The sequence below is a fragment of the Alligator mississippiensis genome, chromosome 2 (genome assembly GCF_030867095.1).
Source record: "Alligator mississippiensis isolate rAllMis1 chromosome 2, rAllMis1, whole genome shotgun sequence".
NCBI classification, from domain to species: domain Eukaryota; kingdom Metazoa; phylum Chordata; order Crocodylia; family Alligatoridae; genus Alligator; species Alligator mississippiensis.
In genome coordinates, this window is record NC_081825.1 from 71,925,982 (window position 1) to 72,901,156 (window position 975,175).

General features: G+C 41.7%; 4 protein-coding genes and 2 pseudogenes across 19 annotated transcripts; 4 read left to right on the top strand and 2 right to left on the bottom strand.

Annotated features, from left to right (window-relative positions):
* Positions 1-40,524: 40,524 nt before the first annotated feature.
* Positions 40,525-42,504, top strand: LOC132243303 (claudin-22-like). The gene has a single exon (XM_006269620.3). It carries the CDS (start codon positions 41,483-41,485, stop codon positions 42,149-42,151), a length of 669 nt encoding a protein of 222 aa, XP_006269682.3. The 5' UTR covers positions 40,525-41,482; the 3' UTR covers positions 42,152-42,504.
* Positions 42,505-42,589: 85 nt separating this feature from the next.
* LOC109281611 (claudin-22-like) lies at positions 42,590-44,860 on the top strand (annotated as a pseudogene).
* A 426-nt stretch (positions 44,861-45,286) lies between these two features.
* WWC2 (WW and C2 domain containing 2) lies at positions 45,287-208,978 on the bottom strand. Of its 2 annotated transcripts, XM_006269616.4 has the most exons (23): positions 208,579-208,969; positions 148,701-148,810; positions 125,595-125,798; positions 123,963-124,039; positions 117,715-117,794; positions 109,004-109,133; positions 107,043-107,189; positions 106,043-106,116; positions 100,661-100,903; positions 91,072-91,161; positions 88,506-89,122; positions 83,161-83,284; positions 77,987-78,064; positions 77,821-77,907; positions 74,051-74,243; positions 70,686-70,850; positions 69,779-69,891; positions 68,751-68,949; positions 66,408-66,572; positions 59,379-59,471; positions 55,534-55,776; positions 50,519-50,646; positions 45,287-48,130 (listed from the first exon to the last, which is right to left on the bottom strand). In XM_006269616.4, exons 1-23 carry the CDS (start codon positions 208,707-208,709, stop codon positions 48,064-48,066), a joined length of 3,558 nt encoding a protein of 1,185 aa, XP_006269678.1. In that variant the 5' UTR covers positions 208,710-208,969; the 3' UTR covers positions 45,287-48,063. The 2 variants fall into 2 exon arrangements, with proteins under 2 accessions (XP_006269678.1, XP_019336897.1); XM_019481352.2 differs by lacking the exons at positions 45,287-48,130; positions 50,519-50,646; positions 55,534-55,776; positions 59,379-59,471; positions 66,408-66,572 and adding an exon at positions 66,615-67,016 and having other exon boundaries at positions 208,579-208,978.
* Positions 208,979-260,941: 51,963 nt separating this feature from the next.
* Positions 260,942-314,787, top strand: DCTD (dCMP deaminase). Of its 2 annotated transcripts, none has more exons than XM_059721847.1 (6): positions 260,942-261,060; positions 288,317-288,428; positions 289,480-289,615; positions 308,715-308,831; positions 310,944-311,040; positions 313,135-314,787. In XM_059721847.1, the coding sequence occupies exons 1-6, from the start codon at positions 260,978-260,980 to the stop codon at positions 313,211-313,213; spliced, it is 624 nt and encodes a 207-aa protein (XP_059577830.1). In that variant the 5' UTR covers positions 260,942-260,977; the 3' UTR covers positions 313,214-314,787. The 2 variants fall into 2 exon arrangements, with proteins under 2 accessions (XP_059577830.1, XP_014450476.1); XM_014594990.3 differs by lacking the exon at positions 260,942-261,060 and adding an exon at positions 282,835-282,947.
* Positions 314,788-368,990: 54,203 nt separating this feature from the next.
* On the bottom strand, positions 368,991-973,734 carry TENM3 (teneurin transmembrane protein 3). 14 transcript variants are annotated; one of them, XM_019481354.2, is made up of 31 exons: positions 973,577-973,734; positions 833,427-833,729; positions 811,886-812,164; positions 614,080-614,259; positions 561,665-561,902; positions 555,475-555,567; positions 535,462-535,700; positions 499,262-499,384; positions 489,638-489,852; positions 479,157-479,367; positions 478,545-478,646; positions 478,172-478,366; positions 476,107-476,307; positions 473,215-473,400; positions 452,126-452,272; positions 437,883-438,099; positions 436,744-436,863; positions 436,025-436,286; positions 424,965-425,232; positions 424,318-424,461; positions 417,345-417,594; positions 416,918-416,938; positions 410,850-411,082; positions 410,137-410,291; positions 407,620-408,494; positions 389,701-389,876; positions 388,807-389,042; positions 383,023-383,319; positions 379,969-381,580; positions 377,397-377,527; positions 368,991-372,556 (listed from the first exon to the last, which is right to left on the bottom strand). In XM_019481354.2, the coding sequence occupies exons 2-31, from the start codon at positions 833,656-833,658 to the stop codon at positions 371,801-371,803; spliced, it is 8,394 nt and encodes a 2,797-aa protein (XP_019336899.2). In that variant the 5' UTR covers positions 833,659-833,729; positions 973,577-973,734; the 3' UTR covers positions 368,991-371,800. The 14 variants fall into 14 exon arrangements, with proteins under 14 accessions (XP_019336899.2, XP_014450316.2, XP_014450319.2 ...); XM_014594830.3 differs by having other exon boundaries at positions 614,050-614,259; XM_014594833.3 differs by lacking the exon at positions 614,080-614,259 and having other exon boundaries at positions 973,577-973,733.
* Positions 644,750-644,850, top strand: LOC132248926 (U6 spliceosomal RNA; annotated as a pseudogene).
* Positions 973,735-975,175: the final 1,441 nt, after the last annotated feature.

Below are 975,175 nucleotides of genomic sequence, written 5' to 3' on the forward strand. Positions count from 1 at the left end.
TGTAGGTCCCGCCTCCCTTTAAGCGCAATCGCTCCTTATAAAGGCTAATGTGTCTTTCTACCACCCCATTGGATTGGGGATGGTACGGGAGGTGGAGATGCCAAGTGACGTTATGGAGGCGGGCGAATTTGTCGAGTGCTGCAGAATTGAACGGTGGGCCTCTGTCTGATTGAATTATGTTAGGGGGTTGCCAACTGGCAAATGCTGCAGTTAGTGCCGATATGACAGCTGCGGCGTGACTTTTCCGTAGCGGGATTACTTGAAGTTGTCGTGTGCCAAGGTCGATGATAACGAGTCCTTTATTTGGAGGTTTCGCGCCGGGCAGGGGTCCCAGCAAGTCCACTTGCCAGACCCTTCTGGGTGCAAACTGAAGTGGGTCTAACGCTCCGATTTGGTATTTTGTTTGGTGGCATTTTTCTTTGGCACAAGGCTCACAAGCTTGGGCTACCTGTTCCCAATTGGTTCTCGACCCGTAGGGGGTATGGTTGCTTGTGGCCGCCCACCAGCGAGTGTGGCAAGCTTGCGGTCCAGGATGTCCTCAGTGGTCGTGGAGCCAGGCCAGGAATGGGTCTACTTTATCCTTTTGCTTTACTTGCTCTACAGCTAGGACAATGTCCGTGCGGAGGGGGTCTTCCAAGAGCTTGTCGATAACTTCATGTACTGGGTCGGTCTCGGGCCTGTGCGACTTGGTGTGTTTGGTCAGTGGGAGGACAGTGAAGGTAGGAAGCATATCATAAATATCTCGCCAAATGTCTGGGTTTTCCATTGGGGCTCCCGTACCGGTGATAATTTTGTAAATGTATTGGGAGTCAATTGCGATCACCGTAGTGGGGAGTGTCCCGTCGTGGTGCTGGAGGCAGTGTTGGATCACTTCCTTGAACCCTAGTAGCTCATTTTTTTGGGCTGAGCTGTACCCCAGGTACAGTTTCATGTCATGGCAGGGTTTGCAATAGAATCCGTAGCCTCCATCGCCTCGGGTTGTACTGTCGGATGCCATCCAGGCTGGGGCTGTTGTTCCGTAAAGGACAGGTGAGGCAGCTTCTGTGGTGTCTGGGCTGGGCGGTAGGTCTTCACACTTCCAGCAATGCCAATGGTAGTGATGATTGAGCACTAGCGTGTTCCAGGTGGATGGTTCCCTTTGGAACTGCGGGTCAGGCTTTCTGGCGTTTAACAAGGGTAAGAGGGTGGCGCCAGATGCCCAGAGTGTCCCATGTCCATGAGACAACAGTTCTATAAGTTGCCCTGCCATCAAGGTTTTCCCGACAGCTCCATATCGGTGTTGAGCTGCTTGGAGGGTTTGGTGGGAGGTATAAGTTAATTCACCACGAGAGTTGTGGGCTGTGGCCCACACGTGGCTGGCAGTATATCCTAGAGTCACTGTCATTGGGTCAGCAAGGTCGAATGCGTGGAGTGGCATTGTCCTAATGGCTGTAAGAAGTTTGTAGAGGTCTCTCCCGTCCCTCTCAGTCCATGGCGTGAATCTCTGGGATTTTTTGCGGATTTGACGTTGAAGCTTCGCGAGTACCAGTAGGTGGGTTGGAGTGATGTGGTGCCGGTACCAATTGAGATACCCTAGTAATTGCTGGAGTCGCTTTTTGTCTGTTGGTAATTGTCTCTCCAGTGGGCCGGTGTCTGGACTTTTGTGGGTCACGCCAAACCTTGTTTTGTTGACGAATTTGGTGCCCAGAAACGTAATATCGGCAGTGGGCTGCAGTTTCGATTTCTTTAAACTGACTGTCCACCCTTTGTTGCTGAGGTGGGTGACTAGGTTGTTAGTGACTTTGGCGACCGCTTGCTGGGTGCGGCCCATAATGGCGAGATCATCAATGTAACTCCAAAATTTTAATTCGTCTTGGCCGGGTAGAATGTAGGAGGTACGGAACTCCTTTAGTGTATCGTTCATAGCTCCGGTGGCCAACGCTAGTGCATTGCGGTATCCTTGCGGGCAAACTGTCCACTTGTACATGGTACCGTTGACACACATGTTTCGTACTCCCTCTACATCGTTGATTGGAATGGAGAGGAACATGTCCTTGAGATCAAGAGTTGTTCCAACCCACGCGTCTTTCTGGAATTGTGCCATTTCATACAGGCATTGGGGCCTCATAGAGGGGCTAGGTTGCATGAGTGGTTGGCATCGCTTGTTGGCCTCATGATAATCCACCACTAATCGGACTTCGTTGGGTTTTCCCGGTTTCGCGATTCCCCATCCCGGCAAGAGGCGAGTACTGGCTGTTATTGGTTTTATGCACCCTTGTTGTTCGAGGCACTGCAGAAGATTGATTAGTGCCCCCTTAAGGGGATCCTTGGTTGGGATTGGTTTATAGCGCCATGTAGATGTATTGCAGAGCGTGGGCTGGTGTCGGTCAGGCCCGGTTATAGAGAGTGGGAGGGCTTGCAATATTTGCTCCTTTAGCTGCAGTGCCTTGATGCCGGGAATTTCCAGGATGTTAATGCCCCCTAGGACCGCCTCGAGCGGCTTGCAGTAACCGGTCACCGAGAATTTTACTCTTGCAGTGGTTGCGGTGGCATTCAAACCTTGTACCATAATGGCCTTTGTGGTTTTCATGTGAGGCGTTGATGGAGTTATAACATTGACTTGGGCCCCTGTATCAAGGAGGAAGGAAACCTCGCGGTGCGTCGTTGGATCGGCGGGGTCATAAACAATGAGTCTGGTGTAGGGGCGATGATCTGCGGGGTTAGGTTTGAAGGCGCTGCTGCCGCCGGCCCATCCGGCGGCCGCTACTCGTTTTTTGGCTTTTCAATATATTTAAAGCCCAGTTCGTGTGCCAGTTGCCATTGTCCTGCATCCCCTAAAACACGTAGCTGCTGTTTAGTGAGCTTGGAATGGTTCAGGAGGAACCCGAACATGGCTCTCTCCTCCTGTGTCCTCTGAGGCGGCGGTCTTGGTTCCTGTCAAGAGTCGGGCTGATGGTATCTTGGCCTCTGGTACTCGACTGGGTACACGGTGGGATGGCTCAGTGCGCCGGCCGGGTCTACCATTACTGACTTCATGAGGGCCTGTAGCCGCGGCAGTTGGCTTAGGATGTTTCCAGCCAGCTGGGTGGCTAACGGGTTTAGGAGGAGCCTAAGGGTGATAGCATTTTCTCCCCCATAAACTTCCACACAGGCCTCTATGGCTTCAAGGGTGGCCGGGACTGCCCCGGGATGTTGTAGGTGGTGGTGGGGCCTTTCCCCCCGTTGTTGGCCTTGCGTTAGTCCTAACTGATGTACTCAAGGGTTCCAGGAGCAGTAGGAGACCCCTATTATAGCTAGTAGGAGCTGCTCTGCGGTGGCTCTTCCTGGCCGTCCGTCATGCCACACATGGGATTTATGCTTGATTTGTCCTGCCACAAGGGACGGGAACGGGATGTTCTAGTGGTTATTGCCCATCACTAGCTCCAGGTCGGTAACGTGTCCCCTGCTCCATGAGGCCTGACGGGTTAGGAAACAGACTTCCTCTAGGTCTAATAACTCAGACCCAAATTCCACTACAAGGCGGCCCAGCCAGATAACTAGCGTCTCGGCGGGCTTTATTTTCTATTCCCTGCACAACTCTTGCAACTCAGTTCGACTACGGGTGCAGTAAGTAGTGGTGGTGCGGGTTACGCCTTGCTGGTTGGTTGTTTGTTTGACCAAGGCTATGGGGTCTCTTCCTCCTTCTTCTCTGGGCCAACCGGGTGCTTCCCCTTTTCCTCGGAGCCATTTTCGAGCGGCGGCTTGAGATTTTCCTGTGCCGCCATTTCCACAGCAGCCTTGCTGACTGTGGCTAGCTGGGTTTCTAAGTTTGCATTTTCACGTAATAGGAGCGAAACTGTGCAGAACAGTACATTAATCATTTTCCCTTTGTCCCATTTGGGGCCTGCCCACCTAGTCGCGGTGTGGCCCTCCGCTTCTAAACTTTCACGGAGCTGGGTGAGCAGTTCATGGCCGCGTGACTGGGTGGCCAGGGTCGGACAGTTAAACTTGTCGGGGGGTGTCCCCTCCCCGCCTTCTCATATGTGCCGAATGCAGCGGGCAAACTCTTGGCCGGGGGTCGGGTTCACCGCGCCTCTCGCTTTTACCCTTGCCAGGGACAGTGCTTCCACTTCGTCCCGCGGTCTGTACATGACCCCTTTTCCGCTCATAACACACCCGAAAGAGCTTGGGCCCAGCTGAGCGGCCCACTCCTTTCCGGCTCCCTCTTCTCCTCTGAGGGAGAAGTACCCGGCGACCAGGTTTGAACTCCTCCTGCCTGCCTGATGATAGGCAATGTGCGCCCATAGGTCATCCGAGTCGGACTTCGGGCGCTCCCCACTGTGCCATGGGCAGTTCTTAACTAGTTCTGACTCCATCGTGTTTTCCCCAGATCCTGTTCGTGACGCCATGTGGTGTCTGACCGGCTTGCCGGGCTATGGCCGGGAGCCCGGAGTGTCAGGCGGGTACTTCGGTGAGTGGAGCGGAATTAGGCACAGATGCGTATTGGTTAAGATAGACTGTTTACTTACGCCGCCGATGCGTGCAGCGTAGGATGGAAGCTGGCTTCAATTGCAGTTACAAGTGTAGCGGGAGCTCTTTGAACGAGACGAGACGTTCTGTAAACGGCTCAACGAGCGCGCAGGGAAGGGGGTACGGCGGGGAGGTCAGTGCCGGGGAGTCGTTGGTGGGTGATCAGTCCGCCAGGTTTACCCCAGGATGCGTGCGGGGTTCTCCAACGAGGGCGGAAACTGCTTTTACTTTTATATAGTCAGTAAGCCAATTGCTAGTTGCCAAGTGGGAATAATTTGTAACCGGCCAATGGGTGGTGCGCATGGTTAGCTAATTATGAGGACTTGTTAAAGTTTACTTGGTGGGAGTTTTGCTGGGGATTTTCCACTGTGCCATAGGCATTTAAACAATGGGTACTGACAACATACATACATATTATATATATACATACACACACAGTATAACTGAGAAATATTCTCCTTTATTTATATTTGAAACATCTGCTTGGCACTGAGTCGTATTAATGAGACCTGCATCTATGTGCACAAATAAAGAGGATTATATATTTCACATATACTTGTGTGTGTGTGCATACATACACATTTACATACACACAGGATCATGGCTTAAAGTAGTATAAATTGGAATAGACCTGTTCAAATAAATGGAATTACATTAGGAAATCCTGATCTTCCAACATCTATTTTAAGCCTGAAGCATGATGAAAAGTCAAAATACTAAGTTCATTGAAAATTAGGTCTAAATATATGACCTATATTAGGTCTTTCTATATATGTTTAGAAATTTGAAATATTTTGTTTCATTTTGGTTCAATGATGAACTGCATCTAAGTTGTCCTAGTACCTATTAAAGTTATTGTTCAGTGCTGTGCATCTTTCTTTTCAGTGGGTTGACCTTGAGTTAATATCTCCCATGGTGCAGATTCTACACCTGTGGTGCATCACTTGAGATGTAACCCAAGATTGTATCTTACTGATATTTTCCTCTTTTCTTTTTAGTGTCTTTTCTTCCATGCCAACAGTATCACTGATTGCTCCTTTTCTTCCCTTCTCATTCAACCATACTGTTTTCCGTTTTTTATGTTCTCTCTTTTTTCACTTTCTCATCTGCCCTCAGTCTCCTTCCTTCTTTTTTTATTACTTTTCCATCTTGATTTCCCTTCTTTTCTTTCACTGAGTTTCTATTTTCTTTTCCCTTCCCCATCTCCAGTCCAGATCTTACTCATTTACAGTTCTTTTAAAACACAGAGCCTCCTGAACTATTGCCGTCACAGTCACACATCATGTTTTGTCTCGCAGACACTTCTTGGAAGGAAAGCCAATCAATTTTCTCTCTTCCTCACCATATCCAGGAGATAGAGACCCTTGATTTCCATCCTTTAAATCAAGATTTGTTCAGATTTTCTGTCAATCTCATTTTCTTCAAACTCCAGTTTTGCCCTGAACAGAAGTATCATGGTAATTTTTTTCTTTTGGAGGTCATGTTTCCTCCCAGCATGGGGAAAGTTATTTCTGATCCAGAGGATGTTTAAATTGTTAGTAAGGAGTATTTTTCCCAAGTATTTGTCAAGAATAAAATTAGTTGGCTAACATTCCTAAATACTTCTTCTATGTTGGTTTTGATACCAGTCTTATATCTTCTGAGATGCTTACTTATTCTCCAGGCATCCACCAAATTTTCCAGCAAAAAGACATGATATTTCTTTTAACTTTCCTTATGTATATGATAAAGGATAAAACCACTATGAAATTACTTTTGGTCACCTTTAAGAGTGGGAAACACATGCAATTTATTGAAAGAGGAATTTTTAGTATGAATAAAGATATATAGATACAACAGAAATAATTACTGAAGTTTTCCAACTATCACCAAGTACATCCAGTGGCTAAAAACCATGCATTGTAAATTATAAAATTCTTCACTATTTAAAAAAAAAATCTAAGCAGAAGAATTCAAACACTAAACTAAAGAAATACAATACAATACTTGATTTTTCCCAAGAGGCAGAAATCATGGCCAGAGTACAAGACTGAAGATAATTGGGAGATTTGTTTTCTCTATGCCTCCCAAAGAAAGGCTTAATCCCTGAATAATCTCTTTATTGAACACTAGCCCTGGTCCTGGAGCTTGCTACATGGATTTGAGATCAGCAATTGGCCCATAATCTCAATACCTCTGTGGGATTGATCCTCTGGATTTATTTCTATATTAAAGCAGACAATCTTTTTGTTACTGTGCCTCATGGATTTGAGATCAGCAATTGGCCCATAATCTCAATACCTCTGTGGGATATATGCTAGGTGGGTTTAGTCCCAAAATGTATTTTGTAGCTAATATTAAAACCCAGGGAAAGATTTGTGTTTCATGACCAGTAAATTCCTGGAGTAATTCAGTGTTTGCCAGCTGACAAATCTGGTTCAAGTTGGCCAAATGGTGATGGAATTTATGTAAAAATATGTAAAACAGATTGTCCCAGAGCTGTTTTGCCCTGGAGATTTCCCACTGTGTACTGGCCTTCTGTCAAGAGCAGCTTTATGGATAAAGGCCCTCACGGCCATTGAACTTAGGGATCATTTGAGGGTTGTAAATATTAAGCAAGTTCACTTTTTGTCTCCATTGTTTTTAAACTGGTCTGTGAAACGTGGTCCTAGGAGAGCTGTCTTGTCTGCCTCAGTTTTGAATTGAAAGAAATAGCTCAGATGGAATAGGGATACGCAGTGAAGTACGCTGTGATTGTTTTTACAAATAAAGGACTAAGCTAGATCCACAAACAAACTTAAGTAGGATTTGGTTGTCAACTGCCAACTTAGGTGCCTAAATCCAAAATTTTAGATTTTTTTAAAACCTACCTAGCTGGCACTGAACACTGAAGTATCCTATAGTTGGTCAACACCTCAGCTTGCAATGTTATCAATCCCTTTGTACCCATGGGTCATGTCCAAGAGTGCCTTAGTCTTGACAGTGCTGATTATTTTGGTATCTCTCGTGCCTAAGCTCCATTAGGACCCACAGACTAGGTGTTGTTTTGACTATCTAAGAGGCATTCTTAGAGTCCACTTTCCAGCTTGGCCTCCACATCATTCACAGAGGACAGCCAATGGTTTCTTTCTTAAGAGCTCGGTAACTAGAACATACAGATTGAAGAACCCTGGGTTCAAATCCCTTTCCTGGCTGAAGGAATTTGAACCCAATCTCCTACATCCCTGGAGAATGCTGTTACCACCAGGCTTTAGGGTATTTTGCTGTATAGTCTTCCTAATTCTGATAAAGCTATTCCACTTCGCATGAAATAAGTATTTATTGGACCAGAGAAGAATGAAAGCCTAAGCATGGTTCTGTTGCCTACTGGTTAGGGTACTTACTTAGAAGAGGGAATACATGGCTTCTAGCCTCTGTTGCACTGAATATTTAATAGTAATTGAAGCAAGGACTGAAACCCTTGTCTCACTTACCCTGCAGATGAACATCTTATCCATTGAGCCATAGAGTCATATTCACATGGTTTTAAGTATTTAGTTATCTAGTGCAAGTGGAACAGCTACAGAAGCAGGACTTGAGAACACCCAAATGCCCAAATGGAGTCTGGTAGTTTTCTGCAAGATACATGATTAAATTCTATCAGGCAAAGGCAGGAACTAAGCCAGGTCTCCCATATTCTGGGTGAATGGATAAGAAAGCCACCTCTTACTGCAGAGATGTTTTGAAAAAAATGTAGGTGCTTACCTCCAGAGCCTCCACTGCACAGTGAGACTGCCTGGAGACATGTGAGGATGAGGGATGTGGGCAGTGGAGTCCCCCAGGGCTCGGTCCTCGGGCCCATACTGTTCAATTTCTTTGTTAGTGACTTGGATGAGAGGGTGAAAAGCATCCTGTTCAAATTCACTGACGACACCAGGATTTGGGGTGAGGTGGGCACACTAGAAGGGAGGGACAGGATACAACTGGACCTGGACAGGTTACAGGGGTGGGCGAATGTGTGCACTTGGGCAGAAAGAACCAGCAGCATACCTATAATCTGGGGAACTCCCTTCTCAAAAGCACAGTGGTAGAAAGAGATCTTGGAGTCATTATCGATTCTAAAACGAACATCGGCTACCAATGTGAGGACGTGGTCAGTAAGGCTAACTGCACCTTGTCATGTATCTACAGATGCATCATGAGAAGGTCCAAGGAGGTGATCCTTCCCCTCTATGCAACACTGGTCAGGCCACAGTTGGAGTACCGCATCCAGTTCTGGGCGCCGCACTTCAGGAGGGATGTGGCCAGCATCGAGAGGGTCCAGAGGAGGGCCACTCGCATGATCAGGGGCAGCAGGACCAACCCTACGAGGAGAGGCTACAGGACCTGAACCTGTTCAGCCTTCACAAGAGAAGGCTGGAAGGGGATCTAGTGGCCATCTATAAACTTACGAGGGGGGACCAGAGGGGAATGGGTGAGACCCTGTTCCCCCGAGTGCCTCCTGGAGTAACAAGGAATAACGACCACAAGTTGATTGAGAGTAGGTTCAGGCTAGACATCAGGAGGCACTACTTCACAGTCAGGGCAGCCAGGATCTGGAACCAGCTTCCAAGGAAAGTGTTGCTGGCTCCTAACTTAGGGGTCTTTAAAAGGAGGCTTGATAATTACCTAGCTGGGGTCATATGAGCTTAAACTTACCATGGGGTCACATGAACCCAGTATTCATTCCTGCCCAGGGCAGAGGATTGGACTCGATGATCTGCTCAGGTCCCTTCTGACCCTACATCTATGAACCTATAAGAAGGGGGGGGGAGAGCGTGCCTCTCGGCTCACTCCCAGGAGCAGGGCTGGGGGGTGCGGGCAGGGGTGCCCCTCTGCGGGCCATCCACGTGTCAGCCAGCCTGATGTGGGGGTTCGCACATGACAGCTGCCACTGCAACTGTGCTGCCGTGCCCCGTGCTGCCTTCCTACAGCAGGCCGCATGGCTTTGCAGGCAAGTGACACAGGGCACGGCAGCAGCAGTGCAGTGGCAGCTGTCATGCGTGGGCCGCACATATGCAGCCCAGCCGGCTGGCCAGCAGGGGAGGAAGGGAGTGAGGGAGGGAGGCAAGGAGAGGGAGGGCTCGCATGTGGCAGTCACCCCTGCACTGTTGCTTGTGCCCCACAGCTGGCTGCATAGCTGCACGACGTTGTGGGGTGGTGGCTGTGGCAGTTGCATGCCTGCCGGGTGGCAGGGAGGGGCTTGCATGTGGTGCTGCCCATTGCTGCTTATTGCCTGTATAGCTGTGCTTGCACAGAGGCAGCTGCCGTACGAGAGCCTCCTGTCTGTGGGTACAGCTGTGAAGACCAGTGGCACCGGTGGTGCAAGGTGGTGGCGGCTGCCGTATGCAAACTCCACCTCCACCCCCCCACCCCCCCCAAATCCCCACTGGCCAGCATGCAGCCACCACCACCACCACCCTGCGCCGCTGCCGCCACTTGTCTAAGGAGCCATAGCCGCAGATGGAGGGGCTTGCATGTAGCAGCCGCTGCCGCCCCACAGCCAGATGCACAGCTTCACGGGCACGGCTCCACAGGCAAGCAGCAGTGGTGGCAGCTGCCACATGTGAGGCCTGTGGTGGGCCAGTAGGGGATGCTCCTGCGCTGAGCCACCCACCTCACTGCACCCTACCACCTTCCAGGCTCCAAGTGCCTCCCTGGGGGCGCCTCACGTGTGGCAGACCCCCTTCCTAGAGCACACCCGCTAGCCTGGGGGTAATGCTGCCACCATGTAGGGTCTGGATTGATCCTGGCTCTGTGCCCCTGGGAAGCACAGGCCTAGTAGCCTTTGAGGGTACTTGACCCACTTCAAGAACTTGGGGTGCTTCCCTCAGTCTGAAGCACAAGTAGTGGTCTCCCTTAGTCTGCTGAACCAAAGGGATCCCAAGGCATAGTCTAGACCCACTCCCAATAAGTCTCCCACACTAGGTACAAAGGAGAACTTTATTGGTTACAAGGAGTAGGTTTGGAATAGGGTACAGGGTAGAGCAGTATCAGAGAAATCCCATATAGGAAATAGGGTGGCTAGGTAGCCTTTGATCACACATCTGAGTTACTGAAATCTATATATCTAGTTAGATCTCAGGTAGCTTACTCACAAGTATCATCCAGAGGCAGGTGGAGATTCCCTCTGGAGGCAGGCAGTTCATTGATCATGAGTTTCAAGAGAGAAAGCAACTTTGAGATGGTCCAGCTTCTCTTAAAGTTTTCATCATGGCTACTGCACCTCCTTCTGGGCAGTCCTTAACTTATATAGACCTTATGACCTCATTTACCTGGTCCAATGGAGGCTGGCTCCTGTAGGCTGCCAGCCAACCAATTTGAAATACATCACTGGTTGCCAGGTAGACTGGCAGGGTCTCGAGCCCCATCCCAGTCAGGTTGGCATTGCTTAGAACAATAGGGAGTATAAGCCCCTCACCCAGATATGTGATACCAGTCACGTAGGCAGAGGGAGCAGGTTTCCCCCTCCCTCAGGAATGTATTCAGCTCAGGGTCACATGAAGAGATGCGGCAGTGGAGTGAAAATGGTAACCAAATTGTCAACCAAATTTGGAGAGAGACAGGGATAGTATTCTGCTCAACACCCCCCGACCCCTCCCCGCAGGGTTTTGCTTGAGAGCCATTGGGTGACTAATGAGAAAAGCTGGATCTGAAGAGTGGAGCTGAAGAGATACTCAGGAGGGAACAAAGCTGTGGCATTAATGACCACTATTGTTTGGCATACTAGAGAAGGAGGTTGATACCATGGAAAGGGTGGGATTAAATGTGACCCACCTGGAAGGCTTAGATGCAGAGCACAGCAAGACTCAGAGTGGCAGGCTGCAGTGGGTGCTGGATGGGGGCAAAGCTTGTGCAAGGTCCCATCAGAGGAGACATGCTAAGAGGTAAGTCTCCTTTCTGTGCCACTTTAAAAAAAACAAACCCCACATCATTTCAGTGATTCTCAACCAGGGTACTATGAGATCATTTTAAGGGTGTTGTGCAATCTTAGCATTGTTTTGTGTGCAAACATCTACATATGATTTACAGGATAAATCCAGAGATTTCAAATCCATAGCATCAAAAACATCCTGACCTGCTATGGCCTGAGTTCTCTGCAAAAGAAGATCTGCTTTGTTATTTTTCCATTCTCAAGAAACGAGTGAAAGCTTGAGTCTCAAAAAGTTGAGAACTGCTGCTCTATTTTCACTGTACTTATTGTAGATCCTAATCAGGCCTCTAATTCAGAGTCTGGCAGGGTCCTCAGTGTGGACTGTGTAGCAGCATTACTGTAAAGAGTAAGAGTTACTTGCTGGTTGAGTACTTCTAACCTCCATTCTTACATGGTTTGTAGCACTACAAATGTAGTTAAAGAAGTTTGGCATGGGTTTATTCTGTCAAATCACTATCCTGAACTCTAGATAAATATTACATCTTCCAGAAGAATGATACAAAAAGGCACTATAAAGTACCTTAACCATAGCAGAATAGTTAAATTTTGCAAGTATGTGTGTGTGTATGTATTTTCTGAGTTTCTTGTATGGGTTTTGTTTTTTGTTTTGCTTTGTTTCCTTTGTAATACCAATTTCCCAGGGTAAACAAGTCTCACATGAACATTTCCTATTATAGGTTTTATTTTCCCTCCCTTATCTTTTGAGATTGAGATCTTTAAAAACTTTTTTATTCATAGGGAATGGAAAGGTAACAATTTAAACTTGACTGATCAAGTGAAGGTCCTTGAGTCTGGAGCAGATCTGTTCCTTTGACCTGTCTGCGCCAGGCTTTGAGGACACACATGGCCTGCTGTATAAGGCCCAGGTTCTCTTGTTAAGGCTGGGAAAAAGTCTTGGGAGTAGGAGAATAGATGGAGCAGACCCTCTACACTAGGGGTAAGTAACCCTGGGCATGCGTGCCAGAGTGTGGCACAAAAAGGCATGTTGCTTGGCACGCACACCTCAGGGCAGACAATGGGGAAGGGGCCAGAGCTGTACTGACACAACAAGCACCGGGCCCCTCATAGCTGCCCTGCCATCCACCCCTGGCACGCCAACATCTTACAAGTTGAGGTTGTGGGTGTTTTTAGTACTCTGCCCAAAAACGTTGCCAACCCCTGCTCTACACTCTCATTGTAGTACTTCTCCATATGCTGTTATTGTTTTCTAGTGTGTGCCAAATCAACATGTAGCTCGAAGTCATGAAAAGGCCCATTTGTGTCTGACACATTTCAAAGCACGGTCTTAGTATCTTGAGACGTAATTATCAGGAATTATTTTATTCCTTTTGAGTACTGTTGAGGTTACCACAGCTGATATCAGACCCATCTGGTGAGTGGTTTTGTGCAGTCAGCAAACAGACTTTAGTTTTTGATACAGTCAGGTTCTTATGCATCACAAATTGCTTGCTCATTGATTTAATTTGAACTCCGGCTCTTTTGCAAGGAACAGGCATTTTAACTTGATTGATTATTTTTTCGTCAAAGAATTAAGAATACTTTCTCAAATAAAAAAAAAAGGTTATGCTTAGATTGTAAAGAAGGAACATTGTACTGTGCACACACTGCCCAGAGCGTCATAATTATTTTTTATTGCTGTTTTGTTCAACAAAATTGGTGCATGTTCACTTACTTCAGGTGTTTGTTTGTTTTTTTATTGAAGGATAACTGGAGAAAGATATTGCCAAATGTGAGTGTGGGTGGCAAAGCTGAGCTCCTAAATAAAGTCAGATAGTTCTGTAGTTGTGTCCTATGTAGGTTTACTGATAAACTGCACTCTTGTTGGGCTTAGCATTATTAGCACAGAGTGGTACTTTACAGTGCTAATAGTTCCAGCAGGGGTGGATGTGCATGCCTCTCTTTCTCCCCCTAGCCTTCCCCACTTTTCCCCCACATCAAGGGTGTCCCTCTGTATACATAAGCTAAAAGATGAACGTGAAAGATGATTCTTTTGTGTACCTTTTACTAAAAGATATGGGTATATGAAAGGTGCCATTCCCCTCTTCCCTGAATGGTCCTGAGGTTCATCAGAAATACCAACCATTTCAGAAAAGATTTTCTGAAGCCATGTCTTTTTAAGGTCTCCTTCATGGAGCTCTTATTAAGCATCAGATATTTTTCATGTACATCAAGGAAAGCTATAAAGGCATCTCTGGGTTGATCATACAAATAAAAAGCTATATTTGTTTCAGTTATCAAACTTTTTGGAAAATAGTTATTATACTTGAATCAGTACAGCTCACAATTTTACACAGTCTGATTAAGAGAGCATCTATAGATAACGGTTCTACAGGGACAGTTTTCCCAATCAGTTGTCATAGAAGTGTGTAAGACAATGAAACAAATTCTGCTGTATTGGACTACAGCTGCGGGCAGTGTCTTTCCTGCCTTGGACTCTCCAAATACTTGTGTCTTACATTTAAAATGAGAAATTAAATGCAAAGACAATGCAATTAACAGTGTCTTTAGCGTGCAAATGTTTTTTCAGTGTTGAAAAACAATTGTAAATGTGTCTCTGTTTTCTCTTAAATGATGCAATTAAAAAAAAAGGAAAATAAGGTGCTTGGGAAGACTATGCTTAAAGGTTTGTGGACTTGTGTACTCCCTAGCTTTCCACAGGCACAGGGTTGGATTGAGGGGACATTTGGGGGTGCAGTCACATGCACTCCCTCCTTTGATTCCTGCTCCACTGAAAATTTAAAACAAATCTTGTGGCAGGGACAGCTGCATTTCTATTCGGGTAGAGCTGACGGAGTCAATTGACTTCATGGCCCATTATTGTCTTGATTTCTGCTTATATCTTTATTCCATAGGTGTTAACAGCCCTTGCTCTTCAAATAAAACTAGCCTTTTACCTACAATTTTCATGTCTACTATTTTTTTCTGATAAAATTTCTCTGCTCGCTCCCCAGCATGTCCAATAAAGATGTGTTGATCCTTAGGAACCTATACTGGGGGTCTTTGTTCCTAAGGGATTCAAATCCATAACAAAGAGACCTGGAGAAGAGGGGCAGGGATAAAAACAGGCTGAGCTGTGCAGTGCAGCAGCATTCAGAAGCAGGAGGGAGTTGCAAAGGTGCGGTGGAGATTTAAAGGTGCAGACAGCAGTGCAACTCCTGGGCCTAACTCATGGCACTTCATAGAAAGTGCCATGAGTTAAAGCAATCCTCCCGACACAACAGATGTTATCTGTTGGGTCAGGAGGGTGGGAGATTGACAGGGCCAGTCCATCCTATCCTGTGGAACCTGCAGCTGCAGGGGGCCCCACAGCCAAGGGGCCCCCTACAGCGACTGCGAACACTCCAAATCAGTGCCATAGCAAGGGGGGACGGGCGGTTGCCACCACTCCGCCTTGCTGCTGCCACCACTGACTTCACGTCTGGCATCTTGCCATTCCCCTCCTCCCTTGCCACTGCCCCTGGCTGCTTCTGCTGCTTGCCACCCCACCCCACCCCTGACGCCGACACTGCCTTCTTTGTGTCGGGGGCCCAAAAACTATATCTTTCAGGGGGGCCCAAAAAATTGTGGGCCAGCCCTGGAGATTGAAGCTCCAATTTGGGGCCCATTCAGGGAGAGACTACATATCTGCAGCCTAGCTCCACCCCCATGCTTTCATTTTATCAATATACACTCAAGAGATTCCAGGTAGAAGCCCACACCTCCCACTACAGAGAGAGGCAGAAACCTCTGCAGTCCATACCAATCTGACCATGGAGTAAGACCCCATGGCAGTCAGTCTGACTCAGAGGAAGGGCAAGACTCTCTAACCCTCTAGCATCTTGTCTCTTGTATTCCCTAGCTTACATCCCTGCTGCAATAACCTAAGCCTACCCATTCTGCAGCAGACTTGATTAATTGAATCTGCTCCGATGCGCTGTAATTATAGCACATTGGAGCAGCCTTACTGCACATGTGTAAGAGCCCTAAGATGATTTGCACCAGGTATACTCCAATCTCATGTTGGTTCTCCAAATCTACTCCTGTAAAGGCAGCTTTCAGTCCCTCCTTAGTTGGGACACATGGATTTGGGTCACCATTTGTATCCTGTTAATCTCTCTTTTCTTAATTCACTTGGGTTGTACTTCCTTGTCCCTACCTTGTAGCTACGTAATCTAACATATACTGATATTTATAAGGCATTACTGGTATACTCGAATGAACAAGTTCCTGTCAAAGCATATAATGGTGTTCCTCAGACAGGCCCATCTATAAGCATCCTAGACTCTGTGGTATCTTGAAGGACAGCATTGCTATTAATAAAATATCTTCTGTTTAGCTGGGTAGACTAGGACATCCCAATTAAGGAGATTCTCCTGTAACCCTTCTGGTCTCTTTGTACCTGTTGAACATTGTTTCCTCATTTGATCATTATATGTTGGAAGCAATTAACTAAAGCACCTCTTTTGAATAACAGCAGTATATAAGATAGTCTTTTCTCCAACAAAGAAGGTTTAAAATTAAGGTGTGCCTTATACACTCAAGCCACATAATGAACAATAATTGAAATTGTGTATAAAGAGCACCCACAAAAAAGCGGGGCTAAAATTGTGTGGAAACATTTTTAAGCAATACATTTGATTGAATTGTGATCAACTTTTATTACGATAAGTGTGTCATATACCAAAGAATATGGTATCTCTCATCTCTTATCTCTGTGTGTCTGGGCTTACTACTTCATCTTCTACTAAAGTTATTCCACAGCAAAGATCTTCACAAGAATGTTTCTCCCAAGAATTCCCTTCTGTATTCTGGGCATTTTAGGGGCACTGTCAAGAAGACCATTAAGAAAGTCTTTTGCGTTCCCATGAACTCCCCTTTAGTTTTTTTTTTTGAAGCTTCAGACTCCAGCAAAGTTAATATTTACAACAAGACAATATATGTTACTTACAGAGAAACAAAGCGTCTTAACTGTCCTTATTGCTGATGCCTCTGTCCAAGCACACACAGGTTGTCATGAGGTTTCTTCAATTAGCAGATGTGCACAATTGGCAGGAGTATCTCCTGCAAAATTTGGTGTACACGCTTAAGGATTGTGCTGTTTCTGTTGCTGGATTTAGGTGTGAGGTCTCTCCATGGTTCCAACCCCTATTTGGAGCACCATTGCCAGTGGGAGTCCCCTCTCTGTAGCTGCCGTGGTAAGGATGCCTTTCTAATTAAACCAGCAACTGGAGAAGGTACACGCACTCTTTCCCTGCTGCCACGCAGATAACGCTATTGACTTGCTCCTCCAGAGTAACAAGCTTTTGTGTTCATAAATCCTAATGATTCAGGACCAAGTTCGTACCTCTTGGACAGGAGCATATCAAAAGGGGTGTTGTGGCATGGTAACACCCTGCTTTCAGACCATGGCACAGGAGCAGCAGCTAGGGACTTTTTAAAGCCCCTGAAGCAGGTAAGGCTCCCTACAACTACATTCCCCTTTGGGCTCAGCAGCATGCCTTCCACTGTCATCCATCTCTTCCACCCCCTGCCACTGCCACTGTTCCCAGCTAAACCCAGCTCCTTGTGCAGTCTGGCTGGAGACAGGTGGGAGTAGCTCTGGAGCTCCCCTAGCCCCTGGTCAGCTGGGGACAGTAGCAACTATGGGCAGGGGGGGATGGGAAAAGAGAGAACATGCCACTGAGCAGAGGTGCCAAGAGATGAGGCCAGACTCTTACCTGATTTGGGGACATTAAAAAAGTCCCCAGCTGCTGCTCTGCCCCTTGGGTTGGGGGGGAGGCTGGGAGCAAGGATGCAGACACGTAGCAGTAGTTGTTGGTCCTGCATCTCCCTTTACAAAATCTTGGATCTGCCAGTGCTCTTGGAGCCATTGATTTGGGATTCCTGCAGATCCGGGCAGACATCCCTAAATTAATTGTACTCTGCACTAGACATTTTTTTGAATGGGAGCTTAGATTCTGAGGTAATAATATGACTCCTAGAACTGGCAAGGCAACCTAGACATGGGCCTTTAGTACCCCATCTTGATATGTCCCTGACTGTCTCCTCTATTTTCTGGCAAAGGGAGGACAGACACCTCTTAGAGCGCTGCTGCAAAAGTCTTCCCTGCCTGTCCAAGCCATGCGGTGAGTTTGTATTTATGTTATGTTTATAACTGTGTGGCCCACCACTGTGATGTTAAAGGTACATAGTGCTTCCACATGATATGTGGGAAATGTCCATGTGACTGATTACATTTATTTTTCACTTTTGATGCTGCTTGCCAACTAGTTTATTTTTAGCAAGACTTTTTCCAACCATTCCAAACTCTTCAGAGCAGTCTCAGTCAATCAGTATTTTCAAAAGGTTTTAAAAAATCCTATCCTTATACTTCTTTTCTTCAGCTATATCATCTGGATTCAATTCCCAGTGCTGCCACAGATTTGCCATGTGACCGTAAGCAAGTCCATCTTGGGTGGTGGGAAGGGGCTGCTTCATTTTTTCCCCACCATTAATGGATTGCCTAATATGTTAAACAATGTGAACCTGGAACAGTTTCTTAATGTGCTGCATGTAACAACACAGGGCTCCTACTCTTTGGTTGGGGTTTCCACATGCTACTGCAATAGTAATAAGCCCAGCTGTTTCATCAGGCCTGTAGGCAACTATCACAGAAGACAATGCTATCTTTTGCTTGAAAGTCCCTAATTAAACTCTTCAGATCAGGGTCTGTGCCATTATCTGTGCTCTTTAGTACTACTCCATCTCTGGAGCATTGCCCTTTGGGCATTACTATAATACAAAGAGAAAAGAGTAAAAAAAATTGTGAATTACTACCTTTAATCTAAAGCTTGTTGTCCTCTAGATGCAACAGCAAGGGCCAAACATATTATCTACTCGCATGTAAGCATCCTTAACAACAGTCACTGCTACCTGCAGCACCTGTAACGTATGTAAAATTTTCAGTGCTGAATTCCAACTTTAGCTTAATTTATCTTTGTCTGATCTCTGACTTTCAGTTAAAAATCAACTATGGCAACAGAAAGCAGATTCCTATCTCTGTTAACATATCTGTAAACAGTCGGCTGCCTTGGATCAAAGACTTTGCTAAAAATCTGAGTGTTCTTCTGTTTGAATATTTATGACTCCACTGCAGGAACCTTTAAAGGGGGAGAGTTCTGCTGCAGCTTTCCAATAAAGAGCAACAAAAGCAATGGAAAGCTCAAAACGAGAGGTTTTATTCTTGAAGCACTTGTCAGGTGTTGGTTCTGCTGCTGCTTTGCTTTGGCAGAGCAATCTTCCTTTGGATTTACATTTGAATTTGAGGTAAGTTGCCTCATTGCTTCTTTCTTTTTTTGGCTTTCCAGCTGTTCTGCCTGACATCAAAAAATATAAGGCAGGCTCAGCTCATTCTCAGATCCTGTTCATCACTAATGTCTTCAAGACATTGATTTCTCTCAACCTTGTTAGGAGCAGGATGATAACAAATGAGGGCTGCCTATTCTCCATCTAGAGGCATAAACTTCCATTGATGCATAGCAACCTAATGGCATTTGACTTTAGATTAGGAATGTGAAACAGCAAGAGATAAATTTAAAAGGAAGAGTTTGTTTCCCAGCAAATGTCACCAATGTAAAGGGCTAGTTACATACCATGATAGCAACAACAGGGAAGAAAGCTGAGAACTTTTTCAAAGCCCATCACTAATGCTGACCAAGTGGTCTGAATGATGGTACGCTGTGAAGGAAGTTACGGTCACCTGAAACGGAAGCAGGAAAAGAGTGGTCACCAGGAATGTTACCTTATTCATTGTTGAGTATCACAGAATTATTTGGATTTTCTCTTATAAAGGTGTTCCCTGCCCACTCCCATCATAACGGGAGGGCTTAATGTTAAATGGGTTTTTTTTCCAAAACAATGATGGAAGCTACACAAAGAATTGCCTGTTATTTGGTCCTGATTTAATTGTGGAAACAGGTCATGCCCTCTTACATATTATGAATTCAGAAAGTCCCTATGGGGGGAGGGAGGAGGATTCTGCCCCTGTGATTCTTGTGTTAGGGATTGACAGCACAGCTATTGCTCATACTTGAAGTTGACAATTTGGCTTCATAACAACCACTGTTGACATTTGTGTAATTTCAGCATAACAGTATGCTGAATGGTCAATGAATGCCAGATCTGCTAGGTATTAATGGGAGAGTTCTGTGGAAACGTAGTTCCTTATTAGGTTGGTGTCTTTGCTGCATGTAGATAGCACATCATATGTATTCTCTCTTTGGAAATCAGGATGGTGATGTAGTCACTGAGCAGTACCAGGAAGAGTTAGTGTAGTGCAAGGACCTTCCTTCCTTGAACAGATTTAGACAAACTGGAGAAATGCAAATGGAGTTAAGTGGTGGGCAGCACGAAGCCTAGAGTTCTGATCCCCTGCTGATGTTTGTTCATCACTGGCAACTATTCCTCTTACCTCTGTTCTGTAATTTAGATTGCAAGTTCCTTGAAGCAAGGATCACCTTCACCTGTGTTTTGTACAGTACTTAGCACAGTATGGTCTTGCTCCATGACTGGTTCATGCTGCTGTTAGATCTTTCTTTGGGACATCAGAGACTGACTTAGCAGTATCTGAAAAGGAGGAAAGGCCCACATAGATGTTATTAACTTTGCTTGTTATTGTTAGCTGTGGCTTTCAGGCTTGTAGAGGAAACACATCTGGCATCACTGGGATTATCCTGCTTGCTTGATCACCTGTTTCTATTACAGATGAGCATGCACGTTTTTGTTTTCATCCATTCTCTCTTCCAAGGATGAAAGAATTGCAGTTGGGACATTCCTGGAATGCAGATCAGCGTGGTTTCTCCCTCCCCCAACCTTCCAAGTGAATTATTGCAGTAAGGGTAAATTGGTGGACAGTATGCCCCCTTAAATTATGAATATTTGCATTAGTTTGTTTTACGTGTTACTTTATTCTCAGAATTTGCCATGAATGTGGAAATACTGTGTTGTGATTATAACAGATCTCTTTATTGAATTATTGAGCAAAACTTTTAAATAAAACATCAAAGAATCCTTTCTGCTATCAATTCTCCTACAGTCATGGGATGCATCAGCCCTCAGGACCGCTTTCCTCAGAATACTAACTCCACTAGATCTATTCCTAAAATACCATGTAGAAGAATATAAAGCCTTTTTGTTCTTTTAGAAATGAATGCATGGTATGAATATGCAAACGAGATGACTTTGCATACCCTCAAGAAAAGCAATGCCTGACTACTGCTTCTGTTCTATAGTACTTTACAAATACTAATTTAGATCCTTAATTTTGATTCCCATTTTACAGGTGTGAAAATTGAGGTCATTTTAGGAAGTGATTTACCTAAAATCACAAGGGATAGGAGCAGAGGTAGACACATTGTACCTGTGTTTGTCTTGGAGTGGAGATATCTCAGGATTGGCATGTACATGTCACCCTTTTAATCAGGGTTTAGTGAATGGTCGATTAGAATGCATTGCCACTTTTATGCCATTGATTCAATGATGCAGTCCTGGGATAACCCTTCCGATGCACTTCGTAATGTCCCAGGATAAACTGTTAGTACCCAAATCCAAGATAACTTCTAATTACTGGGGAGGCAGTCATCTTAAATTTGATTCTATGCATGGAACATGATAAATTTGTTGCAATATTCCATGCATAAAATCTAATTATTCATAGGCCATCTTTAAATTCATCCCCCCACTGCTGCAGCAGGAAAAGCAGCAGCAAGGAAGCAAATGGCAGGGAAAGCAGCAATGGGGGGTGGGGGGGAGGTAGTAGGGAGGCAGGTGTCCTGCACCCCACTCTCTCCCTCCCCAACACCTGTACGTCCTCAACCATTTCTCTCCCCCTGGTGTCTGCCCCACTTTTGCTACTGCCCCCAGTTGATCTAGGCATAGGGGGAGCCCCAGAGCTGCTCTTGACTTGCTTCTTGCCCAGCTCCCCTCTACCCCACAGTGTCCCACGTTGGCTGGGAGCAGGCACCGAAAGGAGGAATCTGCACTGCCACTGCTGTCCCAGATTGAGCTGGTCTCCCTGAACAACTGCCAACTGCAATGCAGGGCAGGAGTAGCCTGGGGCTCTCCCTGCACCCAGATCAGCCAGGGATGCTGCTGCTTCCCATAGCTCCCAGTGATCCCATACTTGATTCTAAGATGAAGCCTTGTTTTCCCCATGTTAAATGGGGAACAAAAACTCATCTTGGTTTACCTATCTTGTAAACCTTTTTAGGATGTGTCCTGAGACAATGGGCATGGACCTCTGAACAATTTGTCTTTGTCCTGGGATACAATGATTTATCCCAGGGAAAATGCAACATGTGTTTGTAACCATGGTGATGCTAGAATATAACTGGGAATAAACACCAGAAGCTAAAGAATGTTTCTTTGTGTTGCAGATTGGTCATCTGGCTGTGTAGTATATTGGTTAGGACTAGTAAACCACATTGCATTCTAACTGCATCATGGAACAATGAATGTAACTTTGACTTCCAAACATGCAGAATTGCTGGCAATCAGAACTTGAGCCCTGGTCCCCAATAGCCAATCCTACCCTATACCCATTAGACATGCTGCTTCCATTGGCTTAAATGAAGTTGTGCCTGCTTACATTATGGTGCAGACTGTCCTTCAAAAATGTAAACTGAACACTGCAACTTAAATCAAGGAAAAGGAATTGGCTTTTATCACGGACAGTCTATCTGACTTTTAAGAGTCCTGCTAGATTCTAATATTTTCAACTGAATGGATATATAACAGGCAGGGGTTCTTGTTTTTTGTTTTTACTTCTCTGTTTTCAAATTAAATAAAAAATTACAATCATACTGCAGTAGCAGAAGATTCCTTAAAGTGCAGCATTAATATTTAGACATGAGAAATCTTGGCTTGTCAGAGTAATTTATATAACACTGTAGGGGTGGATGGCACTTTTACAGAACAAATTAGACAGGTCCTTGCCCAGAGGGGTTTATAATGTAATCTGGAGATAACAAAATGAGGACCATCAATAAACCAAACCTTGGGGTGTGGGAAGGACACATCAAGTTAAAGCAACAATGAAAAACATGATGGGAATCAGTGGGATCAGTAAAGGCTAATCCAGAACACCAAGAAATAGTTTTTGTACAATATGTAGTATATTTTAAGGGTAGGAAAGATGAACTGAATATATTTAATTTTTAATAACAAGTTTACATTTCTGAAAAATAAAAATCAGTACTAGGTAGAGTGTCACTTGATCAGTGGGGTACAAAAATTAATACCTCGTATATGAAGACTTTATATAAGCTTGCCCCTTTCTCTTCATCTAGGAGATAAATGTACTCCAGAGTCATTTCTTAAATTCAGGAGCACCCTGGAGAAGGTCACCTGGCTTATGCCAACAAAAGTGCTCCTGCCAGTATAGTTTGTACTGGTCCCACAGACAAAATGAGCTATAGAGGCAAAAAACATTTCTTTGCTGTTCTGAGAGTATATACACAGGAGGTTTCTTGCATGTTAAAAATCACACCCTCAACCTGACGTTATTATACTAGCAAAAATTTAACTGTAGATTTGGCATAAATATTAGGAGATTAGAAGTAACTTCTTTTCCCCCATAGAACAGACACGTTTGCTTGGGCATTAGATAATATGAAGCAGTGGCCCGCTTATTACTAGTAGGGGCAAAGATTGAGAATCCCTATACACGTGCAGCGAGGCTCCTCTGACGTACTGTAATTACAGCATGTCGCAGCAGACTCAATTAATCAGGTAATTACCGTGCTCCAGCATCTGTTGTATCAGTATCCCCACACTTCAAAATGGCAGTGGAATCGCTTCAACTAAAGCTCATTCAGTGAGTTAAAGTGCCCCCACAGTAATTTTGAAGTGCAGGGACGCCGATGCACAAGATGCTTCAGGGGCTTTAATTAGAGTGGCTTTCAGAACCACTCTAATTAAAGCGCTTCCCTCACTCTCGGAGCATGTGTATAGACACCCTTTAATGTCTCCGTTGCTTGTCTCCATTAGAATTGATGAAAAGTGGCAGAGCTCTGTTCCCTGTTTAAAAAGAAATACCATGCTTGCAGTTCAAGGTGCATCAAGATCCATGTAGATATGCCGAGAAGTCTTGAATTTTGCTTGGTCTCTCTTGTTTCCTTTGTTTTTCCTATGTAAAATCTTGGAAAGAATAGAGCTTTTATGATTTTCACCTGCCCCTCCTCCTTTTGTCTCAAAGGCCCTACTGGTTTCCTTCATAAATTAGATGTTTTATATTATCAGATGTCCATAGCCATACAACATGGCAAGTATGCAATATTAATTTTCTAATCTACATTGCATGTAGTAATTTCTGTGTTGTAATTGACAGTATTTTTGCCAGGCAGCTCCTCAAAGAAATTGCCCTGCTTTCCTTTGTCCAGACTACAAATCTGCTTTCTTCGCCGCTGCTGTCGAAATGTACAGTGTTTCCCAAACTTTTGATACATGGGGCAGGCTTCTTTTTCTAGATTAAGATTAGTGGCACATTTCATTCACCATAGGCCCAATCCTGCCATATAGGGTTGGCATCGTCACGGCCTGATCCCACTGTGTAGCAAGAGCCCAATGCACGTTTTTTGTGCCACACTTCCACTGCTCTCATGGTACACTAGTGTGCCATGGCACATGCTTTAGGAATCACTGTGCTAGTACATTGTTCTTGGCTTTTATTTTTAAGGCTTTTTATTTCTTAGGTGAGCTCCTAGAATTGCCCATCACTTGCATGGTGTCTGCATTTGTTAGTCTCTGGCCTTAAGTTATTTTAACTGTCCTCTGTCCTCTCAGACCATGGAAAACAATGCCAATTTATATTAAAGTGCTTCACAATATCAGTCCCACGGCTGAAACTTCCACAAGTTTCAACAAGACTATGTTGTCCCATTTTCAGTCTGTCTAGATGTGCTCGTTGGTTTCCAATAGCTTTTCATTTCTATTTCTGCTGTGTTCTAGTACGTAAATGATAACTAACCTTCATACAGAAGCTAGGAAGCTGTAATTTAATTCTTTTGGCTGCGGCCTGTACCTTAGCTAGCTGTCGAGTTAGTGGTTCTGTTGTATACAAATATTATTAGCATGGTGCCATGCCCAGAAGGTTAGTGCAGTGTTATATTAGAGGAGTGTTGTGCTTACTAAAAGTACATTACTCAAATGAGACGCTAAATACTGTACCCCATTTCTACCCATCTGAGTGGCAGTTTGGGCCCACCTGGTGTAGTAAGCCTTTGTTAGAAATTCTGTCTTTGGGATTCTTGCACTGCCAAGTCAATAGCATACCGAATGAAGACATAAAAGGCTGAAATGCAAATTGATTTATGTTGTATTCAGTGGGAGACAGCCTGAAGACAGGGAAGGAGGATGTAAAATAACAGGGAATTGTTTATCAATGTTGTCCTGAGCAGCAGGGCAGTAAAAAAATGGTACAAGATGAGCAAGTTAATAATGACTTCTGCCCCCTTTAGATAGTCTGTCAGGAGCGTAGCAGATCCAGGAAGTGGCAATGGATTGAGGACCTCTCTTTGCTGTGCTCATGCCACACAGCCAAATGGGGTGTGGTTGCAGACTTTTGCTGTGATCTGGGAAGACTGTACTCTGAGTGCACTGCTGGAGCTCTGTGTGAGCTGTGAACTCCATGATCTTACCAGGTAGTCTGCCCCAAGTCCCTGCTTTTAAGCAGCTCTGGATCCTACTGTTGATTTTTTTTCCCTCCCCATCCCTCCTCCCCGCTCCCCCCAGTTCAGCAACAGGAGACAGGAAGGGCTGAGCAGCAGTGTGCAGCCCCTGCGTGCCCTGAAAGCAAGGGTAAGCTGGGCATTGTTGCCACTGATGTTCATCTGCTTCCTCTGCTCCTCCTGTCCTCTGCGAGCTCTGCCTGCATGTGACAGGACCTGACTGCAGAGGCTGGTCATGGTGCCCCCTAGCAGCCCCTAGTGCCCCTTTCTAAGCACGCTGGTATCTTGGGCTACTGCCCTGTGAGTTCCTGCCATGCCTTGATGAATAAATAAGATATGGGAGGCTGTCCTCAGAGATCAGAGTAAGTTGTAGGTGCTTCACTCTGCCTTACTCATCCCTGGGTGGCCATTTCCTGGCCCTAATCTCCGTCTGAGCAAGATGTTATTCTTTTGGCCTTTCTCTGCTCTGGGGCCCCCTGGACCTGCCTCACTCTTCTTAGTTCTGGGCCTTCCAGCCTAGCCTCAGGGTTGCATGCCCAAGACCCTCTAGTTCATCCTTCATGCCTGGCAGGATGCCTGCGTACTGCTGGGGGCCCTCTTGTCCTGCCTTCTTGTGCCCTGGGCCCCCTGTCCCAATGCTCTGGCCCACCTGGTCCCTGATCCTGGTTGGACCACTCTCTTCCTCCAACACTGGGCCCCTGGCCCTACCTCTCTTTCACTGCTTGGATTGAGCCCCACACAGCCCCCAGGGTCTCAGGCCTTTTCAGGGCTCTTCCTCCTGGCCTTAGCTTCTCCTGCACCAGGATGCCTCCCAGGCATCTGCTTGTTGCATCCCAACCACAAATTTCCATTCAGGCCATAAACAACTCAAACTGGGGCTGCAAACAACCTCCAAACTTATCTGTAGGAGGTATTCAGCAGCTCCTTCCTCCATCCTAGAGTATCCTAGATACTTGGATGGGATGATTTAGTCAGGAATGATAAATGATGATCCTACCTTGAGCAGGGGGCTGGACTAGACGACCTCATGATGTCCTTTCCAGTCCTACTTTCCTAAGACCCTATGAACTACCTTTTTCTGCCCCACTGCAGATAATCCAAGGAATACAAGTTTTAGTAGTGTCCTTCTGTAACCAGAGCAGGAGCTTTTCTTTAGGCTGCTCTGACTTCAATCAGCTTGTTTTGCACATGCCTGAAGATTAAAGCAGGGGTGTGATCATGCCAAAAAAGGTCTCCTTTCACTTGATGTTTACCTCACTGGGGGAAACAACTCCCACTACTCCTGTTAAAAACGGTACTCAAAAAGAAAAAAAAGAGAGAGCAAGAGAGAGTCAGGCTGTCTAAGTAGGTACAAGCTAATGCCAGTGAACCGAAGAATTATGCTGAGCGTGAACAGATAAAGTAGCCAAGAGCCTGCTAGTTTCCACAGTGTCAGTTTGATTCTGACCCGTAGCAGAAATCTGAAAAAGAAAAAGGAAAGCATCTTGCTACAGTCTGCCTCTATCAAATGAGTTTTTATTTTGGGGAAGTGCAATCTGAGCACAGCAAAAAAATTCCCAAGTGCTGAAAGTATCTTTTGAAAAGAGAATAAATTATACATGCAAATTCTTGTAGTTGTGATGTTTCTGGGGGATTATGGGAAGGTAGAGCTCAGAGCTGGAATCACTAGGGATAGGACATTAAGAGGGGTGATATGAAGATGGTTGGGAGTGCCTGTTAACATCACATTCCCCTTTCCCATACATGTATCAGGAACTGGGGGCCCTGTCCCGCTGGCAGTCTTGAGTCCCTCTGTGTACTAGGATTTGGGGGCCTTGTCTATCTCCCTGTCCCCCTCTATCTTCCCTACATGTAAGAATCAGGATCTGAGTGCTTTGCCATTCTTGGGGAGAGTGTCTTCACCCCTCACTTTGCCCTGTGATGATATGGTGTTGGGTCTGGAGAGGTCCTACTCCCCAGTGTGTTTTGAACCCTTTTCCTACCCAGCAGGTGAAGCAGGATATGGGGGTTATGAGCACAAACTTTCATCTTGAATATCAGGAGATACAACCTTTCACCCCTCTGTGGTGGGGTAATGGGCCACAGGAAGAATGGAAAGAGCTCAGCATCATAGGAGAGCCTTGGCTACTATCTTGGTGGGGGAACATGGTAAGACAGGGCTATTTTGTTTGGGTTGCACCTTGGACTATAGTAGCAAGGGAATGTGTAATTTCCACCGCCCCTCTCCAGTAAGTTGGTGCCTGCAAGATGAGAATACAGCAACAGAGGAGCAACTGTTGCTCTTGGCTACTAGCAGCCAAAATACTGATGGCTTAATGGGAGGTGAAGTGGAGCTGGAGCTGGCAATGATGGCAGAGAGGCTATAAGTTGTTGGGGTTGTTTGGTGGTAGAGAAGAGATGCACACCAGCCTTCTGATTACATTTATGTAATCCTGTAGTAATAAAACTGATACGATGCAAGGCAGGGGTGTCAATCATACAGCCTGCAGGCTCAGTTTAGTCTGTGGAGGTGCATGACCTAGCCTGTGGGCCTTAGACCGACCCGCATGCTGTGCAGCCTGGCAAATGGGCTAGATCTGCTGCTGCAGGCACCAGGGATCAGTCTGGGACACGAGCTACATGAGCACTGGCTCCAGGCTGGGTTGGATCAGGCCATGCCAGAACCAGCGTACAGGCCTGTCTGGGGGGGACCGCATGCAGCACACACCAGTACCAGCTCCCTAGGCCATGAGCAGCTCCTGCAGTATTGGATCTGGCCTGTGCCCCATGCACCAACCCTGCCCCAGGGCTTCTTGCTGCCTGTGGTGTGCAGGCTGGACTCAGTACTGCGGGCGCTGCCCAAGGCACAGGGAGCCAGTACAGGGCACATGTTGCATGTGGCATCCTGCCAGCCACCCTGTGCTCTGACTCCAAGACATACAGACAGCCTGGGGACTGGTCCTGACCAGACCTTGAACCAGCGCTCAAAGCCAGTCTGGTGGGGGTGCTGCATTTGGGGAGTGCTTGGGGCACCAGGTCCAGCCCAAGCACCACTTGCAGTGCAAGCCCCGGAGTGGAGCCAGTGCATCCAGCAATCCAGCATGGGGAGCACAGTGCACACGGCACCCCACCAGACCAGCCCTGCCCGCAGGCTTCAGCATGGCCAGATCTGGCACACGGATCAGCCCAGAGACCCTCACCCCTCCCCTGGGCCCAGATGAGTTTTGACACCCCTGACCTAGACCCTGTCAGTGATTTTCCCTCAGTAGTCTAGTTCACCATTCAGAGCATGACAACAATCCCCATTCCAGCATGAACAAGCATACAGGAGAGAGCAGCACATAAGACGTTACTTAGCATTCTTTGCCTTTACCTACTTTCATGTTAGTTGTTACTCTACCTAATAACTACAGTTGCCTGAATGATCAGCAGCTCCAGAGCATTTTTCTTTCTTTTATAAAAAAACTAGTAAACTCACTGATTTTTTTTAAAAGATGAAAGCAGAGTTAAGGTGGTATCTTTACCCCCAACCCCCATCCAGAGAATTTAGCTCAGCCAAATCCAAAATTTTTAAAACCAGGAAATGAGTTAATTCTGCCCTGTGAGTGTTGTGTCAATATGCATTTCACCCACTCTCCTTCCAAGTTGTACTGAACAGGAGCAATCTATGCCACCTCTATAATCAAATATTCGCCTACTCTCGAGAAAGGACACCATCCTCGCTAAACTTTATAGCTCCTTCACCTGTAGCGTAACAGGGCCCCTGCTGCATTACTAAGAGGGCATGGGAGCCCAGGGCCTGCTGGCCAACTCCAGCCCCCTGAACAGACTTCTAAGGGCAAGGGGGCCTTAAAGAAAATGACTGCCTGTTCCAGGTGCAGGTGGTGGTTGGCAGGCCTGGGGTGGAAGTGGAGGGTCAGCTGACTCAAGGAGGGGCTTATAAACCCAGGGCCTGGCCTAGCAGAGGCAGTCTGGTGGTAGGAGCTGCAGGAGGTAAAGCTCCAGGAGGAGCAAGTCCAGGCTACCTACAGAGGAAGGACTTTGTGTCACAGAAGGGTGGAAGAAACCCTGCACCTCAAGCAGCAAGAGATTAAGTGTCTTGAGCCTTTGTGACTGCTATTGTGGGGTGAGATTAACCCCAACCGCAGAACCCTGTGTTTGGGAGGAGATGCTCCAGTCTTTGATTTACATTTAGACCAGGGGAGGATTGGAGGCCACCGGGTGTTGCAGGGGTACCCATCATAGGGCACTTTCAGGGCTTGAAGTCTGGGTAAGCAGTGCAGGGCAGAAAACCAAATGCTGCAGGAGGAGGACTTTTTTATGCCAGAGGACTGAGGATCTGGCAGCGGAGACTGAGGGGGATACAAGCTCAAAGCCCGTGAAGGATGCACCCAGGGGCCTAGAGCCCAAGGAGCAAGCTGGGGCCTGGGGTTTTAGTGCAGTGGACCTTGGGCAGAAAAACCCAGCTAGATTAAAGTGGACCAAGGCCAGAGGAGGCCACATCCCAGAACCCACTCTTACCTCCTAGGGGCAGCCTCCCTATAAAATGATATCAAGGCATGGCAGGAAAGATAACAGTGGGGGACAGAGCCTGGGAGGTCAGAGGGGGTAAGAGGGTAGGAACCAGGTGGCAAGCCAGGCAGACCTTGTTGCTCCAGCAGCAGGCATGTTACAGAAGGGATATCTGTACTATCTAGTACTATCCTTTCCCTTGCACATTGTGAAGCAGTCAAAAGTGGAAACTAAGACATGTGACTGCAAATGAGAATCATGGAATAGTGCCAGCATGTAGGAATCAAATCAGGATAAGGAGCAAAAGGAGTTACAATTGGCGAGGGGCATAAAGATGATAAGGAAAGTTCTATAAATACATTAGAAAGAGAAGGATGACAAAGGAAACTATTGATCCATTGCTTAATGGGAAAGAGAGCAAATAACATTTCAGACTTCACTGTGTCATTCATTAAATGATTTTTTTTTGCTTCAGTCGTCACAAAAAAGGTTAATTGTGACTAGATACTTAATGCAATTAATTTTAACAAAAGGATAAGGCCGCAAGCCAGAACAGGAGAAGAATAGGTTACAGAAAATTTAGATGCATTTAAGTTTGCCAGGTCTGATGAAGTTCACCCTAGAGTATGTAAGGAACTAGCTAAAGCAGTCTCTAAACCATTAGTGATTTATTTTTAAGAGCTTATGGAGGACATAAGTTAACTCAGAGAACTGGAGAAGGGCAAACACGGTACCTCTCTTCACAAAGGAGAAAAAACTGACTGGTCTGTGATTCCTGGGATCCTCCTGTCCTCAGTTCCCAGAAAGTTACTGGAACAAATAATCTATTTGTAAGCACCTAGGAAAACAACAAGTCACACTGTGTGTATATTTTCTAGAATAAATCATTCCTAACAATCTAATTTTCTTCTTTGACAAGATGAAGCTGGTATGAGGGAAGCAATAGACATTGCTAGAACGGCTGTTGGCATGGTACCATGATACTCTTAAGAAAATTGGGGAAATCTGGTGTAGATAGGATCTCTGTAAGTGGGGTGCACAACTGATTGAAAGAACACTTCCTGCAAGCAGTTAGCAGTGGTCCACTGTCAAATTAAGAGGACTCTTTTAAAAGTGGGGGCCTGCTGGTACATGTCCTGAGCCCAGTTTTCTTTAATATTTTCATTAGTGACATGGTTGATTGAATAGCACAGTATGGAAGGCAATCTTTTCCAGCTGTGGAATAGGTAGGCACTAAAAGCACCCCTCCCCCCTCCCCGCCAACCCCTCTGTTGCTGCTATGTCTCACAGCAGTAACTATAGCTGAAGCCCCCCCCCTGCCCCTCCCAACCAAACACTGCTGAAGTCCTATGTCCACATGCCAAAAGCTCCGTGGGCTGGCTGTAGCCCGCAGGCTGTAGGTTGCTGACCCTTGGAATAGAGTATGTTTAAAATTTTTGTGGATGACACGGGGCTACAAGCATTAGCAACAAGACAATTCAAAATAATCTTGATGAATTGGAGAGAGAGTCTGAAATCAACAACACTAAATTCTGTGATGACATGTGCAAAGCATGACACTTAGGGAGCAGAAATCCAAAGCCCAAATGGGGAATGGATGGTTAGGCAGCAGTACTGCAAAAATGGATAAGGAAATTGTAGAGGACCACAGATGTGTTTGTAAGCTCACATTCGATCATGTTGTAAAAGGCTTGTCTCATTCTGGGATGTGTTAACAGGAGTGTTGTATGTAAGGCACAGGAGGTAATTATTCTGCTCTACTTGGCACGGGTGATGCCTCAGCTGGGCACCTCCCTTTAAGATGTAGATGTATTGGGAAGAGTCCAGAGGAGAGCAATAAGGATAAGGTGCTTAGAAAATGTGATCTATGAGGAAAGAGTGAAACGAATGAGCCTGTTTTAATTTATAGAAGAGAAGTCTTTCTCATATATATAGTGAGAGAGAGAGAGAGAAACTTCTTTTCTATAAATTAAAACAGGCTCATCCCTTTCAATCTTTCCTCATAGGTCACATTTTCTAAGTATCTTATCCTTTAAAAAATACACACACACACACACACACACACACACAAATAAGAAAGTTTTTTGTAAAGGAACTCTGAACATGCAGAGGATAATTTGCAGCAAAGATGACTTTGACTTAGATTAGAAGGTCAAGCCTCTCTCTTTCTTCCTTCCCGACACCCCCCCCAAGTATCAAAGCAGAAGAAGAACTGAGCGCTAGAACAGGATTTCAAAGAAAATTTTTTAATCTTATAAATTTTGTGGGCTTTTAAGAAGAGGTGAGACTATCACTGGCAGATGTTTATCTAGGCATGGGAATGAGACTGGGCTATAGAGTGCAGTCCTATCTGTTTGCCTATGATATTTAACCCAAGGGATCTTCAAAGTAGGCACTTGAGACCCTTACCTGTAACCACAATGAACCCCCCCCCCCAGCATGCAATAGACAAAAGGAGGGATGATGAGTGGACTGCCAGTGTCCTGTTACTGCAACCACAGGGAAGCAGTTGGTTATATATGGTCAGATGATCCTAGGAGAAGGGGCATGTCCCACAATACAGAGGAAGGCAAAATCCCCTCCAGCCTGAACTCAAATTTAACATGCCTGTTTTTGCTTCGGAGAAAGGAAACTTTTATGTCTTCTTCCAGTCCTGCATTTTTTTGATCTGTACACAACATCCCTAGCTTAGCTCTGAGCACAAGATGCATGCAACCTGGCCCACACTGTCACTGCTGTTGCGTCACTGCTCCCCTCAATGTGCTGCTATGTGTGAAAGCCCCCTGGCTCTGCAGGATGGATAAAATGGCTTTGCAGGTGTAGGCTGTCTAGGCAGATTCTTGAGGGTTCATTCAGCACTTGAAGGAGAGTAGGCTTTTGTGTTAGTCTGGCCTGAGACATGGCAATAAAGCAGGTTTTGTCTGTCTGTACTGAGCTGATATGCTGTGCAAGTCAAGAATATAGCAAAATACCAGCTGGGCTCAGGCTGTTGCCTCAACAGTCCCTTTTCCTCAGACCAAAGGGATGCTGACTTGAGCACTCTCACTTACACTAAAGCTTTGTCTGTTGAAGGGCCAGCACTTGAAACAGCTGAGGGCACTCGGCCCATTGTCAGGGCCAGGCAGCGCAGGTGTTCAGTGCTTAGAAGGTGCCAACTAAGTGCCTTTTGCAGGATTGGGCCTTAGGTGCAGGACTTGGTAGTTGACTGAAATGCCAGACTATATCATGTAAATATTGCAGAGGGATGATATAATATGGATCTTGAACAATCTAACATTGCTTTCTCCCCACCTGGTTTCTATGAATATAGTCATAACATTATTCTTCTCCAAAGATGTAGAATTAATCGGGGCATGTGGCCCTAAAGTTTAATATAAAGCATGCTTTAGTCTCAAGTGAAAATGAGGGTAAATCCAGACTCTTTCATTAAATGGCACTGGCAATTTTGCCTTGTTTAATTACCTCTTCATAGTCCCCTCCTTCTAGGTCATCTTGTTCAGTTCACATTAATCAAAAATCTGAAATGGGATGCTTATAGGAGTGAAAGATCTCATAAGACCTGTGCTACTTCTAACTACTCTGACATTCTGCTTTTCATTTCTTTTGCAAACCCATAAGGGTTCTTTAAACACTTGTCATATTATTGTACTGTATCTCTAAATGCCCAAGCCACTTTTGTACTAGTTTAAATGTGGTAACTCACCTTTTGTGATTTCAGGAGGAAGCTAGTTACACCCAGGTTTCTGACCTCCTGCTGAGCTCACTAAGGGCGTTTATACGGGTGCTCTGGGAGGAAGAGCCGGGGGGGGGGAGGGGAGGAGTGCTCTAATTAAAATACCCAGAGAGTCACATGTATCAGCGTGGGGGCAGTGGGGGCGCTTTAACTAAAGCTCAGCAGGTGATGCATGCGATGCTGGAGTCTGATAATTACCATGCTCCAGCAGACTTGATTAATCAAGTCAGCTCTCTCAAGAGGAGCCTCAGTATATGCATAGGTGCCCTAAAATTCCTATCCCGTTGAACTCGCCTATTCTCACCAAACTCTTGGAAATAGGGGAGTGGAAAAGGAAAAACATGATCTACTTTAAAATGATGAATGTTCCCATCTCTCAGTATTTTTCCTTGTTTATTTGGACAAGTATTATAATGTGTTACATTCTCTCCTGTGCTATGATCTGTTGGATATAGAGGATGCGGACAAACATCAAGCAGTTACAGCTCCTCAATTCTCTGGCTTCTTCAGCTTTCAGCCAAAGGATTGCCCAAAAGTTTAAAAAGTGAGACATTGTCTTTGTGCTCTGGACCTTTCTGATTCTTGTCTAGCCATCCGCACATAGGCTTTGGAAACCATCTACATTCACTTCCAGCCAGTGGGGAACTCCTCCATTAGAAGAATTCTCAGCTGGCCCGATGTAATAGCTCTCTGTATCTGGTAATGGTGTCTAAACATGCAATGGCAGGTTTTCACATTTTTTTTAGTTACTACTGTAAGAAGGATTAAGTCAAGTTTAGTAAATACTTCATCTGTTGGTAACTGGAAAACTAGGGGAATCTTCTGTCAGATGTGGAACCACATGGAGAAGTTTCATAGGATCATAGAAAATGAGGGTTGGACGGGACCTCAGGAGGTCATCTAGTCCAACCCCCTGCGCAAAGCAGGACCATCCTCAACTAGATCATCCTGGCCAGGGCTTTGTCTAGCTGGGTCTGAAAAAGCTCCAAGGGTGGAGTTCACAGCGTCTCTGGGTAACCTGTTCCAGTGTTTTACTACACTTCTAGTAAGAAAATTCTTCCTAATACCTAACCTAAAGTTCCCTTGCTGCAACTTGAGACTGTTGCTCCTTGTTCTGTCATTTGCCACCACTGAGAACAGTCTAGCTGCATCCCATTTCAAACCCTCCTTCAGTTAGTTGAAGGCTGCTATTAAATCCCCTCAGGCTGCATCCACACATGCAAGCACATGTGCTTGCAGCAGCTCAAATAGAAGAGGTGCAAATTTGAGCTGGGGTCACTTGGGGCAAAATAACCCTGCCTGGCTCCTCCCGGATCTGCAGCCAGGGGGAGCTAGAGCCTGGGGCCAGCACCTGTGCTGGCTGCAGCAGTATAAAAACCTGCCCTGGCCAGCAGATCAGGGCTACTTGCCCTCAGGATCTTCTGAGGCCCAGCCACTTGGTATCTGGGGACACTAGCCCCTTGTGTCAGCTAGACTGCTGAAGCAGCATCCCAAATTCACTTTTTAAAATACCCCAAAATCCACATTCTTCCACAATTGGAACAAAAGACAGAGAAAGGGATTGATCAGATGGGCAATGTTTTATTGCTATATTTACAATGTTAAAGAAATTTGGAAGCGTACCAGTGTCTCTAGCATCATAATAAAATAAATCCTAAAGATCTATATGTTTTAATGTTTGCTTTTGGTTTCTTAATCACATGGTAGGTGTGTGATGGGGGGATGTGGGGTCTGCAGGAGGGGTGGCGGGGATGTGAGTCGGGGCACGCGTCGTTCATGCACTGGCGGCTGGAGGGGCACGGCAGTGCTGGTGGTTCTGGGAGTGCAGTGGCGGTAAGCAGGGAGGCACTGGCACTGTTAACAGTGGGGGAGTGCGGCGAGTGCTGACCAGGAGTCAGCGACCACCTGCAGATGCCATTGGCAGCGGCCATCGCTGACTGCCCAGATGCCACTCGCGGTGTTGGCAGTGAGGTGGGGTGAGCAGCGACTGCCTGCAGGCAGCGTCTTTTTTTAGGGCATGCACCGCCACGCTCAGTGAGTGCACGTGCACCAGCATGCACCCCCTATGCGTTGCCAATGAGTCAGTGTGTGGGTAGGTGTGGGGGGACTGTGGGCGTGGGGGCTGCTTAGGAAGGGTGGGTCCCCTGCCCCCCACAGGGCAGAGCCCGAGGCCCCCCCCCCAGCACATAGACTACTCTGCCTGCAGGGTCCCAGCCCCCACAGGGGATACAGCTCCCCCCCCAGCCCCACTGCTGGTCTCCAGCCCCCTGCTAATTCCCCTGCTCATGTCCAGCCTCTGGAGGCTGGAGATGAGCAGTAGAACTAGCAGGAGGCTGGAGAGAACAGGAGAACAGGCAGGAGGATCATTCCCCCCCCTCCGTTCATTCCCCATTCATTCCCTCAGCTCCACACTCATTCCCCCACTTTCATTCCCCCAGTAGCCTTGGGAGGCTGGAGACAAGCAGGAGAATGAGCAGGGGGATGGAGATGAGCAGGAGGCTGGAGGCAAGCCCCTGAAGATAAGCTGGAGACTTCCACTGCTGTCTCCACCCTCCTACTTCTCTGCTACTGCCGGTGAGTGTCTGTGTGTGCGGAGTGGGGAGGCTGGGAAAGTGAGCGGGGAGCTGGGGGAATGAACGGGAAGTCAGGAGAATGAATAGGGAGCAGGGGACAAAAGGGGCAGGGAGCTGGGGAAAGGAAGGGGGCTGGAGTCAGGCGGGACCTCCCTCAAGGTCCCCTCCCCCCTTCTCCAGCCCCTCAACCCCCTACTTACCTGGCACGAAGCCGGTTCAGGTCCCTGCAGCTTGTGCCGCTGCCTGCCCCACCTGGGCAGGCAGCATGTTTCAGCAACAGGGAAAGGGCCAACCACAGAGATGCTGTGGCAGACTACCAGTGTCTCTGTGGAGGACTGAGCCTCTGGTTACTTGAGGGCATGGTTGGGGCCGTGCCCTGACCCAGTTTTTCCCCTCAGGGTATTGTTTGACCCCTGGATATCCAGGGGTCTAATTTTGCCCCTGTGCTGCAAATTTGCAGTGCAGGGAACATTTTTTTGTTCCCACACATGCCTCTTGCAGCGTCTCAAAGGGGTTTGAGATGCTGCAGAAGGCACGTGCACACGTCTGGATGTGCCCTCAGTCTCCTCTTCTGTAGACTAAATAAGCTCAGTTTCATAGATTTCATAGATTTTATAGACATTAGGGCTGGAAGTGACCTCGGAAGATCATCGAGTCCAGCCCCCCTAGGGGCAGGAAGTCAGCAGAAGTCATAGGATCCCAGCAAGATAAACATCCAAATTTCTCTTGAAGGCCTTCAAAGTAGGTGCTTAAACCACCTCCAGCAGTAGTCTATTCCAGGCCTTGGGGGCTCGGACAGTAAAGTTCTTCCTTATGTCCATCCTAAAATGGTCATGGAGGAGTTTGTGACCATTTGACCTTGTCATCCCTTCGGGCACACAGACGTTCCCCCAGATCCTGGTGAGCACTCCTTATAAACTTATAGACGGCCACCAGATCACTCCTGAGCTTGCGCTTTTCCAGTCTGAAGAGTCCTATAGCTCTCAGCCTCTCATCATAAGATCTGTTTTCATGACCTCTGATCATGTGTGTGGCTCTCCTCTAGTCTCTCTCGAGCTTCTCCACATCCTTTTTGAATTGTGGAGCCCAAAACTGGATGCAGTACTCCAGCTGCGGCCTCACCAAGGCCGAGTATAAAGGGAGAATGACATCCTAAGATTTGCTTGAGAAGCTCGCTTTACTAGCTGCAGCATCACATTGAAGGCTCGTGTTCATCTTGTAGTCAATCATGGCCCCCAAGTCCTTTTTGTCCACAGTGCTAGTCAGCATGGCACTGCCGAGCCTATAAGCCTGCTGCGGATTTTTCTTCCCAAGATGGAGAACCTTGCATTTTTTGGTGTTATAAACACCATCAGGTTCCCGTCCGCCAATTTCCTGAGCCTGTCGAGATCCACCTGGATCTCCCTTCTGTCTTCAGGTGTGGACGCTTTACCCCAAAGTTTGGTGTCATCGGCAAACTTGGCCAGTCCGCATCTGACGCCAATGTCCACATCATTAATTAAAATGTTGAATAGTGTTGGCCCAAGGACAGAGCCTTGAGGGACCCCACTGGTCACAGCGCACCACAACGATTGATTTCTGTCAACCACCACCCTCTGAGTCCGACCACGGAGCCAATTCCCCAGCCAGCGGATCATGGTGAAGCTGAGGCCGCAGTTGGCCAGTTTTGCTAAGAGGTAACCATGGGATACCAGATTGAAGGCTTTTTTAAAGCCAAGATATACGACATTACTCTCTTCTCCCTTGTCCAGATGTAGGTCATCTGGCCATAAAAGGAAATAAGACTGGTCAAGCAAGCAAGACCTACCCGCAACAAACCTGTGCTGGCTATCCTTCAGGATGCTGCCATCAGCCAGTCTGTTAAGAATGGTTTCTTTGATGATCTTTTCTAAGACCTTCCCCGGGATACATGTCAGGCTGATGGGCCTGTAGTTTGCTTGGATACACTCTCCTCCCTTTCTTGAAGATAGGCACCACATTGGCCTTCTTCCAATTTTCGGGCACTTCACCAGAGCATCAGGAGTTCTCAAAGATCCATGCCCCTCAGCCTGGACTCCCTGGGGCAGTTCCCTCAGCCTGTCCTCATAAGTCATGTGCACAAGCCCCCTCACCATTTTCCTTACCCTCTGCTGGACTCCCTCCAATTTGTCCACATCCTTTCTGTAGTGGGAGGCCCAAAACTGAACACAGTACTCTAGATGTGGCTTCACCAGTGCTGAATAAAGAAGAATGATCACTTCCCTTGATCTGCTGGCAACACACCTGCCAATGCAGCCCAGTATGCTGTTACCCTCCTTGGCAACAAGGGCAAACTGTTGGCTCATATTCAGCTTATTGTGCACTGTAACCCCCAGGTCAGTCTCCAGGCTGTACTGGTGCATGGAATTGTTCTAACCTAAGTGTAGGACTTTGCATTTGTCTTTGTTGAGCTTCATGAGATTCCTTTTGGTCCAATCCTCCAATTTGTCCAAATTGCTCTGAATCCCAGCCCTACCCTCTAACATATCTACTACTCCCTTCAGCTGGGTGTCATCTGCAAACTTTCTGAGTGTGTACTCTATGCCATCTTCCAGGTTGTTGAAGACATTGAACAAAACTGGGCCCAGGACTGACCCCTGGGGCACTCCCACTTGATACCAGTTGCCAACTAGACATCAAGCCATTGATTACTACCCTCTGAACTCGATGCTCCAGCTAGTTTTCTTTCCACCCCTCAGTCCATCCATCCAGCCCATACTTGCTTAGCTTGCCTGTGAGAATATCATGGGAGACCGTATCAAAAGCCTTGCTAAAGTCAAGGTACACCACATCCACTGTTCTCCCCACATCCACAGAGCCAATCATCTCATCATAGAAGGCAGTCAGGTTGGTCAGGCATGACTTGCCCCTGGTGAATCCATGCTGACTGTTCCTAATCACCCTCTTCTCCTTCAAGTGCTTAGAATTTGATTCCTTGAGGATCTGATCCATGATTTTTCCAAGGACTGAGGTGAGGCTGACTTTTTTCATAGTTTCTTGGATCCTCCTTTTTCTCTTTCTTTAATATGGGCACTATGTTTACTCTTTTCCAATCATCTGGGGCCTCTCCTGATTGCCATGAGTTTTCAAAGATGATGACCAGTGGCTCTGCAATCTCATCAGTCAATGCCCTCAGCATCGATTGCATCCCATCCGACCCCATGGACTTGTATATATCCAGCTTTTTTCTAAACAGACCCTAACCTGTTCTTTTGCTACTGTTGGCTGCTCACCTCCTCCCCAAACTGTGCTGCCAGGTTCAGTAGCGTGGGAGCTGACCTTGCTTGTGAAGACTGAGGTAAAAAAGCCATTGAGTACTTCAGCCTTTTCAGCATCATCTGTTACTAGGTTGCCTCCCCCATTCAGTAAGGGACCCACACTTTCTCTGATCCTCCTCTTGCTACCAACATACTTGCAGAAACCCTTGTTACCCTTCACATCCCTTGCTAGCTGCAACTTCAATTGCGCTTTTGGCCTTCCTGACTTCATCCCTGCATGCCCAAGCAATGCTCTTATACTCCTCCCCAGTTATTTGTCCAAGTTTCCACTCCTTATAAGCTTCCTTTTTGTGATTAAGTTTTCATTTGCTAACTGAATTTCTCTACAAAGTCTTTCCATCTCTAACCTTTAAATACTGTATGGTCAATATGACAGATCCACTTGCCTGTTTTTACCAAACTCCTAAAATGGGGGAGTGGAAAAGGAAAAACATACAGGATCCAAACAAGAATAACAGGATTACGCTTCAAACAAGGCAGCCTAGCAGGAAGATCCTCATTTGGGGAACAGTGAAGTGAAGGACAGTGTTGTAGCTTAGAATTTTGTGGATCAACAATCTTAAGGAACACTTAAACACTGTTGAGTTATAAGATGTTGGCATAAGGGCTCATCTAAATTGCATCAATGATTTCCAGAACAAAGACACTCACTCCAAAACCAGAAAGGAGGAAAAAATATCATTGCCAGCCCTGAAAACTCCATGGGGGGCCATCTTCCTTCTCTTGCAATAGCCTCAGGCCAAATCAGTAACTCCCTTATGCAATCCCATTTATTTTCTGTCATGCTCATGCTGCAAGTAGGCAGATGTGAACAGTCAGTGTCTGCACAGTTGGAAGTGATGGGAATTAGTTAAATATTTCTGATTGATGCATGAGGAGGAATTGGGAACAGATTATCTGTGGTGTTTATCTCCTCAGAGCTTATGGCAGTAAAGATACCTTTATATATGTCATAAAGTTCAGCAGGTATAACTTTGCAAACACACAGGAGATCCACTATAACAGCCAGTTCTCAGAGTAGAGCTGCTCTTTAGCAGCTGGGAAATTGCCTACATCCCATTCTGATACATTAGAAGGGCAACACACACAACCCAGTAGCAAATGAGAAGCATGGCTTTTATTGCTGCCTCGCTTATTAAAACTAATATTTAAATGCCCTTACAGGCTATGAAGTTAACTCCGTCCCTATCAGTCGGAGGTGAACAATCAAACCATGGCCACCACCATAGACATGTGTGCCCAAACTATCAATTTCCTAGAGCTTGGGGATGAGAAGAGCTGGACCTCAGAAGCACGCAGCAGGGCAAAAGCATTATGATACATGTAGGTTCCATCTTCTCCCTGCCTATGCTTTAGCAGAACTTGTTTTTAGAAGCACTGGGGCAGGAAATGCCTAACACATTTGTCACCGATGACTCTCGTGAGCAAACAGCCAGAATGAGAGACTTAGCTAATAGGACAGTGTTCAGCTGGCATAACCTGTCATAGCTCCACTGAAACCAGGTGAACAGTAACAATTTACCCCAGGTGAAAGTCTGCCCTGGGTTCATTTTTACAAGCGAAAGTTGAGGATTTAATTCTCTACAGTGCTTTGAACATTCACTCTCTCCTCCTTTGCCCCTTAAGAGGGTCAGTCCTAAAACAAAGCCCATTTTAAAAGAAATGAATGTGGAAAATGTGAAACAAAGACCACCTTTGACAGTGTATTTTACAGAGCTTGTGGCATAGAACAGGAGAGTGGAGGAGAAGCCATTGTGTACGTTGAGGAAGTCTAAGAATAAAGATTATAGGGAAACAGTCTACCTTTCTTTACAAGGCCTTGATTTACGTCCCTGAAATCTCAAACTTAGCTATTACAATGAAGTCCTGTTGCAGACAGAGCAGCTTTTTTATCACCACTTAAAATCTAATTAATCCGTATTGAAGCACAAAGATTTCTGTTGTATTTTAGGGTGAGGGGTCATAGAGCCTTCTTTGTTCATCCTCAGACTTGTAATCATCAGGCATTGGGATATAATTTTACCAAGCAAATTGGAAGGTAACAGATCAAATCCTTATCAGAAAGCCTAACTCATGGTTTAGCAGAGTCCTCCGTCCTCTACATGAAACATTATATTCACCAAGAACAAAAAAGCGTTTCAGAACTTTCAAAGGGTTAATATCAAAAGCTTATATTCAGGGCAGCAGAGAACTAAGAGCATCATAGCTCCAACCACCACAAAAGATAGGTGCTTATAGAGCTGCAGGGTAGACATTCCTCCTACAGCTTTTAGGAGACTGTTCTCACAATGGCTTTAGTCTATAGAACTATGATGCAATTAAGTGGCATTTTGGTTTCTTTTCTAGGATGGGTTCTATCCTGCCTCACCACCTATCTACCTCAATGGAAAAATCTCAATTTAGAATTAAATGAATTGGAGATCTGGACCATGGGACTCTGGCAAGCTTGCGTTGTCCAAGAGGAAGGGGGAATACAATGCAAGGATTTTGATTCTTTCTTGGCTTTGCCTCCTGAGCTCAGGATTTCTAGGATTTTAATGTTTTTTTCCAATGGATTAGGACTTCTGGGCCTCTTGCTCTCAGGCTTCGGGTTGGACTGTTTGAAGGTTGGTGAGACACAACACGAACTAAAGAAACGGCTGCTACTGCTTGGAGGAATAGTATTCTGCGTATCGGGAATTACAGCCATAGTCCCAGTTTCTTGGGTTGCCCACACTACAGTCCAGGAATTTTGGGATGAGACTATCCCAGATATTGTCCCCAGGTGGGATTTTGGGGAAGCACTATTTATTGGCTGGTTTGCTGGATTTTGTCTTATACTAGGAGGATCATTGCTTAATTGTACAGTCTGCTCAGCTGAAATCCATTCATCCTCTGTCCATTATGCAGCAGCAGAAGTACAAGATCACTGTCAATACTTGGAAACTGAAAATAGACCTGAAAATCTAAGAGCTTAAGAAGTGTAGAAGGACTCTTCTCTTTTCAAACTCTGCTTGTTCCAGCAATGATTCAAAGGATTCTTTGTTACCTAGCTGATTCACAAAACTTGTGTGTCTAATTCTTTCTTCCTTTAACTGTGATTTCAAAGCAGTGTTTTCCCTCACTTGAAGAACTGTTAAACCTTTTGTTTCACAGCAGGACATTAAAGCTACCATGGACTGTGGAGAAGAATCACCACAACTTTGTTTGCTGTCTAACTGAACTGTGAAACCCCCCAAAAGAATAAGCATGCTCTTTTTATAGTTTGGTTGACAGCCAAAATGTAAGTTTCTTTTTCATATGAAATCAATTAAATGAGATTCAAAGCTTTTATTTTTTATTCCCAATAGCAGAGTCCTCCACCTACCTAGTGCGGAGTATATGCAACTCCTCAATTTCTTAAAAGCATGTGTATTCTGGGTGTAGACACTCTACAGAGAGAGGGGTGGTCTATGTAGGAACTGTGTTAGTGTTCCAGGAACCTGGAATTTTCTTGGATAAACCAACAAAACTTGCAGAGAGTAAGGTTTGTTCATACATTAAATTCTTTTTTGTTTGTTTCTTAATCCTACATTGTAATTCATCAGTATTTCATGCTACCTGGACAGCTAAGTTTTAGATTGAGATAGAGTGATCACATAAACAGAAAAATTAAAATGGGTCTTCTACACCTGCATCTATTAGACACACGCAAACAAAATTACAATACGAGTGGCTGGAAAATATTTAAATTATTCTTGTACATGCCAATACATTGATTATAATACATGGGTTGAAACCTGATAAATATTGCTTTTATTTGTTAAAATAATTTTAGCATGGGCTCATCCAAACACCCTGTACTTACGGCTTTTATTGTTTGTTAATTGTATTTCTAAATATTGAGATACCAAAACTTCACAAATGTTAAAATCTTTTCATTTGGGTAACAACGACTCCTTCTTTGCAGCAGTCATATAAAGGATATTAAAGAACATGACTTTCTATGGAAAGACCAGCTTTTTATGCTGCAAAATAAAGCTCATGGAATGTAAGATCAATTGTAGCCACACCTTTCAATTAATAGTCTACCACAGTATTTCCTTATACTCAAGGCAATTCCACATAGAACCAGATGATCTAAAATCTGGCAAAAGTTCTTTTTCTAAAACAGTATATATAGGAGAGACTGTTTCTCTAAATATACATGTTACTCCCTATTATATTCAGTACAACAAAGAACTGAACAGAGGAGAGATCTGTTGGCCCAGATAGAGACATTTCTAATGCTTTTATGGCTACTATAAAAATAGCTGTAGCTCACAGACGTTGGATGCAACTAGCTGGAATTTTATTATCTTTGCTAGGGTGGGTTTTAACTGGTTCCTGTAATTACTTGCCAGACTGGAAAAATCTCAGCTTAGATATAAATGAACTGGAGACGTGGACCATGGGACTCTGGCAAACCTGTATAGTCCAAGATGGAACTGGAAGAACACAATGTAAGGATTTTGATTCTTTTCTGGCTTTGCCTGCAGAGTTCAGGGTTTCCAGAATTTTAATGTGTACATCAAATGTGCTAGGATTTCTGAGTCTCCTGCTGTCTTGTTTTGGTCTGGACTTCCTGAAGATGAGAGAGACATAACAGCAACTCAAGAAAGGACTGTTACTGTTTGGAGGAATACTTTTATGGCTACCTGGAGCTTTGACCTTAGTTCCAGTTTCTTGGGTTGCCCATGTTATAATACAAGAATTTTGGGATGAGGATATCTCAGAGATTGTCCCCAGATGGGAATTCGAGGATGCGCTGTTTACTGGCTGGTTTGGTGGATTCTTTATATTTGTAGGAGGGATACTAATGTGCACAGCCTGTTCAACTACAGATCCTCCATCATCAGAACATTACTCAATGGCAGAAATGCAGGATATTCATCAACACTGGGAAACTGAATACTGAAGCCTTTGGAGAAGGGTAGCAAGTGCTTCCAGCTTCTTCTAATATTCTAACCCAAGATAAGATGCTTTTCAGTTCAAGACTCAGAGGCTTACGTAATATGTAGTGACTACCCAGAAGATGATGTCTCTCCTTACTTTTCTTCTTTTTTCAGTTTTTAAACTTTCATGCCTTGACCACTAACCTTTAAAATCCATGTTCTTTCTGCAAGTCTGGTAAACTCATTTTTTAATCTAAATTTTGATTTTTGTTTCTTTCCATCTATGATCTATCTTTCTATCTAATGATCTATTTACTTTGATGGTGTCTGTTTATGGTAGAGCTTTATAATCATTGCACATTTAATGGAAAAGCCTGGCACTTTCTAGTTCTAAGAATGTGAGGTAACTTTAATGTCCTGAGCAGTGTGCATCAAATGGCCAAGTTTAATTTAACCTATGAAAATAGAAACACCTCTCAGTAACTCTGGCACCTAACTCTTAGTGACTCATGTTCTTAGTTTTGCTATTTTTTTTAACCTAATTTGGTAAGAAAGGGGTGAATTTGCTGTGCTCAGAAAGAACAGGCAAGGAAGTTCGGTGTCCCTCAAACATATTTTAAGCAAAGCCAATGGAGTTGACTCCCAGGTGCTGTAAATTTTCAAGATCCATTACATCACATGGAGCTATGGCCATTTGCACCATCTGAAGATCTACCTCAGATGTAAATGATCTCCTGGGCTGAGGTGAGACAGAGAAGGGGACAAAAGCAACAGAGGTTCTGGATAAACTCATCTACAAGTTGTTGAAATCCTGTCTTAAGCATCAGTATATTTTTGATGCTCCCATTTTACATATTCCATAGTTATATGCATCACAAAAGCACCACACTTACAAATATACAGCACAAAAACTCATACTCACAAGAGACCCAGGTGTCTTGCATGAGTGTGAAAGTCACTATCTTTCCTGGCAGTCGCATTTGCTGTTCTACACCACTTTATATCCATTAAAGAACTGAGTTTAACTTAGAAACTGAGAACACTTCTGCTTTGAGCCTAAGAACTATGTGCAATTTTTTGAAATAGTCATAGCAATTAACATTTTTGAAGCTGACAAACTCTAAGCAAACATCTACTTTTGCAGTGACTTAGCCAGCAATTAGAATGGACAAAAAGAAAACACTAAGTCAGCACAACAGCTTTGTTAAAAAATTGTATTTTTTCCAATCACTGAAACACATGAAAAGTGCAGAGACAAAAATTAATCTATGTGATGTAGTTGCATACTTTGTTATAGACAAAATTAAAACAGAAACACGTTCAGAATATAACCTGATTAAATATTTAGTTCAGTCCTGAGCATTTGATACTTAATATAGTATAAACATTGCAATAATTAAAAAAAAAAAAAAATTTTAAATTAATTTGTTTCATTTTACAATTTCTGCTAAACTTGTCCATTTGGCTAAACAATAATATTGTTTTGTACCTGTAATACTTAGATTTTGATACACACAGTTGTAATAACATACTGATAATTGAGACAGGAGAGCTAAATGTTACATTTCTTACCCTGTGGAGGGTAAATTCTGCTACTTTAAGAGTAATATGTATAAGTTTTAGATTTCATATGGGTTTGTCCATATCCATTTTTAATTCAGCATATTTAATGTTTCATCAGTGTGAATAATTTGAATGAGCTATATAAACAAAAAACATAATTGTTAAAAGCTGCTTATAAATAGGTTTGTAATACTAGTGAGGACTTGGAAAGTAAGGAGAGAGTCTACACACCTAAGCCAGTCTCATTTTAAAAATGAGCAAATTTTGCAAACTGAAGCCAACAGAACTTAGTCCGGGCCACACCTATAATTACCAGTCAAACAAAATTTACTTTAATACTCTTGTGAATGTTGTTAGGATCACCTAGTCAGACAAAAATGTAGAATATTGAAAACATTTCTCATGATAACCTCTTTAATGTCAAACATTTTAAATGGCCAGAACTGAACTATATTAAACGGAACATAAATAAGACTGTAAATAAATAAAAGAAAATAAATCATAAGGTACAACTCTACACATCATTCTACAAACATATTATATAATCAAATTGAGAAGCTGAATCAGTCAACCTTCATTTCACCTCTACGTTAAATAATTTCAAACTTTTGTTCTTAAAATTGACCTCACAAACATCAATGTTATCTTTTTCTTTCTAGTAGCCTTTTAAAAAATAAATGGGGCATGCATGAAACAAATCATGCTCAGTCAGTTGACCTAACTGACCTCTTGTTCAAAACAGTGTGGCATCCAGTTATCGATTTAAATGGTTTGAGTCCATAGATGTATTTGTGCATAACAAGAAAGTCCTTGATAAGCTTAACACACACAATGCTGGGCACGGAATTTTCTTACTTTGAGCTTAAGACATTTGCAAATACACTGTAGCTATCTATGTTCTCTCCATCTTTCTACTTCACTAAAATTACTTTCTGAAAAAGTAAAGTACCATGTGTAGGTAGCTTGTCAGTGTGGTCTGGAGCTTGGAAACAAAGATTCTATCCAAAAAAATGGGGAAAAAAATAATCTAGCATAACATTTTGGGAGAAAAATGTCTGAAGCCATGGATTGCAGATGCAACCATATTAGTTATGTTCTTTTGAAGATAAAATCAACTATAGAATGTCTTTTTCTGAGACAGGTTGCTGTAAATACTGAGAAGCAGCCCTATGCAGGAGTTCAAGGACTTATGACAAGCACATCCACATTGTCTTTTACCTTTTTGTAACAAAGATTCTGGACAAGTAAGTTAATTCTGTTTGGAGAGATTGTTCACATTTACTTCTAATAGCTGTCAACTTAAACCCCCGTCACTCTGAAAAGCAGCTTGTGTTCTGCATATTAAAAATCTGAGAACTGTGTAGCGCATATCCCACCGAAATATTTTAAGCCTACTACCCAGGGACTTCTTTTTTCAGTATGCATTTCTGTGTCATCAGTACTTCTGGTACTTGAAACAATGAATTAATTAAGAATGTATTAGGTAAGGGGTTTTCCACCCTATTTTGACAACGGCACAATTTTTTAGAAGTGTTTGTAAACCTGAATTCCCTCCCCCCCCCATATTCTAGTTACCAAAACTAGAGAACATTTAGGACATTTAAATGCAAGGTTTTTAGCCTGCCGCATACAATTACTCAGATTTAAACACTTCGATGTAAATTCAATTCAGCTTCAAAAAAGCAGCTGCCCTTTTGGTAACTTCAGTTGAACAAGATTTTAGGATTACAGATTTGCACACCTCCCTCCCCCCATAGATGCAGGGGACCATGAAACCTTTAGTGCAGCCCAAAGTACTGTACATTCACACAGTTATACTTGATACTCTATGTTCCTTCTTCATGCAAATAATAATAAGGACAGAAAGGAAAGGGTTTTTTTTTCAGAAACAAAATCCCCATGTAGGTGACAGAATCTAAACAGCAGCCTTGCTGTTTTGGAAAGGAGCTTGTACTTGTGGTTAACTTCAAACTATAAAAGTCACACTTGTATAAAAATATTGCATGGCTTAACAGCCATCTTCACAGTCTGCTCACATGAAAATAGTGAAAAGATAAACAATCTTCTGTTGAACATAATATTCTCAACACAGTGCGGTTCAACAGGATACACACTTGGTACTGCCTTTGTTCCATCTTTACAAAATAAAAGCGCATACGCAATACATACAAACTGTACAAAATTAGCATCAGTGTACCAAAATTATTCTACTTTGGTTTGCTGGCGGTGGTGGTTTGTATTTGTTATTTTTTTTCTTTTTTTTTAAACAGATGAAAATTCAGTTCACTGTATTATACAATACATATATCTATAGCTGAATGTAAAATAGATCTTTAAAAGCAGGCAGCTAGAACTACAAAAAATTCATCTAAAAAAGATGAGCAAGTGGAAAAATACTTCAATGAAAAATGTAATTACACATCATCAGCAGGTAGGGATGGTATGCTGATCTTTGCTCTTGTAAAGTATGCAATCTTCTCCCTAGAATTAGAAAAGAAAAGCCATTTACTGTTTTCTGTTGAAGGGATAAGTGAATCAAATGTCATAGGAATGCCAACAGCATCCTGTACACTATGTGTAAAACATAGGGGTGAAGAACTTTAAAATATAGGTTTCACAGTATCCAGTGCACATGCTTGCAAGGACACCTATTGCCAGAAGCATGGAGGAAAGGTCTTCCTATACTAGGCAGATTTATGGAAATATGAACATTCCAGCATGAATGGAAAACTAGTTTTTCGACTGCAGTGCTGAGAGGAACAACAGACTTCCTCATCAAAAATACTGACCGTAGTAACTATATATCTTGATGTGGCATTGGAGAGGAAAGGAAATATATTTTTGTCACTATGAAATGTCAAAGCAGCATTTGATATCTGATCCAGATTTTTAGAAAGGCAATTACAAGGGCAATCTAGAGTGAGATAGTAACAGCTGGACAAACCACCGAAGAGGCAGGTATAATTGTCACTATGTCTTCCAGGTGCTTCCCTTAATCTATCATCACCTCAGTCTTATCTGGATTGTGCTTTGGCTAGCAAGATCATCCATGCACTAGTTTCAGCCAGGCACTGAGCCAGACATTGAACAGCACTGGACGGCTTATAATAAAGACGGAGAGCTGGGTGGCAATAGCATATTGGAAGTATGGCAGCCACACCTCCATACTAATCCTCCCTGTAGCCCAATGAACTGCAGAAACATGGGGACAAAACAGAATTTTGACAAGGTCCTGAGGGGATAAGGTACAACATTACATTTGAGGGATGCTCATTGAAGAAGGACCAGAGGGTGCCAAAGGGCAGCTATTCCCACTTCCACTAGTCTGCAGCTAACATTTTATTGATGAAAACATGGAAAAGTCTGGAAAATGGTAGTAATGTTTTCATATAATCTTCAGTACAGATACCAAGTCCTTACACATTCCACTTAGTCTCTCTGAGTGTCTATACACATGCTCCAGTGTGGGGATAGGGGCGGGTGGGGGGTGGGGGAGCTTTTAATTAGAGCTCCTCCCAGACAGCCACTCTAATTGAAATGCTGCAGCCTTGTGTGTATTCAGTGTCCCATGTTTCCAAATGACTGCAGGATCATCATTGTTTGATGAGTTTTAGTTAAAGCATCCTCACTGCCATTTTGAAATGTGGGATGCTGAATACACATGATGTTGCAGCACTCTGGAGCTTTCTAATTAGAATATTCCAGCAGACTCATTCTAATTAGAACGCATTGGAGCACGTGTAGGCACCCTTTATGACAAAGGTCTGCATCTGTCTGTCAGCCTTGCACTAGATTTCCATTACTAGGGATCCCTGTTTTCACAGGTCTCTCTCCATGTGTGGCAGCTGTCTGTAAATCCAAGTGAACTATGAGCAACTATCATGCAGCTGGTGGAGATTCAGTTTACAAGCTTCCATGGAGCCTTCAGTGCAGTCATTTTTAAGAGGTGTATCTTCCCTTATGAATCTCCAGAAGTGCTCTAGTTGCATTAGTCTTTGAGGAGGCACTCTTCTAACAGGTCCATTTTCTAGCAAGATGGATGCAATCTATCATCAGAGGTAATTACTTCCCTAGACTTCCTGAATTCGAGCCCTTTTCTGGCTATGCTGTTTTGAGCTGCACGTAAAAAGGTCAGAGACCACCTCCCTGCTGATTTTGTACTGAATACTTGGCTGATGCTAGCTAGATCAAACTGGTCCATCAGTGTTGTCCTATCAACTTTAGGAGACAGGTGCAAGATCTGGCCTCTCATTCTGAAATGGTGACTGACAATTTATTAGCCATCAGCCTTGTATTTCAAGCATGAGCCTAAGGCTGGAATCTTTGCCTACGTGCCAGCCTCCTAAGAATAAAGTACAGGAAAGGTGAAATACAGCTGAGATTTGCTTGTGCTGAAACAAAACCCGAAACCATGTCTTTCTCCCTTGTCTCTCCTTGGTAGCTGTAAAACAGAACTGAGGGACCCAACCCAAATCTTGCAATCAGCCTTCCCCTCAAAGTTCAATGAGCTATAGCTCAGTTTGTTGTGAGCTATGAAGACTTCCTACTCAAGTACATATTTCTATAAGGCTCACTAGTAGGTCAGTTAGATAGACTATCACCTGAAGCCAATCATTCTTTTATTAAAACATGAAGATGACTTAGACTTATTCCCCCTTCTCCAATCTCTTTCATAGTTTCAGAGGCTAGAGTCCAAAGCCAGGAGACAATGCTGGTTTTGACTAATGCTACATGGTGTGGTGGGTTATGTGCATAGATAATTCAAGTTACAGCACACTGACCAACCTTTAAAAGATACTCTTAACATGATGATTTATACTGACTGCTTTTACGGATTTAGAAAAGACAGAAGATCAGAACATGCTTTACCTGAATGACTGCACTTGCACTGGCACTTTCTGGCTCTGCTCCCGTAACCGACATACATCCTTAGAAGCTTTTCTCATCAATTTCTCAGCACTTAAACCCTGTTTCTGTTCTTCCTTTGATTGTTCAGCCTGTAGAAAAAAAATTACAACATATAGCAACTGACAGTTTCAAAGACATGAAACAAGATTTAGAAAGGCTATAAAAGGAAAACCATACAAACCCCTCAAGCAAAATCTCCTTGTATAAGAGGTTAATGAAAGAAAACACAAAGTTACTGATGTTGCATGTAGTAGTAAACAATGGCATTAATTTAGTAGAGAAAGAAAGAATGCAACAGCACAGCTGATAATTAGTCATGGTTTTTCCTGGGTTTATAATTAGACAAAAAGCCAAACCTGTATAAACAATATCAGATATTGCCACTCCAACTGTTTTGTTAAAGGAGAAGGAGAGAAGACAGAGTGCTTAATATTTAAAGGTAACTTTTGTTCATTTATTCTATGTTTACAGCTTTGATTCCTGACATTTTACCAGCTTCCTAGAAGGAAATATTATTTCCATAAAAGTCCAAATCCAATTCAGCCATCTTGGAAGCACATTTTCAACAGGCTATCTGTAGTAGTACATCTCCAGATTGCCTTCAACAAACTCAACTTAATTGACTCTTAATATGCTCTGATTTTTTGCACTTAATTTTTTAAATAAAAACAATTGTACAATTAAAGGAGGAGTTATTCACTTCAGAACATGAACACTTAGCTTAGCACATATTTTAAAAGATCAGTGAAGGAAGAATGAAGCAGAGTGAACACCTTAGGTTATGATCTCTTCAACTGTTGTACACAGCAGCCAGAACGCACACATCACCTTGCAAAAAACTATGCCCAGTGTGTATTTATATCATTATTGATCACTGCCTACCCTCTTCTCCAAGCAATACTGAGAAAGAAAAATTGAAAATGAGGTTAATGCACAAATATTTTTCTTTCTTCCTACTTCTGCACTAATAAGTACAGCATACACTCAGCGGGAATAGCAGTCTACAACTTACTGCTAGCAATGTAAAATAAAACCTGGAACATCCATGCCTGTTTTGTCATTGGCCATATGTTTAATCACCAGCTTCCCCAGCTAACTCTGATCATTGGAACACATCAGCATATGCTATTAGGTTTTTTATTATCTATGATATTTTTGAAAGTCATCCTGTAGTATCTTCTTAAACATGGTGCAGGAATATGTTGTTTGATGAATACAAAAACAACTACCGTAGGAGGCACAGACTGTCGGAAAAAATTCTCAGCAGATCTGGAAACAGCTCTCTGTTTCAGATCTGTATTTTCAGGCCAGGTGTTATTGCTAACAGTGCAGAAGAGGTCAGAGCCACATGATAATAGTTCTCTTCCACTCTTCAAGTAAGATAAAATAACCCCATTCTCTCTCCCACTGCTAGGACAGGCGAGGGACTTAGCGTTTGACATGAGTGTTACAAAACAATCTGAGCAAAGCATAGAGGGGCACTTAAAGAAGTTCCAGGGACACCAGATAACCTTTCAATACAAGAAAGGGGCAGCCACACAGTGTATCCTCATCACACCACAGCATACAATTTGTAATTACCTGGGGATAGCACTTGACGGAGTCACTGGTAGGGCTTTTTGTGGCCCATCAAACCTCAAATTAACTCACTTCTGTACCTAACAGCACCCCTGGTATTTGTGTGAACGCTGCAGGCAAGGGCAAAAAATTGGCAAGGCTGCCAGATATCAAACTGCTTGTTACCCCCCTGCCTAACAACCCATTTATCAAAGTACTCTCAGCTCCTGTTTCAGAGCTTTCATATAAACTCCACACAACTAAGTTTTCAGAGCATTTGAAATAACAGGGTGAGGCAGGCCTGGTTTTCTTAATATAGGCAATTCCTGCATAGGGTACCAAAAGCCCCTTCAGTATCTGCATGCTTAATTCCCTCTTCTGCCATGTGCACTGGGAAAGGAAGGAGACTGCCCTCCTTCAGCAAGGAGCTCAGCAGATCATTGGGAATCCATGGAGGCTCAAATGCCTCTATGAACAGGTCTTGTGCCACTCTACTGGCTCCCAGCTCTCCCACTCTTCTGAACTCACAGGAGTGTGGAGTCTGCTTAAGACTCTCCAGCCACTGCTTTTGGAACCTCCTTGTGACCAGAGTTTTGTATGATAGAATATTACCATAGCCAACAAAACCCTTTCATCTTTTTCATCCCAAACCCTCCTAGGTCACATATCCCAGACTCCGTGGGGTTGGTGGAAGATGCCCCAAAGGATGCATTCAGTCTCTGCACTGTACTTTGTACATTTCACCTACAGAAAGGGGAGGGAAGCAGAAGGCTCTGATAAAAGCAATGCAGACTGGCTATTGCTGATTCTGGTTTTAGCAATGCTCAGGACAGCATCACCAGACTACTGCATCATATGCTGAAGGGATGAGCCTCAGGATCAACTAAGCATGTCTAAAATCACAGCTTTCCATCCTGTGAGTCTAAGTTGTGGGGTATATAAAATCTTAGGGGTGATTGAGGCCTGGTACTTATAAACAAATACATACCACCTACAAGAATCCTCCAGGGTTAATTCTTTTGGTGGTGTTTTATTTCTTCCATACATGCTACTTTTGTTTCTGCAACTGCATTAAAAAGAATCAATTTTATATACAAAACTATGAAAAGGTGTGATGTAGCCTTCTGCCCCATGAATTTCAACTCCAGATATGTGTAACAACTTCATTTAAGTTCCCCCTAACCTTGACAGATGCATCAGAGTGCGGAATTTAGCTCGGAGAAAGCAAAGAATTGGAAAACTTGACTGTATCGAAGTGGCAAAACTAAAGCCAAGGAACTTAAATGCACCTCATATTGCTCAGTCTCCTGCCAAATGCATATAACCGTTTCTGTTTAAATTCACTTAATTGTACATAATACCAGGAACAAAAGATTTATTTATGTGGTACTAACATTGTAATTACAGATTAGCTTCACATGGACAGGGAAGTTTACTAAACAGAGGGCAGTTTTCCAAAGCTATGCTTGAGAATCTTTCCCAAAACTGCAGAGAAGCGCTGTTCTTGCAGGTCTGAACACTGAGCAACTGGCAAGATTTCTTTTTAGGGAACACTTCAGCTTTATTTTGAAATGCCCAGGAATGTTTGTTTTCATCCTCCTTCAGTCTCCTTTGTTCTGGTTTGAACAGTGTCAAACATCCCCCACGCCAGTGGAATTTTACAAAGCTCTGCAGTAAGAATGCTTCCCAACAGCTCTGGTGCAAAGGGCTCTGCACAATGGATCTCCTCATTGGCAACAAATATGTTATCCTGGCCAGACTCCTGTGGCAAGCCAAAAAGGAGCAGGTGAACTTTTGCTTACAGTGATGGGCAGAATCCCTTCGCTGCTCAGATCTGGTTTCTGCTTTGGAATCTCTCTTAATTCTCCTGTGTTTCACTGCAACTGTCTCAGTTCTAGCTATGATGAGATCTGCAGGCTTTTCTTTTTTCTAGCACATTTCCATGTTGTCTAGACTACTATGTTTACCTGACACAGAGGTAAATGGCAATGACCTGAGTACACTCGCGCTCTCAACGTTGCTAGCGCTGCTAGGGTTGTATTGATACTAAAACAGCAATGAGACACTTTGTAAAAGCTGTCAGTGGAGACAGTCCTGGAAACAGCAGTCTGCAAATACTGTTTGGGTCCTCAGACTGGAAAAAGGGCCTTTAAAATGTACTGCAGCCTTCCAACCTGTATGCAGCCTCCAATATGGATGATATACCCTTTGTTCACCAAATAAATGGCTCAGATTTTGCACTAAGAGTGAATTTCATCCACTGAACAACTGACCAGAGACAGACAGGTATTAGGTACAGAACATATTACTTTGAGGTATCAGCTACATCAAGATAATAAATGTAAAAAGTATTTGTAGCTCTTATAGTACAGAGCATTGCAGAAGCACATATAAAGTATTATGGATAAGTGTGGAGTGAATTGGTCCAATTCTTTAGTGTTTAATATCTGCCAGTCCTTTAACATGATTATTGGTGGAGGCTGGGAGAAGGTACTGTGTTCAGTTTGAGACAAAACAGAGTACTTCTGTTTTGGGCTTTTTTGGGGGGGGGGGGGAAGGGGAAGGCATAGGGGAGGAGCAGCTGGATTTTTTAAAATGTTTATAAATGTACATTGTTCCAGGTATAAACCTTCTCTATTTACCCTACAGTCTCTTACTAATTTCTTAATCTTTTCTGATATAAATGTACATTTTAGTAGGAGAAACTCAGCTCCCTTTGGCCAAAGACTGGGTAATGTTCCTAGTGAAAAAGCAGGTTGGGGTGAAAGTAGGCTGCATAGTCCATTCCACAGTTAGAGCAAATGGTCTAATGCCTCTCTATGCCCTCTCTTTAGAGTTTTCTATGCTTTGTAGTTGCCAGCTGCCACTGAAGAGCAAAAAACATAACTGACATCATGGAACTGAACTGGAATTTAAGATTAACAATCTAACAGTTAAATAAATGTCATTGTTTCACCAGACCAAAATCCTTTCTGCTCCTAAGTGGTCCTAGTCCAAAATAAACTTGTGCAGCTAGGGAAGTATGTGGCTCCAGAAACAATGATACTTCAGGGTAGTCAACAAATTGATTTTAATAGATGATCACTGGCCTCTGGATTAATTCTCTGGTATACATTTTGCTTTAGGTTTCAAGTGGGGTGCCATCTTTATTGTGATACATAATTCAGCCATGTGAGTAGTCATAAAATTGATACTTCTCTAAATTTCTTTTAAAACAACATATCAAATTATGTCAATGAACCTCCAGTAAGGGATGCATGGGTTATTTTTACAGCACATCTATTCCACTTACAGATGCATTACAAGACATAGTTAATTTCGGCTTTCATCACAGCAAGAAGATGAGTGCTAATATGCTTAAGCATTACTTCTTTTGAAATTAATGAACAACCCAAACTGATAGTTATGATTGCTCTTACCTGCTTTTCAGCTTGTTTCAAGAGCTTCTGGAACCGCTCATCCTCCAGTACACACTGGGGAAGGTCCGTCTCTCCTCTGGCTTTCATCTCCTCAAGCTTCTGTTTTAGATCACGCAGAGCCTGAAGCTCATCGTTCAGACGGCTCTGGCGAGTGCGAGATGCCTGGAGATCCAATTCCAAGTCAAGAGAAGTACGTGCAGGGCATTCTTGTGCTGCTGGTCGCATGGTTGGCTGGCAAGCAGGCTGAAGGAGTTCAGGAAAGAGAATGTCTTAAGTCAGAATGGATTTCATATACAAATGCCAATGTAAGGATTTGGCACTGTGCAATCAAAATGTACTTTTTTCTGAGCAAAGTTACCAAACCAGATCAGACCAATGTCCAAAGGTCCATCTGCTCTGGAATCTTGCTTCTTGCACTAAATCATACCTAAAGTTTCAAAGGAAGGTCAATTTTTTGTTGTTAATTCAGCCAGATGTGCAAAGATTTTTATTTTGGGGGAAAGTCTTTTGATGACCCTCACAGCAACACAATTATGCTCTGAATCGTCTTAAGCTTTCCCAGGTGCAAATGTTACTAACGGTATTAAATTATCCAGCAAAGTACTTAAGAACATGCTTAACTTTACGTACAGGCGCAGTTCCTCTGATTTCAACCACGGTATTTTCTTCAACACCCTACTAATTGGGGACCTATGCAAATAGCAATGGTTGATTATATGAGGACTATATGAATGGTGTCCGACCTGTATGGCTCATGGGCCAGATGTGTGGTGCAGGGCCACAGCACCTTACCATTGCAACACCTCCCCCGTGGCCAAAGTTCCAGACCTGAGAGCCATAACTTGGTCACCCCAGATCTTTACAGTTTTATTTTTCATGCTTTCAAATTTCCTTCATGTACTTGCCCTGAGTACTCTTCCTTGATGCTTCAAGGTTAACAACCCAAGACTCTGTAACCTTCTCTATGTAAACTCTTCCATATTTTTAACTCGTCACCCCTTCTTGAGCCCTTTGGTCTTTGTTGTAGAACCATAGAAAATTAGGGTTGGAAGGGACTCAGCAGGTCATTTAGTCCAACCCCCTGCTCAAAGCAGGACCATCCCCAACTATATAATCCCAGCCAAGGTGCTGTCTAGCCGAGTCTTAAAAACCTCCAAGAATGGGGATTTCACAACCTCTCTTCATAACCTGTTCCAGTACTTTACCACCGTCCACATGAGAAAGTTCTTCCTAATATCTATCCTAAACTTCCCTTGCTGCAACTTGAGACCATTGCTCCTTGTTCTGTCATTTGCCGGTGTGAAGAAATCCTCCTCGGTCTGCCTCACTTCTGTATTGGGACAGTTCAGGCCCCTCTGTTTTTTCCACACTGCCTGGTTTCAGTCAACCTGGTCACCTAGGTGACTGGGCTGTAATAATTCCTAAGGGAGGGGGAGCTCACTCTTCCTTTGTCCTGCAGCAGGCATTTTGGGAATGAGACAGGCAGTCATTTTGGGAACACAGATACAGAAGGATATGCCTCCATGAGAGACAGACTCTCTAGAAAATTTTAAGTAGAAATCTGGAATTTGGCTACTAGTTTAGAACTAAGTTTTCAGCTGCATGTTAAAAGGGCCACTAGCCTATATCTGAAAGGCTCACATTCTGTTTTGGTCAAGGCATTTTCTTTTAATATTCCTTCCCCATTCTCTCCCTCTCTAATCAATAAAGCTATCTGTTATAGTTTGCCTGGCTGTGTACTCTTGAGGGAGGAAGAGAGAGACAAGCCTTATTGCTCTCTTTGCTCAGCTGAGCTGAGGGGAGCTTGGCTGTTTATTAACTGAAACAGTCCCACCTGATATTATCCTGGGAAGCTTCAGGCTGTAAGAAGCACCCAGAGATATTACTAAGGGACAAAGCACCCCCACAGTCTGCAGGGTCTGTGTATCCCAGGCTTCACAGAGCCCTAACAGAGACCAGTGCTCAGGTGGTGGCAGCATTACCCCAGGGTGTGCTCCAGGAAGGGGGACAGCCAGACGCAGGCATCCCAGGAAAGACTCTTGAAGTGTAGTTTTGGGCCTGGCACACTGAGGTGGGAAGCTCAGCGTAGTAGTGCTCCCTACTGTCCTGCCACAGCCACCACTGAGAACAGTCTAGCTCCATCCTATTAAATCCCCCCTCAGTCTTCTCTTCTCCAGTCTAAATAAGCCCCGTTCCCTCAGCTTTTCCTCAGAAGTAATGTGTAAAAGAGGGTAGGCGGTCAACGTGGGGATTGAACCCACAGTCTTAGCATTATAAACATCACAACTTAACCAGCTGAGCTAATCAGCCAGGGAGGGTAGGCTGAGCTGATGCCCATGACACACTGCACTCTGTGAGAGTGTACCTTCATTTTATGTGGTGTCATAATACTCCCTTTTCTTTAAGTCCCTTCACATGCAAAAATGGTATATAAATGCACGTGAACCCTTGAAAGTATGGCTTTTTCCCTAGACTTTCCACAAAAAGTATGCCTAGGATATTATCCAGATGTTCTCTACATGTATAGAATACATATGTATAGGAACTCCCATTACTGGAGAATCCCAATATTCTTCGAAAATACCAGAGCACCACTGAAATGACTAACTCTGAAGTGCCCGGGTGGCACTTAGCTAACACATGTGCGAACGGTGGGTGCGGGGTGGAAGGTGGGATTCCAGACAGGACTACCAGAGCAAACCCCATTTCAAACAAGGAACACAATGGGATCTTTGCCATCCATCTGCAGGAGAGAGAATACAAAGGACCCAGACACAGTATGTGCTCTGAAAGGAGGAAGGGCTGAGGCAACTGTATCAAAATTTGGACCTGAGATTCCAGGAGGTTCAGGCATTTCTAAGTCACTGGTTAGGGATGGTCTAAGCATAGCTATACCTATATTCTACTATGGGTTTTTCCCATGTTTCTGGGCTTTGTTGGTTGCTCCTGCCCTCTCCCCCTTTTCTGCTACACATATCAGGGTGTTTTTAAACCTATGTCAGAGGCACTGGGTGTTGGCTACAGCCAAGGCTGGGGACTTTGAATGGGGTCTGCTTATGCTCCTGCTGGGATCAAAGCCAGGGTTTTGCACCTCCACTCAGGGTCAGACCAATCACCATATTTGGGATCAGGAAGAAATCTTCCCCCATGGTCAGACTGGTATGGGGGATTTGCCTTCCTCTATAGCATGGGGTGTGGCCCTCTACCCAAGATCTCTTGAGCATATATTGACAACATTTCATAGCAGCACAACATTGGCTGCTATGGTCCCCCTGCTTTACCTGTGGCAAATTAGGATGTTAGGTCTGTGTTGCTGGTAATCTTATGTAGAGTTTAGATTATGGATTGTATTGGATGGTTTGGACAAGGATGATCCTGCCTCAGGCAGAAGGTTGGACTAGATGACTTTTGGAGGTCCCTCTTCTTTAAGGTTTCTCAAGCACTCTCTAGACCAGGGAGGCCAACCTTTTTGGGAAGCATGGTACTAAATTAGCCCCACACCCTCCCCAAGTGCCACACTGCCCAATCTGCTGCTCTACTTTCTGCTCCCAACTCTGTGCTCCCTGTCCAATTTCCTGTTCTGCTTTCTGCTTCTTGCCTTGTGCTGCCAGTCTCCTGTTCTAGGTCTGCTTCCTACCCCACCTGCTGCCATGCTTCCTGTATCTTCTCTGATCTGTCATGTGCCGTGCAAGCTGCCTATGCTGCTTGTGGCACTTGTGGTGCCTGTTGGCCACCCCACTTGTAGACTGTTGGTGTTTAAAATTAAGCTGATAATTTAAAACAAAATGAGAAAGGTTGCAAATACTGGAACCACATTCAGTTACAAGTTACATACAGTTACTTACTCTTTTCACTCTTAGGCTCCGCCGTTCTGTGGCATTTCTCACAAAGAGTGACTTTTTGGCCAGTGTAGAGCTGTCACTGTCACTTCGATTCAACTGTCAAAACATGTAAGATAAAACATTGTGATACAGAGCAGTCATATTTAAAGACAGAACAAGCCTTGAATTAAAGCTGTAAATGGCCAGGAAAAAAACAAGAATGCTGATCTACATTTGTTTCATTCCTATGATAAAACAAATTTTCTAATAGCTTGATAAAAAGAGATCGCTTCTTAGTTCTCTTTCAGTAAATGTCTCTAGCTAAAAGTAGCTTACCAATTCTACATAACTAGACTATTTAAACAATCCTGAGATACAATTAGGTCATTTCAGCCCAACTTTTAGTGTTTAATTTACATTGCAAATGCAGACAATATGAGTGTTTCTACAGAAGGAATAAAACACGGACTTCCCATTACAAACATCACAGAATCGCACAAATCATGGAAAAGTAACGCTGGAAGGGATCTCAGGAATATGTTCAATCCCTGTTCAAGGATCTGCCTAAACCAGGAATGTCCAACCTTTTTGAATGCGGGGCCGGATCATGAATTTTTATCCCCCGGTGGGCCGGCAGGAGCAGGCGCTCGCATGGCCTATCCAGTCCGGCCGTGGCCTGGGGGTGCAGGGGTCCAGGGGCACCGCCTGACCCCGCTATGTCCTCCCTGACACCTGGGCAGCCTCGAGGATGCTCCCACACCTGCACGCCTGGGCTCAGCAGCCAGGGGGACATGCGGGGACCCTACAGGGGGGTGCGGGACGTGCAGGGTCAGCCCCCCTGGCTCCCTCTCCCCTGGGGCAGCCCAAACCTGACCAGCAGGGCTCGCTCCCTCCCTGGGGCCCGCGACTCACCACCCCCAGCATATGTCTGCAGGCGTGGGGGGATGCGGGGAGGCAGGAGTGGTGCCAGTTTCCTGCCCTGACAGACACAGCAGCAGCAGCATCTCCCATGGGCCTGGCCGCAGCATCCCTCCGAGCCGGCATCCGCGCCTGCCTGCCCACTGCACCGTGACCTGCTCCAGCCAGGGCAGCCAGCAGGGACCAGTGCAGGCCAGGCCGGCATGCAAATGACGAAGGAAGGGGCAGGGCTAGGAAGAGACACCGTGAAGTGAAGGGGGAGGGGAGGAGCCACACTGTATCGGCAACAATCAAGCTGACGCGGTGCGTGTGGGAACCTTGTCCCTTCCCCAGCCCTTCAGCACCCATTAGGAAGCTGCTCAGGGGCTGGGGGAGGGACAAGGGGTGGGAACGAAAGTAAACAGTGTTTACTTTCGTTTCCCGTTGCAGCACCTTGGGCCTCAGAAAACAGCTTGGTGGGCCGCATGGCAGCCCGTGGGCCGTATGTTGGACAAGCCTGGCCTAAACTATGCCAGCCAAGTGTCTGTCTGACCTGCTCTTCCAAGGATGGAGACTCCATAACCCCTCTGATCTGTTCCAATACTTAACAACTTTCATAAGAAAGTTCTTCCTAATAACTAATCTAAATATCCCTTCTTGCATTTTATTTGTAGTCCTTCTCTCTCAAGCAAAAGGGAATGATCTATCACCTTCTTCTTCATAACTGCCCTTCAGATATTTGAAGACTATTGTCAAATCTCCCCTTTAGTCCTCTCTTCTCCAGACTACGTCACCCCAGACTGTCCAATTTTCCTTGTAACAAGCCATGTTTCCCAGACCTCTACTCATTTTTGCAGCTCTCTGCTGGACTCTTTCTAATTTGTCCATGTCTTGAAGTGCAGTGCCCAAAACTGGATAAGGTACTCCAGGATGGGGTATTGCCAGTGCTGAAGAGAGAAGAAGAAACCCTTTCCCTGACTTGCAAGTGACACTTGTATTTATACAGCCCAGTATGCTATTGGTCTTTTGTGCAACAACAGCATATTGTTGACTCATTTTCAGCTTATGGTTCATTGTAAACCCCACCCTTTTCTGCCAGTATTACATCTTGGCCAGTCATTCCCCAGTCTATGGTTATCGAGTTGTTTTTGTGATTTTTACAGGGAAGCAAACTGAGGAGACAGCCACTGTTTGACAGTTTGACTGCTTAACGAAAATTAATGTTTCAGAATTTCTTTTTTTAAAAGCTGACCCATCTCTTTCAGGAAGAAGCAGCGATCAGAATCCTCTCTCTTAGCATTTTACTGTTAAAGTTCTATTCATATGTGGTGCAGAGGTGTAGGTTGTAGCCATTTTGGTTTAAGGACATAGGCAGACAAGGTTCTTTGGGCAGATCTGATCTCTTATTAGACCAACTCAAATAACTGGAAAAATTCTTCTTAGCAAGCTTTCGGGTTTAAATACCCTTCATCAGGCTGAGGAAGCATCTGGAGTTGGTGTGTGCACTTCCTGGATGGCACACACCAGCTGCTGGCAAGTAACACAAATGATGGATTCATTCCATCCAGGAAGAGCACACACCAACTGCAGATGCTTCTTCAGCCTGACAAAGGGTATTTAAACCCGAAAGCTTGCTAAGAAAATTGTTTCCAACTATTTGAGTTGGTTTAATAAAAAAAGATCAGATTTACCCAAAGAACCTTGTCTGCCACTCATCCTTGGTACACTGTTCATATGCCTCCCAGGTGTGTATGTCCCATGTTGGCTTGGGGTGTGGACAGATGTAACAATAAAACATTTCAAACTCCTGTGAAATGTTTCGGAGGTCCGGTGGGGACACGTACAAACCTTTTGAAACGTTCTAAAAGCTGCTGAAATGAAGTGTGACACGACACTACTGCACAGTACTAACAAGAAGGGCTGTGCGAAATTTCAACGGGTGTTTCATTTCAAAGCTGTTTCAACGTGTTTCAAGCTCAAACCAATGAAATCGAAATGAAACAAAAGGCTTTGAAACAGCCTCAAAATGAAACAAGGGCACTCGAAACATTTCAAAAGTTTCAAAATGTTTCAAGTTTTGAAGAAGCTCAGTGGCAGGAGGCAAGGAAAGAGCCAGGACTATGCTCAGAGCAGCTCCACCACCGGCTCTCCCGCAGCTGGGCTGAGCTGCATGGGGTTGGTGGAACCATTTGGAGCACAGCCCTGGCTCCAAGGGCAGTCTTAGTGAGCACAGCCCAACAGCTGGAGGCTCCGCAGCTGCACGGAGCTGAGCCTAGTGGTGGGAGGTGGGGGAGAGCCACTGGCCAGGGCTGTGCTTGGAGATAGAGCTGTGCTCAGAGTGGCTCCACCACTAGCTCTTCCACCACCTCCCACTCCCAGGCTCAGCTCCGTGGGGCTGGCAGAGCTGCTCGGAGTGCAGCCCTGGCTCTCCCCCACCTCCCACCATTGGGCCACACTCTGAGCAGCTCCACCAGTCACACGAAGCTGAGCCTGGTGGTAGTGGCAATGTATAGGGGGTGCATGAGGGTGGATGTGTACCCCCTGAAAGCGCTGGTGCACCCCCTGTTAGGCCGTGCTCCCTGTTTAGGCAATGGGCAGGGGGGGAGGTGGAAGTCCCAGTGTTTCCCCTGAGAGCACCAGCCACGGAGCGGGGCTGCCAGCAAAAGTGTCTGCGCTGCCTCCAGAAGTGGTGTGGCCGCTTTTTGGTAAGTGAGATTAGCGCCTCCCACCCCCTCGGTCAGTGACATCAGCCACCGGGGGACCGCCCCCCATCGCTCAAAAGGCACCAGTCACCCATGCCTGGCAGCAGGAGAGCCACTGGCCAGGGCTGTGCTCTGAGCAGCTCTGCCACTGGCTCTCCACCACCTCCTGCCACCAGGCTTAGCATCGTGGGGCTGCAGAGCCTCCAGGCACCAGGCTGTGCTCAGAGCCAGGGCTGCGCTCCAAGTAGATCCAGCAGCCCCACAGAGCTCAGCTGAGTGGCAGGAGGTGGTGGGAGAGCTGGTGGCGGAGCCGCTCAGAGCACAGCACTGGTGAGCACAGCCCGGCGGCTGGAGGTTCTGCAGCCCCAAGGAACTAAGCCTGGCGGCAGGAAGTGGCGGAGAGCCAGTGGTGAAGCCACTTGGACCACAACCCTGGTTTGGAGCGCAGTCCCGGCCAGTGGCTCTCCCCCGCCTCCCACTGCCAGGTTCAACTCCGTGGGGCTGCGAAGCCTCCAGTCACTGGGCTGTGCTCACCAGGGCTGCACTTGGAGCCGCTTCGCCACAGGTTCTTCCCCGCCTCCTGCTGCCAGGCTCAACTCCATGGGGCTGGGGGAGCCGCTTGGAGTGCAGTCCAGTGGCAGGAGGCAGGGAGAACCAGGGCCGTGCTCCCAGTGGCTCCGCCAGCCCCATGGAGCTCAACCTGCCCTTGCAGCGTTGCTGGACTTCTCCTGGGGGTGCAGGCCCCTAGATATGTGCATGGGATGACCGGAGACTGCCGCTGCTGGTCACAGGCTACGCCCAGCACTGGTCCCAGGCGGCAGTGGCAGCCTCCTGTCATCCTGCGCACAGATCTGGGGGCTCACACCCCCCAGGAGGAGTCCAGCACAGCCCCACAGCCCTCCCAGGGGTGCGGGCCCCCAGATCTGCACACAGGATGACAGGAGGCTGCCACTGCTGGCAAGTGACACGAGTTTTGATTTTAGCAGTCTGAGGTGCAGTTTCCCAGAAACCCCTGCACCTATCTCCTTGATACTTGACAGGCTTCGGGCCCTCAGAAATTGGCTACCATACCTGCAATTTTCATCCGAATCAGACAAGAATCAACAAAGTTATAGGCATTTTCATGATTCTCCTTTATACCCTGTGGGCAATACATTGAAAAACATTTTGAAACAGCGAAATAATTTCAATGAAATGAAACGGAACAGTGCTTTGAAACTAAACGAAACAGCGAAACAGAAGTCAAAACGAAATGGCATTGTTTCGCACAGCCCTAGTAACAAGCTACTGGGTAGTCAGCATCACTAAGAAACTGTCCTGGGATGCTACCATGAAGTCATTTAGTACTTCTGTATGCAAGTACTAAATGACTGTGCAGTAATAACTGCACAGTCAATGTCTCGTATAGATGTGGCCCCTCAGAAGGGGTTGGGTGTGGGCAGTGGGAAGAGTGACAAGCAGCCTGTTCTAGCACTCCTTGGAGAGGAAGCTACAGCTTTTGAAATCTTTCAGCCAGAGGCATACATTTGTCCTGTGGCTGAAAGGTTTCTTTTATGAAATGTTTTCAAACATGTTTCACTTGGAAACATTTCAGTTGTCATGTCTGTCCACACCCTGAGACAATCAGCTCTTTCCTCAGAAAGTCATATTACAGTTACAGCACAAACCGAGTGGTGCAAATGGTGGAAGATTAGTCATGCTACTGCATCAATAGTCACTTATTACAAAATTAGCATAATCCACAATTTAATCATTCACAGGTTACAATATATTACTGAAAAGTGTCTTGTGGATTGTTTCATTAGATGAGCTAAGACAAACTGCCAAAGCTCTGTCTGGGTTATGATCTTGTTTCCAAGGTTGAGTCTGCCAGTCATCTGCCTGGGGTCTTATCAACAGAACTGCAAGAGAAAAGCAATTTGCTCTGGGCATTCACCTGTCCAGTAAGTAATATCCTTAGTCCTATTTAGAAGGAATGTATGCATGAATATATCCCCTTGCATTATTATTCCTACTTCTCAGCAATCAGGACCTCTGATGGTTGTATTCCAGGAAGAGCAATCTTTTCTTAATTATGCTGTAAATACCGTAGGCAGCCTCTCATAGATCATTTTCAAGGAGACAATCTATTAGTGTATCAATGCATATGGTGGCAGAATTCAAAGAAAACGACATAGTAGGCTTTAAATATCTATCTGAAAGATTTTGTTCAGTTCTTTAGGAAAGGGTATTAATAAATATGGATTGCAGAAATTTGACTGCTGAAACCTCAATGACTGACAAACCGAGAGCCCTAAAACACACAAGTGCAGCACGTACATGAAAACAATGAATATGCAAGATGAATATACTTCCCTAGGGAGAAATCAGTCTTCCCACCATAGACATTCTGCTGTTCACTCATCACTGACTATAATGATCATACTTCAATATCTAAATGTTTCTTAATCACTTTACAAGGGAGACTGCCAAAGGCATAAGTGAGATTTGGGTGCTCACTTGCCCTCTGTGCCTTTGAAAAATTTCCCCTGTATTGATTCCTACACACTCCAGATGAATTCCTTCAAACATCATAAGAGAAGAGATGCATTATAGAGCTAAACACACTGCACCCATTACTCAAACACAGGGAGTGAATGTCAGTAGGTGTCTAGTCAGACTACACACCCACCTGATGTTTTCTTTTCAGTGTCACATTGCAGAGAAAGGGAGGAGGGATTGTCTAGGGATTTAGGCAGTAAATCAGGCCTTGGAAGATCTGGGCTATTTCTCTATGTTCACCACAGGTATTAGTATAATGCTGTCTAGAGATACCTAAGCTAGCTTGTTTGGGTACCAGAAGCATAGCTATGTCAGAGGGATGCTCTGCTCTGGCTAATAGACCCTGCTTCTCAGTTGCAACAGGGTTTCAGAATTGCATTGTAAAGATGCTAACCAAACTACCCAATTTGAGGTCACATTAAGCTTCGAGATGCAATTTAAAACTGATGGTGGCCAAGCTCTTTCCAAACTATGTTACCTTTAAATTGTATGTTATTAGAAAATGGTAATTCTGGGATTGCTTATAGTGAACTCTTTCCTAACAGGCTCCACAGATCAGGGACAGCTTATTTTAGTGCACTACTATGTGTGAATTATAGCTCTGCTCATGCAGTGAAACCTACCCCTGTGCAGACAGCCACCACAAGACTTTTCATGCTGGCCCTCTGCGAAAGAGCAAATTTTACCCTTAATAAAAAGATTCTGTAAGAACAAATAACTTCAAGTATAAGCCCATTCCATTGCACTCAGTGTGTTTTTCTGAAAAATCTATGAAAGTGCATGGATTTAGCTTCTTGCAGGTGAAACTGGGTTTTTCCAGTACACAAGTAACTCATCGTCATAAACATGTCACTGCCAAGGAGTTAAATGACTCTTTAGTTAATGGCATTTCACAGAGTGCTTTTCCTCTTACCCTACAGATGTATTGGTTCCGCTCGCCTGGAGAGAAGGTTTGTGAGCGTACTATCATGCTGTTTCTGACAAAAGGACGCTGTCTAGAATTCAAGCTGGCTCTGTCCTTGGGTCGGACTGCCAGGTTCTCATTAACTGCTTCCTCAGTGTTAGTCTCTTTATCAACCTGTCAAAAGGAATTTATAAAAACAAATTACACACACACAGATACAAGACAGATAAAATCTCTGTGCATCTTACAAACAATGTGCTGTACCCCCACACCACTACCAGTGAAATCCAACGCAGAAAGCAAATTAATTTGCATATAATTGAATACTGCAGCATTTAGTTAAGTAAGGCTAGAAGACAAACCTCTGTAGGTGTTTCCTGTGCCATATAAAATTGTCGTTTTCACATGAAACTTACATAAAGCCTTCACTAATCTGTAAATCATAACCCTGAAAATGTATACTATAGGCAAGTCCTTCAATTTGCAGGTCAGAGATTCAGACCAACAAGGTTGTAGTGCTGTGCTAGAGGAACGGCTGATGCTTCCATGAACCCAAAAGGTCAGTTGGGAATTCCACAGAGTCCTGGCTCCTGGCTTCCCTAAAACAGAGTGATCAACCTGAAACAAGACAAGAACACTTACTGCTGGGGCTGGGGCACCCTGGATCTCCCATATGACTGCTAATCTGCAAGTTCAGTACTCTGCACTAAAGCTCTGTCCTCAATATAGGTGAATTTTTGAGTCCTGCTATGCTCCCTTTACTGTGCCACAAACATCTAGGGTTCTTCTCCTCTTTTTTCTATTATGAAGTTGTTCATTCATAATAAAACTATCACACACAAACTATTAGTGCACTGTCATAGGCTGCTCTGCTCCTGACTTACTGCTTAGTCCAAGCCTCTACTCAGCAAAATACCTCAGCATGAGCCTAACTTGAAGGAAGGTGAACACCGGTGTCTCAGACATGCAGTTAATACCTTGATTAATAAGGCCCATGACCTGGATCTGCCTGATACCCAGAAGGGTCCCAAAGCCCTTTGAACTGGTGCTAGGTCTATTTCTCTGCTTCCTTCACTAATTGGGAGTTTATGACAGCTCCAATAAGTTATTATCAAGTATCGAAATTTGCTGTTAGGAGGATTTTCACAGAACTAAGATGTCGTTCTTTGCTGCTGCTGCTTTTGTTTCCCTTTCTTTGATACATGGAACAAATACCCGAGACTTATCCACATAGCTACATATTTTCATTAAGCCTTTTGGATTTGAGAATGGTGTTGCAAAGCGATATTAGTTTTAGGATTTGTAACTTGACACCTTGGGGTATGTTCATTGAACTACAGAGATTTCTGAGAACAGAAAGATATTTTTTAAACCAACTCCCATTTAATAAGGATCCGGAAGCAGAATTTACTACACATACTATGTGCATTGTGGCCGATTTGAATGGTGTAAAGGACACTATATATTTTGGAATTTCCTCTTTTGAATGATTTACTCCTCAGTCTAAACAACTTTTTCCATTTAAACTATTAAAACTAATGAAAGATGTAGAGCTGAGTCTCCTCATTCCTTCAAAGGTCTGAGGGCTTTTTGTTTGTTTAATTACAAACTTAACAGAAGAATTAGAAAAAAAGGGAATAGATAGATAGATAGATAGATAGATAGATAGATAGATAGATAGATAGATAGATAGATAGATAGATAGATAGATAATCTTAAACATTCATAAGCTTAAAGTTATTGCACTGATTTTCTTCCCACTTGAAATCTTCCCTTGCTCAAGAGAAGCCAAATGAAGACTAAAGTTTTCTGTTCGATTTTAAGTTAAAAGAATTCAAGTTTCAGAGGGAGCACATGGCAGGAGTTTACTACATACACATTAGTGGCTCTCAACCTTTCTGGACTTGAGGCACCTCTCCAAAACTTTGTAAATTAAGTGGCACCCAGTTTCAAAAAACAATTTATATATTACAGTACTTCCTTCCTTGCAGGGACTCGACAGTTGGGGTAAGGGATCATGCAGGCAGGGACAAGTCTGAGCCTGAGTTTATCTGCTTATCTTCTCACACCTTGCTTATCCCCTCACAGCACTCTTCAAAGGATCTGGTGGCACCACAGGATGCTGGCTGAGAATTACTACTTGCACAGCTCAAGTGACCAAGCTAATTTTTCTCAAAACTACTATACCAAAAATGCTATAATAGAAATACCATGACACATTTTAAGTTTTCAACCCTGATTACAGCAGATATCTAGGTAAAGGGGCATGCATATAGTTCATAATGCTAAAAGGTATCTTTTAACATGTATGCGGTATGTGTTAGGGAATCAAAGTCTAAAGTAAATATTCACCAGATTTGGTACTAGGGCTGTCAGTTGATTGTGAGAGGCATCAGCATGGTTACTTTCTTCCTCATCCTTGTCTTCATCTGTGGCTGTGGTGTCAGTGTGTAACCCCAGGTTATCTATACATTTGCCTTTCACTGCCAGTGTAACTTCATCCTCCTTTTCATTCACAATTTCATCAGATGCTTCTGCTAGCATTTCTAACCTATAAGAACAAAAGTAAGCCAAATTTATCTTTAAACTGACAAGGAGCACTAGATAAAATACTGGAATGCCCAGGTCCTGCACTTTGTACAAAAGGTATATTGTCATCAATGTGTTACCTTGATTAGGAAATACAAGATTAAAGTATCACCAAAAAAAAAAAAAAAGCTTTCAAATCGCTCATATGACTGCTTTTTTAATTACATGCTCCAGGAAAAAACCTGGACAGCTCTGTTACAATTCACCTTTGAGAACATTTTTAAACATGCACACTAACTCTGATAGCCACAGGCTGCTTTGGTGATAATTTATTGCTCTCACAAACCTCATAAAAATATCTGCAAGCCCCCATGCCACCCCTCTGCATGACTGTGTACTAATGAAAAGGAGAAAGAGACTGTTCCTAAATTCCAGAACAGATATAATACTTTAGCAAGAAACCTTTTCCACTCAGACAGAAAGTTCAACTGCTCCAAAAACAAGAGTACCAGTCAATGGTACATAACTCACAGCAGTTTCTCTCCTCCCCACAAATCCTGTTCAATTTTATCTCATTCACTCATATAAATAACCTATATTGGTTGCAATAAAACTGAACAACTAATATTTGTCATGTGACATTCTGGGGGATGTTCAGTGAAGCAGTAAATACTGAGTGGATTTCACAGAACTATACTGGAACCACCAGTGTATTTTGTAATAAACCTAAATGAAAATAAGTTAATTGTCCCCGCAGAGGACCTAAAATGCTTTTCCTGGAAAGCAAAGTGCTTGCTTTCCTAAGCCTAGCAGTAAGTTTACAGAAAAAAAGAAACAAAGAACAGCTTTACCAGTCTTCTTCAGGGCCCCTCTGCTCCTGCTCCTCTTCTTCCTCTTCAGCTAACTCCTGTTCTACTGCTTCCAACTCAGCAGATGTCCTCTCCAGGAGAGCTGACACAGCATCCTAGTAATACAAATAGGGGAAATGAATGCAGAGCTAGATGACACAGTACATTAGGTAAAAAATGAGAACTCTTGCAAGAGCCATATTTCCCTGGCATTCCTTTACACCAACAAAATGTGGCTAAGTGATCACAAGAAAAAGGCAAACTGCAAACAATTAAGTTTGGGATCAGCATTCCAAGTGTATTAACAACTCAACATTTGTGTTAGTGTGAAAGCACCCAAAAAAGTACATTATGTTTTTAATAGGGTAATGCCATCCAATATGCTTCTCTCCTGCTGACTGATTACAATACCCAAAATAGAAAGAGATTGTTCTGTTAAAATCATGTCTTGAGGCTTTCTTGCGAAGCAAGCACATAACTGGAAGGCTATGACAACTGCAAGGGTGTATATATAAAGAGCATTTTTAAATGCAATGGAAATATTAGGACAGGAAATGAAAAACAAAGCTGTTTTGAAAATTAGCAACGAAGAGAGAGGGCCTACCTCAATACCAACAACAAAGCAGGAAAGAAAAGTCATTTGAACACTGGAGCCAATCCTGTAACCTACAATTAGGCCCCAATCCTACAAACACCTTTGCATACGCTTGGAACTTCTACCCCATATGAAACTATTTGGAATAAAGACAAGCACATGCACAAAAAGTGTATGCATAGGTGGGGCCCTCAGCCCTCCACAAGCCAATGAGTGAGGATGACGGGATAAGAAGAGTAACTAAGGAGGATTGCCTTCTTAGGATTACTGCCTTTCTTTTTGCTTTTACTGAAGGAGCCAAAGAATGTTACTCACCAAGTCCAATGAGCCTGATGACTGCTGTTTTAGTAGAAATACAGATTCCTCAATTTGTATCTTGTTTTTATTGCCTTGAATTTGCTTGCAAGGCAGCAGGTTATACCACAGAGTACAAGTCTCATTAGAAAATGATAAATCTGCCAGGCTGATCTGAGTTCCAGCCTACATGGAACGAGAAAGGGAAAGAAAAAGTTTAGATAGGTCATTTTTCCTTTATGACAGCTGAAAATTTATTCTATGGTATTTTTCATGTAAATGAATGTCAAAATTTTGATGCCTATTTCTGGCTGTCTCACAGCTCAAAACACAGTTTTTTCCTCCTGGTGATGAAACAGATTTTAAAAAGCAAATGAAAATACATGCCAGCTAATTTACAATGTATAAACTCCCTCGCTCCTCTTCTCCCCCTTTTTCGCTTTCTTTTTAAAATTAATTGATTACAATACCCAAATGATTACCTATTTAAAAAAGGGGGAGGGGGAGGAGAGGAGCTTCTGAGCCCAATATAAAGAATTAAATTAAGTGGGGGGAGGGGTTTTTGTTCTATAATATTAAATAATAAAGAGCTTTTGAAGTTGGCTGCAGAGTGAACCATTATGCCACTGGCAGATATATACATAGAAGGTACTCAGGTTTATCTCAGTTAATTTCCCAGCAGGTAGTGAGGTCCATTGCAAAATAAAATCACCCACACAACAGATACTAGTTGGTAACCTTAATGGCAGTGTCAATGAAGACACAAAAGTAAACAGTCATAGAGACTACACTGCCCTTTTATTCAGGGAGGGGAGGCATTCAGGTGAGAATGGCTGAATACCATGGGTGAAACTTCCACTGCTGCTGCTGGGTCCACGCTCTGGAAATAAGCATGCTCTATTTTAACCTCCAGAGCCACCTGGGCACCTGCTTGGCTCAGTTCACTGACATGCCAGATACTTGTCCCTTCTGCAGTGGGAGAGAGCCTGACACATGTACATGGAGCATATCAGGTTTCAGCTCCTCCTCTGGCTCCTTTAGGATCTCCTGCAGAGGTTCTTGACTGCACTTTCACTCACTCTCTGTTTTTATTCTTTCCCTGCCTGTGGTTCTACAAAGTTCAAGGACTTTCTTGACCACCTCTTCTTGGAACTGGCCTCTGAAGATGGCCATCTAGCCTCTAGAAAGAGGAAACTGAACAGAAGTATTTGGCAACTATGGGTCTCTGCATCCCTCACATTTTAAGCACAGATTGTCTAGATGGCATCCAGTGAATTCTTAGACGGCTTTATTCCTGTGCTTAGCTATAAGCATTGTGCAGGGCTCTCTGCAAAGTGCCCTTCTCTCAGTCCTTCATTTTTCACTTTGTCCCCAGCACCCCTCCCCCTCATTTCTTTCATTTTTTGTACTCTGTGAGCTGTTGTGTTCTGGATGCTGTGCTCATGCCCTCTGAGTAGCCTAGTGTTTCATAGTTTTGGTCGACTCTGTCCACCAACCCAAAGGCTATCCACAAGCATTTAATTCACTTCCAAAACACAAAGGCAAAACCCCTCTGGCCTGGCCTGCTGAAATCTATTAACTCCACTAGATTCTGTTTCTAGCATCCTTTTAAAATGTAATAAGAAAGGTTGAAAATCATTTATGTCCCACTATGCTACTAATCAGACTCATGGTGAGAAGCCAAATTGAAGTTTACTGTCTACAAGATAGGTCTAAATTTAAAAGATTTTTTTTTTTTAGAAGTACTGCAGTTAAATTACATATAGTCCATTCAAAATTGTAGAAGAACCTAAAATAGTCTACTCAAAAACATGATAAATCTCAAACTAATAAAAATAAATTTCTCTGTAAGTGATTGAATTAGAGGTGTTGAGATTACAGATAACATTTCTGGTTTTTTTAAGTATTTTTTGTTCTACTGAGTTTTGCTATATTTTCCTTGCCAAATACATTTAGTTCACAGTATTATGTCTACATGATGCAAGTAGGGTGCTGACAGACATGGGAAACCCACCATTTTACCAGATGAGGAAGTGTGTTAGTTTGACCTGACTCCCAAGTGTCTGTATAGATTAGGTGCTTCAGAGTGGCTTTTTGGTGCTTTTATTTAAAGTTGATTCAATCAGCTATTGGATAAAAGCACCAAAAAGCCCTTCTGAAGCACCCGATCTATACAGATGTTGGGCAAGTCAGGTCAAACTGATGCAATGCTTCTTCTGGGCATGCACTGTGCTCAGCGCAGGGGTGCACTTGAGCTGAAAATAAAGCACTGTTTCATTTTTTTTCCATGCCTATAAGCAGCTATACTGATGACTATGAATGTTAAGCCAGTAGATCAGCATTTAAATATTTAAAAACTTTAACATTTAGACACTCCATCCTCACAATGAAATGTAAATGTTTTTTAAAATCAGTAATCAAAACAAAATATGATAGATGTATGCAAGACAGCTCAAGAGAGCGCTCTGGTTCAGGTAATGGCAAGGGTAAAATATGGCTGCCTATTACCTGAACCAGGAATCTCTCTTGATCCCAAGAAGTCAAAGTTATTTTTCCATAGGCTTTGAGATTCCCTTTGGCATCATGCACTAGATATTATCAGTTCATATAATAGAAAATCCAGTTATTAATCAGCCGTACCTATGCTAAGAGCACCCATTTTCAAATCCACCTTCACATGGTAATAATAGTGATCAAAAATCAAACTAGAGAGAGAGACTTTAAAATAAAGCAGTCCACCTCTTTCCATGAATGACTCCTAGACAGGAAATACTTTTTTGTCACTTTCATACAATGGTAGCATTGACAGAAAAGAGAACAAGCTATTAGCGTAATGATGACAGCACTTAACGTCAGAGGCAGGCAAATGGATAATGTCAGCCTCCTGTATCCTGGCTGATAAATGTCAAGTCTTTTTATTTCAATGAAGCATACTAGACTTGAAAGAGGGAACATAATATAATCCACAGCGATATGTGGAGAATTATTTTATTTTACATTCCATACAGTGGTTTATGTTGTGTATCAGTTTATTGTATATTCTGTGGACCTGATTCTGCACATCAGTTTTACACTTGGACAGCTCCACTGACTTAGAAAGAGGTAAGTACAATTTCTATCTACAGAAAGGACTGCAGAATCAGGCTATTCACTTGCAGCGAAAGGGTGATAAAATTAATTGTGGGACTGTGCAAAATATTAAAACAGGGCTTTTAAAACCGCTCTCACCCAAAATCAGATGGTACAGACATGGAATTGTATATTAACAGTGTGATGTGCTGCAGAATTCTTAAAGCGTTGCAGACTTCTTGAAGCCTCGTTACCAGAAGAAAATAAAAAACCCAAACAAATGCATGCCAAGTGAAGCTAATAATAAAAATGCATACCAGGCATTCTTCCCGACGAGTTCTACTGGCAGAACAGACATCTACTCTCAATGTCTTCTGCTGCAAAGCTGCTTGGGAAATAGCTACTCTGAATATCTCATTGAAGAAAATGCTTTCCATAGCAGGATGGACTTTAGTGCGGAACAGACAGCTGATGTCAGTTGAAGATGGAAGTACTGCTACTCTAACATACCTGAAGGGAACAAAATAAAATGATCCACATGTGTACCAAATAGCACCTTAGAGTGCACTATTTACATTACCAGATCATTCACAAAGCCCCACCCTAATAACTTTTTAATGTTTTAGCCCTGTAATTTCTCATGCACAACTGCAGGGAACACAATGCTGAGTACTTGCCAGCTGCTGAAGAAAAAGGTGCATCACTGCAGCTGCCTTCCACCACAGAGGGAAGCTGAACACAAGGACTGAAGGAAAATTGCATGCCAGGAAAATAAACAGACAAAAATTCAGTGGGAAAGGAGAGAGGAGAGGACTGATAAATGAAACTTCCCACGTTGTACAACCATTTCCCAAAAGTTATTTCTGTTGCTTGGGAAGATAGTGACAGATGAAGTAGGTACTGCTGATTCAATACTAAAGCAAAGGATTCATTTGGATCAAGTGAGAGACGCTGAAGATTATGCCACAAAGTGGGATACATTTTCCTAATGGAAACACAAAAGCTAGAAAGCTGAAAGATTCTTTAGGAGCATGAGGCATTGGAAAAGAAAGAAAGAAAAGTCACAGTAACTTAAGTAGGGTGGCAAAATGCTGTCCCTTGAAATTCTCAAGGAAATGAACATGAGAAAAATGGAAAACTGGTTTAAGGGGCGATAATAGCCAAAGAAACAGAGTAGCAGTATTAATCTTGAGATTAATCTCAAAGGAGAGAACAGACTTGCAAGTCTAAATTAAAACACAGAGAATGTGCTGAAATGCAAATGAGGAATGGGTTTACATAATATTTTAAAAATTATGTTGGTATTATTTGTAGTAATAAATGACCCTTTCACCACTGGTCTCATGTAATCTGATGGGTTTAACACTATCCTTAAAGTAGGTTTGTCTATAACGTGGTTACTAGCACCCAATCTGATACAAGTGAACAAAGGCTAGTCCAACAGAACTCAAGCTTCCATAAAACCCATTTGTGCTTACTGGCTTAACTGAGAAGTTATTAGTTCTCTATCCTTTTTCACAGGCTTCACCCCTTTTTGTATCCTACTTGGTACAAAAAACTATGCTAAGTTCAACAGTCATTGCACCCATGGCCAAGAAACTGTAGTTCCCCATTCATTGATTTATTGTCTGATTTGAATCCTGCCTTTCTATACTCCTTCCTTTTTCTTTTCCAAGACACTTCACTTGGACCTCTTCGTTTATCCATCATCGCACTTCAGGTGACTTCATTGTTACTTCACAGACAGTCTCATCTTTTGACTTCTATTCTTATGTGGAAGGTGCTCAACTTCTATTCCTACAACCTGTTTTTATGGATGCCATAACTTTACTGTTTACCTCTATAGCTTACAGAGATGCTTTCAACTTATTTTTTCCTAAACAGTTTAAAAACTGTGAAATCAAGGTTTGATAAAGATTATCATAAATATCAACACTTCTTCAAATTAAAGAAGCCAATAAATAAAGATCTACTTAAGTCGGGGTGAGCGAAAGGGATTTTTGTGGACCACTCACAACATGCAGAGCCAATTTTGTGGCAAGCTTGGCCCTCACCACTGATTGGCTGAGGGGCCCCAGTGACCCCACCCCTCGCCACTGACTGGCTAAGATGGCTGTCCATTGTACAGCCCTGCCCTCTGCTACTGATTGGCCAAGAGGGGCATGGCTGCGCGACAGGCAGCCTTCTCAGTTAAATCAGCAGCAGGGGTGGCCAGGTGGTGGGCACCTTGGCTGTTCCCCCAACACAGGCTCCCACTGGGGAGCCAGCATTTTATTTTTAGTAAGGTTTTTTGGGTGTTTTTTTGATTTTGCAGACAATGGCCAATTTCAGTTTCCACAAAAGCTGCAAAATTGTGAATTAAGTAGGTCCCTACCAATAATAAGGTATCATTTTCTCTAAATTAATATTATCTCACTGTAATACACTTTAGTATTAAGCACGAGAGTGAAATTGAGTTTGTTGATTTTTTTATTGCACAAGCTAAAATTATAAATATGGTCTAAGAAATTGGGTTTTATAAGTTTTATATATTTTAACAAAGCAACAGCAGCGTTAGTAATAGATTATGACAATTCATGATTCTGAAACTGACCATATTACTTTTAAGTCTTTTTTGTGGACTAAAAAATAAGCCCAAATCTGACCTTAATCCTTCCTACGATCTCATGCTAAAATCTTGAATCAACATTTCTTTTTCTTTTTAATCTTTTACTATCACTGTACACATTGCTGCTATTTGTTCCTAGCCTGGTTTTGGATTAACTCTGTAGACAGCCCTACTTACATTGTAGAAGCATAGAGAGATAGTTAGCTGTGTTAATCTGAAGTTATACAGAAGGCAGGGCAATGTGGCACTTTTTAAACTAACTTGTTCACAGGCGTGAACTTTCATAGACTATAGTCTGCACCTCACAAATTAGGCTACAGCCTATGAAAACTCACGCCTCTCTGAACAAATTAGTCTACAAGGTGCCACACTGCCTTGCCTTATACTGTATTTTAACCATTTTTCATCTCAACTATGTCAATTTCTTCTGTTAGTTTTCCTTAAATTCTAGATCTATAAGCTTTGAGAAAGGCTACCAGTAGGCACACAATTATTCACGACAAAAAACAAGCTCATACCACACACATCTTCCTTCATTTTCACAGTTTCTTACTGATCTGTAAATCCAATTAGAAATTATGTTCTCTTTCAAAACAAAACAACCCTCCCAACCCCCCCCTCCCAAAAAAAACCCCCAAACTCCCCCAAAACCTCTCTTCCATGGGCTGGCTTTATTCTACCTTTGATTCTAAAAAAATCTTACAACAGCAATGAAGTATTGCTACACCCAATTCACAGACTGGAAAACAGGTACGAGTTGTGCATAAAGTACCACAGCAAGTTAATTAGAGATGGAAACAGAAACTGGGAATTGGACTGGATAGAATCTTTAATCCAAGCCCCCCACTCTAATTTCTATGAGCTTTCCATTTTATTTCTTCCTTCTTTAGCCACTTTCACTAGTCTCATCAATATGTCTTCTACTTTTGTTACCTATACTTCCGCAATCTGTACAGCATTAACTTTAGCAAGGCCCCACAATGTTTTATCACACCTGTAGCTCTTCAAGTTACCTTTAATGGTTTATGAAGTTACTTTTAACTCCTGAAAGTGGCCTATTTAAAAAAATTTTACATAAATATAGGATCATGTGTTTGAACAGAATTCTGAGCACTAGCATGGAAGATCATAACAAAGAATCGTTTTACCTGCTGTTTTTAATAACTATAAAATACAATTATACAATATCTGCAAAGTTACCATCCCTTCCAAAAGAAACTAATGATGCATAGTCACAAAAAAATTTTCTGTTCCATTAGATACAATTATTTTTTTAGTGCAACATGAAAATATATCTATAATATCCTGCTCTCCCCGCAATTAACCTGGCATCTGTAAAATTATGTAATATTACAGTTTGAAAAGTTATACATAGAGTTTAGTGCTGTTAAAAAACGAAGTGAGCCTTTCCCTGAAGAAGCTGTGACATTATCAAGGCTCAATACTTCAATATAATTGCTCAATAATTGTATTACTTACACTTTGGAGCTGAGGGGGACAGAGAAGGCAGGAAGATTTCTGAGCTGGGCTACAATTATCACAAAGCTTGAACTGCCTGCGTCATATCTGTTAAGGTATAACAAGAGGATGAGTGAGTTGGCCACAAACTTTTAAATATAAAGTTTCTCATTTGCTGGTAACCTACCTCAGTCCTACTCGTATCTGGGCAGCCTCTAAAATTGCGTCATCTTCGCTATATATAACATCTTCTGTTTCATTTGGTCTACAGCAAATGAGCAAATAAGGATATATAAATACAAGGATACAAGAATGAGTAAATGATAGTTAACAAAAAAGCATAAGCTTCCTGACAGACTGATTTAATTACATATCTAACCACAGCAGAACTAAAATTCTCAGCATCTGTAGTACAGTGACTCAGGACAGACATTAAGCTAGTTATCCCAAGTGGTACAGGAATGGTGACCACTTACGTATGCTAGATATGTTCAGGGGAACAGAAAAATAATTGGGGCCTGGGAATGAAGAAACATTTGACCACATGGAGACTGGACTTGAAATACTGCTATTAAGAATATACGAGGGCTGCAGGCTTTGTGCAATTATGCAAATAAAATATGCCTTTCCTGAATAACCTTCTCAAGCTTTTTGTTGAGGGACCTCTCTGGCCCTAAACAAAGAAACAGAACCACAAAGCTGTCCTAAGGACTTTCAACACAGATGTATCCTTACTGAGATGTACTGATTGTAAAGCTGAAAATGATCATTGTGGCCATCTGTTCTGACATTCTGAATGATACAAGCCAATTAGGTCATTTACTGATGTGAAGAATGATGCACACATGCAATATGTCAAGACATTATGCCATTATTTTGTCATACAGACTCCACCCTATGTTCATAACACTTCTTCCTCTTTTACCTCCTGCTTCCCTTCATGGCTGCTGGCTAACAGAGTGGGTATTTTTATACTTTTCTCTCCATCTTTTGTTGTTAGAAATAAGGGCTTTTCTGTATGGGGAAGTTACTGCTCAGTAACTTAGGGTGTACATTTGTAATACATTAGCTTTTCCACTCTGACTCCTGGGCATGAACAAGTTTAGTAAAAGCATCAAGACTACTTATGCAAGGTAGCTTACTTTAGTGCCTTGCACTTAGTACAGAGACTGGCAATTATTTTAGCTGGAGGTCTGCTTAATGAGGTTTGGTGAGCTTTCAAGGGCCTCATGGGTAGCCCCGCCCCTTGATAGCTGCCCTGCCCCCTGGCCACCATCTTGGGACTGGAAGTCCTGCCCCTAACCCCTGACCTTTGCCACCAAAAGTCCCTCTCCTTGCCTACCAGAAATGCTCCTTTTGGGGGGGGTGGGGGGAAGAGGGTGTTGCCATCTTAGAACCAGAGAAAAAACAAATCATATACTAAAAGTCAAACACCTACTATAGCATATTTTAGTTTTATTACAGAAAATATTTTTGTCATGATTTGTGTTTGCATATCATATATAGGGGTGATTGCATACTAACTCAAAAATAAAGTCTTAGTCTTGTATATTGTGTGGGGGGGGTGTATGTGTGTGTGTATGTTAGGGTGTGTGTATGTATGCTGGAGTATGGGTGTGTTTGTGTGTGTATGTATGGTGGGGTGTAGGGGCGGTGTATGGTGGGGTGTGTATATGGTGGAGTGTGGGGGGTTTATAAGAGGATATGGCTGTGTGGGGCATTAGGGTATGTTGGGGGTATGTATATGTGGGGGGGTTGTGGGGTCAGGATGTGGGTGTGTGGCATTTGTGGGGACCTCTCATATACTCCCTCCATGGTGTGCAGCCCCTGCAGGTGGCAGCACCAGCAGGCAGGGGCACTTGGGGTGCTCATGCCTAGCGCAGGCACTGCTACCTGGCGGTACATTGCTCTGGCCAGTACTGCACATCACAGCAACTAGCACAGTCCAGCTGGGCCACCTCCATCACTGGGCCTCCCCCATCACACACGTGCAACTCCCGGACTCACATGCCACCAGAGGGAAGCTCCCTGCTGCAAAGGTCCTGGAACTCTGCCAGAAGTGGAGGGGAGCCCTGGCCCCTACTTCACTCTGGAGTCCCAGGACCGGTGGGCAGGAAGCAGCGAAGACAGCCAGCTCCAACACGTGGAGTTTCCCTCCAGTGGTGTGCGAGTCCAGGAGTTGTGTTTGTGCAGCGAGGAGCCCTAGCAATGGAGACAGCCTGGCCAGCTTGTGCTCCTCGCTGCAACGTGCATAACTGGCTGGAGCCACACTCTGCTGGGTGGCAGCGCCTGCTCCAGGAATGAGAGCCCCTGCCTGCTGCTGCTGCCTGCAGAGGCTGCACGTCATAAAGGGAGTGGGAAGGGGTCCCTACACCCTAGGCTTGCCAACCCTCCCAGATTGGCCAGGAGTCTACTGGAATTGATCTCCCAGTGACTACTGAAAACAATCCAGAAGATTGATATTGTGAACTGGTTGAACAGTAGAATTATTGAGTAGGGGTGCATTGACACACAAGTCCCACATCGGATCAGCACCAATATAAGAAAAACTGACAGTCTCGGCAATCGGCTGACAATGTCACCGATAAATGCCCCGTGCATACACCCAGCCGCAGCATGGCACGCAGGTGGCCAGGAACGCAGCCTGGCAGTGTAAAGAGTAGCTGGGTATGGCTGGTAAGTCTGTTGTAAGGGAAGAGATGTGGTTGGGGAATTGAGGCCACAGCAGTGAGGGAGGAAGTGGGGCTGGGGCAGGCACTGCAGTCGGGACAGAGTGCAGGACAGAGCTGTGAGTGGCTCGCCCTGAGGGTGGGGCACGGGGAGGGGATGGTGGCTCCTATTGCTGCATGCACCCTGGGAGGGCATGGGTGGCATGCGCCCCTGGATATGTGCGCAGGGCAAGGACAGGCTGCTGCTGCAGGCTGGGACTGGGGACGGTACCAGGCTCTTCCCAGCAGGGGGCCTGGGCTGGGATGCACTTGGGGAAGGTGGTGGCTGGGAGGCAGGCTACAGTGAATTTTGGGGATGCTGCAGCCCCCACCCTCCTCCCAGCACCACTGCCGTCCTCCCAAAGTGCAGCCTGGCCCAGCCCCCCGCGCCGGGATGAGCCCAGCATCACCCCGGCCCCAGCCTGCAGCGGCAGCCTGCCCTCACCCCATGCACAGATCTGTGGGCACGTGCCCCATGTGCCCTCCCAGGGTGCGCGTAGCGGCAGGAGCCACCCCCACCCACGCCACTCTGTCCTACGCTCCGCCCCAGCCATGCAGTGCCTGCCCCTGCCCAGGCCCCCACTCCCTCTCTCACTGCAGGCCCCTGCGCCTTTCCCCCACAACAGACTTACCAACCAGATGCTGCACTCTAAGCTGCCCGGCTGCATATCACAAATCAGACTGGTATCAGCCGACATGGCTCATTAAAAATCGGCCATTTGTATTGGCCCAAAAAATCTCTATCAGTGCACCCCTATTAATGACATTGTCATGTTGGGAAAAAAAATCTGGAATACCTTCAGTTAGAGTCGGCAACCCTACCACATATCCCCTTCACCCTCCCTCACACGCACACCCTGACCATCCAAGCTCCGCAATGCCACTGCCTACCCTGGGCAGGGGCTCTGCACTGCCTCCAGCCCCAGCCCCACATTCTGTGCTCCTGCACAGCTGCAGCTCCCCTGCTGTCCCTGCCCCCGCCCTAATTCTTCCGTACCAGCTGCCTGGAGCGAGTGGGACCTCAGGGAAAGCTAAGCAACTCCCTCGGTAGCTGCAGCAGCCCTGCCCGGAACCTGCATACTGGCTGGGCCAGGCCCGGCCAGATGTGGCCCACGGGCCGTATTTTGCCTGCCCAACTTAGTATGTGCTCAGTGTTCACATTGGAAATTCCAGCAAAGTACATAGCACACAAAGTACATTCTAGTTTATTGCACAGTGCCTTCCCTCATGTAAACAAGCCCAAAGAAAGTGGCTTCCTTCTTTTCCTTTTTCCTCTGCTGATTAATGGTAGGCATGAGAGAGATTTATTCTCTCTTTTGCCTGCTCAACCATCCTTATTTGGTGGGAGAGGTAATGAACCTAATGGAATCTATGGGCTCTCCACTTCCTGTGCTTGTAACGAGCGAAGTGTGGTTTATTTATGGCCAACAAAGACTAAGACTAAACCAAAGAGAATTAGCTCTCGTCAAGCTCACAGACTTCATGACTGCACCTGACTTGATAGCCAAAAGGGAAGTACAACAGAAGCAAATTTAAGTCCATCAAATCACTGTAATGTGAAGTAGATAAGGACTGAAGAGTACTGGTTGAAGAAAAGATCCACCATTTATGATTAGACTGAATGGGCTGGGAATTCTCAGAAGCTGTTCTTGTAAAAAGGTGCGAAATGGTAGAAATCCCATAATATCATGTATGCTTTCTCTTATCTACCTTTTTATTTTAGAAAGCCTAATATGCATTGAGAGCTCTATCAAAAGCAAATGAAGCCTCACTCCCTCTGTAAAAACCATAATGCATCTTTTTTTCACCCTGCCAGAAAGGCAGCTGTGGCTGCTACTGAGCCATCTGCATATGCCATATCATGTAAAATATCTGATTAAAACATGTAATATGAAATCCCCAGAAAGATAAGAAGTTCTGAGTATCATGAACATACAAAAATTGCTGATGTGAGAACAGGAGATTCTAGAAACTTGTCCTTAGTTTCTGGTACAGTTTCTAATATTCCTCAAATGCTGTTACCTATGCTAAATTTTGTTTATTGCTCGCAATGCTGAGAAGGAGCTATTACAATACGCAAGGATTTGACAAGCCTCGGATAAACTTGTCCTCAGTCAAAAAACAGCAAGTGCAAACACTTCAATTCCCATTCAATTAAGTAAAATGTAAACGTCTAAGCCTAACTTTGATTATTTTAATATGAATATCAAAATTTGGAAATTTGTTCTCTCTTCTCTAGCTCTTCATAAGGAAGAGATATTCAAATATGTTAATATAATATTATTATATTTAATATAATATTAAAGTTGCATAGATAATTATATACATAAAAATATCAGGAAACACAACAGCATTTATTTAGCTATGTGGTAGAACTTGCATTGTTTATACATAAAATTTTTGGTTCAGATATGATTTTTAAAGTAGGAATGGAAGAGACTTTGTTAGCACAACATGGCCAAGCTAAGATTCCTAAAGCAGTGTTAATGTCTGTGTTTCCAGTCTTTGAAAAGTAATTCTATAAGGCTGCCTATTTTGTTGAATGGCTTTCCTTATACATGAAAAGAAAGGAAAAACAGAGAAAAATCTCTTTGGGCTGCAGTGTTAGCATTTCAGTTCCAGTCAGAGAAGTTGCATTGTTTCTTAAACATACTGTTTCACAGAAGCTTCATATACACCACTGTCTCCAGCTACAGATTCATCAGACACTGCAGCAGACACACAAGCTGCTTTTTCCTCAAGCAGGTGACTTACTGCACTTCTCGGTAAGTCGACACCTAAGCAAAAAAGAAAGAATAAAATTTAGTACTAGATATTAATCATCAGAAAAAGACAAGTGCACAGCACAGAACACTGCCAAGTTGAAAGCAGTGACCCTTAGCCGAACATCACCGAGTAATTCTGTTCCACACCACTAAACAGATACAGAATGTATTAGTGTTAACACACATTCTGGTTAGAGGTTTTTATGTCTAAACTGATGAGCTTGAAAATGTATGGCTGTTATCCCCTTCTGAAGCACAGGCTTCTATCACCCTTATTAGTCTTCATCTTGAGCTTTGAACCCACATTTACCAGCTTTAAATTCTCACTGGACTAACCTTTCAGCTGCACATGAAACCAATGCCCATGACTACAGTCTATTAAAAATTTAGAAACCAGAAAGAAACTTCAGGTACCCTTCCCCCTTGCCTGTGAAATCCCTACTAGAAATGAGAAATCCCATTTGATTTAAGAGAAAAAATGCTTAACGCTCTCATCAAAAACTTTTGACGCTACAGAATCTTTGGTACCGACTACTACTTATTTTTAATCTCCAACTCGTACTCATATGCTGGTGTCCTGCAGCGAGCAAGCAGCATTCACTGAAAGCCGCATTCTACAATGTAATAAGTTGCAGGCCTGTGGAGTTCTTTCATCTGCCAAGGAGTGAGGATATTGGTATGCGTTACACCCCCTCCCCTCCTGAGTCGTGACTTTACATCTTGTTAAAATGTTTAAATTTTAAGGCTTCAGATTAGAGGATTGATTGCTGCATTTCTACTTTTATTTGCGGCAGTAGGGATGCTTTTTCCTTGATGATGAAGTGCTCTTTCCCTTCCTCCCCCCCCCCCCGCCCCCCCATCATGCAAGGGGTGAAGTGATGACATGATTTATTGATTACCCCCAGGAATTACCACAGTTGCCTGAAATTGACTTTGACAAAGACAGAGACTGACTGTGGAAGACCTTCATGGTTATTCCAACTTGGTTGCTCCCAGCAGGGACCTATACAGGAGAGTAAATACGTATTATGCTTCAAGCCTCCCCAGAAGAGCCTACAAGGGACAGGTACAAAGAGAGGCAACTGAGCAGAATGCCTGCAGAAAGGTTTTGTATTATTATAAGCAGCACCATTAGTGCTGCATATAGTGAAGTTTGTGTGAGACAGCCCTTTGTAAGACCCTGTTTACAGATGCTTACAACTTTGTCAGGCTTTAACCTTCCAGGCTGAAGTCTTCCATGCAGGGCACATCTGCCTCAGGCTGAATTTTTTTGGAAAACAGATCAATTAAACCTGAGAGCCATTCCCAAGAATGAAGTCAGAGGGGGGCGGGAGGGGTGGTGAGTTAGGAAGGTTGTTTTGCCCATGATAAAATAAATCTTCGCAACTACTTTATCAAGGAAGTTCAATGCCCACATGCTTTGGAAGGGAGACTTGAATTTCATCCCGGCCACGGATGTCATTCTGCTACTAAAGACATGCCTTACACTGCCCCATGATTTAACCAAATTCTAAGCCTACCAAAAAAGGATGGCACATTAAGTGCTCAGTGGACTGGAATCAGGCAGCTAAATCCATACATGATTCTGTCTGCACTAAATGTGTTTCATCTCCTAAAAGCAGATCAGAATGTATACAGTCCCTCCCAGAACTGAACACAGCTTTCCCTATATTTGCTTCTGCAGGGGTCCTCCAGGCAACAGCCTCATTCACTTCTGAGCACTGTCCATCTTGGGCATAGAATGACACAAGGGTCTTGTAGAACAAAGGTATGTCAATATGTGATCAAACATGGTATCTTAAAACATATACTCAGGGGAACTGAATTAATTTACTCTGACCTGTCCACATAATTGAGTGTCTGACTTTGCAATCTTAAAATTCTTTTAATGCTGCTTTTTTAGCATTGTGTATTATAGATCAGACATGACATATCAATATATGCAAATTTTAGTATGAAGAACAATTCACTGTAGATTTTTTTATTGTAAATGTGTTTAGAATTAATGATCCAGTGACATTATCAAGAATGACAGTCACACCAAAAAAGCTCCGAATTTCAGATATTTTCTTTTCATCCATATCATCCTTTCCCAAATATTTAAAATTTATTTATTCAAATCAGCAAAATAAACCCCCTGGATTTCTCACAGACATATTTCAAACTGTTACTTCATTTCCCCTGTCCACTTGGATTTTGTGAGCTGCCAGCCTATTGAAATTACTGTAAACTTATTTATTTTTTAAATTGGTTGGATCTCATCTTGCAATTAAAGATATGAATTTGATTACATTTTTCTATCTTAATTGTGATTCTACGAACCTTCTAAAGCAAAGGAAGTTAAATCATGTCGAAAAAGAAGAGGATAGTGGGAGTAAAAGCTATATTTTTGCATTATTCAGGCCACCTGATCTTTAGTCACTCTGTGGTATTCTGTGCATAACTGACCCAAAATGTACTGTATATAATCTATATTCCTCTTCTGGCGCCTCATTCCTTTGAATTTGCAAGTATAGGAATTCTGGGCATTTTGAAACCATTACGGTATACCTGGCAATACACCTGTGTGTTCAATAGATGCTTTTAGTAGTATCCTTTTAAAAGAAAACTTGTAATTTATTACAATTTTTGTTTTTCTCCAGGTACTTTTTAATTACTGGTAAATTATATAAATACCTGCCTGGCTTCATGGCCCTAATTTTCAAACTCAGGCAATTAAATTGAGTACCACATTCTGCAATTGGCCTACCATGTTTGGCTTGAGGTACTCAAACCTTTATGTCAAGGAGAAAAAACTGGTGTAGAACTGAAATGCTGAAATGAAAACCATGCTGCACTTAGGAGTCAGTTCACTGTGCTGGTTACATGTTCTTTTAAAAAAATGAAAAAAAGAATTATTAAACTTACATAAAAATGTACAACCTTGGTTTGATTCATAGTAACGGTGCATTGGGTGTCTATCCCAAGAAAGCATGCTGCAGACAGCTAAAGCGAATAACACACAAAAGGAGTCTGGGAAGAAGTAATATTTTACAGGTGATGCAAAAACGCAATTGAAGGTCTTGCGATTAAAGACCGGAACTCATGAGAATCTGGGTTATATTCCTTACTAGCCATAGAGTCAGTGTGTGACCTCAGGCAGGTCGCTGGGGGCTTGATTTTTAGTAGTGCTGGCTGAGCATTAGTCTCCCAAACAGCTGCAATTGCAGGTACTCAGCACTCTTAGAACTCCGGCTCTTTCATTTCCACGCCTGAGTTCTTCATCAGCATAATGAAGACCACACCGAACAGCATAAATACATTAATGTTGTCATCATACTTAAATGCTTGACAAAGCTCACCATAAGCCAATAAGAAAATGTGCAGAGACAACATAACATACATTCACCTCAACAACTGCAACAAAACTAGCGGCAGGTTTGGTGTCTACCTGCCACATCTTGCCATGTTACAACTCCTGCTTAGGAGGATATGAGACATTTCCATAACAGAAGATTTAAAAATACATATTCTAAGAAAAGTTGTCAACAAACAAAGTTCTCTCTCCAAGTGCAATCAGGTGATGTATATGAATGCTGCTGCTTTGAATAACCTAAATGAGATTATCAACAATTAGTGCAAAGACAGATTTTTTTTTTTAATGAAAGGCTTTGCATACCAAGCTGACCTTAATCCACCACATGTTGGTACTATCAGTAGAACCTCTTCTACACTGTTCAGCTGATTCCAAAATGGGCAAGGCAGTAACCAAGGTGACAGACTACAATCTCTACTGGGCCTCTGGCTTACTAACAGTCATATGGTTTGACAAGCAAAGCGGCACCAGAGAGGAATTTACTTTACCACTGCTACCCAATTTATTGCTTCCCCCCACCCCTTGCTGCCCCTGCAGGACATGTGTAAAAGAAAACCAAGCGATTCATAGATTGCAGGGCTGGAAGGGACCTCGGAAGATCATCGGGTCCAGCCCCCTGCACCAAGCTTTAGGAGGCTTTAGGAGAGAAGCTTTAGGAGGCCAGTTAGGAAACTGGCAGATGCTCTACTGTTCCTCAAAATTTCTGATTTTAACTCCACAGTTGTTGAGAACTGAAGCATTCACACACAAGTCATTTAAAGTTGACTATGTAATCTTCCCCTCACTTCTTTGCAATGCCTAGAGCCCCAGCTTTTTTCCAAAGAAATCAGGTTTTGGGAGTTTCTTAATGTTATAAAGTATTTAATGTGGGATTCCTTCATTACTCACACTTTCATCTTTATCAAAGTCAGCCTGCTATAGTCTTTTTGGGATAGGGGTTATTATTTAAGCAGATTTGGCTCCAGACCTCAGTTAGCCACAGAGGTAAAAAAGTGTGAGGCAGATTTCAAAGTACCAGCTTTTTGAAAAAATGATAAACATTAATACTACAAAAGAGGATGGCATGCAGGACAGGAATAAAAGTGGGAACCAAAGCTGGAGAGCAAGTTAACATTTTGGCCAGAAGATGGCACAGCAATACTGTGCATAAAAAAAACCACTCCCCCTCCAGTCTTCAATAAAGTATCTCCACCACAACACTTAAACAGGCAGAGTTCTTCATACAGAACTGAAATGGAACATAAGAATATTACTATGGGATTCCCTGAACAGCCTATACAGCGGTAACTGAATCCCAACTGTTAATTAGCTCAGCAGTGCAAATGCATGCTAACTGCCTCTTTCTTTTTTTACTATTTTCCTCCTCAGGCAAATTTTTAAAAGAAAGCATATCTTTCTAGGTCTAAAAACTACAAGACATCCTCACTTCTCATGTTGAAATATGATTAGAGGATTGGCGAACAGATCCTTCCACAATATGCTCATGAGTGCATGTGTCAGCATAGCTTGCGCCCAGATATTTTTAGCATGTCATTGAGCCGTGTTTTTAGCGAATAAAATGGATTATATCTTCACTTAAAATAAGCTTCTATAGTTGACTTCAACAGAAGAGCTAAACTAGTACTGAGAAAATTTTGAAAATCCCATGTTAAATACCAACAAAATACATTGTAAAATAAACAGCAAAGACAAGTTTGTAAAGGGTCAGTGAACCAATTTCAGTGGAAGTTGAGAGCTCCATGCTTTGCAGGATAAAGCCCTAAATTAGTATCTGCTTATTATATGCAAGTGTTGATGTATCTCACCCAAATTCTGATTGTATTAGAAGCAATCCTACATTTAACAATCATGTAAGTTTCACATTACAACCATATTTACCTGTATTTCTTTCATGCAAAGGAGACAGAGGCTGTCCAACACTGAGTTCTTTATCATCTGTAAGAGCTTGCGATGTTGCTCTAGCTTCGGAATCCAGCAACATTTGCTTCTCACAAAGACTAGTGTCTGCAAAGTCACCAGGCAATTCACAATCTTCAAAGTCTGTGCTGAGGTGGTGCAGAGGAGAATCTTGTGCAGACACTGAAAATGCACCTTCCAAAACCAAGGGAGAACCCGGAGGGGACAAGGAGGAAAGGGAGGATCTGGAAGAGAGTGATGTCACAGATTTGGGAGGCTCAGTCAATTTTGGTGCATGGCCCGCTGCTGAAGATCCAGAAGAGTTACTGTAACCCAATCTTCCATGGGAATTCACTACCTCATTTTCATGAATAGTAGTGATAGGCCCAGAAGGAATGTAGCCACCTTTTTCTTGCAATATGAAGTCAAGTTTATACTGATAGTCCAAATCTGTTATTTGATCACCTTGGCTGTAATAGAGATCCAGGGAGCTGAGGGAGTTTAGTGACCCCCTGCTGGATGTGTTCAAAGAGCCCCGGCTGGATGCCAGGGATCCCAGACTGCTCCCTGAAGACACTGATAATGTACTAGCTGAAAGGCTGCAAAGAAAGCACAAAAAACTCTATGTAACTAAACTACTAAAGACTTAACCATCATAACTTAGCCATAAAAACAGATGTGATGAATTGGGACCTGTTCTGAAATAGTTTATGAATACTATATGTAGTCCTGGTTGTCAAGGTATTTTCTGCATTACTATATAGCTTTAGCTCAGTAGGAGTCTGTCTGGAAAAGAAAGGGTCAAAACAGTCAGGTCTCAACATTTAGAAGTTGTTATAGCTCAAAACCAGAACTATCAGCACTGATGATTTTACCACTATTGACAGCCAACCTGCAAAACTGCTTTTGACCCGGTCAAAAAATCCTGACGAAAAACAGAATTCTGGGAAGATTAAAAAAAGGCGCTCTGGACAGAGGGTATTTTTTGCAGAAAGCAGATGCAGATACAAGATACTGCCTGGGCCTCAGAAGAACTTCAGTCTGCCTAGGTCACCAACATAAGGAGGTAAAGGCTTTAAGTAGAGCAAGAGATGCACATAGCTTTTAAAAGCTTCTTCTCAGAAAGCTTTATTCCTAGTTCTAAGAAAGTGGTGATCAACCTCCATCTGCAAGGCCATGTCATCCAGCCCATGGATCTCCACATGTGTCTGGAAAGTTGGCAGCAGGAACAGCGGTGGCAGTGTTAACTGCCACTCTCCTGCTGCCAAATTTCTAAGCCTAAGGGGTGCCCTGTGGGCTGGATAATGCAATCCTGCATGATAGATCACATTGGCACATGGTGGGGCCAGCATGCAGGGCCCAATCCATGGCTAGATCTGGTGCACAGGGGTTGGGCTGTGTAAGAGAGATTGGGCCAGCCCATGCACCCGGGCTGGTACACTGAATCTCACCCGTAGACTGACCCCATGCTGGATCAGGCACATGGACTGACCCTGCTCACAGGGTCAGCCCACACCAGTAATGTGGTCCAGGGCTGGAAGGTTAAGCACGACAGCTGTAAGATAACATTTTTGTTTTAAGAAAACTATCTGATTATTGAATATTTATGTCATTGCCCACAGCCCCTTGAAACACACTTCAAGCGTTAGACAGACTTGTCAGATAAAGCATGGTGAATATGACAGGTACTGTAACCCAGGATCTCACCAATGACTCGGAGAAAGTTAAGACTACCCTGGGACAGGTAAAACAACAAAGCTTGACACCTGAGGGGATGCACCCAGCAAGACCACTAGAGACAAAGGTGTGACATGAGGTATTTAAATTTTAAGTCTCATCAAGGCAAGGAAGATATTCATTGCCTTAATGGGAATTAAACATGTACAGTGACCAGCACACTGTCATCATGATAAAGTGAATAATAATAGATTATAATGAAGTCAGACTTTTAAAACAATAAGCAACAGGGCAGACTGTTACTGAGGTTAAATTGCATTGGAACAAACATTCTGAAAAAAAAAATTTTAGTAACGATTGTGAAAAAATACAATCATAACAACCTTTACATTCCCATTGATGCAGCTGTGTATGTATGTAACGAATCCCTCTAGTTAGCATGGAGAATTGAAGTTATAATTCATGCAGTCAAGCTTCTGGATAAACTCAGACTTAAAAACAAAGGGTATTTTTCTCATTAGGAAAGAGGCCATTTTGGAAACATCTCATGTATTAAAGGCTGTTCTGAACATTTTTTAATCTAAACAGAAAGATGCCCTTCCCCCCCACTTTGCTTAATTACAAAACCTGCTTAAAAACATCTATCCTTTTGCACTTTACTCTGGTTGGATAGTTTCAGTTGATTTGCACAGAGTCAGAATGCTTGAAGCCATTGCACTTACATTTTCTTGGCACAAATATCAAATTAATTTGTTTCAGCTTCCAGCTAGCCGAAAATCTAAGAATGAAGTTCAAATGTATTTAGGTCTGCCGGACCGCAACTGAAAATAGATCTTTACTTTTAAACATAATCAACAAAATTCAGCCTTACCTTTTAAGTTGTGAATGCAAGTAAGTGGTTAATTTTGTAGTTTCCTCAAGTTTTTGTACCAGTTCTTTTCTTCTTTCTTCTAATTTCAATCTGTTAAAGAGAACTATATTTAAACATATAAACAACATTACAAAATGTATGAGAGATTAAGTGAATATGAAAGAACATTTTATACATTACAGGTTGCTCTAGATAAGCCCCCAAAGCTGACCCAAAAAACCTTTTAATTATTATAGCTGCTTACGTTAGTCAATAATGTCAGATGTCTCTCCTCCATTTTTTTTGCTATATTGTAATTTTTCAATGCTTTCTGCAGTTTTTACACACAAACTTCTCTTGCCATTCTCTCCTCAGGCAATGCTAATCACCTACTAACATTTTGTGTTGCTTTTTAAAGATGGATTCTCATCAAGGAGGTACAATATTTGTAATTTCCAGCAGTGACAAAGAAAAGGGTAGGGAAGAACAAAAGAAACACACAAGCACACACGCAATCTTTTGCGTCTCTTAGTGAGGTTGTACACTCTGCTGAAAAAGTATTTTTCTTCAAGTAAGAGTTGGTTCTACTTCTGATTTATCGTTAGAAATTCAATATATTATGTATTTCAGTCCTTAGAAATGAATCTGATTAATTTGATTCCATACTAGATGTTAGTTTACTGAACACTAACATGAATTTTGAATCAACTCTATAGACAAATCTCAAAAAGATTTCAGACATAAACCATTAGAAACTAGTACACATTGACAGTGCAAACTATCATGGGAACTGACAAAAATGGATCAAAAACAGTTTTTCTATCTCCCAAGTGTTTCCAAGATTTAAAAAATGTTTTGAATTTATATTAAGATCAGCCCAACCATCTTCCAAATTTTTCATGAAGAATGCAAGACCTTGGGCCAGGGGTGGGCAAAAGACGGCCAATGAGGCCATTCTATCCAGCCTGCGGGGCCCCTAAAAAATTGAGAAAATTAATATTTATCTGCCCTTGGTTCCTGTCAAAAATGACAGGAACCAAGGGAAGCAGGACCCAGGGGAAGCCCGGCAGACTCCCACAACAGCAGGGCTCACCTGGCCCCGCCCCACCCAGACAGAAGCCGCAGCAGGGACTTCTGGCTTGAGACTGCATGGCTGCCCCGCGCTGGAACCGCAGGTAAGGGGGAAGGTGGGGAGGACCCCAGGCAGGAGAGGACCCCGGGGAAGAGCGGCCCAGGGAAAAGCTGAACATGGAGGGGGAAAAAGCAGCCCCTCCCCCGCCCCATGGCCAGCACCCCGCGCTGCAGCCACTCACAGCCCACCTGGGGCTGCCTGTGCCTACTCTGGACAGCCCTGCTGGGCTCTGAGCGGCTGCAGCAGGGAGTGCCGGTCACGGGGTGGGGAAGGGGCTGCTTTTCCCCACCCCCACACTCAGCTTTCCCCCAGGCTCCTTTCCTGCTTCTTTCTGGTGCAGAGGAAAGGGGCCCCTTGCCCGCCCCATGGCCGGCGCTCCCTGCTGCAGCTGCTTGCAGCCCGTGCGGAGCTGTCCGGAGGCGGCACAGGCAGCCCCAGGCAGGCTGCGAGAGGCTGCAGCATGGGGCGCTGGCCACAGGGTGGGGGAGGGGCTGCTTTTCCCCCTCCATGCTCAGCACCAATTTGTAACCCGCCCCCGCTGGCTTCGGGCTCACCCATCAGGGTTGCACGTGGCAACAGCAGCTGTGGCCCCCCCCCACTTACTGTGCTGGGCAGTGTTTGCCACTGCTGCCTCTGGGTTGCCCAGAGCGCAAGCTCTGGGGCGGGTTACAAGCTGGTGCTGAGTGCAGGGAAAAGTGGCCCCTCACTCTTCCCATGACTGGCACCCCACACTAGCCACTTGCAGCCCATGTGGGGCTGCCTGTGCCTGCTCCAGGCAGCCCCACATCAGCTGTGAGCAGCTGCAGCAGGGAGCGCCGGCCACGGGGCAGGCGAGGGGCCGTTTTTCCCTGTGCACAGCACCAGCTTCTTCCCTGCCGGCAAGCAGGGGGTTAGGGCTGTGCGCTGCCTCCTGCTTGTGCTGCAGGGCTGGGGGGCACTGGAAGCAAGTTGGCGGGGGGCCAGCGGGAGCATGGGGCCCGCACTGGTGTCCTGGGGCCAGGGTCGGCGGGGCCCAGAGCAGGGCGACAGGAGCACGGGGTTCCGCCCAGCAGGGGCTCTATGAACCAAGTCAGCTCCCCAATCTCCCTGCTGCTGCAGCCCAGTCTCACAGACCCCTGCCAGCCTGTGCCCCGCTTTGGGCCCCACCGGTGCTGGCCCTGGGACATTGGTCCCAAGACTTGGAACCAATGTCCCAATGATGGCGACCAGGGGGCGGGGCACCTGTCAAGAGGTGGGGCTACCCATGCAACTCTCGACAGCCTGCCAAAACTAGGTAAGTGGCCCTCCACCCGAAATAATTGCCCACCCCTGCCTTGGGCCCACTGAAGCATACCCAACGGCCTCATATTAATGCACTCATCCTCAGTTGCAACAGGAGGAGTAAGGTTGCCAGCCTAAACATTTTTTTTTTTTTTTACTGACAATCTGCAAACTGTTTACTGACAGTAAAAGTTTTTGTTTTTATTGTCAGTTAAAAAAAAAAAAAAAGAAAAAGAAAGAAACCTGGTGTGGCAACCCGGCATGTCAATCCTGTGTGACTTCAGACATATTTTTACATCCTGCTGCTCCAACCACAGGGGTGTCCTACTACCCCACACCGATACACCCAATGGATGCTTTGCACCATGCTGCCCCCCCAGCCATACCCTTATCAGCCTTGCTCCGTCCGCACCTTCCCAACATGGACCCCCACCTACTACCTCTCCCTCGCCTTCCAGCCACACAGCTCCATCCCTGTCCTGCCTGGCTCAGCAATGGCCAGGACACTCAGTAGCTGAACTTGCTAGGGAAGAATGGTAGAAGGAGCTATGAATGCTCCAATGGACCAGAAAGCCCTGAAAGGGCTTCACTGCAGGGCTCTGAGTAGTGCTTCCACTTCAACACCAGGTGGCACTACTCTGTTCCCTCTGTCTAACATGAAATGACCTCAGTGTTTCTGTTTTTTATAGGCAGCTTATTTTTACGGACTTCAAGAACATGCATTTTTTGCAGTTTTTTTGTAGCCCATCTGTTAAAAAAAACCAAAACGTAATGGACAGTTGGGCATCCCTGAATATCACTCTCCCATACCCTTGGTAAGTGCCCAAACCATCAGGTTCGAGGGCCATCTGGGATGACTACCTTTAAATCTCCTGTCTGAGCTATTCTATTTCATGTAAATGAATACTTGCTATAGCAGGAACATGGCTATTAGCCATTTTGGGCAAGCTAAGCCTCTATCTCCCTCTTGCTGGTTTAACCCGAAATTCCATCTTTGCCAGAAGTGGGGTTCAGATTCCTGCAGAGTTTGGGGTTTGAGAAGTCAACACTTTCTAATGAAAAACTAGAAAATACCCAACCAGCCCTTGCACTGATTAAATTCAACATCATGTAAATTAGAAAACCAGAGATTTGGGAAATTCTGTAAGACATGTAATATTTATATTTTAGGTGTTTCCAATAAGTGGATATCAGTCACTTCTTAATGTTTCATATCTGATCAATTCATTTATTGATGTTATTTCTTCTACTTCAAAACTTTGATTTTGTTGATCTTTTTGAAGTCTTCTTTTAATACTCCTAGAAAAGAGTTTATATTCTCAAAAACATCCACTGTTTGAGCAATGATGGTAAACAAATCCTCAAGTCCAATGTGGAGACACACATGGAATATTCTTTTAAATGACAAAGTATAGAATCCTGGCTTTAATTACACTAGTGGAAATTTTGCCACTGACATCAGTGGGAATCAGTATTTTACCCAAAGTCTTTCCTGAGGCAAATAAAATAACTTGATTGAGATAAAAAGACTTTCTTTGTTTTAAGACCAGACTTTAGACCTTAGGGTTTCTGTCTGCTATATTCCATATTAAATATATAATGCAGAAAGACAACAAGAAGTTTTTGTTTTAGAGCTGTCTTTCTGTCCAAGGATTTCTGGTAACTCTAACTACTTAACGCTTGATAGTCAAGTTGAAGCAGAAGAAAAGCAAACAGCATTAGATGACTTGATCCTAACTAAAAGACTGGTATCTGTAGATATTTTGATAATATACATTTTCTTATTCTTAAAGTGCAAGTGTTAAGTAATTATGTGCATGTTTGAAACACTTGGGCAAGTCATTCATTTTTAAATTTTATCATCTGTGGGTTAGCTGCATTAGTTTTAATTTCTGCAAATGTACAGATAGATGAAATCATTGTGATAAGACTTAAAATATTAATAAGAAAAATATTTTGACCGAGAATCTTGGCTGGTGTGAACTAGTACAGTTCTAAGGAAGTTAGAAGAAATTATACCAGTTTAGAGCAGCCAAGGCCATAACCTCTAGTGAGAGGGTACAGTGACCAAAATGTTCAGTGTATTTTAAAGGAATTAAACTCTGAATCATCAGAAGAGCCTCTAAAAAATTAGAGAACTTGTCTTTAACCAGAATACTAATGGCAATTAAGTGCTTCAATCCCAGCAAAATCAATGGAGGTTAGTTACCTAAAACCTTTAAAAGCCTGATCCTTAGAGTTTCCTACAACACTGAAGAGATGAGAACATACATACTAAAGTCCTGTCAGTCATTCTTCAAGATGAAAGGATTCTTCCTTCATGCAAAAAAAAAAAATGCTCTACTTGAATTAGTGATGCATCAAAATGCACCATGCACCTTCTTCTCTCAACACGATCCACTATTTTGTTCATGGATATGGTTATTTATGACAGATAAAATAAGGGAACCATTTGGGAACTAACAGCAAAAAAAACAAAGGAAAATTTCCTGCTTATTCATTAAATCATAGCTTCCTTAAAGACCAAAAGGTCTGTGATTACTCAAAGTGTTTTGTCTGAGGTCAAAAAAATAAAGGAAACTAGTATAGATGGAAAGCAGGGGAGAAGAAGCAGCAGGTGGCCCTCTCAACAAAGCCGCAATTAGGGAAAATGGAGTGCTATTTCTGTGTGACCACGTGGGAGTCTCCTCACAGAAATCACATCTGTGATTGTCTTTAACCTCTGATAAATTATGATCCCACTTTTGTAAATTGGCACTCAGTACAATTTCACCTGCCCACTCAAAAATATCCCTAAGCTTCACAGAGATACATATGAGTATGCTACAAATCTGTTTTCCCCCCTTTCCCCTATTATTCATGTCACACACTGATAGGATCTGCTGCTTTCTAAGGTGTTGCTTCATTGCAGCAGTCAGTGAAAACATTCATTTGAACCAGACAAGCTTAAGGTATTCACTGAACATTATAAAATAAGATGTTGATGCAGCAACAGTGGCAGCGTAGCAGGATCAAATAGGTATTGTGGACTGGCATCTCTCACAAATATTGTAGGCAGCATCTTTTCGCCTTCAGGAAATAACATTCTGAGGATCCATCTAAGACATTAATTAAAAAATAAAAACTAGCATACTTCAGGAATTGTTTCACCCTTGCTGCAAAATTTAAAGGACCTGTGTCAGCAGGAGTCACAGAAAAAGATAGGATTTGTGTAAAATGACCTTATATACTTTGGAGCCAGGGGATTTAGTTATATTATCATAAATGTTACAAGCAAGATTCATTACAATGTTCAAGCGAGCATAAACCACCCTAATCTTCATGTACCACCTGCTGGTCAACTGGCAGATTAGGATACTAGAACTTCTGGCATTTTCAGAAAAGTAAGAGTATTCTGCCTTTCTAATTGGAAAGACAGGTTGCTCTAGAAGCAAATGTAAGTGGAAGAGTTTGAAGAGATGCATCTTCCTCTGAATGAGACAGAATACTTGGTAACCAGCTGCTCCAAAGAAAGCAGGAGTCATACACAGGGAAGTTCAGAGGGGGTGCACTAGTGTGGTCATACCTGCTTTTGGACCACACTGTGGGAGCAGCAGCCAGGGACTTTCTTTAAGTTCCCAAATCAGGTATGAATTCCATTCTCCTCCCTTCCCCTCCATGCTCAACAGCAAGTCTCCTCACTCTCATCCCCCCTCACCCACCTGCCACTGCCTCTTCTATCTCTGGCTGACTCAGGGGAGCTCCAGAGCCACTCCTGCCCTGCTCCAACCAGGCCGCATGGGAACCAGGCACAGCTGGGAACAGCAACAGTGGTGTTAGTAGGCAGGTCCCTTCTCCCTGCCTGAACCCCAGGTGTTTCCTGCCAGCCCAGGAGCAGACTCGGGGAAGCGAAACCTGCCTGTCACCACAGCCATTGCCACCGTCCCCAACTAAGTCCAGCTCCCTGCAGAGCCTGGATAGAGCTGGGCAGGAGCATTTCTGGAACTTCCCTCTTGCCATCATATCTGCCAGGGGCAGTAGACGAGGGAATGGAAAATGGGATGGAAAGGGACATGCCACTGAGTACAGGGTGGTGGGGGTGCCAGAGGGGGAGGGTGGGATTTTTACCTGATTTGGAGATTTTAAAAAAGGCCCTGGATGCTACTCCTGCAATATAGTCTGCCTGCTTCCAGTGGGGTGAGAGGAAAGCTGGAAGCCCCAGTCACTGCTCTTGCACTCTCTTTTACAAAGTCATGGATCTGCCCATAGTAGGGGTGCAATTATAGAGATTTTGGGGGCTGATACTGATAGCTGATTTCTAAGGACACATATCAGCTGATACCAATCTGATTTCTGATACAGGTGCGTGCAGCTGGTAAGTCTGTTGTGGTGAAAGGGGAAGGGGAGGGTAGGTCAGTGTTCCCTACAGTGAGAGAGGGAGTGGTGCTGGGGCAGGTGTGGGGTGGGCAGGCGTGGGACAGAACCACGGGGCAGGTGGACATGGGATGGAGCCACGGCTCATCAAGGGTGCGTGGCTCCTGCTTCTGCTCCTGTCACTTGTCCAGGAGGGCACGGGGGGGGGCATGTGCCCTTGGATCTGTGCAGGGTGGGGCAGGGCAGGCTGCAGCTGTGGGCTGGGGCCAGAGGCCATGCTGTGCTGTGGTCAGGGCGGGCGGTGGCGGTGCTGGAGGAGCCTACGGGGGGCTGCAGCCACTCCAAATTTGGCCGTAGCCCCCGCCCAGCAATGCTGACACCCACCCTGAGTGCAGGCCCCTGGCCCCAGCCCACAGCTGCAGCCCACCTTGCGCAGATCTGGGGGCACCCTCCCCTCTGTGCCCTCCTGGATGAATAGCAGAAGCAGCTGCGGGAGGAACCAAATGAGCAGGAGAGCCACTGAATGAGCCACACGCAGCAGCGGGATTCCCCAGCCTCCACACGACCTGCAGCTCCATCCTGCACCTGCCCCAGCTGGGCAGCGCCTAACTCCAGCCTCAACCCCGCTCTCTCCCTCACCACCGGGGGGGCGGTGTTGATTTGCACCCCCCTCCCATGCCCCTTCCCTCCCCCATCCCTTTCTACCACAACAGACTTACCAGCTGCACATAGCTCTCCACACTGCTGGGCTGTGCTCCTCGCTGCCTGAGTGCTGCACTGCAGCTGCACACACGCACGGGCATTTATCGGCCAAATTATCAACCACTTCAGGCTGATTTCTGATATGGTCAATTTTCTTTATATTGGTGTACCTCTAGCCCATAGTCATGGAAAATGTTGCTGTTAAATATCTTCTTGACAACAGTATAAAACTAGCTTGTTACACTCTTGCTATATTCATGTGAATAAAGAATCTGCATCATACCTGAATACATACACAGACAGTGTTAAACAAATATTCAGACCCTAAAAAATCAAGTGCTAAATCAGAGCACAGAAACAACAATTCATTTCTTACTTACATTAAGCCTAATTATCACATCCTTGGACTTAAAGTTTCAAATTTCATTATAAATGTGATTTTATGGTGATCTGTTATTCTCTATTCTTTGATTAACGGATGCTAAAAGGCACCATATATCCATGGTAATTCTGACATTACTAACACAGCTGGCTATTTTCTTCCTTGAAAATTTAATTTAATTAAAACACAGCTCTACGTCCACAAGACATTTCCCGTCTTTGGACCCATGATTCAAGAATTATTCTTGAGAAAGTATCAAAACAAATACACCAGATGAGCTTGCTTCCTTCTGGTGTAATCCCACTCTACTCTGTTCTATCCATTTAGCCCTGTTTCCCTCTGGCAACCTCCTCCAAAAATCTCCCTACAGCCTGTCCACAAACCCAGTACTGTTTCTTGCCAAGGGCAGATTTCTGAATGCAGCACAAACAGTACATCTACATGTATCCAAAGCACTGCCAGAGATGCTCCCTGCTTGAACAGATACAGCAAAGCCATCTGGGGGGCACCCTTCTGTGGATGCTCTTAAGCTCTCTTTCTCTTCACTGCTGCATTTTCAGGTTTGGCAAGCTCAAATGGTAGACATAACTGGCAGCACTGAGGACACTATATATACTGCATTCAGACAGCCTTTGCCTGCTACCTCCACTGCTGGTTGCAAAAATCTGTCTTAAATTATTAGTAATTATGGGGTAGGGCTTAGCCTCCAGTTATACTAGGGTGGGGTAAGTTCCCTTCCCAAGGTAGTTTTAATATTTCAAGCCCTCAAATGAAAACATCTTATTGAAGCAAACAAAGAAAAAGTTATGAGACTACTGAAAATATTTCTTCCTAAGGGCTCAGATAATTGCCCACTTGCTTCTCTGGATAGTTTAAAGAAAACTCATTTTAACAGGCTGCAATAAGATGATATTAAACTTTGCTTAATGCACACTTTGCAAATATGCAGTTTACCAGAATTTGCATATAGAAGTGGGAAGTGTCCCTGCTACTCACCAGTGATTTAGGGCTCCCACTGCAACTAACAGAAGTTTTGCCATTCACTTTAATGAGAGCAGGATCACAGTCCTGACTTTCTATCAAGTCTAATACACTATATTTCCTACTGCATATACTAGTATATTTGTGTGTAAGCTGCAGTATATTTAATGTGCTAGAAATGATCGTAAATAAATTTAACTTCAAAACAATTGTGAATGTAATGTTTTGTGAAGCAGTTTCCATTAATTTTCTCAAGCTCATTAGCTGGCAAACTTCCAGTGCATTGCAGCAGGCATCTTAGTTACTAGCGTGAATCAGGGAGACTGCAGCAATTATTCTCTTCTTCTGGGCTAAAAGCAATAATCTTTTGCATTTTTTGTGTAATGAAACCCACAGTGAAGGGTTTCAGATGTTGCAACCATCAAGATAAATCAGAGTTCAAATAACCGGAGTTCAAATACTTTACAGCTATTATCGGCAAGCAGTGAATGATGTTGCCCTCCTGACAGTCGGTGGACATTCCTTAGTTATTTAACATCTGTCACAGGCATTTTCATGCTGGTAACAAATGCAGAGCAACTGATATTGCAGAGCACATACAGGGTGTATGTGCTCTGTCACAGGACAGAAGGCTCCTTTGTGTTACTGCCCAGTAGACTAATAATAAATTTAATTAAGATCTACACATAACAGTTACTGAAGAAAAAAGGCCCATCAAAGCATAGTTCAGACTCTGCAATGAGTACAAAGGTTAAACTGCAGAAAGGCGTGCTTACCATAAGCAAAAGATGAAAACTTACCTCTCAGCAAGTGCTTGACTGGGTGTACTTTTTACAGACAGCAGCTCTTCTTCCAGCCTCTTTCTTTCCGCTTCCAGGTGCTCTAATTCATCTTGAGTGCGTTTCCGTGGGGTGACGAACTGGAGTTCCTTTAAGAGCTCTTCCTTTTCATTAATCAGCATCAGTTTTTCCTTTTCAATATCCAGTGCCCCAGGCCAGGCTTCACTCTCTAACTTAGACAGCTCAATCTTTAAGTTTGCCATGCTAAAATAAAATACAAAAGGTGTATGAGCCCAGCATAAGTGAATAGCTCCAAAGAATTTGGAATGTAAAAAGGAGGAGAATATTTGGACCTGTCAAGACAGGTGAGCTGTGTATAGAATTTGCATGAAAACTGAAAGTTATGTTTAAATTAATTTTGTTTCCTAAGAACACAGGGCCTGTTATCCTGAATCAGACCAGTGAGCCATTTAGTCTGGTATCCTGTCTCTCTCAGAGATGCTTCAGAAAAAGGTACAAGAAACCTCATTTCATCCCCATTTGGAGAGGTTTCTTCCAAATCCCAGGTGATTAATGCCTAGCTTATGCCCTTAAGCACAATTAATTATGCACCTTCTATAGATTTGCCTTTTGTTCATATATAGATGCACACTAAAAGCAATAGTGTTATGCATTGAAAGTGTTTTTCCTGCTGTCCAAAAACTGACTTGCAATTCAATTAACCACCTGAATGTTTGAATAAAGTGATGATCAGTCTGGTGACACTATGGAAGCACCTGGCTTTGCTCCTGAATAGACAACAGAGCCAAGAGAGTCATCCAGTTACCCTAACCTGCTGGAGACTAGCTGCACTGAGGAAAGAGCACACTTGGCCTCTGTGAGAGAACGAGCATGACAGCTGGGCACAAATCCTAGTGGCAAGCATACAAATGTCAATCTGAAAGGAGGAAGCATACCTCAATAAGCCAGGTGCAAATGGAAGGTACTAAGACCATGTCCAGCAGAAGTGAAAGGAGATCGCTAATTTACAATAGCAATGCTTGCCAAAGATGCTACAGGGAAAGGTTGGAAGATGCAAACATTCTATTTATCTACAGAACAGATATATTATTATTTAGAGACCATGTAAATGCCCTACATTATCTTGCCCTTGTGACATGAACCCGACTAGGAAGAACTAAATCTAGCCATTCACTCTCCATAACCATTCTGTCCTTGACCTTTCTGCTGAGACTCAGGCAAATTAGTAGCCTGGGTTTTGTGATATGAACATCTAGTCTACTGGGAACTACACAAACCAAAAAATCCACATCACAAGGGCCACATAACTACTGGATGGAAATTTAGTCATTTTCAGTCGCTACCAACCTAAGCTGGATTTGAAGTGGCCTTTGAGTTCATAAAAGGCTCTATACAACCCATCCCATAACAATCCCCTGAGCCATTCACAGTACCTCTCCTCTTTTAGACTGGGAGAAGGACAGAGAAAAGGAAAGGTCAAAAGTGAAACACGTTCCAAAATAACTCAAGCAAGAGCCAGTGATCTAATACTTTTAAGGTTTTTGTCATTGTTAAATATGTATGGGTCAGACACACACAGCTGGTGTAAGTCAATGTGACTTCAATGTCAATGACTCTAGCCAGTGGTTCTGGCCCGAGCAATATCTCACAGGCACACAGGGCACAGCTGATAGTCACAATCTTTCTGCAATCATAATAGATTCAATATCAGCTGGTCATCTAGCTTCAACCTGAAAAACTATAAACAACTGCCTCAATGTACTGGAAAATTAATAGTCAAAATGCTAAATAAGCATGATATTATTAGCTTCATTAATCACAGAAGACAAAGGCTGGAAGGAGAAAAGAGGTTCTCAGAAAGCTATCCGCCCCATTACTTAATTTAGAAGTTGGAGGGGAAAAACTTGGTTGAATCACAAAGAAACCCCAGAGATTGCTTCCCCTTCCAAATATCTATAAAACCAGCAACTTTAAAAAGCCTACAAATACTCAGTAGTGTGGTACTTTACATGTCATTGTGTACATGCAACCTACTTGGTAAATAATATTTAAGCTTCAAGATGACAATCATCAAATAGTCAGAGGGGGAAAAATAAATTGTTTAAACCCTTTTTGCAGCTGTCCATATATCATTTATATTGAACACTCTTTTGAAAAGAAGGTAAAGGAGGAAGGGCTTGGAGAAGAACCAAATGGATGGCTTCAAATTAATAATTGCATGCAGACTTTCATCTCCAAGTCATTGGTTCAAATCTAGCTAACTTTGTATGCCACTGCAAGTGTATGCCACTGTCTGCTGTTGCTTTCTCAGATGGAGACAGCTATCTGTCATCATAAACTGACATCCTTGTTTGCAGTCTCATCAGAGGTGAAAAGGACTAAACAGACAAGAAAACTGAATTAGTTTCACTCTTTGAGGCAATCTCCACATAACAGGAACAAGACACATTGATGAGGTTCATCATACTGTAGCATTCTCACTGTGCTCTACCTCTTCGCTTCGCATAAAGATTTCAGCCCCTACGAGCACTGCCATTCAGGTACTTTTTAAAAATGTCTATCTGCTTTGGTTGAGGCCAATAAAGCTGATTTTTAGAAGTAACATTTGAGCCTGCCCCAAGAATTTGCTGCTTTTGCTGTTAAAGACTACATCCCACCTATTTGAGAGATTGTCTAGGTTAAGTGATATTAAAGGATCAAAAACATTACTTTTTTCATGAAATAAATTAAAAGACTGAAATATTTTTTCAGACACTTTCTAAACTAGGAAATACATTTAAAAGGGGGTTTTTGTTTTTGTTGTTGTTTTTTAATTCCCCTTGGTTCTTTTAATACATGAAAAGTTAAATTCACACATTTGCCACTTCAGAAAAGAGGGTCATGCTTATTACTTTATAATGATTATTATTATGTCAACAGGGACTGACATGGGAGATACTGTGATATAATTACACACTGAGGTTTATGGGCAAAGTGGTACCTTTTGTTCATTATTTCAAGACATGAAAATTTTATTAAAGCCATTCTCAAGGCAATGATGAAAACAATATGTTCCATCCCTTTAAAAAAAGTCTTTATGTGCATCTGGCAGGGAAGTCTCATACTCTCTATTAGAGCTGAAAAGAATACAAGGTATTGGTTTAATCCCAGACAAAACTCCATTAAGATACAGGTCAAACAGAGAGATCAGTTTAATTAAAACAACTTTATTAAAAGGTTAAGTTAAGGTTTCAGAAACACCATTACCTCCAGCCCAAATTCCAGCTCATCATCCATGCATGACACAGGGAAAGGAAGAGTATTATATATTCTCTAGAATGTGCTCCACAGAGATATGGGACTAGCACAACCATTTCCCCTTCAGCCCTATTTTATTCTTGATCAAAGTTAATGGGCATTTTTACATGTGTTCCTGATGTGGTGCCAGGCGCTTTTAATTAGCGAGCTGCACTAATTAAAAGCGCTTGTGCGTCATGTGTACCAGTGGTGCAGCACGTCCCCACGGTGAGAAAATGGCAGCAGGGCACACTGAACTAAGGCACATTGAACGTTTTTTATTTCAAAGTGCACCGTTGCCATTTTCTCAGTGCGGAGATGCACTGTGCCGCTGATACTTGTGACGTGCGAGGCTGCCAGAGCGAGTCAATTTACGTGCTCCAGCAGACTCAACTGACGTATTGGATTTCCAGAGCGTTGGAGCAGGCTCCCTGCATGTGTGTAAATGCATACAGTGACAAAGCAGAATTGTACTGCTACAGGATCATGCAGATGTAAGTCACAGCATGGAGTGCTCTGGAGCAGGAGCTCCATCTACACTTTCAACATAAGGTACATTTCTCCATACTTTTAGTCGATAGTTCTGGCCTCTGTACATAGAGATAAGACATAACATGATGGAAACATCGTAACATCCTGACATCAATACATGCTTGAAATGGAGGCTAGTCTGTGGTTTTATCAATGACTACTACGGAAAAGTGAGCTACTTCTCCATCTAAAATACTACATGGCATCTGACATAATTCACTTTATAAACCACAAGCAAAAACATGTAAAATAGATACTAAAGAAAAAACAATAGTCCTAGTTCTCTTTGCTGACTGCATTGAAAACAGTAAAATAAAGTTCTGTAGTCCATACTGAAACCATAAATGATATACAGTTGTTTGCCAGCAAGACTAATAGCTGCTACTTTATGGGCAGTGGCTGGATACTGATTTAGTCACAATAAAAAGTTGTTTGCTAATCTTTTACCTTTGAATTTTTTTTAACATAAAAAACATTATGTTTGTACATCTAGTCTTGAAATACCTCTCTTCCCAAATTACAATAACAGTGTTCATATCTGACTGACTTGTACTTACAATGCTAAAAGTATCTTTGCTACTTTTTTTGTCAGGGAATCTCTTTGTGTTTCATGAAGTAAAAATGTTGATCTGTGATATCATTCTTGTGCACCTCTGATTACAGACACAAAATAGCTAAAATTGTAAATTACATTTCTCATAAAAGCCTGACTGACACACCCAATTGGTTGAAAAGTAACAAATTATAATAGCAAAGAATTCCTGGTGCACTAATTACAGGGGATTTAAACACATAAATAGATAAAATCTATCATTAATGCTATGAGGGAAAAATGTTCTTTTGGTACTCAGAAAAATCATGCACAATGTACAATTCAGCACACTCTCCCCTGTGATATCTGTTCACTGGTGGTGTGGCAGCCTTTATTAAAAAGGCATTATTTTTATGAGGGGCCACTGGAGCATTTTATTTGAAAGGCTTTCCACATTTATCAGTTCTGACTGTTTTGATTCCTTTTCCTCTGGGGCAAATCATTAAAAAAGCCTCACCCAAAGTGAAAGACAATTATTGAAATTATCCAAGCCCCCAAGGAGGAATTAGTTGAGCCAATCAAAATCTGCATTGGAACTCACCCTAGTAGAGGCAGCTCCGTAAAACTACAGAGCCACCTGTGGTCCAGTAAACTAAGTCCATGATTCTACAGAAGGATTTACATTGAAAAAAAAGACCTGCAAGCATCTGGGATGGGAGCTTAACACATCAGTTTACTCCCTTCCCTTAATCCTCTGAACTGCATTCATAGCATTTCATTTCTGCCAATGTCTGTATTTGATTTATAAACATGAACAACTAAATTCATAATAAGAATAAATCAGCACACAAGAATCTTACAGATTTAAGAAAAAGGGAACATTGCCTTGAAAAGAATGTATTGACTACAATTCATCCACAGATGGGTCCACTAGATGTCATTGCAAACGCAAGATTCGTTAGAGGGCTGTAGAACACATTACTTGCTGAAGCATGTTCCAACTCACAAGCTATATAATTTAACAAAGCAACTAACCCTATTACCTTCTTTTTGCCTCTTCATATTGGAGACTTAGTCTGACCTTTTCAGCTAAATTCGATCTACCCCTCACTCCAATCTGTTGAAAAAAATATCAATCTTATTATATGGTATAAAACGTCATTTTAAAACACATTCACAACACAAAGCAAATGCATGTACTAGAGAAATTACTTACTTAAAACAGAAACATGTAGTTGCAATATGGTTGCCAACTGTTCTTCAATAAGTTATAGTTAATAAACCACTTAAATTCATGAAGCACAGTGATTTTTTTATTATATTGTTTGTTTTTATTCATTTTCCACTTCAAAACTGCTGCTAGGACCACATGTAGACCAGGGTGTAAGCAAGTGTCATTCCACTAAAGTCCCACTATGAACTGGATGAATTCCATCAAGTTCTGATTTCTTACCTTAACTCCAGAATTTTGGAAGAAGCCTGTGCAATTGGAAGTAGGACTTCATTAAAAATTCACCTTCTAATATCAAATATGAAGATAGTTCCCAGTCTAGAAATCTTATATAATCTCTTTCTTGTATTTACAGTACAAACTTCAAAGAAAATGTAATGAAAGACAGTGAAGCCAATTCCATCAACTGGAATTAGGAAAATTCAGAAAGTTCTGAAATCCTGTTTTTGAAAATCAGCTTTAAACTTAATCTTTATATAACTATTGCCACAATCTATGTTTAAATGCAAGAGACTGCACAAATAAATCCAAGAAATACGATCCACTTATAACATCTGTGCCCTTATTACACAAGAATTGCTTAGTAAAATCAGATTACATTTGCAATGAGGCCACTAATAATAAAAATATCACATGCATCTTAACTTGAAAATCAGGGGGAAAGTAAGGTAGCTGAGATTGGGACAAATCATTTATTAACCCCACTGCATGCCTGGAATGACAGCAACAGCCATTGGATTTAAATCCCACAACAGCAGCATTCGTCCATTACTTTCCTCTTTCTACCTTTACCATAATGAAAAAAAACTTACCTCACCAGAAATGTCTGTCTGAGACCCTGCATCCAGCGTCTGTCTAGAGAGAGACAATTGAGAGCTTACAGAGCTAGACCTGAAGTCTGGTTCAGATCTCCCAGTGCTCTGGTCCAGGCAGAACCTCTCTCTCAACTTTGCCAGACTCTGCCCAGAAAACAGAAATGTTTCATTGTTGCATTCTTGTTCTTACACTAATAATTCCCATCACAGAGAGTCTAAAATATAGATACTATCCAAAAATCTCAAAGAAGGATAAACATTCAGATTTCAGTTAGTGCTAAACAGGGTACCCTTCCATCCAAATAGATAAATTAATAAATCTATCTCCTGTAACATGTCTCTCCATTAAAAAGCCCCAGTCCATTCCTCAAGCAAAATAAAGTATGCTTGGGGAATGGGCTGCAACCTCCTCTGTGCTTGGAATGGCCCTGGTCCATTTGGGGCACTTCTTCAATATGTCATTTTCTCCATATTGCTAGACAGCCAAATTAAGAAATGGGAGAGGCTGAGTTCACTCAACATCACAGAACAAGGCAGTGACAATAGAAGAATCATGGTCTCCTGACTTTCAGCCAAAGTTCAATGATCAGCAGGACCAGATGAAATGAAGGAAATTTCATAAAACAAAGCCTGTTAGCTTCCAAACATACGTTTCCCTATACATGACTCTGAAGTCAATCTTTTTCTACTTTAATATTTTATAAAGAATTGTACATCCAAGCCAACAGTGTAATCATTTCAGAATAAACATGTAAAGAATTCATGTATAAACTTGGACTTGTTTTTTTTTGTTTTTTTAAAAATCAGAAAGTATCAATACATGCCATAAAAATGCAAAAGATACAAAAGCAATAGACTACAGCAGGTATGTCATTATTGGCAGCATAAAGGACCGCACACACTCTTCACTTTGTGATGATAAGAAGGTTTATTTCCCCTAGTGGGTCCAAAAAATGACTATTTAGGTTTATGCCAAAACTTATTTTCAGAAATGAATACAGAGGAAGTTAGATTCAGGAAGCGAAATTATGATTCCACTGAAATCAATGGCCAAATACTCACTGACTTCATAAAGGCAAGGATTTAATTCCAGTTTTTAAGTACAAAAATATTTACCATACCTTTATCCATTTTAATTTTTGAAGAGTGCTTTAGAACTCATTTAAACATTGTACTGTGCAGAGAGACCCTAAGGTCATGATCCAGACATGCAGGGGCGTTCATCATTTTGTGGTGCCCCAAACCACATGCGGCAAATGTTAAAACATGCCCTTCACTGCAAATTTGCAGTGTAGGGCCAAAATTTGCCACCAAGATTTCCCAGTAGCAAAAAAAAACCAACCCCCACCCCACCCTGGGAAAAAAACTAGCACAACACATGCACAAGCATGCGCTGGCACACACAAAGGCCAGACCATTCACAGCAACACTCTGGCTGCCAGCCAGGCCCCAGTGCTGCTCAACCTATGCCCCTGCTACTCCAGGCCATCAGGTAAAACTGCTGGGGCCAGCACCAGTGTTGACCCCAGCCTCCCTCCCTCCCTAGCAGAAGATCCACGAAGAGCTGGGCAAGGGCAGTTTGCCTGTTGCAGGACAGTTTATCCCACAACAAAGTGCCTGTGCAGGAGCATGCGCTGCAGCAATTTCTGCCACTGCAAGCACATGCCCTTGCATGTCTGGACATGGCTTATGACTCTGGCTTTTTATAGCAGAGCCCTAATTCTGTAATGACTTCCTGTCTGAGCTCCGGGAAGTCATGTGCTTCAATTTCCCTATCTGTAAAATGGCATGATAGATACTCAGCTTTCTAAAATACTTTGAGATCCTGTAATTAAAGACACTATATAACAGTGCAAAGTAGTGCACAAATTAAGTATTTTAGGATTCAAAACAACTTAGCGAAACTTCCCTCCCCCCAATACCTGCATTAAATCTTGTTTTTCCTGCATTAAAAATACCTGCATTAAATCTTGTTTTTCTCTCTCTCCTGAGCTTATGGCCTTTCTTATAGACTTCAGCTCACTCAGAATAGCTTTGGCCTCACTTAATTCATACCCACTCTGGCCTCCAGACATTTTTTGGTCAATTCTGTAAAGAGAAATATTGTTAATGGTTGACAAAGAGAAATGAGATCTTTGCTGTTCTGCTTTCAGGAGAACTTGCAATTAGAATATTGGAAGAGGTTAGAGATATCATTTCCCTTGTTAAAGTAACTTGTTAACAGATGGGAAAAGGAAAAAAGGAAAAGAAGTCTTCTTTAAAATGTTTATAATGGAAGCACTGGTTTATGCATTAAACCACCCCCCCAAAAGTCTGCCCTCCCCAATGAACATACCCCTTAAACCACCTCTCACACAGTTCCTAGCTACATAGTTTTTGTATATATCAAGCAAGTTTAGGACACTCCTGGGAGCCTTAGCACAGACAGGACACCAGCAGTGGTTTCACTAATCTGGCAGTAAAGACACCAGAAGCTGTTGAAGCCACGTCTACAGTAAGACTCCTGCTGATGCTAACACAAGCACAACTGGATTGATGACAACACCAGTAGAATTGTTTTTCCTACTCTCCCCTAGCGCATATAAAGCTTTGCGTAGAATGTTAATAATATGTTAACCTCTGAATATTTAGCTGTGGGACAAGAGAAGGCATGTCTAGAATTTTTTTCTGTTAATACACGAGACAAGGATTTTTGTGCGTAATATGTTTTACTGAACAAACTGTAAAGCTGACAGAGATAGACAAGCTTGTGGCTACCAAGTATATTTTCCCGGGACCATTGGCGCCAGCTGCGAAACCAGAAGTTTCACTGCTGGCTCAGTGATCGGCTACTGGGGGATGCCCCTCTCCCCTGGTTGGCGATCTGATGCCCACCACTGCTCCAGACTCGGGAGGCACCAGTAGCCCATGCCCAGGGCTGTTAATAATGTTGCCGTTAATAATAATACCCAGATTCATGATGTGGTACTTCAGATAAGCAACACGTGCTCATTCGTTTCCTAATTAGAATACGTCATAGCAGATTCGATTAATCAAGCCTACTCCGTGTTCTAATTAAAACACTCCAGGATTGCCTCACCATCACGTGCATTAAGCCCCTCTGAATTTTAAAATGGTCACAGGGGTGCTTTATCTAAACGTCAAATGAGTTTAGAGAAAGCATCTGGCAGCCATTTTACAACATGTGGGAGCTTAATACACATGAGGGTGAGCCTTTTAATTAGAGCAGCTGTCTGGGAACCACCCTAATTAACCCCCCCCCCAGCACATGTATAGGCAGCCAATGAGCCTTTTGGAAAAGAAAAACCACCAAACTTATCTCAGGGTGTAGACAGATGTAACACTCAGAATATTCTATAAACGCTTTAAACCTCAAGAGTTTACATGGACACGAGTTTAATTTAGACCAGTTTAAAATATCCTAAAACACTTCAAAAAAATCACACACGGAAAAACAAAGTACTATTTTGAGCTGGTCTTCCTCGAAGTAATTTAATGTTATGCACAGACACAATGCACTCCATGTCTCATTAGTTCTCCAGGCATTGCACACTACGCTGCTCCTCACCCATCCCAACCCCCCCCCCCCCCCCCCCCAGGGCACTGGGGCTACTTTGGGATGCAACCAAGACTTTTGCCCAAAGATCTATTGTTTACAGCAGTGGCTTTCAACCACGGACCCACGGGGGTCTGCAGACTTTGTCTAGGGGGTCCATCAGAGATAACTATGATCAATCAAAAGTACATGAATGCGCACACAATTCAAAGGGGTACACACCTCCATTCAAATTGTTTTAGGGATCTGCAAATGAAAAAGGTTGAAAACCACTAGCCTACAGAGACTACAGTCTACAGGGGTGGGGAAGCAGAAAGCCTCTGTGTCAGTTTTATTTCCCTGTTAAAGGACCCTGGTGAGGATCCCATGATTATTTTGGGTGGGGGTGGGGTGGTAGCCAGCTTATGGGGGGGCACTTTGTGGCCTCCTACTTGTGGTTGTGCCTATAACAGTAATATGTCTGTCAATTGCTGGGGAGCTGGGAGGGGAGGGGAGGGGAGAGGGAAAGGGGGAGGGACAGAGCCATAGAAAAATGGGCACGTATTAGCACTCCTGCAGCCATCCTTGCCCCCAAAGAATCCACCCTGTACACAGTGAGTAGAAGATTGGAAAAGCCACGGAGTTCTTGGGGGGGAGGGGGTAGGCATACACCCAGTCAGTCCCCTGGGTACTACAAGCGAGGGCGGGGGGGGTACAGAGCCCCCCAACACCTGGCAACCCCCTCCACTACAACCCCCTTCTACAAGCCACATCTTGCTCCTCCTCTAGGGGAATCCTGGAGAAAACTCTAAGGACTGATCCCTGGAAGGTACAATAATGTAGGTACTCTACCACCCCCCGGTGCCATTAATGCACCAACGTAGTCCCCAAGGGTGCATCCAGATGAGCGCAGTCATGCGGTATGTGGTGCCACAAACACATTTGCAGGGCCACATATCGCACAGTCCAGTGTTCTCATTTTTTTCCCCGCAGGTTTTTTTGACCCCTGGATATCTAACAAAAAAATACTGGAAAAAACCCCGGTGCAGCACACACTTGAGCAGCACATGCTGCTCTACTGCCAGCCAGGTTCTGTGCAGAAGAATTGCCACAGCTACAGCCCCAGGAGGCCCCCAAGACACCCCCCACTCCCAAGACCCCAAATAAGGCTGCTGGGACCAGCACAGTGCTGGCCCCAGCCTCCCTTACCCCACCCAGGGCAACTTGCCACATGCCAAAGCATGCGTGGAGAAGGCATTGCACCACTGTTAGTTGTCCCCAGGGAACCAAACATCCACGCATATCTGGATGCGCCCTAAAAGGTAAACTATGAACCCTTAGCAGTGTACATGTAAACTCTTCTGTCCAGCAACATTTGTGAACCAGCTCCCAATTAGTGACATTCTTGGAACGATTCAAGTGTTGCATCTGTTTGAATCCTCAGGTTCCCTCTGGCGTACACTACTCCTAGGCATTAATGGTTAAGAACAGCTATTATGTTCAAATAATCTGAAGGCTCTATTTTCCTTACAGAATCTCTAGACAACCATTATCATGTGCCCTACAGAAGCTAGTGTAAAGAATTCCTGCAACATCAACAATTTTTTAAGACATAGCTTTATAGAGATACAAACACTATGGAACTTGAAGTCAAAAGATACTTCAGCTTAGCTTTACCATAATATTTACTTCAGCAAGTGCAGCCTGTAAAACACATTTCTCCCACCACTCCTATTAAACTGAATATTTCAAAGCATTATACAATGATTGTAGCTGTGCTTCACAAAATTAAAAGCAGGCATCTTCAAAGTCCAGCACCATGCAGAGAATACATTCTTTTTAATGCAATTGCCTTTCTGTTTCTATCATCATACATCATTTTCACTTGAAGATATTAACCTTGTGAGTGAGGAATGTACCAGCACTTTAGTGATCAGCTGTGGTCTTGATTACCCAATGCATGTACCAAAACTTGCAAAATACTTGTACTGAGTCATATTTTTTTCTGATTTTTGGAAATTGAGGTCTCCATGTCTAAGGACAGCTCCAAAACTGCAGCACATTTTTTCATGTTCAACATTTTGTTCAAAACTGCATGCAGAAACACAGCCTGCCTACACAAAACAAATATTTTGTGCAGAAGCTTGGCCATGAAAGAACTGTGCCAACTATTACAGAAGAAGTTGGAATAACAAAGACCATCTTTTCTAAAAGAATCACAAAACACATACATGCTGTTTACCTGCAGAAAGATAACAGTTGTATACAACTGTTTGATTGGCCAGCTTGTACCTAAATCACACAGAGTACAGACAAACTTGGGAGCATCTTTTGCAAAACTTGGTGCTAAAATTGTCTATGAACTATTAACTCCTACAGCAAAAAGCCATCCAATATCATTTATTTGTTGCCTCACATTTTTATTACTTAGCACAAAACTGCAATATTTGCCCACTGCATTTTTACCATAAAGTAAGGCAGTTATATCTAGAAACTACAAAGTATGCACACCACAAAAATAAAAAGTCATTTTATCTAGGTGTAGTTACTAGCTCACCTGATTAGAATACACTGCGATAACATGGAGATCGTGGCATCAGAGAGAAGTGTTGGAAGAAAGGGCACTAGAGCAGATTGTATATCATTTTCACTCAGCGCTAGTTTTACACAGACAGTAACTATACTGGGTTTCTATTTAAATCTGCAATTCTTTATAAGCAGGGACACATTTACCATCAGACAGCACTTGATTTTTTGTAAGTTATCAGATTACTAAGGTCAAAGAGTTACAGCATGTGCAATGGATGAGGCACCCTGAATGAGTAGTTGAGCAATACACTGCATGCTGTTTAATAGTATGATGTGCCACAATCAAACTACAATTGCTTTATTCCTTATATACTTAAGATGGACATGAAGGGTCTCTGACACGTGAAACGCTCCATCTTCCTGTTTTAAATTAACGTGATTAGTGCTGTTCAAAAGTGGCTGCCTGAATTTTTACAACAAACGCCCATTGTTTTCCTGTGGTATGCTGTTGACAGTTTCTCAAACATGCTTTGGATTCCTATCAAAATTGCTTGCAAGCAAGCTGCTTTAAAACAATACTTAATTGTTGCATTAATATAATAAAACCAGCGTGCTTGGCTAACCTTTAATCCTGGGACAGTGGCATGAGTTTTTATTACTTTAAGTTTTAGAATAATTTTTTAAGATTGTGCCTCAAGTGAAATATAATTTATGATTAAATACATCCAGGCAATTACCTTTTCCTTCTCCCTCCTGTCATTGCATTATATGTCCTAAAATAATGAACCAGTCTTACATCTCCTTTTTATTCAAATTAAAGGAAGTTATGGGCCTGACTTCAAGAGGTGCTGAGTGTTTCCGATTCATATTTTACTTCACTATTTTGTGCCAGCATGCAGGAATGAATTTAATTTCTTCTCAGAGTGATATCTTTGTCCTCACAGCACTATCAATGCAATGATGATGGTAACAGATATAGTCACTGTTTCCTGGACCAGCCTGGAGAATCAGATTAGGAAAAACTGTCCTATAAAACTACAAAGCAGGAAGTCCAGTTTTCCGTTAGCACTAATGCAAATAATGTTGGAGGAAGAACAACAGCCTTTTGGTGTTAGACATGCAATGGAGACATAGGAGATCATAGTTCAATTCCCAACTCTGCCATAGGCATTCTGTCCTGAACCTGGACAAGTCAATCCCATTGAATCTCTGCTCTCCTACCTGCAAAGAGGAACTAGTACTTCCCTGCTCCCTACCTTTGTCTGTCCTGTCTATGTGCAATGTACCATATTTATTCATATAAAAGACGAGCTTGATTATAAGATGGCCCCCACATTATTTACATTCTCTACATGGAAAATTTATAAATTGGTTATAATTTTCTAGGCATAGAATCTAATTATTGGAGGTTTGCCTTGAATTTGTCTACCCTCCCACTGCTACAACTGCGAAACGAGATCTTGGGGGGGGCAGGGGAGGTCAGGTAGCTCCCATCGTTTTCTTCTGGCAGCCCCTTTCCTCTCTCCTTACTGCCAGAGCCTGCTCTTCCTTAGCACGTAGAAGTGAGAAGCAAATTTGAAAACAATAACCTTGAAATTAAACACTGCTGTAGCAATTTTCAAATAGTATCCATACACTTAACGCATTCAGAATTGACGTATGTTACTTTTTTTGAAACTGCTGCAAGTTTTAGCATAGGTACTCCAAAAACACACTTCTAAGCAGCACGTTGGCACCTATTTATATGCAGAGCAAACTATGTATAATATTAGTTTAAAGCCAAAGACTTGTGGATTTACCACATAGTTCATTGGTTTGGGCCTCACCAGTCAACAGTATGTCAAGCCATGATGACTGTACAGCTCAGTGCTGCTCAATAAGTTTGCGCTCTGGTGCCCTCACACAAAGAAGCCGTGTGCTAATTAGCCCCCACTCATGACTGGAACGGGGTGTTCTTGTCACAAGACCTGGGGTGCTCCAAAAATTGAGAAGCGGATGTGGTGCAGAACAACCTGGTCTGGCTTCACCTCATGGACGGCAAGCCCACACTAATCATATGCCACTTTCTGTGTGTCACCAAAATAAAGCTGATGTAACTATATATATATATATATATATATATATATATATATATATATATATATATATGCGTGTGTGTGTACATGTGTGTGTATATATACATAAACACACTCATACCAAAGGGACTGGAGGAAACATTACTAAGGACTTTATTTGCTTGTTTGAAAACAAGTTTATGGAAAATAAGAAACTTCTGGGTGTTTAAGGGGTTGGCTTTCACTGAAACAGAGTGCCTGAAGCTGGGGTTGCATAAACTGAAATACTACATCAGTTGGGACAAAGAAGAGATTGGAGAAGAGCAGGCAGAGAAGACGTGGAGGAAAAAGGACTAGACACACTCATTTCCCTAAACCAACAGAGAGGACTGATGGGAGGGGCAGAAAATTTCAGGTGGCTACCAAGGTAACAGTTTTTCCATGGGTTTCTTTATGAGGGAAAAAGTGCTGTAATGGGTTCTTTTGTAGGAAATTGATGCATGTTGTTTCACGGTTTAATGCATGTAGCTGTATGTTTTTGAATATGTAGTTTTTGTATTTTTGACAATATGAAATTTTGGTAAGAAGGATGCTCAACATGTGAAGCTTTGTAAGTGTAGGGTGATAAGTGCATTTAAAAATAAATAAATAAACAAATGTTCCCATCAGCATTTTTGGCACCAGGGGAGGGTGTCAGAGCTTGCTCTGGCCTCTCCAAGTGCCAGCTTGTTATTGCAGTGCCTCCAGACCCGGTATGCATTCCATCTTGGAGGAACAACTCCCCCCTCCACCCCAACATACCCTTTTTTATTGTTTTTATTTTTATTTTTTTAAGGACCACTCCAAAAAAAGGTTCCCATCAGCATGTTTGTCCAGTGTGGACCATGTGTTACACTGTCATGCTGAGTGTTGGCTACATTTACTCAACTGCCTAGTTGGTTTCCATTGCTGAGAACATGCTGTTTTTGGCAGTAATTTAATGACAGACAGCATATTTAATGAGATTTCCTTGCATGCACTTATAAGATATGGGGCTTCCTCCCCCTCCCCCCAAACAATTGGGGGAAAACACCTTGTCTTGTATTTGAATAAATACAGCAAGTTCTTCAGGATGAGATTTAGTGTCAGCTTTATTGTACATGGCCAGAAGCTATAGGATTATGATCTCTCTTGGGTCCTCCAAGTGTTGCCACCATACAAATTATTATTAGCGGTAGTAATAATATATCTTTGTTCAGACTAATCAAGAAAATATGCTTCTTAGTATATTTGAACTCTAGGGTGTACTGGGACACAGGTCAATCTCCTTCTTTAGTCATATTTCTGAACAATGCTTAGCACCTCATGCCTAGGTCTGCAAAGGTATTCAGATGTACAAGTCTTACTTAAATGCTTAAACACCTTTGTAGACTGAGGAACCAATTTTTAGAAGCCAAGAATAACTGCTGTGCAAAGAGCTTCCAAAAATTTGAATGGCTTGCTACATTGTGAAACTGGAGTTCTTCTCTGAGTGGTATTAGCTTGAACTAGTGATTCTCAACCTTGTTTTGACTCGAGGCACACCTTGTTAGACTGGAGTTGTCCCCCTGCCCCAGAAAATGCCAGCTGTTATTTTTCGCTCATTTTTTTTGACTACAGAAAAATTACAGAGCAATCCTTCAGTTGCAAAGAACTCGGAAAGATCACTACAGGTCAGAATGTTTTTGACACTGGGAATCTGGGTTTATCTTGCGACTTGTGTTGGTGTTTGCACAAAGGGATAATATTTTGCTCCTCGCTTAAAAAGATATTACAGCACTGCAGTTGAGAATCATTGGCCTATTGAGACAATCAGTTCTTCCAAGATAGTTTGTAGACCTGATTTAGGACATAGTTGTAAAATGGATGTATAATTTTAATTTTAAAAACCTGAAACATGAAACATATAGCAAACAAAAATCCACCTTTTAACACTGTTAAGTGTAAGAGCTGCTGAAGGTTGTTTGCCCTTATGAAGCTCCATTCCACTACTTTAGCAGCCTGCCAGAAGTGATGATATGGAGAGGATTCAAAATGCACACCTGAGAGTGACCAACTGAAAAAATACACGGAATTGTGACTCATGCCAAGCTTATCTCCACTGTGCGTAAATTGCCAAGGTTGCATATCTCTCTGCCCATGCCAATGGAGGGGGCAGACAATCTTATCAAGCATCTTACAGGAATTAAAGGTCTGGCCGTGGTCCTTCCTGTTAACCCTATTTCCCCCATTTTCCAACACATTTTTACTGATCTATTACACAACAGTTAAATGGAACTAGTTTTACTGCTTTTCACTCCCAAACCAGGTTTGTGGGTTTTATGATTTCCTGTAGTCCAATTAAAAAAAAGGCTTCAGTTTCTATGAAAGTGATTAGATTCCCAGAAGTTTATTTTTTGTGGATTCTTTCCAACCCTTGTCTATCCCTAGTCTTTTTTTTCTGCAAATCTGTGTAATCTAGAATAATAATAATAATTCTATTTGCTTTGGTTATAACTAGGAGATTGAATTTAGTCAATGTTCTGGTACTCACTGTTGCAATGTTTCAAAGCCTTGTTCCTTATACAGCAGCTCCTGCTTCATCTGAGAGAGTTCCCTCTTCAGCTTCTTAACCTTTTTTGTGAAATCAAAGTAAGAATTAGAAAATTCCTCTTGTTAAACAGCATCACATATGGCTTTGAACAATTATTGCATTTTCTACATTAGATGAGGGGGGAAAAAAGGTAAACTGGTCTACTGATATTTTTTAAAAAGAAGAGTATTTATCCTCTTCAAATCTGTGTGTAACTTGCCTTAGTGTTAAAGGGACACAGGCAAAACAATACACATTTCCTTATTTGCACTGACATCATGCTGGGTTATTAAACCAGAGAGAATTTTAAAATGTAATTTATTTTTCACTTGTTAAGCATGCATGCCAACTGTCCTAGAGGGATGCTCCTGTTTATTTTTCAGCTTATTATTACATTTTCACTTTTTCATCCCCAGAAGCTCTCAGTCCATTATATTTCAATGCATTCAAAAGAGCCTGGTTCCATTTTCCCCATTAATTATCCCTCTTATAAAACTCAAAGATATTGACTGGTTGGCCTAGCCTGTTTTATTTACTTCCTGCATTTTTCTCAGCTTGAAAAAAACAAAACAATCAGTTAATTTCACTTTTATTTCTAAGAATCATCATCCTCTGGATTCAGATACTATACTGGAACATTTGGGGTGCAAATGTGAACATACCAACTATCTTTCCCCAGCTACTTTGATCATCTAAATAAAAATTTGTCTTATTTTTTACCCTCCTATTTTTTTTACCTTAACTACTACAGCAGTTAACATTACTATGCTGACAGATTTGCATGCGTCATACTAAATGTTTGTTTCAAATTAAAACAAAGAGCTCTTCCATTTTTTTCTAATGTCACATACACATTTCATATACACAAAGACAAAATTTGCAGGCCAAGGATGGGACTCAGTTATAAGTTATAATTATTTATAATCCCACACAGTGGTGACAGAAATATCCATGTGAAATAGGGGAACCTATTGATAAACTGCATTTCCCACAAACATCTAACTCTGCACACTATCCCATTTCACATTCAGCCTAGTTTTAGCCTTCCAAAATCCCAAGCACTTTCAGACAATTATGACTTGGAAGCAAAAACACTACCAAATGTTTCCTGCTTTCCCCTATCATCATTGAATATCTATTCCCAGATTACACTTGCCTCAGGTCCAGAATGGACAATACCCAGTGAAACAGAAGTGAGCAACACCATATAGCTGGAAATTGGTGGCATGTCACTTGGAAAATGGAGAAAATCACCTTTCTAATGTGACACATAGCTCTTACTTAAAGCATTGAAAGGATCGTGAAACACTGGATGTTTTGGAATTACAATAATATTTTGCACAGAAATGGTAATAAAATGGAAACTTTTAGAGGTTTCTGAAATTAGTTGGACTTAAACTGCTCAGGAAGCCTAAACAAAGCAGTATGAAATGTAGGCCCAATTATACTTTTAAAACTCTTCAAAACCTCCATAAAATATTTTCTTGCTAAAGAATGACATACAAGGTTTGATTTAAAAGACCACTGAATTAGAACTGAAAGATTCAATTTATTTCAGCAGGCTTTGAGTAAGTGAGAAAAACAGAAAAGAATGAGTTTGTATGAAGATTTTATTGTACTCATTACGTTAAGATGATCTGCACAACTCAATCTCAGCTTCACCATTCATGAGTAATGCTCCCATCTCAAACTAATAATAACATAAACCACTTGAGTATAGTTTCTACCTAAGAACCTTAAGCAGAAGTAGCGCTTTAAAGCAATATAAAAAGAGAAAGCCTTCATTTTCAATGAGTTATCAGTCTAACCTTTGATTGTAAAGTTAAAGAAAAGGGTATACAGAAATTGATGACAGACAAAAATGAGGGAATACCATGTTCAAGTTTCCTTTCCTACCATTTGAAAATGCTAGTCTGGTTACATCACAAATTTCCAGTTAATTTAAATTTACAATTATTTTTAAATGCATCAACAAATAAAGATGTGTTGGAATGAAAGATTAGCGCTATATATCATCCGAGATCCTTCCTACGCAGCTCATCCCTGCAAAAATATATTAATGTATGCATACTATTGTCAAAATTTTCAAGCCACATTTAAGTTCCTATCTGAAATAAGCCTTTGATTCCAAGGTGTAAAGAACTAACAGCTCCTAGACTCTTCAAAGGGACCTAGAGGTTTTTAGTACTTTGGAAAATGTAATTATTGTTGGGTCCCCAAATTAAGATTTACGAAAAAACTTCAGCCTGTCCAAGCGTGAAGCTTTGGCTACAATAGGAATAAAAGGTTTCAAATGATTCCCCCAGTAAAGTTTTTCACCTAAATTGAGGATTCAGGTTTACCTTTCTGGAACTTAAAACTTTTAAATGCTTCCTCTGGTGAAAAATCTTTTCAATTAATTATGTTAGATTTTATTTTTTAGTTGCGTTAGAACTTTAACCCAAAACGTAGCTGTAACTAGAACAAACTTAAAATATAAGAACAGAAATGTATAGTTAAGATCCAACAGACTGAAAAAGTGGACATTTTTAGTTGTTTTTCAGACGCTTCTTTTCTGACTGGCTGAATATTTTCTCAGAGAGAAAGAGCAAATACAGAACTATTGTACATGAACATTTCAGGTCTCAGAATGGGTTTTACTTGAACATTATCCCCCTCTTTTACTCCCACTACATACACATCAAATCCAGCAACAAGGTGGTGAAGCCACCTTGAGGGCACCCTTCCCTGCCATTCCCAAGAATGTTCTCAGCAGGAAGAGAGAACTTATAAATTCAGAGGGCACACACTATTTTCAACCTGAGAAGTTGGTATCCCTGCCTAACTCTTACCCATAAGTTTTCACTGCGTTGATTTTCTAAACGTCCTTCGCTGCAATTCAACATAATTTCATTATCAAGAAATGTTACGCCGCCAGCTTAGGTGTGTTACCCAGAAGAATGTGACCTACATGATAATCCATGCTTCTGTGTGTTTAGTGCACTCCAAGCATTCCTGTGCTCGTTGTCTTCTCCTTCAAGACTTAATGCAGCTCCCCCACTCCTTTCCATATCTCTCTGCCCTCTCTCTCTACACCCCTGCTCCTCTCTAAGCCTCCTGCCTGGCAGCCCTCTCAGTCCCTTCTCTTAGGCACATCTTTATGCCTTCTTCCATGCCTATACTTTGAATTTGTTCCTTGTTCAACAGCAACTTTCTGCTTCATGTTTAAATTTCATCTTTAGCCAGGCTCTTCAGTGCTAACCTCTTCTGCCCCCCTGCTCCCGTGTGCTAATAAGGGTGAAATGGAGAACAAAATGAAAAGCTCACTACTCTATAAAGGCTATCCATCACATATTCTTAATATACATTATGATCCTGTATGCTCACTATTCTTTGTACTGCATTACCAATTACTAATTAAGGCTCCAAACTGTCCAAGCAGAACCCCCTGCAGAATCAGGTGCTTCAATTAAATTCTTCTTGGAAAGGGATTTTTTTCCTTCCTTTATTCAGTACAAACACTAAGCATGCCTTTGGTGTTCTGTATATCATAAAACAAACAGTAGAGAATTCATGTGTCAAAAAGTTAATGTACACCGTGCAGATAATGTTAACAAGCAGGAGTCTAGAAACCTCTCCAAAACTTCCTGTAAAGGTTTAAATTCTTTTCTCCTTATGCTACTATTGCAAATCTTAGAAAGCTTTTGAATTTCAGCCAGTATGTGACAGAGGTATAGTATATTTAACTCAACTGTTCTCTAGTCAATGTTTTAGTTCTGACTAGCTGACTGGAAACCTGCTAGCATACAACACGTATGCATTATAGCTCTGTACATGACTACCCTTCATCTTCCAAAGCATATATGCATGCCAATTACTGCATTTGTGTTGTGCACTAGCAAAGTATCCACAAAAATATTTATCCTATTCATTCTATACCATCCTGCTTTCCCAGAGGCCACCTTCTACTTCTAAAACCTGCAGACCTAGTCCAAATTGTAAATCTAAAAGAGACATCATAGGGTTCTGTTTTTATTACTGTAATGATTTTTATAAGTGCTCATATTACAGTAAAAATTTTTTTTCATTACCAATTCTGCAAAATCATCATAAGCTCCAAAAGTCTAAGCTGGTTCTTTTCTTCATAAGCATTTTCATCAATAATAGGAGGTTCTGCAGGCCAAATTTTCCAAATTATGCCTATGATGGCTCATGTTAAAGCTAAACATATTTCATAGAATCTCACAATTGTACTTGATTAGTAAACAAATCAGCTGGTTCATAAGGAGGAATTGTGTCTTGCCTTCTTCTGACTGTACCTGCTGTTCTTGATTAACATTAAAAGATAATAAAATTCTATCTCACTCAGGCCTGACTGTAAAAGGAAAGAAAAATATCTGTTGAATGAGGCATCATTTTAAAGTTACTTTTCTGTGTATACCCACATTTTTTAAAACAAGTAATGACCCCAGTCACCTTTGAACAGCTAAGCACCTGTCCACTTCTGTCCCTTCCCCTCCAATTTAAAAGCATCACATCCTGAACCTTGCTCTCTGGCCCAGCTGCCCTGTCAGACTCCCCTAACAAACTAAATTCCCCCTCCTACAGATAAAAGGTTTTACACCTCTTCAAAAATTCTTGCTTGCTATTGAAATATGTTTTCTTAGAGAGCAGGCTGGCCAGCAGGCTTCTCACTCTGCAGGCTGGTCAGCAGGTTTCTCAAAATTAAGTATTGTGCTATAGTGAAGTTAGGCTTAAGTCAGTTCTTTACACAAAAGGGTAGGGAAAAAGGGAAGGCACGTACAGTATGGGAGATAACATATGTACCATATTCTGGTAAATATGTATGTTAATTTTTTTTAATTTGTTGAAAGTTAAATGTGTAATACTTCCCAAATACTACATACGTATAAACCTTATCACTATTTTGAAGATGACAAAAAAACATGTTCTGTTTGACACTTCCCGGAGCAGCTGTTTCACCAATGTCCAGCAGGGGGCAATGAAAGAGCTGTGTAACTAGCACTTCTCCTATAGTTTCTATGCATGAAGACCCTATGCATCACCAAGCTCACATTCATGGGCCAAGTGCAAGTCTTGTCTTTTGACAACCTGGCTGAGCAGGTTTTGATTTGTGAAATGTAGAGAACCGTATCTGTCTATAAGGCATGATATGCTATGGTTTAAATAATTGAGCTCCATATTTATTCCACACCATTTCTTTCTTACTTAGGGTTGATCTAAGGAGACTATTTTTCATATTAAAACAATTTTTCACATCATTAAAAGATAACCAAATACAATGACTGAGATATGCATACGTATGTGCTAGCACCTATCCTGAACAGAGTTGGGCAAAGAGTGGAGTTTTCTGGGGGTTTTGGCAACTTCAAAACACTGTTCTATTATTCTGGATAAAAATGTTTCATTTTGACAAAAGCTAAAGTGTATTTTATTAAATAAAATTGAAGGAAATATTGAAGTGAATAATCATTTCAAAATGAAAAATCCAATTACATTTAGAAATATTAAAATGAAACATTTGAAAAAAATCTAGAGTTTTTAATTTTATTACTGCCTCTCAAAGGGCAAATAGAAGACCAAAAAATTGATGAAAGATTTCAATGTTGCAAAACTTGCACTTTTGACAGAAAAATGTTGTGTAAAAATATTGCCAAGATGCAGCATTAAAATACTCTTTCGCTTTCAGCTTTTATGTGCAGAGTTTTTTGAAGTCCCTGATTACCCAGCATTTCACAAATTTGAAATTAAATTCTACCATGAGAGCCTCAAAACTGCTTTCATAAACAAAGACTCTCTTCTCTTAATTAAGCACACTGGTGCTGATCCCTATGCTATTCACAGGCATTTTTAAAGGATTTCTCCCACTCCTTTCTCAGGTTTCTCCCTTAAAAAAAGAGAAAAAATAATCAATTATTCAATTATTTTCTGGGTGGAATTAATTATGAGGTATAGTTAAACACTTCTCCAATTAATATACTTCTCAAAGCTGAGGGTGTTCCCTGTAGAAGTTAATTGTACAGGCTTTGGGATGATTTGGCTGAGAATGTAATTAAAATCCTTGAATGATGGTTAGAGAAGAATAGTAGGAGGTTTCAATATCAGAGTGGAATAGGCCTAAATCTGACTCTCTGCTAGCCCAAGTGTAGCAGTGCAGTCATGAACCTTACTGTGCAGAATTTAAATGGAAGTATATTAAACATTCTCACCCTTAATCTTGTAGTGGAGATTTCCGCCTTCAGAATGTCAGGGTCATATTTCGTGCTGGATGAAGAGCCTGAGAACACTTATTTCAAAAAAAACAAAACACAACACAACAAACATTTAACTACTTTCAAACCATTAATTATTTCTATGCTTGAAGAGTATTCTTCGTTTCAAACTGGGAGGTTATCATAATACTGCAGACAAAATGAATATTAATCGTTTTAATGTACGCTCTTACTATACTGCAGGACGGTTATCAGTGTAAAAATTACTGATTTATTTTCCAAATTTCTTCTTCTCCTTCTTCCTATCCTTATTCAGGTGGGTTCAAAGCCATAAAGGAGGAAAGACTGTCTATGATAACACCCCATGACAACTCCAAGTTCTCCCTAGCTTTCAAAAACCAGCTCCTGGCTAACACCTCTTCAAGCTGAGAAGCAGTCAGCAGCACTCTCCTACTTGGGGGGGGGGGGGGGGGGGTGGTTAGGAGAAGAGAACCCCAAACAATTTTCAGAGCTCAAAGGAGCTATATTAAAAATAATATTTAGAAAGAGAGCAGACTTGCTCAACAACCAAAACTCAATGCTCTTCTCTCCAGCAGCTGCATACATTGCTTTTATAACATTACCAACACTAGAAAGTAAGCTTCTTAGCCAGCAACTCAAGTGCAGGGCTCTCAAAGCATCTAAGTACCACAGAGTTTTTATATTTTGCTCTCACCATTTAAACTAAAAAGATCCCAGGTATTTGCATTTTAGCCTTCAGCAATATATGCACACATACTGTAAAAATTGAAATAAACAGCTGATAAAAGTTTGCAGCCAAACCTGCTAGTCCCTTTGTCACTGCCATCCATTAAGATAAGCTAATGCCCACAAGCCAAAGTGCATCAGTGATCCCATACCCTTTGAATAAAAACTCACTAGATCCAGGATCTGGAAAATTAAGTAACAGAACAGATTTCAGAAGCAAAAATCATAAGCTACAGCTCTGAAAGAGTTCAATCATAGTGGACAGACAAATGTTCCTTCTAGTACAACACCATTGTGTTAAGACAGTGGTGCACAACCTTCTGGCCCTGTGGGCAACATGAGTGGCCAGGGGCTGGTCCATAGGCCAGATGGAATCCCATGTGGCAGGACTGGGCCCCAAGGACTGGGCACCACGCACTCCTGCTGGAACTGGGACCCAGGGGCCTGCCGTCACCCCCTCCCAGCCCCACGCACAAGGACTGGGCCCTGGGGGCCCAGCACTGCCCCGACACTACCCCTGCATGTTGGGATTGGGCCCTGGGGCCCGGCCCTGCCCCTGCCCAGCCCTGCATGCTAGTGGAAGAGCTAACATGAAGGGCCCACAGCTCCCATGTACTGGAAATTTGTCAGTAAAGGAACAGTGCCACCAAATTTCTGGACCTTGGGAAGTCCTGTGAGCCAAATGAAACAGCACCATGGATTGGATCTGGCCTGATAGCTAGGGAGTAAGCACCCTTCCTTAAGGGAATAAAAGGTGGAAAGGCTGTTCCTATAACAGCCATGGTCCAAGATATTCAGGGCAAACTGAAATGTACCCCAAAGGAGAACAAGAGCCATTGCAGGCCACAGAAAAATGTTACAGTGCATTTCTAGTGTACTTACAGCTTGTTCGAGAGCTTGATTTTTCTTTGTAGGCATCATTCAACCGTACATACTCATCCAAGGCAAGTGCTAGTCTTTGTTCTTTCACATGGTATAGCTCTTTCTGGGTGCTGAGTGCATCCTGTGCTACCATAAGATAGTCTTTTAGCATTCTCTCTTGTTCTTGCCTCCATTGTTTTCGAGGATCTTCTATTTGTGTTGTTTCTTAAAAACACAGTTTTAAAAAGCTTCAATTTAGTTAAATCAACATTTGCCAAGTGATTCAAATAGAATATTTTAGTAACTTTTTATATTTCTTTAACTCAAGATTTTGGCTATACTTGTAATTCACAGATGCGTAAGTTCAGACTATCAGGCCAGTTCCTCCACAAAAAGTCAGGGTAATAAAAGCTTGAAAGGCAGTGCAAATAGTCTGGATACTGCCCAGTTTCTTCAGCTGGATTATCTGTGTCAAAGAATCTGAAAGCTTCCTAATTCTTGGTACTACTTGCATTTCAAAAAAAGTTTATTACCTTGTTAATTTAAGATTACAGCTAAGATCTGGTTACTAGGCAACACAGCAATTCATTTTTATGAAGGTAGCACTTTGTCATGATGGTTTGTATGGGTAAATAGTGCTTAACATACCAATGTCAAAATTATCACTAATGTTCTAATATTAACAATGTACATTTTAAATATATAAATATCTGTGCTGCTGTTATTGTCCATTAAACTAATAACGTGAAACCTCTGCACTGCAATTATTACAGACAAAGGCTTTTTAGTGACCCAGTTATATGGGCACAGGCAACTTGAAGTCTAGCCCACTTCCAAAAATAAGTTTCAGACATTACATCTGCCCCAGATCTGCTACCATTTTTTGACATGTTAAACCACTTTGCTTATACTCTGAAATGGTTTTCTCCACTTTTTTGCTGGTTGCAAAGTTATTTTTCCTTCTCCATTATTAAAGTAGCACCAAGTTCCCATACAAAAGAGAGAAAGAGAGACAAATCATTTCAGAAAACAGACTTGACTATATAGAGTACTGGCAAACGTACAAGACAAACGATCTTTAAATTCACACTCACATGTGTTTACATATACAAGACTGCAAAAAGATTATTACACTACATGCAAAACAAGTCATCACATGATTTAAAAATGTATTAATGCAGATATGCAAAGGGGAACAATGAAAGTTGCACGGTCAGCTTCAGTTTTAGCACTGCCTGACTGCTCAACGTAGTCTTTGGCTGACTACTTGACATGGTCTATTTAAAAATTATAATATTCAGGAGAGAAGAGATGCTATTAGCATAAGACATAGCCTTGACAGAGCTATCCAATCTGAAACTTAAATACAAATCTTCCACAATGCAGGAACTCCATTACAATGCAAGAATATTAACTTTCTTGGCTCAGTTCAGGGAAAAACTTAACAATTAAAAGGAACAAAAAATTCTGTATGAGAAAAGTTAATAAAGAAAAATGTAGTACTTATGAAACACTTAACATCTTCAACTCCACAAATATTAAACCAAAAAATGAGTTTCTAGTATAATCAAGCATTCTGTTATATTCCACTTCCTAAATCACTAAAAATATTTTTTTCATGTGGCCATCTCTATAAGGCACAGACACAGAAGAAAGACTTCTAAAAAAACCTTTATTTTGTAACATTAGAAGCTAACAATAAAAGATTGATAATTACCTACAATAGTACCTTACAGTACCATATACAACTATATGGTAGTCTTTGCAATTGATTTTTTTTGGTGCTGACATCATGCAAAACCAAGAGGCAGAAATAACATGAAAGGAAAAAACTAAACAAATTTTTAAATCACTAAACTAACAAGGTTTGCCTGATTGCTGGATTTTTTTGGTTTGATTTTTGTTGAAAGTATCATACTGATGATCCCTTCTCGAAGTACAAAACATGACAGGCTTGTGCAGTGAAAAAGTTATTTCTCAAGTGTACACAAAGCAAGCATAGAAGGAGAGTACCCATCATGTAAAACCTAAGTGCACTGCATAAAAGATTAAAGCAGAGCAGCTTTATACACAGTTGGCTTTCCAATAACCTCAACAGGGAATCTCTCTCCAAACAACTCACTTTAGCTACACACACAAAACAAAAATCCATGTTTACAGTCACCTGCTCTTTTCCACAGAGACATCACATACACACACAAAGAAGCAAATCAATACCTCTTCTCCCCTCAAATGATCAACAAATGTCCACATCAGTGGCTATTTACTGCCTGTGTGCTTTAACACACCTCCACCCTCCCAGCTCTTTACACAAAAAAATGCGTGCTGGATTTACAGAGGTGTTCTTTCTTCTGCAGTAGGCTGCAGAGCATCAAACAGGATTCTTCATGGGTCAGTGATCAAATAGGATAAGTGCAGTCATGTTGGTTTTTTGGAAGGATGTAATGATGTGGTTGTATATTATGACTACCACTACAAGCAATGAAAAATAATCTTACAAGATTGGAAGGCCTCATCTTTGAGTATGTGGTAGGTAATTGTTTTGCAGGTTTAAATCCGGACTGCTCAACATGTAGCTGGAAGGCCGAATATAGCCTGCAGAGTGCTAAAATGTGGCCTACAGCCTCCCCGTCCTTGTGACTGTAGGACAAGGACAAAGCTGATCAACAGCAGATTTTTATTGTTGAGAAATTCAATCATCAAGCAATTTCTTTTGCCTCTCAAACTATATAGGCAAGCCAACATTATGACTATGTGAGCTTATTTTTTTAGCATGTATATTCATAAACAAGCTAGAAGCAAACAAACTTGCTTCTGGAAAGTTGCTTACATTCAGTGGATTCAAGTTCAGGTGACTAAGGCCTTATCTATGAGGACAAAATGTGTAGCATAGCTGCTGTGGAATGAACTATTCTACAATAGATATACTGGAATAACCTGGGATACTATTCCAGAGTAATTACTCCAATCACAAAACACAAGAGCTATTCCAGAAAAGTAAAATATACTGGAATAACAATTCTAGACTAGCTCGCTCATCCATTTTCCATGTAGACAAGGCTTAAGGACCTCCTCAAGAGGAGCTATAAAGTACCCTCTTCGCTATATGGTCTTTTCAGATATTAGCAAGTAAATAATATTCATTTAATAAATAGGTATATAAATTCACATGCAATACCATTTCTAAACTAATGTTCATCTGAACATTTATAGGATCAACTACAGTTTCTCACAGTGGGTATGGTCAAAGACAGAACTGAAGGCTTCTTCACACCTTCCTGAAAATGTCATCATATTACAGTTCGGGAAGTATTTTGGTTGTTTTGGCAACTGTGCTTTGTAGTATTCATTGGAAATTCAGAGTTCCTTTCTCCACTCCCAAACAGAAGATTATGCTTCTCAAAGTAAAACCATACAGTGCCCAGGAGAAGAGATTTTTCTCTGAATGAGAACTGTTCTTGTCAACCTTACTGGTATGCCACTTAGGGGCCTGACTGGTTCAAAACTGATAATGGGACACAGAGCCCTGCAACTCCAACATCTGAGCTAAAACTCTATGCAAATAAAAGTGTGTCAACTAACACAAAATGTTATGCTATACAACAGTCTTTGTGGAATAAACTTGAGGGATCTCATCCCAATTTCCAGTAGACAAGCATCTGAATCACAAGATGCAACCATTAATTCTTTTGGTTTTTAGAGCAAAACTATTTAATGACCATGAATTGTGATCTATACTCTTACCAGTAAAAGTTACTCATTCACGTCTGGGTGAAGGAACATTGACAAAGTGCGGTGGGGAAACTTGCACTGCTGGGGCTGTATCTGTTTTGTTGATAACTAAGTGAACTTTAATCCCCAGGACTTAAAAAAAAAAAAAAAAAAAAAAAGCTGGTCATGACCTTTCCATATCAACACTTTCTATATTGCCAGCTGGTCACTTTCATGATAATCTTCTGTTTCTCACAGAGAAAGTGAGAAAGTCATTTTATACCACAGGAAATACATTTTAGAAATAGGTAATGACACTATTAGATGTGAACAAAGTGTGTCTCTATTATATATTTTTTTTAAAAGATCCATAAAAGACTAAGAGAAAAAGTTGACAACCCACAAGATATCTACCAAGAATTAATAAAAAAGCATGTAAGAGACAAAAAGCCCATTTGACTTACATTCTGATCTTAACTTAATTTGTTTATTCATGAAGGAAAAGAAAAATCTATATTAGCAGAAATTTAAGTTATAGAAACACAGTCTGAATGTAGCATCTTTTACATGGGCAAAAATTGATCTGTCAGTTTTTGTAGTTTTATCTGGCAGAAGCACTTGTGAATTATAAAATTATTCAATTCCTCTAAGAAACCTTTATTAAAAAGCATTCATTTAAATTATAATATGTTATTGCAGTGGGAATGTTAGTACATTTTCTTAATAATAAAGACAATTGGATAGCTTATTTCCTGCAGTTTTCAAAATCTAGAAGACTTCACATGTGTTAGGGGAAGATTCTATGAAATACTTAAGGTCACTAGTAGAGAACCTGCACAAAAAGAAAGATGCTTTGCTTTGCTCCAAGTACTGCAATCATTGCACCTCCTTTTATGTATATAACATTTAATGTTATTTGCCGCCCATGGAAGCTATCACAGCCAAAAGCATTCATGGTTCAAAGTAGTTGACCCACATAATGAATTTGGGCCAAAGAATAATTCAGTGCCAATAGACTAGGGTTTTTAGTTATGCTGCTCTTCAAAAAAAAAAACTGTAAGGAAAAAGGAAATCCAAAAACTTTCAGTACAACACTTTACATGTGTGGGAAGCCAAACGCTTCTGAGAACATTCAGGCATTTCAATTTTTCATGAGCTCATTTCAGACATTGCTGTTCCTGTCTGCTACCATGCAACTCTGCCAAGTTTTTTAATAGCCCTCTATGAGCAGAAGGAAACTATTATATTATCTTCAACGGATCATATTTCTATAAAATAAATAAAATTAAAAGTGCACTAGAAAATACCCAGGGGAAAGGCTTGACAAGGAACATGAGGGAAGACCAGGAAGAAAAGAGATGGGTATTTTTTTATTCCAGGATTATCAATGCTATGGAAGCAATGTTTTCCAGCATCACCCTAGTTAACTCAAGTTGCAGTGTTGAGTGATTCCAGAGTGAGCCACATCAAGCTCTCTCTTGCCAAAGACGTCTCATTTAGGTGAAGAGGTTAGAAAACAACAGTAAGGGAAATTGCAGAGGTAGGAAATGAGAGACTCTCAGGGATTCTCAAGAAGAAAAGTGTCAGAGATGCTAAACTGGAGGTCACTTCTGGGATTATACAGCTCATCCAGGGAAAAGATTTGGCACCTGTTCGCACGTTCCTGTTACAATGGTAACGGGGCTCCCTCTACCCACTTCAGGGCAGAAAAGCCTGAAGTCAGCCAAGTCTGTTCCAAAACATGTTCCTATTCAGCAGGCATTCAAGAATAGGCTGGAAATGAGTACCGGGTGATGGTTAGGTGATTACGTGCTGAGCATTATGAAGACTTACTCTTTGCTCAGGGGAAGTTAAGCTTCAAGTAAGGAACTAGTTGTAGGGAGGCTGCCTGGAATAAAACCAGAATTCTCACAGAATTCCCACAATAAAAGACCAGAGGTTGGCCAGCTCTTCAGAATAGCTGTGCAATGGTCTGACAATGCTGATCAGGGAGCAGGAATACAGTGTACCAAATGCTTTTATATCATCAAAGCAATCCTACTGTTGGCATAACTCCAGGAAAGAGGGTTGTGGTTAGTAGTTTAGGCAGAGAAGATCCAAGGGAGAGGATGCCATAAGAAAGAGGCAGTGAGAAAAGAGTAAGTTTGAGTTTTAGGACAGACAACTCAGCAGTCAGGTGTTTGTCCAACTGGGATCCAGGGCAATCTCCTCCTGTGAGGGGAACAGCAACTCTTTGATATGATTGTAGGGAAAAGAGACAGACTTCCAGCACAGGAGGACTGCAAGTTTTGCCCAGGAAAAAAAAGTCTGGAGGCTGGTGCATCTAACAGGACAGAATTTCAGGTATATGGGCCGAGTCTAGCACAATTCTGGGAATAGTGTCAGCATTTTTTTTTTGATCTAGTTACCCGCAAAGCAATTGAAGTGATTAGTTCTCAGAAACCAAACCATGCTGAAAGCTAGGAGATCTGTCAGAAAGAAAGGGAAACCAAGGGAAGGGTAACTGCAGGGCCATGACACACAGGACTGCACTTTGCCAATTATAACCATAGTAATGATCTCAGTGACAAGACTCTTTTGTTCATATGCTAATTCAGTGATAAAAAAAGATGTTTCATTTCACCTGACATCAATTTGCTTAACATAACCCATAGTTATATGGCTGTCTCAATTTTCCCAGTGGCTCAAAACGTTCACCCTAAAAACAAGCTCCACCCCTTCTAGAAAACAGGGGAAAAGAAAAAAGAAAAGAAACTACTAGCTTGCCCACAACCTTCCAAAAAAAGCTGTCTATTCATATGGTTGCTTCTTCCAAGGTGCTTCTCTTAAGACTTGGCTTATCCCATGCTAATTGATAAAGATCAAAGGCAGCTAAAAGAAGAGGATCCACACTAAATCTAAGTGGATCTTTGGGTGTTTTCTGCCAGGCTTATGACTAGACTCCTAGACACCTGCAGTGGGAAATGTCTCCTTTTGGTCTTTAATAATAGGCTCAGGTGAATACATCTGAAAACGCTCTCATCAATCCAAGAAAAGCAAAGAAAACAAACAAGGTGTAGAAACTGTAAAAAAAATCATCGTGGATTTAAATTTTAACCTTTTCATGTTATTAGAAACAACAAATTTCAAAACTCAGTTAAAGCAGCGGAACAATGCATGCAACCAAGGGGAAAGTCTTAATGATCAATAAAAGCAGCAAATACACCTGCATCATTTTAAGGGAGAACAAAAAAATGCCACTAGACTGGTTTAAGATATTTTACCCTACTGTTTATGTTTCAGAAGCTTTCTAAAGGAAACATTTACATTTTGTGAAATACTGCACAATTCAAGCATTAGCCACAAAAGAGGATTCCCAAAGACACCTCTGAGGAAAATTTAAAAAAGAAATGTTCTGTCATTTCCATCTAATACATTTGTTCAATGGATACGTGAAGCCTAAGTGTGTTACAGCGGCAATGGATAAGACCCTGTGGCCCTACAAGATCACACAGTTATAACACATAATATGGTTTCAGAAGTTATCTAAAATACGGAAGGTGAAGTAATACAATATATCATCCAATGATAAAAATGTCACAAACAAAAAAATCACATTCTACTGGTTTTATGGATAGGGAAGTTTGTAAGTTATAAGGAGACATGATGGAACATTAGATTGTTCAGAATACTTTGCAGACACATTTACATAGAAAAAAATTCTTATCTCCTCCTGTGCTCTACTCAGTTTCCCTTAACATAAAATAATTCAGCACCTGACACTGACAGTTAGAAAGTACACTCTGTTTCATGAACACACACATTTGCTTGCTCTTAGGAAGTCTATTATGAAAGATTTCTACTGAGAACAGTGGAACAACATTTTAGCTGTGTCCCTGAGCTCATGATTCACCAGTCCCCTCTTTATATCTAGTAACATGCTCCACATACTACACACACCACAGAAACTCCAAGTACTGCGCTCAATATAAGCCATTCCCTCAGTGGGTTCTTATAAATGAACACATTCTTCAAGTAGCAGCGGATTCTTTTATAGGGGTTGCATAAATAAGATGCAAAAACTGTATACGCAGTTATTTTCAATAGTTACAATCTGTTGGTTACTTGGTCTTCCCTCTATGCCGCCAACTGACTGCTGCCTTCAGTTCTGATCCTGATCCCTACCTTCTGCCACATCCAAATCTTACTCCTTTGCCAGTATTCCAAGTATTAGGGGTACAATGATAGATTTTTTGGGCTGATACCAATGGCCGATTATTAATGAGACATATCAGCTGATACTGATCTGATTGTTGATATACAGCCTGGCAGCTTGGAAAGCAGCGTCTGGCTGGTAAGCCTGTTGGCAGAGGGTGGAGGAGCAGATCAAGGCCCCTGTGGGGAGAGAGTGGGGCTGGGGCTGGCTGTGGGATGGAACCATGAACAGCTCATCCAGGAAGTGCTATGGGGGGTGGCTCCCACCACTGCATGCACCCCTGGGGGCACATGTCCCCCGGATCTGTGTATAGGGTGAGGGCAGGCTGCCACTATGGGTAGTGCTGGGCTCCTCCTGGAAGGGGGCTGGGCCAGAGCTATGCTTGGGCAGGGCAGCAGCAGCACTAGGAGGGGGGCTACAAGGTGGCATGTGGCATTTATTGGTGACATTATCGTCCATATCAGCCAAAAAAGCCAATTGCCAATAATGTCAATTTTCCTTTTATCGGTGCCAATACAATATGGACCAATGTATCACTGCACTTCTACCAAGTATTAAGGAGTCCTCTACTGGCTAGATCAGGGGTTACCAACATTTGTATGCCTCAGGGCACATTCAAATTTAAAAGAAAAAGCAGTGGATGTCAATATGACAGCATTTTTTGTTGGAATAATGATTTTTACTGATCATGAAAATGTGCACGGGCACCCGAATAAACCTCAGGGGGCGCCATGACGCCTGTGCGCACCACGTTGGGAACCGCTGGGCTAGATGCTTTTCCTGTAGCTCAGCTAAAGAAGGTAAGCTACCTTGTAACAAGCAAGTTTGATAAGGTGTCCGTTGTATGCATTTTTTGGTGGCTGCCAGTGAAGATTCTAGGAAAAAGGGCTGGGTGCTCCCTTGGAAACAGAAGAGAACCATGACTGACTGAGGAAGTGTATGTGTTACATGCCTGAGCAAGCAGCATTCAGAGCTGCCTGAAGCTACAGGTAAATTATGTGAAATTCTTCCCTTTCCAAGAGCATCCCCAGATTAACTAGCACCAGGTTGGTGGAAAGAGAAGAATGACCTTACCAGCAAAGCGCCATACCCAGGAACTGGAGATTAAGTTGCTATGGCACTCTTTCTGTTCTGCTCATGGCCAGTTTAAACAGACTACCAATCTCAACTGCAGAAAGGAGAAAACCAAATGTGGGAGTAAGTAAATCCATTAAATTTTAGACTCACAGTGCAAGGATCCAGAAGCAATGGTAGAGAGCAGCCCACAGAAAAGGGCTGAGTTGCACATTCTATGCTTTCAGGCTAGGGGTGCAAAAGGGACTTAGAGAAGAGATCCCTTCGGGTGGATGAAAGTGGAACAGTTTTGTAAAGCAGGATCATCAAAAATACAGTCCAAGGAATCTGGGGGCAGAGCTAACAGGTGAAGCCTACTGCAGGATCTGGGGCTACTGCTGACATAGCTCCCCTTGTCCTGACACACTTTGGCCCATCACTTATGCCACCAATGCTGCAGGTCCTCCTGCTGTCGGGTCTGAATCTGGCCTGAGAGGAGCCCTTCAGTCCTGATCTGGCCCATGGAGCATGGTGAGTTAAATGATCCTGCTGTATAGGAAACTATGAAAAAAGAGGAAGATATACAACAGTGTGGAGCCTATGTTATACAATGGCTTAAGCATGTACAATCTTCTGCTTTTCATTCAAAGTGTGAGAGTTTACAAAGCCCAACTCTGTCCTGGACCCACCCCTTGTGGGAAGTGTGGCTGTCCCAAATTTGTAGCACGACATCATGGATTTGCTCTTTCCAAGTTCAGAGATGAACAGACTTTAATTCCTTTAAAATAATTTTAATTATTTTTCCTCAAAAAACAAAAATCTAACTATAAGTATCCTAAATTATATAGCACATTTTCTGCAACAGAATGTGTATGACAGAGTTTCCATAATACAGTAATGCCCGCTACTAAAATCTACCTCAGACAAGCAAAAAGGAACATGCTCTAAAGTCCAAAGTAACAGGATGGTATCAACTATATTCTTTAAATTGTGCATGCTGTATAGATTGAATTTGATGACTGTAACACAGATATCACATATTTTAAATCATTAGGCAGAAAAATTCTGATGAAACATTTTCCATCAGAATTAGCCAATTTATCAGAAGTGAAATGTTTCATGGGCATGGTCTGATTTTGACCAGGTTCTTTAGGAAACCAGATAGGGCTCCTGAGCCAAACTCCTGGCACCTGTGGTTCTGGGACAGCCTGACAAACAGATGCCTCTGGGGGTAGTATTTCAGTTAGATCTTTTTGGTTTTCATTTCAAACTGAAATAAGAGAAAATTCCAAACATCAAAGGACCTTGTAAAAAGAAATCCTTTTCTTTGCCCAGCTCTCACTTCCAACTAATTAGGGAAGAGCTGTGGAAGGTATAAATGGCAAAGCAAGAGGATAAAGATGGATAAAACATGTTCCACATCTATTTGAAAGGAAAGGCTTATGAAAAAAATACTATTTGTCACTTTCTGCTCATAAAATAAATAGGCTGTACTATTCCTGTAAGAAAAGGTACAATGAGAAAACACTAAAGTCTAGTTTAAATCACCAAATGTTCTGACACTCAGTGTAAAAGATTCCATCTTCAAACAGGCTGGGGCAATGAGGGAACAATGACAAGAATAGGGAAACTACTGAAGCTACATAATAGTTTCTTAAGACCTCTTAAAATATACTCTTTGGCTTTTCCTATGTGGAATAATTGTCTAACCATGTTCCTTGCCCTTCCCCAAATCCTACTCTTTCCTGCCTCGCAGCCTAACAACATATCATTGCTACTACATGTGCGGGCCGGGTGCGAATCCGCGGCCCTTGTCGCGCTGCACGCAGGCTGCGGCCAGCAGCCCGGGCACACCGGGTCGGAGAGGGCGGGCGCTGAGCTAGAATTAGGTACAGACGCGTAATGGTAGATTTTAAGATTGTTTACTTACACCGGGATGGTCGCGGTGCAGGCTGGAAAACTTGCTTGAGTTGCGGTTACAAACAGAAAGAACACGAACAATCATGTGGAGTTTGCTAGGCTCCACGCAAACAGAACTCCGGATGTCCTGGACAAGCGCGCCACCGAAATGGAAACTTGTAGATACGTCTTATAATTTTTCATTCGAAGACGGGAAGAGGTGGGTGGTGGATCAGGCCGCCAAACTCCTCTGGATCTCACACAAGGTTTCTATTGCCCTGCCGTGTACCCAGAGTCCCCACGAGATCGATGTGGAGTCCTCCTCGGCTTGGGCGGAAACTGCTCAAGCCTCTTATACGGCTAGCAGGCCAATCGCTAGCCGCCACATGGGAATAATTTAGAACTAGCCAATAGCAGGGAACAAATTTGCATACGGGTGGCGGGAACTCCTTTGCACCGTGCATTTCTGTCGCAACTTGAGAAAGGCACCCTGCAAAGACAGCTGCAAAGTGGCGGGAACTTTTCCCTTGCACGCGGGTTCTCTATGCAGCAAAACTCCACCGTGCAACGAAGCTGTAATCCCACGGGGATAATTCTAGTGCCGAAGCACACACAAAATCATACCTTTGGGTCATGACACTACAAACTCAACTTCTTTTGCATGCCCCCCTGCCATCAGATAATTCCAGCCTCACATAACTGATCCTGATGTGCTACAAGATGAGTGGTTCTCAAGCTTTTTCAGATTCCAGGTGGCAATCCTTCATAGCTTTTTCCAAATTTAGCAGCACCCTGGTTGAAAGCCACTGCTTTAGGCATTAGCAAGCTTGGGAGCTCTAATAAGAAAAGAGCTGGCAGCATTTTAAGCACTGCATCAATTAGATCTACTTGAAAAAAATTGAATTGGGATTTCTAAAACTGTTCTAAATGCTGTGAGATATCTGAACGTCCAAATGGGAATTTAAGCCTAACTTCATTGTTTGATGAATCTGCCAATAGCAACTAATTCATAATTTTACTTCATATTCAAAATATATTCAGCACTGGCAAGCATGGTAGTACTCTTACCCACAACTGTACCTGGAGTCATTTTATTTAAGAATGCCCTTGGACAAATAGAATAAATGCAGTTTGTCCTCGCCTATGCTAGTATTTAGCCAAGAACATCTACACCACCTAGAATTCAAAACATAACCTTGGGCACAACCCTACTCTAGGAGTCACATAACTTGTTGCTAAAAAAATTAAGTGGGCATGCTAATAATAATGACAGTGGGAATGCTAATAATAATAATAATAATATCATACCATCTCCCTGTTCCCCACACACAGAGAACGCTCAGAATAACTCACCTAAACACTAAGGCAGGGTTTGGCAACTCCCGGCACATGTGCCGAACATGGCACATGAGGCCATTTGCTCAGCATGCCACTGCCAGCCTCCCAGCCCCAGCGGCTGCAGTGCTGGCACCTGCTGCCTTCCCGGAGCCCAGGGCTGGGAGATAGCCGGGGCTGGGGCGGGCAGGCAGCAGCTGTTTGCAGCCTCCTGGCTGCAGCATGCCCAGGTTCTGGGTAGCTGCTGATAGCCATGGAGCCCGGGCTGCCCAGAGCCTAGGCCAGCTGCAGCCAGGAGGCTGCAAACAGGTGCTGCCTCCTGGCCCCAGCCCTGGACCCCCCGGCCCCAGTTGCCTCCCAGCCTCAGCCCTGGCCCCGAGCTCCAGGAAGGCAGCCTCTGCAGAGCAGCATGTGGAACCCGGCATGGCAGGACACAGCAGGGAGGTGCACGAAAGCTGCCTGCTGCTCCAAGCTCCCCATGCCACACTTCCCCTGCAGGTGGGGGCAGCAGCGAAAGGCACAACCCTGCACTGCTTCCCCCTGTGCACATGGGTGAAGTGTGACCAGGGCAGTGCAGGATTTGCAGCAGCAGGGAGTATGAGCACACAGTGCGCACCTGCTCTGCCACTCACACAGATCTGGGGGGTTAAGGTTGCCCCCTGCCCCCTGGGAGTGCACACTTCCACCAAGTACCGGCCCCACCCCCTGCCCAAGCCCACAGCAGGCAGCAGCAGTGGGGGAGCCGGCTTCTGCTCCTGCTGCAGCAGCCACTGCCTTCTGCTGGGGGGCAGGCAGGGAACTGCGGACCTGGCTCCCTGGGCCCGCGGCCCTGGCAACTGGGGGCCCCCTCCGGCAGGGCTGGGGGGCAAGGAGTATGAGCAGGGCTGGGAGGTAGTGGCATGAGCACAGCTGGGGGCAGGGACTTTGGACGGGGGGCAAGGGGCACAAGCAGGGCTAGGGGGCTGTAGTGGGGGGACCCACAAAAAACAAATACACAAGATCAAAGTAAGTATCAGAAGTTTTACTTCTTTTTCTGGCATGCTGTCGCTCCGGCACCTTCCACAGTAGTCATAGTGGTTTTCTTGGCACTCTGGGCAAAAAACGTTGCCTACCACTTAAAAATGGCTGATCGGGGGTAAATCTGAACCCTCATGAGATGAAGATGTTTCAAAATGAAGTGCCTTCTGTAACTTGTGTCTCCTTGCCAGCCTCTGAGCTATTTTCAGAATGAGAGGGGGGAAAGGGAACAGAGGGAATTTGGTCTGGGGTTTGTTCAGCCCTCGCTGGAGGGTGGGCTCCAGTTCACCCACCCCACCCTCCAGCACCACTAGAACGAGCTCCCTCTGCTCCCTCCCCCCTCCCATTCTGAAAACAGGGACATGCTGGGACGGAGGAGGGGCTGCTGCCAAGGGAAACCGACTGCAGGCTCCCAGCCTACAACTAGATTCTCCTTCCCCCTAGACCAAACAGGGAATTTCTGTTTGGTCTGAGGCAGTGGTACTCAACCTTTTTCCTACCAGGACCCATTTGCAAAGATTCATGGTCTGTCCTGACCCACATCCCCTGGCTCTGCTGCTGCCCAACCCCCAGTCCCCTGTTCCCCTGCCCCCGCTGGTGTCCCTCACTCCCGACCCACAGCCCCTGCATCCCCAGCCCTGCCAGAGGGGCCCCCACCTGCCCCTGTCCCAGTCAGGCCAGAATGCAGTGGCTCCAGCTCACACAGGCAGCAGCAGAGCAAGTCTGGCCCTGTCATGGGCTGGAGGGAGGAGGAGGAGAGGCTTATGAAACCCCCCTGCCCTGGGCTGGGGCTGCTGCGCTGAGCCAGGCAGCCTGGTCATGGCGCCTCCCACCTCCCAAGAAGCGTCTCCCAGACATATTGCCCCCGTGACCATGGGCACTGGCCCCAGTGCCACCAGACCAGCCACACAGCTCTCCCCCGCCATCTTCCCCCACTGGAAGGGGCAGGTGCCTTCCTGCTGCCCCTCTGCCCTCCTGCAACTCATGAGCCTTTGAAATATTCTTGCGACCACTTTTGGGTTGTGACCCACAAGTTAAGAAACACTGGTCTGGAGGATCATTGTAACTCAGAATGCTTCTACCAAGTGTTCTCAGTTACAGCAGGGACTTCCTATGCCTGAAGAAGAGTGACTGTGCCCGACTTCTGTCTGTACCCTAAAGGTTTAAGCTTCACATGAGACCACATAGCATCTGCCTATTGCGGTGGTTCTCCATGAAATGTCTTTCCAGGATGTCACACCATTGCCTGGTGGAACTGTCCTGCACTGGAAGCAGCTGTAGCAGGAGGGTGCACTCCTACTAGCATTAGGTTTATCACATATGAAGACTATGAACAGTTCAGTTTATCACATAACCTAACGCAGGCAGAAATGCTCTCTCTTGCTGCAGCTACTTCGCGGTCTGGCCCTGCATGTGCTCCCTGGGAGCAGGTACAAGAGGCAATTTCAGCTGGTGGTGACAGTGGCAGTGGCTCCACTGCAGCATCCTTGAAAAGGCCTCATGACACCCCTGTTGAGAACCACTTTATCAGACAGATGACATGAGAAAAGTCAAGTTCCTACCTGTTGTTTCCTGGCCAATTCGGAAACAGGCTATTTAGGAAACAGACTGGAGAACAAGATGATGATCCAGGCTGCACCCCACTCCAAATTCCCTTTCCAACATGCTACTCTTTCCCTCCACAAGAAAGGACATAGGCGCTCTTAGGAAATTAGCTGGGTCACTTCTGTAAATCAAGCTTGTGGAGATTAACTGTATTTTTAAAACATCCATCTAGGCCAAGTTTCAGGTTTCTGTGGATTCAAGTCAGAACATTACTGTTTTATTCTGTTTCACGTACGTGTGTGTGTGGGCACACATGCGCATGTGTGTATGTATTGTAATCAGTGCTGACCTTAATACAAGTCAGAGATCTGCTGTAGGTGCAATCATGTTAATCTAGCATAATTAACATCTCTGATAGTCATATTGAGAATTGTATGAGATTTGTATCTGCAAATTCTCTGCTCGTCAACATCAGCAAATTCAGATTTAATGAAATTACAGAAAAAAAGCATTTGTCATCCAGTACTGTACTAAGCAACCTTTACTTCTAGCAGCTTTTGTGGTCACTCTTCTTTCGTCTCAACACATGAAAAATCAAAACCACAAACCAAACTTTAACCATTTGATCATGGGAAACATTTTTGCTACTAGTTCATTCTGCTGTATGATAGCTTTCAGAAACTATTCTAATATAAAAATCTGTAATAAATTGGGAAAGTTAAAAAGAACTGGAATATGAAATTTAGAAAACAGGAAGTTACTAATTCACTGAAATTCTGGAAAGATTATTTTTTTTAACCAAATTATTCAAACAAAAATTGCAAGAGCATGGAAAATAAGATGTGCCTATTGCATCAAACAAATTTGAATGCACTACTGGGCAAATATAAAATTTAACACAAAACAAATGTTAAAAGTAAAATAATTTGAACAAATACCTGCTATCATTATCTGTCATCTTAAAGCAATGGGCTATTTAAATTAGTGAAGAGTGCACAAGAACACTACATTTGTAGATTACTCTTCATACACAGCCTAAAGTAAAAGTTGGTCAGAAAGTTGTGGTCAACTTAAAAAGAGTGATTTAGAATAATGTGAATTTAACTATAGAGTTAAACTATAAACAATAGAGTTAAAAGGAATAAAGTCCTTTTAAAATTACCTAGGAGGTAATTTTAGGATTTTATTATGAGAATGAAGAATCTGAAAGGGGAAAAAAATTAGGTGTTTGGACATGGCATTTATTTCACCCCTATCATCCAAAGATCTCAGAAAACTTATCATATATAGCAAAATATGGCTTTTTCTCTTTCCTCAATTTGTGACTTTTTTCTTGCAAATGGATAAACTGAGGTGCAATACGGGGCAAATGCGTCAAGGTTCTATAATGGGTAGGCAACGTTTTTTGGCCGAAGTGCCAAAAAAACACTATGACTACCTTGGAAGGTGCTGGAGTGACAGCATGCCAGAAAAATTACTAAAACTTCTAATACTACCTTTGATCTTGTGTATTTGTTTTGTGCAGGTCCCCCCACGACAGCCCCCTAGCCCTGCTTGTGCCCCTTGCCCCCCAGCTCTGCTCTTACCCCTTGCCCCCCACCCCTGCTTGTGCCCCTTGCTCCCCACCCAAAGTCCCTGCCTCCCAGCCCTGCCGGGACCGTGGGGCCAGGGAGCCAGGTCCGCAGCTCCCCACCTGCCCCCAACAGAAGGCAGTGGCTGCTGCAGCAGGAGCAGAAGCCGACTCCCCCACTGCTGCGGGCTTGGGCAGGGGGTGGGGCCGGCTCCTGGTGGCAGCATGCACTCCCAGGGGGCAGGGGGCAACCTTCACCCCCCAGATCTGTGTGAGTGGCAGAGGAGGTGCACACTGTGGGCTTGTGCTCCTCCCCATGCTGCCCTCCTTTCTGCCTCTGAAGAGCAGCGTGTGGAACCCAGCATAGCAGGGCACAGTGGGGAGGTGCACGACAGCTGCCTGCTGCTCCAAGCTCCCCGCTGCCCTGGCCACACTTCCGCTGCAGGTGGGGGCAACAGCGAGGGACACAACCCTGCACTGCTGCCTGTGCTGCCCCCGTGCACACAAGGGAAGTGTTACCAGGACAGTGCAGGGCTTGCAGCAGCAGGCACCTTCCCTGTGTGGCCCGGCCCCTCTTTGCGCTGCCGCTCTGGGTCGCACGTGCTGCGCTCCGGAGGGCCCACGGGAGGGCAGCATGGCTGGGAACGCAGCATTTGCAACCCAAAGCAGCAGCACACAGAGGGGTCGTGCGGTGAAGCTGCCTGATACTGCAAGCCCCACAATACCCTGGTTACACTTCCCTTGTGTGCACAATGGCAGCACAGGCAGCAGCGCAGGGTTGTGCCCCTCGCTGCTGCTCCCACCTGTGGGGGAAGTGTGGCCTAGGCAACAGGGAGCTCAGAACGTCAGGCAGCTGTCATGCACCTCCCCGCTGTGCCGGGTCCCACACACTGCTCTGCAGAGGCAAAACGGAGGCTGTAAACAGCTGCTGCAAACAGCTGCTGCCTCCCCACCCCAGCCCTAGCTGTCTCCCGGCCCCAGGAAGGCAGCAGGTGCCAGCACTGCACCTGTTGGGGCTGGGTGGCTGGCAGTGGCATGCCGAGTAAAATGGCCTTGCGTGCCATCTTCAGCACACGTGCCGGGGGTTGCCGACCCCTGTTCTATAACAAGATAAAGAGAAAAAAGGAGAGAGACAAATTTACAATCTTCCACTCTCACCAACAGTAAAAAAACAACCCTTCTCCTAGGAAAACTCCATCCCCAACAAATGCAATGTTAATTGTAATGATAAACAGTATGAAATGGTGGGTTTTAAAAAGACACTATCAAATTAAAAATATTATTCCTTCCTGACAAATACTATATTTACTACTTAGAAGCAACTTCCAATATTATGAATGAAAATTAACCAAAAAGATTAGGTATTTTAAAGGACTGTGCGCCTTTGACATGATTTTTCACATAGGCAATTTCACAGCTTCCCCTAAATAGAACTATGGGGTTTATTCCCAACCAAAATATAAACAAAAAACAGGAATCAAAATAATTTGTGGTTTAATTTAAGAGCTTTTTATATTATTTTATTTAAGTCAAGGCATAGTGTTTAAGGTCTATATCACACTACTTAATTAGGTGATTTAAAAATATTCCAATGGCATGCTTCTTCATACAATAATACTGATGTTATTCACCATTGTTCCTCATACACTTCTGATTATTAAAATTTAACCTCTGCACTAAGTAATTATGATACTAAATAAATAAAACCTTACACTGACTTCATTTACACTTTAGTTTAAATTTCAGGCTTTTGTTTTACATCTCACTTGATCAAAGTGCCCTGCATTATCATTTTGGTACGTAAAGCTGGATTGATACTGTGCTCCCAAATTACCATGGGCTTTTGAAACAATTTTTTCACCAATCTGTATAACAAATACAAGTACTGTTCAAGGAACAATCGGTTGAGAAATTAGGTGTTCAGGTACTACAGTGATCAGGGCCACTTGAGTACCTAGACAGAACAGAAACCTGGAGCTATCATTACAAATGGGCAGAACCTCAAACATTCTTCTTTCCTATCCTCCAAATATTGATTTTATTTAATTCAAAAAGTGTGCAGTGCGTCATCTCTGGCAGAATATACAATACAACATTTATATGCGCTTAATACAACATTCCATCAACCCAAGCCTACCAGGGCATAAGCTCTCTTTCTAATACATATATACACAAACAAAATATATTTTCCCCAGCCCCAAGTCTACCGTTTCAATGACCATTTCAATTAAACAAAACACCCTTGACCAAATTCACAGACAACAATTTTTCAGCATGTCAGACCATCCATTGGATTCAATTACTATTTGTCAGTGTCAAGCAGAAACTACTACTTAGTAAGTGGATAAATGGAGGCAGGACAGACAACAGTCTTAACCAGGGATGTCCAGCTTGTGGCCCACAGGCTCCATGTGCCCCATGAGGGTTTAAACTGCAGCCCTCAGACTCCTACCCAGTGAGTGCATCTACACATTTGCTTTACTGAGGAGTAGACTAATTACCTCCACAGTAAATCATCACAGCCTACACATGCGTGGGCATTAAGGCGCAGTTGGTTAATTAACTCCGCCATAAGATAGGAATATGGAAGACAGTACTATTTTACGGCAGAGTACTTAACATGCAATCAAACAAACGTGTAGACTGATGGGGCGGGCTGGGGCACAAGGGTGCCAAAGTGCAGGGGATACCTGCTAGCTAGCCCCACACTGTAGTACCCTCATGCCCCAGCCAACCCTGACACCACCACCTGGAGCCTAGGGCTGCCCCCCCGGGCCCTGTGCCAGCCTAGGGCTGCTGCACCCCAGCTCAGTGTGCTGCACCCATGTAAATCCTGCATCCAGGAGAAGCTGACTCTGATGCAAACTGTGCTGGAGTTTATTACACTGCATTAGCTGTATGTGTAGATGCACCCAGTTGCTGCCACCCCTTCTGCTCTGGCTGCAATAGTAGTGGGGACTCCAAAATACCCCCTCCCTCTGACTTCTGCTTCCTACTCCTGCTCTAGGAAGGAGGGTGTTGCAGCACAGTGCAGCCTGCAGTGCCAGGGGAGCCTCCAGCCGAGGGTGTGTGAACGGCACAGTGTAGCAGGGGAGCTCATGACATGGTGAGCCAGGGCATGCAGTGCAGCAGAGAGCCATGGGGTGCAGCAGCAGGGAGGGCAAAAGGTGCAGTGATGGGAACACCTGGGCATGCAGTACAGCAGGAGAGTCCTGGAAGCACAGTGCTGCAGTTGAGCACAGGGAGTAGCAGTGGTAGGGATGTGCAGCCCCCGGGACCCATGTCCCCTGCTGTTGTGGTTCCTGCCAGTGTGGCCTGAGCAGTTTATGGCCCCTGGCCTCTTAGAAGTTGGAGAGCTCTACTTTAAACCAACAGTTCCCAAACTTTTTGGAGTAATAAGATACCTGTCAACAGTCAAAACATCCTGCAGACCTCAGCACAGCCTTATCGGCTTTAATTGAAAAAGAAAAAACCTGAGAGGTAAGACAGTATGATCCATTTACCATGGGTTCAAGGGCCACAACTTGGGAATCATTCACCTATTTATCCATCCTTGCAGAATTTAAATTACGGTAACAGAAAGCTTAGTGGGATTTTCAAAAGTTGCTTAATACCAATTCAACGCTGCTTCCCTGAAATCAGTTGTGGAGTGGGAGGATTACAACCGACTTAACTGGAAATAGAGTTAGGCCCAGACAAGCTCTTATAACAATCCCACACAAAGTTTTCATTTGCAGTTCTGAACGAAACCTTTGTACCATGAGCCAATACAGTACTATCTTCTGGGTTATCAGACCGACCACTCTTTAAGTTGTTCCTAATGTTGTTACTGCTTAAAACTTAGGACTGGTAAGAGCACTGTGGGGAACTGTGGAACTGGCAAGAATAATATCAATATAATTTGGTTTGGGACACCTGCTAACAGGAACAGATGGTATGAATGAGGCAAGGAAAAGAAAAAAGAGTGAATGGGGAGTGGAGTAATGGATACTTCCCCTCTTCCCCACAGTCAATACAGCATGAGGCTGTGGGATGGAAGAGGAGTCAAAGGGATGAATTATCCCTTCTCTCTCTCTCATTTATCAGACATACTTTCTTGTCAGAAGCAGATACTGATAATGGAACAACTCCACAAAACCTGTGGGATCAGTGACTTCCACTTTCCCTGTGGGTGGGAATGGATATCTTATCAAGGTATTGCCCCACATTATTGCACTGATGAGTTCCAGTTCCACAATCTGTATCACACCTAATAGTCAGAGACCAAAGGTTCTTATTCTCCCTTCACATCCATAAAATGTATATTTTAATATGTCCCTCCTTATAATCAAAATTGCGGACAGAACCCAAAGACCACGACTGCTGAAGGAATAAGGAAAAAGTTCAGCTGCTTTTCCAAAAATACAGATCTAAGAATTCCTTTCCAGACAGTACAACATTACCCTATCTGCACTGCTGTGATATGAATAAAGTAGCAAGCAGGAGCAAAAATTGCTGTTTTTTAAAAAAAGTAGTGATAATCTTTGCAATGAACTACCTTTGTTCTTCTCTATTTCCACAGCATCTGAAGCAACACATGCATTCCAGTCAGGTGAATTAAAGCAACAATCTCAACATTTGGCATGTTAGACAAATGACCTGCCTTTGACCCTCATCACAGGCAGTTTACTTCCCAGTGACTCAAACAAAGTGTGCTCCCTTCAAAACACCACCTTATACAACTCAACACAGCTACTGTTCTCCAAAATAAGAAGATAAGTTTCACTGAAATTGCTACAAGGCAACCCGGATTAATATAACAAGAGCCATACATGTCAGATGTCTCACTCCCAAACAATGGCAGAGAAAAAACAGTTTAACTAAACAAAAGCCCAACAAATTATCTGCATTCCATTACCATCCATCAAAATCATTTACAAAAAAAGAATTGAAGCTAGCTAAAAACACATTTATTTTGTTGTAGTCACAAAATTATACGTGCATACAGCTGAGGCACAAAAAATTCTATAACGTGTATATAATTGACGGAAACATTCACTATACAAACCACCAAAGAAGTACTAACAGTGAGAATTTTAAAGCAAAGCTGGGCAAAAATGAAATTCCTACATGTATAACATAGTGCTAGTGACCAATAACAACAGCTCCTGTCTATGCATGGAAATAGACTATGGAGATAAACTTTAAAACAACAACATTTAAGAGCTTTCAGGTTTTTTGAAAATCAGGCACCCAAAAAACTAAAGAACTCAAAATCACTAATAATTTTTCAAATCTAAGTTTATGACACTATTTCTGATCAAACAGATTTGTAGTAGTAAGCATTCACTCTAAAAATATGTCTAGCAGGAATTCAGTGGCAATGTTCTTGAAAAAACATTGTTAAACAATTCCACAGTCTGATTTTTTTTTTTTTATTTTAGTGACACAAAATCAAGGTAGAAACAAATAAATGAGAAAAAAAATTGCCCCCACAAACCTCAATTTAGTTTTAGAAGGAAGCTGCCTCTTTACCTTTTAGGTTCAGTCAAATATTTCCCTACTCTAATAGCAATTTAGAAAAATTTAAACCATAATAATAACATATTAGAAATCACTGCTCTCCTTTACTCAGCTACACATAAACCTATTCATATGACACAACACATACATATTGGGTCTTAAAAAATGCAGATGGAGGCATCATTCAGTATTTAACAACTAGAATTGGAAAAGCACATTAGATAGAAATGATTTTTTTGTTGTACCCATGTTTGGTCTAATAACATAGGCAGGCAAGATTCTTTGAGTAGATGTGGTATCTTTTATTAGACCAACTGAATAGTTGGAAAACATTTTCTTGGCAAGCTTTCGGGCGCAGTCACCCTTCTTTAGGCATGAAGACTCCCCAAGCCTAAAGGATGGCTGCGCCCAAAAAGCTTGCCAAGAAAATTTTTTCCAACTATTCAGTTGGTCTAATAAAAGATACCACATCTACTCAAAGAATCTTGCCTGCCTTAGACAGAAATGTTCATTTTGGGGAAAATTCATAAACCTGAAACTTTTCAGTTATTAAGGTTTTCAAAACGTTGCATGTGATTTAGAGAGAAAACCCCATGCAACTTTGAAAACATAAGGGTGGGTGCAACTGTCCTATTCCACCAACTCTGTCTTCTTGTGAGCCCTTTGAAGCCACGGTGACTATATTAGGGATTAAATTATTCCAATGTTTTCATCTTTCCCTACTTACTGCAGACTATGCCATTATCAGCCACCCAGAATCTATCCTAAAAGTGTGCTATGCTTAAAACTGCAGTATATTTGCTAGCCTTCATTTAGAAATTGTATGACATGAACACTCATTCAATGCCACCTATCCTCCTTTGGTTCCCCAAATACCATTAGTTTGAAGCTGACGTTCTTTATTTGCTTTTGATTGCCTACTGTTAGCATGAATTACTGGATGTTTTAGACTCAAAATGCCCTGCAGTCTGCCTCTGGTTAGCAATTATCTGAGTTCCAAAGCACACACTTAAGGATGCGAGCCTTCTCTATTTACAGTGCATTTCCAAATGGCGAACTTCCTCCACAGCAAATCTTACAAGACTGTGTGTTATCTAAATAGTTCTGAGTCAGTTTTACCCTTACACACACAGAAAAATGGTGAAACATTTTGGGTTTTTTGAGAAAGATACTAGACAGGAATTGTTATGAGGACAGGAAAACATTTTCTCCCCTGACTCCTGATGTAAGATTTGTCAAGCAAGTCTCATCTAGCTAAGCCGTCTTATACAATCAATACAATAAATTGGAAAACACTTACGGTTGATGTGATCGATGTAGTAGACACCGATCTGAGGATCGTATGCAGCCTCCCATCCCAACGGCAGTTCATCCCCCACACAATCCGCAAATGACAAGGGCTTTGTTAACCTAAAAATAAATTAATGCATTTAAGCACAATAGTATTTTTTCCTGGTTATCTCAGCAACTGCACTTGTTCATTTCATAACCCTTTCCATATCTAGAAGCTGCCATTGGTTAGCAGACGTAAAGGAGGAGGACAGAGGAAATCCAAAAATAACATCACATTTTAAAGACTTTCCAAGAATGCCCTTCTAAATGTATTACCTGAAAATCTTGGATAAATTACCCCCCAAAATTCCTTTCTTTAGCATCTAGGAAATTCAATACAGCATCTTCCACCATAGACTCCCCAGTAGCCAGCAGTAAAAAAAAACAACCTTCCTCTTTGCCTGGAAGGTGGAAGGACCTAAGCCTTTCAAACCTTGATCTCCTGTTTACCAGTATTCTGCTGTACTCATAAGGTCATCCTCCTTGGGTGATCATGCACAGAAAGCTAAGAGAATTAAAAGTACCTAAACAAGGCAAAGTGTGCCATACACATAATTATAATTCTGTTGAGCATTTATCCTTGAAAAAACAAGTAGAAGCAAGAAGCAGGATTACTACATTTTTGGAAGAAATGTCTAAGTATAAAGAGAAAGAGTAGGTGTGCATGTACACAAGTGTGGAATTTGCTACTTTTGAGGAAAGAAACTCTCTACATTGGTTAATAACTACTTTTACACAAAACCCACATTTCTGATGATAAGTGTGATATGGGAATAGGACAGAGTTTAAAACAGACAGTCTCTTCCACAATTAAGGCTGGGAAAAAAACCCTTTCCATTATTATAGTTTTGGTTCAGTGAAAATGAAATGGGTTTTATATTTTCCTGCTAAAAGACCAGAGTCTGAATGCTTTATAGGTCATTGATATATTCTTAAAAGAGATAAGGAGGGGAGAAAGGATTTTGGATTTTATTGTCCTTATAACATTAACAGTTTAATATATTACACATTGCTAAGACTGGAGGCTAGGTCAAAGTGAGCTTGCTAAGAAATAATCACAGTATACACTAGCAGCACTTAACTGCATGGACCATGCTCATTTCACCTTCAGTTTAATTTTATTCTGAAGCCTGCGGTGAGAGGTCTCCTGTTATTGTTATTTCACTATTATAAATGTAATGTGACACACAAACCCTTACAGCAGGGTTGTCCACCTGGTGGCCCACAGGCTGAAGGGATACGTTGCAGCCCCTGGGCTCCTGCCTAACTGCAGCTCCTCTCTATTACTCCCACTACAACTACAGCCAGTCTTCAGGCTCCCTCCCCCAGCTTTTGCTGCCTGCTCTCACCCCAGGGGGCAGGGCAGGGCAGCATAGCACTACCAGGAAAGCTGAGGTTGTGTCTGGGGCAACACAGTGCAGCAGTGAGGGGGCAGTACCCATGCAGTGCAGCAGATTAGGAGGCTCCCATGTGGGGCTGGGTGGGGGCGGCTGCACACTGTGGCTTACCCTAGTGTGACCTGTGGACATGTAAGCCCTATAGCCCTTAGAAGCTGGGCAGCCCTGCCTTACCACAAAAGAAAAAAAAAAAGAAAATGACCCTAATTCCTTCCCTCCCTCTTCTTTTTTAATTTGTTGCAATTATTTTGAGATTTGTTATGTGATAAGGTGTGCCAAGGGGGAGAGTTTGGTGCAGGATTACAAGGCTGTAAGAATACATTTATACTTTCTTTCTTTAGCCAAAAGAACATTTATGTTTGTTTAAAGTCAATGCTAGTTCCATTTTAAGAATACACATTTTTAATGCAGCTGGTCTTCCAGGGAACCAGAGCACTAGTTTGGTTTGGAAACTGATGGTCCAAAAAACAGAACTGTTATTAGTATTATAAGGTGTGACCTATCAGATGCTTAAGCAAATAACCAACTTCCTTTGAACACAAATGGTTACTTACATTCTGAGGTTTTGCAAAATGGGGCCCAAGGCAAGTAACTGACAGAAAAGCAGTTCAGGCATCATTCAATGACTAATTTTTAGACATCGGTACAACCATCAGTGGTGACATTTTAATCTAATGGAGTATTTGGCTATTTGGCTATATTTTTTATGCATCTGATGCTAGGCCATGGAACAGAATAGTGATGATTTTGATTTTAGATGCCAATGTTTAGACAAGTGAAAGCTTTTATAGTTTTGAGTGCATGGACTGTCACCCCTCCTATTCAATTACGGCAGGTCACTGAACACATCCCACCTCCTCCTATTACTTCAGACACAAAGTTCAAGATGCATTCATATCAAGAAAACTAAAACTTAATACAAAAAGTCACTAAATACAAAAACCTCTACACTTCATGGTAAACCTACTAGATTACAACCCATTTACAGAAGCTGACATAAAGAAAAATAAAACTGAAAAACAGAGAATAAATATTCTGGCTAAGGTCCTCAGTGACTTATCTTTCATTTGTATATGTAATACAAACACTTTTGGGAAATAATCAACTTTGGATCAGCCAAAAACGCTGCTACCTATAAATAAATGTCACCTACAGATTCATGTGGAAATGTCATTCTGTTTAAGAACTGCTACATTTAACTTGAAATATAATTGGTGCCTAACTTCATAAGAAAAATCAATCCCCCTCAACATTACAAATCAATTAAAATCTTGTTAACATTTTAGCTGCCTTCACTGTTTCCCTAGAAGCCTAAGGGCTTGTCTACACAAGGAATTTACTTTGCACTAAACCTATACAGTAGTGTGCTCAAAGCATTTGTGTCTACATGACGTAATTAATTAGTCCAGAGCTACTGACAATACTGTTTTTGAAAGAAAAGAAATTTAGCTTTACAGTAAGTCACTGAGCAGTGATCTGTGCTGCATGGTACTGCATTTATCTGGATAGTGCACACCCCTGAACAAGACACACACCTTGGTTTGGGTAGGTAGAATGAAGAAAAAAAGATTTTTCCAGGGTCAAAAAAGCTTTTTCAGCCAAGCCAGTGCTGAATCCTCTAGCTGTATAGAGCAGGGATGGAGTCCCATCTACAGCATCACTTGCTCCTCATTTCCACAGCTCACCCAACACAGCTACTGCCAATTTGGCAATGGTTGAGAGATGTTTAACCCTCTAGCCATATTGATCCTGTAGCAGGAGAGGGCAAAGTGATGTTAACAGAGGGACTCTGCCTCTGCTTCATGGGACCAGAGGATTCAGCCCTCGGTGAGCTGGTGCCAAGCGTTGCCTCCTGTATTTTCCTGCCTCCTTTCAAGCCTGGAATTCAGTTTCCTCATTTAAGCACCCTGATTTTGGTTGGCTATTTTTTGGAGGGAAACACGTGTGGGGGTATGTAAAGAAATGTGGTATTTACTGGTTCTCCAGGTGTCTTCCTACTTTGCTTTCCAACCTGGCCAGCTAAGCAGCCTTTATCTACACACCCTTTATCTACAATGACTCATAGTGAAACAAGACAGCTGTCCATTTATGTGTCTATTAAACAGCATCTCATTGCAAAGTAAATGAATGTAGGCAAACCCTATTTAATATTAGAATACACACTTTTTTAATCTATCTTCAAAATCCTTCATTTTTAGTCTGAACAATAATTAAATATATACTCCAAAAATTAACCTTAACTCTACCATTACGATATTAAGTACAGAATTACGAGATTGTATTCTGAAGTAAAAGTGCTGAAATACAAATATTACAGAGAACTAATTCATGGTACAAACACATAAATATTGTCCAGTAAATATTAAATTAAACATTGCAGTAGTACTTATTTCTGGGAGTCCCAGAAATCCCAGCTAGTGTCCTGGCTCTTCCATTGCATTAACTCTTCATTTCCCTGGCCCTTTTTTCTGAATGTCCATTTTTAATCAAAAATTCTCCTCTCCCCACTGGAGGTCACTCTCCTGCTGCTTGACTGGTCAGTTAGACATTCTACCCTCCTATGATCATTTCTCATAAGTCCTCTGGTCACAGATAAAAATAGGAGTGGACAACATCCCACAACACATGCAGATGCAGTAACTGAGATGGTGAGAAAAATAACAAGACCACAGTAAAAATGGTGCAGATGGCCTGGTCCCTCACAAAAATCTGAAAAGTTCAAGGGGCAGTGGAAAGCAGCAGGAACGTAAGAAGTTCTGTAGGGTACAAAGAACAGACAGACCCAGACCCAGACTTGAAGGAGGCTTGCCACAACCCTAATCAGTGAGGGAAGTAGGACCACAAGATTGTGCACTTTACTGTCCAACAGAAGGGGACTTCACAGCCCCCAAATCCATACTGTATGTTTAGAACTGTCCCTGGAAAAATATGTTAAATATTACCAGCTTTGTGCATCTCACCACCAATACAAGTCGGTGGAGGCAGTCCCTCGAAGTCGAGGATGATGTCCTCAGGTAACTGAGGAACTCGATCCTGGATGCACACATTCTTCGGCAATGGGGGCACATTGTTGCGCAGGGGAGTGGGATTCACAGCCCCAGGTTGGTCACTCTTTCTTATTTCGACTGCAGGAATGGTGATCCTGCTGGGTGCAGTTTCCCAGCCAAGAGAGATGCAACAACCTATTTTTGGGGCACCTTTTCTAGCCTCCTCCCCATTGGGGTGAGCATAGAGTATCCTAAAAAGGACTGCTCAGTCGCGGATGCAGTTGCCAAAGGACACCCCTGTCCAAACACAGGTGCCTGATGACCATCACGCATCCACCGTCTGTGTGCAGATTCTTGGCTGGGGACCTCCAGGTATCACAGCCCTGCCCCTGTCAGCAATCCTCCATCGCCACAGGGTTTTTGCACCTGATAGAAGCTTATGCGTGGCATGTTTAGCATGGGGACTCCAGTGTGCAGTTGGGTCCGCACAGTCTTGGCGGTTGATAGCCGGGTTCAGTGGCATGGCGAACCACAACAACAACTGGGGCCACTTCTTCACTGCAGCCTTCTTCCACCATCGCAGATGTTGGGGCCGCAGCCTTCCTCTGCCTGCTCTGCCGTTGAAGACTTCTTGGATTGTTCTTTGTCTGGAACCTCCCCCTCGACCTTACTGCCATGGGTGGCCCTACCAGGAGTGTGGGCTCCAGACAGCATCGCTCTCGAGGTCATTGGAACATGCAAGCCTCTCCACCATGGCAAGATGACGATCCTCAGAGAGGACCGATACAAAGACAACATTACAGTCAAACAGATGGCTGAAACAGGAAGAGATGCTGACACCTAAATGTTACAGAAGCAGTACTAGACCTAAACACAAGGATCTCTCAGGCTTGAAAAACTTCCACTGATCTATTATCTGTAAAACACCATACATGGTAGATTATATATAATATGGAAGTGCATTACCCATGGAACAAACATGTGCCATACTTAAAGAGAAAGATGACTTAAAAATCCTTATTTAAGAGTTCTGTGCTTTATGTAATAGACAAATGAAATATAACTTGAAAAGTAATATTCATTGATAACATATACTTAGAATATTTGAGGTGATATTGCCTCAACTTCAATGCCACATTTTTTGTTTAGGTCCCCTCCATCAGCTCCCCAAATCACTTCATATTACTACACTTTATTGCAGTATACAGGCTGACCTACACTCCCAGTACTTAAAGAACAATGTTAGACCATGTCCTAAGGCACAGATGTTCAACTTCCAGCCCCCAGGCCAGATCTGCATCACAAAAATTTCGCAATGGGGGCACAGTGGTAATATTATCTGAAGCTCCCCTACTGCCAAATTTCTGGACTCAATGGGAGCCCGATGTGCTAGAATCATGCCAGTGCACAGGGTCAACTTGGCAAACAGCCAGATCCAGCACGCGAGGTTAAACCAGCATACAGCTGTAACCAGCGTGTGGGATTAGGCCATGTGAAGCCAGGCCAGCATGCCAGATTGCATCCACAGGCCAACCATGCATGCAAGATCCAGTCCATGAGGCCAAAAGGGCCAGAATGTTGAGCACCACTGTCCTAAGGGAATACCAGAAGACACCCAATTTCATTATACTCATGAGCAAGCTAGGGAATGTTTTAGAACTGCAATATGCAAACAAACAAAATAACTAAGTCATTACCAATCACTTGATAAATGGAAAACTAGAAGGCAGTTAAGATTTACACACTGAAGAGTAATGCTACCATTCCAACTCTATATATTAATTTTTAGGTACTAGACCAATACGGAAGTATTAAGTACGTCATACAATTTCCAAAGAACAAAAATTGTCGCCTGTCGAATTCTATAGTGAGACACAAAAGAACTCAGAAGTACTAACAGCACTTGCTAACTTATCTCAGACATAACCATGCAAAGGATTAGGGCCCACAGACAAATTTGGAATTCCAATTTTCTTTCATTTTAGTTCAGTGCCAACAAAAATCATCTCTTCTATAGTTTTAAGTCTACTGGAAAGGTAAAATTGGAATAGCTCCCAACCACTTGTAAAAACTGATGTATAAATATCATTAATAATCTCTATTGTGCTCTACCCTTCTGACCACAGGAATAAGGGTGTGCATTAAAAGCTAACAAAAAGGCTAGTTATAAAATGGAAAGGTAACAGCACAGATTGACGATGTGACAAAACTACACGATTCTATTTGGTTTGCCCTAAACTCTATAAGGACCTATTGATGTGTTGTCTTCCCTGGAAAATCTCTTGGATAACCATGGTAAAGGAGGAAAAGTTTGTGTCTCAGGCCTGAGGCCCAAAAATATGTGTAGTCATTTTCTCATGCTAGAGAAGTAGACACTGTTTCTTGATTAGGAAACAAATACCCTGAGGTATTTCATACTTCCTAGGCTAGCTTGTGGTTATTGATGTACGCTTTCCATAAAATATGCATTTATAAAGGATAACTTAGAACAGGGATTTTCTAGTTTTTCAGGCAGCCAGTTGAGAACTGTGGAGTCCCCCAGCGGCGGGTCAATAAGTGGGAGGGCGTCCTCCTCTAACGGCCAGTTACTGAGCGGGGGGGGGGGGGGGGGAGGTTCCCTGCGCAGTGTGTGGCAGTGAAACCAGAAGTGGTGGCAGCAAAACTGGAAGTGCCAGCGGCTTCTCCACATCACTGCCGCGTACCCCCTGGGGCCTTTCAAAGTATCCCCAGGGGTACGTGTACCCCTGGTTGATTTAATAGAGTTCATAGACATTTGGGCTGGAAGGGACCTTGTAAGATCATTGGGTCCAGCCCCCTGCCCAAGGGGCAGGAAGTCAGCTAGTGTTAAAGGATCCCAGCAAGATAAATGTCCAAATGTTTTTTGAAAGCGTCCAGAGTAGGTGCTTGCACCACCTCTGGGGGGAGTCCATTCCAGGCCTTGGGGCTTGAACAGTAAATAAGTTTTTCCTTATGTCCAGCATAAAATGGTCTTGCAGGAGTTTGTGACCATTGGACCTTGTCATCCCCTGGGATGCTCTGGTGAACAGGTGTTCCCCCAGATCCTGATGTACACCCCTTAGATTCATAGATGCTAGGGTTGAAAGGGACCTCAATGGATCATGTCTGATCCCTGCTCGTGGCAGAAAAAAGTGGTGGGGTCATGTGACCCCAGCCAGGGGCTTGTCCAATCTCTTCTTGAAGACCCCCAAGGTAGGGCAGAGCACCACCTCCCTTGAAAGCCCATTCCAGATTCTGGCAACCCTAACTGTGAAGAAGTTCTTTCTCATGTTCAACCTAAATCTACTCTCTATCAGCTTGTGGCCGTTGTTCCTGGTTATTCCAGGGGTGCTCTGGTACACAGAGCATCTCCTATACCCTGCTGCCCCCCCCTCGCCTCCCCTGGTTAATTTGTATACTGCCATTAGATTCCCCCTCAGCCTTCTCTTGTGGAGGCTGAAAAGGTCCAGGTTCCTCAGCCTTTCCTCATAGAGCCTTCCCTGCAAGCCTCTGACCATACAAGTAGGCCTCCTCTGGACCCTCTCAAGGTTGTCCACATCTCTCTTGAATTGTGGCACCCAGAATTGGACGCAGTACTGCATAGAGGGGAAGCATCACCTCCCTGTACCTGTTTGTGATGTACCTACTAATGCATGACAAAGTGTGGTTAGCACTGCTAATTACTTCATCACATTGGCAACTCATATTCATCTTGGAGTCAACAATGACTCCGAGATCTCTTTCCGCTGCAGTGCTGCTGAGAGGGCCACCTCCCAACCCATAGGTGTGCTAGTGATTCTCTCTCCCTAGGTGCAGCACCTTGCACTTGTCCTTGTTGAACTGCATCCTATTGTTCTCTGCCCACTTCTCTAATCTGTCCAGGTCCACCTGGATTCAGCTTCTTCCCATCAGCATGTTTACTTAGCCCCATAGTTTAGTGTCATTTGAGACAGAGTGCTTTCCACACCCTCACCCAGGTCGCTGATGAAGATATTGAACAGCACTGGCCCAAGAACTGAGCCTTGGGGGACCCCACTTCCCACATCTTTCCAGGTCAATACTGACCCATCCATCACCACTCTCTAAGTATGACCCTTAAGCCAATTTGCCACCCACATGACTGTATAATCATCTATGGCACAGCCATTCAATTTGTTTATGAGACTAGGATGGGATACCGTGTCAAAGGTCTTCTTAAAGTCCAAGTAGATGACATCTACCTGAACTCCTGCGTCTAAGCATTTAGTGACCTGATCATAGAAAGAAACAAGGTTAGTCAGGTAGGATCTACCTGCTATGAACCCGTGCTGGTTGCCCTTCAGCTTTATATTACCCTGTTGGACTCCTACAAATGTGATCCTTGATAATTTTTTCAAGGGTTTGCCCAAGGATAGAGGTGAGACTAACTGGTCTATAGTTACCCGGATCCTCCTTCCTCCCCTTCTTGAATATTGAGACCACATGGCCCTTTTCCAGTCCTCTGGGACCTCACCTGAGCACCACGAGTGCTCAAACAGTCGTGCCAGTGGCTCTGCTATGACAGTGGATAATTATTTCAGGACCCTTGGATGGAGCTCAGCCAGTCCCGCTGACTTAAAGACCCAGCCCCTTCAAGTGTCTCTTTACTAGGTTGGCGCTGACAGTTGGTGGGCTGGTGTTCCTCCTGCTTCTGTCAGTAATACATTTGGGAAATTTGTCTAGATCTGTGTTCAAGAATACAGAGGCAAAAAACTCATTGAAGAGCTCTGCTTTGTCCCTCCTATCTGTCACCAACTGCCTAGCCTATCTTGTAGGGGTCCTATGCTGCCTTTATGTACTTACAGGCTGCCACCAAATCACCCCTGAGCCTGAGCTTCTCCAAACTGAAGAGTCCCACAGCTCATAGCCTCTCTTCACAAGGCCTGTCCTCTTGCCCTCTGATCATGTGTGTGGCTCTCCTCTGGACTCTTTCAAGCTTCTCCACGTCCTTCCTAAATTGTGGAGCCCAGAATTGGATGCAATACTCCAGCTGCGGCCTCACCGAAGCCGAGTACAGCGGAAGGATGACATCCTTGGTCTTGCTCATGATGCATCAGTAGATGCAAGCCACAGTTTTGTTCACTTTGCCAGCTGAGGTATCACATTGGTGACTCTCATTCATCTTGTGGTCAATCATGACCCTCAAGTCTCTTTCAGTCATGGTGCTAGCAAGTGTAGCACTGCCGAGCCTGTAAGTGTGATGTGGGTTTTTATTCCCAAGGTGGAGCACCTTGAATTTCTCCATATTGAATGCCATCAAGTTTTGATCTGCCCACCTTGCAAGCCTATCAAGGTCGGTCTGGATCACCAGCCTATCCTCAAGTGTGGACACTCTTTCCCAAAGTTTGGTGTCGTCAGTGAACTTGGCAGTCTACTTTTGACACCAGTGTCCAGATCATTTATGAAGACATTAAAGAATACAGGTCCAAGGACAGAGCCTTGGGGGATGCCAGTAGTCACCAAGTGCCATGTTGATTCGATTCTGTTGACTACCATTCTCTGGGTCTGACCTCAGAGCCAGTTCCCCAGCCATTGGACTGTGGAGTAGTCAAGGCCACAAGAGCTCAGTTTTTCCATGAGGACGTCATCGGACACCAGGTCAAAGGCTTTTTTTAAATCCAAATATATGACATCAACCTCTTTCCTCTTGTCCCCTGGTCATAGAAGGAAATGAGATTGGTCAAGCAAGACCTACCCACAACAAACCCATGCTGGTTATCCCTCAGAACGTGGCCTTCTATTAGCCTGTCAAGAATTGTTTCTTTGATATATTTTTCCAAAATCTTCCAAGGGATTGAGGTCAAACTGAGTGGCCTGTAGTTTCTTGGGTCTTCTTTCCTCCCTTTCTTGAAGATGGGCACCACACTGGCCCTCTTCCAATCTTCTGGTACTGCACCCAAGCACCACAAGTTCTCGAATATCCTTGCTAGTGGCTATGCAATGATGTCTGCCAGTTCTTTTAGCACTCTCGGGTGCAACCTGTCCAGACCAGCTGATTTATGGGGGTTCAGCCTCTCAAGATGTTCCTGAAACCCCCTGACTTAGAATAACAATATATGAAAGTTTAATTCACTCTTCTGATATGATCTTTAAGCATACCTTAGAGTTGGTTTCTGTCTACCACAGAGAGGTAGTTAGCTGTGTTAGTCTGGAATCAGGCAGAAGGCAGGGTAGATTTGCACCCTGTAGACTAACTTAAACAGAGATGTATACTATAAGCTTTCATAAGCAGCAGGCTTACTTCATCATACATTATATATCTTATGAAGAGTAAGCCTACACTGTTCACAAAACCTTATGCCATGCATCTCCAATTTAATTATTCAATAAAGTGCAAACCTACCCTGCCTTCTACCTCTCTCTCTATACCAACCCCACAGGTTGGGATCATTCACATTGCAACAGGGTTTTCCTAGTGAATAGTCCTGGACTCGCATTCTCTCTGTTCTAAATCTAGCACCAACCAATAAAGCCGACCTTCAGAGCACATTTCAAGGCTTATTTTAACCCAGATTCTCCAAGTTGCTACTTAGGGAGGACTCAAGCTTTTTTGTTTCGGTAGTAAAGTTTTTGGCAACAAGCCTGTTTGAAGGATCTAATGTTTTTACTAGAAATGTACCTAGAGGTCTACAATAGCATAATTTAAAAAACAGAACCCCATAAATGCGCACAATAGTAGAACCATGAGTATAACTAAGTGTTAGTTTGGTCTATATAGGCATAGTTGATTATGAACAAGTTCACTTTAATCTCTCAAAACTACTTCCAAGGACAGCCATTTACCTTGCCATTTACCTTGTACTAGATGGCTTGTGCTAAAAGCTTGTAATCATGAATTCAGTTGTATTCAGAACTATTCTCTCCATCATTATGGAAACTGCCACATCCACCATTAAGACCTCACTTCTGCAAACCTCAATTATTCCTCAGAAGGGTTATCCTAAATGAACTCATGTCCTCTGACACATATTAAATACCTTTAAAGATTGAAACCTATCTGATATACTACACAAATTTTCATATACACTGATTCTGATAATGAAGTTTCACTGTATAATCTTCAGCTTTGCGCAAAGTATTACATCCTGTGCATTTTGTTCTACAATGGGGCACTTGTTATGAACCTTTTCCATAGATTCTCAAGTGTTCAGAGAAACACACCTCTTTCTCTACTCCACACTCTAGCAATTAGCAAGGCAAAGCATGCATATGTTATCACTTAGACTCCCAAGAATGAACATTTATTAGAACATAACTGAAGCAATCTAGTGACAGAATAGGGTCAGTGGACCACCTACCTGGAATCTGACTCACTTGACTATGCACTTCCTCATAGTGGTGAATAATGAGGACTGAGAAGAAATGTTTCTATGACCAACAAAAGACTTTACACTGACACAATACAATGGTAATACATTTTTGTTTTACCTCCTGGTGTTTCCCCATAACAATTTGAAAAAAAAACTTTAATTAGGGCAAATACAGTAGACAGAATGTACAATCAGCTTCAACCATTTCCTCATCTTGTTTTGCACAAGGGAAATCTAACATGTTAAATCCTTCCTTTGTTCCTAATTATTATTGCAGTTAGGAGGTCAGAGAACGGCATGCCTAATAGTCCATGCAGGTCAGAGAACACCATGTCTAATAGTCCAAGTAGGATAAAGTTTATTTTTGCACTGGTCTCTCCCCTATTAATTGTAAAGAGCAAAATCAGTAAAAAACATGGCATAAACAGATAATGATCCTTGATGTCCGGCTGCAGAGTTTTCTGTTCTTTGTTTAAAGGACCCATGCTCTCTGAGCTCAAGTTTATAACATAAAATTAAAAGAATAGGAAATACTTAGTAAAAGTGCATGCATTAAATATGAAGTGTGGTATTTCCTCCATTTTTTGGCATCAGATTATGCTTCACTGTGTAGCAAGCCACTTCATGAAGAGTTACAAGATACAAGATGCAAAATACTAAAGGGAAAAAAATCCCTCAGTATTTATGAACTCAGTACCTGCCAGAAGAACAAGGCTAATGTGAAGTAAAGCCTTCAATTATCACACCAGGTGAAAGAAAAATATTAAAAGGTGGAAAAGGGAAGAAGTTCTATACTCTTCATTAAATCCATCGACTGCTTGAATCTTATCAATTTCCCAAAAGTTACAGGCAAAAGTAAACTTGGAAGCACTGCAGCCACTTTCTCCATCTCCATCTCAGATTCCCTCTCAAATATGGATTCAAATGGTTTTATTTGTGCTGTTGGCCACAACATCCTGTAACAGAAGGTGAGACCTGCAACAGAAAACTAGGAAGAGACAGAACTTTATTCCTATGATATAGGCTAGACCCTGACAAAGGTGATGTCCCAGTTTCATGGCAGAGGTCAATATATATTGAATGCAGTGGTTTCTGTTGCCATTGTAAGCCAATTTCCCCTGTCATGCTGCACAAAATCTTACTCATTCAGGCCCACCTGAACCTGTAATACAATGTCTCTATCCTTCCTAATTAGGACAGGTATTTCCTTTTACATTTTTTAAAGATGTATTGATCTGCCTAGCCCTAGATGAAAATAGAATTTGAACTCCAATTACAAATTATTCACTTGCTATTTCCTTCACCCATCCAGTTATGTAAACTAGTAGGTCCCCTGTGTAATTTCCTTGGCCAAAAAACATGGTCATCCTTTTTTTTGCTACCTGAATGACAGGCACTGGAGGCACCTGGTTCAAGCCATTCTGAATCACATCTTGACAGCTTAGATGTGGTGACAGAACAGGCAAGGCATTCCACTATGGTTCTAAAAGCATGAGTTCAAATCCTGATCCGAACTCATAAATACCGAGGACACTTCCATTTGACTCACCTGTAAATGAGTACCTGCTTAATTGAGACTGGAGAATCAAAGGCAGGCAGATGGATGTGATGCTAGCCACATCAGTACCTTGTGTACTGTTATCTATAGAAACTGGCATGCCTTAAACAGTTAGTTCAAACAGTTGTTGGCTCAGCCTTTGACCTTAACCTTTTGTATACAATCACCATCTGCCTCTTTCAGGAATATATCCTTTTGGAAGAGAAGCAGGAACTCCACTGTCAGAGGACAACAAACAGAGATTGGCTTGTTGGTGGCTGCTCTGCTATTCCAATGGTGTTTCATCAGACGTGTCAATAGATGCTCGATTGCTAATTATTATCCCAAAACTTGCAGTTATTTTGTAGCTCACTATAAAAATCTGACTTGCCTTGAGACACTAAGGTAGTGATTGTCAACCAGGATAATGCAAGAACTTTTTAAGGGTGTTACATTGTACCACACAACATTAGCACTATTAGGTGTGCCAAAACCTAAACATAATTCATAAAATGAATGCACAGATTTCAAACAGACAAGATTCTTTGGGTGAATCCGATATCTTTTATTAGACCAACGTAAATAGTTGGAAAAATATATATATTTAAGCAAGCTTTCGGGTTTAAAAACCCTTTGTCAGGCTGAAGAAGTTTCTGCAGTTGGTATGTGCAATTTCAAAGAGGAATCCATAATGTCCAAACATTCTGACCCACTGTCGTCTGAGTTCTTTGCAATGGAAAAATTGCTGCATTGTGTTTCTATAGTTAAAAAAAAGAAGTAAAAGCTAAGAGCTGGCATTTTCCAAGAGGGGATTTGAGTCTAACAATGGGTACCCTAAATCTAAAATATGTTGAGGACACCTGCTTAAAAGCCACAATTAGGGAATACATTTGGAACGATTATGATCCTTGACACTATATCGGTAGTGATCTGTCTTCTCTTTCTGAAATTAGAATTTAGATTGGGAGAGAGAGAGAGAGAGAAGAAAGTTAATGGAACAGCATTCTCTGATTTAGAAGCGGGAAGCTTGATTCTATTAAAACTTAAGCAATAAGATTTTAAAATGGGAGGAAGAAAGAAGGGCCCATTTTTTCTGCTCTGCTAGATTTTTACGCTAATTAAACTATTAAAGAAAGCATCTCTTCTTAGTAATTTAGGCCCCAGTTGAAGCCAAAGCACTTAAGTATGTGTTTAAATGGTATGCTGAATAAGATGGTTTGCTGAATTGGGGTCTCTAGTTCTCTATAAAATCCTATTCAGCAACTGGTACCTCACTGGTAATATCACTTATTATCACTTAACTGTTACTGCTAAATAACCTGAATGCTGACCTGCCTAGAACTACACACATTGTACCATGTAGCCTTCCATTCCTGAGCACTCCTTACTAACAATATAACTGACTGTTTCTCACTGGAGACTGGTTTCAGAGACAAGTTCTGTCTATAGAAGAAAAAATTGTCTTATTCCTCAAATACTTTTCAATAACTGGTCCCCTGAAGCCACTTCTGAAGAGGATTTAACTGCTAAAACAGATGGAAAAAATGGTTTTCAACCTTACTACAGAAAATATCCTTCCCCAAAACTTGATTAACTCACAATTTATCTTCTTTGGAAAGCCTCATTTCTACTGGAGTACAGCACCCAACACAATGGGGCCCCAAGCAAGATAAGGGCCTTTGACTACTATCAGTAACAAATACTTTACAACTAACAACCTCATTCCATTTCAATTCAATGAGGTACTTCAAGCAAGGCATTTCACAGGGGAGATACGGTTGTTCACTAAAAGTAATAATAAGTAGATTCTAGTTTTACAAAGGTTATCTCTGCAAAGAATTACAGACTTCATTCATATTAATGATAGCACACCAAGCAAGATGTAGTTGTGGGGAAGCATCCTCTTCAGTGGGGAAAAATAACTGGAGAATGAATATCACTTCATAGACATAAAAAGTATCTTTATTTTACCCTCAAGAAGAGACCGTGAAATCTAAAGCAGGTAATCATATTTCCTAAATAAAACTCTAAAAAAAAATTCAAACAGAAATCAAGAGTCAGATATGTTGTAATATAGGGTCTTCCCCAAGGACATCATTTACCCCACCTGGTTCAAGCAAACCACAAATTTACTTTCACAGGAAAGCTACCAGAATACCATTAAAACGGCAAAATATTTTGGTACATTCAGACTCAAAGCCTCTGTCCAAATTAAAAACAAGTATACTTTCAACCATTCAGCATCTCCCTCCCTGAAAGGAGGAAGAAATTTGGAAAATTATGCTTCAAGTCCTCTAGAAACTTCCCAGCCTAATTTTCAAAACATAAAGGAAATTACATCCCTTATGTGCGCGCACAGAGTAACTTGAGAAAAAGTAGAAAAGAGTCTACCCATTAAGGGAGGAAAAAATTGGGTTGCCTTAAAATGTAATTTTTCTCCTAAGGCCTGCCACTGTTTGCATTATAAAAGGGTAGTAAGGTGGAATATCTCCTGTTCCCCAGTTATAGAGGATTAACTTAGTTTAACATCATATTCTTTGTGCCCCTTCACAAGATGCTTAGAAGGAGGGATATAAACTGAAATGCAGCAAGGAAAAAAGCCTTTGGGAAGGAAAGGATCCATATACATAGGGCACAGAAGAACTAAGCTGAATTGCATGCTGGCAAAGTTCTTGGTTTCTCTTTTTGCTAATACTAGTATTTCTAAGCAGAAAGCAAAATTAGTTTACCTAGAAAAAAAAGTCTTGCTGAATGAAGCTATATTTTCTCTCAGCTCTGAAAAAAAAATCAAGTAAATAAAAAAAGAAATCCCTATAAAGTAGTATTTTCAGTGCATCACTCCCGTATTTTGCCTACAAAAATGACTAATGCAGTGTGTATCAAATTCCACAGCACAGAAAATATTCTAACAGTTTTCTCCAGTGTTTTTCTTCAAAGCAGCAGCAGGCCCTGCATTAGCAAATAAGACCTAAATATTAGACACATGGAATGCTAAGAATGTCTGATAACCCTGGCCTGTCCAGGGATCATTCCACAGCCATAAACCAAAAGATATGACCTTTGAGATTTCCAAAGGAAACTCAGATGTGCTGCAATCATGAAAAGGCCATTACGATCAGCATTATTACTCATTATTTTAAAATGTAGTTGTACATTGTTGGCAAGACAGAAACCTGACATCTCTAAGTACATTGTTTCAAAAAAGCAAGCCACTAATTTAGTGAATAAATATTATTTTAGTATTTTTCAAAACATTTAAAATTTTTCCCAGCTCTTCCCCATCTGTTCAGCCACCATCAGAAAACGTGACCTGGAAGTATTTCCCCAACCACTTTTCCCTTATTTCTGGTTTCACACAACAGTTTGTTAACAAAAGGGGTGTTCCTGCATTCTAGGCAACTATCTTACTTTTAAAAAAGATATTAATAGGAATCTCACCACAGGTGTAGAAAAACAATTCTTGCAATCAATTTGTTTCAGATATTCAAATAAAGTTAGATACTTCAGGGGCAAAAATAAGAGGCAAGATCTCTATCCCAAACAGATTCCACCCTAAACTCAGGCACTCTGAATCAAATAATAGGGAACCAAATGACACAAACATAGAAATAGTCTGTTTGGGATGAGCATATAAAGACAGGCTTATTATAGAGATCAATACTTCCACTGCAATATTTCAGAAACTTTGACAATGTAGATGGAGAATACTCTGCATTCTATAAATATTAACTTCAAGATAAATGACTTTCAAAGCACCTAGAAAAGACAGCACACCATTACACAGAGAACTGTATAATTTGGTAAATGAACTGCGTATGTACAACTGTGATTGCACACAAAAATGCAATGATTATATACACAGCATTTTAAAAATGTAGCTTAAAAAGTCTGACCTATTTGATTTACTCAAATCCAGAATGAGATTTCCCCCCCACATTTAATCTGGGAAAAAAGAAACCCCTGTTCTTGGATTTGAATACAAAGAGGTAGGGGAGCAGGCAGCTGCTGTGGCTCTGGCTCAAGCCTTGACCTGGGGCCTACTGCAGCCTCTCCACAGCCTCTGCCCCTCGGTACCTGCCCCCAACACATCTGTCCCCCATGCCCAGGGTTGCCAACCTAAGAAATAGGGCGGGGGCTACTGGTAAACTGCAAGCTTTTTACTGACAGCAAAACTTATTTTTTACTGGCCCATGCTTTTACCGATATCTAGTTTACATAATGTAAGTGTAAGGATAAATGAAGTAGCATAATTAGGAGCAGGTGAGTGGGGCCCCACCCAAAGTACCAATTCCGGAGCCACAAGAATGGCAACCCTTGGGGGAGATCATGCCCTAGCAGCAGCTAGTAAAACTCTTCTGCCCAGTCTCCAGAGCTACGCACCCCCAACACTGCTGCCCAATAGGGATGTGAAAGGTTCACATTCGCGACCCCAAGGGCAAGACCCGGCACAACAGGGCAGAGTCGGGTGGGGAGGCTTGTGCTGCTGCTGGGAGCCCTGCGCTGCCATGGCAAAGTGTCCTTTCCTCACCCAGCAGCAGCAAGGGGCACAACTCTGTACCACCACCCCCACTGCTACGGGGTGGGCAGGGGCTGCCTCACCATAGCTGCACGAGACTCCCAGCAGGAGCACAAGCCTCCCCATCCTGCTCTGCCACACCAGGTCCTGCCTGCAGGACCACAGAGGCCCTGGGCAGAGGGCAGCAGGGTGGGGAGTGCAAGCCCACAGTGGGCAGCCTGTATCACCCCCTCCTCATGCACAAATTTGGGGGGCACATGCCCCCCCCACTCACCCCTGGGAGTCCACACACTGGAACTCTGCCAGCCTGCAAGGGAAAACCCACCATTTCCTGCATTTTCCCCTTTAAAAGAAAAAATCCAGGTTTTTCTCCTTAAAATGAGAAAATCCAGGTTTTACCATGTTTTTCCATGGCAAACAGAAAACCTAGACCCCTACTCATCAACTGAGCAATTAGCTGCTCGTTCACAGGTGGGTTTACCCTTCTAGTGCAGGGCTTCATGTAGGCCAGGGGTGGGCAATTATTTTGGGTGGAGGGCCGCTTACTGAGTTTTGGCAAGCCATTGAGGGCTTCATGACAGGCAGTTGGGGCAGATAAATATTAATTTTCTAAATTTTTAGCGGCCCCGCAGGCCATACAGAATGGCCTGGTGGGCCATATCTGGCCCACAGGCCACATTTTGCCCACCCCTGATGTAGGCTATGTTGTCTGGCTGGGCTTGGATCCACACCCCCAGTGAAAGGGCCCTAGGAACCTGGACTACTCCCCAACAGCAATTGTATCTGAGCTGCTGTTATTGGTTAATCATTTAACTTTTATAATTAAAGAAGGTTAAAGAAATACTTTTTAAACAATACTTACAGGGCACAAAATTGTTAGTTATGCCTCTGTATACATTTATTAGGCATTGCTTAAATGGAAAGAAGAATGTTGCTGCACGCATTTGGTATAACTGTAAGAGGCAGAGTCTATAAGAAACAGAATAGAGATCTATTCAAGAAAAAATATTTATATTAAGATGTAACCAAGAAAAAGTTTGACAAGCCTTGGGCTAGATAACCCAGAAGATTTCTTCAAACCACTTCAGTATGATTCCATGCAAGAACAGCATTCTCTAGAGAAACTATAAAGTGGGTAGAGTGATGGACTTTGCAGCAGTGAAATGTACTGGAAAGGTTAGGCAGACCTGACTACTAAAGGAAAAAAACCTTCACAGTTTAACAATTCCTGTTCAAAATGTAAAAATTGTATGGCTATATACAAAACCTCAAATATTGAAAATATCAAAATATTTGCTACCCCATCTGTATTTAAAAGCTTTAAGTGTGCCAGCTTGACTTTGTTAACCCTGTCCATATATTCAAAGAATTGGATTATTTATATATTCAACACTGTGTTTGTCAGCACATTTATTAAAACTTAATGTTTTTTTCCTATGTACAGCCCTCGGTAGATACATGATGTTCATACGCTACATTAACCAAAAACATATACATTTCTTCTGCCTTAAGTGCAGCATCCTTTAAGTATCTCTAATGTTTCTATGTTCTTTATTTGTAAAATTAATTGAATTCAGGTCTTTTGTAATGGGATTTATTCCCATTCGCAGTAAGATCTGATGCATGAGAAATATGAAACAATTATATAACAGGAAACATCTAAGTGTTTCTGCTGTGATTTCGTTCCTACACACCCACTCTCTGAAACCTCCTTCACAAGTTTTAATAAATACAGCAGTTAGCTATTACTGGTGACTAAAAATACTGCCCAAATGCCATACTTTGTTTAAGCAAGAAGTCTTTGTTGAACAAAGTCTCACACCCCCAACCCAGTACCCATCTGCTACTGCACAAGGTGATAGCCTTGCAGGTCAAATATGCTTTTCTGCTGTTATCAGGTTGGAATTAAAAAAGGAGCTCCTTTTCCAGTGTCAGCATACCACTCATTGATCAAGACTCCCTCTCAAAGCAAAAGTACTTTCCACTTGTCAAGGTACCACCTTGACTGTGCTTGACTCTGCCTGTGAACTTTATTTAAAAGCAGAAAAAGTCTCACAATGTTTTATCCTGTCACCATACTAAGAACCAAAATAAAACCATCTGAAACTAAACTGAGTTTTTATTACAAAAGACACATATATTACACACATTTACAATAACTTATGAAACGGCACCCTGCTTATTAGATTAAGCCTGCAGCGCTCTTCCTATGCAACTGTATACATGTTTACTTGTAACAGAGCACACATCTACTTCAAATGGCAGCCACAAAAAATCAGTATATGGAGCAGTTAAAACTATTCCAGCTGCACAGATTAATAAGAAGCTGGTGACAGGGTCAGAGGGACGTGGAGTCAGGATGGAATCCCCCCCCCCCCTCCGGTCAGACTAGCAAGGACTGGGGGTAGGAGAGGGCCATGTAGTCCATAACACACAGCATTTCTAGAATTATCTCAATATACACCAACTTAATAACTTCTTGATCATTGTAGTGGCAGGGAAATGGCAGTGTCCTGGTCTTCCCTGCTATTTTTATAAACCTCTGGCACATTATAGAGTGTTTGTAGTTTGGTTTTTATACAGTACTTTGTGACTGTGTTGTGTGATGGGCTGGAATGAACAGTTTTTAGGACTCCTCAGATAGACAACTCCTTGTATAGGGGGGACTGGAGTTGATAATCCAAGAGGCCCTTCCAATATTATATTCCTATGTCAGCATGGTGGAACCCAGCACAGACATTCATTGCTATGGCAGACAAAGCAAATCACAAAAGCAATCTTTCTGAAATAGCTTATCATGACCTTATATGTATGTTACCTTGGATGCTAAATTCTTGATTTCACTGTCCATGCCTTCATTCCTTTGTTATTATTTTAACTTCTATCTTCAGCACATAAACAACCTGTTACCATAAGACCTAAGCAAACTGCAACTCCGTGCACTTTGTGACCTATACAGCCTACTCCAAAAGGCAGGAAAGTACTATTTTTCCCATTTATAGATGGCAGAAGGCAGGGCAGGGTGGCACCTTAAGGACTAACCAATTCAGAGAGGTATAACTTTTCATGTGCACTAGCCTACTTAGTCTCATGCTATGAATGGACTTGAAGAAAACTGAGGTTCTAAACAGGTGAGAATCTAAATAGAGGGTCAGAGGACGAGGCACTGTTGAGAGAGATAAAGGTAGGTTGACTGGATCAACAGGGATAAACAAGGCAATTCATCCATTAGGGAATATGGGACATAAAATTTAGTCCTAGTAATAGTATGAGTCTCTGTTGAGATTGTACTTAACAGTCCAGTCTGTAGATGATTTCTTGTGCCGCAGTTTCGTGTTCAAGTTAATTTTTAAGTCTTCTTGTTTAAGACCAGTGACTCTGATGTTCTTAAGATGCCTTCTGCCTGACTACATGATTAAGTAACTCTCTCTGTTTATAGATGGGGAATGAAGACAAAGAGAGGATCACAGTCAGATTTTTAAAGATAGTTTCGAAGGCACCTAGGTTCAAGTTAATCAAAGTGAATTAAACACCTAAGAACTTTTTTAAAAAACTGGCCTTAAATGACTCGCCCAGGCCACGCTGAAAGTCTGCACCATCAAGGATACTTAATTGGGGTCTCCTCCCAAGTGCCTAGCTACGCTCTACCCGCTGAAGCCTTCCTCTGTAAGGCTTGCCCATCACTTGGATCTCCTAATTCCAATAGTTTTGGGATGCTGCTACCTCCCTTCTCACATATTAAAAAAAGGTTTTTTCTTACAATGTAACAGTGGTTGATATCACAGACAAAATTTATGTTTAAAGAAAGATGACTTAATGAAGACATAGTATACTTACTTGTCTTCAATACTTTAGTCTATTATAATACATAATCAGCTCTTCAAATCTTCATACTTTAATTATAATACAAGTACCTAGTAAATCTTTTTTTACAAAACAGTCTTTTTATAAAACAGTACTCGAAAAAAGGGATTTCTTCTGTCCTCTTTTGTTGACTAGACTCCTGGAAGTTTAATGTCTTATCCAAAACGATAATGTTTTCTTATTATGATAGATTAATTCATATAGCATCTTCCACTCATCACAAGATGCTGTATATAACCTCTAAGGCACTATGATGTTAAAATAATAGTTTAATAATTCAATATCCCTGGTAGCACATAAACAGTTTCACTGGTTATGATGCCATATTCAGCTGCAGAACATAAACCACTTATCTTGTGGTACAGATTGGAGAAAGATATCAAATATTCTATGTACATAAAGAAAACTATTAGCATTTTTATAATCAAATTCACTCTTTCTTTTAAGGTCCAAAGAAAAAGAAATGAAGAATAAATCTGTTGACGAAGGCTGTTGCGCCTTGATATCTAAAAAGTATGATGAAAGTAACTCCACTAGCTGCAAAGCCTAGCTGAGTTAAAAAGAAAATTAGTTTAAAAAACCCTCTATTTGTACAAAAGCCATTCTGCTCCTCCGCGTATTTATGAGGAAGAGAAATTAATTTAAACAAATATGTTAAATAGTGTAGAAGAGCTAAACAAGATGCTCCTCTCTTACTGTTTGATGTCAAAGTAGTAGAAAAAAGTCTATTGTACCTCTGAAAAGAGTGTAAGTCAAAATTCCCATGTAACTGTAGTCTAACTGATCTGCTATAGTTTTAAAAAATAGCAGACTATACTAGTTAACTCACCATATTAAAACCTGATATCCATTGTTTTCCAGTTATGAAGCAAATGACTTAATACCTATGCTACATAAACAAATTAGACCACTGCTAGAAAGAATCCTTTTAATATCTGTTGCCATGAACAGCACTTGATATTGTAACTCATTGATAAATGGCTTCTTTAAATTCCTTTAGTGTATTCTTATTTAATAAATATTTAGCTATATCGGGTTTTATGAGTCACTGGTGTTTTCCTAGATCCTCCTTGCTTTTGTTAGTTTAGGGTCAAAGGTTTTGTCAAGTTAAACATGTCTAAAAAGAAAACCCTTTAGTATGTCTCTGAATTTATGTTAATAGTCCCATTTATCGCCAATAATAAACGGTCAGTATTACATTTTAGTAATAAAATGAAAAACTAATTTAATCCAGAATTAGCCTCTGGTCTCAACAGTAGCTTTTTTCCCTGCAGAGCTGAAAAGCTGAGATGTCACCCTGATTTTCTTCATGACTAAATAAAATACAACATCTCTTCAGCCTCCTTGATCTCTCCGCACATTTGACAGAAGACCAGTCCTTGTCTTCCGGAAAAATACCCTCCTTTGTCTTTTCTTTAATCTTGTTCTTCTCTTCCCTCATTGATCATAACTTGAGAATCTTGTTTGGTCAGCCCTCCTATTCTCAAACAATTCATCACAAAGGAAGAACTGTATGATAACCAATATGTATTTCTTGCTGCATTATAAAAAATGGAAACACTTTCTTTGCTCAGTATAACTCTAACTGCCACAATGGCTCAGAGTATGGCCATCTGAATTTCCGAGTAAAACAATACAGTCAATGAAGAGCCAGATTCTGCACAGGTTGAATGTTTCTACCAGGTGATTTAAGACTGCTCAGTATGTTGGCCTGGACTGTAAGAGCTCTGCCGTGGACCTCAATGACTGCAGAATCAACATTTCTTCTTGGATCGTGCTTTAGTTCAAGAAACACTGAGTCCTTCTGTGAGAGGCTTTAACTTTTAACAGGATGTTCGTCCAAGCCAGAATTTCTCTCTTTACTGAGGAAGTTTGAAAAAAGTGAACTTTGAAAAGTAACTGAAAGCCACAGAGTTCATTTGAAACAGAGAGACTTTCACGGAAAAACAGTGCCCAAGCATAAAGTACTGATTGAACAGTAACCTCATACGCTACACATATCTTTTGTACTAGATGAGGCAAGATTCCATTCAAGCAAGGTTTTAGCAAGATCAGCTGACTGGAAAACTGTATTTTCACAGACTTCTAGAATTTCTTATAAGCTACATTTTTTACAGGATTACTTGATAAGATCACTTTTGGAGCATTTGGCTAAGACTAAAGTTCCCATTCAGTTTGAGCAATGAAAAAACAAAATATTAGTTTGTATTCACTGGAAATATGTGGCTGCTCTTTGCCAAGACAAGTGTTATGTCTCCATTTACCATTTATTATTCTTTTACACTAAATGGAAGAGAGTTGCTTTTAAGAGATGCACCAGATAGAGAGCTCTACTATCAAATGACTGGTGTAATCTCTCCTGAAATTTTTCAATGAAACTGTTACTATCTCCTATATATAGATCTATGATGGCTTCCTCTAAAGAATTCATTAAAATAAGAATGAAAGAATTTTAGGTAGTATTTCTTTTTCCAGTTCTACAAGGCATCTCTGTGTGCCTTTTAGAAATGACTTTGAGTTGCATTCAAACTTAAAAAGATAAGAGGATTTTTAAACTGGAAAGGCTTCGCTTGAACTTCTCCTTATAGGTTCTATTCACAAGCCAGATTTTTAGAGGTATTTTGATGCTTAAACTATAGATGCCTATCCTCCACTCAAAGTAATGGAAAGCTTAAATCTAGTAATTTGAAATCTCAGTGGCCATCTGGACCCTGAGGTAGCTAAATACCTTTGAAAATCTGGCTTCCAGAGTCCTATTCAACCTCTGAGCATATTTTAAAATAACTTCAAAGGGAGTTGCTTGTATGTACAAGGAGAACAGAATTTAGCCAAATAAGACAATAGATTTTACATCAAATTGATAAAAGTAAGGGAAATTCATACCTTTTGAGATAGTTTCCAGAAACCCCATATGGCTACAGTTCTGTGTATACACAGGAACTGAAGTAAGAGGGAGAAAAAAAAAGAAGTACAATTATTCACACACTGCTGCAAATCTATTTTCTATGTTTTGAACTCTGGGGATTCTTTAGCAAATTTAAGAGAAGTAGTTGGAATTTCCTGATCTGGCTTATGTAGTTTAGAATTGCAAGGGGAATAAATCTCAAAAGTGTTTTCAAATGTGGGCTTGGAATTTTGGTTGACAGAATTGCCAATTGACTGAAATCAATTAAAAAAGAAGATTAGATTTTCCATCAGCTTTTTGAAACATTAGACGTTTCTGAGGAAGCGATAGTTTGGAATACTCAGATGAAAAAAAATCTGTTCTGCTTCCAAATGGTTCTAAAGGCAATACAACTGCAGGCTGAAATCACTTATACTTCTAATTCAAACCAGAGTAAGTTTTTAAGTATCTATTCAAGCTACACAAAACTCTCATAATTAAAAGGGGGAGGGGCTTCAATTTGAAACTTGCAGGGCAGAAAAATCCATGTCTGCTTAATTTTTTTAATTAAAGCTCCTGAGTTCGAGGAATTTTAATTTTTTAAAAATTGGTTGTGTTGCCTCTCTTATGAGAAAACTCGAGTGAGATGGGTCTAAGCTCTATCCATTGATGACACTACTACCACATGCAAAAGACATATCAACAGCATTTACTTTTCTCTGTCACATTCTCTTTACTACACTGCCAGGGCCAAAGTTGTGTTACACTGTCAAAATCTAATACCACAAACAACAATTCTGTTTTGGTATACACAGCCTTATAAAATAGATGACACCCCATTGAAGGGTTAGGGAGGGACATTCAAATGGCACTGCAGCAGCCGTTAAGTGATACTGTTTTTACTCAATTCTAAGACAAGATAAGGTATTGTGTCAAGTCCTGACAGCAAAATTGTACTACTTATTTCTTCTGCAACTCAGCACCATCACATAACAGGACGGGAAGGCCTGGGTGAGGGAGATTCCTTACCCTCATAGTTTCATAGTAGCTAGGGTCAGGAGGGACCTGAACAGATCATCTAGCCTGACCCCCTGCCACAGGCAGGAATGAATGCTGGGTTCACAGACCCCAGACAGGTGATCATCTAACCTCTTTTTGAATTTACCTAAGGTAGGGGTGAGGACCATTTCCCAAGGAAGTTGGTTCCAGATTCCTAACTGTAAAATATTGCCTCCTGATCTCTAACCTAAACCTATTCTCCATCAGCTTATTACCATTGTTCCTCATCACCCCAGGTGATGCTGGGGAGAATAGGGCTCTTCGTATTTGCTGATGATATCCCCCGATGAGTTTGTAGGCAGCCACCAGGTCCCCCCTCAGCCTCCTCTTGCCAAGGCTGAAGAGGCTCAGGTCCCTCAGTCTCTCCTCATAGGGCCTGTCCTGCTGCCCTCTCACCAAATGGTTGGCCCTCCTCTGAACTCTCTCCAGGCTGGCCACATCCTTTTTAAAGTGTGGCACCCAGTACTGCAGTACTCCACTTGCAGCCTGACCAATGTCACATAGAGGGGGAGTATCACCTCTTTGGACTGGCTTGAGATGCATCTTTGGATGCATGACAAGGTATGGCTGGCCTTGCTGGCTGCAGTCTGGCATTGGCGGCTCATGTTCATCTTGGAGTCAATAATGACTCCAAGATCCCTTTCCGCCTCTGTGGTTTCAGGAGGGGAACTCCCCAGCCTGTATATATGCTATGGATTCCTTCTCCCAATGTGCAGAACCCTGCATTTATCTACGTTGCACCCCATCCTATTCTCATCTGCCCACTTTTGTAGTCTGTCTAAATCTAGTTGCAGCCTCTCTCTCCCTTCAAGTATGCCCACCTTGCCCCACATCTTAGTGTCATCAGCAAACTTGGACAATGTTCTTTCAACCCCCTCATCCAAGTTGCTGATGAAGATGTTAAACAGTGCGGGCCCGGGGACTGAGCCATGGGGGACCCCACTGCTCACATCTTGCCAGGTTGAGTATGACCCGTCCACCACTACTCTCTGGGTGTGCCCCATCAGCCAGTTTTTTACCCATCCAACTGTGTTAAGCCACAGTCACTTAATTTATTAATGAGAATGGGGTGAGAGACAGTGTCAAAGACCTTCTTAAAGTCTAGAAAGACTATGTCCATGGCGACATCATCATTCAAGGATTTAGTTACTTGGTCATAAAAGGCAATCAGGTTGGTCAGGCAGGACCTGCCTTTGATGAACCCATGCTGATTGCCCCTGAGCATGATCTCCCCTGCTGGCTGCCCACAGATGTGCTCCTTGATGATTTTCTCCAAGATCTTCCCAATGACCGAGGTGAGGCTTATGGGCCTATAGTTACTTGGCTCCTCCTTCCTCCCTTTCTTAAAGATGGGGACCACGTTAGCTAGTTTCCAATCCCCCGGCACCTGGCCAGATGACCACAAATACTCATACAGCCAGGCCAAGGGCTCTGCAATAACCCCTGCCAGCTCCCTCAACACCCTTGGATGGAAGGCATCTGGACCTGCAGATTTAAAAATGTCCATCCCTTCCAGAAGATCCCTAACTACATCTGCACTGACCCAAGGCCTGACAGAGCTATCCCCGAGGTTATCCTTACCTCTGGCAGGAGGGATGTCCAGTTCCCAGTTCAAGAAAACAGAGACAAAGAACTGTTAAAAATATCGGCTTTCTCATCTGGCGTAGCCACAAGATTACCATTTGAGTCTTGCAGGGGCCCTACAGTGCCCGGTGCCCTCTTCTTGCTCCCAATGTACTTGAAAAAGGACTTTTTGATGTCTGTCAACGCTGACCTTGTGAAGGAACACCTTGAGAGGCTAGACATCTTCAAGTCAGCTGGCCCTGACAGCTTACACCCCAAGGTACTCAAGGAGCTGCCATGCATCATAGCTCAGCCCCTGGCACGGATCTTTGAGAACTCTTGGTGCTCTGGTGAAGTGCCCGATGATTGGAAGAAGGCCAATGTGGTGCCTATCTTCAAGAAAGGGAGGAAAGTGGATCCAGCAAACTACAGGTCCATCAGCCTGACCTCTATCCTGGGGAAGATCCTAGAAAAGATTATCAAAGAGACCATTCTCAACAGACTGGCTGATGGCAAAATCCTGAGGAATAGCAAGCATGGGTTTGTCGTGGGTAAGTCTTGCTTGACCAATCTTATTTCCTTTTATGACCAGGACAAGGGGGAAGAGATTGATGTCATATCTTGACTCTAAAAAAAGCTTTCAACCTGGTATCCCATGATCACCTTTTAGCAAAACTGGCCAACTGCGGCCTCGGCTTCACTACGATCTGCTGGCTGGGGAATTGGCTCCATGGTTGGACCCAGAGGGTGGTAGTTGACAGAAGTCAATTGTCATGATGCCCTGTGACCAGTGGGGTCCCTCAAGGCTCTGTCCTTGGGCCAACACTATTCAACATCTTCATTAATGATGTGGACATGGGCGTCAGAAGCAGACTGGCCAAGTTTGCCAACACCACCAAACTTTGGGGTAAAGCATCCACACCGGAGGACAGAAGGGCAATCCAGGCTGACCTTGACAGGCTCAGGAAATGGGCGGACGAGAACCTGATGGTGTTTAACACCAAAAAAATGCAAGGTTCTCCACCTGGGGAAGAAAAACACACAGCATGCTTATAGGCTCAGCACTGTTAGGCTGGCTACAACTACAGACAAAAGGGACTTGGGGGTCATGATTGACCACAAGATGAACATGAGCCTTCAATGTGATGCTGCGGCTAGTAAAGCTAGCAAAACGCTGGCTTGCATCTATAGATGCTTCTCAAGCAAATCCCAGGACATCATTTTCCTGTTGTACTTGGCCCTGGTGAGGCCGCGGCTGGAGTACTGCATCCAGTTTTGGGCTCCACAATGTGGAGAAGCTTGAGAGAGTCCAGAGGAGAGCCTGTGGCAGGGCACTGTTTGTGCCTGTCACTTTAAGAGCCAGAAGGCAGCAGCCAGCAGGTGCCTGGTGAGAACAGCCCTTTTGAATCTAGGGCTGCCCATATAAACAGTGCAGTTCTGCTGCTGGGGGCCAGGCAACAACACCGCCTGGCCGGAGGGCTGCTGGTGTCATCTGGAGGTAAGGCAGGAGCTGTAGGGGATGGTAAGGAGGCTCCTGGTCCTGGGTATGACCTAAAACTGCACCCTGCCAGGAGTGGGTGGCCTGGTGGGGCTCCCAGTGGCATGGGAACCCCCAGGAAATGCCAGGCCAGTTGCCACCCTGGCGAAAGGCGGGTTGAGGTGCCTTAACCCCTAGCCCACACAACTGGGTGTGTGACCCCGTTGTTTGGAGGGCCCAGAGGGTGGACCCTCAGAGAATGAGGAGAGGGCCATAGACTTAGGCCTGTCTGAGCTTCCCTTGACTGGCCCATGCTGGGGTCAGGACTGGAAGGGGGCCCACTGCGAGGAATGCCCAAGTGCTGAGGGCCTGCGGTTTCTACGGGCCTGAAGGTGGGCCAGGGCTACTGAACTGAAGGTCCCGGTGGGGGAATCACACCCGAAGGGGGATCAGTTCAGGGAGCTATGGTGCCCGGTATGATGGCGGAAGAGACCGCCTGAGGGGAGGAATCCAGGTGGGGTTCAACAGTAGGATTCGAGGGCCCAGTGTGGGGGCTGGTGATGATAAGAACATCTAGATGCCATCTGCGAGGCTTGGGCTGCAGTGTAGGGGAGGAAAGGAGCCACAGATAGTGCCCCCTGGCATCAGGGCATGAAATGGGCAGCCTCCCACTTAATTAACATCTATTTATTATAACAACAAGGCGTGGCGGAAGAGAATGCGGGCAGTTAGCCCAGGAACAGGTGGGCAGGCCACTGTGAGAATGGCCTCGAGCAGGCCCCCTGTTATAGAGCCACACGCATGATCAGAGGTCAGGAAAACAGATCTTATGATGAGAGGCTGAGAGCTATGGGACTCTTCAGCCTGGAAAACCACAGGCTTAGGGGTGATCTGGTGGCTGCCTATAAGTGTATCAGGGGTGTTCACGAGGATCTGAGGGAACATCTGTTCACCAGAGCATCCCAAGGAATGAAAAGATCAAATGGTCATAAACTCCTCCATGACCGTTTCAGGCTGGACCCAAGGAAGAACTTCTTTACTGTCCAAACCCCCAAGGTTTGGAATAGACTGCTGCTGGAGGTGGTTCAATCACCTACTTTGAACACCTTCAAGAGACATTTGGATGTTTATCTTGCTGGGATCCTATGACTTCTGCTGACTTCCTGCCCCTGGGGCAGTGAGCTGGACTCAAAGATCTTCCAAGGTCCCTTCCAGATTTAAAAATGTCCAGCCCTTCCCTTCTAGCCTTAATGTCTACGAAATCTATGAAAAAATGCTACAATATAACAATATTAATTAAAGGCAAGAAACATTGTCAGGACATGATTTGTACCTTCAAGAATCCAACCACACCAGTAAAATATACAATCTCTGACCACCAGAAAATACTGTCCCAATTACCTTAAAGAACAACATCTGGCTAGACTTGTATCACAACACATAAAGGAAATATATGGTTTTGTATAACTGGGTAAGCGAAGGCTAGAAAGAAATGAATAAGAGGCTGAGAGTAGTACAAGATGATCTTTACTGACTACTTATTCTTGGAGCGTGCCACAGCTGCTGTCCCTTCCACCCTCCTAAACCAGCTATTGGGAAAAGCACAAGAACCTGAGCAGCTGCACTGACAGCTAGGTACAGTGGTCCGGTTGGCTGCACATAATAGTGCCAAATGAACATACTAGATTGGGACACTTGAGTCTCTGCCCTCTGTTCTGGGATGCAAAGACTCCTTTCTACACTATGCATTTCTACACTACTACAGCATTTAGACTATTGCAAAAGTCCTCCATAAGTGGCAAAGGTAGCAATGGCAGTGATCCATACTCTGGAGTAGTGGCTACAAGTGGTAGGGACCTAGGCAAGTTCAACCATCTGGTGCTCTGTTTTAATGGTGTTTGTCTCATGGAGAAGGGATGGTAACACTTCATTGAAGAGCAAGTTCCTGATTTCTTTCCTGCCTCCCTTTCTGCTTTAAGAGGTTGGGGCAGAGAGTATGGCGGTAGGGAAGGAGAGAGAGGAAACTACTGCCTGAAACTATTGAAGGGGATCCTACATCCTGCTTAAGAGAGTGAATTCCCATTAAGAAGCCTGATAAAAGGATTGGGAAAGGAAATAAAAACACTGACCTATAACTTCAGCTTTTTCTTGCCTGACTACTGCCAGCTGCTGAAGTTCCTCAAAAACAGAAAGCAAAACCAGAGGGGTAAACAATTCCCACAAACAAAAGAACTGCTGAACTCAATTATTATTAAAAATTTGAAGTTGGGAATTTTCCACAGAAGAGACCTGCAACAAGGAGGCCTGGTGAGCCCTGCTTGCCCATGTCCTATGGAGCTTCAGAAGGGTTGGCCATTTTCCTACTGTCTGTCAACAAGTCCAGGTCTGTCCTCAAGCTGCAAGTAGGCTACATGCCTATTTTAACAAAACTGTGAACTTTTGTAACAGCAAACATTCTTTCACTGTCCATAGCTAGCACTTTAAACTACTTCTGGATTTTTCCACATATAATTATCTTTCTGACATGGCCAATGAAACCAACAGACCTTCATTTAATTTCTTGCAGAAGACCCACTTCTTCCATGATAATTACATTATATACTCATTTTTTATCTGTCTTATGAATGAACAGCCTATGTACACAGAGTAGTGATCAACTATAGGGAGTGGAGGGCAAAAAAGAACAACATAATTAAATTTGGAAGCTGCTGTCATAAAAGTTGAAGGAAATAAACTGCAAGCAGCTAGGCAAAGATGACTTGTAATTGTAAGAGGACTGCCTATCACTAGAGTTGTCTGAAAGATGACAGTCCCATTTCATGGCGACTTTCAAAGCTTTGAAGATTTTTTTGGTTCATTAAGCATTTCTGTAAAAATAGAACTGTCAAAATGTTCAAAACTTGAGCTCTTCTGTGGATCCTCATTATAGCACTGGTCTAGGATGCCCAAGTGCCACCTCTGTCTCATTCAGAGTAGAGGAATTTTTATAAATCCCAAATAGCTCTGAATCACAGCAAGGACCTGAACCTGAGTCGTGCCCTTCGTCCCAGGCTAGTTTTATAGACTACAGAGCAGGGGTGGCCAACCAGTGGCGCAGATGCCACAAATGGCATCAGCAGGAGCCATCTCTTAGTGTCTTTCACAGTCCCCAGAAAGACACCAACATCCAGGTCTACAATGAAGTAATCATCCCCATTCTCCTCTATGGATGTGAAATGTGGGTGGCCTATCATTGTCATCTCAAGAGCCTAAAGAGGAAACACTACAGGAACACATTGAAGGAATAACTAAAGAAAACAGATGTTGGGCATCAAAAGCTAGGAGGAACTAGCTGCCAACCAGCCCCAATGGCAACACAACCTCAACCAAGAGGCAGCCCATTTCAAGGTACAGCATCTTGCCCTTAAATTAAGGGAAAGAACACAGGGAAGGAAAAGGAGAAAGCAGAGCAAAAGCTTGTCAGGGAGCACAAGGCAGGAAGCAGAACACGGAGCAGTAGAGTGGGTAAAGGAAAGGGATCAGAGTGGCACTAAAGAAGGATGCAGGGCTAATTTGTGGCACACCTACCAAAAAGGCTGGCACTCACCACTATACAACAAGACACTCAGTCCCCCCCACCCCCCACAAAAACTTTCCTGACACAACCTTCCTGAAAACACAGTTACATCTCTATTAAATGTTTTACCTTTGACAAAAAAGCAAACATGGGTAACATTTAATTTTTTTCAAACATTTCTCCTAATTGTACCTACTGCCCTGAGCATATTGTTTTATCAGTTCCACCTCATCAGTCATCCATCTTTTTTTTCAAGATGGCCCCCATGCCTACGGATGACCAATGTCCACCACTGTATTTAGAAAGGCTGTAGCTCATTTTGGGGTACTGCTACAATATGAGCTGCATTTGATTAAAAAAGGTGGGTGAGCTTTGGAAGGCAAGCCATACAACAAGAGGTTGAAGGAAATAGGCAATTTTCCTGTAAGCTGAACATGCCTAAGAGGGGACATGATAGCAGTCTCCAAGTATCTAAAGGGCTGCTATAAAGAAGAGAGAGAACTTCTTTTCTCTCAGTGCAGAAAACACGACATGGATCGATGCTGAAGTTGCAGCAACACGGGTTTAGAATAGATACCAGGAAAAGCTTCTTCATTATTAGAGCAGTTTGGGAGTAGAACAGGCTGGCTAGGAAAGCTGTGGAGTCTCCATCACTATAAAAAAGTTGAACAAGCATGAGTCAGGGATGATCTAGGAGTAGCTACATCTATGTTATACTATGGGTATTTCCCAAGCTTCTGTGTTTTGCTCGTAACCACATACGGCTAGGAATTTTCTCCCCTTCCTGCTGCTACACATGACAATGGGTTTTACCTTTTGCAGAAGCATGGTTTTGGCTGCAACCAAGGCCAGGGATTTTGAATGCTCATGATGGGACTAATATCCAGAGATTCCTGGCTAGCGGATCTTGAACTTCCAGTCAGGGTCAAACTGAACATCACATTTGGGGTCAGTGACGAATTCTACCCCACAGTCAGATTGGTATAGAAAGTGGGGGGTGGGGTTACCTTCCTCTGTAGCAGGGTGTGTGGGCCCTCTTCCTTGGACATCTCAAGTGTATTTGAATAACCCTTGCAGCAGCAGACACTGATCACTGCTGTCCCCCTACTTTACCTGTGGCAATATACATTCGTAGTTTTCTAACAGTTTTAGTAATAGGAGGAATGATCCTGCCTCTTCTAGAAGGTTAAACTAGATGACCTCCAAAGGTCCCTTCCAGCCCTATTTTTCTGTGATTCTATGAAAAACATTCAAACAGTTAAGCTTATATATGTATAATGCTTACAAATATCTGTTGAAGTTTTCCCATTACGGAATGTATTTCTTATAAATAGAGCACCCCAAGTAAATTTCTGCATTCCTTAAGAAGTCACCACTTTAACAGATTGCTACACTTGATCTGAGCCAATTGGGCTGAGAAGCAATAAAGATAATTATATTCCACCTGAATAATTATATCCCACATAGAGGACAGCACTATGTGGACTGCATGCTTTTAAAGGAGGTGCTTGATTAAAACAGAAGCGTATCAGTATATTATGACCAGAAATAGTAGTAAACCTTGCTGCAAATTTTGCAGGTTAAACAATGTAACATACAACATCCCGCTACAAAAAACTTTGACAAATGAATTGTACAATAAGGATTTGGCAAAACTGCTATAATTCAAAACTCCACTCCATGTAATTTAATTGCAAGACAACTTCATAACATAACCCATCTAAACCCAAGTATGCAACCTGCACTCTGCAAATGTCAGCAAGAGATGTAAACCAAATACCAACGCTTCACTTCCTGTTAAACTTGTAATTTATCAAACTCACTCAGGAGACCCAGCTTCATGTCACAGAACTATTTCTCCAACCAAAAAAAAAACCACTAGTGTCATCCAGGCAAAGCTCATATGAAAAAGAACAGTGATTTAGGAAAAAAAGAAAACCTGAATCAGTTATAGGAAACCTACAAAAAGGAATTTTAAATCTTTGAGCTGTACCTCTCCAATTAGTCATTTTAACTATACTTTTCATTACAAAATATTTTAAACAACTGTTGTACAAATTTGGAACCCCAGCGCAAAGTATGTTATCATCCTGTAGCCACAAGGTATTGTAGAAGTTAGGCTTCTAGTGACGCAAAGCCAAAACCTTTGAAAAAAAAAAACAGATTTGACTTTAAAGGATAAGCTTTGAAAGCAGACCAATTGCACAAAAAAGCCAAGTGCCTACCATATATATCAACACTCCCCAGCTTGGGACATAAGTATCTGACCCTGGGAGATGGAAGCTGGGTAGTCCCATTAATCTAGGTACTCCCATGTGCATCCATTTAAAATTGTAGGAATTATGGATGGAAGCCATTATGATCTATTAAGCATGGCAAGGTGCCATTCAGGAGGGTTGTACTCAATCATCTAGCCAGGAGGCCGTTTCAAAAGGCAACTGCAGGGCATTGGGTTGTAATATGAAGTCCCTTCTAATAGTTGTGTTTGGAGGAGACAGATAAAAATTGTCCTGTTTGAACTACATAGATTTAGTAACAGCAACTTAATGCTTCACTGTGAATAACTTAGCCCCTAAAGGCAGGTCTTGAAAAAGGCAATCACCCACAGTAATAGAAGACTCCCAGGTAAATGTTATCAACTTCTACAGAGTTTAAAGCCTTCATTAAAAATAAAATCTGCTAATCTTTATGGTTAGGGGTACCTTTCATACATATGTTGAGGTTAAATAGATGCACAGCTGTCACCCTAAACTTTATCTCTGAAAGTCTGTACTTGTGCGGTGCTGCTCATAGTTCTCCCACAAGCTGCACCTCAGCAGAGTCCTGTCTGCTATACAGAACTTTATAATCAAATGTACTTGGTGCATATATAATTAGGTCCATTTCACAATGCTGCTTGGGAAAGTTCTAAATGTCAGCAGTAGGCAGCTAAATCAGGAGCAAGAGGAGATTAGTGACAAAAAACAGCTTGGGAGAACAAAACAAAAGTAAGAGAAATCCCACAAGATCAGGTCAAGGTCCATCCTACAAGCACTGAAAACAGTGGTAAATAAAGAGTGGTTTACCTGGAGGAATAAATCTAAAATAGTCACGAAAAAGATTTGCTGAAGGAGTAAAAAGAAAAGGTATCATCATCATCCAGCAGGGCACTAAGTTGTTAGGACAATCTCCAGCAATAACCAGACTTCACATACTGAAATTTACACTACTTGCTAACTTTAAGAGAAAACAGCTGACAGTAGGAAGAGGAAGATTTCAAAGCTTTTAGCAGTTGGAAAGGAGGAGTAGAAGCCTGCAGATCTGTAAACCAAGTGGGAGAATTTACACCATTTAAGGCATACAGTAAAGTAAGATCACAATTTATTTCCCCCTCTGCACCTGGGAAGCGAAGAACAGAAGGGTTTATATCAAGCCTCCCAGTTCATCCATACCAAGATTAGAAGATGCAAATCCATGGCAAACTTTTGAAAGATAGGTTTCCTCTCTGAAAATCAAGTGCATGAACAAGTCCCAAAAAATAAAATCTGAATTATCAAAAATTCCCCAAACAAAACATAGGGCAGAACTACATTTCAAAGTCTAAAACATTTTTAGACTAACTGCTGTCTAACTCAATTTGTAATTGCTGCAAAAAAATTATTTTTTATTTGTATGTCATCTTTGGGCTTTAGCAAACCATGAGAAAAACTTCACCACCAAAGGAAGATGGACAGGAATAGCAAATGAATACAAGATGAAAACCTGGAGTAAAAAACTACATCACAGGTCTATTTCCCTATAATAGGAAATGTATTATACAATTCTCTGTAATGACAAGTTGCGATATTATTTCCAAAACTGCTATGAGGGTACACCAATAGAGATTTTGGGAGCCAATACCAATAGCCGAATTTTAAGGAGGCATATCAGTCGATACTGATCCCATTTCTCATATGCAGCCCGGGAGCTTAAAGAGCAGGATCTGGCTGGCAAGTCTGTTGTGGTGTAATGGGAGAGGGAAGAGAAGGGACTTGGGGGGGTCAGAGGAGGGGGGCAGATTGGGGCCCCTGTAATGCAGGAGTGAGTGGGACTGGGGCTACAGCAGGTGCTGCCCAGCCAGGGCAGGGCAGGGCGAGGGACAGAGCCGCGGCTCATCTGGGGGGCATGGGGAGCAGGGGGCAGCTCCCGCTGCTGTGAGCACCCCAGGAGAGCATGGGTGGAGCATGTGCCCCTGGATCTGCATGGGGTAGGGTGGGCTGGGCTGGGGCTCTTCCCAGCAGGGGCTAGGCCAGGCTGCACTCAGGGCGGGCAATGGCAGTGCTGGGAGGGGACTACGGGGGTGGAGGGGCTGCAGCCAACCCAAAATTCACTGTAGCCCCCCCCACTCTCCCTCCTGGCGCTGCCGCCTCCCGCCCCAGCCCTGGCTGGGAAGAGCCCTGCACAGCCCCAGCCCGCCCCACGAAGATCCAGGGGGCACACCCCCACTGTGCCCTCCTGGGGTGTGCGCAGCAGCGGGAGCTGCCCACCCCTTCCCGTGCCTCCCTGATAAGATGTGGCTCCGTCCCATGTCCCGCCCTGCCCTGGCTGGGCAGCACCTGCTCCAGGCCCACTCCCTCCCCTCACCGCGGGGACCTTGATCTCTCCCCCCGCCCCACAATCCCTTCCCTTCCCCTACACCCCGCCCCTTACACCGCAAGACTTACCGGCGGCACGCAGCCCTCCAAGCTGCTGGGCTGTGCTCCTCGCAGCTGTGCGCATGCATTAGGCATTTATCGGCCATATTATCAGTCACATCAGGCCAATTTCTAATACAGTCAATTTTATTCCAATCAGTGCCAATCCAATATCGGAACGATGCATCGGTGCACCTCCACTAAAATATTTTTATGTAAAATTACTTGTAACTTTTTCAACTGCTCTGTGTTTGCTGAATGGTGCCTCTGGCTTGTTACTAATCAAATTAGGCTACGAACCATTTTGCTTCTCTGAAAAAAATTTCTCTCTGATGCTCAATATATGAATACAATCTCTACAACAATTTATGGCATTAAGACACCCAGTACTGAAATACAGTAGAGCATTAATTACAACTTTTTGGAACACAATGACAAACAATACAGAAATCTATACAATTATGGCTTTGTTTCTCTTCCAATTTCTCTCTCTACAAGATGCTTAATTATGGCTGAAGGATTCTCTCCACTCTTCTTTCCCCCAGTCATATTTTTATTTCCGATATATAGTATTATGTGTGAAGCAAATGCATATATAGAAGTTACTCCAGATTTTATATTAGGAACTAGGAACTCAAACATTTTAGTTTTAAAAATCCATATTTTATTTATTCATTTTATTTCAATATATAAATAATACATAGTAGGAATATGAATTAGTCAAGTACATATTACTACAACCCTTCAAAAACAGGTTCCATAACAAAACTATTATAGATCTTGGATTATGTAAGTGCTAGTGGGGACAGCCATAATGCAAACTGAATGTATGAGTGTATGAAAATCCCATAAAGAATCACAAAGCTCAAAAATATCTGATAATCAGCCAATTATATACATCCTACCTTTGAAAACATTTTTAGTTATCATGAATATTAGCAGGCTCTGGACTCTGAATGTTATTTGGTTTAGGAAAGAGAATCCATTGGCAAAGAGAGTTTTATATTTATATTTAATGGTGTTAAAAGTCCTTATTTGAAAATAGATTATAAACTATGAAAGTAGGTTGTGCAGATATCCAGTTATTTAAACACTAGTTTTTAATGCAAGCCCCCACTATTCCCAAGAATTTGGTAAGCTGTAGTCCCAAATTCATTCCAGGGCCAATACTAAAATTCATGTGGATACAGTAAGAGAAAGTGCCTAAATGCTTTGAGGGGAGCACACACTGAGAAGTTTTCAGACCAGCTCAAAATATACAGAGCAAATAATATTGGAAAAAGTTATAAAATTAAAAAAAAAGAAGTGATAGAAATGGTTTCTGATTTAGAGATTATAATAATAATAATAATGTGCCAAATTTTTATTATTATACTAAACCATCATGAGAGAAAGAAAAAAAAGCAGCAAGAATATTTCTCTGTAGCAGAGGTGCTCAACCTCTGGCAGTGGGCTAAATGCAGCCCACAGAGCCACAGCAGCCAGCCCCCACCACTCTCCATACATCAGGAAATTTAGTGGTGGGGAAGCAGCAGCAAGTAATACCACCACCCCTGCTGCCAAATTCCCAAGCCCTACAAAACGGAATTTGGGCTTGGCCACTCCACCTACCCCCCCGTACTGCTGGATCAGGCTGGGCCACTCACGAACCTCCTGTGTGGCCAAACTGGGCTCTACCTCACCACCACATATGTCAGATCTGGCCCACTGGCCAGAGGGGGAAAAAAGGTTGGGCACCACTACATTATACCACTAAATCTTCAAGCAAATGATAAGGCAACATGAATAGTTACCAACTGGTCAATCTATAACAAATAATTCTGAATAAACAGACTAAGCTGATATTTTTGTCCTACACAGCAAGGACAACATAGCAAGTGTGCATGTCTCCTGAAGGGAAGACTGCACAATAAGGCTCTGTTTGAGGTCCGGATGCTGCGTTTCCTGCTCCCTGGGAAAATCCCCAAACCACCAGGCTAAAGGGGCTGGCTGTCTCCCTATTTCTCCCTACTTCACTACCAGTACATGCAAGGCAATCTTATTTTGCCATAGGTGGAAGCAGAATCCCAAACCCACATTCCAAGCTCCTGTAAAACCAAGTGGGTCTGAAGATGTGTTCTGCCTCCCAGCAGTGTGCTCGAACTGCCAGAGTACAAGCTAGGTACTGGCCATAACACCCTCCACCCCTTAACTGAAGCTGGCCCACTAGCTAAGAGGTAACGAGGATACATGAGGCTAGAAGGAGAATGGCACAGGGAGATAGATATTACCCTGAAAGGGAGAGGCCCCAGGTTCCCTGGTCCAATGGGTCAGATATCATCTGTTTATCCAATTATTATTAAATGCAAAGTGCAAGGGCAGGGTTGAAAACCACTCTGAACAATGTCTAGCCTGATGCCTCATGGATACAGCCCTTTTCTGAGACTCAAGAAAGACAGGTTCAAATGCCACAGTGGTTAAGAGAAGCCTAGAAACTGGGCCTCCTGTTCCTTAGGCAAGTGCCTGCACTACTGACCTAAAAGGTATGAAGGGCAGTCTTCTTGCTCCTGTCTCTTAGTTCCACCAAGTACACATGCATTTTGCCATAGGTGGAGACTAAATCCCACACTATGCATAAGTGTCAAAAACTGCGGTTATGCAGCTAAATACATGGCATTTAGGTACTTGAAAGGTAAATCAGGATGTGGCCCTTAATGACTGCTACCAGAAAGGCATCCAAAAAGATAGTTCTCATTAACCTGCTATCAAAACCCTCATACCACTCATCCTTTGAAATCTTTAGTGACTGCATTAGTCTCCCATCTATGCAAGTATTCTTAATTTTATCTAACTATTTCTCTATTTGAAGCTCCCAATTTTTGATCAGGAAGGGTTGTCAGACTTCCTACTTAGCTCTTAAAACTTTGAAATGCTTAGGACCATGCCATACCTTCTTCTGTATGCTGTGAAACACCTAATACACTACATGTGTTTAAACAATACAATGAGATGAAAAATGTTCAAAAAGTACTGGTACAAAGCTGGCATAGGTGTTTTTAAATGTACCTGCTGTTTTTAAAACTGCAAGATGTAGTAAACATGCTCATTCACATTAGGGGTCATAACATGCAAGATGCTTCGTTAGATAAAAAAAAAAAATCTCAGGAATAGTTTGCCTCAGAGTCATCTCTGCAAACAAAATTCCTCCACATCTGAAGTCAGATAGGAATCTGCTTGCTATATTATGTTACCCAAAGCATACTGTAGACGTAAGTGTTTTGGAAAGTCCATCCCTCAGGGTCTCATTTGGACTATACAATTCTCCATAATCTCCATGCAGTTTCTGAGGATTGTGGCTGGATTGAAGAAGGCCTAAATGCAGTACATCCTCTTAAGCTGTTCAATGGTGCTTTAAAAAGCTTTCCAAGGCTTGATTTGTACATGCTGTTACGGCAGACAGAAAATTCCCTCATAACGTTTCCACACTGCAAATTTCTGTTAGCTGAAGGTAGGAAATTGACTCACTGAAAGATTTCCAAAAGATGTTTTTCCTTTTGCTTTCACAACCTGCTCAAAAAAAAATACTATATTTACCTGAATTCAAGATAACTTTTATTTTAAGATGACCCCCCAATAATTAGATTTTATACATGGAAAGTTCATAAATTTATTATAATTCTCCATGTACAGAATCCAGTTACTGGAGGAGCATCTTAAATTCATCCCTCCCACTGCTGCAGAGGGGAAAGCAGTGGCAAATCAGGCAGCCTGACCCCCATCTTTCCTCATGCCCCCAGCCACCACTGGTCAGAGGAACTATATGCTCCTTGCCCCAGGCCAGGGCCAGAGCTGATGGAGGGTAAGTAGCAGCAAGGAGGCAGAGGTTTTTTTTTGGGTTTGGTTTTTTGTTTTTTTTGGGGGGGGGAGGGGAGGGGGACGGGGGCGCTGTAGCTCTGACCCCAAGTCTGGGTCAGGGCCAGAGCAGGAGCCACAACAGCTGCCTGCCCTACAACTTGTATTCCACTCCAAAACGGGGAGCTTTTCCCCCTGATGGACTTAAATAAATACGGTAAATGGAAGCCTCTCAATACACACAAATGGATCATTCTTTATCTTTTATGTATCCATTGATATCGTAAACCCATGAACTTTTAAGTTAAGAAGTTATAAAGATGACATTTTATTTGGTCTTAAACTCTCAGAGTCCCAAAATAATCTCACTAGGCCCCTACCTTGATAAATGAACAATACTAAACATTGCAACCATGTTACCTACTGTCTTCTACTCAGGTTCTTAGACTCTGGTATCAGGAAGCCTGCCAACAACAACAAAAATATAGAAATGGTTTGCATACATCGCTTGTGGGTTATCCTACCATTTTCCCTTCAGGATATGACTGGTAGTTTAGTTTTTTGGTTTATCAGGCTAACAAGATAAATGAAGGTTGAAGCAGTATGCTTCCTATTTGAATTTCACAGCGGTGAGATCCAAGAGAGCTTTCGTAACAGAACTTACATCAGACTTTCTAGAAACAGCTTCAAGACTGGTGAGAGAGCTGCCTTCTTAATGATATGCCTCATACTACCATTGCCCTCTGCTCAGCAGACATCAGCAAATATTATATGCATGTGAATAAGTTTGGAATGTATTAGATGTTTAAATGATTCTCTGCAATTAAAACAGTTACTGCTCAACAACCACCTATGTTGTAAAACAGTTAGAGGTTCTGGATATTTGGTATTGCCCCTATCATACAAATATTTCAACACAAGTACTAACTGATAGTCATCTGAACAGTTGAATTTTATGCCACCTTCCATACTACGGTATAAATATGATTTACATTTTGTGTAATAAAATACTGGGCTGGGTTGTTTTTCTGTTTCCCTTTTTTGTTTTTATATGCATCTATAGGCTTGTCATAAAAACACAATTGATTTCAAGCATACTTTTTACTAACATTTTTTGCATTTAGTCTAATTTAAAACCAGCGATTAACCTTGCATTACCTTAACCTGTCCATACATATTTCATATATAGTCAGGTATGAAATTTCAAATAAATGCTAGTTGGCTCTATTCATTCGCTATCAGATCAATTTCTTGCTTATTTGTAGTGGCAAATTAGGGTTGCCCAGCAGCTTAAAATCCTTCACACTGTCACAAAGCAGGTTTTCTGAATACCCCATCATTGTTTCCAGGAAAAAAAGCAAACACATACACACACCCTGCAGCTGAGTAAACCCCCTCATTGATTGGACTGTAATGTATCTACGGAGAGGACAGAAATAACTTAACTTCTAAAACAATCTGCTGCTATCTATGTTACTACTAACTCTAGTAAGCCTTTCCCAAGTGGACTGGATTATTCAAGTAATCAGTAATGGGATATGAAACATTTCTTTCTAAATCACTGGTTCAAATCCACCCTTTAACCAAAAGTCATTATGCAACAGTTGTTTGGGACCTCTGTGAAACAAGCAGATAGTCTCAATCCAGCTGCATGCCTCAAAAACACAATTACAATTGTCCCCCTACTCTCAGCAGATAAATTAAGGATTGAATACAGTGCATCAAAAAGTTGATTACTTTAGGCCAAAAGTCAAGTAAATTGTTAGAGCAATTTAAAGGAAGGTTAAACTGCTATGGCTTTGCTATCATGAAATATACCTCAATATAGCATCTCTCACGCATTGTGGAAAAAAAGCAAAAAGAATCTAAACAAAAGCAATTCTCAGCTCAGTAACAATACCAAACAGCAAAATGGAGATAAAGTTCAAGTCTAATAATTTTTAAAAACTTTTTTCCAAAACACACTCAAAACTGAAGTTAAAGTATTACAAAATGATCTACGGCAGAGACTGAGTCTCTTCCTAACAAATCCATCAAACTGAGAGGCTAATGGGGCAGGCACCCATCTTAATAGGTGTGGGCAGTTATATGAAGAGTGCACAAGGAGTAGTGCCATAACTAAGCATTACGGATGAGAAACTGAATACAAAGAACTTTTTTAACCATTAAACGCTGCCCCGAACCTAGATGAGTTTCTGTGTCTGAAAAAAGAAGGGAACAAAGATCACCAGTTTGGAGGAATTCCCAATGAACAGGTCACCCAAATCCAGAGCAGAAACCTGCACACTTCCATGAACCAGAAATTCAAAGATCATTTCATATAATTATAATGCCTAGCAAGCAATTCACAGTAACACAGCAAACAGCTCACAAAAAGGAAGCAGACCTAACAGAAAGTAATCTGAATCCCTTATAACACACTGTTTTCCTAAAAGCAGCGCAGGTTCTACACTTTGGTAGGCATCATTAATTCAGCTAACACAGCAAGGTAACTGATTAATAACAATTTCTTAGTGAACTTCAGACTTTTGTTCGTTAGCATTATCAGGGTATGAAAACAAAAGAGAAGGTATGAAAGAGGAAGTTTAGGAACAATGAAGAGAGAATAAGAAAAAAGGAAAAGAGCATCAGAGGTTTAGAAACTCAGAATAAGTCATCTGTTTACTATGCATTGCATCTCACTTACCATAATAGTAAACCACAAGGTCTGACTAAAAAGCTCAATGCTTGGCTGCTTTGCTGCATCCCATAATTTCTCCAGTCATTTGAATACTATTCGGGGAATGTTTTGTAAACCTGTCAGATAATTATTCATCTCCACATTCCACCATTCACCAAGATGACTGTAAATGTATTAGCAGTTTATTTTATACACTGCAATGCTCACAACAGAGAAGTTTTCACTCCATGACAGATTACTCAAGACATATGTCCTTATGTACAGCACAATTATTTGTTACTCAGATACAGAGAAATACATTTTACATCTATAGCACATTCCATTCAAATAGATCTCTACCAACCTGCTGGTCATATAAACACCACCACAGGCAGTCACATCTTGGCAAAAGGAAGCTATTTGGTATCTCCTAAAACCTTGTGGGGAATAGGGTACTTTTAACCAAACCCTTATATTCAGGGTACTTCTAATTCTAACATTCATGCAGAACAGTCAGGGCCCCAGTATTTGGAGTCTCACCAGATACCAGCATTACATTTTAGTAAAATGATTAAACACTACCTATCCACCTAAGAAAGAACTCAGGTCAGTTCTAAGGAGACCAGAACCTGTGACTTCAGCACACCCAAGGGAAACCTAAATACAAAGGAAATAGCCCAGAACAGCTAATTCTATGTTAGCTTCCTGCTGTTTCATCCTATGGCTACCTTCTGCAGATCAATACAGTCCAATCTGAAAGCTAGTGCAGAATAGCTTTTGTGCTTTAAATTCAAAGTGTAGATTATTTCCCAGTGAGAAAGACCTTAGTATTTCAAACCAAAATCTTTCATCAATAAGGTATTGTCCATCAATTAAAAAAGGAAATGACATGTTTACTCTGCATATCTAAGGAACTAAAACAATTAAAATGCAAAAATTTATCCCACATATATAGTTTATGCACAACTTTACTCAATCCTGACAAGTCCATGGGACTATTCAAGCAACTACAACTATACAGCTGCTGTAACAATCAAGGTCTTATTTTGAATGGTATTTTTCATATTAATACTATATTTCTGGGTACTTAGCTATATTATTATTATTCTGAAAAGCAGGTACTAAGAGAATGGAGTTGAACATTTCTGACTGCGAAATGACTGCAGCATGTCTTTAGATAAATCCAGGGACTTGTGGTTTGATCTACATAAGGGGTGGGCAAAATATGGCAAAAACTAATCCTATCCAGCCCACTAACCACTAGGCCTGTGCGAATAGGGTAGTATTAGATTCGGATTCAGCGGATTTGGAAGACAGTGATTTGATTCGGTGATTCAAAGAACTGTCCCCATTCAATTCGGCCGAATCAGAATGGAAGATTCAGCACTAATTCGGTGCTGATTCAGATACGCTGGGGAGGGGCAGGCACAGACAGGCAGCTGCTCCTCCAGCTGTTCTTGTCTCTCCCCAGGTGCGGGGGGAGCCATGGGAGAAACCCCTATGGCTGCCCTGCCTGGCCCCACCCAGCCCCAGCCTCCCAGCACATAAAAAAGCCCCACACTCACTAGCAGTAGCAGTGGCTGCGGGGTCTCTGGGGCCACATCACAGAGGCCCCTCGCACGGCCCCCAGACCCCAATTCCCTCCCTTCCAGCCCATCCCCACCCTTGATGGCTGCCTTGCCCAGCCCCAGCATCCTGGCAATGCACTCACCGGCTGCAGCAGTGGGGATCAGGGCCTCTAAGTGCTTCCGGCAGAACCCTCCCCACACAGCTGCTCCATGGCACGGGTGCAGCACGGATCAGCAGGGCACCACGCACTGTCTAGGAGCTGGGGCAGTTCCACCTGACACCTGGCACTGCTCAGCCCCAGTGGCCCTAGCTCCCAGACAGTGCACGGCACCCTGCCGAGCCACATTGCACCCATGCCATGGAACAGCTAGTTGCCAGGCGGGGGGGCGATCCCCACACCTCTCCACTGCCCTGCACTGTGCAGAGGGGGGCTCTGCCACAAGCACCCAGCATCCTTGATCCCCGCTGCTGCAGCTAGTGAGTGCGGGGCCCCCTTTTTTTTTTTTAATTAAAGTGCCAGGACTAGGCTGGAGCCTGGCAGGGGATGAGGCCAGGCAGGGCAACCATTAGGGCTTCCCCTGCGGCTCCCCCTGCCTGGGGAGAGGCAGGCGCAGCCAGAGGAGCCATGGGAGAACCTGCAGCTGCCCAGCTGTGCCTGCCTTTCCCTGGCAGATCCAAATCTCCGAATCCTTTCCAAATCAATTCAGGGGCTTCGGGCTCGGTTTAAACTTTTTAATGCGTCTCCCAATTTGATTCAAATTCAGTGATTTGGCCACTGAATCGGGATGAATCTCCTCTGAATCAAATAGGTGTCCAAACCTTTGCACAGCCCTACTGGCCACCACCAGGAGCTTTAAGAGAGAGAGCCGCACCTTGCACCACTCCACTTTGCAGCAGCTGAGGCCAGGCCAGGCAGCATACAGACTCCTCCTCCCCAACCCAGCTTCCTGCTGGTGCTGCAGCTGTGCAGTCCTGGCACCACGGCTGCCAGCATCTGGGTCCACACGGGACAGGATATAGTGTGACAAGCAGCTGTCCCACCTGCCTATCACAATGAGCCACTGCCACTGCAATGCCATTACACCATGCCAGCTTTGAGGGAAGCTTGGCCCAGGGCAAGTGCCCCCGACTTTCCTGGTGTGGGCGAGGGGGCAAGGGGAGAGTGGATGAGAGAGAGCAGAAGAGTCTGCGTGCTGTGTGGCCCGGTCCAGGCCAGCCTAGCCCTGGCTGCTACAGAGCGGAGCAGAACGAGAGTGGAGCAGTGGCTGGCAGGTCAGATAAGATCAGTTGTCACCCCCTACCTCCACAGGTCACCAAAACTCCTGAAGTGGCCCTCCAACCTAATAACTGCCCACCCCTGGCCTACATGCTTGGGGGTTTTGTGGGAGGAAGTCTCAAAACCCAATTATGATATTCCAAATACCAAATATTTGCACGAGGGCAAATCTGCATGGCTCTCAATACAGGATCATGATTAGGGACTACTTAATTCACAGTTTCACAGAAACCTCAAAATCCAGGACTGTCCATGAAATCTGCAAAATGAATTTAAAAAACTTAATAAAAATAAATGCTGGCTCCCCAGTGGAAACCAGTGATTCCTGCTGCCAGGAGGGGAAGACATCGGCTGGCAGGGTGGCACAAAGGGCAGCAGACAAGATGGTGACTGCTCCCTTGTCTCTCCTCCCCCCACCAGGGGTGCTCCACCAATCAGTACCAAGGGATGGGGTGACATAAAGGGCAGCTGGCTATCAAGATGGCAGCTGCCCACTGATCCCTCCTCCCCCCTGGGGCCTCTCCACCAATCAGTCCTGAGGAGTGGGGCCACTGCAAAATCAGCTCCACACGGTGAAAAACCCTTTCTCTCGCCATGATTTAGGTAGGTCCCTATCACAGATCTCTACAAGGGGCTGTGAACTTCCAAAAGAGAAGACAATTGTTTGTGCCTGGTCATAAGTCCTATGAGTAAATAAAACTATTTCTGCAGTGCAAAGCTTCTTGAAAGCTTATGAGTTAAAGCAGTGTACTTGGTAAAAAGCTTATGAGTTAAAGCATTTTTTAATAGATATGACAAGCTAGTAGTACTAGTGTAGGGTATACTGTGCCACCTGAGAAACCTTAAGTGATGTAAAAATGAAATCAAAACCCAAGTAATAAAGTACATTTGACAACAAAAAGGAATGCACAAATGACTTATGGGTTTCCCCTTTAACAACACTGAGTGATGACAAATTACTGTGAAGTAAATGGCATGTTTGTTTTCAACAAGGAAGTTTCATACCGCACATATCTCTCATGAAAATGCAGCACACTCCCTCCTTGAGGCTGCATTCTCTAGTTACCATTGGTTAAAATAAATGAATTCACTCTTTATTTACAGTCTAGAATCCATTACCTGTAATGCTCCCTCCATCTCACCAAACAATATTCACAAAGGCCCCAATCCTAGCCATTGCAGCCTGCCTGCTTAATCAAAAATTTTAAATGATTTGGACAACTTCTTCCTAATAAACCTGTATAAAATGGAAGCCAAATTTCAAACTCAAATATCACGTAAATCAAGGCAAACATAGTTTGGGTCACAGCCCTCCAACTGGAGTCTAAGACAGACCCTCTCTCTTTTTGCAAAGTGCTACTGCATGACCATAAAAGCCTACCTGGCATGGATCACAGGCCTTAAGTACTTGCTCAGGAGCAGATCCAGAAGGGGTACAATGGCACGACTGCACCCCCCATTTCGATTGGACCACACCACAGGAGTCTTCCAGGACTACTATAAGTTCTTAAAGGAAGTGAAAATCCTGCTCCCCTCCTTTCCCTACTCCCTTTCTGCTTTTGCTTTCCCCTCCATCCCAGGGTGGGGGAAGCACCAGAGTGTTTCTTTTCACTCCAGCTGGGCTGCATTTGGGCCGGGTTCAGCTGGGGACAAAGAAAGTGGGCAATGGCAATGGGGGAGGTGGGGCAGGGAGAATACCCTTCCCTGCACTTGCTCTTGGTGGCAAGGGCAGTGAAGGGGGAAACCTACTCTCCTGACCTCCTGTTGTCACTGTCACCCTCCCCAAATGAGCCCTGCCCGGGCGCAGCCTGGCTGGGGCAGGTAGGAACACCTCTGGTGCTCTCCCACCCCTAGATCAGTAGGAAAAGCAATAGCAACAGGTTGGGGAAGGAGATGGGGAAGGTAAGTAGAGGGGGGGATTTTCACCTGCTTCAAGGACTTAAAGTCATTGGAGGCTCTCAAGGGCGGTCTGCGCACACTGGTGGGGAAGGAATCAGGGAGCTAGTGAAGCAGCCACCCCTGTAATGCATGTTGCCTCTCCTGCACCCCTCTCTGGGAAATCCTGGATCCACTCCTGCACTTGATGCATCATCAGTATTATAAAAACCTCTTTATAAAAAAACAAAAACAAAACAACAAACAAAAAAATCACACTCCTATTGCTTATTGGTGTAAAACATCTATTTAAATTTGACACACCTATTTAGAATATGTGGATAAAACTTCAAACAGGGAAGGAAAGAAAATGACCAAGTTTCATATAGATGAAGTGTTATTAAACAGCAGCTTGCATGCAACAAACTTTTAATTGAAAGTCTGAAGTTTAATCAAAGCAAGCAGTGTTTATATACTCTGTACAGGTCCATGGGATAAATGGCATTTCTTTGGAAACCACTGCCAAACACTTTACCAAGCGACTTGCTCCATGCAGCAGAAGCCAGTTAGCAAGGTTAAGTCTAGTCGAGTGGTTCTCAACCATGTTAGACTCAAGTCACCCTTCAGAAAATGCCAGCTCTTAGCTTTCACTCATTTCTTGACTGTGGATAAATAGTAAAGCAATTCTTCTGTTTGAGAGAACTCAGACCATAACAGGTCAGAATGTTTTGGACACTATGGATTCCTATTTGAAATCTCTGGATTTGTGAAATGTTTAGGTGTTTGCACACATAACTGTGATAATATTGTGCAGCACCTTTAGAAGACTCTCAAGGCACCCCAGAGTGTCATGATGGCTTAATTGAGAATCACTCATCTAGTCCAAAGTTTAAGAATCAACAGTGCTTATTGCCTCCTCAAATGAACTTTGTGCTGCTGTGTATTCTTCCTTTATTAATAAAAGAGCAAAAGTCTGCCACTTAATGTTGGTTACAGGACTTACTGAAGATGCATATTGCGCTGCATCTTCCCCCATGTTCACTTCCATTAAGAGGCAGAAAGTTTCATTTTTATGGGCATTAAAATCATCACCAGAGAACAGACAATCTGCTGTTCCCTTCTCAAAATGGATACTGAATTTTGATCTCATTAGCTCAGAATAAATAGCATAGGAATGCAAGGGCTGAATTGTATTGTTGTGTGCTGCACAGCAAAAGTGGATCAAAATCTAAAGGTATGTCACCAAACAACTCATGAACTCCTATGTTTGAGGAATTACTTTTGCTACAGTATTGATTCAGAGTTGATGAGAGAGCTCAAGTGACTCCTAAGAAGAGACACTGTTCAAGTTTGGGAAACTGCATCTGTTCTTACTATCCAAAATGCAAATTATTGTTTCACTTGATAGAACACATTGACAAAATCAACATCTTCCCTCTAATTCAAAAGCCTGAACCAACCAAAAAAAAATTCTAAAACAAATCAACCTTAACAAAAGTATATTAACAATAGGTAAAAATCAACAAAAAATGTTTACACCAATCAGCCTTTAAAAGAAGAGCCACTGATTCTATGAATTCCAGCAGGGAATTGGCTATCAATTTTTTAAACACAAAAGGTGCTCAAATATTATAGTGATTGGCAGCAGAATATATATATATATATATATATATATATATATATATGTACACACACACCCTAAATTAGATAAACAAATAGTTCATTTCATTATGTCACTGCTTCAACACACATTCTGAACAAAAAATTCCCACATCAGATTCCCAAGCAATTATGACAAGGCCTTGCTGTTATTCTCTTTTCAAATTAAGATGGTTTCACATGTAGATAAGCCCTCTGTAATCACCTCATCAAATATTAGAAGAAGAATGAATAGTATTCCAAGGACCTCTCTATTCATTATCTGCTTGTGGATGCTACTATGCTGCAGTAAAACCACTGCATTCCTTCCTTCCTTCCTCAGTGGACCTCAATTTACTACAGCCCAGTCTTTGCAGGGTGAGAATACAGCAAACTTTCATACTGGCACACCAAAGACACTAGTGTCTAAAGCACACATTTAAAAAAATGAACATGTACGAAAAGAGGTCTAGGAATTTCCAGTCTACCTTCACTCATGAGGGCTAGGGACAGAAATTACATATAGACTGTTGTAAGTGACCAGAAAGTGGTTGAAATCAGTAATGCACATAAGCAACTTTCAAAATGGCCAAAACCAGTTCAAGATAAACCCAGATGGATGTAGTATCAGACTTAACTGATTTAAGTTAAATTGGGTTTTCTGTCCCAGATCCCCTCCAGATTTAAGTTAACTAACAGCCCCCTGCATACCAGGATGCTTTGCACTTCCCCTACAAACCACACCTCAGAGTGTGCAGGTTAGCTTTGGCCCAAACTGTCTGCTCCAACAGAGCCAGGAGGCATACTCTAGCACCCCAGAGCTTCTGGCCTGGGCCACTGCAGGCATGCAGCTGCATTTCCAGAATCAAAAGTGAGTGTCTGTTCACTTGTTTATTGGTTCAATTTATGCAGCTTAGACTACTTTCCAAAAACTGAATCTATTCAGCCTCAGGCCTTTTGACGATCTGTACTTAGCTGAGGAATAAAGCATTCATTGGAACACTGCCAAATGCAGGTTGTTCCTAGCAAACAACCAAGGGGCTGGTTGTGTAGCTGTCCCATGACTTCAGTAGGAGTTTCACATTAAAGAGTCGCAAAGACAGGCCCCCTAAGCTGCGAATATGCTACAACTCTAGTAACAAAAATGAAACCTGGGCAGAATCTTCACTTTGCAATCAAAGGCAATAACGCAGGCCAAGGTCCTTCCATTAGCAATTCTCCAGGATAGCCTAGACAGACGAGGACTCCAGTATGGTAGGAAGCTATGGGTAACTCTCCTAGACAATTCCACAACATTTTATTGTTTCCTTGCAGCCACACAGTATAAAGTATAAAGACAAATAAAAAATAGGGGAAGGGAGGGGAAGGCACAGGAAGACGGAACAAAAAAACATTTTTCCTTTCTAGAACACCTTCAGAAATGGTTGAACTCTAGGATCTCACCCCAGGATTTGGAAGCTAGTTACCTGCCTTGAAAAAGATTAATATAAAGTATTTACAAGCCTATATTTGTAAATAATTAAATCCATTTAATTCTTCATCTGCTTAAGCAAAACTTAATTTCCAACCAGAATTCAGTTGTACACTGTTTCCATTTAGTGCATAAACACAAGCCAGTTCTGAAAGATGTCTCTGTCTAACCATGTATTAGTAGTAGGATATTCAAGGCAAAGAACCAGGCCTGTCATTTGCAAAAAGTTACTTTTCCCCCAGGCACACAGTTCTTCCATTAACAGGGGCCTATACTTTATGTGGAAATATCAACAATTATATCTAAATTAAAACTACCTCAAAATAAGGTAAATATATAGAAAGGTAAACCAAGGTACCAGCATTTATAACTTGCCTGAATACATACAGCAGTTCAGCAGCAAGCAAGGACAGAACCTAGAAGTCTCTCCTGACAATTCTCTACTTTAAACATAAGAACATAGTTACCTTGCATGCATAAGTGAACACAACACCCACTGACTAGTCAACTTTACATGTGTTGAGATGAAGGAAGTCAAGTAGCTCCATAACCCTTAAGATATAATGGATAAAGCTCTTAGTTGAGAGTCACCACGGCATTTTAATTTATGGTAAAAAATATTTGATACTTTATTTAGGAAGCTTAAAAGCAGACCTACCCACACTCACAGCAAGTGGCAGTCTTGTTAAAAAACACAATCTCTGTTGGTCTGTAAGGCTGGCTGATGCTATCACAGTTCCCCAATACATTAGTAATGCTAGAATTCTGTCTCATGCACCATTTAAATCCTGCAGACACCAGGATCAGCAGCCGAAAGTAACGCCAGGAGTTCAAACACTGCTAGCATCTTGTTATGGACTAAATTCCTGCACCACCCATTTTTTATTTAAAATAAAAACCTATCAATCAGATTAAGGAGTTCCCAACCTGCCACCGAAATCAGAACAAGGGACCAGTAGTTTCACATGAAATATACATTGTCAAAGGCAGGCCCATGGTGAGGCAGAAACAGATAGGACCTAACTATGTGGTGTGAGGGTAAAGGAGAATGAGTGCTAGCACGTCGACTGAAGCAAGAGAAGAGGAACAGCAATAGATGCCAAAGATTCTCAGTAGAATTATTCATACAAAAAGCTGTACTCCTCAGTATATCATCAGATGATCCGTTACATATTCTTATTCTTGGCTGCCAAAAAAAAGAGAAAGCTATTATCAATTACTATACAAAATATGTATTAGATAGATGGCTCTAGTGATTCTACGGTTAAGGTCATGTTGACATTTGCACTTAAAGCAGTATTAAAATACTCATATTTCACAATCTAATGACTAGATTGTGCCTCTCAATTTAACACTATAAAGGACAACTGCATTTTCTATGTATTTGTAATCAAGGACTTATGACTTTACCCTTTTTAATTTTTTTCCCCGTGAATATTTAAAGCTTTTTCAGGCCTTTTTAGCTAAGGAAATCAAGACAATAATTAATTTTACACAAAAATATTCCTTCATCACATCCTGAACATTGGACACTTTGGTCCCATCCACACAACTGTGGATGTGTAGTTCCCCAGGGGCAACTAGCAGCGGCGCACCTTGTGCTACCACTAGTTGTCCCCAGGGAATGCCTATGTCACAAGCTCTCTGGCGTGCAACAAGTTACTCCGGGTGGGGTAGGGGAGGCGGAGGCAAGCACTGGGCTGGTCCCAGCAGCCTTTCCTGGGGTCCTGGGGGAACCTATCTATATATTTACTTCCCTATCTAACCTGGGGAGCCCTATCTATACATTTACCTTCTGGGGCTGCAGAAGCAGCAATCCTGCTGTTTGGAGCCTGGCCAGCAGCCGGCTCCAGTTTTGAGCAGCGTAAGCTGTCCCCGCAGACATCATTCCGCTTTTTCCCCTGAAGGTTTTTTTGACCCCTGGATATCCAGGGGTCAAAAAAAACCCTGCACTGCTCCCTTGCAGCAGGGAGAACTGAACATATGGTACGTGGCACTGCAGACGTGTCTGCAGCACCACATACTGCACGGCTGTGCTCATCTGGACACGGATTTTGTATTTAAACAAAGAAAAACAGACATCATGTTAATCTGTCATAGCACTGATTAGTTCTACCCAGAAGAGCAGATCCACCAGTTACTTCTGTTCTCTAATGCTGCTGCCTTACGATGCCACTCTTCCTCTTCTCCCCGTCTTGCTTCGTCTTAATTTTTCAGTCCTACCCATGAACAATATGTGCCCCTGGCGGCTGGGGAGGCACGGTGGCGGCGGGAGCACAGCGGCAGCGGCAAGCTGGGGAGCTTCCACAGATGCCACCAGCAGCGGGGGGTGGCAAGCACCGACCAAGGGTTGGCGACAAACCGGTGCTGCCACCAGGAATGTCAGTAGAGGCCAGCAGGGATTGCGGACTGCCTGCAGACACCGCCGGCGGCGACAGCAGTGGGGTGGTGAGCAGTGACCACCCGCAGGTGCCGCTGACTGTTGGCAGCACCTTTTCGTAGGGGGTGCACCGCCACACTCAGGGGGTGCACGTCGCCCCTGGTCCTACCTACAGCTTTGCCAGCACGGTATAGTTCCAGGTTTCAGTACATAATGAAACCACTATAAATCAGCAGGCCTGTTCCAAATACTTTTGTAAAAGATGAATAATTTCCAGCAGGGTTCAGGATCACTTTGTAAAAAGCTCAACCTCTTCTTCCGAGAAACTGGAAGTAATAAAACAAGCAGTGTATCCTCTCCATTTCAGTGCTGACACACCAAAATTATCTTTCGTGGCCACTACTAAATAATAAGATTAGGCCTCTAGGCACTAAGAGTCTGGTTTGGGAGGGGGGTTTAAATCCTGGGTTTGGTTACATGGACAGAGTATTTCTAAAATAGTCACCATCAGGGAAACTCTAAAATATGAGAGGAATATTTCTTAGTATGGAAGTGACGAACTAAGTTTTCTTAGATACATTCCAATTCTGGAGGAAGTGATGGAGTGAATGGATGCGAAGGGCATTCCAAAACATTCAAGCACAAAAAAGAGTTTACACTCAACTGTTTGCTTATTTTTCAGGATAGTTCCCTTGACATCAGTGCCCTTGGTCCAGCACAGCTGCAACTTGGTTAAGCCTCTTTTGTAGAAGTTCTTGTCCTACATGTCTAGAAACTCCTCAGCTACTGTGTCCACCTCCTTATCATTACTTGAACTCTTCCCACAAAGGTCTGCCTGTTTCTAAAGCTGAAGCAATCTGAATGAGCTAAATCTTATGAATAAGTTGGATACGGAAGTAGCTGAAGCCACATTTGCTCACAGTAGTCACTACAACCTGGGATGTGCAGCATGATGTTTTATCCTGTAGAAGCACCACTCCTCAACTCAGGCTAAAAACAGATGTTGGATTCATCCCAAGAAAAAACATTTTATCCCACGACAAAGTGCAATCATTTAGATGTTTATGTCCATTGCCTTGAGATAAATCCTAAAAAGGCTTTTGGGACAAGAATTACAAACAGTTTATTGCCAGGACATTGCAAAATGCATCAGAATGGTTATGCTGGGGCTGCAACATCCAGTCAATGGTAGAAAAGCAGTACAGCCACCTGCTCACTAAATTATGATTAAAAGAGTGATATGTATACCCGCCAATCCCAGAATATTTCTCTTCTGGGACAAACAAGTACAGCTTGTCCAGGGACAAATGCAATGTCTGTTCCTAGCTTCAGCTTTCTTCAGTTCTTGCTCTTAATGGCTTCTCACAAGACAAGCACAGCTGTTCACTAACATAATACTCCCCACTGAAAGTCTTGCCTGTTGAGAGTCATGATCATCCATTTGGTGTCCTAAAAACTGTGCCCATGACCTTGTTGGCTGATGATATATTCTAGATTTTCATCTGGACATGAAGATAGTGTGCACTTCTACTGCATGCTCTGCTGTTTGACATCAAGATCACAGATGTGAGCACAGATCCCATCCTGAGTCACAATCCTACTCAGTATTCTCTCTGGGTTTGATTGACACTGCTCCAAGTGTTCCCTAGAAATGACAACCTATGCTCTCTACTGATCAGCGCTGAACACTCTCGGTATCCATCTGGCTGACACTTTTTTCAGCCATTAGGATAGCATGAACTGACCAGTGCTAATGCCAACTGTCTCAGCTATGGCCCTGGTTACTGACTTCCTGTCATTCACCACCATCCTGTGCACAGCTTTCAACTGTTCTGATGCGGTGGCCTCTCTGGGGCAATATGACCTTGGTTCATCACCACCCCTGATTCTCCCCCACTTAACTTCACCCCACAGTTTCTATGCATATGAAGGGTATCCTCCCCCACCATTGCCATCACATCCTCATGTATTTCCTTTAAGACAAGTTGGTCATATGGAGGCAATTCATTGCCACAGGTTTCATTCTTCTGCATTTTTAAATTTTCTGTGGCTGACTTTGACATGCCTTCTAACAGGTTCTGCCCAAACAAAAAAATAGTTTCTAACAAGAAAACACATCTAAATAGCAGTACTTTCATCTGTGAAATCGTATCAGTGTACCTTTGAATAGGTCAAGCTAGATAGTTCAAGAATACCCCTTGAAGCAATTAGGGATTAATTGGTCTCCATGCCAATTCATTTCCTGGCCACTGACAAAACTCTAGATGAGCCTTTAAATCAGGGCAGAGGCATAAGGCAGCGGGGGGGAGGAGGGGGGTGCCCAGGGAAACCGCCACACACGAGCAGCAGCAAATTCTATTGGGGGCACAACTGTATGGCTGCATAGCAGCCTTTTTTTTCTGCCATGCCCCCAGCTGCCCTGTCTTAATTACTTCACTGATCAGGGTCAGCTGGGTTTATGATGTGGAATTCATTTTATGCAAGCTGTTAGAACACCTGTTGTAAGTGTCTGGCAATCTGAACTGGGACACTCAAAATGCACCCAACACCCAGTAGCCCAGAAATTAATATAAAATACACAGAGCCTGACATTGCAAGAAAGAAACCTTGAAGCCTATGAACAGCTCAAAATTGGAGAGAGATGGAACTGCTATCTAGTTACTCTCTCTAAGACCATGCTTGGCTTCCACCATTCTTAGCTTCCAATAGGAAGGGTATCCTCTAATCAATAGGAAGGTCTATGTGCTTATTGCTGGAAGACTGAAACACTCTAGCCACTGGCAGACATGAAAACCCACCCAAAAAAATGTGCTTTACCGGAAGAGGAAGCAGGTTAGTTTGACCTGGGTCCCAGCCTCTATACAGACCAGGTGCTTCAGCAAGGCTTTTTGGTGCTTTTATCTAAAAGCTGATTCAATCAGCTCTTAGATAAAGGAGCCAAAAAGCCCAGCTGAAGCATGGGATCTATACAGACATTGGGCAAGCTGGGTCAAACTAACGCAATATCTCATCTGGGCATGTACTGAACTCGATAAAGAGGCACACCGAGCTTAAAGCACTGTTTTGTTTTGTTTTGGTTTGTGGGGGGGGAGTTTCTGTAAGCAGCTTTTGTTACTTTGCTTCTATCCTAGATTTCTGTAGCTTATCTCAGCAGCTTCTGTTCTGCCTCAAAAGGTATGTCAAACAGGAGCACAGGAAAGCAGGGCACATTTACTCTAACCTTCTCCTACCTTCTACTGGGTCTTCTTCTCCAGCTGACAGCCATCTCCACAGTTCTCATACTTGAGCGATAAAGTATCTATTTTATTCTTATTTATTTCACTTCTGCCTAATTGGATATAAATACCACAAGTGAAATTTACAAGACTGGTTAGCTTTCAGTTTGCTCTATCCTGAAAAAAAATGAGCAGAAGCAGAGATACGGTAGCCAAGACAGTAAAATATTACTGCTGGAACTCAATTTAATTTCTTCACGTTAACATGCTTCACATTCCATACGCTCTTTGTAGCCGATAATCTTCTAGCCAGGCCAGCACAACACCTTTAGTGTAACTGTTGAAGTTTTCAAACCATTCTGAACCCCTTCCACAAAGACTACATTCCCTCCAGTGCACTCCCAATATACACAGACTTAAAAAGCACGAATCTAGGACCTAAATAATTCTCCCCTTGAATTGAAAGTCTCATCCAAATCCCAGAGGTTAGTCACACAAGCAAGGTGAGGAAATTGAAACCCAAAGGTGAGGAACTGATTCCGGCTTTTCTTCATCACTGTGCAAGAATATCACTATATCAGCAGAATTCTTCCATATTCTCAGTAACAAGATGTTAAAATATAAGTGCTCTGGAGGCAGGGATGCTGTGTTATGACCACCTATAAAGCACTCATCAAACTGTGTCATTATATATAAAAAAATTCTTACATTCCTATGCTAGTTAATTTCAGCAAAGCTTTAAAGGAGTTTGGATTGTCAGTTCTGTTTCTAGAAGATGTTAATTTCCTCCACTAATGAAGACATTTCCAAACTGTGACTCTTGGCGAACTTCTTGATGAGCACAAGGAGCACATGGTGCTAGGTCCTCCAACATTTCTAAAAAAAAGATTTAAAAACATTGAAAAATTCCAAATATTACCTTTTTCATTACTCCCACAGGGACAGTCTGACATTGCAAATAGAATGGAAGTTGCCCTCAAGACAGTCTATTAAAAAGTCACCCTACTTAGGAGAGTTTGAGAACCCCTGCACTAATGTATTCCACAAGTATGTTATAAAGATGTTATGATTTAAATCAGGGATCTAAGTAAAGTTGAACATATGTAGATTAACAGATACTAGCATTTTGTAAAGCCATTCTCAGGACCTTTCATAGTGTTCACCACCACCCTATCTTCATTTTTACACAATTTCACATACATTCCAAGATCAACAAGAATCTCGATTCCACTGTGCTACCATAAACCTGAAAGTCCATATGCCAGCTTTTTAATATTCCCCTTACAGTTTTGGTATGCATTTTATAACACCGCCTGAAAATATAATGGGGCCTAAAGTGAAAATATCACAGGCATTTCAAGAAAATTCTTTTACTCTTCCAAACCAGTTCACCCATGTAATTACAGATTTTGCACATACAAACACTATAACCCGATAGTGTATAGATTCTTCATCAGTCTTTTTCTGTGCAAGTAACTTGGTTTAATAACTGAGCCATGTATGCTAGTTTACAGATTACCTCACCTTGAGTGCCTAGTGCAACATACCTTCTTCTGTTTGCTTTGTAATGGCGAGAAACAAGACTGACAAGAGTTAATGGAGATAGTCCAAACACTGTCCCCTACATTTTTTAAACAAGGATTTCAGTTCTTTAGTGCTCATTAAAGAAAATGCAATCAAGCTCAAGACTAAATGTGACTCAAACTGTTTCATTTGGCCTCAAATCAATAAATTAACACACACGCGCGCACACAAAGACATAATAATACTTCTGCTAATCCCTGTACAATAAGAGGTGCAAGATGTAGGTACATATTCAAAAGAAAGCATAGTAGTAACTGGGGCAAAGGCTTACGTTTACTAGGAGACAAATATAAGATAAATACTGTTAAATATTTTCAGGACAAAGGATCCACCAAAAAGTGTCAAATAGTTCAGTGCTGCTTTCATTTTTAAATTAGCTTGCTCAAGAGGCAGTAAGAGAGATAAGTGTCATCATAATTTTATTTCACCTTCTATTTGCTTTACTGAGGCATTTAGGCTTTCTTGTCGTCCGTTTTGTACAACACAAATTAGGAGACAGATCTAGAACAAAACTAACTGGAGAAAAAAACCCCAAAACTTTGTTTCACCAATGCTACCGACCAGAAGTCAAAAACAGTCACCAAGTAACTGCAGAAGCCAGTATTTAAAGCAGGTGTAACAAATACCATTGCCCTGTGAACACATCGCCACACTGCTGGAATGTACAAACGCATGTAAGCTGTCTCACAGTGGACAGGAAACCGATTATCAGGGTTATAAGACAGCTAGTCCCAATTATGTATATGGTATATGTCAGGGAAGCAGGCCTGACCCTGCCTACCATACTGGTCAAAACTTTCACCACGCCACTGAAGAGCAGCACAGCTCTGACACCAGCAAGTCACATCCCAAGGGGCCTTTTCTCATTTCAGCAGGGAAACACAAGCCCAGACCTTCATGGATAATTCAGCCAGGCGCAAGCCATAAAGGCATAATGTCATTTCTAAATTGTTGGGGGTTTTGTTTCTGTTTTGTGATGACTGGCTTTTAGGGACAACGCTGATGCTTCCGAGACGCGAGGCAGCGGAAGCAAAAGAAATCCCTGTGGTAAACCCTGAGCTTTTCTGGGCCAGAGAAAGATGCCAGTCTATCCTCTCCCAGTCACGGAGAGAGGACAGGGTGTTAAAGCAGATGTCGGGGGACCGGAAAAGAAAAGCAAAGCCTGTTTGTAAAGCTGGAGGCAGTCTTTGGGGCTGAACGACTCGTTTCAGGTCCCTTTTGGGGTTGGAAGAGTCTCCCCCGCCCCAACACACGCACACAAAACTCCCCTGTCCTCCAGCCCGCCACGGGAGGTTTGTCTGGGGCCGGGGCAAAGAAAGGACGAGGCGACCATCCCAGGCCCTGGAGGGGAGGCAGGGCTGAAAGCCGAGGCCTACCAGCGCGGGCGAGGCCTGCGGGTCTCTCAGCCCCCCGGCGAGAAGTGAAAGCACCCCCCCGCCTCGCCCCCGCCCCGCAGTTCCAGGCGGGAGCGCCCGGGCAGCCCCGCACCCGGGGGCACCGCCTCGCTGTCCGCGCCCGGGCCGGCCCCCACCTGTCGCGGGGGTCGATCCAGCTGGTGCGCCGGCTGTTGTGGTCGATGTAGAAGACCTTGCCGTCGTAGTCCCGCGCCTCCTCCCAGCCCTCGGGGAGGGGGAGCTGCCCATCCCCCGCGTGCCTAGGCATGGCCCGGCGCCGGCGGGGGCTGCTCCATGCGCACCGGGAGGACGCAGGCGGCGCGGGAACAGCCCCCGGGGCCGCTCTCTCGCTCGGGAAAGCCGCCTCCTCCCACGCCCCCCCGCCCCGCGGCTTCAGTCCACCATGGCCGGCCGGCCGGCCGGGCCGGGCTGCCGCTGCCTCCGGCTCAGGGTCGCGGGCAGAACCCGGCCGCCGCCTGGCTCCGGGTGCGGGGAGCCCGGCTCAGCCCCGGGCGGCGGCGGCGACGGCTCATTAGCATGAGATTAGCATCCATCTCATCTGCATGCACATTCCAGCCGCCGCCGCCGCTGCATTCCTCCGCCGGCCGGGCCGAGCCCTGCCCGCCCGCCGGGGCCCGGGCACAGCCATAGGAAGCCGGCCGGCCGCGTCCCTGCGCGGGAGGCAGGGGCTCGCACCGCTCTCAGAGGCACCCTCAGCCAGAGCCACAGGCCTCCCCCCGCCACAGCCATCCCTGGCTGCCCCTCGCCCTCTCCGCCCTCCCCACAACCAGGAGGGCCACAAACTCGCGCCAGTTTCCCGAGAGGACACAGAGATTTCCTCTCCTCAGGGGCTCGGCCCACGAGCTGCCCTCAGCCAAACCGAGGAGCTTGCCAGCTCTGTGAATGATGGTCAGGCCGGGACTGTGGCCCTGGGGGTTACACAGGGATGCCCGTGCCAGTCTCAAGGGACCGCTCGAATTCAGCAGCAGCTGCTTTTCAGGACTTGCCCTTGGCACCTGGACTTCCTTTGCCCCTGTACGGGTGGGGCGACAGTCCTGGGATGGGAGAATGATCTCTGCCAGGGCTCGTTGCCAGGTCTCCAGGTGACTGATGAGGCCAATCCTCGAGCCACAGACCTGTCTGCAGAAGTGGCAGGTCTTTCTGCAGCAGAGAGCAGGCCATAGGCTGGGATTTCTCTCCTTTTCCTTCCTCCAGTCCCTTTTCTCTGCTCCAAGGGCAAGACACTTTCCCTCAAAACCGGCTGCCACGTGGTTGAGGTTGCAGTGCCACTGAACTCGGTCAGCAGCGATGTCCTCCTAGCTCTCAACGTCGGCATGAATTTTCTCAGAGTCTTTCTTCCATACGTCCTTGTAACGTTTCTTCTGGCCGCTGTGAGAGCTCAGGCCATTGCTAAGCTGGGAGTAGAACACTTGTTTTCATGAACACCACGTGCCCCCAGAGGCTAAGGGGGCACGAGGAGCTGCTATCGGCATCAGGAGAGTGATGGCAGCAAGTAGTGAGCTCCTGCAGGTGGCCACAGCGCTGACAGCAGTGGGGGGGTGAGCACCGACCCATGGTCAGTGACCAACCACAGATGCTGCCCACAGCAGCCAGTAGCATGGGTATCTGATGCCTCTTGAGTCGGGGGGCACATGCCCCCCCCGACACCAGTCAGCGACCTGGGGGGTCCCCTGCAGCCAATCTCACTCACCATAAAAGCGGACACGCTGCTTCTGGAATTCCTGCATCCATTTCCAGAAGCAGCGCGGACGCTTTTGCTGGCAGCCCTGCTCCTCGGCCAGCATTGCCCCCCTGCCCGCCAGCTAAACAGGGAGCGCAGCCTGACGGGGTGCACTGGCACTTCCAAGGGGTGCATGTGCACCCCCATGCACCCTCTACGTGTCACCCCTGGCCAGCAGCAATTGGGGACTGTCCGCAGATGCCGCCGGTGGTGTCACCAGCGAGGGGTGGAGGGGGATGGCAAGCGGGAACTGCCTGCAGGAACCACTGGCAGTGTCAGCAGCGCCTTTTTGCCAGGGGTGCACCACCCAGCTTCAGGGGGTGCACATGCACCCCCTATGCATTGCCAGTACTTGTTTTGGGAACCTACGCTTTTTACAGATTTGCCTGTAAAAGCAACCTTGCCAGTTACTTTTAAACATTGCCCCACAGAGTTAACAGGGATTGTTTTTCCCCTCTTGCTATGCAACTATAAAGTACTTCATGCTCTCAAGCCTTAGGTATGTGTTTGCTTCTCTGTTCTGTTCTGCAATCACCAAGCAGGATGGCAGAGAGTTAAAAACAGGGAATAGAGGCTTCCTTGACAATTCTACTTATGTCAGTGAATTTATGCCACGTTAATCATTTTCCTTCTGTTTCCCTGCAGATTGTTCCCTTGGTACCCAAAAACAGGCCTAAAAGCAAAACCTAGAAAAGATTTTGTTTTCATATCACTCCTGGCCAGTAATATGCAATGCAGTTCCAGAGGCTAAGCGAGATCTACTCCTTCAGCTGAAGGAGAGCAGGGAGTAAGCTGCGCAATCTTAGTGTCTTCAGCAAGCTCCACACAAGCCCAGTAACCTGCCTGCTCACTGTCAGTCGTAGGATCAGACCCCATATAAGGGACGGGCAAATTTTGCTTTCAAATGTGATCTGTTTCATTAGCAAGATTTTTGATTACATAAACTAAAAAGACTAAAGAGAACATTCTTCTCTCTGGGGCCAGCTGCCAGGTATTTATCTGAGCAGCTATCATGGAATTTGTATAAATGTATGGTCCTTAATTGTACTCAAAAAGCAGGCATATTACATAGCTACTACTTCTAATCTAAGCAGTTCACCCAAAGGCAGGCATGTGATCAGAAAACATCTGCAATACTGAGCCCAAACTGAAATCGCATTTGTTTCATCCTTTCCCCATGCTAGATAATGATACCTGAGGTAATACGTATAATAGTAGTCTCATGATACATGGCAGCTAATACATTTGAATTAAAGCCTTACTCATTGGTAATACAAGACCCATACTTAAATTTATAAGCAAGCATCCTTTTGGCCAAACTCTGCAAAAAGATATTAAAAATCTCTTTTTTTGTATAAGTCAATGGAAGTGGGGGTTCTTAACTGCTGGGAATGTATCTGCTGAGGCAAACCCATAATAGCCTTATCTTTTGTGTGTGTACCCACACAGGCACACTCACACTTAAATATGATTTAATCTATACTTCTTGGTTTTTTTATTGTTTGACCTCCATGCTTTATTATATTTGTACTTATCATTGTAGACTATGGCAGACAATGCCAGCTGTTAGGATCCAGAATAGTATAGAGGGGCATTAGTAGAAATGAGATCTCAGGTCTATGATTTTATCAAGAACTGCAGCTTTTTGAAGAAATATTACAGTTGTAGGCAACAGTGTCCAACCTGCTCCATTAAGTCTTCTTTTTATCAGAGCAAACCAGAATCCCTGCTTATGAGGTTCAACAAGGACAAGTGAAAAGTCCTGGACTTAGGACAGAACAATCTCATGCACCAGTATAGAGTGGGGGCTGATTGGCCAGGCAGCAGCTCTGCAGAAAAAGGACCTGGGGGTTATAGTAGACAATAAGTTGAATATGAACCAACAGTGTGCCTTTGTTGCCAAGAAGGCTAACAGCATACTGGGCTGCATCGGTAGCAGTGTTGCTAGCAGGTCAAGGGAAGAGATTATTCCTCTGTAGTCAACACTGGTGAGGCCACATCTGGAGTACTGTGTTCAGTTTTGGGCCCCCCACTACTGAAAGGATGTAGATAAATTAGAGAGAGTCCAGTGGAGGAGGCCGAGGGACATGACTTATGAGAACAGACTGAGTGAACTGGGCTTATTTTGTCTGAAGAGAAGACTGGGGATTTAATAGCAGCCTTCAGCTACCTGAAGGGGGGTTCGAAAGAGGATGGAGCTAAACTGTTCTCCATAGTGACAGATGACAGAAGAAGGAGCTATTGTCTCAAGGGTTAGTTTAGGTTAGAGATTAGAAAGAATTTTCTCACTAAGAGGGTAGCTAACACTGGAACGGGTTACCCAGAGAGGTTGTGGAAACTCCATCCTTGGAAGCTTCCAAGACCCAGCTAAACAAAGCTTTGGCTGGGATGATCTAGTTGGCGATGGTCCTACTTTGAGCAGGGGGTTGGACTAAATGACCTCCTGAGGTCCTTTCCAACCCTAATTTTCTATGATTCTATGAATTCCTTGGCCTGTGCTCTACAGCGGGTCAGCCTAGTTGATCATAATCAGGGATCCTGGTTTTCTCTGGTAAAAAAAATCTCCAGTTTTTAGATTAAAACAAGTAACCCAAAATCCACATTTTTCCATGATCAAACAAATTCCACGAATATATAGAGATATATATAGGGGTGTTTCATTTTAATCACAGAAAAATGTGGATTTTGGGTTACTTCTTTTAATATGAAAATTGGGGATTTATTTCTTATCAGAGAAAACCAGGATCTCTGATCATAATAGTTCCTTCTAGTAAACTCTATTAATACTATCTACAAAGCATTTTTGCAAGTACATCTCCTACATCTCAATTGATAGCATGCATGGCATATTGTGCTGATGCTGTCAACTGACAGCATGCCATAGATGGTTTGGCTTAATTGCACAACATAGCATAGTTCAGAAGAGTAAAATATGTTTCGTTAGAAACACAGGAGTGTGAAAGTAGAGGAGTTGCCTAAAAGCACAGAATAACAGAGACAAGCTGTTTTAATTTTCTATAAATAGGTTTTGGCCACTCCAGCCAACATAGGAAATTAGCTGTTCACTTGAACCTCCACTAAAGAGAGTAGAGCCTTACTCCCTTATGGAAGCTGGTGTAAATTGGTATAGCTCTACTGATTTCAGATGAGCTATGCTGACTTACAGTAGCAGAGGATCAGAACCAGTGTTTGCACAATGCCTAGAACTATACAGCTGTAACTTGATTGCAAAGTCAAGTAGATACTACTGTGGGAGGGAGCAAGGCCACAACAATTCATTCCAAATCAGCTCCTGTCCTCCCGTGGATTCTCAGCCCTAAAAGGATTCATTTCCTTTTGGCATAGATCTACAGCCTGATCCTACACACAGGTTCAACCGTCAAAAATTAATAGTGATCACATGTGACACAAATGGAAAGGGTTTAACATAACTATATTATTCAGCAACAAACAACAACAACAACAATCAATCAATCAATGCAATTAAATAGAACATCAATAATAACAATATCAATATGACACTAACCACACTATATACATACTATATACCCTGGTGCACACCCACTCAGCTATACAACAATTAATCACACAAGTCCATGAACACGATTGAGCAATACACTTATACACACACTGGGTGTGGTGACCCCTCCTTGGGTCAATGGCCCTGGACTGTCACACCACAGTATACTTGCCAGTCAATGGCAACAAGATCTTAACCGCCCCAGTTCTCACTTGTACTGACCTGATCAATCGCACACTGATCACTTGCCCTGCTATGGACAAACACACAGAAAGCTGTCACTCACACACCCAGGAGTTAAGGACCAGGACCTTCTCAGTCCTGTCCCTTTTATACCTTCAGTGACAGACAGCTGTCACTCACTATCTTAACTAATCATAGTGTTGTGCACACATCACATTCACCTCTGCACTCCTCACTCTCATTCTGCATACAGCACTCAATTCTGCAAGGAAAATTTTCCTCAGGGAAGCTTTCCCCGCCTAAACTATGTACACTGCACATGCTCATATACTCAAAAGTAGGTCACTGAACCTGCAGGGTCAGAAGTTTGACACTCAGTGCAAGAGTTCAACACTACTATGTACTGTAAAAAACAATGTTAATAATGTTAGATGAGGCACTGTTTTTCCTGTACTTTGCAGTGTCATTCATTTATTATATCATAATGCTGGTGTTGCTGGTGTTAGTGGAATTGTAGATTACAAGTGGTCTGGTAGAACCTGCCATGACCATGCTTTGTCTGTAGGTCTCACATGGAGACCCAACTTTGCACTGGATGTGTATGTAATTCAAAGTCTTCTTCGGTTCCCTGAAATTCTTCCCAGATGAATAACTTGGTCAAACTGAATTTAAAGGTGTTTATAACTTTAAAGGGGCATTGTTGACTTGGGTGGGGGATTCATATGTAAATATTGCCCATACTATAGCTACAAGTAACACATTGTCTGAACCTTCTTCTGTCATAAAGCTTGCTCTATACACACTTGCATAAAATCCCTGAGGAAACTAGCACCACAGCTCCTATTCAGCTCTAACTTAAGCTGGAACCTAGTGAAAAAGCTTGCAAGTATGCAATAGTTGTTGGATGTTTTGTATGTTTAAAGTTCTGTGTGGCAAATCTGTTTTATCAACACAGATGTTATACAATGTTCTCCCTGGGGTACAGTCACTGTAAAATTCTGAAAAAATGTAAATGTTTGTACAATAAAGAATTATCACAAGATTCATAATAGTGAATTTAAATGAAGGGGACCACATTTTCAAAAGCAAGATTTTTTGTGGCAGGGTTTTTTAATGTATTGTGAAATAGTCATAAAAAATGTATTTTGTTTATGGTCTCATTACTCTCAACTTCTGACTCAACATTGATGGTTCCGTATTTCTTGGAGTAGACAATTTTCAGTAACACTGAGCACATCTACATGTGCAATTAATGATAAGCAATAAACTCTGGTGCTTATCATACCGGATTTTATGGCTCCCAGGTGCCACATCTACATGTGCACCCAGGCCTGCAGCACATTAAACCACATCAGAGCTGCCAGCCCAGGGCTGTTCTCCGAGGCTGAATGTGCTACAGAGGGGCTGTCTGTCTGGGGCACGAGGGTGGTCCAGTGTGGGCAGCCAGCTGGCAGCCTTCACACTGTAGCAGCCTTGTGCCCCAGCCAGCCAGGACAGTGTCTAGACGTGTGCTGCTGCAGAGCAAAAAACACCACAGTAGGATAGTACTTGTATTTACAAGAACTACCCTGTTGTACAGTTAATTAGTTTACTCCAGTCTACCAGGGGTGCATGCGTAGATGTGCAACATTTACTGCAGAGCTAATTAGTCTACCCAGCAGTAAATGTCTCATGTAGATGCACCCACTGGGCGCATCTACACGAGTTCATTTACTGGGCAGTAACCAAAATTATTGCACTGTATGGGCACCCTTCTACACATGCGCACCCATACTGCGCAGTAAATATGGTGATTTAATGCTGACGCGAGTGTAAATTTGATACCTGCATCATGACTGATTAGTTAATGCACAGTAACACACGCGCAGACATATTACTGCGCAGTAACCTGGGAGGCCTCCCTGCTGGGTCTGCCCACCCACTACGGGGCCAATCTGAGCGCAGCCCCAGGTCTCCTGGCTGGTCACCTCTCCTGGCTTCAACTTGGGGCTAAAATTAGTCTCAAGGGCTGACAGCCATGTGGCCAGAGGCTGGAGCTCCCCCAGTGGCCACAGGGACACAAAGCAGGCTGTTCTGACCTGGGACTAAATTTAGTCCCAGATCCTCTGCATGGGTTGACACCAGCCTCTTCCCACTTATTGTGCAGTAATTTACTGTGCAGTAAATTTAAGCCAGCACAAATGCACATGTAGACACGCCCACTGCGTCCAAATTGAGTATACCATAATAAACTGCAGAAGTGATGGAGCAAGAGAAGAACTTTAGTTACATCCTCATAAATTTACTCTTTAGTCCAAACCTTTTTCCCATTTAAGTTCCAGTGGACTACCTGCTTCTGGTAAATATATAGCAAATTCTATTATAAAATTATACATTGAAGAAGCACTTTTGGCTGATAAAATGTATGACTGGGACACTTCAAGTATCCCACAAAAGATTCCTGTGGCACCAGGATGTCATGTGAAAAAAGGCTGTCTGAGTACAAGTGAGCCTTAGTTCAATAAATGTGCATGTGAAATTTCAAACTTTAATAATAAACTTGACTTCAGAAAGGACAGGGTGAAAAAAACATGATTTTTTTTTTGTCTTTGGGAATACTACAGATAGATTTGTCAGGAAAACGTAGAGCAATAGCTAGTTCAACTAAAAAGTTAGGTTGGGAAGGATAGGTGGAAGAGGGGATTAAATAAGGCCTATGATAGACCATTGCCTGCAACCTTAACGAGAGTTCTGACCATCATCTTCATGACAGAATATTTCCAAAGAACAGCAAAAGCATTTGTTATCTATTAATTCTAGGCTGTTAATATTTGTGATTCACACTGCTAATATTTCTTTGGAACAAGAAAGAAAATACAGAATGTTTTTACTTGTTCCACAAACTGTAGCGTTAATCATAGCTAAAGCACCCTCCCAAAAGTGATAGCCCACAGACTCAGCAGGCCACCTTTGGTACATAGCTTTGATGTTACTGCTCCCTCAGAAATTGTCCTGTTGTGCAATCTTTTGATACAAGGTAGACTATTAGCTATGTAACATGTCTACACAAATCTGCCTTTCCTATGGCTATAGAGTGGTAGACACTACCTCCTTTTTCTGTTTGAAAATCGCTAAGGGAATTAATAGCGTGTGTTGTTCTGAGGCCCCATGCAAGATAGAAGGCAGCAAAGGGCTTTGATTCACTTATCCTCTCAAGTAAGAAAGGGCAGGAGAAAGTCTCTTGTTACAGCTCCCTGGTTGTCCAGAACTGATCATTTCTGTCACGCTCACCAAATACCTGAGATATTCTATTAACTGACTGCTCTTGTTTCCTTATTGATTTTGAGCTCCCTACTCAAATAGAGTTATCTGCTCAGGGTGACCCACTTTCTCTAGATCAGGGCTGTCCACTTCAGGGCAGTCTGCAGGCCATACACCACACCAGTCATATGCTGTTGGGGGGACCCTTGGGAACCCCCTCCCCCGCTGTTTGGGTTCTGCACTTCCAAGCCCTTCCCTGCTGTGCAGCTGTAGATGAGGTAGCTGCAGGGACCCACAAGCCTTGTGCAATCTACAGACCTCCAGTTGGACCCCCAGTATTACAAATATGTGCACAAACATAATAGTAATACATAAATAGCCCTTACTTAGTGAAGACAGAGAGAAAAATGGATCAAATATAAATAGTAGCATATACACACAGGCTTTATAAAGCACTTCTAAAATGGCATTGTAGAGTTCTGTGTTTATAGCTTATATTCCCAGAACAAAAGCACTCATTTTACAAGTAAAAACAATATTACTTTGAACTGCAAACAGAAGGTAGAATCTGAATCAAAAAGGATTCTTTCCTTCTCATGCATCATCATCTGTACTAGAGGTTTTGGGATCCAAATTGTGCCTCAAGTAAACATCTGCAACCCATTATTTCCAAATTATTCCATAAGTGACACTTGTACAAACTCTTCTCAGTGGTGTGCCCAGGTGTAAATGACTGGAACAGTCAACTGGAACTTAGTAAATGATTCTGTGGATGATGGGCAAGAAATAATAGAATCCAGGTCTAGAATAGAATCCAGCTGAGTTGGCTCTGCGAGGGTAATGGGAATAAAAAGATCATTAAAAACTTAATTTGGTTGCTGAAATAAACATATATGACAACACACAGGGAGAAGGTTTGCAAAATGAGGGGGTGTCTTTGTTAAATAGCCTCTTTCACATTGGCACCAGATTTCAGATAACTTCACTAGCTAGCAGTCAGCTCTGTTAGACACCAAGGTTATGAATACCCAGATATGAGCGCTGAATGCCACATAAACTCATAGAGTCAGAGACGTACAGCTGGAAGGGACCTCCAGAGGTCATCTAGTCCAACCCCCTGCCTAAGGCAGGATCATCCCTACTCCAACCATACCATACAAACCATAATCTAAACTCTACATAAGACCACCATCAATACTGACATTGCACAGACCTAACACCCTAAGCTGCCACAGGTAAAGCAGGGGAACCATGGGAGCCAGTGTCCGGCTTCTATAAAAGTTTGATAACTTACACTCAAGAGATCACAGGTAGAGGACCATGCCCCCTGCTACAAAAGAAGGAATGCCTTCCCCCAACTCTGCCCCACAGTCCATACCAATCTGACCATGGGGTAAAATTCCTTCCTGAGCCCAAATATGGCGATTGGTCTGACCCTGAGCAGAGGGGTAATACCCTCTAGCCAGGAACCTCTGGCTTTGGTCCCAGCAGGAGCATAGGCATACCCCAGTCAAAGTCCCCAACTTCAGCTATAACCAACACCCAATGTCTCTGCCAAGGCTTACAAACACCCTGACATATATAGCAGAAAAGTGGGGGAGGGGGCAACCATCAAAGACCAGAAGTATGGGAAATACCTGTGGTAGAATATAGGCATATCTATACCTAGATCACCCCCAACCAGTTGCTGCCCAACTTCTTCTTGAACACCTCCAGTGATGGAGAGTCCACAACTTCCCTAGGCAGTCTATTCCAGTGCCTCACTGTTCTAACAGTGAAAATTTTTTTTTCTGGATATCCAATCTAAACTTACTTTGCTGTAACTCCCAGCCATTGCTCCACAGTCTCCTCTCTGCAGCAAGAGAGAAAAGGTGCTTTCCCTCATCTTTATGGCAGCCCTTCAAGTATTTTTAAACTGCTATCATGTCACGTCTTAAGTGCCTTTTTTGCATGCTGAACATGCCTAGCTCCTTCAGCCTCTCCTTGTATGACTTGCTTTCCAATCCCTTGATCATCTTTGTTGCCCACCTCTGAACCCTCTCTAAATTCTCCACATCTTTTTTAATATGTGCAGTCCAGAACTGCCCACAGTACTCCAGATAAATATATGTGTGATTCATTTTGCCAGGTGTCATTTGTAGTAGTAAAAATCAGGTTCAATTATGTCCAAGGGTCTCTTTCAGGAAATTCAATGATTCGCTCCAGTCCCTCTCTTATAGTCTATCTAGCCCAAGCTTTAGAAATTAAACAGTTAAATTCTGCTTTTCCTTCACATGCCTTGTCACCTTTACAAGTGTAATTTTCCTGGTTACAGGTATTCAGGAATCCTTCAAAATTGTAAATTGCAATGACCTCTTATTTGGGGAAAAAACAATAATCATATGTATAGATAATAGAAAATTTGAAATGGTGGATGAAGGTAGAGCTGATTGTTCAATTGTTCAAATTATTAACAGTCTCATTTATTAAGACCCATAACACTTATTCTAAAAATAAACCTTACCCATTAATTACCTCTCGAACAAATCCAGCTTTTTAAGACTCAGGGTCAAATGGGCATCAAGAAGCAAGTCTCCTAAGCTTGTCTGTCTGAGTCCAACGGGACTTGCAACAACTGCATGGTCTCCCATCAACCTGTAACTTCCTTGTCTGGTTTTATAAAACCACTTCTGTCAGTGTCACCACTGCCTGGTTAAAGTCAGAACCATTTAGGATTCAGTCTCCCCATAGGAACCTAGGACAAAACAGAACCATTGACTGATCAGTTGTGTTCCCTTGTTTATTTTGAGTTTCTTACTCAAATGGAGACCACAAGCTATCTTCTCAGCCACTTTCACTAGGTCAGGACTGTCCAAATTGTTGCAGCCAAGGGCCACATGCAGTATGGGCATTTGGCTCTCAGGCCACACATCAGGCCAGCCATACACTGCAGGGGTGGAGCCCTGGGAGTCACTCTCATCCACTGCTCAGATGGTACATGGTCCCCAACCCCCTGGGCTCTACCTTGCCATGTGGTTGTGGGCTGCATGCAGCCTGTGGCCCTCCAGCTAGATGCCCCTGCTCTAGGTTATTTTTGTGATTTCTTCTGACTTCCATATTTACATTCATTATGTTATATCACAGCAATTCCAAAAGCATAGCATAAACCCAAATTAATACAACACAAACATGTAAAGTACTCTGAGAAAGAAAAAAGAATTTATGCAAATTTAGACTGGTATTAGCCTGGCAACAGAGAAAAGGATCTTCTGAGAAGTATCTCTCAAGCCCCAGCTGAGGTGTCAAGGGGAGCCAGGCCAGGCCCACAAGGCAAGGGAACTCTGCTCCACCTGTCCCCACCTGTCCCCCCGCATCCCCTGCCCCACCCCCACTTCAGCTCTGACCACTGCAAAGCTCAGAAGGTAACTTCTGTTGCCACTGTCAATGTGCCCAGGTGGGAGGTTGGGGAAGGGACCCCCCTTAGCTTGTGGGCTCAGGCCAGCTCCTCCAAATATCCCAGCTGGGGTAGCTGGAGGGGGCCTGTGAAGCAATGTGTCTCCATTACATCCCACCCCCCACCCTCAGCTGGCAGCTCTATGCTGCTGCCTTTCCCCTGCCCTTCTCTCTCCCTCTCCTGCTGACAACCCAAGGAACAGGTCTGGGCTGGTGCTCGCCCAGCCCAGACCTGCCCCCATGTGAAAAATTAACCCTGGAGGGAACACAAGTTCCCTGAGATGCTCTGCTTTACAGGGCCTTTATATAATACCTGACTTGAAAAGTGTTAATTTTTCACACAATGAGCCATTTTAAAAACACTGTGCAGCTGTGCATGTGTGTTATGTCATGGCTGTAGAGTGCTTTCAGGGGCCAATCACATGAAAACTGTAACATGAGTAAGTGCGCTAAGAGCTCTCCTCACCGTGGAAGAGAGACTGTTGTTTTTTCTTTGGAAAGAATCTACCTCAAATTGTTCCCAGTCAGTTAGGTACAAGCCTGGGAACAAAGAATCTTTGTACAGAATTGCAGTGGTAGAGGTTTGTAGAAAATAATATACTTTGTTGCAGGACATTGGTGGCACGTAGGGGGTGCACATGGGTACACATGCACCCCCTGAGCCTGATAGTGCACTCCCTGCGAACAGGTGCCAATAACACTGCCGGCAGCGCCTGTGGACAGTCACTGCTCACCACCCCCACTCCCCTGCTGCCGACAGCACCGTGGCCACCTTTTGCTTGTTTTGCCACCTGCAGCATCACATTGGTGGTTCATGTTTGTCTTGTGGTCAGTCATGACCCCCAAGTCTCTTTCAGTCATAGTGCTAGTGAGTGTAGCACTGCTGAGCCTATAAGTATGATGTGGATTTTTTTCCCCTAAGATGGAGCACCTTGCATTTCTCCATGTTGAGTGCCATCAGGTTTTGATCTGCCCACCTTGCGAGCTTGTCCAGGTTGGTCTGAATCGCCAGCCTATCCTCTAGTGTGACCATACTTCTCCATAATTATACCTGTTCTGACTTACTTGACCCTTTAGCAGTGTAGTATGTGCCAGACTTAACTCCTCCTCAAGCACCAGTGCATCCCGGGCTCAAGAATTCTCAATGCCAATTGGTGGAGCCCATCCACCAATCAGGGAAGAGTGGGGAGGAACCAGCACCTCTCCTTTTCCGCAGCGAGGGGGCAAGGAGCCCCAGACCGAGTTCAGGCCTACAAGCTGCAGGTCCACTGGACTTCACGAGGTCGAGCCCCTTGAGGGTATAAAAGGAGCAGCATGAGCTGCACAGGACACCGTGGTGAGGAATGTTGGAAAGGGAAGAGCCTCCCCCAGGATCCCTTCTTCAACCCAGTGGTGCACAGATCAGCACATGGGGCTGAGGCTCTGGGAGCTGCATCAAGGCAACTTGAGCCTGCGTCCCCAGCAGGGGGCCAGATGGAGCTGCAGACTGGCACATGGAGAGCCGGCCTTGGGAGCAGCTCAAGGCTGCTCAGGCCCCACACAGTGTGCACAGTGAGAGGCGGCCCAGGGGGCAGCTTGAGGCTGCTCGGGCCCCATGCGGTGTGCAGACCGGCACATGGAGAGCCAGCCTTGGGAGCAGCTCAAGGCTTCTTGGGCCCCACACAGTGTGCAGACCAGCACACAGAGAGCTGGGCCTGGAAGCAGCTCGAGCCGTAAACCAGATAGCTGAAGCCCTGCAGTGTGGCCCGGCTCAAAAAACAAAAAGAGCCTCAGAGCCTAGAGCAGGGCCTGGGAAATGGGAGGCCCAGGTGTAGGGTTAGGTAAACCCAGCCAGCAGCCGCTAGGTTCCCCCTGAGAACTGGAAGAACCCTTGGTGCCCAAAGTGGGACCCGGGACCCAGAGGGGAGGTCTCAGAGTGAAGCAGATGGCACCAGGGGGGCCTCTGATTGAGTGGAAGACCCTGAGGCCCGGTCGATGGCTTCTTGAACAGAACTATAAGTTGCTGGTGGAGTCGGGTCCCACAGGGGAGGCATTCCTGAAATGAGGCCCTTCCCCCCCTCCGTCCTAGAGGGAAGCCCTGGGTGAAAGGTTCCCTCCTAGTTAGACCCATAGGAGGGGAAGCACCCCTTGCTAGCTGGGACCCAGGGGTAGACATGCCTTATATCGTGTAAAATTGCACCTTATATTTTGTAAGATTGTTATCATAATTATGGATATGTTGTATAATATTTGATGGGAATTGGTTCCTCATTGGTGCGCTGCCTGGTCACACTGTCCCCTCCACACCTCCTCCCTTTTCTACCTGGTTGTACTCTGCCAATGATTTCTCTGGGTTCCCTGTAAATTACCCATTGATCCCAATTTACGTGGTTCACCCATCTGGGTATCCACCCCTCCTCCTCACACAGGCATCCTGAGGACTCTCACGAGTTGCGCCAGGCCTCTGTAGAGCACAGGGTTGAGAAGGCCATCCCTGAGGTGGGATGCTCATTGGGACAAGCAGTCCCAGGAGGTGGTTCCTGGCTTACCACATTGTAAATATTTATCTGTATACCTTTGGTGTTGTTGAATGATATCATTGGGGATACTCACAGGAAGTTTTCCTTTGATACTTATTAAGATACTTACATATATATGATAAGAATAATATGTATATTATACTTCAATAAACTGTAAATAGTTAAGAGCATTGGTGTGGAGTTGACTCTATAGAGGAAAGAGGGACCCAAGCTCAAATCATCAGTGTCGATCTCACAGCACTGTCACCTGCCTCATCTATCCCTTCCAGATGAGGGTAGGCACACCCTTGGGTGTTCCCAGACTACAAGTACAAGAACCTTACGGAAAAGAACTATTTACACTATTTAGATCATTACCCATAACTATCACAGTAAAGGAGGGTAGCTTTGCTTTAAGCGAGTCTAATCCAAAGCATAGTAGTAACACCTATATGGTAGCATGAGGATTTGTGTGCATATCATAGATTTAATAGATTGAATAGACATTAGGGCTGGAAGGGACCTTGAAGATCATCAAGTCCAGCCCCCTGACCCAGGGGCAGGAAGTTAGCTAGGGTCAAAGGATACCAGCAAGATAAGTATCCAAGCATTTCTAGAATGACTTCAGAGTAGGAGCCTGCATCACCTCTAGAGGGAGTCTATTCCAGGTCTTGAGGGCTCAGACAGTAAAGAAATGTTTTCTCATGTCCAACCTAAATTGGTCTTGGAGGAATTTATGACCATTGGTCCCTATCTTTGTTAAAGGTATGTAGGAAGAACCACACACTGGTTAGCATGTCAAACTTCTCTAATTTAGATAGGACTATAAAAAGGGCTTAATGAAACAAGTAAAAACACTGCTTTAAAATTAAAGGACTCAGCTTCTTAACAAAATGAGAAAATAAGATAACCTTGCTTCAAAATATGAAGAAAAGAAGAAATAATACCTCTCTAAATACAACAAAGAAAAGAAAGAACCTAATTTGAATTATAAAAGTGAGTTATGGAAGCCTATTTTAACAGACAAAAGAATCCTATTTTGAAATACAAAACAGGTACGTACAAAGAACCAGGGTTTAATACAAGAAAGAAAATGCTTCTTTCCATAGACTCTCATCTTTCTCCTGGAAAAGGAGAGATGCAGTTTCCTAGGTGGAACACAAAATATTTTACAACTTCTATGCCAGCTAGCAATAAGGCATTATGCTTACATTACGGTGCCACCTGGACATGAAAACAATGCTACAGAAATAACATCTCCACAACAGCCACACAAGTATTACCAAAATGGAATTGATGCATTTCTGGCATGAATGACGTGTGCCCCTGGCGGCTGCGGGAGGACAGCTGTGCTGGTGATTGTGGGAACGTAGTGGCAGTAAGCGCAGAGCTCCCACAGATGCTGCCGGCTCTGTCAGCGGCAGGGGAAGGGAATGGTGAGTACCAACCAGGGGTCAGCGACCACCCACAGGTGCCTCTGTCAGCGCTGGCAGTGGCCAGCAGCAATTGCGGACTGCCCACAGACACTGCCAGTGGTGTTGGCAGCGGGGTGACGAGCAGCGACTGCCTGCAGGTGCTGCCAACAGTGTCAACGGTCCCTTTTTGTAGGGAGTGCACTGCCATGCTTAGGGGGTGCATGTGCACCTGCATGCACCTGCTACGCATCGCCCCTGATTTCTGGCTAAATATGCTACACTAAACCATCAAAAAATTGGGAGCTGTGGTTGAATTGCATTGATAATTTTCAATTCTTCTAACCTCTGTGCTGAGTCTTAGACTGCACTGAGTTCTATTGTTTCACTGTGCTTCCCCAGAAGTGCGTGAAAAAAAGCTTTCTTATTCCAGGACTAGATCCCAGTTTGTGTTAAAAAAACTTTCTTGAATGTTCCAGACCCATTTGAAATGCAGAACTGTGTACTCTGTAGGGCCATGTGTATACAATAAGATCCCTACTGTCCATGGAGATACCTGACACTGTTGTATGTATTCACCCCTGTGAGTTCCTTGGTAGAGCTGGTTAAATAAAGGCAACAGTTTTAGGTGTATGCATTTGTGTGTTTAAACCAGAAAAGCACTTCTGAAAAAAACATAATTGGATTGGATGATCTGCTAATTATAGATCTCAAGCTGGTGTTCTTTGACAAACATACATGATACATGATGTAAATATCCAGGCAAAGTTTGTAAAATTCAAAGTATCCTTGAATCAATCTGCAAAATATTAGAAATGTTGCTAAGTGAAGCACAATATTCTTGCTCATGTAAGGCATGGCTATTACATAATCATCTGGCACCTTTCACAGTCACCTTCCTTCACACTAAATACCAGTCCCCTAAAACAGTCATATATTTCAAATGTGTGCAGAGTAAGATAATATTACCCAGCAAACTGGCTACAGTGCACTCTGTAGTTTAAAACACACGTGCAACAAAAAAATCTCAACAGATCAATGTTTGGAATCACTGCCTTTTTTTGCACTTAAGTCTAGTTGGACATGTAGTACAAGAGGTACAGATTCCATCTACTGTAGACTTTGGAGCAACACAGACTTTGTGTACATCCTTTCACAGCATCTGATAAAGTGAGCTTCAGCTCACAAAAGCTGAAGCTATGTAGATATATTTACTTTGGTTAATCGATAAGTTGCAAATCTACCCTTCCTTCTACCTGACTTCAGAGTAATACGGCTACCTACATTTTGCAACACAGAAGCCTTCTCACCTGTAAAAAACAACTCTTCCTCCAAATCCAAAATATCACCCTCAGTAATCTTCAGCATTAAAGAAAAATACATATGGTGACTGTCCTATAGCTAGTTCAAAAAATTAAGTTTCTGAGTTCCCTAACACGGGGATGAATCGGTGCCTCCAGGATTAATTAGTTATTCTGTGGAACATCACAGAATAATTCCTTTTATCTTGAAGAAACAAGTTGGGGGATTGCTGCAGAATGTAGAGGAACTGGAGCTGGAAAGTGATCCTACAGATTCCAGCTAAGCCAGAGATTCCAAAAGTTTTGCCCTTGAGGGCTATTTAAAAAAAAGTAGTCCTCAGTGGCAGACCATATCAAAAGGGCTCTCAGGCCATATTTTGTTCCACGGGCCCAATTTAGGCAACTCCTAATCTAAATAGTTCAAACAATTTGTTTTGATATGAGACTCATTAATTGCTATCTGCCAACTGGTAGTTATATTACTCATCTATTGAATAATAACACTGCAGTCTTAATGATAATTTCAGCAGAAGATGTTGTTGCCTACAATTTAGTATTTTACAGCTGCAATACTCCAGCTTTTAATTGCACAAACCACTTTGTAAGAGGGGCATCATCTTGTGGACTACTTCTCTCAGTATTTATACTGTGACTACCCAGAAAGGCTGATTCCACAGTTAGCATGTAAATGGTCCATGAAAGCCTGAGGCCCACTGTGTTACAATGTTTTTAACACATTGATCTGAAACAATACAAAAGGCTAAATTTTGGAACATGTTCAGCTCGGAAATATTTCAAGACACTTGTTGAAAATGAGCCCTCTAAATCTTCAGCTACTGAGATGAAATCTTGGTATATAGAAAATCCCATTTGAGACATGCTATACACAATTCTTTCCAGTAGCTTGCTGAGGATAACACTTGGAAAAACTGTAAGACCAATTTCAGTATATCTGCCTGTCAGTTTTCTCCACCAAAGGAATATAATCTGATTTAAGAAGGTCATAGAAAAGGTCATGACAAGCAAATCAGCAGTGTCCTCAAAGCCTGATGGAGTTCACTCCTTTTTTTGGCATAACAAGTTACTGTACATACCGCATTGTCAAAGATCCTAATCAGTAATTATACTTTTTATAAGAATTTACTAAAACAAAAAAAGAAGTCATTTAATTGTCAGCATATGCCAGAAATGTTTTGAAAAAAGCACACAAAAATTGATCTTTTCTGACATAACAAAGACCTAGATCTGTGTCCAAATATATTGGTTGAGAATAATTCCATTGGGAAAGATTCTGTTCATAATGAAAACAGACAAGAAACTAAGGGTTGTGATGAAAACAAGTGGGCCAACAGAAAATAAATTTGCACCTGCTCTGAAGGAGAATGTAGCAGTGATAGAGATAGTTGGGTATTAAGTGGTATGTGGCATTCTGATCCCTGTGGAATGGAAGCATGTATGTATTCAAGACCATGACACCAATATAATATAAAAACATGGAAAAAATGTATGTTGTCCACAAACCTTCCCTGATTCATTTTACCTGTGTATGGAGGAAGACATCATCTTTGTGGCCCTGTCCATGTAAACAGGACTTATTGTGGATGACCTATGACAGGTCTCCAGAGAAGGCAAAGATATATCACATATCGTTAGTTATCTCCATCAACTGGCTGAAAGAGAAGTCATTCAATTGAACTATGAGCATGGTTCAGCACTGAAACAGATGATTGTAGTATCTCCATCATTAGAAACTTGTAAAAGTACATTAGGCAAATACTTGAATGAGATAGTTTACACAGGGATGAGTTAGCATTGACCAGGGGATTGGACTAAATGACCCTCCTCCGGCCAGATCCGGTACAGGGCCAGGGGCATATCAGATCGTTTCGGGACCCATCTGCTACTGGCCCCAGGCGGCAGCACCAGCCTCCTGTGATCGGGGAGGCAGATCTGGGTCCCGCACCCCCGGTAGCAGTCTGGCACAGCCCCCACAGGCCTTCTGGGGTTGTGGGCAGGCCCCAATCCATCTGCTGGATGACAGGAGGCTGGGGCCAGTGGCAGCAGTGATCTTCCCAGCGCTGGGTGCGGGCTGCACACAGCATTGTCCCTGGCGGCAGGAGCAGCCTCCTATGATTCAGCAGGCCAATTGGGCCCCCCCCCACACTCCTAGGAGGGCTGCAGGGCTCTGCCGACTCCTCCCAGGGTTGCAGGGGGCCCTGATCTGCGTGCCGGATCACAGGAGGCTGGTGCTACCGGCAGTCCGTGCTGGGAAGATTGGTGCTGCTGCTGGCCCCAGGTGACAGCACCAGCCTCCTGTCATCTGGCAGGCAGATCGGGGGCTTGCCCGCATCCCCAGGAGGGTTGTGGGAGCTGTGCCAGACTCCTCCTGGGGGTGCGGGCTCCTGATCTGCCCCCTGGATGACAGGAGGCTGGTGCTGCCGCCTAGGGCCAGTGGCAGCACTGATCTTCCTGGTGCTGGGTGCGGACTGCACCCAGCGTTGATCCCAATCAGCAGCAGCAACCTCCTGTCATCCTTTTAAGGTCCCTACCAACTCTATTTTTTCTATGTTTATCATTTTTTATGTTAAGCTATCTCCTTGATCCAAACATTAGGTAGTCTAAGAATTAGTATCAACTCCTTATTAAGTAGAGAAAGAGGAGTTGTGTTACAGTTTTATATGACACGACCATTTATGTACTTCAAAGATCTTGCAAGCAGAGTAGGAGAAATAATTGTACAGCAAATTATCAGAGGTATTTTGAAGATATCTGAGGTCATTTCTGTAGATCATGAATGGGCCAGTGCATTTTTTTTTTGCTTCACAATGCACTTTTAAAAGAAAACAGAAAAGATGGAGAATTGTAGAATGCCTGCATTGATTGGAATATTTTTTATTAAGAAAAACATGATGCTTGAAGGAGGACTAGTTTTTAATAAGCTCAAAAGAACATTTAAAAATAATAAAAAATAGCAATACAAAAATGAGGGTGGCTACTTACCACATAAGTGTTAAAACATTTTCTACATGTATTGTTAAGAGCCTTTTTTATTATTTTGTTAATATTGGATTTAAGTAAAAGAGGAAATACTGCAAAAATAGAAAGTTAGTAATTTTTAGAATACTACCTCATAAGGCAGATGTATGTCCAACTATCCTTTAAGTAACAATATGTGTTCACTTCCTTCTCATACATTAGTGGCTCACTACAAAGCACCTTTCTGGTTTTATGAAGAGGAACTTGGGATTATACTAATTTTTGTGGGAAGCCCTTTTTGTTTTAAAAAGCTCAAAATAATTGAAATATAATAAAAATGAACTATAAAACAACAGTCCTGCAAAAAAAAAGAAAGAAGACAAAGGAAAAAATATCAATTATACTAATTGATATATGCATTAATTCTAGAACTTTAAATAAGCTTGTTGTAAAACTAATATAAAAGGCTTTTTATAATATTAGAAATTAATTTGAAATCACTAATTTGCCATATCAGAGAAACAAAATCCTGTGGCTATCTGATTTTAAAGCATACATTTTAAAGCTACCTTGTTAAGCTTTCTCTAAACCATGACTCTTCCACATCAAAATGAAACCAAAGGTCTTAAACCAAATCAATGAACTAGAATTATTTTCTATAGTTTTTAACTTTATTTACTATACAGTTGTATATTCCACATATGAGATCACCCATTGGTATATCATGAACATTGACCATGTTTTACAGTGTCATATTTAAAAAATAATAATATTAAAGTAAGGGTCAGGCAATAGCAAGGAATTGAGTCAAATGAGGACAAATAAAAATTAGTACTTAATAAGTATGTCAGAAACCTCTGTTTGGTCTGATTCCCTGGATAATTAATCTCTTTTAGTATCAAGGAAAGTCCTGACTTCTAATTATTTTAAATTTAGTATGACCTTACATATTTTAGTATGACCTTTGCCTCCATATTTCTGAACAGGGACTGGGACATTTACCCCACTAGGATTATGGATGGAACCAGGGGAGGCACCGCTATGCCTAGGGTTGGGAACAACCTAGTTAGGGAATTTTTGGAGGGACTGGATGTGTTTAAATCAGCAGGTCCAGACGCTCTTCACCCTAGGGTGCTGAGGGAATTGGCGGGGGTCATAGCAGGGCCCCTGGCACGGCTTTATGAGCACTCATGGGGCTCTGGCCAGGTACCAGAGGATTGGAAAAGGGCCAATGTGGTCCCCATTTACAAGAAGGGGAGAAAGGAGGACCCTGTCAATTATAGGCCAGTCAGTCTTACCCCTGTCCTAGGGAAGACCTTTGCGAAAATTATGAAGGAGCACATCTGCAAGGGCCCAGCAGGGGAGGTAATGCTGAGGGGCAACCAACATGGGTTCATGGAGGTCAGGTCCTGCTTGACTAACCTGGTTTCCTTTTATAATCAGGTCACAAAGTCCCTGGACGAGTGTGTCAAGGTGGATATCGTCTTCCTGGAATTTAGGAAGGCCTTTGACACTGTTTCTCACTACATTCTCTTTAAAAAACTAGGTGACTGCAGCATTGATGCCTACACAGTCAGATGGGTGGCAAATTGGCTAGATGGTTGCACTCAGAGAGCTGTGGTGGACAAGTCATTTTCGACCTGGAGGGATGTGGGCAGTGTCCCCCAGAGCTTGGTCCTGGGGCCTGTACCATTCAACATCTTTATCAGCGATCTGGATTTAGGTGTGGAAAGCAACCTGTCCAAATTTGCTGATGACACCAAGATGTGGGGCAAGGTGGGCACGCTGGAGGGGAGGGACAGAATCCAGCTAGATCTAGACAGGTTACAGAGGTGGGCAGTTGAGAATAAGATGGAATTAAACACAGACAAGTGCAGGGTACTACATCTAGGGATAAGGAACCAGCAACACACCTGTAGTCTGGGGAACACCCTTCTTGTCAACACAGTGGCAAAAAGGTATTTTGGAGTCATTGTTGACTCCAGGATGAACATGAGCTGCCAATGGGAGGAAGCAGTCAGTAAGGCTAACTACCCCTTGTCGTGCATCTACAGATGCATCACAAGCAGGTCCAGGGAGGTAGTGCTTCCCTTCTATGCAGCACTGGTCAGGCCACAGTTGGAGTACTGTGTCCAGATCTGGGCACTGCACATCAAGAGGGAGGAGTGCAGCACAGCCCCCACAGCCCTCCTGGGGTGCGGGCAAGCCCCATATCTGCCTGCTGGCTGGAGCCAGCAGCAGCACCGATCTTCCTGGCACCAGGTGCAGGCTGCACCCAGCGCCAGTCCCAGCAGGAAGCACCAGCCTCCTGTGATTTGGCAGGCCGATCGGGGCCCTCCACACTCCTGGGAAGAGTCAAAAGAGTCCCACATCTGTCCTGGAGGTGCGGGGGGGGCCCTGATCGGCCTGCCAGATCCCAGGGATGGCGCTGGGCACAGCCCGCACTCAGCACCAGGAAGATCGGTGCTGCCGCTGGCCCCAGTCAGTAGCAGCAGCCTCCTATCATCCGGAGGCAGATCAGGGCCCGCCCACAACCCCGGGAAGGCTGTGGGGGTTGTGCCAGACTGCTCCCAGGGGTACGGGCCCCCCGATCTGCCTCCCAGATCACAGGAGACTGGTGCTGCCACCTGGGGCCAGTGGCAGGTGGGTCCCCACGCAAGCTGATTTGCCCCAGGCCCCACACCCTCCTTGGGCCAGCTCTGGTACAGGACCTGGGGCATATCAGCTCATGTGGGGACCAACCTGCCAGTGGCCCCAGGCAGCAGCACCAGCCTCCTGTGATCTGGGAAGCAGATTAGGTACTCATACCCCCAGCCCCCGCAGCCCTTCTGGGGGTTTGGGCAGGCCCCAATCTGCCTGCTGGATGACAGAAGGCTAGTGTTGCCTGCTGGGGTCAGTGGCAGGACCGATCATCCGATCTGGGCGCAGTCTGCTGGGGGCAGACTGCACCCAGAGCTGTCCCTGGTGGCAGAAGCAGCCTCCTGTGATCCAGCAGGGCAATCAGGGCCCCCTGTACCCCTGGAAAGGCTGCCAGGCCCTTCTGACTCCTCCCAGGGATGCGGGGGGCCCTGATCTGCGTGCCGGATCACAGGAGGCTGGTGCTGCCGGCTGGAGCCAGCAGCAGCACTGATCTTCCCAGTGCTGGGTGCGGGCTGTGCCCAGCGCTGGTTCCAGCTGGCAGCAGCAGCCTCCTGTCATCCAGCAGACATCCCATGTGGAGTCCAGCACAGCCCCCGCAACCCTCCTGGGGATGTGGTCAGGCCCCTGATCTGCCTGCCATATGACAGAAAGATGCTGCTGCCGGCTGGGACTGGCACTGAAGCCAAGTAAGCCTGGCTTCGAAACTCGAAACATTTGAAAACTTTCAAAACATTTTAAATGAGTGCCCTTGTTTCGTTTTGAAGCTGTTTCAAAGTGTTTTGTTTTGTTTCAATTTTGCTGTTTTGAGCTCAAAACGCATTGAAACAGCTTTGAAATGAAACACCAGGTGATATTTCGCACAACCCTAGTTCTCAACCTTTTTAGATTCAAGGCATCTCTTGTTAGACCTCAGGCACCCTTCAGAAAATCCCAGTTCTTTTTTCACTCATTTGTTGACTGCAGAAAAAAAAATAGAGCATTTTTTCTGTTGTAAAGAACTCAGAAAGACCACAACAGGTCAGACTGTATTTAGTAGTATGGACTCCAATTTGAAATCTCTGGGTTTACCTTGTGAGTCATGTTTGCACACGTAACATTTCCACAGCACTCTTGAAAGGACCTCAAGGTACCCCACAGTGCCATGACACCCTGGTTGAGAATCACTGGTCTAGCTGAATATAGGGGAACCATTATCAGTTCCAAAGTATGACAAAGCTACTTAGCCTTTTCAGAACTTTTATTTTCCTGAGCAGCAAGAGGCTATAACCTGGTTAGATCCCTCTAAAAGATTCTTGATATTGAGATTGTTTCAGAGCCTGGCTGCCATTAATCTTATTTTTAACCTGTGCACCTGCACAAGTGATCCAAATTATTTGGGAACTAATGATAGAAGTTGAGTTTCTGGAGACCAGACATCTGGCAGCTAGGAAGGAAATTGAAGTTGCTGAACTAGGCAAGGTTAACAGATCATCTAACCATTTCGCAACAAAACATTTCCAGCTTATTTTCAAATCCCTCCAGGAGACATAGTTAGCAGCAGACAGGTGGCTCTTATTTTATTCTCCAACAAATCTATTTTTTGTTTGAAAGCAAGCTAGACAAATGGATGTTTTATCCTCCCAAAATACCGGGTTTTATTCACTAACTTTTTGCACCTAATTTAATTAAATGCACCTTAAAATACTATCAAATAAGAATTTTCCACTAACACATTCTAATAGATGTGTTTTATATTCATTTTGCTAAGTAGAAATGTCTGAAAAAATGCAAGGCAGTAGATATTTAGGCCCAAAACATTTACAGAGCTGGCATTAAAAAAATCTACCTTCACCATTTTTAAAGATATTTTTCCTATGATTTGTGTCTTTTTAGGAAAATGTTCACCTTCAAAGCCTATTGTGTCTTGTCCAAAGTTATGGCAAGTTGACTTTTAAATCTAGTAACTTTCCTCTTCCTTCAAAAATTAATGGAACTGAAACTTGGGGAAGTTACATTGCTACTTTTGGAACCTGTTCTGCAAAAGAAAAAAAGGAACAGCATTTAGAAAATACTGGCTAGATTTTCAAAACCATTTAGTTCCTATTTAGGTATGGAACTTAATTTATGGATGCTCAACATGTTTGAAAATCTGACATTAAATCTTCAGATACAGAAAACTTTTAAAAACTTTTTGTATTTTTAGATCATGGTAGAGAACTAGGGGGGAAATGCTCAAAGCTTTGCAAGACTATTAAAGGTGTTTTTAGATACAGAATTCATAGGTTATAGGCCTAAGACAGGCATTATGATGATCTATTCTTGAATTAACAAAGGCCATAGGATTTCACTGAATTAATTTCTATTTGAACTAGAGCTTATTATTTGAAAAAAAAATCCATCTTGATTTTAAATTGTCCAGTGATGAAGAATCAAACACAAGCTTTGATAAATTGTTTAAAAGTGTAATTACATCACTGTAAAAAAACAACCTGAATTTAGCTTCAGTACCTATTAGATCTAGATATACCTTTACTTAAGAGGTCTCTTATCAAATTTCTGTTCCCAATGTTGGTACTTACAGGCAACTATCGATCCTTTGCATCATGGTGTATGTGTGAGAGGTCTAGTCAAGTGCCTGATGAATCAGTTGTATGGAGTCCATGACACCAAAAATTTTGACATTCATAGATTCATAGATGTTTGGGTCAGAATGGACCTCAGTAGAGCATTGAGTCTGACCCCCTGCCCTGGGCAGGAAAGAGCACGGGGTTAGATGACCCCAGCCAGGTGCATGTCTAGCCTCCTCTTAAAGACCCACAAGGTAGGGGAGAGCACCACCTCCCTTGGAAGCCCATTCCAGATTCTGGCAACCCTTACTGTAAATGTATGCCTAGGCAAGAGTATGGATGAGTGGAGGCTGCTAAGACCTACCATCCCCCCGTTAGACCACTGAGATGGAATCCAAAGTCTAGACTGAGTCCAGATGTGTATTGCCTTGATGGTTGTAGCTTCTGCCAGAGAGGAAAAGATAAGAACTGCTGCTGACTGCCTAATGCCTCAGTGAGTGCACATTTCTGTCAGGGTACTTATAGATTGTGATCAAATCACCTCTTAATCTTCTCTTTAATAAGATTGACAGATTGTGCTCCTAAAAGCATCTTTTCCTATCCTTTACTGTTACTTATGGTTCTTCTCTGAACTGTCTCACAATTTAACAACATCCTTTTTCAACTATGGACAGCGGAACTGATGTCCAGTTCCACCAGTGGTTGTACCAGGGCCAACTACAGAGGCAAACTAACCTCTACTGATATTTAATATTCCTCTGTTTATGCATCCAAGGTTTGTATTAGTCCATTTGAGAGTTCATGTTCAACTGATTAGCCACAATAACTCCAAGCTTTTTTTTCAGGCTAATTGCTTAGCCAGATAACAGTTACAGGCACTCTTCCTGTGACTATGGTCTGCATTTTTAGTTCTAGGCGTATGACTTTGAATTTGGTCATACTTAGATTTATATTGGTTGCCTACCAAGCAATCCAGATTGCTCTATTTCAATGACCCCTCTTAGTAGCTGCTGTTTAACATCCTTCTGAGTTTCTGCTGGAGTGAAATGTATTTAATCTCCATCATATGATAATGCTATAAATACATCATTTGGCTTTTCCCCAAATCATAAGAGAAATATTTATTGAACACTTCTGTCTTTTCTGCATGATTATTGACAGTTCTACCATTTTCATCTACTAATGCACCCATAGCATAGGAGTTGTCAGCACTTTGAAAAAGCCAATCCAAGCAGCTATATAGGCTAAAAATAAATGGCAGGGAAGGTAGAACTCAAATAAATATGCCTGCCTTTACCAAAATATCAATTTTTTAAAGTTGACATTTTGTTTTCATGTTTTCCAAACTAAAGATAAATGTACCTGCTTAGCTTACTATAAAATCCTGTGATTTACTGAATGAAGAATTAAAAATCAAAGGGAGTGAGGAATGATATTTTCTCAGTCACAAGCATTTTTATCTAGTCATTTACTACATCCTCTAAATTAAACTCGAAATCAATAAGCTTGTCAAAAGTACTGTGAAATTTTCTATAACTCTACAAGAAAAATCTTGGTGGTACTACTAATGGTAATAATACCCTAGGCTTTATTCACCCGTGTTACTCTTTTATTACATCATAGTGTCTCTGTTCCTCTCCGTAAGGGAGTTGTCCTTATACAAAGATAGAGTAGTGCAATGATCATTTAGATTATAGATGTATTTTTTACCTGTCTGGATATTTTGAGAGAAATACAGTAAATTTTATAGCCTTTTTATGGACATAGCTTATTTGTTTTAAAATCAGTGGAGTTATACTGGCACAAATTTAGTGCCATGTTATGGCAATCTAGTTCTTGAGGCAAATCATAATATGAGGCAGCAGCAGAGGCCCTTCTCATGCCATGAATGAGAAGTAGATGTTCCTTTCACATGCCATAGTAATAGGGGAAGCAGCAGATGGCCTCTGCATTCTCATCCCAGCAGTTAGTGTGCATCTCTGAATAAATGGGCAGGGCCTATTGTGCTTGCCAAAAGTATGTCTCTCTCACACACACACACACACACACACACACACACACACACACACCTGCTTCCTCCTCCAGCCTAGCACACAGCAGGCACAGGAGAAGTTGCTGTGCTGCCGCCACCCAGTACAGCGCTGCAGAGTTCAGTGCCCGCTTTCCTTTGTCCCATGGCAGTCACTGCTCCCTCTCCCCCTTCCTTCTCCACCCCCATTCCCCAGCAAGGAAACCTTCAACTGCTGCAGCAGCATCTGTCCCTTGCAGCCAACAGCTTTCTCTGCCCACCAGCTCCTGCCTGAGTTTGCAAGGGATGACCTGGCTGGTTGTCACCTTACAGGCACCAAGCTGGGGAGGCGGAGGACAGGGAGAGATACACACACAGACACACAGTGCCCAGCCTGTCCCCCTGAGTCTAGCCACTGCTTAGCAGGAGCCTGCCCAAACACTGTGTCAACAGTCTAGTCTTATGTCCCCTTTCTATAAATTTCAGTTATTAACAATGGAAATATTTTTTCACCAGTCTATGACTCTGAGGTGACATCAACATTTATCTATCTTTACCAATCAAAATCGAATTCTGCCATGCCTACATGTAACCTAGATGTTACATGGGTGTACAGCTTTTGCATGGAGGAAAACAGTCTGAACATGCAATCTTTCCCATTATTTGGTGGTATCAGAGTCAACTATAACCACATACTGAGATTCTGGGATGGCTTTCTGGTTAACATGTCAGGTATGTGCATGATGTTCAAGGCCCTTGTAGAAACTGTAACTAGGGGAGCTCTATAAATTAAAGTAGATCTAACAGCCTCTATTAAAAAATGCAACACTAACTTTAAATATGAGAAAATCATTTAATATGTAAACTGGTAGAATGCTTTAGATTCTTCTGTTCTTTAATAAGAATGATACCTTTAATCTTGGACTGCCTATGAACATTTATTTGACAAGCGTAATCAAGGTTTTTTCATCAACATTACAAAATGAGAGCATCAAATGAAAATACTATTGTCAGGGGACAAAACTTTAGGTAATACATCCAGAAGTTATAGTTGCATCCAAGAGTTCATATTTTGTAACTGTTTTCATTAGGGAAAAACTTTAATAATACTTGGCATTTTTTTCATCAGTGAAGCACTTTCAAAACATTCACTAATTAAAACCTTTATATCTTTTAGACAGTAAAAGTGGCTTTTCAAACCTGTAACTGCTATGTAACTTATTTTATTAGTGGTTCAGTAATAAAGTTAGATAAACCTTTGATTTAATAATGAGCACTCATAGAATACTTTCTGCCTTCAAAGCACTTTGAAAACATTAATTAATTAATTCTTGCAACACCCCTGAAATGTAGGGGCGAAAAATATATTCCCCTACATTTCCCTGTAGTGTAGGTAAATAAGTATTATAGAGTATCATGCATTTTACAGGGAAGAGAATGAAGGTGAATTTACTGAAGTGCACACGCACACACATAAAGCACGTATTTGTGCTGTCAAATATCTTTCATTTGCTAAGTTTGCATGAGGAAATCTAACCAGCCTGCTAAAAGAGGATCTAGGCCCAACGGTCATTGCAAAGTCCCGGTTTTTCTTAACTCTATTATAAATTCCCTTCCATCTATTCCAATAAATACTATTCCCTTTGCCGTCACTACTATTACTAAGATACAAAAAGAAACAAAACAAACCAATCCTCTTCCACTTGCTATACTCCTTATTTTTGCCTTTGTTTTTAGATACCACTTGACCTCATTAGACAGCATCAGGCTCCTCACCCTGTCTTCCCAGTACATAATGCTGTGGTGGAGAAATAATATTCATGCCTTTTTTTTGTTTCAGGATCTAGCACTACAGAATTGCCAGTGTTTATTAATCTTATTCAATCTGGCTAGCTATTTAGGGTTTTATACTGTATCTATCACCAGAGTATCTGACAGCTTTTTCTTTCTCTGCTCATGCTAGTCATACAAGCAAGAAAGAAGTACTAATCACAGAAAGGCTGGGTAATGATCCTGGTAATATCTAAGGGATATGAACATGTGCAGCTGCTGTGGCCATCCGTCAACATGACCATCCATTTTAAAGCTCTAATTCAGCAAAGCATGAAAGCATGTTCATTAGTCCTCATGGATAGGTACAGACATTCAAAAAACCCAAGGCAGAATTGATCAAACCTACTCAGGTTTCTCTAAGCTGCATAGATTGGATCGGGAGCAAATGAAACTGATGTTTGCCTTTCAGTGGGCACTCTTCACTGCACTGGCTGAGGCCAGAAGGCAGGGGGCACTCCCACAGGTGTCCTAGTGCGGTGTCTGTCCCCAGGCCTGGCCCACTAGTGGCCAGCTCAGTGGTAGCAGTGGGGGCCTCTGCTCCCCCCCCTGCAACTGCCCAGCTCAGCTGACACACGCAAGCAGGAGCCAGGGGTGAGAGCCACATGAGGCTGTCATCCAAGCCGGGCAGTGCAGAGTGGGGCGGGAGAGCGGAGGCTCCCCAGTGTGGAAGGCTAGTGTGCCACCTTGTGAGGGTGGGTAATGGGGATCCAACAGAGGTGCCTGGGATGCTGCCAGATTGCAAACTCAGTTGAGTCGGGAGGGGATTTGATACAGCAGTTTGATAGACCGGTGTAACCTAAACCGATTACGTCTGATACTATATTCATCCAGGTCTATCTTAGATCAGGTTCTGCCATTTTTAAACCAGTCTATCCGTGCTGAAATTCTGTTCTGTTACAGGTTTAGACTGGTTTCCGATCGCTTATACCAGTTTATGTGTAATGTCTGTACCTAGCCCATGGCCCATTGGAGCTCCCCCCGCCAAGGTGGGAGGCTTCAGTGCACCCAACCCACCCTTCAGCACCAGCTGGGGAGCCCCAAGAATGAGCTCCCTCAGTGGTTTTCAACCTTTTTCCTATCGGGACCCATTTGCCAAGATCAATGGCTTGTCCCAAACTGCACCCCCCTGGCCCTGCTGGTGCACGACCCACAGCCCCATGTTCCTCTTGTCCTGCTGTAGCCTCAGCATCTGGCCACACAGCCACCTTCCCCCAGTGCTGGCAGGCACCTGTCCCCACCATACTCTTCCCCTCTACATACACACACATACATGCACACACTGCCCCCGCCCCACAACAGTCCCCAAGCCCTGGCCCTCCAAACTCCCTGCTCTCCATACACTTACCTTTATCTGGCGTCTGGGGCTGCTCCCACGCCTCTGCCTGGCTGCGCGCTGGCTACGCCCCCAGCAGCTGCTTGCAGGCTGGAATGCTGCAAAAGTGCAGGTTCCCCTTGGAGGCTGGTACGCTGCCAGCCTGAAAGGAGAAACCTGCACTTTCGTGCATTTGCCTGGCACAGGCTTGTGGCCCTTAGAAATATTCTTGTGACCCACTTTTGGGTCATGACCCATGGGTTGAGAAATGTTGAAACTATTTTGCTGAATCTGGGGCCAAGTAAAGATAGGATGCTTACTATGGACTGCAAGGTTGTACATAAAGGGTGCAGACAGAAGTGCAGGTTCCAGCTGTAACTCAGAAGGATTTTTGCGAGGCGTTTTGACTTACGTTACCCCAGACCAAACAGAAGTTCACTGTTGGTTCCAGGGATGGGAATCTAGCTGGGCCTGGGAGCTTGCAGCCAGTTTCCCATAGCACCGGCCAGGGCTCTCCACCAGTGCTCACTGGTTTTGGAGTGGGAGGGGGGAAAGGCAGTGGAGGGAGCTCATCCTTGGGGCTCCCCAGCTGCTGCTGAAGGGTGGGGTGGGTACACTGGAACCCCCCCACCTTGGGAGGGGGCTGAAACCCCCCCAGACTGAGCTCCCTCTACTCCCTTTCTCCCCTCCCAGTTTGAAAACAGAGACAGGCTGGGAGCTCCATAGACACAAGTTACTGTGTGTAGATGAAACGGAGGCTCTAAATTGAAGTGGTGGGTTTTAAAAAACACCGCTTCAATTTAGGGCTGATTAAACTCCCGTGTTATGCACACACGCCACTGACTTACCTGCCTCTCTTGCGGGGAGGGGAGGGTGACCTGCTGGCAGGTGGAGCAGTCCCTGGGCTGTGGGGGTGGGGCTGGTGCTTCCCTCCACGGCAGCTGCAGCTGCCCCACTAGGTGGCACCCACCCACAAGCACCCAGCTCGGGTAGTCCCAGGGGGCACTGCAGCTGCAGAAGGAAGCACTGGCCCCCGCGCAGCTCAGGTAGGCAGGCAGGCTCTAGGGAGAGGGGAAAAAAAAATCAGGCTCACTTTTCTTGGGCGGAGCTGCATTCCCATACTGCTGTGAGGCTGCCTGCAGGGCTTCCTGCAGAGCCATGGAGCTGCACAGAGCCTGAAGCCTTGAAGGAGTTTTAGTTTGCTGCGCCCCAAGTCATTTAAGGTGCATTACGCCACTGAATTTCCTACAGTGGCTGGAATTAATGCACAATACACTACCAAGGTATGCAAACACCAACACTATTAAAACGGTGCAAAACCATTTAGCCCACTTTAAAGTGTCATGCACACACGGCTCTCATTTCGTCTACATACAGCCAAAGACGCCACATTTTGAAATGTCTTTATCTGATACCTCATGCAATGAGGAGTCAGATTTTCACCTGATCTGCCATTTTTTAAGTTGTTTGCAACTATGCACTTGTGTTTGGTCACAGCTATCTTTGCTTTCTGTGACCAAATCGGGTGAAAATTGTCACTTTTGTCTGCCAGTTTTTAATTACTATGATTTCTTTCTCTAAATATTGAGACTGTTACTGTCCAAGGTATTATTTTGCTTGCTCAATGGAACAGCAGTAACAGAAAGTTGTGTATCCCAGTTCTGTGTATATTTATCTTTATGCAATGTTTAAAAAAAAAACAAACCCAAGGAGTTTTAGGATATTTTTAATAGACTAAATGAGCCTACCTTTCAGGTATCGCAATCGGGCAACAGAAAACAGTGAAACAGAACAACAGATATAGTGGCAGTGTGCCAGTTCTCACCTTATAATTAAATTCAGGAGTACAATACATTCAAATGACACAGGAGGTTTCCAAAGATTAGATGGTTAGGGGCAAAGTAATCCTTGGTGATTAGCTATTAGTTAAATACTAAAGAGTAACTTTCTATGGTTTGGTTTGTGTAATCAGAATGTGACAAGGGAAGACTACTAGAAAACAGAACAGTATTACATTTAATATTTGGTTTATCAAGTCCTATTTCTCTGTGGAGATAAACAGATTTTTTTAATTTTGTTGTTTTATTGTATTTATAATCAGCCTTTGGCAAAAAAAAGTTCGCTTTTAGCATCTGCAGTGATGCATTGACTCTTTCATTGTAGCAAATACGCATGACCCCTAGTGTTCCACTGTAAACAATAACAGTTACTGGCCTCATTAGGCAACTTAGCAGATGGCTTAGAAGTTCTTATTGTAGTTTTTATCCATTTGTGGCTTGCACTGTTCAAATGTTTGTCTTTTAAATAGCAAAAACCATGTCAAGGGGGGCTGTCTATTCTTTTTATATTAGTATTAGTCAATCTGATCATAGATCTGAAAAACATCTTTTGAGAGCACAGTCTGTCTGCTCTTGGCTCTAGGTGACAAGCTTGCTAGGCCCTGTCTCTGCATTACTGGCATTCCATATACCAAAGGAAGTGAGGCTAAGTTTCACATTTGGCTTTTTGATAGTCATATTGTCTATAGGAGAATCCATTCTCAAGCCTCCTCTTTTTGCACGTTTTTTTTAAATGAAGTGGTGCCCCCTTCTGCAGAGATGAAATACTGCCTCACATTTCACTTTAGGTCTAATGACAATTAAAACCTAGAAATTATTAATAACACTTCATCATTCTGTTGCTTCTCCCTCTTTTTATGCATTTTTTACTATAGCTTTGGTGAATAGGATGAACTGTGTATTTGCATTAGTCACCCAACTGGCCAAAGAGTGAAGTGAATTTTAGGATGCTTGTCTGATAGGCTTCAGGCAGACATAAGGCGTGTCACACCCAAGAAAAGGAGTTATAGTGCCTTTATTTCCTCTTGATAGACAACAAAGGCAAATGACAAAGCAAGCTCTCCTATGCTACCCAACCACTGTGTTTCAAATTGGATCTGAACAGGTTTGGGCCAATAACCTTTCAGTCTCTGTCCCTTCATACTAACAGATTCTTTTTTTAGAGAGTACAAATTTGAGTGACTGGTTTTACAGTTTACAGTGTATTGAGAATTAAATTGATACCAACCAGTCCTTCCCAAAAGATCACCAAGCAGCCATTGAAAGATAATTATCATTTCAACCAGTATGAAATTATCTCAATTCAAATAGGAAATATGGGAATAAAAATTCTGTATCAATCACTGTACCAACCTTCTGGGCCAACTGGTCTCTGTGACGATATGCATAATTGATAATATAATATTTTGAGAATTTGCTATCAGGATGCACTCTTGTTTTATTTTTATTTCATATTGTCAATTTATCTGCAGGGGGTCAAGAGAAGACTTATGTCCCACTTGCATTCTATTTTGAGGGCTTAAGTGAGATCTAATTATGCAGCACTTGCACTATCCCTCTACACTGCAATTAATTTAACTGTTTGTAAAATATTAGTTTATCTCCATCACCATTATTCCTTTGATGTGAAGCTAATAGTAATCTCTGAGGATTGTATTGTCTCTTTCATCTCTATGTTATATTGTATTCCTACATTTTATATTCAGTATTCAAGTTTTACATTCTTAATTGTTTACTGCTTTCAATGTCTACAAAAAAAAGTTTTGGGTTTTATTTTCAGAGCATTTTTTTATCTTCACTTTCTTAGGTTAGAAATGTTATTTGCATAAAAAACTTTGTTTCTTAAAAACACATCTGTTCTTGCTGCATATTCCTCACCTGAAGATAAAACCCTCTACATGTGACATCTTCAATGAGGAATAAGCAACAGGAGCAGATGAGCTCTTAAGAAACTAAGATCCTGTTTTCATGCAAATGTACTAGTAATTAAAAAGAATGAGAAGAAAAACATATAAAAATGTGATACCTGAAGATTTAATTTGAAGTAGAATGATTTTCAAAGTTTTCCATGAGAATTCAGTACTTCTTTAAGTCTTTTAAACCTTAAAAAATAATAATTGCCATTAAAATGAATGAGAGTTTTCTTGCCACAAACTTCTAGAACAAGTTCATGTGTGATATGTGAAATTAGATTAGATTGCAATGGGATTATGTTACTGAGTATAACAATTTCTCCTGAGGTATAGGTGAAGTATACTTCTGTTCAGAGAACCCACACAAGACCTACATATCACTTATGGCCCACAGGACTTCCTTTCAGAGAGGAAAACAAAATTTATTTTGTAATATCTTTTATTAAACTAAGTATGTAGCTGGGATAGCTGTTAGACAAGTGTTCAGGCACAAATGCCCTTCCTCATGTCTGGGGAAAAAAACCCATATAGCCTGAGCTAAATACTAGGTAAAATAATGACTTTCATTTACCTCCATTATATAAATTAAAATAATTTTCATTTAAAATCTTGCTTCTTGCATATTCCCTGGATCTTCATGGCTACAGCAATATTACGATGTTAGTGCTTTCATACGGGGCTCACAGAACTTGGTCCTTAATAACTATGGCTGCCTACAGTATTGTAGCAATGATGGCCCAGGAAATGTATGAGAAGCAAGGGTTTTTTTCATGATATCTTTTATTCAACAAACTGTATAGTTGGAAGAGTTGTTGAAAAATCTTTTGTACATAAAGTGCATGTCTACATGTGCCGATTAAAGGCATTTTAGCCTGATTTAAGATGCATGAGGGGTGCGCGTCTACACGTGCACACCCTTAATGCCCCTTAAAAATGTTGATTTTAGGCTATTTGCACCTAAATTTGATACCTGCAAAAGCAGGAGTCAAATTTAAGTGTGAATAGCTAAAGCGCATTAATGCACATGTAGATGTGTTAGGTGCATTAACGCTGTGTATGAACTGACTTGGGACTAACTTTAGTCCCATGTCAGTCTGCGCACATGGCATTAATGCACTCTAACGTGTGCATGTGTAGACATGAGCCTAAGTTGCCTTAATGAGTATTAAACTAATGCGTATTAAATGTAGGCATGCCTAAATGCACATGTAGACACACTGACATTGTCCCCCTTTATGTCTGAGAAATAAGCTAAACTAAACAACAGGAAAAAGAACAGATTTGTGTTCAATTCCATGTAAAGGAAAATCAATTAGGGAATTGGGTTTTACATTTCCTAAAGTCACAGAACCCTTTCATATCACTTCTTCTATTGCAGAATCCCAAACTCTGTCCTAAAGACTGGATAGCAATGACTGCAATGCAGCCCCACAATGGCAGGACACTGCCTCTTCTCTCACTCCACCATTACCACTCAATCTCTGTGTAGAACTCCTGATGACCTATCTCAGAACCTCAGGGTTCTGTGGAACACAGTTTGAAAACTACTGACTTAAGGAATGGAGAATGGCTATGAAGTGGGAGCAGACAGAGATGAATAGAAGAAGTTTCCAAACAAGGATTGTTTCGAAGTGATATCTTTTATTGAACCAAACGCATGGTTGAAATAAGGTAGATAAACTTTAAAATGCACTCTAACACTTTCAAAACAAAGGAAATGCAGCTGAAAAAATAACTTAATTATGTAAAAGAATAAAGACCTTTCAAAAGGGATGGAGCCCTTATTACCTGTGGAATGTAGAGAGGTTGGCAGTGATAGTAGGTAGGTTGTATAAAGACACTGTCTGTGTTTAGTTCATTGCTTTTAGTGTCAACTAAGGTTATGACTTTTTATTCCCAGGCCCATCTTTCAAAGATGCTTTGTAGATATCCCTTGAGGGAAAGTTGGGGAGCTGGGGACATTTCTCTAAAGAACTGATCCTCTTCAAATATAGGCTACAACTGTTTGATGTTCCAATGTGGGATGTTATATGACAGTCAGGAATTTGTAGTCAATGAGGGTTTTATTTTCGTATTGTTGTAGGTTATTGTGGAGTTGTTTGGATGGCTCATTCAAAAGTGCAGTTCACATCTTTGCTAGAGTGTCCTTGCTAAGGTAAAGTTAGTTTTTCAGGTCAGTGATGTGGGTATTACAAATATTCACCTCAGAGTAGATGCTGTGGTATCTGAGGGCCTGACTACACATTACAGTTTTCTTAGTGTGTTTGGGATGATGGTTGATTTTGTGGACATAAATATGATGTTTCATGGGTTTTTTGTATATAGTGGTTCATAGGGTGATATCCCAGATGTGGATCATGGTACCTAAAAAGTTGATGTTTGTGTAGGAGCATTCCAGAGAGAATTTGACAAGAGGGCAGTAGTTGCTAAACCTATAGTGGAAGTCAACAAGTGAGTCCAGGTGTTTGTTCCAGATGATGTAAATATCATCTGTGTAATGCAAGTGTACTAGATGACCTCCTGAGGTCATTTCCAACCCTCATTTTCTATGATTCTATGATTCCAGTTTTCTAAAATTTCCTCTTCCAGGTGGCTGATGAAGAGGCTGGCATATTGCAGGGCTACATTCATGAACGCTGCATGCCCCTGGATGATGTGGGGGGGATGGCGAGCTCACGCAGGTGCTGGCAGAGCTGTTGGTGGTGGGGGGCTGGAAGTGGCAGCCCGTAGTGATCAGGCACTGCCTGCAGATGCCACCAGTGGTGTTGGCAGTGAGGGCGGGGGTGGGGGGGGAAGGGTGGTGAGTGGCGACTGCCCGCAGGTGCTGCTGGCAGTGTTGGCAGTAGTTTTTGCAGGGGGTGGATTGCTAATCTCAAAGGGTGCATGTGCACCCACGTGCACCCCTTACACATCACCAATGGCGATGTTTGTGCCCATGGCTATGCTCAGTAGATAACTTGGGGGTAGGGAGGGAGGGACAAAAAAATAGCAATTGTCATGCTGTTTCCATGTACACTGCTGCTCCCCAGGGCACAGAACTGCTCAGTTATACCTCTGGCTGTGCCCATACTTTGGATAGAGATGTAGAGAGCTTCTTCATTGCCCATGGCATGACAGGAGGGGGGCAGGCTGACCACTGGAGATGGGGTGTTGTTGTGAAGGGAAGGGGAGGGGGAACAAAGTCTTACCTGCCTGGGCTCTCCATGCAGTGAAAGCAGCTGCTATTGCTACTACTGCTTCCATAGCAGTGTTGGCTGGAGCTCCAACAGCCCTGTGACACAGGAAGTCTGGGAGCCACCTTCAGTGCCCTATTCATTCACCACAACTCCCTGAGGTACATTATTGGGTACAGGGTTGTGCCTGATTCATAGATTCATAGAAGTAGGGTCAGAAGGGACCTTGTAGATCATCAAGTCTGGCTCTCTGCCCTGGGCAGGAGAGAAAACTGGGCTCAAATGACCCCAGCTAGGTAGACATCAAGCCTCCTCTTAAAGACCCCTAGGGTAGGGGCCATCACCACTTACCTTGGAAGCTGGTTCCAGATCCTAGCCACCCTGACTGTGAAGTAGTGCCTTCGGATGTCTAGTCTAAACCTACTCTCTAACAATTTGTGGCCATTATTCCTTGCTACCCTGGGGGGCTCTAGGGGGAACAGGGTATCTCCCAAACCCTGCTGGTCCCCCTTGGTGTTTATAGACAGCCACCAGGTGCCCCCTCAGTCTTCTCTTGCGAAGGCTGAACAGGTTAAGGTCCCGTAGCCTCTCTTCGTAGGGTATACCCTGCTGCCCTCAGATCATGCGGGTGGCCCTCCTCTGGACCCTCTCAATGCTGTCCACATCCCTCCTGAAGTGCGGCGCCCAGAACTGAACACTACTCCAAGCTATGGCCTGACCAATGTTGCATAGAGGGGGAGAATCACCTCCTTGGCTCTGCTTGAGCTGCATCTGTGGATGCACGACAAGGTACGGTTAGCCCTACTGACTGTGACCTCACATTGTCGGCCCATGTTCATCCTGGAGTCAATAATGACTCCAAGATCTCTTTCTGCCACCATGCTCTTGAGAAGGGAGTTTCCCAGTTTATAAGTATGGTGCTGGTTCCTACTGCCCAAGTGCAGCACCCTGCATTTGTCAGTATTGAAACCCATCCTATTTTCGTTAGCCCACCCCTGTAGCCTGTCCAGGTCCTCCTGTAATCTGTCCTTCCCTACTAGCGTGCCCACCTCACCCCAAATCTTGGTATCATCAGCAAATTTAAACAGACTGCTTTTTACCCCGTCACCCAAGTCACTAATAAAGAAATTGAACAGTGCGGGCCCAAGGACTGAGCCCTGGGGGACTCCACTGCCCACTTCCCTCCAGGTCGAAAAAGACCCGTCCACCACTACTCTCTGAGTATGACCCTTCAGCCAATTTGCAATCCATCTGACTGTGTAGGCATCAATGCCACAGTCACCTAGTTTTTTGATGAGAATGGGGTGGGAGACAGTGTCAAAGGCCTTGCTGAAGTCCAGAAAGACTACATCCACTGCGACACCTGCGTCCAACGCTTTTGTGACCTGATCGTAGAAGGCAATCAGGTTGGTCTGCCAGGACCTGCCCCTAATGAAACCGTGCTGGTTGCCCTTGAGCATCATCCCTGTTGCTGGCCCATCACAGATGTGCTCCTTGATGATCTTCTCAAAAAGTTTCCCCAGGATTGAAGTAAGACTAATGGGCCTACAGTTGCCCGGGTCCTCCCTCTTCTCTTTTTTGAAGATGGGGACCATGTTGGCTTTCATCTGGCACCTGGCCAGAGCACCACGAGCGCTCGTAAAGCTGTGCCAGGGGCCCCACCATAACCCCTGCCAATTTCCTCAATACCCTGGGGTGGAGAGCATCTGGACCTGCTGATCTGAACACATCCAGCCCCTCCAGAAGCTCTCTAACCTGGTCCTCCCTGACCTTAGGCCTGGCGGTGTTTCTCCTGAGTTTGCCTGGGGGGTGCCATTCTTCTCACCTCCATTCATCTCATCCTGACCCCCAGATACACTGCTAAGTGCAAGGCTGTGCCTGCCCAGCTCTTATGGCTTGGCAGTACATGGCTTCCCCTGGTGTGGCAAAGATCCCTGGGGTGGGTATTCTTGTACCCCACAGTAGTCATCTCCCAGGGCTGCTGCCCTGCTTTCCTTCCTTCCCCCCAGTTACATTACTAAGTTTAGAGGAAGTATCAGTTGTTGACAATAAAATTGCTGTGGGGATGAAGTGGATAATGAATTAATCAATCCGTTAATAACTATTATTATTTTATGTTATTGTTGTGTGCCAGAATTTCTCTTTTGAGGTTACCTTTCTGAAACCTGAAATGGAGATTTAGAGTTTACTTTTTTTCATTTAATGACATGCTTGATGAAAAAATTGGAAGCTTTACCAAGACAATTCATTCCAGCAATTTATTTTGAACTGCAATGGTACTTGATATCTGTGAGTTTATTTCTGCAAGTGTTTGCATGGAATCTTGTCTGCTTCAGAGAGACCAGTCAGATACAGTGTCAATTTTGTTAAGGTTGTTGAGCATCCTCAATTCTCACTGCAGTCCAGGGGAGTTAAGAACATTGTAAATCTTTCAGAAAAAGCTTAGCACCATGCAGATTCGAAGCTATAGACTACTTCTGTCATTGGGTCTTATGTAATTTAAATCTTTTCCTCAGTATGTGGCAGTATTCATAGATCTCAGATGGTAAATACACTCTTATCTATAAAAAACATTGTATCCATACTTCGTATTTCTGCCTGTACCTGCAGTTAGTGTTACTTTTCTCTGCCTGCATTTAGTGTGTTTTTTGCTGGGGAAGAAGGATGGAATTGTGGGGAAATAAACTTGAAGGCATAACATCAGAGACATACTGTGGGTCTCTGGCGCCCAGGGGCCAATGCTTGCATTTGCGTTCCCCTTCCCCCCATCCTTCTCATAGCAATACTTAAAGTCACATAGCACGATAAGAACTCTGAAGGGCCCAGCTTGTGCCCCGCCTCAGCCTGGTGCCCGGGGGTCATGACCCCCTCCCCACCTGCCCCGTCAGTTTGCCACTGTATAACTTGGGTCACACGAGAAAGAACATATAAGAAAAATAAAGTCGACTTTTATTGTCAATATATTTATTGGATTTGATAAGATAGGCACCAAAGCTTATCTAGTTTTAGGATAGTGAGGATGAGAAGGCTGAATGATGTGATAACAGAATAAGACTGTTTTATATGGTGATTTTGTTGGTGGGACATCATTATATTTTTTATTTTTAGTCATTTTTCGTGTATATACTGATTTTTTTTAAAATATATCTAATGCTATGGAGTTGTAATTATAACTAAATATATCCACAGTTCTACTGTGGTTATTAATTTTAGCTGAGTTGTTGTTTTGTTGAGGGTGCTGGAGGGACTGACTTCTGGGTATGTCAGGGAGTAATTGAAAGCTGGTTAAATCACAAGAAGGAAGGGGGAAGAAAAAATGTATGTTTATTTGTTAAAGTTTAGAGTTTGACTGGAAGATGAGGGAGTTGCTAAGCAATATCAACATTCACAGGTTCTGTAAACAGTAACCTGAAAGGAAGCTATTATGCTACCTACAATTGCATTTGAAAATACTTCACTAATTCAGATCCCTGGAATTTTATGCAATGCAGGCCTGCCACACCACTCACTGGACCCACTGGCTTGGGTCACACTCAACCGGTAGCATGCAGTTCTTTCCTTTGCATTAGGGTTTTTTGGGAAAAACATGGGAATGAGTGTGGGCAGCCAGAAGGATTAAAAAGTAGTTTACAGCTAATTATCATTACCATAAAAGATGCTTTATCTCTATCTGGAAACACCAATATGATAAGTCACTCTGTAGTACTAGGACCTGACACTGAGTTCAGATGGACACATTAAGGAGCTGGCTGCATTTGCAATGCCTTAAAAATTCAATGACAAGCACGAAAATCAGGAAGAAAAATATTGTTGATTATTATCATTAATTTCAATATCAAGCAAAACTATTGGAACTTTATCCAAGATCTATTTGCCTAAAGCTTAAGGCATCTAAGTGTTGGAGGGTCTTATAACAATAAGCAATAAAGGTTAAATGAAAGAGACTATATTTTTATAATTGATTTAACACTTGATTGTCTCTCAAGATTCATGATTTCTCTTCCCCTAAGCCTCACTCAGACAATATTGTCAGTTGATGCCTCAAACTATGTTGATTTTTATTACTAACATCACAGATGGAACATCGTTTTTGACAATTATGCTATTAGAGAATGAAACATAAATGTAGAAAATTTAAAAAACTATGTTTACAATCTTCATAAAGGCCACTTATGGTGACCAAAGGCTGGCTCCAAATGATGTACCAGTAGATATGTTGGATATATTAATTCATCATTTGTAAAGAAGGGCTTACTATATAGCTGTTTTATAGTGCATATAGACAGATTACTTCTGTTTCTGCTCTTACCTTTACTCATTTCTTATTGCAGTTTCATTATTCACCACTACACAATGGACGTAGTCTTTCTGGAATTTAAGAAGGCCTTCGACAGTATCTCTCACCCCATTCTCATTAAAAAATTAAGAGATTGTGGTGTTGTTGCCTACACAGCCAGATGTGTCGCCAATTAGCTGGAGGGCCACACCCAGAGAGTGGTGGTGGATGGGTCATTTTGAACCTGGAGGGATATGGGCAGTGGGGTCCCCCAGGGCTCAGTCCTTGGTCCTGCACTGCTCAACATCTTCATCAGTGACTTGGATGAGGGGGTGAAAAGCATCTTGTTCAAATTTGCAGATGACACTAAGATGTAGGGAGAAGTGAGCATGCTAGAAAGGAGGGATAGGCTGCAATTGGATCTGGACAGGTTACAGGGGTGGGTGGATGAGAATAAGATGGGATTCAACATTGACAAGTGCAGGGTACTGCACCTAGGGAGAAAGAACCAGCAGCATACCTACAAGGTGGGGAACTCCCTTCTCATCAGCACAGAGGCAGAAAAAGATCTTGGAGTCATTATAGACTCCAAGATAAACATGGGCCGCCAATGTGGGGACGCAGTCAGGAAGGCTAACCGCACTTTGTCATGCATCCACAGATGCATCACGAGCAGGTCCAAGGAGGTGATCCTCCCCCTCTATGCGACACTGGTCAGGGTGCAGTTGGAGTACTGCATCCAGTTCTGGGCGCCGCACTTCAGGAGGGATGTGGACAACATGGAGAGGGTCCAGAGGAGGGCCACTCACATGATCAGGGGGCAGCAGGGCAGGCCCTACGAGGAAAGGCTATGAGACCTGAACCTGTTCAGGCTCCAAAAATTGACAGAGAGTAGATTCAGGCTAGATATCAGGGAGCACTGCTTCACAGTCAGGGCAGCTAGGATCTGGAACCAACTTCCAAGGGAAATGGTGCTCGCTCCTACCCTGGGAGTCTTTAAAAGGAAGCTAGATGGACACCTTGCTGGGGTCGTTTGACCCCAGCATTCTTTCCTGCCCATGGCAGGGAGTCAGACTTGATGATCTGTTCTGGTCCCTTCCGACCCTAACAACTATGAAACTATGAAACTATTTGATAGCTATCCAAATATTTTTTTCAACTTACTAAAAGCACTTATCCAAAATCTCTAGGTGGCCTAAATCCTTTATAAGGCAAACAATTAAATGGATAAATATGCAGAAAAGGATCCCAAAAAGACAATTTCTCAGTTCTCAACCAATTTTACTCATAATTACACTGATGCAAACCAGGAATAAATGCACTAACATCAATGGTGGTATTCTGGTATCAGTGACAGGTGGGAGTCAGCCTATTTTGTATATTCCACACCAAAAACTACATTAAGTGAACATTAACACTGCAAATATTAGGGAAAAATATAAGAAAATCAAACAGGCATGAAGTGAGAACATCAAGAAAGGAAAGGCATGATTTTAGGTGCAACTGGCAAGGGATGTTAAAAGGCAATACAAAGGATTCTACAAACATGTCAGAAGTAAAAGGAAAACCAAGGAAAATGTATGTCCCATACTAAATGCAGATAAAAACCTAGTTATAGACAATGCAGAGAAGGCTAAAGTATTTAAAGCCTTTTTTACCTCAGTCTTCACAAATAAGATCAGCTACCATATCATGAGCACAGGTAGAACAAAGATAAGGAAGGAGACAAAGGCTGAGTTCACACATGCAGGCATGTGAGGTTTGTGGTACAACAAAGAGGTTGATAGCACCACAAACTGAAAACCTTGCACATTAAACCATGCGCCATGCTGATAATTTGCAGTGCGGTGGCAAAAATTGCTACCAGAATTTCTCAGTAGCAAAAAAAAAAACCCTGATAAAAAAATGGGGCAAAGCACATGAAAGTAGTGTGTGCCAGGACAAACATGGAGATGGGGGAGCAAGCAGCCTTGCTGCCTGCTCCTCTGTCTCTGCATGTTGTGGAGCCCCCATGCTGATGCATATGGCACCCCAGCCAGCCACAGAGTGCAGAGAGGCTGGCTGCTGGAGTGCAGTGTACCTCCAGCTAGAGGAGCAGGCAGCCCTGTGCCACTCACGGTATGCCCCAGCCACCCCTACCCACAGCACATGAAGCCCAGCCCTGGGTCAGGGCATGGGCAGTCTTCCCAAAGCAGGACAATTTGTCCCTCAACAAAGCACATGTGCAGGGGCATGAGCTGCAGCAGAGTAGCAGCACAAATTTATGCTGCAACTATTTGTGCTGCCCCAAGCACACACTCCTGCTCATCTGGATGTGGCCAAATAGGCTAGAGTAGTAAAAGAACAGGTTAGGGATTATTTAGAGAATATCTAATGCTTTCATTTATCTAGATACTTTTGAGTCAGCAGGGCCAGTTGAGATACACCCTAGAGTACTGAAGGAATTGGCTGAGGTAATTTAGGTTATGCTCTTTGAAAACTCATGAAGCTTGGTGATGTCCCAGATGATCAAAAAGGGTAAATATAGTGCTCATCTTTAAGAAATGGAAGAAGGATGATCTGGGGAGTTACAGAGCAGTCAGTCTGATCTTGATACCTGGAAAGATCATGGAGCAGGTCCTCAAGGAATCCACTGTGAAGCATCTAGAGGAGAAGAAGATGATCAGGCATGGATTTGCCAAGAGCTAGTCATGCCTAAACAACCTGATTTCTTTCTCTGATTAGATGACAGTCTGTGGAAGGGGGAAAAGCGGTGGATTTGATATACCTTGAATTTAGCAAGACTTTTTAAACACTTCCTGCTACTTGGTTCGTATGCTTCAGCAGGGTCAGGACTCCCTCTCTGAGCTGCCTGCCTTAAAGGATAGCTTCCTCTCTTTCAGTAATGGGGCTAGGAGTCTCCCATTACAAGAAGTGAAAACTCAGAAATTGCAAATATGAAGACTGAAATCATAAAGAGATATCTGTGGGGAGAAGGGAATTATTTCTGTCTTAACATATGAATCTGAAAGATGGAAATTGATCAAAGGTATAAACATCTTCATGACTTTGAAAGAAAATGATTGAGAAAAACAATAGGTATAAAATGGAACATAATTATAATAAATTAAGAAACATCAATTAAGATGTATACATCATCAACATAATAAATTAAGACATATCAGAGAGAACAATAACCCATTATCTCTAGAATTATCTAGAAAAGATGAAAATATCTGGAACATAGTAACAAAAATGAACTAGAGCCTCTGCTATAGTAAGCATGACATCTGTTAACCAGAGGAACATGCAAAAAGAGTCTAGTAAGTTAATGCAAACGGTGTCAATGTAGTAAGGTATACATTGACCAATAAGGTCTCTAGATTTTACTGTAGTAGGCAAATCATTGCCACAAACAACATCAGGACTGAGGTGGTCTATCCATTTCAGAAAAGCCATGTTGCTAATCTGGCAAGTAGTGTGTGTAGCTGCCATATTGGAATCCAAGATGGCTACCATGAATTCACATTTTGGTCAATATTTCAGCTGCCACCAGGGTTAGAAAATTAATTCCAATGACAAAAAAACCAACATTGTACGAACTGAGGAGATCAATTGTAACATTTCTGTCATGGTAGCTGTATTGGATTTCAAGATGGCTGATATATTAGCATGTATGTATTGACTCAATGTAATTAAAAAACCTAGTGAACAATATTCTAATACTAAAACCTCACAAGTTCTATCACTACAAATTTCATAGCAGGCCTACAGTACCGAAAGCATTATAACTCAGGCTAGCCTACTTGTTCAAGTTATATTGAATAAGACAATACAATTTTTTAAAATTTCAGAATGTGGGTAAGTCAGATATTAATAATACATAACTCAATGACAATGAAACACATAGACATATGTTCAGCTCAAGGCAATAGGAAAATGTAATAGTTTAATCCAATGGTAATATAATAGTAATACAATGATGTATATAACACTAATACAATGGGTAATTGCAGTTTTTTCAGATTACATCATTATAATCTCCTTTCAGCCATGTCCTTTGTCTTTCGTTATGATTGAAAGATGTTACTCTATTGATCCAAAACATTTGATTTACCATCTTGGTTAGGTGATCTCTTTCATTGTATTTCAGCTCCCATCATTGTCTAACTGATTAGTTGTGTGTTATGTTTACTATGCCACTGGCAATTTTGGAAACCTTGTTAATGTGCTCTATTGTCTGGTCAGTTGAAATGTTTACAAATGGGAGATTAGTTGTCTTGACCCCGAATCAAATGTTCAGCATACACCAAAATGTTCAGCATCCTTCCAAATGTTCAGCATACACCAAAAGCTCAGCATACACCAGACGAGCAAAACTTGCCAAATGCTTCATACTTTCAAGATATACTGGACCCCATCTTGTGTAATTGGTATGATCATCCGCAGCTATCAGCAGAAGCATTTCTTCAAAGGCATGTAAACACTCATGTAAACACTCACATACACCTGAAGGGTGTATTCCTTCAGTACTCTAGGGTGTATCATGCCAGTCTCCTTCACATTCAGCCCTGATGAAGCACAAGAGTGTATTGACCACTTCCAAATGATTCATCCAGTACTTGAACATACCTCAATGGAAGTGTTCTTCCATAAATTCTTGAAGTAGAGTACTCCGGGGGGCTGAAGGAAAAGGGGCAGGAGACCCCTCCTGTGGCATGGGCTAAGGCAGGGACAGCCCGCCATGACAACAACCCGAAAAGCCTGGAAAACAGAGCAAATTACCCAGTGTAGGGATGGCTGAGCCAGACGAGCCGCTGAGGGAAGGAACTCATGCACAGTTCATCAGTTGTTTTTATCTGCAGCTAAAACCAGCATGGCAAGATGACATCATCAAAAAACACTGCCTGGCAAATATAAAAGCCGGAGGTGGGGAAACAGCTTGGGGGACACTGCAGAGAGTAAGCTGCAGGGTTGTTCCCTGGGACGGGCGAGGACCCCCCAGCAAAGGGGAGGAGGAGTTGAAGAGGAACCTGTCACAACCCAGTTAATCAGTGCCCATGCCACTAGCAAGAGATACCATTCAGACCATCATCTGATCAACTAAGGGTTAAAAGAAATCCAAGTAAGAAACTTAAATTTATGCCCACGTCACAACCAAGAAATGAAACTTAGGCTACTAGCAAGAAACGAAACTTTAGCCCATGATTTATGATTGGTCAGGGTGAAAGGGGATAGCCCTGCAATAAAACCCTGGCGAAAACTGCTGTATAATTGGTGATTCTAACACAAACCAGATGACATGGCATAAATCAATTGGTTATAACACAAACAAAACCAGCTTGCACTTCCGCCTAAGCAGAGACCTCTGAACACACGCAATAGAGTAACTTGATGAGCTGAACATTCATCAATCTCTCCCCGTCAACGCGGTCCCCGACGTACCCCAACCCTCCTGCAGGCGCATCCGGTCGTTCACGGCATCACGTTCGTCATATTCACGGTCGATCGTAATCTGAGACACACGCTCGAATGAAAACAATGCAAGCCTTCTGCCTGCGTCGCACGTCACTATCTGGGCGACGTAAGTAAACAATCTCCTATAACCAACACGCGTCTGTGCCTGGTTAATTTCACCCCATCCATTAATTACCCGCCTGTCAAGGCAAAAGTTTTACGGCTCCGGGGCTCAGAAAGCAGCTGCCGGCCAGCTGCTCTGAGTCCCGACAGAACCCAACTAAGAGGTCTGACTTGTAATTAAAGGAGATTCTATCCCAGACGATGAGGGAGGCAGGCCAAGGGGAAGGTGCTGAGGGACAGCAAGGGAAGCATGAGTGGGGGCGGGCTGAGGTCCACCCCAGGACTTTAGGTAAGTATTTTTCATTTTGAGTTGTTTGGAGCCCAGGACAAAGGGAGGAGAGCCACAAGTGATGCTCAAAGGGCAAAGTGAGCCTGAACGGAAAAGAGGTTACAGGAGGTGATGCTATAGGGGACCCAGCAGACTATGTATCAGCCATCCCAAAAGGCTGGTGCATGGCTGGGGTGTAGGGGAGATAGAATCCCAAGAGCATCTGCTGTTGACAACGCCTGACGCAGACACCACTACAAGAGGGCACCCCACCACTGAATGAAAGATCCAAGATGTGGCAGGTGAGTATTGGGGCATCCCTTGGGCAGCCCCCACAGCTAACCCTGGGCACCTGCTCCAGGGCTGCCAGAGAAAGATTCCATGAGACCAGGTGGGTACATAGAGTGACAGTCTTTGGTAGATGCACTAATACTTCTTTCACTGCATTGTTTCCTGCTTCACAGTCATAATTTCTGAATGCAACAATTATACTACTGGAAAGTTGGTCAATGACATCACAATCTAATCCTTTGCTTGGACTGGACAACCACACAGTGAATTAATTTCTTAAAATATGCCATGTTGCTTTGAATGTTATCTTGTGTTCTCTGACAGTACACAGTTGTAAAATTTTCATTATGTTGGTGGCAGTGTGGGAGATTGGGAGAGGGCCATGAAGATCAAAGAACACTACTGGGAACAGCAGCAGAGTGGCCCCACACTTACCCATTCCCAGATTCAACAAGCTGCACCACGCCAGAGATGCGGCGTCTAAAAGCAGTGTCTCACTCCAGATGGGAAGAGAGGTGTCCAGCAGGATTACTTCTGGCCCCAGTAAGGGGCGGGGTGAGGAGGACAACACTGGATCCCAATACTGTCTTACTTCCAGGGTAGTCAGAAACTGGCAGTGAACCAGTCCTTCAGGAGGCAGGAGCTGCGTGCCTGTGAGCAGATAGTGGAGGAGCAATCCTGAGAAGAAAAGGCAAGTTCCCTGTGTGTATAAAGGAGAGACTGGAGTTTCCAGCTGTGGACCTGGGACAAATGGACTGTGATGACTACTAGCAGCAACCCTGTGCCTGCTGAAGAAGCAAGGATCACAGATGAGTTACCGGAGTAGTTTTTTCTTTCTTTCTTGTTTGTTTGTTTCTTTTTTAAAATTTTTTGTTAATTATTCGTCATGTCTATTTGGGAGGAAGTATTCCTTCAAAGGTGGCATTACAGACTCAGTTATAGCCCCTGACTAATCTGTGTCAAAGGGGAGAAGAGCTGAAGAATTATAGGGATGGGATCATCATCCCCAAAGTTCCAGAGGGCTATGGACTGTGTTTTGTTAGTCTGCTATTTATCCTTTTTCTTGTCTTGGGTCAAGGTTATGCCTGAGGACCAGGCATTATTGAAAGTCTTGTGAGCAGTTGTCCCTTCGTAGGGAGCCTGCACCCAAGCTTAGAGCTGTATGGAGCTCAGAGAAATTGAGGAGAGGCTGGGACACCGAATATTCCTGCTAAAGTACATCTGATATGGTTAGGGTTGGGTAAAGGGGAGGTTGAAGCCCCATAAGACGATTGGCCTACAGCTATTGGGATTACTGTCAGTCCATTTCCTCCAGCTCCCAAGAATTTATGTGATAACATCAAGTTGTGGCAGGAAAGAGCACTCCATCTGAGCAGATTGGACTACGGTGCTTCTAGACCAAATTCACAGTGGTGCAGGCATGCCATATCTTGGACATACAGGGTTTCAGCTTCTTGAAGGAGAGCACACAGACATGGTGTTTTCTGAAAATAATCCAATTCCTGTCCAACAATTTTGAAATCCTGAAATGACAAAATGCTGAGCAATTGTTGTTAGGTAAACCATAATGATATGGAAACCTCTCAGTCAAATGATTACTCCTTCTGTCTCTTCTGGCTATGCCCATAAAAGTTCAGTTGCCTTGCAATCCAATACCTGATCAAATGTTATGACTGTGTTGCTGTCCCAGGTATCCTGCAATTGTTTTACATTACATTGTGACAATCCAAATGGTATCATACTCAGATGCTGGTGCAGGAAATATGGGACAAAATCCAACAAACAATGGTGGTGAAGTATCATCAGAAAGAAACTGGTTAAACAATGTCCACACTAGTATGGCAATGTTCTCCTGGTTGTCAGCTGATATTCTACCCAGTATCCATGGTAGGTCTGCTGACATCTGTTGAACAGCTGTGTTTGTCCAGCTTTTCATTCATTTTACTACCCATACTGTGGACAGGTGGTTTCAATGACTTGTTATAGGTCATCATCACCAGACCAACTTCATTAAATTCAGGTGGTATATTTTTCAGGGTTCTTTTCCTACTTATTATGTCAGTGCTTTTTTCAATTTCAACTGGTTTCTATGGTCCTCTTTGAAATGCTACAATTGTGTTGCATGAAATATTTGTTTTCTGTCCAACGTCTCCTACAAGATGTCTATGTTGTCCAATTAAAACTGAACAAAATGACCAGGAATTAAATTCCTTGGGATAACAACTCCATTTTCCCAAAATTCCTTTAAGTTTTTCTTAGCAATGGTTGGTCTTGATCTGATGAACTGTGTTATGGTATGCTGCACCCAGCAGCATGGAGACTTTGTACCAGCTTCTTAGCTCTAGTTGCATGATGTATCATCAAGCCTAACCCAACATGTTTTAAAGTTAGCTTTTTGCCCCTTGATTGCAGATAAACCAAATTCTGACATATTCAGTAAATCACTGTCTAGATTCTTAACTTGCACATGACTTTCAACATCTAAGTTGTCATTGACATCTTCCAAAATCAAATGGATCAGTGTGTAAAGGCTATCAAGGACACATTTTTGGGCTTCCTCTTCATTGAAGTTGCTGTATCCCTTCATGCTGGCTATAACTTTCAGATCTGCTTTGATCTTGAAAGCAGCATAATACAAGCTTTGTGTATCTGAAAACTCTTCTCTGAAATGCAGGTCAATGGCTTCCTCGTCATTTATATGTTAATTTACAACTGCTTGTATGGCTTTTCCAGCTGTCACAGTTTGGAAGACAAGGAGTGGAAGATTTTCATTTCTTTGGTGCTGAAACTGAATAGCTGTCTTGTAGCAAGTCTGAAGTTCTTGCTTCATTTGCTTCAGTATGTTCAGAGGACATTCACCACCTTCATCTTCTACTAAATTGCAATATCTTTCAAGTATACCTTTCAGACTGTACACATTTTTCTGTGCAGAACCAGCATCTAGTTCATCAATCACTTGATGATATGCTCTTGCTTTAAGAGAGAGAATATCTTCTTGAGCAATCTCCATAGGCAAATGGGAACAAGAGAGTTGTTGTTTCCGTTGCTCCTCCTGCCTGGATAGGAATGTGCCTCACCAGCTATTAGATCTTCAGCACCAATGCAACACTTCATTCTTCTTTGCCAGCTTGTGTATTGCATTGGCTGATTCAAACAACAACACCTGACCCAGTCTCTTCTTATTAAAATGTTTCTGGCAGAATACGCACATCCTACAGTGAATTGCTGGAGTAGATGATCTGTTTGATGTCCTCATGTGTTCTTCACTTGATGTTGTTGGTAGGGTTTCCCTTTCATCTTCTACCTTGCTTGACTTTCTTAATAGTCTCTCAATATGTCCTTTGTGTGTAAAAGAACTGTAGCAAGAATGGTGCCAATTGAGGCTTTTGGAATGTTGTAGCAGAGGATCAACACAACATGATAGTCTGTGAAGAATACTGCCATAATAAGTTGAATTCAGTAACTATCCTATGTTGAATGAGTTTTTGTTTATTTGCGCAATTCCAGCAGGTGTACTTTGGCTAATCATTGACTGTGAATCTTCTTTGAGACATATGATGCATCTTGTAGATGCTGAGTCGTACCTCATGTGCTTTGGTGAACTCAGTGACACTAGTGGCTCTGTTGTAGTGTTTGTTTAAGGGCAATAAGGTTGAGTATCCTGTCAACAGTCTCCATCAGAGGTTTTAGGGTAATCTAAAACAGGACAGAGTTGATATTGCAATTTTGCAAACCTTTTGGGTATTTATTAATGAACATAACCGTAAATTCATGGCAGCCATCTTAGAATCCAATATGGCTACCATGATGAAAAAGTTATGATTGATCTCCTTAGTTCATGCAATGTTGGTTTTGTCATTGGAATTAATTTTCTAACCCTAGTGGCAGCTGAAATATTGACCAAACTGTGACTTCATGGCAGCCACCTTGGATTCCAATATGGCAGCTACACACAGTACTTGCCAGACTGGCAACATGACCTTTCTGACACGGGCAGGCCACTTCTACCTGAAACATACTGCTGCCACTTGTGCCTACAGGAGGACACCTTTACCCTTCTTTTTTACCTTACTATAGAAAGAATCTCTCCACCAAATACTACTCAAGGAGAGAGAGAGAGAGAGATTGAGAATTTATGGGGCTTAATAACATAGAGGATCTAAAAGCAGGAGTCAATAATGCTGGAAGGATTCAGACATGGAGGAAAGGGTTTTTCATTCCTTAATTCCCCAGTACAGAGACCAATGTGAATTCATGAAATGCTCTGGTCCTCCACCGCATTTGCTCTTAGTCGTCTCTCCACACACACAGCTGCATACCTCAAGCCAGTAGAAAGCGAAGTCTGCTCTTCCAGATTATGGAGTGACATAATTTCCAGAGGAAAAGTTAAAAAAAACCCACCTACTCCATTCTAGTCAGGGTCTTATGCTTCACTCATCACCGGGATCTGGGTTTTCCATTGCCTGTGGAAAAATGGAGTAAAATGTGAATTTCCCTTCTTACCAGAATAAAACATGGATTTCTCATTTTAGCAGTGAAACCCATGGATTTTGAAGTTTTGCAATGAGTCCTCTACATGCTGGCAGAGTTCCAGCCTGCAGGGGGCTGGGAGAGAGCAGGAGGAGGATGGCCAGACAGCCTGAAGAGCAGCTCCCACAGGTAAGGGGAGGATTGAGGCCCCTATAGGGACGGAGGGAAGGAGTTGGGCAGGGCTGGGACTGCTGCTCAGCCAGGCAGTATGTGGGACTTGGGGCCTGGGGTCACAACGTGCAGCCACAGGGCCCAGGCAGAGAGTGGGACAGGGTTGCAGGTGGCTCATTGCGGGGCGGGGGTGAGGCTGGCTCTCTGCCACTGTGCACACTCCTGGGGAAGCAGGGGGGATCCGTGCCCCCCAGATTTGTGCATGGGGTGGGGGCACACTGCCCACTGTGAGTTCGGGCTGCCACCTTGCTGCCCCCCCCTGGGGCCTCCAGAGCCCAGCAGATGCAACCCAGCACTGCAGGGCAGAGTGGGGCAGTGCAGGAAAGCTACTTGCTGCTGCCAGCTCCATGCTGCCCTGGTGATGTGTCCCCTGTGCACGCAGCTGCAGCAAGGGGCATGACCACGTGCCACCGACCCTGGGAGTGCACGCAGGCAAGGGAAGCCGGCCCCCCTGCCCAAACCTGCAGCAGGCAGGCAGTAGGGTGGGGAGCTGGGCTCTGCTCTGCTGCAGCAGCCATTACCTCTTTCCGGGGGCAGGGGGCTGCAGATCTGGGTCCCTGGCCCCATCGCCTTGGCAGCTGGGGGCCCCCTCTAGCAGGACTGGGGTAACAGGGGTTGTGGGTGGGGGCTGAGGAGCACCAGTAGGGTTGGGGGGCTGTAGGGGGAGTGAAGGGTATGAGCAGGGACAGGGTGCTGTGGTTGGGGAGTGAGGAGCACCAGCAGGGCTGGGAGGCCTGGGTGGACTGCAGGGGGGCAGGGAGTGAGGGGCATGAGCAAGGCCAGGGAGGCTGTGCGGGGCCTTTAGTTTTATTCACAGATTTGGGGATTTTTATCAGAGAATTTGCAATTTTTTATCAGGGAAAACCAGGATCCCTGCTCATCACCAGGTACTTGAAAGTACCTGAGCACTTTCCACTAGTACATTAAACAGTCCATTACATGTCTTTTGTTCTTTCAAACTCTTCCCAAGGAGAGTGACAAGCATAATGGAACAATTTGTTTCAGTGGGGCTCTTTTGTGTTGTTGTTTTGTTTTGTTTTGTTTTCTTGGTGTATCAGGGCAGGTGTTAAACATTCATATTGTAATGTATTTGAGTTAAGGAAGGCAAAGTAAAAAAAATGGAGCAGAAGGTGATGAGCAGGGATCCTGGTTTTCTCTGATAAAAAAAAATCCCTAGTTTTTGGATTTAAAAATGTAACCAGAAACTGACATTTTTCCATGATCAAAATGAAATGCCACTTATATATATGTGTTTCATTATAATCATGGAAAACTGTGGATTTTGGGTTACTTTTTTAATCCAAAAATTGGGGATTTTTTTTATCAGAGAAAACCAGGATCTCTGATGATGAGCTTTTTGATGGTCCTTAGTTCCCTGGAATGTTTATTCCACTGAAAGTTTTCTCTCTTCTTCAAACACCACCCTTCTTGCAACTCTGACACCCTTCTGAAGGTGGATAACTGACATTCCTATTTAAAAAGATTTAAAAGAACTGTGATTTCCCAAATTTTATAGAAGGGGTGCTCAACCCACAGTCCCTGGAGCAGATCTGACCCATGGAACCATGTCATCTGCTCATGGGCTTCTCCACAGGTCTGGACATTTGGGGGAAGGGGAGTGGTAGTAGACTTACCGCCAAATTTCTGGGCCCATGGGAAGGCCTCCAGGTCAGATAATGTAGCTTTGCATGATAGTTTGTGCCAAGAATCAGGCCAATCAATGCACAGGGCTGTTCCATGACTAGATCCCGCATGTGGACTTGGGGAAGTGCATGGGGTCACATGAATGGGCCTACTCTGCATGGAATTTGGTCTACAGACCAATCCTGTGCCATTCATTTGACTCTCATGACTAGAAGGTTGAGCAACACTACTTTAAAATATTTGTATGTAAATTTAAGTAAAACAATTTTGATTTTGATGGCTGCTATTTTTTAACAAAAGTGATTTTAAAAGGTTTTTACTTTTTACAAAAAACAGATACCTACTTCTAATGTTAACTTCTTAATATGAGGCACTTGTACACATAATGCGGGCTTAGTCCCCTAAATTGAAATAGTGGTTTTTAGTTGTGATGATTAAAAACCCACCTACCATTTCAATTTAGAGGCTTCTATCACCATTAAAGGGCCCAGTCCTTTTTTTTTCCTTGGAGTGTGCCTGCATCTCCTGTGGGCGGGGGGAAAGCTGCTGGTGGACCAAGCTACCCCTGAGCCACGGTGGTCCCCGGTCCTTCTCTCTGCAGCAGCAGCAGCACCCCTGGGGCCATCCAGGCAGGGTGCTAGTGGGCCAGGGGCTGCCCCAGCTCAGAGGTAGCACCCCAGTGGATTCAACTCTTCCCCAAGCCTTCCCACTGGAAGCCTGCTGGGTGCTGCTTCCTGGGCAGGCTTGGGGAAGAGTTGGATCTGGTCAGGTGTGCCTCTGAGCTCGGGTAGCACCTGCCTGCTAGCACCCCACCTGGCGGGGGGTGCTGCCACTGCGGAGGGAAGGACCAGAGACCCCCGCAGCTCAGGAGCTGCTCAGCACACCAGCAGCTCACATGGACAGGTTCTGCCAGGGGGAAAAAAAAAAGCAGCAGGGGGCCTGATCCTTTTTTTTCTCAGGGCCTTGGGTCCAGCTGCTGTCAGGCCCTGAGCTATGGGGGGCCCTGGTCTTTCTCTCTGCAGCAGTGGTGCCCCCAGGGTCACCCAGGCAGGCGGCTAGTGGCACCCAGCTCAGAGGCAGCACCCGGCCCAATCCAGCTGTTCTCCAAGCCCAACCTGGGGCAGTATCTGGCCCACTAGCAGCCTGCCTGGGCAGCCCCATGGGGCACTGCTGCCATGGAGAGAAGGACCGGGGACCCCTACTTGGCTCACCGACAGCTTTCCCCGTGGCTGCAGGAGACATGGGCAGGTTCTGTGAAAAAAGAAAAAAAAAAAAAGATCGGGCCCCTCGCTGCTTCTGTCTTCAGCTCGCCTCTCCCGTGGCTGGCAGGGGGTGAGCTGTCAAAAGACTGCACTGTTACAAATAGCTGTTTCAAACTAAACTACAAGCAGATGTGGTTTAGTTTGCAATGTAACAAACTCATCTAAATAAAAAAACCCTGTACGTATACAGCATGACACAATTAAACAGCAAAAATGGGCAGTTTTCATCATATGTACAAACACACATGCATTTGAAATATTTGAAACTAGGTAAATTTTGTAATGTTTTAGAAATTAGTTTACTCCTTATAACAGAAAAATGGTTGCAAAACACAGAGACTGTAATCACTGTTTATCCCTGGAAGAAGCAGTGCAAGCTTCCCACAAATACTGTCCCCTACTATTACACCTTACATCAACTTTATGGGAATAACACTAGGGTGTGAGAAAGATTCAGTTTCAATCACACCAACTTATTTGGCAGCCAAGAAGAAATCTGAAGGTGACTACTTTTAATCTCTATTCCACTGCAATAGATTCAAATCTATGGTATAAATTCTGCATCCAGTCACATTCCCTTTTAACAAGCCGTGGCATATTTTGCACTATTTGTCAATTTCTATGTTGCATTTTTGTCCTTTCCAACTTCTGCCAGACATCAAACTGCTAATTGCACTTATATAGTATTTAACATCTTTACAGAGCTGTGAAAACATTAATTAATTTAATCATTCATCTAATTAACTGATGTTTATGTCTAGTATCACTGCCAGATCCTTTACTTATTCAGTGTAGTACATAATGTAGGTCATAATCTCTTTTGCCATTTTTAACTTTATCCTCATTATTTTTATTCATTTTACAATTACAAATACAAAAGCTGTTTGTTAGCTCAAGGAGCCCCATGTTTTTCCAGCCTCTGAATTCAAACTCATTCTTTACTAGTACTGGTCAGTTGTCCCACATCCATGACATCCACCAGCACCTCAACAGTCAGTGGGCATGTCTACAGGAAATGTTCACTGCAGAGTAGACTAATTACCTCTGCAGTAAATGTCTTGCATCTATACATGTACCCCTATTAGGTTGGAGCAAACTAATTAGCTCCACAGCAGGGTAGTACTTGTAAAAACAAATTTTTTACTCTGCAGCAGTGCATGTGTAAACACTGATATAGCTGGCTGGGGCACAAGGGTGCTTCAGAGTGGAGACTGTCTGCTGGCTAGCTCCACACTACAGCACCCTCATACTCCACCTAGCCCTTCCACAGCATGTTGAGCTGGGCTGAAGCAACCCCAGGCTGGCAGGCTGACCCCCTGAGCCCCCTGCCAGCTGGGGATGATTGGACCAGGCTCAACATGTGGAATCCCAGGCACAGGTTCATTCAAATGGCACGTCCGAAAGCAATACATTCCAGCATGATACACACCAGAGTTTATTGCTGCATGCTAATACCATGTGTAGACACATCCTGTAAGTTTTCCCGTTCACTGATATTTGCTGCGAGCAAGAATGGGTTCACTATTGATCTGTGTGGTACTGCATTTATCACCTCTCTCCTATGCAATCCGTAAGCATTTACCATCATTCTCTGACTGTAACCAAGACACTTTTTTATCCAGTTTAGTATTACATCCTTAGCATAGTACTTTCTAACCTTATTCATTAATAATTGATGTGGTGTTGTATTAAAAGCCTTCTTGGAATCCAAGTAAATTATGTATACTTCTTCACCTCTGCCTGCTTTCATTGTCACTTCCTCAAAGAAATTAAGCAAGTGCATTATGTATGGCTTCCCTTTTGGTAATCTTTGCATAGAAATATTTAAAATCCTATTCACAGGGAAGCTCTGAGCACTTTACCAAAAGAGGCATTTTTCTTGCATTTTTATGTACCTATGGTAATGCCTTGAGCAGCATTTAATATTTTACTGAGATACAAGTACAAATACAGAAAACAGTGTATTCGTGACACTCCCCAGTGTAAAAATGAGATTTCACATAATAGAAGTGAACTACAGCCTAATAGAGAACAAAATAGAGTCCATAAAGAAATACCTTAAAATGCCATGAAACACATTTTACACACAGAAATCTGCCAATCAAATTTTTAAAACACTTGCAGTTTCATAAGGTACCCGGGGGGTGTAAGTTTTACAGCAATGTTCAGACAACAAAGGAAATATGAGTCTGCAAAAGTGTCACAAACACATTCAATCTAAAGAGTACCCATTAAATTTGATGTGGAAATAATTATTACAATTTTAACCTGTTTGACAGTTATATACTTAGAGTCTGATCCTGCATGCCTGGCCATTTAAACCCCTGTGGGAATTTCTAAGTGTATAACGACTCCAGTTTGGGCCTCTTTTCAATATATGGCTCTTAACCCACAAGTTCTCTTGACTTTGTTAAACAATCTACGTATAGATCATGGGCATCCAGATGCAAATTTTTCCTACATTATACATTAATCATATAAGCACATACAAGAATGTACTTTATATATTTAGATGAATTTCCTAATAAAAAATACAATGATGAATTCAGAGATAGAGGGAGTTGTTGTTTTTCTGGTATTTATACATGGTGCTAGATGAACAGCCTTGGAGACTGAAGTATTTTGTTTAACCAAAAAATAGGTGGTATATATTTGTCTCTTAGTGCCCTCTTGACTGGTCTTTCTGCCAAGAAGGGTTCCCAGAATGATGATGTTGTGCTATAAGAATTGCAGTGATACCACCAAATAATTTCAGTGAGGTTACAGAACTGTTAGTATCAGTCTGGAATATTACAAACTTAGAATCTGAATCACTGAACTGAAGATGAAGGGTTTAATCATCCCTAATATTGATTCCTCAATAGAAGTATTCCTACCTCTTTGTTTAAATATTATGATTGAATCCAAAATCATGAGTTTGGTTTAAAATAAAATAGTGGTGCTCAATCTTCTGGCCTCATGGCCTGAATCAGTGGTGCAGGGTCAGTCTATGGGTTCTGTTTGGCACACTGGATCTGGTTGCAGATTGACCTCCTGCACTGGCCTGACTCTGTGTACCAGATCTAGCCACAAAGCAACTCTGTGTGCCAGCTTCTAGAGCTGTGCCAATTAACACTGCCACACTGCTCATCCACTGCCAAATTTCTGGAGCCATGGGGAGCTTTTCAGGCTGGATAATGCAGCCTTGTGGGCCAGATTTGGCTTGCAGGCCAGAGGCTGAGCACAATTGGTTTAAAATAGATAAATTTAAAAATGACAAAACTGAGAATGTTTTCATTTGTCTTTTTTTTTCTCTTAGAGCCTTTAAAGTTTGTGTTTAAACAAAAGCTGAGATTCTCTTGGAATCACATGAATCCAGAAGCTGGGGCTTTATGAAGAACACTAGCATTGTGATACTTGCAGTACAATCATAGAAGTGAAACACCTCTAAGAAAATTACAGTTATAGTATGGAGCACTATTTTAATAAAGGAAACCTAATGAAATGTGAAAATAAGCATTTAGAATACCTCCTACAAATGCCAAATGCAAAGTACCAAGCTCTTTTAAGGTTCCTGAGGGAGCAAAGGAAAAGGACTCCTGAGACTTCAGTAGCTCTTGCCATCAGTGGTGGTTCAGTGGCATCTATGTTGTAGTGCAGGGAAGGCCAATCTGCAGCATACATGCCACAAGTGGCATGGGAAGCTTCTGTGTTTGGCACATGGCAGACCAGAGGAGGGCTAGGCAGCTCGGTGACAGACAGGTCAGGGAACAAAAAGCAGAGCAGCAGACCAGACAGGTATTGCAGGGCAGGGAATAGATAGCAGAGCAGTAGATCAAGCATAGGAAGGGAATCAGAGTTGCATTTGGGGAGGGTGCAGGGCTAATTTGTGTCACAGCTGGCAAAAAGGTTGGCCCCCCATTATTGTAGTGAATCCAGTCGGTTCTTCTAGCTTGCAAGCTCTGCTTCGCACAATGTAGGGGGTCCATGGCTCTTGTACAGGATCATAGACCCAGCCCCAGCTCTTTGTGTAACATAACTATTGATTTTGGTTTATATGTCTGCTACCTGCACTGCAAAGATAGTGGAAGCAAAATTCACTGCTTTACCATTCAATATATTGTATCTTATTCCTTCAACACCATTCATTTGGAGATGCAGCAGTCCATCTCTTCCAGCTATGCTTTATGTTTTTTTCTATAATAAAGTAGTAGCTGCCAGTCCACAGCCAGGAGAATTCTTCTCAAGCAGTTGGTACCTCAGACAGAATATTCTTAGTACTACTGCTATAGGATTATCAGACGAATAGAGACGCTATTTTAAAGACCTGTGTTTGGTGCCAGTTGGAAGCAAAATATTACTTCTATCAAAAAGCTTCTTTGTGTTACTGGATACCTGTTATACTACAACTACTGAAAACATAAATAGCTTTATTAATATTCTTTATAGCTGCAGGCTTTGAGAATATAAACATGAGCTCACATGAGCCATAGTAGTTCTCATATAATCTGTAACTCATTTCAGTGGATATCATCTTTCATTTGTCAGCTCAGAAAATTGACAAACTCTACGCAGTGTCTATTATCGACTGCAAAAGCTCATACTTTCCTAGTAATTATCTCAGGTTGTGCCACAGGTCTGAATTTAAATGCATAATTTAAATTCTTTTGAAGTTATATGAGTCTTACCTGACTCATCCCTCTGCTTCATACTTGCTAAAATTAGCCGCTAGTTAACATTTATAATTACATCTTTTCTATGTGAAGAAATCACACATGTCAATCTTTTCCATAAATATAGATTTTTGATTAAATATTTTGCTCTTAGAAGCAGTATTGTCATTCTGAAGTGGTAAAAAATGGATCAGCCCCACAAAAGTAATGAGATTCAAAAAATTAAAATACATTGAGGGTTACATTTATTTGGGATTACTTTTGATTTTTTTAAAAACTTTTAGTATGTATGGAGCTTATGTGATGTGTTTTTTCTACAACTATGAGTATTTCATAGATTTCATAGACATTAGGGCTGGAAGGGACCTCGGAAGATCATCGAGTCCAGCCCCCTGCCCAAAGGGCAGGAAGTCAGTTGGGGTCATAGGATCAAACGGAATTTGAATACTTTTTCTAAATGATAGCTAAGGTTTTCACGTAAACGTTTGTCTCCAGAAGTTCAGGTTTTAAGTAAAAACATCAACTATCCGAAGATTCATAATAAAATTACCTGAGATCTCAACACTGAGAAAACATCCTGGAAGACGGGGGAAAGAAAGTGTGTAAATAGTAGAATGAACACAGAGAGAGCTGAGCATAGTTTTAAAAGTTGAAAGTTAGTGTTTGAAAGTCCTCCCTCTAATACTATTTTCCAGTTGCAGTCTCTGCAAAAGTGTAAAGGAAAAAATATTTACCTGTGGAAAATGGTGATTAATAATTTCCCAATTAACAGAATGTAAACTAGTTACTTTAGATGAACCAGTCTTTTTATTTAGACTTTGTACAATCCCTGTAACTAGCATCATACAAATTCCAAAGACATTATATATTCCATGAGTTAAATTACACTGGGAAAGAGATATCTTCTTGAATTTAAAATGCAGATACATTGATATTGTCTGAATATTATTGTGAACAAGTTAATTAGATGACATGATGTGAATGTTGATTTAGCTGTCCGTGTATATACTGGAGTGCCTGTGTTACAAATAATGGGTGTTAATATGTGAATGGTAGATTACAAGTTAATGATCATTAATAGTCTATTTAAAATCATTACAAATATTTAACAAGACAAGTCAATAAAGCTGTGCCTTGCTACTGCAGTTTGTATATTACTTTAATCAAGAATACTTTAAAAAATTGAAATTAGGTCACAAAGTTCTTAGCCAAATATTTAACTCGGGTACTAGAAAATACCATAAAAAGATTAAAATATGTGATTCCTCCAGTATATAAAACCTACCTGTCCCTAGGGATGCCCAGCCTGGTCTAAAACAACTATTAGCCAAACATGCAATAGAATTTTGGTGAGGAAAGTTTCTTTCTAAATCCTAATGAAACATGTCTTGCATTCAAAATTTGTCTAACTTTATTCCAACCATGCAGTTGGTCCAATAAAAGATATCACCCCAAAAAGAATCCTTGCCTCTCACACCCTTTCTAACCCTACACAGTGAGTGTTTGCCTTACATCCTAACAATGAGGGATTGTATTCTGTATACATCATAATCCTATTTCATTTAATTCTTAGCATACTTTTTATTCATATAATTACCTAACCCTTTTTGAGTATTATTGTATCTGCTTCTTTCCCAGACCTGAAGAAGAGCATTTTGTGCCTGAAAGCTTATATAACTTTACCAGCTATATAGTTGATTCAATAAAAAGATATTATCAAACTAATATTTTTTGTTGATAAACCTTTTTCAATCCTACTAAGTTCTTTGCCTCAGTTATATCTTTAAAGAATGAGTTTCATTAGGCATTGTGGAAAGACTTTTTAATCAGGATTACATTTTCACCTTTTAAGTTGTTGTCTCTGTCCTTGTATTCTGGAAAAAAAGGAGTAACTAATTTACCTTTGCAATATCATTCATTATTTCATATATCCCTAGTATGTCATGTTCTATTAATCTCCTTCTTAAATAGTCCTGATAATTTTAAGACTATTCCCATTATATGAAAGCCTCTAAACATCTGTGTTGCCTTTCTTTGGACTCTTAAATTCTATTAAATCCTTTTTGAGATTAGATTAAATGTAGCATTTATGGGGAGAAAATTCCTTCAGTACCTGTCATTAAGGTTTTGTAGAACATAGAAAACCCAGGCCTCTACTCCCGTTTTCATTTTTAGGAGTATTGCTCAGAAACTGCAGATTTCCCCAGCAGCTTGGCCAATGCATCTAATTCTTGGAATTTTCTCTCTCAGGAGTATTGCTCAGAAACTGCAGATTTCCCCAGCAGCCATTGTATAGCTTCGTGTATGTGCAGTTGTCCACTAGAGAGCAGGCCTAGACCAACATTTGTTGTGTCGTAATCCAAATTTGAACCCAGGTGTCTCAATGTAAATTGCTAGTGCGTTATAGTACTGAACCTTCTAGTTTCTATTGTTAGTATACATACAATGCTATCAAAGTTGATGGATATAGCTTGTGAAGCTTAGTGACCTACGGTGGTGGTGATAAAGTATTCTGGAATCTAGATAACATTTTATTCTGTCACTACAGTTTTCTTGCTCTGGTGACATCAACTAATTTGTGCTGCTTTACAGGGAATTTCAATATTCAGCTTTTTAGCCAGGGTCTTGGTTTCCTTACATTGCTCTTACTCTTTTCTGTCAGACTGAATTTCTTCCAGAGAGAAAATATTGCTTGATATTGATTCCAGTGCACTAGATAATTTCAGGTTCTCATACTGCAGTTCATCTGAACCATTGTTCAGAATCTTGAAGATGTTTTCCAAGGGCTAAAAGCCTTAATAAAGAAGAACAGTTCTTAAATCCATTTTAAAAACTCCTGAAGTCCATTTAAAAGATACTTGCATTGAAAGGCTATTTTTATTACAGTTTAACCATAGAAGTAGTCAGCTCCCAGACTACTGCACCTAGCAGCACAGTTTGTGGAGGAGATGAGCAGCCAACAGTGGCAAAAGAACAGGTTAGGGACAATTTAGAAAAGCTGCACATGTACAAGTCTATGGGGCCAGACGCAATGCACCCAAGGGCTGAGGAAGCTGGCTGATGTGATTACAGAGCCAATGGCCATTATTTTTGGAAATTTGTTGTGGTCAGGAGAGATTGTGGATGATTGGAAGAGGGCAAATATAGTGCCTATCTTTAAGAAAAGGAAGAAGGAGGATCTGGGGAACTACAGACCAGTCAGCCTCACCTCAGTCCCTGGAGTGCAATCATGGAGTAGGTCCTCAAGGAATCCATTTTTTAAGAACTTGGAGGAGAAGAAGATGATTAGGAACAGTCAGCATAGATTCACCAAAGGCAAGTCACACCTGACAAACCTGATTGCCTTCTGTGATGAGATGGCTGGCTCTGGGGATACAGAGGGAACAGTGGACATGATATACCTTGACTTTAGATACACTGGAAGGTATGGCTAAGATTCAGAGTGATCTACACAAATTGAAGGATTGGATCAAAAGAAACCTCATGATGTTCAATAAGGAGAAGTGCAAAGTCCTTCATTTAGGGCAGAACAATCCCACATACAGGTACAGGCTGGAGACCAACTGGCTAAGCAGCAGCTCTGCAGAAAAAGGATCTGGGGATTACAGTGGACAATAAGCTGAATATGAGCCAGCAGTGTTTCCTTGTTGTGAAGAAAGCTAATGGCATACTGGGTTGCATTAGCAGGAGTTTTGCCAGCTGATCAAGGGAGGTGATTCTCCCCTCTATTCAGCAGTGGTGAGGCCACATCTGGAGTACTGTGTCCAGTTTTGGGCCCCCGCTACAGAAAGGATGTAGACAAATCAGAAAGAGTCCAGCAGAGCACAACAAAAATGGAGAGGGGGCTGGCTCATGACTTATGAGGAGAAGATGAGGAAACTGAGCTTATTTAGTCTAGAGAAGACAAGACTGGGCAGGGGGAGTGGGCAGGGGGAGTGGGGAGGAGGCGCGATTTAATAGAAGGCTTCAGCTACCTGAATAGTGGTTCCAAAGAGGATGGAGCTAGACTGTTCTCAATGATGGCAGATGACAGAACAAGGAGCAATGGTCTCAAGTTGCAGCAAGGGAATTTTAGGTGAGATATTAGGTAAATCTTTCTCACTAGGAGGGTAGTAAAACACTGGAACAGGTTGTGTACTATCTTTGGAGGTTTTTAAGACCCAGCTTTTAGATTTGAGGCCTATTTTTTTACTGGACTAGTATATTTTCTTTAAAAAAAACAAACCCAAACTCTCCAAAGACAAATGTTGCCTTCTCCATTAATTCTTCAGTTTATCTTGCAGTAATATGGAAGATTCCATATGGAATATGGAATGGTAGGTTTTTCACCTACCATTGAAAAACAAGATCCATGATGGAAACATCCTTTGTGTTCTTGCACAGACATTCAGTTTCTCCTGGAAGAGTCTCTGCTCTCCTAGGAGAAACCATAAATGTACAGATGTTCAGGCTTTTTCTCTCAAGGTAAAAATGGCCACTTTGGGAGAAAAATAACTTGGGAAAAGCCAGGGTTAAATCACTCCCAGGAGAGTTTCTCCTGAGACAGCAAATGTCTATACATGCTGTGGCTTCTCTCAAATAAAAACAAAGTCCTTCAAGCATCCCTTTCCCCACCTGCCCATGCAGACAGACAATGTCACTCACCAGAGCCTACCACTCCAACAGAGAGCAGAACATGCCCCCTTGACAATCTATACATTGTGCTGGAGATAGTCTGGGTCAGACAAATAATACTGCCCTATGCACTGTTGCCATCCATTGCCAGGCAGATTAAGGGAGCCTGCAGAGCACATTGAGATACATGCAAAAGTCTCCCCTCTCCCCCTCTGCTACCTTTCCAGCTGCACAGTGCAAGCTCTGTACTCTTCAGGGCCTCAACATTTGAATGTCTGCATATGCAACTCTGGGTAAGTTTTTTCTACCAGGAAAACAAACGTGGGGGAATTCTTGATTACTTGAATGTCTATACAGTGTCTTTTGACTTAGCTTAACTGTTATTTTCCTCATAATTTATTTTCCAGCCTTACCTCTCTTTTATCAGTGAAAACTCTCTAAGTAGTTTCATACCTCAGAAACAGAACCTCTTTTGCTAATCAGAAATTTAATACTTCTGAAATAAATTTAATAATTCTGGCTGGATTGTCCCGCCAGATTTGCTTCTTCAAACCTGTATCTGCTAGGGATGTAAATACTGTTTAAAAAATATCTGTTTAACTTTCTCTAATCAACATTTGTTGACTATGGACGAATAATAAAGACATTCTTCTATTGCAAAGAACTCAGAAAGACAATAAAAGGTCAGAGTATTTTGGGCGCTATGGATTCCTATTTGAAATCTCTAGGCTTATCCTGTGAATAGGTTTTTGCACACCTAAAAGTACTGTAGCCTGGGTGTACATGGGTTTGTACTCCCCTCTCCAATTGGGGGAATTATTGGCAGGAGAGTGTGTTGCGGAGGGACACAACAGCCCAGCAACCAACTCCATCCCCTGTAGAGTCAGGCCCAGTCAATCAATTACTTAACTATGTACAATTTATTATTTCAATAAAACCATTGAAGGGCAAGGACACAAATTATATATACATTTGTACAATTTTACAGAACAATAAACCCTATACCATATATATATATATATATATATATATATATATATACACACACACACACATAACCAATTATTATTTAAAAATCAGGCAACCTTATAACTCTATTAATAGACAAACAATTGCTTCAACTTATTCACATAAACTATAAGGCACAGTGTACAAATATAACCAGCAATCCTTAGACTACCTGGATGCCCTCCAGGGCAGGGGCCCCACTCCTAAGGTACCACTACAGGAAAGGAGGTGGGGGGAAAGAAAAGGAGAGGGAGAGAGGGAGACCCCAAAGACTTCTAAGCTCCCCGCTCTATCACCCAGGAGCAGCCCACGTGGTGCCCCTTCATAACCCTGGGGGCATCCCTCCCCTGTTGGGACCCTCTTTCCAGGGTAACTTACTACTCCACAGTCCCAGAGGGTTGCCTCCCATTCTCCAGGTCGAGCTCTGTTCCCCGCCGGGCTTTCCTGACACTTGACTCTGCTGCCACTGGCATGGCTAAGGGCCACATGCACTGCTGCATGTAGTAGGCGCTTCGCCTTGTGCTAGGGATTGGAGGCCTGGACAGCCTTGTGCAGCACTGGGGCTTGGTCTGCTCCCGGACCGTTTGGGTAGCATTGTCTGTGCTGACCTGCTGTCCCGAGCCACCTTGAGCAGCTCCCAGGGTCTCTCACCCTTCGTGCAGTCTCCTGCACTAAGTTCCCAGCCTCGTGCTGCGGGTTGTGGACCTGAGCCGCCCAAGGGTCTCTGTCCCAGGGACAACGGGACTAGAGGGAGTCCCCGGCCCAGGGCCGGGGGGAACACTTACGTATGCTCCGCAGGAGAGGGGAGCAGCGGCGGCGTGCAGGCCGGGGAACCACCCGCGCGGCTCGTTAGCTGCGCTTTCATACAGCTGAGGCGGAGCGACGTCAGCGAGAGGCGCCGCTCCGCAGAAATAAAAGGCGGCCCCGAGGAGAGAAGGGGCGCACGGTGGGAGGACGCGGAGCCCGGGAGGAAGCCCGGGAGTGGAACCGGGCCCCCGCAAGGGGCTTTGACCGTGGGCCGAACAGGCTGCAGCCGCGCCGGGAGCAACGGAGGCGGGGAGAGCCGCGCCGCCGGAGAAGAGCGGCAAAACTGATGTGGGAGCTGGCAGAAGCCCCGAGGAGGAGCCTAGAGAGAGGGCCAGCTGGATTCACCGGTGAGGTAACGGGGGACGAGCTGGCAGAGGCTCTGGGGAGCCGGCGGGAGACTCCGGTGAAGGAACCGGATTGGAGCCAGCGGGAGACTCCGGTGAAGGAACCGGATTGGAGCCGGCGGGAGCCCCGGTGAAGGAACCGGGTTGGAGCCGGCGGGAGCCCCGGTGAAGGAACCGGGTTGGAGCCGGCGGGAGCTCCAGTGAGGGAACCGGGATAGAGCCGGAGGGAACCCGGCGAGGGAACCAGGGAAGACCGGGCAGAGGTCCCGGCGGGGTGTCGGGGAAGAGAGCCGCAAAGGGCGGAGAGGGCCCTCGACGCTTAGTCTTCACTCGGGGACGAGGGACGGAAGGTCCACAACCCAAGGTGGCGTTGGCCGGGGTGTAGGGGAGGTCGGAGCCCCGTGTGAGCCCGCCCAGGGGCGCTTCAGCGCTGGAGGCCGCAGCAAGGGGAAACCCCTGCGGCAGGCCCAGCCACGACCACGGCTGGCGAGTTCCAGGGACTCGCCAGCAAGAGCAGGGCAGGCCCGGTCAGCCGCCCGCGCAAGAGTTGCCCGGGAGCACCTCCTGGAACAGAGGCGGGCACAGTCTCCAAAGATCCTGCTCTGTGCACTGGCCTGTGCACTGTCTCTCTGGCCGCAAGCCAGAGGTTGCAGACCTGAGCCGCCTCACGCAGCTCCCAGGGTCTGGGTGCTGTGCTACACACAGAGAGCCTAACCACTGGAGCCATCTGCCACTCCCCACTGATAGAAGTCTTCAGGGGCTCTTCCTGGGCTTCTGCTTTGGTCTGCTGAGCAGCTCTCCTCAGCTCTTCCAAGGCCTGCTCTTCTCTCTTCTCTGTCCCTAACACATCTCCCTTGTGCTGGGCATGCAACTCATTTTATACGCTCAAGGGCTCCGCCCCTGAAGTCTTCCAGACTTGACAGTATGCAGTCTTTAATTCAGTCTGGGGGAGCTCCTCCTCCCCTCCCCTCAGGAAAGGAATGTGACTTTATTTCTCTTGCTGCCTCCTGATTGGTGGATGGGCTCCACCAATCAAAACAGCAAGATCTCAAGCCTGGGACTCAACCCAAGCTCTGAAAGGTAAGCCTGCTACAGTACTAATGTTGTCCAGCATCCTGAAACACATCTCATGGCACCCAGGGTGCCACATCACCTTGGTTGAGAATCATTGCCTTAAAACCACTGTCTTGACTTAAACTCTTCAAGGAAGAAATGTTCTGCTAGGGCAAGACAGCAGTGTATGTAAGCTGGATAACAAGGAAGAATTCTGGTTTTGATTAGGCACCAGAAAAGCATATTGAGATACTAAAATGATGATCGGACTTGACAAATTCTGATCAGACACACCTCTTGCTAATTACAACAGGATCTCTGGGTGTTCAATGTTTGCACCATATTTATTTATCTAAACGGGGATTTTTAAGGCCTAAATTTAGGAACCTCAGTTTGGAAATGCTGGTTTTGCCAAAAGAAGTTACAAGAAATAAATGATCAAAGCTAATCTATTGCCAGTATGATAAGAAGTTAGTCATATGCCTCTGATTTCTCTGTCCTGATATTTTACTTGAGTAATTGATGAAAGGATGCCAGATGGTTAAATATTTAAGCATAAGTCTTTTTTGGAGTTAGTTGGCTTCTCTATAAGAAGAACATCTCAATTGTTTGTAATTGACTCACTAGATTAAGTGGCTAAATGTAATATTACTTATTGACATCTACACAAATGTGCTTGCAATAAGCTGTGCTCAAAGCTCTTACTTATGAAATAAGAAAATAAAACTCAGCAGGAACATCTAACCTCCCACTTCATATAAAAGGTTTTCTGAAATACTGCAGTTTTCTTCACTCCTTCTCTGGAACAAAAGAAGAATGATGAAAACGTTTAAATATCAGATATAAAGGCAGAAAAAGAGGGGGTTGATGTAGGTCCTTGAGAGTCATTTTTCAGAGTGCATGCATGCTTTAGAGGTGACTTAAAGTACCCAATTCCATGACATTACAAATAAGACTTGAATGTCCCCAGTTAGGGTGAAGGGTTCAACTGTGTTTCTAGAATATAGGGTGAACTATACTTAATAGAGAAGGAGGATACATACTGCCAGTAGAGCTTGGAAATTTTCTGCCTTTGTAAGGCAGGCAGCCTCCAGAGTAGCTATAGGAAGCACATTGGGCTGTGGGATCTGCTACACCCACCCTAGGAAGAGAATTACTCAATGGAGCTTTACTGGCATGCAAGGTTAAAACACAGAAAAAAGCAATCACTTTCAACTTATTCTCTGAGCATTTAGGGTGCAGACAGAAGTGCATCTCCCTGTTGTAACTCAGAATGCTTCACAGGAAGCATCCTGAGTTATAATGATCTCCTAGACCAAACAGAAGTTCACTATTGGTTCTAGAAGGGCGGGGAATCTAGCAGCTGGCTGGGACCTGCAGCTGGTTTCCCCTAGCAACAGCCCCTCCTCCATCCCAGCCTGCCTGTTTTCAGAATGGGAAGCAGGAAAGGGAGCAGAGGGAGCTCATTCTAGGAGTTTCCCAGACAGCACTGGAGGGTGTGGTGGGTAAATTGGAGTCCCCTCACCTTGTGGGGGGGTCTCCAATACGCCTACCCTACCCTCCAGCGGGGACTAGAAAAACCCCCAGACTGAGCACCCTCCACTCACTTTTCCCCCTCCCATTCTGAAAACAGCAACAGGCTGGCAGGCAGCACAGACAGAAGTTACAGAAGTGCTATGTTTTGAAACATCTCCGGGTTCAGATTTTTGACCAATTGGCCATTTTTTAAGCTGTCTGCAGCTGTGCGCTTGTGTCATGGCTATAGAACGCCATGTCTATAGACCACTTTCTGTGGCCAGATTGGGCGAAAATTGTCACTTCTGCCTGTGCCCTTACAGTCAATTAAGCATCCCAACAGAAAAAGTTCTTTGTATATGCTCTCCTCCTTAGCACATCCTAACTATCAAAGCCTTAATGTGACTCTATGAGGAATTCTGAACAAATCGTCATCTAAAAATTAAGGGTGGTAGAGAGGAAGTATAGGTAGGTTTTAGGTTAATGTGTAGTTCAGCCTGGCTATTGGATAATGGTTCCACTGTGTTCTCTTCCACAGTTCAGATCTGTCGTAGTATTACAAGAGTTCAAGAATCTCAACAGCACATTAAAAAGGTACGATCTTCCTCTGTTCAGAGCTTCCTTTGTATGTTTTCATTAAGTAGCCCACACACAAATCTGTCTCAGAGGGCCTTATTAAGTCCATCCTTAAAATTGCAATGTTTTGACAATTTCTGTAACTCTGTCGCAAAAAAGGAAATAGTTTCATCTTCAAGTTAATTTCCCTTACAAAACCTGAATCCTTCTGCAGTAATCAATGGTTAGGGTGCCAGATATTCTTAGACAGTTTTCACTTAATTCTTTAAAGTTTTTGCTTGCTAGCTTTACTGGGATGAGCAGGCTGCACTGCAAACTATATGCTTTTCCTCCCATTAAACACAGTGATGCCGCTATATGTCTTCATGAGGGAATCTTATTTACTTGAACAAAAAAACTGCAGCAGTCACTCTCTCTCTATATATTCACCAGTATTTCAATGCGCTATCATATTATGGAATCAGGACTCGTGGTAGAGGTGATATCTTTTATTAGTCCAACTAGATTTTTTGCCAAAAAAATTATTTAATTGAAAAAATCTAGTTGGTCTAATAAAAGATATCACCTCTACCATGAGTCCTGATTGCTTTTGACACTAGATCAATACGGCTACAACCTGGATATCTATTAGGGCTGTGCGAACTTTTGACGGCCATTTCGTTTCCACATGGTTTTGACATACCAGTCTGTGTGAAGTTCACTGACATCCATTATGATCTCCTCTCTTTGTCAGGCCAGCTCACCACAGTTGACTTATCCGTATTGACATGGCTAGCAGCACTTGCTCCACACAATCATAGGATCCAAAATGAGAGTAAAAACTGGTTCTCTCCTGCACCATGCAAAAACTAACAAACGTCCTGCCCTAAATATGACTTCTCATGGAAGTCAGTGATCAGTCTCATTACTTCACTGGCAGCAGAAATGGACACTAACAGCATCAAAATCTCATTACTTAAAAATGCTTTCATTTAGACTACTGAATCAGCAGCCTATTGGGAACAATTACTAACCTACAAAGGAGACAAATATTTAATTCCATACATATATCTATTTATTTGTAAAATAGAAATTCAAACAATGCAGTAGCAGGGCCTGCTTCAAGGGACTAGCTTTAATGTCTGAATACCTGAGGGAAAGGTCTGTAGACTATTAATTGTAAATGGACAGAAAATGTTCCAGCAAAGTTATAGTTGATTAATTAAAAACAACAACATTTAGAAAGGAAAAGAAATATAATGAAAGAACTGTCTGCAGGGCAAGCAGAAACCTGAAGGTGAAATGAAACACCTGATTATGTTTGGACATGAAGAAAGTTAAAGAACATTCATTTAATAAATCTTATTCCTTAGAGAATAATGCAACATAATTCAGTTAAGCAAGGTTTTTTTTGGTATTTGTGTTTATGTGCCTTTCCCAAGCATGAAACAAAATTAATAGTGCTACAGTTACTCATTCCAAATTAGTTTCCTTTTTCCCTACTTGTTTTTCTTATTCATAAAGTTTATAGTTTTGAGGACAGACCATAAAAATATTAACATTTTAAAAGCAATTTCTTTATGCTGAGGACATGCAACACATTATATGTTTTCTCTTCTGTGCCCTGAAGAAAGAGTAGATTTCAGTAAAGTTATAAGATTTTTCTTGTTTTAGTAAGTTTTTCGTTTTAAAGGCAAAACCTGACAGTGTTCCTTCTTGCACCTGTCAACTTTTCAGAATTTAAAACAGACAATGATTAGGAGCCTTCATAAACAATTCCCTCTTTCCACATCCACTGCGTCTTCCACTCAGTGAATAATATATACAATTCAACCAAAAACCACATGCAGAATAATCTAACCTCCAATTTGCAAAAAATATAATTTTGAGAAAGCAAAGAAATAAGCATATATTATAAAATAACTGAACAGACTATTTAGTGAGTGTCTTTAAATTTTTATATAAAACCTGGTATTTCAGGAACAATAAATGACCAATTACTTTGGAAAATACAGTAATCAAATTTCTCTAGTATTGTTATCAAAAGCTTTCTTAATAGATTGATACTTCAGTGAGATTCACAAACATTTTGATTCTTTTCCTCCTTTCATCTTCTGCTTGTTCAAAACCAGTACATCGTACCCTGGTTGAGAACTGCTGGTCTAAGCCATCCCAGAAAAATGTTTGTCTAACTTCCTCTTTAAAACTTTGAAGGATGGAGATTCTACAATGTAAGAGGTCAGTGGCGTGTTGCCTGGAGCTGTCGTCTCTCCTCTGGGATTGTAGTAGTTTGTCCTTCGGAAAATTTCTTGCTACGCCTTTCATGTTTGAGAGAGAGGTGCCAAAACACTCTTGGGAGATAAAAGGGTTGATTATAGGCTCAAGATACCGACTTTTTGTCGCAGGGCTCCACCATCCCCATACCCTGCCCTAACCACACCAGATGTTCCAGGCGTGTTGTTGCTCGCCTCTAATGCTGAGGATCCCGTCTCAGTCTTATAGACCTCTTGGCTGGGGTCCTCCTCTTAGGTTGGCTGCCTGCCCTGTTCTTCCCTGCATGGGTCCCAAGACAACTACTTCTTAATTCTAATCCCGTCCTTATCTTTGGGGTCAGGACAGACTCACCCCCTCTTCGGGTGTAATCTCGTCCATTTCTTCATTCTCCTCGAGGTTCCTGCTGACTCACCGGTGGAGCAGTCTCCTCCATTCCTGCACTGGCTCTCACTGACAGAGCAGCCTCTTCACTGGCTCTCACCAGGTACGTGAGGGGACCGGAGCTTTCCTCTAAGCCCCGGGGTTGGTTCTGTCTCTCCTCCGCTTCCACCGTCTTCTTTCTTTTCGCCTCATCTCCCCCTCTTTCCGTCCAACCCCCAAAGCTTCCTTGGCATCCATTTAAATTTCCTTTCTGCCCAGCTGGGTCTGCCATGGCAGCAGCTGATTTGTTGCTTTCCTGGCCTAGCTGTTTTCTCTTCAACTTTTCGGCGCGGCTTTTTCTCTTTTCTTTGGCTGTACCGCTTTTCTTAGTGGGAAAGTACTTTCTAAACAACCAAACTAAAATTTACCATGTTGCAATTTAATGCTGGTACTCCTTATCCTGTCCACAGCAGTCACAAGGAATATTTCACTAATCTCTTTATAACTACCCATCAACTAGACTGTTAATAAATCCCTCTTCAGTCTTTTCTTCTGTAAACTAAATAATCCCAGGTCTTCCAAGCTTTACTCATGTTTCCTATCCTTCTAATAATTTTTGTTGCTCTGCCCTGGATCCTTTCTAATTTGTCCATGGCTTCAAACAGGACACGGAACTCCAGGTGAGTCCTTACCAAGTGCTGAATGGCGTGGAAATATCACTTCCTATGATTTGCGAGAGACACTTCTGTTTATACAACCCAGTATGCTATTAGTGGCCTTTTTTGCAACAAAAGCAGACAGACAACTCATACTCATCTTATAGTCTATTAACCCCCACGTCCTTGTCTGCAGTACTGAGGCATACACAGCCAGCGTGGTTCCTTCATCTGTATGTGTGCATGTGATTATCCTGTCCTAAATGCAGGACACTTTGCACTGGTCCTTACTGCATTTCCTTTGATTAATTCTGGACCAATTTTCCAGTTTGTCAAGGTTATTTTGAACCCTAATCCTATCCTCTGAGATGCACACAACTCCACCCAATTGGTGTCATCTGAACATTTGTTAAACATGTACTCAGTCCCACCCCTGAAATCATGAATGATTATCCAAATCCTGCCCTCACATCTGCACTCTCCACTCTATTGCTACTTGTGTACACTACAGATCAGGATTTGGCTCTGACAGTGTTTTAATTGCTTGGTAATCAAACTTGTGGGGTCAGAGGTACCCCTTTGTCCAACAGGCAGCTGTTTTGCTCATGCCCCCCCGCATTTCCTGCCTGCATAGGACCTGGCCCTTGGGCCCCACGCTTGACACCACTGCTCAGGGTTCAGGCCAAGGGCCAGCTTCCTGGCGGAGGACGCACAGCTCTTACTGCACCTAATGGGCTATTGCCCCCGCCAATCAACAAGGGGCGCTCAGCTCACAGTGACCCTCAGCCGATGGGGACTACAGCTCCCAGCATGCCTTGCCGCCAGGCTCCAGGACCGCGGGGCCCGCTGATACGGCATTCTGGGAGGTGAAGTCCGCGGGGAGAGATGACTGCGCGGGAAGCTCTCTTCCCCAGGTTCCCGCCCCCCCTCTTAAAGGGCCACGCGCGGCCAGCTGGCGCCGTCAGCCGCGCGGCGTGCAGGCCAGCCCCTTCCCCCTTTGGCTCCGCCCCCTTCTGTCCAGTCACCGTTTTGGCGCCAAAGCGCGGAGCGTGGCTGGAGCTGAGGCAGGATGAGCGGGGAGAAGCAGCCCTCAATCAACGGGTAGGACCCGGTGGGGAGGGGCTGCTCCCCTAGAGGCAGCTGCGGGGGCCGGGCAGGTGACTGGTGGCCGCTTCCAACCGCCTGGGTCGGGCACAGTATATTACCTCCCCCCCCGCCTTGCGGGGTGGTCTCGCCCGCTCTATATAACGACCTGGATGGGGGGAGGTGCGGTGTTGCGGGCACGTGTGGGGCATTTTCGTATTTGTATCATAACTTCAGGCCTGGTATGATGCACCATCAATAATAGTAAACGTGGTCAAAGTGTCCTAAATCTTTTGAGGCAGCTCATTGAGGCAGCATATGCAAAGCTCGAATCGCTGTCAGAGGGACTGAAGTGACTTTTGGTCTTGCCGTGGGCACTTTTTTTTTTATGACTGCTGGCCTCTAAATAAAGCGGTGCTTCAGCTTTGACCCAGTTCTCGCTCACTGGTGACCTATAGTGAGCCATTTAAAGTGATTAAAACTTACTTGCATGGGCATTTGTATAATTTTTCAGTGTGGGATAGTTTTTCAGCCAATACGAGAATTTTGAGCGTCCAGTACGATCGTTTCGGATTGAAGACCTGGTGACGCTGGTAAGGCACGGTGCCTGCCGACATACCTTAGTCCAGCTGGAAATAAAGGCTCCCCCAGAGCAGGAGAAGGAAGACGCTCTGCAGCAATGAGCAAGTGACAGGTTAATACTACCAAGAGAAAGCCCCCTTTACTTAAACTGTGCAACAGAGAGTTGGCTTGCGGCATTGCATTTGTTGCCCAAGCGGGTGGATGCTGACCAGTGAAACTCTGAGCCTGGGAGTGGGGAAGATGGCCCCATGCTCACCTGGGTTTCTTCTGGTTAGAGCATCCTTGGTGTGGTAGATGTCCGTACATCTGGAGCCAGGAGGATGTTGACTGGGAGGTCCTGGGACTTGGTGGGACCACAGATGGGGAGTGCACAATCAAAAAAGGGGCAGGGAAAGGTGGAGGCAGAACCTCAGCAGGTGGAAGAGGGGCTGCAACCTGGCACACTCAAGGTAGGCGTGCGCCAGGGTTTCCTTCTCGTGAGGATACGGGGCTAGAGGAATTATTGGCCTGACCCAGTATGGCACTTTCATGCTTGTGAGGTCACATTGGTCTCTCTTGCAAAGTGAAACATCACGGAAGACTGAGTCCTTGAGTAAAAGCAAGCACATGCTTAATCCTTAGCCCAGTGGTTCTCAATCTTCTTTTAAGTTGAGCAAATTGCACACCCTCTTACACAGGGGCTGGGCCAGGGGGATTGCCAGCGGCATTATCTGCTTATCTCCTCCTGCTCTGGCATCTTGGTTGAGAATTGGTGCCCTAGGGCTTAACAACAAGAGTCTGGAATAGATGCCTCCCCAGAAGTGGTGCAAGCATCTACTCTAGACATGTTCAAGAAGTGTTTGGATGCTTATCTTGCTGGGGTCATCTGACCTCAGCTGACTTCCTGACCTTTGGGCACGGGGCTGGATCTGATGATCTCACAAGGTCCATTCCAGTCCTAATGTCTGAAATCTATGAACAACAAAATGTTGGTGTGTGGAAAACAGGGGTGGAAGGGACCTCATTAGGTCATCTAGTCCAACCCTAGGTATCTATCTTCAGAAACATGCTTTATGGTATGGATCAAAGATCAAAATGAGTGTGACTGTGAGATACAAGATCAGACAGTGAAGGCAGAAAGGCTACAAAAATTAAACATTTACAAGGTCTGGGGCCCAAGACATGATTTTCTTCTCTGATTGTACTTTACAGCTGTGGAGCTCTATTGAAGACTGCCTGTGCTGGTTTGTGGGGGGAATTAGATTTAGTCTCTCATGTTTTCCAACCAAATCTTTCACTAGTGGACTCTTCTGTTGCTTGCTAAATGACATGCATTGTGTTTTCAGGTGTTCTAGAACTGTATACATGATGATATAATATACTTGAAGCCTACCTGGATGAAAACAGCTGATTAATGAAGTAGCTCTTTTACTGGAGGACTTTTTTGTTGTTCTTAGCCAGGGTAGAGGTGTAATTTGAAAAAAAAATAGATTGTCATGTTAATTCCAGTTTTTCTTTCTTTTCTGATTTCACTGTACCATTTTGTACAGAAACTTCTATGTATCACAAATAGATCTAAAACAGTGATTCTCAACCAGGGTTTCATGGGCCTCTAGGGTGCCTTGAGATGGTATCAATGGCGCCACGGGGTGCTGCACAATGTTGGCATTATTAATGATAAAACATGATTCACAAGATAAACCCAGAGATTTCAAGTAGAAATCCATAGTGTCCAAAACATTCTGACTTGTTGTGATCTTTACAATAAATGAATTGCTCTATTATTTTTGTATGGTCAAAAATGAGTGAAAATAGAGCTGACTGTCTGAGAGATGCCTCAAGTCTAAAAAGGTAGAAAACCTGTGGGTTAGAATCTAAGGAAAGGACATCTTTTGTTTGTTTGTTTATTTAAAATTGGGCATCTTTTTTAGCAGAGTTCAACATTACAATTAAAAGTCTGCTGTCTATCTGCTCTCAACTTCTTTCACTTGGGGTAAATTACCCTCCCATTTTTATTAGTTAAATGTACTAATTCTTGGAAAGTATTAAAATTGTTAAGACTTATTAAAATGTTATAGCACCTTGTAAAATCATCTGAAGTAGGTTCTGATCAGTTTTGAGTTTTATGCTGAGTCCCTGATCTCTTAAAATGTTCTTTGCAGTCTGAAGACCAGGCTTCTTGGTTAATGCTAAGTAAGAATTATAGTATTTTACACCTACTTTGCTCTCACTCACATCTGTCAGCAAAATACAGAAAATTGAAGAACCTGGCTAAAAGCATCTCTGGGTAGATGTCATTAGGTCTTGACTAAAAATCAAATTATTTTCAAAATAATAATAGAGCTTTTTGCTTTTACTGCTCTGCACAAGCCTTGAATTCATCTTGCAAATATGTCACTTTCTGGGAAGCTGGTACTTTGAGGAATTTCCAGTGGCATGTTATGTAGAGCTGGCATACAAGAATAATAAATATAACATCTAGATTCTTTGTTTTATACAAATGCGATTTCCATGGAGTAATTTAGAATTTTTCTCTGGAAAAATGGCGATCTCCTTTGTTAAAATTAATATTAACATGAACTGTTTTGAGTGCTTTTATTTTTTTTTAAATTTTATGTGGGATAATTGCACGGCATCTGTAATATGCCTCTCCAATCATGTACCTCTAACATTTTATTGCGAGACTTCTCAGTTTTAATTCTTGTTAAGGTATCATTTGAAGAGTCTCTTCCTTCTTATATTTTTGTTGCTGTATGTTCCAATGAAACATTTAAAATCTCTCTCTCAAATCTGCTGATATTCATTAATTCAGATTGCTCCGTGCTTGACTGCCCTGAAGCTGTAATTGTGTGTGGGTTTAGGGTGAATCTGTGTGACAGATTTCCAGTTTCTCCTCTTTTTGTCTCTCTCCTTCCTTCTCAGAAAATTTGTTTCTGCCTAGTCCTGTCTTGTTCCAGCACTCCATTAGGAATGTCCTCAGGCCAGCCCTGACCTCAGCAAATTCTTTTATTTGTTTTGTGTGTTCAGGATATAGGGATGACTGCTATGTTCTGCTTGCCTGGCATTATCTCCTGCATTTTTATCCCCTGCATTTTCGGCCCAGTAGTAGGAAGAATCACAAAGGTGGTTCTCTCAACCCCTGCCTGGAGCGAGCCAAAATTCCTATATTTACAGCTTGCATTGTAGTAGATAATGCAACTAGTAGCCTCTGGCCTTGCCTCCACAGCTAACTTAAAAAATAAATTAACAGAACAAAAACACTTGCCCCAAATCTTTTGTTGAGCCTGGATGTGCTGAGTACACCTGTCCTTTGTGTTCCTATCAGGGATCAAGCTGCTTGGCTGTCATTTTGAGTGGCCATCTCTGTGGGGAAATAGACTCTTAAACCCATTTTTGGAGGGCTTTTTCCATTTTCTTGATGTTCTTTGCTATAATTGATGCTACCTTGCACTTTTTTTTTTTTTTAGTCTCAAATTTGTCTCTTTCTAACTGTGAACTTGACATTCAGAAAGAGAACTTCTCTGTGCTAACAGCTTGTCTGCTGTTTTATCTCGAACCCTCTGGAATACCGGAGAATTGCTGGAATTATGACGAGGAAGGGACTCTTATTCTTTTGTCTTCTGCCTGAGGTTTACTTGAGAGAGAAATTTTATAACTGTAACTTCTTTGTCTTTATGAAACATTTTTTGTGGTCCCCCAACCCCCCTTTTCATCATGGGGTATGAAAACTTCTTTCCCAGTACACTTCTGCCTAGGAAGTTAAAGGCAAGCAGTTTAAAGTAACCTTTCAGACTGGCATTTTACATCTAGAAGGAGAGGAAGAAACCCATTTCGATATTCTTTTTTTTAAGCTGCTTTTAAAAAGCATACTCCTGGGGAAGGCTCTTTTTTCTTCTTTTAAAAATCACCACACACAAAATAATAGTGATAAATAAATATGGGAAATATCATTCTAAGGATGGAGAAATACCTTCTTGAGATAGATGGTAAATCTTATACCTGTGATTTCTGTTTAGGTGCTTGGCTTTCGTTACTCTGAAGACTGCAGATCTCCAGATATTTTCTCCTCAAAGCATGTGTGTGCAGGCAGACTGATTCTCCCTCCCTCTCTCCCACTTTGTTGTTTGGTTAACTTTGATGGGTAAAGCCCTTGTTCAGGGACAGGATGAGAGGCTTTCTTGAAAGCTGCATGCATACAAAAGTCAGGTTGTTATCTCGTCCCAGAGCTGCAGTGTGCAATCTCATATTGGTGTCATTTTGAAAGGATATGTGGCTTATAGGCAAGCAAGTAATGATATGCTTTATCATTAAACTCTTGGCATGAGTCCATAATCTTCTGGTCAGATTCTGCTTTTGGCAGTGCTGGTGTAAATCTTTTGAGTTTTATATGTGTCAGATTTACATGCTACCCCTCCCAACAAAGGCTCACGGCATCTTGCAATAAGAGAACAGAAGTAACTTATACTCTTGTTCATTTTTCCTGTTTTATAAAACAACTTCAAAGGCAACTAGAATATCAACATAAAACAGATACCCCCCAAGTTTTCAGTCTCTGGCGGGTCTCAAGGAAGAAGTTAGTGCTTAGGAGCAACTGCTGAGAACAGTCTTTCATGCTTTTTCACCAAGCAAACTTGTCTCATTGACGTTACTTTCTGTTGCTTTCTGTTGACCTTAGAGATTGTCATGTGGTTGTCAAGAGCAGAATGGGCAACAACATGTGGTCTGTTGGGGAATTTTTTCCAAGAAGCAGAAGTATTTTCTTTGGCCCTCTTTCACACTCTTTCTTCGCTGCTGTTGTTGTTGTTTAAAAATCTTGCATATTATAGGTATGGCAGTGAAATATTCCATAAGAAACGGGAGGATTATTTGGAATGGCCTGAATATTTTATGGCAGTAGCTTTCTTGTCAGCACAAAGAAGCAAGGATCCAAATTCTCAGGTAAGAATGCAGTATGCGGGTATAGTACATGTATAGCATATAATAGCAGATCATTATTGGAAAGCATTTCGGTATGTGCCAGATGTAGATAAGTTTGCTACAGGCATTTTTTGTGGGTGTTACCCCAAGTAAAGTGCTTCAGTATCAAAAATTATTAACATTTAGAAACTAATTCTAAGAAAATGTATGCATTTCTGTTTTCTCCTAGTAAATGTAGCTACTATTGATGTAAATAATACTAGTAAGTTTGGAGATGATGAGTTTTTCTTATCAGATTATTGGGTTTTTATATGAAATCTTAAACCAACATACCTTACTTTAAAGGCATTGTGCAATTTGTTTCTCATCTTGTATTGGTTTACATTTTTCTTGCTTGGCATTTGACTTCCTCCCCTTTCAGACGTCCTTTTCCACTCTTGTCTTCTTCCATGCATCCTTTCCTATATTTACATATTACCTTCTGATTTCCATCTTCCTCCTGTAATACACTTCCAAAAGGCCTGTTGGCCCTATCCTCCCTTTAACCTGTTGTGAACAAAATAAGTGAGAAAACAGGGGAGTAAAATCCTAGTAAAATTATGACAGTAAGAAGGTACATGTTAGACTTCTTTACTCTCCTTTGCTGTTTTTACCACATGCCTCTTAGTTTACCTACATATCAGTCAGTCAGGGTCAGATCCTTAGTTTGGCTGGTTTATATATTAAATAATCATCAGAATAACTAGCTTGTTTTTAATTTTTGCATTTGTGACTTAAGCTGTATTAAAATAGGACATCCTTATTCAAAAATAAGCGTCCCCACACAGATGTGGATGAAAATAACAAATGATGGGAATATTAAATAGATCAAATATTGTGGTACAAGTTGGCATAGACCTGTTTCATGTCACTAGAACTATGCTGATTTTATGCCACATATGAGGCCTGGTTGAGACTCTGGGCTTTCAACTCTTATATGATTAAAGCACTTTAGCTTGAATCTTTATGCAGTTTTGTAAACCACCTTGCATGCTCCTTGTGCCTTACTAGTAAATAATGTTTTTCTATTCAGGTTGGTGCTTGTATTGTGAATTTGGAGAACAAGATTGTTGGGATTGGATACAATGGGATGCCTAATGGTTGCAGTGATGACTTGCTACCCTGGACAAGAACAGCAGAGAACAGGCTAGATACAAAATATCCTTATGGTAAGTAATACTTTCTAGGCCACTTCCTGACATTAATCCCTGCATGTATAGCCCAGTTTACTGCTTGCAAACATGTTGAGGTTTTCCATCTGATCAAAATAGATCCCTCTACTGGCAGCTCTCCAGTGGACAGTACATATTGCAAGGGGGCCTCACTGTGCGAGAGGTGAACCCCAGTTCTAGCAAGTCTTTATAGAGTGCACATGAACTGGGACTTCTGTTTTCTGTAAGGCTTTAAATTAAATAATTTTTAGTGTATTTTTTTCACAAGGACAGCAAAAGGCATATCCATGGTAAAAATAGCATCTCTTGCTAGACCCAGGGCGGGCAATTATTTCAGCTGGAGTGCCGCTTAACGAGTTTTGGTGAGCTGTTGAGGGCTGCAAGGGTAGCTCTGCCCCTTGACAAGTGCCCTGTCCCTTCTCTTTGTCTCTTAGTTGCCATCTTGGGACAGCACTTGGGACAGGAAGTCCCACCCCTAACCTCTGACCTTTGCCCCGTGAGTCCCTCCCCTTGTCTCTGGAAGTACGCTTTTTGGGAACAGGGTTTGCCATCTTACAACCAGAAAAAAGCCCTCAATTGTATACTAAAAATCAAACATCCTTAATAATATATTTTAATTTAATTAAAAAATATATTTTTGTCCTGATTTGTGTGTTGGTGCTGTATATATAGAAGTGATTGCATAATAGCTCAAAATGAAGTCTTACTCTTCTATATTGTGTGGGGTAGTATGAGTAAGTAGGTATGGAGTTTGTGGGGAGCTGTGGGTGTGTGTGGATGTGGGTGGGTATGGGGAGTTTGTTGGGATGTGTGGATGTGTGCATGGGTGGGTACGGGGTTTGTGGGGGCTATGGGGTATGTGGCAGGAGATGGTGGCTGGGGGGTGTGTGTGTGGGTGCATGTGTGTGGTGGGAAGTGAGTGTGTAGCAATGAGTGGGGCTTCCTCCAGAGGCCTGTGGATGTGGGTACAGTATTTGTGGGGTGTGTGATTGTGTGTGGGGAGGGTATGGATGTGGGGTTTACAGGGGGAGGGTTTGAGAGTATGTGGTGTATGCATAGGAGCCCCCCTGTGTGCACCCCCCCCCCCGCAACAGCCCAGAGCTTGTGCGCCCTGAAGCATCTCCCTGCCACTGCCAACAGTGCACAGCCCCAGCGTGCCCCATGCCTGCTCCACACTGCCCAACTGTGGCACATCTTGCCACCCTTGGGCATGCAGCAGGGACGGGGTGGCTCCTTCCGGCTGTTGTTGCTGGCCCCAGCCCCGCAGTAACAGCAGGGACCAGCGTGAGCAGTCCCAACCCCATGCTGGCTCTAGGCTTGCCTGTCTAGGCTGAGGGGCGGCAGTGCCAGACGGAAAGTATTGCTTGGTGGAGGCAAAGCAGCCTCCTTTTCTCGCCGCCACCAGGCAGGTTTTGGTGCGGCTACCCAGAGCCTCCACCATGCCAGGCTGCCCTGTGGTTCCATCACTGCTGCCTCTGGGATGCCTTGTGGCTGTGCTGCACTGAGGCAGGCCAGAGGCGGTGACCTGGCACAGTGCGGGCTCCAGGCAGCCATACCAGAAACTGCCCAACGGTGGTAAGGGGGAGAGGCCACTTTCCCTGTGCCAGGAACACTTTCTGCCCAGCACCACTGTTGGTACTGTGGCAGCTGCTGCTGCTGCTTAGCCTGTATGGGCAAGCCTGGAACCAGTGCTGGGGCCCAGGCTCAGAAGGGCAACATGGGATAGAAACTGCTGCTCACCTAGGGGCAAAAGTGGCCCCTCCTGCTTCAGCTGCTGGTGTTTTCTGGTGTAGCTGCTTGGAGCCCATGCTGGGCCGCCCTGCGTTTGCTTTGTGTTGCCACTGCTGCCCCACAGGGCAGCCCAGAGGTGGTGGTGATGCAGTGGAGATGCAGGTCAGCCCGGCGCAGGCTCCGGGCAGCTGCACCAGGAAGCGAGGGGGAGGGGCTGCTCTTCCCTCTGCACTGCTGCTGCTCAGCCTAGTTGGGTGAGCCTGGAGCTGGCGCGGGGCGCATGGGGTTGGGGCTGTGCACACTGGTCCCCGCCTGTACTGCGGGCCTGGGGTCAGCAGCAGAAGCACTAAAGAAGCGGCCGCTGCCTGAGCAGCCTAGAAAGGCAGTCCCTCCATGGAGCCACCCCAGCCTCTCTGTGTGCCCAGGGGGTGGCAGGACGTGTCATGGCTGGGTGGCACCTCAGCCGGGCGGGACCTAGTGACCTACCACAGGCTAGACAAAGCCCCTCCACGGGCTGGATCTGGCCCATGGGCCATATTTTGCCCACCCCTCTGCTAGACTTTAAGTTACTCTTCGAAGTCTTGAAAAAAAAAAAAAAAGAGAGAGTTCAGCAGAACTTTTTAAGATGGGAAATCAGCACCTGCCCCTCCCCCCCCCCCCCCCCCCCCGCTCCTCCCAACCTGCTTCCGGGAAATAGATGAATTCTGGTTGAAATTTTCCACATAGGTTGAATTCCCCCCTCTCTTTCCCCTTCTTCAACTGAGGCAAAGCTGGCTTGGAAAAAAATCTTAGCCTGAACAGTTGAAGTTTGGCAGAGTTAGGTTACTTGATAGTGACCAGTTTCCTATTTCAATCTTGCTACCAGGATACCTATAATGAAAGCAGTACAACAGTAAAACTAAGATTTGAGTACTTTTATCCCTGGGTTTAAGAAGTGGCTGCTTTTTTTATCCTCCTGGATAAGTATGAAAAATTCATCCTGGATATCCTGCACCGATTACAACAGAATACTATTTCTAATCAAGCTTCTTCCAGTACTCAGTGTTTTATGTGAGGACTGTTGTCCTTTTCAATAAGATCTCAGTCCCACAAATTAGTTCATTAAGGCTGGACCCCTGTATCAATATAGAGGTCAGATCAAGATAGACTCTGAAATAAAGCTGTTAATCCAAGCTGATAAATTTAAAAAATGGGTGTGGTGGGGTGAAATTACTCTTTCTTTTCATAAGATCATTTAGGACCGTGTGGGGAGGGTCAACCTTTTTGTCAGGTGAGCCACAAATTAGCCCTGCACCTGCCCTAAGTGCCAGTCTGATCCCGTTCTGCTGCTCTGCTTTCTTCTCCCAGCCCTGTGCTCTTTGCTTGCTCTGCTGCTCATCTTTCTGCTTCCTTGCACGTACTTTCTGCCTGGTTTGTTGTTTTGCTTTTTTGTGCCTCAGCTGCCACTGTGCTACCTGCCTTCTCCATAATCTTGTGTGTGCCACATAGAGGCTGGCTATGCAACTTGTGTCACTCATTTTGCATGTTGGCCATCTCTGATTTAGGATAACTGGATGCCCTGATGATGACTTAATCCCCACCCCAAGTTTTCCATAAAATTTGTTCCAAGAACCAGTAATACAAGATGTTGTCATTTTTCCAGATAGTTTTGTTAAATGAACAGCCTAGAAAGGATGGTCAGATTTCCAGGAAAAAAAAATATCATGCACGCATATGCACCCAACAGGCCAGGCAAGTAGTTTGTGTTTTAAAAACATCCTGTTGATTAAAAGACCTGTAATAAACAGTTTGGTTTTGCATCTTCCCTGTTTTTTCTAATTGCCACTGTGCTTGTATGCAGATTGAAACTTTCTCCTTTCATCCTTGCCTTCTTCTGCCTGACTTGTTCAGAGAGGCTACAGCCCCATCTCCTCTTACATTACAATTTATCGTTGTAAAAATTCATTCTGTCACTAAAATTGTACCATACCATTGCTAAATAAATATAGTTGTGTGATTGTACTATCTGTATGTAGAGCTAGAAAATGGAGGATAGGAAGACTAGTCTCTAGTTCTCTTATAAATACCGATCTTAAAATTGGTTATGTATATTAACTCTGCCATAATACATGAAGGCTTTTTCAAAACTGACACTTGTAATTTCCATCCTACACTTGCTCACAGCCATTTGTTGATATGTTTGTTTTTATGCCAATATTTTCCCTTAGCTCCCTGCTGTTTACACTGTAATGCACTTAATAGAGAACAATTATATTTCCTTTCACTATCTTAAGGTAGATAAGACAACCTCTTTCAGTCTTCTTTTGTACAGTTGTCCATGAGCCTTTGAGTAGCCCTTTTTCTGCACCTGTTACAGAATGAATTAGATTTCCTTGCACGTGGGTGACTGGAATTTTATATTCAGTGCCCCAGATGAGGTTTTATGAGTTTCTTGTACAATATAAATGGACAAAATAGCAGGATTATTACCATTGTACAGGAAATACCTTTTCATATGCTTCTTTGCCTTTTTAATTCTGGCAGCCCTACTCTGTTTCCGATTGGCTTACCATTTTTTTAGCAGAAAATGGTATTAATTGTTACTTCATTGCTGTAACTTAATTCCTCAATTAAATCTAGTTATTTTTGCTGGATATTCTCATCCTTCTCTATATCAACTAGACCTCCATGTTTGATGTCATCAACAGATTTTATAAGCATACTCCTAGCTTTTGTGCATATGTCATTAATTAAAATATTAAGAAAGCATCACACTTTTTGGCCTTTTTCTTACTTTATGGTTTTTGTATTAATTCCCTGTCTTCTCAATTTTAACTAATTTTCCATGTGGCAGTATCTGAAATGCTGCACAGAAGTCCCATTCTATTTCCTTTGTCTATAAAATCAATTGTCCTGTGGTGGGGAAGGGGTAGGGAAGGTAATCTGGTAAAATCTACTTTTTGGTAGACTCTTGTTGCATTTTAATCCGTTTTCTTTTATGTCTTGTAATTGTAATGCCTTGGATACTGTTGAGGTCAGACAGACCTGCAGGTTCTTAGAACACTTCATTTTCTTCTAGGTGTTTTTTTTTTTTATATTTAATAGTTGCACAGTATTATTCTCAACTTAATAGGTTTATTTAAAAAATCCTTGCTGGATTTGTGATTTTTTTTTTGTGTGTGTACATCAGTTCCTTCTTAATTCTGTGATGGAAATAACGAGTCAGTTCTTCCCTTGGAGTTGCTTAAGCCCTCGGAGTTTTGTTTCTCTTCCAGATATTATAATTCCATACTTTCGTGCTTGTTAGCCATCCTTCTTGAAAACTTAGGCAAATGTTTTTCTTCTCATGCCATCATTGTCTTTAATTTTGGTGTATTGTGGCCCTAGTTCTTGTATTTATAATAAGTATATGTGTGTGTGTGTGTTTATATTTATGTGTTGTATATAAAAAACATTAATAGTTATTTTATTATGGCCGAGGAACCTTTTAAACTGCTTGTTCAAATATCCTTTGCAAAGTCTAATTTGGTTTAACTTTTTTCAGTTCTTGTTTTTATCTCTAAGACAAGCAAAGAAATGTAGATCAATCCTTTTTCCATTCCTTGAAGGCTTTTTGCTTATTCTTAATATCTTTGTGAGGTGTCCAGCTTGGTCTGAATCTTTTCTCTACAAGTGTGTGATTGTTCTATTCCACTGCTTTGCATGGAATATGGGTTCTTGAATAGCTTTTGCACTTTGGGATTAAGGAATTTCTCCATATTCATGTAATTGAGCTCTCTAATTTGACTTCCCAAACTAGGTCCTTACTCTTTCTAAGTAGCTCTTTTGAAGTTAAAAACATTAGTTACAACTACTCTTGTTGATTCCATTTTAATTTAAATGAAAGGATAACTTATGATGACTTGAGCCAAACCCTATTTTCTATGGCCAGTTCTCTCTCCTACCGGTCCTGTAACTTACGAAAGAGTTTAAAATAACATCACCTATGTTTTCTGTGACTACTAGCTGCAGTAGTCTAGTGGCTCTGACATTTAGGAGTAACTTGTGCCCTCTAGTTTTTGGTATTTGTCCTCTAGTTTGTATTTGGAAGTTCACTTTGACAGTGGAACAATTACAAGTAGTGTTTCTCTCTCTAACAACATAAGACAGGAAGGTGTTACAGAAAACATATGTCATTAGAAAGAATGGTTTTGTGACTGAGAACTTGCATTAGGACTTTCAGAATTAGGAACAACCCAGATCATCCTAGACGATTGTGCAACCACGGGCAAGTTGTTTTTTTTTTTTTCTGTTCTCTCAATGAAGTCCTGAAACCTTAATTGACATGAATAGAGTCAGGATTATAGTTGGTCTCAATTTCCTATTTGCAAATTAGGATGTGATTAGCATGTTCTTCATAGCAAAGAGTTGGTGTGAGAATAAAAACTAATGTTGGCAGACAGACATTGGACGACAATATGTTGCTCAGGTGATAATTGGATAAAACTGTTCTTTAGTTTTAGTGTATTTTTAAACCAGCAGATAGTGTGTTCAGAAATTGTACTGGCCTAGGCATGCAAGCTGATGACAGGGACTCAGCATCCTGCAGGGGGAGATTTGTATTTTATAGCATCAGGCCTCTTTATCTCCTGCCTGGATTGGCTTTTTCCAGGCTACCAGTTAATGGATGTTCTGTGCATCTGACTAATTTTGGGGAGATTAGTCTTGAACATCCAACTTATTACGACACTACTGAAAGCTGAACCTAAAGATGTATGAACCTAAAGTAGAACAGGCAGAAGCTTCTTGGCAATAAGATCGCATTTTTTGTTTTCAGGCACAGCTGAAGCTGAATGCCTTCTGGTTTTGTTAGATAAATCCATGGATTTGACGATTTACTGTTTCCTTACAACACACTTAAAGTGCTCACATTTTTTGCTTTTATCAACATAAGTCTTAATATTAATGTGTGTTGCTTCATTCGCTTGATGTCCCTCTGTTTGTACAGTAATCTAAGAATATTTTTGACAACCAGTCTAATTGGAGATTTTGCGCAAGAAGGCTGGCTAATGTAGATCACTTTGAGCCTTTATACAAAGAATAAATTGAGCAGATCCTTTTCCCAAATATTTGTGGACTTGTTTAGATTTTAATAAAGTGTATATGCACATTTAAAAACAATGCACTGTACATGCTGTATAAAATGAAACAAACTGGCTTTTTGTTCTAAATATTAACAATTGTGCTAGGATATGCTACTTATTCATTTTCTTCAGTGATGAGGATTCCAGGTTACTTACGTGAAATATATATAAAGAATCATTTTGACCACGTAAAAACTGATGGAAGGTTATAATTAAATTGCAGAATTACTAACTCAGACATTTAGAATTTAGTGTCATTCTTGCAAAATTGTGAGATTTTAAAAATGCTTTTGTGTTTTGTTTTTAAAGAACTTTTTGGTGCACTTAAAGTAAGTGGCCAAGCTTTTCAGAGCCATGAGAGCAAGAAATGCACATTTTTAATACAAGTGAAATTTTCAGGATCTGGACCTTCAAGAAACACACCATATGTCACAGAACTTTAGTAAGATTGTAGTGGTTGGCAATGCTGCCATTTCTTGAGGGCTATATCGCCCTGTGTGACTGAGACCAAGAGAACTCTTATTTAGAGGGCGCCAATGTCCCTTAGTATGATAGCCCCAGCAAACTCCAGAGAAACTTCTGTTGGTATTTAGTGAGGAGGTTTCAGTGTATTTGATGGGGCTAATAGTCCTGTGAAATGAGGACCAGTAGTTCTTTATTACACTGTCCCAAGCTACTCTTGGAGATAACCAAGTATATATTCTATTAGTCATGAATGAAATAGAAGCAGCACTAGTTTCTCTACTGCTGTAATAGGAAATGGGGCAGGTAGCAATGGCAGCAGAATGCCTGAAGGAGTGTGGAGGGAAGTGGTAAAAAACAAGTGTGAAAGAGTCCTAACAGGACTGAGGCTCCTCACCCAGATGTCCATTAACTTGGAAACCCAAGAAACTAAAGCCCTGCACAGGACTAGAGCTGTGATTAAAATCACAATCCTGGTCTACTCTCATTTTACCCTGCACCAGGGATGGGCTTCTTGAATAAGTAAACAAAGTCCATGTTCCTGTTAGTGAACCCTCCTCCCTTCTCTAGCCCCCTTCACACACTCAGCAAAACTTTTATTTTATCCAAGTCAGAGGAGTATCCTGCTCCCCTCCTAGGTTTCTTAAGAAACATTTTTCCACCAAAGATCCATTTCCTTAAAGGGTTTTGGGGGAATCACCCACTGAAATAGTTATTTTGAAAGTACCAGAGCTTTGTCTCATTTCACTAACCAGGTGGGAGTCAATTGGGTGGGGGTTTTTTTTTCTCACATAGTGTATATTATTTTAGAAAAAAATTACTGCATTGGGAACTCATTGCTTCCGTAATTTGTGAACTTCTACTGCCAAAGTAACCTTGCTCATAAAGCCTTCTCTTCTGTTTTATAACAATGAAAAATGTTGTCTTAAGTGCATTTTATTTGTATATACTGCTTGTACAATATTACAAACTGTGTATAGGCTTTCATATAGTAATTGTTGTATAGTAATATTAAAAAATGTTAAATTTTGCACTGAGTAATTGCTACTTGCCTGATGAAATATGGTGATTCTTTGTCACAGCTTGGTCAAGTAAACACAACGTTAATAAACACTTTGGATGGTTATATGGTTCTTATAGATTCATAGATGTTAGGGTCAGAAGGGACCTCAATAGATCATCGAGTCCAACCCCCTGAATAGGCAGGAAAGTGTGCTGGGTTCAGGTTACCCCAGCCAGATGCCTATCTAACCTCCTCTTGAAGCCCCCCAGGGTAGGGGAGAGCACTACCTCCCTTGGGAGCTCATTCCAGATTTTGGCCACTCTTTAACTGTGAAGAAGTTCTTCCTAATGTCCAGTCTAAATCTGCTCTCTGCTAGCTTGTGGCCATTATTTCTTATAACCCCCAGGGGCGCCTTGGTGAGTAGAGCCTCACCAATTCCCTTCTGCACCCCTATGATGAATTTATAGGCAGCCACAAAGTCGCCTCTCAACCTTCTCTTGTGGAGGCTGAAGAGGTCCGGGTGCCCTAGTCTCTCCTCGTAGGGCTTGGCCTGCAAGCCCTTAACCATACAAGTGGCCCTTCTCTGGACCCTTTCCAGGTTATCCACATCCCTCTTGAAGTGTGGTGCCCAAAACTGGACGCAGTATTCCAACTGCAGTCTGACCAGTGCCCAATAGAGGGAAAGTATCACCTCCTTGGTTCTGTTTGTCATGCATCTGCTGATGCATGATAAAGTGCAGTTAGCTTTGCTGATGACTTCGTCACACTGATGACTCACATTCATCTTGGAGTCCACTAGGACTCCAAGATCCCTTTTCACTTCTGTGCTGCCAAGCAGGTCATTTCCTAGGCATTTTTCCTCCCTAGGTGCAGCACTTTGCATTTCTCCTTGTTAAATCACATTCTATTGTTTTCTGCCCATTTGTCCAACCTGTCCAGGTCTGCCTGTAGTTGTTCCCTGCCCTCTGGTGTGTCCACTTCTCCCCACAGTTTTGTATCATCTGTAAACTTGGACAGAGTACACTTCACTTCCTTGTCCAAGTCACTGATGAACACATTGAAGAGTATTGGTCCAAGGACCGAGCCCTGTGGGACCCCACTGCCCACGTTCTTCCAGGTCGATACCAACCCATCCACTGCCACTCTCTGGGTACAACCCTCTAGCCAATTTGCCACCCACAGAACCGTGTAATCATTCAAGTCACAGCCTCTTAATTTGTTCACCAGTATGGGGTGGGACACTGTATCAAAGGCCTTCCTGAAGTCTAAGTAAATGTATCTACCCCTACTCCTGTGTCCAGGTGTTTTGTAACCTGGTCATAAAAAGAGACTAGATTAGTCAGGCATGATCTACCTGCTATGAACCTGTGCTGGTTTCCCCTCAGCATAATTTTTCCTGCTGGGCTCTCACATATTTGAGCCTTAATAATCTTTTCAAAGACTTTACCAAGGATGGAGGTGAGACTGACTGGCCTATAGTTGCCTGGATCCTCCTTCCTCCCCTTCTTGAAAATAGGGACCACATTGGCCCTTTTCCAGTCCTGTGGGACCTGGCCCGTGTGCCACAAGTGCTCAAATATTCTTGCCAGTGGCTGTGCAGTGACATCAGCCAGTGCCTTCAGTACCCTCAGGTGGAACTCATCTGGGCCTGCCGTCTTAAACACATCCAGTCCTTCCAAGTGACTCTGCAACATCTTAGGGTCAACGCTTGGTAGTCTGGTGCCCTGCTGTTGCATCTCTACAATCCCATTGTGAGACTTGTCTTGCCCCTTGTTTAGGAACACTGAGGCAAAGAACTCATTGAGGAGTTCAGCCTTGTCCCCCCTGTCTGTCACCAATTGCTTTTGCCCATTCAGTAGTGGTCCTATACCACCCTGGGCCTTCCTTTTACACCCTATATATCTGAAAAACAATTTTTTGTTAGCCTTAACTTGGGATGCCATCCTCAGCTCCATGGTAGCTTTGACCTTTCTAACTGCCTCCCTACAACTGCGAGCTGAGTAGGCATATACCTCTTTAGTAATCTCTCCCTTTTTGCCCTTAGGCTGCTCTGGGTTTCTCTGGTCAGCCAAGGAAGCATCTTGGCGCCTTTCCCCCCTTTCCCCCGCATCAGGATCGTCTCCCTCTGTGCCCAAAGGATTGCTTCCTTAAGGCGCAGCCACCCTTCCTGGGCTCCCATCTCACCAAATCTCTTACTCTGCTGTGCATCATTGACTAAACTCCTGAGCTCGCTGAAGTCAGCCTTCCTAAAGTCTAGCACTTCCACCCTACTAGTTACCTTTCCCACTCTACGCCTTATGGTGAATTCTGTTATTTGGTGGTCACTGTCCCACAAGTGACCACTGATCTGTAGGTCCCCTACCATGTCATCCCCTGTTGCCAATACCAGGTCCAGTAAGGCATTCTCCCTAGTGGGACCATGTACCTCCTGCGTCAGGTGGAGGTCCTGCACACAGGATAGGAACCTGCGTGAAAGGTGGGAATTTGCTGTCTGCGTCTCCCAGTGGATGTCAGGGTAGTTTAGGTCCCCCATGACTACTGCTTCCCTAGTCTTTATGGTCTCAGAGCTGCCTCAGAAGTTCCAGATCTAGTTCTTCCCCTTGGTGTGGGGGTCTGTAGCAGACCCCTACCACCAAATCTCTTTCCCCTTGACCTCCATGTATCCTAACCCACAATCCTTCTACTTTCTCCTCCTCCAATTCCATCTTGATAAGGGGCGATGTATAACGCTCCTTGACATAGAGCGCAGCCCCTCCCCCTTTCCTCCCCACTCTATCCTTTCTGTACAGCTTATAGCCCTCAATGTGTATTTCCCAGTCGTGGGTAGAGTCCCACCAGGTTTCTGTTAACCCCACTAAGTCGTAAGTGTTTTCTGCAAGCAGGAGTGCTAGTTCATCATGCTTGTTCCCCATGCTCCTAGCATTAGTGTATAGGCACTTGAGGTAACTAGTGCCTTTGTTGGCCCCTGGCTCTGATGCCCAATGGACCCTTTATTGCTTACCTGCTTGCTTACCTGTGCTGTACTGCTGGACGTCCCATGGATTGCAGGTTCCTGATGTTCTCCTTCTTCTGCCTCCCCGTCCCCTGTCTGAGCTACTGTTTTGTCCAAACATTTTATTATGGTAGGGGGGAAGATTTAATTTTACAATTGTAACCTGCTTCTTTATGGCAGGATTTACAGCATTCAGAAAGTAACAGTAATAGCATGAGCTAGGGCTTCTGACTGGGTAACATTGTAGGTGAGGTATTAAATTAAATACAAATTTATAAATGCAGCATGAGACAATATTATGCATTGGCAAAAGAAATAGAAATGATATAGTAATATACTATCAATAAGTAGCTAAGTTAGCCCCCTCAGCCTTCTTTTCCCACTTGTACAAACTAACAAATGATGGGAGTATCAAGGACATAGGCAAACTTCTTGTTGCAAGGTTATTTCTGTTGCTAATTAAGTCTTTAGAGGATGCTTTTCCAAGTCACTTCCAGAATGGAAACGGGCATTGCAACCTTATTACTGCTGGCTCTCTGAATATTTTAATGTGGAGGGGGACACCTTACCCAGAGGATTTTGTAAGAATGTTAGTTTTAATAGTTTCTTTGGAAAACTTAAAGAGTTATTATATACCTGTGCAGAATTTAAATGAATTGGAAAGTTAATTATTGCATTATTGCCTGAATGCAGTGTGCATTGCTGATAATTGGGAGAGTTCCCAACCTGTTGATACCAAGAGGTTACAAAATTCCATAATCCCAGGTGAGAAGTGTTTTTAGATTTAAATCTGGGCTCCAGGGCTCATTTTTCAGCTATTTAAGTAATGTGCTCCATGATATTGGGCAAATTGCACTGGTAAACTTAACGCACAAATAGGCATTGAGTAAGTCTGTAAAATAGCAGCCTGCCAAGGTTCTTTTCTGATGATTACAAATGGCATTGTTTAAGAAATACAAAGTATTTTTTTTACTTTTCTCCCTTTGAGATGCTGGTAGCCTTCTGAAGCATTGCCTTTGGATAGAAAATGTTCTTTCTTGGATTTTTTATCTGTGATCTCTTCATTTTATTTATTTTTTTAAATTCAGTTTTTAAAAATGCATGAAAAATGTAGTCCTTAGAGTCTCTTATAGGCATGAAGGAACCTTTCCTCCAAACTTATAGTGGAAATTTTCAACTTCTGTAATTCTCTCTTTATGGCTGAAGGTAGATATCACAAATTTAACTTGTCATATAATTCTCACCTAAGAAGCAAAAAATATATTTTAAATAAATCAGTTTTAATTATTTTTTAGTTTTCTGACCTCTTAAAACTGGTCTGTCTGCTTTTTATGGTACACTAAAGCAGTTGGATTCATACTCCTAGCTTTATCTTTGCAGATCCCATAAATATTTTAGGTTGCTGTCTGTATTAAAGATGTATTGCTTAAAGGGACTTAACTTCATAGTGAACCTGAACACTAATTCAAGATATAGTAAGTGTTGTAACTCAGTTCCCATTATCTGTCTTTCTGTCTCTGGCATGTATGTACATGTACTTATCATTGCATGAACATGAGCCAGCAGTGTAATGCTGTGCCCAGCAGGGCAAACAACGTGCTGGCATGCATTAACCGTTGCATCTCATGCAAAACTAAGGAAGTGATACTCTCACTGTAGTCCACACTGGTGAGACCACAGCTGGAGTGCTGCGTCCAGTTCTGGGGGCTGCAATTCAACAAGGACGTGGAAAAACTTGAGAGGGTGCAGAGAAGAGCCACCCATATGATCAGGGACTTGCAAGACCAGCCATATGAGGAGAGGCTGAGGGACTTGGGCCTTTTCAGCCTACAGAAGAGAAAGCTGAGAGGGGAATTGGTAGCAGCTTATCACTACATCAGGGGAGTACCTCAAGAACTCGGGGAATAGCTGTTCACCAGGGCACCCCTGGGAAAGACCAGGAGCAATGGATACAAACTCCTGGAAGGCCGCTTCAGGCTCAATTCCAGGAAAAGCTCCTTCCCATTCAGGGTGTCCAGACTGTGGAATAAACTCCCTCCAGTGGTGGTGCAGTCACCTACCCTGGAAATCTTCAAAAAGAGACTGGACAATCACCGCGCTGGGGTCACTTGACCCCAGTTGTCTTCCTGCCTATGCAGGGAGGCTGGACCCCATGATCTACAAGGTCTGTTCCAGCCCCTAACAATCTATGAATCTATATGATGCTGATCTGAGAAGCAATGAGTTAAAACGGGAGGTGGTAGCTGCTGAGTTGTACCAGCATTATTCTGCAGTATGGCCAGGTTGGCTCCATTTCAGTATCATTTAGTTTTCTGCAATAACTTCCAACTATTCTGCTCAGGTATCTAGTCAGAGATGAAGTGGCTTTTTCTCTCCCCCTCTTTCCCCCACCCTACAACCCCCATCATTACAAAGCCATTCGTAGAGTAGCCCAAAAAACTATGATATATTTTCCCTTAGGGCCCCTCACACACACAACTTTTATTATGCATGATAAAATGGCTTACTTGCCAAAAAGTAGCCAACCAGCCACAAAGATGTTGCTTGAAAAATGTAAAATGCGCTCTCCTCTCTCCCACCCCCCTCTGGTTTCTGTCAAGCTTAAATTTGAACATGGGCCGTATCACACACTGAAAGATGGATCCTAGGTGGATCTTCTTGACACCCCAAGGTGCGTTGCTCCCTTCCTTGCATCACCTATCTGCTAGTGCTGACAACCAGCTGGTCATCAGCATTAGCATGAGGTTGGGGATCAGCATCAGGACAAGGCAGTACCATGCTACAGTAACGCATACTAGCTCTGCATATGCTAGCTCCATAATTGTATGCAGTTGAGCTGGTGTGTCAGTGCATAGCCTGATACAGTCTGATATTGAGCACTACTGCAGCTATATTGATTGGCTTTGGAGCTAGTCTACATAGATTCTTTGGCCTGGCATTGCCTTGCACCATAATTTGTCATATGGAAGTGACTGGCTCATCTAACTGAATAAGCATCCCTACAGCATCCCTGAGGTATGTATGTAGGAGCCTCATAATGGAATCTACAAAAAGGCAGCATACTTTGTGGAAAGGGATAGTAGTTTAGGGACTCAGTACTAGTGGGTGCCTTCCTTTCTGGAAAACTCACAGCCCAGAATCTTCTTGTTAAAGGTGAGAGGTGCCTATATCTTCCTCTGCTTGAGGATATTCAAACCCAATCTCTCTCACTTTCTAAGAGACTGCCCTAGCCACCAGACTAGAGGCTGGTCCAGGATGAAAGTGCTCATCATTTTCCCGTGTTGTGAAGCTGTCCTTTGCAAGGAATGCTGAAATATTCATTGGGCCAAAGAGAGGGGAGGATGACTCTAAAGCTTGGGAGTTAAGGGAAATGGGAACCATAGGGCTTCTGGTCTGAGAATGTTTATTTTAAGTATTTATTTCAACAGGCAATATAACCTAGATCTCCCCTTTGCCCTGAGTGCTGCAACTGTAAAGCTGCAGAGTCATGGATACTTCTGTTTACTCATGGTCAGATTAATCTTGACTTGTTTTCAGCACAGCAAAATAATTTCAGTGGGGGAGATTGCATGAGTATTTATTATCTTGGTGGTCAGAGCATTCATTTGGGGTATGCAAGTTAAGATAGTGTCAGGCAGGAGAGGGAACTACACCTAGGACTTCCACTTCATGAGTGAATGTTGTAACTGATGAAAAAGGACATCACTATTCTATATGTTATGTGGGAAATGAAAGCACTTAATGGAGTTGGGCCCTCCAGGTGAGATGGGTAGAGGAATGCCAAAATTTTGGCTCTTAACAGGGTTCAGGTGCGAGGTACCTGCTTTGCTGTTCAACCCTGTCAGGACAGGCAGTCATGGGTATGCCCAAAGCAGACCTTTAAGAACCACTGAAAACTTGTATGTGTAGTCTATGGGGCTAGGGACAGACATTACATGTAAACTGGTTTAAGTGATCAGAAACAGGTTTAAACCTATAACAGAACAGATTTTCAGTGCACATAAACCAGTTTGAAAATGGTTGAAACTGGTTTGAGATAAATCTGGTTGAATTTAGTATCAAACTTAACTGATTTGGCTCAAACTGGTTTATGCAATGTCTGTCCCAGACCTGGATGCTTGAGTATTAACTGGTTTGGAGTGAGCTGCTCAACACCTAAAAACCATTAGATTGTTTTCTGCCTCCGTTGGCTTTTATGTCATCCATATCTCCTGCCCTCTTTCTGTCTAGCCAGTGTAGAAAGTAAGTTCTTTGAGGCTGTTGATATACCTTACTCTGGAGGTGGCCAACCTCTGTATGTGGCATGCAGTGGATCAGAGGGGGCAGGCAGCACAGTGGCAGATAGGACAGGGAGCAGAAAGCATAGCAGCAGATTGGGCAGAGAGGAGAGAAAAGAGTAGCAGATCTGGCAGTAGAAGGGATCAGAGTGGCACTTGGGGAGGGTCTGGTGCTTGATCTGTGGCATGCCTACCAAGGTAGGCTTACTTTGATTTGTATGCTGCTTAGAACAGTGGGAACCTTTAAAGTTAGTTGAAGCCTGTAGCTCCTACTGCAGTACAAATAATGAAAGAAATTGAGCACTAAAATTATAAGAAACACATTACATAGGATTAACTTAGCTATGTTGCATATTTGAAGTTTATTTCTGATTCTTTCTTTAATGTACATCTTCATATATTTGCATGTAAGCTATAACTATAAATCAGGGGTATCAAACTTACCTGGCCCCACAGGGCCAAATGAGGGTTACTGGGCCAGTCTAAAGGCCAGACTGACACTGGAACCCCTGTGCAGTGCCCATGGTGCTGGGTCCATGGCACATGGGGCACGTACTGCCCACAGCACACAGGCTGGACACATTGTGGTGCAGGTAGAAGGTCAGTCAAGGGTGTTGCATGCGGCACGTGTCCTAGACCCCCTGTGCCATGTATAGTGCCAGGTCCGGCCCATGTGCTGCATACAGCATGTGGGGCTGGACCAGCAGGGCACATTGCATGCCTAGCACTAGCCATATGGACTTGTCCTGCTGGACTTGTCCTTTGTGCTGGTTCTGGCATGTCTTGATCTGGACTGGCCCCTGGACCATCCTTCTGTGCTGTGTACAGAACATGCAGCACTGGGTCTAGCCCACGTTGTATGCAGCAGGCATAGCTGAGGCTAGAACATGGGGTCAGTCCAGCAACTCATGGGGCAGATCATATGGCTGAACATGGCACATATGGTCCATGGCCTGTCTGTTGGACCTCTGGTATAAAGTATACAGGATATGCAGTTTCAGTTGCAGTAGAAACCATGACTTTTTTTTTTACTTTTAAAATTTCTGGTCTCTTTAACGTTATATAATATGTGGCTTTGTAAGAAAGTAAATAGGTGGATAACATGGTCACACTGACATTGGAGGTCATAGATGTTTATACAGCAGTTGAAGTAATTGGTCCTTCAGGGTTTGTCTAAAACACACAGGCTATTGAGTACTAACATCCCATGTGAACACTCTTAGTATACATTAAGAGCATCTAATGCAGTATTTTAAAATATCCAAAAAGGAAGTAAGTACTCAAAAGCCAGGACACTCTAAATGCACATCCTCACATTGGAAAATTACTATGTGGGCAAGATCCAAATCAGATGAGTTTCTGCTTCTATGTCTTGAAGTAAGCAACGAGGGCTTTTGACTACAACCTGTCTTTTATACTCAGGTCAGTCATTCAAATTCAGCCCAAATTGATACATAGAATACTTTAATATTGTATAAGCAGTAGGGCTGTGTAAAATTTCACCAGGTGTTTCGTTTCAAAGCTGTTTCCCTACAGCATCCCTGAGGTATGTATGTAGGAGCCTCATAATGGAATCCCACAGGAGGAGTCCAGCAGAGCCCCTGCAGCCCTCTCGGGGGTACAGGCCCCTGATCTGCCTGCCAGATCACAGGAGGCTGCTCCTGCCTCCTGGGGCCAGCAGCAGCACCAATCTTCCCAGCACTGTGTGTGGGCTGCGCCCACTGCCAGTCCCAGTGGCAGGAACAGCCTCCTGTGATCCAGAAAGCAGATAAGGGGCCCGCACACCTGGGAGGAGTCCAGCAGAGCCCTGCAGCGCTCTTGAGGGTGTGAGCCCCTGATCTGCCTGTCGGATGACAGGAAGCTGCTCCTGCTGCCTGGAACCAGTGCTGAACGCAGCCCGCACCCAGCGCTGGGAAGATTGGTGCTGCCACTGGCCTCAGCCAGCAGCAACAACCTCATGTGATCCGACAGGCAGATCAGGGGCCTGCCCACACTCCTGGGAGGGTTGTGGGGACTCTTCTGTACTCCTCCCAGGGGTGCAGACTCCTGATCTGCCTACTGGATTACAGGAGGCTGCTGCTGCCTACAAGTGACAGTTTTGCTTGTCAACATCTTGAGGTGCAGTTTCCCAGAAACCCCTGGATCTATCTCTTTGAAACTTGGCAGGCTTCATGCTCTCTGAAGGGGCTACCATCCCTGTACGTTTCATCCAAATTGGGCATGAAATGACAAAGTTATAGGCTGATAGGCAGTTTCGTGCTTCCCCATTATAGTCTATGGGCGAAACATCAAAATAGCATTGAAACAGTTTCGATGAAACAAAACGGAACAGTGCTTTCAAAACTAAATGAAACACTGTTACATCAAAACATTGAAACAGAAGTCGAAGCAGAATGGTGGTTTTGCACAGCCCTAATAACCAGTGGGTTTTTATGTGAAATAAGGTAGCAGTCTCTGTCCATTTTTCCCACTCCCGGTAGAAAGCTTCCAAATATCACAACCCACCATCATTCTCAATGTTAGCTGGTAGTTCAACAGTGTGTGGTATGTTCTCCACCTTGTTTGCATGTCCAGGTATTTATGCTGTAGCAGTGGAACGGCAAGGGAGACTGAACTTTTCTTGTCCCACTTTGTAAGACATTACGAACATGCAGTCTGTCCATAGCAGCTGAGACACACTGGAGTCAAGTAGTATAGCACTGTTTTTTGGAGAAATGGAAGATGTTGGTTTTTCTGTTCAGGAAACCTGGGCCCATTTTTTTTTTAAATGAGCCAGAAACGTGTGTTAATATTAAAGATAGGAGGTGCTTTTATGCTTCCGAGTATGTCTTGTGGGGTGGTATGGGCACTAAGGCACGTGGTTGACAGCTCAGAGGTCACAAGTTTGAGGCCATAGCAGAAGTGCTCATGTTGATTCTAATGAATCCGTGAATTCTGCTAAATACCTTGTCACAAAGACACAAAAAAGGAAAGGAAAGTGTCTTTCTTGTGTATCCTCAAGGTGAAAGAGTTCTGCAGCAAAACTGAGCAATTCTGAGACCCTGAGGATAGAACTGTTCATTTCTACTTCATGATTCTCCTGCTTTTTAAGAGCACACCATGCAGTCTTATAATACTAAGAATGTTCTATCTATGCATGTAAACACATAAATGAGCTGTTTTATATTGGCAATTAGATACTCCAGAGAGTTGTGAAGCCTTGAGATATTACTGCATTTAGGGTGGTTGAAACGACTTGGCCCACAGCCTAAGGCTTTGTTGTCTGCTAAAGGTGTTAGCAAATGGCAATGCTAATGCGCTTAATGATATTATTACTAATCGGCAGCCTGGTCAGAGCAATTGACTTTCATTGATCTGGATATTTCTGGTTCTTTCATTCTCTGCCCTCTCTGACAAACCATGCCAGCTAGTTACCTTTGAAAGGATGCAGCCAATTGTCTTAACACTTTTTTTAAATTTTAGAAAGACTCATTTTAATGAATAGTGTTAGGAATATTTGTCCCATTCTCTCTTTCTTTTTTTTAATCAGTGTGCCATGCTGAACTGAATGCCATCATGAACAAAAACTCAGCTGATGTAAAAGGCTGTAGCATGTATGTTGCCTTGTTTCCGTGTAATGAATGTGCAAAACTGATCATCCAGGCAGGTAAGGAATGATGTCAGCTTGATTTGTCAGGTTACAATTCTGCCTTCTCATCTATACCTTATCACAGATGTATTTGACTTTAAATTGCTCTTGTATAAATCTAAATTAATTGCACTGTCAACTTCATAAGATATTCCTTGTGTTTTTGCAGTTGAATGGTGCCAAATTTTTCCAGTGCTAATTGCGTCCTCTGTGATTCTTAGCATGATTCTAATTTAGGTTTGTAACTTAGACCAGGAGCTGCCAAAAAACAACATGGGCATTACAAAACTGAATGAACTTCTGCATGACACAAGGTCTACTGGGAACCTATACATGAAATTTCAATTTGAATGTGATACATGGTAGATAATTTAAAATCTTAAAAATATATTTTCTCATACATATTATCAGAGTTCTGTGATCCAACTTTAATAACGTCTTTCATAGAAGAAGATGCCCATGATTAATCTATCCCAAACTTAACATGTTGAGCAGCAGTGCTCAACTTTGTGGCCCTGCAGGCCAGATAAGTGGTGTTGGGCTGGCATGCAATTGTGATCCTGCACATTGGCCCAGTCCTGCATGCCAGATCCAACTGTGTCCTGGCCCAGCCCTGTGTAGAGGATTTGGCTGTGAAGTGACCTCACGCACCAGCCATACTGCAAACCAGTAATCTAGCATGCAGAGCTACATTATCCAGCTCATGTGGTTCCGTATAGGTCTGGAAACTTGGCGGCAAGGGAGTGGCAATTAATGTTGCCACTGCTACTGTGCTGCCAAATTTCCTTTTCTTCCTTGTATGTCCAGGTAAGTAGTGAAATAGTTAAATGTTGATGTTTACATACAATTTAGAGAGGACTCTTAGCAAAGCAAATGTGATAGCAATTCCAGTGAATTCTGAGGCTCCTATTCTGGCCTTTACCATTCTCCTACACATTTAGGATGGTGGGGGGAATTTGTTAATTAAGACATAAATAATCTTTTCTGACTGTTTTATGTGGATTTGAATGGGCATAGGCATTTAACAGTCTGGAAAAGTTGAAAGCAATTGGGGAAAGCAGTTTTTCCAAGATATATATATTTAACAAAGGAGCTGATGGAAATTAGGGCTTTAAGTTGTTGAGTTTAATGGGAGGGCTGCTAGAGATTGTACTAGGACTGTTGGAAACTAGGTTTTCACTTGAATTAAAAGGGTTTATTATTATTCAATAAGCATATGCTCTCTGTGGGGAACACTGCCTTTTTGTGCAGAATAGCGTACACAAACTTTTAGGGTTGAAAGGGGTTAAAAGTATTTGTTTTCCAATTTTCTGTGGAAAATGTTTAAAAAAACCAAAAAACTACCCCTGCCCCACCACATGCATGCACGCAGGCACACTTTCTAAGCGTGCCTGTTCTTCAAAACTGTTCAAGAGAAATGGTGCCCAACTTTTGGCTTTGCAGGCTGGATGAATGGTATGATGTCAGTCTGTGGCCGTGACCTGGCAAACGTTGGTCCTGGCCCAATCCAGAGCATGCCAGATCGGGCCCCAGTCCTATGCATCAAATCCATATCCATAGCCCTAGCCCCATGCACAGCAGATTGGCCTGCTGCCCTGGCCCAAACCATGTGTGCACCATCCTGGCCCTGCTGTTCTAGCCTGGCCCTATGGCCTACCACCCCACCCTGGCTCTGGCCATAACCCCACATGCATCAGACTTGCTGCCTGGCCCCATGTGCACTGGATTGGGCCCACCCTCCTGCTCATGCCAAATCAGGCCCATTGCTCTAGTCCTGGCCCTGTGCATATCCGCTGGATCTTGCATGTGGGCCTGCCTGGCTTGATAATTGGGCATTAGGAGAGTTGTGGCAGCATTAATTGCTAACTCTCTCCTGCTGCCAAACTTCCAAACCCTTGGGGAGCCCGGTGGCCTGATCTGGCCTACAAGCTGGGAGTTCTGTTTGGTACCCTTTCACTCTTAAAAATACAGCTTGTAAGTGTTTTGGTTTTTTTTGGTTTATTTATTTAAATATGATTGCCAGGTCCATCTAGAGTGTACCGATAAGTGTTCTCTTTAGCCTTTGTATCAATTTTAAAACCTATCATATTAAAGGAATTCTATCAAGTAATTTCCATAATATCTTTCCAGGCATAAAAGAAGTTATTTTCATGTCTGACAAGTATCACAATTCCCCTGAAATGATGGCTGCCCGGCGCATGTTCGATTTAGCTGGAATTATTTACAGGTAAAACAAAGAGTCTTTGACTGGTGGCTAGTACCATATTTACTCAAATATAAGATGACCCTTAATATAAGATGACCCTCCCCCCCAATTGTTAGGTTCTATACATGGACAACTTTATAAATTCGTTAATTTACCAGGTTTAGAATCTAATTATTGGAGGTTTGCTTTGTATTTGTTCCCCTCCCACTGCTGCAAGTTTTAGCACAGGCACTCCATAAGCACACTTTTGAGCAGCACTTTGACCCCTACTTACATATAGTACAAACTATGCGTGGTATAGTCCAAGACCAAAAAAATTACAAAGGAAAAAATTGCTCTGTGGGGAAGACCCCTTTTGGGCAAAAGCTTTTCTCCTTGAACAATATAACTTTTACTGTGGCAAATTCTGTTTTATATAAATTTAAAAACATTAATTATAATTTATAATATAACATCATATTTTTAAATTATAAAACTCCCATGTGAATTTAGTGACCGTCAAAAATGCTGAATTGAGAGTCCTTGAAACTGAAGTCCATTCTGTGCAGTAGAGCAGCAGATGCTTCCTCATTGCACTGTGCCTTGGAAGCATGTCGCAAGCCTGATTTGTTGGGTCTTGGAGTACAAAGATAGTTTAGACTCAATGCTCTTTCAATCCTTTGCATTTCTGTTGGGACTGCCAACAGGAATGCCAGTTTGTGGGGGAGGAGGAGAAGAGGAGGTACTTTCTGAAACTGGACTGAAATTTTATTTTGTGGACCCCTGGGCCCTCATTGGAAGCAAAGCAAACTTGTGCTACAGCCAGTTTGGGCTGGATGGATTCACATTAACCACCTATTACAGTATTTATGCCTATCCCAGTATTCTGTAGTTAGCTTTCTTGGAGAAAAAGAAGGAGACTTGGCATACATATCCTGAGGTATTGAGATCTGAATGATATTTTAAGCGTAGATTTTTAAAGAGAGTGACAGATATCTGAAGACAATCTGTTTTACATATAATTTGATAACCAATAACATGCTATGGGTGAGGATAATTACACAGCTGGAGAGATTTCCCAATTCTGCGAAGTTTTACAATATTAATATGAAACCTTCTAAAAATTTGCAAATATAACAATTCTGACAGATAAAATTTTAGGATGAAAGCTACCTACTGGGCTAAGAAACATCCATGAACCAGTAAAGCAGTACTTGAAATTCAGTTTAAAGTCATTTGGTATATTTCCTGCCTATTAAGACTACTTCGCTAAGTGATGTATAAATCATTCTGATGCAAATGGAATTTTGCTACACTTTCTCCATGGTGAGAACTGTTTCTGGCATTTCAAATTACTGAGCTGGACAAAATGAACATCGGAATCCTTCACCATTTCTATGGTCAGTGGTATATTCTTCAGTGTGTTGACTGTTTGTTTCTTGTATTGATTATTAAGGATAGAGGCTGTACTTAATGAATCTCTTGAACTGAATTGCAGGGCTTAATGAGACACTAAATCCACACTATTTGCATAATCCTTTGTTTACTGGTAGATTGTAAAATATATACTCAGTCCCCAAATACCTTCCTTTCTAATTGCTGTAGCAGATGCTCTAATGATGTGAAAGGATGCATTTTGTGGCTGTATTAATTTTACAATACCAAAGTTATAATTTTTAAATAGTTCCCTCTTAACTAGTTTTTTCCCCTCCATGATGCATAATGCAGTATATTCCTTTTGCTCAAAAAAAAACATTGAAGAAAACTTTGGAAGTTTGTGAAAACTTGGCAAAGGGAAAAAAAAAAGAGAGAGATCAAATTTTATAGGAAAAACTGATAATATGATGCTGCCTCCTGCAGCTAAGTTGTTAGAAATCCTTTGACTCCCAGGTAATTTATGAACTCCAATAGCTGAAGAACATACAGACTAAGCAACGCCATGTGTCTTTTTGTCTTAGTCTTTCTTGTCCGGGTTTCTCTCAGTATGGTGCACTATAATTGGCTCCTGTAGAGATAAAACACTGAATGAATCCAAGGAAATTTTTTTCCCTTCAAAAAATTTAGTTAGAGCCAAAGCAAACAAAATGTTTAACTACTCACTAGCTAATATCTATCTGTATTTTTCTTTATTTTTAGGGAATTCAAACCAAAGTGCAACAAGATCATAATTGACTTCGATTCAATTAATACCAGACTGAGTCAAAAGCCTCTGTGAATTACGTCTCATTAAATCGCTAGAAGATTGTGATTATCCTTTTCTGAGAAGCTGCTAATGCCTTTCATCTTGAAGTTACACATAACTTTTTAATGGCTGCTACAGCTAAAGTAGACATCTAAAGAATGTAAGGCCAGAATGTTTTTTTGGTGTTACCGTACAGAACTAAATCTATTTAAACATTTGGTTGCTGCATTTTTCACACCTCCTTAAAAATCTGCTGTAACAAAGAGACACCGTTCTACCTGTGTTTATCAGAAAACTGTTTTGATTCTTCCAATGTTCATTGTCATCTCCCAATCTAATTGGGGTCAGGATCACTGCTGACAATAACATCAGAATGTATTGTAGCTAGTAGCATCCTGGAAAACCTCACTAATATATGTTGATTGAACATAGGAGCTATATAACGGATCTACATGAAGGTATTGCCCATACAAATTCAAACCACAACAACACTAAAATATTTTTAAAGGGTTAGAAGTATTACTGGGTTGTATGAAACTGTACTGTTGTACTTGGGGTTATTTGCTAAATGTAGTAGCAACTTTTTTTTAATATGTGGTGTGTGTATGTTATGTTCTGAGAATATTCTCTGTTGGAGCTAGTTTTCAAAGGGCTTTAAACCCTTTTCCCCAAGACATCTTGAACTTAATGAAGACTAAGTGAATAAATCATTGGATTTTTACCTATGGGACTCTATTTGGAGTTAATTTTCATGTCTAAAAGGAAATTAGTTTATTGGGCCAAGTCTGTACTAGAATATACAATGCAGTGGAGTCCCAAAACTAACCTATAAGGTAACTGAATCACTTGTCCACAGAGAGTCATAGAAAAGATATTCAATGAACCTTGAGGGCTGTGCCAAAACTAGTAATTGTGGTTTCAGCTAGTTTCCCAATGCTGGCACAAAGCCTTCATTTTCATAAAAGTTGCTTAAAATAATATCCTTTTTAATTTTATTTCGAGGTTTGGGAATAGATTTGAGTGCCTTTTCTTTCATTTGCTTTTTTCTAAATTAAATAAGCATAATGATTTTGTTTAGGAAATACTTTTATATATTTATTTTTTAATCCCACATTTTCTTAAAAATATAGTTATGCTTCAGTGAGCTTTTATTTTTCCTGTAAAGGCTTTTGGTTTCATATTTTGGGACATTATGTAATTTGGCTTCCTACTAGTATTATTAAAATCTTATTAAAATCTACTATGCTGAAGTAGGCTCATTATGAAAATATTACACCATGTGCTTGGCTCCAGAGTGCTGCTGTTTTTACAGTCATATGCAAAGCATATTTTATACATTTGTTATATCATTACATAAAGTGTAACATTCATGAACCCCCTAGGTTTCTAACAAGGACGTTGTGATGTAGTGCTAAGACAGTTGGTTTATAAAGGCTTTTATAACACTTTCCTTTTTTTGTTCCACCTTCCATAATTGTTTTCTACCTTGAAATATGGTCTGCTAGAAATATCTTATGTGCAGATTTTTCAGGTGTGTTGGACTGATTGAGAGAGAGAGAGAACCTAAAAAGTTACTTTAATAAAACAACTTACACTGTTCACTAAAATAGCTTGTACTAGGACTCCTTATTTCAGTCCACCTCTGTGTGACCTAATACATGAAAATGCACTGAACTGCACTGAATTAATAATAGAGAGAAAAATCACTTGTTACTGCTGTGAATTTTTTTTCTTCGTCTGAAATAGAATCAACTGCTTTTTCAGTTGGGCTCTTGACACAATCTCATAAGCAAATTAGATAAATCAAAGTGGAGATGGAAATTACTATAAGGCTGGGAGCACTAATGGTTAAAAAGATGTAATTTCATAGTTTCATAGCTTCTTAGTAGCTAGGGATAGGAGGGACCTGAACAGATCATCCAGCCTGACCCCCGCCATAGGCAGGAATGAATGCTGGGTTCACATGACCCCAGGCAGGTGATCATCTAACCTCTTTTTGAATTTACCCAAGGTAGGGGCGAGGACCACTTCCCTAGGAAGTTGGTTCCAAATTCTAGCCACCCTAACTGTAAAATATTGCCTCCTGATCTCTAACCTAAACCTATTCTCCATCAGCTTATTACCATTGTTCCTCGTCACCCCAGGTGATGCTGGGGAGAATAGGGCTCTTCGTATTTGCTGATGATATCCCCCGATGAGTTTGTAGGCAGCCACCAGGTCCCCCCTCAGCCTCCTCTTGCCAAGGCTGAACAGGCTCAGGTCCCTCAGTCTCTCCTCATAGGGCCTGTCCTGCTGCCCTCTCACCAAATGGGTGGCCCTCCTCTGAACTCTCCAGGCTGGCCACATCCTTTTTAAAGTGTGATGCCCAGTACTGGACGCAGTACTCCAATTGCAGCCTGACCAATTAATAGATACCAGTGGTTTATTCTCAAGCTGAGAAGACTATTCAAAAACATCTCTCCTGAATGTCCTGGGTCCTGTTTATTAGGGCTGTGTGAAGCTTCAGTCACTGATTCAATTCAGCCTCAATTGGCAGCCAAATCTCTGAATCCAGATCGAATCAGAAGACCTTTTAGTCTCTCCGAATCAAATCGGAACCCTCTGAATCGAATAGGAGAGGTTCGATGATTTGGCCATAGATACAGCTTTAACTGTTTTTTCTACATTCCTCAAGGTACCAGGCGGCTTGTGAATGCCGAGATTGTGGGACGGATGGAGCATCCCATGTGAGCACGGGTGGGGGCAGTGGGGTCCCCAGTGCACTTGGTGGCGGACCCAGAAGTGGACCAGAAGTACTTTCATTCCACTTCCGGATTTGTCGCCAAGCACGTGGAGGGGTACCTCGAGGTATGTAGAAAAAACATTTAAAGCTGTGTCTGTGGCCGAATCACTGACTCTCCGAATCAGCATCGAATCTTCAGATTCAGATTTGGCCAAATCAAATCGGGATAGTGATCTGAATCAACCAAACAAATCTCTGTCCCCCAATTCGGGCTGAATCCAAATCGAATGCGGCCTGTTTCGCACACCTCTACTGTTTATATAGTACTGGAATGGACAGCACTTAAAATTTGCAGATGGCACTAGGTTAGGAGGGGTTGCAAGCGCTGCACATGGTAAAATTCGAATTTTGATAAATAATATTTATATTTGTTTGTTTTAAGCATTTATTTTTTATTTGTATTGATTTAAATTAAAGATAAAGATCTTCTGCCCTGGGATGGTAAAAAAAAAACAATGAAAAGACCAAGAATAGATTTCATGGATTTCATAGACATTAGGGCTGGAAGGGACCTCGGAAGATCATCGAGTCCAGCCCCCTGCCCAAAGGGCAGGAAGTCAGCTGGGGTCATATGATCCCAGCAAGATAAGCATCCAATTTTCTCTTGAAGGTGTTCAATGTAGGTGCTTGAACCACCTCTGATGGCAGGCTATTCCAGGCCTTGGGGGCTCAGACAGTAAAGAAATTCTTCCTTATGTCCAGCCTGAAACGGTCTTGCAGGAGTTTATAACCGTTCGACCTCGTCATCTCTTGGGGGGCTCTGGTGAACAAATGTTCCCCCAGATACTGGTGGTCGCCCCTGATAAACTTATAGGTGGCCATCAGATCACCCCTGAGCCTGCGCTTTTCCAGGCTAAAGAGCCCCATAGCTCTCAGTCTGTCGTCATAAGGTCTGTTTTCCTGACCTCTGATCATGCGCGTGGCTCTTCTCTGGACTCTTTCAAGCTTCTCCACATCCTTTTTGAATTGTGGGGCCCAAAACTGGACGCAGTACTCCAAGGCTGAGTACAAGGGGAGAATGACGTCCCGGGATTTGCTTGAGAAGCATCTATGGATGCAAGCCAGCGTTTTGGTCACTTTACTAGCCGCAGCGTCGCATTGCAGGCTCATGTTCATCTTGTGGTCAGTGATGACCCCCAAGTCTTTCTTCCATAGTGCTAGCCAGCGTAGCACTGCCAAACCTATAAGGATGCTGCAGGTTTTTCCTCCCAAGGTGGAGAACCTTGCATTTTTCAGTGTTGAAGACCATCAGGTTCTCATCCGCCCATTTGCTGAGCCTGTCCAGGTCAGCCTGGATCACTCTCCTGTCTTCAGGTGTGGATGCTTTGCCCCAAAGTTTGGTGTCATCTGCGAACTTGGCCAGTCCGATTCTGACTCCAATGTCCACATCATTAATGAAGATGTTGAACAATATGGGTCCAAGGACAGAGCCTTGGGGGACTCCACTGGTCAGAGGGCACCATGACGATTGATTTCCGTCAATTACCACCCTCTGGGTCCGACCACGGAGCCAATTTCCCAGCCAGTGGATCATGGTGGGCCCAAGGCCACAATTGGCCAGATTCGCCAAGAGGTGATCATGGGATACCAGATGAAAGGCTTTTTTGAAGTCAGGATATACGACATCAATCTCTTCTCCCTTGTCTTGGTGATAGGTCACCTGGTCGTAAAAGGAAATGAGATTGGTCAAGCAAGACCTACCTACAACGAACCCACACTGGCTATCCCTCAGGATGTTGGCGTCGGCCAGTCCATTAAGGATGGCCTCTTTAATAAAGAGAAAGCACAAAACTTGTATTTTTGCTAATTGAAGTCTTTATTTCCACGTACCAGTCTCACCAAAAGGTTACTTTGCCTCTTTTTACAGTCTCTTCCCCAGTTCTCTGCAGCTGAGTTGTCCCATTCAGACGTCAGTAACTCCTCACTGCCGCTTTGCGCACCTTTCTCCAGGGCCACTGCTTCCCATCCAGTTCAAATATTCTTCCCTGCCCTCTGGTCTTTGGGTAGGAATTTAAGTAGCCTGTTATATCCCTCCAGTCTGCTTCCTGGCACCTGTGAACAAGCAGCTAGTTGCTTAATTGACAAGTCATTAGGCTGCCTATTGCTTTCCTCTTTAAAGAGACTGGCTCTCTGTACTCCAGCCTGCCACTCCCTCCTGTTCTTCCCTTCTCTTTTTGATTATTAAAAATGCAAATAGTTTTTCATCGGTCCGTAAGTGTGAGGTGAAATCAATTTTTATTGATATTTACTGATAAAAATCAAATCCTGCCAAGCCTAACTACACAGGATAAGATTAGAATTCAAAATTATCTCGATCAACTGGAGATATGGTCCAGAATCAAGATAAAGCTCAATATAGATGAGTGCAAAGGGGTGGGGTGAGGAGAAAGCATTAAAAAATGGAGAAATAATTGCATAGGCAGTAGTATGGCAAGGGGTAGGGTTTTGTTTGGGTATGGTTATAGTGGACAGCAAACTGAATGAGTCAACAATGCTGCAGTTAAAAAAAAGACATCTAAGATTCTAGGATGTATCAAGAGGGATGCATTATACAACATGGAAGGTAATTATTCTGCACAAGTTGGCACTGGTGAGGCATGAACTTGAGTACTGTTTTCAGATTTACCACTACCCTTTAAGAAAGGAAGCACATGAACAGAGAATAGCAAGAATTATGATCCAACTCAAGAAAAGAAGACTGGGAGAGGTTAAGAGGACGTGATATTTCTACTATGTAAGAGGGTGGCAAACTATTGTTCATGTTGACGCAGGCCTGTATTGAACTATAGCGAACAATAGTGAACTTAATTTGCATCGAGGGAGTAGATATTGAGGGGAAAAGGTTTGTGACTATAAGAGCAGCTCTGTTTTTGGAATGTTATCTTTGGAATTTTTTGAGAATGGTTAAACAAACATCAGCTTGTCTCAACACAAACGTATGGACTGTAGACTAGATGATCTCTGGAGGTCCTGTTCACTCATACATTTTTATGATCTTTATTAGAGTGTGTAAGTGTATGGCCTGGAGAATGACATTTCTCTTGAACATCTTTCAGTGTAGGCTCCAGGAGCACCAGCAGGAACAGTTGCTGCCACCACCAGTGCTTCAGGAGCACCAGCTTTGGCTGCAGCAGAAACCACTCGTGTGATGTTGGCCACAGCAGGAAGAGCTGCTGCTGCTTCTGCTGCCACCTATGCTGCGAGAGCACAACCAATAGATGGTGCAGTGAGTGTGGGAGTGGGGTAGCAGAGTCTAGCAGCGATTACTTTGCCTCCAGCTAATGTGTTTTCTGTATGTATAAGTTTTGCTCTTTTGACAGCTCCATTATTCAAAGAGAATTTGGCTATTGTGAAAGGTGTTAATGCCAGAGAATGAAGGTGGTCCTTTTAGAAACGTCAGGCGTCTATACATGTGCTCTAGGGTAGAGTGGGGAGCGCTTTAATTAGAGCACCTCTGAGAGCCGCTAATTAAAGTGCCTGCAGCATTACGTGTATTCAGCGTCCTGCTCTTCAAACTGGTGGCAGGGATGCTTTAACTAAAGTTTGTTTGACAAGCTTTAGTTAAAGTGCCCCCACTGCCATTTTGAAACATGGGGACACTAAATACATGTGACACAGAGGTTCCTGGAGCGCAGTAATTAGCACCCTCCAGCAGACTCATAGCAGGCTGAATTACCATATATAACCCTCACCCATGTATAACCCGCAGAAAATTGTATTTTAGAAAAACAGTCCATGCATACCCCCCACCCGTGTATTCCCCGCACCCCCGGGTGAGGAGGTGCCCCTGGGTGAGAAGGAGATGGAGGGCGAGGACTCCAAGCCAAGCAGTGCCTCTCCGCTGGGCTTCGGCGGCGGCGCAGGCGGGCTGTGGGGCTGCAGCAGGCCTCGCCCTCTGTCTCCTTCTCGCCTGGGGGTGCTGCCGCCACCACGGCCGCCCCTCAGGGACTCCCGATGTTACGAGCAGCGGCGGTGCAGCCCAGGCCCAGCGGGGAGGCGGCGCAGCCTGCCCCAGCCCCGGCCCCCGCGGCAGTGGTGGCGCAGCCCGCCCTGGCCCCCACTGCAGCGTCGGTGTAGCCCGGGCCCAGTGGGGAGGCATTGCAGCCCTGCCTGCCCAGGCCCAGCGGGGAGGCGGCGCAGCCTGCCCCGGCCCCGGCCCCCGCGGCAGTGGTGGCGCAGCCCGCCCTGGCCCCCACTGCAGCGTCGGTGTAGCCCGGGCCCAGCGGGGAGGCATTGCAGCCCTGCCTGCCCACGCCCAGCGGGGAGGTGGCGCAGCCTGCCCTGGCCCTGGCCCTGGCCCCCGTGGCAGCGGCGGTGCAGCCCGGCCTGCCTCTGCCCCCACGGCAGCCCTGTTTCAAAAAAAAGTCTGCCCATAGCCCGCAACCCCGTATAGCCCATACCCATCCATTTTTTTTGTAAAATCACGTATACCCTGTGGGATATATGCGCGAAAATACAGTAATCACGTGTATAAGTGCTCCTAAGCTAGTCAGGGTTGTATCCTCTTGCATCTGTAAACCAATAATGGCGGATATGATAGGATAAACCACACTAGATATACCCTGTTCATATTCTCTCCCTCTAAAGCATCACTAGTCCACTATCAGAGACAGGATACTAGGCAAATGGACCACTGGTCTAACCCAGCATGGCACTTCTTATGTATTAGTCCCATGAGAGGCTTGGAGGACAAATTCCAAAACATTGTATTTGACTTGGTGCTGTTCATTGTATGTACAGTGCATTAGCTGGAATATTCAAGGTACACAGGAAAAGCATTTTGTAAAAACTAAGGGAGTCAATTCTAAAAATAAGTTTGGAAAGTAGGGGCGTTTGTACATGCAACAAATTGACCTTTAAAGCGGCTCTAATGCCCTTTTGCAGCATTTTAATGATGTTGCTGATTACATGCTCGGCAGCGTATTGCGCTTTAATGGCTTTGCTGATTGCACACTCAGTGGTGTATTGCACTTTAAATGACTTTGTTATGTAACAAGATAAAATACCTCCGAGTTGTTTTAGTTTGCTACCTAACGAAGTGCAACAGTGCACAGGGCACTGGAAGCCAATGTCCTTGGGGCTTGGCAGGCTTCCAGTGCCCTGTGCACCACCCCTACTGCCTTCTCCCACCACCAGCACACCCAGCCACCTTCCTGCCACCTTACCTCTCTGCCCCAAGGGCAAACCAGCCGTTTCTGGGTAGTTTCAGGCGGCAGGGACAGTGCAGGGGTGCTGGAGCTTACCTGCCTCTTTGGTGAGGGTGGGGAGCTGCTGCCAGGTTGTGTGCCCCCCTGAGCTGTGGCGGACCTCGGTGCTTTCCTTCGTGGCAGTGGGAGCCCCCCAGGTGACATCCGCCTGCTGGCACCCAGCCCGGGGGGTGCCACAGCGGTCGAGGGAAACACTGGGCCACACGCAGCTTGGGCTGCAGCCCATGCAGGCAGGCTCCACTGAGGGGGAAAAAAAAGTGGTGAGGAGCCTGATCTTTTTTTTTTCCCCTCCCTACAGCCTGCCTGCTTGCCTAAGCTGTGTGGAGCCCAGTGCTTCCCTTCATGGCTGGGGGGGAGGGGGGGCAGTGCTTCCCCCTGTAGCTGCACACTCCCTGGGACCACCTGAGGGGCGCTGCAGCAGCAGAGGGAAGCACCAGGCCCTGCGCAGCTCAAGGACTGGTTGGCTCACTGGCAGCTTGCCCCCCTTCCCCCACCTTCCCCCACCCTCCTCTGCCACCGGAGAGGCAGGTAAGGGTCGGGCCCCCACCCTTGTTTATACACCATGGGGTTTAGTTCAGTTTAATACTCCCTAAATTGGAGTGGTGGAAACAGTGGGTTTTTAAAAACCCACCATTTCAATTTGGGGAGAACTGAACTGAATTAAACCCCCATGGCATGTACAAGCACCCTAATAGTCTTACTTTACAACTAAGGAAATTGGTAGGGGTGTGCGAAATGGGCCATATTTGATTCAGATTCAGATTCGGCCCAAATCGGGGACAGTGATTTGATTCATTGATTCGGATCACTGCGCTCAATTCAGTTCAGCCAAATCCAAATCTGAAGATTCAGTGCTGTTTCAGAGAATCAGTGATTCAGCCATAGACACAGCTTTACATGTTTTTTCTACATACCTTGAGGTACCAGGTGCGGCTTGTGAATGCTGCCATGCTGGGGTGGATGGAGCGTCCCACAAGAGTGCAAGGGGACCCCCATGTGCTCAGCGGCAAACTTGGAACCAAAAGTACTTCTAGTCCACTTCTGGGTCCAGCAGGGAGTGTGCAGGGGGCACCCCACCCCAGCTCAGCGATTGGCCATGGGGGGGATCCCAGGTGTTCCCCCAGACCTGACAGGCACCAGTTGCTGAGCTGGGGGGGGGGTTGCAGGGGGCCCCCGTGCACTCGCTGGAGGACCCGGAAGTGGACCTGAAGCCCCCTGCTCTCCTGTGGGACACTCCATCTGCCCCAGCATCACAGCATTCACAAGCCGCCTGGTACCGTAAGGTATGTAGAAAAAACATTTAAAGCTGTGTCTATGTCAGAATCACCGAATCTTTCCAATTCAATTTGGAGAGATTAAAGCGTCTCCTGTTTTGATTTGGATTCAGAGATTCGGCCACCAAGTTGGGCTGAATCTCTGCCAAATCGAATCGGGGACCAAAGCTTCGCACAATTATAAAACATGGTCTAAATAAACCCAGAGAATGTCATTAGAATATATGAGCTCTAAGTGACTTGTCTAAGCATCTGTCAAATTGGGATGCTGTTACATAAAATCTGAATAAATGTTAAATTTAGTGTGGATATTTATTATAATAAGGATCATATATTTTAACTGAGAAGTCTTGTGCTTGTGTCTTTCAAAATCTTTTTGGGCATGTTTTTCGTTCTCCAATCCCATTATTCTCCCACCCCCATCAAGCAATGGCTTTATTTAGTTCTTCATGTTTAACTATGCACTTCAACCCCTTTTAGGCTTTCTCCATTTGCACCCATTTCAAACTTTCAGTGCAAAAACCAAACATTTCACTAACATGTGACTTCATAGAAACCTTCCTGCCAACCAGCCTGACTGCCTAATAACCTGCCTATTCTGACTCCCCAGTAACCCTGAAAATATTGTTGAACAAGTGAGTTCTGTAGTGTGTGCTGAAGGTAACCAAGTGGAGGCTCTGGGGAAGAGAGATGGAAAACAGGTTCTAGGGCAAAGGACTCCTCTGCTAATACCTCCTGACTGAATAATTGTGTCGTATAAGGTGTAGGTCAAATGGTTTAGGATAGGAATTCAAGCAGTGTTGGCTGGAGGTGGAGAGGTATTCGGGTAAATGAGACAAACCCATTTTGGGTATTTAATCTGCACTAAATCCTGTTCTCATTTACTTTTTTTATGCCAAGATCCTGTCCTGGTGTATGCACTGTGACACCAAAACTGGAGAAACCTGCAGTGCCTCATTTTCAAAGTCTTTAGAGAAGGGAAGAGGGTTTTTATAATGTTTGGTTTTACAGTACCAAAATCTTTATACAAATAGCTTTGATAACTGGTTGAGCAATAATGTTAATTTATTGTTTATTTATTAAAATCTGACTAGTATACAAAATGTACCTCATAGTTCAAGAAATGCTGTGGCCACATAAGATTACTTTTGTCTACAAAATAGCCACTTAAGCATCGCCACTACAGGAGAGGGTAAAAAAATCCTATTTTAGAAGCTTCTCTAATAAAGTGCTCAAGCTCTCATCCTTTAACAGAAGAACAGAGAAAGCAGCTCCTGAAATGAATCTTGCAGAGGTTCTTAGGTGAGATGGCATGGTCAAAAAAAATTGCACTATAAGTTTTAGACTCTTTCCTTTAAAGCAGGTTGAGGTGGTGTCTTAAAGGACATTAAACAAGGTGCGGAGCCCCCACCTGATCACTGGTAAACAGCAAATTAAGTCTCTACTTAATCTGTCACAGGTGCATAGGGCAGGTTTATGAGGCAAGGCTGCATAGTGAAAACTCAAATGAAACAGAAGGAATACAGAAAACCTGGATAAAACAGTGAAGCAAGCAACTAGAGGCCTCTGAAATGGTACAATGTTATACCTAGAAAATGGGGAGGTTTCCTTTCTCCTTTTCTGATATAATGCATAATTAGTATAAGGCTTGAGAATGAAATGTGGTTGAAGATCACAGCGGGTGAGTTCTTTTTGTATGCTGATGTTCTTGTGTGAACTGATGGAAAGAAACAAGATTCTATACAATTAATGTTTGAGCAGAATACATTTGCAGTGAAGATGGCCTAAACATTTTATTTTACAGACCTACTTTGGTGTGGTTTTAGGTTTTCTGTCTCTTGAAAAGCCAGGTGTAATGATTGCTTTACATTAACAAAGGCTATCTGCAAGCTGAGAATGAAAACAGGACTTCTTCTCTGTATCTTGCATTCTAAGTCTGTTTCAAGATCCTACATTCTGAGCTCCTGAAAAGTGAGTTTCAGAAAAGCATGAGAGAAGCTCTCATGGTCATATTTATCTTACATGTGGCTTAATTTTTAAGTTTCCTTTTTTTTGAAAGCTGACCAATTTACTCCTACCCCAAGCTTTGAGGAAACGGAGAAGAGGGGAAGTAAAACATCTTAAATTGTCGCTTCAGTGCAGTTTTATTCAAAGAAACAACATCCTCTTGGCATTTGCAGTTATGTTGATAAATTGTGGTGAAGGCTTTAATGAAGCGTGTGGTTAATCCGAATATGTAATGATGCAATGTTTGAATTTTTTTTTTCTGTGGTAGGAGCTTAATCATACTAGCTTGGTTCCTAATGTTACTCATCTGCAGGAAAAGGGGAATTATGCTGTCCAGAAATGTTTAGAAGATGTCACTGTTCCAGTTAATAGGGCTATATTATGAACTGGTTGCCTTTAGAGGACATATACCAGAAGGAAGAAGTCTTGAGTAGTTTTGTGCCTCTGAGGCATACTAGATAATTGTGGCATAATGGGACTATATCTGAGAGGAGTGTTGCTGCCTGTCATTAGTAATAAGTAACAATAAGGGCACCATCTTTCTGTGAACTGTTCAGCAGAAGGGTAGCACTAAGGAAAATATCAGAGTAATTGAATTGAACTAACTTGTTTGGGCATGTCCTTGATGGATTTATTTATTTATTTATTTATTTTTAAGAAGTGAAGAACAGAGTTTGAGCAAGGGAGCCACTAAGGATTTCTTAGTCAGAGAAGGATTTAAGTAGAAATGTTACCCTTAGTTCAGTCAGTGTGTTCTGGTTATCTGCAACCCCGCCCCCATGACACTGAAATGATAAGGTAAGCTGCCTACAGTATATGTTTTTGTGTACAGCATGCCCCCACATGTAGTATGCACCTTACTTAGAAAGAGCAGCCTGAAGGAAAAAAAAAGTATTTTCTGGTAACTGAGTAGCAGTAACTAGAGAGCTGAGACCTGCTCCCAAAACTGCTGCCAGCCCCATGTGTTGGATGGGGCCTGTAAGTCAACCTGGCCCATCAGGCCTGTAGCCATATGCCAAGTCTGAATCTGCGCTGGGGCTGCCTGGTGGGGCCTGTTCCAGCATGCTGGCTTTGCTGGGGCCATGTACCAGGTCTGGCCCTTCACACTAGCTCTGGAGCCATGTACCAGGTCCAGGACCATGGCTGTGGGCCATCCCCATGTTCCATCCTGGTCCAGGGTACAGTTGGGGAAGGAGGCTCCCTATGGAAATTTGGTTGAGTCAGGGAGTGGAGGCAGTGTTAATTGCTGTGGCTCCCAGAGCCAACAGCAACTCATGCTACCACCACTTGCCCCCCTCAATCTGAAGACCAGTGGGAAGCCCTTTTTCTTGCATAAAACTCTCACCCCAGTTTTCCTCAGCTGGCTTTGAGGGAAACAGGTACAAGCCATGTGCTAGGACATAAGCTATATGCTCCTTTCTAGTTACTTATTAGTGTATTTTACTCCATTCTGATATTTTTAAGCTTGTTTGGAGCAAACGGTGGTAAACAGAACAAATGATGTGCCTCAGCAGCAGAATACGTGTAACAAAAAAGTGAAGTCACTGAATATTCTGTCCTGGGATTTCTCACACAATGTTTTCAACTTTTTGCTCATTGTATTAAGCTAATGTGTAGTCTATCCCTTTGTGCAAGGGTTCAAAAGGTCTCTACACATGAAGGGAAATTAAATAGAATACTTCCAGTCTACCACTTCAATGACATATTGCAATTTATTTCACAAAAGAAGACTTGGACACACAATTTAGCTGTTCATATAACTCGGGTAGCTCTGCTGTCAGCTTGTATGAAAGGCTCTTTATGTCATACATTTTTATGTACGTGTGGCTTGTTTTTTGTTTTCCCCTTTACTTTTAAATCAGCTGCCACTGCTAATAGGAATATTGTTGGGTAAAGTACTGAAGAAAACGACAATAATAATTGTGCATTATAAGTAATAATGTATTTAATAATAGCATAACATTAAATTAATAATGAAACCCTTTGTATGGTGTTTTATGGAACAGCTTTCATATTTCTTTCCTGGAAATGTTATAAAATGTCACTAAGAAATTTCATAACCAGAATTCAGGGTTAGTCTTAAAAAAAAAAAAAAAAGAAAAAAAAAAAAAGAGTGACCTTATGAGCTGTTATGTTTGGATATATCAGGATATATTTATACTACATGATCAGCTCTTTGCCAATAATATGAATGACAGTATGAGGAAGAAGAAATGTTTCTACTATCAATTCTGAAAACTTAGATTTACAGCTTTGCACCTTGTGGCTTTAAATAATATAATACCTTGTATTATCATTTGGGAAATCTGTCTCTGTACAGTTTATGAAAATCCTGTATCATGAATATTCCCAGTATACATGGAATCCATTTGTTATCAGCATTGCCTTGTGTATCTGCCAGACTACAGAAAATGATTGATCATTAAAACTTTATGGTTACCTATTCAGGTGGAAATACCTTGAAGTTATGGATTGGCTGATGCTAAAACTAGCTGCTGGGGAGGAGGGAAGGCTGAGAGTGAAGAATAGGAAATTCCCAGAAGTAGAGGAGAGTCAGCTGTGGTAGTTGGACATACAGGGTAAAAACATGTGGAATTCTACCAGGACAAAGCTTTTTATTCTAAAATCCTACGGACCTACAGGCACATTTTCCATATTCTGGTACCTGTGAAGTATCCAGGATTCTTTTCCCTGGGACAGTCAGAGCTAATTCACGTTAATTGTCATTCAAGCTGCATGTGTAAGAACCAACTCAAATGCAGCATCTGTTTTTATCCATACACTTACAAATCACAATGGCAAGTCTTGGGCAGAAGAGAAGGGGTTGTACTTAATAAACAGGAGGGCTCTGCTCAATAGCAGGACCAGCCAGAATCAAAGAAATCTGGCTCCAGGTGAAGAGAGAAACTCCAGGATTCAGAGAGAGAGCTCTGCTGGGATGGGGGAATCCTCTGTTCTGAAATACAGAGAGGGGTAGTTTTTGTTTTATCTAGATCTGTATTTTCTGAGTAAGTGTAATTGTGTCTAAAAAAACCTACAAAGTCTATGCAATTGTCCCTATCCAGATCCCTAAAGGGTTAAACTGCAGAGTCAGAGCAGCTCTGTGAGTGCAAATGCAAGATCAAGAGAGGGTTTAGCTTAAATTATTGGGAAATCTGAGCTCTTAAGGCAGTTGGGACACAGTGCCTTACTATGAAGGGAGGGAAGAAAGAAACACTACTGCAGAAGTACGTATGCCTTCAAATGGTGCTTGCAGCCCACAGACCCCGGGAAGCTTAAACCAGTTTGTTTGCAATGTGTTGCTGCATCCAATACAGGAGCCTGATCAGTGTCAAACAGGAGCAGTTTTATTAGGACTTTGTCCTTTCTGGACTTTTATCCTGCAGAATCATAGAAAAGTAGGGGTGGAAAGGACCTTGAGAGGTCATCTAGCCCAGCCCAGCCCCCTGCTCAAGAGCTGATGCCTTGATATTGCTGATAACCATTGAGCTAATACCTTGGTATCATTCATTTTGCTCTCTAATTTTACATAAGGTATACTGGAATATGTCTGCTCTTGACTCCTAAAACAATATGGGTACTTTTGTGTTTTGATTATAAAAACATAATAGGAACTTCTATTAGGGTTACCATATTTCCCAGTCCAAAAAAGAGGACACCTCTCACATGAAGGAGTGGGGAATATGACCAGGGGGTGGGGGGCAGTGACATGCTGGTGTTGCCCTGTGGGGTCAGGCCAACTCTCAGGATCTCAATATTGCTCTGTTAGACAGGAGGGTGTGACACAATTGCACATATACAAACACACAAATCAATTAGGTGTATACACATGTGCACACACACACATCCAAACTAGCCTAGGCACATGCATACCTATCACCAATTCAAGCACATACACTATACACCCCAAAAGTTAGACAAAAATCAATTGCCCATACCTGCACACATGCACAGATCAATAATTCGTATATCATGCACACAATGACATATATACACACGCACACACTCACCAGTTCACACACATACAACCCACCTACACATACACACAGGTAAGTACCTAACTTGGATGGTACAGTATGTATGTGTGCTTGGGGTCCCTGGGATACTTGGGGAGAAGGTTAAGGTGAGAGAGAGAGTTAAAGTGTAGGGAGTGAAAGTTGCCAGAACCAGGATTAGAACTGGTGGACTAGAGAGAAGCTGGCAGAGGAACTGAGGCTTGGGTTTACTTAAGATCAAGTGGTCCCAGGGTTACTCGAGGTCACTGGTGCAAGGTGGGGGTGGAGGTGGTGGGAAAAAAAGCCTGGTGGCAAGGAGAAGACAGCCAGGAAAGAGAGAGAGACAGAAACATGGGAGCTTGGGGCTGGAAACTGAGGCAGACAGCTGAGATATTGGCGGGGGAGTGGGGGGGCAGATAAGTGGTGGCAAGGAGGAGACAGCCAGGAAAGAAACTGAGGCAAAAACCTGGGAGCTCAGGGGAAAATGCAGTGGGGATAAGACAGTGGCAAAGAAACATGGAGGTTGCAGGCTGAGGAGCTCAGGACAGGTGTTGGAGGTGGTGGTGAGCCAGAAGCAGGAGAGGGAGAAATGAGGAGTTAAGAGAGGGGAGGAGTAGAGATTGGAGCAGGGCTAGACTGTAGTAAAGCAAACCCAACTCAGGGGTCCAAATAAGTTTTTTTTTAAACAGACAACACACTACACAGCCCCATGAAGTTGCTGGTTCACACATGCGCGTGCACACACACACAAGCACTCACAATGGCAGCAGGAGAAAAAGACTCGGTGGAAGGGCTGGAGTCCAGGTAGGGAAGAGAAACGGAGTCCAAGTCCTTGGTTGAAGAGGGGATGGGGGTGATAGCTACCCATCCAGGCTGGAAAAGGGTCTTTGTCCAGTAGGTGTTGTCCAGAGGGGGGTTGCTGGCAGGGCCTCTGGGTGGATAGGTGGTGTGGCATGGTGCTGGTCCAGATGGAGAGGGTGTCCCACTGGGTCTGTCTTCACTGCCCCTTTTTATGGGGCAGACTACCTCTGATCTCCTATGGGGAGGGCCTGTCCAGACAAGGTCAGTCCTGTTCCAGACGGCTCCAGGTGTTCATACTGAACATGTGCAGCCTGGCACAATGGTGGGTTGCCTCATCTTTTGTTTCTTGAATGCTGAGGGTAGTTCCAAGGGCTGGGTCGTTGGTCCAGGTATTGGTGTTGATAGTTCGGTCATTCAGAGGGAGCTATTTTTAGACCTACTGCCATTGTATCTCAAGCACCCTCATTCATCCCCATACATTCAGGAACCAAGTTAACATAGGAGGGGTAGTACAAGTCATAGGTTACACAACCGGGCATGGGGATAAGATGGAGGCTTGTCAAGTTTCCATCTTGTAATGTCATGACTTATGCTAACTTACATATATAGGCCTAAAACAGTAATCGCACAATATAAAAGCAGTGAAAAAAAAATCAATACAAACATAATAATTATCACTTATAAAATGGTGGATACCTGTATCAAAATAGCAGGGCACTTATTTGCAGAAGGGAGAGAAATAAAACTTACTACCTAAAATAAAATGTTAAAGCTTATCATACATCTTAGCTTACTTACACTTATCTATGGGAAATAGGGAGAGAAAAAGTCAGAAATGGTTGGGGAAGGGGAGGGAATGCATTAAAAAAAAAAAAAAGACTGCTGGTTTTGCTACACTGGTGCCCTGGCCCTGCCCATTCTGTTGCCCCTCACTGCCAAGCCACAGCCCCTGCCAGCCCTGCTGCTGCCCCCCACTCCTGACCCACTGACCCCAGCCCTGCTAGTGCCCCTTACCCCTGAACTGCAGTACACTGCCCTCCTGGGTCATGATGGTGCCCCTCACTCCCAATCCACAGCCCCCTGATGCTTCCAGTGACCTGCACTTAACCCAAGCTACAGACTCCCCAGCCCTGCCAGTGCCCTTTATTCCTAACCCCCAGCTACCTGCCCTGCCAGCCCTGCTGGAGGGCCCCCAGCTGTTTCTGTCCTGACCAGGCTGCAGCGGAGTGACTCCAATTCATGCAGGCAGTGATGGAGTCCCCAGGGTGGACTGGATGGAAGAGATGTGGAGGCTTGTGGCAGCCCCTGCCCTGGGATGGGGCTGCCATGCCATGCCAACAGCCTGGCCATGGCCCCCTTCCCTCTTCCCCCAGGCAGTATCTCCTGGCCACCCCACACCTGCGAGCACTGGCCCCTATGCTGTCAGCCCAGTCATGGAGTTTCCTGCTGCTCTTAAAGGCCCTCCTGCCCCTTTTCCCAGCTGGAAGGGCAGGCAACCCAACCACCTTATTTAGTCTGTTAGTCTCTCTCTCCTTCTCTTGGTTTCTCCCTCTCCTCTTTTATTTTCTTTTTTTAAACTTCTTTTAAAGCTATGGCATAACTGGGTAGATGCAAACTGAGTTTGTTTTACCTTGGTGTAGAAGAAACAGGCCTATTCAGATGAGTAGGGGATCCAGGTTTACCACATTTTTCTGTGATGAATAGAAAAAACCCTTTAAAGGAGAAAACCTGGGAAATAGTGGGTTTCCCCTTGCAGGTTGGCAGAGTGCCAGTCTGCCAGGGGCTGAGGAAGCAGGAGGAGGGCGATCAGGGGGTGCCATGTGCATGTGCACATGCACATGTCTGACAGGCAGCCTGGAGAGCATCTCCTGCAGGTACCTCAGGTGTGGGGGAGGAGGGAGAGGCCCCCATAGGGAGGGAGGGAGTTCAGCAGGGCTGGGGCTAGGGCAGTGCATGGGGCTTGGGGCCCAGGCCTGGAATATATGGTGCAGGGCCTGGGCAGGGAGTAGGATGGGGCCATGGGCAGCTCATCCTAGGGGTGGGGGCGGGACTGGCTCCCTGCTGCTGCACACAATCCCGGAGGTGCATGGGGAGGCATGTGCTCCCCAGATTTTTGTGTGGGGAAGGGGCTAGTGTGGGATGCCCACTGTGGGCTCAGGCTCCCTGCCCTTCTGCCCTTCCCCCAGGGACTTTGCAGCCCAGCGGGCGGGACCTGGCACAGCAGGGCGGAATGGGACAGAGAAGCTCAGTGCCACCTTTGGGAGCTCTGCACTGCCATGGTGAGGCACCCCCTGCCTACCTGCCTGGCAGCAACAGGGGTGGCGGCACAGGGTTGTGCCCCTTGCTGCTGCCAGGTGGGCAAGGGGTGCCTCACCATGGTGGTGCAGGGCTTGCAGCAGTGGCAACAAGCATCCCCACCTGGCTCTGCTCTGCCCAGCCATGCCAGGTCTGATCCACTGAGCCACACAGGCTCCAGGGGGAGTGCAGCAGGGTTTGAAGTCCGAGCCCACAGCAGCCAGCCCGCATTTCCTCCCCTCCATGCCCTCCGATGGGCTCCGCTGAGGCCGTGCTTGCCAAGGGGGAGGGGAGCCAGGCTCCATACTCCACTCAGCCACAGCAGCCACCACCTCCCACAGGCGGCAGCCAGGGCTTGAGCACCGCTGCAGGGGGAGGGGTGCTGTGGACCCAGGTACCTGGCCCTGTAGCCCTGGCAGCTGGGGGCCCCTCTGGCAGGGCTTGAGGGGTGGGCCTTTGGCTGGGGAGTGAGGGGCACCAGCAGGGCCAGGGGGCTGTGGGTCAGGAATGAGGAGCAATGGCATGGACAGGGCTGCTCAGTGCCACAAAGTCATGTGAGGGGGGATCTGGACCCACGTCCTGGTGAGTGAGGGGGGCAGGAGGAGCGCTGACTTTTCCATGATAAAAAAAACAACCCCCAAATCTAACACCAAAATATAGATATTTAGAATTTATTTTAATATAGTGATTGAGGCACTGGTAGGCTTCCAAACTGCTTTAAAATTTGAAATGTATCAATAAAATATTATGTTCAACTGATACCTGTATCTATGTATAGTGGCGTTTCATTTTAATCATGGACAAATGCAAATTTGGGAGGTTTCAATTGGAGAATCTGCAAACTCTGATAAAAATTTCAATTTTTAAACAGAAAACCAGGATCCCTGCAAGTGAGCAAGATTTCATCAGCCACATGAATGGGTGTTAGAACGGGACAGTCATGCAGGACTTGAATTCATTTTTTTGAATTCATCTTGTTTTACAAATACTTTCACATTCATTTATTTCCTTGGTTATTTCTTTCGGTCCCTCAGTTTATAAATAGGTGACAGGAATGTTAACGCACCTCCCCCAGCCCCGTTGTCTTAACGGGCTCCAGAGAAACAGTTCTACGTGTGAGGCATGCTTGTATGTGTATACTGCAGATACTTCTCTTATTTATTTCTTTTCCTTGTCATCTGTGGCTCTACTGTCTAGGAATACCGGCAGTTTGGCTGCTCAGATGTGAGCAGGAACCATTGCAAAAGCATGTCATCCTCTACGGGTTGTCTGTTCTGATTTAGAAAAAGATCTGTTGAAGGCTGCAGCAGGGGAGGCGGGCTGTGGAGAGGAGCTCAGGAGCCCAGCAACTGAAAAGGAAACCTCCAAGAGGCAGGAACTGTGTTTAGGGAAGCAGATTGATCTTGATGTCTGGGAATGAGAGTGGACTGGCAGCCAAAGCTTTTTTTTTTTCCCCTTCCTGAAAAAATATCAGCAGTGTAGGAACATGGCCCGGGACCCGGGGCAAAGTGGAAGTGGCAGCTTCTGATTTGCAATTGTGAATGTGTGGCTGCCAGCAGCAGCAACCATTTTTACTTCCCCTTTCCCTCCTAAGTTAGCTGTTTTGGGGCTCGAGGCTGCATGCTGGCAGTAGCACAACATGGGTGTGCTTTTGAGATTTGTTGCATGAAAAGAGTTATATAAAATGGACAGATTTCAGAGTTATAAGATACTGTACAGTCTGAACCATGGTAGGGGACACACACTTCCAGTTCATCAGTACAGTTCTCATGTCAGGGTTTCCTCATGCTCTGAGATTGTAGTACTGAAGTCAGGTTAGATGCAGATATTTTTAGGCACACAGTAGTTATCAAATGGAAACTGGTCATGGGCAGATCCAGAGTGGGGTACAGCAGTGCAGAACTCCAGGTTTAAACTCCAGCTGCTGCTCCCATCACGTAGACTGTTTAATTCCCTGAATCAGACAAGAATCCCTCCACTTGTGTCTGCTCCGTGGCATGTCTTTTCCCTGGTCCACCACTGCCACTGTCCCTGGCTGGCCTGGATGCAGGGATGATCCAGAGCCATTCCTATGTCACTGCAGCTGGGCTGTCTGGGGAGACAGGCTCAGCCAAGGGGGCAATAGCAGGTGGGTTTCCCCTCCCTTCCCAATTCTCCCCATATGTTCCCTGCCAGCCTGGAAACAGGCTCAGGGTGGAGGTACCTGCTTGCTGCCACCACCCCAGCTGCTACCATCTCCAGCTGAGTTGGGCTCCCTCTACAGCCTATCTGGAGCAGAGCAGGAAAAGCTCTGGTGTTCCCACCACCTCTGGGGCAGCAGTAGTAGGCAGGGAAGGGTGTGTGCCACTGAACATAGAGGGGAAGGTAGGGGATGCTGATTGGGAGGGGGGAGGGGGAGATAAAGGCCTGTCTCACATGTGGGGTGGGTCCTGGGAGCAGAGATACAGCTACCACTGCAGCATCTGTTGCAGGCTCCACATCCCCCTTTACAAAATCCTAGATCCACCCATGAATATGGTCATAGTTAAAGGTGTGAAACAAGTTGTCTGGGAAGTATTTGAAAAAACCTGACATCTGAGAGAACTAAGTGATATGATCATAGGAAGTAAGGTTGGAAGGGATCTTATGTGGTCATATAGTACAGCCCCCTTGCTCAAGGCAAGATCATTCCTGATTAAACTGTCCCAACCAAGTGTCTGTCTAAGCTAGGATGGAGATTCAACTTGGGTAGACTGATCCAATGCTTGACCACCTTCATACACAGAAAGTTCTTGGTCATCTCCAGCCTTAGTTTCTCCTGTTGAAGCTTGAGGTCATTCCTCCTATTCGCAAAGAAAAGTTCATCTCCATCCTCTCTGTTATCACCCCTTAGGTATTTGACATCTGTTATCAAATCCCCTCCTCAGTCTTCTCTTCTCCAAACTAAATAACCCCAGCTCTCTTAGCCTTTCCTCATTAAGTCTGGATTCCCAGATTTCACCGCCCCCCTCTTTCCACCCCCAATCATTTTTTTGTGCTCTGCTGGACCCCTTGCAAACTGTCCACAACCTTCATGAAATGTGGAGTCCAAAACTGGACACCGTAATCCAAGTGAAGCCTCACCAGTGCTGAATAGTGGAAGACTCACTTCCCTTTATTTGCAAAAGACAGCCCTTTTAATGCAACCTAGCATGCTGTTGGCTGCTTTTGCAACAAGAGCACACTGTTGCTTTATATTTAACTTTTGGTCCACCCTACCCCCTACGTCTCCACAGCCTAGCCAGTCATTCCCCAGACTGTATTTGTGCATGCAATTACTATGTTTTAAGTGCAGAAATTTGCACTTGTCCTTGTTGAATTTAATCTAATTGATTGTGGACCACTTCTCCAGTTTATCCACATCATTCAGGATCCAATCCTTAAGTCCAGAGTGTCTACAATTTCATCCAATTTAGTGTCCTCTGCAAATTTGCTAAGTGCTCACTCAATCCCATCATCCAAATCCTTAATGAAGATGTTGAACAATACTGAACGCAGGACAGATCTCTGGAAATCCCCATTGATACCTCCTCCCAACTAAACATTGAGCTACCATCCCAAGCCCCAAAACCTTGCTTGTTGGAAAACCTCAAACCTAGGCTAAGTATTTTCTTTGGAAAGGACCATTAACACTGATCTGAAATTCATGAGAGACAGGAAAATGTCTCATTTTCTCGTATAGTACATGTTCCTCTTATATAAATCACTGAGGCATTAATGTGTCAAATAAACTTTAATCCAAGTAGAATGATGTTAAATTTATATTATTTCCCCTCCCTTCCAGGAGAGATTTAATTCTTTTTGTCCACTATGAAGCTATTTATCAGAGAATAATTTCTTACAGAGAAAGGGGAGTATCTTCATAAAGATATTTCTTAAAGAGATATTCTTAAGGAGAAAGGGGGTATGGGAGCCAGCAGCACAGGACCAGAAAACAGGCCAGCACATGAGAATATGAGTGGGAGTCCTGCTTGGGAAAAGAGCAGGGAAACATGATTGCCTGGGTAGAGGGTTTTTGAGTGCTGGTGAATAGGAAGGCTTGCCTGGTTCAGACTTGGTAGTGTAGCTTTAGTTTGGGAAAGTGAGTTGATTTATGAACTTATTGTGGATGACTGGAGTGTGAACAAGGAGGTGGGGCTTGCCTAAGAAGAAAGGCTAGGCCAGCCAGAACACAGCAGCCCAGGACTAATAAACAAGGTAGTTTGAGTGAAAATTGGCTAGGGAGTTTGCCCAGATGCTTTCTTTCTCAACCTTCCTTTATTGTAAACCGGCTGAGTGGAAGCAAGTGAAAGAGGAAAAGGGATTTTTTTTCCAGGAAGCAGCAGGAGAAGAGGAAGAAGTAGCTGGAAGAAGTAGCTAGCTGGAAAATGAACAGGATAGCTGGAAAAGGTCACAGTGCCAAAGCCCCTGCTTCTAACGGCTCTTCCTGTGCTTGTACCTGTGTGGGCTCTGTCCAGGGATGACTGCTGACCAGTGAGGCTTCCATTTGCATTCTGGCCATGCTTTGAACCAACCGCAGCCTACATCCCCCTGGCAGTGACAGAAATGTGGGAGAGTACTTGCAATATGAGAGGTACCTTCTGGTGGATTCTCTTGGGAATCGGGTAAGAGAGCTGCAGGAGGAGATGGATAAGCTCACAAGTATCCATGAACATGAAGTCTTCATCTTGATGCACAAAGAGATCTCCAGCATCATGGAAGAGGGACAGCCAGAGAAGGCATAGGAAGGCACAAAAAAACACAGGTACTCTGAAAGGCTGAAGCTGGCAGCTTGTTACCTTGCAGCACATCACATTTCTTTTCTGCATCTGCAGCTGTCCAGCTGGAGAGCAGATACAAAGCCCTGAATCAGGTGAGAAGGAGTCCAATCCAGTGGCAGGAGAGGCCAAGTCCTAGAGGGGGAAGGATCAAGACCTCTGCTGCTGAGAGGAAGCACCAAGTGATTTGGCAACTCTTGCAGGGCATGGAAGCATCCATCTGCCAGCCTAAGCTGTTGAGTTAGGAGCCTGCATCCGAGATCACAGAAAGGTTGCCGAGACTCCTCTGGTCCTGTAACTACTATTGGATGCTGCTTATCCATATGGTGTTCTCATCAATGCTTCCAGTCAAAGGTAAAGGTCCAACTAGGAGCAGAAGTATCCTGGAGATTAACACACAGCTGAGTAGATGGTATTGCTGGCAGGGCTTTGGATTCTTCAACCACTGGGTAGTGTTCCAGGAAGATGGACTGCTGGGAAGAGATGGGGTCCACCTGACAAAGAGAGGAAAGAGCACTTTTACATACAAGCTTGTTAAGCTAGTGAGGAAGGCTTTAAACTAGGTTCTCTGGAAGATACAGACAAAAGCCCAGAGGCAAGTAAAGAGCCTGGGGGCTTGAATAAAAACTTAGTAAGCAATAACAGAAGTCTTAGCAATGTTCTCAGGGAGAGAACACAGGAGTCAAATACCTGTGATATTTATATACTAATGCAAGAAGTATGGGGAACAGACAGGAAGAATTGGAGGTCCTAATGCAAGCACAGAATTCTGATGTAATTGGAATTACATGGTGGGATAATTGACATAACTGGAGTATGGTCATGGATGGGTACAGCTTTTTCACACCTATCCACTTGGGTGTGATGCTGGACCAGACACTGACATGAAAGTTAAGACATGTAACAACCTCCTTAACAAGCTGGCTGGCTCATTGTGGGGTGCAAGAGCCTCAGCCCTAAGGATGTCAGCTCTTGCTATCTCGTACTCTGCAGCAGAGTACTGTGCACTAGTTTGGAATTGGTCATCACATACCAAACTTGTTGATGTGCAGCTACATTTGATGATGTGCATCATCTCGGGAAGTCCCCTCTATCATGGCTCCCAGTCCTGAGCAACATTGTTTCCCCTCAGATCTGATGTCAAGTTGCAACTAGCAAGCTATTGGAGATGATTTACACCAATCCAGGCCTGCCATTGTAAATGATTTCTTAAATCCACCTGCTGCACTTCTATTATCACAACACCCACTGTGGTCCAAACTGCCTCACCAGGACCACACAGTGAAGATCCTCTGGTGTGAGAAATGGAGGTTGACATCACCACCAAACAAGTTCCTTATCACTGATCCTACAGTCTTCCCACCTGGCTTCAAGATCCCATGCCATCAGTGGGCCTTGCTGAATAGGTTCTGGACAAGGCAAGGTCTATGCACAGCCAACCTCTGCCATTGGGGTCTTCTTGACAACCCAGGCTACAGCTGTGGCAAAACACACACCATGTCACATACTGTTGATGACTGCCCACTGACTAAGTTCAGTGGTGAACTACAGGAACTGCACAAGGCCACTAAGGTGCCATCTCATGGCTCAGCAATTAAGCACATGCTGACTGACTGCTTGTTCAGGAAGGATAGGTGAAAAAAAGAGACCCTGTATATGAAGGTAATGTACACATGTTCTCAGGTACAGTAGGAAGTGGAAGGGGAAGCCTGTCAAAGCCTTTGGTAAAGGTTTTCAAGAAAGTTGAATGGTCTACTTCAAGAAGGTTGTGGACAGTTTGCAAGGAGTCTATCAGAAACCAGCAAAAATTATTAGGGGCCTGGAAAGCAAGACTTAATGAGGAAAGGCTGAGAGAGCTTGGGTTATTTGTTCTGGAGAAGAGAGAACTGAGGAGGGATTTGGTAAGTCTTCATATACCTGGAAGGTGATTACAGAGAGGATGGAGAGGGCCATTAAGAAAAGTCCACTGGGAACAGGAGTAGGAGTAATGACCTCAAGCTTCAGCATGGGAAATTGAGGTTGGAGATGAGCAAGAACTTTCTGACTATGAGGGTAGTCAGGTGGTCAGCTATTGGAACAGGCTACCTAGAGAAATTATGGACTCTCTCCATCCTTGGAAGTTCTCAAGAGCAGATTAGATGGACATTTGGCAGGGATGGTTTAGTCAGGGATGATCCTGCCTAGACTACTGTATATGACTGTGTGAGGTCCCTCCCAGCCCTACTTTCCTATGATCCTATCTTTCCTCTGAGCCTATGATTTTTTAAATCAATAGAGCCATCGTTAAAAATGCTATCTTAAGTTTTTAAGGGGAAGTTTAAAAACACCCTTCAAGACTTGCATTATTTTCTCCTTGAGGAGTGGATGATATGACTGACACATAGGACAGCATGAGTAACACAGCTAATATGAATGAGGGGTGCCAAGGTGGCTGAAAGGGAAGGAACACAGGACTGTTTATTTGTGTGATTGGTCAATTGTCAGGACAAGGCTTTGGTTTTTGCTTACGGAGTTGCCTGGAAGCACAACTGAAGAAGAAAGCACTCACTCCTTTAGTCAAATGTATGAAACACCACACACAATTGGCATCCGTGAAAATTATGTCACAGCAATAGGAGTTGAGAACTCTTGGGAAATAAAGATCCCATTTTCATGCAAATATCCTTGTAGCAGAAAGCCCCTTTTCCTCTTGTCTGCAGTTGCTCTCCCCTCCTTGGATATGTTTTTCCTCTTCTACCTTTTCTTCCTTCCTCTTTCTTTCACTTTAAGATAAGGAATTGTGTTTTGAAATTTGTGTGTGCATTTTGTATCTCCCCTTGAATTTTGGTATTTTTATCTATTTGTGTGCCATGGCATTTGTAGCTTATATTTTATACTCCTCACCTTTCAACTTTCAACTAAATGTGTTTAGTTTCATAAGTAAGTTATACATTGTAACAATGTTAACAAGGGCAGGAATCAAACTGCCCTTCCCTGTATCAGGCTGGCCCCTGAAAGAGCGAGTGAATCAGTGATTGAATGTGTAACACGGTAGCAGGTAGCAATTAACACCTAAGAAAACTGAAGATCAACCAACGGAAGAACTCAATAGAAGACAATGTAACAACTGGGAAATCTCTAAACCTCACTGATCAAGGGCAAGAAGCCCTGGCCTGAGTTAATCAACACCACAGACCAACTTTTGGGCTGAATATCTCCAGATCAACTGCTCCCAGAGCCCTATTCAAAATTCATCAACGGACTCCCAAACCTGCACGTACATGCGGATGACCCCTGGATGCCAGATGCCATCCAGTAGCCAATGAGGGGGGAAGTCCCACGAGGGTCAATGACCCCTGGATTGGGCAAACTTGAAAACTGGGGAGTCACCAAAGTCTGCCAAGGACAGATAAAAAGCAGTGAAAAGTGACCCTCAGCAGCGCCCTCTTGATCTCCAACTCGACCAGACCTGTCCAGCCAGAAGGACCAGCCAGCGACCCCCTTCTGGAGGATAACACCACGCTGAAAGAAGCCTCGACTGGCCATTGACGGCAGACTCCAGCACCTGTGGGATAGGTATACCTGACTCTTGTAGCTTGCTACTGTGTGTGTGTGTGTGTGTGTGTGTGTGTGTGTGGAAGGACCAGCCCCAAGGTTTATGATTTAACTCATTACAGTGTTTCAATCTGCCTAATAAACCAGAATTTTAAGGATCCCGAGTTGGACATTTGTAGCCAACATCCTAAATAATAAAGAGGTGAGAAAAGAAAAGTATTATTGATAAATAGAATTATTTCTGGCTAAGAGCAGACTTCTTGTTCAGGCAGCGGTAGCTTTTTAAAATCCTGCTTGTGCATGCTCGCTCACACTCTCTCTTGCACATGCACGCAATGCTATAAAAGTTTTAGTTCAGGAAGTTATGATGAAAAGAATTAAGTTTAAAATAGTACATTCTGATTTTGCAATAAAATATTCAAGATCTTTCCCATGTAATTTAACTTTAGTATTCAGAATGCAGTTTGGGGACTTCAGAATGAGCAAGCACACTTTATTTAACTGCTAGACTGGAGGAGAGGGATGAGGTGTTTGCTAAAAGTTGGACAGAGGCAATCAGCTGTAGGCTTCACTGTCATGTTCTTTCAAAGCCTATCCATGCCAAGTTGATTGGTTCTATCTATGCCTAGTTAAATGCTTGTGACACAACTCCGTTCTTTCCAAATAGCATGTGCATGGAGAAATCTGTGATATATTTATGGCTAGGACCAATGGGACTTTTAGCCATTACACAGGCTTAATTTACACACTGGTTGTCTGAGACAAAAGTACTCATCCCCCTAGCCTGTAGGCCAGATCTGGTTGAGCATACAGGACAGCACAGGACCTGATCCCAACCAGGCGGGGGGTGGCATGAGATCCTATCCATCCTGTGGACTGGCCCTGCACCATTCATTGGGGTAGGGGCAGGGAGAGGGGGGCAAAACCTTGAGCACCACTGGTCTGCGACATACAACACTTGACTAGGCAGTGAGACAATTCCAAAGTATACTGATGGCTCACCCAGACAAGTACCTCATTTCCAAAAGTGGCCAGGAACACATGCTGCAGACAAAGATGTTAAAAATGAGGTAATAATACAATGAACAGTTTCCCTGCCCTCAGGGAGGCAGTGATTGGCTTTGTTCTAAAGTATGGTTGGGGGTGTCAGGATCACATTGAGTAGAGCCTTGTTATCATATTCATTAATTATGTGTCTGAGAGAGTAAATAATAGGGTAACGAAATCCACAGATGATACTAAATTAGAAGGAGCTGTGGCCACTGGAAAGGGACCTAGAGATAATAATAGTAATAATAATAATAGGGATAGTAAAATATGATTCAGCTTGCATATGGGAAGCAGACACGTCCATGCATGGAAAAATAATCTGAAGCACTGATTCAGTTTGAAGGATAATTTTTTGGGAAGCAGCAATAAGAGGTAGAACAGTGAGTAGACAGCAAGTCAAGTGTGGGGTTGCAGTGAGATACAGCAGCTAAAAAGTCTGACTCCTGGGCTGACACCATGTAGATTCAGATAAAAAGGAACAATTTTTTTCTTCTGTATGGGCACATCTACACGTGCAATCAATGTGAACCAATAAACTCCAGAGCTTATTGCTCTGGATGTGCCATTTGAGCATGTGCCCAGGACCACAGCATGTTGAGCTGGGTCACAGCAGCCCTGGCGCACACTATGGGGCTAGCGGGAGGTTTACTGAAGCACCAGTAAACATCTCGGGTAGATACATCCTATATTTCTAATTCTTGTTGAGTCCAATTCTATTAATTTTAGACAGCATAGAGAAAGGTATAAAAATTAATAGGAAGCTGGAGATCTTAGAAGGGAAATTACAGATGTGTAGGTTGACTAAATGAAGGCTGAGGAACATGTCGCTGTTGACAAGTATTTCAAACTGTGCCGAGGAACTGTTTCTTCAAAGGCTGCCTTGTAACTAGAAGCGCTAGGATGAAATTACTGGGGAGGGAAATCACCTGAAAATGCGATCTGTTAAAATATGAGGTTTATAGTGAAAACCCCATCACATTTATATAAAACAATATAGAACAAATTTGAGGCACCCCTCATTAGACACAAAACACTGGCCAGTTCTTAGCTTTCACTTGTTGTTTGACTACAGAATAATAATAGAGAAATTCTTCTGTTGCAAAGAACTCAGAATGACCACAACAGGTCAAAATGCTTTTGATGCTATGGATTTCTATTTGAAAACTCTGGGTTTATCTTGTGAATTATGTGTAGTGCTAATATTGTATGGCACCCCACAGCACCTTTGAAAGGGCCTTATGGCACCTTGGTTGAGAATCACTGAAATAACCTGGTCAATCATCCTTAAAGTCTAATTCATTGTAGAGCAAACAACATGAGCAAACATTGTAGAGTTTGTATGATCCAAACAAATACAAGCTTGAGGGGTTATTTCCTGTTTCTGTCTAATGAAGAGCTGTGGTATACTCTACTGAATAGGCAAGCCTAATGCATTCACCTTCACAGAGATATTTGCATAAAAAGGATCTTGTTTCATGCTGGGATGCCTTACTGCTATTACAGATAACATTTATCAGTGTTTCTATTTGTAATCCCCTCTTTATAAATTTTTAATTCTGCTGTGCTTAAAAACTTACCGAAGGAGGATCATAACTGTTTGGTACCGCTGTGCTAAGGGCAAGTACCTTAAATGGGGATTAACAGATCCATTAATGTTTCGTAGGTAAATAATCCACATCTGTAACTGTTCTGAATGTTTACATATGGAATTATTACAGGGCACTGCGTCTAATTTGTATGTCTAGCCCCTCCCAGTTTTTGGAGGTATACAATTTGCCTAGATGGCTCTTCAGGCTTTGTCACGTTGCAAGTTTTCCAACAATATCTTGGCCTACTCCTAGAACACATCCCTGCATGTGTTTCCAGGCATTTAGACCTAGTGTGCATGACCGTGGCCTGCAAGGCTCACCATGACTATATAATGAAGCTTAGGTTAATACAAACTCTGCTCTCATAAGATAGCTTTGGAGTTGCTCAAACTCATCTGAGAGCTGGTATTAATTAGGGGCAGGCAGTTCTGGTAACCTGAACCCAAAGTAGTGGCTTCTTTTGTTAAACATGAAGAATCAAACTAGAGGGTCAGGCTTTTTTCACCAGTGCCTGAAGGAGTTTGGTGCTTTACTTCCAATGAAAGTCAAAACTTCTTAAGGCACTTCTGAAAGCCCTCTCCCAACTGCAGTTCAAAGGACCAGTACAAGTGACACTGGTCTATTTCTGTCTTCTTAAAAAAAGTCAGGCTTGAACACCTTTGTTTAGACACTGAATTGATAATATCATCCTTCCTTGTAAGAAGAGTTCCCCTATCTTTTCTTTCTCTTTTACTCTCATTTGCAGAAACAAATGAGTTAGCTAGGATACCAGAAGCAGATGAGCCCCATTGGTCTAGTGCTTCAGCCAAGCTACCATAGTTAGTTCTGATGAGTTAAATCTGATTTTTCTGTCCTTCACTTGACCTCTCATACACATGTAGTGCTGTGAGGCAAAGTTAGAGGGACAGAAGCAAAATGATTTAGGGACCACAGCTTGAAGTTTCTTCCATATGGGACACAATTAATGTAACTTAACACTTTTGAGGAGAGTTTGTGGATACTCCAGCTGCAGCTGGAAGTTTAAAATTACGAGTATTGGGCACAAGCTCAGATCACCCAAAACTGCTCTTGCTTTAAATTGGAGCAGTAGCAATGAATGCAGCATAGCTTACAATATCCATAAGGGATATGTAGTCACCTGTGATTAACCTTACTTGGCCATTAAATGTCACAGTTGCTGCTTACACATGGAGCCAAAAGAATATATTTGTCAGTAAAAAGGTGACTGAATGAAAGAAGTTGTGAAATGACATTTTTCAGTAGGTTTGTCATAGCTGGAGCGTGGAGGAAAATTGCTTTCTGTATATCTTGGCCCAACAGAACAAAACATACATTTCTTTCCAGTTGGGAAGCCATACTTGTCGACATAATGAAGGCATTGTAAGCTCTGACTTTTGCAAACTCTGATAGAAACCAATCTGCAATCTTGACAGATATGATCTTTTCCAGGATGCACTGTTCATTTACAGCAGCAAGAGACCTCAATTAATTTACGAACGAGGACAGCAGACTGTGAACTCATCTCAGCCTAGGTGGAGATGTCCCTGTCTGAATTTATGTTCTGGTAATTTAAAAAGATTTATATTAAGCTTTTCTTTCATTTTGAGAGTAGATTAAAATTCTAATGGAAACCATTTGTATGCATTTGTTGAATTGAATAATAGTTATTGCTGTGTGAAAATTGGGGGGAAAGGGGGAGGGGGGAAGAAATGCTGCAGAACTTTACCAGCCATAAAGTTAGTGAGGCAGGAATAAGTAAGTACAGAAGAAGCAAAAAACCAAGCCTAGAAAGGAAATACTTACTAAAGGCTGAAGAAATCCTACTGTTTTATATGAGTGTAATGAAAACAATTAATGGTGTTTTTAAGCAAAGATAAATAAATGAGAGTACACAGTGTGCGCATATCTGCACACTGGGCTTCAGTCCATCTGCTAAAATCCTTTTTGCTACTTGAGGTGACAGGCCTTGGATTTGCATGACTGGACCAGGTTGTTCACAGTTTGGACCTTTCATTCAGTAAAGCCAATCCCCTCTCCCTCTCTCTCTGAGGGAGCCATAGCACTCTGACCTTCCAGATGTGTAGCAGAGCCTATTTATTTCCTCAAGAAGGATTTTTTTTAAAGCACGTAAATGATTTAGGAGCACAAATACCACTGTAAATCAGTGTGCCAGTGGGACTTGAACTTTAAGGCCTGGTTTAGGTCCAGTTTCTGAACCAGTATAACTATTTCCATTAGGAGTGTGACTTTTTTTTTAACCAAAATATTTTACAAATATAACCCCTAGAGTATATGTAAGTAAAGTGGTATAATGACGCCTTATTCTGGTGTAGCTTATTCCTGTACAGGAAGAGGAATAAACTATGCTGGTAAGGAACACATATTAGTGTAACTGTATTTATGCTAGTGAGGCAACCTCCCCAGTGAAATTATAACAGTGCCGCTTTGTGTGTCCAGATGAGGCCTTAGGTGCTCTTGAAAATTTGACCCTCAGGCTCTTCTATCAGCAATTGGCTGGGTGTAAGCTTTTTCAGCTGGGAGTTATTTTTCTTAGCTGACTGGCTTGGTTGCTGAGCTCTGTATATCTATAATGTCCTTATAATTGTTTTGTACTGTGTGAGAATGCACACATGAGTGCATAAATGCAGATGGCACATTTGGGCTGTAAGCTCCTTGTAGCTGGGACTGTTTCTATACCTGAATATATAGCACTTGGCCAACTGTTGGTGTTATACAAACACCTGATGCAGATAAACTAAAATATTGTGCATTAGCCCAGAATAAAACATGGATTAATTACAAGTACTGAAAGGAAGAAAGTGAAAGGGAGACAACACTATAGAAGTCACTTTGTACTGGTATACTGTGGGTAGGGCTTACAGAGAAGGCCAACAGCTGGAAAGCCTTGAATAAACCTATTCAATAAACATATGCATAATTTAGGCAAGATCACACTTTTAATCCCTTGAATCAGAGAAGTTACTGCTGGAAAAAATAAAAATTAAAGAATATTTTTAATATATTAAGATGTGCTCCATGTCATATGCTAATTTTTATTTATCACTTATCAGTTGTATCATCTGAAAGTGTATGTGGTTGCTTATATTAGTTAAAGAAAGTCATTCAATTTGATTCTTGGCAATAATAATCTAGTACTATGAATAGAGAAGTAATACAGGATCCAGATATACCTCCCAAACCACAAGATCAGTCACAAATAGTGGAAAAATCTTTAAGGATTGATCAGACTTTGTTTGGAGCCAGCATCTCATGCTCTTTCTTGGGCTCGGTCATATTTTATTTTGTGTACAATCCCACAGAACCAGTGTAGATATGAGTCACTGTGAGGTGACAGATGATACAATAATGGGAACCTTAGTATGGATTCTTTCAGTATCTCTTAGGCTGAAATCTCTAGATGTGGGTGCTTTTAAATTGTACTTTATACTGGGGGCTGGAATTTTTTTCTTCCAGAATGGATAAGCACTCTGAGATGAATGGGACGGATCCAACTCAAACCCCCGGTGTGATTCTGGTGTCCCTACTCAGTTGGTCTCAAAGGGACTTTCTGTGCAGCAGCTCACTAGAAGAAGGGGGGTTGGGGGGGGAGCAGACTTGAGCCATTGATGAATTACTAGCAAGCAGAACTATGCAAAAAGCACTTTGTTTCTGTTTTGTCCTGCAGTGAGAGCTTGCATAAATAACCATCCCCTCATTGTACAGCTCTCTGGAGTATAAGTCTTTTCCTTCCTTATTTATCTCAACTCTTACATTTCACTGAGCTATACAATAAATCCCCTCTTTTATTAATACAATGCATTCCTCCCCCCACACCACCATTCTTCTCTTGCCTTCAAGGATTTCATTTGACAAAGACCTTGCTAATGAAAATGCAAATTTCCTACCTGTCAGAGAACCCTTTTGGCTGCTGTTTCAGTCTTGAGCTCAAGATTCCTCCCAACCGCCAGTGTTTTGACTCCACTGAAGCTGATGGAATTGTTCCTTGTTCTCCTAGGGGCCTGGATTTGAGCAACTGTGCACATGGAAACGAACATATTCTACTAAATGAGTAGGAGAAATATTAGTTTATTCAATTTTGGGACATAAATAAAAGACAGCTAGATTTAAAGTCCTGTTAGTAATTGATTTATTCCAGTAATTCATCCATTTTCTATTTAGTAATTCTGTTGCAATTTAATAGACATCTAACTTCTTTTCATTTGCTAGTGATGCATAGCAATTCTGGCTCTGATAATACCCATCTAATCTTATCTACCTATCTAGGCTTGTAAGAAGCCATGCACATAAAAACATGGAAGGCACTTAACTGTGTAGGTTAGCAGATTAAACAGTGTCCTTTGGATTTACAGTTCCTATTTAAGTCAAGTGAACGACCTTACAGTGGTTTAAGTGTGAGTACAGAAATAGGCATTTGTGTTCTGGAGATGCTTAGAGATTGGAAAAAGGGAGTACACTGTCCTCAGAAAAGAAAACCTCCTTTCATTTAGCCTTTGGAAAGTTGTGCTTGGATTGCTTACCTTTTTTTCCTTGGAATGCCTTGGTTACAGTGAACGAAGGATTTGTTTCTGCGTGTTCTTATGGGTTTCTCTGGCCAACTACCCATCAGTATGACTGTGTTTAGAGTAAAACAGTGAGTGAAATCCTGGCTTCACTGAAGCAGCAAAACACCCACTGACTTTTGTGGGTCCAGGATTTCACATGTGGTGTTTGCCGGTGAAAGGTAAGGAAAGGGGTGCATAATATCAACACGATTTTGATAGAGTTTTTAAATCTACCAATCACCCTTGCTTGTTTGTAAGAATAAAGCATACAGCTCTGTTTTGTGTCTTCTGGGTTTTCTCCCCAGTGATACTTAGACACACGAATGAACACATGCTCAGCCCTCTCCTTTCATTTTTTTCCCTATCTCCCATTTTAATACTTTCTGGGTCTTCACTCAGGCTTCCTAGAGAAACTGCTTATTTCTCCCCTGCCCTTGTGCCACAAGCAGGATGTACAGTGCTGTAGACTTATCAACTGGGGTGGAGCAATGTGCCACCACAGCTCAACTGCTTAGTACCTGAGCTAGCTCAGATGTCCCTCTACAGGTCACTGCATTGTGTTTTATAGATGGACCCTCTGTGTTCAACAGCACGAATTAAAAATACCAAACAACCAAATGTCATTGGAGATAATTCTCTCTGCCTTGTAAGAATGGCAACAGGAATCATCCTATGTAGTTTTCAATGCTAAACATTAATGGTTAGCAGGGAATAATGCAAAGTATCTGAATTTCTGATGCACATACAGGTTTCTTCTGCCCGCCTGACTGCACAGGTCTTGAAACCACAGATAACAAAGGACTTCACTTTCTAACATGGCCAGTTAATGATTCTCACAAGCACAGAAACCTCCTTCTACACTGGATAGGCGTGACTAGGGCTTCCAATTCTTCACGGGTGCGTAGTATGTTTTAAAAAGAATAATTTTCAGAGATGACAATTCCAGTGAAGTGAATAATGCTTTCCAAGACTCAAAGCTACTGAGCAGTATGTCCTTAGCTGCAGAGATCGTAATGTTCAATGTTTTATTTGAATTATTAAAATGCAATCCTGCACAATAATCATTACTGCACAGCTTCAGAAACATTTACCAGAGATGCGGTCCTGGCAGAGTAAGTATTAGTGACTTTAATGGATAGTTGCTGCAATAGGGAAGAAGGGGAACCTGCACTTCAGACTGATCTGTGCTCTCCACAGCAGCAAACAACATTGATTCTAATATTGATTCCATACAGAAATTTTTTGCTTTATATTTTAGAAATAATCCCCAGCCCACTCTCAACAGATCAGATGTCACTTCACTTTCCTGTACTTGAAATAACACTGAAAGCAGGTTGTTGACAGCTTCAGGCTTCTGCATAGTCAGCACTATAAGAGAGCGGCATAGACACGAGCAGAAGTCAAATGGTCTCCCAGGAGCTCCAACCCATTAAAACAATTGCTAAGGGAGCAAGAGAACTATAAACATCTGCAGTATGTCTCCTCAGCATATGGCAGTGCCTTTCAGTCCATCTCCTTTCGGAGACAGGTCTGTGCTGTATGATTGCACCCAGATGTGAACTTTCACTTAGTTCAAAGATTTTTACACAGCCCAGATTGAAACAGGGGGCAATTGCAAAGTATAGGATCCAGATTAACACGTCCTCTGACTTGACTATGTTCTTACAAAGTGGTGTGGCATGGGCTCCTCTGCTTGGGATTACGACTCTGAAAGCCTTCAATGCCCTCATGGAGCTGGTATCCTCTTTTTTTTACAGGGACTGATTTCTGTGAAGCAATGCACCTAACAGAGAAATATGTTAATGTGCAGAAAATATTTTCCTGCTGGGTCAGTGAAAATGATTAATTACTAACAAAAATAAAATTCAAAGCCTGTCCTGTGTGAAAGGATGGGTCAGTTTCTTGCCACTTCCTCCCTACATTGCTACATGAGCGGTATTTCGCTACATTGCTCTTTTGGACAAATACAAAAATCTCTGGGTTCTTGTATTTTTGTTTTAATGAGGTACATTAGCAACTCAGATGACATTGCTTATGAACCTCAGCCTAATGCAGAGAAAACAACACTTTTTACATGTAAATGTTTCGTGAATGATTAAACAGTTATTTGTCGCTTTGACATCCTTCACTTAAAGCACTAGAATTTTGTAGGCTGGCCAGCTGTCAGCAATAAACAGGTAAACAACCTGTTTTTTAGGATATATTTAGAATACATATCTATATATATATTAGCAAATGCCACATGGATAATCTTGCTTCAGTGATAAACATGTTTTAAAGGGTAAAGTAGGCTGGGAACAATTGACTTGTTACTTAACCTTAATTAAATCTATTTTAGGAGATGAGATGAATATGAAGATGTCACAGAAGCTTGATAGTTTGGGAAAGGTAAATCATGTAATGTTCAATTTATGTGTACCTGCGTGCTTGCTCATTACAATCAAGAATAAACAAGATCTCATTAGCAAAGCTCCATTCTTCTTAAATCTGTGCTTAAAATGTTTTTGGAAGTGGGAATGAGCACTAAATGACATCAAAAACACAGACACAGAAATAGAAGTTGTAACTTTCCCAATTCCTGCTGTTTATGCTTCCATGCACAACACCAGAAGTAGCATTACACAAAATGTTTCCAACTCAGTTACATTCTCTTTCCCTTCAAAACTACTCTGCCACACATTCTGAGTATTGAGCACCATTACTGCAATGCAAGGAGAGACTGTGAGTAATGGAGACTGGGGACTGTTTTTCATAATGTTTGAGCATATGGAAGAATTGGAAGGACATATAATGCAGATTTGCTGTCAAGTATTACACTTAAAATACTAACAATCTAGAAAGGTACCATTCCTCAGAGGGTTGGGGGGGGGGGGGGCACATGTGACCAGATTTCTGTGTTTGCTGGAAAGGAAAAAAGAGAAGGGTATTCAATGTGGGTATTTAGAGAAGAGGTAGGACAGTTTTAAGGGTAGCATTGGAGTACCTTTTCTTGGTGCATTTGTAAGAGGATGTGGAAGAGGAGCCTTTGTGGATGGACAAGATAATAAGTGGGGTAATCAGATGATACCTGCAATTTTGTGAGTGAGAAAGTGCGGTGATCAATTGCCCATTTTAAAGCCACATCTCCAGTACTGGAGTTCCCCAAGGCAGAAGTGATTAGTAATGTTCCTCTTTGCAATACATTGGAAGATTGCTATCATGTCATCTTGCCTTCATTGTAATGCTAACAAGATCCCGTCCTTTCAATCTTTCCTTACAGGACATGTTTTCTAGACCTGTTGTCATTTTTATAACTCCTCTGGGCTGTTTCTAATTGGTCCAAATGTCTTTTGAAGTGTGTAACCCAAAACTGGACTCAGCGCGCCAGCTGAGACTTTACCAATGCTAAGTAGAGTGGAAGGATTATTTCGCATATCTAACACCTATGTAAACAACAATCTTGTTTTTGCATCCTGGTATGATTGCCATGACTTTGACACAGGTTCAGTTTGCCATCTGTTATAACTGGACATATTTTTTTCTGCAGGATGGGTGCCTACTTAGTTGTCATTCCCCATTTTTGTAATTGTTTGATTGATTATTCCTACCGAAGTGCAGTGTTTTGCACTTGGCCTTATTGAATTGATCCTATTTATTTCTCCAGTTTGTCAGCATAATTTTGAATTCTAATACTGTCTTCCAAATTGCTTGCAACCTTTTGCAGTTAGCTATCACCTGCAAATTTAATAAAGGGTTTTTTTCTTTAGTTCACTACCAAGTCATTAATGAAGGTAATATATAGCACCAGATCCAGAACAGATTTCTGCAGAAATGTACTCGATACATCTTTCTAACTTGAGAGAAAGCTATTGATAACTACTTTTTGAGGCCAATATTTGGACACACATCTTACAGTAACTTCCTCTGGACCTGGGCTGTCCAACTTCTTAGCAGCTGGGGGCTACACCAGAAGGGTCCACATGCTGTGGGGCATCCACATCAGGATGGGCCGTGAGCCTTCTGGACAATCCCTTGCTACACTGGGCACAGGGGTCCTTCCTATTTCCCACTGCACTGGGTGGAGTTTCCATTGCCACTGCACTGGGCACAGGGGTACAGGAAGCAGAAGGAGAAGGAGACCAAAGCCTCTGGCTGCTGCTGCTGAAGTTGGAGTGATGGGAGGAGCAGTGGCTGGCTGGAAGCCCAGGGACCCTTGCAGGCTGCATATGGCTCATGGTCCTTCAGTTGGACAGTTCTGCTCAAGACAATGTATCCATGGCTTCTTTAAGATGTTGCGTGAGAGAGTATCAGAAGCTCTGCTTAAATGATGTACCCTGTTTACTGTTTCTCCCCTATCCACAAAACCTGTTACCCAGCCTAAAAAGGAAATTAGGATTCTGTGATGTGACCCGTTTGCGACAAATCCATGTTAGCTCTTTGTTTATTGTTGTGCTATCTTCTAGGCGCTTAGAAATTGATTGAAAATTTGTTACAGTATTTTTCAGGGAATTGAAGTTGGGATAACTGGTCTACATCTCCTTAAAAAAAACACAACAAACAAAATAAAACAAGTACCATAAATAAAACAAGTACTCTTTCCCCATCTTCTGGAAATGTTGCCAGATAATTTTCTGCTACTTAAAGTTGTAGCCTAGTTGAGCCACATTCCTACTGTCTTCTTTTCCTGCAGCATATTACTATAATACTTCTTAGCGCCCAGAAGACAAAAAGCTTAGGAGATTAAAACCTGCTTTTAAATTTAAACAACATAAAAGGAAGGAAACTCTTTTCCATAGCAATTTCTACACTGTGGGGAGATTAAGAGAAAAGTCAAGAGGAGGTTGAAGGGTTCCTCTGTACAGTACAGTCTTTTCTTTCCTCTAGATTTTATTTTCCTATATTACTGTGGGTTGTGGCATTTGAAAAGACAATAACACAAATAGGCAACAGAAATTTATGAAATCTGCTGTAATCTGATTTAAAGGTGTTCAGAAAAAGAGGTTTACAATATTTTAATTAAGCAGATTTAAAACCCAATTTTGGTTCAGCCAGTGTAAATTCTGACTGCTTCACAGAGTTAAGGGCAGGAGATAGAAGAGCATGACTCTCACATTGAGAGTCTTGAACAGGGGCTAGCTGCAGGAAGGTCCAACTCTGATGGAGGAGAAAGGAGGCCTTGCCCTTGTATTCTCCTGGCACAGCAGTCACTACTGGTGTGGGGGATTGCAAAAGGTAGTGGTTGAGCTCCCTGCATGAATAGTGCAGAGCCTGCAAGGACTGTTTGTGTTAAGTTGTATTGATTGCTTTGTGTATAATTTAATAAAGTTGAAGCTGGCTTTCTTTCCTTTCTCCCAGCCCTGCAGCGCATCTGTCCTCATTGGAGTGTTCCCATGGCAATTGTGGGCTGGGTTTTTATTAGTTTGATTTACTCAATAAATAAACAGGAAAATAAAACAGGATAATTATCCAACAATGAATAGCTACCATTTAAACACAGTGAAAACTGCACTAGAGGCCACTGGCAACAGGCAACATTTTTAGTTTAAAAGTAGCACAGAGATTTCCAGTACAATTTGGTCTGACCTTTTATTGGACCTCCCTCCATTAGGTGTCAGCCACTTGCTTAGACATGCTTCACTGTATATGCAGTGCCTCTAAATACTTTGATTCTTACATAGATATCTTTACTTTTCCTTTTTAAACAGTGGTGTGACTAATTCTAGCAATTCATGCAAACCAAAGCCTGGTTGGAATATTTTTACTTAAATTCGGGGTGAGGGGGAGGCCCACAAAATTTAGAAGGCTTCTTCTAAATATCTCTGTTCTCTCAGTAACCACTGTCTAGGAACATAGATTTGGGTTGTCTTGTGCCTTAGCCAGTGTCACTGCACCGTTTCCTGGTTCTGTGGAAAACTTTCAGAACTATAGTGGTACATCCCTTATAGGAGTCGTATTCAGTGCATTGAGGCAAGGTGCATAGGGCAGTCTCCTTTGCCATGTATCTGAAGCACTTTGCAAGACCATCTGTAACAAAGATTAGGACCCAGAATGCTTGCTGCACCTGAGGAGTGCTTGGGAGAGCTCTAAGCATAGGCAACGCGTAGGGGAGGAATGGGGGGGGTGGGGGGCAGGGCACGTGGCTCCCCTCCCCGAGATTGGCCTTCACTGGCCAGGGAGTGGGGGCATCGAGTGAAGCGCTGGCCAGTGCCCTGCCTGAGATTGGTGCCGGCACTTCCAGTTTTGCAGCCAGCACTGGTGCTCCCTCAGACTCTGAAGGCACTAGTTGCCCATGACTCTAAGGCTGAGTACAGACAGTCAAAAACACCGAGACTGAATTGATTCAGTCTCTGCCTAGATTGAACTAATTAGAAGGTGAACCGATGTTCACTTTTCAAACCTGAAAGGCAGCCAGACCCCTGCAGTGGCCCATACCAAAAGCCAGGGGGGTACTAGAGCATGCCTCCCAGCCTAATGGCCACAGCAGAGAGCCAGGAAACAGCAATTCCCCCATCCATGCCCCATCTTCAGCCTCCAGCCAGCTGAGGAGGGAGCATGGGTGGGGGGAACCGTCCCACCAGACCCCCAGCCGGGGTCTCTCTGATGTTGGGGAAGGGGGTGCAGAAGCTCCCAGTGGAGGCCATTATTTTCCCTCTACTCTTGCCTCAGCTGGCCTGCTGGCTGAGGAGTCAGCATGGTTAGGTGATTGCCCTGACCCCTGGCCTCGGCACAGGGAGTAAAGCCCCCATTGCACCCTTGATGCCAGCTGTGGGGAAGCTTGATCACCTGGCCATGGCCCCTCTTTGGCCAGAAGGCTGGCTGAAGAGAGACTGGGAAATTAAATGGCCTCCACTCCGGGCTTCCCGCCATGCCAGGCGCAGCCTTGCTGGGGGTCCAGAGCTGGGAGGGGGCCCCCTCCGTCCTCCCCCACACACTCCTCCTCAGCTGGCCTGCCAGCTGAGCTGATTGCCCAGACATGCCCCCTCCCTGTGGGGAGGGATGGAGGGAGGGGAAATGCACCCCCAGCTCCAGACCCCCAGTTGGGCTGTGCCCAGCCTGCAGTGGGGGGTTATTTTCACCCCAGCTGGGAGCCAGGCCAACTCCCCTGCGGAGGAGGTAACAGGGCCAGGGCTCTGCTCGAACTCTGGGCTGCCTGGGATCTTACAGCTGGGGGTGGTGCTTCCCTGCTCTGCTGGAGCAGAGAGCATACCTCAGGGCTGCACAGCATCCTGGGATGCTGGAGGACTATGAATTAAGTTAAGGAAGGGATCTGGGACAGAAGTGCCATAAACTGGTTTGACCTAAATCAGTTAAGTCTGATACTACATCCAACCAGGTTTATCTTAAACCAGTTTGGGCCATTTTGCACTGAACTTCTATTCTGTTACAGGTCTAAACCAGGTTCTGATCACTTAAACTGGTTTGTGTGTAACTTCTCTCCCCAGCCTAAAGAGGAGAGACTGCAAATATGGCTCTTCACTTAATGGTGATAAAACTGGCTGTTTCCTCAAGTGTTTCGCTTAAGCCCTGAGGGCTGATCTAGCATAGGCTAGCTGGCTGCTACCAGTCCCCCAAACTCTCCAGCAGCTTGCAGATACCAGGGCACTTAGGGGTCTTGGCCATGCTCTTCATGGCAGGAGAGACTACGGCAGAACACTGAGGGAATGCTTCAGGGGCCAGCTCTGTTTCCTTTGACTATTCAGCACATTCCCAATCAAAATGTACTATACAAAATGCACCCAGTAGTGTTCAAGCAGCAGGCTGAGGCAGGATTTAATCAGAAGTCGATGCTGGTTTTTTGCCTTCTGAAAATCTTTTTCTCTAGAGGAGCACAACATAAGTACAAAACTTCCTAAGAGCTTTTACCAAATGGCTGGAACTGAGACAAGCCTGAGTACAGAAGGCTTCTAAACTGATATTCAGGCCATGGATCCTGGTTTTAGGGTTAAGCCAAAGGCAGCTGTAAAATGAGGAAGCTCTTTATATAACAAAACAAAACAAAACAAAACAAAACAAAACAAAACAAAGACCAGCCCTATAGATCCTGATTCACATCTTGTTTATGTGGAGCTATATCAGCATTTACACTCTAGCATTCATGTTAATGCCAGGTACTGCAGATTTATTCCAATGTATGTGAGATCAGAATTGGGACAATAATGTCTATGCCTTGCCGTAGGGATAATTATGAAGGGAGTATTCTATTATGGCAGCATGGTCCAAGGATTAGAGCCAGTCCTCCTTTGCCTCTGATTGGTGTCATACATTCCCTTGCAACAGTTGCAGATCTTTGGAATTTAGTGACCTACTGAAGTTACCATGTATTAAGATAAACCTCGCCTGAAAGAGAACAACTTTGCAAGGCCACAAATGTATTTCACATGTGCTAAACTGCTTGAACATGCATCTGCTTGTGCTTTAACTTCACTTAAGAAGTGTTAAGTTGAACATATGACACCACCCTCTGATTCTGGCCTGCTATCAGCTACAAATCACTTTACCACTCTGTGCCTCAGTTTCCCTAACTAAAATTGGAATAATGATACCTGTCTGTAAAGTGTTCTGAACTTTTGAGTTATGAAGTGCTATCAAAGAGCTATGTACTACTGCAAACTTCTATTTTTTCCCCTGTGGTGCTGTATGTTAGAGCAGCTGTGCCTGTAGAAGGTTGGCCGGGCTTCCCTTACAAACCTGTAGCTTCTGCTTTGTGGTGAAAGGAGAACTGTGAGCAGTAAGCCAACACAACAGCCCTACCATGATTTCAATCAGCAGACTTTTTGCTCAGTGCTGGCTCAAGACTGATCTGCTAGGGACATTGCAGCCTGAATCAAAAGAGATGCTAGAAACAGGGGAAGAGTTTGAAGAGTGAGAACAGAGAAAGGACAACATACCCAGTTCCTAGATGGCTGCTTTCAAAACTCTAAGGTGCTAATAAGCATTATGTGTCTGCAGTGACTGGATTAGCAAGAGATCGGAACGTCTTTGATTTTAACAAAAACACAGTAATTAAGGACACAACACCTAGGAGAAAAAAAAGCAGGAATTTCTCTACATAGTTTTTTTCTCCCACTACAACTATTTGACTTGGGTGTGATTATTGCTTTGTTTTGCTTTAGGTTAGAAGCTATACCACTACAATCCCTTAGGTAAGTAGCTGCAGATATGCTGGTTTAAAGGTGTTTTTATTACTTTAGTGGGAATAGCTGAACTGGTACAAGAGGAACGGATACTATACTAGAGGGGTTGCATTGCTTAAACCAATGGTGTTAGACTTGCCTGTTTCCTCCTCCTCCTCCCCTTTCCCAACCGAATCCAGACCACAGGGCTACTTGCAGACTAGACCTGGACATGGCAGTAGCAGTGGGGTTAATGTTGATGATGACGTGCATCACCAATGGGACTCCATACTGAGGATTTCAGTGGCAGCCCCCATCCCTGCTCACCCCACCCTGAATTCCCAGTCCCTCTAGGGCTAGGGACAAAAGTTACACACAAACTGGTAAAGTGATCAGAAACTGGTTTAAACCTGTAACAGAACACATAAACCAGTTTCAAAATAGCTGAAATTGGTTTAAGATAAACCTGGTTGAATGTAGTATCAGACTTAACAGATTTGGGTGAAACCAGTTTATGAAGCTTCTGTCCCAGCCCCCTTCCTGGTTCAAGTTACATCACAATCCCCTCAACAAACCCCAACTGGGGTCTGGAGCCAGGGAGGGAGTTAAACTCCCCCCCGCCAAAGTACAGAGCTGCCCTGCCCTGCTAAAAACTTCCTGCTGGCTGGGACTGTGGACTACAAATCCCAGAGGTACCTGGAAGCAGGAAGACACAGTGATGAGCATCCCTGCAGAGTTCTACTGCTATGAGTCTGGACTGTAAATCTCAGAGATCTCAAGGGCAGCAGGAAGAAGAAGCATACCCATAGCCCATGCTGGCTAGCCATGCTCTAGCATCCCCCAGCTTCTGGTCTGAGCCACTGCAGGCATGTGGCTGCATTTCCTGAATCAAAAATGAATGTCTGTCCAGTTGTTTTTCAGTTTAATCTCTGCAGTTAGACTAACCTGTAAAGACTGAATCAATTCAGGCTTAGGCTTTTTGACTGTCTGTACTTAGCCTAGGAACTCCCATGGGCCAGATCCAGCCTCCAGGCTGCAAATTTTGACACCCCTGGCTTAAAGTATACTGGTGTCATTGTATGACACCATGTATCTTTTGTATGTACAGAAGCCCTTATTTGAGCTAGTGTAGCTCAAATTGGTGTCCCAGTGGCCTTGTTGCTAGGTGTGACTGGATGTGGCATATAGACAGGGAGGTCTAGGGTCACAAGTGTGTGTGAAGTGTTAATGGTCAGCTTGGTGCTTTCCTTTGTTTGTCAGTCTTTGTCACAACTCTGGCATTTTGCTGAAATACATTGTGTTTATTCTGACTGCGAAAGGGCCTAAAACTCCAGAACACAAGTGGTGCTCTGTCCCTGGGGCTTGAGTTTATTATAAGATGGCAAGAAATGAAAGTTGCACTTATTCTTAGTTTCCATTTAACAACACTGTGTGCCATATGCTTCTAGGGCATTATTGTATTTCTTGGGTGGTTGAAGTCATTTGGCCTCATGCCTTGCAGCGCTGCAGGGGGGGTGTCTTAATAGACCTGAAAGGTCTGGCCTGCTGTGTTTTGGTTTTATTTACATTGATGTAACTATCAGTGTGTTTATTAATAAATGACTGAACCCGCCACAATTGCAGCTTTCTGCTTGCTAAAGGTCACTGAAAGGACACTGGCTTCCTAGCCTCAGCTGATTTGAAACTTTAAAACTTACACATCACACTCCCTGCTTGCCATTTATACAGCTCTGCCACTTTGCTGAGCTCAGCCAGTGAAACTGGACTGATCAGTTTTATCCAGGTTCTCAATTGCTAGCTTAGTGATTTTAGGTGCATTTTTTTAGTGCTAGATTTTCAGGTGTGCTCTGAGAAATGTAATTCTAATTATAAAAATAAAAAAAGAAATGTCAAAGCACTTCTGTTTTACATCTCAGGAGAACAAAACTCCATTCTGATAATGGATTAGGCAATATTCCTATATGTTTATATTTATGGATCACTCTCAAATACTAAAACATGAATATTCAGGAGGAAATCTGTAACAGGGAGATATTAGATGCTACAGACCTGCTGATCACTGGTTTATTAGTCCAAGCCAGCTGGGAATTTTCTGAAGAATGCATTTTGTTTGGAAAATGTTGATTCAGCAGCTTTTAATAGAAATGCCCTTACCAGGAAAGGATTCTCAAATCTTAGCTGGAATTTCTGAAGGGAAGGGTTGTGTTTGACCCACTCAGTGGCAAGGGGGGAGAACAATCAGTTAGCCAGTTGATTAGGATACTGATCTAAATGTGAGAGACTCGGGTTCAAGTCCTTGCTTTGCCTGATTTAAGATCAGTGCGCTGAAGTATGGGTATTTGCATCCTCGGTAAGCACACTAACTAGTACTAGCTATGCTGAGTTGGGGTTCTCCTCTTGGAGCCGAGTGGCTGTGACACTCAACTTGGATACAGGAAACGAGTGTTCAGTCCCTGCTCTAATGCATGTTTAATAATATGTATAAAGTGGAACAGCTCCAACAGGAGAAAAGGAGAAGAAAGAACTGGCTAATGGCTGGAGCACTTGTGTAATGTGTGATACTAGGACCCAGAATGTGAGCCACTGTCTCATCTCACCAAACTACTGAGTGAGGTGTGTGGCTGGTTTTCTATGTCAAGCTTTGAAAGTTCTTGGTTTTGTCTTGATGTAGAAATCATAAACACTTGGAATAAAACTTCAGTGGGATAAGAGAAACGGGGATCCTCCCAGCAATAATTATTATTGAGTAATGAAACTGCGGGGCAGGGTCCTCTGTATCAGCTTCTGTACACACAACTTACCCCGCTTCCCTCCACACAAGAGTTCCTCCCATGAAAAATGTACTAGTTTTGTACAAGCTCAGTTCTATGCCCCTCATTCACAGATAATTCAATGATTATACTTACATGCCTGAGTATGGAGAAAGGGATGCAGATGCTTCTGTGTAAAGAATGGGAGGTATATTAAAGCTCAGCTTAAATAAGAATAAGCTTTTAAAAATACAGTGGGCTAATCTCCATCCTCAGGCCTCAGCCTCTCTATTTTTGGGTACAGGGAAGCTCCTGGTAATTGGGGCTGTTGACAGTTACTGTTGGTAGCAGGTATTTTGACTCTAGCTCATTGCTAATTATTGCTTTAGTAGACAACAGCTGTTCAGATGCAGCTCAGCTTCCTTTTTGCTTTGAAAAGATTACAGTGCCCAAACCGCAGACTGGTATTATTGAAAAGACGGAAAAAAAAATGTTATAATCATTTCACTCCCCTACTGCTACAGATTTTATGGGCCTTGTAGTGCACTGTTATGTCAGGCATATTAATTGCCAGTGAGTCAATGTTAAGCAAATGAAACAGCTTTGTGCAGTGTTTGGGCACTTGGTTATAGACAGTTTAACAGCAGTCTTCTTCTGGAGAGACTAGGCATTAGTCTTTAGATTATTTTTTCAACATTGGAGGAAGAGCTCTTTCCAAGTAGCTATAAAATGAAGTATTGCTGCAATGCAATAGCTGTAATAAGCTATTAGATGCATTGCAAAGCATGAGGTCAAAGGCAGGGAGATCCTCCAGCCACCCAAGAAGTGTAATGGCAACTAATTAGTGCAACTCCTTCAAAGTCTTGTTGCTGTTGTACTGGGAGGAGGAGGAGGAGGAGGAACACTGTCAGTGCCTGCCCTTTAGCTGAAGGACTCGGTGGTATTAGCAGAGGGTAAAGGCCTGACCCAGCAGAGTACTGAATGTCACTGATGTGCTTCTGCTGCTAAAAAGAAAAACAGTCTGTGCTGCTGCTGGGCTTCTGCTTTCCTAGCAAGAATCAAGATTTATTGGGATATCTGCCCTGATTCACAGAGGAGTGAATTTACAAAGCAGCCTTTCAGCAGAGGGCACCCAAATATTTGTGGCATCTAAACTGACACTGGGTCACCTCTCCTGTGTCTACCGAGAGATGTTTCCAGCTGACTAAACAATCTGCCCAAACTGGTGATGGACTTACCTTTAAGGCTCATCTTGACATCTCATCTATCAGGGCTAGTTGGAGCTCCTGGTCGCAGAATTAGTTCTAACTGGAAGAATAGCAGATAGCTGGGCTGTTACACTACATCCAAAGGAGCTCCTCTGTACCTAGTGAAGTTTACTGAAACTGGCTAAAAAGGGATGACTCCTCTGGCCAGTGGCAGCACCACTATTTTTTACTAAGTGCTACTGCCTTGGTAGGCTGGCATCAAATAGGCCCATTCAGAACCTGACCATTGTTGGGGAACCAGCATCATCCATAGTGCAGTGGGAAATGAAACCTGCCACAGCTGCTAAGTGCCTCATGGGCCTGATGACTGGGATTCAAGAGACCTGACACTACAGGTTACCAGTTCAACTAAAGCTCAGGCTAGGAAATGTGGGGTTAAAAGGTATTATCTGAGTTAAACCAAAGCTAGGTTCATCTACTGTCCAGTTCCTGTGTAAATGCCTTTTCTCACTTGGGTGCTGAACTCTGTTGCTCAGTGACAATAAGCAGCCTGGTGCTTTCAAGCCCACAGCTTCCGGGAGAAACCTAAGAGCTGACTGTCTGGGGAAGGAACAAATGATTCTGCCATTTCAAGCCAGAAGCACGTTAGCGGGGCTGGCTAGGGAAGCTTCCCGTACTGTACCCTGGCCATGAATAGAAGACATCAGGCTTTAGGGCTGATCCAGCATCATTTTTCATGTGAGCATTTAAAATTAAAAATGTCACTCTGGATCTACAGTTGGCGTTGGCCATTCAGATTTTCTATCACCTTCTTCTCTACAGGGCTGCTGGTATTAAATGTTAAAGAGAAACACTGGGGGAGTTCAAAAAACACTGGGAGGTGTTGGTGCTGGGTCTACTACACTCAACTGACCAGAAAACAATTCTTGGCAGCAAGTTCCATTTTGATCTGCCAGGCGAAAGGAACAGTGTTTGACAAAGTTTCTGCTTGAGGTGAAGGGAAATCTTAAGGGAGTGATTTTTTTGCAAGGCCCTGGCATTAGTGAGCTGGAGCATGAAGCAGCAGTAATAGCCTTTATTTGCGAAACTCTGTGGGCAGTGTTAAGCTGTTAAAACAGAGGATAATTAGAATCCTTCAAACAATGGAGAAATGAGGCTGACTTGGTACTAAACATTCCCTTTGAGTTTCCTTCCCAACTTTTCCTCGTCACTAGGGGGTGCTAGAGTCACGTTTGTGTTGCTGGAGATGAGGGCCGCATTTGTAACACCACAGTGGTGCTGGAGATGAACTGTAAGGCTTTATGGTGCAAAAACTTGTTTATGATTTCAGAAAGGACTATATTAATCATGTAGCCAATGTGCATTACATGCACTGCACGCATACAGCTTGGCTCACGTTCAGTACAAAAGCCACAGGTTTAGTACAGGTTATCGCATGCATGCTGTTGGCTGCAGCGTAGGTGCCTGCAGATGAGCGGCCTGATCCTGCATTCCTGGCACAGCCCTAGCTCTTGCTGTCCTCAGTGGCAGTCGTGTGCGCATGATCAGGCCCTGAGAAATCTGAGCTAGTAGCAGGTTCCCCAGCCAGGCTATGCATAGTGCAACTGGAGAACACTCTGTCCTGATAGGGGCAGGAGTAAGCGAGAGAGACATTCGGGAACAGTTATGCATTTCAGGAAGCTGCCTTTGCTTCAGCTCCGCTAAGGATTGATCCCATCCTTCCTGCAAGCTAGACTTTTTGAATGGGAAACAGTCACCCAAGTCTTTCTTTTCATCCCAGCAGCAGCAGCCAAAAGAAATCACTTAATTTTCCCCCCCCCATACATTTCCAGTCTACCTGCTGAGGCATAGATCCAACTCTGTGTGTACAGGGAGGGGACAGGGGAGGAGTGGGTGCCTGGAGCTTGCTCTAAAATGGTGTCACCAGGCAAATAATGGTACATTTGGGTCTGGGGCTGGCAGTATATTTTAATTCCTTCCGCTCATACTCTAAGCTTGTGGGAAGCAGAATAAACTCATAGCGACTGGCTTGCTTTCTACTTAAAGGCAGGCAAACTAGGCTACCGAGGAATGCATCCCCTGTGTAAGCAGCCTTTCCTAGCAGTGCTGCAGAAACCATCCTTTCTGTTGGTGCCAAATAGTGACTGAATATTATCCCACCTTCAGTGAGGCTGACGGAGCATGAAACACCTGGGAAGGAGAGCGGAGAGTCAATAATTGAGGGCAATGTGTGCTCAGGGCAAAGTGCACTGGCTGTTGGTACAGAAGGTAAAGGAAATTTCCAAAGTACCGCTAGGATTCCTTGGAGACATACATGTGAGCAAAGGGAAGTGGGAGCTCTCTCTTTAAGATTTTAATGTCTTTTAGAGATTTCTTAATAGAAAATTATGCCTCTGCTATGTTATTCTATTGGATAGTTTAAAGTACTACAGAATGGGTCTATGTACAGTCCTAAAGGTTTGGGGTTTTTTTAGAGTTATTTCTACAGATTGAAGCCAATAATATTCCTGGTTAAGATCTATGAGAGTTTTTTCCTAGTAGGGTGGGGGAAAACAATATCTTCCAGGGATTTCTAGAGAAAGCTCCTTGTCTTAAACATACTCTATATACTGCATCGTATATGGACAGAAAGGATTCTCAGGTCACCTGTGACTAATTGCCATCTAGTTACCCCTGGAATGAGGCCCCAAATCTGCACGTGACCTAGGTGGCACTTCAAAAAAGAGCTTCTAGTTTTCGTGTGAAGAGCTGAAGAGAGCAAGTTTCTACCCCTTCTGTTGCTGCTTTAATCCAGTGGTTAATCACTTTCCCTCCTGCCAACCAGTGCAGAATTTCTAATATGTCAGGATGTGGTTTTTAGCCTCCTCCCACTGGCTCTTGTGATGCCTTTTTCTGTTAGCTGGAAGAGGCTTTTAGTTAGAGCCTTGTTACACCTCACGCTGAGCCGTACAAATGTTGAGAGGTGTTAGTGCTAGCTCAGGTTTGGAGCAGTCACACTTCAGGCCAGAAGGGGCCCGGAGGATAGAAAGGTAGAAAATCTGCACCACCCCATTTCAGACTTCCACTGTGTCCCCCAGGACATCCCCCCGTTCTCCCACCAGCCCCCCCCCGCCCCATCTACTAACTTGTGGCTGCCCGTGCTGTCTGTCCCAGGGGAGCAGGCATGGAAAGGTTCACCTGCCTACCTGGCCTGCTCCAACCCCCCTGCTGCTTTTCTGTGGGCTGAGGCTACACTGGTGGCTGGGAAGGCAGGTTAACCCTTCCCTGCCTACTCCCCAGGACAGACAGCACAGGTACCCACAAGTAAGTTGTGGGGGGGAAGGGAGCAGTGAGTGGGGCTCTTGGGTACTGGGAAGGGTGGGGGTGGCCAGTGGGCCTGATCCGTTTCAGCTGGAAGGGGCAGGGGGTGGGTGGGGTGTCTACATTAAGCCTGGGATGGAGTTTGAGCCGCATAACAAGTACTTAAAACTAGTTTTAGGTGTTAATGTGCAGACAATTTTAGCTACCCACAGTAATTGTCACTTCTCAATCTTTCATGCATTTGAGCTCTGAATTCCTCACTGTATGGCATTTTCTCCTGCATTCAAACCATTTTGTGGCTTTTCCTGTATTATAGCCAGTCTTTCAGTATCCTTATAAAACGTGGACACCTTGACCATACAGAATATTCATTTCATTGATGCTATACATGCTGGTAAAATTGCTTCCTTGCTTCTCTGTGCTACACCTCTTTACACAGCTAAGGGTTCATTAGATCATTTTTCATAGCAGAGCAGTAGAGTCTTGTATCAAGTAGCTGGTCAGTTGCCCCTAAATCTTTCACAGAGTCACTACTTGCCAGGATAAAGGTGAAATCTGTGGTAGGGATGACCTGCAGTTCTTGTTTCAAAGGCTAGGGACAGACATTCAAAAAGCAGGATCTTGAATTGGTTCAATCTTTGCAGGTTAGTCTAACCTGCCTGGATTGAACCAATTGTAAATGAACAGACAGTCATGAAACACAAGCAAATGTACCCAATCTTTTATTACATTAAACCAGCAGTTCACCTTTTCAGCAACATGCACAACATGCCTGCAGTGGCTCAGGCCAGGCGCTGGCGGGGTGCTAGAGCAGCCCTTGGTTGCAGGGAAGCTGGGCTGGGGGTGCGTGGCCAGCCCTGGCAGTAACTTGGAGTGAACTGGCCAGGCAAGGGGTTAAGTTCCCTGATTCCTGTCCCATTGGCACGAACCTGAGCTGGGATCTGCTGGGTGCTCCCTGCTCCTTGCTGCAGTGGCGGGGCTGGGGCAGGGAGGTAGGAGCGGGGATATTCTGCCCTCTACCCCCACTGCCCCTGAGGGACTGCAGCCTGCATGGGGCAAGCGGCAGAATCAGTCCCTCCTACCCACTAGAGCAGATGCCGGCACCCTCACCTAAAGGGCCCTGCCAGCCAGCCATCCCACCCCTGCCACTGGAGTGGCAAGGGAGCAGGGCCCTGAGGGGGCAGCAGCTCCTGTCCTGGTGTCCAGGAACCACGAACCTCTTCCGGGGGGGGGGTGCACGAGGGCCACAAGCTGTGGATTGCATGGGGCAGGCAGCAGCACCAGGGCTTGGAGGGGGCCATAGCCCTCTTAATCCCCCTCAGTGCCGCTGCTTGCCTCACATAGTCTGCAGCAGCTCTGACTGCCCTGTAGCATGCCCCCCCCTCCCCCGAATTGGAAGGGTCTCGCACTCTGGGAAACTGTGACAGGGGCTGCAGCCCCATCAGAGTTGCTCCCCGCTCCAGGGGTGGGGGTGGGGGCCACATATGCCAGCCAGTAGGGCCCTTTAGGTGGTGGGGCAGGGAAGAGGGTTATTTTCCCCTCCCTCCAGCATCCGGTGGAGGGGGCAGGAGGAGGCCTATCCCAATGCTGCTCGCTCCCCTGCAGGGAGTGGGTGGCAGCGGTTGGGGTGAGCAGACTCTGTGGGGCCCCCCCCAGGGGCGGGGGGGGGCAGAGCCCTGATGGGGCCTGCAGCCCCTGTCACAGTGTCCCAGATTGTGAGCCTCATCCCAGTGATGGCGCTATGCTGTGGGTGGGGAGAGCCACTACAGATTGCATGAGATGAGCAGCGGCAGTGCAAGGAGGGGTTTGGGGGCTATGGCCCCTTCTGAGCCTTGGTGCTGCCACCTGCCCCATGCAGTTTGTGGCAGCTCTGACCCTCGCTCACAGCCCCCCCCCCACCACCATGCCAGGAAGAGGCTTGCTCCCCAGACACCAGGACAGGGGCTGCTGCCCCATCAGGGTCCTCCCACTTCGCCACTCCAGCAGCAGGGTCAGGGGCTCGGCCGGAGTCCCTTTATGCAAGGAGGCAGGTACAGGGGTTATTCCTCCCTCTCTCTGGCATCTGACAGAGGGGGCAGGATGGGGCTTATCCCACTGCTTGCCCCATGCAGGCAGCAAGTGGTGGCAGCAGTTGGGGCAAGCAGTCTCTGCTGTGGTCCCCCGGGGCGGAGGGGACAGACGGGAGCATAACTCCTCTCCCTGCCCCCCACCCCCACCTAAGGGGTCATGCTGGCCAATACCTGGCCGCACCCCCGCTACTGCAGCAGCAAGGAGGATGTGCCCAGCAGACCCTGGATTGGGCCCATAGGAGGGGGAGGGGGACAGTTCAACCCCCCTCCCTGGCCAGTTCACTCCAGGTCTCTGCCCGGGGCTGGCCATGCCCCTGCTGCTGGTGCAGCCAGTGGAGAAATGCAGGTCGTGCTGGTGGGACAGGGGAGGGGAGGGAAGGGGGGGAAATTAACCTCTTCCTTGCTCCCTTCCACGGCCAGCATCTAGCCAGGCCCTCACTTGTCCCTGCTCTGGCTGGGGAGCAGAGGGGTGGGGCCAGCTCTGCTCTGCTAGAACAGAAAGTATGCTGGGATGTTAGGGGACTCTGGTTTAACTTACACCAGGAAGGGGTCTTGGACAGAAGTTGCATAAACCGATTTGACTCAAATCAGTTAAGTTTGATACTACATTCAAATAGGTTTATATCTAACTGGGTTTGGCCACTTTGAAACTGGATTATGTGCACTGAAGTTATGTTCTGTTACAGGTTTAAACCAGTTTCTGATCACTTAAATTGGTTTATGTGTAATATCTGTCCCTAGCCCTTATGTGTAACTTGGTATTTTGATACAGTCAAATCTATGTTGCTTGAATAGGCTGAGCTTACTGAGCAGTCCAGATTTCTGTGTGATTGTGCTTTTCTCATTATTCTTTTCCATTGACAACCTTTACCAGCTGCTCTTTACTTTTAGAGTAATAATGAAATGCTGACTAGCATGACCCACTGGAAAACCCACTCTCCACTGATGATTCCTCATTGCAGATCTTAGTCTATTGTGTGCTCTGAGATTGTATGGTGTCCATTTGTAAAATTGTAAATGTCATGTGGCATCACATGAAAGTGTACTACCTATGTGCTGCAAGCTCGTAATTGCCAAGCACAACATCAGGTTTGTCAAAATCTGTTTTCCATAAATCCTATTGACTAGCATTAGTTATACTCTGACCTTTTAATTCTTTGTCAGTTGAATTCCTTATCATCTTTTACCATGATTTTGTCCAGGATAGCTCCTAGTATGCTACCATTCTCCTGAATGTTGGTGCATTCTTGAAGATAGACCTACTGGGAAACATTTTAAAGCTGTGATTTTAATAGCTAGATGCAACCAAACCAGCTTTTCCCCTTGCAGCCTAATTCTTGGCTTCTGAAACTTTTTCTTCCCTTCTGACTCCCAGAAGGATTTATTAAGATTGCTTTGTGGAACCCATTAATGCTAAACTGCATAATTATGTTACTGTGAGCTTTGAATCAGTTCACGGTAATTTTTCTACCCAGGACTCTAGGAACTGATATTCCTCCATGACAGAATTTTAAGTTGGTAAATGAAAAGGTTTACTCAATTTACCTAAAAAGTTATTAGTAATTAACAACAAGAGACCACTACTTGCAAAAGCACTGAACAGCAATAAAAGGGATGTGAAAAGAGCCGACTCTTCTAATTAGCTACAATGGAATTTGGAAGGAGCAGGGAAGCGTCTAACCAATTTGTTTGTTAGCAACCTACACATAAGCCTTTTGTGCATTTACTTAAAAGTAGGGTGACCTGAGTAACTGTCACTTGGGCCTGGTTTGCAATATCTTCTTGCCACCCCAATGTTTATTAGGGCTTTTTTAGTCAGTAATATACAAGTACTTGACTTTCCCTACAAACTCCCAGTGGATCCTCTCCTGGCAGGGCTTGGAACTGTGTGTACTTGTGAAGCTGAAAAATCAGGCCATGGCTTCTACAGAAGATAAATGAAGCCTAGCACAACCCAGATTAAACCTAGGGCAAGACTTAAGCAGCACTGTTGTCCTCTCGCTGCAGGGTTGTATTCTTGCACGTAAGCATTTTAGAACTACTTGGAACAAAAAGTAGAGCCAGCATAGTACTGCAGCCAAGACTGCCTGAGTCTCAGCCTCAATATGTCAGACAGGACTTAAGGTATTTTATATCATCTGATTAGCAGATGGAGTCAAGAAACAAACCATGGTTAGGGGCTGTACCAATAGACTGTTTTCTAGCACATAGTGAGGTGTCTCCCTGCAGTTTAGAAGAATAAAAGCTAAAATGTGCACGTTTTGTAGCCTAACTTGAGGTGCCCACATCCATATTCAGAAGGGAGCTGGTAAGATCTGTGCTAGAGCTCAGTATACTGCACTGGAACGCTATTCACTTAAACACGGGCACTTGCATTTGTAAATCATGGCCTTGAATTTTCACCTGTTTTGTCTTCTGTAGTTATAGTCCTTTATTACCCTGCCAGGATTGCTTGCTACTTAATTTTCTCTCCTGCCTTCAGTGGAATGGCGACTAAACAGAGGAGCTTATTTTAAAGAATAGTCAGTTTGCTAAAAATCCTCCAGAAAGACAGAATCCGATATTGAGCACGCACATCAAATACATCTCTGACTGTGTCTGTTTTACCTGAGATGGGTTTAAACTGGGTTTAAGACTGCAGTCAAAGATTTAATTTATTTTTTGAAAGGGGAAACACAGTTGATTCTATTTCCCAGCAAGAACAGTTTTTGTAATACTAATTTATACAGTATGTTTCTCTCTGCATTCAAAGCCATCACTTTACATGTGGCTTTGAATGACTGCAGCAGTAACCTGCATGCTCTTTTCCTTGATGAATGCAAATCTCGCTCCCCTACTGGTTGTGAAAATACAAAGTCCTGTACCAGGAAACTTAGGCCATAGTTAGCCAAGCACAGTGACCTGATTCCTGTTGGATCAACACGTTATCAACTTGAGGTTGTCGCTACAAAGCAAGTGTGGTGAAGTCTGCCTGTTTCAACTAAAATCAAAACGTTCTCCTGACATGCACTGCTGCTGAAATGAGCACTTTCTAGGCAGTGGGTCTAAATGCAGATTGAAGCAAATGCAGTATATATGTGTATGTGGAGGGAAGGGAAAGCAGTGGATAGTAGAGTTATTTTTGCCAAACTGCTTATGTATAATCAAATACTTTGAATCTTATTTTACCTGCTCAGGATAGCAAGAAAGATAACAAATCAAAGCAACCCTAGAAAGAGGATTGTGTAGATGTGGGTGTGGTTTTTGCCCTTCCTCTTATTTATGTAAGACTTAACTTTGTAAGGTGTGTTTAATGTTTTTCTCTAAAGTAGGCCACTAGAGAGATCCCATGGAGTAATTTGCTTTGCTGAGTTAGCAGACCGGGCCATTGGACAGGAAAAAAGAGATATTACCAATTGTGTAGCAGATGAATCACTAGGAGGGCAACTGGATCACTTTGGATCCTCATGTACAAACAGCAAAGCAATAACCCAGCTGCAGTGTCTGACACACACATTTAAAAAACAAATATAAACACGCACACATTGGGTTGGCTTTTATTGGAAAGCCCAGATGCAATCTATAGTAATCAATTTGTGGAAAATTCAGGACACATATAAAGTTAAGAAGGCAAATTAAAATAACAATACAAATCAGACAAAATTTACATCTCAAAATATAATGAAAGCATTTTGAATGTCATTGCCTAAAATACTTTGAATCTCATTTTTTTCCCCCTGTAAGCTGCTTCTTTTAATTATACATTTTTTTCTCCTTTAAAAAGATCTTTTGTTTACATGTTCCCCAAGGTTAGTATTTCCTGCAGGAGCATGTCCAGATCACAAGTCTTTTTAGGAAGAAATAGGCTCATTATACCTACTAACAAGGCCACTAATTGGCTTGATTTGACTTTATCTAAAATGATCACCAACAGATACTGTAATTTGTTGTTTATTGGTGCCTTAACAAAGGAGAAGGAACTAGTACACGTCAAGTAGACGATATATTTCCATTTTGACATGTTGTACAAGCTTTTTCATATTCAAACAGAACAGAAACATTTGACATAATTTAGAATATGAGCCTATTTCAACAGAGCACTTATAGCATGCTAAATACAGTGCTGTGGAAGTCACCTAACAGAACCGCAAACACCTAGCATTTTACAGTTTTTAAAATGTAAAACAATGACATTTCTCTGGGGTTTGATGTATCAGTTCCTAATTTTAGGGCCTTCAAGACTTCCAGGGTAAAAAATATGAACTAATCTGTGCTTTCATTCTAACAAAAGATCAGCATTCAAAGATAAGTGTAATTAGTTCTGTATGCTCTACCAAATACACACATACAGTAATAGCACGGATACTGTAGATTCAGTAACTAGTTGGCCAGGAGAGATTCAAATCCATTTATCAAACAATCCTAATGTGCAATTTAGCATATGTAATACTATAGAATCTCAGTATACAAAGCAGTTAGAAAACTATTTTTATTACATCCACTCGAACTGTTCATATTTAAGACTTGTTCACTTACTATAGCTTGTCATAATTATACATGGATAGAAATACGGTGTATGTTTCAAGGAACATCAAAAAATCAAATTTGTCTTAAAAATATTTTTTTTGTGACTGAATTTAGTGCTCATGAAAGTAAAGCACTAATCATGGTTTCAGCCAAGAAACAGCACAGGTACAGTTGGTTCTGTGCATGGTATCTGCATGGAGCTGGGTACCCATCTCAAGCCTGCCCTGTAACAAATTTACTGGGCCTTAATTTGGCATGCTCTGCTCCAAACAGGCTAGTGGTTTTGTGACACAGGGTAAGCACTAGGAGAAGACCTTCATCTCCACCCCAGTTCCTGTTCAATTGATCATCGTAATGAGGCTTGAATATGAAAGTGAAGGCCAGGGTATGAACCTGTGGAATGGCTCTAAGAGCAACGCTGTAGCATCTGATCAGGTGCTGCTCTTGCCTCACTCATGAAATAATACATTTAAAAGAGCTGTTTATACAGAAGACAAAGTTGATAGAACTGGATGAGACTATATTGTATCATCTTCTTCTACATACATTTGCCAAGCACCTGAGACACTATTCTCTCCATTCTAAGCCCACATTTAAAAAACCCAACAACAGAAAACCCACTCGGTATGAATCAGTACCCATTTATTACATTAGGGCCGGGAAAAGACAAGGAAAACCTAATCTATTTGTTTTCCATCATAATAAATGAGTCTTATTTGGTTACTGTGCCTTCTAGGAGTGACTGATGAAGTGGCACTGGCTTGGGTGACAGGAAAGGGAGGGGAGGGCGATGTTGTTTTATTAGCCAGCCACTTGGGAGTATTCCTTCTTATCAGCAGAGTGATAGAAAGATGCACAGTTTTAAACCTAATACAAAAATATTAACACTTCTGGACATTAGTCATACACTGTTATATCTCTACAATATAATCTTTTATACTGTACAGCTATAACATAAAAGGTGCAATTCCTTTTTAAAAAAAATCACACACAGCACATTTTTATCATTTTATTTTTAAGTATAAACTTTTTTAAACACTTTACATAAATTAACTCCTCTGAGACTAATATTTGATGTACAGTAAATTGTAATTCATATAAAAATCCATAAACAACTTGTCTCACATAATTTACAAAAAAATCAGGGTTTCCTTTGCTTATCTGTAACAAGGATTCTACTTGCCATTTTTCCCTCCCAAGGCAAACTATGTTAGCATTGTAAAATCCATTATTAAATTCCCATGGTAGCATAAGTCACTTGTGCCAATGTCCTTTTAGAAAGCAGCACAGTTTAAAGCAGTTGGGTTGTCTATAAACAGTAATTTTTGCCCCACATTTTAAAATTAACAGATATATACCACATCCTATGCAGAGAAAGAGGAAGAGAGAGAAAGAAAGAGAGAGAGAAAGAGAGACTACTTCTTTTAAGCAAAGGTCAACAATTCAGTAATATTTGGAAACACTGTATGGATCTGTATCATAGTTAAATACAGTGCCTCAAAGGAACAGACAGCCTGTTGTAAAATCTTTAGGCCTTTTTAATACTTCTCAGTCCAATGTGAGTGCAGCGATATGCATATGTAAACATATTCTTTAAAGCAGATCACCTTTTAAGGTCATTCAGAAAAAAAAGTTTTGTTTTCAGCAATATCATTCTTCTGGAAGGCGCTCTCTTCACTGTAGAGTCTCTTCAGGTTGTGCTACAGAAAAATCTGAGCAAGGTGTAAGTTTAGGCTCAAGTAGTAATGCAGCAAAACAGTTTGGTCTCCCTTTTAGAAGACACTGGTACACAGTCTCTTTGGCAGCCTTGGCAAAGCCAGTGTGTTACCTCTTTCCTATCTCACTTTGTCTAAGGAACTGTATATTGTTAGCGCTGTCTGCTAATTCGGGGTATTGCTCCACAGAGAGTACATAGTACCCATCATATCCTTGTACCTTTCCAGCACTTAGTAACTGCCTCTTTTCCCCCTCTGTCCATAACCTAGCACCTTCCTCTCCATCTCTTACTCTTTGTTGTTCTCTGGCCCAGGCACTGGAGAGTGCTCTTTGTCTAGCCTGCTCCAGTATTCGCGCCTTCTCTTCATCAAGTGTCATACCATAGCGCACATGAAGAGCTAGCGCGCCGTACTGCATTTCAACGTCAGCAAACCTACGAGTCCTGCCGTTCACCACAGTGGTGGACTGGGAAACGGTGACATTGATGCCGTTTTCCAGGGCTTTCCGCCCACTTGTCAGCCTCAGTGTGCCTAGGTCACTCTCCGGTGAGGTTGTCTTGATGAAATAGTGAGTGTCCTTTCCCTCAATTGTGAAATGCAAGTTCTCTAGGTAGTAGGCATTGTTTAGAACAGCTGCCACTTTTATGCAGTCCTCATTTGCAATATTGAGCACATTAGTCTGCACTTTGCCTTGATTGACAGCCAGCATGACCCCTTTCCCAATTAGGGACTTCACTGTCGCAAACCACAGCCATGACTTCTCCCCACTTGATTTTCGTCTGCTGATCTGAACTTCTGCCATCTTTCCTAGAGACAGGAAAGCCTTGGCTTGTCTTGCCACTTGTTGTTGCACTCCAGAAATTGGCTGAAAACAAGAACAGACAGAAGTTTTTAAAAGCCATCTGTAGCCCCTAGATACCAAACAAGCTTTCTTGGTATATTGCCCATGGTTCACAATAGGATATGCCACAACTGACAGTGCCAAAGAGTTAATTAAAACTACTGCTAGTTCCATTGAGTTACAAAGGCTATTTTGCTTGATAATGTTCAATGTGTGTTGCTGGATTTTCTTTTCTTTTTCTCCTTATACTCCCCACTTTAATTATTATTGCTTTATAGAAAAGTGACTTTTTGCTAGTAGCATTTAACACAGGAAAGAACTACCTAAATGCTAACTAAAATCATCCTTGGGATGTCTTTTATAATTTTTTCCCCATTTTTCAGATGAAGGACTAGAGGCAACGCTATGGAAAACAGTGTGTGTTAGAACAGGGATTAGACAAGAGAAGATCTTGGCTTCTCAGTTCTATCCTTAGACTGGTGGACCACCTCTTTCACTGCAGATCACAATCCTTATTCTGGAGGGGGAGAGTAGAGGGTATATGTGGGGCAAGTTAGGGTAGGGGGTGAGAAGTGGAGACAATGCAAATGCAATTTTCAGTCTGTGGATCGCATCCCAGCCATTTGTTTTGTAGGTCAACCCATACCATGAAATGGAAAAAGCATAGAGCCTATAATGAGCATATAGGTACACAGCCCTCAGTTTATGTTTTCAGGTAATCTCATCTCTCTGCTTGGCAACCGATGAAGTGGGCTGTTGTCCATGAAAGCTTCTGCATCTGTGATTCAGGTAGTCTATCAGGTGCAACTCTACCCTGACTTCTGCTTAAAATGATGCTGTAACTAGCCTATTCACTCTAAAGTAAATCAATGCAAAGGGCAGTACATGACTACTATGAATGTCTTGCTAAATAAGAGTTTTTCAAGAGAGCTGTAGGACTTTTACAGGTTTTAACTCCTATCTGAATGAGCCCTGCCTCTGCCAAAATAGGAGAGCAAACGCGCCAGGCAGCAGAGTCTGAGAGTATACAGCAGTGAGACTCTGTATTGCTCCCTACAGCTGATGGGTCACGGGAAGAAAGGATTAGGATTACACTCAATACCAAATTCCCTTCTCCAAATTATTGTAGCTGCTGGTAAAGGAAGGGGAGGGGCAGACCTCTGAATGGTTAATCCAGTGTTTTCTCCCTTCTGAAGCCAACACTAATTCACTAGTTTGGGCTCTGATCTCCTCTGCAGTCTGTCTCACTCGCAGTTTGCCTTCATTCCCTTCTCTAACAAATGGGGATAATATTTTAGAAGAGATGTATTCAAGGATTAGTTACCATTTAGCCCTTTCCCATATTAAACATTACCAGCACAAAGTCACTTATCTAAAATGTCCTCAGCAAACTGTTTTGTTTTGTTTTTTTTTGGGGGGGGGGGGGAGGAGGAGAGAGGGTGAAGAGAGAAAGTGTTTGTGACCTTCTGTCACATTACTCCAGGGAACTATGTGCCACGTCTAGCCCTTCTGCCACATCAGCCATCCCTGAGAATAGGGGATTCTTTTCTGACACCTCCTTAAATGGAGAAAGAAGTGGGCAGGCACAGCCTCTGGCACTAGTCTTGTTCCCCTGCTTTAGCCTTACAGACCACACATGCACTGAATCTATACTGTGTTCAGGATACACTGCCATAAAGGTTGCTTTGCCCACTCACTTCTACCCTGGAAATGAGACCAAAGCACAGGCCTGAGTGTATTCCCTACTGCTGCTCAGAGAATCTGTCTCAGCATGGTTATGGGTGTGTGTTCAGCACCACACACAGGTGGTGGCCTGGTCTCATTTCTGTGACTTTGCGTGTGCTGAGCAGGTGTGGCTGGGCAGGCAGGCTTCATGGTGATGCTCCTGGGTATGCCACAGAGGTTTAGCTGAGCCAGCTCCTGGTGTTCAGACTTGGGCTGCTTCTGGTGCCAGCTCTGGCATATCCTCTCAATTTGCCCTCATCATTTCCTTGTATTGATCATCTTTGCTTGAAGGAAGAGTGGTGACCCTGACAACACCCTCCATGGTCTGCCCTCTTTTTCTTTTGTCGCCTCAGTTCTGTTCCTGCCCTTGCCTCCCTCTGCTCTCTGTTCGCACGTGTTATTTATGGCACTCGCTCTTTGATGGATTGTTCTTTTAATGACAAGGTTCCTTCACCCTTCGACAGATGTCCTTTTTCTTTTGTATTTGAATTCTAAATAAATGATCCCTCGCAACCCTTTGCCACCTATTCATCTTCTCTCTCTCTGTCCAAGAGTGTAACAGTTTCTTCAAAGGTCTAACAGACAGGTGGGGGATGGGGAGCTCAGCCATCCTCCTTCCTCTGACATTTTTTTGGGGGGAGGGGTTGTCCCCATCTAGCTTTGGGTTGAGCTCTGTGATCCTAAACTTCAGTGTAATTCAAGCCCCTTTTAAGTAAGCCTCTGATCCTAAGTCCTTTCCTTCCTTGCTCGTCCTATCCTTCCTCGCTCTCTACCTCTCCCCTTCTGTCTCATCTCTCTCCACTTAAGCACCTTCTCTTTTGCACTTGGGCAGGTTGCTACTTCTATCCTGAAAAGAATCCTCCTTCAACACAGCTCCCTCCTTCCCTCACTCAGTGGTGTTTTATTTCCCTTTGTGTGCCCAAACAGCAGCTTTGTAGCCACGCAGGTGTCATCTTGGGCATTTTGTAGTTTTATTGCCCCTGCATATGCAAACTGAATATGCTCAACAGGCTATGAATGTACTGGTGTGTGTGTGTGTGTGTGTGTGTCTAAGTGTTAGTCTGGGAAAAAAAAAATTGTTGGTGGGGGGGGGGGGACAAGAGGAGTGAAACAGGAGCATGGCCCTCCTATATTTTAGTCCGAATGGGGAAGCAGTTGGGGCACAAAGTAGGAAACCCAGGTTTGAGGCCCTGCCTGGCCCAGAGGTTTGAACTTGCATCCCTCTGCTCCTTGTGTTTAGCTAATCATTAGATAACATGGTTTGAGAGGAAGATACAAGGCCAGGACCCAAGGAGGCCTCCCATTCAGGGCAGTATCTGTCTCGTAGACTATTAATCCTGTAGGTTGCTTTATTCCTTGTGGCCCCACACATCTTCCTTTCCTGGCTGCTAAAGGGACCAGCTTCAAAGGTGCACTGGAGAAGGGTCTGGCTAATACCATGACTATACTAAAAAGTTGGAGAGGTGTAAATTCAAACCCCATCTAGGTGAAGGGAAAGTCTCCCAGCTTCCAGACAAATGCCTGAATCACTCATCTAATTTGGCTTAATTGCAGGAGGGTCCTATTTTTGTCTGTCATACTGTAATATCCAGTTTTCTGGCCCCTTAAAACTGGATATTACAGTATGACATCAGACCCAAATCTTCCACCGCTCAGGAGAGTGCCCTTTCCACTAAACTTTCCATCTTGCCTTCACTCCTCCATCCCCAACTTCAAGTAACAAATGATCCAATTATCATCAGATAAGCTGAGTTGTAGGAAAGTAAGGTTTTATCGCAGAAACTCCCTCACGCCCTGTGGTCAGATCTATGATTCATTCTGCAATATTCTTATTCTCATTTTAAGGATCTGCACAACCGTCCTTGCCTACATCTCCTTCCTTCTCTCCCATCATGCCCTGCCTTGCTCTGTAGGGTTTAACAACTCTTTTCTTTCTGCTTTCTTGTTTGGATATCTTCTTTGTGCCTGTCATCACAATATTTCCAAGTCATGGATGGATATTTTTTCATTCCATGCTATGCGCTCCTGTACTCTGGACTTACTCATGTCTCTGCTTTCCTTCAACATTTTTTAGAATTTATCTGATTCACTTCCCATATAACATAACTATAACTTTATACCACACCTCCTCCCCCCCCGCATTCCTTTTGTCTGCTTTTGTAATTTTATTCTGCCAAATGAGATTGCAAATTGTACAGGGTCATGATCTTGGGAAGTGCAGAGCAAAACCCTGACCTTGTATAAATATTTATTAATGATAATGACAAACTACTACTTAAAATGCAATATAATCATTCTTGTATATCAGAGATCCCTTTATATATTTTTATGATGGGATTACCCATGTTCTTGATTTCTTATCACTCTTGCTTTAACTGAGATTTCTGGGATGTTATTGGGCATTGCCTTTTGATTCTGAATGGTTGGATTTATAAATGCCATTTTCTTAAACTGCAGATTTAGTTTTTCAATTTTACATTCCATTTATTTTCTTTTATCACTTAAAACTGTAACAGGATTTCTGGTCTGCAGTTGATTTTTTTCCCCAAGGAATTTCATAAGCACCTGGAGTTTTGGTTCTGTGTAATGTAATGGGTTTTACCTGGGGTAATTTCATTTTCAATATTTTATCTTTACATATAAAACATGGTTAATATTAAACAGAAGTAAAATTGTACTGGTGCCTGGTATGCATAATTTATATCACCTGTTCTTCTGTTTATTTCACAGTCTATTTTTATTACAGTGTTCACTTTCTGCCTTCAGGCAGGGTGTTGGTATAAATCCAATCTCTAGAGTTTCTGCTAGGAAACTTATATATCTAAAAAGGGTTTCCGAGTTCTATTTATTATTTGTCCCTCTGTTCTTATATTACTGAAAACAAACCGGAGCCTGTTTAAAATCATATATAATTTAGCAAAGCTACAAGAAGTAGTGTAAAATTACATCTGTAACATACTAAATCATTTGGAGATTTATAAAGCACAGGTTTGCCCTGCACTCCTTAAATAAAAAAACTGGCAAGCGAGAGCCTTGAGGATTATGTAGGTATGTGCAGGTCAATTAGAATAATTCCTTCTTCTAAATTCTAAATCCTTTTTTTCAATCTGTGTGGTGGCTTATGGTTTTTATTTCTTACTGGTATATCATCCCATTGCTGACTCTTCACGAGTTCATAAGAAGGCTCTGTTAAATCAAATTTGGGAACAGGGAACCCAGGAATGGCGTTGTGCAGATGGAAGCCAAATGTCACCAGCCAGCTGTTAACATCTGGAAGAAAATTATATGAAAAAACAATGTCAGAATGTTTCTATATTTTACAAGTATATTTATATCCAAGAGTACCTTTTGGCATAACTGCTTTTTTGGTAACATACCAGAATTCTTTAAAATTATTCTTTTTGTGACTCTAGCATCTGATTTGTACTAGAGTGATTGTTTTTACTACAATTCTGCTCTACCGGGTATTGTTAGAAGACTTCCAAGTAACTGCTCTTCTACTAAAAAGTAGTTGTGTGGTGTTTTTCTCACTTTAAAGCACTGTGGATTTTCATGTTTGTGTTTCAGTGACTCCCAGAATGAATATGGCAGGCCAAGTAGGAAGGGTCTTTTCTTAAATCACATTAGGATCTCACAGTCAGGCTGAGTTCTTTCAGTGTCCATGTTTCATTATCAGTAAAAACAAAGTTCTCCAGGTGACATTCTTTACTTTGTTATACCTGATCAGTCCTGCTGACTCCAAAGGAAGCCCACAGTGACACCTGACACTCAGCTGTTTTCCACAGAAGGATCTTATTAAACAATTCTGTTGATGCAAGAAAGAGCCCAGAATCCCAGGCTAATGAGAATAAAAGTTTATTTTAGGACTCTGAACATTCACTGGAAAGTCTGTTCAGAAATAAGGTTCCACTTTCCCGTTATCAGAATAGAAGCGTCTTTTAAGGAAGATGGAGAAAGAGAGAAAGCAAACCAAAGGGGGACAAAGGGAGGGGTTTTTTTTGTTTTTACTGTGGTTCCGTGTTGCTCTTGTGAAATTGGAACTATGGCTGAGAGACTTCAAGAACATTACATGTGCATGTGAGGGATGGGCACACTGACTAACTAAGAATCATCTTAGTCTTTCTTTTTAAATTTTTTTTAAAGGTAGTTTAAAGTGGAACCATGATTATGGGCAATGCAAGGACATCTTGCTCTGGGGCTTGCGTTCCATCCAGCATTCTTCACAAATACTTAACAAAAGCAGACCGAGCACTGGCTGTCAAAGCCAACTCTTTCTGTTTAGGAAAACCCTGAATAGGTAAGGGGGAGAGCAGTATTTTTCAGAAAGTCAAAAAGGGCTTGAAAATCTTTACTTTAAAATAATGGTTTGGAGTGCTATCAGATAAATGAGCCCCTTCAAACTGTGGATCTAAAGCTGCCATCTGACACTGTCACACAATGATAGCCTCATCTCTAACACAGACCCAGACTGTAATCTATGTATCAATGATGTTATAGAAAAATGAAAACTGCATTTCAGTTAATGTTTATGGCAACTGCTCTTGAAGAATATGACTGCTACACCATTCCTTCTAGGCTGCACTGCTAGGACAGGATGGATTTAAGCCACTGACTCCCATTCAGCCTGTCAACGCCTATTAACTAACTAGTAGGTGGCTGTTTTCAAAAGTAATTGGTGTAAGCCCAATTGTTCCCAGATTTCCTTCTCTGAGGAAGAGTCTTGCCACTCATTACTAAATGGAGATGAGCTTCTCCTTTAGTCTGACACCATCTGAATGAAAAACCACAGATGACCTGAATGATTTCTAATCTTGAAACTCAGACACATCTGCAGGCAATATGATTTTTCAAGAGCCTATGTTGACACACAAATACATTATTTCTCTTCGTACAGATGGAAAACTGGAACACATCATTTAATCTAAGGTCCAGATCTACAAATCCACAATATACTCCACATCACCTCTTAACACACCTATTTTTTCATTGCTATATTTTTTTTCCTAGAGTGCAGTTACTGTGTTCAGAACTTAATAGGTGAGTTGACCAGAGCACCTCAGGGGCCATTTCATGCTTAAGCTTGTTTGGTATGCACAATCTGGGTGTCCCCTGGTCTAAATCCCCAGAGGAGTGTGATGTAGTAAGCCAGCTCTCAGAGTGCTAAACGTGCTGCTAGGCTGTGTTTTGTTCACGAGTCAAAGCTCTTTCATTCAAAACTACAGCTGGAGGTGGTGGTAGCTGTCTCTTCTTTTATAGCCTAGCAGGATGTTGGAGAGCTTGGTTTAAAGTCCTTCTCATCCTGAGGGGTTCAGACCCAAATCTTCCACCACTCAGGAGAGTGCTCTTTTCACTAGACTCCTTTCATCTTCCTGCTAGGGCTGTGCCACGGGGCAACCAGGAATGTAAGGTTTACAGAGCCAGAAAGAGTGTGAAAATTCTTCTTCTAGTACGGCTTATGTATTTTTGCATTAAACACTCATTGGATAGAATACAGAAATACACTTGGGAGCAGGGACTTTTATACTTCGTGGGCAAATATTCCAACCTCTCAACTATGACATGAAAGGTAGCCACCTCCCAGTTATCCGTAGCCAAATGTGCCTAAATTGAGGAGGGAGTTTTAAATTGTGAATGTCCACACATGTTATAAGTTATTAGGTAGGTACATTTGGAGTAAGTGAGAAATACTGCAATTTAAACAAGCTATTTACCTGTGATGTAATCCTTCACATCGTGTATTTTACTGGCTGGATTGTTATTTCTAAACATGTACAGATTAAAGGGAGCTGGGTCCTTCCCAATCCTTTTCCAGATGTCAATGTCCGGTGTAGTCCAGCGGCCTGCCAGTATGTCATAATCTCTTTCTCCAAAGTGGACTAGCTTTGTCAGTGGGTCATACAAGCCTCCATGGAATCCTATTACCAACTGGAAGTCCAGATTTGAGTCAAAATAAATCTCACCGTAAGCAGTGTATTGAATTTGTTTAAGCATCAAACCATTGCTGCTAAAAACAGCCAGTGGTGTCCCAGTATTATCTGAGGCAATATAAAATTCATCCCCACTGCTAATTTCCATGGCAAAAAGGTGTCCTTGTAGGTCATAGTATAGAGAAGTGATCTCAGAACTTGAATGATTATACACATGAGTTATCCTGGTTGGATAAGTGAGGTCTGCATAAAAAAACTGGAGGTGCTGTCCAAGGCTAGTTTTACTGGAAACTCGTCGTCCAAGTCCATCATAACGGTAAATCACTGTCCACCCACTGCCTTTGCTGTAAACTCTAGTGAGCAGGCCTTTGGAGCTGTATTCAAAGATTTCAGTACCCCTCTGACGCAGGAATCCATCCTCATCTAATCGGTACTGAACATCACCTAGTCGAGTTATTCTGTCCCGCAGGTCATAGCGAAGTGGTGTCAAACGTGCACTATTACTTGGGTTGAGCAAATGGAGGTTGCCATTCAAGTCGTAGTTGTATCGCCACATGATTTTTTCATTTAGATAAACTGTCTGGAGCTGACCATCTACATCGTATTCATAAGCATATTTAGTGGTGTTGGCAAATGGCCCAATTTTAATTTCTCTCTTAGTCACTCGCCCCATGTTATCATACTGAATTGTAATCCAGTACATTAATGACCTAAATATTTCATATTGAATTTCCTTGATGCGGCCATGTGCATCAAAGTGTTTTGTGTAAGTCATTACAGCTGTAGAAATGATCTGGTTAATATCATAATATATTACTCCAAATTTCCCAAACTGCTCAACTTTACCAGAGATATCATCAAACTGGTAGAGATCAATAGGCAATGGGGTTTCATTGATGACACCTTGCATGCTAGTCACTCTGAAGCTGTTGTCATAGCTGTAGTCAAATCGGGCATTTACCATTCCATCTTCACTAAAACGGAAAATCTGCCTGTCAATCAGTGGGCCAATTTGCCTATACCTAATGGTGCAGATAAAACCATCGCTTTGGAGGTTTACTGTTTTCAGGACTCCTGCTGTCTCATCATAAGTAAAACTGACTCTGGTACTATCATAAAGAATTTCTGAGAGCTTGGTTTGTCTTCTGTATTTGAACAATACTCTCCGGCTTGTACCCAGGAAAGCAGATTGAAGGAGCTGCCCTTCTTCATTGTAGTCCATTATTACAGATGCATTACTTTCAGGGGGGTTATATATGTTCCGGTAATAGCCAATGGAGCGAATTGTCTGCATGGTATGACGAGCAACACTGGGCATGGTGACGGCAGAAAGTCGATCCAACAAATCATATTCGAAGATGTACTGCCGCTGGCTATGAAGCAGAAGGACCATTGACTGAAAATTAAGAATAGATTTTAACTGTGTGTCAAATCATTACACACACACACACACGCACACACAATTTCTTAACAAAAATGTGACATTCCACTTGAGAAAATTATCTTCTTTTTAATTGAGTTATCCTTGACCTTACATGTTGTTAACGTTTCCCTGCCTAATTTACTTGGATGCTTAATTACAAGAGGTTCTGTAATTAGTGGCTCCAGATTCATAATGTGCTACTTGTTATGACTGCCTCACTCTTTAATCAAACACTCGGAGCCAAACAGCAGATTGTCAATGGATTTGGATAAGTCATGTTTAATTCGGGAAGAAGTGAAACTGTCTTAAATCCAATAACTCAAAAAGGGAACAACATATGGGAGAAACAATTTCTCCCCTATAATTAGTGATCATTTAACAGAATTTGACTAGACCGAGGATCCATGAATACTGTGTTCTTGTTCTGTCTGTGTTTGTAACAGGGGTAAAGTAATTGTTTGATTAGTTACATCAAGTGGAAGTAGACAGAACTATTCTGACATTTTTCTGATGCCTGGATATTATGAATCATGAGCCTTGATTCAATTATGTCCTTAATCAGCGGTAAACAGTATTTGCTGAATAATAGATTCAGTAGACAAATCTGTAGGCTCTACAACTAAGGGTATGGACGAATGTACATTTTAGTTTCTGTAAAAGGGGAGAAAATGGAAGCCCTGCTTGGGAGTGCCCAGCAGCTATTATGATCTGTTATGACAACTCTATAACGATCCAAATTAGCAAAATTGCCTTGACTTCGAACAGAAATGGAGCAGGGGGAAAGTTGGAGTGGGTTTGCTGCATTTGTATCGCTACAAAATCATGTTGTGTTGTGACAGCTTTTGTTTGTACCCTTTGATGTCAATACACTTGTTATAGCTGTCCTAAGAGTACTAAACTGGCTCTGCTCTTACATGTCAGGACATGAAATCTCACAATAGGGATTTTCAGATAAAATATTGGGAAAGGACAATCATCTTTCTGCAATCCTAACACATGAAATACAAACGAAAGAGTTCTCTATAACTGCTTTGATTTGATGCTAACAATATGGACAAAATATGAATAGACAGCTTTTACTACAGTAATAAAAGAACTCTGTGGCATAAAATACAACATTAGAAAGCTTACACGCAAGTAATATTCAAACGACTTACATTATCAACATCTAATACCTGTATGTTATTTTATGTATTAAAGCATCGGGGGGAAGAGCTGCCATTTTTTAGCTGATTGCCTTAATACTTTAAAAATATGCTGGTTTCTAGAAATTAACTAATGCTGGACAGTATGTCTACTACAGAACCATTCCCATGCAAATTCACGCTGATACTTAAAAATGTGTTTCTGATGTTTGTTTTTCTTCCCTTGAATATGGGTAATGTATGTTCCATAGCTTCCAATGTGTTCTTTACCTTTTCCAGATATGTGTAACTCCATGTTTTTCCATCAGCAAATACTCTAGATACGATCCTTCCCTGTCCATCATACTCTATTTTTTCACTAGTGGTCCCTCGCTGAATGCTGCCAATTTGACCTGTAGATGAATAGGTAACATTGACAGCCATCAGCTTGCTGCTTGGCAGCCAGAGGGTTGGATGTCCTGATGTGTCGTAGGCAATCCTCAGCAGAAATTTACGGTGATCATCGTAGATCTTTTCTGTCTTTGTGGTTCGATCAAAGTCGACTGAAAGGAGGTTTCTACCATTAACCTTTTATAAAACAAATAAGATGACAAAATAAATCATGTTGTTCAAATACGAGCCACCTATTACTTCCTCAAAGTACCAGCTATTGTTTAAACACCATTTATGATGATTGATTCTCTTTGTCAGTAAATTAATTTAGCAACTTCTTGGTGTAAGTGCAAGGCATTAGATTAACTGCTATTTTAAAAGGTTTCATTAAGTAGAGAGATGGCTTGGAATTTGTTCAAGATCTTTTCAATTAAATTCCTTGATGTTTAGTCAACTGTTAACAAAATACTAAAAGATAATACAAATTTTTTTTCAGCATAACTGGTACCATTTATAAGGGTCAAATGACCGCTAAGCAGTACAAAAAGAATGTTAAGATGTGGCAAATTACTGGTAAAGCATAACATATAACATTTTTGGTTGGACAACTTGTACTACTGTATTTTCTTGAATATACAATGAGGTGTGTCATCCCCGCCCCCCCGCCCTCTCCCCATTGGCACTGGGGAAAAAAGCCCCTCGTCTAAGTACCAATGCACTAAGTGTATGGATACTATATGCAAATTGCTACATCCATCTTTAATTTCAAGGTTATTGTTTTCAAATTTGCTTATTACTTCTTTGTGCTCAGGGAGAGAAAGGTCTGATGGTAAGGAGAGGGGGAAGGGGCTGCCAGAGGAAAAAGATGGGGGGGAACCAGAGAACAAAGGAGCTGCTTGGCCCTCTCCCCCCCAGATTTCTTTTCGTTGCTGTAGCAATTGGAGGGGAACAAATTCAAAGCAAACCTCCAATAATTAAATTCCATACCTGGAAAATTTATAAGAAATTTATACATTTTCCATATATAGAATCTAATTATTGTGGGCAAGTCTTATAATAAGGGTCATCTTCTCTTTGAGTAAATAACATAAATGCTGGCACTTCTTTGGTAAGCAAAGAACTCAACCCAATTTTTTCCAAGTAAGTACTGTCAAAACTAACTGGTAAAAGGTAAGGTTTACAGACTAGGTGTTTATATATTAAGAACACAGGAGTCTCCATAATGGATTAGTATCTATTTAATCCACTCTTGTATCTGGGTCTCTAGTAAAGATGCCAGAAACTCAGAGCAGATAATTATAAAACACAGACTTATACATAGAAGATTATTTATAATCTATGGACCAATTAGAAGTTGGGTTATGACTTGAACCATGACGTTGAATTGTTTATATATTAAAACATATCCATTTCAATGAATGCACAGATGTTTCCATTTTACATATAAATAAAAATCCTTTGAGACCAGTGATGGCCAGTGGCAATTAATTCTGTATGTGAATTATGCAAGAGGCAAGGATTTTTGTGGGTGATATCTTTTATCAGCCCAATGGTATAGTTGGGAGGGACATAGACAAGCTTTCAGGTACAAAGTACCTGTTTTACACATTGGATGCAAACGTGTAGTAGGTTTTTCAGTTTTAAATGCATTACTGCTCAGTTTCATTGAATTAGTCGTTGTTCTTGCATTGTAAAAGAGGGAAATACAAATGCCTGTTCTACTCTCTCTGTACTGCACAAGCTTCACTAGGATATACCCTCTTAATGTCTGCTCTCCATGTTATACTTCCCTGTTTTTTTAAAAGTTTTTCCAGGCCTTTAATTTTTGTTGATCACCTCTGAATCTCCCTTAATAACTACTATCCTCTTTGAGTATGTCAAGTAAGAGTGAAACATTGATCACCAAGATACTTTTTTAGCACTGGAAACTGACAGCCAGTGGGAAGAGGGAGCTGGGTCCTGGGTACATGGATAAGATGATGGCTTGTGCTACGTGTTGCTTAAATTCCTTTTCTAGGTAACAGAAGGAAAATAATACAGAGGTAACTGAAGTCATGCACATTAGAGGGGAGAGGCGAAGACAAATTGTCCAATGCCATTTTCATAGGTTTCATAAGCATTAGGGCTGGAAGGGACCTCGGAAGATCATCGAGTCCAGCCCCCGGTCTGTTTGAAAAAGACCAAAAAATATTTTCATGTTGACCAGAAAAAAACTACAGGGATTAACATTTCTCAAAAGTGCATATCCCAAAACATATCTACTGTCAACTTTGGAGTTGCACCTTACAGCTGCTGAGTTTCTAAAAGAGCAATATACATTAGATTATTTATTATTAGGTTAGAGCAGTGATGGGCAAAATATAGCCTGCAGGCTGGATCTGCCAGCCAAGGAATATTATCTGACCCGCAGCATGTCCCTTGACCCCACCCAATCCAGATGTGGGGGGAACCTGAGCCATAACACATGTTGCTGATCCCACTGCCCCAAGGGGCATGGTGGGACACAGGCGGCAAGGCAGCTGACCTGGGCTTTCTGGCATGGTAGCAGTTTGCTCCTCTTGTCAGCTGCTGCCAGTCTGCCCTGCATCCACTGCACGCACTGGATGGTGCGGGTGGGGTCTCCATGAAGACTGACCCAGAACCTCATGGGCACGACACGCTCAGTCGGATGGATGGGATGGGGCTGTGGGCGGGGAGCAGCGTCTGGGAGTGGGCTGGGCAGATGGAGCCAGGGCCAGGTTAATGGGACAGTGACAGCATGTGACCAGGGCACATGACAGAATTGCAATCTGCTCCCTGCATATCCCTGCCTGTGGAACCAGCACCCATCACAGAGACATGCGCGGAGTAGACTGCAGCTCTATTCCAGGCCAAGGCCCACGCTGTCACTGCCCCGTGATCATGGCCATGGCCCTGGCCCTGGCCCTGCCCCTGCCCACTCATCCTGCTCCTGAACCCTGTTCCCCATCCGCCTGCAGCCCCATCCCATCCACCTGGCTGAGCATACCCTACCCACAAGGGTCCCAGGCCAGTCTCCATTGAGACCCTCCCTGCCTACTCCATCCAGTGTGCTTGGCAGTAGGTGTGGAGCAGATGGCTTGGGACTGGATAGAAACAATTGCCCCAGTTCTACCACTGACACACTGCATCAGTATCCTCCCCCAGGCCATGTTAGCACCTCCCGCCCCCTGCCACACCAGGCTGGGTCAGCAACCCCGCTTCCCTGGGCCAGGTCAGGTCAGCAATGTGCTGCCCCCCTCCAGCCCACAACAGCTCACAGAAAATCCTTAAGTGGCCCTACAGCCCAAATAATTGCCCATTCTTGGGATGGAGGGTATTTAAAAGCTGCTACTAGGTCACGGAGAAGTTTGGAAAAACATATATTTTAACAGATTTGTTCTGCTTACGTATAGCATGTATGTCTATATTTTTGTTGACTTGTTCTCTTTCATATGCCATCCTGGCATGAAAACAGGATATGTTTTCAGCTTCAGAACAAAGAGCTTGTTTTTACATAAATTGCCTTATATAAGAAACAAAAATTTAACAGATGTAGAATTGATATTTTATATATTTGATAAGCCATCAAATGGTCTTGAAATATACTTTGACAAATAAATGCTCTGAGATGGAGTCTAAAACTGGTTTAAACCTAAATATGGCACACTACCATCTGCTGCCTTTACACTGTTTGAGTTTCTCTCTCTCTCTCTAATTTTCAGGTAGTTTTTCTTACTCCATTTTCCTACCTTTTCAGATGCATTTATTTGCCTGAGTTAACTTTTCTGTAGACTGTTGTTCTCTATCTTTTGCTATTTAGCCTCACCTTCCATCAATCCCTGCCTGTCTCTGTCTGTTTTATTTCGAGTTCTCTTCCACTTTTTCTCTCTCATTCCTTAGCTTACATTTAAGCTTTCAGCTTTTCTTTCAGTTCCTGATTAACTCTCCTCCTTTGAGGCTGAAGAAAGAATAGGCACAACTGGCTGTTTATGGACCCCAAAGGGAAAAGGAAGGTTTTATATTTAAGGCACTGGACTGGCATTTAGGAGATCTGTACTGATGGTGGATCTTCCTAGAAGCAAGCTTTATCTGTTTCAGTTCCTTATCTGTAAAATGGGGATAAAAATATTCCTCCCCTTTTTTTTTTTTTACCCTTTGTCTGTCATTTTGAGACCTCCAGGGAAAAGAATAACTCCAACCCAGTCTATGTGACAAACTTTTGCTGTCATAACTATGTTGCTCAAATGCGCGATTTGTGATCAACACAGCTATGCTGTCAGAAGCTTGTTTTGTAGATGTAGGCTGTGCTTTTTGTGTATGGACCAGAACCATTTCTGGTCCATGTACAGCACCAGAGCAACAGGTGTATTAACAAAAAAACCCACCCAAAAAGAGAAATAAGAGCAAGTTGGAAGTAAGAGGAGTGGTATTCAGAAAGAAAGGATGATTAACTATTTTTTAAAGGACTCGAGATAAGCCTCTGTCTAAATTTGCTCCAAAAAGATACAGGGATGATTCTTTCTAAACATATAATACTTTGAACAACATCTACAATAAAAACAAAAGAAATATTTCACTAATCCATTAATATGTATTTGGGTATAAATGCTATGTCAGAGATTGCAAATTAGCAAATGTTTCACCTTTTGGGGTGGTGGGTATAACCATTGCCAAGGAATGCATCCTGTAACATTACCTACCTCAGATATAGCATAATGAAGGTGTAGAATACAGAGCAGACATATTAGCAATACATTTATCATTCTTCTTTACTTGTGAAACCATCATGGATTTATTTAGATGAAGTGAGTGTAGTTCCAATACAAATGTTAAGATGGTCTTGTTCCAACCCCATCTGGAGTGTTTAATCTAAGTTATCTTTGCTAAATGGATGTCAAAAGTGGTTTGCCTGCTAGATGTATTTTCCCCATGACACAATGAGGAACAGAAAACCTAACAAGGTGGTAAAGACTTATATTAGGGGCACATTTTGTATGCTCCAAAATGTAACCCTTTCTACAAAAAACATGATTATTACAGCTATCATAAATTTTTCAAAAGAATAAGAATCCTAGGATTGCACTATGATTATGGCAGGAATGGTCTGTGGAAATCTTAGAAGTTATCTTTAGATTGTAAATCTGTGGAGTTATCAAGATTCAAGATGACAAAAAGGGGAGATGGAAGAGTGACGTTCTTGCTGACTCGTTACAGAATACTGGATGCTGAGTACAACAAAGTTCTAGGTCAATAGAAAAGACGAGGGCAATTGCATGGTACATGTTCTGCAGTTATGCAATCCATAGAATGACATCTATGGCTGCCTGTACAGGAGCACAGATGCTGTTCCAATATGCTGTAATTATTCAATTAATCGAGTCTGCTGGAGTGTGGTAATTACCACGTTTCAGCCACTTCCCAAGTCTCATGTATTGGCATCCCCATGCTTCAAAATCGTGGCAGGGGCGCTTGAACTAAAGCTCATCAAACAAGCTTTAGTTCAAGCACCCCCGCCACCATTTTGAAGCGTGGGGACACTGATACACAAGATGCTGCGGCATTTCAGAGCAGCTCTAATTGAAGTGCCACCCTCTTCCCTGGAGCACATGTAAAAGTGCCCTACTTTACCATTCATGAACTCCAAGGGCAACGGATATCATGCATGCTTGAACTTTTACTCACCCTAAGCTTTCGTCCAAACACATTGACTTTTCCCTGGGCTTGTTCTTTTCGGAATCGCCATTCTACTAAGTTTTGTCCATTCTCTCCTGGGAGAGTCATGTTTCTTTTTGTTACTGTTGGATTGGCAGTGCCAGCTAACACATGTGGTTCCGTCTGATAATGTGAATCCATGCCACTGGCATAGAGAATTCTCAGAGAGCCATCATAACCAATCTGGTAGCTGTTCCTTAACTGATCTGAAAATGCAGTGAAGCACAAAGATGTATTTTACCTACTTGGGTTAAACACTATTTTTCCCCCTATGCATTTGCTACGCTGCAAAAGTATATAATGTTTGATTGTATGTACTGGCATCAGCCTGATGCTGTCACTCTAAGGGGGAAGTTCTAAGGCCTCAAATCCCTTTATTTTCAATGTACTCAGAATCATTTAATCTCTTAGGAAAATCTGACCCTCACAGCGATTTCTTGCCTTACAGTTTCATGATAAATTTCTGGCATAATAAGTATACTGTAATCACTGCTAGAATGGTATGGCCTGGCACACTATTTTAAATCTCAGACCCTAGTCTGTATTATTTTTAAACTAACTTATTTCCCTTTCAACCCCTCCCTGTATGGTCTTTCACCTTTACTTTTTAACTAACAGTCTTTTTGCCTAATCACAAAATATGCTTCCAAAACTAAGCAGTTGTTTTTCAGATCCTAAAGTACAGTTAATTATGTCCCCCAGGTATCTACTGTCTCCCTTAAACAGTAATATTTTTTCCTAACATCTGCTTTGCTAATCTGCCCCTAAAAGGAAGCTGACCTGAACGCAGTGTACAATGAGAAAAACAAGTTTTCAATTTAGTATGTGATTTTCGATACTTATGGGTTTTTCTCTTTACAATACCTTGAACCATAGTATAGAAGGAATCTATTGACGATAAGTTGGAAGTGATGCTGACATCTTCCTCTCTACTAGACGATTCAATGTCCACTGTAATGGCCTTTTCCATTTCCCCATGAAGGTTAGTGACGACTCCAGTTGGGAAGGTAACATTTGTTAGACGACCCTCGCTGTCATAACTAAGATAAATCATGGTACAAAAAATGATAAATAGTAAGAACAAATTGTTTTCATTTACAAGTAAAATTAACAGAAATATCAGCTTTCCATATTGTTAAGGCATGTTTGCGTTCTGTGCATGGAATATGCACAGTGAAGACTTCAAACAGGCTTTGAAGTAGTCAAAAGACTGTTTAACATACAGGAGCCTCAATGGTGATAGCAAGAGCAAACAGATGGATCTCCAGCTCTGCATATTATTCTTTGAAGTGTGACCAAAATCCTGCTGCACATCTAATTTGCTGTTTCAAAGGGAACATATTTGGTGGTGTTAAATTCCATAGCATTCAGCACTCACTTCCTATTATCAGAGTAGATTTATTCCACTGTTTATATCAGGAGTTCTCACAATTTGTCACAGAAAGGACAATACTTTAACAAATTGTCTCACGGGCCCCTTCCCCTCCAACTCATGATTATACAGACCACCTGCTTTTCTTTTCCTTACAGCTTAACAACCCTTGTATTTCACAGAAAAATGTTATCAGGAAAACACTTAATCCGAGTTAGGTATATTTCTTGAATTTACTGGAAATTAAGCTAGCCAGCGCGTGCTACTAGCTACTTATCTATGGACCGCAGTCTGTAGTATTAAATCATTCCTGATATTCCTTGTACACTTATAATTGTTGGATAAAAAAGTTGAATCTTTTTGGCTGAAAATATGTATAGAAGATATCTACATATGGAAATTAGCACGTGATTTCTGAAATGTACCTTTTCCCACAGCTTTAATGATTAAGTTCCTTTGGTTAGCACTGTTATGTATGATGTGGATGGTACTGTACAGAGTAGTGGAATATGTTGGAGATACATTATCTTGAAGGACCTGTTGCCAAAACAGCTGTTTATAGCCTTTCCATCAGAAATAGGTGCTCTAGATGCCAGTATATTTCAAAAGTCTAATAAGACAAGTAGCACTCATTAGGTACCGGCAGGGTAATTCTTAAAGGAAAAACAGAAATTAATTTCAACAGAGATATCACAGACTGGTATCAGCTGGAAGAGGCCAGTGATAAGACAGCTGACTGGACCCATGCTATCAGGTTGACAACTTCAACTAATTATGCATGTTTTACACCTGATTCTAACACTTATCAGTAAGTAAATATTCAGTTTGACCCCAATTCATCACTGGGGATCCTGGTTTTCTCTGATTTAAAAAAAATCCCAATTTTCAGTTAAAAATGTAAGCCCAAATCCACATTTTTCCATAATTAAACACCACTATATATGTGTCTATATATTAGTGGTGTTTCATTTAAATCATGGAAAAATGTGGATTAGGGGTTACTTTTTTTTTTTTTTAACTGAAATTGGGGATTTTTTTTTTCAATAGGAGAAAACCAGGATCCCTGTTCATCACAAATACTATATTGTTGAATTAGTATACAGTATGTCACTTACTCAACAGTAACTTTTACAAAGGCATTATACTAGGCAACACTGGTGTTACTCCCAAATGTTTCAGCCCCTCAGACTAAAGCAACTGGAAAGGTTTTAGCTTTTAGCACTATATGGGAAAACACAGTACACAACACTACTTCTGAAGAGTGGCCTGCCTTCTTCATGGACTATTTTCTTAAAAATCCGTCAGTTCAAAGGATATAAAACACTTTATGCCCTACAGCTGCTTACAGTCCTCTCCTAGAAAGGCAGAACTCCTTTTCTTATTATCAACTTCCATTCTACAGACTCATTCACTCTTTCCCCCACTGCACCTCCATTTCCATAATGTCTCAAATACTCTACACACACCTTTGACTGCTCTTTTTATAGTTTACCAAATATTAAATTTCAATCACCCTAGATTTTAATAGAGCCCTTCTATTGGGTATCATAGCATATTCAATACCTCTTATAGCTGTATCTTATTAAACCTGATATCTTTTATTCCATAATGAAGGTCAAATGTGGCTAATACCTTATCATCACCACTCATTCCCTTTGGACTTCCAAGGCCATTTTTCATTTTCTGATTGTGTCCAATATTCCTTCATAATGTGTTGTTAAGTTCTGATGAATTTGCTCATCTGAGCTTGTCAGCTTTAGACTGAGAGCCTTCCTCTATTTGCCTACTGGTCTAATACTGTGTCTTTAACGAAACTGGTCCTAAGGCTAACGGGCCATTCCCCTCTTTCTCTTTTTTGTGTGTGGCTTTTTAGAGTTATATTTCTGCATAAATACCCCCTAACAAACATGCCTACAGTGTTGCTATTCTGGGTTCTGCTGATCTGTCTCACACACCCCTGTTTCTGTAATAAAGCCATTCAAGGAACCCTTCACATATCTCAAGAGCATGGCAAACAGTGAAAGTTTGGGGGGGGGCCACGGGAAATATAGAGCTTGCTCACCAGGCAATATTCTCTCACCTTTGCTCCACTGACTGAGATAAAATCACCTCACGTATGCTCAATAACCACAGGAAGCAAGGGGGACCAAATCAATACTGCCATAGGTTGAACTAGACCAGAGAGTCAGATTCCTTTCCCCTGTTAAGAACATCTGCTGCTGCAAGGTTTCTTTTCCACAATGCCAGACTCCCAGTGGTAATGATTACCATCTTCTCAGCTTCTTGACCTTCTGCTCTCTAACTGCTGGAAGTCTCTCTGCCAATGTCCATTTGCTTTAATTTTAATTGCATCCCTGCCCAGACCATTTTCTGCTCTAGTCCAAACAGGACATCTTCACCATTCTGTTTCACATACTTTGTAGTAACTCCTGGAAAGCCTTTGCTGAGGGTGGAAATGTCCTATCTTCAGTTATATATCATAACTCTTGTTCATGTCTCATGAGTTTTAGACCAAATTTAACTTCACCACAGCCCACACAGAGTCATCTAACATTTACTATTGTAAAGTATTACAATCAAATGTATGGAGCCACAGAATTGAAGTTTATCAAAAAAATTCTGGGAAGGTTAGGGTTGATATTGTTTATTAATGCGTCTCTATGTAGTGCACGCTTGCAGAATTGCTCCCTTAAATTTATTGTAAATTCTGTAACTCTCTTCTTTTACTGTTGCAACCCTATCAAGTTTCAAAAGTGAGCCACACTGGTTCTGGCACATCTCACATAAGATGACATTCAATTCAAATGCATTTGGGTATTTGTAGACTTGCTTTAAAGATTGGTTATGAATAGTAATGTTATTTGAGACAGCATATCAGAGAAATGAGGCATGAACATCTTTCGTAATATAGCCACATATAAATTTAATGGTTGAATGAATACTATTAGTATACTTAGTGAACATGTATTAGAAATATCTTCAGTGCATCTATCTGCTTATCAAGACTGAACAGAAAATTCATGGATCCTTTCCTGACTCCTTTTGTCAATAAACAGGTTTGTTTTGCAAGGCCAAGCTAAATAAAGTGAGAATATAAGGGAAAAGTTGAGAGTTTATCTTTAGTTAGCACACTGTACTGTTGGTGCTAGCGTACATATAACATGTTGAAGCATATTGAAAATCTAGCCTAACATGGCAATAAAGTGTTTCATGCAGTTTTGTTGAGACTATTAAGCTCCCATTTGCCTAGAGAGCAATTAGTTTTTAATGCTAAAAGCCAACATTCAGAAAAGAATGTGCAGGCACACTGTTGGTTCACAAATATGTTATTTTAATTGCACTTAGGCTAAAAGCAACAAGTTGTTTTGAATTTTCCCCAACCCTCGAGCAAGCAGCTCTAGGTCTACCATAAACAGAGACTAGACAAACTGTCATGATAGACTAGCACAGTTTCTTTGAAACACGCTCTGCTGTCTTGACTCCCATGCATTTCATTGCTGTCTACTTGGTTATAGGGATAAAGTGAACTGGTAATACACAAATACCTTAGGCTTCTAATTTCATTTTTACTATGGAAAGAAGGAACAGTTTTCAATCCTGTCATTTCCACTCCTGTCATGTTTCTTTTAATTAATGCGAAGTTACAGACTTGCAAGAGGCAGACAGTTTTATCTCTGAACTCCTTTTGCCTAACAAACTGAATCTCTTTCACGAATAACTCGATTGTTGAAAGAAAGAAATACAGTCTCTGCCCTTAAGTTATGTAGTTTGCCTCCTTTTTTCACTTTTTCATTGCCTTTGAGGTGCTTTCTCTGCTTTGATACCCTTTTCTGCTTCTTGTTTGTCATAAGCATCAGAGGGTGAAATAGACAGTTCCTGCTAGACATGAAGCAAGAAAAAAAAACCAAAAACCAAAACAGAAAACCAACAAGGGCACAGGGTGGGATGAGGAAAGAAATGATTTCTCTCATTTTATCTCCTATTTAGGCCATGCTCAGTCTAGCTGAAATATCTACTTCAGTTGTTCCCACACTTAAAATGCTTCATCTTTTTAAACACTGGTTTTAAGTATCACATATAATGCTCTTCTTTTTGTACACATTTATTTTAGGGCCTCAATTGGCTTAAGCATCCTTGGACTCCAAATAAAAATGCTTCAGGAAAATCTAAAATATTATATTGTATAACTTTTTTAAACATCTCAGGATGTTTAGAGAACAAATTAAAGAAATGCAATAAGAAAGCAATTACTTGACTTTTGCATTATGCAAAACACAAAAAACAAATATGTCAGAGCTCATAACTCTATATTTTGGTATGCCAGTGATTTGTGTTAACAGCTTGTCTTGTCTGATTTGAGTTCAATGTTCTTCTTTATTCTTGTCTGGAATATTGCTGAACATAAGCAAAAGCTGAGAGAGACTGGCATCCCTTTTCTTGTGCTTGCATTACAAACTGCAGTTTTGTTATTATTGCTGTATTTCATTGTGAAATGAAAGGGGAGTTTTCAATCTATATGCTGACATTTAGCTCAGTGAGACACGTGAACGAGTCAACTAAATAGGCTAGTCTTTGACAGCCGTAACTCATCTGCAAAGCAATTGGCACATTCTTAACTAAAATCACTAAGGAAACTTGCACCTCAGAATGGAGTTTAAAAAACCAGAATCGACACCTTCCATAAGACTGCTATCTCATTTGTGTGTGGAGAAGCTGCTGATGTACAGCACCTAAAACAAGCTGAAGTGCAGTGCTTATGCTTCAGTAGTATCTGACCCACCTTTACAGCCTGATCCGGAATGACTTGCAGATTGATTAGGTCTTTTAAACATTTTTTTAAAAATTTTTTTGCAACTGTGCCTGCTCTAGTGAGTCAATTACATGCCACTGCTTTGCTATTCGCCAAAACACTGCCAAATTTCCCAGTCACTACTTGCATTTCATCAGAGCGTACACATGCACTAAGGCAGTGCACTGTGATAAATTCCTCCAGGTTGTTAAATGTGGGTTCTGTCAATGTACATTTGTATATTGCCATTGCACATTTCTGACCAAAGAAGAACTCTTTAATTGTTGTTTCTGAATCAAACCTCATATGCTAAACAAACCTGAGAAAAATGAATGATGCCAACACTTTTCTCTAAAAGGGCCAGGGAAAGAGGAGAGCACTGTGGTATATGTAAAAGGATAGAAGGGCTGAATGGGATGCATAGAGATGTGGGAAGATTTCTTGGCTGGAAGTGAAGGCTTTAATTGGGCACCAGACATCAGCTCCAGGAGACCTCTCGCCCATCAGCAATTCTAGCCACTTCCAAGTGGGACTCTTGGATAGTCCTGGAAGTTGAGGACATCAAGTTGGCTGAAAACAAGAACATCTTATTCTGAGCTGGATCCTACACACCGAATGAAGGCAAAAGGAATCTTCAGATGACTTCAGTGCTCAGTGGATTAGGCCCTCTGTTAGGAAAGAAATCTGGATTGGCTGTAGAATCCAGAGCAACAAGAAAGGAAAACGGAAATCGTCTGGTTGCATCATAAGGTTGTATGACCATGCAGATGAGATGATATGCTAGTAACAAAGAAATTACTGAAGTTATTTTTCAGAATGAACAAGCTAGGCGTGAACTAGATTTTAGAAGCCTGAGGCCTATTAGGCTTTCTCTATAAGTTACACTTAAGATGTAGTTAACTAGTTAATGATGCCAGTTAACAGTTAGTCAGTTGTGACCCAGCTACACATTCAAACAATTATTAGGCTAGGGACAGAAGTTACACATAAACCAGCTTACGTAATCAGAAACTGGCTTATACCTGTAAAAGAACAGAAGTTCAGCGCATATAAACCAGTTTCAAAATGGCTGAAACTGGTTTAAGATAAACCCGAGTGAATTTAGTATCAGACTTAACTGATTTGGGTCAAATCGGTTTATGAAACTTCTGTCTCAGGCCCCTTCCTGGTTTAAGTTAAATCACAGTCCCCCAGGATCCCAGCATGCTTCCCATGGGTTGGGCTGGGCTGGGTTAGGCTGTGCTAGTTGCTCCAGCAGAGAAGGGGTAGGGGAAGAGAGGCAGACTCTGGCTGGGGTCTGCAGCCAGGGATGGGGGTTAAACTTCCTTTTCTTTTTCCAGCTGTGCTGGAAATCAGGGGTGTGTGAAATGGGCCATATCTGATTAGGATTCAGACTCAGCTTGAATCGGGGACAGTGCTTCAATTTGTTGATTCGGATCACTGTCCTGATTCGATTCAGCTGAATCTGAATCTGAGGATTTGATGCTGATTCAGAGAATCAGCGATTCGGCCGTAGACACAGCTTTAAATGTTTTTTTCTACATACTTTGAGGTACCAGGTGCTGGGGTGGATGGAGTGTCCCACAGGAGCGTGAGGAGCCCCCCGTGTGCTTGGCAGCAAACCCAGAAGTGGGGGGCTCTCATATACAGCTGGATGTTTAAGTGGTTAACAGTGCTATCACCTTCTCTTTAACCAACCTGTCTCCTGAGTGCTTTCCTAAACTTTACAGACATTACTTTACAGCCATCAACTTCTAATTTTCTTCGAAGTAATCAAGGCATATTTTACTTGCCCATGCTTGTAAGCACTCTGATAGTTCTGATATGTGTTTTCATAGTTACCATTTTGGTATTATTACCTACATAATGATTCCTCCTTTCTGTTTTGATTACGCAGCTTACCTTTAAAGACTAATATTCTATAAAGAAATCCTACAAGACTGAAAAATGAAAGAATAAAGTGAAAGCACATCAAATAAGGCACACTATTTTTATGCCTTGATACCACTGTGATTAGGTGCCCTATCAGTACTTTGGGAATGAGAGGTGTTTCTTTAGAGTTTTCATGTTGATGCCTACAGCACTGTTAATGGGCTTCTTTTTAACATGTTTACTTTGTTCCCTAAGCAGGCCAACTCTGAAACAGCAAGGAATTTTTTGCTGTTCATTACCAGGATAATTTTTCCCAGCACTGTAGTTTTTAATATTCTGTTTTATCATAATTATAAGACTTGCTATAATGTGTTAGTTTAGAGAGCTGCAAGATCACAGCGTGGATTCATAGTAAAAAAAGTAAAATATGTAAACCTTTAGGAAGAAAATTAAGGATGTTGTGTGTGTTTTAACAATTTATCTACTGAAAAAATATACAATCAGCGCAAGCTGCACTATCATTATTAAGTTCTCAAATATCATCTGTCGGATTCAGTCATGGTACATAATATTTACACATGCCCAAATGCAAGTTACACCTCTGTAGACAAGTACAATGAGAAGATTCCTGCCTGAAAAGAACACAGGCTGAATTTTCTGATCCACTGGGTTGACGTACAGATTGAACAAACATACATCCAGAGATCTGTCCTGGAGACTTCCTTCTGTGTAAGGTATATCTTTAACTGGTGAAAAGCAGAAGGTAGCAATTTTGCCACCTCCTGTTCCCTGCCCCCCCACTCATTTGAAATGCACTGCCTGGTCAAAAGAGGCATGGGGGGCAAGTTGAAGGGATAACAAGGAATAACGGCCACAAGTTGTTGGAGAGTAGGTTTAGATTAGACATCCATAGGAACTACTTCACAGTTAGGGCAGCTAGGATCTGGAACCGACTTCCAAGGGAAGTGGTGCTGGCTCCTACCCTGGGGGTCTTTAAGAAGTGGCTTGATGCCTACCTGGCTGGGTCATTTGAGCCCAGTTTTCCTCCTGCCCAGGCAGGGGGTCGGACCTGAAGATCTACAAGGTCCCTTCTGACCTTACTTCTATGATTCTATGAAGGTAGACAGAGGGCAGACAGTCAGAAAAGGGGTACTTATCTAGGACAGGGAAAGAAGCAAGAGTCTCAGATCTCCATGTACTTGGGGAGTGCCAGGTGGCCAAACACTTGATTTTAGGGTGTAACACTCATCATGTAATAAGACACTATCTCCACTCAGGGGGCTCCATGTATTTGTGTGGGGTGGGGGTGAGGGAGGTCTTTCTCACAGCTCTGTCCTGCTTTTAGGAAGATATATTTAAGTTGTTGCAATGAAGACTACATTCAGGTTTATCCCAAAATGGCATAAGAGCTTCTGCCAAAAACATCATTTAAAGCTTTCCCTACAATTACAATTTATGCCATTTTGGGCAAAGAATTAGGGATTTGTGGCTGGCAGAGGGCTTGTCACTTCCCACTCCCCACTGTAGGTCATTTTGAAGTGTGCCTTTATGGGATTTGAGGGGGAAAACATACGTAAGGCATTCAGGACTCAACCAGGGAGAGTTTAAAGGTGACTAGCATGCCTTCAGAGGTGTCCTTGGGAACAGTTGGAGGGTTAGAACTGGAGAGTGGATGCCAAAATACCTGTAGCACAAAAAAAAGGCAGAGAGGTTCTCTGGAGGCAAGTTGCTGCAGGCAAAGCTTAAATCTGATGCAGTACAAACCAAATGAAGTATATGAAAAAATGATGAACCCAGGATAAGGAACCATATGAGGAATAAGTTAAACAAGGCTTAAGCAAGAGTACTGGTGTGGGGGAAAAAGTGGGATTTTTAGATGTAAATGGAAAATGTTTTAAAAGTCATCAAAACAGAGTGATACTAGAGACAACTGACAAACCTAGTCATCTACAGTATATCCTCCTACCACTGTGGTAGATGTATAGCACATCATTCTAGTACACAGTGGGCATGCCTACATATGCTATTATTGCGCATGAATAAACTCTGGAGCTTACTGCTCCAGAGTTAATTGCTTCCAGGTACGCTGTGTGAATGTGCACCCAGGAGCAATTAACTCCAGAGCAATAAACTCCAGAGTTTATTCAAGCGCAGCATAGAGCTGGACTGGAGCAGTCCCAGCTGGCGGGGACTCAGGGGTCAGCCTGCCAGTCTGAGGTTGTCTCCCCCAGCTCAGCATGCTACGGATGGGCTGGCTTGGGCACAACGGTACTTCATTGTGGTGCTAGCCAGCAGGCAGCACCTGTACCAAAGCACCCTTGTGCCCTAGCCAGCCAGCCCCTCCGGTGTCAACATGTGCACTGCTGTGGATTAAATTAGTTTACTTCAGCGTAATAAAGGCGTACATGTAGATGCCGAGATGTTTACTGCACAGCTAATTGGTCAACTGCACACTAAACTCCTGTAGATGTGCCCAGTCTCATTCTAGATGAGCAGAGCCAAAGAATTCTTTCAGATTTTAGGTCTGCCTAGTATTTAAAGGACATTTTTTAGCTCTTACAGATATAATTGAATAACAAATAATTAAAAGCAATGTGGAACAAAAAGCCTTCTTCAAAAACTTATTAGCATTAAAAGAAACTGAACAACTCCTGTTTGGAACCGTGGGTATGTTTCACTTACTGAAGCAAAACGATGTGACATCATCTACCATCAATTAATTTCATTGAACTTTTATGTTATACTTAACATTACTTTAATTATGAAAATGTTAATGGAATATAAAATTCCAATGAATCACCAGTATCATGACACACAATTACGACTGCCTTAACAAATATTTGATAGTATCAAAACTAACTTCTTGATATTATCAAATTGAAACATGAAAGTCTACTTTTAAATTTTTTGCCACACAGAATTCAATTCAATTTGACTTGTTCACATCATATATTTCAATTTTTAACAAAACTGCACTTCTAACAATTTTGTTACCAGGTCTCCTACTCTCCTGGCTGTCCCTAGTGTTAATATGAGATGTGTAACATGGTCCGAAATGTCCATGTTGGCCTTCATCAGGAAGCGCATTAAGATGGAGGGAGAAGAAGATATTTTGTTTTCTTTCTGAAAATTTAATTTCCTTCTGAAATGTCTCTGCTGCTACTGCACTTCACTAGAATGCCAGCACTTCTGCCATATGTATGCCTGGCAAAATAAGTGAAGTCAGGGACTGCATCTCCCTCTGAATTGTACGGCACTGAGCAAAATACCAGCACACAACATGTTATTAATAGTAGTAAGACCCACAACAGCTAAAGCTTGGTACTCGGTAATCAAGCAGTTATGTGGATTTTACCTGGCACACTACATAAAAAAAATTAACTTAAGGATTTCACATTCTGCAAGATGTTACAACCTTTCTAAATTGGCTGGAATGCTTGTTAATTTAACAGTGGGAGCAGAGTAAACTTATAAGAGCTCTCCTGCTGCTAATGTCACTCTCTTTGATTTCCACTGGAATCCCTTGGAGACGAGATCTGAGCAGAAGAGAAAGGAGGGGAAAGAAAAGACAAATGAGCTCAGGGCATGGAATACCCACGGAGGAGCAGGATGGAACATCAAGAAGATACAAGCAGGGATTGGGAGGAAAACCACCTCTGGGACTGGAAAAGGCACACAGCCAAATGCGCCACGGAGAACTAGGGAAACTGGAACGAGTGAGGAAGGCCAGGGAGTCGATATTAAAATGTGAGGAAATGCAGCAGGAGGGAAAATTCTGAAGAGCCATTTGGATCTGGGAAGGCAGTAAATAAGACTAGAGAGGAGATGCATCTAGAGCCAGAGCCTGCTTGAAAGAAACTGGTACCCTGTGTGAACTTGTATTTTTTTGTTGGCCCCACTCCCAGTGCCCTTCCCCCCTGCCCTAACTCAGTGGCACTGCTGCAGGCAGAAGCAGACAGGCAGGGGCATGGGCCATGCGCAGTCCAGCGTAGAGGCAGAGCAGCATGGTACTGCCACTTGCACTGCTCGACCCGGCTCTTCTTGAGTGTGTGTGTGTGTATGTGTACATGCACGTGCGTGTAACACTGCCTGACCACAGTGCCCTGGGTGGTCACCTATGTCACCCACCCCTAAGGCTGTCTGAATTCTGTCTGGAGCTCAAGGAAGACCCTGCCCTGAAAGAAAGAGACAAGCAACAGGAAAGAAAATAGGAAGGAAGGAGACACTAACTGTTGGAACTGATCCATGGGTAGCAACAGACAAATCTTTCACAAGATAAGAGAAAACTAAAGATTAGCACAGGCTGTATACACCCTTAGAAGCAGCAAGGAGCTTGAAGAACATTCACAAGTTGATTGAAAGCAGTGGATACCTGCAATCAGACAGCACCAAGCCACCGAACTAGTTGCAAAATGGAAAGAAGAGAAAATATTTATGCAGTGTTAAGAATATCTAAACTAGTATATTTTGCTTAAGACAAAGGTTTTGTTGAGCTGCTTAGCATAGGACTGGAGGACAGGGGAGAACAATAGCTCTAAGCCATCTTTCCCAAAGCCTGGGTCAGTTTATTTTAAGTTATCCCTCAGGAAACCTATTACTAACTGCAGTCACTTGAAGGTGCTTTAGCCACACTTCCTCCTATCCCAACCAAATGCACTGTTGCTTTTCACCTTAGGTTTAGAACAATATAATGAATAGCAAAGAAGTTCTGAGTGCCATGCCTGAGCTGAGAATAAATATCATTTACCCCATCCCTTCTACCAGACAGCTTCCCTGAATGCAACAGTCCCCCAAATACAACAGCCAGTCTTTCCTCGAAGTCCAGGCCAAACAAAGTAAACTTCCATCATGTTGTGAAAGCAAATTGAATAGTTCAGACCAGAAACAGGAGGGCACTCTACAGGCATGCATCCTTGCAGTTAACAAACACACCCTGGAAGAACCCTCCTGGGCCATCAAGTCTTGCAGACAACCGCACCACATAATCCCTTTCATGAACTGGTCTTATCAGCGGCCCATTCTCTGTTGGATCTGGCATCAGTGTTTCTGCTGACTGTAACCATGGCAGTGGATCAGGATGCCAGCAGGTGGCGTACAGCCAACTGCACTGGCTTTCTGCCATGCTGGGATTCTCTGATGCCAAAGGAATCCCCACCCGTTCCACTAGGACAGTTTTACAGCTGCTTTATAGCTTGAGAAGGCCAAGGACCTAGTCTAATGATTTCAAATAATATCTCTGTTGAGGTTCCAGAACTGATGCTGTGTGTCATCAGAACTATCTGGTGTACCTTTGAAATCAGTGCTTTTTTGAGGACTTGACTGTTGTCCCTACCATTAACTGCTTACATGTCAAGATTCTGCTAAGTGTCAAGAAATAAAGTTCTGTAAAGTCTTCTGCCTTTACAATTACAAGGGGTGGGGGGGTTACAAAATGTTTAGGGCCTGTCAAGAACGTAGCTTTAAATATACTTTCAATTTGATGAACCTAAGTCCTAGTTACTCCTTCTGGTATAATTTATGGTCTTAAACATTGGTAAACAGTCAGTTAATGGGGCATTTTAAGTCTCTCTCAGCTAAATCAGATTCATCTGGCAAACACTGTCACTTACAGGCACCCACATAGATCTGACATTCCATGGAGGGTTTTGCATCCCAGCTACATAAATGGCTTACACAGATTCATTTGAGGGCTAATAAAAGGTTTCACACACACGTTACTGATAATAGTTTGCAGGAGCATTTCAAAATAATTGAGGAAATATACTCGTTTTGCATATTTGGTTTAGCTCAAAATGTGCAATGGAATAGAAACTGCTTGTATAGAAATGATGCAATATATATGTATCAGCAAAACAGCACCTCGCCTAAAAATGTAAAATGGTTAGAAAAATAGTTCTGAGGCATCTACACAAACAGCCATACTAAAATAGAATTAATCACTGAAATCAGTGGTGCAAAACTTTTGCGCTGTGGGGTGGATTGGCTGCCAGATCCCTCTGCAGGTTGGATCCACCAACTGATGGGCCAGATCCAGCTGTGGAGCGCTGCATAACCCAACTTTGATCCACCTTTCTGGGGCAGGGCAGAGCATCCCCAATCTGAAAGTGCATTTGGGGGGAGGGGGGAGAGGGGGAAGCGGCACAAAGAGCAGCCCAGTCCTGCTCTCAATCCCAAACCAGATGCACACAGCAGGGGTGGGGCAGCCCTAATCTGACTGCATGGTGGGGGTGGGGAACAGACTAGCCCTGATCTGGAGGTGTGGGGTGGTAGGGGACCCAGTCCTGATCCTACTGCATGGCAATGGCCCAGGCAAAGCTGAATCCAGCCGTGTCTCATAGCTCTGTGGGCTGGAGGTTGAACACCCTGATTTAAAACATTAGTTAAAACAAGATGCATTTATAATTTAATATATACATCATCATTGAGTTACTTCCTTTTCCCAGTTCAGATTGCTCATGTTTGGTTTTATAACTATAAGGATGGTGGCTGTTTTGATCGCTATTCTATCTTAACATGATTTAAAATAAGTACCTTAGGTTGGCTATTATCTTAACGTAGCTAAGTATTAATTTGTAGAGAGACATTAAAAAAATATTTTTCATGTGAAATGCATTTTTTATCAGATGATCTTTCCCCTGATTTCTTGATTTAGCAAGGTGTTAAGAATTTCAAGTTGTAATTATGGAAAAAAATGAGACTAATGAAAACTTTATTAAAAAAATATTACTTTAACAAAAACTAAAATGCTGAAATATAAAACAGGCAGTTTATCTGCTGTATTGCAGTCATTAATAGCATGGACATTTAATATTAATATTGTGTAATAATCAACATATGAATTGTGGCAAAAAAAATTACAGGCCTAATGAATTCAAACGTGCCTTGTTTGCATATTGATATCTATAGCTGCATGCATGCAAATCAGACACTGTGCAAGGAAAAATGGGAATAGAGAATAGAAATATTTTTTTCTGGCATAGTAGCCTTACATTTCTCCATGAAAAGACGCTTCTTAAAATCTTTTTGCGTGTGATGTTTGGAATGATTTGTTCAATAGGAAAATGTGAAAAGAAATAAATTGTAGTGCTGAACACTGTCAGGGCAATTGGTCTGATCATCAAAAACAAAATTTTGCTTTCAGTATATATCATGGGACAGAAATCAGCAATTAAATCCTTATGGGGTAGAGCCCAGTCATGCAAATGGATCTGAACATGAGAACTATTACACTCTCTTGGAGGCGTTTGCAAAATTGGGCCCAAATACTGATCTTCTAGTCATAACAGTCACAGTGGTTTTTCTTACTTCTGTGGTTTCAAAATACATGGCAGAACCTGTCGCCAGACAGCTGCTTAGAAAACTTCTGTTCTGTTGGAAATTCCAACATTTCAAAATTTGTTTACACTCTGAATTCACAGGGGGAAAAATGAACTTAAAATTTACCATAGAATGGAATTCCACAGAAGTTTCATTGTCACAATATTTCATTTCAATATCAAAACATTTTTTAGCATAAAAAAGTAAATATAATCTACACGTAGGTAAAAACAAAACCTAACAATAAAGTCAAAAGAAAATGCTTTGGCATTATTAAAGCAGAAGGAGAGTCAAAATGATTAATTTCACAACCTTTTCCAAAAACCAAAATTATCAAACTTGCTGTTCCTGAAATTGGAACACTTTTGTTTCTAAATCTAAACTGCATATTGCAAAGCAATGACATCTGCTGTTAATTGTTCTTTCAACTGGCCTTCACCATAAACATAATTACACAGAGACTAAGATACAAACCTATGCTGCAAAACTCTTTAAAATTCAGGCCGTAACTGACAGAAGTTGGGGTTTAGGAAGGTAAGCAGGAAGTCAGATTCGCTAACAAAAAATCAGCAGCCAACAAAGTGAAAAGGATACCTCTTTGTTATTTCTGTTCTGACGGCTATCAAAATGGTCTTGTTCCTATCTACTTTTTCTTTAAAGGGAAACAGTGAACTCTAAACTTGTATTTTGTGGGTTGTATGTGACTATGTATTTACTTCTATAAAATACCATATGCATTTTTAAAGAATATTGATTTGGCAAAAAAAATGCTGTGCTCTTCTGAGCTTTCACACTCTATAGGTCTACACATTCAGTGAAGTCTGTCTTTTCAGTAGCAACCTTATTTCTATGTTGTGGATGGGTGAAAAGGCTTAGCCCACACTGTAATTATTTCAGTTAAGCAATTCTAATGAGACTTTAGAGTGAGGTAATTGCTTATAAACTGCATAAGCAACAGCATGGAATTAGTACTAATACATACTGAAGGGAATAGCCTGCCCTTTTAGTGTCAGAGCACAAGGGTTCTTCTCCATTAGCCAGCTGGACATTCCTAAGGCAGACAAGAATGTCTGCATGGAGGAGGATCAGATGTGAAAAGATGGCTGTTTACTGAATCAGTAGATCAGAAATGATTAATTTAATGAAATGTTTTACCCACAATTCTACTTGTGATGCAAGAAGTAGAAGTATGAGCCACTTGATTTTGAATACAACCTTTTTTGGAGATTGAATGGAAGCCATTGAAGTACATTCAGCAACTAATGAAATCACAATAGGCACATAATAATTACAAGTAACATGGGGAGAAATTACTGCTAGAATTAAAACACTGGGTTGTCTGTTATTCAAAAAGAATGCCAGTATGGTAAGGATGCCATCTGTACCCAGCAGACGTACTTGTTTCAATAAGAAAACTTACTATGTCCCAAATCTGTTACACAAGAAGCATTCAAGTTAAAATTGCATTTGCTGTCATTGGAGAGGGATAACCACTTGCAGTCAGCTTAAAGCTTTGCTTTGTTCTCGCAGTTAAAAGGACATTTTTAACTTGTGACAACAAGAATGCATTCCCTACTGAATGAACAGCTTCTCATTCCACTGTGTCCTCACTATTTCTACATCTTTCTGGCAGGACCTGAAAAGATATGCAATGAGGTGTCAATGCACAATTAAATATTACAGGCATGCACTAATGTTCTGGGAATGTGCCGACTTTGAAAGCTCTGCCAACCTACAGATTACTGTAAGAATGCTTTAAAACTGGCAGCAATTTTGTTTCACCTGCTGCCTTTGTTAGGGATCAGCATTTCTAGCCGCATCTCCACTTCAGGACACAATGCGCAGGGAAGCAGCACCTGCTGCTCTCATGCTTCTGATGGCCATACACAAAGGCTGGAGTGTAGGTACAGGTGCTCCAGTTCCTCCCTCTGACTGCCTCAGCCAAACGTACGCAGACATAAATGCAAAGTTATCTCAGAGCACAGATGTCTGGCTTTGCAGCCATTGCGTGACACCAGCACTTTGTTTTCTTTATCATGTGAACTGTCTTGAAAGCTATTTGTAGGCCCTGAACTTGGTAGCAGTTGTTGTTAGGTTTCATCCTAAAGGTATGAAAGAGTAAAAAAGAAGGGGCCAACTAGTTTTCATCATGCCCTTTGGAGTTCACAGTACCTTGATTGAGACCCCCTACCACTTTTCTTCTTTAGGTCTACTATTTCTCCTTCCTCCAGTCTCATACATATTTTTTGCTACATTAATAATCATCAATGGCCCCCTTCTCTGAACTTCTGTATCTCCACTATTTCTGTGCTGAGGTGAAGTGTATTTTTTAATGTATTTTCCAATTCATAAATAAGATTAAAAAAACCTTCATGAATTAATTAGAAAATAAGGGGTTTTCCTTTAAACAAAACTGCTGTATTTAAATTGTAAGTTTATTAACATGTGCTGTGTGTATCACGCTTTATCTTAGTTTATTTATGAGATAAAACTGTCTGCAGGAAAACAGGTTTTGAACTCAATGGTACCGCTGGTACCCAGTGGTACAAAATGTCATGACCTCTTCCTGTCAGTGTAATCTAGAATTCTGTAAGCCCTTTTGATAAGCTGCCTATTTATTATAAATGGACACGAACAACATGATGATTATAAGATCTGGAAACCAGTTCACCTTTTTCAAACTTTTAAAACTTAGCAAAAAAACAAAAAAAAGAAGAAAATCACAGTTCATGATTGTTCTCTAATCTTTCATCCTTGTGCTATTTCCTGTGTACTTTGCTGACCCCTGGGTCTTTCTGAACTTTCAGTAGTTTCTTTCCATAGGAATGATATTTTCACCTGTGACCCACACTTCTTTCATCACAATCTCTGCTCACGATCCCTCTCTGGGAAAGCTAGCTGTTTTATCCATCAGAACCTGCATGCATGTTCTCTACTTTCTGGCAAAAGACGCATTTCACAGAATTCTTCCCATTAAAAGACTGAACAGACAACCTTGGGCACTAGAGTAAATTTAGGACAGTGACTTAGTATTTACTATAGCTCCAACGTGACGCTAATGAGCAACAGGAGAGAGAACTCTAGATTTTTAATGCAAAACTATAAAACCTTGTTTGCCTGAGTTATCACTCTCTGGATGAAAGTATACTGCTGGTTCGTAATTATTTTTATTAAAGTATAAAATATAGATTCAGAATCATCAATCTAAGATTGTTTTTCAGATTAAAGGTAGGTAGGCGTCAGACCAACAAAGACAGTAGAGGAATGAAAATTGTTGTTTGTGTTATGTAGGCGTCAGACCGATAAAGACAGTATAGGAATGAAAATTGTTGTTTCTGTTAGCAGTACTGTTTTTAAAATTAGAGTCCAAATCATGACAATATGTAGATTAAGTGAAGGAGAAATCATAAAACTTGGTATTTTTTGTACTCACTCAAAAAAAGTGGTCCATCCAGTCTCATCACTTTTAGTTGCCAGAAGTCCACTGTTGCCATGGTAAGTAAATAAAACAAGCTCCAGTCCTTGGGCAGTCATACTTTTCAAACATCCATTGGTGCCTATAGTTAACCAGATCACTTGGTTATCAGGAGATACCACTCTCACTGGCATCCGGTTGGGATCCCGTCTTATACGAAGAGTATTCCCATTGCTATCTGTCACTGCAGTAATATCATTATCATTACTGTAGCTGAAGTTGTACAGATAGTCTCCAGTGACTAAGCTCACAGTGTACTGGTGCGTACCATTTACATCAAAGATATAGAGCTCTTGATCAGTTGGAGAAGCAACTTCATAAAAGTTCACTGAATTCAGCAAAGGTTTGTTTTTTGACACAGCTCGTATCCGAATGTTTCCAAGATCAGCAATATACAACGTGCCATCTGGAGACACAGCTAGGGAGGAAGGGGCATTCAGTTTGGCATCTTTAGCGTAGCCATCACCGTTTTGGTAACAGTCACAGTTGACATCGTTTTTGCAATCACACTCTGAAGGTATTCCAGCAACCAGAGAGATCTCTCCATCAGTTGTCACTTGTCTTATCCTGTTGATCTTTTTTTCATCAGTTTCTGTAATGTAAAGTACTCCATTGTAGGATACTGCAATAGCTGTTGCTGATTCTAAAGTGGTCTGTACAGCATGCTTTCCCACAGAGTACTCCACTCCAGGAACTTGGCAATGCATCGGCCTCCCAGCAGCAATACGGACCTGACGGTTTTCAGTAATTTGCAAAACTACATTGTTATCTAAAACGTAAATGGAGTTATCCATTGGATTGATTGCTAGATCTGTGGGCCACTCCAGACGTACCTTAACAAAGAAAAGGGTTTCATTAGGTCAGTTAACTTGGGTTCAGTGAAACTGGCTTGCTCAACTAAATTTAACATGTGTTTAGATAATACTTTAAGGGTGTTTCTAATTTGACAGATCAGACTAGACACATCTTTTGAAAATGAATATTGCAAAATACACCTTTTGGGTGGGGGGGGTCAAAGTATAGATCTTACAAAAACATGCACTGGATTTATAGGCAAGAAAGACAGTTAAAAAGTATGGGCAACTCCAAGAAATACATATCAAGGGAATACATACTTATTCTGTATATGCCTATCTATAATCAGATAATAAGAAATAAACAGTCTCCAAATTTACTTTCCAAATTGTGAAGTCCTGTATTGGGATCATACTTTCAGTCACAGTAAAGTTCCTTCATATAAGTACAAGCCCCCTGGGACTAATAAAGAAGGTTCTTAGTAGGCGTGTGTGAAATGGGCCGTATTCAATTTGGATTTGGCCCAAATGATTTGATTAGTTGATTCGGATCACTCTCCCCAGTTCAATTTGGCTGAATCCGAATCTGAAGATTCGATGCTGATTCGGAGAATCAGCGATTCAGGCATAGACACAGCTTTAAGTGTTTTTTTCTACATACCTTGAGGCGCAGCTCATGAACACAGATGTTGGGGCAGATGAAGCGTCCCACAGGAGCGTGGGGGGCCCCCCCTGCATCCTCGGCAGCGAACCCCAAAGTGGATTGGAAGCATTTCTAGTTCACTTCCGGGTCTGCCGGGGAGCACGCAAGGGGGCCCCCCCCATACCTCCTCCGGCTTGGCGATTGGCCATGGGGGGACCCCAGGTGCTCCCTCAGATCCAGGAGGCACCAGCTGCTGAGCTGAGGGGGCATGGGGGAAGGCCCTTGCGCACCCCCTGGCGGACCCGGAAGTGGACCAGAACTGCTTCTGGTCCACTTCTGGGTCTGCTGCTAAGTGCACTGGGGAGCCCCCCATGCTCCTGTGGACCGCTCCATCCACCCCAGCATCTCAGCATTCACGAGCCGCCTGGGACCTTGAGGTACGTAGAAAAAACATTTAAAGCTGTGTCTATGTCTGAATCATCGAATCTTTCCGAATCTGTCCGAATCTATTTGGAGGGTTTCAATTTAAATTGGAGAGATTAAAGGGTCTCCTGATTCAAATCTGATTCAGAGATGTGGCCACTGAAACAGGCCGAATCTCCACCCTGTTGAATCAGCAACTGAAGCTTTGCACAGTCCTAGTTCTTAGTGCTCCAGAGTGTCCTAGCTTTCACACTAATAGACGAAGGACTTTAATGGCTCAGTTGTTTTAAAAATATCAGCATGCCAATAGTGTTCTAATATATTTGCTATTCCACTGGTATTTTATTACTGTACTTAATATTTCTTGCTGATAATTATATTGTTCTGTTCCATAATTAACTTCGTGCACAGAAAAAACTGAATACAGCAGTATTTATTGGCTAGTAGAATACACTGAAATTTATTCCATTGGAATAAAGTTTCTTATTTAAAAATGTGTTAAACATATAAATATCCAATTATGTTCCACCTGATTTTATTGTAAGTAGCAACTAAGCTTTGCAAGGGAACCTAATCTGAATCCCCACTTCCAAAGTAGCAGCATTTTAAAAATACCTGGCTGATGTGCATGCTAGTATCACACGTTAGAGGCCGTGCTGAGGTTAGATCATTGGAGCCAAGCAAAGTTGATATTATTCCATTTTGATCTACTTTTCTGATCATGGTCCCATCAACGAAGTAGATTAATCCATTCTTGTCAATTGCTATTCCTTTAGTCAAGAGAAACAGATCTTAGTTTTATTGCACTAGCAGTTTATTTGTCATCTTTACTAGCTAGCAGCAAAATGTTAGTGAATGGGTTTTTGCAAATTAAAGATGGTAAACAGGTCTTAGAAAGTATGTGATATAACCATTTATAAACATACACAACATAATAACTAAAATTTACTGTACAAGCTACACTCACTGACTACATATATGGTTCTACAAATAGTAAAATGAGAGGTGCCTGGTATTTTAGTTTACCCGAAAAACAGTATAAATGGGCATGCTCCATTATAATTTTTAAGTCTTTGGCTATAATTGATTAAATATACATTTTTATGATAGTTTGAAAACTGGTGCACAACACTGAATGCCAGACAGTTGTGGTGAAATCAACTTTGTCCATTTTCAGCTTCATTTTCTTTGACCCATCTACAAAAACAAGATGAAAAGCAGCTTCACAGAAGCACAGTTGTGAGTAAAGAGTGAAGCCCACTGTTACATAGACTTAGGCACCAACCCTGTATTTTCTTTTCTTATCATGAATTGATAACTTCCTTTACCTTTGGGACTCATGAGAGTTGCCTCCACAGCTTTGCCACCATCACCGCATCTTGCCTCATCAAATGGAAGGCACTGCTCTCCAGTTCCTGCTACTATATCAGCATTTTTTGTTAGATCTTTTGCACCAGTGAGTGACTTTGGCCGATAAATTCTGCGTGTATTTGTGTCAGAAACATACAAATCTCCTGTGACTGGGTCGGTTGCAAGGTAGTATCTGTGAGCTGGGTTGCTGCTGTAAAATGAGATCACATATTTAAACATAAAGGAGGTCTCGGAGTCAAACACAGAGAAATAAATTACACATAAGACAGTTTCAATTTACAGAAGGATTGCAACATACTGGACCTAAAAAGAATAAAAGCAGTTCCCAATTTCAATTACAAATGGCTCCTCTCTCTGAACTGGACAAAAACAAAGCACTGGATTCTTAAAACACTCAGCCATTTGGATCATGATTTTGATCCAAGATTTTGCAGCATAACCAAGTCTCTGGCTTATATTTAGTCACTGTTATCTTCATATACTTTTTATTACAATTTATATAGGGCTGCTGGGGTGCATGGTTTATATTGTTCATAAACAGATAAGACAGGATTCATATTATTACTTCATAAGCCAGAGATAAGACCTCTTTCACAGTACTGGGTTAATCCATTACTCTCTAAGGCGTGATATGCATGATTTAACACATTAGGGAACGTCATCTTTGTCATCACAGCCCTGAGTGCAATTCTTCTTTTCTTCTCAATACAGTGTCAGATTTCAAATTACTATATATTTTGGCACAAAACCACTACCTCTTCCAGCATATACTTCATTACAGTGAAATCATATATTGCTAACCAGGAACATACACTTTGCTGTTCTTGTGGTACCACATCATTGAGAATTACTGTCTTTTCTGCCCTGCTGGTGGGAATAAAAAAACACTCTGGAGAGTACCCCTCTTGGTTGATATATCATGATGTAGAAACTTAACCTGCTTCAGTTTGGATTCTTGACCTGATTTACAGCAGTAAGAACTAAAATGAGGTCATTCAAGTACAGGAGGCAATTTCTGATCGCCTCGTAATGGACTGAGTCTGTGCCAGAAAAGTCGGTTCCATTTCTGATGTTTGCAAATGCACCGCTAAAACATATCTACCAGTCTTGGAGATATCTAAACATCTGTTCACAGAATGTAATGCCTCACATTTTGTAAATAAATAACTGTGTTAATGTAACACATTTTATGTACTGCCACTTGCAAAAGCAAGAGAGACCCATGTGAACAAGTTGTGAACAAATTATGTCTTTTAGCGGGGACAGCTTTTTATAGCTATCTGCTTTAAAATATAGACTACTGTGCCACATACATAATATTGTCTTTGGATGTAAGAGTTTACACATCTTGGCTCAGAGGAAAGAAATCAAATGAATAGGCAAATGACATTAAAATGTGCAGTACTTAACACCTTTTGTAGTAGCCTCCATTTCAGAATTGAACTTTATACAGCACAGCTAAGAGAATTACGTAGATGTTTACATTAAATGTGTGTTAATTTCATAAAGCACCAAATTAACTGCTGAAAGAGACTTGCGAGACTTTTTTAACTTACACGGAGCGGATTTTTATACCAACGTTATTTGATATGCAAAGTATTTATCACTGTTTGACATGTGAATTAAATTGTACTGATTTACGTAATTACTTTGGCTGTTAAGAAATATCTTTACATTTGGAATACGTTGAATAACACAAAATACATCTGAAGTGATTATTTAGTGTGTTTGTAAATGATGGAGTAGAGCAGGGGTGGGCAATTATTTTGGGCAGAGGGCCATTTACTGAGTTTTGGCAAGCCATCGAGGGTCACATGACAGGTAGCCAGGGGCATATAAATATTAATTTTCTAAATTTTTTACGGGTCCTGCGGGCCAGGTAGAATGGCTTGGCAGGCCACATCTGGCCCATGGCCCGAATTTTGCCCACCCCTGGAGTAGAGAATCCTTAAATTAATAATTGAATATACATACAACATAATATTTTCTGTTTTAAGCAGGAAAAAGCTATTCTTATATAAAGCTATCCTTTATAAATGAGAAAGCTGTTTCTAATTTTGAAACAACAAATTCTAACTGTAACAATGATTTGGTATATTTCTTCTTAGCCAAGCTAACAAGTACATTAATTAATACAATATTAAATGGATGGTAATCTGAAGGTGCTTTTTATTCTTGAGAAAATAGTCAGCTGTGGAGTTAGTTCAGTTAGGTTATGCTGTGAGAGCTGTTAGATGAAAATGTCTAAAGGCAGAATATTTTTGAGACATACCTGATTTGCATTTAGTATTTATTTGTAATAGAAATCTCAAAAGTTGAATATTGGGGCTTAATTTTGCCATAGGAACACCAATGGTTAGTTCACAAGAGCAAGGCACAATTCAAGGATTTACGTAATATATGAAAAAGTTTACAATTAGTAACCAGGCTACAGGGATTTGCATGCTATATGGAGCAGCTGAAAGCAGTAGAAACCGAAGTACATGGTCCCCTGGGGAAACTGATTGGCTACTTAGATCATTTTATTTCATTGTAATTTACAATAATAGTAAGGTCCTATCTTAGACCAGCAAAACCAGAAAAGAAAATCTAAATTCAATTACTTCCTAACCTATTCAGCATAGCCCAAATCATGGTAGGAGGCTCTGAAGAGCGTGCAATCATGCACCATGGGCTGCTATATATAGCCTCAGTATGAATTAATGTGGCTTAACTTCTACTTGCTTTACTTTACAAAGTTATAATAAAAATATTTTTTTAAATTATATTTTAAACAACAGACTGAAGCCTAGCCATTACCTCTTCACTGCAGCCTCCTCACTATCCTGACTTTGTCGCCCTTCCCTGTTCTTTCAGTCTATATAAAATCAGAATGAAGTGTTAGGTGTTGCTACCAATGTTGTCAACAATTATGTTGCTAAAATTATCTTCCTCCTCCTGCCTCTTACCATGATCTCTCTCTTTTAATTGCTCCAGCTGGCTGCTTCTTATTGCCTTCATCTACAGGATCTGCAATATTTTATGAAATACTATCCCACCTTCAGCCCTTCTTTATTTTACTTCTTCAACTGATTTTATGCCATCTAAGCTGCATGTGCCTCAAAACCCCTTTTGTATTCTTTTACTCTCTCCTCTATGCCCCATGTATTTGGAGTATCTCCTTGTTCACCAAATGACCTTCCTGTTTAAAATAATTGCTTCTTCCATGAAGCCTATCAGCATTAATCAACTATAGGCAACAGCATGTATAAGACATCAGTTCAGCTTTAAGTTTTGATCACTGTCAGATCCTCAGTGTATCACAGCATGAACCTGATCTGCATTGTCAAGCCACTGATATTTAGCTCAGGCTGTGTCTGCCTCTTTTTTAGACCCGAGGAAGGGCAACTGATGCCCAAAAGCTTGTCCAGTGGCTCCCCCAACTATAGAGTTGATCCAATAAAAGATATCCAATTTGTGTGTATTCTCTTTGCTTCAGAGTTCAGCACTGACACATTACAAAATGACCTGTCAAAGGATGCTGTTCTTATTTCTTAGTTTAAATAGAAAGCTTCCTCAGAATCTGAACATTTTATAAATGAAACTAGGTATGCTGCCTTACCACCACTTCAAAGCAAACACATCTCAAAAGAGTCTACCACTTCACTGTTTCTACTGTGAAAAGTCCCTCCAGTTTCTGTAGCATTGACAGCAATCTGCATTCATACTTCACAATCTGAACACTGACTTTGGATTAAGAGCTCCCCTTTCCATACCCATCGGTAAAGAGGCAAATCTTAATTCTAGACCAGGTCATGTCAGCGTGCATGGGAGCTAGGAAACTTCCTAGATAGTAACTCCACAGTCATGATTGCCATGGCCTCTTTGGTCCCATACATGACTTTCTATGTAAGGGGTAAACCGCATGGTGGCCTAGGAACACAGCTCTTCAACATGTGGAAGGTCCACATTGGCAGTCAAGGTCTCTGTAATCCTACTGTATTCCCTTGTGTATTAACTGTGTGAGTTCCACTGCTTGGAGAGTGCATGTGTATGCACATGCACGCATATGTAGGCACATGCACTTGCACAAACAAAGAGCATGAAAATGCATCCTCCTCAACTGGCCAGCCCGGTTTCTGAAATGTCACCATTGAGAATTTAACCAGTTACACAAGTAGTAGTGGAGAATTCTGCAGCTAAATCATATGGAAATATACCTCATTAGACAAGAATGCTTCATCCCCTAAAATACTTAGCAGTATGCAAACATTTGGTAAGGCTTCAGAAGAGTAATTCATTCTTTTGTGGTACTGACCATGGTTATACTGTTAAAACTATAAAGTAATGCAAGCCAGGGATCTTAGATAAAGCAGCATTCTAACCAAATGGGCAGTGCTTGAAATAAATTTAATCGATGTAATAGATTAGGGCTGGAAGGGACCTTGCAAGTTCATTGGGTCCAGCCCCCTGCCCAAGGGGGCAGGAAGTCAGCTGGGGTCAAATGATCCCAGCAAGATAGGCATCCAAATGTTTCTTGAAAGTGTCCAGAGTAGGTGCTTGGCACTACTTCTGGGGGGGGGGCGTCTATTCCAGGCTCTGGGGACACGGGCAGTAAAAAAGTTTTTTCTTATATCCAGCCTAAAACGGTCTTCCCAGAGTTTGTGACCGTTAGACCTTGTCTTCCCTTGGGGTGCCCTGATGAACAGATGTTCTCCCAGCTCCTGATGCACACCCTTTATATACTTACAGGCTGGTAACAATGATCCGTCTAAAATATGCAACAGGAGAACACCACACAACCCTCATCATTAGCACTATAAACATTGTGAATGTTATATTTAGTCGTGAATTTTTTTGCTGACTATATGAAACAACAAATGTGAAACATGACTTTTTATGTGCAAAAAAATTCTACAATTAGGGAAAGAAAAATCCACATGAACAAGTATGGCCAGAAGCAAAGTGAATTTTAACAGAAACCAGGCATAAGGGAAAATGAAGTGAAATGTGAATCTCTGAGGATTTGCTTAAAAAAAGAAGACTGACAGCTAAGATGGAAAGATTCTACATGAAATCTGGCAGGGCTGCTGAGATTCATGTATCTCACATGACAAACTTTTGGCAGTCCTGTCACAGAGCCTATTGTAGTGTCATGTGTCCAGAAAGACTGCAGGGTACCTACACTATTTCTCATGCTTACCAGCAGGGGCTCTTGTGTCAAAGGAACTATAAGCAGCCAAGTTCTGCCACTCTCTCTGTTGTACTCAAGTCAATATGGGGGGGGGAGGCTGGGCAGGGGTGGCAGGAGGAGGTGGAGGCAGATGCAAAGAGCTTTACAGTACCTGCTATAGATTTTTCAAATCTTATTCTCATCTTTGCAGTTTTAAAGCCCCAGTTCCTGGAGTCACTGTGGCATACGAGATTCTCAGCAATGAGGGCATGTTAGTTTATTGCCCTCATGGTTGTGGAACTATGCTTGAAAAATGACCTCCTAAAAGCCTCACCTTTTAGGCAAATACAACTCAAAATATATATATTTTTTAAATCTCATGAGTTTTGAGCTATTACTATGATATTTTGGAGCCTGATTAATGAGTTTGGAGTGACTGGGCTTGACAGTAATACAGTCAAGCATGGGAGATTAAAGGGCTGGAAGGAGGGGTGAGAAATGTGGGGACAGAATAAGTGAAATGGTACAGGCAGAGTAAGTGAAATGATGCCAGTGGAACAGGTAGTGACAGAAAATGGGGATCAGTGACTGAAACCGGAATGGAGAGGAAGACAGGTTCTGAAGGGGAGCAAAGAGAACACAGCCAAAGAGGGTCAATAATGGTGGTGATAAAAGGCACTGAATATCACTAAATTCTGGAGCCTGACTAGTGGCATAACTCAAGGCAAAAGCCTTTTCTTTGACATCTGAAGTTATTATTTTAAAAAAGGCATCGCCCTTGACAGTAACAAATATAGGAAGTGACTTATCGACAATATGCATTCATGTGGAAAAAAAAAGACAGAAAAATATAAATCTTCTTAAAATGCTTACCTATGTCTAAAATCTTTATTTCTTGGTGGAAGCAAGTAAAGAAGAGCAGTGTTAAAAAAAAGTTAGAAAAGAAAGTTAAAAGACAAAAAGGCAGCAGAACTTAAAATATACCATTATAGAGAAGAATCGCCTACTTTTATCCAACATTGTTAACTTACTCAGGCTTTAAAACATTCAATAATGCAGATAGTTTGCACTGCTATATGTTCAGATGTACATAAGCACAGTAAAAACTGGTGTGAATCATATTTACTGCATTCCTTAATATGGTTTCAAAGATACAACTTTTTGTTTCAATGTATTGTGCAAAAAAATTAATATTCTACTTCCAAATGAGTTGGGAGTTATTTGCTTACAAAATCTAAGAAATCCATGCCATATATTAATTCACAACATAACCTTTGTTCCAAACTAGTGAAAGATGTACCTTAGCTCTAGAACACTAGTTACATTTCCAGATGGGAATATCCGTCGAACGTAGTTGAAGTCCCCTACGTAGAGGCTGCCATCTATTCCACAAGCTAAGGCAACTGGAGCTAGCAGCTTATTACCATCAGCTTGGCCATTACAACTTGGGCATGAGATGCTGCGTCGCCGTCCATTCCCCATGATACTACTCACAACTGGAGGTTGCTGAGAAATAAATTGATTTTCTCCATTTCCTTTATACAGGATACCTGAGAAAAATACAACCCCCCCCCAAATTTTTTCTGTATCAAAATTATAGACTGCAAATATACCTTACACAAATTCTGATGGTAAGTATGTAGGTGTATGTATTTAAGTATATATACATTTTGAATATATTTTAATGTACTGTCAGGTAATTATATTTTGCAAAGACACTTTTCTTGCAAAAGATGATATAAATACTTTTTATAAATTAAATTCTATTTAGAATTAAGACACTGCTATTATCAAATTTAAAAATATATTAAAATACTCTTATTCACAAGATGTGGTAGAAATGTTAAAGCATTTTTAATACAAGCATGTTTATAATAATTCAGTTTTTTAAATTATTACTAAAGTTAATAAGCTAAGCTATATATGCAAAGTATATTTATACATATTAATATATGTGGTATGTATACATACACACAATTTTCTCCCTAAATTATATATTTACACACACACACATTATATATATAGAACATTTAGGGACATTTTGAAAAGTGCAGAAGGGGAATGTGAGTATCACTAATTCTCAAAAAGACTTGTGTTCCTAAATTCCTTGGGTTTGAAAATCTCCCCAAAAGATAGAAATTTTAATTAAGTTTACATTCATCATGGAAATGCATTACATTTGGGACTTTTGATCCTGTAATCTCACTATAATTAATTGTAAAAATTCTGTTGAATATCATTGGACCACTATTGCATACCCTGGATATTAATAAGGAGCTACATAAAAGTTATGTGACTGCCTCAATTTCACATTGCAAAAAGGTTTTTTCTTCATTGCCTAATAATAATCTACCTCAGGTAACAAAATCTGCCTCTACAATATATCTGCAGTTATAGATGGTTATTAAAAATGTCAAACACAACAAAAAAATGTTGTGGCAGGCCAACCTGCCCATTAAACCTATTTCTGCTTTGAGGCATGAAAGGTACAATCATTTTTATAAAGACAGAGTAATATGCCAGCAGCGCTATATTTTTTCTTTTGTTCTCCATAGGAAATCTGGGAAGCAAAATACATGTCTGCTGTTAAATCTTTCATAGTTAAAAAGCATATTTGAAGAATTTGGATTCACTTAAATGTTACCAGCATCCTCATTATGATATAAAGCAATGATTTTGTCAAGGTCTGCTGTATGCATGGTTAGCTATTATTGCTACTCTCATATGTCACAATAAATCTCTATGTGGTATAATCCATGTAAACCACATGCCACCCTGTACTTTATAGGTTTATTGATTGAACGTACAGAGTTTCAAAGGCAGTACTAAGGGGTAAGGGTTAACCTTCTTTTCAGAGATACTTTTTAAAATAATCACCCCAATAAAAAATATATTGAAAAAAACATGAGAAGGTGTCTTCCCCATTAACTTGAAAAAAAATCAGAATAAATATATTTTCCTTTTCCCTTGGGGCATTTTAGGTTGCTTTTATTACTTTTCTAATACTATACAACTTGCGAGGGAGAAGAACCAGATCAAACATACACTATGAAATCATGAAGGATAAAACTACCTTCTGAAAACCTAAAGAAAAGTACTCTAAATAATGCTGCATCATAAAAGCATATAGAATGTGTTTTTCATAAGGAGTCTGAGTGAAAGTCTATAATGGTATCCAAATCCCCCACCCCCTCCCATGATTACATCATTTTTGACAATCATGGAACCATAATTTTGCTGAAATAGCTGAGTTCTATAATTTTCATCAGAGGAATCCTACAAGTCAGCACACTGCACTATTACATCTGATTTATTCTGTCATTACTTTGAAAAATTGGTCCTTCACATTTCTCCTCTATTATCACAGATTGGAAAGACGAACATTAGAATATTTATTGCAGTATATCAGGATGTCCGTACAAACACCTGTCACAGTCTTCACTCCCCGCTGAATAAATTTCTCCAGCTCATCCACCTTGTCATTACAACTATCCACTCCGTTTATTCAATTAGACACACGTCACTTTGAAAAGTCATTACTTGTCAAATTTACTCTTGAACATAATTTAAAGCCACAATCAATTCACCTTGTAAATAGAAGCTATATCATTATTTTTAAGACACGTGTATTATTTACACATATTTATAAATATCTGACAGTTCTTTTCTTATATTTTAAATGTAACATTTCCCATGTTCTCTCATTTTTGGGTAGCCTGGTTTTTCTGGTATTTAGCTGAAGTATTTCAGTTTATGACCCACAGACCATACAAGCTAAGCAGGACCAAAATGGGTCAAATGCAGAGGGAGAAAGTGCTAAAGAATACCTGTGCTACAGGAAATGATACTTTTCCTTTAAAGTCAGAAAGTACTAAACCAGTAACCCCAGGATGGTGATGGCAGAAGACAGAATAGGGTTTTCTGTATAAATTCAGTACTTCCTAACCGAATTCCAACTTCCTATATACAGTTACTATTGAATACTGCATACTTTATTTACTTTTCTAAATTCCTATGTAGTGTTGGTGTACACTGCTAATTAATAGCCACATTTTACTCTAAAGCTGACTACCTTTCACTGGGGAGTGAAGTGAACCTCATTTGCAGATTTTTTTTTAAGTGTGTTGGGATCTTTACAGGTGAAAGGTGCTATGCAACTGTTTTCTTGCAATTGTGCCTGCTGTTATAATGCTCTGGGCAGTCCCTAATAACCTGCACCTCTCCTTTTTTACCAACTGAAGAGCTAGCTGTGGGAGGGGTCTAATGCTGAGAAATGATCCACATCAGTTATGGTGAACTGATTTGTGTGACTGTCACTTCTAGTGACTGTCCCTATGGAGAGAGGAAGGAGAGCCACCCTACCCAAATGGCTTTCTTTTTTCTTTTCTTTTTTTTTTTTTTTACTTCAGTGGCCGAAAAGTACTAAAGAACTATTCATGAAATGGTGTGTCAGATGAAGTGGGCCATCAGGAGAAGAGTAGAAATGTAATGGTAAGTAGTTTGATTCCATAGAAACGTAACACACTAGGTTGGGACCTCATTTTGATATAGTTCATGGGAAACCTGTCAAACGTTAAACCACTAACCTCACTAATGATCAAATAAGAGAAATCACAATGACAAGTTTGGGCTTAAATCATCCCCACTGATGCAAGCAAGTGTAATTTGTATGTCTTTGTGCTTAGGGTTGGCTACAGTACCTCAGTCTGAATGCCATGAGGTTGAGGCTGCCTGGGGCACATGCAGAGTTATGGCCTTGTTGCATATTACACTTAGGACGTATATTATTTAGATGGTAGTAAGCATTACTGTGAGTTAGAAAGTTTCCTGAACTGTCACACAGTACAGGCAACCCCCGCTTAACAGTGTTTTGCTTAGTGCTGTTTCACTATGACACTCATTTTACATTGATACCTGATTCTACTTAGTGCTCAGCGAATTTTGTTATAATACCCGCAGTCACCATTTTAGGTCATCAAAAACTTTCGGTTTTGCTTAATGCTCGTTTCACTTAATGCTGGGTTTTTCAGGAACCAATTAAGAGTGCTAAGCAGGGGTTGCCTGTAATGCTTCTTATGATCTCAGCACTCTGGACAGGGCTGAAATGATGCAGACCACACACAGCTGATCATGGGTCCCAGCCCTCCCACTGCACGAGAGCCTGGAACTTACTGGGACTGAAAAGCAGCTGAGTGTCAGTGCTGTGCCCTGCACCAACAAAGAGCTGTTTGTCAGTTCCAGCCTCAGCACCACAGACAGTGAAGATGGCTGGTAATATCTCTGTGGGGCAGTCCTATGATAGTGTAACATGTATGACTTAACACTACCTGGAGAAAACCCTAACTTTACCAGCATACAATAGCACTCAGCATGGGTTTTTTTGCTTGAATGTGCAGACACCATGTTTTAAGTGTAGTTAACATGTTAAGTGTAATGTGTGGCAAGGTCCTTACAGCAAGTGCTGGCAATTTTCCTCCAGCTAAGACACCTCAATTAGTAAAGGAGGACAAATGGATTGTAGAGCTGCGGATGTAAAAATTGCATGGAACTATTTTAAGGGCAAAAGTATAAATACGTTCAAGACCTTGCATCCCAAGCATGAAAAAAGATTGGTAGGGAAGGGCTTCAGTTCTGCATGGATGAGCAAGCTTCCAAGGAGGAAGATCTTTTCATGATTAAAGAATGCAGGAACAAAGTGAGAATGGCCAAAGACTTAGCTGAGGGTGATCTTTAGAATAAAACTAAAACAAATAGCAAAAGCTTTTTTATCATACAAATAAAAAGAAAACTCAGGGAAAGAAGTGGAGCTGGGTGAAAATGGGGTGCACACCAAGGACAACCTAAGTACGGCCCAAGTACTGATTAAATACTCTGCCTAAATCTGCAATAAAAATACAGATGGAACTGAGGACACTGGTGGGGTGACACATGGCAATGGGGACATGAATAGAGAACTTAGTATATTTGAGGGGTAAACCAAACAAAGATGGCATAAAAACTGGGGTGAGGGGTACAATCTAGATTAGCTCCATTGTAGCGGACTGAAAAAAAATGATACATGATTTAGCACATCTGTTAGCACAAATCTTCACTGAATCTGTCAATTCAGCTATGGTACGCTACAACTGAAAATATAATCAATGTAGTGCCTATTTTTTAAAAAGGGGAAAGAATGACCTGTCACTTACAAGTCTATTAGCTTAATTTCAGTAGTACAGAAGGTCTTACAACAGATATTTAAGGCAAGAATGATCAAAGATATGGAACTGAATGATAGATGGGAAAAAATGCAACATGGGTTTATCCAAAGAAGACTGCATTTGATGACACGATAAAAGGACATGGATCAGGGAAATGCAATGAACTTAATTTATCCTGATTTAAACAAAGCTTCTGATACCATGAGTCATGGGAAATTACTGGTCAAACTGGAAAGGATGAGGATCAGTGCAACAATCATGAGGTAGATGAGGAGTTGCTTCAAAGAGAGCCTACAGCAGGATACTGTGAAAGATGAACTACAAGACTGGAGAGTGGTTACCAATATGTCATAATGGAATCATTCTTAGGACCTGCCTTGATAAATATTTTTTATCAGCAATCTTGGTAGTGGAAATATGTGTGTACTCACAAAGTTTGTTGATGACACTAAAGTGGGACATACTGCCAATGCAGTAGATGGCTGGATTATTATACAAAATTTAGATAATTTTGTGCAATGGAGTATTAAAAATGAAGTGAAACTTATCAGTGAGAAGTGTGAAGTCATGTGCTGAGAGGCCCAACAACAATGACTTTGGCTAGGGGATGGGGGCATCCCAACGGGGATGACTAAGGAGGAGTGGAATTTGAATATATTGGTTGATCATAGGATAATCATATGCCGCCAGTGTGGTATTCATAGTGTATGTTTGGTCTGGTTTATCTTAACAAAATGGAGATTGAAAGGGGTTATGAACTTGTTTCTTAATATTCATCCCATCAATGTACTTGTAAAAGGAAAAATACTTTTCAGACTGAAGAAAAATGTATATTAGAAATTAGATGATTTCAGAGGACCAAAGTTTTGGAATGTTTTCAAAGTCAAGCCGTGGAGGCCAAGAACCTGATAGACTTTTGGATTGGACTAGGTAAATTTAGGGAATGGTATGACAGGAGGGAATTCTGGCTCAACAATCAGTGTGTGAAATCATGTATTTGCAATAAAAATAAGTCTCTTGCAGGTTGCAGTGTGGTCAGTAATGTAGGTAAGGGTGGGCAACTGGGCCACTAACCTCAGGCACCAACACAGGAAGGGCATGCCCAGGCCCCCTCTGCCTGTTGTGGCATACATTGCCCTGGTGCATCCCCTGTTCTGTGCATTACTCTGCCCCTGAATTGCATCACTGCAGCATCCAAGCCATTTGTTGCCATCCCAGCCCTACCTGCTCCTTCCCTCTTGCTTGCTTACTGAAGCTGCCACTTCCTCTTGTGAATGCTACTGCCTTTTGAGATACTTTCCCTCTTTCTTCTGAAGCAGTTGAATATTAGCCACAGCTAAGGCTGGGGGTTCTTGACTAGGTTAAGATAATGCTCCTATTGATACTTAGAAAAGTCAGGGGTTTCCAGCTGGAGGGTTTTGTTTTTCCACTGGGGAAATTTGCTGTCAAACACCATCTGGGAGTCCGGAAGGAAATTTCCCCCTAAGCCAAACTGGCAAGAACTGTGGGCTTTATGCCATTTGTGGTAAAGAAAGTTAAGGTCCTTCCAAGCACAGAGCTTTAAGATCTTTTGAGCTTGAGATATATTAACTGACCACTTGGCCGCCACTGCAGTGTTAGGGCACTGGAAGTGCCCATGTCTCTCTTTCTTTTATCTATGGACTATTAGAGGTTGCTTTTGGCGTTTTGGGTATTTGTGGCTGTGGGTTAGAAGTGGTGATCTGGAGATTTCTTGAATAAAGAGCTGCCTGCAAATGCAGGGGACTAAACACAGTGACTCAGGATACTCTTTCCTATCCCATCTTCTTAAGAGCACCTCCAAGATAAAATATTTTTTTAACATTTAAGAAATAATGACATATGTTACTAATTGTGACACCTCTGTTAAGTAAAAGCCAAAGGTTTTTATGAGAGTGAAATGTGACACCATATGCCAATTTTGAGCACTTAACACATACAAAACATTTCATACTTTGCTAGTGTATGGATCTTTTTTAAACCAACCCCCACCCCCCAAAACAAATTATGAATACATGCTTAAAGCTATTAACAATGACAAGCATAAATCCTTACCATTCTGAACATCCAGTACATGATGTTTATCTAATGTCCAACCACCCATGTTGGAGGCATCCAGCTCATAACCCTGTAAAATGGCAGTCCTCTTTTCCCAGAGAGTGAGATCCAAACAAGACTCATATTCATACCCTACAGACACTGGAATAAGAATAAATAACATTTTATATTTCTAATGCTATTTGAAAATGGACTTTTTTCCAGAAAAAATAAATATTTTCATTTCTCTGCTAAGCATATGATTTATCTGATCTCATAAACCTTCATATCTGCTATCATACTAAGAAAGTTGAAAAATGATGTATTTTTCAAAGTAATTTTGGAGGATTAAAATTACCTTGTCTTTTAAATGTGCAACAGACTAGTATAGAGTAGATTTCTTACATCAGTCTATTGCAGATCTTAAAATTAGATTCACAACAAATAGCTGCATGAACCTGTCCTCAGATGAGATCTGACAATTACAAATGAAACCCCATTTTGATTTTTCTTTTATAATACACTATTATAAAAAAATACATTAATCTGATCTAACATTTTATTGTATGTAACATTTTCTAACTAACTGATTTAATAATTTTTATTTTAACTCTGGAATTCCAAGACAATAATGAAAATTCAGAAAAACTCCATACTGAACATACCAACAGCCTCAGATAAGCCATAGACCTTCTGATTGTAAGCATCAGTTTTATCCCATATGAAAGTGTAAGCCAGATTAGGAGAAGCAGGGAACCATTTTTGGAAAAGTCTTCCCACCACTGCCACCATAAGATGAACCTTCATTAAGTTAAATGGTATAACAGACTGTGTCATGGTGATCTTAAGAACTGATTTATATCCTGCCGCTCTGGAACTTAAGTATGATAATTTCAAATCAGTTCCTGGGATTGTGGTCTCTTCATGAAGTACCTAAAGGTTGACAAGAAAAATTACAGTATCTTAAATGATTTTGAAATTACACTGAATACAGCAGCCATTGTAAAAGGATGCCTGCTAGAACAAGACATTAAAGCCCATTATGAAGCACAGCCTGCACCTCAGCTCCATTTTAATAAGTAAAACATTTGTTGAAGGAAATAACAGTAGGGTTTTTTTAGAAGACCTTTTTTGTGTTATAGTCACTTAAGAGTATTTCCTAGAGAAGATGCAGAGAAGGGCATAGAGGGGCTGGATATGATGAGAAACTAAAGAGGGTAGGCCTATTTAGTTTAGAAAAGAGATGTGTGAGGGGGGACAGATAAAGGTGTACAAAATACTAAATGGCAAAGAGGAAGTAAATAGGGATTTAATATTTACTCTCTCTCCCAATACAAGAAGTAGGGGCCACAAAATGAAAATAGTAGGTAGTAAGCTTAAAACTAATAAAAGAAAGTTCTTTTTCACACAGTGCGTAATTAAAGTGTGGAACGCACTTCACCCAATGCTGTGGAAACTGACTGCTTAACCAGGGGTCGCACAAATTCTTGGAGGAAAGGGGCATCAGTAGCTACTGAGTGTGGGAGTTAAGGATACAACCTCTGTATCAGAACTTTCTTTAAATGAGAGAGAAACAGTGGAATGAGAGAGAAAGAGCTGCAAGTGAGAGAGAAACAGTGGAAAAAAAATCCTGGTCATACCCAGTCATACCCCATACTCTCTTTCAGCATCCACTCTCTCCCACTCTGTGACACAGGATAATAGGCAACATGATCTGACCCAGTACACGTCAGTTCTTAAGTTCTTACATAAACTAAGTCCCTTAGCCATTTTCTTTCTTTCCGGAAAAAATTCCTTGCATCTTTTTACACAATAGTTTTGTCAATGAAGTAACCTCTTTTCTCCAAGTCTATCAGGCAAAACATTTCTTCTGAAACTGCCATCTACCCCAAGATGTGGAATACACAAAGCATACAGTCACCGTAATATAGACTATACTTTTCCAGGGAGCACTAGATATTATGTAGGATTCAGTATTCAAATCGACATGTGTCTACACGGGTTACACTAATTTTACTATTATGTCTACACTGTACAATTCACAAGCCGATTTGCCCTAATGGCTCAGTATCTCTGCACAACCTGTTCAGTGCATACCAGTGGTTCTCAACTTTTGTAGACTCAAGGTATCCCTTGTTAGACTCTTGGAAAGTGCCAGCTCTTAGCTTTTGCTTGGTTTTTGACAACAGAAAAATAATAAAGCAATGCTTCTGTTGTAAAGAACTTAGAATGACCACAACAGTTCACACTATAAATTTGAAATCTGTGGGTTTATCTTGTAACTCACATTGGCACACCTAGCAGCTCTAACACTGTGAGGCACACCTGTTGAGAATCACTGGTGTAGACATACCTTCAGAGAGACAAATTTAGCTCTGAGAAACAATAAGTCTGAGATACCACACGGCACAATCAAAAATAGACTTTGTAAAGTGAATTTGATGCTTAAAATTCTGCTTCGCTGAGCATCTCAGTATCCATCTAAAATCCATCTAAGATACATCTCAGCATCTATCTCCCATCTAAGCCCATTTGGGATTCATGAAGCAAGTACCCCTATGTGACAAGGCAGTGCTGTGCAGAGATATACTGATTTACCTATGAACAAGCTAGCTCCAATGTCCTGGAACTTACACAGCATCAGGCAGTGCTGTCTGGAGATACCTGAACTAGCCCTCATATGCTAACTATGGGATCTGTTGTGTCATACAATAGCCTTAGCTTGGTTATCTCTGCAGGATTTTGCTTTGTGCCATACAGACATGCTGTATGTCTACCGATGGGCCCAATCTAACAGGCATGTTCAACCATGCCTATTATACTCAGGGGCTAAGGATAGACATTCAAAAAGCCTGAGCCTGAATTGATTCACTGTTTGCAGATTAGTCTAAATTGCACAGCTTAAACTGATTAATAACTAGACTGATATTCTCTGTTAAAGCAGGAAATGCAGCCACATGCCTGCAGTGGCTCAAGCCAGAAGCCAGGGGGCACTACAGCATGCCCGCCAGCCACTGCTAAAGGGGAAGGAAGAGAGACACCTTCCAAGGCTGTCACTCCTCCCTGCAGGAGTGGAGGGGGCGTGGCTAAGCACCAGCTGGGGCTGGCACAACACATGGGATGCCAGCCACCAGCTGGGCGGGGGCGGGAGGGGCGGCAGCTGCCACACGACTGAGGATTGGGAATGGGGAAAAAGTCCTTTCTCTGGAGCAAGCATGTATTGAACACAGCAATTAGCAAAGCATGCAACAGGGAACTACCAAAAATCTTTGCTTAAGCTTAGGTACTGCCCAGTAAAACAAAGCATATACAACTTAGTCTAACTCAGGGGTTTTCAAACTTTTTGGGCCAGTGTACCCCTGGCAGCCGGTTGAGAAGGAAGGAGTCCCCTGGCAGCCGGGAGCAAGCGGGGAGTTCCCCAGTGGCCAGCTGACAAGCGGAAGTGCCAGTGGCATGGCGGCAGCACAAGTGCCTGCTGCCTAGTACCCCCTGAGGCCTTCCCAAGTACCACCAGTTGAAAAACCCTGGTCTAACATAAAAAGTAAACCAGGAAGACAAGAGAAAGCCTTGCATAAGTCTTACATATGCTGAGGGCAGAGTGTCTCCATACAACCAGGCATTTAGAAAGGCTTTGTTTAGGTATTCCTACCATTTACAGGTTCTGCTTTATAATGTAAATGTACCTCTTCTTTGGTGAAGCCCTGGGCTCACCGGTGCACGGCTTGGACCTGCACAGAGGGGACCAGTTTGCCTCCCCCGACCATTCGCTGTGGAATTAACCCCCTCCCTGCCTGGCTGCAGGCAAGCTGCAGACACTGCGCCCAAACCCCGGTTGTCCCTGTGGGGAGAGAGAGGACAAAGGGAGGAATTAACTCTGTCCCCGCCTGGCTGCAGGCAAGCCATGGAGGTGCAGCTGAGGCTGGCAAACTCCAGCTGTGGTCTGCAGGGTTTGCCAGCAGGGGGAGAGTGGATGGAGGGAGGAAGTTGCCTCAGGGGCCGTGGCAAGCCAGCATCTGGCCACGCCCTGCCCCTGCTCCAGCTAGAGAGCAGAGGGGAGGGGCCAACCTAGCTCTCTGGAGCAGAAAGAAGAGCCCCACCCAGCCCAGAGAGCATGCTGGGATGCTGGAGGAGTCTGGTTTAACTTAAACCAGGATTGGGTCTGGGACAGACAATGCATAAACTGGTTTGACCCAAATCAGTTAAGTCTGATACTACATTCAAACATGTTTATCTCAAACTGGTTTCAGCCATTTTCAAACTGGTTTATGTGCACTGAATGTCTGTTCTGTTACAGGTTTAATTCAGTTTCTACTCACTTAAACTAGTTTATGTGTAATGTCTGTCCCTAGAGCTTGACAGAATTGAATGCAGCAAATGAGAGAAAGCACAGCCAATTTCATTCAAAACAACTTCTTAGTATAATGGCTGGTGGTTAGAGCCCTTGACCAGAAACAAATGAGTTGGGTTGTAGGTCTGCCTCAGCAAAACAGGCTCAAACCCATAACTTTCACCTTCTAGAAGAGTGCCCTAGCCCCAGGCTATGGTGAAACTGTGCCCCAGGGCCTTCAAGCCTTCTGGATTCATGGGACCAGGAGAGAGCTGAAGGATATCTGACTTTGTAGCGTCTGATAAGGACACTGCCCTGCTACTGGAGTTGGGGTTGTAGGACCTGAGTTCCAGTCCCTGCTCCAGGGAATTCTTACTCATTTTGAATAAAAAAGCTATTGAATGAAATACACAAACAGTGCTGGGAGCAGGACATTCCATTTCCTGCTTTCATAGGCGACATGTAGGAGGGTTATGGGGGGGCGGGGGGGGGGGGGCATGTGCCCCCCCTGAAATTGGCCCTTGCCAGCCGGGGAGTGGGGAGCTCCAGCCAGTGCCCCCCGCCCCCACCAAGAAGCTCCAGTGGCACTTCCATTTATTCTGATGGGACTTCCGGTTTGCTGCCAGCTCTTCTGAGGTCGATGATCGGCTGCTGGGGGACCCCCTACCCCCAGTTGGTGATCAGCTGCTGGGGCCCACCCCCCTGGTCAGTGATTGGCCGCTGGGGGGACCCCCATCCCAGTCAGCGATCAGCTGCTGGTGGCCCCCCAGAGCCAGGAGGCACCAGTTGCCCATGCCTGCTTTACTCTTCCCATTCACTTTTTGGGGAACTTAGGTGCCTGATTCATCTTTAAAACTTTCACTCCTGGAGTTGGGTGCCTAAAAGTCAGGCATGCAGATGTTGAGCATCATTTGCCTAAGTGCTGTGGTGGCCCTAGGCCAGGGGCGGGCAATTACTTTGGGCGGAGGGCCGCTTACCCAGTTTTGGCAGGCTGTCGAGGGATGCATGGGTAGCCCTGCCCCTTGACAGGTGCCCTGCCCCCTGGTCACCATCTTGGGACCAATGTCCCAAAGTTTTGAGACCAATGTCCCAGGGCCAGCACTGGTGGGGCCCAGAGTGGGACGTAGGCTGGCAGTGGTCTGTGAAGCTGGGTTGGGCTGCACCAGCAGGGAGAGGGGGAAGCTGACCTGGCTCCATAGTGCCCCTGCCGGCCGGGACCCCGTGCTCCTGCCACCCGGCTCTGAGTCCCACTGGCACTGGCCCCAGGACACAGGTGTAGGCCCTGTGCTCCCACTGGCTCCCTGCCCACTCACACTCAGTGCCCCTAGCCTTGCGGTACAGGCGGGGGGCAGCACACAGCCCTGACCCCCTGCTTGCCAGCAGGGAAGAAGCTGGTGCTGAGCACAGGGAAAAGCAGCCTCTCACCCGCCCCATGGCTGATGCTCCCTGCTCCAGGTGCTTGTAGCCCATGCGGGGCTGTCTGGGGCAGGCACAGGCAGCCCAATGTGGGCTGCAGATGGCTGCAGCGTGGGGCGCTGGCCATGGGGCGGGCGAGGGGCCGCTTTTTCCTACGCTCAGCACCAGTTTGCAACCCACCACCACTGCCAGCCTGGCAGTGGGGCCGGGTTACAAGGTGGTACTGAGCATGGGGGGTGGAGAAAGCATCCCGTCACCTGCCCCATGCCCAGTGCCACGTGCTGCAGCCACTCACAGCTGGCCTGGGGCTGCCTGTGCCTGCTCCAAAAAGGCCCATGTAGGTTGCAAGCGCCTGCAGCGTGGGGCGCCGGCCATGGGGCAGGTGAGGGGCTGCTTTTCTCTGAGCAGGGAAGGAGCCTGGGGAAAAGCTGAGCATGGGGGGGAAGTGGCCTCTCCCATGCCCGGTGCCCCATGCTGCAGGCTCTCACAGCCCACATGGGGCTGTCCGGAGTGGGCACAGGCAGCCCCATGGGGGCTGCAAGCAGCTGCAGTGCGGGGCACTGGGCGTGGGGGGTTCACTTCCCCCTCTGTGCTCCTTCCCTGCCCGGAGTCCCCCCCCCCACTTACCTGAGCTTCCCGTGCTGGGGCAGCCACGTGCTCCCAGCCCAGAAACCATAGCTGGGGCTTCTGGCTGGGGGGCAGGGATGGGTGAGCCCCGCTGTTGTTGGAGCCTGCCGGGCTTCCCCTGGGTCCTACTGCTCTTGGTTCCTGCATTTTTGACAGGAACCAAGGGCAGAGAAATATTAATTTTCTACATTTTTTTAGGGGCCCCCTGGGCCGGAGAGAATGTCCTCGTGGGCCAGATCTGGCCCACGGGCCGTATTTTGCCCACCCCTGCCCGAGGCCCATATGTCTGTGACAAATCAATTTTACAACAATTAAGCACAAATTTACACATAAGTCTGCTACTGTGCAATAGTACTTTCTTTCTTCCCACTTTGTCCTATCTTGTCTACTTAGATTCGTCTGTTTATAGACTGTCCCTTACCTATGTGTATGTACTGCCCCAGGCATAGTGCAGCCCCAGATTTGGGTTAAAGCCTCTAATTGCTACTGTAGCACAAATACTAAATGTTTCATGGGATGGGTATTTTAAATGGTGTGAATATCTATTTTACTTGTGGATTGTAAATACTTTCAACTAGTACTTTCTTCCACTTATTTCAAAGGCAGACAGAAGTAGGGTGCCTTAGGGAAAGCTTTCCCATATTTCCTGATCAATATTCACTACTCAGACATCAGCTCACCAGTTTCTCATCTCAGAAAGATACAGTGATTCAATCTTAGGTTTGGAAAGTTCCACCTGCTTTTTCTTCCATGGAGAAGATTCTGTGTGTGGTAGTTAGACATAAAGAGTTTCTGCGGGTTATAATAGTTAATCAACCTTATTTCAAGAGGTGTCAGGACTTCTAACTGGATTAGAATCATATCCCTAAAAATACTGAAGGCCTGCCTGCACTGCAGCTGCAAAGCCACCAAGTATTGTGAGTGAAATGAAAAGATTTCTTTAAGTACAATTATAAATAACATCTCTGAGGTGAACTGAAGCAGTAAGGGGTCTCTGAGCCATCAGCTTAGGGCCTTGGGCATGCCAAAGCAGCATACTGCACACGCAGAGAGGCATATTTAGGTGTCTTTATTGTACCTTCCTGTCCCTTGGTCTAAAAGACTGCCAGGCCCAAAATAACAAATTTTACTGGTGGAAAACAGTCTGCTGGGAGACCACTGTGTTCCAGCCCCATGGATCCATACTTTGCTTTGCTCCTTGACGAGGGCCTGAGAATCAGGACTGCAGTATTTAACAGGCCCTCAGATGTCATGTAATAATACTGGATAAGTTAAGAAAGATTTACGTACTGCTAATTAAATTTGTCTCTTTTCCCATCCTATAACCAATTAAGGCTGACAGCAGTTTGGATCAGCTAACAGGATAAACTAGGATGCAACAAAGCTGTCATTCATATCACGTGTGTACAAGCAAATCTCTCTCCTTCTCCAGCCTGAAACTTATCATCCTGTAGAGATGTCTGTGTTACATTACAGGAAGGGAAAGATAGACCAGGATGATGGAAAAGGATGCTACCCCAAGCCTTATTACTGATAAGTAATAATAAGCCATTCTTAATAATAAGCCTCTTCAAAAAACAGACATCAAGTGACATGCAGTAGTGTCATTAAGGAAGAACTTTAAAAAAGCCATATTTTTAATGTTCTGCCCAAAACAGCGTATGTTGCTCCTTAGCCCAAGGTACAAAGGGGATAACTAATTTCCCTCTCAAGCTAGAAGGCAACAAAGCTATTTGCAGGCTAACAATGTAAAAGACCATTCAGGGATATGAGCAATTGAGGATCTATTCCTTTACTAGGACCTTGAAGGCAAAATAAGATGTTTGGAGGACTCCCAGGTTGCACTTAAAACAGAGCTAACAGATGCTGTTCTCTTTCTGGGTGAAAAAAACTTGAGTAGAGAAACAAAGAGCAATAACATATCTGCAAATTAACAGTAGGTAATGGGATTTCTGTTGGTCTCAGAGTTCATTCAAAACTTCCCTTACAACCAAAAAATGTAGATGAATAGCATTTCAGTCTGAAGGTGGCCATCAACCCTCTAGCCTCAGAGATCTGAAATCATATAGGCCAGTCTGGCTGTCCTTTTCAAGGAATTTTAATGTGGGTTTGGACAACTATCTCATTAAAAATTGGGAGGCTAGTTCAGGCCCTTGTAAGGCCAAAAACTAACTGCTGTTGGTCTGTGCAGGCACAAGAGCCTAGTCCTCAAATTAGGAATTACAGATTACTCCTTTCCTTTCAATAAGAAGTGCCATGCCTTAATATATCTTCCTGAGAACTTTGAAGACTAAGGAGTAAAACAGGACATACATTTCAGCTGTCCTTATGAACCATTAACTAAACACTTAAGCATACTTCTAAAGAGGTAACCAGGAATTGCAAACTTCAATTTAGTGAAGAACAACATCTGGGAAGTCTTTGGGTATAAAAATCATACTACACCAGCTCAGCCAGTTAGCTCATCCACTAATTTTTCTTGACAGATAATCAGCTTGTCTGGAATAATACTAACTCTGTAAAGGGACCAAGTGATAGCCCATCTACTAGATTGCAAAGCTTGACATTCTATTTATGAATGAAAAACTTTTGGAAGGCAGTTGTGAAATATTTAACCTCTAGTCTGCACATAAAGGTCATTTTAATTTTCACAAATTGCATCAATCTGAGAGCTTAAGTTGGCCTTTCAACCCTAAAGATTTCTATGAAGCTCCTAAGGGACCCAATCTGCCCAAGCTGCCAAGTCCTGCCAGATCTTGGAGCTATTTGAATGTAGTATACTGCATTTCCTTCTGATTGCTGTAGGTTAAGGAGATTGGCCATTTTCTTCAGTGGAACCAAGTTTCAGTATTTATTACTAAATTTACATGGCTATCCAAGTCCTGACTTAATTGCGAAACAACAAGGTAAAATAGGTTCTTTAGATGAAATCCTGGCCCAGAGAAGTCAATGGGAGCTTTTCTGTTAAGCTGAGTAAGTATTTGACTCTAGCTCTTGGAAGTAGACTCTGCCACAAATTCTGCTGAACATTATCACCAATAGCAAAATAAAGGAAGAAGATGGACTAGTTTGGTAGAACTCATCTACAGAACTGACTCTCCAGGGAAACACTGGAAATAACCTGAGTGCTCATTCTTGCTAAGTATGTAGCTCCACTCCATGGCATCTTCCTGTCTCACCACTAATGGAAGAACTGATTGGTCAAAAGAGTTGAAGAAAAATCTTTCAAGTTCTTGTGGAGGGAGACACTGTTGGTACCCAGTTAAAGAAGTATCTATGGATACACCTGCAGAAAATGTATTGACTTCCTAAGATACTGAACAATGGAAGAATAGGGTTAGATAACATGTAACTTTAACCTTAACTTCTCTTTCTCATCTAGGAAATTATCTCCTGGGTCTGACTCCATGTTTACTTACTTATGCCTCTGTCTCCTCTCACCCAGCCTTTTAGTTCCGTTCCCTTTTCTTTTGTGGCAACTTTTCAGTACAGGTTGCCACTATATGGGACTAAGTGTGTGCTACTAGAAACACTGCCTTCAAGGGATGATGAAGTACTGCATCCAGAGCTCATGAAGCACATCATTTTCCTCTGCATGTGGTGCAGAGTATTGCCAAGCCACATTAACAGGATGGTCGACACAGAATGGACATAGGGAATGACTCTTATGTTTTCTGTGCCTATCCCAAATTCTCCCGCAGTAAATATGAATTTGCCACTTAGAAAAGAACTGTAATCATCCCTTAAGAGTTGAAGGAACAGTTTTGAATCAAATAAGCATCTAATCTGAATTTGTATTGATTTATCTAGAGTGGTGGGTAGATTGGGAGATATACTGTTTGTTATGCATTGTGTATTAGAGATTAGAATCTGACCCATGGGGTCAGAATATTTTTCTTGATGCATTTGTGTAACTTCCATTAGCAGAAATAGGGGCTATGTGGAGGCACTAAGTGGAGAAAACAACCTTTATTTGATGTTTTTAGACAGTAGAGTTATTGCATTTTTGCATGAATAATTACAGTATGTTTCAATTCATCAGAAATTGTCCACATTAGTACAGTTAAGCCAGGTGTATGTAATATTTTTTTTTAATAATGAAAGCCTTCCTTTTAAAACCCTTTACAATCACCTTGTCTATTATTACTTTTTCTTGTTTTATAACCATGTATTTAAATCACTTCCCATGACTTTGGGGACTGAATCTATTATCTGCCGCCAAATCAAGAGACTCAGTGGTATTTCGCAGTGGATTGCATTTTGCAAATAACTTTTTTAGTTGAGTTGCAGCTTTCGAAGGTAGTGGAACTGCAGCGAAGGATAAAAGCAAGCATTGGCTAGCATACTTTAGACTTGCATTTAATTGCAAGTTGTTTATATCTTTATGTTAAACTGCAAATTGTTTAATTATTTTGTTCTTTTAAGCTCTAAGTGAAACTAATTTTAATCGCACCTATTACATTTAATTGTATCTACAAGTGACGGTGTTTCTTACTGAAGATTTACAAAACCAGGCTCTTTGTATTTAAGACATTTTAAGCAAGCAAGCAAACACACAAAATAGCTATTTTTAGCAGGGAAAGCGTGACCAACAAATAATCACAAAGGTGATTTTCATTTCTTAAAATGCAAGTATAATTTAAGACCAAAGGAAAAAGCACATTCATGGCTAATTATTAGGAATTTGGGAATCTAACAAAATGCTTTTTAGAGACACAAAGCATTTAGACCGCATATTTTTTGTTCAAAATGACATTCTGGTTTCTTTTCACTAACTTGGCTCTTGATCTTGTGAGGTGTTGATACATAAAGGCTTCAGTAGGTAAGGAGACTGCTCAGTATCTTGGCAGATCCTGTCCTTTCAAAACTATGAAATTTCTCAGTCATTAGGGAAAAAACCATCAGAATGCATAAATATTTATCAAGAACAAACAGATAAAACTGAGCACACTACCCATGGCACACTATGCTACTCTGGAAAAACAAACAATTTACATTTTTCAAGGTGTGTGTTCTTGACATTAACGTTGAACACTAGCAGGCTGATGGTCAAAAAGTTAGGGCATAACTGTGATTATACAGGCAATGAAAATTCTCATCTGGCAGCTGATGATACTCAGCATCTTATAATTATAAAAAGTGTGTACAATCAGATATTTGCACACACTGTACTTTTTGCTTCTACTTTTTTAATGCAATTGTTTCTATGATTTTGAAAATAAAAGAAATCTGTGAAATAACTATACTGGTGCAAATTTCTTTTTCACTATAAATCTGCTGCTTGCATTCTTTTTATTATACTATTTTAAAATTAAATCTAATAGAAATGATTGTTTAGTTCAAAGCTAATTGTACCTGTGTCTCAGGGATAATGGGGCTGTCTTCAGGAGAAATTCTAAACAAGGTAGATAAAGGTGATGATACAATGACAGGGTTTGGCCTCACAAATCCACTCAGGTCACAGCTGGGGATGTCATTCTCCTCCTTCTTCATGACCAGGGTATCCATGACGTAAAAGACATTCCATGGGATCCACACTGTGTGATATTGCGTGAGGAACGGTGAGCGCTCAAACACCAGAGTTAGAGATGCACCACCATTTGCCACCAAATCAAACCTAAGACAAACAACAAGATTATTCAGATAACAAACTGACCTGAATTTATGCCCCCACACTGCCAAATTATGTAGTTTCAATGTAGTTTTCATTTTATGCGTCTGACTCCTTATGGGAGTGCCTCAGTTTTTGTCCATTCTAACTCCAATGCAAACAATGGAAAAAAAAAATCAATGGATTTGCATTAGCTTACTAGTGCATGAAAGAGCTGAAAATCCTACCCCTGTGTTTTAGTTCAACAGCCGTTTTCTCTGTTTCAGAAAAAAAAAAATCAACAACTTTACTTGTTTGTAGTATTTACAAAGGCCTGGTTTGTAATTGTAACCTCTGAAAAAATGCTGTTTTTTCCATTACTTTCAAACCACAAAAAATAACTCCAGAGATAACAAAGTTTTCTGGTAAACTAAAATTACATTTACCGTCTTCTACTTGTAGACACTCCTAATGGCAAACTTACATTCCATCTTGGCGAGTGATTGTGTATCCATATTCTGGATAATGTAAAAATGATACATTAACTCCAATGAGAGGTGTTCCATCAGCTGTTAATACCTGGCCTCTTATGACAGATGCGAGGCTGTGAAAAACATGCAGAATTGGTTATGCATCTATTTTCTCAGGCTATCACTGTAATGATTAATAGCAAATACAACTTAAACAAATACCCATGTCTTTATATGTTATCAACTCTTGTTTGCATATTCAGGGTTGAAACAGTGCCTAGCCACTGTCCCTTTTAAACTTCACATAACTGGCATTTTCTAAGCACCTTCATGTTTACCCTCTGTTTTAATCCAGCACAGCTTGTCTTCAGAGTTACAAAGTACAATAATTTAGTGAAGAATTTTTTAAAACTTATAAACTCTACGCTTTCCTTCCATAAGTCATATCTCTGGCAGTTTCATAAAGAAGAATGTACTTTCCAATTAATTTCAAGGCAATCTGTAAATCTGCAGAGGCCAAGAGGTACAAAATTTAAAGGGGCAATAAGGAACATTTGTGCAACAACTTTTAATCAACTGCTGTGCCCAACTGCATTAATTTTGCCAAATTACTGCAGACACAGGAGTCCTGGTATAAATCATCTTCTTTTACTCAGTGAGACATAAGACACCTGCTTTCAGTTACTGGTTTATTTTCAGGTCATTACTGCTCTTTAAAGCACCAGTCAAACACTTTATGCAATTATACTGTCATGCATTTAACAGTTCTATTACATTAATTCATAATTTACATTATTTAGTGTGATCAGCTTAACAAGTGAAACTCTCCCTTCCTTTCTTATTGCTTTGATATGTTTCCAACTACAGTAACCCAAATAACTTGGTTAGATGAAGATTTTTTTGATCTTTAATAGAATGCCCTTTTATAATGCAGGTACCAAGCATGGCAAAGTGTGTAACTTACTAGCCATGGCACTTGGATTTTTTGTAAGAAATCAGCTATAATAGTCCATATAAAAAAATGAATACTGCATTTATTGAAAGGCCATTTGCAAAATATCACAATCATAATGGATGCTTTATCCATGTTAGCCACATCTGTACTGTGAAATTTTATTTTAGACTCATAGGGGAGCAATCCATTGATATTCACCTCTTATTGAAAGGGCTTTCTCCAGGTATGACATGAGTGCTGTCTGGCCCTATAAGAAAACTGATCCGATCATAAAAAGATTTGGCCGCTTGCTGAGATGGCGATTGCTGACTTTGGCTAATGATATCTTGAGGGTCAGGCAGTCCACGACAATAGGGCTGATTTTGGCAAGAACTCTGCAAGCAGCAGTCAGGATCCATACAGTCAATTAATCCATCTGTGGGCAGAAATTCAGACAAATCAACAAACTCTTCCTCTTGTTCTTCATATATGAATGAGCAATTAGACAAAGTTTGTCTAGAGAGAGACTTGAAAAGCAGCATAGTAGGAAAGAATATTAGTAATTAGGATTTTTAACAATTCACTTTCAAGTAATGAAGGGCTCTGTCAATCAGTCTGTCAGAGACACACAGCTTCGTGCAGGATTTGTTTTCATTTAAAACATTTCTTAAACCATTATATTTTAAAATTAAAAATAAGCATTTTAAAACAGAAAAAACCCCAGAAAATGGAAGGATTTCAACTCTATGGACATTGCTTACTGATAAATATTAAATACTATTTATGGGGGTTAAGTAGGATTTATGTGAGGTTATTTGGTTTGCTGGGAATAGAAACAGGTAACTCCCACTCCACTGCTTTCTTGAACCTATTTAGAGTCTGTGTGCTGTAAGTAGCTTTAAATATTTAACAACATTTATCAAGATGGATTCTTTTATATTTGGGAACAAAGCTTTTGTTGATACTGACAAAGGTCTTTTTTCCCCACAAGTCTTTTTCATGAAAATGTATGAGAGCAAAGTCTGTGTTAAAAATTTTATATTTCATTCCAAGTAAATTCATGATGCATGATTGTTAATATAAACATGCTTTATGCATGCATGCTGGTGTTTTTTATGTGTATGCACAATATATTCATACACAATATGGATTGGACCTGTCACCTCTGGAAATCTAATTTGGTGGAAGATTGAAATCAAGCTCAAATAGATAACTGTTAATTAGCCTGAAGTAAAACAAGTCTGGAAATGTCAGCTACACAAAGTTTTCTTCTAGGTGAATGTAATGCAGTATTACATAGCTGATAATTGTTTTCCCTAAAAGTGTAGCAAGACTGAAATAGCTCAAGCATTTTATTATTCCATTTAGGTAAACAGTGAGAATTGTGTTTAGTGGGAAGCATAAGAATTGAAAAAATATACAGTAATTTGAGGAAGTCTCTAACAATATTCCTTCTATAATATGTTTAGCCATGGATTAAAACTAAAAACAATCAGTCATGATTGTTATACTTTGTTACATGCTACAAGAATGTAAATAAAAAGGGCTCTTCCAAATGCAACTTAAAACAAATTTCCTTCAAGAACGGCTGTACTTCATGGATCAGAGTCTGCATTTTGGCACAGTACTAAGGGCCTGATCTTTCATTTATTGCACCCCCTTCCAGTTCCCCTTAAACCAACTGGCATGGATGTAAGTTTCTGGAGTGTAATGTTTCTGGAGCATTACTCATTCCTGGGAGGATTTTATTTAGTCTTAGTTGCCTAAAATAAGAAACTTCTTATAAGCAAACTACTGATACCATGCTGGTTTGGGCGGTACCAGCCTGGGTCAGTATCCAAACTTGGTACACTGATGGTTAAAGGCTTTGTTTTTACATCTCTGTATCCTCCCTCTGGCAATATTTGGTGCAATTGCCAAGGGGGCATGCTCAAATTTAGTCATTCATCTTTGTTAGTTTATAAAAAGCAAATGTACATCTGGCATGTAGTCTGCGGGTCATAAAACTGCATGAGATTGACACCTTCTGAACTAATCAGCTGGAAATGCATTTTTACAAGCCTCTCCACTAACATCAATCAGAGAAAGAATCTCATTTTCACCAGCCAAGATATAGGGACACACTGTTTGTTATTTTTCTGTGGAGTTTATCAGCAACTTGCCCAAGCGAGTGACGGATGGTTATGAATCTGGCTCCCTATAACTTGAGAAAACATTTTTCATTCTTTCTCTGTACTTATACAGCTAGTGCTATCTAGTACCACTAAGGTGAATACTCTATTGCCCTGTGTGTAGCCAAGTAAAATAGTCTTGGTATTGGTAGAACAACTCTGCAAAATTATTGATGCATTTCAGTTTAGCCAAAAAAAGGAGACTTGGCTTACATTTCTACTAACTTAGTAGCTATGCCTATCAGATTCCATAAGAAAAATACAAACAACATCAGAGATATTTGAGCTCTTTGGATAATCATTATTAATGCTAGAAAATTATTTTGCATTTCCCTTCTAGATTTTTGTCATTCTTTTATGTACTGCAGGTATAGCAAGCACATTAATATTTATGCACAAGTAAAAAAGGGTCATCCTCAAAAGTTTAAACTTTTGCAATTAAAGTCTCAACTAGATGTACTTTTTTCTTAGCTGAAACATGCACAGAACTGTGAGAGGGTATAGTTTTGCTATGTGCTATTTCTAGGGACTAGTAAAACACTAAAACGGCAGGTGTCCAAACTCCCCCAGGGTGTCCTTTCCTTGCAAACTGGTATATTTAGGAAGTAAATTCAAAACAGGATACGGAGAACAGACCTATAAACTGGCAAGCTCCGAGTCCTGTTTTTAAATAAAAATAATCAAAATAGGACCTGGAGGAGGAATTTGGCTAAAGTTCACTTTAGAATTAAATTTTGCAAACTGGATAAGGAAGGAGAACAACTTCACTCACCAAATCACTCTGTATTCCTGCACTTGTGGACTTTTATATGCAGTAGAATCTGGTTATAGCAAAATCACTTTTTTCCTGCAAAGCTTGTTTTCTTTTAGTGCTAGACTTCCATGGAATTGTCTTTGTACTTTCTATGCCTCCTTGTAATTTTGGGCTAAGCTCAAGAAGCCTGCGGCAGAAGCAATCTAACTTTTGACCTTTACTCTAAGTGTCCACGGTTAGGTCAGGAGCTAGCTGAACACACGTTATCACAGGGGTTGGCGATGTTTTTGAACAGAATGCCAAAAACACCCACAACCTTGACTTATAAGATGTTGGCGTGCCAGGGGTGGATGGTGGGGAACCCACAAGAGGCCTGATCCTTGTTGTGGCAGTGCAGCCCCAGCCCCTTCCCTGCCATCTGCCCTGAGGTGCACATGCTAAGCAAAATACTTCCGCATGCCACGCTCTGGCAGGGCTTGCTTACCCCTGCGTTAGCCCTTGGGGGGGGGGGGGGCGGGGAAGGGGTTTGGACTCTCTCTCCATAGCCCAAGTTGAACCGGGGGGGGGGGGGGGGAAGAGGGGCCACTAAAGACTCCTGAGGGGAGCTGAACAGTGAAGCCACCCTGATTGGCTGGTGGGACATCATGACCACCCATCTGGATTTGATGCGGCAGCAGCTCGTCATAGCCACAAGCCATCAGCCAGCTGGCCCACAAGCCATCAGCCAGCTGGCTCACACAGCAAACCCTACATCTGCTGTATGCATGTGTGTGTGTGTGCATGTATCCTGGATGCCTGTATTTCCCCACCACTGATGCTGGTGGCCTCAGCCCCCACAGGCTGTTTGGATCTGTGAAGCCCTGGCCAACTAGCTCCTTACCTGCATGGATCAGGAGCCCTCCCTGGATGAGCAGGGCCAGAGGGCTTCCAAGTGCTCATGTCCTGACACTGGACCATGGGTCTCCAGCCCCAGGCACCACTGCCCACAATCCACATAGTCACCCTTACCCTCTCTCTCTCCCTCCCTCCTTCCCTTCTTCCCCTTTCCTGTTCCTCGATGGGCACACACCAGGGTGCAGGGGGATGAGGTATGAGGAAGAGACATGCCTCATTTTAAATCAAAAGATGGAACTGACAAACTTTTAGTGTTGTTTATTAAACGAAAACTCTGCCAGACTGTATGCTCCAGAATGGGAAAACCTCTCAGCTAACACTGAGACTGGCTGCACTGAGCAGTTAATGACGACGGGAAGTATGGGCAGCTGTAGGGGCTCATCTTAACAAGCACAAAACCTTGGGGCAGCAAAGGGAATACCATACGTGAAAATGTCGCCCCTCAGTTTAACTAAATGTTGCAGCTGCCAAACCGATCACATGCATAATAAAGAAAAACTATGGAACACTGCCCACTCTAGAACTTGGACCAAAGTCCAAGGGGCCTGCAGTGGCCTGGCCTGGTGGGCTGCCCATTCCCCCCTTCCCTTTGGGGCCCTCCACCTGCACTAGTGACCATCAGTGGCTGAGGGTAGCGAGTTGGCCCTGGAAGGCGGGCTGATTCAATGCTGGCTCTGGCAGCATGTCTCAGGCAGTCTGGTCCTTCCCCCCTCCCCACTGGCTGCTCCCTGAAGTGAACCCCACCAGACATGTTCCTGGCTCCTTGGACCACAGCTCAGTGGGTCCCACATGCCATATCTCCTGTTCCAGGGCTTCCCTGCACCTCAGCATCTCAGAATCAGTGTGCAGTGTGGATCTTTCCTACATGGCTGCCCATCCAGGCTCCCGCATGGGACTCTCAGGCATATTTCACCCAGGGAGGAGTCCCTAAAGCAGGGCTCTCCATGCTGGGAGGGGGCAGGGGGCAGACACCAGCCTGCCCACCACTCTAGCCTGGGAGGGCAATAGTCTCCCTGTGAAAGGCAGTGCTAATGCCACTCAAGAATGTCCTAGCTGGATCCCAAGCTATCTCTGACTCTGTGCATGAACTTTTTATCTTGGCACTATGACTCTCAGCTCCGTATGGCATGGGTGGCCTCCCTCAGAGTGGCTGACAATCCATAGACCTCATTCTTGGAACTTTGCAGTGTGTTCCTGGGCCTGGGTGGCTTTTTCAAGTGCCACAGCACCATGGGTGCTAGCAGTCACCAATCTGTCCATTCTAACCATCCACACCAAGGGACCCCTTTGGTCCTCATGTTGCTGGTCCTGTCTAGGCACATGTGTCTGGCACCCTGCAGGTATGCAGCCAACAATCCTGGATCCAGCATCTTGGGCTCCACACCCAGGCCTTCCATGCACAAAGGTGGAGTCTGCAGACAACGGAGACACTGAGGGACCTCTGGTGAGTCCCCTATCCAGACCCTTTCCCCTGCCTGGAGCCAGAACCCATGTAAGTCCTCACGGCCTGGTGCTGGCCATGACACAGAACACCTATGTTCTGCCTTCCAGCTGGGAAAACCCAGACATGTGGGTTCCATCTCCCTGCTATAGGAGTCAGGAGGGCTAGGAAACCCAAGCATCAGGGCCCAGAGGGATGAGCCTTCTCGGGGAGTGGGTTTGCTAAGGAGAATTCCCATTCCCACTGTGTATTAGCTGCAGTGGTGCTCATTCATAGCTGCTCTGCCAAACAGCACCCAGAGGATCACTGTGGGCCTTAAAAAAAGCTTTCAGTGTCTATCGGGGGTCTGTTTGGGTTACAGTTTAAATCAGGTGGATCTGGATAAACAGGCTGGCCTCTCAGGAAAGCAACGCAACCTTGAGGGATGGGGTGCCCAGTTGCCAAATACACAGATTACTGGCCCTACTCAATGTAACACAGTCTGATAAGCCCCCAACAACAGTAGGGTGTCCCAACCATGGCGCCTCTGTTTTGTTCCAGGTCAGTGGTGTGGCAGTTATGGGGGAGGGTGAAGAAGGTTCTTGCAAGGCACAAGGTCAGTGGAGAGCATCAATAAATCACTATCATCACTCTTCCACCTGGATAATTGTTGAGCCAAGAGTACACTGAATATCAGAGTAGAAAATCACATCCTTCCCTATAAGTATATCCCAACCTACCAAAGAGTCATATTAGACCATTTTCTCACCTATAGACATCATGTTTAGAAGGTCAGCAGTAAAATCTCTGCACAGGTAGCTGCCTTAAGATGTTTAGCCAGCACAACATCATGTGCCAACTTCAAAGTGCTCAGAACCATTGCGCTTGCAATGGTATATGCCCCAGCAGATTACTGTGTTTCTGTATGGTCCAGAAGTTGTCACACTAAAAAGATGAACACTGTACTTAACAGTGAACAGAGACTCATAACAGGCTGCACAACTTGCACACAGAGATGTATTCCCTGCACTCTAGGGCATTAGACTAAGTGGCATAGGAAGCCAGACCCCAACTGCTTCCCTACTGCCAGGTTTCTGGGCTTTGTGTGTTGTGCTAAATTTAGATAAGGGGTGGGGTAAATAGAAATAAAATGATCGTTTAGGGTAATTCAGTCTGAAATCTGTTCCTACAGCATTTTATACCAACACCAAATGAGTCCCCCATTGGGTATGACTTTGACAGACAAGTGTGGGTCAAACTGAACAGACCGAGATTTAGATACGGGTGCTTCAAAACAACACTGTACAGGCTGAATATCTTGGACAGTCCTCTGTGCAAATGTGGTGTCTACAATCAGCACAGCATTTAATTGAAAGCTGCAATTTTTACAAATAGCCAGATGGGGGTAGATGGAATCTGCACACTGAGACACTGAGTGATAATACTAGGCAGTGGCTCATAGGGCTGGAGGGAACAAGGGTAGGGGGAGTTGGAAACAGGGGTTTTACTGACTTGGGTTACTGAGAACGTGGGGACAGAGCTGGCCTGGCTTGGGCGACCTTTTGGGCTCTGGCCAAGACTAGTGTATTGTCCTAGAAGGGGGTGGGTGAGCAGGATGCTGCAGTACTCCATGAGACGTCAGCTGGAACATGACGTACCATGAGTCATGATGGGATGTAGTACAGACGTTCATTATGGTGCTCTAACCTACAGCGCTAAAGTCTGATACCACATCCATCCAGGGTTAGCTTAGAATAGGATCTGCCATTTTTACAGTACTCCAGGTCCCCTGACTGTCTGTTCGGTTATGTCTGTAGAGCACTTTGTGTGCCTACCATGCAATAAGTTTAACTTCTGTACCTGGCCTTAGTTTCTAGATCATACAGCTCAGACCCAATCCAAATCTCCTATTAAATTAGTTGGATTTTTTCCGCAGGCTTCAATTGAGTTTTGGACCAAGCTCTTGAAGTACAAGTCAAATATATTTCACAGAAGGTTTCTGTTAGGGTTGATGACCTGCCAATTTTACAAAAGGCTGAAAAACCTGGAGAGCTGATAAGGTCCAGAGGTTTTTTCTACCAAAACAGCATGTACTGTAGGCTCCAAGTCAAAGAAGCATCTTTTTTCAAAGAGTTTCCAATATCACTGGATTCCTGACAGGTCTTTCAATCCCTCGTGGCTCCTTAGAGCATGCATACATGGAGCTGTGTTTCAACAGAATGCAACTCCACAGAGGAATGTGAGGACTTGAGTTTCATCTAGAATGTGAGTGAGTTCCTTTAATTTGGGCCATAACCAGCAGCTCATTTATATATAAAGCATGCCTTGATTTAAATAGCTGTGCTGCATATACAACAATGATTAAATATGGGCTAGTTCTTTATTGCATATATATAAGAATAACTTGTTTCAGTTAGGATTCAACTTTCTCTCTCTTGGCTGCATATGCTTTGCTTGTACACATTTCAAATGGATCCCCTTCACTTCTCACAAGTACATGAAAAACAGAAGACAGTGTATGTTTTTTGTGTGTTGTGTGCATGCTCCACAGTGGACCGCAATCAGGAAAACAACACTTTCTAACGTTGCATCCAACTCAAACCGTAAGGGGAAAAAAGCTATCCTTCCTTTGAGAGAAGGAAATGAGATCCGTAGTAATGTGTAAACCTACATCAAAATAAAGCCACATAAGAACTACTCAAAAAATATGGAAGAATACCTCAAACACAAAAGTGATTAAAATTATTCTCAATCTACAGCTGTTTTCCAGAGAGAATTCCCAGTGTTCTCTGTGCTCAGAGAAATTCATGATCTAATAGCAATGGATAGCAGATACAGTGTTTAATTTGTATTCAATCTGAACTAACTAACATTAACCATAGTATGTCAATTAGCTAGCAACCAAGACAACAGCCATTATTTAACCAGTGAATCTAGTAGAACATAAATAACACTGTTCAGAATATAGTCTCAAATCAAGATAAATTCAGCATACGTGTTCAGAATACTTAATCTCTTAAAATAAACACACACAGGGAAGAAATATCCTTTTGCCAATACCTATTGCTGTTTGGAATCTAGATGATTTTCTCAGAGAGTCCTAGTTGATTAACACTGTTCTTTGTGACTGAAGAAACAACACATCTCTTTGAGTATGACTGGCAAGCAGGCACTTACCTTTCCCTGTTACTCTTTTTCAGTACCCTTCCTTACTGGGATGCATAAGAATTGAAAAATATACTGATACAGTCAGTTGAGGACTCCTCTAAGAGTGCAGTTTGCTATATCCAATTTACCATTTCTGGTGGCCATAATCAAGGCTTGACAATAATAAAAATAAGTCTCTTGCTGAGTCATTTAAATTGAAAAGAAATCCTATGGAAGGGGGTAACATGATGAAGTGGCATAGCAATATGCCATCTGACTCAAATCCCTATTCTACCAGCATTCCGCCAAACCTTACAGAGCTGGGAACTGTTTGTCAAAGAGATAGAAGTAAAACCAGAATACAAATTAAAAATGACCACCCCCAAAGTTGCAGGCAATGGTTTTGGCTTAGTCTTTTGATATATCTGCTGAAAAATATTTTTTCTTGTTTTCTTTTAGTGGATTCTCTCTTCTTCTTTGCTTCCTGAGGCTAGTGCTCTCTCTCATCCTTCTACTTATCTCTCTTCTTTCCTTTTTTCTTGTGCTTTTTTCTGTCCTTTTTCAATTCTGGAGGAGCATCTTCTTTTTTCCTCCTCCTGTTTATTTTGCTTCTCCTTATCCCTTCAATTCTCTCTCTCCCCATCTCTGTGCTATGTTATCAGCTGACAACTTTCTCCCTTGCTTTCTGATATCTCACCTTATTCTGTTATCTCTCACATTTAACTGATCAGCTTTCTTCTCTCCCAGGGATTTCACCTTTTCTCTTTTTTATACGCTACACAATCTATTTTTCCCCTCTCAAAGTTATTCTTGTGTTAGTACCTCTATTTTCTCTTCCATTTTGCTTTCTTTCTCTTCTTCCCCTTCATCCATACTGCCTTATCTATCAGAAACCAGTTCCCTGAGTGGTAGTTTTCTGTGTCTAGAAAGTAAGGATATGTCTATATGACACAGCACAGTGCCATGTAAAGATACCCAAACTAGCTCTGAACAGGTTAGCTCAGGGACTGGAAGCAGTACAGAGAACACCCCACATGCATATCGGGCAGAACATAATTCCCTTTACTGCATAACATGACTGAGGTCCTAATCATTTTCTCTGTTTCTTGCATCTAAGACACATTGGTTATCTGCATAAATAGCATCTTTCAGCCCCATTGTTGACTCTGTAATGTAACTGAACTCTGTTTAACAGCATAATAACTGGCACACAAAATGGAATACTATTAGAGACACTGATCATGATAGGAGCTGGTTAGTTTGAGGGCTGCTAATAGCATAGTACTGACAGCAATTGAGACAGGCTATTCTGTACTTAACAAAAATAGTTTGTGTTAAGTTCAAATATGTGCATACTCTAGTTAAGTGCATAGCCTTTTTACAGTCCCTAGGGTATGCATTTAAGCAGAGTATTGTCTAAGCATGGCAGTGCAGCACTATGCTGGGACTAATGGACCCTGCTTCTGAAAGCCGGGGAGAAGCACAGCACTAGTACGGTTATAACATTTCCTACCTCAGGTATCTTATCCTAAGGCTAAATTCTCTCCTGTTGTTAACTGGCACAGCTCCACTGAAGTCCATTTCACTGATTTCAGCAAGCCTGAGCCAATTTAAACAAACAGGGAATTCAATCTGAAACTGGCTTACTGCTCAACTGAATCGATTGGTCACTAAAAGGTAATGGATCACCTCAGGACCCTAAACGTGAAAAGTTAATTCAAAATACAAAATAAGCAAAGCAGAAAGGTTGGAAATAAGCTTTTTCTTGATGCGTAACCCATAAAATAGAAAATAAACTTGGTAAAGAGGTTTTGACCATAATGACCTCAGTGGGTAAATAGTGTTATTACTATCGTTATTCTTTATATTTTTTCTACTATAGTAGGGCCTATCAACCTCAGCTGGGACCAGGTCTCCACTATGCTAGACTGAGGGAAAGAGACTATGAGAAGGGTATAAAACCCCCGCAGCTAATCAGCCCTGTGGAAGGAGTTTCTAGCTACAATTTGAAAGAAAGGGCCAAGCACTGGTGTTTGGGCCAACGCAAAGGTCTGTGGCTGAGTTTTCTGAGCTGTTTCGCTTAGCAGCTTTTCTTCCCCAAGCTCTCAAGGCTGGGGAAAGAAATTAGGAAGTAGTGGTTGTAGTTCCCTTGAAGAAAAGCCTGCCTCCCTTGCAGACTAAAGGTATAACAAGCAGTTTCTGTAGTATGGGTACAAGCAGTGGCTTACACCCCATCTAAATTGGTGCTCTGCTTGCCCACCCTTAGTTATGCTACTGCTGGAGGACCTTCGAATATGTGGCAAGGTAGAGGAATAGGAGCAATTTGAAGCTTGATTTACACTAGACAACATATATTCCTTTTCGTGGTAGATGAGGCTCTGAAGACATCTGAAAAGCTGCATCTCCCTGTACTTTGTCTTTTACGCCCCAATTCTGCAGCACGTATGACACAGGCAGAGCCTGAGGGAAGGTTCTTTTGTGGGTTAAGTTGGTTAAAAGGTTCAAAGCAAAGAGTAGGGCTAAATAGTTACTTTTCGGGATGAAGGAAGGTTAAAAGTGCAGTCCTACAGGGACAAGGCCCAATTTTATTCAACATTTTCATCAGTGATCGCAATTGGGTGTGGCACAGTGAATTTTCCAAGTTTGCAGGTGATACCAAATTCATAGATTCATAGATGTTAGGGTCGGAAGGGACCTCAATAGATCATCGAGTCCGACCCCCTGCATAGGCAGGAAAGAGTGCTGGGCTCAGATGACCCCAGCTAGATGCCTATCTAACCTCCTTTTGAAGACCCCCAGGGTAGGGGAGAGCACCACCTCCCTTGGGAGCCCGTTCCAGACCTTGGCCACTCTAACCGTGAAGAAGTTCTTCCTAATGTCCAGTCTAAATCTGCTCTCTGCTAGCTTGTGGCCATTATTTCTTGTAACACCTGGGGGCGCCTCGGAGAATAAATCCTCACCAATTCCCTTCTGTGCCCCCGTGATGAACTTATAGGCAGCCACAAGGTCGCCTCTCAACCTTCTCTTGCGAAGGCTGAAAAGGTCCAGGTTCTCTAGTCTCTCCCCGTAGGGCTTGGTCTGCAAGCCCTTAACCATACGAGTGGCCCTTCTCTGGACTCTCTCCAGGTTATCCGCATCCCTCTTGAAGTGCGGCACCCAGAATTGCACACAGTACTCCAACTGCGGTCTGACCAGCACCCGATAGAGGGGAAGTATCACCTCCTTGGATCTATTCGTCATGCATCTGCTGATGCACGATAAAATGCCATTGGCTTTTCTGATGGCTTCGTCACACTGCCGACTCATGTTCATCTTGGAGTCCACTAGGACTCCAAGGTCTCTTTCCACTTCCATGCCACCCAGCAGGTCATTCCCTAGGCTGTAGGTGTGCCGGACATTTTTCCTCCCTAGGTGCAGCACTCTGCATTTCTCCTTGTTGAACTGCATTCTGTTGTTTTCTGCCCACTTGTCCAACCTGTTATTCTGGGTAGTCAAATCGCAAGCTTATGGAGAGGAGCTACAGAAAGCTTTTACTGAGCTAAATAAGTAGGCAAAAATGGTAGGTGAACTTCAATGTCAACAGGTGCAAGATAATGTACAAGGGGAAAAATAACCTCACCTATACGTACACAATGCTGGGTTCTGAACTAGCTGTTATAACTCAGGAAAGAGACTTTAGAGTCACTGCAGACAGTTCTCTAAACACATCAGCTGAATGTGCAGCTGCAACCCAAAAAAGCCAATAAAATGTCTGGCATCATTAAGAATGGAAATTAAAACAAGATGGAGAACATGATCATGCCATTAGTCAAATCCATGGTGTGCCCACATCTTCCAATACCGTGTGCAGTTCTGGTCTCCACAGCTCAAAATGGCCAAAATGACTGTGGTATGGAGTACTTGCCATACCAGGAGAGACTAAAAGGCTAGGACTCTTTGGTTGCTTGCAGATGTTGAAAGAACAAACAAGCAGTGCATTAGTTGGACCTGGCTCCGCAGTATCTATAAAGATTGGGTGCTTCAGTGGGGCTTTTTGTCATGTTTCCACCAGCTATTAGAAAAAAGTAACATGAAAACTGCACTAAAGTGCCAGATCTTTACAAATATTGGGTGAGCTGGGTCTAACCAAAGTGCTGTGTGGGGCTCGGTACATGGGTGCACAGAGTTTAAAGTAAAGCACTGGTTGTTTGTTTTTTTTCAACATTTGCAAGCAGCCTTTAATTTAGAAAGAGGGCTGAGGGGGGATATTATAGAGGTCAATACATTCATGAAGGGTGAGGACAAAGTGAACAGGGAGCTGTTTGTTATTCACCAAGTCACAGAACACTAGAACTAGGAGCACCCACTGAAATTAGTAGGAGACAGGTTTAAAACTAACAAGAGAAAGTACTTTTAATGTAGTGCATAGTTAACTTAGAGGTAAATAGCATAGCCAGGTTCAAAGAGGGACTAGACATATTTAGGAATGACAGATCTATTAAACTTCTACAGAATGGCTGGAGATCTTTCCTCTGGCACCTACTCCTGCCAGAGTCAGAGACAGGTTACTGGTCTAGACGGACCATTGGTCTGCCCCAGTATGGCACTCCTTGGGTTCTTAAGTAAATAGTCCTGAATATATCTTGGTGTAGATCAGTAACTTGCTATCTAAAACAGAAATATTCAGTTGCTTGAGTGACAGATTGAAGGAAAGCAGTGGCTGCTGAGAGTGTTCTGTCAATTACCTGCATTCACAAGCTTCAGGTAAGTAAGATGTTCCTACACTGAGTGCACATCTTCATGATAAAATTCTTTCTAGTGATAGTTTCTATAAGACAAAATGCAAAATCTTCAGTCCATTCTTTCACTAATGGTAAATTCCTACCAAAGTCAATGAAAATTTTGTTTGTTATAATTTCAGTATGGTTCCTTATTTGCACACTATTTTTCAAATGCTTCCTGAATTAAGATCCTGTGTAATCTAATACGGCATGGAAAACAATATTTCATTAACAGGTTTTTAGCACGTATTTCACCTGCTATGGTGATCTCTAAAGGCACAGCTTTCCAAGTGATGGCCTGCAGGTGATAAGCAGCCCCCGAGGGGTTAATCTGTGGCTCCCAGGTTTCTGGTCTGGGCGCTGTTCTCTCTGTGGCTTTCCTGCTGCTGCTGCTAGAGGTTCTAGGCCGTCCCTCCTTCCTCCAGGTCCTACTGCCTGCCTCTGCCTCTAGGGCGGGGTGGGCAAAATGGCAGATCTAGCCAGCAGCCAGACTTCATTCCCCAGCAGCCCCCATCTGTGTCGCTATGGCTGGTTTCCATGCAGACCCCAGTAGCGGTGGTGTCATGGTTTCCATGGAGACCAGCCCCAGCAGCACTAGCAGGGTGCGTGGCTCAGTGGGGAGCTGCTCCAGGGCTGAGGCTGGGATCTTAGTGGTGACAGCATGGTCCAGAACTGGGACAGAGCCATGATCCGCTCCCCGGGGCATGCAGGCAGCAGATCGCAGCTCTGTCCTGCCTCCGGACCACACTGTCACCGCTGCAAAATCCTAGCCTCGGAGCAGCATCCTGTCCAGCTGCATGCCCTACCAGTGTTGCTGGGGCTGGTCTCCATGGAAACCCTGGTCCTGTGCTGTCATAGTGCCGCCACTCCTGGGGTCTCTGTGAAAACTGGCTGCAGCAATGCAGGCAGGGGCTGCTGGGAAATGGAGTCGGCCACGGACCTGATCCAGCCCATGGGCCGGACTTTGCCCGCCCCTGCTCTAGGGATAGAGTGAGGCAGGGTGGCATAGCCTGCTGGGGTAAATGAGCCAGCAGTTAGGCAGCCTGCGGGGACCCAGGGATGAAGGAGGGAGTAGCGCCCACATTGTGGGGTTGCCTGTGGTGTGGCAGGGGCTACTCAGAAGCTGGATAGCCCTGTCTTAAGAGCTGGTTTGCTTCCCATGTGAAAGCAGTAAATGTTCCAGTGCATTCTTACGGGCCTCTCACCACAGTTAGTAAAATATATGTTTCATGGTGGGTTTTTTTTACCCAGTTGTAAGATTCTCAACAATTCAATGTATTTTCCCCAGTGTTAAGGTTTCACTCAGTATCTCTTACCTCCTTCATTGTCCTTGCTATCTGTGCAGAGAGTTTCCATGGCTACATCACATCCGGCTCCTCGCCATCCTGGTTGGCAAACACAGTGCCAGCCATTTTGGTCTAATGTACATCTTCCATTGCTATTGCACAGGCCAGGGCAGCCCTCTGTTGAGAGACAAAGAAGGAAAACACAAGTGATTTAAATATTGCTATTATTTTCAATATGAGAAAAAATACGAACAAGGGACACTTACTGGGAACAGGCCTTTATAACAGCACAAATACTGTAATTGCACATGGAGAGGAACAGCAACATTACCTAGGGAATGTAATTCTTAACGAAGTGGCATCTTTGATTGGCCTGACACTTGAGACACCACTTACCTGTGCAGGCAGGAAATAAATGCAACAATCCTCTAAATACCTGCAGGCCAGACAAAATTAACTTAATATTTTCTTTGGCAGAGTAACAAGAGAGGAGTGCATAGCAAAGCGCAAAACACGGCTGTGTTAAACGAGACCATTTCTGTGCTATCATTACAGATTATTTCCTCTATGCAATACTGGTCACTTACTGGTACAAATTTTTAAGCTCTTTGTTACTACAAATAAACCCCTCCAAATGCTGAAGTAGGGAAGTGGGTGTGATTCCCTGCACGCAGTGAAAGAACATTCATTTTATCTGGTCTCAGAGTTGCCGTATATTCATGTGAAATTACAGTGCATTAAATAATTGCACAAAGTATAGGCCAGTGTTAATGACTATACTTTATGCCAAAATACATTCCTTTTCACAGAATAAGCAAAGCCCAGGAAATAGTGAAGCAGCTTAGCATCTATTCTAACAAACATTAGGATTCAGGCTGCATACGGATGGGACAGGACCAACAGGATTTCCAACTAAATGTAATAGCTGTGCGTATTTGATTACTTAGGACGGACAAAATGAAATACCATAAGGACCACAATAAAACATTGATAGACTGAACAAAAACACGGTAGTGACGTGCTTCAAGACAGATAGCAGAGAGTGATTTTTTGTGACAATCTCCCTAAGGCTTTTGTGCTGTTACCTTTATATCCTATCTTGTCTGCTTTTATGGCCAAGGAGGGAAAATTTGGGAAACAATTAAAATAATTTAATATATCCAAAATCTAAAATTGTTTTCAGTCTAACATTACATAAAAAACAATATCTGTCACTTCCTACTGATGAAATCTGGCATGCAGCCAACATGATCTATATGAGGATGATGACACTTTATAAATATGTAGATTCTTGTGCTCCTTATCTTATGATTGTGATAAGACGTTGACAGAAGCAAGTACAGATATGGCACTAAGTATCCTACAAAAAGTGGCTACAGATCAGATATTTTTGGAAACAACAGTTGTTTGTAAATTTATACAACATAAAAATAGTCAAACTTGTCATAGCCCTTTTGTTTGTTTTATATACCTATTATCTTTGCGAACTAGAATTCTGTCCTGGCTTGATTAATTTAGTTGTGCTCGGAACAATCATTTTAAGGTAGTAGTTTAATGTTAAGGAATTATTAATTTACTGACTCCTTCCTCCACCTGTGTAACTTGACATAAAAAAAATTCTATGGGGTCTTTTGTCAAATTAGTACTTACTGAAGGAAGGGAATCAAAACAGCTTCTCATGACAAGGTATGATGAAGTTATACTTATGGATATCATGTAATTATGCCAGGCTGAGATTAGTCTTGCAGCTCTTTTTCTTTCAGGCTGTAGTTGCCAACTGTATTTATTGACTGTTTGTGCAGAAAGCAAATTTTACCTCTGAATGCATTTCTTCTGCTTTGGTTATAGAAGACTTACATATTTAATTGACCTACTGACAATATACTGCAGAAATCAATTGAGTGCATTCAAGACTTAATTGTACGAAAGCCTGGATATTGCCATGAATATTGCCATATTCTAATGAAAAAAGCACAAATAAGGAATAGAAAAAAAGGTAATTTGGGGAAAGAGGATTGGGAATTTTTAAAGTAATTTTTTCCCAATTATTTTTTTACCATAACTGAAGATATGAGAAATTTGCTGTTTTATGGTGGGGGTCTTGGACCCCTATCCTTTTAACTGAAAATGTTGTATAAAATACATAAGCTTCTTCCAGCTTCTCATGCAAACCATAAAATATAATTTCAGATACATTTTCAAACATTTATATAAAGGAAGGCAACTGATTCTGTGTACAAGAAACATCGCGTTACTCTTTCCATATATTCACATACGTAAAAAATCAATGTATTCTTTAGAAAGGATGGTTTCTTAAACTGCTACTCTTGTCCCAGAATGTTTCTTTTTCTAGATATTTAATGCTTCACAGCTATATTTTAAAGCTAGCAGAATCAAAATGTCAAACAGCAAATACACTGCTATCTTCAGTTTTTGGTTCCAGAAGAAACTGATGTATTTATACAGTATATATACATAACAGGAAGCCAAATTTTAAATGTGTGACAAACATACAGGCTTAAATATTTTGAATCTGAGTTATGTTGAATCAAATTTATAATTCATGGAACAGACATAAGAAAAGGTTGCTTTTGCCAAGTCTACTTAAGTGGTCAATATATATTATTTTGTATATAAATAGATATGTAGGTATATGCATGTCAACAAAGAGCAAATATACAGTACCTTTAACTACCTTATCCAAATAGTGAGCTTGAGAATTAAAAAGAAGAAAAGAACAGACAGACATTTCAGAAGTGTCACATACGACAAGAATTATTCAGAATTCACATGCAAATAGAGCAGGTGCAGCTGTCACAGAGACCTTATATCACACAACAGAAATGTATTTCACAGCTACTAAAAATGCAAGAGATTCTCTTTTCAGCAAATGCAGTCATGATGCTGTGAAACACTCAGCATTTAAAAAGGAGGCTGCAGAATAAACAGCCATTACCTTTCTAAGAACGGGTTTTGCTTTTTTTCCTCTTTCACAGTGCTTTTGGCAGATTTTGACTAGTGTAGAACAAATACAATAAAAACAAGCATAGAAAGATGTTTTTAATATACCTTAGAGCCATTACTTAGGTTTATGAACTTTAAACAATGACCAAGCTGGAAGATCAAGCCTTTGGTTTTCAGGTCATGAATTGCTTTGACAATATAACCAGCAAAAGTACTGTATCTTAATTCTCATCTGCAATAACAGCATTTTAGGGAGGAATAATTTGCCTTTTCTTTAGTGCAACTCAGTTATTCGTCTGAGTGCACACAGCCAATTATGCAAAATAGTGAGCTAAATGATGAGAGTGGGGTTTTGTATATTGGAAACGGTGGCACAGTAGTGACAGAACTGAAACTACCAAATCTATTTCAAGTGGAAAAAAGGCTAAAATAAAACTAAGTGTATAATAAATAAATAACACTGTATATCCAAAAGCAGCACGTATTTAACCATACAGAGTAACAATACCTAGAATGAGAAGAATCCACTTGAGCAGGGCAGGCTGGCAAATAAGACTGACACACAGGACACATTTTAAGCGGCAGCCCTCAGACTTCTTAATTAAAATACTGAAGAGGAAAGGTGCTGCCAAGTGCCTACTCCCTGCCCTCGCATATCAAGCAGGTGCAAGAGGCCCAGATAACCATTCTTGGTGTTGGCCCTCTCTAGCCAACTGCCATCCTCTCCTCCAACATGTAAAAAGATGCAAGTGGTAGAGGGCACCCTGGGGCAGACCTCAGTATTCAAAGATTTCAGGTCTCCCCCTATAATAAACCATAATTTCAATGACTTTAAAAAGGGGAATTGAAATTAATGTATACATCCACCTGTTAAACATAACAGTTAGAGGCCAACCCTATAAATTGGGACTTCCTAGGCCTCTAAATGCTGGAAACTGTAAGGGAAGAGAGGAGGGGGGCAGAGCAGTCTGTATATTCCTTGGATATATAAAACTCTTCCTCATAGCATTCACTTTGCTACTGAGAGATATTGGGTACTTGGCTAAACTCAGGCACTTCTTAGGTTCTTATGAGGATACCCTAGTCTACAGCAAGACAGACGAGAGGACCATATTCCCCATTCTGGAATATATGGGGAATATACGGTATTTTGCACTGCCAACCTTATGGGCTGTTGAAGTCACAGCTATTCACTCAAAATCCTCAACTCTTGGACTGGACTGGATGGGGATTAGGGTAGGCAAAGTTGTCGTGTGTACTCTATGTCACTGTGAGGAAGAAAATGTTGTCTACTTTCTAGCTTTTGAAGAAGAAAAGGTAAAAAATCAAAAGCATGACTGGTTTAAGATAATGAAAAGCAGATAGGACAAAATATTAACAAAGATAGGACATTTACAATGGTAACTATGAAGTAAGTATCTTTTCTTATAAACCAACACAAAAGAGAAAAGAGAAACAGCTGCATTTCAGCGTGGGCTCCATTATCTGCTCACTTCCCCCAGCAGAACTTGACTGACTTCACTAGAGGTGCTCTTGAATTATTCCTTTGTGCACATAAGAGACGAATCCAGTCTTGTCAATATAAGCTGCACACAACAGTTGCTTGAAGATTATGCAACATCTACTTGTGTTAGACTAGACTAGTGAGACTCATAGATTCATAGATGTTAGGATCGGAAGGGACCTCAATAGATCATCGAGTCCGACCCCTTGCATAAGCAGGAAAGAGTGCTGGGTCTAGATGACCCCAGCTAGATACTCATCCAACCTCCTCTTGAAGACCCCCAGGGTAGGGGAGAGCACCACCTCCCTTGGGAGCCTGTTCCAGACCTTGGCCACTCGAACTGTGAAGAAGTTCTTCCTAATGTCCAATCTAAATCTGCTCTCTGCTAGCTTGTGGCCATTGTTTCTTGTAACCCCCGGGGGCGCCTCGGTGAATAAATCCTCACCAATTCCCTTCTGTGCCCCCGTGATGAACTTATAGGCAGCCACAAGGTCGCCTCTCAACCTTCTCTTGCAGAGGCTGAAAAGGTCCAGTTTCTCTAGTCTCTCCTTGTAAGGCTTGGTCTGCAAGCCCTTAACCATACGAGTGGCCCTTCTCTGGACCCTCTCCAGGTTATCCGCATCCTTCTTGAAGTGTGGCACCCAGAATTGCACGCAGTACTCCAACTGCGGTCTGACCAGCGCCCGATAGAGGGGAAGTATCACCTCCTTGGACCTATTCGTCATGCATCTGCTGATGCACGATAAAGTGCCATTGGTTTTTTTGATGGCTTCGTCACACTGCTGACTCATGTTCATCTTGGAGTCCACTAGGACTCCAAGATCCCTTTCCACCTCTGTGCCACCCAGCAGGTCATTTCCTAGGCTGTAGGTGTGCCGGACATTTTTCCTCCCTAGGTGCAGCACTTTGCATTTCTCCTTGTTGAACTGCATTCTGTTGTTTTCTGCCCACTTGTCCAACCTGTCCAGGTCTGCCTGCGGCTGTTCCCTGCCCTCCGGCGTGTCCACATATCCCCATAGCTTTGTGTCATCTGCAAACTTGGACAGAGTACATTTCACTCCCTCGTCCAAGTCACTGATGAAGACATTAAAGAGTATCGGTCCAAGGACCGAGCCCTGCGGGACCCCACTGCCCACACCCTTCCAGGTCGAAACCGACCCATCTACCACGACTCTCTGGGTGCGACCGTCCAGCCAATTCGCCACCCACCGGACTGTGTAGTCATCCAAGAGACGTTTCAAGTGTTTATATATGTAAGACTACATGCTATGAAACACAGAACTGGAAGGGACATCATGGGTCACTGAACCCAGTACCTGCAATCACAGGCATGTACTTCACATGCTTTGCTTCACAAACTGATCTAGCGCCATCTTAAAAGGAGGCTTTGCCCCTGCTACTCATATTGGAAGGCTGTTTCAGAACTTCACGGCTCTGAAGTTCAGTAACTTCTTATTTCCAGCCTAAATTTTTTTGTGGCTAATTTGTATCCATTTGTTCTTGGAGAAAGGACAATGTTAGAAGCTGGAGCTATGAACAAGCAGCACCTAAGAATTAAAAAACATTTACTAAATGAAAAGTGAGAAAAATGAAAATGATAATATTTGAATGAAATGCAGCTCCTTAGGCTGTGCTGCCTGCCCTCCTGGATCCAAAAGTGGAGAGGGAGAGGATGATATCCTATAGGAAACATGAAATGGAAAGAAAAGGAGAATCTCTTTAGTGCTCTTCCTTGCCAGCTAGAGAGAATGCTGGGCTGACTTTGGGAAGAAACCCCTCCTGGTATCTGCATCATGTTATTTAAGCACCAGGGATATTTGTTTTATATAGAATATTAGCAAAATAGTCAAATGACAGAATATGATGAATTTATTAAGGGCTTGTCTGCCAGTGGCTACCTCTTTTTCTGGCTTTATAAAGGGCTCTTGTGAGCAGCTTGGCTTGGGCCAAGTACTGTGAACTGTAGGTGACCTGGAATATCACATGATAGAAAGGGGGAAAAAAAAGCAGTAAAATGCACAGTCTTATCTGGACACAGCTGAGATGAGGTCAGTAAGGGGGCAGTTTGATACAAGCTGAGGTGTAAAGTCTGTTTGGTGGTGCAGCAGGGGGTACATGGCATCCTCCTGACTCTAATGGAAAGTGGAGCATTCTAAACAGAGATGTAAATGCCAATATTTTTTTAGTATCTTAACAACAAAATGAAATGTAAGTTGCACTTAAAATTTGTGCAATACCAACAGGCATATGCATAACAAGTGGCAGATACATTTCCTTTATGAACTGTCTTGCAAGGAACTGTTAATGCTGGAAAAAAATCACATTTACCATAGCATGTTTCACAACAGGTCATAACCTGGACTATTTTTTTAATTTAATGTTTCCCATTAGTCTTCCATTAGAGATGTAAGTAGATATCTTCCGCAGATTATTCATATGCTACTTCCTGTAGATATGAGAGAACAGCCACAGTGTGTGAGTAAGTACATATTAAATCCATTTATTCCAATCAGCTCCTGTTTAAATCAGCATGAGCAGCATACCCATTGATTTGATGTTCCTTAATTGGTACTCACTGCACTGTTTTATTACTGATTACCCTGTCATAAAGGATTATAACAGTGACATAATTTTAAATGCTGTATAACAAAGTCATATTTTTATTAGTTTATTCATATCCTTTATGAGATATTTTCACTTACCATAATCTTTGTACTGTAAGACTAAGCTATAACATGCCAAATATTCTGTTTAGTAAATAGTCTCTTTAGGATGACTAACCAATATGACATTGTGCCAGTGATAAAATACTTTGCCAGTATTAACAGCTTTTTTACCTCAGACTGGGAATATAAACATCATAGTCAGGAAAATTTGTTATGGATTTGACTATTTAATTTTTCCTGTTCTGGGAAGCTTGTTAAAAGAAAAAAAAATAATTAAAGTTTCTCACATAAATTTGGCTCAATAAAATGCATATAAGCATACTTTCATTGAGTCCAGATTGGTGAATTATTACATGACTATTGACTTAGCTACATGTTTCACACTTTAGGAAAAAATGATTTAATGAATGGCATAAATTAATTCTGGGGAAAACATATGAATGCCCTTGTGAGGAAATAGTATGATATGGAATTTAACAAGCAGCATGATAGCAGATGTGTAGATGGACCTATATCGGATATTACAGCATATATATAGCTGCATAATGCTAACATTTCATTTTGGAAGCCAGTTCTCCAGGTTTTTGACCTCTTACAGTCGGTCTGAGTTAGCCCTTGTTGCACAACAGAACAGGAAGAAGTCTGAAACCCTTATGTAGAAATTTAAGGTAAAAGACAAAGAGCAGTGGACAACTATAAAACTGCTATATATCATTTCCTTTTTTTAATCAAGTTTCATCACCTAGTGTAAAAAAGTATTTTTTTTCCCTTTTCCAGAGTTTGGAAGACTTGTTTTAGATTTTCTGGAGTATTGTTGGGAATAAGAGACCACTTTAAAAACTTTTCCCTTTCAGGATAAATTTTTATTTGTCTGAATTCCCTTCTTCTAAATTATGTACCTGGGAAGATAAAGATTTCTAGAACTTGTGCCTCTGTGCCAGGGTTTAAACAAGATGGGGGGGGGGCAACATTTTTGCCGAGCATGCTACAAATTAGCCCCAACCCTCCCTGGGTAACTAGAGACAGTCAAAAAGCCTGAGGCTGAATCCGTTCAAACTAGGCAGCTTCCATTAAGCTGCATATGTTGAACCAATAACCAACTGAACTGACATTTAATTTTCAATTGGGACAGGCAGTGTGAGGTCTGCACTGATCCAGGCCAGTAGGCAGGGGGCACTAGAAAACATCTCCCAGCCTACTGGCCACCATGGGCAACTGGTGCCTCCTGAGTTGGGGGGGGGGCACTTGCCCCCCCCAGTGGCCAGTCACTGACCAGGGGCAGGGCATCCTGTGGCCGACTGCACCGACTGGGGGGGGGGGCAGTACCCCCGTGACCAATCGCGCCAACCTGGAAGTGCTAGTGGCGCACCCATAAGTGCCGGGGTGCTAATCCTGGTGCCCCCACTCCCCAGTTGGCACTCACAGGTGAGGCACCAGTGCTCCCGCCTCCCTGTTGCCTAACTGGGGAACATTGGTTGTCAGGGAGCGCACCAGCACTCTCAGGGGGTACACATGCACCCCCATACACCCCCTACAGTTGCCACTGCTGGCTATTGCCAGCCCAGCCAAGTGTCCCCAGCCCCCTACTGTCCCCCCAGAAGGGGTTCAGGAGCCCCCTGTCCAGGTGCTGGCCCACCTTGGGAGAGCCTCCCCCTCGAGAGGTTCCCCCAGCCTTGGTTCCTCAGCCCAGGCAGCCCTGGGGAGCCCCCCCCCCTTCCCCTTCCCAGGTGCCAATTGTTTCAGCCATTGCTGCAGGAATAAGGGAGAAGGAGTCCTCCATGCCAGGTGCCTGTCCCTGCAGCCCAGCATGGGGGAACCAGAGAGGCCTTCCCTCCACCCCAGCCAAAGGGTCCACCAGCCCCAGGAGCTGAGAAGAATTCTTCCCAATCCCACCAGTTTGCCTTAGCTGCTGCAGTCTTAGGGATAGCCCAGGGAGTGCAGGGAAATGACTCTGCTCCCCTACATTAGTTTTGCCTCAGACTCTCAGCAACTAAGACAAAACTGTCTGTGGAGGAGCAGGAAAATTTCCCTCCACTCCCTCAAGCTGCCTGAGACTAGCAGGGGCTAAGGTAAGGTAAGTAAGCAGGGGCTAAGGCAAGATTTGCAAGGGGAAGCATTCCCTCAGCTCCCTGGGGCTGCCCTTGGGCTGGGGGCGGGGGGAAACCCTCCTAAGGCAGGGGCTCCCTGGAGCCCCCATGCTGGGCTGCATGGGCAGGCACCTGGCCGGGAGGACTTCTTCTCCCCCTCTCCTGTGGCAGCTGCTGAAGCAATCAGTAGTTGAGGAGGGCAGAAGGCTGCCAGGGTCTGAAAAGCTGACCCCACAGGAGCTTTCCTGCCCTCCATGTGCTGTGTAGACCCTGGCTGGGGGGGAGGGTCTGTTCCCCTGCCCCCTTGTCCCTATGGACTAACAGGCAGGGAGCACGCTAAGGAGCAGAGGGGTGAAGCAGTCTCTGCTCCACTGGAACAGGCAGCATAGCTCAGGGCTGCAAAGCATCCTGGGATGCTGGGGGACTGAGAGTTACCTTGAACCAGGAAGTGGTCTGGGACAGAAGTTCTATAAACTGGTTCGACCTAAATCAGTTAAATCTGATATTACATCCAACCAGGATTATCTTAAACCGGTTTGAGTCATTTTGAAAGTGGTTTATATGCACTGAACTTCTGCTGTTACAGGTTTAAACCAGTTTCTGATCACCTAAACCAGTTTATGTGTAACTTCTGTCCCTAACCCCTGAGTGCCACCCTGATACCTTTCTCCTGCCTGATCTGCTGCTCTATTTTTGCTCCCTGCCCTATCTGCGATTGCGCTGCCTGTCCCCTCGCAGAGGCTATCCATGTTGCTTGTGGCACACATGCCATAGGTTGCCCCCCTGGACTAGATAACCTTGAAAGTCCCTTTACAATGTTGAGATTGTATAATTCTAGATGGAATACTATTTTCTAGGTGAATTTCTGTTTCTTTGAATGAGTTAAACATGTTATTTTTTTCTCTGTTTTCATTGCTTAAGGACTTATTCTTGCATGCCCTGTAGAGTTCTGCAAGGAATAGCTAAAGTCACTGAAAATTATTGCTACTTAAATCTGAAGCAGTTTACTTTGCAGCAGCCATTGTTGGCTTCCATAGTTTCAGTGAAAAACAAATTATGGGTTTACGATTTTCTGACCTGTGGTCAATCTTACTTCTATTCTTCTGATAAGTTAGTCTAATTGTCAATACTGAAAACCCCTGAACAGTCTGGGTTAAAATGCTGGTTGCTATTAAAGATTTACATGGATTAAAATGTTGGTTGTTGTTAATGATTTACATGGGAATTAGAAGTTTGAGGTTATTATACACATACTTTTCCATGAACAGTCCATTACTCTCCTTTTGTTTTCTTAATTAATGCCTATGGAGAAAAGATGTCCTTGTCAAAGATTCAAAACATGTACTTAAAAGCTGAGACAGCTAAAAATCATGGCCGAGACCTCTGGAGCGTCGTCAAACAAAGACAAGACTTCAGACATATGCACATAAATCCCACTGTCTTGTACGGCGAATTTGAAAGGAAAATTTGGGCTTGTTAGTGTCTAAGGAAACAGGTTTTGGCATTTTCATCCTTCTTCCTTACTGAAGTGCCTTTAGCCTGCCTTTGGCCCTACATGACTATGTAATGATGTAACTCTGCGACTCAATAACAGTTTTTATTTATTGGCTTCTTCAACTTAAGCAAGCTTTACAGCAAGCTTTAAAATCCTTCAAATCTATGAGATTCTGCTATTTTCCCAAAAGGTGCTTAGCTACAGCTTTGCATGGGATGTTTATTTTAATGCAAATCAGCCAATTAGCAGTTTAGAGTACTATGAGAATGAAACGGCTATTCAGATCATGCAGATCCAAAAGGTGGTGTGGGTTAACCAATAACATACTCTTTTCAGCAACTTTAGATATAGAACCAATAAGAGTCTAGTGGGCAAGTTTTAAAGTTACCTGGAAATGCAAAAATTTTTAGTAGTAACATCTGCAGTCACAAATGGTATGCAGATTTGAGGCTGACCTGAATGGATGAATAATTCTGCTCCCATATGTTTCATGCACAGTTGTGGGATAATAGGGAATAAATTTGTATTGAATTTCATTAAATATTAGCAATTTGGTCTCGAGCCATTTGTGATTAAAATACTGAATTTATCTTTGCATTATATGTCATACCATTATAGATTTATCTTAACAAAATATATGATAGGTTTTGCATTCATAAATGTAACTGTAAATATCTTAGATAAAATCCTGGCTGTACTAAATTCAAGGCAATGGTCCCATGAAGTCAGGATTTCATCAATGAGTTTTCAACACATATTATCATATTATCTGTAATTAATTTAAAGTGTTGAACATTCTTTCTTGAAAATAAGACTATAAAAATAATGGACATATATTAACTAACCCCCTTTCTTTTCAAGTCTAAATACAACTTTTTCAGGGTTTTTCATTTAATTTGGTGTGATCGGTTCATTTCCATTAGATCAAAAAGAAAAAAAAAATCTTAGGAGGAGCTTCTGTATTGGACCAGTGAATACTCTTTTTTGTGTGAGAGAGGCAAAGATTTCTCATTTCTTACCTGTGTGTGTCATTTGTGAGTTCATGCCACATACATGCATGGATGTTCCAAAGCTAAACAGTTTGGGGGCACCCATGATTCTAGAAGGTCCGTGCACAGAGAAGCCGAAAGTTATTACTCATTATAGAATTTCCTGGTTATCCCCTCTTATACAGCAAGATATTTTTTTCAGGAAGCATGTTCTTGTGAGGTCCCCTGCATTAAATTTAGGTCCCCAAATACACTCCTCAGCAGGGTTTCCCTGTGCAAGATAATTCTGTCTAGGTTAGCATAATTTTGTGTGCCTATGGGACATAATGCCAAAAGTCCTTTACCAGGCTCACTTAGTTGAGCCTCAGCTTCAGGATGCATCAGTAGGGGAGCTGCCTCAAGATCAGAAGACCTAGTAATTCATGCAAGTTTTATTCCAGATCCATTCTGTCTGACACCTCTCTTAAGTTTGCCCCACATCCCAAAATTGTTCCTATACTCTCATTTGTCAAGCATATACACTTTTTTCCCCCAAAAAGTGCTGTAACTCACTATAACCAAGCGAGCCATATTGTAATCACTTATTTTTTTAATTAGCAAGTGGACAACATTTGGCCTGACTTACTCTTTGATCTTGTAACATGATGAACAATGGTCATAATTTACATCTGTTGTAAAAAGAGCCTTGAGCTAAACATATGCTGAATTAAAATGGTGCAAAACTTACAGATCTCTAGCAGAGAATATTGGGTAACTTGGGCATACCTGAACACTCAGGCTAGGGACAGAAGTTGCACATAAACCGGTTTAAGTGATCAGGAACTGGTTTAAACCTGCCCAGAGCAGGGGGGCTGGACCTGATGATCACACGAGGTCCCTTCCAGCCCTAAACTTATGTGAATCTGTGTGTGTGAATCTGTAACAGAACAGAAGCTCAGCGCGCACAAACCAATTTCAGAATGGCTAAAACTAGCTCAAGATAAACCCAGTTGAATTGCAGACTTAACTAGTATCAGACTTAACTAATTTGAGTCAAAGCAGTTTATGAAACTTCTGTCCCAGACCCATTTTCCTGGTTTGAGTTACATCACAGTTCCCCAGCATCCCAGCATGCTTTCCAGCCCTGAGCTAGGCTGTCTGCTCCAAAGAGCAGGGCTGGTCCCACCCCTCTGTTCCCTAGCTAGAGCAGTAAGGGCAGGGAGCAGATACAGGCCAACCTGGACAGGTTAGATCAATGCGTGGAACGAAACAGGATGCAATTCAACAAAGATAAACGTAAGGTACTCCACTTAGGAAGGAGGAATCTCCAGCACACCTACAGGTTGGGGGATGACCAATAGTTGGGGGATGACTCATAGTTGACTCCAAGATGTACATGAGCTGGCAGTGTAACAAGGCCATCAACAAAGCGAATCACACCTTGTCATGTATTAGCAGATGCATGACCAACAGATCAGGGGCGGTGATGCTCCCCCTCTATGCAGCATTGGTCAGGCCGCGGTTGGAGTACTGTGTCCAGTTTTGGGCGCCGCACTCCAAGAGGGACACGGAGAATCTGGAGAGGGTTCAGAGGAGGGTCACTTGCTTGATTAGTGGTCTCCGTGAAAGACTCTACGAGGAGAGGTCAAGGGATCTGGAGCTCTTCAGCCTTTACAAAGGATGGCTGAGGGGTGACCTTGTAGCCGCCTACAAGTGTATCAGAGGAGGACAGCAGGGAATTGGGGATGCCCCGTTTACCAGAGCGCCCCAGGGAATAACTAGGAGTAATGGGTGCGAACTAGTGGAGAGTAGATTTAGGTTAGACATTAGGAGGAAATTTTTATCAGTAAGGGTAGCCAGAGTCTGGAATGGGCTTCCAAGAGAGGTGGTACTATCACCTAACTTGGAGGTCTACAAGAGGAGGCTTGACAATCACCTGGCTGGGTTCACCTGACCTTGGTCCTCTTTCTTGCCAGGGCCAGGGGGTCGGACACGATGATCCATTGGGTCCCTTCTGACTCTATAATCTATGATGCAACGCAGTCTGCAGGGGAGGGGGACATTCCCTCTCCAAGCTGGCCCCCCCCCCGACTGGGGTCTGGGGCCAAAGAGGAGGGAGGGTTTAACACCTCTTCCCCCACTCAAACTTACTGCTGTGGACTACAAATCCCAGAGGCAGCTGGAGGCAGGAAGAGGAAGTGATGAATAACCCTGCAGAGTCCTGTGCTACGATTCTGGACTGCAAATCCCAGAGACCTCAAGGGGCAGCAGGAAGAGGAAGTGAACACAGAGCCAGAGAGCCGTGCTCTAGCGCCCCCTGTCTGGCCTGAGCCACTGCAGGCACGTGACTGCATTTCCTAAATCAAAGGTAAATGTCTGTACACTTCTGTTTCAATTTAAGCTGTGCAGTTTAGACTAACCTTCAAAGACTGAACTGATTCAGCTTTCAGCTTTTTGACTGTCTGGACATAGCCTTGGGGTACATTAGACACTTTTTCTGGGGAGTGCTGCTGTGAAAATATGTCTTGCTTTGCACATAGTGTGCTGAAAAAATGCTAGGTAGGCACTTCTTGCTGCTTGCCCATGGTGCACCTAGCACCACACTAATGGTAGTTATATGACATTTTCAGCACTCAATGTGTATAGACAGGAACAATTGAGCAGGGAATGTTTTCACTTGTAGCATGGTCAAAGGTGGTATAGATCAGGGGTGTCAAACTCACCTTATGCTCTGGGCTGGATGCAGACAATGAGGCTCCTTGTGAGCTGGATCCAGCCCAGGGCACAAGGAAGTGGCGGTGATGGCAATGGAGGCATGCAGCAGCAGCTCCAGCCCCTAACACAAACCCTGTGCAGGAGACAGTGTTGCAAGCACTTATGTGCCTTGTGCTGTGGTGCCAGCTCCAGCACAAGAGATGCAACAGAGGCTGGAGCTGCTTCCATGGTTGTCACATCCACCACTGCATGCTCTGCTGCCATCACTGCCACTGTTGCTCTGTGTCCCCAACTTCCAGTGTTCCACTGTAGTTCAGTGGGCTGGATAGAGTAACTCTATGGGCTGGATCCAGCCCATGGGCTGTGTGGTTAACACCCCTGATGTAGTTGACTACTCTCAATACTTTCAAATCAATGCAACTTCAAAGCCTGCCCAATAAAATAACGCTTATTTTAAGGGTCTCACACTCTCAAAGATCCCCCAGCCTGTGTGTAGGGTACTCAATGGAAGTTCATTTATGAAAAGATAATATGCTTGTTGAACACTTTGCTATTCCTTTTCAACAGGTCTGTGAAATGAGGTTGTTAATTTCTGCTATCACTGTTCATTTCCTCATTAATGATTCTGGAAAAATCAGTAACTACCTGGTTTATCTAATCCATATGGACTGCTTGTTGAAATCTTTTTCTCAAGAAAACCCTTTTAAAATTGTAATTTGATGATTTCATGCCAAAGAAAATAGTGAAAAAGTACTTTATTTGTTTCTTTCTTTTCTTCTTCTCAATCAAATTTTAGGAGAAATAATCTTGCAAAAACTCTTGGAAGATAAAACAATTGAAGTCCGATTCCTATGGGAACTACAAGGTATTACAAGCTACCTATTTTTACTGCCTATCATTCTTTGAGGCTAATTTCAATTATATCTACCAGGTAACCTTGTGCAGTTATTCAGAAAGTAGCATGAATACCACTATTCTAACTCTAGTCCTCCTGAGGGATTAATTAATGAATGCTTAATGACATTAATCCACATTTAGATCACTTATGTTTAACCACATGCCTTCTATGCATACATATATAAATATTAATTTTGGACAGAATGATAATCGTTCAACACCATAACAATTAAACAGCTGTAACCTGTCCCATGTGTTAAGTGATGGAGCTGCAGGCAAGCTCCATAAACAGATGGTCTTACCCACCCATGCTTAATGTTAAAGTCTTTTTAAAAAAGAGGTGTTGACAAATCAGAACAAGAAGGCATAGTTTTAATGCAAATTGGCCAATTTGCAATTTAGATTACTCTAAAAACTAATTTGGTGTATAGAAAAAATTAAGCTGTGTTGTAAAACTGAGACATTATATAACACTTGGATATAGCAGATTCCCCACCAACATAATTATTTACTAATTTCATTCAGTTAACAGAGTTCAATGGAAAAGCAGCTGGCAAAGTATTCATATTTATGGGCTTCCTGTGACTGTTACTTAATTTAGCCAAGGTACATGCCAGTTAAATCACAGAAATAATAGTCCCATCTCAAATAATCTCTCCTTCAATCTCACAAAACAGCTATTCAGAAAGGAGAGGGACCCTGGGCTGTTTGTGGAAAAAAACTGAAAAAAGAAAGAAAATAAACAAACAACCCCTGCTTTAGCTAATATGCAAGCTGAAAATTTAATTAAGGAGTAACCCTGGTCTCTGGTTGGGCATATGCAATCTTTCATTCACATACAGACAGAAGGTGAGGGTAGAAATTCAACCCTAAGTATTACAAATACTACTGAAGGAAGGGGGGATTCCTATAGTTACTTCTTTTTTAAAAAAGCACTCAAAAAGCTAAATATGAAATTAGTTGTTGGAATGCAACAATCATTTGTTTAGGATGAAAGTCTGCTGTTAGATGTAAAAAAATCTTCACAAAATTACAAGAACCATATGCTGACCTCAGGCTTATGAATGCCACTCCCAGACCAAATAAAGAATCAGGTAGGTGATTTCCCATGGCTCCATTGTAAACTATTGCTTCAAATTGCTCCCACATGGACTTACACAGAGGTAAAATCTTACCCATCTAAAGGGGAAAAATATTGAACCATTCAGAAATCCTTAAATTTGCAGAGTACTTTAGTGCTTTGGGACATATGCTGCCTTTTCTGGTTCTATCCTGCAATGGCTAGAGACTCTTTAATCCACTTTCATCAACTTTAAGACGTAGCAGTGAGCACTTTTTAAGCATGCAATTCCTGCTGAACAGCTTTCACATCCATTTCAGAAATTGTAGGGGCAGGGGAAAAGCAGGATACAGAACACAACATGAGCAGATGTGGCATTCAAGTCAGTGACACCTCTGCACAAATGAAGTGCTTTCCTGACTTTCACAATATGTTAGCTGAAAGTACTTCTTCCCTTCTTCCCAAAAAAGGGTCAGTATTCAGACCCTATTCCTAAGCATATTGGTTCTTACACACCAGAGTGCCCCTAACTCATAGGAGATTATTTTAGAAAAATAGACTTCAATTATGTATCTGGAATAAAATTTATAGTACTATACAAATACCGGCCCAGTTGAGGATACAATCCCTGACTGATCCCAGCAACCTAGCTTTATTAAAATTCTAGATAACTTTGCTAATACTTTGCATAGTATAAATATTAGAAAACTCAAATACATTTTCTACCTAGTACAATAGACATCATAATTTGTGGATAACAATGAATGTGGAAACTGGCTCTGGAGGAAAGAAATGAATGTGGTATGAAGTTTTCAGGTGATTTTTATTTATTTACATTGAAATCATACCACTCTTGCTATGCTACTTACCAGAACCAACACTATCTAATACATTAGGCCATCTTCTGTCCATACTGGTAATGTTTTTGATATTTTTTCATACTGTATAACAACTAATTCCCCTGATGTGTGTGTTTCATTTTCAATTTTCCAATCTTTAGCATCCTAAACCTCAGAGCAACCGTGGTATTTAATCGAGGTATGCTGAACAGTGCATGCCTAAGTTTTGTTTGAACAAACAAAGCATGTCTTTGTGATCATTAATGATCTTGCTTCCCAATGTACTAAAAAATAAGAAAAAAACAAATAGCTGGTCTTTTGTGTCTTAAAGGAATTTGGATTTCCCCTAGGCCAAATTTCCATTTGAAATGCCTGAATGTACATGAAAATCAATGTAGATCAATAAACAACTTGGTGTTTAAGGCATTATTAGAAGAGAATACCACAAAGGACTACCTTCTCTGAATCAGAGAGATGGGTTTTTTTAACTCTTTAATATGGGCCAACTTATGGAATACAAACAAGTAGCTAACTGAGAAGGAGATGGAACAGAAATTAAACATTTCAAAATAAATGTGGTTGTAGCCAGGAAATACCCGAGAGGCTAGGATTTTTGCAGATGGACCAACTGTAAGGCTGGGATAGACTATCCCCATGCAGTTGGTCCAATAAAAGATATCCCCTAAAAAATCCTTGATTCTCAAAACAAATGGTATTTGTTGGTATAAGCTGAGAATACTTTACTAGTAATTTTACTGCTTCAAAATGAAAGTGGAAACCATAAAACTGTAACTCTTTTGATAATTAAACAAGTTACAGACTTAGAAAACTCAAATAATATTCTACCTAAATCCTTAGCTAAGGATCCTTTATGTCTCAGTGATTAATGTACACATATTTACCCTGTCTAGTCAGTCTAGCATGGACATCCAGATGCAAAATAATGAATGGATATACCTGCCCAGATAATGGGTATTTGTTCATGTGCATTTTATGTAGTGTTGGCTTAGTCATGTGTCTGCATATCACCATAGCATCTAAATACTGAATGGCATTTGAAAATACCAGTATAAACTAAGTGAATTTCCTATTTTTAAGTATATATGGGAACAGTGCAAATCTTTTACATGTGCAGTGTAAATTACCTAAATACTCTGCTGCCATGCTGCAAATAGTCATGGTAGTAAACAGTATAGAAATGTTTGGGTTTATAGGCACAGTGTAGATTTGGACAAACTATTTACACATAAAGAAACATGCTAATCTCCCTTATGCTGAGAAATATACTGGTCAAAAGAAGCCACTATGCCATTATATATTCTAAGACAGGTGGGACAAAGCAAACTGGCTTTTTGCATGCCAAAAGGAATAATCAATTCCCAGCCCACTAAGAGAGCCCACTCTTGGAAAAGAATAAAAAGGACCTGATTTCTCAGGAATGCTAGGGGCTTAAAAGAGAACACCACCAAGAAAGAATAAATCCATCAATGCAGAACACAAGACTGCACTTCATTATTAGTCAGGGTGAGTGTGAGAGAAACAAATCAAATTACCAAAGGTCAGATTTTCCTTACAGCAGCAACCACACAACTACTGAAAAAAAATAAATAGGTGGGAAGACCGATCTGCTTGCCCAATGTTGAGGAAAAATCTGTTGTGCCCAACATGATGGAAAAATTGTTCAAGAACAGTTCATCCGTGTATAACTGGAACCCCCGTACTGCCAGTGTCAGTGAGACCAACACTAGAGTTGTCTGCTGAGTGATTGCTGGTTGGCAAGTTAACGCTGCCTAGAGATAATCTTCACAGTTTCACTTTAAGATTAAGAAAGAAGGGGTTCTTCTCCTACCTCTCAAATTGCTCCTTCAACATGCCCTTCCAATTGCCTTCATCAGCCCCTCCACAACTTTCTTGGAAGTGAGGGAAGAGACAAGCAGGGACCCAAAGAGTTCTGTCCATGGCCCCACTTTCTCTTCTCTCTCTCCACCCTCACTCTGGCTGATCTCATTCATTAACAAATTCAACTACCATCTCTATGCTGAAGGCTCACAGATCTTCTTCTCAATTCCCAACCTGTTCTCTTCTACTCAAATTAAAATTTGGGTTGCCTCTCTGACATCTCCATAGGTATATACATATATCACTAAAGCTCAACATGCCTAAGAAACAGCTCCTAATCTCCTTAGTTCACAAAGCCTTCTCACCATTCTTTGTTTTGATCGTGGTGGACAGCCTGCCTGCTGCTCTAGCCCATAATCTAGGAATCTTCAACTCGGCCTCCTGACAAGACTACATTTAAATTTTACTGATGACTTCTGCATAACATCTCTAAGATACAGTTTATCCAGTCCATTCACAATTTTAGCAATTTTCAGGCTCTCATCATTTTGAATCTTGATTACTGCAACATCCTGGATAAATTAAATCTTTTCCAGCTTATATTCACCCAGAAGACTGCTAGAGATCACTCTTCTACCGCATCGCTTTGACCATGTCACTCCTCTCTCTGGATCTATTCCCTGGCTCTCTATTCTCTAGCACATCAAACTTCTTGTCCCTTTCAAGCCTCTTTCCAATCTCGCAACGCTATCTTATCTTCTCTCATTCTCACTCCTGAAAAGTCAGCTCCTGCCTCTGATTGGCCCACAATGCCAGCCTCTACTGCTTGTGTGTTAAAATGTTAAATTAGCACCTTAATGGTTCCTCCAAAGCCAACTTTCATCTTTGGAGGAAAATCCCATGAACATCTGCAATGCCACTTAATTATCTTCTCTGTAATCTTTGTAAAGCTTCTTTGCTGTAATATTTAGAATAAACTGGACTAAAATTATGTTGCTGGTCTGACTAGATCACTGGTTCTTATTGTCAGCCACTCTTGTCAACAATACATTGCTCTCCTGCCCTCATTTGTCTGTATCCATCTATTGTTTGTTTTATACTAAGAATACTAGCATCACCTCCCCATGTTGAATTTGTGTAGTGTTGAGCACAGTGGAGCTCTGGTCCAGGACAGGGCTCCAGGGCATGACAGCAATTCAAATAACTGATAAAAATACTAACAATAACTTGCTTTTCTGTGACACCTTTTCTTCTCCTTGGTACATGTATAATTCACTGTGCTGACTCATTGCTCATGATTGCTTGTCATATTCATCTTTTGGTAAGTATCTGGAGAGATGCATTAATGAAGTTCTAATGTGTGTCACTTGGAGGAAAAGGCCATACGTATCTGCTTTTCATATATTATACGGGATATACAGGGTATAAATAAAGGAAGAAAACCTTTAAACAGTGAAAGCATGTACATTTCTAAAGGCCAGAACATTTTTGGTTATGGTAACTGTAATTGGGATTGCTTCTTTAACATTTGCCACATCAGTGTGTGCTGAAACAAAGTTATTCAGGTAGTGGATAGCTGGTACAATCCTAAAATACAAGTTTAATTACATCAACAAAGAATTAATTTGGGGGCAATAAGATCTCTTTACCACTGTGGTGTTTGTTGTTATTTTGTACTCAGGCACAATATGTTTTCTCCTTGGGAAAAGAAAAAATAAAAGTAAGCTTGGGTTTCCAAACGATGTCTTGCTATCACATAAAAATAGAAAAGCATACATCAAAAGATTTATTTACAGTTTAAAATAAAAGTAACCTCCTCCTCTACAGAAGGCAGTTAAAGGAAAAAGATTGAAAGGGAAATTCTTGCACCTCCTATCATGGCAAACTAGCTATAAAGAATTGATGAGCCATTATATAACCATTTCCTTTCTTAAAATATCAATTCCTTTACACAGACTGACAGGTGCAAGTATTCCGTTTGAAGAAACAGGCTTCAAAGTGCTACATTTCTGATTCAGACAAGGCCAGCAGTTTTAGTTTTTGAATTTTGTTCTGAAGACAGACATTAAAGCACAGCCAGCCTACCAATAGTACAGTGCTCTCCGTTCCATCCCTGGCTGCATTCACACTTCCCATCTTTACAGGTTCCATGTTCAGCACAGCGAGGGTGGCAGGCTCTCTGATTGCAGGCTGCACCAGTCCAACCTTCTTCACAACGGCACGTTCCACCCATGCAAACACCATGTGCGCCGCAGTCCACAGTACAGATTTCTGAAAGAAGGGATGAAGAGGGGGGGTGGGGAGAGAGAGAGAGAGAGAGAGAGAGAGAGAGAGAGAGAGAGAGAGAGTGTGCAAGAGAGAAGGAGACAGCGTTAATTAGCAGAGGAACATTTTAATTCAACATAAGAAGAAGGAGAAAGGCAAAAATCTTTGAAAATTAAATCAAAGGAATTCACTGCTAAGAGCACTTTCAGGTAGGACCCATGAGACTAGGGCATAAGGAATTTCTCTCGCTGCTAATGCTTAATTAGTTATCCACTAGACGTAGTGATAGCTGAGTGTCAATGGCTCTTCTGTCAGCTTTGAGTAATTTCCAATTATATATTTTGTGATCACATATTTCTTAGAAGTAACCTTTTGTAGCTTAGATTATATGCACTTAAACCTATTAGATTTTACAGCATCATTTTAGTGACTAAATGTACCATGTACCTTATAGGTCATTCTACATTATCAGCAAAAATTTACAATTACCAAAAGTTCTTTTTAACAAAGGGGCTTTTTCCTTGCCCGCAGGTTTCCTTCAAATGTGAAATGTGTCACCTCTGACACATTTTTTCATTAAAATGAATCAGCCTCAGTGAGCCACATTAGTGCACTGCTGACATGTCTGTTAAATATAAAAGATGTTTCTCTTACTTTCCCTAAGTTTGTACCAGTGACAGCTTTGAGTAGTCAGGTTGAAATAACAAACCAACTGATGAAAATACATCAGGATATAACTATTTAAGTTGTCATTTACATACACTTAACAGGGTTTTGTAATGGGTGGGATAACTGAAAAGTACATTAAGCCCAAAAGGTATCTCTGGGTCAAACACCACACTTCAAATCGCAGAAGTTATATAAGATAAAAATAAAGGTTGGCATAGCTTGCGCCTTTATTTTTGCCTCATTCCCTCACAATCAGTCTTTAGGAAAAAGTCATTTCTGTGAAGCTGATTACAGAAAAAGGAAACATACAATAATAGCCTGAGGGAAGTTTTTAGTTCCTTCAAATACAGTTGGTCACAAGCATACGCTGGTTCATAAGGATATTATATTTACTTTTGGTTTCTTTATAAAAGAGAGCAAGCCAGGCTAACAGTAAAGAACTGTAATTATTTTCGACTGAAATAAAAAAGAGCGTTTAATTAAAAAAGGGCTGAAACGATTTACATAAAGGCTTGGTTTCCATTTTTTTTTTTTATTCAGTGGTGTTTTTTTCCTCCCAGTAGACCATAATTCTCTGTCACAAAGTGCTAGAGAACATTAAACATGGCATCAAGGAGTTGTGACACTTTTTATAAGCAACAGTCCAAAATGTTTATGGAGTATGAGAGCTGGCTATTTTGTTTTGTGGGGTGTTCTTTTTTTTTAAAAACATACCCCATTTTGTATCTAGTTTGAATTAAATTTTTGATTAAGAGATCTGAGATGGTTTGATTAACTTCAGAGCTACAGAACATCAACCCATCTCTGTGAGAGAGAGGTTTATTTCAGAGATACCCTCCTTTCTCTTCAATCTAATCAATTTTTCATTAGGGTAAAGGTGTTTATCAGCTTTTAGCACACTAGCTTTGAGCAAGGTGCGTCAATCTTTGTAATGAACTTATTAATTAGAGTTAATTTAACTGAAGTAGAATTGAAGGGCTAATTAATGGACAAACTGCTGATGAAGATAGAGAAAAGCTGTTGATCTCAAACCTATAAACCCCTCTGATAGAATTAACTCATTCCTTCTCTTAGCAGCTAACAAAACGTTTATTTATGGGTGAGATTTGCTTTTTTTTTTTTTAACTTGAAATATGTGAAGATTATTTTCTACAATTTCAACAAGGATCCTTTGTGTCTCCCTGCACAAACATTTCAGAAATTTGACAACAATGAAATGTCCGAAAATATATAACAGAAAGTCAAAATTATATTTATACATTTGAACTATCAACTGCCTTTTGAAAAATAAACAAAAAAGTTACTTTGCAGTGATGGACCAGAAATAACGTGCGGGATAGAAATATGAATACTTTCAGAAGATGTATAGAATCCGATTTTTATTTGGAACTATAGCACCCCCACTTTGGTTCCCCCACCACCCCAGAGTTATTCTTATTAACACATCGGTACCTTAATGGAAGAGCTCAGAAAACTTTCACTATACAGTACTTTCAAAAATAAAATTAATGAAACAAAAGAGACATCAAGTTTTCTTTTCACTTGTTGCCTTCCACTGAAAACCCATTCTTATACTTCAGTACCTGGGCTACCAAATACATGCCAGGAACACTGAGAATGAGCATAGATATCAGACGCAAAGTAAACTTATTTCAAAAACATGGTTCATCATGGAAGAATGTTTTTGCACCATTTATGCATGTACCTACATTTTTTGCAAAATAAGCCATGCTCACATGTCATTAGGAACATCAACTCCTTTAATAAAGAAAACTTTTTTTTTGTGCAGAACTTGGAAGTTAGACATGACCTAGATTTTAGCTATGTTGCTACAAAATAAATTAATTATTATTACTATTTAAATTTAGCAGAGAGTTGGTCCTTAGATTGCAATTAATATTTAGATTCTCATCTCAGTTACGGTAACTTCATTAAGCTATTCTGAATTTATGCTAGCATTTCTAAGATCAGATTCTGGCCTCAATGCAATGGAGTTGTGCTATATAACATATTTTATGCAAGGGGAAGGTTTTTAATACATACCATTTGAGCAATCTGGACCTGTCCAGTTAGGGTCACAAGTACAGGTACCACTTTCTTGAAGATATGTTCCATGACCAGAACACTGGTCTGGACACATAGTCTTCAGTATTTCACAGTTGTTACCACCCCATCCTGGATTGCAGTGGCATTCTCCATGGATGCACACACCATGACTGGAACAGGAAGGGTCTAAGCAATCAGCTGAAGACAAAAGAAAGAGATGATCTTAAATATTATTATTAACAAATTCCCATTATGATCAACAAAACTAACATCACAACAAGAATCTTACAGCAAAACAGGCAAACACCACTCTGAGTGTCCGTATGAAGCAAGTAGTATTACACTCATTTTACAAAATGGTAAATCGAAGCACAATGGGTGCCTTTATGCAAGCGTGGAGGCTATTCTGACATGCTGTAATTACAGCGTGTCTGAGCAGACTCGATTAATTGAGTCTGCTAGAGTGTGGCAGTTACCATGCCCCAGCAGCTTCCCATGTCTCTTATATCAGTATCCCCATGCTTCAAAATGGCAGCAGGGGTACTTGAACTGAAGTTTTTTTGACAAGCTTCAAATTCAAGCGCCCCCGCTGCCATTTTGAAGTGCAGGGACACTGATACATGCGACATTGAGGCCAGAGCCACCCTAATTAAAGAGCTGCCTCCCCCACCCCCAGAGCATGTGTAAAAGTGCCCGATGAAACTAGGTCATTTTGCCTAAGGATGCAGAATAATCAGTGAAAAAATCAGAGTGCAGAATTCGCAAATCCTGACCCTCAGCCCACCTGCTCTACCTACAGATAAAAACTATCTGAGAAAATAAGTAAGAATCCCCTTTATAAGCAAAAAAAAGTGTGCAGATTTTAATCAATTTTGGTAGCTTTTGGGTATTTTTTTGTGTAAGTCAGTCATTTTAAGGAGCTATTGTCTGATACTGTGAAATCTGTGCCTATATGCACATAACCAATTTAGTGACATCCTTGAGATAGGTTGCAATTTAGTTAACTGATAATCTTGAAGGATTTCTAATTTTTCTGAATTACACCAAGATTCATTGAGGTTTCAGGCTACTGCTTCCTGTTCTGCCGAATCACAGAGTAACGAGTATTGGATTCTCTATAACAGTCAGTATCAACTGACCTACTCCACTACAACTGAGTTCTGTCAGCTGTATAGGACCCTCAACCTGTTTGGGAAATAAATGAGTTGCATAGTCTCTATCCTTCTTAATTCACTTTAATGTGCTTTAGATGACGAGATTTAATTTAGCAATTTGACTCAATAAAACTTTACACTTGTAGGGTCAATGGTCTGAAAATTTAATTCCAGAGACTTAATTGCATTACTTTGTATGTGCAGATCAATAAAATCAATTTGATTGAGGAAGGAAAATGGTGCTTTTTCCTCCTTAAAAAACCCCCCAAAAACCCAATGAACTGCACTTTACATTGCACTGGAATGAATATCATCATTACATACATCCCTAGAATACAAAAATGATGCATCATTTTTTCACTGTGAAGCATTTGAATCAGTATTTTTAACTGTAAGTCTTTCCAGAAATGCTGTTGGTGGTAAGATCACTAACAAATGCAATACAGTAATGATTTTTTCTAAGTCTTTCTATGTTCTTACATATCTTTTCTTGTACTCTTAGCTGATCTCACACAGATAAAGCAACAACAACAACAACAAATAATATGGTCTAAAAAGATATATTATAGATTCAACTATGCATTTACACTTTCAATATTTAATAGGAAAAAAAGTACACAGCTTCTGAAAAGCTCAATACCATTCCTTTTGAATCTAATACATACTACAGTATACTGAAATGAATAGACAAAATGTGCTGAAAACAAAACAGAGCAAACAGAAGATATGTTAATATTTTTAGCACACTACTAAATGTGTTCCCACATATGAATTTACTGGGTTCACTTTCAGCTGGTATAAATGCATACAGCTTTAGAAAATCTGGGCTATGCTCATTTACACCATTGGAAAAACTGATACTAAGGAAATATTACTGTAGATGCCTAGGTAAATAGTTACATAGTTACCTTCTTCACAGTTTTCTCCTTTGTATCCAGAGTTGCAAGCACAAGAGCCCATGATACAAATCCCACGACCCCCACACTGAGGGTCAATACACTGGGTGGCAGGCACATCACACTCTGTCCCCTTCCAACCGCTGTAACAGAGACAGCGTCCTTTGGAGTACTGCCCATTGCCACTGCACAATACTGGACAGGCTGCTGTGAAATAAAACATGACAGAAGAATTAACAAAACTCTTTTCAATCAAGCTTTGTACAGAAGAGGAACATCTACACAACATGTTGCATGCCACTTTCTTTTCCTTGGTAGAATAGTTAACTACTCGTCTTTCTACAGCTTATTTATATTGACTTAAGAAAGAATTCAGTTCATATACCTCTTGAACAATCAGGGCCTAGAAATCCAGGAAAACAATGGCATGATCCAGAAACACATTCTCCGTTTCCATGACAGTTTCTAGGGCATTCCACCACAGATTCTGAAAGAAAGAGAAAGTAGGAAAATTCAGACTCCTACCACTGTAGTTTATAAGAGCAGAAGATGCCTAACATCTAAAATCACTAGTGCCTGACAGCAAATGAGGAGCGTATATATTTAATTTATTTAGTGATTTTAAGAGAGTATATACCAACTAATTGCTTGCAACTAATGCTTGTGATATCTTAGGACTTTATAATGAGACAGCTCAATATTTTACTGTAAATGATAGCTACTTTATGCTCAGAATACAGGTTACTGCTATTTAATGAATGTTTCAAAAAAGTGTCTTCCTTTGCAAACTTTACATCATAAGAAGGCTTTTATACTCCAATTACTAACCAATTAAAATATATTTTCTGTATCTTTTGCTGAGCAGTGAAACAACCACAATAAACTCATAATCTGCGAAAAGAATCCAGAACATTTAACTAAGGAAAACTCATCTCTCTCTCTTTTACAGACTGCTTAGATTGCAGCTTTTGGTAAGAGCTTTGAAGATTGTGCTTACCGATAACAATGGTATTAAAAGACACCTGCTCCGCATTTTTTCCATCATTATAAAAAGCCAGATGCCAGATTCCAGAATCCAAATACTGGATAAAACCTGCCTCATGGAGACTGACAGACCTTGTCTGCCGACCTGCTCTCTCTGATTCAAGCAGGTTGCGCTGTTCTCTTGCAATCAACCTGCTACCATCCAGGAGTTCTACAAAGTCATACTGCAAAGGAGAAATGTGCAAACAGTTTATTATCCACATACTGCTACATTTCAGCAATTATTTTCATAACATTGTCAATAGTTAATTAAATGGTCATAAAAAGCTCCATGCTGACAGCCCCTGAAAATGCAATTCCATATTTATTCACAGAACAAATGCGGCACAGGGGGCAGCAAAACACACTTTCCCACAATATCCAGTTAATATGCTTATGCTGTGACCTACAGTGTTCCCCTCTCCAACATAGAAGAGGTAGCTCAGGTAATCCTTGCCCATTCCTTGGCCATTCTTCTGAGCTTTCTAAGGTGGCCAATTAGCACTAATTGCCCTGGTGCTGCTTTCTATGATGTTGACACAGACCCACCAATCCACTTCACATGGTATACTGAACAGGAAGGAGTTAGACTAGCTTAATTTGTGGTCATAGTTTGCAGATGTGAGCTGCAGGTGAAAGGCTCATTTCAGATTTACAGTACTATATAAATTAACTAATAAAAATAAATAATATCCCATACTAACAGTCTCGTTATTTTACTTCACAGTTAGGGCGAAGTTCTCAGCTGGTAAAATTCCACTGATTACAATGGAGTTACTACTGCAGAAAAAGGGCCTTACATTTCTGTTGCACAAAGGCAAATTAAAACATCAAATTTAAACGTAGCAAGGTATAGAAACCGAAGGCAGTAGCAGAAAATATTGTTTCCCAGATTTACAGAGACCTGAAAATCTTACTCAATGTTGTAAATAGCAACAACTGTGTTTGGAGGCTGGGAAGTGTAATATCTAAATTGCAACAAGCATTCTAGAGACAAAAACAATCCATAGACTTATCTCCATACAGGTGGGCCTTATGCTGAACTTCACTACCTAAAGGTCAGGCCCTATATATCTAAAGCTTTCTTGTCTGCATTTGTCATGTTAAAACCAAGTTATAAAGATTTACCACTTTTTAACTTTGAAGATCACTGCCCCTTAAAGTGAAGAGTAATTTAGATTCTACAGTCAGTCCACAGTTTCTTTTTGTATTCCAATGTGCATTTACTGTGTAAGGTGAACTATTGTATACAAACCTTCAATCTTCCCATGTATTTCAGCTATCACTTACTTAAATGGAATTTCATCCAAAGTCTATTTTAGGTAAGGGCCAATTTATAAAAACCACTGATTCGCCCAAGTTAGGATAAAAATCAGTTATTGGACTGGAGATCAGCGGTTTTATGTACTGACTTATGACCTTCAGAAATAGCTCCCCGCATTAAAAAAAAATGTCCTTCATCTCTGGATAGGACTTAGGTATTGCTTATCTACTGAAACTTTGCCTGCTTATGGAAAATACCTGGTATTTTAAGAATGGTCTGCAGTATAACTGAATCATTATCCCAAAATGCATAGCTCATATGCCTTTATCAATACCTGTGACACTTTCAGCTACATCTCAACTAGCATAGGAGAACATAACATGATTAGTATGGACAGGAGGTAGGTCCTTGATAAGCTGTCACCTTGAATATGCATGCAACACCCCATGAAAACTAATGCAACTGTTTTGGAAAAGCTCTCCTTGGTAAAAACCACCTGACATTTTCATTTGTCAGAGAATTAAATATTTATCTTATTTTGTGAAAGACACAAGCACTGTTTCTTTTCCCCTCAGTGCTCACAAACACTTTGCTATGATCACAGTGCCCAATAGCACTGAAAAAAAAAAACAAAGAAAAGGACTCTGTCCTTAGTTTTAACTGGTTATTTATGGACATTAAGGGAGGCTTTTAAATTACTTTACTGCAGGGGAAGGTCACTTCTTGTAGGACAATCTCAGTTAAGGAACACATTTTTGATTGGGGAATAAGGGATTGTACTACTTAATTGACCACAAAGTGTATACTGATGGCTGACAGGCACAGTATAATTAATGATTTTACAACTAAAACACAATAAAGATTTATGTTATTATGGGGATAGTAGTTTTTGAGATTAAATTTTAAAAGCTATGTACAGGGACTTCACTGTTCAATTCATCCCCAGCAAACAGGAGTGAGGCAGTTTTATCCTTATACAGACTGCTTTGTAAATTTAGGACAGGGTAGTGGGGTATAGACTGGAAAAACAATTACCTTTATGTGCTAAAAACACTTTCATTTACTTTCCCTCCTAGGAGGATAGATTAATTACCTTTATTTAGTATAAATGTGCTGATCTGCCCCCACCACTCCATTCAGTTTTGCTTTAAACCACTGAAGTCCTTTGTTATTTCTTAAAGTCTCTTTAAATAAACATATTGATTCTCTGGTTGCAATGAAACTGACATTTTTAGAAAGTGTCACAAAGACTTTCAGACTAACATTGACTGGATTTTGAATGGACAGCCACTGTCAATTATTTCTGGTTGATTTATTTATGATACCCCAGAAACACAGACCTATACATCTTTTGCTGCTCTATGACATACACATATAGTATCCACTGTGCCCAATCCTGGGTACTTAAAGTGAAAAATAGAAATATGACCTGAAAAATATTTCCCCTCATTAGAGGTGCACCGATACATCGGTCTGGTATTGGATTGGTATCAATATAAAGAAAACTGGCTGTATTGTATAATGACACAATGGGGCTGATAATTTGGCCAATAAATGTCCGTGCTGCACGCAGCTGCAGTGCAGCACTCAGGCAGTGAGGAGCACAGCTGGCTGCATGGAGAGCTGCCTCCAGCTGGTAAGTCCAGTGTGGTGGAAGGGGAGAGGAAGGGACGTGGGGGGCAGATCAATGCCCCCGCAGTGAGGGAGGAGGCAGGGGCAGGCTCTGTCCAGGCAGGATGGGGGGGCCGGAGCTGCAGCTCGTGGTGGGCGAAGCGGCTCCTGCTGCTGCTTGCACCCTGGGAGGGCATGGGGGAGGCATGTGCCCCCTGAATCTGTGTGGGGTGGGGCGGGCTGCAGCCGGGGTTGCACAGGGCTGTTCTTGGCGGGGGCTGGGGTCAGAGTGGGCACCAACGCACTGGGAGGATGTTGTTCCCGGAGCATAGGTGGAGGTGGGGTGTTGAGCTGGGGCTGTGCCAGGCAGCTGGCAGCAGTGGCGCTGGGAGCAGAATGGCAGTGAACTTTGGGGTGCATGCACCATCCTGCCAGTGCTGTCAGTGCCTGCTCCGAGCTCAGTCCCCGCTGAGAAGAACCCAGCGCAGCCTCCTGGGGTGCAAGCAGCAGCGGAAGCCACCCCCCCCCCCCCCATGAGCCACAGCTCCTGCCCTCCCCCTGCCTCGGCAGTGCTTGCTCCTGCGCCTGCCCCCTCCCTCACTGCAGGGTCGCTGATCTGCGCCCCCCATCCCTTCTCTTCCCTTTCCCCTCCCCTTCCACCACACTGGACTTACCAGCTGGACGCAGCTATATCAGAAATTGGATCGGTACTGGCTGATATGCCTTCTTAAATATCGGCTATTGGTACTGGCCCCAAAACTATGTATTGGTGCACCCCTACCCCTCATTATGTCATACTGAAATATTTACAGGCTACTGTGTTATATTATGGAGAATATTGTGTCCAATAGTATTGTGTCCAATACTGTGGATAATATAATCTTGTGAAAATGAAAGGAGGCAGAGTTAAGGTTATTACTATTTGTATTACAACCAGAAAGACAATTCTTGCTCCATACATTTTACTGTCTTAGTTAGGAACACACACAACAAAGAGATGAAAAAATAATGAACAGCTGGAGTTGTTCAGCATGGAGGACAGGGTAACAGGAAAATAAATGTGTTGTACATGAGAGGCAGTAGTCACCTGATCATCCGGATGGGTGTCATAAAAATAAATTAATTTAAAGAAGGGGATTTTAAGGAGGTGGAAATAGTGGCTGTACACATGCATGGGGTAGTATAGGAGAATGTGCGAAAGGAGTTGTATTTTTAGGTGCTTGCCTCTAGATTTAAGTTTCCAATGTTAGGCACCCATATCTGATATTATTAGCTTCAACTCATGCAAATATTGTGGACACTTCTTTCCCAACAAACTACCTCAACGAAACCTCACCTATAAATTAAAGCAAGCATACATTAGTAACTAATCCTTCATTTCTCAACTTATCAGCTTTGAAATGGTTTCCAAAAATAAAAATAAACTGTATAACAAACTCAACCGATTAGAAAGGAAAGGTTGGTGCGTACCTCAGGAATAATCAGATTGGACCCACATAGAGCACAAGAAGGACAGCTCCTGGATTTTACCTGAGGACTGCAGCCCCACTCTGGTTATAAACTGTTTGTGCCTCTGTGCCCACTCAGAGAATGCTAAAAACCAACAATGCTTACATTACAACCTCAGTCTTGTGGAATGGAGAGCCAAACTCAGCCTTAAGAACAATCCTGAAATTACCATATAACAGGTTGATAAAGGGGTGCCACAGTTGTCATGGACAAAACATCATATGTACAGAAAGCCAAGAGAGACAGCTTTTCAACAGTTTTACATGGATTTTATGGCATAATATAACAACAAACTAAATCAACTCTTAAACACAGAAGATAAATACTTCCACCTCCGAGAAACACAAGGCAGACAACTTTTACTTATTTCTCAAGATCCACAAACATGGCAACCCAGGACATCCCACAATCTCTGGCAATGGACCATTGTAGAGGGAGTTCTTGGTTACATTGATTTAATCCTATTCCCATATGCCACCAGAGCTGCCAGCTATTTGAAAATAGCACAGATTTTCTAAAGAAACTAGCTTTCATTAACAAGCTTCCAGCTACTACTATATTACCTACAATGGACATTACATCACTGTACACCAACATCCCCCATGAGGATAGATTACAAGCCATAAAGAACATTATCTCTGAGAAGGACACTGCTTCTGTTTTCATCACACTTTCCTGTTCTGTCCTTGTTGTGAGTTATGTTAAGGCAAAATGAGTTATGGTAAGGCTCTTAGCCATAGTTTAGGCCAGGGGCGGGCAATTATTTTTGGCAGAGGGCTGCTTGCCAAATTTTGGCAAGACACTGAGGGCCGCATGGGTAGCCCCGCCCATTGACAGGTGCTGCACCCCCTGGTCACCATCTTGGGACTGGCTGCTGCAGGAGTTTAGTTCTGCCACCAGCTTCCCCTGGGTCCTGCTGCCCCTGGCTCCTATCATCTTTGACAGGCAGCCAGAAGAAGATAAATATTAATTTTCTCAATTTTTAGGGGCCCCGCAGGGGCTGGATAGAATGACTTGGTGGGCCGGGTGTGGCCTGCAGGCCATATTTTGCTCACCGCTGGTTTAGGCCTTCCCGGATCTAAGCAACAAAATTGTACAGAATGCTTTATAAGGCAGTGGAAAAAGTGAGTGCTGTGACTGATACAGCGGGTGAACCAGGTACATCAGTATCCCTAAAAGGAAACAAAACCAAAAACTGAAAAGGATTGGAGTACCTTATCTAAAAAGATGAGGTAAGGAACCTGAAGATTGGACAATTTGGGATGAGCTAGTTACAAAAACAATGGACAAACAAAGGAACAGTGTGCGTTTGTGCTGTTATTCTGGGGAGTTGGGAGATGGACATGGAATTTGTGCTTGAACTGCAGGAAAACCGGACACAAACATCCCACGCACGAAGTGGACGACCCAAGGTCAGTACCACTGAAAGTCATTGATGTAACTTCTTAAGGAGCCACCTGTCAGGTTGTATTACAGGGAGGAAACTTGTAATAATGGTTAGGGGTTACTATTAAAGTTCACTTGATACCAAATTGGATGAGGGGCTGTGTCAATCTTTGGCTGTGGGGGGTCTCTGGCAAAAAAGAATCCTATTGATAACAGTCCTCACACAAGTGTTTCAGATTTGGGGAGTCTACAAACAAGTGGCGCTGCCATGGGCACACATATGGTCTCCCAATATGCCAATATATTTATGACAGACCTTAAAGTTTGCCTCCTCCACAGCTGCTCTCTCATATCCCTGGTATATCTAAGGTACACTAATGACATCATCATATAGACACATAGGAAAGAATCTCTAGGGAAACTCCAGCAGGACTTTAACAACTTCTACCCCTCCATCAAACTGACTCTGGAATATTCCACTCATAAAATTAAATTTCTTGGACATCACTGCTAAAGTTTGCAATGGCTGTATCACCACCACACTGTATCAGAAACCAACTAATGGTTACAGCTACCCTCCATGCCAGGACCTCCATGCATCTCACTAGGTTCATCATCTACAGCCAGCTCTACATTACAGTTGTATCTGCTCTGATTCCACTGACTGGAATTCATACTTTTAGGGTCTGGAGCATGGATTCATACAATTACAAAACAATCCTAAAACCATAGCCACTCAAATCAAGACAGCCAGACTCAGACTCTGCTCTGACATGCTACAACAGCAACCTTGAGACAAAAACAACAGAATCCATTTAGCTTCAAAACCCTGGAGACATCATTAATGAATTCCAACCCCTTTTGGAAAATGACAGTCACCTCAAGGTAGCAATAGGGGACAAATCTCTCTTGGTTTAAGGACAGCCCCACACCCTCAAATAGTATCTCTCCAGCAACACTTTAACATCCCTGGTCATTTCATCATGGACCCCATTGTAGCCGTTGTTTTTTAAGATTTGTTATCTAGGAAATCTGAGCAGAAAATTGCAAAACAAGAAATCATCCACAGACTGGACTGTATTAAGTATGATCTAAACCAAGACAATGGGTCTTATCCTATTATCAAATTTACTTGAATACAAGAAAAGTTTGTTTTCCTCAAGATGCATGGGGAAAAGACTCCCTTGTCTTACATTTGCATATAAGGAACTAAATACACTACCATTAAACTGCTGCCAAAGCCGCTCATGCTTAGTAATAGAAACCAACTATGAAGTAGATTAAATGCAGCCAACACTGAGCTTGACTATAAAATACACGGCCCACATTGGGGAAACATGCTGATGGGAACCTACCACAAGGATAGGTTAGTCTAGCTCACCTCAATAAGATATATGGTAGTGTGATATAGGACAGTTCTCAGTGCCAGCTATTTTTCAAATCATGATGAGCTACAGCACTTCATACATTTTGACTTCCTCTTCACTCCCACAGCTGAGCTGTGCCTTTCTTTCCCATTTCCAATTATTCCTGTTTCTTCACCAGCCTTAAATGTCTGGCAAACATTACCAAACGGGGCCCCAAACAGTTCACCCAGAATACCTCTGCTGCCCTTCTCTCAGCCTGGCACATATAATTAATACGACTTGAAAAGCTGTTGATTCTTGTGGGGCCCAGCCCAATGAACTATATGGTAAATCATAAGTCGCTTGGTTTTGGACTAATATCATGCATAGTTTGTACTATATATAAGCAGGTACCAAAGTGCTGCTTATAAGTGTGTTTACGAAGTACCTGTTCTAAAACTTGCAGCAGTTTAAAAAAGGGGCATGATGCACCATTTCTGCATGAATTAAGTCTATAGTTACTATATGCAAATTACTACAGGTCTGTCTGTTTTGAGGTTAGTGTTTTCAAATTTCCTCTTTACTTCCTCATGCTCAGGGAGAGCAGGGTCTGAAAGAAGGGAGAGGGGGAAGAAGTTGGAGGGTAGAGGACAAAGGTGGTACCTGACCCCCAGATTTATTTTCCCTGCTGTAGCAGTGGGAGGGAGACGCATACAAGACAAACCTCCAATAATGAAATTCTATACCTGGAAAATTACAACACATTTATAAATTTTCCATATATAGAGAGAGTCTGGTTACTGGGGGTCCTCTTAGAGCCAGGGTCATTTTATATTCAAGTAAATATGGTACTTGGATTAGCTTTTATAAAACCTGTGTCCCTCAGTGGGTTAATTGCTTTGTTTTTCTCTCTACTGCTCACCTTGCCACTCCCACCAGTGCACCCTCCTTTTGTCCTCCCCCTTTCCCTCCCTTCGTATTCTAATCACTGCTTTCTATTTAGAAGCTCTACTACCTCCAGTCCCTTCATAGCATCTGAAGAACTTACGTTGTTGTTTATGAAAGCTTATGCACCTCTGGTTTAGTCTACAAGGTGCAAATCTACCCTACTTTTTACCTCACTAATAACAGATTGTAGAAGTCAAAGAAAATTCTAACAGAAGATGCAATAGTTAGATTTCCAGAAGAGCTTTGCTGTTCTGGTGAAATGATTTCTGAATGTATCAGTTATTGATCATGAAAGAGACTGGACCTGATCAGCAGGGATCTGGGTTTTCCATTTCCTACAGAAAAACAGAGTAAAATGTGGATTTCCCCCCTTACCTGAGTAAAATGTGGATTTCTGAGTTTAGCCGAGAAACCCATGCATCCTGCAGTTTTACAATGAGCCCCCTGCAGGCTGGCAGAGTTCCAGCCTGCAGGGGGCTGGGAGGGAGCAGGAGGAGGGCTGTCAGGCAGGGGGCGCCAGTCCTGTAGCTAAGTGGTGGGTGGGGACTGAGGCCCCCACAGGAAGGGAGGGAGTAAGAGAGTTGGGCAGGGCTGGGGCTGCACTCCTAGGGGTGGCAGGACCCATTCCCCCCAGATCTGTGCGCAGGGTTGGGGTAGGGACGGGTGTGCGCTGCAAGCTGTGGGCTCCCACCCTGTTGCCTTCCCCCTGGGCCTCTGCAGTTCGGTGGGTAGGACCCAGAGTGGCAGAGTACAGTGGGCCTGCGCAGGAAAGCTGCTAGCCACTGCAAGCTCTGTGCTGCCCTGGTGAAGAGTCCCCTGCATGCATGGCTACAGCAGAGGCAGTGGCGCAGGTGGCCCCTCATTGCTACCACGTGAGCAGGGGACGCATCGCCAGGGCACTGTGGAGCTCACAGAGGCAAACAGCTTTCCTGTATGGCCCTGCTCTGTCCTGCAGTGCCGGGTTGCACCTACCAGGCTTTGGAGGCCATGGAAGAGGGCAGCAGGGCAGGAGTACCTAGTAGAAAGTTCAGATACTTTCAATTTAAAAAAAATCATGTTTAAAGAGATCTGAAAAACTTTTAAATAGCGCAATAACATGCAAAAAATTATTAAAACTATGCATTAAAATAAACAAGTGACTTGGTTTTACTGTTGAAACCAAATGACTTGCATTACCAAATCAGTTCATCTGCAACTACCATCAGGACGCTTCATTCACAGATCTGTCCATGACAAAACCAGAAGTGTCCTTCACCCATATTGGTAAGAAGTAGGCCTTACAAAGTTGAAAATCCTCCCTAAACTATGCAAAAGATTACTTTTGGAAAACAGGATAAAATGTTTCTTTTAAGAACAAACAGAGATCAGGTGCCAGAACTTGAGCTGAAGCTTGTTTGAAAGCTAAGAAATTTACGTTTGGAGGTTTAAATAAGCTTTTAACATGGTTAATGTCAAAGTATTGTCCTTGAACATGATGAAGGGGAACTATCCTTTTCCTTCTATGATATTCCAGCCAGTAAGACTATATATTAAAATTTAACTGCTCACTCTTAAGGTGCTTAAACTGCAACACTTCCATTAACTTTACATAGATATATGTATGCAGTCTGTATATCACTGTGTAAGAGCAGGATTATATATGCAATGATATATTTCTTAAGAAACCTCTCAAGAAGCAGAGCAAAAATGTATTAAATAGCTTTTAGATACTGGAGTATTTTCTTATGAAAGGAAAATGTCTTGTAAATTTTTATTTTTTTTAACAGCCTTGGTTCTCTGTATAGACATAAACCAATATTTCATTTTGCCTCTGTGTGTGTGTGTACATATGTACATCCGTATACAAACAATGAATTTATACATATATGGTGTGTGTACATGTGTATTGCCTATTTACTCAAATACCAAACTTTGACACTGTGATAGAAAACAAATCAATTCTTGATCAAAAAAAAAGATCTTTCTTATTTGCTTGCAATGTTACCAGCTTTGCCTTTTAGTAGGCAAACACAGGAGTGCAGATAATTGTGTGACAATATGATACACAAATTTACTTTTAAATTTAAAAATATGTCTTTGCAGTATGGTCCAGGAAGGCACGTGAAAATTCTTTATTAAGCATATCTTTAGATAGGCTTGATCTAAAGAGATGATCAAAACAGGTCAGAAAAATATTTTATCCTGCATTGTAGATTCTAAATTTTAGAATATCTTTTAACTCTATAAATATTCAAAAAAGACGCTGTACATTTTTCACATAATGTAAGTTCAATACAGAAACAAAACAGCAAAAAGGAAAAGCCTTCAATCTTGAGAGATAAAATATTTAAAAAGATAAAAACTGGCAGTTTTCAAATACACTCTCTTGCTTTAAATGAAAAGAGCTCTTACCTGAGTGTGTGAAGGTGGTAAGCCTTTTCGACCATAAACTCCAATCAATGCATCTTTCTGAAGGGAGATATTGAATTTTAGAAATTGTGGCTGATCAATGAAGAGTTGTGATCTCCAGAAGATCCCAGGAGGAACCTCTTGTATTGCTCTTCGGCCTATATCAAGCTCTCCAGAATCTATAGTGTTGTTCTCTTGTGCAAATCCCCCTAATTTTCCTGGGATGTTAAAATAATATTAAGAGATCAAACATTAATATTCCCTTTTAGTTTTCAGTCTTCTTTTAAATAAGTTGCCAAATATTTAGATTATCTCAGATGGATTGTTATTTCTGAACTTTTTTGAAGACATTCAATATCCCAGAGAATTTACTGATATGAATCTTACAAAAACAAGGATCTCTCATACAAGTACCTTCACAGGCAATATACCATGACTTTCCCAACATCTCTCTTAAGGAAACTCTTTTAGGATTTATCGTCATGCTTGATTGTTATGAACGTAATTACCTTACAAAGTATGTCTCTTAGTATTTCTTAAGGAAGATTATCTATGATGTTCATCGGTCATTTTACACATACAGTTATACTACAAAGTGCAAATTAAAGAGAAATGGATTAAAAAGCTTTTCAGTTTACTTTTATAAAACACAAAAACATCAACAGAATTTTCACTAAATTAAATAATAGAGCATTTATTTAAACATCACTAAGATTCTCTGAAGTATTGTTAAAAGCAACCCAGCCAAGTGGAGAAAAACCAACAAACCCTGTATTCTCTATTATAAATGGATCTGAGTCATGAAGATTCAGATTCAAAACTCCTATGGAGCTCATAAATCAGACTACTTTCATGCCCTGAACTATACTGCACAAAAGCTGGCTGTATTTGAACCCAGCAACTTGGTTCACATAGTTCCAAAACCACAGACCTAGACACACACTATCATCTCTTCTCTATCTCAGGCACTTTCCATAACATACATCAAATCTGGTGTTAGGCAGCACACACTCTCTACTCCCTTTGAAGTTAACTGAGGTCATCCCATTAACAAATTCATTCTCACATTACCTTGAGAAACAGACAATTATAGAATGTATTTACATTTCACAAATGTTTAACCTGATGAGGAGAGGTTAAATGGCTTGCTCAAGGCCACAGAAGCAGCTGTGGTTAGAACCAGAGTCAGAACTCAGGGGGTCCTGGCTCCTAACCCTGTAACCACCGCATTATCTCAGGCTTTTTGTGGTACTCTCCCTAGATAAATGTGTCTCTCCTTATTCTCTTTTAAAGGACTGTTCAAAAAAGCAAAGCAGTGCACATAAAACATAACAGAGAACTTCAAGTGAAGAAACATATATAATAGTGAATTCACAGCATTTTTAAGCCTTTAAAAACTGAACTGTTACTTTAAACTGGACATGAGTACTAGCAAATTCGAACAGAACAGAACAAAATGGGTAAAACTTGATAACTGCTATTATTTCCACTATCTGCCAAGTTGTGAATAGGTATCTTTATACTAAATTCAAATTGCCCAAATTAAAAATTAACACCACAACCCTTTAATTGTTTGTTCAGCGTTCAAAGCAATAAGGGCTTAATCCCTACAGCCTTTGGGCGTTATCACAATATGCTACTATTTACTACTACTATTTTTTCTACAATGCTCCAGCCATGCTGCAAGAAACACCTGAGAAGAAGCTGTTCTTAGGGACCTAACAAATGTGACACTTAGGCACCCCAAAAAATCATCAGTAGACAAAAGAGGTTCTGAGAACTGAGACAGGAAACCCTAAAGACTAAAATGTCCCAGATACCAAGTGCCGGAGAGGAAATGGAAGCTTGTTGGTCATGTTATCAAGGAAAGTCAAGGCACTGCCAGTTTACTACTACTTTTACTTTGGGAAGAATAGTGCAGGAAGCAGAATCCCTCAAAGACTCCATAAAGCTGCTTCATTAACTCGCTAGCAAAGACAATGGGGTTTAGCGGAGGTGTCCTCTTACCAATTCACTAAGCCAACTTTAAGGAATGCAGCCAGAAAGGCTGAAGCATGAAGAGAGTGGTTTAGACTAATAATGGGCATCAAATCTGGAATATCTGAGTTCTTTTGCATCAAGCCTGTTTCAAACTCAGATATTGACCAATTTCCAGTTACCAAATCCATAGACTGAGACCTCATTCTGGATGTCACTTCCTTTGGATTTTATTACTAGGGACTAGCTGGTATGGACAACTTAAACAAGTGAAACCTGAAGCAGTTGTTTCAGGCTCATTAAAGATGTTTAGCCAATACATTTTAACTACTATATTTTAGAATCCTGGTATGAGCAAGACTTGCACTTTAACACATGCGTTTTCTAGTCTAGATTAAACTTGATGAAATCAATATAAAAAACTGAAGTGTAGTCAAAGTCCTATAAACCATTATTATTTTAAACATTTCAGCACTCAGTCTACTACAAAGTTTCAACCAAACCAATTTAAATGTGTTAGAACAAACTTGATCAATTTTTAAGTTGTCTGAACACATGTGCAGGGAAAACTTTTAAGAAACTGACATTCTGAATACTACTGTCCTGTTTTTTATGATTTACTTTCACAATTATCCATCACCTCATGCAACAAACAGTGATGCTATCTTCTCTGGAAAAAGTTAAAATACAAAAAAATGGATTACCATTTGAAACACTCATCAAGATCACAATTGATCCTTGTCATTTTTCATGTTGATGATGAGTGGACTGCTCCCTCAATTAAATGGATATTGAAGGACTACAAAAAAGCTCAGTACTGGGATGTATATCATCATCATAGCTATGTATCAATGGTGTTGAAGTCATTAAACACATCTCACTTGCAGAATCAAACTGATCTATGTACTGCTTTTTCAAGAAACTGTAGAATATCTGATCTTGAAGAATCCAGAGATACCAATTTTCTACTCTGCTTATGATGACAGTTCATCTTTTCTAACTTTCTCCTTAACAAGCTTTCACAGCTTTTGTATTTTTCCTCTAGAAAAATGAGCCTGCATTTATTTACTTCAGTTTATTTAATCATCTGTTTTCTACCACCTACTTCTCTTAGGCCTGTTTTATCATATAAATTTACACTGATATAATAAACACTTATTTGCAGTACTGATTTGCCACTTTCACAGTTACTTCATAGGGAATGAAAAACAACCACCTGTGAAGAATGAAAATAAGGTGAGTTTTTGCCAGTTTGGCAAAATTGGTCAGGCCCACTTTATAAGATATTCTGCCTTGCCCTGCCCACTGTGCAGAAATTTCCAGATTTTAGCAGGCTAATTTCCCCTTGCAGGTAACAAGTGCAACTGCACCCCTCTCTTACTTCACTATCAAATGGGAGCCAACTGGACATACTGCTTCTTACAACCCTCTCGCACACTAACATCACCCCTCTCCAAATTGTCATTGTGGCATCCACTTGCCTTCTTAAGAAGGAGGCTTTGAAACAGTTTTTAACAATTCCCTGTTGTGCCCTAATGGGCATAACATGAATCTTGATGTTTTCATCACTTCTGTTTTAACATCTTAGGCTGCTTACACACTTTAAAAAAAAACCTCCAAAAAGCCCTAAATGCACTTTACTGAAAGAAAAAGTGCATTACTTAGATCTGGCTCTGTAGTGTCTGTGTAGATCAGGTTCTTCAGTGGAAAAGGGCAAATGTAGTGCCCATCTTTAAGAAAGGGAAAAAGGAGGATTCAGGGAACTACAGACCAGTCAGCCTCACCTCAGTCCCTGGAAAAATCACAGAGGAAATCCTCAAGGAATCCATTTCTAAGCACTTGGAGGAGAAGGTGATTAGGAACAGTCAGCATGGATTCACCAGGGGTAAATCATGCCTGGCCAACCTGACTGTCTTCTATGATGAGATGACTGGTTCTGTGGATGCAGAGAGACCAGTGGATGCAGTGTACCTTGATTTTAGGAAGGCTTTTGATGCAGTCTCCCACAACATTCTCACAGGCAAGCTAAGGAAGTACAGGCTGGATGAATGAACTGTAAAGGTGGATAGAAAACTGGCTGGATCATTGGGCTCAGAGGGTAGTAATCAATGGCTCAGTGTCTAGTTGGCAGCCAGTATCACGTGGAGTGCCCCAGTGGTCAGTCCTGGGGCCAGTTTTGTTCAATATCTCATCAACATCCTGGAACATGGGATAGAGTGCATCTTCAGCAAGTTGCAGATGGCACCAAGCTGGAGGGAATAGTAGATATGCTAGAGGGTAGGGCTAGGATTCAGAGAGACCTAGACAAATTGGAGGATTGAGCCAAAAAGAAACTCATGAGGTTCAACAAAGACAAGTGTAAAGTCCTGCACTTAGGACAGAACAATCCCATGCGTAGAGGCTGGAAGCTGACTGACTAGGCAGCATCTCTGCAGAGAAGGACCTGGAGGTTACAGAGGACAAGCTGAATATGAGCCAGCAGTGTGCCCTTGTTGCCAAGAAGGCTAATGGCATACTGGGCTGCATTGGTAGGTGTGTTGCCAGTAGGCCAAGGGAAGTTATTATTCCCCTCTATTCAGCACTGGTTAGGCCACATCTGGAGTACTGTGTTCAGTTTTGGGCACCCCACTATGGAAAGGATGTGGACAAATTGGAGAGTCCAGTGGAGGCCAATGAAAATGGTGAGGAGGCTGGAGCACATGAGGAGAGGCTGAGGAAACTAGGCATATTTGGTCTAGAGAAGTGAAGACTGAGAGGGGATTTAATACCAGGCATCAAGTACCTGAAGGGGGGTTCAAAAGAGGATGTAGCTAGACTGTTCTCAATGGTGGCACATGACAGTACAAGGAGCAACAGTCTCAAGTTGCAGCAAGGGGAGTTTAGGTTAGATATTAGGAAGAACTTTCACACTAGAAGGGAAGAAAAACACTGGAACAGGTTACCCAGAGATGTTATAGGCTTTCCATCATTTAAGGTTTTTAAGACCTGGCAAGACAAAGCCTTGGTTGAGATGATCTAGTTGGGGTTGGTCCTGCTTTGAGCAGGGGGCTGGACTAGATGACCTCCTGAGGTCTCTTCCAACCCTAATTTTCTATGCTTCTAGGATTCTAGACTAAATGATTCAAACACAAGTCCTATTCATTTGTATAATGCAGCATGACTCAGAAGTCCAAACAGAAACCAGGGTGAATTTGCACTTCATAGATCAGTGGTTCTCAACCTTTTTTAAACTCAAGACACCCCTGGATAGACTTGAGACACCTCTTGGAAAATGCCAGTTCTTTGTTTTCACTCTTTCTGACCACAGAAAAATAATAGAGCAGTTTTTCTGTTGTAAAGAACTCAGAAAGACCACAACTATGGATTTCTATCTGAAATCTCTGGATTTATCTTGTGAATCGTATTTGTAAACCTAACAGTGCTAATGTTTGGCACCCCACAGCACCCTTGAGAATCACTGTAATAAAGTTTATGCTATACATCTCTGACTTAGTTAGTCTATACAGTGCAGATCTACCCTGCCTTCTGCCTGTCTTGAGACTAGCACAGCTAACTACTTCTCACCATAAGTCCAAAGGACAGAAATATCTGACAAAAAACTCAAAGTGTTTTCCTTCCAGTCCTCTTCCCTTCAAAAAATAGCCAGAAATACTGTTCTCTCCCTAACTTTACAGAAACAATAAACAAAATAAAATAAAGGTTTAGACACTTAAATCAATACTTTAAGCCAAAATATTTATGCATTCTGTTTGTTGAATTTCATTGTACCAGAAACTCAACTGTTATTCAACTGTAAATAAATGTTTTCAGTGGTTCTTCAGTATTTATGAAAATTCAATTAATATAAATAGTTTCAGACAGTTTCTAAAATTTTCATGAACTTGAAAAAAACTTTTCAGAATATTTACTAATGTTCTATGGGATAATTTGGGAAAGAAGTACTTAAAATTCACATTCATAATATAAAAAAACACCAAGTAAACAAAACATTAAAAAGATTAATGGTAACTGTTGTGGAGTATAACTGATAAAATTATTTTATTGTAACTGACAATATAATTTCAAGTCCTTCCTTTGTAGGCAACACTAATTAGAATATCAGGAGACAAGGCTAGATTTATAGACAATCAATAGCACACCCTCTAATTCCTCCTATAACCTTGGTTTCAGACCTCCTACTGTGCAATGTTTGAGGTGGGATTCCGTATATCCTTCTACAAATAACCATCAGTCATAACTGAGAATCACTAGTTAATTCTACAGGCATCACAAAACAAATGAAATCAAAATCCTCCTTACAAATGTACCTTTCTGGAAAAATCAATACAGCATCTAATTAAGAAACTATTAAACATTTCATTAACATGAAGTACTATAAACAATAAAAAAAAGCTTGATACATACACGTGGCAGTTAAAGTCTAATGTATTTTAATTTGCTTATAATATTTAAGTGACCTCAGTGTTCTAATTCTCAAAGTATGCAATTTAGGGACAGTCAAAATTGGGGGTGGGGGCTGGAATACATTTTCTTCATTTTACAATCAAGCAAGTGAAAACTGTTATAAAGGTTTTTTTTGCACTGTATGTGTTCAAATGACATATGTAAAATGATGCCAAGAGCATGTTTTAGGGAATGATTCCAAATTATCAGTTGAAAACACGTAAAGCTAGGACTCCTATATTTATATTCTCAGCTTTGACGAGTATTGCGGTTTTTAGTTTATCTATGCCCCATTCGTCTTTTTACGAAATGAATATAGAATCTACCGACCCCAAATGGGCGCTGGTACAGGATCACAAATGCTTTGTAAAGCATTTGAGAGAGCCCCAGCTGAAGGGGCTTGCTCTGCATGCAGCACGAGGGGCTGGCCTGGGACATGAACTACTTGCAGCACACAGCTGGTCCCAGCACTGCATGCAACACAGGGGGCCAAGGTTTGAACTGTATGAGGCGCCTCAGATGGATCCACTGTGCTGCCTGCAATGCCAGATCCAGCCCCACACGCCACATGCACACTGGTCCCAAAGGCAAAGGGGGGGGAGAGGGGGGGTGCAGGGCACATGCCCCTGCCCCGAGATTGGCTGCTGCCGAAGCCGCTACTGGCTTCTAAGGGCAGTCGCTGCTTGTACCTGCCCCCCCCCTTTACCTTTTTTCCCCCTAAGTTCTACCTATTTACATTCTCACTGACATCCTGTTACACTTTTAGCTTCTCTCATTCCTTGGAGTCTCAGAACAGCAGAGGCTTCCTATGCCTGAAGAAGGGTGACTGCGTCCAAAAGCTTGCTAAGAACTTTTTTCCAACTACTCAGTTGATCTAATAAAAGATATCACGTCTACCCAAAGAACCTTGCCCATCTTCCTGTCATGCACTGATGATATAACCTGTTAAAAGACCATTACCTTCCAAATCTACAGGTGAAAGCATTTTACAACAGATTAAATGATCCCAATAAAGGATTTACAGGATTTGGGGATCTTTGGAAGAAACAGAGCCTAAAAATATCATTTGTTATTATAATTTGACTGTCATATCACTCCCTATTATTTCCAAAGACAAGGAATTGTACCAGCAGGTTTTTATTTGTTTTATAGAATTAAAAACAACTATAAGAAAAAAGTTTTATATGAAAAAAGTATTAGATATGGCTGATGAATACAGCAACTCTGTCAGCCACCACTGCACTCTGCGTGTGTGTGTGTGTGTGCGTGTGTGTGCGTGTGCAGATTCATTACACACGCAGTAGCTTCTTTCCAGTGCTTGTTATAAGAAAGAAACCAACCACACACGGGAAGAGATAATGGATACCTAAGTACAGGCACCTAAGTCAGAGAACTAGGCAAAAGGAAATAAGAGGAGAAAGACACAGAGAGCTTTACTAGACAGGCTTCACAAGACTAGAAGATGACAGAGATGGAACTAAGTTATATCGTTTCTATAATTTGAGTTGGGGTGATTTGAAAAAAAAAAATCAAGATATTAAATGCTGGTAGAAGCTTCTTCTTCCTTTGTGAGAAGGAAGAAGCTTCTACTGGGGAAATTTCCAGGGGAGATCAGCTGCACCCTGTGAAGGGGAAAATGGATTTTTTGTAGCAAAACAAATACAACACTCATCAAACATTTAAATCAAGTTTTCCATTCAAAAACTATTGATTTTAAAGCTCCTGCTAGCCAAAAGTGCATGGGCTTTTAAAGGTTTCAAGAATCTTAAAGGGCAACTTGAAAAAGGTGAAATGAATACAATTCCTTTAAGTGGTTTGTGTTTTAAAAGCTTCTTATAACAAAATAAATAAAGTATTTTGACTGTATATATTGGCTGAATAAGATAAGACTACATATCCTATCCTACCCTGGAAAACAGATTAACGCATAGCCTACTGTACTCCAGTAAGAAGTCAAAGATAAAACCAGAACTCAAAGGAAAAAAATAGTAGGCATTATATAGCAAAGTCTCCCCCACCCCCAATCACAGGCAATATAGGCATTAATTTAATAACTCTAGGCATGTTGTCCTCTTCACAGAGATTAACCAAAAGAGGACATTAAAAAAATCTCTCTCGCAGTTTTTTATGGCATTGTTCTCTCAGGAGTAGGTTTTACTTCCCTCTGGAATAAACAAGGATTTTGTTCTGGAAACTAGTCAGAGTTAATGGAAAACACAGAACTTAGAAACATCATATGGTAGTCTTATTTCTCTGAATTAGCCCCTCCTTGTCAGGTCTGACCCAGATACTGTAGGTCTTCCAAGTGTTACAGTTCTAAATCATTTCTAACTACTTGCAATAAGAATTCATTATGATATGGGCTCCAATCTTTGAATCTTTCCCATCCAGGAAAATGACTGCCAAGTACATACATTTGCAGGGAAGTTTGTTTTGGAGCAGGGCTGTCCAATGAGAGGCCTATGGAGCCATCACATGGCTTGCAGGCTGCATACAGCCCAGAAGCAGTTAACATGAACCTCTCAGGCCCCTGCAGCTGCCTTTCCCACTTCTGCGCAGTTGGGGAGGGCCCAGAGTGCCTGCCTGCCACTGGCACAGGGGACCATGTGCCACCAGTGATGCCCAGGAAGTAAGGGAGGCTGTGGGCCGCCAGTGCAGCCTGCAAGGTGCAGAAGGAATCCTAGAAGGGCCTGCCCCACTCAGTGTGTGGCTTACCCAGTGTGTGACCCAGGCCCCACAAGCCTATGCCTCTGAAGTCTCCAGCTGCAGAAGAATCAACATTTTCCAATGAAAAACAATTGTATTAGAAAATGCCTAATCGGTTCTTCTTACTAATGACAGAGTCAACATTATATAAGCTATAAAGTGATACAATGATATCTCATCTCTTCCACCAAAACCATCCATGGTATTTCTCTTAGCTACAGAGGCCAAAAGTTACAATGCACTAAACTGATGCTCAGCTGGTGAGGACGGCTACTGGTGTCGTTCCCTCCACCTGTGGGAGGAAAGATGTGCTCCCTTCCACTCTGAAATGCTAATGGTTTACACTCACGTAGTACTGCGACTGTGTTAAAACTGTCTTGTACTTAATATCTACAAGGCTGAAAAAGAACAAGATTATAAATAATTGATGCAAATGCAACACAAGTTCAAGGAAAGGATATCCTAAAAAAAGGAACTAGATGAAATTAGGGCCTCACTTACCGTTTTCGCCAGAAGGTACCGATACAGTGTGTGTTGGCACAGTATCAGAATTCACTTTTCCATTCTCAAACGTGTCATTTTCAGTTTGTTGTAACTGCCAGTTGAGACCAAACAGATGCATTGCTGGTGGCAAAGAATACATATAATTTAAATATTTGGTGCCTTTAATTACAGTGATGAGTCGCACCGACAATGAAATTGCCATGTTTTGAATCAGAACAGTAAGATCAGTGTTAAAAATATCTAATAATAGGAATAAGCATTATTTTAACATATGCAGTTTTCATTGCATATACCACAAAGGAATTCCTGCACATACACTTTAATGACATAGTGCTATGTGTCAATACAGTTGGCAATCAACTCTGTTAAGCAACAGCCCAGTCATTCAGACTAACTGTGCACTCACTACATCTGCTCTTATCTTGAGTCTTTTATGCATGTCCCATTAACATGAAGAGGACAGCTTCTAATTGTGCCCTTTTGCCTTTCCATCCCTAAACCTCTGGACAGAGAAGTCACTTCAGTTTTGAAAAGAGATTCCTAAAACAATTTCTTAGAATAAATAATTCTATAAAGACATGGGTATGTTCTGATCAGCTAGCAGGATGAAACAAAAGTAACAAGACACAGAGAGAAAGATGCTTTCAGGGGGAGGATGGTAGCCTGTGACTTGAGAGACGAGTGTACACGCCTGTGATTAGAGAGCAATGCACGCTTCTTTTCTTTGTCACAGACTTCCTATGTGGCCTCAGGCAAGTTACTTAATCACTGCCTCAGGAAAACATTTCCTTATCTGTCAGGAAGGGAAGGAAGCTAAATACATTAAAGATTCTGCTGTCCTCAGATGTTACACAAAAGAAGACAGTGTAACATTTGAGACAGGATACTGGAGATGATTAATTTTTCCCAACTTTTTTCTTAAAAATTAAGACATCAAGTGTAAATGTACAACAAATTAAAAAAACAGTAAGAAACATTTGTGTCTGGTATTACTAGGCTGTACTTGTTTGACTTCAGTGGAGTGGTACCCTTTAGAACCAGGGATTCATTAATCCCATTGTCTAAGACTTCTATAGCAAAAATTTGTTTTACTATAAAATTGTTTTTTCTGCGATATGAAATATTCTCAATCTTCTTAATATCTAAGGTCTGTTTTCTCCCAAAGAACCTACCATACCATCAAAACCTGATTTTATTTTAAACAGTCTCCATTAGTTTTGTAGCCCACAGGAAATAACATTATTCGCTGACTCTGCAACAGTAGTCATCTATAACATACTATTGCTAGTGCTAAGTCTGTGAGTGATATTGGTGTATGGAAGTATGCTAGCCAGTGCACTTTAGCTTGAGTTTTTTAAATGAATACAAAATATTAAAAAGTTAAAGCACTATCTCCCATTTCTCTCTCCCTTTTTTTCCTTCTGTCATGCACATTTCATTCAGCCCTTCTATATGCTTTTGAAATGCATCCCTTCATCCCATTTGGTACCATCTTTAATACTACAGTCTTTCTGTGTTGACCCTGGACCTGATCCTGCAGTTCTTGCTTAAGACAGACTTCAGCGGGAGTTTGGTTTGGTCAAGTATTGCAGCATTAGACCCTCTGTCAGTTCCTTGCTTTAAAAGATCTACTATTACTGCATGCTTCAAAGATTGAAATCTACCCTCTAGATAAAATAATCTCTTTGTTCCATGTCTCTGACTCCACTATTCCTTTACTTTCTCAAACCTTAAATTGACTGTCAAGGCCTGAAAATGTAGAATGATTCTCAACTCTCAGACCCTTTTTCTTTTTCTCACACCTCCCTTCTAACTATGTACGTCTACCATAATTGTCAGAATTAGCCCTGATTTTGACCCTACCTCTGCTGAAATTCTTATTCATGTCTTAACTACTGCTCCTGTTGGATTACTGCACATCTCTTAATATGGTCCTCCAAAGTCCCTGGGGCCAAATTTAATTGTCAGTTATATCAGTATACTTCACTGACCTCAGTGGAGTCACAGTTATATAAGAGCATAACTTTTAGGGAACCTAAAATACTTCACAGTCCAATGCTGGCATGCTCACCTACTCCAGTTAGCAGGATTACATAATCTCCAACCTCTGCCACCTTTAACTATTTCTTTATCAGTCTCTGGCCACATCTGACGCTGACTATGCAGTCATTACTGCACAGTTATTTAGTACTTGCATACACAAGTACTAAATGACTGGTCAGGAACTGGTCAGGAACACAGCAGTGTTACCAAGTGGCTTTTACGTGATGCTGACTGCACAGTAGCTCATTACTACTGAGCAGCAGCATCGTGTCACGCTTCGTGGCACGTGATGCTACTGTGTGGTAGTAACGAGCTACTGAGCAGTCAGTGTCTCATGTAGATGTGACCTCTGTATCCAATTAGGACTTCGGAAAGAATGGTTACCAATGCTATAGTAACTTCTTTAAGACACTGTAGTCAGTGGAACTCCCCAGCACTTGAGCTCAGAATATTTGGAATAACCACAGCAGTCCATCAGGACCAGGGAAGCTCCTTAGGCCTTCTTCCCTCCCCTGTGAAGTCATAAAAGGAAAAGCAGCGGCCACACTCTCTCAGTTCCCTCGCATTTCAAATCTCAGTGAATTTGAGGGATCAGAAAGCAGGGATGGAGGACGGATAAAGGATCTACCCTGACATTTCAAAGATCCCCAGTGTCTGGAAAAAAAACATTATTTTTGTGTTATAGTATTTTTCCCCCAGTTTGTGCCAAAATGGATTCCGCCATATGTGACCACCAAACAGGATCCTGATTAGGATGGTGGGATGAGGTGAACAAATATAAGCAGACTGTTCCATGAAAAATGTAAATTCTGAACGTTAGAACATTCTGGAAACAGATCAAGAACAATGCCTAAGTTTTAGTAGACTGAACTACCTTTTTCACAGTTTTTGCGAGGAAACCTCTTCCGGGGATCATCTCAAAAACTCAGACCTATGGATGTAGGACCACAGTGCATATTTATTTCGTGCAGAATGCAGCTTTCGGAAGAATGTGGGTAAGCTTGTTGACTAGTGCATGTGGAACTCAGACATTACCTTGAGAGGAACTTTGCAGATGGCCTCAGTTTCAAAATCTTCTTGTTGAATGAGGTATAGCATTCTACTTGGAGGATCTGGCAACTTTATTTCTCCTGGAAGAAGCAGTAGCCATCAGGAAGACCTTTCTAAAGGTAGGATGGTGACTGGAACACTCCACAATAAGTTTAAAGGAAGGGGCTCCATGAACTTCAGAAGGACAATGTTGATGTGTCATGATGGGGCCTGTTCTGTGACCAGTGAGTGTGCATGTATAAAGCCTTTGAGAAGTTTCAATGCTTTTAGAAGGGAGAAGATGAAAAATGACTGCTTTAGAAAGTCATATGCTGACAGTGCTACCAGGTGAACTTTGATTAAACTGAAGGAGTTCAGAAGCTTGTAAATCCACTAAATAATCTAGAATGTAAGAAATCAAGGCCTGCTCAGGCTTGAGGATCATTTTGACCCACCAATATGGAATACCTCTCTCACTTGGAAGAGTAGGCCTTCCTTATGGTTTTCTATTCTGTGCTATATCCTGTACATGTTGACAAACAGTCTTTTTCCCATGATACCTGTTTAACCAGCATCCAGGCTGTCCATCATAGCAATCTAGAGCTGAATGAAGTATTTATCTCCTTTTCTTATGATATCAGGTCTGGATGGTCTGGGAGCTTGACTATGAGCAGTAGGAACATATGGAACATATGCAATAGGTGAGTCTGTTAGACCAGATGAGAGCTGTGAAGACGAACTTCGCCCGGTCCTATTAGTTTGGGTAATTTTCCAGGGGAAATTAATGAAGATTAGTAAAAAAAAAAAAAAAAAAAGCTAGGGATCTCAGGCTTATGACACCTTTGGAGTAAAAGTTGAGGTACTTTTTATTATTTCTGGTAGCGAAGAAATTATTAGATTCCCCCACCAGCAAAACTTGCACTTCTGCAGTTGCCACACATAGTTGGTGACTGATTGTTCAGTTGTTAAAAGATGCTGCTAGGTGCCACAAGTTGCAAAGCTCTGAATGTGATGTCATTTAAGTAGTGCCAGCTCCACAAACTAATCGTTTTGCTGCACAGAAAGGCCAACATTTTGTTGCTTGTTTACAAGATATGTTACTGACCCATTGCCTTTCAGTATCTATACTGTTGAGTACCATAGCACCAGGGGAAGTACCACACAGGCTAGTTTTGTAGTTTGAAGTTCCAGCAGGTTTCTATGTAGTTTCGTGACCTTTGGCGATCATTCCATCTCAAATGTGTCTGTGGCACATATTTGCACATCGATGGGCTTTCCTTTCTGGTCAGGACAGCCACCTGGATGGTGCTCCAAGGATACAGGAAAGAAATTCAGGTGAAGTTTCTTGGAGAAGTAGACTGATGTAAGGCCAAAGTTTCTTGGAGAAGCAGACTGATGTAAGGCCAGGCAGATAGTGTTACATCACATTAACACCCCCCACCATGAGAAGCAAATTCTTACTACCACTCCCTGGTGTATGTTTCTCATTTACCAGGGACTGAATCAAGAGGAACCCATCCTGATGTAAATATCCTTATGCGGCTCTGAGACTAATCTTATCCTATGGACCATACCCTCCAGAAGGAGTTGGAAGGACTTCACTGGTTCAGCCCCATTGTAGACTGGAAGCATACCCTGGGTGGCTGGTGACATCTTTAAGTCAAAAGCCAGAAACCAGCCCTGAGCCAGAAGAGATGGAATGATGGAACCAAATATTATCATCCTGAATCTGGTGATGACAGGGTCTCAGGGCTGGCAGATAGTCTGGGCCAGATTTTGCCACATATGGGACTAGTAAGACCATATTTGGCCTTTACAACTATATATTAAGCAATTATGAGGACTGGTTTCTGAGATCAGCACCTAGGAATTTATGACAGTAACATGTAGACAATTTAACACTGGAGTCTATGTCTGCTGCTTCAAGCTCCTTTCCAGACTTCTGGTTTATGTCGTGTCTCTGTCTCCTGATCCTCACTTGGTATTTTAGTCCCTGTTGTTGGCTCCTGTCATTCAACTTGAATCTTGGCTTTTATTTTTAGTTCTAGACCCTTGGCTTGGCTCTGGTTCCAAACCTTTCCCCTAACCCAGTGGTGCTTAACCTCTCGCCCAGAGAAGATGTGGCCTGTGAAGCCATATTATCCGGTTTCCTCATGGGTGTGGAAATTTGGCAATGGCACAACAGTAACAGTGTTAATTGCCACTCCCCTGCTGCCCAATTTCTGGACCCATGAGGAGGCCTGCTGGGTGAGTGAGGTAGATCTGTGCATGTAGCCAGATTCAGGCATACAGAGTCACTCCATGGGCATACTGCACTTGCAGACTGACCTTATGTGCTGACTCGGTGCTGGATCCAGCCCATGGACCAGCCCTGCGCCACTCATCTGACCCATGGCTGGATGGACTGAGCACCAGTGCCTTAATTGTTTGGTTGGACTGCTCATATCCACCATATCCCTTGCAGGTGGCAGAAACATTTGCTCATTTTCCTCAGGCCTTGGATAGGATTCAGACCCTTTTCTTTGAAGAGAGGAGATAATGAAAGAGAAGCCCTTGCTAATGCATTATTAAAGGACTATTTTATGGTTTTCTGAGGACTATGGCCTCTTCTGAGAAGGCTCCATGACACTACATGATAAATGAGTGACAGCAGCAGCTAACAGGAAGACTTGCAAGGAGTGATCACAGGCAATTATATGTAGCAATAATATACAGTTTGAAATCTTCACCCAGGCCAAATGTAAGAGGATCAGGGTTTTTTTGAAGAATGCCTATATTGTTCTCGGCTTGTGTGGTTCCCAACTGTTATGTCAGACTTCTTGCTTTCAATACAGATGTTGGCATGCATGTGATGAGTAGTAACAATGACAAGTCTCTTCTTGAAGAGCTGGGACATGTTGTACATGGGTGGGCAGGCTGTGGTGCCTTTGGAAGCTTGTCTACACTGTGGCAATGGTGAGTCCTGGCGCACAGGGGCTCAAGCACACTCTGCCAAACCCCTGCCCACCTGCACCTGGCAGGTGGGCCTAATAGTAGAACTATGCCGGCAAGGCTGCTCAGAGTTCATCCTATGCATTCAATCTCAGGCAATCCTGAGCTGTACTTTTGGCTTTAGGGTGTCCCTGTAGGCTAAATTGGGCGGGATATGCTCAAGCTCCTTGGTACTAGGATTCTCTACCATCACAGTGAGAGGATTGATACTGGCATAGTTTCCCATCAGTCCTACAGCTATATATGTCCAGTCCTTTGAATGCCAAATCTTTAAAGGTCATCTGGACTTCCCCTGGGTTGCATCACAGCAAACATAGCTGCAAAACTTGTCACAGTGTCCGACTCATGCATTGCTGGTTGTTTGTCCTTCTCTGGCAGAATCCTTCAGCTCCTTGCTACACGTGCAGGGGTTTGGAGCAATGTGTGTCACTCTCTCCCACATCAGGGAGGAATATTTTGCAAATCTGTTATCCAAAACTGCAGGGAGGTTCAGGCTTCTCTGCCAAAGATGGCCCGTTCCTTGGATCCTTTTCTTCTGGGATGCCCTTGCTTACACAGTCTTCTTCCTAGAGCACTGAGATAATGAGGAAGTCTGGTATAGGATGGGCAGAAAACATTGGTGCCATGTTGGTACTGACATAACCCTCGAGTGAGGATCGATATAATTTTTCCACATACTTAGATGTTGGGGTAAGTGAGGTCAGAGTGTAACAAAAGGCCATTTTCAGGTTCCATTAAACTGTCACTTATTGGCAGAGCAGTTCTTGCTGGGGTTGAGGAGTTCAATAAATTGAATCATGTGTGAGCTTTACTGAATTACAGCTGTCTCAATATCTGGTGTGTCTGCAATCTTTGACAACAGCTCCTGGAATGCCTGGACGTTTCGCATTGTCAGTGTTAGAGCTTGGATTATCTCTATTTCAGAGAAGGAAGATTCTTTAGAATGGTGGATTGCTGAACCATTTTCTGTACCAGGTATGAAGGCGATCACAGACAAATAAATTACCAGTCCTCGTCTCTCTCATTCATCTAATGTTAGCAGCTGAATTGTTTTGTTTCCTCACTTCTCCCACAACTAACTCTGGGGTGTGTTTCATGCGTCCCCGTTTACAAGGAACCTATTCCTGAGCTAATGGACCTGATGGTCATTACTTCAAAACCCTGCTCAAGAATCGCCCTTATTATGAAGCCAAAAAAAATTAATTATTTCAAATGTAGTAAGATACACAGAGATATACAAATGTTTCCTATTCCATGGAAGTACAAATATCATCAATAACTGTTACTTTAACATCTCTTCTTGAATAGCTTTTCTTTTCTGTTGCCCTCTGCTTGGTTTTTTGTTTTGTTTTGTGCTTCTTTCCTAATTGGGGCAGTAATTATCTTTTTGTGGATTTGTAAAGTGGCTAGTTGGTAGGTACAACCACAATCCAAATAATAAAAATAACACCTTCTCACGCCTTCTGGTAATAGTTTTATTTTTGTAGCTTGATTCCTCCTTGACATCAGCCCAAAATACTGTAATAATGATCAGGCTTGCACATCCCTAAAATTCCACTGACTCGTGAAGTATAAGCTAGAAATACAGCCATTTTAGGGCACCATTTAAAGTGACAACATGTAAGAGGGCATAGAGTGGCAGCAGTGAAAAGAGTGTGGCAAGGGAGAAACTAAAGAGTGGCTGGCAATCTCCTTTTCCTTCCTTTTTTATTTTTTTAAATACCAGTCACCCTCTGGAACACACACAGCAAAGAAACTGAATGCATGCCAATATGAATAGGTAATGAAAAGACAAGTCTGGACAAGAGGCCTGAGGAGGAAAAGTGCACCTTTAGCGTGGGGAATTTGTAGAGGTGCCTGAAGATGGTTAACACTCAAAAGAAGAGAACTGTAATATAGCATAATTACTTGGCTATATTAGGAGCCTGTGAATACTCATGGGCATGATGTGGCTCTGCATTTACTCACAGGACAATCCAATCCAGTTGTACAGTACTTATATGGTAAAAACATGGATTATAATTTTCAGGTTTTATTAAATTTGTATGCAAAGTGTAAAACCCCAAAAGAAGACTACAATATAAAAGTTGACCTAAATCCCATAAACCCTAGCAACTCAAAAATGAACTTTAGGCAGTCAGTCAGTGGTAATCCTAAATTTGCAGGGTAAATCACAGTGACTGAGAACATCTGTCAAAGTCACTATGACCATTACAATCCAGAGCAGAGTTTAAATAACTTAAAAAAGTCTTAGCAATGTTATTTAAAACTTTTAACAGAATTTTAATGGTCTGCTGGAACCTGATAAAATATTTTCATGTCCCTATTCCTAAATTAACTGAAAGCGTAAATGTCCACCTCCTAAAATTAGTTCTACACAGCAGATTTTTGGCAACAGCTGGTTAAAAAACAAATACAAAGCTTGGAGGCCAAGCCAATTAATGAGTTTTTTAGAAGCAATTAGAATAATATAAAAGTAGGGTTCGAAGGAGCCTCAAGAGGTCACCTAGTCCAGGCCCTTGCTCAAGGCAAAATTATCCTTAACTAATGGAAGCCTTACTGCCAGGAATCAAACCTGAGTCAACTGCCTGGAAGACAGTTTTGCTTACCATCATACTGCCAACACTAACCTGGTATAGATATTATAACTGAGAAATGCTCACTTCCTTGATTAAAGTTACAATAAAATATTGAAAATTGAGACTGAATATAACTCTTTTTGAGGAAGTTAAAGGGGACAAACCTCCTTGCCTCCTATGACTCCGCAAGAGAAGGTTGAGAGGTGACCTTGTGGCTGCCTATAAGTTCGTCACGGGGGCACAGAAGGGAATTGGTGAGTTTTTATTCACCAAGGTGCCCCCGGGGGTTACAAGAAATAATGGCCACAAGCTAGCAGAGAGCAGATTTAGATTGGACATTAGGAAGAACTTCTTCACAGTTCGAGTGGCCAAGGTCTGGAACGGACTCCCGAGGGAGGTGGTGCTCTCCGCTACCCTGGGGGTCTTCAAGAGGAGGTTAGATAAGCATCTAGCTGGGGTCATCTAGACCCAGCACTCTTTCCTGCCTATGCAGGGGGTCGAACTCGATGATCTATTGAGGTCCCTTCCGACCCTAACATCTATGAATCTATGACTCTAATAGAAAGTTTGTTACTGCCAGCTGTCTACATTTCAAATATTGCATTTGATTATTTTGTCTAGGAATTTCCTCAGATGGAAATTAGAAAGGAATAGCAGGTTATTAAAGAAATTAATCTGCCATAGGATTCTACAACTTCAGAGTTTTAATATGCACTTGGATTTTTCTGGCAAGCAACTGAAAGGAAAATAAATTTACACAGAAAGATCAGTATATGTAAAATGAATAAAATCATCAAGTGATTGAACTGACAACTGTACCTCAAGTATGAAACTGGCCCATTTTGAAAATGTATCTTTAGAAAACACTGCTAAATTTATATAAGTATTTTTACACCTCAGGTCAAAACTTCAGGAGGTCTCTAATCCAATAGTCATGTAGGTATGCATAACTTTTTAAAGCATTGTAATTTGGCTGACTGAATATTCATGGGCAAAATCCTCTAGGGTAAAAGTGGATAACTGCATATAAATAACATCAACTATGCATGCAAGTGATTGGGTTTAAAATACATGTGAAAATGATGAACTTGCATGAAAAAGGTGAACAAGTATAAAAGGGACATTTATTCATAGATGTAGGGTCGGAGGGGACCCAAGCAGATCATCAATTCTGACCCCCTGCCCTGGGCAGGAATGAATGCTGGGCTCATATGACCCCTAGTAAGTTTAAGCTCATATGACCCCAGCTAGGTAGATATCAAGCCTCCTTTTAAAGACCCCTAAGGTAGGAGCCAGCACCACTTCCCTTGGAAGCTGGTTCCAGATCCCAGCTGCCCTGACTGTGAAGTAGTGCCTCCTGATGTCTAGCCTGAACCTACTCTCAATCAACTTATGGCTGTTACTCCCTGTTACTCTGGGAGGCGCTCGGTGGAACAGGGTCTCACCCATTCCCCTCTGGTACCCCTGGTAAGTTTATAGATGGCCACTAGATCCACTCTCAGTCTCTCCTAGGGTCTGCCCTGCTGCCCCCTGATCATGCGAGTGGCCCTCCTCTGGACCCTCACGATGCTGGCCTCATCCCTCCTGAAGTGCAGCACCCAGAACTGGATGCAGTACTCCAACTGTGGCCTGACCAGTGTCACATAAAGGGGGACCTGCTTGTGACGCACTGGATACATGACAAGTTGCAGTTAGCCTTGCTGACTGTGGCCTCACATTGGCGGCCCATATTCATTTTAGAATCAATAATGACTTCAAGATCTCTTAATAAAAAAAAAAGAAAAGAAACAATTGGCTGTACAATAACAGACTGTACAACAGATTGCTAGATCTCTATAGAATGCAAGGGTCAATGATCGCTGAAAGTATCTAAGGCAGCTGGAAATATCAGCAGCAATTCATTATACAACATTCCTACTTTAGTGTTGATAAGAGCCAGTTTTCCACTGTGGACTAAAAAGGTAGCGCATTTTTAAGTGGTGTATTTCAAATGGAAGGCTTTCCATACGATAAAGGATCCATGCAGAAGGAAGAGGCTGGGATGCTTGGAACTGTTGTACACTATTTCCCCAAGTCATCCCCTCTGATGATTAAGGCAGGAAAAGTCATATAAACTTGCTTATGGGAGAATATTAGGGAGCTAGAAACCGTGGCTCTAATGCTTTTTGAAGATCTAGGAGGAGTGGCCAACCTGTGGCATGCGTTTGTGTCTCACAGATTGGGGAAGCATGTAGCAGATTGGGGAGGGGGCAGGTGCACAGCAGCACAAAGGGCAGGAAGCAGAAACCAAAGCAGCAGATCAGGCAGGGAACAGAGAGCAAAGAGCAGAAAGGAAAGCAGCAAATAGGGAATGGAGAAGAGAGAGAGAGGAAGATCACGCAGGAGAAGGAGATCAGAAGGGTATGGGTCTAATTTGTGGCATGTCAGCCAAAAAAAGTTGACCCCCACTGATTTATGGATATTGTGTAAAGGGAAGTAATGGAATAAAGTGGCAAAACTTAGCAAAAAGAACGGAATTGTATACATCTCGTCCTTCTCTCTCCATCAGAGCTTTTCAAGTTTTCTAGTATTATTCCTGCAGATGTCCTTTGGGACAGAATTCCTCTTTTCAGAATTGAATTCAGCCATCAGAGACTACTACTGCTGTGAATTTCTGGGTGATTTCATGTTGAGTTCTACAGATTGTTTTCCTAGAGTTAAATGGGATTCTATACATAGATATATATATTCATTTATAAGAAAGAATGTGATTTACTTTTTCAAAACACTGTGAAGAGATTATAATGCGAACTAAGCAAATTGAAATTACATCTCAATTTTGCTGAAGCATTATCTTCTAGGTAATCTCTTGGCAATACATTTTAAAATGAAATATTGAAAACTGAAGTGGTTTTCAAACATTATTTACTAAGTACGTGTCTCAAAGTTACAATTAGTACCTGAAGCTATATTATTTTCAGGGACCTAAAGACTGGAAAATGCTCAAGTCAACCATCAGTAAACTTATAAAATTGTAACTCCTGATCTGCAACATCAACTCCTAGTTTTATAGCAGAGAAAGACGGAAACAAGCCCTTTCATTTATAAACTGATTTGCATTAATTTGCTGTCTGGTAAAAATCATGCCTCTTCAGATATATCTGTTGTTGTAGATCAATAAGTGAAGCGGTTAAGAAGTGAAATAGTACAAACAAGTTCTTCATATGCTACTGCCCTTCTCAAGTCAACATAAAACCAATTTGGATGTCTAACATATAAGCCACTTGGTAGTGTAATTTATGGGTTCCTATACATGAGAAGCGAGGCTGTTCTGATGCGCTGTAATTACATTTCATTGGAGCAGACTCAATTAAATACCATGCTTCAGCAGACTCCAGTGTCACATCTATCAGCGTCCCCGAGCTGAAAAATGGTAGCAGGGGAACTTTAACTAAAGCCAGTTCAACAAGCTTTAGTTAAAGCTCACCTACTGCCATTTTCCAGCCCATGGAAGCTAATACATGTGATGCTCCTGGTGCTTTAATTAAAGCTGCTCTCAGAGCCACTCTAATTAAAGTATCTCCACCTCCTCCCCAAACATGCATATAAACACACTATGTATTTCCGCTTCTTGAGAAGCTTAGCTAATAGGAAGCTACACATGTATATAAAAGTGCCTGAACCATTATTTTGCAAAGCTGGACATGTGTGGATGGAATTCCATTACATGAGCTCATGGAAACTTGCCAATGTCCACAGATGTCTACATAATAACTATAAAACTTAAGGTCTCTTTTCTGATATTTTTAATGGACTTCAAAAATCCATTAATTTTGCAGTTTCATATGTGAAAAATCTAATCTGGATTCTTTATTCTCCATTTTCTGTGAAAACTTTTTCATACCATAATCTGTGAAAAACGTATCACAAAGGAAATTGCTTAGAAAGAATGTGACAAGAAAGATATGTCAGGTAGATTTTATGCATGAGATTTCTTTGTTTTGACCTCTAACCAGACACAATTATATGACATTGTAACACACGCTATATTTTTCATTTTCATGGCTGTTAAGAAAAGGTGTGTGGTATTCTTTATAAAGTTTTCTTGTAGTTCATCAAAATGCAATGCATCATATATCTATTTCTCTGAAAACCATATATGGCTAGATGCCTAATTTCATTTGGTGAGCCCAGTTTCCCACAGTAACAGTTATCTTAACAATTATCAGTAGTGTTATCTGAAAAATAATCAAGGTTTAGCAAAAACCCCAGGTTTCCAACAACTGATCCTACAGAAGAGACACTCAATACACAATTACAGACAAGATTTAGCTCATACTTGTCCTGTTTCAACATTCATGCTTTTATTATGAATAATGTCCAGGTTTCTGCACTGAGTAATGTTCTTTAAGATTAGCTGTTCAGATCCTGGGATTTCAGCTGCTTATTGATTATTTCTTTTGGATAATGCTGTTCACAGTTAATAAGATACTAAAAGCTAATTACAGATGGAGATGACTAGGAAATGCATATTATATTGTAAGCTCTTTTGAACCAGGTATTGCATTCTCTGTTTTGTGTTTCACATAGGCTCATGAAAAATGCTGTGTACATGCAAGGCTTTTACATTATAGAATTTTCCATAGCAAAACCAGAGTTAAAATTATGTTACTCCATACCTTAATGATTGAATGCACTCTCTGTATACGGCTGAGACATATAGCTCCTACCAACAAAGAAAATGTTAGACAAGAACCTAAAGTTAGACACAGGTGACCTGAGCACCTCAGACAGTCAATCGGGGCCAAGCCTAGATATAAGCAGAGAATGAAAAGGAGAGCCTGGACAGTTGAACAGGGACTTTTGGGACGAGAAAAGCTCTAAGCTGATCTCTTGGAGGCAGAGCTGCTGAAATGAAATGGAATGGAGAAGGGACCGGATACCTATTCAAAGGACAATGGAATGCTTCATGTAACAATATTGTAAACTCATTTTTTCCACCTTAAAAACAATTTTTTTTTGCCCTAACAAAGTAATTTATTTCTGTACTTGTAAGTTCAGGGCCCAAGTTTGGACTCTACAGATAAACTGGTTTAGAGAAGCATAAGCTTTTGTAGGTGACAGTCTACTGTATCAGCACCTGACAAGGCAGCATCTGAGGAATTAGGATAGCTTACACCTCTCTGAACCAGTTAATCCCTAAGGCCCCCTCTACACGTGCAGGTAAAGGTACGATGGGACCTAAGGCACGATCCACACAATCCCGCCTCCTGCCATGCCACACATGCATGTGGAATCATGCACTGGATCCCATTCTGCCTTATTGTGGGGAAGGGGGAACCCGATCTCAGGCTCCTCCTGCACTGGCAAGAAGCAAGCTCCTATGGCTGGGAACCTCCTCAGCTGAGGGGATCCTAGCTGCCAGGGTGTTCCATGCACCCCCAGGGCTGGGGGGATGATGGCAGGCGCTGTCTCCCAGCCTTGGGGGTGTGTGAAACTCCCGGGGAGGCTGGGGGATCACAACTGTTGTAATCTCCCAGACTTGCATCCCCAGGGAAGTCATGCCCCTGACTGCCAAGACCCAGCTCGTTCCCAGCACCCACAACTACAGGCCTCTCGGTCCCTGTGCTTCTGGACCCAGAGTCAGCTGCTGCTGGGGCTGAGAGTCCCTTCAGCTGCGGGCCTCCCAGCCTTAGCTCGGCATGGGGCACCTTTGTGGTTGGGAGTTGGGTCAGCTGATGGGGCTCCCAGCCACAGGGAGACCCTGCTACATGCAAATTAAAGCTCAAGAGCAACCAGCTATAAAGTTAGCACACATTTTTGAGGTCTAACTTTACAGCTGATTGGAGCTTTTTATGATGTGATAGCTACTTTGGATTTGTAGCTGGTCTTAAGGTAAATTTGCAATTAACCAGTTAATTGCATGATACCTGTAATATGTAGAAGGGGCCTGAGGTGCCATCTTGCTTGGCCTTCTGCTTGACTTTAGACGAACACAGCTACCTACCTCTTTCTATATAAGACTTTATGATAAGCACCAAGAAAATGAACAATACCTGAGGAACAAAATAAGGAGGATGCATGAACTGTAAAATGTGCAGTTTTACTTCCTTAGAGATAGACTTCCAAAATTATATTCCCCTCAGTCTGTAGCATCATCAACAACAAGTTATTTTACATAAGAAGAACATGATGGGTTAGTATGCTTTATTATATTAAAAGCTATACAAATTCGTTATACAGATCTTACAAATGTTCTTGACTGTATTCAAAGTTAAGTTATTTCCCAGCAATTTAACCTATGTATAGCTTTTCAGGTTACCCTATTCCTTCTCTGCTTAACCTTCTATTCCTTTCTCCAAAATGATCTTTCTCCCTTCCCCTTTCCTAAAGGCTCTTTTCTGAAGATGCCTTGAGATCCAAGCTGATTTTTATTTTTCTTATGCTCTTTTCTTAATCTCTCATAAAAATTGTGTCCAAAGCCACACCACTATATTGCAACTCTCATAAAAACAATCTGTTTAGAAAAGAAATACCAAGCAACTTACCTTATCACTGCATGGTCAGAAAATCCATTGGCAATGTCTCATTTAACCATGAAAAGAGGTAATTAGCTGTGGTAACCCCAAATCAGGCAGAAGGAAGGATATAGGTACACCTTATAGACTAATTCAGAGATGTATACACTTTTGTAAGTAATATAGAATTTTATCACATTATCTGGATTAGTTTTGATGACATCTATGTCCCAATGAGTTACTGCTTTCTTTTTGCCTCTCTCAGCACTCTTTCCTCTCCCTTGCATTTCAATCACTTTCTATTTGAATGCCTGCTCCTTGAAAGTCCTTTCATAACATCTGATGAAGTGAACTGTTGCTTACAAAAGCTCTGAATTAGTTTGTAAGGTGCAACTCTGTTTTGCCTTCTGCTTAATCACAGAAAAGGTGTACACTTGTTTTTTTATGGTTTAAGAGCTTTAAGTAAAAATAAAATTCTTACAGATATAAAAACTTTGATATCAAGCTATAAGAATAATAAAGAAATGGCTTGGCTGGCACTTTGAAAGGTACTATAAGATCAACAGAACACCTGTTTGCAATAGTGATGGCAGAGAAATGTGCATACTGATAACAAGATTTAAGAAATAAAAATACGATAAAAAGAAAACGGCCAAATCAATGCAACATTTTGAGCTTGGGTTTTATAGTAGGTTCTGAAACTCTCAAGCTGTATATTTCCATTTCATGACTTGCTAAAACACATTAAAAGCCTTCCATGTTCCATATTAAGAGTGACAGAATCTTACAGCAAACATGCAATAAGGAGAAGTAGAATAAGAGTTAATAAAGGATGATAATATGGTTTGATAAGAAGCTTTGGAATGTCACCAGAGCTGGAATGTTAGATGAAAGCATCTGCATGTAAAGATTGTAGTGTGTTATTTGGAACCCCACAGAGCTAAACTGTGATTAGAACTACATATTTTTCCATAAATTAGCTTTTGTTTTGAATTTCCTGCTGAGTTCATATGCAAGTTGATTGAATGTGCAAGACAATATATAAGTTTTCTAATCCTTTGCTGTTTGTTACATTTTATGTTACCATTACAACAGCCCACTTGTAGATCAAATGTAGGTGATTAAGGCCATGACAAAATAAACTGTGGCCTCTTTGAAAAACTTTCATAGTTATCTCTTTGCTAGATAATTATCACTTTTCTAGACTAATTGCTCAGATGCATAACAAATCAAGCACTTGAATCAGATATACCTAAAAAAACATGCAATTTGTTTGAGTATATATACAAAGCTATAGCAGAGAAACTTGAGCCACCTTTGCTAGTGGGCTACACAATACAGATCCTGTTTCATTGGTTTCAAATATCTTTTCTACCAAATTCTCTTACCTCTTGCCCTTCTATACCCCATCTGAACTCCTCCTTCAGTTACGTTGGTATATGATAGACAGTGAAGCTATGATGAGCAGTGTGTGAAGGGAGGGGCCACAGAAGAAAATGAACAGAGCTATGGGAGGCGAGAAAGAACAAGGGGGAGCAGTTGTTTGTAGCCTTGGTTCCTGTTTGGGTGGGTTTGAGTTAGGTAAGAAGTGTACTATGAACATGGGTGTGGGGCACAGAATAATGAAGAGCTCTCATATTTGCATGCTCTTCTTTTAAAAACCTTAGTAAGGGCAATGCAGGCACTCTGCATTGCTTGTTTTTAGGAAATTGTGGGTCTTTACTCTTAACGAGGCTTGCAATCAGAAAAAGGATGGAAGCTGAGCCCACTTGTGACATCTATTTTAGATAGAGTGACCTGTATTATATTGTTACTGTTGTGCTAAAGTATACTGGAATAAATCTGCTTGATTGTAGTCCCCTGGAGGCCTCACTAAAATGAGATGTGCAACTTATGCAGCTATTCCAGTAAGCAAAAATGCATTTTAAATACATGAAAAATAAAAATACACAGACACAGAAATGCATATTTTTATAACATGTGCATTATGAAAGGAGCATCTGATTGACAGGCATGCTCATTGTGCCTGGCATGTGGCTTAAGTGCAGAGGAGGGCCTACTTAGTTCACTTGCCTTAGAATTATGAGACATGTGAAACAAGAAAAAAAATAAGTTTAGGATTTACATTTTTTTTTCCAAAAGAAAAATAAAGTGACCGTATAAGGTTCTAAAATCTGCAGTTAATGTTAAGAGTACAGCAATATATGTACTAAAACAATAGCCACTGGGGACACTTATGGAGAAGGTAGCAATGATAGAGTGGCTTACTTCCATTTTTCTGACCATGTGAATAGATACTGGAGCAGGAAACAGGGCCAATGCTTTGAAACAATCACCCTGTTTTGGTTCTTTCTGTATCCAAACAGCAATCCCAGTTATTTCGCTAATCTCCAAACCTTTGGGAACCTGGTTATTTATCATCTCTTCCATCCCTCTGAGGCTGCAGTTAAGGATCTACTTCCTGACGTCCTAGAGATGGGACCCACAGTTTGGACAGACAGGATCAAGGTTCAAGTTCAGAGACATAGGTCTTGGCAATCTGAAGAGACTGGAATGAGCAGGCTGTGAACCTATTCTTTGGTAATATGTGTTAAACAAGAACTACGGACTCACTTGACATTTCCAAAGGTGAACCATGGGCGAGTCCATGACATCCACAAATTAAGAATAAAGTCATTGGACCAAATTCTCAGATGACTTATACCCTTTGCAAAATGCTAAGCTCAGCTGCTGTTGGTTTATGCAGATGGGGGACAATTTGGAGATATTATCAAGGTGGCTGAATAATAGCTCTTTAAGTTATAATTGTTGTACTGTAGAAAAATTCATTAGTAACATTTATTAGCCTGGCCTGAAAATGAAATGCTATAGATCCCATCTCTTTACTTAAAAGCATACTGAACTACTTAACTTTCCATACGGATGCCTTTCTTTCACAATACCTCAAAGAACTAGCTCTCTCCTCTTAAAGACTTATTAAAACTGATTGTTTTGTATGGTACTATTTCACTGCAGTTAGGCAAAATTATTTTTCTTGCTCAATTGGTTTTAATATTTGGAAAAATTAGCATTTTAAATACAAACACTGAAAATGCAAGTGTCCACATCATCTGTACACTCACAACATGCTTCCTTCTTCCAAAACATAAAATTAGAACTGCTATTGTAAGAGATGATTTCTAAGAGACGGTCTTTGTATTTTTTTTTAAATTAAGGAAGTCATCTGAAAATGGCATCTCTGTGAAAAGCGTGGATGCAATCTTTAAGGATAAGTACAGACAGTCAAGAAGACCAAGGCTGAATTGATTCAATCTTCGCAGGTTAGTCTAAAATGTGTAGATTGAACCGATTAAGCAAGTGAACAGACATTCACATTTGATTCCAGAAATGCAGCCACATGCCTGCAGTGGCCCAGGCCAGAAGCTGGAGGGCGCTGAAGCACACCTCCCTGCTCAGCTGGAACAGGCAGCCTGGGCCAAGTTTAGCCCACCCACTCTATGAGCTGGGGTTTGTGGGGGAGATGCAAAGCATCCTGGGATGCTGGGAGACTGTAAGTTAACTTGAATCTGGAGGGGATCTGGGACAGAAGTTCAATAAACTGATATAACCTAAATCTGCTAAATCTGATACTACATTCATCCAGGTTTATCTTAAACTGGTTTCAGGCATTTTGAAAGTGGTTTAAATATACACTGAACTTCTGCTGTGTTACAAATTTGAACCAATTTCCGGTCACTTATACCAGTTTGTATGTAATGTCTGGCCCTAGCCTAAAGGTTCATGCCTACTTTTAAGTACCTCTAAACCTGCAGCTCCCAACAAACCATCCAAGGCAGGGATTTGAACTCACCTACAAAGCCTAAGGTCACAGACAGTCTCAGTTTCTGAGTGTGCATCAGGTGTTGCTGGACACAACTCTGGACACTATTGTTTCAACAAGTGTTGACCTTGATTATTACAAAGATGTTTCTTGAAATCTCCTTGAATAATACATAATTGAATTTGCAGCGCATTTCAAACTAGGCAAACAGCTACACTGGTGAAATATAAGGACTCGTATACAAAATTACCTTTTTAGTATATGCATTTCAGTTCTCACACTGTGAAGCACACCATGTCTCTATGAGTTTAGTCCTTTCTTCAGAAACAAGTCACAAGTTAATGGGAGCTGCAGGCCAAAGACAAGGGACTAGGGCTGTAATTCAGCAAACAGTGCACACGAGAGAATAACCTCATCCCTGTTTAGAAAATCACTCAAGCACACAAACAATTTTAGGCAATTGCTTACATCCCAAATGATTTAAAGTTAAGCACATGCTTAAGTGCCTTGCTGAATTAAGCCTATATATGCTTAACATCCTCTGGGGTTGCTCCCTGTCCTAACTAATAACAATTCATTTTCTGCAGTGCTGAACACTAGGCCTGTGTGAAGAAGCAAGTATTCGCTTTGGATTTGGATTAGGCCAATTTGGAGGGACAGTGATTTGATTCGGTGACTCGAATCACTGTCCTGATTCGATTCAGCCGATTTGGAGATTCGGCCATAGACTATAATGGGGAATCACTAAAATACCTATAACTTTGTCATTTTTTTGCAGATTCAGATGAAAACAGCAGGGACGGTAGCCCCTTCCGAGGGCATGAAACCTGCCAAGTTTCAAGGAGATAGGTGCAGGGGTTTCTGTGAAAGTGCGCCTCAGACTGTTGATTCTACATCCCTCCCCCAGACTGGAAGGGAACTCAGAGAAAGATCACAGTCACTGGCCAGCTACAGATGTCAATATCAGAGCAGTCTTCCCCCCACCACCCCCAGCCTTTTTCATATATGGAAAATCACCCCATCCCCCTCCCTCTTCTCAGTTTCTGTTAGCCTTCTGAATCTCCAAATCTCTCCGAATCAATTTGGAGCCTTCCGATTCAATGTAGACCTTAATGGGTCTCCTGATTTGATTTGGATTTGGAGATTCAGCTGCCAAATCAGGCTGAATCTCTTCTGAATCGAATCAGCTAGTGAAGCTTCGCACAGCCCTACTGAACACCATAGCATATAAATGCCACAGTTTGTGAGATGGTCTGAGATTATTGGGGGAAAGAGCCTACTATTCTGCAAACTGTGCTTACAGAACATTCATTATTCCTGAAAATGCCATCAGGGCCTGTGAGAAGTCATCACATTGCATCACAGCATGATGACAGATTCATACAATGTGGTGACTTGCCTGAAACGACATCAAGTCATGTTACAATGTGCTACTATACTGTCATATTGCCAAGATTACTGAGTTTCAGTTTGCTCCACTGGACAAACCCAGAAAGGTGACAGTGCTGTTGCCAAAAACCTTGTGATAAATCTTAATTTGAATACAAGCCTTTTTCAAATTGGTGATGGTTATGCTCCTTGACGGATTAACTTTTTAAATCCCTTGAAATCTTGTCAAGTCTCTTTTTAACCTTCTGACTGCCAATTACATCTTCCTTCAACCTTCTGTGCAAGGATTATCTTTCTCATTGAACATTTTACTCTCAGTGCCACTGACAATAATAGCATGTGACACTTGCAACACCAATCAAATATTAATACTATGCTGTGCTGAAATGGTAAATATTGTATTATGCTTTGCACTTAGAATAATGTGTAGTCAGAAGATCTATCCACAATAAACATTTACAAAAATTAAACATTAACAAAGATTTACCATCAAAAATAGTTTTCATGATAGAAAAAATAAAAACTATCTAGGGCTTAGTGTCTCAAGTCACATGCATCCAACACATCTTTGATTTTAGCATTTGGTAAATGAATGATACTAAATGCTGTTCTCTTGTTAAAATGGTAGACAAGTAGGGTTTATGCAAGAGATTGACACAAACTCATATTATTCTTCATTCTTTTCTCCAGCCATTTGTCTCCAACTGGATATTGGCCAGCAGCAATATTAAAATAAATATTTGAAGTTATTTGGTACAAGTATCCACTAGTTGGGGTTATATAATAAAACTATTCAAAAGCTTCTTTCCTAACCACCATTTTGTAAGCACAATATTCACCAGTATACCTGTTGTTTATCCTGCACATTTGTCAAATAATAGATAATTAATAGCACATTGCACAAATCATAATTAAGATCATTAAAAAGGAAACAGTGTACTCTCTCTCACACACACACACATTCTTTTATGTATAAAAATGTCCATAAAAGTCTAAAGACATAATAAGGAAGGTGTTCTCATTCACAGAAAAATCACATCAGTGCAGCCAATTCCTTAAATGCTCATGGTCCACGGAGTGCCATCCATACCTCCTAAGCCTCATATTAAAGGTACAAGTGGTGTGGACAGTATTGTGCAAGTTTAAGTCTCATCGCTTAAAAATAGTACCTTAGAGACTATTAAAATCAAATTGATTGAATTAAATCAATTTCAGTTATCAGTCACAAGATCAAATTTTTGACATTTATAACTAAATTATGAGGGTGTTTCAGAAACTAATGGACCAATGGCTGCCTGCACTGTAGGCCTTGATGCATGTGCAAGTGTGGATTCAACTGCGTCCAATTTAGATGCATGCCCATGGCAATGAGGGTGATATAAGTTCATTCGGCCATGGGTGTTATGTACCTCATAGTGCCACTGGATGGTGCTTACATGCCATGATGTTTTTTACAAAGTAGATTCATGTACTTCGAATTCTCATGCTTCGGGTGGTGCTGTTCTAGACAGAAAATCTATTTAAATTTAATTTAGCTTTAATTACTTAGCTTTAATTTAAATATTCCCAAAGCTTAAATGTTTAACCCTAAATATATAAACAAACAAATATTAAAAGCTTGAATATTTAAAGTTCTAAATAGTTAGATTTAATAGCTTAGATTTAATTAATAATATATATGTATATAAATAAATTAAAGTTTTTATCTCTGTAAAAAATAAAATGTATTTGCTCTCTATCCTGAACCTGGTTTCTTCTTGGGGAGTGTGGATGGGGGTTAGGGAGGGGGAAGAGATGGCCATACCACCATTATTTGTGGTCAAGAGGCTACTGACTTCACAATGCTACATTGCCAAGTTGATTGCTCACTAATTGCTCCTACATGCTAGCCTTCCAGTTTCTATCCATTTGCTTGTGAAACTTAAAAGACTGTGGGGGCATTCTTATTTTGGCTATAGCAGCCTGTATCTCTAGTTATGAGGGTAAAATTATTGTGGGTTAGCATAAAGGTCAATTTAACAGGGCATAACACATAGGACCATAAAATCTCAGCCACCTCCTCACTGTAGCTTAGCTGAAAAAATGCCTCAGGGTCTCAGGGGGTTGCACTGAAGGTTGCGGGGGCTGCTGATGAGGACTGAAGGGTCTGAGTGAGGTCGGGGGCTCCTAGGATTCCAGTGTGAGCTCCCAGCCCCCAGCCGCCCTCCTGGACCCCAACATGCATGCTGCCCCCACAGGCCCCCGGCAGCTCGGTGCCTGGCTCTCGCCCTGGCAGTTAGTCACACCTCACCCACCACATTTCTCAAATACAGCCATGCTGAGTAAATATCAATGTTACTCAGAAGCTCATTTTGAGGCATAATTCTGCCTACAAAATGCTTTGAAATCCCTTGTATTTTGCAATTCTAGAGTGCATGCTGCTGTTCCCTTTATTCATTGAATCAAGCTAGAAGACAATAGCAATGAAGTATACAGACTATAGTTTTCTCTCTTTTAAAATATTAATTCCTTACACTGCACACTACACAAGGCAGATATTAAGACAAAATTCCTTCATTAGGAGTGCTAATGCTTCTAGCAACCTACATCATTTTTACCCCTCCAAAGAAAAAGAAAACAGTTTTTTGCTACAACATAAAGGGAGGTCATGCTATGACTGTTTCTTTACAGAGCTAAAAGCTTTTTCTTTTTCTTACCTTAACACTTCCTTTACTGCACCTAACATGGAGTCTGACTTTTTTTTTTATCAGTACAGGCGGTGCTCGGACTTATGACACAACTGGTTCCTGAAAACTGTCTTAAGTCAAAATGTTGCAACTTGGAACCGATTTTCCCATAGGAACAATGTTATAAATGGGGGGGTGGTTCCTGAACCAAGGCCCAATATCCTATTTTCACCAAAAATAACCCAGAACTTTGTACTCAATCAATTATAGACAAGTAATATAGCTACATTAATGTATTTATATTGTAAAAAGCAATCATATTGATTTGGAAGGACTTCTTTGAGGTGACTTTGCTGGACTTTTTGAAGGGTTCTTAGCTGGAGTCTTCTCAGGAGTCCTGGCTGCAGGTTTTTCTGGAGTCTTGTCTGCTTTCTTAAAGAAACTGTCCAAGGAAGTTTGGACAGATGTTCTCCTCTTTTGCTTGTAAATTTCTCTGTAGCAGCTGTACATGTTGGGTATGCCCCTATTCACTGATGCACTGCATTCAATGTTGGGGTCATGTTCCTCAAACAGGGACATGGCAGTTTCCAAATATTGAAATACCTCAGCCAACACTTCTGTTAAGATTTTATGAGGAGTCTTTTCAATAGTGGGTGCATTTTCTTCTTCCTATGCCACTTTTTGCTGTTTCAATTCAATGATGTCCTCATTAGTTAATTCTTCAGAATGTGATGTCAGCACTCATCAGCATCCTCTAGTGCAACGTCTTAGCCCATTTAACAACATTTTTGGTTACCTCTTCAACAGTATCTGTAAAGCCTTGGAAGTCAGACAAACTCAGGACACAATTTTCTCCAAACACCACTCAAATTTGATTGTCTGACTTCACTTCATGCCTCAATAATGTTCTTAACTGCATGGTAAATGTTGAAGCCCTTCCAGAAATCCTTCAGAGTTGGTCTACCTTCCTTCTCAATTGCCCTGATGGCCTGGGGAAATGTGCGCCTAAGATAGTAGCCTTATCCCCCTGATCCATGGGTTGCAAGAATGAGGTGGTGTTGGGAGGCAGAAACACCACTTTGATGTCAGGAAGCATATCATCAAGGATGGTTGGATGACCAGGAGCACTGCTGAGCATTTAAAGCATTTAACAATGCTTTAAATGCAAGATTGTTTTTGCTGCAATAATCCCCAATGCTTGGCACAAAATGATGATTAAATCAATCCTCAAAAATGTTCTTATTTACCCATGCCTTAGGATTGGATTTCCATATCACTGGGAGAAATGCCTTGGAATATTCCTTGAAAGCTCTGGGGTTTTCCAAATGGTACACAAGTAAAGGTTTAAGTTTAAAGACACGTGCAGCATTGGCACCAAGCAAAAAGAGTGAGCCTATCTTTAGCAGCTTTGTACCCTAGCACAGATTTCTCCTCTTTGGCAATGTAGGTTCTCAATGTCTTTTTTTTCCAAAGAGCTTTAAAAACTTGCTGAGCACAATACCCACCCTCGTCAATCATTTCAGACAATGTCTCGGGAAAAGCAAGAGCCACCTCCTCATCAGAACTGGCAGCTTCACCTGAGACCTTGGTGTTATGCAAATTGGTCCTGGCTTTAAAACACATAAAACACTCCCTACTTGCATTAAAAGGCTCAGCATTAGGACTCTTTCCCTGTTGTTTCTTTAGATCATCATAAAGACTCCTAGCCTTTTCCTGAATGATGCCTAAACTCACAGGAGCACAGCATTGATTTTGATTCTCCAGCCAAACAATTAAGAGTTTCTCAACCTGAGTATGGCGAAGTGGAAGCTCCCCAACAAGCTACAGTGCTGGTCTCCCACTGTCTCTGGGCACACTGCCCACCTATCTCACTTGTTACGCCTTGCTGTTAAGTCATTACGATCTTGATTAGGTGGGAGGTTGCCCTTTCTGGGCCCTGAAAGCTAGGGCCTTGAGTACACACTCCTACTTCTCCTTGTGTCACATGCCTCCCATATGTTTCTAACAACTGTATAAAGCTCTGGCCTGAGGCTGGGTCCAACTCATTACAGTATTAGGCCTCTCACAACCTGTCCTGTTATGGGCCACACTCATATCATCACTCTCTGAGGCCTCTCACAATCCACCATCTCTCACAGAGTTTCTCTCATACTGCCCTTGCTGGGCCTCACTTGTACTGCCCCTCCTTTTCCCCAGGGCTACACTCACCCTGCCCTATCCCGAAGGGTCCTTGGACTTGATTCCCTTCACTCCCCGGCCAGCAAGCATGCAGCCTATTGGGCATCTCCTGCTGCCCTCATCTGAACGAGCGCTAGGCAGTTCGCAAAATACTGTGCAGACTCTGCCCTTGTCTCATACCCGGGTAACTCCCCCCAGCTGCTCTCCATACAGGGCTGCTGACTTGCCCCCTTACTTCTCTGCAGCTTCTCCTCTGCCACCCTCCAATCGGCCGAAGGCTTACCTAGACCTAGCTGCCCAAAGACTTACCTAGACCTAATTGGGTCCCCCAAGTTAACAGGACCTCAACTCGAGCCCCCTTTCTCACAGGGGCTCAGCTCATGCCCCCTACTCGCAGGGCCTCAACTGGTTCTATTACTCTGATGCAGTCCTTCAGGTGCCTCTCTGCACCCAACTCTGTACCTTCACCTCCCCTGAAGCCCATACTCTGCCCCCTTCTCTGGGACCTGTGGCTGAACACCCCAGAGGCTCAGGTGCCCCTTGTCAGTGTGCCTGGCCCACAACTCTCCTTCTCTCCCCGGGGTCTTAGCCCCACTACTCACTCTGCAGGCCTTGCCCTCACTGGGCTCAGGTGCCCCACATGGGCATGCCTGGCCCTAACTCCCTCCGATGTTGCATTACCTGCACTAAAGTGGGGGCTGGGGTTATCAAGGCGCACCTTCTTGCCTTTCATTGTGGTGGTAATCTGTCTGGCATTTTTTGAGGGCTCCTACGCCACTATGAGCCCCACTAGACCACCTGTCTCCAGCAGGGTGCAGTTTCGAGTCATACGCAGGACCAGGAGCTTCCAAGTCACTCCATAGCTCTTGCCCTTACCTCTGTGTTGTCTCCAAAACAGCAGCTCTGCCAGGAGATGTTCCTTCCTCAGCACCAGGCAGCAACTGCTGCCTCTAGCCCTGGTGGTCCCCAGTTTTAAGGTGGCCGCTCGTCAGAACTGAGCTGCACCTGCCTGCTGCCTGGCCCAGGTCTTAAAGTGGCAGAGCACCATGACTGCTCTGATACCTGCCTTCCCCCTTAAAATGGTTCCTGGGGAGGGCTTTCCCTGCTGCTCATCCACCAAGCTCCCACAGAGCTTGCAAAATCCCTAAGTGGTGAGCACCCTACTGGTGCTTTGCCACACTGAGCAATAAGTCCAACACGCTGCTTAGTTATCACAGTTGACTGCATAGGAGCCGAGCCCTTAACGTGTTCCTGAATTCTTACCTTGTCTTTAGATATCCCCAAGACAGTTGTTCGGGGGATATCCAAAGCTCTACCGATTTCATTTAGTGTCTCACCTTTTTCAGATCTCTGATTTCTATTTTTGTTTCCATAGAAATTGTTCTACATTTCTTAGAAACATCATGTGAACCAGATTTATGCTTTTCTGTCATTATTATGGGCAAAGAAACACTAAATTTTAAGAAAAAGTTTGAAAACATGAAGATTCACCATGTAAAAATGGTGTCAGAACAGCAACTGAGTGTCTTGAGTCAGGGAGATGGGTGGCGTGGCGGATCGGCGCAGGGAGATGGGTGGCACAACGAACTTGCTTGCTGGTGTGGCATCGTGTCGGATTGAGTGTCATAAAGTTGAAATCGATGTTGGAAAGTCAAAACAGTGCGTCAATTTATAAATGTTGTAAATGCCTTTCGTTGTAACTCAAATGTCATAAAGTCGAGGGCTGCCTGTATAATAAATGCAAGTTTCACCCCTCTCACTGCTGAGACCATAACAATCTTGAATTGTATCTGTATGCATACTTGAATTTTCAGTGTTGGCACAGTCTTGGTAGCAACAGACCATCTTTATTTGGAGGATCTGAGTTTGCAGAACTTGCCATGATTCTTGGTAGGGAACTAGTAGTTTCAATACATGTCACACTCCAACTTAAGCCTGGCTTTTAAGCATACCAACACCCACCTTCCCCCCACCCCATGGGTAATTGCTTGGAGCATGAGAGGGAAACCTCCTAGAACAATGCATTTCCCATCCCACTACTGTGCATGTCAAACAGCTACTTTCAATGTTGACAAATACCAGCTCCATCTCACACCCATGTTTGTGCCCTACACCGAGCATGCCTGGTCTCAGCGTCCTCTCACACCCGTGACTGAGCCCTGCACTAAGTGTGCCTGGTCTCAGCTCCATCTCACACCAGTGTCTGTGCCCTGCACTGAGCATGCCCAGTCTCAGCTGCATCTCACACCCATGTCTTATCCCTGCACCAAGTGTGCCTCATCTCAGCTCCATCTCACACCCATGTTTGTGCCCTGCACCAAGCATGCCTGGTCTCAGTGCCCTCTCATACCTGTGTCTGAGCCATTATAGCTGCAGGACAGTCCAGGATCCCACTGCTGAAATCCCTTAACTCAAGAGGCTACTTGAATTTTCAAGCTGGCAAATACCAAGATGATAATTTGTACTTCCAGCCACAAAACCAGCTTTATCTATTCAACGTCACACACACCTACCGACAAGGAAGGGTGGAGATAAGAAATTACAGGCTCTGGAGCTATACCTGGTGGACAAACTATGTAACTCTCAACACAGAAAGACCCATAATCATATTTGCATGATAAATGTTACAAAATCAGTTGCAGAACCTGGTTCAACTACATCTGGTTCAGCTAAACTATGTCCATCAAGCTTTAGATAGCATGCGATCGGGCCTCTAAACAAAATTTAACCCCATGCACATGTATCACGTTATGGGTTGTAACACATTATCAGGTTGTAAAGTATAACATCTACCATGGCCTTGTACATCCACAACAAAGTAGGGAACTATGCAATAGCAGGGAACACTAATGGCAGCCTTGCCAATGCATCCATTGTTTACAATTATGTAGACAAATGATGTGGTTCAGTAAAAGTGATCCTTGCACACAAAAGGATTTTGAAACTGCTGTTAGTTTCTGAAATACCCTTGTATAAGGGTCATTTAGTGTTGAAATGGGAATGCTGCAATGGTGCATCAGGCTTTTTTTTTTTACTTTTTTATGGTTCAATTGGGATTCCAAAATCATTAGAAAATTCTCTTGTATGCAGATAAACTTAACCTCTGCCTCAGTGCTCCTGTGCACTCACCACACCCCCATTTCAGGTAGACCCGAAGGAATTAGACTCCTCTTGTTCACAATTCCTAAAGCACTGGAAATACCAACAAGCCTTTTAAGGAACTCCAGAAGGTGATGTCATCTCTAAGACACTGAGAAAGGGTATGGTGTAGTTTCTTATGCCTCAGAGATGCTGACAGCCTTTGAAACTCTACAGATGTGTTTGCTCAAGCATTTGTGAAAACAATATGGCTCTGGTCATTTGGTATGCCAACAAAATGCTGACTTGTGCTTATGCTCTGGCTTTACTGATCTTGGCATGTTCACACAATCTCTCAAGTGTATTTTTTACAACCCTCATAGCAGCAAAACATTGGCCACCACCATCCCCCTGATTTGCAACTTGTAGTTGTGTCAGGGTTGACGGTGTAGTTTTACTAATAGGTTTGGACAATGGATTTGTACAGGATACAACTATAAGTTCAGAAAGGGTTGATCCTGCCTCTGGCAGGATGGCAGAGTAGAAGATCTTTAGAGGTCTACAAAAGCCTTATCTATTCATAATGAGTACCATTGGTGGGTGCAAGACTGTTACGATGAGTACATTGGGGCAGTGTGCTTAAATCAGTGGTCTAGTAAGCTGTGTTATAACTTACTACAATTTCTCAGAATCATCATAGTAGAACACCAGAAAAAAGGGAAGGTGTTTTCAGTGCGTTTCAAAAATAATGATGCACACAGGGTACTGTTACACCTCAACACCTCTGAAATATTGGGATAAAAAATAATATACAGAATGCAAACCTGGTGAGCTGTAAATATGTGCTATATGCTCGAGGGATAGACAGAAGACAGATTTCTGACCCCATACAAGTGAATGTGTCTATCACTGAAATCAAAACCTCCACTGGGAAGCAATGCAAGCATCTATGGACAGAATTTGGCCTCTACACTGCAAATATCAAGTTTACAATGTAGCTTTTAATAAGACTGGAATTACTGTACTTAATTTAGATCAAAGAAAAAAGGTTTTCATAACCACATAATGAAAGTAAGAGTGATTAATGATAGGTAGCCAAACTATATTTTCACTCCAGGCCTGTTAAGAGGTACTGTATTACAAATTCTATTTAAATGGCATTATTAATTAAGTTGTGTTTTCCTCATTGTTGGCAGCAATTGTGCTTTAAGAGCATCAGAATAATGATAACTTGGTGATGCAAGAAGACATGGAATATATGAATAAAATGAAATAAATTCCCAAATATTGCAGCTACATTTTTGTCACTGGTGTTATGACTGTGAGAATAAGGGAGGAAGTGTAACTGCAGGAGATCCATTTTAAGATAGAATTTGAAAAACAGCAGTGGCCAATGAAAACAGAAAATCTAGTTTGGGCTTCAGTGACATAGGTAAATAGAAGGTATGATTCACCTGATACAGGTGAATAGAAAGCACAAAACCAATCACATTATATGATTTCCAAGATTAAAAATAAGTCCATTACCTCTGACATTTTCTGTCCCACAGAAATTTGAAAGTGTTTTGCCTAAATCCAAAAGGAACAGAACCTGGCTGCTTGGGTGGATAATAGCTGTCACATTAAAAGCTGCATTGTTTGGAAGAACACAGAGCAGAACCTCAGAAACAACACGGTAGCGCCTGAAAGCCACCCAGTTAACCTACAGATTTAATGATATCCCAAGGTTAATTGCAACCATATACAATAGTTAATTTAGTTTAATATTTTTCCTCATCCTTAGTTTCAGGCTTTCTGTCCACCAGTGCCAGGTTTCACTGGAGCCTGAACTAGTTTTCTGTTTTTATTTTCATTGGCCACGTACCTGCACTCCTTCCAACCCTACCTTAAAACTCATTTTCTCCAGTTATACCTTCTCTCTTATTCTTACTGACAATAACTTCACTCCTCTAAAAATGCTGTTCTGTGTTTTGGGATTGTCTTGGAATTTTCAAGCTTTCCAGGACAAGGGATATTTTTCTGTTTGTTCAAGTATTATGGAGATTTTCAGTGCAACATTAAGTATTTTGTGTTGATAATAAAAGAGAAGAATTCCTGGACAGACAGCATGAGAGAACAGATATAAACTCAGCAGTCATGGCATTAGCACAGTTCTAGATAAGTGCATTAAAATATGAAAAATATAAATTATTTGGGGATATCAAACAAAATATCCATCACGACTTATTCAAAAATACTGTATTCCCATGCCTTTTGCTCTTCTCATATCATTTGCACTTTTCACTCTGATCTCCAGATAAGTATGAATACCCCAAAAGTTTAAATTTCACTATATTTATTTAAAGTGAAATATAAACTACAACATGTTTCAGTTTGGGCCTAAATTTTACCTTTCTTCTCTGCATAGAATGGATTAATTTAAGAGTTTATAGGAGAAGTAGTAGTGAAAAATGTTCTCATGTATTGCCAGGCTTTTTGATTTGATAAAATGGCATTCATATTACAAAGATATGTTAAAAAAAATGACAAAATGCATTTTATGTTGCTATTGATATTTAAATATTTCTTTATCATGAGGTATGACTGCCTGGCATGTATTTTTCTTCTGACCCTTGGCTGAAGAGCTAAGGCTAATGCAATAATCAATTTCAAGGTACACAGAGGGTAAAATGTTCATAAAATGCAAATAGACCTAGAAGTATGACAGATTACTGCTAAGAAGTCAGAACTGCAGAGAAGGTGGATTGAACAGGTCATGTTCCACTCTATAGTCAAAGAATGTGTTATGCTAATATAAGCCTATTTAGCGGACACAGGACAACATTTATGACAACCACGCTCAGTCTTTACCCTCTGTAAGCCTCCAGGCCCTGTTGATTAAGTTGAGCACTTAGCCTTGTACTGACTTACGATATCTACTTGTCAGCCTGGCTCTAGCCTGGCAAATGTGGTATTGCCATCCACAGACTCCACTGGAGACTGACTGAGGAATTAGTAGCATTAACACTAGAAACCATTTCCCAAAGTGATTCTGTTAAAAAGGAATGGTACCAAACTCCGAAGCTCTGTCCACATTAACCTAATTAGATTAGGAGCCACCTCAAAAAAGAAAGACTTGCTGTTACTAGTTTCTCCTTTAATATAAGTCAGGGATGTCAAACATATAGACCATGGGCCACATCCAGCCTGCAGAGCTGCTCTATCTGGCACACTGGGCTACAGGTGGGTCACTGAAAGTTGGGGGCACGGGACAGTGGCAGCAGAGCATGCAGCGGTGGGAGCACAGTGTACGTAGGCAGAAGATCATGTAGTTGCAGCAGAGAACACAGTGGCTGTGATGGCAGTAGAACACACAACACTGGGGGTGACACTCATGGCAGTGGCTGCCTGTCTTCCCTTATGCTGGAGCCAGAGCTGGGGCTGCCACTGAGGCACAGGGTAAGTAGTAGTGGCAGCTTCACTTTAGCCCAGAGCATGCGGCAGGGCCTCGAGCTGCTGTTGTGTGCTCTCCTACTTCTGCTGTGTGCTTTGCTGCCATCACATGCTCCACTGCTGTCGCTGCCCAGTGCTCTGCTGTCTCTGCCACCACTGCATGCTCCATTGCTGCCACTGCTGCTTCTTTGTGCCGCAGGCAGGATCCAGCCCACAAGGCACCCCATAGTTCAGATCCAGTCTGGGGCACAAGGGGAGCTTGACATCCTTGGTAAAGGAGGTAGGATAGTGATGTTTATCTACAGATCCTGAATTCAAACCCTGATGCTAATTAGGGTCAACAGAGTTCAATGCGACTGAATTTTGGATTTTCATTTTTGTTTTGAAAAAGCCTATATTAAGCTGTCATTCTTTAAGGATGGATGGACAATGATTAGGGAATGCCACTATTAATGCAACCTGAATTTTGTCCCAGGCCAGTACACAGAATGATACATAATTTGTTCTGCAGAATTTCTGCCTTCATTTGCTATGTACATGATGGACAGGAATGGAGAAAAATACTGAAAGATGGGTATGCCGTGGGGAGGGATTCTTTCATGTCTAAAGAACTGCCCAAGAACCCTGTAGAGCTGGGTTCTAGTCCTGCCTCCAAAATGTATTTCTGTGCAAAGTAGGACAAAACTAAATTAAAGTGTACATGCAAAGAGGGCAAATTAATGTCCTGTGGACAATCTCATATTTACTTCCATTTTTGTGGCTTCTTTAATATAGTTTCTCCCATTCTTTTAAAGAGGGGAAAAATTTGCAAGTTTTGAAGCAAATCTGCAATTTTTGTGTGGAGCTAAGTTTTGTTCCTGAGTTTTCCCTTGATCTAATTATTTGTAACAAATAACTGAATCGGAGGCTGAAAGCAATGCCAACCGAACAATCTGTATTTATATTCATAACTCCCCTTCTCCTCATTCCCTCCTACCTGATCTGCACGGATTAGTTCTTCAGGTCTCCCCACCTAAACTGGAAGTATTTGTTCTTTTAAACCCCTTTTACTACTTTTTAAATTGCACTCATCATTCCTCATTACATTTTCTACATTTCATGTCTCCTTTGTCTACTGTCCTTTTCAGGTTGGTAGACCCATATTCAATTTCTTTTTGGTGATTCCCTTATGTTACCATCATCAAATGGGAAAATGTACCATATTATAAGAACAAGAGTATATACATTATCTGTATGTTTTACAAGGTTGATTGAGAATATTTGACTTTGGAAAGGCAAACGTCAGGGAGCAAGATCTCCTTTATTTTGGACTGTAATACATTTTTCTATGCCTTGTGACCCTAAGATTGATCCTTGTGGTTGGTTCTGCTGGGGTTGCTATTCTGTGACCAAGAAAGTCTCACCTCTCCTTCCCATCCATGTTGGCTACTTCTGCTCCCCTGCCCCCACCTCCTTTCAGTATCATTGTAACCAGCAGGAATTTTGTAGGCACAGTCACAGACTGAGCTGACTCTCTGTATGGCACCCCTCCACAGGATAGTCTAACTGACTGATTGCTAATTGACTACACAATTAATCAGGGGCAGACATGTTTCTCCTTTCCCTCTTGTTTGCATAGGGGCAGCAGTCTCGGAAGCCACATTCTCTAGGTTTCCAATGCCTAAAAACCAATGGACACGGAACATTTGTCACTCTTTTTGCCTGATAAGGAACTAAGTAGTTACATCCCTGGCAGAGGGGGGGTCTGTCATTTCTACCCTCCCCGCTGTCCATTTGCAACTGCAACAATCATAAATTGGACTGCGTCTGTGTCAGTAATGAAATGTAATTTTTTAACATGTATACTGGCATATTCTGCAGTAAGGATTGCAGCATTTCGTTGCTTGTGGCAATGCCTCTCTGTGAAGCTAAAAACATGTCACAAACTGGCTTTACAGATGTGACATGCCACCTAGACTGCTGCAAGCCTCAGTGGACAAGCCAGAGTGGACATGCCTCACTACATTTGAGAGAGACAGGTCACATAATGCTGCACTCCTCACCGACTTTTTTATAAGCAGCTTCCCATTCAGATATTTTCTGTCACGTTTCATGTTATGAAACTGTTAAATAAAATATATCCACATTGTATTAGTAACTAGCACTGAATTATACTTGAATGGCCTATTAAATGAGGAGTATTTTTGATGTTACATCTTTAAAGATAGGAAAACCATATATGTGAATAAGTGTAATCCATTCATGGCTTTACGGACCCAGATCCTCTAGAGTGTGTCCCCGAGTGCTGGATTTTACATTTAGGTTGCTGAGATAGCTGAAATATCTGTAATATCACCAGTAGGCAAAGAGCTCCCTGTTGACTATGCATAGAATGAAGCTCCTGTGTGTTGTTTATTTCAGCAAGCATGTGATCTGGCTTGTGCCCATGAAATATAATACTGTTATACTTGTTTTTTGACAGAAGAATGTGAATAGATGCTATGTAGGGTGAAAACTAATTTTTTTTTTTTTTTTTAGAAAGCTACATTCCTTTTCTTGGACACACAGAGACACACACATTAGACATGCTTATGTTTCTTAATGTGCCTTTGGGAGGAATAATCTGGTACAGCTACCTTTTTGTGTTCTCTCATACTTACATTTTACCTCCTTGGGGCTAGGATAGTGCAGTGCTCTGCTCAGAATCAAGCCCTCAATATTTTATTTTGTATTACCACTTTTCTCCAGTCTCACTCTATAGAAATCTCTCAGGCTTCATGTTGCCTAAAACCTAATGCTGCTGCTCTAGAATTTAATGGAGTTAAACAGTTTCAAGTGCATCCATTGTATTCAAATTATTCACAGTGATACATGGCTTTAACTTATTTCTACCTAATAAATACAAATAGAAATCATATATCTGAGTAGTATTTGTACTTATTTGTAATAAGTACAAATACCAACATAAATTCTGCATCTTGGCATTTTGACTCTTGCAGTTTTATAAAATTGGATTGTTTTAACTCTACTGTTTTAAAAATTCAGGGCCAAGGCCAAGGACTGAATCACATCTTTGTATTAACAGACCAAAGTATAGACACAATGGAGAAAAAACAGGGAAACAAACAGATTAGACTGGCATGTGAGAGATCTGGACGGGATTCCTGCTCTCTTGCTCTTCCAATTGACAAGGAGGCTAGAAAGGTTGCTGAGGGAGATGTTTTCTGACACAGGGGAAAGGAATTTCTTGCATTACTCACCATCCCAATTTCTTGCATTGTTCACAGTGGCTCCAGACCAATAAGAATTACTTAAAAGGCTTTATTCAGCTTATACTGTGCTTTGGACTGAAATTTAACAAGTCTACTTCAAGAAAGGCAATGAAGATTTAAGGATCGTAAGGCCTTCTGGGCTTTATTATTAATTTACATTGATAAAAAAAGAGAAACCTTCCCCTCTGCTATTTTCTCTCTTGAACACATGGATCTGAGAGCAACCAGAGTAGCTTCCAAAAATTGGACTCATACATTAATCATTCCACAATCACAGGGATTTAAACTTCAAATTCATGGAAGTGGTCACTTCTTTCAGTTCCACCTACTAATTTTTGTATTAACTTGATAAATTCATTTTCATCACAGGTATTGAAGGATCTCATAAAGCCACTTCTGAGCTCAGAAGCATCAATATTCTTAATGAGGGCCCAGACATAAAAGTAGCAGAAAATACATTAAGAACCTGATCCATCTTCCATTGAAGAGAATGGCAATTTTCTTACTGATATATCAGTAGGAAAGACTCTCTCATCATAATGGGAGATGAAATTATACATCAGTTAGTTGTCCAATAGTTTTGAAATCAAATAAATGCAATTTAAATGTTAAAAAAAAAAAAATCACAGAAATACAAGAGTGGGAACAGGATTTTAACAGACAAGTAAACAAAAGATAAAATAATTAAAAGTCCCAATAATTAAAAAAAAAAGATGGGTTGCATTAATTCCCCTTCTCCTTTGCATGTATCATGTCTATTGCAACATAAAATAAATATGTTTGAACTATAAAGCTGATAGTAACCTTTTGATCACTACATATAAATAAATATGTGATTTAATAAGCAACAATAAACATTCTTAAATGTGAAATAAATTGTATTTTATGGGGAAGGGAGAGAGAGAATATAAAATACATATGCTAGAAATGATGTTTGAATTACAGGCTTTTACTGCTTACATTTTATACATCTTAAAAGGGCAAGATGTCATGCTGCTAAATTATAGCTCAATTTAAAGAAAAAATATTTTAGCTGTTATTCTGCTGCAAAATGCTTGCCATCCTCACATTTTCTATTTCCTCTAAGTAAGTTTTAATTAAAGTGTGGTCATGGTTTATATTGTTATCAGAAACTGCTGATAAAAATACCACTTTATACCGTACGGCTGGGCGTAGTCCATATATAACCAGCAAACAGACACTCAGATTTATGGGGACAATAATCATAAAAACCTGGAACTTACCTATAAAGTAGGATAGTAGTATTGCCAGGAGCACTGAGACTCCTACAGCACAGAGTGCAGTACATTTCCAACTACAGTACTTGGAAGATTTCTTGAATTTAAAAGCACTTCTTGATAGAGTGTTCCTAGGTAGTGGCCGAGTAGGGGGGGAATAAACAGAGCCGGATGCCATTGTGTAACCTGGTGTTGCAGTACTGAACAGTGGTGTGGTCCCTGTTCCTGTTTTGAATAGGAAATGCCTGTGGAAGAAAGAGAGAATATTAAAAGATTAAATGAACATTTGGAGTAAGCCATGATAACTCTCTTTCTCTCCTTACTACTGCTTCCTTGTTTTATTCGCATCTCACAACTTAGTCAATCTACAATGAGTCATAAAAGCAACACATATGACAGCACTAAAAGAAACCCGAAGAATTTTCTCTGACAAATGTGGACATGACTGTTTTGGGGTTTTTTTTCAGTCTGATGTTATAGACTACAGTGATACTAGGATAAAGTCAACATTAGATGCCGTGCAGGTGTCACTTGAGTTTAAATACAGGGAAAATAGCAGTCTCCCAAATATAAATTTTTGAGAAATTTAGCAAAATTTGACAGTTAAAAGTTATTGGTGAAGCCAAATGATTAGTTTCAAAAGCTTTATATTATCCCTCTGGAGAACCTATCAATGTATGATCATAGACATAGAAGCTTGAGACAGTTCTGGAGGTGCACTGGAAAAATATGGCATGCTGCGATAGAACGGCTAATACAGTATAACCTCATAAATCCAGATACCAAAAATCTGGAATTATCAAAAATCTGCCACTTCCCCCCACCGCTCTAGGACTGGCTGCCGCTCCTCCCCCTGCTCTCCTGGACGTGTAGGGGGAAGCATGCACATGGCAGCTGCCGCTGCTATTCACCACCCTGCACCACTGCTCCCCATGTGGCCGCTGCTCTGGGACCGGCTGCCGCTGCCCTGCATCCCTGCTCCACAACTGGCCGCTGCACCGGTTTCAAAAGTCCAGCATTTTCAAATTTCTGGCAAGTGCTCAGTCCTGAGCATGCTGGATTTATGAGGTTATACTGCATAGCTCACGAGTTTCAGAGGTAGAAGTTTGAACCTGGCTCTTGACTTGTGTCTAAGGCACCCATACTTCACAGAATGGTGAATAGGTACCTAGTCTTTCAGACTAAGAAGTCAAAAGGCACCAGATACAATGTTCTTTACATTTCTCCATTGTGTGCTATTCGCTTCAATCGCACTAGCACAGTGGGTTGCTGGGCTTTCTGATTACAAACATTTATTTTGCAAGTGCTAGAGATGAAAAGTAAAGAATCTTTAAGGTTTGCTCAATAAGACAGTTACCATGTTAATGCTGACTATGGTTTGTGAAAGTGAAATTTCTAGACAGCAGGTTTGCTAGAAGAGCATCTGCTGCTATAATTTATGTGAGCAGAGCAAAAATGGCAGAGCCCTCTAGAGGAGATATGATGTATGCTGCCAGAGGACTTTTTCTGCCTGCATAGCTCTACCACTTCCTTAAGCTTAACTGACAAAAGTACCCTTCTGTCAGTGTAGGGTTTTGCCAGCATAAGTAATATTGGCTATGAGGTATGATTTTTTTCCGCTATTTCAGAAAATCCTTGGATTGTAGACCTAGCCTACTTCCCCCATGAGAAACTAAATTCAAATTAGGGAAATTCAGTATATAAATAATTACTGGAAGGATTAAAAGCAAATATTATATAGAACTTTGGAACTGCTGGAAATGGCATCAGCTACAGAGCTACATAAAATGTATGAAAATTAGAGAAAGCAAAAAAGGGTAGTAAGTTACACTGGAGTTACTGGTACATCAAAAATGAGTCTGCCCCATTATAACCTGGAAGAAATTATTAGAGATGATAAAGAAAATTTGTGCCTTGTGGAAGATTTGTCCTATGGGTGATTAGTAGGCCACTTTGAACTTTGGCATGTTCTCCCTTCCTCCAGAAATTTTTATCCCAAATATCATGATCCCTGGTAATATACAGGATAGGCAACTTCATCTTCAAACAAAACTAAAGCTACCAGTAATAACAGTACATGAGAATACATTAGATCAGTGGATTCAGAAACGCTTCCACGTTTCTGGGCTTCTCCTATTCTCACAGCTCACTGGATTACTTGAGATTTCAATAGAAATTGGCTGTATTTATAGAATCATAGAAAAGTAGGGCTGCAAGGGAGCCCTGAAGGTCACTGAGTCCACCCCTTGGCTTGAGGCAGGATCATCCTTACCCAAATCTTCCATAGAAATCCTTGTCTCACCTATTACTAAAACTACACAATCAAATAACCAAACCTAGCACAAGTAAAGTCGGGGGACATGGTGGTCAGTGTCCTGTTGCTGCAAGAGTTACCCAAATACAGGTTTCCCTCGCTTTATGCGGGTTCTGTATGTGCAAATTCACTCTTACGTGGTGACCTTTTTTATACTAAAAATTCATTGTATGCGAGGTAAATTCACTCTTATGCGATCAGTGTGGTGGAAGCCCACAGTCAGCTGCTTTGTGCAGTGCATTGTGGCAGTGGCGCACACCAAAATATAGTCTCCTGTGTGGATCTGTGCTCCTCGCTCGTTGTCTGCGACACATGTTTCTGTAATTGCCATCTCCATTTACAATAGTGCCCTGTGCTTGTGTGTACTATCTGCTGTTAGTGAGGACCAAAATTGTCTTGTAAAAGTGGAGAAATGGTTCTGGGGGTCAGTACATTTGAGGTCTTGGAACATATCCCTATTTGTTACATTGCAAAGTGGGTTCCCTTTATGCAAATTTGAGTTATGCGCCATTTTCCAGGAATGCATGTACAGCATAAAGTGAGGGAAACCTGTATGCCTGAGAGGTCCAGGGAAGACAAGGACTCCCCACCCCAACTACAGGGGAAAGCAAAACCCACTACAATCTGTACCAGTCTGTCCAGTAAAATTCCTTCCTGACTCTAAATGTAGAGATTGGTTCAAATCTAAGCAGAAAAACAAGACCCTCTGGCCAAGAACCATTGGGTTGCAGTCCCAGCAGAAGCACTGGCACTCCCCAGTGCCATCATCACCACGAAGTTCTCCATTTAAGGGATTTTGACATCAGACATTACAACTACCATACCACCACCACTTAAGTCCTATACAGTAGCTTTCATTGCACCTTAAAAGTACTGTTCCCCTCCTTTTACAGATACATAAATAGAAGCCAGGTAAGCTGACTCCTACACTGCAGCACCTACCGACTGGACCGTGCTGCCTCCTACTTTCTGGCCATGTACGTGGTATGTTTCTATATTCCAAAGAATGTGTGGACAGGATATTTCAAAAGTAACGGTAAACCTGGTGAAACTTTTTATTTCTTTATTTTCAAAGCCCTCTAATGTTGGTGAAGCATACCCTGCAACTTTGTGCTAACAACACTGTTTTAAAAACAAGCTTCTGTGCAAAATATGAATTCACTTGGCTGGAGACTGCTCTGGAGACTGCTCTGTGATTTTAACCATTCTTCTGCTGCTGTTTCTAGGCTGCAAATCGAAATAGGTCTTAAACCAGCTCTCAAATGGAACTGCATGTATTCTATGCTGGGGGAAACAAACTGGTGAGAACAGTCAGGCTCTGGTCACTTTTTTCTTAGAGGAAGTGAAAGCTGAGGTGTTACTTGTAGGTACAGCAGAGCTCAGCAGAGACTGTGAACCATAATCTCAAAGCCTTTGAAGAGTTAATCCTACAGATAAACCTGGGAGATGTCTGCCTATCTGTGGTGGTGCAAGCTGTCACAGCTCTCACAGTCCACCTCAGGCATCAAGGCAATTAAAGAAAATTTTATCTTTTGTATCTGAGAGTTCAGCAGTGTGGAGTCGGAGGAAGCACACAGTGTGGCTTCTGACTTCAAGCTCTTCCCCCTTCTGCTTTGAATCACATCAGTACAATACCAGAGTGGTCACACAGGCTGGCTGAAGAAAATGTCAGGCAAAATATTAGAAAAGGTGAAACAGAGACAAAAGGAAAAAAAGGCTAGGATCTAGCACTGGCGTGAAGAAAATCTATTTGGATCTGTCTATTTCTAATGAGTGGAGTTACTAGCTAAAGGTCATCCCAGACTCTCCAGTCACATTAACTCAAAATGTTAAGTACTGAAAGTATAACACTATCAGACTTTCACATCTTGTATGCCTTAATGTTTTTTTTTCTCTGAGCCCTGCCAACTAGCGTTTCCTATGAAATGTTCAAAAGGATATGATATCTGGCAATAAATCCTGTCTGTTTCCAGATAATATTGAAGGGCTTGTGCTCTTGAAATGTAATCTGCCCACAAATGATTTTAATTATCTATCTATACAGGTTTTTATACTATATACATCACCATAGCATTTGAACAGCTAATTTTTAAAGACTAAACTGTGATTGCAGTACTTGACCATGCACTGACTTAAACAGCAATTATGCTATTTCATCTTACAAGAGAGCTTATAACTTCTATAATTGCATATCTTCATTTGAAATGTGATTATCTACCAAGAATTTACCTGATTCTCATAGAAGTGGCAATCTAATATTTTAGTAAAAGTTTCAGACTCCAAAATCCTAAAGAAAACCACTACTTTACAAAGGAAGACTATGTTTTACATTTCTGGGCAAACAGCCCTCCACTTACATATTTAAATAATATATATTTCTATTAAAAACTTGAGTTAATATACAGGATCATTTTAGGGGGCAAAAGTTTAGTACTGAGCAATTCCAAAATTCTGATTTATCAAAGCTCCTCAGAATTAAAAATATTTGGTTGTTATATAAAAAAGAATCCTTGGTCAGAAAGATGGAGTAGGCAGCTGACTGGCAGAATGATCTGGGAACTTTTCCTTGTTTGATGCATGGCCGGTGGCTTTTATAATTTCTTTCACTGAATGATAAAGCAGAAATATCTAAGCAAATCCCTCAAAACAGCAAATTGGGAACTATGAACAAAGGACTAAAAGTAAAGGAAAAATAAGTAGGACCTACTAGAACCTCTCTCTGCACCATGTGGTTATGGCTGACTGTACCTGATGACTTTCTGACAGGATTTTGCTTTTGGTCCAAGAAATGCTGGATTCATACCAAACTAGATCTTCTCTGTACTGTGACTTATCTGTGGAAACTAGAACTGAGACAGCCTCTACTAAATTTAATAAACTGAAAGTCAGGATAGGTAAAAGTGGTAAAAAATGTATAGGTATCAGACAGCAAGAACAAATGAACTGAAATCTGAATCTTCGAAAAAATGAAGACATTACAGAACCATTCAAGGACAGTATAGCTTGAGTCATTATGTGGAATAGCTAGAAACATAAGTACAATCCAGAAATGTAAAACTGCTAAAGAGACAGGGATTTAGAACCACTTTTATGGAAAAATCTTATGATAAAAGTTCCAACTCTAGATATAGAAGAACATTCTATCAAAAAAATCTATTCTGACTACAGTACAATATTATTCATATTCAGATATTAAGAATAAATATATCAACACTAGCTCGTGTTAGAGACTGCAATACAATTCTGCTTCCTGTCCTGCCTGTACTATAACAAAACCTGAATTTAAAGAGACTTGTGCTATGCTCCCCAGACACATGGGGGCAAGACAAGGGACTTTTTAGTTAAAAAAAAAAATGTAAGCAAAAGAAAGAATGTTGTAGGAACAGAAGCTTCTTATGAGGCAAAACTCACAGCTACTTTTGATGGGAAAGAGAATATGTTCTGTGATCAAATATCAATAGCAAGGTTATTTGACAGTATCTAAGACAGAGCTCAAGGCAAGGCCTATGACACAGGAGAAACTAACAATGACTGAATGCATTCTCATTGTTTGTGGTATCAACTTTCCTTTTGTTGATGCATCCTTTTTTCACTCCCTACCTGTTCTATGTATTTGACAAAACTATTTGCTTATACAAAGAGTATTTGTATCATATAAAAAGTGTGGCTCTATAAGATGAATCTTTATGTTATAACAATTAGAAGGTATTAAACTGGTTAAATAAAATACTGCAACATTTTCTGTTACAGATTCATAAAAATTTTAACAACTGGTCACACACTTTTGTCAACCAAAGTGAAACAAAAAGCAAAAACAAATAAACGATGTTACTCTATATCGCTTTTTAAAATGTCATACTTTACTAGACATCCTCAAGAACTTTATTATTATTCAAGTTTTACAAGATGAGCTTTGTTCCCTCTTGGGACATACTGACGTACTTTTGCCTTACAAAAAAAAAGAGAGATAAAATTCAGCAAAGATCAGTAATATGGTATCATCTGTAAGTTTTTCTACCTTTATACCAAATCATAGCTTTTTTATGATTTTATAAGTTATTTTTTAATTAACTCCTTTTGTTTTACTTTTATGCATTGGCACGTAATATCATGAAAGTCTGGATTATATACATGTGCCTGTGTGTGTATGTAAATGCACATCATACTTTTGAGTTGGAAGCATTTTGGTTTTCTCTTAGTACTGTGTATATAATATGTATGTGTACACACACATCATATACACAGTATGTTTCATGAAAATATATTACGAGAAAACCAAAATACTTCCAACTCAAAAGTATGATGTGCATTTATAAACTGCTGGAATTGGGATGATAGACTCTATAGCCTCCTAAAAAATGTTAGAAAGAACGCACAAGACCTCTGCAAGGTGTGGGGGTCCTACAGTTTTTACAGATGTTACATCAGTATCTGGAAAATATGTTTTATCATTTGTGAGGAACCTTATAGTATAATCTCCTCAGTGAAGGGGTAAGGACCAATTTTGCTGAACAGAGCATTCCCTTATATAATATGATGCTTGTTCTTTAGGATGACAGCAATTTGTCATAATTGTTACTTCAGATGGAAATTGTGTTCATAACAGTGGATGTTTAACAACAACAACCTTGAACAAATTATTATGATGTACTATCATTAAAGCACCATCTAAAGAAACTGGGGGGGAAATGCGTCTTTATAAGCTTGACCATATTTGAGAATGGAAAATAATATATATTCCCATGGCACAGAATGCACAGGAATAAGATGTACTGTTGGATGCTCCTAATAATTGCTTTTATAATGCCCTAAAATTGACTGATCCCACTATCTTCAATTACTGCTTCTATTGCACATATTATAATGATGAATCACATGATGCACTTTGCATCATCACAGACTCAGATAAGGAAAATCAACTATAATGTCCAAAACTCTGCTAACGCAAAACATCTACAATTGCTATATGGCCTAGAACTTTGAAACGGGTTGTAGTTAAAAACCAAGAGAGAGGAGCTACGGGAAAAGTATTGCATCAATAATCTGACAAACAGCTTAGGGCATCTCTAATGCAAATACAGCTTTAACAACATTAATTAATAACAATAGTAGAGGAATAAGATAATATATCTTTTTGATGTAAAAGGAAAGGAACAATAAAGGCATACTTTGGCTTAACTATCTCAAAATAAGTAAAAATAACCACAGTGGATCAGACCAGTATCCTGTTTTCAGCAGCAGTCATTTGAAAGTTCATGATCCTTCCAAAGTTTTTCTTTTTTTGTTTTTTAACCAGTTTACTCTTGTAATTCTGATAATCTTGTTCATAGAAATATCCAATCTTTTTTTTTTTTTTGTTTTTTTTTTTTTTTACTGATGTCATGGTCTCAATGATATCTTATGACAATGAGTTCAATGGGCTGTGTAAAAAAGTATTTTCCTTTATTAATTTTCAGTTTGTTACCTTTCAATTTCATTGAATGGTTGAAGAAGCATTAAATTAAAATGAAAGGTTGCAAACAGAAAATTGATTTGTTTTTGTATTATGATTAGGTACCACTTGTCCCACAGCACATACAGAAAATGTTTGCATAATTCACTGTTTCATTCAATTTCTTTCAAGGATAAAGTGGGCGTGTCTAGACTATATATGAATTTTAATGCACATTAGCCTATATGAATGTGCATTAAAGCATCACAAAAAACCCCTCTGTACTGTTCAGCTAATGTGCATTAAAATAGGTTCATGTGCATTTTTCTAGTACCTCACAATGGAGGTACTGGATTTAATGCACATTACCCAAAGCACATTGAGGAACGTGTACACATGCCAAGTATGTGGTACAATTAAAACCATACTTATTTATTGGTGTGCAACTGCTTTCCTACATGGGGAAACCCAAATTTGAGCCTTTATGGGCACATCCAGACGTGCATGGACATTTGATTCCCGGGGGCAAGTAGCAGTGGCACACCTTGTGCCGCAACTACTTGTCTCAGGGAAACGCCCATGCCATGTGCATTTTGGCACACTGTGCTGGCCACAGCAGCCTTACCTGGGGTCCTGGGGGGCCTCCAGGGGCTGCAGCTGTGGCTATCCTGTCAGACGGAGCCTGGTCGGCATCCACAGAGTAGGTCTGGGTGGCCTGGCTCTGCTTTTCAGCAGTGCAAGCTGCCCAAGTATGTGCTGCTTGGGTTTTTTTTCCCCCATGTTTTTTTTAACCCTTGGATACCCAAGGGTAAAAAAAACCTGCAGGAAAAAAAAATGGAGCAGTGCACACACAGGCAGTGCACCCTTGCAGCGCAGAGAACACCAGACTGCAGTATGTGGCACTGCAAATATGTTTGCAGCACCGCATACCGTACAGCCATGCTCAACTAGATGTGCCCTAAGGGTCAGACAGAGGCTGGGACAGAATCTTGCCACCTGGTTTATTTTTGGATTAGCAGGTGAGTGCTACATACAGATACCTGTCATGATGGCCCAAGATAAAAGATGTAACAGACGGAGGAAATGGAATTAATTTTGGACTGAACTGAGGGGAAGGAAAAGGGAAACCATTACTCCTGTCATCTTAATTTTTTACCTTTACTGACCATCATTACAGCAAATTTTTTTTCTTCAAGTGCTAAGATCTATTAATTTGTTATAAGCTCTTCACTGCATTTACAGTTTAGTGTAAAACCAGACCTAACAGTTAGTGGAATTCTTGATCTCTGAAATTCCCTCCATTTGAGACACTGTTATCAACCAAGATAATCCCATTCTCCTCCCCTAAACTACAGGTCATGTTATGTATCCTTTGTGGAAAAAGCATATTTTTCACATTGCAGGGGATAGGAAATCCACTGCAACAAATCAGGTTTTTGAATGTGAATTTCTCTCTCTCTCTCATATGGATGACCAGTCTGTTTCCATTGTGGATTGGAGCTGAGGAACTTGTTATCTGAAGAAAAGGTAAGAACAGATATTATTTCTAGTCTTTATTGTGCTATGGTTCACAGTTTATTCAAAAAGGATTTTCACAGATTTGTCCATTTATAGTGAGATGCTGGAATATTTTTAAATACTGGTATCCATAATTAGATGTGGCTTATACCTCCATATTCTATTCAGCACTAAGACTGACCAGTTGTAAACTTTTGGTGGATCCATGTACTGATGATCATAAGATCATCCACCATGCCACAGAACACAACATAGGTTCTGAACCTGGAGACTGGCAGCATTCCTAAGGACATGATTTTGATGCTTAGTAGAATAAAGAATATTTACTGAATTTATTTGTGGAATGAAAATTATGAAAATTGTAAGAACTACTTGCCTGAATTAAAAGTAAAATACAGTGTTTTAGGAAGGAAGTTCCTACTTCAAAAAACTCATGTTTGGAGATAGTAGATATCAGAAGTTCTACTTTACAGACTGCCCATAAAAGGTGCAATCTAGGTAGTCCTGTTAGGATCAGAATGTGGTTCCAAGGCCTGTTCTACTGAATGTAGAGCTGAGATAAAGGCTGCTGCTCTAAGAATGCACGTAATATTGAGATTGGTAACAAAAATGTTATTTCTTGAACTCGTCATTAATATTTTATTAAAGACATGACACTTCTTTGCCTAGCCTCTTTTATATGCTCACATCACACTTCCTTCTAGAAGAATACGCCTTACTTGTTGAACATGTTGGTTAAAATACTAGCCAGTAGAATCAGATAATCCCTTAATTCAAGTATTCATTTTGAACCTATTCGAGCCAGCATGGAGATTTTGTTTTTGAAATATCAGGCATCTCCTGGGAAAAACAATGGACTTAGTCTTTAGGTTAATCAGGCCTGAAGAGACAGCTTTTTCAGACAGAAACACGGAGTATTACAACACTCTCTTCTTCCTAACTGTCATATGGTCTGGGGAAGTACTGGACAAGACATATATAATGTTTCCCAGCTTTGAGACAGATCATTCACTATCTAGTGTGTTAGGTACTAACACAGAAAAGGCAACAGAATACTTTATTTTCTGTTTCCAGATGCAGAGATCAATCATCATAGCTAAAACTGACTTATGAACGTAAATATTTCTGTGTGTAGGTTTCTTTAACTCACTCCAGGCTCTTTCCATGGAAGCCCGGGTGTCTGTCTCTTCCTTACTTTGCTCAACTGAGGGACTTCTGGGGTATGGTTGATCTGTTTATTTATGAAAATTCACTCAGACATATTTAGTGCACCTCTAGACGTTCAGGTAAAGGCAGGATAGGATCTGATGTGTGATCCACACAACTGTACCTCCTGCCATGCCACACATGCATGGAAGGAGGTGTGATTGTGTGATCCAGCTTGAGATCCAATCAAGCCTTATTGCCAGTGCAGGGGGAACCCAGAATTGCAAGTAGAAAGCTCTCATGGTTTGGAGGCCTGCAGCTGACAGAGCTTGTAGCTGTGGCAGCATCCTATGCCTTCTTTTATCATGCTATTAATTGATTGAAAGTGTGGCTAGATCACAATTTAAGACACCATTCACTGGTTAATCATGTCTTAAGTGTAACGTGTAGGTGGGGCTTAATTGTCACAATTACAGCACATCTGTTATTCAAAATAAAAACAGGGATCTGAGATACAAATTAATCACTGTGTTCTGGCTGGTGGATGCTGAATTCTCTCTCTTTTGGATTCATATTGGATCTGAATCAATTCATGATCCTCAGCTGGGAACTAACATGGGGATTGCTCTACCTGGCTTGCTAATGGGTAGATCATGGCAATAAATCTGAATCTCTATTCTCAGTTGAAGAACCAGATGGGATGGGAAAATTTCTCTCTGCCAACTGACATTATAGGAGATGCCGAAAGGATATCACAAATTATCAAACACATTTTATATGAACTCTGGTTTACTGAAGCATGAGACCAGCTCTTCCCAACAGGCTCTAATAAGAGCTCCAATAAGAGTTTTGTTTCTTGGATAGCACTTATTTTCCTTTATGCCTGCCTTCATCTTCTGTTAACATTCTTTGAAAATGAACCTTCTAGCTGGTAGTATTCATTCTGAGCACAGGCTCATGACTAGCTTCCATGGTACCATATGTCTATGTTTATCAGAAATCCAAGCCACTCCAGAAACAATGTCACTTTGCATGTTTGTCTTCACTTTCTCCTTGGACAGAGCTCTGATCAGACAAACAATCCAGGAAGATATAAAAGCTACTTGATGTCAGTGTTAATGCTGCCATAATCTTGAAAAACTCCAGGAGCTCTTGTCAGATCAAATGGCACTGATCAATTCTAGAGAAAAAAGCTGCTGTCCACATGCAAAAAAGGATGCGTCTGTGGGAATACAAAGATAAATCTCTATCAGGAACTTATTTGGATTTTTCAGATGGAGTCCTCCTTTGTCTGTAATGACACTCATTTGAGTTTGAACTCATGTACATTTGGGAACCTTTTGGCTTCATAAATTGGAAGTTATGGATACTAGGAAGAAAGAAATAATGCAGTATTAGTGAGCTGATTACTTGCTTATTTTTCCACATCTGGCTTCTGCTGGTTCATCACTCCACAGCCAGTTGCAACTGGCTAGAGAAGTTAGGAACATGACTCACACAAAGAGGCAGGGAGGAATGACAGCCCAAGGTGGAAGGTGGTGAAAACAGCCTGATTTCCTATTTCTTTAGGCATACCAAAAAATCCCCTGCTGCCTTAAATCCTCACAGGGAGCAAGGGAAAAGATGTACTACTCTAGCTTATCTACGGGACTGTCCAACCTCCTCATTGATTTACGGCTCGATTTACACTTCTGATTTGGACATCTGACCTTCCTTTCCTAAGAAGGAAGAAGGTAGAACAGGATGGCACATAAGAGCAACTCATTCAGAGAAGCATAAGTTTCCACAGGTGACAGCCTACTTTGTTATATGTTAGGAGGAAGATTATTTTGTGTGTGTGTGCATCCACACACATGTATCCAGAAGAACCAGCACAGCTGTTGTCTGGCCTTTGTGGTATTGATTGTATTCTGTGATGATAAGTGAAGAAACCAAAGCGTAGAATCAGATATGACATTTTTCAATATCAAGATACCAATGTAAGATGTTTATGATACAACTGTAAGGGCTGCATGATTCTGTAGCAATGAAGTGCAACAAAATTGCTCCAAATTTGACAATGCCATTCAAGGTTCGGGCCATTTATCTAATTTGGATTACTACATGACTATGCAGACATAACCATGAGACTGTAATTGTTGACACATGCTCCCACATGGCAGCTCTCCTTCCTCTTTTTTAAAGTGCTTATAATGTACATTTGTCCATACACAAGCATTAAGAATTAACAAACATGTTTCACTTTGTGAAGAAGAGCAGCTGTGCTACACTCCAAGAAAGTAAGTGGAGGAACAAGCACTGATTATATTTATTTTCCCTCTACGAGTTCATAATCCTGCTTAAGAGGTAAAAGCAAACTAGGATCAGAGATAACTACTTGAAGCATTTTTGGAGTGATCTCCTCAAACAAGCCAGGCTTTCTGCTTGCTCTCAAAGAAAGTACTAGCCTAGGGTTCAAGGCTGACTCCACAGAAATTCTAATCTCTTTACTGCTTGCAAAACACATGGGACAGAATGGTCTATTACTCAAGGAATCTCAGCTTGAGTGATTAGTAGGAATTACCAGTGAAACTTGTTATGGAGGTGGTGACAGTGGGAGAAAGCTGGACACAAAACACTTTTACTTCAGTTTTGGAACTGGCAGGGGCCCTGGTATTCCCACTGCCCTGCATTTCATAAAAAGGCACAGGGAGAAGAGGCCATCTCACCTCTGCAGTCAAGTGTGGCTATTGGGAACCATTGTCCACCTGTTGTACTTGTCACTATAGAACATATGCCTCAGGGTGATGACGGGAAGACTGGTGAGAGACTTTCCATGCAATACTGCCTGGATCCCCCTTCCCCACCCAGACTGTGCTATGAGGTGAAACTGGTCCAGAGTAGGTTGAATTCTCTAAACAGATACTCAATAAAGTGGTGAAATAAGGTACATGAGTTTTCCTTTTGCCTCTGATCCTTTTGTCACCATCATTTGCTCTCTGCAGTCTGTAAACCAGGTTGGGAATTAGATAAATTACTGAGTCAAAATGCTAAACAGAATTTTGAAAAAACAATTTAAACTGCCCCCCAGAAAACATCTGTGGTAGACCTACTTTACCTGCTGTGCTACCAGTCTTTGTGGAGGCAGATAAAAACTGGAAGAAATTTCTGGGGTAAGGCTTCCTTTTCTGTCAGTGACTGATAAGTCTGGCTCTGCCTGCAAGCTGTAAGCAGGCTGAAATTCCATAGCAATAATAATCTATGAACCTTAGCAAGAAGAAGAATGAACCTGTCAGCTCATGGAGAAAGAGTTGTTACCACAGGGTAACTGCAGCTCTTAGAGAAGTTGAAGCTAGCATGAATCCCACTCTAGATGTGTGAAATCAAGAGTCTTTTGAAGAACAGTATATGTTGGGGCTATGCATTTACCCCAAGGTCCCTTATACTCCAGTGTTAGTGCATAAAGGATGGAGGGTCTGTGACCCTATCTCCCTTTGTGTCAATTCAAAGCCTACTGTAGCAGAGGATAACAATGGTAGGGATGGAGAACATGTGGTAGGACTGACACTGATAACAGCATCTTGTAGAATCAGTTCTACAGGGCGAGTAATGGTTGTTCTTTGGGCATGTATCAGTGCGGATCTCATGCTAAACATCGGGCCAGAAGCACCCACTCAAGCTGGTGGGATAGGGCATTAACCCCTAGATCAGTGGAATAGTGATCATAGCAGTATTCTCCCAAACTTAGTGTCTACCATGGCAATGAGATCTAATGGATAATGCTTAAAGTCAGTGGATCACTCCATGACACTGCATTGCATGTTTTATAATCTGGCACAATATTGAAGCAGAAAGAGGATGTACCTTGTACTTTGGTAGAGTTAGCCTTGATATTCATTAGGAAAGTTGCCTGGAGAAATACACTGTGTTTCTTACTTATGTATTCTTTGTGATGAGATGGCTTGGCCTTTGGAATGCCTAGCTATAGCCAGAAGTGAATGAGGACACAGTCTAAAAAAGTTTGGTTCTGTTGATGTAGTAAAAGTAAAGGCACTGGAAACGTTCAGGGGGTTTAACTTCTTTCCTGAGGCAGCATGAGGCTTCAGAAATAAGACAGGCAAATTGATTGATCAATTCAGATATAAGGCACCTTAAGAATGAGGTCAGGGCAATAAAACATTGTGTAGGAGAGTCAGACATAAGTGCTTGAAGCTCACTCCCTCTTGGCTAATATGACAGCAACTGGGAAGACTGTATTTAGAGTGAGATGAAGGAAAAAGTATTCTCGAAAGAGGTTGAAAAAGAAGATGGTATATTTAGTCATTAGGGTTATCTCATCTTCATGACACTACATTTAGTTTAATGGACTCCAAAGACAGAAGGAATGAATGCCCCCCCCCTTGCTTGTTAATATAGCACACTGCATTGTGTTGTCCATCAAGATCTGCACTGTAAAATTCTGGAGAACAGATGGCTCTGAATTCTACTGTTGAAGGGATGTTGTTATTGCGATGGTTCAGGAGATATGCAAGAGGCAAGAATTCTTGTAGGTGATATCTTTAATTGAACCAACTGCATGGTTGGGATAGACATAGGCAAGCTTTTAGGTACCAAAGTACCCTTCCTTAGGTATCTGGGAGAGAAGCTTTGCTGTGTTAGTTCTGTTGTGTCTGCTTCTCTCCCAGAACACGCCTGCCACCCTGCTCCACGTGCAGCCTCCCAGGAGTGAGGGCAGGAAGTAAAAGACAGAGGAGTGAAGGATTGCTTAAAGAACCTAGTTGCAATGGTATGAACAACAGTGCAGGTGGAGGGGGGAGAGGAGGGAGGGGAATGGGCCATGCCAGAAGCCTGTGGGCCATATGCTAACCCTTCGGGGGCTGTATGTATCAGAATATCAGTAATTTGATCCGCAAAACTTATTGGGCTCTAGCATATCGTTGAAAAGGTCAAGATAAATACTTTGTGAATACCACACTGACAATTTCTTAAGTGGTCTTGATTATGACTTAAGGGGGAGCCATAAGGAGCAGTCCTCCTCCTTGGGGTCACTTCCTAATGGCAGGGGAAAGGGCTTTAGTTGCACTACACAGACCTCTGCCATTTGACTGTACAGCAGGTTCTCATCTTCTATACCAGCGGTTCCCAAACTCTGACAGATTGCGCATCACCAATTTAAAACGATACAACCTTAAGTACCACCAGCAAATTTTTCAGTTCAACCTTGAGTACAACCAGTAAATTTTTGTCATATAAACTAATTATAATAAATCTGTTAACATGTACCACTGACAGGTTGGCTGCATACCACTGGTGATACCCATGCCACAGATTGGGAACTGCTGCTCTATACAAACCAACATTAGCCCAGTCTCTTTTTGCTTACCTACTCCTAGACTCCAGTTAGTCCTTAAGCATCTTACTGCCTTCCAATCTTGCCACTCCGGTCTTCTTGCCCAGCCACATCTAGTTTTTCACTCTGGACTTCCATAACCAGACTGCCCTGCGTTGCTCCAAGTTTTCTGTCCTCCTCCCGTTCACTTCCTTGCTCATTCTTTCCAGTTCTTCCCCAGCTCCTGGTTCATTTTCCCCAGACTACTTGTCCAGCCACTCATAGGTTCTACAGTTTACCTCCTTACCCCAATCTGACTCCCTTTCGCTCTACCTCAGAATCTACTAAATCTCAAGTCAATCTTTTTTTCTCACCTCTATTGGTTTCAGTTCTCCATGTCTAACCTCAGTGCTCTGCCTCTCCCATCAACTCCACATGGTTCCTTTTCTCAGTCTCTGCTCAGCCAGTCACAATTTTCCATCCATTCCCCTTTTTTCACTTGTTCTCAGTCCTCTTGTTGAGCTAATCCCCAGTCTCCCCTAATTTCTAGTTAACAATCCCCTTCCCCAAGCAGTCTATACCTCCTTTCTCAGTTCATCCCAACAAATCCTAGTTTCTTGTTTCTGCTTCCAAAGCTTCAATCTCATTCCTTCACCCCCATTCTACTGCCTTCAATCCTTGCTATCTGTGGCTCTTATCTCTGCATTTGAATTGGGTGTCCTCTTTTTCCTGCTACCTGAGCACCTGTAGAAAGGAGGGACGTTGAGAACAAATAGATAGGCTCCCTCATTTCAGTTATGATGCCCTGACCTGGACCCAGAATAGTTTGGATAATGAGAAACTGAAGCTACAGGGAAAGTCCTCCTCAGTTCTGGGTTGGAGCAAACTTGTTTTGGATCACATCCTCTGGGGAATTTGGCTGTAAGTTTCTGGCAAGTCTCAACTAGGCAATGCAAACATGCATTTTTTCAATGGCTTTTAACTTGTCCAAATTTGGTAATTTTTTCCTCACAGGAATCACTAAAAGCACATTCCTAAAACAAAGGTTACCCTTAGATTAACTCTAAGACCTTGTTCTCACGTACAGAAGAACTACTAAGTCTGAAAGGAAATGCTACAAGAGATTTTAAATAGGAAAAACACTGTATCTCCCTGCCCTCTTTCTTGGAAATGACTGCATAATCGTGGCAAAATTTAAAAATAAATGAAGAATACAAAAATTCAGGCCAGGGCAGTTGACCAGTATGGAAGATTTCAGCAGAAACACTCAAAATCTCCTGAAGTCTTAGGCCATGTACAGGCATGACATTTCTACCAGGGAGAATTTCTCTTCTGATAGAAATGATAATTGTACAAATGTTTATTCAATCTCTCCCTGGGGTAACAGGCTTTTATGCTCCCCTCTGTGTCTGCTTTGGGAGGGGAACAGCGGGGACCACCTCAGGGTTGGGGCTTTGCATCACTGCTCCCCTCCCAGACCAGTCTCAGAAGAGAGGGGAAGAGTGGGGCATTGCTCCCCTCTTTTTCCTCAAGCCATAAACTGCCTGGTCTAGGGAACAGGATGGGGTAGGGGCTTTGTCCCTTGCTCCCTCCACCCCCACAGGACGGGGAAGGTGGGTGCCTGCAAGTGCTGGCGGCTTTGAAGTGTCAAAGTGTCACATGGCATAACACTTGCAGAGCCCTGCACCCACAGCCATATATGCAGGGCTGTGACTGCTGGGTTTAAATTAAAAAAAAAACAACAAAAAACCCGGGGCCCACAGCCTCACTAGGGTCCCCAGTCTAGGATGTGGATGGTGGTTTCCCTGTGCTCCTCCTGTTCTTTGGGACCGGAAGGAGTGGAACAACCTTCCCCAGACTGATCAGCAGTCTGGGGAAGATTCAGAGAGCAAGAGAGATGGGAACCATAGACTAAACACCTGCATCGCTCCCTCTGCTGGAAAGATTTCTAGCAGGAGAAATTTCTCCAAAATTTCCCCCACTAGAAATGAAAGCCTGTTCATGGCCTTAAGCTACAGAAATCAGGCACTTATAATGGGAAGTGTTGGGTAACCTTAATAATAAGTAGCATTACCAGCTCTACATAAAGCAATAGGAAATTTCCCCACAATTTCTTCATATGCAAAAATAGCATAACTTTTTTGAACAAATTCTCCTTTGTTAAACCACGTACAAAAAAATAACTTTTAGATACAGTAGGAAAGTTTCAGCCAAAAAGTAAAGGTATCCAAAATTCTAACCCAACAGAAATAACAAAAATTCTAACCCAACACAAATAACAGGTGAAAATGAAAATGTTTCTAATGCTATTACTGTCTGAACTATTAATTTTGCAGGTGTTAATTTTGGGGCATCTAGATAGTTTGTGGAAATACATATCAGATTAAGTTAAGTTAAAGAGAATGAATAAGCTCTCACACAAAAGTAGGGTAGCTGATTTTTCAAGATAATCAGTGATAAGAACTAATATATATACAAGATTTAGAATGACTCCCTTCAGGTAAAGAAAAATGCACATATCAATAAAATGCCTTATCAGAATGTCTTATAATAATGCACTGTGCTTAAGCTTTAAATCGTATAAAGAAATGACTAAGGTTTAGGCATATGAATTGTTGTAATGTTTATTTCTGAATATCTTCTTTTACTATTATTTCAAATTCATTATATTAATGGGCTCTTTATGAGCCAAATAAAAAGAGCAAAGATAAGCAATCTTGAAGAAACAGCATATTATAACGTAAGTAATACATGGATGACATGAAAACAAAAGAACAAATATATAATGATTCTAGCTGTGACACAGTATGTTAGTGAGGTTGATAAACTGCATCTTCATGCGGATAGCATGTTGTACTCTCAAATCTATTATGCTTTTGAACTGATGTGCTATTATCTTTGGACAACTTTCACACCAGGAGGTGATCCCTGCTAGCGTAATTTTAAAAACAAAAAGCTTACAAATAAGATAAATTTCATTACTGTGTTACCTGAATTAGTATCAGCTAACAGTAATTTCACATAATGTGGTTCATTTACCAAAATGCATGCATTTGTGGTCCCATTACAAACATATATAATACGGATCTGTGTGATTCTATTAAGTCTACTAGTTAGCAATTATGCATCTGAATCAGAATTGTGGTAATTGATCTAGAGGGAACAACAATTGTGGGTTTTTTTTGTTTTCTTACAGTATGCTTACGTTTAGCTTTTAAAAAATCAAAAATCTAGAGATTTGGTTTTTTTGCAGTCTCTTCAAATTTGATGAAAAGCATTAGTTATCTAAATTTAACTTACCAATTTTTAATCTGTGCCTGACTGAGAATGTTAAGAGTTGTCAAAGAGGTTGCATTCAAGGGGCTTAGACTAGATGACTCTGGAGGTCCTTCTAATCCTATATTTCTATTACTCTATACTTTGTCTTGCATAGTGTCATTAATTGCAATGAGAATTTTTTCTCAATAAAGTGATACACAGCAGAAGTTAGGGTATCCAAGTCAGAACACAAGAGTTTTCATTTTAACCATTAATGAAAGGCCAATGAAGCAAACAGTACACTTATAGAGTTTACTATCCAAAGAGGTTGAGTTAATTAAAAGCTATATTGTTTGGTCAGGTATTTTCTTTGTGGGTCTGAATTTACAATATTAAATATTATGATAAAAATGGTCACTATTACAGAATTGTAGTCCAAATAGAAGGAGTGCATTAATATAGAAAGTTAAGTAAATATGGAACAGTTAAACAAAATAAAATTTTATTTTAACATTATAAATTGACTTGTTTACTGGCATGGAATTCTTTATTACTAGGCATATATTTATCAGCAGTGTAGATTTCACACTAATCTCTATAAAAACTTATGAAAAAAATAAAAAATAGAATGTTTAGTACTAGAGGCTCTTTCTAGTTGATCTATACTTATATTGGAATAATATTTCATAGTTATCTAATAAACATGAATTAAATATAAAAATTTACAAATTAAGGGTAGAATACTGCAAATCTTTACTCACATAAATGTTTTGTGAGAAAGTTCATGGCTTCTGGCTGTAAACAACTAGAACAAATTCAGTTATATTTTTGTTCTGTAAATATAAACTCACAAAATTTGGCATTCATACAGCTACTTTTATTTTTACAAGAGTAAATATTTTTAAATGTAATAATGTAATTTTAAAACACAGATGCTAAAGATTGACCAAAAGGTCTTAAAAGGTCTCATTTAATCAGATTTTGAAGTAATTTTTTTCTTCTGTGTCAGCAGCTAGCATCATATGAACACTTAGAGTAACATACCCATAACTGCTATCGTGATATGTTGGAGAAAACACATCCATCTCTATACGGTTGTCATGACCATTTGCAAGGACTGCTTGATTTCCTAATTTTCTACACACAGAGATAAGATACAAAAACAGGGCATTAGAGTGAACATTTCAAATTCAAGGGTGGGATTTTTTTGCTAAATCTGTTTAGGTTTAGCTTATGAATAACTATTGAGGACTCTCTTTGTCTATCTGCTTATTATCAGACTGCAAAATCCATTTTGACTTGTGGATGCTAACAAGGGATGTTCTGACTTGAATGAGAAGTTGGCTACTGCTGGTGGCAAACCAGTTTCCAAGTCTGAAATTGGGGTTGGAAAGAGGGATGGAGAGGGGAAGGAGGAAGGTAAATATGCAAAACCACACATCTGTCTCAACTGCTATGAGTTTCTCAAGTTATGAACTGCAAGCCCAGAGTGTCAATGAGGGATGCGTACAAACGTTCATGTCTAACTGTGGAATGATTCCAAGAGGAGAAGTCATATAGACATTCAGTCTATAACCACCTTCTCGGGCCTTCCCCAGACTGGAGTGATCTTGGTTAAGAGATTATAGTGTTTTCTGATTCAATTTGGATTCGGAGATTTGGCCACTGAATCGGGCTGAATCTCCGCCGAATCAAATCAGCGACTGAAGCTTCACACAGTCCTCTGCCCACTTCTTCCACCAGGGACTCCTGTGTGTGAAGCAAGGAGGGGGCTTGTAGCACTTCCTCTTTTCCTCAACTCTCAGTGCTCAGGAGCCAAGCAGAGGGAGCAGTGGGGCAAAGCCCTCGCTCATTCCATACAATTGGGACTCTGGTGTTGGGAGCAGGCAGGGGCTTTGCTTCATTACCCTAGCTGAGTGCAGTTACAAGCCTGATCAGCTTCCCCTTGAATACCCTGCCTCCTAGCTGAGCAGTGAGGACACTGATTTAGAAGCTGGCAGGTTCAGGAGCTGGGTTTGGGGAGGCTTTTCCCAGGCTCTGTTGGCTTTCCCTCCCCTCACTCCACTCCTAGTTCATCTGAACAGTGATTTAAATTCTAGCAGGACTGGTATCTAGGAAAGGCTTCCTAAGCCTGGCTTGTCTGCAGGGAAGGGAGGGGAAGCAGGCAGGGGGCAGCACTGCTCTGTTGGTTCCTAGTGCACAGCAGCCAAGTGGAGGCAGTGGCGTAACAAAGCCCCTGCCCACTTCTCATACCAGGAACTCCAGAATGAGAAGCAGGCAGGGAGCAGTTGGTGGCTGCTCCTCCCCTCCTGTCTACATTCAGTCTGCAACCACTTCCTCTCCCCTGGAAGGCACAGGAGCCTTTCCCCTGCTCCATTCCTCCTAGTCCCTAGAAGTTAAACCAAAGGGAAGTGTACAGATGGTCAATCTCCCAGAAGAAACTGTCCTGGGAAGAATTTGTACATGGCTGTTGTCAACTTATTTTTTTCCTAGAGCTATCATTTTTGTTGCAGAAGAAAAAGCTGGAATGTCTGCACACTTTTGGTTTCCACCATGAAAATAGCAATTTTCCCAGTAGAAACTGAATGCCTGTACAGAACTGAGATTGAGCTCTGGGAAGGATACGTTTAGAGTCTGGAGATCAGCACTTGTTCCAGGGATGTAAGACAGTTGGGCCATGATGTTGCATTTCCATTACAAGTAACAGACAAGTGTGCCAGACGTCTGTGATATGTTGGAGAAAGAGCAGCGGACCACCACACCAAGGGAAACATAAGAGCACATGGGCCCAAAACAATGGGACTCAAATGCAACAGCTTAGTGAGTGTCTGACTGAGCGAGTGCTCGTCAGAGCTATATGACAGAGAAAATGTGATTTTTTTTTAATTACTAAAAATTCTGGTCCACTTTTAAGATTATGTAAATAGCTACTTTAAGTCCCGTGTAGTAGGTGAAGGACTATTTCCCCAGTCTTACACATGGGGAACTGTGACACAGGGAAACTGAGGGATTTTCCCAAACTCACATAAGAAATATGCAGTGGAACATGAACTCAAGTTGCCCAAGTAACCTATAAACCTGCTTGTAACCTATAAACTGAACCATCCTTTCTCTGAGGCAAAGCATGAACACAGTTCATTGAATTTGGGCCAGTCCAAACTGAACTAAAAAGCTGTCTGTTAGAGGCGATAATGAATCTGACTCAAATGATAGAGCATATAAATTTTTAGAGACTTAAGGCTTTTGCACTTCAGAACATGGTACTTTTTGGAGGCAATTAGCCTTTATACAAATTGATTTAAAATTCCCTCTGAAACGATTAACGACTCTTTTCTCAATATCTTAATCAATATTAAAAGGTACTGGTTTCACTGGATATCACCCTGATAAAAATCACATTATTGTCTCATAGTACAAATGCTTCATCATGGCTGAACAGTTCCTACAACCTTCACATTCTTAAATGAAGTTGTGGTCTAGTTTCCTGACTGCTTTTAAAACAATACATCTATACAATCCTTTTTTATCACTTTCCCCTTTTAGATATTTTAGTGCTTTCATTGTTTTCAAGTTGTTGAGCTTTTTGGCAGTTATTAATTATTTCTTCAACAATTACTGTTTCCTTTTCCAGAGAAAAATTAGCCAGATTAGTGATGTGATAATACAGTATAATGTTCCTACTTATTGTTTTAATTATAGTTGGAGGCTGAGGGAAAAAAAACCCAATGCAACATTAGCATAAAGCTATAAACATTGTATTTAGTTCCTTGACCTGAATGAACGCTGATAATGTAGTTCACGGTCCATCAAGCAATATACGTTTCCATCTTCACTATCCAATTACACATCTCACATAGTAAATTCAGCTAAACAGGAGGCAAAACTACTCTTCTTTGATTTAGAAATACCTTAACATAGATTTTGAATAAAATTATGTTTGTTCTCAGAGCTGAAATCCTAGACTGGAGGTGGGGATTTCCTCATGCTCACAAATTTAACTAAAGAATTTAGGGCTTAAAAGTCCCCAAACAAAGCTTGAAAAATATACTGAGACAAGAACTCATTCTGTTTTCTTAAGAGATATAAGACTTCAAACTTATCCTTCTTTGTACACTTTGTTGAGATACATAATCAATTGGATTTACTTTAAAGCAGTTTTGTACTTTCAGATATTTAAATGAAACAAACATTAAGAAAAACATTATTTTAATGAGGAATCAGAACTCATGGCAAATATTTGCAAAAACTTTTTTTTTTGAAAGCTTTTGGGCACAATCACCCTTCCTGAGGCATAGGAGAATGCAAAGATTGTAAATCAAAAAAAAAAATTTTTTTTGCAAATATCTAGTTGATGTAATAAAAGATATTACCTCTGCCACGACTTCCGATTCCTTTTGCCTGTAGACCAATATGGCTACAAACTGTACCCCTTACTTTAATAAGCATTTTCATGCATTTTCATACATTAATAATTAGCAAAGCATTTACTAAACTACAAGGTAAAAACTATGGAAACATAACAAATGAGATACTGATGCCCAAGAAGGAATTCATCAAGGAGTAAGTACAGCCTTCCCACTTTACCCCTTCTAATGTTATTATGAGATTGGTTGGTCACGTTGATTTCCCCACCAAGTGTACTGTTCCTATACCTGATCTTAAGTCACATGACAACATAAGAAGAAGAGTCAAACAGCATATCAAATACAGGAAGTAATCACACAGGCTTTAAGAAATCAGAGGTTAAAAGAAAAAAGGAGAGAGAAGAGTTTTTATTTACTCCCCATAAAGATACCCGTGTTGCTTCTCCACAGTAGCCTCACTGTCCCTTAAAGAAGGTGTGAGACAGAAAGAAGGATGCATTTAATGAGAGTTATATTAGGCCCTCATAACACTTTAAGGGAAGAGATTCCTTTATCTATAAAGTTTGGAAATCTTTGCCACATATTGCTGACCAGTTGCCTCACAGTTTATCTATGTAGCCTGTAACAGCAGTAAGTGTCTTACACTAAAAACAACATTACAGAGCAGTAACAAAACTGCAAACTATTTTGTTAAACATGAAAACGAATCCTTCTTAATAAAATATATAACTAGAAAACCATTTTCGGAATGACAACTGCTGCAATAAAACCTTTCACTTTCTAACACAGCCCCCTCTCATGTTCATGTGCACAGGCCCCAAAATAGCCCACACACTACTGAACTACTCATCAAGCAGGTTGTACGTCATTTTTTGTCAGCTATCACCAACATGAGTCGAAAGAGCTAAAGAGAAGGTTATCTACACACAATGATTCTCCGATTTTGCCTCTTTAAATGATAAATGTGGAAAAATGAGAGGGCATTGAAGCTAGCCATAAAAATGAAGCATAGGCATTAGCTAAAATATTTGCCAGAGATGAAACAAATCAGTAGAAGGAGAAACAGACAGAGAAAGAAACCTAGTACAAAGTTGTTAATATAGTTGAAATTGAACTAGAAATTCACACTCCATAGGGGACCTTAACTAAAAAAGGAAAAATCAATGACAAATAAGATGGGTTCTTCACCTCAAGAGTTCCAACCAAGTGAGTCTATTAGAGAAACTATAGTAGGGCTGTGTTGGTTTTTATGTGAATTTTTCACATTTCAGATCATGTTTAAGGGTTCAGGAACTGGATGTTCAAACACAGTTAGCTTTTGATCAGCAATATTTAAAAGATGTGATGACTCTGCTTGGCAAGAATATTCCATTCTAGTTTGGGAATGGCATCCTAATTTGAAGATGAACGTTCTTCTTTTTGCATGCACAATGAAAAATGGATGTCTGCTTTTTCCCCTCGGCCAACCTCTGAGAATCTAAGTAAGCATTAAGAATCACACCAGTGTAGCACAGATTCACAGTGTGTCCTTAAAAGGCTGAATATCTTAGTAGTGAGCTCTTTGCTAATACATAGTTGCTTATTCTACATGGAGATCTTTTCTTAATATGCTTAATACGTACTCTGAATGTGATGAAACCCACTGTAATCCTATCCTGGAGGAACCTAACTTCATAAGAAACATGCAGCAGTGTTTAACAAAAGTCAGAAATGAAGTAGCTAGTCCTGTTTTATTCCCAAAGAGTTAGCAGGAAATTTAAACAAGCACCTGAAACCCCAGCAAGGACAAAATTACTATAGTGTTTACTTTTAGGACATGTTTTGGATTGGTCAAAATCAGTTTTTGACTACTGTTCACTCTGCTTTTAAACAGGGTGACCATACATCCCAGTTTGGCTGGGACAGTCCCAGACTTTGTAGGCTGGTCATAGCCAGTTGGTGAAGACTGAAATATATGCCCCAGAATTGAAGGGATGTGGGGTGCTGTCTAGCAGGGAGGCAGAAAGGCATAATATGGTCACCCTAACTATAAACATGCAATTAAATAGGCTTCAAAGAATAAACTTGACACATTTCAGAGCTATTTTACAAAACAATTATTGTCAACCACACTATCAGTATGCATATTCAGTTTGATGACTCACCTGGAAAATTACTTTTTTCTTGAATAAAAAAATTCTAAATGACAAGAGTGAATTAGTGTAGACTGATTGTTTGGAGAGAGTGTTAATTAATTACCAAAGGTAAATTCAGCTCTGTGCTCGTAAGTCCTACCAAAGAATCTTTAAAGATAAATCGTTTACTGTAGAGAGCACTACATTTTGTTTGCTCCCTTCTGTCTGAATGCCAAAGATCAATGAGAAAAGAAAATGTAGGCACACACAAGTGTAATAAGTTTGCTTGTACCACAAAACCTTTAAACCTGAAAGTACTACCTTCTCTTAGACTCTTACCCCAAAAGACTCAGATTATTGACAAAGCATTATGAGACTCCCATAATGGCTGATCTGCACAACAGCATTGTCTGCCTCATACATAGCTGACAAGATGTACAAGGTGTTCAGAACGATCAAAACTATTAAGAATTTTACTCAAGGGGAACTGCTAATCCTCAAAATGAAGACACTTCCTAAGCCCAACTGCTATGGGATAGACATCACTAGGGACTAAGGTCTTGATGAAAATGGATTCAAAACATAGGCTTTAGAAAAAGAGCACTAACACAAACAGCTAAATTGCTTTTCACTTTCAGAAGTCATTAATTTTTTTTGATTAAATATGTGGAAACACAACAACTTGGTGGTTATTTCTCAGGTAATTACATATTTTCTTTAGAACTGTTATTTTCTTATAGGTCCCTTAACAGTTACCTGCTTTCCAGTGGCGCATTACTGCCAAGGACCCAGCTGTCCTGCAGCTGGACCGACTCAGGTGTGGTTTGCAGCTCGGCGGGCAAAGCAGCCGGCGGGGCCGGACTCTGGTTCCTCCTATTGGTCAGGGAGTTTCTGTTAAGGGAGGTGATAGAGGGGTGATGCTGGGCTGAATGTTGCTTGTGAGAAGGTGGCAAAGGTTGCAGGGTCGACTGGCCTTGGTTATTTGGAGGTTGCTCTGAGAAGAAAGAAAATTGAAGTTTGTTATATATCATCCTCCCTTTTGCACCAATCAAAGCAAAACAAGAAACTCCATATAATCCCATTGTCTAATATTATTTGCATATTATTCTATTAGCAGTCATTTAGTGACATTCTCTAAGAGTGAGTTTACCCTTGATACACAAAGTTCTAATTAATATACAACAGATGGTAAAATTGCTTTTGGTTTTAATTTGTTTCAGTTTTTTTTTTAATCTGGTTTTATTAACACCTACAGAAAACAGCATCTGACAGATCCCCTAATGTGCCTTTAGATTTCAGCTTTTTTTAACAAACCAACCCTGAAATTAAATGGGTAATTTCAGTAGAACACAAAGGTTTTCGAAATGCATATAATCCCTATAATTATTTAATGGAGTTTTTTTAAGCTTTATTTAACTGCAATAAATTATTACAAGCTACTTGCTAAACAGCAGTAGACTACTCTAGTTTAGTGCATTTCAAATAAGGCAGATTTGCACTATGATCTGCTAATAGATGCTAAGTATTCTTTAGCAGAAGGTCACTCTGTGAAGCAGATGTTGCTTCATGGATATTTAGCAGACTGAATCACATCTGATTACAACGTCAGAAGACTCATATACTTAATGACCGTTACATCCATTAGAACACACGCAGAACAGATTTTCTAATTTCACACTATGCGGTAAAACTACATTTTGGAGCAAGTCACAGGTGATCAGAGATTTGTGCCATCAGAACAGTACAGGAAATATGTGGTTCCTAAATAAAAATACCAAGAGTGTATAATACCTCTAAAGCTAAAAACACCTTCCTCAACTCCGCCCCCCAACCAAAAAAAAAACATCTCACACACCAACAAGAACCAAACAACAACAAAAACCAAAACAACAGAATCTCTCTCAAAACCACTATATATGCTAGCATTTTAAAAACTGTTCCATATCTTCTATAAATAAAAGTCAGAGGTCAAAAACAGAGATGTTTTATTCCTAAAGAGCTGGGAATAAAGATTTTCCTGACACATTTACACAATATGTGTCATATGTAAGCTAGCTAGCTGCTGAATGCGCTTGGCTTCAATACTTATGAATTTCCAATTTTTTATTACATGTAGTTCAAAGTGCAATCTGTTTCAACTAATTTCTTCAGCTATATTATTAATATAAATGTATGTATTAGAGTAGTAGGCAGAGAGGCTATATTTCCTTGGTACTGTGAATACCAGCAGTGATTCTTAAATGGAGTAGTATGGTCTTCAGATACAATTCCCAATGTGCTAGAAAGGAATATAAGTCTGTAATGGCTTGAAAACATATTACAAAACCCATAATGCAGGGGAATAAAAATGGAAAATTTCTCTAGTGAGAATACAACTCAATTATTACTGTATGTTTCCAGTAGTCTCCAATAATCTATATAATAATGATTTAACAACAAATAATTTCTCACCCATCTGAACATTAGGCATGGTAGTGTTATCCTGACACAAGAAAATACAGCCTTATACTTCTGCATCTTTTCTCTTCAGTGGATCACGTCCCCATTTTCAATGAAGAAGTCTATTTCTTTGCTGCTTGCATTATGCTCAGTGTCTAAATTACAGTAATTCTGAAATATGCCTTTTAGAGAATTTAAGAGTTAAACTGTTCTTAAAGTTTACACTGAGGATTTGTCTCTACTAAATTCACGAGAAAACTTATCATTGAGGTGGCATACAATTAATCAGCTTTGTCTTTACCAACACCAGCGGGTGTCACTGCATATTATTAGGATCACTATGGATGGCTTTAAGGCATATTTCAACAAGTAAACTACAGGATAATGTAACAGGCTTACAGTGGCAAAGATCTCTTTTCAAGTCAACCTAAAATTTTATCTAATTTAGAAGCTAATTATCAGCTGGCAGAGAATTTCATAGATTTCATAGACATTAGGGCTGGAAGGGACCTCGGAAGATCATCGAGTCCAGCCCCCTGCCCAAAGGGCAGGAAGTCAGCTGGGGTCATAGGATCCCAGCAAGATAAGCATCCAGTTTCATCTTGAAGGTGTTCAATGAAGGCGCTTGAACCACCTCCGGTGGCAGGCTATTCCAGACCTTGGGGGCTCGGACAGTAAAGAAATTCTTCCTTATGTCCAGCCTGAAACGATCTTGAAGTAGTTTGTGACCATTTGACCTCGTCATCCCTTGGGGGGCTCTGGTGAACAAACGTTCCCCCAGATACTGGTGGTCACCCCTGATAAACTTGTAGGTGGCCATCAGATCACCCCTGAGCCTGCGCTTTTTCAGGCTAAAGAGCCCCAGGGCTCTCAGCCTGTCATCGTAGGGTCTGCTTCCCTGACCTCTGATCATGCGTGTGGCTCTTCTCTGGACTCTCTCAAGCTTCTCCACATCCTTTTTGAATTGTGGAGCCCAAAACTGGACACAGTACTCCAGCTGCGGCCTCAGTAAGGCCGAGTACAGGGGGAGAATGACGTCCCAGGATTTGCTTGAGAAGCATCTATGGATGCAAGCCAGCGTTTTGGTCGCTTTACTAGCCGCCGCATCACATTGCAGGCTCATGTTCATCTTGTGGTCAACGATGACCCCCAAGTCTCTTTCTTCCATAGTGCTAGCCAGCGTAGCACTGCCGAGCCTACAAGGATGCTGTGGGTTTTTCTTCCCAAGGTGGAGAACCTTGCATTTATTGGCGTTGAACACCATCAGATTCTCGTCCGCCCACTTGCTGAGCCTGTCCAGGTCAGCCTGGATCACCCGCCTGTCTTCTGGTGTGGATGCTTTGCCCCTAAGTTTGGTGTCATCGGCGAACTTGGCCAGTCCGCTTCAGACTCCAGTGTCCACATCATTAATGAAGATGTTGAACAGTATGGGTCCAAGGACAGAACCTTGGGGGACCCCACTGGTCACAGGACACCACGATGAGTGACTTCCATCAATTACTACCCTCTGGGTCCGACCCCGGAGCCAATTTTCCAGCCAGTGGATCGTGGAGGACCCAAGGCGACAATTGACCAGTTTCTCCAAGAGTCGATCATGGGACACCAGATCGAAGGCTTTTTTGAAGTCAAGATATATGACATCAATCTCTTCTCCCTTGTCCAGGTGATAGGTGTTACTAGATCCTAGAATTAACTAGGATCCCTATAAATGTATATAAAATGATTCCTTACACAACAGGAAGCCATAGTACAAGTACATGAAATAAGTCCTTTTCTTTTATTGAATAAATTAAACTGGTGTGCTGTCTCATGAACCTTGTCTATATTCCCTGCACAACTCCTCTTTTTGATTGCTCTACCAGTCTAGCACTGTTCTCAGGCACTACCTTGCCATGATGAGAGACCCTTCTTCTCTGCAGCATCTATCATCTGAAACATGAATCTGCTATTCTCTTCTTCATTAATTCACCATCCCATTTAAAATCCCACTTGAAAAGCAGTCTTCTAATCTTTGCTTTCATTTCTCTCTCTCTGGTATTATATTTTTAACAGATCCAGTTCCCTTCTCCAGTACAAAGAGCTCCTCTGTAATAGAAATTGTATGATTTTACTACTCCAGAGAGGGGCTTATTGTGCAAAAGATGCAAAGCCTGCAGGAAGGTACCAGACTCTAGCATGGGGCTGCCCAATACTTCCTAACCAACCTCATGGGCCTGAGCCACGAAAGACTTCGTAAAAGTTACTTCACCATTCTAAAGATAGACAGATATGCTGCAGCACCACAAAGTACACCATGCTAGATGTTTTACTTTCATCAATTCCATAAAGAATTTTGTAAGATTACATATATTTTGTAATGTATAAATTAGATAATATACCCTGTTAATCAGTATAATCAAAAAGGCATGATATAACAAAGGCCTAGAATGTTAAGGACAAGACAATTCCTATAGCCAGATTCTCCAGATATCACTTTCTGTCTTTAAATATATAAATATATAAATATAGATACTGTCACAAATTCTCTAATAAATAATTCAATTTTTATTTTCCTGATTTGTGAGGAAAATGTATACTTTATAACAGTGATATTTGTGATGTGCTATTGTTAAGGTCAAGTCAGTTTCCATTTTAATCCTTATTTTCAGGGATGGCCAAAATTAGTTTTCACTTTTAGCGCTACAAAAAAGGTGCTACATTAAGACGTTTTACAATAAAAAAAGTCTCCTGACATCACATGTGATATATTACTGTTGCCATTTTCCACATACAGAAACTGAGGCTCACAGTTAACTGCCTTGCTCAAGGTCACATAGGAAATCAGTGTCAAAGATTTCTGGGCATCGGACGTACAACACTAGCCTCCCTCACCTTTTCCTAATTAAGGTCTTGAAGCAGACTGACAGAATCTCTGTGATTACTACACCATGATGTGGATACAGATTTGTTGAGCTCTGTAACCCTGGAAATTACTTCTGCAGGGAGGGAGAAAACACTGCTGCTCCAGCACAAATGGCATAGTAGATAGTTTGCAGCTCCTCCCTTCCAAGCCAGCTTACAGTATGACAATCATTGTCTTGAGAAAGGTACATCCTAATGTGGGTGAGCCTTCTTCGCCTGGTTAGTGAAAAATCAGTGGCTGTGGGAAGAATTTTGATATGGCTGCACGTAAACATGCTCAATGACTGACAGTTCCATTTTGAGGGTAAATCAGTGAGAAGGAAAAGGGGCAATGTGGCTTGAAGATTGCAAGCACAACTGGGTTGAAAGGCAGCAGATACAGAGCCCCATTATGAACTTGGGCCTTACCGACATGTTGCAACAGTTTGTTTTAAAAATCAGTTTAAACTAATTAATCCTATTCAATTGAGTTATGCTGAAATGCTTGGATTACACCAAAATAAGCCTAACAGGGGGTTGAAGTGGTTTAACACAATCCATTTGAAATCACTTTTACTTAAACGTGTGCAATCTTTTTTCTTTATAGTGTCAGTAGTTACACCACAATAACCCAATTTAAGTCCTTATCTTATGGAGGTGATTTATGCATCAATAGTAAATGCAGATTGGCCTAACAAAAACGGCTGTACTAGGGTTGCTCAGGTATAACTGAGAAAATTTGACCCTTGTGCTTTATTTGCTGCATAAATCATCATCAGATAAATCTGCACGTCAACATATGTAAGGAACTTTATAAATTCATATGAAATGGGGCAGAAAGCTGTCTAAATATAGTTTTACTCATTTTTCAAAACATATTTAACAGGTTGTTTACCTGCGGGAGCAGCAGTGAAGCAAAGCAGCCATTTCAATCATGGAGGTAAATTATATGTATTCTGTAGACTTCCACAAAACCATTTTCTTTTTCCTTTTTCAAAAACTAATTTACATTTAATTAATTTTATCATTTAATTGTTACTGAATTTAAATGGGATATGATAGAATACAAAAATATGCATATGGGAAAGTGAAAAAGAAGATAGGCAGAGACAGAAAGATTAAAGTAGTTTAATATATAACATGTATGATAACTACTTAACACTTTGCAGTTTGGGGGTTTAGTTCAAGGAGGATGAAAAAGACAGAGCAAATATCCAGAAGAGAAAGTAATTTTTCAGACATCTTATATGATATCCTTTCCATAACTACTGGATCACTAAGACCCATCAACCAGCAACTCACTTGAGGGAAAGACTATGATTTGCATTTGATAAGCATTAGGCTTTTTTGACAGTGTTAATTACTGTTAAAGAAAAGCGGAGCTTCCATGACAAACACAAAACCATAAACCTGCACAGTGGATATGAAGAATTTTAGAATGCTTTATATTTCAAAGAAGAAATATCTATGAAAATAATTAACTGTCCAAGCTAATTTGGCTATCCAACATTTTCCCCAAAAAAGATCTCTTGGGGAATTCTGGTATGGTGACATCATCAGATGAATACCTTCAGTACCCATCAGAAGTAAATTATTAGGGTCTGATTCCCGTCCCAGGTTGCTAGCGATCAAAAGCAATTTCCATGACAACTTGTTTGATTGTCGAGATAAAGTAGATCAATAGATTCAAAACATTCCCTACTTGGCAAATGGCTACACCACCAAAATCGCTACCAACAGAAGGGAACAGCAGAAAGGCTTAAAAAGCAGGCCTTTAGAGTTTACTGCTCACAGGCTGCAAACAGACATTGCCTTTGTTCCACAATAAAATTTTTTATGATGGCACAAAACTTCAGCAAACAGATACCTTAGCCTTCTGTCATGCCACAAATGCACAAATTTGTGAGCATGATGATTCCAAGTCATAGTTGTGCTTCCTTTTTGTAGCTGGTGTCTGTTTGCTTATTGTGGGAAGGGGAAAGAAGCCTATGACTGCCCACCTTCTCCAGCCCTCCCAGCCCGGTGCTCCTGCAGCCTCAGGGGCCCAATCCTGCTTGCCTCAGAAATCTACCTACAGGGGATTCCTGTGGTGCATGTACCATACACTGGCACACCCCGGGTCAGGGTGTGGCAACCATGGCTACTGAACCACAGGATTGAGTTCCTAAAGCCCCAGGAGCAGCAGGTGCCTGACCTGCGAGACAATGGTCACTATGATGATTGTGGATGCCAATGAAGTGGATAGATTCTGGCACAGTTGATCTCACACCAAACACAGTGTACGTGCAGACGTTACACTGAGATCAACCCTAGAATTAGAGGTTGATCTAAATACCAATCTGTGCAGACAGAGGAGGTTCAACTGAGCAAAAAATGGGACAACCAGATCTAAATTAGCTCACCTCAGGAGGTGAACTAACATAGATTGGAAATGGCCAGCCTGAAATAGTGAATGTCTGCACATATTTAGAGTACAGCCTTAGCACTGAGAAAGCCCAGCTGCTTGTCCCAGCCCCAGGGCTGCACTCTTCCTACTCCTGCCACTCTGACTGGGCTGTTTTTAGCCCCTCCACTCACAGAATGGGCACCCCCACCAATGGCACACCAACCTCTCCCTCCTCCCCCACGGAACTGCCAACCCCAAGTTACTTACACTGGGCTGCTGGTATGATGCACAGCACCAGTGACTGTTTCCACACACCACTCTCAATCAATAAACACATGGCTTAAAGTAAACTGTGTGATTGTAGATCTGATGCAGTGAACATCTGCATGTACCCACAATGTCTGTTTGTACCCACAGAGACCAACAGGCAGCAGCCCCCCCCCCCCCCCTTCTCTCCACCCCATGTCAGAGTTGAGGGAGGCTGTTAGCATTACTACTGTCTGTGCATGAGGTGTTCTGTAGCTAAATAAACCAATTCATGCTACAAAGCTGTTGACCTGGGATCACCTTTTCTGAGTGCTTAATGCATTTAATTAATTAAAGCTAGAAGAAATAAAATCATGAATTTGGTTTTTGAATGCACTTTACAGAAAATGTCTATTCAAATGCTCTTTTACATCAATAACACCTATCTATTAATTGAACTCTGTATCCTATTAGGTTGGGGTTCAGGTGGATTTCCTTTAGTATTTATTCATTTTTCTTCAGCTGCTACTAGCAATGACAGCAATGTTAACTTTGTGATTAAGAAATCTATATGATTACTTTTGTTAATTTCTAAGGGCTTATACTACACTGTAACAGCAGCCTGTCCCAGGCAGGAACAGGCTGATCACATCATACTTGCACGAGACTGTATTGTCTAGCGTGCCAGAGAAGTTGCTCCAGGCTTATCCTCAACACCTACTTGGTGGTCATCTCCATCTTTTCTAGGACTAGCTGCTGCAGCTATAAGAACAACTCTCAAGTTATCTTCATCATAACTTCTATTGTAAGTACACTCTCCTGAAAGACACAGGGATCTGTGTCATTGGCTTGTGTGATACGAAAAAGCAGGAACAGGACTGTGGCGCAGGAAGTACTTACTGTTCACCACCCTCCCTTGCGTTACGCCTTGTTGTTATCTTCAAGTTCCAAAATGGGTCAAAATCATATTTTAGCTTTCCTGTTAAATGCATCTGACCCTTTGGTGGAGATGAAACAACTTATTAGCTTAATCACTAGTGGACCTGCAGACTCTGGAATTAACCCACTGGCTGCTGTGCTCTCTCTCAGGGAACTTGGCAATGCTGCCAGCAGCATGCTGAGAAGAAAACAGGCAAGTACATTTTGATCAAGTTCTGTATCTTTATCTTGTGTGCATCTATATTATTATAATATAAAAATGGAAAAAGTCATACAAGGATCTTGATCAAACTGTGCCAGTATTTGCCTTCTCATCAGCACACTGTCTATATACTGACAAGCTGTCAAGCTGCCCAAGAGCAAGTGGTTACTAGTGAATTTAACTGCAGATTATGCACTAGAACATTTTATTGCTTTATTTATGTGGCTTGAGTAAAAAAAAAATGAACACACAAAACGTTGTTCTTATTCCATGTTTTTTCTTAAACCTAAAAATTATTTTTAAAATCTACTAAAACATATTTAAAAATATTAATTAAAAAAGTCTTATTCTTATGTAAAAGGAAGAACAGCCCATTCCACTACAGACACCCCTGGGGCCCTTTAGCTTTTTCCGTAGTGGAAGAATGGGTCATTCTTCCTTTTCCAAAGGAGCCTCTCCAAAGTGTGAACCTGTGTCTCTACATATAGGAAGCTCTGCTGTGTGCCTGTTGGGAATATGCTATAATCATCTGATATGAGGAGGCTGTCCATGGTGGGAAGCCTTATTTCAGTTTCACAATCTACTGGAACAGTAGAAATTGATCATATACAAGGTACCATCTAATGAACAAAGAAAGCAAACTAAAAATTGAGGGAAAATATTTGTATCTATTTTCTTTCAGTTAAACTAATTTTGTTACACAAAAAGATTTATGATACAATTCTAAAGCATCATTTTAATTTGTTTTCCCTCTTTCATTTATACATTATCTGGTTCATCCATTTATTCAAAAAGAGTTTTTTTGCCATAAATAGCTTTGTATAACAACTCTTCCATGAGATCATTTAAGGACAAATATAAATGCTAAAAAGTTAATATTCTATAAAGAAAGCTGTCTTGTCTAATATCTTTTTACTACTACCTATGCATTAATTTTTAAAAATCACTAAAATGCAGATTTTTTTTTTTTAATCAATGGCATTTTTAAAAGATACATACCAGAAAGTTATATACCATCCAAAACACATGCCTGTACAGACTGGTAAAATAACTATATTTTATGGCATTTACTTTGAAAATCTGACTAAGATAGATGTCTTCAGTTCATAATTCTTCAATGTCATGTTGTCATAGTTCCCATCAGCAAGATGTTTTAAAGCCTTTCGATTAATATTGCATGCCAGAACTGAAATTACATCCTTTGTCGTTTAGTTCTTAATGGTGCAAGTGATATCTATCAAGTAGTGTTTTATGAAGCGTGTGTGATTTTTATTACCAGCTGTTTTCACAAATCTTCTTCAGGTTTCAGAAAGACTCTTTGGGGTTCACAATAAATATGTCCTGTAGTTTACAATCATCCCAATTCTCAAAACTCCAATCAAACATGGATTACTCTGACTGTGTTCATTAATAAAACAAACATCTTAATTTGAATTGGTTTAATCTCATCTTAATTTATTATATAAAATAACAAATGTATTCCTTACACACGAAATCTGTTTATCAGAACTACCTCTAAGAAAAAAAAACCACAGGAGGTTGCATACCAACTTTTTACATACTATACTCATGATATGACAGCATCAGCTCCCCAAGTTTTACAATCTGGCTTGTGACTGCCCTAATTATTAAGCTGAAGGTGACACACATACACATAAGTCTTTCTAAGCAATATACCCACTTGGCCCAAATTCAATGGAGCCTTTAGTCTGTGACCCACATCCATGTAAAACAAGATAAAGACAGCCAAAATTGCCTTCATTTAATACACATTAGGGACAGCCAAATCAAGCTATAAGTGGAGTCTTTGGGCAACTCTTTATGTTTAATTGAAAATATATAAAAGTATTAAACTTGGGGGAAAACACAGACACACCAGATTTACAATCTTTTCTTGTCCATGCGCACATAAAACTTTTCTTATTCCATGTCAAATAAGGCAAATACCTTAAGAAAGCAATATTGTCCACCACAAGATGGACAAACATTTATTTCGCAGATAGCAATGAAGGGAAAGCAAAGGGATTTGTTTCTGAAAGGTTTATTAAACATTGTTTCCACTCTGCATTGTTCATTGTGGGAATGAAACCAGCTCACTCTTAAAGCATTTCTCCATTAGCTGGAATCGATTCTCAAAGCATTCCAATGCATCCACCTCTAGCCTGAATCTTCTCCTTTAACCCCTTCTAGCCAAATGTAACAGGCGTACAGGGTTATGACCATTAAACATAACTCTGTTAATTTAAATACAGTGGGATATTATACCCTCTACTGTCTACAGCAGGGGTAAGCAACCTTTTCTGGCTTTGCACCAGAATGACCTACCCTGGGTCAGACGTGGGAAAGTGGGCACTAGAACCTGGCTGCCACCCACATTTGTGTCCAAAGCAGCATGGAGAGAGCACCTGCAGCCAGTGCTTCTCTCCCCATGGTGGCACACAGAAAATGACTGCAGCTGAAGCCTCAGCCGTGGAATGCTGCCAAAGTCTGTAGTCCTATGGGCTGCAGGCCACAGCCTGCCAATCCTTGGTCTACAGATAGATATTCCTGAGAACATGGAAAAGGTAAAGAGCTAACGCTGCCAATATAAATTGACACAAAAGAAAGCAGATAACAAACTGCCCACTCAAGGAGACATTTTAAGTGGAAAAATAAACCAGAATCTTCCATGTTTAAGATGGGTCAAGAATGACTTGATCACCACTGTATCAACAGTGAAATAGTGATAAATAATTTTAGCTTTAGTGAGAACCAAATCAGGACTCCTGTAGCACAGGAAGAATTTAAGCAGAAGGATAGAGCAAGAAAAGTTTAGAAATAACATTTAACATAAATGGAAATTTAACTCATTGGTAGAATAGTGCCTCAACATATAGAATCCTGCTAAGAAAAGGAATCTTTCTGTGCAATACTGGCTGTTTTATTTTTTTAATAGATAAATACAACTTGTATGGTATTAACTATTCATTGAGTGTGAAGTATGGACATGCTCACTGTCATACTGTCCACACTGTCATCCACTGATTAAATCACACAACAGTTATCATAAGCATTTGCTATTCTTGCTAGAGTTATTTTAGAACTTGAGGTTTATGACGTCAAATAGATCCAAATGGTACCTTCCCATCTGTTTATTTCCGATTATCATAATTATTTACCCAGGGGTCAAACTAGTGGTGGGGTGGGGAACACCACCTCATTGCAATACTTTACAAACTTTGTTCACTTGAGGTACCAACATGAAATGGAACTCATACTGTGGAAATGTTCAAAACACATTAACGTAACCTTTGGTCTGCCAGGGTGGGACTCAAAGGTGTCCAGCTTGGCTCCAGACTTACCACCCTCTCTGTGGGATTCTATGTCCCTTAATGGACTTCTTGCATGTGGTTCCCCTGATGTGCCAGGGAGTTGTGTTTCCCCTTGGTAGGAATCAGAAGTCAGGCTTGGCTGCCAGCTGGGTTATACTGTGCATACTGTCACAATCTGATCATCCCTTTCTTTTCCCACGTGCTCATATAAATCAATGAGAAAGTTAAGTAACTATGGTCAGGCTTTTCTTAATTTTTGTAGATACCCAGCAGAGATCAGAAGATACAGTTTATACTTCTCAGAACACCAGACATCATTGCATTAGATAAGTATAGAGCCATAGTCTGAAGTCTATCTTTGAAACCAGACACCTAGATTTTTTTTTTTTGATGGAAGTGTTAATTTTGAAGCAGAAAGGGACAGACTCCAGGAAAAAGTACTGGGTTGCCAAACCACTGAAAGAGGGCCTAAGTAGACCCTCACAAATATGAGAGTGTAACAGGCCCATAACATAAGGTTCAATCATTTTGATCATCATGTTTGCTACTCTGCTTGTCCATTATCTTATCTATATTTTAAATGTAGATTTTAATTTGGCTTCAAATTTTGAGATCCCTGGATGAAATAAAGGTATTATTCATTTAATGCTTCAATTAATAAATGTGAGGCAAAATCCTAAATCAGGCAAAATTCCATCTACAGTTGTAAGTACATACATACTCATTTCATAAAACTGACTTAATGCCTGAATTAAGAACTTCCTACTGGCTCTAGTTTACTCAGTCATTACTTAACATATTGTCTATCATTTTCAAGGGTTAGATATTTTTGGTTCCTAGTCTCCATGGATAGCATGAATACAAAATGAGCTTTTATTTCATGTCACAGTTAAAAGAAACATTATCATCTTCTTATAAAAATGGGTTACAGTTGGTACACCACAATCTTCTAATTCAGGGCTGTTCAGCTGGTGTCCTGTGAGGAGTTAATGTGCAGGCCCTGGGGCCACTGGTCCCCCTTTCACTTTGGCTGCTGCAGCACCTGGGTTCCCTAGGCTCCCCCTTCCTTTCCTGACTTTTCTTCTGGGCTGGAGGGGGGAGAAGGGGGAGATGCAGCCCAAGGCACTGCAAGAGTCCATGATGCAATGCAGCAGGGGAATGTGCAGTCAAGGAGCTGAGGTCAGGGTGCTGCCCACACATACGGTGGTGCAGTGGTTTGGGGGCTACAAACTGTACACACAGTGCACAGTTGGGGGGAAACTGCATGTGGTGCAGCAAGGGGCCTGTTGTCCAGGGGCCCATGCTTCATGCGAGTGCAGCCCCTGGCTGCTTTGAAGTTGGACAGCTCTGTTGGGTTTTATCCACAAAATGCCAACCAAAACCAGGATAATGAAACAAACAGATACAAAGATGGCTCTTTGTTAAAACAGGAAATATTCTGGGCAAAATGTTGATGCAAAATCATTGAACAGAGGTGATAAAGGTGTTTGGATCCCATATGGGAGCTCACAGCATCCTGACCAGAGGGTACTTGGGGTTTTGGCCAACAGACCCACCATATACAGCTCCAGCAGTAATCATCCTTCCTTAAGGTAGCTCACTACACAAACTGAAGCTACTACATTGACTGGCTGATGTAGACAAACTCAATAGCTGCTATGTAGTAGGAGAATTCTTAACTATTCCTAGTCCCTGTGTGCCAAACCCACATATTCCATAGTGAACATGGTGAACCCATATGCTTACTACTGTACACATAAAAGAAAGCTACTTTAACTCCAATGAGAAATGCACATTATTAATAATTAATCAATAATCACAGCTGATGCAACCAAGTGCTGCAGCAAATTGCTCTTCTTGGCAAAGAATAATAGCAAATTGCCTTTTGAAAGATTGTGAGCTATTGTACTTGTCATTTGCTGGTATAGGCTTGCTGTTCCTAAAGAAGCAGAAGAAGATAAAATGACACTTACGTTTAAGTTCATAAGAAATATAGGGCATGATCCTGCCTGACTGAAATCTACCTGAGTTTGCCATTGACTTATTAGAGCTAGGAATTCACCCAAAACTTTTTGCAAGCATACTGATCCATTGGAGCTACTCAGAGACTTTAGAATGAATTCACTGTGTGGTAATCAAGTCCTGGACCAGGTCTGTGTGGGTGCATCTATGTAAAGATAAGGCCACAGTAAGATGATCAGTGAAAAAGAGGATGAGAGAGGAAGGAGGCAATACAATACAATACAGATCTCTTAAGTAGAAATAGATGAACTTGTTTCATCTAATTTGAACTCATGCAAGTAACAAGGATACCTGTACTGGTTTAGACTGAATGAAAAAACAGCAGGATTAGTGTGATGAAAAAGAAAACTGTGATAAAATATGGTAAAGGGGAACTGGGAATGGGTGCAGCTAATAATATTGAGAAAAATGCAAAAGAAACAACCAGAATGGTTGGGAGAAAAATTCTAAGAAAAAAAGATAACATGTACATTAGAGGGTCATCTTGAGCCAGTGAACCTTTTCTTGGGAGCAGAAGGGTGCCTTCCCTAATTTTATTTGCTTTTTCTCATCTAAGACAAGCCTCATCTTACATACTAATGCTAAAAAGACAAAACTGCCATTAATTCCAGTGGGAGTAGGATAGGGTCCAAAGTCAAAGATAATGACATCTAAATAAAGCAGATTTATCTATAATATGGTACTTTTATGTGTCTTAATGAAAACATAAGAGTGAAAAGATGAGAAAGGGAGAAAGAAAGAGAGGGAACTGAACATCTAAAATAGCATTTAAGCACTTTTTTTCCTTCTGAAAGTGTCAGAAAAAGAAAAAAGGGGGAGGCCCCCACAAGAGTATTTTGAAGAGCTATTGTTCTCTAACAACTTTAAGTAAGCTTCCCAAGCTAACAGATGAATCTGAACTTTTTTTTAAGCATAGGGGGAAAAGAAAAGCAATCTCTGTTTTTGACAGATCCTCCTTGTTCCAATGACAATCAGGGATAGTCAGATATCAAGCCAAAGAATAAACCATGTTTTCAAATGATGTTCTAGGTTACCAATAAATCTGCCCTCTACCTTCAGAGACTGATACAGTTGGTAATTCTCAAATCGGATACAAACTTCAAACAGTATCAATTCAAACAAAAACTCATCTTTCATCTGGAATCTGTTTTCATTCACATAATTTGGAACATTTAATAATGAAATTACCTTTACCTAGTCACTTAAATAAACCAATGGCAATTCCAAATACATTAGTCTGGGGACCCAAACAACTTGTTCACATGCATCCTGTGTATATATATTACATGTTCTGGGAGCATTAGCAACAAATGATGTGGAGGATGAAAGAATGTATTACAGTAGAAAGGCAATAAATTAATCAATCTGTATTAAGCAAAAACAAAACTAAACAAAAAAATTAGTTGGCTGAAAGTATCACATAATATTTCCTTCAAAACATTTGGGAAACACGCAATAAATATATAGATCCTTTACTACCTACATTTAATGTACTAGGTTTTTGTTTGTTGGCTTGCTTTTAATAAAGACGAAGGTTTTTGCTGTTTCTTATTTATATTTCTACAAGTTTGACTAGGTTCTCATTGTATTATTGTTCTCAGGCTGTCTCCAGCAGGTGAATTTTAAAGGTCAGTTTGAGGTTAAGCTTTAGGATGCTTGAGCTGAGTTATAAACAAGTGTGGCTGAACCATGTAATACTAAGCCTTTTCTTTTACGGAAATTCTTCTAGTTCTCAGGCAAAGACTGACAGAATAGATAAAAGGTAAAGACATCACAGGTCAGGACTAGTGTCTTCAAGCATCAAGCTGGATGGGGCATGAGTAAAACTCCAAATGCATGGAAGCTGGAATGCTTACACACACACACACACACACTCTCTCTCTCTCTCTCTCTCTCTCTCTCTCTTCATGATACAATATGAAAGAACTAAGTCTTACATGCAACATCCTAGTCTGCAAGCTTGAATTCCATGGTGTTCTTGCCTTCCAGACAACTACTCTGCTAAAAGATAGTCCACTTCTTTTTCTAGGGGAAGTTAAACTGATTTATCATTATTCCCTACTCCATGGTAGAACAAAGTATTCACATGCTGTTTTATACAGACACAAAGAGATACCTGATAGCATCCTAAAAGCTTTCTTTCCTTTCAAAGCCCTGCTTAAATAAGTATTTCAATGTGCACATAGTGAGAGAATGCTTTTTAATCTAACATCTACCATCCTGGTGATAAATTTGGAGCAGCAGCAGCTTTCTTGATTAGGGAAGAAGATAAAGCACATTACAAGGTGAGGCTGCTCAATACATAACTCCTAGGCAGAGATTATTGACTTACAAAGGAATGGTACTGACAGTAGCCAAAGGGGAGGGGACCCAACACAAAAACATAAAAACAGAAGATAAGAATAAGTGAGGTTCGTTCAAGCCTACATTCTGCAGTCACAGGAATTCAGCTGCATAAGAAATGTCCATCCAGTCCTAACATCTGATCCCTGCTTAGTGTCCCCAAAGAACCGTGTCTGCCTAGTGCCCCCAATGCATTATCCTAACTCTTGATCCTGCCCAAAGTACCACAAAGAAAAATTTCCTTTCTTTTGCCTTCCACTCTAACCTTAATGGTGATGACAAGTAACCAGCATATGGGAAGGATGTGGCTAACATGGGAACAGATGGTCTCAAACTGAGACGTCTGATATTTAAAATGCTTTTGTAACTACTACTGGTGGTTAAAATGAAATTTAAGGCAGGAGAATTATCTGGTGGTAAGACTATGGAAGAGGTAATCAGGAAATCTGTTTTTATTTCTGGTTCTACTACGTGAACACAACCTTTTCATGTTTTAGCATTCCAGTCTACAAAATATGCCAATACTACCTTCTAAACTCATCAAGAATTGTGAAAAAATATATTAAATCTTGGAAAGCTCTTTAATAATCCCTAGTTAAAAGACGTTGTATATGGATAAAATTCACATAGACTTGAAGGGGTTGCAAGAAGGTTCTCTGCACCACTTAAATTCTGCTTTGAACTGAAGAGAAATACACAAACTGAGATGGTATAGATGCTGGTACTGACCTGACCTCTATAAAGGAAGAAGTGGAGGATACCAGAACTCCATGCTAATTTGGTCCAACCCCAACACTCACCCAAAGTCTACTTAATATGTTCTGTGCGGGTGTGTGCACGTGTGTGAGATCCATTCTGCCTCGCCCCTGAATCCCTGTGGAACTCTCCAAATAAAGCCTCTAGCATCATAAAGGTTTGAGTGTTAAAATTGCACCCTCCAAGTGCAAAGTTTCACAAGATAAATACAAAGTCTTTCTATTAATACATCAGGATGTTCCGTCTTCCCCAAAGATAGGCAAAGTTCACAAATAACATGACCTTTTTCAGCAAAAACCTACAGTATATTTAATGCATTGCTTTATATTCTCATGTGAATTAAACTTGTTAAACAGAGCTTCACAGTTTGGAAATACACATTTTTTAAAGAATAAACAGAAATAAATGGTAAAAATCTAAAAGTATAATAACTTCAAAAGACAGCAATTTCTTTTTGGGGGCAGTCACGGACAATTAGCAGTGTGTGAGAGAAAGTTAAATATTTAAATAAACTCTCACCAACTCCATTGACAATTGTAGGTTATTTACCACAGCATTTACTCAGAATATCAAGATAACAGACTAGCTGCAACGTATTTCTAAATTTGGTACAAACAACATAAGACCCCTGGAGATAGGAGTATATATTTTAGTTCATCCAATTGTTTCATTCTTCATTTCTTTTAATCTGCTGATTATATTTTTACATATTTCTCAGCATTCAATAAAAAAACCATTAACTCAAATAATCCTATTATTTTCTCAGAGTAAAGATAAAGCAAGGCTGTCCCACTTCCAACCAGCTGGGAGCCACACACCCTGCAAGCCACACAAAGAACGGTTACAAGCCATGAGGGTTGCCCTCACCACTGCACCATGGGCATGGGTGCTCCCCCTCCCATCATTGCTGTACTGTGCGCCTGTAGAGGCACCGTCTCTACCCCTGGACTCACCCTCCACTTTCTTGCCCTTGGGGAAGGGACAGGAAAAGGAAGCTGGAGGAAGAAGGGGGAGCCTGGAGCTCCTGGCTGCTGTTGCAGCCGGAACAATAGGAATAGCCTTGGGCAAGCAGGAACCTCAGGCCTGCAACTTAATCCTTTGCAGGCCACATATTACCCACAGGCCACTAGCTGGAGAGCTCTGAAATAAATGAAATCCACTCAGACTTTCAAAGGTTCAAACTACATTTTGTAGGTGCATGCTATGAAGGACTTTTAAATGCTTACATACCAAATAGTTAAGAGTGTGAATTAACAATGTGGATGACAGCTGTTTCACAGGTTACTGTAGAACAGTGGTTTTCAACTGTTTTTTTCATTTACAGACCCCTTTGGAAATTTGAAATGGAGGTATGGACACCTTGGAATTATAAGTATGGGTATTCACAAACTTCTAATTGATCATAGTCATCTTTCATGGACCCCTTAGACGTGGTCTGAGGACCGCCAGGGGTCCACAGACCAAAGGCTGAAAACCACTGCTGTAGAGTGAACTTCAGTAGGGGGTGGGAAAGGTAGAGTGGGGAAGCACAGTGAGACAGTGAATGATCTGTTATGTTAGTCTTTGCAGTACCAGTCTAATTACCTACAGCCCTCAACTAGATGTGGAGACACTTTAAAAAATTTGGTTCTGACAACATATTATCACAGAGCTCTGTGAAAAGTAGTTTTAGTGAAATAACAAGTAACTTAATTGACTTAAATGGAATTCAAAAACAATTTCAGGAATGTTGCATGTGGTCTCAGTACCACCAGGTCCACAGGGAGTAAGTGGCTGACCCTTGCTTGCTCTACTGGCTGAAGTGACCACCAAAAAAATATTGAATCTGATAGATAAGATATAGCATTCTGACACAGGTTGTCAGATACTTTCCAGCAGCTTGAGAAGGATGATATTAAGGCCCCAGGCAAGAGTATATTCTCTGACCAATGGGCAAGAAACCAACAGTAACTATATCAGTGGACAGTAATCTAATACTGCTGCCCAATGAACCCTGACTGAGCTAAACAAAAATACATAGTGTTTTAAGTGCATCAAATAAATACATATTTTCTAACACCACATGCTCCCAAATAAAACAAGCACCTTTTGGAAAGGCAGAAAGTAGACTGTATCATCTGACTGTGTGACGCAAAATAGAATAAATTCATCCTGGAAACACTGAGTGTCCAGAAAATGTGGCATCCCAGGAACAAGTAGGAACTTCTTGGTGTGGCAGGACAGCAACCTTGGAAAGGCCCCAGAATCTTGTAAGGCCAGTGGCAAGGCTGTGACTTGTTTACTGTAAACAGTTCTTTATATAAGCTTGCACATATAATAAACTGTTATCTCCATACCAGGACCCTCATCAGGATATTACAGACTGCATGCAGCAGCTCACTCACCCTCAGCCAACTTAGTGACTCTTCAGCCAAATGCTACTGCCTCACCAGCAGTTGTGACAGCGAGAAGTGCCACACATCTTGGTGTTCAAGAGTCACAGTGCGTGTTTGCTCTATACCTCCCTATTTCTAAATTCCAGTGGAGAAAAAAAAAAATTCTCTGCTTAAGACACACATCCCAATTCTGGAAGGCTAATTCTGGGGTGAAGGTGCATGTGATATATGAGTAAATTTGATACTGAGGTTTGCACTTGGCCTTGCTCCAGTGAATCCATAAAGAGATCCTTTTCCATTTGGAAGAATACATTTTGCTGGTGAAAAGGCTTATACTCTATACCAAAATTTTCTTGTCCCTTTGCATGGTGCTTAATCAGCCAGCACTCAGGCATTAATTATAAAGATGTTTTGAGTCCACATGGCAAACCTGATCCTGAAGCAATAGGCCTGATCAGTCTGGAAATCTGATTGGCAACTATGTGAACAACTGCATAAAGTTTGTCAGGCAAAACTGGTTTGGCCAGCAGAAAGCTGGAAGGGTGAACATGGCTTGGTTTCAATTTGCTTTGGTGCTCACCAGTGATCCTGGTTGTCTCCATTTAAAAGTCCTAAATTCTCTGATAAAAATACTCCAAATCCATGTTTTTCCATGATAAAAATGAAACACCACTATTTATACAGGTATCAGATGAACACAATGTTTTACTGGTATATTTACTATTTTAAAACAATTTGGAAGGCTCCCAGTGCCTCAATCACTATAATAAAATAAATTCTAAATATCTAAATTTTGGCATTTGATTTTGGTTTTTAAATCATAGAAAGTCAGAGCTCCTCCTGCCCCCTTCACTCATAGGCCGCGGGTCCAGCTTTGGCTGTCCCCCCACTGCTTTGTTGTACTGAGCAGCCCTGATATGCCCATGCCACTGCCCCTCCCTCCTGACCCACAGTCCCCTGGCCTTGCTGGTGCCCCTCAATCCTGAACCACAGCCTCCCCAACGCTCCTAATTTCGCTCACTCCCAACCCACAGCCCTCCATTCTTGCCAGTGCCCTTCACTCCTGACCCACAGCCCCCCCCCCCGCCATCCTGCTGGTACCCCTCACTCCTGACCCACAGCCCCCATACTCCCAGGCAGTGAGGAACGTGTGAAGTGAGTGTGTGGGGAAGCACAGGTGATGCATGGGGTGGGGGCAGCTGGGACATGTGTTCCCCCCAGATTTCTGTGCCCACAGTGGGGTGAAGGGCTGCAGCTGGGCTAGACCAGCTCCAGGGAAGAGCTGCCTCCACTGCCCAGAGGGCGGCACCCAACTTGGGAGGGAGCACAGGACTGTCATGGCCACTGAGATAATGCATAGCAGCAGCGCAGAGTTGTGTCCCCTGCTGCTGCTGGGTGGGCAGGGGGCACCTCACCTTGGTGGCCATGGCAGCAAAAGTTTGAGGGGCACGTGCCCCAACCCACTCCCCTCACACATTGCCTGTGCCCCCCTTACTCCCATAGATTTACCTGGAGGAAGCTATGGACGTTGGCCCCAACCACACTGCCTGGCTTCCACATGCAGATGAGTGCGTGCACATGCATATGACACCACCTGTGTCCCACTCCCCCCAGCCTCCAGCAGCCCCTTGCAGGTTGGAACTCTGCCAATCTGCAAGGGGAAACCCACCATTTCCCAAGTTCTTCTTCTCTAAAGGAGAAAATCCATGTTCTTCCATGGCAAATGGAAAACCCAGATCCCTGGTGATAACCCCCAGGAGCAGGGTAATTGGTGACATGAGAGGGCTTCATTCCATAGCAGAAGCAAGGCATCCAGAAAATGATCCACTTAATGGAAAACTGCACACATGGCATTGTTGTTACTGACAAAGAGATCTATCTGTGGTGTCTACAAGTGATAGAATAACAAGATGGTGATGAACTTCCAAAGTGATTGCTCGCTCAAGAAGTAAATTCAGATTCCTGAATGGTGCAAGGCCAAAAGCTTGAGCATCACTGCTCCTGCCACTGTTCGAGACAAAATACTGGGCGAAAATGGACCACTGACCTGACCCAGTATGGCACTTATGTTAAGGCTACTAGAATATTCTATGCCAGTGATGCCATATCTGTAGCTCAACTGCTTCACTCTAAGGGGAAAAGAACAGACACTCCCTTACTTGTTTTTGTAACATAGCTGATGTACTGGCTCTAAGGGACAGAACACAGCATATACCAGTATGATGGCTCTGGAGTAGTAGGAAATTTAGAGGAAGTGCCATGTCCTTTGGGTACAGGATCTCCTGTATCTGCAAATGTGCTGGCTGGAAGCCCTATCTGTCAATGGTATGTCAAAGTTAAGGACACCTTTTCAGCTACTGTCAGGACACAGCCACCCATCCAGTACTAAGAAGAAATGAGGTTGTATAGAACTTCCCCGTTCAGCTTGGGGCCCTCGGTGACTTGCATATTGCTGAAGACTCAGGAGTCAGAACTATGTAAAATTGTTCAAATTCTTTGGACATATCTAAGTTTCTCTAGATAAAGTGTATTACATATGCCTTGTTGGGCTCACTATGACACTCTTAATGGAAAAAGAAATTCTCAGTGTCTTTTTTGAACACTTTTACTTGACTGTTTCAGCAAGTTCTAAAAAGCTGTAAAATTAACTATCACTGGTATTGGTGCTGACACGACTTGTCTTATCAGGGTGAGTTGTAGTGTTATTGAAACCGCCTTTGCCTTATTATGAGGGGGAATCCTCTACTGAGGTATGTGCCGAGGCAAAGAAGCAGTGATGCTGCTGCTGATCAATAATCCTTCCTCCTCTTTGACACAGCAGTCCACTCCTAGACACATATGAGAGGAGACCCCAATAAACCAAGATGGCAGATTATAAAAGTTACAGGCTAGATTATGGTTGACTCGTCCACTGCAGGTCATACATTGATACCTGGTATAAAATGTTTCTGAAACTCCCTCCAAGGCCATTTCACAATCTGAACAGATATGATAGAAAATAAGTTGATGAAAGGAAGTATATTTGCAGGAACAATATTGGCATTGGATGCACGTCTGGTGCTGGAGCTGATGCCAACAGAATTGATGCCTACCCAGTAGTGAGGTCAGGCAGTATGGCAGTTCTACAGTACCTCAATGCTAGGGAGTGCCTACTGATCTGTGCTGGTGTCTGTACCAAAATGGGGGCTTGAGGTCAAAGTTGCTAGTGGTACTTCAATCTAGGTTTTCTGCATTATTGGTAGCTTGCTTCCAGCCCTCAATGTCAGGAGAGCTTGGTAATTTGTCCTTTGAAGGTTGTACTTAGAAGGATGCGAGTTTGTGCTTTGACAAACCTAGGTGGAAGTAAGGAGTAGATAAGAAAAACAGAATAAAAGATATCCTATCACCTGCCTTGTTAAGTCTATAGAAGTCCAAGGTGTGAACATAATCACACTGATAACTGACGCTGAAAAACACCTGATGGCATAACCCAAGTAGAGTATTGTGTTACTGAAAAAGAGTCACAAGGCTTTTTTAATTTACTGATATAGAACAGCTTAAACATCAACAAAGCAATTCAAGTTAGTTAACTTAGGGTCTGATCCTGCCAACACTTTTGTAGCCATTTAATGTGGCTTCTCACGTACTTAAAGTTAAGTGCATATGTATTTAGAGGACCAAAGTATCCTGGTACAAATAGAAGCAAATTATTTTACATTGAGACTTACCTGTATCTCATATATCAGGACTAATAAAATAAAAACAAGAAATGCCAAGAAGCAAATTTAAAATGAGAGAGAGAGAGAGGGAGAGAAAGAGGTTTGCATCTACCACTCCCCAGTTGACCATCTGGCTAAAACAGCGATACTCAACCTCTGGCTCATGGACCACATTGGGCCTGCAAAGCTGTTATCCACCCCATGGGTCTCCTCATAGGTCCAAAATTTTAGTGATGGGGGAGCAGTAGCAGGTGTTAATTGCTGCTCCCCTGCTACAAAATGTCTGGACCCATGCACCACTGATGGGCCTGGAAGGCTGAGCACCACTGGATTAAAATATTCAGAATAGTACTCCTAAACCTGGAGTGACAAACAAACCAGAACAGGCATAGATATTTGAAGGCACAGCTGTAATTTGAGCAATGCAAATTTCTGTATTCAACTCATATTTTGGTTCTGTGAGCTAAGCACAGTTACCCATTAGCCATTTTGTTTTCAGTTGTGCGTATAGTTAACTTCTTTGTGCATGCAGCTGTTGGTTTTGAATTCACAGTTTGAGCATCCATTGTACTATATCAAGTCCTTATGATTCTGCCTATTATAAATTTGGAATAAGCTATCCCAAGAATCATGACATACTATTGCACCCTACAACTGCTCTGAATTAAAAAAAAAATATATCACTATAATGAGCCATACTTACTTGTATATAAGCAAGAGCATGAAATATAAAGGTTAGAAAATTTTCAGTTGACAGCTATAGCTGTATCCAAGCTGCTTCTATCCTGCCGGAAGGAAAAGAGGAGAAAAAACCCGCCTTTCTGTTTTGGGCTTTTGTGCTTAGATATCATGGGGATAGGAACTATAAAAAAAACTTAAGATAGATAAATAGAGTCTATGTAGAAGAAAGTCCCCATTTATAATCTTGCACTTCATTTTTGCCAGAACCCAATGATTTTAAAACACCACTGTGGGAATTTTCTCCTCCTGTGAACTATAAATATGCCACAAACTTACAATACAAAGTGTGAGGCAATGCTATAATTGGTGAATTTTGGTGCCAAGAACTAATTTTTTTTGACCAAGTGGTTTGAAACAGTTTAGCACCTTTATCCCAACGGAAGTATAAATTATCTCAAGCCAAAACGTGCACAGTAACTTCCTGCTTGATTTCTAGCAGCCATCAAGGAAAGATGTCAAACACATTTAGGACCATCAATCAATTACCATTAAAATTTACTATTTTTCAGCACACTGGAAAATGTTCCCTTTAAAGTTCAGATTAATAGTATCCAGAAAAGTTAAATATACCTCCTATGCTTATAACTGAATGCCTTGAATTCATGTGTTAGTGTGGATCCCATTTTAGATACACATGTGTGTGCAAGATCAGGTTCTTTTATTGGCAGTGCTCTCCATCACGTATGCACATGTTCTTTGTGCTCCGGGGTCAAGGTATAAATGGCAAAGGAGCCACTGCTCACCCTCTTCCTCCCCTCTCCCTCCTGCCCGTTGCCCTTTTCCTTCAAGCACACACAGCAGTAAGATGGCAAGTGCCTGACCTGTTTTTCATGTTTTGCTTCAGATTCATTCCAAATTGCTTTATTCTGTAAAAAAATCCTTCCTCGCTTCATCATCATTTTTTTTTTAATATTGAAAAAAATGGAGGAGGGAAGGGAGGTTTAAACTCTATTTCAAGATGATCTTATCCCTATAATACAACAGCACAGCCTATTCTTCTGCTTCGAAGAAGGACACAGCCATGACAAGCATCCTGTCCAGTATATTTTGTCCCACACCCAAAAATCAAGAGAGACAAAGCTCAAATTCCATATACTCAAGACATTCCATGATGGTCATATTTGATACTGGAGAGACATCCTTTAGGTCACTGTGAAGTCCATGGGGAAGTAACCAGGAATTATACTGCCAGGAAGGGAAAGGAATCTCCTGCTGGAAACAGCAATGATCCAAAACGTCAGGAAAACCACTTATCAAAACAAAATCTCTGCTATCAGTCATGTCAGCATCAACAGCACCTGCATTTTTCTCCCTAACACTAACTCTGGAGCTATGTCCTACTACCTTCATCGTCTACCTCAGGAATTGCCAAAGGAGACCAAGGGGAAAACATAGCTCTGAGTGGGCACCAGGTTTGTCCCAAAAGGAAAACTGGAAAAGAGGGATAAAAGGACCTGTGGGGGAAAAAGGGCCTGAAAAGGACTTATATCTTTTGGTAGCCTAAAATTATTTTGAAGAGTTTGCCACAAAGCTTACATATTATAAAAATTTACTTTTGCCTAACAAAAAGTGTAGGATATTCTACATTACTTGAGGTCCACAACAGTTTTAAGTACTTTCTCTCATTCTGAAAAGTAACAATAGAAAATGAACAGCCTAGTGAAATGTGACAGAAGTTCTGAAAACAATACATCCAACTCATTATTTCTGTATTATGAAACAGTATTTTTTTTAAATTAATGAATATATGAAATAAATACCTGGGAACAATTTTAATACTGGAAGAAAATTTCATTAAAATTTTCTTTTAGAGTGTGACTATGTAGGCAGAATCTGTGCATTCTCCTTTCCAGATATTGACAATTACAAAAACAGTACTACCGAGATTTAAGAAATTAGTGCCACTCTATAAAAGCTGAGGAGGTGATTGTTTCAAACATGCAGGATCTTCAGAAGCTTTGTCCCCTTTTCAGGTTATTAACTTGTTTTCTACTTGTTTGTAAATCTATTACTAAACCTGCGTGTTCCTTCTTGCTGTGTTGTACAATCTATTGCATGTAATACTCATACAGTGAATTTATAGTCTGGGAATACTCAGACTGATAAATTAATGCAACAGGTCATTACTAAGGCTAGGGACAGACATCCAGTTTGTAACTGGACAGACATTCTCCCTGAACTAAAGAAATTCAGGCACATGCCTGCTGTGACTCAGGCTAGAAGCCGGCGCGTGTTAGAACAGCCCTCCCTTCCCTTGCACAGCATTGAGGTGAGGAGGGGCATGGCTAGGGAGGTCTGCCTGTACCATCCCAGGCTTTTCCTCACTTGCTGCTCAAGGGGTGGGAGTGCTGCCAGCCCCCATCTCCTGGCTAGCATTTTGAGGCAAAAGGGGGCCGTGCAGTGCATGCATCTGTTGATGATATGGAGCTTTTCAGTCTCCTTCTCCCTGCATCTTTATACTATCTGGAGGAAACTGATTGGCAAGCAAGCCAGCAGGATCCTGATAACAGTGCATCTCCCCATCAGCAAAACAACAGCCTCTCTCCATTAGTTCAAACTTATCTTAAACAGCTTACCAGCTGACCTGTTGATTAGTTCCAAGAAGCCCTAAGTAGTCACTGTTCTGTCTGCCTGTCCCAGTGAAATTGGAGACATGCACACACAGACACTTCTTGGTATTTGTGCGGGCCGCGCCCCGATCCCACCTTTGTCGCCATGTGTGGCGGCGATTCCGATCTCATTCCCGTCGCCATGTGCGAGCTGGGGGCGAGCCGAGCCCGTCTTCGTTGCACACGGGCTGTGGCCGGCAGCCCGGGCACACGGGGCTGGAGAGAACCGCAGGGCAGTTTAGCGCACGCGAGTTAGAATTAGCTATGGAGGCGTAATGGTTGATTGAAAAGATTGTTTACTTACACCCAAAGATGGTATTGGTGTAGGCTGGATAGGTTTCCAGGCACAGCTCCCGCTTGGATCCTCACTAGAGGAACACGACAAATCGATTGCTCCCACGGAGTTGTTCAGGCTCCGCGGGTCCGGTTCGGTTCCCAGGTCTCCCGGAGCTATTAAGACTCCGTGGGCTTGAAAATTGGGTTCAGTTAGGCTCGAAAAGTTTCCCCGGAGTTACTTATGCTCTGCGGGTCCGAAGTTACAGGAAAGGGATACGTCTAGGATTGCGCTTGGCGACGGGGAGAGGCGAGAAGCGAAAGCTCCGTAGGCTCGGTTCCATTGCCTCTATTGCCTGCTTAGGGGAGGTGCGTCAGGTCCGCAGCGCTTGGAGATCTTCACACAGAATCTCTCCCATCCTTCCTCCTCCGGCTTGGGCGGAAACTACCCAAGCCTTTTGTACAGCTAGCAAGCCAATCGCTAGCCGCCACGTGTGCCTACATTAGGAATTGGCCAATAATATGGCGCGAATCCCAATACAAATGGTGGGAACTTCTTTACAGCGTACATCACTACGATGCAAAAGAGATGCACACTGCAAAGAAGCTATAATCTGGTGGGAAATCCCCGGTTGCACCAGAGTTCTCCCTTGCAGCAGAGAACTCTACCGTGCAAAGAAAGTGACAAATTGGCAGGAAATAATTTAGCGGTGCCGAAGCGCACACACAAACAAAAAATCACACCTTTGGGTTGTGACATCCCCCCTTGCTGAGAGCATAGCTAAATTATGCCATACTCTTTCAAGCAATCTAGAAGTTTGTCGTGATCATCAAATGAGTCAACAAGCCAACAAACAAATATAGAAACATAAAATTTGCTGTCCTGGGATCAAGTTACATAACAATCAAGAAATAATAATCAACATAAACACATAATCTGATTTATAACACAATTGCACAATCAGGGCTTCAGTGGGTGTCGTGGAGAGGTCACACGTCTCCTCACTCTCCTCAGTGATGTCATCTCTCTTAAAGCTCCTCCTTGCCATACGCTCTGAATCCTGGATCTGTAAACAGAAAACTCTCAAAACAAATTAATGACCCAATTTAACAAACTTAAACAATTTTTAAACAATTCCTATGGCTTAATTAGACGAAATCGTCGAAGATTCGTCATCTGGTTCTTCCAAATACCGGAAACCTAACTCATAAGCTAGTTGCCATTGACCTGCGTCCCCTAAAATCCGAAGCTGCCGCTTGTTAAGTCCGGAATGCTGTAGGAGAAATCCAAACATGTATCGCTCCTCTAGGGTTCTCGGTGGCAGAGGTGGAAGATTGGATCCACATCGTCTGGTGCCTTGAGGTCTGGTCGGGTGCTGACAGTCCCAATCAAAAGACAATCCTGGCTCCATCAGGACACGCAGTCTTGGCAATTGACAAAGAAGATTACTCTTTAATCACGTTTAAATTCCGTAGCCATAAGATCTAGCAACGAAATTATAGCTTCTTCAGATTCCATCTCAGATTCTTTATACCATTGTTGTAGATCTGTCCAAGCATGAATACAACTGATGGCAGTATCTTGTGTATCAGTTGCTTGGTTGACTGTGCCTGTAGGGCAAGTTGCTTTCTCAGGAGTCGATGTTGTTAAAGGCTGAACTGCTGCCGCGGGGGTTACTGCTGCTGTCGTTGCTTCAGGCAGGAGGGGCAGATGCACTCCTCCACTTGACTCTCTCCTTCGTCGGCAGGAAGGCGTGGTCAGCCGAGACGCTGCTGCGTCGCTAGGCAGGGTTGCCGGCAACGACGCTGCGTCGATGGGCGGAGTCGCTGACCGAACTCTTGCGGGTTCGTTAGAAGCTCCACCCTTCTTTTCCGGTTCTTCCACGCGGTCTCCCTCTTGCTCGGCGCCATCTTGGACTGGTGTTTCAGGCTCCTTTTTCTCAGCCGCTTCTTTGACCGATCGGATCGCCATCTGCAGCTGGGTTTTCAAACTTAAATTTCTCTGCATTAGATTCATTATAGTACAAATAGTTGCACTACCTTCTCCCCCCTTGTCGTACCGCAAGGCCACTCTTTCATCCGCGGGGCATTCCTCTGTTTCCAGATCTTCGCAGAGCTCGGATGGAAGCTCGCGACCCAGTAATCTAGCCATTACCATAGCCGGGGGGAACCGGCTGATGGGCTCCAGTTCTTCACTCTCCCGAGCATATCGTAGGCATCGGGGCACACTCCCGGGTGAAAGTCGGGTTCGTTTCGCCCGCCGGGTTGGGTTTGGCGAGGGACACAGTATTTAGGGGCCTAAACAGGACCCGCTTATCTCTCATTATACACCCGAACACCGCAGGAAGCAAGTACACTTCCCTTTCTCTCGGGGCTCCGTCTTCGGAGATTCCCTCTTCTCCCTTTAGCGACAGACGGCCGCTTACAAATCTTTCACCTGTTCCGCCCGCCTGGTGGTAAGCGATATGTATCTCTAATTCTTCAAAGCTTTTCACTTGGTGTTGGTTATCGCGCCAAGGGCAGTTCCTAACCAATTCTGACTCTAGCGTATTCTCTCTCAATCCCGTCTGGGTTGCTACATGAGCATTCTCTCCTGATCCCATCCAGGTTGCTACATACACATTCTCTCCCAATCCCATCCTCATCGCCATGTGCAGGCGGCACCCCGATCCCACCTTTGTCGCCATGTGCGGCGGCGATTCCGATCTCATTCCCGTCGCCATGTGTGAGCTGGAGGCGAGCCGAGCCCATCTTCGTTGCACACGGGCTGTGGCCGGCAGCCCGGGCACACGGGGCTGGAGAGAACCGTGGGGCGGTTTAGCACATGCAAGTTAGAATTAGCTACGGAGGCGTAATGGTTGATTGAAAAGATTGTTTACTTACACCCAAAGATGGTATTGGTGTAGGCTGGATAGGTTTCCAGGCACAGCTCCCGCTTGGATCCTCACTAGAGGAACACGACAAATCGATTGCTCCCACGGAGTTGTTCAGGCTCCGCGGGTCCGGTTCAGTTCCCAGGTCCCCCGGAGCTGTTAAGACTCCGTGGGCTTGAAAATTGGGTTCGGTTAGGCTCGAAAAGTTTCCCCGGAGTTACTTATGCTCCGCGGGTCCGAAGTTACAGGAAAGGGATACATCTAGGATTGCGCTCGGTGACGGGGAGAGGCGAGAAGCGAAAGCTCCGTAGGCTCGGTTCCATTGCCTCTATTGCCTGCTTAGGGGAGGCGCGTCAGGTCCGCAGCGCTTGGAGATCTTCACACAGAATCTCTCCCGTCCTCCCTCCTCCAGCTTGGGTGGAAACTACCCAAGCCTTTTGTACAGCTAGCAAGCCAATCGCTAGCCACCACGTGTGCCTACATTAGGAATTGGCCAATAATATGGCGCGAATCCCAATACAAATGGCGGGAACTTCTTTACAGAGTACATCACTACGATGCAAAAGAGATGCACACTGCAAAGAAGCTATAATCTGGCGGGAAATCCCCGGTTGCACCAGAGTTCTCCCTTGCAGCAGAGAACTCTACCGTGCAAAGAAAGTGACAAATTGGCGGGAAATAATTTAGCGGTGCCGAAGCACACACAAACAAAAAATCACACCTTTGGGTTGTGACAGTATTAACTACCATACCACATGCCTAGGGTCCATGGGGGTGGGGTCTGTGCTATGGGAGATGGGAAGGGGTGGATCCCTGATTCAGCAGTGAGCGTGGCAGGTAGGGCAGGGGGAAGCCAAGCAGACCCTGCTGTACCTGCAGTCTCTGTCAGAACTCTGGCCAGGGAACAGAGGGGAAGGGTCAGCTCAGCTGTGGAGCAGAGGGCCCCGTCCAGCCCAGAAAGTACACTGGGATGCTGGGGGAGTCTGGTTTATCTTAAAGCAGCAAGGAATCTGGGACAGACATTGCATAAAGTGGTTTGAGCCAAATCAGTTAAGTCTGATACTATATTCAACTAGGTTTATCTCAAACTAGTTTCAGCCACTTCAAAACTGGTTTATGTGCACTGAACATCTGTTCTCTTACAGGTTTAACCCAGCTTCTGATCACTTAAACTGGTTTGTGTGCGATGTCAGTCCCTAGCCTAAATGAATTGGATCAAAATACATGAGCACCTACACAGACAGTACAGTAAAAGCTCTGTTATCCAGCATCCCCTGGGAATGGGGGATGCTGAATAACAAAATATGCTCGTTAATTAAGCGGCCCCAAACAGGCATCCTTGCCTGTTTGGACTGCTGCTTCTCCCTCCGTGTCCAGGGCATTGCTGCCTCTCCCATGGCATCGCCGCCCCTCCCATGGGCCCTGCGGGCCCCGTGGGACAGGGAGGCGGGCCCTGCACAGCCCGTTATGCCCCCAGGCTGTGGGGGCTTGGAGAAACTGGAAGTGCCACAGTGGGCACTTCTGGTTTCACTTTTCCCGGTTACCAGAGATTTTACTGTATATAGAAAATGCAATGAGATCAATCTTTTATAGTATGTGTTATAAATGATATCCCTGCTGCTTTTGTAAGCGTAACTTAAATAAAGTTGTCTCCCTATTTTATAAGCACTAAAATCTCTTGAAAATTCAAACCAGTAGTGGAGGCAAAAACAACATTAGGATAGTGGCTAATGTCTAGACCGGGGCTGAGCAATTATTTTGGGCAGAGGGCCGCTTACCGAGTTTTGGCAAGTCATCCAGGGCTGCAAGATAGGCAGCCCAGGGTAGATAAATATTAATTTTCTAAACTTTTTAGGGGCCCCGCGGGCTGGATAGAATGGCCTGGTGGGCCACATTTGGACCCCAGGCCACATTTTGCCCACTCTTGGTCTAAACGCAGAATTATAGCAACTCAGACATGTCCAAAACATTTCTACTATCTTGCAAGAAAATTCCAAGAGACATACAAGAGAAAATATGTGTATGTGTGTGTGTAAACGTGCACATGTGCATACACACCCACATACAGAGAGGATGAAATGTGTGGAAAAAAGAAAATAAGAAATATCAAGATAAAGACCAGTCCATTCATTTCACCTTGCCTCCAAGAATTTTTATCTCAGCTTCAATCCACCAGATAAATATCATTTACCCTCGGTGAGATGTGTAAACTATGCCCATGTGAGCCTCTGATGCATCAATTAATAATTTACTTCACATGTCAAACACATACATGCTACCACTGCAGTCATATTAGGATGCCATTCTAATACTGGGATTCTTATGTTTGTGCAAAGAGCAGTCTTTTGACATGCAATGATGTCAGTGAGGTCCTATTTTTGGTGACTGCCTGTCACCTCTTGGAAGAAAGAGGATTTGTGTGGTGGAAATAACCGAGGCATGAAACAGTACAGGGAATTCAGTCCTTTAAACTTCTTTGGGTATTTCCCATGCCATTAATTTCTGCAAGAGAAATCTGAACGTCCACATTAGAACCTTGGCTAATAAAATACCTGATATTTAAAATATGTTTGGTTATCATTTTAAAGCAAGAAATTCAGTTAATATCTGGGTATTTGCTCACCTTTCTTGGCTGCGTGTAGGGGAGCAAAACAGTGAGAAGCGGGGCATAAAAGAGCTGGAAAAATGGTATGGGGAAGCTGACATTATGTATTAGATGACTTTTTGGTGTAAACACAGAGAATGAATTTTGAGAACTTGAAATCCTGAGATGGGTGAAAGTTGACACTTGTGAACAGCTAACTAATGTGGCAAAAAATCATTAAGTTTGAAGAAATCTACATGGAAGATAGCATAATTCTCTACTTTCTCTACCTAATTCTCAGCTTTCTGTTCTCAATTTTTTTAATTCTAGAGGTATGATAGTGGAAGCCAATAGCAAGACACCTACTTGGGGTACCACAAAAGTTCAGCACCTGTGTGGTTAGAACCATACCTCAGGGCTAAAATCATCAATGCCAAGGGGTTTCAGGATCATACCCTACTGCCCTCTTCATGTAGCCACAAATTCCCTTATCAGATACCAAGAGAAGAATTGGCCAGGCTTTTAGATCATTTTTTTTCACTCCAATGGGTTTTGCAGCCACAGAGAAAGATGCAGAATCAGCTTAAAGCAGGCTGTTTGGCTTTTACTCCTCATTCCCCAATTAAAAAGAAGCTAATTTCTGTTTGCTTTGGCTCTGCATTCTGTTGGCCATGGCACAGATGGTGGGACTCACTCAAGGCTGAACAGAAGGGTTTAAAAATGTCTGGATAATGAGAACTCTAATTTGAATTAGATAGAAAGAAATATAGGTTTTGTTTCATTTAAAGTGCATACAGGAGGATAAACTGTGCTGCATACTACTTTCTTTCTGCAATGTGGAGGCACTCATATTAAAAAAAGAAAAAAAATGCATGGCTATTTTAATTATGTAAAACTGTAATCGGCATTTATTGTGTAGGGCTTCAGAGGGATAGAAAGCTGATTTTTTCATTAAATAGATGCCCCAAGGCAGATACATTCTGAGCAAAGCACCTTTTCATGAGATGTACCTGTCCCATAGAGAGAATAACAAAGAGAATGAGAGAGGGAGGTAGAAAGCTCGAACATAGAGTTGATGATAATGGAGACAATCAGAAAAAGGGGGGAGGGGAGAAGAAAGGATAAAAGAAAATGCAGAAAGGAGACAAAAAATGGTCTTGTCAAAGGTAAATTGTTTATTGAAGGAGAAAGAAAGGCCCCCAGCAGGAGAGGAACAAAAGAGGGAAAGGATTAAATGAAAACAAATAAAAAAAGAATGGGAAAGAAAAACAGACAAGGAATGAAAGCATGAAACAAATAACGGGGGGGAGGGGAGGGGAAGGGAGGAAGGCTCAATGAAAAGCCACATGAGAGGTAACATTCGGTGAATGAAACAGCCATCCCTAATGTTACGCCCTATGTTTGAGCATATGGTACATTTCAGCTCTTCAAATCTGTTGCAGAGGGGCAGCAGGGTTGGTTTTTGGAGACAGATGCTGGGGCAGCTGGGCACAGGACTGTTTTTCTCTAATTTGTTCTGCTGCTACCTCCTCTCTGTTCTGCTTCCAGGCTACTGTTCACTGATGGCTTCAAACCATCAGGAGGAGTAATGACAGTAGAGACAAAAAAGCCACCTGAATACCTGGGCAGCATGAAGGACAAATGCAGGGGAAATCTTGTGACCTGCCTGCAGCCCAGCTGGATGCCTGGTACTCCAACTGAGATGTAGGCAGCAGGCAGAAGTGTCATTGGAAACTGGGGTATTTGGGAGCCCTGTAAAATGACGTGCTATTTCAGGTAAAACATGGACTCCTTTATTTAATTATTTTTTCCACAAAGAAAAACTTAAGTAGTTTCTCAAACCCCATAATGTTAATCTTTGTATATAGAAGACTTTTTACCTTATGTAAACTAACAAAAGAACCTAGACAGAGGGGCCTGACTTTCTACTACCCATAAGCTCAGACCCAGGCACTCTGGGGCACATCTTGACTCTGCTGCTTATGTTATCACTCTGTCCCCACTCCCAATTGATGTGGTGATGGCAAGGGGTACCCATACTCTCACAGGATATGGGACAGTAATATAGACCCCCTTTAACACTCCAGAAGCAGTAGCGGGGCCTCGGTTGGACTAGAAAAGAGAAAAATAGTTTCTTATAGTGCCAGTAGCACAAGTGGTGGTAGGAAGAGAGCTCCACAGTATTTCCCTTTGTATTTGGTACACATTTGATTTGTGCATGTGTACTGGCCCCAATGTACCTTTTTCTTTCCTCCTGGTGTACCCATAGTCCCCTGTTGGAGGGGATGGGTAGGGGGAGAAGGAAAAACACAGAGGTCACGTATAGGCATTATGCTTCTACCAGGAGAATCACTGCTCTCCCGGTGGAAACTACAAGGGTACAAGCAGTCATTTAATTTCTCCTAAGGTAAACATGTCCCTTCTGGGAGAAAGATCTTCCAGGTGTAAACCTGGAAAATATTCCTTGAGAGAGAAGCTCTCTTACAAGCGCAAATGCCTATATGATCCCCTCCCAGTCTGGTTGGGGAGGGGAGTAAAGCAGCAGTATCATGATCCCCATACTTTGCCAGATCAGGGACTACCCAGCTGGGAGAATGGGCAGGAGGCATTACCCTGCTGCTCCTGTCCCCTCCTGGAGGGAACTCAAGTAGTGGGGAAAAGCCTCCTACTTGCTCCCCAGACCAGGGTTCCTGGTTGGAGGAGTGGACAGGGGGCTTTGCTGCATTGTTCCCCTCTGTTCAACTCCTGGCTACCAGGAACTGAGCAGAAGGGCAGCTGCTCTTTACTGGTTTGAGGAGCAAGCCGAGGCTTTGCCTTGCTGCTCTCCTCCACTCCTAGACTGGTCCAGAAGAAGAGGGGAGCAACTGCCACTACTTCCTGCCTCTTCCCCAAGCTTGAATTCAGCAAAAGCAGCTTCACTTTGAATCCAGATGTCAACCAACAGGATCTACTGCCTATCATTCCTTTTAATAGGAATTATATATATATGCGCTACAATAAACTACTGAACACAAGACACACTTGCATAGACTGCTTTCTGCTTTTGCTCAGATATTATTTCTCCCAGTATCTGCAGCTGTTTCTGCCAGTATTTCTGCAGTCATTTAGCCTCTAGATGATAATGTATCTGAAGACCTAGGCTAACAGCATAAATAAGATACATGTGGGTGTTAGGGGGTACCACAGCTCAGTGTATATATGCGCAAGGTATTCATTAAGCCCCATGTAGAAATGTCCCTCTGGGCCCCTTGGCTCAGAAGGGTATTCCACAGATTTTTTAGGAAGGTGGAAAGGAGTTTATAAAATATCTACTTGCATGTCTTGCTTTGTCTGTGTGTCTATCTGCACATGGCAGCAAGAATTTACCACCAAATATGGATTTTTTTATGAGGTGAAATTAATATAAAATATAGTCAAACTTGATTGTGGGCTAAAAGGTCATGGCTGACACTGTTGAGCAAATTAATACCAATTAAGTTGCATTATTCATTCAAAACTGAAAAATAAAAGCTAAAATATACTCCAAGTTATTATAAACCTACTGATTAACAGCCTCACAGGCATAGATTAGAAAAGCCATTTGGGATAAGCAATTGTATTGAATTTTTAATGTAATACATTATAAAGTTGATACTTTTTAGGGTAAACTATCTCTTGAAAAATACATTATGAAGTGATTTAAACCTAATGACACAAGTTGCCAAAGGGTTTCGAAGTTGGTGCTGCAGAAGATAGGCCAGTGGTTGGTTATATTAGTGGGAGCATTACATCTACCTTACGTTTTTATACTATGTTTTAAGAAGATTAGAATTGTAAGCTGTTGCTATTTTTAAATGTTAGTACTAATAATAATTGCAAACCGAGTTATTTAACAATGATATGGACACTGTTACACATTTACAATCCCAATCCACTTCTTTGTACTTCACAGTAGCTTTAAGAAACATCTTTCAGCTTTGCCATTTTTATCACTTCCATCTAGAGTGCCTGCTGGCAAATCAGCAGCATGTCAGAAACCAGTGAAGAACATGAAGATATACAAGTGTGAATTTCACAAAGCCTGTTGCTCCTACTATGCCATATATTTTTGGCCAGTAAAACAATATAAGTACTTAGTTCCAAAACCCCATGTTGTGCATCTCATCCCAGTAGCAATTACAGCAAGAGTCCAGCTGTAAAAACTTGATGGAGATGCTGTGCAGATTCAAAGAATCAAAAGCACAATTCATTAGAAGTGCTTCACTTGCTTTCTGAAGCATTTTCGCTACAGGCAGTCACTGACAGAGGGGTGCAAGGTCATTCCTGTTCTTGCCTTTTCCTCACTGAACGGGGAAAACTACCGGAAAGTAACCCAGAAACACAAGATTGCCAACAGTAACTATTTTATACCATTCCAGAACACTCCAGAAAACAAAACCAAAATGAACCTTCCCCACAAGAAAACCTGCGGTCTTTTGAATGAAGTCAGAGCTAATAAAAAACATATTCCATTTGTAAGAAGCCACTTTGGCAAATTTCTTAAGTAATTCAAAGATTCAAAAAAATTAGCGTCTGGCATTGTTGATCAACAATAACCAAGTTAACCCACCTTGACAGTCAGACATCATAACATTTGTCTTTATGGTAATAAATTCTGTTTTAAAACATGAATAGTTATGATATAATAAGATCAAGGATCTAGGAAGCATACACAAAATAAGATTTGAAAGGTTCTCTTATGATTAAGCCTCCATGTTGTGGATATAATGGAATAAGGTTACTGCTAATTGTTACAGACAGAGTAAATTTAGTTAAAATGATTAGAGTAACTAACTTTTCTTTCTTTTATAATTACATTTCCATTTGTAATGTTTTGACTAGGCAACTTTGAAGATATAATGTTTTGATGAAATATTGTACCCTCTCACACAGAATTATTCCTTTACAATGCACTACCCATACGCCAAGAAATATTGCAAAATTTATTTTCAAGAAAAGAATGGAAAAAATACTCTTGCAGGTTTTTGTAACCATAGAACTAAGGATACTAGTTTATCTAAAAAAAGAAAAAAAAAAGTGCAATATTCCTACAAAAGGAACAGTTTTCAGTCCTTAGTGACAAATGATCAGCAGCTCAGACGAAGGGAAAATCCTTGAATATTTTTTATTCTGGCTTAGACAGGATATTTCATACTTATGAATTCTAATGATTGAAATAATTCTACCAATTACTTTGTTGCATTCTACTATGCATAGTCGAGTATGTAATGCAATAAACTATGCCTGAATGGTCTGTTTACCCCACAGCAAGTAACAAGGAAAACTCTTTCCCCTTAAAGGACTTGTCTCTTTGAAATGCACAAACTGGCAAAAAGCCAAGGGAAGCTGGTGCTTAAGCAACCAAGACTGAGCAGTGCCTGTGTGCATTTCAATCTCAGCCAACCGCAGTAAATGTTATTGGAGTTTTTGTGCTGTAAAATTGCTGCTTTCATGCCCACTGCATCTGACAATAGGAATCCTTGGTCTCGTATGAGGGAGGGAGGCTGATGTGCCTTCTAGTCAGATCTCTGCATCCCTTAAAAATAGGGTTACTACTTCAGTGTACTCTTAATGGGTTAGTGACAACAAGATTCATGTCAATGGTGCATCCAGACAGAGAAAGATACTAAATGGAGAAGGCTTTTTTTTTTTTGTATGAGGTGGGGAAGAACAAAAAAATTATTCTTTCAGAGTAGCCCTGAAGCTTTTAAAGGCAAAGTAAATATAAAAAAGGGTGAAAGATGTTGGATTAATGGGTTTAAAATCCTTTAGGTACAAAAGGAAGTTTTCAAAGCAACTTCAGAATATGCTTTCTTATTAAAACTATATCATCATCAATAAATGCACGATTTTAATTTTTTTACTTAAAGTGATACAAGGTTTTTACATTTACAGGTTGAAATGTTAATCCTAAAATCTTAACTCACATTTATAATTATTTCTCTTCCAAAAATAGGTCAAATTCTCTAACAGTATTTCATTTACTTCAGAGAAGTTCTGTCTATTTTCAGCACCAGAAAACCGAACTGTGTTTTTTTTCCTCTTCACTAACTAGTAGGAAGAATCTGATGCAAATACAAACCAAAAAAATATCAAAACTGCATTGTCTTTTCCAGCTGCATTACCTTTTTGCTTTTTTGCTGCACTGCCTTTTTCAACATGGTAGATTAAGAAGTATGCTGCAGTTGCAATCTAATGACCTGATTCCTTTATAACTAGAACACTCACAACTCCCATTGAAGTCAGCTGCCACAATTTGACGTTTACGAGAAACTGTGGCACTGGTCTCTACATTAAATAACAAGGGCCAAATTCTGCCCTGGGATGTATGTGCACAGCTCTCATAGTTATTTATGCAATTTAAGGGCTGAATCTGACTGCAAGGCAGACACCTACTTCCACTGTCAATGGGATTGACTAATTGCGGCAGGATTGCTAGCTTTTTAGATGTTATCACAAGTCCCTGGATAGTTGACATTTTTCTTAAAGCTCCAGCTCTAGGTCTCATAGGTGCAGAGAAAAGCTTAAAAATATCTTCCAAATGCTTTGTAAAAACACAGAAAACAGAAGGAATCTAACCTTTATCCATTTCATTATTTATCATCATTTTCAGGGAACGTCTAATATTTTAACTTTGTGTCCTAACCCAATCAGGTTTTCATAGCTTTTTACAAACAGCTATGAAAGGAAGGGGACTCCTGAAGGACTCTTGAGGCTGGGGATGCTGAAAGAGCACTATACCAGGCACTAAGCATGTGGTAAATAAAATAATAACTTTTAGTTGTTGCAAGTCACAATTACACTAAATGACAATAAATAGCATGAATTAATACATTCACTCCATGTTCCTTCTACTTGAGATGTTTGGAAAAAACTAGTAAAGACCTGACATCGATTAGGGCAGGGGTGACAACCTATGACCATGAGCTGGATCTGGCCCACAGAGCCTTTGGATCTGGCCTGAGGAGTTGTGCCTTTGGTGGCATTTGGCAGTGGGAGGCTCTCCTTGCACTTGGGCCACTAGCAGAAAGGGAGCTCTGATCATGCTATGGCACAAGCTGTGGCAGAGGGGGGCTTTCACCATACCAAGGTGGGGAGAAGTGGTGGTGGTAGCTGAGTCCTAATGCCCACCTATCCCTGAATCAAGCTGGGTCATTCTGGTCCCCCACTGGAAACTGTTGGGGACCTCAGGATTAGGGAACAGAGTTAAAATATTGGACCTTTCGATATTACGTAACAAAATTATGATACGTAATAAAATATAAGTTCTGCATTATTATGTGCAATTCTTGAGCCTGACTCTCACAGGTTTAACAAACCTATAACTCTACACTGATGGCATTGCTCTTGATTTATGCAACTGTGAGGCAAGAGAATAGGATCACAATTAGGAGACTATTACTGATGCCTAGGTTGACTATCAGTTGGGAGAGCTGGATCTAGGGTTTATTTTTTTTAATGTCTAATTAAAAACCCACTTTATCTTTGTCTGTTTTCCTCTCTAACTTCTATACATCACCTGCCTTTTTTGGAGCAGGCATTTTCTCTTATGTACTTCTGCAACACTTTGCACAGTGGAGTGTAGAGCCTAACTGAGGCCTGGGGACACTACTCCTATACAAATATTGAATTAAACAACAACAATTGAATCAGCCTCCTTATGTGGAGAGATCAATTTTGGCTCTATAATAGCCTAAGCAAAGTATATATGTACTTAAAATGTGCACAGATGGGCAAAAGGAAAATGAATGAGCTTGTGGCTTGTAACATTCCTACCACTAACCTTCTGAGGAACAAGTTTGTTGATCTAAATCTAGCTGACATTTGGAGGGAATTCTTTTCTTTTCATAAGAATGGGTTTTTTTATTTGAGTTGACATCACTTGTATAGAAGAATCATTTACATCTTCATAGATTTTATTTTACTGTGCATGATATCTTTAAATGTGATGTAGGGGGAGGGCAAGGAAGGGAGAGAAGGTACGGTATATCCTTTGTGCATGACACATTTGGCAGGTTGTCCCATCTGGCAAGCATTCTAGTATGTGGAAGATAATTTGTCACTCCAAATCCCCTGATTCATGAAGAGGCTAGGTTCTCCTTGCAGAGATATTTCGCAGTTAATGATACAGGAGGTGTGGGGGAGACTGTTCTTTGAAGATTGTGAAGGCCATAATCAAAGAAGAAATAATTGGTCTTGGATCTTCTATTAAATAACAAAGATTAAAAATTATAAAAATTCTTAAAAAGGAAGACATTTAGCTACAGCATTAAGATATGAGAATTAACTGCCCACCACTTTGTAAAATTTTATTTTGGTGGGGTGAAGGTAAAATGGGAACACTTTAGTTTGCTCTTGGCAAAAAGATCACATGCTTAATTAAACTGAACAAAAGTACATTTTTTTTTGCATTAAGTAAGGGAACAATGCTGACGGAAGTTTGGCATAGCAACCAAAACAAAAAGTATAAAGAGACAAATTAATCAAATCAAAGATCAAAAAGGGATACAAAATAAATTGGCTGGTATTCAGGAAACACTTGTTATGTTTAAAAGCCACTCCATTTGCCCAAAACGTGAAATAGAGAAATTAGTCAATGATTCCTTGATCTGTACCTAAGGATATTGACCTCCCTATATTGTCTGATTTCATATGTATGAGATTAAATGGCTTGATAGCTACTGAGGAAGTGCTACAAGCATTGGTGCTATAGCTGAAACAACAAAGCTCTAAGCCCAAATTAATTCAGCATGCATTTCTGTAAAATACTCCAATCAAGACTGAATCTGTTCCACATCTACTACAAGTTTGTCGTATCACTTTTTGGTTAACCTGTATACAGTTATAAGTAGGGTTTATCAAATTTACCAATAACTTTCAAAGTAATGCCTTGCAGAAGTACATGTCTGGGGCAAGATAGTTCTGAGTAAGTGCACTGGTTTTGGCTGGGAAAAGAGAGCCCTGCCTTAGAGGAAACAGAACAGTTTGGCAGTCAGAAGTGGAAATTCTACAGAGGAGACATTGCAGACTCACAGTCTTAAATAAGTACAATGTGGATCAACTCTGCCTTTCTAAATCGCTTTGGTGGCTCTTGCCCTAGGGTTATGAGCAGTCTATATGAGGTCAAAGAAGTGCAAACTTTGACAACAGTTTAAACATGTTACTAAGGTGGCAAAATCATCTTTTGCTTTTTAACAGATTGCCCAAATTAAAAAAAACAAGGACAGGTCTGCTCTTGCTGTTGTTTGACAACCTTTTAATCAGAGGGACTATCACCATAAAATAAACTTTGGTTCCTGATTGTGGCTTGGTTTTTGATGGTCCTAAATTTACAGTCAGGCTGTAAATCTCTGCTTTTATATAGAAAGTAAAGGTTGCTGACTTTATTGAACCTGTTTTCTGTACATATTCATCCTGCTTATTTTCAGTTCCTGCTTCATTTTAATATTTTTTTCCTATTTGTAAATCTCTAGGATAATTGTGATTTGTGTTTGTAATGTTTTTCAAGATGTTTACAGTCTAGAAAGTTATTACCTACTGAGACTACATTGTGTCGTTGCCATTACCTGCAGAAATTCTGCTTAACTGCAAAGGAAAGATCTTTTGAAGGTGTATGGCAATTATAATTGTATAGAATTCCCTCTCTCTCAACATAGAGCTAGAAGGCAATACATCATATTGTGCATGCAGCTAGTGAAACACTATTATCGCGCTTTGGTATAATAGTCACTACTCTAATAAACTACCTGACCATGTACACCTCATTTGGAAAATTCATCTACAGTGGTATAAAAGACCCAGTAGGTTATCTAGTCCATCTCTCCTCAGCCAATGCAGGATTGTTCCCAATAGTACAATTCTGGTATTTTTATTCCTTCTAAGTTTTAAATGTTACAAGTGACAGAGCTTCTACCACCTCCCCTGGGATACTATTAGACATCCTAATAGAGCTCACTGTCAGATAGGTTTCCTTGCTATTCAGCCTAATTTTTCCTTCCCATTATTATTAATTACATCCCTAGATACAGCACTGAAAGTTTTCCCTCCTACCCTGGAAAAAACTGTTCACCTTTGTCCCCAGTTTGTCAACGCTTCACCTAGATACATAGTAAACATTTAACTCTTAATTTTTTCCCGTACATCAAACCTTTGAGCAATCTTAAAAAAAAAACCCCAAAACAGATGTTTCTATATATGCCTATATTTGACAGAAAATGTTTAGGAAGCGAGAGGCTCATTACTGAAATGAATATTCCAAGTCTGGTCATATTAGAGCCTTTTCTTTCTCAACCTCTACAATACAATTTAGTGCATTTGAAATCCCAAATTGTACTGACCATTTACATTAGCCAGATTACCTATCAAACACACATCTAACTGGTTATCCATTATGAATCTTGTGAATTTCTTCCATGTTATTATCTCTCAGGTTTCTTTTGAATATTTGTGTTTCAGACTGGTTTGCATTTTGCTTATTTACAATTCTATTAATGCCTTGTTTACTCCTTTGTCCAGGTCATTAACAATGTTAAATAAAAACATGACTACAATTTAGCCCTGTGGTGCTCTTCTGGGTATCTTCTCCAAATCTAATATTTTCTTTAGTTCATAGTCTCATAGCAAATTTTCATTTGAAAAGTGTTTTTTGACTAAGCCAATTTAATTTCAGCCAAGAAATAGGAGAGGGCATCTGGAAGTGGTAATAAAGACTGCAGAGGAGCGAGAAGGTCATGAAGCTGGTTTGACGGACAAAAGTGTGTGTGTGGGGGGTGGGGGGAGTAGATGGAGATGTGGCTTGAGGGAAACTGAAGAAAACCCTACCAAGATGTGTATCTGTGATATTTAGCTTATTATGTTGTACCTGTACATTACTGTTTCTCTGAACCATTTCAGGCTCCAATGTGACCACCCATACATGAAAATAAGGGAGTGTTTTACATAATCTGCATTCTCCTCCATGGGCTACATCCAGCACGAACAACTAGGAAGAGAAGCAAGCAAATACAGGGCTACCCCTGTCCCTCCCACCTTATTTACCTCAGGCAGCAGGGTGGAAAGAGGCAGTGAAAAGTGACTTTCAATCACAATGTGGTCCCTGCTTTACATCAGACTATGTCAAAGTACCATTACATTTTAAGATTTCTAAGGCAAGCTTTGTCATTTGTTTGTGAAAAAAAACTGAAGGGTCCAATTCCTAATTTTGCTCTTTGGACTTTACCAGGTAATCAAAAGTAATTAACAACAACGATTCGTTTTTGAATGAGGAAAGGGATGGACCCTTTGCATTCCCATTTGTATCAGGTTCTAATAAGTCATTATGAAGAAATACATTTCAAATTATGTGTTGTATGAGTATCATATCACTGACCAGCTAGTGCCCTGAGGGTACATTTGATATCTGAGGTCTTTGAATAAGAGGTCTTATGCACACTCACTCACTCCTGTTAGGCTCTTTCCACTTTGTAGCAACTTAAAATCCACAAGTGTTCTCCTAACTTTGTTTCTGCAGATAAGGTTAGCCTCTTTGAACAGAAAAGCCCATCAATCTAGAAGTCCCATAGGAGTGGAGCAAAATCTTGTTTATCATACATCACCTAGTAGATCCTTGATCATGGGTGAGTGAAAACATTTTATATTATATTAAAACTTGTTTCAGGTCTTGCCATCAGAGACTACTATCATCAGAAGTGGCTGTTTAAGAAGTACTAGAACTCTGGTAAAATATTAAAAACTAAATACACTGTATAGGTATTCCATAAATCAGGGGTTTTCAACCTTTTTAAATCAAAGTACTCCCGGTGGCTGGATGCGGAGCAGGGGGTGGTGCACAGCCAGATGCGGAGCAGGGGAGATGGAGGGGTGGCGTGGCTGGATGCAGAGTGGGATGGTGTATGGGCAGATTGTGAGAGGGGAGGTAAAAGCTCCTCCTTCAACTCACCCCAGGCCCCCTCCCAATGCACCCCAATACTCACCACAGGGACAGCAAACAGCTGCAGCTGGTGACAGACTCCGGGGCAGAGAGAACAGGCTTAGCAGTTCCGGAGCTGCCTTACCCTGGAAATCAGCGGAAGCAGAGGGCATGGCCTCAGAGAGGAGTGGGCTGCTGAAAAAGCAGCTGAAGATGCAGCTGCGGGGAGGGGAGAAGGACTGCTGAACGCCAGCGGTGAGACTGGGTGAGTGCAAGCCCTGAGAATGGAGGCAAGAAGATGGGTGCCCACGGAGGGACACTGGCAGGGAAGTTGGGGAACTCAAGCCCTATTCTGGGGAGCTCCACCGGAGAGAAGCAGCTCTCTAGGACACCAGGAAGGAGAGCTGAGGCCCCAACAGGGAGCCCAAGTGCCGTGGCAGGGAGCGCCAGAGGGACTGCTGACACAACAGGGAGAGAGACACAGAGGGACATGGAGCCCAGTGCAGGAGGGAAGGGCAACACCAGCTGGTGGGACAGACAGGCCTGAGGGGGAAAGGAACGTAGGCCCAAGGGAGACTTCCCAGAGAGGGCCACCAGAAGCACGGCACAAGGCTGCCGCCCCTCCCAGATACCTATTAGGCAAAGGGGGACAGAGGAGTTCTCAGCAAGACCAAAGGGACCATCAGCGAATGCTGACCTTTTATGTTCAGTTTTATTCCTGAGTTATGGTTAACCCCAGACTGGGGTGTGTTTGGTTGTCAAGGCCACAGTCTAAAGATGAAGGATGGCCTCAGGAGAGCTGACAGCCAGAAAGCCCCGACCCTTGGAGGCAGGCAGCGTGGATGAGACGAGATCATCCAAGATTAAGACCTGTGGAAAGCAGAGTGTGCCCTGGCTGTGGATGTGATAAGGTTCAGGTAAAGGGGAGGTTTAGAGCCCCACAAAGAAACCTAGGGGTGAGATCCCTCCGGGCCACCTACTGGGAATTGCTTCCCAAGAAGCAAATAAAACATCAAAGACGTGGCAGGTGAGTACGAGCAGCAACTGAACCACCTAGGTGGTGCCAAATTGGGATCTCACCCTGACGTCGCTGGGGGGCAAGGCACCAGCCAAGGCCGGGCCAAAGCCCCTATAATACCTACCATTGACAGAGACACAGAGTGGGCGGGCAGGAAGGGACGGCGCGCGGGCGGGTGGAGACGGAGAGCAGTGCCTCCTAGGAGCAGGGCCAGGGCAGGGTGGGAAAGCTCATCAGGCTGGAGTGAGGGCAGAGGCACCCCTCTGTGGAGCAGGCAAGCTCACCAGGCTGGTGGGTGGCAGTGGTGGCCACTGTGTGCAAGCTTCCCCACCCCACAGAGGGGCGCTGCTGCCCTTGCCCTGCCCCATCCCTGCTCTTGGGAGTGGCAGTGCTCTGTCCCCCACCCGCCTGCACGTACCCACTGGGACCAGTCTGCAAACCCCCAGTTGACAACCCCTGCCATAAAGAGTTGTTCAAAAAAAGTTTTTGTTGCATTTTGTGTTTTATGGTCTTGCCACAACCATTCTGATTTCTGGAAGGATGACCCCCACTCCTTCCCTCCACCCCAAGATCTAGGAACAGAATTTCTAACTCAGCCACTATGTTTCCAGATTGTCAATAATTATACTTAGCGTTTAAGCCAAGATAAAAGATGAAGGCCCATAGTTAAACTGACAATTCAGTACTGCTTCTTGCATTAAAAGACATCTTTGCAACCAAACTATAAGCAACTAGTTCTAGCAAACTATTTCTCCTAAAATTACTACAAAACTGACAGAACCAGAATGCAGTTCTGAAAGAAGGCTAAAACCCTAAAAAATACCTGTAAAATTCCTAGTTTTACTTGGTTTGTCTTGTGTAGAAGCAGATTTGATTAAAAAAGAGAAAAGAAAACACTAAGTCAGGTTAGAGAATCTCTCTTCCCAGCTCGTCTCCTATCTCTCGAATTATTCTTCATCTTATAGCGATGTCCAGAATTTTCTCTCTTATAAGCCAGTTCAGCATTCTTTCTAAAATAATTCTTTTGAAGGAAGAATATTGAGGTGTTTTAAGAATTGCTTTCCTGAGGAACAGCAAGTTACTCTGATCTGCACAGAGAAGCTGGTTTAATGGTAGAACAGTCTGTGAAGCAAGCTGCTCTCTGGAGGAAGGGAGCAATAAAAGTCAGAATAAATCTGTCACATTACTTGAAGGGATACTGCCAAGATCAAGGGCCCTAAACTTTAACTCCCTCCTTCTGAAATTTATATCTATAAACATGTCTTTTTTAGAGAACTAAAATTAAGCCTGTCAGTACAGGTCTGCAATAACGTTAAAACTTTAGCTGAGCTGCGATTTTAAAAGGGAGCAACACCTACTCTGTATAGCAATACATTTCTATATTTGGTGAACACAGGATAAATGATGCGTTGGTACTAAAACAAGACTTAAATAAAAAAATGTAAAAATTGATTTAATCAAAGATTTCATTTTCTCATTTCTTTTTTTAAAACTATTTTCCTAAATAAAAAGCTAATTCCCTTGAGTTTATCAAACAGACATCCATTTCAAAGCTCAGATTTATATATTACTTAATAATCAGATTCTTTATATTTTTTAGATTTGCTATGCTGGTAGAAATGAACCTGGACAAAAACCATTAAAACCAGCTGTTAGTATATTTCTGAGCTGGCTGAAAATAAAGGCACTTTAAAGTTGCTGATACATGTAAATTCAATATAACGGAATGCAGTCAAACAATAAAAGCATATTCAGTCAGCACCTTTCATCCTAAATGCTCCCAAAGTGCTTTTTTTTCAGACAGTATACATATAAGGATAACTCACCCAACAAAGCGTGGCAGCTGTTCTGCACCAGCAACATTACACAACAGGGGTTTTGCTCTTTTGTGTATGCATGCATGCAGGTTTAAAGGAAGAGTAGTGCAGCTGAAGGGCAGTGCAGCTGAAAGTGGAGAAGGTGTATTAGTTAAGAAGAAGGTATCATTCAAATTGAAATGTGCCCAGGAAGCCAGGAGTAAATACCCTCATGAAAAGTTCCACTAAAAAAAAAAGAGAATTATAATAAAAATAACGATATGAGCATTTATAAGTCATGCCAATGAGAAGCACATTCAGGGATGGATCTGAACCATTCCAGGAAGTGCATACTGGATGTGAAAAATTCTGAAGGAAAGTGAACCAATAAATGGGTGGAATTTCTGGATGGCCATGTAGACATATTTTGTGATTTGCAGACTCTGCCGTTACCTGCTCTGTAGGTACAGGAAGAATACTTTTTCAAGTCTGGACTAAACTTAAATTCTGGAAGACTAACAGATGAAGAAACTAACCAGCAGCTCTTCCTTTTCCAAGTTATGAACCAGCAGGCAGGGGGTAGAAGCATCCCATTCTTACAGACTGATACTGCTTTCATTTTCTGTTGGTGGAGCTCTGCTAACAGGATAATTCTTTTCTTTTTAAAAGACAAACGTCAAATTCTACGACTATCATATAAAGTATATTTAAATCAAGACAGAGCACAAAATCGTAATATCTACGTTCTAACGTTGTCTTGTTAGGTCTCAGTCTGAGAACACAGTGAAAAATAATTCTCTGTTTTACCACAGCAGCCAGAACTATTAAAATTTAGTTAATTTGTTTAATCTCTGTGAAGGTGGAAACGGTTTCCCTGTTCATTCCTAACCCTTGCTAAATACAGTAACCATTTTTAATGGACATCTTAAGTCAGGACTGTCCAACAGGTGGCCTGACACCAACCTGGGACCAATGAGGGAGAGTTAATCTATGGCCATAAGCTCCCACCCAGCTCTTGCTCCCCCCATTACTTAGGCTGCTTTAGCAATTAGGGTCTCAGGGCCCTCCTCTGGCTTCAACTTCCTGCTCTCACTGAATGGGGTAGGAGGCATGCGACAGCCAGCAGTGCTTGGGTAGCTTACAGATTGGGGTATCCACACATAATATGCAGCAGGGAGGCCTGTAGCCAGGAAACTGAGGGGTAGCAACCTGCACAACATGGTGCAGCAGGAGAGAAGAGAGAGAGACAGAGACAGAGAGAGACAAAGAGGGGGGGCGGGGCAAGGTGGAAAAGAGGATGCCCACATGATATCTGGCCTGGGGATCCTGTGGTTCCTGCTGATGCAGCCCTCGCTGCTCCAGCTTGCAAGCCATGCAGCTGCCAGTCACGTAGAACACTTGTCCTAAGTGAAGACGTAGACCTAAAGAAGTCTTCAGGTAGAAGAAATTGAAAAACAGTGAAGACCAGGCAAGAATAGCATGCCTGTCAGCAGCTTCTGGTTTACAACATGTTCATTAGGGTCAATCTAAAGTCTTCTCAAACCTTTAGCACTTTATAAGTAAACAACAGCCTTGCCCTCAAGTCCGACAATAAGCTTATGTTGTCCTGCTAAGACAACAGAACAACTGTAGATCAGGGGTTGGTAGGCAACTCTGTAGGGCAGCGGGGCTGGCTGCTTGTGACTTAGCTGCAGCCACAGGCTGATGTCCCATGTCAGCCACCGATCCTCTGCTGCTCTGATCCCTTCCCTGATCCATGCCTCCCTCTGCTTAACAGGTGCTGGTGCAAGCTACTCCAAATGCTAAAAGGGACCAGGAAATTTGAAAGCAAAGGCACAAAGCAGGAGGCTTTAAGTGGCCACTTTAAAATGGCTCCTTTAAATTGCTTCTTTAAGGCAGCTCTTAAGTAAGTGTGCCATCCCCACCCCCAATCAGACCTTTGCAGGCTGCATTCAGCCCATGGGCCAAAGTTGCAGACCCCCATTCTTGGCAGTTGTGGATGGGACCTACTTAAGTTTATTTGTGGTGGAGTTGGTTGTAAATTCAACAGATATTTTCTTGACTTTCACAGAATGAGGCTGGGGAAAAACTGGCAAAGCTTGGAAAAGTGGGGGTAGTTTGTCTCCTAAAACCACAGGAATCTTGGCAATCTCACATGGTTTCTAAGGTATGAAGGGTCCTTGTAAAACGTAAAGTAGCCGGAGTCCTCTCCCTTCTTCCCTACCCCAAAACAAACCTCTTAAGAATCACAAATAATGTTGCTTATTCAATAGGTTCCATTCCCGAGAGCTCTTTTAAGTTAGCAAGAAAATGATTGAAAGGACCCGCAGGTTTGCTGGAAGCTCAGCCACGAGAGAACACCGAGACATTTACTAAGAAATCTGAGCACGAAAACTGGTTATGATGGTATTCTAACTCTGGTTTGTGAGCGTAGGACAGTGAATTTCTTTATTAGCATCTGAGGAGAGAGATGGTACCCACATCCTATCAATGTGCCAACATACAAGGATGCCCATACTAAAGTTTAAAGGCTAGTATTGTTGTACTGTTAAAAGTTACAGTCAACTAAGGCAAATCAGATAAATGAAAATTGAGGACTCAGTTCTGGAAAAGACTTGAGCATGCACTGCACACTTAGCTTTAAAGTCAGTGGGAATTAGGTATACAAAGTTAAGCATGCATTTAAACACTCTGCTGAACAGAAATGTTTTGCTGAACTGGCATTCTTTTCCTATGAACATGTTAAAGGAGATTTCATTCTGCGCTTCCCTCTTTCCTGTTCTTTCAATTTAATATTACACGCAAGTTTCAACTGTGTGCCATTTCCCCAATTTCTACTGTACATGGTGAATGAATAAGGTTGTACCCTTTACGTGCCCCCACAGTATACCTGTCTTGAACTCATTACATCATGGTTTTGATTTCACTTGTTTTCTCCTTCAGTAAATGTTCAGACTCTCACCCCTATGCAGGACAATGTCTAAATAATCTCTAGTACTCTGTAGAACTTTTGTTAGAAATTCTTCTATAGCAATGGCTGTACAGTGACCTTGTGCTGAATCAGTATCAGAAGATACTGATTCCAACTAAAATTTACATTTTTTTTCCCAATTTTTGAAAATAATCGTTACAATTTACTGACTTAGCTCTTGTCATGGATGGCTGCAAACCCAAATGCAACTCCTTAAACACATGTATATGTAATAAAAAGAAAAAATACCATACAGATTAACATAAACCCCCCCAATCTTTATGAGATGAGACGGAAACATTTACATTTTGGTCTGCCAGCCATGATTACTCCTTTTAAAAGTAATGAAAAAATTGTAGGCTACTACCCAACAATCCTATCATCAAGACAAAAAAATGCTTTGAAGAGTTAGGACCAGATTCTCTTCCACCTATAAGGCGTATTAATGGATGTAAGCACCTAAGGTTGATTCTACTGCACCCTGCTGAAACCTCTGAAAACCCATATTGCATCCACACACCATCATCTGGCTGTAAGGACAGAGTCATACAGGCCAGGTACAGACATTACACTTTTACTGGTATAAGTGATTGGTTCTATACCTGTAACAGGACAGAAGTTTGGCAACAAACTACTTTAAAAATGGCAGAACCCAGTCTAAGACCCCCCCTCCCACCTCCACAGGGTGAATGTGTGTTCTGTTCACTACTGATCTAAACTATGCTGCTAATAGACCACTGTGCAACTTAGATCGATTCTGCCTTGGGCTTTTTGCATGTGTATACCTAGCCAAAAAGCTGAGGAGCAGGAGGACCTGGGCACTTTTTGTATTAATCAATAGCTTCCTGGGGACTCAACAATAGGTTGAAACAGAATTGTACTTAGGTATCCAAGTCTTAACACACATAACAGGTGGAATAGAACCTGATCCCTGAAGAGTTTCTTTGATCATTTCTTTGGGCCAAATCTGGTAGCTGATGCTCATTCAGAATAAACAGGAACTAGGGAGAGGGAATCCTCCCATTTTGGCAAGGCAGCAGCTGGGCTACTCAAAGCCAAAGTAACTTCTCCTAGGCCCCTGCACTATTTTATGAAAGAAGGTAGGTTTGGTTTAGTGTGCAGAGCTTTCACTGAGCACTGGATTTTCCAGCAAGTTTTGTATTTCAGCAGGATCAAGCTGCCTGTTCTGCTGTCCTGCCAAGTTGGGCAATGTTTCACAGAGATGAAAAAGTGAATGAGAAAGGCAAACCTTCATAAAATCTCTTGTCACTTCTGGGAGCCCAGAGATCAGGGCCCTCGTACATTTTTGTAACTGTAGAGTTCTTAATTGATTAAATGTTGAGCAAGTCTTCATACCTTACCTTGGACAGCAACCAAGTGACATGACCCCAGAATTACAAATAAGTGCACAGAGAGGTTGCACAGGTCACTTCAGTCAGAGCTAAAAGTACAATTCAGTACAAAGCCTTACGTTTGGGTGGCCAACCTCATGCACAGTTTAATGGACCAATTTTCAGTAAGCACTGAGTATCTGCATTCTACAAATCCTATCTTTTCTTAAGTCTGCAGTTGAGCACTCAAAGTGGAGCGAGGGGGGGAGGGAAGAATCCCAGTTACTTTTGAAAACTCCCATCTAAGAAAAAGTCAATCCTATCACTCAGCTAGTCTTCCCAAAAGAATATACCTGACTATCCTGTTTCTAGCCAGCTACTGGTTTAATCATTAGACTACGAAACCCTCACAGCTAGGAACAGAACATAGTATTCCAGTTCTCTATTATCTAATTGCTGTCTAGGAAGTGTGTGTATGATTCCCTGGTAAACTGTGTTTCAAGTTCCCATCTAGTGGATAGACCACACAGAACAGTTACTCCTTAAGTCTGTCCTGCTAAGAAATGGAAAAGCCCAATTTCAAGCCCAGCTGTAATGTACTATCATACATTAAAGAAGTTGTTTTTCCCAATTTCTGTTTTAAATTCACAGAGTATGATGCAATCCTCCACATTGCATTTAATAGTTAAGGAGCACTGTACTTTGTTAAGGCATAATGCACAACCAAGCATCAGTGTTCTGAGTTTTAGTCACTTACCAGGCATTTTGATTGCCTGTTTACACATCTAAAGGACAAGAGGTATGGAATCCTGCCTCTCTTAGTTCACTGGTCTTTCTAGTGAGAGGCCAAGGTACAGCGCCTGCATGTCTGGGAGGCAGGGATAATTTTTTCCAACCCCCAACACAGATTGTATTCCATGGCTGCATAGTTTTCCCATAACCTGTCCTTTTGGCTAGGAGAACCACAGTATGTCTAGGATCTTCTGCACTCAGGAAGTAAGATAGTAGGATATAATCCCATCATATGCTAAAGCTAAATGTCAAGTCATTTATCCAGCTTCAACCTACTATTTGAAAAAAACCACAAATACAGGCTAATTAGACCTCTTCTGCAAGTTATGGTACACAATATAAAATTAGTGGTTATTGCTCTATATGATTACGGCTTCTAAAATAACTTCAATAAACTATTTTCATCTTTATATCATGATAGGTAACTATCTTCCTTATTCTTGCTTTTCCTTATATAGTCACGCTGAAAGTATGCATATTCACTTATGAAAATTAACAGAAGATAAAAGACTGAATGATTTAAATTTCCTTCACTCTTATCAGGTTGTAACAGGCTGTAATCAGGCTATTTTGTAACAGGATGTAAAATAAGAGTTTATTTAGACTATGGACAAGGCGTCCTCTTCTTACCATGACCTGGGATAGAAACTGAAACAGTACCGGTCTGCACTAGATAAGAGCTGGCTGTATAGTCCTCATCTGTGTCAGAGTCCTGAACTGGCTGGATGGCATTAGTACTTAGCAACCACCTCTGGTTGTCATGGAGATTGGGTGATGGAGGAGGGGAATGTAAATGTTCAATAACTGATGGACTAGATGAGGAGGATGGCATGGGAGGACCTATGAAAAAAATAAGAATATTTTAAAATATGGGATAGGATATCACATGAGCAATACATACATTTCTTTGCTATATCATTGAAAGTCATTTATAAAAAATAATAAGAACAGGTGAACAAAGAAATAACATCGACATGCATTAAAAATGTTTAAAAAGCTTAAAAGTTTACACTGCAAGGGGTTGATCATGCCATCACACTTGCTATTGCAGGGAATAGTATTTCCTACCATGAAGAATACCACTGAGTGAGAGCATGTGCCAAGTGATTATGAATAGAAACATTTGCTCTACCAGTGTTTGGAAAAGTAAATATTTTCTATTCTTTTAACCTGACCTCTTCATCCATTTATTTTATAAGACCCTTGTAATAGTTGGAGGGCCTAAAAGTTAAGCCTAATGGTTTTGTTTTGCCTTGAAGAAGTGAATAGTTATATGATGCAAGTGCATGTATGCTGTGCCTCCCTCCTCTCTGCATGTCTGCTCTGTTCCTGAAGGAAGCCAAGCAAAATGAAAGCATTTAAAGTTCAGGATTCCTGTATATTTCAGAGAAAGATTCCTGAATATTAAAAGGCCTGCCTGCTCTTACGAATCGAGACACACAAACATATGCAAGAGCAGGAATATGGTAGAAAACTTGAGTAGAAGCTATTCAGTAATCCAGCACCGTGGATTTGTACTACATGAATAAGTAGGATTTTAGTAGTACAAGAAGGATAATATTCCCCCAGAATTCAGGTGTTAATTAAAAACGAAAATTAATATCAACATTTAAAATCCTTGAAATTTTTGGCCTATCAGACTTCGAATCAATCTAAACAAGAGATTGTATTTATTTTAGTGTGTGAATGCACACACATAGCATACTTTCTCTCCGATTCCACATCTGTGGAACTCCCTATGACAATATATTTTTTTTATTTTAGGCATAAACACAGATAAAGAAATAAAGCTTAGAGAATTTAATGGATCCATTTGGTACTTAAAAATTAAAACAACTAATGAACAGTTGATTACAGGACTACAGGAACTGTGGTTCTTCAGAATGCTGTAGTTAGTGTGGATCATGCTGTAGGTGTACACGTCTCATGTATGCAAGACAAGAGTCTGTCAGGGTATGCATGCTCCTTGTGCCTCCTCATGCTTCCACGAAAGAGAATACAGGTAGAAATAGCCAAAACACTCCCTCAGCTCTTATGATGTGAAGTTTGTGATAGCTGGGGACTCCAAAAGCAGGTATGAGGGATAGGTCACGGTATACACATTGGCAAGAACATCTCAAAGAACCATGGTTACTGGATATTAAGTTATTAAACTTTTTCTTCAAGTATGCATCAGTGCTTTATTGCCAATCAGTATTCCCTCAGATTAGTGGCAATTACATGCTTTAGTGGCATTGGACAATGTGATTATTCTGCTCTCCCAAACTTGGCATCTGATAACATCTGATTTAACACAGACAGAGCTCAAAGGTTAATGATTTTGGGCCACCTTACAGGATTTCTGGTATGGGTACATTTCTGAATAGGATGGTACTTGTATTCTGTTGGAATGAGCCTTGATGTTCAGAGGGAGAAGTGCAACATCCAACTAGTGACAGAGTGAAATACTGTTGTCTTATCCGTTTTAATATACTTTGTGAAGAGTTAAACTGACTTTTGGAACACCTGGCCAGAGCTATAGGTGAATGGTTTGGTTTTGTTAACATTCTAAGCCAACTTCTACACACATCTAGGGTCTGTAGATTCCTTTCTCCGAGTGCAGTGTGTGGCTTCAGGAAGATGACAGATGGATTGGCTTCCTTTTTCAGTCCACCTTGCTCTCATGGAATGTCATGGAGGAGAGTAAGAGTCAAACTAGCATGAGGCTCGCTTACTCTCCTAGCTGAACTAATATGGTCTAGAATAAAAACAAACGTTCTTAAGATTGAAATTTCACAATGAACTCTATAGGAGAGGTTGAATAGAGGCTTGATGAGCACTACAAATAGACTCTCTTACGAGTGGGTAAGAGAAACTTGATATTGAGTTGTGAGAAAAAAGCAAACATGAGTGTACAGACAGATAGCAAGCAGAGTGCTAGGACCTGGATGTAAACAGAACTGAACACAAAGGTCAGCTTAATCAAAGTGCCCTAGCTTGTAAGGGTCTTTAAAATACTGAACCTGAAATAAGAACTCCAAATGTGTCTAGACTTTGGATTAATGTGCTAGTCTCATTCTGGGGTCAGCAATCTTTTGGAGTAGTGGTCCACCACTTCCAACCTGTCTGCTGTACAGATTGCTGGAGATGTCCTGGCTTTGTGGGCTGGATCCAATCGCTCAGCAGGCTGGATGCAGACTGCAGGCTATGGGTGGCTGACCCTTCCTCTGGTTGATAATTTTCCTGCTCTGGAATTGCAGAAGCAATTATCATCATTATTTAAATTGATATGTCTAAGAAGCAAACATCATTATTTTTAAGCAACCAATAGCTATGAGTAGCATTATGAGATGTCCTGACAGATTGAAACCTGAATGAACATTTACAATAGGTAAGTCAGGTAAAAATTCTCTCATGATCTCATCTGTTCAGGAAAAGATCCCTCAGACTGTATACATGTCTCATACAAGGCCGTCCTGACCTTCCGTGGTTTTGACTGAAAATAACACAGGAGTGGCACAGTTCTTTATACATGCAGCCCTTCCAGATGACATTGCTGCTATACCTCCTGATGGGCTTGTCCCTGGAATGAACTGCAATTAGGTTAAATAAGCCCCATTTAACTTAGACACAGGGATGTTATAGGAATAAGTGTTGGCACATTTTATCTGTCATGCTTCCTAGATATATGAAGTAAGACAATGGATGTGAATGTCTCTGGGATCCTCAGATAAAGGGCTTTCTCTTGAGAAATGCAATGTCTCTTTACAGCTTTAATGTGTAGAGCTGTGCATGGCTCCTGTCTGTTCTTGTCTTTCAGCCTCACTGATGTTGGTGCATGATGCCAGTTCCGATGATGGTATTGTCAGATGGTGCAGTCTGCCGGGGTATTAGTACTGGTACCGAGATCAGGTGGCAAAAGCCCCAGTGCCCAGGCAGCTGGCACTGAAACAACCGGTGACAATTTTAACAGTTTCTTCTCTCCTGCCTCCTTCTTGCTGGTCTTTGGGGTTGATGTGTATCTGCGTTCACCTCTCCTGTGTCTAGAGTGGGATCCAATACTTGAACAGATTTTTGTTTCAGTCATATGTTACTAAACAGAACTTGTGAGAACCAGAATTTGAGTTCGAAAAAAATGTATGGACCAACGGCTTTTCTTTAATGTGTAGGGGGAAGGAGGAAGAGTAGATGTTCCTAGGAGTGAACAAGCAATAAAACCCCCAAAACCTGGCAACTGGTTTCTATTTAAAAAGAAAGGGTCATGGATCTCCCAGTGAAGAACTTGATTTGAAAAGGCAATAATTCTGTTACAGTTTGGCCAGAATTTGAATTCTATGTATTAATCAGTGTAAGCTGCAATATTTATGGGTCTCTTCTCTCCTCAGTGTGTATGTGGTAGGGAGGGAAGTTAAGAGCATTTTTACGTGTGTTCTTGATGCAGCACCGGGAGATTTTAATTAGTGAGCCATACTAATTAAAAGCACATGGCGCTGCATCAGAAGCACATGTATCACCGGCACAGCATGCCTCCACACTGAGAAAATGGCGGCAGTGCACTATGAACTAAAGCACATCGAACATGTTTTAGTTTAAAGTGTGCCGTTGCCATTTTCTCAGCACAGAGGTGTGCTATGCTGCTGATGCACCTGATACACGAGGCTGCCAGAGTGCATCAATTTACACACTCCACCAGACTCAATTAATTGGATCTCCTCTGACGCACTGGATTTCCAGAGCATCGGACCAAGTTACTCGCATGTGTTTAAGTGCCCAAGATGACCAACTCTAAGGAAAAGAGAAGGATCAGATTTTTATTTTTTTTTAAACCAAGACTAATGTTTCCAACTTGCTATCATAGGTGGAAATACAGAACAATGAGCAATGGTCTCAAGTTGCAGCAAGAGAAGTTCAAGTTTGATATTAGGAAAAACTCTCACTAGGAGGGTAGTAAAGCACTGGAACAGGTTACCCAGAAAGGTTGTGGAATCACCATCCTTCAAGGCTTTCAAGACCTAGCTAGACAAAGCCTTGGCTGGGATGATCTAGTTGGGGATGGTCCTGCTTTGAGCAGAGGGTTGGAGTAGATGACCTCCTGAGGTCCCTTCCAACCCTAATTTTCTGTGATTCTATGAAAGACAGAACTGCTGGGGGAATGGTTGTGGTGGGCTTGCTGTTTATGCATGGAAGCATCAAGAGGCATGAGGCATGTGTAGTAGCCCTGACATAAAAAAAAAAACACACAACAAAAAACAAAACAAAAATCTTCACATACATGAACACCTAGAGCAGGATCCACACTAACACACGTGGAAAACAAAAAAAAGAATCTACTACTTGGCAAATTCCAAAATTTTGCTATACAAGAAGCATACTGCTAATGCTGTAAGTACTTAAAAAAGATGTTTAATTGTACACAGTGAGTTGGGGGGGGGGGCGGGAATTCATTTAGTCTGCACTAATATTTTTTACAAATTGGCAACATAGTATTAAAAATAAAATAAATATGCATTTATTAACAGATCAATTAAAGTAATAGTATACAGCAATACAAACTCATTATTGAGTACATGATTTCCTCATGTTACAGTTGAGATTAATAAATACACTGTCAATAAAAATCTTGAATTATCCTTTTTAATAGCAACATGTAAAATTGAGACATTGTGCTGCTGTTTTAATCCTCTGTTTTTTCTTTCAGTCTGAATGTAGCAGGTCCCATGACATTTTAGATATCTCCAATTTTGTTTTAACAAGGCACTAAGATCTAATCGGCTGTTTTCCATGGAAGTACAACTGCTCTGGTCTCTCCACAAAATTGTTTTCTTAGTTCTTCTACATTTCATATTTCCCATTCTGGCTTTACTTTAGTGGGAAGCACACTATGCTATTATGCAGGAAACAATCTTGAGATTTGAGCTTGGCAACAGACCAGTGGTTCTCAACCGTTTAAAGGTACCCATCCATAACTTCCTGAATTTGGTGGCACCATGATTGAGAACCACCATAAAAATCTCAGTTTACCTACTTAATCTCCAGACTGCCACCACAACCAGTTGAAACTACTCCACATGCTTCTTTTTCTAGGAGGGGCATATGGGGCTGGATAGGGAAGTGGCTGTGGCAGAAGGAAACCCTCTTCCGTGCTTTTGCTCTCCTCCTCCACTGGTTGGCAGTTTGTAAAAAGGAAATGCAGATTGTCACGGCAGGGTCCTCGCAGAGGGCCATGATCTCCTTGAGGCCCTCTCACCGCGCTATTTCGGCCCAAGGGCACCCTCCATTCTCGCCCGCCACGTCTTGATGTAATATGTAATAGGGAGGCTGCCTTGTGTTTCCTCGGGCCTGTCAGCTCCTGGACCCCTCGTGGATCTCCCCGTACAATGGGCGCTACCCAAGCGCCCTAGCCTTATGGGCTATGCGTGGCTCCTACCTCCCCTGATACCACGCCCCAAGCCTCGCAGATGTAAAGGACGTTGTCTGGTCTGTCTCTCTACTGTGGCCCACCCTGGGCTCCCTCTCTCATGCCCAGCCTCTTGCTGGGACTCTCATCTGGCCCACTCTGGGCCTCCCCTGCCGGTGTGGTTCCGCTCCGAGACTCTCTAGCGGGCCTCCGGTCCTATGGGCCAACCGCATGGATACCCTCCCTGACTCTGGCTCCCCGCGCTGCTACTCCCTGTCTTCTCAGGGGCAACCGCAGCGCCCTGCCTTGGTCTGAAGGGTATTGCCGCACTAGCCTGCGGCCGGGCTCGCTATGCCCGTGCGCCCACACGGGGCTACTCAATAACGTACAAGGGCGTTCCCCCTCTCTGGGGGCTCGCCGCGCCCACACGGGGCTACTCAATAACGTACAAGGGCGTTCCCCCTCTCCGGGGCTCGCCGCGCCCACACTGGGCTACTCAGTAATACCGCCCCTTTCCTGGGGCCGGGGGGCTATGTTCCCCCGCACGCAATCCGGGGTCTCGGTCCCCGTCCACAACCTACGGGTTGCGCCCGCGACCCACTGGCCGCGCTCCTCGCCGCCAGCTGCTCGCGCAGTGGCGTGCGAGCTGCGCCTTCGGGGTCTATGTTCCCCCACACACAATCCGGGGTCTAGGTCCCCGTCTGCAACCTATGGGTTGCGCCCGCGACCCACTGGCCGCGCTCCTCGCTGCCAGCTGCTCATACACTGGCATGCGAGCTGCGCCTTCCCTGGCGCTATGAACAATAATGCGCCCTCCTGGCGCTAGGGCACCCCACACTCTCTGGGGTCCCTGTGATTGAGGCCTCCTCCAACCCCTACAGCCTCACCCAAGCCTCCGGGTGTAATAACACAAACACAAAGCAAAACCACAAGCCCCTAGGCTGTAACACAAATGCAAGCCGCATGACCATAACTCATCATCATAGCTCAAGCCTCCAGGGCTATCATGAGCTGTACTTGCGACTTAGGCTCCTTCCCTTATCTCGGCCAAAGGAGCTCCTGCCTCTCCGGCTGCTGGCAGAGAACTGCCAGCCTGGCTTTGGCCCTGGGCTTTATAAGGGCCAGGCCCTGCCCCCTACAGGCAGCTGGCTCCCCTTAGTTGCTCCGGCAACCCACAGCTGTGCTCACTTGGTTCTGCCAGGGCTCTCTCCCTGGCAGTTTTTCCTCTCTTAGGAGCAGGCACTAAGGTGCCCTGCGACACAGATTTTGCAGAAGTGAAGTGTAGCTGTCCCCATCACCCACAGAGTCCCCCTATGGGCTGCTGCCTGCATTTCCTATTTACAGACTGCCAGCCAATAGGGAAGCAGAGCAGGGGAGGGAGGCGAGCAAAACCTAATGCAAGCAGGAGTGTCTGCTCATGCTGTAGCTGTTTCTCTATCTGGCCAGGTCCCTCCTGGGAACAGTGTCACATGGGGCTATTTCACCTGGTGGCAGCAGGGTCAGCAGTGGTGCCACAGCACCCTTGAAAGGGTCTTGTGACACCCCAGATAAGAACCACTGCACCAGAGAACAAGATAACACTTTTGACTGATCCAGTAACCCATATGCCAAATGCCAAAAAGTAAACCAAACACAGGTTTAAAAGTTAGGCTACAAATGGAGGAAGAATGGACCCATTGCTTCAGAAGCCTGAAGGTAAACTGTGAAGCAAGTCAGTTACCTTTCTCCTTATAGTAGGGGACACACACTAAAGACTGTTTATATCCTTTATTGTTTCTTTTTAAATAGAAACCAGTTGCCAGGTTTGGGGGGTTTTATTGCTTGTTCACTCCTAGGAACATCTACTCTTCCTCCTTCCCCCTACACATTAAAGAAGGCCCTGACTTATTTTTTTCCGGAGAATTTTGGCAAGCTCTGTCAGGGGTCTTAGATGGACAGATCACAACAGACAAACCTAAGTTGGAAGTTTAAGGCTCAATATCTATTCCCCATTCTGTTGGAAAGTAACTGAGCTGCAAGATCAAGTTTCAGCTAGTGTGATGTCAACATCCCAATTATCAACAGATGAAATACGCCTCCAGCAAAAAGAAGGAAATCAGAGTCTGTACATATTAAATAATAATGGTGCCAATACAGAACATCAGAACAACCTGCTTGAAATTTCACCCTAGTCTCAGACTTGAACTCCACTTAGAGGTTTTGTCAGCATAGCTGTGTGGTTAGGTGTGTGGAAGGGAAAAAACAACCCCCATAAACCATGACACAGAAACCATCACACCCTTAACCAACACAGTTATGTAAGCCAAATCCCTAAGGTAGATGCAGCTGTATGAGCAAAAAAATCCTTCTGTCAGAACAGCTTATTTAGTTTGGGGAACTGGTAAATTGGTATAAAGTTGTATCAGCAAAAGAACTCTTTGCTGAAATCAGCCTCATGGAGAGAGAGTTTATTTGCCATTATAAATAATCTTACAGCCCCTTCCTAGTGACACAACTTCATACATGCTACCAACATGTAAGAAATGGGTGAGAGAGAGATTGTAGTCTCATTCAGAGGCAAAGAGAAATATGAATTCATTTTTGTGGACATAATTTGAGATACAGCAGTAGAAATAAACAAATAGAAAAACCTCATGTCAATTATTTTCATCCCATCTTTTTCACTTTGTCCTGCTACAAATAAATCGACATTCCTTCTTTTCATGTTGATTACAGAAGCAGCAGTTATAAGGGAACAGTACCACCTCTTTAGTCTACTGGTGTGCTCTAATGCACAATAGTCTATTCTACTGCACATTAAAGTGGTGCGTCAAAAACTGTACTAATACGCTAATGCACAGTAGAATAGGCTACTGAGCATTGTGTCATCTAAAAAGTGTGTGCTTGCATTACTGTGCATTAGCACAAAGAAATGCACACTTATTTAGTACCTCATATGGGAGGTACTAAATTTAAAGTAAAAATGCATTAATGCAAATGTAGACACACCCTTCTAGTTGCACCTTAGACTGGCTAAATTACTTCAAGGAGGAGGTTGGCAGTTTGGAATGAGTGCAGCACAGAGCAACAAAAAAGATTAGGGGCTTGGGAAGCAAGTTTTATAAGGAAAGGCTGAAAGGACTAGGTTTATTTAGTCTGGAGAAAAGTAGACAGACAAGGCTTCAAATACTTGAGGGGTGATTACAACAGAGACTGGGGACAGGCCTGGAAGCAATGGCCTCAAGCTTCAGCAGGGGAAATGTTTGTGCCAGATTAAGAGGAGCTTTCTAACTATAATGTTGGTTGAGCATTGGAACATAGAGAAATTGTGGATTATCCATCCTTGGAAGTTTTCAGGAGCAAGTCAGACAGACACCTAGCTGGGCTGATTTAGTCAGGGGATGCTGCTGCCTTTAGCCTCCTTGAGTCAGGATGTTCCTTCCAGCCCTACTTTCCTATGATCCTATTACTTCAGTGGATAGCGACTGGTGTCTGGAAAGTCTAATGATTTCCCATAGTGGATTTTCTAGCAGCTAATAGCATTGTTTGATACTTGAATATTCTTACAAATTGGAATAAAATCATCATCATCATATTTGCAAATGCATGACTTTAAATGGCATTGGGCACTTCAGAAATTTTACCTAAAGTGAGACCACACAGAGATCTACCAGGTTTAAAAAAATTCCAGTGGGAAGACTTTAAATATGGCAAATGTGAGGAAATAAACAAACTCACTGGGGAATAATACTAGCTCCCTTCCAATTCCTTACTGCCCCAAAAGGAAATAAAACCTAGATTCCGTATTAAAGGAAGATCATTAATGCACAAATATGCCTGGAGGTAATAATGGAGAAATCAAAACACATGCACAAAGTAATTCTACTGAAAAAGATAGTGCTGTGTTCTGTTTTGGGCTCTACAACAGAAAAGGGACTTCGGCAGACTGAAAAGCCTGCAAAAATTTTCACAGACCTAATTAATGGTATATAATTAAAGTGCCAGCAGCAGAGGTCATGCCCCAGATGGAAAACTGAAAAAAATAGATTGGATGTGTGCAAATTAGAAGAGCTGGCAAAGGGAAGACAGTGTAATGGTCTATAATCACTTGACAGATCGTAACAGAAAGGATGGGGAAATACTGCTAGTCACTAGTACAGAAAGAATGACTAGGTTAAAAGCCTAGATGTCATCCTCAAACATGACTTAGAGCCAGGAAGTAATACTTAGGTATCCACAGTGGCCTTTTGAGAGATGATAGTACCCAAGTCCAAAACTGTGATTCTGAAAACTGCTCTCAGCTGATACCTAACTGAGCTGCTGCCTAACACCTGAACTCAATGGGACCTTTGCTTTTTACCCTAGAGTTTTCTAGGAAGCTAATATTCTGCTTCTGCCCTTGTCTAGAAGAACCTCACGTTTTACAGCTGAGCAGCTCAAAATCAACTCTACCAGAATTCAGAACCTAGGGTATAGGCTCCGAATTTTCACAACCTGGAAAGTATTCTCAGAAAAAACCTAACGCACATCAACAGAACTAGGTAACAAAAAACATGGAAGTGCTTGCTGCAATATTATTATTTTTTAAAGAGCTGGATGAGGTGATGGTGCCAGTGCCATGCCCCCGTTATGCAAGAGCACCATGATTTGAGCACTTGTCCAATGCAGGAGTCCCTGTTCATCCCCTCCTCAACCTGGGAAGATTCAAACTCAATCCCATCCTTCCCAGAGAGTGCTCTGACCCCCTGTCAAGGCTACTACCTATTGGGACGCTCTTCATCCTTCCTAGTGAAGCTGCACAGAAAAAAATTCAAGATTCACAGGACCAAAAAGAGACTGCAATAATGACCATGGCTCTGAAGCCTAGTGACAGCTCTAAGGATTGTTGATGTATTTTACCCAATTACTTTTTCATATAAAATTGACGTAAGGACTGAATAGCGTAGCTCTCCACCTTCCAGGAGAGCAAGCTAGCCACACGGCTACAGTGATGTTTAATTTTCTGCTTGCACTCAACATATTTAGCCCATTCTTTTCTACAAAGCAGCATGCCTTTAACAAGCAGTGTGAAAAGAGCCTCCCACAGACAGCCTGTAACCTAATTCTCCAATATAGGTAGGAAATGTGGGTTTGAATACCCTCAGTCAAGACAAGACAGCAAGGATCATGGAGACAGAAGGACAGCAAGCAAGAGGAAGTGACTGCAGTGTAGCACTTCCCCACAGAAGGGGAGATCAGGGGAAATTATTCTGGCTGCCAAGGTTCCTTCTTTTTTTCAACAAGTGATTATTTAATGTAAACTGCATAAAGATTCTGGGGAGCAATGGCTGGAGCTGGGAGCAAAGACTGGAGCCTCCCTTCCTCAATTCCCCTTTCCTAGTGTGCTGTACTCACTAGGATAAAAATTCAGTACTCAAGTTTAATACACAGGTGCAGCCCACAAAGGCCATATGCACTGGCTTACTTTGCTCCTTCTTGAAGCAATGTACCCTATGAGATTTATTTTCAAAATTTAGGTCATTCATGAAGTTCTTCAATGAAACCTTTACATCTATTTTTATTGAAAAAATTCTGATAGCAAATAAAAGTTATTACTTACTGACAGACCTGGTCAGTCACAGGCTAACAGTCTTTCACCTCCTGTATGTGTTTTAGAGAAAGCAATACTGAACACCTTACTGTATTTAGGAGAAAACAGGACTAGAGAGAGAGAGAGAAGGGAAAAGAATACCTGCTTTTGATTGTGGATGGGGCCAGGGGCTGGATTAGAGGACCCAGAAAGTCCCTTTCCTTCCTAGAAAGCTATACACTACTTACGAAACCCTTGCATCATAAATACCCCTAATGCAGCATATTAAAGGGTTGTTTCTGCTCTTTTCACTCTATTAACTTTAGAATTTGCTTACTGTTTTGTTTGTTTGGGTTGAGAAAGATGTTTAGTTAAATACAGTTTTGGTTGGAAAAACGACAAAGATCCTAAAATCCTGTTCATGTAGGTAAAAAAAAAAAAAAATTAAATGTGTTTTGTATTAAGTGAAAGAGATTAATAAACTTTTGAAGTGAAAGTTTGCATGATCTGTTTTAGTAATATGTATTCTTAATAACGCCCAAATTATTTTGCAAGTTGTTATATAAAATGTGAAGGGTTACTTTGTTCTCCAAATCAGCTTAAATCTTACATTCAGCTACATGACTTCTGGAACATAATACTAGGACTATGTTCAGGCTCAGAATTTTATACCTCTACCTAATATTGACATCACCTATCATTAAGATTAACTCAAGAATTAATTCAAAGATAGAGGCTCCATTTAAGTAATTTAGAAGCCAATCTTATGCAGAAATCAACAGCAAAGAGTACATTGTCAGGCTACTGGATTATAATTTACACATGGAAAGACAAAGACACAGTTCCCACCATGGGAGAATGGTGCCTCCTGAGTCGGGGGGGGGCACCTGCAGAAGCCAGCATTGGCAGCAGGGACAGCGCTGATGAGCACCTGCAGAAACCTGCAGCGATGTGGGATGGCCCTGTCGGAGGGGAGAGGGGCATGTGCTCCCCTCATGCCTCCCTTACCAGTCATCTATGGTTCTCACTGAAGTCAGTGGGAGTTTTGCTAAGACTTCAATGGGGGTGAAGTTTTATTGTGCTATACAGGAAACCCTCACTATTTGCAGGTTTGGCATTCACTGTTTCAAATATTAGTGAATGCCAAACCAGCTGGCGAATACGCTGTCATCAACACAGATGGCGTTCATGAACGCAGTGCCTTATTCACGGATTTCGCCGTTTGTGGGGGATACGAGAGTGTATCTCCTGCGAATGGCAAGGGTCGCCTGTACATCCCTATTACAATGCATAACATTTATTACACAAATGCATACAAGTACAGAAACATTGGCTTATCGTAGCAATAGTTATAGATGCCCATCTAGTACATTGCTCCTTACAAGAGAAAAAACCAGGCCAGATTTTAAAAATATATATTAATGGGTTCTTTTCAAATGAATCAGACAGTAAATGATTATTGAAGGTCAGAATTAATGTCTCTTCTACCTAAATTAATTAGAAACCAAAACACTCACAGGCAGAAGGGCATTTCTGCACTTCTGAATCAAGCTGACAGGAATCTCCACAATCTGTTCCATGGTTTCCTAGCATGCTGTAAGCTGTAATATGCTTCTGCTTTATAGTGTACCTAACACTGTATTTAAAAAGTTTACTCACTACACTCCCAAACTTCCAATTTTCTATTGTAGGTACACAGGAAGGGTGTTTGTGCCCAAAAGCTTGCAAAGAACTTTTTTCCAACTTTTTAGTTGGTCTAATGAAAGATATCACATCTACCCAAAGAAACTTGCTTGCCTACTGTAGGTACCACATTCAAATGTAGACAAATAAAAACTGGCAGGCAATGGTATAACCCCAGATGACCAGATTTCAGATGTTTTCGTTTCTTCATATAACACTAAGTTTGTAATAAGTGACTTTTAATTATAAATCCATTTTATATTATCGACCCCCTGTATGCTATTCAACCTGTATGAATTGGCATTGGCATTTATCTCTCTGCTGGATACTGCAGCCTTCTGCAGTCAACCTGTGGTGACAGTTATCTCTTAATTAAAAATCTACATGCAAATAGCACTACTGAAAAGTGTTGTGGCAGAATACATACAAAGCATGATTATTTATAACTGCACAGTCCTTTTTATCTACAGTTTTAATACTAGAGGCAACCATTGTAGTTAGTGTGAAGATCTCCCCAAGGAAAAATATACATAGCCAATCCTTTATACTTATGAAAAGAACAAAAAAAAGAAAACTTGTATAGATCTGCCTATAGTCATCTTACTTCAGTGAGAAAAATAATGTCATGTGTCCTTTTAAGAATAAATGCTTTCAAATGTGTAAGAGTGTCTAGGAAATCTTCTATGTTTATTTATTAATTTATATAATGACCCATTTAACCTTGAGTCTGAAAACATATTTTTCAAGTTTCAGATTCCTGAGTGCTAATGACCTGTCACTACCTCTCAGATGCAAATTTGAAATAAAAATGACATTTACCTTTTAACAGGCTTCTATGCAAAACTATTATTTACAAACAAAAGAGGTGCACTACTTTGACATGTATTTGAACTCACAAAGTTGCAATTGCTTATGTGGAAGTTAAAACTTTATAAATTATAATAGAGGAGATGTATTTGAAAACAAAATCAAAATAGTCCCCAGAAGAAGAGAAAAATGCTGACAAAAAGTATTTCTGTAGCTGTTTTTCCTCTTTCTGGAGTTTAAAAAAAATAATAATCACAGTCTCTGATACACAGCTAATAACCAACTTCTGAAAACAGGTTTATAAAAAAAAAAATTATAATTGTGCATAAGTGGCACTCATTTCTGAAATGAATTTCCATTTTGACAGATTTAAAAATATTAAAAGTTGTCAACTAGAGGCTCAATCCTTACAGGAGACTAGATGACCATAACTGTCTCATTTGGCCTTGTTATATGATTTGTTTCATTCAAGCAGTTTTCCTCTGCCTCAGATAGGGGTTTTGTCTGTAAAAGAGACTGTGGAATTTTAGGGATTTACTCAGAAAAATCTAATACACAACTAAGTTTTGAAAAACTGGTATGCTCATTGCTCTTTGGTCAGGTCAAGGTCTACACAGCTGGACAGAAACAGAGCATGTGTTAAATAATGAAAATTTTCTCTAATTAAAATTGAGAGACATTTGAATTTGTGTGTGGATGCATGCATGCACAACCACAAAAGAAAGAAAAGTGTTACAAAATCTCTGACCACTTTACCATCATGCAGCTAAACTCCCAAAGAAGCAGAATAATAATAATTAGGCAGCTCCTGTGTCTTTTGAATCCCCTCCCACTCTCCTGAATTCTAAACAACCAGCTCACAACTGCCTCCATACTGAAAGAAAGGTAGAAGCTAGGTCCTTTTTAAGAATCTGAGCCTAATTATGTTCAGCTGCTCCCGATTAACCCAATGGCAGATAAACAGAAGGCATGAAGTTTCCCTCAGCTGGGAGAGGTGCTTCCAAATAGAACGAGAGCCGTGCAAATGTCTGATTTTTGGTTTACTTGACCAAAATAACACTTTTAGCAGAGAAAAAACAAAAGCATATATTAATGTTTCAGGTTGAAAGAAATGTTTCCTTCAACAATAATAATATTTGAATACAGTCCAAATGTTTCAATGTGTTTGGGTTTTTGTTTTTATGGTTTTATTGATGATGCAATCAGCACAAATTCGAAAATTTTTAGGTTGACCCAGATTACCATTGTTTGGCAAAAGAAGCTGATACTGAAAAGTTCTACTTCTCTCCATTTACACCCTCTGGTAGGGCATAAACCCATATATTGCAGGCTGGGGTAATTAGAGGCTTACTGTAGGACGGACTTACCTAGGCATGGGGTAAATCATGTCAGCAGGCAGCCTTCCTTCCCACCAAAGGACATATTCACTCTCCCACCCACTTCCCATTCTATCCAGGCCAACCCTATTCACAATAAATTTCTGGTTTATGGCCAGCAATTGTGCTAAAATTACAATAATCTATCTGGGTGCATATTTTGAGTTATACAAAATACATGTTTTCTACCAACAGTTTGCAGCTTGCTGCTTCATTGTGAATAGGATGAAAGAGATGTAAAGAGCTTTTTCTCCTCTGCACAGGTTAATTGCTTCATTGAACCTTCATGTGAAAGGGGGAGTGCAGCTGCTGTCAGCCTGTTCCTCCTCTAGTGCAGGTGGGACAGCAGGTTAAGTCTTTGCTTACATATGTACCAGTTTGTATGGAGGTGCGGGGGACAGGGGAGATAAAAGGGAAGAAGAAATCAGATCATCAGTCCCAGAAGAACCATCTGGATCCTGCTCTGCTCTTAATATGGCAAAGATCCTTCTCTTAGACTAGGGACAGACATCACACATAAACCCATATAAGTGACCAGAAACCAGTTTAAACTGGTAACAGAAAAGAAGCCCAGCGCACACAGACCAGTTTCAAACTGGCCTAAAGCCGTTTAAGATAGACCAGGATGGATGTAGTATCAGACTTAATTTATTTAGGTTAAATCAGTTTATCCAAACTTCTGTCCCCTCCCAACACCAGTTAGGTCTCAGTCCCCCTGTATCCCACGACACACTGCAGCCCCCACTAACCTCTCCCTCACAGGTTGGGCAGACTAGCCTCTACCCCCACTTGTCTGCTCCTGCCAGGCAGCCCCACCCTCAGCTGTCACAGAGCTCAGGTAGACTTCCCTGACCCACTGGTGGCAGCATGGTGGTGGACAAGGAGGGAATGGACTGTGGGTGGGATAGCCTCGTGAGGTGGGGGCAATCCCCTGCACAGCATGGCTCTGCTGGGCTGCAAATGCCCCATTCCCACACCCTTGCCAGGCCCCCACGTGTCAGCCTTGGTAGCTTCCCCCCACCCACTGTGCAGACCACTGTGCAGACCCCAGATGGGGGTCCAGAGCAGGGGTCCATTCCCTCCCCCGCTTCAGCTGACATGGGGGGGAGGGAGGGCTGGTGAAGGGGTGGGGTTGGGGCTTCTGCAGCCCAGCAAAGCTGGGAGGTGTGCACGAGGACCCCCTGACATTTGGCCTTGGCCAGTGCAGGCATCTGCCTGTCTTGGCCAACTGATGACTGAACGTGTAATTCTGTTAATTAATGGTCCAATCTACACAGTTTAAAGAAAGCTGCATAGATTAAATCAATTCTGCCTTGGTACTGTCTGTACTTAGCCTCAGAATTATGATTTGGACTTGTATAGTTACAATCTAGCCTTTGAAAAAATATCTTTGATGCTGTTTGTAGATCAGAGGAAAAGAAGCCCTGTATTGTAAATGTAACTGATAAGGAAACTGGATCAAATTCTTCTGAGGATATGTAGATATGCTTACATTCTCTCTCGGTAGATATCTTACGTTCCTTTTGTGTTGTGACTGAGAAGTTTGTTGACTGTACTTCCACCTTGAGAAGTTTGTTAACTGTACTTCCACCTTGAATCCTGATAGTAATGGTCCTGATAACTATCCTAAATGGGCTTTTCTCTTTTCTGAGAGTGAGCAGATAGAGTATGGAAAAAGAGGAGAAAGGAGGCAATTCATAAAAAACATTGTCCAACACAACAAAAAGATCTGACAGAGGAAATGCTTTTTTAATCATTTTAATGAAAAGCAAATTTTTATCATCAGAAATTTGAGCTGGATTAGGTTTATCAACTTCTTGGCATAAGTCTGTATCAGCCTAAATACCTTAGGTTAAAAAAAAGTTCTATTTTGAATACTTCTGGTATCTAGAGACTGTAGCCACCTGTCATACCACTACCTAAGGAAAAAAAATATTTTGAGAGTGATCCACAAGACTCTCAGTTTCCTGAATCAGATAATTCCTGCTGTCCCAGGAGAAGAAATACGAGGAGAAACCAGGAGAAATTCTAGGCCTGTATGTCTTAAACATTGTTTTTCTTTTCCAGCTTAACTCTGAAGGAGGAGAGATGCCTACACTTAGGCTTAGAATGCCGCTTTCTTCCTACATTTTATGCCATTGTGACAGTTGTTTTCAAGTCCTCTTATTTAAGAGAGAACCAGACTTTGCAATGAAGCCTCTAAAGAAGCTCTTAATGACATCAGATTGACTGTGCTATTAGTTGATTGTTTAGGAAATGCACTTGTTCTCATATAAGGTGCAAGACCACCTAAAAGATTTGTAAGGCAACTTCCAAGGAGTCTACTACAGCACTAAGTGCAGGCCACTATTTTGCTTACAGGGGCAGTGCCTTATTGAGCAATTTCCAAATTCACTGCTAGTTTTAGAGGGGTTATTTGCATGCCTGTTATCTGTTTCTCTTCATCCTCTCCATTTCTAGAGAATATGAGTGAGACGGCACTGAACCCTACATACAGTAGATGGAGGAATGGAGTGACTTTTTATTCGCCTTTGTAGCCTCTTGATCCTAGGCTGCTTTGGGGACTTGAGGAGCCCCCAGAGTGATGGTTCAAATTATAGCAACTTCCTATGATTGCCTTATGGGCTGCAGAGAAACTGTAGTCCTACCCTAGACATACCCTTTCCTAACTCTTCAAGCAAGCTGCCTACCCCAGTATCCTCCAGGGACAGTGCTCTAAAGTGCCCGCACCAAAGAAATCCTTCCTTAGTTACAACAATTTTAGTTCTGGCCCTTTTATCTGGTGTAGTTGGGTCTGAGTAGGAGTGAGGGCCTTGCTCTCTCCTTGACATTCATATTCTGATGTTGACTGACTCATATATTTGATCTACACAAACGATTCAGCAACACACAGAAACTCTATACAACTGGTGTAAGAGAAATAATAAGGAATACATTTCCAATAGTGATCATTAACTGTTCAGCAGATAAGCCCTGACAGCATGCTCAGCTCCTTGCAGGACATGATCTCTACCCTGAAGGGTTTCGGCTGGAGTCAGAAAGACTGAAGTGATCTGTGAAATTAAGTAGACAGGACATAATTATCTGAGTTGAAACATGGCAAGATCCCTACGGTGACTTAGGAAAGTTACTAAGTTTCACCTACCTGGCCAATACATACTGGCCACTGATTTGACTGTCCCACATCAGACCACAGTCCAGAAAGCATATGCAATAGTCAAAGATTTCTCCATATGATGTCTGACCTAAAAATTGAAACAAATACAATTCCCTACCAACCATTACAAACTACATATACTAACGGATCTTACAACCCTTACAAGTGTATACATAGTTACGTAGAAGAAAAATCATTGTTGCGAGTGAAACATGAAACTGCCATCATGCTCAGAAATGGAGGTACACATTTTTCAAATCAAATGGTTAGTATCTCTGGCTGGAGGTATTGGTCACAGTTCACATTATTTTTGGAATCTTACCTTATAATCTCATTACTTAAAAAAATTCTCCCCTCTCAGTTACAGTGCTCTCATGAGAAGGGTTTTTTAAGAAGTTATTTTAGGTTCCGGTCATAACTAGATCAGCAAAAGGTGTGGGTGTTTTTGAGGGGGGAGTGGGTATGGTGAGAAGTACAGAATTAATAGAAAATTATTGACTGTTGTCTCACATATCAGCACTCTCACAAACAACAGGACATTTCCTGGACATTGATGTCTCATTATATCTAGCATGTAATTTATTTCTCTGCTGGAACAGAACTTATCAGCTTTGCCCATGTGGAGAAAATGTTCCTACCTAAGAAACAAATAGAACACCACAGGCAGGAAGCTGGAAAGCCTAAGTGAAAATCCACAACATGAACACCAAAGTTAGCTCACCACTGAATCAGCTAAGATATCAACAGTGGAAATGGACTGGAGGTAGCATTTTAGGAACAGTATTTCCAAAAAAGCACAGTCCCATTTAAGGATCATTAAGCAAAATGAAAACAGCTGCTGGGTGCTGAACACGTTAGAAAATCTAGCCTCTTCATTTAGGTGCCCATGGAAGCTGAGCACTTTTGGCTCAGTCTGGTTCTGAGTTTTCACCTGAGCACATACATACCTAAGGTTTTCAGCTGTGAGAAAATTCCTGCTATACCTCAAGAGCATTATCCTGTTGCTTATTTTTTGAACAACTCCATTCCATTCCTGGCAACTGTACAACTTAAAATAGAAAATAGACAATATATATGCAAAACCTATTAGTTTATTTTGATTTTATAATGCTTTTTGTTCAAATTAATACTCGGCAGAACTGCACTGTGACCTACCACATATGAAATGAAAGGTTTTAAAGTGTAAAATCCAGTAATTTCCAGTTCCCTTTACATTGAAAATCAAAAAGTAGACTTAATACTTATTTTTTAAAATAGGTAAAATGTCCCATACTTTCTCATGCAACTCAAGAAAGGCTCTTTGGCCTCAGGCCAAATAAGAACAATTTCCATCCAAAATATTTTTTCAGACGGTTATGAACTAGTGAACCAAAAAAGTTATAATGAAAGCTCCTTGAAGTGTTAACTACAAAGAAAACCTAGTAATAATAAAAGTCATTTTTAATTCTTTGCCAACTTGACCACTTCAGAGTAATAAAAAAAATAAATAAGCCACATCACACCAGTCTAATCTATATGAAAATGAAAGAGGCACACAAGGCTGAGCCATGGCAAATTTCAGCCAAAAAAAGAAAAAAAAATCTCAAATCTCAGAGCAGAAAATTACTGTTTATGCATGTCTGAAACCAAGGGTAACAAACCCCTTTACAAAGCAATTTCCAAAATACTTGGGCCTATGTCCAAGGACAAGAGAAATGCCAACTGGGCCATCCAAATCTATCAACAGACAGAGGTTATCCATCTGTTTGAAGAAGCATGAAAGTACATTCCCATCTGACTACTCTGCAAATTCAGAAACAACTGCTCTTAATCTAAATGGTTGAAGTCATCAATGAAAGCCTTATAAGCCTGTGAGTTCCTGAAAAATTATTAATGTTGAAGCATTATACTTTCAAGACGCAGCTCTCAAGACCTGTTAAAACCTGCCAGATAAAAACAATTACTACACATAAAGCATTTAAAGGAATGGGTCTGGAAGCACTATGCTGTAAAAAAATTCCTCATATACTTTATTGCACATGCTTTCCAAGATTATTCCCTCCCCCACATCATCCTTCATAAATTTCCACTGCCAATGACTGTTACAAGCACACACTGATAAGATAGGAACAAACTTCTTGCGTTGCTCCCCTCTCCCTTTGAAACTATGCTTTTGCAATTTAACATGTTCTCAGACAAGATTATACTGTGTTTACAAAATACTTGTGCAACTCACAAAAAGATTTAACACAAGTGGTTATGAGAGAATGACCCTTGAAAAATCCAGCTAACAGCCCTGCTCATGCAAACAGAGGAACAAAAGTAACCATTTCATAAGCCATAGAGTAATATAGCTCTACGTACATGAATGTGCGATCAAGTAGAAATAGAGGAATGCAAAACAGATTCGTTCTGAAAAAATACAACTGATATAAACTGAAATGCATGAACTAAGAGACGTTTCAAAATGCAGTATTAAAGCTGACTATCCATAATTATTTTGTGCACTGGTAATTGCATGCATCTAAAACCACATTATGGTGTCAATCTAGTTTTATTTACACAGTTGCTCATGTATATGAATTCTTGATCTGGTCTTACATATCATAAGCTATCCAAGAGAAAAGATAAAGGAGTAGTAGCCGTTTTAACTGTATTTACCAATGTGGTATCAGACTTAATTGATCTAGAGAATCAGACTTCAATACCAGGTGAGCTTGCAAATCAAGTTAGGTCGCTGTCTGCTGGCATTGCAGGTACCTTTCCAAGTCCCTGCTAGCCTCGCCTTGCAGGGAGCTGGCCCCCACTCAAGCTGCTCTAGCTGAGCACCCAGTCAGCCTCACTCCCCTAAATCAGCACAGTGGCTGATGATGATGTGGGGGGAGGGGTGCTCAGCTGTGCCTGGCTCCCTGGAACTGCATGGGTTCAGGGGGGTGTATGGGGGTGTGTGGGTGGGTATGTGGGGGCCCACCCAGAGACCTCCATGCCCCTGCAAGCAGGCAGAGTGACAGGGAGCAGACATGGCTGGAGATGCCAATGACTGACACTGACTACTAATGTGGGAGTGAGGGAAAGGAAGTGCTTGGTTGTGCCCAGCTCTCTGGCACTATGCCAGTTGGGGGGGTGGGGGGTGGGCACAGAGGTCCCTTGATGGGTATGCAGGAGCCTACCAAGAGATCCCCATGCCCGGACAACCAGGCATAGTGATGGAGAGCAGACTTGGAGATGCCAGTCGCTGACACTGACCAATGACAGGGGTGGGGAAGGGGGAGGAGACTGCAGGTCATGCTAGGAGGTGTGCTCAAGCATCCCCAACCTGCTGGCCTCAGCCAGTGCATGCAGCCTGCATGTCTCCCCACGCCACCCAAAGGGCAAGCATCTGTTCTGTTTAATGCCGACTTAACCTAGGGTACTTACCCAAACCCACGTAGGTTCCAGTGATTCTGCCTTGTGCTTTTGGAATGTCTGTACCTAGCCTCACACGTCTCCTTGCTTTGTATATTTATCATCTTTGAGCCAATGTCAGTCCAAAAGATTGTTAAAAACTTCTGAAACTGGCTATGATGTGTGAAGTCAATTTGTAGTCATGATTTTCACATACCTTATTAGGAAGAACATGCTGAATAATTTTGCATTGGATCCCAACAAACAGTGCAGTCTAATATGTAAGGCTGGTGCTCAGATTATGTATACTGAGACAAGCAGGCACAGATAAAAAAAGTAAACTACAATAATCTAATTAAAAAAACAAAAAGATCCAGGATATTTCTGCTATATAATAGCTTTGGAAAAGTTAAACACCATAACAACTCTTTTGGGTCCGATACAAATTCAGAGGTTGTGTTGTAATTTATAATCTGCAAAGTCTTGCTGAAATCAACTATGCTTTAAACACAAACACAGACCTGATCAACAATGCCTTGCATTTAAAAGCTTGTCTTACTCTATCCAAGCTACAAAGTCAGTTCAATAGAAGATATTACCTTAAGAAATCTTCACCTCTTGCATAATACTGGACCATCATGTCTATAACATCACTCTTACACTTGAATGCATAATACGCTATGCACTATTCAATTTTAAAGGGAAAATACTCTATAATACCATACACTTAAAATAGCTCTTATACAGCTTTATAGCCTACTCATTCAGTAGAAAAAAAAAGTACATTTTTAAAAATTATGCCTCTAGCAGAGAAAGCAGAAAAGTATTTTGTGTAACAATAATGAATGATTGGAGTAATTGGAATTATTGTTGTAGTACATTTTCTGCAGAACATATTTGATATTAAAAAAAAAGAAGCTACCTATTCCTTCAGGGACAGAGTACACTATGTTACACTGGTCATTATATCAGCATTCTTTTTTAAAAATCTTGTATCGTATGTCCTCTAGATCAGCGATTTCTAAACCATGGTACACATCTGACTGATAATACATGAGCTTACTGGATGTAATGCACCAAAAAAAAAAAATAAAAAAAAAATATATATATTTGTTTCAAATATTCATCACATGTACAGAACCACCCCCCAAAATGCCCAACATTCAAAATGTACTTCCCTAGCTGTAACAGCAAACAACTCTCCCCCAATACACTCCCATAGTTTTGTTTACCTATATATTATGCACTGTAGCTCTGCTGATAGGTAGAGTACTCTCACATGGTGCCATATTTGGTTGGCTTTTTGCTAGAGCTAGCCTTCAGCTTGCACTGAGCTTGCACAGCTTGAGCTAAAGAGAGATGGACTTTTATTCAAAAGAAGTATGAATGCAGCTGCAAAACAAAGTTAAGGGACTTTTATCTAGGACATTGCTACAGGCTGGAGATATCCTCTGCATGTCCTCTGTGTCTTACAGAGACTGCAGTCTGGCCCCTGCAGAGCTGGGAGACAGGGACCCATGGGAAATTCCCTCCTGTCTATGCAGGGAAAGTGGAGGGTAGGGAGTAGGTGGTTGCATACACTGGCTAAAAAAGCCGGTCTAGAGGTCTAAAGATAGCTCCTTGCTCTTCAGAAGCATAGCAGCAGGATGGCTGCAGTCTGAGCTTAATGCCCAGATAAAGCAAGCCCCATTTACTGGCAATACTCCCTTTCCTTTTTACCTGCCCCTGCTCGGGCCCTGTTCTTTTACATACTCTCACATTCTGTCCTTCTCTTTGGGAGGAAGGGAAAGAGAGCCTTTTTGTATGCATACACACTTTTCATTAATGGCATCTTTTTGTTTTCTCTGACAGCCTAAACAAAATGTTTATGGTTTCCTTGATTTAACTTTTATAAAAAAAAAGGAAGTGATGCTACCTCTGGCTTGTGTTTAGCTACAATGCTATTAAGAATTAGCAGAATGTTTTTTATTTAATTTAAGACCAGTTTAAAAAAAAAGTTAAACTAGTGAATATTATTCACGGGTACCCCAAAATATAGCAAATCATCATTTATGACCCATGTAATTGTGCTTTGTAAATCTGGATGACAAAAGACATAACAAATAATGACTGCAAAAAATAAAGCCTGATGGAAACTTTTTGCTGAAAGTTTTTTTTTCTCCATCAGAATATGCTTCTTCACCAAAATCAAACATATCAATTTCAGTGAAACTTCCGCTGGGAAGGCTTTGCAGGTCCACAGTGGAATTTCTAGTCAAAACAAGAAAGAAAGAGATTCCAGATTTGCCAAGCCTCAGCAGTTCAGGCACTCTGCCCAATTTGAAGCAAGGATTTGAACATGGGTTTCCCACATCCCAGGCAAGTACATAACCTGTGGGTTATGGAATATTCTGGGATTTGTCCTCTCTCTCTCTCATGAAACCCTCTAAATGCTTTCATTTTGTTTGTTATTAAAAGCAAAAATTGAGAACACTACACTTCTCACTAAACAGAATTCTTGTTTTCCAGCCAGACCTAGCTCTGATTGATCATTTTCGGTTCTCTTAGGCATTTATTTTACTATACAGTCCAGAAATATTTAAGGCTAGTGAGTCTGAAAAAACCCAACTAAAAAACCAAACACATACAAAGGCACTTCAATCATCTTTTTTTAGGGTGATGGTATATGAACCAAAAAAGCTTGGGAACTGCTGCTCTAGCTCATCAATAAAGAAATGGCACCTTCAGCTGTGAAACAGTCAAATCAAATGAGTTACAGTAAACAGGTTAAGGATCAGGTGTTCCCGTAATAGTTGGGCTATTATTCAGTATCAAAGTAAGACTGTCAACTATTCCACAACAATCTGCACCTACTGTTCTCCAACACAGGCTCAAGAACACATAGAAAGAGACTGGGCTTACCCTTCTGTCCTTAGCACTTTTCTGTTTTCCACTTTCTCCTCCCCTGCAGTAATATTTCCAAGGAGGTGCAAGTGGCTTCTACATTGCAAGAGGCTGTTGTGTGCAATAAGAGACAGTATGGTGCAGCTCAGCTCTGTGCCCAGGGCAGATGCATGGCGCCCAGGTAGCACCGGCTCCTACTGTGCTTATCGTGGTGGCGCAATCAGCTGCTGCTGCAGCAACAATGGCTGCTTCTGCACAGCCTGCCCCCCCCTCCCCACTGCCTCCCCAACAAAGGTGGCGCCTGGGACTGTTGCCCTGGTTGTCTCCCCTCAGTTATGTTACTGGTATGGTGTAACAAAGTCAGCATTCTAGCAAAGACTCAGCTTTGCAATGCTAGCTTTTTCAAGTCTGTTATATGATACTTGACAATACTGAGGAGTTATTTTTAGGTACAGGAATATGAATTAAAGCATCCTTTTCATACTTGTCCCTTCTGTTATAAGTGAGTAGCATTGCCACTCTCTCCACTCATTGCTATTCCCTGATTTAGGGGCTTCACATCTTTGGTTTTCTTCACCCCACAAAAACACACATGGCAAAACTGTGTCACTTTTTTCTCCACAGTATTTCTAAAATGGGTTCCTTTCCCCTTTTTCCCTAATGGCCATATCATTATTATCTTAATCATCTCCCATGTCAGCAACTTCAATCCTATCACTTTCTCTTTTATCTTGTTTTTAAATTCTAACCTTCCTCACATCCAACACCGCCTTTTTCTTCCAAAATCCGATCTTTCAGCCAGCATTTTAACCATGTCCTCCCCCCCGCACCCCCCCGCTTTTTTTTGTTTTACCTACTTTATTAGCTCCCCCTTGTTCAGTGCATCAGATTAAAAATTCTTTCTACCTGTCAAGGGCTGTACAGACAATCCATGATGACTCTTGTTAGCTTTTACATTATGCCTGCCTTTTCCACAGGATCAAGGCTGTCCCCTCATTTTCTTTTCTTATAAAGGCCTCTGTACCCCTCTCCTATTCTTCACTCACAATTGGAATGAACTTCTAAGTGTATTTCTCAAGACTCCATCCTTATATACTTACATCAAATAATCATAATTTTGTAGACATTTAGGCCAGAAAGGACCATTAGATAATATAACTTACACAGGCAATTAAAATTCACCCATGTCTTTATATTTTGCCCAGTGGCTTTTGTTATATCAAGTTATTACTGAACAGTTGTGCGCCATAGGCAGAGGACAATAAAGACTGAAATGCTGCCACTGCCAAGTATGGCAGGGAACTGAATAGCTTTGATATGCCTAAGTCCAGTGGCCTTCAACATTTTCAATCCTATTACCCATTTCCTGCACCCCCCACAGCCTGGGGGTCCCCCCTCCCCAGACTCTGTTCTCTCCCTTCCATATGCATCCCTCAAGTCCACCTCCTTTCCAGTTTGCTGCACAGTCCCACAGACCAGCTACTGTACTTGCTATTTTGCAGCCAACTTCCCCCTACCCTCATGTATAGACCCATCATCTCCTTGCAGTGCTGGACTCAAGCAGTACTACTGATTCCTGCATCAGAGGTAATATGCACATTCAGGAAAAATGAGGCCTGCCTCTCTGCGACACCTCTGTGGCCCACTAGTTGAAAATCTCTGACCTAGAAAATGCAATGCAACATCCTCACCTCAGTCCTACAGAAGAGAAAAAAAAACCCCAAAGTCCCTTCCACACTGACCTGGGAGAAATTCTTTTCCATTGCCAACCTGGTAATCAACGTGAGGCTCTCAGCAAGATACACCAGACAAATATTTAAAAAAAAGGATTCTCTGTGCTGTAAGTGCTGATCTATCTTGTCCCAAGGAGGCTCCATCCCTAGCCATACCCAGTTTTTGATGTTTCAGAATAGTTAAACACAGAGTATAGTTAGCCAACTACACACTGGGAGAAAACCCAGCGGGTAAGCAGTCCTCAGACATGAGAGCTGATTATAATCACTGTGTTAATGCAGAGCTGCAAATGTTATGAGCACACAGGGTAATGCAGTTTCCTGTTCTTCCTCTGACTCCTGAAAGACAGGAGTACAGCCCTTATCAGCAGAATCAACAACAATAATTGATACCTTTACACTTAACCTCCACCACCTTTCAAATGCCACTTAACAATCACAAGGCTCTATCTAACATGAGGTGAACTGTCTTGACCCTGATCACCTTACTTCAACATCTTATCTGATTTCCTCATCCTTTGCTGCCTTTATCTTTAAAAATTGTAAACTCTTTAGCACAGTACTCATGCCTTCCTATATATCTATAGCGCTCCTAATGTCTTTTGGGCAAAACTATAATACAGAAAATAATAGTTCTCATTGTTCACGCCTGTATTGCATGAAAGTTGGAGAATGAAACACAGTGGCCACATCTGTGAAGAATGCCAGTGAATGACTAAGAAAGAAGTAGAGCCAGTCATTTATCCAACTGATGCTTGATAGAGCATGAAACACTGAGTAAAATGAACCTGGTAGATGATATGGGAGCTTCTAGTTTCTATATCCCATCTACTTGGACTCGAAAAAGAGGCACACAGGCCATTTCTTCAGGTGAAGGTAAGGGAAGTGTAGATTTGCTACCCTACCCAGTCTTATGTGGGATGCAGCCTCTTTCAACAGAACTTCACAGTACAAAATTACAGTCATGGCTCTTCAAAATACCCCAAGGACAGATTGCTCCCAGAGTTGCACAGCAATATTCTGAAGAGCCTAGGAGTTTCTCATCTATATTACTTGCTAGAACCAGAGAGACCTGTCAAAAGGAAGAGGACTAGAGACCTGCTTGAGTATTTCAACATGTAGGATTTTTTTTGTCTGATGAAAAGAGCAATATTCTTTGGGGAATAGGAAGAGAGAAAGGAGAAGGTGACAGGTGCCATGTTTCAGTCCAGTATAAATTAAGACCACTTGATCATAAACCACTCAAAATCTGAATATGTAATATGAACAGTGACAAACCTTTAAGTACAGATGTGCTTGAGAGTGCTCCTACACTGATCACTAGCTGAGTGCTTAGCAGAGTGATGACCTTTGTCCTGATCAGAGTCTTCTTAACCAAGAATGTTCCCTAGCATTCTGCAGACAAGGTTCCTTGGGTGAATTTGATATCTTTTATTAGACCAACCCAAATGGTTGGAGAATAGTTATTAAGCAAGCTTTCAGGTTCAAAACCTCCCTAGCATTCTGTAATTTATCTGTCCTCTTCATATTTGTACTTTGGGAATCAAATTTCACCCACAAAACCAGGCATGACACCAACCACCCTTCATTACTCACTAGTAACATTTGGTTAATGTAATTTAAGGTTGATAGTTACTGATAGAGACCGTGTCAGTATCATTAAAAAAGAAACTGTCAACTTAATTAAATTAATGTCTGACTTTTTTTTACCCTACTGTTGGTGTATGTCACATACAAGTTTCCTACAGCTGACAGACAGCTCTATTTATTACAGGATTCTTGATCTGTTTCTCCTCCTGTTTGTGCTCGTCTTTTATACAAGGGAAAAAAAAGAAATTTTTGAAAATAGAAAATGATACAAAGGCAGCAAAGTTTGGGGATTCCTGGGGTTGACAACTTCCTGCAAATACAGAGGACTACACTCAACCTAGGAAGACCTTCCAGTCCTGTGTTCCTAAGAAAGCATCATCATAAACCCACAAAAAATACTGGGAGGCAATGCAGTACTTTAATCACCTTGTCATAGAAGGAAATCATATTGGCTAAGCATGACTTAGTTTTGATAAATCCATGTTGGCTGTTTCTGATCACTTTGTTATCTCTAGGTGTTTAGAATAGATTCCCTCACGTCATGCTCCATAATCTTTCCAGGTATAGACAAGTCAGTCTAACCCAAATAATTCCCCAGAGCTTCCTGTATATTTGAGCATTTTCAGTAATCCAGAACATGATTTGACCTCCACTAGAGACTAGGCAATAGCTCTGAAATTACCTCAGACAATTTGTTGAGTAATCTATAATACTACAGGTACTCCTCACTTAACGTCATCTCAGTTAACATTGTTTTGTTATTATGTCGCTGATCTATTAGAGAACATACTCATTTAAAGTCGCACAATGTTTGGTTATAATGTTGTTGGCCACTACCTGCTACTAGGTAACTAACGGGATGTAATTGGGTTTGCTTAACTTGTTTTGCTTAAATTCATATTTTTCAAGAATGTAACCACAACATTAAGCGAGGAGTAGCTGCATCTCATCTGGCCCTGGTAACTTCAAAGCATCCAGCTTCTCTAAGTAATTTCTAACCCATTCTTTCTCAACTTTAGACTGAGGATCCCTTTCCCACTGATTCTGTCTGATAGCTGATCTTGTAAGTGAAGACTTTAGTAAAAAAGGCATTAAATACGTCAGTCTTCCTTGCATTCTTCATTACTAAATTGCTCCCCAATCACTGAGGAGCCTACATTGATCTTTTCTAATATATATCCAGAATTATTTTTGTGGCCTTCTATATTCCTTGCTAGCTGTATCTTAATTTTGGCCTTTGCCTTGGCCTTCCTGATTCTCTCTGGGTATGCTTGTGCGATACTCTTATGCTCACCCCTACCAATACAGCAAGGTTTCCAGTTTTGTAAGATTCCTTTTTGAGTTTCAACTCATTGAAGAGTTTGCTCTTTACTCAGCAGTGTATTGCTGCACTTTGTCTCGTCAGGATGGCCTGTTTTTGTGCATTAATATGATCTCTTTAAGATACAACTGGCTTGTTTGGATCTGTTTCCCCTTCAGATTTGCCTACCATGCGGGTCACCATGGTAGAAACTGAGTTAGGAGCTGTAAGAGCAAAAGGGAGACCAAGTATGGAGCTTGTGATTTTTTTCCTTTAGGTCTGCTGGCAGAAGAACAATGGAAGAACAGAGCTGCTAGTTAGGTGGCTCCTCCTGTTGCACTTTAAATGGGATGCTTTCTCTGAGGAAAGAAGTGTTCTGAGCACAAAAGGCACATTATGGTGGGTGATAATGGGATCTCTAAGCCCTTCGTTCTCCACAAGAGTCAGATGGTATGTTTGCTACAGCAAACTTCTCCACGCTGGCTCACCAACAAAACTCATCTTCAAGATGGACAAGTCTCCACAAGTAGAGAGGATGTAGTTAATTTTCTAGCTCATGTTCTTAGTACTGAAAGCATACAAATAAGTAGAACTAAGGTGTTGTTTCTGAACAATAAGCAGCTGTCCACAGAACCAGAATGAAATTGGTAAATTATTTCACCAAGGAACCATCAGTTCTGTGGTTCTCAACCTCTTTAGACTCAAGTCACCTTTGTTAAGCTCAAGGCAGCCCTTGGAAAATGCTGGCTCTTCATTTTCACGTGTTTTTTGACTATGGAAAAATAGAGCATTTTTTTTTCCTTTTGCAAAGAACAGACTACAACAGGTCAAAATGTTTTTAATGCTACAGATTCCTATCTGAAAACTCTGGGTTTATCTTGTGAATCATGTTTGTATGCTTAACAGAGCTAACATTGTGTAGCACCGTATATTACCCTAAAAAAAGATATCAAGGCACCCCAAGGTGCCACAGCACTGTGTTTGAGAGAGACTACGTTAGATGGTAAATACTTTTTGATAGCCGATTTAGTTCAAATCTTGGCCAGTAATCTCTAGGTCAAAAGTTCCAGACTCCAATCTAGTGAGCGAACCTGTTCAACGTAGCATCACAATGAGAAACATTTTACTCACTGAGGTTTTCTTAAGGGAAACAGTTAATTTAAGTGCAGGGCTTTAGATTTTCTAGCTAATCTATACACATCCCAGCTAAAATGTCTGCCTCTTATTGCTTTTATGAAGGATAAAGCTTGTCTACTAATGGACTGATACAACTAGTATCTGGGTCTAATTGCATCAGAAGTATAAAACTGGCCTGTTTTTTTTCTATTTGAGTTTTCTAATGTTAGACTTCTGATAGTAGAAACAATCTTCGATTTGCACAGATGAATGAACTGGATATGTAAACTGTTACTTCCTTCAATAAAAATAACATTTACACTTCTGTAAGATAAACAAACTGCCTAGTGCTCCAGCACTTTGTGGAGGAAGATAGACTGTCTGGCTGTAAGGTTAAAGGGCTTTGGCAGCACATATACTAAAACTGGAACAATAGAGAATTTTAGCATGGGCCCTGCACAAGGATGACATGCAAACTCATGAAGCATTCCATATTTTGAAAAAAATTACTATATTTTATGGTTCTTGATGGGTAAATTCATGTATATAAAATATGCATTACATTTTTTTCATGCAAGAATAGGAAAAAATACAAATGTTCAAACTAGAAGTAATAAAATAAGATCTGTACTACATAGTTCATTAGTTTAAAATGTTATCTGTAGCTCTAGGATCATGATTTTCAATCATAGTTCTGCATCACCCTGAAGAGCCATCTTTTCTCAAGAGTGATGCAATTTGTACCGTTAAGTGTGCAAACACGATTCACAAGATAAAACCAGAGATTTCAAAAAAGAATAGAGTGTTAAAAGTATTTTAACCTGTTGTGGGTTTTTTTAGTTCAGAAGAATTACTCTCTTATTTTTTCCTATGCAAAAACTGAGTGAAACTAGGAGGTGACATTTTCCAAGGTGTGCCTTAAGTCTAAATAGGTTGAGAACCACTGCTCTAAGGAGTTGCAAAAGGAAATTCTGCAGGCTTATAACATCCAATTGAAATTTCAAACTGACAGCTTTGAAAATGTCTTTTTCCTTCTTTTGTATCTTATACTTCCTTCAACAACAACAAAAAAAGCATTTGGATATTTTTTTATTTAGGCTCTATACTATTCTATTAGTAAACAATGATTCTGATAATCATTTGCATAATCACAATTCTCTTTACCTACATGAGGACTCTCTGTCTCTCTCTCTTCCTAATGCATGCTTACCAATTTGTCCCATCCTTGCAGGTTTTTACGATAGGTCATAAAGGACACTCAGTAGGAGGTATCCTGGGAAAATAAATAGTCACACCTAACAAAAAAACTTTCATGGGGAGATTTTAATGAAGGTGGAATAAAGAAAACAAAGTAAATATCAGCTCGTAGCTAGCATAGCACTAAAATTTACAATGATTGTAACAAGCGGAAATCAATCACATTTCTCACAGGAAAACTCGGTTTTCTTACAACAGTGCACAGAATCACTAGAGCTGAACGGACAGCAAATACTAAAAAGAGGGCAGACATATCAACTAATTAAAGCCTTCTTTTCTTCTACCAGAAAAACAGTTCTTGTTTAAAAGTGTCTGTAGTAATTTGTTTACCAGACAACCCCCTCCTTCCCTAAAATACCAACAAAAAAAAAAGAAAAGAAAAGAGAAGAAAAAAAAATCATCAAGGCTTTTACATGTTATGGTGTTTTACCACAAATAATGTTTTTATTTATACATAAAGTAGAAAAAGGGGGAAGAAAAAAATCAATTAAGAAAAATTCATTATGCCTAATAATTTACCCTTTTTTAAAAGAGGGCAAGACTAATTCATTACAGTTATGGTAACTTCCATTCCACTGTGGCAGTAATTTAAAACCATTTCAAACCATAGGCAGGACAAAGGTAAACTAAGAACAATGTGATGGGCCCCTAAAATGGGCATGACATGTATATACTGAAACTTTAAGTCTACCATGCTGTAAGAAAATGCTGAATAAAAGAACTTTTTAAAAAAGTCATTATAACTTGGTTCCTCATTACAAATCTAATTACAAGCTATCTATATAATGTACACCTGACAATATCATGTAAAACACTTAGCTTCAAAGGTCAATCTAACTAAGAGAACAATTTGACTATTTATAGCGAGGGGTGAACTTTTCTTATTTGAATGTTTAAGCAGCTAACCCTTGAGTTTAATGTAATTAGGGAAAAGATATTCAATTTACAGTATCCACAAGTAATGATAATTACACTGGTCCAAAAAGGCTGTTGGTAAGCATAAGAAACCTTTGTAATTACATCCTGTTTTCAAAATGACTTTAGTACTGTGAACTTGAAGCATTTCAGCAAATGAAGGCCAATGCACATAAAATGAAAACTACAGTAGTTTGAAAGCTCCACTGTTTAACATAACGAGCAGTGCTACCAGAGGGAGATCACAAAACGCATTCTATAACTCACCCCGACAGCCCATGCCATCTCCTTTCCTCTCACAAGCATCCATTAAAAAAAGACACAAGACAGCATCCTCATCTCTTTCTCTACATTCTTCATTAATATGGGTCAGATTTCCTCTCAAAAAGATGCTAACAGAGCCATACCCTTTAACTGTGCTGTTTAAGCAGCTACACCTAAGCTTTGGCTTCCAATACTGTTAGATTCAAAAGGATGCAAGAGCTATGAATATGAAAACATTTTTCCCCTATGTGTTCTGCAGATTAGCTAGGTCAGCATTCCACCAGGACCAAGGTGAAAAACAAACAAATAACCATGTTCACAGCAGCTGCAGCGATCACTCTCTGGAAAATTATCCAGGCATTATGAGAGAGACGATATTAAATGCTGCCACTTGCAGCTTCACGGCTCTCTGAATATTCACATCAGAAAGGGATAAGCACTTAAGGAGTATCATCAGAAAGCTTGCCCATTTGAGCATCTTCCATTAAGTTTTTGTCTTAAAAGGGGATAGCAGGAACCTCTTTGCCTGATAGGCAAAAGGCTTGTCATAATTCATTAATAACACAGCTTTGCTCAGGTTTCCTTCAATGAATCAGGAAGGCAGTCTATGAAAAAAATGCTGAGCAAACAACAGCTTCTCCAGAGACTCTGCAATAAACTTCCTACTGCTTGGCATCACTTGCCATTTGAGACCAGGGTGGACAACTCTGTCCTACAAGATCCGTCAGAGGCCCTTAGGGGTCCTAGCAGATACTCACAAAAACAGACATTTCTCAGCAGGATATGATTCACTACTTGGTAGTGGAAACTTACTGTTTTAGATAGGAGATTAATACACTGCTCCGCTTTTGCTACATGCAGGACAGAAGCTGGCAATGTTTATCACCTTGATAAATCATTTATGCTCAGAAGGGAAAAAAAGGCTCTAAAAATGTAAGGTAAAAGCAGCAATTACCATATCTCAATAATACAAAAACTAACAGAATTACTGGCTGCTCAGTCAGATTTTAACTCATTGTTTTGAAAATGCATAATTTCTCTTTGAAGCAGTAGAATTTCAAACTAGAACATATTGTATTTATTATACAAGAAAATGTTCTCAATTTAATTCTGTCAAGCTGACTCAATAAGATCTCATACATTTCCAAAAAAAGGACAGAATGGGACTCTTTTTGTTTAAAGCACTTCTATTTTTGTGGTCTTGAGTTAATTTTATTTAATTATATCTTATCTACTGCCTCCTTTTATATTCCCATCTATCAGAGAAGTAACTGGAAGTTTTAGCAGGGTTCAAACACTTACCTTGCCAATTATTTCACCATCACACTTTTTGCTTCAAAGAAAAAATTATAAAAGTATTATAATAGTATGCAGTATGAATGGCAAGTAACATAAAAAGCAGTTGTTTTGACCCATCTGATATAATAATTTCTTTAAATATTTTTAAAAAGTCAAACATTTTGTACTAAATAATCAAGTTGCAATTACAATATTCTTTGTTTACATTCAAGTTTTGTTAAATGTCCATCATAAAGTAGTAGAAGAGAAAACAGCCCAAAAAGTATAGATTATTTTTATATTGTATGCTTAGCAAAAAGCAACAAATGTGTTGAAGATGGCTACATATTGATTAAAAAAAAAAATCAATGTCACTTAAACTCATCTTTTACAATACAGTACTCTCAGGTACCCGGTAACTAAAGGAATGGATATGTTTCCCCATCTACTTTATATTTAAAATTTCTGTTCAAATATGTTTATTTTGTAAGTTAAATGACAGTATTTTTTGTTTGAACTAACTGCATTAACAATATTTGAAACAACACTATGTCTAAAAATTACTTAATGTTAGTGAAGTTGCGACTGATTGAACAGAAATCAATAGTAGTATTTAATGACTTCATGAGAAAAAATAAATGACCCTCACACCCCTAATGGATTAATGTCACTTATGAGCAACACAACATTGCATAATGCTGACACAGAACCACTCAAAGTGGTATCACTTTTCATATGAATGCCTTAAAACCTTATCAAAGGGAAATTGTGTTTTAATGCTATTTCAGATGTCTTTTTAAAGGATTTTTACAATCCCATTTTATAAAGTAGAAAGCATGATCTGAATTGTTACAAGTAGCTTTTATCATTGGCATATGTACTAGGTTACCCGTTCAAACCTTTTTAGCAAAATGACTTCCTAAACATATTTTAAAATAGAGTAACATTTTGTAACATTATTCAAGCAACTTGTTTTTGACTCTACTGTCTTCAAAGTATATATATATTTTCTAGGTAAGGGGATTCATTTATAAATCCCCTATGACCAGTTTTACCTTACAAAACAGGTCATACACAATACCTTATTAAGTGCCAGAGTTTCCATGAAGCAAAAAGAAATGATAGAAATTCTCTCTCAAAACAGAAGTAACAAGCCATTAACCACATACTGGCCTCTCCATCACTAATCAGTTCTCAGTAATGTTGGCATTTTCTCATCTTCACTAGGTTGCTTTTCTACTCCAGAAGCAAGCATCCTTTCTTCTTAGAAAGCTCGGCATAAAATAAACTATTTAATGTTGTAATTTCTACCCGTCACTTAGGCATTATATTAAATATATCAAAGCTTCTTGCAACATTGACTGGTGATTTATGCTATGAAGTATATGCGTTAGGATATGAGTGTTTCAGACAATACACTTAAAGTTTAGTTAAAAGGTTAAACTGGATTGTATTTAAGATTTCCTTGGAGAAAACTAAACCTAATCTGAAGAAACTAATGCACGGATCGCTTGAACTACTTGTTCTATTTCTGATTTTATCAGGTATAATTTTACATTCAACAAGAAGGAAAGTGAAGGAATAAAAAAAAACTCCTTCCTTCTAAATATAGCTATGTTCCTGGTTTCAGGTTATAATTCTCACCTAAAGAAGGAAAAACTGTGCAGACACAGAATGCAGAAGCAAAGGCAAAAGCTTTTTCTGACTGACTTGAGCATTACCTTAATCCTCCCAAAGGATGTGAAAACTTCTCCAGTAAACACAGCATTGTAATTGGTCATAATTGACGTTGTCCTTCAATTTTTAAGGAAATCCATAAATATGGATTGCTTTGTCAACTGGAAGACAATTTTGTGACACCACACTGCATATATCTTGTTACAGCAATCATAACTACATTCAATATCATTTGTTACTTCACAGTCTACTGTATTTGTAATGTAATCTCAGGCAATTCTATATTTGTTTTAAACACACTAAACACTATTTACATATAATACCCACCATTTTGAGGATTATCAGAAGAAATTACTTGCTGAAGCTCACTGTGATGGAGCGCTGATGGTAGTCTTATGAAGAGTTTAGATTGTGGATTTGTACAGGATGGTTTGGATAGGGACGGTCCTGCTTCTGGCAGGGGACTGGACTTGATGACCTCTGGAGGTCCCTTCCAGCCCTACTTCACTATGATTCTACGATTATTCTAATATTATAAAAGTCTTAATCTGTTTGTCTGTGTCTGTAACGCTTTATTCACAATCTGATTGTCTGACAAACAGCCTTCAGAGTGCAAAGAAGTGTTCAGACAGGTGGCAATACGCGGCCATGATGGCAGGGACACAGGGGATAGAGCAGGGGGGTGAGGGTGGCCGGGGAGCGGGCTCTGCTGGCCTCACTCCACTGCCCCGCTCCATGGAGGCGAAGGCAATGGAGTGGACAGAACGGGGGTGGGAAGGGAGGAGGGAGACCAGCAGCATTGGCCTCACCCCCCTGCCCTGCTCCCTGCAGGTAGAGATGATGGAACGGGGGGGGGAGGGGAAGAGGCCACTGGACCTGGCCTTGCCATCCCTCCCCTTGCTCCTTGGAGGTGACTGCAGCAGTGGCATGGGGTTGAGATGCTGCAGGGGGAGCAAAGCCACTGGTGCTGACCTTGGCCCGCCCTTCCCTGCTTCCATCGTCGTCACTGCCTGCAGGGCCAACCCGGCGGCAGAGGGGGGAGGAGCAGACCCAACGCGGCGGGGGGGGAAGAAGCGGGCACACCGTGGTGGCGGTGGTGGGGCAAGAGGAGTGGGCCCAGGTCCAACACTGGGGGGCAGGGAGCGGGCCTGATGCAGGGAGGCAGCAGGCCTGCTGCAGCAGTGGGGGGGAGCAGCAGGCCCAGCCCAATGCAGCAGCTGTTGGGGGAGGGGAGGAGTGGGCCTCCTCCCTCCCTTGGGTCCAGGCCCACTCCTCCCTCACCTCTGCCTCTACCGTGTCAGGCCCAAGGCTGCTCCTCCCGTCTCCCCACCACTGCCGGGTCAGCCAGGGCTGGCTGCTCCCCACCCCCCCACTGCTGTGGCAACCTGGCTTCTCCCCTGCATTGGGGCTGGGCCTGCTCCTCCTCTCCCCCTGCTGCTGTGGTGGTGGTGGGGGAAAACAGGCCTGGACTCCAAGCAGCAGGAGGGAAGGAGGGAGCAGGGCCTGGGCTCCATTCTTGCCCGCTCTCCCCTGCCTCATTTTTGACAGGCATTTCGCTAGTAGTAGTAGTAGTAGTAATAATAATAATATTATTGTTATTATTATTATAAGGGAAAGTGCAGCAATCGTATCCTAACAACAAAGCTTTGTTCAGAGATGTTAGTTTACTCCATTTTACATGGATATTTGTCTATACCATAGTCCTGCTACAAAAAGATACTCTTTGCTGCTCTCTCTCACTACTTCTGCTCTACTACTATTCTAATATTATAAAAGCCTTAGTCTGTCTGTCTGTCTGTCCATAATGCTTTATTTGCACTCTAATTGGTTGTCTGAAACAAACAATCAATCAGAGTGCTCCCAGAGTGTTCTGGACAGGAGGCAGTGGTGGTGGCACAGCAGAGTGCTGCCATGATGGCGGGAACAGAGTGGTGGGAACAGAGTGGACGGAGCTCCTGGAAGATGGTGGCAGTGTGGGGTGGTGGGTGGCAGCACTCCATCCCCGCCCACCCCCACCCTGCATCATTCCTGACGGGCAATTGGCTAGTATTCTATAATATTCTATTGAAACGGATGAAACCACAGGCTATCAATATTTGCCAAAGAGTAACTATATTGTGACATTTTTCACTAGGTTCTTACACAGGGGTGGACAAAGTCTGGCCTGCGGGCCAGATCCAGCTGGCAGTGAATTCCATTCCCCAGCAGCCCCTGCCCGCATGGCTGGCCTTAGTGTCCATAGAGACAGCCTCAGCCTCTCTGTCAGGGCACTGGCAAGGCAGGGCAGGGGGCTGCTTTGGGATCTTGTGGCAGGGGCAGTTTGGTCCAGGGCCAGGGCAGAGCCATGATCTACAGCCTGCATGCTCAGTGGAGGGGCATGCAGACAGCAGATTGCAGCTCTGTCCTGGCTCCTTGAAGCAGTGACAGCCTGGTCCCAAGATGGGGCAGAGCCACAATCCGCTGCCTGCACGCCCCTGCCCCAAGCCTGCAGGCTGCAGACTGCAGCTCTGCCCTGGCCCGGACCAAGATGCCCCTGCCGCAAGATCCCAGCAGCTCCAGAACAGCCCCCTGCCCTGCCCTGCCAGCACAGCTGGGGCCAGTCTCCATGGCAACCCCAGTCTTGCACTATCACAGTGCAGCTGCAGCTGGGGTCAGCATGGAGACTGGCCTCAGCCATGTGGACTCGGGCTGCTGGAAAATGGGGCCTGGCTGCTGGCCAGATCTGCCCACCCCTGCTATTACATTATAGCAATCTTGTGACTTTTTAATGGTGTCTACTGAACATGGTTCCTGAATCAATATGGTAGTGCTACAGTCTGTGTGGTGTGACGCATATTGGTCAGGAAGCTGGAACTATCAGATCTATTTCTTGCTTTCCCACTATTCCTGTAACTGATTTTAGATATAAAGCTTTGTTAAAATAATCCAAAAGATACAGCCTGCAACTCATATGTTAGGTAAGAACAAAAAATAAAATGAAATATCTGTATCAATGCCCCAAAATGAAAGGACCGAGTATTGAGAGCGCCAAGTAGAAACTCCTCATTCACTGATGAGAATCCAGTCCATAGCAACAGTTTAATTAGAAACATCTTGGCAGAGAGCCTGATCTATGTGTTGATTTTTCCTAGCAGAGAACCCCATACAATCCATCTTTGTGTTACTGCACAACATGACATGCAGATGGAGAGACGAATCAAAGATAACCAGGGGACAGAACAGCAACAGTAAATTATTGGGGTAACATGGGAGTACCTTGGCCATGAATAATCTCACCCCTGAGGATAAACAAACCTGAGGACACAGAGGGGTAAAACAAAACAAAAATAATGCATAAAGATGGTACCTGACACAAAAGGGCACGCCAGGCCTCAGTTACTGTGTTTATAGTACACTGCATGAAACACTTTCTCTATAATGAATAATCTGTTGCCTGTCTTTGGAAATGTCTCTGTCACAATTCTGAACAAGTGACTACTACTTTCTAACTACAGGTCTAGCACCAATCAGAAAAGGGCAATGCTGTCTGGATTTTCTTGATTTCTAATAAAAGGTGAAGTCTGTATGTGACTGCTTATTCAAATACTACCGGATGATCCCAACAGGGAAATAATTAGAGAGAATATAGTGCACTTTTAAATTAACCTTGGTTTCAGTGTTATTCGTGATAAACTTTTTGAGAGAGACAAGTTCTGAAAAAATAAAAAATCTTTAAAAAAGGGTTTTATATGCGTACACAATCTCAAAATATATTTATAATTTAAAAAATCCCATTTATTGCATACCTACTTTTGAAGCCAAAGTTAGGAAAACAATGGTTTCTTTTTTCTTTAATACAGAGGGTACCATTTCAAGAACTTACTATCTGCTTTTTATTTTTAAGGAAATGTTCTTGTAATTTATAAGTGTGCGAGCAGAGGTTTTGTGAAATCCTGTTAGGCTATTATATGTGGTAAGAAAACCATCAATCATTTCTGCAGCCTCATGTCCACATTCACAAGTTAACTCAATAAAGACTGTTTTTAGTTTCTATTAAAGTATGAATATTTTATACAAGCAACCACGTAAATCAATGGGAATACACATTTGTAAAGCCAAGCATGCATGTAAGGTATCCATCCTGCAAAGCCTTAGGTATTTAGGATAATAATATGATGTTAATACTGATAATTATACATCTTTTATTTTTGTGTTAAGAGAACTATGGATGTATGTGGGGTAATCCAGTTTACCTCCCAAAGACATTTTGAACTTTTATGAGTCAAATGTATTTTAAACCTACACTATATATTTTTACTTGCTCCTATAGGAGTGTATCTATCTCAAAAGTTACTGCAGCTACCTTACACTACTAAAACAAATGTTTATGATGAATGCTTATAATGTAAGAGCTCCACGAAAAATATTTTTTTTCCATTCACTTTGCCTGTACTTGTTTTAGAGAACTAGCAAAGTAGAGATATAAGCATCTTGGAGAATCTTGGTATTAAACAGGTTTTTTTTATATTTGAAAATAATGTAAAATACAAGGAAGTGCTCTGGAAAGGGATTTTTTGGTGATTGCAAACTAATATTGGGCTCCATAAATAAAAAAAACAAACAAACAAATGGGACTGAAACTGTTTTAGAAATATGAGCTTCACAAGACTATGATATTAACCTGTATTTTCCAGAGCTGAATAAGGTAATCTTTTACATCCTAGCAGTCATTTTAATATTTCGGTCAGAAACTTTCTTGAAAGGCACTACAATTTTCTAAGTTACAGTATAATTGTCTCATGTTTGCGCTTGGTAAAAAAAGAAGTGAGGATGCATCCTTTTTACTCTTCCCCTTTTCTTTCTTTAATTCATAATAAATACACAATTATGGGGTTTGATCAACCAGACTTTACAGTGGTCTCTTTAAAATAAAGAACGCCTCAAAATAAATGCAACCGCTTTTAAATACCCAGGTGTTTGCACTGAATGAATGATTACATAAATGAAACACCCAGGTGATTATAGTGAATATTTAATTATCCTGATTTACCCTTCAGTGTGCTAATGAATACAACAAGAGGGAAATCTGAAGACAACTGGCAGTAAAGATATTTTGACAAGAGATTTAGTATTAAGGCTAATGTAGTAAGGCCAGTTTATTATTCCTTCATAAATTCATGTTTACTTTTATGCAAAAAGGTCATATGCAAAACTCTTTACAAGAAAAAAAAGTTAGTTAATAGTACAGTACAAAGGTCATAGCTTTAGCCACAGCAAAACATGCAGCTTAAAATGTCTATTTACGCCATGTATTTGTATCATTTTTAATAGAAAACTATGAAATGCAGATAACTTTCAAAGTCGGCATTGCTGTTATTTAAAAAAAAACCTTTTATATTAAAATGTTCAAGGGGAGAGATATGAGTGATATTTCTTCATCACTAGAAGAAATGTGTGAAAATGCGCTATAATTATTAATTCCATTAACCAAAGTTACTTATATTTTAAAAAATTTAAGTAAGTATTGAATTTAAAAACTTTACATTAAATTAGATGTGTATTGACACTAACCTAATGTATGCAATGTAATCATGGTAATCTTTGATGTGTTACTTTGCTCAAAATACACGAGGCCAGTATAATACATTCGCTTTCACCAGATCTGCGTTACAATATTTTTACCCTGTAAGAAAAGCTCTGTGAAATTGCGAACAAGTCCCTAAGATAAATCTTAGAGAAAACATGCCCATTTTCAGCAAACAGCTAACAAACAATGGCCAAAACTGTCTACTTCCAACATAGCTACTTCTCAGGCAAAATTCCTACCTGACACAGATGACTAGATTAGATGTGGCCCTATTATCTTCCTCATGGGGTTTGATGGGGGATTTTCATTGTGCCTACAGGCCCTAACATCAATAGAAGCTTTGCTTAAGTAAATATGGAGCTGTGACTGAAAAATTTGGAACAGTATTCTTATAAGTGTAAGATGTGCCATACTGGGTTAGACCAATGGTCTAACTAACCCAGTAACCTATCTGACAGTGCCAGGAGTGGCATCGTCTGTGACAGTGGACTTAGAGGTAAAGCATATGAACACTATATTAAAACAGTGGTTGTCAAACCTTTCACACTAAGCCTCATCAGAAAATGCCAGCTCTTGTTTTTCACTTATTTTCTGAATATGCAAAAATAACAGACATTTTTCTGTTTCAAATAATGCAAAAAAACCACAACAGGTCAGAACACATTTAACACTGTGGATTCCTATTTAAAGTTCCCTGGGTTTATCCTTGTCACAACCCAATTAAATTGTGCCCATGTCACTGACAAGAGACATCATTCAGATCATCCTCATTTTGACGACTAAGGGTTAAAAGACACCCCCTGCCAAAACTTCCTTGAAACAAAACGCTGGCGGAGAACTGTAGATAATTGGTCAGCTGAAATAAAATGCTAGGGGAAGCTGTATATAATTGGTCAAAAAATAAGCGTAGATACCTTACACGTAACATGCTAAAAACCTAACCCACTACCTTGTAACCTGATAGCAACCTGAGAGCACAAAGAACCGCTGCTTGCCAGAAAATTAAAGATTCCATATAACGGTCCACAATTGGGTATCTCTATAAAACACCTCTGCCTATAAATAGTTTAACGGTTTCCGCCCAAGGCGGAGAACTCTGGGGATTTCAGAGGAGAGACACCTGTGTTTGTCACCAGAGAGATTTGGGAGCTTGATCAATTCCCAATAAGCTCCCCGTCACCGTAAAATGTACGATGAAACGTCTTGACGTAGAAACGTCATGACGTAGAAACGTCTTGCTAGCCCGACAGTTCGTTCCAGCGCCACGTCCGTCATTACTTTGCTGTAACCTGAATGCGTGTACTCAACTCTGTAACCGAAGCTGTAATGGAACAAAGGCTCGCCTGCGTCGTCATCACTATCTAGGCGACGTAAGTAAACAAACTCCTGTAACCTACACGTGTCTGTGCCTGGTTAATTCCACTCCATCCATCAATTACCCGCCTGCTGAGTTCAAAATCTAAACACTCCGGTGTGAGTCAGACGGCTGCCGGCGGCTGCTCTGATTCACGACAATCTTGTAAATCACGTTTGTGCACCTAACAGTACAAACATTGTATGGCACCCTTGAAAGGATCTCTAGGCACTCTGAGCATCTTTGATCTAGAGTAATCTGTTCCTGTCATACTCCCTGGCATCCACTATCATTGATTCAGAGATGGCAGAAGATACATCCCTATCTGTTCTGTTTAACAGCTATTAATGGATCCATCATCCATGAATTTGTTTAGTCCCTTTATGAATTTGGCTATGTTGTCTGCCTCTACAACCTCCTGTGGTAATGAGTTCTGCAAGTTAACTATGCACTACATTACAAAAAAAAAGTAATACTCTCTCATCAGTTTTAAACTTGTTGCCTGCTAATTTCAATGGGTGCTGCCTAGTTCTAGTATTCTGGGACCTGACAAATAATAACAGTTCCCTATTCACTCTGTCCATACACTTCATGATGTTATAGACTGCTAGCATCCCCCCCTCAACTTTCTCCTTTTCAAACTTCCACAGACATTCAAAAATATTATCATTAAAACAATGGGTGAAAAAATAGTAAAATATACCTTGTCCTGTACAAGAACAGAGTTTGTCCATGTTAGAGAGGACTCTAACATGGACAAATGCTTGGCCAGCAGGGCTGAATGCAACTCTTCCATGGGGCTGCCAACTTCTACAGCCTCAAAACAGCTAACGTCCTATCTGCTGTAACAAAAAAAAAATCTCATCTCACTGGGAGACATTTTAAAGAATGTACTTAGTGACGGGGTGAGCGAGAAGCTGATGGTTTCTGGCTGGGGTTGTACACGGGCAATCGGGCAGCAAGTCTGCCTCTCTGGGAAGTGGGTCGGTTGGCACTGACATGCCCCTGTTCCCCCTGAGCATGGAGTGAGGAAGCAGGGCTTGGAGACGAAAGGGAATGGGATGGATTTATTTGGGCCGCTGGAATTGTTTGAATGCTAAGAACCAGCTATTTCCCGGTCCTCCACATCTGCATAAAGCCTATACATTGGTGGCAAGAAGGATTTTTGAGAAGTAGCAGGTTTCAAGGGGTGGGTGAGGTCGCTGTCTTGCTGCTGTATTGGAGACTTTAATGAGAAAGAACACTACAGTTCTGCTCTTTTCCTACCAGTGTGGTACCCGAAACAGAGGAGCCTCCCCTCTCATCTGTCCCAGCTCCGTCTCAGGTTCTGGTTTAGAGCTTTGCTTTTCAGCTGAGGGGGTGTCAATAACCAAGACACACAGATTTGGCCTATGCTGCTAAAGTAAGGAACAAACTTTGGAGACTAGACAACCACCTAGCTGGGGTCATCTGATCCCAGTGCTCATTGCTGCCCAGGGCAGGGGGGGTGGGTAGGACTCAATGATCTACTGAGGTCCCTTCCAACCTTAAAAATCTATGAAATCTATGACTGCAGGGGAACTGGCTGATATCTGTAAGTTTTTTGATTGATGAAGATTCCTGGCCCTTAGTTTTGTTACACTGACTGCTGTATCTGTAGCCCCAGATGACCTTTCTCCTGTGACTTACTGGCAGCAGGAAGTGGGTGCAAGAAACTGACTTTTCAGTGAAGCAGTGGAACGGACTATTATAACTGAGATAAGTCTTGCAAAAATCTCCTTCCTGACTATCATTCATCCTATGTTGACTGTTACCTTGCCCAAAGTTTTGATTGGGAAAATGATGGGTACTGTTATAACTTGGGTAACTAAGTCAAGTGCTGAGTGGCTGATGCATGATACCCAGATATAAGCCTAAACCAAAACCAGTATGCAATGCTGTTAGCAATTCAGATTAAGACTGACAATGAGTATACATATAGATGTTATTATAGGAAATGGATGTGAAACAAATAATCTACTTGATATATACCACTGAAGTTAACGATCTTGTTGTGGAATTTCTGGCCTGCTGAACAAAAAACTTTTAGAAAATGGTAACTTTGATGAGCTACTACAGAAGCTAGTTTATACCTGAAACATTTATCTGGCAAGGTAAATATTGCCATGTGATGTTAACAAATTTGTGGCCTAATTTTAAAACCTGAAATAGACACAAAGCATATTCACTTACTATGTAGTGACACTGGTTGAAAATAGTTTGGCTTGACTATAGGCTATGTAGTTGTGGTTGCTGAAAAAGAAAAATAGTTTTGTTGGATCATATTTTCAAAGTAAGCCTTCTACAATGTTTTACGTGTGTGCTTATTTAAGGGCTGAAAGGAGAAGGTTCTATAAATCACATCTATATGGCTTAAGTTATACCTGTTGTATACCCAGGCACCCTTGTAGTTCCAGAATCTGGTATCTGAGGAAGAAACTTCCACCCAGAGAACTTCCAGTTTTTTAATTTTATTATCTAAACTAAACATCTAAACGAGAAAGACAAAAATTATATTAGAATAAAGTGGATTAATAGAAAATCATCACAATTTAATTTTGGGGTCTATTAAACTATATCAAATAGGCCTTCCCTCTAAGATGTATCTAATAATATCAGAGACACTGGACCTTGTTTAGGTTTCAGCCTCCCAATAATACGGTATAATAAATCTTAATAGTGATTAATTTTTATATTCAAATTAACGGAAAACTGTGGGAAGATCAAGCCATTCGCTTCCAGATGAAAATGAATATATCTACAAATGCTGTTATACTAATTTTGGCAGCATGCTCAAATTATAGGTGATAAGATAATAAACAAATCTTTTCCATCCTGACATAGGGTTAACATGAGATTTCAGATAGATTTCAGAAGAATCCAGTTTATTATGTTTAAAATTCAAATGCAAAAAAAAAAAAATGACTTCCCATAATTAAATGTACAGTTCCTTGTCTATAGTACATGCATTTGAATTTTAAACTGCAAAGATGTTTTACCTACAGCTGTTTTAGAGTTTGAAAAATGATTACATAAACTATATTCTCAGATAAGTTGTGTGTGTTCAAGTCAGGCACACTCCTACATTTGCACACACAATCATCAACAGGACAAAGTGGAAGCCAGCTAAAGACAGAATTGTCCCTCTACTGAAAAACTGATAAATGAAAACAATTCAAACAATACATATATACAGGTACATATGCAGAATGGTTGTTGAAACTCTTATGAGCTCTTTCAGTTTTTGGAAGCTGCTACATGTTTGAAAATGTTAGCTATTAGTTTTCTAGGCTCAGTTGGTTACTGTTCATAGACATGCTGCCTGGAAACTTGCCTGGAGGCATCAAAACCCTGATTCTGAAAGTTACTGAAGATATCCGCCCCCCCCGGAGGAACACAGCCTTTTTGACAAATAGGATTGCCCCACATGGTCAAAGGACAGAAGCCAAATTAATTTGTAAAGACTAACATCAGTTTCTCTTAATCAAGATTTTGACTAGCCATCTTATCTGAAGCTCAAAATGCCTCTAAATCTGGGAAGAGACAGAGCTGAGAATAGCTGGAAGTAAAATTCCAGAAAAAAAATCACCATTCACACTCAGTCATATACACTAAAAGTCCCCCATGACTCAAATGATTCTTTATTTGTTTCACAGACAGGTGCTCAACATCTCTTTTTTCAGTATTCATTCAGGTGATGACTATTAATTTAACTATGAACAAAATTCCCTCATTAGAAAAAATGCAACCCTCTAAAAGCAAGGTTAAACTAATAACAAGAATAAAAGGCCCTTTACTCTAAAATAACTGATTTGGTTTCAGTTTTCCTAACTATGCTTGTCTGCTTCACACTTAGCTTGCATGTTCAAACACCTGATTTGTGTTCACACATGGTTTATCATCCCTGCCTAAATTTGAAAATCTGGCCAGTCAATCATAGCTTTAGGCTCAATATAAGATACAAATGAATCCTTCTTTCATGGAAAATGACAGGGAAAAATAACTAGAAAACACAATGATAAAGTACTTCATTGTGGGGAAAAAAGTGTAAATAGCATCAATTTAATTTGTATTCCTTTCTATTTCGACTTACCTTAATGTTTTAAATCTTCTAGCTTAATTCTGCAAATTTTTACACATGGGCAGAGGTGTTTGCCTACAACAGGCGCAGCTGGTAAACTCAGACTGGTGGGGCGGTGGAATGTCCCTCAGAAGTGTGTGTGTGTGTGGGGGGGGGGTTTGCAGCTGGCCATGAGTGGGGAGGAGGTTTGCAGCTGGCCATGGTGGAGGGGGAGGTTTGCAGCCAGCCGCGAGTGGGGGGGAGGGGAGGTTTGCAGCCAGCTGGGCACTCAGGCCAGCAGCAGGGAGGCTGAAAACTCCCCTACTCCTGGCTGCCTGCAACTCCCCACCCCCCCATGGTACACTCCACCACCCCACCAGTCTGAGTTCACCAGCTGCGCCTAGTCTGCAGTAAGTCTGTGAATTCAAGGGGGTGCAACAGGAAAGAACAACTTGTGGAATTGAAACCTATATTTTTTTCATAATTGACAAAACCACTCTCTTTTTGAATCTTGGAACTATGGCTCTCTATCAATGTAAATTCCCCACTAAGGGGGTCATTTGCCTGTGATTCTTATTTTGCATGAGTTAGCAAATTGTTTGCAGTGCAAGAGAATATTCTTGATCAATGCACCTTTGAGAAGACATATCAGGATTTTACAGGATTTCTGAATGTTTAAAAGGTTGTTAGTTACTCCAGATTTAAAATTACTACTCCTAGGTCTTATGCTACACTATATTCTTGTGTAGTATTTTTGCCAAAACACTGCTTCATTTGGACAGGAGCAAAACAAGCAAATTCTTAGAAATAGAGCAGAGGCTAAAATTTGGTATCTTACCAAATCTGTTCTATTTCCGTGGGTAAATAAAAATATCCTAGATGCTGACAAGTCTGTTTTTAATCGGGAAACTGCTTTTTTGGCATAAATATTTAGCTAATATCCAAGTCCAAGAACTGATTCACAATAATCCTTTACATAAAGATCCCATTTGATATGAGCAGTCTGTGGATAGGCCACAGGTCCAGGTTACAGTCTTGGGGGATTTTTTTGGTTTGCTTGCAATCACTTATTTTATTTTTAGGTCATATAGTTAATGTCAGCCTCTCAAAAAGTAATTTGTTAAAAAAATCTTATGAAGGGCTGAAGTGTGGAAAAAAGTTATAGGTACTGAAAACAAAGTCTTCTGGTAGAAAGTGTAAGGCAGTTTTAACTATGGAAGGCACTCAACCCTATAACAAAAAGAAAAAGATACATTATTAATTTATTTAATTGGATACAATCACTTCTGCCCAACTACAAACAATTGTAGTTAACATAAAAATCTGCTTACGTATTTTTTCAAATTAAAAACTGGATGGCATTAAAATGTTTAGATCTAATGCCTTTGTGCAAGTCGTCTTCTTACATCTTCATAACTGATTTGCAACTGCATTTTGCAAATGCAGTTCACGAACAAATTCTGTTAATGAATTAGTCTATCACAGGGGTTTTCAACCAGGAGTACGAATACCCTTGGGGGTACTTTGGAAGGCCCCAGGGGGTACATGACAGCAGCACAGAAAAGCTGCTGGCACTTCCAAGTTAGCTGACATGCCTCCCCCCACTGCTCATTGACTGGCCGCCATGGGACTCCCCGCCTCTCGACTGGCCGCCGTCAGTACCCTAACCAAAAAGGGTTGAAAACCCCTGGTCTATCACATCATCCTGCTACAATGGGACTGTTCCTTAAAGCCACAACAATCCAATGGCCCACAGTCATGCTAGAACTACTGGACAATGCCAGTACTAGATAAAGCAAGTAATCAGAAGTGCTTTCTGTAGATCATAACTGACACTGACATGTTGTGAAAAAAAGCTTGAATATGAAACTGTAGTGACGCGTTCTGTTTGGAAGGGAGAACAGTGAGTGGGAACAAAACACTTTCTTCCCCCTCCACATAAAACAAGCTCAAAATGGATTTTGTTTAGAGCTTGTTGAAGGCATGAAAAATTCTGGTACACACACACACACACACACACACACACATACACACACACATGCATGGTGCCCCTTTTGATCATCTGAATCACAAGAAACAATTATAGAATTTTTTTTGCTGACTACTTAGAGTTCCCAAACAAAATACACATGCCATACATACGCACATGCCTGCAAAACTCCAGTCAATTGAAATTTTGTTTGAGCCAATTCAGCTTAGTGAGACATCTTAGCACAGAATTACATATTACAAATGAAGACATCCTAAGGGACAAACACATAAAATAGATCAAATTCCACTTTTTCATTTCATCACCTAGTTGTGGCTTCTGTTGAATAGACATGAATGTATGCTTATCAAATAATGCAAACTTATCAGTTAACTGTCATAATGCCAAATACAAGAAAGACTTCTTGTTTAGATGCATCCAAATGGAAGTAAGATGAAAAATGATTTTTAAACTGCATATTAAGAATGGAGATTTAAATTTGATTCTTTTTCTCTCAAACTGATGCCTCCATATTTATATTGCTTAGATACTGCAGTTATATATGCAATGGAAAAATAAATAGATGTATTAAAAACTTTAGCTCTGAAATTCCATTAATTAAAATTAGATGTTTTCACACAGCATGACCCTAATCCTGTACAGACAGACACACATGACATATACTGAAATTGCAGTTCCTTTATAAATGTGTAGTTGTGGACATTATTAATATTGAAGTGCCATGGTCGTGATAAAGCGACTGCATCAATATACATTTTCCAGGCTTGACTTCTGCATCTTTTTTCATAAGAGTTTTAACAAGATTGCCATCTACAGCTATGGGTACCTTAAGTTTTGCATAAGAGACAGTATTTGTAAAGCTTTTTAAAAATGTGCATTACACTGCATTTTGTTCCACTCGCTTGGTGTTGCATATGCATGTCTTTAATATGACCATAGTGAACATCATTCTTCATATCAACACTTCATGTAAAGATTCATGCCTTCTCATGTTTTAGAAAGCTGTTTAAGAACTTTACATAAGTTCAAGTGTTACAGCTTCCCCAATTGACATTCAGATAGATTGAAAATTATTCCTTATCCATATATGGTACAATATTGATCTATTAAATATTTTGCTGCTTGGGTAGGAAAGTGAATTTCTGTTTTGAATTCTACCCTTCCCCCAACTAGTCAGTAATGGAACAAACACACACCTATCATTTACATAAATAGTTGGATACTTTCAGTCATCTAATGCTCTAGTTTGCCAAATATGGTAAAAACATATTTGTTTATCACTTCCCACTACACTTTATTGATTAATTTGATGTTTCTGTGTATGTAGGCATATATATGACCTTAATGACTGCAGTATTGGAAAATCTCCCAAATATGGATGAGTTTAGTTTCCCAACACCCCTTCTGCTAAAAAAGGGAAAGTACTATTAACTCCATTTACCATATTTATCCCAATCAAAGATGACTCCAAATTTAAGATGCTCTCTTCCCAAATAATTAGATTCTACAGATTCTATACATGTTCCCTTCCACACTTGCACATCTTGTAATCAAATCCAAGACAGGTGGCTTCCCTGCACCCCATAATGAATGAGGGAAAAACCCCATCTTGGATTCATGTAGATATGATATATGCAGGCAACTGAGATTCAAAAAGATTAGGAGCCTGCAAAAGGTGCACTGAAATCATGTGCATAAGCCTTCACAGGACAGAAGTCTAAGTAGACTTCCTCCAGATCACACAGCAGGCTTTGACTAGGTCAGTAACTAGACTGAGATCTCCTGAGTTCCTACCCAGTACTTTTATCAGGAATAATCACCTTTTCCCTATTACCAAGAAACAAACGATTATTGAAGAGCATATTTCTTATAAGAAGGAAAAAATGGAAGTAAAAACACAAACTACAGTATCTATAAATAGCCAAGTTAGGAATTAAACATTTTATATTTAAAGGTCATTGCAATACTATATGGAATGAGAGCATTCTGCAATAGTTTCATGTCTTATTTATTAAATGCAAATTCAATATAAAACTTTAAAATAAGAATGAAAATATCTCCAAATATTTTAAGCTCAGAAAGGTACTTTAACATGTTCTATCTATCTATCTATCTATCTATCTATCTATCTATCTATCTATCTATCTATCTATCTATCATTTTTCTGCACTTACTAACCCAACAATACCTTGCAAGTATTATGGTTATAGGATTATATACGCAACTTGATGAAGAAAACCTAGGACATGCTAATAACTCTACACCCACATTAGTCAAACCCACAACAAAAAGTATGAAAATTGTAAAAAAGGTATGTCTGAGAAAACTACTATGACAAAAAAGTGTGCCCAAGCTTCATTAGCTACAGAATAAAGGAGATAATACTTGAAAACTGTTATATAATCACCTGTCTCACCATCCAAGAAGGGCAGTTCTTCTGTATTAGAATAAGCATTCTCTAAGCTAGTACTTGAAAACCAGAAATAATAACTCAGTGTACATCCACACTCACTATTCCCTATACAGTAAGATAATTTTTTTCCAGTAATTACCTGAAAATATGGCAGTTGGGATTTCAGCTACTGAAATCATGCTTTTGTTGCTGAGAATCATCAGACCAGAAATTCATCGTATTGCTAGAAAACTTCCACACTCTCTTTGAGCTGTAATACTGCAGTGGCTAGGGGGCTTTGACAAAATAGTCCCATTATTATTTGGAAGATGGAAAGAGGACAAAAGAAGAAGGGGAAAAAAAGACACACAGGTTCTTTAATATCTTGAGATTACTTCAGAAGTTTTCTACAGACAACACAGAGGCAAATCTCAAATATTCTGTGAAGCTAATGTGGAGCCTGTTGTTAAAATGTCCTTCTAAATAAAAACAATTTTACAAAACAAACTGTAACTTCCTCTAGATAGCAGCTCCTCTCCAAATCTTTTGCTCACTAATGTTTTTCTCACATTTGAAGAGCAAGCAAATTGTGAATTGGAGCTATATCCCCATGGGGATATACTTACCTGCTGGGTTACTGGGAATCTTTAACAAATAATTAGCACTACCTGCAGCTAAACACTGTCTTAAAAAGTCTGCTTCCATGCTAGGATATTTTTGTGAAAATTACCCACCAATTGTGGCAATAGTGGGAGAGGAACAATTAGGAACTTTGTCCTCTAACACTGCTCAGAGGAGTTCTCAGGATGCGAGTTAAGATTCCACTGTTCACTGGGGTCTGATCTCCACAAGGGCTTTCACTGTTTGTACCATCAGTGCAGCTGAAAGTACTAGCAGTGGTGGGAAACTTTAGCAAAAAATTTCCAGTGCAAATAAATATAAAGAGGACAAAGGATTGCTTTTCCTAATCTGCTAAGTAGACAGAGAAAAACATTTAAACTACCGCTTTTTCTTTGCAGCATTTAATACAGTATACCCAGGTCAAATGACTGGAGAATCTATTATCAAAAGTGAGTCTTTGCTTTTAGTACAAACAATAGCTAGTTTTGATGTTTATCCTTTTCTACATAGGACAAGGAATTCTTGCAACCATCATTTAAGTATTCTGTTCATGGAACACAGGCGGCATTTCAACAAAGCATTTGTGCACAAGACTAATTTTAAGCGCATGCTTACATCCCATTAATGTTAGTAGGAATAAATGTCTGTTTAAATCAGGCCTCCTAAAATGCAGTGACTTGATTACTGAAGCAGATATTAACAACAATTTTTGAAATGAGATATATTTTCAAAGAACAGAATGAATTCTGATAAAAGTCTGGTGAAACCTTATAATTACTGGTTATATTCAGAATGCATCCTGCCAAATAAAAAGCAATTCAGACATACTATTTCTGCTTCTTTATCATCTTTCTTTACCTTTTCCTGAACAGTTACCTTCAAAATACATGGATAAAAACTGAAAGACTGCTTTTCACAAATTATATGGAGTTACCCGTTTTTGCATAGGTTCCACTGATTCTGGCTTACTAATAACCCCTTCCCCTTTAATTTCATAGCAAATGAACTGCTCCAGGCATACATTTCACACATGTAAGTACAGACCATAATGGAATTTTCTTCAAGAGGGGAACAAATTTTCACAGAAAAATTAGAAGTTAAATGAAAAAGAACATCCTAGACAAAAATCAATGTCAGCAATGTGACAATGGTCATGCTAGGAGCAGACAGAATCATAGAAAGTTAGGCTTGGAAGGGACTTCGGGGGTCATCTAGTTCAACCCTCTGCTCAAAGCAGGACCAACCCCAACTAGATCATCCCAACCAAAGCTTTGGTTTAGCCAGGTCTTAAAAATCTCCAAGGATGGAGCTTCTACCACCTCTCTGGGTCACCTGTTCCAGTGTTTTACTACCCACCTAGTGAGAAAATTCTTCTGAATATCTAACCTAAAACTTTCCTTGCTGCAACTTGAGACCATTGCTCCTTGTTCTGTCATCTGCCACCACTGAGAACAGTCTAGCTCCATCTTCTTTCAAACCCCCTTCAGGTAGTTAGAGGCTGCTATTAAATCCCCTCATAGTCTCCTCTTCTCTAAACTAAATACACCCAGTTCCCTCAGGCTGTCTTCATAAGTCATGTTCCCCAGCCCCCTCACCAGTTTTGTTGCCCTCCACTGGACTCTCTCCAATTTGTCCACATCCTTTCTGTAGTGGGGGGCCCAAAATTGAACACAGTACTCCAGATGTGGCCTCACCAGCACTGAATAGAGGGGAATAATCACTTCCCTTGATCTGCGGGCAATACACCTACCAATGCAGCCCAGTATACCATTAGCCTTCCTGGCAACAAGGGCACACTGTTGGCTCATATTCAGCTTATTGTCCAATATAACCCCCAGGCCTTTATCATCTTTAGCAAATATCTTCGCAATTGCATTTGTCCTTGCATAAGTTATGCTTGTGTTTATACGAACAAATGCTTTGCTCTAACAGAAAAGAGATTTGGGTGCATAAGCAAGTGCAGTAACAGAAACTGAATGGAGAACTTCAAAGAAAGTCTACAACAAAATTCAAAAGTAACTTTTGAAAGCCCACAGCAGTGAACAAATTCCAGTCCTAGGAGAGAGTGAAGTGTAAATGAGGTACAAAGGGAAAACTGTAAACAAGAGTTTGTGGTAAGTGTGGCAGGGCACTCGGGGTACCTGCCACTTCACGAGGTCAAGCAGCCTGCAAAGCTGCTGGCTGGTGTTGGCCAGGGATAATTTGGAGTCAGCTGACCCAGGCAGCCAGTAGATGAGACTAAGCCTGAAAGAGGGAGTCATCTGACTCAGCAGGAGGGCTGGGCTATAGAGCAGGTATAAGCCCAGGACTGGAGAGAAGCTGGCAGTAATATCTCGGAGCTTGCTGAGAAAACACAACCTCATCCAGATGATGGCGTCAGCTCCAGAAAGGAGGATAGCACCTAAAGCAGTCTCAAGGTTTGGGCAGGAACTAAGGGGAGGGAGGAGAAGGCTCCTAGGGGCCCAGGGAGGGGTCTGGAGCACAGTTTGGGAGGCTGAGTGTATGGGACCAGTAAGGGTCCAAGAACCCTAGGAGGAGTTAAGTGAAGACAACACCAGTGAGGATGCCATCTGGGAGACATGGGGCATGGTGTATGGGAGGAGTGCAGCCATGCAATTAACCTATAAGGCACTGACCACAGGCACCTAGTAGTCATGTTGAGAGAGCAATTTGGGAAACTCTGGGGCAGCCTCCCTCATATCAAAGTAAAACATCAAGGTGTGGCGGGTGAGTGAAGGTGGTGACTGCCTAGAAAGTGAGGCCTAGAGGGACTCCATGGGCTTCAGGACCACCCCAAAAGGACACCTTGCTACAGTAAGCAACAAGGTCTAGATATTTGTTTCCTGTGACCTGAAAAATCAAGATAAAGTATAAGCAACAGAACTCTCAAAACAGAGTTTCTGGAAGCAACACTGAACTAAACAGGACTGCTACTTGCATCATGTAAATATGGGAATCCCCAAAGCCATTCTTGCATCCTATCCTGACATGTTCTAGAGGCTTCAGAAAGAGGCTGGGGAGAAGGGGGAAGAATTGCAAAATGTGAACATATATGATCCTTTGTGAGATAGAAGAGCCAACAGCCTGGGTGCATTACTTAGTGACGGTACGGGAAAAAGGGCCTAGATTCAGATTTTGCACTGACTCCAAACAACTGAAAAAGAAGAAAATGGTAATATTTTCCCTGCCTACATACAGAAATATTTACTGAGCTAAATTCTTCACCACATGTAATAACTGACAGGGTACTGATAGACACTCCCCGCCTTGGCCAGGAACAGTTCCAAGATCTGTACTTTTAATCCATCACTTGGCAGGTCATGCTTCTTGGGAGTGCCCTTTGTGCAGCCCTAGTGGTGTTTCACTGATGAACATTTCAGTGACAAGATGGTCTTGGAGGAATGAAAATGTATGCTTACCTAATAGTCTGGGGCCCAAGGCCAGACTATTATGAAGCAAAAACAGAGTGGTCTGGAAACTGAAACCATTAACAACTTTAAATCAACAAAGCCCAAAAGTTAATCTCCAACAACTAAAATGCCCTACTTAGGGGAGGAATTGGCCAGAAAGGGGAAACCGTCTGATTTAAATGCTAGTACACACGAAGAGACCAGAAGATTAAAAAATAGGAAGGGGGGGTGGTGGAAAGAGTGGGGAATTTAGAGGTTGCAAATCATGATGAATGACATAAGCAAGTTCAGACTTAACCAGCCAGCTTAAAAAAAAAATCACCTAAAAGCCTTCTTTGCAAGAATGCCAAATGGACAAGGACTGGAAGCTTACACAGTGACCCAGGTGCTGCCATTTTTGATCCACTGAAAGAGTTTAAGCTTCTCACAGCTGCTTCAGAAAGTGGATTAACAGCATAACATATACATGACATGGCACTGACTGTGTCCATAAGGGGTATGACAGTTGCAGGAAGAAAGCTGTCTTGAAGTGATAAAAGATGGTTGGATCTTACACGCTATAGACAGTGTGGTGAACATGCCTGTGTGTGTTTTTAATGGTTGTAGCTTCAAAGTCAAAATTGCCTATTGTATTACTCCAGGTGTAGTACACTTTTAAAGAACCCAAGGAATTATTACTGAAGAAATAACAATTGCGTTTGAAGGGGAAAAAAACCCCCAAATTAAACTTCAATAGCAATTAGGTATGCAATATCAACAGCACAAACTCCAGGGCTAGGGACAGACATTACACACAAACCAGTTTAAGTGATCAGAAGATGGTTTAAAACTGTAACAGAACATAAGTTCAGTGCACATAAACCAGTTTCCAAATGGCTGAAACTGGTTTAAGATAAACCTGGTTAAACGCAGTATCAGACTTAACTGATTTGGGTTAAACCGGTTTATGCAATGTCTGTCCCAGACCCCTTCCTGGTTTAAGTTAAACCAGAGTCCCCCAGCATCCCAGATGCTTTGCAGCCCTGGGCTCTTCTATCTGCTCCAGAGAGCAGGGCTGGCCCCACCCCTCTACTCCCTGGCTGGAACTCTGGTGTAGACTGCAGGTACAGCAGTGTCTGCCTGGATTCCCCCTGCCCCGCACTGCTGCTCAAGCAGGGAACCTTCACTCCCATCTCCCACAGCACAGACCCCAGCCCCACAGACCCTATGCATGTGGTATGCTACCTAACGCTGGTGGGGGGGTGGTCCAATTTCACTGGGACCAGCAAACAGAACGGTGTCTGCTTAGAGCTTTTTGGAGCTAATCAATAGGTCAGCTGGTAATGTCCCTCTGTTCCTTTCTTGGGAAAAGCAGTTTAAGAAGAGCTTGAACTAATGAGAGAGGCTTTCTGGTTGATGAGCTGATAAACACTATTATCAGCTCCCTGCGGCTTCCCTCACCTGTCAGGTTTGCTGCAAACAGTATGAAGAAACAGGGAGAGGGAGATTGAAAAACTAAGTATCATCAACAGATGCATGCACTGCACAGCCCTCCTTTGCCTTAATGTGCTAGCCAGGAGCTGGTAGTACTCCCGCCCCTCGAGCAGTGAGCGAGGAAAAGCTTGGGATGGTGCAGGCAGACCTCCCTAATTAGAGGTCCTGCGGGGGCCTAGTCATGCCCCCGCCCCTCAGCTCAGTACTTTGGAAGGGAAGGGAGAGCTGTTCTAGCATTCCTCCCCACGCTGGCTTCTAGCCTGAGCCACTGCAGGCATGTGCCTTCATTTCTTCAGTCCAGAGGGAATGTCTGTACAGTTGCAAACTGGTTCAAACTAGGCAGGTTAGACTAACCTGCAAAGATTTAACCAATTTAGGCTCAGGCTTGTTGAATGTCTGTCCCTAGCCCATCTGAACAGTCAAGACAGAGAAGTTATGGCATGTCAGTCACAAAATACTTGAATGTGATAAACTCATTCTGCTTTGTCATGTCAGGAGTGTGTCAGGCAGAAGTGAAATGGCCACAGATACATAAATACAAGCTATAATATAAAATGTATGGTTAAGAAAGGCAACACCATCTTCATAATCCCAATCCAACAATGAACTTTTCATGAGTCTTGCAGTAATTCTGAAAAATTCAAGATAGTAGTAGTTTGCACAGTAATGAAAAGGAAAAAGTTGGAGACATATTATGGATGGCCCAGAATGAAAAATAAAATGGAAGTAAAAATAAGAAGATTCAGAGCAACAAGCAGCAAACTTGCACTTTGGCTATTAGAAAAATGATAGTGAAAAAGTGGTGAATGAGGGTGGAAACTACGCAAAGAAATATAAAACAGAAATGATTAATGATACAGCAAGGCTAAGCCACAGCCTAATGGAACAAGGTGCTAAGTCCTTGTTTTTCCTTAGAAGACATGATCTGAGGATCAAACTGGACTACTTCAAAATTTCATAAAAGGAGCCACTGTTGAAAATACAGTTTCATCACCAGATATATTAAATCGATGCTTGCATTTCCTGAAATTTCAAGAACTCCAATAATAGAAGATAAACTACAAATCAAACATGTGGCTTTAGTAACTTCAATTTACAACAAAAATAAAAATCAGCATGGTCTTAAATGCCAGAAAACACAACGATTAGCAGAATGAAGATTGTATCTGGGGCCCAATTCAATACAGGATTTAAGAATATTCTTCTGGGACTATTCACATGCTTAAAATTAAGCATGAGAGAAGTACTTTGCTGAATCAGACATACAGTAAGTAGCTTCCTCAAAAAACTAAGCATAAGCCAATGCTGGACCCTTCACATAAAAGTGCTTTCATATAAAGTGCTTGACTGCCAAATGTAGGACACATCCATAGAAGAACTAATGACTCTCTCAGCAAAGAATAATCAAATTTAACGGGAAAGAGAAAAAAACATTATGGCCATTAAAAAACAAAGACTGGTAGTTGCTAGAAGATGGTGCTGTAATTAATGAGTATCAGTGTGTTCATAGTCAATAGTCATAAAAGTGCTAAAATTTAATAAGAGAAGCATGAATGCCTGAGAACCCAGATGAGACAGAAAGCAAGCAGGTTAAGCATAAAAACCCATCATGCAGAAAGTTAAAAAAATACTAAATTTACTCACACACTTCATGCATCCTTCCCATTCCTGTTCCCTACCCCAGAGAGTCACCCTCCAAAGGGTCAGACCTCCACAATTAGGGCGCATGTCTTAAATGGGGAAGGTAATTTTTCTGTGTTGGAATGGACACATAGAGACACTGTGATCCAGGCCAATGGGCAGCAGGAATACAGTCCAAGTTTTAACCCTCTAAGAGTCCCTACCAAATGCTGCTGCCAATTTGGCAGCAGCTGTAAAAAGGTTAACACTGTAGCTTTTGCCTATACAGCCAGTAAGCTGGCTAAGCCTAAATAAGATACTGCATGGTCAGCTCTCACCTACGACCCTGGAAAAATATTTTTCTCTACATTCTGCTTTCCAACAACATGTCTTTTTGGGGCGCATGTGGCATGTGAGAAAATATGGTGTTCTTGGACTGACCATGCTTCCTCCCAAACAGAAGACACTGTACAGAAAATAAACTCTGAAAAAAAAGACAAAGAAACCATGAAGACTGATTCGGACATGTTAATACTGTAGTAGCAATACGCAAGAATGCAAGCTCAAATCTCTACATTTATTAAAAAGAGAGAAATACAGCCAAAACCTTAATAGAATCAAGCCATTTAGAAAAGAAGGAAAAAAGAGAAGCTATAAAGAATGAAGCTGAAGGCAGGCGAGTAAAGTTGCCTTACACTTTTGTAGAACTCTGTGGTTGCCTCTCTTCCAGTATGACTTACATACCCACCTACTTACAAAGAACAAGAAGAACAAAGAACAAGGTACACAGACGGTCAGTGCAGCCAGACCAGATGCTGGAGTAACACAAGCAAGTGACCTGTGTATTTTATTTCTATTAATGAAACATATTAGTTTGAAGTGGTTGGTCCTTAAAGAAATACAATAAATCTGGGCCCCAGATCTGGAATCAGTTTTCCCTGAACCACCAAGGGTTTAAAGGTAAGAAAGCTGTCAAAAAAAGGCTCACCCTGGCATAGGAACATTCTCCAGTGATGCAGAAGCTACTATTCTATATACTTTTGGCTGGCATGTGACTAGTATCAGGGGAGAGTGGCTTTGGCATACTCACACTGTAGGAAGTCTTATCTGCTGTATTCATCTCTTGGGATCTGTGGCAACAATAATACTAATTTAGAAACAACCAGTCTCAAAGTAGCTATTTACAGTCTTGTTGAGCACCCCTCAGTGAAGTAAAAGATATGGGGTTTTAAAAGCTCTTGTAGATTTCGCTTCTATAATGTTCTTCTTGCAAACATCCCATTTTCTGGCTCTCATCATCATCCCAAAATGGCTGTCCTAACTTCAATTTTCTTGGTCCAGAAGGAGGACTCTTGCCTTCAATCATTTTTCAGAAGCTTAAGGGAAAAGAAACCCATGGTTCATACAGGTTCTAAGAGCTGTCCTCTAACCCAGAAGCACAAATACAAAATCCAGATTGACAATATTGTTTTCTTGAGAGCAGCCAATTAAAGATGGGAAGCAGCTTGAGAGCAGCTGACAGGAAGATGAGGACAGTTTCTATTTTGCCGATAATTTAAAAAGTAAATACATTTTAAATCATGATATAGTCTCCTTTTCTCCCATTTCTGTACATTTCTTGTTTCAGACTGCAAGAAATTCAGGGCACAGACTGTCTCTTTGTATGTGTTTGAAAAGTGCTTAGTATAAAGAGGCTCTAATGATGACTGGAGACTCTGGGCACTACTAAAATATTAATATTTAATATTAACAACGATATAACAGCAGCAGAAAATATCTCTGTGGGGCTATCGTAGGTGCAGTCTTGGCAGGGCAGGAAGAGTTCAGAAGACAAGAGTCCCTTTTTACAGACACCCAAACCTGAAAAATTTTAGAAAGCTGAAGAAAGGATTTATTTTGCATTTCATCCACACATAGCAGCATATTCTGTACACCATCTACAGGTCCTTGACAAAAGATTCAGAGTTTAGAAGCTGTGTACTAGGCCTGTGAAATGCTATAAAGAAACCACACATGAAAAATAAATTCTAGGCAAAATTCATGAAATGTGCATAGCACTGATGTGTGTGTAAAATTCTCTAGCTGCCATATGTTTTCAGAGAGGGGTTCTTAAAATTTTTCAAAATGTGAAATACTTTCCTTCCTATTCACCATTACACAGACCTATCTTTTCACTAGTTATTCAAACAATATCTCTGTAGAAAAAATATTAACAAATGAATGAATGCCAAGGTAGGTGAAAGAGAGCACTATTTAACCAACCAGATCGTGGACAACAGCTTGGAAACAAGCGGTGCAGTATCCTGAATGTAAGTCTGAGAACAAGGAGGTCTCATGTTCAATAAAATGTCTGACACTTGGTAGCTATATAGTAATCACATAAATTAGAGACAGAAATGGCCATTTTAACCACCCAGTACTTCTCTCTGGGCACATCTACAGAAGAAGCTTAATGCGCATTAGACTAATTTAACATCATTAACGTCACAAAAAAGTGTTCATCTGTGCTAATACACAGTAGCACTGATTACATTTAGTACCCATCATTACAGGTACTAAATTTAATGTGTTGTAATTACAGCGCATTCATGAATGCCCTCTGCCAGTGTGGTTCCCTATACTGTTTTATCAAGCCTTTTTAAAAACCATACCAAACCAAACCGAACAAAAGAAAAAAAGACCAATAACAAATACTATGAGAAGGCTTATAAAACTTGGCAAAATTTTCAATATATATTTTTCCTAATATTTTGTATTTTTCCTTAGTTTTATCCCATTACTATGGAGTGTATCCATGTGTATCAAATTAAATATATTCTATTGATATATTTGATAGGTCTCTAATTGCAGCTGATCCAATCACCCTTTACTCACCACTTGCCCAAGCTGTATATATTTAGCTCCTGTGATCTTTTCACATAGATATTTCCTTTTTCTAATCCTATTTATTACATGGATATATCACTTTACAAATATTACTTAGTCCAGCTGAAACTGAATGCTTCTTTTTTTTTAATTTAAGGAACTTGTCACACACAAGCATTGCCACACATAAGTAAACTAAATTGGTTTCCAACTTTTAGAAGTAAGAACCTAAAAATTATTTGATTTAAAGGAGGGAGGGAGAAACAGCTTTATGAGAATAAGGAATTCAAAGTTTTAAAAACAAGCAAAAAAATAATCCATATGGATTTAGCCCAATTGAAAATAAAGCCAGTCCAAAGTCCCTGACAAACCATTTGTAGAACCAACTAATCTTAGAGATAATCTTAGTCACTAAGAAAACAAAAAGTAAACTCAAATTGTAAGCCAAAGCTAGACAATGTTTTATACAATTCACTATTTACTTCTATAGCAAATGCCCATGCTCATATCATTTGAAAACTGCATCTGCTTTTATACCACTTGCTCTAGGTTGTTTGTTTTTTTTATCATCATGTACCATCCTGAATTTAAAAAAAAACCAAGAGTCTTCCATGAAAAATTATTTTCTACTGTCCCCAAAAGATTCCTTCAATTTTCTTAGAAGAGAATTTTAGAGAGTTATCATACATATACAAACTGCCAGGGCTCATGCACGTATACTGTAGAATTTTCAAGAAAAGAACAAAAAATTGTGTGGTGACAAAAGACCATAGTTAGCACTAGAGGCATGCCTGTATGGTCTAATACAGTGCAACCTAAATTTACTCCACTTTACAGGTAAAGTAAAATGTATTTCAACTTTTGGAAGGTGACTGCAGCCTATAGGTTCCTAAGGAAATAAAGGTGTACTTAATGGTGTACATTTAAAGAAAATTCCTTAATAAAAAAAGATGACAAATTCTAGAATAGGCAAAAGTTCAACAATTCATAAAACAAAGCCAATAGTCTATGGAACACGGGAAGTGTTGATCTAGCTTCATATTTCCAAAATTTCCCGTGCTTCTATTTGTTTACTTTTTTTGTTGTCAGATAGTCTCATTTTGGACTTCCAGGATTTCCAAAGTTCAGATTTTTTTTTTTTTTAATGTAGTGTCCTTTTGAACTATTTTTCTAAAATGACATTGGTGAATCTGATGCACTTAAACATCATCTAATAATGTTTTCCTTAGGTGGAATATAACACATTTTCATTACATTTTCAATAGTTTTATTTAAAAAACAAACAGAAATTCAATGTAATAGTACTCTGAAATCAATATATTGGCATTTTGATCACAGAAAAATGACTGTTTAGTCAGAGAAAAGAACAGTCTATCCTAATTCTAATTCTGCATTTACAAAAAACCCCAACAAAACCCCTCCAAAACCAGAAGCAAACAAACACAAAAAAAACAGAACTGAAAAAAACCAACAAAAATATTTATCAGTAGACACACAAAGTAAACATTTCTTTCAGGCACAGGCTCCTATATTTATTTATAAAGAATGAAAGTACTCCAAAATAATTTTCAACACTGTGAATAAAGAATATTACTTCTATTTCAAAATAAATGCCTCCCTCAATGCTTCTTTCAAACATTCAAATCCCAGCTTAATAAAAACAAATGGCATTCCTCATTTCTTCAAAATTGCACATTTGATATCTGAAGCTTTGCTTTTTAAATAAGACACAAAAACTTTGAAATCCTGCAATTACGTATTCATACACCAGAAGTCAGACACTTTTTTCCAGGGGGGTAGGTGAATATGATACATATATTTCACTCTGAAATTTAATGAACTTGCTTTTCAAGTGTGTGTGGGGGGGGGGAGAGAAAATGTTAAAGGTTGTTTCAAATACCACAAAAGCCTAGACTGGTAGCAGCTAAATCTTGTTCCTTTGGCAGGTTACCTCTACCATTAAACAACCATTTGAATATCAACAGACAACTTACTAATAAGATTTTTTCCACTTATCCTTGTTATCCTACTAAAACAGTTAAGCTGCAGCTGACACTAAAAAGACAACAGGAAAAAATACCAAAAAAATGACAGTTAAGTTGAAAGGAGTAACTAAAATATTGGAGAAACAACTTCAACCCATTGAACTCAATGGGCACATCTACACATGCTACCAGTACGCCTGAATAAACTCCGGCAGTCACCCAAGTTTATTGCTCCAGGTGCACTGTTTGCATGTCCACTCAGGACTGCAGCACACTGAGCCAGGGTGGAGCAGCCCTGGCTGGTAGAGGGCCCCAAGGGTCAGCCTGCCAACCCGGGGCTGCTCCAGCTTGGCTCAATGTGCTCCAGTAGAACACAATGTGCTCAATACGCTCTACTCAGCAGACAGCCCCTGCAATGAAGCACCCTCATGCCCCATCCAGCCCCGTCAGCATCTACCCATGTGCTGCGGCAGAGTAAATAACTCTGCTGTAGGATAATACTTGTGTCTGGCAGTACTACCCTACGGCAGAGTTAATTGATTTAAGCCATTCTAATAGCACAAATATAGATGCTGATGTTTTGCTGAGGAGCTAATTAGGCAACTCCACAGTAAATGTCTCATGTAGACGTGCCCATTGTATACTGGAAGAAAACTTCTGAATGGCCTCTTCCTATACAAGGAATTAATTTAATAATTTACACTACTTTATATTACCAAACTGTGCCCCACTAATTTGGATATGGAGAGATTAAACAGATTAGTAGAGACATATAAAGCCAATTTAATGTAATTTGAAATTATGGCCTGGAAGTACATTTACCATTTGTATTCCACCCAAAATAATTAATTTAGAGAAAAATAAGCTAATCAAATCTTCAACATAAAGAATTTATAAATAATATGGGAAATTATACTGACAGTCTTAGGAATGGGGGCAAAATGGTTGTCTCTCCATGCAGGTACTAAGTTAACTTTACTTGGACTCTCTCATTATGAATTCTCTCTTTTTTTTTTTTTAAACAGTTGGATATTAGATGACAGTCAAATGCACCGTGTTGGTCTCAAAGATTGATGCTCAGAGGGGAGAAAGAGCATTCACTTTTCATTAATCAGCGCAGAAGTCACTTATTCACTGCCTTCAAGTATCACAATTGTGCAAGGGCAAAACTCTACCCTAACAAAGATTATTTACCACAAAACAGCAACACATCTGACTGCTTCAGAAAAAAACAAACATTTTAATTTCTCTTACCATGCCAATTAGCAAACAACTAAATGAAATGTCTATGTCAACTGGAGAGATCAATTGTAAGAAATATATTCGTATACATAATGAATATTAAAATTAGTATTACATTTACATTATAAAACTATAAATGGCATATATCCACTTCAGGACAATATGGAACTATCACTGTCAGCTGCTAAGTAGTTCTGACTTTAAAAATATATTAATAGTAAAATAAAAATAGTGAAGTAAAACTGCAGTTTTACTATTAATTTTCTTTGGCAACAACAACAAATACAGTAAAATGATGCAGTAAAAATAAATTTTACTGAGGATGTGATCAACCCTCAGTCACAGTTCCCTTTTCACTGCACCCAAACCCCCCATACAAGCAAGCAAAAGATATAATGTGTTAAACATGCCAAGAATGAAGCAAGAACACTGGGCTTCAACAAATCAATCAATTTACTTTGTCTTACTATAAATATATCATTCCACTTCTGCACAAGATAACCAAAGAGCAAGATAACTTTGACAGCCTAAAGAAATGAAGAATAAATTCAATTAACACGCCTTCAATCTCCACGGACTCGATTCATACCAGAATATTTTAAACAAATTATCTCCCTACAAATTTACAAAATATATCTAATTCAACTGGTTGTAACATTTATCATTATTACAGTAAAGAACAATTCCAGAACACATGAAATACAGAAGGCATTTTAGACAAAGTGAATCTACAGAGCTGAAAGTCAATACAACTCTGATTTTGCAGTTCTAAGCTTTACTTTAACCAAAAGCAATAATCACTATTTATTTGCAACCCTGAGTATTTGGAGCAAAGCAGTAAGCTATGTCGTATGCTTGTGACAGATGTACAATAGCATATAAAATGAAATAATTACAATGGCCCAATACAAAAATGATATTCAGAACCTTCCAAGGCCACACAAACCTCAAGAGGCTGCAGGTGCTGACTATACAGTAGCCTGACCTCTCAAAGGAAAATAAAGCTAGTTTGCTGAGGAATGAAAGTATGAGAGATGGAAACAACCTCTACAGGAAGGTGTTGCAGAAATGCTTTCTGGTTGGAGAGCTATGTTTCAAATACCCTGTATTTTGAACCGTCTCTTCAACCACTTTGGGCCTAGGGGAGTTTAAGTCCCATGAGGAGTAATTTTGCTGTAGTTCCGTCTGCAAATAGAAAAATGAGTAGCTTCTTGGAATGATCTCTTTTAACGACAGTCACCAGAGAGAAGTGGAGGCCTCCTCCTTTCAGTTATTGTAAGGGGTGGAGAAAGGTACATCATTAGAGTGAACAGTGTCCTAAGAACAGAGATAGAAGATACTTCTATTATCTTTCGCAAATGGCTTGATTTCAATTGGATGAAGAAGTAATTTTTCCCTGTGCTAAAAAGCCAAATTGAATTGGCCAAAATCTCCGACTACTCCCTGGTAGTTAAGAATTTTTGGACTGATACAAGAGTCTACTAATCCCTACAACACTTGGTATTTAAATGCATCACACATTCCTCTCAGAACTGTCTACCGCCCAGGCCAGCAGCAAGAGTGTGTCTGTAGGAATGGATGAGACAAGTAGAAATGGCTGAGTTTCCCATGTAAATGTTGTAGTTCCAGTTAGGGGGGAAAACCCTAACAGGATGCACGTGTATTAAGTTTAGAACACTTAGCACTTAAATAGCACCTTCAACTAGCTGTTTCAAAGCATTTCTAAAGCATTAACTAGTAAAACCTCACAGAAACTCTGTAAAACAGACTTGGTAAAAATTCCCAGATATGTCGTTTTCACCTCACTGGGTGCATCTACATACATGCTTTACTACAGAGTAGACTAATTAGCTCTGCAGTAAACTGTCAGTCTACACATGCACTGGTTTTAGGGCATGGTAAACTAACTAACTCCACCGTAGGATAGTACTTTCAGAGACAGTACTATTTTACGGCAAACTAGTTTACTGCACTGAAATGCACATGTAGATGCTAACCTTAGGTGTACATTGTGCCCAGTCAGCTAAGACAGCCAGAGGCCTGCTCTGCCTCAGCACAAACTGCTGCTATCCTGGGCACATGTGTAGACAGTGAGCCCAGGAGGAATCAACTCCAGCATGAACTGCTCTAGAGTTTATTGCACCACATTTATTCTACATGTAGACGTTCCCGTTGTGATTTATAGGGCTTGTCCAGCTGTAACAAGGCAGCTGGTACAAGGCAGCCAGGTACATGAAGCAAATGCAACACACAGGGGCAGCAGAGAGTTCCAGCTGCTGCTGTGTCACTGATGCGATTGTACAGTTGTGGAGACAGATATTAATTTATACCTAGTTGGTGCCTGGACTAGCTGCCTAGTTTACTTCATCCTAGTTACTTTAATGCAGTCATTCTAGAACAGCTATTCTGGATTCATACAATGTATGAACACCCATATTCAGGAAAGACTGATTCTTTTGATCAAATTTGATCCAAACTTAGTGGATTAAACTACCATATTTACTTGAACATAAGAGGTTCTTCCCCCAACCAGCACAGAGGAAAGAGCTTCTCATCTTACAATTGCATACAAGGAAACCTCATTAAATACACTCCCCATCGTTAAAATGCTACCAAAAGCAGCATGTGCTCAGGAATGGAAAACAACTATGAAGTTAATTAAAATACAGCCAATAGTGAGCATTACCATAAATCACATGGCCCATATTGGGCAAATATACTGATGGGAATCTACCACAAGACTAGGTTAGTGCAGCCTATCTGAATAAGACATATAATAATGCCCATTGTACTCTGTCCCCCTCAGCACCAACTCTTTTTGAAGTCATGGTGAGCCACTACATTGAAGACATTTTTACTTTCTCTTCATTCCCACAGCTGAGCTATGCCTTTCTTCCTGATTTCCAGTGATTCCGGTTTCTTTACCAGCCTTAAATGTCTGACAAACATCGCCAAATGAGGCCCCAAACAGTTTACCCAGAATCAATATCGTGCCCCCCTGCCCCCAGCTTGGTGTATATGATTAACCCCAATTGGGGTTAAATTTTTTTAACTGACAAATCTATATTTTTCCGTGATTTAAATGAAACACCACTAATACATAGATATATAATCTCATTGTGTTTCATTTTAATCATGGAAAAGTAGGGATTTGGTTTTACTTCTTTTTTATCTGAAAATAGGGGATTTTTTAAAATCAGAGAAAATCAGAATCCCTGAATTAAGAATCTAATTATTGGAGGTCATCTTGTAATCAGAGTCATCTTATATTTGAGTAAATATGGGAAAACAAGGCAGCACTCCTATCCCAAGATAAAAGGTTCTACACATGGAATTCATCATGAATATCTATACTGTTTTAAATTTGCAACCTATTTATAGATAGACTCCAAAATTTAAGTAAGCATTAGGAATAGAATTTACCTCTAACTCCCATTTCTCTGTTCTAGCCAACATGAAGGGTGATATTGTGTTCCTTTTAGAAACAGCTGTTTTTAATAAACAATGATCAATCACGAGCATGTACAAGTAAAATGTTAAAGAACATAATGAAATGATAGCTTGATCTCAGGTAGTGATGTTTTTTACCCAAATCAGATAAAAAGTTTCATTTCTGATTTAGATTACATTTAGCATTTTAGATTACTAAATCAGGAAATAAGAGTACTTGAGAAGACACAACACTTGATCCAATATTATCTTTATTAATATACAGACACTTAGATTCTGATTTAGTTGTGTACTTAAGCGCACTCTTAACTTCCCATTCTTAATATTCCTATTCTGCAAAACACTTGTAGATTTCACTTAAGCACATGCTTAATTTCATAGACCCAATTCAATTTGAAAAAAGACAATGACTACATCAGGGATGGGTAAAATATGGCCTGAGGCCATTCTATCCAGCCTGCAGGCCCCTAAAAAAAAAATGTAGAAAATTAATATTTCTCTGCCTTTGGTTCCTGTCAAAAAGGACAGGAACCAAGGGCAGTAGGATCCAGGGGAAGCCCAGCGGGCTCCAAAAACAGTGGGGCCTGCCTGGCCCTGCCCCCCAGCCGGAAGCCCCAGCCACGGTTTCTGGGCTGCGAGCACGTGGCTGCCCCGGCGCGGGAGGCTCAGGTAAGTGTGGCGGGGGACCCCGGGCAAGGAAGGAGTGTGTGGGGGGAAGCGGCCCCCCATGCCCGGTGCCCCACGCTACAGCTGCTTGCAGCCCATGTGGGGCTGCCTGTGCCCGCTCCGGACAGCCTCATGCGGGCTGAGAGCACCTGCAGTCTGGGGCACCGGGTGTGGGAGGGGCCGCTTTCCCCCCCTGCGTTCAGCTTTTCCCTGGGCTCCTTCCCTGTGTGGAGAAAAGCGGCCCCTCGACCGACCCATGGCCGGCACCCCGCTCTGCAGGCGCTCACAGCCCGTGCTGGGCTGTCTGGAGCAGGCACAGGCAGCCCCAGGCAGGCTGCGAGCGGCTGCAGTGCAGGGAACTGGGCATGGGGCAAGGAGGGGCTGCTCTCTCCCCCCCTCCCCGGCTGGCAGCGGGAAAGGTTACAAGCTGGTGCTGAGCACGGGGAAAACTGGCCCCTCGCCCATCCCATGGCCAGAGCCCTGCACTGCAGCCACCTGCAGCCCACGTGAGGCTGCCTGTGCCTGCTCCAGACAGCCCCGCATGGGCTGCGACTGCCTACAGCGCAGGGCACCAGCCATGGGGCAGGCGAGGGGCCGCTTTTTCCCACGCTCAGCACCAGCTTCTTCCCTGCGGGCGAGCAGGGGGTTGGGGCTGTGTGCTGCCCCCCGCCTGTACTGCAGGGCTGGGGGGCACTGGGTGTGAGTGGGCGGGGAGCCAGTGGGAGCACAGGGCTTGCACCGGTGTCCTGGGGCCAGTGCCGGTGGGGCCCAGAGCAGGGTGGCGGGAGCACGTGGTCCCAGCTGGCAGAGGCTCTATGGAGCTGGGCCAGCTCCCCACTCCCTGCTGGTGCAGCCCAGCCCAGCTCCACAGACCCCTGCTGGCCTGTGCCCCACTCTGGGCCCCACCGGTGCTGGCCCTGGGACATTGGTCCCAAGACATTGGGACGTTGGTCCCAAGATGGTGACCAGGAAGCAGGGCACCTGTCAAGGGGCGGGGCCACCCATGCAGCCCTCGACAGCCTGCCAAAACTGGGTAAGCGGCCCTCCGCCCAAAATAATTGTCTGCCCCGGACTACATGCATGCATCCATCCTCAATGTTAAACATAAATGTCAGCTCTTTGCTAAACAGGAATGGACTTAAGCACATGTATAAGTGATTTGCTGAGCAGTATTTAATATCTTGACTATAATGCTTTACAGTCCAAAAATAATTAAAGCATCAGCATATTCAGCCATCACATGCTTCCTTTCTTGTACATTTAGTGAAACTATTCAAATTTATGAACTAGAGGTGATATTTGAAGAAATGTGCTTTTCAGAATATTATCTATTTTGAAACAGGTTAAACTTTAAGAATTAGACATTTGTAACCTTTTTAAGGATTCAAGTAAGTGTCAAAACCAATACCACTAATGACCCACTGTGTGACAAAAGAATTGGATGGTATGCTGCACATACCAATCCAAGATGCAGTTTCACATATCAATATTATATTCCCTTAACATTTACAAGGATATTTTTTTAGCACAGGCATTAAGTACTTGGAAGTGTTGTGCAGCATCATGTCAGGATTAAAAGTTCACTCTAACAGCTGAAAATGAAACCGTCAAGGAAAGCTTTTCAGCAATTAGCAGAATCCCTGGTAAAACAACAAACTGAAAAACAGAACAAGCTTTTATGGCTATAGTGCCTCATATACATCTTCTTTTAAACAGCCACTGTCAGGTTTGACAAGCCCACCAGATGATACTTCTCTCCCCCAACACATGCTTTAGAATGACATTTTCTATTTTATGTCTCCTTGACAAAGGGTAAAAACAAAAACCCCCAAAACAAGCATCTCACTCCTCCCTTTTAGTAACACTAAGAATGTAATGGACTTAAACTCCCATCTGCCTGACAAACAATAAACAAACAAACCTAAGACTGAGCATGAAACATTAAGCATATACATTCTTCATGTCCGTTCCCTTACTGCTAGCAGGCTATTGAAATGGAATATACCTAGGGACCTACGAAATTCAGGGTGGCTGCCTTCCAATTTCATCGTCTAAGTGTAGTGCTTCTGATTGGTTGAGCGGGCCCAGAAGTCCCAGCCATCTGTCAATCTCTTTCTGGGGCTCCTCGGCCAGAGTTGCAGGGGCCCTCTGTGCTCCACCATGAGAATATCCTTCCCCTTCCCCCCCCATCACCCTCCCCTTGCTCTTCAGGATGCCAGGGCTTCCTGCCATTTGCTGTTTGTAGCTCCCCATTTTTTTATCCTGCTGGCTCACACTTTTTTTCCTCACTCGATTTCACACTTTTTCTAAGGGGCTTACTGATTTTGCAGTTTCTGTAAAAATTGGTAGGTCCCTAGATATAACCCTGTTCAAAAGGAAATGCATCAATTCCACTACATGCTACAGCATCCCAAGAACTGAGCTGGTAAGAGAGAAGGAAGGTGGCTTAACATAAGCACATCTGCCCATAAGAACAAAAATTCAGCACAAAATTTGTCGTTGGTTCACTGTCCAATTTTACCCAGGGGATTTAACTCAAGTGCTCATTTTGAAGGACAAACAGCAACAAAAAAGTCACACATTTTAAAGTTGACATTTCATTTGGGGGCATTAAATTTTGGATGCCTCAACCTTGATACCTTCAAAGCATGGTCTTGCTGGCTTTAGTATAAATAGGTATGTATCTAATACCATGGATGTGAATGAACATGAATGAAAAAGTAAGTATAATACTAACATTGTGCAAATGGATATGACAGCAGTACTCTTTGCAAGGGAGAGAAGAGCAGATCAGAATGGTGTTACAACAGAAAAGCAGAGTTTTAGAAGCCCTGGCCAACCAATTGTGAACTGTTATGACTATCATACTGCATGGGACTACCATGAACTAACTGCAGCTGTGGTATTATCTTTGGGGTATGCATGTAAAGGACAGACTGGGCACATGTACAGCTCAGTGTAAGCAAAAGGCTTAGCTGATCTTGCTCTAGTATATTAGCTAACATGGCTCTTTTACTAGACAATCTAATAGTGCCTACCTGGATATTACCCTTGAGCAGCTGCTTGGGAGGTGATTTTAAGAAGAAAACAGGGGTTGGGGGAAGAGAAAAGATTGAGCCACAGGGTGCTGCAGAGAGGAAGCACTACTGCACAGATTGCACAGCAGTGTGTTCCTCAGGCAGTGCTCCGCTACTGTGCTGCTAAGACACAGTAGCAAACCACAGAGTACAAACTCGCAGATCGACAGAGACGGCCTCCTTTATTTTTCTGTTGTAAAAAACCCTGGAGCTGCTCCGGTTTAAGAGCCTACTGTAGAATTTCCACCCCCCACCCCCACAGCAGTTGCATAAATATGCACAGTTAGCACACTAAGGCTCAACTGAGAACAGGACAAGTTAGCTCTCCCGTCCCACAGAGCAACCCTAAAGTAAATAAATGGCACATGCAGAACCAGTCAGCACTGACTCATTCACTCTCACTGCTGCTGCAACCGCCAAGGCATGCATTTACATATTGTGCCTGCAAGTTACAGACACTCAAAGTTGGGAAAAAAATCCCCAGTGAGTGAGGGGCAACCATTGGTGTAGAAATCTGCCCCAAATTCCTACCAAAATCAGTGGGGTGGATTTTTTAAAAAGCTCACAATCTGGGCAACAAGCTACCTTGAAAAGCTATCTGTTAAGTGTCACAAAGGTTGCTCCTAGATCCTGAGTAATTTTTGTGAACTGGCCTTTATTTAGGTACCTGGAGAAAAGAAATTATTTTGAAAAATCTGGCGCCATGTGTCAAAACCTAGGAGATCTTGCCTAGATGGAGGCATTTCCATTCCGCTACAGCCCTGGAACTTATCACTTGCATTTCCCTCAGTTCAAAGGCAGACAGGGCTCTGAGGCTCCATTTTGTTTAATGCACTGCTTCACCAGTGCAAACAGGAATGACATCTCAGGTATTCTCTACAGCAGGGGTAGGCAACCTTTTCTAGTTCTGGACTAGAATGATGTACCCAGAGCTCAAGGCTGGGCAGGGGGCAGGTGCTAGGACTGGGCCATCCACTGCCTCTTGTCTTGCTGGACACAGGGAAGAGCACATGTAAGCCAGCACTTCTCTCAACAGCATGGGGAGAGGGCCCATAGGGAGAGTGCCCATGTTGGGCCTGTCAAACCTAACAGTGGCTTCATCCGCATGCTGCTGAAGCCCAGGGCTGGAGCCAAAGGTTCTGCAGGGTGGATCCAGCCTGAGGGCCACATGTTGTCAACTCCAGCTATACCCCATCAGAACACCAGCAAAGCAACACCTGAAAAATGCTTAAGACAGAGGCTAAGGCTGGTACAATAAGTGGAAGCAATACTTGATTTTTCAAATTACTCTGGGCCAGAGCTGGGAAAAGGTGAATGTCAGCGGGAAGTAAATGGTAGGCTAAGTGACTTGCAGGCAGAAAAAAGTGGGGACCACGGAAAGAGAAAGGAAAAGTGGAGCAAGTGGTGGAGTGAAATATGTTCTTTCTTTAAACATTTGAGCTTGATTTGGGATACAGTCAAAGTTTAGTGACATCTATTATTTTTTTCTCCACATTGTCCCACATATCCCTATATGCAAATAAAAAGTTCATTTAATTTTACCACAGGTTACTTAGCATTCCTCTTTGAATATAGAAACTGAAAAAAAGATAATTATAATTCAAATAATTCTACACCCGTGATTTTGAGAGCATTGCTGCTCAGATATGGTACAATAATCTATGATTACCTCTTGATAACTAAATTTCTTTTAGGATTCTTCTCATCTATTTCACAGATATTGATTTTTTGAAGGGAGTATTTTTTATTGTTGAAGGAAGGCAAAGTTAGCTGATTATGATGCTAATACATGGTTTCTCATAATTTACCACCAACTGCACGGTATCTCTTTAAGGAACCTCACAGGTAATCTGAAAGCACCTTCAAGCGGAAAAAAAACATTATTAATTGAAAAGTATTTCACAGCTTTAAAAATGCAATTTTAATTTTAGAATACCTACTTAATCATCTGGTATCTGAAAGATTCAACTCACACTTCCTTCTTTATTAGCCTGAAAGGACTACACATAAGATGCAAGTTCTAGAAACTAAATTGAAATCCTTGCTCTACATAGATTACAGCAAATAAGTTACTTTAGCAGGCACATTTTCTAAATGTGTCCTACGGCAGTGTTCCTCAACTTGGGCATAGACAACAACAGTAGCACAGGAGTGGAGAGGCAGAGGACAGAGCAGGAGAGCCATGAGAGGTGAGAGAAGTCATACTTAGCACTCATCAGCACTGTAAATATTTAGTTGCTGTTAGGTAAAGCGGCATCTCTTCCCCATAGGCATCAGTACATGGGGGGCTCAAGGGCTCTCACCACCATCGGGAAGAGGGTAGGGAGACCACCCATTCCTAATTGGGACAGTCCCAAAATGGAAACATCAAGTCCCAGTCTTGGACTGTGTGACTCCAAGACAGCATTTGTCCCAGATTCCCAGTATCACGCAAGGATCTGGGTTTTCTGTTCACTGCAGAAAAATGTGGGAAATGGCAGGTTTCCCCTTGCAAGCGGCAAAGTTCCAGCCTGCAAGGGGCTGCAGGGAGTGCCACATGCGTGTGTGCATGGGCACACATGCATGTGACCAGGCATACAGCCCCAGGCAGTGGTGGAGAGCAGCTTCCCCAGCTGTCTGCAGGTAAGTCTACTGGGGGGGGGCGAGCAGATTGAGGCCCCCATGGTGAGGGAGAGAATGGGGTAGGGGCTGGGCCTGTGGACATTGCCCAGACATGGCAGTCAGGGTTGAGAGCGGGACAGAGTTATAGATGGCTTGTCTGGCGGGGGGGGGGAAATCTAGCTCCTTCCTGCTGTGTGCACTCTTGGGGAGGGGGGTAAGGGGGTATATTCCCCACCAGATTTGTACACAGGGTCAGGGTGGATGTAGCCTGCCCACTGTGGACTCAAGGCTCCCTGCCCTGCTTCCCTTCCCACCTGGAGCCCTCTGCTGGTCACGCTGCCATGGTAAAGTGCCTTCTGCCCACCTGGCAGCAGTGGGGGCTGCAGGGCAGAGTTGTGCCCCCCACTGCTGCTGGGTGGGCAGGGGGTACCTTGCCATAGTGGTGCAGCCAGCACAGGGCATCCATGGGGAAGGGCAGGGAGCCTAGAGCCTGCAGAGGGCAACCTGCAACTGCCCCCACCTCCCTATGGATCTGCTTGGCTCTGCTCTCAGGCGGGGGCACCATTTTAGCCGCTCCACTCTCCCCTCCAGCAAAATAAGTCAGTGCTTATGCGCTTCCCCATGTCTAGAACACAGCCAACTGGAAGAGCAGTGCATGTGTGTAATGGCTGCAACTCCAGCTTTGCCTCTTATCTCTACTCTGATGGCACATAGTTCAGTCATGAGAGCACCAACAATGGATGCCTGCAATCTCAAGAGCCTTCTAAAGAGCAGAGGAGCAACCAGAAGGGAGCATAAGAAAGTGGGTGGTGAATCAGCAAGTGAGGAACAAGCAGAAAAAAATAAGAAAAAATAAAGCAAATGGTACAGGAAAAAAAAACCAACAGAGCAGAAACAGTGATGAGGGCTGGAGAGAAAGGGCACAAAAACAGATGGCCAGAACTGTGCCAAAGCAAAGGGACAGAACTGGGGGAGGAGACCTTGGCTGCTAGACCATTCTAAATTGGTCCTCAGTCTAAAAGGGGTTGTTGAGCAGTGTGTCAGGCAGGAGCTGATCCAGAGACAGTGGTAGCATGCACCCTCCTTTCAGACTAGACCATGCCACAGGACCCTCTGGAGAGTTTTTTTAAGGTCCCCAAAGCAGGTAAGAATCCACCCTCCCTTGCTCTCCATGCTCAGAGGCATGTCTTCACCGCTCCGTTTCCCCCTCTCCTTTCTCCTGTTTTGTTTCAGGCACAAGGGAAGCTTCAGACCCACTCCTGCCCACTCCAGCTGGGCTGCCTGGGGGGGAACAGGGCAGCAATGATGGGCAGGGAAGAAGGGGGCAAGTGGTGAGGAGGTAACGTGACTCTGACCACATAATGGAAGTGGGGGATTCTTACTTCCTTTGGGCCTTTAAAAACTCCCCAGAGGCTCCTCCTGCATGGTCTGCCTGCACTAATAGGTGCAGGGGAGGTAGCAGAGAGAGACTGTGAAAAAGGGTTCCAGCCACCCCTGCAGCATGAGTTGTTGCTCCTGCACACTCCTTTGCCAAATCCTGGATCCACCTCTGGTGTTAGGGAATGCTTGTTGTACACTGTGGGATCCTTGCTATCTTTCTGGCTGAGTAAAGACAATGAAAGCGCTGGAATAAAATCAAAGAGCTAAATGTTAGCTCACAAAAGTACCCTAGAGTCTTAGCTAAAAATGGCTTTGGCCCATATACATTATTTTGAAACTGAAAATGAGGGAGAGCAAATAATTCTCCAGATGCCACCAGTTCATTGATGCTCGGAAGGAAAAAAAGACTATAAAGATTTTTTTTTCCATTTGATGTAAAATATTTGGCAGCTATTTTGAGGTATATAAGGAAAAGGCAGCAGTTATTTATTTGATCTTTTTATACAAATGGCATTGCTGTACAAAGTTAACAAATATGTATACCATAAACAAATTTAATATACGTTTGCTGAACTGAATACTATTATTAATTTTTATCATAAAAATTGTACAGTGCCATGTTAGCAATAACAACATAAACCACAGGATGACCCCTATCTCAACTGCTACCACTGTTGTTTCAGGCCACTGATATAAAAGAATCTGAAAATCCAGTGCCTGCTTGAAAAAACACTGACCTTACTGACTCATACAATGCCTAAAAGGTCTAGGGTTTGTCTTCACTGCTGCAGCTAGCTCCAGTTACTACACCTGAGTTACTCTATGCTAGCTGGGGTGAGGGACCATACCAAGAATCAACACTTGGAGCAATACAGACTGATCTGATTAGCAGCACAGTGTGACTGGATTAGCATTTGGTGGGTTATTGTAACTCCAGCTGCTGCATTCCCAGAGCATTACTACATTACTGAAGCACTCAAGCTTCAATTCTCACAGTCCCCATGCCAGCAGTCCAGGAAGGCTTAGCTTTAAAAAAAAATTTTTTTTTTAAATCACCAATTAACTGAAGCTAGAGATTTGTGTGTGGACAGGAGTTAGGGGCAAAACTTGCTTTGCCAGTTGAGCTAACAATGCAGTGAGTATAAACCTTTAGTGAGGAATGATATTTTTGGTTAATTTGTGCATTTAACTAAATTTTGTGCATAGATAGTATTAAATATTTTCCCTTTATAGTTTTTTCCTTTCATGAAAATGTCTGTCTAAAAATGAACTGGAAAACATAAAATTTTTATAACATTTCAAAAATAAAAAATTTAGGACATACTATTTGGAGCATCTCTATCAGAAAATGAAGTATTTAACATTAATCCCATTTAAAAAAATCAAGTTACTATTTCCCCTTAAATCCTCCAATGTCCCAGACATCAGACTGTTGGCAACTGCCAAACAGCCAAGAAGGTTGATGAAAGTTAAAAAACCTGGAGTGTGATAAAGTGTGAGCCACAGGTCAGTCACCATATGTGGGACTTCTGTTGGAGACTCTCCTGTAATTTTTTGTGCGCGCCAAAACATGTGCTTTTATATGCATCAATCTTAACTCTTCAAATCCTTAGTAATATACTTGCAAAAGAACATGCAGAAGATATAACGTATCTAGGGTTTTTAGACAAATATTGGGTACTTAATCTTCAAAGTCTCACTGGAAACATTGCCATGAAGGAACAGTGTCACAAAGATTAGAAACTGGCTCAAACAAAAGACTTCAGAATGTCACTGTTTTAAACAAATTGGCTTAAATAAGTGGAAAGGTATTAAACAGGGAGGGGTGTTTGATGATGTGCATTTAGAATATGTATTAGGAAAGTCTTAGTTAAGACATTAAATAATTTAAAAGAGGTAGCAGACCACACTTGAAGATGAGGCCAACAATACTAAAATGGGAAATGTTACAAAAACACCATTTAAGGCAGAGAAATACATGCAAAAGGATGCAAGCAAATCAGGAATAGGAATCAAAAGTAAACCGACAGTCAGTTTGGAAAGAACATGATAGCTTATGTGACGAAAAAATAATCCTGTATACTGTTATACTAAGAGAGAGCTCAGGATAAGAGTGGAGAGCAAACTGGATTTGGGTTTGAAAATGTGATAAAAGCTGTTAAGAGACCAATGAGATTTTAGGATGAATATGCAGAGATAATAAGTCACAGACCAAGCTGGTAAAAGCTGCTCTTCTGACACCAGCATAACTGCACGTGGAATTCTGAGGGCTTTATTATTTAAAAGATAGAGAACAACTGAAATAAGAACAGTTACATGGGGTCGGACATTTAAACCGAGACTGGGGAACAAAAACATCTGTTATGGGGAACAATCTTTTGTATCAATAAGGAAAGGAACAAATAATCCAGCCCATCTTTTATACCTATAGCAAATACAATTATTCCCACTCTCAAATCTGAACAATTCTTCCCTATCTTCTCTTTTCTCTCTTTCTCCCCTGCTGACCTCCTCTTAAATAGAGAAATGTCATTTTTAGCCTTTGAAAGGATGTGAGATATTATGGAAAAATTAAGAGATGAAATGCTATTTACTGGGCATTCAGGGGACAACAAAACGACAGAGCCAGGACTTAAACTTGTAAATTTTAGTGGCATATCTCAGGATGCTTAGGAGTGTGAAAAAAAGATACTAGTAATGAAATATATTTATGCCAAGAAAGACTCTATACAATGAATTCATATAGGTGAAACAAACAAACAAAAAAAGGCTTTTAACTTGGGGAATGCTTTACATCAAGGGTGTCAAACTCATTTGGACCTGCAGCCTGCATAAGTTGGCGTGGGGCAGGCCACAGGTCTGATCAGAACTTCTTCCACCTCTGCCAGCATACTGGATCCAGCACCTACAGTCAATCCCAACCCATGCTGCATACTGCACAGGTCCTGGAGAGGCTGGAATGGGAGCCGCATACATCACAGTCCTGCTGGGGTATGTATAGCACAGATCCCAGATCAGCTGGAGCAAGTGCCACACTGCATGCAGCACCCACCACAACTAAACTGCACCGCATCTGGTGCCTAAGGCACCCACTCCAGCTGGTCCAGAGCCCATGCTGCACACAGCTCCTGTCCTGGAGCTGCTGGGCTACGTACCATGTGCAGCATGTGTCCTAGAGTGAGCATTGCATGAGGTGCATATAGCACAGCACCTACTCTGGCTAGCCCAGGATCTGCACTACACACCCCTGGATGGACTGCACTCAGCCTGTTTTTGCCCCTCTGGATACCTCTGCATATTCACCCTAAAATCTCATTGGCGTCTTAACAGCTTTTATCATATTTTCAAACTCAAATCCATGTGATACAGTCCCAGTGTGGCTAGGGTGGACGCTGTGTATGGCTCATGTTCTGGGCCCTGCCCAGTGGACTGGTCTGGCATGTGCCAAGCTCCATGTGGGTCTACTCAGACCCAGAGGTAGCACTGGGGACCAGATGGCAGGGCTGCATAGGCCATCTCTGTCTCGTAAGCCACATATATTTGATACTCTTGCCTTAAGCTGGCTTAACCAGGGTGCGACTGCCAGGATAGCTCTACTGGTTTCTCTTCATCTCCAAAATGTATATCTTTTAAGCAGAGAGAAGCCCTTAGTGAATACGAGGAAAGAGGAAGACTTGATTTCAAGAAAGTGAGTATTTTTCTTTCATGCACCTTCAGAAAAGACATCCAAAACTATAACTTCTCAAACAGATGTCCTACTCTTTCATTTTGGAAATGTGGCCATTCTAACCTTTTAGGGTTTACACTGAATGTTCCAGTTTTATATTTTAAAAAAGTGTGACAATTTACAACTAGTTAAGATGCAAGTGAAATGAAGGCAGTCATTCTATGCATTGAAAAATTCAAAGGGTGACCATACATCCCATGACAGTGTGGGACATCCCATTTCAACACTAAGGGAATATAGTCACCCTAAAAACGCATCATCATATTAACATACATTTACACTAGAGACCTTTAAGTAAGAAGTTCTTCAATAATTTTAGAACTATATTTTGCTTTACTCAGGAGCCTGGATCCTTTTACAGTACAAGACAAAAAGAAAAAAATACCCATTGAACATGTTTCAATTAAAGCTGAAGCAAAACTTATAGCTAGGAAAATTTTTACATCAGTTTGTTTAGGAAAGTAGGCATTAAGCAAAATTTACTCATCCATATTTAGTGGAAGGAGAACATTTGCCAGCTCCTGGTTCTACAGAGTTAAATAGTTAATGACTGTGCCAAATGAGCAGCAACTGGGGACAAAGGAAGCTGTTACCCATTTCCTACTCATATTGGCAATGGGGTTTTTCCTAGCGGCCAAAGATGAAAACTTTGTCATCAGGTACAGACAAGTATTGAACCTCAATGATAATTCAGGTTTTCTTGATGGGAAAGAGGAAAAGGAATAAGCTTATGGCTGCACTCTGTCCTCCTCAAGTTCAAGAATATCTGCATATTTCAGGCCTCTAAGGAATTTGTGGCTAAACTGGTCAAGATTTTATTAGGGCTAGCAAGGACTATTGTTTTAATGCTTTTATTGCTGTAATGGATACCTATTTGTGATTTGTTGTGTTAATACACTGGTGGCCTATTGCCCTCCACTAAAATTGTTGTCTCTGCTTTTTCCTGTCTAGCCAAGTGCCTAATGGTGTTGGCAACATTTTAATATTCACATATTATGAGGAAAATAATGATTTAAAAATTCCCTTACATTGATATGAAAGAAAAGGTTCAAAATACTGCTGTGATCCTGCTTCCAATAAATTATGTTCAAAATCCTTTTTTGTTTGTTTGTTTTTTTTAAAGGAAGCATTTTGTGACAGAGGAAGAGATTGTTTTTGAAAGCTTGTAATCAATTACTGCAGACAAAAGACAGTGGAAGAAGCCCTTACAATACACTGGTTTTTTCCCCCTGTCCAAAAGCTTTTGACAGAATAAATGGAACTCTTAAACGGTGACCATAGTAAATGCTACAGGCAATTAATGCACTACCATAATATCTAAAAAAAAAATCTGTTTCATTCTCTTCTTAAGAGTTATCGAACTGAGAAGGAGCAAACACAAGTAAATATATTTAAGTACAAACAAGAGGTTTTGTAAATGTATCACAGTCTGCAGGTACTATTGATAAAGCTACACAAAAGATTTAAAGAAAAAAACAATTCATAAGGGAGGTCACTGCTTTCAAGATGCAATATTGCTTTAAAAATAAATTACTACAATATGCATTTAAACCCTGCTACTGCTGTAGAGTTGTGACTTATAGCATGGAATTTGTCTATAAAAGCAAACATGTGCGTCATTGACATAATCTCCTTCTGTAGCATGAAAACCTAAATGTGCTTATTCTCTGATTTTTATAGCATTTTAAATATCAGGTTATTATAGCAGCTCCTGGCAGTACTATGCTGGAGCTGTCATTTCCATTATAAACTCTGTTTTTCAAGCATTCATAAGTTAGCAGTTTTAATTCACATCTGGCTGAAACTTAGTAAGCCAGAGCCAGGCAAAATACAAATTTTCCTCTAAAAGGTGAAAATTAGAAGGTCTTCTAGTTGATTCTGATTTATTCTGCTTCATTTTTAACTTTAAAATGCTACACTATTTAACCACAAATGTGTTTGGGTTTGATCGAACAGTCTGGGCACTATAGAGAAAGTTAAGACACTCCACACAAGGCTCTATAACCTTGGAGAAGTTTCTTAGCTTTTCTGTTTGTTGGTAAATAGGAACAAACAATTACCAAAAATCATCACCCCAAAGTCTTTACTTTAAGGGTTTGCTTATACGGTTATACTGCCAGATCCTCCTTCCTCTTTAGCCCAAATTCACTGACAAGCCACATGACTTCACATATCCCTTATTTTGCTGTTCTCCTCTCTCCTTTCTGGCAGCAATCTAGCCCTTCCTGGAAACTCTCCCAAGCATCAGAGCTAAGGCTGAAGCCACATACAAGTGTTACATTTCTACTGGGAAAATCACAGCTACCCAGTAAAAACCATGGAAGTACAGACATTCAGTTTCTCCTGGAACAAGAATAGGTTATTTTTCTCATGGAACAACTATCTCCTACCTAGTAGAAGGCACTCCCAGGAAAGTTTCTCTCAGAAGAACGAATGTTTGTATGCTTCTCTGCCACCCAACTCTTTCCCAGAACCAGGATGATTCAAATGGTGGGGAAAGACTCCCGTGCCTTCCAGAGACCCCAGTGTCAACTGCTCATACCCCTTTCATAGACTGGGAGGGGAGTAAAGTAAGCAGTGCTGCAGGATCCCTGCTCACTCTTCACACTGGAAAGTCCAGTGTGCGGAACAGGAAGGAGATTTTGTTCCACTGCTCCAGATCTTCAAGGAGTAAGAGGACTGAAGCAGCTGCACGATACACCCTGGTCAAGGAACGCCACAAGGAGCAGGGAAGCGGAAGTGGATTCAGTCTGAATGCTTGTACAGCTCCCTCTCTTGGGAATTTTCTACCACTAGGAATTAATGTCTGCATGCAACCTGAGTTTTCCTCTGGTCTGCTTCCACCCCTGCAATGTGTCTAGTACTCACCCAAACATTGCAGAAAGTACTGTAGAAGTCAGCTAATAAAATCAGAAGGAGAAATAAGTAGGGTATATGATTTTTAGAAGGACTCTAGCTTGAGTTTCCTTTTCTTCTAGGAATAAGTCTTCTTCTCGTATCTTCTTCTCTCCTTCCTGAGTTTTGCTGCATTAAAGTAATGTAGACTGGGAGGGATGACTCACATGGCTCCAGATAACTTGAGGATAAACTTTCTACTCATTCCAAAACATAGGCATAAACATACACTCAGAAAATAAAATCATGCTGTACATTTAAGCAATGAGTAGTCAGGAAATGCAAAAGTTCAGGTTGCCTGAGGAACTCTAACTCGTTTTCTAAAGACATAACCCTCATGATAGTCTTTTAATTATACCATCACATACCACCCTTCAAATAAGACGCTTGTTTTTAACTTCAGATGCTCATGTAGTGTCTTCTATAAAGGTATACCACTGTAGGAATACCAAACTCACACCATATGGCTCATCTAAATAAAAGATGCAGAGGGAAAGAGGCAAGGGCTTCTTCCTTACAAAATCTTGTATATTAATTACTTCCAAGTACTCTGCCCGCCATAACAAAATATAGCTCATGATAGTCAGAAGTTTTGGATATGGATGGCTAATGTTGCAGGACATAACTATTACTAGTTAGCTCTTTTAAAGTGTTTTTCATCAGAAGATATCACATAATGAAAAGAAAATAATATCCAGAATTAATATTATTAATAACAGTTATGTAATACCATAGGCATATTAAGCAGGGCTAGTGCCCTGGGCAAACCCCATGGAAGAGCAAAGAGAGGGGGCAGAGAGAATCACAGAATTATAAAGTAAGGCTGTAAGGGACCTGCCAGAGGGGTGTGGGAGGCACACACGGGGACAGCACCAGAAGGGTGCAGGTTCCAAGAGTGGGGGAGGCAGGGGCCGTTGGCTGGGAGGTGCTGCTGAGTGCTGAAAGGCCACAGCATGAGAGTGCAGGAGTCTTACCTATGCCAAGAAGTCAAAAACAGCTCTCAGTTGCTGCTGCCTCCATGTGGTCTACCCTGCATGTCCAGGTACCTGGCTGCTGCAGCAAGAGCCCAGATGCAGGTGTGGGGCTGCTTTTGCTGCCAGGGCACAGATCCTGTGGAGGTTGGGGGGGAGGGGAGAGGAGGGAAAAGAGACAATTCTGGCACACTTCAAGTTGGTGCCTGGGGCTCGTGCCCAACTTGCCACCTCTAGTTACACTACTGTATCATAATATGAATTTCTTAACTGACTAGCCAATTGCCCAACAAGAATGATGGTGGGGAGCAGGCAGGGACGGAGTCCTGTGCACCCCCCCCCCGTACGGGCCTGCTCCCTCCCTCCCCACTGCAGCAGCGGTGGTGGGGTGGGGGGTGGAAAGCAGTGGGCCCAGGCCAATCCGGTGGTGGTGGGGGGACAGGAGTGGGCTCGGGGCCAACACGTGGGGATGGGCGGGAGGAGTGGTTCCAGGCCCATTCCTCCCCTCCCCACCACCGTGCACCCACTCCTGCCCCCCTCACCACTGACTGCCACAACCCTGCAGGTGGTGACAACGGAAGGAGGGAGGAACAGGCCAAGGCCAGCGCCAGTGGCCTCCCCCTCCCCCCCGGGCGGCGTCCCGAACCTACTCCCCTTCCCCCATCACCTCCAAGGAGCAACGGCAGGGGCCCTCCTGAGGCCAACTCTGGTGGCCTTGCCCCTCCCCTGTTCCGTCCCCTGTGCCCCCACCATTATGGCAGCGCTCTGCCACCTCCTGTCCAAACACTTATTTGCACTCTGATTGGCTGTTTCAGCCAGCCAACCAGAGAGCAAATAAAGCATTACGGATGGACAGAGAGACTGAGGCTTTTGTAATATCAGATTGGTCAAAAAAATGCTTTTCTACTGCAACATTGATATCTGCACTATAACAACCTTTCTTTACTTTTATTATTAATTATATCATGCATGTTGTGCAAAGTTCCATTAATTTCACTAGGACTTTTCAGGGCAAGATTTAAACTGCACCAGGTACAGTGCAGATACAATAGGTATGATCTTCAGCAGGAAATAGACCACTGACATAACTTTACCTATTGGGGTGGGGGAAAAAAGAACTACCAAAAGTTTTACCACGGTGACTACTTTTGAAAATTCCACCATCTGGTTAGAAGCATTGTCAGCTACACTATTTTTTGATGCAAAAAGACACCGTATTGTGCCAATACATAACGTGCTTACTAGATCTTGGCTACTGTAATAGTGTCTCACTCTTGTTATTTGCAGCCTTGTTCTATCAGTGAACATTTGCTCTTTTTGCTGTATTTCAATACTTTTAAAAAGAAGAAAATTAATCACAGTTATCAACATTAGAAGACACATTCTGTCTTCACAGTCCCATCTGGATTCCAAACTAGCTGCTATACACACAAAGGCCAGCAAAAGAGCTTTCTTAACTTCTCTTAATATTCTGTCATACCACAAAAATGTGGATCTCCACACTCTCATGCTTGTCATTCTTATTAAACACTGTGATGGTAAGTCTCCAAAAGGGGATGCAGTTTGCTTGGGTAGGTCACTACTCTGACTCAGACAGATCTTGAACCAATTTAGTAAGCATGAGTTATAATCGACTTTGAATAGAATTACTTGTTTTCTTAAGCCTCTTCAGATGTCTAGCCAAAAGAGAACATTTATACATCTTTCATCCCAGGCAGTTATCAAAATGTAAAACCTATCACTTGGGCACATTACAGCATGCTGATTTGTGACATTCTCTGGAAAACTTGTTCTATGAACAAATGAATGAACTGTACACATTTAGTATGTGAACACACATCCACATAGAACAGATAAAATTCTGATAATATTCAGCATTTTACTATTTAAGAATTTTCATTTAAAATCCAAGAGTAACTTAAATCAGTAATTGAATTATTTTAACTATTTCAGAAGATCTACAGTGAAAATCCAACTGAGCACATTTCAGATAAAGTTTAACTAATTATTGGTCAAGCATTGTGTATTCCTGAGTTATAGTTCATAAAATTATAAGGGTTATATTTTGGACAAAATAACTGGTAGCAATCAGTATACAACAGAGGTTTATATGCTTTGTCTCTCACACTTCTGATTCTTAAAGCTCTATCCCACTTTTTAGGTGCAAATGGCATTTCAGGTTTAAGAACACTGAGAAAATTTAGTATACAGAAACTCAGCATAGTTTCCTCCAATATCTGAGAAAGGATCACTGGAAGCCAAGCCTGGAAGAGTTTTGACAGTAATAAATGCCCTGCTAGAATAGAATGGGTGATGTCTGTTCTAGCTAACAGACTCCACAAAAAAAAACAGACATCCATCAGGAGTATAGTGAAAGTGGCATCTCCCAGTTGGCTAAAAAGTAATCAGGCAGGGAGAGGAAAAAAGAGTTTTGGATGGGAGTAAAGTAGGCTTTGATGAAAACATTACATGAATCTATAGTTACACTCATGTTGGTATGTAGGTAAGTGAGTGTGACTGCCATCAATCGTAGGCACCTTTAAAGTTGAGGGGCATGCCCTCCCCAAGTCCCCTTCTGCACACCATGTAGAAACTGTGTAAAAGTGTCTCTCTTTTTCACTTTCCTAAGTACCTATTTTTCCTAAGGTGGAAAGGGACAGGCATGTGGCTGGTGCCCACCCTCTGTTCTTCCTCCACTGGAGCAAGGAATGGGAAGTTTTAAGTGAGAGGAAAGAATTAAGTCCGCTTCATTTTTCTTGCCTGTTCCCCACTGCTAGCTAAGCATCCACCCCACAGCTGTAAGGCAATTCTCAGCAGGGAGAGCAAAGGAACTACTTTTCAAAATGTTAACATTGTTCTAATTTCCTGATTTTCAGCAAAATCAATAGGGTTCTGCTCACTGAAGACTAGAACATTTTCTGAAATGGTTGGAAGTGATCAGATGAAGTGTTCAAAAGTTATTGTGTTACATCCAGAGAGACAAAGAAATGCCAGCAAGTTTAGTTTACTCAGCTAATAATACATACCTTGGTCATACATATGTTAAACACACTGCTTGTATCGGCAGCATTAGACTTGCATAGTTTAGTCCACGAATAATGTTAATCATTGTTGTTATAATGATCTATGAAGATGTACATCTGGTAAATACATTTCTATGGAGCTATGATAGTTCTGGACTGGTCAGCCAAAATATAGCATGTGGTACATCCTTATATTTGTTAGTACAGACCCATATGTAATTTAACTCATATGAGTTTAATACTGACCATGTCAGGCACAAGCACAGGTCTGGAAATTCCACCCACAGCTAAATCTGTGCAACAAAAAGACATGAACAATCAAAAAGTAGAAAATGGTACAAGTTCAATGGTACAATGTTTGGTACATCCCCACAATGAATCACATTGTGGGGATGTACCAAACATTTCTAAATACTAATTTTTTGCTTTTTCATTATTTTGGCAGATTACATTGGACAGGAGCTTTACCTGTACATCAGGCAGGTAGTGTTCAAGCAGGAGAAAGGATGTATACTGTAGATGCCCAGGTCTACCACCTTCTAAAAAATCAGTACAGGAAGAATTAATCATTTCAAATGAGGCCAGAGGTTAGTCCACCCTAATTTCTTAAATGCACTCACTTAGCTCACCCAACCGCAAGACTTGGATGGGGGCCTGAGCCAGTGCATATAATGACACATTTTCCTCCACATGGTATGACTGCCATTGGTATGACTAGGTGTGGGGAAGAGTGCTTCAATCTCAGGGCTCTTAGGATTCTTGAAGAAGAGGGAGTAGGATTTGTCTCTCAATCTCAGGAGTTTAAGAAGGTTAACTGGCTCCAAGGATGTCTAAGGCTATGAACATAAGGACTTGCATTTAATTGTAGCACTGCAAAGTGCTTTGGCACTTTATATTGCTAACAAAATGGCATGCTACAGTGATGTATACACAGAGCCCCTTTGCCAGAGCACTACAGTCACCTCAAAGGTATGCTCTTCAGCTGTGGGGCAGCAGGGAGCTGCTTCTCTGCCCTTCCTGTCCCCAGGTAGCTGCTGCCTACCGATCACTGACAACCTGCCCTGGCCCCCTTCCATGGGAGGGTACAGGGCAGGCAGTGATAGTCGCCACTCTGGTGACTAGAACAGCAACAAGCTGTTTGTAAGCTCATTTCCCTCCTGGGTAGGGCAGAGAGTAGAGCCCCCACTGCTCCAGAGACTAGAGAACCTCTGTCTAACAGGGGCAGCCGTACAGAGAGAGGGCTCCCTGTAGCTGCTGCCCCTACCACATGCAAGGGAGGTGGAGAGAGCTGTCTACAGGGCTCTATGACAGTTCATTATTGACTGTCACATCAGGGAGCTAGCCACTCTCCCTCCTTGGATTGGGGAGAGAGTGGAACATTGGGATGCTGAGGGTCCGAGAGATTTCCTGCAGCACTACATATAACATGTTACATATAGTGCTATATGAGAAGTTCCTCTTTGAAGGAGAAACATTTTTGTCATTTTTGTGGTGCTATGAATGGCATGAGCGTATGTAAGCTCACTTTTTGTAGTGCTACCAGGGCAGACATAGCCCTACAACTGTCATGTGTGTCCATAGCCTAAGTAATACCCTGGAATTTCCCCCAGTGCCTTGGGATGGATGAGAGAGGCTAGACAGCAAAATCTACTGGTAATGGAGCAGGTAAGTGCTTTGTTAATTAAGGAGCTGGTAGGAAGGAATGAAAGACAGATATAGATTTAAAAAAAAGAGAAGACTTCTATATGCATTCCTGAACTATGAAGAGGACCCAGTTGTTGATAGAAGCCATTGCTACTTGCCTAGGAACAGCAAGGTCCTCTACAATATCTATAACCTCATCACTTATCTTTGATTCAGTATGGGAGATCTTGAGAGTCAGTGTGATTAAGAGATACAGGGTGTGCCTGTTTATCTGGAGAGACTGTTGTGGGTATGTGAAGTGAGAGACGGAACTTGGAAGAAGCAAAAGGCAGAACTGTGGTTTCAGAATCAGGCATTGCCTCTTTAAGTAATTTATCCTTCATGCAAGAATATGGAAGCACTCATACAGGACACTTCTGCTACATGAGTAGAAAAAAAAGTTTTAGGACTGGACTAAGAAGGAGAAAAGTGTAAAATTCAGAGCAGGTCCTCTGAATGAATTCCTTAGGGTAGGAAGCAGAATATCTCCCCTACTTGAAGAAGGACATCAGCTGGGTAAGTCTGATTGAGCAATACAGGAGTAAGGGGATATATTGGGCAAGAAGAGACGACAAAAATCTACTTCCATCTGAAGATTCTCCTCTTTGAAACAGCTATCATGAGAGGTAGGGAGGCTTTGTAGAATTTTTTTTAAGGGGAGAAAGAAGGGCCGAGAGAAAGAGTCTACTCTATGGATAAGACTAAAGAGCATCAATACCTCTACTTCTGTTCCTATTCCCAATAACAGACACCTGAAAAATGCCAGAAGGGAGACACAGAGGTGCATGCTGTGGTATTATTGCCATGACAGCACTTACAGGTTTTGCAGCTGCTTTTCCAGTTCCTTTACATAATTTTCCATTCTGAAGATTTAAGCAGCCTTAAAAGGTCCCAAGGAAGTACCAAGTAAACTAGAGACATCAGCTGTTTTTCCAGTAGGTGGCAGAAAGCAACTGGGAGTCTGCTTTCTTAGTGCTTGAAAGGGTGCACAGCTAGTTAATAAATTCCCATATCCTGATTTAGCCTATATGCTAATTTTAATTCTCTAACTTGGAGGAAGAACAAGTGCTCAGAAATTTGTTTGCCACTTCCAGGTATGCTAATTTTCAAAAGGGTAATGTTTCTAGAAGTCAGAGATGTAAACGTCTGAGTGGATCACTCCCCCATCTCTGCCAGAACCGGCAATAATATTAAATATCTCAATGAATGGGATTTGTAAGTTTCAGTGGGAGACTTTTGCAGAGCCTCAAGGACTTTATTGTTTCAAAAACCTGTTCTGATATTAATCCTATACTTTTCGTAATTTCATAAATGAATGAATGGTATTATAATTATAGTAATTATTTTCATTAGTTATATAAACTTAGATGACATATTTTTAAAATCTCACAGTAGTGTTAGAATGATATTGTAGCCATGATGGTCCAGAAAAATGAGACAGAGTTGGATGGGACAGGCAGATTTTTGCGTACCACTCTACCCTATCACTGGCCAAAAGCCTCTCTGTGTTCCTCTAAAATATACAGTTGGTCCAATGAAAGGTAAATCTTAAAAGATAAATCCCACAAAACTGTAAAATCTCGTAGGTAGTTGTTCTATTCCTAGCTGGTTTTCATTTGGCCAAGTTGTATCTGTTCTTTCATTTTTTTTTAATTTTATTTTTATTTTACAAAAAAATCATCTCTTGCTAGCCCCTTTATATTTTATTCAATGAACTTAAAGTTAACAAATGATCTTAAAGTTAGCAAAACTGGATACAATTATTTGGCATGGTCTGATGATGTACAACTGGTTTAAAATTCCCATGATCGCTATTCTAATACCTTTTCCAAGAGGTTTGCAAAAGTTACTACCAGCGCTGGAGTCTCTTAAGAGGCACAATTTCAAAGTAATTCCTATTTTGTTTCAGAATCCATTTTGTAGTGTCATATTGCCAACCAGAACTAGGAAGCCACATTTGAGTGAAACAGAAGTGGTTTAAAACAGAAAAAAAGTTGGGCTCTTGAGATTTAGATGATTAAATATTTGAACAATTATCCAAATAGATAAAAGCCCAGATTTTTAGAAGTATTTAGGCATTGTTTTGGTCAGCACTTCAAAACCTATATGACTTATGAACCCAAGTTTTATTTAGCCTTGGATTTTGTTTTTCTGATTTTTTTTTTGTTTATCTCACTTAAAGGACATACTGAATGTAGACCAGCCACAGAACTAACAATTTAAATAATCTTCATGAAAACATGAACAATTCATACACTTGTTAAAACAAACATTATTCCTGCTGATAAAACTGAAATTGGCAACTCCCTCAGTAACGTACAAACACAGGACAAGTAGAACTGTGACAGCTCCCTTACAGAGAAACCAATCATCATCATTAAAAGATCCTTAAAAGCAAATATAGAATGGTCAGCCAAAGAGGTCAGCTTAATAATTAATGAAAGGCTATTTCCATATCTAGCAAACCATGGGATAAAACCTTAAGTATTAAAATCTGCCACCAGGAGCAGAAGTCCAATTCAATTCTCAGCCTATCACCAGTTATCTACAATCACGAAAATCCGTTTCAAAACAAAAAGAGGAGAGTATGATAAAGCTATATGAAGTACTCTCTGGCAGTGATAAAGCAGGCAGAGAGGTGGCTGTCATAAAATAGCCAAATGGCTTTTTCCACCTCCATCAAGGTCACTTTACTGATGATGGGCTCAATAAGATGATAATGCATTTAACCACTTTCCTTGCATCTGACTTCGACCTTATTGCAAATCCAAATGGCCTTGTTTAACTATCCTGGCCTTTCAGCATTTCCCTGAACAAAGATAATTAAGGAGATGTACTGCCCCCTACTATCATAGGAATTGAAAGACAAATAAACTTTTAAGAGCACAGCCAGGTGTCTATTGCACTAATGTACAACTGTTAAGCAGGGGGTGAAATGGAATAATGGTTAAATAATTATAAAAGGTTAACAATGTTAACTTCGTTACACAAGGCAATTTTGTTTTATTTAAAAGAAGGAGCATAAAGAGTGTTCCAGACTACTTTTTTAACAGCTCCCTAGATAACAGTTTTTCCTGAGGAACAGTTCATGACTCAGAGGAAATATGTTCTGCAAAAATTAACAACTCTGAAGTTTCTACAGATTTGGGCATTATTATGCTCCATAAATGCTTATATTAACTTTTTTAGTAAGTAACTATGAGTGAACCTTAATAAATATAAAAATGTACTTTGGTTTTCTATTAAATATTTTCTTCTAGTTGTGTGGTCAGTAAATACTGTACTTGAGATGTTAGATTTTCTTCTGTTAAACAAGTTATGTAGTTAGAACAGCTTGAAGACTAAAATTAGATATTTAAAAGTATATTTGTGCGATCTTAAAAAAAAATGTTCCAACACTTCTGATATACAATATACTTGTTTTTCCCCTCCTAACTTTCATTCATATTCTCCTTTGTCTCAAAACAGCCTACTGGATACCACTAGTAATAAGTAGCATCGTGACAAGACTATGCTTAAATATCACTGAAACTGATATTGCATTGATAGGAGTCCAAACTAATCAAATAAATACACTATGAACAAAGATATAAAATTGGTCCAAACGAGGAATGTGATTTCCAACTAAGGTGACCACCTTATTACGTGGTAACCTAGGCTTTTAAGCAGCAAAACATTTTTGCTATTATTTAGTTTTGCCAGTATTTAGTCTTCTATTAGAGCCAGAAACAGAGGCAGAAAGCTTATTTATCAAATTAGTATAAGCATAAGGCCAGAATCAAGTAGTTGTGTTTTAGTTACTATAAAATAATTACGATAAAACAATATATTAAATATATTTCATCAAAGTTTATCCAATACAGATTTTCAGAAATTATAACTATAATTACTTTTGCTTATCATCAAGTAAATATAAATTGTTCTGTAAAAGTAAATCTTTAAACTAAAATTCTCTACTATTAAGATTAACCTCTATAATTTTGAACATATTTGATTCAAAATGTTCACTGTTTCTTCTAAACTTAAATTTTGGGATGAAGTTTTAAAAGTTAGATATGGGAGCCTGAAAGTTATTTTACAGAGAACTAATATAAAAAGATCATATCTATATCACTACTGTATCTTTCATGAGTAAAATACTTAAATGCTAAAAGCTTGTAGTGGTTCATACCTTGTCCCTGTTCAGTTTTTGATCTACTATACAGATCAACAGACCATAACTAAACCTTTTACTATGAACAGTGATTCAAAGTTGGAACCCTCAGTTTCCCTCCATATATTTCCCACAAGCATGTTGTATAGCCTGCATCTATGGTTATTTTTTCAAGCTGTTACCTAAAACTTTTGAAAGAATTGTTTTATAAGGTATCCCTTTAGTAATGATTTAAAAAGGAACATAAAAATACCAGCTACAAGTTTAGATAAACAGTTCCCTTGAATAGTACCTGAAGAAGACTAAGCTTTCCTATAGTACCAGTATTGTATTTAAAATTCTGGACAGAATTTTTAGACAAGAAATGGAATGGATTACTTGTTATCATTCTATAAAATGTCTTTGCATCTTACTTGGACCTTACACTGCCTGATTACCAAAAAAAGCGCACGCACAGATTCTTGTCTTTACAGTTATTAAGAATTAAATACAAAAAGTTAAATTATTTAGTTCAGAAAACAGTGAGACTATATAAAATACGACTACTGTTTCACCCAGTTTCCCTTTTTGCGCAAAGAACTTCCAGCATCAAGTCCTGAGATGCTTGGACCCCCGCAATTTTTAAGTGAAAGAAAGATACTTGGTAGGTCACAAGATCAGTTCCCTAGTATAGTTGAATATGTAATAATTAGAGTGCTGGCATAATTAACATTTATGTATACGTAACGTTACATAAAACCTAGGAAAAAGCATGTATCTGGAATAGTTTATAACAGCTTATATGGAGTAGTCAACAATTAAGTCTTCAAAGATCAGGGGAAAACTTAGAAAGGAATGTAAGTTCCCTATTCAGAATACAGTAAGGCAGGGTATCACTTTCTGTGTGTTTAACATTTAATATCTAGTTTTTAGAAAGCTTGTTTGTTACTCTGCATTTGCCACTGTTTAGTTCCAAGGATGCACTTAGAAGCAAAACAAGTTAAAAAAATAAAGTGAAGTTCTGAAGTCTAATCCTTTAATTGCTGATCAGAGCTGCAAATAGATCTTTTTCCACTAATTGCACAAGTCTGGTTAAATCTTCTGAAATGCACTTTAGCAAATGAATGAATATAGCTTAGAACAGGTTCTTTAATTTGGGTCATTTTATGTTACTTGCAGTAGTGATGGGTGCTTAGCAATGCTTTTTTTGTGGACCTTTAAAAGGAATGAATACCTGGAATACAGGATTCTAATTTGTTGTGCTGCATTAATTATCAAATCACTTTATTTGGACAACTACTACTTAGCCACTTTTTTCATTCTGAGAGAAGCGCATTCCATGCTAAATGGAACATACTACTTCAGATCATGTTTCCCTAATTCTACTGTAAACAAAGAGAGAGTAAAAACTTTTATCTGTAAACCAAAGAAAATAAAAACAAGTTTAAATGTTTAGACAAGCTTTTTGCACTAAATTACAATGTAGACTTTTCTGTAAGCCTTTCTATAAGAAAATTGCTATACTAATAGGCCGCTCATACAGAAACACGCTGTGATTTATCAAAAATGTAGTAATGTTTCAACTGGTAGCTAAGAATGTGCTTGATAATTTGAACATCAATTTCATGTAAGAGGATGGTTAAACTAAATATTTTGTTCAGTTTTTAAAAGGAAACGCTCTCCCCCCCCCCATAGGCTTTAACCCAAAGCTCCATATTTATTAAAGAGATGTTAAGTGCCATAACTAGATTGGAACCATCGAACAGCTTAAAGAAAAACAAAACTACTATGTTTAGCACACATATGCAAATGCTGTCTCATTTAGTCTTAATGACAGCTTGTAAACATCACAAAGCGACACTGACACTCAAAACAGCATCAGGAAAACAGTTCCTTGGATCCATTATGCCATATATACAATCAGTATTTGATAGGGGGCTTTTGCCATCTTTGGTAACTTTTCCCACATAATTCTAGTCAATTTATTCTGTAGATTAGAGGGCCTGAGGATGGAAGGTGATTCCCTTCTGTTTCACTCTATTGTTCTCTATCTTCAAAGCTGCCAAGATCGAGAGCAGCTCAGTCTTTGTCTGAAGGGCTTGATAGTTCATATCCTAAGTTTATCTCTTTAATGCCGAAATGTCTGCAAGCATTCTTAAAGCTTTTTCCAGTCATGCCCAGAAAACAGGAACAAAGTTAACAAAGAACAGCCAGCTATCACTGAAAAGTGTCAGGTTTGTTTGCTGAAGTAGATCAATATCCCTTAGAACCTTCAAAGTTTGGGCTTTTTGTTTAATAATCAAGCTGCTTTATCAGAAATAGCAACTGGGATAAAATCCTGAGGCAAGGTATCTCTCTTAACATTTATGAGCATGAGTTGAGCTACCATAGCTTTAAAAATCAAATCAACGTTTTAGATATAGATCACTGTCTGTATCTCAGCTGCATGAAAACTAACAGGAAAGCTGAAATGTAATGGGTTCAAAGCCTGCTGTAGCACATCCTTAAGCCCACACGTTGAAATGGACATCATTTTATGTGAGTTCAGGTCCCTATCAACCTCTCTTTGAATGCCTTTAATCCTTTCTGAAAGACTACTTGAACAATTAGCAAACAGAGGTAGACTCTGGATGGCTTTGCTCAAACATTGAAGGCTGAGGAACAAAAGGTTTATTTAAAAAAAAAAAAATGAAAACCTTGGCTTGCACAACTCCAGCCGTGAATCTGCTTTCAATTACTGAAAGTATTTCCACTTCAGTGGAAAAGGATCAAATCTTCAGCTACACCATCTTTAGGCAACGGATTTGATTATATTAAAGCTTGAAGCAGACGAGAACGACTTCGTGACACGGCCAGCTACTCTGTGCGGATCCTTTCCGGAGCGGGCAGAGGAAGAGCAATGAAAAGCAGCCAGAAATGTGGCCGTTCACAGCAACACTACGTACATAAAGCTCCGCTTCATTGATTGATTTTTTTCCCAGGTGCCTACACAACGCGGCGGGGAGGATGCTAGACTCGAAGGGAAAGAACGGGACCAGCTCTCCTAGACCCAGATGGCTCTTTGCCCGCCGCAACGCCGGGTTGCAAAAGTTCCCATTTTCCCTCCATGGACTTTGCTGGGGAAGCAGCAGCAGCCCGGAGCCGGGGAGAAAACAGCCGGGTGCTGGGGGAGCCGCTATGGAGGAGAAATCTTTCACTTTTCCCAGCTCCAGCCTCACGGCTCCGAGCCGCTGGGGCTGCGGACCGGGCCGGGCCGGGGGCCGGGGCCGAGACGTGCGGTGCGGAGCGACGCGATGCTCCGCATCCCTTGCGCGCACAGCCCCCCGGGGCCCGCGGGAAGTCCTCGCCGCTCCCCGCAATTCAGAGGCTAGCGCGGCTGGGAGGGACCCCCGGCCCGCACCCCACCCCACCCCCATGCAGCCCGGCGGGCGGGCGAGCGAGCGAGCGAGCGGCACGCACCTACCTCCCCTGGCCGCGCCGCGCCGCTCCGAGCTCAATCCGGCTGTACTGTATCGTGTTACAGAGCCGGGCTGTCTCCCCCAGCACGCAGCAGCGATCACACACCATAGGCTGAGGCTGCTCTGTTTACACCCAGGCGAGGGCCGGGGGCCGGGCTTGCCAGCCCTTAACCCTTGCTGGGCTGCGCCGCCACCGCCGCCGCAGCTGCTTCTGCTTCAGGCGGGCCAGAGCCGGGGCGGGGGAGTCTGCGGGTGCCGCGCCTCACACGGAGCCCCCGGGCCGCAGGCTGCCAGGGCCGGGCGCGCCGAGCAGAGCGGAGCGGAGCGGAGCCCGGCGCCACTGCCAGGCGAGCCGCGCAGCGCGTCACGCTCGCTTCAGTGACACCAAGGCTGGCGCCTCCCGCGGGGCAGCCGCAGCCGGGGTCGCTGACCCCCTGAAGCACTTGGGAGGCACCTCAGCCTGGGTGAACCGCCACTGAAGTGTGTCCCCCCTTGAAGTGCGTCTTGAATGCAAACACCAGGTGGTCGGCCCACCTTTTCAACTGCCCTCGGCCTCCGAGTGGGAAGAGAAGCACAGCACGCCAGAGCCACTGTCACCTCAGTGCCCAGCCTGGGTCATTCCCTGCCACTACGGTTTCTAAGACCTGTGCTTGCCTTCACATACAGGCTCCTTAACAGTTTGCAGCTTCCTAGTGCCTTCACTCTTTGTTTTTGCAAAACCACCACCTGCCGCATCTTCCACATGACAGAGGCAGGCAAGTTTCTTTGGGTAGTCGGCCCATGGTGTGTGAGACCACCTGAATAGCTGGGAAACCTGTTCTTTGCAGGCTGGTGTCCGAAAGCGTGCAAAGAACAATTTTTCCAATCTATTCAGTTGGTCTAATAAAAGATATCCAGTCTACCCAATTCACCTTGTCTGCCCATGTCCTTAGACCCACAGGGATACAACCAACAACCCTCCACACAACAGATAGACTGTTAAACACAGCACCGCTCTGAGCTCCTTCCCACTGAAGTCAATGGAAGTTTTACCATTGAGTTCACTCGGTGCAGGAGCAGAGGCCCAGGCCCAGGTGTAACAACTTTCAAATTAAGACCTGAGAGACAAACTGCACAACTGACAAATACAGAATTGAGTACTATATAGCCTCATGAATACAGGAGTCACCTCAGACCTGAGGAAGGGCACCTGGAGCACAAAAGCTAGTCCAATGGCTCTCCCAGTTAGTCTAATAAGAGATATCACAACAAAAAATCCTGGCCTCGTAGATTTACTCATGAATAGTTGCTGCAAAATTATACAAGAGTTCAGGCCAGCTAGAACTGCAAGACAGTTTACAGCAGCAGAATAAAATATCTCATTTTATTTTGGCAGTCACATTTAGGCTAATGCCCTTATATTTTAAGAATTATCTTCTTATTTTCTTTTTAAATGGCAGCAAGGAGCAGTTTTACATCTACAAAACTTTCAACAGCCAAATGTCACTATTTGTAACACAAAAAACTAGAAATCGTGGTTCCAAAATGATACCTTTTATTAGACCAACTGGGAAATCGTAAGAAAATTGTCCTTTTCTGCAAGCTTTCGGGATCAAAGTCCCTTTGTCAGACTCTGGGAACAGTATAGATGGTACAAGACGGTAAAAAGTCCCCATAGGTAGGAAATAAACTTCACTTTTGCACAGAGGGAACTGAAGATGGAAGGCTGTCCATCTGGGTCCATGAGAGTGTCTTTGTAAAAAACATGTTACTATTTGTAACATTTTTTAAATCTTTAAATACTGATCAGTATCGACTGATTTTACTAGGAAATTTGATGCAGTCATGGTCAAGGGTAGCATGGCAACTGGCAAAAAAAGCCACGTTTTTCCTTCAAATTTGAGCAGTATAACTGCTAATATTTGAAAAAATAGTTCTAAACAAATGAAGACAGCTCCAGCTCAGCTCAGTACTAGTTGTCAAATGTTTACATCAATATACAAAAAAAAATATACAATTTTGTCTATTTATACATCGAACAAGCGGTTTAACAATTTTTAAGATTCAAGCATTTGAAAGTCTAGAAATTCATATTTCACCCACAAATTGTGTGCTAATGTAATTTTTTTTAACCTCGCTTTACTCCCATCAATAAGAAAACCATATGGATTAAATTGGTCATATACTGTGAACTGGGAAGGAAAACAAATTACGTAACTTAAGTGAGTTGGCTGGCATCTTGGCCCATACCTGGGAACAGAGCTGGGAAACTCTGGAGCTAAAAACATGAACTGCTACCTGAGCTAGTCTTAACTAGAGATGCAATAGACTAGTATATTCTGTGACACCGGGGAGAACCTGTAACACAGCAGGTTACAAGTTTTCTTTGATCAAAAGAAGCTTGTCCTGACCATCAGGGACTTGCAGGAGTTCAAATTCCAGACAAACACTCACACCCACCATGTTAGCCAACACTCTGGGGATTGTACCTGGGACCTTCAGAGATGAAAGCATAAGCTGCTACAGTTGGACTCAAAGACGAAACCTTCTCATGTTGCCAGAATCAAACTCATCCTTCATGTATCATCCCAGAGGAAGACTTGTAACACACATTCATAAATAGGTTATATAAGCATATGGACATAGACCTTGAAGAAGGGTATTTTCCAGTTTATAAGGCTAAGTCATGTACTCCTGCAGAGGCATAGGAATTGTTCCAGTTTCTGAAAGACAGGTGGAACTGCACTGTGAGAATTAATTTAGGCTTAGTTTTTACTCTGTGAAAATCTACCCTCATCAGGGTACGTGTGTGCAAGGGAGGGTACTGGAAGAAGAACCCTGAATCCTGCAAGCATCAGATGGTCCAAGAGACATAAGGAAAACAGTTCCTTACTGGTTTAAGATAAATCAGACTCCCTCAGCATCCCATCATGCTCCCTGGGCTGGGCGGGGCTCTCTGCTCCACAGCAGAGCTGGCCCCTCCCCTCTGCTCCCTGGCTGGAGCTCTGAAGAGACTACAGGCAAAACAGGGTCTGCCTGATTTCCCCCTGCCCTACTCCCACCTTCGCTGATCAAGCAGGAATTCCCCCCACCCCCTCCTTCCCATTTCCGACAACACAGACCCCAGCCCCACAGACCCTAGGCATGTGGTATGCTAGCTAATGAAGAGATATGTCTGTGTCTCCAATTTCACTGGGACAGGCAGACAGGACAGTGACCACTTAGAGCTTTTTGCAGCTAATCAACAGGTCAGCTGGTAAGCTGTTTAAGAAAAGTTTGAATTAAAGAAGAGAGGCTATTGTTTTGCTGATGGGGGTGATAAACACTGTTATCAACTCCCTACTGGCTGGCTTGCCTGTCAGTTTGCTGCAGACAGTATAAAAAAGCAGGGAGGGAGACTGAAAAGCTCAGTATCATCAACAGATGCATGCACTGCACCTCCCCTTGCCTCAGTGCTTGCAGGGGGCTGGGTATGGCAACACTCCCGCCCCTTCAGCAGCCAGCAGGGAAGAGCCTGGGATGGTACACACAGACCTCCATAATCAAAGCGTCCTTCTGGGGCCTGGCCACACCCCCCAGTTTAGCTCCCTGCGGAAAGGAAGGGAGGGCTGCTTAGCGTCCCCTGGCTTCTAGCCTGAGCCACTGCAGGCATGTGCCTGCATTTCCTCAGTCCAGAGAGAATGTCCATCCAGTTACAAACCAGTTCAGCCTAGCCAGGTTTGACTAACCTGCAAAGATTGAATCAATTCAGGCTCAGGCTTTTTGAATGTCTGTCCCTAGCCATAATGGGTAGAGTATCAGGATAATTTCCCTGTGCTACTTTGTGAGCTTCATTCTCACCTCAGGGAAAAAAACCTCTGTTTTCACTCCCCATCTACACCCTATGTATGGTATAACAATGATTCTCAACCAGGATGCTGAAGTAACCTAGGTGCTGTGAGATCAATTTAAGGGTGCTGTTGCATGCCACATAATATTAAGACTGTTAGATGTGCAAACACCTACGTAGGATTCACAAAATAAACCCAGAGGTTTAGGAATCCGTCGTGTCAAAAGCATTCTGACCTGCTGTGATCTTTTTGAGCTCCTTGTAATACAATAATTGCTCTATTATTTTTCCACAGTCAAAAAATGTTAAGAGCTGGCATTTCCTAAGGAGTGCTTTGAGTCTAACAAGGGGTGCCCGTGAATCTAAAAAGGTTGTGACACACTGATCTATGAGTATATTTGTGTGTGTGTGTGTATGTATGCGCGCGCGCGCTCGCGCGCACACACACACACACATATGTACATGCATATACATATATCCATAGTCTGAGAACAGTACATAATCAGAGAGCAGGACTCTCCAGCCCTGCCTCACTTCTTTCACTCAGATTTCTCTGTACCCTCTTTACCACATACTGTTTCTGTACAGGTGTCACTGGACTGTAACTGTGCGCATTCATACAAACACCACTGGAATGGATCTCCCTCTCTGGGGATATTGGGCCTGTTAGCAGTGGAATTTCCTCTGCTTTGATCTGTTTTGTGCTGTTGAGTGTTGGTGATGTGACTCCTCTGTCCCATCATCACTAATGCAATCCGCAGCAGAGACTACCAATTAAAGACAGCTGAAAAGTAGACATTACCCTAGAAAATACAGATGGGATATAGCATGGGTGACACATACCTATACAGCAAAATCTTGCACATAAATCATCATATGCCTGCATACCTGCCATCATAAAGGAGGAAAATACTTTATAAATAAATGCTAAGCCTGACTCTCCACACTGTTACATTGGCTAACCCCACAGACAAAAGGGGTGGAAGAAGAAATTCCTGGAATAACCCCAGGATACCAGACTGGAGAATAAGACTTGATTTGTATAGAGAATACAGAATGATGTATACACCCATAAATTCAGAATAATTTGTCATAGTAAAAGCTGACAAAAAATCATGCTTTGTATATGAGTAAATGTTTGACTGATTCAGGGCAGCGAGCAACCAATATCAAAGCAGAAATGTAATGATGAAAAAGCTAGATGAGGAAAGGGAGTCCAGAGGAGTGAGCACGTGTTTTTCATTCACAAAAAAAATAGAAAGATTATTTTATTTTATTTTTAGCTGTTTGGTAAAGAGGATTGTTCTGGCAAAAGAATGTAGAATATTAACCATTAGATTTTAATTCAGTTCAGCTTGTAAGGGAACAATATCTGTCACTACCTAATCACAAATCAGTGCTGTGTATGGAATGAGTTGGGTTGCCTGAGTCCCAGCCCTAGTAGACAGGTGTTTCTCATCACAGCTATTGCTAGCTGTACCCTTGGAAGCTGCATAAATTGGGAATAGAGTTTCATATGTTTTTTCAGTTCTAGTCAGAGCTCTAGGTCAGGGTTGAGACGTGTACGTGTGTGTGTGTGAGCACGTCCACTTTTAAGCACTGAAAGATTCAATATGGCTCAGCCCTACCTATCTGAGAGAATTTCCCTCTCTCTGAGCCAGACTGCTCAAACTAGATCAGTAAAAGCACTTGAGCAGAGTCCCTGATGGTATAAAATTAAGAGGTGCTACAGGGCAGATGATCTTTTTGGGAACCGATAGTCTTTAGAATTGCCTGCTTTTCCTGGTTCAGGAGAATTAATTTTATGGCCTTCATGGCTTGTTGCAACGTTTTTTTCCAGAGTAGTTCAAAACTAGGGAAAGTAGTAAGCATGGCTATTTTTTTCAAGATTGGGTATTGTTTTAATTTTAATTTTCCTAGTATTACATTATGTAAAAGGCCTGCAGTTTTGTAGTACAGTGTATTTAATCTATATGCATCCCAGGTATGTGTACTGCTTGCTTAACTGTATAACATGCTGGTCCCAATTTGTTGTATATTGCTTCCATGATATGGATAACTGGAGTTTGTTACAAATTGCTTAAAGCCATCGCATCTTGTCATTTTCATGTCTGTTATCTCCCTTAATTTTTAAGTCTATAATAGCAGCCCTGACAGGAACTATTAGAAGCCTTGAAAATGTGGCAAGTTTTTTAGTGTCAGGGCTGTTCATGCTACAGTGCTAGCAGTATTGTGTACTTAAGGAGCATTACTTGCATTGCTGTCCCTGCTGTGGTATTAACAGCCCTAAGACTTCCATAATTTAAGTCTTTCAGTAGTCAGGGATACTATCAGGAGTCTTGAATATGAGAGGGATTGGGTAGTGGTGCAGACATGGCTAACAGGACTAAGGTCCACATCTTCAAAGGAATCTAGGTGCCTAACTGTCAATGCCTTTAATTGACATCAGGCACCTCACTGCCTTGAGTATCGGGGGCTGACTTTTCCAAGGTTGAAAAGGTATTATATGACAGAGCAGGAAACTGAACCCAAACAACTAAGTCCCAAAGCTTCAACTACCCTTCCTCTCATGATTTGCAAAAATCAGTTGCAAAACTAAAGTTTTGAGTAGTATCATTAATGATGCCCACTGACTCTTATTGACAAGGAACACTTTCCTGGCTAGACACCAACCCGGCTAATTGCCTTCTGGCCTATCTAAATGTTCAGTGCTGTTTCAACTAAACCAGTAATTCCCTGCCTTTCTATCTTAAACTGCTGATTAGTGTTAATGCCACTTGTATTGTAAATTGCGCACAGCATTTCAGAAATACTGATATCTGCATGTGTTTTATAAACAAGCACCCACGGCCTGTCTACACGCTAGAGATGCACTTGCACACAATCTAAAAACTGCCTTTGGATCTCTCTCCAAATAAAAGCATTATATAGAAAGTAAAATATTAATAAATTGCAAATTTTAAAGAAAAAAATTGTTACAGAAACAGAACGTTACAGAATTTTAACATCTGTTTCATAAAATGCTAATTATTCAAATAGAGTTGAATTACAATGTCTAGTTACTAGTTGAATTGCTTCTGTTTGAAACATACTTGAGAAGTCTATGTAGCACTTGAACTGGAATAAAATTAAAAGCTCACAAACACTGTCTCCTACTAATGGCATTATTAAAACTAGAATTATCCAGAGGAAATGTGCACTTTTATAAATCTAAATCTAAGGCCAAAACCTGTACTACATACTCATGTGCGTAATAACTCCAAATTCAATAAACTGACTGACATGAATTAGGATTATTGGAATCAAGCAAAATTTAGACTATAAAGGGAGTAGAGTTAGACCCAGGTAAGAACTGCAGGTGTCTAAAGCTAGGCTATTTTTAACTTTTTAATAATAAAATACAACTCAGATTATTATTTTTTACAGCTTGCTAAGAGTGTACTATATTTCAGTGAGGACACAATTCAAGTTAATAAACAAAAAGGGAGGACTTGTGAGATAGGTCAAGAGTTACAGCAGAAGTATATTCCTAGGCATGTACAAAACAGTTGAAATTGGTAACACATGTTCTGGGACGTGATGGATACACACGTGTTCTTTCCCATGAAGAGAAGAATAGAATTGCTTTGGGGCCCAGAGTGGAGAATTTCCTTTACTTCATTGCCTTTCCTAACACACACTGGAAACATGGCCTTTCCACTATATGTGTGTGTGGGGGGGGGAGGAAAGGGGGGCCTTCCTCCCATTTATATGGGGGAGGAAGAGGATGTATGGTAACAGTTCCTCTGTTTTCAGTTAGACTAATTTCCCAATAAATTAAATGCGTCATTTGAATTAGACCTTGGATCAGAAGCACAATACAACATTATGCTCAGAAACATCTTACTGACCACATCTATATGAGATGCTGACTGTGCGGTCATTACTGTGAAGTCATTTAGTACTCGTGTATAAACAAGTACTAAATGACTGCACAGTAACTGCAGTTACTGCACAGCAGGATCGCCAAATGGCTTTTTTGTGACACTGACTATGCGGTAGCCGAAGACTACTGCACAGTAGCATGCAACACGCTTCCTGCCACGCAACACTACTGCACAGTAGTCATGGGCTACTGCTCAGTCAGTGTTTCATGTAAACACAGCCACTATACACCAAATTCATACCATAGATAAAAGAAAGGGATAGACATGTTTATGCTTTAATTTTTCAGCTTACCAAATCAAAACTGAGATGAAACTCAGGTCTCAAATTTGACATACTTAAAGCATAAACCTAAGTAGTTAGTATGAAAACAGTTTTAATCAGTTAGGCACCCCCAGGCTTTGTTTCCAAGAGAAGATAATACCAGTCAGTCCGTAGGCTACACTGAAAAAGGGCACACACTGAATATTTAATGCATGAGACAGTTCTTGGAAAACATGAAGCACACATACTTGTGTTATCATATTTGGAAATGAAATAGTACAGCTGGTTAAGTGGTTAGTAACAAGACATTTTCATGAGGGTCTGGGTGGTGCATTAGACTCATATATCAACAAACACTTCAGAATGGAAAGATCCGAGTTTCAAGAAGTTCTCTTAAATTCTTTAAAAGGAGTGTGGCTACCTCAAATACAAAAAAATCAGCTAATCCCAATTCTTTCTGGCAAGCTGCTCTTCTACCACTAGTAAATAAAATACCATAAAAACAATTAATTCACAGTGTTCCAACATTTTTGCTTGATTTAAAAAAGAACGCATTCAGTTATCTGAGAAAAAAACAAGGCAATTAAAACCCTTCACTGAAGGGGCAAAAAACATTAAAAATGACACCCATCCCCCACCAAACTAACTGTAGAATTCTTTTTCTTGTCTTTTCTTTCTTTCTTTTTTTTAAATACATATGTTGGTTGTGAATTTGAGTGCTATCTGTACCATGGGATTCACTTAACTGCATCATCACACTCTGAACATCTAAAGGACAACATTTTGAAAACTTTTGAGTCTTATAATAATATCATTATCCCCTTTCTTTTTCATATCAGTTTCTCATTTTCTCACATTCCTCTATCCTGGCAGCTGCTACGCACTGGCTTATCTGGCAGAAAAGCAGTTGCTTGCACAACTAATGCCAGCACTACTTCCAAAGTGGAGACTGAATGTCTAATCTTCATAATAGAAGCAGCCTACAACTGACCAAGTTTTGACTTACTTTTTTTTTTTTTTTACGTGTGGGCCCACAATTCAGGCTCCCTTTGAATTAATATTTTTTTTGTTAGAAATTATCACTTTTAATAAAGTGATAGGGAAGCAGGGAGAACTCACTGTAGATGAAAACTGCACTAAAAAGTAAAAGTTGACAGAAAAAGGTGTAGTTGGTTTGGCATGTAAACACATAAATGTAAGAAGTCACATAATAAACAAGATATTTGCTGACTGTCTGAAGCAATATATTTAGAATAAAACAGTTCTGTATAGTGGTCTGGCAAAGAGAATTGGCTTTCCTGAAGAAACTACATTATTGTAAATCACTGAGAATTGGTAAAGACCACCAACAGAGCAATCTTATAAGTACAAGTGAACAAGTTCTCAGAAAAAATTACTCTGTTCAGCATAATGAAGCTGGCATCTCATACCAATAGATATGTTTAACTTGAATTCTGATAATAAAATAAGAAAAAAATAAGTCCTTTCCCAAAATTACATCCTTACCAACATGCCTTAGAGATACAGGCAAAAAACAAATTTCAAGCCTTGTTATTCCAATGAAAATAATTTAACTTATTTCTTGGAATAAGCATTGTACTGATCATTACAGAAACTATGTACTGGGACTGTGGGTTCAGCTGCTGTTGTCCTTCAGGCCTATCTTTTGTTCTGTCTAGTGCACCAAAAATGAGTGAAAGGTCACTAAATCATTTTGGTCAGAATTTTCAGTTCTCTGCATTATGGAGCCCCCATCCCCAACAAAAATAACCTACTGAATCTTTTTTGCTCTGTTGCTTCTAAGGCATGATCAGAAAAACTGTCATTTTTTGTAGAAATCTGTCAGACAAATTTCTAACATGCAGCTTTGTAAGTTAATTGTTCATCTATAAGTAGTGTATGTATAAATCTATATGCTTCTATGACACTTAGTGTCTTGGAAAGGTGGCATAAAAATTATCTCACACCATTTTGACACCTGCTATTGGACATTTCCCCAGTAGTCTGCACGTCAAAGGGCAATTAAAAAAACTAAACATTTAAAATAAAATAAAAGCTTTCTAAAATATTACTTTGGATTTATATGAAGAATGTATTGGGCATTGCTGTGAAGTGTACTTTATCTTTTCTTCAAGAAAAAAAAAATCGTTAACTCATGAGAATAGATTCCATTTCACAGCAACTTTGTTCTATATGACCAGAACCATCTACATTAACTAACACTCCAGCGGTACATTTTCAGTCTGGGGATAAATGCCTAGTGATAGGGGGGACTGTTAGGTACAAGAATAAGTGCTCCAGTATACCTAAAAGTGTGTTTATGACATGCTTTGACATGTTTTATTGCATATCAGTCCACACAGGGAGCAGGTGATCATTTTTTTCCTTCAATCCTGGACAAAATATAACATTTGCTACTATACCATAACTGCTAGCAAAATATCTTTAATTCCATAATACTACCAGGAATGGCATTTTTATACATAAGAGTTGTACTGGCATTGTACAGGCCTTACAACCACAATTTGGATAAAACTAGCTTCAATCAAAGCCAGCCATCAAGTAAGTCAACAGCCACCACATTAAATCACTATTCATACAGTATCTCTATAGACTGAGGGAGTGGCCTCAGTAGTTTCTTTGCAAAATGTCCTTCCCTTCCATAGTATATTATTGATTGCTTATGTGGCCTGCTTTTTGCATGCCACTGTGCAGTGGTCAAGCTGACTAGAAGCTACTTATTAGTGAGTGACTAGGGCTGCAAATCAATCTTAATTAAGTTCTGTGATATTTTCACAGCAAGAAAATTTATCAATATTGTCTCCAAATTCTGCCATCCAAATGATGTTGCTGTCAACATGTACCAAAGGAGACCATTTTAAAATGTGCTGCTAGCACCCCTGAGGCCAGCACAAAATCTCTAGCAGAGGCAGAACTGGGCAGTTGTGTGCCCTGGGCATCAGTGATGCATAGGGCAGTGGCAGCATTGGTGAGTGCTATTTTTGTACCCTCTCCCTGCTCCCACCTCCCAAGTCGATGCTCCGGGCTGGTACCGTGCTTGCCTCCCTTCTAGTTAAACTACTGAGCTTCAGTATCCCCATGACAAGGAAAGGTGCTCAAAGGCCACCTGAATTCATTCAAGCCTGAAAGGTGCAGGATATTAGAGGTGTGTAATAAAAGGCACTGGTTGGACTCAGAGCAGAAAAACTGGCTAACACAATGATGAGTTGGGCTGATTCCTCAGGCTGCTAACTTCCACAGACTTAAAAATGAGGTCTACAAAGAAAGTAAAAAATCAAATATCTAGAATGTGGGTGGAAACAGGGGTGGGGGGGTGGGGAGGAACAGTACAAGGAATAGAAACTGCCTAATATGCTACCAGGATCTTAAGATCAATTTTGGAGAGCCCCAGGATATCAACATGTTTATGGAAATGGCTGCCAAGACTGAAGGCAAGAGTGCTCCCTGTAGCAGTTGTTGTAAAAAGTACTGGTGAGAGTTGGTTTCATATATTAGGATACTGTAAAAATGATGCTTAAGCTCCTAGTAATGCTGATGTCTGCATTTCTAAAGTAGCAGACAGACCATCACCTGAGTTTAGAAAGAGTTTACATTCCTCCATTGCTTTCTCCTCACGTCAATATTTTCCTTTCCCCTTCATTGTAATATAAGCAGCATCTCCTCAGCTCATCCATCATTCCCCTGGTTCAGTCTTCTGAATTTTCCTAGGTCTTGGTGGTATCCTCATCTTCTTTTCTAGTTATGGTGCAAGCTGTTCCTAATTAGAGCAGAAGTGCCTAGTTCACTGTGCAGTCAGTAATTAGCTAAGCCATGATTTGTAGAAAACCAGGAGGAAATTATTAGTTGCACAGAAAAAAATGTTAAAAATTAAAAAAATATGAGATTATTATTTAAAGAAATCTCTCTTTTCTCTTCAGAAATTATCTAGCTACTCCTGCTTATCCCAAAATTGGTCCTGCCAGTTTGCTCATGGCTCAAATTCCAAAGGGATATATACAGTGTCTATTATACCCACTCATGACAGACAGATGCCCATTCAGGTGATGGTAGGTGCACTACTGTTGAATCACAAATTTTTGATCATGTATTTTGGCTCTCAGTGGGTACTGCTGAAACATCCTCTTCTGATCACTGTTCAAATTCTCTTGGGGCTTCTGTTTGAGGGCTGAGTGTTTATCTTTGCCTCCAGTTTGAAAAGAAATGGCACATTAGCATCATGGGAGTTATGGTATCTCCCTGAAGGATTATAGGAGTTTTTCCTCTTCCTATTTTCAGTCCCTTGGGCTACCAAAAGATGGGCCAAGAACCATGGGAAGAGCACCCCTTGAGCTGTGAGACTGCAATATTATCTTGCTGTTGTGGATGCAATGCAAAAACTGAAATTGACCTGTAATCTTAACAAAAAGACTAGTGTCGGAATTCAATTATTGGCAGTTCAATTCTCAATATAAAGAAGGGTTTTGTGACTATATGGTATGTGTAAATGTATATATAACCCATTTTTGTACAAACTGAAAAGACATAATTTTACATTTTGTAATGCCGAATTGCAAATAAATTAAAACCAAAACTTGTCACAAGAATTATTAACCAAAGTCAATCTCTATTTTTTTGTCTTTTTGACAGCCATGTTAACATCTAACACAAGGCCAGGTTACTGTTTTGAACCCTGCCCCATGAATGTAAACAAAACTGACATTGATAGATTTCCTGAACTACCCTAAGGCACAAGCAGTTTGACAAAGGAAAGAAAAAGAATGGGGGAAGGGAAATTGCTTAAGAGGGAGTTGCCTTGGGTATTTTTAATCTTACTATCTATATTTCATCCGACAGAATCTTCCAATTCATGGAAGTGAATTTTTTATTAAAGTGGATCTCTTCCTCAGTTTTCATAAATTGATGAAGCTGGACCTTGCTCTTTGCTGTGAATGTCTGCATGCTGATTAAAAAGGTTAAGAATGTCTCTCTCACAGTGATGGAACAGGATGGTACTGCTAGAAATACCATTCCTTTAAAAAAAAAGAAAAAAACAGATTGAAACATCCTAGAGCTAAAAATCTATCATACCAAATGGTATTTTGTAAATCTTTCTGTTGCACTTAGTAATGAATATGTAACTCCCCCTAATGGAGGACTATCTGAATATATCTTAAAGGAGCTTTCAATAACTCAAGATTATAGTATAGTAATTTCACGTTCCCTCACTTTAAGGTCTTTTAATGGAGGTGTTAAGTCATATGATAAAAACTTATGCTAAATGATGCACTTCATCTCTCTTATTAATAAGTTTTTATTTCCTCACTAGGTTTTGTCAGTTATGTAAACCTTAATATTACTGTGCATCATATATTCTTTAAAATTCTTTATATAGTCATCTATCAATCATTTTAACTATGTCTTTGAGCCAACTTCTTTTGTGGCTCCGGAGAGGTCAGCAAATTGGCATAAAAATAATGGTGCTAAGGCCACATCGGTTTTGGTAGATGGGATAAAGGATCACTTCTCAGACACAGCTGCTTGTAATGAATGCAGCATGTTTGAGGCCTATTTTTGGACAGTTTCCCCAATATTTTAGACTCAACCCTTCTTGGCAAGCTTTCTAGGACCATTCTTTGTATGAGTCCCAGTTACTTCAGCCAAAACTTTGTAATATGAAAATTCAGCAGTATTGTCTCTCTGTTAATGGTATGGTTTTAAAACGTCTGTCTTGCAGAGCCAATGACTCAGTAGGAGTCTCTGCCCTATTTCTATTTTAAACACCACTAGGTTCTAAGCGCATCTTTTTCTATAGCCCTGGATAAATGTGGCACATGCATTGCTCTGATGTACAACAGATCATGAGGAACATGTATGCACAAACACATACATACACATGCGCACGTGCAAACAGTGAATTTACTGATTGTGAAAATGCCAGGACCATAGTCTTGGAGAATGAAATTATGTTTGGCTACAAATGAGCTACAACAATAAGTACAACAGTGCAATCCTCTACTCAAATGCACCACATTTCTAAGCTATGGGGACTATGTTTCTAGGGATAAGAATGTAACTCAGGTGTCTGATTTTCAGTCCTCAACTTCTCTGTTGAGAGTACCAATAAACATGCTAATTAGGATGGTGGTCTTGGGGATATGATAGCAATGAAATAAGAATAGGACTGAGACCAACATTGTTTCATCTAGGTCACTGAATAGTTTTCAGCTATTTTCAGTCTTAGATCTCCCCTCCTACATGTATTCTATTCATGACCAATGTCCTTGTTCATCAAAACACATCTAAAACTCTGCTGCTGAAAAGCTCCCCCCTCGTACAACCTCAACAATTTTTAAAAATACCTTTCTCTTTATGTTTAGCAAGTAATCCCTAGTTAGCCTATACACTGGAGTCACATCATACGTGCATTTAACCTAAGCGAATTCAGCTATATGAGCTTGGCAAAAAAGAGAAAAATAACAATTTAAATAGTGCGGACGATTCCGCCCATCATTCCGGTCCACTTCCAGGTCCTCCAGGGAGCACACTGAGGGCAAGCCCCCCTCAGCAATCAGATTGGCCACGGGGGGACCTCGGGTGCCCCTCAGACCCAGGAGGCACCGGTCGCCAAGCTGGGACCGGATAATTTTGACTATACGCGATTTTCACCTTACGTGCTGACTTTAGAACCTAACCCCCGTGTAAGATGCAACTCCACTGTACTTCTAACACAGGTGCCTTTGAAAAGATTATTGCTAAAGAACCATATTCTACTCTATTTATACTGGTGCAAATGAAGTAAGATCTAAACTCACCGGGGTGAATAAAGATCCATGCTGTAAATCCAAATGGGAAAGAGACAGGCATTCTCACATATTAAACCAAGAACAACCTGATAAGCAAAAACATATGAATAATATGGATAAAATGTATATCTGCACAAACCCTTTAACAAAGCAAAGAATTTGTAACAAAGATATAAATGATTTCAAAGATAATGAAACAGATGTGAAATGAGATACATGGGACCAATGTTCCCTCTAAGCTGTGCGGTGTGTGCAGCTGCGCAGGCATGCTCATACCGTACTTTCAGGTGCGCCTGCAATGGCCGTGCACACCACACAGCTTAGAGGGAACGCTGCATGGGATATATCTACGCATGCGCTTTACTGCTCAGTGAGTAATTTCCTGCACAGTAAAGCATCACCATCTACACATGTGCCACAATTAGAGCGCCGTAGATTAATTTCCTTGGTGTAGAATAGTCCCATCAGACGTAGGTACTATCCGATGGCAGAGTAAACTACTGTGCTTAAATGTACATGTAGATAGTGATGTCAGAATTAGTTTATTCTGGCTCAAACCAGAGTTTATTCAGTCATATTAATTGTACATATAGACATGCCCAAATAGTAAGAGATCAAAAATACTGGCAGAAAATAGGAAACAGAAAAAAAGACCACTGAAAACTACGATAAGAACACCTTAATTTTTCCTCTGTTTTTTTTAAATGTACTTAAATAGAAAATTAAATGAATCAGTCTTTATGAGATGGATTCTTGTGAACCAAGAGGAAAATTATAGAACCAACAATAAAGAAAGCAGCTGCTGTTAACAAAGGTAGAGTAGAAAAAAGTCTTCAATCAATGAAACATATTATTTTGTCTAAAAGAATGCAATATAACCTATGTAAGTCTTTTCAACTATATTAAAAATATTTAACTTCATTGGCAACATGAATCCTTAAATATGACACATAATTATAAAGATCCTATACGCACATTTCTGTGATAGAATCAGAGACATCTTACTGTAAAGACATAATATTAATACATTGGGATGGAAGCATAATATTTCAGTGATTAATCAGAAATCAATCTGATCAGTCCGGGTACTTGAACAATGACTTTCACAGCTGTCATTCATCAGGATATTCAGAAAATGCAGGGCAAGCCATGATGGAAATATTCCCTCCGAGTTCCTCCCTTCCATTAATGGAAAGTTTTACTGGGATTTGTTTTATATGTTTGACAGAAAGTAAATTACTAAGATATAGGAGATCCTCTAAAGATTTGTGCTCCTTGTAGAAGAGGTTAATATGAGTCAGAGAAGATCACAGTTTAGGATATATAAGTAATACAAATGCTGTCAGTCATTGTCTTAAAATGACAGCACAATTTTGTTTGTCATATCCTGTTGGAAAATTATTTCATTATTACATTTGGGATTGCAGTTCAAATCCAATATGCCACCCTGGTGAGTTGGTGTTGGTGCTTCAGAACAGTCTTTAGAATATAGCAGATGGCATAAAACTACTACCCACAATTGAATACAAGTTGGCAGAAAAGTAGTTTCAAATGGCTGATATATGTGAATGAGAATCAAGTAGTTTTTGCAGTCCTTTGTATAAAAAACATAGCACCCACAAGAGACAAAGACTGAAGGAGCTACAATGAGGAATTCTAATTGAAGCTGCTTAAAACTTGCTGGGACTTGCACTAGCACCTTGATTTCTTCTGATAATGTATAATCTCACAACTCATTTGGGGTACATATTAAGAATGCATGAAAACCACCAGTGCAGTTTACAATATTTCAGAGAAACAACATTAAGAGTTTTATGATTGCAGTTCCTGATTCCACAAATAAAAAACTCCTAATAGAACTTTCATGAAAAATGAAGCAATTAGGAGCATGCAATCCCCATCATGTAACTCTTCACTCCCAACAGACCACAGCTAGCTGTTTTTGGAGGGACCAGGTCATTCCATCCTATGCTTCAAATCAGTCTGCTACCATAGATAGACCTTTTTGGAGGCAGGAAACTGTCTGGAGAAGGAATCTATCTACCTTGATTTATGCTGTATTCAGTATTGTGCAGGTTTAATCTGATAGCTCAATTAGAGGTGTTCATTCTTTCTAAGAAAAGAGTTACAGTCAACTATTTTTGTTCCTGCCTGTGATCTCTCATTTCACCTTACAAGCACAGAGAATCATGCACAATCTGATAATATGTTTTAGGACATTTGCTTAAAAAAAACAGTTGAAAGTACTAACAAACAAAATGAGGAGAAAAACCCCACATTATAGACATCCAGGAAGAAGCTTAATGCAAAGATAGGTAAAAAAAATTGTGGGTTTAAGGCATGTCATTTGAAACATACGCATAGCAGTAATCTGCTACCATGCTAGCATGGTAATTGAAGTGATTTGTCTATTTGGTTGACAGGCCAGGAATAAAATAGCCAAGTACATTTTATAATACACATATTATATACAAAAGACCTTAATGTCAAAATAATTTCAGACCAATACATGTGAAAAATATGTTAAGAATACTTTCATTTCACCACAGTCTAGCAAAGACCTAACAGCTGAATTATCATTAGTAATCTCCTCTCAACAGACTTGTTAATGTTTTAACTACATTCTTCAGTTAGACTCTAGTCTGCAATTGCCTTGTAAAGAAAATAAAAGAAAAAAAGACTCAGTCAACCAGATGAGGTGGATGAGAATAAATATTCTTAGCTTGTTTATCTATATGGTTTCTTTTTCTCATGTGTTTTCTTTTAGTACTCATATACTTTCACAAATGGAAACCACATTTCTTTCTTCTTTAAACATATATGTGGTTCATTGATAATCTTGCCTTATTTATTTTTAGGGTTGCAGAATGGAACGGTAAAAAACCTGTTGTTTCTTTTAATGTATTTCTGTCTAGAGAAACCCCAAAGACATTATAGCACAATATTACTAAATTTAACAAACATCTTAGATGCATCTATAGGCTATTCTCTGTGATTTGCTAAATTTCCATTACATAATGAGGAAAAATTGAATGTGTTTAGTCACAAAATAAGTAAATTCTTACATGAATTCATGTTCTGTTAATGATTAATGCAACTGATCTAAATTATGCTGCTTACGAGAAACCATGTAACTTAGATCAATTTCACTTTGGGCTTTTTGAATGTCTGTTCCTAGCCTAAGAGCGTGGTAGAGGTATCACTGAACTCAGAGAAAGGCACTGACTACAGCACTTCGAAAGAACATTTTTAAATTTTAGTTTGACAATATAAATGTCCTCAGTTTACATGGCACGTTGCAGTGCCATGCAGCAATACCTGAGCTATCTTAGGGACTGGAAGCAGCATTGCTATTAGCGCACCGCTTTACCCAGGTTAGCATACCCTGCTTCTTAGCAAAACGAATTAGTTCGGACAGATCGCCATGATAACATACTTCTTCTTCTTCTGATACTCAAGCTAGCTCATTTATATCTGCACAGTACTGCATTTCACCATGAAGACATAGCTTTAGTTTACAGTATATGACATCACAGCCTTATAAACCAATACAAACACTATCATTGTAACTGAATAACATTATACTAATTAGAATTATCTTTTGGGTAGTTTTTAAGCACTAAATACCAGATTACCAGGCTAACTATACATCAAACAATGGGATGTAAACATTACTGTGTCCAAAGGGAACTTCACTTTCTTTTATAACAAGACCTAGTTTTTGGTTCACACTTGATCTCCATTCTCTTTTTCTTCCTCCTGGTCAGTGAACTCCATTAGAGGAGATACATTGTTGGAGAAAGGCACTACAAAATCAAAATCAGTAGATGATCAGCCAATGTTTTTAAATAATAAATATGAAAGAACAGTCTATTTAGATTGAAAACGGAATGTGTAAAATTATCATATTTAGCTTTGGAATCATAACAAGAATGGTTCTATTCTTAGTCATGTATTTTTCATTCCTGTATCTGCTATTTAGCATGGACCGAACATGAGAATTCATCACTAGCTGAATCATATTTTATATTATACATTTTGAATTTCAGACTTAGAAGAAATGGAATAGTTTAATTCTTAAAAACACAGCCCTAGAACATTCAATTTTTCAACTATTATAAATCATTGATGATGCCGATTTCAAGATAAGGGCAAAGATGGCTCCACAGCATTAGTTCTAGTTCAGGCAACAGCTTCTTGGTTTGTCAAGGGCTTATTAAAGAAACGGAAATTACCAATGCCATTTCCTTAGCAGAACCCTATCCATAACACTCTTTCTCATCTTTTTTTTAAAGATTGTATTAGATCCTAAAGCAAAGAGTGTCCCTCAAGCAACAAGGAATTCTTTAGTCAGCCTTTATCTAAATACAAGATTTGGCCATGCTATACTGTGAATCCGTTTTCAATTATAAAGTCACTTGTCCCATTCTAATTTGATATGGTCCATTTATTCCTAAACCTGTACTTGTGGCTGGAAGAAGGTATGGCTCTGGAAGCACAATCACCAAAAAATATTCCTGCCCACCTAAAGTTATGATAAACAATGGAAATTAGGTAATGCTTATTAATGTTGGACAGTGTTCCCCAAATGCTGTAAGCGAATGCAAGTCACCTCATACTCATGCAGTCAGCTTGTAGAAGGAGAAGAGTGTTGTCTGATATCCACAACTGGTGGTCAGGAATCTCTTTAATCATGCTGAGAAACACTGTCTAACTATGGACTCCCAAATATAAAATGCTTCAAGTTATGGCTTCTTACCATCCCCACATTTCAAACCAAAGAACAAAGGGCTCATGTACACACCACTATTTTTGCCCTTTTATGTGCTACAACTGTGTGTCTGTTTGCACGAGTGGGATTTCCTGATGCTTTAAAAATCTTTCTTGTGTATTAAGCTAAAACTCTTTGGACGTAGTTTACTTTGGCTCGCCGGGAATTAAAGCGTTACGTCTATAGATTCATTGCGTGCAAACACAAAAGCGTTCAAAGACATGTATTGAGCCTGTTTATCCACCAGATGGTGCTGCAACTTTTTTGTAGTTCACCCCTTCAAATTGCTTTTGCTTTTTTTTTCTTGTGTGGCTTACCAGCTCCCTGCTTCCACAGCTGCATGGCAGGGCATGGGGTGGGTGGGGGGCAGGCTAGACCATTCTGCTCTCCTACGGTGCTGGCCAGGGACCTGGCTTAATTTGTTTGAAAATCTAGTGCGTGTAAACACAGATGTGACGCTCCAAAACAAACACATTTAAATTTTATAAACCTATTTAATTTAATGAGGATTAAAACCCGTGGTGTGTACAGGCACCCAAAGAGTAGAAAGCGCATTGACAGAAGACTAAATTAGTCAGTCTGTCTGCTTACTCTGAGCCAGCCAAAGCACCACCTGGTTCAGACAGGATGCCTATTGTTTGGAACATCAGCATTAAAAAGCCTCAGCAACTAACGATTCTAGAATCACAACTTTTTCAGTTAGGCACCCCATTCTCCTTTAATTACTAAATTCTCCTGTAAGTGCTAAAAATAGAAAATCTACCTAATGTTATGTTTCTTTATAGTTAGTTTGCATTTTTGGACCTGTCTACTCTCCACCCTGATAGGAGAAGATTTTTCTTCAATCTTGCAGTGGAACTGAATAAGAAAACCACTACATTTTTAGCTCTGCCTTTAGGAGGAATGACTTTGAAGACCTCAGTAAATCCAGAGTCTCTTAAATTGTATTTTTGGGACATCTACTCACTGATGCTCTAATTTACACTTCATTATTCACTATCTGACATATGGAACATCTTGATTAAACAGAATAGGAAAAAAATTCTTACTATAATTCAGTTTTAAGGCAGTAGGGACTTAGTTATACGTTTAGAGGAATTCAACAACAGAGGCAGAATTGTGACTGTGACAGCAGGTCCAGGTGAAGTAATTGTTCATTTCATGCAACTAGGATAAAACAAAGCATATTAGTTACTTTCTATGAACTTCATTTCTGTAGACTACAATCTATCACCCGGCTTCTTGTATGTAGTTTGTAAATTGCTATCTATTCTCAATAGATGATAATTTCATTTCTTAAACTCCCCATCAGTTAAAATGAGGTATTAGTGGATTATAAAATTTGGTGTCATACAGAATCAGGTTTCCAGTTAGCTAGACTTTGTATTGCAGCAAAATATTTTTTTAAATGTAAACTTGAGACTTCTCAGATCATCTAAGCTGGTGGACTACCCCTTACAGCAGTGGTGATCAAACTCCAGCTTGCAGAGCTATGTCATCCAGCTCACAGGGCTCCTTACAGGTCCAGAAATGTGGCAGCAGGGGGTTGTGGCAATTAAGGCTGCAAGTGCTCCCCTGCTGCCAAATTTCTAAGCCTTGTGGGCCAGGTGACATGGCTCGGTGCACCAGACTGGGTTGTTCTATGGGGCTAGAGGAATGGATCCGATCAGGCACATATAAAGCCAGGGCTAGGGTAGCAGACCCCATTTAGTACACATGGGGCTAGGGTGGCAGGCCCCATCTGGTGCACATGGGGTGAGCCAGTGGGCCCTATCTAATGCGCAGAGTTGGGGTCACATGCCAGAATGTGCCCATGCACTGACTCCACACTGGATTGGGTTCATGGACCAATCTGGCTCACAGAGGAGCCTGCACCACTTATCTAGCTCACAGCCTGGAAAAGATGGCACTACTGCCATACAACATGGCCTTCAGTTGAGTCTCTGTACTAAGCAGTTTGGTGGCCGTTTACAAGTTGCCAGGAGACATGAAAAGGCCTTTTATATTTTTTTCTAATCCTTCTCTTCCAGGAGCTCACCTTGTGTGGTATGTTTTCATTTGTTAATGTCCTGAAAAGAAGGCCATTGACAGACACAGAGAGAGCTAGATTGAGTATTTAAATATATATTGTAATTAAATATTATATTGTAGTTAAATCTTCTTTTAATGTCTTTCTCTCCCTGTTACCTTAGTAATCACAAGTTATCATCAGAGGAAAATTAAAATAAGACAATGAAAGGTATAGCCCTAGTTGCCTCATACTCTAACTAAACAATTGGGAGACACTTGTGGCAGAATCCTATTTCACTTTATGTACCCAAATGGCATCCTAGCACATATTCACGGTTTGTGATCTTTAGTGCTCTATTTCAAGGAGCAGCCAAGAGAAAGAAATATGTTGGGTCAAAAGGAAGAACAAGCTAGAGGGTGTGCAGCTCATTGAGACTGATGCTGCTCTGAAAGGCTGGGGACCTGGACTCTTGCTCCTAAAGAGGCAAAAACTTCCCCACTGCTCTCCACCTGTTTTATCTAATGCATGCACTGGTAGTGGTTTCATGGAGGCTGCAGAGCACTGTGCTTGTAAGTAAAAAAAAAAATGGAGGTTCAAGCCTCCTCCAGGTGAGGGGGGCCTGAAACCTTGGTCCTTACTTTCTAGGCAAGTGCTATGGGTATCCAGGTTATAAACATAGTTGAGTTGCCTGCTTCTCTCCAGCTGCAGCACCTCAGTCCAAAGCAACTAGATGAAACAGTTCTGTGATACTGCATTTCACAAGAGTGAATCTGAAGTCAGTCAGTGACATTCTCTCTCTAGCTTGAAAATTATGGTACCAGTCGCAGAGCAAATAAGCCAGTAGACAAACAGGATTGCTGCTGACACACCTGTCCTAGACACTATCATATTTGCTTGAAGCAAATTAACACCTCTGTATTTTAATAAATGCACAGTATGTTCTTGGCTGTCCTATTATGCTAGTCATGTACATAGGCTGGGATGGCTTGCCTGACTACAAGACAGTTCAATTGTTGGTATAAATAAGTAACTATGAGGAAAAGGGGAGAGTATTTCTGGAAGATCCCTTGATATCTTCAAAAAAGTTATTCTGAAAAAATTAAGAAAAGGGTAAACTGATATAGAAAACTAATCAGTAAGGAGAAGAAGTGACAAATTTGGTAACTGCTTGTCAGATATTCAGCTACCACAACTTGTTTTACTGCAGTAGCATTCATTTGCATAATGGGAAAACCGGGCTATTGATCCTGGAGTTGCTGATTTTAGTGGGGCAGTTTATGAAGTTCAGAAAGCTAGAAGTGGTGGCAAGTAAGTGAAGGGACAATTAATCCCTATGGCTACTATTTTTCTACGGAAGTGGTAGTTATACCTCTATGATGATTCATTCATACACAAGAGCACATCATTTTATGGGTGCCAGGCAACTTAGCATGACAGTTCTTTCGTGCGTAAGAGTCAAGTGATGTTTCCTCTGCAGTTAACTAAAGTACACAGACAAATGTACCACTTCAAGTGTCAGAAACTTTAACTTGTAAGTGCATGTTAGGAGGTCCACTGTAACCATGCCCAGTTCTGTCGCACAGTAAGTAAAGCTAAGTTACAATAATATAACCCACAAATGGAATAGGAGGTAAGTTGTTTTTTTATCCTTCCACTTACTGTTGGATAGAAGAGGCAGGTAAAACAAGTACAGTATATTCAGCTAAACTATGGCAAGTTCCCACCCATGTTTTCAGTTGTTATAATTTGTCTGCTAATGACCAAGGATGACTTGCCTGAGGATATGTTTATGTCTCCAAAAGAACACCCTGAAAACTAGGTTGATTTACACTAAAAGTAGCTAAGGTTCCAACAAGTGAAAACTTTTATGACTTATTGTTGTGTCCCGAATGTAAATTGGTCACTTTGTTCAAAAGTACATTTCTATCTTTAGCTAATGATCTGTTTATAGCAAGTCCCTTTGCACCTTGAAATTTTAATGCCTTTCCTTTCTAATGGCTTTCTAATGCCTTTCCTTTCTTCATTGGCCACAGTCAGTTCACTAATATTTGCAATTACCAAGAAAAAATATTAAAATTTTCATGAAAAGTATTCTTCCAATCAGATTACAAATGCTATGCCATCCCCAATTAAAATTTGTATTTTAAATACATGACAAATAGTGCATTCTCATTTTCTTAACATTCTATTTTAGTTGAACCTTTCAATTTTCTTTTAAAGAATTGCAGGAAAATCAGTCATTTAAGAATAGTATAGTTCTGTAAAAGCTACTCTCTATAATGTCATTCTGAATCACACCACGATACACTGACAACCCCCCGATTTGGAACCATCTGCTTTGTTCTTCACATACAATCTATTCCTTTTCCTTTTCCCTTCCCACAAAGAAGCCATCATAAGCCTGTCTTTTCCCAGTCTCTCATTTATACCAAGAGATAACCATCTTGTAGTCAAATAAGCCATCCCTGCATATGTGCATGACTAACATAATGGGACAGCTAAGAACATACTTTACATTTATTAAAATACAGGCATATTGATTTATTTCTCTTTTTCCTGTAGTTTTTTTAAAAACAGTTTGTCACAGAGCACTGAGGTGCCCTGCTCCTGAAGAGGGGAAAACTGCTAGGGAAAGAGCCCTAGCAGTGAATAAGGAGCCCAGCTGTTGGTTGCCAGGGCAACTGGAGCTAGCAAGAGATCACACCTGCCAGCGGTCAGCTGACTTAAAGGGGCAGGGCCTGGCTCCCTTATAAACCCTAGGGGCTGAGGCCAGAGCTGTTCCCTGCCAGCAGCCAAGGAGGAAGGAGCTGTCTGTTATGGAAGAGAGGAGAAGCCTGATGCAGGAGCAGTGTTTGATACTGCTGCAAGATGAAGAATCCCCGGTAGGCTTGAATGTGGTTATAGTCAGATGGCTTTTGTTTATGTTATAGCCAAGGGGCTTGTGTTTGTGTTGCTGTTTGTCACTGGTGGTTTGGGTGAAGCTACTAGGGGTTGGAGGAGGCCTCATAGGGGACCCACAGCAGTGTGGGGATCCCAGCGCCAGTGAGGGTGCAGCATTTAGGGTGCATTGACCCCAGCCCCAGAGAGAGGGTGGCATTATGGGGAAGAGGCCCCAAAGAGAGGGTGGCATTATGGGGAAGCCCTGGAGGAGGGCACAGAGTGAGACAGGGCCATGGAGAGCCCTAGCGCTGGAGAGGGTGCAGATTGAAAGAGGTAAGGCCCAGAGAGGACAAGGGGCCAGATTATAATAAGGCCAGGACAGAACAATGTCTATTCTATCTGTGAGGCTTGGGGTGTGGTAAAGGGATGGTTGGAGCCATGCATAGCCCATAAGGCTAGGGTGCCCCTGAAGCGCCCATTTCAGAGCGGGACCCATGAGGAGTCTGGGAAACCATGGGGTCCAAATGACCAGCAAGAAGAGACCAAGAGGGTGTAAAAGGCAGCCTCCCAAATATATGGTATCATCAAAGATGTGGTGGGCAAGAATTTGAGGGTGCCCCTGGGCCAACTTGGCACGGGAAGGGGGCCTTGGGGAGATGACGGTCATCCTTAGGGAACTGTGTCACAGGGCAGGGTCCTCAAGTCAAGATTTAAATTATACCCAGCAGTATTTAGATTTCAAGCTCTTGCCATTTACCAAATACAATGTGAAGTTTCTCTGCTGTTTACAGGAGTGTGGTAGTCTGATTTGAAAGTTTTTTGCCCTTTTTTAGTTGGAAATTTGGTAAATAAAATATTTGAGCAAACTTATACACAACTCAAAAAATGTCTCTATGATTCATAAAGTACAAATATAACTTTTTAGTAATTATAATGTGCACATTTCCAAACTGAAACTAGAAAAAAGACATGCTTAAGGATTAAGCTATATAGCTAAATCCTTTGTAATGTAACCAGCAGCATACTGAATAACAATATTTGATCAAAATATATTTATGCAAGAAGCAGATGATATACAAGTCACAGTTCAAATACTTTTACAATTTTACAGAAAGATTACATTCAACCTGATCAATGAATTATCATTCTCATAATGAAAAGAGAAATTATAAGCATATTTTCCATAACTGCAAGAGAAAAATATAAGTGACAATTAAATCCTATTCATCCTAAGAATTGTATAAATCTGTTTTCATTTAACTGCTTTATTTCTTTTTTAGGATGGTAAATATGGTGGGAATTTTGGATAGTTATGTGTTTAAAAGACATTCAAGCATCCTATGACCTTAAAAGTATTTGTAACTAGGTCATATGCATTTATTCAACTGGAATCATTTTATAATGATTTAAATAATAGCTTTATTAACCCCTGTCTGACCCAGGAGTTAAATGCCATAAATACCCTGAAAATCAGTTCAGTGAATTAAAATAAATATAAACTGAACTAAAAACACTTCTGAGATAGCTGGATCATGAAGAATTGCTCAACTCAGAGAACATGTAAAGGGAAGAGCATCATTATAGTTAAAAAGAAAAAAATACCAGAGCATAAAGCAAAGCAAATTTAATACAGTGACTACCTATTTTTCTTCTATTTTTTTCAGTGAAGTTGCCATCTTTGCAGGTGGTCAAAAATATCATATTCCTGAGTTTCTTAAAAAGTTATACATGACTAATCTTAACCATATCTAAAGCTGGATAATGTATATACAGCTTTTGAAAGTATACTAGTGTACCAATAAAGAACACAGGAAGTAGGGTATTTTTTTAGAATGCCATTTTGAGAAAGTGGAGAGCTGCATGCAATTGTAGGAGTTGTATTTTGTATACATACAAATGTATAGGAGTTGCTATTTTGAGTACCACACTACAGAAGCTAGGTGTGTGTGTGTGTGTGTGTGTGTGTGTGTGTGTGTGTGTGTGGTTTTGTTTTTTTTTTTTTTGTTAAATTCAAAGATTATAAAGCCAGAACAGACCTCTGTATGTTGCCTGATATCCCACAGTACACAGGTCATGGATCTTGAATTCATTCTGAGCTGAACTAGAAACTATGTTTTAGGAAAAAATATTGAATCTTGATTTTAAAAATCCCAGCAAGAGAATCCTCGACAATCCTTGCCAGGTTGCTTTAGTGGTAAAGTAATCTTAGTGTTAAAAACTTAATCTATTTTCCATCAACCTATATTAATTGTAATTAATTATATTCCCCAGCTTTAATTCTTGATCACTCAATTCCTATCCAAGTCAGAATTTCACCCAATGTCAACAGGGTAAACAGAGTGACAGGTCATGATTACTTGTGTTGTTCTGTATACCCTTTTAAAACATTGACACAACATTAACTAACTTTTGGTCCTCCAGAATTTTTCCAGTAGTCTATGACTTGAATAAGATATGAAAGAGCTCCTCCAACAGCTCTTTTAACTTGTCTCATATTTAAATCAGTCCAAAGATTTTGCATTTACCTAGCTGTAGTAGCTACAGTTTTTAACATTCTGCTTATAGGACTGAAAAGTATTCTGTTCTCATCAAGAATAATATGACTATATCAGCAGCAGCTATTCTCAAATTAGGAGCAGAAATATTAACCAAAATATTTCTCTGCCACGGTAGTGGCAGGGCATTCATGGTGTCCTCCTCTCCTGCTTTTTAATTGTGGCATTTTTGGTGGCATTAATTTTGCTTTTCTAATGTCTGTAACATGTGGGAGATTGGGTGATTTTAGGACATTTTGAATAAATGATTGCCTGTAAATGCAAGGCACTAGACCTGATGACTTAAAGTACCTTCCGGTCCTATATTCCTGAATATTTATTACACACTTCTGAATTTTCTGTATTATTATGGACAATTTCACTATTTCCCTCTAGTAATCTTCTTACACTGTTCTCAATTATCAATTGCATCTTTCTTTTTAAATTCATTCTCTCAAATGGTTTGCCTCAATATTGTTTTCAGTCTTATGAACCTGGCCTTTTTAAGGATACACCAAGAATACATAATGCTAGTTTGAATTTTATTCTATTTGTACATAACAAAGATAATTAAGTCATGATTATTTGTATCTCATCAACTACTTGTTTCTGGTTTTGTGATCAATTCCTTTTTACCTATCAAGATTAAATTTAATTTGGAATTCCCCCATGTTGCATAAAACAATATTTGAACTAGGAAATTGTCATCAATGCATTTTAGAAATTCCAGAGATGTTTTAGCCCTGGCAGCATGAGACCTCCAGCCTACATCATGAGAACAGAAGTCACCAGGATAATGCAGCTTTTTCCCCTTCTATGTTATAGATAGTTCTGCAGTAAAGTTTCAGCGTCTACATGTGTGGCCCTATCAGGCAACAGTAAACTAATCGACTCCCCTGTTGGTTAGTGCTTGTAAACACTGGGTGCACCTACAAGTGCCATTAATTCGACTGAATAAACTCCAGCACAGTTCGTACCAGAGTTTACACGTGAGCCCAGGAGCGCAGCACACTGACCCAGGTCAGAGCAGCCCATACTGACAGAGGATCTGGGGGGAGTCAGCCTACCAACCCAGGGGTGCTCCAACTTGGCTTAATGTGCTGCAGAGGGGCTGGCTGGGGCACATAAGTGCTCCAGTGCAAAGCTAGCCAGCAGGCAGCATCTACACATGCACTGCAGCACACTAAATAATGCTGCTGAGTACAAATACTGCTGAGTTACAAATACTAACCTATGGCAGAGTTAATTAGTTTACTGCACCCTAATAACAGCCGCACATATAGGTGCTGAGACTTTACTGCAGAGCTAATTAGGCAACTCTGCAGTACACATCTTGTGTAGATGCACCCACAAATACTATCCTGTGTTGGCATTATTTAGTGCACCAGAATACACGTGTAGATGCTGACGGGACTGTATGGGGCCCAATGGTGCTTCAACGTGGGGCTGTCTACAGACATAAAGAATGAGTTGCACCTGGCAAGGGAGTTTAAAGACAACAAGAAGAGGTTTTGTAAGTATGCTGGCCAGAAAAGAAAGACCAAGGAAGCTGTGGGTCCACTGATAAATAGCAAGGGTAAACTCTTAACAGAAGATGCAAAGAAAGCAAAGCTACTCAACAGCTACTTTGCTTTAGTCTTCACAAAAAAATTAAACTACAACCATAGATTCATAGATGTTAGGGTCAGAAGGGACCTCAATGGATCGAGTCCGACTCCCTGCATAGGCAGGAAAGAGTGCTGGGTTCAGATGACCTCAGCTAGATGCTTATCTAACCTCCTCTTGAAGACCCCCAGGGTAGCGGAGAGCACCACCTCCCTCGGGAGTCCGTTCCAGACCTTGGCCACTCGAACTGTGAAGAAGTTCTTCCTAATGTCCAATCTAAATCTGCTCTCTACTAGCTTGTGGCCATTATTTCTTGTAACCCCCGGGGGCACCTTGGTGAATAAATACTTGCCAATTCCCTTCTGTGCCCCCATGATGAATTTATAGGCAGCCACAAGGTCGCCTCTCAACCTTCTCTTGCGGAGGCTGAAAAGGTCCAGTTTCTCTAGTCTCTCCTCGTAGGGCTTGGTCTGCAGGCCCTTAACCATACGAGTGGCCCTTCTCTGGACTCTCTCCAGGTTATCCACATCCCTCTTGAAGTGCAGTGCCCAGAATTGCACGCAGTACTCCAACTGTGGTCTGACCAGCGCCTGATAGAGGGGAAGTATCACCTCCTTGGACCTATTCGTCATGCATCTGCTGATGCACGATAAAATGCCATTGGCTTTTCTGATGGCTTCATCACACTGCCGGCTCATGTTCATCTTGGAGTCCACTAGGTCCCACTGCCCACACCCTTCCAGGTCGAAGCCGACCCATCCACCACGACTCTCTGGGTGCGACCTTCCAGCCAATTTGCCACCCACCGGACTGTGTAGTCATCCAAGTCACAGCCTCTTAACTTGTTCACCAGTATGGGGTGGGATACCGTATCGAAGGCCTTCCTGAAGTCTAAGTATACAACATCCACCCCTCCTCCTGTGTCCAGGCTTTTCGTAACCTGGTCATAAAAAGAGACTAGATTAGTCAGGCATGATCTGCCTGCTACGAACCCATGCTGGTTTCCCCTCAGCATAATTTGTCCTCCCGGGCTCTTGCAAATGTGGGCCTTGATAATTTTTTCAAAGACTTTGCCAAGGATGGAGGTGAGACTGACTGGCCTATAGTTGCCCGGGTCCTCCTTCCTCCCCTTCTTGAAAATGGGGACCACGTTAGCCCTTTTCCAGTCCTCCGGGACTTGGCCCGTGCGCCACGAGCGTTCAAATATTCCTGCCAGTGGCTCTGCAATGATGTCGGCCAGTGCCTTCAGCACCCTCGGATGGAGCTCATCCCGGCCTGCCGACTTAAAGGCATCCAGTTCTTCCAAGTGACTCTGCACCATCTCAGGGTCTACTCATGAAAGTCTGGTGCCTTGCTGCTGCCTCTCTACAACCCCAGTGAGAGACCTGTCATGCCTCTCGCTCGGGAACACTGAGGCAAAGAACTTGTTGAGGAGTTCAGCCTTGTCCCCCTGTCCGTCACCTATTGTTTCTGCCCATTTAGCAGGGGTCCTATTCCTCTCTGGGCCTTCCTTTTACTCCCTATATATCTAAAAAACAATTTCAATTGTTTCAATTGTCAGACACCTAATAAAGAGTATTTGTATAAGGAAGGGGACAGGCTGAGGGATGTGATAACAAGAGAGACAGTCAGAGGAGAGATTTTGAGTGAACAAATTCAAGACAGCAGGGCCTGATGAACCTCAACCCAATGAAGGAAGGAATTGGAGGACATGATCTTGGAGCCCTTGGCAATAATATATATAAAGTCATGGGAGTCAGGCACTGTACCAGAGGACTAGAAAAGGTCCAACATAGTGCCCCTCTTTAAAAAAGGCAAAGAGGATCGGGGGGAACCACTGACAGTTAGCCTTACCTCAAAACCCAGAAAATTACTTGAGCATATTCTAATGAAGTCCACTTACAAGCATCTGAAGGAAGGAAAGGCTAATCACAAGCGGCCAGCATGGATTTACTAAGAACAAATCATGTAAAAAAACCCATAACCTTGTTCTTTGACAAAGTAAGTACTTGGTGGATGAAGGGAATGCTGTGGATATAGTGTATCTGGCTTTTAACAAGGCTTCTGACAAGGTCCCACATGGATGCTAGAATTGTGAGCTTCTTGAGCAAGTTTCCCAGTTTTATGTCATCTGCAAAGACTGTGAACATGGAGAATGGAAGTGCCATTCAGAAGGATCTTGACAGATTGGCAAGATGGGCAGCAGCTAACAGGATTAAATTCCTTGCTGACAAATGCAAGGCGCTGCACATTGGGAATAATAATAATAATAATAATAATAATAATAAAAAAAAATACAAATACAAAATGAGACCTGCCTAGATCACAGCACTATGGAGAAAGATCTCAGAGTCTTGGTAGATCAATATGATGCACCTACACAAAATGCAATGTGATTTTTTTTTTTTTTTTTTTTTTTTTTTTTTTTTTTGGATGCATCCATAGAAGCAGTAGGTACAAGACACAAGAGGTGATAATATTTCTACTCAACACTGGTTAGGGCTCACTAGAGTTTGAGAACAGTTTTGGACTCCACATTCTAAAACAGACACAGAGAATAAGAGAGGGTCCAGAGGCTGGTGACAAAAATAATAAAAGGCTTAGAAAGCAAATCACATGAGGAGAAGTTGAAGGAAACAGGCATTCAGTTTGTGGAAAAACTCCTTAAGTGGAGACATGATCGCAATATTCAAATACTTGAAGGGGGGAGAGGGAAGAACATCTCTCTCTTGCTGCAAAGAGTAGGACATGGACCAATGGCCTGAAGTTGCAAAGTAGGCTTAGATTGGATATCAAGAAAAACTTCTTCAATTGTTAGAACAGTGAGTCAGTGGTATAGAATGCCTAGGGAAGTTGTGGGAATCTCTACCCAACACTGGAGGAATTCAGGAGGTTGGACAGGCATTGGACCAAGCTGATTTAGGAGTAGCTATGCCTATGTTAAGCTATGGATATTTATTTCCCATGCTTCTGGGGTTTTTTGGTTGCCACATGGGGCTGGGAAGGAATTTTCCCCCGTCCTGCTGCTACAGACATGGGATGCCATGGTCCCCTTGCTTTACCTGTGGCAGGTTAGGGTGTTATGTCTTACAGTTTGGCAGGGTTGACTGCAGTTTCACTAATAGGTTAGTCAATTAATTTGTATAGGATGGTTTGGATAGGGATGATCCTGCCTCAGACGGGGAGTTGGCCTAAATGGCCTCTGGAGGTTCCTTCTAGATCTGTTTTTCTATGAAGCTATGGCTACTATACTTTATATACGTTTCAGGATTCCTCTCTCTGCCCCAACTCTTAGAATTACTGAATAAGGACCCTATATTTCTACCACCATTTTCTTCCTTCCTACTTAATAAGGAAGAAAACTTCATTTGAGCCACTTTTGTGTGATTATTTACATACATTTCTATGTGCAAACTTTAATATGTTTAGGTCTTAGAATTGTCAACTTGGTCAGCAATTTTTCACATACAGTATACTTAGCTTTAGGATTGAATTGGAAAGATTTTACTTTCTTCTACAACAGAGAAAAAGAGTAATTTATGTAAATCTAATTCTTTGAATAACCTTTCTTCTTTTTTCTATATTTGTTTTCAAATCTACATGCTTGGCTGAGTATCATAATTACTACTAGTACACTGTATTAACTGTTGGGCTTGTAGGTCTTTTTAGTATATCTTCTTAAACACATTAAAATGAGTCATTTTAAAGAAGCAGTTGTTCACAAGCACTCTTTCTGTTATTAGTGTTAGCCATTTTTGTTTTTAAAAAATCTATTGATTCTTGCTTATACATGATATATATTCAATTTGTGTAAAACAAAAACAAAAAAACAAAAACCAAAAACAAACAAACCAATTCTTTGAATGGCAGATCAGCTTGATATGTAATGGGAGAGAGGAATACTCATCCCTTTCTAAATCATGGAAAAAAAAATTGTTGCACAGTAACAATTTATAGTTACAGAGAACAAAATAAAAAAGGGCTTCTTGTTCTCCTGACTTCCCCCATCCAAAATCTACAAATCTAATACATCAGACATTTGAAATGTTAACATTACTTGTTGGTATCAAAGATAACTATGCCAAAATGATGAGACAACCAAGCAGTCAAATGTGCCATCATGCCTGAAAATCTCTATGGTCAGCAAACTCAATTACAGTAGCTAAAAAAGGCTGACCTTTCCATTTTTTTTTCTATTTTTTTTAATAGAGACAGGATGATTTGATATCTATTGGCTCATAGTAATAGAGATGTAATGATTTGAAAATTCTGGGATGAGGTGTTGATTTATAGTACTGTAAAGCAGAAATTCATGTGTCTGTTCAGACAATGACAAACAGGTTTAAAATTAGTGAAATGGCACAAACTAAATCAGCTGAAAAGCTGCAGAACTGTTTTATACTTTATTTTTCACAACACATTGACTATTAATGATTTGAAAATAATATTTTTATCTCCACTTACCAGTTGTTTTACAGTAAGCTAAACAGGTAATATAACTTATGTCCAAATATTTCACTATATCATGACAGAAATATCTACACCTTATGCATTTCAATCAATCCTAAAATTTCTATCATAGTTTTTAATAAACTGAGCAGAATCTGTGCAGGAGAGCCTCATACTGCTGTTAAAAAAAACCAAAACAAATAAGTGTAGTCCTCTTTGCCAACAAACCTCACTCACATATACCTACTAATTCTACTGATTCTGAAAACAGGGACATTATTTTTGTCACTGTCAATCCCACTTCTCATTCAGATTCATATCTGCGCTTCTTGTCTATTCCCTTGATTTTTCTGATAATGTTCATCCCTTTATCTTTACTATTCTAATGAATATTACAGTCGTGTGAAAGAGGTCAACCATTATGGGGCCTCATAAGGCCAGGCACTGTGCAAGCACAATGTAAGAAATAGTTTTTTGTCCCAAAGTGCTTAATAGGACAGGCAAAGAGTAAACAAAGCCTGGAAGGATCCAAGGTAGTGGAAGAATTGCTGCTTCTTTTTCCTCTGTCCCTTTCCTGCTCTCTGACTGACCTTTCTCCTCCTCTCATTGTAGCTCTCTGTTGTCCAATTTGTGGCCCATGGGCCACACGCAGCTCCCAAAGCATGCAGCTCACAGGCTCCCCACCCTGCCATTGCTCATACCATTAAGACTTGGGTTCTCTGGGCTCCCCTGCCCTCCTCTGGCTTCTACTTCCTGCCCCTGCTCCTGGGTCCAGGGTGGTGTAGCAAGAAGGGGCGAGGGTGTCCACGCTCTACACATGGCAGGGAGGGAGACGGCAGGGGAAAACCCAGGTGGTGAAGGGGCACTTCCCACACAGCATGTGGCCCCTGGCTGCCCAAAAGTTGGATAGCCCTGGTGTCACTTATAGTTTCCATATCACTAGGTCATATCTAACCTGGCTGCTAATGCCACCATACTGACAGAGCTATGTTCTCAGAAAGCCTGGCTTGCAGCACTGGTATCACCAGCCCTGAAGCTCACTCCCATCCTTTTCAAGGGTCCTGATAGTCAATTTGGGTGCTACTCATAGAAGCTTTGAAAATAAGGAAAGATAACAGCTGTGAAACTGAGTAATTCCACTTATTTTGAAGGCTCTAACAGCAACATTTTGAGACCTGCTTCTCCTTTACTGGTTCTGGAGCTTTTAAATGGAATACAATGAGTTATAATGTAGACAGTTACAGTTAGTATGTGGATTAACCAGAGGACAATTGAAGTTACAAAAGAGATGGTGAAGCTGAAAGATTCTATGCACTAAAGCAGTTTGTACACTAAACCAATTAGCAAATAACTTATCTGTTGCAATGTAAACAGCAGGCAACAAATGAGGACTGGCATTATATGGTTAAACAAACTATGCACTTATCTCATAGGCATGTAAGTGGAATGTAGGCAATAATAAAGTGGAAAGGGATGATCTGACCATACTCTGAGTTAAGTAGCAAAGTTACTAGTATTCAAATTGTATGTGTCAGGCAAGCTAAAATCATGGGTCTGCCTTAAAAGTCATATCTTGAAAATGGGTATTTGGGGTTCTTTTCATTTACATAATTTTTTAATCTACAGAGGGCACTTCAATCACACACACATTTTCTTGCCATTTCTAAAGGACAGAACCTATTTCTTTTTCAATAAAAGCTAAAATTATCATAAAGCTAGAAGACTCCAGGACCTAGGGCTTTGAGATGCACCCCAAATAACGTAAAATCACAAAACCTACAAACAGCGAAGTAGCACTTTGATTTAACTTTTAAGATGTAAGAATACTTCTGATATAGGGATCTGGTTAGGAATGGGAGAAGGTGAGAGACTAATTGGGTACAGATAGGCCTATACACATTAGAAGCTAAAAAGGTATTTCAAGGCAAAGTCCTCCTGTCTTTGGTGTCCTAGTCAAAGAGCAATTTATAGTTTAAATCTCAGTTATAATAAAACACATGAGTGATTAGCAAATCAGACTGAAAGAATAGCTTAAAACATTAAAAAAAAAAATTCTAAAACAAATTCTCTTTACCAGACTATGCAGAGTGCAATGAAAAATGTCTGCACAGACATGCTATGAGTTATAAATCTGTGTGCCTGAAGGTATCTATTCATAAGCCCAATTTAGATGAGACAGACCCACTCATCTCCATGCTAAAGTCCTTTGAGAAAAGTCCAAACTATTCACATGATATCACTTAACTAGGGGAAAAAAAGAGCCATTACTAAATACAGGTACTAGCTCAAATCCTAGAGTAAGTGGTAAAATGCCAGGGCAAGTCTTTAGGTAACATCAAACCATGAACAAATTCACAGTCTTCATAGCCTTTATCTTAGAATGACTTACATCTGTGCAAGTGAATGCAATATGGAGCGGAACATTATGCAAATCTAAATGGGGACCGTTTATAGCTGTGCAAAGTGGGTGTAAATTAATCCTGGAGGTGTGAGACTGAAGAATCAAGCCAGCAGTGGAAGCTGTTTGAGGAAACAGGTTTCTGCCAGGCAAACAAGTAGTAATGGCAGAACTTCCTGAAGAACAAATATATTTTTGCAACATTCTATAGAAATAGTTAAAAATACTACCAATTCTATTGTATTTTGAATACAAAATATTCAAATATCAATATTGTATGCTATAAGGGGTCATATCACATCTGTCAAACTGTGCTAATTATATTTTATAGGGATAACCAAGATGCCACAGGGCTAAAATAGCTGAAGTAGAGAAACCATCAGTAAGAGACTAAGATAAAATAACCTCTTCCTAGATGCTAATTAAGGACAGTACCATCTCAGTAGTCTCAGGTCACAATCAGAAGTTAGTAGAAGGTATGTGTCACTTCCAGTGTTATCTAGTGTTTAACAATGCAAGAACTATTATGTTCAAGGAAGTGAATACCAACTGAAGTACAAAGCTACAGTAAAAGCTCTGGTAACGGGCATCTTAGTAACCGGCACACTCTACTAACCAGATTTCTGGTCAGCCAGCCAGACGCAGCGGGGAGTGGGGAGGGAGGCTGCAGAGGCTGCCACCCACCACCCTGTGCTGCCGCTGCTCCTTGTGCAGCCACTGCCACCCACACCCCTCTGCCCCGCTCTGTGGCCAGCCGAAAACCCCTGCCTCAGGTAACTGGCATTTTTAGATTACTGGCACCCCCCCATTCCCCACTCATGCTGGATAACAGAGCTTTTACTGTACCTCCATATCTGTGGCCTCATGACAGTGTGAGCAGAAATTGTCTCATGACAACCTCATTATTTTGAAGATTTTAACACAGATACTGGAAACATTTTCCAAAAGAGTGACTTAGTCTAGATCAGAGGTGCTCAACCCCCAGCCCATGGACCAGATCCAGCCTGTGGTACCATGTCATCTAGACTGCAGGGCTCCTCACAGACCTTTGGGGAGATCCAGGTCCTGCATGCTGGATTGCATGCCCAATACCAGCATGCAAGCTGGGTGGGAGTAGCACTGGGCCCCAAGGACTAATCCCAGTATGGGGGTTGGGTGGAGTGGTGCCAGACAGTCAAAAAGCCAGAGACTGAGTCTACTCAGTCTTTACAGGTTAGTCTAAACTGCTCAGAGTTAATATATTTCAAGTATCAAAAAAGAGGACACCTGTGATGGGGATGGGGGCCAAGGTGGGTGGGAGGAGGGAGGGAAGAGGTATGTGATTGTGGTGGAGAGGCAGTGATATGCCATGCCCTGCCTCTGCCCCTCACTCCTAAGCCACGCGCAGCCCTGCTGCTGCCTCTCACTCCTGGCTGACTGTACCCCACAGCTGCCCCCCAGCCTTGCTGATGCCCCTCACTCCTGACCCACAGCCCCCTGCTCCCCCAGCCCTGTTGGTGCCCCGCACTCCCAACTCCCAACCCCCTGCTACCCAGCCCTGCTGCCCATGCAGTGCACAGGGTCTCGGTCTCTGTCTCTGTCTCTGTCTCTCTGTCTCTCCTACCTGCAAGCAGCTGCTGGGGCCCATGCACAGAGCATGTGATTCCCCCAACAGTCAATCACCTTGCCCAGCTACCCTCAGCCCCAAGCAACCAAGCCGGAAGTGCCTGGGAAAAGCCAGAGGCAGAGCAAAAAAAACAGATATTTGCTTGCATTTAAAAAACTCGCCTGTACAGGAGGATAGGGGTCCAAAAAAGAGGACAATGTCCAGGAAAACATGGTAACCCTAAAACTGTGTGTACACAGAACCGAGAAACAAGTGAACACACATTCACTTCTGATTCTGGAAATGCAGCCATATGCATGCAGTGGCTCAGGCCACAAGTTGGGGGGTGCTAGAATATGCCTCCCAGCCACTGCCAAAGGGGAAGGGAGGAGAGGAGCCCACCAAGGTCCACCCCCCTCCATGCCTGAGTGGAGGGGGCGTGGCCAGGTCCCAGCCTGGGGACAGCATGCTGAGTCCAGGAGGAGGAGGGGTTTAAACTCCACTCCCTGGCCTGCATAGGACCCCAATCCAGCTCTGTCTGGGGGAAGGGCCTGCCCTTGCCAGTCTTATCCCCCACTCCCTTCTCCCAGCCCAGGCCACCAACCTGAGAGGGGGTGCCTAAACCCCATCCCTGCCCCATATGGAACTCCAGTTGGGGTCTGCCTGGTGTGGCAGGAGGGATGCAGTCCCTGCCAGGCTTTTGCCCCCCCCCCCCACCCCCAAGTCGAGAGCATGGCCATGCCCCAGCCCATGGCTCTCACAGAGGTGTGGAGGGAGGAGTGTGAAACTCCTGCCCAGTTCCATGTGTGACCCCAGCTGGGGTCTGATGGGGGGCAGCCCCTGCCAGGCTTTTGCCCCCAGGTCAAGCAGAGTGGGGTGCCTGGCCATATCCCAGCCAGGGGACAGCACTCCAAGGTGGGGGGATGGGGATTTAAACACCCTCCTAGGTCCACATGAGACCCCAGTCCCAGTCTGCCTGGTGGGGCAGCCCCTGCCAGGTTCCTGTCCCCTGTTCCCCACTTGAAAGGGGGGGGCAATCCCTGCCAAAGCTTTGTCCCCCCCTGGAGCAGACGGCAGGGGGCATGGCCATGCCCTGGCCAGGGTCTCACAGCCTGAGATGGGGAGAGGGGGTTTAAACTCCCTCCCTGACTCCATAGGACTGCAGCCTGGGTCTGCCTTCAGCGGGAGGGGGCAACCCCTGCCAGGCCCCCACCGCTTGCTCAAACAGAGTTGGAGTCATAGCCACACCCCAGCAGGCAGCTCACTGCCTGAGGCAGGGAGGGGGTTTAAACCCCCTCCCTGGCCCTGGACCCCACCTGGGGCTTCCCAGGGGGAGCAGTCACATGCCAGGCTTTTGCCCCCCTTCACTACTTGCTCTAGGGGGTTGGGGCATGGCCATACCCTGGCCCTGGGCTCACGTACTCTGGAGGGAAGGGAGGGCGGGGGTCTAAACCTCTTTCCTCTGTCTCAGCATGCCAACCCCGGGCTGGGGTGTGACCACTCCCACTCTCTGATCAAGTGATGGAGAAAACTCCAGCAAGGTCTGCCTTCTGCTCCCCACCCCTCCTGAGCACGGAATGGGAGGGCAGAAATGTGGCAGTGGCTGCCCCCCCTCCAGGGGAAATCCCAGCTGGGGTCCAGAACCAGGGAGGAGGTTTAAACCCTCCTGCCCCTCTGCTTGACTGGGGAGCAGGGGAAAAGACTTTGAGGAACTGCTCTGCCTCCACCAGGCAGACCCCAGCTGGAGCTTAGAGCCAGGTTTCCCACCCCTGCCACCCTCTCAGCTAGCCAGAGCAGTGATACTGCTCTAGCTGGGGAGCAGAGGGATGGGGCCAACCCTGCTGGAGCAGACAGCACAGCTCAGGGCTGCAAAGCATCCTGGGGTGCTGGGGGACTGTGAATTAATTTGAACCAGGAGGGGTCTGGGACAAAAGATCCATAAACCAGTTTAACCTGAATCAATTAAGTCAGATAAACCTGGGTGGATGTAGTATCATAATCTGGTTTCAGCCATTTTGAAAGTGGTATAAGTGCACTGAACTTCTGTTCTGTTATAGGCTTAAACAGATTTGTGATTACTTAAACCAGTTTGTGTCATTTCTGTCCCTATCCCTGGGGCCTAATGCCAGTGTGCGGGGGCCAAGCCCTGGGGCCCAAACCTGGCCTGAGGTGTAGAGCGGGGGGGGGGGGGGGGAAGGGTGGCACTAGGCTACAAGAGCCTGATCCCAGTGTATGGTGGTAGTGCTGGACCCTAGGGCTTGATCCCAGTTCTTGGGGCAGGGAGGGGTTTGTGGTGCTAGGACCTGATCCTGGTGCATGGGCTTGGTCTGGTCCACAGACCAGCCCCGCATCATTCATCTGGCCTGTGGGACCATAAGCTTGAGTACCACTATTTTAGATAATGCACCCCAACGCAAATTTAGCAGAACCATTGCTAGGACAGAGTGGATAATTCATTTTTAGTGCCCATTAAATGCTTGAACTTTCTTGAAAATGACCAAAAAGGGGTCAACTACCAATGTTATAGGTATATGTTCACTTAAACCAAGACCACTAACTTTTTCACACACAGACTTTAAGCAGGCACCAGATGGTAAGAGTATTAAATCATGGATGAATTTGAAGTAATGATGCATTTTAAAAGGCATCTTTTTTTTTTTTTTTTTTTTTTTTTACCAATTCAGCCTCCCAGAGTGCCATGCCAAATGTGGAAAAAATGTATACTTGCATATAATCTACTCCTAAGACCTTTCTATATGGACTCTTGGGAAGCAAGGAAAGCAGCACAATCTGGATTTTGAAATGAAGAAAATCAAAGTCCAGTCACCAAGAGGGCATAACTACTCACATAAGTGAACATAAGTGATCACTAAATACAACTACTATTTATACTATAACACTGAATTGCAGAGGTTTTAATGTTTAAAAAGAACAGACACTGATGCAGAACAAGAAATTGTGTTCTTAATTATCTGAAGTAATATAGGAGGTACCAAAGAGTAAACTAGGTGTCCTCTCAAGGAAGCAAAAGGGAAATGGCTGGGGTTAACCATTTTGGAACTGCATTCTGCTACATTGTATTCACTGAGGCAAAAGGCAAGAGTGGTCCGTCAGAGGACTTGGATGTGGATTGGATGGGATGGGATGGGATGGGATGTGGATTGCCAGTCCAGCCTGAAGAAGGAGAACATTGGGAACCTTCAAGCCATGGGGTGGCCAGCACTACAGCACAGGTAAGCAACGAGAAGGTAAGAAATAAGGGGCCCCTTGGGATTTGGAGAGGGGGGGCAGCAAAGGTACCAGTCGCAGGGCTCAAGTGCCTATATACTAATGCTAGGAGCATGGGGAACAAGCAGGATGAACTAGCGCTCCTGCTTGCACAAAACACCTATGACTTAGTAGAGCTAATGGAAACCTGGTGGGATTCGTCCCACGACTGGGCGGTACATATTGAGGGTTACAGATTGTACAGAAAGGACAGGGTGGGGAAAAAAGGGGGAGGGGTTGCGCTCTATGTCAATGAGCAATATACATCAACCCTCATCAAGAAGGAATCAAAGGATGAGAAAGTAGAAGGATTGTGGGTTAGGCTACATGGGGAACAAGGAGAAAGGGATTTGGTGGTAGGGGTCTGCTACAGACCCCCACACCAAGGGGAAGAAATAGATTCGGGGCTCCTGAGGCAGCTCTCGGAGACCATAAAAGCTAAAGAGGCGGTAGTCATGGGGGACCTAAACTACCCAGACATCTGCTGGGAGACACAGACAGCAAAGTCCCACCGTTCATGCAGGTTTCTAACCTGTGTACAGGACCTCCACCTGACACAGGAGGTACATGGTCCCACTATGGCGAATGCCATACTGGATCTGGTATTGGCAACGGGGGATGACATGGTAGGGGACCTACAGATCGGTAGCCATCTGGGGGATAGTGATCACCTGATAATAGAATTCTTTATAAAACGTCGAGTGAATAAGGTAACTAGTAGGGTGAAAGTGCTAGACTTTAGGAAAGCTGATTTCAATTAACTCAGACGATTAGTCAAAGACGCACTGCAGAGTAGGAGTTTTGAAGTGATGGGAGTCCAAGAAGGGTGACTGCCTTGAGGAAATGATCCTTTGGGCACAAAGCAAGATGATCCCGATAAGAGGGAAAGGGGCCAGGAGGCTTCCTTGGCTGACCAGAGAAATCCAGGGCAGCCTAAGGGCCAAAAGGGGAGCACATAAAAAGTGGAAACAGGGTGAGATCACCAAAGACGAATATACCTCCTCTTTTCGCGCTTGTAGGGAGGCAGTTAGACAGACCAAAGCTACCATGGAGCTGAAGATGGCATCCCAAGTAAAGGACAACAAGAAATTTGTTTTTTAGATATAGGGAGTAAAAGGAAGGCCCAGGGAGGAATAGGACCCCTGCTAAATGGGCAGAAACAATTGGTGACAGACAGGGGGGACAAGGCTGAACTCCTCAACAAGTTCTTTGCCTCAGTGTTCCTAAGTGAGGGGCATGACAAATCTCACACTGGGGTTGTAGAGAGGCAGCAGCAAAGCGCCAGACTTCCATACGTAGACCCTGAGATGGTGCAGAGTCACTTGGAAGAACTGGATGCCTTTAAGTCGGCAGGCCGGGATGAGCTCCATCCGAGGGTGCTGAAGGCACTGGCTGACGTCATTGCAGAGCCACTGGCGGGAATATTTGAACGCTCGTGGCGCACGGGCCAAGTCCCGGAGGACTGGAAAAGGGCCAATGTGGTCCCCATTTTCAAGAAGGGGAGGAAGGAGGACCCGGGCAACTATAGGCCAGTCAGTCTCACCTCCATCCTTGGCAAAGTCTTTGAAAAAATTATCAAGGCTCACATTTGCGAGAGCCCGGGAGGAAAATTATGCTGAGGGGAAACCAGCACGGGTTCGTAGCAGGCAGATCGTGCCTGACTAATCTAGTCTCTTTTTATGACCAGGTTATGAAACGCCTGGATACAGGAGGAGGGGTGGATGTCGTGTACTTAGACTTCAGGAAGGCCTTCGATACGGTATCCCACCCCATACTGGTGAACAAGTTAAGAGGCTGTGACTTGGATGACTACACAGTCCGGTGGGTGGTGAATTGGCTAGAGGGTCACACCCAGAGAGTCGTGGTGGATGGGTTGGTATCGACCTGGAAGGGTGTGGGCAGTGGGGTCCCGCAGGGCTCGGTCCTAGGACCAATACTGTTTAATGTCTTCATCAGTGACTTGGACAAGGGAGTCAAATGTACTCTTTCCAAGTTTGCAGATGACACAAATCTATGGGGAGATGTAGACACGCCGGAGGGCAGGGAACAGCTGCAAGCAGACCTGGACAGGTTGGACAAGTGGGCAGAAAACTACAGGATGCAGTTCAACAAGGAGAAATGCAAAGTGCTGCACCTAGGGAGGAAAAATGTCCAGCACACCTACAGCCTAGGGAATGACCTGCTGGGTGGCACAGAGGTGGAAAGGGAACTTGGAGTCCTAGTGGACTCCAAGATGAACATGAGTCGGCAGTGTGACGAAGCCATCAGAAAAGCCAATGGCACTTTATCGTGCATCAGCAGATGCATGACGAATAGATCCAAGGAGGTGATACTTCCCCTCTATCGGGCACTGGTCAGACCGCAGTTGGAGTACTGCGTGCAATTCTGGGTGCTGCACTTCAAGAGGGATGCGGATAACCTGGAGAGGGTCCAGAGAAGGGCCACTTGTATGGTTAAGGGCTTGCAGACCAAGCCCTACGAGGAGAGACTAGAGAAACTGGACCTTTTCAGCCTCCTCAAGAGAAGGTTGAGAGGCGACCTTGTGGCTGCCTATAAGTTCATCACGGGGGCACAGAAGGGAATTGGTGAGGATTTATTCACCAAGGCACCCCCAGGGGTTACAAGAAATAATGGCCATAAGCTAGCAGAGAGCAGATTTAGACTGGACATTAGGGAGAACTTCTTCACAGTTCGAGTGGCCAAGGTCTGGAATGGGCTCCCAAGGGAGGTGGTGCTCTCCCCTACCCTAGGGGGTCTTCAAGAGGAGGTTAGATAAGCATCTAGCTGGGGTCATCTGAACCCAGCACTCTTTCCTGCCTATGCAGGGGGTTGGACTTGATGATCTATTGAGGTCTCTTCCGACCCTAACAGCTATGAATCTATGCGCTGGAATGCTGAATGCAGGATGTATTCTTTGTCCCAAAAGCCTTTTATTGTAAATGGCACTAAAATCTTAATGGAAAGCATATCTGTATTGTACTACCTGGAGAAATATTTTCAAACCACTGAGAAGTCACCTGTATGAATACGGTCCATTTTGACAATACTGTACACCCAGCAATCCAGTGAATTGTAAGACTTGTAGCTAGCCCTACTTCTTTGTCTACTTACAGGAAGACTCATGATACTGCAAACTGTACCTCACAAAAAACTATTGTACACTGTTGGTGAACATGACGCTAAAGTTGGTGTATCTCTAGGGTATGATCAGCCCTTAAAATGTACAATTCTGGAGTTAAACAGGTCAAAGACCTATTTGCAATGGTCTGACAATGACCTTGGCACTATAGGTTACCTTGAGACAAGACTAAGTCACTAGGTATTGAGTTTCCCTCAGATATTGAAATGTTATGACTACCAGTGCTACATTTGATGGACTAGGACATCATCTGTCAGTACCAGAAGACAGAATTTTCAGGGCTGCTTTCAACCAGTGACACTTGAGTTTGTGTATGAATTGCATACAGGCATTAGTGCTTTGTGACCTTGAGGCAGAATAGGTAAATAGTGCACTTAGCAGTAAGACATCATCACAGGAGGGGCATCTCTTTACTGACAAAGGTCAATAAATGTACTTTGCGTGCAGGGCTCGGCTGCAGGCATTCTACAATGTGCGAATAAATCCATTTTGATGAATGCCACTATGCAAAACAACATATGTTAGTATAATCTTTCCAACTGAAAACTAAGACATACACTGCACAAATGCCACTACATTCATTTTGAAGTCTTCAATATCTGCAAATCTTTTTGAGTTGCTAATGTACAAGCATAAAAAGATAAACACAGTGAACTTTATCATGCCTGTACATTAAAGGCCCTTAACACATTTTCTTCCATTTGGAGAGACAGTACTAGCTCCATCATTGCATTTCATGTTAAACACCAAGAATCTCATGAAAATGAAATGGAATTATGGAAATGGAATGATAGAGCATGTTACACAATGAACACATTTTCTTCCAATTTGGAAAAACTCCATCTATAATCTTTTGGATCACAAATGGGTACTATGTATTTTGGAAGAGACTTGTGCACCTTGTATCAATAAAGCTGTACTGGAGTCAATGGAACTCATTTCATTGAGAAACTGGAGTCATTTACACCAAGTGAAAATCTGGCCATCTATAGGTAATTATCTACTGATATTTTACGACAATCTACAATCAATAGAACTGTAATAAACTACCAGGAATTATCTCAAACATGCCACTCTGTACTCCTTAAAAAGATTAAGTGTTCTTTGTTAATTTTGTGGACCAAGGGATTTTATACTCTGGCAGGAGTAATGGCCACAAACTCCTGGAAGACCATTTCAGGCTTAATACTAGGAAAAACTTCTTCACAGTTAGGGTGTCAGGACTGTGGAATAAACTCCCTCCAAAGGTGGTGCAATTAATCTATGAATTTATAGTCATTCTCTGAACAGATGTGTTTTAGAGAGCAGACTAAGCAGTGCTCAGGGTTGCACACTAAGTACAGCTAAGCCAGAGGAGAAAGTCTGGCCTGTTGTTTGGCTTTCAGAAAAGAATAAACATTAAAGCTAAACTCAGATTTAACTGACTGTGCACTTTGTTGAGGAAGGTGCCCATTTCTAATAACATGCCATTAGATTTGTGTAGAAATTGACATGGCCATTTGATGAGTGCAGTAATCAGCCAAGATCTGTCAAGCTTCACTGGGCACGTCCAGACGAGCGTGCATGTGCCTTTTGCTGTGTCTCAAAGCAGTCTGAGATGTCACAAGAGGCATGCTGGGAAGAAAAATACATTTCCTGCAGGCTCTAAATTTGATACCTGGAAACTTAGGTACCAACACCCCCCCCCCCCCCCCCGCAGAAAAAAGCAGGGTGAGGCACAGTCCAGGACTCTGCCCCAAGGCAACCTGGAGATGGGTCTTCCAGAGATGCTCTGGTACCTGGCCAGGGCATCTCTATGGTGCTTCTGTTGTCCCAGCATGCGGGGCATGCACCCTTAGCGTGTGGGGTAAACAGAAGCAGAGCAAGGCTGAAGCGTGACTGGGACCTGGGCACTGTCGCAGGTAAGTTAGCAGGGGTATGGGGGTCAGGGGGTTATGGGTATGTGGATGGGTGTAGGGGGTGTGAGGAGTGGCAGAGTGATGTGGGGGGATGTGGGGTGTGGGGGTGGATCTGCAGGGGAGCTTGAGTGGGAGCTGCCACATGCCTGCTCCCTCACCTGTTCCCTGTGGTGCTAGTGGCATCAGCCAGTGGGACCCTGGACCAGCTGCAGGCACAGCCTGTGGCGGCATGGCACTGCCTGTCACAGGCTGTGTATGTACAGGCTGTGTATGTACTAAATGGACCTGGCCCAGCTGGATAGTGCATGGCTTTGGACAGGACCAGGAAAGCTGTGCACTATATCCATCCAACACAGAGCCTGAGTCACGCCACGGTCCCACTGGCTGCTGCCGCCAGCACTGCAGGGGGTGGATGGGGGGCAAGCATGTGGTGGCCTGCGCTCAAGCCCCCTCATGTACCCACCCACAAACCCCCCCACCCCCCCCACCTGATGCAGTCAGTCATGCCATGCCTGCTGCAGTGCTGCCTGACCTGCGGTCCATGCAGGGAGAATGGGCCTGCCCTGGTTTGGCCTGCCCCACTAGTACACCGAGCATCCAAAGGCACGCTAGCGGGACAGGACAGGCTGGGCCCATTCTCCATGCATGAACCATGGGTCAGGCAGTGCTGCCATGGGCACAGCCCAGCTTGCTGCTGCTACCAGCACTGGGGGCTGTGCGCCTCAGGGGGTGGGCATGTAGCAGCCCCCCTCAAACCCTACATTCCCCCACACCTCCCCCCACTCCCCTCTTGCAAACCTCACATCCCCCCATCACAAACCCAGCATGCCCAGCTGCCAGATAGGATGAGATCTGCTGGCAGGACCTGTGGCTGCAAAGGCAGCTGTCCTCACATCCTTGTTAGTGAAAGGGTCAGGGGGAGCGCTAATTTTTCTATAAGAAAACCAAAAGAAACATCAAAACAAAGATATTTAGAACTTATTTTATTACATTGATATAGACACTGGTAGGCTTCCAAATTGTTTTAAAATTCTAAATATATCAATAAAACATTGCTCAGCTAATCTCTCTCTCTCTCCCCTCCCCTCATTCCCCTCCCCCCTCATATATATAATATATATAGTAGTCTTTTGTTTTAATTGTGGAAGAACATGGATTTAGGGGTATTTTAAAAAGTGAATTTGGTATTTTTTATCAGAGATTTTGCAGTTTTTAAATAGGGAATGCCAGGATTCCTGCTAGTAAGGCAAGTGGCAGGACCCAGGCAGAGGAGCCTGCTCAGGGCTGGCACCCAGGACCCAGCTGGAGAGGAAATTAGGTGGTTGACCGCTGTTTGGGGCCAGGACATGTTTTCACAGTTCAAAGCAGGCCACCACATTGAGAACATCTTCCAGGCAATACCTGCCCAGATGGCAGGGTGGGGGCACACATAGCAGCAGTGCCATACAAAGGCCAACTGTGCAGCCATGACCCACTGGCATCTGGCCCAGATGTGCAGATGTCTCTGCTGCAGTGCCTGTGCCACAGCCTAGGCAGCCATGCAGTCCCCATGCGGGTCAGGCAGGTGCACATCCTTGGGGCCGCCTAATGTTGCAGGTGGCAGCAGGTCATACCCAGGCCCCTGCTGCCAGACTGCTGCAGTAGGTAGATGGTGCAGGGACCACTCTAGGTTAGGGCTGCTTCAGCAGTCCAGCTGGCACAAGGGGCTAGTGTCTCAAGATACCAATTTGCCAGGCCACAGAAGCTCCTGAGAGCAAATAGCCCTGAACTGCTTGCCAGGAGAGCTCTTTATAATGCTGGAGCTGGCACAAGTGCTGGCCCCAGAGTCCAGCTCCCCCTGGCTGCAGATCTGGGAGGAGCTGGGCAGGGTCAGTTTGCTAAGTTTGCCCCAGGCACAACTCACCCTACACCAAAGTGCATATTCAGGCACATGTGCTGAGGCAAAAATCCCCAGCACAAATTTGTGTCGCTTTTATTTGAGCTGCTGCAAACACATGTGCCTGCATGCCTGGACACACCCACTATATCTAGAACACCTGAAATAAGGAGCTGCATGTTGTAATATTTGTCCTTGGCAAACTTTGCTGAATACTTAGGGCTAAGTATAGACAGTCAAAACATCTGAGGCTGAATCAATTCTATCCTTGCAAGTTATTCGAAGCTGCATAGATTGAACCAATAAGCAGGAGAATAGACATTCACTTTTGATTCTGGAAATGCAGCCACATGCCTGCAGTGGTCCAGGCCGGAAGCTAGGGAGTGCGGGGGAGGGTGTTACAGGACAGAAGTTCAATAAACTGATTTAACGTAAAGCAGTTGAATCTGGTACTACATCCATCTAAGTTTATCTGAAACCGGTTTTGGCCATATTGAAAGGGGTGTATGCGCACTGAACTTCTGCTGTGTTACAGATTTCAACTGATTTCTGATCATTTATATTGGTTTGTGTGTAATTTCTGTCCCTAGCCTAGAAGGTTAAGTTAGTCTTTATCCCACTGGTATGAGTACAATGTTTTGCACCATCCTGTCATTGCAAACTAGCCATAAACTTATCTTAAACACCTAAATTGAACACTGTATTCATGGCTGCTTGGCATTCCCAAAATTGTTTGCAGAATATTTATAATGCACTGACAAATCTGAACTGTAAAGGCAAATAATTTTAGTTTCTCATTACTAAATGAATAATACAATTTTTAGATGGCATATTATTATTACTATTTGTATTACAGTAGTACCTAATTGTACATTTAGCTATGTATTGTTGTGAAATCAGGTAAGTGATAATACTTGTTCTTAAGAAGTTCACAGTCTAAATCATCTCTCAGAAAATACAGACATAGGGTATAAACAAGCATTTACTACATCCAGCCTAGGTTTAGGCACCTTAGTTTAAGCTGCCTAAACCTGGAATGGGAGGAGTGTGTGCAGAAATTTGCCACTTCCAGGAGTGGTGTGGGGAGCCCAAGGCAAGTAACTCAGAGTAGAAGAAGATGGTAGGATCTGGGAGGGTGGGTTGGCAGGTCTGTGAGGCTGCTGGAGGGCCAGGGGGATAAAAATAGCCTAGTCAGTTTTGGGGGAGGTGTTCAGGGAGGAGAACATAGGTTGGGCATGCCATTTTTTGGCTGAATTAAACCCTCCAAATGCCTGCATGAATAGACGTTTAGGCTAGGTACAGACTTTCAAAAGGCCAAGATGGAATCAATCTAAGTTATGCAGTTTTACTGTAGACCTATTCATGCATGCTAACTGTTCCTGCTTAAGAGCACAAGAATATTTTTCAGCAAACTATTAAGAACAGTTTTTCTTCCAAGCCTCTGGAAAAGTTCTCTTATGACTTGTCTACATTCATGAAGAAAAATGCCAATTGCTTCCCTTCTAACACAGTGAAATTCACCTTGTATCCATGAACGAAGATGTTTCAATCAGTTGTGATGTGAAAACAGCTGATGGAGAAAATACTCCCAGAATGTGAATGGATAAACCTAATGCATTTCAACTTGCAGATCTTGCCTATGACACTTCCCTTAGTTGATTATTCTTTTTAATTTTGTAGTTAGGAGTCATCTCTCTACCTTCCCCACCACTCAGAACCCTCAGAAGCAATGGCCCAACACTACTTCAACCTATTATTTCTCATCTTCTCATATGATCTGGTTGTGAAACATTTGTTATTTTCACATGTTACAGTATCTCTTTTCTAAGTTTGGTTGAATCCCTCTAAACACAGGTGACTGATAGTGGGGGCACATGACCCCCCTGAGATTGGCCCGACTTGGCACTAGTGCCAGGATGGGGCACTAGTTTTGCCGCGCAGGCCAGTGGCATGTGGGGGGGGGGAGGGGGCACTAAGCCGCGGCACAGAAGTATAGCAGTGGATATGGGGCTTTTGGCCTGCCACTGAGCCCACCCACAAATTGTGCCCCCCCCAGACTCAGGAGGCACCAGTCAACCCTGCCCCCAGACAACATAAATGGGTCAGAGGTGGTGTTTGTAGTAATCACATTTTTTCCATTAATTCAGCCCCAGATAGCAACCTATCTATTCATCGGTGTGGGGAGGAATATGAACAATGGGGAAGAGGTACTAAAGAAGTAGTATATGAGGAAAGGAAAGCTATGAACCTGCAGAACCACATAGCCATTTTGAGGTGGAAGAAGGAAGCAGGAAGTAATGCAAGGAAATAATGCAAGTTATTTGGGGTGGGAGAAGGAAGCAGGAAGGCTAAGGCAGAGAGCGGTAAGGAGGTTTGTCCATTGAGAGAGCAATCACTTGACACTCCGTGTAGATACAAGGCTAAAACTCAGATTATATGTCAATCACTCAGGACAACTGAATGCTTTAAACAGAGAAAAGGTATTATTCCCATTTCAATGGAGCTAAAAGAGGTCTCTGTCTTCTTTCCTCTTGCCTGTGCTTAGCTTTTAAATGCTGCCAGAAATCCTTTACTATTGCAGATATACGATTATATTTTTAAAAAGATCCCTATGTTCCTTTTGTTTAAAGTGCAGTCATCTGATCTTTGTAAGAAATTGTTTTATGGGATGAATCTTATCCTTGACTGATCAACCCTAAGACCTGCAATACATTTCACTTGACTGAACTGTCACCTTTCCCGAGTTAAGCATGATACAGATCTTGCATAACAGACAAGGCCTCAAAAATACAAGCACTTGAAGTTATTTAAAATCTTTTGAGTGGAAAGTAGTTCAGAAACAAATATTCATTAAGTATGCCACAGAAACCTTCTGAAAAATTCTCTCTTCATTCTGTTTTTTGTTTTGAAAACCTCTAATCAGAAATCCCTTCGTAATGTAGTAACAGTCTCAGAATGGCACTTAACAAGTTCAAGATACTGACAAATATTATAATTTAAATACCAATGAAACATAGTGAAATAAAATAATACCTCACAAGAGCCAAAAACATAGTGGGAATATGGGGATTCCCCAAGTACTTAAAATGTTATAATCAGAAATATGAGAAAGAGGTTAAATGGGAAGAAATACTAGATTTTCCACTCTAAGCTGGGTGAATACTAACTGTTGAGTTAACTGTCAAATATTTTGTTAGCTATCAAGCTGTCTGCCTGAAGGCAATTCTCTAGTCTCTGACTCGGTCTTAAGAAGGTTAATAAATGAACAAAAAGCTACTGTTTTGCCCTAACCAATGGGTTTCATTTCAGCATCTCATCCATTTTTTATTTTGACTGTTAGCACCCGTTAACATACATACATTCTGCATTGCACAGAAAGAACTATTGTGATGTAAATTTGCAAGCCAGCAAAATAGCAGTCACGGTGCCATAGGTAAATTTACTATGGTTCAGTTGTATATGAACATATTATAACAGTTTATTTCTACAATGGGTATCATAATTTTGGGTATACTTATGTCAGTTATCATAACACCTAAGCATAATGATTCATAAGCAACCACCTAATATACACAGTACCTGGATCTTAATAGTGCCCTTAGTTTTGGTTTCTGATAAAGGGAAATCAAGCTTTCTGCACCTTGCATGGCAAGGGGGGAATCTGGTGAGTTTGAATCACCTCTATAAATGGGTTCCACTGTGACTGCTGTATCTGTAATCCTCCCTCCCCTGCCACAGAGAGTTAAAAATGTTCTCTTGAGGTAGAATGGCAGGCCTGCTCCTTGAACACCAGCAGTTTGCCCTGCCTCCCCCAGCTGAGGAAGTTCAAAACATGGCACTAGATGAGGGATACAAACATGTGCTGGAACCCTATTTCTATATTACAAAGTCCCTAATAAAGATGTAAGGATGCAGCTGGACGGACGCCCAGGGCAGCAGCCACACACAGGGCAGCTTCTTCTTGCCACCATGTGGGAACAGCTGTTTTTCCTGCTCCTCCCCTGTCCCCACCAAATTGACTGCGACAACTGCCCCAGTTACCTTGCCCTAGTTAGCTGGTCCCTGACATGGTTAAGTCTTTTGCTGATGGTCTGCTTTGGAGTGGGAAAGACAGTTTCCTGCACAGATAATATGGATTTCTTTTTCACCTTTTTGAAAACATCCAAGAAGTATCACATATGTAGGTCAATGCATCATAAAGTCATCTCTCAAAATAGGTTACGGTTGCTTTTCAACTGTCCTTTGGAAACAACTTTGCTAGTTTCTTCTGACACAACTTTGACACTGATTGATTTTCATTGCAATTTTCGTACATTTTGACTGCTTTCACAAAAGCAAGCATGAGTTAGGAGTGTGTAGCCACGGGATGCAAGTTCTACTTTAAGGATTTGCTTCATCAAGGATATTTTTACTGACTGAACCAAGGTCCTTAAACTGAGATTTCTACTGCACAGGGTTAAATCCCAGGTGATCATACCATGCATGCTCTGTGTCTCATCATTTTAGAACCTGATAATTAAATATGATCTGCAGAATATCTTTGAATGCTAGATTTTCCTAAGCTAGGGTGTTTTTTTCTCCTAGTTATTGTTGATTTGTTTAAATTGATAGCAGCAAAGTAGAGGCCACGCTAATAGACTGATCAAACACCCATGGAGAGAGCAGACAGACATACTCAGAAAGAAAGAAAATAAAATTCATCATACAAATGGGTGGGGAAGTTTGTTACCAACTACTGCCTCATAGTTCAAATATAGCCCAGAAAACACTGGATCTGAAAGCCACTCTGATAAGACAGATGTTAAATGGTCTCAGAGGAAAATATTTGAAGGTTTGCATCATGTGATTATTATTAAATATCACACATGGCACAAAGATTGGCTTTGTATCAAAAGTAGTTTAGGACTGAATGAGCAGGGAAACTTCTTGCCTCACTAAAGGCTGTGATTTAGCTCAAAGAGTGATTTCAGCTTCCAGGAATCTTAAGTCTTTCAAACTGCACAAACACATTGTTCACTTATAATCTTCAGTTTTACAAAAAAGAAAACAAAATAATATACATGATACTAAAATCAATACGGCTGCAAGTCATGATTTCAAACATGACACTCTTGTTCTATGGAAAAAATAATAATTAAACAAAGGTGAACATTTACAAATGCCTTTTCAATTCATAAAAGAGCTCATGTCTCAAACGAATCCTGCAATAACTTGCATATGAGTTTATCTATAATCCATCATGAGCAAAAAATTCCAAGCTGATACAGTACCCTGCTAATCTATTCTAAATCCAGTGGAGCAGAAGCCTCTAGCTGTAATATTTCTTTCCATCACAACAGCGAGCTGCCCGTCATGGGTCACATACACTACTTATCAACAGAGGAGTGTTGCTTCGCATTTATATTTATCAAAAGTCAAATCTCCAGGCTAGCAATGCTTTCCACCTCCACAGGCACACTTCTGAGTCTTAAGCCAACCTGACACACAAAAATGTGCCACAAGGACTTAGGTGCTACAGATAAACATCTCAAACTGAGAGCAATAATTTGACTATGCAAAAACTAGACACATAAAGAAAAGAGAGCACATGCAAAACTTCCTCTAGTCCAAAAAATATATATGTATTAAAAATATATTAAAAATCAGAAGAAAACTGTCCTAGACTATTTTTCATGCCATTGGTGATTTTATCACCTTGTATTTTAGAATGGTTACATGACAATCTATCCAGCTATGAGCTTCACCTTCATACTCAGAAGAAATTCACTTCATGAACATAAAGCCTGACTAATTGAGCTTTACACAGGTGAAATTTATGGTGACTGGCAAAGAAAGTACACACCTAGATAAAGGTATGCACACCACTGCACCTGCATAATCATTCATCTGCGGCCCTCACAGAGCTGTCATCATAGTTGCTCTCTTTATAGCAGGAGGAGTACGGATATACAAGGATGGGGAAGCTACCAGCAGGTCTCCTCATACAGAACCTAAGTGAATCAGAAGGATTGCATGGAGTGATTGTCAAACTCCAATCACAAATGTTGCTCTTAAAAATCTGCACTACTGCATAGTCTGCATTTGATCCTCCTGCATAACTCTCCTTGGCATCAAAGGGAATTTCATATGATGAGAGGTGTTTAATATGCACAATAAATCTACAGTGTGGATCTAAGAGCAGACTCTTGGTCCCAAATAGGGATTTTCTGCTAATATTTTATGTTGCACTTGATGGTTTTATGATGTCAACAGCAGATAAAAATGAATTAAATGAACACATTTCTTTGGTATAGACAAAAACAACTTTGGCTAAACGCAAATGGAAAAACCTCCTACTGCGGGATTTAAAAATGTTATCTGTTTGTGCTAAAGGTTATTCATCTGGGATTTTAGTGACTGATCCTTGAATACAGTCATTTCAAATACTTGAGTTGTTAAGAAATAAACAAATAAACCAGCTTTCCATCCAGACTTAAGAGGAGACATTTTTCTAAAATTTCAAACAGAAATATTTAGGACATTGTTTATATCACACACACCCCTCTCCCCCCACTGTCCAAAACTATGAATATGATTTGCTTTCCAATAAAAATCAGAGCTAACTAAACTTTTATTATATTGGAACAAAAGAAATATAAAAATTGCTAACAGGTTCAACATATTAAATACATTTAATATTTAATTAATATAAAATAAATTTAAAACATTAAATATTACTCATATTTAAGGTCTCTAGCATACCACAGAAATATCTTTTATATCCTAACACAGAAAAGTTTTCTGCATTAAAAAATACAAGATGTTAAATTAAATTTCGAATAGGCATCACTCCCTCTCATTCAACTGGTCTCAAAATGGTACAACAAACAATATTAGACAGTCTAAGGAATCACTTATTTCCCATATAAATCCTGCACACAGCAGTCTAGTCGGAGAGTCTGAGAGTCTAGATATGTGATAAACACTGGCATAAGAACGATAGCTGCAAATACACAATAGCTGTAACCATGCAAAACTTTTGGCAACAAGGCAGCTGGGCAGCCAGCCAGAACTCATGTATCTTAAGATCTGAACTTGCAACAGACCTTGCAACCTGACCTCTTTCATGGAAGTGCAAAATGGTACGAAGCATTCTGAGAGCTCTGATACACATTACATTTTTTGTGCTCTATCTGCTGTTTCAGTGACACAAGAAGCCTGTGGCCGCATGTTCAGGCTCTTTGTAATACTAAAAAAAAAAGAGCAATCTGACTGCTGTTTGAAACAGCAATTTCTTTGTCACAGGAAGGCTTTCTGCACCAAACTTAACGTGTGGACAAGTATTCCTGTCCCCCAGTATCCCACAGTGCTCTTCTCTCTCTTCCCTGTCAGGGAACCCAGCAGGGTTCTGATTGCAGATGGCAGCAGCAGTAGCAGGGTTTCACTCCCTGCCCTCATCAGCCCTTGTCACCAGGGGAGATTAGCAGGGAGCCTGGTGGCAAGGATGACCAGGTATGCCTGCAAGCAGCAGCAGAATGGAGGGCTTGCAGGGAGTTGCGTCACCCTTGCTGCCCAGGAGACAAGGGTGATAGCATGCCTGAAAACTAGGAACGTAACACAGATGGTCTATTAAAGCCTCAGAAATTTTAAACAGGTGGCAACGGCTGATAGGGCAAGCCTGTCAGTGAACCTGTCCTGCTCACTGACAGGTGCCCAGGAGCAGGGGAGTTAAGAAGTAGCCCCCTATTGTACCCTGGCTGGACAGCCTTCCTTTGTGGCAACTTTGTTGCTGTGCTTGTGTGCATACCTCAGAAATCTATTTTTTTTAGTGCTACAAAATTTTGTTACACTTCAAAAATAACATGTCAGCAGCCTGAAACACAGTGTATTGTACATTTTTCACACTTAATAGAGACGGAAGGTAAAATAAAGGGGTGAATTGCAACTACTATAGGATTTGGAAACTCCTGAGTGAGTGCTGATCTCCCTAATGATGCCTGTATCACAACTCATTTCTTCAAGCAGGCATATGGCCAGATTTGTTTTCAAAAGTTTGATGGACTGTATATTTTGCAGAGCACTATGTTCATAAGTACCTAAATACCTTTTGAGATCTTAAGGATCATGTTGCAAAAACCCCAAACAACTTAAAAAAAATCTTATTATACATAGCATATTCGCTCAAATACAAAATGAGGTCCCCCCCAGTCAGCATGGGGGAAAAAGCACCTCATCTTATATTTGCATGCAAAAAACCCTCATTAAATACACTGTCTATCATTACACTACTGCCAAAAACAGCATGTGCTTAGTAATGGAAACCAACTATGAAGTTGATTAAATTCAGCCAGCACTGAGCATGACTATAAAACACATGGTCTGTATTGGGCAAACATACTGAAAGGAAACTACTAGAGCTGTGCAAAGCTTTGGTTGCTGATTCGATTCGGTGGAGATTCGGCCCAATTTGGTGGCCAAATCTCCGAATCCGAAGACCTTTTAATCTCTCCAAATTGAATCGAAACCCTCCAAATTGATTTGGAGAGATTTGATGATTTGGACAAAGACAAAGCTTTAAATGTTCTTGCTACATACTTCAAAATACCAGGTGCTTCGTGAACGCTGAGATGGTGAGGCGGATGGAGGGTCCCATGGGAGGCGGGGGGGGGAACATGCTCGGCGGTGGACCCAGAAGTGGACCAGAAGCACTTCTGATCCACTTTGGGGTCTGCCATGGAGCACCCGGGTTCCCCTCCTGACTCAGAGACTGATGCTTCCTGGGTCTGGGGGAGAATGAACACTCTCAGAAAAAAATAGAGGGCAGAAATACACATACAGCAGTAGGAGCATATTTCTCACAGAACAGCCACTCTCTTTACCCTTGTGCTCAAGGAAAATCTACCAAACATCTTTAAAAAGCAAGCTTGGGAACAAAAATTCATAAGCTGGCTGGACACTATTGACTGAACATCAATATTGATTTTATGACATGTTATAATCTACCTGATTTCTGAAATGCTTCCTACACACTACAGGTAATAATGACCTTCCTTCTTTTTGATATGTCTTGATCTCCCAGTAATCAAGCTTTTTTTCTTCTGCTAATTGTTTGTCTCCTACTTCTGGGAATTTCTCCTGACTCCAATTTCACAGCTCTATCCATTGTTCTTAAAAATTAATGTGCTTGCGCTCTTCCTTAGACCTGAAAAAGAACACTCTGCATTCAAAAGCTTGTCTAACTTTATCCCACTTACACATTTGGTACAATAAAAGATATTACGCCCCCAAAATACTTGCCTCTCACATAATTCTTGGACCATCATGGATACAACATCACTCTAACACTACTGTCTATGACAAGGTAAAAGTGTGTGTATAGGCAACAGCTATGGAGCTGCTGACATAGGGCAATTTCCCATGTCCTTTTACCTTGAAATAAATAGTTAATGTATCCATAGTGTAACCTATCACTATATATATCCAAGTCCCGAACTGAGGCACTTAAATCTACTAGGTGGATGCATTTCTATCAGTGAAGTCCCATGAATTCCTAAATCTCTAATGCTGGCTTTTGGAGAACTATATATGATAGTACTGAGCAGATCAGCATTCGTTTTAAACCTAAGCCTCAGTTAGCTTTACAACCTAGGCATTATCCAACTCATCTCAGTTGTGGGAGCCAATCTAGTAGGCATGCTCAAAACATATCTAGTCAGGAGAAAAAAATGTATCTAGTCACCCATAAAATGCAGTCAGGAGAAAGTGCTATCCCCTTTATAGTGTATAGTTAAGTAGTTTGAGCACTTGCCTAGAACATGGGAAGCAGTGGATTAAATCCAACCAGGGATGTGAAACCGGATCTACCACCTGCCAGGAAAATACCATAACCATTTGGCTTCTGGGTATTCTGGAGTGGGCTTGTCAAATTTTGCTTTTGAAACTATTGCAATTTGCATAGATTGAAACCAGCCTGTGCTGTATCTCCAGGCGAGTGTCCCAACTGCTGGACTATATGGCAAGTCTCTTGATTTGTTTTCCTCTGGAACAATGGGTATTATTTGCCCAAATTAAAATGGCTTCAAACAAAGACAAAGTGATCCTACACCAGAATTCCCAACTGTCCAAGGTCTCCTGGGTTTAAATCATAAGGCAGGGAAAGAATGTGAACCCCAGTCTCCAATATTCCAGGTAAATGCTTTAACCACTAGGCTACTGTGTAAAAGAAGCTATCTCATCATCTGTTTTGAGGGTGATGGGGAAGGAAGAACTCACTCCATAAGAAGGTTCCTGGTTAGGAACACAAGGGAGAAAAGCCTCCTAGTATTAGATGCCTAAGTTCCTTTGGGTGCATGCATGTGAGATGTTTAATGCACAGCTGCCTAACTAGCAGTAAAAGTCTCTGCATCTACATGTGCAGCCCTATTAGGCCACAGAAAACTAATTAACTCTGCTGTAGATTAGTACTTGTAAATACAAGTACTATCCTGTGACAGCATTCTTCACTGTGCAGCAACATATGTGGATGCTGACCTGGCTGGCTGGGGCATGCCTTGTATCCCATCTAGCCCTTCTACAGCATGCTGAACCAGCTGCAGCAGCCCCGGGCTGGCAAGCTGACCCTCTAGACCTTCTGTCAGCTGGGGCTGTTCTGATGCAGCTCAACGTGCTGCACTCCCAGGTACATGTGAAGATGCTGTGTCCAGGAGCATAGCACGATATGTGCTGATGTTTATTCATTTGCATTAATTTCATGTATAGATGCACACTTTTTGGAGTAATTTATACCATGTTCATCTGCATGGCATTTCCTACTGGCATGCCTTGTTAGTTCTCAGTGTGCTGAATATGTGAATCTCATTCTCAGGTAAGTAACATTTGCCACATGTTGTATAGGAAGCCAAGGCCTCTAGCTTGGGGTTTAGAATTTCATTAGGCTACAGAGCTCCTGGAACTTTGGCACTGTAGCACTGAGACTCGGTCCTACTTGTGGTTCTTGCTTATAAGTACTACATATTTTAACAAAATATCAAAGTGAAATAAAGTAAAATAAAAGCAGCTCAACTCACCTGCAAAACATGCCTGCCTTTTAAGGTAGCCATACAACTTCTAATGCCAGAAGCTTCCAAGAAGGACTATTCATTCTAATATTTTAGATAAACCCAGTAATAACACCCCCCCCCGGATAAATTGTATTAAGGCTTGGAGTTGGTTTTAACTAATTTCTTGACCTTTGCTAGCTTGAGCTAGAATCTTAATGCTCATTTATAAAATAAAACAAAAGATAAAGGTTGTCTATAGCCTTTTGTGGTTATCAGTGAATGATAACTAACTGAGGTTCATATAATACTTCGAAAAGGCAAAATGTTATCTGGTATAAATTGTAGTATTGTTAAATATTAACTAAAAAATGAAATCCTTCCAGTCCTTCCACTACTGCAGGAGCCCTAAAGCTCTGAAAAAGCAACATTGTTCCACTAAGTGGAGTGTAGTATCTTGAGGCTTGTACTGCGGAGTGACTCTTTATTACAGAGAGAAAATTATAAACAAACTTTTTACAGTAAGAGGTAACAGTTTTGCTGCTTCCCTAGAAAGGATCTGTGGCTGGCCTGTTCCTGTTCTTCTACTCAGAAGTTACTGCTGATGTCACCCAAAATCTCATTCCATGGTGTGCAAATATAGATTTAATATGCTTGACACCTGTTGTCACTGTGGTAACTTCAAGCATCACAACTTCTGGATAACTAGTATAGTAGTCCATTACAATCAGGTAGGCATGTCTTCCCAAACTGAATAGGTCAATTCCTACTTTGTCTCTCAGAATCACAGGTTGCTCATGGGGTTCCTTTTGTTGGGCATCCCTGTACTTCTGACACGTTCTACACCTTTTCAACATGTCTTCAGTATCAATATTCATCCAAGCCCAACATTTCTAGCTTTGTTTTTTGATTTAGTCATTCCCAGATACACGTTTCAGGTATTTGTTCCAAAATTTTCTCTCATTACTGCACTCCTCTTGAGAACTCCTGAGATAATTAAGTCCATTTTTATAGTAAAAATATGAAAGTGGGAAATGGTGATTTTTTTTTCCCCATTACTATTGCTTGTATCACTACTTGCAATGTTACATCTTTAGCCATTTCTACCACATTCATCCCAAATGCCTAGAGAAACATTGCATGATACTTTAACTGCATGATGACAGTATCTAATGAAGTGAACTTGTGCTCTCTTTGTCTCTCACTATACATATATCTTAGTTAGTCTATAATGTATCTATCCTGCCTTTTTTAATCATGTTCACATACATGGTTACAGTTTATGACAGCTTCTGCATTTTTGCCCAAATGCTGAGCACTTGAGATATTCATTCTGGATTCCACATCGCTGACATTGTTTATTGCTTCCCACATGACTGTGCTTCCCCAACTTAATTTTGGTGGACTTTTCTGATGGCATTTACAGTTTTTTCTTGCATACCTTTCTACAGGCTTTGTACTTGTGGTTCTTCTTGTTCTGCACCCTGGCATATACATATTCCTTTTTCTAATGTTGGGTCCTGTTCCCTTAGTAATTGCTCACAGGCTGTTTTATTATAACATCCCAGGACTATCGGGTCTTTAATGAGAGAGCTGGTGACTGTTCTATAGTCACAGGACTGACTTTTTAATTTTAGGACTGTGACATGCTCTTGTACTGTCTCCTCTTCCTTTTGTGCTATCATCCAGAACATCTCTCTCTCATAAGGAAACATTGTGATCAGCTCCCAGGGCAGTATCTGGGGCCAGATGGCAGGGCTCCATGGGCTGAATTTGGCTTGCAGGCTGTATGTTTGACACCCCTACTCCAATTGATCTGTCCCTGTGGTTTTCATATATAGCTCAAATTGCTGTTTGAAACTTTTCCAGGCAGTCTCCTTGATTCTCAAGGGTAGTGGGGGCATTACTCGCAGTCCCACAGGCTCTGTAGCAGCCCTTCCTGCACTACCTCTTCCACTGCATCCTGCAGCACACTGGACTTTCCACTCTTGGTACCATATATTTTCCTGAAGCTTGTGCTGTGGAACAATTATTTATTACATATAGACGGTGTATCTACATGAGACGTTTGCTGCGGAGTAAACTAATTAGCTCCACAGTAAATGTTGCATGTCTACATCTGTGCCCCCATTAGGCTGGAGTAAACTAATTAACTCTGCAGCGGGATAGTACTTGTAAATAAAAGTACTGTCCTGCTGTGGAGTTTTTTTACTCTCCAGCAGTTCACGTCTAGATGCTTCCCCAGCTGTCTGGGATGCATGGATGCTTCAATGTGGTGACTGCCTGCTGGCTAGACCTGTAATGGAGTACCCTAGTGCCCCATCCAGCCCCTCCACAAAACATTGGGCTACTCCAATCCGGCTCAGCATGCTGAGGTCCTGGGCACACATTCAAACAGCGCAGCCAGGATCAATAAACTCCAGAGCAAGAAGCTTCGGAGTTTATTGCTTCATATTAATTGCATATCTAGACACACCCACAGAAATTTAAAAACAGCTTTTGACAGGAAGAGGCAATATATTTTGCTGCTGTCTTAGCTTTTTTGGCTAGCCTGAATCTGCTCTCCCACTTGGAAGTTTCTGCTGACTTCACCCAGTCTCATGGGATACCATATTTCCTGTCTATCCAAGAGAAATTAATTTATATCACAAAGAGGGGAAGAGTATAAAGTAGAAAGGTCTGATATGGGGATCTGAATAACTTCTTTATGCCTTGCAGCAGAACTCTCCAAGCAGTAGTTATTCATAGCAGCACAGAGAAAGGGTTGTGAGTGAGGCCAGGGAGTGTGGTGGTATTGTCAGAGGGACTAAAAGATGCATCATGTCCCTCAAGGAAAGCCGTAGACAGGCTGGTGCAAGTGTGGCTGCTGGAATGATTGTGACCAGACTTTGCATATGCCTTGGCCTTATCTTGGGGAACAACTACATCTCTAATCCCCTATATTAGCTCCCATTGTTAAGTGCTAGCCTTTGCCCTTACCCCCAACCATTTAAAACCTTCATTCTGAACCTAACAGGTTAATTTTAGATTATGCTTGTTTTTATAAAGGGCTCAATTCACAATCCTGTTCTTAAAATGCTTAGTATATCCATTTGTTTCAAAAGTGTCATATCAGAGATGAATTAATGTGTTAAGAATTGCCTGATAATGTTGTTGTGAGATTAATCTTACAGAATAGATCATCAGCACGATTACCTTTGGCATTCTATGTGCACATAGTTCCATTTTAAGCATGAAAAGCCTTCTAATGCCAAAGTATAAGAGCCATATATTGAATGATCTGCCACCATTCAATATTTAATCCTGCAATTGAAGCCACTAAAGGGATACAGCAAAGTAACAAGATGAATGAATTGTGATCTTAAACTTGCAAAAAGACAACCCAAACAATTTATCTTTCTGGCCTGTAGTGCATCCTGTGGCCAATATTCCTATCACTTCCTTTCAGTTTGGGATTTTTAGATTGATCAATGCCACATTAGTAAAGTACCTGAGATGACAGCTTGGGAATTCAGGCAATCCACTGCATATGCCTGAAGAATACTGTGGGTCAATTTGGCTTATCTGAAGCCTAAAATAAATACCCCTTAATGAAAAATCAATGTGATTTTCACAACTGCATTCCGATGCAACACTGGAAAGGTGGCTGAAATAAAGAGTTCACCAATCAACAACAAAACGATTCAAATCCTGTGTAAGCATTGAAACACAAATGCATTTTAAAATTTTAAGTTCACTAGAGGGCTTCCTTTTACAGTTTAATTCTCAAAAGAAATGTATTTCATCCTGCCCTTGTAACTGAAAAGATTTGTAAGCAAGATTTAATATCTGTATAGTCTAAGCTCTTCACACAAATCACAGATTAAGCAGAGATGAACCTGATTGGTACTTTGATGGGAGACCTTCAAAGAAAAGCCAGGGAGTTGCAACAGACAGTAGTGATTTGATTTAATCAGGAGGCCTGATTCAGAAAAACTCAAAAGTCTTGGCTTGTCTTCAAGTATATGCTTATGTACCATTGATTTCAACTGGATTGAAGATGTGCTTAATGTTAAGCATCCTTCCTAAATACTGCCTCTGTCAGTGCTGTCACCGTCCCAGGAGAATACTGTGAGGCAGTGAAGTAGTATCTTTCAGTTGACATAAAATTAAGGTGCTGCTGACTCGTGGCAATTAAACCTCTCTTCTTAGATGCAGTGTTATTAGATCACATATCCTGTCCAAAATGCAGTGAGAATACTATTAGAACAGTGGTGCCCATCCTTTTCACCCTGTGGGCCAAACGGGCAGTATCAGGTCCATCTGCAGGCTGGATCTGGCTGTTGGGCCTGGCTTGGTATGTGGGGCAGATGCGATAGAGGGGGCGAGGGGCTGATCCTGTGCACCAGGCAAGCACAGCTGGATCCTGATCTAGCTGTGGGGCAATGGCTTAGGCCCAATCCAAACATGTAGGGCAGATCCAGCTTGGGCCTGATTTCGTTGTGAGGCAACACAACCCCAGCTGGAGCCGAAAACAGGCTACATGGCAATAGCCCAGGCCTGATCTGGCTGCATGGGGTTTGGAAATTTGGTAATGTGGGGGGCAACAGGTCAGTTTTAACTTCCCCACCACACACAAAATATCCTGACCCATGGGGCTGGAGGCCAGAGCTCCGTGGGGCTGATGATTGAGAAAAACTCGATTAGAGTATCTTAACCTATAGTCAGCATGGCATCTGAGCACCACTTCATATTTAAGTGCAAACTTAATAATGTCCCTAAACTTGTTTCTGCCTTCAGCCTTTAACTGAAGACCAAACTAAAAACCCTGCAAACCCTCTGAACTGTATATTTTGGTTTTCTGAATTTTCCCTGAAGTTTCAACTGGAGAGGATATCATTTATCCTAAAACAGTGTAATGCTGGTATGTGTACTGACCAGCACATAAAGGTGGCTGTACTTCACTCGTGGAAGAAGGAATTATATTCAAATTGTAATTAGTAAAGTCCAATTTTTGTGCAGAATTACAGATCAATGGGATTTCTGAAGGTAATGGGATTCATGGACAGAATTTTACCCTATAATGGGGATGTAGAAGGAACAAATCCAAAGCCTTTGGCTTATGGTTAGCTCAAAAAATCAAATATGTATCATGACTGCGGCTAGTACAGAAATAAAAAGCTAACCAATACTGTCCTCCAATGCATACTTCCAACTCTCACACAAGAGAACAGAATTAACATGCAAAGGCATAAGTGAAGGAAGATTTTTATGTAAAGTATCTTTTTTCTTCCATGTGCCAAAGGCTTTTTATGAATATGTGTTAAAAGCTTTTAAAAATGCTTTATATATAGCTTATGTTGATGAATAATAGCACTTTAGTAGAGCTAGTGATGACCACAGTTAGGTGATATATTGCAAACCGATGGCATCAAATACTCATAACAAGAAAAATCAGCTTGTCAAAAATAACTAAATATTATTTCTATAGTATCACCTCTGTGATGATCTCAAAACACTTTACAAATGAAGACTACTAATAAATTCTTTGGAGATAGGTATAGAAAAAATTTCACAGATGGGGAACTGTAACACATAGAACTAACACAGCACAAAGTCTTAAGTGTTTGATCAAAAAGCCTATGGAAGAGACTTCCATTTACGTCCATGGGATTTGAATCACATCCCAACACAAAAAGAAAGACAGAACTCAGATCTTTTAGCTCCTAGTGTCAAGCTTTAATCACAAGACAATGCTATCTGTTTGAAGGATATATATAATTAAAAAAACTAAAATTACATTTAAAACAGTTAAAGAAGAATAATCTAATCTAATTACACTCTTTAGTAACAATGTACCAAAAAACTACAACTGCAACGATAGTGTACTTAAACATACTACTTGCTCTAGAATAAAATAGATTTATACAACCAAACTTTTTATTGGTGCAATAATTATTTCTGGGGGGTTTTGCTAAGAAGTTGGCAGCTTCCATTACATCTCATTACTCTAGTGTATACCCACGCTTTGCTTTGAATGTGGCCCGTTCAAATAAACTAAGCTGAATAATTGCTTCTTTGCAAGTCCTAAGGCATATGGAAGCTCATGTTAAAAGATGTTTGCGCTCTATTTTGTGTTAACATATACATATTAATGAGCCCCCACCATTGTGTTACAGTTTATGTTTGATTTTGTTGATGTATACTAACAACATATACTTGTATCAGAAATAGGCTAAGTGGAAACCCCGTTGTAGCAATGTCTGTTCTAATGAGTTTCACATAGATTTATTTTTAAAAAGAAATTTGTTTTCAATCTTCATGGTAAAAAAAACATGTCAGTGAATTTGGAATACTTGAGTTGAACAGATTAATAAATTATTATCTTTTTTCAGATTGGTATTTACAATTGCTTACAATGGCTGAAAAGTCAATCACCTCTTCAGGAACTGAAGAACCCACTTATGAACAAGAGCCTATGTTTAGGTAAAGGTAGATTAAGTCATTTTACAAATATCCTAAAATGTGATGATACTCTGAAAAGTGATTCTTAAAAAAAGAAAGGCAGCACTGCATTCTTTATGTATTGTCTCAATCACTTCTAGATTAAATTTACTGACTTCACAAGCAAAGCATTTTTACTCTAGCTGCCAGTGCCACAAACTCATTTGAAAGAACTTGTGTGTTCTCTTAGACTCATGAATAATCAATAGTAGTGAAGATTCTGCAAACTAAACTCTACACTCAGTTGCACCTGTGCAATTTTACTCTGAACAACCATGAAGAAGCAATTAAGAGAAGAATTTGGACTTGTTGGACCTAATTTGATTTACTAATTTTATTCTATTACAAGAAAGAATGGAATTCAGGTTACCATCTCAAAGCTGTGTTGAACTTTGCAGGATGTACAGGAGTAAGTATAAAGCAGGGTTTTTATCATTAATAGGACTCCAAATGCAATGGTAAGAGCACTTGAAAAAGAAATGATTATTTTCAAAAAGACTCATGATCATTCTCAGAGCAGTATTACACTTCAAACCTAGGTTGGGAGTTAGAACTTCTTGCAAGATAATAATGTTGAAAGTTTCCTTAGACAGGAAACGCTAACTTTGTTTTTAATATCTAGAGTAAGGGCTAACAGAACCAACAGTATTAGTTCTATGCATACCTGTCAGTTTTGTCTACTCTCTTTCAGATTTAAACTTTTCAATGGTTGCACAGATCAGCCTTCATGGAGTCCAACTGCTCCCTCCTTCAGAAAAATCAGGATTATTTGGGAAAGACACTAAAAGATATCAAAGAAGTAAAAAGTGTTGTGTGACCATCTTTTCCTCTCCGTTACCTTTTGGAAATGCAAAACTTTCCACCTCACAAAAATGGAAGAGGTGATTTGTTACAGAGATATGTAAAAGACCTATGGCCCAAGAACTTACGTTTCACAGTCAGACTGCAAAATGATGCTCTACAACCATCACTGAGCCCTTTCCATACTATCCATAAGCAGTTATAGCTAAAGTGGGAGAATTGAGTCCCACCAGGATTAAATTCCCAAGGATTATGTTGAATAATTTTGCTATTTGTCCAAAGGAAGAATGCCATATACTGACAGATGCTCACCTAATCTGATCTACTAACCCACAGAGACTGTGCTCAGAATCAGTTCAGGAGCTGGCCTCTTGAATGGTTTTCAGCCCGATTCTTCCTATGTAAGTCTCCCCTTTGATAAAGGAAGTCTGGGGAACACTGAGTCCCACATAACTGGCAGATCTCAATTTCTGCTTCTTAAACAAATCTCAGTAAATTATAGTTCAAGATTGTCTCTGGTGATATCTACGTTAGCTGTTGTTTTAATTTCTGTGTGAGGGCATGCGTCCAACATAGCAGCAGGGTGGTCACTTGGAGTCAAAAGAGATACTCATCCATTTTAAAAACCCTTACTGTTTCTGCCCCTAAGCACTAGAATAAGTCAAATTAAAATATAAATTATTTATATTAAGATATTAATTAATACAAATATTAATTATCCACAGTAGGTAGCTTAAAACTACCACCATCACTTCAAGTTCACATGTGCTAAATCGGCTAGACTGAGTGAGTTTGGAGAGAGCCCCCATCTCTCTATCCCAATATGCTGCCAACATGGAGCCAAAGGCTTCCAATAAAAAAGCTTTAAAAAATAAATTCAATTAATTTGACCCTGCATTGTATTTAAATTAGGGCAACTTGCAGGGTAAATTCACTAATGTTTAATTTCATGCCAGTGAAACTGACTTCTAAGCATGGTCTCTATGTTGTTCCCAGATCAGATTAGGTGAGTATCTGCCATTGTCTGGCATTTTTCCTTTGTATGGTGTAACACTGATGTAAAATTGGTATTTTCTTTTTCATACAAACTACGTGTTACAGATTGTTACATACAACAAAAAACACTAAGCATGGAACGCTACCGTGGCTTCACTTATACCTTGATTTATCCTGTGTGAGCGGTAGGGGGTAAAAAGAGTTTGAAAAGGTCAGCTTTTAACATTTTTCTTCTTACTTTAAGAGGCCACAGCACAGACTCAGGATTTCTCTCACCCAGAAAGTTCAAAAAGGGTTGCCATTTCTTCTTAATTATATCTTTCTGGAGTTTGGAACAGGTGGCTGAGGGAGATGCAACAGCTTGGAAAAAGCTTTGTCTAATGCATTAAAAAGCCACAGGCAATGAACTGAAATATGTCTCCCTGTCTTGAAGAAAGAGAGCTGGTAAAGGGACTTGGTATGCTCTGTGATACTGACTAGTAATTGATGGTTATTCTAAGTAAAAAGCTGTAAACACATCAGCAGATAAATGTGTTTCAAACAGATAGAGTTTATTGTCATTATGCTGCTAAACACCACACCATTTGGACCAGGGCACATTGTTAGCAAACTCAAAAGTGATGTACCAATTCCATGTTATAAAGCAGAACATTTTCTTCTGCTTCTCAAGCAGGTAAACCAACAAGGGCTCTCAGAGGAGGCCCTGGCAACAAAGACCATCATTTTCTTAAAGGATGTGCCTCTGTTAACTTCTATGTATTTACAGTGCTTAGTGACTCAACAGCATCACACAGATAAAGCTCTAAGGACAAGTAGTACTTAATAAATTATTAAGTTGCTCTCCTTTAAAACATCAGCACTGGGCAGTACAAAGACTTGGCATGTCCTGTCAAATGCAAAAGGATCTGCAAATCTCGAAGAGTTATCTGAGCTTTGGAACAGCTGGCTTTGCAGATCCCAGGCCCACCTGGGATCCACTTACTGCAGCCTGTCATTCTTGCAGAGTTTAATGCTAATACAGTCAATGAAACAGAAAATGAAGCAAAAGGATATGGTATATGGACACCCTCAAAGGATCTATCTTGTACTTCACAAAATGACCTTTAAACAGTCAACTTCTCAGAGACAGCTTTAAAGTCACAGCTCTGTAAGTATACACAATCCCTTAATTGGCATTTATGATTTGCTTATTATGTGACATATATTTAAGTGAAACTCTGCTTTACTTAACTCAATAGATATTTACATTTCAGATTTTAATGCTTAGGCAACTATCATCTACCACAATGCAGCAACTACAGCTAAGGCTTTTCAAAAAGAATCACAAGCTTAGGAATTGCTTTTAACTTATTTTATAATTAAATAACTATTAGCTAGAAGCAATCCCTCAAATCTTTATGTGCTCCCCTCTCTGGGGGGTCTGACTTTTATAAGGATTCTCTAAACACAAGAGTTTCTCAGAACTCTCTTTCCAGGGCAGGTTTGTGGAAACTCAAAACTAAGGCTTTCCTTTGTTCTTTCCTCTCTAAACCCTCTATCAACATAGGTATCTATACTGTACTTAGTATGAAGTTGCAAGCTGCATAGTATTCCAGTTCCAGTATGAATGGAATGGATATTTAACATGGTAATTGTGTGAATGGATTGCCATGGATGAATTAGAAGAGTCTATCTCTGCATCATTGATTTCTGGCTCTAAAAATGTTACCTGTTCATATACCTCCCCCAAATCCCAGTTAAATGTGATAATCATTAAAATGAAGCACTAACAGCAGCATCTATATTTTCTTTTATTGTGCCTGAATACTTCTTTGTATACATATATGAACTAATTTCAGTCATCAGCTGCATTTCTCCTTCAGGTGGAATCCTGGAACTCTTCTGAACTGTGGCTGACAATTCTTGCAAATTGGGCTCTAGCTATATTATGTGGATAGGTATTCTCTAGGCTTTCTAATGGTCTGAGGACCTTTCATTAATTTTCATTTGTAATGTAAGAAAATTAAACTTACATTATATGAAAATTTAGGATAACACTTATGAGGTTAAATGATCTAAGTTAAGCTGGAGAAAAATTACAAGAAATCTAGGCCAAAAGAAGACAGTAATGAAAGATTTCTTTTCAATAAGGTTTTGTATCAGCTTTCCAAGTGCTACCTTTCCTAGTTCCTCACTGAGTCCTAAGTAAGCTTATAACATCATTTTAGCTAGTAGTTTAAGATATGCAGGTAGTGGAATATATTTGAGAACTCATCAGCCATTCTGGTAACTGTACGGAGTTACAGTGCCATAGCAGCTGAATCAACAGGTGGAAAGGATGCTGAACATCACCAAGGATTCAAAGACCTTGAAATGGGATAGACATTGCTCTGGACACTAATATTTGTCATGGTTTGCATGACTAAAATTGTCATGGGGTTAGGATTTCTCATAAGAGTCACAGCCTATTTCGTCTAAGTCAACCTGTTACTAAGCAACCCTCTTTTAACTTTATATATGACCAGAGTGGTGGAGCACACCTTTTGCTAACACAATTTAAAAAATGTTAATAATGGCGGTAAAACATGTAATTCTGCATATGAAAAACTACCGGTAAATAAGTTTTTTTCCCTTAATCATACAGAACTGAATGTTTGCATTTAGAAAAGAAGGATTCTACAAACTTTAAGGATAATATTACATTTTGTAAATCCTTATGAGATCCAGTCAATCACAAGTTAACTCCACAACCAATTAATAGTATATGCTTGAGGAATTATCAAATTAATCAATTTTATCAATAAGCTTCAACAAGTAGTGGGATAATGCCATATTGTATATCATGCTCCATGAAGTAAGAATTGACCGTGGCACTCAAGAGGTACTGACATGTTACCATATTCTGAGCTATATAAGACATGCTCACTTTAAGCTAGTAAAGTCTGAGTATTTGTGATGAGCTAAAGTAACAGCCTTTAAAAATCAGCATATCAGAAGCAGCTTATATAATTAGATCCATTAGAAAAGTGAAGGAACAATAAATATTAGATTCCATAAATGTTATTCACTGTTGTAATTTTCAATCTTTGGAAGAATTATAGTTTAATGATGTATTTGAATTAGTGCAGGAATGGTGGTGTCTGCTCAATATTATCAGCATTGAATAGTTGGGAGAATGCATCTTTCAGGAGGCTGTGTTCTCAGAATGAAGAAGGTGAAATGGATCCACCACCAGAAAACATTGAAAAAACAGTAAAAATGGGGTAGGAATGAAAGCAGAAGGGTAGTAAGTGGCTGTCTAGCTCAGTTGGTTAAGGCATGATGCTATTAACACCAAGGTTGTAGATTTGTTCCCTGGTAGGGCTTAGATGATCGCTTGAGGTCCCATACAGCCTTACTTCTCTATGAAAAATGATGCAGAGTAGTTAATGTTGGTCTACAGGAGAAAAAAAGTTGTGTAATTCTAACCACACTGATTCAAAATTCATCTCATTATGCATTTGTAGTTAACACTCATTTAAACCTCATTTAATTTTTTTTAGTTGCATCCAGTAATTTAATGCAAGTGAGGTTTAAATTAGGGTAGAATAACTTAAGACTGCAAATCAAGAGATAAAACTGGTCAAAAGCTTCATGATGTGGAAAGCAACATTGGTATAATGAGGAATCCTTGAGTGGGGTAACAGCAGCAAGTGCAGCTTAGGTAAGTACAGCCTTGACTAGGTCTGGCATTTGTCAGAATTAGAATAAAGAGGAGGATCTATGAGGCAGTTGTCAGTAATCTTACAGAGCACAAAAATCAAGTCACAAATTAAGTCAGATAAAAGGTATTTGGAAATGTTCATAATCACTGCCTTAATAGGATTGTAAAAGTACATTCAAATGCAGAAGCAGGGAAAGGCACAAAGCAAGAAAGGTCTATCCAAAGGTGGACAAGATGATTTGCCAGGTAACCATGAGAGACAGTGCCAGATTATGACATGCTGAGGCCCTAAACTATGTCCAGTTTAAGAGGCCCCATAATGATAAATATAATCCATGAAATCCACAAAAATTTATTTCTGTGAAATTTTAAGATGAATTATTGTTATTTCTGCACAAATTTATGAACTCAATATTAATAACTGTGGAGCCATATAGATGTATATTTTTGTCATATTAGAACAAAAATGTCCAGTTTTTTTTTCTTATTTAGAGGTTGCGCATATTGTGAGGACCTAAGCTATAGTTCAAGTAGTTTAGGCCTAAATCCAGCACGAAGGAGAGAAAATACAAGGGTCCTCACTCATGTGTCACATAAGGAACTACCACAAGGGAAAAGAAAAAAAGAAAAATATCTGCAGAACACTGAAAAAGGTGGGTCTGTCAAGAAGAAGTATGCCATGCAGTACAGGACAGAAATTGGAGGGGAGTGACTGTTACCCAACCCACCAGTTTGCTGCAACAAAGGAAGACAACAGAGGTTTGCAACAGTTTATCTAGGCTAGCTCATTAGTATAAATCTTCTGATATAGACCACAGCTTAGAAAAAGTGTCAGGGGCACAACCAAGATGTAGGCTGTAGGGGCTTGCCTCAGGACAGGGAGAGAGAAGGCGGGGAGTCACAGCTCAGGTGACTAGAAACAGGCACGGTTAGGTGCGACAGGCCTGGAATCAAGCGGCATGACAGCACCCACTTTGGCCTGCCTCTTCCTTTCACCTGAGCACTCCCTTCCCATTTGCCTGCAATACCTGGATGCTATTTAATAAATGATTGGGAAGCTGCCCTAGGTTCAGGGAGATGTCCCACAAGATGAGCTGTTTCTTATGATGTCAAAGCTCACCTTAAGGGCTGTATTTGTGGCCTCTGACTTCCTCGGTATCCACACCCATGCCTCACAGATGTTAACACTGAGTCACTCTAACGGGCAACTTGCCCCAAGATAATGTCTGGCCTCCCCAACCCCCTTTGCCCTTGCACTTAGCTTTTCAACATTGGCTCCTTTCCTCTGACTAGATCCTTATGCCTAGGGCCACTACGCCAGAACTCCAGTGCTTGTCTGGCCCTTGTTGGGCTCCGGCTTCACCCTCTCTGGTTTCACCTTAGCTCACCTGGCTGCAGGCTCTCTCTCTACTTCTCCCTCAGCTTAGGCTTACCCTTCCCAGGGTACTGCCTGTCCACATCTTGAGCCCCATCTCTGGTGGACTCAAGCCCTCTCTTGCCACCTTGGCACTGTGTGATCTTCTCTCTCCCTATCAGTCACAACCTGGTCCACTGGTGAAAAATAAATTAAAATGCAAGCTGCCGCTTTTAACTCAAAAACTTTCCTGATTGGGGTAATTGATCCCTAGGAGCCAGTCTCAAAGCGTTGTCACTAAGTCATAGAATGATAGAAAGTTAGGGTTGGAAGGGACATCAGGAGGTCACTGAGTCCACCCCTCCTCCCCCCAAAGCAGGACCATCCCCAATTAGATCATCCCAGCCAAAGATTTGACTAGCTGGATTTTGAAAACCTCCAAGGATGGAGCTTCCACCACCTCTCTGGGTGACCTGTCAGCCTCACATCAGTCCCTGGAAAAATCATGGAGCAGATCCTCAAGGAATCCATTTCTAAGCACTTGGAAGAGAAAAAGGTAATTAGGAACAGTAAAAATGGATTTTTCCCAGGACTGATGTGAGGCTGACTGGTCTGTAGTTTCCTGGATCCTCCTTTTTCCCTTTCTTAAAATATGGGTACTATGTTTGGCCTTTTCCAATCATCCTTGACCTCTCCTGATTGCCACAAGTTTTCAAAGATGATGGCCAGCAGCTCTGCAATCACATCAGCCAACTCCCTCAGCACCCTTGGGTGCATCCTGTCCAGTCCCATGGACTGGTACATGTCCAGCTTTTCTAAGTAGTCCCTAACCTGTTTTTTTATCACTGAAGGCTGCTCACCTCTTCCCCAAATTGTGCTGCCCCCTGCAGTAGTCTGGGAGCTGACCTTGCCTGTGAAGACTGGGGCAAAAAAGGCCTTGAGCACGTTAGCCTTTTCTGCACGCTCTGTTACAAGGTTGCCTCCCCCAGTCAGTAAGTGACCCACACTTTCCCTGATCCTCCTCTTGCTACTGACATGCTTGTAGAAACCCCTTTTGTCATCCTTCACATCCTTTCCTAGCTGCAACGCCACTTGTGCTTTGGCCTTCCTGACTTCATCCCCACATGTCCAAGCAATGCTCTTATATTCTTCCCTCGTTATCTAAGTTTCCACTTCTTGTAAGCTTCCTTTTTGGGATTTAGTTTAATGAAGAGTTCCCTGCTAAGCCAACCTGGTCATGTGCCATAGTTGCTAGTCTTCCTGCGCATCAGGATGGTTTTTTCCTGCACTCTCAGTAAGGCTTTCTTAAAGTTCAGCCAACCTTCTTGCACCCCTATCCCCCTCAGTCTGGCTTCCCAGGGGATCCTGCCCATAAGTTCCTTAAGTGAGTCAAAGTCTGCTTTTTCTGAAGTCCAGGGTCCTTACTCTGCTTCTCTCCCTCCCTCCTTTCCTCAGGATCCTGAACTCAATCATCTCGCAGTCACTGCTGCTCAAGTTGCCATCCACAGCTATATTCCCCACCAATTCTTCCCTGTTTGTGAGCAGCAGGTCAAGAAAAGCATGGCCCCTAGTTGGCTGCTCCAGCACTTGCACCAGGAAGTTGTCCCCAATACTCTTCAAAAACTTCCTGGATTGCCTGTGCACTGCTGTATTGCCCTCCCAGCACATGTCAGGGTGGTTGAAGTCAACCGTGAGAACCAGGGCCTGTGATTGGGAAAATTCTGCAAGCTGTTTGAAGAAAGCCTCATCCACCACTTCCTCCTAGTCTGGTGGTCTATAGCAGACCTCCACCGCAACATCACCCGTGTTGCTTTCCCCTCTGACCCTAACCCAAAGACTCTCAACAAACCTATCTCCAGCTTCATACTGGAGCTCTGAGCAATCATACAGCTCTTTTACATAAAGAGCTACTCCTCCTCCTCTTCTCCCCTGCCTGTCCTTCCTGAACAGTTTGTACCCATCCATGACAGCGTTCCAGTCATGCAAGCTATCCCACCAAGTCTCTGTTATTCCAATCATGTCATAGTTCTGTGACTGTGCAACAACTTCCAATTCTTCCTGCTTGTTTCCCAGACTCTGTGCATTTGTGTACAGGCACCCGAGGTAACTAGTTGATTGCCCTGATTTCTCAGGAAGTATGAGATCACCTCCCCTGCTGCCCCCTCCTACTTGCTCTTCCTCCAGGTCTCCTGCTTCCCCATTTACCTCAGGGCTTTGGTCTCCATCCCCCTGCGAACCTAATTTAATGCCCTTCTCACTAGATTAGCATGCTGTCCTTCCTGGAGCTCCCTCTGTGCGGGTCCCTGAGCACTGGCTCTCTCTCACTGTCCAGCTGGGTGACCACATTTTCAGCTTCCCTCCTGTCTTAGGGAATCCATGGTACCCACTCACTGGCTTACCTTACAAGGGCCTTGCCCCTGAGCCAGTAGTTTGCTCCCATCCTCCGGAAGCATTATCAACACCTTGTTTCCAACTTCTAATTCCCACTCAAGTGCTCTGAGCCTATAATGCACCTTTTGACGTTCTTGGGCCTTCTGTAGGTTGTTGCGTGCCATCTTCTGGGCTACTTCCAGCATTTCTCATAATTTTATCACATACTGGGTGGGGTTTTTTGCCTGGCCCTCTAATCCTTCCTTCACCACACCTAACAGTCTTTGCAGTTATCTCTCATAAAGTAACTCAAAGGGTGAAAACCCCAGTGACGCTGGGGGTGCCTCACATACTGCAAATATTAAAGGAGGTATTAATTGGCTCCACTTCCATTGTTCATCCATTATGAACTTTTTCAGCATATCCTTCAAAGGACGGTTGAACTGCTCAACCAATTCATCTCTCTGTGGGTGGTAGACAGATGTCCGTAACTGTTTTATCTTTAACATCTCAAACAGGCCTTTCAGCACACTGAATCTGAAGTTAGTCCCTTTGTCCATTAGGATTTCTTTTGGGAGTCCCACCCAAGTGAAAATCTTCAGGTGTTCCTTGGCCATCTTTGGGCCATCATTGCCCACATTGGAATTGCCTTGGGATACTGAGTAGCAACCTCTAGCACTACTAACTCGTAATGGATTTCAGTAGTGGTCCTATCATGTCCACCGCAATTCTTTCAATGTGTCTAGACTAAAGGCATTGCTACTAGGGGTGCTATCAGGAGCTTCCCTGGGGCTACCTGCTGGCACTCAGGGCAGGATCCATAAAAATCTGCTACTTTCCAGTATATGCTGGGCCAATAGCATTCCAGCAACCAGGCTTCTGGCTTATCCCACCCCAAATGTGCTCCCATGGGAAGTTCGTGTGTCACCCTCAGTAATGATCTTCTGTAGTGCTTCGGCACTAGCAGCTGAGCTAACTCGTCCCCCTCTACTTTCCCTTTTTCTACCCAATATAGGCGGTTGTCTCTTACCTCAAAGCGGGACACTGTGCTCAAAAGTTCATTGCTCAGAATCATGTTGTTACACCCAGCAAGCCCTTTGTGGAAGGCATTCTGAAGCCTGTCTTCCTGAGTCTGCTCTAGCCAAAATTGTACAGGTCCCACTAATTACTCTAGGTCAAAATTCTCTAACTCAAGTGATGGCTGTCATCCCTTGACCTGCCCCATCTAGTCCTCTTCCAAGATGGTCTATATCTTCTTCTCTCCTTTTGGGTTAGGACCTTGGCTCAGCAGCATAGTACACTTCTCTGAACTGCACCCATTCTTGACTAAGGATCATAAGACATGGTAGTTTTTGGTCAAGGATGACTGAAAGAGTGCATCCCTGCCCCAAGACTGTCAGTCAGTCAGACTCATCTCCCTGCATTCATACATCTTTGGTGCACCCAATGTGGGCACACCAGGGCCTTTAGTTCTAGTCTTCCTGCTCCTTGGCAAGGGCGGGGGGCGGTGCGGCGGCCTCCCCTGCAATATTGTCCAAATACAGCTTGAGTCAGCAATTGCCACTGTGTCTCTCCCCTCTACATATCCTGTCACTGTCAATATACTGTCACTGTCAGGTGATTTTCCCTCCATGAAGTCCAAAAATTCTCACCCTGGTTCTCTGTCTCATAAATGCAGTCCATCTTTTCCACTGGAAAATCTTCCTTTGGCTTTGCCTCTCCCAAGCCAGGGGCTTCCTGGAGAGGAAGCCTGTCCCTCCCCACTCCCCTCATAGTCAGGCAGACCCTCACATAATGTCATACTCTCCCACAATGGTAACAAGTGTTGTCTACCCCTCCTCCCAGTCTCTGAGCCTTGTTCCTGCCTTTAACCTTCTTTCCCTTATCTGTAGTCCCAGCAGTTGGGTCCATGGTATTCTGTGGCCCTTGGTCTCTCATAGGCCCTTCTTCTGCATCAGCAATGCCTCTGCAAGACTATTGGATTCCTCCAAAGTGTGGAACTGATGTCTCCTTACTCAATTTTGGGTTCCTGCTTCCAGGTCCTGCAAAAACTGTTCTAATATAACTTGGTCTATCTCCTTAGACCTCTATTCTGGGTGAAGCCACTTATGAGCAGAGTCTCTTAAGCTTTGCCAAAATCTGGGGCCACTGTTCCTCCTTGGTCTTCCTTGCCTGGAATTTGTGGTGATAATGTTAAGCAATGGAGAATGGCTTCTTTGACTTTTCAGTTTCCTCCTCCCAGGATAGTGCATGGTGCATGACTTGGGACTCTCCTGTCAGAAACACAAGACATGGATTTAGCCACATTTTCAACATGGATGGTTCCCAGCCCGCTGCTTCAGCAACCCTCTTGAAGTTCTCTAGGAATGTCTTTTGGTCATCATCTTTTGTAATTTGTGACATGGCAAATTCACTGCTTCTTTCTTCAGCCTTTGTACGCTGAGATGCTATCTGATGACTTAGTGTTTTCTGTCTAAAAAAACAAAAGTGCTCTGTCCCTCCATCTTCTGTGCCTGAGTTCACACCAACTCTTGCATCTGTCATTGCTGTCCTTGCAGCAGTTGGGCTATGAAATCCTGGCATTTTTGCACTTCTCCCTGCTGTTGCCTGAGGCACTGTAGTAATTTGTTTTCTTTCATCTCACTGCTTTCAGGTTCGTCCAATCTTTGGTGTACAGTGACTTAAAGATCCATCCCACCAGTGCTCCCAGCCAATGCACCAATTTATAACAGGCTGGGGATCAAGTGGCATGACAGCACACACTGTAGACTGCCTCTGCCTCTCACCTGAATGCTCCCTCCCCACTCACCTGCCATGCCTTGCTGTTATTTAATGAATAGTTAGGGAGCTGCCCTAGGCTCAGGGAGATTTCCGATAGGATGAGCTGCTTCTTATGATGTCAAGGCACCAGGTGCCTTAAGGATTATATTCATGGCCTCCAACCTCCCCTTAGGCATCAGCTTCTCAACATCTGCACTGTTCCTCTAGCTGGACCTTTATGCTGAGACTCACTACATCAGACATGGCTTCTGGGCTCCAGCCCTTGTCTAGCCTTTGTTGGGCTCTGGTTATGCCCTCTCTCAGGTTTCATCTTTCTTAGGCTTCAGTCCCCTGGCCCTGGTTCTCACCCTCTCAGGCTGTGGCTCAAGCCCACCTGGCCACAAGCTCTCTCTCTACTGCTTCCTCAGCTTAGGCGTACCCTTCCCAGGTTGCTACCTGTCCACATCTTGAGACTCGTGGCTCAGGCCCTCTCATGCCACCTTGGCACCGTGTGACCTCCTCCTCCCCTATCAGTCACAACCTGGTCTACTGGTGCAAAATAAATTGAAATGGAAGCTGCCGCTTTTAACTCAAAACCTTCCCTGACCAGGGTAATTGCTCCCTAGGAGCCAGAAACAAAGCGCTGTCACTTTAAGTACAACCTTCCCCTTTCTCAGAACTCTGTCTGCACAGCTTCCTGAGCACCTGTTCTCTCTCATATCCCATCAGATGGCTATGTTTCTGGTGTTCCTCCCATCTTATGCAATCCCTGTTGTTTATCTATTCACAGGGTACCGCCTTCTCTACAGTGTGACATCAGCTTTCGGTGCCTGCCCTTAATGACTTGCTGGCTGCTACTTGATACTGCTTGCGTTTGCGGCCTGCAGTCCTTGTCTCTGCCACATCTTTATCCCGGCGGTGGGGGTTGAGGAACAAGAGACAACATGCTTCACAGCAGATTTCTCCCTTCTTCTTGGGAAGCAGCAATCCATCATAGAGTTGGGGATTAGGCAGTCAGGAGCAGTAGGGTCAGGAGAACAAGGTCTAAGGGTCTGGGACCTGGATGGTCACCCTGGTTGAACAATGGGCCAAAAGGGCTCAGGAACAGGAGTCAGGGTCTGGCGTCACTAGCCAGGGTGTCTTGAACAGACAGCTATAATTACATAGGACCAATGTGTGGGCAGTTGCCTAGCTAAGCCACAAGCCAGGAGCTGTCTATTAGAGGACAGGGGTGTGGAAGTAGGATAGGTCCAGGAATTGGCAAGGCTGTCTAAAAGCACAAGGGATCTGGGCTGTGATCTGGAACCAGGAACAGACATGCAGGAATCAGGATGAAGTCAAGAAACAGGTACAGGAAACCAAGAAACAACAAGGAGAACAAAGAAACAAAAGGGCAAGACTAAGGAAACCAGGAACAGAGACTCAGAAGTCCAAGGCTAGACAGGAACATAAATGTCTTGTTAAAGTATCCTCCTGGTCACTGAAAGGGCTGCTGCTTAACAGCAGGCAGGCATGCACAACAAACAACTGTGGCCAGCTAGGGATAGTTAGGCCACTGGCTACCAGTTCTGCTCAGGCAATCCAGGCAGCTTGCTGCCCTGGCTCCTGAAAAAGGGAGCTAGGAGAGGAGTGTAAGACTGGTGAGAGGAAGAAGTGAGAGAATGAGAAGTAATACATACAAAGACTGGCAGGGAGGAAGACATGGAGAGAACAGAGATGTAATTTGGAAGGGACATCAAAGGGACACTGGAAGGGACAGTCTCCATGACTGACCATTGTCAGTCTAAAACTGATTAAAAATAATCAGCTCCCCCAAACAAGCAGATCTCCCAATAAGCTGCTTAAAAATGAAGAAAGGGAAGAGATCACTTAATTTGGCTTTTATTTTCAAGCCAGTTTCACTGGCAGTTTAGTATTAATATCTTTTGTGGGGATTGGTAAATAAATATATACAGTTCTTTATTTATATTTTTATTTATAACAACACAGAGATACAAATCAACAAGACATCACACCTGCATTTTATCTATAATTCTCTTTTGGCCTAATGCTGCTAAATAAAGAACAATTTATCCTTTCAATAGGCAGAATTATGCTTCACAAAAGTGATTTTATGTATGTTTTACTGACAATTTGTCTGAGAGGCTTTTTCTGCTTCAAAGGTTGGATATGCGTACTAAGACTCTTAGCATTTATAATGACAGTGCAAAATAGTCACTTAATTGCTCAATTTGGCATTATTGAGGTCTTCTCTGGGGTCCAGATGCCATTTTCTATAATACATGTATTTTCTATAATACATAAGTCTTATTTTATACAGCAGGGCCCTCATAATCATGAGACACTCAGAATCCAGAGCCATCTCCATAGTTTCCCTTTATTCCTTGTTCAATTTGGTTGCCTTTGTATTATCTATTTTGTTGTGACACCCAATGTATGGGCCAAATTACTTCCCAATCTGTTTAGCAGTAGGTGATTTATTAGCGATATGTAGGGATGTACTCAAATCGTGGAGCCCAGGGCCAAATTTTGCAGGGTCGCCGAAGCCCCAGGCTCCAATTTTGTGGGCAGATCACAGCTGCCCTCCCTCCCCCCGCACTGGCTGGGGCAGCCAGCAGACACATGGACTGCCAGCAACCCTACTGCCCCCTGGCCCAGTCTGGCCCCACTCCCCACCCAGCCCTAGGCTGTACGGGGGCTGCTGCTGCCTTGTTTCTGCCTGGATGTGCCATACTGTCCCCCCCTCCATCCTGACCTGGCTCTGCTGCTCCTGACCCACCCTGACCCTGTGCAGGCACAGGGAGGGTCCACCCCACTGCCTCTGGCCAGGCCCCACTGCTGTCACCCTAGCATGGCCCAGCTCTGCTCCCCTTGGCCCAGCCCCACTTCCCCACCATGGCCCAGCCACACTGCCCCCCTGCCTTGTCCCTGCTCCCCGCAACACAGCCCAGCTCCACCCAACCCTGTCTCTCCAGCACCCATTTACCATGGGATGGGTCAAGCCAGGACAGGCAGCTGTGGCTGGAGATGAAAAAAAAAAAAAAAAAGCATGGCTGGGCCTGTCACTGTCTGCCTGGGCTGCAGGGCTGAGAGGCTGCATGATGGCATCCTCTTGCCTAATCAGCAGCCAGAGGCAGGGACAGCAGCCATATACACTGCTGCCCGGGGTGGGAGGGAGGAGAAAAACCTTTATTTTTACATGGAGTCCCACTTTTCCCTGCTTTCACAGATTTCCCTGATTTCCGCAGAAAATGCCTAATTTCACATTTTGGGCGAAAATTGCAAAATGGGGATTTTGGTACATCCCTAGCAACATAGGAAAAAAGAAAATAGGCATAACATTCATCCCATATTGATCCATGCAAATCCTAGCAATTCCTGTTAAAATCACTAAACATATTCAGAGGGTACAATTTAGTCCACTGTTGTAGTTTTCGAAGTGCTCCACAGCTTTGAAATCACATTTTCCCCTTTCAGAGATGGAAGAAAAGCTTTAAAATATCCCCAGGTCTTTGTTCTGAATTGGACCACTTAAGGAAACCATGGCAGATTCACATCCTAACTGGTAACTGGTATCTCTAGCTTTCATCGAATTCACAATGACAAAGCACGCTGTCCAATTACTATAAACATAACCAAGTCTGCACACCTTTCCTATCTGAAAAAACCTTTTCAACTCTTAACCACACACAAAATTTTATCCATTAACTCTCTAAACACTTCCTAGTTTTTCTCATGATACCACCCTGATCCTACCACCCTGTCTATCTAATAACTGTCAAACACTTACTTTTGAAACACTTTCCAAACTACTGAAATCCTCCTCACTTTGCCTATGACAAATATCTTGACAAGCAGCTCCAGGCAAGAAATCTGGGTTCATTTCCGAGTTCTGCCATGGATTTCCTATATGATAATTCATAAATCCCTGTAATTTTTTGTTTCAAGTTCCCCCACTTTCAAAATTAGGATCCCACCATCTACTTTCTAGAGCTGTTATGAAATGTATGCATATTCAATATTCCATAAAGTGCTTAAAAAATTGTCAGATAAAAGATACTAAGAAAAGGAAAAACAAAAAATGTTGCTAGCCTCCAAGATACCTGAAAAGAGCCTACTAGAAGGATCAGTGGGCTATCTATGTCAAAGAGATCAAGTAGAGAGCTAGGAAGTTTCTAAAGTTTTAAGTTTCTGTGAAGGTTCTGGGAAGCATTTAAGTTTTTATTCTGGTTTTACAAAACATGTACAGTGTAATTACTGTCTAAGGCATAATAACAGAAGAGAAATCAGAAGAGAAAGTGTGTAGCAACAAATACATTTTAGAAAACACTCAGATGCAGTTAGCTAGCATGCAGCAAATGTTACAGAGAACCTTATCATTGTATGTATCATCATGTAGTTTACTGTAAATTGTGACAATGAAATCAGGGATTATTCCATTTTGGTGTGATATTGGAAAGGAATCTGATGCGATTTCTAAAGAAAAATTATCATATTGTTTCTACTTTTAAATCTAAACCCATGTTCTACATAGCTCTTATACACATACAGAGCCAACAAAAGTAACAACATGTAACATCATACCATGAATGCAAAGCTCTTTTTTCCAAGTCCTACCTTAAAGTAAAAATAACAACAGATTCTTCTTGAAAGAAGCAAGCATGTATGAGTTGCTGTTCTCTTCAAAAAGTATATAGTGGGATCATGATTTGTTAAAATATAGGTAAGCTTTTTGTGAGTCTAAATCCTCGTATCTCCTGACTGATCTAAAATATTCTACGTATTTCTAATACTGTTCTCTAGGTATGGACCTTTGTAATGTTATAAATGTACTTCACAGTATTTTCTATCAGTCATTTTAAGCCTATGGAACCTTTTCCACCACATCTTTGGTTGGCTCTTCTCTTGTTACTATTGAAGGTTTGGTCTGGAAGTTGAAGTATAGGAATAGGAGACAAGAAACCTGAATTTATTCCCATTTTTATGACCATTTTAAAAATATTACTGCAGTTTTCAGTAATGATCTGAAGCATTCCACCTCACAACAGTGATATCTGAGGACTCTGGATTACTATTATAGCTACAATACTGGCTTTTGTGTGTGTGTGTCACTTATTTAATCTATAACTTTAGTAAATCAGAGCTCCTATGTGGCTTAGTGTCCCTTTCATGTAAACTATGAACAACAAAAGTTCCCACTCTACAGTACTGTTCTGCGGTTTAATGCACTGATGCTTGTAAAATATTTTGGCATCCTTTCATGGAAGATGCTATGAAAGTGCATATTAGTATTACAGGCCAATTCCTCAGGGGCATCTAAGCTATTTAAATGGCTGATTCGATTCAACCATTCCATCCTTCTCAGTTTTAGTCAAATGCAATTTTTTCTTACACATTGCTTACAGTCATCTATAGCTGCACAACCTGAATTGCCTTATTTCTTAGAAAACAAAATGAGCATGCTTAATTGGTAGATCAATCATTTTTTGCCTACAAATGAACTACCCCATCTTACTTACTATTCTATGTTTTTCATCTATTGGGATTTGCCAGGTTAAGTATAGAAGGTTAAGAAGAGGGACAATACCAGAATAATATGGTCTCACTAAGCTAAGCAGAAAACAAAATGAAATAATGTTCAAACACATACTTCTTTGGTATAAATATTTGATAGTATTTCCAAAGATAAAGTTAATGATCTGCCATTACTGTTGGGGTAGAATATCCAACACATTTGATGAAAATCATGGATTACTTCCATGCATTCTTACTTTTAAGCAATTTCAGTCTGCTGTTTAAATAGGCACATGACAATGAAACATGTAATTAAAAACTACTAAAAAGACAAGTACTAAAGCTATACATTTTCAAATGTAATGTAAGCAGGTAGTTCTTCGCTTTTCACTGGTTGGTGACATTAATGTGGTAATAGTGAGTAACTGCTGACAATTAGCCAGAAGATGGAGCAGAGGTCTTGTAAGAAAATTACTCCCTGGTGGCAAAATATTGAAAATTCAATTATACTCTGTTTATTACAGGCCTACATTAGCAACTGCATTCATAATAAAGACCTTGATAATATACAAATTAATCGGAGCACAGGGGAGTAGTTTTAGTAACTTTTTTACTCCTCAATGTATTCTTCAATATTAACTTTTTAATATGTCCATAGCTTTATATAAACCTTTCCAAATAATATTCTCTGAAGAATACATCTTAAATATAAATACAAAAGAGCATGAAACATCAATATTTTTCTGAAGTCTAGAGGATTTGTTGTATTCTTGCAAAGCGTAACTTAGTAAAATTTAGAGACTGATTTTTTAAAGCCTGGTCTCCAGCATATATATAGCAGTAGGTGCTACTGTGAAGGGCACTTTTTTGCCATTACAGGAGAAGTCACTTTGGCCACAATCCTGTAAAGATTTATGCCTATACACAACTTTACGAATGGTATTCCACATAGTTTAGAAAGACCCATCTCCTGGCGACCCCCCAAGAGGGGGGGTTATATGTAAATGTAAATGTATATGCAAATCCAATCAGATATTTGTGCTGCAGTTTTATGGGTGCAAAAGTCAAAGGGCAGGTTAAGACCTGGCTGAAAAGCTGATTCTTCATGTTCAGGTTCTGATTACTATACAGACTCTTTAAAAAAAAATCAGATTTACACCAGCTGGGTTATAAGTAAGCTGATGGGCACTGCACGCTGCTGAACTATTTAGTTCTAAATGAAATAAGCTGCTTAGTTTGTTTAGCTTTCTATAACTCTCTATCTGTTACTGTATTGCACTCATGACCGGATTTAACCAGCATACCAGGGCTGAGTCTTGTTGTTAATTACTACAAATGATCAGGATGTTGGTTTTATACCTCATCTGCAGTAGAACGCTAGGTTGCTAATTCAGTACTGAATCCTTCTAATGAAGTATCAGGAGCATGCTAGCTTTTCTTTGGGATTCTCTGCAAATTATATCTGCGCCCAAATTACATAGCTTGCATGTTGTGAAATGGACATGTCCTGAAACAATGTAGTTCCCCAGAAGGGTTTCAGCCAGACTTGAATTTATATGTAGAAATTATGTATGATTACATTAAAAGAAAGGACACATTTTACACCAGAAGAAATGTTAAATGCCTGAAAATTTCAAGGGAACCCAGAGCATTTATTTTTGCTTTTAGGTAAGTTGTAAGCAAAACAAAGAAATAATAGGGAAAAAAACTGAACACCACCAACATTCGATCCACAAATTTAGGTATACTGTAACATTCACACACAGAAAAAAAGGTTTATTTCATTAAAATGAATATGGAACATTTTTTTTCCCTTGTATGTTGATATTAGAACCTACTTACCAAAATAACAGGAACAAAACAAATTGAATTCTGGGATAATCAAGGCCATCTAAATGATTAATTCAGGTTCACATTATGAGCTGGGATAACCCCAACAAGAACCGTAACAGAATCATGTATATATTTCCTCAAGCGACATTGTCTTTTATAGCTAACTGTGTTTAGATGTCTTACTTGCAGAAAAACAAAACAGGAACCGTGGCATTCAATTAACTCTAGCCTCAACAAAAGCACTTTTCAATAGGTTTTTAAAGAAATAAATAATTTATCATGAATTCTTCTTAATACCTTTTTGCTAACATTGAGCTATCTCACCAAAGGAATGAAACAAATTCAACTGCACAGAGCTGATCTGAGGAAAAAATCTACTCTGAACAGAGGTAAGCTGATTAACTTTTTCATAAAAATCAATATATCTTCTACTATAAAGAACAAGGAACTTTGACTGTAACAAATGAGGAAATGAATTTGTTTATTTTTTGCAGTTTAGCTAAAAATAGCTAATATTATTTGTTATCATGCCTTCTGTATATCAATAATAGTTTAAGCACGTTTCCATAAGCAACAGATTTATGAACATGATTCATCTGGTAAGCAAAACTTTATGCAGCATGTACAGTTCAGCCTCACTGTTATGCCTTTTTAAATTTAAACTTGCAACAGTTAATTATTGACACTGTCTCACATACAAAGTCACACTTTCAAAAGTAACTACCAAAATTGAACTTACGAGCTTTAGACATGTTCTCATTTGGTCACTGGCATCTGCTGGTATAAGCAAAGCAGGTAAGCAGGAGCACAATCACCATGTTTGCATGTCTCACGATCTGCACATTCACAGTAATGTGAGCACAAATGTTACTTTTGAGAATGTGGGTCTAAAGGCCAACAGCCTATGAAGCTTTGTTTATTTGTAAGAATACTCATGACTTCCACATGAATGAAGTCTGCCATTCAGCATCTTTACATAATATAAATATTGCAACAAACAAATTAGGCTTTCAAAACACCCACTTCTGTGCATCCTGATAAAGGTTTTAGTGTAACATACTAAACATCCCTTCCAAGCCCTTAAAGGTCAATTGGAAGGGTCTTATTAACAAGGGATTATTATTTAGCACCAGAGGGACTATAGATATACAATATTCCCCTAGTTTTCATGGCATTGAAAGGTTTTTAGAGAAAATCTTTTTTTTGTTATAGTTGCCACTAACAATTTACTTTAAAGTTAGGATCTTAAGAAATGGTAGAGGAGGTAGATTTTTCTTGGAGTTAAAACAGATATGACACAAAGTGCAAAAGACAGGCTCCGGAAGACTTGGCCTTGTTGTAATCAAGGAACAAACAATTAAAAATAGTAAGTAAAAAGACACAGTTGCTTTTTGGTTGGTCATAGAAATGAGTATGTCAGCCTCCTCAGCTTTTTCACTGGTTGAGACAGGAGAAGAGTTGGAGGAAGGGAAGATAGCGGGAAGGCTCCCAAGTTCATTGCAACGTGACATTTTTTTAGAGCTTTCCAAAATGAAGAGTAAGGAGGGAAACAATGTCTCTTACTCAACCTTGAGGAAGTTTTTGTGCCTCAGTTGTTAGCAATCCAGCCTGGAGTTTAGGTTGATGTAATAATAATGGTGACCCCAATGGAGGCAGCACAAAGATATGTTACTATGAATGGATGCATGGGAATGCGCTGCACACAGCTGGGCAACATCTGAAACCAACCTACACTATTCAGTTGGCAGCTATAACCATCTGATGACAACTTGGAGAAAGCAGGCTGAATGAAACAAACATACTGAAACTGGCTTGAAAACATCTGGATGATAGGTGGGGATGGCAGCTGGGAATAAGAACCCATTAAAGCTTGCAGCTATAACAGGGGTGGGAAATTATTTGGGCCTGCTTTGGTAAGCTGTCACAGGCTGGGTCAGCACCCTCCCACACAGCAGCTCACCAAAACTAGTTAAGCAACCCCACCCTGTCCGCCTAACCATGTGGATCCTGGATGGTCTCCATGGTGGTCCTGGAATTGCAGGGTGGTGAGAGTGTGGGGCTGGGGCATGGGACTCCCTGCATATCTCTGCCTGCAGAACTCGTGTGCGCAGCAGGGGTGTGCAGGCAGTAGATCATGGCTTTGTGCTCAGCCAGGATGGCGCTGCGGGTAGTGGCGTCCAGGAGTGGGACAGGTGGATGGGGCTGGGATTGCAGGGCTCCAGCACTGCACTGCCACTGCCCCATTATCCCAGCCCTGCCCAGCTGTCCCACTCCAGAATACTGCTGCCCAGCCATCCATGTTCCCATATCAAGCATGGATCAGAGCCATGATCCACTGCCAGTACACTTATGCGACGGTTGCTGGTTTTGAGGGCAGAGGTATTCAAGGAGAAAATTGCAACTCTGTCCCGGGCCCTGGCCCCATGCTGTCACCACCTTGTGATGCTGGGGTCTCCATGGAGACTGGCCAGGACCATGTGGGCAGGGTGTATCGCCAGGTGGATGGGATAGGCCTGTGTCTAGGGCGAGGTCTGGGATCTTAGTTTCATAGTTGGTAGGGTTGAAAGGGACCTGAGCAGATCATCAAGTCTGACCCCCTGCCATGGGCAGGAAAGAATGCTGGGGTCAAATGACCCCAGCTAGGTGATTATCTAGCCTCCTTTTGAAGACCCCCAGGGTAGGAGCGAGCACCACTTCCCTTGGAAGCTGGTTCCAGATCCTAGCCACCCTGACTGTGAAGTAGTGCCTCCTGATATCTAGCCTGAATGTACTCTCAGTCAACTTATGGCCGTTATTCCTCATTATTCCCGGTAGTGCTCGGGGGGAACAGAGACTCTCCCATAGCCTGCTGGTCCTCCTTGGCCAGTTTGTAGATGGCCACCAGATCACCTCTCAGCCTTCTCTTGTGGAGGCTGAACAGGTTCAGGTCCCATAGCCTCTGCTCATAGGGCCTGTCCTGCTGCCCCCTGATCATGCGAGTGGCCCTCCTCTGGACCCTGTCCATATTGTCCACATCCCTCCTGAAGTGCGGTGCCCCTGGAGTGGTGACCACATGGGGCTGGAACAAAGCCTCAATCCACTCCCCATATACCCTTGCCCGCAGAACCCGTGCCCATTACAGAGGCATGCAGGGAGTGGACTGGAGCTCTGCCTCAGTCTCAGCCTCAGGCTGTCACCATCCCAAGATCCTGGACCATGCCCGGATACAGCTCCCTGCCCACCCACTGCCCCATCACATCTGTCCAGATGTGTGTCCTGCTTATGTGGGTCCTGCCTCCAGTGGTTGGTGCAGGGTGGACTCACTTGGGTACCTGGGCAGCAAGGCCACGTCCAGCAGCAGCCAGAAGGAGCTGCTGCCTTTGGGGCTCCTGGGAAGTGAGTCCTGCCACTGCTCTATCCCAGTATCATTGCATGCCTGAGGGCAGCAGGAGCAGTCACACGCGCCATGGTCCAAGCTGCCCCATGTGCCTGGGCTGGGCAGGTCTGAGGAACCCACCACGGGCCAGACAAAATCCCTCAGTTGGCTAGATCCAGCCTGCGGGCCCTATTTTGTCCACCCATGAGCTACAAACACCTCCACAATGCAGGCAGTTGAATAGTTTTCTCATGGCGAGAACAGGGAAGATTTATGGAGTGGCAGAGAAGTCGAACACTGTCAAAAAGCTAGCAGTTGATATATGTCACTGAGAAGAGCTAAAAAGAGAGAGAGAGAGAGAGAGAGAGATGGCCATTTGCTTATTTGCCTTCTGGCAGAGAGGTCATCACCAGGTGACTCAAGGTAACACTGTTAATAAGCAACAGTCATTATCCAAATTCTGGAAGGCAGCCACTTTAGGTTGCAGCTTGTTTTGCTGCCCAAGCACAGTTGGGGAATGAGACCTGCTAGGACAGAGTTTTCCATGTTGCGGTAACCTACTAGATAGAAATAAATGAAGTCTCTCTGCATTTGTTAAATGTAGGACTGCTAGTCATTCAGCTCCAAGCATGGTGCAAGCTAACAGATCTGTTGAGGTTTGGAGGCTTGGATGCACTGCTGTTCTTAACCACTCATAAAGACGAGACCTTTTGCCGCAGGTAATATTCATTTTGTCTTTGCAGGTGGATAGTATTGTATAAACTAATTACATCTATACTTTTGCTTAATAGTTACCAGTTCCTGAAAATAAGTTCTGGAACACTTTTGGCTGTTCATACAAACCACTTGTATGTTAAGTTTGACCAACTTTATTTTTCCTATATCATCTTGCAGCTTCACAGAACTGGCCTGCAACCCCCACAAACCAGTTTGCTCTTCATTTCCAACCTGGTCTTGTTAGAAGCCATCTTGGTTTCCAATTAAAAACAGATAAGAAAATGAGAGAGCTCAATCCATAGCCATTATGTGCAGACAAATATTTAGGGTTTAATGTTTGTTTTTCCCCCCTTTCCCACCAAATTCAGCCATCCATTTCCATGCCCCAACTCAAGGAATACTAGATTCAAGGGGAAAGGGAAGGATTTCAAGCCTGGGATCTCTGAGGAGACCCATAATCAGTATGGAGCTGTGGATCATACTGTTACACAGGGAGATGCTGCAGCTGCTGATGCTAGCCAACTGCAGTTGGGCCTGCTTCTTCACTGAGCTGCCAGCTTTGACCTTTGGTAGCTAGGAGAAAGTCATTACTAAGAGAGAGTGTACTGGACATAGCCTGAGTCTCAGAGCAAGGGATGACTGTGTTCGAATCCCAGCTCTATATAAATTCCTGCTGTGGCTTTAGTCAAATTCTTTAAAGACTCTTAAATTAATTATTCTAGGTCAGATTTTGAAAAGCACCTATATCATTTGAAACACAAGACTTACTGAAAAAAAAAAATCAATACGAATTGTGCTCCTAAGTCCTTAAGGTACTTCATGAAAAACTGCTGTATTGCACTAAAATGGGAATAGTATCACTTACTTAAAATATCGCATGATACATTATTAGTACCAACTAAAAGAACTGACCATATAACAGAATGTTCCTACATGCCCTACCCATAGTTTAAAAACCTATGAGGCTAAATTAGTCTTATTTGTGCCCTAAGGTCAAGAGACTGTGGCTCTGGGAGACCAAAGGAGGGAATTAATTTTAGGGTTGTTGAAGGTCCTTAATTGAGAACAACCTGTGCTTGGTTCCTATAAATTTAAATCTAAGAGTAGTTAATAAAAGCGTCTTATCTTATCTCAATTGCCACAAGAAGGCAAGGCCCAAATATACAGAATTTTATAAAACAATAAAATGTCCTTGCATTAAAAAACAAAAACAAATATGAAGCAAATATGGTTTAAGAAGAAGAGATACAATATGTTCTTTGTTGCTACAGCAGCTAAACATATAAGCAGCAAAACCTCCCAGCTTCTGAGTAATATTTAAGTACAGCTCCATATAGAATGCATTACAATCATTCAATCATCAAGTCAGATGTATGAACAACTACAGCAAGGTCTACACAGAAAAGCAGTGATTTTAGTGGTGCAACCAAATATTCATGGAAAAAACCATTTCTTTCACCAAAGAAAGGGGACTCAAGGAAAATCCAGGAACCTAGAAGCACTGCAGCAATTGTGAACTACCTTGACATACAAATTTTTGGCATCATCTTCCACAATAACATATCCTGCACTTTTTTCCAAGAGCTTTTCTTACCTATTAACTTTATTTCTATCTCATCTTGTGTGAATCTTGAGAAAAACATGCTTTCCAATTTTTTGATCTAGTCTCCAATTTTTGTTAGCATTTGGTAAGGTAAGAAATTAACCATAAGACGTAAATACCTGAGCAAATATTTGAGAGAGGTTAGCACAATATCTTTCTATAATGAGGCACTAACAACCTCAACAAAATAATCTCATTTTGGCTGTTGATGTTACTATTCATAAAGGTCAGCAGTCTAATTTATTGATTATTAGTACCTAGTATATCAAGAATCACACCAAGTGAATTAGCTCAAACAGACATAGACATTAGATGTGACATATGAAATGGTTCTACTAACCACGGAGATGACCATTCCAGCCTGAATCTTGTCAATCTAATTTAAAGAGTAAACAGAAATTTTCTTATTAGCAAGAAACATTCAATTGTGCCTGAGACCAAGGGCAATCCCAATTTCCATACACACAGTCTAGCACTGCCAAGAGCAGATATAGGACCTATGAAGTCTCATGTAGCAATACTTAGTTCTAAAATGACATTTTTCATCCACAGATGTCAAAGCTATTGTTTATGAAGTCAGTTTGCATTACCCCACTTTTTGAAGATAAAAAGGCATAAAAAATGAAGCAATTGGTTCAGTGTTGTAACATTTCAGTGGCACAGCCTGATACAGAACCTAAGTCTTCTAATTACCATCAAGTTCTTTTGTCTCCTGGCTGGGCATGCCATAGCACTAAAAAAATTATTGTCCATCTTTAATATTTGCACACTAAATAACCACTAGCAATCTGTGTTCCACCACATATTTTTCATTTGTAACAGATCCTCTGTAAGTAGGGTGACCATATGTCCCAGGCAAACGGGGACACTCAGAGTGTTAAGTAGAGATGATAGTCTACTCTGATTCTAGCAAGACTTTATGACCATCCTCAACCTCTGTCATTTATATTGTAGCCTCCAGAAGCCCTCTTCTTTTACACTATGTTATTTTTAGAGGCCTTACACATAGGGCAAACCAGGACACTCACAGCTTCCATAGCCTGGTCCCAGACAGTTGGCAAAAGACCTGGAGCGGAGTTTGGAGGGGAGGCAAAGCAGGATAGTACACTGAGCAGGCACCATTGCTGCTGGACAGGAGCAAGGTGGGGGACTGGAGTGCGGTGGCACCTACTCCAGTCTACCTGTCTTGCTCCTGCCCAGCAGCAGCAGTGCCTGCCTGGCACACCATGCCACTCCACATCCTTGTCACATTCCACTCCAGGACTTCTGACCATCCAGCCAGGACTAGCCTACGGAAGTCGTGAGTATCCCAGTCTTCCCGGGACATATTATCACCCTATCTACTAGGCCTCTAAAAACAACAGTGTAAAAAAGTAGGGCTTCTGGAGGCCACTATATATATGACAGAAGGTCAGAAGGGTCATAAAATCTTGCTAGAATCAGAGTAGGCCATTATCTCTCTCAAACTCTACTCTGAGCTGATAGCCAAGAATGGAAGTCTTAGTTTAAATCAATTTCAAAGCAAAAAGACATTTTTAACAAAGTACTGAGATCTTCCTTTAGCAAATTCTCAATACAAGATGTACTAACTATTTTCAATTTCAATTTTTTAAATAACATTTTTAATTTGTTGAAGACCAGCCCTTCTCTAAAGCAAGGCTGTCCAATTGGCAGCCTGTAGGCCACATACAGCCCCTGAGGAGTTAATCTGTGCCCCCCAGGCTTCTGGTCCAGGCACTGCTCTCTCTACTGCTCTAGCTGTTGCCACCTCCAGCTTCTACTGCCTACCCCCACTCCTGTGGATGGGAAAGCATGGCCTGTGGGACTGAGGGAACCCACAGCCATTCAGAAATTGGACAGCCTTGCTCTAAAGAAGTTCAGCTTTGATAGCTCAGCATTATCTGCCCCTCCCCCCCAAATATGTCATTGAAAAATTCCTACTTGTACTTAATTATCCAAGTTAGAGTTCGACAAGCAGAGATGGTTGATGATCATGATCACTTCTAATACTTCTGATGGAAATTACAGGATAACTCAAACTTACTTTCAAAACTGAAAACATTATTGGATTACTTCTCAAGATAACAGTAGTAATTGTGATAACAATCAGTTATTTTTTATTGGAATCCAACTGCATGTAGCTACTTAACTGTTATCTTAATAATAATTCTGGATATAAAATGCACATCAACAGGTCTGTTGCCTAATCAAACATTCTGTTATTCAGATTCCACTCTGGAAGTCACTGTTTACATTTGCTCACAAACATAGAAATATATGAATGAAGGACAAAGAGACCAATAAAAAAAAAAAATTTAAACATTAATTTTGTTAGCACAAAAGAAAAAAAACCCCAAAGCCCCACATTTTGTCTGTTAACTATCAGGTATAATGTCTCAAAGGTATTTAAAGAGCTTTCAAATGACAACAAACCAGAAAAACCTCACAGCTCTGACAGTTTTTTTCCTTTCTATTCCAGTGATAATTACATCAATAAGTCTAATTCAGCAGATTTGTTGCTCTCCAATTCATTAATTAAAACAATTTTACTGCTACCACTGTGATTTTTCAAGGACATCAAAAACACATTCAAAATCAAAACAGCACACATCATCAGTTTTGATATGTGCACAGCATGCTATGCTCTCATAGCAAACCCACAATTAAAACAACATTTACAACTTACACAGAAATGGGATACTGTATTGTCTTTTTGAGATTTCTTTGTGTAAGCACACACAGTACAATATACTTTCTTTAGTGGAATTAAACAGCCATATTTTTAAAATATATTTCAATCAAAAAGGAAAAACTTCCCAAAAGTTCCCAGAATCCATTTCTGATAGAAGGACCACATCTAGGGGGAAATCCTAATCAGTTACATAGTAGCAGTCCAGTTTCTCAGCCTGTCAGATGTAATGTTTCTGGTTGCCAAGTGCTTCAGTTTTGTCCATCTTACATTCATGCGTAATATTGTTGATTTTCAATTTTTTTTTGAAAAATTTTATTAAAGAATGGAAAAAATATGAACATTGAAATGTGTACATACAGCAAAAAACACCCCAACAACTAACCTATTTAGCTATTTTCTACACGGCAACACTTTAATTCTGAATCAGTAAGCACTTGCAGACTACCTTTGGCACTTTGGGAATCAGGCAGTATGCAGTACAATATGTATATATAGAACACTATGAATTTTACAAGTAACAACAACTTTATTAATGACATCATAAATAAATATCAGGACTCAATCCTGAACTATTTTGGTTGCATACCAGAAATGATTTTTAATTGGATTAATAGCAAATGGGATCATATTATTTTTATATATTATATGTATGGTTTAATGGTAATTGAGACAGGGATTTTTTCTTGGTCTCTTGTAAAAAGAGGAAGGGGTGTTGTCAAGATAGCTAGTCTACCTCTAGCAGGAATTTATGCTGTGCTTTTGCCATGGTATCTGTCTACCAGTGGATACCTAACGTGCAGCCTCTCCAGTCTTTTCCCTTCTGTTGGAATACACTAGATGTTGTAGGCTATGCTTTGGCCAATTGTTTTATTTGAGAAAAGAGAAATCACAGAGATTTGCTTTTCATTTAGCCATAAACATGGTAAAAATCCATAATTGTGCTTTTACCAACTCTAAAAATCTTTCACTAACAAAAAAACCTTGGCTAATGAAGAATTAAGCTTGCCATCTGGAGTCTCATGCCTTTCCAGAATGTCAAATTTAGTGGCATTCAAATGTCTGAAAACCAGGAAAGACAGAATTAAGGAAAACACCAACAGAATGTTAACTCTGCCCTTTTAGTGCTGACAGTCACCACCGGGAGTTACCTGCATGCACTTCAGCTGCATTCATTTCAGCTGTATTGAATAGTGGAGCAAGCAGCTTGACAGAACTATGACTGTGATACGAAGTAGTCTAGGGATTAGTTTAGAGAGTATAACAAAACTGTGATTATGATCAGGGACTATGAGGGTGCTCTGGCCCTCCATGTGTAATCGAAAGAAAGGAAGTGCATGCGTACCTTGAGGTACCTGATATGGCTCGTTTCAGGGCGAGGCAGTGTCGACAGAATAGCACACAAGGGCTGACAACAAGGTTGGGCACAAGAGTTGTGTGGTTAATCATGGTTAAGTACAGTACTAAATGAAATGCTGCAAGTAAGCAGTGAAGGAGTTGTAAATGAAGGTCAAGGGACTGTAATGTTTTGCAAGTTTGGGATTGTTTTTGGGGAGTAGATTTAACATTTGCATAGTAATCATTGGGAGCTGTAGTTTAGGACAGCTTATCTAAAGATAAGGTCTGCTTTAGCAATGAGCAGAAGTTAAACTCAGCTACAGTTGTCAGGTGCACTATTCTGTGAGTGATGTACGTTATCTGCAAAGTATGAGTATATGCATAATCTGCTCACAGAGGGCAGCTTGAAGGTTGTGCTGGCACGTACTGGCTGGCTGCATTTCCCCCATTTTCAGAGGTTGGAGAAACACTCCAACCTCTTGTCCTTCCAGAACGTGAATTCCGCATTCTGGAAGGACAGGACACCTCAAAGCAACAGAGTAGATACTCCTCTCTCTTTCTGGTTGCCAAGTTTCCTTATTTTTAAACATAAAATTGCTTTGTTCTTGCTGTTTTTAAAATAGAAGTTAGCCAGATCCTCAAAGGTATGTGGCACTGCAACACATCTCTGTGGGACGCCTACTGGAATCCACACCGCTGAGTTGCTTGCCCTGGGTCCTCAGAAAACAACTGAGTAAAGAATCACCCAGAAGTCAAACCTGGACAAAAAGCAAGGCATAGGTACCTAGGCAGCTAACTGGCTTAACAATGGCTACTCAGCACTCTGACTAAACAGCCCCTTCCTCTATTTCAGGATCCTCAGCTATGCACTCTCTCTTTTGTAGCTGTCAGCTTAAGTCAAGTATTCTTGTTCAATAAAATAAACAATCTGGGACAGGGAAGACCAAGATTCAAATCCCTGTTCTGCCTGAATCAGATCCAGGAATTAAACCCGCCTCTCTAACATCCCATGATAGTGCCCTACACACCCTGCTGCTGGTTGTGCAGAGGCAGGTCTCTCTCACTCTCCCCTGTTGAAACCTGTTCCACTTCATACAATTTAAGTATTTAATCAGAGAGAGAGTTGCCATGAGGTCATTCATGTACAAGATTTAAGGTAAAGCCTTGTTCCTGAGCACTGAAAAAAGCCTAGGTTTCCTACATCCTACATGGGTACTCTACTGTAGGCCAGTGGTTCTCAACCTTTTAGAAAGTACCATCTCTTAGCTTTCACTCATTTCTTGTTTATGGAAAAGTAGAGCAATTCTGTTCCTAAGAACTCAGAAAGACCTCAGCAGATGAAAATATTTTTGACACTATCGATCCCTATTTGAAATCTCTAGGTTTATCTTGTGAATCATGTGTAGGTGTTTGCAGACCTAATCATCATAATACTGCACAGCACCCCGTGGCACTTTTTAAAAGGATCTCATGGCACCCCAGACCATGGTTGAGAACTTGAGAATGACTCCTGTAGGCTGCACCCCTTTCCCCACCTTCTTCTGTGTAGTATTTGTCTGGTTTAAGCGAGCACTGAACAAACTTACAGAATCAGCTTCTACTAACCAGATGGGCGGGGGAACTCTTAGTTTGAGAATCCAGCTTTGGAAAACCAAGGTTATAGCTCTGAGGAACTCATTCATGCTAGGGCAGCGTCAACGCTAAGGATGGCTTTGTACATAGTGGGCGTGTCTATGCGTGCCCCTATGATGCTGTAGTTACTGCACCATTATTTAGTACTTCCAAAAGGAGTACAAATTGGAACCGTGGGAAATACTAAATGACGGTGCAGTAACAGCCCATACTGAGCTGTACTGGTGGCACACGTTATTTTTAGCTGCTATGTCACTGCAGCAACGCGCTATAGTGAGGGAGTGCATTGCTATGGTGAAGTAGCTGCAGCATCACGGTTTGTGCCTACCAATAATATATCGCCATAGCGTGTTGTTATGGTGATGCAGTGTCTCATGTAGACGTGCCCAATGAGTCAGAAATCTAGGTGTTTATGGTAAACATTTAAGGACCTGAATAGCAACTAAATGGTGACTTTGAGTATGTTAGTGGCACCTAAAGCAGCAGATAAGCATCTAAATACCTTTTTGGATCTTTAGCCAGGTATATGTATCTTGTGGGTTTAAAGTTGGATGTTGCCAGGGTGAGAGACAATACCACCACCTTGCTTTTGCATGGCACTTTTTCTTCAGTAATCTCCAAAGTATCATACAAAGGAAGTAAACTGGATTTGTGTTCTATACATGGAGAAACTGGGGCATGGAGAGGTACACTGATTTACTCATGGTCACCCAGCAAGCCAGTGGCAAAGCTAGGTTTCCCAAATCCAAGACCAACCCAAGTTTTTTTCAGTGGGTGACACAGCTGGTATGAGATTCCAAATCAGTTCTCCCCCTTCTCTACACTTTGCTACAATGGAACAGGGAGAATGGTCATGTTTTGAAATTTTTGTACAGAGCTACTGACAGGCCAGAGAGAGAAATCTATTTCCTGAAATCCTCATGGTATTAGATCAGTTACAGGAATTTTAAATCCATTCAGAACAACTGGGTACTTGGTCTTCCCCTTGATGACATTATGAGCAAACCTTCTCCTTCCTGTCCCATTAGGCTTTTAGCACAGTATTTTGGCATGAAAAGTTGCTCCTTGCTTCCTGGCATGCTCTGCATTCACAGGCCCAATCCAGATATGCAGGCATGTGCAGTTTGTGGTACTGCAGACCACTTTGCGGTGCCACAAACTGCACACCCAGCACATTAAAATGTGCCCTGAACTGCAAATTTGCAGCATGGGGGAAAAATTTGCTACAGGGAAATACCTAATGTAAACACTATGAAAAAAAGCAGCACGGTGCACACCACAGTAGCACGTGCTAACAGACATGAAAGCTCAGTCCTCCCAGGAGATGCTCTGGCTCCTGATCAGAGCATCTCCCTTCCTTTAATTCACCCAGCTCCTCCAGCTCCCCGCAGGAGCAGGGAAACAGTAATTTCCCCAAAGTGGGGCATTTTGCCCTGCACCAAAGCACATGTGGAGGGGAATGTGCAGCAGCACAAAGTAGCAGCACTAATTTGTGCTGCTCCTTTTTTGCCACTGCAAGTGCATGCCCCTGCATGTCGGGATGCGCCTACAAACAGCAACTTACTGAATGGTTTTACACTTTCTTGTTATGTTACCTAAGCTTCGGTTCAGCTGATCATAGCCCCATGCCTTCATCCCTGTCAAGTTCTCCTCTCTTGTCTGTCAGGCCTTTCTAGCCATACCACTGGACTATCCAATTTTCCTTCCAACTGCCACTTCTGCCAAGCCCTTATTCCACAATTGTTTCTTGCTTTAAAGAGTTTAAAATTTGTGCTGACCTCAGTCCCCACTCTCTCCCCAAATCTCCATATCCCAAGGCCATGTGAACACACAAGTGAACTCCAAACTTCCCTCAGATTGCGAGGCTGACTTAGATCCTGTTTTCTACGCAGAGGTCAGAGAGGAAGGCTCACACCCTGTCCAAAGGATCAATGACACACCTATCCCAAGGTTCAAGAAAAACAGCAATTTAGGTTTACCGATCCTGACAAACATACAGGAAAGCAATGTTGTGGCCCTGGAAATGTCCCTGAAACCCCTGTTCTTCCTGTTGCCAACCCAATTCCCCACTCCTAATGTTTTACCCCTCCACTTCCTCCTTTCCTTGACCTGAGACCCGCCCCCTGCCCTTTCCTCTTCCCCACAGACCACCATTCTCTACTCACCAAAACACTTTCTTCCTAATCCTTCTTTTTCTTAAATTCCCTCTTCCCCTTGGCTAGACCGCAAACAGTTATATGTGGCATTTTTTCTCTTTTTTTGGAATTAGATTAAGTACATCTGAACCATCTATTGTCTAAACTCAGATTACATTTTCCCAAAACAAAACCTACCTCTGCCACACACTGCTTTTGTCAATGTGCCTTCAGGTGTCCCTCAGATTTCTGCCAATGGATGTGTTCCAATTGAGATGATCTGGGTGTAGCTCAGGCTCAACAGCAACAGGACCCACCCCCACTCTTGAGTCACCCAGCCTATATGAATACTGGCTGACTAGTCTTTCTGCGCATACATACTGAAGTCTATTTGGCATCACCTAACCAGACCTGTTTTCAATGTAGCATTCCCAAAGGGGCAGCAGGGGCCTTGTACTAAGCTGAAATATCAAAAGATCTTTTGCTGCGTGATTAGAGTCATTGTTGGGGCCCAGGTCTGAGCAAAAGACCATTAATAGCATCTGTCAACATTAAGAAATGCTGCTTGGGGGAGGGGAGGACTGCATCACAGAAACCACTTGTTCAAATGACATCTTTTTAGATCACTAACTATATCCTCATGAGACACCAAATCCTGGGGCAGTCCATGTAAGGACATAGATTTCAGAGTATTTACCAAGGAAAACCTTTAAACAAAAAAAAAGATGTCTTTACCATAATCCTACCAGAGAGTCTACCCCTGATAGGTCTACAGTGCAGTGCACTGCAGCGCAGTGTAGTGTACAGATATCTAAGCTAGCTCTACACAAAAGCATAGGACAGGAACCTGAAGCACTCTAGGAATGGCATGATGCAGTTTCACAGGCACTAATTTATGTTTCTTCTCAGAGGCATGGGTTCTTGAGTACTCCTATGCTGAACCGTGATTTGAAAGGTAGACATATCCAATAACACTTTCTAATTTTAAAAACTGTTCCCCAAGTAGTTTAAAAACAACAACAAACAAAATAATCCTAACTAATAGCCTTAACAAAGACAGGCTGCAGAAATTTCAAAGCTGTAGCCGTAGAGCAAGCAAACAATATGTATATTTCACTGGCACAACCATTTAGATTACATGAATAAATGCATGTATGTTGCGTTGAGTCCATTGCTATGGAGACTCAAACTGTAAGCTAGCTGTTACTTGAAAAACTTGAATAAAAACTTTTGTTTAATTAAATAAAAAAGAAATCTTTCCTTGTTGTTATGCATTCAGCAAAAACCTAAGACAGTAAGATGAGTATACATTTCTCTTCTGTCTGAAAAACAGGTAAAACGTTTTCAGAGAAATGCTACCACCATACTTAAAATTCTGCAACCTGATTGTCTAACAGCATTGTTTTTTGAATAAAGCCCTTAATCCTCCCAATACTATGCATGAATTAGTGTGGCATTAGTGGGGTCTTAGAAACAGGTATATTGCTAAGACTTTGGTAAGCCAAAAATAATGTCTTTAGGGAATTACTTATTCCACTATGTAAACCGCTCTGCAATGTTTAAATTACCTTCTAATAGGATGGACCTGTGAGTATTATAATACCACAGTGGATAAGACTCTGGTTTGGTATTACCATTAGCCAACAGACACTGGAGATGCCTTCCTGGGGGGAAACTACCTTAGCACTCATCTATTAAAATTTCAAAGCAGCAGCTTGTACAAAGTTAAAATGAAGGAACAGCTGAGAAGGAAGACCAAGCTCCAATCCCTAGCTTTAAAAAGGGGAAAGCCTCCAAACACATATTTTTTGCATGTAATTTGATATTTAAATCTGGCTCACAAATCCTTATATGGGTCATAGCACTGAGTAGTTCCAATGACTTTAATGGGATTTATAAAAGAATGTCAACTGGACGACTGACTACTTCTTGATAATTGCAAGTTCTTGCTCCTGATGAGGCCTAGAGATGCACATTTAGGACTGAAAAATAGGGCAACTGGAATTCAGTCAGGAGGCTTTTGATAATACTGTGGGGACATACATATTTTAGTAAAGATGACTGAAATATGTAGGACATGATGTAAATTTTAGCTTAGCTTTGGGATCTTCATCACATTTATTTGTTATATTTCCACAGTTTACTAGGAGTGCTATTAATTGGAGTGCACAAATCATTGAATTGCTAGCATTTGCACTGAAAGCAACATAGTCAAGGTTTGCAACAAAAGAAAAATCAATGTATGCCACGATTACGAATTACTTTCCCTTTTAATTTAAACGCTATTTACATTTTATATTCTCTGGTGAGCATTTAGCCTATTGAATTTACCCTGTTTTTATAAAATATACTTTCAATTTGCATCCTCCATATTTGGTGGAAGAAAAATTGAGAGTAAAGTGACAAAGAAGATTCCGTGTGTCACTACTTCCATTGCATCTCCATTGAAATGTAGAACTGTGACAAGGTCGGACTGATATATGTTCTTTTACCCCAGGGGACATCTATGCCATCAAAATTTCATTAGCCTCACAGCAGCCCTGGTACTGTCTTTAAGTTGGACTGTTGGCCTCCCTATCAATAAATAAATCAACTCTAATCCCTTTTAGTGACTAAACTATTCTTTGAAGTGGTATCAAGATCATCAGACACTCTGCTTGCATAATGTTACCAATGCTGGATAATATGTTTTCCTAATGTATTCAGTTATTTCACATATTAAAAATAAAACACAATTCCAATTTTAAATACATGGAGGAGGGAACAAGAGAATGAGAATCTACTCTAATATTGACGGAATTCAATCAAATGTTATGTAAGGCTTTAAAAAACTGGACAAACAGTTACTTAGTTTTTAAAGTAATAGCATTGGTGTTATGCCAATGGTGTTATGGTATGGTAGCATTGGTGGTCATAAGCTTTTGGACCAAATCAGTGGTACTCAACCTTTTGGCCCATGAGCCAGATGAGTGGCACTTGGCAGGCTCACAGACCAAATCAAGTCCTGGGGCCCAGCACTGCCCCTCCCTGCCCTGCATACCAGGATTGGAGACCAGGGGCTTGGTGCCACTGCCTCCTGGCACACCACATTAGGATTGTGCCTTGGGGCCTGGTGCCACCCCTGCCCCCACCCAGTCCGGTGTGCGGGGATGTGGAACCTGATCCAGCATGTAAAGCCTAGGGCTTCCCATGGGTCTGGACATTTGGCAGCAGGGGAGTGGTGGCACTGCTCCCCTGCTGCCAAATTTCTAGACCCGTGGACAGCCCTCTAGGCCAGATGATAAGACACCATGGGCCAGATCACATAGCAAGGCAGGGGTTGAGCACCCCAGGACTTAAGTGAAGACCTGGCTACCTAGAGGGGCACTGTATGCCAAACTGAAGTTAATTAAAGTGAGGCTTTGAAAGCCCACCAGATGGCATGAGTTCCAGAAGCATGAGCCAACTTTCAGGGAAATCACTGGGTTGCCTTACCTATGTTCTACACATACTATAAACCAACAAGACCAGCTCATGCGAGCTAACTTTCATTTGGGCACATCAAAAATAGGACAGGCATCCCACAAAGAAAGTCTCCTTTCCTCAGTTTGAGACATGAAGCCTTCCTCACAAACAGTTGCTTCAAAACTCTTATGTAGAGCAGGATCCCAGTTGACTATCCTCCCCTCCCCACCTGCTTTGCTTGTATTCATGTTCTTGTTTGACAAAGAAAGGATATGAAAGCCCTGCCTGGCATCCTCTGCAGTACAATGTATATTTTGTAAGTGAGGTATAGGAGACTGTGAATCACAAGGGAAACATTACTCATCATGAATATAAAGAAAATTTTGATTCCATTTCCTTTTTATAGCACTGAAGGAACCATGGTAAATGGGTACAATAAGAACTTACTGTGGCTTTTAGCTTAAAATGTAGACAGACGATTTTTTGCAAAAGAATGCTAAGATACAAAAACTGCTAGCTGCCAAAGTGCAATATAGCTGTGACTGGAAAGATAACAATACAATTATCTCTGCTATCGCAGAACTGAGCTGACAAGTTTAGTAGATTAATTTTAAAAATCCAGTCAAATAGCTACCTTTCTAGTTTACATTTTAGTCAATACTTTCACCAGCTCCTTCCTTTTCCCCTTTATATTTTTGATATAGCAAGTCATTAATGAAATAGCTTCTTTTGATTTTGGTGTTGCTAAAAATCCTAACAAACAAAAGAGGAAAAAAAACCTAGCATAAGAACGCTAAAGGTAATGTGTTTTCTTCTAATGTGTGGTAGACTTAAACATTAATATTATTTTAGGTCCTAGTCAAGCACCTAAAATTCGGGTTAGGATTTTTAAAAGTTTTTCTTTTAAAAAAGCTTTATTATACTATGTTCATGCATCTAAACTAAAACTTTTGAACATAAAGAGTGCTATCCCTACAACATGCATGGTTGCTGTTTAGATTTTTGTGGATTTTAATTGCACAGTAATCCAGTCCCCAAGGCACATAAAAGGCCACACTCCCCTCTTTAGGATGATTTCAATTGCTCTCATCAGCTAGCAAGTTTAAAGCATGATCAAATTTGTTCTTCAATCACTTGAGCCCTGTTAATAAACTATTCTGTGTGCTCACTCATCCATTCTAAGATTCTGCAACTTCTTTGAGGTGTCTTCAAGAGGAATTTACAAAGACATCTTTGATTGCAAGCTGGCCTTGGGGATAAACTTTATCATCACTTGCTTTGCTACTCTACAGAGGATAACAGGTGACATGGTCTGAGATAAGTCAAAGCTAATCTTTTCTGGTGCGAGATTAAACTTTTCTTCAAAATTAAAGCTTAAACATAATATACACTGTTTGCATAATTCATTTACTAGATACCGAATATTGATTTTTTCAGAAAAAAAAAACATTATCCAAGGTCATTCCTTAAATGTTACTGTATTTGAATATATCAACTAGCAACCAAACAGAAAATAAAATGTTGAATTATACTTATACACAGTGAACTTACCATTCTCACTGTCGGACTTGTTTTCATGTTCGGTATCAGTCAGAGTGAGGGCTGAGTTGGAACGGCTTGATAGACAGGAACTGCGCCCTGATTTGACCCCCCTGCCCCAAAGTCTCATGGCATGCTCTGGAGACATCACTCCTTCATTTTCAGTATCAGCATCTGACCCTGCACTGATAGAGTAACCTCTGTGGGGGAGCCCCATTTCCGCACAAAATGCCAGTCCTCGACGAGTTGCTGGTTCACAAACTCCTAACTGCCTTAGGGTAAAATTCTGTCCTGATTAGGGGAAAAAAAGATAACAAAAAGTGAGAATTTTTTTAAAATGTAAAAATAAAAACTCTTACCATGTACAAGGTTCTCAGGTATCACATAAACTTTTATCAAAACTCCACGTGTTATGATCAAGCAGATTCTTTTGTCTATACCATTTTGCAGTCCTCCTTTTTACTCTCTCTATCTTAGCACTTCTTTGTCAGCTGTTTAAGCACATTAGAAGTGTTCTAAGGTAGGAAAGAAACATAACGTGACCTGTAAACTAAAAAAGGCCAGTTCAGCATATAATAAGGATTAAATATAAATGACAGATCTCTTTGCTTTACAAATGTGTGAAAGCAATAACAAGTATTTGTTAGGATTATCTCCTTCTGTCTGGGATAAAATCCTAAACAACAGAATAGTTTCCCATCCAGATGTCACTTGTCATGGCCAGAGAAAGGCTTCCCTCAGGAGTAAAACAGTGTTCATTAAATGGGACTAGGGGCTCATTGGTCTTTATGAAATCTTTCTGCCTTTCAACACCCAAGACAAATAAAAACGCACTTTTTCCTTCAACCATTGTATGAAAGTCTTCAACGCTTGATGAAATTGATCGCCTTTTCCACACTCCCCTTTTTGGTCCCTATTCTTGGTATTTTACTGATGAAACCAGGCCAATATATTTAAAAATACATTTGTAGCCTATGTTTGGGAGGCGAGGGCAGAGCAAGAGACACATACATGAATCCCCAATGATTGTATTAATAAATTAGGTGTAATAAACTCATGACACTTCAATAACTTAAAGTGTTTAAATTATGTGACACTCAAAAAATTACTGCTGTTTTTAATGACTATGTCTTCATCCTGCTTTTATGTCTGAAATCTTCAGACACATTTTATAATATATAGACACTTGACATGTTCATTTGCATGTGAATACCCAGAATACTCTGCTACCCCTGCTCCCAGCTGTTTCATAGCAATGCTGGTCTCTAAAGTCTAGGAACAAAGTAAAATATTTGGGTGTACTGGTTCATGGAAGATGTGTGCATGTGTAGAGCTCTGTCAGAATACAGGTATATATATTCTGACAGAGCTCTTGATTTTCCTTAGTCATTTTTCTTTTGAATGTACAAAGTATATGTTAACAAGACTATAAAATAGGTAATGCAATGAAAAAGGAAACCTATTACAAATAAGAGATTGGCAGTCTCAGAAGAATGAACATTTTCCAAAACGGTGAGAGTTAATGCCCCCAGACCTTGACAGGTTTTTAATGTGCCAGTTAATTACTTTATTGTTGTGGTCATATCAGTTGTTGCAATCAGTTTAATCTCGGTCAGAACTGTAAATGGATTCTGACAGTGACATTCATAAATAATGAAAACTAGTTGCTACGATTAGCTACAAATCAAACAGCACTTATAGTTCAGTTGTGAATCTGAACTAAAATGCAGCTGGGGGAGGTAAATATAACAACCTTAAATATTCACAGTGGCAAGTGAAGCGTATGAAAGTTATAAGTAGGATGAATCAGTGGACATATCAATGGTGTCTCTTGCCTGCTTAAATACAGTCATGCTACATGAAGTTTATTAATTTTAGTGAAAGTAGAAACAATAAGATAAGCAAAAAAGGCAAAAAAAAATTACAGCATTAGGTCAATGTAGAAGCTGTAGCAACACTTATTTTGTTAGTTAGTAATTAGTGTTTCAATATACCTACTGGAGGAGGTGAACTATTCTCTTGGTTTGATATGTTTTGCACCTGGGTCAGCATTGTCAAATGTGGTTTCCAAAAGTCATGAGTCTATGTAAATAGTCTGCATATGGATCCAGGGGTTCAACTTTTCTAAAGGGTAGCCAAAGTTTGACCTTGATACATAATATGCATTTTAAAATAATCATTTTATATGCAATCCATGAATGTGTATGTTTTTACAGTACACATGCACAGTGTAGGCTCTAAAAACCTGAATGGCGCTTTTGGAATGAGAAGGAAAGGGGAGAGGTGCACTGAGAGACAAAACTGCCCTTGACTTCAGTGATGCACGTTGTGTTTAGAGATGCCAGGAATCTCGTAATACCTCTCAATATACTGTGGGGACACGCTCACTAGCAACAGTTACTATGCCTGTTGAATTAGGATACAGCATGATCCCTCCAATGCAATGTATAACTGCTGGTCAGCACGAAAGTGGGTGGGGCCATGGTCATGCATCTCCAAGTATTGACCTTTCTAGTTGCTAGAGAACCTCTTTGCATTCAGGAAGCTAAATTATAGTTGTCCTTGCACAGAAGTGTTGTGTAGGAAAGACTGTTTGAGGCCTCTCTCCTTCCTTAACATAGAGCTTCTTTTTCTTTTTTCTTTCTTTTTTTGGTGGTACAGCCATAATTTGACTTTGTACAGAGATACACTTACACATTTTGTATGAGATCCAGTTACAGGAATTCCATAATATCTGCCTACTTGTTAGATCCTTCCCACCCCATAATTACACTTGGTATCATACAAATGATGCCAAAACATTGATTTTGGAACTAAATGGAATTGTTGCCTGAAACCATGACAGGATGGTTGTCTCCTGTAGAGTTTTCAATATAACAAATAATTTTAAGAGTTGATGTGCATGTTTGCCAGTGAAGCGCAACTAACACCATAAAAGCAATAATACCACATTCTCCACAAAAATTCTACATCTTTTAAAAAGAGCCCAAGTATTAAAAAATAAATTATGAAATAAATATTAAGTTGATCCAGAGGGCAAAGATATGCAGTCGGGGTATGACAGCACTGGACAGTAGAGGAGAATGAAGGGATTTTTCCTACAGGCAATTAAATATTAAAATTAAGATTGAACAGGTGAGCTTAAACCAAGAGCTCGATAAAAGCTATAAATAGAAGGAAGATCTCCCTCCCACTGCTCTAATGAGCTTCCAACTTACTCTTTCCTCAATGACTTCAGTATTATGTGCTTACACTCCATCATGGGCTCCCTTTATTATATATCTTTGTAATTCCCTCATTTAACCCCTGAAATACTAACTGGTACCTGCTGAAAGCCATAAAAGTGAAACAAATTTGGAGGCAGTAGCCAAATATCTGATTTGGGGAAAAAGTTGGGAAAAAAAAATTGCTTGCAGAAATGCTTCTTAATCAGTTTTCTAAAGATCCCAGAAAGAATGTATGTGACATGGGATGATGATCTCTTTTATTGGACCAACTAAATAGTTGGGGAAAGGTTCTTTGCAAGAACCTGCCTTAGACCAACACAGCTACAACCAACAACCCTGTGATATAGGATGTGGCGTATGCAAGAATGGAGTGGGGGGTTAAATATAATTCATAATGATGGGACATTAGCTTAAACCTTAACTATAGAGTAGCTACTACCATTCCACCATAAACATAATACTTAGCTGCAAATTGATATTCACAACCAAGATAATTTAAGGACTGCTGACACTGTACATTTGGCCAGTCAAAAGGCAAAAGAAAATCAAGGTCATAACTCTAAATTAACTTACAAAGGTCCGTACAATTGATTGTTGTTAAAAAAAAAAGTCAGCATTTGCCAACAGTTAGTGTGACTTATTTGAGATACAGCAGTTACTTTCTATTTTAAGGGATGGTCTACGTACAATTTATACTCTGCATGTTGGTTTAGAAATTGATATAGTTAAACACCAGTATGATCCTCAGTGGAGATGTACGTAAATGGTACAACATACAGTGATATTGGTAGACCTTTATGTAACTTTTTAAATTAACTGTAGGTAAAATTTTATTACTACATATGGACAAACAAACTCTAAGCACAGTGAAGTAATGACATTATGTTAGATACTGTTGGGAAATGCTGTTTTTTTTCAAAAGTGGAAACCTGCTGTACTTGTATATCAGATATGTAACTGTTCTTAGCTACGTAAGATATTCAGAGACACCACTACCACATACATCACAGATAACAAATATTGGCTACGGAAAAGTATAATCTCTGCAGGTGATTACCATAGCATGCAGGTCTTACGCCTCCTTGATTACAAAACTCTGCTTCCTAGTTTGCAGCTGTTTAATATCAGTACAAAAACATTCACTTAAAATGACAAATCCTAAATACAAGGTAAGTCCACCATATACCAGAAATAGCTAGATACGTGTTCCAGGAAAAGAAGTTCCAGGAAACAAACAATTCCTCCCATTTTTCATACAGTACAATGCTCATCAGAAGCCTCAATTAACTTTTATTATGTGCCTGCCATGAATTTAAACTATTTTGGACTGGAGAGGTAATGAACTCGCAAGCTAAAGAGCCCTCAGAGAGAACAACTAGCTAAAAATTATCGGACTTATAAACTGAAAGGAACTCTAGCTTCATTTCTACTGATACCAACTGTGGCAGAATGGGACAACCTAAGTTTCAAGCAGGCAGGTTCCAGGTCACTAATGGTTAAAAACAGAGTTCAGATTCATATTCAAATCTGCACCAGTGTTCTAACTTACAACTCTGCTTTAAATTTAGTTCTACTTCCCATTTTTCCTACTCTTAATCTTTCTATTTGCGTTCCTGTGCTCTCTGTAGTGTGCCTTCTTCCATCTGTCTGATATGTAACCATCTCCTCCAGGGAATACCCAATAATCCACCAAAGAAAGAAATATAAATGAATTTAGAAAAATAAATGAAAATACAACTGACAAGACATATACAAAACAACACAGTGCCATTTTGGGGGGGAAAAAAACAATCCTCCCCCCACAGAATTGATTTCTCTATTACTTTGTCTCATTTATTTACTGCCAGTTCTTACATTTCCTAGTTCCCCTACCAGTCATGATCATTTTTGTAATATTTTTATCTAGTTCAGATAGCTGATCAGTACAGGGATTTTTCTATTTTTATGCGTCTGTAAATTACCGTGTACAACCATGTCCTCATAATAAAATACTGTTTATCATGTTGGCCCTGAAATATACTGCATTATCAGCAGTCATTTCAAAGCATTTTTGCAAGCATCACTTTTTTTCTTCCTCTCCAGTCACCAGCTGAGAGATCATTTGAATTAATTCAGCTCCAGTCCAGTTATTTTTAATTTTCATAATCCTAGTCAAATACTACATGTAGCATACACAAAAAGTTTAAAAAAAAAAATCAAAGCTCATCATCTATGTGTCATCCTCAATAGATCTCCTGAAGATAGCGTATGCACTACACAGGTTTTCCGTGAAAACTCTACTCAGCTGGTGCCAGATACGGAGTGACACTACATTTTTTAAATATTGTAAAAGAATTCATTGCTCAAAGAGTCATTCAAGCTTACAGAGGGTGGAATTTTACATGATCAGTAGCCTTACTCTGACTGTACTGGTCCAGGGGCAGAGTTTTGGCTTTTCAACTCTCAGAAATGTAAAAGGCTATAAAAGAATAGCTGTAGTAACCCTACGATGGTGAGTATATGTTCAATATATTGTGTATTCCAATAAAGTAGAAACTAAGTTAAAGTCTGTATACAAAATATGGACAAGAACAAATCCTCTGCACCAAATGGCAAGTAAAATTTTTATCTCTTTAATTCTCAGAGTACTGTATAGATAAGAATCATAGAGAAAGTGCTCATATGGGATGAATGGAGTCATTTTGTCTGTTAAAATGCAAAGCCAGATAGGGATTGTTAGCATTGTTTAATAAGAGTCCTCAGTGACCCCTGCCTTCCTCCTGGATAGGGGACTACCCAACCCAAGGTGGCGGCTGGCCAATTTCATGAACAGATTACGGGGCCAGCTGCCATTTTCACAGGCTTATTGTGGTGGCCCAGCCTCTGATTGGCTGAAGGATCCCAGTGGCCCTGTCCATTCCTCCTCCTTTCCCCCTCCCCCAGTGACTGGTGGAGAGGAGCAGGGCCACATGAGAGGCAACCCTCTCCTCCAGAGGCAAGGGGCAGCAGCTATCTTGCATGCTTGCCTTCATGCAGGTGCCTTCATGCTGGGCTGCACAGCTGGAAGGACTGCTGGCTCCCACTATGGAGCCAGCCTTTTATTTTTAGTAAGTTCCACCTCCCCACACCAGAAGATTTTGTGGAGATTGCCCAATTTTGCAATTTCTGCACAATCCATGAAATCACGATTTGAGTAGGTCCCTATTTACGGGAGGTCCCCGTGCTTACTCTTTCACCCATTGCCCATCTGAGAAACTCTCTTACAATAAACAGGGTCAGAATTTAAGGGTATGCAGAAATGAACAAATTAAAATAAAAGGGTGCAGGGACATGCTTCACCTCAGCTACACTGTGGCAAATTGTATGTGCCCACTCTTATCCTGCAGTATATAAAAGCTGAACTACCATAGCTTAACCACATTTCACTGGGTCCCTTACACAGAGGGAGAATAACTGAGGCCTTTGATTCCATCTGCTGTGGCAAGGACAGTTCCAAACATTTGGTGCTCAGGTTGAGACGGAGTTCAGGTGTCATCACTGAAAAAAAAAGATTAAATAGCAAGAGCCTATAATAACAAATAGAAGCAAGGCAAAGGGAAAAAATAAGCGGAGCTTACTGAGTATCTGTCTCTTGTTTCCGAACCGTCATACTTTTTTTTTATAACGTACAGGGTATTAAACAGAGGAGAGAGAGAGGAAAGAATGGACAGTAGATGTGATACCTGTCCATTTTGTCATGTACCTTCCACAACATATTTACTGAACAACAGGAGTTTTCAAAGCTGCACCTGCAGAGACTGTTGCTTGCCAATGGGCCAGAAATCATGTTGCCTTCTGTTGAAGAATGAAGACTGACAACCCAATAATAGGCTATACCTGTGTTTACACATCTTCTCTTTGATTTGGTGTTATATATTCGTACGCTTTCATTTTGGTTTTCTTCCCTTTACCCTTTATAAAAATCTTCCCTTTCTTCTAAACCACTTTTTTCCCCATCTCATCTCCTCAGTTCTGTAATATTTTTTCTCATGTTTTTCCCTTTACTCATCACATCATTCCTCCTTTTTTCTCCCTAATCTTTCCTTTTGTCCCTTTTTACTGTGATGTTACAATCTCTATATTGCAATCTTATCTTTCTCTTTTTCTCTTATGGAATCTCTTGATCTTTGCTTCTCCCACACTTCCCTTAGCGAACTGAAAGAACTACACTTCACTAGGACCAAAATAGAGTACAGTCTTCATCTTGTGCTGCCTGTCACACGTTGCTAGTTTGGCATAATTGTTTTTTCAAACAAACAAGATGCAGCACTATTCATTCACAAAGTAATGCATTCCTAATTAGGGTCCAGAGAAGGAAACACAGTACGCAATCTGATTTTGTAAACTGCCACACTCAGATATTTGTTTAAAAGCTGCCACTCAAGCAGTGCTTGAGAAACAGAAACAGCTATGTGCCTGCCGATAGCATCAGACTTCCTAACAGCAAAATTTGTTCCTTTTAAGGTTCTGCATACAGGATGAATTTACCCTTACAAATGTCTAATTATTAATTTGCGGTACAAGACTTGTATTACCTTTTTTCTCCATCGGACCATACCTCATGACAGCCATGAAGTATTGTAAAAACTGCCCTAGAGGGAAACAAAATAGAAGTTCTAACTGAATGGATGATATAAAGCCAGACATGTACCTTATGACATATCCTAGCTTGGTACTCTTTTGCTTTTCTTTTCAAATTTTCCTTTTTCCCCATGAATGTAAGCTTAATTTTGAATCCCTCCTTCAGGGCTACATGCTCTAATATGCATTTCTCTTAAAGTTTGTGTAAATATATTGTCTTTTTTCCTTGTGAGTGCTACACTGATTCCTTCCAGTATAACCACCTTTCAGCAAAGAAAAATCTGAAGCTAATCCTTTCATTAGCTCAGCTTTTTCCTTTGTCCTTTATCTAAACCGGGTCTGTTGTGAGTGTGTCCATGTGAATGCATATAATGACTGGGTAAGGGGCAAAGATATGGGAAACAGAAGACAGTGAGAGTCTTGTAAAGTTTGGAGTATGAACAAGTGATGCAATGTTTGAGGGGTGAATATTCACATTTTTGCTATTATTACAGTGAAAAAAAGTTTAAATCAACTTTTAATATATAATTTAAAAGAACAGGTTTTAGCAACCCAGAGCTACTTAAATTTATAGTCCACCTATTTCCTTTGAATATGCATAGTGAGAGCTCTACCATGTAAAAAGGATGTTTTGAGCTAGGGTCACTTTTTTCAGGTCACACCACCTCATATTGTTTCTGTAGTTTAGGGTCTCTGGATACTGTTAGAGTCCCAGATTTGTTTCATACGTTCAGCAGAAACCCACTGAGTAGGAAAATAACTTGATTTAGGAATTCACTTTTTTACTTCTGATGTTAAACAGTAATACCGCATCATCCCTCACTATCTATTTCAACTACCATCCTCACCATCTGAGCACTGCCCTGTACCCTAGCATATAATTTGACCCAGACAGTCTTGGCTTCATGAGAAACATAAAGGCTAGGTACAGATGTGCAAAAAGCCTTAGGTGGAACTGATCTAAGTTACACAGTTTTCTGTAAGTGGTGTAGTTTAGATTGACAGTGAACAGACCACATTTGCCCTTTGGTGGGCAGCAGGGGAGCAAAACTTACACCAGGTTCTGCCATTTTTAAACCAGTCTGTGTGCACCAAACTTCTGTTCTGTTATGGGTAGAGACTGGTTTTGTGTGCCAAATTTCTGTTCTGTTACAGATATAGACTGGTTTCCGATCATTTGTACCAGTAAAAGTGTAATGTCCGTACCTGGCCAAAAGGAAATGTTAAAATGAAATGCCCTTTCTTTCACGTTTCCAAATGCTATAATAGATTTGTGTCAAACTCTGCAAAGAATTTCTATCTAGGCATAACATTTTAAGGTGCATCTAGGCGCATGGTCAAAGAAGCTGAAGAACAGTGAAAACTGATTTATAAACAGAAGGCCAGTTTCAAGCTCTAGTATGTAGTTGTAGCGATCTTCATTCAAAAACTTGTTACAAACTATATAAATGAGAATCATTCAATAATGCTTTAATGGTCAGATTGTAGGAGACCATCACACAATAATGGTGATGAGAAATATTTTTCCCCATACAATTTTTTAAAATTTGGCTCCAGAATTGTAAAAATGGATTTGAACTTTTACGAAATATGTGCCAAATTTCACTGTAACCAGAAATATGTTGCTAAGGAAAAAATAAACAAACCTCCCCCAAATACTCCCCATCTCTGAAAAGTACCCCCAAAATATACCATTTAATTCACTTTTAAGGATTATTTTTATAAATATTAAAACCTAGTTCTTATGACCATTTAATAGCACCATCTTAAAATATGAAGAAAAGAAATTCTTTGAATAGCTTAAAATAAGATGGACACCTCCATCTGGCTTTTGCTTTAAGGTAATCAAAACCCTCTAAATATCTGAGTATTTAAGCATTCTCAGGAAGCTGGTGGAGGTTTTTCAAGAGGCAGATGGATAAGAATTAGATCAGGATGACCTTGGAGCAGTATTCCTGTACTCATTCAGGGGGCTGGGCCAGATTGGAATCCCTTGAAGTCCCTTCCAATTTTATTTCCATGTATTTATGATAAAAGCCACCTTCACGTGTCTGAGCTCACGTAAAACAAAACAGGAATGTTTGCCTATGCATGCGGGGGACAGAGAGAGAAATATTTTTTTCTTGACTAATATAGTTATGGTCCCACATTTCTACACTTACATAAGAAACGAAAAGTGTATCTACAACCTAAATGTTACATGCTGTAACAGAACAAAGTATGTGGGTGAGAAAATGTTAGGTTCTTGGATTTAAAAAACTGAAAATAATGCTCTAAAATGACAGCTGTGAGATATGAACTGCCCCAATAATTTTAACAGGGGAAGAAGGAAGTGGGGTTAACCCCGAAGTGGACATCTGAGGGGCATCACCAGCACCAACCTCAAGCTGATACACATAAGCTACTGAGGTGTAGGAAGTCTCTGCTGCCATTCTTGCTTCTTCTTGGGGGATGTTTTCACTCCTGGCAGGAAAAAGTGTGCCCTTCATGCAAGTACCTCCACCACCATGGAATGGACAAGGACCTCTGCTGCTGCCACTCCAGATAAGGAGCAGTTTCAAAAGGCATAAGTGTCATGGGGCATGTCTACAGATGTGATTAAAGCACATGAATAAACTCCAGAGCAATATGCTCCAGAGTTTATTTGTGCATAGCATGTGAAGCCAAGTTGGAGCATCCCAGGCCTGCAGGGGACCCCAGGGATCAGCCTGCCAACCCAGGGCTGCTCCGAGTAGGCTCCATGTGCTGCAGAGGGGCTGGCTGAGGCACAAGGGTGTTTCAGTGTTGGGTAGTTGGCAGACTGCCCCCAAGCTGAAGCCAGCTGCTTCGCAGCACATGGAGCCCAGCCAGAGCAGCCAACCCAGGCTGCCGTCAGTTAGCCCCATGCTGAAGCACCCTGCTGGGGGAGCATCTGCACCTACACTGCTGGACACAAAAACTCTGCAGCAAGGTAGTACTTATAGTTTACTGCACAGTTAATTAGTCAACTGTGCAGTAAACGTCTCATGTAGATGTGCCCATGTGTGCTAGAGTCTTAATCTAGCCTTGATCATTAACTTCATGTAAAACATTTGAAGAACTTTATAATACATTTATTCTAAAGTCTTATTTATAATAACATTTTATTTTAAATCTTATTATTTATAAGTTTCAATTTATTGTATTCTGCCCTCACTGGAAAGGATTTGGGGATGTATAGATGGAACAGGAAATGAAGACAACCCTGACATATCTAAGGATCTGTAAGAAACAGATTCCAGGACACCTGCAAGAAGTACAACTCCTCTCATTCTACACCTTGATCCATCTACCCTTCCCGGTACTGTGATTCCTGGCTTTGCCCCTGCTCTGTCCGTACTCTGTAATCTCTGCAAAGAGTGTAGTGTGGTATTAACTTAGGCTCTATCTGCTGGGAGAAGCTCCCTCATACAGTCAGATAAAGCAGCAGGATCTATGGAGCCTGAATTACACAAAGCTAGCATGGGGAAGGTTTCACAGACTTTGGGGTTAAGGGAAACATGCTCTGTTACCTCCACTCCACCACCTTCTGATAGTTTTGATGAAGTAATTAATATTGAGCACTTCCATAGCACCCTCCAATCCAATAAATTTGATTAAGCCTCACAGAACCCTGTGAAGTAGCTGTGATAAGTATTACCATTTTACATGTGTAGAAAGTTAAATAGAGATATTTGCCAGATTTGAATGAATAGGAATCAGTTTTCAGAACTGGGCTTTGAATTCTGACAGCCAGCCACATTCAAAGCTATCTAAGCTTGGTTCTTTTTAATTTTTCCACTGTCTTTATCTACCATAAAATGAAGCGAAGTATATGTCCTATCATCTTTAGCTCTTTCCATTTCTCACTCTTGAGTCAGCCTTGAAAAACCATGTCTACTGACCACACCAAAATTAAGAAAGGCAGAAAGTTAACAGAAGGAATACTTACAGCTCTGCATTTGATCTGAGCACCTCTCAACCAGAGAAGACTAAAACTTGGCCCCTCTACAGCAGGAGATCTTTGTGAAAATCTCTTATCCATGCTCAGAGAAATCCCTGGCCATTATGATCAATATTCTGAGTAACTTGTATTGCAGCTGGGGTAGTTGAAGTGAGGCATTTTTCTCTATAGAGTCAGGCTACACAAAATACCTAATCAAGCGTTCCACAGCCAATAACCAGAGTTGATTTTCCCCAAAGAATCACGATTACCCTCCGTTGCTGAAGAGACAGGAGATCCATAGATCTTCCATGGGTCATGACCCACAAGAGACTAATTTCAACTGGATTAATGCCATAAAGAAAGTGTGCATGTGGCCGAGTGAGTGAGGGCTACACTACTAATCTAATAAACTGACTCAATGTGCAGACTGGAAAGCCTGTCTTAGCAGCACTCTTTAGCTAATAGAATAACTACAAAAATCAACTGATTTTATCACCTGAAAACCAATTAACTTCTTATTGTTGCTTATAAATGTAACCAGTATAAAATAATAATATGATAATATTACTTAGTACTTACAGAACTTTTTATCTTGAAGGCGCTTTACAAACATAAACTAATTAATCCTCACAACATGCCTATGAGATGGGTAAGTATTATAAGAGAAAACTCTGGCAGAAGGTTGTGCGACTAGCTCAAGGCCACAAAATCATCCAGAAAGTACTGGTGCTATTATTCTTCCCTGAGATATCCTCTCAATTCTAATGCAGATACTTCAGGGAGTCCTGCTCTGGTGTAATAAACATGAATCAAGCAAAATCACAATGAGGGTTATTAAATGGACCTGAGATTTTCCCTGTGGCTACAAATGTAGGATATAAGTTTAAAAGCTGTCCTTGATTCTAAGAGTCTGGACCAATAAAGGTAGAGGCAATGGAAGGGGATTAATTTACTCCATCTCAGGAGGAAGGCATTAAACCACATATACCTGTTCATACCTTCTGGTAGGTAATCTACAATGTAGACTGGTTCAGTTCCAGAAAGAACCCCTTGCCTACTCTGGTCAAAATGAAACAATCATCAATTAAGCAAGAGAATTAAAAAAGGAATGGCAGGGGGAAAATTCATACAAAACAATGTTAAGATAGAGCTATATAATTGGTAGGTTTAAACACAGAAATTTAAGGTTAAAAAAGATGTGACTACCTAAATCTTTTAATCCAGCAGTTGACATTTATGGTGACAGAAAAAGATTAATCATTTTGCTCTCTAAATTAATCATTTTGAATACCTAATATTTAAAGTAATAAACTATAGAGTCACATTCATTAGGACTGAAGTTCTGACTGATGTTTTAGATCTCTGAAGTTAGAAATATTTGCCTCAGAATCATTCAAATTCTTAATAAAAAAAAATCTTTTGGTCCCAGAAAGCATGTAGTACCTTCTCCACCTCCTCTTTTTACAAGGTGGGTGACTGAGGTGCTGGGGAGATGGAAGACTTTTATTCTCACAAGACTAAGGACTGATAACCCTGATACTGATGATACAATACACTGTCTAAATGACTTTTCATGACTTTGTTTGCTGGTACCCTATGTGCTAGAGTCTTACCCTACTCAATGCTGTTTTTAAACTATGTAACTGAGCTTGCAAAAGAAGTATTTTTTAGATGTCAAGATATCCGTGGTTGTTCTTATTTTGTTTTCAAAGGGGAATGCTTTTGTGGTGAGATGTAGCAATGGTGAAAATCAGGTTTGCACTGTGTAAAAGGGTTATATAAATGGAAAACATGGGGGGATCTGTTTGAACTTCTGAGAGCAGCAGCAGCTGCAGAAAAAACACCCAGCGATTCCCAGTTACCTGAGGACAAACTGGCCATCCAGCCAAAGGAACTGTTGGTTGACCGGAGTAATCATTTAGGTAACTGTGACTGTGGTATTATCTATATCCTATATGTGCTCTGTTAATAAAGTCTCTGCTTTAATAATCAGGTCTAACCTCCTCTCTCTAACTATGGGAAAACCCATAGTTTTAGTTTACCCAGAATTAATATTAATTCAGCAAATTAGATCTTTGTCACTCCCAAAACTGATATCCTGTTTCTAATTGCTGCAAGTTTTAACAGAGATACTCTATAAGCATACTTTTAAGCAGCACTTTTGTACCTATTTAATGAGTATAAACTATGCATGATATTTATCCAAAACCAAAAGCTTCACAATTTACCAAAAATTAATTGGGCTGGACCCCAGCAGAATCAACAGCATTTCAAGCCATGGTGACTTCACAGTTCAGCATATGTGTGTACTCCAAATACCTCCCACAAAGGCTCCACATGCTAATTAACCTCCAACTCATGACTGGAACTGGATGTTCTTGTAATGAATCCTGGGATCCTCCAAAGTTTATAGGCAGGTAAGGCATAGGGCAGCCTGGGCTGGCTTCATCTTAATGAAGATGAGATGCTCCAGGCTGAGAGAGAAGACAGAGGGATTTTGGGTGAGCTGTTTGAGACCCCATTTGGTGATGTCTGCCAGACATTTAAGGCTAATGAAGAAACAGGAATCTTTGGAAATGGGAAAGAAAGGTGTAGTTCAGCTCTGGAAGCAAAGAGGAAGTAAAAATATATGCAATGTAGTAGCTCACCATGACTTAAAAGAGTTGATGCTGAGGGGGACTGCAAGCAACGAATACTACTCTACATCTTATTCAGCTGGGTTGCATTAACCTACTCTTGTGGTAGGACTCTATTAGCATGTTTCCCCTCTATAGGCCACGAGTTCTTTGCCTCAGTGTTCTTAAGTGAGGGGCACGACAGGTCTCTCACTGGGGTTGTAGAGAGGCAGCAGCAAGGCGCCAGACTTCCATACGTAGATCCTGAGGTGGTGCAGAGTCACTTGGAAGAACTGGATGCCTTTAAGTCGACAGGCCCGGATGAGCTCCATCCGAGGGTGCTGAAGGCACTGGCCGACATCATTGCAGAGCCACTGGTGGGAATATTCGAACGCTCGTGGTGCACGGGCCAAGTCCCGGAGGACTGGAAAAGGGCTAACGTGGTCCCCATTTTCAAAAAGGGGAGGAAGGAGGACCCGGGCAACTATAGGCCAGTCAGTCTCACCTCCATCCTTGGTAAAGTCTTTGAAAAAATTATCAAGGCTCACATTTGCAAGAGGTCGGCAGGGCAAATTATGCTGAGGGGAAACCAGCACAGGCTTGTGGCGGGCAGATCGTGCCTGACCAATCTAGTCTCTTTCTATGACCAGGTTACAAAACGCCTGGACACAGGAGGAGGGGTGGATGTTGTATACTTAGACTTCAGGAAGGCCTTCGATACGGTATCCCACCCCATATTGGTGAACAAGTTAAGAGGCTATGATGTGGATGACTACACAGTCTGGTGGGTGGCGAATTGGCTAGAGGGTCGCACCCAGAGAGTCGTGGTGGATGGGTCGGTCTCGACCTGGAAGGGTGTGGGCAGTGGGGTCCTGCAGGGCTCGGTCCTTGGACCGATACTCTTCAATGTCTTCATCAGTGACTTGGACGAGGGAGTCAAATGTACTCTGTCCAAGTTTGCAGATGACACAAAGCGATGGGGAGAAGTGGACACACCAGAGGGCAGGGAACAGCTGCAGGCAGACCTGGACAGGTTGGACAAGTGGGCAGAAAACAACAGAATGCAGTTCAACAAGGAGAAATGCAAAGTGCTGCACCTAGGGAGGAAAAATGTCCAGCACACCTACAGCCTAGGGAATGACCTGCTGGGTGGCACAGAGGTGGAAAGGGAACTTGGAGTCCTAGTGGACTCCAAGATGAACATGAGCCGGCAGTGTGACGAAGCCATCAGAAAAGCCAATGGCACATTATCGTGCATCAGCAGATGCATGACGAATAGGTCCAAGGAGGTGATACTTCCCCTCTATAGGGCGCTGGTCAGACCGCAGTTGGAGTACTGCGTGCAATTCTGGGCGCCACACTTCAAGAAGGATGCGGATAACCTGGAGAGGGTCCAGAGAAGGGCCACTCGTATGGTTAAGGGCCTGCAGACCAAGCCCTACGAGGAGAGACTAGAGAACCTGGACCTTTTCAGCCTCCACAAGAGAAGGTTGAGAGGCGACCTTGTGGCTGCCTTTAAGTTCATCACGGGGGCACAGAAGGGAATTGGTGAGTATTTATTCAGCAAGGCGCCCCCGGGGGTTACAAGAAACAATGGCCACAAGCTAGCAGAGAGCAGATTTAGATTGGACATTAGGAAGAACTTCTTCACAGTTCGAGTGGCCAAGGTCTGGAACGGGCTCCCAAGGGAGGTGGTGTTCTCCCCTACCCTGGGGGTCTTCAAGAGGAGGTTAGATGAGTATCTAGCTGGGGTCATCTAGACCCAGCACTCTTTCCTGCTTATGCAGGGGGTCGGACTCGATGATCTATTGAGGTCCCTTCCGACCCTAACATCTATGAATCTATGAATAGGCCATGTGTTTTATAATCATGCTCGGTGTTTACTGCATTTAATCAACTTCACAGTTTATTCTATTACTGAACACATACTGCCTTTATCAGTAGTTTAAAAAGAGGCAATATATTTAATGTGGTTTCCTTGTATAAAAATGAAAAAACTAGAGGATTTTTTCCTCATGCTATTGGTGGGGGGACCTCATCTTGTATTCAAGTAAATATGGTATATGCCATTTTAAACCCAGGGGAAGCTGGCTATCTGGTCCTGGCAGCAGGCCTTAGAGATTGCTCTCTAATGGATTCCCATGACACTATGTTTAATTTTATGGGGTGAATGTTAGTTCCTGTTTTGAATACTATAGTTATGTAGCAGTTTTGCTGTAAGGGTAGCTGTGTAGGAGAAAGTGAGGCTCAGAGACCTGGAGAGAAAAGATCCAGGGGGGACAGAGTAGAGAGAAGGAGTAGTCTTAAGGAGAAAAGACTAGAGTGAAGAGAGTAACTGTCCCAGGGAGGACAGAATGGAGCTTGAAGAAGGACAGAGGGAACTATAGTGGCACAATTAAAGACCATTTTGAGCAGGTCAGTTTTGCTGTGCTGTTTGGAATGGTAGTCTGACCCTCACCATTACCCTCTCTGAAGAACACACCTCCCTTCCTGGGAGATGAATAAAGAAAAGGTTTCTGAGGCAGGGGTGCTATTGATTGCTGGGGAAGCCTGGGACAAAGAGGAGCCATAATCTTGAAGCCAGTGGCCTGCTTGACCTTTGAGAAGCCAGACCAGGGCTGACTTCAAGGGGTCCTGCAGGAAGAAGACCAAATAAAGTTTCTTCTTGAAGAATACTAAGGCATAACTTCCCCTAAAAAGGGTATGATCTGTGGCAAAGGGAACAGCCTACCAGTATACAGTAGGATCCTGGCTTTGCATCAGTTTCAGCTTTTCCCACCCATGGCATGCAGTTGGGGCAGATTAGGAAATGGGAATGACAGAGATCTGATTTGCTAAATTATCTTCTTGGAGAAAATTTGGACATAGTTGGGAATTTGCCCTTAATACTTTTATATTACATGATTTATGCACAAAAGTGGGATTTTCAAGGCCAGTAATGGTTAGTTTTACAAATGAATTGGCAATTTAAAGGCAGTCGTTAACATTTTCTTTTTTGATGGAAGATTTCATTTCTCATTCATTTGGTTAACTAGATCTTAAACTGGGATCACAGTTATGTAGCTCAGTGGGAAATATGCATTTGCTAGGAAGAGAATAAAGATAAAAATAAGAAAATGTTTTATACCTATATATATTTAACAGTTTTGGAATAAACTTGGACACATTTTTCACAAGATGCTTCTGTAAAACCAAAAGCAGCAAATTCTTTTCAGTCAAGGATGAATCAAAGGAAAACAGTATCCAGGATTGCAAAACAAACCCTCAGTAACATGACCCCATCAAACTAACAGGTAGTCCCCACAGGTGCTAAAACAGCAAACATTAGAGGAAGCCAATAAGCCATACAAAGAGATTTGAAAGGCCAACCAGACAGACTCAGATGTCACTACTGAGGGGAGAGGCAGAAAGGGGAAGCATTCCAGAGACTGGCATTCAGCCCTGCAGCTGTCAAACATACCCTATGTTTGGCCATAGCTGTTAGCTACAATATTGTGTGCTCTTCTGAAGGAGATGGAGAAACACAACATAAGCAGCAATACAAGTATTTTGTGCCAAGTAACACATGTTCCAGTTGGTTATTTCATTGCTATTTAAAAAGAAAGACAAGTCCCTGTTCAGATACTTTCATACACACTTTTTAAAAAAGAAAATATGACTTACTACAGGAGTGCTTGCCCGGGCACTTAAAAGAAAGGTCTGCTCCTCCCAATTCAAACCAAATAAAGTGATCATGGAGGATTGATCAAAGAGGATTGAGTGTTTAAAATAAACTAGCAGTGATCCAAAGTGTGAACATACCACTGAAAACAAGTGTAGGTATTTAATGCATTACTCTCACTAGAAAAACAGCAGAAGGAAGGTACCAGACTATCATACTAATAATCCTCTATTACATGATCCTTCAAAAGTCTTATTTTTTTTTTTAAATTTCCAATAAAAAAAAATGCTTCCTCTAAACATTTTTCTTTTTCCAATTTTCCAATGAAAAATTTTTAGTCATAAAAAGCAGATATTTTTCAGCTTTTCATTGGAAAAAAAATGGTTAGTAAACATTGGTGAATTTTTTGAAAAAAGGAAAGGAAATATGTTCATATCTTAGGTGCTCTTGAAAATATCTGGGGCTGAGGAATCTATCTATCCAACTCTAATTCTAGGTTCAGTTATTCCACTTGACAAACCACAACATCAACAACAACCCCACTCCGCCAAAATCATTTTGATGTATTTCAGTAGAGTCAACCTAGAAAGTTATCACAGTTCAGAAAACTTTATTTTCTACCCATGAAACACATTTCCCTTTTCTAAACAGACACACAAAGACAGAGCGATAGTTTAGTTCTCAGACCAATTCTGTATTTTTAGATAGCAGAGATGCAGCAATCTACGCCTTTAATCATTTTGATTCTTAAATTTATGTAGCACTAATTCAATTTGTGGGAATGGAAGTCCTAGAAATTAAAATTTATATCCAAAAATGGAGAGAGTAGAACATTCCTGATACCGCTAAATCCTTCTGGTCAGTCCATTCATAACATGTAACAAAGTAGGTTGTTGCCTATGAAAACTCATACTTCTCTGAACCCGGTAGTCTTCAAGGTGCTACCTGTCCCTATCTTCTGCCTGACTTTACAGTAAAACAGCTAACCACCTCTGTGCCAAACCCATGTGTGTCCAAACCTAGATGGAGGGACCATCTTCAGTTATAACCCTCACGCCTTTGCAATTGTTGATCTCGTCACTGAACGATGAAAAACGCAGACCAGTTAATGTTAGTAATTTTTCAGATCTGAATACCTGCCCATTAGAAAACAGACCTTACCATAAACCTATCTGGCCATGGCTACTTCAGAGCCATAAAAATGGATTGGTGACCCAGGTAGAGGGGAAAGACATCATATGTTATCACAAAACTCATCTCAAGGACGATCCAAACCACTATTTTCCTCACAAAGTCCTTATTGGCTGCTTACAAACATTAACCCTGCCCCCCCAACAAAAATGCGCTTTACTGGAAGCAGCAGAACATTAGTTCAACCCAGCTCCACAGCATCTGTATAGACCAGACGCTTCAGCAGTGCTTTTTGACACTTTTATCTAATAGCTGATTTAATCACCAAAGAAGTTCCAGATCAATATAGGTTTTGGGTAAGCCAGGTCCAACTAATGTGAGCCCTCTTTTGGGCATGCAGTAGGCTTGGTGCGGGAGCAGGCTGAGTTTAAAGTAAAGCACTATTTGGGATTTTTTTTTTTAATGTCTGTAAGCAGCCTATGTGGTCCAGTCTGCTTGAGACAGTCTTGGAAATTAATTTTGATTTGTCTGGCATCTGTTCATAGCTTTAGGCATATTATTTGGAGAAAATGCAGATAAATCTGATTGTATGAGGAGAGGCAATATTATGGTCTAGTAACGTGGTCCACATACAGGCATTATATTTCGACTGAGAGAATTATCACTCTGTTTGTAGAAACTATGAGCATACAAGTATTCATTTAATTTCTCCCAAGAAAAACATGCCCCCTCCAAGAGAAAGTTCGTCCAATTGTTGACCTGAAAGATCTCCCTTGCAAGAGAAACTCTCTCACAGAAATGAATGCCTGTATGCTTCTCTCCCAGTCTGGTCCAGGAGGGGAGTGGAGCACTGGGGCAATGCTCTCCTGGGAAGAACTTCCTGGTTAAGGGAACAGGTAGGGCACTGCCCCACTGCTCCCAGACCAGAGTGGAGAAGCATCTAATCCTTGTCTTCCACCAGCTGCTCAGACACGGGATGTCCTTTAGTAGAAATGAATGCTTGTCCATAGCCTTTATCATGGAGATAGAATTCAGGAGGCCAATATTCATTTCCCAAGTTTGTCACTTATATTGGTTGTCTGCCTGTTCGAGTTGTCTTATTTTCCCTGTGCCTCATGCACACTTAAAAATTATATATTAGAGGTGTACCGATCCATCAATCCAATATCAGATTGGCACTGATATAAAGAAAATTGATCGTATCGGAAATCAGCCTGATGTGGCCAATAATTCAGCCAATAAATGCTCGTGCGTGTGCACAGCCACAGTGCAGCATGTGTTGGGGAAGGGGGGGAGCACAGCCTGGCAGCTTGGAGAGCTGCATGCAGCTGGTTAGTCTGTTACAGTGGAAGGGGAGGGAGGAGGAAAGGGGTGTGGCGCAGGGGGCAAATCAATGCCCCCCACACTGAGGGAGGAAGTGGGGCTGGATCAGGCACGGCCCTGCCAAGGAAGGGCACAGGATGGAGCCACAGCTCACCCAGGGGTTGCACTGCAGCTACTGCCACTGCGTATGCCCCAGGAGGGCACGGGGGTAGTGGGGGCATGTGCCCCTGGATCTGCGTGGGGGGGAGGGTGGGCTGCAGCTGTAGGCTGGGGCCAGGGTTGTGCTGGGATCTTCCTGGCACGTGGGGGGGGAGGGGGAGGATTGAGCTGGGGCTGCGCTTGGGGTGGGTGTCAGTGACACTGGAAGAGGGCTACAGGGAGGACTACAGTGAAATTTGAGATAGCTGCAGCCCCCTGCATATCCCCCTCCCAGTGCCACCATCATCCACCCCTGGCCCCTCTGGGAAGAGCCCAGTGCAGCCTTGGCCCCAACCCACAGCTGTAGCCCACCAGCACCCCACGCATATCCAGGGGGCACACGCCCCCCCATGACCTCCCAGGATGCACACAGCAGTGGGAGCACCACCCTCCACACTCCCTGGATGAGCCACAGCTCTGTCCCATGCCCCACCCCGCCTGGGCAGCACCAGCCTCAGCTCCTGCCCCACTTTTTCCACACCGTAGGGGCCTTGATCTGCCTCCTGCAAGCGCCTTCCCTCCCCCCTCCCCTTCTACCGCAACAGACTTACCAGCTGCACACAGCTGTATCAGAAATCAAATCAGTATCAGCCAATATGCCTCCTTAAAAATTGGCTTTTGATATCGCCCCCCAAAATCTCTATCGGTGCACCCCTATTAAATATAACACATGCATCTTTGCATATGTAAAATACTTTGAGAAAAATAGATGCAATTGTACTATGTAGGTGTAGAATCTTATTACTAATTACATAACTGGCATGACAATGACAATATACCCCACTCAGACAAGAAATGTCTCCCTGTGCAACACTAACAGTACTGTGTAGTGTTTGCAGTAGAACATTTGGCCTACCTTGTCTGGTATACTCATCTGCTTCCCTGTGGACCAAGTCTTTTACCCGGTTTCCATAAAGCAACCTAGAGGAATCATGATCGAATGCTTTAAGGGTTTCACTTGAGCTGTAAGATTTCTGTGTAGGTACTCTGCACTCCTCATTTTCTGCTGAAGAATTTGTGTAACGCCGTTCCTTGTCCCGTCTGCTCTTTGTTAGGGAGCAATAAGGCCTACGTTCTTTCACATCCATACTTCATTCCTTCTCTATGAACATCAGCTCAGCTTACTGGAAATTCTTTTCTACATTCAATTTATGTCCACCTATTGAAAAAAGCAACAACACATTAGACTCAGAGTTGAGATGGGCCTTAAAGTTCAACTAGTTCAACGCTCATAGTATTTTAATACGTTAGTAGTTGTCTAATAGCTGTGAATTCTCCATCTCTTTTTGGAATAGAAGTAAAAAACCAGGTCAATACTGTGTGAAACACAGCTCTCTGTTGTTCCTGCCACAATAGTTTAATTCTTCAGCAGCGTGACTGGCAGATTAGCCATGAAACCACTGTTAACAATAGGACAAGTTACAATAAACTTCTAATTTGCAGCACACAAGTTGGATAATTGACAGCATAAAGACCAAATTCAAATGCCACTACAAAAAATCATCTTCCAAGCTTGATATAAAATATTTCTAGCTTTTTCCCTAGAAAAGTGTTAACTAAAGTTTATTTTCATCCTCAAATCTGTTACCCATTTCTTCTTGTGAGAAACATGGAAACTATAAAGAGAAATCTCACTTTCCTCTATGTATTTTGAGCTTCTTTTATGAACAGACTTCATTTTCATGTTTTCTATTTTTATTTAAGCTTTAGAAAAATTTTATTTATTGAGAATCTAAGCCTAGTAATTCAGGACAAGTGATGATCAAAAATTGTTCTCTCTAGTAGTATGGTTCAGAGTGCTCTTCCTGAATAAGAACTATAATAATGCAAAATTGGTTTTGCCGTCCCAATGTGAATTTGAAATAATTTTCCTTGTTCTCATATCTTAAAAGATAGGCTTTCAAAATATTTTAAAAATCCTATTTACTTCTGAAAACTTGCACCATGTCTTTATAGTCTTTTCCAATATCCCTTAGTTCAGAGAACAATACTACTAAATTTCACTTTGGAGATCCCATATGTAGCACTTGGTACTATATTTGGTTTTCCAGGAGACAGATTGTTTACAAAGAATTGCATATTCCTTTAAAACAAAAAGAAATTTATTTAAAGTGAATTTAAATAAGTCAAAGTTATGTGTTTGTAAACCATTTAGAATATAAAAAAAAAACAGAGCCTACCTTTGAGGAATCAAATACCTGACAAATGTCATGTTAACTAAAGCACCATTCTTTCTTATATAACAAGTCACATGTTACAGTTCTTTCCTTTGTCTTCAGGAGAGAGGATATAATGAGATCTCTCTCCTTGGTACTCCTCATAGTTTAAAATATTTAAATACCACACTTAATTATTTTACAAAGCTGAGTTATATTAGCAGTTAATTCCTTTGTGACAGAGAATTAAAATACCAGTACTGTATACTGTACATATCACAAAAGCAGTCTCAAACTGTATTCTCACTCTGTTCAATGAAACCAAGGTTGCTTTAGATATATTCACCTAGTACATTTTTAAATATATTTAATTTCAAACAAACTAATTAATAGTTTCTCTTAATATAATTCTCAGCAAGTATTTAATTTTTCACTAAATTGTAATTCATTTTTTATGACAGCCCTTTTATCATTATATCCATTTTGAAGGGCTATAGAAGGCACTCACAGTTCTTGACCTATATGGATTTCAATTTAGGAATTTGAAGATAAAGTACTACATCACATGGAATGCAGAATTCTTAAAAAAGATGCAAACATTTTTCCACTCAAGCAAATTCCCCTTTACATTAGGGGTAACTGAAAATTATACAGAGAAAAAAACATTTCCTTTGATGTAAAATGTTTTTTCATGCATAAATATCAATTCATAGATAAAGATACAATGCTACTGTTCACAAAACTTAGGAATGCTGAACTGTGCAGGAGCATGTAAATACTTTCTGTGTGATTACTGATTATTTAATAAGATACTGCTCTTTTTATTTAAAAAATAATTTTTGAAACACGGTTAGCTTGATTTTTTAAAATCACAGCTGAGCTACTTTAAGTTTATTGATAAACAGCCATTTTAGGGCTTCTGGAAGCAGTGTGTAGATTTCTTTTATGTCCAGCATCTCGTTTTATCTGTATATTTCAAGATATCTACGGGTCTTTAATTCCTGAAATCCCTAAACTGTGCCACGAAGAAAATCGACATACGGTATTCACCATCAAAGATGAGATCAATTTGATTTTTTTAAACAGCCTTCAAGCTTCTATAGCTCTTGTGTAAAATAAAGAGAGCCTTTTGCACAATGCTTTACATTACTATACGTAGCTGAAAATCCTTGAAGATTTAATCTACACTGTAGAGTTAGCAACTACTGATCTGCCCCTCACAGAAGTCAATGAATTCAATACAACTTCAAAAGGCAGTTTTCTGGGTTATCTACTGCCTCTCCAGGATAAGAACGGGAAGGTTAAAAAATAGAAGCTGTTTAATAGCACCAAGTTTTTGGACTACTTTGATGGTAATTACACTGCCATTGTAAACAATGAAGACTCAGTGGACACCATACTTATGTTTTTCCTAAGACATTAAGGCATTGATCATGCAAGATGCAGAGCGCTCCAAGGGCCTGATACTGAACCTTTTCAATTCAGTGGTAAAATACACATTGTCTTCAATGTCCCTTTACTTCTGATGAGGTTAATTAGAGTTTAATGCTCAGCACCTCATGGGCACTCAGCATCTTGCAGGATCAGGCGCTTAATAATAATTTTATAACTGGCTTAGGAGATGTATATCTCCAGAATGGAGTAACAGAAAGACAAAAAAATCACTGGAGAAAGAAGTCATAAGAGAGAACAATGTCTGATAGATCTGCCTAATCGAGGCAAAAGTAAAATGTTTTTTGCACTATTTCAACTATGAAACAAAAACTGAAAAACTACAGAGATATTATGCATGTTTTCTGAATTCAGATGGGTATTTAATATTGAAGCCTAAGCTGTCTTGCAGCAAAGACAGGTCAAGAAAAAGAAACCTTATGGTTGGCTTTCTAAAGCTTCTGGTCTAGGTTATTGTTACTTCTGTTTTTTTCTCTTCTTTTTAAAAAAATACTTTCCACCACAGCACTTTCTCATTATTGTGTGACATTTTCACCTTGTCATATTATGAGCATCTTCAGGCATAAGATGTCTTTTTTTCCTCTCAAGACGACTGGGAATTTTTTCATCAGACCAAACCACTGATAAACAAAGTGCATGTATTCAAGCAGCAATTGTCAGTTACTGTATCTGCTCAGCTCTTTCACCATAAGATTATCTATAGTAGTTACAATGACAATACATTTCCCAACTAAAGTTCTCAGCAAGTTTAAGTGACCCCTTGGTCAATGAGCTCCAACATAATATATAAGGGGTCACTTTTATATAAATTATTTTCTGTAATATAAAAACTGCTTTCCAGTGGGAGTTAGATGAATACATTTATTATACTTCTTATAAAAAGCACACATAAAATAATAAGGACAATACAGAAGCTCAAGAGAACAAAATTATTCTAATTTGACACATGAACAGTTTTTTAACAAACAAGGTTAAAGTTTTAAGCCTAATAGAATGAAACCCATTTTATAATGCATTACAAAAATATTTGCCTTCATCTGCAACTAATATTTTTCCCATATGTCAATATTTATGGTCTATCAAATTGCTTTATCCCAATTAATAGAACGGAAAGAATATGCTGTAGTGTAATATTTACAAACAGACATTCATCTACTAAATTCATTAACCTGCAAAATGATATTAAAATAGCCATGTGAGATACTGTTGCTTTTCAAAATAACCTTCTCTATAGTATTTCTATAGATTCAAGGTTTTATAAGGACCTGGCAAATCTGGATCACATTTTTCATTATGGTATTTAATTACTTGGGGACAATATTTATTGTGGAATACACAGTTTTGGTGGTTTTCTTCAATCCTATTTATTATAAAATACCCTGCCACAGCACTAGATTACCAGCTCGACTAATTTGTGTAATAATGTGTGTTTGAAATGCTCTGGATATAAAGGCAATAGACTGCTTTATGTCCATCTTTCAAGCTGCTAGAACAATGGTTCTCCACCTTTTCAGACTCAAGGCACCCCTCCAAAACTTCCAAGTTTAGCATCATCCCATTTAAAAAACAAAATTTCATTATGCTATTAATTATAATGTATGAATATTAAAACATTATGAACATATTAATTATCCTTTGGTTATATCCACAGCAGGGTAGAACTGCAATGTGTACCTCCTGCAGAGCCAGACTGGAAAGCAGCTGTGGTAGGAGCACATGCTCTTGCTGCAGCCCTTTCTGGTTTCCTGGAAACAGGGGCACACAGGGCAGGTGGAACGGTCCTGGGCACCTCTGTTTTCAGGAGGCACATGGTAGCCTAACTAAGAAACACTTCTTGCAGAAAAGGCATGCCTGCCTGATTACAATTTCAGCTCCAGCATGCCTTCTGAAAACAGAGGCATATGAGGCAATTTCACCCCATGGCAGCATGGCAATGTCTGTGGCAGGTTCTTGCTGCACCCCAGTTGAGAACCATGGTGCTAGAGCCTTTGTTCTAAGTCTTGGTTTATTTGCATTATTGATCATCACAGTATCTTTTAATCTTTTAGATAATACAGCCAGTGGAATACCTTTTTTCTTTGATTAATAAGGGGAAAATGTATATCAATTTTGCTGCTGATACAGCAACTCCTCTCATATTCCATGTCAGAGTCCTATTTAAAGATACACATTCAATTGGGGATATCCATCACATAAGTTACAAACACAGCCCAACTCAATTTTCATGACAACTCTCAACTGGAGTTCTCAAACCAGTTCACTATAATAAAGAAGCTTACATTATAGTCATTTTTAAGAAATATTGTTTACACGCTACACCTTTTTAAAGGTTAATATAGAGGATGGAGTGAAGAAGGAAGGAAAGAAGGAAGCACACAAAGCGGGGGCTTGAATGGGAAAAGTTGAGAGATATGGAGAACAATATTGTATATAGTAGGTGTTTGGAAATAGTATGATGGAGGCAGGAAAAGAATAGATAGAAATAAAAAAAGATAAAGAAGATAAGCGAAGGAGTATATATTACCACTCAAACCTTGAGTTCCCTTTTTCCATTATTTTATATGACTCTCTAAAAGGTTTATTATAGATAAAATTTATCCTTACAAATACATGCTGTATTTTCCCTTTTGGCAGTGGCTAGGAGAAGTAAACCTCAAGAAATCAATCAAAATATTAGACTTGGGATTACACGAGTTTCCCCACCGATCACCTAAGGTCACTATTGCTGCATACACTATAAATAGCACAGAAGGGCATTTACCTGAGAGCAAAATACTTATGCCATAATTTTAAGGGACTGCTGCATGCAGATCAACCAAAGGATCACGGCCAAGATACTAAAATAGGCAACAAAACTGCACTTGCAAAGAACACATATGCCAATGGGTCCTTGTGGATGCATGCATCCACCCTCATACAGGTGAAGGACACTGACACACAAAACTTTTTCAGATTTCTGAGAATATTTAGCAGAAACAATTCCTGAGTTCCTTCACTCTACTAGAATATTTTGTTACACTGCTAACCAAATGGGCTATGTAAAAACACAAGAACTTCAACCCCTGAAGTTCTAAAAGAAAACTCTTGTACTCGATTCTGTACATAGCCTAATCGTAACAAAAACCAGAAAACTCCTGAGACATGCCCACATACAATGGCAAAGATCCCTGTTGTTCTTTAGAGGAAGGTAAAGGATGATGGACTTGGATATGAATGAGGTTGGAAATGTAGCAATGTTTTACTTTTAACTTAAATCTTAAAAAAATTATTTTAGTATTAGTAATAACTTACAGTTTTATACAGACAGGCATATTGACAAATCCTTTTCCCAATTAAAATGTTAGGGCATGAAAGATGCCCTAAAGACTGTTCTTTAGAAAAGATACAACAAGGACCACATTCACCTTTTTGCCACAAATATGTCACTGTCCAATGTCAATTTAAGCCTCTTCTTCCCCAATATGAACGATATCAGGGCACCATGTAGTGCTAACAGCGCTCAATGTTCTCAATGTTTTCCCTTTAAAATAGATGAATTCTGAACTTGTAATGAAAATCCTTTTCCAAAAAACAAACAGTTCTCCCTCTTTTTCAAATCAATGTAATTCATTTTGTTTCTTACCAACAGTCTTCATTCTTGTGCCATCTCATTGTTAATTAGCATTAACACTGGCTTGATATAATCTACATGAAAAAACACCCAATTTTTTGTTTCATTTATTTAAATTCTCCTTCCTTAGTCCTTTTGTATGATGTCAAGTGTAAGGCTTTTGAGGCAGTTTGTCATCTCTGAAGTGCCATATGCCACCCTATAACTAAATAATTACAATTTGAAAACCTGACCTATAATAGAAAGATGTTCATATTCCATTAAAAGGCCAAAAGCCATTCTTTCTACTACACTCCTTAACCACCTAGCATGATGAGAATTAACATCTATGGAGCTACATAAGAGAATAAGATTTATCAGTTTGTTTATTTTTGGTTGATAAAAAAGAAAAACCTATATTATATCACTTTTGTATGGTAGCAAACATGTATTATAGCATATATTTTAATTGGTGTGATGTAAATTAGGCTTTAGGGTCATGTTACAAAGTGTTAACTGAAACATCCAGCTACAACTTTAGTGTGCCTGCAGGCCTTTTAAATTATTATAGGAAATTGCTGCATTCAATGCAATAGTTTCAACACTTAGTCCCCCTAAGGGTTATTACAGTTTGGCAACAGTATGCCAATTTCAACTTGTATATAATGCTCCTAACCCCACCTCATGTTTTATCTAAAGAATCTTTCCAGTATGTACAGCACTAAAAGCATGAAACATTGGGTGGATAAGCAGGACGATAATTGATAAATGAAAGAGTCTAACAGTACTTTAATGGTTTATGCCCTTTGCTACTTAAAACCTACCCAAGCACAAATTAGCGAAAAGAGGAGAAGAATAAAATTATTGTAATTATCATGGGAGGAGAATAATATGGAAAATATTACGTCATTACATAAGTTAATTTAACCAGCCTCTTCACTTTCAATGCTTAATTTAATTTAGACATATCTAAAAAGAGACAGTGGAAATGGAAAAGGTCCTCTGAAGAGCAAGAATAACAGTTTTAACACATGCAGTATTGGAAAAGGAACAATTTAGAGTCAAGGGGACAATAAAATGGATTAGGATTACTTAGTTGAAAAGAGATGCACAAGGACACAGGACATTGGTATTTGAGATGATGAGGTAGAACAAGGTAATTGACAATGGGAGAAACAGCACATTCCTAACAAGATATATGTACTTTTTTTAAAGCAACATATTATTACTTGTTCGAACTAAATGCCACAGAAAATAAACAAAACAAATCATTTAAAGATTGAAAAAATACTTCTTTATAAGAGAGTGTAACAGCTTAGGCGACTGAGGACCATTGTGATGCCCCCTAAAGGCCACCTCATTCCTGCCAGGCTCTCTCCCTCCCACATCTCTCAAAGTCCTGCCTTGCTTTCTTGCCTGCCACATCTCGATGGAAACTTAATGAAATGGAGGCTGCCCTCAGAGACTGACAAGCCCAAGGTACTCCCTCTTCTCCAGTGGGTGACTCTCCCAACCTTGCTTGCCTTAAGGACTTAAGTTGTGACTCTCCAGCCACCCCCATAGTCATGTCCAAACCTCACAGGTGTCACGCATCCAGCAGGACACTTGTCCCCAAAGCCACCAGGCTGCCTCAGGCCTTTACTCCATTGTTGGGGCTTCTGACTTGCAGGTTTCCACCCCTCTGTTCTAGCTGGCCCTATAGCCAAGGCCCACTATTCCAGACTTGGTTTCTGGGCTCATTGTCTTGCCTTCTGGAGCATTTCTGGGCTCCTTGTCTTGCCTTCTGGAGCCTTATCTCTGCCCCACCTGGGCTCTGGGCTCCCTAACCCCATTCACCCCTCCAGGCTCTTTAAGCCTCATGCTTTGGGCTCCCTGGACTCTCTCCACCTATCTAGGGCACTGTACCCCTGGGCCCAAGCTCTGCCCCTCTCTGGGTTATCTCTTCCCTTCTAAGATTATGCTTAGCTCCCTGGCTCCTGTCTGTGCCTTGAGCCTGACTCCCAGCCAGGCTCAAGGCAATCATATACCACTTAGGCACTAATGGGGTCTTCCAAAACTACCCCTTTCCAGTTCAACCCAAACCTCTGGTTGCCTATCAAACTTCTTCTGAGCCCTGAATCAGGCCCCTCTGCCTGTACTCCTGAAGCTCCCTGCCAGGCAGTCATCGGAAGCAGCTACCTCACAGCTTCCTCACCCTACTGCCTCCCAGGTCTAAATCCCTGCTCTAGCTCTGGTTTATATACTAACGCCCTGGTCATGTGCCTCCCCTGTCAACTGATTCATCCACAGAGTTGTTCCTTGACCCTTGCTATGTTGTTTGCCTGTGTCTGTGTTACAGAAATCCTGCCTTTAAAGGGGCACGCCACTTTCCAGTAACAGGGCAAGGGTTCCCTGTTACAGTGAGATTAGCACTCAACACTTTCTATGGCTAGAATCACAAGACAAAATTATAATAATCATCAGTCCTTGTGTGTCAGACACAGCCTGAGCGCTTGCTGAGGTCAGTAATAAGTTTCCTTCCATGATATAGTGCTGAGTAAATACTTACATTAAGGCTTTCCCAGAAATCACCAGGCACTAGTTAATGTTTTAAATTAGATATTCAACCAAATGCATCACCAGGCTTCTGTAAAGTCTATTCTATTCTTCTGTGAATGTTGGTTACAACTGCTAATTTAACTGTGCAACTTCCAAAAATAAGATTATGCTCATTGTAATTCTCATTATGTATGGAATGCTCATCCTCCCATGGATCGCAATATTGATGTAGTAGAGAGGCTTGTGAGCGACCAGTGATCTTCAGAGGAATGTTGTTTGGAGTTTTGTAGTTTTATCAGGGTCACCCATGGCAGCGAGGTTGAGAGCGAAGTTTTCAGACTAATAGAAACTAAAAAGTCCTCAAGGGCAGAGCAGGTGGATAAAGAAAGAATACTTCACAATAGCTGCAAAGGTGGATGAAGGCTGCAGGAGAACAGAAACCTCTGGTTGTCTGTGTTTTTCCTACCATTGGATTAAGCTTTCCTTCTCACAAATTATCATGTTGCGGATGTGTAATGGCATGCCCAGATCAGAAGACATTCACAAGGATCTTCCTTCAATAGCAAAACCTATGGCAATGGGTACATGGTGATAGGGGAAGGTGCTAATCATTACTGGAAGCAATGGACCTACATGGAGATGATGATTATATGATGGTTGTTTTGTATTAGGAACTGAAAACAGGTGTGCACCATGGATGCACCCCCCACTCAAATCATTAGCACCTGACTATGTCATACTGTGTGTCTGGGACCACTGCAACATCCATATCACCAGAGCTAGGATCAGAGCAGACAACTCCTGGATGGATCACTGTTTGATATGTTCTGTGGTGTCCATTTGTCTTGATGGAAACAATAGAAGCAACCAAAGATGACATTCTATATCAAATGCTTGAAAAAATCCTGCTAAAAGTGATCATCTCCAGCAGTACTTCAGTGAGAAAAACAGCTCCCTGATGACCTTAACACCACTGATCCCTGGAAGAGCCTCTAAGAAGATATCTATGAGGTATGAGAAGAATTTCTATGCTTCTCCAGAAAGAAACATCAGGAATGGTTTGATAAGAATAATAGAAAATTCAAGCTCTCACTGACAAAAGAAGATAAGCCTTCAAAGCTTGGCAGAATGACATGAACTCCAAACAGAAGCAAGACACATTAAAGCCAAAATCCAGAGGAAAATTCAAGAACTAAAGAACAAGTGGTAGGAAGACAAAGTGAAAGAGATTTGAAAGTTTTTCTATGGCTGCAACATGCATAGTTTTTTTAGCACAACCAAAGCTATCTATGGGAAAGCACATACGAAACCATTCCTCTGAGGTCCAAGGATGGAAAAACACTCCTTACTGACAGCCCTACCATCAATGTGCAGTGGAAGAAGCACGTTCATGAGCTTCTGAACCAAAGTTCTAATGTCAGACAATGCAGGTTTCCCTTGACTTGTGCGGTACATGTCTTCCCGGAGCATGGAGCATAAATCAAATTCACATAAAGCAAACCCACTTCCCACGGCGGTGAAAAAGGGAGGGAGTGAGGCTGGGACTAGGGAAGGGTCAGGTGGAGGGGTGCTGCTCCTGGAGCTGAACAAGGGCTCAAAGCAGAGAGAACTGTCTATGGGTGCATTTGGGGGGGGGGGGGTGCAGCTCTTGCTGCATCAGGGGTTGGGGTGAGCAGGAACAAGCAGAGCCCTGGGGGACACTGGGTGCAGTGCAGCTTGTCTGCATTCACCCCAACCCCTGCTGCAGTGGCCCTGGGAGCTACCAGCGCCAGCTGCCTGCAGGCGGTGGGCTGTATCATGCTCTGCCTGTCCCCCCGTGCCTGGGCCCCACCTGTCCCCACTCATACCAGCTCCTGGGCTGTGCCATGCTGTGGTGCAGGCTGTCAGTGTCAGCTGCTCCGGGGGCTGCTGCAGCAGGGACTGGGGTGAGTGTGGACAAGCAGAGCCCTGGGTGGCACGCAGCGCAGCACAGCTTGTCCGCATTCACCCCAGCCCCTGCTGCAGCGGCCCCGGGATCAGCTGACACCAGCTGCCTGCACCATGGCACACCCCAGCTCCTGGGCTGTGCTGAGTGGGTACAGGTAGAGCCCAGGCTCAGGGGGACAGGCGGAGCACGGCGCAGCACAGCGCCTCCAGGCAGCTGGCACTGGCCGCTCCTAGGGCCACTGCAGCAGGGGTTGGGGTGAGCAGGGCCCCAGCCTCACAGCCCTTTCCTCTCCCCCCACAGACTTATCTGCTGGGGGGGGGCACCTATGCCAATCACATGAGTGGATTTACCTCACATATAACAAATTATGGGTCTAAAAATACTCATTGCATAAGAGCGAATTCACATACACAGAACCCGCATAAATCGAGGGAAATCTGTACCATTAAGCCATTCCACGACACTTCATGTAGATCCACTGACTTATCAAGAAGCCTTGAAAGTAATTCATGTGATGAAGAACAACAAAGCATGTGGCCTTAATGGAATACCTGCTCGTATTTAAAAGCAAGGTGAAAAAAGCTCTCTCACCAACTACATGTTATTATGAAACTCTGGAAACATGAATGGATTCCCAGCGACTTGAAAGATGCCAGAATCATTGCCACATTCAAGAAAGAAAATAGATTGGATTGCAGCAGTTTTTGTTTGTATTGAACATATGTACATAACTGAGAAGATCCTCACCTGCATTCTCCTCATCTTAGTCACTTTTCTCATGGAGAGGATTCTATCCAAGTCCCAGTGTGGTTTCAGACAGCTACAGGAAAAGTGCCACAAGCAACACTGAGATCTTTCTGTGTTTTTCATTCACATGACTAATGCCTTTGATTCAGTCATAGGCCCTATGAAAGATCCTGATGAGTTCTGGATGCCCACCAAAATTCATTACCATTATCAGACTTCATGGTAGGAACCACCCTAAGCAAAGCCTTGTAAATGGAGTCTTTCACTATTAGAACTAGAGTCAAACAAGGATGTGTGACTGAAGAAACACTCCTTCCTATCTATCTCACAGCTATTCCACATCTCATTGCCAATCTGGATGTAGCCATCTGGACTTAGCATCCAGTACTGCATGGATGGGAATCTCTTTAACATCAACTGAGTATGATTCAAATACAAGATAAGCAACACATCTATTACTGATCTTCAGCATGCTGACAATTGTGTTGTATATGCGCACCCTACTGAAAAGCTCCAGGTCACTCCTGGTTACTTCTCTGAAGTGTATGAAATGCTTGGATTCACTGTCAACTTCATAAAAACCAAGATTCTTTATCAATCCACCCCAGACCAACTAGCTGCTCCTCCACATTTTATAAAGTACAGGAAAATCCTTGGAGAATATTGTTCCCCAAAAGTAAACAAGGACAACTATTTCAACACCAAATAAAATTTTTCAATGCTGCTTTTGGACTTCTCTGAAACTGTGTCTTCAATAAGCATAACCAAAGAACCAAACCAAGCTTCTCATCTACCAAGCTGTTTTTATCCCTACCCCGTTATATGGGTGTAAAATTTAGACAAGAGAAACACCTGCAAGTTCTAGAATGCTACCTTCAGAAATGTCTTCATTCTTTTCCAAATGATGTGGAAGATTTCCAAACAACAGCATTCTGGCTCAAGCAAACACCATTGGCATTGAAGTCTTGTTTATATGGCACTAGCGCCATTGGACAAGATGTCATAAGGATGCCTGACAACAGGCTCCAAAACCAGGCTTCCAAAACACCCAACTCACCAATGGTCACTGTTCTAGAGCTGGGCCAAGAAAGAGAATCAAGGATACCTATAAGACCAGTCGGAAGAAATGCAATACTAACATTAATACCTGGGAGACTTGAGCACTGAATAGTCCCCAATGGCACCATGATATATAAGGCATTGATCATTCTGAGCAAATTCACCTTACTATGGAGGTGTATAGATGAGGGAGACAATGGGAAAGAGCTGTGAATTGACATCATCAGGTTCTACTCCTTTCTTCTGAAACTGTTTACCGTGTCTGCAGTCAAACATCCGGATGTCAGATCAGCCTCCTCAGACTCATTAATGACTTCCCTATTTACTGGAAGACTGTCATCCTCATATAGAAAGACTCTGATGACAACAAGAATGCTTATATGGTTATATTGTTGAAAAACAAAGCAAATTTAGCTTTGTAATATATTTTACAAGTAGATTAAACAGAAGTCTATATGCAAGACACTATGCATAAAACAGAGTTTATGAAAAAAATTAATAAAACCCCTCATTCACAAGAATGCCACAATTCACATAACTAATCACCCATAAAACCTATTACAAACAAATAGTAAGAAAAACTCAAAAGGCATACAAGAGTGATGAAATTTCCACTTCAATGACGGATAAAGTGAGATATGTCAGAAATCAACTGAGCTGGAAAAATGACACTCTGAAGAGGTGCTTAGGATGATCTGTAGCCATGGTCCACCATTAGTCAAACTGATGACTCTTAATACATGGATATTTCAGATCATCATATCTAGAAACTCACTTCTTAATAATGGAAGTCTGCCTTCTAGCATAGAAACTAGGAAGTATGCCTCCAAAGTCAGCATTCTGAAGGAAAAAAAATGACCTGTCAGACAAGCCGATCACAAACTGAAACTTAAAAAAGCTCTTTAAGTCGTCATCTAACCCTACATTTTAGAATTAGAGAAAACACAAAATGCTGAAAGCTCTTTCAGCATTTTTTCCAGCACTAGTCTCAGGACAGCAGAACACTCATCCTTGCTTATTATAGCTACACGATGCACTTTTATTACTCACTAGTAAAACAGCTTCATTGTTTGTGTGATTGTTCAAAGCATTTTCCAATTAAGAGCCAGATCAGTTTCATTCTGGTGTTCATGTTTATGTTGCCCACCATATCTAAGTAAAGAAAGGTAAAACAAGTGACACAGTCAGGCTTTATTGCAATTTGGAAAATCTGTGAGCAGCAGGGAAGGCACTACAGATCTCCATCTTCAGACTCAGGAATGTGACACTGTGTCATATGCTCAGCTCATATTTTTACATTACAATAAAAGCTTATATTGTACAGAAACTGAGGACATACTACCATAGAAAAATTTACTGATCATCATGGCCAAGTGAATTTTCAAATTCTGATTGCATTCCTTTTATAAATAATGAAGACTTTTCAATCATAATAAACCTATATTAAAGAAAATAATTCATTAAAAACTGGACACAGATTGAAATTAAACTGCTGGCAGTCTACAAACTAGTCAAGGGGGACCAGCAGGCATTGGGAGAGTACCTGTTCCCCCGAGCACTCCTGGGAGTTACAAGAAACAATGGACACAAGCTAGCAGAGGGTAGTTTCAGGTTAGACATTAGGAGGCGCTATTTCACTGTCAGGGTGGCTAGGACCTGAAACCGACTTCCAAAAGAAGTGGTGCTGGCTCCTACCCTGGGGGGTCTTTAAAAAAAGGCTGGATGAACATCTGGCCAGGGTCGTTTGACCCCAGTACTCTTTCCTGCCACGGCAGGGGGTCGGACTAGATGATATCCTCAGGTCCCTTCCGACCCTACCAATTATGAAACTATGAAACTATGCTTTTCCTTTTTAATCTGCTTGACTTCGTTTTTCCTATAAAGATTTAACATTTGGGTTGTAAGAAAGGCACAATGAAATCAGGAACAGGACTTTCCTCATTCCAACACAAAGGGACTAGCAACAGGATCGTGAGCATGACAGCCTGTCATATTTCTTTTCTTTTCATTTTTGTCTTTTTAAAGTCCAAAAGAAACATTAAACATGCCACAAATTGTAACAATAATTGCTTGCCTAACCCCACCATGCCAGTTAGTTTCTCCAGAATACTTTGGCAAGTTATATCAGCATATACCATATTTTCTTGCATACATCATGCCTCTGAACATAATACACACTGTGTTTTTGAAAGGCAGAATGAAAGAAAAAAAAGATTTTCCTTAAGTTATGGCTGTATATAGCAGACACAGAGCCTAATCTTCTGATGACTCACCCTCCCTTTTCTGCTCAACTAAAGCTGAAACCCTAGTTACTCCTATAGACTGATGTCCATGAATGGTTCTATAATTTTGAAGAGAGAGAGTCTCCAGCGCTATGAAATGAGAGACATAGCAAAATAGGAGCAGCTAGTAGACAGCAAAATTATCTTAAGAAAGGTTAGCTTAATTAGAGGAACATCAAGACCATTAAGAAGCAGAGATGAGCATTAACACATGGAGTGAAGAACAACAAGTCATTAGGTCAAGTGACTCAGGTGCCTGAGTAGTATTGCAACAGCATTGCAGAACAGGCATCAAAGCAGGGTGCTTTTATCCTCAGCAGCAAATTAGCTTTCCCCCTTAATACATGCACATCAAATTTGGGAGGGCTGATTTGGGGGGAAAAGTGCATATGTATGTGAAAAGACACAGTAAGTACTAAATTACATTAGTAATTCTTGTTACTGCATTGGGTACTTTTTCTTTCAGGTTTCCAACCTTTCTGTTGCCCACTCCTTTATCATCTTTTCTGTGGCATTGCCCTTTCCATGTTTTAAACAAACACTTCCAGATAATTTCACTGTCTTTTAATCAGTCCCTTTATTAATTCATCTGCTAGATCCTCCATTGTCCCCACACTGAGGTTTTAACTTTATCTTCAAGGCTCTCAATGGCTCTATTATTCCCTACCTTACTTGAATTTGCATTACACTTTTTAGCCCCCAGTTTTGCCAGTGAAGCCAATAATTCATTCTAACACATTAATAGATGCATAACCATTGTGACTGCTACAAGGACTCAACCAACAGGGAGATTGAGGACCACTGTGCAAAAAATAAGTCATAAATTTAAGTGATCCCTGCACACTGATTTCAGAGGCACATGCTAGGTTGGACTAAGGTACACTGAGTCTGGAACTGTGTACTGGCTACAGAGCTGTGTGTGCCAGGTTGAAGCCAGATTGTGGCTCCAGAGACAACATGCAGCCCCAGACCTGATGTGCAGTCCAGACTCTGTACTGTGTCAGCTGTAGCATGTGGCTCCAGAGCCAGCATGCGGGGTCAGACCCGGAACATGACCCTGGAGCCAGCAAGCAGGGACAGATCTGGCATGTGGCAGCAGGCAGCCCTGAACCAGGCATGTGGTCACAGACTAGGCACCTTGGCTCTGACTCAATACATGACTCCAGATCCAGCACATTATCCCAGACATAGCACACTGGGTCCAATCCAGTTCCAGAGCCAGTGTGCGGGCTCAGACTCGGTGTGTGGCCCCAGACTCAGCATGTCAGGTCAGTTACTTACCCATCCTTCAAGGTAAGAATTTGTTTTTCTTCAAGCTGTTTGTAAAAGCCAGAATGTGTACTATTTTCCAGGGCATGATACATGCAAGAAAATCTAGTATACATGTATTTTTGTCTGTTTTCCTTTTTCCCACCCATTCTTTCTTGTAACTGTACTATTGTCATAACATGGTATTAATGGATACATCAGGAATTTGCACACAAAAAGTTTCAACATACCTACTTAAACTGACATTAATATTATTGCTTTTGCTAACTTTGATTAACTTCAGTCAGTATTTAAAAATCTCATTGTGGCTCCTTGTCAAAACAAGAATGTACTTAACCAAAAACAAAAACAAAAAAAAGAGAAAAAGACCAAAAAACCCTAGTAATACAAAAGAAATTGTAAGTATTTTGGTTTATATGCAAACATGTGTTTGACTGCATTAAAATGAGGAAGATCAGGTATATTGAAACCTGCATCAGAAAGCAATTTAACAGAGAGTTATGTTTAAGGAATGGGTTCTACAGGTTCTATTTTATACTTCACACCTTTTAATATCCACGGTTTATTTAGGGTCTCATCTGCAAAATACACTGAAGTCAGTTTTAGTCTTTTAATTTTTTCAAGGCACCAAAAGCCTCCTTGTTGCAGCAGCAGTCTTTCTACTATGCTCATCTCTGCTATGCCTTCATTGAGCCAGGGGAGATTACAGGGAAGTAGCATTAAGAACTCTCTCCTGCTGTCCTCCTCTTCCCCCCATAATCCCCACCCTGCAGGTAGCTGCACTGCTGTGACCCCACTGCTGGTGAAACTTCTACCACTAGAAATCCATAGCCTGGATTTCTGCTGACAGAACACAGTAAGTGTGTCTGAGTACTGTGCATTACTTAGTATTCTCAGCTCCTTATAACCAGCAAAACCACTGCATTGGTATTCAAACTCATTCTATATAGTTTGTTCTTCGACACATAGTTAAGTGGCTCAGAACCACGTACTTTTCTTTCAGGGCTTGCTTTTTTTTTTCTCTACTCAGTTCCACTTTGATAGAATATTCAGAATTTCATCCAGCTACATACTACATAAAATAATTCTGTATGAAATAATTCAATGTGGAATTTTAAAGGTGACCTTAAACCTTGGTGGTCTTTGTTTCTATAAAAGTATCTTAATAAAATGAATACAAAGGTGATGTCAAAACAAATGTATAGTTAACCAGAACTGAATAATTAAACTGCATCATTCAGTCTATAATGAAAAATAAACTATCTACTGAACTCTCTCCTTTATCCATAATTAATTTTTAGCATGAATTCTACCATACTGTCACATTAAAATGATATTTCTCTATTGCATTTGCACTGTATTTTCCTCTAAACGTATTAAGCATTCATTGAAAACACTGGACACTGCAGCCCTTACTTTATCTACAGAACAGATAAAGCAAGGACAGCATAATCTTTCCCATAGTGATACTCATCAGTGCACCTCAGTCCTGCTTCAAGGCAACCATTGATAGATTCAAACATGATTGACCTTATTTCTGAAATTCCCATTGAATTTATTATACACCTACCATTATGTACACTACATTATATTTCTAGTCCCATTTTAGAATGAAATAAGTGACATTCTCACATCTTTCCTTGTAAGATTACTACAGAAACTTAAATAACGTCATTTGATAATTTTTTGTGCTATCCAATTAAAATTTTCCTTAGCTAATTTCAAACTATTACCAGTTTCCATTATTACCGCTTTGCTACAGTTAACATTGTAAACTCTTTTCTGGTGAAAGATCAACTTTTCTAAATGCTCTAAAATACATATACTTTCATAGGTTGCCTTGAACTTTAGCCTACCTCAGCAATAGCTGCAAAAAAAATTAAACACACTGAAAAGGACAGGAACCCTTCACTCACAAATTCTAGTTCACATGGGGGATAGAAATAGAGAGAGGGGAGGATGTCATTACATCATTAGAGGAAAAGATCCCAGATTTCTGGGAGGAGGTCTGAGCCACCCTCCCACCTCATTGATCTCATTTGTGTTGTGCCCTCTGAGGCTCCATCCTTCTTATGAAATATGAGCTCCTGTCCCTACTACCTGTGTGGTAGCTTGAATCAGAGGAGACAATGGGTAGAGAAAGGGGTCCCTGTACCTGGGCCCAGGCCTTGCAACACTTTTTCTTCTGAGGATGATGCTCTAACCCCCTCCCCACCCACCCCCCCACCATGTGGAGGGCCCAAAAAAGCCCTGTCCCTCTGTACCACGTAATAAAAAGCATACACCAAGTTCATGATGCTACAGCAGGGTATGCAGTAAAAAATTTTGCTGGAATCATTACATTACATCAGCTAGGACCATGAAATATCACTCTCTTTAACTAGCACAGGTGTGCCAATGTAGACGCAGCTATGCCTACAGAAAAGTACATTCATCAGTTGAGTTTGTCAAATCACGGAGCTGGTAGAGCTATGCCAACAGAAGATTCCCTCTTTTGGCATACGCTATGGCCATGGACAAATGAGAGGCAGGTGTGCCCAGGGGTGGAGCCTTACTGGAGCCCTGGGAAGGTTCACACTGGGAGAATGGGCATTGCTCCATGCACTCTTGTGGGTCAAGCTGAAGGAGTGCATGGAGCAGAAGGTAGATATACTTGGGGCTGCAACTTTCTTGGAGTGCTGGAAAGGCTCCAGCTATGGAAGAATGCCATCCTCATGACTCATCCTACCCATCAGTTGATTGGGGGCATTCTCTCATGGCAGGAACCCTGGGACAGTTCCAGCTACTAGAGTGCAGCCCCCCCACCATGCATTTTTCCAGGTCACCCCAAGAGTGCACAGCGAATGAGGCAGATATGCCCTGAAAGTTTTCAGCTCCAGGGCACTGCCCCTTCACCCATACTGCCAATCAGTTGACTAGTGGGACAGGTGGGGAGCAGCATTCTCCCATGGCTAGAACTGTAGTACAGCCCTGAAAGTGTTCCAGATGCCAGAGAATGGCCCCAGTCTGTTCACCTCTCCAGGTCATTCAGGAGGGTGAATCTGTCCCACAGCAGCACAACTCCAGCTGTGAGAAATCCCCCTGCTCATGCACAGATCAGTTCCTGGTCTGGACAAGGGCAAGAAGTAGATGTCTGGGGCTGGTTTCTGCCAAGCTAGTATAGGAAGGGAGGTATCTTCTGGGTTGCAAGAGGGAGAACTTCCTTGCAGAAGAGTTAATTCTCATCTGCAAGAAATCCCTTGAACAGCAGTACATTCTCGCAGTACATATATAATGCTTGTTCATAGCCATTTTCTTCACTGGGGGAGTTCTATTGACAGGGTTAAGCTGGTACACTATAGTGGGAAGAAGTTTTTCTAATGGGCAAGCCATGAGACTTGAGTGTGGATCTGAGAACAGCCATGTTTGATATATATCACAGGCAAATTTAGGGTGTGGGCTGGAAGAAGCAAAGAAGGGAATGAAAATTAATAGAATTATTGTTTCAAGCTCTATTCATTTCCCTGGGGTTCTCTCATTCAACAGAAAATGCTGAATGGGCCACTTGGCACCTCTGAAAACCTGTTTCTGTTTAAGGGTTGACTCTCATACATCCTCCAAAATCAACATGTTTGCACACATGTCCTTGAAAATTGGTGTCCACTGGTGTCCCTTGGGGATGCAAGATAGCATTCACATTCCACAATTTGGGTCATTTGAAACAGGAGTTCCCAAACACAGACCTCCAGAAAAAAAAGCATTTTTTAAGTTAGTTGATTCTATCAAGACTTTTGCTCACATCTATGGAATCAAATCATGACTCTAATGAGGATTCAAAGGGTTTCAAACATTATAATTCACAGGCTAATGTATGGTACTGAACACATTATTCAGCAGAGATTACTCTCAGACCTTCTAAGCCCCTCCTGAAGATGGTAGGATCCAGAGAAGCACAAAAGGGAAGTCCAGCACATCTCACTAACTCTGTCTCAGTCTAAACCCCTGAGGCAGGATCATCCCTAACCAAATCATCCTATACAAATCCGTAATCTCACCTCTTGGCAAAACTATGCAGTCAACCCTGACATAATATAAGACATAACAACCTAACCTGCCACAGGTAAAAAAGGGAACTGGCCAATGTCTGGCTGTTGTAAAAGTTGTTATTATGTGCACGAGAAATCTAAGGAAGAAGGCCGTGCCACCCACTACAGGGGAAGGCAAAACCCCACATAATACATATCAATCTGACCATAGGGTAACATTTCTTTCTGCCCCAAAATATGGAGATTGGTCTGACCCTAAGAGGAGGGATAAAACGCTTTAGCCAGGAACCACTAGGATTAAGTCGCAGCAGGACACTGGCACAGCCCAGTCAAAATCCCCAGCTTTGGCTGCAGACAACACACAATACCACTGAGGAAGGCTTTAAAAAATTCCCCTGATGTGTAGCAGAAAGGGGGGTGGAATTCCCTCCAAGCCCCATGCAGCAAACTAGCAAAGCCCAGAAGCATGGGAAGTATCTATAGAAGAACACAGGCATGCTCTACACCTAGATCATCTCCAATCAGTGACTGTCCAACCTTTTTTTGAACACCTCTAGTGATGGAGAGTCCACATCTTCCTTAGACAGTCTATTCCACTCTCCTACTGTTCTAACAGTGAATAAGTTTTTCGTGATACAAAATATAAACCTACTTTGCTGCAACTTCAAGTCACTGTCCTACTCTTTGCAGTGGCAAGAGAGAAGAGTTTTCCCTTCAAGCCCTTCATGGAAGCCCTTTAAGTATCTGAAGAGTGCTATTATGTCCCCAGCCACATCAGTTCCAAGACTACAGCCTGTGGAGAGCTTGGACAAAAAATGCATTTTCAATCACACTCTTATAAAGAGCAAGGCTCACACCTAGACATGTTTGTAGGTAGACTGAATATCAGAAGACAGAGCTCAGTCTGTCTCTGCCCTCATAAACTTCATCTCAAGCCAGTCAGCCAGGCTATTCAGGTTGAGTTCTAGGTAACATGACAGAGCTTGAGAAGAGGTCATCCCCACATAGCACTTTAAACAAACATAGTGTATCACATTTTTTAAAATAGCTTGAAAAAAGCTTATTGAACACTTTCGTTGAATTTAAAGAAATAATTCATTATCTCATAGAATGCAGGGAGTGAGGAATTCAGGACTGAGCACATTTGAGCTTATTCTCAAACACAGTAGTTACCATTGAGAAATCATTTACCACGCTTTATCACACATAGTATGGTATACATCTCAATGATACTGATACATGAACCAGTTAACTTTACTCTGACAAGGTTCTTTTGGTAAACCTGGTATCTTTCATTAGAGCAACTCAAACAGTTGGAAAAATTCTTCTTTGCAAGCTTTGGGGTACAAATACCCTTCATCAGCCTGAGGAAGCATCACTCTAACTTTATTCTGGCATTCCAGAAATGTCTTTGCATTTCTAAAACAAGAAGCATTATCTAACATACTCAATTAGCATGTCTCAAATAGAATGCACTTCAAATGCCTCCATGACTGTCCTTTTTCTTACCTTTATTTCAAGCTTTCAATACTCATATCTTCCCTGGATTATGTCTAATAACTTTGTTTACTGAATATGATGCTCCATCATATTATTTTCCAAAACCTAGATCTTCCACACTGATTGAAGTCCAGCCAAGTCTGTTAGCTAATGTCACAACCAAATTAAGTAGTGCCCATGCCAGAAGCAAGAAATATTAATCAAAACAGTTTTAATCTGCACTAGGTTAACTAAGGGTTAACTAACAAGACGATAGTAACAGCTTTTTTTTTTGCTGCGCATGTCAAAAAGAAATTTATTGCTGCGCCACTAACAGAGATAAAACTTAGCCTTCTTTGCTTTACATAAATCATTATAACTGGTCAGAGTAATACAGGGAGTAGCCCTAAAATAACCCCCTAGTGAAGACCGCTAGATAACTGGCGATTCTAATTAAATTTATGACGTGGTGAAAAGCAATTGGCTATTATACAAACAAAACCCCGATACACTTCCGCAAAGAGGAAGAAGAAGGGGAGAGCAACTCTGTATACACCTGGAGACCTCTGATCACACGTATCAGAGTAACTGACAATTTGATCACTTGCCAGTGCCCCCCCCCTCGCGTCTCAACCCGATCTCAGACGTAAATCAACGACCTGCCGGCCTGACCATTTTTCTGCCCGACCATTTCTATCCGACCGCTTATGCAGACTGACCTACGAACCCTAAGCTGTAACTAACCAAGTATCTCTGACCTCCGTCTTTCACCACCTTGATGGCGTGAGTAAATAATCTTGCTTTGCAACCAATAAGCGTCCGCCTATTTAATTCCACTCCATGTGTCACAAGTACCCACCTGACGGCTTCTAAGGTCCCGACCCCCCCGCTGCAGTGCACGGCAGCGACAGCTAACTGATGTAAAATTCCCTTCATAGAAATATTTGTCATCTTATGTCTTAGGAAATTCCAACAAATGCCTCTGACTTCTATATAAAAAATATCAATAACTGTTTAAAGCATCAATAGTACTGTCTTACCAAAATCCAAACTCTTCCAGATGCTTATACAACTTACTGAATAATTGTGTGATTTTATTACTTATGACCCCATCCTTCTTTTCCCCAGTCCCTCCATCCATAAATATCTCTGGTGGTATCATACCACATTTAAACTATGATTTTGGGGCAAAGGACTTAACTTGTTTTAAAAGGCACCTGCCATATTTTCAGGTACGGGAAGAGAAGAAGCAATGACCATGAACATAAGTAATGCTTTTGCTGCTGGGGAAGACTTTATTATAACAGGCCAAATATGTTGGTATTTTTTCAAAGCTAGAAGCTGTAATAGTTGGACACTGAACTGTGGAAGATGGCTCGTCCTTGTCTTTTTTCTTGGCTGGCAATGTGTAATTTTACCCCTTGCGTTCACTGTCGATTAGGTTTTACCAAAATTTACCAAGATTTTACTTAAATTCCATATTTTACAGTAAGATTTTTTTTCCCTTGCAGTTAGCTTCTTGAGACTGATTTGGGTAAAATTATAAGCATTTAGAACAAGGTTTATTAAAGCTGTTCCTACCTGCATGAAATATGAATGCAAAGCTAATGCTTGTTTCAGGACAATACACCAACACAGAACAGACAACAAGTCAGCATGTATGCTCAGGATTATTTCATATTTCCATGCCTCCCTCTACCATACCTTCATGGTACACTTCCTGTAAAAGCCTCCTAGTGTAATGGAGGTGGTATGATTATTACAGATGCAACTTATTGCTTCTAATCCAGGTCATACAAGAACAGCATGGGGTAGAGGTCAGAATTGAGGACTAGGAGTTAGGTACTTACAACAACATGTCATGTTAGCCATAGAAAACTCTACATCATTCAGGATAGGTACCTTCAATCCAAACAGCATCGTGGTGCTGTGTAACATGAATACTGGGATATGAATTTCAACTATAAATGGTAGTTCTCACAGAATGAGAGAGACACGTCGCACTCCTAAATATGCCCCCACAAGGACCTCAGTAAACAGCATTAGTTTACATCACTTCAGTGCTGCAGTCAGTGGATATTATTTTCATTAAGAGGTAAAATCTTAAGAATAAAACTATAAAAAATAAATATAGATATAAATACTAAACTTGTTGGATTCTAACAAACTTTATTGCTCTGAACTACACTTGATGACTCCAGAAAATGGGTTGTTTATTATACATAGTTTTACCCGATTTGTTAGATACAAGAACATTTACATAAACCCAGTTACTACATTATGAGTTCAGAAGGTTTGCTTTGTTACACACATTTGAAACTGACTCTTGAGAAGATTACCTGCAGAAACAGCAAATCCTTCTCACAGAGCTTCTTTTTCCATTATTGCTTTCTTGAAAATTTGTGCTAAATATTAACTTGCACCTCTTTGACCCAGATTCTTATATGGGTAACAAAAAGTGGAAGAGATTTTAACCAATCCACAGGAAAAAAACCCCACCAAATTCCCAAAGACACTTTTGTTAAAGGAACCCTTTGATGTGTTATAGAATCAGACATTTTGACAAAAAAATTCCTGTCTCTATGCTCTGTTGCTGCCACCACTACTAACAATTATATGCTTTCAGTGTTGTGAATAATTCAGAATCTCATCTGTTCCATTCAGTGTAAAGACAATGTTGAGAGAGAAAGGTCACTCTTTTTCCCCCCAACCGCTGGCTTTCCACCTCGACACTGCTCTGATTGCATGATACACCTAGAGTTTGACATGCATCCCCTGACAGCTCCTTAACAGCAGTTAGTCTGTTTAGCTTAGAGTATGAAAAATAAAAAGGGCACAATGGAGTGACAGATTTCAGTGGTTATAAACACAGTATCAGCATTCAGGTTTTCTGCAGCTATTTCAAGTACTTGATGTACAGTAAGCCTACGCTTAATTGCAAAACGGACAGATATCAGTCTGCATGCTGCCTCAATATCAGCTTGCCTGGCTACATAGTTAACAGTGTGACTTGCATAAGGTTTATTAAAAATAAATCTGAAATATATATTCACCTGTTTATACCAAAGACTCTTGTGACTAACCCGCTCTAGGCTTGTTTAGGAAAACCCCCTTTAGGCTTTGTTAGGATTGCAAACTCACTGCCATTTACTCTTTAATCTTGTGATAAAAAGTAAACTAGAAAGATGTCAATATGAATACCACATATTGTGATTTAATTTGAAAATGATGATAGCTGTCACAGTAAGACAGTACCCATTGAAAAAACCTAATTTTAGCGCTCTTTTTATTTTTCCTTGATAGCAATTAAAGTCTCTAAGCCTAAAAAATTAATATTATTCTAAGGGCTTATATACTAGACAGATATTTCTGATTTCTCTTGTGTAAAGCATTCATTATATTCATTTCTTATCTTTGAAAAGAAAAATGATCTGTTACAAGTTATTAATGAGGAAATGCTTGAAGTTTTACAAAATTGATACATTATACCCAATTAAATGCTGGCACACTAAAATATAGATACACTTAACTATCTTCACATCATAAAGAAAACCCAGTTTAATATTTTCTTACATGTTTCAGGAAACAGGTAGAAGTTTGGCAGCAATGCACTTTTTTAAAGCAAACTTCACCCTTTTGTCTGTTGCTACTGACGACCAAGTAAATATTTCCATTTTTTGCTAATTCCATTTTAAACTCAGAGTTACAATTAAAGGCAATTTGTAAATGGTAGTGCGTAAAGGGTTACACCTTATTTTTATTGTGTTCAGAGAAGACCTATCTCACTTTGCTTTGTTCCTTCTTTGAAAAGGAGTTTATTTTCTGAGGATTTTTTAACTTTCCCTCTCCTCTTATTGATATATCAAAAATATTAAGTCCAAGTTTCACAGATTGTTAGGGGCTGGAAGGGACCTAGTAGATCATTGGGTCCAGCCCCCCTGCACTAGGCAGAAAAGACAACTGGGGTCAAGTGACTCCAGCAAAGTGACCGTCCAGTCTCCTTTTGAAGATATCCAGGGTAGGTGACTGCACCACCTCTGGAGGGAATTTATTCTACAGTCTGGACACCCTAACTGTGAAGAAGTTTTTCCTAGTGTTAAGCCTGAAATGGTATTCCAGGAGTTTGTGGCCATTACTCCTGGTTTTTCCCAAGGGTGCCCTGCCAAGCCCTTGATGTATTCCCCTGATATAGTGGTGAGCTGCTACCAAGTCCCCACTCAACCTTCTCTTTTTTAGGCTGAAAAGCCCCAAAGTCCCTCAACCTTTCCTCAAATGGCTTGCCTTGCAAGTCTCTGATCATATGGGTGGCTCTTCTCTGGACTCTCTCGAGCTTTTCCACATCCTTGTTGAACTGCAGCATCCAGAACTGGACTCCAGCTGCGGTCTCACCAATGGCCCCTTTCAGTTGTGGTGCTAGTCAGTTTGGCGCCATTAAGCCTGTAAGTATGTTGGGCATTGTTCATCCCCAGATGGAGCACTTTACACTTCTCAATATGTTGAACTTCATCTGGTTCTGATCTGCCCAACTTGCCAACCTGCCTAGGTCTGCCTGTATCTGCAGCCTATTTTCAAGCGTGACTGCACTCCCCCCATAATTTGGTGTCATCTGCGAACTTGGACACTGAGCTCTTCACCCCACATCCAAATCATTAATAAAGATGTTGAAAAGCACTGGACCAAGCACGGACCCCTGAGGGACACCACTGGTCACTTCTCGCTAGGATGACACAGATCCATTCATTAGAACTCTCTGGGTCCTACCCTGCAGCCAGGTTCCTACCCACCTAACTGTCAAGCAGTTAAGCCCACAATCCTTTAGTTTTCCCATGAGACCATCATGGGATACCAGATCAAAGGCCTTTTGGAAGTCTAGGTATACAATGTCGACCTCCTCTCTCTTATCCAGGTGGTTTTTCATAGATGTTAGGGTCGGAAGGGACCTCAATAGATCATCGAGTCCGACCCCCTGCATAAGCAGGAAAGGGTGCTGGGTCTAGATGATCCCAGCTAGATACTCATCTAACCTCCTCTTGAAGACCCCCAGGGTAGGGGAGAGCACCACCTCCCTTGGGAGCCTGTTCCAGACCTTGGCCACTCAAACTGTGAAGAAGTTCTTCCTAATGTCCAATCTAAATCTGCTCTCTGCTAGCTTGTGGCCATTGTTTCTTGTAACCCCCGGGGGCGCCTTGCTGAATAAATACTCACCAATTCCCTTCTGTGCCCCCGTGATGAACTTAAAGGCAGCCACAAGGTCGCCTCTCAACCTTCTCTTGTGGAGGCTGAAAAGGTCCAGGTTCTCTAGTCTCTCCTCGTAGGGCTTGGTCTGCAGGCCCTTGACCATACGAGTTGCCCTTCTCTGGACCCTCTCCAGGTTATCCGCATCCTTCTTGAAGTGTGGCGCCCAGAATTGCACGCAGTACTCCAACTGCGGTCTGACCAGCGCCCGATAGAGGGGAAGTATCACCTCCTTGGGCCTATTCGTCATGCATCTGCTGATGCACGATAAAGTGCCATTGGCTTTTTTGATGGCTTCGTCACACTGCCGGCACATGTTCATCTTGGAGTCCACTAGGACTCCAAGATCCCTTTCCACCTCTGTGCCACCCAGCAGGTCATTCCCTAGGCTGTAGGTGTGCTGGACATTTTTCCTCCCTAGGTGCAGCACTTTGCATTTCTCCTTGTTGAACTGCATTCTGTTGTTTTCTGCCCACTTGTCCAACCTGTCCAGGTCTGCCTGCGGCTGTTCCCTGCCCTCCGGCGTGTCCACATCTCCCCATAGCTTTGTGTCATCTGCAAACTTGGACAGAGTACATTTCACTCCCTCGTCCAAGTCGTTGATGAAGACATTAAAGAGTATCGGTCCAAGGACCGAGCCCTGCGGGACCCCACTGCCCACACCCTTCCAGGTCGAGTGAGGTGGTGAGTTACCTGGTTGTAGAAAGAGATGAGATTGCAGTAGGACTTTGCGTTGATTCCAAGCTCTCACATTTAAAAGTCAAGCACAACTTGGGTAGCCATCATATTACAATCTAACTATGCCTGTCACAATACTTTCTCAGGCTCTAGGAGGTATAGGTTTCAAAAGTGAAAACAAAAACAAACAAAACTTTTTATTTAAAAAATGGGTCTTCATAATGTAACATAAAGGAACAAAAAAGGCCGCAGAACCTTTCATAAGTTGCCTTGAAAGGGGAACTTTAGAAATCTTTGCTAAAATCTTTAAATATATGAAAATTTGCTTTAAAGTTATGTTATAAAAACATTGAGCTTTGAAATATTTTTTTGCAAAAATGGCTTGCACTATTTTAAATCATTTGGAAAAGTAAAAATTATCACAGAATCATTAAAAAGTAGGGCTGGAAGGGACCTTGAACCCTCCACCTGAGGCAGGATCATCCCTATCCAAACCATCCTATACAAAACCATTGTGTAACCTATTAGATTAACTACAGTCAAACCTCACACAACCACAAGGCAAAACACCCTAACCTACCACAGGTAAAGCAGGAGGGCAATGGAAGCCATGTTAACTATGTTAACTTCAGAAGTACTTCCAGGTTCAGACTGCCTGGCCCATACACTGATTCTAGGACTTTCCTTTATTCTTTGTATGGGATCATACACACCATGGAAAACTGCATCCTGAAGCTCTGGGCAGATAAGGGAGCAGACCCACTGCCACTTCCCTGGCTTCTCCACAATTCTTCAAAAGGTGAAGGGAAGCAAAACAGCTCTAAGCCCATTTCACATGCACATGAACATGTGTGCGTGAGCGTGTACACTCACCCATCCACATACTTGGGGCATTTGTAGATGACATGGAGGGTTAAATTGAAGCAGTGTTTTTTTAAAACACTGCTTCAATTTAGGGCGAAGTAAACCTCCGTGTCATATACACCCGTGTCCTTACCTGCCTCTCTGGCAGTGTGGAGGGGAGAGCGAGCTGCTGGCAGGCCGAGCAGTCCCTGAGCTACGGGGTGGGGAGGGGCTGATGCTTCCCTCCACAGCAGTGGCAGCGCACTCCCAGGCAGCACCTGCTTGCAGGCACCCAGCTTGGGCGGCCCTGTAGGGCACCACAGCTGCAGCCAGAAGCACCACGCCCTGACGCAGCTCAGGCAGGCAAGCAGGCAGGCTCCAGGGATGAAAAAGGAAAAAAAAAGATCATAGATTCATAGATGCTAGTGTTGGAAGGGTCCTCAACATATTATTGAGTCTGACCCCCTGCCTGGGCAGGAAAGAGTGCTGAGGTCAGATGACCCCAGCCAGATGCCTATCCAGCCTTCTCTGGATTGATGCTTCCCCTCTGCCCTGCACCCTGCTTTCCTGGGCTGCTGCTGGGCTGCCTGCACAGCTCCTGAGCCATACAGAGCCCGGTGATTCCCTCCACAGCTGTAAGGTAGCAAACTAAAACTCCTCAGAGGTGTTTTAGTTTGCTGCACCCCAAAGTCATTAGCTATGCCCCAAAGTCATTTAAGGTGCATAACACCACCAAATTTGCTACAGTGGCTTGAATTAACATGCAATATAACACCAAATTTGCAAACGCATGCAAACAGCAAAACCATTAAAGTGGTGCAAAAGGGCATTTAACCCTCTTTAATGTGTTGTCTACAAATGCCCATAGTTTACAAGAGCTGCCTGACTGCACTGACAAAAGAGTAGAAGGATACTAGCTGTAACCTCCAAGAGTGCATCTGTAGGCACAAGGCCTCTGCATGAGGTCATTCTGTCTACCAGCAATGAAACACCTCCTGCAAAGGTTTCGATAAGTTAATGCAGCTATTTTTCAGGATAAGTAATACAAGCATGTAGAGAACTGAAAATATACACAAAACTTCTTCAACCAACATATGACAAGACAATATGATGAAATATGCTCAGATAACAAGGGCAGGGGGGTCTATCTACAGCAGACATGGCTATGTCCTCATTGAAAAGATAATGCTAGTAGACACTCAGCTAACCAGTTTATCTGATGGCTTTATCTTTAAAAAGTAAGTAGACAGAAAACTGCCAATTAGTTTATAGGTATTTTGTATAACAAAATTCTAATAAAGTTGTGTGATATTTAAAGGTGGCATGTGACTGGAGAGGAAACAGAGACAGGTCACCAGACAAGTGAGTTAGTACAAGGGCTCTACCAGCATGTTATTTAAGAGTCCTTGGCTGTAATTAATATTGTCCTCCTTTGAGGTCGATGCTTTCCGTTCTACTGTGTTAAGCATTCATATAGCTAGCCATTCTTCAACAAGACATATTTCTGTGGACTTGGTTACTATTATTAATAATATCTTGATTAAAAAAAACCCTTGTAAACAACCACCGCCACCTATTCTGCCTAAGGCTAAGTTTACACTAGGACTTTAAAATCAGCAAGGGATGTGATTTTTGTTTAATTAAAGTTTCTCCACTGGCAAAAGTCCTAACATAAATGCATTATGTTGACAAAACTTGCTTGGCCAGAAAGCTTATTTTATTCTGGAAACTTGTGCATAGCATCATCAACAAAACTTTTCTAGTACAGACTTGGCCTAAGTAAATTTTTATTCAGGTTTAGAATGCAGACTCGTATTACAGAATTTTAGACTTTCCTTTACCTTTCTCATACGTTACAATCTTGACTACTTGACAAGTTACCTACAGTAAATACTTACAAATTTTTTTGTTAAATCATGGCAAACCACATTGTCGCAGGGCACCTTGGTGCCCTGCTCCTAGAAAGGAGAAACTGCCAGGGAGCGAGTGAGCGCGCCCTGACCTGACATAACGAGCCCAGCTGAGGGTTGCTCAGGTAATGAGTGCAGCTGCGGGTTGCCGGAGCAACCAAGGGGAACCAGCTGCCTGTAGGAGGCAGGGCCTGGCCCTTATAAAGCTCAGAGCTGAGTTTTCTGCCAGCAGCCGGAGAGGCAGGAGCTCTCTCAGCCGAGATATGGGGAGAAGCCCGACTTGCAAGTACAGCTCATGATAGCCCTGAGAGGATGGGGCACTATGGTTTAGCCAGGGGGGCTTTATGTTTGTGTTACAGCCAGGAGGCTTGTGTTTGTTTGGCTCTGTTATTACACCCGGAGGCTTGGGTGAGGCTGTAGGGGTTGGAGGAAGCCTCAATTATAGGGACCCCAGAGATTGTGGGGTGCCCTAGCGCCAAGAGGGCGCATTATTTGCATAGCTCCAGGGAAGGCGCAGCTCGCACGCCTGGGCATGAGCAACTGGCGGCGAGGAGCGCGGCCAGTGGGTCACGGGCACAACCGGTAGGTTGCAGACGGGGGACCGAGACCCCGGATTGCATGCGGGGTACATAGACCCCAGCCCCAGGGAGAGGGGCGATCTGATTGAGAAGCCCCGTGCGGGCACAGCAAGCCCCAAAGAGGGGGAGCGCCACTGTATATGATTGAGAAGCCCCGTGGGGGCGCGGCGAGCCCCAAAGAGGGGGAGTGCCTTTGTATATGATTGAGAAGCCCCGTGGGGGCGCGGTGAGCCCCAAAGAGAGGGAGCGCCATACTGAGGAGCCCTAGAGAGAGGGGCAATTACTGAGGAGCCCGAGACGGGCATAGCGAGCCCGGCCGCAGGCTAGTGCGGTAACACCCCTCAGACTGAGGCAGGGCGCTGCGGTTGCCCTGAGAAGACAGGGAGTAGCAGCGCGGTGAGCCAGGGTCAGAGAGGGTGCCCGTGCGGTTGGCCCATAGGACCGGAGGCCCGCTAGAGAGTCCCTGAGCGGAACCACACCAGCAGGGGAGGCCCAGAGTGGGCTAGACGAGAGTCCCAGAAAGAGGCTGGGCATGAGAGAGGGAGCCCAGAGTGGGCCACATTAGAGAGGAGGCCCAGGAAGCGGGCGTACAGACTGGACAACGTCTATTACATCTGCGAGGCTTTGGGCGTGGTATCAGGGGAGGTAGGAGCCACGCATAGCCCATAAGGCTAGGGTGTCCGAGGAACACCCACTGTATCGGGAGACCCCCAGGGGGTCCGGAAGAACCACAGGGACAGAGGTCCCGAGTAGCCGTGCCCAGGGAGTCATAGGCAGCCTCCCTAATATATTTCCAACAAGACGTGGCGGGTGAGAATTAGAGGGTGCCTTGGGCCGGCCTGTACACAGAGCGAGGGACCTCAAGGAGATCACGGCCCTCCGCGAGGACCCCGCCGTGACACACATATTCAAATGCAAGATAAACACTGCCAAGTTCTACATATAATCTTTTTGTTGTTTTTATTTTTACTCTCAATTGCTTGTACCAAGTGAATATGAAATAAATATGCATATCTGCTTTAACAATAAAGCAAACTAAAAGAGACACTTTGGCCAGGTACATACTTTCAAATGATCTGGCAGAATTCTCCTAGGTTTGTTATTTTGCTAGAAAATCTTGCCTGGAGATGCCTGAAGAGACATTCAAATGCTGAGCCCTTGAAGAGCAGAGCTTTGCAGTATTGACAGAGTGCAGCCAGAGGGCTCCTGTTCAGAGATCTCAGCATGTTCTGCAGGCTCCCTCAGTCTGCCCGGTCAGATGGTAGCAGTGCATAGGGCATCTCTGATTGGCTGACCCAGACTGCTCAGAGTGAGCTTGTGTCTCCCTGCAACACCACATGGGATTAAGAACACGGCATGTTCTGCTGTCTGCTTCGTTAGAGGCAGACTCCAGTGAGTAACACACTGTCTCCCTGGGAGAAGTGGGGGAGAGACAGTGGAATATAAGCAAAGCACCCTGGGATACTGGAGGACTGTGATGTGGCTTTTCTCAGAAGAGAAGGTGTACAGGCATTTGCTCTCCAAGGAGAACCTCTCCCAGGAGTGATTAAAACCTTGTGGTTCCTGCGTTATTTTTCTACTGGAACAGCCTTTTTTGCTCAGAGAAAATTCTGAATTCTGAACCATTCTGAGTCGAATGGTCATAAACTACTACAAGACCGTTTCAGGCTGAACATAAGGAAGAATTTCTTTACTGTCCCAGCCCCCAAGGTCTGGAACAGCCTGCCACCAGAGGTGGTTCAAGTGCCTACATTGAACACCTTCAAGAGCAAACTGGATGCTCATCTTGCTGGGATCTTATGAACCCAGCTGACTTCCTGCCCTTTGGGCAGGGGGCTGGACTCGATGATCTTCCGAGGTCCCTTCCAGCCCTAATGTCTATGAAATCTATGAACATCTGTACACTTGTGGGTTCTCTTGGAAGAGCAGCAACTCTCCCAGGAGAAACTGAAAATGTATACATGGCCTTAGTTTCATTCATACCTTATGAAGCAGTTTTCTTAAAACTTTGTTAAGTAGAAAAGAAGTTCTCTAAGCTTTTGGAAGGGTTGTAGAAATCAAGAAAATTTACAAAATATATACCAATAAATAACTCAAATTTACAAAATAGCATAAATATATTTTGCATGTTATTGCACATTACATTTTATGTTTACAAAATGTTACATTTTATACTATTTTATACTGACTAAAATATATACAATTCTATAACAACGTGTACTGAATGACTATCCTGATCTTCACCACACAGTTCAATTTTCATTAATTTATTCATAGATTCATAGATGTTAGGGTCAGAAGGGACCTCAATAGATCATTGAGTCCGACCCCCTGCATTGGCAGGAAAGAGTGCTGGGTCTAGATGACCCCAGCTAGATGCCTATCTAACCTCCTCTTGAAGACCCCCAGGGTAGGGGAGAGCACCACCTCCCTTGGAAGCCCATTCCACACCTTGGCCACTCTAACTGTGAAGTTCTTCCTAATGTCCAGTCTAAATCTGCTCTCTGCTAACTTATGGCCATTATTTCTTGTAACCCCCAGGGGTGCCATGGTGAGTAAAGCCTCACCAATTCCCTTCTGTGCCCCTGTGATGAACTTATAGGCAGCCACAAGGTCGCCTCTCAACCTTCTCTTGCGGAGGCTGAAGAGGTCCAGGTGCCCTAGTCTCTCCTCATAGGGCTTGGCCTGCAAGCCCTTAACCATACGTTTGGCCCCTCTCTGGACCCTCTCCAAGTTATCCACATCCCTCTTGAAGTGCGGCGCCCAAAATTGCACATAGTATTCCAACTGCGGTCTGACCAGTGCCCGATAGAGGGGAAGTATCACCTCCTTGGTTCTGTTCGTCATGCATCTGCTGATGCACGATAAGGTGCCATTCTGTGTGCTTTTAAGCCATAAAGTGCTTTTCTGATGACTTTGTCACACTGACGACTCATGTTCATCTTGGAGTCCACTAGGACTCCAAGAACCCTTTCTGCTTCTGTGCCTCCAAGCAGGTAATTTCCTAGGCAGTAGGTATGCTGAACATTTTTCCTCCCTAGGTGTAGCACTTTGTATTTCTCCTTGTTGAATTGCATTCTGTTGTTTTCCGCCCATATGTCCAACCTGTCCAGGTCTGCTTGTAGTTGTTCCCTGCCCTCCAGCGTGTCCACTTCCCCCGACAGTTTTGTGTCATCCGCAAACTTGGACAGAGTACACTTCACTCCCTCGTCCAAGTCACTGATGAACACATTGAAGAGTATCAGTCCAAGGACCGAGCCCTGCGGGACCCCACTGCCCACACCCTTCCAGGTCGATACCGACCCATCCACTATGACTCTCTGGGTATGACTCTCTATCCAATTCGCCACCCACCAGACTGTGCAGTCATCTAAGTCAGAGCCTCTTAACTTGTTCACCAGTATGGGGTGGGATACTGTATCGAAGGCCTTCCTGAAGTCTAAGTAAATGACGTCAACCCCTACTCCTGCATCCAGGTGTTTTGTAACCTGGTCAAAAAAAGAGACTAGATTAGTCAGGCATGATCTACCTGCTATGAACCCGTGCTGGTTTCCCCTCAGCATAATTTTTCCTGCCGGGCTCTCGCAAATGTGAGCCTTGATAATTTTTTCAAAGACTGCCTAGGATGGAGGTGAGACTGACTGGCCTATAGTTGCCTGGGCCCTCCTTCCTCCCCTTCTTGAAAATGGGGACCACATTGGCCCTTTTCCAGTCCTCCGGGACCTGGCCCATGTGCCATGAGTGTTCAAATATTCCTGCCAGTGGCTGCACAATGACGTCAGCCAGTGCCTTCAGTACCCTCGGATGGAGCTCATCTGGGCCTGCCGACTTAAACGCATCCAGTTCCTCCAAATGCCTCTGCACCATCTCAGGGTCTACACTTGGTAGTCTGGCACCCTACTGCTGCCTCTCTACAATCCCAGTGAGAGCCTTGTCTTGCCCCTCACTTAGGAACACTGAGGCAAAGAACTCACTGAGGAGTTCAGCCTTGTCCCCCCTGTCCGTCACCAATTGCTTATGCCCATTTAGTAGAGGTCCTATTCCACCCTGGGCCTTCCTTTTACTCCCTATATATCTAAAGAACAATTTTTTGTTATCCTTAACTTGGGATGCCATCCTCAGCTCCATGGTAACTTTGGCCTGTCTAACTGCCTCCCTACAAGCACGAGCAGAGGAGGTATACTCCTCTTTAGTAACCTTTCCCCGTTTCCACTTTTTATATGCCCCCCTTTTAGCCCGTAGACTGCTCTGGATTTCTCTGTTCAGCCAAGGAAGCGTCTTGGCCCCTTTCCCCCTTTTTCCCCGCATCGGGATCGTCTCCCTCTGTGCCCGAAGGATCATTTCCTTAAGGCACAGCCACCCTTCCTTGGCTCCCAACTCTTTAAAACTCCTACTCTGCAGTGCGTCCTTGACTAAACGCCAGAGATCATTCAAATCAGCTTTCCTAAAGTCTAGCACTTTCACCCTACTAGTTACCTTACCCACTTGACGTCTTATGGAGAATTCTATTATTTGGTGATCACTGTCCCCCAGGTGACCATTCATTTCATCGTATTAAAAATCAAATGAACAGGTACCAGTTAAAAGTTTAAAATAAGCTGTGGTCAACTTGGTAGGAAACATCCCAAAGGAAATTAACTGAACTAAACAGTAAAAGTTAAGGTATGCATTTTAGAGACTAGACAAATGCAGAACACATCAGCTCTAAAATGCTTAGTGCTGGGTCCAAACCTACAAACACTTACATATGTCCTTTACTACGCTGAGAAATTCAAAGGAAGCCAATGAAACATGACTGTAGTTAAGCAACACACACAAGACACAAGAATGTCACAATACTTTTTTTCAAATTCATACTTGTAATGGTGAAAATTCTACCTTACTGACGAAATAAACCTGCCCCCCATGCTCAATTTCTTTATCCTATTTGTACAGCTGTTTATTTTATTCCTTTCCACCTTCTACCCATTTCAACAGGGATGCTACTTCTGTCTGTTGCTCATTCTTTCAATACAGATCAAGGTGGTTTACTGACACCTGCCCTGCTTTCTGTCAAGTCTTGGTACTGTTGCAGATGTGCATATACTTCCTTTTAAAAGGAAAAATGATAAAAGTGTGAAATGAAAAGTGAAAAAGGTGAAAGAATGAAATGAAAAGGATAATCCCCTTGCTGCATAGGGCTTCATTTGCAAACTAAAAAAACCCAAGCATTTCATTTTTGTGAATGTAACAAAGTAAATTTAACTGCTCCCTTTTTCTAGAAAGTTTTACAGTTTTCTAATACACTTACCTTGCTTCTCCTTTATTCACAGCATCCTTTTTCATTAATACAACATTGGTGAATAACTAGATTAAATTTTTCTGGAAGAATATTAGAAGAGATATGGTCTTCACAGATACGTAAGTACCTAACCATTCCAAGAGGGCCTAAGCTGCCTACAGAGACTGCGTACAAATATCTAGCTGGGCAGCAGTGATATTAAATTGCTTTCAAGGACCTCTCTAGGTTCTTATTAAGGATATTGCTGGGAATGAAATATCTCCAGACAGAGGAAGATATTATATTACCAAGTAGCAAAATAATTTTTCTTTAGGAATATTTCTAACCCCTTGCCTTGTAGAGCTTAATTCAATTATTAAGCATTGAAAATAGTATACTAAACTCTTTCGTCAATTACAGGTGATTATTTACCAGTGTTTCAAATTTGCATAACTTGTATATATTCTACTTAAATTTCCATGAAAAAGCAATTTAACTGAGGAATTTGGGGGCCATAGATACAATTTCCATTTTTAGAGTATGATTTCCATAGAAATATTGTTTTGTATGCCTGCAAATTGTTCTATCACTGTAGACAAGTTTGCAGAGGGGAGGAGAAGCTGAAATTGAGGACATGCCTGCTGCATAAATAGGAGCCCGCTCTTACATGCTCTGAAAATTATTCTTCTATTTTATGAACTTTGACTGGTAAGGAAAGAGGCTCTAAGCCAGGGGTTGCAAAGTCTGGCCCACAGGCCGGATTAGGCCCATAGCCAACTATTTCCCAGCAGCCCCTGCCCACATTGCTGCAGCTGGTTTCCATGGAGATCCAAGTAGTGGTGGCACCATGACAGTGCAGGGCTAGGGTTTCCACGGAGACTGGCCCCAGGAGCGCTGGCAGGGCACTTGGCTAGGTGGGGATCTGCTCCAGGGCTGGGGCTGAGATCTTGTGGCGGTGACAGTATGGTCTGGAGCCAGGGCAGAAGTGTGATCCACTGCCCTCACATCCCAGGCAAGCCCTAGCCAGCCCCGTCAGCATCTACATGTGCACTGCTGTGGAGTAAGCAACTCCACTGTTGGATAGTACTTGAGTTTACAAGTAAAGTAAAAGCCCTGTTGTCTGGCATTTCTGGCTGGCTGGCCAGATTGGCGGGGGAGGGAGCACCCTTGCACATGGCAGCTGCTGCCACCACCCACCACCCTGAGCTGCCACTGCCATCCCTGCCCCCACCTCCTGTTCTGTTTGCGGCTGCCACCACCCACCCTGCTCTGTGTCCAGCCGGAAACCTCTATGTCTCAGGTAATCAGCATTTTTAGATTATTGGCACCCTCCCATTCTCCACTCACACCAGAAAACAGGGCTTTTACTTTACTAACCTATGGCGGAATTAATTAGTTTACTTCACCCGAATAGCACATGTGTAGATGCTGACGTTTTACCGCAGAGCTAATTCATAGTTTCATAGTTGCTAGGATCAGGAGGGACCTGAACAGATCATCTAGCCTGAGCCCCTGCCACAGGCAGGAATGAATGCTGGGTTCATAAGACCCCAGACAGCTGATCATCCAACCTCCTCTTGAAATTTGCCCAAGGTAGGGGTGAGGACCACTTCCCTGGGAAGTTGGTTCCAGATTCTGGCCACCCTAACTGTAAAATATTGCTTTCTGATCTCTAACCTAAACCTATTCTCCATCAGATTATTACCATTGTTCCTTGTCACCCCAGGTGGTGCTGGGGAGAAAAGGGCTCTGCCTATTTGCTGTTGATCTCCCCTGATGAGCTTGTGGGCAGCCACCAGGTCCCCCCTCAGCCTCCTCTTGCTGAGGCTGAACAGGTTCAGGTCCTTCAGTCTTTCCTCGTAGGGCCTGTCCTGCTGCCCTCTCACCAAGTGGGTGGCCCTCCTCTGAACCCTCTCCAGGCTGGCCACATCCCTTTTGAAGTGTGGCGCCCAGTACTGGACGCAGTACTCCAACTGTGGCCTGACCAAAGTCGCATAGAGGGGGAGTATCACTTCTCTGGACCGGCTTGAGATGCACCTTTGGATGCATGACAAGGTATGGCTGGCCTTGCTGGCTGGCAACTTCAGTAAATGTCTCATGTAGACCCTCCCTGTATGTGGCAGTTAGCTAAGCAGAGTTCTCAGGACAACATTGAGCAGCTGTGGGCTCAGTTTGCCTGGCAGGACAAGTGGTGCGAGACATATGAGTTGCTGGCATCTCTGAGCAACTTCTGAGAATGACAGGACTGCTATAAGTCAAAGTGAGTTATGATGAATCTGCCAACTTTCTGACTCCATATGAATAAAGGGTAAAATTGCCTAAGTCATAGGTCTATATGTCTCAATTCTCTACCAAAAATTCACTTATTTGCTCATTTCCTGGAAGAGAAAGCAAAATTTGCCTAATATGAATAAAAAACTTAGATTTTTAGGGAAAAAGATTGTGCCCTCTATCTATTCAAACCGATTCTCACACTCCATGTATTTGCCAAGTTTCACTGACGATTCAGTGAATGCAATTCAATCAGGCAAAGGGGAGGTCTTTCAGGCCTATATTACATACACAGAACTCAGTAGTCCTTTTAATGAATGCTGCTTCTGAAGAATAAACACCTTGTGGTGTTTCAAAATTTTTTGCCTTGTTGACATCAATATCAAATTTGCTCAGTTTGCAAGTAAAATATTTTTCCTAATCTTCAGATAACAAATATGCTCTATAAAGCAAGATGCACCTGAATAATCCCATGCAGTCATAATCTGAAAAAATAAGTACTTTGTGTAAAAACCAAGGGAGGCTAATTAGAATACAAAGGTGAGGACAAGGGTAAAATTTAGCTTGCAGATTCCTTAGTGATATGAAAGATGGACAAAGCTGAGTTTGATATCCATACTAACTTGAAGTCAGCTAATGGCGCTGGCAGCAAGGCTCTCTCATCTTCCATAATAAATACATTATTAGGGAGACAACAAATACCACCCTATAATGTTAACTGCCCAAAATAACTTTTCAGGGTAAAACCACACCTTGGAGGTCACTGCCCCCTCTGAAAGCAGGTACACACAGCAATACTGTTCAGTCTTAAATACAGAAGAAAAACATGCAAGAAAGTTAAGATAAAGCTTGAAAAAGGTTACACATTTATAATGCAGGCCAGTTCGTCTGTCTGAGGCTGAGGGTTATAACAGGGGCGAGCAAGTATTTTGGCTGGAGGGCCGCTTATGAGTTTTGGCGAGCTGTCAAGGGCTGCAAGGATAGCCCTGCCCCTTGACAGGTGCCCCACCCCCTGGTCATCATCTTGGGACCAGAAGTCCTGTCCCCTAACCCCTGACATTATTATTTAGGTTAAAAAGTATATTTGTTATCTATCAGACAATATTAACAAATATGGTCCACAATATTTATTTATGCATGTTACTTATTTGACCATAAATGCTACATAATAAATAATACTAGTATACTTACTGACAATAAAAGAATTAAGTGCCTACGGCTAAATTTGTGATCCCAACAATATTCAACCTCCAGCTAACCCCGAGTGCACACAGGTTTACCAATCATCTTCTTGTGCAACTTGAATGTTCCTGAGGCAGTTACAGTTCTGCCTTCTCCACATGCTCAGAAATGTTCAGTTCTAATTACCAGGCACTAACTGCTTGTTGCCCATGTCTCATTGCTATCTAGAAATTAGATGGATAACTACTGTGTTTACTCAAATATAAAATGAGGTTCCCCCTCCCCCAAACAACATGGGGGAAAAAAATCCTCATCTTATATTCACATATAAGGAAACCTCATTAAATACATGTCTATCATTAAACTGCTGCCAAAAGCAGTATGTGCTCAGTAATGGAAATCAACTATGAAGCTGATTAAATGCAGGCAACACTGAGCATGACTATAAAACATGTGGTCCATATTGGGCAAGCATACAGATGGGAACCTGCCATGATGAGATGTTACTGTAGCCCATCTGAAAAAATACATGGTAATGCCTATTGTGCTCAGTCCCTCTCAGCACCGACTCTTTCAAGGCATGGTTAGCCAGTACATTGCATACATTTTGACATCCTCTTCAAAATCAGATCTGAGCTGTGCCTTTCCTTCCCATTTCCAATAATTTCTGTTTCTTCATCAGTCTTAAATGTCTGGCAAACATCACCAAATGGGGTCTCAAACAGTTCACCCAAAATCCCTATGTCATGAGTCTTTTGGCTTTGGACTAATATCATGCATAGGTACTATGCACTGTACTATGTATAAATAAGTACAAAAGTGCTGTTTAAGTGTGTTTATGGAGTACCTGTGCTAAAACTTGCAGCAGTTTCAAAAAAGGTAAAATGTATCAATTCTAAACGAATTATGTCTATGAGTACTCATAGTACAAAGTTAGTATTTCCAAAGTTACTCCTCACTTCCATGTAGTTAAGGAGAGCATGGTCAGACAATAATGGAGGCAGGGAAGGGGCTTCAGGGGGAAGAAGTTGGGGGGCAGAGACCAAGGGCACACCTGACCCCCCCCCAGTTTTATTTTCCCTGCTGTAGCGGTGGGAAGGAGACACATTCAAGGCAAACCTCCAATAATTACATTGTATACCTGAAAAATTATAACAAATGTATAAATTTTCCATACATAGAATCTACGTATGTGGGGGGAGGGCAATCTTATACCTAGGATCATTTTATATTTGAGTAAATGTGGTATTTAAGTCCCCCCCAAAGGGTCTGATCCAGTAGATATGCTTTGAGCAAGTCAACTCACACTGACACTCTAGCCATCAGGCTAGAAGCTATATTTGTGCATTCATGCAAGTAGGTACTCTTCACTCCTGTTGAAACTGAGGTAAGTGCAAGATTCATGCGACCACAAGGCCCTTGCCACCACAGCTAAGTAATGAGGAACTCAGCTTGGAGAGGGGAGTCCTGGGTCCTAGTTCCTGCACTGCTTATGCATTTTATATTATATAGCCATTGAATAATAAAAAAAAAAATCTTGGAGGGACCAGAACTGATGGCACCCCCACCAACTGACTGCCTTACCAACTGGGCTACAGAGTTATGCACCTTACATGCATTATTTTTGCCTCCAGTATTCTTCCAGCCCTTGTTGAAACCTGGCCACTGTGCAACAAGAAGTGTGAATGATGCCCCCTAATCTAGATCAGAACCTGGAGATTTGGGTGCTCTCCTGGGAGCTGGGAGATGCAAGTTTGAATCCTTTCTGACTGAGAGAGGGGCATTGAATCCAGGTCTCTTACTTTATGGACAAATTCTCTAACCACTATGCTATTATTTAAGCAGACAGACACTACCACATCTCCTTTTCTAGATGCCTTTTGAAGGGATTGAGACTTGCTGACGGAGTGCCTAGCCTGAGAGGAGGATTCCAGGTTGTGGATCTCAAGTGGATAGAGACTTCTCCCACGTGGCCCTAACTTAGACATTTTGCTCCAGAAAGGGTAGGAACTGCAGACACTCTGTGCTCAGCACTTCTGATTTGCTCAAAGACCAAAATTACAGGAAAAAAGTTTTTTATTCTGGAATCCTACAGATACACAAGTCTATTGTCCCACTTGAAGTATTTGTGAAGTATCAATATAACCCAATTCGAGTTAACTGACATTCAAGCTGCCTGTGTAAATGCCAGTCCGGAACAGCCGACCCTTGTTCTTAGCCTCTGAGACGCCCTACTCATTGAGAAGTGGCACTCTCTCCCCAAGCAATGGAAACAGAAGGCAGGCATATAAATATGGAGTATAATCCAAAGTCCACTTTTAGAAGCCTGCCTTGGAGGCTTCTTAGTCCTTTACATCTGGCTCAAGATATTTTTACTTCCCTGCGCCCAGCACTGAATGGATAGCATATGATTGTTTGACAAAAGCACTTAATTAAACCTTTTAGATTTCACTTAGTTGCTTCATTGTCAATGCTACAAATATTCTATTCTCATTAGATTGTCATGCCCACATATTAATTACTCTAAAAATGAAGTTCTATATTATGCATCTTTATGTACAACATTGACCAGAAGTAGTGTTTTACAAAGGATGTATTGATGCCAAGATTATAACAGGTGGTAGTCTTGTGATCTTGGCAGTTTTCCTTCAGAAAAAGGATCAAGTGATAAAGTAATGTTGTGATCCATAAAGGCCACTATGCTAGCAACTCAAATCAATCTGTCTTTAAGCTGTAACTTTAGTAGTGTTATACAGTAACACCTAAAGTTTTCCATTGTTAACTGCTGGATCCTCTCAGTACACAGCTTAAAAAGAAAAGACATGAGAATATGCTGAGCTATAATTAGCATATTTTGATGACTTCATTGTATTCATTCCTGATTGACAACTGCTTCTCAGAAAAAGATAATCTACAACGACTAACAGCTTATTTGACTTTTAAGTGAGTCACTTTGAGTCTATTCAGCCCAGTTGCAGTTATTCTGCCCAGCTTCACATTTTATTTTGAACACTGAAGGAGACACTGCAAATAGGAATAAACCACACACACAAGGCAAAGACTAGCTGTATTTAGACTTTATCCATTTAATAGCATGCTCATACATGATGACACTTTGATTACAATCAGATCCCTTTCAAAATGTATATCAGGGTAACTAATATTGAGGTTTGAAGAGGCCCTTTTAGAAAATCTAAATATGCATTCTTAAAATAGAAACCCTGGAAAGGATAATATGAGAGAGACCACATTTTAGGTTAAAATTTGCAAAAGAAACCTATTTGTAAAGCCACCACAAGGTTCAAAGAAATAGCTACAGATTTTCCATACCTCTGAAAAGTCAGACTAATTTCTTGGATTTCAGAGCCAATGTAATATAGAAATGTAAAAATATCGTTCTTAGTTCCTTCCTGTTTTGAATGCTGAGGACAATGGGCATCAGAATTAATGCAGCTTCCAGAAGATCCCTATTCATTTCATGTACTGTCCAGCAAAAAACCCTGTATTTATAGACTGCTTTATATTTAAGGAATGCAAACAGGGTAGACAAATTGTTTTATGCAAGAACTGCCAGAGTTGAGATTCATACATTAGTCTAATAGGTACTGTACATCTTTAAAACTTAAACTCATGAACAATAAACTACCTTACACTGTTGTACAAATCAAATATTTGCTTCAGTTTTAGTGAGTGAATTCCACTGCGCTGTAATATGGTTTTAGCTTTTAAGTAACAAGCTGAATCTAAAGGAAAGAAACAAAGCATTATGATGCTTATAATTTACAAAATTATATCTGCTTTCTGTGCTTTCAAACCCTTCATTGCCTGAATTCCTCTTCTTTTATTACAACTTTAAGTTTTGCAGGAAAAGGGCTTCTTTTTACTAGGACAAATAATATTTAAAAATACGTAGATACAAGAGGAAAATAGAGTTAGCATTATACTGAGATAATGTGACAGACCTAAAGGACCTGGTTATCAAAAGGGAGTAAGTTGTCCAGAACTGGACATATTTTCAATTAACCAGTAATCATGACAGGAAAATGTGTAAAAAATATACTTCTACCATATTGGTTAGTTGGGAAACCAAAACTACAGTTTGCCGGGTGGGTTTTAGAATTGCATGTACAGATAAAGTGTACAATTATGAACAGCATGGGACTTCTATTATTTAAAAAAATAATATCTGGCCTGACTTCCTCCTTTGGGATGATATGGTATTTTTTGCTCCCAACAGCTAGAATATGCCTTAAGAGTATTTGGGTAAGGCTTTATTTCTTTGGTCCTTCTCATTAGTCTGACCTTTCCCTTTACACAGTATGATTTGCTGAAGAACAAATTTCAACCTGTTTTAGCTGAGAAATATGTAGACACTGGGTACATCTACATATGTAATTCATGGGACTGAATATACTCTGACTCATTTTGAGCCAGAGTAATCTAATCCCAATGGCACCATCTACACGTGCGTTTAAGCGCAGTAATTTCCTGTGCTGCCAGATACCACTTATATCTGGCAGAGCTATCCCCCAGCACAGCAAATTTGTTGACTGCACCCTAATTGCCATGTATGTGTAGATGGTGATGCTCTACTGTGCAGCAGATTAGTCTGCTGCCCAGTAAAGTATCTCATGTAGAGGCACCCTTTTTGCAGCAAATAGGTCCCCATATTTTCATGGCACCACCACACACACCTTGCAAAATCAGCTACAAAGCTTGGGTCAGAACTGTGCTGCAAAGACCATATGAAATGGTCCCTGACACTAATTTGACCACAGACCATGTATAATACCTGTCTATGTCTTAGATACTTATTTTTGTATAGAATTATATTTTCAAAGCGGCATTTAAAATAAGACAAGTACACATTTTATATCAACTGCTATATCTTTGCTATTGGTAGTTTAATATAAAATACTGTTTGAACTACTGAGTTTATTTCTACAATTTTATTAATATATATGTATTTAGAATTGTATGCCAATACTGACTCCAGTACAAAAGGTTACATGACACTTTAGAACTTTTCTAGACTAGAAAGTCCAATGCTAGCACTTGTTATATAAATTGTTCTGATAGTAAAGCTTTAAAAGTTAAGTACAAATGAAGTATACTTTCTTTAACTCTTATTAAACAATCTTAGGCTCCCACCTATATTTCATTTTGACCCATTTAGCCAATTCTAAAGCAGTGTACCTCGTTTATGCTAGGCTAAGTTAATTAGTAAGGGTTTAGTTAGCATGTGTTATTGTGGACAAAGCTTCCTTGTGCCAGGCCTGGACAGGAAGGAAGAGCTGGTGAGTGGAGGCAGGAGGGTGATCAGTCTTATCAGGTTTGGTGACTCAAAGACCCCCACTGCTGCTGCATCCATGTACCTGGATCCTACATGTGGACAGCACAGAAATGCTCCTGCTGCAGCAAAAACTTCGGGGGGTGGCCATTCTGGCATCACCTGTAAGTTGGTGTTTGGGGCTGGTACCCTGCTCCCCTCTAGTTGCATTACAGCTTATCATGGGCTAACAATAAAGTAATTTATCCTAGTCTAGACAAGACCTACAGGAGTAAATTTTAACCAAAAACAACGGAGGTCTTACTGTGCAGGTTTCTGGACTCCTGTAACCTAATGTTTTCAATCTTAAAAAAAAGACTTGAAAAAGACTTCTGCTTACACTGATATATCTACACAACAAAGGAAGTTGCTAAACTGCAATATTGCTTATGAAAAAGTTAAAGGAAGGAACACCCTGGCCATCTTCTTAAGAATTTCATACTTTAAGAAGGCTGAAGACTAGAATAAAAGCCAGATTCATCCTTTAACCTGTTTAATAATCTTGTTATTTACCTATGTAAAAAAGATAAATGAATATTTTATGCCTTAACTTCTGACATTTTACCACATTTTTAAAAAAGTCTCAGAAAATGGGGAAAATGGACAGTTATGGTACCTCACCTGGCAGCAATATACTGTACTTAAGAAACCACAAGTACACAAATGGACTTTGAATTCTAGTTCCAGGTCAGTAAAATGCTGCTGCTGAGTTTTGGGAACCAACCTCCACAAAAGGGCAAAGAAAGGGTGTTTAGCTCAGCTATTATAATCTCTGTGTATTGAGACATACCATTAACGTGTTCAACATAGCATTTTCCAGACTAGCAGAAAGGATGTCAAGATGGGAATAAATCGATAGTTTTGAAATATTTTATGCATTATTGCTTTATATCCTTAAGTAGTCCTTTACTAACTTGTTCAAAAGGCAAGGCCTTGCTCTGAGGAACTTATAATCTACTTATAAAAGTGAAATGCCAGCTTTTTGACACTTTAAAATGTCAAGCCAACATACATCAAGCCAAAAGATAGACAAGTAATTTCATACCTTACTGGATTTAGCCCTAATCTTAGTTGGAAACAAAATTTTAGTTTTAGTTAATAGTAACCCAATTTAGGGGGTACAAGATGGTGTAATAAAGAAAGCTTAAGATAGATTGGTACCATTTACCTATTTTGATATAGATATTACTATTTATTACTGAATTCTCTAATAAGAGCTTTTATTGCTTGAGTTTACTCCTATTACCAGAACTGCTAAAGTGTCTTATTTCAAGTGTTGGGTTTCTATTGACATGACTAAAAGAAATTCTTGATTAAGCAAAGGAGAATACCTGTTAGGTCAAGTCATTTGAGCTGCTTTTCAATTTAAATTCAGAACACTCATTCTGAAAACCTACTATAACCTATGCAACAACTTTCTTCATAATTAATCATGTGTACTAAAGCCTACTAAAGAGGTATTCAATTACTTCTGGAAAAAATTACAGGTCTGTATATACTCATAAAATGTTAAAATACACAGTAGCCCAAGTATTTAATTGGAAACATGCTTTAACAAAATGAGAAATTTACATTCTGAACTGAATTGAGACGTAAAGGTCTAACAGTATCCTAGGAACTTTATTCCTTTTACCATGTAAATATGTAGCTAAAGTTTTGTAATAATTTATGTAAAATTAAACTCAGATGGCCTCAAAGTTACTGGATTGACTTAGTGATTCTAGAGGGATTTCTCGTGTGTGTAACCTTGATGCTCTGTGATATGAAATGACTGCTTTCTGGATAGAATTGAAGGTGGATGGGGGGAGGGGGAGTTGTTTGGGTTTGGTTTGGATTTTTTTTGTTTTTATTTTTTTTTAATGATAAATGTCTAATGGTTTGTGGTCTGTATGTCGCAGACTTCTGTCTGACTTCTGCAGCTGCAGTCAACAGATGTATATATGTTGCAATCTACCTAATTTAGATAAGAACTGATGAGCTGGACGTTCTCCAGTAGAGGAACTGAATTTTGATATTCCTCCCATCCTGTGGCATGAGCTAACCCAAGTCTGCTAACCTGCCAGGCATATTTCATAGTTTCATAGTTTCACAGTAGCTAGGGTCAGGAGGGACCTGAACAGATCATCTAGCCTGACTCCCTGCCACAGGCAGGAATGAATGCTGGGTTCACAAGACCCCAGACAGGTGATCGTCCAACCTCCTCTTGAATTTGCCCAAGGTAGTGGTGATGACCACTTCCCTGGAAGTTGGTTCCAGATTCTGGCCACCCTAACTGTAAAATATTGCCTTCTGATCTCTAACCTAAACCTGCTAGATCTCTAACCTAAACATGTTGCAAAACCCATGTTTTTCCCAGGTCCTGGGGAGGGAGAATTACACTAAAGATTGTGATTGTACAGTGCAAATTAGTCTTTTCCTATGCTGTTCTGGTGGCAGCTGTTATGTTTGTGGGTGCTTGCATTTTAACATATGGTAAAGACATAGTTATCTACAAAATAGGTGTCACAATGCCTAAATTTAGGGTCCTGGAATTCCATTTTCATAGTTATGCACCTACATAGCATACACAATATATAGGGAGGGACAGGTGTCTCAGAAAGGCAAGCTGACAACACCTGGAGGCTGAATGGGGAGCCACTTAGAGCTACTCAGCAGGTAACATTTAAGCCTAGTGGTATCTGAACTTTGGTCCCCAAGTCAGGGCTGCAAGGGACGTGCCAATGTCCATTTGGATTCCAGATAGAACTCTCTCACTCTTTTTTAAAAATGCTGCCAGAGGAGAAGATGGTGATAGTACTGCCACTCAGCTACCTACTGGTCAGAGGATTTTCCCAGGAAACAGGAATTCTGAGGCAAGTGCTCTGCTCGGAGGATTCAGACACCCTGCCTACCTCCCAAAAGAGTTTCCCCTAACCCGTTGGCTTCAAAACAAGTTAGGTGGGAACACCCTTTATTCCCTTCTGTTTTCTTTCCCTCTATGCCTCCTGAGCTACTGTGCAGCCAACAATAAAAGGCTTCTGAAACCAGGAAGAGAATAAGCTACAAGGAGCATGGCTCTACACTTGTGCTTAGGGCATTCATCTGGGAAAGGGAGTCAACAACCCTGGTCTTCAGTACTGGGCCTGACCTGCTCAGCAGGACAAAAGATTTTGATGGCAGTAATGCTACACATAGCCTTCCTGTGGAAGAAGTTTTCTAGAGTCAACAATATTGGATCATTAGTAATGAACTTATTCAATTTGGACAAATCCAATGACCTTGGTTCATTTTAAAGTTGCTTTGGCAAGCAGGTCTCCAAAACCAGAACTGGACTTAGAGACAACCAAATAGACAAACAGGCCCAAAAAGCCCAGCTGACCAGCAGAAATGTAAACCCTATCACAACTGTGGGTCCAATGATGCCTGTGTCACACAGGCCTTCTCTTCATTTTTTCTCTTAAGTAGTGCTGACTGTAAAATGCATAGTTTTCACAGGATCACAGAAACAAACAAAAAGAATGGGTTGATAAGATAAAGTTTTATTCAAATTCATTGACATTTTGACAAGAATAAACTGAGGGGTGACTGGGACCTGCAATATTCCTAGTCCTGCTGGAAGAAAGGGGTAAAAGATTGCTAAATGTCCTCAACAAATGCTACTCATTTTCCAGAAGCTCACAGTGCAGGCACTGGTAGGAATGTGCACAAACTGCTCAATAAAGCATTTCTTTACAATTTACACCATTTACATGTTTAATTACTTACTAATGGCTGAGTATACACATTCAAATGATCTCGAGAATTCTCCCAAGTTTGTTCTCCTGGTAGAGAAACTGACTCAGAGCTGTGTGTACAGACATTCAAATGCTGAGGCCATGAACAATAACGAGCTTGTAGTGCTAAGACTGAGAGCTGGGAGGGGAGGCTAGGCACACAGCTCAGTGTTCTCTGCAGGTTCTCTTAGTCGGCCTGCTGACAGATGGCAGCAGTGCATAGGGCAGCCCTGATTAGCTGACCTAGACTGCCCATGGTCAGCCTGTTTTCCTGCAGCACAATGAAGGAATTGAGAAGTGGGCATGTTCTGTTCCCTGCTAAAGCAGCAGAGTCCAGCAAGTGACATACTGTCTTCCAGGGGAGGGGAGAGGGGAGATGCCAGAGGACCTTATTCTCTTCTGAGAGAAGCCACGGCCCATACAGACATTTACTCTCCCAGAAGAAACTATCCTGAGAGTGATTTAACCCTGGTTGTTCCCAAATTATTTTTCTTCTCGAGTGGCCATTTTTGCCCTGGGAGAAGCCTGAATGTACACCTGTATTTCTCGTGGGAGAGCAGCAACTCTCCCAGGAGAAACTGAATGCCTATATGAAGCCAAAGTCACCAAACTGAATACCAGTATATCCTCTAGGGCACACCCAAGTATCTATTTTATTTAGTCTGGAAAATATAAGGGTAAGCATGCAATATTGCAAAACTTTATAGTTTTGTTAGACTATACCTTAAAAGCCAAATGACAGAAAATAATGCAAATTTCTTTACCTTGTAATTTAACCAGTTGTTATAGCAAAGTAAATTGGTATAACTGCTTGAAGAAAGTTGATTAAAAAGCTATTTGTGTGTAATTTCAATAGCTCACACTACAAACATACATTAATTTGTGCAGTAAAGACCACTGATGAAACACAAGAAAAATGATACATGAGGACTCTGGGTGCATTGATGTATGAATACTTTACCTCTGATCCTGAAACTAATGGAGAATTATTAGAAACAAAGAATGGTACAGCTATACTTCTTTGTATGTAACAGAAGATCCCAGAATATGGGGGTATGTGAGAACTGTGTGGCAACCTGGATGCAAGAGTATAAAGAAGAGGTCCAAGAGAAGTCCTGGAAATATGAGTGGAGTTTTCAGCACAGGTAGAGTTTAAGGTCAGACTGCACTATATAGTAGTGTTGACATTCAAGGGTCAAATCAGATTTTTAGATAAAGGATATGTAAGTGGAGAAAAGTTTTGGATCAAAGATGACACCAAGGTTATGAGTGGGAAGTCTAAACAGAGAATACAGGGAGAAGTTGATTTGTATTCAAGAGAAAACTTCTGTATGGGGAATTTAGAGAGAATGCTAAGACAAGCAGAGAAAGGAATGACGAGTTACTAAAGGTGTCAAGAAATACGCACAGTTGAGAATCGTCAGCATGCAACTTCTGTTATAGGCAGCAACAAGATTAAGTTCGCAGAAAATAGCACATGTCCAGGAAGTGAACGCTGTGGGTAGAACTTCAGAAACCAGGGGCCTTGGTACAGAGAAAAAAATTAAGAGAAACAGTTTGTTAAATTTTAAGATACCTAGAAAGGTCCCACTTGCTGAAAAATTAGGAGTTAGGAGATAGAACAAAATATGAGAAGAAAAACAGGTGAGGAAAGAAAGTGAAGATTAGAGAAACAGAATTAGTGTAAAGGTGTGGCAGGAAACTATTGAGTGCAGTCAACTTTATCATGAATTATGTCAACCTTAAATATAAATTCCCTGAACCTACATGGCAAAAGAGAGAATTTAACACTAACACAGGAGAATGTAACCCTAAGCTGACTCACTTTTTACTACTGTATGTTTTATGATAAAACTGTTCTCTAGTTGGAGATTATTATATAATGCCTTTTATAGAAATGGTAGCATTAGAGTGATACTGTTGCTGTGATCATTCTAGAATTAGGCAAGAGGCATGGCTTTTTGGGGGTGATATCTTGTACTGGACCAACTGCATAGTTGGGACAGAGTTAGACAAGGTTTTGAACACTGATGAAGAACATCTTACATTCAAATGCTTGTCTAACACTATCCCCACTATGTAGTTGGTCCAATAAAAGATATCACCCTAAGAAATCCTTGCCTCTATTTTATAGAAATGACATTTAAAAAATTTATTAACTGAATAACCTAAGCCAACTCTTATAAAGCAAAGCAGTAAATGGGCAAGCTCATTGCAGTGTTGGCTACGTTTAACCTTGTATTTAAATGATCTGACTAGATAGATCTGTGATAAGTGAAAATACCAGACGTCATCACATATCAGCAATAATTGGTGCTGTATCTTGGAAGAATCACCCCAAATTAAAGAATATTCAGCAAGTGTCTTTGATCAAAGAACAACTGAGTACATGCCAACATTTCTGTCTTCTCAGTAGTTATATACTAGTCCAGAGGATTCTAAGATATATTTTCCCTTGTTCCTGTCAAACCAAAGATTTAACAGAACCTAGTTCTTCCTTCGAGAAATTAATAAGCATCATAGAACACATTTATAATGTGACAAAAATCACACTGCATCATCAACTAATTCACACTCAAGGAGGAAAACAAGGCAACCCTCTTCCCTGTTTTCTGAGCTACAGAATTTGACAAGCAATGAAATTCTGAAGAATTTTAGATGCTCTACAACCCAAGCTAACGAATTGTGACCTTCACCTCCTGAAATTGCACTGTTTGGAGTACAGAACCTTAACAGTGTTCCTTGAGCTCTGCCTAGCTTATGCTCAGTATTATTTTTATGGCATATGAGTGGTTGATATGTCATTTGTATTGCCTGGATCACAGTATGGAAGATCACTGTCCATTCCAATCGATATCAATGAATTAAGCAGATGAGGTAAAATGGTATGAACAGACCTGAAAATGTAAACACTACCAGATATTTTCCAGCTTCCTCTTTCAAATTATGTAAAAATGAAGCCAACACCCAGAATAAGGGAAAAGCTTTATTTTTGTTGCAGGGATCAGAAAAACAGAAAAAGGAGGGAAAACCAGGATTAAAATATTATACCATGATGATGGATTACATAAGTGACATGATAGACATCATTAAATGGTACTTTACTGATCTTTGTTGTTTAGTCAGATGACAAACTTTTGAAGCTGCTATAAAAGGTGAGTATTATTTGCACCAAATAATTTAATATTTTGTTATATGCCAATTCAGGGAATTTTAGTTATGTGTTACTTCCTTTCCCCGCCCCCACCCTCACTTTCCCCAAACTAAAAGCCATTTGTGTAGTTTCAGAAAATTCCAGTGTTTACATTAGTTTCATTGGGTAGTTTTAGGGTTATTGAAGATGAATTGATGCTTGCTCCCATCTAGAATATTTTCATAAGGCTGTGCAAAGCTTCAGTTCCTGATTTGATTCAGAGGAGATTCGGCTCAATTTGGTGGCCAAATCTCCAAATCTGAATGGAATCAGGAGACCCGTTAATCTCTCTGAATTGAATTAGCAGCCTCTGATTCAATTCAGAGATTCGATGATTCAGACATAGACACAGCTTTATATGTTTTTTCTACATACCTCAAGATACCAGGTGGCTAGTGAAGACTGGGATGGTGGGGCGGATGGAGCATCCCACAGGAGCACAGTGTGTGGGGGGGGTCCCCAGTGCACTTGACGGAGGACCCAGAAGAGGACCTTCTGGTCCAGTCCACTTCCAGGTCCGCCATGGAGTGCACCGGGGACTGCCCCCTGGCTCAGCACCTGGTGCCTCCTGGGTCTGGGGGGGTACCCCATGGCTGATCACCAAGCTGCAGGGGTAAGGGGGTGGTCCCTTGCGTGCTTGGCAGTGGACCAAGAAGTGACCAGAAATACTTGCGGTCTACTTCTGGGTCCACCATTGAGCACATGCGGGGGCCCCCCACACTCCTGTGGGATGCTCCATCCACTCCACCATCTCAGCATTCACGAGCCATGCCTGATACCTCGAGGTATATAGAAAAAAACATCTGCATCTATGGCCAAACCAAATACGGGCCACTTTGCACACGCCTCATATTTTATCCTTTTCCTGGAAGTGTATCACAAGCCAGCCACTGTGACTGCATTCAGCACAGAATAATTTTTCATCTAACATTGTTTCTATTGAAGCAGCTCTAAAGCCTAAAGCTGTTGCAATTTCAAATTACCACTGCCTTGCACATTCTTCAACACGAAATAACTAACTCTGCCGAACATTTATTTACAGGTGACCTCTGTAGGTTGACTAGACCTTAGTACTACTGTATTTTAAAATGATTCCAGCTCTGAACACAACTTCACAGACCAGTGGTTTGTCACAACCCAAAGTTGTGATTTGTTGTTTGTGTGTGCTTCGGCAACGCTAAATTGTGTTCCCGCTAAAATTACAGCTTCCTTGCATGATCGAGTTCTCTGCCGCAGGAGAGAACTCCGGTGCAACGGGGAATTTCCCGCCAATTTGCAGCTTCTTTGCATGGTGCATTTCTTTTGCATCTCAGAGATGCACGGTGCAAAGGAGTTCCCGCCATTTATATTTAGTTTCGCGCCACATTATTGAATAATCTGAATCTGATTGAATCTGAATCTGAATCTGAATAAAGGCATACGTGGCGGCTAGCTATTGGCTTGCTAGCCGTACAAAAGGCTTGGGTAGTTTCCGCCCAAGTCGGAGAGAGAGGAAAACTGGAGAGAAACAGAACTCGCCAGGAGGAGGAGACTTCGCGCTGTGTGAAGATCTCTAAGCGATGTGGACCCTTGCGGACCCAACGTGCCTCTCTTAAGCAGGCAACAGAGGTCTAAACAGCCTCTGGCCTCTCCCTGTCGCCGAGCGCAATCCTAGATGTATCCCTATCCTATATACCCAATTTTTGAACCCACGGAGTCTTAACAGCTCCGGGGGCCTGGGAACTGAACAGAACCCACGGAGCTTCGACAACTCCGTGAGGAAAGAATCCGAACCCGTGGAGCCTAAACAACTCCGGGGCCAAAGAACCGAATTTGTCGGAGTCCTCCAACGAGGATTTAAGCGGAGCTGAACCTGGAAAACTGTCCAGCCTACACTGCGACCATCTTGGGTGTAAGTAAATAATCTTTTCAATCAACCACTACGCCTCTGTGACTAATTCTAGCCCGCGCGTGCCTTGCTGCCGCGCGGTTTTCTCTGGCCCCGCGTGCCCGGGCTCCTGGCCACAGCCCGCGTGCGCAAAGACGGGCCCGGCTCGCCCCCGGCCCGCACATGGTTGACATTATAGCATCAACAAGAAAAACCTCAAGCAAAATCTTTATATTACTGAATTTCACTCACTGACTAACTAAAAGTTTGATGACCTTTAGCACTATGGAATTATTAAGAGTGAGGTCACATTGCTTCTCCTACTTTATCATGCCAAAGTTCAACTATGAATATGTCATGAACACAGATATATATACATTTATATATCCTATGGGTGGGATTTTTTAAAATGCTCCAAAGAAAGAACAAAGACAAAGAAGCACTTCTAAATAATGCAACCTAAATTATACATTTGCATAATATGCAAATGTATACCCACATTCACCTGTATGTATATGCACTTAAAAGTTTTAAAAGAAAGTAACACACATCATTGAAAACATACGTAAAATGGATAAGCGGATGAATTTTTTTATCTTTAAACCTTGTACATTTGCAAGTTCAACTTAAAAGTGATTTTACATATTGTTTTGGAAAAAATGGAAAAAAGTTTTTAAAAAAATCTTGTATTAAAAATATGCATAAGGCATATGCTACACCTCTAGTAGGGCAATCACTTTTGCCAGTTTTTATGCCTGCTGTATGGTTTCTTTTCTTCCCTAAAAGAAAACAGACAAATACAAAAGAAAAATAAAACCCAGCTTGATTTGGTGAACACCATACTCCCCAAATAAGATGATAGTAGCTCATAGCCATTTTACAATGGAGAGAGAGCATGCACGAGAGCATGCGCAAGAGAGTGTGAATCAATCATCAACAAATGGCATAAACAAACCCAGTCATTTTAAATAAGAAAAATCTCTGTAAATAGGGATACTCAATTCCCTTTTCATTCATTCTATTTAAACAGTATTTCCTGGTGATGCAGTATATAGAATGTGGTGACCACAACTGTGCTATAGTTCTCCAAAAGGAGAATTTTTTTTGAGTGCCAGTACTCTCCCACTGTGAAAAAGTCTTTAGCAAAACAAAAAGCAGTCAACCTGCACGGTTCTGAAGAAACCAGGCTCCTTATGGAAGCACTAAAGCATGGCGCAGTAACCACCCGTACTGCGCCAAACAGGCAATGCATGCTTAGATTTCTCCACTACGTCACTGTAGCAGTGTGTTATCAGTGGGGAGCGCACCACTACGGTGATGTAGCTAATGATCACGTGTAGATCAGTGTGATCAATATATCACCATAGCTCACCGTGCGGCAATGTGTAGGCGCGTCCACTGAGAACCTATTAGATTCACTAAGCAATGATAAAGGATTTGGAAGTTTTCAGAGACATAGCTTTTAAGCCCAAGGAGCCCAGTGATCTGCATGGAACTTTTACCTACTCAGTGGATCATCCAAGCTAGGTATCCATGTGCATGGTCTGCCTTCTGTGCAACTTCTGGACTCCTTAACAGCACCACTGTCTGAGTAGGCCTGTTGGTGAGTCTACTGAAGGGGGAGGGGGAAACTGTGTTCTCTGTTCCAGCCTTTCCACTGTTACAGTTGCCTTGTCTATTTATAATCTTTATGCTTCCCTATGCATTTCACAAAAGAAAGCAGCATAGCGCACTTAGAACATACAACACTTTGGCAAGCTCTAATGGGAACTCCTACAGAACTCCTAAAGAAGTTTCAAAGAGGAATGAACAACCCAAGGGATAGGTGGGACCAGGCCATAATTTTGTTCCAAAAGTAGTAACAGACTTTTACATGGTTTAGCAAACAGATTTCCATTTCCTAGGTATATGCTGTGGAAATTCAGAAGAAGAGGATATCTAGTATGAAACACAGAGATAAATATTGGTAGGAAATGAATAAACAGAAATAGTCCTGGAAAGTGGGAATTCTCTGAGGAAGATGGGGGTTTAGGAAGCAAGACCTACTTTAATAACTGCATTTGGAAGAAAGCTTGAAGTTAATTATAATTTAAGTATAAATAATATATTCACAGACGTTGAACAACAGATCTCACTGCCTTGCATTTAAGATGCAGTTGTTGAAGTGCACTGATTGTAAAGCATAAATGTTCATATTATGAAAGAGGCAGATGGCTTGTTTAACCAGAACATTACAGTCTGACATCTCTTATCAATTGTACTGATTCAATGCTAATGAGAGTAAATGGAGACAGATTTGCAGGAATCTGTCTCTCAAGAAGCAGTATGTGAATCTTTGAAAAATTTTACTCCAGAAATATTAATGCTAGTTTATCATATGCCACTGCTTTGACATCTGTAAAGTGCTTCCAGTTGATAACCAAAACTACAAAAACACAAGATGCACTTTTGTTTGTGGAGGGAGCACAGGAAGAGTGACAGCTGTACTCTGATTTACTTTATCTCAGCCAATTATCATAGAAGCATCAAAGCTCACTTTTTTATCCTAACATTATTGTTGTCCCTGGAGTTGCACATCACAGAATTCCACACGCACTAGGATAGATTAGGAGCAAGGGAAAAAAAAAAGCAAGCAACAACTTGCTCTCTTCCTTTCTACTCTCACACTGACTGGAGCACAGTAGAACTCTTACCATCTGCTTTCCTCTAAAAGTGACTATCCGAGAGGCTATAAAAAATATTAAGAAGCTGTGCCTCAGAACTCAGTTGAATCTATGGGCCAGTAAAAGCCACCACCAGTCTCATCCTACCACTAAGCATCAGCAACAACTACCAGCTGTACACCCAGTTGCCTGCCAATCCTGACTAGTTGCCATACATTCCAAATCTAGTCAATTACCATCACTATCTCTTTTCTCTACTGTGCCTAAGATTTCATAATATTTCTGTAACCCTGGGCGCGACACTACATGCGCCCTCACCTGAATAATGGGATCCTGGGGTACCCGGTAGCCAGTAGCCCTGCCCAGCCCCCCTGGGAAGCTGCTGCAGTGCCCCCGAGCGGAGAGCCTCCCCTTACAATCAAGCATCCTTGCAGACAGTTTTCAAACTATTTACAAGATTTAATTATTTATATCATAATAAATAATCATTAAATAAGCACATGGATATACTGTCTAATAAACCCTCAAGAACTTATTTACACAGTCTCTCACTTGCACACAGTGTACTGGGGATCCCATGTGCTCTGCCCCTGGCAGGGTATCTCAGGGAGCGGGACTGTCTGTGTCCCTGCACGTGGTCTGTGTACGCTCCCTGGCACTGGTGTCCGTCTCCGTGCTCCTGGGGTCTCTGGGCAGCAAGCAGCGGCTCCTCTGTAGTTCCTGCAAGACAGCCTTCCCCTGCCTTTGCCCCCCTTCCCTGGTTCTGCTGTGCTCACCCAGCCACACCAGTGGCAGTCAGGTCTCTTCAGACTTGGGTTCTCCACACCAGCAGTCCCTGCCTGCCCCTGCCGCTGCCGCTTCTCCACTCTGCTCCTGCAGGCCTCTCTCAGGGGCTCTCCGAGGGACCACTGCGCTGAGACTCTCAATCCGGTCTCCAGCCTGTCCCTCAGCCCCCTCTCTCTTGTTCCCCCCCCACGGGAAAAACTGCTCCCCCCTTTTATCCAAGGCTCTCAGCCAATCCCAGCTCAGCACCCTTCCTGGGCTTTTGCTAACGGCTCTCTTTCAAAACTGTCTGGGGTTACATCACCTCTCCCACTTCCAACAGGGCTGCTCCCAAACAGCTTCACTTGCCCTCAGAGCCTCCAGTGTCCCCTCTGGGACAAACTCTGTCTCTCTGCCAGGCAGCCCTTCCCATTCTGTTCAGGTGGGTCAATTTTTTAAAGGCTGCTACATTTCTTTATGGGGGTTTGGGGGCAAATTTACAAATCACAAAACATAAAGAGAGAGGGCAAGAGAGGGAGAGCACAGACAGACAGATTAGGAAAAACACCTGATGGTTCCTCATACCCTAGTAACCCGACGCTCTCCCATGCACACAATGCAACTGGAATGTAAATGGATAGCGAGGCTGGCATTTCAGGTGTTTGCCAGGATTTCTAAAGAGGGCTGAGGGTACATTTCTGATAACAGTGGAGGTGGATATGAGTTTCTCTGTGTTTGTGAGTGGTGGGTTGCTAAAATTGACTGCATTACAAATGATGTTATGGTATGTAGGCCTTAACCAGGTATTTTTTTTGTATAATTTTGTGTTTCAGAATGTTACTGTGACCTTGCAAGAAGATCTGTGAGATACTTAATGACATCTACTGGCCAGGACTTCGGTTCTAAAACTAAGTACTTAAAAGTAAATATGCTGCCTTCCCGCACCATAGTACAACTTAATATGGCCTGCTGATATTGTTTAGTACTGACACTGAAAGAACTAGGGTTATTTAGTCTGGAGAAGAGAAAACTGAGATGGAATTTGATAACAGTTTTTAAATACCTAAAGGGTCATTGTGGAGAGAATGGAGATGGGCTTTTCTCAGTAGCTAAAGGGGCAGGACTAGGAGCAATGGTCGGATGCTTCAGCAGAGGAAATTTAAGATGGAGATTAGGATGAACTTTTTGGCTGTGAGGGTGGTCAGGCATTGGAAGAGGCTACCTAGAGAAGCTGTAGAATCTCCATCCTTAGAAATTTTCAAGAGTAGGTTGGACAGATACTTGACTGGGACAATTTAATCAAGGAGGATCTGGCCTTGAGCAGGGGAATGGACCAGATGCCTTTCCAGCTGTACTTTCCTATCATCTTATGACACTTTGAGGTAGGTTGAGACAAAAGAAGGAAGGAGTTCATTGAAGAAGCAGGGGGAGGTAATCAGAGGCAGCAAGGAGCACTGCATGGGTCTGCGCACCTCTGCAGCTGCAGGCAGGTACGTGTGTGCTCCCTCTGATCGCCCTCCCCCTCCTTCCACCAGCGGAGCAAAGGAAAATCTCGGACATTTGGTCAGATTTTAAAAAACCCACCCTAGCTGAGATCAGAGGGGTTAAAAAAGAGGACACAGACATATGGTAACCCTATCTCGGTGGCACATGCACACTTGATCAAAAGTATTATGGACAGAAAGACAGATAGACAGACAGACTAAGCCTTTTATTATATTAGAATTTTTCACCATTTAGGACCACTAATTTCAGCTATGATACTATGACCCTAACGACAGATGTTCAACTATTTGGTTGCTAAACAATGCTATTATAGCATAAATAATTTTTATTCACTAGCTTCTCAAATAAAGAAATAACATTTAGAAATGCTTTGACCACTCTCTGTAAAGATTTCTATATTAGTATATTCTAAAAATATGTAACATTGTAGTTAAAGCTGTGATAAAAATATTTTGGTATAAAGAAAATTTAAATGAAAGTCAGCTATACGCAGTGTAACATTTTCTCTGAAGCTTCTACACTGGATTACAAAATACAAATTAACTGTCATGTTTAAGCAATTATCCCTCATCAAAATGATCAAAAACCTAATTTATACAAGAGATATAGTGGATGCATTTCCAATCCCCTCAGGCTTCCCCAAGACAGCATAACTGAGCTAAACTAATATAGTTACTCATTTTATACAGGTGGATAGAGGGGTTATGCTTTTCAAAAAAGTATATGGAAGAAGTGTGATTCTGCCTGCGAGTAATAGATTTTTGTTGTGAAATACACACTGACATATTTTCTACTTCTTTTCCAAGTCTGAAACAGTCTTCCAGCTCATTTGTCGTCTTCTTAATATCAAAATAAAATTTCTTTCTGAGGAAACTGACAGTGTAAATGACAGGTATTTTTCAAAAAGTATCTTCAGAAAATTGGGAGAGGAGTAAGTTTGGGGTCCAAGAGCTCTGAAAACAATGGCCTCTTATGGCCATGGGTTTATCAATTCCCCACTGTGCGTGTGATGTCCCACCTATAAAATGGGAAACCTACTTTCCTACATACAAAAAAAAAAAAAAGAAATTGAGGTTTGCTTTAAAAAACAAAACTAAACAAGATCCTCTCCCCCACATTCAGTATTGTGGGGCAGAAAAGGACTACGTAAATGGTAAGCATTTTTCCTTACTCTGTCCTGCTATTCTTGTGGGTCTATATCAAGGGTGTCTATATCAATGGGAACCTTTGCCTGAGGTATTCAAAGTGTAAGATTAAGCCATGTTTGTATTACCCTTGTGCTTTAGTTGTCCCTAGAGGTCCTTAAGAATACAAAAGTTAATGCTGTTTTAGATGGTGAAATTCCCTTACTGTCAGTGAGATCTGTGGCTTTGAAAACTGACATGTCATTGTTCCAAACCTGTACAGGAACAAAAGCAACAAAGAAAATGTCATAGATGCAAACTATACCTACCCTGCCATTGTTTCTCCCCCAACAGACACACGCATAGTTTGCATACATGTATGTGCAAACACCTTCAGAACCTCTCTAACAGGGCTGGAAACAGGAGTGCTCCTCAATTCAGATTTTCTTCTGACTTCATAGGCAGCAGTTCCCATATTAGATATAACATCTAAGATGCAGGGAGGGTGAGGAGATGAAATCAAAAACCAAGAGCAGAAACTTTCTATTTCAAATTAAGCTTATAAAGCTTTGGTTAAGGATTTGCATGGCAGGTGAATGTTGCCAAGTCAGACAATATAAAAATGAAGAAGTGGTGTGTCTGTTTTCCTTTCAAATAAACCTGTTTTTTCCTCAGTCTATCACTGGCTCCGCACCTGTCCTCACTAGGAAGGACCAGCCAGCAACTTTCTCAAGTGTGGATAGTAACCAGCTGGTTCAGTTCCTAGAGAATATAATAAAACTTCATGGAGAAATATTGCTAAATAGTATAAAAACATTTTGCACATGGAGTGCAACTAGCAAATCTACCTTCAGGTCTGTTTTGCTTACCAGCCAAAACTGTTCTTGAACACAAAGAGTAAGCCTTCTGTCACAGAGAGACCTTAACAGGAGGCAAAGGTTAAGCACTTGCCATAAAAGAAATCCAAGAAAATAAAATCAGGACATATAAGAGTAAAATTTGCAAATGGTAGATAGGAAAAACCATTAGTTCCATTAATGTTGTGCAGATCAGATTAATGTTAAAGTCTGTACTTTAAAATCTGCATTTTGGCCTTTCCTCCTCAGATGAAAGCCTGCATTGCTTCCTCCCTAGATTGCAATGTACTTGAGCTGCCATCCTGTATACATGTGACAGAATAGGAGTAAATTCAAAGGAATTACTTGCATGCCCAAAAGTATTCATACATAAATGGCTGCAGTATAGGAGTCTTGGTCTTAACAGTTTTCAGTCAAAAAATGCACATGTTCCTCTCACATTCCTCAAGAGCAACTACAATTATTAATCTCCTTTTATTTTTGAAGTTGTTCAAAGCAAAATAGGTAAGAGCCAGAAGAGACTGATACAGATGCAGATAATTTTCTAAATATAATATAAACACATTTCCATGGATTTCTATAGTTCCTTCACACTTCACTGACTATTGTTAAATACACAGTAAATTGGTTATGACAACCTGTGGGTTAGTTTATACCACATTCTTAAAATGAGTAGATTCAGTTTTGAAATCTGATCAATATTCATGCCATCTCATTTAATAAGTTAATTGGCAAAAATGCAGCAGTAAATTCCCTAGGGCAATTCTGAGGAACAACTTATATTTGGTAGCTTAACAAGTATAAACCTCCTGCCTGGAATCACTGATACGGGGTTAATGGAAGTGTTGCACTGTTACCAGGACTTCCAAGTGACTTAAGTGAGGGGGTTAACTGTGATAAGAATAGAAATGATCAAAGTAAAATGAACAAATGAAGATGATAATTTAAATACAAAAAAAAAATGAAACCCTTTTATTCTCTCCACCAGAGAACTATAAAAACTACAAAAGACTAATAAAAGTAGGCTCTTACATACAGAGCAAGCTGTTGTTTTTTAAAAAAAATGAAATTATATTACTACGTAATAATAATAGTATTATGTTGTATGTAGTGGTATTATTTGTGTATTAGCTGGAATTATCCATTTGAAATGTTGCTAGACTATTTTAAAAAGGGAGATCTGGCAACCCCAGGGGAAATGAATAATTAGAGAGAACAACAACATAAATACATAAATAAATAAAGCAAAAAGATTAAAAGAAGACAAAGATATTTTAAAGCATACAGCCCTGTTTAGGTACTCTTTCATTATTCACTACATCCGTACTGGCAATTTCATGGATGCTTTAAGATTTGAGTGTGTATTCACATCAATCATTGTGCCATTTCCTGATCCAGTTAATGGCACAGATATTGCTATGACAAGACTCTGTCTAATAGCTGCTAAAGCTCTTGCTATGTACACACACTCAAATAATCTGAGAAAATTCTACCAGATTTGTTTATTTGGTAGAGAAACTTACCCAGAACTGCGTGTACAGACAGTTGAATGCTACACACATCTCAGTGTGCTCTGCATGCCTCCTTAGGCTGCCTTGTGACAGATGGCAGCAGTGTATAGGGCAGCCCTGACTGAATGACCTAGGCTGCCCAGGGTCAGGCTGTGTTTCCCTGCAGCACAATGTGGGGATTGTGAAGGGGTGGTATTCTGCTCCCATGCTGGAGGGCTATGTTCTCTTCTCATGGAGAGAAGCCACAGCATGTACCTGAGAGTGATTTTACCCTGGTTTTTCCCAGGTTTTCTCCTGGAGTGGCCATTTTTACTATGGGAGAAAAAGCCTGAACTTCTGTACACTTGTGGTTTCTTCTGGGAGAGTCACTGCTCTCCCAGAAGAAAATGAATGTCTGTACAAGGTCCCTGTAACTACCAACATTGTCCAGAGATTTGGGAAACTGCACTGGATGTATGTACGATTTACAGACCTGAAGAATGCTGCTTACGCAGCCAAGGGGTTTCTTGCTGCAATGGCTGCTTTTCCTCAGCAGGGGCACTGTGAATTAGAAAGGGGTCCAACTGAGAGATCCCACTTCCTATTCTTCTCTGTAGCTGAGTACACACATTCAAGTGATCAGGAGAATTCTCCTGGGTTTGTTTTCCTGGGGAAAAAAAAACTTATCTGGAGATGCATGAACAGACATTTGAATTCCAAGCCCTTGAAGAACAGAGAACTTACAAGAGAAACTATTTTAGGGGTGATTTAATCCTGGTTGTTTCCAGGTTATTTTTCTCCTAAAGTGAACATTTTTTGTTCTGGGAGAAAAATCCTGAAAGGCTGTATACTGATGGTTGTTACATGCTCAGGGGGAGCAGTGACCTTCCCAGAAAAACTGAACGTCTATACATGACCTGTAGCTTTCAGTATGGTCAGCCTTAACCACAAGTCAAGCACAAAATTCAGGAGACTGGTTTAAACATTATGAGATTTGGAAATGAATTCTGGCTTCTCTTTCCCTTTTCACGTTAGAACCTTTATAGTTCATATTTTCAAGCTTTTCTTCACAACCATTAGAATTAAAACGCAGATTCTCAGATTGTTTAATGAAAACAGGTTCTCTTAAGATCACAGACTGGTTCAGTGAAAGGGAGAAACACAGGCAAGATAACAGGTTCTGAATGGGGCCACTTCGCACCATCAACTTATCCTTAAGAACAAGGCACAGAGAAGCAATCAGCAGGAGGAAGCCCTGCACCCCCGCCCCTCCACCTTTTGTATTAATTATTTTTCAAGAGCTTGAGGAAGGTGGAATAGGCTCTGGCCCAAATTCTTGAGAGCTTCCCATCAAACTTGCAAAGGAGCTTTAATAAAAGTAGAACTTGCAAACAGACTCATTAACATTTGTGTTAGAAATAATCTGAAATTCACCCAGATATCCATACTGTAGAAGCCTCCTCTAGCTGGGGAGCTAGAAGGCTTCATTTTATCTGAGGAAGTGCCTCTGGAAAAAGTTTTAAATTGTACAATCCTAATAATTTCAATAAGGTGCAGTGTTCTTTTAAGGAAAAAAAATCACCACTACTTCAGGGTTTTCTAAAGTTCCCTGATTATTCTCAACACAAGATACTACACTGAAAAGAAAAAAAACACCAGGGGCATAGTAAAAACTCATATAATATGAACCCAAGTTGTCCTGATGTTTTCTCTTCATTTGGATAAGTGAGAACTGGTGCAATGAATATATATATACATTTTAAATATGTTAGCTATTTTTACAGTATAACCATTTAAATTTGTGCTGAAATGCCGATATAAAAGGAAGAGTATAAGTTTTCATTTAACCAAAGACATAAATTATTTGATAATAAATAATTTGACATCATTTGATAATACTTAATCTTATTCCATTTGAAATGGAAGACAGATCATGAAAACTCAACTATTTATGTTTCATATATATAATTACCTGTCTACACATACACATATCTTCTTTCAAACTTTTTTTTATCCAGAAAAGCTTACATGTATGTTGGTTACTCAGCCTCTTTAGAAATACAAAAAGTCCTAAAAAGTGATGTGCCTATATATAGAGGAGAAACAGGAAAAACAGGAAAAGAGGAGAAACAGGAAAAAAAAAAAATCTGGAAGAGAATAACTATATGCCCTAAAAAACCCCAAGCAGATATAAATTACTGTTGACTCATATTGTAAATTGCCTGTCCACTACCAGCTATCAGAGTCATGCAACAAGAAGAAAAAAATTATTTTCAATCACTGTCATCCATCATCTTAGTAAACAACTAAAATGTATACTCTGCCATCTGCTAGCTATTAGCCAGTGTAATCATAAAATATCAAGTAATATAATCACAAAAAACACTATTATTACCTACTCTTCCAATTTATAAGCAAATATTTCTACCTGTCAAATGATTTCATGCTAGCATGGGGCTTGAACCTTCTGTTCTGCTTACCATCAATCTAGTCATCAATCTAAGATAAGGCTGTCTCCAAGTTCAGCCCTTCTACATTTGGAAAATGCTCAGAATGGCAATACTCTATTTGATCCCAGAAGAGACTGAATGAAGAGAAGGGTCAGTGAATGGTCTGGCTGCCAGGGACCTGAACAGTTCAATACTCAGGAGCTATGAGACAGTCACTGCTCTCATTCATCAAACAGACCTCTTGCATACCAGCAAGACAGAAGACAATTCTGAGCTCCAAGTTCAAATCTGTCCTTTTTAATAAGTCTGTAAGCAAAACTATTTAGAAACAATGGTAGATTATAGGATCAAATTTTAATATTAACATTTATATATAGTATTATAGGATAGTGAATAAAATTTTGATCTTAATATGCAGAGCTATTGTTAGCTTTTTTCCAGTGAGAAATTTTCTTTTCTTTTAAACTTTAATTGGAAGATAATGCATCCCTAACCACAGTTGCGCACATTTGATCCCTAGTTGATTCTTTAAGGTTAGCAAACTATAAAACTACAGAAACTTTAAAATACACATTTCTCCATTTAAAATGTGTCAAAATCCATTACAAAACTTGTGGCTGCCAATAAATCAGGGAAGCCTGAATCCAAGCTCCTTTTACAAGTACAGGCAATCCTCGGACTTACGACACAATTGGTTCCTGAAAACCATGTCTTAAGTCAAAATGTTTAACTCAGAACCAATTTTCTCATAAGAAACAATGTTATAAATTGAGGATTGGTTCCTAAACCAAGGCCTGATACCCTATTTTCACTAAAAATACCCTGGAACTCTGTACTTGATCAATTATAGATGAGTAATATAGCTACATTAATGTATTTATATTGTAAATAGCAATCATTTTGATTTGGAAGGACTTGAGTTGAATTTGTTGGACTTTTTGAAAGTCTTGGCTGCAGGTTTTTCTGGAGTCTTGTCTGCTTTCTTAAAGAAAGTATCCAAAGAAGTTTGGACAGATGTTCTCCAGGGAGATGAGTGATGCAGCCAACTTGTTCACTGGCATGGCATGGCATCGAATCAAGCGTTGTAAAGTCAAAACTGACGTCATAAAATTGAAACAGGGTGTTGATTTATAAATGTTGTAAGTGCGAAATATTGTAACTCAAAACACTGTAAGTCAAGGACTGCCTGTATCCATGTTAGCAACAATGCAAAAGGTTGTTGTTGACATAAAAACCACTGCTCTAGTGATGCAACAAGAATTTATCCTTATGTTATAGCGATTCCTTTGTGCCCATCTATATTAGACAGAAGGTCAAATATTGCTAGTACTGCAGCACAAAGCAGCTGGGGCACCTCATGAAGGAAGCTGGTAGCAAGCCCTACATTTTGGTTGCTTGACACCTATCATTACAAACAGCAGTTTAACTGAGGGGTGGGGAAGGTGGGACCAGGGCAATAGCCCTGGATTCCACCTTTAGGAGCAGAGAGGTGCAGAAAATAGGTAGTGCTGCAGCTGATGGCTGATTGTGCTGCCCTGTGTGCGACTACTGCCCAGGGCACGGAGATGCCCTTCTGTGTGGCTGATTAAAAAGATCATTATAGCTACTTTGAGATCTGAAACTCTACAGGGAAAAGTGCCTAAGGCTAGAGAACTGCCTTGTCTTTGTTCCTTTTTTTCCAGATTTGGTTGAATCAAATTGTCATAAATAAGCATTTCCTTTCTCATTTTGGTACTGTCAGTAAAACGCTGATGTACATGAAGACTGCAGTCTGTATTACCACAGTGCCTAAAAGCTCTAGCTGTGGTCCAGGACCTCCTGACCTATGCATTGTGCAAACACAGAACAAAAAAAGAGACAGTTCCTGTGCCCAAAAAGCTTACAGTTTAACAGAAAGAACTGGGGACACGTGCTTCTAGTAACTTTGGGAACTACCAGAGTTAGATGAAGAAAGAAGAGACCAGAAGCAGGAAGAAACCTGACCAGATAGAAGGTGGAAAAATTATGAAGTGGGGAGGAAAAGAGAAATAGCAGAAAGGGTGAAGCAAATAAGAGAGGAAGAAGAAAAATGAAAAGGAAAATAGGAGGCAACAGCCACAAAAATATACTGAAAATAAAAAAAGTGATAGACTGAAAAAGACAGAAGTGGCAATGTGCAAAAATAAACAAGGCAAACATATCTGCCTTGTCTCTCCACAACTCCCTCTCCTGAAAGGGAAAAGGGCTAGAAAAGTAAAGCTGTGAACATAAGCAATTTTTCAGTTTGCTGACAGTTCTCAAAAGAATGAATGGGTGAACAACCTCCCACACATCCTTTTAAGTCCACAAAAGCAAAACATTTTGAAAATGTTTGATGAACAACAAATAAAAATAAAGTATTTCATTTATATTTCAAGCATACTTAACCCTTTTTAAAAAATGAGAGTAATGGACGTTTTAAAATTAAGTCTTTATAGTATCACTGATTGATTGCAAACTCTGCACATCTACTCCATGCTAGAATATAGATTCATTTTTGGTATCCCATCTTTCTTTTTCTTTCCTACATCCCAGGCCAAATAGTTTAATCCATCCGTTAATGTCCTGTCTTTCAGACTGTAAGATAAAGCTGTAAGGACTGCCATTTGCTTCATTTGTTCAGTGCTTAGAACAACAGGGTTCCATTCTGGCTGAGGCACTACGGCAAAATACATGATAAATAATAATGGTGTGACATCAAGCTCTGGGATTACAGCCAAGGTCACTAGAAAAAAATATCGTCATAACCAAACAACAGACCTACATGCACACTGTTAGTTCAGCAGGTCATCCCATAATCTTTACACTGGAAAAAATGCATTTGGAGAATCACGGGTAAAATATTCTGCGTGTCGTAAGTGACAGACTTGAGGCTGAATATCTCACAAGCCTTCAGGATGTCAAAACAATGGCCAGATTTGTAAAGGTACTGAGGCATCTAAAGGTGCACATAGATGCACCTAAAGGGAAATTCAAAATCACCTACTCACCTACACTCCATTGATTTCAATGTTTTAATAGCTGGCCTATAATCTTGGTTTTTAGCTAAGAAATGCATAGCACAACTCAAAGGGGGATACTATCTTTATTCTGGGCATGCAATGCAGGCCATTCACTTGAGTCATACAGAAGTAGGCTGCTTTCATTTAAGCGGGCTTCTAACTGAACCCAGGGGCTTATGTGGAAACAGAAGGTTATCAAGACACAGGGCAATCAGTCAATATCAGCCACAGCAAACAGGGATGACTGTGTTGACCACACCCCTTTGCAAGAGACGCTCTTTGGTAACAATATTTCTGTGGTCAGATAAGCTGGCTTTCAGGAAGCTTTTTGACAGATGAATGGTGACATGCTCTGCTAACCATGCCTTATAGGTTTATACTGTTTTTAAAGTGGAAGTCACCAGTCTTCCAACCAGGTATATGGAGTATTTGCTTCCAGTCCCAAAAGGTTCAAAGATAGTAAACATTAGTATCTTGACATTATTACTCAGCTTAATGGATTGATGTCAGAATAAGTCACTTGAAGAATGGCAAAGCAGCTGGACTCTATGACATATGCACGGAGCAGAGCAAGCACTTTGGTCCCGCAACCAACTTATGGGTATCATTACACATTTTTAACAATTGCTCATCAGCCCTTAAAATACCTAAACTATGGCAAAAAAACCCATGTAATAGCTCTATTAAAGCCAGGGAAGGATGCCTCTGGCCAGAGAACTTTAGGTCAGTGTCACTTCTGTGCCATCTTTATAAGCTTTACAAATGCTTTATTCTCAACCACCTTTCACCTCATATCGAGCAACTTCTAATACCAGAACAAGCTGGATTTAGACCAGGCAAGTCCCACACTAGCCAAATACTAAACATTAGGCCTGTGCAAAGTGGCTGGTATTCGCATTGGATTCGGATTCGGCCTATTTGGGGGACAGTGATTGGATTTGGCGGGGCAGCCATGGGGGCAGGGGCTGGGAGAGCAGTCAGGGGATGGGGGGCCCATGGCAGAACTCTCCCACGTGGCATGGGGCAGTGGGGGGCAGCAGGGATGGCCTCCCCGCCTGGCAGCAGCCAGTGAGTAGGGGATTTTTTTTTAAACAACCAGGAGCTGGGGCCAGGCGGAGGATGGGGCCTGGCAGGAGTCCCTCCCATAGTCCCCTCCCCCTTCCTCCAGTCCCCCCCCCCCACCCCTTACTTACCAGCATGGAGTCTGGGTCCAAATCCCTGCTACAGTGATCAGGGACTGCCCAAAATCGCTGAAGCTCTCCTAATCTTTTCCGAATCAATTCGGAGAGCTTCGAATAGATTCAGACCTTTTAATTAGTCCCCTGATTCAATTCAGATTTGGAGATTTGGCCACTGAATCAGGCCAAATCTCCTCCGAATTGAATCAGTGCCCGAAGCTTCGCTCAGCCCTACTAAACATCACTCAGCATACAGAAGATGGCTTCAAGAATGAGATTTCAACAGGTGCTGTGTCTGTAGACTTACCAGTGGTGTACGACAGAATCAGCTACTGAAACCTGCTTGCCAAAGTCTATAAAATTATGCACAACTGCCACCTAGTGCAGCTCATCCGATCTTTTTTGGAGAACAAACATTTTTATGTAGAACAGTACAAGAAACAGAGCCACTGGAGATGACAATGAAATGGCTTCCCAAAGGGTAGTGTGCTAGCATCAAACCTTTTCAACATATAGGCAAATGACCAACCCAAACAGAGTAATGGAGGAACTTCATATATGCTGCTGATCTTTGTATCATGTCACAAGAAAAGGACTTTGCCACTGTCGAGAACAGACTAACATGTGCACTGAGTAACCTCTCAGATTACTACAATAAGAACCAGCTTTGCGCCAACCCAACCAAGATGCAGGTCACAGCTTTTCACCTATGCCATAAAGAAATGAAGCAGAAATTAAACATCAACTAGGATGGAATCCCACTGACTAATCACCTGAACCCTGCATACTTGAGGGTTACATTGGACCAAACACTTACCTCCAAAGCACCTGTAGAAAAGATGAAAAGGAAAGTCAGCACCTGTGATAACAAACTTCAAAAGCTGGTCACCTCACTGTGGGGGGCAAACCCAGCTACATTACAAACTACTGCTATTGCCTTGTGTTAGTTCACTGAAAAGTATGCATGTCCACTATAATAACCAGTTCATGCCAAGAAACCAGGCCCAGTTCTAAAAGACAGCTGTCATGAAATAACAAGATGTAAAAAAACAACACTAAAGGATAGCTTGTACTTATTGGCTGGCATTGCACTACCAGATATCAGAAGAAAGGTAGCAAGCCAAAAAGAAAGACCAAGGCAGATGGGAGACCCCAGGCATCCACTCTATGGTCACACAGAAGTAACTAAACAGCTTAACGCCCAAAAGAGTTGTGTAACCAGTCTTGAACCATTGAACACGATGGCTGACAGGGCACGACTGAGGTTATGGAAGAAAAGATTATGCATAATCAGCTCTTATATGGACCTGGAACCCCAGGAGGACCTTCCCAGATGGGCTGATCTAGATTTGCCAACCTGGTGATGCCTGAATCACCTGGGCATGCAAACTGGAAGATCAGAAACAAACATGATGAAATGGGGCTACTCTAATGACACAAATATATGAGAGTGCAGTGAAGTGCAGACTACACAGCACCTGTCTGTTTGGCGACTCCTTGGGGAGATCTATATGAAGCAAGACCTTGTTGCAGCAATGGAAAGAGCCATCACTTGTGCACTATTCTGGAAAAACATTTAGTTTATCATAAGGACACACACAGAAGTTGTAGCATTATGTTAAGTAAGGTATTATAGGTAATTTTTATACAGAGTGTATTATTGTAAAATTGTTTTTAAATTTTTCTGCCTGAGGCCTGTACAATTCAACTCATGGTAAACAGGGCTGCAGCATTCACAACAATGCAGATGCTGTGTTGTAAAAAATGTTTTTCTTACACTCAATTGAAATGACCCATATAACTCAATTATGAGCAATGTGGTCTTCCCAAATTCAGGAGGATAAAACCCACATCAAAACATGCACTCCTGCACCTCTCTAGAATAATATAGGTGCCAAAGCCACAGGCACAAGAATGGTATACAGATGGAATATGTATGAGACTCACAGAGAATATACAAACTTCATCTCTCTCTCTCATTATGTTTTTACTGTCACTCGGAAGGGCAGCACATTCAGCTTTTAAAGCCATTTGCTGTGAGGTGTCAACTAAACTAACTTCTCATTCTTGTCCTGCATTAAGGCCCTTGAAAATATCATTTACAACTCGGCTGCCTCAATGACAGCTCCAGCTCCTTGCACTTCATTTACACTACAGCACACTCCATTTCTTCAAAGGATACTGATGTGTGCTGCTCTGCAGAAAAGTTCCAGTCTTATAATCATGAAAAATGATAAAGCCTTGTGGATATCTTCCTTATCTTCAACAGCTATTTCATTTTTGTAGCCCCTTAGTTAGCTAGAGGCTTATATAACAGAAAAAAATGCATTTATTTCTGTTCCAAGAATGGACATAAGTCAATGCAAACATTAAAATGCTGGTACCTACTAGCAGTACTCTTCTACAACTTTCCTGGGCTTGGTATGCTCTGGGGAATATTGCCATTTTCAGAATGTGCAACCTTATGCAAACCTCATTTCATTTTGTCTGTATTTTTGAAAGAATCAGCTGAAAATAATGTGATGCTGTACAAAGCTAGCTGCAAAGACAGATAAATGAATGCACAATGGAAATCACAAATCTGTTTCAGAGTGAAGAAAGAGAAATATCAGCTTTTTAAAAAGAAATAAATGTGTGTCCGCATAATACAATATAGAAAGGTTTGAACATTCTAAGTCTTAGAACGCTATATAGTGATTCTAGAAACATCAAAGAATAAAACATAAGTAATATGCAAGTGCTGATGTAAAAACAAAGAAAAATCAGTGGCCTGAGCTTCTGAGGGGAATAATGTTTCACATTCTTGGGCAAATCAGTTAAAAAGCTCTAAATCTAGGATCTGACCTCATGTTTAAAATTAACACTGCTCTCTATCTAGCAGTAACAAGAGAGGTCCAAAGCTGAATTTGGATCACAACCCTGAAAGCGATATGTTACAGACTACTTGCTGAACAGAGCTGCAGCTCATTAACCCATCATGCTCTGGAGAATCCATATTAATGAGAACTATGGTAACTGCCAAATACAGATTGGAGATTTGAATAATATATTTCTCAAACAACAAATATCTATCTGACAAGTTGGAGAGCCATCCGAAAAAAAGGCTATTCAGATGTGAGAATTCAACCAAATATTTTTGAGTATATAAACGTCAAAGCCAAAGTGTTTTGAGGAGATGCATCTGTTTTGGCTGCACTTTCACTAGAACGGATTTTTGGGGCTGGAGTTTTTGGGGCCACTTCTGACAGAAAAGGAGGGATATGGGTAATCTAGGTTCTATTTCTTCTCAGCTGGGATGATAACCTGATCTGAATAAAGCAAAGCGGGGACTTGAACCTGATGATCCTATATCTCAGGCAGCAGGACAAGACAGATTCTCACACTCTTGAACTGTCCAGACAGCTGGGAAGGGGCTAGGGGTTGAAGAAGTCAGATTTCACTCTGAGAACTGACATTTTGACACAGTTCCTTTGAATGATTAAGAAACAAAAACAGAAGTTGGCTTTAAGCTGGAACGAAAACAAGTTCAAAAATTTTGAAAGTTGAAAATTGCTGAGAAATGGAATGACTGTCCTCTGGATAGCGCTACTGTTTCCACGAAGTGGGCTTAGAAGTTGGGTGCAAAGGTTTTTCATGATTCTTGGAAGCAGACCAACTGCTGGCTTTAGACTCAGTAGTGCAAATTACACATTCATCATTTTCTGGAGAAGACTGGTAAAAAAATAAATAAAAAAAGACGTTGTCACACGCTTATGCCCTACTGGGATGTAGAAGTAGGGAACACTGAAGCTAAGCATGCATGCATGCAAACAGTTATAACAGTCTCCATGTGCTAACTGCTGAAGTGTGTGTAGTAGAACAAAATGGTAGATTTAGCAATGGGAAAAGCAGCATACAGATCATAATCTATTTGTATCACATACTCATACTTGTGTACACATACAGGTAAATGTGAGAGACTCCCTCACTGGGGAAGAAAGTAGAATCCTAATCTCTTCTTCCTTGTCCTGTGCATTCCATAAGAGCCCATGGCTTTCCTTCCCCTTCTCATTATCCTGGACATAATAACACCGAAGATACTCCTTCCAGTAGATGCAAAAGAGCTAATAATCATGGTTTAATTTGCAATAGGGTAAATAAAATTTTCTTACTAAAACCAACGACAAGGGACCAGAGCAGGGAGACAAAACCCAAGATGATGAAAGAGATGCAACCCAAGCCTCTTTGCTTTTCCTTCCCAAACCCCCAGAGCTAATTTCTGCTAGCATTGATCATATACCACCATTAGATGACTAGTCTATCTAACCATATGAGTCAGAATATACCCTCTGCAGTTCCTCTCTTTCCTAAAATGGGCACTGAGGAACTGCTGTTACCCATAAATTTCCCATGGAACTGCTAAATCTACCTAGTCCTGAGCCATGAGATAATAAGGCACCCAGAATCATGTAACAGGAAACGGAAAACTGTTCCTTCTTCTTTCACCATATACAGTAGAATTGCCTAGGAGCAGGTAATGGACAAGATTCCTTACTGAAGAGACACCTGATAATCTGCAGTATACTGCTACTGGGGACCTCACAGAGATACTCTACCAGTCTTGCTCAAAATACTCCTTGGCCTCAGTTGATAACCCAGCAGAAGGAAACAGAAATACGTTTTTCAGCTCTGACATGGCCCAAATTGCTAATGCCCCCTGAAGCCCTGTGCTGGGATTAAAAATAATTAAAGAAGCCTGATGTCCCATTAGGAATATATACCATCAGGAAATGACCACCCGTTACCCTAAAAAAAGGGAGCGAGCAGAAAACTCAATTCAGGGAGAAGGAAGGAGACTTAAGTCTAGATCACCCAAAACCCACTAATTGAAAGCTTATGCCCTGAAACTCAGCAACCAATTTGAAAGCTATGCAAAGATACCCCAAAAAACCTGCACAATGACAGTTTATGAAGTGTGAGGCCATAGTGCACAGTGGAAGATGACAGAAGGCAGGAGGGACACACTTCTGGAAGAAAATGAGGTATCTAAGCCACAAATCACAGGACATTTGATTTTCAACTAAAAATTTTTAGTTCTTTCTTTGCCCAATGGAAACAAAAATATAACACTCTTAAACTTCTTTTGTCATAATTGTCCATGTGATTTTTTGTTTCCTGACAAGCTCTCTCACATGCCTATCCTGACATCTACAGTCTGGGTAGGGAGGAGTCACTTTCTTCTACCATCACACACCTCTTACCATCATCCCCCAGGAGCCGTCCTTGTTGTTAGTCTAGTGGACAAAAGAGGGATAAGAATTTGGCTTCCATTGCCTCTTAGACCCTCTAATCTTCTACCTGTCTGTCTTGAATTTGCCTCCAGGCTATCTACGCCTTTTGATGAGCTATCAGACCCTCCACTGGATGAATTCCAAGCTAACTCCACCAGCCAAACTAGCTGGCTTCCAGTCTAAATAATGTCTGCTTCTCTTATCTCCATAAGTAACAGTTTTTCATCCTGATTGGGCAGTGTCTGACCAAGTTAATTCACCCATAACTGGTACAGGAAGAGGATTATAGATACTAACTTCCCCAGCTTCTCCCTCTCGAAGCATGTTTATTTCAAACTGTTTTCCTCAGGTTTGAGAGACTATGCTTTTAGGTCTTTTTCTCCTCTTAAATACTTGACGGGTATTTTCAACCTTAAGATTTGGCATAGATATTTTTTTAACATCATTTAGGAATTGTGAAACACAACTCCCTGTTGAATAAACTTCTATTTCGATAATCAACAGAAACTCATCCAAAGGTATACTAGAGGCAGGAAGAATCAAATGCAATGTCAGCAATAGATCTTTACCAAGACATATAAGTTCCTAGAAAGAGCAATCAAAGCCCTGTACGTATCATACCAATACAGCCCACCCTTCCATGGGCCCATCTATATTACTTAATAAAATCCATTACAGGTTTATTCAAGAAAAAGTCATAGGTACAACTGAACTAGTGAAGGAATCATGTGTCCACTTCTATCCCAGAGCAAATGTAACTGGTTACTCCACGATCTAGTGAGGACTTGCTGTAATAGTGCCTACTGAAGCAGTTCCTCTAGGTGAATGGACCAACTGACAGTGCCAGACACCACTATAACTTACATTGGTCATACACACCTATTCAAGTCTCCCACTTCTTGCCTGCATTATGCTTCTGATAGTTTTCACCTTCAAGGTTTCCTGTGGAGTTTCCTAATTTGTGTACTTAGTTAATCTCATATAGAAGAACAGAATTTTATTCAAAACCTTTAATAATTATAAACTTCACATTTTAGAATATGTTCTCAGGAGTTTTTAAAAATTATATACCTATTTTCATAAAGATTTCAAACAATCTTTCCTGAAATGTAATCATACCTTTCTAAGGATGCCAGACATTCAGCTGCTCCTACTTTAATGTATATCTAGAATTAACACATGAGATCCTTATATTGTTTTATAACACTATCCTCCTTAGAATACTCAGAATAATCAAATTGAATAATCAAATTTGAAAAAGTTCATATTACTTACAATGTACATTTACATAGTTTCTGACTTTTGTATTCCAGCCTTCTCTCTCACAACATAGGTTCATAAAGAAATTCTCCTTTACACTCAAGTAATTGTGAAATTTCAGAGAGACCAAATAAATCTGAATTTGATAGTTTAGTGTTATAAAGAGAGATCCAAATCATTTGTATAAAATCCCTAAAGTGGCAAATGGTATTTTATCCAAAGTTTTATCATTTCTCTAAAAGTCAGCAGTGAACTGTAGGTTACATGATACTCTAAAATACTGTGCATCTATAATAGGAGTAAAGCTCACTCCTTTATTCAATTACCTTCTTACATTCTTAGGAGCTCTTTAAAAGCTTAACAGAATATCTACTTATAATAGGACTGCCAATTACACAGCAAATCTGGTTTTGTGGAAGTAGGAAACAGTCATGCAACAAAACATGAAACATGCTTGCACAAATCACTGTTTTAGTCCTTTTTTGGCATACCTGTAGCCATGGGTGGTTCCAGGATTTTGTGAAGGAGGGTGCGGAGCAGCAAACAGAACTACATGAGTAGCTGCACCTGTGTTCCCAGCTTCACATCCCTCTCAAGGCAGGCATACCATACCGCAGTAGCAGCAGCAGGGACTTTTATTTAAAAGTCCCCAAAACAGGTAAGAATCCCATTCCCCACCAATCCCATCCCGTTTACACACATTTAAACCACACCTGGGCCATCTCCAGAGGCTATTTTCTAATACAGTGGAGAACCAGGATGCAGCAAGGGCATGCTGTAGATATATTTTGATAGAAAGCATCTCTAACGTCACAATAATGATGCAGGAGTAGGTACCAATAATGAGTTTTGCAGTCAGTTTAGTTTAAACTTAGTTTACCTCTTTTTGATCATAAAGATCCACCCCAATCCCTTGCCTTTCTTTACCATGCAATTCCTTGTGTGAAACAACATATTAAATTGCCTACTGTAATATTATACAATTATGATAGTAAATTTGAAAAAACCCCATGTAAAACAGTAAGGCTTAGTCAATAAGTGGCTGAATACGAAGTGCCACCAACAGGGTTGAATTCAGTGAGAAACTTTATAAAAATGATAAATTATACGCCCCAATGCAGAATCAAAGGAATTTTCTCTCCTGATACACTTATTTCTTTTCTTCCTCCGTTTAAAAAAAAATTGAAAAAGGAAAACACTTTCAAAGCACCTTAGTATTTTTATTTATTGCTATTTTGGGGCCACTTCAACAAGCTGTTCCAAATTTCCTGTGAAATGCTAATACCCTTAGTGCCCATATTTAAGAAAGGGAAGGAGGATCTATGGAACTACAGACTAGTCAGCCTCAGTCCCTAGAAAAATCATGGAAGAGATCCTCAGGGAATCCATTTCTAAGCACATAGAGAAGAAGGTGATTAGAAACAGTCAGCATGGATTCATCAGGGGCAAATCATGCCTGACCAACCTAACTGCCCTCTATGATGAAATGACTGGCTCTGTGGATGTGGGGAGACCAGTGGATGTGGTGTACCTTGATTTTAGCCAGGCTTTTGATATAGTTTCCTACAACATTCTTGCAGGCAAGCTAAGGAAATGTGGGCTGGATGAATCCAATGGTGGATAGAATACTGGCTGGAGCATTGAGCTCAGAAAGTAGTAACCAATAGCTCAATGTCTAGTTGGAAGCTGGTATCAAGTGGAGTACCTCAGGAGTCTATCCTGGGGCCAGTTTTGTTCAATGTCTTCAAAAACCTGGAAGATGGCATAGAGTGCACTCTCAGCAAGTTAGCATATGACACGCAGCTGTGGGGAGTAGTAGATATGCTGGAGGGTAGGGCTAGGATTGAGATTGACCTAGACAAATTGGAGGATTGGGCCAAAAGGAATCTCATAAGATTCAAAAAGGACAAGGAGAAAATCCTGCACTTAGGACAGAACAATCCCATGCACTGGTACAGGCTGGGGGCTGATTGGCTGGGCAGAAGCTCAGCAGAACAGGACCTGGGGGTTACAGTGGACAAGAACAAAATATGAGCCAGCAGTGTGCCCTCATTGCCAAAAAGGCTAATGCCATACTGGGCTGCATTGGTAGAAGTGTTGCCAGTAAGTCCAGGGAAGTGATTATTCCCCTTTATTTAGCACTGGTGAGGCCACATCTGGAGTACTGTGTTCAATTTTGGGCCTCCCACTACACAAAGGATGTGGACTAATTGGAGACAGTCCAGTGGAGGGCAACAAAAATGGTGAGGGGGCTGAGGGACATGACTTATGAGGACAGGCTGAGGAAACTGGGCTTATCTAGTCTTGGAAAGAGGAGACTGAGAGGAAACCTAATAGCAGTCTTCAGCTACCTGAAGGGAGGTTCGAAAGAGGATGGAGCTAGGCTATTCTCAGTGGTAGCAGATGACAGAACAAGGAGCAATGGTCTCAAGTTGCAGGAAGAGAAGTTTAGGTTAAATATTAGGAAGATTTTTTTCACTAGGAGGGTAGAAAAAGACTGGAACAGGTTACCCAGAGACGTGGTGGAAGTTCCATCCTTGGAGGTTTTTAAGAACTGGCTAGACAAAGCTTTGGCTGGGATGATCTAGTTGGGGATGGTCCTGCTTTAACCAGAGGGTTGGATTAGATGACCTTCTTAAGTCCCTCCCAACCCTAACCTTCTGTGGTTCTATGATTTTATTTGGATGAAAGAAGAAAGAGCTTGACACCTTAAAAAAACAACCTGGGCCCTTACTAAGCAATAATGTTTAGATTTGTTGTTTAGTGCTGAACAGATCTGATGCTGTTCCACTCATTCTGGATGACTTCAGTCTGTCAATTCCAATGTAGCTGTGAACCTCTAAGTATATTCTGATATATCTTACCCCCTGACTAGAAATCCATTCCTTACATGGCAGACAACCTGCTTTGTAATAGCAGGCTGACATCCCCTAAAACAGTCAAAGCCTCAGCAATAAGTCTGCCTAGTAACTAAGTACAACTTACTAAAACTATAGCAGCACTGAAAGCTTCTTGTCAATTGGCTTTAAAATTAAAATCAAATCCCTTACATGCAAGGTATTCTAAAAGTGAAACTTGTATCACAAGTTAAATAGGACGAGGTTTGGACAATACTTTGGTGGAAAACCTCCAAGGAAGATCTAAAGTGCTGCAAAAAGCTGCGGTGGGGATTTGATTGCATTCTTTCCCCCTGTATCAGATGTGAAACTTTGAGATATGCTGTACTGTTAAAAAGCATCATTTCACGATGATGCTATTGGCATTAAAGATCCTGTTGCACGTTTTGCAGCTATAGAGAAGTTACCTGGCTCAATTCCATTTAAGTAGCTATATTCTACCTATCAAAATGTACCTTACCATTTTAATTGGATTTAATATTCATCACTTTCATTCATTTAAATGCAGATCATTTTCAGCACTAACATACATTATGGAGAAGAACTTTTTGCTTAACAACAATTGTATTGCCACCAGCCTGGCTGCCACTGAAAATCTTTATGTGGCCTGGGCAGAAAAAAGGCCACTGTTTAAAAACTAAGCAACCACATTTTTCTGACTTCCCTACTTCTTGCATCACCTTAGATGTAGAACCAGAAATAAAAACCTTAGGTCTCATATTTAGCCAAAGCCAGCTGCTGACTATATAAGGAATATGAATATGAATTTCTCAAAAAGAATTTGCTTTATTTATCACCTCATTTGGTCAAAAATTAGATTCTTCTCACACGTTTATGGCATTCAGAAGTTGATAAGGGTACAGGTAGGTATTTTGAACACTGTAAATGAATATTAGATAGAAAAATAAGAGACAAGATATAAACGTAAGACTCCTGAAAATATCCATTGCAAGGTTATAGTTACTAGGAAGCAAGGCAGAATAATCACTCTTATCAAGCACCTTAATCAATTTAGTTGCAAGTCAAAAGCTGCCAGCAAAACTGATAGAGAAGCTTACTGAAAGTATTTAGGATGCTAGAGAAAACTAGCTTTGGAAGCTCATGTTTTTAAGGAGTTAATATGCAGAGGGGAAGAAAGCCAGAGAAGAAAAAAAGTAAAATAACTTAGCTGGCTTTTGGATAATATTAAAATTTTACAATTATGTATGACATTTTTTGTTGTTGTTTGCCCATGTTGTGTTTTTTTCATCTGGAGTCTTACAGCCAAATAGATTTCATTTCTTATAAAATGTTTTATCAAATTTAAATGAACTTCCTATTTAAGTTTTGAGATAATCAAAGCAGGTTAAGACAAATGAGAAATAACATGTGCTGGTTCGCTACAGTAGTGTTCAGTATTTTAGTGATTATTGGTTCACATGCACCTCAAGTCTGATTGCAAGGAGCATGCATAAACTAATCAAGTACACAATTAAGCCCTAAGTGCTGTATCTGAAAATACATGGGTTTAAAAGAAATGTTAACAATTCTGCTGCCAATAAATAAAAAAACCCTGCTAACAACGAAACATAAAATAAGGCTCTTAAATTGAAACTATAAAAACCTTAAAGTTAATGTGTAAAAATACCATGTACCAACCAAACAGAATGTTACAGTTATTTTATACTTGTATTTTTAATAGCAGGTGTTCAGCGATTATGCATTAAAGAATAACAAAGCTAAAGTCTCCCTTGGAGGTAATCATTTTCATTGTTGCCAGGTCAGTGATTCAGATTTCAGAAGGCAACCTCCAACTAAAGAACAGTGAGTCTTTATAGGTCATGCAGGCCTATATGGAACTCCTCAGTAGCCAAACATAAAAGTCCTGAAATAACAAGCAAACACACAGGTTTCTCTTAATTTGCCCTGCTGGATTCCTGTAATAAGTGCTTAACAACTCCATCCCCGAGCAACTCTGTAGTCATCAGCAAGACCATTTACCACATGATTTAGCAAACAAATTTCCAAGATTTTCACTTACATACAGTACATGTAATAAAAATTAATGCAATGACAGAGAGGTAAAATCTAGCTTGTGTCTTCAGTTATTCCAACAACAGATTCAGCGTGGTTCTACTGCATAAAGCAGTGGTGCTCAACCTTTTTCCCTGCTGGGCTGGATGGGCAGCATCCAGTCAGTCTGCAGCCTGAATCCAGCCGCTGGTCCCGATCCATCGACTGGGGTGGGTGATGTGGGGCCCCGTCTGGCTCTACGAAGAGGGGCAAAAGGCAACTCAGCTCCAGTACAGTCATGTGGGGAGAGGGGGTTTGGCCCAGCTCCATAGGGTGGGGGAAGCATGACCTGGCCTCAACCCACTGTGTGGGGAAAACAGGCATGGCCCGACCCCACAAAAGGAGGGGAGGGGGCATGACCCATCCACTTGGCGGTAAGGAGATGTGGCCTAGCCCTGAAGGGGAAGGGCCATGGCCTGGCCTCAACCAGACTGCATAGAGCAAAGAGGGCAATGCCCAACCCCAATCTGGCCATGTCTGAGAAGGGGGTATAGCCCAGCTCCACCCTGTTGCATAGGGCTTAGGGATTATTAACCCCCATTGCTCCCCTGCTGCCAAATTTCCTGACCTGTTGGGATCCCCACAGGCTGGATGCCATGGCTCCACAGGCCAGATGTGATCTGTGGGCCAGAGGTTGAACACCCCAGCATAAGGGAAGTAGAGAGGATTCTTGGGGGCATTCAGGAGTCATGGCTCCATGAGGTCAGTCTTCCTATATACCAGTAAACAGGAGGCAGGTGGGGTGGAGGTAGCCCACATGAGAAAAAAAAGTAGAAAGATTTGTTAGGACATGGATCCTACTGTCTCCTCCTAAGGAAGTGCTGTGTTGATTTAAAAGGAAAGAACAAACCAGAGTGTATATAGTTTCAAATAAAGTAGTAGTTGTTGTATAGTAGTTTATTATAGTGCTTTTAAACAGGTCCACAAACAGGTATGCTTATTTTATGTAGTCATCTCTGATGAAATAGCTCATATATCATTCCTTTTATCCTGTTTAATTGTCTAACCAGAACCTACATTAAAAGTTTATGGTGAAACAGACAGCGTCAACTAGTTGCTATTAGCATTCAATTAAAATCCTTAAAAATTGAGCACTGCCAATCAAATCCTATCAAGTGCAAGTATTTGACTAATTTGTACGTGCTGAAAGTGAAGTGCTAGCTGAGAGCTTTCACACAGATTCCCAGAAGATCAGAGTGAGCTGCTATTTTTCTTGTCCTATCCTTCTACCTCCTATCTGCCTGGCAGGAAAAAATAATTCTTCTTTTCCATGTAACTCTTGCCAGGAAGGATTAAGTTATTAATTCTTTTTCTCATTATTATTAGGCCTAAACTGAAACCAGTATTTCTGTGTAGAAGAGCTGCAGCCCAATGGACAAGACAGGGTACAGATAGATATAACATTTAAACCATTCCAAGAATGTCACTGATTGGGAACCAGTTCACAATTGTTCCAAGTCATAGTGAACACATCCACTGATAAGGGTCCTAAGTAGAATGGTCAGGCATCTCAGGGCTATGTAACAACCACGAAGAAGTGGCAGTGAGTATCCAGTCAAACAGCAATTTTTTGCTCCCCCTTCTCATTAACACTGAGTTCTATAAAGATCCATTTATACACTTTACAAAATCCATGTGATTAGACCCTGCTTGGGTGTGCCTAGGTGTGTGTGTATACGTAGGATGCGGGGCTGGGAGTGCTCTCTGGACCCTTTGTTTTGGGTTCCAGGGAGCTGGATGCTCTGAAGCTGCCAGAGCTTGAGTGTGTTTTCAAGAGCACTTCCAAGCCACTCATCAATTTACTTCAGTTCCTGGAAACTGATCAGGGTCCAGTGTATCCCAGGCTGATTTGGGGGTGGAGGAGTGCCCAGGAAGGTCAGGGAGGAACTGCCTGGACCTTCTGTGTGCCTAGGAGCTAGGTGCTCAGGGGGCAGCTCAGCTGCTTTGAAAGAACTGGTAAATTCCTTCCACTGGTGGCAGTGAAGTCATTGGGCAGGTCCTCAGAGTCCCCATGGATACAGAAGTGTGGATCCTGGAAGCAGCCCTAAAGGGCTACCTCCCACCCCAAACAAACCTGGGATGCATCAAACCCTGGGCAGTTGCCACTAACAGAAGGAAATTGACCAACTCTTTAAAAGTGGTGGAGAGGCCGCCAGAGCCCCCAGCCAGGGACACAGTCAAGTGCATACAACAGAGGTTGGGGCAGTAGAATTCTGGCCGTGTGCCAGAGCAATGAGAGCAACCAGGGGTAGGGGTGTGAGAGCAAGGAAAAGGTAACAGGCAAATGTGCTAAGTACTTCTTGCCATTGAGTTCTAGGGCAAAGTCCAATTGCCACTTCCAATCTCAGACAGAAGGGGCTACTAGTGGAACGATCATCCAAGTTATCATCTGCTTGTAGTAGGAAAAACAAGCACACAATAGTGCAGAGATCTGAGAGAAATGGCCCATCAGCCAGAGGAATGCCAGATTTCATAGGAAGATGAATTTTCCAGGGGATTCTGAGCTTCATGAGGAATTGGGACAATGCTAAAACAGGGCTTGCAGATATTTTAGGGGTTATCTGTGAGGTAGCCAGGGTCTCTGTATTAAGGTGAAAATATACTCTGTATTCTTTTTTAATTATACCAGCAAGAAACCAAGTTGCCAGCAGCCGGGGATGGCAGGATAAGCAGAAAGGTGATCTCTGAAAATACTGGCGGTCTCTTTGAAAGGCTAGGTGCTAGTCAGATGAGAGGCTAAGTACCTTTACTAGTTTTTTTGTTCCATCTTCAAACTTGGGGTCAGTTTTTCTTGTACAATTCCTTTCTCCTATACAATATTTTGTTGTTGTTGCTCTGTCTCCTTACTGATTGCCAGAGGTAAAGAGTGATCTCTGGGCAAGTGATATTCCAGACTAAGCCACCCAATAGAAATGCTTACCTATAAATTTATTTCACAGCCCAAGCGAAAGTCACCTGGAGATGGCGGAGAATCCCCTGCTGCAGCTGTGAAGTCCAGTGTAAGGCAATGAAGCTGAGGCTTGCAGGGATGAGGATTTACCCTAGGGCAAACCTTTGTCTGTTCCTTGGGACAGGCAGCAAGACGGTGGGCATAAACCTGGGGCTCCAGAGGTGCCCCATAGATAGGTTTGTGAAAGCATCCACAAACAAACAGGGAAGTAGTAGTATCTAGATTTTTCCTAGCTGGGTGGTTTGCAACGCATTTAATTTGTAGTGGGTAGTCATTCAGATGATTATTAAAGCTTTTACTTCAAAGAGATCTACTTCTCTAACCAGCTGGAGCTCATCAGCGGTCCTACGAAGCTGACTGGAGGAGCAGTGGCCTTTGAAATAAAAGCTGCAGTGAACAGCTGGACTGCCTCAGTGATCCTATGTGGCTATACACACACACCACACGTTTCCCTTACTTTATATTGTACGTGCGTTCCTGGAAAATGGCGCATAACTCAAATTTGCATAAAGGGAACCCACTTTACAATGTAACAAATAGGGATACTTTCCAAGACCTCAAGTGTACTGACCCCCGGACCTATTTCTAACACTTTTACATGACAATATTGGTACTCACTGACAGCAGACAGTACACACAAGCACAGGGCGCTGTCATAATTGAGATAGCAACTATAGAAACACGTGTCACAGACAACAAGCGAGGAGCACAGATTCCCACAGGAGACTATATTTTTGTGCATGTCACTCCCACAATGCACAACACAAAACAGTTGACTGTGAGCTTCCACCACACTGATCACATAAGAGTGAATTTACCTCGCATATAACAAATTTTTGGTATAAAAAGGGTCATTGCATGAATGAATTCGCACATATAGAACCCGCATAAAGTGAGGGAAACCTGTACACACAGACACACACACACACATCATATTCTAATTCATAAATTATCATTTTTGCAGTGAAGTTAGGTACCTTCATGGTCTACTGTGTTGTCTCCATTTTACAGATGGGCAAATACTACACTGGGTGGGTTACAGGATTCACCCAAGTATGGAGATGATAGAGCTGGTAATTAAACCCCTGAACTTTAGTCCCAGTCCACTGCCAATTTATACCAATTTGAAATCTAGTGTATTAAGAATAGATATGAATTAAACAAAACACACATTTTATTGACTCTCTTTCTCTCCTCAAGTCCAAGCAGAACTCAAGAGAATTTAGCAGCCATGACATGGTCTCACAGATCAGTGCAGTATGCATTTTGAAAAGCTTCCTGTTAAGGCTGTGGACAATTCTTTTTTCAGCTTTCCTACACCTGTTTGTTTAGGTCACCTCGTGTAATATGGTATGCTAAACGACTCAGACTTTCCTGTTTGCTGGTTACACACACAAAGGACCAACACTGAAATACAATGCCCTCTGAGAAAGGTACAACAGAAATTTCATCAGATAGAAATAAATCTTGTTCCACTTCTGATTTTTGGTTCTCATACCTCACATCTGTGTTTGTTTTTTCCCTTTGATGTGTCTATACCTGCACTGGAATTATAGAAAGAGAGCATCTGCTGGTTCAGAAATGTCCCTGAAAATTTTAATAAAAATTCATCAATGTGCATGTTAATTTTTTCATGTTTTCAAGCAATTAACACCTAGCTAAATACCTATTAGTTGCATATTGTGCCTAAATGGGTCTAAAGCTACTTAAATGTCAACTACCTCTTACATTTAGATTACAGACAGACCTCAGGGTTCATTAATTATGGAGTCCAAAGTATCAACTCTGCTTCTGCTCATTTAGTGTAAATCTTTCGCCGATATGCACTACACACCATCCTTGCAAAGTTGTCATGAAAATTTACTCTAGGGCACAACATCTACTCATATATCCTTTGCCATAATGATTGATAATAAAAACCAATAATATTTTATTCACCCATCAAAAAAAAACCCCTGCCCCTAGGCAATTGCCTCGACAGATATCTGCATGGCTGTTGTGCAATATAATTCCCTCACTGTAATCTGAAAGGCACAGGCATGTTTGTTCAAACAGAAGGCACACTGTGAAATAATAAGGCCAGTGATTCTCAACCAGGGTGCTGCAACACCCTGGGGTGCCTTAAGATCCTTTGAAGGGTGCCACAGGGTGCCATACAATCTTAGCATGGTTTGGTGTGCAAACATGATTCACAAGGTAAACCCAGAGATTTCAAATAGGAATCCACGGTGTTAAAAAGATTCTGATGTGGTGTGATCTGAGTTCTTTGCAACAAAAGCATTGGTCTGGTACATTTTTGGTGAAAAATTAATTAAGTGAAACTAAGAGTTGGCATTTTTGAGTAGTGCCTTGAGTCTAAAACGGTTAAGAACTATTACATTAAGGTATACAGTTCCAGTAGTAATGCAAATACCACCATACTTATAGGTTTCAGCCTAAAGAAAGCTCTCTACCACATTGTGCCCATTCAGAGTCTCCTGTTTTCTGGATGCCATGGGCAATCAGAAGACAACAGAAGAAATCAGGAAATACAGATTAAAAAAAACCAAAAAGTAAAATAAAATTCCTACCCAGTGCCACAGAAATTCTTCCTACCCCATCACAAATTAATCACCAATCACATAACAACCTATATGCTCTTACACTTACCTCTCTCTGCGGAAACGTTCACCTGGGTGAGAATGTTATTCAGTCTGTATCAAAACACAAACCATCAGTAATAGATATTATTCAATTCTACCATAAATGTACTTGAAATGTGACTTAACTAGCCATTCCTCCCTCATCCAAAGAAAACATAAGGAACTTAGTGAACCAATCTGGATCTGGCTTTAGGCAACAGTCCTCTGATGAAAATGAATTAACATTGGTCTTGAGGCAGCTTATCTCAGGCAAACATCAGAAATTTTTTTCTAGCCAAACTTAATTTTCAGAACAGAGTGTAAAATACTGGATAATAACTAGACCTGAAGGTAAAAATGAGATTCATAACTATGGTCGGGTCTCTCTTAAATAAGGTCAACAACAGATAGATACCCTTGAAACTACACTTCTACTTGAGCTTCCAGGAACAAACCCTGCCACAACCGTGGTGGGGAGTGGAGGGCAGAGGAAACACACATGCAATACCAGCATTGAAGCAGCCCATGTCTGCCTAGTAAACCATCAATTATACTTTCCTACTGAAAACTAGCATGACTTGCTCAAAAAGGTTCAGGAAGTGTTATATACAGGAAAGTTTCTATGTCAAGGTCTTTTTGAGAGACTCCTATTCCGACCGCCCTCTTCCTTTTAAGCCAAAGGGAGTCCAGTTTGAATGCTTCTACTGATGTGATTTCAAATATGCTGACATGTTTACTGTAACGCTCAAATCTGATATGTGCTTAAAATTCCATCTCCCATTACAAAGTGATTGTTGCATTCTTTTTAGTCTGTAATAAGGAGCACATGCTGTGAGGCAACTCATACACAAAATAACAGAGTTGAGTAGAAGAGCTTATGAAATATATCAAGTGTCTATAATTGCAAAGTACCCATGAACATGATTAATTATCCCACTATTTTTACTTATCTCATCTTTTAACCAGGAACCAAACAACACATTGCCAAACTTTAGGTTCCAAGAATGTGACGAGAATCCATTACTGCCTCAGGAGTACTTCTGAGGACGTACCAGCCTCGGACAGTATTAATGCAGAATAGCCAGCTTCACACCTACGATACCATTCTGTCTCTATTGGGTAATTTAGGAGAAATAAATACCCTGGCTCCCTAGAGATGGGACACAGGGAAAAATGGGGGTCATTTAATGTTCTCTTCAGTCCTACAACTTTTCTAGATTGTGAGGAAAAGGAGAAAAAGTTCTAAATTATTATGGTAAGATAAGAGTGCCTTTCTGATTAAGGTTGCAGTCAGCTTCTACTATGAATATTTGTATTTGTTATTCTATTGTATTTGTTATGCTATTGTATTTTGGCCTGGAAAGCTGGATTTAACTTTTTAAATTAGTAGATTAAAATGGAAAGGAACAGAAGGGCATAGTTTAGCATTTGCAGAAATGTTTTAAAGTTTTTGAACACAGGTTATACTGAACAGATTATAACAAAAGCAGTTATTAATACTTTTTGATAGCTCTGCAACCAAGAATGCTCCTGGGTCTTCAAATCAACATTGCATTCACTGATGGAAAATGGGTCTTTTTGTTTTGTTTTTTTTTTCCCCCAGCAACTTCAGTGGTAGCAAATTTAGGTACCATCTGCATGTGTGAATATATTGCTCTCTACTACAGTTTATAAAGATCATAATTAAGGTCCTTCTGCAGTCAGTATAAGACAGAGTTCTTTCTTCAGGTTAAGTACAAGAAGTTTGTGTTTGGAGCTATAGGACCATTGCTCTAGTTTCAATGCTCCACTTGAAAGAATATTCTAATGCTTTTAATGTTTTAGTTTAAATTTAAAGTTTAAATCTAATTTGGCAATTCTAGACATTCTTAAAACTTTCAAAACAATTAACTGACTTGAAATTTTTGTAAACATTTAGCATTTTGTACATCTTTGTACAAAGAAAAAATGTTTAAGAAGGTACTATTTATTTGAAAACAAGACATGATTCCCCAAGGTGACATTGAAGAAAAAAGCCAGTAGAGAATCTGTTCTGTTTTATCATAGTCCGTGCTGTCAGCAAAATCTTTCTATGACTAACCAAAGACGTGAAGGTGATATATTATTGTAAATGGATAGCTCTAGCTGACAAATACTTTCCAAGTCCCTTAAAGAAGGAGGTCCCAATCCTTCAAGCTGATGTATGGATTCCAATGGAGATCCAGGTGGGTATAGGGATCTAACTGCATGAAACAATTCAGAGGAATGGGGCTGCACTGAGGTGATGTATTGGTTATAAACAGTGCATTTTCACTGACAGATTATTTTCATAACAATTTCAGAACTTCTAATTTAGTAAAGATGTTGATTTCCAAACATTTCCCTTTACCTCATTCATTTAATAATGAAGTAAATCCCCATTACATTTCTTTTGTTTAAAGTGTGTTGATTTAGAAAGTGGTATTGTATCTATAATTCACAATAGAAAGACAAAAGATGAAAAGGAGCTAAAAAACTGGGAGGGGAAGATTGCCGAAAAAGAACAAATTCTATCACTAAAATAGCCATTTCAAATGCAGTAGGGTTGGCAGGATGTTATACTTGTGATGGTCCAGGAAATATGGAGTAGATTAGGGTTTTTCGGTAATAAGTTTTATAGCACCAGCTGTATAGTTCGAAGAGATGTTAGGCAAGCATTTAGACATAAATGTCCTCCCTCAGGTCTGGGAAAGAACCATAGTCTCCCTCTGCTACTTTCCCAGTCCCACAGAAGGGCAATTTGAACCCAAAAGCTTGTCTAGCATCTCTTATAACTGTTTAAAAAGCTGTTAAAGTTGTTAAGTGACAGAGTACTTGTTTATCAATGTCAGTTACAAAACTGAAATTAAGTGAAGTGATTTTATGTGGTCTGCATTATTGGAAGTGCTGATGATAATCCCTATATTTAGGTTGTCTAACACTTCCCATTACAAAACAGTACAGCTCAAAAGAGGGTCACAGTAATAACACTTCCATTGTTTGTTGCAGGTCTTTATAGTTCAATAGGGAGGGCCCTGGGGCCAGAGTTGTAACTTTTCTTTGTCCCATGAAATTCTCTTCAGGTTTTGCTAAACCATAAATTTTTCAAAACCTCCAATTTCCCTTACTGTCATCTGTACTGTCAGCAAATTCTTGTCAGCAAGTAAAAATAATAACTGAACATGATCTTTCTAGCAGAAGGCTGGCCCTACACTGCCCTCCAAGCAACAGCAGCAGTGGCAGTATGCTAAAAACTCTGGGAGCAAACAACCTCTCAAACAGGAGGAATTGGACATAAGTGGGATAAACTGGACTCCTGTCCATCCAGGACAGCCTATTCCATACACAGCATGGCCTTAATGACCTGTCTCTGTTTCTGGAAGCACCGTGGGAAGAAAAGAAGTAGGGAGTGAGAGAAAGAGAGAGAGCTGAGTCAGGCTCTCTCTTACAGCCTGCCCCCAGAGACCTAAAACACTGTCCTAACAGCCTATTCCTCACTCAAGAATAATAGCCTTCTTCTATTGTCAGCTAGTGAATTTAGGCCTGTAGCTGACTTGTGCTGAAGGTTCAGGTTTAAACCTTACAAAATGATACATGATGTCATTCTTAGAGTAACACATAATACTTCATTTTTATTTTTTATTTCTATTGGAAAAATAACTAAGAAAGACACTACCAACCAAGGAAGCTATCCTAAACCGATTTAGGAACCACCAAAAATGCCTAAGCAACATTTATTCAGCCTCCTTGTACAAATCAAATCATGAAAATCTAACTACACAATCATATGCTATTATGATATAAGATTTTCTGGTCGTCTCTGTCCCCATATCCTCTCCTCTGCCCACCCATAAAATTAGGATTGACTTTCTATGTTGTGCCTCCTCTTGCAGCCCACAGAAAACCAAGGGAGTAGTATGATTTTATATTGTTTTCTCTCTTGTAATCACAGCTTGCTCTGAAGGCCACCAGGGAATCCTATCACTTCTCAGAACCCCTGAGGCTGTAGCCCTGTCCCACCACTTCCATAATCCTACTGACCAAGGACAGATTTTGGAAAGACACACTTAGAGGCATCTTACTCAGGGAATCTGTTGATGATAAATTTTGGCTTTATGGACCCTCTACCCTTCCCCAGTCCAATAAACAGCATGAAGGAGCTAAAAACAGGGAGATGATCTCATCCTAGGTCTCTCACGCTCTCTCTACCATACCCAAACAGGATGTTGGTGACCATGGTCTTCTATCATCTTAGGTACCTAAAAACAAGTGGGAGAGAGGAAGGATTCTTCTATTTAAAAAGGTAAAAATATTGAAAAGAAAGAATTCACAAAGAAGGGATGTTTAAGAATGAAGTCATAGTCACTAAGTTTTGATCCCTCCAAGCATTGCCTTCATTGGCCTCATCAGACATGCAGGCACATGCAATTTGTGGTACCATAGACTGCACGCATGTAATTTTAAAACACGCCCTGAACTGCAAATTTGCAGCGTGGAAGCAAAATTCCCTACCCGGATTTCCTGGTAGCAAAAAAAGCGCCAGGAAAAAAAAGGGGGCAGAACACAGGAAAATAGCATGCACTGGAACAAACAGAGGCTTGGTGCTCTAGTTAGATGCTCTGGCTCCTGGCCAGAGTGCTTCTACTGCTGCATTTACCCCAGCTGCTCCAGCATGCCATGAGCTGGGAGGAGCTGGGCGAAGGTAGCTTGCCCAAAGTGGGACAATGTGTCCTGCAACAAAGTGCACATGCTACAGTGTGTGCAAGCACATCTGTACCTCTGCACATCTGGTCACTGCCACTGAAACAATTCTCTAGATTTGAACTATATGGTCTAGAATGCACAAATAAAAAACATTTTATTTTTCTTTTATTCTTAGTTTTTGGACTTCCCGGAAATATTAGGTAGCTTGCCTATGCATTACTGAGGCACTCAGGAACTCAAATAATAATATGGAGGCAAAACCTTCATAAAATGTATTTATAACCTCCAGAGCTCTCTTGAACCCATTATTATTAACTTGGAAGCCACTGGCATGGTTGTACAAACAACAGTAGACGAGCAGAACATGAACAGAAGAATAGTCTGTTAAACACCAAAATAATGTTTTATAACTTTTTAGCCGTACTTTCTTTCATCACAATATATCTTAATTTCATTTTGCTAATTACAGTGGGACCTGGGAGGTATTTAATTTGGCTAGCCGACATCCTGACTGAATTTTTGTGGGTTGTCAGGTTGAAAATTCTGTCTCTTGCTCTTTTTCTTGCATTCTTTCATATACAGTCAAAATCCTCAATGAACTTCCTTTTAACATTGTTTTATTCAATTTAAAAGAACATTTATTTATTAAAAAACCTCTCATCCTTAGATTTTAAAACAGGTCAAGACTTTTTCATTATATATTTGTATCTATGGTGTAAATTAGGAAAATTGTTTATTTAATTTTCTGTGTATCTGAATGAATACTGCATTTTATTCCATTTGTATTAATTCAAACATTTTTTGCTTCATTCAGTTTGGTTACCAATCAGAAGGATCACTTAAAAATTCTGCTCAGAAACAACAAGGACAAAAGGCAACTAGGATCAAGGATACTGTTTGATTCGTCTACACTAATAAGTACCATAAATTATTTACTGAACTTCAAAGCTTTGAAACCGGTGAAGAACACCGAGGCAAAAGTAGGATTTGTTTGTTTATTATCAATTATGTATATGGTATGTTTTACAGTGTAAGATATGCAGAAAGGCATGATCCTGAAGAACAGTGTTTAATAAAAATGTTATATTATATTAATAGTAGTAAAACCTTCAGTATTGCTATATCAGTCCAAATTACAAATGGAATGTAGGATATTTTTTTAATAGGAAATGCAAAAAACATTTTATGAAAAAATATGCATGTCTTTGGATTACATGAACACCCTGTGTGTAAAATATTTACATTTAAATATGCAAAACAGTATTTCAAAGACATGGGAAAAGTAAGCTTTGAATCAAAGGAAACTGCAGTGTGGAAGCCAGCTCAACTAATAAAACATTTAGAGCCTAGGGTAACAAATGATAGTTGAATTAAGTTCACATCAGAAATGGATTTTTTTCCTGAGGATTACAGGTCAGACCAAAAAATTAACATGTCAGTCTTTCTAATAAAGCACACACTTCAAACAATAGTTTAGCAATTATAACACAAAACTCTGCTCCTATTAAAAATAACAACAACCCTGGGATACATGGAATGTATGTCAGGAAGCTATTGTTTTTAATGTGCCTTAGGTCAAAAGTAGTAAACTTCACACTTTTAACTGGTGCTGTTTGTAATAGATTGGATGAAACAGGTCTACAAAAGAATCAATAAATGTAAAGACTGGAAAGAATTAGAGAGGCCTGCAGACTTGTACCTATTGTCTGGGGGAATTAGATGTCAGTTTGACTATTATAACTCTGACAAAGGTTTCCTAGCTTTAATTTACTAGAACACATAATGGGTGATGTTGAAGCTGGGAAACACTAGTCGGTCTGAATACATTATTTAACAAACAGTTTAATGAACGTTACACACAGACACATTACTATAGCCCTGACATCCTCTATGTCTGTCCATACATTTTAATTCACAATCTTGTTTATGAATGAAGCACAGTTCTTTGCAGGGCTACCCTATTTATACATCTTCTTTCAGAAGCAAGAAATTGCATTGGAATCTAATAAGCTTATAATAATAAACAGAACTTCCAAAAACTAAGTAAGCAAGTACTAATTCTATGTATTAGAATAACCAAAGCTTGACTTGCATTGGTGTCTGCACAATTTATGTTCATTTACCAGATACAATTTAGATATACTGGGTCCTACATATTTATCTGAGCCAAGGAGTAAATCAAAGGGGATTATATATACACTAGTGAATAAATGTGGGCCACAGTGAGAAGTAAGAATTACCATGTTCTTTAAAACATAAAGGACTGACCAAAGTCAGAGAATAATGGTTAAGTCAAGTTGAGGCCCAGCCATTAAAAGGACTGAATTACAATTATTTTTTTCCTGGTTTGAGTTAATACAGCAAATTTTTTTTGTGAAAGGGAGCTTCTGTACCCCTCAGGATTAAGAGCCTCACTGATTTTCATATTTAGTAATCTGACTTTTATTCAGCTATAGAAGATGCACCACTGAAATCAATAAACCACAACATGCTATTTCTAACAAAAAAAAAACCAGTCGGTGTAATCTCACACCAACTCAATTTAACAAGGTGCACTTAAAATGGATCAGAAAATATTTTTTCAGGCATTCTGAAGTACAAAATATGAAATGAAAATAATGATCTGTACATACCATATATTGTACCTGCTTTTGCAGATAAACCTTGAACATATGGTCCTAAGTTTCAAGAGACAAAATGAAATTCTTAACACACAATAGGGTTGTTTAATGCAATATTCCGCTGGGTAATATTGGATACAGGAGGTTGGATGCCTCAATCCCAGGTTCCCTCTTCAAACCACAAACTGTTCATGTGCAGCTGATAAGTACAGTATCTCTGAAACTCCCTTTATAACCCAGTGCATACATTGAAACAAGCACTGAAGTGTATTTTTTCCCTGTGAAATGAGCGAGGAACCCCATTTGTTAACACAGAAATGTACTCCATCATAGGGTTCTGAATAAAAAGACATTGAGTTCTTGTACTAGTGTATTGGAAAAGTCTCACTTGGGATTCAGTGGCTTATATGACAAGATGTTACTACAGCCATAAAGGTAAAGATATACATAGATATGGATCATAAGAATTTTCTCATTGTTGTAGAGAGGAACTTTGTGCATGTTGTTATTCTCCTACACAAGTACATATGACATGGTATTTTTTATTCATTTACTATTTGTTCAGTTACCAAATTATTCTATTTTACACCTGCTATTATTGTTTGCTTGATACTAGTTTGCTTTTGAGTCAGTATTGGCCTTTGTGGTTAATATACTCAAATATGCATTTCGTAATAATATATTAAATACAGCCAATGAGCATATTGCATTTGCAAAACCAAACATACATCTCTGATATAGTATTTGCTTTCTTTTCTTTAAGTGTACTTTAACAACTAGAGAGCCTTTCCATCAGGACATTTAAGGTCATGGTTTTTCAAGAAAGTTCATCACAATCAACTCCCAGAAGGCTGAGCCTCTCTTGGTCTGGTGACATCAAAAGAAATTAAAAAAGGTTAATCCCTACTTAAAGAAGCAAAAACAGCAATAGGAAGTGCTTTTTCCAACAGAAACTGCAGTTTCTGCTGCTTTTAGGCTTCTCATTTGAAAATACAGCAGATGCTGCAATTTGGATCAAATGCCTAGAAATAACCAGTCCTAGAAACAGCTGTCTCTTGGACAAAAAGATATTCAAAGAACTGCTTTGTATAAGACAATTCTATACTAATATTCTATAGTGTGGTGACATATTAAAGACATACTAACTTTAATGTAAAAAAAATATTCTTCATACAGCCACTACCCTAATAAATTTCAATGTACAACTTTATATTCTGGGTTATTACACCTGGAGCACATTACATATTAAATTAATGGTTCAGGCTATTATTCATTCATTGCAAATAAACAGAAATTTTTTAATCCTTAGACACCTGACTAGTATCTAGATAGGCAATAGCTGGTATCAGGTTGCAAGTATTTTTAGAGGGAGGTACGGTAACAGTTTATGTGGTCAATAAGGATTTCTGGTATCAATAAAGTACAAGACCTTCATTAGAAAATGTGCTGGTTGATCTTATGCTCCCCAGACAACCCATCATTTTTGATGCCTAGAACAACAAACTGAACTATTAAACTGGACTCCATGTGAAGGTTAGAAAGAGAGAAAGAATGTATAAGACAATTTCTTAAACATCTGGTAAACAGAAGGATAAATTTGTAATTTTTTGTTTTGGCAGGTATTCTGCTTTTGTAGGGGCAGGGAAGGTTAACAGAGGACACTTGGTCTATAGGCTATGGGCATTTGGGGAGGAGGGCATAAAATTCAACATGTGTCATAATTTCTACCCCAATTAACCTAGTTCCTCCTCTGTCACTTCTCCCATACACTCTGTTTAATTTGGCCCCATTGCAGAAGAGAGTCTTGAGCACAATATGCAGGAGAATAAAGAGCAGGAGATAGCTGAGGAAAAGGCTGCCTAGCTGGTAGTACCAAGACCAAGTACAAAGCAGATTGCTTGGCATGTCTTGAGCCTTGGGGAGAAGACAGAGAAAAATGGGGACAAGAACAAGGGAAACCAGAGTTCCTCAGTGACAGTACTATGAACTCTAATAAACCCTGTTGCACAGTATAGTCATCTCAGAAGTCAGCAAAAGAAGGAGGCAAGGGAAGAGGGGAAAATAGACTATTTCCCACTTGCACACTTTCAAGAAATGAGGCAAATCAAAAAAAAAATCTTTAGACGGGTCTGTCATTGTGGAAAGTTCTTGGAAACTAGCCAGGACAAGGAAAGAACCCCTCTTCCCTTTCTACCAAGGACCAAGGCAAAGTAGCTTGCTAAGCTGAAGCTGAGGAAGCAGACTGGATAGAACAAGATATGTGAAATTAAAAGAGCTGAGTAGGCAGAGTCCTCAGAAAACAGACTTGGGGGTTTTGATGCAATTAAATGAGACTTGTTACGGATATTCTCTCCAGCCTTTGTCAGAATGAGTTGAGACGACTGTATGTACTCACTGGGAACACAAATAAGTGTTAAAACCTAGATAGCCTATGTCTCTGCATTTTACCTTAGAAAGAAAATTCCAATGCAGTAATAACAGAATTCTAAATTCTAAATGCTAGTATATCATTATACAAGCATTCATCTGTCCTAATTATGGGATACTTCAAAGAATATTTCAAACTGCAAACCCTTGCACTTAAGACTCAATCTCTCTTTTTTAATCCATGTTCAACATTTCTTGTTGAATTATGATCCTGTCCATCCCCCAAAACGGAGAAGACTCTCTGCAAAAGCCCTCTGTTGATATGGACAGTAAAGGCAAAGCAAAAGGGTTCCTTCCACAGCTCTGAACAAGTAAATAGTTCAAATACTGACCTGTCAAAGATTCCTCTTTCCCCATTCCAGATCAACTTCATGGATTAAAAAGCAGCTCACAATTTCAGTAAATTCTGCTTCCCTTATCACAAGAACACTTTTCCCAAACTTAGTTCCAGTACACTGACTCATTAATGTAAACTGTTTCTTGGTTAGAGAACACCTCCATAAGTAGGACATTCTCCTCCCCTGTATTGGTTCATACTTGTTCACCAAATAAGCATTCTTTCAAATATGCACTATTTCTGTAGAAACGCACTATTTCTGTAGAAACAACTAGAGGTTTGGATGAAATTATTACCAACTTATATTCAAATATGATCAACACTTATCTTAATAGAGCCTTAGAATGGATGTTTCTTTGAGCAAACACCCATTTGGAATGTTTCAACTGATTGTATAGAGCCATACGTGCCCATATTGCTATTAAGATATTAATATTGCTTGGCCTAGCTGTTAAATGTACATTTGTTTATTAGAGATCTGTTTGAAAGCCAGTACCCAAGATAATCATTATGCTGTATTATCTGAAATGGAAATCAATAGTATATACAATTTACTAATACATAAGTGAAACCGAAGCTCATGGCGACAGAAACGTTGCCTTCTTCATTAGTAGATGTGGAGATGTCTATTACCAATGATACATCTTAAACATAGCTACCATATTAAAAAACACTATATATGAAACCGATTCATGTAATGCTCAACTGAATACTGATGGTTGAATTCCAATTAATAATTGCAACAGCTTTCATTAATTTATATTTAACATTTTAGTGAGTTTTCTCAAGTGAAATGGCATACTTAAAATTCATTAAAAGGTAAAAATTATTAGAAAGTGAGGAAAAAATATCTGGCTAAGTATTAGAATGCAAATCTATTTGCCTCCTCTTGGAAATGTCTCAACGTTTGTTGATCACGTGCCACATATTGTAGACATTTAAAACTACTGTTTCATTTTCTTGAATTCATTTTCTTTTATGGGTGTAAAATAGCCATCAGACAATAATAGCAGTTTCCATAAGGAATGAATTTTAACTGCTTGACAAAAACTTTTTAATACTAGAAGAGGGAAATATAAAATGCCTTTTTTATGTTTATTATATTAACAAATGTGTCAGTGCATTCCCATTTTGCAGCTTTTGAAGTATTTTTAAGCAACTTATAGTTCTCTTTCCTTCAGTTTTTTCCCCCAAAATTAATGCCTAATCAATCCAAGAATTTTCTTCCATTGTAATGATTTCTAGAATTTTCTCAATAGCATACAAACTGCACTAAAAAAGTACTCCATCTTTGAGAGCCAGATATACAGTGAAAAGATTTCTAACGATTTTTTCTTCTCTATTTGTACTTCATCACTGTTGATTTTTCTGCCCTTGACAAGCACAGGAAACGAGCAAGGGCCCAATCCTGGGGTCTTATTAATAAATACCACTGATATCGAGAGCACTATTTATAAAAGACTGAAAGATTAAAACGCACCACTGAATACATCATTGATATAAGTCCTTTAACTGGCCAGCAGCAAATGGGTCTTTAACTGCTTGTGACCCTCTCCTGTTAAGAGGATCACCTATTACAGGGCTAGTATCCATGAGTCCATTCCCAAACTTGGACATGAGCAAGCTGAACTGTTTCCTGTGCAGCTCAGCAAAAATCAGTTGGATTTCATAAGCATAAATCTGATCCAGGTATTTCTATATTTCATAGAATTTTTCAGGGTTTTTTTTTTAAATCATTCCATTACTCTACAAATAATCTTATTTAAATCTTGTTTTGCTATTTCTTTCCTGTATGAAAACAGTTTTTCTACTTTCTGTTGTTTTATTTTAATTTTCCTGTTCATATCTGGAGAACCCAACGTCAATAGGATTTTCACACTTTCTTTGAGTTTCTTATGAGGCCACAGAGCCTGCAGACCTTTACCTCTCATCTTCCTTCATGAACACTTATCTTTCATTTGGCTTTTAGGCATGACTGTGAACAGTTTCCCAACCAGCCCCCTCAATGGATAAAAGGAGGGGAAAAAACCCTCCAAGCATTATATCTAACAATTTCAACTTGAAAGTTGTTTTAAGCATAATATAGTATTTAAGCAGGCTAACAGAGCTTAGAATTAAATCACAAAGTCATACAATAAAGATCCATTTTTTACTGTAAGGGATGGACTACCTAGAAAAAATATTCACAACCCACTAATAAAAAGCAACTCAAAACAAATAATTTACTAAACATAAAAATAAAACATAATTATATGTTACATCTTTTACATGACTAGGTTAACTATAACATCTATGCAACCACGCCCAGGACTTTTTAACTATAAGGCTGAGTCAAAAAGCACGAGGCTGAATCAATTCAATCTTCACAGGTTAGTCTAAACTGTGTAGATTGAACCGATAAGCAAGTGAACAAACATTCACTTCTGATTCTGGAAATACAGCCACGTGTCTGCAGTGACCCAGACCAGAAGGTGGGGGCACTAAAGTACACCTCCCTGCTCGGCTGGAGCAGATAGCTTGGACCATGGCTAGCCCACACACCCTGTGAGGTGGGACTGCAGGGGAAGTGCAAAGTATCTCAGGATGCTGGGGAACTGTGAGTTAACTTGAATCTGGAGGAGATCTGGGACAAAAGTTCAATAAACCAGTTTAACCTAAACTAGTTAAATCTGTTACTAAATCCATTCAGGTTTATCTTAAACCAGTTTTGGCTATTTTGAAAGCGGTTTATATGCACTGAATTTCTGTTGTGTTATAGATATGAACTGGTTTCTGATCACTTAAACCAGTTTGTGCGTAATTTCTGCCCCTAGCCTAGCAGAGTGGCATTCCATTGATCAGACATTATATTAAGACGTGCAAGATCTACATTTTTCAGGTGTCCTGACCCTAAACTTTTATGCAAAGAATTAAAGAAAATAAACATGACCAAAATGAAAAACATTGTATATGGTAGATAGTAAAATCCTTAACAAAGTCACACTACAATATCAATAATAGTATTTATTATATTACAGGATTTATACCTATTAGATTTATATATTAGCTATAAATGTCAAAGCACTTAAAAGAAAAATGTCCTCCATTTTATACATGAGAAAAATAGGGTACAAAAGTATTAACTTGACCAATGCCAAAATGCGTATCAATGGCAAAAGAAGAAGTTGAACCCAGGTCTTCTGATTCCAATCTTCTGCCTTGTAAACTAGATCATATTTAAACTGTTGAAATCACCATCTGCCAAATTTGATATTAAGGAAAACGTATTTCTCCCATAATTATTTTTAAAACCCATTAGCTCCATAATAAAGCCAGACAAAATTCTGTAGCCACATATCTGCAGCTTCCAATTTAAGACAATGTTGAGACCTGTATGCCTCACCAGCAATATTTTTATTCAAAATCACAGAAAGTTAGAGAGCACTGAATATAATTCTAAGTGTATTTTTAAATGGCTCATAGCTAAATGAAAAATATCAAAGATTCAAATATTTTTCATGCTATAAAAAGAACAAGATAATTGATCTGATCAATAAATCTTATAAAAATATAATTAAATGTACATTTTAAAAAAATAGTTCAAATATTGAGAACAGTTGCTTAATTCCACATCATTCTTCCATTCTACAGATTTTTATTTTGTCTTAGGCCATTTTATAACCATCTGAAATAGGGATTTTTTTCCTATTTAATACTGTAGGCTTTGGATTTGGTTCCTAGATTTTTGCACAAAGTATACAAGTTCCATAATTTAATTGTCACACGTCTTATCATTTTTTCAGACCTGAAAGAAACATTGACTAATATTTCCAAGTTTATGCTTACTAACTACATGCTAGTAGTTTTGGGGGCTAGAAATTAGTTTCTCTCATTATCCTATAATGACACTTCAGAGAGTTCCATAAGTCACAATGACCTTTGCGTTCATATTTTGCATGCAAAATTCATTGAGAAACATTTTCATTTTTGTGTGTAAACATGACAGAGTAATGTTTTGTGAATTTCCTACATGCAACTAATATTTCCTTCTGGATTATTTGAGCATGCACTGTGAAGTGTATGCCTGGTAAGAAAAGGTTGTTTCATTCACTGAATCGATTCCGTATGAGAAGCAGACATTTCCAAAGAGATACAGTAATTACCTTAAAATCAGCTAGCATAATTTTTTCTAAGGTACTTCTTCTGAAAGTGAGGATAAAATATATAAAATATGTGCAGATATATACAACATATCTTTGAAGGGTACAATACTGAAGGATTATAAAGAAGAGTAATGATGGAACTATAACTGACAAGCATTCTGTCTCGTTAAGACTACTCAGAAAACACTAACTACCCAGCAATGGCTAAGAGGCTTTTGTTGTCTAGGTAAGAACGAAAGTATTTTTGGTATTTGAGGTCTTCACTCAAATTCTGACCTTATGTTCTGTAAGTCAAAAGATCTAGCGTGACTCAGTACCTTTGATCAGATTCATGATAGTCTACACAATGGATCATTGTAAGGAAGATGTAAAACAGTTTCTGTTCAAACACTTAAGCATTTGAAAAGATTGCTCTGTTTATTCTGTTACACCGCCAACTTAAAACTTTATTCAGTTGCTTATCAGAGGCTGAAGATGACACTAAATTAATGGAACTGAAAGATGAGTTTAGGTGGCTGAGGCAATTAGCCAACTAAAAGGTAAACAAGTATATTAACTCATTGCACTACTCAATATTCTTAATACATTTTTAGACATTTAGCATTAATCTTTTTCATAGAAGTCAACAATAAGAGTTCAGTAGCCTTTTTGAATTACAGATCAAGGAACAAAAATGACGCATACAACATGATGACTCAAGTCTCCCTTTTTCCTCCTGGTTGCTTGACTTTTGTTATCAATGTGAACTTGCCATGTTTAGCTTCCCCATATTTATAAAAAGTATAATAAAATGACAAAGGTGCTCAAAAAATGGGAACTGGTGAAAAAATTCCAGAAGCAAAGCATCGCACAGAACAAACTATATCCAGGTTAACTATATATAATATTGAGCATTGTAAACGTACAGCAAAACTCACAAGAGCAGTGCATAATGTACAACCCTTCTAAAACTAGGAAAATCAAAAGCACAATCTTAAAATCAACAATGTTTTGACAGAAAATGTTCAATAATTTCAGCATATCTGTTATCCAGAAATTCTCTGAAATACATTAGCACTTTCTGTATAGGTCAAAGAATAATTTAGAAATGCAAATTAAGAGTCCATTGCAAAAATGCAATCTTTAAACAAAGCCACTGAGATGCTTCACAGTCGTCGAAAATATACCAGAAGAAAAAATACAATTATACATCAGTACTTTTCACCAAGTGGCTGGGACGTTGGGAAGGCTACATAACCCGGGACTGTTCCAGCTAAATCAGGATGCAGGGTCACCATACTTTTGCAGAACTCTCCAATTCTGGGCAAAACAGGATTGTATTGAAGTGGCCATAGGGGACCTCTTCTGAGCATGTTCAAGGTAAGTAATTCCAGAGGTGGCAATAAAATTCATGAAAAAAGTGCCAGTAAAAACCATTTAGACATCTACTTTAGACAGCTAAGTAATACCTAAGATGGCCAAAGGTGAAATATTATTTGGGTCTATGATTTTTGCCTATCTTAGGGGTTAAGATAGGGGTAGGCAAAATATGGCCCGTGGGCTGGATACGGCCCGCGAGGCCATTCTACCTGGCCCACTGGGCCCCTAAAAAATTTAGAAAATTAATATTTATCTGTCCTTGGTTCCTGACAAAAATGACAGGAACCAAGGGCAGTAGGACCCAGGGGAAGCCAGGCGGGCTCCCACAACAGCAGGGCCTGCCCAGCCTGCTCCCCCCAGCTGGAAACCCGAGCAGGGGCTTCTGGCCTGGGAGCACGTGGCTGCCTCAATGGCGCTGGAACCTCAGGTAAGGGGGGGGAGGGAAGGGCAGGGGAGAACCCTGGGCAGGGAAGGAGCCCGGGGAAAAGTGGCCCAGGGAAAAGCTGAGCACAGGTGGGGGGGAAAGCAGCCCCTCGCCCGCCCCGTGGCTGGCACCCCGCGCTGCAGCCACTCACAGCCCACATGGGGCTGTCCAGAGCAGGCACAGGCAGCCCCGGGCAGGCTGCGAGCAGCTGCAACACAAGGCAATGGGCACAGGGCACAGGGTGGGCGAGGGGCCGCTTTCCATCCCCCCCCCCCGTGCTCAGCACCACCTTGTAACCCGGCCCCGCAGCCAGCTTGGGCCCCGCACCCGCTCTGGCCTCGCCCATCAGGGCTGCACGTAGTGACAGCAGCTGCGGCCCTCGCACTTGCCACACTGGGCAGTGTTTGCCACTGTCACCTCTGGGCTGCCGAGCACGCAAGCTCCGGGCAGGCAGCAGCAGCCAACACTGCCTGGCACGGCAAGTGGGGGGAGCTACAGCTGCTGCCACTGATGGGTGGGCCCGGAGCCAGCTTCAAGCCCAGGCTAGCAGCAGGTTACAAGCTGGTGCTGAGCATGGGGAAAAGTGGCCCCTCGCTTGCCCCGTGGCCAGTGCCCCATGCTGTAGCCGCTTGCAGCCGGTGTGGAGCTGCCTGTGCCTGTTCCAGACAGCCCTGCATGGGCTGCAAGTGCTTGCAGCAGGAAGCGCCAGCCACGGGGCGGGCAAGGGACCACTTTTCCCTGCGCTCAGCACCAGCTTCTTCCCTGCCAGCGAGCACAGGGTCAGGGCTGTGCGCTGCCTCTCCTTGTAGGCTGTGCGCTGCCCCCCGCCTGTACACTTGCTTGTACCACCATCCTTCAAGATTTTTTTCTCACTAACAAAAGCTCAGGAGAATCTTCTTTACTAATAAAAACCAGAGAGGTAAAAGTACTTCACTGACAAATTAATGGAAATATAGTCTGCCCTGACCTGCTAGTTCCTGAAATGGTCCTGGATCTGGTTTTTCGTAAGTTATCCTCACAGTTAAAATTTCAGTCTCAGCTCATCTCCTCTCTTGTTAATCAGCAATGACTATTTTTGTAGCATAAGGGGATACATGCCAGTTAGTACTTGGGGCCTAACTGATGCATCCCCTAACTAACAAAGCTTAAGGAGGGTATTCCTAAAAACTCTGCAGTTGGCTTTCTTTTATCACATATGGTTACCAAACAGCTTGGAATCTGAAGAGATGACAGGAACTACACCTGATCTGAGCCAGAAGGCCAAGAAACGACATGCAGTCCCACAGTACCTAGGCAAGAACTCAAGAAGCTACTCCAGTACAAAGGAGTCACAGAGTTTCTGTACGATTCCTCCGATATCAGAAGCCTCCCCAGCAGGGCCAACAGCTGATTCTTTAATACCCTCCTCAGGTTTGGGACTTCAAGTGTCCTGGCTGTTCAGAAATTAGCATGGTACCCAGAGTATAAGTCTGGGTGGCATGTGAGTCTGTCTCAACCTGTGCCATATGTCAAAATGCCCCTACTGCAGTCCCAAGACAGAGGCAGCACATTAACTCCCACCTTGGTCCTTGTGATGAGCTCAGCCACAGCACAAAAAGTGTCATTGCTCTTCTGATTGTTTTGAAAATCAAGTAAGGATAGAGCCCCAAGACACAAGAGCATCAGGAGTTTAATTCTACTTGCCTGAAGCTGTTGGTGTTGCTTTGGATACATTATACACGGGTACAGAACATATATAACGTTTCAGGATTCTTCATAGTTTCATAGTTGGTAGGGTCGGAAGGGACCTGAGCAGATCATCTAGTCCGACTCCCTGCCATGAGCAGGAAAGAATGCTGGGGTCAAATGACCCCGGCACGGTGTCTATCTAGCCTCCTTTTGAAGACCCCCAGAATAAGATCGAGCACCACTTCCCTTGGAAGTTGGTTCCAGATCCTAGCTGCCCTGACTGTGAAGTAGTGCCTCCTGATATCTAGCCTGAATCTACCCTCAGTCAACTTATGGCCGTTATTCGTTGTTACCCCGAGTAGTGCTCGGGGGAACAGGGACTTTCCCATTGCCTGCTGGTCTCCCTTGGCCAGTTTACAGATGGCCACCAGATCCCCTCTCAGTCTTCTCTTGTGGAGGCTGAACAGGTTCAGGTCCTGTAGCCTCTCCTCGTAGGGCCCCTGCTGACCCCTCATCATGTGAGTGGCCCTCCTCTGGACCCTCTCAATGCTGTTCACATCCCTCCTGAAGTGTGGCGCCCAGAACTGGATGCAGTACTCCAACTGCAGCCTGACCAGTGTCGCATAGAGGGGGAGGATCACCTCCTTGGACCTGCTTGTGATGCATCTGTGGATGCATGACAAGGTGCAGTTAGCCTTCCTGACTGCATCCCCACATTGGCGGCCCATGTTCATCTTGGAGTCTATAATGACTCCAGGATCCTTTTCTGCCTCTATGCTAACAAGAAGGGAGTTCCCCTCTTCCCTTCCTTAACTTCAAAACTATAATAGAAATGTGGAATGCATTGCAGTCAGTCACCTTAACATACTTCCCTTAGGTAAAGAGTTTTCAATTAACAGAAGCAGAAAAAGTCTAGAGAACTCGATCAGAAGGTGATCCCTTGTCTGGGGTTTACTCTGCTGGCCAATTCTGTATTTGCTCCTGTACTCCACAGCAAGTGGAAGAGCCCATTGTTAGATGAATCAGTAGACATACTTCAGAGGAATATACCCAGTGCTTTTATTCTTTTAAAATGCCTAGATTCCATTTGATTACATTATATGGGGATGTCTAAATGGTGGCCTGTGGGCCACATGCAGCCCATAAGGGGTTAATCTGTAGCCCACAAGGTCCCAACTACTTGTCACTCCCCACATCACTGACTGGAGCAGCAGGCAGGGACCCTGGACTCCCCCTTCCTCCTCCAGCTTCCACTTCCTGCCCCTGCCCCAGGGAGTGAGTTAGTGTGGTGTGGGGCCCATAAAGTACAGGGAAGCTGAGGCTGAGGCTCACTTAACTGATAATGGATTTAAGTTCAAAACATTGCTGGTAACATTTAAGGCTCTTCAAACTTCTCCGCTGTTGTATTTGTAAACATCTATTCTATATTTCCCTCCCTTTTCACAGCTTATGGTCAGTTTTTCTACATTTTTTCCTCCAATCCTAACCAGTAACAGTAGCTGAGTAGCAAGATTTTTGCCCGTCAGGTTCCAGTTTGATAAAATTATCTTCACTATGAAGTACCTGATCAGCTGTTAAATCCAAGCATTATTTTTTCTCCTTTTTTGAACAGCTTACAATGCACCTCTTATAATAAATACTAGCTACTGGTATAATTCATCATTTACTGTGAAAGATGCTGTATAAACAAACCTTTTTCTTATTCATATCATACTGCACTTAACCATTCTTCTAATGCACGTCTGCACTGTTAACACAAAAGCACAATCTTAACATTTTGAGAAGGATACAAAAGGAATGTTTATACTCTCTTGAGGAATGACCCTAACATTTTTTTTAAAGATAAAGGAAAGGTTATTAATTCAGGATCAATGAAGCATATTATAAAATTCTAACTAAAATATTTTACATGGCAAGGCAGTCAGCCATTTTGACATACCTAATAGTAAAATCCTTTTTTGAAAAATGGTAGTTTTTCACAAAAATCTAAAAAATGATGAATCAAAGTGTTGTTTCTATTTTAATTTTTAAAAACCTTTAATTTAATAACAACTTGGTTGATGTATTAAGCTGCATCAATAGGACTATTTTAATGTGTTTTACTGATACATTGCTAGTCTGCTCTGAAGTCATATAAAGAAAATATTTCAATAAATTTATACTATGTATATATAGAACATAAAACATAGTAAAAAGGGAAGCATATTGTGCTCATTAGGGAAGCCAAACAGAGGTAAATGATATAAACATTGACAATATTGTATCTAGACAAAAATATAACTGTGATATCAGACTATAAAAGTTCTTTTTTTCTTTTTAGCTGCCTATCAAAGATTGCTTATGTTTTCATGCAGGAAAGTAAATAATAGAAACTCAAAACAATCTTGCAGAAATCTACTTCTTTATGATACCATCATAATTAGGTATCATTCAAATCAGTATGGGATAATAAAAATCAAATTACTATAGCAACACATTTACAGTTACGTTGATCTTATTTTTATTCTGGCTTCCCTGAAAGCATGCATTTTGTTCATTCGCTGTTCAAGTGCCATACAAGCAACTGATGCTACAGAATCGTGAGTTTACAATGATAAGTAATAATGTCTATTTGCCAGTTCACTTGAACAAATACTTAAAACATGCCAGTTTTTATTGTTTTGTGAAGTGGAGTCTTCAACATATCTAAACAGAATCCATCTAAACACTTGGTTAACAACATCAAGAATGACTTGCACTTGAATTCTTAGGAGTCAAGGCTGAGGGTTTATAGAATAAACCAGCCAGCCAATCACAAAACGCAAAGAAAAAATCCTGCAATTCAACAAGCGTCTAGCAGAGCAGTTACAACATGTGGCTTCTTAAGAGGTCAATAATTAAACAAACAATTTAGGATTGAGTTTATCAAACAAAACTGGCTTATTAAAAACGTTTAACTTCACGGAAACATTTCTGGAATGAGAATGTGGTGTTGTAAAACTATGTATATGAATTCTTTGCAGAAAAACTGTCCTATGTACTACAACACTATTTTGATGAAAGCACCATGCTATTAAGACACTTATGTCCATTCTGAGATGCTAACCTGCAATACTGGATTTACACACATTCACTTTAATAGCGAGATTTTTTTAACTCAGTTTTGTTTTTCTTCAATATTTCTACATGGTAAGCATCAACAGAGATTTTTAATTTGATAGAAAATGAAATGAAGGTCCAGAAATGCCTTTGCAATATTTTTTAACTCTTGTTGTGATAGAGGGTGACATTTTAAATTCAATTCAGAATAAAAACAAGACCATGCACCACTGCCCTGCTCAGTTTTTTGGTTCAGCTTTGCTGCACATTCCAAGTGATTTTCAATGAGCAAGCATTATGTAAATAGGCGAACTAAAATAAAAGGCAGCTCTCATGTATTAATCCCAGGCCTGGGGTGCTTTTAGAGTAGGCTGGAGACAATCCCAGACACCTGGCTTTTAAAAGACCACCAAGGGAATACGTAAAGGGGGCCGGTAAAAGCAGTCTGAAATTAAACTTGACTAAATTCAGGACTTTACCTTGAAAAGGTTGAGCTCAGCAGCTTTTAAAAAGTTTGTTTTAGTTATCATCGGATACTGAAATATATGCTCACCTCAAACACATACATTATTTTTCAAACTTTGAGTACTGCACTCTTTAAATACTCATCTGAAAATAAAAGATTTAGCCACAGCTCTGCAACGTGCGTTTCCTTTGGCATCTCAAATATTCCTGGTCACTAACCTCCAGTATTTAACTCTCAATGAAAGAAGAAATCATAAAGTGCCTCTGTCCTGAGAATGTTGGATATACAGATGTCAAGCTGTGTTAGGAACAGATAAACTCTACATAAAGATTGCAATCTCTTGTACAAAAAACTAGACTATAATCATTAACAACTCAAAGTTCAAACTGGAGATGAAGCCAGGGCACGCAAATAAGCACAAGCCCACGCCCACCACCTTGGCTTGAAATTTTTGTCCTTTCCTCAAAACTTAAGAGTGGATTCTCCTTACAAAACTTCCTCCCACTCATATGGGCATGCACATTCAACTTCTCTCTTCTGCCAGGGAAAGGAAAACCAAACACAGGAACACAAAGAATTAACATGGACTAGTGAGGAAGTTTCATTTTTCTTCTTGATTTGCTCTCAGCGCCTATGTCTGAGTCAGTCTGTCTGTCTAGATTTACTGGGGGGTTTGTTTTGGCATTTTCATTGTGCCTATATACCTTTGCTCTTTGTTGTTCATTCTTTTGTCTCATTTTTCTCATGCTTATTTTCTAATCTCTTCATTCCCATCTCCCATCCTGCTTTCCCCCTCACCAGGCAGCAAGGAGCTCCGCCAGGGCTGGGAAGCTTCTAGGTGCACTGTACTGTTAACATTTCTCTGCATCCTCCTGGCTCCAGTTCGATAGAGTGGGTGGTTTTCATGGCATATCAATGGTAGGGGGGGTTTGCCTATACCTGCACGGGAACCAGAAGCTGGGAACTGTCCCTATACTACCTCTGCTTCCCTCACCACCCCCAGCTTCTGGACTGCAACATGGGCGCACCTTCCAGCTGGGGGAGACATCTTCCAGAGCAAAGGCCAGGCATCAGGAAACTGCATCCATGCTGCCACAGCATCCCACCTCACTGAGCTACTGTGTGGGCACAGCTTCTAACCCGTGGCAAGCTGTGACATCTGAACAACAACCAGCTCTGCCTGCACCACAGATGGGGACAGCGGCAGGAAGTTTTCAGATACTTGGTCCAAGTACAGCTCCCCACAGTCCTCACCCAACTCCTTGGGTGAAAGCTGCAACTGCACCACAACCAGGGAACAGTAGGACTGGAAGAAGCAGCAACAGCAGAGAGAACAGCACTCCCAGCTGTCTGGCACCTTCCCCCCACCCCACACTGCTGATGTGCCACTGAAGCTACCAAACCCAGAGCCAGATTGTTCCAATCGACAGGTTATAAAAGGTGCCAGGCTCTGCCTTAAAATAATCTCTGTTACTATCTTGCGAAAATAATCTATATTTTCTTGAATTGACAGTTCTGATCCTTTAGAACTGTTTATTTCCAGATAAATATGCCTGACAAAGGATGACTGCACCCGAAAGCTTGCTAAAAACTTTTTTCCAACTATTCAGTTGGTCTAATAAAAGATATCACATCTAACCAAAGAACCTTGCCTGCCTATTTCCAGATATAGCATTCATTTAACTGAAAAAGACTCCAAAATAAAAATCCAAGAAACTATTTTAGTATGGTGTTTCACACTGGTATCTGTAACACTGACCTGAATCAAAGCCTCAATTCAACTGAAAAAAACAAAGCAAGCAAAGACAAAGACACACACACACACACACACCATGAGCATGCATGCATGTGCAAGTGCATGCACATACTTAACCAGAGTGACAACAGTCCACATACTGGCTTTTGCTGCATAGTAGCTGGATATCTTGGATCATTGAATCCCTGCTTTAACTTTTTCTGTAGATTGAATTGCAACAAGGATGAATTTGGTCCCTTTCATTTTATCATTAAAAACTGGATGTACATGAATAAATTAATTTAAAAATCAATAGAACTCAAAAGAAAGGCCATTTAAATTTCTAGTATACATCTTTGAAAAAATAATCCAATTATTACAAATGAAAATAAATATACTACCCAATCTATATTTCCCCTCTGTTTTGATAATATATTCAAAATATAGTTTAGATGCTTGTAATGTTCACTTTTCATTTATTAAAAATACATTATTTAATGTTATATTGTAGCAGAAGAAAGGCCAGAGGATCCATAATGGTTTTACTATATCATTCTCTGACTTTTGATTAAGGCCTTGCATATAACATAATTAAACATGGCTCTGTAAATGACCACATAAATAACTTTTAAATTCTAGATGTGCTATGGAGAAACTTAACATTTAATATTAAAAATAATTGCATCTCTCTGGACTTTAAGGTTGTGAAGATGTCCTAAAATATGCCAGGTTAAATTAATCAAATGCCTCTACAAACAGCTTGTAACAATGAAGTGTGAACTGCCCAATTCATCCAAATGTGGTATCAAAGCATAAATTCTAGGAACTTGAACATCGCTAACTTTAGCCAATGGATCATTTCATAAGAAATACTAAGTGTTCTTCTTGGATGTAACAGAGCAGCTAATTACTGGGGTGGAGAATACTGAATGAAAACCCCAAGTTTCAAGTTATTTCTACCCCAGGTCAAAAATGGGAGAAGTAGATGAGTGCCCTCCTCAGTGTTCAAAGCTTTGTTGCAGTTTAAATATTAAAAAAAAGGGCTCCTGCACCTTCTTACATGTCTAATCTTCAAATGTCTTTTCCCTAGTTGAGAAAACATTTCCTCCCTGCAACCAGATATGACAACTTCTACAGGACAGTTGTCACTTAAAACCAGTAAAACCAGTAAAACACTTAAAACCAGTAAGCTCTGCGGGGCTAAAAACATGGCTGTCTTCATAGTTTGTTTCCTAAAATCCTCACTGCAGCAGTTATAGTAAGACTGGATTTTCCTTTTTCTTTTTCTTTTTTTTTACTTTTGCTGGATGGAAATGAATTCTCAACAATGAGTAAAAACATTTAACCGAGGTCGACCTCAAAGTCTTGCTTTCAAAGGTAGTTGCTTGACTTAAAATATGTTTTTAAAATTCAACTGGCCACCTAAAGAGGACAGACTCCTACTTCCTAACATGTACTTTTGAAAACTTTACTTCCCTTCTCTGGCACTTATTCCACTTGTGACCAAAACAAAGAAGAAAGGATAAAACATGTTTACAGGTTTCTAATTTGTAAGGGATTTATCAGTGGCAGATGGGTGATTGTCTTGTTTTCCAAATCTATGTAGAACCATCACTTCATGTTTGGGTGTTTTGTCTTCTGCACTGAAACATTACTAGCTGGTATTCTCTAAATATTAAATCTTACAAATTTTAAGAACTGTGAACTCATGGCTCGCTGTTTAAAACAAAAAGAGAAAAAAATATTTTAAAACGCTTATTATTTGGCTTTAGAATGAAATGCAATGTGCACGTAAATCTAGCAATTTTAGAACGATGCCCAGCAAGTGCCCTAACTACAAAATGCAAGGCAGATACTGAGTACTTACTTGAGTTAAATGTTACTTTGGAAAGTCCAAATATCCTCATTCATACACTCCCTCTGCCCAAGTTATTTCAATATGTACTCTAAAGGCTAGGAGTGCACCAATAAAGATTTTCTTGGCCAATACCAAAAGCCAATTATTAACCAGCTATATTGGCTGATACCGATCCGATAACCAATGTACAGGAATACAGCTAGGCAGCATGGAGAGCAGTTCCCTGCAGGTGGGTCTGTGGAGGGGAAGGGGTGTAGGTGAGAAAAGGGTCCTGGGGAGGGGAAGTAGATCAAGGCCCCCACAGTGAGGGAGAGATTGGAGTAGGGACTGGGGACACTACGCAGCCAGGGCAGTGAATGAGACCTGGGGTTGGGGCGGGAGCAGGACAGAGCTGTGGGCAACTCATTCAGGGGATCAGCATCCCAGTACTAAAAAATGATGGCTGGGGTGCTTGAACTAAAACTTGTCAAATGAGCTTTACTTCAAGCACTGCTACCACCATTTTTAAGTGTGGGGACATTTTTAACCAGAGCTGAACCAAGCAGAGGTGGGGCAGATACAGGCTGCTCATTGTGGGCTCAGGGCTCTCTACCCTGCTGCTTTTGCCCTAGGGGTGCCACACTGGCCATATGTCCCCTGTCCACCTGGAAGTGGGAGGCACCGCTCGCCACTCCCACCGCTGTTGGGTGCAGCCAAAACAGGACTTCTGAGAGAAGGCAGCAGGGCAGACAGCCTCAAGCCCACAGCAAGCAGCCTGCATCTACCTTGTGCACAAATCTGGGGGGGGAACATGCTCCCCCATGCCTCTCCTGGGGGATGCACACAGCAGCAGGGAGTTGACCCCCTTCTCCCCCACCCATGCCCCATGGATGAGCTACCCACAGCTCCATCCTGTTCCTTGCCCTAGCCCCAGGTCCCATTCAGTGACCTGGCTGGGCAGCGTCCTCAGCCCATACCCCACTCCCTCATTCACTATGGGGGCCTCGATCTGCTCCACCATGCCCCTTCCTCTCCACAGACTTACCTGAAGGGCGCTGCTCTCCACACCGCTTACCTGCATTCCTGGCCATGTGCACACATGCATGCAGTATCCAGGGGCCTCAGCCAGAAGGCATATTATATTTAATGGTGAACATTTAATCGGCCAAAAAAAGCTGATAGCCAATAATGTTAATTTTCCTTTTAATCAGTGCTGATCCAAAATGCAATCAATATATCAGTGCACCTCTAATAAATGTCATATCCAGTACGTAACTGTGTTACACATTTGACACAACCTTTTCCAAGTTGACAGATCTACTTTAGTTTTTTTTTAAATAATACTGCACTGTTAAAATGTTTATATAAAAAAGTTTTGTGAAAATGTGAAATTTTTTGTTTTAAAACATCATTTAGGCATACCTACACTTACTTGACCTACAGGCTGGCTCCAGGATGGAGCAGAATTTCATACTGGTTATATACCAGTATAGTATAAATTGAGCCTTTTCACCAACCAGAGACTGGAGGGTCTTAACATCAGGACCTGCACAATAATTAAATTAACCAATAAGTTGCAAGTCTGTAACAAGTTGAACACTGATTTTACCACTGATAGTTAAGACAGCCAGCATAAGATCATTTGGGATGGAATGGAAATAGAGAAAAGGCCCGCTGCCCACCACCCGAGCTCACTTTTAAGTTAATCAAGTGTCAGCCTGTATTAACATGTATACTCACATTCTGCGTGTTACAAGCCCCTTTCCACAAAAAAAAAAAATCAGTGACAGATTTGCCAGAGAAGTCCCTGTTGCTTCCTTGGAGCAGGTCTTGAGCTGGTGCAAGGGCATGGAGTTTTCCAAAGAAAACCCAGAATTCCAATAGATATACCACTATCTGTACTGTTCTCGGAAAGCATGAAAGATCTGGGGATCAAAAGCTGATCTATTCCCAATGTAAGAACTCAGTCAAAACTCCATGACTTGCACCTGAATAACTGTTCTCAAACAAGTCTTTAAAACATCACTGTATTTCACACTCCAAGGTCAAGTTTATATCATTTTCATGTGTAAAACGTGGGTAAGCTATGCCACTGCCTTTGCTTTCCTTTTTCACGTCCTTGTAAGATGAGGTACTTACCAGAATTCGCAGATTTGTTGGAATCTGTCAGGGCAGCATCATTAAGCACTTCTGCTATGGCCTCAAACTTGAAACTTCTAGACTGTCAACTATGGGCCTTACTGCCCGCACCACCCCAGCCCCTTATTGTCTATGCTAATACTATATGATAAATCTTCTTCCCTGTTTCTGGGTGTATTTCTGTTTAAGCTAGAGCCTTAAAATGATAATTTGTGTTAAGGTTGTGGTGTATGCGACTAAAACTTCTTGAATCAAGTTAAGAATCATGCATTAAATACTATAGGTTCTCTAAGAAAATCAAATCATTACTTGATTATTTCTTTTCTAATTATATAAGAAAAACAAGTCCACTGTAAAATATTTCTCTTTGCCAATTTAATGTAATATGTGATCAACATAAATGAAAATGTGGCTTCAGCCATTTAAAGATTTATACAGTTTCTGTAATATAGGTGACTAATAAGATTTTATTATAGCTATTGATGGAATAAATTTAAGAGATTTTTTTGAACTTGGAATAAGTTCAAAATGCTTGCAGATTTCAGATTGCTATTAGACATAATAATTATACGCTAAACTAATTACAACTAAAGCAAAACCTGACTTACAACTAATTACATTTTATTACATCAACATAAAACACAGTATTTCTATTTAACACAGGGCACAACTATAAATGTTTAAGAACTTATTGGTCTATGTATTTATTTCAAGAAAGATGTCTAGGTCAGATTTATAAAGTTAAATCCTGGCAAGATTTGTGCATCAACTAGTTATCTTTACAAAGCTGATGGTATTCCAGATAGCAAAACCAATCCATACCTTTTAAAGTTGCTGTTTGTAGTGCTAAAACCAGATGGAGAGTGTTACTTCATTATTATGTTGATAATGTTATTATATGCAAATCGGATTGTAATTGTGTTTGAAGTATGGGGTAACATTTTCAAAACCACCTAAAAGACTCAGAAACTTGTATCCTATTTTTAAATGTGGCACCAGTGAGATTATTTTTAAAAAAACTGTTAGGTTGGTGAAGATGTTTACTGGCACCTACTGAGATTTTCAAATTACTTAAGTACTTAACTTCCATTGACACTGGAATTAGGAACCTATCTTCATAATTTTGGAAGCTAAATCCTTTTAAGAAGTGATTTAGGAGATTCTATTCAATTAGAAAAAAAAATTTACCCAGAATCTAGAACAAATAGATTCATCTGCAAGATTATTAGTTGGGTTAATCCAGGATTCACTCAGTGGGTGCATCTACACATTCATTAATGCGCTTTTGCTAATGCGCATTAAATTTAGTACCTCCAGGTGTCTGTACACAAGCCTGGAGGCCTCTCCAACACAGTGTATTTACAGCTTCTCAAAGCAGACTCAATTAGTTGAGTCTGCTGCAGCATGGCAATTATCATGATCCAGCCAGCCTCCGTGTCTCGTGTATGAGCATCCTTGTGCTTCAAAATGATGGCGGGGGCACTTTATCTAAAACTCGTTCGATGAGCTTAGGATAAAGTGTCCCTGCTGCCATTCTGAAGCGCAGGGATGCTGATACATAAGAAGCTCTGGGCATTTTAATTAGAGCGGCTCTCAGATCTGCTCTAATTAAAGTGCTTCTCCCTCCCCGCATTCCCAGAACATGTGTAAAAATGCCCTCCATTGCGAGATTCTAGAAAAAAGGTGCATTAGTCTATTTTAATGCACACTTTTTTGTGATGCTTTAACATGCATTAAAATAAGCTAATGCACATTAAAGCACACTTGTAGATGCACCCACTGATCTTGAAATAAAGTGTGAAGTGTTACTATACTTGAAAAGTGACCTTCTAGAAACAGCAACCTAAGATTTTTTGGAACCAAATAAAAAAATATAAATCAGACCTTAATATGTATAGATTAAACCCAACCAATTATACGTGTTGTATATATATATACATTAAAGACATCCTCTGTGGACACACATATATTTGGAAACTTTTCAAAAGGGGAATGTTTCAAAGAGAAGCAGCTGGTATGTTCTAATTGTTGTATGTGAACGAACAAAATATTTATTATTCAAATGTAGCAAAACCAAGCCAACTTTTAATACTTCTTCAACCTAGGTTAGTTGGAGCAGCTTTACTGCATTTGTATTCATCTCTGCTCATTCACACACAACTAATAGAAGGTGCTGGCTGCTGCCCTTTTGAAAGGTTCCCCACATGAAAGGAATCTAATGTAAGAGTCACCACTGTTACACCATGGTTGGTGCCAAAATGACTGAGCTAAAAGCCACTCAGCTCTGCCTTCCTGCCTCTCCCCCTGCCCTTGATTCAGAACATAAGGGAAGCTGGAGACAAGGAAATTTTAGTAAGAGGCCTATTGTTTTAGAGTGCTGATAGCTTTATTCTCCTCCTATTCCTGCATTAGCTGGTTTTGGCAACCTTCAGAAAGACTTCCAAGATTTATCTGTTTCCTCAGGCTCTCTCAGGATGGGGGTGGAATGGATATGAGTAGTATGTTCTGGTTGGTAGGTGACCTTTTTAATGTACATCTGAATTTATTAAACATTGTTGGTATTTTTAATGTTTGCATTGCACTAAGAATGCTTCTATAAATCTAAACAAACAAATCAATACATTCTGGCGGAGAAGACAGAAAAGCAAAGAGAAATGATTGCAACATGCAGAGACTAGGGGTGGGTTGGAATGTAAAAAGCAGAAAAAAGGAGGGTTGAAAGAACAAAGTAGGAAACACCAGACACTACAGTTTTCCAGGAAGAGCCTGTGGTTTCCCTTTGGCTGCCCCAGCATTCTGGCAAATTATACTAAACCTTGAATCTGTTCTTCCTATTTTAATATTACCTGCTGATTTCCGCTTGCAGAGCTCATGCCACTGCCAATTTTTCTTTGTACCCTCTCCTCATACAAGTTACAGTACCAATTCAGCTAAGATAGGCTATCATGCACTACCCACTTATGTCTAAATTCTGGGCATGAACACAGTGTGGCAAAATCTTAGACTCTCATAACAAATGTTGCAAGAGCAGCTGTTTTTCTTAAAGTACCATTTTCTGGATTTATATGGTTATGTGAGGTTTTCACATTTCACTGGGGAGGGGGAAGAGAGAAAGCTTACGGACAGAATGTTGAAGTTGAGAATCTTAAGGCTCAAAAACCAAGAGGCAGATTAAAAAAACTGAACTAAACAAAATAGCTCCCCCCCCCCTCAAAGAAAACCCCAAACACATTATTTGTCACCAACAGTCATGTATTTTGAATGACTGTGCTGGTTCTACTAGTTTTAAAGCTGAGAGATCTAAAGCTCATTGAGACCTAGGAGACAGATTCAGAAGGCTTGAAAACTGATGCTATCCTAACAATCACACATGCTTATCAAGATATTGTAAGGTGATATAAAAAGTCTAACACAAAGGCTTTTGGGATTACTTTAGCAGAGGGAAAACCTGTATGGCAAGGTGGATAGAGGAGATTGTTAAGCATACTGCCGCAAGCAAGAAAGTTTACATGTCAGAAGAAACAATGTTCCCGAGAATGTTGTGACCTCATAATTCTCCATCCTTAGCTTCCAAAAATGTATTTGAACCACAAAGACGTGTGCTGTATTTACTCAAAACCAAAATGAGGTTTTCCCTCTCCCCCTCCCCGCCGCCCCCATCAGCATGGGGAAAAAGAAGTCTCATTTCAGATCTGAATACCAGCCCAGGGCAGGTGGCAGCTCAGCTTTAGCTTTGGCCCTGGGACTTAAGCCAGAGTCAAGCCACCCCCCTGCCCCAGCTGGAATGTCTTGTTTGGTGGGAGAAGGGCCACACAGCTTGGGGAAGCACACTGGAGACTGTGGGGTGAGGGAACCTGTAGCCTGTCCCCCTACCCCTCCATACCTGTGCTTGCTCCTCCCACCACCCTGCCCCCATCCTCTGCTCTCCCCTTCACCCACACCTGTGTCTGCTCCCTCCAGCTACCCCCATATTATTTTCTGCTGTGGCTCCAGTCCCTTCAGCCCCAACCCAGCCCAGCTAGAAGATGCTGCTACTTCCTCCTGGCTAGGCTGGGCTGAGCTGGGGCTACCACTACTGCTGACTGCTCCAGAAGAGCAGAGCAGCAGCAGAAAGTAAGGGAGGGAGGTCAGAGAGGGGGGAAGACATGTGGGAGAGGTGGCAGGCATCAGGCACAAGCATGGGGGGCCAATGGGTGTGGGAGGTAGACTGCAGGGGGGTGGGGACAGAGGGTGGGAAGCAGACTGAAAAGGCAGGCACAGGAACAGGCACAGAGGGTCAGATGGCAGCATGGCATGTGATGGTGCACATGGCAGGAAGTACATGGGACACAGGCATGGGGGGGGGGGACAAGGGGCATGGCAGCAAGAGGCAGATGCCTGGTCTCTCACCCCACATTGCTGCTTTCCCCACCACAGCCGTGGGGAAAAGAAATCTGAGATGAGCTTCCACTAATTAGATTCTAGACATGGAAAATTATATCAAATTTATAATTTTCTATGTCTAGAATCTAATTATTAGGGGGTCATAAAATTCAAAGTTGGATTTGGATAAATATTTCATACACCTGCAAAGTCATCCTCTTGCCAAAATTTTATGTGGACCATTTTATGGTATAACTGTATTATTTGCTCCTAAGTTAAACAGAAACAGTACACAAAAGGAAAGTGGAAAAAGAGCAAAACAGAATGCTTTCCTTGTTTGTAAATAAATGCAGAAAAAGTAAAAGAGAGATGAGTGAGAACAGCAGTAAAGAGAAAATAAAAGATTACAGGAAGTTGGAAAGGGGGAAAATAAAAGGACTGAGAAGTTGAAATGGCAAGAAAATATATGCAAAATGTATGCAAATTTTTGGTTCAATGCATTTTATTTGCATGCAGTTGTATCATATCGCATTGGTATATGCCATCTCTCCATTAATTGGGGAAAAGAAAGTTGTCCTGATAATGACATTCTATCCAAAATTACCCATACCTACTGCACAGGTAGAAAAGATAATAAAGCAGGTATTTTTAAACAATCTGATGCCCTAGTCCACTCAAATAATAATATTATTTTAAATATATCTAGGATGAACTTCCAATGTTATATTTTTCTCAACTTAGTTAAACTTAAGTTATTTGCAGCAGCCAGAAACCACAAGGGGTTTAGTTCCTTAACTTTAATTTTCTAAAAAATGTTTATTTTCTTCCAGATGGTAAGATTAAATTACATAAACACTGTCAGCAACTTGAATCCTCAGATGTATTCATTTCCACCACAGAAGCTTCAAAACCCGTCCATAATTTTATTACTGATGTTTGGAAACAGCTGTAGCTGACATGGCTATGTGTTGTATATGTCAGCGTTAAAGGATTAAATATTCTTAACCCCCAGTGGAGAGGGCTTGTGCTGTTAGCAAGAGCTAGTGTAAGATATGTCGGAAGTTGTTATTACGATGGAGATGTCTCATTAGATCATTGATAAACAGAAAGGTCAAAGATGCAGCATTTAGCTTTCTCTCTGGAGGTTTTTTGGAGAGAAAAATCTTAACATATATACAGAATTTTAAAACAATGACATGGTTCACAAGAGAAAAAATATTAAAGGTTAGCAAGTAGTTATAGAATTTTTTATTACAGTTTTTAAGCTGTTTTTTTAGAAAAGTTGTGTTTTTTTTAAATTCAATAGTGCTTAAATGTCCTATTCAGTTTTAAGAAATGACAGTAAGCAGTACTACAAAAGAGTGGCCTTCTTTTTTCCCCCATGTCAAGGTGTAATTTCAGCCATGTGTGTCCCAGGGCCTCTGAGAGCTGTGACAACTGGCCTACACTCCTGGTAGAATCCTAGCTGAATAGGCAAAAGGTTAGGGACCAGGTGAAAAAACAGTCCACTGTGGCCTTCCAGGCTGAGGTGTTGAATGGTAAGCCAACAACCTATCCTGGGGGTTGGACCAAATGACCTGTGGAGCTCCCTTTAAGCTCTACTTCTTCATGATGTTACCCAAATTAAAACAAAAAAAATTAAATTACCAAACATCAAGTTAGTTGTTCCATTCAGTGATGACAAAACTTATTAGTGCCCTAGAAGGTGACAGATATTTGATAGCACAACAAGAGATTTAGATTCAGGTGGCACAACAAGAGATTCTGATTTATTAAGGTAGCAAAACATTCAAAAAAAATTAATATTTAAGTAGATTATAGAAACATGTGCAGTTTTAACTTAAAATGAAAATAAGATCACACAGGGCATATTTTCTAGCCATTCAAGTGCAACCTGACTTATTTATAGTATTTTATGGTAGTATCTTCAACAATAATTAAAAGAAAAGATGTGCAAAATTTGTCATTGCTTTTGTTTCACATTTGCTGGCTTCCTTGATCTTGCACCATTTAGTCAATTAGAATGTTTCCACTGACTTGAACAGAACCAGCGTTGGAATTATACATGTCCCTGTGGGAGTGGAAATATGGAAGGGGGCAGGGGGAAAGAACATGAACATGGTGCCCATTATTTTACAGTAAGTTTTATTAACTACTGAAAAAATGGGCTGATAGATTAAAGCTGCCTTGAGTGTTCAGCATTTCAGTAGTTCACATGAGAGCTCTCTGATCTTAACAGCATCAGAGATGTTTTCTCCCTATGGATGTAGAACAATTATGAACATTTCCTGCAGTATATTAAATATAATCTGGATTTTCCCTCAACATTGTACACTCATGTCTTTCTTTATATTTTTCAGTTTTTTCTTTAGTTCAATGATAGACATTACAAGGAAAACTCACATTTTTGGAAGAATCCCATCTCCCTCTTACAGGGTGAGGAGATGAAAAGAATAATAAAAAGCATCTCCTCCCTTCCCCCAGCGAACTCTGCAACCATTATTAATCTCTAGTTACACTCCATATCTAAATCATGTTTTATTTTCTTCATTTGGGTACAGGAAGATCCAGATTGTGCTTTTTATTTCACCAACTTAGTGTGGCACCAGAAGCAGCGATTTTGAAAGCAGCCTTGTGGGGCATCAAAATGAATATCCGCATGAACAGACTGTTCAATCAATTCTATGATGACTTTTCCCACAGATGAAGCTGTTTCAGTGCACTACCATTGGGAGCAGGCTGCCCTTTGGCAAAATACTATATAAAGCAGTATCACCATGATAAAAAGTGCATCTACCTGAACTTATTTGAAAATCCCATTCCTTTGCACATCTGCCAAATCACATCCTAAAATGAGTATGCAGTAACTGTGAAGTCAAAATGGCAGAATATCAAGTAAGTACAGGCATCTTCTAAATCACAAATTATAACAGAAACTGTTTCTTGTTGTATAAAACAATGGGGGGAGTCTTCTTGGAGCTGTAACAGTGTATAAAAACTGGTCAACTTCATAGTCAAGCATTTTCTTTTAAAAAGACAGATGATTTTGCACATTCAAAATGTGTATGTACAACTGTGCACTTATGACTATTGCTTATCCTAATTATTTCACAATACAAAAAGAGCAGTTTGTTCATATATTATTAAATTAGGAGATCAAGGCTTCCTGGGTAAACTTCACTGGATATAAAACAGGTTCTGAAGGCAGAGATATAAACTTTGCTGTCAGCAGCCAATAGCTTGATTTACAAAGAAAACAGCACACAAAAATGACCCCTAAACCAGAGTTAGGGCAGCTGTACAGCTTGCAGGTCCACGGTAACATCACTATTCAGCCTGGTTCACCCTTCGATGTCATCTAATTTAAAACATACTTGTTAGCCTGACGGACCTTGAAGACATGTCTACCTTAATACAAGACAACTTAACCAAATGTCCTTATCGCTTACACAAAGGCAAGAATCCTGGATGTTCTAAGCTGATAAGGGTTAATACTTGCACATTTACAGTATGAGTTAAGTAGGCAAATACCCTCAACTTCAGACTTTAATTTTTCAGAGTGAATAACAGCCTTTACATTTACACTTTGATTTCCTGTCTGGACGGCAAATGCCTCAGTGTAATGAAGTCACTGAGACTGGAAAAAACTGTTACCATCCACATGGGTGCTGGCAGTTGCAGTCCTCTGGTATGGAGCCTTGCATAGCTTGATATTCTCAATAGAAATGTTTGAAAACTGGAAAACGCCTCACGCATGTCATTCGATTCATTAGTCCTATTCCAACAGACCAAGCCTTCAACTCAGTTCCCAATTCACACACACACAACATTACTATGACAAGATCCTCTTGCTACTGGAGTTCGCTGTTCAAGACGCAAAATAACCCAAAGCACTAGATACTCAATGGCAATATACAGTGTACAAACAAGACTACTAATCAGACATGTTCACATGAAGTCCACAAATTACATTAAATAGCATTTTTGTGACCAAACACCAAAGTCCATACAATCAAATATCCCAATACAATATCAGCAACTTTCATAGGAGTTTATTATAAATCGATCAAACAAAAAACAGAAGCAGACATGAGAAAACAACGTGAGAGTTTCACAAACACTAAAATGACAAAAAGAGCAAAAACTGATTAACTTGGAACTACGTAAGTCCATAAAAATCCAAACTGAAAGCACCCAACAGTAATCTAACAATGTATGACCTCTACAGGCCACTCAAAGAACACTAGTTGACATACCTAAAAGATCACATTAGCAGTGGCACTAGGTGTTGTAGGGAAACCCTTTCAAGCCTGATGCCTGACACTTCTACCTGCTGTTACAAGGACTGTATGGAATATAGTGATTTCCTAACTATGGCTCATGGACCAAGAGTCATGCAAAGCAGTGGCTCAGAACCCACAGATCATCATGAGGTGCTGGCTCTTTTCGTTTTAGCTACTATATGGAAGTAAAATACAGCTAAAAACAAACTAAATTTACTAATAGTACTTTTCTAAGCAACTGCTGTAGTTGCCAGAAGGGTACGTGTTTACAAATCATAATGAAGGTGATCCATAACACCATATCGTCCATAAAGTGTAGTTCATATATGACAGATTAAGACTCTCCCACCCTTCCCAGCGCTAAAATACTATCGCTTTCAATAAAAGTGTGTCAAGCGATACACCATTTTCTCCGTATAAGAAGACTACCTGAATATAAACAGCATTAGAGTAAGATTCTTAGAAAAGAATTCTCTTTATGTAGTAGGAATCTGAGCTTGTGCAATCATCTTCTTTCTCAATAATCAGCTTCCGTCTTAAATTTAGAGGAAGAGAAGAGGGTATGCCTGGGGCAAGCTGAGGGCAGGGAGAAGCTGAATTCCATGACATGCAATCCTCTTCTCATGCAAGTCAGAACAACTAAATGCCTAGAAGAAACTTACAACCCTAATTTATGCTCAGGAAAGGCAGCCAGTCTTACTTTATGAAGCTTTAACTAAATTCCTTTGTTCAACTCCTTCTCTTTATAATTACAGTAAAAGCTCCTTTAACCGGCACCTTACAAGCCGGCAAGTTCTATTAACCGGCATGCCGGTTTGTAAGGTAAAGTGAAACCGGAAGTGCCCACTGTGGCACTTCTTGTTTCTCCAAGCCCCCATAGCCTGGGGCAAAGCAGCCTGTGCTGCCGAGCCCCCACGGCCCGGGGCATAGCAGGTTGCATGGGGCCCACCCCCCTGTCCCTCGGGGCCTGTGGGAGGGTTGGTGATGCCGCAGAAGGGCCGGGAATGCTCTGGATGCAGTGGGAGAAGCGGCGGCCTGAACAGACAAAGACACCTGTGCGGGCTACTCAGTTAACCGGCATATTTTGTTATCCGGCACCCCCCCATTCCCCATGGGTGCCGGATAACAAAATTTTTACTGTACCAAACATAAATTTAGATGTAGGACAGAGCAAAGCTGTACTTATCCTACAAACTTAAGAAAGTACACTTGTGAAATGGGATAATATTATTGCTTTCCTGAGCCATACTCCATTGCTTCCAAATACTGTAAGCATGAGTTCCAGATACATTAGGGGTAGGGACAGAAGTTACACATAAACCAATATAAGTGATTGTAAACTGGTTCAAATCTGTAACACAACAGAAGTTCACTGCACATAAACCACTTTCAAAATGGCCCAAACAGGTTTAAGATAAACCTGGATGGACATAGTATCAGACTTAACTGATTGAGGTTAAATCGATTTATTGAACTTCTGTCCCAGGTCCCCTTCATATTCAAGTTAAATCAGTATCCCAGCATACCAGGATGCTTTACACCTCTCACGCAAACCGCCCTTGCAGAGTGAGCAGGCTAGCCTTGCTCCAGCTGTTTGCTCCAGGGGAGCAGGGACATATGCTCTAGCATGCCCTGATGTCTGGCCTAGGCCACTACTGGCATGTGGCTGCATTTCCAAAATCAAAAGTGAATGTCTATTCACATGCTTATCAGTTCAATCAAAGTATCTTAGATCAATCTGCAAAGACTGAATCGATTCAGCCTTGGGCTTTCGACTGTCTTTACTCAGCCCTGGAGATCAAGGCTTCTAGGTTAAAAAATCTTCCTAGATAAAGCTGTTTGTTAGCAATTCATTATAAAAGGGTCTTTACGTACACTCTGAGGGTAGGTCTATATTACAGATTGTGGTACAGCATTGCTATCTCAGCTAGCTGTAAACTAGCTGGGTTGGGTGTCGGCAGCAGTCTAACAGTGGCGGCACAGAACTCAGCAAGGGTCCAATTTACCTTGCCACAGCTTGATTGCTACCAGTATGTTAGTTAGCTGGCTTAAAGCTGGCTCAAGTATTTGCAACATGCTGCAGACGCAATTTCAGCTGCAACCAGGAGGTAGAGGAGCACATTTACTGTTTTAACTGAAATCAGTAGTACTTTCCCATTAATACTAAAGAAAGCAGAATTGGGTAGCAGAATTAAAGTTAATTAATGAATTACTAATTACAAACTTTTTTTTTTTTTTTACAAACTCTTTTTTTCAAATACAGACAGCATAAATTTCAATAGATATTATTTATATGAAAATGGGCAAAAATGGGCAATTTTTAAACCTGGGGAAACAAAAAGCACTTGACAAATCAGTTTTAAAGCAAGGCCCCTTTAAAGAACTGTAGCCAAATAGAGTTTGACACATTACCTTCAATCTCTGCAGATATATTCATGATTGCCTTCAGAAAAATCCAGGCCAAAGTTACAGGGAGAGGGCAAAAATAGAAATTTTCAATGGAAGAAGGCAGAGGCATAACTAAGAATGTAAATGCCTTGGAAAGAGATTCTGTCAAGTGCCACTTTTGGCACCATGGGTGAAGGGGTCTCTGCTGAGCACCGGAAGAATGGTGGCCAAAGACTGGGAGCCAGAGTCCAAAGCTACTGCTGCCACAGCACGGTGTCCAAAGGGATGCCATTTCAACATCTCCCATATATCACTGCCAAGGGCTGGTGCCCTATTCACTCCACCCTTGTTATACTACTGGAAAAGGATTGTTGTGTGGCCATAATTATCCCATACTGGGTATGGCCATTCCTAGTTATGTCTCTGCCTCTTCAATTATAAATTGGAATCAGAATACATGGATTTTTTTCTCAGGTCTGTAACAGATTTATTGTGGATGGGAGACAAACCATCTTTCTGCATCTCTACATCAATGTCAAAATGAAGATAATGATATTTACCTACTTTATGGTTTTTATGAGGCCCAATAACTCTACTGATAATTTTTTTTCATGAGCAGCTGAAAAAGAAGAAATATAATAAAAGATGCACTTTAGCCTTATCTAAGGTAATTACATTACTCTTAAAATGAGATAAGTGTCAATGTCTTTACAATTGTTCTAGAATTTTAAGGTTCAAGCTTAGGATTTTAAGGTTCAGGCAACTCTCTGCGGACCGGTGACCAGTGGCCAGTCCGCAGACCACCACTTTGAGAAGCACTGTTCTAGGTTACTGCTCTCATGAAAAACTGCTAAGGGGTGCAGACCACTAACTTGATAGTATGTCATGGACAACATATAATAATGTAGGCAAAAGTAGTGGGAGTAATTATGTGAGGAACGCTGTATTAGTGCAAATAGGAGAAAAGAGAGCAGGCATGTTTAAAAATAGAAATGTGTCCATTTAATTGTATTTTATTGGAATGGTATTTTAAATTTAAACTTTTTTTCATTTTTTAAATGCAAAATCACCCCTCCTAGAACCACTGGGCATTTGTACACATGCTTGTGCCCAGCGCTACAGCACATGCATTTGTATACACAGTGAAATGCCAGTCAGCACTGAGAAAACTGCGGCAGCACATTTTTGAACTAAAACATATCAAAGTGTTTTAGTTCAAAAGCACACCGCTGCCATTTTCTCAGCACTCACACGCATTTCGCCATTTATACAAATGCATGCACTGCAGCACTGGGAGCATCAGCTTGCATGTAGAACAGACTAGATTAATCAAGCCTGCTCTGACGCGCTAGATCTCTGACATGTTGGAACAGACAAATATATGTGTATAAATGCCCACTAGGAGGGTCTGAAGTAGATTCACTTTAGCTCAAGTTTTTAGTGTAAGGACAAAAGCACCTAAGTTCTTTTTAGGTCTGCGCTTATGGCCAAAATTAAAACCTCAAGGCCCCACTCTGCAACATCTTAACCTTGGATGCACCTTAATTTTGTCAGATACAGCTTCCAACATTGATGTTTATCCAGTGACTGTTTAGACTAAATAATATAAAAAGACCTGGGAACAGGGACTGGAACCCAGGATTTTCTCCTCCCAGGTGAGTGCTCCAACTGCTAGACTAGAAAGTCATTCTCACAGTCTTTTTCTGACTTAATTTATCTTTAATTTTTTAAGCAACTTCAACAGAAAGGGGCAGAGAGTGCTGCCACTAGCTTAATGACAAGGGCACCTTCAAGGAATGCATGGGAATTGAAGGCAGGTGCCTTACATCATACTCTAAACACTAAGCCATTGTTTAAAGGTGGGCCACTGGCACCACTACTTCAATCCTCTCCTCATTTTCCAAGTGTCTTTTATAAACAAAAAAGTGACTCTCTCTATTATTTTAAATGAAAGGGCTTAAAAACCTTCCCTTCAGAACAGGATTCTGGGCTAGTAATTCCAAGTGGAGACAGACTGCCAAGCAAAGTGTTAAGCAAGCCTGAGAGGGGCCAGATTTCAGACATCCTGGTTCTCAGCATTTCTTTAAGTGGCTCTTTTCTTTAAGTGCTAATTTTAGGTGGCTCCCTGCCACTGCTGGATATTTTAAATCTGATTCTGAGGTGCTTCACTCTCTCTACACATTGTATAAGGAGCCTATATATCTGATTCCAGACTACCAATTTTGTTACAGGAGTGGCATGCACAGAAGCATATGGCATTGCAATTCTGAGTGTCACGGTGCCTAAATCCTGTTTTGGATCCAGGCATAAGTCAGATCACTAGTAGTTCTAAGCCAGACACTAAAAAAAGGGAAAGAAAAGCCTTGCAGTGCACAAGTTGCATGTGTTTTTCTAGCTACAACACCGGTACTACATGTTTTCCTCAGAACTCACCATACAAAACAGGAGCAATAGCAGTGATTCCACAATACAATAACAAAGGCCAGTAGCATTAATTTTTTATAAAGAATTTATAACTCTAATGATTCCATTAGGCCAGCCCTGTACAGAGAGGATGGGGTATCCGTCCCTTTCCACCTTGTGGTGGAGATCCAATGCAAACAGAATTGGGATTGTGCTGTGCAAAGAAAAAAGCCGGATATCAGGCAGACGCATATCGTCCCCTTGCAATGCAGAAGCTCAGCTTTAACTGGCCAGTTGTTTAAAAGTGGGGTACTGGCACAAGCACAAACAGCAAAGAAGTCTGGGTTACAGCTGCATCATGCAATGCAATTCTCCTTCACGGCAACCTATACTGTGTATTCTAGGTCAGTGCTTCTCAAACTATCTGATGTGGCAGACCGGCAATTTTTTTTCCAGTGGGCCAGGGACCGGTGCCCGGTTCAGCCAGTGGCAGCAACTGCGTGTAACAGCGCTACACAAATGCGCAACTGGCTGTTTCTTTCTCTTTCCTCACCTCGCACGATGTGACATCACCTGGAGTGTTGGAACGTACGAACTGTGGCACTATGACATATCAATGTTATGCTTCTGAAAATATATGTCTTTCTTTCCTAGCAACTTGCTGCGGACCGGCAAATATATTTCTTTCTTTTCTGGCAACTCACTGTGGACCGGCGACCGGTGACCAGTCCGTGGACCACCACTTTGAGAAGCACTGTTCTAGGTTACTGCTCTCATGAAAAACTGCTAAGCGGTGCAGACTGCTAACTAGATAGTATGTCATGGACAACATATACATTTGTTTCAAAGAACCAGGAATAAGAATAACAAAGTCTACAGGAAGTAGTCTTGTAGTTCTTAGTGTTAGAACTTCCAGCTAGTTCATCTGGTCATCCTACTCTGCCTCAACTGAACTTTCAGGGCGAAACATGCAGCAGTATTGAATTCCAAGATTGGTCATATAACTTGGATGGAGGTGTACTGGGTCACTGCTTTTCTTCCAAAAAGTTATGTATGTGAAGGGAAGCATATGTCCCTACTGCATAAGTAAAGACATTTATCTTATTTCCATTTTCTATATCTTTTGCTTAACCTAACCCCCAAAGCTACTAATCTGTTAAACTGCTGTGTTTGAAATATGAGACAAAGCAAAGAGAGGAAGAAAAAAAATAGGACACAGTAAGTTGCCCACAATGTATAAAAATTGCAACTTTGCTACTTACACGTTTTAAGTAATAATATTTTTTAAACCCTGCTTGAGGTACCCTGCAGTTAGGCTGTCGTTTCAAAATAAAAAGGGTTTGGAATCTCTTTATGTTCATTCATGGATATGAAGAGGGACTGAGAGGAAGGGAATATACATGCCTGTAATTCTGATCGCAAAAAGAAGAAAAAAATGCAACACAGCACAAAAACATCAATAGGGAAAGTAGAAATTAGAATTGGCTATTAGCTGATAAACAGAGAAAGAAAAAGAAAAGGGTTCAGCAATGAGGTCAATGAGAAGACATAAAAAGCATGAAAAAATGCTTGTTTTGAAAATTCTTACAATGTACTGAGATATCTAGACAGTGACTTAAAAAAACCTGAATATGAAATGTAAATACAAACGTCAAATGTTGAGATTTTATTTCATTATTCTTTTATATAATGAAAAGGATTCATTACTATTCTGCATAGAATACTTCAAAACACAACAGAAACAATTATAAAAAGAAAGACTAATATGAAAGTAATATAGTGAGATTTGACCCTTTAAAATTAAATGTATGAAATGCTTGCTAAAAAAGTTTTAACTAAAAACATCTTGAATTACATTTGATCAAAACATTTACAAAGATCTGGTAAGTAATACTGGCATCATGGCTATGTACAAATGCTAAAATTAGTACACAACTGCTCCTTTTGGAACAGTATGAGCAAAGACTAAATCTTATGGACTCTAAGAGGTATACAAAATTATCTGCATGTTTATATCCTCATTTACTTCAAACAGGACACTGACGTATGTTAATGTAGGAACATAGATTTATATTTTTGGATCACATCCAGTCTACTAATTGCAATTGCACATATTATAATTTGATCATAAAGCATAAAAATTAGATGTTTGGATCTAAGATTAAAGAAGCCCTTTAAGATGCATAGTTTTATAGCTCTTTTCTATCAGTGTAATTCATGTTAAAGAAAATTCTGGCCAGGCGTTATGCCTTCCAGTTTTGTATACATTTCTCTTTACATTTGGAAAAAGTGTCTGAAGGAGTGAAAGTTATTAACAATAATGTTGTTTTCTTTATTCTTCTTCCCAAGGAAAACCTTACTGATCCAGAATCCAGTACTACAAACTCCAATGCTTGTTGCATGGCCTTTATATGGACTAATTGTATGAAAATAATTAGAATGAGTCCAAAATATTGTTTAAAAATGTTAGATGCTTGCAAAGCTGCAGAAATCTTAGCCTCAGGTACTACCATCTTTCATCTATTCTCAGAATATAGAAATGTACCTGAAAACAGAAAGTAATGATTAATCAGAAAGTAATAATTAATATGGTTTCAGTCTGTTAGCTTTATGATTAAATGAAAATGAACATCGTTAACTGTGAAGCAAAGCTGATCACTTTTTTTTGTATATATTCATCAATTTGCGCTGAAATGATATTTAATTAATATCTTATTAACACTTAAAGTGTTTTGGAATTCTATACTTCTAATGTAATAGTCTAAGTGGTTAGACATTGGGGTGAGAAATTTTTAATGAGCTCATTGTAATGTACCCATTGTATTAAATATGTATAAAAAATGTTAACTTACAAAACTGTCTGATCTATTTATTTTTTTCCTTTTATCTCTCTATTATTTTCTTCAAACAGTCTCCACTGTATATAACAAGGGATCCTAATTCTGCTTCTGTCATACAAACAGTCCCACTAAATTACAAAAGACTATTTAATATGGGTGGGTAGACAAAGATTTGCCTCAAACAAGTTACACAAGTTAAATCATCCCAGTGAAGCTACATTTGACCAAACCTGAAGGGAGTATGGTCCCAGCCCTGACATTATTCAAGCAAATGTAATGGTTTATACAAGGCCTCCACTAAGTTCTTAAAGGAATAAAATTAAGCAATTGCTAGTCTGGTGGTATTTAATAAAACTTCAGTGTGATGTATCCTCATATCATAGATTTAAAATCCACTGTATAATCCCTCACCAAGAAGTCACAGCTTGTCCTCACCCCTCTTCTCTCCAAAAAGATATTCCTTTAAAAGCAACAAACTCGTTCCAACAAACCACGGCTGACATGAATAACCCCTATTCACCAGAGCAACCCCACTGAAGTCACTGGAATTCCTCATGCGAGTAGTTTACAGGTGCAGTGATGCAAAGGATTGGGCTCAACAACAACTAGGCAAAAACTGCTCAGTTCTCTTCTACCTGTACTGCTGTTCCCATCACAAATTGCTGTCTATGAACAAATTAGAGATTCACCCAGAGAGAATCATGTACTGAGGCCAAACATCACCGTAAATATTTCTTAGACCAAGAGTAAGCTAATAGATGGAAATACACATAAATGAATAGATCTAATTTAATGATTACGTTCTAGAATCAATAGGTAACAGCAAAGTGGTGTCCTACAATTCACACAACTGCTCAGTTACTGTTAATTTAAAAAAATGACTATGGAAAATCCATTCCTATTAACAATTTAAGTTTCTTCAGAGTATTTTTCTGATTTCATCAAGACAAAGCTTTCAAAGGGGATTCCTTCCTCCTGAACTCAAGTAGTAATATCACCAGTATTTTTATCATTCATAATTAAATAAAATAAGGTACACTAGTAACTGACAAAAAAGTTTGCTCCAAATAATTAAATACAAATTATGCTGAAGATGATCCTAAAGTAGGCTTAAATATGCTGAATTCCTCATTTGGACTATATTGCATATGGGTAAAAACATTTCTATCCTCTACAGGCAAAAAACTAGATTATGGCATCTCATAGGAAGAGGAAAACAACTCTCTGCCATCTCTTTCAGGTCCCTCATTTATAACACTATATCAAACAGAGTTAAAATATCCTGTTTCAAAAACAAATGTTTACATAAAACACTTTGAAGATATTAAAACTTTTGCAGTGCTGCTGCTCTAAGTAAGTGAGGGATGACCTATGCAGCTAATATTAAATTTAGAAAATAAATATATGTCTATACTGTATGCAGCCTAGCTGGAATTCCCTTGATTAAATATACTAATTAATTTAGCCATGGTGTGTTTTGTATTATAATTTAGCATTTATTTATGAGGTCCACATATTCAGTCTACTGGATTTAATGACTGTACTATATTTAAACATATCATTAAAAGTGCTAATATTTCATATCATGCCATAATTAACTTTGTTTGGTCACTTCATGAAATAAATAAAATAACCTTTAGAACTCAGTTTTATTAAAAGGCTGCAGATGGGTATGCATTTCCGCAAGGCACTTAAACAGTTCAACAACATAATTATATCTATTTCATGCTAAACAACTGTTAATATTCCAGTTTTTTCCTGTGCTCCAAGGCATTTTTTCTCAGTAAAGTAGGAGGCTGCAGTTGTAACGCGGTGCTTCTACTTACTGTTTTCAAGTTTCAAAACAATACAATAGAATTTATTCATTCACAGATGATTCTCTGGTTTCTTCTCTTTATAGACCAATTACTAAAAGTAATTGACTGGCTAAAATGGATGGAAGGTTTATAAAATACGGCACAAGTATGAACATTTCTATTTAGGATGAGGTCTTTCCACACAGCCTAATCACGTGAAAATGGCTGAAAAATATCAAGCATCCTGACCTCCCACTTACCTCACTGAGAGTTTAGGACCCTGTCTTCTGAGAGGTGCTCAATACCTCATGACACTTAGTTATATATTTATGGAAATCACAGCAGTATACAATTTACCAGAAAAGGAAAGGGGAAAAAATCATCAAGCTGTGCTGCTTGCTTAGAAAAATATTTTTTCTGGTCAGTATTCATATACGGAACAGCCTGAAAGACTAGTTTTAATTCAACTTCTCTCAACTATTTATATCAAGCTCTCAATTTCATCCAACTATAAATGTCGTGAGTCTACTGCACTAACAATGCTGAGATAAGATGTGAAAAGCCATTAAAAAGCCTGATACAGTCTACATAATCTTTACACCCCCCCCCACAGATCAATAAAACCGTGTTAAATTATGCTCAAAATAAGAGATGAAGACTTATATTGCTGAATGGCTCCATTACCCTAAATCTTGATTTGCTAACTAGTTACGGATGAAAGACAATTAGATCTGAAGTCTCACCTAAAGGTCTGTGAGTTTGATTGTCAAATACAAGCTGTAAATCTCTAACACTCCTGAAAAAATTTGGAGAAAAGTAAAATAGCCACTATCTGGCTGATTAAAACTCAAAGGGTCCACTTGACTCAACAACCTACTAGGTTACCGTAGTTTAGGTACAGCCCAGCGGTTCTCAATAGTTCTCAGTGGATTTTTTTTGGCCTTAAGATGTCCCTTCATAATTTTTTGGAATATAGGGATACCCTGGCTCAGAACCACTGAACTAGAATATCACTTGTGGCAGGTTGGGGGGGGGGAGGGCGGAGAGGGAAGAGGCCCTTACCCCATTACTTTTTCCATCATCTGCCCCTCCCAGCTCATGGTCTGTACCCAAGGGAAGCACTGCTCCCTTGGGGTCCAGTGCCAGCAACTGGAGCCCCTCCCACCAGCCCTAGTAATACAGGAGAAGGAAAGGAGGAAAGGGAAGGAGGACAAGTCAGGCTGAAAAGTGCAGCCCTGAAGCCCCATGCGCATGTTACTAGGAATACAGGGGATGATACAGAAACTACTAGGTGGGCAAGAAGCAACTGCAGGCACTGCTTGTCTGTCAGATGCTGGGTTACTTGGTGCCAGGAGAGAAGAGGAGCAATGGCTTATGTCCCAGCACACAGATTGGCAGCGCAGCAACTTTAGAAAGATCCTGTGGCCCCCTGAATAAAAAGCACTGCTATAGCCAATGGTACGCTAGGGAACAATGTGTGCTTAGCAGCATTTCTGTTCACCTAAATGACCAAGAATCCACTTAGTATTGGATCCACTAGGCCAGCCTTTGGCACAAGAGTAAGACTTTGAGCTCATGTCTTCTGCACCAATGGGAGGACACCTCACCCAGTATCCTACTACATCCCATTCTGTTTATTCCTGACCAATTATTAACATTCCAAAGATTTTTCCTCCTTGCCACTCTTATAGGATTTTATGAATGCCCACTAACTCTCAGCCAAATTTCAATACACAATAGACACTAATAGGGTCAATAATGTTCTTCCATTATACACCACTACCCAATCTTCTGACATGGAAATGAGAAACATCACGTGAGAAGAGAAAGGAAAGATACCAAATGCTTTACGTTTCAGTGATGTGAATAAAGAAGGACATTTTAAAAGATAAAATATACTGACTTCAATAATGAATATTATTTTCCGCTTTGTCAATCTCACTAACAGTGTCACGGACAATGTTTTATTTTTAAACACAAAATTAAGGTCAGTGAAAAACAGTAATGTTTCAAGCAGCAGCATCCATTCAAAAATATCATGTTATGAGTGGCAAGACTTAAATTGTTTGTATTCTGCTTATGACATAAATGATAGAAATTAAGGAGTATTTTATCTACTGCAAATCTATTTTATGCATAGAGACCATGAACAGAAAACTCAGCTGATATAAATCATCATCACTGTGTTGATTTCAATGAAAGACATGCCCATTTACACCATTTGAGCATCAAGTCCACTCTCAGGTCTCACTAGTCCTTAAAGGATTAAGAAAAAACAAAACAATCTAAATATACCCCACTGAATTTTGTCCTTTTAATTTTTAGCCAGTAACAATAGTCTATCATTAAATATACTGGTAGCACTGTATATGTTTTACAAGTTTGCTAGGAAAATGTAAAAACTACTTAATTTTAAAGGTACTACAGCATGTTTCAGTGTTACTTATCAACTTTATAGTTAAAATAATTTTATCATATGCTGATACATAATAAGTAAAATAAATATAACATCTGATATTATTTGGTAGTTAGGACATGATCCTATTCCTATTATTTAAGAGCCTGATTCCATTATTTATATAATAAACTTTTGTGCCAAAGTCTCTTAATTTTATTTAGAAAGCAGCATACATATCTATGGTATGATATAATAGTGAAAAATGTCAGTGGCAATAGGCTACTGAATTTAATGAGAACAGGATCAGATCCCAAATCTGAACACTAAGCAAAGTACTATGTGCTCTTCTGTTTACTAATCCTAATGAACATTTATTAGCAATAATGTTTCTTTAACCATTGCACTTTTCTACTTTTGACTATTCGTTGACCCAAAACAAACCACACAAAAGACTTCTATGTTTTAAGAAACTATTCATCCTTTGCTAAGTTGGTTTATGGTGAATAATGTGCTGTTTACATAGCTCAATTTATTTTAAAGATTCCAAAATGTGGTAGTCTATTGCCATTCTTTCAAGAGAAGGAAACCCATATTTTATAAGCATACTTCACCAATTTTTGCTCTGGCAGTAGTCTTCTTAAGCTGTCAACATCTGTAAAATCTGAAACACAGAAATAAAACACCCCAGACCCTTACTATTGTGGTGTTACTGCTATTGGCATAGGATGATTTTTATTTTAAAAATTCAACTTGCTTGTAGTAAGTAATGCAGTTACTTTGTCATATCAAAGTGCTGATTTGTTTTTATACTACATATTTAAGTCAGATGCCAGCATCAATAGATAAGTGATTTTTTTTTCTTGTTGCCAGTATGCATATTAAATTCCAAACATCTCCCCTGGTTCTTACTTTATAATAGAAATAATCATCTTACTTCCAAGCTTAAAGCAGTATCAATCAGTATTTTATATTTTAAATGGTTACACTGAATTTCTAAACTCAGAGGTAAATAAAATCAAATATGAGAAATACTAAAAAATTTAGTTTAAAATTGTAACTAGATATTAAATAGTGGTCTACTGCCATCTTGATGGACATGCAGCATATATTCACATTAAGATTTATATATTGATGTCAAAGTATAATGGACCCCTAAAAATCAGGTAATTAATTTTAAATTAACGAAGTGTTAAAAAGTTTTTAAGTCCAAAAGGAATCATTAAGCAAGAAATTTAAAGGAAATATAGGGATTAAATATTAATTTGTACCAGAAAAAGTTACTTCTCAAAAAAGTGATATCTAAAAAGTTTACAACATCCAATGACTTTGCTGCATAAAGCAATGAACTTCACAGAAGGGTTGAAAATGCACATTTTACGTTTGCACATTAAAGGGACAGCAATTCTTTGCCTGTCAATCATGCACTGAAGCCTTGGTTTTCTTTTCCTTCGAAATAAAGAATGGGCTATGCTGATCTTAGCTTCATGTGTATCATTATTATGGGAAGAAATATTTTAAAGAACACAAAAAATAAAAGTTGGCGATCACATTTTGAACAAAAAATTACTGTAATTTTATACCTTTTTGTAGGGAAATCATTAAGGCATACTACCACTACAGTTTCAATTAGTAGGTTAAATAAAAGAAAATGAGAAGAGGAAGAGAAAATTTTCATTTTCAATAGTCTCTGTACACACTATTTATTCGCACCAAAGAAAATAATAAAAATTTGGCAAAACATAATTGTTTGTTTTTCTTAAAAGCACACGCACACATGCATGCACAAGGACTTCATAGAAAGATGAGAAAGGACACTAAAATAGCCACTACACTGTATCATGCACTGATCATTTGTACTATAAAAAAAGGTAATACGTATAAGCATTTAAGCAGTCAAACTGCGCAACAATTTGCATCCTTGCTAGGCCTACTGATTTCAGTGGATATGCAAATGATGTCAAGCAACACTGAATTTATTTCAACATTTTCTAATCTCCTGGATATAATTTAATGGTTTGTTTTGTCTAATGCTATGCATTAACGTTTACAATTAACTTGTGTCCAGATACATGCAAACTAAATGTAGATAACACTAAAGACTGTATTACACTAATGACAGCCACAAACTCAAGGGCTGCCCGTTGATCTTTAACTTGTTTGTAGTTGGTCTTAAGTTCATTTGTGTATACACACTCATACACCCACACGCACACACCTCCTCCTGTTCCAATACCCATGACGTACCGTGGCACTACAATGGCAATGTCTCACTCTTACCTCTGAATTTTCTGCCTTGTGTCAGTTAAAGAAGTTAATGTACGTCACTTTTATAAGAAGAAAGGCTTATGACAAATTTCAATACATTGTATAAGAGAAAATATATATCAGGCATTTCAGTCTAGAAAAAGGTTCCAAGATACCGCTAACATGTGGAATGTTTTACTGTGTGCCTTGGAATATTTCTGAAGATTGCTATCCCTTTTTAAGAAAGTTCTGTTGCATCTCTGTCAGCTACAGTATTAAGGTGAATATATACTGCAATTTGATGTATGCAGGTCTTCAAGAGCTAACACTGACTTTTCTATATTAAGCAGAATTGCTTACAGAATTGTACAGCAAAAATGTTCAGTTTGTGATCCTGTGATTAAGTAAAACTGTATCTCTGAAAACACTTATATTCGTTACTCCAGAGATAACAAAAATACTTACATTTTCCAAACTGAAGAACTATCACCCATGTGTTTAAATATAAAGGGTATGTCATACAGAGAAACAAATAATTATTTATAACTAGAGATTAAAAAAAAAGTTGGCACACCTCACTGGCTTTTTGTTTGCTGTTTTTAAAAATTTACCCCTTTTTTCTTTGTCCTTGTTCAGCACATGGACTTGGTTTAATCCTAACATCCTGAAATGAGTTGTACTGAACTTTAAATATTTATATATCACACTCAGCAGTAACATTTGAATGTGCAGTTCTTGTCTATAACAAAACGCTGATAAAGATGAGGTAGAAGGAATGCAGACAGAAAACATAATATGCAAATACCACAGCAGGGGCATGAACATCCACTATCCTTACTGTTTTTAGAAAAGGGCAAAGAATTACCTCCCTGTGTATTACCTTTCATTGCTTGTGTTATAACTAGCACCTCATACAGTCAAGTCACACAACAGTAGGCTTATACATTGTACACAAAGACCATTCATGGTACTTTTGATTTAGGAAGCTAAAAATATGCATCTTTCTAAAAGACAATTATTCTAAAAAAAAAGTCTTGCAGACAGGTGGTGTTATAGCAAGACATTATTATTTTTATATTATACCTATCATTTTGCATTCTACTAAAATACGGACTTTGAACCTTAACAATAGTTCAATGACAACATTAAAAATATATGTGCATGAATTATTTGTTTTCTGATGAGGTGCCTCATTTTGAACTATTCTATCATGCTAAATCAGGCCACAGAAAGGGCATCTGAGTTGTGTGACCCTATACTCTGAAACTCTTAGAAGCCATAACACTTGTTTTGAAACAAATGACTTCTCAAGATGGAGCAGTCTTGCTATCAATCACCAACAAGTTAATTCTACATAATAAGGCAGGTTTGGATGCAGACTGATACATTGTGAAATGCTGTATCTAAAATTGATTAGAACAGCACTCAAAATGAATGCAGCCCTCCAAACCACTTATTTGCTCAGAAACATTAATCTCAATTATAAGGAGAGCTTCATAATGGTAGTGCTTGGTATGAAAAAAGTATGATATAAATCAGGTTTTATGAGACATAGCAATTAATCAGTTTTAGAACTAAGAAAAGGAAAGCCGTGTTAAAGTGCACAATTCTTTTATGTTACTCTTTTAAGTTTTGGAGGTTACAGTAGCTTTAAAGTGATTTACTTTTCAAAAATTGTGTAGCTGACAATGTAGAAACCCACCTTAGCTGTGGGCTTTTAAACACAATTTTATTACGAACTGAAATTTTTTATTATAAAAATTGAACGGACATTTATAGATTAACATTACAATACAATAAAATTAGTGTTTGTTTTTATGTTGAATACTACAAGATACTGTATTTGTGCTACTTGTCACTCAGGCACTGAAAGACAAAATGCCTCAAAAGTGCTCCCTTAATTCAATGAATTAGGAAGAAGTTTCTCACCAAATCAAAGTATTTGTGATAACTCAGTGGAATTCTTTGATGAACAACCTCCAACTAAATAAACTTCCAGAAGGACTAATTTCAGTTTGTTAAAAAAAAAAAATCACAAGTCTCACTACACCTGTTAGCACAGTAAACTTGTCAAAGGAGTTACAGCAAAACAGGCAATAGAGCAAAATATCTTTAAAACAGAATTAGGAATGTTATTTATTTCTAGTTTCAGTGTCCCTCTGTTCCATGCACACTGTATTTCAAACCTGCCCTTGTAAATCTAATCAAGCAAATACAATAATTATACATAGGAAAATCTCTCAAATGTAAAAATATTTGGAAGATCTTATTCTTTATAATTTTACATTCTTTATCATTCTTCTTGCAGTATGTTTTGGGTCGGTGATTTTTTTTTTTTTTACAACAGAATTTAGACAAATGTTGAACATGAAACAGAATAAATTCATTCTAATTTTAGAATTCAAGCATATTTTGTCTCCAGGTCTCACCCTAGAGTTACTTGCATTTTCTTTCAAGTCTGCATAGCCCAGTGTCCCTCCATATACAGAACCTGATCCTGTAGGATGCTGAGCTGTCTCAGTTTTTACCTGGCCTAATCCAAACTGCATAAAAGTCAATGGGAATTTCTTCACTGATGTGCAAGAGCTTTGCATAAGGTTCACTGATTCCAGTTAAGAGTGGAGGGTGCTCAGCATCTTGTAAAATTGAACTGATAATTTTCTAAACTAACACTTTTATGAGATGATAGAGAAAATGTACTTTCAAAATTTTACTTCCTAATATTTATATGGGTTATCTGTGATACCTGCTGTTCATTTGCAGTTCAATATATCCCTTTAAACCCACTTTCTATTATTATATCTTGCTTTCTTGGCTGTTTGTACAGAGAATAATTATTCTTGGCTTAGAGAGGTATAACTGAAGTACCAGTCTTAACTTGCTACCTAGATTATGAACATTATTTTGCAGTTCTCCTGTCCACCCTCCCCACTACCCATATGTTTTAAACAAACAAAACCCCTCAAGTTAGGCTAGTCAAATAAGTGTTTCCAGCAAACCATGCCTTTCCTCCCCTGTTTTCACTCATGATAAATTAATTGTTTTCCTTTAAATTAAAAAAACTCCACATGCCTCACATGCACACAAATAAAAAACAAATTATCTAACTATATGCACAGAGTACCCTTAAAAAGATTGAAGTTTCCTAACTTACCAGGTTAAACAGGTAACCTACAGGTCTATGACAACAAACCACAGCAGTATAATATTAACAAAATGTGTCCAACGTGTTGACAACTTTAAGTAATTTATATTTTATATAATCAATAGTTTATATAAGACCCTTCAGTACATTTTTTCCCATGATATACAGGCATGTTTCAGTTCACTACCCTATGTGCTGAAACACTTTCACAATCTTTTTATGCATGGATTAGTAATTCTGAACTTCAGGTGGATTTTCTTGTGGGGGGGGAGGAGTGTTATTTTCTTCGTAGAAAGTACATAATACAGTCTCTACGGTTTTAAATTCCTCTCACTGATTATCTTATACAGGTGTTATCCCTGATCTTAAATACGTGCTTTCTTCACTCTAATATTACACTTAAAATCCTGTGCATGCAATACATTTTAGCTCTTCCATACCGTAAAAGAAAGCATTGTGCATCTATAACTATTACCTGCAATAAATCAGATAGCAGAGAAAACAGTTCTATACCAATGTAAAAAGTTAAAGGATGTTAAAGTCCAATGCCGATAACACTTGGCTAATACAGATGACAAACTACTAAAGGACTCTTGCAAAAGAGAGACTATTTTAAATGTTGAGGTGAGCCATCAAATTTGAAAACTCCACCTAGCAATGGAAAAAACCCATAGAGAGAAGGGACTGGTACTACAACTTTTATGATCCCATTTCCACAGTTATTCCATTTTTTAAAGTTTTTTATGTGGTAAATTGCTTGCCATATAAAACTTCTTATCCCATTGCATAAGGGTCTGGAGTTACAGCATGGAGTGTACAAAGCATCTTCTTTGGAGAGAATGAAGAGGAACCAAAATAGAAGAAACCCAAGTCCATCTAGAGAGAGAGATATACATATATGGACACGGACACGCACACACACTCTTGGAAATCTCCTTGCAGTCACTGTGTCCCTTCCACTCGCTTGTATGCCACCACTGGCAGGTATTCACCAGCTCACTAAAACCCCTGTTCCTGTCTGTTCTCTTTCCTTTATTTATTTTTTTAAATAACAGAGAGGGGGGAAATATACCCACCAGGTAAAGCTTGCCCAGGTTGGTTTTTTTTTCTCTGCCGAGTGAGCAGCCCACCCGGCCGCCTGCCCAGCTCTGAGAGGACGGCCACAAAGGCAGGGCTCCCGCCTGCACATCACGAGCCAAGCAGCGCTGTGCGTTTCAAAGCTCCCGCGAGCCAAACTAGGACCGGGGTTTTTTGATTTGTTTTTTGTTGGGGAGGGTGTTTTTTTCTCTGCCTTCCAAGCGCAGAGCCGAGCCTGGCCCCCTTCCTCTCCCTCCCAAGTCTCCCCAAGTGACTTGAGGAGAGGCAGGAAGTTGGTAGGAGCCAGGGCGCCCCTCCTGGCGCGGGGAGCGGGCTGCTCCCGGCCCCTCGCTGGAGTTTCTCCCGGCGCAGCGCCCACCCCCGCGCGGGACTGCCCCGCTTGCCCCGCTCTTACCCGGCGCGCGGCTGCGGCAGGGCCAGGCTGGGGGCGGCAGCATCGCCCCGCGCGGCGGAGCAGGCGCCGGGCTGCCTCCTCTCTCCGCCTCTCGCCGGCTCCGTGTGCGAGCGCCGGCCCCCTCCTCGCCGAGGGGTGTCGAGCAGGCAGCCGCACCGCCGCGGCCGGCTGCAAAAGTTGCCGCCGCCGGAGAGGACACGGGAGAGGAGGAGGAGGCGGCGGCGGCGGCGGCGGAGGCGGAGCAGCAGCCACGTTGTGCAGGGGGGCTGGGGCGGGGGTAGACGAGACTACACGACACACACACACACGCGCGCGCGCGCGCACCGGCTGCAGCCGGCCCAGGCACCTGTCCGCCGCCCCGCACCCCGCGCGCTACTCACCGGGGCGGCCAATCGCTCCAAGTTGCACTTGGGGCGGGGGGGGACACCTAATGCCGCCGCCGCACCAGGGTGCCCGCGGGGAGCAGGAGCGGCGCAGCGCAGCCCACCCCGCAGGCTCTGCTCCGGGGGCCCGGCGGAGCGGGGCCTCCTTCCCCCGCGCTCCCATGCTGCGTCCAATCAGGGCGCCGCTCCCGGCGCCGCGACGCGGGGGTCAGCCGCGACCCGCACTTCGCGCTGATGAGCGGCGCTTCGCGGCTTTCTGCCCTGATGAAGGGGCCTGCGCGCCGCTGATTGCAAACGCTAATGAACTTACGGCTCCATGACAGAGCCTCTCCCGGCGGCGGCGCCGGGTTGGAAGGGGGGGGGGGGGGACTTCCTCACCCCCATCGCATTATGATGATGGCGATTATTGCTACTGCTACTGGTAGTATGGGCACGCGTGTACTCCTCTGCTCTGGCCCGGGCCGGGGGAGGGCTGGCCGGGACATCGGGCTCTGCCTTCCCCCTACAAGCCAAGTCTTTCCTAGTCTTGAACCAAGACTTCTGCTGCTCCCCGGGTTGGGCAAGGACCGAGCTACGGCGCTGCCTGAAAGACCGATGCTCATTGAGACACGGGGGGGCGAGCACAGGCTCCCCTGTCTGCAGGGCCGCGCCAGGAGCCCCAAGCCATTGTGGCAGGGGCTAGACCTCCCCCGCTCCCCCCGCACACGCACACAATCACGCGCACACACACACTACAGCTCGGAACAGCCGTAGTGTTTGGTTTTGGGGCCTCTTCTCCAGTCCGCGAGGGGCTTCCGCGGTCCGTGCAACGCCGCCGGGGCCATGGCTGAGGGCACCGGGCTGTCATATAGGTCTCCTCCAGAAATACAACTACATTTCCCCCAGCGCACACACACACACACACACACACACACACACAAACATATACACACTCGCAGGCACAAACATACACGCGCACAGACACACACGTATACACATACAGACACACAGACACACAAACATGTACACACTCAGAGACAAACATATACGCTCACAGACACACACACATATAGATACAGACGCATATACGTAGACACAGACACGCACACATATAGACACTCAAAGACACAAACATACACTCACAGACACATATAGGCACAGACACACAAACATACACACTCAGAGACAAACATATACACTCACAGACCCATACATATAGACAGACACGCACACTCGC

Excerpts from the sequence above, each read along its gene's own strand:
- LOC132243303 (XM_006269620.3), top strand. The coding sequence starts at position 41,483 with ATGGCTTTAGTCTATAGAACTATGATGCAATTAAGTGGCATTTTGGTT.
- WWC2 (XM_006269616.4), bottom strand. The coding sequence starts at position 208,709 with ATGCCTAGGCACGCGGGGGATGGGCAGCTCCCCCTCCCCGAGGGCTGG. Across the intron at positions 106,117-107,042 it reads AGACAGACATTTCTGGTGAG|ATTGGAGTGAGGGGTAGATC; the intron begins GTAAGTTTTTTT and ends TTTTTTCAACAG. Across the intron at positions 68,950-69,778 it reads AGGGGCCCTGAAGAAGACTG|GTTAGAAATGCTAGCAGAAG; the intron begins GTAAAGCTGTTC and ends TTGTTCTTATAG.
- DCTD (XM_059721847.1), top strand. The coding sequence starts at position 260,978 with ATGCTGGCAGAGTTCCAGCCTGCAGGGGGCTGGGAGAGAGCAGGAGGA. Across the intron at positions 288,429-289,479 it reads GCAAGGATCCAAATTCTCAG|GTTGGTGCTTGTATTGTGAA; the intron begins GTAAGAATGCAG and ends TTTTCTATTCAG. Across the intron at positions 308,832-310,943 it reads AAAACTGATCATCCAGGCAG|GCATAAAAGAAGTTATTTTC; the intron begins GTAAGGAATGAT and ends ATATCTTTCCAG.
- TENM3 (XM_014594830.3), bottom strand. The coding sequence starts at position 833,658 with ATGGATGTGAAAGAACGTAGGCCTTATTGCTCCCTAACAAAGAGCAGA. Across the intron at positions 489,853-499,261 it reads GGTACCTTCTGGCGAAAACG|GAAAATTAGGGGGATTTGCA; the intron begins GTAAGTGAGGCC and ends TTAACATCCCAG. Across the intron at positions 425,233-436,024 it reads CCATTATCCCTGAGACACAG|GTACTTCATGAAGAGACCAC; the intron begins GTACAATTAGCT and ends GTCAACCTTTAG.